This window comes from Ooceraea biroi, chromosome 1 (assembly GCF_003672135.1).
Source record: "Ooceraea biroi isolate clonal line C1 chromosome 1, Obir_v5.4, whole genome shotgun sequence".
NCBI classification, from domain to species: Eukaryota; Metazoa; Arthropoda; class Insecta; order Hymenoptera; family Formicidae; genus Ooceraea; species Ooceraea biroi.
Window position 1 is genome coordinate 8642097 of NC_039506.1, and position 1153433 is coordinate 9795529.

The 1153433-nt window shown below is 40.5% G+C and overlaps 42 protein-coding genes, 11 long non-coding RNA genes and 2 pseudogenes across 79 annotated transcripts; 24 read left to right on the plus strand and 31 right to left on the minus strand.

The window, feature by feature from the left end:
* Positions 1-3933: 3933 nt before the first annotated feature.
* LOC105288122 (protein Shroom) lies at positions 3934-51772 on the minus strand. Its single transcript, XM_020034471.2, has 12 exons — positions 51399-51772; positions 50380-50692; positions 48749-48988; positions 48452-48606; positions 47515-48363; positions 45692-47422; positions 13142-13733; positions 11755-12766; positions 11033-11180; positions 8624-8837; positions 7929-8195; positions 3934-7559 (listed from the first exon to the last, which is right to left on the minus strand). Exons 1-12 carry the CDS (start codon positions 51740-51742, stop codon positions 7308-7310), a joined length of 6117 nt encoding a protein of 2038 aa, XP_019890030.1. The 5' UTR covers positions 51743-51772; the 3' UTR covers positions 3934-7307.
* Positions 51773-133326: 81554 nt separating this feature from the next.
* On the minus strand, positions 133327-135074 carry LOC105288148. Its single transcript, XM_011354189.1, has 5 exons — positions 134988-135074; positions 134456-134749; positions 134112-134266; positions 133551-133760; positions 133327-133486 (listed from the first exon to the last, which is right to left on the minus strand). Exons 1-5 carry the CDS (start codon positions 135072-135074, stop codon positions 133327-133329), a joined length of 906 nt encoding a protein of 301 aa, XP_011352491.1.
* Positions 135075-183697: 48623 nt separating this feature from the next.
* Positions 183698-228335, minus strand: LOC105282760. Of its 2 annotated transcripts, XM_011344984.3 has the most exons (10): positions 227924-228335; positions 210628-210738; positions 207868-208039; positions 203464-203593; positions 192530-192768; positions 189914-190042; positions 189702-189809; positions 189196-189456; positions 188609-188870; positions 183698-187468 (listed from the first exon to the last, which is right to left on the minus strand). In XM_011344984.3, exons 1-10 carry the CDS (start codon positions 227992-227994, stop codon positions 186402-186404), a joined length of 2550 nt encoding a protein of 849 aa, XP_011343286.1. In that variant the 5' UTR covers positions 227995-228335; the 3' UTR covers positions 183698-186401. The 2 variants fall into 2 exon arrangements, with proteins under 2 accessions (XP_011343286.1, XP_019888358.1); XM_020032799.2 differs by lacking the exon at positions 227924-228335 and having other exon boundaries at positions 210630-210732.
* An 865-nt stretch (positions 228336-229200) lies between these two features.
* On the minus strand, positions 229201-231161 carry LOC109611212 (L-lactate dehydrogenase C chain-like). Its single transcript, XM_020032801.2, has 3 exons — positions 231067-231161; positions 230599-230722; positions 229201-230319 (listed from the first exon to the last, which is right to left on the minus strand). The coding sequence occupies exons 2-3, from the start codon at positions 230650-230652 to the stop codon at positions 230155-230157; spliced, it is 219 nt and encodes a 72-aa protein (XP_019888360.1). The 5' UTR covers positions 230653-230722; positions 231067-231161; the 3' UTR covers positions 229201-230154.
* Positions 231162-231217: 56 nt separating this feature from the next.
* LOC105282784 (L-lactate dehydrogenase) lies at positions 231218-232911 on the minus strand. The gene is made up of 5 exons (XM_020032791.1): positions 232697-232911; positions 232354-232480; positions 231938-232075; positions 231582-231858; positions 231218-231448 (listed from the first exon to the last, which is right to left on the minus strand). Exons 1-5 carry the CDS (start codon positions 232909-232911, stop codon positions 231243-231245), a joined length of 963 nt encoding a protein of 320 aa, XP_019888350.1. The 3' UTR covers positions 231218-231242.
* Positions 232912-233198: 287 nt separating this feature from the next.
* Positions 233199-236970, minus strand: LOC105282762 (L-lactate dehydrogenase-like). Its single transcript, XM_011344985.3, has 5 exons — positions 236879-236970; positions 235494-235622; positions 234861-235326; positions 234359-234600; positions 233199-233952 (listed from the first exon to the last, which is right to left on the minus strand). Exons 2-5 carry the CDS (start codon positions 235617-235619, stop codon positions 233788-233790), a joined length of 999 nt encoding a protein of 332 aa, XP_011343287.1. The 5' UTR covers positions 235620-235622; positions 236879-236970; the 3' UTR covers positions 233199-233787.
* Positions 236912-238283, plus strand: LOC105282761. The gene is made up of 2 exons (XR_894573.1): positions 236912-237003; positions 237209-238283. It is a non-coding gene; the product is annotated as an uncharacterized LOC105282761 (long non-coding RNA).
* Positions 238284-245994: 7711 nt separating this feature from the next.
* LOC105282786 (L-lactate dehydrogenase A-like 6A) lies at positions 245995-252445 on the minus strand. Its single transcript, XM_026970457.1, is given in 8 exon segments — positions 245995-246281; positions 246558-246799; positions 246890-247063; positions 247356-247529; positions 248130-248266; positions 250089-250282; positions 251436-251443; positions 252270-252445. Coding segments are annotated over 8 exon segments (1272 nt in total). The 5' UTR covers positions 252436-252445; the 3' UTR covers positions 245995-246104.
* Positions 252446-253847: 1402 nt separating this feature from the next.
* Positions 253848-257749, minus strand: LOC113563563 (annotated as a pseudogene).
* Positions 257750-328506: 70757 nt separating this feature from the next.
* LOC105282763 (TSC22 domain family protein 1) lies at positions 328507-398683 on the plus strand. Its single transcript, XM_020032793.2, has 7 exons — positions 328507-329436; positions 366072-366357; positions 386064-386166; positions 389185-389207; positions 394526-394684; positions 397101-397449; positions 397948-398683. The coding sequence occupies exons 1-7, from the start codon at positions 329374-329376 to the stop codon at positions 398399-398401; spliced, it is 1437 nt and encodes a 478-aa protein (XP_019888352.2). The 5' UTR covers positions 328507-329373; the 3' UTR covers positions 398402-398683.
* Positions 398684-406548: 7865 nt separating this feature from the next.
* On the plus strand, positions 406549-408494 carry LOC105282764 (queuine tRNA-ribosyltransferase accessory subunit 2). The gene is made up of 6 exons (XM_011344988.3): positions 406549-406972; positions 407055-407204; positions 407267-407731; positions 407807-408009; positions 408093-408218; positions 408328-408494. Exons 1-6 carry the CDS (start codon positions 406856-406858, stop codon positions 408458-408460), a joined length of 1194 nt encoding a protein of 397 aa, XP_011343290.1. The 5' UTR covers positions 406549-406855; the 3' UTR covers positions 408461-408494.
* Positions 408495-408501: 7 nt separating this feature from the next.
* LOC105282765 (ZZ-type zinc finger-containing protein 3) lies at positions 408502-410238 on the minus strand. The gene is made up of 5 exons (XM_011344989.3): positions 409596-410238; positions 409373-409529; positions 409063-409301; positions 408869-408994; positions 408502-408798 (listed from the first exon to the last, which is right to left on the minus strand). Exons 1-5 carry the CDS (start codon positions 409980-409982, stop codon positions 408547-408549), a joined length of 1161 nt encoding a protein of 386 aa, XP_011343291.1. The 5' UTR covers positions 409983-410238; the 3' UTR covers positions 408502-408546.
* Positions 410239-410511: 273 nt separating this feature from the next.
* Positions 410512-415947, plus strand: LOC105282766 (b(0,+)-type amino acid transporter 1). The gene is made up of 3 exons (XM_011344990.3): positions 410512-411712; positions 413692-414990; positions 415123-415947. The coding sequence occupies exons 1-3, from the start codon at positions 411613-411615 to the stop codon at positions 415185-415187; spliced, it is 1464 nt and encodes a 487-aa protein (XP_011343292.1). The 5' UTR covers positions 410512-411612; the 3' UTR covers positions 415188-415947.
* LOC105282769 (sorting nexin-16) lies at positions 415453-418446 on the minus strand. Its single transcript, XM_011344993.3, has 5 exons — positions 418255-418446; positions 417571-417855; positions 417028-417336; positions 416807-416934; positions 415453-416719 (listed from the first exon to the last, which is right to left on the minus strand). The coding sequence occupies exons 1-5, from the start codon at positions 418285-418287 to the stop codon at positions 416680-416682; spliced, it is 795 nt and encodes a 264-aa protein (XP_011343295.1). The 5' UTR covers positions 418288-418446; the 3' UTR covers positions 415453-416679.
* A 381-nt stretch (positions 418447-418827) lies between these two features.
* On the plus strand, positions 418828-422697 carry LOC105282767 (ethanolaminephosphotransferase 1). 2 transcript variants are annotated; one of them, XM_011344992.3, is made up of 8 exons: positions 419283-419354; positions 419599-419667; positions 419824-420016; positions 420329-420591; positions 420789-420946; positions 421162-421342; positions 421419-421595; positions 421691-422697. In XM_011344992.3, the coding sequence occupies exons 1-8, from the start codon at positions 419283-419285 to the stop codon at positions 421751-421753; spliced, it is 1176 nt and encodes a 391-aa protein (XP_011343294.1). In that variant the 3' UTR covers positions 421754-422697. The 2 variants fall into 2 exon arrangements, with proteins under 2 accessions (XP_011343293.1, XP_011343294.1); XM_011344991.3 differs by having other exon boundaries at positions 418828-419354; positions 421419-422697.
* On the minus strand, positions 419879-421354 carry LOC113563652. The gene is made up of 3 exons (XR_003407572.1): positions 421224-421354; positions 420815-420929; positions 419879-420495 (listed from the first exon to the last, which is right to left on the minus strand). It is a non-coding gene; the product is annotated as an uncharacterized LOC113563652 (long non-coding RNA).
* Positions 422698-422892: 195 nt separating the features above from the next.
* On the minus strand, positions 422893-423932 carry LOC105282770 (coiled-coil-helix-coiled-coil-helix domain-containing protein 7). Of its 2 annotated transcripts, XM_011344995.1 has the most exons (4): positions 423843-423932; positions 423424-423535; positions 423095-423193; positions 422893-423019 (listed from the first exon to the last, which is right to left on the minus strand). In XM_011344995.1, the coding sequence occupies exons 2-4, from the start codon at positions 423517-423519 to the stop codon at positions 422918-422920; spliced, it is 297 nt and encodes a 98-aa protein (XP_011343297.1). In that variant the 5' UTR covers positions 423520-423535; positions 423843-423932; the 3' UTR covers positions 422893-422917. The 2 variants fall into 2 exon arrangements, with proteins under 2 accessions (XP_011343297.1, XP_011343296.1); XM_011344994.1 differs by lacking the exon at positions 423843-423932 and having other exon boundaries at positions 423424-423708.
* An 81-nt stretch (positions 423933-424013) lies between these two features.
* Positions 424014-425937, plus strand: LOC105282771 (exosome complex component RRP40). Its single transcript, XM_011344996.3, has 2 exons — positions 424014-424349; positions 424623-425937. Exons 1-2 carry the CDS (start codon positions 424153-424155, stop codon positions 425140-425142), a joined length of 717 nt encoding a protein of 238 aa, XP_011343298.1. The 5' UTR covers positions 424014-424152; the 3' UTR covers positions 425143-425937.
* Positions 425938-430434: 4497 nt separating this feature from the next.
* Positions 430435-436269, minus strand: LOC105282772 (protein sidekick-1). 2 transcript variants are annotated; one of them, XM_011344999.3, is made up of 6 exons: positions 436027-436269; positions 434831-435121; positions 434398-434588; positions 433890-434019; positions 433335-433475; positions 430435-432282 (listed from the first exon to the last, which is right to left on the minus strand). In XM_011344999.3, exons 1-6 carry the CDS (start codon positions 436070-436072, stop codon positions 432260-432262), a joined length of 822 nt encoding a protein of 273 aa, XP_011343301.1. In that variant the 5' UTR covers positions 436073-436269; the 3' UTR covers positions 430435-432259. The 2 variants fall into 2 exon arrangements, with proteins under 2 accessions (XP_011343301.1, XP_011343299.1); XM_011344997.3 differs by having other exon boundaries at positions 430435-432287; positions 436027-436266.
* A 315-nt stretch (positions 436270-436584) lies between these two features.
* On the plus strand, positions 436585-438041 carry LOC105282774 (40S ribosomal protein S5). 2 transcript variants are annotated; one of them, XM_026972013.1, is made up of 3 exons: positions 436585-436734; positions 437059-437422; positions 437692-437976. In XM_026972013.1, the coding sequence occupies exons 2-3, from the start codon at positions 437066-437068 to the stop codon at positions 437974-437976; spliced, it is 642 nt and encodes a 213-aa protein (XP_026827814.1). In that variant the 5' UTR covers positions 436585-436734; positions 437059-437065. The 2 variants fall into 2 exon arrangements, with proteins under 2 accessions (XP_026827814.1, XP_019888355.1); XM_020032796.2 differs by lacking the exon at positions 436585-436734 and having other exon boundaries at positions 437066-437422; positions 437692-438041.
* A 126-nt stretch (positions 438042-438167) lies between these two features.
* Positions 438168-441181, plus strand: LOC105282776 (NEDD4-binding protein 1). Its single transcript, XM_011345002.3, has 5 exons — positions 438168-438447; positions 438536-438873; positions 439178-439670; positions 439787-439996; positions 440281-441181. The coding sequence occupies exons 1-5, from the start codon at positions 438335-438337 to the stop codon at positions 440489-440491; spliced, it is 1365 nt and encodes a 454-aa protein (XP_011343304.1). The 5' UTR covers positions 438168-438334; the 3' UTR covers positions 440492-441181.
* Positions 441100-446961, minus strand: LOC105282775 (DNA excision repair protein ERCC-6). Its single transcript, XM_026971987.1, has 15 exons — positions 446633-446961; positions 446192-446436; positions 445745-446079; positions 445599-445667; positions 445330-445459; positions 444959-445111; positions 444647-444774; positions 444283-444437; positions 443791-444105; positions 443516-443704; positions 443282-443431; positions 443085-443195; positions 442809-443012; positions 441662-442442; positions 441100-441377 (listed from the first exon to the last, which is right to left on the minus strand). The coding sequence occupies exons 1-15, from the start codon at positions 446732-446734 to the stop codon at positions 441223-441225; spliced, it is 3222 nt and encodes a 1073-aa protein (XP_026827788.1). The 5' UTR covers positions 446735-446961; the 3' UTR covers positions 441100-441222.
* A 292-nt stretch (positions 446962-447253) lies between these two features.
* LOC113562453 lies at positions 447254-448016 on the plus strand. The gene is made up of 2 exons (XR_003406918.1): positions 447254-447371; positions 447496-448016. It is a non-coding gene; the product is annotated as an uncharacterized LOC113562453 (long non-coding RNA).
* Positions 447270-449377, minus strand: LOC105282787 (leucine-rich repeat-containing protein 59). Its single transcript, XM_026972006.1, has 6 exons — positions 448975-449377; positions 448573-448632; positions 448381-448503; positions 448035-448236; positions 447759-447959; positions 447270-447680 (listed from the first exon to the last, which is right to left on the minus strand). Exons 1-6 carry the CDS (start codon positions 449074-449076, stop codon positions 447382-447384), a joined length of 987 nt encoding a protein of 328 aa, XP_026827807.1. The 5' UTR covers positions 449077-449377; the 3' UTR covers positions 447270-447381.
* A 194-nt stretch (positions 449378-449571) lies between these two features.
* LOC105282779 (transcription factor 25) lies at positions 449572-453050 on the plus strand. Its single transcript, XM_011345005.3, has 8 exons — positions 449572-450016; positions 450119-450513; positions 450754-450982; positions 451057-451310; positions 451405-451711; positions 451799-452092; positions 452186-452379; positions 452564-453050. The coding sequence occupies exons 1-8, from the start codon at positions 449885-449887 to the stop codon at positions 452586-452588; spliced, it is 1830 nt and encodes a 609-aa protein (XP_011343307.1). The 5' UTR covers positions 449572-449884; the 3' UTR covers positions 452589-453050.
* LOC105282778 (actin-related protein 3) lies at positions 452639-455531 on the minus strand. Its single transcript, XM_011345004.3, has 6 exons — positions 455369-455531; positions 454674-454854; positions 454272-454586; positions 453879-454193; positions 453567-453785; positions 452639-453487 (listed from the first exon to the last, which is right to left on the minus strand). The coding sequence occupies exons 1-6, from the start codon at positions 455410-455412 to the stop codon at positions 453308-453310; spliced, it is 1254 nt and encodes a 417-aa protein (XP_011343306.1). The 5' UTR covers positions 455413-455531; the 3' UTR covers positions 452639-453307.
* Positions 455532-456266: 735 nt separating this feature from the next.
* Positions 456267-466086, minus strand: LOC113562454. The gene is made up of 3 exons (XR_003406919.1): positions 465639-466086; positions 463657-463660; positions 456267-456278 (listed from the first exon to the last, which is right to left on the minus strand). It is a non-coding gene; the product is annotated as an uncharacterized LOC113562454 (long non-coding RNA).
* Positions 456549-463175, minus strand: LOC105282781 (annotated as a pseudogene).
* On the plus strand, positions 463653-465804 carry LOC105282780. 2 transcript variants are annotated; one of them, XR_894576.3, is made up of 3 exons: positions 463653-463745; positions 463887-464257; positions 464388-465804. It is a non-coding gene; the product is annotated as an uncharacterized LOC105282780 (long non-coding RNA). The 2 variants fall into 2 exon arrangements; XR_894575.3 differs by lacking the exon at positions 463653-463745 and having other exon boundaries at positions 463752-464257.
* Positions 466087-466155: 69 nt separating the features above from the next.
* Positions 466156-470799, plus strand: LOC105282783 (UPF0764 protein C16orf89 homolog). Its single transcript, XM_011345008.2, has 7 exons — positions 466156-466776; positions 467056-467154; positions 467472-467621; positions 469255-469553; positions 469706-469841; positions 469921-470026; positions 470291-470799. Exons 1-7 carry the CDS (start codon positions 466674-466676, stop codon positions 470430-470432), a joined length of 1035 nt encoding a protein of 344 aa, XP_011343310.1. The 5' UTR covers positions 466156-466673; the 3' UTR covers positions 470433-470799.
* Positions 470800-471128: 329 nt separating this feature from the next.
* Positions 471129-477374, minus strand: LOC105282782. The gene is made up of 5 exons (XM_026970063.1): positions 477014-477374; positions 472655-472727; positions 472413-472574; positions 472052-472205; positions 471129-471714 (listed from the first exon to the last, which is right to left on the minus strand). The coding sequence occupies exons 2-5, from the start codon at positions 472724-472726 to the stop codon at positions 471599-471601; spliced, it is 504 nt and encodes a 167-aa protein (XP_026825864.1). The 5' UTR covers position 472727; positions 477014-477374; the 3' UTR covers positions 471129-471598.
* Positions 477375-479186: 1812 nt separating this feature from the next.
* LOC105279985 lies at positions 479187-484393 on the plus strand. Its single transcript, XM_020031840.2, has 3 exons — positions 479187-479366; positions 479616-479864; positions 480319-484393. Exons 2-3 carry the CDS (start codon positions 479732-479734, stop codon positions 483927-483929), a joined length of 3744 nt encoding a protein of 1247 aa, XP_019887399.1. The 5' UTR covers positions 479187-479366; positions 479616-479731; the 3' UTR covers positions 483930-484393.
* A 30-nt stretch (positions 484394-484423) lies between these two features.
* LOC105279983 (protein yellow) lies at positions 484424-493602 on the minus strand. 5 transcript variants are annotated; one of them, XM_011340125.3, is made up of 6 exons: positions 493502-493602; positions 490142-490368; positions 487920-488077; positions 487169-487486; positions 486462-486711; positions 484424-486166 (listed from the first exon to the last, which is right to left on the minus strand). In XM_011340125.3, the coding sequence occupies exons 2-6, from the start codon at positions 490359-490361 to the stop codon at positions 485223-485225; spliced, it is 1890 nt and encodes a 629-aa protein (XP_011338427.1). In that variant the 5' UTR covers positions 490362-490368; positions 493502-493602; the 3' UTR covers positions 484424-485222. The 5 variants fall into 5 exon arrangements, with proteins under 5 accessions (XP_011338427.1, XP_011338426.1, XP_019887400.1 ...); XM_011340124.3 differs by lacking the exon at positions 493502-493602 and adding an exon at positions 491783-492027; XM_020031841.2 differs by lacking the exon at positions 493502-493602 and having other exon boundaries at positions 490142-492027.
* Positions 493603-494260: 658 nt separating this feature from the next.
* LOC105279982 lies at positions 494261-495980 on the plus strand. The gene is made up of 3 exons (XR_894034.2): positions 494261-494545; positions 495179-495503; positions 495676-495980. It is a non-coding gene; the product is annotated as an uncharacterized LOC105279982 (long non-coding RNA).
* A 90-nt stretch (positions 495981-496070) lies between these two features.
* LOC105279981 (protein yellow) lies at positions 496071-503163 on the minus strand. 3 transcript variants are annotated; one of them, XM_026969422.1, is made up of 6 exons: positions 502519-503163; positions 500456-500673; positions 499456-499637; positions 498053-498519; positions 497263-497506; positions 496071-497146 (listed from the first exon to the last, which is right to left on the minus strand). In XM_026969422.1, the coding sequence occupies exons 1-6, from the start codon at positions 502857-502859 to the stop codon at positions 496907-496909; spliced, it is 1692 nt and encodes a 563-aa protein (XP_026825223.1). In that variant the 5' UTR covers positions 502860-503163; the 3' UTR covers positions 496071-496906. The 3 variants fall into 3 exon arrangements, with proteins under 3 accessions (XP_026825223.1, XP_011338422.1, XP_011338421.1); XM_011340120.3 differs by lacking the exon at positions 502519-503163 and adding an exon at positions 501915-502314; XM_011340119.3 differs by lacking the exon at positions 502519-503163 and adding an exon at positions 501915-502314 and having other exon boundaries at positions 500423-500673.
* Positions 503164-507862: 4699 nt separating this feature from the next.
* Positions 507863-522340, minus strand: LOC105279979. Its single transcript, XM_026969429.1, has 7 exons — positions 522031-522340; positions 520433-520688; positions 519184-519803; positions 512139-512634; positions 511491-511593; positions 509894-509982; positions 507863-508210 (listed from the first exon to the last, which is right to left on the minus strand). The coding sequence occupies exons 1-7, from the start codon at positions 522252-522254 to the stop codon at positions 507878-507880; spliced, it is 2121 nt and encodes a 706-aa protein (XP_026825230.1). The 5' UTR covers positions 522255-522340; the 3' UTR covers positions 507863-507877.
* Positions 522341-523175: 835 nt separating this feature from the next.
* Positions 523176-526503, plus strand: LOC105279977 (protein yellow). The gene is made up of 4 exons (XM_011340115.2): positions 523176-523278; positions 523581-524114; positions 524570-524984; positions 525367-526503. Exons 1-4 carry the CDS (start codon positions 523267-523269, stop codon positions 525591-525593), a joined length of 1188 nt encoding a protein of 395 aa, XP_011338417.2. The 5' UTR covers positions 523176-523266; the 3' UTR covers positions 525594-526503.
* LOC105279978 lies at positions 526069-529143 on the minus strand. The gene is made up of 6 exons (XM_011340117.2): positions 528756-529143; positions 528237-528510; positions 527882-528017; positions 527614-527798; positions 527217-527360; positions 526069-527028 (listed from the first exon to the last, which is right to left on the minus strand). The coding sequence occupies exons 1-6, from the start codon at positions 529130-529132 to the stop codon at positions 526843-526845; spliced, it is 1302 nt and encodes a 433-aa protein (XP_011338419.2). The 5' UTR covers positions 529133-529143; the 3' UTR covers positions 526069-526842.
* Positions 529144-529266: 123 nt separating this feature from the next.
* LOC105279976 (ubiquitin carboxyl-terminal hydrolase 31) lies at positions 529267-546262 on the plus strand. Its single transcript, XM_011340114.3, has 4 exons — positions 529267-531002; positions 541605-541978; positions 542360-543776; positions 543960-546262. Exons 1-4 carry the CDS (start codon positions 529971-529973, stop codon positions 544080-544082), a joined length of 2946 nt encoding a protein of 981 aa, XP_011338416.1. The 5' UTR covers positions 529267-529970; the 3' UTR covers positions 544083-546262.
* Positions 546263-546335: 73 nt separating this feature from the next.
* Positions 546336-560977, plus strand: LOC105279974 (protein tweety). 2 transcript variants are annotated; one of them, XM_026975178.1, is made up of 9 exons: positions 546336-547434; positions 552620-552833; positions 554655-554927; positions 555417-555751; positions 555953-556384; positions 556508-556609; positions 556787-557026; positions 557610-557767; positions 558029-560977. In XM_026975178.1, the coding sequence occupies exons 2-9, from the start codon at positions 552693-552695 to the stop codon at positions 558529-558531; spliced, it is 2184 nt and encodes a 727-aa protein (XP_026830979.1). In that variant the 5' UTR covers positions 546336-547434; positions 552620-552692; the 3' UTR covers positions 558532-560977. The 2 variants fall into 2 exon arrangements, with proteins under 2 accessions (XP_026830979.1, XP_011338413.1); XM_011340111.3 differs by having other exon boundaries at positions 557610-557803; positions 558029-558171.
* LOC113563529 lies at positions 547009-551243 on the minus strand. Its single transcript, XR_003407480.1, has 2 exons — positions 548946-551243; positions 547009-548873 (listed from the first exon to the last, which is right to left on the minus strand). It is a non-coding gene; the product is annotated as an uncharacterized LOC113563529 (long non-coding RNA).
* A 1744-nt stretch (positions 560978-562721) lies between the features above and the next one.
* LOC105279973 (pyridoxal-dependent decarboxylase domain-containing protein 1) lies at positions 562722-569399 on the minus strand. 2 transcript variants are annotated; one of them, XM_011340110.3, is made up of 10 exons: positions 568314-569399; positions 567925-568161; positions 566512-566925; positions 566104-566385; positions 565926-565997; positions 565469-565705; positions 565047-565391; positions 564672-564957; positions 564319-564576; positions 562722-564214 (listed from the first exon to the last, which is right to left on the minus strand). In XM_011340110.3, exons 1-10 carry the CDS (start codon positions 568380-568382, stop codon positions 563964-563966), a joined length of 2451 nt encoding a protein of 816 aa, XP_011338412.2. In that variant the 5' UTR covers positions 568383-569399; the 3' UTR covers positions 562722-563963. The 2 variants fall into 2 exon arrangements, with proteins under 2 accessions (XP_011338412.2, XP_026830966.1); XM_026975165.1 differs by having other exon boundaries at positions 568278-569399.
* A 165-nt stretch (positions 569400-569564) lies between these two features.
* On the minus strand, positions 569565-570761 carry LOC105279972 (39S ribosomal protein L12, mitochondrial). The gene is made up of 4 exons (XM_011340108.3): positions 570582-570761; positions 570179-570434; positions 569832-569966; positions 569565-569746 (listed from the first exon to the last, which is right to left on the minus strand). Exons 1-4 carry the CDS (start codon positions 570647-570649, stop codon positions 569630-569632), a joined length of 576 nt encoding a protein of 191 aa, XP_011338410.2. The 5' UTR covers positions 570650-570761; the 3' UTR covers positions 569565-569629.
* An 893-nt stretch (positions 570762-571654) lies between these two features.
* Positions 571655-573848, plus strand: LOC105279987 (the record flags this gene model as incomplete). The annotated part of the gene is made up of 3 exons (XM_011340131.3): positions 571655-572788; positions 572868-573164; positions 573334-573848. Coding segments are annotated over 3 exons (1881 nt in total), but the record flags the coding sequence as incomplete, so codon positions are not given.
* Positions 573849-573956: 108 nt separating this feature from the next.
* LOC105279971 (BAI1-associated protein 3) lies at positions 573957-643484 on the minus strand. 4 transcript variants are annotated; one of them, XM_011340105.3, is made up of 27 exons: positions 643198-643484; positions 617967-618593; positions 615888-616129; positions 595460-595631; positions 591759-591926; positions 591557-591623; positions 590912-591101; positions 588780-588926; positions 588608-588652; positions 588123-588279; positions 587607-587810; positions 586966-587124; positions 586680-586849; positions 586448-586555; positions 586114-586263; positions 585379-585430; positions 584580-584621; positions 580997-581142; positions 580659-580875; positions 580412-580486; positions 579956-580069; positions 579030-579245; positions 578230-578445; positions 577928-578122; positions 577411-577655; positions 576767-576975; positions 573957-576494 (listed from the first exon to the last, which is right to left on the minus strand). In XM_011340105.3, exons 2-27 carry the CDS (start codon positions 618168-618170, stop codon positions 576403-576405), a joined length of 4002 nt encoding a protein of 1333 aa, XP_011338407.1. In that variant the 5' UTR covers positions 618171-618593; positions 643198-643484; the 3' UTR covers positions 573957-576402. The 4 variants fall into 4 exon arrangements, with proteins under 4 accessions (XP_011338407.1, XP_011338408.1, XP_011338409.1 ...); XM_011340106.3 differs by having other exon boundaries at positions 579968-580069; positions 643198-643483; XM_011340107.3 differs by lacking the exon at positions 584580-584621.
* Positions 605245-610830, plus strand: LOC113562765. The gene is made up of 2 exons (XR_003407160.1): positions 605245-605483; positions 610420-610830. It is a non-coding gene; the product is annotated as an uncharacterized LOC113562765 (long non-coding RNA).
* On the minus strand, positions 611915-614973 carry LOC109611006. Its single transcript, XR_002193302.2, has 2 exons — positions 614740-614973; positions 611915-614672 (listed from the first exon to the last, which is right to left on the minus strand). It is a non-coding gene; the product is annotated as an uncharacterized LOC109611006 (long non-coding RNA).
* Positions 643485-660634: 17150 nt separating the features above from the next.
* On the plus strand, positions 660635-663390 carry LOC105279969 (MAPK regulated corepressor interacting protein 2). The gene is made up of 4 exons (XM_011340103.3): positions 660635-660792; positions 661758-661870; positions 661962-662084; positions 662175-663390. The coding sequence occupies exons 1-4, from the start codon at positions 660788-660790 to the stop codon at positions 662249-662251; spliced, it is 318 nt and encodes a 105-aa protein (XP_011338405.1). The 5' UTR covers positions 660635-660787; the 3' UTR covers positions 662252-663390.
* Positions 663391-664411: 1021 nt separating this feature from the next.
* On the plus strand, positions 664412-689211 carry LOC109611005. The gene is made up of 3 exons (XR_002193301.1): positions 664412-664656; positions 664721-664893; positions 688797-689211. It is a non-coding gene; the product is annotated as an uncharacterized LOC109611005 (long non-coding RNA).
* A 39-nt stretch (positions 689212-689250) lies between these two features.
* Positions 689251-855327, plus strand: LOC105279967 (glutamate receptor ionotropic, NMDA 2B). 8 transcript variants are annotated; one of them, XM_011340097.3, is made up of 19 exons: positions 689251-689640; positions 772336-772841; positions 774899-775070; positions 811010-811188; positions 811563-811977; positions 814232-814415; positions 814958-815096; positions 829635-829864; positions 839069-839216; positions 840586-840769; positions 841128-841267; positions 842006-842118; positions 843850-844134; positions 844449-844630; positions 844780-845015; positions 845383-845576; positions 848463-848582; positions 849929-850030; positions 850552-850609. In XM_011340097.3, exons 2-19 carry the CDS (start codon positions 772548-772550, stop codon positions 850607-850609), a joined length of 3375 nt encoding a protein of 1124 aa, XP_011338399.1. In that variant the 5' UTR covers positions 689251-689640; positions 772336-772547. The 8 variants fall into 8 exon arrangements, with proteins under 8 accessions (XP_011338399.1, XP_011338401.1, XP_011338404.1 ...); XM_011340099.3 differs by lacking the exon at positions 689251-689640 and adding an exon at positions 703536-703894 and having other exon boundaries at positions 841128-841237; positions 850552-851517; XM_011340098.3 differs by lacking the exons at positions 689251-689640; positions 850552-850609 and adding exons at positions 703537-703894; positions 851965-855327.
* Positions 855328-860798: 5471 nt separating this feature from the next.
* Positions 860799-883278, minus strand: LOC105279962 (C-type lectin 37Db). 2 transcript variants are annotated; one of them, XM_011340085.2, is made up of 4 exons: positions 882475-883278; positions 868626-868738; positions 863741-863976; positions 860799-863261 (listed from the first exon to the last, which is right to left on the minus strand). In XM_011340085.2, exons 1-4 carry the CDS (start codon positions 882557-882559, stop codon positions 863144-863146), a joined length of 552 nt encoding a protein of 183 aa, XP_011338387.1. In that variant the 5' UTR covers positions 882560-883278; the 3' UTR covers positions 860799-863143. The 2 variants fall into 2 exon arrangements, with proteins under 2 accessions (XP_011338387.1, XP_011338385.1); XM_011340083.3 differs by lacking the exon at positions 882475-883278 and having other exon boundaries at positions 868626-871362.
* An 18256-nt stretch (positions 883279-901534) lies between these two features.
* LOC105279963 lies at positions 901535-911525 on the plus strand. Its single transcript, XR_002193303.2, has 2 exons — positions 901535-901704; positions 901774-911525. It is a non-coding gene; the product is annotated as an uncharacterized LOC105279963 (long non-coding RNA).
* Positions 911526-966703: 55178 nt separating this feature from the next.
* Positions 966704-1061808, plus strand: LOC105279966 (dipeptidase 1-like). Its single transcript, XM_011340095.2, has 8 exons — positions 966704-966834; positions 1054883-1055212; positions 1056437-1056569; positions 1056677-1056865; positions 1057241-1057443; positions 1058379-1058539; positions 1058863-1058992; positions 1059562-1061808. Exons 1-8 carry the CDS (start codon positions 966829-966831, stop codon positions 1059691-1059693), a joined length of 1284 nt encoding a protein of 427 aa, XP_011338397.1. The 5' UTR covers positions 966704-966828; the 3' UTR covers positions 1059694-1061808.
* Positions 1061809-1062004: 196 nt separating this feature from the next.
* Positions 1062005-1091621, minus strand: LOC105279961 (calpain-C). 2 transcript variants are annotated; one of them, XM_011340082.3, is made up of 16 exons: positions 1091219-1091621; positions 1079982-1080125; positions 1078326-1078395; positions 1074494-1074776; positions 1065820-1066006; positions 1065671-1065745; positions 1065039-1065208; positions 1064606-1064778; positions 1064326-1064420; positions 1064011-1064243; positions 1063412-1063581; positions 1063224-1063282; positions 1062815-1062962; positions 1062620-1062736; positions 1062481-1062539; positions 1062005-1062391 (listed from the first exon to the last, which is right to left on the minus strand). In XM_011340082.3, exons 1-16 carry the CDS (start codon positions 1091225-1091227, stop codon positions 1062365-1062367), a joined length of 2019 nt encoding a protein of 672 aa, XP_011338384.2. In that variant the 5' UTR covers positions 1091228-1091621; the 3' UTR covers positions 1062005-1062364. The 2 variants fall into 2 exon arrangements, with proteins under 2 accessions (XP_011338384.2, XP_026828614.1); XM_026972813.1 differs by lacking the exon at positions 1091219-1091621 and adding an exon at positions 1088991-1089176.
* An 11485-nt stretch (positions 1091622-1103106) lies between these two features.
* On the minus strand, positions 1103107-1104608 carry LOC113561811 (pinin-like). Its single transcript, XM_026969070.1, has 2 exons — positions 1103695-1104608; positions 1103107-1103554 (listed from the first exon to the last, which is right to left on the minus strand). Exons 1-2 carry the CDS (start codon positions 1103882-1103884, stop codon positions 1103274-1103276), a joined length of 471 nt encoding a protein of 156 aa, XP_026824871.1. The 5' UTR covers positions 1103885-1104608; the 3' UTR covers positions 1103107-1103273.
* Between the last annotated feature and the right edge of the window lie 48825 nt (positions 1104609-1153433).

Sequence of the window (1153433 nt, forward strand, 5' to 3'; positions counted from 1 at the left end):
GAGTTCTCTGCTGTTGAAAATACTGTAAACTCGGAAATGAAAAAGTTCTAGCCTTAGAAATTGTTTCTTTTTCCGAGCAGTTCTGAGTTGTTGATATCATTATTTTTTATATTGCCTAGAGTTCTCTGCTGTTGAAAATACCGTAAACTCGGAAATGAAAAAGTTCTAACCCGTAGAAATTTTTTCTTTATCCGGTTAGTTATGAGCTGTTGATATCATTATTTTTTATTCTACTAGCACCACAGGCGCGCTCTATGCGCGCGCTATTTTATTTTTCAATATTAATAATGTTTTCGAATAATAATATTCATCTATTATTTATTATATAATAAATAACACAATCCTATTCTAAAAAAGGCGTTAAAGGTGTTATTTATTTCATCATGTTTCATCAATTGACAGAATTGACAGCTGCCGTTTTCACGTTCCTAAGAAATAATAAATTAATGTAACCGCACTGACAACCACTATGACATTCTGACATTCACAACACGAAGTTCAAGTCACACGAAGTTCGAGCCAAGCGAGAGAACCAATCAGCGTCGCGGAAAAGAGGCCTCAATATTCGATAAAAAACTTCACGAAGTTAACACGCCTTTTTTAGAATAGAGAAATAACAAAAGGAAGAACGAATTTAATTTTGCTCGCAATTTAATTTTCTGTCAATAAAACATTTCTAAGAAAAATCGCGTTTTATTACGCCTCGTACATGGAAACTCCAGTCTATTATTTTATATCCTTAATTAATATCAATTTTCGTACTCACCTTGCGTTTAATAGTGATTGAAATATCATAAACGCCGCATGTAGAGCAATTTTAAGCAAAATTACTTTATATGCAGAAATCAAAGCATTAATCGGCGAATGATTCAATGCTTTGTTGATCCAATTCGATTCGAAGTGTTGGCTCCCTTCGCAAACATCGATAATCGCGATGAATCGAAGGTTCCAAGTGCGATATAAAGCGAGCGAATTAATTACGTAAATAAATGGCATGGAAAAACCCGCTTTCTGATATATACGCTTAATGAAGGAGGAAAGAAAAATACCTGCCGCGTGGAGAACCGGATCGGTCATACTGACTAAGCACGTTCCTTCCTTCATAAGTTTCATCCGGGTAAATGTTTTTCATCCTCGCACCGCGCTCCATTAATTACTCGTTGCGTATTATTACAAGGGCGAGGCGAAATCTTTCTTCCCGGAGATCTCCCCCTGATCAAGACGGAGAAAACTGCGGAAGCTTACTTGGGCATTGCCCAGTGATCGCTTCAATGACTCTCAGCTACGAAGGACGTAGGGCGCCATCGCCATCCTGAACGCCATCCTGAGGATCATTAACGAGCCGACCGCAGCCGCCATCGCTTACGGACTCGACAAAAAGGGTCGCGGTGAAAGGAATGTTCTGATCTTCGATCTTGGTGGCGGTACTTATCAATGTATCAATGCTGTCTATCGGCGATGGTACATTTGAAGTAAGCCCCTGTGCCTGCTTCCCTAGTTTCGTACACGTCGATCTTTTCGAGACAAGAGTTTTCCGAAAGCATTTTACAGCCGCTAGAGAGAAGGCGCAACGCTAAGATTGATAAGGCTAAGATCCACGATAATGATGATTCAACGGGGATACCACGCATTCAAAAGCTTTTGCAGCTTATAATTAATCTTACATCGTAAATCACCTTTACTGAGCGGTGGGTGCACTTCAAAAGACCCACCGCGGTAAAAATAGCTCGCCGCTTAATCAGGCAAATTACCATCTGTTGACTCAATTCCCCGTGATAAAAGCCAGGGTGGTGTTTACGTATGGTGTGATGAAACACATTAAAATACGATTCAATTTCCGTGCGCCGCCATTCCCCTTTTCACTTCCGAAAGAAAAGTCGCAGAATAGCTCGCATAGAGAAAACACGGGGGTTGTCCTCAGGTGTTCGTTACAGCGTCAATAAGCTGGACGACAGAAACAATAGATTTGCAGAACTGCCGATTCGTGAAATATATTAGTATTTAAGAAATATAATGTAAACGAAAAACTAACAATGCGTAAATATATATTCAATCGCATTCTATATAAATTTATGCATGTATTTACAGTCACATCCGCATTGACATCACTTTTTGTCGTCTCTATAAAGTCTCTTTGCAAGCCTCGTTGCAGCGCCTTCTTTACCACAGTTGACCGTTTTAACGATCACCAATCAGTAATTAAAAGGGAGAGCCTCCGGGGCTCAAATCGCTAATAAACGTTTCCGACGATCGACGTCGGAGATAAGAAAACAATTCTACGGGGCAATAGGCCCCCGGAATGGACTGTACCAAGACCTGCAATAAAAAAAAAGCGGAAGGAAGGAGGAAGAAGGATCCTCGAAGACGTATACGTCGGCTCAAAGGATAAGAGCGGAGGCAGAGGGCGAGTCCCGTGTCTCGAGATTCCTTTTCTGCCCGTTGCCATCGGCGCACGAATCGGATGGGGCTCTATTGGAATTGTCAGACCGTTCGGATAAGCATCCGGATGCTGGTCGGTGAACGGAACGGAAGGTACACGGAGGAGAATACGAAAGAAATCGAAAGCAGACGTCCGAAGAGACGGCCGGAGGAGAGCGGAAGAGGGTGAGAATGGGGTGCCGCGATTTTTTCTCCATGAAATTTTTCTCGCCCCCGAGTTACGTTCGATATCGACGCCGACGGCATCCCGCGAGTACGTCTCCGCGGTGGAAGAGAATCGATGGACCAGCAGAACAAAATAACAATTACCAATGACAAGGGATGGCCCCAGCGAGGAGAATGTCAAGCGAATGGTGAACGAAGCGGAAAGATATCGCGCCGAGAACGAGAAAAAGGGAGAGGATTGCGGCTAAGAACAACCTCGAGTCATATTGCTCTAACGTGAGGAGCGCGCTCGAGGAGGAGAAGGTCAAGGGGAAGATACCAGAGGCTGAGATCGAAAGCGCATCAGCGAGGAGTGCAATGAGATTATCAAGCGGAAGGAACATTAATACTAGTGGCGAGGAAGAGATACGAGGCAAAGCTCAAAGAACCCAGGAAGATATATTCGTGTATTCTTTATGCGATCTTGAGCATTTACGGTAACGTTATGTACTTTCGAATGAGAATAAGGAGAAACATGTAAACTTTGACATCGTGTTTAATAGTTAATGTTTAATCCTCAGCTTTCGTTAGAATAAAATATCTAAATAAGGAAGACTTTATCATCTCAAGATAATTTAAGTATTTATTATATATGAAATAACTAAATTATTTTTATGAGTGGTACGTAATAATATGCGTATATGCGTTGGCTAATGCAAAATAATGTAGAAAATGTTGGCTGTATCTAATACTTGTCAAGTGAATAAAAAAATATTGTAAAATGTATTATGTTATTGTAAAATATTAATATCCAGTTTTTTCTTTTCAATTTTATGGATCTAGTTTTACCTCTCTATCGTATTCTTTTAGAGATGTTTCCGCGAATATTTAGTGTGATATAATATTTTCCGTTTGATGATATTTATCCTATTACCTACTACCACCAAAGATCATTTCTGTATTTGCTATTATTGATAGTAGAAAGATATCATCAAAAAAGTAATTGATGCTTTATACTGCAAATGTGTTTTAGATATGCAATCTCGTTGGATTAAAAACTTTTTGGAAACATCTTTAGTGTATCATACAAAACACATCAAAATGTGATGAATAAGCTTCTGCTGGTAAAAGCGTTGGTCCAACGATACTGAGAAAATTAATTATGCACGATAAATAACTGTATATACCCATAGAATATTATGAATACAATGATAAACTATGGTTAATATATCATTAGATGATAATACAATGTAATACAAAATGAATGAATGTTACAAATTTATTCATTAGCATATAATTTTGATGACAACGTGTTATTTTCTTTTGAAATTACAAGATTATAAAATTTAATGTTTAATAAAAATTTTTATTATTATAATTACAGCTAAAATTACTGTTTGACAGACACAGGAATATAATATAAATTACATTCTAACTAAAGAGTTATCGCGTGGAAAATTTATAAAATGTAATGAGTCTTAATACAACATGTTACTCTATTTGGCGTTTTTTAAATTTTACAATTATGCTACATACGTAACGATATTTTGCAAATATATTTTATAAATAAAACTATGTACATGCGCATTTAACATTCAGTATTTTGCTGTTATTTTGTAATTATACTTTCTCTTCTTGCATTATTATTTATTTCGTCTTTGTTTCATATTCTAACAATAAAGTATATAAGTATAGTAACTAAAAATTTATTATTTTTCTTCGAATTTCTTTGAATTGCGTGAAATCGACTTAGTAATTTTCAGTATGTCCTCAGTGATATAATTACATTAGATGGTTGCAATAAAGGAACACACATTTCGTTTTGAATTCCAACATGTTATTTATTGCAAGCGAGCTTGAGAAATGTAGTTATCGTAATGGTCTCGTAGTACATTTGTAAAGGATAATATTGTCAGACTAACAACGACTCCTCTCCCTAGCGTCGTCGCTTACAGATGACGCGCGAATGTGTATGCGTATGCGTGTAATTAATTATCATGTTGCCATATCGCATCGCGTAAAATTGTGTGTGGTAATATGTACACAGCGAGAACGCGTTAAATATTAATGTCTTTAGCTATAGTGCCAGCTTAACGAATTAATTAATGGAACGTTTCTTCTCGTAAAAAATAGACATCCAGAGAGAGCACCATGTTTCGATTAATTTGCTATGTACAACAGCTGCGCCTTATCCACGGCGGGGGATGAAGATGACACGGTCGCATTCGTTACCGCCGACGCGTGGCGTAATGCTGCTCACAAACGCGTTACAACGGCGGCGGCGGCTGCTGCTGCTGCTCCCGATTAACGGCAAGATTACACAGTGTACATACTCGCAGCCGCGGCCGCAGCCGATTTGCGAACACTCGAAGAAACAAACGAGGAACAGAAACTGACTATTATGCCGCAAAATTTTATGCCCTGTACTCAGTCTTTCTCATGCGCGATCAGCGTCGCGCCGTCTGATCGATCCCGGCTTATGACACGTTATCTCTACATCCGTGCTATCTCCGATCCGAGTTATGATCTGAATATACTGAGATTATTCTCTGAGATATAGATGATAATCTGAGATCAAGCACGTTTGTGCCTGGTGAACGGATTCATCGTGCAGAAAAATTTGTATTCATGACACGTCAAATGAAACTGCAAGTTTTTCTTTTTCCTTTTTTGTTCAAGTTCTGCTCGCAGTCCTAGTCGAGATGGATTCCATCTCGAGATCCTTGATCCTCGGTAAATGTCTCATTATCGAGCTCAAAGATCCGGAGGTCCAGCTCTCCGTGCAATTTCACTCCTGCAAGTCTCTTCTCCGCCCTCGATAGTGTAACGACGGGCGGGGAGGGGGGTGGCCGGTAACGGAGAACACGCATGTGTTACAAACGGGACGGGACGGAGTGAGAAAAAGACGAAACGGGGGTTCGTCCAAGTGACCGTGGCATAAAATTTCTCGCTGGACTCACCATGGAGGCTCGAATACGTCACCCGCGACTGTCGCGGTACCTTCGAGAGTCCTTGGTGGTTTCGTACAGAGTAAATAAGATCACAAGCGTCATAGGGGTCCACGAGGACCCCCGGGGGTTAGAACAATACGTAAAAATAGTACTTCGTTGTATACGTGTGTGTGTGTATACGCACGTACATACAAAACATATGTATGCACGTGCGTCTGTATGTGTGTACGTGTATTCGTGTGTCATTGTAGGCACTTAAATACTACTTATTATAATTATATACACATACAACACGTTGCTTCGGTTGCTGCATCGCTCGGCTCTTTAAGCGCCGTGCACACAGAGAAAAAAAGAAAAAGAATGAGCTCTCCTCACTCTTATATCACATGTCGTAGATAAGAAGGCACCACAAGTAATCCTGGATCGCGAGGATCTGACGATTCGCGTCGCGAGCAGCGAATTCGTATGCTGGTAACCAGGTAACGCGCATTCTCGAGCCCTCAGTCGCACTCGTCTTGCGTCTTTTTCCATTCCTCCTGAAAGTCACGATGAATCGCGGGTATTTTCGAGCCTTCGTACTCGCATACGAACATTATAAACATTTCACCGGAGCTCTAAGTTGCCTGACGTTCCCAGATACGCGTTTCCAGATACGATTCGCGCAATAAAAAAATATACACCCGCCCGTATCCGGGAAAATACATCTAAAAAATGTGTTAAAATTTTGATTCCGACCATGCGTTCCAGAATTCGTTTCACGCGCAGGGTAATTACTGGCATCGATCAAATACACGAGAACAGTACATAAATATGCTGTGCGTGTGCAAGAGCTGTGTCGCCGTCTCGTGCAGTTCCTTATAAAGCCTAGATTACGATCGATCGTTTTCGTCTTCCGATTAAAAGCACGTTCCCGCTTTTTCCGAGTCTGCGTTATCACGTTTCTGGCGTTCGTATTTACAAATTCGCATTCTTACAACATCGTTTCAACGCGCAACTCCACTTCTCCCCAAAAAGAAGAGTGATCGATACATTCCTTCTGGTCTTCGCTCATCTTACCGACGCGTCTCGCGATGATTTTCTTCCGTTTCCTCTATGGATCACTGGGGGGGAACACGACAAGATCGACGCAAGCTTAACAAAGACTAGGCACTTAAAGGTTTCGGGATCACACTTGGATCGTGAGGACGTCAGGTTTAACTTGTGACCTGGTTTTATTTTATACGCAAGGTAGACTTCACATATTCGTCTTAACATCACTTCGGCCATGCATTAAGTTGCTCGGCATTTTCATAATGCCACTTTAGAGATGCCCTTATCTGTCGCTACGGGATACGGTGATTTCGATCGGCGGATTTCCATGCAGGAACGTGTAAACGTGCCTCCCGCATGAACGCTCGGAAATGCTCAATCAGTCGGACGAAATAATTTTCGTGTGGGACGATTTTTCGATAACAATGTTCGAAAATAGATGCATTCAGATTACACGATACATGTAGAAACACGTTTATATATGCGTTCATAATACTTTATTGTAACAAGTGATTTCACACTCACAGCTGCGCGTTTAAAAATCCAAGATATCCGTTCATTCAATGCTGGATATGAGCGGTACTTCTCTTTCATGTGCTCCCGTAACTTTTCACCCCTATTAACCTACGCTTTTGAGTCAGCTTGACTCATTATGCGGGACTCCTCCATTGTTTACGTTTGGAAATACACGGTTATTTACGAATTGATTTCATAATAACTTAGCATGTAAGTCCATCGTTACGACTAGTCAATTGCCTCTTTCAGCGCGGCTAATTGCTCCTCGCCGAGCTTCACCTTGTCCTGTATCTCGCGACCGTCCACTATCAGCTTCGCCTTCATGTTAATGAAATGTTGGTAGTCAGCATATTCCTCATCGTTCAGGTACTTTGCTAGGATCGCCGACACATTCACGCTGCGCTTGTCGATATTATTCTTGAGAATTTTCGCTTCTTCCAACTGATCCATTAGCTTGTCCCGTTTGCTTTCCAAAATTTTCTGCGCAGAATATAAAAGGAGGAAATTAGTATTTAGAAATTTATAACATAAAAATTAAACATAGCATTTTGCAACTTTGAAAAATACGGTAAATGTATGAGCAGAGATAAAAAGTTTATTATAATTTTACATAATTTATGATTATTAAACACTCTAGAAATTTTTCAAATAAATCCTATAGATTACTACTTACTCGTATTAAATCATACAATTATTTATTTTCATAAAATTTCCATGCATTATAAAACACTTACAAGCACTCACAATAAGTTTATTATTGAGAACGAGTGCTCACTTTTATCCGCTAACGGAAGAACATTTGCGCCGAGAGTGCAAGGGAAAAACTGGAAGTTTCATAATTGTACTTACTCTCTCCGCGTGGTCGGCCGGCATTCCATAAAGGGCGTTCTCAACGCGAGCCAACCTGCCGCTGAGGCCGAGAAGAAGGCTCGTAATCTTGCCGACTTCCTCCACATGAAGCCGATACTTGGAAGCTTCCGGCGGACGTGCCACGGCGGAAACGCGCGCGGCGACTCGCGCACCCAGAGCATCGTTCACCTCACCTTCCTCCCTTACGGCCTCCTGCTCGGCCTTGAGAACCACCAGTTTCCTGTCGAGCCGCATCATAAGCTCTTCCTGAAAGATCATTTCTAGCTGCAGAATATGGACAGGTGCTAAAGGAAATCCTGTTTTTTTTTTGCGTCGCGATTCGACAGCAATGATTCAACTCGAGTCGAGGAAGCATATTCGATCAGCACGTAATAATTCGCTGTGCGCGAGCGAGCAGTTAGGTAACGATCCGGCTCTTCGGAGATGCATAAGAGATAAGATGAAATTCCGTAGCGCGGTAATTACATTTTACATAAGATCGGATTGTACTCGAGGGGGCTAAAACGGATACTTATCGTCTTATTCGCGAGTAATCATTATCGTCCGACCGCCTGGGAGTCCGAGCGCGATCGCGCGCCGATCGGATTTAGTCGCGGGGCACAACAGGAGTTATAATTATAGCGCATCCCTCGCACAAGTGTTTAATTATATCCCGGTTTGTAGACTAGTCGTACCTTCTTCTGCCTGAGGTCAAGGCTGTTCGTTGGTACCGCCGCCGTTGGCGCATCCTCCTGACGTGTCAATTCCTCCGCCGCGACGTCCCGCGAGTATCTCGTCAGGAACCTGGCCTTCCCTTCGGACGTCGTGAAATAAGCCGAAGTGGGGGACAGGGGGCTGATAGGATCGGCCGACAGTGGCGTGACGGGAGCCGATGGTATCGTTTCGTGTCTGAAAGAATTTATTGCGATGATTACATCTCTGGTCGATTAATGTGGACTGTAAGACTGCGGATAGTCTCTCTCGCTCCTTCTCTCTTTTTCGCTCTGCAGCACCTATGCGAAAACACTCCCGTAATTGTCGAGGAGGTAAGGAATCGCGTCAACGAGTGTATGAGTCACGATTGAATTAATCTCGACGTTTTCAAGGCGAGGGCCAAGAGAGACGGGATGATTTGCGAGCGAACGCGGAGAAATATCGTGAAGCGTAGAATTTTACTCTTGTAATCGAAGCGCATGATGAATAATAAAGCCGCGACACGTGATGTTGGATGGATTCTCAAGTTCACGAATGGCAGGCGCATGATTCAAGTGGATATCTGTCCCGTGTAGTGCAGCCATAACTGTTATCGGTTAAATAGCAGGGTGTGCGATCTTGCGCATTCGAGCGAGTCCACAAAAGAGGAGAAAGCGATAAAGAGAGGAAAACGGGATGCAGTGATCAGTAGTATATAAAAAAGATTGTTCAATCGCACGCGTTGCCGAGAGTTACGTTCGCGGTTAAAACCCGCGGAGTTAAGAAGCGAAAATACGAACTTTAACTTCGGCATAATTACTGTTGCAATTATCATCCACACGTCCGCGCGAAATTATCGCGACTTCAGCGCTAAAATCGCTTTCGAAAGTGGCGATTTTTTTATTGCTTATTCCTCCCGTAAAATGTGGTAGAAAGTTCGCGCGTGCATGGCTAAAACTAATCCGATGTAACGCGTCAGTCTCCCGTTATCGATTTTCGGTCGATCTTTAAGCCATCAGCTGGGATCTTACTGCGTCATTGGGCACACTTCGCTCGCACGTGAAATTTTAATTTACAATCGCAGGGGCTCTTATGTAACACACGGAATTTCCGATGTCGTTGAACGACGCCGCTCGCTTCGGTCGGACGGAATAAAAACGAGAGGTCGTATCTACTTTTCTGGAGGCCCCATTTCCATTTCCCGTTCGGCTTCTTGCGAGCACGCCGCGCACTCCGCCACTATGATGCGTCACCTTCAGCTATACGTTGGAGACTGGCAAATAATATGATGCGTAGGGAACAAGCACTGACTAGTTGGGCCTGACAATATCATTTATGGCGGATTACGTAACGACTTCGGTGCTTTGGCACTTTCTCCTTGAGCTGGAGGAAGTATTGTCCTTAAACGCACAATACAGACCGGATCGATAGAGGTAAGAGACTTGCCGAACCGAGCAGCCAACTATAAACAGTAGCCGCAAAATAAATTTCAGCCCGATAGGAACGCTGAAAGATGCAGCAATATCTGCAAGTAATAAATATGCGAGATACGAGCGACGTGACGTCCAGCGCGCGATGCAACTTTCGCGCGCGTAAAACAAATCCGAGTCTCGAAAAAGAAAATCGCGAGTAATATAAAAATAAGCGAGACGTTCTCGACCGCGATTGCTATCGATCTGTCAAATTCCAACGCTTAGCGCCGCCGAAAAACGACAATTAAATTCCGATGGTAATGGTGGTTCATTAATAACGTCCGCCAGGAATTTCGCCGGCTACACCCACGTTGCTCGCCAGGTACCGGAGAACCGCGTCCGCGATCATTCAGGATTGATATCTCTGAAGAGAGATCATTGGCGTGTGCCGCCTTCTTTTCCCGCGGAATTCCGAATAGAGTCGTTTTCATTTTCGTGAGAACGGGGAACACGTGCACTTAGCACCTTTCGAAAAGAATTCCCTTTATCTCGGCCGCAGTAGCGACCACACAGAGCGCGAGCGTGCGTGATATCGCGCGCAATGTCAAGATCTGAATGACAGCCACGGAATCAAGCAAAAAGCCCGCTCTCGGCGCTTGTTTGTTGCGATTATAAGGTGCCTGGTGGATGTGAAGCGCACCAATTAAATCGAGTAAAGAGAATCGCCAGATTTGCACTCGTAATGAACGCCTTCGGATCTCAGGGCGTGCAACTTGATTAATAGCACGTAATCCAATGCTCGCGAGACCACGTGAAAACTATCAATTATCGCATTTGGTCTATATTTACGCCGTCTTATCTGCCTCGCTCGTAACAACAATCTTGCACTGACCCTCGATGCAGTCGGATGAAGACAACGCGCGTGATATCGGGGCGCAGCGCGAGCTGCCGCACGTAAACGCGCCTTAATTAAGCGAACTTTAACAAAAGAGAGCCTACTTTTTCTCGTCCGCGTCCGCGTCCTCGCTGCAGGCGGCCGTTGACTCTTCCAGGGAGAGCCGTCGCCTTGGTCGTGGCTGCAAGGTCGCCTCCACCCTGAACAGACCGGAAACGTAGTCGGTGGGTTTCTTGTGCTCCGGCGCTGGAACTGATAAGAAACAGAAAAATAGACGTCATCAGAGAAGTGCTCTCGGTTCCCCTCCTTCGGCGCGTTTCGTTTCACGCTCGAGGAATCTCCGCGTGGAAACCATAACGCTTCCAGGGGATTGCATCGACGATCGCGCGACGCCGACGGCGTCGTAATTGAATAACGCAGTCGTGTCGTTGATTAAGTTAGAGCTTATTAAAATGGGGGGTCATTGCCCCCGAACACTCCGGCTCCGCTGTGTCCTGGATGATAATTGCGCGCGCGCGCGGGAACACGCGGGTGTACGCGACACGTATTATCTGTACACACGAGCGTGGTTAACGCGTGTTCACGCGCGCGTGAAGCGAGCGTGCGAGTGTGACGGCGGCCAGATAGATAGGTCGTGCGTATGTCAGCTCGAGCGAACTGGTGAACGCCACTTAAAAACTGAATAACGTATCTAATTGAATCAACTGCACTGGCGTTTATTAATGGCGGCGCATAGGGCAGATAGCGAAATCACCGGGATGGGAGACGCTCGTTGGATCATCATTCATGCGACTGAGGCGGAACGATAAGGATCGTGGTCGCTCACCGAGTATAGGCACCAGCTTGTCGTTGGGACTGAGTTGACTGGCCAGGTCCTTGCTGAGCTCCTCGCACTCGATCTCCTCCGGCAGTTTTTTCCTGGATTCCGGGAGCGGTCGTTCGGTCACTCTGCTATCCTGCTCCGTGTCGTCCAAGATGTCAGTTTGCGAGGCGGCGTCACTGGTGGCCGCGTTCACCCGGAGCACGATCTCCGTACGTTGCACCAGCGTTAGTCCTTCTATGCCGGGCTGGGGTGACACACAGAGCGACGACGTCGGCGAGAGTTTGTCCTCCTCGACCGGCGAGTTCCTCGGCGACGAGGAGGAGGACGCTTTGGAGACGCTCGAGATAGAGGACGCGGATGATCTGCCGCCAGGCCTGAACTTTGCAGACGGCGACGGTCTCTCGATCCGCGATTCCGTCTCGCTCGTCTGACTCAGCCGACATGGTGAGCTGGACCTGTTCCAAGAACCCGTGTTGTCTGTCTGCGTTGGGCTGGAGACTTTCCTATTGCCGCCCGTACACTCTAGCCGGGCTTCGTTTCGCGCGAGGGAGTCCAGAGAGCTCTTGGGAGGCGATCTGGACAGCAGAGCACGAGGCGAAACACGAACATCGATCGATCTTCCTGAAGAGGAGGAGCTCGAGCAGCTTCCCGATCGTCTCGGAACGGCTCCTCGCGCGTTTGCAGCCTCGACGTTATCCGGCGATCTCGGTGGTGAGCTCGTCGGTGGTGGTGGTCGGTCGGAGAAGATGGTGGCTTCTACCGAGCTCTGCGTCTCGTGCCTTCTGGACCAGCCATTGCCGTAGGTCGTCGTCATCGTCGTGGCAATTGACGACGTCGTGGTGCTCATAGAATACGTGGGTATCGTGTTGCTTGACGCCGACACACTGCTCGTCCTCTTCTCGTTACGGCGGTTCAGTAGTTCGATGTTCTGCGAGGTCATCTCGATCGTGGCGCTCCTCTCGCGGAAAAAGTCGTCGCTGATTGGGAGCGAGCCGCTGATTTCTCGTAGCTGCTTCTGAAAGTTGAAACCGTTCGAATCTCGTAGATTAGTATGTGAAATAATAATACAGCACGAGTATAATGATTATTAAAGTAATTAAATGTACTAAAAAAGATTGGAAGAGAAATCCTAATATACCGTTTGAGACACGCAAATCGAGGAAATCGACGAGTGATTAGATCGTGAAAACAAAGATAATGTAAATAATCAAGTGAAGTGCCAGGTAAGTCACACGAGCTCAGTGTGGAGCCGAATGTGATAGAAGCGTGAATTGAATCCGCACAGCCTTGACACTGCTATATTTACAGGTGCAAAAATAGGTGTAGATCGCTCTGAGAGACTCGAAGAAATACTGCTATTACGAAGGTAAATATCCGGCGATAATCTCACCTCTCTATTTTGAGGTAGGGGCTCGCAGCTCGCTGCCAATTTCCGACGTTCTCGCTCCAGCTGCCTGTTCCTGTCGTTGAGGACTTCCACGCTTTGCGGCGACAGTCTCTCCCTGCGTTGCTCGTAGTCGTGTCTCTTCTCCGGATGCCTCTTCTCTTGGTAATGATGGTGATGATGCTGATGCCTGTCCTCGAGGTTGTCGTTGTTGTTGTTCTCGCTGGCACGCGATCGCACGTCGCTGGCCTGGAGCTTCTTGCTGAGCTCGTGCGAAAGCTTGCTGACTACCTCTGCCGAATGTTGCTGCTGCTGAGTGCACCTCTCGTCCAGTCGATGATGAAGAGCATCCACGCTGTGCGACTTGGAGAGATCAGAATGCTGCTGCTGATGATGATTGTTGTGGTGCTGATGGTGATGCTGTTGCTGTAACGGATGATGCGGCGTGACACGCAATAGCACGGGATCATCGTGATCCCTAGGAGGCGGCCAATCGTCCATTCGGGAGGTTGGCGACATCGTTCTCTTGTAGCTACCCTCGCTGTCGGGCGCTCCGCGCTCTCGTCTGTAAGCCAAGTAGGAAGCCTTCGATTGGCTCCTGGAACAAAATGTATTATTTCCACATAATGAGAGCATGTATACATGATCTAAATCACACCGCGATAACACTGCCAATATATAATTAATAAAGATAAAGATATCTTGTCTCGATTAAAAAGATAAAAACGTTAAATAATGCGTCATAGAAAAGGAGTCGTGCATTATGCGTTTATCGAATCTTTATTCCGTTTTGGAGCGGACGCGTAAGTCAGTCGAATTCTGATAAGATCGTTCGGGAAAATTTATTAACGTGTTGGCTCGCGAGGTTTTGGTCGCGATTCGAAATGCACAGAAGCATTTCGTAGAGAGACGGCTTGTAATTTTTACGACCGATTCTCATGCCTAAATGCATCAAGCGGGACTTATCCAAGCTAACAGACACGCGTGTATATACATCACGTGGAAAATAGATGGTATCACGTACATCTAAATCTCTAAAATGTTAGACGTGACGGATCGCATCAAATACTAGTAAAGCTATTGGTGTGTTATCGTATGTGCATTATACTAGAATAATGATGTTTAGATCGAACGGATAATTCCAGACGAAATGTTATACGTCAATCGTTACTGAAATATTAAAGAAGCATCATATTAATTTGACATTATGTCGGTAATTTGAAATTATTCATTCAAGCTGAGCATTATTATTTTGAAAATATATATATATAAATAGCTTTATTAATATTTGATGAAGTCAGTTTAAGTCTCAGCATAAGGTGTACGTCAATTTAAGTACAAATATCCGTGATTCAATCTTCACGATGATGTACGCGTCTAATTCGCTTGGGTTTGCTTTATTGTCCGCATATTTGCGCGATTGTACTAACACATCCTCGTGTTGATAATGATTAATTGTGCAGCGGACGTTGATTAATCATCGATTGAACTCACAGTTACGTAGATACAGCTACATGCATAGCTCAAGATACTCGGCGATGGTGAAAATACAGTTTAATCAAGACCGGATGTGGCCACTACCGCGTTACATGAATTTTAATTCCTCGGCATGCCTTTACGGTTCCATTAGTTTCTCACGGTCTTCTTTATCTTTCACACAAGCCAACGCAGGAATTCTTATTGGAATAGTTCGAAACTGTTGCAGCGTTGCATGCGAGTGCCATCATTCCAGCAACGCATCCTCGCGTTAATCGTGCAATTTAAGCGATACTCCTGATATGAACATATTTATATCTCACATGATTTATATCTGTACAATTCTAACGAACCAGTTCGCGATCAAACCGGTCATGCTGTAACGCGATTGCAACTTTTACTGCGCAACAATGTACAACGAAATATGTTGCATACAAAGAGTCTCTCCTCCTTCGACCTGTCGCGGATCTGTTTTCTTGTTTTGTCTTGTGTGAGCAGAAGTTATGAGCCAAACGCGCGATCTGTCTGGACGAGCGTTTCGTTTCTGCTACGGAAGATAGAGATCACCGAGACTAACATCCACAACACTGACACTGCAGCATCATTTCGACGTTTATCATTCCCGAACACGATCGAACATGTGATTCCCCCGGCTTAATCCGAAGCGTGCGCGCTCGTACTCACACTGATTTTTCTCTCTTAATCGGATCATGAACCGACATCGAAATGCCGTCACTGTCGCAATATCGTTCTACCTATCCGGCATTGTGTCAGATTTAAGCTCGCCCGTACTTACGAGGACGCACGTAACGCGACCAGTGTCAGATCCCATCAATGGATTCACAAAGTCGCATCGCTGAAATCGAAATTATCTTTCTCGATAGTTGCAGATGTATTTGCTACAAGGCTATCTCGATTGGAAAGAAAGAAAACTAAGTGCTCGAGTAATCTCCCATAATAATCATGCGCGCGTAAATCTTTCCTCTGGTCGAACGGTGACGTTTTAAGATTTGCGGCATACATGGAACTCGTTTCGAGTCGACGGCCCATCCTCAAAAGTGGCCTGCTTTCATGTTGAAGATTGACGTCGCTTTTGCGCAAATTGCCCCGACTTACATCGCGAGTCACACAGCTTTTTCTGGCCTACGAACGGAAAAGAAAGTTCCTATCGCAACAAAACCGTTAGAAGGCTGAAAGTAAAATTCGCGTCCGAATTCTAATCACGCGGGAAGCCCACCGCGAAATCGTACTTCAGTAGATACTTCCGGCATGACAAGGAGACTGCTTTACGTGTACGATAAGACTTGATGCAAGAGTCTATAGAAACTATAAAGTACAATATTTAAGGAAGAGAAATTCGATTAAGACGAATTTCCATGATTCGTTCGTAGGGATGCTTTCGTAATGTCGAAATGCGATTCAAGTGGAACTTTATTATACCGTTAATTGCACTGCGCACCGCCAATTTGCAAGATAAACGATGTGATAGACGTGCTATTCATAGGAATGAATATATTATATAACTCGTTATATACTACTTGTATATTACAAGTATAAGTATCGCGCGACTGCGCGAGATAAACGCAGGGATAAAAATGATTATAAGTTTCCCATTCCGCTCGTTCGATGCCGTAATTTACGATAGCATATCCAAATGACTGCGAATATTAAAACGCAACGGCGTTTTATTCGCGTAATATTTTTACGAGGTAAGCATACACCGGCAAAATGCGATCCGATCGAAAAACATATTTCGCGAGTGATTGCTTTGCCGTGCTCGTACATACGCCGCGGTTTTAAACCGCCGGTGGTAATGAGGCTCATTCATAAAATAAGTAACGATCCTGTTCGACGAAGAGCAACGAGTAGCGCGCGCCCGCGAAACACGAGGCCTTAAAAGTTACGTCGAATAACGACCGTACATAACTGCGTACACGCACCGAGCCCCTTTCACGACATGCGTTTCTCTCTTTTTCGCGACCGATCGGACGCGGTGGGAGAGATAGTTATCGGTAAAGATAACAGCGCAAACAACGGAGTAAGAAGAAAAGGAACGTGCATCGCGGATGTGTTTCCTCGATAAGAAAAATAAAGAAAAACGGAGAAAGATGATTCATTCTGCGGTTTTCTCGAGAGTAAAAATTGCCGCGTCCTTCGCACTTTTATTATCTCGAACGTTTCCGTCGACGGTATTAAATGCGCGACTAGATAAATGTACGTAACGACGAGCAATCGCAACAGCGACGAATCGTACGTGCGGATGACAGTGTTCGTCCAGAGTATTATCATGCGAATGATAAAAGCCATAACGATGGCGCGACTGCAAGACTAGGCGTGAGTAATTTATCGCCGGGATGAATATCGGCTGCCCGGTAGCCAGTTCACGTTACCGGTATATCACGGTAATTGATGACTGGTGTTGCGTTCCCCTTAGTACTCTATCGTCTTGTATCACGCACCAACGACTTTGTGCAGCGGGTAGTTTGTAAAGTGTTTATCAATTACAATCGTCGGCGCTCCGAAAGGAGTCGATAAGGAACTTGCAACACGCCCCGACGCCTTTGCGAGATAATCGCATCTCCAAGGTGTTATTGTTGAAAAGTATCCGCCAAGATAGACGGAGAGAAAGGCGATAAGATATTCTCTCCGTCGATCGAGTTTTTGCCGTATAATCTTGCGGATAATAATGTGACTATTTATCGCGTCCGTTTTATGGACACGTCGCGGTTCGACGAGATTCCGTAACATCGTTCCTCACTCAGCGATCGGTAATAAGTTTTCCATCGGCTCTATACTTACGCCTCTCTCTTGATTTGCGCGGGGATCAATTACGTCGCGCTGATATACACTTGCAGAAATATGCGTCAATATTTTATACGGTTCAATAGAAATGTTTTCCATTCGCGATACTGATATGATTCACGCAATCACCCGATCTGGCGCGCAGCAATATTTATAGATACGTGCAACCGGCATACATATCGCCGCCGCGCGTAAATAAAACGTCATACACGGCGTTTGTTCGGCGTCTTAATTATACGAGCGTCGTCGTGTCGTCGTTTTAATTAAAATCCAACCAGCCCCCGACGCGAGCCTCTCCTCTCGGTTTCGCAAAGTTCTCCGCCTCGGTAATATTTACGGATACCCGGATACCGGATGCGTATGTACACGCGTTCGCGTGTATCGCGGTTACGGTGCACCATGCTCCCTCCTTTGTTCGACAACTTAATTATGCGGCCGTGAATCGTCGTCGTCGTGGTCGTTTGCGTTGAAATTGAAAAACAAGACGCCGATCTCTCGTCGATCTCGTCCCGCCGATACGCGGACAAGTATCGCCCGTAAATACGCGTCCTTTCTCGATAGAGTACACGGCGTACATCGATATGCCGATACGGTTGCATGCTTGGTGTCTCGTACTCATTAGAGCAGATCTACGATCAGCAGACACCGATCGGTCGGGAAAGGCGATCGGTCATTACGACACCCCGGTAATTAACTCGAGGCCGAGTTCGTTTGAGGCACACTACGCGCTCGTACGCACGTTATACGTGTACGCGCGAATTAACCGCCGCGCAAGGGGGAGAGGGGAAAAGGAGAAAACGCAACGATCTCGTACGTAGCCGCGCTCGTACGATTTACATATTCGACCGTATTTATACGGCCGCGCGACGCTGATGGTTTTATTTGTCCGAGCGGATCGTCACACGCCAACACGCTCGTACCCGACAGAATAAGGACCAGCCCACCGGCCGCAAGCGACGTCTGCCAGTTGAGGCCAATTTTCCGGAATGCGTATTTATGTGTCACGACTTGTCGGAGATGATGCCCGTCCGCAACAATATATTATAAATCCAGACATCCGCCGTTCAGCTTGAATCGTCGGAACTACCAATTGCGTCTTTGATGATCACTTGGACGACACGTTGGACGTTCTTGTAGGATCGAGCTCGTAATCGCGCGCGATCGGAGTTTGGTCGTTTTTTTCCGTGGTAACTTGAAAGTCGAAGCCGGTCACAGAGCAGATAAATCGCGACCTGTAAAACCGAGGCGATGGAGGAACTCCGGCGTATGACATTTCCCTTCGCACCGAACAGTTCACTTTCTACGCGCGTAAATCGCATATGGAACAGTACCATTAGACGGCGCGCGGTCTCTCTCTCACGTGGTCCATTGTTTTCACACGGGATGGTATTGCGTACGACGCGGCAGATGTTATGCAAACACGTATCGATATCTGTTGAACTGAATCTCTCGAGGCGCAGCGCACCTACGCGCATGCATGCATCCACGCGAGCGCAGCATTCAGCTTACGCAGCCTCATGCCTGCGCTCCTGAGAGGCGTGGGACCGATCCGGGTGTGTATTAAGACGCGAGAAACTAATTAGCCGACGTGGACGATATTGTTCCTCGACGGCAATGCACACGGAAACGCCGGAGTCGCAGGCGCGAAAAGTGAAAACCGCCCCGGCTGTCATTTGCGCTTCCGCGAGGCCGCTACTCTAAATACGCTAACTGCGATTTTTTTTTGGATTCCCATGGCGAACACCGGTGAAACGGATGAAACGACATGATCGCCGTGACCGGGTCAGGTCTCGACGTCTTGATTACCATAGTAGAAACGGAACACTTTGGCGCTAATTATAAGTCCATTAAGCAACGTTTGTCAGTGGTAAGTCGACGCGGCCGACGCGCCGCAGTCTACGACGTCTGTCTAGTGCAACAAACACAATTTGCGTAAAAGCGATGAGTGAAATCTCGTGTTATTCAGTATGTCGACCTTGGCTCACTTGCGATTTCGAAAACCGCTGCCGTGATTTCATGAACGGCGCGTAAAAGCCATCTAAACGAAACGAATACGGTACACATCGTTAGCTTCTTTTAAACGCGAGCTGCATAATGGAGATTCGAAGGTTTCCCGACAAAACTGTTAACTGCGTGTCTCGTGAATGTCAATCAAACAAAACTTTGAGATATAGATAGAATTTCAACAACACGTGATTTTTATTTATCAAATAATCTTTTTACAATTGAAATTCGCATATGCAATAGCATATCGTCATAGAGTATAATATTTCTTTAGAGATCCTGATCGATCTTTGAGATAATCTGATTCTGATTTTATTAGATTTCTTCAAACTTTCAAGATGTGGCCTTAATTTCGCACAATGAGCCACCGCTTTTGACCTCGTTCTCGTGCAAACCATTTCTGCGAAATCAGCGTATTGTACTTGTACTTCCCTCCGCCTACTCAACATCAAAGAATCAAGAGTACTGTTATGAGAGGACAGTAGCTGCCCAATTGATCGCCACAAGCAGACGCGGTCAAATATCTCAGTATTCTCTCATGGTACTTAATATGCAGCTACCGTGAATGAATCACGGTGCAGTCCACGAATGCCGATCCGCAGTCAATCCCTCCATGAAAACAAAGTTACGTGACTGCCGCGTTGCCTTTTGCAAGCAGATTCTCGCGGACAGTTCAACGATTATCGCTGATACGATATCGATACAGATTGGTCATTTCAGATATCAATATGTAGAACAAGAATGTTTACGTAGCGGTTATCGCTGATTTGTTTTATCAGATATTTGAGCACTCACAATATTTAGTATCTGCAGCAAGAACAGTGTTATTTTTTGGAGGACGTGGTTCTACACCGTGTGTTGTAATTCTCTCTCTCTCTCTCTCTTAAAGACACATGTGCTTCCTGTTGGAAGTAAGAGATGCTTGTAACCTACTGTACGCGCAATTCAAATGACAGTTGCCCTCGTCACTTACGAAATCAGAATGCGTAGTGTGAGTAACGTGCGAGAGCGTAAACAGGAGCCTCGCGGACAGGTGCCTTGTCCCCGCGACCGACGAAATTCGGGTCGAGTACTCGATTCCCCTGATCCATCCGCGTTTCTGCCAAGGGAAAACTAGCACTTGCCGGGCAGACGAAACTTTCCTCGCGGTCTAGCGAGCAAAAACTGTACGGCCGCGAGGTGAGCGCGGATGAGCGCCGAAGCAACGATAATCTCCATGCAAATGAAAGTATCGTGGACCAAGATAAAACGGGTCCTGCGGTCTGATCCTCTATAGTTTTTTCTATGGTGTGATTTTAATTACAAATGAAGAGGCTGTATAAAGTCACTCAAATATTGATTGATTTATGTGTACTTATACTGAAATTCTTAGACACTTATACGTGTATGTACATATGTGAATACAAATATTGCTGGATGAGCATGTTACGAGTAGAATATCTCCATTTCCGCCATAATAAATGGTCAGGATTGGTTCACTTGGACAATTTGCAAGCGAGCGAAACGACAAACTATATCAAACAGAAAACCGTGAGGAATGACAGCTGAGTATTCAGGTATCATTCCTCTTTAATATTTGTGGACTGTCATGCTCGCAAAGGAATGCCGCATTTTCAAGGCTTCGCACGTGGAAGCCGTACTTTGGAAACCTGTTGTCGTCCGAAGCTTTTATTCCGGAACGAAAGAACACATGTACGATATATCGGTAGCATATCAAGAACAAACGTGATCTTCTGATAACATGAATTCTTGATTTAATCAAATGCAATTTCTATCTAGAGAGAGATAGAAAAACTTCATGACGATTGCAATTATTAATTAAAATTAATGTAAAAATTATTAAATAAAATTCTTGGAAATAAAGTCTCAAACTGCCCTGCTCTCTTTTTCTCTTATCAGATTTCATGTCACGTTAACGAAGTACAGCATTTTCGGAAGTTCATCTCTGTCAGAGACAGCACGCGAGTATAAAGTGTAATATTTTAGGTGTGAAGATTTCACAAGCAGATCTTTTTGGTTATCTGGGCCATACGGATGATAATCGCGACGCGACACGAGGCGAGTAATCGGGTCGAGATAGCCGAGATATCTGCGACCGAAATGAGAGTCGAAAGCGAAACGTGACATTTCGTTAAGTCCGCTGCGATTTCATAGAGTTAATCGCTCGAACTTTGTACCATTTCATATCAAGTGATATTGACACTTTTTTTTCGTCGATAAGAGTGCACTTGAATCGCCGGGCAGTAAATTGATCGTTTTCTAAATTAAAAGAAAGAGATAGAAAGATCAGATATAATTGTTTATCAAACAGTGATCGATCAAATTGAAACGAAAATATTTTGTATGTGAGAGGCAATAAAATGCAAACATTTTGGCAATTTGAGAATTGCAGTCGCGTAACACGATATAATAACTCGTTGATTTCGCTAATAAATTATGACGCTGCAAAAACGCGGTCGCGCTGCCACGTACTTCCTTATTCCGTCTCACACGCTCTTCTGATACAGTGAAAGTAATTCGTAACGGTAGAATCTGGTGCTACACGAGTGACAGAAGCGCGAGATCTCTTTGATTTTTATCACGATCGTGATAGCACGATGACTGTCATGTGAAATATCACCGTCGATGGACAGGACGTTGACATTTTCGACACCGTCGAATATGCGAATATCCGCACACGATTGTATATCGACGAAAGGCGACAATAACATTTTTGCTCGGCTTGGTCCGTCTTCGTTCCCGTGGAAAATCGCACGATGATATAAAACGTCGCTGGCGTGGGAAGAGAGGGTCGCTTATCGGTTTATCGTACCCGCATGGCACCGGCTAACGCAACGTTATCGCGCGTACATACGTTTACGCGGGTAATGTGTATTCCTGATGTACTTAACTATTCGCCGCCATCGAGTTCTCCGTTCACCTTGCTTGTTCGCACCTATAATTTTTTGTGAAAAGTCTTAATGAAGGCTGCGATTTCGATTAATTTATTAATTTCGTACGGAATTACGTTGGAGAGGAAATTAGATCAATTTCCTCATGTGTTCTCTAGATTGTCTTGATATCTATTCACGCAGAGTATACTATATAATAGATATAGATTTTGTTATTCTTGCATATCACAAAAAATTAATAAAGCAATTATATAAATATTGCAATTATTATATATTATATAAATATTGCAAAATAAAACGGAATTATATGAAACTACTGGATTGCGCGTTAAGGAGAAAATATATATAAATTACTTAGGAACAGAATATTATTTTGTTATGTTATCGATAAGTTTATAGCAATAATGATTTGGATACGTTTATTTCCACGAACGTTCAATATGCTAATTATTCAATATGCTAATTCATATTTGCAGTGGAAAGGTAATTAACTGAACCATGAATAAAAATAGAAAAATTTAATTAACGATGCAGTACCTCGTATGCATAAACAAAGCGTGCAATTGCCTGGAATTAGTGTTATTATAGCGTCAAATGCCGTGTGACGGGTGCCATAGACACAAATAAATTTGTATAAGCAACTTCACATAATTTTACGTCCTTGGACAATAAGCCGTGACGTGCTTACGCGATGTAAAAAAAGATTTTACGAGGAAGGAAGCTGTACAACACAGAGGCGTACGGCCAACCTACTTTCACACTTGGCAACGAACTGCACTCGGATTGGCAATTTAAAGGCGCTCGACTGCGGGAGCAGTTGAAGCTGAATTATGTTGCTCGTGCAACAACTTGTGCCGATCATGGTGGTTCAGCCTTAGAATCGATCGACGAAACGACTACGTCGCGATCAGAGCAACGCGCAGTAGAAAATCGCAAATGTGCAGAGCAAAAAGAATTGCGTGGCTATAAAAGATTTATATTATAAAAGAAAAAACAAACAAAACGCGGAGAAACATCGCGCAGAAACGATCGCGCGGAGCAAATAGCGATGACGGAAGCGTTGCGACACGAGGATAACTATGTAGTACATGCAAATTGGATTCACCTATGTAGATATTAGATCGGTAAATGTCTTCTGCTTTGACATACGTACATACATACTGAAGGTATCGCGTGACGAAAACCTGATGAAAAAAATCGTGTTCTTTCTCTTTTTCTGTAGGATGCCTCTCTTCGATGACGTAATTTTACGCATATCAGCCAATGACATGTAGCTTCTAGCGAGCGATCGGAGGCAGAGCTATTATCGAAGACGATATTATGCGCGAAGATGTAACCCGCGATGGCATTCTCTCGAAATTAATGGCATAACTGTACACTCGAACTATGATTTATACCTATGTACAAGTTGCTCACTCCTTAAGCTGGTAAGCGCAAAAATGACGTTCGCATCCTTGCGCAAGAAGACGCGAATGACCGTGAAGAAGCAGCCCTTCTTTCTCCCGTCTGCCAACTTGCATTACGTGCATTGTGTTTAAATAATGTGATTTTATGATTCACGCTCCTCGGTTCTCAGCGATCGGTTCATCAAACGACAGTAACGGCACAAACGTCAATTAATATGTAATCAATTCCTTAAATGGCCAGTGACGCACGGTCTTGGAAGCAGTACGTGATCGAAGAGAAAAATGTTTTCTCACGGTGAGCTTCTCGCGTTTCGGGCAATGTCGATTTAATTATGTCTCAAGAGTGTAAATAGCGACATAAAAGATCCTGGTTTTATTTATAATCGTTGCGGTATCTTTTGCGAATGTGTATGCCTTAAACCTTTGCAAAACAATGAGTCACTTCAAGGCTGCGGGACAGCAAGGCCAGCCGTTTTATTTTCAGAATTAATGCAAGAGATAAGCCTAAACTGCTTGCATCTAAAGAGTGCAGTTGAGGGTATCCCACAGTATGTCATGTTCGCTTATTCGAGCTTGTTTACTTTAGTTGACCGCACACGATAGATGAAACGATATATGCACAAGGAAAAAGAAAAAAACTGCATGTAAAAAATTAATCTCACACAGTTAAACTATGTATTTCAGTGAGAAATCTTTTCGCAGGCGTGCCAACCACTTTTTTGATTACACTTCCGCATTCTATAGCGAAGAGAAGAAAACTAGATCGGTTGTTTCGTAAAGTTCATACAAGTTTAGAGCGATTTTTAAGCAGGCGGAATACATATAATAAACGCTTTTCAAGTGTCAGCAACTCGAGTTGAGAAGTAACAAATCCGTTCGCGGCGCGTATCCATCTCACCGCCCTCGCTGACGAAATCACCCACGCGTATCCCGCCTCCGGAGGTGAAACAGCAGGAAACCGTTGCAGCGGAATAGCCATCAAAATGAGACGTTGCTCGACATGCACATCACGCCGAGGTGTCCAACACCCACGACGGGCATTTCGATCGTTTGCGTGCGGTCTCAACAACGCGGGAGTCTTCAGAACGAGCGTTTTCGGTACTTTCTATTTTTCGCGTGCGAGCAATCAGGTCAGGTCAGCCTTCGCCAGTCGATCCTCCACGGCGATGACTCAAGCGTATGATCCTGCGACGGGCTTGGAGGCCCGACACCTCGCGCTTCATGGCAGAACGCGAGGAAGCGTCGCGGTCGTCGGGAGGAAATCCGACTGGTTGCCTCGAAGAACGGAGCGGAGAGAATGCGTAGAAAGTATCTGTCACGGGGCAGGGCACGTAGATGCGAATCGCCAGGAGGGCTCCGGCAAGAAGTACTCTCATTTTCCACGCTCCGGTGAACGGCGACAAGGTCTCGGCGATGGGATCCGGTCGCGAGAGATAGATGGAAATGGACGCACGGAGCAGAGGAAAACGGCGGTTGAGGCGCCAGGACAAAGGGTAAGGACGCGTGAACCGACCAGGGTCGAGGAATGTGATAATAGCCAGCAAGGCAAAGTAACTAATTGCCGCACAGCGACGCGTGTAGCCGCGAGAAGCTCTTGCGAGGAACAACACGGCGAAACGATGTGCGCCGGAAGAACGCAGTCGTCCTCGCTTCGTCTCGACTTGCATCGGTTTGAATCTGTCTGGCACATTTCCGACAAGTCTGATGCATATCGCGCCTTTGATTGCATTTTCTGATCACAATGTTTGATCGTGTGCATGTAAGCAGTCAGTAATAATTGTAAGCAAGACAATGAAGTTTGCTTGTAATACATCGAGTTAAAAAAGAATAAGATTTTTGACAAATCTCTCTTTTGTTAATCTTGAAAGTATTTTAATAAAATTATTTTACATTTTTCATATAGTATTTTTTAATGCGCTGCGTGACTAACAGAAAGAACTTATATCAAGATAATGTGTTCAACTAGCACCTTGATTTGGCAAGTTTTTTCTTCGAAAGCGTGTTTTGTGTAATGCAATCTCTGCACACTTTATACAATACACTTTTGAAATTATTTTGCACAGGACACTGTTAACACATTATTAGCAAGCTATCTCCTTTTCAAAATATTTGATGTTATCACATCACAAATACGGCGTTAAAAGGAGAACGCGGGTCAAGGATTGCAGCCTCCTCCGTCGCAGGGAAATCGGCATCTAAACGAAGATAGTCGGCAATTTAGCGACCTCGCATACCAGACATTCTCGCGCTTAGCGCTTAGCGCGTTCCAGTTTTAGTTTCTTCGCTTTACTTCTGCATCTCTCGCGACTTCTGCATCTAATATTCTATCCACGTGATGCAACGCGCTGGTTTCACGCACGCATCTCGCATGCGAGTATTCACGAAATTTTACTGGAGGCACAGTAGAAAACGCATGCAGGAAGTGAAATATTAATCGAAGAGGAGAGCACGCAGCTGTGCGCGGCAGCAGCAGATGTCTAATCGTCGCCTGACAACAAAATCGATTGCCGGCTACACTTCGCGGCGCAACGAGAAGCATTCAGCAATGCCATTCCCGTGCGCACAATTGCGCTATCACGTCTTTCATAACAAGCCTGCAATAAAGTTGACGATAAAAAATCGACGCGTCACGTAATTTACATATCATCGGTAACAAATATCTGCGGTTAACCGCTACTAAAGATATCCCGATGGGTGCATTACCGCACATAATTGTGAGCTTACGCGACTGGAATAATGGCCGGTCTCTATCATTTTATAGATATACAGCCTTTTAATTAACTGCGCGAACCGCTCTCTCTCTCTCTCTCTGTTCCCTATTTTCTTCATTGGCTTTTCTGACATCATGTTAATATCGAAAACCGTTTTTGTTATCTCACCCACGGTAGAATTTCGCGTTTGTTTGAAGCGTGTCGTGTGCACGCAAAGCGTAACAACTGTAAGACTATACGCGCGGCGCGCAGCACGCGATATCACGCCGCGTGTAGGTAGATAATGATCTGTTAACGACGTCTGGAGGATTGCTGAAGGAAAAAAGGGACTATTACGTTCCCCCGGTGTCGCGTCGCGAAATTGCAACGTCACTTCGCCGGGATGGCGAGCGTAGAAACTGCAGCGCAAGGCCTCTCCCGCACGAAATACTGTACCGCGCGCTCGTTTTCGAAATTAATGTTGAACTGGATGATGGAGACTAATTGTAAATGGTTCTGCCAATCGTGGGAATCCGCGCTGATTACATCGCAGGCATCCAGCTGCTTGGTACGACGTAAATAACTGATGAACTTGTGGCCGACTCGTTATATTAATCATTTCCTTGGAACAAAATTCTTTCGGTGAATCAACGAACGACGATCATCCGCGCGGAGATCATCTTGCTCATGATGTGCTCATAGAGCTCCACCACAGATGCCTTTTTATCATGCTTTGAACAGATCTTACAATAAAATCAAAGCAGTCATTGAATGACGACGTAATCATCAATAAATGCCGTCGAGCATCAAAGATCGAACGGAAGAATTTGTGAAACGCCGGAAAGTAACGAAAATGAAGGATACATCGAGCGACGTGTCCAGTTGAGAGAAGATAACGATTAATGGACGGAACAGAAACGAAGAGCGAGCGAAAGGTGGCCGGAGGAAGGGGAGGACGAACGGGGGAAAACCACGAGGCAGTTGCCACGGATAGAAAAGTAATGAAGCAAAATGTAAAAACGCTAAATGGTGGGAACTAAACAGTCATTTCGGAGCGTCGGAAGACAAAGGATAACGGAAAAGACGATTTGTAAGGTAGCTAATGGAGGCGGTGGAGCGAGTATAAAGGAGTCGAAGCGAGCAGCGCCGGACTAGAAAGACAATCGGTCGTAGTTAACGGTTGTAATCCGAAAGGGTATGCCACTGACCGCCTCAAGAGGCCGTTTTGCTTATTGCCTTAAGAGATACCGCCGCAACACTACATCGCTGGTGTTACGTCGCATCGTACCAAAGGCCTCATACTCGGAAAGGATCGTTCGTCGAGGGGCATTAAATGTCGATCGTACGTGTCTGTACCGGTTGTTCGCTGATCGCGCGACAGATCCCAACCAGTGGAATAAAAGACGCACGATGGCTTCATTGAACCAGCACGACAGTGCGCAGAGTCAACTGCACTATGATGCAACTCACGTGCCGCGTAAACCGGATGCATGCGTCACGCTAATATGAGAGACGAGCGAGATCGATCGACCAAGCGGATGGGCAAATTCCTTCTCGTCGAATCCATTGGGAGATCATCGGATCTATTGGTTGGTCAGAGGACATCAATGAGGATGCCAATAGCGAACGACGCTTATTCCGTCTATCGCGCGGTTCCTCGAATCGTATCGATGCAAGGCGGAAGTAATAAGTGATTACGATGGATAGGTTCTTTATGGCCGATAAAGAGGGTCGGCGATCGCGTACTAACAGCGAGGGGTGAGGCAGAGGAGAGAAAAGCGAGAGGAAGGAAGAGACAGAGGGAATCGCGGATGCATAAGCGTCACCGTTGTGGAACCGTCGTCGCACCGACTCGACTAATTTCGTCTCGTCTAAGAACTCAATTTCGCCAGGCCAATTACCGCGTGGCAAATAATTCCTATCCCCTTGCCTCCCCCCGTCTTTCGTTCAACATTCCACGGTAATGACGACGGTACGGGGAGGTGTGGATAGACTAGCATCGCTTTGGCACACACAAGAGAGACCGAATTCCCAGAAGACGATGGAGAAGCGTTTCCCAACAAAGAGGGCCTTGTTCTAAGGGCCTACGCACCAGCCACCGCGTGCGAGAGGAAAATTTCATAGCGAGCACCTTTGACTCGCGATAAGATTCACGGCAACGTGGCGCCTTTAAGGTGATGATCAATCAGCGAGTTCTGTTAATCGTCCGGTACTTAAAATAGATTAAGTAGATTTGTTAAAGATGTCCTGTTCGTTGGCAACTGTTCAGGCATTGAATAATCGCGTTTACATATTATTGCTTTGTACCGCGATTACTTTGAATAAATTTAAAAAAATATTAGCTGCTCTAAAAATTTGTCATACTTTTTAATATTGCAGAAATCACTGTATTTCAGCGTTTTGCAGTCTAGCGTAACACTTATCATACCTGATTGAATATATTATACGAGACACGAAAGTTGTTAATTATGTTTACACGCTAATTGCACGTTATCGCTTATTATTTCTTAAAGAGAAATTAGAGTTCGGTGGTGAGCAAATATTTTGCGGTAATTGGGAGACATGCGATGTTTACGGAAAAGATCGCCTCGCGTGCAATCGGCCATTAAAAGTAAAAATGCGCCCACGTTAATAGGTGGCCCCCAAACCCAAATCCGGGAGCGGTTTTTTAAAGTCGGCCGCTCACGCGTAGGCAACGAGATTAATAAGTCGCTATTAATTAATATCAAACAAAAATACCCGGTCCAAAATCTTAAAATAACGGGAACTTGCGCGCCGTCAGGACGTGGCCGCTCGTGTGCCGTTATGAAGCCGCACGAAGGCCGGCGTCCGCGTCAAACGACTAATGAATTTCATAATTAATATCATTATAATTAATCACGGGCCCTCACGACGCCTGCCGTTCGTCGACGAGCGCCGCCTCCGCGCTGCGAGCAGATTTCACGCGGCCCGGAGGTTTTTCCGGCACGATCGATCTCCGGCGCCGAATCGATTATCTCCTCCCGCTGGATCGTCCATCGCGAGCGCCCGCTCGGCCATAAATCAAAGCGGCAACTCGTAGGACCCCGTTGGAACGGGGCTCCAGGTCGTAAATCGCGAGACGTCTCCATCGCTCGTCTTGCGCGCGATGCGTCCGCGCGCGCGAAACGGCCGCAGCTGACCGATCGCAATATCGCGCGGATCCACTCGTCACGATTTTACACGGTGCTCATAAGGGAAGTTTACGTGGGCCCGGCGATTTCTTGCGCTTCACCTTCGCGGCGAGGCGCACCCACGCACGTCTTCCCGAGGCGGAATGGCGAACGGACGACGTCTGAAACGAGATCGAGGCTATTCGCGGATCGTCCGTTTCGCTCCGCGCACCTGGACATCCCACGGAGTGCACGCGGTTGCAACTTTGGGCCCCCGGAGAACGCGATCGGTTAGCTTCGCGATCGTTTTACTGCGTGTCGTCGTCGGCGAACGCTCCTGTCACTGCTTTTCATCCGCGCGATTGATCGCTCCAATGCGACTCGGATTGGGTGTCGGAGCCGGCCGCACCATAAACCAAATTTCATGCGCCGGATACATTGTGAATGAGCGTATTGAGTCGCGGGATCAAAGTTGACAAGCTGTTCAACCGGCACTGACTGGAAATGCCGTACAGCGTAACAGCGATCGGAATTAGTGAACGTAAACGCGTGTGAGTATTTATTGACTGCGTCTCTCTGTGTGCAGCTTACCTGGAACGCAAGGAGTGGACGTTTGCTTGGAAATAATCGAATGTAATCAGTCTACATATTCTTCTTATGCATTAAGAACATGTGCACCAGTTACATCAAGGTTGCACGCGGATAATACGTTCCAACATTCCGTGACGAGGTGAAGTGATATTTCAACTGAGACACTTCAGCAGATCCCTATACAAGTGGCGTACGCAATATCAGAGCGGTAGTGAGATTATATCTCTCAAGTATTGAAAATGTAACAACGTAATAAATCAGCGGGACAATTTATAAATATAATTAGAACAACACTTGCGTAATGTCCTGTAAGTGTAAAGTAGTAACATCTATTTAGATCATGCTTGTACGCAAAGTACTTCTTTAAAAAAGAACCGCAGACTCGATATGCAGTTGAAATGCAATAAATATACAAGCGGAACTAATATAATAGCGTATACGAGACACAATGGAACTCTTCAAGTCGGGGCATTTTCTCATCACGAGCAAACCGAACGTTCCAGTAGCGAAAATTCTCGGGTCAGAGGTGCGCGCACCGAAGCACGGAGCCTGGCGTTATGGAGAAAACAGCGTTCGAAGGTCTCGGGCATCGTTAACGGTTGAACAACAGTATCGAATGAACAAGCGCATCCGTTGCAAACGCCAAGTTAAAACCGCGTAATGAGCCGTCACTCATTTTCCACCTAGATTACCGTATCGGCTCGTTACCTCTCACCCCGGGACCGATCTGAAAGCGTTTAAGCGGCTCGAATGTATATCGCGGTTGAGAACTTGACGGGGTGACTAAGATCAGCCGGGATGCAGGGACTCCCAGATCGATCGGCGATCGTATCCGACGACGCAATTAGGGACACGGAGTGTTGTAACGCGCGGTGACCGGCAAGCATCGCGTGGAGAACACCCGCGCGGCAATTTCCAAAGGGGAGACCGCTGCGATCTCCCGCTGCACAGTCTAATTGTTATTAATTAGCGCGAGATCGTGGCCACGGCTCACAATCAGATCGAGCGTCGGTCGATAAGCGGCAACCTATTAACCCGTTGCAAGGTGAGCGCAATTAAAGATCGTGACTCCAATCGAGCATCCGGGGTAAGTAGCGATTCGTGTAGCGAGATACGCGATAGTCGGCATTAATATCGCACCGCAACGCGCGCGTAAACGCGGAATACGGAATGAACGCGGCCGGGAATGAAACGCGCTGGAATGCCGCGTTTCTTCGCGAAAGGAGAAACACAGCACGACCGCGCCGGTGGAATCTGGATCGCGTGTGTTGCAATTTGAGTGGTGCCAAGTTGGCCTCTGGTACAACAACCTTCACACATCGTCACTGCGCCGCGTGATAAGACGAAATTGAGAGAGAGGGAACGTGAAAATTTCTATCGATCGATTCGTGGCACCGGAAAGGCGTGGAGAATGGCGAATTAAATCCGATTTACGGATTCGCTTAATTCGCGAGATACGCAAGTAGACCGTCGGAGCAGAAACGCGGAAACGTCTGCAGACTATATTTATAATATCGCGGTTGAGAGCAAGACCGCGCGAGTTTTAAATTAACCGGTTAAACGTGCGCTCGTTCCGAAAGTTAAGTAACGACCTGGCGCGACGCTGAAGACGTCTTGAGCCGAAGATGGTTTACGTCGACGAGTACAACGTGTCGGCGCGTCCGCTGGAATCGCATCCGACTTGACTTGACAATGAATTCGAGCGCGGCTCGATAAGTAGCGAGGCGCCCTTGCGACCGCAGGGGAATCCATGTTCAGGCTCGCGAGAAAGGAAGAAGGACGAGCGGAGAGAATAACTCGGAGTCTGGCGGAGACACTAGACGGAGGGAAAGACGGCGATCGTTTCGCTTAGCTGTTCTTTCTGCTTCTTGTGGCCGTATCGAGCGAATAGTTCCCAGGCTTCGCTCGGTTACTTCTTAGACCCGCCAGGCCGACTTCTGTCGCAGTAACCGACCTACACGTATAAATCCCGTAAGTCACCACGCGACGAGTGATCGTTAATTAAAATGGGGAAAAAGGCGAAAATCTAGTCTGAACTCAAGTTGGTGCGTGTTACGCGCGCGAATCTCGTTGGACCGCTTTCGGATCGATTTCGACGATTGGATTGAAATGTCGAGTCCGCAAATATTATACTAGTTTCTATATCAATATTAAGTGCTAAATTAGCGGCGCAATCAGATAATAACTATCTCCGAATATCATGTATCGTGTGTTATGTATTATATATATATTTGTTATTGATCCTTCTATTATTGTAAACTTGTACTTTTTCTGATCGGAAAGTAACGGAACAGCAATTCGCAGAACTTCGCGCCAAATAACGCAACGATATTTATTTATTCGTTGTTTTCTTGACAAGATACTGGCGCGGTCTGAAACGGTCGTGGAAACAGATCTGCCGATCCAATTCCTTGCGCAACCAATATCCCTCCGATCGATCGAATGGATATCACTCGGCGTACGATAATATCGTTGAATAACGGTCTGGACGAATTGCTTTCACCGTATCTCATATATGAAAGTTGACGGCGATAAGAATTTCGGCGATATCATCTCGCAGCCGCATTGAAGCAACGACAGCACCGATTGCTGAACGGATTCTCAGGTTTGTACGACGTCAGTTTTCAGCTAGATCACTCCTGTGATCGTTCCTCAATGAACCGGAACTCGCTTCCTGCGGACGCGGCTCCGTTCCTTCGTCCACTTCAGAATCTTTCTTAGAGGAATCTAATCTCGTTATGCGGTGACGTCGCGTCTCGCGGCGATGTTTCATAAATTCAGCCGATTTTCTTGAAACGCCGTCTAGAACAAAGACCAACGCGACAGATCGTGATCGCGCGTGTAAGGACGAATCGCGAGACATCGCAAATGGAGTGTGAAATTTTAGGTTGCCATGGCGGAACGATCGGTTGTCGAGGGGGAGGTCGGTATTATCGATTAGCCGTGACGTCGGAGCCACTGGAGTGCATGAAACTCTCAAGGATATGCTGGTTGGCACATCAAAGCGGTGTAGAAGAGGGATACTGGAGATGGCTGTTGCCATCGCACAATGAAAATCTTGTATAAATTATCTTCAGTATTTGCAAGAAAAGCAAATGCATCTTCTTTTCGTTGTGAGAATGTACAGTAAATTGCAAATAAATGATTTCCAAATGAATTATTTGAAAACAAGTTATCCCCAATCTGGTTCTGATTTCTGATTTCACACTTACCAGAGTTTCCATGTTAAGTATAACCGTACAAATACAAATAAAAGGGACAGGAAAAATGTCGAGCAACAGCCGAAAACATACGTTCGAAAATCTATTTAGGCGTCTCACAATAGCATCATAAACATATGGTCATAATATTTGCGAACGTTAAATCAGAGACACGTAAGGCGAACCGTTTAAACTTCACGGCAGCATAACGCAATCGCTGTGTTTTTTGACACTTTGTTAATCCGAATCGCCGCGCTTCGGAAGCGGCGGGCGCGTGCACTGCTTTCGTTTTAAATGCAAAAATCGATCCCGTACCTCCGTATCCGAAACTTATTGCTCCCGAAAACCATCGTGTTGATGCTGCCCACTAGATTGTAAACACTCAGATTCAACATCTGTCCGACGAGCGAGTCGCGGTCCGCCGCCGTAGGGAGCTCAGGTCATTGTACGCCGGTCTCGGCGCACCTCCCTCGCACTGTCTGACACTGGGCGATCGATGCCGAAACCAGTCACACATCTGTTGTCATTCCTCATTCGTATCTGTTTCGTCGACGAGCATCTGGGTGTGCGGGGCCGAGGAAAACCCGTGCGGAAACGAGAACACGAAGGGCGGATGCACTTTTTCCCTGACACGCTGGATTTCCCGATCGCACGCGTACACTGACAGCTGTCAACGAACACCGAACGCGAGGTAACGCGGATGACAGGGTACCGTGCTTCGTGAACGCTGTCAACGGAATGAGTCGGAGCACAGTTCGTGGAGCGTTGGTGGAGTCGTGCGAATGTGGGGGGAAATCGTGGGAGTGGGAGAAATAACGAGGAACAGAGAGAGAGAGCGCTCCAGAGAGTGTGTGAGAGAGAGGGTGTGTGTGTGTGTGTGTGTGTGAGAGAGAGAGAAGCGTTTACTGCTGTTCTAAGCAAACTTGCCGAGGATGGATGCACAACGGGCATCAGGGAGATCAGAGCTTGTCCATTGTGACAGAGTGGAAAAGCTGAAAGCTGGAAACCATACGTCTGACAGACGTGGATCGACGAACAAAACGAAGAAGCATGATCCTTTGTGTATGATTCGCACCAAGAGCAGATGACTCGTTTTATTGCAATGATCGTGGCGGCACAGACACATCAACGTGTCCGTTAGCGCATTGTGCTCCACGATATTGTGATCCAAAGTGGCGCGGAATCGTACACGCGCAAACGCTCTCTCGTGCGCTCGCACCTCGGATTTACATTAATGCCTCTGATGAAGTTTCGCCGGATATCGATGCGACGGCGAGACGTGTCTCCAGCGGAAACCGGTTTAATCGGATGTCCAGAACGTCGCCAAGAGACCTCGGAAATAGGCATTCAGATCGCGATCGGAGCGGACGTCGATGGATTCGAATCAGTCTCCGTCGGACGTATATAAAGGTGGCGACGACTTGTCGCCGACGAGAATCAACCGCGAATGTCGAATGTGTCGATTCATCGATAACGCGCGACTAAAGATAAATTGCATACGTCACGGAATCATCGTCCACCCACTGCAATCAGTGCGCGCTCGTCTGGTTGCCGTCGCGGTGCTTAGGTCACGGGGAAAAAGGTTTGATTCGCACAGTGGATAACCGTTTTTTCTTCCACGTTACCACGCACGTTTCCTGAGACGCTGGACCGAGCTGCGAGCTATGATTCCGCGCGCTGCAACTCGCAACCTCCTGCAAGTCGTAACTCGCTTTCCTAGGAGGACAGCGTTCGTAAGTTACGACCGCGGCGGGCCCGAGTCGTAGCCGCGAACGCTGTAATTTATATGTTACAACTGCCGAAGTTACGGAGTGAGACTTTATGACCGCGGAGACGTTGGAGATGCCGCCTTCGGCTTCGCGGAGAAGTTCGCGGAGACGCGGCGAGCGTCACTCGCGCCGGGTCCGCGCTTCAGCTCTGTGATCATCAACCGGGCAGTCGGAAAAAAATGCGCGACAGCCCGAGAGAAGAGAAACCGCGCCGGATCTCGTCAATATGAGCCGTAAATTAACGCGCGCCGAGCGCAACAACCTCGCGCGCGGACAGAATATCCCGCGGGAAAACGCGTTTCCTTGGAAAGAGGACACCGACCCGCTTCCAGGCGAGTGTCGCTTACAGGATCGCGTCGTTACGCCAATTCCCATCGACGTCGCGAGTAATCGATGTCTCCGAGCGGATCGCAAGCGTGTAACCCGTGACACGTGCAGAGAGACCATACATGTCCCGTATTTCCTCCTATCGTCTCCTCTCGTCCTCACTCCGCGCCAAGTACAGATACGTTTATTGGAGGCGAAGGGCGGTCTCGGATCCCGCGGCGCGTCGGGGATGCGGCCGAACATATTTTTAACAGTTTCCCCGATCCGAGCTCCGGTCCTCCTTTTTCGCATTCCCGTGTAATAACACATCTCCGCTCTCGCCGATCTCGGGGATCGACCGGCTCTCGCTCGCTCGTCCCGAGACAGAAAACCGGCACAGCCCCCGGCGATTGTCGTAGGTAAGTGAGTTTGGTGTACATCAACGCTGTACCGTGTACACCGTACACCGTGCGTGCGTCCCATGGCTTCGAATACCTCTCTTACTCTCGCACTCTGCCCTCGTACTCTCACTTTGAAATCTCTGTGCGAGTCTGCTCCCTCGTCCCTCTCGACCACTACTACCTCGTCAATTTTCGACCATCCGGCAACCGGCTGTCGATTGGAGAGATCTTCGAATGCTCTTAAGAACGCAAGATTGAGACGTCCAGAGAAGGAGAGAGAGAGAGAGAGAGCGTTACCATTGTCAAGGCCGCCGTGAGGCTTTGATTGATCGGATGAATGTGACTATCTCGGAAAACGTTCTGATCCGCGCGATCGTGCGCGGATATATTCTTGTTCGTTCGCGCCGCGAGCAACTGAATGATAAATAGTATTCGCGATTTACCGTGACGCTTACTCATCGATAACGTTGACCGAAAGGTATAAAATACATGAAACTGGGATACCTCCGAGCTTTACGATCGTTCCCGCCAAGGTAAATATGATTGCGCACCTGGGCGATGAGTAAGTATCGTCGACGGGCAAACGCAGTTATTTTTATGCGCCTGCTTCGTGAACAAGAGAAACGCGCAAGAGAATCAGGATATATTTCAGTGAGGAAGCATTCAAACGAACGATGAGTCGAGTCTGGTCACCGTCGAGAGGCATCGGCGTCTCGATGCCGCGTCTATTCTTACTTGCCAGACTGGTCTTTCGAGGAAGAAAACACGGAAGAGAGAAGTTACGTCCCGAATTTAGACGGGCAGCTTTCCAAAATTTCAGCCGCGGCAGCTACCGTGGACTCGTCATGAAAATGCAAAATTCTCATACGTGCCGAATTGAAAAACTATTCCGCACCGTGTCCAGAAATACTCGCGTTTGTGTGAAGGATACGAATGACAATTGCCATTCGATATCGTTGAAAATAGCATTAGCCGGTTTCGGAACGCAATGCTACTACGAGAGTCGAGGCGTCGCGAGACAGATTTATGACGGCACCGTCAGGGAACAGGGGCGTTGGCTGTATAAGCTCTTTTCTTTTGGCCGTCGATACTGTTATCGATGTAACGAGATATGCCGATAGGTGTGGCGTAAAAAATGACGTCGCTCGTCTCTGAATACCTTGCTGGAAAGCCGACGTCGTCCGGCTAACGTACGATGTCCGCTCGCTTTTAATTATCACCAGTAAAAACCGGGACATTAGCGTGACTTTTAAAAGCGCTCGTGGATTTATGGACGCGGGGACGACCGAGTCACGTTGCATTTTATCAACGGGCGCAACGCGCTTATCACTGCACTTCCGCGCGAAAAATGAGAGCGCTCGTCGTAGAAAGCGCGTTTTGCGCTTCGCTCTCGTTTCTGCGCGCGGACTGACAGGTTGCGAAAACCAGGGCAATAATAGGTTCTTCGTAGATATTTTTCTTATCGCGATAAATAGTCAAAGGCGCCGCGGGGAAAAGTCCCGTGCTTCGAATCGATCGCTAATAATACCCGCGCACCATTCCGCAGGAAAGGGATGATTTTTCATTGCCTGTCTACGAGATTGGACGACTGGCGGGTATATATGATCGACCAATATATATTTAGATTAAGCGAGTCGGTGTACTTACGGTGGAATGAACGTTTGTCATTCGTGCCTTACATTGCTCTGACTCTCATTTCAATCCGGTTCTAATGCGATCAGCGTACCAGCACTGTAGTAAATGCTACGTTCGGCATTCGACATTAAAATTTGTGTCACGGCAGATCGCGATGTAAAAATGTCTGAATTGATATGCGATGTGTGATACTCTCTTCCCAGTGTACTTATCGCGCTCTCGCGGCGCCGCGGCAAATATGTATCTTTTAAATTCGCTTTAATAAGATTTATGTTGCTTCCGATTTTTAAGCATTACCACGGTTTGCTTTATCGTCGTACCGGCTGACGTTCGCGCAAAATAATCTGGAGTTGGGCGCGCTGTAGAAATAAACTCGGCCGTGCAATCTTGCGAAACGTCGCTTTAAAGAAGATCAATGCGTTCTGCACGTTCGCCCGAGAACAGACCTTCATACTCTTCGACGGGTAAAAAAATGATGACTTGACACGGAAAAAGAAACTCGGTGCCAGAAATAGATATCTCAGAAAACGTCGATCGTAAAATAACGTGCGTGCTTCGAAAATAGCTGCAGTAAAGAGAAATATCTTGTACATCCACGCCGCATCATAAACGTTTTTACAAATAGCGTCCGTACCTCCTTTAACTGTATTACTGATAGTTTGAAACGTGCGGTTTCTTCTAGCGAAAAGATAACTTTCAGCATGAAGATATTGCGGAAGATATTGCCGAATTAATCAGTTCCGACGAGAAGAGTCTTGTAGATACTGAAAGTTGTATCTTATGCTAATCAACCTTGTTGCTGATATAGAGATGAATCCAGCGTGTCTATATTCGGGTCTCTCGAAGTGGCAGTTAGTCTTTTTTTAGGTCAAATCTTCGCGTTGCGATCGCCGGTCCAACATGCTGATCGGACCGTGGGTCACAACGAATCACGCATGTACCTATACGTTCGCACGAGCGCCCATCGACTCTCGGCATCGCTGATGTCATTCGCTATTCCGGTGATCAGCGATGCTTCGGATTTACGTACACGATCTACGCGGCGTCCGCTATTCCGGTCGACGCTTGACCCTGGATCGTTTCGCGAGGGTGATTACATTTCGCACGTAGAGACGTATGTACCCCGAAAATCTGCCTCGCGTCGTCGCGTGGCACGCGCAGATAAACAATCATAAAATAACGACGCGCCTAACGATCCCGTTCGTTGCTTTAATAGCGCTTTCCTCTCGCCGCCACCGATAACGCTCGATAAATTCGACGTTTCGCCGATCTGCAGCGCGCAGCTCGTAATTCCGCCAGTATTAGCCTCCGCGTACGATCGTTACGATTAGATCGAGATGTACGATTCGCTTTACAGCTTCGAGCGGAAGATTTATTGGAAACGGTACGTACATCCCAGTCTCTTTCAGATTCACCCACACGCGGCCACCTCGACATCGATCGCCGATTGTTGCGAGTTTTATAGTTCATAGTTCTCTTTCCTGTTTGATTATAAAATAAATTCCCGATACGTCGTTCCTTTATCAGCCGCACTAAGCGGAATCGATCACGACCAGATAAAAGCCTCCCGGTCGCTGGGTGATTATCCTCCCTTGTGAACTGTCGTGACTCGTGCGCGTGCGGTGGCTTCCTCCTGAATACCTGCCATATCTTCCGCTTTGTATAAATACCGCGCCCCGGAATGTCCAGAGCAAACTGGGCGCGCACATGTCACCTATTTATAACTTCGTCTCTGTCGTTGTATCTAGAATACACGCAACGCTGTCTTATTATTCGCGCGTCCAACGAGAGGAGGATCCGCTGCGCCAGGCCGCTATCTGCGGTTTGCCGCGTCTGCACCGGGTCTTCCTGCAGGTGCGGGAGCAGCCGCGGTTACCCTCTTGGCAAATGTCAGCGACCTCGCAGCGATCCCTGCGTCAACGGACCATCGGCGTTTTCCTGTTGGGTCGCGTGTGGCCGGCTCCGGCTTGAGGAAGTGCTGGAAGCGCACTCTCAGCCGTCCCGGTCGTTCACGTCGGCTCGTTCATCGGCGAGATCGTTTTTACGGGTCATTCGGCTGTTGGACTCACGGCAGGAACCGTGGGCACGGAAACTTTACGAGCACACGGAGCCTTTATTGCGAATTCCGGAATTGCGCGCGGCCGTGTCGGCCGCGCGTGCTGGCCCGCTGAAAGCTCCGAAAGCACGTGTGGAACATAACGTGATGCATCTTTCGTTGCGCTGTTGCTGCGTCTGGTGCTACTGCTTTCCCGGACCACCCGCCGTAATAATAAAGTCGCTTCTGATTTGCCTCACATGTGGCTGACAGCCGCCGTTTGCAGGCGCGTCCGCCCTGCGCTGGAAATTCCACTTTGCGCTTGATCTTGATCGAAGCGTAATAATCAAACGCGATGCGTAATAATCAATCTTGCGACACTGAAATCTTTTATAATCAAGACGAAGATAGAACGTAAAATAAATTCTGTGCTATAATAAAAAGTAATTTTAAATTTCTGGAGTGAAAGTCAGAGTTCAATTGATAATGTTTGCTTCTGAACATTTGTATTTGTGACTGTATTTCATTTTTAGAATAAATAATATATATTTCTTAAGCTTCTGACTTATATTATTAGATAAATAACACGTGCAGGAAAGACGAGAATTCCTAAAACTTGCTATTTCTGGGTTTTACAAAAACATGCCGTTCCGTAATATAACTTCGACGCCAGTTCGTGACTATGAATAGAGAGTCTCTAATCCGATTAGAGCGAGAAATCCTGGAATGTGCACATTGCCTGAAGACGGCATCTGGGCCATCTGTCAGTGTCCACGATAGCAAAGGGATATCTCATGTTATTGCACGCGATTAATTGATCGAAGAGAGTCAATTCGGAAAAGGAAATGGCGGACGAAAGACACTCGATGTGGAAAAGTCGCGCGATGAGTCGAGAATTATGCGTGTTTATCCAGGTGCAGATGAGCACGCGAGGCTGCGTCGTTTTCTAGATCGTTGACGTTACTCGATGCTACCTGAGAGTGTCAGAGAAAACATCTGGAAGAAACGTGATAAATTTGACAGAGCGACGTGTTCTGTCCTGCCGGACTGCGCTTTGACACATGTCCTAACGGTACACCACTTAACTAATAATACCGGACAATTTAACACAAATTGGACTCTTTCTCGGAAACTTTGACATTGCGAGATTTTGCTTTAAGACCAACTCGTGGAAAATTTTCGTCGTTTTTTATTTGACTTAGAAATTTTATAATAATTCTATTTCAGAAGTTACGTCAATGTTTATCCATACAATAATAGTCTCATTTAAAGTTACTCATCTAAAATGCAACGCACCGCAAAATTTGAACAGCAAAATCAGATTTGTAGTATGTAGCGAACAAAGAAAATATAAAAATAACAATTTACGTATACGATTTTATCTTTTCTTTTTTCAAATAACTCAATATGAAAATTTGATGAATAAAAATAATTTTATACATATATAAAATAATTTTTTATATTATAAAATTATCTTTTTTTTTTCATTTCGACGATGCATACGAAATGAAATATGATTCTTACTGCAAAATAGTTTTCGAACGATTTGTGTTAATCAGTTGGTCGCAAAGCAGATCATCGTCAAGGAGATACCGTTCCTTGAGATGGTACCGTGACTTCGTGTCCGGTGTCGTCCGGTCTCGAGTCGCTGGCTATTGTCTTTGTGGCTGTTTCGTTTGCTGTTCGCTGTCACATCGTCGTTGCACTTGTGCTTCCTTGGTAAGGCCATTACCTCGATGGAGAGTCGTAAGTCACAAGCAGGACGATGTGCTCCGCGAAGTCGAGCGTAATATTCTTCGTCCGAATGAACGAAATAATGGCGACGTTCGAGAGTAATTAGACATTTACTGTTACAATTTATACGTTACTTTAAAGCGCGTATATACACAGTATGTATGTATACACAACTTCTATTTAGTTTCGTTCATCGTAGCCATTCATAGAGGAAACCTTGTTTTGATTCTAAGCTGATTCTAAGAATTCATACTAAGTTTCGCTGAGATCCTATTTCGAGAAATGAAAGAGTAAATACCGCCCAAATTAGGAAAGTCCATAATTTCGATTGAGATATTTAATATCCTAATCACGTGAGTTTTCTGATCACAATAATAAGATGAATGACAATTGTTCAAGAGATTGAGATTTCCTTTGTATGCAATTATTTCGTCCTTAGTACATTTCCGATGTCAAACTGTACTGGATTTCCCATACACGATTCACAAATTCAGTATTTAATTTTGGAGATTACATTTGAACGTTAATTGTTCCTTGTTCACGCATGTAAGACTGGTATTGCTACTATCACTGCTACACGCGCTTAGAATTAGCCTTGATTGCATATAATTGACCTAGTTTCCGAACTAGTTCCAAGTCCCATCAAGTATGAAGGAAGACGTTACAAAACAACGTTACATGGAAGGTCCTAATGCCTGTGCCTTTTTATACGCCCGACGTGGAATAAAAACGTCGGCGTAACCATGTCATTTATTTCCATTTAATAGTAGTTAAGTCGTGTGTTGTATAATAAAGATACATAATATAGACCGACGCAGGTACATCGATAACACGATATAACGCGGATCTAAAATCCACCCTAATTTCATAACATTACTGTTTGATAATATACTTGCGGCAGACAGCAAAGTGACGCAACGGGTTCTCCACAAAAATTGGAGTTTCACCGCTTTTACGCTCCGGACTGCTCAATCGAAACGATTTATCGCATCCCCGATGCAATTATTCCGACAAACGTGGGGCGAGATTTTACCGTTTCGCTCACTCACTCACTGCTTTCTTATATTCGAGAAATGACGGTCTTGCGCAACGCCGAGCGCGCATTTTTGCAACCGCACCTAGGAAAATATCTGCCGGCCAGTCGGAGATAAAAGTGATCGAGAAAAACGTATTGCACGCAATGTCTCATCCATGCTTATTCCTGATGCTCGTGATTTCTTTTTTTCCACGTGGAGACATTTCCAGTCCCAGTGAAACCGTTTGCGAATCAGGTGAAAGACGCGTTTCATTGGGGGCGAAATACAAGTCACACGGTGACTCCGCTCGAGCTGACGTACGACACACGATACGCTCTTTTCTAGACGAGTGCCGAGGTTTACTCGGTATCATCCGAGGATACAAGAGAGTAGAAGATGTCAGTGGCCGACAAGAACGACCAGTGTAAGCGATACTCTGCCGGGTGTCGACTACCCCGTCGTTGAGGTCGCGGTATCGCCGCATACGGCCGTGCAGGTGCTGGCACGGTAAAGCGAGATTTATTCCGCCGCCGCAGAAAGTGACGAATTTTAAGCTCCACCTAAGCGGAACGATACTTGAAGCTGGTCTGGAGATAATAGAATTTTCAACGCAACGTCATCTATGTTATTTTTATTCCATTTAACGAGCGAAACGAACGTATTTTACTCATAAAATGCGTGCGCAAAAAAGATCACGTTTATCCGCACGTATAATTTCACGCCACACTCGCAAACTGCTCGACGCAATTTCGCAACACTCGGCGCGCGGTGGAGCGCGCAAAATTTTGCGCAATTAAATGATAATGTCACAGAAGATACATTGCTCTTGCACGTCAGAGTGAATACGAGATCACTGTCAGAGTTCATTATTAATTTATCGGGTACCCATGGTACCGCACCTCGTCCATCGCCCGGCGCCGTGGAGAACATGATTGAGCACCATGGAACAAGCGCAACACGCCCGTGGTGGCACCCGCTAACCTTTTTTCTGACATTTCTGCCTTCGTAGGTTGGTTCATTCGAAAGGTTAAACCGTCGCGCTCTCGAATATCTAGCGCGGTCGCGTGACGTGAGAGAGAAAGAGCAGGGTAGCAGAAGCAGAGCTTCAGAGCAAAAAGAAGGAGAGAGAAAGACGGGGAGGAACGTCCGCAACGGTTCTAGCGCTCTTTTACCGGGGTAATCTCTTCTTCCTGTCGAAGGTCGGCGCGAGTCAAATGTTCGTTCGGCGAACCGTGTCGTGGAGTTCGGAACATCTTCGCCGGAGTGCGTATCGGATAGTTGGACGACCGCTCGTGCATTGCGGGAGGCAGGTAGCCACCCAATCAGAGCGAGGAGGAAACAAAAGAAAGGTGAAAAGAGTTATCGCCCCGTGAGATCGTGCCTACATCCTGTATCCCAACTGGAGAACCCAAGTTGGCGGTCGTTCAGTCCGGCGTGCAATTATTATCAGTCGATTGTTGGATCGTGGCTTTCTCTATCTCTCTTTCACGTCGGCTCGCGCCCGGCCAGCGTCTTCCCGTGTTCTCGCGTGGATCCTCTCGGGATTCCTGTTTCCTTTTCAATGGTCCTCGTGTGCTCCGTGGCCCGAAAAATCATGGATCGATGAATAAAGAGGCGCCGGGTCAGAAAGCCGCGCTTCGTCATTACCATCGACCTCTCCTTGCGACTCCTGGACTTCCTGCGAGCGCGTGTGTTCCCGTTCCTCCGCTTCTCATACAATTACTCGCGCCGCGCGAGACCGTCCTTGCCCCGGCTTCTCGCCTTTCAAGAATGCGCTCGACGTCGCGCGCTCGCGTTGTAATTTAATAACGTATTCCCGATATCGCGCTCAACGAGCATGACTCCCCCTGCGCTCTCGCGAAAGCGTTCGCGGTTCGCGACCTCACTTCGCCATGCGAGAATTGTACACGGGTTCTCTCTTTCACGGAGAGACGCCGCTTAACGTTCCAATTCCGCGCGAACTGTTGGACGTCGGCGACGAATCCTCCGCGTTCTGCGTGTCCCGACGTCGCGCGGGAGGTCCGGAGAGAATTGCTCGTAACGCGTCCCCAGCGTCATCTAAAAGCCGCGTTGCACATAATTTCCAGAAAAGTCACACGATCGTAAATCAATCCGGTAAACGGGCACCGTTAGATTTGCAGTGATAATCTCACGGTAATGTATGCGACTCGGTCGAGCGAGCGGTACGAGAAAATAATTAACTACTCCGACTGATCCGAGTTCGCTGAACTATCACCAGCAATCCTCCGGGATTTACGAGAATCTTGGAGTCTGCAACAGCGCGCTGACAAGAGCGGACAACCGAGCGCATTTCTCTTTCGTCCACCATCTCGTTAGACCTCCTGTTTTGATTTCCATATCGGTGACAGAGCATTTCGCAAGCTTTATGGGAATGTGGATGTGGTTATTAAGTTCTCTAATGACATAATTCACGTTGCGGCGGTGTTTATGAATGTTCCTACGGTTATAAACGTTGTACGGGATTTATATGGTTCGGGTAACACGGGGTGCGAATGGTTTGGCGAACGGTGTCTGTAAAGCAGTCGACATTCAAGTATAATTTAAACGATGCAAAATACTTTTCGTGTCAAACGTGTACACGGACGATTATCATGTTTGCAAGGATATCTTTGATAGTATATTGCGAACGTAGCGTTTCGCCAATTATGCCTTTTTTTGTTTGCATTTGAAAGAAACAGCAATTACGGAAAATTATATGGGGCCTATCTATGTCAAGAGAGCGGGAGACGAGCCGGCAAGTCACAAATTACGTTGGCGGGTACGAGCGATCTCGGATTGTGCGTGGTTGTCGTTGATTGATACGCGTAAGAGACGCTCCGAGCGTTTTCGCGATCGCGAGCGCGGCGCTTCGGATTTCCGGGCGATCTATCGATCTTCGCAGGCCGCGCGGAGTAAGGTGTACTTACAGTTATCTCTAATTCAATTGATCGAACGCGGGATAAGCGCGATGCGCGATGGGACAGTGCAGACACATGCGTTGCAACCTGTAATGACGATGTGCTGTATTTGCTGGCGACGGAGGCGGCTATTTACCATTCAGTTACTTTGCAATTATGGGGGTCGCCCCGTGTATCCCGCGTCTTAAATTACGCAACGCGTTCGTTTCAGCAACAAACGCTTCAGCCGGCTCAAGATTCTTAATAATCGACAATCGCGAAGTTAGCAGCACGGAAGACGTCGTGAACCTGTGTCTCCGAGACGATTAACAAGTTCTGAATGGTAAAAGTGAACGCTGATCGTAGCACTTATGACGCAACCGTTATCCTCGGAAAATCAGATAACGAAAGCATGGAGAATTATTAGATTAGATTTTATTGGGTAATAAAAGTATAGTTTGCCGTTATGCATGTTCGCTCGCGACGCTAGCACCATAACGGTTGTCGGTAATTACTAGTTTGTTAAAGATACGATGCAATAATAACAAACGTAGATTACTATCAAGACTCACCCTTGATGAGAATGCGGTGGTGCAGGTCTCGGTGGAGGCGGCAAGGATTTCCTACCGGGTGTGTTCTGCCGTGGTGCTAAAGGTGGGGGCGGAGAACTGGGCGAGCCCGTGCTATACCTCTCTGTAGGACATTGAGCCTGAGGTTTCTGCTTCGGCAGATCAACGTACTTCGGTGGTAGTGCATAGTAATTCCTCTGCGCCACGTCGTTGGTACGTTGATGATGGTTAGGAACGTATTTCGGCGGTTCATGATACTTCTGTGGGTTCGATTCCGAAGGGAAGAGCTTCGAGCTGGCCTCGTATCCCGTTTTCACCGGACTGCCGATGGAGAAGCTGTGATTTCCGCTCTTCAGGTACTTGGACGGGTTCTTCGCGGCCTCCGTCACCGGCAGATAATTCGGTCTCAACGACGGATTCGCGGCAGTATTCTTGTCCGCGTTTTTAGGCACTTGTGGTTGCGGCCTTTGACCCGACGAGGATTCCAGTCTCTGACCGGAATCGTTTCGCAGCAAACCGGATGCGTCGACGCGCGTCCCGTCGACTCGCATCGACTCCTGCCGGATGATCCTCGACTCTACTGGTACCTGCGGGGCGGGTCTCTGATTGCCAGAGTCGCTGTACCTTTGCGATATGAGATCAGGCAGTTGGGCGGGAGGTCTAGCTGGAAAAGGTCTCTCCTCAGATATTCTCCTGGTGGGCGCTAGCCTACCGTTCACCATGAGCTTCTGAGTGGCTGGATATCGCAAACTCGAGCGTCCCGTGGCTACCATCCTGTGCGTGGCAAACCCGGCCGATACCCCATTCTCCAGCACCATCTCGGAGTCTGCGTGCTTCAACGCTGCGGAAGATCTCACGAATTGATGCGATTCCTGCTCCTGCGTTCCCGTCTTTGTCGAATTTGGCGAGGATTTGCCAGTAGATTTATCGTGATCTCTCTTGCCATTGTGCTTGGATCGTTTCATGGAATGCCGTTCCGACTTGTGTCGTTCGCATGACCTTTCACGACTGATCTTTGCCGTTTCCTCTGTCTGGTGATGGTGAACATTATTGGACTTACGCATCTCCGTGAAAGAATCGTCACTGAGCTCGGGTGGTGGGGGCGGTAATGGATCGTCGCAATCGTGGACCTCGTTCTCGGTGACTGTCGGCGGCGACGGAGGTGGCAAGTCCGGGCTAGGCACACGTTCGTTGTAAGCGTTCCTGAGGTGCGGCTTTTTAGGCGGTCTCTCGGGCACCCAGTCGTCGATCGATATGGCTGGTCCGACTATCACGGGACCCAATAAATCCGTGGAGAGGCTGCCGCAACTGTTGCTGTGCTGATGCTTAGGACTCGGTAGATCACCGCTTCCCTGATTCTGGCCTCTATTGACGTTCTCCCGCCATGTACCGCTGGCGTAATCCGATGCTGAACTGGCCCTTCGAGATGAGGATGCTCTCGGTCGAGGAGGAGGCTGTGGCGGTGGACTTTGAGGACTCTGTGGACTCTGAGGAGCTGGCGCGGGGCCTTGAGCCAGTTGGGGCTCTGATCGCCAAGACGCCTGATGGTGTCTCTCGTAGAACGACAACAGTGCTTTCTTCTGAATCGCTTTCAAGGTGGGATCGGACACTCGGTGGCGTTTTTCCGGGTCCAGATAGGTGTAACGCATTTGCTGTTGCTGTTGCTGCTTCTCCAGTTCATTGATACGCTCAGCTACCGAAAGCTGCGGCTGCGACGATGAGTTCAACGTCATTCTGAAACAGAAGCGTTTCTGTGATGTGATGCAATTCGCAATTGAATTTGTCACAAAAAAATGTAAAGTGTAATTAAAGAAATATCAAGTTACCTTGACGATTCTTGCGGCTGCGTTGTACTGACGGGGTACAGCTTCCGTTGATTGCGTTCGCGATCTAAATACAACACACTTTCCGAATGGTGCCGCTGAGGAGTCTGTACCCTCGCGCTGTGAGCAATCAGTTGTTTGCTGCATTGAATCCCGTTGCTCTGACTCACGTCGGACATGGATCCATGCATGGAGTTCCAGTTGTCGGAACTCTGTGGACTCGCCGAGCCAACTTGTTGGCGCGTAGGGCTCTGCGGCATAGATTGGACGTACTTGTCGCTCTCGAGTCTACTCGAGTTCTCCCACTGATGACCCGCTTGCGGCCTGTCATTTAGCGAATCGTCGTCGATATTAGACTCCTGCCATTTACTTTCTCGAATCACCGACGTTTGGCAAATCTCGTTGATCGATGTGGACATTACGCAGTGTCCGATCACCGCTGGCAGGCTCGGTCTCCCCTGTCCCTGCTTGTTTCGGTCGTTCATCGAGGTCTGCCACTTGTCGAGGCTGTGCCTGCCCTTCGTTGATGGGATTATTCCAGATGTGCTGACGTCGCTCATAGAACCTTGCCACTTTTCATGACAAACGTTGTTGGGTTTCTGAGTCAGGATCCCTCCGTTGACACTGCTAACATCCGACATCGATCCGTGATGCCATCGATCTGATGGCCCTTGGCGAGGAGGCATGCCGCTCGAAACGCTGACGTCCGACATCGAGCCGTGCCATTTCAGAGTCTCGCTGCTGGAGGCGCTGCCACTGGAAGTGGTGACCACGCTATCTCTTCCTTCGCGAGAGGTGTCTTCCCAGGATGCCGCGGGCCTTTGTGCCACCGCCTCGCTGTCTCTTCTCAATCTGATAAGACGAGCGATCTCTTATTAGCATTATGAGGATACACGTGTTGCTTGATATTAATGAGGCAATTGTACAAATGCGATCTCACCTGTCGAGAAATGGCGTGTTGGTCGTAGAATCCACACTGGACACGTAGCTATGGTAGCCTTCGGACTGCGCATAGCTGGCCTGTTGAGAATGCTGCACCCTCGTATATTCCTCGAGACCCGCTTGCGTTAACGTTGTTTCACGATAGAGATCCACCTAACAAACAAGGAAACACGATTATAAATTTGCGGAAGACATCAGAAAAAGAAACCAACAGTGAAAGGTAATTAAACGTTCGCGAGACGTCGTGTGTTTTGCTCGTGGTATTCTCGGAACGTTTAGCCGGTTGTATGCTTACCTGAGACACCTGAGGGTCCTGATAGCTTCTTACGTAAGCCTCCAAGTCAGCGTGACTCAAAGTCTGAGATTGCTGTTCCCGTTCCGGCGGCGATGGAACCACGTACTCCGCATCGCCCAAAGCTTTACCCTCGCGATCCACGCGCGGCCACAATCTCGATTCCTCCTCGATGTTACTCCTGTTCCGTGACTCGTAAGTCTCGGCCGGGATCTTCTCGCAACGCTCCATCACCGTCTTCAACTGCAACATTCAAGTTTTGCAGCGTAACAGAAAATCGCAATTTTATCTGGAAAGTAGCACTTGCCTCGCTTGCCGTGACTTTTATATTTTAAACGTTCATTTTCACGTTGTTGAACGGAATTGAAAGTAGGACAATAGCGCCGATAAGGAGTAAAATATCTTACGCGAATTCTCGCGTTGATCAAGAAGTATTCGTGCGTTCAGACGGCAACGCACCTACCTATTTTACGCCTATTATGCGCCTGTTATGCGCGATTAGTTTTCAGCGCCGTGGTATTCTATGACTCACGATTCTAATGTAATTTGCTCTCTGCGTTCCGCCGGCGAGAAGTCGAAAAAAAATCACGATCTTAAAATACATCGCCGTGAGGAGAGCTAATTGCGCGCATTCTAAAATAGAAACCGCGCCGCGGCCTAATGAAACTTCACGATCGGATCGGCGAGAGGAAGGAAACGCGGAGGCTAACTTTAGTTATCCTCTTCCCCCCCCCTTCTCTCTCTCTCTCTCTCTCTCTCTCTCTGGACACCTGGAGTTTCGGTACACACCGGAATTTACGACGCGATGCGGGCCGGACCACGAAATGCCGTGGCCCACTTCTGAAAAAGCCGGTAGCGCGGCCGATTATGTCACCGAGAGAAAGGAGGGTGCGGGTGTGGAGATTAATTGCATACGTGGTTTCGGGTCGCAACGCGATACGTGATACAATAGCCAAGGTCCTGCCCCGCGGTGATTCCGATTCTTAACACGACCTTCTTTTATTAGCTCGCCCAGATAGACTGCCTTTAATTGTTAGACAGCGTCGACGTGCGAGAGACTCTCTGCGATCCGAAGGCGCGCGAGGAAAGTGCTCCGATAAACTCCGTTGCCTCGTGACTCGTTAATACTGGCGGGGTACTATTACCTCGCGGCGTCATGTAAACGAGATTCGATTTTGCAACCGGCAGGACAATCGGGAACGGCTGATACGGCGAATTCTGTGTACAGAAAACCGTAGAGGGATATCGGGCTGATGCAAATCGCGCGCGAATGGCAGCAAGGAGCTCGAAATATTCTGTAGGTGTAATGTGATCGGCGTGGCACCATAATGAGCGTTTCTTATTAAGCGTTCCTATTGTACGTTAGCTGTTCCTATTAATCGTCGCGATTATTTTTGTGAAACTCGCTGCTCACGGTACCGCGTCGCAGCATTAGCGTTCAAGAAACAGCGAGACGCGCAGAAGTGACGCAGAAATTGAAACCGCGCGTGTCCGCGCGCGTTGCGATATCTTTTATGTATCCAATCAATAGTAAATCACGACGTAATGTCGCTGAATGTGGATACGCGCGGTCCCGCTCGTACACAGGCGCGCGGCGTAACGGCCGCGAGAGGAAGAAGGCTTTTATAAGTTACCTGCTGCGTGAACGCCGGATTGGGCCTCTTCGTGTGTGGTCTGGTGTACTGGGCCGGCTTCTCCTTCGGATAGTTGGTATGGTCGGTCCAGGACTTGGAGCGATGAGAACCGCTGTGTCCCGTGCTGTGGATATCCTCGTCGGGGTGTCTCTCGGGCGCGCTTGGCCACGACGGATACTTCTCGTGTCCCGGGCCGTAACACACGCCCTTGAGACTGGAGGCATCCCTAACTGGCGGCGTCGGTGGTGGCGAGGCTTCGTCTCTCTCATTAAGGGGGAGCGTGAAGCTGTCGAATCCGAGGCTCTCGCTGTACCTAATGGGACAGACGGGAATGGAGAACGGTCGCATTATAAGCGCACACCATGTACATACGTACATACGTACGGACATACGTACGTACGTGGTACGCGCACGACAATCAAAGCAGAAAATAGCACGCGACGTGACGCAACGTTTTCCTCCGCTATGTGGAAACAATTACACGCGGATGCAAAATTGCCTCTTTATTAACGTCCTGTCCGATGAATCGTAATATGAGCCGCATGCGCGCCCGCGCGATGCTCTCGCGTCTGATGTCATTGAACTACTTTATTACCAGGATGTATACGGACTGCATAATTTATGGCACAGTCAACGAGTTCAGCGTAACTCGCGCGGTAATCGGGATACTCCCGGGTGTTCCGCGCTTCTATTTTCCCGACGGTGTACCGTTCGCGCACGGGAAAAACTCACGAGTACTCGGCGGGTCCGCATACTCCCGCTTAAGTACGCATTGACGCGTCCGCGCGACGCACAAAGTGCGTCTCGCGTGATGAACACCTTGTTCCATCATCCTACAGGTAATCTTATTATTACGGCTCTCAATTTGAATCGCTCCGTCGACGATTCCTCTCACGATCTTCGGGTAATTCGTGCCAGACAAGATAGAGCGAGGCAGAGGGAGAGGAAGTGGAGGAGAAGATTAGAGAAAGAGTTCGCATCGCGTCGCGTGAGCGAGAACGAGCACGGGAAACACGTACCCGCTGTCGTTCTTATAGCCCGGAGTATTCTTCTTGTGACCGTCGTTGTAACTGGCAACCGCGGCAGCCTTCTTGCTACCGTTGCCACCCTCGAGATCGTTCTCCGTGCTGGACCGCCGCCCGTCGTTTCTGCGACGATAGTATTCGTTAGGAGCCACCGACCGAGGCGGACTCTGCTTGAGGCCATAGCCTTCCTGAGAATACGACGTGGCACTCTTGAAATTGGCAGCCTCGCTCCCGTGGCCATGACTCGTGTACTTGTAGGACCCCGGGGGACAGGAAGGTGGGCCTGGGGCCTCATCCTGGACGCGATATCCTGGCGGCGACGGTTGCAGCTCCGTCATCGTGTAACCAACGTCCCCGCCATCCGGGATACACCTAAACAAAGAATTAAAGCTGGTGAGCTTCGATGTTTCCCGAGATGAAATCGCCGGAGATTAGACGGTAAAATGAATTAAGCGATTATGATAAGTATGATATAACGGAATCAACCATGCGCGGAACGTTTTTTTAGATATTTATGAGGCGCTCGACAGACACATGCAAATCAAACGTGACGCATGCATTTTATCAAACGATTTAATTTCTCTTGTAGAACTACGGCAAGATTATGGTGCATTGTGTGTCGGTTCCGCTTCCTTTGAGGCAGAAACGTAGTTTAGATCATGAAATGCGAAAATTACAGCCACATTCACCTGTAAAAGTGCGAGCAATTACATGATTTTACACGTTCGAAACGTTTCTCCGATTAAATTCATGAGAATCATGCTTACTTGCCGCAGCCACGTGGATTAAATGCGAATTTTCTAACGTATCGAGTACATGTTTGTTAACGATGTAAATGATCCCAGTTAACATAGATGTACGATCTGCACTATAATAATCTCACTTTGTTCATGGAGAGAATTACGTTATCTGGTAGTAGGTGCGAGCATGTAGGATTGGATGCTAGGCGTGTCGATTACGAGATAAAATCCGTGGAAAACGTCTTAGGAAGACTGGTTATTTAACCTTTGGGCGAGTTTAGACACGTATACGTACAGTTAGCTCTCGGGCGACAGAGGAGTAATGAGTCGCGTTAATAGAGGCGCACTCAGCGGCATGATTGATGAAACTGATAGATAACGCTATTCCCAAGTCAGGGGTCTCCGGAGCGCGTGAATAATGACAGCTTTTAACGAGGAACACGGATGCTAAAAAGCAAAATAGAAACGATTCCCGCGTATCCCGCGGAAGGTATCGCCGAGTGCGTGCCGAGTTGCGTTTTTACTTTTTTCACCATGTAGCTCTTTATCCGTTTCGCAATTAATTTAAATCGTCGCGGATTAATCATAAATTACGCGGCGAGCAGTGCGCGGCTCATTTGAATTTTAAAACAGCTGCGAATATCTCCCCAGAAACGACCGGGCGATTGAGTGGAGTCTTGTAAAAACGACGAATTTAATAGCGCGTACTTAGAATACGGGTGGTCGGTATTTATTATCGGGTTACTGGATTTTTCTTTTGGCCGTGCGATTGACCGAAGCCAATCAGTGCCATTCGTTAGCGCGAGGTTCTAAATCACAGCAGAGTCTTTCGGAATCGGCTGCTAATGCTCATGCGTCACGTGGGAGCACGATATTTCCTCAACAACGTACTTATTTTCACTTCCGAGACAGAGACAGGCGACATTACATGTGCCAGGCGAAGATTCGATTTTCGTCACGTCGCAGAGGGAGGAAAGAGACACGAGTGGGAACCAAGCAAAAAGATGATCTCGCGGAGAGCCGAGAGAGCGTCGGGTTTCGCGAACGATAAAATTTCGCAAGCTTACGTGCGGGATGCGAAACGTCTTGGAATCGACTGTGCCCGAGGCACCCCGGCAACGTCGATTTTTACCCACGACCCACGTTTCCGACTTCGCCCGATGATGACTCCTAATTGCAAGAAACCCCGCACGCAACGCGTACCCGGAGCACGCACCGGAGAATACTCGCCACGTCCGCCCGCACACCGCTCCTCATGTGGGCGATTGTAAAATACTCGGGTGATTTTGCAACAAGGGAAAGTACACCACGTACCCGAATGCAGTCGATACTTCTTCAAGTATCTGGCGCGTAGCTGCTAATAAGCGGTCGTTTCAGGAAATATCAAAATTACGGTCGCTCTAAAGACAATAGCGTGTAAGTAGCGGATTTATTTGGTCGTAGCGGTCCGTCCGTACCCATAATCAGGTACGATAAACCCGGTTATAATTCATGCACGCGTAATTCCGTAACGTCGTGCCAGGGCGACGTCATGTCGTTGTTCTCCGAGATAATCCGCAAAACGCAACGGCCGCTCTGTAACCGATCAGAGAAATCGGCTTTCAATCGCTAATCAATTGAGCATGAAGCTACCAATCGCCGAGTCTCGAGAATTCACGGGCGGCTAGCGTGCGTTAAATTGGATTTGTTGCGGTGGGCGTGTCGGCACACCGCACTTTTGCATAACGAGAAACGAGAAGCCGGGACAGACGCCGCATACGCCAGATTGTGGTCTCTAAAGAACCCGAGCGCGGCCGATATAATGACGCGCGATGAATTCCAGCATTCTGGCAATCTCTCAAGCCATCAAGCGGCGAGCCATCGTGTGAGAGTGCTTTGCTCTCGGGACCGATTGTAGGCTAGTATGCCATGCACGCTGCGCTAGCCCGGCTTTCATTGCGAATAAATCGCGATCGAGACTTCCGCGACAGGAGACCGACTCGATTGAGCGTCCCGCCTCTCCGAGCATGAGGTATACTCGCTCCTAATAATCACGCACGCCCCCGTCGGGAATTATCCCCCTTTTCACCCTCTGATGCGAGTTACGTTTCTCGCAGGAGTTATCGGTTGCCGTCGATGTAACAGCGCGCGACTACTCGCGCGTTATTCTTTTCGTGCACGCAACACTGGCGCGCCGTGTAATTTCCGACATCGACCGCCAGCAGGAATACGCCGCGCGCGCACGCGGCCGATCATTACCGCAAATTGCAACAATGTGGCGAAGGAGCGAGCGGCCGATCTCGGCGAATCGCTGCGGGAATTGCGCTCGCGGCCCGGAAAAACTCACCCCCCTAGACAAAAACGATAGAAACGAATCGCGAGCGTCGGCACGAGCCGGAAAGGCCCATCTCCGAGCGCTTCGCGTCGAGGCTCGCGATGCCCCGCGTCGTTCGATCCGTGCGCGCCCGTATCGTGGATAACGTGGCGATGGACGCCCGTTCACATTCGCCTTCATTCACTGACGCGCTTACGCGTCATACGCGCCTGTTTTCCGCATTCGTGCGGCGCATTCGCACGCGCGCCGCGGCCGTTCACAGAGGCGGAACGAACACGGAGGAACGCAAGAGGAGCGGAGGAACGAGCGGGATGGCGCAAGGCGCATGCCAGTGCACCGCGCTCTCACGTTATGCCCGTGGAAGTCGTCGTGGAACATAGAGGCTGCTGAGTGCGAAGGACTCCTCGCGCGTACCAAAGCGCCGCAGACCACAATGTCCCTAAATCACGTCTCTTAATTGTTGAGCGTCGGTGGCTCGTCACAGCGGCGGCGTCGAGTTTCGTCGTGATAAATTCGCTGGGGTTCATTTCCCGCGACCGAGTCGTTAAGACAGCCGCCGTTCGCGGAGCGGACAGGGTGGTCGCTCGAGATGCCATCCCCTCTAATTTTTCGCCGACGACAAAAGTCCCACGAGCGATGGTTATCAGCGACGTAAGAGCGTAAAGTGTACTCCGTGAAAATTGGCGGTGGTTATACGGTGGTGTTGCACGGCGGATTTTAATGCGCCTAATCGCGACGCGGCTTGGAAAACTGTTGTCATCAGCACTCGTGCAGCGAGAGTTCCCGCGCAAGCGAAACTAGCACGTAACACCTCGCGATCTAATTTAATCCGTGAAGTAATCTTGCCTGAAAGGACGGATGCATAAATTTGGGGCTGCCACGAGCGCGAAACGTTTTACACCCTACCCTGAACGTGCTTTAATTTTCGCAGAGCGGACAAGATCGTGCTCTATCAACCGGTTATCATGTGATGAGCAGATATGTGTGTGTGTGTGTACGAGGCATCTAGTTACCCAACTCGTAATACCTATGTACTTTTACGTTCAGTAAAATCCGATGGCTAATTCGCTAAATCATAAACAGTATTATTTGCTACTTCCGGAGCGATGATTGCGCGCGCATTCGAAAGTATGTTACACTGCGCTCGCTGACGTTCACCAGTCAGCTCGATGTTCAGTTCGAAGAGAAAAATAACGAACAAATCGCGACCAAAATCAAAGGAGAAGGTCTATGTGCTTCTTCTGCCTTCGGTTAAGAACAAAAAGAGATCTGCGAGCATTTCTGAAGGAAGATGTGGCGGTGGGGCGAAAGTGTTTTGCATTACGTAATTAATGTACAACAACTGGTTACCCGTAATGGTACTGGTTACACGTAATTCCGGTGAACGATCGTGCACCGTGCTCGATGATTCTTGGAGATTGAATCAGACCCTGTTTGACAGGATTCGGTGACGCGAGTCTCCAACGTGGTTACGGTGCATCCGTAATGACACGCTATTGCACAATTTCATCACAAATGATTAATTGATGAAAACTGGAACTGCGTGAACACGGCTCTTTACTTCGTACATATTTCACCATGCATATTTAGGTAATCATCCTCGATTTATGAACATTAGATGTCTGCATATCTTTGTGTCCCTACGAGGATCGATATCTTTAATCCTGATGCTCGTGATTAACTGCAACGAGTGGTAAGGTTTTATTCCCTACTCGCTGCTGGGATCTAAGAAGTGATTCACGCAACCCTGAACCGTGGCATCGCTCGATCCGTAGTACGGAGAATTTTCAGCAAGAAGCCGACGCAATGCGACTCGCGGTAAGGATACCAGTAACGGAAACTATGGCCGGCAGCCGCTCGGGAGACAATGAAGGTCAGCCCGCGTAGGTCGCGTTCCTGACGTCTAGAGCGCGCGTCGGAAAGAAAAAGGAATTGACGGGAAATGCAGAAAGGCCTTAACTGGCCGTACCGTAGAATGCAGAGGAGACGTACGATGCTGCTACGCGTGGCTTATCGCTGACCAGTCCGTTTCTCGGCGCGGCTTGAAGCGGTAAATTCAATGGGAGCCTTGCGAGCGAGCGAGCGGGTGTGCGAGGCGACCGGATGGAAGGTGGAAGACCGGGAGAACGTATAAAAGAAGGTGGCCGGAGGGAAAGGAGAGGGTAGCGTTACATGGAAGGTGTAAACCAGGGCGGGAACGACAGATGCGACTCGCTGGCATCTCGTGGGCTGCCTCATGGAAATCCGGAGCCGACTCGATTCTTTGCCGCCGGGACCAGAGTTATGATCCGGCTCTTATGGGGCGCGCGAGCGTTGGCGGCGGGCCCCGTGTCTCGCGTGGGCCCTTCGCGCACGTCGGGTCCTCTTTTTTCTCTCTTTCTCTTGGCCGCCTCGTCTCCAACGGTAGCCGTTACCGCGTCGAGCGTCGCGTTGAAAATACAGGCCGCGTACGAGCGTCTCTCTCGCTGGTATCCTCTCGTGCCTTTAGAAGTGGTGCACGCCCATTGGCGTAGGACGTGCGAGGACGAGAGGCATTTGCGTTCCATCCCCGGTCGCACTCCTGTGCGCTTCCTCCTTCTGACTCCGGCGAGGAATCGAGTTCTCCCGCGAGCCCTCTCCGGTCTCGTGATAGATGCTCCGATACTTTATGTGCCGCTTAATTACCAGCCTATGTCTATACGGCCATAATTCATTTTTGCCGCGTAGCTTGGAAGTATGTCGAATACACACATACTCCTTGAGCAGCGTCTAATTTGCAACGATGAGTAAGTGGAGGGAGCACGAAATTGATCGTTACGTCGCAGCCTCGTTTAAGCGCCGCGATGTAAATCGTTATTCGTACAACGTTCGCGCGTGTCGTATATCTTCTATTCGAGGCCGCGCCGCACTATCCGAGTACGGCACTGCATCGCGTGTCATGTATCAGCCCGCTTGCGCCAATGAATACGAATACGCGAACGACGTTCCCGGCTCGTGTTCTCGGGTTCTAGACGAGTAGGTAGTCGACCGGCCGTATAGATGAGGTTACGGCGAAAGAATCCCTCGCTACTAATTCACAATCTATATGGCAGCGGAGGACAGATCCAGCTGCGTGAGATATGGCATGTCCGCGCGCCGGGGAGTGCCGCGCGACGCTCTCTTCGGCTAACGGCGGATTTACGAGAAAATTATCCTGCGGATGCTGATGCACCGCGATTTCCACGCACCAGTGGTACAACTCCTTTCGATGCTCTCGCCGATACAGATATCAGAGCGCAGATTCGCGTGCGATAACGCGCGACATGATCGCGCGGTAGCCGATTGTGCTTTCCGCTTCTGTCCGCTCGTTGTGTCTCCTCGCGCAATTAATTCGATGTTAATGTTAATGCTGCAGCAGCAAATGGTTATAACATCGTTACCAGGGTTTCTACAATTATCTGAGAAAAAAGTCGAGAAGAAAAGCAGTCATCCTGGCAGTATATCTGCACCAATCAATTTTTCCACCCGCCACATCGTGGCATCATTTTATGATAATGAGGCGAATCCAATTCCCTCTTTCGCCGCAATCTTCTCGGCGGTCGACTCAGATTAGCATAACCAAATGTGTTGGTTTACCCCGTTGGGAGTTAGTCAACGATAACCGATCTACATGCAACGTTTGACGGGCCGAAAGTCGATGAGGGAAACCGCTTTCGCCGATTTCACGCGGCGCGATCCAGACGGGAGATAGAATTAATCCAGACGAGGCTGTGTGTCAGCTGTGCGCTTGGAAAAATCCATGGAAAAGCCGGAAAATCGCGGCACGTCTCCTCGCGACGATAATGTCGACGTCGAGTGAGAGTGCATGCCCGTGAGATCGTCTCCTCGCAACTTTCTCAGTCGTTCCTCGTCTGTGTACTTCCAAACGAATTCGCACGCGAAACTCGTGGAACTCGTGCAGTAACTCTCGGGATTGCCGGTACACGTGCCAGATATACTGCGCTCATGGAAAACGGGTCCTAATACATTACCGAGGAGTCGACACCGATCCGTAATAGAAATTTTATCGTTACGCGATCGCTAATTAACAATTGCGGAAAGCGATTAACATTCCTCCGCTGATATCCGCGCGAATAACGTAACGGCTAAAAATATCTCATTCCCAGCCGCGTGCGGGGAGAGGCATTCATTCGAAAAGGGAGAGGGCGTAAAGCATGCAGTAGAAAGGCGAGGCAGGAGAAAAAGATAAATTGGTGAAATACGGCGGATCACGCTCACGTATCCGAGCGAAGGGGCTCGTAATTTTTGTCGTTCTGGCCCACAACGCGGTTGTGAGCCCGTGTACCTTCTCGAGAGCAGTGACCATAACTTGGGAGTACGATACCGACGTTTCGCGTGAAATATTACGCCTGATTAATGCGCACTTTCGCGCAATATTCCGCGTGGTCTCGATCGACATAATTAAAACTTAACATTGACGATCGATCGATCGTCCTCAGTGCGCTACGAGCAAGATATTTCACATTTTCTATGGGGATGCAAACGCAGAAGCTATCCCCATAAAAACTGTGAAATACCTTGGATCGCGCCCGTAAATATCAGCGTTGACTAAGATCGTGACACCAGGACGATCCACAGAGTTTCGACGGCGTCTTCGATCTTATTCATCGATTTCGCGAACCCGTGTAAACGCCGCGGCCGGATCTCACCGTGTGAGATGCGATCGGCGTCGATCGTGATTCAATCCCCACGTGATTTTTGCCCGCCCGGATTCCACCGCACCGTCGGCGGTGCGGTTACCCCTGCAGCGGGGGATCTAAAGGCGTGCGCGATCGGCAAAAAAGCGAGAAGAGCGGAGAAGAATATAACGCGAGACGCGCCGTAACGCGCAATCTATTCTTGCCGATTACGGTAGTAATTATCGCGAATAATCGACGAGCGTCCGGAATGTACAATATATCGCAGATATACAAGTGGTCCGGCGCAGGTGCGCTATCATGGCTCGCACTTCCATTTGTTGAACCAGAGATTACCCATCTACATATTTCTCCGCTGCCTCCTCCTCGGGACCGGCCGTATGTAGGTATCGGCAGCGCCCGAAACAAGAAAAACGAACACGCTCGCTCATATACCGATCGATCGATACCGAGAGATAATCCATTGTATTTCTCTAATTCGTTTCTCGGATCGCACGCCGCCAGTGTAATCGCGATCTCCGTCGGCTCGAAGGATCCAGCTGGCCAGATCGTTGACCCTGCTCCTAGACACGGAATCAATAATTCCGAAAGACTCTCTCGCGATTTCGTCGGCGATCGCGGATCGATCGATTTGTCAGTGACGCATCGCGCAGACTTTCGTAAGACACTTGTATGGCGAAACTTGTGAAACGCTAATGACACGAAATCACAGCGCGGACGCTATTATACCGGACGCATAGCGAAGCGATGAGCGCTCGATTCGACATGTCGATTTCTCTGGGTATCCGTGGATTCACTACGTTAAGACATAGGAGCGATGCGACGCGGTGTTTCTTGTGGTCCGTTACAGTTACACGGAGAGGCAGTTCACGGAGGAGGAGACATTGATCTACGCCTTCCGGCCAGTGTATGTTAAAAGCCGGGATAAATACTCGCCTCTGCTCGTGCCCGTGCAGAAGAGCGTGGCGCATTATCGTAAACCAGAAAAGAGAACGCTATCTAAATACTGGTGCATCTCGCGGTCCTGCGCGCTCCTTGACTCTTATCGTCTACGTTCTGCTCCGCGTGACTCACCTCCGCATCCGTCGCATTTTTATAGGGCCTCGTAGCGTGAAGCCCTTTCGGATGCGCGAGCGCATTCGGTTACACTGGCCGCATGTGAATTTTACGTGGTCGCATAATTGTGAGCGAACGATAATTTAATGCCGGGACGCAACGTTCGCGAAAGGTCACGTAATAACAGATGATTCAACATCCCTGAGGATGATCTCTCTTATTAATTCGATGCAAGCGAACTGTCGTGGAAGTTACCATTTGTACGATACTGCCGCTTGTACAGATCGGCATTATTGAAACAATCGAGCCGAGGTCTAACGTTATTAACGAGCCAACATTAGGGCGACACAGTTTGCACAGCGCAGCTGTGCTCTCGCGTGAATCTGCGTTTCGCATCTGCGGCTTAAGCAAGGGATTAAGCAATCCGGCTTGCGCGAATGGTTCGCGACGCATCCGGAAGACGCCGGGACGCAAACGGCACAAACGCTCGAAAACGGTCGGCTTGTCGCGCGGCATAGGTCGCTCGCAGAAACGTGGAAAGGCTCTCAAGCGAGAAGAATCTCGGGCCATTCGTTCCTCCCACGGTCGCGCATCGCGCACGTACCTTATCTGCTCGCGAGCGCGTCCGGAAAGAATCGGCGCAACACGCTACGCAGCAATGTAACGTTCGCGCGTTGCAAATGCGTAGTACCGCATGCGATTTCCTGGAGTAACGGCCCCCGCAACCGCGGCTTCTCGTGTATACCAGAAAAAGATAGATAGATAGATAGAGAGAGAGAGAGAGAGAGAGAGAGAGAGAGAGAGAGAGAGAGAATGGCGCGAGTCACTCCTGCTCTTGGACGTGATAAACACGAAAAAGAATCAAACGATTATCGGAGCGGTGAATCGGTACCTGGCGATTCGATACGCGGATTCCAGAAGCGAGCGAGGATTGCAGAAATGGAGAAACTGCACGCACAAAGAAGCATGCACGTATACATGGACTTTCGAGCAGCAATCCGTTGGCTTTGCGAGATTGTATAAAAAAATATTGATCTGATGATACTATTATTACTTTGTTCGCCGCGTCGATCTCATATCGATTTCATCACATCGTTTAACAACAGCCACCCGATTCGCGTTCCATCTGTTTCCAGTGGTCGTTTCATGATTTTGCAATGTGTAACAGGACTTGTAATCTTACGCGGTGTACAAGAAGAAAGTTGTTTCTGCAACCAGTTATTGAGGCTACCGAAGCCGATGGTCTATCTGTCCGTACGCACACTTCCTTATTCCGAATAATATGCGTGTAGCGTCACGGTGGCGTATTCTTGATAAACCACGTGAAGAGACAGAGCGCTTATTAACAAGCGGACAAATCGATTTGCCTCCTCGCGCGAGGAGCGCGCATAATGCCCCGCGCTTTCGCGCGTCAGTTAACCGCATCGGCCAGTATATAAATCCTGGCAGGAATAATATTGTTATGCCCCGAGCATGCGTCGATCATACAGCGCGTTACGCCATTGGCAACGCTCCCAGCATATAACCGAGGAACGAGGGAAATTGATTAATTAACGCGGAAAGAAGTCTTCCTAGGAGCACAACGAGCCGACCTTGCCGGCATCCGCTTTCCGACTAGGGCGGTTAATGGCCATAATTTAAGTATCGCACGGGGGTGCGCCGCGTTGCGGTGTACATGCGTCGCGGCAGAAACGGGGCAGCGGTCTCATCGCTCGAGCTCGAGCGCGCGCTAACGCATTTCGGGCTTATTAATCGACACGCAACGACACAGCGTGCGCTCGTGAAATCGATCGGCTCGGTCAGCGTGGGACTTCCGGATGACTGGAGAAAATGCGCGGTCACGCAACCAGACGCGTGTCTAGAGCGAGACCGCTATTACGTTGCCGTCACCCGCTGCGCGTCGCGGCTTAAATTACGTCGCGTCCGGGACGAAAAGGAGCCACGCGGACGCGGATGGGGCAAGGAGGCGCGGTAAGGGACGGGTGTGCGGACGCAAGGTGAATTTATTAATTGGAGGAACGGCCCCACCTCTTCGCCCTCGGGGATCTCCACTTCCTTATCAAGACAGAGAGGGAGCGAGAGAGAAGAAAGGAGGGAGAAAAGGAGGGAGAAAAGGAGAGAGAAAAGGAGTTATCGAGAATGAAGTATCGACCGATCGGTATCGCCCCGCTGCGTAACTATGGCTGGGAGTTATCGGAGCACTTGCGTGCTCCATCGCGTCAAGTCGTGCGGCTTGAAAAAAAAAAGACACGAATGGTACCTCCTACGGAGAACGGGCGCGCTTCTATATGGCGGACGGGGCCAATCAAAGAGAGCCGATTCTCCCTGGTGCAAGAAGAGTCGCCGGCGGGATCCTCGCTCTGTGGAGTGAGTTACGCGATACATCGGCGATCGCGACGAATCATTTATAAGCTAACTTGCGCGGGAGAGGACCTTATCGGCGCCGCGCATCGATCGCTGATACGCTCTTCCGCCGCGACACGCCGTCGTCACGACGACGGAATTCCTCTTATACACTTGGTATTTAACGGTGCATCGCGACTCCCATCGGATGCAATTAGCTAATTGCGTAAACAAGCGGTACGTAATTAGACGCAGGACACCGGCGTGACCTCGACTTCGCCGGCTACCACAGCGCGTGCATATGTCGGCACGAGCGAATAAAAGTCAAAGGCACGACAGCTCTGCGCGTTTGCGAGAATCCCGATTATTTCTTAGGATTCAAACATTTTCTGCGTATCCAGCGAATTCACATAAAATAATTATTTCCGGATTTTTACTTGAAAGCCGTCGGGAACGTTTCTTCGTCCGCGGCTGCGGACACACACACACACACACACACACACACGTTTGTCATATTAAATTTTTCTCAAGGAATATGTTTCTTTCCCGCCGCTAATCTACAATTCAAAGTCTCGAGATCCCACATCGCAGAGTCTCAAGGACGCAAGGGAATTTTTCGCAGGACCAATTTAGCAGGCACCTCGCGGTAATGAGCAGCTCGCCTATTCGCAACTCAGGCCTCTCAGGATCCCGAAGTTAGTTTGCTCGCTGGAGAGGATCAAGCGAACGAGTCGGTGCAGCGTGGGGCCCAGGGAGCCACGTGAGACTCCGCGGATCGGGGTCCGACGGGTAGTAGAAGGGACCTCGCACGACCGGAGAGAGAACCGGTCCTCCCTCGGCCCTCGTTCGACTTGACCGCCATTGGCGTAGACGCTCCGAGTGTGGGTGCCACACCGGAGGTACTCGAGGTCGCATTGTCCCCTTTGGCGAGGAGAGCCCTTCGTGCCGCGGGATTACGCACGAAGTTAATGTATCGCAATGCAATAACGTGGAATCGTCCGGCTAAAACGCGCCTTACGTTTCCGCCGCTGCCGATTCCAATGGCGTGGATAACGCGATGACGAGGAGACCTGCACGCGCACTGACCCGCATTCTACATTCAGCGGCGAAAGAAACTTTAATGCCGTCTGGGATCTTTAATACTTAAGTGTGTCAACTTGGCGTCCCATTGCCGAGTGTCGAGTGACTCTCAGTTTTGTTCTTGGCAATGCGCGAGGGAACGGGATAACGTAAAACGCGTACTCGTTGTACGCGGTACGTCCGCGGTATACGTATCGCGATCGTAACGGGGGTAGGGCGAAGCAATCCATCTTTACTTGATTGCAATCTGGTGCCGAGCGTACACGGAATACGCCTAATGCATGCATAATCGTGTGCAACAAGTGCAACCTCGTACGCGGAATCCAGCCACTTTTTCGCCGGTGGCCTTCCTTCCTGTGTGTGTCTCCTCCTCTTCGTCCGAGGTCGTTAACCCCCGGCCGTTTCGCGGGATACTCCTTATACGCGCGACCAAAAAAAGAAGAGAGAAAAAAGAAAGAAAAAAGGGAAAAAGAAGAGAGACTCGAGGTCTCCGTCCCACCCTGTAAGTGTCATTACATCGGTGCGTAGCGAGCGTGCAATCAATTACGACGCGCCGGTGTATTTCTTTCGCCTCGGGCTATCAGTCCCTATAAAGCACGGGCCCGTCGAGCGTTCGGCCGGCTCTCGCAATCGTAAAAATGCGACGCATGGAAGAAGGATCGCGTACCAGTACTCGCACAAATGACGATCCGGCCGATCGCATGCATCCCGGAGTGTCCCGGCACAATGTCGCGAATAAATAAGGCGGTCGCATTTGCATCCGCGCGAAAACGGCGGAACGCCGCGCCGGTCTCGCGTGTTAACTCGAGCTATCGCGAGTCCGCGATCGAAGCCGAGAGGGATCAGGGTTCAAACGGGTGACAACGGTAATTGAACCCGCCTACACACGCCACGGTGGAGATCGCGTCCGAGGTGTTCCTTGAGTAAGATGAACGTTCGCGGGCCGAGTGCCGTTAGCCCACCACCCTGCCATCGTCATCGCCGTCGTCGTTGTCGTCGTTGTGTCAACGGTTGTCAAGCGATCGCGACGAACCGCTCTCGTGTGCAGACACGTGTGCGTGTGTATAAGCACACGCACGTATGTACGTACATACATTATACGCACGTGGAAACGCGCGATCGGCAAGCGAATGCTCGCTCGTGTACACCCACCTGCGCGTCGCGGAGAGGTGAATCGCCCGCCCTGCTTGCGTATAATTCACACGGGGTGGGGGCTGGATACTGTTAACCGCTGTCAGCCGTTTCTCGGGGAAGACACCGTGCACGAGGAGCCCGCTCTCCTTCCGTCCTTTTTCTTTTCCGCCGTTGGCCGTTTAGATTTCAGATCACGACGCTCGCGAGACGATCTTCGGTCAACGAGAACTGATGCTCTGCAACGAGGACTGTGGAATCAGATACTATGATGCCTGGATGTCTCTTGATATTTGTGGATCATTGTAAGCGTTTTACGATATTGGATCATTGATACTCTTTGCGAGTAAAGGCAAGTTTCCGTGAAACATAACTCGCGTGATCAAATATTTTTACAATTATGATACTTAATGCGTGTAGTTTTAGTCATATTGTTCTACTATATTTATTGCTTCCGCTACGGAAAAAATGAACGCAGTTTTCGCGTTTATAGTAGACGTGGGAAAATCGAGATCTCTATCCTCCGCAAAGATATCTCTTGCGGAATTTGAGTGTGGTATACTCTCATACTGATACTTGGAGAAACCGAGGCAAGGGCGCAAGGGCGCAAGGGCGAGGCCTTTGTCCATCCGCAGGCAAGAAAGGGAGCAAGAACCTTACCCAGGATACGGCGTGAAGCGTTAACGGGCTACTTAGCTGCGAGCAATTAATAACTCGGGACCACAATAAATATCGCTTGTGTTCGTGACAAATTAATGTGCGTTCACCAGTACGCTCGAATCCTTGGTGTGTACGACGGGCTTAAACGGCCAATTACTAATTACAGATATCCAATGATCCGCGTAACGGTAACGCGGGACTCGGATAACGATTGCCCGGTGTACGTTGTAATTTAATTAACGGCGATTACATCGCTCACATCATTGATTTATACCGAGCCGACGAGATCGCGCGCGGCGAAATCAGTCGCCGCGCGGATCGCGTTTACGCCTTCCACGCCACTTTCTCCGCGGGTGTAACGCACCGGGTGCGACGTGCTTACATCTTCTTAACCGCCGCGCCAATTAGCGTTATCCGCGCAAGCATGGAGAACGAAAAACGCGAATCGACTCGAAGTAAGGGAAATGATCTTGCCATAGATGGCTTCCTCGCCCGTCTTTCGACAACGTCGACCATGACGACGACAACGACGACGACGTGAGATAAACGACGGTCGTCGAAGCTACTTTTCTGTACAGCGCACGACGCGATACGCACCCTGTGCTGCCAATCAAAGTGTCAACGCTATCTGTGACGAACACTTCGAAGAGAGCATCGGCCTCCGCATATCCGTCCTTCCTTCTCTCTCTTTCCTCCTTCCTTCTTTCTCTCTCGACGAACCAAGCAGCCGTCGTAAACAGCAGCATACCGTGATTCGCAAACGACCACCACGCGCCCCGAGGTTCGCACGTTAATTGAATAATTTGCATCTCACCTGTTCGCTTCCGGGAGGAGCGCAGGTGTGACGGCAAGAGGTCAAGGAGAGTCCTGCTCGGTACGCTCCTAAGGAAGAATCTAATCTCTTTTGTCCTAAAGCGAGGAACGTGAACAACGCTCGAGCCGCGCGCATCCCGGAGACCAGGCGGATGTTAGGATGACCGTGCGACTCCATGGAGAGCAAATTACACGTTTCACCAGGCGAAATACTGAAATTCCGTAAACGAAATAAACGATCCTGATTGCTAGAGCAAGCTAGCAGTTATGTGCGTGCGAGCGTCTTATCGGTCGCAAATGATCGCGGATTCCGATTGCCAGCGTAATTGTCGTGCTCGTGGAGGAGCCTCGGCCGTTCCTAGGAATGAAATAATCGTAAATACGGTTTCTACCGAGTGTCAAAAATGAGGCTTGCACGAGCTCGACGCGGGACGTGCGCTCGTTGTTCAGGAATTTCACCTAGGCAGAAGTACCACCCCGCAAGTATCGAGAGAGACCGGTTATTGCTCGACATTCCTAACCGTCGGCCAGATGTCATCGGCTAAGGCTGCCTTATGGAAAAAGGCAATCGGAGTACATCGACTTTAATAGGACGGTATTGATTTCAGCCGCCAAATACCTCGTTGGCGAACCACCTGGCTATCGGATCTCGCGAACGTTTACGAGATCCGCTTTCGAACAAAAATTGCTCGAGTGCCGATATAAAGTGAGACGTTGAAACAATTTGTGTGGAAAGACGTCGAAGACGGAAATAGCAGAAATAGCGAGAGGAGTAGAAATATGGGATGAAAATGAAATCATCAAATAAAATCAGGAAAGAGTTCGTAAAGGCTTAGAAAAAACGAATAAACAATTATTCAGTAATTATTAAAAGCGTTGTGTTTTATTACTTTATTAATTAAATGGAATTTGAAGCGATTGGGGATACGTCGTGTTAAACATTTAAAAATTTTTACACGTGGAATTGACGATACATCAATTGTTATAGACATCAACCAGGTTACGAGTAGGTTACGGGGTTATGCGCCATGCTTTCAAAAAGCTGCTGTCTCCGTGCAGGTTCAGGAATTTGTATCACTTCTGTATGTCTCTTTCTCGCTTCGGTACGAAGCCTTTCGGGCCTTGTACGGCCAGAGCCGTCAAAAGAAGCAATCCATCAAGAGGCGATGACATTCAGGCCGTATGAGGCGACGACACTTCTCTCGTCGGCTCGACAAGGTGCGACACGTGGTGCTCCAGAAATCCAGTCCGATCATTACTGTTGCATCGGCTTGCATCGTGCAAGTAACACTTTCGCCCGTTTAAGAGCTGCTGAAGAGTAATAATGTATAATGCAATAATAGCCTGTTGCTGTTATACGATATACATTCATCTAGTAACAATACCGGCGGATTATCAAAGTGTTGCGTCGAGTTGCTTGGCATCAACGTGTCACATCGCTACAAGGATACAAGAGATACTTGATGAGCATTTCGAGTCGAGACTTTTTAAATGTCGTAAATGTTCACATGGTTAAACAGTGATTTGTTGAGGGATATCAACAGGTACGTAAGCGTGCGACGCAGCTGCATGCTCCGTTTCCAATCGTCAAGTATGGGGAATCGGTCCGACTGGTCTTTCACGGAGGAATGCGAGCGAGATACTTCCACTCTCGTTCGATATCTAGTTCATCGATCGTGGCTGGATGCATAGGCGATCGGCGAGCTTCGTTAACCGCTATCCGCTTCGTCCGTCCGCGAAAACGAAAAAGACTCGCGCAGGAGAAATCGCGCCGATCTCTCATTCCCCACGGGACAAAACGCGCTCGACGTGAGGAAGAAAGGTCCGTCCCTTGAGTGACTCGGTTCCTGTCGCGGGTAATACACACAAGACGAACAGGCAGACCAGCGGAATACCTGCGACCAACGCACCTGCACGACACAGGCTTGGCATAATCGATGCACGGGAAGGCAGGCCGGTTATAGCAGCCACCGGTACAACGCCGGTACAGGATTAATCGAGCGTTTCCATCGTCCTTCCTGCGACAATGAACTTGTACTTTTACCGCGGGAGTGCGATCGTCCTGTGTGTTTGCGCGCGGATCGGCACTGCAAATTTGCGGAGCGTTGCAAACAGGCAGGCGCGAGGGCGTGCAAAAAGCACTGCCGCCCGTAGCTTATTTGTTGCAGGCGCAAAAACTCGATCTCGCCAGATCAAGATGATCAGAACTTAAGCGGCGTTCCGTCATAATTTATTTCCGAAGGATCGTCCCGATCGGTCAGCTGATAAGCTCGGAATAATTTGTAATGTATATATACCATAGATGGAGACGAGGACGGAGACGGAGCGCATATCCGGCGCATGGAAATTTGCAATTAGGAGATTACTGCCGCGGCAGGAAGAGGAAGGGGTGGATAGGGCGGGAGAAGGTTTAGCGGGTCCACGGCGATGCTGAAATAATGATTAGCGCTGAAAAGAACGCTATCGGGGAGCCGCGCGTCCGGGAGCTTTCCATTAAAATCGCCGCAAAGAGTCGCTCGCCGTAATTTCACGTCGTTTCTTGCGGCTATCGTCGGATCTACCCGCGGAGAGCGGTGTGTGTACGCCACTACTTCAAGGTCCGCGGCGTAAAGGCGGGTTTTGCGCTCCTTTACGACGATATACGCCATACACTAATAACTCACGGTCGAACTATCAGATACGTATACACACTCGGGCGAGTGCGCGCGAGCGCGCGGCACTTTTCTCTCTTTGTTCCACTCATCCGTTCCCCCTTGGAACTCCTATCTTCCCGGGGAAGTTGCCGGTCTCATTGTTGCTCGCTCTCCCGACGATTCGCTCGCGCGAGAATGAACGGCGATTTATCGCGGCGATGGGAGCGAGCCCTGCAGCCCGCAGGACCTTCTTTTTCGCGGCAGGACGCCGACCTAAAAGAAGGAACGACGAGAAACGGAGTACGAGGGGGCGGAGGAGAAGGGGGACAACGAAGGGAGATGGGGTGCCGCACGGAGCACGAAGATAAATACTTATTCCCGCGACTTTATCACCGACAGGTACGTGCGATGCGTGTGTGCGCATTCGTGGCCGCGCGCGCGAGCATAACTCGCGTTACCATCGACGAGAAGAGGAGGGAAACAGGTCGGTTGAAAGGGAGGCCCGAGGGGGACAACGGGGGGGGGGGGGGGGGGGCATCAGACTGCTGACCCAGCAGAAATATTTGGCAGAACGTTTGACCCGAGGCAAGATCCGCCCGACGAGCCCCTCGTCCCGAGATGAATCGGGGTTTGATTGCGTGTAAAGTCGCCTTAAACGAAACGATATGAAATTTCAGCGCGGCCGGACACGCACGACCGTTTGCGTATTATTATTGACGAAGCGGGTCATTGGCACGCTGCACGTGCCGGTTTAATGCTCCGGATGTTATTGCATTTTGCATACGGCTCTCGGTGCGTGAAGAGAGCCTGCTGACGGTCTCTCTACTCATGGTTCCGTGTACGGTGCATTGTTCTACCGTATTCAGAGAAAGTTGTAACCTTTCGTTCTTAAAAGGATGTCCTGTCTCATCCGCTGCTGTCCGCATAAGTTTATCAGTTTAGATTGATCTAAACTGATAAAAGAAAGGATTTATTAACAAATCGTGTACATTAATATTATTAATATCCATTAATATGTATCTCCAATTAATCCAATTAATTCCAATTAAGTCCAATTAATATAGATTACTGTCAGACTTAATTTTAAACAATTTTGATATTTATTTTCGTGATGTATAAAATATGGATGTAATAGCAGAATCACCTTGTACTTATAACGTCATGGAAGCTTGTAATAATTTATTCGTCGCAAAAGTGTCATCGTTTCTTGCTAGTCGCGTGATTATACGCTACGCATGGTTGCATGCTGCGTTTCTCATAGTAGTCGTGAATTACCAGCAACCGTTCGACAACCGGTGAAACTTGGGTAAATGATATAAGTATGTTGGCATAGCACATCCTCGTTAATCGATCGATTGATCAAAGATACGCCCACGCATAAGTTGTATTAGCTCGCGCAGAAAAACACGCGCGTTTCGTACTTTCTCTCCAATAGCACTCTCTGATGTAGCGTTTCGCAAAGTCGTTATAAGATTCCCAAGAAGTTACAGGCAACGGTGGAGATATACGACGCCGCATACTAATTATATCAACGCGCGTGATTAATATAACGGATGAATATCGGTATGAGCGTCTGGAATCGATTATTACCGTTATCGATACGACGCGAGTTTCTTTTATAAAATATGCGAAAGGATCACAGATCGTTCGCGGGATCTTTGACCTGCTTCGATTATTGGAGATCTACAAGACTGAATACATGATTTACATTAGCCAATTATGAGTTTCGCGAGCGTCACGAAATAAATAACATTAATCATCGTGTACGGTAAAATAAGATAGAATTTATTAATATCCTAAAATATGAATAATGTGTTAAAATATTCCCTCATTTACGCATAAAGTGTTGAATTAAATACTTGAATAAAAGTGCATTGGGAGAAAAAGACTTAAATAAGGGAACCTAATGAGACCTAGTTTAGCAAAAAGATTGAGAATGGGAAGAATGGAGGAGAACCGTGTGCACGCATACGCGATATTCCATAAAATAAGTAGCCGACATTCTCCGTGGAACGACATCTGTTCTTGGCTATGTTCCGCGTTCCCTTCGCGAGGGAACCGCGGCGCGTTTTATCCGCGCTTACTCGCCGGTAATTGCGATCGATACCACCTTGTCCGCGGCCTCGTCTTCGTTGTCGTCGTCTTCGAAATTAAACGGCCGAGCGTTTCTTTCGTCGAGGACGAGGCAGACCAGTGCGGAGTGTAACCGTAAGGGCGTCTGAAAAACTCGATCCCGGTATGCACGCGGCATGCAACGGGGACGAATTAAATAGCTAAAAGATTAACCGCACGTGCATCGAACGTGAAACAAAAACTTGATATATATCTTTTTAAGAAGTACTGCAGACACTGGTATCAAAAGTGCTTTCCTTCAAATGTCGAAAAACTTTTTGTATGTAACGATTAAATCGATCATTTTTAGCGATTTCATCTGTGAAACGATATAATAAAGAAATCATTAAACACTTTGGCTGTTTTATTTGATTTTTTAATGTCTATGTGAAGAATCGGTCAAAATTTTCGATTTGTTATAGATTTATTCATAACTTTTGAAGATATCTGATTCTAACATATAGTTTTTAAAAATATTTACCATCAATACTTTACTGAAGTAAAATTTCTCTTTCTCAAGCATATATATCAATTCTTCATTTAAGTTCTCTCAAACAAAAAGTTGATTTTCTGAGCAACGGAAATGCCCGCTTTTGTGATTCGATATAGCACACCGAGGTTTTTACAACATCTCCCTGGACCGCTTTGGAGGCAGCCGTGCGACGAGGCTTGCAATCACGACATGAGAACAAACTCGGATATAAACGTGCAGGTGTGGCCAGACACTCGCAACGAGCAATCATGCGTTATTAAATGGATTGGAGAGGGGAATACGAGTTTGCAGCATTACAAAGAAGCTCCTCTACGGACTCGTATTTAATCCTGTTCATTGAATGTTTTGCGCGTAAAAGGCAGTAATCATTTCGCGAGAGTAAAATGATTTACGTGCACCTAGCGATGACGTGGGCTACGATATTAAATTTAGCGACGTAGCGAGATCGGATCATCGTCGAAAATAAAAGATACCTGGATCCACGTGAGCGATCATCTCGGAAACACAATCTCGCGACGAGATATCGGCAGTTAAGGGAATTAGATAGGCGTGAAAGCACGTTACACGGGGACGGCCGGTGCGGAATATTAATAATTTCATTCGTCCCGTTAGTCGGGCGCTAATTAGTACGCCGTAAATAAACGCGCAGGGAATGCGCCGAGTGCTTGCTAGCGGGTCGTCAGCAAAAATCACATTCTTCCCACACCGAAGTTAGGGGCTTGCCGCCACGGCGACGAGATCGGCATTGACCTTTACCATCGCGCTTCGCGCTCCTGCCTCCCTCCGCGCGCGCCGGAACGATGAATGAAATGATACCGACCATTAATCGTCGCGTCGTCGTTTCCACGAAGGAACGCGCGGCTCGGCGCGCCGAGCTATGCTGATTTCAATTAATTCCGAGACATTCCGCGTTTTTCCCTCCTCGTCGCAGGAACGGAACCGACGCGAGGACGCAGGACTCGCGGCGAGCTTTCCGTGTCTAGAGAGAAGTAAAGAAAAAGAGCTAGCGAAGGAAAAGCTAGTTAGAAATAGAATTGAAGTTTACAATGCGGTACGCGGATAGCTCCGAGTCATCGAATCGAGGCTATCTTCATGCGGCACCACGATATCCTCGGGATAATCCACGAGAATATACGGGGGTGTGTGCAGTACCATATGAAACGCTTTATAATTGAAGACTTTCACGCGCATAATAATAATTGACGTAATGGAGCGAAGAATTACGATATTGAGATGTGTGCCACGTACGTCTTCGGGCTGCAAGTAATATATTAATGCGGCGCGCCGCGTTCTGCTTAATGAACGGTAATTACGCAAACAAGAGAATAGGCGATCACGTTGATAAGAAACTCGGGATTGAGTTAGCGCGAGCGTCACGGCTTATTAACATTTATCAAGCATGTTCTCGCGGGATGCTATCGCGATTGCAATTGAAGCGGGGATTGTACTACACGTTCGCGATTTTTTCCCAATCCGACCCGCAATGATCGCGAGATGTGAAGCCTGTTAAGTGAAAAAACCCGTTAGCACGAAATAAACCCGGAGAGTAGCGGCGGTCTCCATTACAGCGCTCGGAATTGCCGATATAACGTACTCGTGAAATTTCATCACGTCGTATTTCATGAGAAATTATTTTCAAAATTAGGCGCAGCTCGCTTGAATCTGGTCCCCAGTGTGCTCAGAGATATCGATGTACCACAGCTTGATTCTACCTAACATAAGTGCAGTTCCATATTTAGATTCCGGCAACGATACGGGTGTGCTACATTGACCGGCACAGCCTCATGAATCTTTGCTCGATCGAACGGCAACAATCTCGCATGACCAGAACGAATATGATCACCGACGACGCTTTCGACTGGTCCACGATCGCGTGACGGCCCATAAAAATGGTCGAATTAAACAATCCAATGTGGGACATGGACAGCCGCAAATTCGCAGCCGGGTCGCGATTGTGCCGTTGATATCGAGGGGAACACTCACGTTTCGAGCGTGTACAAGAGCACGTATGGCTTCCGAGGTCCTAAAGAATCAAGCGCCATTGTCCGCGGAGTTCCGATCGGCCGAGTAAACCACCTTCGGCTTCGATCATTCGATCGAATCGTGGGCGAACTACGTCCGATATGTTATAGGCGCATATTTATGTGCCACCATAGCCGTGCGCAATGCATCGGTTTTATTATTTGGCCTACGTCGAGATTCGCCATTCAAGGTTCCACGAGAGCAGCACGCGCGAATCGTAAACTCTCGAGCACTCCACTCGCGCGCTTGCACGCGCGAGAGAAGTATAACCCGGGGAAGATATTTATATGCGAGCTCTTTGTCACGGCGCAGCAACAAAATCACACACGCCACAGCGACAAGGACGACTCCCGTGCTTTCTCTGTAAAGCCTCGTGGTATCGTGAAGAGAAAGAATCCCCCTTGGAAGAGGGGAGGGCTCTGATCTCTCGCTTCTTTCCCCTTGTGCGCGCGCGTGATCGAGAAAGAGAAAAACGATGGCCATAAACTTCCCGGTGGTTGATACAACCGCGCGATACTTCTGTCGTTACACGTACGCGGGCGACCTCTACTTTTCAATGTGTGCGCGTGTGTGAATCACGTCGTAATTAAGACAGCAAGAAAATATACTGGCCGCTAAAGTGCAAAGGATGCAGGAAGGTATACACGCCACGTGGGTGGAAGCGTCGTATCACACGAAGAGGACCGTATGAATAACAGCGTCGCGATACTGTTGACCAGCGTGGAAGACTTAACTGAGAGAGCCCAACCAAGGCGGTTTGGGATGTGCTTTGTCCACGTATCGTCGTGCCACTTAGCTCGCCAAGAAAATATCGCCGAAGAAACTCGTCGAGTGAGAGCGACTGAGATGACGATGTATAATTCGTACAAAAGTGTAATAACAATCATGGCAAAAATATCTCTCTTGAACCGATAATTTATATACAATTACATCTTCGTCGATCGAAAAGCGATCATGATTATTATACATACATATATCTTTTTATCTCCTCGCGAAGTTGAGCATCGCGTGGCACGTTAGCGGCGAAAATAGCGCATTGCATGCGTTGAAGTCTCCGGATCGCCGCCACAAGTTTCAAGCGCAGCAACAACATGAATAAAGTCAAACGTATAAAACTATTATGGACATGCTGAATATATCAGTCACATGTTTATAATATAATATATAATTTTTATATTACCTTAATCATGTTCTTATTTAATGAGAAATAATATTTTTCCATTCGGAAAATATTTTTGGAGATATTTTATACTTTGTTAAAAGTGATTTAAATGTCCGATTTAATTAATACTATCACGATATAAACAGTCACACTAGCCGAATATATGTGTTATAGGAATATAGGAGTTGCGACATCATAAAATCCAGGTCACTAACGATCTAATGTGATGATGTAACAATAAAGACTAATAGGGTCACGCTGTCACGATCACAATTGCGATCGCATTTAATATCACGTGAAAATGGGCCATTAAAATGCAAGCGCGCTTCGAGCGTCCGCGTTTATACCGGTAACTGTATTTATGGGACTTCTCTCGGAGGATAATTGAAAGAGACGCAATTCACAGCGGACTGACGTAAGGGGCCTCGATTCTACATCAGGAGAGATTACGGCTCGTATTCTTCGCTACCTTATATGTAAGTAGGTATCCGCGTGGTAGTCGACAGTATGGAATAATCGTAAAACCGAAAGTAGAAAGAGAGACAGAGAGAGAAAGACTTATCAATCCCTGAGGGGAGAAACGGATTCGCGATCTTTCGAACCTCTGCACTGGATTATCTTGTTAATGTAAGACAATAGTATACGTTATACCGGATTCTTCGATTTGTCGAGTATTATCAGCGATATGTTCATCTTATATAAATAAAAATTTGAAATAATAATATATATACAGCGCCATGAATATTCAGCAACATAAAGATACATTAATCTTGAACGCACTCGGATGGTGTGCGTCACGTTAATGTGTCTATGCAAATGCGGATGCTTTTTATGTTGTCAATACTGATATCTCAATAAGCAATTTGTAAAAACATGATTTGAATAAATATGAAAACTTTATTATCGAGATTATCTTTGCGCTTTCAGACTTTTTTTATCCTTACTCAACTAGAACTGGAAATGTTAGCGTACCGCAGAACCGGAGACGGGGCTTCCGGTGTTATCAGCTGAAAGAGAGTGAAAATGAAATTCGCCACGCGCACGTTCCCTTTCTTTTATCTCGCTTTCCTCTAAATGGCCCGTGCTTTGCGTACGGCCGCGGAGAACAAGGTGTTTGCGTTTTACCTTCGTCGTCAAAAGAGAAATGTGGATTATAGGGTCGCGGGCAGTAAATGAGCTTCAAGGCCGGTTTCGTGAACGCATTTAAATGTTAAGTGTACGCCGCTCTTTCTCCTCGCGTGGCACAAAAGAAGCTGTGCGATGGTGAAATATTTAAACAAGCCGGATTCCACCGTCCGCTCCCCGCTCCGATCTTGTCAATGATTCATTGTACCGGTTTATCTCGCTTTATGGCAACCTTTAGGGAAGAGCAATGAGAATTAGCTTCTGTCACCTAGTGACACCAATCTTCAGCCATGTTTTTGAGGCCAGGTGTTGCTTGCGACACTTGCCGCGATATTCTCAGAATTTCAACCGAAGAACTGGACTATGCACCTTGCAGCGAGCGGATAACAGATGACGATACCGTATACCGTGCTAAATCCCACGGCAAGGAAAACGAAGAGAGACTGCAGCTGGGAGGGAAAGCTAATCTTGCGCACTGATCTTGATTTTATAATCTAGAATTAACGGAATTCGCTTTGCCAATAAAAGAGATCCATAGTTAGGAGACACGAATGATAGTAAGACGTTCGACATACTTGGATAGTAGTGCACGATATAAAATATGCAAACGTATCTAATCTGAAACTATGTAAGACTAATCTAGCGCATAAATTTTCGAATAATATTACACGGTTGTACAATTGAACGAGCTTGTATGCGAAAAAAACAAGCAAACCAGATGAACAACATCGCAATTTGCATTCCATATCTTAATTATCTCGCATAATTCGCGGTAACATTTTATTCACGTTACGAGTTCACGTTTGATTAAGACAAAGATCAATTTTGTCATCTCATAAACCACCGGAATGCCTCGATTTTCGTGTGTGTGAAGCTGGCGTATCATTTCGCGGAAAATCATTAATTATTGAGAGTTCTGGCTACCTTTTTAATAGTTCTAGAGTTCCTGATAGGTTATAACCTATGACCTATGTTTATAAACACATAGTTCTGGCCATTAAAGCGAAAAAATCGCATAGTGCAAAGTGAGACGCCAACTTCACGCAGCGTCTCACTTTGTCCTGCGACAGTTTCCGCCATAATTCCGGCTAGATTTTAAAAGATCTACAGTTCTACATGAGTTCTAGAAAGAGTTCTAGCGAAAAACATTTTTTTTCATCTTTTTATAATTATTAAAGCTAAAAAATGTTTAAGGGAATGACGACTGGTTAATTTCAGAGAGTTCTGTGCTTTATGAAATATTTCTCGTGTAGTTCTGAACATATTTAACCATTTTCCAAATAGTTCTGAATGCAAACATTAACAATTATTTAATAAAAAATTTTTATCGTCCGAGAAAGACGTATCTACGGAGATATATGTGAGACGCTGGTCGATTTTCGAGAGTTCTGGCTTTCCTAAAATACTTTTCGTATAGTTCCGCACGTACTTATGATTTTCCTACAGAGTGCTATACGCTAGCGACATTGCACAAGCCAGAACTCTGACATTTCGGCCAAGCGTCTCACTGGTAAAGTCGAAAACGTCCACTCTTCGGGTAAAATAATTTTTTTAAAAATTTTCTAATCGTTCCTGTCAGAACTCTTTGGAAAGGCATTGTACATGTCCCGAACTATACGAGAACTGTTTTAGAATAAGCAGAACTCTCGAAAATCAACCAGCGTCTCACTGGTAAAGTCGAAAACGTCCACTCTTTGGGCAAAGTAATTTTTTAAAAAATTTTCTAATCGTTGTTCCTGTCAGAATTCTTTGGAAAGGCATTGTATATGTCCGGAACTATACGAGAACTGTTTTAGAATAAGCAGAACTCTCGATAATCGACCAGCGTCTCACTGGTAAAGTCGAAAACGTCCACTCTTTGGACGAAATAATTTAAAAAAAAATTTTCTAATTGTTGTTCCTATCAGAACTGTTTGGAAAGGCATTTTACATGTCCGGAACTATACGAACTGTTTTAGAATAAGCAGAACTCTCAAAAATCGACCAGCGTCTCGCATATATCTCCTTAGATACGTCTTTCTCGTACAATAAAAATTTTTTATTAAATAATTGCTAATATTTGCGGTCGGAACTCTTTGGAATATTGTTAAATACGTTCAGAACTACACGAGAAATATTTTAGTCTTCACAGAACTCTCGAAAATCGACCAGCGTCTCACATATATCTCCGTAGATACGTCTTTCTTGGACGATAAAAATTTTTTATTAAATAATTGTTAATATTTGCATTCAGAACTCTTTGGAAAATGGTTAAATATGTTCAGAACTACACGAGAAATATTTCATAAAGCACAGAATTCTCTGAAAGTAACCAGTCGTCATTCCCTTAAACATTTTTTAGCTTTAATAATTATAAAAAGATGAAAAAAAATGTTTTTCGCTAGAACTCTTTCTAGAACTCATGTAGAACTGTAGATCTTTTAAAATCTAGCCGGAATTATGGCGGAAACTGTCGCAGGACAAAGTGAGACGCTGCGTGAAGTTGGCGTCTCACTTTGCACTATGCGATTTTTTCGCTTTAATGGCCAGAACTATGTGTTTAACCTATCAGGAACTCTAGAACTATTAAAAAGGGAGCCAGAACTCTCAATAATTAATGATTTTCCGCGAAATGATACGCCAGCTTCACACAAACTCAATTGTCCTTCCAAGTTTTCTTCCACTTTTCTCTCGTTGTAACGTCGTGCAGACGCGCGAAGAGACCGCAACGAGCGTGTGCAGTTAGCGAATTCCTCGGAGTCCGCGATGTGACGATACCACTGGTCTCACACACGGAAGCGGGGAATGTGAACGTCGCAGTAAATTGACGCGGAACGTCGCGGACGCGCGAGGGCTCGTCTTTCCGGGAGGTCAGCGAAACCGTGAAGAAGCCGGAAATGCGGGTTTCTTGCGCTGGATGCGGACGTGTACTTGAGCACCCGATGCACGGCAAAGGTGCACGATCAGAGGACGGCAGGGTCGCGTCTGAAGCCTGATATCTTCGGGATTGGCAAGCTGGCCAATCGATCGAGCGCGATCGCGACGTCCGATCGATTAAGGCATACCTCGCGTGCTTGAACGCTCGCTGCACGCGACGTTCATTGCTCTTCGGGTTCATTCGGTGCGACGTCTGAAGGCTGAGCGTCTCCTCCGCTCCGAGAAAGTACATCAAGACATCTGGTACATTCCGACCTTTGTGTGACCATCCGATCGCAGTTCGGAACGATACATCGATATTCCTCCGTTGGCGATGGTGTAATTTTTGCATGCGAGGAACATTTGAATAGATTCGTTTCAAACGATCAAACATCGCAAGCTGACTTAAAACGAAAGATGAAGGAAAGATGATATTTTCTTCAAATTTGGAAAATTATATAAAGAGTGTTCGATGTTTAAAAAAGTTTTTGCAAAGTTTGACATTTTTCCCAGAACGATGTGCTTCTTTTTTCCTGGCACTTTCTGTCGCGTAATGATGTCCTTGAATAGTGTCCGCATCAGCTTCCACATCAGCTTCCACATCCTGTTACGCACACTTTTCATGCCTACGGCAAGATTAAAGATATTGCTTCATTATCAAGAGTATCTTCTTGCGATCGCCGAGTTACTCTCAATTGTAGAAGGTAGTCGATGTGGGTAATCCGCTCTCTCCGTGCTCGCGTTCCACGTAAGTCATGGGTGTATGTTCCTCGTATATCCGCTATCAGCTCCATATTCTAATGAAGATCGCCGTACGCGAGTCGCGAAGAATCTACGAGTACATCGATGTTAGCGGGGATAGGAATCCGCAGCTACATGAGTCGCTTCGTAATTGCTATAAACAACCGTGTCCAGCCGGACGTTTTCCACGTTTCTGGAATGGTAGCGCGGGAGATAAGTGAATAGTAGAGGCGAGTAAATTAGCTCTCTCATAATGGAGTCGGTGTGTATATGTGCCGAGCTAATAACGCATCTGCGCGGTCGTCCCACTATCCTACGACGCTCCGCTTTTCGTAGTGACGCTGCACCGCCGCCAGCCAGGAAGAAAACCTCTCCCGTTAATTAGCCCGCCATTAATTTCACGGAGATTCCGCCCAGCCGATAGAGCGGGCAATCGCGCTCTAACGAGTGAACGCTGCTCCCGCGGATTTCGTAGAGCGAGCACTCCATCGCGCGTTTCGTTGAAGCGCCCGACTTTACAAGCTGCAAGAAACTGTGGCGGCGTCTTTCTCGCAACTTTATATGCCCCTCTGAGATTCACGCTCTTGTCCGGCTTTTATACCGAGCGGAACCATAGAATGGGACCATAAAAGATGAATTGACAATCGTCTTTTGTATAAAAAAACAAAACGAAAAAAACATATATTTATTACATAAGAATGTATTTAAAAACGATACTTTTTATACCTTTTAAAATTATATTTCTCCTTTGTAATTTATTCCGTTTTATACCATCATGTTTTTTCGCTTTTGACACAGCACTTGGAATTTCGAAAGTAAAGTGAACAAGCAGACGAGCAGACGAATGATTTATTCTTCCATTTAAGGAACAAATAACAATTTTTATTTTCGACGTTATTTCGCGACATGTGCGCAACGATGTGCAAGCGCATAACTTGTGCACAATGATATTGCCACACGTATGTGATAACATTTGTGCACCATCAGTTTCGAAATAATTTTCAATTACTTGTGCATTAATTAAGCAAACAAAGAAACGTGTATGAATAAATCCGGCCTAACTACGAGGAACATACAGAGACTGTGAAATCTCGGAAATCGTTGCCACACTCCGGTGTGTCACGGTGAGATCCGCCACACAAAGAAACACTGGATGCATCCAAGAACGAGCACGGCTTGCGTCGCTTCGCTTAAGCGTTCCCACGTGTTACTGGGTCACTATACTTTTTAAAAGCGAGTACCGTATATTCACCTCAACAACCTCTACGGGTAATCTGAAATCTTCAGGGCCGCCGCACGATAGAGTCGCTAACTTGTTAGCGCCTGACTTAGCCCTCTTCCGAAGCGAACTGGGAATTAGTAGTGTAACCGGTTGCACGCGGTGAAACCTGGAGAACTCGTGGAAAGAAAGAAAGAAAAAAGGGGGAAAAAGGAAAATAAAGAAGAAAAATGCCGCGCGCAGAGTTCGAACGGCGCTAATCGGTACGGTAAGAGTAATATCCATTAGTAGTCCCCTACAATTCAAAGGCTACCGACAGCCTCTCGACGCTTTTATTCCCGCGAAAAAATTCACGCCTTTGCGCACCGTGCAATTATCTACTTACGGACAGTACACTTGCGCGACCGGCAACACTTGCATCTACTTGCCAGCTATAATTACATGGCTGAAAGGCAATTCGCTGCCAAGAGGCAACCAGCGCACCAGCGTTTTACGGGTAATTAACATTCGTCTCTATCGGGGCGGACTGTCGGTCGGTTGGTCGGTCGGTCGGTCGGTCGGTCAACGTGCGAGACAGGCAACCTTCATTCCTCCAATGCAACGTCTCCGTGGACGGTGGACGCAAACCTCGCGAAAGTTCGCACTCGCGTGATTTCCAGGAAACCCATCTCTCCCGCCGCGCTGTTATCGAGGCGAATTGGTGCTCGTAAATCCCGGCACTTACCATTACCGTTACCACGCTCGAGGAAGGCGCAGAAGCGCGGCCTCGCAAGTCTTTGCCCTTGAAGCGCAGAAATAATCGGCGGTGCATCCGTGCGAACCTGGCGCCCAGGATGGCCTAGAAAAGTCCGAGTTTGACGAGTATCATCGCGAGGATCAGAGGAAGGGGGAAACAGAAAGAGAAGTGAACCGAGCATTATAGTTTAGTTATGCCACGAGAGTTCACCGGGACTCTCGGCCACGAAGACATCCGGTCATAAGACGTCAGCGCTCCTGCTTCGTACCTGCCTGACCCTATCGCCGCTCTGACCGGCGTCGCCATCACGGCGCCCGTCAAGGAACCTTGAGGTACCTAGCGAACAAAGGCTGGCATCACCACCGAATTAATCCCTTTCCTAATCGACAGGCCTGCATTCCTGCAGACCTAGAGCCCTTGCTTTTTGCGATCCTATTTCAGCACGAGTTCGATCCTGCCAAAAATCTTTTCTTTTTCTTCAAGTCTTTAGGTATTCAGGACGGTGGTAGTACGGTAGTGGACGCCAGAGTATAGAAAGTTCTTTAAATATAAATAACTCCTCCGTGTAACTTGAGACTAATAATGGATAATAAGATTTATTTTACAATTCATTTAGAATAGATAAAATCAGCGATGCGACGTTAAACGTCAAAGCAATATTACGCAGTCAGTATGATCCATACTTTCACTAACGTTACATATGCAATATAATATAAGTGCTATGAAAATAATAAAAAGGCAAGCTGAGAGTTACCGATTAACTGTCTTAGCATCGTGCTAGATTACGAAACGCGAAAAAGAACAAGAAGAAGAACAAAAATTATGAGTTTACTCGCGATGTACATTGTAACATAAAGCTTCAAAGTAGGGTACGTTGCTAATGATATCGTGTAATTTTATACTTTCACTAATGTTTCCTGATAAAATCAACTGCTGGTTTATTGTTCTGAAACTGAACAAGATTGTTTAGTCCGTACTTGATAGTTTTACTTGGTGTTTATTGCAGCGGTCACGTTAATAACATCGATAACGGCAGGTATTACTATCATAATGTCTAGTAGCATTGCTTCGGCTGTAATCGGCAATTTTTTCCATGTTCTTTATTGACCAATTCACGTTATAATAATATCAGCAGAAATGGGCATAACATCATCGAGCAAATTTCCCCTGCGCCAGAAGAAAACTATTACCCCCATAGTTGACCTGAACAAACGATGTATAGCTGAAAAACAGATATTCGATCGATCGACGATTTACGGGCCACCCGTTGCAACATACAAGAGAATCGATCCGTAGACATAATCGAGCAATCATTTTCAAGATGATTTACGAGGTCGTGCCACCACCAGGTTGCGGTTGGTTTGTTCATCGAGCATACACTATCGTAGCTAGCCTAACCGAAGTTGAAGCGAAACTTTTGCATGTATCTTTTACGTTTTACGTCACAGCAAATATAAATCACGATGTATAACCATTCATTAGCGTCGAATCTTTTTGTAAATAAAATTTTGTTTGCCGAGATGTGATCTTATTAATTATTTTTATTTTTCGTACAAGTAAATCATTGAAACCGCTTGCAACAAGGAATTTCTTTATCGAATATCGATCCACGAAATTTATGGCGGATTCACGGAGAATCAAGAGGAGATGATCATAATGAAGCGATGAAAGAAATGTAGCCCAGCGAAACTATTGCATAATGAACGATCCAATACCGTTTTACGCAACTTGTAAAAGGTGCTCCGAGCAACTACATTGTTGCTTCGGATGATGGAACACTGGCTACATACATAATAGCTATATAAATAATACTGGCGATACACGTACATATTAGCGTTATACAACAGCACGTATTAAGATTGTATCTCTATGATACGATTAAGGCTACGACTATTACGTATCACCTTTTTGGATCCAGACTACATTCTACAGTCAATTCCGGCTGGTAAAAGTATTACTGTCATTATGCAGTCCACAGGTACGTATCATAACGTACAACGGCAGAGAATAGACTGATGTTGCATGTACTTTTAGCTCGCTCCAAATGGTTAGCTCGTTGCAAATGGTGAGATTACGACTCTGCCAAACACAAGGTATTTCGAGGCGTATCGCGGATGCATAAAGAAAAAACAGAAAGGCTGGACCGTCGCGCGTAATTTCGGCATGCGTCGCAAAACGGATGAATAATTCCCACGTGCCGCTGGCGCGAGAACCGCTTAAATTTACATCGTAATTCGCGCTTATGCCCGCCGTACGATCTGTAAATTTTTATCGTAAAGATAAACCGGACGTTAATCAATTCCGCGTGGCGGACGCGCGTCGTCATCGCGTACGCGCGCACAATGGTGGTGCTCCGCGAGAGTTTTACAGTCATCACGACACAACAATGTCGCGCTATAAAATCACGATGTCACAGTGACTTTTCCAACGAAGATGACAACGACGATGACGACGGGACGCGGGCTTTACGAGCGAGCGATTTGCCACCGCGGCGAGATGATGACCACGACGACGCTCGCCAGACGTCAAGGTGCTCGGCGACAGCGGCACGAAGACATGCTCTGTCCACTTGAACCCCGTGCGAAAGGTTCAAGGCGACGGAGGGAACATCGGAACCTGCTGAACGCACTGCCGGCGCTCACGAACGATCCGGACGAGCCGAGCGGAGTCCAGCGCGTTCCGATCGCGCGGAAGACGCGTGTGCGTGGCTGTATAACGCGCGTCCCGGTGCTGGAGGTTAGTTAACGGTGCAGCCAGCCAGGTAGCAGACACGAAGACGACCTAACCCGCGGGGCCCGAGAGAGCGGGAGGACGACCGAGAGCGGAGACGCGAAGAGAGGAGAACCCGCGCGCGGTCCCAGAAAGAGAGGGACGCGCCGATGGCACACGGCGTCATTCCAGACGTGCATACACACACGGGATAGCCTGAGATCGAAGGTGGTAACGGCGGTGGTACACCAGGGATACGGTGGGGAAAGCGGCATTCCGCCGGCCTCCCACATCATCTCCGCCTAGCCCAGATTTCGAATCCCCCTTTTTCCGGGACGGTTGCGCGGTGGCCTGGCGTCGGTCGTGACCTGCCTCGCTTGAACCCGGAGCTCCCCGAGTTCTCGTATCTGCGAGTGATCGTCGGCCCTCCGTGCGAGGGGTATCGCACGGTGGTGAAGGGTCGGGAAGGGGGAGCATACCAAGATAACGCTTTCCTCTCGCGCGAAACCCGCCGGTACCCTCTGCGGCTGATACTCGGCGGAGAAATGCGGGACATCGATCTTCCTGCGGATCACGACGAGGGATCGGGACATCGAGGGGAGAGGAGAAGGAAGGGAGAAAGCGAAAGCACGGGAAGGCCGACGCCTGGCCCGACGTCGCGTCGGGTACCGGAAGTGGTTTTCTCCCGGGGAAGAATTCCGGAGTGGCAGATGAAATCGTGACGGTGACCCGAGCTAACCCAGGCGACGCGACGTGATGAAAGAATCAAGGCGTGTGTACGCCCGCGCGCCCCATCGTGGTTGAGTGTCGCGTCTCGATTGGCGTCCAATTAAAGCGACGAGGAAACGTCGAAGACATAGCGGGAGGTTTCCGTGGCGTCTGGACATCATCGTCGATCTCGCATGCGGCACTCTCTCTCTAATACCTTCCTAACGACGCCGTGTCGTTATGACCATCGGCCCGGTCAAGTCAAGAGAAAGAGAGAGAGAGAGAGAAAAAGAGAGATACCTCGGCACAAATTCGATTCATGCGGGGACTCGATCTGTGCCCGTCTCTCGGGTCCGCTGGGCACGACTTCGATGAAATTCAACGCCAAGTAGTCGCTTGTCCGACGCCGGCTGGCGCGTAAACTTCTTTCTTTAACCAAGTATCACATCAAACTCGTACATCGAAATATCCAGGCGTGCGATGTAAGTTAAGAAATCGGAGGAAAGAAGGCTGTTCGGGTCCTTCGAATATGCGTCCTTGTCGTGATCATCTTCGACCATCTGGCACCAGAAGCCAGAACTTACACGCATTCTTCGAGATTTCTTGCGTCCTCGAGTAGAAAGATTCCACGTGGCCACTCTGCGAGAAGAAGACAGGACTGTCGGATGATCGCGTGGCTTAATCGGTACGTAATCGTCGTTACACGCTTCGCGCGCGGTAACGCAACGAGTGACGTTTTCTATAAATTCTACACTCGACATTGATATTAATTGATTCCTTAGCACTTATTACCGGCGCTTGAAAGTGACACGTGCGTGCAATTACGGCACCGATCTAGCGTATCGAGACGACAATTCTCACTTTGTATCTCACGCGAAGTGTTACGCGCGCGGGATAATTATAAAAGCAATCCCGGATAACGTTCTCGTCACTTGCGCGATATGATTTATTTCGCTTGAGCGTTCTAGTAAGTCGCGGTAACCGGCACTTATTCACCGCGTAATGGCGAGGGGCGCCGGGCGACGAATGAAATCATCGCTCGAAATTGGACTAAGTCCTTTGTTGCCCAACCGAAAAGGGCCGCGTTCTCGAGTTGCCGGCTTGTCGGAGCGCCATTGCCACACCGTGCGCGCACGGCGCTCGGCAATAAATTATGAAGATTGATGTTTCGCAAATCAAAGCCAGCCTCTCGCGAAAGCAGTACTCCAGAAGAGACGGTCGCTGCGCCGTCACGTGCAGGAAAAAGGGAACGAGGAGTCGAACAGCCACGAAGCGGCAGGATGATCACACAAAGAAATCGTCTCGCCACCTACGACGACCTCACGGTTCTCTATGGATTAGGATTTACGGGCCGCGGGATTGTACGCGGGGTGGCAGCGGGATACCACGCGGATCGGATCGGCACGGCTTGGCGAGCCACGAGCGAGTTTTACGAGTCGTGTCGATTTGCAGATCTCTCGATGAGGTTGACCCGTTTCTCTGTTAGTCGGACGGCGCGCGGCTAAGCGACTTTTAAGGTCGTCGGAAAGCCGCCTCGCCTTTACGTTGGTATCAGAGTTTACGGTTCGCACGACCCCGGACGCCGGCCGATCTTAGAGGCCATCACGACGATTTGCATGGTTCTGATGCCGTTTTACCAGGCGTGTCGTTTTGAGATCGGTAGGAATGCGTTTCCCGACTCGTCGGCAAATCGACGAGCGACTCGTCTCGATGGCGACGTTGAGTCGACGTCAACGACGTGAAAAGCGGTACGCCCCGAGTAGGTCGCTGCGATGATTGAAAATCAAGCGGCGATCGTGAATATCTTCCAACATGGCTCGTCAAGCCAGTCGAACCGTCCAGATGGATGACATTAAGTACATCTGTAGTATATGTACCTTCATCGTTCACGATATCACGTCGAGAGGCGAACCCTGACATTACCGACATCACGGGAATTTTGTCGAATGCAATGGGCGAGGCAGGATTGTTTACTTACGATTAACAGATCAAGCAATCGCTAATTGCTGTGGTATATAAAGAAAAGGTTACCCACATCCGAAGATGTGCGCGATAAATGTGACGATAAAAACGTGATCATCAATAAGGTTTAATGTCATGGTTCCGTAAAAATGTTAATTAAAGTTGAATAAGATTAGTTGACTCTCTGTAATTCGCTGTCTTTAGAAATGAAAGTAAAAAAGTACTGAAAATCAGTTGAACTTTAACTTGATTAATATTTAGTTAATATGTACATGAAATGGAATAGACATTGCATTGGCAAAATTACAAGATCTTACTTTGATAATTAGTCCCCAAGTAAATGTCTCATGTTTCCAGTTTGGAGTTGCTACATAAGACGTGAGAACAACGCATGTAACATATGCATTAATGACATCACGTACGAGTACGTATTGTAAATGAGATCTTACAACCGCATCCGCGGGACAGACGAATTTACGGAAATAACGGACGCAAATATTGAGAATACCTGAAGGGAGAGAAAGGCAGAGATGAAATGGCATAAAGCAAGCCAATCACGAGGTCGATTATCGCGGTAACGGCACTTCTTACGATAATTGACGGATCGTGCGGCGTTTCGGGCCGGGAACGAAATTGCCAGGTACAACCGGCCGCGAGACTACAATATGCGTGCGCCGTATGCACAGATACGTCCATCATCTTAATTGCAGAAGATACACATCTTAATTCGGATCAAGGACAGTCGCGTGACGGGCTCGCGCCGCGAGCGACTGATACGATAATTTATTGTTTATGGCCGGCTGTGCGCCGCGATTAGACTTGTCTCCCGGCCGTGAACAATGAGCGCGCTGGAAATCATCTTCTACAATTTAACTCCGTACTCCATTGACCCGCGAGCGCACATAAACGCTAACTCCATTCCGCGACGAGCCATTCGGCCAAGTCGTTCGCGGCTCTGACGTCTATCGCTAATATCTATCAGAAATAAATTATTTATACGCCGTAACTCACGCGGGCTGACGGAACCATAAGCGATCGCTCTCTCGCTCGCGGGGTAGCAGCACCTTGCACCTGAATTATCCTTTTGTACACCCATGCGCTGCATCCGGCGCGCGCGACCGACTACTGTGACATAAGAGGACGACACGAGTCCACTTGACGATACGCTGCTGTGAGATAACACATGCGTATCTCTTTCTCTCTTTCTCTCTTTCTTCCTCTCATGCGCGCATCTTCCCACAAAAATCATCGGTTAACTGTAAAACGACGGGTAGGTAGGTAGACGAACGCACGGACACGAACGCGAGAGCACGGCTCGAGGGCAACGCCGGCAACACACCCACTCATCCTCTCGTCCGCTAATGGAATTACCTGTTCGAGTTTACAGAAACCCATAACCGGGGTTTGTCCTAAGAACACAGGGCGTGCGAACGTATGCGGCGCGCGCGCGTGCGAGCGAGCCCGCTCGTGTGCGTAGATACGCCGCTCACGTTGCATCGTAGCGCGAGCGATGCGTTATGTATGTATACACGGATCCGTTCACACGGGTGTGGGTGCACGCGATGTTGCGGACGCAAGTGGAAATTATCAGCGCCTTTACCTTCCATCGCTCGAGGAGAGAGAGAGCGACGACCTCCGATCCTCCGATCCTCCGCTGCATCCGCGCGCGCGAGCTTCTTCGCGAATTCAGCCACGTCGCGTCGAGGTTGTAGCGGCTGTAATTTCCGTTTAGGCGGGTTACACGCGAGCAATTCCGTGTTACGCGTCTTACGTCATCCGGCAAAATACGCGTGCGATCGGTGCGCGTTCGCGTGCCTGCGGGACACGACGATCAGAATATTGCATCTCGTTGCTCGCCGCTCCAAGAAGCGCGTTTAACCACTCGGAGCGTTGCGTAACTTTTCATAATAGCTAATTATCGTCGCACGCGTGGAGAAGACACGTCCAGACGTTCCTTCCGAGGTGTTACGCCGTGCGTTATTAATGATGCTGCGCGATGCATTTGAACGGCACCCCTACGCGCGCCGCGAGCATCCGAAACGCTCATTACGTCGCGGTCACGTAATTAAACGCAGGAAAGAAGTAAAAAAAAGAACGCAAGGAACCGAGATGCTGACTCGCGTAATTGCGCGAACAATTACGGCAGTCCGAGCCGCGCCTTTTCGCTAAGCGTCCCTCTATGTACGAATCCACCGAGTTTTATTTATCCGGTCTAGCGGTACATCCCGGGAGGAAATAGCCTCCACGCGTTGCATGACTGCACAACTTGTTGTATCGCGATTTCTCGCGAGTTCCTCCGCCCAGAGGAGCAGTAACTCTCGCGTGGCATCTTCCCGATCTGGTCGATCCACTCGGAACCACGCGGAATTTGATCGCGATGCGCGAATCGTGCCCATGATCGATGGATACTCTTCCTATGGTCGTTTCTTCGCGATGACCTAATCTTCAGTCGATCCTTCAAACAACGACGGATGAATAAGTGGCAAAGATATGTCCGCGTTCCTGCTACTTTCGCCCACGCGGTGGATACAATCGTGCTTGTCGACGCGACTGACCGGAAATCGCCATGTGTCGTCCACGCCGGGAGAGAAACTCGTTTCCATGGACCGGTATTCTTCCACACCTACGCGATTCTCTCAGATGTTCTCGCTGCATCCGACGCGGAAGAATCCGAGACGATCGAACGTCAAACAATGGCTCGGTCGGCGCGGCGTGTGGAATCACCGTGTTTGCTTTTGTCGTTGAACGGCGGCTCCGACAGCGGGAAAGATGAGATCCCAGGGAGAGGAGCAATACCGTGGGACCCGACGGCCCCGTTTCACGGTTTTTGCCTCGTGAAAGTGATCCGATATTATAACGAAAGCGCGCTATTAGCCCGCCGTCGCTGCCCGTCCGTGCCCAAGATCCGCTCGAGATCGTGAGCTGATAGATCGCGGTCATTTGTTCGGCACGACCGCGTTGTCCCGCGTTTGTCGCTCGCTCGTTCAGGCCGTTACGCAATCACGATCCGCGTCAAAGGTCAATACTTGAGATATATTTCATCTCGAAGCTCTCTGACAAAGGCGCGATCAAAATGTCGCGGAGAAACTTGACGCGCGGAAAAAACGCTCGATTCCGATGTGCCTCGTGTCGCCTTGATAACGTACGAATAAAGCAATGTATTTCAGAAGCGTGATTTAATTGATTATTGCATTAGAAAAATTTTATCTGACTTGACACTCGACTCTTGACATTATTTTGCTGAGCTCAGTTTGGAATGTAAAAGCTGAAAAGTATGATCTGCGTCAAATGTCATCTTTTTGTTGTTACGAAATATATAAAGATCATCTGTCTGCGTTCTCAGTGTCAATACAATTATATAGCTTCCCGATATCCTCTTCCAAGAATATATGTATACATAATGAAACGCGGATCAAAAGTTGTCGGAATAAAATCATCACTAAACGTCTTGATTTTAAGACAATCATTGCGAATCAGTCCAACACATCCAATTAACGATAACAATTAAGCGCCTTCTTGCAATCATCGCACTTGATGCGTTTCACTCGCGGCGGTGTCGGATCGCTGAAGAAGATAATCGATGATGCTCGGACTCATTGTCATCCGAGCCGCCTTGCCTGCCGCGTGCTTTTACCGTTAAATTGTTAGAGCGGTTTCCACAATTTCTCAACAATAACCCGATCCATGCGAGTGCTTCGACCGGGGTGGCTGAGGCGCGACCACGTCGAAGCTACGAGGAGCGCGGCCCTCGAGGCGTTCGCGCCAATGGGGCAATGAATCATCCAGTAACGCAGCCTGTCTCGTCATTACTTTCCTTACTGATCGGTGCACGGTTCGAAGACCAGTTGGTTGGCTCGCCCGTAAGGTCAAAAGTGTTTTCGCGTCCGGGACTCGTTACCGGGAGAGTTCCCAGGAGCGGCGCACCTCGGCCGACCAGCACGATCAAGGGACATCGGCCTGGTAACGAGTACCAGTGATCATCGTCCTCGGTGGTCACCGAGAGGGGAACCATGCGTGTTGGCCACGACGCGAAGTTCTCGTCGCGGTTCGTTTCGCCGTGGACGTGATATCGTTGTCGGCCGACGTTACAACAGATGACGATGACGACGAGGAGGACAGCAATGACTTCGCGCGAGAACGTCTCTCGAGAGCGTCGAGTCCAGTCCAGTCGCGACCACATACGTACTCTCCCTTTCCACCGTGAAATCAAAGCCAGAACGTGCTCATTCCGGTGGGATTCCAGCGAGGCTCTCTTGCGCGATCACGTAACCCCGCGATCGCTATCGATGGATTCCTCAGGAATCTCGCGCCTGTACCGCGAGCGGAACGAAGCGTAGCCGACGCGTGATGACACGTGTGCATGAGGAATGCGCTCTTCGGCGAGTGCGTGCCTCAGGTCCACGAAGGAAACGAGCGAGATATCGGCGACTCTCGTCTCGATATTCGTCTCGATGAATAACGAAACCGAAGTGGTTTGTCGCGCAACGTGAGTAAAGGCCGCTTTGAATAACGGGGCCCTCCTCCGACACATAATCACACCGACGGGCGCAGGATTATAAATTACAATGGTAATCTGCGCTTAATTGCCGAAGGATCATTAATCTGTGCGCCGCGTGACAGGCCGTAACGTTCGGTTGCACGAAGAAAAGGAAACGTGAATGCGCATAAATGTGGCGCGATTACTGAAATAAATTGTCACAAGGACGCGTCGCGGCATGGTGCCGCTTATTTCTGTACACGATGCACAAAAGGAAGCTTGATAATCTGCCGATAGTTTAACGAGCAGTGGCAGACTTGCAAATATCTGAATCAATTTCGCTCGTTGCTGAATGAGCACGCGTACGCGTGATATATCATCGATACGCGAAATCAGTTATCGCGCGCAATTCCGCCGTACTTTCCTTTCGTCGCGTGCGAAATTTCACGCCTCGTTTGTCACGTCGGCCGGCATGCAAAACGCGCCACCGATTAATCTTGGCGAGATTTCTTTTTTCTTCCGATCGTGCGACACTCGTTCGGCGAATCGGTCTGAAAGCGCAACTAACATGGTGATTCTCTCGTTTCGTCTCTCATTTATATGTAGATCGTTCTTCGTTTGTGCGTTTTCTCGGGACTGGAACAATCGCCGCGTTTCTGTAAACGACTTGTCACTCCGGAACGTCCCAAATATTCCGGATAGAAATTCCCGAGCGGCAAAAAGGAGAGAAAGGGAGAAAAAGGCCTGAGGGCAAGGCACGCAGCCAAGGGCAGAGCCAATCGGGTCCGCTAGACACGCCTCTGCGCGTTTCTCGATTCTTTTCTTCTCTCCGACGATATCCCACGTGCTGATAAGTGAAGCAGAAATTTCGCAGCGAACGTGAAGCGGGCGTGCACTCGCTGTTTTACTCGCTGTAATCGATCGCGGCGCGGGAAACATCACCGTAGACCGGATCCCGGTGACGAGATAGCCAGGCTTGGTCGCGTAGGGCACGCGACTAGCACGGGCTTAGTACACGTACTACGGGTTCCTTCCAAGGTCGGCCGTCGGCCAGGATTATCCCGTGGAATCCTCGATCACGCGCCTGTTGCTGGTTAAAGCGTGTCGGAGCAAAACATCGCCGGCTCGGCTCCCGTCGTGGCTGCATCGAGGTCGACCGGCTGAGAGAGAGCAGACTTCGGAGAGAGAATTTACGCCGATCGGCTGGAAATGAGTTTCGTCCACCATTTACAAATAGACACAATGCATCGTTGATAATTTACTTCATCAGCCGTCAAGGGACCATTGACGATGGCCTATGTCCATGTTCGCCGGTCTGGACCGCTCGAGATGCGCCGCATCGCGAGTAGTAGAGCATATCCATTAGCCGTAATGTATGATTACGCCGCGAGTGCATTTACGTCGAGACTCGCAATTTCATGATCCATCTAACGGCGGAATCGTCAAGGGTCAGCCCCTCCCTGTTCCCACTCTCGTTCCTCTGATTAATTCGGATCAACGTTATTAAACGTATCTGACATGTATCTCCCTAATTACACGTTACAACACGACGCTCACACTTGATTTCGATTAACGATTCACGTGGACCGTGGAGCAGAGCTTGAAAGTAAACTCGTTCAATTGCCAAGTGGCTCAGCAGAAGTGGAAGACGCCGAGTGCGATCTCGCACAGGGTGCAGACAGCACACAATGACGCGGTATTGTTATGCAGATCGTTACTGCTGCCAAGCGGCTGCGACGAGACCAAAGTGACGACCATAAATTCGAGGACATGGTAATCTTCAACCTCGAACGATTTCCTGGCGGATTCCGGTGAATGACGCGGCCGCGAGCGAAGAGGTGCATTCGCAGCATATAACGAGCTCGCTCGCTTCTGACAAGACGCATTCAACGAGAGTGCTCGGGTCCGATGAGTACTTTGTTATTATTAATCCCGCGGCTCGCGGCAGTACGAGACGACACAGTTTTGCTTTCGAAACTCGAACTTATCCCGTAATTAACGAGCAGGGTCGTGGTATTTCTTTCGACTGGCCGTCAACCCGCGTGTCACGCCGAGCCGCGATGCTATCCGTGCGGTTTCTCAGAGGAGATGCCGAGCCGAGGGTTAACGAGATCTCCGAGAGGCTCTCTGGCTGCTCTCAGCTCTCACTGCGGTGACTCAGAATTCGCGATTGCCCGGTCGGAAGTCGCGAGTATGCACGGGGCATAATAAACAGCCATTGTACGCCTCGGCGATGCGCCGAGCGTAATACGGGAGTGGAGCGCATTTCTCTCAGACGAACGAGAAGGGAACGAGGAGGAAACGCTGTCGTTGTCGTCGGTCATATAGCTGTGTACCCGTGACTGTTAGCAGTAACCTCACGTACCTCTCGTGGAGGCTGCATCGTGCGGGATCACGCGCGCGTTTCACTCGATACCCATTTTTCTGCGGCACACCCCTTCCCCTTTTGTGAACGCCATGACGTCAATCGCGGTTTCGTCACGATCCTACGAAAAGGCAAAACGATCCGTTGGGATAATTCGCGTTATCGTGTCGCGAATGTTTCATCAGGGATAATAGCATCTGTAGATCCGTTTTGAGACGACGGTTTTCTTGCGCAATCGTAGTTAGCGCGCGGCGAGGAGCAAATCCGTATCGTAGCCTATCATTTTTCCGATTTGAACAGAGACAGATCTGATAAATGACGAGGGAATGACAGGGAGAGAGGAAGAGAGAGATCTATCATTACGTCGTTTGTCTAATGGTCCAGTCTCGTCCTGAAACGGCGCAGTTTAATGCCAGCATTTACAAGCACGTAACTGATCACTGGTTTGGGCAACCTACTTAACGCTGTGTCGAAACGCCAATAAAAATGTTAATGAGACGGGCTAATAACGGCTGGTCGGGCCGCGAAAAAAAGGATCAGATAAACCTGCCTTCGCGAGACATCGCGTGAGGCTTCGCGATGCTTAGAGCGATGTCGACGGAGAACGCCGAGCCGCCGAATAATGATAGACGATAAATCGATCGGGATAAAAGCAACGGAATTCTACGGAGTTCGACGAACGATGACGATATCGTTACAATCGGAAACACCCACTCGCGCGATCCGTCATGAACGACGAATCGTCACCCTCGCAGCAATTGTATAATACACGCAAAGCACTGATCTTGCCGAGGAACGCAATGTGTCACCGAGGAAGCGATTAATCCGCTTTTATCCCGAAGAGACAATGGAGCCGTTCTAAATTCCTACATCGACCGATACCAGCCGATCGGACCTCACGTGTTGCACCGGACACGCGCGAGCGGGAATCTCGTTGCCCACACGGGTTGAAAACTGTTGCCGGGCGGCCAGACACGTCACCAGACACGACGTCGCTTGTGCAACGAAATGCAACCTACATATTCTAGAAGCACGTTGCAAGTGCTCGCTGCGCGGGCAGTCGCGTATGCGGTATCGCGCCGACATCGAGCCGGCACAATGCGCCGATATAATATCCGTGGCGAGAAGCGATTTGCCAATCTCCGAGACACAGGCTGCACATTTCGCGAGCAAGCATGCGTGTTTCACGCACGCAGGTGTCAGGCTCTTCTCGAGACGGATGTTGCAGCGTGTAGATTCGCGCTAAACGTCGAACGTTGCTTTGCGTTTCAGCAAAAGATACAACGTCATTAATAAGCATTGAAAGACGGACACGATTCTCAAATTTCGACTATTAAATTTTACTTTTTAAAGAAAAATCACTTATTTAGGCTCTTCAATCTACTTTATCAGCATTTATTTTATACATCGCGAAACAATTTTCGTGTGTGTGAAGCTGGCGTATCATTTCGCGGAAAATCATTAATTATTGAGAGTTCTGGCTCCCTTTTTAATAGTTCTAGAGTTCCTGATAGGTTAAACACATAGTTCTGGCCATTAAAGCGAAAAAATCGCATAGTGCAAAGTGAGACGCCAACTTCACGCAGCGTCTCACTTTGTCCTGAGACAATTTCCGCCATAATTCCGGCTAGATTTTAAAAGATCTACAGTTCTACATGAGTTCTAGAAAGAGTTCTAGCGAAAACATTTTTTTTCATCTTTTTATAATTATTAAAGCTAAAAAATATTTAAGGGAATGACGACTGGTTAATTTCAGAGAGTTCTGTGCTTTCTGAAATATTTCTCGTGTAGTTCTGAACATATTTAACCATTTTCCAAAGAGTTCTGAATGCAAACATTAACAATTATTTAATAAAAAATTTTAATCGTCCGAGAAAGACGTATCTACGGAGATATATGTGAGACGCTGGTCGATTTTCGAGAGTTCTGCTTATTCTAAAACAGTTTTCGTATAGTTCGGGACATGTGCCATGCCTTTCCAAAGAGTTCTGATAGGAACAACGATTAGAAAATTTTTTAAAAAATTACTTTGCCCAAAGAGTGGACGTTTTCGACTTTACCAGTGAGACGCTGGTTGATTTTCGAGAGTTCTGCTTATTCTAAAACAGTTCTCGTATAGTTCCGGACATGTGCAATGCCTTTCCAAAGAGCTCTGATAGGAACAACGATTAGAAAATTTTTGAAAAAATTATTTCGCCCAAGGAGTGGACGTTTTCGACTTTACCAGTGAGACGCTGGTCGATTTTCAAGAGTTCTGCTTATTCTAAAACAGTTCTCGTATAGTTCCGGACATGTACAATGCCTTTCCAAAGAGTTCTGACAGGAACAACGATTCGAAAATTTTTAAAAAAATTATTTAGCGCAAAGAGTGAACGTTTTCGACTTTACCAGTGAGACGCTGGCCGAAATGTCGAAGTTCTGACTTTCCTAAAATATTTTTCGTATAGTTCCACACGTAATTATGAATTTCCTACAGAGTGCTATGCGCCAGCGACATTGTACAATTTTTAAAAAAATTAAAACTTCTCGAAAAGTGCATTTTAAGACAGAAAAGGGTGACACGCTGATTGAACTGTCGGAGTTCTGGCTTCCTAAAATATTTTTCGTATAGTTCCGAAGGTACTTATGAATTTCCTAAAGAGTTCTATGCACCTCTCATACATAGCACTCTGTAGGAAAATCATAAGTACGTGCGGAACTATAAAAGTATTTTAGGAAAGCCAGAACTTCGACATTTCGGCCAGCATCTCACTGGTAAAGTCGAAAACGTCCACTCCTTGGGCGAAATAATTTTTTCAAAAATTTTCGAATTGTTGTTCCTATCAGAACTCTTTGGAAAGGCATTGTACATGTCCGGAACTATACGAGAACTGTTTTAGAATAAGCAGAACTCTCGAAAATCGACCAGCGTCTCACATATATCTCCGTAGATACGTCTTTCTCGGACGATTAAAATTTTTTATTAAATAATTGTTAATGTTTGCATTCAGAACTATTTGGAAAATGGTTAAATATGTTCAGAACTACACGAGAAATATTTCATAAAGCACAGAACTCTCTGAAATTAACCAGTCGTCATTCCCTTAAACATTTTTTAGCTTTAATAATTATAAAAAGATGAAAAAAAATGTTTTTCGCTAGAACTCTTTCTAGAACTCATGTAGAACTGTAGATCTTTTAAAATCTAGCCGGAATTATGGCGGAAACTGTCGCAGGACAAAGTGAGACGCTGCGTGAAGTTGGCGTCTCACTTTGCACTATGCGATTTTTTCGCTTTAATGGCCAGAACTATGTGTTTAACCTATCAGGAACTCTAGAACTATTAAAAAGGGAGCCAGAACTCTCAATAGTTAATGATTTTCCACGAAATGATACGCCAGCTTCACACACACAATTTTCATGTTGCAGATCATCGAGACTATCTCGAGACCATTCAGCAGGAAAGATGGAATAGCACGCGGTGGAAAGAGAAGTTTCCTCGTGTAAACTGGTTCTCGTTCTCAAAGCCACGATAGGCGACCTTTCTACGTTCCCCGTGATCGAGGAGGAGGGAAACGAGGGAGAGAGGGGGAGGGGGAAGGAAAGGGAAGATATTTACGCGTACGTACGAATCCTTGCTCCGCGGCGGCACGCAACAATAATTAAAGTCCGGCGCGTATCTGTCGCGCGCCTTAATCACGCGGCGCCGCGCGGCATGATGGACGCGCCGCGCCGCGTATTTCCGATACATAAATGCATACTTTCACCGGCTTGTATACGCGCGAGTGCGCGGCACGTGTTCCCTTAATGCAATCACAGTGCGCCACGGCGCGTTTCTGCCGTTCGTGCAATTACAGCCACACGAAAGCAATACTCCAATCGAATCGATACACGCGCGCGCTGCGAAATCAGGGCCATGGGTGCACCGTGCGCCGCTGGATAATACCACGTCTACGGCCGTTACCCCGTTCGTTTATCTTCCCGCTGCGTTGCTCTCGCTATTCTCGTTCGGGCGACGCAGGTATTGCTCGCTCGGATCTGGCGAGAGCCGGCGAAACTGTTACGAAATCCTCCATCATGCCGCACGCGCGTCGCTCGATCCTCGCACGTAATGCACGGATGACATCATCGATTAGGTACTTAAGTGCTAGAGACCGGTGACTTGTACCGGTCCGAACGGGCATTTCGCAAGTGCGCAACACTAGTGCGTGTCTCCGCATTCTGCATTCTAACGAGTTCCGATCAGGATCGATCGGCGGACGACGGTCCCGGTCGCGATAAAGCAAGGCGAAACACGAACGTGCGTTATCTCACGTCGACTCGCTGGCGAATCGAAAATATCATCCTTACCTTTCCTTCGCAAAAAGGTGGCCGAGAGGGCCTGAAATGCTCTCTTAGCCGCTGGTGGATTCCGAGTCTTGGTCAGACAAACGGCTCTGCAAACGGCGCGCTCGCACGCGATCACTTCGTGTCGTTTCGCAGTGCGCGCTGTAGGAACGTGAGGAACGAGCATAATCGACGATGTCTCGCGGACGAATAATCGTTTTCGTTAAGCGATCCAGATATTCAGATACGCACGTGTACGCACGTCGTACTTAACGACAGCATTTTCTCTCAGGCTCGCGCGTAACGCCGGATGGTTTAGAAAGCGAGGAGAATTTCTTCAGCTTGGTACCTCGCGAGGAAGGCTGGTATCTTTGTAGATTAAGGAACGCGAAGCGCACGGTCGGTGCCGGTCTGGAGATTCCGCCGCGTGTGTACGTCTCTCGTTTAAATGCACTGTTGCACCGCACTTCCGCTTGCTAGTTTTCCGCAGGGAAACCGATCGGGCGATAGGGCACCGCGGCATACAGCAATTACGAGTGCTATTAAGTGCGGCTAAAAACTCTGAGCTAATTGATTCAACCCATGAACGTAAACTTTGCGTATGGAGGCGCGCAATCGCCGGAATCTATCGTATGCGCCGCGCGATACTTTGAGGTGGAAATTTATAATTGTGGCTGCGAGCAAAAAGAAAGTACACTCGCAATGAATTCACCAACCATCTGCTCGAGTGTAATGTATTCACCTGCGGAGTATTTGAGTTTTTAATGTGTCGTTACTGAACTTCGTTAGACGCTATAAATTCCGCTGTTGCACATTCCGTAAGGAAGAGAAAAGTTCAAGCAGGAAAATTACGGCGTGCAGCAGCATGTTCTGCCGTTTTATCTCCCCCACAAATTTCAATCCTGAACAAGTTTCGAATTAAACTCTTTAATCTTTTAAGCACTATCATTTGTCTCATTCCAGTTTCCAGTATCTATTATTGATATATGTATCATTATATCTTATCTTTTAATATCTTAATATCTAATTCCAACATCTAATAAATTATAGCAAACGCATTGTAAAGGGAAGGGAGAGGAATTAATTGATATCTCGAGAAATGCCAAAGCTGTGACGAAGATTCGCGACATACGGTGTTGCGTCAGCTTCGTCGTCACGCGATGAAATATTTATCCGGAGCGTCGGATATTGATAACGCCAATTAATCGCGGCATTCATAAACGTTCACGCAATATCGCCTTAATGACAAATGAGAAGAAAGACGGACGATTCGCATACGAGACAAAGTTACGATTCACAGTCATCGCGCTCACGCAACAGAGAAAATGATGCGCACGCACATACGCACTCGTGTATAAATATTGCACATGATCGCGTAACATCGACAGAAGAGGGAGGAAAAAGCAATGTAACTCACACAGCTCGAGAAGGAGGAAATGGAGAACGAGCTTGAGCAGAGCGAGAAGGGGACACGCCTACGGACGTACACGGGCTGCCGCTCGCGTGTCTACGAGCTTCACACGCGAGGAGGTGACAGTGAAAGTCCTGAATCACATTCCGATGAGGATACTATTAATAGTCCCCCAGGAAGTGCGACGGATCGGAGAAAACTCAATAAGACCGATAGGTCACACGAATCCGGCAGATGCACGGATTTCCAAAAACGATCCGCGCTCCAATTTTTTCTTCGTCGTGGGGATGTATCACGTGAACGCAATAATCGGCAACCTGACGAAGTTATCTGGCATACATCATGTATGTAAATGATATTGCAAATATTTGTTCAATAGTACTTTTACTTATATTGCCATTTGATATCTTTCATCGTTTTTGCATGCCGCGTGAACACAATCACCATCAAATTTTGTTAGTTCTCAATTATCAGCAGTCACAAGCGTATTAGGTACGTGCATTTTACAAGCGGACCTCCTCGCCAGAGAGGATGTGACTTACAATGCTCCTCTACGAACTTGTCTCGGCGCTATTACAAGTGCGTACCTGCAAAAGAGAAAATTCCAGTTACGAAAAAATTGTAGTAATAAACTGTTATAGTTAGCAACGTTATGGTATTTCTTATAGGTATTCTGAATTCTGCGTTGCGCAAATCTCGGAGAAACTGGGTTCTGGGTTAAACATGATCACATACAAATGAGTACGATTCGTCATGTCCGTTAGCAACATGTTCTACAATTTCAATGGATGAATGCAACTGGTATTGGCAAGAGACTAAATGCCGCGAAAAACGATAGTCCGTTAACAATCTCGCATGATTACCGACAATCTTCCACATTACTGCGACTTTTTCTCTGCTTCCGCGAAAGAAGCGTACAAGCACAACGGTAAACGACGAACGTGAACGACTTGCATCCTCGGAAACGCGAAATCTCGCAGCACTATTCACAGATTAAGTAGCAACATCTCCTTGCTTCTTCTCGATGTTCAGCCGGCTCTCCTGGTGCAACGAACTCCAGAGCCCACCAGGACTAGGCTGGATTTTGGCCGGCCTAGGTCAAGGAACGACCTTCGTTGTCACCTCGACAAGATGTACGCGAGCGAATGTCCGTGAGGCAAACTCGTCTTTCCCGTGACAACGACGATCCCGGCCGTGAGAGCCCGATGGTTATCGAGATGGTGAACTTAAACGCGTATGTAAGTGCCGTAATACCGTGCCTAATGACGCAGATAGACGCGTTACATGCTCCTATACGCGGTGTGCCCACGTATTCCATAGAAACAGGTATTCTTCGCGTTTGCCTCCTTTTACACGTGTAACTTTGCTTGGGAAGCCTGCTAAGCTTAGTTCCGGTGATGCATCCGCGTGTCTCCATAACGATTACATGCAGATTAATTATCATTAAAATCAGCGAAATCTTTTGCGGCTTTTTCTGTAATTTTGACATACAGTACATCACTAGATGTACCGTAGATACAATGTCAGGCTGATCGTACGGTAACTGGAGGAAATTCCATCGCGATCATGGAAGAAACGGAACACATTCAAGTGCCTCTCTTTGGCGCGCGTGACACGTTGTCGAGGAAAAAAGTGGATCCTCACCTTTGCTCCAAGGAATTAAACGCTGACAAAGGCGGGCGCTGCTTTCCTCGATCGTGCATGATAAACGCGCGAGGCGGCTTGCGTGCGGACGAATTACACAGTGTGCCACTTGCGACATTAAACGAAGGCACGAGCGAAGACGATAAGAAGACTCGGTGCGCCATCGACAAAGATGCATCGCGAACAATGAGGCGACGACGCGCAGCAGATGCGGCGAGCGTGCGTCGCGCGAGCGACAATGGGACCAGCTGCAAGGTCGCGCGGAGTCGACGCGCCGACTGCAGACTGGATGACTAAACCCTCTCGAAGGCCCTCCTCATCGTGGCCAATGATTCAGTGGAGAAGCATTCGAGCCCGGCGGAAGTCGCGCCCGCTGCTTGAGCACTGGGTTCCTATTTTGACCCCGATCTGCCGTAGATCAAGCTACGTGACTCAGAACGCGCGGATCGGGTAACTTCACGATCGGATCATGATCGAACGCCGAGGTGAACCTTTGACTCATCGCTCGGGGACTAAATCTAGTCGTGCGTGTAATAATCGTGTGTTGCTCGGGACAAGGTACTCATTATGCATTAGGTCCGCGGAATCGGAGGGGTTAAGGTCTCGGTAAAAGCGAAACTCCTTGTGCATCGTCTGCCATGACGGCGAGCAAGAATAGCCGTCACGGGTAGTTACTGATCTTGCCTTTTCCGTTTTCTATAGACATTCTGATTCCATTATGTTTCTGATTACTGCTGTTACTGCTTCGTGAAATCTGCTATGTATTTTATTACTGCATATACTAGATTGATATAAACTACGATAGCAAACTATGATAAACCGAAGTAATACCAATTATTATCACATTACTAATAGGCATTCTTGCCTAATACATAATCGGCATACGAATATTTTTGCTCGACGGTACATCCATTGATCACATCGATTTCGCTTCGCTATTTTCGAATCGTTATCGCTCGCGACGTGACGAGCCGGATCAAGCGGATCAAACACTCGGACACATGCGAACATTGTCTAGTAATGAGGTCGTCGCACCGCGCGTTCGCCCGAAACAACCATCGAAAACGCAACACTTGCACAACTCCTCCGGCATGTAACTTCGAGTCCAGACTCGGGTTTGACTCGAAAGCGAGTCGATCGCGTGGGTCGTCGAGTGAGTTCAGTGTCAGATCCGAGACGAGTACTCTCATCTGGCATGCATAAAATACTTTGGTGGCGCCAACGTGTCGGACAGCTCTCGGTTGGTACCTATAAGCCAGTACACGCGCTCACCGTCCATCCTTTCGTCTCCTTTTCTCCTTCGCTCTCGATCGTACCTCTTCGTGGACCCCTCGCACTAACTCTCTCTCTCTTTGCGCGACTTTCTCTCTTTCTCTGTGTCTCCCTGTCCTTCTTTCTCTCTTCTGCTGGCCGCTGCCGATCCGGAGGCAGGCGAACGAGCTGGCAGGTATGTGCATTTTTATGCGCTCATTTATGCCCACGCGTACACTAAAAATAATCCTGTATCGAAGCTGAAGGATAATAAACGCTCGGCGGTGTTGCAGGCACCCTTCCTCCTCGACCGATCTCTCTCAACATCCTGATCCCTCCGCCTCTCTCTCCTTCTTTCTCTCTTCCGGGGATCTCATTATTTATTATAGCGCACAAAGTTCGGCTACTCCGGAGGGTGCACTTTTCTGCGCGGGCACGTTAACCGGGAGGATAATAAATAATTAATGATCAGGATGAGTTTACGATGCAATTTTCCCGTCGGGCTTTCGTAACGCCGCGGCGAAAAATGCGCGAAAGATCCCGACGCTCCTATAAAGGGCTGCCTGCGTTAAGCCGCCAGCGTGTACACTCGTAATTGAAGATTAGATATTAATTGCATCGCCCGCGGCGATTCCGCGATTCCTCGTCCCCCCGGACGCGACGTGAGAACAATGCACTCCGCGCCGGATAATGACCGAGAACACGGTGTTTACGCTCGGGTGTATCGTGACTGGGCTAGAGACCACGTAGAGCTCACCTCGAGAATTAACGAGGCCATCGGGGTATCGTTCGGTTCTTATCCGCTCTAACGTCATTTTGATGATCTTACCGGTACGGTAAGCGCAAGCTCTTCATCGCGCTTCTCCCTCCGAGACCGCAAAAATTCTGACACGGCGCGTCTTCGCGCGCGCAAGCACGAGCTGATAATCCGAGAGAGCGAGCTGAGCGCAAATTGTTCGTGGCTCCCAGAGATTGTATCCAGTCCAGATTATAATTCTCGACTCTCGTGAGGCACCCCGTTGCAAAGGTGCTCGTCACGCGCTAATTCTCCCCTGCCGCGACGGGTATCCATCCGTCCGTCTGTCCATCCGTTGCGTTGCGCGTCCATGTCCATCGCGCGTTACCGATGCTGACATTGACGAGGGAGAGGGATTTTAATTGGCGCCAATTATTCGTCGATTTAATTGACAGCGGCAAATAATTTCCACGCGGCGGTAAAACTGCGGCATGCCACCCCCCCCCCTCTCCGTAACTCCTCGTGGCTTGAATTAAAAATCCCCGCGTCCCCCGTGTGGGCCGCGAAGTGCACGTACATCTCTCGCACGCTCGCAGCCGCGCGCGCGCGCTAATGATCGTTGCGCGATAGCGCGCGCGAGCATACGTACATAGACAGCCGTAAATAAATGGCGCATCGTGCCCTCCGACTCCTCGTCTCCATATATGCAGAGGGTCTTGTCGATGCACCCGCCCACGCAACGATCGTGCGCACATCGCTGCGAATTCTTCACGGTGATCGCGCCGGCCACCCCAGCGGCCTTCGACGTGAGGACGATGGATTTTATTGGATGTGGAAAGAGAGGTTCAAGGGGTCGTGGTATGCGCGACCACGTAAAAGGAACGTTACGAATCGGCGTTACGTAACGCCGGTGCGATGCGAACCCGTGGGGGAGGCGGGGGAGAGGAGACACCGTCGAACTTGAGGCAAACTTGCCTGGAAATTCGCCCGGAGATCGTCGGATCGTTACGCGCGATTCATCATCGCAGACCGTTTGGGATCCTTTTGTGAGTTGATCCACGGCGTTGCCGAGGAGCGCGCTCATTCAGCACGGAGATCGAGCTACGGGTACCTTAATGGTGCGCTTACGGTGCTCCTACGCAAAGACGCGTGAGCGCGCGTGACCGCGTCTCTTCGAGTCAATCAGCATGCATGCGGGACAACGCGTGTGCTATGTGCTCGACGATCCGGCGGATCGCTTTGCGCGACACGCGCGCATTATCCGTCTCGGAGCATTGTCTTCGGCGGACGATGCAATTTATCGTAATCGAGCGCGACGTGACTCTTCGGTGGAACGCACGTCGATGAATGAACGCGTCGCCACTCCGCGCGCCTCGTCGTAAAATTGCCGGTGATATATTCGTCGTAACATTAGTCCGTACCCGCTTACGCGTTGAATCGAAATTAATATCGTGTTGGAGGAAGAGAGACGGAGAGCGCGTCGTGTTAGGAAACGAATTATCTCGTTGAACCGGGGGAAGAAAGACAGAGAGAGAGAGAGAAAAGCGGAGATGAGAACACGTGTCAACGGCCAGAAGGAAGCGAGAGAAAGGGAAGAGAAAAAGGAACAGAAGGATGGAAACGAAGCCGAGAACAGGATACTCAGGCGAATAAGTAAGAGACTTCTATCGGCGCAAAGTTGCGGGCGAGGGACGACATTCCAATCCCTGGATACTTGAGAGCAGCGCCTTCACCTCCTATTTTCCACATTCTCCTCTTTCTCTTTCTTCCCTTGTCCTCCTCTCCTTGAACTTAGCACACTACCTCGGACTGCATCGGCAGTTTCGAGATGTCGTGCGCGGTGTGTGCACGCGAGCCACGAAAATTAGCGCGGTTGGGTACACGAGCAGGTCCAAGGACGGGAATTCCATTCCGTCCGCGAATAATTATAGAAAAGGGGAAATTGGAATTTCTACGGGATAAGATCCGCGGTGAATCGAGGGGAAACTTACTCCGGGACGGGGTACCTTGCGTCGGGCCTCCCTCGATAAAACGAGATGCCGATGATGCTTGATTTTATGTGCGGCCATACTTACGCGCGATATTTAATACGTTACAATAAAACGGTAAACTAGTTCGTTAAACCATTCGCGAGGATGGCAGCGCGGCGTAAAGGACGAAACGATGCTTTCCACGTAATTCGAAAGCAATGACGGCGTGGAATGCCGTCAAGGTCCGCGAATATGTAATCAACTTTCGCGTGTGTATAACACACGCAGGACAGAGAAAAGGAGACGATGCAAAGCAAACGGGAAAAATATCGAGAAAAGAGATGCACTTCCGAAGGAAGAAAGGAAAGGCCGTCTCTCTTTCCAGCGCGCGATATCCTGTGGGAACTCCCCCTTTTCGAAGCGAAGCCCTTGACTCGTTCGCGTTCCCTTTCGACTACCCGGATTACACCGCTAGGGAGATAACGAATATGACAAGAGCTCACGATCGCAGGCCTCCTGCAACAGTAACAACGCTCGCCGCTCGTATTAAGATACGATAAGTCCGTTTAATTCCAGGCAAGTAAGAAAAATATGCGCGGCCTGCATGCGAGCGGCGGAGACCACGAGAGAGAACGGCTCTCCCCGGGCACGGCCCGTGACGTTCTTCTCCCTTTTAGAGAGATTCTTGTAACCGAAGACCGGCGACGTACGAGATTGCGCGCGCGTTTCGCGAAATTCTTAACAAGGAACCGAAAGGGGAAAGCCGAGATCGCCGCGAGAGCCGGCGGCCGGGCGACCAAAAGTGCCGCGTCGTCGTCAGCGCGATGAGATAACCGGCCGGTAGATTAGAGGTCCTCTTTCCACGGTGAATTTATCACCGAGATGCGCGTGCAAAAATGCGCTTTGTCGGCGGTGCACTCGCGACGAATCGCTACGATGCACCGCGCCGAGCGGACGCGCGCGAGCGTACGGGCAGGTGCTCGCTAGACGCACGAAAATAAAAACGAGTTTTATCGAGTTTCGGTCGATGAGTAATCGGATCGGTGCGGCAGGTGGTGGGCTAATGGAACTCCGAGGTCCCGCGCGACTGCCGCGAGCAAATAGCCAAGATTTGATTTTAAAATTCTTTCGAGCTGGCCGCTCATCGCGTTTATCGAGAGCGTATCAGAGAGTACTCGATAACGCGTTGACGATATTGGAGAATACCGGTGTTTTATTTGCGAAGGAAGCCGCGCGTTAATTGACATAGGTAATTCTAGATTTCGCATGTCGTATTCGTTCAGAATCACTGTTGGTGTCTATTCATGGAGAAAAAAATACGTGAGAACGCTACATCGACTTCAATCTCTACTTGTGATTCATCGTGTTTCGCTCTGCGAGCAAGCGAGATCAATTCTTATTCAACGTGATTCGAGATAAAATATGCTGATTGAAATGAAACGAAAGGGAACTCGAAATGAAAACGCCGAGATATAAAGTGGGATCAAAGCATCGCGGAATAAAAGACAGATTTACGCCTCTAGGCACACGGGATTTCATCTTCAAAGATTAAACGATCGTGTTTCTCGGCCTTGAGAGCCGTTCCGCTTGTATTCGCGGCACTTACGTAATCGTCGAACAACGATCGAGAGGAACCACTATAGACGTCTTCGCGTCGTCAGTCGTCGTTCTCACCAGATTTCTCAACGTAAAAAGGGACGGAAGAACGTGAAATTCCATGAGATATTGTAGAATGTCACTAACCCGGACACGGCTGATCGGCCATCGCTGTCACAGAAGCGGAGTCGAAAAACGCTTTACATGTAAAGCGTGAAATCTAATTGTTAACGTTCAGCGACAAGAAACGGTGCAGATTCCGTTATCTGGCTGTTGTCTGCGCTTGATCAAATCCATTGAGATCGCAAGGTATCTGTCGCCTCGCATTGGCAATGAACAGCGATTAAGTAAAAAAATATTTCCGAGAGACACGTTAATATTGATACAGCAAGTATATCACAATGCTGATTGTTTGAAGTACGTTTATCTCCGATACATTCCAGCACTTCACGGGCTCAGTTGCCAGCGCAGCGTCCTCCTTCACAAGTCAGTGAGTTGGAATGCCTGGCAACTAGATATTTGAACGCCGATACCACGACATTGAACGCCAGAAACCATGCTGGGAGCTGGTAGGTGCCAGTTGTTCACTAACTATCGGATGTCGATTTTGTCAGGCGAGCATTGCCCTGTCGTCCTGTACGACATCGTGTCGAGACACGAAGTCCACGTGTCTCTATGAGCGCCTTTGATCGTCAAAAGTTGTCGAGCGACACGTTAACCATGAAAATAAATGCATAGCTGAGTGCTATGAAACACACTATTTTATGATAATGAAATATAAATGTGAATTCATTCAGCTCCATTGCGGCGGTGGAGATTGCAACAATGTGTCATTACAAGTATTAAATACAGCAATCTAAATACAGCATGCGACAGCGATTGAGAAGCGTGAAAGGATCAATCACGTGAAGCGATTCAGAGTTTCCTTATAAATATTAAATAACGTGTTTGAAATGTATGTTCTGTTTATTTATTCTCCGTAATCATTATTCATGGAGAGAGCTGTAGCAGTTGACTTTAGCACTCTCCTCCGGTTTGATACGTGCGCATATATGTACATTTCTGTCGTAGCTCAAATGTGTTAATTCAGTTTGTCTTTACAATTTCCTTCCTTGAATAAAAAATGAGTTTAATTGAAGAATAGCGTATGTACATAAACGAATATTTTCTCCCTCAATTACATTAACAAAAGAAATAAAATATGTTTAATAAAAATTAAAAAATGCTTTTATTCTTATAATCACTTCGATAATAAGATATTTCTTTTACATCTCTGATAGGCAACTATGTAAGACATTTTGTACGATCATGACACAATCCTCGCACAAGTCGTCGTTGCATTTTATTCTCGTTTGCGTAACTGCGGATCTGCGTTGCATCCAAGCCGTTTTCTCAATAGGACGACCTACCGTGAAAGGCAAATAGAGAGTCGCACGAGAATTTCGCCCGTCGATCGGGCCAAGAGTCACCGCGGCGTGACATTGTTACTCCTCAAAGGTTATCGACGCGAATTATCCGCGCGAGTCGGGAGAGCGCGCGAAATCCTCGTCGAGGGGTCCTCGTCATGCCGGAACCGTGCTCGGGAGGCATGTTCCCGGGCATGCACTCCGTATTTATGGCACTCTGTCGCACTAGTCGTTAACTTCCACGGCAGCCCCGCGGGCCCAGGAAACCGGCGACTGCCTCCACGAGCAGAGATCTCCACCTCGTGACCCGTGTCATGGAGCGATATTTACGATGCCACTAAGTGCCGGCGAGCTGAGAATCGTCCCTCGTCACGCTCGTGGATGTGTAGGGAGCAAAATGGAGCAAGCATCGACACGACAGCAGCGTGTCTTACAAGTCTTACGGGAGATGAATATGACCGATATGCACGTACTCCAGACGTATAGGCACGGAACATGCGCTGCAAATGTAGCTCTCAGGCCCCGTGCGCGGTTCGCCACCTAATTACGGTTATGCTCGCGTTACGTAAGATCAGCGTGAAGCACCGAAAGACGAATTGAGATTGCAGGGATAGCTTCATGCAGCGATCGAGACCGCGCGAGATAAATCTCGCGAATGATGCTCTTAGATGCGACTGATGACCAGTCGCGTAACGACTTTTCTCGACGGCTCAAAGATGACCGGGTGATTTTCAGCCATTTATCGTATTTCAATGATACTGGTCACTGGCCATGGTTAAACTTGTATTTTATAGTACTCCAAGATTGTCTGGGAAGAAAAGTCGTACGTATGGAGCTTATAAATCAAAAGTAAACGTCAACAAGTTTTAGCAGTAACGCGACATGTCAGCTGGCGTATATCCTCGATCTTGAAGATGCGAACGGATTCACAACGGTCATGTAACAATCTGCGTCGCAGAGTCACTACAATGAGCATTAATTGAGGCTAAACGTTTGAATGAGTAATGCTCTCTTCCACAGAAGACATTGTGCACAGCGATCTCAAATAATTTCCCGGGATACAAAGAAACGTAACATATAAAATCTAATCTCTTTTAGTGCAAGTGTCAAGTGAGATAACGTAGTCATATGCCGTAGGCAGTCCAAGTTATCGTTGAAAAATTTTTCAAACGGCAGTCGTGACGGCCGAAGGTTACGGCCGGCTGACCGAGGAAAAGAATTTTGATACGCGATCGATTTGCATACGTTTATGTTTATTCTCGCCGCTCCTCGTAACCGGGCGAAAATAACAACCATGCTCGGAGTGACGGAATCGCATTGGCAGCCGTACTTTAAGGACACTTGGAGCGAAGTTGAGAGCGACATTCGACGTGCGATCGGCACTTCTCGGACCAAGTTTACGAACGTGCTCGGGGGGCCGTTGACACCACCGGCTCGATCCAACCCCGAAGGTAAGCGGCACTCGCGCGCCGCGAGAATTCGCATAATTGCTGACGGATGCTAATGCGCCGCGCCGCGCCGCGCCGCGCAGGAAGAAAAACCAGATTCGCAAGTTTCGAAGCGTGGCAGCGCCGCGCGCCCCGGGATCACCGGAGCGGACCTTGGGTGACCACGAGGAGTAATTTAGGCGGCGCACGGCCGGATGGACTTCTGGAAACCATTCGACTTTTTCTGCTGCCGCCAACCGCCACATGGATCGGTGGTGTACAGGTATACCTCTGATTATTTATGGTTCCACCGGTGTGAACCTGGCATTTTACTCACCGGAGAAAATAAAAATTTTGCACCCGGTTTGTAACGGTTGATACCGCCCTTTGTCTTGTCTTGTTCATATCTTGAAAAGTATTATGAGATGGAGCTTAAAAATGGTCCGCACTCAACGATAAGATATCCCAAAATCCGGTAATATATTTTTTGAGTGAATTATGTGTTTTTTTTTGTTCAGTTTATAACTCTGATGAATACTTGGATATTTATATCGATTCTACCTGTCACGCGCGTTTACAAGTACAATGTTCAAGTCGCATCGGGTGTCTATGGTGATGCTGGACGAGAGTTTGCGATCGGTGAGTACGAACACGTATACTAACGTACGTTGTTGACACGACTAGCATGTATATCTCTCCACAAATGACATCAGCTCGCTACCACTCGATTGAGACGCGATAAACGATTTACAGTGAAACGTAGTCTGAGTCACATGAGTAGAGCGAAAGAATCATTTATTGTCATGCAGAACGCTCGTGGTGGATAATTTTATCGTGCACTATGCAGTCATATCTCGTGATGTAAAGAAAAGTTTTTTTTTACAGATAAAATTAATTATTATAAATCCCTTACAATTAAATATTGTAAAATTACGTTGATGCCGATCTGAATACGTTCTTGCATATTATTTTCAGTACATAACAGCAAATTTTTGTGAATAAGCGACAGAATTTTATTTCTAGATAAGATAAGAAGATAAGAAGATCTGCTTTATTTATGGATAAGTACGTACGTGCGTACATGCAGCGTACACGCACAAGGAGATGATAAGTGACATCTCCATATAGTCACACAGCGACATCATTGTCAGAGACAGCGAGGCATGAGCTCCAAAAAGGAACGGAGATACGTCGAGAAATGTATACGTTCCTTTTCTCCGAAATTTCATTATATAATCACACGACTGTCTATTATATAATCAACTGTAATCTGATTCAGCTCCTTATACGAAGACGCCTGCTCTTATTAATTTCTCCGTCATATAATCGCTCGTAAAAATTTCGCATTTCACATATACATATACTGCAGCATAAATTTCTGCATTAATTCCTACAATTCGTACACTTATAGCTGTGTAAATTTCATATCATAACGATCCACAAATATTATGCAATTTTCGTCTTTCTGTCCCCGTGACCCTGACCCCGCGATAACTCCAGACAGATATCACTTTCGATTTCGTCGACACGCCGTCGACAAACGATCTTGGTGCACGCATTAAGTCATCGTTAATCGTGGTGACACTCAAAGACATTCTCGTCTCATTGCGACAACGTCTCAGATTTCCTGAAGACACAAGTGATTAATTTATCCGCCTTACATATGTATTAATCTTCTCGCTTACATACACACAGGCGTGTTACGGTACGCGAAGTGTGTATGTACGTACATCCAGCGCACACGCACAAGGATTTCGCGGGCACGAAATCGCCGTCAGAAGCACACGTTTGCATATCCCGTGCGAATAAAGTGTTCGAACACATTTTACGAAGCCAGGAGTATCGTATGTACCGGTGACAGGAGCAGCGCGGGCACGCTCGTGCGTTTGCGCTGCTGCTCCATGCACCGACGAGCGTCCGGACTCCGGCAAGTTGGCCGACAGGGTGCAAGGGATGAGTACATCTATTCGTATCCGTGCAGACATGGAATTACACGCAAGCCGTTTACAGAGCTCGCCGTAAATGTGCCGGCGACCTCTTCCCTCCTCGCTGTGTATCGAGATAAATTGCGGCGGAGCGCCTTAGAGAGCAGCGAGAGATGTTACCCTTTCGTCGAACATCCGTAGAAACGAGAACATTGGTGAGCCGGAAAATATGGCGTTGCGGTGTAACGTGAGAAAATCTTACAGAGATATCACGTGCGAATCGCCTCTTCGCGGCTACCGATCATTCGATGGCGTTTATCTATTGGCTGCAGGTATATCCATCGAGATGCAGCGTGTGCAGTGGAATAAAGGTACGTGGCATCATAATAACGTGACGAAATGTATTAAAATATCAGAGAAAGAGAGTGTGTGTGTGTGTGTGTGTGAGAGAGAGAGAGCAGCGTGTAAAAATAAACCAGTACTCTAATACTCCTTATATGTGTTGAGACTGTACTTTCGTGGGAATTTATCGTGACGCGTTTTACGTTTGAAAAAAGACACGCATCTTGTATAACATTCGCAAGGATTTACACGTACATTTCCTGTATCATAATAAAATTTTCGATTGCATTGTAGATACCATTCAATGTCCCCGTTACCAGCCGACAGGCATGAATTCTCTCCAAATAATGACTATAATTTTTATGTTAATCTCAAGACGGCGGAAACAAAATCTCGCCGGTAAAAGACAGCAACCTCGAGATACCTTTATATGCACAATACAATGTGTATGCATGCAATTTCGATGGGCTATATTATGCCTGGGTTGGGCACGATAAACGTACATCAACATTATTATCGCTGTTGTTGCTGTATTTCGTAGCGTGTTGCCATTAACGGGTTCTTCGAAAGCCCACCAAGGGGCAGGTAAGGCGAGTCGGCACGACGAGAGCCATCAAGACCGAAGTGAGAAAATCAAGAGAGAGCCTACCGGTTAGGTATATTATTATAGCGTTTCCTCGGATCGTCATGGTCACCGAGTTGGTTGGTGGGTCGGCCAATCAACCGCCGCGATCGCGGTACAAAAGGAGTTTTCCGTCTCTGTGCTCAAGGTTGGAAGCCATTCAGTCGCCGTGGCGGTCGAAAAGAGGCAGAATCAGCTGTAAAAATCGTATCCGGAGATACGGACTTTGTTAGCGCGCCTCCTTGTGCAAGAAAACGAATCTTCGGGTACCGAATGATCCGTAATAACTGTCTGCGGCCAGCTGTGTTCCTTCGACTTTACGATATCTTCGTTCGAGGATGTTTATTCGCACCCTCCCTTCTCCTCGCATTAGCGTATCCCACGCGTAGAAAAAATATTCAAATTAACATCTTTCCGCCGGGACCAGGTACAGGAATACACCGCGACGAGACGTCGTTGCGAATCAAAATCGACAACGTTATGAAACCGGGTGATCGGGGATGCGACTAACATTGGCGCAAACAGCAGAATGTCAAATCGTCGAAAAACAAGTTACTACGATCAGGTTTGCGTTGCGTATTGAAGCGACTGCCATCCTCTTCGCGAGGTACATTGTGTCTTACTTTCACTTCCGCCGCAGTTTCTAACAAGATTATTCGTCGTGCGGCGTTACTGTGTTCTGAAAATCGCTCGGAGCTCGCGTGTAGCGAACGCTGTTACAAGAGCGGCGTATCAAAAAATGGGCTTGAAATTACGTCTAGCTACATAATACTACCGGCGCGTTCTCCTGAGCCCTAACCCCAGGGTATCAGCCATGCCTACGTCTTCCGGTTACAAATTAATTTCGTAGCTCGCTCGCCGTCAAGGCCCCGAACTGTTATGACACCTGAAGGCGGCCAACGTAGATCCCATTAGGACCATGCAGCCGCGTGGCTGTTGCACAATATTAATGCCCTTTCACGGGACCTCTGCTCGTACGCACACGCATACATAAAGCCACGCTCGTCCCGCGTAAAGCAGCGGCATAAGTCACGTTTTCAACCTGCTCCGAAACGTCAATTACAATGTGATTCACATTGGCGCTCGTTACTCGTTCGTTCTTCCTTTCTCCCTCCCCCCGTGTCGGCTAATTAAATGAATAAATGGACACTCGCGCGGAACACCAATTACGTCCCCTCCGCACGAATTTATTACACGCTGGGGGTGAAACCGAGTCCGGCAAGTCGCGCCGCTCGTGCGCTGCGTTCGCGTACACTCGCGCGACTACGGACAATCTTTAGTACACAAATTCCCTGTAATTCACGGGTCTCCGACCGTACTTTCCTCACGGTGTACGCTTGAGGAGACCTTGTAATGAGCAGAATAAACCCCCACGTCGCGGTGCATAATGCCCGGATCGCAGAAAGCAGCGACGCGGTTCAAGGCAGCATTATTTGTAAATAACAACGTGGAGAACGAGGATTTGTATCGCGACGCCGTAACTCTTTCCACGATTCACCTTCTTTTCCCTTTTGTATATCGGGGTACGTTTGCTATCTGGAGGTACGACGCGGATACGTAATCCTCGTGGTCTCGCGCACCGCTATCGATACCATCGATCCGGCTAATCGACATTAGCATTCCAAATGTCAGTACCGATATCGTACCGTACACGAATCACGCGCGTCGATGGTGGTGCCACGGGGGTAAGTCCTACGTATCGGGAGAAAGTGTTTATACGAGTGTCGCGAAGGCGTAGATATAACATATGTGTGTGTTCGCAGCTGCGACAGTGCTAAATGGCGTTAAGAGCGCTAACGACATGTGGTCGGCTCGATTCTGCCGCTCACCGATCGAACCCTTCGCCGAGTGACAGTCCTCGCAGTAACATTAACTATCTACTTACTATCGTATTACATCAATTACGGTGCACGCTGAAAACTACAAAGAGACTGTGAAATTTATCGCGTAGCCAGCTAACGGCGCGCCATTGCGACAGTAAGTGGTGTTATAATTCGGCCAATGATCCAGAATACACAATTATACGTTGATTGCTTTAAATAAAACCTCCAAAATTGGTGGGCTCGAACCGGAAGCAGTGGTTTAAGAAAGTGCTGAAAACATGAAAATGCAGAAAGGGCATGTGCTGATAGGCATCGGAATGATTCATACTTGCTTAGCGGATAATGACAAACTCGCTAAGGGATGCTAATTAAATTACAATGCGGCTGGACAAGCCCGTACATTGCATCGTCACGATAACACGAAGTGTGTGATGCATTAAAACAAGTTTGCGCTTAGGATAGCAGAACTCCACCATGGCGATTCCTCACACAATGTAAAACCAGTCCGTGAGTCTCGTGCCTTCTGCCGGTCAAAGACACTTTGCATGATGTATATGCGGCATTATAGAAGACTAAACACGTTTTAATGCTCTTTCTATGTTACACAGTTTTAACAATTTTAACGGATAAATTTTTCAAGATGGTTAGAAATTGTCTATGGTAGAATTGAGACAAACGCGCGATAATTAATATTATTACAATCGATTTATTGTCACGGATACGTGCGTTCTTTCGAATTTTCATACAGAATCATTTGGAGCGCTTTCGATCGGTCATTACTGCATCTCGTGAAATTAAATAAAAGTCGCGAGACACTTTCGTCGATCTCCTCAGAAACCGAGATCGGCGGGGCGTTCCAGCCAGTCGTGCCAGCGGGAATACCGGTTACCAGTGAGCGCAAAAAGTTACCGAGGAACGCAAAGTGCACGCGAAGGTGCGATATGAAAAAAAATGAAGTGTCTACATCGTCGTATACCCCGAGACGATCTCCGACGTCTCCCTGCCCGTCGTATTCCCGCGCGCCGATATGATTTTCCCGTTTACGACGGCGTAAAATAAAACCTTGTGTCCACGTCTCCGTCCGTACGCATGTACGTACGTCCGTCCGTGCGTCCGTCCGTGTCTCTCAAGTCGTCGCATATATGCAACGGAATGCAGTTATATCTCGACACAGAGTCGACTTCGAAAGCGCGACTTCGCTCGCGCGGCGCAAAATCGGATGAAGTGTTTCACGTGTGGAGAAGCGTACAGCCGCGCGCAGCACGTAACGACCGAGCAGAGCGCGTACCACGGTTTCGCATTTGTAGATGCGAAAAAACAGGAGCAGATATACCACGTACGTCGGTCCGTCCGCGGCGGAATCGTGTTAGGTGCAACACCGTGAAATCAGCTCTCGATTATACGTGGAAGCGCTCGTAGTCTCTACGCTCGGAGCGGTTTTTTACGGGACACCTCGACCCGGTTACGTCAAGTGAGGACGAGCACGCTTGACGGATGCTACCGCGCGTACATTATCCTACGAGATGGTACCGTTGTACCGTACGCCGCTGATATTAGCGGAATAATACGCTGCGGACACGCGGGCCATTAACAGAGTGTTAATGCGCTCGTATTTTTCGACTGGCAAACACCGTGGTCGAGCGGCGTGTTCATTAGGATGGAAGTGTATAACTCATCCACATACTATAGTAAGATTTCTACAAAAAAATTTGGAGAATGACATTTTCACGAACGATATATCAAGCGTCGTAGTAGACGTCGTAGTCGAAAGTTTTTCCATTTAAACGTGCCCTGCGGGAAAATTTCCAGATTCTTCAAAATGCCCAATTAACCGGCCACCGATTATTAATGCAGCATCAACGCAAAGTGAAAGGAAAGCCGTGCAGAACGAAGCTTCGCGCATTTGTATAAACTGCTTGACTTTACAATATCGATTCGCGCGACATAAAGCCGCTCCTCCTTTACGAGCGACGTTCGATTTCAACCGGTTGTACGTTCGCCTTTTTACGATCTTACGCACGTGTCGCGCTCAAAACGCGGAGGGAAGTTAATGCGAACCCGTGGTGATTTTCGAACGTCATAAACGTCGCAAATTATCGTAATCGTAAATCGCATTATTGGAGAGCACACGAGCTGTACGTTTGCGCGATAACAGTCGGCCATGTTTGACATTGAGATCGAAATCGCCGGAACGACCGGGCACGCCGTTCCCAGTCGCTTTCCGTGGCCTGATCGGTACTTATTTACACTGTTCTCGATCCTAAGTCAACAATCGTCGAAAATACTTGCGGCGGTGCAACAATGCCTGCTCCATGCGTCGGCATCCAGCTGCAGCACGTACAGGCATTTCTCATGGGTGTTTCGTCACTCGTCATTCACTTCTGTTCCCGGCAGTAAATTGGGGAAAATGCGCGATCATCTGAGTGCTCTCCTCCATTAGAATCACAATGCGGCGAGATCCAGCGCAAACAAACAGTACCCCAAAAATCAGATTCGTTTATATAACGAATTCTAATTGATTATTGTGGTGGCCGCGTTGTAACGACACGGCTTAATGCCTTTACGGTACATTGTGGCATAATGAGACCCGGCAATAAAGCGGCTGAATATGGCGCGCCGCATTCTCCAAGCAGTTTTCTCAGCCTATTGTGGTGGTATATCAAGCACGTCGCGCGACGTTTAACCTGACATTCAAGAAATCGCCTGTAGCGAATCGGCGGAGTTTTGCGCAATTCCATGGAAAACGCTCGGAAAATTTTGTTCGTATATACGCGCCGTTTTATTGGTGTTATCATGCACGGTGATAAGACTGGTAAAGGCGACTAACGCAGATAAACCGTATCTTGTATTGTATCAACAATTGCAAGTTTATGAACGAGAACGTGCTTTGTGTTCTACGAAGTGAGCACGCGATTTTTATCGGTTCTCATTAGCATTCGGCTGGCATCGGAAAGCTTGTTAACAACATAGAAATAAGATAATAATAGGATAATTGCACCAACAATAGAAAGGCAAAACGCGTAACGCGATCGTAAGATGTCCGTACGAATTGAAGCAAAAATAGCCGTTCGGCTGTTACTGTTCTTTGCAACTTCAGGGAGAGCCGGCTCTCGAAGAATCTACCTGCAGCGTGCTCGAGCGCATCCTACGAGTCGCATGCTCCGTTAATTACTAATTAAGGTAATAATAGAGCAATACTTGTTCTGGATACAGGAATCGCTGTAGTGATCTCCACGCATCATTGACCAATGATCAAATAATTGGGATCTTGTAATGAGAGAGAAAAAGGGCAAAAGGACTGAAAGCTCGGATAATTGTGTGTGTGAAGCTGGCGTATCATTTCGTGGAAAATCATTAATTATTGAGAGTTCTGGCTCCCTTTTTAATAGTTCTAGAGTTCCTGATAGGTTAAACACATAGTTCTGGCCATTAAAGCGAAAAAATCGCATAGTGCAAAGTGAGACGCCAACTTCACGCAGCGTCTCACTTTGCCCTGCGACAGTTTCCGCCATAATTCCGGCTAGATTTTAAAAGATCTACAGTTCTACATGAGTTCTAGAAAGAGTTCTAGCGAAAAACATTTTTTTTCATCTTTTTATAATTATTAAAGCTAAAAAATGTTTAAGGGAATGACGACTGGTTAATTTCAGAGAGTTCTGTGCTTTATGAAATATTTCTCGTGTAGTTCTGAACATATTTAACCATTTTCCAAAGAGTTCTGAATGCAAACATTAACAATTATTTAATAAAAAATTTTTATCGTCGGAAAAAGACGTATCTACGGAGATATATGTGTAATAATCAGATATATCAGGTAATAACGATTAGATAATTTTTAAAAAAATTTTCTAATCGTTGTCCTGTCAGAACTCTTTGGAAGGGCATTGTACATGTCCCGAACTATATGAGAACTGTTTTAGAATAAGCAGAACTCTTGAAAATCGACCAGCGTCTCACATATACCTCCGTAGATACGTCTTTCTCGGACGATTAAAATTTTTTATTAAATAATTGTTAATGTTTGCGGTCAGAACTCTTTGGAATACCCTTAAATACGTTCAGAACTACACGAAAAATATTTTAGTCTTCACAGAACTCTCGAAAATCGACCAGCGTCTCACATATATCTCCTTAGATATGTCTTTCTCGTACGATAAAAATTTTTTATTAAATAATTGTTAATGTTTGTGGTCAGAACTCTTTGGAATACGCTTAAATACGTTCAGAACTATACGAGAAATATTTTAATCTTCACAGAACTCTTGAAAATCGACCAGCGTCTCACATATATTTCCGTAGATACGTCTTTCTCGGACGATAAAAATTTTTTATTAAATAATTGTTAATGTTTGCATTCAGAACTCTTTGGAAAATGGTTAAATATGTTCAGAACTACACGAGAAATATTTCATAAAGCACAGTACTCTCTGAAATTAACCAGTCGTCATTCCCTTAAACATTTTTTAGCTTTAATAATTATAAAAAGATGAAAAAATATTTTTAATCTAGCCGGAATTATGGCGGAAACTGTCGCAGGACAAAGTGAGACGCTGCGTGAAGTTGGCGTCTCACTTTGCACTATGCGATTTTTTCGCTTTAATGGCCAGAACTATGTGTTTAACCTATCAGGAACTCTAGAACTATTAAAAAGGGAGCCAGAACTCTCAATAATTAATGATTTTCCGCGAAATGATACGCCAGCTTCACACACACCGGATAATTCAAGGAGACGAGAGATAGTTTCGAAACATGTCGGAGAGAAATTCAAGAAAAAAAGGACATATTATCGCCTCGAGTGTTGCTCCATGCTCAAAAATACTGATGATTATGATTATAGTGATCGATTAAATTTAAAAAATTGATGCGCTCGCTAAGAGTTACGTCGGATTGAATCCTGCTGGTCTAGATCATCAAGGCGACGTGCCGCAGCTATGAATAAACAGCGCTTTCGATTATTATCCTGGAAAACCGTTATCTTCGGAAGAAAATACGAAGCCTCTTTATGTAATGGCAATAAGACAGAATTGATGAAGGCCGAGTGTTTATAACCGCTTTTTCAGCAAATACGTCGTCAATCCGGTCTTCTAAAAGAGCTCCAGAAAAATGCAGATAATCGCGGAAGGTGGAGATTATCGCGGATGTTGGAAAAAATATCGCAGTAACAGACGATTGCAGATAAATGAGTTCGCAGATCTCGCGTGTGATACACGCAATTGCTGAACCTTTTTCGTGCTGTAATACATTCTGTGACGTAGCGCCGAGCTTATGCATCATTTATGCAGATTTGTTTAATTCAGGTTCAGATCGACGAAAGGGACATAATGCACGCGCGCGCGCAGGTCGGCTATTGCAATGATCGGCAGGACTCTCTAACCGGTAATACACGGCCTTATTTCAGTCAAGGACTATTGGCTTTTTTCGAGATCGCCACGACTGATAGCGGGATTTTCTACAGTGACGCTGGTCGGGTTTGCTGGACCGAGGAACGAAAGAAAGGAACCGGACCCTACGCTGAATGGCGAACGTTGTCAAACATTATCATTAAACCTATCGTATGGAAATGATGTCAATAAAGTGGTTCGCAGAAATAGAAACCCACTGACAAAACAAAAAATTAGGTATCTGTGGTCAAGTCGCACTAAACGCAGTACGAATTGCATTATAATAATTTTTCAAGTTAACTATCTATTCTTGTGATTTACGAGTGACGTGATATTTAACAGTTCCGTAGCAACTTTAGACACTTTAAACGCATATTTTTATTTGTTTAGATAAGAATATGGGATTTGAATTTACTACAAGGCTTGCGGTTCGTTCTGCAGCAGAGTTTTACGCTTCTACCTTTACCGACGCGATCAAGTGAGAAACGGGGTTAAAATGTAGGAAAGTAGAATGACAAACTCGGTCTTGTAATTAAATCAACGTTCCTTTAGCGGGCATTATCGACGAGTAAGTTTCAATGGTGAAGCGAATAACATACTATGATCGAAGGCATTTTCGTAATATCCGAGCAAAGATACTCCTTTAAAAAGAATCCAAAAAAGCAATTCAAAAGACTAAGATGAAGAAGATAAAGATGGTTCGTCAAACTTTACGTTATCTTCTGGCCATTCGCTGATTACGTCATTTTTCCGCTTAACGGTTTAAATGAAGGGTGTGTCAAATGCCATCCTTTACCGCGAGGATACTGAACGAAACTCTTGTTTGAAAAGTGGAACTTATGTTGCAATCGAAAACGCAGTACTACAAGAGCGTGGTCGCTCGCGCCCGGAACAATAATTCTCCAGCAATCGTTCACGGTTCGCGGATGTACCGGCCGTAATGACCACTCTGCTCTCCATAGCGTGTCATCGACATTTGCAGAATCGCTCATTGTCACAAATGGCTCGAGTGCCCTGGCACGCATCATCGGTCGCAAGAGTACAAGAGGCCACGCGCGCGAGTTCATGAAATCCCGCTGCTAGATCAAGCGTTGTTTAGGTTTATTATCAGTGCGTTGCGAGTGCACAGCTTGGAACTGGTCGCGCGCTGAACCATCGACATGACAATCACTCACTTTCACGCGACAAGCATGGTCTTGTATTTCGCATGTTACGTAACGCCCATCTCGACGCTCGTAATGGAAGCAAAGTGGATTCACGTATCACGAAACCAGAAACGGATTAACATGCTGTATCTTGTGAAAATTAATTTTGCAGACCTTGAGCGTGCTGTATCCTTTAGCGGGACGAATTTCATGCGAGAATTTCAACCGTAAGATCCGAGAACGAGAAGAAAGCTGCAACCGAAACATTGGGATTAGCCTGAAGAGATGTCAACGTCAACGTCAACCAGTGAAAAATGCTCGTCTCCAGTGGTCTTTTACAGAAAATTACACGGACAGGCTTTGGGAACGAAAGTCGTTTCGCGCAACTCTCTCCTGTCTCTTGCTCGTCGCATTCGTTCTCTATCCGATAAAATATGGGAATCAGAGTGGTAAATACGACGTGCACACAATGTCACGAAATAGATAAATGATCAGTTTAACGAGACGTCGAACGGGCAGAATTACTCGGCGCATTACTCGGCGGCATTTATCCATCTAGAAGCTACGAAGAAGCGCCTCGGAATTCTATCGCGCGCACCGTTAACATCCCTCCGTTATATCGCGCATGAGAAACAGGAGAAAAACTGAGAAGGCGTACTTCCGTGCATAAGTGATAAATACAGCGCGCATCTCTGGCCGGGTCTGATCGAGTCGTGCCGCGGAGTATCTTCGTTCCTGAATAGCAATCGCGATCCAGTAATCGCGTCTTTCCAAGGCATCTGCTCCGATCGCTTATTACCGCCGCGAGGTATATCGCACGTTTCTCCGTGGATTTACATGCGTCCGCTTTTCACGATTTACAGCGTTTAGAGGCGCGCGGCCGATATCTCCCGGCAGTACAGCTTCCCCGTCGTCCTTCCCGCGCATAAACGGCACTCCCACTCCTTGAACTCGACGCTCGTTCCCCCGTTTACCTCCCCTTTCGTACCGATTCCCAAGATTACGGGCCAATCGTCGATTATACCCGCTCTGGAAGCTCGCAATTTCAATGGCTATTGCCTGCCAACAGGAATATTAATGCGAAATGGATTACCCAGCTCTCTCTCCCTTTCCTCCGCCTCAACGCCACCTATTATTCCCGCTCTCTTTCTCTGTTCTTTCTCATTCTTGGTACGAAGGACATCCGGTTGCGATGTCCACCAGTATATTGGCACGCCACGCACGAAATGGAAGAACGACCGGACAGAAACGTGACGGGGAAAAATCTTCAAGATGAACCAGGAGCAGCGTAATCGCTTGTCATTCCTGACTGAATAATGCCGATCGAATCGATTTAATGATACATGCTGCTTTTCGCTCTTCCCGGTTTGAACGAGTGATGTTGAGTATCTAATTGATACCGTCCAGAGTGATCAGAAAATATAGAGTGTATCAAAACTGAAACAGATTTGCATATATGCTTTAAGCGAAGTATCGCAAAATGATAGAGATTTTCTTCCATTGTTACTGAACATCACGTGTACAAGACCAAGGCTGATTTATACACGATAACCAATCATAGCCTTTGAAAATGATGATTTCCCCACGTAGGACAACCTAAGTTTACGATCATATGGGACAGATACATCGCGTAATTCCGCATAGATGACCTGGAAAACGACTACTGATCTTCGCGAGAGAATTGGAACGTGTTCCAGTCCAACTGGATCCTCTATCTAGTAATCGAAGAGATGCAACTAGGAGAGCTAGAAGCCTACATTCGCTGGATGCGAGTTAGTATGGCAGTTTCGCATAATCTTAAAGGGGGGACCTCCCGCGGTACGCTCTTAGAGCAACACGCGGTTTCAAGGCAAATGGCGTTTCACCTACGCTCATTTCGTGCGGCCCCCTTTTTCACACTGCGGCAGCATCTTTAAATTCGTAAAATTACAGCTGTAAAAAATCCTCACAAAACGGCTATGGCTATTATGACAGTGTCGTAAAAATAGAAATGGATTGTTTTGAGAGGAAAACTGATATCGTAAATTCTGACCGAAACTGACGTTTCGCAAGAAGTATTTGGATGAAAAATGTGCCTCTCTTGTGAAATAAATATACGTCAAGCTAAACAACTATACCAGATGTACCAGAAACCAAGACAAATAAATTTTTGATTTCAGCTTTCTTTATTTCAAAACGTGAGAAATTCTATAATAAGCTTCAGTAATTATAAGACGTATCCGATTTAGCAAATAAATCAATGTGTATGTCTAAGAACCTATTCGAGGTTGACTAAGCATAGAAACTTAAATCTTCAAAGGCGGATATCGAAACACTAATCCTCTCGTGAAAAGAACGTTAATCTTTTGGCTCTAGTGTAGTAGTAACAGGTCGTAACTTGTTCATAACGTGGTACTAACGTACGAACAAGTAGTTCCAGGTGATATCTTGAAAACGGCCGCCGTAGAAAATAAAGTAACTTAATGCGACAAACGATTCTACACGTTAACTTTCGTTTTTGTTTCATTGTCGCAAGTAAAAGTTACAGGTATGAAATTTATATCAATCGGCATTATTATTAGTCGTACGCCTACGCGGTATAATCTTCTAGCATCATCCATATAATTTCCAGGTCGTAAGGTTAACAGTATCGATGCGTCATTACGTAACAGTGATATGGAGATAGTCAAAGGGCACGATGGAAAAAAGGACTCGTACGCAATAACTTTCACCATAGGCCCTTTCACGAGGGGTCACGATCCGAACAGGACTGCGATCGAAGCGTTTAGTGATGGTATTTTAATAAGCGTTAGGTTGGGGCTTCCTCACAAGAGTGTCTTCGGTATGTGCGGCTGTCCAGCCATAATTACTACAGGTAGCTACCTGCATCGATGGCCGATAGTCGTGAGAGACTCTTCATACGGCAGAATTCTCAGTTCTTAAAGGTAGTTATGTTTCATTCATGAGGGAGACCTTCGATTGCGTATTATACAAGTGCCTGAGGAAAACGAGTGCAACCGTGCTGAACTTTTGTTGTTCCCGGCACCGGCTTTGCAATGATTTTTCACGCGTCGCACCGACAAATGCGCTTGTCAAGGCCGGCCGTATCACACCGCTTAACATCTGCTGTCAAACATGCGAACACTCGCGCTATAAATTGCGCAATTCTCTAATTATCAGCGGTCGTATGAACGCAAGTCACTCGTTAATCTATTGAAAGTGATATATCCATGTGTACATGTACAGTCTGCGTTTTCAGATTTTTACAAATAGTTTAGATTTTCTCAACGTCCATAGATAAAAGTCCAAAATATGTAAAAAAATAGCTGTGTAAATAGATATTAATAAACCAATGCAAGCGTGTACAAGAAAATTTATTAGTTTCATGATTGAAACAGTACTACACTAACTGTGTGTAATATAATATAATATAATATAATATAAATTTTATGTGTGCTAAAACGTTTTATTCTAAATATAATATTTAATAGTCCAACTATATCTTTCCCTTTTATTGCTCGTACGTTTATCAAGTCGACCACGCGTACGTTCGCGTAATTACATTCACACATTGCTGATGTAGTTAACATTCGTAATCTGATCCCGTTACCAATATACTGACACGTAGATTAATTGAATCAATTTTCTTCCGCTCCAATTCACGACAAGATCGTGAAGAAGACCGGATAGTGAAATTATTGTGCATTAAGTTTCAACACGGTCTTGGACCAAATGATATAAAACAGTCAACGTCTCTCTTATTGGTCGTATATTTAAATCGGTCGATTACTTTCTTGCATCAGTGATACGTTCAATATCGGTAGTCCAGTACCGTTATTAGCGTCCTCAAGATTTTAATTGATTTTCAATCTCGGCATAAATACAAGAACTAAAGTAGCGTAACGAGCACGTTCTGAATTTCAATTTAAGACAAACGCATGTTTTAGCTTGAGGCTTGACACGAAATCCCTCATATTCGTTCGTACATTTTCCAAGTTCATTTCTTGAAATGTACCTGGCGCATAATTATACACGCATATTCTGCTTGTACCATTCGCGATTTAATCCCGCCGCACCATGTACACCTGCTCGGTAATTTTAATAAATTCCCTCGCGCTCCGATTCACGCGAGTGCGCGGCGTGGCGCGGCGCGCCATCACGCCGACATCACGCGCTTGTCCACGCCGCTCGCTGCCCGTGCTCTTCGAAGAAGCAACCTACGGACGCGCCGCGGAAAAGGTCAAGGCACCAACCTTGGTATCGACCTGGTGTCAAGGCCATCGCCGCGCCGCAGCGCGCGCAGCCGACGCGAGCGTGAATTATTTAAAAAAAAGAACTCGAGGGACTCGCGCGAGTCAACAACCTGTTCAGCCGAGTAACGACCGTCGCCGATTATAACTCGCGAGTGCGAGCGCCCGGTTCGAACGCGCGATCGCCTCTTTCGGAAGCAAGTCGCGCCGAGGACGAAACAATGGAACCGAACCGGAAAATCGGTTCAACGCACCAGCCGGTCGTACGAGAAGGACTCCTCGGGAATGCCGAGGCTCGCCGTTAATGGCACGATGCGTCCGACTGCATCGCGTGCGAATCGCGCACTCGAGCATGTATCGATGATTTTTTGGGGTCGCGTCGGGCAGCTTTTCGCAAAGGAGAGCGCGAGTGCGCGCGTTCCGGAGATCCGGTAAGGATCGTTATCTGAGATTTGCCCGTGCGCGAGAAGAGCGTCTCGTTAAAATTCACGCTGCCGTTTCCTCCTCGCGGAAGGTGGTATGGTGAACTCGAGGTGAAGTCCGAATCCGTTACGGCCGGAAGTTTCCAGCTATCCCGGAGCGCGCGTCGGCCGCGCCGAATTTTTCAGCACGGCATTTAACTGGCGCGCGTGCGTGCGCGATGGCACGGAACCGCGCTCGCGGATAATTGCGAACGATTCGTTCACACGGGAATTAAATCGAGCGCACTCGCAATCATCGACCGGTGTTGTCGGGGAGTCATGCGAGATCACGAACCGCGCGAGATTTTCGCCCGCGAGCGGAGAATTAACTCGGAGAGCTGGAGCGTGAAACGTGGGACAGACGCGGGTTCAAGTCGCGTTATGTAATGACCGTGTCTCCGGCAAGCAGCACGTGGTATCGGAGTGTTGCACTTTCAAGAAAAACGGGGTGAGAGCCCGTAGCAATGATAGGGCAGGTGTGAACGCGTTCGCGAGCGGGCTTCGCCGAGGTAATCCGTCTAGAAACCTTCGCCGGGTGAGGAAGAAAACCGAAAGGGACGGTTGAGCCTGGCGTTGCCACCTGGCGCGAGGCGCAGGTGTCGGCAGGAAAAATGAAGGAACTTAGAGGCTGATATACCTGTAGCTACGCAAGTCCCCACCTGTTGATACGCCGACGAGGATGGCCGCGCGACTCGGTTGTCGTTGCTATGCCGCTACTGTGCTCCGTGGAAAGGCCGGTGGTCCAAGTAGATGGCCAAGTCCGTGGAGATGTCCGTGCTGGAGAACGACGAGCACGATGAGGACGTCCGGATTAATGAAAACCCGACGGGAATGACAGAATCAGCACACCCACTGTACATTAACACCACGTCACACGACGGAGCGCTCTCTCCGATCGAAGAATCACGTGCGAGGGAGGCTGGTTGTCTAACCTCTTTTTTTTCTTCTCACAGTTAAATCTCGGAGCGCAAGTTCACCGCGGCGTCGACGTCGGCCGGCGCGAGCCCCGCACGATCGACGTATGAACGTCTTTGGCGTCTCGTGGCGACCACGATGCCGACAGGAGCACAGTCATCCTATCGGCAGATTCGTAATGAAAGACGCGTTCCGCGGTCCACTCCGTGCGAGTGCCGATACACGACTGTTGCCGAAGTTGGCCGACCGGGTGCCCGAGCAGGGTGACCGAGCGCTGCCGACGTCGCACGAGGATCAGCGAGCGGTGCCGAGCGCGGCCGATTCGACTGGATGGAATGCGCGCGGCGGAAACCAGCCGGGATCGGAATCGGGATCGGAGCGCACAGTGCTCCGCCGGTTCGAAGGCAATCCAAGGCAAACGACCGCTCTACCCGCTCTTCGTTCCACCACGCCGTAGAGGCTCTCTCCTACGACTGTTATAATCTATGTCTATTATCCCTCTTCTCCGTTCCTTCGGCCCGCGAGCGTGTGCCCGTCTCGCTCGCTCCTCGGCCGCGTTATTCTTCGGCGATACATCGGCGCGCTGAATCCGCGCCGATTCGAGCCGAGGCTTAATCGGTTTTAGGCTCGTCCTTCCGTTTGCGAATCAGCGATCGTCAGAAATTTAATTAGCGGTTGGATGCGCGACGCGTTTATTTTCCCCGTGGTGCTTTTGGTAATTTATGCGCAGTCTCCTAGCGTTAAAATTTAATTAAGAGGAACTTACTGGCGATGACATTAAGAATGAGAAATAAACGAGAATTAATTTGTACAAATCATCATGCTCGTTGCAACGTTGCAACGTTATGAGTGTGTGAGGAATGATTTAACGTCAAGAATAAATTTTGCGCTCCCTACAAACCGTGCGAACCATGGTCTACCGCATAAAAGTAAGATATTTCTTCACGGAATTGTACAATTTGCATTAATCACAGCGAAATTTACGAGGAAACAAAGAGAAACAAAGCGACGCCGTGATTTACAATACAATAAATGCTAAATGACAAAATACGTATTCTGACGTGACATTCTAGCGTTTAAATAATGAGCAATTAAATCGCGGATGGAATATACCTCGCATTAGTAAGCTTAAACGACAACGCGTCATTCTTACAGAATGAAACCGCGCACATTAATATTAATCGACTTTTTTTCACAGTAAATATATCAGTAGCTGTCTTAAAAATGGGATACAAGAGTCAATGCAATCTTGGCTGAAGCTGCGAGATCCTCCTCTGAATTATAGAAAGCAGCGGGTCGATCATGAAATATTTATGAGTGACTTTAATCGATTGATCGCAGGCACCTAACGGCAATCGCCGATCACACAACGCTTACTTAATTGCGCGGGTAGTACCGGACGTGCCAAAGGTCCCAAAGTTGTTCAAATTTATTGCGTGCCACGCTAGCCGAAGAAAAGTTATAATATTATGCTTAACGATAACGGATTATCGTTTCGATAGAAATTTATGGATGCTTATCTACCGCCGTGCAGCCGAACACGCGCGCCTCTGAGCGTTCCTCTCCGCAAAAATCCGGGTTCTCGCTTCGCGAACGCGAGCACGCGCCCACGCGCGAGTATCGCCTCGTAAAGTCCTACTAAAATACCGTATTGGTTTACACTTATTACACGGTGTACGTACGAGCATTTACATAATTTCACATTTATGCGTAACGCTGAAAACGACTGTGGCGGGATAAGCGTGCGGTGCACTTGCGCAACCCGGGCCACAGAAGCGTGCTCGCACTGACGTTATTTATGCAGACGCGCGTCAGCAATAATTCCCGCGGAGCGCATAAGGTGTCACTTAATGCTTTCGCACAGGCGTATCGAAAATATCGGAAACGCGAGAGAAAAAATGTGCGGGAGGCAGGCGCGGCGCGTCCGGCGCGCCAAGTCACGAGAAGTCGCGACAATATCCCGGAGGAAATTCTCGGTCGTCGAGGCACTCGAGGCGCCCGGCAGTGTCTTCTTGCTCTTGTTCGCGACCAGTTCGAAAGAACCGAGATGTTGCCTCGTAAGTTAGATCGTACGGGCACGAACGCACATACCAGCATTGGTGTGCGCACCGCGAGAGTCGGGCTGCACCGGCCGACGTCTTGCCGACCATCTGCCGGCTATGGCCAAGGACGTCGAGTCCTTCGATGCTGTTGACCCGGGGTCGATTCAATTATCGGCACAATTAAAACATTCCCGAATGTTTGATAACGTGGCGTGCCGCCTGCAGCACCGTGGGGCGCACAAAGTGCGATCGGAAATCGCACTCCGCCATTGTCTCGCCGTAAAAGGGACTTCAACAGCTGCCCTTTGCACGTGGCGAGTTGTGCGCAACGTGAAACCTGTGCGTACGTTGGGTCGCGTATATTGCGCGATCGATCATCGTGAGTGTACCGTGTACCGAATTACGTTACGAATTCTCGCGCGCGATGGTCGCAGCGATCCCCCGAATGTCGACGTGTTCCAATTAGAGGCTTGGCGACGAGGAGGCTGACGAGGACGACGACATGGTTTCCTCGTTAATCACGATGATTACGCCATTTTCGTGCGCGCAATCAGCCCCGAAAGAAACCGTTGCGTCGCGGTAACTGGTTTAAGGGAGGGCAGATCGGCCGACCTTCTTCGTGAGCGGTTCCAACGGAATTTTTCGAGGAATTAGTTCCGCCCGACGAACGAGACAGCGCGACCGCTTCGTCATGATTAAAGGCAATGGCAATTTCGGCGGATCCGCGCGCGATGCGATCGGACAAGAGCGCAAGCAGAGTCGACAAAAATGGATAAGCGTCTCGCGAGAGCGATTAAAATGACAGACGTTTCTCCCGGCACTTTCGAGAGAAATGGATCGCAAAGTAAGCTCTCACGATCCGCTCCTCTTCTCAAAAGCGCAGACAGGCGAAGAAGAAGGAGAGAGACGATAAACGCGCGCGATACAGAGCACGTGTAGACCGAGAGCCACTGATTGCGAGAGACACGCAACAATCGCTGCAATTGACCGCGTAATAGAAACGCGTTATGCAGGCCGCGGCAGCGGCCGGTAGGATACCGGTCGACCTTGAGAATGAACATGATTCCTTAACGTGCGTTTTCCCTTTTACGGAAGGGTTCCGCGTTCGCGTAATTGCCGCGTTACGCTCGACCTTTCGCGAAATTCGTGCACGATGGAGAAGACGGACGCACCGGCCAGTGTGTCGATCCTCGCGAACAGCACAAAGCAAATCGCGATCCGTGATGCCATTTAAATCGCGATTTACTACCGTTTACAATAGCTCCGCATTGTATAATTCAATCAAGACGTTAAATTAATTGAGAGGCTTACGACTGAGCTGTTACACTCGCGCGTCGCGATTTTACGCTCTTCTTCGATCACAATCGTAGCTGGATTGAAGTGATGTCATGCCGATCGCATGAAACATCGATCAACTCACTAACGAGTTTCGAATTGTAAGAATGCGACGCATTACCGCGAAATTGGAGCTAATGCGGGGAACCTACCAGCCCGATCTAATTCGGATTGAATAAAACACCGTGAGACCGATCGACAGATCGACCACGGGAAGGATCGGAACAGGGTGAGGCCGCGTGAGAGACCAATCGCGAAGTGGTACCACCACATCGCGGGATTAGATACCTCAAAATTTTTTTATGGTAAACAGATGAAAGTCACAGCGTAGTTAGGCGACGTGCAACAACCAGGGTGTATGCAAAGCAAATGCAAATGCAATCGATCTGCATAATTTGCCGGGAGATTTCTCTTTGTTTTGCATGGTTTTGCCGTGGACCAGCCACTCGGCTTACGCGATACCGATCGAGGTATCGTTGTTTATTACCGGAGGTGTTGAACTCTGACACGCGGCGTTTTGATAAAGCGAACGAAACCGCGAAGGAACGAGAAAAGTCGGCGGCAATGCTCGCGGGCAATGCCGCCGCGAATGCGAGTTAAATCTAAAAGAAACGAAAACCCCGACAGGAATTTGTATGTCTAGCATCGAGAGTCTGCGTCTTCACACAGCGAAGTTACAAGAATTTCATGGAACGCACGCGATGGTGCCGGAGATGCCGAAGGTAGAATTCTTGCGGACAAAGAGTAGAGTTTTCCGGCGGTATCGAGACCAGCGCAGGTAGAAACCCGTGCATGTAAGACTTTTACCTAACGGTCGAACCATAAAGAAAGCCAGAGAGAGAGAGAGAGATGCAAGAGAACGAAGAACACAAGATTTCCGAGGAAATCTTTGTTCCTTTAGTCAACCCGAGGATGATAGGTATCATGACTACAACAAGTCAAGTATGCGAAATGTTGCAAAATTAGCCCGAACGGTTCGTCAGACAATGCAGTGGTGGACGACAAGTCCGGCAAACGCGATCGAGTGGCTATCGAACGATCGCATATTCGATCGCGAACCGCGCCACGTTATCGGCGCACATAAATAATCATCAAATCGGAATCCATTTGAGAAACCGGCCGTGATTTATCGCGCCAAGTATCTCGCGGTCTCGCGCGTACATAATTTTCCGGTGAATTGTAGGGTAGCTTAATTGACACGTCACCTCTCTTCTCGTGGCCTCTACGCGGAGCCATTCGTCTTACCTTCGATCCACGCGTCGGCCTTAAATCAATTCCGGGTACGGACAAATTACCAAAAGGGATTAATGGCTTCAACGCCGGCCCTAATTGGCCCCAAATCATGCGAGGGAGCCTCGCCCTTCCGATCAGGGCGCGCGAACAGCGGGGGATACACCCTCGCTCGATTTTATCTTGTCGCTGAAGTCAATTCTACGCCTACGTGAAATTAATGAGCATCCTTTTTCGACGATTACTCGTGATCCTGGCATCGCGCACGCCCGCATGCTCGCGTACGTGTACGGATAACCTTTAGAGTATTTTAAATTACGCCGCGCCTCAGTGGGTGGATGAATGAATGGAACTACCCACACGCTGACAATGAAACGCGTTTGCTAATCTAACGCCATTCCACTAACTCATCCGCGCCTGTAATAAGAATTACGAAACCTCGGCTCGGCTCGGTTCGTTGCGGTTAAGAAACCTGCTTGGGTGACTTGGAATCACGACGCGAGATGCCAAGAGGATTCAAGGGAAACGGATAGATCGCCTCGACATAATAATCATTAGGAATCGCCGCGGACACATGTCGAGTCCGTAAAAAGCAAGACGCGACGCTCGCTGGCGACGTTTGAAAAGAACGGCATCCAAAAGCCTCGGACTATTAATCTATTCAGCGTTCACAATGGAAGTCGTGATTCGTTTGTTGGAATTAAAAGTTCCATGTTCCGCGCTTTGCGCGTCTCGAGAGCGCAATTTAGTGCAGAAGCTGAAAGGGGCGGCGCGGAAACGGCCGGAAATGTGAAATGATAGAGAAACAGGGGAGAATGTGAAGAGTAGGGGGAAGTCGTTCGTTTGAATTCAAGACAATGAAACCTTCTGTCAATGGTCAAATTTACGACGGGTCCCAGCGTCGCTATTCATCCCTGCAGGTACATAAACAAAGAGCGGACCATGCAGGGCGTTATTCCCATCCCATGGCACAGGGCGACATTTACGCGTGGAACAAGTGAGAGGTATAAGTGCATCGTAAACAAAGAAATGATGAATGCAATGTAGGTGCGAGACATTGACATGCGAAATTAGGAAAACGATGAAAGTCATGCAAATTTTTGTCACGCTAGAAAGTATAGATTCACGTTAAAGCTCATTGTTGCGAACACACCTTTAAAGAATTACATTTGCTGCAACAGACAAATGTAACGGACGCGATGCATCTCACAGCTTCCTGGAACGCAACGGTGAAAATCATCCTGATAAGCAATTTGAATTAATTTATTAAAGAACGTATTAGCGCAACGTTACAAGGAAATGTAATCCTTCCTTAACATTCGAAATGGCGGAGAAATCACGGAGATACGAGCGAGACTTTCGCGTGTAATTAGCGATGAGATAAAGGAGCAAAGCGTTTGTAGGGAGAATTAATGTTCTCACGCGTGGTCAATTTATTCCGCCTTGTCCGGATTCATTCCGTATGCATGGAAAGTTAAGAGTACGCCGGGGTTTACATGCGCGCGTTCGTTCTAATGCAGTAATCGAGTTAAGAGCGAGCCAACGTCACGCGCGTGTGACGCGAAGCGCACCCGACGAAAATCAATATGCAGAGTCCTTTTTTTTCCATGCGGATCCATAATTGATAGATTTCCAACCGAACGTGCCTTGTATCAGCAGCAGTGCGAAGAAAATGCACGTATGGGCGAACCCGTCCATTAATACGGCGCGCGATCGCACGATCAACCGATCGCTATAAAAACACTCGTGGGCGGATTGACACGATCGGGCGAATTAATTCGATCCCGAAAGGCTCGATCGTACGAATGCGCCGCGTCCTCCGGCGTAAATCATTCGATTGAGCCCGACGGTTACACGCGCGTGCGTTGCACGCAGAGAATTTTATTTAGTTGTATTCGGTTACCGGCTGTTAATTTCTGCGAGCGAGAAACGTATCCTTTTAATTAGTATACCGCTGAGTACACCGTACCGCTATAATTACGGGAGTTTATGAATTATGCGAAATCGCGATTGCGGAATGATGAGTGCGTCTTGGATCGCGATAACGTAATTGTAATACGGTGTGAACAATGATTTGCGCGCAGCTACGCAGGAAATATGCGATTGTTCGGCCTCGTATGGCTTGGTACCGACGCGCCACATTCGCAGGTATGATATTAAGCTGTCACACAGAAGGCGATAATGCGAACGACTTATCGCACTCACGTGCAAAGCCGAGTGCTTCGGTGCACCGTACGTACGTACGTACGTGGGCGTGTTTGTGATTTACACCAGCGCGGTTTGTTTCTCGTATAATACCCGCGCGCGAAATCAATCACCCGACGATTAATTCGCGAGATTCGCTAATTATCGAAGCAGCTGCGCTGCTCTTGGCCGGCCGTAAATCTCGTTTCGCAAGCAGTACGAGCGGAAACGCAGCTCAAACGGCGAGGATAGAAGAAAAAAAAGAGGGAAAAATGCAACGTTTATTGTACGACAGGCTCCGTGTTATTTTCGCGAAAGCTTACAGTCAACAGGATAAATCCTCGTGAAAGAGACGTTACAGAATTTCCAGCATTTATCAGGCATGGCCCGGTTAGTCCTGCGTCATCGTCGTCATTGCTGATGCCTCGGCGCTCGTCGTCTTCCTCCTGTTCGCAGGGCCGTCCTGCTGAATCTCCTGCTTGATTATCTCAATGTCGTTCCTCAAGACGTCCAGCAACTTCATCGTCTTCTCCATCTCGCGCAGCACCGGTCTGGGTCGATGAACCGAGAATGACATTGACCGAAATCGCTACGCACGAAACTAACAGATCTTACTGAGCCATCAGCAGCCCGGCGTCGTGCCGCTTCGCGTCGTGAGCCCGCCGTAAATCTCTCAGAATTAAATGGAGCTTGTTGACGTCCTCACGAACTCTGATTGCCTGCTCGCAATGCTCGTTCAATTCGTGTTCTTCAAACTCGATATCCTCCGCGAGGCACGTCTCCTTCTCCTTGTAGTGAGCGATTCCGTTAACCACTTGAGCAATTCTAATTTCGATTTGCCAACAAGCGGTTAATAAAGCCCTTGTTCGGTTAGATGGTTAGACAGATACATCGGTAGTAATTCATTCGTTGCCTTAAGTCAAGGATCTCTCATGCTAAAGCTGCGACAGAGCGTAGATATCTCCCCAGATACAACTCTACGCGAACCAGTAATGCGATCCATAAAGTATCGCCAGCGCGAAAGTTAAAGCACCAAACGCCGATCCTTATCGGCAGTTTCGAAACGACCGACAGTGAACACTCGAGAAATGCACAATTGCCAGATGACTAATTACTATTTAATATACACGGTTAACGCCTCCCACCCACATACCACCGCGCGTTTTTTCAACCTACTTGGAGCGCAATTTTTCCAGCTCTCTGTCACGCTCGTCCAACTTGTCCCTGCAATTGATCTGAGCTACGTGCAGAGCCTCGTAGTCCATAGTGGTCATCCCCTCGCCGAGCGCTTCCAGGTCCCTCAGCTGCGAATTCAGGTCCTCAAGACGGTACTGCAGGATCAAGCATTTGTAACGATTGCGGATGACAATCTCGTGTCGCAACACCTGGCAACGAACAAGTCCCCACGTGAAAAGTTCTCTCTCTTTCTCTCTTGACTAAAGTGACGTGCACCAGGTTTAATTGGTACGTCGCATAATCGGCGTAATAGACAAGCGATGATACGCGTTGTTAAGTTACACCTGCCGGCGGGTTATCTCGTTGATGGCCCTCTCGGTGATCTTTCCTCCAGTCTTGGTGTAAATGAGACCTGTCGCCACTTCCCGCTCGCGGTCCAGAAGTTCGTTAAACACTCGCGCGTTCTCGTCGCGCGTCTTCCGCACTTTGTCTTCGTAACTCTGCACATCGGCCGTCGTACGCGCCCTCCGCTCCATTATGTCGTCGCGACGTAGCTTGTACGTCTGCAACGTTTGTCTATAAATCTGCTCCATTTGCTCGGGCTCTGTCACGTCAGTAGTAGTCACTTTCTCTTGTATCTGCATGCATAGAAATGCATTCGTCGCGAGAACGGCTTTTATTGACAGCAGCGGGTATCACCGTGCTGTAAAATCGCCATGTGAATCGAAAAAAGGAAGGAGAGCTGATTGCATACAGCAAACCAGAAATCGTAGGACATAAATTTGTCATCCACGTAGGTTCGCATAGCGAGTTGCACAGGTTTGGTAATGACAGTTAGTGAAGACTATTCTAAGTATCTGAAATATATTTAAACACCTTTTTCATGTGTTTGATGATCCACGCCTCGAGGAACTTGTTCTTCTTTCGTAGTTCCGCCTGCTCGGCTAGAAATTCTTTCAACATTCTGATCATTGTCTCGCGACCGGCGAAGATCTGCGCTCACATTGAATCTCAGTGCAATCGTTGGCGTTTAGCTTGTCACGTTTCTTTCAGTATCGTAATACACGTAACGATTGTTGCCGGGGCAATTTTATACAAAAACACGTCACGAGATGCTTGTAAGGCCCTTTATTATTTATACTATTTCAATCGATCAGAATAACAACGGAATGCGTGTACAATGCGGAAGCACGTTCGCGCGGAGGCGCGTAATGAGAGGGGAGGCTCAAGTCCTTAGAATATTACGAAGGTCGTGAGGCACAGTAATTCCACGGGTAGAATGACGCAGAATGACAAGTTTATGCGAACCTCGACTGGTATCTCAGCGAGCGCGTGATCGGGCCCCGCCGTATCTCGCGCTTCCTCCTCCGACTTTTCCGCCACGGAGATTGTCGCGGTAGATGGTGCATCTCTTTCCTCGTTCCCGACACTTCGTTCTCCGTACGGCTTCTGCTCGTATTCGCGTGCTTCCAGTTCGTCGTCCCAGATAAAGAACTCGTCCATTCGGTAAACGTCCTCTTCCGCTTCCGCTTCTTCTCCTTTCTCTCCCAGGTAAAATTCGTCGTTCTCCAACGCAAAGTCCTCATGCTCATCTGACATTTCGGCATTCGCGACCTGGATTTCTAACCTTCCGTCGTTGTCCTAGGAAAAATTCACGACGCGCGTTAGCGAGTTCGTCGACTCGACGTCCGTAAGTTACCGCGGGCGGTACCTCGTCGGCGACCCCGTCTAGATCGTTCCCCGCCATTTGCTCCATCGTATCGAGACTTGGCTTAAATCGATAAATGTAAGCAGTCGCGCCCCAGGACGCGGAGCAGCGAATGCTACAGAGGAACGGGGCTGGATAACAGCTGCCAGACGATGAAAACAGTCGAACGAATTCACCGCGGCCGGATCGACGTCTTCGCGAGGAGGCCTCGAGCCGCATGCGGTCGACCTTGAAGATCGAAGATGATCTTTTCTCCCGTACGTACGTACGTATGTATGTACGTACGCGAGGCTACGCTGCCGTGCATCGGTTTAACTGCGCTCACGCAGCCGCTGGGTGGAAAAGTTCCTCGCAGGACGTCGATTAAACTGCTGCGAGCTACCGGACACCGTCGGTGCGGATGCACGGTGCATCCTGCCGCGCGCAGGGTATGATTTCATCTCCGTGTGTGCTTTATTCTCGCGCTGGCCACACTCTCACCCCGCGCCTGATGTATGAAAAGTTTATTTATGGGGGACGTGTCTCGTTCGATCACGCGAGGGCCGCATGACGGCAGTAACATAGTGAGTTGAAACCCGAGTATCTCTCGTTCGCGCCGGACGTTAAAAGCGAGGGGAATTAACAACGACGCCGTACGCGTGCAATTCGTCAGGAATAGAAAGGAAACGAATGCGATGCGGCACGCGGCTGCATCTCTCAGCCGTCGCGTCGCGTTTCTTTCCTTCGTCGACGAGGAAAGCGCATTTTCATTTCCTTTCCCGATCGGCGTGCGGGATGGATGTGGCATGCCGGCCGAGCGCGAACGTTTAATTAGAATGGCTCGTATATGCAGCTAGAGTTTTTTTTTCTACATTTATGTCGGGAGATTCCATAGCTGAGTTGCCGCGAAATGCTCAATACTCGAATGTGTATATTTGCAGGATAGGTAAAACGCATCTAGATGAAAGGTAAACGATTTCTTTATGTTTTATTTTGGAATCTCATTTCTTGTAACGCTCAACGTTTTGGATATCTTGTGATGCATTCATGTATATTATATTTTAATATAATAACTAAATATTAATTTTTCTCTTTTATTCTTTTATGTGTGTGTATGTGTGCGTCCATCATCGACTTTACGACGCGGGGAGGTCAACATTTCCTGTTCGGTAACAGTTGCATTTATTTTTAGGCGTCACGTAGGAACGCGAAGAGGCACAATATGTGCCAACGAAGGTGACGCTACAGAATGACGAAGACGTGTGTGCTGTCGGCCGATAATGCCTCACACTTTAGCCGTGGTCCTACTGGGATTAGACGTCACGAAACAAAGATGGAAGTAGGGACAATGTAAGGGACGGGGAAGAAAAGACGAGGAGAAGTACTCGAGGCGGCGTGGGCAGCCGCTAGCGCTGCATTCCTGTAGGATCAAGGATCCCTGCTCGTTTTGTGTGTACATTTACATACGCGGACACGCATATGTGAGGTGCCTCGAGTTGCGACACGGATGTACATGCTCGCACACGAACGCACTATTGCTTGTGGACGTAAATGTGTCACTCATACGTGTGCGCAGAGATGTTCGCCCCTTGCACCCTGGTTGTCAGTATCGCATTTACATTTTTCGCTGAATGCGAAGTCCGCATGGAACAAAGGACCTTCTTTGCATCATCGAAGTAATGACTTCGCCAAAGTTGCTCGATTAATTTTTTTTTCGATAAGCCTTTCGATGATGTTCGCGATTGTACGAGTAACACGACGGGCGACATATATTTTGAATTAAATTGATATTTTTTCAGAAGGGATGGAAGGACGCGGATGATTTATCTTGCAAGGGACAATGTAAAGCGCTGTAAAGCGTATCGGCATGCAACCAACGTTCCCGTATTGCGCAAGGAAAGACATTCGTTCATCACGATCGCGCCAAGTATGGAATCGAGATAGCAGTAAGAAAGTAGTTTATGCGGCGTGACGAGTGACAAGCCGAAGACATACGTGCCACGCGGAAGAACCGGGCAGACGCTGTCATTCGCGCGAACGTTCAAGGAATTCATCGCAGAAGACGCGGGTACGTTTTTCCATTTGATTTTGCGTACATATATATATATATATATATATATATATATATATGCATGCAAAATCAAATATATATATATTTATTTATTTTTGCACACACACATACACACACCCGCGCGTGCATATACGCAGACACCAGCATTATGTGTACGCCGGGCGTGTCCGGGCCGTTCGTTGGCCTTTCCTCGGATTTGATTTCCTTTCGAATCGCCGCGTATTCCCAACTCGTCCGTGCAAGCTGCAGCGATGGAAACTGGACTGACTGGCTTTAACGGCGCGTCTCGGGCGCCCGTGTCCATGATGGTTGTACGTGCGACTCGCGTGAACGTGTACGAGACTTCTACGGACGACCACCGCCGCGCGCAGTGCGTGGTGCATTGCGTGTGCAGCGGTAGGACACACGCGTGTACGCGCGTATGCGAGAGCGTTCGCGCTGGTCCACACGAGAGGGAGAGAATCCCTCGAGAATGCAAGCGCGTCGAATCGTCGTGCGTCAAATAGAACGCGACGAGGAGGAGCGCGGCAGCCCGCAAATACCATTGTGACCGGTTGCATAAACCCGCCATCTTGGTATCCTCAAGGACGCGCATCGAATCCTAAGGTCAATGCACTCGACTCGGCCGCCCTCCGCCTCCTCCGCTTCGTCGTTGACTTCTTTTTCTGGACCTTTCCCTTCCTCTCCTTGCTACATACCTCTCTCCCTCTCCCTCTCTCTCTCTCTCTCTCTTTCTCTCTCTCTATCTCGCTCGGTCTTTCTCGTTCTCCTCGCTTTTGCCGGCGTTGCCTGCGTTTCTCCTGCTCTCGCTCGCGGGTGAGATGGAGAATCTCATCTGGCCACGAGCGGGATGTCACTGCCATTAATCCCGCCGATACGGCCCTGGCCAGAGTCTCGGTCGAGCCTCGGGCCGTCTTCCTCATTTTCTTCTTCTCCTTCTTTCTTCCTCTCTCCCGCTCACCTTCTTCTCTTCTTCTTCTTCTTCTTCTTCTGCTTCTGCTCCTTCTTCTTGTGCTTCTTCCTTTGCTCCTTCGATCTTACGACCTCCGCTTCTCGTACAGAATGATAAACGCAGGATATTCCGCGGGCACCATCGACCGCATCCCCGTATAAAGTACTGAGTCGTTAGAGCCGACATTTAATCTCGCGCAAAAAGCACAACTGTGAACTGGACTGATTAGAGACGCTCCGGTGAGCAGTCTTTCAGTCGGCCATACCATTGTAACTTTCTAACCGAGAGTGTCAACATCCGGCAAGGATCAATACCAATCCGGCATCTTTAGCTTGCGATATCGCGGCACACGTAAACGCGAACGTACGAGCGAACGTACCGCGCTCGAGAATGCGCCACGGCTGTTCCGCGTTTAATTACCGGCGTAGAAGCGCGGAAGGAGCCCGGGAGAACAACCGGGATCTTCCGCGGGAGCGCATCTACCGCCGCTAAAACATTAAAATACGCGAATGCCGGCTGAAACGTGTTCCAGCAGTTAAATAGTTTCGCGAGGGCACAAACGCGAGAGGGTCGAGTCGGTGAACTCTTATCGAGGGAGTCGACCTCTTCTCGCGTAAGGTCGGCCGCGAGAATCAACCGGACAGGGAGAGACCGAGCGAGGTGTTAAAGCCTCTGGAGTAATCGTACGGCGGAGCAAGGGACAGGTAAATCGCGGTGACCAGAGAGAGCAGCCAAGGCAGAGCGGCACGAAAAAGAAGAAGGATCAGCAGCCGAGGAAGAAGCGGAGAAGGAGAAGGAACAGGAAGAAAAAGAAGCAGCCGATGCGAGATCTGACCCCGGCCATCTTGGCCCGCAGGGTTATTCTATTTATATCATGGACTAAGCTATATTTAGCTCACCGGACCCTACAGGAAAGCGAGCGACGAAGGAGAGTTTAAGGGCGAAGGCGAGGAGAGCCGTAAAGGGCCCGCGGCTCGGAGGTGACGCGAGGGGAACAGGGCGAGACAAGTGGGTCCGCACGGCCGTTCCAATGGTCCCAACGACGGGGACGGAAGACGGGTACCATCGCAGAGGTAAGTCGAGCAACCGGGTGTATCGGTAAGCCCTGCCTGACGAATACATTAGCACTCTGAATCCGGCTATCTCGCGCGCTTTCCGCCGCGCCGTTGGGCCCACTCAATATCGCATACATGTACTTTTATCCCCGCACTCTCGTCCTTTTTCTCTCTCTCTCTCTCTCTCTCTTTACTTCTGCGTGCGTGTAACGTATCGGCCCCAGCACCTGCGTCCAGGCAGCCGCGGACGGGTTTTGGTCGCACCTCTATTGGATAAACGCGCGAGACGCTGCAACTGTTAAGAGATGTACGACGGAGGTTGAAGTGGTCACGATGAGTGCTCATCTGTATAATATTTTCTTAGCGAGCTTGGATTTACTTAAAAACTAGCGGATCATGGAGTTAAACAAAGGACGAGTCGCCAGATAGTAGTATAAAAGTTAAAAATCTTCATTTTTCTGATATTCTTCACAGTGTTTTTTATCTCTTCCTTTTTCCAATTGTATGACTATATCACGAAGAAATCTGGATTGAAAAGTGGGATAAGAATAATGATAAAGTGAAATAATGACGCGAGAGAGACGTTTGATGGAATTTCACAGGAATTATCCATCGAGTTACGATACATCTTCGCACGCCGCGGAACGGTAGAAATTGCCTTTCTTATAAGCTTAATGGTAGCCTTCTGAAATTGCTGCTTTGCGCTTTGTTCAGGTCTTCATTACGTTCCCTGGAACAATTGCGATATCCGGACGATATCACGACGCGTGAAATTCATGGCGCGAAAAGGGGGAGTCACGATAGACGCTTCAGCAACCTTCGGGGCGGCTGTACGCTCATGTCGGCCTATCGGGGTTATCGCGGTCCCCGCCGTAAATTCAGGCCCCAACAACCCCGATTACTCTCGCTCTCCCTTTTCCCTTTCGCACCCTTCTCCGCTCTTTCTCTCCTGCCCTTACTCTCACTCTTCTTCTTCGGCGTCCGATCAACTTCGGTTGGTATTTCATGAAGTTCGCGATCCGCAGCTTCGATCGAGCACGCAGGGAGCGTGTATGAGGAACAAACACGAAGACAGCCATATATCGCGGTCGTACACACTGGTCGCATACCAGACGTGGACACTTACAACCGGCGTGAGGCACCAACGTCGCCAGCACGACCGAGCCATTCACGGTGGCCATTGCAAACCGCCGTGTTAAATCATCCTAGTCGAAGGGTGTCGCACACCGAGGAAGTGATGCGTGCACCACGTGCACATAACTGTGCGAGAGAAGACGATTCTTCCGCTAGGAATTCTCGAGGAGATCGAACGTCGGGGAATGGAAGAACAGAAGCGGGAAAGAGCAAGAATTGTGCCCGTGAGATGCGTGCTCGATCAACTTGATGCTTCCGCAAATTGATTATTATCGATACCAAACAAGAGCGCTTTTATTGAATCACTGACGAAGCATTTCCACGTGACAAGTACGCTCGTGCCAATAAAAATACGTGTCCAGACATTGATAAAATAGGGAGACACGGGAAGTTATAATTTCTTCACCTCGCACACGAGTTTACTTCATTATTCGCGAAAGATGGGAAATAAATTGCCGCGCAGAGTGCTCAAGTGCCAAGGGCATTACTTCTTTTTAATTTAGTGCATCCTTCGCGTATGTCGAGGCTCTCTCACCCGGTGCGAGCCGAGTGTTCGCGGGTCACGCGTTGCAGTGATAAATCATCCTAGATAATGGGATACCACCATTCCATTTCTAACGTGCTGTCAGCGGATAAGAACCGATACGTATGCCAAGTATTTTCCGCCGGGAATTCGTAGCTCTTACGGCGTCTCGTGTCGATGTACTGAATCATTTCACAGACAGGTTTACAATTTATTATTCGGAGAACGGGCGACAGGGATAAACGGTGCGGACGAGAGGAAGATGTCGTCGCGCGTGTGCGCTCTTGGCGAAAAATGCGATCTCCTGCTGAAGAAAACGCATAACGCGGGTAAGGCAATGCACAACCCTCTCCTCGCTTCCTCCAGCTGATCGCCAGTTCTGCGTTCATGGATTTCCCGTGTGCCATTTCCCGTCGCAATAAGAACACATTTATGAATTATACGGTTGCACGGGGCGATATCGTCGTGGATGTAGCCGGACACACCTCTAGATCATGCATTGCGACGCTAAATCACGCCAGAGCGCGAATAAGTTATCGAAGAAAAACGCGCGGAAGGGCGTGAAGGGAAAAATCGTGGCGGGTTTCTTGTCCGAAGAGAAATGCAGACAGAGAACGAGAAAGAAAGACAGAATCCCATCCGCAAATGGAAAATCGTACAACACACCGAGATCGCGCATCCCACGCTGTTTGCTGCACCGCAACGATGGACGCTCCGCGCGATCTCGACGCGCAAAAAGGCGAAACCGAAAAGCACAAGCGCGCGTACGCGTATCGCGCATTTTATAATTTTGCCGGATGAATCGGCATTAAACGCCATCGCGTTACCACTCGCGCGGAGAGTGACTTCACGATAAATCAAGCGAGCGCGCGAATCGAGGGACGAGTTAACAGCATCGCGAAACAAAGGCGCGGTCTTCCATGATTCGGCATTTTCCTTTATTTCGAGGGGAGACGTACATACTACGCGGCGTACGTACAACACGTTTCGCAGCAAATAACCGACACTAATGGAGATAGCGCGCGCGATCTGATTTTCTATTATTACGGAAGTCGTCCATCCGAGATACGTGACTCGCTCGCTCCTTCTCTATCGCGGGCAGCGCGGTAATGGGCAGCCTCCTACGTGCTTTCGACATAGCTTTATGCAACAAATTCGCGGGAGATAATTTAGCGCATATAGTTAAGCGGGGTTGTCGACATAAATGGGATAGAACAGAAGTTATGACATGCATCTGTACCGCTTCCTCATATGCCTCACATTCAAATGCGATTAACCTTTCGAGTTACATTAGTGATTCTTCATAGGTGCGCCTACACACACACTCTCTCTCTCTCTTTCCAATGCGTAGAGATCCACGCATCATATCATATTACGAGCACTGTGTTACATCATGTACGTATTACATTATAGAGATATAAATAAAATTAATTTTAATACACGTAAATTTTTCTTACTCAGCATGTACGTAGCTCAAAATTGGCAAAAGGCAATGCTTCCAATTCAAGCGATCAGCGGTTCGCTTTTTCTCACGAACAAAGGAGACTCAACGGTAAACGAGAAATTGGAGAACATTGCGTTAGCAAGTATATTCACTGGATCTTTGTTCTACTGATCAAATAAAAAAAAAAGTTCTTAAAACGCGCCAACTCGTATTCTATCGCGGTTTTATACATGAGACTCTTGAGAGGAGGCAGACGTAATAAAACAGCTTACTCAAGCATTTGATTACGTTTACCATGGCACAGTCCGCTGAATGGCGGCTCTAAGCATTTAAATCTGCTGGGTAAGCACGCGATCGTGTTCCAGGGAACGGTCCTTACCTTCTTCGACGATGGCGACCTTGATCGAGTGTCTCGTGAAGCGAGTGCCGACGACGATCGCGATTTCGTTTCTTCAGGCTCCTGCCCTCGCTGCCATAGATCGGCCCGCCGCGCGTCAAGGTCCCAAGGTCACCCGACATGGACTTCTCGTGGTGGTTCATGCTGTTCGATCGCGGCCGATCGTAACCTTGGGACTTCGCGGAATTACCGTGGCCGATTTTTCGGGCGCCGTTGTGCATGTAGCGGCCGTGCTCCCTCGGCAGGCTGCAGTAGAGATTCTGCGACGTGTAAATCGCCTTGCCCAAGGATTTATTGTTTCCGCCGTTACCGCCGGTGTTCGCGTTTCCCTTCGAGGAAAGTGACATCGTCACGCTGACGTCGTGACTTCCCTTGGAACCGCCACCGCCCAGGTGTTCCCGCAACCACTTTCCTATGCCACCACCACCGCCGCTTCCAGCGTGGCTGTCTTGGGCACTGTAGCAGTCGCCACTCTTGTTTCTGCAACAGAGAAAACGAAAATGTCAGTTACGATTAAATTTCGCCTGTTTTCTTCAAGAAGCATGTTTCTTCTCCTCTTTTTATACGTATATATACATATATACAACGGAATGGGTAGGAATGTGGCGCGTTTTACAAACTTTTCTTTTAGAGGGTGGAAAACCGGCACTCATTGTGCACATGGGAACGATGAAATAAATCGCCGCGCGTGGAAAAGAAAACGGGGAATGTTTTCAATTGAGAGGGAAGAGACATTAAAGTGGACACGATTGCGTTCATGGTCTTCGAGAAGAGCACGCTACAATGGATGCGCCATGACGGCCTCGGTTCAGCGGTTTCGGTTTCAATATCCAGACAGATCGATAAAGAAAGGCCGTGCATGTAACGAGGCAAAAACTAAAAATAAAAAGGCGACGCGCGGCGCGAGGAGAGAGAGAGAGGAGGGCCAGAAGACGAACGAGTGGCGGATGAATGGCACACGCCCTCGGGGGAATCAGGGCGAATGCTTTATAGTAATAAGGGCCATGTGGAGGAATGAAACATAGGGACGACCGGGATATGGGGGAGGGAGAAGGGCCGGTAGTAGTTAGGACGTGGTGACCTTGGCAAGGTCATCGATGCTTCTGGCCACCGCCACTAGAAGCCGCCACCGCGTGGCACCTCCTCGATCGCCTCGCGTGTGTGGCTGGATCCGAGGGGGGCCCTTCTTTATCGATAATCCAGCGCTGCTCGGTATAACCGGCGCTTTCTCAATGTCAATTAATTCCTACTTGGTAAGGCCCGCGGTATACGTGCGTTCGTTACGAGCCGCAATAGCCCGCCTATATCGAGCCGTCGAACCAACGAACTTTATCGCGATGCAGTCCCGGTGTGTATCACGGTCGGCGCACTGAGCGGCGTATGTACGTGTCGAATTAATGATCGGCATTACAATTTAAATCAATGCCAGACGTCGGCGTAAAATTTATATTTAATTAGCCGATCGAGGGTGGACGACGACGCCTGAAGACTCAATATGAGCGTGCATGAGCTTTGCGACTCGCCTCGAGACGCACCTAATTAATTGCGGAAATTAATTAACCGCGTAACGCAAGTTACTTAAGTAACCGGCAGAGAACGGGTCTTAGGCTTTCTGATAAGAGGACGGTCCACTTCGTCGAAAGTCTAATCGGACAACGAGATCTGGAATCCAATATTAAGGAGAAAGGGGGAAGAGAAAGAGGGTGCCGGTGAGGGAAGTCGAGTAGCAGACTCGATGCAGTTTCGTGATTCCCAGCATATTATCCGGCGTGTTACGCCACTGTATGAAATTCCGGTTTTGCCGCCCCCTCCGGCCGTTCGGGTACCCGCTCACCCCCCACGCTTATCTCTTCGGCTTTTTTCCCGGTGCTCGTTTTTGCCTACCGCCTCGTGAGCCGCGCCCGAACCCGAAAGCAAACGCATTATCACGGAGCAATCGTGGAACTTCTTCCCGACCAATCAACGACCTCTTTAGGGATCGCACTTTTGGTGGTAACCGGTTGCACTCGCGAATCCAATAAGAGCACATCGCATTTTCTCGCTTTAGCGGAAAACAGCGTCACGCTAAATTAAACTCGCTAAATATTATCATTATGCAACATATAAATATAGTCGCAGTGCAAGTAAGTAATATATTAATAGATAGAAAAGCAGACAGTCATGTTTCAACTTGGGACGTAAATCCAACATCGTTATGAGATCGATTCACGTTGAATTAATCTACGTCAGCTCTAAGTAAAATCCAGTCACACTTTACATGAGCGTGACACTTTCATTCTGATTCCTATTAAACAGCATTTATCGCGCGCTTTTCCTCTACTGTTTCTTCAGCGTGTTTAATTACCGCTTAAGCTTCATGATTCGCGACACTGACGCTCGTACTCGCTGAAGCCTGAACTCGGCGTAGCAAGCAATGTATTCGTATGCATCCTGCCCGCTCCAACGAATCCACTTCTCCTTTTGTCGCATTTCATTCCATCAGCCTTGTTCCATTTTATTTGGCGACGCTGTCGGCCCTGACGCAAACACGACTCGTTATGCAGCGCTACGTGAGGGTCATTGTTTTAAGACAATTGTGTAGCCATAACGAAACAAATTATTTTTCGAAATCTTATATTACTTTCACCTTTATGTAAAGGTTCACGTTATATAAAGCATTCAGTTTTATAAACGTAAATTGATTAAATACCAAGAACAAGTGGGAAAACAATGTAGCGTCATATTTCATTGTTTATTAACAAATACAGTAGTATAATTCATTAAATATTCAAAAGCAGTTCGTATGTTATATTTGTGATTATGTATATGTTTTCTCTAAAGAGTAATAAAATTTTTTCTGCGCGATACTAGACGAGTCAAATGGAAATACGACATTTGTATGTGACCGGAGTTAAACACACGTGCATAAATAAGAAATGAACCTCGCAGACAAATTAGAAATAACGATATGTGTCAAGTAAAAACGGTCGATTTCATGGAACATCCCACATGCACTCGTCCCACACCTTTTCGCGCTTGGATGACCTGAACTTGGGCCGATTCCCCTCTCTCTCTCGCTCTTCATCTCGCTCTTCGGGTTTTGTGCAGCTCGTTTCGCGAGTCCCTCGTTTTCTTTTTGCTCTCCTCGCCTGCCGTGCACTCGCTCTTTCCCTTCGTCTCGCCGCTGTTTCGTTTCTTCCTCTCCTACGCCTTTCTTCTCCTCACGTTGCTTCCCCCATTCCGTTCTTTCTTCGTTACGTGGACGCTTGCCTTTCTTCGGCTGTATTTCTATTCTAACTATCCCTATCCCTTCTTGCGAGGGGATTCGCGTCTATTCTCCGAAATATGGTACTCGGTTTCTTCTCTAAGATAGCGAATGAATAATTTATCGTCATTAGTAATCTCAACATTATACATCGCACATTGTCAGTATTTCCTTACGAATACGCAAAGAATATACCAGCGTACAATTTATATCGTGACAAAACACTGCCAGACCGGTGCCGTCACAATCGTACGTTTTCGATTTGACAACCCTGCTCGTCGAAATTGATTTCCACATCTCGTTCCCATATTCTTGTAACGTGGGATACCAATCTGGTCTCGCGAGTTACGCGTTTACGCGAACTTGACGATTTGCCGGTGCACAAATTGAATTTCTGGTTACGCGCGCAAGAAGGCACGTAGCTGAGAAATGGGGATATCTTCGAAGATTGCTCATTAAATTCCCCACGAGCTGTTGTTTCGCTCTTAGAAGGTACGCGCATTGATTACCGCGGGATGATGCTACAGTACTCGCAAATAGGGATGAACGTTGCAGCACGGGGGGGATTAACATTTAGATGAGCGGAATGCTCGTGTCGACTTACGCCGCCGCTCTCCGAAGTACAAAGGATTAACATCCCTATAAGCGTCCGTGCGTGTTTTTGCGTCGCGTATCCAACTGAATCATCCTTATACCCATAAACGTCACCCGTTCCTCCCGGCGCGGGCCCCTCGGCGGGAAGTCGGCTCCCCTTTTACCGAGTTCCGAAACGCGTCGGCCGGCCGGTTTCGGCGAAGCGATAGCGAAAATCCCCGTTCCTCGTCAATATTGATCGTCGTTCTTGTCTCGGAGTCAAAAGGTCCTTCGAGGCAACGTGCCCCGGGGCAAACCGCCGCACGGCGACCTCGGCTTCTTGCCGATTTCTTTCACGAGCGAGCGAGCGCGCGCGTCATGAAAAAGCAAACGCGCGCCACGTCGCGCGAGGGTGCTCAAATACGAGCAGGCCGCTCTCGTATGTACTTACGAGAGAAAGAGAAAGGATAATGCAGGCATTATATCCCCGCTATACGTATACCTGTTCGGTAAATTCACCCATGGTCCAGGAATTGGCGTCGGCGTCGTCTTTGGGCCCGCCGCTGAAAGAAGATATCGCGGAAGGGCGCGCGCAGGACAACGATCCCGGTCGTGTCCTTTTTCCACGCGCGCACCACTCCCGATCGTTTCGGGCTCTTATCGATCGTGATCGACGCGTATACGATGACTTGGCGATGCCGTGGCAGAGATTCGTGTCATATACTCGTTTACTGTGGTCCATACAGCGTTTAGAGGCATAAAGATGGGAGATGAGGGCACGGAGAGAGAATAGAAGAGATCCCTTATCTCGAAGTGGAATTGTGGAGGCCGTATCGGCGTTACTAATGTCGTGCCCTGTTGTGACAGCCACCGTACGGTGAAACGACGGTTTTAAGCACGCCGGAATGCTGGCCGGATAATAAAGTACTCTTCGGATTCGTAATTACAGCCGGACGGGTCACGAACTGTCGCTGGCCGGGAACGATTCCGATGTTTCTCCGCTGATTATCTCCGTCCGGGTCCGACCGGGCCACGTCTCGCGCGATAGTCATAGTTTATTGTCGCGTACGGGAGCGTTTATTCAATGTCGCCGAACGGTACACCATAAATGCCTGGGTCGCGCCGTATTGGACCGCGCGTGTGGCCGATTCACCGCCAAGGATCGACGTTATTAACCCATTGCTGCCCACCGGTCACCGGTGATCGCAGTATGTAATTCACCAAGCCGGAAAATCGTAATGGAATTACGCGCGTTAATAGGTTTAAATCTTCCGGTACCTTGCGCGCGACAAACTGTTATTGCCTCGCCCTCCTCCCCTTCCGGTTCCTCTCCACCCACCAAGCGATTAATCAAACTCGATTCTATGAAAACGTGTTTCGCCTTTGCTCGCCCTGCGAGAGTGGTGAGAACTTTTTACACTTCGGTGTATGTACTCGACTAATATACGGCATATGAGATACATCCTACGAGGCGTTGCGGCCCTTACGAGCATTTCCACGCAACAGCGCACATATTAATACTTGAAAAAAGATCTTCAAGACTTTCTATGAAATTAGAGATGTACGTGGATGGAGTTGCAACATCTTGGATTCTACCTCGCACGTTGAACCTTGACTGTAAGGTAACTCAATTATTTTATGTCAATTATCAATGTAAAGTTTAGATAATAAATTTATATCGAAAAGTGAATAAATGTATGAAAAACCGCGCCGAAGGGCCTGGTAATAAATAAGATGATATATATTTATTTAAAACAAATAATAACACAACTTAAAGATGAACTTGGTATCGACAGAAATATTTACTTAAACTTGAATAATCATGTGGATCGTAGATGGCAAGAGGCAAGTTCTATGAATTGGCGTGAGAATATTTGAAAACTTCTCTAGAAAGAGAACATCCTTGAACATCAAAGCATCCGTCGTTCCAGGCAGAAGACTACGTCTCAACTATAATAGTAACGTCCGTCTCTTCATCAAAGACCGCTGCGAAGAACGACGCAGGATTGCGCGATGATTGCGCTCAGTTCGCCGCCGTGCCTACGTTTCTTGCGCTCGCCGGGTTAAAGGTCACCAGGCTGGCTCCATAGTCGCCCGTTGTTCTCCACACATAACCCGCGCTACCCTCTCGTCTAGGAACAAGAACGTACCGCGCGCGCTCGTACGCGGCCGCAAAAAACACGCACGATCCGGATGGAAGAAGACGGCTGTGCGACCCGACAAGATCGTCCTCGTCATCGGCCGGATCCCCCGCGATTCTTCCGCGCAAGGGTCACGAGGCACGGTTTTGTTTAACGGTATCGTCTGTCCGTCCACGATGCTAATACCTCTCGCTACACGATCATTACTCCGGCGGTCGAGACACTGATTGGCTCGTTACGTCACACGATCTCACGCTAATGATCTCAACAAGGCACCGGATATCTCCGATCGGTCGGATCGTTTCGGTGGAATGTGAATATGAGCTATACGCGGAGGAAGATCCGTCGCGGATCTTCCGCGAGAAAACCGATCCGATTCCGGCGAGCGGATTCGCTCGGATCGCGCGTGAAAAGCGGAGTCGCGAGGCTGTGTCGCGTGAAGACGCCGTGGCGGCGGCGGCGTCTTACGGTCGCCGATTATTTACGGTCGGCGGCGGTATGATCGGTGGAGATATAATTTCGCCCCGAGTGGATCTAATATAAATCTCGAAATTGATTATAAGGCAGCAGGGTTTGCGTAGTGAGTAACCAGTCGCGTCGGTATACATCGGCCGTCCGGCCATTCGCTTTGTGCGCTCGCGCGGGATTTGCGAGCATCCTAAGAACGTTAAATAAGTTGCTCCCATTTGTCGATCGTAATACACTTACGTAGGGCCGCTTATTTCACGGCGGAAAAATCGGCTGGCATGGGTCTACATTACGAGGGCAGCGCTTTGAGCGAAATGCCACATGCGTTGCGCGCGCGCTCGCTCGCGAACGCGGCGAGGAATCTCGCGGACCGGTTTAGCAAAACGACGAGCCCCCTCGAGAAAGATAAACTCTTGCTGCTTGTATAATTACAACAAAGTCCGATACGTTCCGCAATCAGGCGGAGTGACGATTTAAAGAGGCTAACAATCATTACCCGGCGCGACATCCCATTAGTCGTAATTAATCATCCAGTTCTTCTCATTTTTTTCTTTTATTTCCTTTTTTTGGATCCAGCCAGTCGTAAAGTCGTGCGCTAAGGATTCCCTTGAATTCCGTGATGGATGGGCGCGGATCGTTAGAAGACACTTTCACGCCGGCGATAAAGTATACGCGCACGCTCGCGCGCAGTACGTCTTTAAAACGCCATAACACTCGAAATAATCTTCCCGCCTGTCGTTGCGGTTTCGTAGCCGCGGCATAAACGCCGCGACCCGCGAATCTCATTTAAGGATCGGCCGAGGAGGCCCGTCACGCGAGAATTTGCCCCGCGTGTCACTGTGCTACTATATTTTATAACAATGAGTAATAAACCTCGGTGATATACGGCCATAGAGCGACCCTTTTTATGCGCGAGCGTCGGTCTGCGAGGAGACCGATGTTCAAGGCGGCGGCGGCGGCGACGGCGGCAGCAGCGAAACGAGAACGCAGGAGGCGGCGGTGCAAGAAAGAGGAGGGCTAATGCAGAAAGGGACGTGGAACTCGTGCGCCTACGAAGGTGGAAAAAAATGATGGTTGTCCTGCAGCCATGGTAGTCTGCAAAAATGTTTCGCCGTGCAGGCAGTGCGGCAGCAGCGACGACGATCGCATTTGAATACCGCCTGTCCTTGGCAAGTATTGTCCGCCTTCCTTCTTCTTCCACTTCTTCCATCGTACCCTCCCTTCACCCTCTCGCCCTTGGCTCCCCCTTCACTCTCCTTTCTCTTACCTCATTATACATATTCACCGCGTAATACGTGGTACCCCTATGCAGCTCGGTTTGCGCCGGGTGCTCGCACCACGTGCTCGCGCTCGCTAAATTGCGGGTTAAGACCTTCGTTTTGCACATTAGCGAGAAACGGTCGTCTAGCCACGACCGTTGGCGCCGAGCGATCCAGGGCCCTACCACCGCCACGGCGAAGGATGAAAGGGAGAAGGATCCGGAATGCGCTCCGGCGCGATCGCGTATATCAGCCGCGCAACGAAAGATCGTACGACGGAATCTAGCAGGAAGAGTCGAGTTCCTCGAGGCTCACCGGACTGACTGGTTTAGATTTCTTCGGCAGTCCGGAGGGTCGTATTAGGATACGTGGACTGTGAATGTGTGTAAGATGCTGCGCGAAGATAACGAAATCTCTTGGGGCTGGACATATATACTTTCCTCACAGCCTCGAGAATCGATGTCATCTACCGTAATGCAAATCGGAGGAATAGCGGACCAGGAGAGGACAAACTTTTCTGAGCCGACGACAGGGGATGAAGAGGAAGCTTTGAGACATCTCGAGAGTCGTGCGTTCTTCTGGATTTACTTTGAAATCGCAGTACAAAGAATGCTATTGGAAAACTGTCTAAGAAATTGAGAGAGAAATATATCATAAACATTATACTTTAAAATTTAAGAAGAGAAAAGATGCACCGGAAGACATGAATTGATCACATTTTTAATTTCGCATTTACCACGAAATTTGTTACAATTTGAAACAACGTGCCTTATCTTTTGGCATTATCCTACACAAAATTAAATGCAATTATCCACCATCCATACCTTGAATTTCTCGCATTCTCGATCCTCGATCCTCCGCCGTGACAAAGGTCAGTCATACATCGGCGAGGTCCGCCAAGAGACCGCACGATAATTTATGGACGCGTCCGCGAGGACAAAAGTCGCGGCGAGAGAGCGTCACCGTGCGCGAAACGGCAACGTGCAATTAGTGCAAATGTAAATAAGAGAACCACAATTTAGCACGACCCGCGCGGATCATCGCGAGTACGCTTGGTCTCTACGGCGCGGCGTGCTCCTCCTTCTTAACAACTTGGCGCTCTCGCGAACTTTATGCGCGGGCCCGCGCGGCATTACGGCGCGGATTTTTACGCTGCTCGATAGTAGGAGGAGCGCGCGAGATGGGGCAAGATGGGCGTGCATACATTTACTGTCAAACTATGAATCCACGCGGGCCCCTCTTATCGCCGCGTCCTGTAATTACACAGTCGAGGTCGCACTAGTATAAAGCACGAACTTAACGCTTCCGATCTTTCGCGCGCGCGCGCGCGCGAGTGCCGAGTACCTTTGAACGACACGACGGGCGTACAAAGCCAATGAGATTATAGGTACGTGACGTTTCGAAAACCGGCTTGCAAGCTTTCCCAAGATTATGGGTCCCTCGTGCGCTAGAGGTTGCGACAATCTTTCGCACGCAGAAAGAGAGTTCGTCGTTGGGGAAGCGGACAAAGTCGCGCTCGCGGCGTCGTGAGATTACACCGACGGACACTAAATCGCATGCTAAATGAACCACCGTAACGACATTTGTTACGTTCTTGCGTTTAACATTCGAAGGGAGCGCAACTGAATTCCATAAGATCTAGTCATTTTACCGTGAAATGTCACCGTGACACGTGAAATATATTATTTAATGAATGTGAAATAATTTTGCAAATCTTATTGGAAAGAGGTCCATCGAAATTCGCTGATTTCAGAGTGACTTCCCTTTCCGTACGATCATCCGTGCCTCGCGCAACGCCTCGAGATTGCTCAACGAATGCACGCATCGAAGTCACCATCAAAGCCAGCGATAATAATAACGACGTGCGACCTACAAAGATTAATCGTAATACAATGCGCTCAGCTCAGTCACCACGGAACGAAAGAACAAAAGGGACCAGTCCGCGAGGCAACAGCGCGGAAACGCATCTACGGTATCAGGGGGGATGGTTCTCTTTTTATTTCGAAACGACGAAATAACGCCGGTTGCGTTCTCGTTCCAAGGCGAATGGAATATATTCCTTAGGTGGAATCCGCTCGCGCACGCACATCCAGGCGAGACAAGTGGGCAGTTGCAACGATGGTCTACGCAACTACATAGTACGCGTATACACGTACTCCTTTAAGGGAGGCCCGGCAACGTAACATCGGTCTACGATATAAACATATGTGTCTTATGGCGCTGTAGTTTACCGCCGGTATACGAGTACAAGTAGTATACGCACGTGCGTGTGTGCAGTTGCATGCGCGAGCGCGTAATGCAGGCGTGTGCGTGCACGACCATTCATACGTGTGTAACACGGCATGGATGTATTATACATACACATGTACCTACGATCGTGCGGATTCCCGCGCGCGCTCGCAAGCACCCGCAACTTGCCTATTGCTGATTGCTGGCCACGTTGCTCCGGGGTAACCGTAGGCAACTCTACGTGGGCTCGTTATGGTTTCTCCGGCTCGATAATGTTCGATTGAAATGATCCCCGCCGTAAACCGTGAAATACGTACCAATCATACTCGTCGGGCACATACGGCGGGTATATATTGTGCATCGCGCGAGCGAGCGCGCGCGGAGGCTCCGGGAACGCGCGCACCGCGTACACAAGCATCGTCGAGGGACCAGGGTCTTACGACGAGGGGGATTGAGACTTCAGGCGGTCTACGACGAGGTGGAGATATCTCCACGATGATCGCTCCACCGGGCGTGCAATTTGACGTTTAAACCTCGCTTACTGGATATAACGCGGCCCTTCCGATTGAGCCTCGCGGAAAGATAAGCCCTTCGTACAGCTGCTACGGGGGAGTAGACTCTCCTTCTCTCGGAGCGAGGCGTCTTCGTGACTCTCTCGGGTATACGATGCTTATCTTACCCCCGCACGATATGCGCGAAGGTAATGTTTAATAACGTGCGTTTGCGTTTGTGAAACTGCGCCTTCTCTGTGGGCGTGAACGAAACTTGTCGCTATTTCGGTTTATCAGCGAACGAGCGCGGCGCACGATAATTGCCAGCTGCAATAGCTATTGGCTGCGGGATGTCAGACGTAATAAGATGAATAGAAATGGAAGGAGTTCATCGCGCGCGTGTTATTTGCGTGTGCCCTCTTGCTTCGTCGTATCCTTCAGATTTTTCTCTCCGCGGAAGAAATATTTGATATTAATTATATGATGGGAATCATTGGAGAACATATTTAAAAGCGACAGTTCTTGCCTCCAACGTGTAATCATAAAAGAGGGACATAAATTGCACATGTACTGCCTCGAGTAGGATGGTAATCGTATTTTAATATCCAATTTTTTCTAGCAAGGTGCAATGCGAAATATTCTACCTAACATATGTTCGGAAGGTCCGACAGCAGCGGCTTATAGATTTAAAGGTGAATTATTCAGGCGAGAAGAGAGAGACGGCTATTATTTTCTAATCTACCTCGGCGGAGCAAATTGAAATCGCAAATAAAGGGACTTCGTGCCAAGTCTCGCTGCTCCCGCGTGCGAGGAGGGCTAGTTCTCCTCGTTTCTTATAAAATATTCATTACGTGTCTTCGCTTTCAGGTCACTAGCGCTTTAGAGAAGCGCGAGAGACGTGAGTTACGTTGCGCTTCGCGGCGCTCTCGCGGATTTCGACCTGGCAGTGGCAGGTTGATTGAGTGTATGACAAGCGGGGACGTGGCGGAACACAAGGGGGACTCACGCCCGGCCGCTATCTTGCCGGAATAACACGAGGGCCCGGTCGTGATTCCGCATAGATGCCGCAAACACGATTCAGGAAGCGCCAGATTCGGTGTCGGCAAAAACGTTGGAAGGCGCGACACGACCGTAAGAGGTGAAACCGCAGTATGCCTGTACAAGACTCCGCTCCAGAGGAGTTAATCCCGTGCGGCTCCTCGTCGATTCTTCGCGAACTCTGCAACTGTCTCATGACGCGCGTCTCGCGACGCTAACAACACTGAAAGAAGAAAAAGAAAAAAAAAGAGAAAGACACGTGTGAAAGTAAAGCGCATGGAATGCGACCGTTGCGACGTTTTCAGCGCTTCGGGGTGCATCGTGAACGCGCATCTGCTTAAAGGTGACGGAAGCGACCGATTTAGTAGCGAGGGATATTAAGGGAGACAAAACCGTGACCAGGAAGTGAAACTCCGTGAAATAAACACGCTGCATGGAACGATGATCCATATGCGCTCCGTCGAGGCAGTAAACCGACGTTCGCATGCGATGCGAAGTACGTACGCACGTACCTACATGTTGGAAACACGTCAGAAGATGAACGGAGGAAAGCGACGGGGAAAAGGACGAAATGACGGAGTTACGATGAGAGCGATCTCAGATTATGAGCCGGTCATTTGTTCGGGTGAAATTACATCGCGACCTCAGCCGAAGGTCGAGCCGGAAATGAAATGGCGTGTGCCACCCTCCGTCGAACGTCGAGTTGCTGTACGCCATACGCGAACGAGAGGATACGCGTCTCTTTTTCATTTATGGGTATTCGTTGCCTATCATAACTTGTATTATTTATTCGCGATGGTAAGAACCCAATAACAGAATAATGGCTTAATTAAGCCGTCGTAATCCATTCCGGGAACGTGTGCCGCGCGGATCGAACACTTGGAGCGAACATCAGCAGTGCTGGAAGGTGCACGCGCCTCGAAACTTCATTCCATCCCACGATTCACGAGTCATAATTGTCCGTGATATGAGCGCTACGGCTGTACTTCAAATATATATCTCCACGCGTTGAAATACATTTGTATCAGATGCACAATATTCATCGGGGGAGTTTGATTAGCTTGTGCCTGCGTGCATCTTCAGCATTGCACGAACCGCATGGAAGGCACCTCATAATGCAGGCTGCATCAGTTGAGGCGGGTTTGCTTGGGTGCAGCCCTCGATGGAGTATAATCGAGCTGCTCCATTTCTCGCGAGATCGCGCCGGTGCAAGTGCCGAAGAGAGGGGAAGAAGGGAGGGTGGCGGCAGGGGACGGAACAGAAGGAGAGGCAAGAAGAAGAGGAGCATCTCTACGTGAAGGCAGGATCCTTTTACGGGAGTTGTTGGTATGGGTGGCGGGCGAAGTTCACGGGGTCAGATCGAACGGACAAGCCTAATGCGAACGATTATCGGTGCCGAGTTATCAAGCTCGGCTGAGAAAGGGGAGTTAGGGGGTGGAGCAGGAGCGATTCGTCAAGACCTGTCGCGTTGCGAAGCTGCGCGGGCGTCGACGCCGCGATAAGCCGCTCCCGCCAATGATCAGGAGCAAATCACGCCGTCTCGGATCGCAAATCTCGTCGAAGCGGTTGCAAGCACTTTGTATTAGCTAATCCTACATACAATGTTACTACTTTCGTGTTCCGAGCATTACCACACGGAGAATTGGCGCGGTACCGTACGTACACCGTATTTTTGCAACGTCTAGTATCAGTATAGAGGTGAAAGAATGAAGGAAAATGCAGAATAAAAGGACTTTTGTGCTGATGCGTTGAATATATACTGTCATGGTCCACGCGAACAGAACAGGCGGCCTAGAGACACGGATAATACCTCAAAGACGATGTTTTGAGTAGGCGGGCGTTAGAAAGTCTCCGAACGTGCCTGCAATTTGTTGTTCGCGTAACACGAGTTCGAGCGCATCCTGCATTATTCACCGACGTAAGTAATCCAGCTTATGTAAGTACGACTGGTAACACCTGCAAGTTTACTTGAAAAAATACACTTGCGCTCAATTATGCCATTGCCACACTGCAATAGTCAATGGTTTCCTTCAACGGTTTTCTTCTTGCTTCACTCTCAAGTGTATCTTCGAGTTGACGTTCGGTTCAAGCAAACGTTAAAGTTGTATACTTGTCTTAATGTTATCACGCATACAGCTACAATTTAATTTAATGTAAAATACTGCTGAGAGGAATTTGTTAATAACTATGTAGTAAATATAATAGAAAGAGAAAGTCAGTAAATGATCTTTTTACTATCTTGATATTCTGATATTAATTCTTGAGAGAGCTTGCGGAAAGTTGGACAGTGTTCATGACTAGAGGCTTGAGCGAGTGAAAAATCAAGCTTGACAGGGATTGAAAGGGAGAGGAGAAATACACGGAAGAATTAAAAAAAACTTTCCATGAGAGAGAAGATTATTCAGACAAGGGAATATATAAAACGTACTTAAGAGATCCGACTCATTTGCCTCCCACGCGGGTAGATGCGCCAGGTTAAATCTGACTTATTTCATCTCCAGCCAATTTGAGCGTTTCGAGAAGCGAGGAGAATAAGAGCCCCTTTATATAATCCGCGCAAGGCTGCCCAATCAATCCCACGCAATAAAATCGAGGACGTTGGGAACTGTCCTGTCTCTCGTGGGGCCCGCCAGGACTGTAACCGCGCGATATACCGCGGGATTCGCCACATCAGTCCGGGGATTGGTGTTACGTCAGCGACTTGCACACTCGCTCGTGCAATTTATAACTCCCACTTGTGCTTTCCGAGAGTACGAGATCAAGACGAATCGCGCTTCATCCTCTTCTCCGCTTAACCTCCAGCCGAGGCGCCGCGGTTGACCGTGCTTAATAGTTTCCACTTCGAGAGATAGGGAGGAAGACAGTGAGAGGGAGGCGGGACGGTGGAAGAGGAAGAGAAGAAACGGAAAGAGAGGAAGGTCGAGAGAGGAAGAGAGTCTGTCCTGAGGCTAGGCTATAAATCGCATCGCGGAGTTTATCAGAGTGGGATATTCGTCCGGAGTACCGAGGCTCTTCCTCTCCTCTCCTGGGAATAAAAGAAACACGGCGGAAGCAAAAAAAAGGAACAGGCTGAAGAAGACGAAGAAAACGATCGAGAATTCAGACCCGGGTTTGCCGACCGGAGCGCTCACTGACCCCTGACGGTACCAGCACCGAAGCGGACGTCACGAGAAACCTTTACCTTCGTTACCTTGGTAGTATTTAAGGATCTCCCCCTCGGCGCGCCGTATATACAGCTATGCAGGTGTACTTAGATCTTTATCCGACATTGCCCGTCATGAAGGGATACTCCACTGAACCTGAAACCTTCCCGAGAGCCATTATCGGTTCGCGAGATACCTCCTCCGTGGCGAATTGCCTGTGAAATTGTACCTTGCGCCCTAAGTATGGCGTAATAAGAGACGAGCGCCGCCTCGTATTAGAATATTCGATCCGCCGGTGTGGCTTGCGCGGCCGCGTCATTGAAAATTCGATTGTTACGCAGTCGACGGATATATACGTCGGCGGCTGCGCGCCGCGATCGGATCGCTGAATTTCATGCTCGCTTATTCCCAATCCGAGCGTGATCGTTAAACGCCGCTTTTGCGTAATGAATGCGTGAGTAGATAATACCCCGAAGCAAGACCGGCTGTGCTTGAGATCGACGTCTCGTAACGCTCGAGTGACACTCAAAGGTACCGAATGCGGCCACATCGACGGGGTCCCGGGTTTAATCGAGATTTCAGTACCGGCGAGCTCGTTTACCCGCTATTCGGTCTCTCGTCACTTTCCTTTAAAGACCACCGAAAGTCTGCGGTCGTGGCGGATGCGCAACGAGAGAAAAAGGGAGGAGGATCCTTTCGCGATGCTATTTATCATGATGTTCTCTTCCCCGACGTCTCTCTGGAGATCCGATCGGTACTGATAACGGTACACCACGACAGAACACACTGCGTAAAAGTATCCGCGCCCATTATTTAAGCGCGCGTCATCGGCGCACCCGCGGCACTCGCAGGTAACGTTGCGTTTATCGGCGGGGTGCTCCCAGCACACGTGAACCAATTAATTTCTAGAACTGGCAGGAAGTTAATTACGTTATCGGTCATTACGAGACATTGTTGCAAAACACGCTCGAAGCGAGAGGAAGCGAGCTAGCGCAAGAACCGTTCGCGATGGCCGACCAATGCCGGCCGAGGATGATAATACTAATTGTACAATATACCATGCAAGTCACGAATATTGTTGCACGATGTCTTATTCGTGTTGCACGAGCTTACGAAGCGTTTCCTCAATATTCACGCTGACTGGAAAGACATAGCGACGAAATGTTGCCGGTGCTGGTTCTCACCGTATTTCTTGCTATCATCAGCCGCTCCATTGTAATAATCCCATACGCTGATATAGGATATCTTATTGGCAGAGAGAATTTTTCGTGGAAGAAACACCTTCTCGCATAAAGTTTCGTGTGAATGAACAAAGGAGACGTTACGTCATGTTATACAGGCCTTCATCGAGTATCCCAGTACAATCATACGCGAATCGTTCACTCTTTTTGAGAATTTTTTTGAATCACAGACTCAGGCAACAATAGTACGATATGTTCAAAAATTGCCATTGCAAATGCTAATAATTAAGTGTGAGTAACGAAAAGTACAATACCTTCAACTGTAACCATAAACATATCAGAATAATAAAATTTCATTTATATATAAAAGAATTCTTTGTTCTTTGAATAATGGTACTAAATAATGAGTCACCACAAATGTACAATACAATTTGCATAATACAACGTGTTGTCGAATACCTAGGATACCAATGGATACTCTTCGCGCCGCATTCTTGCTTTTCTTCTAGCCTGACCGAATAGGTCAGGAAAATGACTAGTTGTGTAGACCCCGTGAGGATTTATAACTTGATTACATAAGCTCATGATAGACAATATCGCGCCGTTTATGAATTTTTCGTACCTTTCGAGATTTCGAGGATGGATAACGAGGTGCCAAGTTTCATAAGCACATCCTTGCTTATCGACTGCCTGCATCATTGACACAATTGTGTGTTGGTGTGTACGTACGGGTACGTATACCAGGCGGTACGAATAGCTCGCGAGAAACCGTCTAAACCGTCTTATCAACTTCATCGGATAATATCGGTGCCTGAACCTGAACGTAATGTTTATGAGTAATGGTTCGAGATCGTGGCAGTGTGGGGTCGACTCCGCTGAACCGTACATGGAATTTCAGATTTAGATACAAGCATCGAACTTGCCCGGGACAATCTGCATTGTCGTTACGCATTACGGCCGTCGTCCAATCTGGATTTGTTATTTCACTTTGTATCAGCTATTCAATTTGTAACGATGCATCCCTCTGCATCGTGTAACACGGCAGCCAATTCGCGTGAAGCCATCGGGAAATTCAAACTTGAACGCGTGCAACTTTATTCCGACTTCGAACTTCGTTGGAACAGTCAGCCTTTCATTAACGTTTACTTGCGGTGCACACACGTATTGAGATCACATTGAGAGGATAGAAATGGATCCTATTGAGAACCGCAGTCCACAGTCGCCAAATGTTCCACATGGCCAGAATTGGGCACCAAAAGTTAACAGAAACGTTAAAGGCACGCCTGTAAATCTGAAGAGAACCTGTTGCTCCCTGTTTAGAGAAGAAAAAAATGACGCAAAAAATGGTACTTCCAAGAGGCCGAATGATCCAGTAGATGATCCTAAGAACGACAAGATAGCTAACGAGGAACGCTCGGCGGAGGCAAAGCACACTTTACTCTGGTGTTCACCTGGTTAGCTTGGTTCGGATTCGGAAAGTCGGATTTCGGATTCGGATTCGGATCATAGGGTACGGTCAAAGTCATGCTGCGAAGCGCTTCTAGACACTTTCTATCCTTTTCCTTCTGTCAAATGAGAAGAAGGATAGAAAGTGTCTAGAAGCGCTTCGCAGCGTGACTTTGACCGTACCCGTAGTGATCGGAGCGGATCGGAGAAGTGATCCTGGTGCTCGGGTTTCAGCCCCTTTTATACCGCGCGGTTGTTTGTCTCGGTACGCGCAAGTGGGGGCCCGAGGGCGACGGCGTCGGGGCGGCGGTCGAAAATAAATCGGGAAAAATACCCTCCTCCCTCCTGACGACGCTACGTCACCTTCCGGGCCTTACCCCGGCGGTTCCGTGATAATTATTGATAATTTATTTGGCGCACCGCGCCCGGTCTTCGCCCGCCTGATGTTCGGGCGGGCGGCATCAGCGGATGGTCGGCCGGTTACACGATGCAGAGGGGTGCATCGTTACAAATTGTCGCATTATGCAAATTTTGTTTTAAGACCAAGCGGTATCTCCAACTAGACTAGACGAGGCTGCGCATGTATTTCAAGTAGATACATACTCGTTATAGAATATTGTGCTTTAACGTCGCGCAAATTTATTGTAATAGAGCCCGACGAGTGGGAAATCTAATGAAATAAATTCTCTAAGCATTTCTCAGAAAAAGAATGTAATTGTTATTATCACATAATGCATGCTTACCGCTAGCACCAATTAGTGTTATCTTCAAATGATGTAATATAGATGTTACATTTAATACAACGATGTCGATCGCAACTATATATGAAGGACGTTATCGCGATGTACGTAGAATATAAGACGCAAAACTGACCTACTATTAATGAATATGTAGTTTCCTAATTAAACATCGTATCATCTAGCATCGCACGCTAGTATGTTAAATCACCAGGATTATTGTTCCGACCGTAAATATTGTAACGGTTCAGGTATCTTCTCATCCTTAATTAATGACACCACGAGCACCAATTAACCGCGTGTGTATTGTGCGATTGTAAAATTGATCGTGCGAACAGCGGCATTGATAAAGGTACGGTTTGACATGACCGCCTTTTGCGGCGCAAATGTATTCGTCGTACACCGACGCAGGATATTGCAAGCGCAGTGCGTGGCATCCTACGCAATAAATAAGATGCTCCGAGAATGCGAGAGAGAGAGAGAGAGAAAAGAAGGAGCCTATGCACATTGGCAGTGAAATTTACTGATACGTTCCCGTCCCTCGCGAAGCGCGAATACATGCTCGCCCGTTTAAATCGGGCGGACACGTCGCTAGAAGAATCTGCTTGCTCGCTCGCACACGCGGCGAGCCTGTAAAATTTTCTCGCTATCGCGACGCGCGTATCTGCATGCAGGATCTGGCATCGTACCAGAGCCCTACGCGAATAACGTCAGCAGGCTTCATCGAAAGAACAAACAAGCTTAATAATCGCGCGGAGACCAGCGATCGGGCTGGCATTGTCGAAAGCTGGCCAAGAGGTGTCGATAAGGTCAGACCTTATCGCGGATTCCAATACGTCTGATAAAGATTCGAGTATGAGGAGCCTGATTGCAAAGGGGAAACCTGTATCGAGAGACTCGTACGTAGGTATACCTACGTAGAGAGGCGAAGGGAGACGGGAGTGTCGGGGAGGGTGGAAGGGCTCGGCCAGCGAAGGTGATTCATTAGTTGTACAACACGGAAGTGTTTGGACCACGCTGATTCCCGACATGTTCCCGGTGCGTATGTGTGCGCACGGTGCGGGCGTGTGCGTATGTGTGCGCACCGTGCAGGGACCTCCGGGGCCAAAGCGGGCTCTCCGCGGGCCTTATTATGCGCGACGGGGGCCTCTCGAACGAGCCGGGCGTTTCGGCTGATCCCTCCGCGCTCTCGGCTTTAAAAGGCAGAATATATTGCGATAATTCTTTCGGTTCGTTCGATCGCGCGGACCGGATCGCTCGCTCGGGCCTTAAACACTTGCTCCTCTTTCCTCGATTGGAGTCATCCACCTTGCTGCGAGAGGTACCCCGCAGGTGAAGCGGATGTGGGGGTCGAGCATGAGGCTGGCGAGGGCTTCTTAATACCGCACCGCGCGACCCGTTACCCCCTGTAGCTAATCTAGAATTTATGTCGCCTGTAACTTAGCGAGGCGCACTTTATTACGTCCGGAATATGAGAATTTCATCTGCCGCGTGACCCCGCCAGACGATGTCGAACGAGTAACTTGATACACCTCGTGACGCGAATTCATGGTCACGTTAAGATACCATCCAGTTCCATTAGCCGTTCGCGATATCGAGTTTTACTTCGTACTTGGTCCTGAAGAGCTCGTTAAAAGCTTGCCGGCAACGTAAATTCCAGCAAACATTAATGATGTTAAAAAACGTTTAACAAAATATTTTGCATATGCATGTAGAGTTGACACCATCATTATACGCGACCCGCTAGTATTATTAAAAATGGTCAAATCACTGAAACTACAATACATTCATAGTAGAAACATTACGTTACGCGCAGCTATCGCTTAGCGTTAGTATCGCGAAACCATCTTACAGATAATAATTGTTAATGCCGGTATATAGACAAAGCCATCGACGTCCCCTATTTTTTGCAAAGAGGAACATCACAAACCTAATCATCCCTCAGCTCGTATCAGACTACGCATTTGAGAGATTGAGATTGGAGATTGAGATCTGACCGATCGAAACATTGCTTACTGCATTTTGATTCAAATCCCAATCCCCAACGTAGTCTAATACAGGCTACCGAGTGTCTCAGATTCCGTCCGATCATCTATTAGCAATCAATCGCGCGCGCAAGCGCGCGGTCTTCTCACGCACCGCGTGGACCGCGAATTCTGCAAATTGCATCTGCTTCCTGGTTCGCGTTCGTTTATTCTCCGCCTGCCGATCAAACGGTATCCCGTCGGTATAATCCGGAGAATCCGCCGATCTTCCGCCTGCAGATTATGGCGATGACGCCGGGTGAAATAGGTCCCCGGGATACTCATCGCGCGCCAGCGAAGCATCTCTGGACCGAACAGACGTCTGCCTGCAGTTTTCCGGCGCGATCATTCAGCAACGGTGGCGGCTGCTCGGCGGATAATAATCGGCCGATCACGCCGCTTACCGCACGCGGAAACTTCTGACTCCGGCTCGTAAACGATCTTAATTGCTCACGTCGTTAGTTAAGCTCGAATAAGTCGTCGGGTAGAAAACGCGCATTGCTCTCGTGTACGTCTGCAAATTGATGCGAGTGCTCTCACCGGCGCGCGTTACCATTTCCAGCCTCTTATCATCGAGACGCTTCTCGCAGCCTTACACACATCTTTTACGGTGATGCCTCGCTGATACCATCGATCGCCAGTTCTTCGCCATTCGCGTACGTTGAGGAAACGCTTCTGGTTAAAGGTTTCCCAAGGGTCGATTAATTATCACGATGCCCGAGTGGACAAGTGAAATATCGGCGGTATTAACGCGTCCGCGCGCGATGCACGGTACGGACCCGCGGAGATTATATACGCGGACCTTCGCGCGCCAGCGAGCTTGCTGGCAACGTGACGAGTCGCAAGTCATTCAGCATTCCTGTTACGGCGGGCTTGGAGTCGTGTGCTTGCTCGGTTCTCCGCGGTCCTTTTAGCCGGCAGCCAGTCCCTCAGTCCCAAAAGGACCGAAACGCGGATCCGGTCCCGGCCGTCCGCTCGAGCGTGCGCTCACGTACACGCGAGGGCTCGGCCACGAAGAACGAACGCGTTACAAAATACGGGGAACACGCTCGTTCGTGCCACGAGAAACCGGCAATATCGCGACAGTTATTACCGCACGGAACAATGCGTGTAGAGAAACGGCGATGTGAAATGCTTTCTGCTAAGCACGCACACGGGAGCGAATAGAATGGCAAAAACAGGCTTGATGGACTCCTCTAACTGTTTAACGACTTGGGCATCCGAGTGCCGTTACGTGATTCGATGGGAATTACATTAATCTTGCCATAATGCGTTAAATATACGTCCTTGTCGAATATCATTATTGCCATGTTCTTTAAACGTGCCTAATTTATTGTATTGTGATCAATTAGCTTCCTCATGTCGAGATTTACACGCAGAATGCTGCGTGTAAATGCGTTTCTGCAAATCCTAGCGCATTGCATCTGCAGAATTTAAATAATTCTCTTTCTTGTACTAATTGGTTGTACTCAAAAATTGCCATTTTTTTAGTGCTCGTTGATGCTGCAACGATTGTATTTTCCATCTTTTGTTGTTTAACAGAATAATAATTCTACAAGATAAGCAAAATCGAAGAAAACAATTTCTAGAGTAATAATTTGAATATTTCAACCCCTTACCGATGGCACTGTCGCTTAAGTTCTCGCCGGATGCTGCTGCGCGTACGGATGAAGCGAAACGCGCCGCTGCCGAGGGAACTTGCGCGTTTCTCCCCCTTCTCGAAGGTTGACAGCCACTGGTCCGGCTGTAGGCCGTGGTGCACGTTGTCATCCATATCTGTCGTACACCCTGGATCACCACACCGGAAGCCGGGATTGTTCTGCCGCGATCCTCGGTCCCTCGGGATTCAACCGCGCCGCATCCGGCGATTGCTGTTGCTGATTCCGTCGAGGGGGCATTCGCTCGCGCGGATCGTAGCTTGCTGATCGCCGATCGGCGTTTCACGACGGTGTGCAACAGCCTTTAACCTCTAACGGATCGGTCAAGCTCGCCGCGACGGCGTCGATCGTTTCCCCCGGTCGGGCACAGCTCAAGAAGAGTAAAACGCCGATCGTTGATCCTCTCGATGCGCTCGATAACGATGCTCCTCTCCCCGTGCCGCGCTAATCAATTCATCTTCCCCCCCCGTTCGAAAAAGCGCCGTGTCGAAGCGGCCCTCTCATCGGCAATTATACGGATTTAATGGGGCTCCCCATCGAGGAGGGCACATCGCGTCTTTCGATCGACGTCTTTCGAGAACGCCACAGCGAGCTGCGATGGCCGTTGCACCGTCGGCAGTACCGCGTCCGACAGGAAAACACCGGCTCAGGGCATTATCGTAAATACGGAAAATGAGCGTCCGTTAAACGACCGGTGCTTATATTGTTTATGAGCGCGATCAACCGCCGTCGATTACATAACGACCGTCGTCGTACGCGTGCATACACGCTCGAAGCGCCTTGCAAGCCTGTAGTCGAACTGGTCCTCCGGTCCCACCGGTTGGCTCCGGTCATACGATGATCGGCCGATGCTGCCCTGCACCTTGCCTGCGGCGCGTCCTCGCCTTCGATTTCCGCGGACCATGGATCGAGATCGCGTTTTCGATGCTTTCGAAACCGGTTGGGTCTCGCTCGCTACCCGCCCCAACTATTTTCACGTTTCACGGAGGAGTCCCTATGATCCTTTACCTGCGAGATTGGTGAATTCAACGTGGTGAAAATTGTGATTGGAAATACTCTCGCAATGCTCTCACAAATTACATCCTCGTAAATGTTTCTCACTAGATTACGCGTTCGTGATGCACTCGGCGGTCACGTTGTAGACATGCAGTTTGTTTCACTATTTTTGACTTCCGCGCGGTGGAGTCGGTTCGATGGAGTCATCTACGGAGAGGAGCATTGCCGATTCTCTTCAGCGTTGACGATTTCGTGTCACAGACATCGCGATGCCTCCAAATGGAATAAAAATGTCAAGATCATCCTGGAGCTCTGCCGAATCGGCGTCTCTAGTTAGCCGGTCCATCACTCGCCGGTCCAGAGGAGCGTCCACGCTGATTCTTCGTGATCTTTGTCGTAATCCCTGCGGTGTGAAATTTATACGCGATGCACCGCTCGATCACCACCGTGTAATCAAACTGAGAACTCCCGTTCTTCCGGAGGATGCAACGAAGCAACGCAACCGGCTGACCGAAGTCGAGTACCGGCCGGTCGTAGCGCCGGTTTACCGTTCGCGTACGCGGTACCAGGAGCAAATGTGGCGTGCAGTGGTAGCGCTCTGAAGCGACACCTGTGAAGAGACGCTACCCTCTTCCTCTTCTTCCCGAGCCTTCGCCCGCAGAGTCGCCCCCTCCGAGAGTCGCTCTCCTCCTCTCCTCCCTTTCTCCTTTACGTCCTCCCTTTTCTCGCTCCCGCTCTCTTCGTGATAACAATGAGATTACGAGCACCCCGCCGATAATGGCGGCGATAGAGGAACAACGCGCGCACACCACGGTGATTAACAATCGCCGTGGAGGATCGATCGGGAGAGAGCCGCGCGGTTTTCGAGCCGCGAAAGACGTTCGCACAAGATCGGAAAATTAATAGCGCGACTTGTCTTCCCGCAGGTCTTAATTCGCGTCGCGTCCATTCGCCGTGGGCGCGCTCACACGTCGCACACGTAAAGCGCGTTAATAATAACGACGTAACAAACGCACTGACAATCAGCACTGCCTGCGTCTCGGCCGCACCGAAATGCGCATTTCGTCAGTAATTGCATCCTACGTATTTGGAGAGACGTCGTTAAGCCGAGAAGTATTATGAAAAAAAGGCGCGACGGGAAAAGAAACGTAATGGCTATGAGTTCGCTCGAGACATCGAGTCACGGCCATGTAATAAAAGCACGTAGGGTCCGCGCGGCGCGCCGAGAGAAACTGCCCGGTATTCTCTCTCCTCTCCGGCTCTCCTGACCGATCTCGGGGCCCCGAGTCGCTTCGGGTTGGCTTTCTTACTCTACGGTCCTCCCGTCGCTGAAGCCCAGGCCGGATACCACCGCGTGTTCCTGTACTCTCCACGTACCCGATTATCACGTCGCCTCGACAATAACAACAACGCAGGTAACGAGCCCGGCTGGTACCCGGATCGCAATCACGCCCCGACACATCCTAGACTTCATCGACTTGGAGCTACGGCCCGTCCGAGCCCGTGCTCGTGAAAAGGTCCGAGATATCGCAGAAATAGGCGTCCGAGGCGGTTCTCTCTTTCGTACGTACTCTAAATGGCTTCTGGATTTTTAGATGAGATCTCCGAGATGAATTTTCAGACGCTTCTGGACGCCGACGTATCCGGAGAACTTGATTATAATTATCGCGCAATTCGCGCTTCTCAGACCATACGGAACCGTAGAGAGAGAGAGAGAGAGAAAGAGCAGTTCCTTATTAATCGCCGCGATTATTCATTGATTTCGAAAAGGATCTCGGGCTTATATATTATTGTTATTTATTGTAGTCAATTGTGTGTCCGGGAGGAACGGGAGAGTGTGCAGCATCAATCATCAGTATGTTTTATCTGATTTTTGCGCTTTTGTATTGTGACGTGGAAGAGTTACGACTGGTTTATATACAATTTGCATCACGATAATATCAACCGAGGGGCCGGAAACGATAATTTGTTGGGCGGATGAGCTACGTCGGCTCGTATCTCTTCGCTCTCGCGCTCGCTCGCGTTTTCCTTTTCGACGTGATCCAGCGAGATGCACCTGCGTAATTGCCAGCCCCGTGGTAATAACGTAATGGTAACAATGCGCCGGTAAACAGTACCGAATCACAACTGAAACGGTTCCGCCGTGTTACGGCACCTTTGTGCAACGTAAAATGCAAATGAAAATATCTTGTTACGTACTTTGCTCGTGATTAATAAAAACGAAAGTCAACGCATCTGTTGCGATTATTACGAATCGCATGTAGGGCAAATCGTAATTACTCTGCATAACGACGAAATAATTACCCATTTCTAGCAATTAATTCTGAATCCTGACATCTTTCACATCGTGTACTACAACATTCGGTTTTCATTTTCAGTTGTCATTATCTCGCAGCATGTGTACTATTGCGCATTGAAAATGATTGAGACCGCCTGAACACGGGAGCAATCTTGGAAACGGTAATCATCTAGTCTCGCTAATCATTCATAAAGTCGAAAATACACTTCCGCATACAGCATAATAAATTAGAACAGAATGAGTGATTCATTGTGCCCGATTACAATTAACACATTAAATTTCATTGTATTAGCTCGGTAACCATAAGTTCTTGCTGATTTTGCAATTTTTCTTTATTGAAATGAAACAATCGATACAACGTAAATCAATCCAAATATTTTCCAACATTTTCTACGACTTTTTCCCATCTTTCCGTTAACATACGAATATCACGTCGAAAGAAGGAATCATTTTTTGAGTCGATCCATTTATTGACCCATCAGCAAGAACTTATGCTCTGTCTACACTGGAGAATGATCCTATTTGTGGCTCATCCGATGCCTTGTCTATACTGGAGGATGATCAACCAACTTCAATATATGATTTTCGACTGTCTTCGGATGAGCCACAAATAGGATCACCCTCCAGTGTAGACAGAGCATTATGCACCGACCTAATATAAAAATCACACAGAAAATTGGATCCACTAAGATTGCTTACCCAAGAATTATTTTAATCCACCAACAAATGCTTCAGGTGCGTGCATACAGCAGCATCAATATTTCTTGACTTCCGTCCTTGTAAGATTTCGCTGATCGGATCCGAAGTTAAAACCTCTCGCTTGCCTTCGTTGTGCGCGCTGCTTAATAATTCCGAAGCAGCGCGCGCGAGCAGCAAGAAGCGGCGACCAAAGGAAGAGTCGAGCGGGCGCGTTCGACGGTGAAAACGGATGAGTAACGGCCGACAACCCCCGAGACTGCAAGCACGTTGCGAGTCGATTTCAGGGCCAGCGAGTGTGGCGAACCGCGGGCTGCGCACGGATGGATCTCGCGTACGGGAAAGGGTCATGGTCACGAGCAAGGTCGTGCTCGCGATTGTGTGCACGGTGCTTAATGCACGGCGGCCTCGCGAACGCCGGGATAATAGGCCCTACGAATTTCTTCGGTGCACCGTCTCGCTTGGGTCTCCCTCGTCGCCGCGCGTATGCATTCCGGGGATGGGGACCAATCACTGGTACGGTCGACTGTACCGCGATCCGCCGCCGCGATCGACGTGAACAAATTGAAAGAAAACATCGTTATCCGGTGTTATTTTCATGGGGCAACGCGCACGACTACCCGGCTACCCGGACGAGGCACGGCGATCCTGGGTATCGCCGCGAAAAATCATCATCGTGATTGCATACGTATTGTATATGGAAGCGCCGACCGGTAAGCCGCTGCCCGGCTTTGGCTGTATAAGGCCCGCCACGCGAAATTACCTATTTGATGATAATATCAACTAAATAGGGATCGGGGGCACGATGTGGGACGGCCACGCTCAGTGGTCCCCTTCTCGCGCAAAGTGGCATCATCGTCCGCAGAAAGAAATGCTCATTTGTTAAACGACACTGCACTGTGCCATTAAATGAGAGCGCACTGTTATTACCGCGTACGCGGTATCTCAAAACTCCTCTCTCTCTCGACTGCTCATTTCGGAATAACTACGTATATACTAATAATATAACTGGGCGAAAGTATAATAACGCTTTGTGAGGGTAACAGTGTGTTAACATACCTAGTCATGTTGGTCCGTCATCTCGCTGCGCAATCACCGCTGAATGTATCCGATTACAAATTTTTACGGGAAAGTGTTTTACAGTTTTTGTTAGTACGGGATGTATTATATAAAAGTGCGATCGAATTCTCACAATTACTTGAAAAGAAATAACGTTATAAGCTCGGATGAAGATTCATGTCTAAATTTTTCCAGTAATCTGATCAATCTATATCAGAAAATATATAAACAAAGACGTTCGTGGATAAATATAAGTTCAGTATTAAACGCGAAGAGTGAGGATGATCGTCTTGTCACTTAATGACGTCAGTATCACTGATGTGAGATTATAGTGTTCTTTGCAGCGTGTGCATAATATTTTGCTATCGGCGCACTTTATAACAATTATGTCGTCACCACGCACGTCATTATTTCCGTGAGTATCATAATGGCGGGTATCGTTTACTTTTTGTTACAAAACGATGCGAGGCCAAGTGCATTGCATCTCCTCGAGCTCGAGAGAGAAAGAGAGAAGGAAGAGCCGGGTTAAAAAGGGTCGCGCGGCGCTTTTGTCCGAGAGTGAGTCGTCCGTATACGAACGGAGGAGCCAGCTCTAGCCCTGCTCTATTGAATCGCGGGATGTAATTATGCGGAGCCGTGGAGAGCGCGTATCGATCACTTCGCCAGGGAATACCTGACAATGGACGGCCGAGGCGGCGGTTCATTAACCGTTCGATTAAAGCAGCATGCATGCTGTCCAGATATCCCATCGGATGAGAGCGGCTGTCATCGAGAATCACTCCTGGTGTACACACCAGGCGGGGCGCTTGGACGCTCGACGGTCATTACCACGCCGCGCGTATTCTTGCACTCGCGCGATACCCGCCGCGCGGGTGAAACGTCCGCGAAAATGTGGATCGATCAATAGCAGCGAGCGGGAATGACGATGCGAGAACTCATCGTCTGATGCTCGATTCCAGAACAGCTGCGGTTGATTACCTCCCCTCGGAAGATGCCTCTCACTCCAAGGATCGATATTCGAGCGTATTCGAAAGTCCCGTCGCGGCCTTCGCGTCCTTTCTAAAATAAACCAGACGCGAGCTATTAGAAGATTACCCGCAACTGGCGCGCGTAATGTCAGCTGTACCGGAATGTAATGATTGCAGTTATTATTGTTACGCGGGTGCACTATCCTCGCGTGAGGAATGCAGCTGGGAATCTGTCGTAAGCTGATTGCAATCTAGACGCAAGGATGCACATGACGTCGCAAAAGATGGATCAAGTTTGACCGATTAATTAGTTGTACAAAAATAAAAATGTGATCAATTTGCCGCTGAGGATTGAATCCAGGTGGAACGTACTAATCGGTGATCGCGTGCGCGCTTTGCTTTCCAAGTCAACCTGGACGCGGAGGAGCGACGTGAAAGTGTCGACGAGGAAAAGAGACAGACCTAAAGAAGCTGCCGCATTTACGCCACCAATGATCGAGCATTTGCGATGCACGTGGTTGTTTCTCGAAACGCAGCAAGACGCGATGAGCGACTTGCCTCTCATCGTCGTCTCATCTCACGGCTTCCGCCGACGCGTACGGATACGTATACGTGCGAGTCGCAGCGTGAACGTATGTGGGTCAGGAGGTCTAATCCGAGCGGCCGCAGGAGCGGATAATTTGTATCCCGCGTCGACATTGTCGTGTTGTGGGTGTGACATAATTTTCACCGATCGGCTAATCTGCTGCGCGAGTACCGGTGCTGTAGCGTTCTCGAAAGAACGGCGATTAATCGATCGCTTCCGCAGGGCCCACGGTGTAAATAAATCGCGGTGATATATAACGCCCGTGTAAAACGCACGAGCCGCATGAGGGGAAAGGGAACGAGGGGAAGGCAGTAAATTAGAGATGCGTTCGCCGCACGTTCAAGGCGCCGGCTGATCGCTCCCGCGCGCTCTCGTCCGCAACCTGTTCGTTTTCGCTGTGCTTATCGATAAGACGCCGTCGCGTATGAGATGTAACGTGTCGCGAAAAGAATCGCGGAAGCTTCCGTATCGATCGTTCGACATTGGCGCGTCTCGTTTCTATACGCAGTTTCTGCACGCCATTAACCGTGCGATAAATTTCCCCATGAAGCAGGTCGGGCCAGCGCCTGATAGCGCGTATGTTCCAGTAGGTTCATCGACTAGGAGTTCCACGCGCGGCGAATTCGGTCTTCATTATGTCCGCGAGCGAGTTACATACACGACATGAAACCGGCCCGCTCGCTACCACCGGTCGCGCATGAGACGGCACTTTTATGGAAACGGGAGTCGCTGATAAAATAGCGGCGGGACAGACAACAGCTGACACGCTCAGCCGTATTTCCAACGCTCAGCCAGGCGTGAAATGGAATTATTCAATAAGACGATCCATTTGTTTTTGATTTACACGCCTTGATCCTTGCGCTGATCTCCCTATCCTCACTATCGCGGCGGCTTTATCGCGCGGCTGCCACTCGCGTATCGCGCCGCGCGTTCCCCGCGCGTAATTAACGGCCAATAGCGCGCGACAAATTGCACCGCCGTATTAATCGCGGCGAGGAGATCATTATGCGGCCCGCGCGCGGTATTAGTTCCGCTACGCGCGGAATTTCGGCACGCTTTCGCTCTGCGCGATAGACACGTGGGCGGCTTGGTTCCCCCGCGTGAGATCTTATGCGAGCTTTTTTACGGCGATCGACCGGCGATCGATTCGATGCCGCGGTATGTATCGCGCGCTCGCACGATCGATGAGATGTGGGACGAGAACGTCTCGTCCACACCTTCAGGAAGGAACGTTTCTCCGCTCGCAAAGCCATACGTGAAAGAGAGGTAGTTTAGTTATCTAGAATCGCACGTTCCAGCTCTAGCTCTCCTTACCTTTTACGTTTCAGCGATCCGATGCTTTTTGCATCTCTTCCATTATGTTCTCATCTTCCTTAATTACAATGTAAATAAAATTACAAATTTTGTTATTAGAAAAAATCTCTAATCTCTGTCTTCTTTGAAAACATATTAATTGGTGAAACAAATTTCTCATTCGAGATCAGATGTAATGTATCACAATCATGCGCTTATTTAATGTTTATGCAAATTAATGTACTATGAATAGACTTTTATGTAAATTTTTTAATATTATTAACAGATGGAATTGTTGCAGAAGATAGCAAGCCAAGTGACAGACCGTGTCTCGGGCGCAGGCATTATCAGTAGTCCACGCTTGAGAGCGCCCAGCGAGCGTAGGATCATTAAGTCGCGCAACAAAGGCTATTTTCACGCGGAGGCATGTGGCTTCAAAGGGGCGAGATATTTCGAGGCAGTTGCATTGTCGTGCAGCTCGCTATTGCTTTCAACCTGGCAGCTCTATAAAAGTGATGAACACGTGAGCGCACGAAATCATTCGAGCAATCTTTCAGCACGTTGATAGATAAAACATCTGAGTAGTTTTTAATACGTCTACAAAGTCAAAGATACGTCAGACGACATGTAAGGGGCAGCCGCGTGCTCACGAGCAACTTTAAAGCAACTTTGAAGAGTCATTAGACCGCACGAGAGGCAAAAGACTCTTCGCGTGTCATTTCACGAGAATGTGATTTCGAAATGAGCGCTCGTCAGCGTGGTCATCGCCATTGATGCTGCAATAATCCCTGGATGAGGATGACGACGTCGTTGTCGCACGTGCCTGCGATCAACTCTTTCACTATTTAGATGATGTTTTCATTTTCCTCCGCCGCACTGTCTTCGTATTCTCATGATGGATGACGCGACAGCGTGCGCGATCGCTGGGCGTTATGCTAATTAGACATTTAATCATCATCCTCGATTTATTCGTATTTTTCAAAGCCCAATTTAATCTCCCACTCGCTGCGGCATCCGGCATCACGTAAGCGTGATTGTTTTGTATTCCGATAGCGACAGTTGAGAAAGAACAAACGGATTGCGCCAAACGAGAGTTGCGTGGTATTGTTTTACAAATAATCAGTCTTTTTTTAATTTTGCATGCTACGTAGGCCGGGACAGTGGTATCAGAACTGATCGTGATGTCGCGAGCACAGAAAGATGCACAGAGAAGTGTGTCGGATGCGCGAAAATTGATGAAATTAATATGATTGATCACCCAGGGGGAATTCAAATAATACAATTACGATGATGGCAAGTCCCGGCAAATTGCGAACACTGCTTTCGGCATTACGCCCCGCGACGATGCTGGAGCGCGGTCTCCGACTCTGACTCCAACAGGTTATAGACGTTACGCACAAGGTGCAGCCCCGGCGGATTATTTATGCGCGAATGTGGGCTTATTTCTCCGTTTCTTTTATTTTCCGAGGTGCCCGCGCAGGAGCAAACGACCAGTTGATAACATCAGTCATTTATATCGACGATTACAATTTATAAGCAGGGGTGCGTGATATAATATGCGGACGCGCATTAAAAAGATGGATGCAGGCGTGTGGTGCAACAGGTCTTTGCTTTGTCCGCGTATGCAAAAGCTGTCGTTTACGACGCGCGGTATATAGGTAATCGCAAAAGGTTCCATGCAGTTTCTCTCCCTCACCTCGTGAATGTACGCGTCGAATGTTTGCGTGTGTGCATATTCGTGTGCATGAACGCGCGGGTATGCACGTATGTCACGTGTGTGTGTGTGTGTGTGTGTGTGTGTGTGTGTGTGTGTGTGTGTGTACACGTGTGTGTGTGCGATGTACCTAAGGTTGGGTTAATAAACGTAATGCAACGCCAGCAGAGTGCAACGTTGCCGGTGCAACCACCCCCGACGTTGCTTCGAGCTGAAACAGCGGGGGCGGCAGGGCGGGAGAGCAATGTACGCGGTGTCTCGCGAGAGACTCGATTGTGATTACCACATTGTGACGCAATAAATACGTACGTTTGTGTACGTATTGTTAAGCAATTCTTTTCTCTTGCTGATGTAAGTCTTTCTTTCTAATATATCCCCCTTAAAATTCTAAAGCGCACAGATTAACGTCACCCTTGTGCTGCTCACGTTACCGATGATCGTGTATCATTGCTATCTTGTAAATAGCTTTGTGCGCGCGTACCATTCATAAGAAAACTGTTTTTTACACAGGACGGAACAAACCCCATAAAACCCTGGCAACGGTTATCTAATTGTAAGTTTCGCGGCAATGGCGACGCAGCGGCATCTCGAATCTCTAAATGCGCCTAAAGTTATTTATCAGATTACATTGAGCTTAATGCGAGAAATATAGGCGTATCCGAGAAAAAACTCAAAAGGATCCGTATAAGCCTGTTCCTTTTACGACTTTACTAGGTATCACGGGAGCGGGATACGTTCCGCACGTGGACACCCCGTAGATGCATACGACCTCTTATTCCGGAGTGCTTACACGATCCCAATGAACGTGGCAATTTCATGTAAGAGTATTGGCAATACTTGGCCGTTTGTGTCAAAATGCGAGATGCAAAGTGGAAAATGTCATTGCGTTACATGTTATAAATTTTTTAATTACTACCGTTTTGGTTTTATGCTCGATTTTTCAAGCTAGTGTTAGGAATACTATTGTGAAGGAACAATTCTAGAGAGAATATAATTCTGCTATATTTTTTATAATTATAACAAACTGTAAACTTTGTGATATTACAAAATAATAAAATTATAATAAAATAATAATAAAAGTATGATAATTAAATGTGTGAAAATTTTTGTTATAGCCGTCGTTTAAAACGAAAAATAAATTATTTAAGTATTAAAGCTGCAAAGTATACATAGTATTGTAAAATATTTCATATCAAATGAATAAAAGTGAATTATATTTGCATTTTTTGCAAATTGTTCCTATACTGTGGATTTTATTCCAAAACTTTCGCAATATCTCTTTACCAATTTTAATTTTCTTGCATTCTCTTATAAAATTCGCTCCTGGCCGATCGGGCTGTCGAGAAAAATATACAACCATTCATAAACCTGCCATAACGTACACCTATATCAAATTTCTTTGCACCCAGCTACATTCGCACGATGCGTGTCGATTGGTCGATTATGCGTCGCCGCGAGATCACGCTGGAAATCAGCGCACTACACACATCCGCACGTGCACACGCGTAGATGAGAAGCCTTTAATCGACGCATCACGCTAGGACAATTAATTCATTTCCGTTCCGAATGGAGGGTGAGAGATACGCGGGTGAATCGCAAGAGGAAACTCGCAAACCGCTCCGTCGCGGTGGCTGCGTCCAAATGATACCATCCGAATGATACCATCCACGGTACCTCGCGGTGCGTACCCGCGGGTGATACCGGGTACGAAAGGACTAGAACTCGCGATCATTTTGCTCGCTCGTTTTCTTTGCCTTCCTCGCTCGCGACCGCGTGTATGTGTTGCCTTTGCGCGCGCTCCGGAGAAGAAAAGCTCGGCGCGCCTCGCTTGCATAATGCAAGGCGGGTCCGTGGCTCCGTCAGTCAGTTTATCGGCCTGTCAGGTACAGATACAGCCGGTTGACAGATGCTGCAGCGAGATCCCTCCGTGGCGACGATGCCCGCGACGTACGCTCCTGATTCCGTTCCTCCTCTCGTGCTCGTCGTGTTTGCCATCGTCACCGCGACGGCGAATCCTTACATTTATGCATGCGAATCGCCGCGTGGCTTAAACACGCGCGGATACACGGACGGACAACGGAGGGGTTCCTCGCGTGTGCACGAACCTACGTCATTATTGCAATTTTGTTAGCGGAAACAAGACGAGCGGGGACTCGTTAAGCGTTTAACTACAGCTACGATGTAGTTGGCTCTGCGCGCCTTCGTCTTACACACGCACGACGATTCGCTCTCTCCTCGCAAAGTCGGAGCATTCCTATTGTGGCCCCGTTGAATGAACAAAATAGTACTTTGCTTCTTTCTAATGTGTGCAACGGGACAGGTTCTTGCAAGCCGATCGAGCAACACACAAGAGTGTCCGCTCCTCCGGCGCCTTTCCTTCGACCATCGCGCGCAAATGCTCGCTGTGAAAGCCGCAGGACGGTGCATTTTCGAGGCGGAAGCGATGTAGGGAGACGTGCCTCTATCACGGTGATTTAAAAGTAGCGTGACATAACGTGCACACGGCACATTCCTTGCAACAATGTTGCGCCTCCTCCTGAGATTCGCCGAGCACGTGCCGTGACAACGGCCGCGTATACGTGCTCCATCCTGTTCCTCGAAGGAAGAGATCGAGATTTGCGATGGACTGTGTTCTCATGATGCGTGCGCGATGCGGGCCTGCATAAGGAAACGATGTAACAAAGAAAGAAAGTGAACGTGTCACTAATAAAGGAACGGGAGACGCGACGATCTCTGGTAACCCTCGAACGTGCGCGCGAGGGTCGCGGGGGAAGCGCATAACGCCCCGAATACGAGTGAACAATCGCTTTGTTGGCGGTGATTTATGGGTCCTTATGGGGGCCACGGCGACGCCGACTGTCTAGCGTCACGGGATCTCGTATCGTAGTCACTTTGCTTCCGGGGTGTCGTGAATCAAGCGCGACCGACGCGATTATGCGAGTTGGCACGTCGGGCATGTAAGACATCGCAGGATGCTTTTCGTCAGTTTTCTGACAAACATGTTCTCGCAAAGAATTTTCACGTATTGAGGTGATATCGCGATACTATGCTCTCGATACTTTGAAATGTTACTTTTTACTATCAAACATAAAGATATTTGATACATGATTTATAGTAAATTGAAAAATGATAAAAAAACGATATCACGAGACATTTACAAAATTTATGTAATTTTGTTTGACTTGTTTTCATTACTTATTATTTTTCGTAATTTAAAGTCAACAATGTGTGACACAGAAATATCGATACATGGAACAGTCTTCAGGTATTCTCTTTTTTTAAACGTTATTTAACCGGAGACAATCGACCAGTTAATAAATAGTGAGAAATTCGATTAAATAACTGGTTACAAGCCAGCCACGGTAAAAACCGGTTTGAGAAACCTCTACATAAACACCAAATTCGAAAGAACGTTTCGTTCATAGGCGGCGGTCTCGTGCGAATGTTCGTGCGCTTTGTCTCGTCACGTTTTGTAGGAGGGCTTCTCGAATATATGAGACGTCTCAGGTTGAGCACCGGGACAGTTTATGGTCCCTCATAATGCGGTTTAACTGCCTAAACGCGGTTGTTGTTCTCCTGTGCCGATACGGATTTATTCCGGCTACCTGGCCGCCAGACGACGACCGATTACTTCCACCGTCGTTTCGTCACACGGAAATAGTCCTTGGAATCCTCGCCTGAATCCTTTCACGTTCACTTCGGAAACTATAAAACTTCAATGGCACCGCCGTTGATCAGTCCTCTGTATCCTTTCCCTCGCATTATTTTCGCATGATACACGGCGACGTTCCGTACAGAGACAAATCAAACCGATCATTTTTACATGTCACTGATCGGCGCGCACGTGGGAGGTCGTGCGCGATCGTTTCAAAAGTCGATAGCCGGAAATACCACGATCTTGTTAGCCGCTGATCCAAGCAATCCAAGTGTGGGCGCCAGTCGTAGTCAGTCGTCGATCTTCAAAGCGAGCATCAGGAGAGAGGAATGATCGCGTGGGACAATTAGCGATCTCGATACACATTTCGCCTTGGCGGTTTCCTGTGATGTATGTGCTGCGCTTCTCCAATCTCCGAGCATGCTCCAGAAAATCGCGAGGAAATCCAGCGAGGAAAAATGCGAGAGATTGGAGCAGCGTTTGACGAGAGCCGGCGTACGACGTACGTCGATCGTGGGCGTCGATCGTGCCATCGAGCGATCGCAAGGCGATCCTCCGGATCACGCTCGAGACCGGCCTGGAACGAATCGGCCAACCGCTCTCGCAAGGGGCGCGCGGGACGGGGTGTGTAGAAGCGTGCGCTCGCAGTTTCTACTATTCCCACGCCCACCATCAGCGGCCAGGAGACCGCAGAAGGGGCCCCTAACCGTAGCCGTCGCTAACCACTGACATTACGCCTGAAAAAGCCGGCCATGAGCCGATTCCGTCGTCTCTGCCTTCTCGGCCTCGAGAGTCGCCTCGGGATCGCCGCGGCAGCACTAAAGTCCTTCGTTATACGGTGACCCCCGCCAATACGGTGATCTCTGCGCCATCGCCGTCGAATTCGGAGAGCCAAGTTTCTCGGTGACGGTCGTTTTGCGCGATCGCGCGATTCTCCGCGAAAGCGAAGGAATATTGTAATTGAAACGGCGCGCGCGGTAATCTCGCAGGAAACGTCAGATTATCGGACACTCGTGTCGCAGGGGAGTGATTCATTCGACGGCGACGGCGGCCGCCGCCTCACGGGCTTACGTAAACTCGCACGGGGTGGTATCCGTGCGTGAGAATCTCGGCGGCCCCGCCTGACTTTTCCCCGCCGAGATTAAGTCACGTGTACCGTGCCGTAAAATCCTCACCGGTGCCAGCTCGCGGAGTATATAAATGCCTACGTCATAATGATAAGATTATCTTTATTGCCTAGTAGCACGCCTTGTCGTTTCGTTCACTTTGACGGGCCGTTGATGAGGAACCATCATCGGCCACTCGCCGTCCGTGCAAGACGACGACGATTGCGAGAGGGTGAATTGTAAAGCTCACGTTACTTGGCTTTCTACATTACACCCACTCGCTCGCGCGACAGCCTCGCCGACATCCGTGAAATCTTCGCGGCGTTAAGCTCACCGGTGAAGCTGCACGGCGGGTCCGCCGGTTCAGAATCGTTAAGTTGCGAGACCGACGATGACTGCAGCTGTCGTCCCACGCACGGGAGACGTGGCGACACGGACACTGGCATGCCGAGACCACCGCCATCGAAATTGGCGACTCTTTCGACAACTGCCTCATCGTCTGCCGTTCTTTACGCCGCGAACAGCCGGTACGCGGCGAGCCTAACGATTCATCCCTTAAACGTCGCGCCCTTGCTCGCCACTCGAGCGCAGCGCATTTCCTTGCCAAACGGACTTGATGGTTGTCGATAACGTTACGCGCTTTGCTTTGCAAAACTTGAGGTGGTGGATTATGATTTATGCATCTTCATTTATACTGCGATCTATCAGTGTACGGTCGCTGCGTTTCGAGCAGCGGTAGCAACCCCCGGCGATAATCGTCGTTCGGAGTACTCCGAGTGGCGATCGAAACGTGTCATTTCACGTTCTGTGCGTACGTTCATCTCCGTCACGGCGCGTACGGTACTTGGATTTCTTGCCGCCATTCATAAGCATTATTGCTCCTAGCTAAACGCCATTGCGCGATCTTTCGGTTGCAGGATTTCATTACGAGCGTTCAGTCGTTATGACATGGTATGACCGCGTCCGTTACGTTTGCACGCGATAGCGATCTGTATCGATGCATCTCTCTCTCTGCGCGGCGCCGCACCTGTATACACCGACGTTGTTATTACCCACGTCATTATCTTTATCAAAACAGTCAATCTTCATTAAAATCCGGTACAATGTTCGCTCGCAGCGCGGCGGCGCAGGGGCTAACCGGATCTCGAATCCAGTTCGTCGGCTATCCCTCAATGCGATGCCGCGCCTGTGCTTTTCGCGGATAAAGGCGATTCGACGTGTATCCGCGCGATCGTGCGCGTTACCAGCTGGAGGAATCACTCGGGATGATGGAAAATGATGATAGAATATAGAGGCGGAAATCACCTACGTGGGAAGAAACGACGAAAGAATGGGATAAACGACAAGCGACAGGGACGCGCCGCGATGAAGGCGGATCCATAAAGGTGAAGACTGCTCGCTATTGCTGAGTGCAAACGCATGCTGTTGCCGATAAGCCGCCGTCCCGCGCTCATCACACAAGCAATCCGCGAGTCTGCCTGATAATCCGTGAAACACGTAAATGATTTATTATTACACCGCGCGACATCGGGAGACGCGCGGAGACGCGAGTTCCGCTGCATTCAGCGTCGCGAGTCTCCGAAAGTAAATTGATGCGATAATGACCGCCGTTGCTTGTTCCGCCGTGGAAATATAAATGAATCGCGTGTGTGTGTACATGTGGAAGCAAACGCTTTACCACCGTAAAGAGACGCGAGATCTTTCGATACTTCACGAGTCGACGTCGAGCTACAGGAAATTATTGTCTGACATTGTCCGAGAAAGCGATAACGCTCCTTACGCGAAAGAGAGACGAGCCGGCCGCGCATTAAATGTACTTGCCAGCAAGTCTTTGCGAAAAGAAGCGTTTCGGTATTATACGCCTGTTCGAACGATTACTTGCAGGTATTTGGCAGAGCAATAAGGGTTCAAACGGAATCTTTGCGATCGAGAACCGCTTCGTTGCTCAGTTTGATCTTGATATCGCGTTATCGTGCGATCGAAGCGAACTGTCTCTGCGAAACGATAGATCTTCAGTAACGTTGGTTGCACCTGATAAATATTTACCGTCTCATACATATTCGACAGTTTGGCGCGGATAACGGCGATCGAGCCGCTCCTATTTGTATGAGAGCGCAGGACGGGCCACATAAGCATCGCGCACTTGAACAGCCAGACGATTAGAGAGAGAGACTGTCACTTGATGAATATCGTTCGAGGATACGAAGGAACTGGTCGTGGTCTTTTTATCTTTTTATCGATGCAGCCGATATCATTCTGCCCGGCCCCGAATCTTGATTCAACTTTGCAGGTACGATTGTAATTCGATGTAACATCATGTTGCACGTCGTGTGAACGGTGGGAAAAAATTTCACGTGATAAACAAGTGCTATAATTTTTTTTAATGGAATTTTTAACAAGCGACTGTATGCTATTAATGTATTACATTTATAAAACATTCTGTATGCTTTCTCTCTCTTTCTGTCTCTCTCTGTTTCTTTCTTCCTATATATTTTCTGATTTACATATAATTTTTCAAATATACTTTTGTAGTTTTTTTAATACAAATTGTTATAGGATTGTGTGCGTGTTTCATATCAAGTATTACTCCATGCTCAATCTATCGCAAACTCAATTAAGCTGGAGGATTTAATATGGTAAAAGAAAGTTATCTATTGTAGATAACACCAATCGATGGTACATAATTTTAAATCGTATTTAATCTAAATAAAACTTTTCTCTTGTTTTTCTATTGATATTATTAAAAAATTAACATGTGTTGACTTAGAGTGGCTCACGATAAAATCTTATGAGTTTCCTCATTCTAACCTTGTTTTTTTAAATATTATATCATATTTGTTACAAAATTTATTTCCTAAACATACCCAGAACTATTGGGTTGTTCGGAAAGTTATTTCGTTTTTTTAAGGAAAAATGAAAGGCGGTTTTTTCATATCTAGAAAAAATTTTATTCAGTGATGTATTGGCCATTTTGTTCCACTACCTTTCGCCATCTTTCTGGCAACTTTAAGATTCCACGCTCATAGAAGTCCTTCTCCTAATTGACAAAAAATTGAAGCAAGTGATTTTTGACGCCTTCATTTGAATCGAAGTTTACATTGTTCAAAGAATTTTGTAGAGACCGGAACAAATGGTAATCGGATGGTGCCAGATCAGGAGAGTATGGTGGGTGTGGTAGCACATCCCATCCAAGCTGTAAAAGCTTCTGGCGAGTGACCAAACTTGTGTGTGGTCTGGCATTGTCGTGATGGAATACGACACCTTTCCTATTCGCCAATTCTGGTCGCTTCTGCTTGATGGCAGCATCCAATTAATCCAGCTGACGACAATACATTTTCGAATCAATCGTCTGGTTGCTTAGTAGTAGCTCGAAAAATACGATTCCCTTCCAATCCCACCATACAGAAAGCATGGTCTTCTTTTGATGAATATCTGCCTTGGATGTCGATTGAGCAGGTTCATCTTGCCTGGACCATGATCGTTTTCGTTTAACATTGTTGTAAACAATCAATTTTTCATCTCCAGTTATGATTCGCTTCAAAAATGGTTCATTTTCTTCACGTTTCAACAATGAATCGCAGATGGTAATGCGTCGAATCAAGTCAATTTCCTTTAAATTGTGTGGAACCCAAATATCGAGCTTCGAAACGAATCCAAGGCGTTTCAAATGATCGTAAACGGTCGAATTCGATAAATTTAACTTTTCAGCAATTTCGCGTGTTGTTATGCGACGGTTTGCATCCACCAGAGCCTTTATTTTCTCGTCATCAGCTTTAATTGGCCGACCTAAACGTGGTGCATCTTTCAAATCGAAATTTTCAGTACGAAATTTCGAAAACCAATTCTGACACTGACGTTCACTCAATACATCTTCTCCGTACACGGCACACAATTTTGTTCTCGCTTGCACTGCATTTTTACCCTTTCGGTAGTAAAAAAGCAAAATATTACGAAAATTCTCACTTTGATTTTCCATGTTTGATGTGATGCCAAAAAACAATTACTTGACAGATCGCAACACAATAAGATACTAAATGACGTCTGAAATGTCAGTTGTCAAAATATAAAACGAATTTGCCGCTTAGAGTAAGGTTAAGTATCGAGGAACGCGACTAACGACATCGCTTTGTGAAAAACGAAATTACTTTCCGAACAACCCAATAAAATATCCCTTATTCTTGTTTAAACTTTGCTATCTATGCAAGATACTTAAATCTAATAATTAAAAATCGTTCTATAGTAATTTGAAAACTGTGCAACTTTTCAATAAGGAGAGTTACAAGAATTTAAATTCCAATATTAAATGACACATGCTAACATTTCTTATTTTTCCAAAGTATTTATTCCAACATAGATTATAGACAATAAGAGATAATATATGATATCGTTAATACAACTAAATACGTGTGACTGAGCACCGAGAAACTTAGAAAAGTCGATTACGTGGCTCCGATTGTTCGATAATGATAATAATTAGTCGTTTACGGGTAATAACTAAGGAATTTATATACAAATACTGTAAATTAAATATATACAAAATTGGATTTTTTCTCTCTTACATTACGTTGCTTGACGTAGGGAATCAAGAACGAACAGTCATTGCACGAAAATAACGCATTGCTAATCGTTCGATTAATCGCCAGTTAAGGCACATATTTAAAATCGCGCTATAAATAAATGTTCATATCGGGGACGAAATATTTTTTATTCTTTTCTGTTCATCACAGTACGCGCAAATATAATATATAATTGGGCTATTATGTATAATACATTATTATGTAATATATTATTATATAATGTTAACTACAGAATTAGACTGTTTTAATATTGCCTCATGTACCATGATAGTCTCCGTAGTAGTAGTAGTACAATTGCACATATACGCTACATAATCATTTGATCTATACGCACTTATATGACCAAGAGCAACTGTCTTAAACATAATTTATGAAGCAAAAGATAAGAGATTTTGTTTTTAATTATGGTCATAAAACTATCTAAAATCTAGATTAAAATTATGTCTGTGTGGATATACTGATGTATTTAATGTCAGTTTTATATATAGGAAAGAATGATATATTTTCCGCTAATTTACGTCAGATTGTGCAAGCAAGATCCTAATATCTTTGATACATTATCAGTTCCAGAAAATCTTATTCCTATTCTAGCTCGCAGCTAGGAAAATTGCATATTGTGGGCGTTAAATTCTTAGTGTATCCATCATTAATCAAGAAATGTCTAACTATGTACTGACATGTGTAATGAAATAATGATGTTTAATATATGTAATAGTTTGCGATAGCACACTTTTCGTCGCTTACGGATCGAACTTACGCGCACATCGTCATTGAGCAGATTAATTAACTCAGCATTTACTTAATCGTAAGCTATATACACGTACACGCGCTCGTCAGTCGACAAGCCGTGATACTCATCTTCTTGATTCAATTGCACTAATATACTCGCAATAACAATAAGCAACAATTGACTTTTATCGTTACAAACAACTTGAGCTATAACATCGATTATCGAGATGCAACAAGAACAAGAAGCGCTTCATTCCGAACCGTTTTTTCCGTTTTCAAATATGGTACTAGTGCAAAGCTATTTTATAAATCCTTAAAAGATTTCTGCATGCATATCACTCATGTTTTACTTAAACGCTATTATTCAGTTTTATCAATCTATGTCATCAGATAAAATTTAAACGAATGAAACGTGAAAGAAAATATTGGCGATAACATTGCATAATGATCTACTTAATCCTTGACGAATATTCTGACAATATCCTAACAAACGTTATGTCACGCGATACATGTACAAAAATGGCAAATGAAATATGTGAATTTATACTGCCATTTCGGGTACGTTTGATCTCGCAGGCGACTAATACATCGCATTGCTAAAATGTATGGCAATAAAAATATAACGTAATTTGTTATAGAGAAACTCTCAGCTCAGAGACGACGAGAGGGAAGAGGACGGCAAGTCGAGAGTCAGCTATGTACAAAAGTATGTGAATGATTACAAGTAAGTGATTTGATTTCTCTCGGCATATTGATAATCCACGATGTAGCGTCGTGGCACTTTACGAAACGACATATTAGATATCTATAAGTGGTATCACAAAGAATCATATGTGTGACGCACGAACGAACGAATTCATAACGAAATTGCGATGCACGAGTGAGTGTGTTACGAATAACAAACTAGTGTAACAGCGAGCAATATTAACCGACGCTTGCTTATAGTATTACATTATATAATGACGATACAAAATTATTTCCGATATCTCCTGTTAAATTTTTAAGGCACATTGACTCCCTATACTGTTCACTTTTTGTCACACATTATTGTTATAACTCTCCTTCGTCGCGAGTGTAAAGAATCGATATTCAATTGAATAATAAGCTATTTGATCTTTTCTACATGACCACGTTCCACGGGAATCAGTCATTTCACTTTTATGTCGAATTAATCTAACAATTATAATATACATTTTAAATGTATATTCTCCTACAAGATTGATCGTTACGAGTCGTACACAGAGTCTTTAATGTATAAATTACTATTTACAATATAATGGCCTACAATTTATTTATTCCTCTTCGTTGATCGATAAACGACCGATTAACGACAAAGTATCGTAAATGCGGGTGATGCTGCTGCGCTTCGCGGCACATCGTTTAGAACGACCTGCGTTATATCTTACCATCAAGCACAGAACATCTCGAAAGATACCTAGAAATCTTCTCCTAGGAAAAGAATTCCTAAGAAAGAAAAAATCTATTTCTATGATAAAGAAACTTTCCACCGCCCATGATAAATAAATGATATTATACTGAAATTGCAAATAATGGATTATCTATCCTAACACGGCCAATCGAGGGATCAAGGAGATGACCAAGCGAGATTGTTCTCCAGATAGATCCACCATATGGCAACGCTACGCAGGGAACCGCGATAAGGGAAAAGAATCTCAGAAAATGCCAACGGGCTCGCGTTTGCCTGTATTTGCCATCGTCAAACGTAAACCTCGCCCCGTTTGCTTCCGGCGACGGTCGTCGTGGTCGGTACGCTCGTGGACGATGTCGGGATTGACGCCGAAGCCAGGTTGCTTGGTAGCGACGTGTTCGTGCACGACACACTGCTCATCTTCCTCGACGTGTCTTGATTCGCCCTTTGATTGGACCTAGAAAGATCATGGCCGAAGCTGTTGGTCCTCGGTCTAATGCCCTGACTGCCGGAAGTGGCCAGTCTGTCGATGATAAGACCGTCCTGCCTGCTTGATACGGAAACCGTACGAGTCTCGCGCGGCTGCAATCCCGGCGATTGCGGCAGGGACACACTTCTGTCGTCGCGACCAACCTGCGCGATTGGCGGACCAGGCAGTGATGCTGATCGTCTACCTCGCGCCTCCATCCCCGCACTGTTGATCTGTGCGGGCAAGGCAGCAGTCACCACGTAGCTCAGTTTCTCCGGTCTCATCAGGATCGGCGAGCGATCGTTGTAGCTGTCGAAAGTGGGTGAGCTGCCGTTACTGCCCATCGGACTACCATTGTTGTCGATCAACGACGTCGCACGGTCCTCCTGACCGGTGATACTTCCGCTCTGGCTGCTGCCACTTCCGCTGCCTTCCTCCTCGCTGCTGTTGACTTCCGTTAATGTCGCCTGGATGCTGTTGCCCTGATTGTTGGAATGAGTCGTTGTCGTCGTCGCCGTCGTCATCAGGCCCAATTGCGTCAGGTGACTCATGGTAACGGGGGTCAGAGTTACCGGAGTCATTAGACCGGCGCTGGTTAACGTTGGCGAGAGTACGGCTTGCGCCAGGGCCGCGGCACCAGATTTCCCTGATGATGGTGTGCTTTCAGTTTCCTGTATAGGCGACAACACCACCACCGACAGGTCGGTCGGATAGTGACCGTTCGCTGGTATCACGCCCACCACGCCGGCACCAATGTTTGCCGTATTGGCGGCCGACAGTGCCAGCCTCTGTTCACGGTCGACCACCTCTTTCGTCACGTCCGGAGTCGGTATACGCGGCCTGTTCTTCAGGGATACCGGCACTGAGTTCAGCTTCGTCATAGTGCCTGCAATTAGAAACAAATCGCAACGTTAGAACGACGTTTGCTCGATGATTCCGAGGACGCACGTAGCAAATAAGTAATGACGTTGCCGATTAAACTAACAACTATAGTAAAGCGCTTCCCGTCTAAAAAGGACGCAAAGAAGAACGAAAATAACTTTTAAACCGTTGCTTTGGCGCCAGACTGGAGACACATTGCGGAATACATTGAGAATATAATTACGCGGATACGATACTTTTCTTCATCGTCGCTGTCTTCCTTCTCTCGAGACGACGATGAGGGAGACAAAGAAGTACAAGGATTTTAGAGTCTCATTGAACAATTGGCGCGAAATAATCGCGGAAATTATGGAGATCGTACAAACATTACGTAATCTTGCAAGTACGTGGAAGTAATAAAGGAAAAGCTTACGACACGAGACTTTCTTTCAAGACGGGTTGTGACTCAGAGGAAAAAATCTTGAGCTGGAAACACCCGCGTCATCAGAGTTTCTTTGAAAATATGTTAATGCAACGAATGACATTCGACAGTATCACGAGAATAAAAATGTAGCAGGTAAAGAAATATTTAGACATTCATTTATTTTGGGATAATCGTTAAAATGTTACTGCAAAGTATTCTATTCAGTATAATTCAATTTAAATAAGAATGCAATATATTAAAACACATTTTATCTTAATATTTTCCACTTTCGTACACGACTATCCCAAAAAAACATAATGAATAAATATTTTTCTTATTTACTGTAGATATATCTTCATACTTTTTTAAATTTGGTATAAACTTTGGTAAATCTACATAACATTCAAAAATGTATATTAATATATTGAACACTTACATACGTATAATTTAAAATGTTATCCACTTCCTTGATTATTCAAAATTATTCATCTAGGGATTGATAGTAAGATATGACCATAAAAATTCGAAAAAATATAATTCTGTTATTATATATTATTATATTAGAGTATTCTTCGAAATGCTGCTGAGAAGAATGACTGTCAATATAAGTACGATAAAAATAGTAGTTGACGTGGCATAATTAACATAAAAATCTAACAAACATTAATGTACTTTTTATTAAGTCTCTTCTTATCGTTAAGTTGCTGCAGATACTTGTTTGCTCGACTTTACTATACACACCTTGGCGACCAATGCGCTGATTACGAATGCTCTTGCGTCCCACGAGACGATCGTAGAGTGATATTTTGAGATTCGGATTGTTCGTTTGCGGGAGACCACCGGTCTCATGACTACTGTACACGCTGTTGTGCCTATTACGCGAGAAGAAACCACCCCCGCTACTATACGTGGTCGAGGAACTGCGTACCGAGCCTACTCTGGTGATCTGTCGTTGGAACCAGCCGTTCTTCTTCCGTTCCACCAACGGAGTATCCACGCTTTCCTGATAGACATACGAGAGTCATTATAAAAATATAATAATAGTGAATTTGAAATTTATATAAGCATAACAACGCTCTATGGAATATTATAAAATAATTCTGGTATCATTAAATTTTACAACAAATAATGTAGATATTATAAAAATATATTATATTATTAGATATATTATAAAAATAAATAACAAACCGCTATAGATTATTAGAAAAGATTGGAACCTGAAATTACTTCTTGGACAGTTTATCGATAAATCTGACGGAATAAAAGTAAAATTAATTGTTTGCAAAACTATACTGATAAAACTATATTGATGTGAAGAGTTTACTTACGTAATCGGCATACATATCATCCTGATGAGCCTTACGATGCTGAACGTGGCTGTGAATCTGTGTGCCCAGCATAACGTTTGCGTAAAGAGCGTCGCTGTCTTTTACTTTATAATGTTCCGCGGAGCCTTTCGGCTCCTCTTTGCGATATTGCTCGCTAGCTACCGTGTACGGCAAGTCTTTTGGCACGACCTCGTCCCAGTATTGATCTTTCAGGAGTTCCGGATGTTCTTCGTGCATCTCGTCGACGATCATGTAACCCGCCTATTACATGACAAACGCGATGACACGATAAAAAAAATGCATTAACATATGCTCGCAGAAAAAACTAAGATACACAGCAAAAAATATATTTTCATGTGCAAATATTATGTTTTAGCGTCTTTTCTTTTTACCGCATTGCTTAGTGGAGAAGAAAATATTTATACGTAATTCGACGTAACAATTTGTGAATTACTCGGCTATAGAACCTGCATGTATGATTTATCGCGATCATCTCCTATATATACCTTGATATGTCTATCGATCAACCAGTTCAGCTCGATGTCGTCGTCGTCTTCGCCGAAAGGATTAATCAAGACCTCGGCGACTTTCAGCCATCCGACGTAGAAACAAAACTACAAGACACATTGAGTTAATAAAAGAAGTTTTACAAATTTGTGCAGGAAGAACGCCGAGATATACGGAAGATAATATTAGTCTAATCGATTATTCTAATCACCTGCAACGTCGTGAAGAACGGAAAATACATGTCTGGCTCCTCATACTTCCCGATGCTGTTGGAGTGCTCGACGAATTGTCTGCCGAGTAAGGCCGAGAAGAAATACGCGTACAGTGACAATGTTACCACCTGCACACAAACATATTTCAATTGTAAAAAAATTCTCGCTACATCACCGCAATAAAAGTATACGGTAATTATCAGCAAAACCATTTCATCTGCGACGGAACACTTATCGTTTAGAAAGAAACATCCAATGGTATCAAACGTAAGTGAGAGACGTTAAATACGTGCATTATGTTTCAATACGTGCATTATTTCCCTCGGGATAAACTCGTTGCTTGGAACGCTTCGGAAGCCGAAATCATAACGAATCATAACGGAAGACAATTATTTTCACCGGAAGTGTTTCGAACTTTGGAGAGAATTACTGCCGCTTCTCTCCGATCGCGGTTCTCTCTCTTTCATGCAAGTACCAGGCAAACAGGTTTAATGAATGAATATCAAGGTTGTCACAAGCACCGCCTTTCTCATCGAAGGTCACCAGGAAACAGTAGTTTATGCAAAAGTATAGCGCATACACGCATAATGGAAAATCTACCATATAGAATTGCGAGTGTTTCGAGTCTGCTGGATCCGAAAGATTCATCTAGAACGTGGTGTTTCCGAAGGCGTGACGTATCGCAGTAAAATTATTGTTCAACTCTCTCGCCGGCCTTGACCATGCAACACGTCAATCGACTTCGTGTATCATGCACGATTTAATATTCGCGCTGCATCCGCCGACTGCAACTTCAGAAACGTCTCCAGAGGCATAATCTTTACTTACAAAAACGTACGTTATAAATATGTTCTTGAGTATAATTATTCAATATGCAGTTGAATTAATTGTCATTATATGTATGCATAATACGCTGAAATTACAAGATTTCCGAGGTAAATTATTAATGCATTATTTCGATGTAAATCTTTAATAATCTTTAATAATTTTTCTCTAAATGTCCATATCAAAAGAAACATTTAATATTCTGAAAATATTTGTATATTCTTTATTCTATATACGGAAAATACACTACGCACAGGTTCAAATAAACTATTTATCATGATACATCGTGCCGTGTGTGGTGAAACTTCTGGAGAACATACGCGGCATAAGTGAGCAGAAATGTTTGCAGTGTAAACGCAGACGTGTGCAATAATAGCGAGCATCCGAAACGGGTATTAATCTTCGATGGATGTATCATTACGCAGTGAATACTTTACGGTTGTTACGCGTAATCTTCTTGCGATTTTACGTCGAATCGCGCTGTCGTGTCTTGAGAGGGAGATTTATATCATGATTTATATGGTGATACGTAAGAAAAACTACGTTCAATATTTAACGTTGTTTTGCTAGTTTTGCCAAATTAACAAAATCTTATTTTATTAATACGCTGTAATAATTATCGTATAATATTAACATAACATTAATATAATATTAATTATTAATAATCAGATTTGATGAAATATTTTCCATGAAATTTTATATATTTAATATACCTCTTTTATCTCATATAATTAGACTTTAAATATAAAACAAGAAGCCGAAAACATGAAATGTTTCTCATAACATGGATCGAGTGCTAGCATCACGTTCGTCTAGATTTACGAAATGGCGTACTATTTAATTCCTCGAAAATAGCGTTTACACTAGACTATTAGCAAAATCAGCTGATGAGTAATTACAATTTCACAACTCATGCATGTCAACTAATTACAAGTAACGAAACCTCGTGTCTTTAAGAGTGAGTTTATTTTCACAATTTCAATGTGTTTACGGTCCTGAAAACTTCGATAAATAGAAAAATTTAAAAGAGGATATCAGCTTATAGAATGAAAGAAAGATAAATAATATTATTGTGCAATCGCTTAACGCGCTGATTGTTTAACGCTACATAAGCGAGTCGGGAAAATCGCGTGCTAAATAGACACGTTTCTGCGTAATTTTAATCGGTTGATAACGAGCACATTAACGTAATAACAGTTGTAACATAATAATTTGCTGCGACTTTCAAGTTTCGTACTATGAGTAAGTATGCAGATTAAATTTCTGTGTTATCAGCAAAGCATTTTATGTAATAACTAATTTTGTGATCGAATAAAACGGCACTAAAACTTTACATTTCAAAAATTAAAGAATCACTGCAGATAACATTAACGTTGCTAAACTATGCTTTTGTGCAAACGACAATGAGCTTTTTTATTTATCTGTGGCTCAGTTAGGTGTCACAGAATTTCACACATTGCAAGTAAATAATGCATTAGATACGCCTGTCAAGGAATTACATAATAATGCGTCACGCTCCTGGCGCTTAAAGCATGATAATGGCATGACTACTGAAGAATGATGAAGACATTCACGTAACATATTCGACATATCTGCCAATGACAAGCGACACCATCGATACGTAATTGCTCTTTATGCGATTCCACGGCACTACGGTGTAAAGAGGAATGAACGGAAAATACTATTCAAGAAATGTTTCCTTCTTTTTCTTATTCTCCAAGAACCAAAATAAACAAATAAATGATACATCGATTATAATTCGTCACTCAATTTCACGCAAAAGTACTCACCTGAGTGTAGACTAGAGGGACGCAAACTGTATCGTAACCAATCAATGCGCCAAGCCTCTTCCGGATGTCGCTGAGCTCGACAAGGAGGGTTTGCACTACGTGATCGCTGGTAATCAGGGCCTCTTTCCTCGCCCTATTGATGATGTTGGTCGCCCAGACGAGCGGCATCCAATACTTGGACATGCCCGCCTTCTTGTTCATCATCTCGAAGATTTTCATCTCCGATTCCATCATCAGACCTGAAATGAAACATCAACGGTTAATGCGATTAATGCGTGAGGGCTGTTTCGTTGGTTGCCCGACTTAAACGAAAAACATACATCCGGATGTCCTGGCAAACTGTGTAATTACAACTTTCCCTGCTTGAGACGCCTGAAACGTTTTCTCGACGCGGAATACGAACGCCTGCATATCGTAAATCGCGATCGGTATCGTGGGGCAGTAAGTCAGTGCCTCGCGATGCTCGGCGATTCTGCGTTAATTATGAAATTCATCAACACGGTTCGTTAATCCGACAGGGATTATCAAATAATCAGCGTCTTTCGACTTTCTTGCGGCATACATAGGTTTCAGCTGGATTGCTGGAGTCGATATGAAAATTGAATGAATTCCTAACGCGAAACGTACGATATCGTCAGCATAATAGTTTTCTCGAAAGTTTCTTCCACGCCAAATCTTAACGAGGGATCTTTCACGAATCGCAAGTTGACACCTTTCTAGTAAAAGTGAGAAATTTATATATATATCTGTTTGTGATTATCGGATATTTGTCACTCGGTGGTATGCAAAACTTGTGAGAACAAGTCTGAGACATTTAGATGCAACAGTGAGATAACAGCTGCTTTAATGTTTGATGTCTGCTATTCTTATGTGGCTACACTCCGGAATTTACTTTCTAAAACTATTTATGGTACAAGGTTGAATTTATTACATAAATTTGTATAAAATATTGTATAAGATTAGATACGTCATTCTATACATATTAATTCTGGAAATATATTTTATTATTTTAAACGAAATATAAAAATAAAACTTTATTTTAAATTTAGCCTCCTAAAATTAGCGTGAAAGCACAACTTTTATACGTAATTGTAATAACTATAATTTTGAAAATTATGCAAAATACTAACAGAATCCTCTTTAGAAAGTATAAATTTCAATTACCATAAAAAGCTGTTTGACTCTAAAAACACCTAACTCACTTAAAAATTCATACGGTCCAGAAGGAAGAAAGGCATCGTACGTTTTTTAACATGATAGTCGAAGTCATTGTACGTCCTGTAAATGCAGTAGAATGTTTTACACTCAAAGATTTGGCTTCGCCAGGAGACTTTAACGACCGCAATCAGCACAAAAACTATTTTAAAAGTCACGACGATCGCGGAGAGCGTCGTAACTACCAGTTCTATCGGTATCCGATCAACTAACGGGAACATCGTAATTTCTCTCGGAGGCATCTTTTTATTATTAGAGCAGAGAGGGTCGCGCTGGCGGAAACGCTCACGTCCGTCTCTAGGCTGGGGCGATACCCGAAAAAAATTGAGGCAACCTTGCTGCGGGCGAATTAACGAAATAACTCGCGGCGTCGCTCTGGTCGGTCGTCGATCGAAGAAACCGTCTGCGAGATGAAAGAAACTCCAGTCGAAACGTGTAGATTACTAATGACGCTACGCGTGCTCTTTTATTCAACAGGCGTGCGATAGCTGGATCAGGTACACACCTTAATGACAAAAACTGACGTGGACTGCCGCGCCAGTTCGATTTAGCGTTTTGCGTGATTTATATGTTTTAAACACACGGCATGAAAATTTCTTAATGTGAAAGATTGTCTTCACTCCTTTCTTACTGTGACGTGCCTACGTTCATATGCATGCCCATTGTTATCGTTTCGCTGATAAAGCATGTGCACGGTGCTCTCTTATTCTTTGGGTATGCATTTTATGCAGATGAAACTAGAGAAGTAACATTATTTTTTAACAATTTATTATAAAATATATCACATTAGCAATTAAGAGTAAAGATTATCAAGCCAAACAAAACACTTTTAAGTTTTATCAAATAAAAATTATATACACGTAATGAAACAGTTGTATTTTGCAGTTGCAAACGCAAAGTATATTTCGCTGTGTGCGATTTGAGAAACGTCAGCGAACAGCGCAGAATGCACGAACTGATATTGTTCTGGAGTAATCGATTGAGTCGATATACGATTCGCCCGATTCCTCATGCGACCTTGATACTGTCGCGTGGTCACATGACATCGTGCACAATGAGCCCGAGAATTTGCAGGCAGCTACTAAAAGTAACGGCCGATAACTCATTGCATGACTCATTCGAGTGCCGTGATACGTTATTGGCAGTGAAGACCAAATACATCAAAACGAGTGTATTGGAAGATTCTTTCTCGACATGCGCTGCCTAAGAAGCTAAAGAGAACATAGGAATAACGGCACAATTAAAAACATGTTTAAAAGTTACATTCAATTGCCAGAAAAATTGTTTCCTGATCCTTTGAGAACCATATTCGGATTTCGACTGTAAATTATTTAATTTCTATCATGTTGTACGTTGGCGTATACGATTATCGCGCGGAAAGTGTGCGGCGCCGGGCGCCTGAAAAATTTCGAAAGCGCCCACCGCCATAAAGGTAATTTATATCCACTTTCACGGGTTTTTACGGGTCGGGCGCGATTTTGTGGGATGACGTCTGCTTAATTCGCGAGTCGGTGTAACGTTTCCCGGTCGAGGGGGGAGGGGAACACTGCGCAAGGCTTGGCGACACAGAGCTGCTGCTGTTTCTAGGAGGTAAGAGTTACTTAATGCCGTTAGTATCCGCTAATAGAAGCAAATCGACGCTAATTAAGAAAGCGCCTGACCACGCGCGTACGTGGTTCCCCGACCCCGTCGGTTGTTTACACTAAATTATAGCTCGTGAATCATAATCACCGTATCTCTGAAGATTGCGGAGCACTCGGTGATGTTCGATGTAAAACTCGATGCGCGTGCAATGAGTTTGAATTCGCGGTCATTAAATTGGAATTAGCAGCCAGCTTTCTTCGCGGCACTTACGCTGCCATACCGATATAAATAGATAGCTGATGCAGTTGTAGAACGTAAAATTAAAATGCACTTCGACGTGTACGATCGCGCAAGAAAAGTATCAGGATACTTGAGGTCTAAATATAGATGAGAGTCTATACGCGAGAAAGAATAAGAGAGAGATTTATGAAGCGTAGAAGAAAACAAAAAGAAAAATGACAAGAAAGAAGTTACAACAAGACTTGTCGCTTTTATATTTTATTCTCGGATATTTGAAAACCAGAAATATAATTAAAATTTAACGTAAGAGATTATCTCTCCCAAACAATTGCCTCGAAATATCCGGTTTATTTTACTCAAAAACTCATTTCCATCGTGTTCTGTAGCATAGCAGTCCTCAAGTCTACGGATACAATCTCTGACGCAATAATTACAATGCATAATTGTGCCATTGTGCGACGCGGATGATTTGCTTTTCAGATGCAGTTACAAGTACGTGACGGTATAGGCAAGATTTCAGAAAATTGCAGCCAGCCACAGTCGCGTTTCGCGATTCCCATCAGTCGTAAAACGACTTCGACGAAAAAGAAGTGGTTCCGTCCGTTCTTGGGAGGATGTTTACCTCTCGGGAGCACGGGCTACAGACGGAGGATGAGCAAGGTAAGGTACAAATACCTCGACGCACAACGAAGCCAGAGAGAGAGAAGGATACTCGGCAGGGGTCAATAAACGCGGGGATCCTTGCTCGGTTGGCAAGGTCGCTGTGGAGGTAAAAAATAAACCAAGTTCCTTCGACCCCCCCCCCCCTCGCCCTTCCTTCTTCGCACCCTTGCGAACATGCAGTGACGACGCTGGAAAGCATCCTTCGGAGAAAACCAGTCTCCCATCCGGTCTATAACTCCTTAAGCATACCTCTACAACGCAGAGGTCCATGAATGCGGATGTCCTATGTAAAAGTGTCGCGGGGGATCTCGATGTGGGGACATTCGAGTCGATAAAACGATATCCGGGTATTGTATCTTCTCCTTTCAACCTTCCTCTCGCGGCACGATGATCATTAAATAACACCGGAGAAGTTTTCTCTTCGGAATAAAATTACCCCTGCTATTGGTTTCTTCAGCATGGAGAATTGTCATTTGTGCACGCTTTCTCTTCAAGATTCTATCCAAATCGAACATATCAAATAAAACACAAAACTATATGATCCACACACTTCTCGTTTCCTCGATAACTTTCCGATAAATATTCGATAATATATCTAAACACATATGAAGCAACGAGAAAGTATTTCATGTGAAACGTTAATTCGAGTAAATTCAATTAAATCTTTACAACTGCAAATAATCACGATGAGGAGGAACGAGATAGAATGAAGAACACTCCAGAATACATAATCGTAAGACTTTGCCAATACAGCAATTCGCTGAAAACTTTTTGTACATAATAATAAACCTTTCGCATATGAATAATGGTACTTTCAGCTGCCGCACCGACGCGACGTTGCAATAGATGTGTGTATGGGAGGTGAACACAGTCGCAGACTTGGCGCCAGTGAAAATGCACTGATTAGGAAATATTCCCACGTATATAATTAGAGGCGAGGAACTTTGAGCGACTGGTCGCGCACTCGTTGCAGCGGATGCGCGCTGGATGTCAATAGACCGTGTCTGCCAAGGAGAAAATCGACGTGTCCATGCTTGAATCAAGATGCGCGCATGCATTATTCGCTCACGTGCTGCGTCGTCGATCCCGATGATCGCACAACACATGACGCGCCATTAACGATTTCACTATCATCCGAGCGACACAAAGCGTTCTTCAAGCCAAGCACGAGACTCCTACGCCCGCAAGAGAAACCTACGAGATTTTCCATGGCCGAGCAAATCATAAGCTCGATCTGGCGTTACCCGCAGCTTCTGTAGGTTTAGCCAAGTCTAATGATTTATTAGACTTGGCTAAATAGTGGCGTAAGTCAACGATAACGAGACAAATGTGAGATTTTTAAAAATAGGAACTGATCTCGAATTGCATCTGAAATTTTAATTATAAATGCACGGCCAATGGTTAATAATTTAAACAAGTCGTTTATAAGAATCGCGGATAGTGTGGTATTGTTGCGCAATGGTAATTAAATATAATAATGTATTATATCTTGGTATGAGAGAAATTTTAATAAATCTCAACGATTACAGGCACATGCTTATGAAACGTTATTTAAACTGTAATAAATATAATTATTTTTGACGGGTATGCAAATCTTTCAATCCGCTTTTAGAATGTAAAGGCTTCAATCCGTTTACATTCTCTTGACTAATCAGTGAAGTGACTCGCATACCTAATCGTCTGTACCGTCGAAACGAAGTTTCTGTGCAGACCACGTTAATCAAATGTAATTTGATGATGTCCAGTCCAACTGATCCGCATTCTTAATCGTATAGTGGTAACGTGGCAATGCAAATAGTACCGTGTCTGAGAATAATTAATTAACTGTACATTTTATACAAAATTAATATTGGAAAGTTTGAATTTAAATCTAAAAAATAGATTTGTCTATATGAATCTGCTGTTTCTATTTTGATAAAAACGAATGATTCATAATAATAGAAACTTTGCTTCGATCGACGACTGAAATAGAAAAGCTGAACGGAACATTTTATGTGATCATCATGTTGCAATTTTACACTCGCGTAATTTTCTGCATCGCGAATGAATTAACCGGAATGCATCGTATCTACGCTCATGTGTCACGCGGCAGGTTCAATGGCCGTCAAACGATGAAGAAATCTTATATTCCGGGAGACCGGCGCGTTTCTCTTCGTCCTCTCGTTTCCCTCATTTAGGCGAGCACGGTCAAGGTCCGACCTTCTCCAAGGCCGATCTCTACCGAGCGTTACGTTCAAGCAAAGATCACGGATTTTCCGCTGTTTCAAGAATACCGACACACGTGTGACCCGGTCGCATGCTATAACTGTTCCTCGAGCAACTCGGGAGAACCCGACGAATAAACGGCCGAGGGATCCGTTACTCTCGAAACGTTAATCGATGGAGGAGACTCGGATCATGCTCTTTCTAAAGCGAATCGCCGTGCGTGCGTGGCGCCCGCCACGTGCGAGAAAATGAGAAACGTCAATTTCGCCGCGCGTACGATCGCGCGTGAAGTCGGTCTTATCGCGAAGCTAATTAATGTCGTGGATTTCCCCCATTTCTACCGCGAATACCGTGAAATCCCCCTGAGATCCGCGCCGGAGCTTTATCCGCGGGGCGGCCTTATCTCGGTTCAATCTACGATTGGCCGCAGAGCTCTCCATGCCACTATATCCGGGCGTAATTATTTTTTTGCGGACCGGGCCGGCGCGCTGCCGATCGTTCGGCATAATCGCGGAGAAATTCTACTTGAGACAATAATTTCTGCTAATTGTGAGTGTTTTCCGCTATTGGTTAAACTTATTTTGCAAGCAACAAATTCTAACTTGGATATTTCGAGAGCAACAAATTCGGAAAATGTTCCAGGACGAAATTTAAGCAACCTTTAATTCTTATAGATTCCTCCTGTATCCTTGCACGCTGACAATAAATATAGATAGCGCGTGCTACGCGCACGTTGCTGTACGCGATGGTGTCGGCGGCGCGTATTACGGTCGCCTTCGAGGAAAGGAAATGGATGAAGAAAAAGAGGAGAAGAAACGGATTCCCGGGTTTTTTGCTCTGCTCTTGCCGACGTGGTCCTAGCTTGAGGATGCTACCGCTGACGACGGCGATGATGATGATGATAATGATGATGATGATGATGATGATGATGATGATGATGATGATGACGACGACGACGACCATCTTGGCTATAATAATGATGATGATGATGACGACGATCTTGACGATAATGATGATGATGATGGCGATGGGTAGCGCGATTCCTAAAGCTCCCGCAACTTGGCGGAGGTGCCGAAGGAAACGAGATGGCGGTTGTGCACGTATCGTCAGCATGCTACTGAGCCGGGTAGCCGATTACCACTTACAGTCGCGGCTAGATTATGGCTCTCATTACGTCGGCTATATTTAACGTCTAGTCTTGCGACCTAACTGCACAGCGATCCATACCGATCCCAAGATAACTTCCACAATCGCTCGCGCTGACAGAGCTTCATCACGTTCGTCCGACAGGGTAACACGGCGATCGCTGGTCGGAACGCGAAACTAATTCGCCTCGAATGGATTGATGGGCGGAGAGAAGGAGACGTACCGTAAAGAAAAAAAAGAAGAGATTATAATTCCATCTGGGCGCCGTCAAATTGATAGCGGACGCATCTCGTCCGCGGCTGGTGTGTCATTAATACGCGGACCGAATCGCGAGCTTGAAACGGAAAAGAGATCTGCCCGCTCGTGAAACGTGGCTGAGTGATATCTAGCGTACGGCGTGGCCTGAGGGAAGAACGCCGCGCGCTTACAGGGCATTAACGGTGAAAATCAGCAGACGAGCAGATCCGCGGCACAAAGAGAGAGAAAGAGAGAGACACGAGGACCGAAAGGGGACCAGAAAGAATACCTCTCGGGTGGAAATCCAAGACGTGACCGATGATTATCTTATCGGGCAGCGGGCGGCGCATCGGCGCTCCGGATCGCCCGTAATAATCGCGCCGGGTTATTTCTGCATGCACCGCGTCGATGAAGGAGCGGCGTGCACAAGAAGAACGAGAACAGGACAGCGGCGGTGAGGAGCACGAGGAGGAGCGCGATCAGAAGAAGCCTCTTAGCACGCTCGGCTCCGGGAATAGAAGCGGCGGGATGCGCCGTCGTGGGCCCGAGCATGCTGCAAAACGAGAAGATTACTCGGCGGAGGAAAAGGAAAAGGACGAGGAGGAACTGGCGCCGGCGCTCCGGCGTTTCTAAGCGAGTCTTTTTCTCTCTTTCGCGGGTGCGCTCGCTTGAAAATTACCCGGACGCACGTGAAAATTGCCTGACGATGCCGCGAGCGATCGCGAGCAGTCGCGGCCGACTGCGCGCGTACGAGAGCGCGGCGCCGGACGATTTCCAGATCGTAATTCGCCGGGAATTGGTACACGCGGATAATTTCGACTTTCCAGACGTTCCTCGAGATTCCATCCTCTCGTCGCGCCGTAACCCCGCGCGAGATCGTAACGCGACCGCAGGCACGCGACGGCCCGACTTTCTGTTCTCGTGGTGATGCCGTCTGTCTCTCGTTATTGAACGCACTCGCGAATAGCTCGTGCTCGAATGTGTGATATGAATACTTTCAGTTCGCAGGTAAGACTACCCACAATGAATCTGTTGATAAGATGAATATTGCGTTTAAATTTATTGCGTTAAAACTAACTTGATTTTATTTGCTGATGATTATCATTGGGCAAACACTAGCTGAGGATGTATCAATTTTGATTGAGATCGAATTTCGAAGACTTACGCGATTCATTATAGAAATATGCGTGTCTGTATTCGCACAAGGCACAATAGGAATTTATCCCGAGTCTTTCGTAATACTTCATCGATGTCAACGACCGTCGACGATTCTGCTGTGCAAGCACATGCATAAAATCGTTTTGAATGACGTCCGTGGCAATTGTACGCCGGAATGCCTTCTTGAGGAAGATATCTCTTTTTCTGCTTCTCTATCTCTCTCTGTCGAGCATGGTCAATTCCGTGAAATTTATTATTTGTGCCTGGTTATTTGTGCATTACGCAGTTTCGTGTGTGACACATCTTGAACATATAGCGAGGTAAAAATATGACTGATTGGAATCTATTCTTCGTATTGTATCCATACAATTACATACGTCATTCTTCTTTAATCCTGCATGCGATATTTTATTCTCTACTTTCCGGACACAGCTTTGCCATTCAAATGCGTCGATATATTTCTTTTAGCGTCGCAGAGTTAGTTCTTTCCATGGGAGAAGCGAGTTTTTGTCATTAATTCCGTCACTTTCTCCTCAATCGGAGGATGAGATCCTCATGTTCATGCATTTACCGCATTCTCGTAGGAAGAACGTGGGCTATTTTTGGTACGGAGTAACATCCGCTTCGGCATAATAAAAATGTTGTACAAGCTACTTCGAAGACTAGGTTGCAGGAAGCAAGAAAGCTAACGAAACAATTCAGAAAATAAATCATGCTTTTAACTAATAAAAATTGATAATTTGAAAAAGGATCGCTTGAACAAAATCTAAATTATATAATATTATTTAATTTGTAGACATTTATCAATATTATTATTTAGTAATTGAGACAAGTGATCCATTCCATGATATTTCTTAATTTTTATCTATTTTTATAAATCTAATATTCACTTATTTGCTATTAGCAAAGCTACGAATTACCCACGTGAGCAAAACATGATCATTAGGGATTAATGGACGGTGTAAGACCGCAAATGTATCGAGTTACTATTCGTCAATGTTACTCCGCCATTTGATACGACCTCTACTAGTTGTATTCCATGCTGAAATTATTAAATTTAATAATTTGCAAAATGTCACAACAGAAAAATGACTGCAAAATGATCATTAATTAACTTTCAAAATTGATTTTCCTCTCTCGTTTTTCCGTGCAAAATTTCCTCCAGCCGAATGCATGTTGGACGCAGCATTAAGTATTAGACGCGCGATTGGAAATCGAGATTGCAATTTGGAAATTGGGATTTGATCAATTAAAACGTACATGTACATGCCAACCTTTAGATTAATCAAATCACACTTTCCAACTCGCAATTTCAATCTCTAATGCGCAATCTGATACGGGCTTTAGTGGATGTGCGCGTTTTGTCTAACGTCTGCTGCAACGTTTAAGTACCGTTTAACGCGCTAACTGCTGAAACGCGACTTTGCTGGAACATCCATTATTTCGCGCGACAGCTCAACGCACGACAGAAGCGAAGCGTTATTATAGCTTGCCGAGCGTTCAATGTTCGCGATATCGCTTGCAATTGCCAGCGGTTGCATTGCAGCGGAAGAATGGCGAAGAGGACAAAACTACCAAGCTGTCCTTGCACCGCCATGGTGCGCGCGGCGAGAAGAACATTATATTATATGTTTATAGATGACGTGGTGAACGGCTTTGTCCACCGATACACATGCCGACTAATGGAATGGCGACGTGTAATGTGATAAGAAAGCCGTGAGCTCGGACACAAAGAGGAAAGCGATTGCTGCTCGATGCAGTAAGAAGACATTGTCCTCGTCCGCTGCATTCGTCCATTGCGAGAATGAGACAACGAGCGAATTTAAATAAAAGTTTAGGATGGCTATCGTCGGTGATTGATCGCATCACTGATCGCATGACTTAACAACATAAAACATGCCAATCTTAGCGTAGGTTAAATAAATCTTACAAAAAATAATTGCGTTTTGAATATATTACAAAATTCTTTAAATATTTTAGAAAGATCTTTTCTTGGAATTGCTGAACAGTCCATGTTTATTAATGCAGAAATTAAACGTGGATTTTGTAATCAAAGGGAAGACTTATGTCGAGAGAGCTAGTCGATTCCAAGAGACTACTTAAATCTGCAAAAAAATATTGCGGAAAGATTTGATATACGTTGATCATAAAAGCGAACGATGATGGAAATAATCCGTGGAAGTCAAAGCCAGGGATAATGGATTTCTCAAGAGACTGATCAAGAGACTGATGATTCATGATAATAATACATTATCAATCTCTCCAATTATAATTAATTGATATTAATTTAGTCTTAAGGAGATATTACAATACTAAAATTCGTTATTATCACTCGATCTAAACAGGATCTATTTTGATGTTTCATCGAATTTTTCATGTTTTCCAATTATACTGTGATTAACATTAGAAAGCAGGCAGTTTAAAGTGTATCGCTCATTTTTCATGCTGGCACGTAAATATATATCTGGGAAATGCAACTTACTGACCTCCATCCACCATATGCTGAAGAGTTGGGAAACGCCTCTTAACGCGCAGGGAAATCCTCTGCAGCGTAATGACATACGCGAGCACAGCATACCTCACGATGTTGCGTCTCATCAGCCGCCCTCGTTCATCCTGAAACAGACGAACAGTTACTTAATAATATATCTTCTCGATGAGCTTAAAGATTAATCATATATTTCTTCTTATTAAATTTTAATCGATTAAACATCTTCTAACATCATATGTAAAATAAAAATTTCTGTCTGAAAAATAAAGCTTTTGAAACAATCTTTAGAGGAAGTATGTTCTCTCGCATTCTTGCGAAATTGAAAATTATGTCAAATTATGGACAATTATTCAGAGCACTATGTTCATAATCAGTACTTCGATGAAAATGTCGCGAGTCTGGAATAAATCAGTATTGGCGAGAATGGCATTGACTTCAAAATTCGTTTCCGAAGCAAAACGGATGCCAGACACGTTTTCACGTCTTCTACATACTCCTACTTTCCCCTTGTTCTCTTGGCCCGACATTACGAACGCCCCGCGCCCTCACGATCGCATGCGCAGCATGAATCGTCGTGAGCTTAAAATCGTTCTAGTATTCTAGTATTAATCGGAGAAAAACCCGATGGCGCCTGCTGGCCATTTTTCCTTTCATTCTTGGACACTAGCGTGCACTTTTGTAACCGATCGCGCGTTTTGTAATCCGCCAACGGCCGCAATCGCTTGGCAGAATATCAATTTGATCGGAAATGAGCGATATCGACATTAACATCTTCTATATGTCCAAATTACTGCAATTTTCAAGAAACATTTGTAAGAGGTATTATATATTTATACAATGTTAAAATAAATTAATTTCTTATTTCTAATTGAAAAAGTCAAACAATCATAATATTATAACTTTCGACTCATATAAAATATTTGTATATTGCTGCTTGGTATTTTTGCATTTTCTTAGATCTTGTAATTTAGTAATAACATTAAAGATATTAAAATATATTATATATAAACATATTAAACTATATTCGATAATCACACATTCATATATTTGTCAAGATATTATATATTGACAATTCTTTGACAGATGTTTTCTAACAGTTTCAATGTGAGGAATAAGCTTTCTCGTTTTCAATCAATCTAACTATTGTAGCTGTCAAATGCATCACGCGGCATTGAAGTTAGATAACTCGATCGCAGTGCCTTTCATCGCAGCTGGTATAGTTCGAAACAGATCGTTACGTATGTGGAGCACGGCGAGTTAAGATAAAACATTTTGTAGATCGAAGCACGTACCCCACACCTCAAATAATGTATGCTACAGTGGAAGAAAGTTGTCCATCGACTCAAATCTCTTCGGGGGTACCTTATAGCACATGTACAACCCGATGTTACACGAACCAATTTAAAACTATTTGCAAGCAATTTAGTAATATCACAAGATCAATCGCGATACGATAGAAAGTACAGAAAGTCCAATTGATCAAGATATCATTATTCCATGATGCTGTTCTGTATCACCCCCACTCTGACCTGATAGCGTTCGAAATATTATAAATATACCGCTACACTTATCTTACATATTGTATTGAAGCACTATCACGTTGTGGCTTAATTAACATCGAGATATATGAATTAATTAATTACAAAAAAGTTACTGGGGGTTAATTTGATAGGAGATTTTCTCTTTCCTTAACAACAGGATTTGCCACGCGTGCCAAGTCGATGCCTTATACATTACACGCTAATTGACTTCACCTCCACGAAGAGGTTCTTTACATTCTTCGCTTACGGCAATGATGAGCTATAAAACTCTTCAAGCACGTATAGAGCTCTCATAAGATATTGCGCCAGGAGTTACTCATTACAGCAAAACCACCTGGTAAAAAGAGTATTTCGAAACGATAACGACGCTCAACTGCCAAAACGATCCCTTTCTCCTTCTGCGTGTCCAGCCCTTCTGGATCGGATCGCCATTGAAGTCTACCGTCAACACCTCGTAAATGGCCCTTTCGGTGATCCTTTATTCGCATGTACGGAGGACGCACGGCGTCTTCTTCCTTGGAATTCTGCGATTCGCATCGCACGTGTAAAAATGCCCTGGCAACCTGAAAACGACCCTCCTGGCGGGGAAAGGCGGGAGCCGAAACACCGATCGCGTCTTCTCTCTTGAGACCTGCATTCCAATTAGTTTTCAGGTGCAGCCCGAGAACTTACACCACGATGACCGCTGCGGTGCCGCATTCATTCACAAATCGAGCGCTCTGTATTACGCGATTGCACGATCCTCGAGTGCACGTATAACCGTGGGCTCGTATCGTGACTGAGGACCTTGTCCTCTACCTACGTGCAAAAATTCCATCGGCACTTGCGCCGTTCCTAGAGATTCGCCCCGTAGCATACATACGCACGCAATTGCGTGCACTTGCGCTGCGCGTTGAATCGACAGTTTACGAAGAAACGCATCGGTCGATTATCCGGTAACTCCAAGTGCTCCATTAGCTACATAATTTTGGTCACAAAAACTTTTGTGGATGAATCACGAAACGGGAGATTGTTTTTCTATATTAAACCAACGCTGGTGACATAAGATATAAAAAATGCCTTTATCTGCATCTGTAGATAATCGTGATACGCGTATTCCATAAAAAATAACGTGATAAATAAGTAGGCAACAGATGTTTTGCGCATCAGGTACACTAATCAATTTGCAAATTGCACAAATTTATCGATGAAGTCAAGATCGTTATTACGTCGCGGATTGAGAGACGGCAGATAATCCGTGAATCATCGATAGAAGAAGCCCGTTACTGTGCGTAAAGGCGATAAGGCCTCTCGTATGAAGATGATGGCACGACAGTCGGAAGGCAGACAAGCGGAATGCAGCGAAATTTATACGGTGGCACAGGTACTTACGTTTCTTCCACGACGCGTGTAATGCAAAAATACAAAAAAAGCGCCAAGTATACGCGCCTGAAGTTCTTTCAAAAAAGGACTCTACAAAACTAATGAAAATGATCCGGTGCTTCCTCGTCTTCCGCGGCACCTCGCGACGCACATCCCGGCTAGTTTTACGTTTGAATGTCCATAACGATATTTCCCTCCGCAAAAATAGCCGTACACGTGGCGGGACACACATCGTGTGTAATCAAGCCACTTTTTCCTGGGACTTTCTCGAAAATCGGTGCACTCTGGACACGCACTCCGCGCGGCTCAATACGTGAAATTAGTGCTGATTTGTGGCAGAGCACGGTTGCATAAGGAAGCGATTAAACCGTTTAACGGTGATTGGTCAACTCTCGCTCTATTAACAGTGTAACACCGGTAGTAATCTACAGGCTACAAATCGACATGCAACATAAGTTTAGCACTCGATGCTCAGCACGACGAATGTTACATATTATATATTTTCCTAGGGGCTGATTATCGGTGAAGTAATGGAGCAGTAAGGAAGAAGAATGCACTTGCTTATGTTTGTTCATGTGTACATGTGCGAGGTGTGCACGATGTGCGCGTAGGTTCGTCCTTCTTTTTTTGCCATACGTTGCACTTTCACTTCGACACTGAGTCATTGACCAGAGCTGAAAGCTTGCGTCGAAATCGCCCCGCTATCCAAATTGAAGCTCGCTCACTCTCGATGGAACCGTCGTGATCGTGAAAGACGTTTAGGAAGAATTTAAGAAGATGTAAAAAGAGTTGAAGAACGCTTTCAGCAAAGTTGAATATCTTAAATACGGTGACTGAATAGTAAACGAAAGTTATTTTTAGTACACTCAGAATATTTCTTTTTTACCTTGAAAATAAGTAAATTTATTTGATTAAGTAAGTCATTACAAATTAGATTGGCTGTACAAACGGAACTAAATCTGAACCAAGATTCTATTGAATAATGCAATGTATTGAAGGGGCAGGATAAAACTTGGTCTCTCGAATTCGTTGATTTCGGGGAGAACGGACAAATAAATCTACCATTGAATGCTTTCAATTATAGGATCATCTCGCAGCACATTTTTTCCCTTTTGGGCGTGGCACGATTGTGTTGGCACCTCCTTGGGTTAATGACACCGAAACGTGTCACGGCACATCATTAGCGTAATGAGACACAAGCGCAACACGAGCGACTACCCAAGACAAGGCAGCATCTATTAACATCATCACGTCTTTCTTTCTAAGAAAACAAATATTTCGTTCAGAAGAGTGTTTTTGTTAAATAAATCCGTCTGGACAGTTTGACTGATGCCTTCAGTTTAGCGAAGGAATATTTTCGCGTACCGAATGGCGTATAGAAACCTAGTGACGTTTGTCCTTCCGAGAAAAATGTTCTCTCTCTGCTGCCACTGTATTTTTAATCACGGTGTCAACCAACAAAGGGAACCCCTTTTCGATGGGCAGGTTCTACTTACATTTCCAGGAATGGCGGCACTGATGAAGAGGGCCAGATTGTCCGGCCAGGGTAGAAGCTTGTATTGCTCCCACCACCTCTTCACGACAAGACTCACGTAGAATCCCAGAACGAATGACATGGGTATGGATTCACTGGAGTTGCCGAAATAATAACGAATCTTTTCGAATATTCTGCAGAAAAGAGAAAATAATTTTATTTTTTTAAATTAAATTTTTTTAATTAAAGTGTACACATGAATTAATCATCAGTATAATTATACCAATTACATAAATCTTTGTCTCACAATTTGTTTAGCCAAAATTTCTAGTCTACATACATTTTGATCATATCATATCAATTCTCAAGTTAGTGATGTCATAATTGATAAACTTAACATTAGATGAGAAGAGAATGAAACAGAAGAGAAAGGAAGATGTAAAGGAACAAGTTAAATAATATTAATGAAATAATATTTTGCCGAAAAATAGTAAAAGGCTGTGTCGGTATTGACGTGCATTCGAACGTTGAAGTTATACGTAGAGGTATCAATTTCCTATACGAACTCGCCCATATGTGGAGCAAGGTTGAGGTGATACCGTCGCTTGTCGACACCGGTCTACCGGTCTTACATGCTGATTAATATTAGCGAATATGAATTTTTTTCCACTTTGTCTTCGTGGTTACAAGCGAAAGCGCAAATCTATTCTACCGAAAGCGCACTCAGCCTGATTCCTTATCCAGCCATCATTGTCGCGGTATCGTTTCGCGATGTCAGATTGCTTTAAAGAGAAACGTAATCGCCACATGCAAGTAGCTGCATTTGTTTTTACGACTTGGTGCGTCAATTTCAAAGGATTAACGCGTGATTACAGGATCTTTCGGTAAGTAGGTTTACGTCGGAATTTCCGCGGGTAACTGGTACCGTGTTCGCGCTCTTGAATGGCTTGAGGTAATATTGACTTACCGTTACTTGAATGTACAATATCATGGTCACGAGGAACTGATATTGCCACCAACATGTACTTATTCGGGTAACTTTCCCCAAGCTGCGAGACACTTCCAAAGACAAGCTGTTGAAAAATGTCTTTTGCGATAATACATTTACGGACGCGATGCGCATTTGACGGTTGTCCAGAAAAGAAGAAATAACTTGATACATCTGAACGCGAAAAGAATTTTAACGAAGAACGATCAATCTTGCAGACCACCACCAGCGCACGCGCGCGCGTGCAGGGCTGTTTCGTTTTATTCAATAATGCTGGATCACTCATCATTTCATCCTTTAAGCACGCTGGGTCCTAAACCTTAAGCCGTCCCTACAGTTCTAAATTTAGCACGAGCGAATCAAGCGATTTAGAAGAGAAATCTTTTTTATATCCTTGCGCTTCTTCTGGTTAGTTCTTTATCCCTCTTTTTCAGCCCCGCATAAATAACAGGTTACGTTTTTATGTCTTTTTTAATACCGGGCACGAACGCCTCTCCATGCATTCCATGATGTATCGTGATGCAGTCTCTTGTACAGGGCGCACCAAAAGAATCTTTTCGAAGCGGAATGAATTTAGTTGTGTTGATATACAAAGAGTTTCAAGAATTTTTTCTAAAAACAAAATTCTTACGTCTATAGTAATTTAAACACATGCATGTAGCAGATTATGGTAGTTTAAATATGAATGTATCGCATCGTGATAATTTGTCACTTCCACGCGGCTATCATAATTCTGTGAGTACATGTACACTTGGACATATGCTGCGGTTATATTTGCAGTTAAACAGTCATTTGCATTCACCGCAGGGATCCAGTGATCGTCGACCTTGGGTTCAGTCATCCGCGGTGATTGTTTAATGAGTTCGTCGCGGAGACATAAAAGTGCGTTTTATGTTATCGATTAATTTCACAAACAACGTAATGAAACCGTTAATAAAATTAGTACAAATTTGTAGTAATGCGTGCTTATAATTCAAGAAGCAATAACACACGCTTTTATCAGATTTAAATAAAGTTCAACAATATTTTTCCTATAGGATTGCGGAGTATGAATATGATGGATATCCTGTCGCTAAAGCCGTTCTCCGATCGATTGCAAATCGAACGAGTGTCATGAAGGCAAACGGGAGAAAGGTTACCGAGCGTCCCGCATGACAAAAATACAACAATGAATACTAATAAAAAGACGGGGTATATTGTAAATCCTTCAGCGTTAGCCGATGAAACGCGACCATGATCGAAGTGCCGGAACCTTCAGTTTCGCCGGTGGGCCAAGGTTGATAACGCACTGGATTTCCTGCATCCGTAAAATGCAGCTATGGCAGATACGCACGCGCCATAGCCAGCCGATCGTCAAATCCGGCGTTATCCGTGATAAGAACGCAACAAAAGAATTGCGAGTAATCAACGAATAAACGCGGGACCGAAGCGCTTGTTCTCCTTGTACGATCAGAAGGTAAACGCACACGTACGCACGCGTAATTCCTTTTTTCCTGAACATATTTCCTGCCCCGCGGGTCGCCTTGAGTTTAACGACCCATATTATACTCGTTGCACCTCTCTCGCTCGAGTCTTCGTGGCGATCGTGTATCTGCAGAATTAAAATCGTGGCCGAGAATGTGATTGTCACCTACTACGAGGAAATTTACTTCAACGATCGTGCACCATTCGATACCGAGATAAGGATTGTATTACAAAACACATCTCTTTCTGCTCGCGGTTTCAGCCTTCTGCTTGCTCGTAACGAATGGGATTTACGAGAATTGTTAATTCTGCGGATATTCATGTACTCACACCCGCTGGTTTTCATCGAGCACATATCGATACAAAAAATTGATGAAGTAGTAGAGGAACAGGTACACCAGTAGCTCTCGCCAGATTAGCTTGTAAACAGAGCCACGCCATCTGGAAAGGAAATATCAATTATTAAATTAATTGCTTAATTATGAGTTATTAAATATGAATTATTTAAATTAATATTTAATTGCACAATGGGATATTGTAATTTTTGTATTACTGCTGCTTGCTAAATCGAATCTAAAGGTCTTTATCCTGTTTTAAGAATTAGTCATGTTTATATGCATAGTAAAATTGTAATATAATTACGCATTTGAAAATATATACTTGTATTGTATTTTATAAATACACAATTACTTACACAATTACGCATACTTTTAGTGCACTTCTTGCATTACAATAAATTATTTCTGGACATTTAGAAAAGAAAGAAAAGAGAATAGCCGTTACGTTAACTGAAAATTACGTATTCACCTGCGCGCTCCGCATTCTAAGCTAGACATGAATTATTAGCAGTAAATTCGTGATACATCTTCGTCTATAAATCACTGTGGCGGAGGTGACGCAAAGATATGCCATTCTCGAACCATAAACGCGGGCGAAACCCGTCGTGCGTTCTCCAGCGTTATCCGGACTTCCTTGTTGTGTGAATGAACTTCGAAGTATCAGTCAGCAGGCCCACTCTTTTCTATTTTTGACCATCCTCACTTTTACTTATCCGTTTCAGAAATATCGCGCATGCCGGTGTCTGTTTAATTTTAAGATCATTATGATTCTATCCTGGTACTTTAAACGTCCTTTTCGCTCCATTCGATGCATACAGTCGTTCGTTTGCTCACTCGTGAAGTACTCTCAAGATTTACCGGCTAATTTCGAAGTATCACAGATATTAATAAAACGATGATGTGTCACGACGCGCGCGTGACAGACGCAAGCGAAACAGGTTTCATCCGAAAGGGGAAAGAGAGAAGGCGAATTATCTTGTAATTTCGCTTTCGACGAGCAGCGATGCGATCGAGTATCAGGGGTACAATTGGTAACAGCTAGATCATTCTATAAAATCGTAAATGGCGAGCGCGCTTTGGAATCGGCCGCGGGGAATTAGCGAAAAGTGTGTCACGGCTAAATCGATTTTACGAGTTTCGAAGATACGCAGTTTGCAATGTTCCTGAACGTGAATTTATCGGGGATATTTTACGGTGAAATCAAATATCGGTCGGTCGTGCAAGGAACGTTAGTGATGTAACGGGAAATATCCGAAATAATAAAAATTCAGTGATCTCGTCTGCTTTGCATTTATCGAAATCTCTTTAATGGGCACAAATCATATATACGTAGGTATATTTTAATTAGAAGAGAAACCAAGAGAAAGAATAACTCTTTCGGTACAAAACAAACTCCTACGCTCTACGATGCCAATGAGGCCAAAGTGAAAAGCCACTTATGGAGGTTGCAAAGTGGAATACTTCAACCATTGTTTGGTAATGGAATTATGAAGTATTGTTTTATTGCGCGAAGATGAATGGCATTCATATATTGGAATTTATCAATAATTCATCCTGATGCTCGATTAGATTTCGTGTCACGAGTATGTAACATTATTATGAAATAATGCTTCGTAGAAATACTCGTCCACGTAATATATCGATGCATTACATATTCCGTAAAAAAATAATTTATTTATTCAAAGTGAGATCTTCTATTTTTCATTCAATCTTTTATCATATGGCATATTTCATTATATTAAACTGTCATTTGGAAAATATGGATACCGACTTGTAATGTAAAATATAAAAAAGCACCAATCGATATCGCGCCTCTCTAAAGGGAGAAAGATATGAAAAGCCGCGCCGGATATCCGCTACATTCAAAGCGATTAACTCCGCGTGCTCACAAGACCGTAACGATACTGAGTGATTATTGTGCACAATAAATTTACTTGCGTCTGATAGAAGAAAAATCGAAAGCGATGATATCGAGAGAGTAATGTCGCGGCGGTGCGTAAAACGAAATAATAAATCGCGCTAAAATGACTCGGATCAAAGGGATTCTTCCGATGTGATCTCGCTTGTATTCCAATGCTGCAAATGGCGTAAACAAGATTATTTCCTTTCAATAGTGACTCTTCTGCTCATCAAGCAATCGATAATTACGGAAAATCGCCAGTTGGTGGCTATATTTTTCTGTCGCGCAATACATCGTCGATGATCAGTATCGCGCGATTGCGCGATCGCGAATCGCGATTTTGTAAAAACAACTATAAAATTGACGCACATATATGCAGACTGCAACGTTGCGCGCTTTTAACCACTGATTAAGTTGTTCGTTTGACATACGGTAACCACTCGTTATTATTGATGTTTTCTTGACAACTGAACAATACGAGCGGACCATTACTCGGGTAACGAATGTTTTTCTCATTAAAGACCAAACAATAAACGTTTGCAATCGCTTATGGAATGAAAACATGTATAGAATGTATTTGAGTTATCCTCTATACATGTATAAATCGCAATTCATGAATAAACGCTGTTTTTCTTCCATCTTTCACGGACATGCGTTGCCTCAAATACGTTGTTAAAGCACTATATTAGTAGACGCAATCAGTTTGAAGACTCCCTTTTCACATCCTTTCACAGTCGTGAAAAGATCAATACGAAGTACAGAATGCAAAAATGTCTTTTTTTCGAGAGATACGCGCGTAAAAGCGGCAAGAGGAGTCGCTTGCGCGAACTGCGTTATCACTTTTAGCTTCATGGCTGAAATGCTAAAATGCTTCGCGTGACGAGACACCCATTACGAATCCGATAACGTCGTAAGGGCATTTGGTTATTTCATTATTTGTATGTCAGTAGGTCATGGTAGGAGGCAATGTCCCGCGCTTTTCGTACGACGCGTGTATGCGAAGTGCACGCATCGACACACCTGGAAATCCCTCCACGTGACTCGTGCACGCGCGACACGCGTACGTATTGTACCTGGATAACATAAGCCATTACATGGCGGCGTGGCTGCGATCGACAGTAACCATTGTCGTATCGTTAATCAATCCACGAAGCTCGCTCTCCGGCCTTCGCCGATTTACGATTTCTCTCCAAGGGTGAGGAATACTCGCGCGTGTAATGCGACCTTAAAGATTCGCCGCGACGAAAATTGCGGTCGCACACAGAATCATCGAGATATTTATTGCAATACAGTGAACTTGAATTTTGCTGAGTTGTACGATTTCTTATTATATGTAATAACATATTGACGCAACATTGAGATAAATTAAATCGTGGAAATTGCAGATTAAATATTTTTCTGCATACACGTGCAGAGGATTTAAAGCGACAATCAATGTCAATGTTTCTTCGGCGCTTATATGTTATAATCATTTCTAATATAAGCAAAATATGCTCCGAAATCTTAACGAAAAATAAGTCTCATGACTCACTTAAGAACAATTTTATTTTGAATATTAAATAATCAATTGTGCAAATCTCTCAGCCTCGGCAATCGAAAAAAAGTTGATAATGTAAACTCATCACTTTTCTCATAACTCAGACGTTTCTTTAATTCAAGTCTCATTCCCATTCTATACGTAGGCGACTCTTTGTTTTTTTCGCACGCCATAAAAGAGTATTGTAGAAGAGGCAAGTATCTGTCCACGCGGCAGACAATGTGGTTCGCCGCTCGTAAAGTATCGTGTTTATAAGTAAATTAGTGCATCCCGATGAGGCGCGGCACTTTTTATTTATCGAGTACAGACGGTGTCTGTTCCCGACGTGAGGTCGAGGAAGACGTTGACGCAGGTCGTAAAGGTTGGCGGGCGAGTGAACGTCAATGACATGTGCGGACTCTCTTACGGTCTCCCCGAGTGAATGGACGAGCGTTTTGCGATGGCAATGGCAGCTTAGCCAGATGTCGGCCGTTTATGCAAGATCGTTATAGCATATAATGCCGTAGCAGCGTGGATTTAACCCCGCGTGGAAGCATTCCCTTTTTAGTCCTTTCTCCGTGCAATTCGCGATCGCGAAATTAGATGCGCGGATTCGTCTTGGTAGGTCTGACCTCTATCACGGGAGCGGTTCCTGTGCAGAATTGCTTCGAGCGTTCTCTTAGTGACGTTGAAAAGCATCGATCAGCGCTGAAAGATGCATCTTATAATCATTATGCACATTGCATAACAGGCGATAAGATCGCGGACAATATAAATGCACAAAAGCATCATAAAAACGTCCATTCTAATCTCTCGAACGGCCGTTGAGTCTTTCAGGTGCCTCTAAAACTATACGTTATTATAGATGTAAGAATATTGTCCTCAATGTACCAAAATATAAATAGTGATATTATAAGTAAATTACTGAAAAATATATAATAATTAAAAATTGTACAAAATAAACTTTATTCTTCAGTCTCGTGTAAACATGTTTTATCGTTATTCTGTTATCAAAGCGTCAAATTAGTAATATCAAGTGCTTAAATACGTCAATAAGTTTAAGGAAGATAATGCAGAATCCTGATAATACACGTCGCGGAGAACTGTCACGTAGGAGAATATATTCTCAAAGATTTCCCGTTCCAACGTGCACAATTCTAAAAATTTCAGTTGCGAGATGAAAATGAAAACGCTGACAAAACGTAAGAGCTTATAATGCATAGATAAGTTTTATCTAATTTGTCTCGCGCACGTGATGTAGATTTGCTTGGTGCGACTCGGACCGTCCAAAGCGCTATGTAGGAAGTGACTGGTTCGCCACAACCGCTTTGGTATCACAACGGAATGTTAAATATTACTGAAACGTGAGTCACACTGCCGCGCTGCCTCGCAAACTAGGCAACAATAATCTACGTTCGTATACAGCCTATATTACATAGGTATCGAAGCTCGAACGCATCTCCACGCTGCGATTCGCCTCGCGAAGGCATCCCGTGCGATAAGTAACTTTTCAGTGAGTATTATAGTAATTGTAAATGAATGAATATGAATGAAGAATTATTGAACGTACGTTCCCCGATACTTTCCGCAATGTCCGCAATGTCGGTATTTCCTATTATGATACAATGTTTACATGAGCAGAATTTTATATCGCCGAGATGCACGTACGAGACTAAGACGAGAGAAGAAACATGAAGAGTGTTTTTATCACAAACGGCAAAACTTAATACTTGATACTTGTAATCTATCTTTTTAAAAATTAGTGAATATATTATGTCGTAAATATAACACTTATATGATATTAATAAATATTACATTAATGAGAAACTTCACACCGTTGTAATTACTGGAATTCTTTTCATATTTCTTCTCTCCGTATAATATCAAATTCTCTTACATTAATAATATCCAGTCATACGTGTCAGTAAAAGAGCGCGATTTGTATGAATGAAAACTGTTACACAATATAGCTCACAATCATAATTCATATCAGCGTATCGCGGTTTTGCGGAATTCTCGTTGTCTCCGTGATCTTTGAGGAAACTTTACGAAGACTCTTTTTTTCCTTTTTCGATCATTGGTAATCGTCCACGAGTAAACCACGACGTTCTCACGAATAGTCTTCGCATTATCGAGAAAAAAATGAAAAATAGGTGACTTCATCGAGGGACCGGAATGAATGAAGAGGCCTTACGTCGTACTGTACTGGCAAGAGGAAAATAAGGAGCCTAGGCTGCTGTGGATGGCGTAAAGTAACGGTATGTAACAGTCTACCGGTCAAGGCTCGCCAAGGCCTTTTATCGCTCTTGCCGACCAGACGACCACGCTATGCCACGCCACGTTGCACAATTTTGTTTCTTCAATTCCTGCTATGCCTATCCTTCTCCATTTCTCCGCGCGGTTTGAACTTATGGTTGCACTCGATGCAGTCGCACAGAATCCTTCGATGCCGAACGAACGTTAAATGCACGAATTGTTACTTGAAGCCGAAAAAGCAGAAGCGAGAATCTTGTCACGTGAATGCACGCATCTAAAAATGTATTGTCACATACTGCGAAAGATGAGATGAAGTCGGGTAGAGGATTTTGGGTGGGCTGACACACGAGAACAATGAGATAGATCAGGTGAAAGCGACTGCAAAAAACCACTTTCGAAAATCTCTCGCGTGCGACATAATGCATGCACGAAGTCACGTATTGCGAGACGAAGAAGTCGAAAGATAATATCGCACCCATAATCGAAAATTGTAAAGTACTGATTAAAATCTTTATTTCGATTCCAATGCTTCTTGATGCATATTTGTCTTGATATAATTATATATATTTTGCTACTAATTATTACATAAATAATAATCAAAAACTCTTGTTCTTATATCTCGTTTTTTATTAAATTATGTGTAATAGTATGTGAAAAGTACGCTAATTTAGATTAGATACCTGTAAATGAAGATATCAGTTTCATAGTTAACGTATGTAACATTCTTGGCATTGAGATCTTATAACAACGAGCAATGATAATTAAAACATCTACACAACGAGCGTCCTTGTTATAATGCGCGATGCTATAAATACGCTTGATTATCACTGAACGTTTTGTATTTATATCACTATATACTGAATTATGCGCTAAATTTAATATATTTTTTCGAAGCATCTATATAATAATAATAAATTTTATTTTATTACTGATTCAAAGATATCAATTATTGTCTCTGTCTTTTTCTTTATAATAAAGAGAAAAAAGCAAGTATTCATTGACTGAAAACTAGAACTATTTTTCTCAATAGACAAAAAGCGACTGATAAATTTGTCATGGTAAATGCAACAAGAAAGACCAAGTTTGCATCAACTGAAAAACAGAACTTGCCTTCTTTGAGATTCGCAAACCGACTTCTAGAAAAACTTGGGAACTAGCGTTCTCCACGCTGAATATTATCTTCGATTCAAAGCACTCGCCATGTCCTTCTATTCTTCTGATCTTACTGACGTCTCACGAGTCCTACAGGCTCGTGTTCGCAAGCAATTAACTGGACGAGAAAGGCGTTAATGGATCGCCATCCGTAAACAGAATAACTAATGCGATGTGCCTGCCTTACGCCTTACGGCTTCAGCCCAAGCCTCGTGCCATTTTCAGCACGTGTAGTGCGTACAGTTCCCGTACCCCGTACTTTTGTTCATCGAACTCGGCTTATTTATTATCGGCCAATTTAGCCGCATATCCGACCGTATTCGGAAATTGACGTAACAATTCGCGATTGGCCAAGTCATTGCCAAGGTGTGCGCGCTTCCTCAGTGGCTACCTATGGTCATGGTCATTGAGCCCTGATGCATTCGGATGCAGCTTCCGCGACATGAATATGCGACGCTGCAGACGAAATAAAAGAGTGGCTAATGATATTTGTTGCAGCGTTTGTTACGATAAAAGTTTAAAAAGTTTGAAAAGACATAGAATTTTACTATCATTTTATTTCTCGAGGAGCAGTGTAGCTTTTTATTGAATGGCGTGACGTGTTGGCGACGATACGACAATTTTGACGCTACAACGGTGCTGGAATTTCTTACTTCACGCGATTACACGGCGATCGTAAAACTGTTATACGTAGATATATAGCATGATTGTTAAGACTTGTCGAGTCCACCTTTGCCGTCATAGTTCCCGCGATGAACACTAAAAACGTGCACGCTTCGACGATCATTCTTTGTATCGAGCTGTAAAATGTATCAAGTTAGTTTACCAGAACATCTGCGGTAAGCCCGACGGCTAGAAACGAAACGCTGCGATTCCCACGAAGATGTTTTGCGCCGTATTTCTGATATTTCTTACGTATTCTCTTACGTATTCTCTTCAATGCCGATTTGACATTGAAACATTGTTCCCGGATGAATTGAATTCGTTAAAACGATAATAACACAATCTGAGTTCTTCCTCTTTCTCTTTTTCTTTCAACTTTTCTCTTCTTTTCCCTTTCCACCTTGTACCAAAAGCAAAAGGTAACTGCTTAAAGATGCGTTCCTGCAAACGCGTCCTTCGCAAGAAGCATAAACCTTCGACGAAAAAGAAACGAAAGAAAATAAGACGATCCTCCTGGGATGAATAGAACTGGCCGTGTATGGTTTGCCGAGGAGGAATGCGATAACTTGTGCTGCTTGCGGCTCGACGATACGTTCTTTTTCGCCCGTCCTCCGTGTATCGCGACCAAGACAATACGCAACATAGGTTCCGAGAGAGGAGCGGCACGATAGAAATTTCTTGGAGCAGAGTTATGTATAATGGTACCGTAGGCACCGAGCACCGATCCTTGTACTACGCGAGATCGATGCCTTATTTATGGGATGCTCGTCTTCTCGCGTGGTAATCGAGCTGAATTCCGCGGCGGCCGACCGCGAAGATTCACGTGCGAGCGCGAGAAGAGCAACGATCCTTTTCCGTATTTTGTCCTCTCGCACGTAACATTCCCAATACATTATGCGTACCACAAAAATTCGCTAATTGACGTTACACGATTCGTCAATATTGATCCGCTGCTCGAGCAAATAAGCGAGTGAATAGCCTCTTGAGCTGTTTGTGCTCGAACGGTTTGATTTGAAGCTCTCATCTGGGATTGATATCAATAAAAAATGTTGCTGTAAGATATCTCGTATCCCTTCTAATACTGTTCCTACAAATTTCACGATATTCAAATGATGCTGACACAGAACGGAACAACTTGGATCTTTCGATACTGTGATAAGAGAACCAGGAAGAAAGCCATTCGCCCACGCGTGTTGAAGCACATGTTTGAGAGAGAGATATATATATAACGAGAACTCACAAATCGCAATAAGCATTGCTACGAGGGCGATGTCGAAACAGGTGTTGGAGAAGTAAGGTGAAAATACACCTACGTGAATTGGATCCGATTCTTTTCTCGGACGTTGCTGCCAAGCATCCATGTTCGAGTTCTTCAAGATCAGCATAATCTTGCTCAAATGAAACATTACTAAATCCTTTCTAAATCCTTCAATAATTTCTGAGCAAAAGACCAGCATATTGCGAAGAGGTCTCGACGATTGAAAATCCTTTAGATTTAGAAATGAAAAAGTTCTAGTCCTTAGAAATTTTTTCTTTTTCCGAGGAGTTCTGAGTTGATGATATCATTATTTTTTATATTGCCTAGAGTTCTCGACTATTGAAAATCCTTTAAATACAGAAATGAAACAATTCTAGCCCTGGAAATTTTTTTCTTTTTCCGAGGAGTTCTGGGGTATCTATATTGTTATTTGGCATATTGCCTAGAGTTCTCGATGATTTAAAATTCGTTAAAACAATAAATGAAAAAGTTCTAGCCCTAATTGTTAATTTTTCCATAAACAAGATTTAATCTTGAAATATTAGCATAGACGAACAAAACATGTTGTTTACATTTTGCTAAATTTTATATAAGCTCGTGGAATAAATATGCAAATAAGCAAATAATGAGTCATATTTGAATTATCACGGAATTACGTTTCTAATTTTTCTCGATGCAGAGTTAGACGCAAAGGATAGGATCATATAATCGCAAACTACACAATCGGTTACGAAGAATTTCCTAAAATCATTATAACACTCACATATCGATTAGCCAAGTATGGGAAACATGGAAAAGATAGATCTTTATGATATAATACATGCATTATTCTTACGATTTTACTAAGAACGCCGACTCTGACGTAGTAATTGGCGCGATAGACGGATGTTAGAAGAATAGCCGTTGATTTCGATGATTTAACTGCTTCCGCATTTTCAAGAACGCGCGATGACTCGCGCCATGCTGTTACGAAGGGATAGTATCAATTGACTCATTCAATAATTGTCATGCTAATAGGTACGAATGATACACACAGCTGATAGCGTTGACTCGTGAGTTCTCCAAATTGCTTGGCAATATCGCTCAAAGCAACTAATGCTTATATTTCACCCTTCCTTCATAAAACACATATTGTGCGTAATCTTAACACTTATTACATTAGATGTCATGTTACATGTTAGCATATTAATATTATACATATTATATAATACATATTTCTTTTATAAATATTAAAATTCTCACGGAGATGCCACGCTTTCTTGTTATGTACTTTACTTCTTGTGTAACTAAGTTTATGTTCTGTACAGCTTTCAAATGAATAACAAGGACATATTTAGACAAAACGTTACAGTTCGTTATTTAAGTGCTCACTTAGATTTTTTACTCTGCGGGTAATCCCCCGTGCACAAGTTGGAGCGTGCAATACGCGCGATTACGAGGATTACGACAGCCATTAGCGTGGAATTCCAACAGAGGAAAAAATAGACATGATTTTCGTGGCGCAGTTGGAAGCTGCCGACGATTAGTCGCATGAAAGTCTCGGCGTACAGACTCGTGCGGATCACGGAAGTACACGCGCGAAACGCCTGAATGTGCTACGAACGCGCGCGGATAAGTTTAGCTTCCTCCGCGTTTACATAATACTGACGGAGGATTAACATCAATCTCGACCGCTAACGAATTAATCACGCTACGTGATAGGCAGGCACCCGTCTCGGTGCTGAAAATTATATTCGAGCGTGCAGCAAGGCCGGGCCTCGCCCGCAGCTGGCATGGGAAGCGGCTGTTTGGATTACTAATGAGTCAATGCCACGTAATGATTCTATAGTAGTTAACGGTAAAAAATTGACGAGACTGGTGAGATTATAATATTTAAATTTGCATTTATTCGTGTAATTGCATATGTGAGATACACTTAGCCGTTGTTAACAGTTAATATAAATATGCATACGTTCGCACATGTCTGTTAACTGATGCTATAAAGATCGTTATTATCGAAACTTGCTGCTTCATTGAAAAAAAAAAGATTATTTGAATCTGTTTTCTGATTACTGAAGATAACTATTATGGAAGGTTTTACTCGACGTTAGCATACAAATATATAAATATGCATTTATTATCTGAGGCTCTTATTATTTTGCATGTCATTTCAAGATGATATTTAAGCCTGGACTTTGACATGGTCAAAGACCATCCGATCCTACGCAAGTAGACAAAATGCTCTCAGAGCCATAAGTGTAAGTGAAGTAATGATCTTTATCGGTTAAAAAAGACCGTGAAGAAAAGATTCTCAGTCACCAAGTATATACATATCAGAAGCATCTTGAATAAATTTTTGCAGTATCATTAATAAAGAAAACAGCTCATCTATCAGTAGCTAAATGATGAATCAATTAATCAAATATAAAATAACAAGGTAATAAAAGTTTTCCTTGATCTTGTGTCACGGATAATTAAGTATCCTTAGTAAAGCCACAACTGCGTTTCGTGAGCGTTATACATACCGATGAACCTGATTGACAGTGACACAGTTACTAGCAGTCTTAAGTCGCGGCGTGAGAAGTGCAACAATTATGCGTGACTGGCGAGCACGCTGTTATGCGTGCCTCCACGCATTGCGTTATCAGCTCGAGCTGCGCCAAACACCTGTCCCGCTTTTCGCAGCCGTCAAACACATATGAGAGGTACACGATGATTTGATTTAATGATAGAACATTGATCTCTAGCGATGGAAGGAATATGAATTTATAAATGTCCAAAATAAATGTAGATGCGTAAAAAAATGTTTTTCTCTCTTTTCTCTCTTTGACGCAGGACTTAAACGAAACTTTGGACAAAAGTGATGCAGTTGACCTCGGGATATTTTTGTAATTATAAATCGACAAGGAAGCTTCTTGTCATCTTGATCCATCATGAATAATTTCCTGTTTGTTATGACAACGCGTTATCGTTAGCAGCAAGGCTGAAGCAATCGATCGATTTGATGGTGTGAATGTACGACCGGCAAATGTAATTTCAGCGTCCTTGGTCCACACGGCTTTGAAATTGTGATTAGAAGCTGTTAACATAAGGAATGGCTTTATGGTGATCGAAACTCGTCGGGGTAGTTACTCGATGATTTTCCTAGTCGTCCGAGCGTATCCAGAAATCCCGGATCTGCGAATCACGGCGAAAATAACGAGCGAACTCTCTCATTACGAACATTTATGAAGCGCTAAAAGTAATTGTTGGTTGATTTACGATCCAATTCCGCGTGTTGTATAACGCTTGAATTGGAGGCTTAAATCCGTATGACGAGGTAGCCATTGAAAATCTCTTGCGAGTGACAGGCGCATCTACTGCAGATGACGATTAGGTTGCATCGGCGAGTAGACTGATCGATTGGATGAAAATTTCGTGGCTGTTTCCGAAAGCCACAATCGCATACCTGTCGGCCAAGATTGCCAAGGGCCTGCGTCTCTCTCTCTCTTCTCTTCACGTTTCGGAAAGATACCATCATCAAGGCAACGAATTGTAATTGATTCCTCGCTCTCAGCAAGATAATACCAATGCGGGCAACAAGGACATAAGGCAACGAAACGCTTGCATAACTAACGCTGGTCACGCTTCGCGGCGTGATGCTCCTCGTTTGCCCTCCCTTTGCCAGATCTCTGGGATTCTTCTTTGAGAGCCCCACTTCCGCTGCAGTTGATGCGCCAGATTGAAGTATCAATACCATTCCAAATAAAAATTCGAAATACTTGCTCCAAATTTTGATCACGCGATAGTTACTATCCATAATAATATTTTGTTTTAATTTTATCTGGTCAGTCTTGAATTTACCTTAATATTAATTATCACTGAAAAGTGTGAGAAAGTCAAAATCTGAGAACAGATAAATAAAATCGTGTATATTCTCGGAGCATTAATTGATATTCACTAAGAATGTCATTAATGAAATGCACACGTCGATCAAGATTTAACGTACCAATGAGAGGATACCGCCGCTCCTCAATGCCGGCGGGAAAAAAGTCAGAAAGTCACGTGTGCGAGTGGCTTTACATTTTAATTAGAAATTGAGTAAATCCGAAGTGCGCATCAATCAGTCGTTGAACGAAACGCCCGCTTCTCGTCGTCTCTCGCGCGGCGAGGAACGATAAGCGTCCCTGTGGCATGCCATTTAACTCATACATTCGCTCGGATCGATCAAGGACCAATGGAAATTTTCGACGAGATTACACGGAAGAGAGAACGAGTTTCTCCGCCCCGGTTGCAGTGTCGACGAAGGTATTTTGCGAGACGCGGAAACCATTCCCGCCAATGCCAAATCTCAAAATGCGTATCAAGAGGATCTCTATCCACGCAGAGTCTTGCATTGCGAGTCGTGAAAAATCGACACGGCGACACGACTACGTGCGTTTTTTTTCATTTCGCAACTTACTGTTTGTAATTCTGCAAACATCTGCAGAAATTTTGCCCGCACAAGCTGGCCTTGCGCATCGTCCGCGTGGCCGCGTTTGAAGGCAACATCGTTGTCTCGCCTTCGATCGACCGTCGATCTTGATCCGTACCGTTCGTTTTCGATGAACCCGGTGGGTTTCGCGGTGGCGACGCGGGCATTCGCGTTGAGCAAGCTCGCGTCCAGCTTTGCGCCGCGTGAAACCGTTCTTGCTTTCACGCGTGCGATTTGCTGCCATGATTCTTCCGTTCATGCGCTGCGAGTATTTCGCTCGTGCGCGTGATCGGGGCCAGCTGTGTAACACCCGTGTGTGTACACGCAGTCGCTTGTTGCAACAAATGTCATGCCTCGCGATAACCGCGAGGCACGAAAATGCATTAGGCCGCTGTTCCACTTTTCTGCTGCATCGTTTTTCGCTAACGCATACGATTCGCGCGTTCTAGGTGATCAGTTCATGTCAAATCCGAAACACAACTGACAGAAGCAATAAAAGCTCTGGAGTAATACAAAAATTTCGAATAAATCTCAAACAAAACATTGAACATACCGGGTCAAAAATAATCACGATATCAATAGGAGATATCTTAAAATTTGATAATAAAATAAGGTGAAAATGTACTACTTAAATGCAAATGCAAATATCAAACAATAAACAAGAAAAGAGGTCATTGTTTCCAGGGCCAGCATTGTCGGCTGGCCCTGGACAATATCCAAATATTGAAAGAAGTTTCAGAAAATTGACCTTCGATTTCGTTTCATTATTGCACGAGCATCCCTCTGCAGAAATTCTTCCTGTGATAGCGTCATTAACCACGTGAAACAAATCTATTTCCTACGTATGCAAGATTATATATTCAGCCACTCGATCGTTATCAATGTGCTGGAAAAGCAGGTAAGAGAATTTTCTATTCCTGGATACTGGCTACGTATTTATAGTACATTCCGGCTCTCTCGGCTATTTATAGATCGGCGATTCGTGCTGCTTCCTTTTGCCAGCAGCACCGGTAGGCGGATAAGAAAGCTGGTATAGGTCACCACGGAAGACTCGGTCGGAAAAAGGGAGCACTTTGCGTGCTCGCTGCATCTAAAGGAGCAAAACGACAGCAATGAAACGTCGCAGACAAGTTTGTGCTGGTTGCTCCGGTGTATAATTAGTATAGTTACGAATTATCTTTTATCACGGCTGGCGTCTGTCGAATCGAGGCTTCCAGGCTTCCAAATCGAATTAATCTGACGCGACAATCGGGGAAACCAATCAAAATCAGCGCTTTTGTGACATCACCTGAGATTCCGAAAATCATGGGGAGACATGTGAGCGACGGACATTCCTTTCTCCGCAAATTACAGCTAATCACGATTCCCGGCCGAGAGGCAAGACTCGAGAGTATCGGAGAGTATCCGTTCTCGTTTGCACGCTATCACGAAAGATTTTCTATTTCTGGACGTCCTGATGTATTTATAGACCGGCCGCGTGCTGTCGTCTTTCCTTTAACTGCTGCATGTTGCGGCGTAACGCGCATAGGAAAGCGAGATCTTACGTGAAAGCCGTTAATGCCGTTTCCACCGACGCGCATGGGGAGAAACCGAGACCAAGAAGCGTCCACCGATGCAAAGGTCGTGGAAATGCCATCAACTGAGCTTCGACAAGGACGCTGCAATAGGTGCCATTAAATGCATTTTTGCATACTGCGAATTCACAGTGCCGCACCGACATCGAAGCGTGTAATAAACTGTATCACTTAAACCAAGACTGAGGAAAGTACATTAATAGATGGAAAATTCTAATTCGCGATCTCGATACACGTTTCTCTGTCATTCATATCGTGGCGGTAGTTAATGTCATGTGAATGACTCCAGAGCGCAATTAACACATCCGTTTTATAGTTTCTTCGGTTATTATCCAGATAAACAGCAGGAAGTTGCGCATAAGCAGAAAGGTGTAATGTCTCGTTATTTTAAAAACAACACAATTTTTATTCCTCTTTCCTTCTTTAATTTGTTATTTCGGCAAACACGATGCGGTAAGTTTGGATTTCACGTTTCACGATTATGTATAGGAAATGACTATTCACGTGGCGAACACTTGCAGTTTCTGCAATAATGTCGGACGATTTCTATTTCATCAAGAAATGCTGCTATTCCTTCTCCGTTCGTTCATCTATTGGAATTTTTGGGCAATCAGCCTACACAAATACTTTCATCGGATTTCGACAATTTCGAGAGAAATCGCATGTTATTTTTACATTCTTCCACAAAAATTCCACGTTGTATAACATTTAATTTGATATGACTCTGAGTGGTGCTACTCTCAACAAGCATTGATGTCACCGAGATTTATGAGAACAATTATGTAACGACTTAGTGACGAGCAACTTTGAAATATTTTGGACTGATGGACTTAATAGCACTACACTATAATTAAGATAAAAAATTGGTTTGTACCGAAACTTGTTTCTACATTGCGTACATTTCTGGAATTTTACTGCGGCTGATTACTGTGACGCATCCTGTCATTTCGCACGAGATATTAGCAGCTTTTTCAAAACATCCAATCCAATATTATCGGTAGCGAGACATCCAGAAACGTATGTACAAGGAAAATAATTGAATTCCATGTTAGTGATTAATAGCTAATTATGATTGATAATTAGCGATGACGTCTGGCATCTATTGTCTTCTTGGCTTTATGATGTATGATTATCCTGAGCGAACACGTATTTTAGCGAAACGTGACAAAGATCTATCGCCATTAATCAATATTCCTCATCGTGCTCTCGGAATTAAATATAACCAGCTGTGAGAGATGTCACAATTTATGTAGCGTCTTACACTCGTGTTGGATCATTCAGAGGGAACAACCTGAATGATGTCGCGACATGGCTCCACTCCGACCACACGATACGTTTACGTATGCATATGAGATCCGATTAAACACGTGTCCGGCTAATACTGTCATGTCAAATCCCTCCGGTGTAAACGTTACCGTTGTTATTCATTATGTGGTAGATAAGCGGCACACATGCGAATGCGCGCGTACACAATTGTGGTAGTGCAATCATTTTCAGTGGCCGATATTCCAGGCACAGCGAACGTGCGCGGCGTTACGTTGAAAATCGGCGTATCGACGACCTTATTTCCTTAAAACGCGCGAGTAAGCGTTGACCGAGCACCATTTCTGCGCTAGCGGATTTTGCTTCAGCTATACTACTGCGATTCGAGCGGCGACGCTCTCTGAACAGTACCGATAATTTGGGACGCTTCCGGTTCTCTCGATTTTGCTAATCGCCGCGACTAAACATTTCAATGAGTTTCGTAAGACGCAATTGGTCAATCTGTCAATTGAGACTGCTGGATGATTTTCGATCGATACCGATCGATTGAAAGACGTCAAATGTTTAATGGATATCCGGTCTCATTCCCGATATCGATCATTTGCCGAATTGTTACCGAAAAGTCTGTTTCTCTCTCTTTCTGTGTAACTAAGCTGTAAATTGAGAGCGCGCATCGAGTCAAAAGTTAAATATTGCACAACGAGCCGGCCGCAATAGCGCAATGTCTTCATTATACCGACAACATAGCTTATGGACTAAGCGCGGTCTGATACCGTGGACCACTCTGTGCCGAAAATGCATTACGAAATGCCTGGTCCTCCGATACATTCTGATGTCCTTTGACAAATTCGTATCACGAAACCTTCATGTTTTGCAATGATCGCGTAATCGCGCTGGTCGCAGCCAGTCGCAGGGTTCGGGTCCCAGTTTAAAAATACTATCACTATAATTTATGCAACTTGGCGAAAGTAAAAGTAGGTCTCCATATAATCCTGGCCGATTATAAACGACAAAAAATTTTCGAAGGCAGATAGACGGATGGGGACGAAAACCTGAGGTCTGACGTGTCTCGCCTCGACGAAAGACGAAACGTCGCGAGAGACAATTTCTGGCAAGACTGCACGCGCCCATTTGCCGGTCCTGTCTGTCAGCTGCCAGCGAGTTGACAGCTTTGGTGTTTAACGTCAAGCGGCAGACCGCAAGAGAACGTTAGTCGTAGTTGCGAGCAGCCTGGCGAGCGATAGATCGCAAGCAGCAGATCGAGAGAGACTCACTTGATCAGAATCCTCCAGAAGCAGCCAAAACTGGAGCCGTTCGGCACTTCGCTCGCGTACGATATAGTCATTTCCTGCTTGGCCGCGCGCGCGCACTCTCCTTCCTCGAGTTCCTGCTCTCTTCGTCCTCTTCCGTTTCGTCGCCTCTTCCTCTTCTGCGGGCGACCTGGTCCCTCGTACCTTCTCGTCGATGTTCCCGCTGGAGATTTCGCACACTCGCGCACATACGGCGCGCGGGCCGCCGATTTTGTAGTCCGATCGCTATCGATCTGTTCGTGGGGGGGCTCGGAGCGGGCACCGGGGAGATCGGGGTATTGGGATCTACCTGGTCGCTCGCAACGGGTTTACCATCAGGAAGCTCAAGTAACGCGCGAGTGAACGAAACCAGCTGACCGGACTGACTGTCTGCTGACTGAGCTCCACTGATGGCGAGACCAAGCCGGGAGAACGGAGCCCGGTCGTGCCACCTCCACCTGGGAGCCAGGGATGTGAACATCATATGCAGAACCCATCTTGTCGCACCTGTCCGCAACAAGTGGTTTTAAGTAGAGCTAAGCTCGAACTAAGCAGCGCAATATGGACAACGATGTTTCTTTAAAACGTATCTTCGCGCTCTTGAGAAATACTGTCTTGAGCAGCTAATAAGATAATCGTTAGGAGAGGAATCTTGCGCAAACCTTGCATTTGTGTTAATCACCTGCAGAAACGTCGAGCGCAGGTAACTGGTTCATGATCATGCTCCTTGATCTCTTTGATCAAACGTATTACTCTCGTAAATATCTACCTTTCTAATTTTTCTAATAAGATAGATACATGCATGATTGTAAACTGACTGTAGTAATGCTCGGGAAGAGGGATAAAAAGAGTTTCTCTTATTAAAAGGAACAAACGAAACATTAAATACACAAAATCAATGCATCATTAATTGCAAGAATCTATTGATCGAGAAATGAAGACGAAGGCCAATTTCACGTCGAATTAAATACCACTTTGATGCGTGCCTCAGGTGACTTTAATAGCTGAAACGTCAGACGGCAATTTCATCTGCATGCTTCTCGTATTCCAGGAATTCATTATTCGCCGAGAGACTTGACCATCGGATCAGATGTTAGCTTCAAAGTCACCTGAGATCAACCCCAGGTCACGTAGCTGTCTGGAGTCTATTGGGAATTTATGTAAGCTCTGTCGTAAGCACTTGTGACATATGGTTTACGCAGAATTCCTCTTTCAAAATCAATGACACGCCTGGCCTTTCAAGTGGATCCACGCCGAGTAAAAGGGGAACGTTCAAAGTGTCGCTCGCCGATATCGATATCGCTCAGGGTTTTCATTACTTCTTCATGCCGAATCCTCGTCATCAACCTCTTGTGTCGTCACCGATCGGTATCATTAGCGTTAGCATTACGAAGCTCGTCCAGCAATAAATCAGGATGCGCGCGACCATGTCGTAATGCCATACTCCAATCCCCGCAGTGAATGGCTCGAACTCTGCTACGGCCCTGTTCTGATGCAGGTGGATACAGGTATCGCATAGGTATCGAGTACTTCGGCGCCATCTTGCGCACGGTTTTCACATCCTTCTCTCACCTTGCCATGGCCTAGCCTGCGGCGTGGCCACGGCCTTCTGGTACCATCCATTGGTCACCTTTCGCTCGATTGTACATCATTGGAATACATCGCACTCTTACCATCTCACTTAGAGGTGTCAAAGTGAAGTCTGTACGTTTTCAGGAAATCCCGGGATTTCCGAAAAACGCGCTAACACGATTCATTTGACGAAAGTCTCTACTCGGAAGAGACTCGGAGTACAAATTGCACAAGCGACACGTTGCCTGCCCTAGATATCGTAAAACAGGTCGTTGACGTCATTAGTTCTTCGGCTCCGATTTCAGCTACTGTAGACCGCTGACCAGATGATATATCATTCCCATAGATTCCCATAGATTATTCCATGATTCCTATCACCGAATTCGAGGAGTCTTAATTCACAGAATCCATCATTTTTGATTTGCATAAATTAGCAACTGGAGCACTCGCGGTTGTCATGGCTCCTGCCGCGTGTATCGGAAGGATCTCAGTTCAGGAGTCTCGATCGCACGGTTCTGCGGTTTCGTGATCATGATAAAACGAAACGTTTCGAGACAAACCACATATATGATTTATTGTACTCGATACCACTTTTTACAAAAGATTAATTAAACTCGTTCGCGCTCTTTTCACCGCGTGGCCGCTCAAGGTTTGACATCCTTCTGCACGTTATACACGGCGCCCGCCGAAGCCTGGAACAACTTCTTCTCGTACTCAGTCATGTGCATTCGTATGATCTGCGTGATACCGTTTTCGCCAATTGCGCATGGCAGAGATAAGAACATCTCGTTGCACACGTCATGGTGACCCTAAAAAGATGATTTTGTTAATGCAGAATATTATAATCTTAAAATCTTTTTTAATTATTTATTAATGATCTTTTTCACAAGTATTTGAATCACTTAAATTTTATTCGGACTTATTTTAATTTATCTTTACAAGATATACGGAAGTAAAATAAACTGATTAACTTGCAATGTTAATCAGTTTATTTACTAGAAACAAAGTAGTCACGAAGCTTTCTTTATTACAAATAATATATTTCTGGAATGATAGCAATACGTGGTAGCACGTTAATATACATGTACCTGCACTAGAGTCGAAACTGGTATAATCGCTTGCGTATTACGTAATATCGCCATTATGATATCGGCTGCGGAAAGTCCAATGGCCGTATTCGAGTATCCTTTTAAACATCGTACCACTGGACCTCTAGACATAAAAGATGTTTGAGTGCCTCTCATGCAATATTATAGGAATGTTTCTTTAATTATGTCATCGTTCAGTTATATGTATAATCGTTCCTCCATAAGATGACATTACACACATTTCACTAGAAAACTAGGAAACTAAACATTAGTTATTAAATGTTAAATAAAGATCCTTAATGTGATATTTTTTCCAAATATTTTCGAGAACTAAATCTTTAGCAAAAGGATACGATATAAAATTTTTTCAAGATATTTGAAATCTGTAGATTAATAATTGATATCGTCGTCGTTTACTAAGAACATTGCGATTTCTCTGCAATAGAAGTGAAATTAGTGGAGACTCACAGCTTCACGACTTCCTTCGCAATCTCGTACCATCTTTCGTCGTCCGTCTCCAAGCCGATATTCGGGATGATATCGCGGAACTGCACTCCTGCAACATTCACTCCGGACCAAAGCGGAACTAGGAAACGTCAAATGTTGCAGCAGGTTTAGTGCGTAACGCCACCTTTCTCTCTATGTCAAATGTCACAGATCGATCGATATAACTCACCCATACTGTCCCCGTGTTCACCGATGATGTATCCTTGGACCGAGCTCGGCGCTATTCCTAGTCGATCAGCAATCAGGAAGCGGAATCTCGCGCTATCCAGATGCGTGCCACTACCGATTACCTGATGGACCGGAAGTCCGCTTATTTTCCAGGTGATCCAAGACAAGATATCCACTACGCATAAGAACATCATTTACGTTGCATCCAATTTTCACCTTTTAATATTACCTAATAAGTTTAAAACGATACCGCTTGCTGTGAAGATTGAAGCAATTTTTCCTACACTTAATAAACACTATAATTTTACCTGGATTGCTGATGATGACGAAGACGGCGTTCGGGCTGTAATTTACAAGTGGTGGTATTATGCTTCTGAGTATCTCCGCATTTCTTTGCACCAAATCAAGCCGAGTTTCACCCTTCACAGGTCGTACACCCGCGGTAATGACTACGACTTTCGAATTGTGTGATATGCAAAAATCTACACGGAAAATGTTTTTAGATACATTTAGGTATAATCGAAGAAAGATAATGGTTGCAAATAAGATTACGAAAGCAGACAGAGCGTGCTTAGACATTTTTTTCTAAATACACAAAAATCGAGATTACAACCAATGTACGCAAGGCTAATCGCATAATTTACGATCTGTATAATTAACATACATATTTAATAAATTTATTACCTGTATCGTACTCGATCTTTGGATCTCCTATAAATGTGGAACTATGACTATAGTCCATCCCTTCACCTTCTAATTTCTTAGGAAAGGCATCTACCATTGCGATATGCGAAGTGATTCGCTGACATTAAATAAAATAATAGTGCAAGTCAATAAAATGTATCGCAAACAAATTAAATTTTAATATCTTAATTATGTATTTAATCTATTCTGTGTCTGACTGTATTATGTGACTGTATTATAATAACATCGTGTAATAAGATGATGACACATTCCTTCCACAGCTGCATTCGCATAATACACGGACTTTCACTTCAATCCGAAACAAATAGCACGATCCAACGGCCTAGAGGCAAAATTCCAAGCGGAAAGAATATAAAGGATACAACATCGTGATACCTGAAAGAGAAGCGAATTGGCGATAGCGACGCCGACCATACCAGTACCGACAATAGTGACTTTGTGGCAACAATCTCTGACTGGCTCCGATAACTTGCACAAGAGCTCTTCACGCAAGCACGGCGAACTAAAATTCAAATAATTTATTTCAATATTCCGACGAGATGTTTCATCATAATTAATAAATACTTCTAAATCACTGTCTAAAGTTACCAGGAATTTAAACAGTTACATCAATTCCTCCGAGAAATTGTTTCTAAATTATTCCAGACTCAAAATTCGTTGATATTTTGCTTTTAAAATTAGTCACATAAATACATAATTATAAAAAGGAGACGCTTACACGAAATTAACCGATCGCTGGAAATCCGAACCAGCAGTCGCAGCATCTTTTCCGAAGGCTTTGCCTTTATTAACTCCGAAGATTTTTGATAAAATCGTTGGCGGCAGGGCACGGGTATGTCGACTCCTAACAGAGTTCCTCATTGATGTCACGCGCACAAGATTCCTCAAACATCCTGATAGTGACGAGTTCGACAGCAGAGGTGATAGAACCATTGCTCCTGCCACTCGTCGATTTTGTAAACGTCGCACGATCGTTTTCACCCGCGCCTGTCACATCGCATGGGATCGTTTTTTTTCTCGAGAGGAGAGAGTACCCTGATAATCGGCCGACATAACATGCTTGGCATGTCGCCATTATGCCGGTTCGCCAATTGTTAAACGCCTCCATGGTTACTTGATTAAACTTGCAAAATAATTCATTCATATAACTAGCGCTGTCAAAAAAAGTATTTGCAAAAATGTACAATTCAGTGACATGTATATAATATTTTATTTGTACATAATATTTAAAATATTTTATTGCTTATATTGAATACATTAAAATTGATTCGGTACAATATTTTGGCTTGATGACACATGTGATATAAAATTGACACATTTATACAGACATATAAACACTCGTAACATTCATAATAGGAACATTTATAGTTATACCATAAAATAAGTAACATTATTTAAATAAAGCATGCAGAAATGATGGATGCTTTCAGCGATATGATTCTTCCTGAAATGTTTAGAGATAATTTAATCCTTGATATCATAATAAGAAATTAAATAAAATCATATAAATAATTATAATATTGTAAGATAATATCGAAACAATCGCAGTGAGATATTTTCGATAGATAAAAATAAAAATTATAGCTGCGAGAAATAAATATAACATCAAGAAGTACTTCGGATTTTTTTTCTTTTCCACTGTAGAAATATATATTGTAAAACTATATATAAATTATATAGTTAGAAATATTTATAAAAATTATAAGTAGACTTTTATGTAATACTGCACTCTGAAAGATATAAGTACATATAACTCACACACGAAACAACACTGGCAACAAATGAATAAAATAAATAAGTAACGCGTCCCTAAAATTTGAGATCTTTTTGCACTTCGTGCATTATCGCTGATGATTTATACAACAGTGCGAGCTCATCGTCGGTTAACTTCTGTTGAATAATGTGCGTGACGCCATCTTCACCCAACGAGCAAGGCAAAGATAAGAACACTTCTTCCTTGATCCCATGATGTCCCTAAAAATTAATTAAATTTTATTTTTCAACTCAGATCTTAATTAGATTTAAAAATAATATAATATTATTCTTTAATGCAAAAATTAATAAATAATTACTACAGTAATACAAATACTTAAATATATAATGTTATAATCAAATCGTGTAGATATGTATAAGCAAACTTTTAAAAATTATTGCTGGAACCTTTAATTTTTATAAAGTAATTAAATATTATGCTGCTATTAAAAATACACAGAAATTAAATAAGTTATAAAAAAACAAGAATAATATATTTAATCATTCTTTAAACACATAATTATTCTTTACGAGTACAAGAAAATGTAGTTTTTATAATGTATATTGATTATTGTAAAATATAAGTTATTATAAATTAATATAATAGAAATCTACGTTGTCGACTTACAGTAACCAGCGTTGAAACAGCGTGCACCTGATTGGTATTTCTCAGTATCGCTGACGCAAGGTGCGACACGCTGAGGCCGATAGCCCACGAAGTGTAGCCCTTGAGTTTGATCACCTCGTATGCACTTTGTACTACCTGCTCGTGCAATTCGTTCCAACGCTCCTTATCTTTATTGGTACCCACGTCTTCGTACAGTTCGCGGAAACGCACTCCGGCAATATTAACTCCAGACCACACAGGCACTGTTGAACATAAGAGATAACATTCAAGCCTTGCTGAGACAGGGGAAATGTTTTTTCTTTTTTTTTTATACCACACTGCTCTCAATAGCTAATTTAATTAATTATATTTTCTGTATCTCATTTATAAATATAATTTCTTTATAAAGAATTTAAAAAGATATATTTTATATATTTCATGTATCGTACCACACTGTCATATCTCCCATTCGCCCCAATTATGAAAAATTTGCTTCTCTTCAAAAAAGAATGCTTTTACGTACCACTGGAATCTCCGTGTTCCCCGATAATCCAGCCATGGCAGGATGTAGGTGCGATGTTGAGTCTCTGCGATAATAGGAAGCGGAAGCGGGCAGAATCCAAATTGGTACCGCTGCCGATGACTCTATTTCTCGGCAAACCGGAGAGTTTCCACGCCACGTACGTCAGAATGTCCACCGGGTTGGAGACAATCAGGAGAATCGTGTTCGGGCTATATTTAACTAACTGCGGAATGATGCCTTTGAAGATGTCAGTGTTACGCTGAACCAGATCTAGTCTGGTTTCATCTTCGCGTTGACGAGCGCCTGCCGTCACGATGCAGAGGCTCGAATTCGCGCTTGTGGCATAATCCGTGCTGGCGCTGATCCGTGGATTTTTCAGAAATGCGCTGCCATGTTGCAGATCCAGCATCTCTCCCTTTAGTTTGTCCGTCATCACGTCAATTAGTACCAGGTCGCTTGAAATGTGCTGCAACAAAAATAATTTACTAATTAAAGTGCGTAATGCAGATCGCAATATATGTGATGCTTCAACGAATATATTCCCACGCTGTATACTGTTGTTAAAAATAAGAATAATGCATTGCTGTATAATTGTTTAGTTTATGACATATATTTTAATTAATTTATACATACGCTCGACAGAATGCTAAAGGCACAGGCCATTCCAACTTGACCGACACCGACCACTGTGATTTTGTTCCTGCCGACCGGCTCCGATTCCGTCAGAGTGGATAAAAGTTGATCCTTTAATGTTGCCATTTTCTGCAAAATTAAAACAGCAATTCAGTGATAGTATATAAAATGGTAATATAAAACGTTAACGTATTTGTTCCTTTAATTTGTATATCACATTATGCCATCATTTTTATATTTTTATTTGATAATTAAAATTACAATTTATTAATTAAAATTTTTTTATTAATCCATGTTACAAAAAGTTAAATTTAAATTGGCAAGAACCGGTACTAATAGATCCGCACGTAGCTACGCGCGGAAAGGTCAAAAAGGTCATCCGATGCTGAAGACGTGCATGTCCGCGAAACTTTCTCGTCATCGCCAATTGAAAGAATTCCCTTCTAATAACAATTGGCTTTCCTCGTTCGTTTAATTAAATTCGTTCTGCGGGCGTTAACACACGAGTTCAAGAACCTCGTTAATAATATCGACTCTGCACGCGCACTTGCATCTTTTTATAGAAGGAATCGTGCCGCGCTGGCAAACGCCGTTCAAGTGATGCGGTTGCAACCGCCTCGTGCCTCTCGCTTGCTGCATTTGCGCGGATGCAACAAGTGCACGCGATTGTCAGATGGTAGTAGCGCTAGAATCATCTCGAGTACGTGTACCTCTCCTCGAGACATCGGGGTGTTTGCGCTTGGAGCAGGTGCGAACGTGCGAACTGCACTGTAAGACGGAAAATCGCGAGAGTGCATTGGGTACGTTGAAATTTAATTATGGATCAGTTCCCGGAGATCGCGTATTACTCATTAATCAGAGATCGCCGATGGCGCTTGACCGGCGAGATATAAGATCGACTCGCACGAGTAGAACGTCCAGTATTATTAAACTCGTTACACTTTGTATGGGAGGGCAGAGAACGATAAATTGCGTTACCGGTAACGGTACGCACTGCGGTAACACACACGATAATATAACGTGGATATATGTGCTCTACCGACGCGCGTTTTATCGCAGATAATGAGCGCCGGCTGTGATAGCGAGCTGCTATAATCAAACGAGGCAAGCATCACGAGGAACTCTAATTATTACGTGGCAAATAGTTTTAAAGACTAGCGAATTAGCAGTTCTGCATGACCGACTCTGGCAGGAACAATTTGCCAAAGTCAGTTCTTCAGGAAGCGATCACAGATTCATTCGAGTGTCACAAATGATGAAACTGATTATGGGATTAGTATCGAGTATCGTTACGCTTATTGCAGCAATTAATTCGGCCGTTCTGATCGCGTAATGATCGAAGATGATTTTAAATAGATTGTACGAGGAGGAGTTTGAACTCTGACCTTGTTAAGTACTTCCACGACAGAACTATTCTTCGACACTGCCGATCACAGACTGAGCGAGTTGTAGTCGGCTCACCGCTATTCTACTGACTGGACTGACAGTTCAGAGGACTGGATTTACTAAGGTGACCTTGCCCCCACTTTTCAGACCTTTTAAAAGGAACGGGGTCATAAAGTAAGCGAGATCTCGATGGTTAGCGAGCTCTGCCAATCTAGAGATCAGAATTATGGCCCTTACGAATATATTTCTTTCTTTTAAGTTTTTATAAAATGTGAATTTCGATGCGGGCATCGCAGTGAGCGCAAATATCACGTAATGTGTTTTCACAGAAGGAAACGTCACGTTGCGCACGCGTAAAATGACGCAATGCTACGGCCAACGGAACGGTCTTTGCCATCGATCCAGCGCGAAGAGACTTTCTTCTCTTGTATCTTTTGGAGATCCACCAATTGTGAGATATTGAAAGAATGTCGAAGAGTGGGACAGATATTTCTGGAGCGACATTCAAGAGCAGTAATTCTCGTGTTTTATAATGCTGAAACTTTTTGACGACCATCGGAAACATATCTCTTTCAACATCATCGACAGTCGAGAACATCTAAATTAGTATATTTTCGATATGTGTACAAAAGCACTATTTATAACATAACATCAACATTTGTATATTAACTTTTCTGCATGAGAAAATAATATTTAAAAGTAAATTTAATGACAAAAAAAGATTAATTAATTTATAAAATTTAAAGATTTGGAAGAATTCCAATTTTTTCAGGACTAAAGAAATATTAAAATACATCATGAGTATTATCATCGAAATATAATATAACAAGCATTTTGTGAGAATCTATAAATAACATGTAACTGATACCCAACATGATTGATAACGCGATTGATAAGATACGTGACAATATTCGACGTGAATAATGTGAGTCTACAGGTCTACAGGAGATAAATTAGATTATCGATATATGATATATCGATTTTGTCAAAATAGTAGTCAAAATGATAATTGCCATCGGCACAGCTAGTGAAGATGAGTCAGATTGCGCGCAACTAGTCGCGCTCTGATGCAACTTCTTCACGTGCTTGCAACGCGTGTAACATTAACGGTGCTACGTGACAAAGATCACCGATTCTCTCTTTCAAGTTTGTGTGATGCACATTTCGAGCCTTTTTTTCTTACAACTTATTGTGTGTCCCCCTTTCTCTCCGTTCACCGATACCTGTTCCTCACCTGAAAACAGCTGCAGCTGACGTGAGCAGATGCACGTATCTGTTCTTCATCCAGTTTTACTTTTACTTTTACCAATCTTGCTTTTATGCAAAGTGCAATATCGAATCATGTGATGTGTATTTGTGTTTTAAGCTTAAAATGTATTTTAATAAATAGACTGTGTTTTGACCTTATATAGAAAGTTATTTTTATACAGAAGCTTATTTTTATTACGATCAATATGTATAAGTATGTTTAATACTGCAATATTGCATGTAAAGTACTCCTGTTTTTATTTATACATCTTTTTTATTTCTATTTAAGTTGGTAATTATTATTATTTGGAACCGAAATACATTTATTTAAAAAGACAGAGAACTGGTAATGTTAAAGTTAATTTTAAGGAGACTTTTTAATACAGTTTTAATTAGGGACACAGAATGCCATTATATGACGATAACGTAATCATCAACTTTGAGAAAGAATGTCTTGCTATAATTTTAATTGCAAGCTGTAAATGCTACTTTCTCAGAAGCCGTATTCCGAGAAGGTCCTTCCTGCAACAATCGTCCACCAATCTGCGTCCAATTACCGAACGCAGCAACGCAGACATTCCGCTACGAGTTGGACACGCAAAAACCTGATGAATTGCATGTCTTGTTTCTTCGGCAGTGGCCAGGAGGTCAAAACGGCCGGCTCGTAGCCGGCAGTGTCGTTCAGCAATATGGCATGCACCTATATGAAGATGGCACACATAATTATAAAGCCGAAGAGTGGACGCGAAATTAGCATAAACGTATATAAACGTACACATACCGGAGGCAATCGGGTGTGCATACGGTAAAGCAACGTGGTCCTCTTTGCCTCGTCCGCGCGTGCACGTTACGTTTATCGCTTCTACGAAGCGAGTAACCCGTTCGTTGTCACTGCCATCCTGGAGTTCTGCCTTCGACGAGGAAAACGACTGCAGGACTTAGAGACACTGACATTAAGCGTGTCAAATGACTTAGGTCTCTTGCATCATTTTAACGGACGCGTGGACATCTGCCGTTTGTGCGTTTCTACGACGAATTTAGAAGCGATGGATATCTCACAACTGGTCATCTTTCCGTTTCAGGCGCGAACTGTCGCGTGACGATCACTTTAACTCGAGTTTAGAATTATTCCGTCATTTCAGTTGTTGTAGCGACGATATGACTGATAGGTAATTTGTCTCTCGTTGCTTTGGATGTTGCTTGAATGATTGTTTGATTTATTTATATATAAAAATGATGATTTAATGAGTTTATTAAATTGTTTGCGAGATTTAGTTTGAATAATGTTGAAGAGAAATTGATACGTTATTATTAATAAAATAGCTAGATCAAGAATTACGCGCGAGTCCAATTCTAATCTTGGAATATTACAGTTTAGCGAGGTCATACATTTACAGTTAACTCTCGACATTCTCGTTCTGCTACTAGTCTTGCACTCGCGATATTCTCGCGTATATATGTTTTGAACATTTCAAACCGCAGATTAATAAAATCAGACAGACCATCAACGTTACTAAGTAAAAAGTATAAAATCCTGTTATATTGCATGATTACTCCAGAATACGTTCCAGAGCAGCTTTTTGCCACTGAAATTTTGCGGGGATCAGTGACCCATGGACTGTCTCAGCTGTTAGCATTTCCTGTTAGCGCAACATTTGCATGAATCCGCATACACACACACGCGCATCTCTCAATCTTGACCGCCTAATGATCCACGTTAATCTGCAATGCCAGAGCACAAATGATGTTCCCCAAAATGTAACCGTCCTGCGAGTTACATACAAAATAATTATCTTTTAAGATATACGGAAAGAAATGCATTGCGATGTCCCGCGATTTCCATAAACAATGTGCTTGCGCGCCTTGACTGACGAAATCGCGCCGAGAAAAGCAGGTTTTTGGAGGCTCCCGAGTGGTGACGAACGAAAGAAGGGGGGGATGGGGAGAGGGACAGACCGGCTCCTCGTAATAGAGCAATTTAATAAATTGTGGGGAGCGGCAATTAGGACGGTGTTAGGGATCAGCAACGAGACCTTGATATGGTAATTACGGCGGAATAATGCATGTGCATTCGTTAGCGGCCGCCGTGTAGCGTGTGCGCGCACGCATTCGGCGCGGATCCGCTACGTTTGCACGCGGAATGCCCCGGCCTTTTTTTCGCAACGTGATTGTAAATTATAGCTCGTAAGGAAGAAACGGCTTGCGGGAAACCGCTCGCGGACACGAGCGCACGTATTAGCCATTGCTCAAGTTGTCTGTTACGTTGAAGGGAATTCGTTAAGTTGTCCGAAACTTCGCGCCGGCGATCATTTTGCCGGCCCAGCACGATTCGAAGCGGATCAAAAAACGCGCGATGCGGTTGCGACCGAGCGCGTAATTTTGCGTAAGATTGCGTGAGGACTCCCGATATTTCCGCAAGTAACGTTGTCAGCGTTTTTGTTAAACTCTCGCGCTCAACTTGCGTTATGAGATTGAGACTCTGAATACAGGATACATATGCAGTGTATGTTTTAGATTAAGTTAATAACATATCATTAGAGATTCAAAGGAAGTGAAGGATCCGTCATACTAATGACGTAAACAGCTAGACATGAAGAAATAGACGCGCTAGTTTCTTTAGTTTTCTTTAGTTGCAAAGACGAAGAAAATTCTGAATATCTTTAAATTTTATAATGATTAAAATGGATGTATAAGTAAAATAGATATAAAACTGCGATCCTTTTAATAAGAAATGTCAAGAGACATCTTGTTTAATTTCTGCTCCTTCAGAAAAATCTAGTCTTTCATTGATCATTCAGTAATGATGTAAAATTCATATTACAAAATTTTATCACGTTCAGTTACGAAAACATATTTAATATTATAGTTACAAGGATCGTCGACGTCGAAACCTGAAATGTTACGACAGACTATCAGGAACTTTGAAAGCACCGATAATTTCGGCCGCGAGGAACTTACGACATAATTACGGGCATGCAGATCCGCTTTTGCGTGATAATGCAAATTCTCCGAAGCGGCGTTTCTGCCGATGCACGAAATTGCATCTGATGGTCGTCTGCAGCCGCATTCCCATATCCGATACCGCGGGTGGTCGTCGGGCGTTAAAAGCACGTTCACGCGTGCGAGCAATGAAGAAGATCAAAGAAAAAGAATCCGGTAGAGAAAAAGAGAAAAGGAGACGAAGAGGAAGGAGAGAGAGTGAGCGAGTCGCAAAATAAGTGATTCCTCGTAACTATAAATAAATGGCGAACCTGCCGGACTGCTCGGTTTGTCAGTAAATCTCAAATCGGAGCATAATCGTCGGAGCAATCTCGAATCTGCCGCGGATCAAAGCGAGCTTCCCCGCTGTATTCGCGCTCTTCGCCGGTTCTTTCTCAACGAAACTCACCGTGGCTTTACCGTCAACGGTAAGGTAGAATCTATCCGCTCTCCTCGGTAATCCAGGATCCTGTTATAAATCAGACCTCAGCGTCGAGATGCAAACTGGTTTCGTAGAAATTATCTAGCCGCCTTGCTATATGTGTTAGAAATATTATCCCTACTCTTCCTTCTTAATACCGTGACCCGGAACCAGAGCGATGCTTATCGCGAAAAATCTCTTTTCCGAGACATGACCGTTCTGGAAACGTTGTTACAATAAAACTGAAAATGCCTGATTGGTACTGGTGCTTGGTTTTGAGAAGAATGTTGAATAACGGTATTTACGTGTTACGATATTTATTTCCGCTTCGTTAGTCACAATATCGTATTGTAGTGTGCACGCAGTTCTGTTAGATCATACTAAAAAGCCTATGTGCAGTCTACCGTTGATCAGTGGATAAACTTTGAAATGAAACGGAGTTTCCATTGCGTGATCACGTATCGTATTAAGAGATTGCAATCATGTTCAAATCGCGTACGCATTTTTACGTTTCCATTGCAGCCAGGCTAAATTACATCTACGAGCTCGTATGTTGCTTTCGATTAAGATGCGCGTCTTTCGCCATAAAGAAGAATGCACTTGCGGAAACATGAAATTTATTGATTGGCATCGTTTATAAACTTGAGAAACGTCGTAGAATAATTCCATAATTAGTAATTTCACAGCGCTTAATTGTTTGCGTTAACTTCTGCAGCCAACGTTTACGTTATGTCAATTTTTAATCATTAATCTTGTCATCTGAATTACTGTTTCCTCGTTGAAAAGTTTACTGATAGAGAGATCCGTGAAAAGCGTGCACGAGTATAAAAATCAGTTTCAAACATTTAACCGGTAGTGATTTCGCACAATCAATCTTTCCGCGATGATTAATCGACTGTAAGAGTAACGCAATCGACGGCTATTAATTACAATCAATGATACATTGCACATTGATTAATAGATCAATAGAGCTTAATCCCGTGCATTTGGAGAGAATATCCATTCCTCAAAATCATGTTGGAATACTATTATATCTAGACATGTACATGCATCAATTTTGTGTCGACATATCGATATATCTCTAATGCAAAAAAAATTATTAATATATGTAAAATTTTAGCAATCTTCTCTTCTTTGGATCCGATTACGCGCATTTGACAGATTTATAAACAATTATCAAAAATTTTTAATTATCTAATATACCTTCGATTGTATGTTCGTTCCTTTTCCGGCAGATGCCAGGAATATTCAGTATTTTTTGAAGCAAGTGAAACGAGACGCTACGAGATGTAACTTTGAGAGGATACTAAATAGTAGTATACTGAATAAGTAAGATATAAATAAGACGCGCAACGCGATACTAATCTTCACCTAATTATATTTAAATAATTTATTTATATTTGTTCTCTTTCAAAGAGATGTGTTTTATTATTGAATTATCACAAAAAACATCATAATTTATCAAGAAAAAAAGCATATTGAAGGGGGATGAATAAAGAATAACATAGAAAATACGATCAGTATACTTTAATGAAAGAAGAAAAAGAAAGAGAGAAAGAGAGAATGCACGGCGAAAGTTCTCCAGCGACGAACTCGCGAAAGAAGAAAGGAAGATCGAAGAAGGGCCGTGCCCGTTGATTAGCGGATATCTTAATTACTGATTGGCCGTGCGGACTAATTAAATCGTAACTCAATCAGGACCCCGACCTGCCCTCCCCCCGCGCCTCGGTGATTTTACGAGCATGTACCCGCGCGATTCCTCGCATACATGTGTGCGTTACGTTGCTGACGGGGTACAGATGGCTTTAAGGTTTGAGTAATGCGCTTCTCCAACCACCCCTGGCTCTACCCCTTTGCTCTTCCTCCGATCTTTCTGGCGCGGCAATGTCTCTCTTTTTTACTTCACCATCTCTCTTTGCACGCCTTTCTTTTTTCCTTGACGATGACTTTCTCGGTGCTTCGACTTCTCGGGGGCATTTTATTCGCTCGGAATAAAAAGTATGAATAATTAGTAGTACCTACCGCCGCGTCCCCCGTTCTGTTGAACGATGTCCCCCGGATCCTCCCACTTTTCGTTCGTATAAACCACCCGGGGTATGAATTTTCAATGGCAAATCGCGCAGATGCGTTCTCGAACTGGTGCTCGAGCACATCATTCACCCCCTTGCGTGATGCGGGACTCGCGAATTCCGTAGGGCAAGCATCAGGACCCGTATTCTCGTCCCGTGGGCTTAACGTGTTTAAACGTGACAAAGTGGATTCTTATTTTATATTTACATGCGAATGCGATCTTCCATATAAAAGTATATCTTCAGTATAATTATCGCCAACCATGCGGGTAAAGGATGTGAATTCTAAATGTAAGAAGCTAATAAATTAGATTAAATTTTATCTCTTTTTTATGCACTTAACTTGTGAGTCAATTATACCTATAATTATGGAATAAAGATTGCTCCATTGGTCATCGAGTCCATTACAACTTAAGAAATGATTAGGTACGTAGAATAATAAAAAGATTATATAATATATTTCTGAGAATAATCTCTTTTTTTGCGTATACATAGTATAAAACATGTTAGAAAAAATCCCTTATGTGAAAACAATAAGCAATGAATTAGAATGAAATTTGTGTGGAGAATGTGTATTATAATTACTCCTGAAACACAAACAAGTTCTGGTCAAAAAACGAATACTGGACAATTTAAAATTAATTAATAAAAGTATTTTAAAATCAATTACCTGTATTAGCAGAATTATAGTACTGGTCGGCATATTCCATGTCTATTTGGTCGTTGATTTTCCGGACATTTCTCCTGTCTGTCCGGTACACGTACAATATAAGCCGGCACAATGGGAACAGAAAAATTATAGTTGCCCCAAGAAGATTTGTTGTGATGATGTTGTGATAAAGATGATGTTGGAAGCTCTTCAATTTGTTGACAAGTTATTAATGGCAATATAACCATTGCCAACGCGGTTACAGACAATATTCTTATGAAGAAATTTTTCATTTTTAATATAAATATTATATTTGTAATAAATTTCAGCAGGTTAACAGCAAATTGGTACTGTATCTTTACAGTGATCAGAAATTGATGAAAGTACTGACGTGAACTCTTGGTATCTAAAGCTTCTTACATTCTGTCAGGTTTCTCTCCGTATCCGCTATTTATATTAATCTCCAGATGATTGCGCAACGTAATTTTACTGCTACTTCAAACAACTCACAAATGTGTGTATTTTGTGATATGTAGAAAGAACGAAATCGAAGAAAGACGTTGTCCTTGAAGAATCTCATATCGTTAATATTTAATACGAATTACGTTAATTGCTTAAAGTGAAAGATACGTATGGTTAAAATTTTATTAAAAAATCATGCAATAACAATCTTACTAAGAAGTAAGAATTTTAACAAGAAAGAACAATTTTAACTAATTTTTTATATCTGCAAATAGAAAACAAAATTTAAAGTATATTTCAATTTTGATTTTCGATATTCTCTCTTTATAACATAAAGGAATATAAAAGAATAAAATAAAATAGAATACGTACATATTATGATCGATTTGTTAACCAATGAGATTGGCGTATCTACAAATCGTCTCTCATTTATCAATTATATACAATCATTCCTACATGATTACGTAAACCGCTCACCACAATTCATCACTTATACTCTTCAAGCACTTATAAAGCCAATCGTAAAAGATGCGTAATCGAGGCTAATTTCCATAAAGAGATACGAGAGATTTTAATGTTCGCAGAAAAGACAGCGTTTAGACTATTAGAAAAGACATTTAAAAGAAGAGACGTAAAAAAACTCTTTTAGATGAAATATTTTTTCGTCAACTAATATACTTGATCTCTCATGTATATTGAAATTATTTTGATTGATATTTGAATAGTAACATCGAAGGACAAACGAACATTTTAATTAATGTCGATGATGGCAGAGATGAAAAGAGTATCATCAGTATACGTAAATTTTATAACAAATTAGTGTATCACTTACTGCTAGAGACACGCGATATCATCTCTCTTGATATTTATAATAGCAGCCGTTTTATCATCACGATCGCCTTTAGCAAGATGTTAACTGCTTCACATATGTAGACCAATTAATTATAAGTAGTCTGCATTAATCTTTGCAGATTGGGGCCGAAATCCTCAGAGTACGCCCTGCAATTTATAATACTCCCTATTCATCAGATCACGCAATAAAAGCACGCTTATTATATGTCTTATAAAACAAACGCGAGTTTCTCTTTTTAACTCTCGGACAGGAGGAGATAAGGTCTTTTGTCACGGGCGCATTGTGTTGTCTGATGTTCTGGCGAAATTCCTCGACCGCAAACAAGTACATTAAGCGATACGTCCATAATTTCGTCTGATTCAAATTATGCATAATTAACAAATTCAGTAAATACGTGTAAATTGTCAGTTTTTACTTTCTTTAGACATAAAACATAAGTAATACAATTAACGTATTTAATTGTCAAAAATATTTTTTAATATTTGAAATTAGAATTAAATACAGTTGTTATATATAAAATCAGATTCTTGAATATGCGTCGTTTTCATTCAATCTTGTCAAGGATCGTTTTTTGTGTTTCGTAGATTCTTTGGGAAGACACTGTCATCAACTCCTGCTCCTTGGGTGTATACGACAAACGAATGTATGACTCCACACCGTTTCTTCCTACTATACACGGTAGTGACATAAATATATCTTTCTCCTGACCATGTTGGCAACCCTAGAATATATTCTATTATTTTTAACAAAGAAAGAAAAACACTTCTTATTAAAATAATTTTAGGTCAGATTTGCAAAAGTTATTTTACTTAACAAATTAATTCAGGTAATATGTTTACGTGTTATCTATCTAGATTTCATCTTGTATTATTCAATATTTAAGTATTTACATTATAACTAGAATAGAAGCAAGATTTCCACGATTATTTTATTACGAAACAGTGTATAATCGACTTAAGCAAAAGTTTAATAATTTTAATAAGAGTTTTTCGCAAACCTTTACGTATGTGGAAACTGTGAAACAGGCGCAAGTGTTGCGTACGACAGCATCGACAATTTCGCCAGCGCAGATGCCAACTGCCCAGCTGTGATAACCTTTTTTGGTGATTAATTCATTGTCGGTATTGATAACTTTTGTATGTAAATTTTCCCAGGATTCTGGATCCGTTTCCGTGCCGATGTCTTTATTTATTTCCTTTAAAGGCATGCCCATTACCGCAACAGCGGACCAAACTGGCACTAGCGTGAAAATCAAACAAACAGGAGCATAACATGTGTAAAATGCATAAAACGAGAATTTATGATTTATTGTATTCTGACGTTAATTACCCGAAGCCGGTCCGCTCTCGCCGATAATTAACGCTTGAACTGCGCTTGTCGAAATGCCAAGTTTCTGAGCGATGAAATACTGAAATCTACAACTGTCCAGAAATGTTCCCAATCCTATAACACGATTGGATGAGAATCCCGACAGTTTCATAGCGACGTAGGACATGACGTCGACTAGATAAGAAAATTGGAAAATCATTCAAGTATCATATTTATATGATGTTTATAGTATGTGTACAACGTTCAATGGAAAACCATGCCGCCTTGTCAATTACAACGTCAAAAGTTGCAAGGCATCTCGTAGATGTAAAACGGCAAAAAAGTAACATATAAAGTAACATATAAAAAAAATGATCAACACGTGTAATTACCGCTGGTCAAGCGTATTCAATACCAATTTACCAGAAAAACCGACGACGCTACATGCGCGCAACTTCCGGTAGTTAAATATGATAACAAGATGTACCTGGCTTTGAAAGAATGAGAAGAACGCTGCACGGCGCGTACTTGCAGACGTTCGGAATGATATCCTTGAAAATTTTCAGATTATGCTCCAGATAATCAGCCGGTTCCTGATCCTCATCAGACTGGCTTCCAACTGTGATCACGCATATCGCGGCATTTCTGGCACAAACGTAATCTATCGAGATGTAATATACCTCAAGTGATACATTGCTCAATAATCGTAAAATAATCAAATTTTAAACATGTAAATCTTTCTTCTCTTCATAATTGTGTCCAATACAAATTCTATGTAAATCCTAGTACGATAACATATACAATAACTGACGTAATAACGTTCACGAATTTGAGAAACCTCCAACGGAAAAATATATATATAGACAGACAATACATTTCTTTATAAAAAAATGAAAAATTTACTCTCGAAAGTCGCTTTTACTCATAAAAGATTAAATTGTTTCTTGGCTTTCACATCACTGTCGTCATCGTCATTTATTACCAATCGCTAATTGGATCGTGAACATGCACATGACACGTCACGCGGTGCCGAGCGAAAGCATGCAATTTATCTTAATTTCATTAGCGTCTCGAGATGTCTTAATGTAGGCAATAACGCTCACGTACGTCACCTCCAGCGATCTTATCATCGATCGCAATTTACTTATCCGAACATTAAAGCACGGTTGTTTCGAAATAATTGCTCGTTACTCAGCAGACAGTACAAATGACAGTCTCGCCAATTTTTCTTCCCCTTCTCTTCTCCCCGATCGAGCCTCACCTTTGGTACCAATAATCTTCGGATTGCCAAGATACGCCGCCGCGTGGCTGATGTCTTCTGCTTCCGCCTTGGCGAGGTCCTCGTTCACGTCTATGAGGACGAGTTCAGAAGCGAGGCGCTGCGAAATACCACAGGGGGATGAACGGATAGAGAAGAGGGTGGCAGACAGAGATGGTAAAGAGTAATTAGTGGTAACCGGTCGTTGCCCGGCGGGCAACGTTACTGCGCGGTTGGAATCATTGCGCAACGGGTATCCAAACCCCCCCTCGTCCAGGAATCGCATTAAGACACACAAACGAGCATGCATTCAATCGCGCCGTTCGCAAAATCCCCCTAATGCGAGGGGTCGTTAAGATCCCGAACGTATTTATCGGAGGAACGGCGTCGAAACGGCGTGCCGGGAGAAGATCCGCTTTGTCATCAGCTTCGCCGCCTCTTGCTTTGTCGTTGCTGTACCGTGCATCCGGTGACACAAGCGACACGTCTTACGCGGGACGATAACTCACTCATGAATAATTATGGGACCGATGCGGCTTCTTCTCGCACGGTTTCCCCCGGGTTGCCACCTTCCGTCCCTCCGGCAACTGCAGTCGCTGCCGTCGTCGCAGGATTTGTGACCGTGGTCCCCTGCGACCACATTCGTTATGGAATGTCAAACCACCATGAAGAATACTTCCACGACCCCGTGTCCACACGTGCTTCATTTTTCTCTCGCAATCATGGTTTCCTCGTGAACTCATTCTATTTGTCCTTCCTGTGAACTTTTTTATCTCCATCGATACGTGTTACGTTACGTATACGTACGACCGAAAGGTGGTGGAGCAGAAGGGGAGGAATATCGTACAGGTAACATTATATAACTCACGCCGAATATGTAGCAACTGGCGCGGCAAACGAGGGCGGTAAGAAACCGCCGGTAATCTATATTCGGTTTTGAGCGACGGACCATTAGGCTTCGACTGGTCCCGAAGACTAGTTCTAATTTGTGCGGGCTAATTTGAAGTATAATGAGATATTCGGACGATCATGTAAATCACCTCGTAAAAGTTAATGGGCATTATTCTTGCCGCTCGTGCTCGCCCTCATCCTAGGGCAGCGTCGTATACACAAGCGCGTTTTCGTGGTAATGGCGACGAACGGCACGTATTAAACACACTTTACTGACGCTTCTACCCGAACAGACGAACGCATTTTTCTCTGACAGACGGTGCTTTCACGCGTTAAGACAAACGCCCGGTTAACTGCGAGACTACTTCTTAATAAATTACGTCGCGCCCCTTGTGCTACCAATCTGTTATTGTGCGCCACTTAATTATCGTACTTCATCAAATGGTTCCCAAAAGGTACAGAATATCGTTGATCAGGGAATATCTTTCCCCGCTGGACAGACCTGCTGCTTTTATTGTTTCACGAATATGCAGAATATATAATTCATCAATATAAAAACAATTAAGGTTCTACTGCAACATCAATTTCGACTTCAAGCAACACATTTGCTGTCTTTCAGACTTTCAACTAAGACCTAAATTATTATACATAAAGCAAATTTTTTAAAAGGTAAAATTGTTCATGCTTAATTTTTTCGATTTTATTTGATTACATTATTTTAACATTTGATGAATTATATTTTTTCCATCTTTCCCATTCTTATATTGCAAAACTTGCTGTCATTTTCTATCAATTCATTACAAATACAACTTTTTGCATTTTTCCAGCAATTTCTCTGTAAGAGACAAACGCAATTGCTCGCGTATTGATGCAGATTTGGTCCCGGATAGACGCAGACAACGTATCTTTCGCCGAGGGTTTTGTCCGGCATAATTCGCACAGCTTGATACGCGGCGTTCAGCCAGCCGGATGGCGCGTCGCAGCAGGACGGGAAGCGAAGGAACCAAGACGAAGAGAGATGCCTTGTGCCTCGTGTAGCTACGAAGAACTCGGGAGTATAGCAGATCTCTCTGGACGGTAGGCCGTGATAGTCGTACGTTCGTATTTTGCGATGATCTCGTTGATGCGATCTACCAAGCTGCGACGCGAGGTGCAACAGCACAGCACGGCCGTATCTTTCGCGTCTTGCTTTCCTTCATGCTCCTCTTCCCTTCTCACCCCTTCGTGGGTATCCGTTCTGCTGGCCGTTCCGACAATCAGGACATCTTCGTGATCATGTCGGACAAGTGCCACCGAAATTTCGAGCCCCAAATGATCAACGTCGGATAGGAATGCGTACTTCCAACTTAGACGAGAGCTGATCGTCGCGTAAGAGGAAGTCATTTGTCATTGTCGAAAGCGCCCTTGACAACAAACGACTCCGAGGGAATCAGTGGCTTTAATTTGATGTAAGTCGCGAGTAATTTGCCTTAAAAGCTACTATATCGTTCGCGGTAACGAGCTCTTTAATATCCTGCCACCGGTTATCCAAGCATCGCGACCTCCGCGCGATCTAAACCCGGCTGCCTGCTATTTAGTCCCTCCACACTGTCTGCGATGTAACAACGTCGCAAGGTTGTCGCCCAACGAGAAGTCTGTCGTCCATCCAATACGCCCTCCGCGTCCACTCGCATGACGTACACCATTGTTTGCCCTCGTAAATTTGCGGAAACCGAAACCTGGAATTAACCGCTCACGCTTATTATCTTCCACTGGAATGCGTACCAGAACACATGTGCGGATCGGCCGACATTGTTCACCCTCCTGAGCGCGTAGCTAATTTGTAACTTTATTCCTCGATGAAAAGCAGGTAGCAAATTATCTAAACAATGTAATTGCAACGTTCGGCTTCTTTTGTAATGGTGCACTCACTATTTCTGTGTCCCTTTTCATTGTTAAATAATTCAGCTTGTTGCCATCGCGAGAAAATTAGTTTCCCGTCTATATACAAAACGACCCTACAAGATTTTTCGGAATTTTTTATCCACGAGTCGCAAAGCATCTCGGATTGAGATGATCGGTGACTATTACACGGTAAACGTAACGGCACATTTACATGCATATTTTGCGGGAATGAATCTTGACGGATCGCACTATAAATTACCGCCTCCCTGCACGGGGTTACTAAACATAAATCAGTCGGTTCGCTGTTCTGCGGGGGAGCGTGGCCGACGTGTAAATGCTCGCGTTACGATCCGATAACGAGCGAGAGGATGCACAACCGCCCGCTTCTACATCTTCTGGTCTCTTCGTCCTCCTGTCTTCCTCCCGCTTCCACGTTCCACCCTGCTCCTTCCTACATGGCCGAATTCCCTCTTCTGGTCTTCCGTGGATCATTTGCATAATAGCCTTTTTGAACCGGCACACTAACGAGCCTACATTCAGCACTCGTCCCCACCCCCTTCTGCTGAACCTGCACGTATACACACGCATAAACCCACACACGCCGACACCGGGGGCATTCCACAGGCCCGTCGCCCTTTGTTGGGTGCAAGTCTCTCGCGGCTATCTCCCGATGGTCCCCGCCAACGCCTGGCATTATTATACCTTCGATTCCCCTCCGAACAAATACGAATTACGCGGCCGAGCCACGTGGTTGCGGCGCTACGTCTCATTCATTCGCGGGATCATTGTGAACGTATCTAGATTGACGTATCGAGTACGTTACCGTGTCGTGTGCTATGGAACGCGGCACAATGTGTAGATCGATTACGCGCCCGCACATTAATCAACACGCTGGTGGTACGCGTTTCTCCTGGTGTATAAATGTAGATCAGCGAGGTCAAGCTGTATTAACGTTGACTTATACGTATCAGGATTTTCACACGAGGGACGTATCATACTGCTGATATAATAATATACCGCAAAAATGGGTATATAGTAAGTTTGAGATTTAATGAGAAAGTTTGCAAAAATGTATATAATGCAAAAAATGTGTATGACAATAATGGGCGTATGTAATATCTAAAAACGAAATAAACGCATTTAGATTTGAAGTTGTGCTAAAATTATATGCAAGACTTGCGTTTAAAAAGAAGGGATATGTAAAGAGGATATGTAAAGAATATTTTAGTGATTTTATTATATTGAATAATATTCTTTTACTCGCTATCCATACGTACATTGTTGATTTTATGTGATAAAGACATAATAAAATAATTCAAAAACAATACGAAAGGTTAGACGTTAAAAACTGATCGATGATGTCTATACCAACCTTGAATAAAATCGCTATAGCGACCGCAACGCCTTTGGGCGCACTACCAATGACAGCAACCTTGACACGATGGTCATCTGCAAGATGTTCCGCCTGTTTGGTCAGCAAGAAGGTCGCCGTCTGACCGGTGACGGGAGATGACTTCTTTATGGATTCTGCCATATTCGACGCACCGATATTCCTCCGTTTTTACGTGAGATCGAATTGATCGAATTCAGACAAACCGGGAACCGCCTGGCATCGTGGACGTTCCTAATTCGTATTTTTCGCAATTTTGCGCTCCGTATTACAATTTAAGACAGGAAGCGTCCGGAAAAGCAGACAGTCGAGAAAGCGCTTTTGACAGGAGGTTGACAATGAAGTTGACGGCAGATGTGCAGCAAGTAGATTCGCTGTCAATTTGGAATGGCCGTGGTAAAATGGGACGAATGCGAACGGAATAGTCGAGTTGCTTTTGTACGACAGAACACGCGAGGAAATTCTCTTCGCCTCTCTCGCCTGACGTATCTCTCGTGTGCTCAGAACGCACCGTGTGCGCGAGACGTGAACTTTCGAGTTATCCTCCAGCGGGAGATATACAATCCGATTAACACATTCGATCACGGACGAAAAGATGCTATCGATAAATCCAATCGCGTTCGTACAAAATCAATTATGGCCGGCAAAAATGCTCGTCGTATAAAAATGCGGGGAGGTAAACGCTTGGAGCAGATGTAGCAGCGCATCGTCAATTGGGCGATGAGCGTCGTTCCTGTCGCAGTTTTCGTTTTTCGGTGAATAGGAAGATCGCGAAATTGATCGACAGCTGCTTTCCTCGCACAGATGGGATGCGCTGCAGTGTTCCCGGACAGAGACGTCCAATTTCCGTTTTGCAGGATACTCGAGAAGGCTCTTGGACTCTTGTTCCATCGAATCGATTCGGTCATTATTAAAAAGATTATCATAAAGATTTCGTCTCAAAGCTCATCAAATTGTCACGATCATTGTCTCGTCGGGAGAGTTAGTGTCGTTCGAATGAACCTCGCGCAAACCTGGCGTTGAAAAGACGCGTTCATGAGACGCGTATGCGCGGCGGAATGATTTTGCTACGACGAGAATAGCGTAAAGCATAATGCAGAAAAAGATTGTAGCTGAAATTATCCAATCTCCCTGCGAGCCGCGGCACCAACCGTACTCTCGCCTCGCGTGCAATGGGGAATGCATTTTCATCCGCCCTTTCACCTTCCCGCCGTACATCGTTCGGCTTGCGTAAATCAAAATTCGATCGAGCAAAAAGGAAACGGTAATAAGCTGCGCGTGGAACATCGCGCGAGACCGAGCCGCGCGTGTACCGCACTCACAGGCAATCTCAGGAGTGCACGGCCGGTTTAATTTTCCAGGAAGTCGAGTTTCACTCATATATCGTTTATTACGACGGATCGAACGAACGCACGCGGGAACCGGTCGCCAGGTGCACGCAGCATCGGCCTTTATCGACGAAGATGCGTCCTGAAACGTCGCCCTCTCCACCGTTCTTCCGCCTCGCGATTTCCGTCACATTTGCGAATCCTGCGCCGCCCGCCCACTTTTTCTCCTCGACTGGTCGTTACTGAGGAGTAACGAGACCGAAGAGACGTTGAAGAACGTCTATCGGTTCGTAAAGAATGCCGCACTCACGTAGAACGTCGCGGATGTTGTTGGCGCACCGTTGCAACGCTTCCTTTTCGTAATTGTTCAGATCCTGTCGCACATTGGAGTGCACACCTCCCTGACCGACAACGCAGGGCAACGACATGTATACGTCCTTGTCGGTCCCGTGAATGCAGGTCTGCAAATAAAAATTCCTTGAGCTTGTTTCTCCTGTCGCGCCATTTGATGTATGATTAAGTGCATTTTTTGAATGCATTTGCTTAACGTGCAAATTTGATCATGCGATAGAATATCGAAAAGGTCTAAGGTAGCTCAAGAGTCAATAAAGCACGAGAGCGAATTAAGGAATTAATAATTTTCGTACGTTTTTCATACGTCGCGCGTCGTTACGTTATGATTATTATTAGCAATAAATTTAAAGTTTCAGATTTCTACGTAAGATTATGCAAAGAGAATTCAACTTACAAACAATTTACTCTTTCCCATAAATATATTAGGTTCTTAATTAATAATTTTGCGATTATCGGTCTTAAAATATTACGCTGAAAGAAAGCAATTAAAAACATTTTCTCTCTCAGTATTCGATGCTTTTTGAATTATTAGACTGCTGATTAATCAATTTCTTCGCAAATTGTGATGGAAATAAACATTGGTGATAGGCTATTAAAATCTATGTAACGTGTCCAATAATTCTAGAGAATCTTAATTTAATTAGCGATCCTTACGTGTACATATGTCGAGACTGGTAACACTACTTTAGTATTCCTCACGATTGCGTCGACGATCTCGGCGGTACAGAAGCCGAGAGCCCAGCAGCTCGGCCCTCTCTTGCCCTTCTTCCGATTAAGTTCGGCCTCGCTATAAACACAAGGTACGTTTTATGACTTCCTTAAATTCTCTAGGAAACGTCTCACGATCCTCGCTACTGACGTTTTATTTACAGCTGCGGAGATGTCACACCACTTCTCGGGATCATCCGCTTGGCCCATCCTTGGGTTTATGTCGCATATCCTCGTACCGGCCACGTGAATGCTCGACCATATGGAAACTGTGTAAAACGGCAGATGTTCAAGGCAAAGAGTTGCCGTTAACTATTAAGCCCTTTATAATATGCACGATGCTCAAGCACATGATCGGTATTTATGGCGTAAAAGTAGCATCGTGTACTTACAATATTCGGCAGTACTTTGAGCAACACAACAAGAGGTTTAGGTATCGCAGTCTTATCGCTCGGGGCGATAGTTGTACTGATAATGAGAGACTCTCGTTGATCGTAAATTTATAAGAAATTAATCAAGACACTGATCAAGTACCAGAGTCGCCCTGCGCGCCAATGTTCACGCAGCTAATCGACGTGCGCGCCAGTCCCAGCTTCTGACTCAGTAAATCCTGGAACCTGGAGCTGTCCAGCAGAGTCCCCGTGCCAAGCACCCTGCTCGACGGAAACTTGGACAACTTCCAGGTGATGTACGACATGACGTCGATCGGCTGGGTTACCACGAGCAACACCGCCTTATAGGCCACTTTCGCGATGATCGGGATAATCTTCTTGAACACTTCGACGTTGTGCTTCACGTTCAGCTCCTCTCCGGGCTTCGTCTCGCAAACCGCGATCACCACCACAGCCGAGTCCTTCAGCTTGTAGAAATCTAGAGAGGAAACGCAATCGACCGTCAAATCTTCGTGAGATTTCTAGGTATGGGGGCGCATTTCAATTCCTTCAAGCACCTTCCCCGAGAGAGCCAAGGCATAAATCGTGCCAAAGTCTTTGTAAACGACACTCGGATATTCATGCGAAACAAGTCGTAACGGGAAATGGCTCCGTTAAGAATCAGAGACACGCCTTTTTCGAAGAATCCCTTTCCCGTAACGTCTCATTCGACCGCGCAATCATCAGTCGCTCGGAAACGCGTGGAATTTAAAACGACGAGGAGGAATAAGAAATTTTCTCCTTTTCCGAGAGAGATTCACCATCGGTGGAGATGCGCCGAGATAAAGGGTGGAGGAAGACAATTCGGCGTGCTCGGAAAAATAAAGAGTACAGATCCGAGGCAACACCTTCGCACAAAGTGCTTGTAGTAACACGCGGCGGTACCGCAGCACATACGGAAGATACAGTCACGGCGGAGAGATGTTGTTACAGATAACTTGGCAAGCCCGTAAAAAAGTCGTCCCACTTGTTCCAGTAATTGCTACCTCGCACGAGACAAGATCGGAAGGAATCATTCCTTCCCTATCCCGCAGGTATAAATATCGGCGAAGCCGAAGCGGCGCGTTGTACGCAAAGCCATAAAAATCCGAACGCATCGCGAGATCGCACGCTTATCGAACTCGATGAAATTATTCCCGAGGTTACAACCTCATCGTTTCAGCTTTCGTTACTATACTTCTGAGTTCTCACGTCAAGAATATTACGCCTGTGCAACGGCCGCGTTCGTCAGACGGGCTAAACCTGTGCTGAACACGCTTTGGAGACGCCAATAGAAAACCGCGTCGAGTCGATCATGGCCGAGATAAATAAGAGTAGACGAAATTTACGAGCATGTCCGTGAAAAACTCAAGGGAAACGCGCTCGCCAGCGTGTAAGCACGCGGCGATGTAGATAAGGATGGGAGATTAAAAGACAGGTCCGAGGGGATCCCAAACTCGCCGCTAACCCGAAATCCCGATTTCTCGTCTGCGCGAGAGAGCTGGGACCGTTGTTTCTGATCCGTTACACGTTGACAGGGGTCCCTCCTGACGGGTAAACTGACGGGTCGTCATTTAAAATGGGTGTCGATCGGGGCGGATGATCGTGCCGCACGGATGACGCTTGGCAGGCTCATCAGTCCGAACGTATCAATCTAAGATTTCTGGAATTTGTGCTGTCGTGAATAAGGTTGCCCTAATGTGCTCCTAACGCGCGGCAGGCCTGCTAGACGTTTACGATTCGTCGATTCCGTGATCGTGAATAGGGTGTGACGACGGGTCCGTCAGGAGTGTGAATCACTGTGAAAACTTTAACACTGGCTTCACTCTGACACGGATAGCGCGATGACGGATCATTCTTTCTATGATCAAAAAGCAGCGACGTGAAATACAATAGATGCGCCAATTTTATTCTCATTTCATAATTTGTATTGTACTTTATGATTTATTTGTGTGTAATGAACATATATTGCGCAAAGTTTATAATTGATTAAGACAAAACAAGATACCTGACGTGCTAGTCACCAGCGGGCATCCCAGAAAGATACCAGCATGCTGAATGTCTTCAGCCTCGGCGGAAGCTCTATCCAAGTTTTGGTCAATCAGACAGACCTCGCTCGCTATGCGCTAAAATTTACGCGAAACGAAATGATCAATCAATCTAATTGAGAATTACGCATGTAGTTACTCCACAACATGTACTAACTCTCATCAAGATCGCGATGGCACAAGCCATTCCAACTTTCCTTGTGCCCACGATCGAGACTTTGCCACAATGTGGAGGGGCCTCGCATAGTTCTAGGTGCTTCGTTATTAAAGCGTTCTTCGTGGTGGTCGTGACTGGACCTTTTTCTATCTATTAAAGACAAATTATCGTGTATATCATGCCCAATAGCAAAAAATTTGTGTTTTACATCGGAATATCTACGATTTCACGAGTAAACCTCATTTCTCCAGACTTGGATTTCGTATAATCAGCGAAACGTGAAAGAGTTCATTTCCGACTTACGTTACCGTTCTTGCCCTGTTCGTCTCCCCCGTCCGTCTCCTTATCAATGTCCTCTTGACCATCGTGTTCTCGGGGCACGTCAAATCCTTCATCCGCCATGCTCCAATTATCGTTGTTAGCTCACCAAACAGCTGCGTGACAGCCGTACATTCAAATGAGAACATAATTCCACTCGGTTGCGTGGCTTGTATTTGCGTGTGTACTTGCACCTTGCCGGTTCACGACGAATTAACGCGTTAGATATATCGGCCGCGGTACTTCATCACCCTCGATTACCTGAATCGCGCGGCTTCTTCTTCCTACGTTATTAACTCTGCGGATGCCCGTCGTGGTGGTCACCGCTTCTCAGGGAGGGTCTTAAATGAACGGCAGTCTTACGAGTCGCTGCTTACGCTCATGCAAATCCGGATCGACCTACGCAGAAACGAGACATTGGTTTTTGAAGTGAATCAGGTACGTCCGTTATGAGAAAGAGAGAACGTTCGAGGAAGGCTGCAACAGAAGAGAGAAGGAGCAACCCCGCGAGAAATTCTAGCTGGAAGAATAACGGCGGAACTTATCCGCGCGCCGCGCTGTAAATTAGCCGCAGGTAGTCGTCGTAGAACGCAGGTATCCCTAAGTCCCCCTCATGCTCCCCGTTGCTCCACGATTCGCCGGATATGCTCCCGCGGCATACTCCCGCGGATATACCCACGCAACGCGGTTGTGCATGTGTGAGCATACGCATAAAATACGCTATGTACCGAGACCTACTAGATGATTATCCTGGACAAATGTCATTCTGATGATTGTTTTAATTAAAATACTCATTCATTCAGTGTCAGAGTTTTTTTAATCGTATCTGCACAAAGGATCCTCATCAAAATCTTAAATGGATCTTAAAAAAGAAAATTTGTCGCAAGAGGAAATGAACCTTTAATAATAATAAACGAGAGCCATTAATGCAGTAGAATTTTTATTCGCACGTGATACGTATTGCTCATGCAACTTCGTCTGTGAAAACAGACGAATATATTATTTATCTTTTCATCTTTAATCTGCAACGTTCGATAGCTCAGTAATTATGCGCTGATGGAAATTTACGTAAGGAAAAAGTCCTCAAATGCATCGCGGGGCGGGCAGCAAGCCTTAAATAAAAAGAAAATCATCAAATGTATCATTTATTTTCAACTGAGTGGATGCGAGATTATTAACGTCAACTCGCTATATTATCTTGGAGACAGGCCGCTGAGTATCCAGGCGAGCTATAGCAAACACGCGATGCCATATATTCTTCCCAATGTACGCGTTGAAAGTAATTCCTCGCGTCTGCGATATAATGGTCGGAGCGACAATCTTGGCCATCTGAAAAGGGACCAGTTAAAAGAGTAAAACTTTTCCATTTACTTTGGTGCCCGCCGATAAATCATGCCCATTGCATTTAGGAGTAGCGAACGAGGCGTTCCCGGTAGTTTGGACGCATCGCAGGGTTTTAACACACATCCAAAGAGAGAGAGAGAAAAAAAGAGAGAAAGATGGACCTGCCTGCAGAACGGTCTCGTTTTTCGCGGTCCATGTGCTGGCCGATCCGCGCGCACACAACACCGACACATTCAATTTTAGCGTTAATAATCGTCGGGAAAAATGACGACCTTAAACGTGGCCATACATCAGGGCCGATCGATATTGCGAATGCAGCTTAACGACGACGGAGAGATACCATCGACCGTCCCACTGCAGAGTTATTGAATCGCGTCAAATAATATACGAGCCAATAATGTATGAATAGTCCCGCAATTATGGTCTGGCTGATCGTATCTAAGGGCGCGTTGTAATTTAGTAATCGTTCATTCTCACCGCAACCGAACGGAGAATCGGCGAGTATCGACGGATACCGATCGGCCGCGGTACCGCGCGATTTTTCACGCGACGAACAAAGTTTTTAGGGTGCACAATTGCTATAATCCGCACGATCGCATGCCGACGAGGCGGTCTCCACGATTGCTCGCCATTGCTCGTTCGACGCACCTCTCGTAGCGCGCTTATCTCGCTAGGTTGGATTGTAATAGGATAATACGTTTTGTATCTTTTTAATGACCCCGTGACGCTCGTGGCCATTCATAACGCCAGTTAAAATCGGTATCTACCAATTAAACGATTTCCTAATAACATCCGCGCCGGATCGAGCGGGATGGCGAGACCGGAGGTGAGGAAGTAATTTCGAATCTGACACTCGTAGTTAAGCGGCCGTGAGCGAGAACGGAGCGCCCCGCTTCCAGATAATTAATTCCCCGCCTTGATTAATCACCTCGCGAATTTTATCGAGCGCCAAGACTGGAAAATTTCGCGCCACGTGGGAATTTCCCACATGTATTCACCGGAAGTCCATCGACCAACCGACGTCGGTGTCGTTGCCGATCTTCGTAATCCAGCTCACGCGTGTTCGAATCGACGCCGCAACCGCAACGTCGAACATAAGCACGCGAAAGCAACCCTCGCGTACGGGGGACACGAATCGGGCCGCGATAAAGGCGTGATTCGACGATAACGATGTCTCGTGAGGCAAGATTTAGCCGAGTGGACGGTGCAAACGAGCCTCCGCTTTAACCGCGAAGATAGTCCGCGAAGGTTGGCGGCCGTAAGCAACCGATCTTCTCCGGGTAGGTACCCAGGCCCGGTCAACCGATCCAGACACTAGCTCGTGCATGCCTTCGGTGCACAATGCGCTTGGTAGTACTGCAGCTGATACAAGTATGTTCGCCGTGCAACCGGAATTTTAATTGGCTATTTGTTTGTCCGCTACACTTCGCGGAGCTGCTATTGTCCGCCCTGCCGCAGGAGAACGACCATCACCTCGCCCCTCCCGTTCTTTGCCTCCCTCGTCACGGCTTCTGCAGACTCCTTCCTTGCTCCTGTGGTCGCTTTTCATCGACATGGCGTATTAATCTAATTTTCTCGAAAAAAAGAGCGTAAAGTCACTTTTTCATTAGCGTTAGGATTGTTAGATTCAATCTCTGAAATTGAAAATGCTTTCTCGAAGTATGAGAGAAGAGGAAGAAGAGGAAGATCGATTAAATTATATATTGCCAAATCTTCAAGTAGTTTAATTTTATAACACATTCATGAGTCTCCATGTCGCGATATTAATTGGTTCCTGACGTTATTTCTCTTGTGCGTATGTGTTATATAGAGTATGTATATATATATAAAATCTATATATATATATATATATATACATATATATATATAGATTTAATTCAGTGCAATGCCCCATTTTTCTCAGTAACGCGCTCTAATAAATTAGGAAGTTATAGGTTTGCCATCCAGTTTAATCAACGGTGCGAGAACCGACACGCATCGGTTGTCCGAAGTCGTACGGACTGCCCGAAGCGGAGCAAGGAACGTTGCTCACGATCAGGACCGGAACCCGACACATTTCATGTGCTCCATAAAGTAATACCTGTTCGAATCAAAGTCCTATCTTTATTTTAGGTCAAACTTAAAGTCAAGCGGCTTAACACATATAACGCGAGTAAGTACTTAAAACAAACACATACATCGCAAAAGAGAAAGGTACCGTAAAAGAAAGGTCATAAACCCGAAATCGGCAGCCCAACAAATAACGTTATCGGTGCATTTGATTAATCGCTCGTTATTTACAATGGCGAGGCCCCGAGATTCATTTCCGCCGCGGTAATTATGGAGCATCCGAATGGGTCGCGGTGAGAGCGAGGTGTTTTTCTTTTCGGAGGTGTGTGAGCGTACGCGCTGCGGCGTCTCTCGTCGGTAATCTCGCCAATGATCACGCACGATATTTTAAAAAATTTGCCAGCTCTCGGCTTTCAATCGAACGCCGGAGATCTCGGGGAACGCGGTCGTAGGAGGTCGGGAACGTACATACATACGTACGTACTTACGTTAGCGCGGCCACGTAAGCACGACCCCCGTGGCTCGCTGAAATATCGCGTGGACGCCAGTTCATTTCGATATTCCTGGCCCTGGGGCTCCGATGAGGCGGACTCCTCTTCGGGATCGGGGCGGCGGAGGAGGCCCGGCAAGAGACCACTCGTTTTATTACATCGCATCGGGAAGGGGCGAGGCCGATGCACAATTGTTTATGCCCGTGTCCCGCCCTATCGGACGCATCGGACACATTCGAACGTACCTACCACCTATACGTCGAGTGTGCTACGTGCTGGTGGTGAACGGACGTCGTGCGAGCGCGCGCGCACGCTGCGTACCGTACCCTCTCGTCCGTCCGTGCCGCACTCCGCTCCTCCTCTTTGTTTCTTCGTTCGGGCTAAGATTATTAATGGCCAGACCGAGGCCCGATACCCCGAAGTGTCAGCCTCGTGACAATGACGAAGCTCGCACCTCGAGTCCACCACCCCCTGCCTTCCCCTGTTGCCCCATCACCGCCGCCTCCTCCTCGCCGATGAGGACGAGTACGAGTGCGTTATCGCGTGTGACTTCGATTGACGCCGTAGGTTATTGCGTTGGAAACGGCATAACGACGCGATTTGCAACACGAGATCGCGCAATCGGCTTTTCATGGGTTGCATGCAGTTCGTGCTATGGTAACCGCGCAAGTTTCTGATTCGTTCCGCATGACTTGGATAATAATGATCATTTTAAGTAACACAGCGGATACTGGCAAAACAAATTTAATGCTCTTTGTAATTGATTGTAATAAAAGATAATTACTTCTTATAAGAATAGCTCTGTAAGATTATGAGATGTTGCAGGAATGAAACGCGAAAGTATTTTCGTTTCATTCGTAATTACAAACACATAATCTTACATACAAATATGAATCTAAAATAGTTTCAATTTCACATTTTTTATACAGAATAGAGATCTTGAGAACTGACTCTATCTTTGATATCCAGATAGAGATAGAAAATATCCTCCGAGGAAAGAACAAGATATGCCCGCCTTAAAATTATAGGGCTGGCAAACATCTGAAGAGAGAATGCATAAGAGGAACTGGCGCAAGAATCCGCTGGCAGATGTTTCCAAATGATATCTATGTATGAGCGAGTGTAATGTTTAGAACGACAATGGTAGCAGGTGCTACTTATCAGATTGTGAGGCGGACTGATTTAAAGACAGATATATAGACCAGAAGAACATGAAAATAAAATGCTTTACTTCCCTTTCAGACGGCGAACTTAATCTCGCATCGGGCCACATCTTCAGGACCTCCCAAGATATATGTCGAGTGAAAGCAAGTATCATCGAGAGAAAGAGAGACGGCGAAATTACTCTGATGTACCATGACCTCGCTTAATTAAACGCGAAGTAACATCTGGTGTACCGCAAAATTGTTGCAAGACGTAAAAGAATTGACTCAATTAAATCTCTTAAATGAAAAACAAGTACGAGTTAGGTGATATCAACAAATACGCTTGTACAAAAACATAAGTTTAACAATCACCTAAAAACAGGGTATCAGTAAACGTTAAGGATTTGGATCTCGAAATTATAAGAACACAATCTTGATATATATTGAGCTTGACATAAGATATTCACGATAAGAGAATTGTGATTATTGATATAAGATACATTTCTTCACATGTTTAGCATACCAAATTAAAACGATGGATTCACCATGTAGCACATTAATGCAAATCAAGCTTCAAGATGCCAAGCGTCTCCAACACACAAGTGCACTGTCGACACATATCGCTCGCTGTGATATCGCACGAAAAATACCAGCTTATAATATAAAACGATATTTCATTCTTTTATTCCTTGGAAGGCGCAAATACGTAAGAAATGCGTAAAAACGAGGAGAATATCCAGGGAACTCGCCTGCGTCGTCCGCAAAGAGAAAAATGCCATTCGACAGTGATTCATATCAAAATCCAAGAGTGCAACGTGTCGCAAGGTCCAAAAAAAAGGAAAGGAGGTGAAAAGATAGTTGGAAGTGTAGTTTCGAGATGAACAAGCGAAGACGAGACCAGAGGGTTACACGGGAAGCAAGCGATAAAATTGCACGAGCGGATACGCGCAGCACGCGGTGCGCTATCTCGACACCACTCGCCGACTCCGCGCAACCTGTCTCCTTTTCTTCGAGTAAGGATATCGTCCGCTTTCTCTGCCGGTCTCGAAGTGGACTCGGAGTGAAGTTTCTTCGGGTCGTTTTCCATCCCTGTCCCGGTCAGCGAGCGCGAATGCGCATGCATCGGAGAGAGAAAATTAATACTCACGCGCGAAGCGCGGGATCGTAAAGCTTCCCCGCGACGCGGTAATTATGTGGAGCCGCGCGCATTATGCACCCTCCGCCACGTTTCGCCCCGGCGAGGCCGCCGTCTGTTTTACGAGCTCCTGCTTGTAATAACAAAATACCGCTGGTACGATGACATGTTGAAAATCATGTCCGCGCTCTCGTAACTCAAGGCCACCGCGTCATCAGCGAGCACATCACTCCTCGTTGCACGTGGTAGTATGGGCTTCGTTGACCCACTTTGATCTCAGTCTGGTCCAGTGTCTCAGTGTCAATATGTCGAATCGGCGCAAAGAAAAGATTACGTTGCACCAACCGCGTTTTATTGTAATACATAATGCCAATGCGTTATGATATTTATAATGGTTTGATCAGATTTTGTTAGATTTTTAATGTTTAGTGATAATGCCACTATTCGGATGTAATATTAATGGAAATCGTTTTTTCATGATTATAATACTTGTAATTTTACGAAAGAATGTTACTACGCGGATACAGATCTGTATACGTATGACCTTTATCGCTAGACATTTAACAAATACTCACGAAGGATTGTCTGCAGTGATGATGTATTAGATAGGAAATTGGAAATTGGGCTTGGCCGTCGTAGCGCCGGGTGTTAATACTCCACGCGATGATCTATCGCCCGATGTTGGCGTGCCCGAAGAGTTTAAATCGTGATTAGGATATGGATGTGGTGAGGGTTGTAACGGTGTGTGACTTCCTGGCCACTGTTAGCAGCCACGTTAAATCACCGTGGAAATGTTTCTTTGTGGACATAGACGAATCGCTCCGGCTATCCGGTAACGAGGCAACGGCGCGCCAACCGTTTTGTAATGTTCGTATGTTAATGACTAAATATGAATCTCGTTACGAAGCGTGCCTAGGCTGATATAAACCATAATGCATCAGGACCGATACTTCACGGGACGCACTTCGCCCAAGGATGCCTCATGAAGACGTTAACGTGATTGGAATTTGGCGTACGTGCCTTTGCAAACAAGCATGCTTCACTTATGCGTGAAAAATGATTTTGCAAATGCTTTGATACTTTTTAACTAGAAGATTCACGAAAATGCCATTATCCATTTAAGCATACGCGCATAAAAGGTTTTAGAAAATGAAATTAATTAAAAAGTATTGAAATTAAGTAGCATATGTACTTGTCTTGTTGATATTCAAATTTTAAAATTAACATACTGACATTGGCTTGTATCATTCCTGTTCACGAAAGCTAAATGCTGCTGACGTCCCATTAGAATTGTTCTCCATTAGCACATAAAATGTTCGTCATCGCTCCGTTTGCTCTCGTATGCAGTTAGCCCACCTTGTACGAACGACCCCATGGACTTTTATTCCCGTCCACAAGAAGCACAACGTTTCGTTCTGCAATTTGCTCACCATCGTGCTCAACTATTCCCTAAGCCACTTTGCATTTATATGAGCGCACCTCGTCCTCCCTCGACGCGAGCATTCTGTACAACGGGACCCACCCGGAGGACTGCGCACACATTTACCTGGCCAGACACACGAAGAGAGGAAGAGAATGGGCTAAAGGGACGAACGGAAGAGGACACGGCACAAGAAGAAGAGAACTTGTTGCATATGCCGGGTGCAATGCAACAACGACGCAAACTGAGTGCAACGTAGAAAGTCCTAAGTCCGCACTGCATAGAAAGAGAGAAAAAGAGAGAGAGAGTGAAGGACGACGGAAGGGCCGAGAAAACTGAGGAAGAATGGCGGCACAGACAAGAATATGAGCACGGACAAGAAGGAGAGACCGCGAGAGAACTCGGAGTAGATGAATTATGTTAAACGCCTGTTTAAATACATGTATGCCTAGGGATACACACAGCGCGCGAGTCAAGGAAGCACCGCGCGCCATTCGTCTTCTCGATTTATATTAAATCGCTTCTCAAATGACCCGACAACGGCTTCAGCCGAACCGCGCCAGTTTGGTGCTCACTCATTGTCTTCGATTTCACGACGAGCACGACAGCATATTTAAGTGTGTCATCTTAAGTGGAATATCTGTTCCACGTAACATGTAGCACCCGTTGCGACAGTTTTCTTTTTTGACAGTTTCCATTTTAAATAATTTGAAATTAATTCGACTATGTATGGGTCATTGCCTCATTCATTGAAAATCTATTATTTTTATTTATTGAATTTAATTCATGAGCTAGGAGAATTTAATCGTGGGAACCCGACGAGCTGTGTAACAACTGCCGATATTGAAGTCAACAATAATGCTCATCAACGATAAAATACAGAAATATCTTGTTCACTTTATACGCGGTGTATAATATCCGAAAATATACAGTAATCCTACTGGGATGCTCCCGCGTGGGTGTCCATAAGCGTTTAAAGGTTACATTCCTAGTGGATGGCATAGCCTTCAAGAAAATTGCAGAATGGTTGCGCATGGCCTTGGGCAATGGTTGTGAACTATGAACCACTCTTGCAACTCCGCGGAACACTGTACAACCTACGTTTCGTACTTTAGGGTCGTGAGGACGCTGTGCACCGTGCACGTAACGCCTGACCGATCGAATTAGCGATAAATACGTGGTATTATCGCCACATTATTACAACATACTTAATATCACACGAAACGCCAAATTTCCATCAAATAAAATGCAGCTGATGCTGTTTGCTCTCCGCTTGAACGTCCGCTCGTTCATCATTTGTCGACAGATCGTAACTCTCGGCTGATACGGTATCCTTCTGGCATTCCAGCGTATCGAGAGCCACGTATTTCTTGATGTAACCCTGAACCCTCTCTTGAACGTGCCTTATGTCGAATCATTCGGCCAGAACTGGCTCGGCAACCGGCTGTATCACAGCCCGGCCGATCATAGCTGATTTACTTTATGACTCGTGCTGAATAGCAACGGTATATAAGATCCGTTCTCATAAGCGATCACCGACACGCCGAGCGCACGGCGATACACGGTCAGGTGTAAACGCGCTTTCGCGCGTTCTCTCCGGGCGACCCTCGCGGAAGAGGAAACCTGAAATGCGATCCTTGAGGAACGAGCTCGCTTGTATCCGTTGGTTTCGCGTGCAGGTGCATGGCCGTGTGATAATACGCATTAAACCGGCGCTTCCGTGTGCAAATTGTTGCCTCGCGCGGAAATCCTTAATCTAGTTCTATTATAGAGACACCGTAAAACAGCACGACGCACGCAGTATGGTCCAGGGTGGCACTCACGCTGAGTGCCATAGGCACGGCCATATGCACGCCGTGCATATACGCACGAAATGCGAGAAGGTCACCGAATCGACTTCACTTCCTGAAACATGCGCGATAAATCAAGATTAACATCGTGAGTCCGTTTGGTGCTTCGCGGTCGAACTAGGAACGAAACGCTGAACGCGATATCGGGCCACCATTACCTGTTCTATTAGGCGGATACTTCTCTCCAGGTCTTATCTAGATATATATGTATATACAGACGTGGCTTCTAGTAGATACTAATCAACGGCACTCAGCAATGCCGATTCACGCAATCCGTCTCCGACAAATCACGCGCGGGTTACAGCGGGTAACAGGAGAGCGAGAGCCACGCGGGAAGAGGGATAATAAATAGACCTCGATGTTCGCGCTGAGGTTCGCCGGTGTACGTATGTAACGAGGTGGCCCATTATCTCCCAGATATCGTTGGTCAGGCAAATAGACGATAAATATTAATTGGAATCGGCGAGATAAAACAGATGGATTCCCTCTTGCCACCGGTGTGTGTGCGCGCTGGTCACGCGCCTCGGAGGGGCGACGAAGGGCACGAGGGCCACGAACGCCGAGAGGATCGTGGGTTGAATCGCGCGGATGACGAAGAGGGAAGACGAGGCGATGGGATCCGCGCGCGGATTCGAAGCAGAGAAGAAAGAGAAGGAAAGGGATGAAGGACCGCGCAAGAGAGAACGGAAGAGAAGAGAACTGCCGGTCTGGCAGAACGGTGCAGCGACGCGCGGCCCCGGCTGGTGATTTATATAGAATCATATCTCCATCTGAATGTCTTCATTTTTAACGCACGGCCGCGCGCAATGGTCTCTCCGCACTCCGGCGGCTTCGTTTCGGCTCCTCATCTTTGCGCCCCCTCACCGATCTCTCGGCGTGCTTCCGTCTCGCTCCGTTGTACTCGCTCGTGAAGGAATAATGGAGAGAAGGGCGAGTGTGCTCGCGAACGCACTCCGCGGTGTCGGACGCATCTCTCCGATGCTTCCCCGGTGGTCCATACAGCTTAATTTCTCCATGCGCGCCCTTCTTCTCACTCTTTGACCGAGAAGACGTGCACCGGATTCCCGGGTCACGTCACGTGTAGGTGCGACCGTGTTCGGGATGCCCGACATGGTCGAGGAAACGCCTGCGAGGGTCTGAACGCGGGCATGATGATCTGGTAATTTTGTTACGGAGTGCCGCATCGATCGACCGACAACCGGCCGATACGCTCGCACCGGTCGATTTCGTTCCGTTCGCGCGTGCATAATCGAAGAAGCCCGGTTTTCGGCGCACCGCCGAGTTCAGCCTGTTGTAAAAGGAAGTCGAGCACTTCCTGATTGTCGCGGTTGGGCGAATCTGAGGGTGAAAAAAGGGCGGATGATAGAGAAATAAATGTCTGTCTGTCAGCAACTCAAAATAGTCGATATCTTCTTCTTTTATAATTATATTCTCCCAGAAAAATGAGGAAAAGAGAAGAATGATATTATCGATGAAGAAAATGTAATGCTGTTGTTAAGAATCCACTTTCTGGTCTGACGTCTTTCAGGCCTTAACGGAACGTGAATTAAATACGCGCGATAACACAGTATGATCCATAAAATAAAGTAACTACGAAGTAAAACTAAGAATTATTACACGTTGCGCGATGTAAGCACGTGTGTTCTTTAATATGCCGGACACTTCAAAGAAACTTTGCTTTAATCTCTCTCTCTTTCTCCATGTATATATGAGCGTTTGGGTATCGCGCGCATAAGTAACGCGCGAGAGAGAGACTACATTTTTCCGTGATTCGTCAGCTTTTCGTCGAACTGTGGGACTCGGACGTACACGTATATCTCCACACGAGAGAAACCAGCGAAGGGATCTATCGCGCGCGGCTCGTAATTATTCATCGATATCTACGGTGCGAGCGTACACAGCGTGAAGCACGATTATAGAAGTGCGAGTATGGAAGCGCGATTACGGGGAGACGTGTACACGACGTTTCCAGGGGAAATCGCGAGACGCGATATTAGACAGCGAGCCGCGATAACGTAATAGCGCTCGCTTAGGACGCGATTTGTACGCGCCTTGTAAGCGATGATCATTACGAATGGTAATCGTTACGGGAATTCATGGCTGGCTCGACGGCCGAGCCGGCATGAATAATCCAGCGCCGCCTTATTCGCGTGCGTTATTCGCTACCAAACGTCACCGTGGTACCCGACGCGGCGCATGCTCGAGAACAAAACGAGAAGCGCGGCCGAAGCGAGACAATCCATTAAACAGTCGCGAGGTGGTCCGCCTCCGAGTCCTCCGGACGACGATGACGAGGATGACGAAGTACCCGCGCCTCAAGGTGACACGGGCTACCATGGGGAAGGGTTCACGACATCCGCGCGCCTCTTCATGGCCCGTATACCCGAGGAGTTGCTTGTAACGGGGCCCTGAAACGTCGGCGCGCCACGCCGGGCCCGTGACGACTTTCTTTCGTACGATGACCGGCGATTCACCGAGGACCCCGTCTGCGTGATGCTGATGATCTGCCGTCTCCGACACTCCCCCGCAATCGCGGGGATGCGCTTCTAATGCCTGCGATCTGATCGACGGGGAGAAACACGCACCCCCCCCCCCCCCAAGACTGCCGATGATTGAACGGATGAGAATAATGCATCGACGCGTCGTAGAAATGTCGACAGAAAAATGCTGGAGGGTTCGTGTTATGTGACACGGCTGATTCGTACGTTGGAGCCTGATAAAACCCTCTTGATATCAATGACACCGATGAACAGTCGACTGAAGAATGAATGGAGGTAGTCATCTTGTAGCCGGAGAAACAGGATAAATGCGCTGTCGAATATTCTGCAATGGAAATATCTGCTTGAAAATAGTAAATCAATAATCGTCGGTAATTGCATGGAGTTATTGATTTAATCATCAGAAGCAGTTATATTTATGGCTCAATAGTTTGCTAATAACAGCGAATTACCCGTTGAACTTTTCACGAATTTTTCTGGAGCGGAATGGCCGATAAATTTTCCTAAACAGAAACAGCGAGAATATATCATCTCAAACTGACTTTAACTGACAATGAGGGGAGAACAAAAAGTCCGTCACTCAATATGGACGCATACGCACAACATGACAGGGTTCGATAATCGATTCGCGTTCTTCATAACGGCAAGAACAGGTGCAATTAAACTTTGCACTCGAGGAAGGCGAAGGGAATTCGCTCGAGCCGCATACGAATGAGAGGCTCTCCTCGTCCTCCTCGTCATTCTCGCGCCATCCTCCTCCAACCCTTAACTCGTCGTCGTGATATCACGTGGCCGGCAATAACGCATCTCGAAACGGCGACGGTAAGGTGCAGAACTCGGGGCCGTTGACTGCACGGGGCTGCAGTTTTGCTTTACGACGCGGTTGAGTGACATTTAATGCTGCACGGCGCCCTTTAGCTCCTTTACCGCCCGTGAGTGCTTTGCCCTGGGTCGCACCGAGGACCATCGAGTAATTCCCCATGGATTTCGCCATAAGTCTTTAGTTCACGTCGTTTCCTCGTCGCGATTGTCTCAATGGTAATACCGAGAGCCGACAAAATCGCACCGGGGAACCGTGAAATGTTACTTTGAGCTGATCGCTCCACTTCCTGTTGTTTTGTTCTGATGCCCAGACTTAGATTTTTGTACGTTTCTCAAGAACGTCGCATATTCATGTAATTCTTATCAATTTTTCCCCTCACTGAGACGTTAACGTTGACAATATTGAGTGATCGCATAAACGATTCAAGCAATTTAAGTTAAGGTCGCATAAAATTATCGTTTACGTGATGAAACTCTTTCAAGCAGATCATCGGCATGCAACAGGTGCAAATCGAGATTTGCGGCGCATCCCACAGAAGGGCGCTAAATTGCATTGCATCTGGCATACCGCGGCGGGGAAAGCTGCATTCTCGCAATAGAATGATTTCGCGCGTGACATGAAATACAACCACGCCTCTGCGGGTTATTGCGCGCGCGATTTCTCGCGCCTTCAGGTCGCTATTACCGGTCGGTGGATTTTTCCTCGAAGACGACGGGTATCGGCGCGCGAGCGATGCCTAAGCAAGCGCGCAATAAAGCAGCCCCCGAGCGCGATTAACGTGCTAGAGACGGAAGGGAGAAACGAATCGAACGTGGAGAAACAATAAACGATTTAACGCGCGAACGCGGAACGCCGTTCCGTTCTCCTCCTGGTACGCTCGTTCCGAAAGGGACACCACGCCCGTACGGAGCGGACATTTACGGCATTGTGAACGACACGGTGAACATCGGACGGGAACGTCGCGAACACGACCGATACTGCGATCGCCATACTCTCACGAAATACCGAGGAGTTCCGGTCGCGTTTTATGTCTCGCCGAGATGCAGGTATCGGAAAGAGCTAACCGCCGCGTCGCGAAGCATATTTTCCGCACCTGACGTCCACCCGTAAAGTATCCCCGGACGCGGTCGGTACCGAGCGTTTATTAAGGACGATCCGAGATTATTTATTCGACGATTAGGAGCGCGAGCGCGCACGCATGCACGTGGAATGCGTCGCGACGTAGACTTTATATTGGAGTTTGCAAGATGTGTTAGAATTCTAAAAGTCGTTTCGCGCTGTCGAATTTGGGGATGTAAAATGATACAGCGCGTATATCTATCTTAATTTCGACTTTTTGAGTTTCTTTGATTCAGGACTGGAAGAAAGCCTGACTCACCTCGGGACGGGGCTGTCATAGAAGATTTCCGGAGAAACGCTCGCAGCGGCAGATCGTGAAATCGTTAAACGCGGTTTACGTAGGATCGGCGGAGATGTCTTGGCCGTTACGAGCTAAACGTCCAGCTCGCACGGGAGGTTGTCAAGAAGAGAGGCCGCGCCGGAGAACTCCGCAACGCTCGCCATCGAAACATCCACTTCCGGACAATTTATACCTAGTCAACTCGATTTCACGGTACGCGCCGCGCGCAACCGGCGCGGCTTTTTTCCATTCCACGCGCGGCCTAAGTACTCGTGCAAGGTGTACGGGCACGAAATGCGTCATAGGGTCTCCCCAGCCAATGAATATATTGACCTACGCGAAAGTCGATCCTCTCTCGCAGCGACGGTCCTCCGGCTTTGAGTCCCCTTTCGTCGCTTAAACGGCTGCCCTCCGACTCGCGTAATTCGCACTTTCGCACTCGCCCGAAGCGAATGCCATTCCTCTTCCTCGTCCTGCACCATAATTGGCGAACGTGGTATCTTTGCGCGCTAATGCATTTCCACGGCTTGTCGGGAAGACATCGCGAACAATACGTGGGTCGTGGGTTGTCTCCGCGATGGTCAAGATCGTTGCCGGGCACCGAGCGGAAACTTCGCGCGTTAGTTACATCTTCTCGTGACGCATCTTGCACACGTGTTGCTCGTTTTATCGATACCGCATCGCGAGGCAATCGAAATCGATTTTAATTATGACGACGTCTACGGCGCTTTAAACTCGCGTGTTCTCGCGATACCGCGCGTTGAATTATCGGACGTTTATGAGCGTAACCGTTATTCGATTTCATGCTAGCGACGAGCAGTAATCGCGAATGCGACGCTGAAAATTTGTTGCCTCGCCGTACCTATCGGCTGTCCCTAACGTCTACGTCATGGATAACGTCTAAGTGTATCCTTCGATGCAAAGACAAATATGGCTAGACATCCACGTCATGCGGCGTGGCCACGGCTATCTGCATGGTGAGAAAGGTGAGTCGCCGCACAAACCAAATCCGAACTGTGCGTAAACAAATTTTCCACGGTGTAGCTTACATTGCTTAAGCACATGACATTTTATTTAAAAAAAATTTCATGCGTTACATTATTTTAATGTGACCTCATACACTTGTTATTCGGTCCTAGAGTCTTTGGTACATCTTTCAGTGGCTGAACGTATATTTCGGCTGACAACACAAGATCATTTCCACGTACGTACTCAATGTAACGTCAGGCGTAAACCGCGCGTCCACGGCGAGCAGTATTGCTCACAGCGATTGCTGGAAAGTTACGTAGACAGCCAGAATGAGCTACTCGAATCGCAACTCTGCATCCTGTCTATCTCCCTCTTTCTCTCGCACTTTCCCGTTCTCTCTTCTACTATTCTCCGCTTCCATCCTGCAGCACGTCCGCGTCGGCGTTTTTCGCGGTGCATATAAGCCTCGCCCCGCGGATAACTCATAAAGCAGACTTGTTTATTTTATTGAGGCCCTTTTGTCGAGCCGCCTGCCTGCTTGGGTCGCCGCCTCCTAGGGCCCCGCGCTCGTGTCTGACTGAGTAACGACATTTTCGAAATATGTACGTCCTCGTCGTTTTTTTTTCAGGGCGAGACGGAGCACCACCACCAAGGCACGCCGACGGAAATCCTCGAGAACGGATCGCGACGGGCCCTGGAGTATAGGAGTAGACCTGTTGCACCTGCAGCCTAACAAGGGAATCCGTGGAATTCCACGATCCCCGAGGCCGACGCGCGTACGTCGGCACGATGGATGTAAAGCGAGACTTTTATACGGCACAACCGACACCGCCGTGGACCGCCATTCGCTCGATTCGTTTACAGCACGACTGGTGTCTCGAAACGAGCATTTAGGCGCGCGTTCAGATTGTGAGCTCCGTAAGTGAGGAGATATCTGGGCATATAAATAAGAAATAAAAATTAAGTGATGTAGTCAGTTAGCGTGTCAATAGCTTTCGCATTATCCGCGTCGCGACTGCGACGGCAATGAGTTCCGTGCGATATCTTTATAAGTAATTCCTTATAAATCTCGCCGTTTACTCGTACCTTGGTGGCTGTAAACTTTCGATGATGAACATTATCGTACAATCTATCCTTTGGTGGCGAAACAAGTCTATTGGAAAAATGTGAAGGAACGCCACATTTATTTTAATGAGTGATAAAGTTGATGCACAACTTTTCGAAATAATTTTATCATCAAGGAGATACTCGTCGTGTCGTTGCGGTATATCTTGTAGATTTAGGCACTTGCAAGTATACTGCACATGATAATAAAACACAATTACACTGTATCATTAAAGAGTATAATAAAAGATGGAATAAAAATTCATTGGAGATTCTCCGATGCGTTTGAAGCACCCAATAAAGCGTGAAGAAAGTTTTCTTCGAAATGAGAGTTTAGAGTATTCGAGAGAATTAAGGAAATAGTATCTTCATGGTAAAGTAGATAAATTAAGAGCGGCACTAGTTGGCTAGCTCGTTTATTTTCCGCGCTGTAACAAACGGTTCGAAGGCCTAAATAAACGGTGTCGGCGTGGTCTCCATCTAATACGGATGATCGGATGTCGCTGTTCGAAGAGCCGACCACCGTGCAGAACAAGCAGCCGTTCTGTACAGCTGTGGAAATAGTGTCCACCGGGTGGACAAGGTGAAATCCCCGAGATAAGGTAAAATACGGACCCGGATAATCTAACACGAGCCTTCTCGGATTCCGATGGTTTAATTTCAATCGCTCGTCGTTCAATGGCTGGTCACCATAGCTCACGCAGTGCTCGAAGTGCGCCAGCGAGTAATAGTATCCTATAACTGTACGGTGAAGGATTTTAACTGTTAATTGAACAATCTCATTGTCAGCGATATAGGTTTGCGTAAAGAATGGATACAACTCCGCAATAAGATCTGATATTGCGCATAAATTCCGTATTATAATTCGAGCTCACACGTAAGCATATATCTCTCGCATTACCGAGACCTACTGGACGCGAATGACCGATAGTAAGCCATTTCTTTCCATGTGACGTTGATATACTTTCTACGGACGCAGTTGCGTGTGAGAAGAAAAATAGTTTAACGTGACCAGCCGGCGTAACACCAGCGATGTAGGTACATTGATGAATGTGACTGCTGGATCTGATAACGCTTTCTTTAACTACCACACGAGCGTTGGGTAATCCAACGGTAGTATAAGATTATACAATAATAGCAATGAGACACCTGTAAATTCCTGTCGCATTAAAGTTTGTATTATAAATAATACACGCATACACAATCGTACGCAAAGTCGTGTAAAGATCACTTCCAAGTGATATCGAGATCAAGGTAGAAATTCGCGTTGTTGCGTCGAGATATTTCCGATTATCCATGAGTGCCTCCAGCTTGATAGCAGTTAACCGCCCGTTGCAGGGGAAGATGCAGGCTACCGCGGAGTCGGATTCAGTTACAGAGAGTTACTTTGTAACGTGTAGGTGGTGTCACGAATACCACCGATACCTGTAATCACAGTGGCGTGGCTCGCTGTGCCCCGTGCCGGCCTATAATAGCCCTAATATAAGGAGTGAATAGGCCTCATCGCTTGCATAACCGCTCCCCGGGCCTTTTCTCCTCCGCACAGATATGCTCCCATAACTCGTTGCTTCTTCTCTATCATCTCGAGTTTTGGTCTTCCTCTCGCCTCGTGTACACTCGATCCGTACGAATCGGCCGCAACCACCCGGCGCTTCATCTCGATCTCCTCTCTTTCTCCCCTTGTCCTCCACGTCCTTCCTTTCTTCGGGCGTTTCTTTTTCTCCCTTTTTCTCCCTTTCTCCTCCTTCGTCCCCTCGTCCCCTTCACCTCGGCCTCGTACATTTTCCCGTCGCACTCGCGGCAACGTATCCCGCGTCATTCGCCGCCGGGTAAGAGTGCGAGAGAGATCGTATATAGTTAGGTCGATTGTTCGATGCGGCCCGCGGATCGCGCGCCATTGTCGGGCCGCGCATTTTTGTTTCTCGTAATGAACTATTGATCGCGAACTGGCGATCCTTTCACGCCGCGGCATTGCGGTTGCCACGAGTATTGCGGCGGTGGTGTGCGGCGGGGTACCCGACCGATGGTTAAGGCCATCGACAACCACCGTGGGGCCCTTCAATGGCAAGAAGGCAATGGCAGGGAGGGCAGAAAGAAAGCGCGTATGAGAGTGGGCGCGTACATTCACGGATCATTACGCGACAGTGACGAATTATAACGACGCGGCCGGTAATGCGTCTCCGTGTACCAACGGCCTGCGTTTTTGCTGCCGGAGAGTAGCGGAGATCGATAGGAGATCGAGCGGAGAAAGAACGACACGGGAGGAAGGATGGCGGGAGCGGGAGGGAAGAGAGAAAGAGGGTGCGCGAAGGGGAGAGAGTAGGAAGGAAAGAAGAAAGGCGGCCGCCACGGTAGTGCATCCTGCCTCGTAAACCTGTTTCTCTTTTCGCCGCCCGGGAAGCGCTCTTATTTACGAGGGCTTCGCGTGCCGCCGGATTTCGGATTCACCTGCGGCGTCGCGAGGCGAAAAATCAGATGGCCACGTTATTTACGGCGGCGAGATTCCGCGTACGCGATCTAAATAATGTGCACCCTCGGCGCTCTCGTTTAAAGCACCCCTGGAAAGTCTCCGTATTACGAAGTCGACCTTGGTAATTTGCTACCAAAGAACATGACGAGGTGATAAATATCGACGGCAAGGTGTACGCAACGCCCATGCTTATCGCTCGGAAGGGCGCATTTTGCGTGTGATAATGTAGTGCTCAGAGTCGATCGAATCGATAAGCACCACCGTGGAAGGTAAAAGAGCTGATAACGGAGGGCGATATCGTAATACCCGAAATTTGCGACATTCTGGATGTACAGCATTATCACGTTGTAAGAACTAAATCATCATTCGAGAGATCAGCCGTTCCAAAAAGTTATTCGCAGCATTCAAAATCGTCGACGTCCCACTTTCCACTAATTCCACCGAGCGCGTTGCTTCTTCTATTATAGTTTCATCCGACCCCACTTCCCTACTCGCTCTTTCAAGTTGATCCACCCGCCGCAAAGTAACCGCGAGGTTACGTGATCGATCGCAGCCGGGGTCGCAGACGGTCATAAATTATCATTGCTTACCCGTTGTTCGACAAGGTTCCCACGTCGTAATGAGACCTACTACCCCTCGCGCACAACCGGACTCTCTCTTTCTACCTCTCCCATCCGCCCTGGTGCTCTCCATTCTGGCCTCGTGTGCTTTTTCTAGCTTTTTCAACTCGTGTTACGACGATTTCCTTCTAGTGCTAGACTCCGGCAGCGGTTGCTGAAACGAGCGGTAATATATTACCCGGTGATCCGATCGTTCCTGTCATTTGCACCGGACGGCTCTGGGATTAATTAGCTTGACCGATACTTCGAGATCTCGTTCGGACGACTTCCATCGCTCGGTACTTTCTTCTTCTTGCAGGACCCGCCCCGCTGTCACTCTCGTCTCTCACCACCCCTTCTTCTTCTTCTTTTTCTTCTTCCTCTTCTTATCCTCTGCTCATGTGCTCCTGCGTTTCCTTCGTCTCCTCCTCCTCTGTATGCTTTTTCTCGCTTCGCCGGTACTCTCGCCGTGGTTTCTTCCACGCACGACGAGCTGCTCCGACCTCGTCCAGACATATCGAAACGTCGGCGCGGTGGAACGCGCGTGCCTGATCGTCGTTTAGATCCGCCGTCGATTCCCCTCGTCGGCAACGACGAAGCCGCTGTACCGTTTCTGCACCGATGACAAAGAGAGGAGCGAGACGATGGAAACCGAGACGCTCGTAACTCAGTTTACTTGCGATCGTGGCGGCGTGATTTGCGACCGGCCGGCACACAGACTGCGAACGAGCGTATATCGGAGGATCTACGTAGCGAATGATGCGCTCCGCCGATTGTCTGACGTAGCACGAGGTCTTCACAAAGTATCGAACGACCGATACCTTCCTGGAGATTCATTTCTTGAAACGTCTCTGGCATCTCGATTCAATTTCAGATCAATTTTGTTTGAGGGTAAAGTGAGAGTGCAGAGATTTTCAACATCTTCCGGAGATCTTCGCAATTTATAAAATCATATTTATCTGATGTATAAAATATATTGTGTGATTATAGCAACATGTTATTTCAATAATACATGTCCACTACCTTCATACATAAACTTTCTTTTCTGAAGATATATTTGAAAACCAAATGTAAATGTAAATTGTATGTTTTGGAGGTCGAAGACCATTGACGATTCCTAACTGTCTAGCAGTAAGATGGAGAATTTATTTGCACAGCTTTGTACCATTCACCTTCATGGTGTTTCCTCGTTTCTTCGCTGTACTTTCCGACCGCAACGTCGACTCTCACGCCGTCGCTGAATAATCGCGATTCCGCTTGTCGCACGTACCTCCGGCGTGCAGAGAGCCGCAATTGGTAGAGATCTCGTATAACAACGGACCGCCGCTATCCCTTTCGGCTGCCAGGATTCAAGGGGGTCTCGGCGACAAACGCACCGGCTCAAGTTACCGGCTCCCGAGCCGTTAATTCGTCTCGATCGAGTGCCTAGATAAATCGACACGTCCTCTCGGGGACGCGCTCGAGCGTGGCGCTGGCCGAGAAGAAGATTGGCCTCTTCCTTGCGCCCCTTGGACATCCTCCTCCTCTTCGCACCTCCCCACACTCCTTGTTCAACCCGAACAGTGAACGCGAGCTGTACAGATGGCGGATAAGCCATCTTCTTGATATCCGGCTAATGTCGAAGATAAATAACAATTATTTTATAATTAAACGAGCGAACGCGTAGGCAGTAAATACACGTCCGCCGTCGCCGGAATAGGAACACTCCTCAACGCGGGGGAACGGCTCCCTGCAATCTGACACCGTCCGTTGCCGCTCATTCATAAGACGCGAAACCGGCATCGATCAACCTCGCCTTGACTGAGTCAGAAGTTGGATACGCGGGATCGAACCGAGTGAAACGTCGCCGGTATTTCTACACTCGACCGATCTAATCGTGGAGATGACCAGGAAAAATAAAACGACGTTCCTGGCACGTAATTCTAACATATTTTTGTTACTGGACGGTCAGAGAGTCGCCGCGCCCGTCGATTTGACAGAGTATTATTGTAACGATAAGTAATGAATTTTTCCTGGGCTTTATAATTACCAAGAGAAAGAGGGAACATACGCAGATGCATGTTTACCCGATATCTCCACGATCTCTCGTGTTGCACCTTGCACGCCCTTAGAATCTTAATAAGCAACTATCAAGCACACACATTAGTGGCCGCGCATTAGAGGACTATAATCGAAAAGGATCCCGGTACTTCGATATACTTGGAGAACGTAACGAGAGTCGAGAACACTACCTCGTGTAGTTTATAAACGCGTTTCCGGTATACACGGTCGACCGGATGGTAGGATTCGTTAACAGGTTCGACCAAGAATCGATTCGGTGTCACAGTGAACACTCTTTTCTTTCTCTCCTCCTTCTTCTCCTTCGAGGATGCCCGCGACGAGCATTCACGTAAAATAAGACTCGACGAGGTCATAAAGCGGCTCTCCCGCCGTAAGTTATGTCCAGTACGCACGCATAAAGCCATTATATACCTTATACCGTCCTGTAATACGCCATAAAATCCCGCGTTATATATCTAGGTGCGATATCATCTGGGTTAGAAGCACCCGTAGAGCGTGCACAGTTAAGTCTTCCCCCTGTGCCTTCACCACGACGGTCAGCATCGCAATGGTAGTAGTGGAATGACCTTCCTCGCGCTGAACACGTCGTAGAAGTACGTTCTTACCACCGCTGTCTCTTTTAACTCGATCAGACCGGCCATTATTTTCACCCTCCGCGGTGATACGCTCCCGCGGAGGGCGCATTCCTCTCGAACCGTTCGTCTAACATTGCAACGTGATGCCTTGCAACGATCCACTACGTCGTTCGACATGGATGCACCAAAAAGCTTCGGTTAAAATCTCTCTCGCTCTCTGTTATCAGATTAATACAAGTCTAAGAGTCCTAGACACAAAGACCGGCTAGAAGGCCAGAAAATAATTAAGCAAAATCTTGAGATTTTGAGTTCAACGGTTTGGACGATTCCAATTATTATTAATAATTTGATGCATGCAGATAAGAAACTGGGAATTTTGTTGGAGTATAAGTTTCTGTATACTTTGATTTATACACTCACTACACTCACTACTGCGCGCACTCTTTTCTCTTCCTCCCTTTAACTTCGTTTATCGCTACCATTTATGTAAATACAGCAGACGATATGGAGTGACTCATGCGGATTCGCTCACCTGGCATAAATTACGCATGAAGAATGGTCGTTGAAAAGGATACCAACCGGATCAGCAGGCGCAACCCCCCATCATATTTTTCATTTATCAACGGAACTTCTCTCGTGTGGATTCAGTTACTTTCTGGACGTTCGCGTGCACGCTCACGAGACAGCTGCTTCCGAATGATATGGCATACGTATCAGCGCCTCTCCGCCATGGTGAGGCACGACAGGGCGCGAAGATAGCGCAGGAGGTGTAACATTACAGAACTCTCATGTGTCGCCGAGTTTACGGGATACGGAAGCCACGTAGCCGCCAGCTACTGAAACCTCCCCGCGTATTTTCGCCGTCACGATGCACCGCAATAATACCCGTCTCCCATCAGGCATTGAAAACCGGTAACGCGGATTAAAATTTTTATCAAGGCTACATATTTCTCAAGTATTCTCCTGTCAATAAATCGAAGAGGATTGGCGCCGGAACTCCCTTGAGCAAATGTCGTTCTTGGAATCTGCCATGAATAAACCTACTCCATGAAAAATATTACTGAATCGATATATTTATGTCTAACTCTACATAATTCTAGGTGTATATTACAATCAACTTCAATCTTCGTTAAGCGAAACGCAATTTACATCAACAAATACTTAAAATTACATCATAGGCTTCTAATCTATGATTATCTTTCGGATGGTCGACTTTTGGGCAATGTCGGTGCACTGCTACGGGTACGTGTGTGTTCTTACGTGAAGTGAAGTGTACGATTATACCGTATAACATGACTCGATGAGCCTCCCACTGCGTCCGGGTATCACCACGACCACGAGTGCAACGTGGAGCGTCGCATCTCGGTTGTGTTTACACGTGCATTGCCACGCGCGGATCCCGGGCTTTGAATAGGGTGGATGGTTGATCGCCAACGAGCCGGAGAATACGTATTCCTCTCTCATGTACGTGTGTGTTCCTGGGAGACGTACAGTAATCACTCGTCGGCTGCGTAGACCACCGTGAGTCGCGATGTACACTGTACGTCCTAGACGAGCCTGCAGGCGATACGAACCTTATCAGGGACCAGTGTGTGTGTTGCATATAACTGTCCGGTTATAAGTAAATAGTGTATTAATTTACAGGATTATTGCGGTTCAATCTGTGATTCCCAAGATATGTTACTCCATTAGCAAAACGGATGGTTACCGCTCGTGCACCATGTCATATGTGGATGTACACCTGTACACCGTCTGCGTGCATATATCTCTCGTTGATGTGCTTCATATTGGGTTGCAAAAAAATGCATATGACGTGCCTCAAGTTTCCACAAATGAGAAAAATAGAACAACTTCCAGAGAAAAGACCGAATAAATTTCGCTCTGCTTAATTCTATCAACGATATTAATTACTACGTATCAAGAGTGTGCGATATTTTTGTATAAACAAGTTTGCATCACGGACAGCGTGAAAAGTCGACTTCCTTGTTGCACCATTGATTATTTGATTTTCATGCTCTCGGGCAAGCAATTGCGGTGAGAGCACCGTTGCGTTGTTTAATTTGTAATAACATCGCTATGTATACGTTGCGTTGGTCCGTCGATCGTGCACGCAACCGGAGATGTAAATCCACGTATACATGCATGAAGATCCGAGTAATTATGGATGACAGTTGTTCATTAACTACTCATTAACAGGCGAAGCGTGCGCGCGCGCACTACGAAAATATGTAATTACTGCCTTTTCCACGGTTATTACGATCCCACATGGACTTCTAAGATGCTCAATGCTGTATGCAGTGATGTATGTTTTCAAGGATATTACTGTGGGCGCTAATGTACGACGGTGACCCGTTAGTGCGACTTATAATAACTCGTTAGGGCAAGCTTTACCGCATGCGCTCGTGCGCATTCAAAAGTGATGCGGCCGCAAACAGCGCCGATAATTTTCTTATGATTCAGCGCACACACATACACATACACACACGCATTACTTCTCATGAAATATAAATATTAACGGCGGGATTACAGCTCGCAATTTATACTTGTACGCCTAATACCCGTGACTAACAATGAGAGGAGCGACGAAAGAATTTTTCGTTATGAAATGGCAATCGCGCATTACCTTCACCTTTGCTATGTTGCGTCAGCAGAATCAACAAAATTACTGAACATACCGTATACGCCAAAGTTACGTATAAAGTATCATGAAAGGCAAAATTCCTCACGTGCGTTCTACAATCTATCCACCATAATATCATTGTGTAATACTGATCATTTGTGATTGCAAACTCGATAGTAGCGCAACTATTCAGTCGTACACATCCGCTAACGTTGCCCAACGTTGCTCAATGCTACCTAACAAGCCGCACGTCGTGACACTCGGATGTACGGCGACCGTTTCCGTTTGTGCTACCTTGCTTAGGCCGGGTAGTGACAATAAATGCATGCGGCGTCCGCGCTGCCGGCCGCTGGATTTACCTTCGCACCCTGGCAAACGCGGGGGTCAGAGATAGAGGCACGTGGTTGATTGCGAACAAGCGGAAACGTATAGTTGCATCGTGAATAGTACATGTCGCCGCGGCGTGTAGCGATCGCTCACGGTGGGCCGCGAGGAGACCAACCGCGCGTATGACGAGCGGACGAGCGGACGATCCTCCGGAATTTCTCCGCGTCGATGCGTCGCGCGACGTTTCGCGCGCGCGGACAAATTGCCCGATCTATCATACGCCCGGGCTGCGAGGCTAATCCAATTTGTATGCGGCGCGATAGCCCAGCGGGACACCACGTCCATTGACGTGACACTTGTATCGCTGGAACGCGACGTCTCGCCGTTGACGAATGGAGAAGCGTGACACCGACTGGAAGCTCGCGTTGCGGAGAGCAGGACGCGACTATGTGTTTTAGATCTGTTTGGGGCATGCTGAGCGAGCTGCAGGAATATAATGTGATCGTATTACATGAGCGGCTATCAGTTTAACTATGGTTCGGAAGATGCAGAGAGATGAGGGAGAAATCGGATATATAAAAATAAGGGTGACTTTTTCTAAATTTTTTGAAGCTTCTGCAGGACAGAGAAGATTGTAAAATGGAGTGTGATGATACTGTGTGCGTGATGATGATCTACTGGAAAAATTTCGCGCGTGTCATCATAGAAGCTGTCATCGTGAAATCCACGTGAGATATTCCTTCTGCATTGGACATGTTTGGATAACGTTACGGCAAGGCTCATGGAGTGTCCGAAGACTAGTGGTAACTATCCGTAGAATCGATTCACTCATGTTTACCTACGGTGCGCCGATACGTTCATTAGAGACTTCCAACGAGCCTGAGTCATTAATATTCATTTGAGGACCCTTTCTAGGCTACAGCCCACGATTCGGCCGACGAAGATTGTTCGATCTCTCCGCGCCGACCGTTATGACTCGAGATACTACCGAATCTCCAGTTAGTTCATTAATATCAAATCGCACCGGTCTTTGTCAACAGTTCAATAAATTTCTGGGCACTGTCAGTCGAAACACTGGCGAGATTTCTCAGGCGCACCGGCAGACTACCTTGATTTCAAGATCGCGAACTGGATGTAGGTGTTGCTCGTGTACGCGTCGCGAGGAATCCAGGATACATATATAACTCGGCGAGACGCAGTACAATAAAGCCACCGTGCGCTGGAACCATCGCGGGACAGAGGAGCCATGTATGGTAAACGATGGTGTGGCAGCCAAGTACTTTGCTTCAGCAAACCCCCCATAGAGAAAGAAGGAAAGCCGGAGAATCCAGGCAGCAAAGGGAAAGACGGAGCGAGACCGAGAAAGAGAGAGAAGAGAAAAAAAGAAGCATGCGATGCTGCAACGAACAAAGCGCAATCGAACCTACCCGACGTAGAACACCCGAGTCATCCTCGACTTAATAGCTAATTATTAATTAATTAAGAGAGCCGACGCTCCGATTCCGGCGCAACACTCGGCCGCGTCGCCAACGGTTTGTGGATTCCTTTTACAGAAAATTTGCATCTCATGAACATTATCGAGTCGTTATAAGGCGGGACGCATGCAACAATGTATTACGTCGGGCGAGCGGCCGCCCGTGTGCCGTAATGAGTTTTTCGATGCATCCTACGCAATAAAGCAAGATGGATGGTACGTTCCCCGATCACGGGACCTTGACACGGGGACTTAATCGCCACGCAAATGGAATCGTTAAATTAATTCTTCGGATACACGTTAATGCGGCGAATATACGTGAAACGCCGGCGCAGAACGAGGCGAAGCGGATATTACGCGAGTCTTTACACAATCGTGCGCGATTGCTCCAGATTACGACATGGTGTTCACGTGTCACGACATGGCCCGTATCCGAGCCACGCATTCATCATAGATCTCGGTGTCTTATTTATCTATGATGTATGGAACTAAACACGCCAGATTAACGTCCATATTTCTCTCCACACACAAGTTGCTCTAAAGGATCACGAACAAACTGTATAATAAAAGTTAAGATTGTTATTAAGATCAGTAGAATTATTGCAAGGCGCATGCGAGTGCAAATTTTATATCTCGATTTTCTATTATAAAATTTTCTTCTTTCACTTAAGAACTTTCTTCGTTAAAGATTATTGATAATACTTTACATAAAGAATTCAGATTTCCAAATTCACTGCTGAATATCGAAGTTAAAGCTACGCATGATGAACCGATGCATTTGAAACACATTCCAGGTACTAGATCCACTCGGAGAGTGTTAGTAATAATAAGATATGAACTTGTCGAGCGTTTCCGAATGCCCCCTTCTTGTATTGGATTACAGATCGTGCATCACGTCGCCTCGGCCGGGCGGCAGCGAGCAGCGCCGCGGAAATAAATGAATCCGCTTCGGCGGATTAAGCTGGAGCAGCACACGCTAACAATGTTGCTGGAAAGCACCGCGGTGGTCATTAACGATGCCGATATTTTCGCTCGCGGCGCGAGCAGAAATCCGCTCTGCCCCGGGCGGAGGTACATACACGAGCAACGCCGATGAGGCAACAGGGTTTGCACAAAGCCGCGGAACGGAGAAGGCACGCCTTTAATGCAGGGATATCTCCCCTAAGGTCCGAGGCGCGATGTACCGCGCGCTGGCCATAATATCGAATATATTGGATAATGATAAAGCCGCGCGGGCACCTATACCCGCCGTACGAGTGATTGGTTATTAGTTTTGGCCGTACGATACGATCTTAATGGGAATACTTAGGTGGGAGGCTCCGAGACATTGAGGATGATCTATACTACGGGCCCGCGTACGCGCATCAGGCCCAGCTGATAGATCGGCCGAGCCTATTCGTGGGACCTACCGTGTGTAGGTCCTCTTTTCTCCCCCTGGTCCTCATCCTCCTCCTCAACCCTCTGCACCTCTACCAATATGCTCGTGTGCGAACGCGCATCATCGTGAGGCCCCATGTATACGTGTTCGATGCTGCGGCGGCGAACAACAAGCCGGCGACAACACAATGCGGCCAACACGAGAGCGCGATAAGATCGGGACTCAAACCGCTGTGTCGAGAATGCCTGCTGGGACCCACGCCTTTTTTGCACACAGCCATCCAGCCTGCCGTGTGTATATGGATCTGCTTCCTCTCCCCATTCCCTCCCTCGCTCGCCGCTCATTGTTATTATTAGGATGGACGAGGGCCCGTCCACCCCTCCGCTACCCTTTAGCTCCGGAAGAGCGATTCGTGATACGAGTCCTGGCTGGAGTCACTTCCTACCGGACAGCTGCTCTGCCCTCGGTACTTCCTCGTGCTTCCCCCATGGGATTCGGTAACCCCTTTTTCATACGCCTCGGAGCACACGGTACAGTCATGGCTATGAAAATTTGCTGAATGCGACATTGAGCGAAGCCAGGGGGTCGGTACTGCTAGAGGGCAATCTTGATCGTATTCAATGATATTATTAATGGCGTCTTTTAAGTTGCGCTGAACAATAAGCGCACACTAGTGTCATAATGTCATTGTATTAGGCTTTATGGCAATAATGGCACGCAGTTTGGCTTTTATAAGCATCTAAAGTTATAATTATATAAATTGTTAAGAGAGAATTTCTTATTTGAAAGAATTAAATATTTAATTTTGCATTCTGCGTCAGCAAAGATTAGACATTACTCGCGCGTTCAAGCAACGCATCGCGCTGCACACCGAAATTAAATTACAAGCAGCAAACGCAGTAAATCGCATTCCAGACGCGCGCACGGATTCTCCGCGCCGTGGCTTCGGGGTATCCGCTCCTCCACGAGCAGTGGCCGTTCCGTAACAAAACCAGTTACCACTCTTACTTCACAATGGTACGCATTAACTGACGCGCAAGTGACATGGCGATATTTCCGTCGGCAGCCGAGAGATCGAATGCGGCAGCGAATGAAACGCGATGAGGTGTCGATGCACGCCCTTTTCCAGTTTGATACGCACCTTCCTGTCCTCGTTCTGGTGAATTTCGAATCCGCTTCCCACGGGAAGCGTGGCACAACGCGTCGTGCAACGTTTGCGCACCCTTACGCACGTTCGGTTTACGACGGTGCGCCTGCATGCGCGCGGGATTGATGTCGTCGTGACGCCAGGCATCGTAACGGCGCGGCATGCAGATTGACGATTATCATATTTTTCACGGCTGACGTTTATAGTTCGTGAGCGCCTCAATGTATCATTTGGTTCGTGCGGATTATCTGTCGGGCGGCTCGCGTGAATTTCTCCGTTGCCGCCGCCGCCGGCCCGAGAATAAAGCACGTACACGATCCACGCGTAGAGGACGGCTCACCCACGAAGAGGCTTCGCCGAAGGCGCAGCGCTCTGCGTACATTAAACGCGCGTTACGTCTCTCTCTTTACGATCCAGAAGCCTCTCGCGAATCGTCAAATCATCCGGCCGAATGGCTTCATAATTGTACACCCGAAGCGAGAGATATTTACCGAGGCCGTTCGACTTTCTTCGAAGTCGGGGCCGAATCCATTTTTCTGCTGTACGGAGCGTCGGCCACGTTCGATTTTCTAGAAATCTTTTCATTATCTTACGACATCGGGATGTTCCTTTCGAAAGGGCCGCGCTCTGGTTACCGTTTACCTCCGGATTCATAAAGTCGGCCGGGTAGAATTTCAGAATGTAATTCTCGAGGTACAAGACACACCGAGGAGGTGGGAAAAGCAGGTAGGATTCAAAGCCGCGGGTAAATTCGCAGAACGAAACAAGTGGACAAGAGGGAGAGGTAGAGGAGAGGGTCGACGAAACGAACGGGAGAGAAGGAGGTGATGAATCCTCGCGATTAACACGTCACCGTGGAAGAGCGTGTTTAATCAGCGTGCGGAGAAGACGCTGCGGGGCGTCCGCATTCGGACTGTCGGCCCTGTCGTTGCACCCCTTTCAAAAGCGGCCGGAACACCCCGTCATAAATAACGGGGCGTTCTGCGTTCGTGGGGGGATGACCGCGGTGGTAATTGTGAGTTACGCCGAGCCCCGAGCCCGCGGGACATGTTCCGAAATTAACGATGATAACGATGATCAGAAGTAGCCAGCTTCCTGCCGCCATCCTCGGATTCTGAACCCGCGGAGTGAACTTTCCACCTCTTTTACATCGTAATAATAGCACATAGTTGATTGCAGTTACGAGTACATAAAATACAAGGTGTTATGCATCCCTTGTTTTTCGACAGAATGTCATTACATTCTTCACATTTATTAGCGTCTCTTCTTTTATTCATACCTGCATTTTTCCCTGTTTCTCATGTAACACTAATTCTTGCATAGTTGCTTTGTATGGTCGTGTTACAAATAAACAATTATGTCAATGTACATTTAATACAACAGTACAGATCTGATAAAGCTCAACGATGTATCATGTTGCTTAAATTCAAGTTATTACAATATCTATCACCTCATGAAGAATCACTGAGCATTATGGCCTTTCTTTAGTGCTCGGATCAAGTCAAAAATGAGGAAACAACTACCTGGAACGAAAGGAGAGAAGCGCGAAGGGCGGAACGACGAGCGGCAGATCAATCCGTGTAATGCGGTTCTCTTGAAAAAAAACCTACCTAAAGGTAGACAGAGAGTGGTACGGATGAGACTCGCGCCTGTGAAAAAAGTTTCGATGGCGGACCGGCTGCTGAATCACGGAATAATACCATGAATGAGTTTCCAATCACCGTGACGTTACACGAGACAGTAACACCGTAACTTTCATCATCTTATTGAATTGTTTTTGCGTCGTATTTTCTGCCCGTTGTTCTGCTTGAACTTGTTCAAGTGCAGCCTGTAATCGGCCTTTTCCCAGAAAATACGTTATTTTACGGTTCAACATTTTTGCAACATAATTGTTTGCAGAACGCAATAGCATATATGGCAAACTTGAATAAATTTGTTGCCAATTAAACAAAACCTCAATAAGAAATTAAATTAAATTAATTAATTAACTCGTATAAAACATAAAAATGCATTAATATAGTTTAAAGAAATAAATTAAATGTGCAGTATTGAATGTGCAATATGAGAAGCTACAAATTAATTCAAAACTAAATTTATTAACGGGCGAAGAGAAAGAGACACATGTGTATACTGAACGACACATCTACGCACATAAAGTGTAATACTTACAATCGCGACAGCGTAACCAACCATTAGCTATTTAATTAATTCATCGATCGCTATCTGGAAGAATGAGATCTCGAAATCCATCTCACCTTCAACCGCACTACCAACTTGCTATTACCTTACGTCGTGATATTTACACGATGTGCAATCGGGCGGACTTCTCATTAAGGATATCGCCATTCGCAATGCCACATGTCTCATTAATTAATCGCACGGGATTCCTGATCGCGTAAAAAGCGGTGTCTACGAACGATGAGAGGACGAACTAACGGAATGATATCTCGGCTCCCAATCTCTCCCCCGCTACCATAGCAAGGCCGAGCCTTCTTCTTGTCGAATGAAAATGGCACCGACGTTATTAATTAATCGCGCGTCGCCCGCTCTCTCGTCGCGTCTCTCTCTCACTCTCTTCTTCTCTTTCCCTCTTGCTTCCTCATCGTGCCGGACCGACCACCGCCGATCAATCGACCGGACAATATCTCTTCGATTAAACGCGGTGGCCCTTCGGGACCACCGATCATCTCGAGGTCCGATCTGCCCCACCCCGGTTTCCCGAGTCCTCACGGCAAAAACCGGACGACGCGCAACGCCGGGACCATAAACAGCTTTTTAACCGATGCGCACGCTTGAATATTCAACGAGCGCGGGCCGAGCGCAATCGGCGCGGCGACGATGCTTCTCTCCTCCAATTCGCTATGTGAGCGCGGCAATTAATATTGATTTTATTAAACTCGATTTCTTGCGCAGCGTCCCGGGCTCCCGACAACTACCGCGTCGTCGTCCAGCGTTCTCGACGTCGCTTCTACGTTTCTAACCGCGAGCACGTTGCAATCCAGCATGCTCTGGCATCCGGCGCATCAACGTGCCGGTATCGTTTTTGGCAGTTGCGCCAAACATGGCTCGCCTTTGGTGTGGCGAGACTTAAGCCTTCGCCTTCGAAAATAATCACGAGAAATGACTTAATATTAGCTTCAAAAGTATGAAGGATTCATCCATCCCGATAAAGAGGTTCTTTTTAAGTCTTAATTTTTTCTCTATGATATTCTTAAAAACGTTTTTCTTCTGCAAATGTCAGTTATCGATCAACATCATGTACGAAAGAGCAACGACCGCTCTTCTATTAAAATATGCGTTATTAACCGACAAATTACAGTTTTATTATTACGATTCTTATAATGCCTAGAGTTCCATGATAAAATATACAACGTGGTGTTTAGAGTGCTATAAATCAACTTCGTTAATTCGAGGAAGCGAGCCGCGTATTATTTTACAGACTTGGCCTAATTATGTTACGAAAAGAGAGAAACCGAAGCGAGACGAATGATCAGAGGTTTACACGTAGGATAATAAATCTTTCCTGCCACACGTTTATGACCACGTTTCGCAGTACAAACCTCACATTATATTTCTTCTTCATTCTTTTTACATCACATGTAACTGTACAAAGTTATAAATAAATAACTGTCATCATTCACATCGCATATATTTACTGAGAAGCGTGTCTGTTTAATTTTCATCTTCTATTTTCTTTATTAAACACAATCTTCTTGATTTGAGCAAGTAAATTCGAAAATGCGGTAGCTAACAACTTGCGTTAAATGAGCGGAAATTACCATGCAGTTTCAAAATCCAATTATCATTTCGGCAATGAAAAAAGGATAACGGATATCTATACAGATCTACTCCTGGTGCAAAGTGCACATAAAGAACGGCCTCCTTATCATCGCCGATCACGCGACGGAATTTATTCCGTTTACTTCGATCTCGGTGATGCAGGGTGAAAGAGGAACCGGAGGCTGGATTAGCGAGAGGGGCGAAGGGGTGGAAGGTGGATCGGTGCCAGATGCCGTGCTCCCAGTGGGACGCCAGGCGCCCCGGGAGTGAAGACGTTCGAGTAATTGGCCCTCTGCTTCGATTCCGACTGCTGCGGCCGCGGGGCACCCGATTCGGCGACCTAACCGAACCAGTCCTCTCGTTACGGTGGAAGCGGTTGCTTGGTGTCGGCGGGGAGCTACTGATTACAGGCTCGCCTGCAGGAGAGAACCCTCCCCGCACCGCCCCGCGCGCGCCGAGCGTCCTCTCCTCCGTCAGGCTCCTCGTCGTGCTCCAGTGAGACTCACCATCACCTTGTACACGGTACACGTGTTGCCTGCCGTACATAATAAGGCCATCCTGCTCTCCGACGCCCCCAGGTCCGCCGTCGTCGTCGCCCCGTCGACGGCGATTCATTGAGTTCTCGGAAGCTACCGGTCGATTCTACCGCCGTTCTAGCACCTGACAAGTCGTTATTGTAACTCCATTCGCCTGGATGACGGGTGAAGTCACAATGCTCGTGACAAGGGAGAAAGAGAGAGAGAAAGAGGTGGTCCCTCGAAACGCGGGAAAACTGGATCACTGCGGGTGCACAATGTTGCGCTCCGTGCTGTCAACATTTCTGAACATTTCTCGTGGACTTCATTAGCTTCTTCCTGCATCTACATTGTCACGTCGCTAACAATGAGAACAAAGGCGTGAGGGGCGGCGTTTTCTCCTTCTTCCTGCGTTCGTCCTTGGTACTTCTCGATCGAGTGCCACGCATGAGACTCGGTGATCTTCATGTCGAGACGCGCGGCGAGTAACGACGAAGTCGAAAGAGCAGGAGATCTTATCAGCGGCGGCTTTCGGTGAAAGGGAGATCGAAAGGACCCACTGAAATATGAAGGTCCACATCGCCGCGGTTTTACTACCGTCGTTCCGCTTAGCACAAGACGCGAGCGGAATTCCTCGCTCCTTTCGTAGCACTATTTCCTATATTTTTCTATCCGGGCTCTTAAACGATCTTAAAGACTCGTCTTGATGACGAGATCGTGAATGTTATCTTGAAATAGAACTTGCAATGAAAACTGAATCGACCGCAGGTATTTTCGAAGAGCAAATGACATCGTTAAATGCGCAATCCTCGAGTGAATTGTATCGCGCGCACGATCATCATCAGCGTCATGCACTCACCCGCGCACTCGCGGGCACTCGCCTTTCGCGCGCTCCATGTCGCTCGGAATCGAACGAAGTTGAAAGCCGAAGGATGCATCGCGTAGGCGGATGGCACTAGGCGCCTTTGTGCCGCTCGTTAGCGTACAATGCAAGGAGATTAGGTGCGCGTAGGTGGAATGACACACTTAAATGTTTTTAGAATAAGCATTTAGTTAATTATCCGCTTACGTTTGTCCCCGTTTCGCCTTGCCTCGCGAGAGAGATGTATAGAGTCGATGATTATTCAATAACACACGCCGACTTGAACTTTGATCGCCGATAGTGAGACAGCACGTAGAGACGGACTTTCGTTCGCCTTTCGTGTATGCACGACGTTCGATGTATATTCCCCAAATGATGACGCGTCAAACAATATTCGACTCAATCCCGTCGCACGGCGAGAGGAACGCAGGATCTCATACAATAAGACGTCCCATGTATCACCGTGGAATACTGTTGCGTCGTTTATTTATTGTACTCATTCAACTCTCTTTGTCTAATGAACGTCTCTCTAAGCGCTTACTTGACATTTGTACTTTTCCTTTCCATCATGAATCGCTCAAGGAGCGGATATCCTTCACATAGTTTTGCAAGCAGAAGCACTATTCTAAAATATCGTAACTGTCCTTCAAAGGCGTTTACGTTAAAGCTATCAATCGCGCGGCAAAAGTTTTAACACTGATTGTGGAGATTTGTCTCGTTCGCGTGCACGTTCCCGATCGTTTTCCCAGGGGCCAGCAAACAGCTCGGTTTGGGCATGCTTCATTTGGGCGCAGCGCAAAAAAGGCCTGCCCTTACTCAGATGCTAATTGCCCGGCGTGATTAGCCGGGCACCATCGCATCATGGCCGATCCCTCGGTCGGCTGGGCTCACGATCGCGCAGGAGGCGGCAGAAGAAGATCGCGTAAATCAATCAACGAGCCTACGACCGTTTCGACGACGCGGTCGGGGATAATTGGAGCAGCGACAAGTTGATCAGCGGAGCGGCGCGGCTTCTTTCACGGCGCGGCGCGGAACGGAACCGATCTCGGCTTCCACTCGTCTACTCGACTATTCGCCTTGGAACCCTTAGTCATCGAGGGCCGCATCGCAGGCATGCCGTACGGAGACGCAACAAGAAGACGGCATGATGAAGTCCTGCAACCGTAAGAACGTCATTGCTTATTCAAGCGCAATGACCTGATTGTCAGCAGCGTTAATAATCGTGCGTCACTCGATTCCCGAGAATCTCCGGCGCGCGTCATGCGCGCTCTCCATCTCATCCTGAAAGTCCGCTATAGAAAGCGCTGGAAAAATGTCATACGTGCATGACTGAATCCCAGACAGCGCGCATTGCCAACAGATCCGGCCGATCCGACTGACTGTGCGCAATAAGTTGGAATAAATTGTGCGTGTGCAATATCGTTATTATATTTTCTCTGATTCAGATTAATTTTGAATTCTTTTTTTATTGATTTTTTGGGGTTGCTATAGCTTTATTCGAGACCGAGAGGACTTTATTAAAAATTAGGGTGAATTTGTGGATAACGATATATGAAATTATTAAATTTTCAGAATTAGTATAAATTGGTAATAATTCACGAGAGAGAGAAAGAGAAAGAAGAAAACTCTATTAGAATGTAGTATGTAGACTTTTATGTTAGGCCGCTGACGTTGATCTCTGAAAGAAAGAAAATCACTGTGCATGCCGGCAAGAATTATGCAAAATTAATCACGCGTCGTGTGTCACATTACCAAGTTGGGAACTCGAAAAGGGTATAAGAAGAGACTAGGCGCGGACAAGGTGGAAAGCGAGAGAGGATTCCTCTCGATACGTCGACACTGCGAAGGTAACGTTGATTGCGAGGAATCTCGTATCCCAAGGCTTCTTTTCTCTCTTCGGATTCTTCAATCCTGAGTTTCTTATTGTCGCGCGACATCCCTATGACTTGAGTTCTCTCGGCAAGGATGCACTCGCTTCCCAAGCATACTACGAATTCAATCGAATCTACATCCCTCACCGATCTTGATTTTACTTCCGTGAATGTAAGATGACAGAATATAATAACATTATATAATCTTTAATAGCTCTAAAAAATGTATAAAATAATGTGGCTCTAATTTATTTGCATATAATTTTATACTTTCTTAGAACATAAGTAAGATTTGAAGTTTTTACTCTGTATACACTCTATCTTTCTGAAAAAGATTGAAATATCTGATTTCCTCAATAGGATACACGAACACAACTTTAATTTAAGAAACAAAAAATTTGTTCCCTTACCTGGTGAACGTAAATTCAAGATTGCACCTAGAGATTAAACAGGCGGATAAGATCTTATCCAATTATTGTGATGCTTTTAATTTAATCTGTGCGCAGAATACTTGCTTGTATATTTTACTTCTTTCGCTGCTGAAAATTATAATCTGTAGTATAGGCAACATTAACATGCAGAAGATAAAAAGAGCAAATTGCCATGTAGGTATAATAACTGGTTTGCACCGCTAAATAACGCGTAAGGGGCAAACAAGACTGCCAATGATCGCCCTCTGCGTAACCGATAATCGACCACGCATTGCACCAATACCAATACTAAAAATCACATTCATCTCACTGCTTACTAATAAATCGCACTTTTCTGTGAAAAAAAACAAAAAAGAAATAGAAAACCCCAAAAATTGATTCATTCGTGTATCTTGTTGAGAAAATCAATGGAAAACAAATATTTCAATCTTGAGAAGGATTCTCAATTTCTCTCTTTTATCTCTCATCTGTTAGAGGTGAAAAAAAATGCTCGAATTTTTAAAACAGTTCGAGCTACCGCGGGCGACTGTTTCCGAAATCGTCTCGACGACATCTTCCTGTCCATTCAACGCCTTTGGTGATGCCAACAGCGCGTGTTCCTGCCGTTCGCCGTATGGTAGCTCGAAAGCCGCGCGCTATCTTGATGCAGATAACTCTTTCCCTCGTTCCTTTTGTCTCGCTCTTCCTCGTCCGTTACGTCTCGCGCGCTGTTGCTTCTCTTGTCTCCTGTTCCTTTGCGTATTTCTTTCTTTGCTCCTTCCTGCGACCGCTTCGCGCACGGCTCCGCCGTCTGCACGATTTCGGCGCGCGCGCGCACTCTCCTACGTGCAAGTGTGTGCACGTATTTTATTACCGTGAACCACCGACATTCTTTCTTTCCGCGTCTTTCTTTTCTTTCCTTTCCACAGCTGACCACACTCAGCCGACACGTGCGTGATTCTCTTCTTCCTCCACAGTCGCGGACCGCTTCCTTCCTTCCGTTACCACATTATTTTATATAGTTCTATTTTCAACCGTACGACGCCGTTGTATAATTTGAAATCTTAAAAATAACTAGCGCTCAGTCTTACATATTTATCTCTTGGTTTTCTAATGTTCAGAAAGTGGCCGGACAGTGATGAAAATAGCTGTTAGATGTTAAATCCACAATAAAAACGTATCTTCGTGCTCTTTGAAAAGATCGAAAAGCGTCTCTGCATCTCGCGGCGCGTCATAAATTTTGGATTTTTCGATCGCGCCATGCCGGATCCAAGCAATCGTCGTGATACCGATGCAGAGCCGAAAGTTATTGCCACCGTCGTGAAAAAGTCGTAATCGCTTCCTCTTTAGCAGCCAATGGTATCCAGCGCTTTCAGATCTCTCGCGTAGATACCTGAAATCTTCTACACGGTGCATCCTAGAGAACGGTACCAGCGTTCGCCAGCGCGAATCGCCGGGAAGCATCGGCGTGTGCTTAATGTAAGTCCACCGTCGATCGTGACGATAACGCGGGGATCGGCCGGAGGTGCGATATCGGGGTTTAACGAAGAAATAGGAAGAGGGTCTCGCAGTCAGTCTCGGAGAGATGCGATGTCACGCCGGGGCAGGCGCCTCGTTGAAATCGCGCTGTTTCAGGAAGAGGCCACGAAGATAGCACGACGGGGAGAACGGATAGACGGGGTGGTGGTAGATGCGTTTGACGGTTCTCGTTACCCGGACTGATTGCCGACTCGCGAGCACGGAGCCGAGAGATATCCAGTCGTGGATTCGTATCTCGAATTACAGATCTCGCTGAAGAGCCTGGCCGTTACAGCCCTTTCGTGGGCTCCGTATATCCGGCGAGGGAGCGGAACGTGGAGCGGGCGTCTCTAGGGACTGAGAGAGAAGCAGCTTGCGGCTTCGCGAGCGAAACCAGCGCGGGATGACAAGAAGAGGAGCGTGGTTCTCTTCCGGTGCACGCTCGCACGAGCGTGAACGATACGCGAATACTCGCGTACGAGTAAGTATACTTAGATGCGCGTATCTATATGCCCGAGACCGTAGCACGAGGCCGAGAGATTCGATGGCCCAACGTCTTTGGAGTTCCCCCTTGGTTCTTCAGCGCCTGTGTGGAGGGTGGGCTCTTTGAGCAACGGCCGAGGAGCCAGTCGAGGTCTCTCGAACTCCCTTTCCCTCGCTCTTTCTATTCTTTCTCTCTACTCCTCTTATGCAAACCGGCTCCTCACCTTCGTGAAAACAAAACGATGAGATGAGAGAACGGAGATGAACAGAAGGAGAGTGAGACGGTAAGAGAGAGGGGGAGGAGACGGGCCTCCGAGCCGCCAAGAAACAATCCTCTCCTTTCCTCTTTCTTCTCCATTGCCGGTTGTCCTCAGCTTCTTCTTCTTCATCTCCTCCTTCTTCTTGTTGTTTCTCTTTTTCTTCATATTTTCTTCTCTGCGCGACACCCCGCGACTTTGTGCAACTTCTACAAGATAGTCGGTATCGATGTCAGTGGCGACGAATCAGAGTTTTAAATCTATATATCCGTGCTCATACTTTCCGATCGAATAATTTGGAGATTCAAGATTTTGAGAAAATGATAATATTCTAATTTGATGATATCATAGTGACAAAATCATTAAACAGAATAATTTCTGCATATTGTAGATGCATTAATCTTACGCTGTTCTTTTAATTAGTTAACATTGATCTTCATTAATTTATTTCACGCGTCTCGCGAATCATCGATCATAATCGCGACGGAACGAAAACTTCACTTGGCAACATGGTGAATCAATGTGTAATTGCACTAGAAATTTTTTCTACGTCCATAATACGGGGATAACGAAGCGGTTTTCCGCATCGGCGATAGAATAAGTGGCCCATTGTGCGTTGCACCGAGTCATTAGCCACGCGTACCACCAACGTGATTATCCACTTTCCGTCGTTTACATTTTTGAGCGTCCCGTTAGCCGAACAAGGGGAAAAAATCAACGGCTAATCTTCGAGCCGCGCGTAATGATTCTCCGCGCGGCTGACAATTTAATTTCTCGGTCTCGTGCTCGATATCCGGTACCGTGGGCCAAGGTAGTTTATTTAATTAGCCTCGTCGATTAACTTAACAAATATACGCACGCACGCACACACACATACCCACAGAAAACACATATCAACGCGCGGCTCCTACCGTGTTGCCCGTAATATCGTCGCAAGCCCTCGCTTAATCTCGACTGACAGTAATGATTAACGACGCGCGAGAGATTCCGCCCGGCTCACCTGCCTTCCACATTCGTAAGGTTAAGTGGAAAAGCCGCGGCAAGTATGTGGCATTCCTCGGGGATCCTCGGGGGGAGGGAGGGCAGACGCCGAAGATAAATAGACGTAAAACAATGGAGTCTCCCCGACGAGTGTTCTTGTGGCGTAGGCCTGGGCGGAACAGCGAGTTCACGTGGCTTGAAATTTGCATTCGTCCCACCACCCTCTCCCTCCCTCTCACGCCACCCCGATCCGTTTATAAATCACTCGACTGGGATTCTCACAGGGCCCCACCGCTGTCCACAAACCACGACGCCGTGCGGGCCAGATATTGTCACGGGTGCAAGATATATGTGTACTACCGTAGGTGCGCTATTATTCCGCGAGCCTCCTCCGGGGTGTCTCTGGCGGAGGAAGCTACGTCGAATGTTCCAATCACAGGATACGACCCAGAGACTAATGCTCTAGTCTCGCGAAATTTACATAACTCGCTCGCGAAATCTCGCACTTCAGGTGAACCGTTTGGAGGGATGCCGAAGCAGAGGATGTCGCAAGTGACGGGCGATCGTTATTTCGCCCAACGTGATTCACAAGAATTGTTGCAAGAACGTCGCTGTTATTTGACGTCTAAATTCCGTAATCAGCGCTTGGTCTCTCTTACGCGGTACGATTTTCGGTCTGCTCGTAAGGAATAAATTCATTTAAATTCGCTTGAACGCATGGACGTGTATCATTTAAGAATGCCCTGTGTGCACGCGTTTCCCTGTGCGTGCTGACTTTCACTCGGTGCCAGGCGCTTAGAACGTCACTTTTTCAGCGCGACATTCCACAGACGACACACAGTTGTATCAAGGAGAACCGCGTAAGCTCTCGCGTTATGCGTTTTAAACGCGTTCTGATCTCTGGTTCTGGCGTACGCGGATGATCGCGTGCAAATATAAGGCAGCATCGAGACTGCTACGGCTATAATTTTGATGCGGCGGTTATCGTTACATCATATTGCCCATATCGCGAACGCATACGTATTACTCAGGAAATAGGCGAAATTAAACCGTTTATGATACGGATCGACCGCGCGCGCATTAATGAAAACAGCGCCGGCTGGCGTTCTCCTATCTCGCGAGAATATCCCAAGATGGTACACCAGGAGAGCTCCATCGAAGACGGGGCACGCCTCAGCGCGTTCGCCGCGTTAATGTAAAACATTTAACGCGGAACGCGTGCTCGCGGTATGGGATCGCAGCCGATTACGTTGAAAGTACCGGGCGATCCCTGTGCAGAAAAGTGCAGGAGATTGCACCGAGATGCACGTAGAGAAGTGGCTCACGCGCTTGCCCCACGCTGTTCTATAATTTTATAGTGCCTACTTTTATCCGATCCCTAATTAATAGTTCATAAATTACGGGCGACGAGTCGTTAACGGCGAGAAAGGAAAATGAGACGAGAGAGAGAGAGAGAGAGAGCAGCGCGCGCGTGTGACGTATCTGACAAGTCAGCGCCGCGTCATGTTCCGATCTCTTCAGCATCCCTTCACGCAATCGTATGCAATCGTATCTCAGTTCTGCAGTTCTGTGCTCCCGCTTATCGCACATTCGTGTATTTCAGCCGGGTAACATGCACGTCGCGATACGAGTGCGCGGATACAGGTGTTTAACGCTCATAAACAATAGTCTACTGGATTTGGTCGTCGGCTACCATTAAGAAGCTTTGAGGACGCTTCCCGATTTTTCAACGATGCTACGAGACGGTCGCCGCAGATGGTACCGATATCCGGCTATACAATAGGTGATTACTTTCAGGCAACGACGTTGCATAGAAAAGCGTTCTTTTCGCGGCACTCACTCGCCGTAGTGGCACCTCTTGCCGATCGCAATACACACGTTACTACGTTAAATACTAAATGCTAGATGTCTTGAAAAAATGCACCTACTTAACTTAATATATTAATGCGTTTCTGATGATTCACAAAAATAGCAGAGTTACTTCGATATCCGAGAGCTTCTTACGTTTATACATCAATATAGTGCACGAAGCAATGGTCACGCAAGCTTTTACAGCCGATTTGAAAATCAGCGTCGATAGCCGGCGGTTATCGCGAGGTGCACATGCTTTAAAAAAATTCCCTCGACAAAATCGGCGCGCGGAGCGTGCATGCAATTCGGCGATGCATATGCGGACGGGAAGCGGACTCGAACTCGCGCGAGTCGTGTACGCGCACCGGTACGCGCGTACGTAAGAGAGTACTCTCTTACAAAGAGCGAGGCTCATTGCCGAAGCATGCAGCCTTGTCTTGTACAATTTGCTCGAACATGTCCGTCGCGGTCGGAGCGCTCGTTTGAACCGGTCGCAGGGTCCTCTCTTCGTCGAGGAGATGAAGAGGGTACACGATGCCGTTCCCTGGTCCCGTGGGATCGAGGAGCGACGAAATTCACGGTGTAAATTCCCCGAGTCACTCTCCTTCTCCTCCTTTTTCTTCCCCCCCCCTCTCTCTCTCTCTCACTCTTACTCTCTTACACTCTCGCACCCTTTAATAGCGCCCTCGCTCGCCACATCGCGAGGGTACCACCTCTGCCCACCTTTGAGGAACCACGTCGGTGAGAGCACTTGCATACGTATACGTATGTATGTGTATATGTATGTGTGCGCGCGCGAAGAGCCTACCGCGATAAATCTAAGGGCCCTTCCGCCACGGCTCCGAGAACTCGATCGGGACAAGCTCCACCGGGCGTAATCCGGTGTCAACGACGGGGATCAGTGCCAAGTCCCGTCGTCGAGCTTTTCGATACCGCAGATTAGACCCTGCTTCTTCTTCCTTTAACCTCCCCTCCCCCAAGGCACTATATGCTCACGCCCGTCGCGCGCGCGTGTTCGCTCCTCTACGTTTATTTCCTCTCTTTGTACGCCAGGATAGCGCACGTATATGTGCATAATAAATTGACGTAAAAATATTTTCCATGATTACGTCATCAGTATTAATCTTTTTCACGGAGGTGCACAGATACACTGATACTCTTCTCTCACTTCTGTTCCGGCAAAAAATGCGGAAAGGATTGATGCGATCATAAACGGGTTAAACGCGACCGGGCTGCGTCAAAAAACAGATGCCTCTTCTTTGGTTCTGGCTGTATTTTTTTTTCTCTTTCCTAGCGTCTTTCTAACGCGTTTTCGTGTTACTATTCACTGTGCATGACGTGTGCGTGAAGACGGATGCCCGCGGCAAGGTTCACGGGATTGATTACCGCAGTCAATAACACGGGTGTGTATATTGATGAGAGCGCGGAATGAGAGAACGTTAACAGGTCAATGAAATTATACTGTTACAAAGATTGATGCCGTTGTGATTGATGATTGATGATACGCTCGGCGCCGAAGTGGCAGAAAGCGCTTTTCACCTGATCACTGACCACTCTGTCGAATTTGTTCGACCATAGTGTTACGATTTGTACTTTAATGTTACGCAAGTGCCGCCATGCTGCGCTCTGCGATCTCTCTTACGAGATCGGTCTCGTTTCAAGCGAATATAAATTTCGAAAGAACATTACCTATGTGGTCTTTGATCTGTTAGCAATTGTTTAGATCCGTTTGATCCATATGCTTTGCTCCAGATTAGTTACAATCGAATAAAAACCTCAAACAGAGAAAAGAAATGTTACATTTTATGTTTTATATATTACAAATATTTGACAAGTACGCATAAATTATGAAATGTATAATAATCTTATTCTGTTGTACTGCGATAAGAATAATTTACATACTCAAAATTCGAATGAAGTACGAAGAAATCTATAACTTCTGTCAAAACGTGAGACTTTAACATTTTCACAGCAAGTAGTTTTCAATTAAAATAAATTTTAAGTTAAGATTTCACTTCTGTTTGTATACTAAATACAGCGAAACATAAATCAAACGCTTAGAAAAATGGTTGACGCAGCCAGTAGGCTGCGAACAGCTCGATAAATTGTTACCTTCCAGGTTTGCTAAGATTACATCGGCCATTACAGGCTCTCACCGTTTTCCTAAAGATGTTCCACGGCCAACCTCGCTAAAGGTTTAATTAGGATATGCAAATTAACTCCGTGAATCGCCGTGATCGGGTAAATTGAAGTGGTTTATGGTCAGCAAAAATTCCATCGTACGAAACCGATTCACTTACCGAACGTAATTGAAAACATGGAACTCAATAAAGGTGGACTCGGTGCTGCAACGAGATCGCGGTGGACTCTTTGCGGTCGTGACGCTCGCTCCGACTGGCCTACGTCATCAACAGGCAATTCCCGGGAAAATTATGTAACACCAGATTAGTTTTGTAATCTGCCGAGCAGAGGAAAGAGTTTTAAAACCACAGCCAATTCATCTGCCATCGAAAATTTTGAGAAAGATTAAAATTGTATCCACGGAAAGTTTTCCAAAATTTGTCCTCCTTCCACATAGAGTGTTTCTGTGAAAGTTTTCTCTCTGACAACAGATAGCATATCTAAAGATTTTCTCTATGGAATTGAAAACAAACAATCAACATCATGGGCTTCCATTGCATCGGCACGTTTATGTGCTTCGTTTCTCCGCTCGTGCGCGGAGAGGAGATGGAGAAAGAGGAGACGGACGGACGGTTCGCGCGATAGTAATAAAAATAATTACGGTATCCGTCGTTGCTGGTCGGCGCCCAAATCGAAATCTGATAAGGACCCTAATAAATGCCGCGGACCGATCGTCTTAACGGTGGAGACAAGCTGCTTCGAGGGCCACCGGTTGATCCAAGGGATGAGCGTGCTCTCTCGGTGAACGCTGCTACGGAATGCGTCGTCCTGGGGCCCTAATGATTCCCGAAGCCGGGCCCACCGGGGACCCTGATGATATCTAGGCCGGACGAACGTCGTCTGGACCTGCAGCCGTGAACGCTGTCTCGTCCTCGCTACTGTCGCTGGTAAAGTCGTACCCCCTTCGCGACGTATGCAGCGCGCGCGAGAGAGAAAGAGAAGACGTAGGCATTGCATTCTTCGTCTCGGTAAAGTATCAGTAATTTACTAATTGTCCGGTGATAGAATTGATATGATCGAGCTGCACGGTATTACGCAATGCAGCTCTATCGTTGGCAGCAAAGGAGTTACTAATTTGACGACAAGAACGTCGGACCCGGAAAGACAACGTGGTTCGAAACGAAAGCGATAGTATTTCTGGGACGCGAGGAATTCCGAGATACATATCTCGGCAGCTCACCGGCTTCGCAGCAATTGCTTCATAAGTCAACATCATAAAATTGACTAATAGGTATATACGAACTGTGTCCTGGAATCCGTTTGTCCAACCGCTCGAGCAAAGATTTGATGAATGGTGTCGCAACCGGAGATATTTAAGAATACTTATACTTATGTTGTTAATCATTTTTGATGATTTAAACGTTCATCTTCAGGTTCATCTTCTCATTGCTCTTCATTACGTACGCTAAAAAGAAAGAAAGAAAACAAAAAAGAAAGATAGAATATTTATATAATATTTCCCACTTTTTAAAATTAATTTGAAATTACTGGCAAAGTATATACGTCTTCTCTCTATCACTCTGCACATTTTTCTTCTTTTATCAAGGATTTAGTATTCTGTAACATATCCCGAGACCATCGAAATCAAGTCTAGAATTCCAATTTCTATTTCTCTCTCTCTCTCTCTTCTTTGTCTCTTTCTTTATTTGTGTTATATGGCCAGGCGCAAGTTCATCGATCGCTTTGGATCTGGAAGAATGTCGTGGCGAGCGAGCGCAATTGCACAATGGCAGCAAGAAATGGCATCCCTCGCCGTTTTAACGCCTCGTCGAAGAGGAGGTGTTGGCGTCTCGTCGCGCTTGCGACCTTGCTCTTGTTCCTCCGCAACGTTGTGCACGCCACTTCCTTTTCACGAGCGCGTGTGAATGCGCTCTAAAAGCGAATGCGACTCGATCTCACCGGCATTGTTGCGAACGGACCCTGCCTGACGATGTCGCCCTTCCTGATCGCTCTCTCCTAAAGGGAAGCCATGAATAGCAGAGTGATGTTTGTTTTGAGTGCAGGTTCTCGCTCTTTGTCTCAGCGGGGTCCGCAGTCGTTTTCCGTCGATGTTTCATCCTTCTCCCTGGCTCGGTTTTCCTCTCGTTCTTCCTTTTATTGTTTCTTCTTTCCTCTTTGTTGCTCTTGTTTCGGTTGCGATGATCTTTAGACAATCGATCAAAGATTCACATTCACACACATGTCTAATATTAAAGAATAACAGAATTTCGATAAAACATGGATCACATTAATTATTATACTAATCATTATACTAATTATTATAGAAAAAGATATCAAAGCATCAGATAAACTATACTCGTAATTTTAATTAAAAATAATAAAAAAGGAAAAGCGTAAGAGACGAAAATAAAACCTAGAAACCGTCCACAGTTTGAACTTTTATCTTCTTCCTTCGAATCTTGTCAAACTTGATTTTAACGCATGAACTCAACAGATTCTGGACTCGATAAAGATATTAGACGCGCTTCTTGTATTTATAGGGCAGTTTTTATGCTTTCCTTAGTTAAAAAAAAATGATGAACATAGCGAAAAAATGATAAAAGAAATGATTTTGTTATAGCAATTATGACAATTCCGGTATGAATTTGGAGGAAGTTGCTTAAAGAAAGGAAACCTACGAGATAATGATGAAGAGAAAGTTTAAATGATAGCTTATTTAATATATATTGCAGTACAATACAAGAATTGCTTGTTTTTTAAATGTTTATTCCTCATAATACATGCATGCACGTACCGATCCGTACTTAAATTTATATGATAAGCAAACTTATGCATTCCCGCCCATGGATTGTATTATAAATTTCCGAAAGTTTTGTATACTCAGTCATTCACACGTTTATCGCATGTTTCGTTCATTCACACCATGTCTCTAATTCGTTCCCGTCAGCAACACACCGCCTTTCATCTGCTTCCTGTACATGCACCCCGACTTTCGAAGGTGTGGCGATTGTTTATCTTTCATTATACCATTTACTTTTCTGAAAATAATCCCGCTACTTTCTTGCATTCGCGGCTATAAAAGGGGATACTGCATAAACAAATCCCAATCTTCGTAATGTACTCGATCAATAATTAAAACATGTTTTTATTAAAGAAGATAAAAACATGAGGTACAGGAATAATTTGAAACAAATGAGATTTTTATCTATTTAAGCGAGATATAAGAGGAAATTAACATGGAATATAGATAAAATCTCTATTTGTTCAAAAACTTTTACGATGGTGTATATAATTTGCGGAATTACCCATAACACCAGAATGATCTGAGAATACCATAAAAATATATACCACGCATATATACTCCACTAAAATGCACATTTGAGATAATGTCATAACGTTCTAACATTACCGTGAATCCTCATTTTTAAACTTTGACTACATCTTTTATTTGTAATTTTGCGAATTTTATGAATGTAGCATTTATTATTTATTTATATAGTTATAGTTTTATTATAATTTAATATTATGACTCATATGAAAGATATAAGACAGAGACAACTCTCTTGTCAGAGAATTTCCATTTTGAAAAGATTTAATCGTCACAATGTTACAATCATGTTTTGATAAGACCATTTAATAAGATCCAGCAGGCTTAATTCCTAGCGTCACGCGTGGATGCTGTCTTTTTTCCCGTCGCTCTACAAATTCCTTCGTGAATCACGATTTATCGTTCTCCACGCGGATATAGCGCTGCACGGCTGTGTGATCCGACCGAAAGCCTTTCAAAGGATCAGAAGATTCAGGCTAATACCTGAAATGGTGTTGATACATTTCTATGCAAAGCGCTTTAAGGAGGCCAGGTTTGTCCAAGCGATTAAGATTCCCGCCTGTCTTTAAGGATTATGTCTGCCGCGAGAGAGAAAGAGAGAGGAAGAGTATCCGTCGCTTAACTGTTTTATGGCGAGCCGTAAAGGAGCCTGACCGTGCAGGTGCAAGGAGACTGCGCACTTTTTGCTTATCTCGTTGAAATTCTTACGAATGCCCTGGCGATAGCACGGGGACTAAGTTAGCTGCTACCGTGAATAAGAGCTACCACTCAAACTGTACAGAGTACCTCAAAAGTAACACGCGCTTCACGCGAACTGTGCAGATACTTTATTATCTAAAAAGATGACAACATTTATAAATTTATAGATGTTAATCATTCTCTTTCTAAAGAAACATATAAAAGTTACAGCTGCATAGAGCAAGTAAATCTTGCGAAATGCAAACATAAATTCACTTTTAAATCAGTTACCAAGTGAATCTTATTAAAAAGGATTTATAATCTTTTTCTTGAAGGCACTCTTAATATTGAAAATTAATAAGCCATATGAAAAAATAAAATGTTCGAATTTTTTCTCTCTCTTCCACCAAAACAATATCAGTCAAATTTGCTCGACAAACAATTTATGATCGAGGAAAAAGGTACATTTTCTGCAACAACCTATACATTCTGAGCACGCCCATGACCGAATGATCTGGTCATTTATATGCTGCCGAAAGATAATCTTGAAGCAGTTTGGGCAGACGTATTGGTGTACTCCGAAATTCATACCTATCACAGCGAGTGAGATTAAAAAATTACTTCGGTCGTCGATAATTGGGAAACAGATACGCACGATAAGGCACGAGTGAGAAAGAACATTTTTGAGGAATCTCATTTCGCTGTAACACCACGGCATGTAATTAAGATGCACGCGAAAACAAGAGGAAAGAAGCGTCGTCCGCTCGTTCTGCAGGCACGAAGATTTGCATTCGGAGAAGGAAGCAATTTCACACGAGACGCAGCAATTTTGTTTCGCCTTGGTGGAATAAGATCGCTTGTTTCGTATACGCGAATATCAGAGTATATTTATTTTTCAGAGCGGTACTAGGTCAGTAGCGTTGGAATAAAAACTTACTCCGTCGAGTACTAATAATATACTCATTATGAAGGCAATTTTCTCCACACTTTCACTACCACCGTCGCCATAACATATACGAACGTAACAGTTTTCAATTTCACATTCGACACAAAATTTTTTGTCACCATCATATGTCTATATATATATATATATATATATATATATATATATATATATATACAGGGTGATTCAGAACAACCACGCGTCCTTGCAAAGACGTATTCTAGAAGTAATTCTGAGACGATTTTTCCTCTACTAAAATTTTGTCCGAAGTTTACTTTTTGAATTATGAAAGGAAATAGTTAACGAGTAACGGGCCGAGTATAAGAGGCAGACAGGGGCGGCGCGCGACGCGGGGCGCTCAGCTGATCACTGCACACACGATACCTAAATACATACATGTGACACACACACACACACACACACTCACCTGTGCAGAAACAGCAAACATTTCGACCGCGTCAAAAACTCAATCAAGAAACTTCAACGGCATTACAAAAATTCGCAGAAAATAAATCGAGAGGAGCAGAGAAAGCGAAGGGAAGACAAAATAAACTGCCAAGGGATGTTACTACCTACGAAGAGCAGAAGTCAAAGTCGAAGAAACGTTTGAAACAGGAGTACGTGGAAAAGCAAACAACGGAGTAGTAACGGCATCGTTGGCTGCTCGGGAGGCATAGAAATTAACGCGATGGTCGGAAAACTGGAGCGGAGGTCCAGAGAAAATAAACGAGGGAGATGTGCGGTGAGTCGAGGGTGAAGAAGAGACAGGGGGCTGCCGACATCTTCGGCGGTGTGACGTGACGGCAAACCGCGCGCGGTAAATTACTGGCGTACGCTGAAGAATCCGGGCGCGCCGAGGGTAATTCCTCGGGCGGGCGAGGCGGTATCGGTGGGTCACATCTCCATGACAAATACTGGCAGGACCTCGCGCGGACGCAGCAGATCGTATCTAGGTTTTATCCCCGCAGATAAATGGACCCGCGTATAATGCCGCCTCACGGTGGTTACACCGGTAGCGTACACGTGTACGTGTGGATGTAAAGCAACCGCCTTGCCGATATCGGTATCTCGCGCGCTCGCGCGCGGCGGAAACCGCTTTCCACATGGCCGTCGATGCGGAAGGCGGACCGTCCCCGATATTCTTCACGTTCGCCGTGTTTCTAAGGAACACCGAGCGACAAAAAACCCAAGGAGCAAGCGAGAGCTAAGCTGAAGGCAAGTTTGCACGCCTCACTTCCGACAATCCGTTTCGAGTGGTGGTACTTAAAGCAGCTAGTAAATGTGTAGAGTGTGGTCTCTGCTTCTAACGTTGATCGTAGATAATTATTTTTATGGAATTGCCATTAGCGCATTCTTTATCATGCGATAATAAATATCAGATATAGTTATTTCTGTATGTCGGAAACTTTAATGTATATTTGTCGGAAATTTAATATAATATCGATTATCAAATGTAAAAACAACTACAGTAATGCAATATAATAGAGAGAAAGAAACGTCATAATAAATATATTAATAAATAATAATAAATCAAGTTATGCATTAGAACTTACAAATAAATGATAATCGACTATTTCCGATAAATATTGTCACGTATATCCCACACTTAAAACGCGTACGTACCAGGCAACGTTATCGCGACATTATCGCACCCTACAAATGTCAACATCGTCAGTCTCCATAATCATGCCTCGAATACCGCCACGTAATTAAGACATTTGTATCGTGGGCTTTGCGACGACTTCTTTCCCTCGGCAATTAGACTCACTTCCCGTGAACCAGGTCGCGACAGTTAAAACGAGATACGATCGAAACGGCAGCGGTCTCCCTCCAATTGGACGGTCGGGCCAATCCGCTGCCGTGGGGCCTAATTAATTCCGCCTCTTGCCGGAGTCACGGTGGGTCCCTTATCGGGGCCCGATTAATACGAGACGCGGCCTTATCGTAAGGAATTAGCCTGTTTGGCGAGATCGAATAGCCGGGCCGTCGTGCGGCCGCGCATATGCGTGCGGTAAAGGATGCAAACGCGTCCCTTATCTCAAGTACGCATGCTGAGTGCATCTTCTTCGTCGGCGCAAACCCACCATGAAAAAATCAGAAGAACCCAGGTCGCGTTACGCCAGGAATTTCGTCGTTATCGTCGAAGATGAGCTACGCCGCGCCGATTACTGCGGCGCTTAACGTCTTCCCGCACGCATTCTCCTCGGCGCCGCTTTCTTTTCCTCACGCCTCTCGCGCGAAATTACGAGACGTCGGCTTCGTGGAGTCCTCCGCGCGGTGGTATCGCGAAGGAAGGGCAGGCGGCAAAGGGGCGAGGGAGCTTAAGGAACGTCGTAGGAAATCGAAGGGAAAATTACGTCGGCACGCCGAGGCGTTGTTAGAGTTTTACTGATTGCGAGACATAAAATGTAATTGCGCGAGATGGCCCACAGAAGAACCGAGGCAGTAAAGCGGAGAGGCCTCGTCCGAGGTTTAGTCGGGCTCCTCACGAATGCTAAACGCTCGCACAACTCGAAATCCGGTTTATAATGTACTCGCGGTCGCATTAGGACGCTCCATCGCGCTACTTCGCGCCCACATAAACTTGCTGGAATAACACAATTAGCCGGTTGAATCCGACTCCTGATTATCGTTATTCGCGCCATCGTCTTTTCGCGACCGCGGTCCCCTTTGCGCGATCCTCCTTTTTTTTCACATCGCCGTCGTTAATGCTGTGACCTTCTTCCATTAGGAACGATTATATCGTTACGCCAATATCTCCATGCTCCTGGCATGATATTACAAAATCGCGATATGGACCGTTTTCGTCCGGCGTGCCGCCTCGATCGTCGATCGCGAAGGATTATATCCGTGAAACTCGCAACACTGTACTTAATGTTACGAGGTGCAGCGCTGGATCGCAGCAATTAAGCAAATTTGCAGTATACTCGAATTATTATAAATTTCTGTGCAGAGGACTTTGAATTCTCTATTCCCTCTAGGCCTCACGATCAATTCATCGTCGTGAGCAATTTTTTGAATCTTCCTCGAGCACACGTGAATTCCACCATGCGTAATATGCGTAGTATATATAATCGATGATCTTCGTGATCACGCTTGTAAATTAGGCATTCCTAACGGACAACCTTGATTCCTGGCGCGTCGGGAAGACAAATCATGACCGCTGTAATTTCCGACGATCAAGGCCGCGCGCGTGGCCATAATATACGAGCGGAGGATCGATCTTACCGGGAATCGATTTGAATTAAGCGACCAGGCTACGTATCCTAGAGGCAGCTGGTCCACGAAGAGCGAGGCCCAATTAGGTCTCGCATGCGGCGCGGTGCAGCGGCGGATTTTTCAGCCTCGCGCGTTACAGCAGGAACACCTGAAACCTGAAGAAAGCCGAACGGAGACGAGAGTGGCCCTTAGCAAGTGCACCGACAGTCTGCGACTTCACACCTCACTTATCTACATCTCTCTCTCGCGGCATCCGCGTTGCATCTACCAACGTATATGGCGTCCCCGTGCTGTTTGTGCAAATGCGTTCCAGCATTTTCTTCCTATTTGCGAGATTCAGAGCGCGGAAAGATCGCCGGCGATTTTTGTCACGCGTGAAAACAACATCGGGCGTGAAGGGGACGAATTAGGGAGGTAAATTGATCGAGGAATGGCCGCGGTTAGGTATATGGATGATCGAGTGCCACAACGATCGCGCGAGACGTTGAATTATGGAGAACGGCGAGATCTGACGACGGCATCTCTGTGATTTTTGCAAGACGATAAAGTCCGGCGCATGCATGCAGTAGTAATCGCGGCATTGCGACACCCGGGGAACTCGAGGAAACATCGATCGCGTCGTATTAATTATAGCTAACTCGCGAGCCGATTGAGAAATGTGTATTGCCGTTGCGAAACGGCCGGTGGACTTCGATATCCCACGTTTCTGCGCGGCCACAATGGAAGTCGCGCGCTGTGTGTGTGTATCGGCAATCAGCAATTCCAACGTGCTTGGTTGGGAAAGCGGGCATTCCGAGATGTGGCAGCCTACTCTACATTGAATGAGCATTCGGCAAATTTCGAACGACGCGAGCTCCGACTCGCGAGCGCGCGCGTGTCTCTCCGCTCGCTCGCCGATGCTGGAATCCGAGCCATTCTCGCGGTAACAAACGTACCGCACATCCTAGGCGCAGCTGTTGAACGAATTGGCGTGCTTTTCGATCGCCGACGAGGAAAACAGAGAAAGAGAGGCAGCAAGGGGACAGAGCAAACACGCGCATCGCGCCGGATATTTAGCATTATATAAAATTGCATGCGATCAATGCAGTCATACCGCGTTTCCGCTTTTCTTCTTCTATCTCTCGTGTGCGTGCGTACATCACACGCATCCTGACTTGAGACTTGGCAGGATAGAGAGCTTTGGAGAACTGTCGGCTTTTCAACAAATGTAAACTCGTATTTTAAGAGGACTAAACGTGTGGGTGTATTTCAAACGAGGAAGTGCAAGTAAATGGTCACTATCGTAGGTATCACGGCAAATGGTGCGTTCGCACACACCTTGCGTCAATTTGAAATGACTGTGAGAAATATAAAGGAGAAAATGAGGGAATATGAGAATAGAAACTTCAACCACCGAAATATCACATTCTGACAGAAAAAAGAATAAAAATCTTATATGCGTGAAGGTGCTTGTAGACGTAATTTTTATCTACGTCACTGGAATGCGCATAAAAATCAAATTATAGATACAATGGAACCAACCTATAAAATCAGACGACTAATTTTATGGTTCAAAAAACACGGCGACTGTCTCATAATTCCACCTTCTTTAGTGTATTTGATGGCAGAGATACCATCATTATCCACAAACAATTTTACCGTGCTCGCGATGAAGAATTCGATCTTTTACAACGTGGATGTGCGAGAAAGACAGAGATCAGGCCTTTATCTATAGAGCTTATAGGAGACATAGTTGAAAACAGGATATAGATAATTTTCTTAGTTTATTCAAAGAAGCTATTTCAGCATAATCTCTGTTGGTGATCGCGCTATCATGATCGAGTCTACAAATTTTTCACGATTAATCCGTCGCCGGTTTGTGCGGAGATGTCCACGGATGGCCTTGCGACTACGGTCGCGCGTCATGTTTCTCAACGAGATTTGCGGCGCGAAACTTCTTTCCAAGTGCCGTGGGAACGGAGGAGAAGGGGACGTTCCGGTGGCGATGAAATTTATGAAACGCACCTAAAACCACGAGAGATGTTTATCAAACTTCCCGCTTCTTCGCAATGAGACGAGGACAGGGAGCGTGTAAGTTCCCGACAGCCATATGTATCTTGAGCGTACTCGACTCGGCACAACTACGCCGGTGGACGTCAGGGGACGAGATTTAGAGGCCGCGACGGCGGACAATGCACGACACCTGCGGCACCTCGAGAGGAACGAAGAGCCGACCGTGAGGCAGAAAGGAGAACGCGGGAGAAAGAGGGACAAAAGCAAGACAAGCCGAGAGACGAAATAAGGAGGAAACGAGGCGGAGGTGGATTCATCTCGCCGTGTACGCCGCCGCCACGTGAGGAATAGCGCAGTTCGCCTATCTGCGTTACGTTATGGAGAACGCGAAGTAGTACTGCTAGCGCAGCAGGATGAACTCAAGAGATGCGTCAAAAAGCTGCTTCGAGATAGCTCAATGATAGATGCCTAGGTCTAATTTATAATAATGTAATCAATAAATAATTTAACGATTATTAATATAATAATAAAATAATAATTTAATCAATAAAACATTCCGACGTTCATGGCGCTTTCGAAAATAGAATCATAGAGGCATAAACCTGCCAGAGGCATAAATCAACGAGCGATTCGACATTTCGACGTTCGGCATCGCGTGAAACACGAGCTCGCTGGGATATCCAATATCTTCTCTCTATACCGGTGGCTGATCTCGCAATCTTTTTGTTCTCTCCCTCTCTCGGGAAGGCGCGCGGCTGAAAGGATTTTCGGTAGTTCAGGACCCCTGCTGACGAGGCGCGCGCGACTGGCGAGGAAGGGACGGCGAGAAGGGCGAGGGTTTTTTATCGGGATATTAATTGGACAACCAATTATATCTTACGCGGCGAGGCATAAATTCATAACCTTTAAGCTCGCAGTTAAAACGAACCAATTACCCGAGCGGGGGCCGCTGGCGTGCCGTTCCAGGCCGCGGCTCCGAAAAGCCGGCTCCAGGAAGGAATACTCGTTTCGAATATCCTTCGAAGGGTCGAAACTGTCCGCAAGAACCCAATGAAGCGCTGAACGGTACGATTCCACCGTCGTTAACCATCGGCGTCGCCCACTCGCCGCTGTGAAAACCTGCCTGGCAAATTCATTTCGTTTCTTCGACACGAACGGCATACTCGCGCTTACTATCGGGATTTAACAAGCGAGAAGAAAAGATCGTTTTCTCCGAAGAAAACGAGATTAGCATGATCAGAGATGTGGCACCAATTGAAATCAGGAATTCAGTTATTGCGCTGCGTTTCATCATTTCTCTCTTTTCTCGCGCGAAAGATAATTGCTTCATCAGCTCGCAGGAAAAGAAGATTCTTCTGCCGATTTTCATTAGCGATACGATATATTATAAATACCTCGACATCACGCATTGTCAGGGGCAACGTGTGTTTTCGAATAATAACGTCACATGGATCGCTATGTAGCTATATTTCCCGTGATACTAATGCAAGATTACATGTGAATGTCATCCAGATAGAAATATAATTCCATTTATCGTAAATTATTGTCCCGCCTCGCAATATGCAGCATCGCGTGTCCCGCAGCTGTTAGCGCGATATTAGACATCGGCGCGATAACGTTAATTCTAGGATGACATATTTCATCGCAGTATCGCGTAACAGAAATACATTACGTACGTATGTAAGCTCGCGTGTTGCATGAGCATTAATACCGCGGATAATGTTTTACGCATTGGCGTTAAACTACAATTACGAAACACTCTTAACAACGTGTTTATCCGCGCCGTTAGACGTAACCTGATTTCACGCGCGAATTAAGCTATTACTGACGATTACTCCGAGATGCTCTCCGAGCTGCAGCTTCTATTGTCGTCGAACTTGGGCTCGGTGATCCTGTGGGCAATCGTGCCGCGTTCGGAGGACGCGAGCACGTAAGTAGTGTGCGGGGTCCTTTTGATTCTACCTAGAGCAATCCCGGCCTTAAGAGTCTCGACGACCAGGTACCGAGCGCGCGCGTCCGTGAGTCTCGTATGCCTCAGCACGTACTTGACGATGTCCTCCAGACTGGCACCTTCCACGAGACGATCCATTCGTCTTGTCTTCGCGGCGACGGCACGCAGCAAGAACCTACACGATCGTACGATTTTCACATAACGAAACGTTCGAGCTCTCTTATGAATTTATTTACTACGTCCCCGTAGCGACGCGCTCGTGGATCGCATCGGTATCCCGCTTCGGTACGTGATTGCACCATAAACGTAAAACCGGGGGCGGGAAAAATGCGCGGCTCTCGCGATTACGTGGAAATACGTCGTTATCACGAATTACGTGTCGAGCAAGAAGCGGCCCGGCGCGGTCGTTTCGACCAGAATGAACGATCTACCGGTAGGAACGAATTGTGGCGGCACGAACCGAGCGCAGACCTAATTGGATTATACACACCCGTCGACGGAATGGATCCAACGGAAAAGAGAATACGAGCGACGCGGGGAGGTGACGAGGGAGTGAACAGCGGAAAAGGAGACACAGCGGTATCGCTTTTATGGCTCGTATATTAATCTCATAATTGAGATATGGTTTCCGTCGTGCAGCCGCACACGCAACGCTACCCGCAAGAAAACGGTCATTATCTAAAATGGATCTCTCTTTCTCTTTCTCGTAGCTACGAAACGAACAAATCGCTACCGAAGATCGCATATCCTGGAGAAAGGATCGAGGATAAGATCGTGAGATCTTCGGAATTTATCGAAACAAAATTTAAAAATTTGTCAAAAGGAGCATTGTGTGATTTGCACTTCAAGTACAAAAATTTTTGTCAAAATAGTCAATTCAAAGCTGTTTCCTTCGATTAGCATCGCGTCCGCTATTATTATTCTAATAGCTAGCAGAGATAATTAGATCAAAACAGAGCTCAAGATTTTTAAAACAGCTCAAAATTTTCAATTCACGTGAAGCACGATTTCAATTGTTTTCGCAGATATGTATGTCTCAAAATATTTATATATATTTATACATAAGTAGTACTTGCTACTTACAACCATCGAATGAGAAAAAGTTTTTGTGATTCTGATGGAAGTACTAAAAGTGTGCTTCAGTAACGTATAATTACCGGGTAGGATGAGCTTGAGAATGTGGCGGCTCGAGTGAGAATAGAGACATTATTCCGCCAGTATACCTTGTCTTTCCTTTTTCCTTTCTGACTCTTCCGAGCAGTTGGAAGGTGGAGACACGGAATGGTCTACTTCCCCTACTTCAGCGGCACCACCTCCTTGAGACTCGAGTCTTCATCTGACGACGAGTCTTCTGAAGACGGACCGTAACGAGCACGTCTCACGGTGCATCAGCGCGCTGATGTCCGCTTAGAAACCGGTGGCTGTCCACCGCCAACTGTTCGTTGACGTGAACGAGAAATGCGACAATCCGCAGATAGAAGCAGATCATGCGACCACAGCAGAACGATGTAACAGCCGATTGACAGTATCGAATTATCAATGAAATAATTATTAATTAAAGTACACGTCTCGAGTCTTCATCGCACTAAATAAATCAGTAATAAGATCGCGAGATATCAATGAATTTATTATAAGTAATCGAGATAAGACTTGAACGTTGCCCGCTTCAATGTAGTCGCGCAAAGCTGCTTAGCCTCGTGTAATCGGTTCACAGACCTGGACTTTCTTTGTAGTCGTGCTTGTCACATCATCGCCATTCAAGGCGCGCTTGAAAGAGATTCTTTCCGATCTATTCCCGGCGTACTGCACGTCCGCGATCATCCTCGAGACACTCAAGGACGTCCTTCGCGATCCTTCGCGGGCGCGGGCGACGATTGCTACAGTTCATCCGGTTTTCGCGTCCTTTTTCATCCGTACCTCGTTAATATCAGTCAATCTAGCGTTTGACGGTAGTCCACAGTGGGTTACGGCAAAAAACATTTGTCCGTTTTACGAGTACAACCTGGCGGAACTTACAAGATAAAAGATCTTCCACGAAGTACTTCGCAAAAGTCTCGCTTCTCTTTTTACTCGAGTCGCGCCAATAATCAATCACTAGATGTAGCCTGCTATCAGCGTTCTTCCGTTTTTATCGTCCATCGTTCGAGAAACACATTTCAGATATATCTTAAAGTAGAAAAAGCTAAACAAAATAATCACGCGCTGTCGCATAGAGATTGCAGACATTTTACGGCATTTAAAATTAATTTGCGTCGCAATTTGCACGCAAAATGATATTTGATATCGAGGATGTTTACTGCTTTACTTTAGATCAGTGCTTGGTGATAGCGATTACGCTGCAATAACCGCCGTCCGTAAACGTCGATCGAAGAATATAGCGAAACTCGAGGAATTCGATGGGCAACAAAATCAGAACGCAGCCCGGCATCGCTGTTGCACGTAACTCGCCGTTAATGTCGGTCAACGTTACGGCACGATTAAAAGCGACCGTCGATTTGCGGAGGCGCGAGCGCATCGAGATGCAGTCGCAGATAAGATCGTCGATCGTGGGCGGCTGTGGTCGCCCGATGAAAGACGGAGAAAAGATGCGTCTCTCTTCTGTACGCACCTTTTTCTCCTCGCTGCGGCTCTGCATCAAGCGAGAAGCGCCGAGCGTGTCTCTCCTCTTTCGAGAGAAGAGAAGAACTCGTCGTATCGATCGTGCATTTTATTGGCGGGCGGACCTTGTACTTTGGAAGCGGCATAATTTTCTTCGTCCTACATCCCGGCGTCGTCGCGCGCGCGCGCGCGCACACACACACACACACACACACTTTTATACGCGCGCCGGGCGAAAGGACGCGCGTATCAGTTAGGCATGCAATCTGATTTCGTTTTGCACAGGCATCCGACGGTTTGCCCGTGACGAATCGCGCAATTACGCGATATCCCTTGCGTAACGCGTTCCGCGTCTTTAATAATCCCGAACGCCTTTGTGCGGCACTGCAAAAGTATCTCGGTGTCATCCAGTGCGCGACGGGCTTAAGGAGACCTGAAATACTTGCGCTAATGCCTTGTGCCTTTGCTCTTTTTGCTCGTGGAACGCCTAGGAATCTCTCCATCTCCGAGACTCGTCACGCGACGAAAACGAGTCCAATTAACCCGTCACCGGCGCTAATTGCCGCAGGACGAAGGAAGTCTGAGTAACTAGATTATCACGGTTACGGCGCTAGCAAGCTGCAGTCCTCGATCTGGAACACTCACGTCCAGAATCCCACAGTTAAATATTTTGTATCGCTTTATTAAATTAATTAACAGCAAACGAGCAAGTGTTCTTCGTATCATTAAACGTGTAAACACTAATGAAGGCTTAACGGGGTTTCAGCAAAGAAAACGTGGTGCAGTTTAATAGGACGTCGGTTCTCTATGTATGATAAACGACACCGCAAAGGTAAGTAAGTACGAACGGATGTTAAGAAATAGTTCCTCTTGGTTAGTCAGAAGGCGCATGGCAATTTAGTCAACTGGAAGCCGCAACTGGGAATGAGAAAGCCGTATATCGTCATAACGTGCGAAATAATCCATGATGAAGAGAAGGGTCGGGTCTCTTGATCCTTCTCGAGCACATGATAGTCGCGGTCAACCATATAGTCACGGGCTATTACCGTAACACCACCGGTTCTTTGTGGCGAGGTCGTCAGGAGGAACGTTCAGCTCGAGATAGAGTCATTACACTGAATAGATAAGTTTCCACCTGTGGCGTTCAACCTGTCTCGGTAAACACCATGTGCGAGTCACTTCGAATATACCATTTCGTTGGACATCGCGTGTTACAAGTAGATTGAAGGATAAAAATGAAATGAGGAGACTGTCAATGTTTCTCGGGATGTACAGAGAAACGAAGACATAATTACTCGCTTATCTCTAGATAAAACTGGAAAATGAGAGACTACACCCTGGGCGTTTAACATTCGTATTTAATTACTTCGCGAAAATAATAACAGGAAGTAACGATCCTATTGCGTTGGTTAAAAAAAACTATCAAATTTGTCGGCTGTTGGCCTTTATATAATCGTCGGCTTTATAGTTTTATAAATTAGATTTTCCTTGGCAAAACTTTTGATTTTTCTTTTTACAATTTATCAGAAATATGATCAATCAAATGACGCGTGCTGTTTAAGTATCTTCATCGAGAGAAATTTCTCATCTTCAATAGAGCAGAGAAAAAACGAGCTTATGCCTTTGCCAGTTACGGGGTTCAGAGACCCTTATCACGTTGCATGGCATAATTTTGCTGTCAGAATATGTCCGTGTTAAGTTTTAAGACTCGTAATTACACCTATAAAGTACGCGCATCCCGGGATTTGAGCCTAGCAATAGGTCCAGACAGTTTTGTGCGAAACGGCAGATAACCGTTACATTGTATCCAGCTAATAAATGTCGTCTCACACGCAGGTGCACGGCTCCACGAAGCTGGAATAACATCATCCTCAAATTCTTAAACCCGTGAGACATTGAGCTTTACGATTGAAGAGACGGCGGTGACTTCGTTTTTACCCCTTCGGCCTTTAATTCCGCACTTCTGTGCTGCGTTACGGTCGAATAAACTTGCGTCGATAGCACGAGGACAAATTTACCGATTCTGCCAGATACGCAGATCTTTATGCATCGGGGGATTTTGCCATAAATTTTACTATAAATAGGCATTTCTGGTGTTTTCCAGTTCACGTTATTCTCACTAATAAACTTGCTATGTAGAATGCAATCGACAATGATGCGGTAAATTAATAATTATATCTTCTCACATCAACAAATCATGAAATTTTACAATTTTGCTGCATTTCCTCTTGAAAATCAATCATGATTGTGAAAAATCATCAGCTTATAAACATCTCGCTCGTCTGTGTAATCGATACAACCATTTTACGCGCGTACACGCCTTCATGACGATCAACGAGAAAGTAATCCACGCGTAAAGCTTCTATCCACGCTGGTGGTGGTGTCGATCGTGGTAGGTTTGTTCATGGTGGCCCGAGATCACCGGATGTCGACGATCACGCGTACTCACGCAAAAATTCTCGCATTCTCCGGACGTACAAACGCGCGATTAATTGCATCGATTCTGCTTAATACCCTGCAGTCGACGAGTGAATCCAACCGTGTTCACAATTATTGCTCGCTCGAAGACGACTTTCATCGTCTTGTGCTTTTATCGAGGTATATAATATTATATCAAAAGACTTCTTCAACATGGAATTTAGAATCTTAAGGCAAATTCGATATGATATTTATGTACTAATATGTAAACGGTCTGGACGAAAAAAAAGTATTAGATTCTTTAAATGAAATTATAAATAAAAGATAAATTACTCTAATGCATTTAATAATTTTGACTGTTTATTCAATAAACAATAATTTCAATAGTTTTACCTATCGTATTACTAGGTAGCTTGCATGCCGATACAATATCTTTACAATGAAAGTTAATCAGCGCAGGTGGCTTGATTCATTATTTATATATCTCACACTTTTTATTATCTTTTCGCATTTCCATGAAAGGCGATGTGTAAATATTCAACCACTAAAACGAGCAGCCGAAGTAGCTAACTTCCCGTTGAAGAGTACGCATTTCTCGGCGTCGTCGAGAGACGTGTTTTATTAGAGCGTGTAATGCCGTTAACTGAATTGGGCCGTTGCAGCGCAGTGCGCCGCATACAACTGGTCTCATTACGCGGCGTGGCCGCTCGCTTTTCTCTTCCATCAACGCGATCACCGCCAAGCCGCCTGGTAATAATTAGATGCTAGAACCTGAGACTCTGCGCGTAGAACCGGTCTGTGCTTCAGCACGTATTAGGCGACTATGCAGCGTGTAAAACGTAGAGGAGGATGCGATAACGCGTATCAACGAATAATGCCGACGTTCCATGCGATGTTCAGTTACGAGAAAATAGGGAGGCCCGATCACTGGGACAGACGATCACTCTCGTCGGTACAAGGACACGCACATTCGATATACCCGCAATTATTTCGCAAGGCCGTATGCAATCATCACAATTACGATACTTGCATCCGCTAATTAGCTGCTTTTACTCGCGAAAGCACGACGTGAGTTATTATTAATGACGCGACTAAATCGTAAGCAGTTTGCTACCGTGTAAGATGCGCGATAAGATTCTCCTTTTATCATCGGTGAAAATCAATGGCTTCTTTAAGTCGCGTGTGATCGCGTTCGCGTTCGCTAAACGCGAATGGCGACAAGTGTGCAACTTAATATTATGCACACGATCATGTAGGAAGGGCTGATGCAAGTGTATATATTAGTCGTGAATATGAACTTCGACTTAATAAGATGGAGAGTTTCCCGACGAGTTTCTCGATTAAGCGATATGTTAGGAACATTGCAGCCGCGTAAAATGGAACATTTTTAGCACGCTCGCACCAATAAGCCCAGATGTTACACCATCCGTTTGGGATTAACTTTTAAATGCGTGGGCAGAAAGTAACGAAGCAGGAAGCATTAATCGCATACTATACTGCGCCATTATCCTAATGAAAATCACATTCGCAGCTGAACTGGCCGTCTTCCACGTTGCACCATCGCGCGTTGCTTCTCGCACGATCTCGTTTCTGATAAAGCGATCGTTTGAAGCTACCGAGAGAAGCCACCGAGAGCAGCTTTCGCGCTATCACTGATATCGCAAAACTGCGAAAAAGCGAAAAATAGAGAACGAACGTGTTCGTGACGAACATAGAAAGGAAGTGAACGAATGCACGGACAGACGGACGGACTGACGGAGGCTAGGACGGGAGGTGTAAAACGACAACGCCAGCCAGTAACGTAGCCCCGTAACCGAACAGTACAAGAAAGGAAGGGAGGCCACCCTGCTCGGGTATTACCATAAACACTCCACGGTTCTCCCCTCCTCGTCCCCCTGCAGCTTCGTGCATACACGTTAGTGCACCACTAGCAAATACACGTGTAAATCCCGTGTTTCAGGTCTTACGTCGTGCCCTCCGCGCGCGGCACCCCCGACACCCTTCGTTCCCTTCTCGTGGCCTACTCTTCCACCTGACCCTTCGCTCCGTGCTGTTCCTCCTCCCCGCACCTGCGGTACGATCGAGTGAACCTCCTCTCCTCTCGTGCGGCGTATTCCCGTGCCCCGTCGCCGTTCGGAATCGGCAAAAAGGGGCCCCAGCGCCGCGGTCGCGTGACTTTCATGCTCGCCGAACGTTCCTCTCCCTTTCCCTCTCTTTATCGCCCTACAGCCCTTCGATGTATTCGGCCCAGTGCCGTACATCGGCGCGAGGCATGCTCACGGTGAAAGTGTTGTGCGATTATCCACTCCCCGCTCCTCGTCGCTCGTCTGGCAGCTTTTGTCTGGCTCGAAGTAACAACGCATTTTAATGAAAGATGTGAGAGATTAAAAGGAAAGATTCTGAAAACTTTTATATCCGTATTTCGTAATATATAGGATATATATAAATATACAGAGCAACATTTGAATAGTTATATTAAATATAAAAAATAAACAGAAGCGAGAGCGAAGCTAGGTGTAGTTCGCTCTCGCTTCTGTTTATTTTTTGTATTTATAATTTTGCTGAGCTTAATTTTTGTATTTATATTAAATATCTTTGCAATAAGATCATTAATTTATTAGGTACCGAACTTAATTTTCGACTCTCATAAATATTGACTAGTATTAGTTTTTGATGCTTCAGTATGGTAGATATGATACTGTTCTCTGCCGGTGGGTTTCCCAGATCTGGAGTTAATCATCAGGAGGAATAACGCGTTTCGTCGCTTCGACGTTCTTGCGCGGCGTCGGAGCTTCTGCGAAATGTCTGTGCAAGGCTATCAACGGTGATGAAACTGAAATAAAGTACGACTTTGGAACGCGATTAATACAGTCCGATTACTGTAACAAATCGCGCCCCAGGTTCGATCACGGGCAATTTATCGTATTCGTCCGCTAATCGCTATCATTAACACCTCCGTATATATCTTAAGGTAACATCACGCTGCTGATAATATGGCGAGTCGTTTGTTTGGTCTGTAAATCAAGCCGCTTAATCTCCATTACCAGCTGCGTCGTACGTACCACGAAATCTACGACGTTATCAAATTATAATCAGAGAAAAGAGACGAGAGTGTGTTATTGCCTGCATGCGACTCGAATCGCGTCGTGCTTCTCCGAGCAGCGTATATAGCAAACGTATCATCTTACGATTGGAATGTATCGCAGTGTCATCGTTATATTACCGCCATGTAATTCCGTCACGATCGCTTGCAACTATGAAATGATAATTAGAAACTAGTTAGGACGCGATAAACTACAGGACTAGTGAGAGCGGCACTCATGTTTCTGTATAAAACACGTATTCCTGTTTGCTTATAAGTAAGTCCGTGTATTACCTCTCATATCTCGAAAAAATCATGAAAAACATCGAAGCCTAAGTTTGTCTCGCGCATTAAGGTACTATACATGCACCAAAGACATAATTCTGACATATTAAAGCAAAATCAACCTTGAAATGTAGTCATAAAGATTATCTTCTGACTCTTTCAAGCAAAATACTTTAATGAAAACAAGCTGTCGCTTAAAGATGACATCGCAAACGACGCGACTGAGTTATTTCCTGCGGCAGGTGCTCCCAATTTTAATCGGGCGCAACAAGAAGCGAGGTCCAGGAAGGCGTGCTAAAAACTAACCCAGTAACCTAATACACATCTAAGAAAGCTAGCCTAAGTCGATACGCTTCTTCTTCGCTTCTGCTCCGTTTACTCCCCTTCCTCTACCGTTTCCATTCGCTCGTGCCTATCCTCGAGCGAGTACAAAAACTCCGACTGGTTCATATAGAGGATTGTGATTTAGAGACAGCGAGATACTTCGCCGAGAGATCTCTCGTTGATTATTCTCACGTTCATAACCGCGGTATATCTCGCAATTAAACACTTTGCGGCCACATAAACGTCTCGCCGATAAATACGCCCGGCGCTAACGTAACCGGAGAGCCGCATCCACTGCTCGTTCTTGCGTGCACGCGAATAAAATCCGCATCGGAGGATGCGCTCAGAAGGGACGATTCTCCGTGCACAGGGATCCCTTTTTCCCTCTTCCCCTCCGCTCGCCGCTCCGTTTACGCTCGCGCAATCACGGCGGACTAATTAAAGCCAAGCGTACTCTCGGTATCGAACGGTCCCGAAGTCGAGACCTTCGACCACGTGTCTCTCGACGAGGGAATAGCGTCGACGATAAAGTATTGCGACCATTACCAAGCAGCAATGACTTATTGCGGGATAAGGAGTAACGTATGGTTACTTAAGGTAGTAATCATTCGCACATATGTTATAATTATCGTCACGGGAGCGATTAATCATCGAGGGACGATCGACGACCCGCTTGGTGGTACTTTGTTGCGACGTCGGCCGAGCGTGCGCTTCTTCATGAATTTACATGACTCGCCAGCGAGTGCATGCGAGTCCCGAAGGATTGATTTGTACGATCCCACCGTCGACGATCGATTACGATTGCCCGACGCTTTTCCCGCTGTTAATCTAGCGCGACGTCTCAATTGCTGGGTAGCACGCTAATCGACAGCCTAATGCATTCGCGGATACGACTAGCATCGAGAAAAACTCGACGGACGGTCGATAATGAACGCTACGTTTGGCATAAATAAACGGTCGCGATACGTGTCGCGATATCAGCCGGACCGTACACGTTAATATCCAGTTTCATTCGTCGCACCGCGCGTTGGTACACCCATAATAATTACGTTCGTACCTCGCTCGCCCGGCCGATCGACACCTCCGACATTCCGATCCACCTAATAGCGTGCGTATCGCAAAGTCGAACGATCGTTAACGATAACAGCGCGTTCCTAAGACCCGCCTAATTGTCGCGACAAGTGCCTCAATCCGTTTCGCTTTCCTGCGACGAGGAAGGAACGCATCGTCCAGTCGCTGGTTGCATTAGGATCGTCATTGGCATTATCTACGTCGCCGTGCATAAACGTGCTTATGTGCCGACGCTTGGCTGGTGTTCTTGACCCTGGCCGTGGTACCAGATACCAGATAGAATGGCATAGAATCTCCAGAGCTACTACCATAGAAGCAGCGGAGAACGGACGGGAATGGTTGCAAGGTAGAGCACGAGGCGCGAATGGATATCGTCGTGGACGAGTTGCCGCTGCTAACACCACGTCGATGCATGTGCGCGGACCGGCAGAAGTGTCGATAAAGATTATCGAACGTGTCGACCTGCCGTACTTCTGGATTCCACGATCTAAGCCCACGTGCACTGGTCCCGGGTCTGGTCGGTGGCTGTGCATCACGTTGGCTTTCACGAGGACATTGAGCTACGTACGGAGTGCATCTTTACTAAATCCGGACTACTTTCAACATCGTTTCTCTTGGCAGCAACAGCAGCAGCAGCGCGTGCTTGTTATCGCGCCAGGGGAAAACGCTTCCGTTCATGTTAACTCATTGCTGATGGATAGATGGGAGAATAAAGGAGTGTTACATCAAAGCAAGAAGACTAAAAGACTCTGAATAATTTATAGACCACAAATTCACCCGACAATAGTAGATTGTATGAAATGTGCACACGTGTAGAACCATATTTTCAAACCTCGTCGTGTTCTATTTCGTCTTAGAGTACATGCACATGCAGCGGAGATGAATCCTTGCGCATTGGAAATCTAAAAAGATTAGATGTCCGGGAACAAACCTCACACCGTGGCGAGCGTGACGGATATTCGTCTGTAGGCGTTTAATGAGGGTACCGCGCTAGGTGTCGGTTGACGCATGACGTTTGGTTTTCGTGGCGCGATACTAACGATCCGTTATGACAACAAAGATATAATGTTTTTCACGGTTATTAAGCACGTCCGGCGGCTTCGCGCCGTAGGCACACCCATTGCGTGGCAGTACCGTGATGAGAGGGTAGCGATCTTGGAATATATTTCATAGAACTAGTATTAGAGAGCGATACTCCAATCCTGTGGTCGTTCCCTTCCCTTCCCTTCCGCATCCTGTCTTTTTACAATAATCGCTAAAATTGCGTGGGAAAAGTTCTGGTAAAGATTTTGGACGCTTTCATCAAGAGCCAATTCAACTCGATAATCGGCGTCGCATTTCTCTCTTGTGTTTCTTTTCCTTTTGTTCTGGAACGGTCTCTCGATTTACACAAAATGTTGCAACGCGTCTTTCGTAATGCGCGAATCACGTTTGGTCGCGATACTCCGTGACAAAGAGAATCCTTTCCTCAGTTACGGAGAAAAAGAATTATATAGAAATGAGATCATTGCGAAACGGGGAGATGTCGAACAATGGGCGAGTTTTGCAATAGCGGTCGCATAATCGACTGCAGTCTGTCGCGTTGGCATTAAATAGCTATCGTCGTATTATCGCCGCTTGGACTGCGTCTGGATATTCATCCGACTAATTGAATGCGAATCCATAAAACGCCATGTGTATGCAGGATCCGCGGGTTAATTAACGACGATCCTAACCGATAATTCTGACCGTTAGTTTATGCGCTCGCTGAGTTTAAGTGCGCGCGATGCACATGAATCACATGACCGCGCTCTCTGTGCTATTATACGTTATTATGCACTGAGGAATTCGTAGCGTTGAAAAATAATCCTCTAGACGATTATTAAAATAATCTTAGAGATTACCAAGATTTCCTAAGTGACCTATCTTAACACCAGGAATTAAAAAACTAAAATTCTAAAATGATGATGTAAAGAGTACGAGAAAGCAATTTTATTGCAAAGAAGCAACAAATTGAAATAAACTGGTTAATATTTTAACATTGTAAAACTAAAAGAAATTGTATTTTACAATCTACAATTGAGCTACATTAAACTGCCAAAACTATAAAATTATCATAGAGAGAAGATGCAAGTATGGTCCGCATTGAAAAATTTACCAATCGACCATTCAATGTTTATTACAATTACAGGGAGACACTAAAGTTCGCGGGAGAGCACTGGTCTCATGTTGCACCTGCGTGCCCCGCACGCAATGATACTCGTGAAGAAGATACCGCAGCGGTCGTCAGCTTTTTCTCATGTCATCATCGCGAATCCCCGTATTCTCGTGAAATGACACGGGCGAAATGACAAGCAGACACCCGTACGAGCGTGAGCACACCCCTCGTCCACCTCGTTTATTTCTCGTCGCATCCGGCATGTTCTGCGTAACGCACGCGGTGCGCTGAGTGCGTCGTGCGCGAAACGCGGCAATAAACGTAACGCGACGTAGATGAAACGCCACCCTCACGCGCGCAACCTGCGGAACTCGAACATTACCGAGCAATGCGTTCGCGGTAAGTCGAGTGCGAGTGCGAGTGCGCCGCATTGTGTGCGCCCGCATGTGCGTATGCCCTCGCGCATACGTGTACGTAGCGCGTATACCGTTTCACGCACATGCCGGACATGCAAGTGCATGCGATGCGCACATTGCATGTGCGCACACCGCTGCCTCCCGACAGGACACCACCGCGTGCACCTCCGCAACATTCCCTCGCGGTGCACGTGTTGCGGAGTCGCGTCGCTCTCGCGCTCCTCTCTCTTTTCGTCTCTCTTCCTCGTCGTGTTTCTCGGTTACACTCCGCGCCGGTCTTCGTCGCACTCTCGACGGGGCCTCGTACGTGCGTACATAAGCAAACCTGTTGTTACCGCTCCTCCCCGGCGTTATCTCTCTCGCGCATCGGGCGCCGATTTTTATAGGAGAGGTGATTCACGAGGCAAGTTCATCAAGCCTCCTCCTCCTACTTCTCCTGCCCCCTTATCCAGCCGTGGGCACATCATGCGCTTTCACGGGGATTAGAGAGGACGAGTTCCCTCTTATTCCTATCTGTGCTTCCTACACTGAACTATCAGCGGTGCAAAGCGCGCGCGTGCGATTTCGAGCCTGCCTCTCTCCGAGACGCCGAGCATAAATTGCGCCCTGCGAGACGAAGCGGGAGAGCTCTGCCTCGGCTCCGGTACAAGAAGGACATACTTTAGGTGCATTATACTCCATTCATGCGCGCATCGAACGTTATAACTGTACGTTTAAGTTCAACTCGAGGGACCCGACGGCTTTACGTTACCCTCGTACCCTTGTACTTTCTTCTTCGATAGCGAGACAGTCGGCCCGAGAGAGCGAGACCTCGCGTATGATATATAGGAGATTAAACGAACAGGATTACGTCCACACGGAGAGAAGTACAGAAAAGCGGTTTGATCCATGGTCGAACCTTCGCGTTGTTACCATAAAATTATTGCCGAAATATAAATAAAAGCTTGACGGCTGGGTTTGTTCTTCCGGCGAAGAGCAAACGTCGAAAAATGCAATATTAATACGAAATGGAAATTTTCAGGCACTATCAGAGGTAAATCCTTATCGGAAAAGCGTTGGAAGCAACGCAGGTGCGTAACGCGTGATTAACGATCGCTACTCCCGCTCTCACGCGGTAAAACTGAAATTTATGGAGTATGTGTCTTCTCTCGCGAGGTAGAAAAAAAAGGAAACGTATCTTATAATCTTCGCGGTCGAGCCTGTTCTCTGATTACGCCGTTGCCTGACGTATATCCTCGTGTTTAGTTCTCTATCAGTGAGTTCTCTCGCCGTATCAACTTCCCCGTGAGCGCATGTATGTGTTCGATGATTTGAACACTTTGCAGTGCGAACGCAATGGAATGGCGAGGCGGGAGAGAGGGGGTGAAGACGCGTCGTTATCTTTGCGCTTAAATCGAATACGGATGAAATTCCGAGACTCATACAAATGGACGACACCGCAGGGACGTCCGCGGCTTCCTGCGCCGTCGTTGTTGCCGTTCCGATCGGAGAGGACGATCAGCTGTTACGCGAACCCACCCACACATCCGTACGCGTGGTAACACGTACGTTTAGACTCAGTTTCTAACGCGATCCGACCGCAACCACGCAAATGGGCGTGTAAGAGGTAATCAGGACATTTCTTCTTTGGAAGGTTACTGCCGACGAGCGTCACGCTTCTTGCGATCTTGATACGCCAGTCCAGCTGCAGCGATGATGTCAATGATATCACTCCTTGTTATCGTCGGAACACAAAATGTAATTTTTACGTAAGCAACTTGTGGAGGAAAATCAATACGAAAAAGTTCTGTTTTGAGTATAAGTGGAAAGTTAAGGCAAAATTATATAATCCTAATTTTTGTTTCATGCCTTTTTCTCTCTCATTTCATATTCTCTGAAAGTTTTATTAATATTTTTCATTTTGCGGAATCTTGAACATTAAATCTTAATGACAACTTCTCTTTGGCCAATCCAAATAATCCATGTAATAAAATATCGATGAAATACTGTACTAATCAAGTGTAAACTTTGAGGATGCGTTTTTGCTATGAAAAATAAATCTTTTAATGTACAAAAGTGCATGTGTTGCTAATCTCTCTTAACAAACTATCCTATGTATGAAGAACATAATAAAACGCGCGCCAGAAAATTTTCCTCTTTTGTAACTTCGCACGAGAGATAAGTGCAAGCGAGATAACGATGGAATTAACGTTTAATCCTTGCTGGTCCCTAGGTCAGCCGCGTCCCGATCGAGATCACTAGTCGAATTTATGATATCCCACCCACCCTAATAGGTATTCCTCCAGCAGCGGAACAACAGAAGCAACGGCAGCAACGCGGAGCCCGGGCGATCGCCGCGTAATTCACGCGGGGAAAAACACGCGGCGATTCGATCGCATTCGGCCGGCATTAAAGCAAAAGGCGGGCGAAAATAAAAAGTCTCGTCGAGGAGTCGAGAGCGCGCGAGTGGAAAGAATAAGGGCGCCGTGAGCCCTCCGGTAGCGAATAAACGCGAGCGAGCGGGGGTCCGTGGCTGGGCGTTCTTTGAGATGGGCGATCGCTCCGCGGCGCGGAATCAATATTGTTGGATTGCTTCGATAACGCCTCGTAAATATAATAAAGCCCTCCAACCCTCGGTCTCCTCTCCTCCCCGGTGCCTTTACCCCGGGTAGCCCCTCGTGCGAGGCAGAGCTGCCCAAGAGAGATAATGGTCGGAGCCCTGGGCAGCCGATGGGCTGTTTGGAAGGGGCACGATGGTAGGGCCCCGACTCTCCTTCGCCTCCGTCTTGCTTTACCACGTCGTTTTCGCTTCCTCTCTCTTTCTATCTCCCTTTTTCCTCTCTCTTCCTGTTTTCCTCCCTCTCCGTCTGCCTCAGGATCCCTCACCACGTCGCGGCGCGAGCAGACCTGCCGGGCACCAGGAGAACCAACTCACATCAGTGAGTTTCAGCCCGAGCCGGCGAGCGCTTGGCTCCCTTTCTCTCACACGGCGACGGTCGCCCGTATCGTCGGCGCCCCGTGAACATCCGTAGATTCGAACTCCCCGAAGACCTCTCGGCGGCTGTGTGTGGTCCCGGCCTTTTTTTCTCGAACCGGTGGGTTCCGTGCGACTCGATAACACGGACGACGCGAGTCATCTACGACGGGGTCGAGCGGGAGACGACGACGTCTTTCGGTTCTTCTCGCAGAAGGTCCACCCGACGAGCCGATTCCGTTCGCGTCTTCGTTTTCGGGGGTAACCGTGGGTAGTTGAGGTGGACAAGTGCCAGCCGAGGACGACCGACGCGTTCTCGTGATTCCGTGACCGGGGGAACTGTCGTCTACTGGGACTGTTGCACCGAAAGCGCGTGGAGACTTCGACGGCCGATACGGAGGATGTCACGCTCCGTGGACCACCCTGGCTGCCGCGGTCGTCGCCGTGTCGCGTCGGTGGCGGCGACCCTGCCGGCGATCTTGCGGTGAGCATCGCGTGTGCGTGTTCCCTCCCTGTGTGCTCTGTACGACGTGGTGGTGACTCTCGGCCTGTGTCATCGGCGAGTCAATGAGGCTCTCAGAGACGCGGAACGACGAGTCGCAGCAGTCTCCGACGCGGTGTCCAGCGAGATTGTGACCGGTTTCTCCGAGTGATGATCGCGGAAGAGAGAGATCGGCCGTCATCGTTGAATCGATCGGCGGACGTGTGATTTACCTGAGGGGGAGTATCGTGACGTGCGAGGGACGAGAACGCACGTCCTACGTGGTCCTACGAGTGACAGTACGTGGTGTGCTCGGTGCGTTCGTTCTCTCGTTTCCGCGTTTCCACGCGACGCCTATGGAAAGTTGTACCAATCAGGGATTAATGCACGCCGGAAATTGCAGTATGGAGGACATGAGCGTGAGTATTATGCGTTGCGTATTTGTAAAGGCGGAAGTGGAATCTACGAACCCTGCACGTAATGATAATTAATTGCATAGTTGTCGCGGATGCGATTCGCGGTGACACACCGACTCTCCGTGATATGTACGTGGCGAATGTCTTGCAGGAAGCCTATCAATTTTCGCTGTTCTTTGCGGAAAATAATCCTATAATCGCGCGCTGCATGTTTTTTGTTCTCAAATATGACTGTGTGATGTATTTATTTCTTTACTTCATCTAAGTGATGCATACGTACTACATACTTCTTGTTTCATTATTAATTTCGGAGCAGAAAGTATTATCATTATCATCTTTTAAATTTTTCTCTTTAGATGCATATGACGTTTTCGTAAATATTAATTAAACCCCATTTAACTTTAATTATGATATAATCCATACATAAAAACGATAAAGGTAGAAAAAACTTAAGTGAAACAAATAATACATACAGTACGTTCTTCAAATATTTGTAATCCAATATTCGCTTATCTTTTCTCACTCGTGTGCTAAATTTTTCGCATCCGAAAATTGCGCGGGAAGAGTGGACGGATTAAACGAGTTTACCTGCTTCTTTAAAAGTATCCCGGGATGGATAACCGTCGACGCGCATGACAGCCGGCATATTAAGACAGCAACAGACAAATTTCTGCCGGGACGAGCCGGGACAAAAAACCGCCTGCTCGCGGAGATGACGAGAGTCGAGGATGGTCTCGGTCGTTCGTTACACCCCGCTCGATTAGATCTCAGGAAATGCGGTGGCCGGATGCCAAAGTCGCGTCGTCGAGAAGCCGCGCGTGAGCGAGCAAGCGAGCTTATTAGCTCGCATTGGCTGACTCTCGCGCGTCTACCACGCTGGACAATGCCCGAGGATTGCATATTGTTGTTTATATTTACGCGTCGCGGCATAAATCTTCGTTTAAGTCGCATTCACTCGGCATACACTGAGAGCGTGGTCTCGCAAGCGAGCGCGCGCGCCATTCGCACACCGTCTGCGAGCAGCGAGCGAACGAACGAACGAGCGCGCATGGTTCGTCACGGATAACGCGCGGTCTTCATTAAACCTAACTTCTTTGCGTGCCGACCGGCCATTAAGGACGGAGGACCGGCCTACGACTAATTTGTACTGTAAATGAGATCTCGAGGATCGTTACCCGCGTGAAACAACGTCATTCTAACGGCCGGTGCTACACGTGATTATCGCTTCTGGCAGATGAATGAGGAAACTGATGTATAACACCATTTGGCATTTATTTCTTTCTCCGTTTATTGCTAATTTGTGAATGAACATTGACGAAAATTTGCGATACTCGATGACTCTCGCTAGCTCATAGTGAGAGAATTTGCGTAATTATCCGTAATTATCATTTAATTGTGTTCATTACAGATATAGTAGAGCATGCACTTGGGTTGCTATTAATGAAAGCACATTTCCGATCGAGACAATGACCCCTTTTATCTCCGTGCAGCAAATAACGCTCTCCGCTAAGATTAAGACATTATTTACAAGATATACTTACACGGAATCATTCCGCGGTATGGTAATGCAACATACCGCTTTCGGGATTGTCTATGCGTGTAGCGCGAAAGCAAGACGGCCCGTGATGACTACCCTCGGATCGCACCGAAGCAATTTTCACCGGCTAACTGACCCACCTGCTTATACCTGCCGCACGATCGAGACTGCCCATTCGCGAGCATTTATATCGCTATGCCGGCCAAGAAGCACGGGCGTACGTAATATTTTGCCTAGGCACGAGCACGCCGCTCGGAACGTACGGCTATCGGTAAATTACGGCCATTAAATTATGAATATAGCAGCGAACGCGTTTTACGAGAATTATTTTGCCACGTAAAGGAGAATTTATTCCTCGCGCGGGCATTAATTCTTCTGTGCCGGTAATAGCGTGGCGAAACGATGCCCCGGGTTCCCGCGAGTCGATCGCGGATCGAAATCCGGAGAGATGTATAACGTCAAAAGACATGTGACATAGACCGACGTTCTCGGCGCGATTGACAGCTGCGCGTTTTTAATTCACGTCAGCGAATCGTACCGATTTCAACGCACAGCTGTTATTTCCAATTAGGAAATGTCCCGCTGTTCCGGGAGACGGACGCGATCGTAATCGCCTCGTTAAAAGTTTATGGTTACGTATTTATGGCGCATTTCGTTGTGAATATGACGTAAACGGTCAAGGCGCGTCATAAATATTGCGGTGCGCGCATAATCACATACATACAAGATTCCTTAATAAAATAACAATAAAAATTCCGTGCTGCATATTTGTTCTGAAAGCTAAAGTGATTTACAAGCGCGTTGGGTAAGTTTGAATATACGGAAGGGGGAAAGGGATAGTAATATAATTCTAGATGACAGATGCGTTCTCTCAGGCTAGCAAATTTTACCAGATCTATCAGCGCTGTAGCTCGAACAGTTAGACGATTCTGCTTCAACCGGTTACTCGACTCATACATCACGTAATCTGCCCGCGCTCTTCCTGAAGAAAATTGTTGCGTATCGCATGACTTCGATTACCTGCCCGTTTCTGTGCAAACACCTGAAGTATATGACTCTGTAGAATGATGCTTGAAGAGTCTGTGGAGAGTCTAATGAGTCTGCATAAATCTTTAGAGCTGCTACACCGATTAAATTCGGTAATCCCTTAGTTTTTTCTATTTCTCCAGATTATTACCTTTTCCGATATCGTGAATTGAAGCATTTTATGTACATTACGTAATATAACATGCAATAATAATATTGAAACATTGACAAAACCTAAGAGCAAAACTTTGTACATCAGAATGCGATTTCGAAGTTCCGATCCGGATCGCATCCTTAACACTCTTCACTCTTTTTCTTCCCTCTTTCAGTTGTGTTTTATCCTTTTCTGCCCCCTGCTTTTTCCTCCCTTGTTTTCTCCTCATCTTCGTGCTCCGCCATATTCGGAATTCAGACAGGGCGAGAGAAGGAGAGAGAAAGAGAGGGCCCCACGCGATTATCAAAGGGGAGGAGCTGGTGGCGCGAAGGAACAGCGTCAGCGGTCTTCGCGCCAGATAAATCTACGTCGCGATCTGCGTTCAGGAACGTCGTTATCTGCGTATGTATACGCGCGCGCGCACCTGCAGGCCTCGCATGTGCTTGTCGACGTGTACGGGAGCGGGCTATCGTCCATCGCAACGCAGGTTTCCGAGGGTGCGTCGGACATAACGATGAGAAGAGGCGCATGGACCAGCTGTTCCTGATATTACCCCCAACTCGAGCTTTGTTTTTAACATCGGCACGGGGGTTGATGAATTATGACGACGTTTATAATTCGGGCCGATTCCGCTGATCGTTAATAGCCGGGGAAAGGCAGTATTTCACGGAGATGATCGCGAGTCTTGTGCTCGACATTAACCGGCTAACGCTCGAGTATTAAGCACGATTGTGCGTTGGAAGTACGAGTTTTATCTCGCATTTTATATATACATATATGTATATATCAGAGAGACATATATAATCTATATATGTATATCAAAGAAGACTTCTCGTAAATTAAACATGTGAAGTCATGACTGATCAGTCATCAAAAGTCATGAGACTAGAAGGAAATTGTGAGACAACATGAGACAAGAAGAATCATGCAACAAGATCATAATGATTGCATCGAAATGAATTATGTAGGTCAATGAGAGTAGAACTATGCGAGTGATGCAGGAGCACGTAACCACATAACTCGTTTTCATCGGGAGTAACTTTCATAAATTATTTATTCCCGTGCACACGTAATCGATGTGCACCTGTGCGCGCGCGTGAAACTCGTTGCACGTTCGGTTCACCTACTCCCGTCATTCGATTCGATTACCATAAGAACCGGATTTCTGTATGATCGTCAAGAAATATGTCTGTATGTGTCCGTACGTTGGCAGGGTGTAGTTGCATTGACACACGAGAATCAGTGAGAGCCAGTCGGAAATCCAAACGTGTGTTTCTACTGCTCCTCTCGATCGATCGTACGGCCCAGTACACGAATCATCTGCTTATCTAATTGTGGCGAGCCTCGCGCAAACCTCCACGCGATCGTATCTCGTTAGAATCAGAGAATTGTATCCCTGACGAGATGATGACTCGTCGAGACCTCAGCCTCGCAATCTGCATATTACAAAATCGCTCTTTGCATTCGATTCAAGTAGCTTTGTCGCGAACTTGGTTTCGCTTGAAAATAAGAGCAACACTATTTGTAAAGACCATGCAATTCCGAGAAAGCGGCTTCCCGAGAGTTTTTGTAGTTTCAACCGGAAGAATAAAACCACACGGACCGCTCCAAGTTTCCACTCATCAGTCCTCACAGATGATCATCAAACCGTCCCCAATTCGAAACTTTTCATGCATCTGTCGTTTTCTTGCGGAGGACGAGGCACGCGAACTCGCGCGTGCTGTCGAACGGAAACCCCGAGACCACAACCATATTTCATCCCCGCGTGACAAGACGTTTTCACGTTAATGTCAGCTGCTGTGTTTCCCTGATCGCAGGTCTCGAGGGCCTCATAGGCAAGTCTAGTTTCGGAAATTATTGGTCGCGCGAGAGAGACGGGGAGCGATAAAAAGTGAATCATCGGCAAAATGTGCGCTCGGCACGACCAGCGCGTCCTCAAGTTTCCTCCCCGTGGGCTCACCCGCTAATTGGCAGTTACTTTCTATCCGACGTCTACTGGCGTTGGCGTGTACGCAGTAGGCGCGCATGCATATGCATGCACCGCGCGAGCGTAGCTTCCCTGGAAATTCTTGGTGCGCGGATTTACGCGATAGGATGCCCCCGCGACCCTGGGGTAGCAGCAGCGACGAGAAAGGCGAAGCTCGCGCGAGAGACCTTGTTCTGGGCTCTTAACAGCGGGGCTCCGGGGCTTCGCCGTCAAGTAAAAACGCCCAAGTATTTACAGTTTACACCCCATTCGTTGCGTAAATGATCGCGCGCGCGCTTAGGTCTTACCGAGAATGAAAATTATCCTGCGTTTAAGGCCGTAAGAGCAGCGTGCTGCGCGAAACGCACGTAGACGACGTAACGAAGGCGCGCTGCCTCTGAACTGGCATCCCGTGGACCACGGAATAGTAACTGAAAAATATGTCACGATTGCTATATTGGAATTTTCAATAAAGCAGACATCTGAGAGACTCTATTCACGCTCCTTCGCGCCGACGATTGACAAAAGTGTAAATCGTTCCATTATCCAAATTATTACATTATCGCCATTTCAATATATTAGATAATTCAATCGTGAATAATTAGTTATTCATGAAAACAACATAGAAATCGTGAATATTCGCGCGAGAGGTGACTTTAAGACGCGCGCTGCATATTCATATCCATCACGCGCTCGGTACCGTTCGAAATTCTTTCCGCGCGGTTGATGACCACGCTGATCATCGCGCAAGAAGAATATCCCCATAAGACGAATCTGGAAGCAAGAACAAGTCCCATTACCTTCTTCTCGAAATTTATCTTCCTCGTACGAGACAGCGCGCACTGGTCAGCCGGTTGGCTGACGCGGCGCTGGATCGTCCGGCGTATTACGCGAATACTTATTCGCGTCATTATCGGTACTTAATCATCGGCGAAAAACACAAGTGGCCTCCCGGCCACCACCGGCGACGACGATCGCGCGGGCCTTTTACCGTACATTTCGCCGGCTGGAAACGCGCCGTTTATCGCAGCCCCCTCACGGGAATTCGACGGCGAATATTTCTCTCGCTCCTTAATTAGCGAATCCACGGCGACTCGCGCGACGGAAGGAAAAGGAGAGTTGGCGCGGAAGGACGATGTGGGCCCGGTAGGACCCACTCTCTCCTCGCAGGAGGCAAGAGATGCGTCGACTCATGCATTATGTATCGTACGATACGCGCAACCCTGGGTCCCGAACGCCTCTAGGAACATTTTCCCGACGCGAGCAACGCGCCGGTACTCGTATTTATAGAGGTACGCAAATTGGCTGCAACCACCGATGCAACAGCGCGAGTATGCCTCTCGTCGGTGCGGAATATGCAAAAGTCGCCATCGTGAGATCGTCGGTCGGCTCGCCGCATCTTGCACACGTCCCAGTCGAATAATTATAATTGTTAATGGCCGATCGTCGCGCGCGAAGAAGGATATCGCAAGAGCAATTAAACTCTTCATGCTACACTTCTGTCTTTCGCCAGACGGCATCGTATGACTATTAATTATCTTTTCTAAAAGAGTTGGAGAAACTAGTGTGTATTATATATCTTTAGAAGTTATAACTTCGCGTGGATTCAATTTATTTATAATTTCTGGACGAAACCTGCGATAATAAAGAGAATCATGCATATAATATATTTTGCGCGATGCTTAATGGTCGTTGAGTGAGAATTAGGCATTAGGTGATTATTATCTACGCAAATTACCCAATATTTTCATTATGTATCAACATGGTTCAGCAGATGTGAATAAATATCGATTTCACAGTTAATGCGATACGAATCAATACGCGTTAATCGAATGGATTCCCGTTGATTGGAGAGGCTATTATATTAATCACCGTGTGCAGTATGACATCTGAAAAGTACATGTCATCCATTGCGTGTGTTTTAAACCAGTGTTTATATCAATCCGTATACGTAGCGTCACGCAAAGTAAAATTATAATATACCGTGGCGCCGAGAGGAGATATTAACCGAGCACCAAATTGGGCGAATGAAACACGCTTGAACAGCCTTGCAAGCCGTATCGCGTGTTACGATGTAACAGTGTACGTTACATCCGACTGCGGTCCAAAAAAAGAAGAAACATGTTTCTCGTTTCTCTCATCCGAAAAATATGGCCATTTCGTACCTGTGAGAAGTCCTCGTAATCAACAACTCATTTGTACAACCTCGGTCTTCAGTAACGACCCACTTACGAAAACTCATTTATATCCGCCAGTTACACGTGTGTGTTAACAGGAATGAGAATTTTTGTACGCGACGTGACATTCTATTTGATATGCAATTTTGCCGTTTAACCGTTCTTCCTATTTCTTACAAGCGACATATATTCTTCATAAGTGAATCTGTCGAGACATAACATGTACTGTCATCCTACGAAAGCTTTGGCTTTTTATCGATAGTCAACGCGCTATAGTAGGCGCGAATTATTATCGCGAATACAAACGGTGATAAATTCACGGAACGATTCAGCAAAAATCACGAAATAGGACTCCATTGTCATTGTTCGATCGCGGACGAAAGCTATCTCAACCTATTCAGCTTGCAGATCATAATTTCTCACGCATTGAGTAACATCCGTGAGTATCCACCTGAGCTTTCTCACATGGCGAGATGTTTCATTGTGTCTCTGGCAAGCGAGCGCACATATGGAAACGCATTTATATAGACACTCGGATGCATCGCTTGCCGTTGCATGCGCGGAGAGCGAGCTGGAACGAAACGCGAAAGTGAAGCGAGACAGGGATCTTGCGCTATTTAATCGTGTGTAATAGCAACATGATTTATAATCGCATAAACGATAACATTGCGGAAGATTCTTTGTAACAGACACTTTCGCGCTACGCGAATACGTCACGTGAATTTTTAAGCGTGCGTGACAAGCGCATCTTGAGTAACATTCTCGAGTCATTCACGTTAAAACATTTATTTATTATAATTTATTACATTGTGCAAAAATGTGACGTCGCTTTATGAAGCTGTAGGTTTTTCTTACGGGATCGTATAATCAATTATTGGTACTCTTAATCTGATAAGCTTCAACTTACTTTTTGTACTTTGTCGTATACCGTCGTTCTTGATCATGTTAATGAAGTTATGATTAAAATGACGTTAATTAACAATCTATTGCGGAGCATGCCATAAGCTTGTCACGTATCCAATTTTCTATCGACGATCCCACATCGCTCGATCAAGTCCACGGTCTGTAGCGTGCACGCACTAGATTGAGTACACATGCAAGGCGATACTCGTCAAGGTTAAACGTTAATTGACCGTCACGAGCACGATATGCGATCGGCATTGAAACGACGCGGAATTATTAGCTTTATGGAGTATGAAATTAAGACGTAGACTGACCTCACTCCCCCTCCCTCTTCTTTTACCGTAATACTCTCGCATACGCGTAACCCCCGTATCGAAGCCGTTACGCATGCGAATTCTCTTTCTCTCTTGCTCCCGCAATCGGCGCGAATGATAAATTATTGCGAAATAATTGTTGCGAAAGACCGAGCAAGCAGATTCTGTTAGAAGGATATCGATAAAATAGAAACGCATCTGCCGCGCATCCAAAGTCGACGGTACACTCAACATCGTCGTTCCACCGTGGATTTTACGACCGCGTTGATGCAGGAATAATCTTGACCGCGGTGCATCCAGAACGCTTGCGAATCGCTGCCGACGTAGCCGCGTTTCCCTCCTGCGTAAGTACGTCGTAGACGAGAAAGAGAGGCACGCGTAGCTCGCGGCATCAATCAGGGGAGAAAAGAGGAAAACGACGATGCATTCCATGGTCGTATCGCCAAGACCGGCGGCCGCAGGGTGGTCGGGACGCACTCTCCATCTCTCTCCCTTTCTCTCGCCCTCTCTCCCTCCGGATAGCCCTTGGCCCGTCTCAACCGAGGCCTAACGCGACTTAAGTACGAACCGGCCTCGCGTAAGTGCAGGCAGACGGTTGTTGCGCCTCGCCCCGACATAAGGAAGTCTCGGCGGCGGTTGGCCGCTGCGCTAATCGCTGGCATGAAGGAATCAAGCGGTCGGCTTGCAACCGTGCAGACGCAATTGCGGCGGGCCGGTCCCTCCATCGTTCTCCGGGACGATGCGCGCCGCGCTGCCGCTAATTTTCCCCTCATTACAGTTCAATGCGTTCTCTCGCGGCTCTCGCCGTCGTTGCGAGACTCGTTAGCGCAATTGCGAGTCGCGGGGCGAGAATCACCACTAGGCCAGGGGCGCCCACGTGTGTACGCGACGACCGGCGGAGTCAAGGCTGTGTCAAGTGCGGCTTTAAAAAGAAGAGACCGAACCGGCGAGTTCGACTTATTGTCCGGGATCGATATATCTCGAGGATATAAACGGGGTTCGAGCACGAGATCGGACCGCGAGGCGCCGCGCGAGGCAGACGCGACTTTACGATGGCATTAAATTATGGCGGCGTACAGCGGGGTGTAGAGAGGTCGCGCGCGAGACGCTATTTTAATGAATTCGTAGCGGGTTATCGGCGAGCGAGAGCCGCGAGAGAAGGCAATTTCAATTACACCTGAATTATAATTCAATTAACGTCTCGGTAAATTAGACCGAGTCTCCGAGCACACAGTATAGAGTGAAGATTCCACTAATTAAAAGATACGATCGTTAAAATGATTCGCCTCGTGGGCATCTTCGTAGAAATCGCGAGACCCTTCATCAAAATGATAATTCGAGGCTCACGACGGAAATGTTATATGCTGGGAAACCACTTTTCGTGCTCGTCGCACGACTGATTCGATGGCGCGAGCGCGGTAGTGCGGATCGATGCACGATCAAGCCGTGCCAACGATTATTTAGTAATTACCGCGGATGATTACAGAGTTTTTGGTGGTGGCGACGTGAGTTGCGCGAGACAGAGGGACGAGTGTATCATCTTGAGCTGGCATCTTGATAAGTAGGGCATTATCTTCGCGCGGCGGACTCGCAAAGATTGATGATCAGTCACTTTTTTACGCGTGCATCCCGGTAAACGTAATGAGCCTCGGACCGACTGCGTTTTAGCGTAGATGACACGCGCGCTCTAATTACATCCATTCTCTATTGCGCGCGATGCACGCGCATAACGCGCACGTCCCGATGTGATTTATGCCGCGAGACTCCTCTTCTTCCCCCGGCCTCTCTTTCTCCCTTCGCGCCGGAGGATAACTTAAGATGTAATCTAACTTAAGTCTGGTAAACCGCGGCCGCACGAGCATTCTCGTACGTAGGTGATGGACGACGTTAATATCATTATTTGTTGCAAATTACGAGAGCACGTTATGCCGAGGGTTCGTGCGACCGGCTCTGCGGGATTAACAGGCGCGGGATATTTATCAAATTGTACGGAAGAAACGGCGAAACAGGACGAACGCGAGGCCTCTCGCGATGGCGCGCGCCCGCCGCGACACGCGGACTATGATTACCGATTTTCATGCACGTTTACCTGCGAATATCCCTGAGGAAAGGTGAAATCATGTGCGGCCGACCGCCGGTATGCTCTACGGCCTGAAACAAATATCGTGCTCGCCGGGGAATAAGCGCGTGCACGTTGCAAAAGTCCATCCGCACATAGTTGCTGATAGAAGCGCGAATCAGCGCGGTGGGGAGGAACCGCACTCGGCGAAGACAACATCACGTGAATCACATCGAGCGTGGAAATTGATGGTAATGGTGATAAATAGCATTGCGTAGAAATTTACTGAAGACCTGGTCGATTTAAATCGGGCTTCATCGGGATCTCCGAAAGGTTACCGCTAACTCAGCGTGGCGCATTATTAACGGATCATTTGTTAACCCCGGAGATATCAAGCTTCCCTCGCGTTACGCATTATCGAGCGTGCTAATATTCTGCCTGCAGATACCACGAAGGATATGTAGGTATGAAAACATGTATGAAAACATCTTGCTGAATTTACTGTTACTCAATTTTATATATTTTATTTATTTATAAAGATAGATAACTAAGAGCGATTGTAACATAACATATAAAGGCAAGCTGCAATTATAAAATTACTGTGAGATAAAATATCGCGGAAATTAAGCATGTATAGTGAATGCAACAAGAAAAAGTCAGCTGTCAATAATGACGCGATGGGATCGCTAACTTACATGAGGGAGGTGCTCCATAACGACTCATCACGCACAGACCGACAGTTCAGGGTGAACGGTGGAGGGATGCGAGCAAAATAAAATAGCAGTCCACGATGTGCAAGTCGTGAGAATCGGAATGATTAAGGGGAAGGAAAGCCCGGCGAACGGCAGAGGCGCGTTATTAAGACGTCGCGGTATCCATTGGCTCCCGATGAAGATGTTCGACGACTAACGAGAACGATGAATACCAGGTTCACCTCGGGCGAGAAGATTGCGGTCGGTGGGGACGGTGGGGTGGAAGGAAGGGCGAGGGATCGATGGAGGGAAGGAGCAGAAAGGGCCAGGAGGACCACGAAACCGAAGGGAGGGAAGGCCAACAAAGTGCCCGTGCAATTCGCGAGTACCGCGAGGCTCAAAAATAAATTGCTTCGTGCTTCGTGTCTCGCATGCTCGATCTTCGGGGCAGGGATACCCGTGATACCCGGAGCGAAATCGTGCGGGTCGGTAGGCAAATTAGGAGAGACCGCAGCGGGGCCCCGAAGGCGCGACGAAGATGCTTCTAATGGAGACGTTAGGGGGGGAGAGAGGACCCGAAGAGGACCGGGACAGGGGAAACCAGATGGGCAGGAGGAAGAGAGAGGACATGTGAAAGGGTAGGAGGGCAAAGAGGGCTACGAGGTAGTCCCTCCGGGCGAGAAGACTGTGATCGTTTTCCCAAGCGAGGTGGAAGAAGAGGATGAAAGAGGCCGCTCGCAGAAGACCGATAGGGAGAGGGGAGGTGGAGCCGATTCGTAGGTAATTCGTTTCTCCTTTTCGAACCTGTATTTAAGGCCTCCGCCTCCGTTCCTCACGCTCTTCCGCGCGCGGACTGACCATTCGCATGTGTGTGCGTACACGCGAGCAAACATCTTTTCTCTCTCTCCCTCTTTCACTCCCTTCGCTCGAGAGAGGACTCTCGAGTTCGGCCCGATAATCGATCCAGAAAAGGTGCGGAGGGACCTTTTCACGATTTATTGAATGTCGTTAAGGTTCCGACAGGGTAACGGCTTACTCGGCGCGACGGAGGAACCGAAATGAACGAACGCGAAAAAAGAAGCATTTCTTCTCGTTAATACTATTGTAAGAGTCAAGAATGTCTGTTGGAAAAAGACACACCTGTTAGATTAAAATATTTTATTATTAGGAAGGAAACGCAACATGTCTCGAGCGACTGTGTTACGACTAGCTATGACTGACTCTTGAAAGCGATCTTGCTCGAGAACATAACATCGCAAAATATAAGACAATCGTTGCAATGGGAAAATACATAATAATAAACATGCCACTAAATCAACAATGGCTACTCCTTAAATCGATTACAAAAAGAAGCGCCGCCGCGCCGGCGTCATATATACCCATACATAACTCATACTTACACTCATATTCAGATAAGCATATCACACTACAATATTTTGTCTTTGCACGTTAAAGTTCCCAGACTGTCTATCAATCGTCCTATCATCAACGATCGGGATATTCTTTGCGAATCTCCCTTGGAAGTTCTTCGTGGGATATGTTCTTGCGTCACGAATCGTTTCGTTCGACCAACTCGCACTTTCGCGACTGTTACCACTTTCCACTTACGTTGCATTCCCATACATAATGTACTCACTTTTATCTATCGAGATGCTAACTCGTTACTTCCGCCTTTCCCTCTGGGTAACAATACAGATGCTCTTTCACATAATGTTGTTGGTTCCGCGAACGCGGTCAATACCCAATGCAGAAGGTATTGAAATATTCTCAATCCAATTCACTGTATGATGTGAGTAATATCGTTCGCAAAGAAGTTCAATTTCCTCATGCGCTATCTCGGAGGTTGCCAACTCACCGATTACGATCACTCACTCGATCGAATCTCATACCTGGTTGATTTCACGTTTTATGACCTCAAGACAATAAATCTGCAATGTACCATTCAGCAAGTCCATATAAGATGTAATTGATTGATTGTTACATATTATTATAAAAATTGACATACTATCCTGTGAAATGTCTTTTTCGAGATACGTTTATATAAAAATAGCTGCCATATTATACATAATAATAATTCATTGAAAAGTTATGTTTTTTATTCAAATCTCTTTTCTCAATATAATCACAAGTTTAAATATGTCTTATTATTTTCAAGAATACTGCAACAGTTAAATGAATTACTTTGCGAAACATGAAAATATTTAGAATATTAATATACATGATGATGTACTATACATGGAATGCCTTCGTATTTTTATCGCGGTGAACATCATCGTTTCAGCATTTACGCGAACACCAGCGCGAATCCTTTTTTAGCCGATGTACGTCATCCGCGAAACATGTGCGACCAAAGTCAGCTAAAATATCGAAGACAGCTGCCGTAACATAAGCAAACGTTCGTCATATACGGCGACCGCTCATAAAGTGACTTAACTGATTGTGAGCATCGTACCGATTTTATTTTTCACAGATGTCTTGAAGCTATCCTCTCAAACAAGGATACGCAGATCCTGTCGACTGTCGAGATACGTGCAATAGAAACGATCCTCATCATCTCGCTCTGACGAGGAACGCGTGTCTGTGCCGCTGTAAAAGCACTTTTTAATCCAGCAACGCCCTCATAAACTTCGGCCATAATTAGGCCGAAAGGAACCGCATGATATCTTTGTGCCTAGTTAGCGCTATCAGCGACAGGGGGAAGAAGGGGATGAGGGCTTCCTTCCACTTGTAAAAAAACAGACAACGGGAGCAACGTGTAGCTCCCTCGAGTATCTCTTAAGCGTTCTCCCAAGTGGACATGGAACATGCAGCCAACCCTCTGCGCCGCCCTGCCTCCTTGGTCCCTGACAAGAGTTTCCCCTTGCTCGTTTTCGTTTCTAGTTTTGGGAATCGCGCAGGATAACGGCCGCTATAAAACGGCAGTAAAACGCCAGTCCACCGCCTTCTTATAAACATTGAGGGCGCCATAAACATCGGGAATTATCGTTGCCCCCGGTATCGAAGAAGTGCGGCGATGCGCGCGCGAACTTCCCTCCCGGCGCCAGCCGGAAGCGGCCAGTTGCGGGACTATGCGGTCATTTAGTTGCGCGGATAACGGTGAGCTCGTGCCAGAGAATGCAACGGCGGGCGCGCCGACGCGCTCCGACACACGCGGCGCGGATGCATCCTTCTCCCTGCCGCTGATCATGCTCTCCGAGACGCGTGCACAGGGGTAGAAAGTAAAAATTAACGACGATCAAGAGAGAAGAAAGTCCGAGGGAACGCCGCGGCTGGAATCTGTTCGCACGATCTATGCGAAGCCTCGCCTGGAGCAGCTCATCCATGATGGATATCCCGTTGCAAAACGCTGCGTTATGGGTAATGTTACGTTAATTGTCACGTGGAAGCTACATGGTTGCTAATGTGAATGATATTCCTACGCTATTTAAATGTTGTCATAACTGTTCGTTGCTAGTGAGTAGATGATTTTTTCCTTGAAAAACAGACATTTAGGAATTAATTTGTTTGTGTCTTTGAAAAAGAGAAAATTCTATATTATTCGGTATTCGATATAATATTTGGTATTAGTTTGACTTGCTGTCTTTGTATACTCTTTAGGGGAACTCATCATGCAATCACGAGAGGGACCGTGGATTATGCCAAAGTAACCCGATACTTAACGTACGCCAACTCGATCATACTTCGTCGCGATTATCCCGCAACATCCTTGCAGGCGGAAATCGACGTAGCCGAGATTCGGCGACCCACCGTCGTCGCGGGTTAATAAAGATATTCTTATGATTGCGTGGGTCCTCGCGTGTAACGAAACGGAGATTTCGTGGTCGGATAAAGAGAGCCTAATTTAAGGAGCGATCTCGAGGGTGCTCGTAAGTTCGTTGGACCTCGATCGCACTCCCGCCGTCGCTGCGGCGCGAGAGTACTCGAGAGAAGAGAGAAGGAACTCGCGCGGAGAGAAGTAATGGGACAGCAGGGGTGCATCAGGTTTACGGAGAATTCCGTTATCGGCGACATTCGACGACGTCGAAGCGACGTGCACGAGGCCCCGCCGTGGTCCACGGGGGATTCCTAATTCCCATGCAAATAAGCCAATTTATTTGTTGGGCCAACTTCGAAACGATTAGACTAATACCGCCTCGCCCCGCCATCGGCCGTTCCGGCGAGCGTCTGGCGCTCGTAAAATCGTGTTCCCGACTGCGACTTTAATTCGCGACTCCCCTTCCGACACCGAACGGGCGCTGGTGGTCCCGTTCTGATTAGCAGTCCCTCCGACCGTAAATCCCAGAGAATCCTCGCGATCGCCGACTTGATCACAGGTCCGCGAATGTTTCTCGCCTGCGGGATACCTCGCGCTATTATTCAAGGAATAAGGAGCGATCTCAAGATTGCATCCTTTTCGCATCTCTTGGTGCTCGCACTCCAAGTCAAGTCAGTACCACGAGCGTAAATTATCGTCGCGTTCGATCGCGTGGAGATTCGATATTACCGAAAGTTGTTTTATTGAAATAATTAAATTATATCGAGTTCAGTGCCGCATGTATGTCGGAAGGATACACCTGCATCCGTAACTTTATGTCTGTGATATTTATGTTCTTAATTATACCGCGCGTCTAATGACTCGAACTTCCTGTTAATTAAACACCGGATAAAAGAAATAAACTTACGCACGTTTTGAGTTTCTCATTATTCTTTCGGATTAATTCGAATTGCGCTTACGTTAAACAACTTATCAGCAAATCCGATTACGCGCAAATCAGAAAAATCTCGAGAAACCTTAGGAAGAACATTGGATAACGCGTGGAACAAAGATCAATTATTGACATATCGATGTGAATGGAATTAAAATACGTATGTTACACGATTTAAATAAATAACGTATCCAATTTGCAACGCAAATCGTCATTCATAAATATCGATGAATGAATCTGTATCATTACTACTAAAGAACTGAACTAAATTATAACTTTTTCGCAGCTGCTCTTAATTTAAGTCGTGCTTTAATGTTTCGCCGCACCACTCGCATTGACATTACAGCGGAAAGAAGGCAAGATATTTAAATCACATCACTAACATCACTGTTGTGTGGAAGAATATATTATTATTGTTATTATTCCATGCATATGCGACGAATATTTCTCTCTCGGAGCGATGAATATTTATAATGACGTTCTAATCTAGTTTCACGAACGCTCGTTGTGCCGTGCCACCGGCCGACAAAGTCCAAATCATTATGTCCGGCCCACGCATTCTTTCCGCGGCGGTCCAGGGCCCCGTCTCAGCATCTCTTTTTGATCGTCGAGTCTGAAGCGGGGAATCCTGCAAGAGGAAGGGAGGATACCCGGCGAAAGCAAGACGCGGCGAACGAGTGAGAAAGAAGCAGAGAAAACGGTTATACCCCGACTGCACCGGTGGTCGAGGTGGTCCAAGCTCTGCTGGTGGCCTGCTCTCGCACTTACACACTCGATCGCACATTCGATCTTGGATCGCAAGGCACTGCACACAGAGACGACCAAGAATCTCTCGCCACTGGTTACACGAAAAGGACTACAGGTCCATTCGACATGAAAATTCGAATAAAATGGTCTAAAAATCTGGATGGAAGTCTAGAAATGAAATTCAAAAGTTTCTACATTTATAATATATTCGAGAATATCATAGAGAACTTTTGTAGTATAGTTTTGTGTATCACATAATGCTGTACACATTTGGAATCTTGGATATCCAACATCTATGTTTTTACATTTGTGACATTGTGAAGGATAATAAGCCGCTCTCTCTTTTTCTATAACAAATTCTCTGTAATTCTCTTAAAGTTAACACGAGAATTCGGAAAAAACACGGTAATTAATTCCCTTTGCAGCTACGAGCAGCATAGTAAATTATTCGAAAAGAGTCTAACTCGTACAGAAATAGATACCTGAGCCTGAGCAAAGAAAGCAATCACGAGGCAGCTCAGGATCGCCCAGGATAGCCGGATGATTCGTTTATCTGCCGGTGATATCAAGACGAGGGAAAGCGATTAAAACGGTGATATATCGCCACGATCTGGCAGGTACGGCGTCTCGTTATGTAAGAATCGAACGCTCTCAACAAGTTCGTAATTACTAAGCCTAATGAGCCCGAGGCTCGATCGATGATCTGCTGCGACTCGGCGGGAGAGTCCGACCTCTGGCGCGATGAATGCGGTGAGAAAGATCCGTAACTCCCGTGAAATCGGGAAAAACGGAAAAGCGCAATGCGTGTAATTCATTCCGGCGATTTCATCTATCGTGGCTGCGGCGCAGCTTGATAGAAAAGCGTTTCCACGCGTGAAAACGAGATCGAGATAACGATGATTGCTATATATGATCTTAAGAGAAGATGGACCGCGAGAGATGGACTGAAAAAAAAAGGAAGAACAGCAGTAGGACTCCATCGTGATAATACCTGCGGTTAACGCTGCGAGCTACCGAGCTTTCAGCTCCGTGTTTCGGCCGGCGTGACCCGTACGTAGCGAGGAATTGAGATGCCTCTCGTTGATACTCCGCTCGGTTAATTAAATAGTAGAATCGCGACGGTAGTGCTCGCGGAGGAGCGCGTCGTCGACGCCGTCACCAGTTCCGTTCCGCTGAATGCGCAATGTGAGACTTCACGAACGCGCACCGCGCCGATAAAGCGGAGGGACCGTCCGCAAGATTACGCGCGCAATGATTTACATACGCTGGAATCGCCCATGCGCGAGAGAGCATACCGGATGCGTCACTACGGACCACTGGCTTCGGTCGCTTTCGGTCCGCCCGTCTGTAATTAAATCTCGGCTGCCGTATTCCGGAGGACTAATTAGTCCTCCTCTTCCTTCGGCCGACGTACCAACGAGAACCGCGAAGTGTAAAAACCTTCCTCACACACGACCGATACACTAGTCGTTGACAAGCAGTGCAGCGTTAATTAAACGGCGGTTATGCGAAACAAGAAATTTTACGTGCAGACTGAGGAGGAGCTATGAGGAGATACATGCTATCCAGTAATCGTTTGTTTCAAAAATTTGCATCGCAATTTTTCGGTGATTCAATAAGACGACTTCACTTCAATAAAACTTCAATAATACTTGAACAACGAAGAATCGGAATTGATATTCTTAAGAAGAAAAGATTAGTTAATCTGATTGATAGCTGACATCAAAAATGAAGATGATATTATCAGTTGAAATATTCCTTTAATTAATGTCTAGTGAATCTCTTAAATATAAAAATTAAGAAAACGGTACGATATCAAACATCTTATGCAGTTTAATCGTGGAACTCCGTAGAAGAGCGAACTAGGGCATCGACATCTTCGACGCTGAAAATCGTCCCTGCAAAACCACGGGATATGGAAGCTCTCTCTCGTGGTCCATGGTCGTCGGTGGGTCCGCCTTGGGTATTAGCGACAGATGCGCGCCCCGAAGAGCCAATTTAACGGTTGCCACAAAAGCGGATCGGAACGAGAGAGCAGGCACGATGCGCGCGCGGCGAGATGCACGAAGAGAGCAAAAGAAGAGAAGAGCGATAGCGAGAGAACACGCGTTATGGGGGAAAGGGGGAAAGGAGAGCGGCATTAAATCTCACCCTCTTCCGACACCGCCTCCCCTTCCGACGGGCCGCGTTGTGTGACGTATATCGGGCTCACAAAGGGGCCCGACCTGATCTGCGACCTACGGAACGGCAAGAGGAGAAAAAAAGAGTCGCTTGCACGCGGTTCATGCATGTGCATGCATGTATGTGTGTGTTTGCGCGCGGGGTGAAAGACGAGAATCCGCTCTCGCGGTTGACCTACCCGGCCCAATCTTTTGTAACATCGACGAGCCGTCGCAGCCCGCGCTTGTCACCGATGTCTTGAGCAACATAATGGCACGCAACGGGACGACAATACGTTGCACGTTTCGGAGACGCTAACACGTGTATTTTCATGTTTCTACACGTTTCTGCACGATAAGCGAAGAAGCGTGCTATTACCATCTTCTAATGTTTTGCATACTGCTCATTTGCAAGCATAATCACAGCCTTTCATCGGATTGTGTGATTAGTTTAATAAGACGATACACTCCCTCTTGATTAAAGTTTCTTCTCGTGGAGAGCTGGAGTCGCATCCTACTTTCTCCCGATGACGTCCACGCTTACGAGGCGAATTATTTTCTTGCGATTATAATAAGTCGCGTACGGTTTTGTGTAATCAACGGTGTGATCGTTTTGCGAAAACGACTACCGTTGTCAGTCGTTTTTGAGAAGGACGTCTTGTAGGCACGCAAGAGTACGTTCTCGCCGAGGGCGGTGCGTGCACGCCTCTTCTTCTGGGATCTGCGGCGATCGCGTCGGGCATCACAGCACGTACTCGATGACAAACAAGAAGAAAAGGATCCGGTATTATAGCGATGACAAACAGGAGGAAGAGGGTCGCTGCTAGTGTGGCGAATGCAGGGGTCTCGGGAAAAGTCGGCAACGGTAGAACGACGAAAAACTCGGCACACAGCGAAATCGTGACGACGCATAATGCGACCGCTTGATTTGGGTGCATATCCCGTGTCGAATGTAAAAATACGCCAAAAATATGCCTTTATGCCAGAGAAGGAGAGATAGAGATAGAGAGAGAGGGGGGATAATCGTACAAGTTTTTTATACAAATGCAAAAATTTTATCATTTCATAATAAATATTTATGACGATCGTCATGACATAACATATCTTTAAATGTACCGAATTAAGATCGAATTTTAAAGTTCATAAAAATATCCGTTTATAATAAATCTACTTTATGCAGTTTTATCTACGTGAAAGACGATCTTACTATTCTTGTATTAAAAGTAGAAATTATCTTGCATGGTCTTTATTTTAGTTTTTATTTTATTTAGTGCTTGTGTGAAATGTTTAACATATCCAGTATCAGTTTCCTGTTAATAAACGTGCGTGTCGCGGAATGCTGGAAAATTACCCGCAGTATCATAAAAGACCACGTCGCCGAGAGCGTCGCTATAACAGCGTCGATCTACGTCCAATCGACCTGGATGAAAATTTATGCGGAATAAGAAAGATAAGGTGAATGTGCCGATGAACGACCAGTCAGTATTATTAAGTAATTCAACCTTTCTGTCGCTTGCAAAAGGATATTCCTTTTTTTCACACATTCATTTTTTATCATAATCATCTTGATATAATCATACATAATATTTTCGTGCATTAATTTTAAATAAGAAATACATCTTTCGGAGTTTTTTAACAAAAAAGAGTATTAAAAGTGATCATTATTTAATAGCAGCGAAAAAATAAAAATCGCGTTCGTCAAGAATATTTTTCGGAGGCGAGACGTTTGTGAAGTGAGATTTATATGAGAAGCGAGGAGCGCGGAATTCGATTTCTCGAATTTCTCGACGATGGGGCATCGAATGACCGGAGGACCCGCCACCGCCGCCGCCGATCAAAGCCAGGCGTCCTTCGAGCGTGCGGCGAGTCCGCGTTACGTACGAATTTAAAGGATCTCGTGAAACCCCCGTCTGCCGCGCGCGCTCGCGCGGATGGACGGACGGTCGAGCTGAACAGCGCACCGCAAACTTCTCTCTTCGAGCACAGCTTGAGGCAGGATGAAGACGTTCAGAGCTTCGTGGCAGCTCAAGGTCTGCCACTTCTCCCTTCTCCTGAGAACCTTTACGGTGTTCCCTCGGTCCCTCCCCTCTCGCGCGGTGTCTTCCTCGCACTCGTTGCACTTCGCGGTTCACCTCCTCTTTCTCCTCCTGCGATCTCCTCCGCTTTCTTCGTCTTGCCCTCTCGTGCCGCTGGCGGTCCGATTTTGGCGAGAGGGAGACCGACAGCGTGTCCAGTCGCGAGGATAAACAAGGACGGCGGAGGGTTCACAGTCGGAAGAGAGAGGGATCGCCGGCGTGCAAGCGAGAGGGATTCTACAGAAACCCAACGGGCTGAAATAATAGGTTGCGCTTGCGCGCTCATTAACCTTTATACCCCGCCAGGCCGCGAGTACCACCAATCTTCTTCCTTTCTTCCTGCGATGCGTCGGTACACCCTGGTAGACGATACGTGTGTTTGCTTTACCATGATCGGGCACACACGAGCCGACCCGCTGATAGAATCGACGGAGGGTGTGTGTGGAGTCGTTTCTTTTTTCATGAGGATTTTATCTGAAATCGGACTTAACAGTAGGGAAGTGGTAGAAGGCGCACGGCTTTGTTTGCTCTACGCAAAGGCGATCCGGCGCGTTCCCAAGCGGTAATTTCGGACAATTATTCCTGCATGATCTCCCCCTCTGTGTGCGCAAATTGCGCGCATTGTGCAACGTTGTTAAACGCATCGCGCGCGCGAGAGAGACTCTCTTAATGCCTGTAAATTGGTCGCATTATCTCGCCACGAAATCGGGCATGAAGACGTGAGAGGTAGACAGGTGTCAGTTCAGCCGACTACATGCCAGGGGAGTATTAATTAAACACCCGAACGCCGTCTTGCACAAACGAGCAGATACCGTTGAGCGTTGCGCAACGCTTTTCTCGACACTTTCGCGCGATCCGATTGCTCTTTTTCGTCCAGAGATCGTCCAGCTCGAGTTCTGGTTTGAGCACCTGCCTAGATTTCCTTAATCCGCCTCGATCTCGTCGACCCGAGTATGGTTACTGGATCCAGACGGGGATCGCGATACGATCGCGCACGACACAAAAATGCGGCGAGAAACGCGCGTTATAAAGTAATCGAGCGATTTGCGCACGCCGCCGGCCGCTGCATTCGAGTGATCGTTCTTTCGCGCGTTGCGCTCGACGGTAATTGTTGCCGGGCTTAATTTACGACTAATTAAAGCGGATTTATCGGCGAACACGCGCGCGCGTGAATCGGCCGCGCCGCGGGCACTGATACGCTGCCACGAAACGCGCCTCTTAATCCTTCCATTAATTTCGGGAACCCGACGCGCTTCTCTCCGATGAATTCGGGTTAAATCCCTGTCTCGGAATTTTCGATGGCGGCCGCGACGAATGAGATCGTCCCGTCGTACGCGCTCCGGAATATCTATGGCGCGTCCATGGGGTTGCTGGTGGCAAATGGACCAGCGTGTGCGTGAAGCCGCAGCCGGGAGATTACCATCGGTTAAAATGCCGACGAGCCACGGTCATCGTCGTCGTTGTCGTCGGCCAAACGACGTGTTTACGGATTAAAACATCGCGTCTCTCTTCGCGCAGCGCCGGCCTTCTCTTTGGAGGATTATGAGAATTTCGATGTTATAGTCGAGGCTTCTCATATTGTCCGTTCCCTCCCTGACAAACGTCCAATCCCTTTAGATCAGCCGTCGAAGACGCCGCCCGGGCTTCACCGTACAGGGCACCGCCCGAGAGAAAAGAAGAAAAAAGTGAGAGCATCCCCTAAACCTGTCAACGGGGAAGTGATTGTGCTCGAACTCAAATGATCGCGTTGCATTTTCGAAACACCAAGTGACAAATAGTCGAAAACGGAGAAAGGTGCCGACGGTGTGTAAAGCGGAACCAGTGTAAAAAGAATGAAATGCAACGTGATGTGACCTAAAGCATTCGAAATGCGCGTGAGCGAACGGCGGAAATAGATTCTTGAACGAAACTGGAGTCGTTTGCGTTTTAGGCAAGTTTCGACATCGTATATGATTTTAATTGCAGAAATATTATAAACCAATTGGCAAGAAAAATTGGATAACTCAATCAGTCGCAGAGATTGACAACGTACGACTACACGATTACGTAATACTCGTGCACTTTCGATCAAACGATCCTAGAACCAGATTTTATCTCGTCACTTCTTCGCAATAGCCGTCGGCCGGCTTAATCATATAGCGTTGCGTTTGAAAATCTAAAATTACGCGAACGTAACGCTCGCGTCCGCGTAACGCGTATCTATACGAATCCATACAGCGTCCAGCACGCCACCGGCTATCGATCGATCAAATTCGTCGATCATTATCAAGATAGCTGGAGGACATGGAGGAAGATCGTCTCGCGCTCGCGCGAAGACAAACGTCCGCGGCGCGTTCCACGGTGGCGAAATTCGTAAGAGTTTGATCGATTCCCTTTATCTCCGGCTGCGACGAGACAAAAGGGGGCGCGCGCACGCACGGCTGGAGGCGGCCTGTACCCCATAGTCGAACTCCCGCACCTCCACCTGACAAAGGTCCACAGATTTATCACCGTGGACTTCTACCCGCACCAGATATCATCTCGCCGCCGTTGATCTCATGTTCCGTCATACGTAATCCCGGCGCTCCGACAGCTCATCTATTTATGAGCTGGCATTTCTTCCTCCTCCCCGCGCACCACCCTCTTGTTCTTCTTCCGCGCCCTCGCTCCACGCTCGGGCTCAACGCCCCCCTGCCAGGAACAACCAGATTCACGTCCGAGGGACGCCGGACGCGTTCGTCCGAATTCTCTCTTTGCGATGCTTAGAGGAGATCGCGCTGACGCGAACATGCACAGGACGATTGAGCTACCCCTTGTTTGTTTAAGCTCCGATGTCGGTACAAGATCAAGCCCGCGACATTTAAGGCGACTCTCGAACGAATGATGTAATCCTGTCAAAAATTATTTTATTGCCCTCTTTTATGACTGAAAATCGAGAGTTACATGTGAGACTTATTGCGAGAGTTACATATATTCGCTACGCAATGTGCTATTTCTCACGAACGACTGTAAAACCGGACTCGATTCAATTCCGTCGACGGCAGTGGTTGGAGAGAAGTGAAATTTCGGCTCAGGAAAACAGGACCGTGTCCCTGTTAATGTGATCATTTTTCAGACAAGTTTATAGAGAGACGGCCTTATTAAGCGGAGGAAAGAATATGCCATGCAGCGTGGGGGCTTGATGACCACTCTAATCTTGATCAAACGCGAGAGAGTGCCTACACGAAGGTGGAAATAATACATGTGAGACATTTGAAACCGGATAAGTTTGGCTTGTCTATTCAGCCGTATCTATTCATCTATTCAGATATGAAATACCACGGTAGTCGCCAATACGTTTATGAAAATAATGGCCATTGTAATGTCCCGGAAATAGGTAGCGGTGACAACAATGCTCGCGGCATCATAACGCGTAAAATGATATCCCGTCGCATAAAGTGAAAAAACGCGGCGGAAAAAGGATTGAATCGCCGCGGGGTATCTGTATAATTAAAAAAAATTACGGTCGATTGAGATTCTGCTCATACGATGCGCGCGGAATCCCCGTAATAACAATGCAGGTAAGTAGCGTGTCGTTACGTGAATGGACTCGACACCTCCATGTATCCCTCGGTTAGGTATTCCGCGTACATATCGATCATGAATAACGAGCCATGATTACTGATCGTAAGATTTGAAGTAAAGTGAATGGCGGACTACTGCCAGAGAGCCGTATCCTCGACGATGCGAGGCAGGAAGCGGGAGAGGCATGATTTTGCCGTAGCTCCGCTCAGAAAGAGACGAGGCGTGAAAAATATGCATCTTGTCCGGCGTATTCGCGCACGTGTTATAAGTGTACTTTCTTCTCGTGTTTTTTTGGATTTCATCAATTTCCGTTTATTCTCATTTTGATATCATCTTGTTTAACGGACGCCGTAAGTTCTCCACAATCAAGTCTTATTGATGATGGATTGCTGAGTGAAGTCCTTTATGTGCGGAAAGTAAGCGCTGCTTTTGATCGTCTTCTATTCTTTCCTGGTCTTGAAAGCCGCGCTACTCTTTAAAAGTATTTATATAACAAATGTTAATATAATGCTATATAAATGTTACGTGTTGAATGTGCCCTTTCTTCTTGAAATAAAATTTTCGAGAAAACTACTTCTTGTGTTGACGTACAGAAACGTGTAGTCATTTTTATCCATCTCTTAACTAATCATGAAGAGACGCGACTTTCTTGATTCCATCTTCGTGATTTTCACTTCGCGTTAATCGACCAACGGATCTGCCGATGGTCATCCAAGTCGCGAACTCTTCTGGCTGTCTTCCGCGTTCGATTCTTTGGATACTGCCTGTCTATCAGGTTTCAGGATGTGAATTGCCAAGAGAGATGCACTCGCATGATGCGCGATCATCGGATGCCAACCGGCTGGCGATAATAATCGCGCGGATTAAACGTAGCGGATAAGGCGCCAGGTGTTCGCGTTTGGATCTTCCTCCATCGTTGAGGATAACAACGCATAACAATTATCACACTTCTGACGTGATCAAATATTACGTAATTACATTAATAGGACGTGATGATGATCTTGAGAAGTAGTTGGGTATATCTGATCATATAAATTCCATCATGAGACCAGTTATTGCGCTTGGAAAATATTATGTTTGTGCTAAACAACAACGACAGGATAGCGAGAGATTCGCTAATACAAAATATTGTAAGCTATAAGTATATACATAAGTAAAACATTTTTCTCGATACATGTTTTCAAAATATGTAAGGATCGAGGAAGTATTTTTTTTCTGTACAATTTGCACGAAGTACAGGAGCATCTCGGCCGTATAATTACCCGTCCCGGAAGGATTAAATCATTTCCACTTCGTCAGAAGTTGTAGAAAATTTGAGACTACCCACAATTTGCTAAAATTTCTTCCATTACAACGAACGTTTAACTCAGCGCGTGTTCCTCGTTTCGACGGTTGTTTAAACACGGAAGTTCCACGTTTCGCCATCAGCAGCACGCGGCCGATGAGCGCAAAAGCGCAAATCAAGGGGCAATGATAATTGCGCGAATACAAGAGAGATATGTTTGATGTTGACTGCATACACACTCGTTCGTTCGCGCGTTCCGGTTTCCCACTTAAACGGCGGGGCCTGAGGCCGCAAGCGGAAGACCCAGGCCGACTCTCTTCGGCCGAGGAGGATCCGCGGGCCCGAAAAGAGCCCGCGACGAACGGTGTGTGACAGCGTGTAATCTCGCCTCGGCTTCATGCCCGCCGAAATAACAGGTTCCTCTTTCCCTCGTTCGCGGCTCGGTATCCTCGCTCCTTGCCGACCGCGCGCACCGAGGGAGGTGGGAAAGCCTTCCTCTCCACCCCTCGTCCTTATCCAGTACCCGTCACACAAAGTTACGGTTTCGCGTCGGGGACATTATTAAGCTGGTACCGACGTCGTCGCACGAAACGGACCAAGGGTGAAGGTGCCTCGCCGAGTACCGAGGAACCGGATCCTGAAGGCTCTTGCATGTACGCGGCACTCGAGGGGTCCGTCTCTAACGACGATCGCGCGGAGATACGACCGGCGCGAGTGAGTTTATAAAAGTTCACCTGGAAGTTCATATAACGCTCGCGTACGGTCCTCGTGATGGAATGGATGCCTCGCACGCGGTTTATTCAGAGATTCCTCTCCCCGCATACACAGAAGAAACAGATGATATCGAGACCGTTCTCCAATTAATAATGTAAGGCAACAGCGCGTTACAACTTTCCCTCTTCGTTTTTTAGCTCTGTGCTTTATAACGTATATTTCATCCACGAGATGAAACGCAACTTCTTTACGCATCTGACTGATTTGTATTATGACATTTGTAATCGTCGTTATTATGAATTAAAGATTGATAATTTGACAAAAAAGTTTCCGCCGATATCTGTAGGGATTTAAAAGATTGCACTGCATATTACTTAGAAAAGTTACTTGAGGGTCAAGGATATCCGCCCTATGTCTTCTTCAGCGGCTCTGAAAGAGTACACGTTAAGAATCAATTAAGGATAGCGAAAGTAATGGCAGTCACGACCGACGTTATTATTTATCGCTCGCGGATACCTGCGTGGCCGGGAGTTGCGTAACTCTTGATTAAGACCGCACAAACGCGCTGCTAAATGTTCCGCGCACATTGATCCCATATTTCACGAATCAATTTCTCCGCTTAGCAGGCGCGGTGCGAGCGGAATCGACCGGCCGGCTACGACGTCGGCAAGGCTTCGAGAGAAACCCGGCCGCTTGAAAAATGACGTTTCGCTCGGCTAACTTCACCGTCACGAGGGGCAGACTCAAAACTATCTGGCCGGTAGTACATCGGTAGCTTTGAACCGGTCGTGGTCGTCGATTGCGACCCGCCGGAAACTGGAATGGGCGAACGCCGCGACGCCGTATATGTGGAGGACGTACGTCCTCGAGTCATTGCTCTCTTTCTCCTTCTCCCTTTTTCTTTTTTTCTTTCTCTCTTTCTCTCCTTCTCTCACTCTTTCTCTTTTTCTCCGCTCGTGTCTCTCTTACCAGAACGACGGCAGTTTCACGATGACGACGATGATATCGCGCGCCACGCCGCCGCCACGTCGATCCGCATGAATACCGAAGAATCAATCACCGTGCCGATCGGTGGTGCCGATAGGCGGGAGAGCGCTGCACGATCTCGATTTGCATCGGCAGTGCGCGGCATTGAAATCATAATAATAGCCCGGACCATTCTTATCGCGCACCGAATGGGATAAAGATGTCTTTAAGCGTTCTCTTGCGTTCGGCCCGCGCTGCTCGGAAACGCGAACCGTTGCACCGTTCCACGCGCGTGCACGTGGCTATGGGGCAATACACAGGGGTAAATGGACGGAAACAATCAGCATCTTAAGATATTGCAGACAATTTCGGTATAAAGCTTCGCGTTTAAAAATTATTACGAGAAAGGGAAAATAATAATGGACGAGATTTCGCATGACAGAACCGAGGCAGGAAAAAAATCTGTTAAACTTTTCATTAAACTTCAATAGAACACCCGGCGCGCCTCGCTTCGTTGCTGCTGCAAGCCGAAAACCTGGTGCTTCAACTGATTCCGGACCGCATTCTTTGATGCAAGACTTGCAGCGTCATCCGGAGCGGTTCACTGTCAACGTCGAAACACCACAATTTCCAACGATGATAGAGAGCCAAGCACCTGCAGGAGACGGTGTTTGTCCGCGGCGCTTCAATGTCCTACGTTCAATTAAGTGGCCATTGTGCCGTTCGAATGCATTCTCATGCGACGAGAATATTAAATTACTTGAAAAGTAATAAGCTCCAAAGAGATTGCACGATCCTCAAAAACTGGACGCAATGTGCCGGACGGTGCGTAGGGTAACAGAATGCCGATAATAGTAATGATTACAAGGCATAAGAGAGATAAGTATAGTAATATCGATACGTCGAACCCCTCGCTCGGAGCGAATCGCTGCTCATCGTGCTCGACGATTCGAGCCTTCGGAATCGGCATGTGAAAGAAACGAATATTGTTAACTATCTCCGCAATACCTTCACTGCGAGTACATACGTGTACATCCTACGTCCGAGCATTATCGGAGTATATTAGACGCCGGAACGGCGGACTTCTGAGCTGCAATTAGTCGTCGGTCGGTAGCAATCTCGAGCGCATCTCGCGTACAAGTGCGATTCCGTATGGTAATCGTTACTTGGATGCCTCCGCGCGAGTCTGGCTGGATCGCTGCCGCTCCTAGTTGCTAAGGATGTACCGTCGACCTTAACCCTCCGCATGATATACACCGCGTCTCATTCTCCCTCGGTACGCATGCATACGTATATATATATTGCATCCTATCTTCCAATCGGTAGATACCGTAAAGGAAATTAAAATTACGCGACTACGATGGATACGATACGTCTTGCATTCCAGTAAATGCGTCTGTACGTAAATCAATTTGTCACGAAGCCCCGTGGAATTCTATCGTTTTCCGCGAGATCGTAGAATATACCACGGGGAAACGCAGAATATCTTCGAGTCCATTTATTCATGATGCATAATTCCGCTTCGAAGTCAAGCTGCCAACCAGTTCCACGGCTCGATGGCACCTCGAGCCACGCAACGGTTGTAATTGCGAAATATTCTACTGCTAAACGTCTCAGTTTCACGTCTTAATTCGAACAGCCGGTCATTTTTAGCGTTCAACCACGGCAGATAACATAGCCCCCGGCGGACGATCCGCCACTGATCTTACGCATCTACTTTACACGGCCTAGTCGTTCGGGGACGTCCGCGCCCTCATCGTCCTAGCCCATCGTCATGGCGGACTTCAGGATTATACCACAAGGTATAATCAAAGAAGGTATCCCGACATCGCAAACAGCACGGCGTCACGCGAACACACGAGTTAGCGCCATCGAAGTCGACTTCTTTCTCAAGTCTCGGCTCGGTCACAAAGAAGAAGAAGAAGAAGAAGACAAAGAAGAAGAGCAAGAAGGCAAAGATAAAGGCGAGTCGGAAAGAAGTTAAAGAATGCAACGGCAGGGGAAACTGTGTAAAGCAAGCGGTCACGAGAAAAACCACAGATCTCTTGTCTTCGGGATCGCCGGTTCTCGGGACGAACGGACGGTATAATCTTCGCAAGATAAAGGGAGAGAGGTAAGCGGAGGAAAAAAATCGGGGAAGAGAGAGAAAGACCTCTCCTCGTGGTCGGCGAGAAGGTGGGGGCAAGGTGGATCGTGGATTGAGTCATTATGCTTGCTCGGAGGAGACCACAGGCCTTGATGCGGGAACGGCTGCCATCGACTCGTGAAAGGAAACCGACCGGATGATTCAACGCGCACAGACGGACAAAGTAGTCGCGTGGTGTCTACTATGCGCACCGCTCGCGCATCCTTCTCCCAGTCCCCTCCTCGGTCGTTCTTTGGCGTCTCGTTGTTTCTTCTCCTCGCTATTTCTTCCCTTTCTTGCGATCGGTCTCGTCAGATGGACGAAGATAAGTCATAGAACGTTCATCAGGTTCGATCGCGGGTGCACGCGAGAGAGCTCAAGGCGGAGACGAAGATAAACGAGATCCCTTCCGATCCCACGTTAACTCATTATCGGCAAGTCCCGCGCTCGCTCTCTCAGAAAATTAATGGGACAAGGCTCTTCCGGATTCGCGTCCGCGCCATCATTTCTTCCGCTGTTGCTCCCTTCTACACAATGTGGAATCGATCTCTGTTCTATCTATCGGGATGCACGCGATCGGTCTTGTTAGTTGGTCGGAATGCGTGTTGCTTCGCGAGTAAATACTTCCCTTCCGACTTGGATCATCGGGTATCGTCCCGTCCCATCTCGAGTGACGAAAATCGACACTGATTCGAAGCTGCTGATTCGTTACCGGACACGTTGGTCTTCGGCTACACCAACATTGTTCACTGGATGAAAGAAGAGTCCTCGAGTCATATGATGCTGTTAACATCAGCACGTACCATAATATTATGACATCGGGCCGGTCCACTGACTGGTTCTGCATCGACGCCATTACCGGGGCTAATCCGCCACCGGATTTTTATCTCGTCCCCATACCAATAAAAGCTCAATGGGACAACAAGATTTCAACGCGAGCCGCTGGACGACGGCCAAGGGAAAGGTGAGAAACACAAACGAGAAGAAACAGGTTCGAAAAAGCGCAGGTACGTCCCTGCGAGAAATCAAGGGAACCCATAGATCCTGTTTGCTGTTTTAAATTGATCATTCGGTTCTTAGGGTGGACCTACGTACATTTTGACAAGTCATTTTTATCCGTTCACTTCAACCTGCCTTCGCCCTCATCCTTCTCGAAGCAAATAGATTTCGATGTAAACCTTGAGATGAAATCAGAAATTAATTCTATGAAATAAAAATTCAGAATCTAGATATATTCAAACAATAATGTGATTTCGATTTCTAAATAAATGATGTCATAGCAAATCGCATTCTATTTGCGTGTGATTATTTCAATACAGCGTTCAATTATCGAAGAAATTCATTAATTCCTGAGAGGCTTTCGTGAAAGCTGAAGCAACGGCGCTTAATAGCAAGAAATGTAAGTAAAATAACATTCGTTTAATTAATATTCACGTACAACGACGTGTTTGTATAGGCACGTAATTGAAATTAGAGACAATTAATAGAGCTTGCGTCCGTATGAAAATGAGATACGTGCCGAATGCAGCTATGACACCCCTAAGTAATTATACAGTGTGCGTCTTCCATTAGCATATCGTGAATAAATGAGCGAAAGTAAGTATGGCATGTGACACACACGCATGTACGTACACATGATAAAGGCACTTGATTAAAGAGCCTTTGCAAATCGCGTCTCACTGGCAGCGGGTGGAGAATAAACATTAAAAGCCCGTCGTATCTCGGCGTAATCAGCGAGCGTTAATATTTCTTGCTTGCTTGCGCGCGCGTGCATACGTGTCGACCTGATAAAAAGTGGCTCGGGTGTGAAAATCATCATCGCCGTCGTCCTCCGTAACGACGTGGAACGACATCGAAGAAAAATGTACGAGGCCCCGGCTGAAATATACTCTGAGAAGTTCATTAACTCGCTCGCGCTTAATGCGCGAGGGAGTTGCGTGCTATTGCGCGCATTACGGCACGCGTGAGGTCGCCGCGCACGGCGAAACAGCGGGGGATGATAATTTGCGACGTAATTCAAAGGGGGCCCTTGTGCTTTCACGGGCATTATATGAGCGAGCACGCTCCACTTGCGATTCACATAACTGTACATTTTCATATCGGGACTTGTTGCGTGCGTCCGCGGGCGCGATACTTTTGTGTGTGTGCACGCGACGCGGAACTTTATGAGTCCCCGTTACATTTTTCATACGTCCGCTTAAATTATCCTTTCAATTATCGAGCAGGCTTTTATAGGCAGGCAGGTTCGTTAACTCGCAGATGACATAACGAACGGCGCGCGTGAAAAAGAACGCATTGCTGTACTTCGCGTGCGACATCGGTTTCGCAAGGCTCCATTACTTGTGTCTTTATCAGTTTTCCATGTACGTTTTAGAAAGCGTTCGATTAAACCGGCTAGCTGTTATTCTTCCAGTTGTCATTGTTATCAGACCCGCCAACGATTTAGAAGAAAACGCGATACGTGAACACCATATGATATTAAAGATAGATACCGCGCTTACATAATTGAATCCTGCACGCTTTGTATTGAATAAATTAATACGCTTCGCATGCAATTGCTAGCCGCATATGCAAGAAAAGGCATAATATACTTTCCGAACATCAAAATCGAAGAATGCGAGAAGAATTCTATGCCACCCGTGTGCGAGAGTGCATTTGCCTCTCCTCTTTGCCGCGCATCGCATCTCGTTCGCTCTTTCTCTCTCTCTCTCTCTCTCTCTCCTTCTCTCGCAATTCCGTTGAGCCCCGGTCGGTCGAATTTCGTTGGCCTCACGTCGTGCCGCCTCTCGTCTCCTTTCGGCCGTACGTCCATCCGCGCGGATTCAATGTCCATGCAAAGCAAACGACGGCCCCGGCGCGGCTGTCAATTATCCGTTATATACGGCCCTGGCCCTCGAACCCATCCTTAACGACCCCTCAAACTCGGCGGGAGGAGCAACAGCGAAGAGATAAAGACGGGAGACGTCCCGCCTCGCTCACCCCTCTGTCGCCAAGGAGCACCGAAAAGTTGCGGAGCCACGGAGATCGCGACACGACGTCAGCGACGACAAGGAGGACGCAATCGAAGACGAAGGGACGATGCGAGATGGACCAGGAGATTCTTTCCGGGAATCGTTTGGTATTCCACCGTTCCCGCCACTGTTTGTGAAGGGCTTCTCCACCCTTTACGCTTCTCTCCGCTCCGCTCCATCTCGGAGGGCAGATTCGCCTGCGAGTAGCGTGCACCGCGTTATACCCCCTCGCCGGCAGATGTGTCAGAATTGCAAATGCGTGCGCCGACGAAACACGTCAAACGGCGGCGGCAGCGGCCCGATAGAAACGGGGCGCGAATTCCGCGGTGCGAGCTCTAAGATATATTCGACAGGACCCGGTAGAGAGACGTGGAATCTTCGGCACCGTGGGACGCGAAAGGGAACCGCAGGGACAACGGTGTGAATCGCAACCGAAACGTCCGGAGAATCTTAGACCCACTTTAATATGGAGATGTGAGGATGACCCTATAATTTTAGTCGCATTCCGGACATCAGCTCTTTGAGTAAGGGCGGTAAAACCGACGTTTCTCGTGCTCGTACTATGAAAGTTATGCTTCAATCGTGAGCAATATTTATTAATGTTTATAAGTATGATCAGCTTTGTTCAATAATTATAATTATACCCGACAATTTTGAACAATATCTTAATTTAGTTCACCGAAATTCCTGAAATTTATTCTCTCCTTCTATACTTATAATGATATCTTGATTATATTTTATATCAAGTGAGGAATCTTATCACGAACAGATATTTAACTAATCTGGTCATAGAACGCGAAATTTACCATTAAAACTCAATGCTCGTGCAAGGGTGCCCTTCGAGTTCTTTTAACTTGATTTAACGAAAAGGTTTAACGAATCTTTTAACGATTGAGCACATACATCAGCTTGTCCAGGACCGATAGAGCCGTTAAAGAGGATGTTAAGGTTAACAGGTACGGGGCTTCATTCCTTCCGCTCGTAAACGCCAACGCCTCGTAATTATAACGAGACGTTCTCTTCGAATATAACGAGTACAGCTGATGAGATCGGAAGATAATGGCTCGCGGTGCTAGCACTCTTCGGATCGGTTCTTGTTAGGTCGATACTGACGAGCCGCAAATCAATCGAACGGTTCTCGCTCTTAAACGTTTAATTGGCGAATACGGGCGCGAATGTTTGTTGAAAATTTATACGTCCATTTCATATAAGACGTATTGTTGCATCACAATAGCAAACCGGTCAATCATAAACGAAAATACTGTTACATTTTGCGGAGAGAAATGTAAGTTGTTATTGCTGTCACTGACCTGGTTCTAAACGGCCGCAGACTCTGAAAGATACAGGTTTTTGGATGAGAGATCCTTTTCTTCGTGATGTATCTCGAAGGAGTAGTACGTAACGCGCTGGTTTCGATGCTGACTCCAAACACTGCTGCTGCACATGAATAATGCACGGTTACACAACGAATTTATATAGCTGCGATAATATTAGAAATATAAAAGAATTAACTGCAACTGTGACAGTTGCGGGCGATTCTCGATTGTCTGAAAATGTCGTTTGAATATACTAGGTAATTAAAAATAAATTAATAATGCCACAATTAATTACTGAAAGTATTTTTCAGAGAAAGATCATAATATAAAAAGAGATATCAAAAGCGAATAAATACAGAGAAAATCATGGATCACGTTTCTTCTATTGTAGTGTATAGCAAACATGAAATTAAAAAGTTGGCTCCATCTGGATGGCCCTGCGTACACCGGTAATGAGATCGCCTTCGTAATTTCTCCATGGTTGGACGTGGCCGAGCCACGCTTCTCGAAAGCTCCGCAATTGAAGGCGCGCCTCGCCGATCCGTCGACGATGCGTCGCCGGTCGGATAATGGCTTATTAACAAAGCGTTGCCGTGGCGCGCGGGGGAAGTGACAGAGGGGTAATCCCGGCGAAAAACGTACGAAAGAATCGGGGATGGGGCGGTGGTGACGGGGGGAATGCGAGAATCCTGACGCCGGGAGTCGAGTCACGGGTTTCTTCGATGCCTTCGTAGAGAGCGGGACCCGACACAACGGGGCTTTAATTACGCCGATATCACGGTAATTAAGCCGATCAATGCGTGCCATTGTGCGTCGAGCAGAGGGCCCCGGCACCTCTCTCGGGTCCTATCCATAATCCCGGACCCCGCGCGGCACAAAAGCACTCCACCACCTCCTCGTGAAGATACAAGGACGCACCGTACCTCCAGTCGAATCTCCATCGCGACCACCTCGCCCGCCGTGGAAAAACCACGACAAAGAACAGGGAGGAGAATATAAACACAGTGACTCTCCCGATCCCGTCGATGATACGCGAGACGTCTTCTACCGGAGACGCAGGAGCGTCAGATCGAGCGAAGAACCACCACGCGGCTGCTCGGAGAGGATCTCCTCGCACGGAGAGGCTATTTCGTTCGATCGCTCGACCTGATCCGAGGCTGATGGAATTCAATGGAGAGGAACGCTTCGCGCGGCATTGTTTCTGCGCCCCTCAATCTCCTTAACTCTTTAAGGAGTGATGACCGAACACGAATATCGAGTCGGCGCTTCCGATGCAGCGCGTCTAATAACGGCGTTGTACCCTTACGAGTAGATTTCAGGCTTGTTTTCTCTTTTATATTTAATTCCCGTCTAACGGCGGATGCAATTTTTACGCTAAACAGAGTTTCAATTTAAGACAGCGTACAGTAATAGCTTTACTTTTCGATCCACAGCTTCAATATTCTAATACTTTGTTGTAGAAAATGTTAACGTCGTTCGTTACGAAGTTTGCTCTTGCATAACGGTTGATATTTACAATAAGTAACAGTAGATTAAAAAGCATCTTGACGTGGTATCTTGATCCCATGATAAACTACATTTATCGCAAATACTAAAGTCGCCGATATATCATTTCATGAACATGAATATCTGATTGCGCATTCTGAATTGATACGCGACTCACGCGAGAACGCGTCGAGATGCCCCGTAGCAACGGATGGATAAAGTCATTAGTTGCACGTTGCATGCAGTCTGCATTCGAAGAAATCCCTCCATCCTCAAACAATCATGCCCGCCGCGATGCGATTATCGCAATCGAGCATGAAGAAGAAGAAAACGACGGGAGAAATATTATACATCCTACCAGGAGTACTTGTTCACTCCGATAATCGGTTATTGTACACCAGGAAACTCGGCACGCGAGGGTCCATTTATGTCGCACGTAAATACTTTCGTGATCACCGGCGATACAAATAATCACCCGCCATATGCACCGATTCGCGATTCCGCGCTAGACCCCGCCTCGCGGCATCACGGAACTTTGCCTTGGAGAATCATCATTCCGTCGGGATAATCACTGCTTGACGAGCTACGCGAACTTAGAGGCCGTACGCGCCTCTTCAACTACTTCTATCCGCCGGCAGATAGGCAAGCTTGTTGTTCAGCAGCTCGATTTTCTTCCTTCCATCTGTTCGACTCACGCTAACCGCGTGCGATCACATTATGATCTCCGGCACTGATTGCTCTGCTTCCTCGTAAGATTCCTCGTCGGATATTTGAATCAACAAACCTGTCAAATAGCGCGAGGTGTGTATTACTTCATCAAACTTCATCAAATCCTTGGCTATTAATTAATTCGTTTATTAATTTATTGCGGAGATGCAATAGTACGTTTATGTCAGGATGAAGAAATGTCTCCGTGTTTGTGCAAAATCATCGTTGCCTCCTACGCGCCGTTCCAATTAAGGCGAACGGTTTTCGTGAAGGAGAATCGGATGATTCACTCGTCCATGAATGTACGGACATGTCTTTGTCCATCATTGTCTATCGAGTCGTTCGTTGAGCTCATGTGCAAGACGAAGAAGCGGGCGATCGAGCAAAGCGAAGAAGAGGAAGAGCGCGTTTGTTTGCTACCGCCCATACAGTTTTCAGTGTTTGCCGTAGGAGTTAGGACATTGGATGTCTCTTTGCAGAGACCCGTTTCATCTGGTGTTCCCCAGTGTTTCAAGGAAGAAAAATGCTCAGGGATGCGCCGACTGTGTTCCTCGCTCTTTCGATTTTAACGTCTGTTTGCCCCGTCATTTCCTGAAACATGTACCGGAGAAGACAGGCTGGATGCGTTCGATTATTTCTTCCGCAGGAACCTCGTGCAGGGGTACGACGAGGATTCCATTAGCCGTGTTTACTCGGGGTTATCGAAGCACTGAGTAACTCGTAAATTAGACAAAATGCGTACCACATTCCGTGATGGACCAATAGCACGCGGATTGTGTGCACCGATTCGTCTTTGTAAAATTGTAAAATTAACTAAGTGCTCGAGAAATTTATTTCTCGCCATTTATTATAACAGATGTATTTGTTTGATAGCATACGTATAAAATTACATTACACACTTTTCTTTACCGTGATTTTTTTAATAGAATTATAAAAATTAGAATTGTAACGTGTGGACTTGTTTTAATCACTTGTTTTAATCTCGTTCCAGGTCACGGTCGCTGGCACGACCACGACGAGTACGAACACTGTTTATCCCAGCGTGAATGACATGGACTGGTTCGCCGGTGTCGCCGAGGAGGAATTACTGTATTACACGGGGATGAGCAACGACATCGATTCTTTATGGGCTGTCGTGGGCAGTTTTGTACCGCCGCCACCTAGACCACCTTATCTACCCGAGGAGAGCATCGCCACCGATGGTCTCACTACCTGCGACTTGTGTTCCTGGGCATGGAGAAACGACAGGCATTCTTTCTCCCTGGATGGCACCCTAGGTAAATCTTATCTAATGGCTTTATCGCTAGTACTCAGATAAGATTAGCAGAAATTTCGATGTACGCGGAAAATATCGTCGAAACTCAACAGCATTCTGTGCCCCACATCATCTTTCGAATAAAATGTTTTAATTGTTCCGTACAAAGCAACTTGAATTCGAAGAATTTTGAGCAGACACGAGTAGAAGTGCTATCGAAATGCTTCTGCTTCATCAGCGAAGCAGCACAGCGTTCATTTACCATGCTCCGTCAGTTTTTCTTGTCATCACTTCAGCAAGAAGTCGTTCCCTCTTTCTCTTTCTCTCGAAGGATGACGAGTGGTCGTTTCGAGCGCGCGCGCGCGCGCGCGTTGTGCATCTGTCCACACCAGAACCGGGTTATTCCTCGTATACACACTCGACTGTGTTTGCGACGTGTTTATTCGTCAAACAGCTTTTCCAGTCTAGTACGTGCTTCAGGATTCGGGCAGATCCCCCTCGAGTAAACGTCAGCCAAATTCATTGTAACGACGCTGTGAAACGTCTGCTCATCTACAAGAAGAAGCGCCTGACGCGAACTCGGCCAGATTCTCACTCAATTATCGCTGTTAAGCCGAGTCGTATGGCATACTATTATTCTCATATGTTATCTCAATATAATTTTATAAAAAAAGAGAATAGAGAAGCAAAAATTAAATACGTGAGTCTTTTGCTGGGGCAGCAGCTGATTATCTGGTAGTAACTTGCATGTGCGTATACGTGTGTAAAATATGTAAGGATGCACACATGCTAAGCTCATAACGAGATCATTCCGGGCCTTGATTTCTCACTCTGCTTGCCGTATTATGGGGGAAGTATTATATGAGGATTTTCATTACTTCGAATTGCTCGAAATCAAGGGTTGGACACAGGATGGACGTCGGCGCGATCACGAAAAGATTGTTATTAAGAACGCACGATGCGATCGTCTTAAGCACGTTCATTAAATATAATGATAAATAATGCGAGCACACACGGCGCGCTTTTCGTCACATTCGTCGTTCGTGACAGGTTTAATTGCGCACGCAAATTACGTTCAACGCGCAGATATTTATATAGTCGTAACATCATCTCTCTTTATTCATAATTAAACATGATCCCTCGTTAAATTCGATTCGGCGCGGCGGATGGAAAACAAATCGCTCGGACATTAATGCGGGTAATGTTAATGCATCAGCGACGAAAATCGTCGACTATACGAGAAGCTCGCCGACTCGCGTTCCCTCTGTGTAAACTGTAAAGGATAATTCGAGTGCTTTCCCCCGACGTAGGCCGACCTCCACATCCGGTCGACGTGCACCGACCAATCAGAAGCACGCCAGTCTCGCGTTTACGGTTCTCCCCTTCGGGATCAGTGTTCGCACGTACGCACGAAACGTACGCGAAGGCGTACGTAAAGTTTCTGCGTCGTGACACGCGGGCCCTCCCCACTCCCGTGATGGGCCCCTTCGCAGGGCCCAGAGTCCCTCCACCTCTTCCGTCCCGCGGGCCCCGTCATCCGGGCACGCATTATCGCCATTACCATGAATTCCCGCAGTTATTACGCCTCTGTTACGCCGCCACCAAAATGGCGGCCGGGTGCATCCTACCATGCAAGGAGGACGCGCTCCACGTCTGCTCCTCTTTTTATCGTGGCGCCCGCGCTGCCGGCATATCGTGCCACGTTATACCGCTCGACAATTAACGTCGAGAATGGCGGTCGGCCGATGGTAGGGATAATTGACCCTGTCAGGACTATGACAGCACTTTTACGCTGCCGCATGATTCGCTGGGTCGATATCCTCGTGTTTTATATCTCGTGTCGGATAGAGGCACGGTCGTCGAGTGTATTTCCGGCCGATGAAAGCCGCGGTTACATTAGAGATTCGGATCTAATCTCGCCCATCCCGTTTGATCGTTCGAGCCATTGTTCCCAGTGGCGATAAGGCCGCTCGATGCGTTGCAAGTTCACAGCTCGCAGTACCACAAATATCTCCTCGTGAATAGCGGATGTACGCGCGGTCATTATGAACCTCGAACAAAACTTGTCCGTTGATCATCTTCGCAATTAAGGCTTAATTGCCATTACGTCGCAACTCTCTTTTCTCCGCGAAAATTCCTCGGTGCTATTATTCTCGAAAATATGCACGTCGAGCAACGCCACGAGAAACGCGAGTCGCGTTGTCAAAAGCACATCGTGCATGACGAGACGCCGTTGTCGCCAGATCGCACGAGTGGAGTCCGCCATAAATAAATAAAGAAAATGGAACCGAGACGAGAGAATGGTGCGTTGGGGGCATCAAGGGAGGCTGGCAACGTCGGTAATCATCGCGTCACTTCCCATCCTTCACGACGTAATAATTACGAGATCGCGCTTCTTACTCACGACTTGATGCGGACCCGTGCTTGTCGACGGGGAAAGACAACGAGGGAGGCGGGAATGCCAGGACCAAAGAAAACAGAAGAGAGGAACGGAGCGGACTTAATGCGAGCTTGCGAGTATCTCTTGGCCTTCTGTCTTGCGTCGACATAGATCGCACGATTCGGCATGACTTAGAGCGGTGAGCGACGACTCGTGCATTTCGCACACGGAGATTTGCGCGAAGGTTCGTTAACGCCCGACGAGAGTGGCACTTATCACGAATGACGTTTAAAGAGCCTTCGCACAATTAGCGAGAGTTTCCAGAACAAAGAATGATTAATTATGGTGGCCTGAAGACACCTTTTAATTAAGAGAATATATCAAATTAATGAGGATGTGGTTCGAATATTTATTATATATAATATAATAGTGGTAGACATTATATCGTAAGTCTGTCAAAAAGAATTGTAAGACACTTCAAGATTTTCATATATGCTTTGTATAATATCTTTTCAGGTAAAAAGATATGTATTTGTATGGATATGAATAGGATTTGACGGATGTTTAATGATATTTTTAATAGTGATGCAAAATTTTATGTAAATTTTTATTACGAATTCCATTATAAATTAATGATTATTTCTGCCTGACTTTAACATTTGCCTTCCATTGTGCTAGGAATGCCGTGCTCTGAAGCGGTTAATCTCAATGCTTTGCGTGCGAATATGAATCGATTTAATAAGCTGCGACGCATAACGGCGTGCATATAAATCGCCAGGCATTAATTGCACTATGACATTGTACTAAGCGACTACGCTGCATAAAGCCACCAGCTTTTATTCTCACAGGAATAAAAAATAACGTGCACAAAGTTGCGACACGCAAAGCCGATCTCATTCGAATGCTTATCGGTCTGCAACACGCCAAAGTGTTTTTTACCTCACATACCGCTTTAAGCAAGTTCTGGAGTTGATCTATAGATGCAAAAGCCTTTAAATTAGATGATTCCAATATCCGAGAAAATGTCTCGTGATTAATTGTAATAAGCGGCAATCGCGTACCATATGAGCCAGATTGATATCTCGATTGTTACACATACATAGGTAAATTTCCTCCATAAATGATCGACAATCATGCTTCAATGCACGCTACGTGCTTGTATGTACATTCTGCTATTTCCACTGTACGGTAACCAGCAGGTAGCCATACTCTCTCGCAAATATCCCTACTGAACCGATGCTATCTCGTTGCGTATACGCCTGGACCACGTAAAAAAGCCTCCCTTAGTCCGACGGTAAGCGTCTCCTCCTGTTTCTCTTCTTCTTCTTCTTCTTCTTCTGCTTCGTCGTCCACGTCGTCGTTCCCTTCGTTCCTCTCAACGCCTTCCTTTTTCGAGCGCCACCATGTCCGGCTATTCGCTGCGAAGAAGTAAGCACCTTTGCGCCTGCATATCGCGCGGCACCGACGAATGCAAACAAGAACGAGTAGCGTGGGGTCCCGTGAAAATTTCATGGGGCAACCCCTCCAGTCCCACCTTCCCGCCTCTTGTGTGTGCCCCCGAGCCGCGCACTTTTAATCTAAGAGCCGATCTCGCCGAGTCCACGCAGATTTATTAGCAAGTCCCGCGAAGCGATGTGTTCGAGAGGGTGCGTGGGCTACCACTCGCGCGCGCGGCTTTCTTCGATTGTACGCACGTGATTGTATGCGTACGAATTTGATGTTTATTCATCGCTTTAATCCACGCAGAATAAAATCTTCCAAAATTTGTTTGACGATGCGAATGCGGAGCCTGAAGCGATACTGGCTGTTTAATCTGTATAATTTTTCGGTAAATACGAATAAATTAAATGTTCTCAAAGGTGTTTGCGTATTTTTTGAAAAAACATACTATGCCGTATTAAGAGAGAGAAAAAGAAAATGAGAGACCTCCGCTCAAAATTCAACAAGATATGATTTAACACCCCGTTCTCCTAATAGGATGAGGTAACGATGTTTTCATAACTAATGTAAGCAGATTTAAGTCCGTAATGCTGTCCGATTGTGTCGCCAGCATGAATACGCAAGTGGATTCCATTCGGGCAATGGCGCAGATGAAAAATGATTCGCGCGATCTCGCGAGGCGAGGCGCGTATGAATTATCGCGGACCACGCTAATGCCATCGGAATTGCTGTCATGAAAGCAGGAGAAATTACACGGGAAGAGGGGGCTAAGACTAGTGAGCGTATTAATCGTGCATTTTAGCGGATAATTAATTCAGCCTCAAAGAACCACGAGTTAATTATATGTAAATAAAGATCGCCGGCGCAGATAGGCAAATCATCAATCTCGCCGCGAAGCGGTACGGCGGTATTGCTACGCTCGCTGGCGCACGTGAATTATAGAAAACGGTAAATTGGATAATGGTACGTTTATTACCGGGGATAGTGCATTGCAACCTGGTGCCCACGCGCGAGCACACGCTCCAAGCGCGCGCGCGTATAGCGCACGATTTCGCTGCAGCGCGAGCGGACGGCGATCGAACGCGCCGTTAACGATGATTGGTACCGAGTTAATTATTGTGTCCCCCGTGTGTGTTATCTGTTTGGCAGCCTCCCCCCCCCCCGTACAAATTACCCAAAGATTACGCGCCGAAGTTCACTTCATAATGACGCGTATTAATCACGACTAGGAAGCTGTCGTAATCTACGCGCTGCGGCTTAATCCCAGCGATCGCCAGGACACAGTAATTAGCGAGCTCCGCTGCGCTCGGTATGCCAACGTTTTCATTAAAGCCGCGAGTTTATGACATTTCATTTAGTCTGAGATATTTCACGGGCCGCCTGATTACATCCCGTGATTACAAGACTCGCGATTATTGAGCTCGTTGTCGCAGCCTCTTCTTGACGCCGTTTGCGGATAATATGGCAATAAGCTCTATATGTTCCGCGAGAAATGGCGGCAAGAAATAAAATGCATGTCGTTGCGAATTAAAATATCGGTCTGCGCGTCTCCTGTTTTATTCGTCGATAAATCTATCAATTTTATGGAATATGTGTGACGTAACGTTATAGGTATTCAGTCACACTTCTGTTACATGAAAAAAGTGCTATTTAATAGTAAAATAAGAATATACTCGCTGTGTGAAATCGCGATTCTGGTATGAATAGCAAAAGGCACCAGAATCCAAATTCCTCAAAGTAAAGGATGGGATAGCTTAAGAAAAGATAGAAGAGACGCAGGAAAGTGCTTTCATTTCTGTTGAGGAGCTATTAAGAGCCGCCTTTTCGCTTTAACGTCTCGACGTAAGCGCGTCTCGATGTATCTCTCGTCCAAACTTCTCCTAAAGACTCTTCTCAACAAGATTGGGCCACAAGTTCGACTATCGACGCTTTCGTGCCACGCAGTTTCCAGCGGCGTCTCGGGTAATTAAGATTACAAACTCGAGCCGGTTACGTGAAGACGGCGTGACGCGCCGTGGTCGTTCCGACGACTTCTTTATCTGTGGCACTTACCAAACTATGCCCGAACATAGTCGTCTTATCTCGGCGACACGAGACGTGGCGCGGTACCGGAAACATCCGCATTCCACCTGCTGATGACATCGTGCTCGTTTAGGAATGTGTGTAAAGGCGCGATCAGGTCCCGCCAGAAGCGACCGTTACTTATCGTTCTTTTTCCTTGTGTTTTTCGCCCCTCTCCCCCCGTTTGTCCGTCTTGTTTTACGTGGGAGTGCGGTCGGCAGAGCGAAAGAAGATGTTAGCAGCCCCGTCGTGTATCTCCACACCAAACGCCGCAGGAATACCACCGCGTTCGTGGTGATCAACGTGAGTCAGGAGATTCGACGAAACCACCGGCGACCTGCAGGGCCCAACTTTTCCCACCCCGATGTCACGGCAAAAGCCGTCGACCTCCTGCACGCCACGGTTGTTTTTCAGGGAATTTTATACGAGCCACCCAGAAGTAGATACTGGGGTCCCGTGCACCACCTTTCTCGGCTCCTCCGTCCGATAATTAAGCTCTTATATTCCGATTTTGTTCAAACTGGATTCGCCGAGCGCCGCTATAACTTCCTTTCAAGCGTATCATTAAAGGTGCTTCGTTAACGAGAGACTCGTGAAAAGCGCGCAATATTTTGCGGACGCTATAAACATTTCTGCGTGTTTTACAATGCTCCCCGCTCTTTGTTAACAAAATCTTTTTACGCGGCGATCCCGCGAGCGGAGGAGCCTGCTTCAGACAAGCCGGCTCACGAGTAGGCTCCTCAGGGATATTGACGTTCAGAAATAGAGTCATCAAATTACGACTCATCGATTGTATCCCGGACTGGCTACAACGTTCCATAAACGCGACAATGGCACCTTTGTTTTCCCGCCGGGCATCTTCCCGCACGCTATTAACGATAACGCGCGTGCCACTTGAAGCTTTTTAAAGACGTACGAGCCGTACAACTCATGAAGAGAGAAGTGCTCGTCTGCCTCTCTCTCTGTCTTAACGTTCCTCTCCTCCTCCGGTCCAACGTGCGCGGACCCAGCCACGGGAGAGCCTATCCACTCGATTCTATTCTTGCACTTTTACCCGACGTAGGTACGAACCTGACGTTGACGTGTACCAAGTGCCTTCAAGCGGGTTTCTCGAGTTCAGGGTTGATGTGGAGTGTACGAGCGCGAACGATTCCGTTAACTAAGCCCCGTCTATGTAAGCATAGAGTATTTCTCACGAACAGCCACTGGGAATGGCCGACTGGTTCTCTCGAAAGGAGATTTCTTCCTTATTAATTCACGCGGATGCCATTAATATGCCAAAAAATCCGCGCGCCGAGTTAGACATTGCACGATACAGCATGACAACGAGTTATCACTTGCATAATCTGCGCATTTACATATTAATATATTTTACATAAGTATTGAATTAATTTCAAGTATTTTCGACGTTGTGCCAGCTCCCCTCCTGATTCCCGCAATTGTAGCTCGCGAATTGTGTTACAATGTAACAGTTACATAATAATGTTATTATTACTACAGTCGCCAATTGTGACACATTAAATTTTAAACAAGATATCTTTTAGAAAATCAATAATAATGTTCGCATGTAACTGTACGTTTCAAATAATAAAATGTACTTGACATTTGGCATTTAGAAACGTATATGAGAGATCCTTATCTTCGTTTTATTAAGTTGTCTTACATAATCATGTAATCATCGACGGTACTTGCGCTATCGTGATTACTATCGTTGTTTCTGATATTATATAATCATCATGACCATTGTCGGCGCGTACGGATTGCATCGTGCCGCGTATTGGTACCGTTTTACACCTTCGGGGAAGCGCTCGGCTCGTCCATTGCGCCGGCATCGACATCTTCGAGGAGCTGCCAATCAAGACGCGATCACGCTCTTCTCTCGAAGAGCAGATTTCAGATCTGAGATCGTGCGATGCAATCTGAATGCGGCGTTCGATAACCCCGCGGGTAAGTGTGACGTCCGCCATGCACGAAGGACAATGTCAAGCCGGCGGGATTGTTCAGACAAACGCGTCATTACCAAGCTTTGCAAAGCCCAGCGTGGCTGAATACATCACTTCCGCATATCTATCTGCCTCTATTTATGTTATTTCCAGCATTTATATTGTGATTATTAGATAGCTGCGCGCTTTTTATCAGTTTCTCTGAATCATAGATACGTTCGCGCGCCAAGATTGGAATTACGTAATATTAGATTATATATATAGATTGGTGTTAATTTAATCATGAAATTAAGTTTGTGTGTGAGATATTAAATGACCATTTCTAGCGAAATCATTCAGAATAATGTGCCAGGGAGTGATGACTTGAGAATCAAAGAACCTGATGAGCAATCAACTCACCGGAGAGTTGGCTTGGCCGTCGCGCTTAAGTAAAACCGATTTATTCCGCGCAACCCGTTGAGGATGAACTTAAGAACTCTTGCTACGCAATGAGCGGCTTCGTAAAGTGTTGATAATTGATATTTGATCGCGTGCCGGACTGGCAATTAAATGCTTTCAGGAAGCTGCTGCGGCGGTTTTTTTATCGAGTACATCAAGAAAGAGAGAGATAGAGAGAGAGAGAAGGCAGAAACAGAAGATAAGAAGAGAAAGAGAGAGACGAAAGGACCGACTCTGAGATGAAGCGCGCGCGTACACACGTGGGGAAAGACAACCGACTGTCTGACTGTCAATCCGTCTGTCTCGCCGGCCACACCTTCGCGGACAGACGAGCACAGGGAGACGGACGTGGAAGAGTATCGTGGCTGGTGAACCCAGATGGGATGACGGATAACTCGGTCCAGCCGATCGTTCACCCGGTGAGGAGAGATGGATCTGTTCTCGACTATTCTTTATTCCCGGCGTTCCACGTCCCGCGCCCGTTCCTCCCTTGCCTGTTCCTCCTGTCCCGAGATTCTCGGGCTCGGGACACCACGCGCTACGTACACCTTACACGCATTTTCAATCACGATCTACGACCGAGCCTGTACGGCTTTATCCCGATTATAGGTCGCAGATAACGAGCTGCGAGCAGGCGGCACGTAAGAAACTCGGCATATCGAATTCTATCGAGCTCTACCGTTCGTCACATTCGTTGACCGGATAATGACGACGTAATAGCAGCGACGTGTCCCTGTCGTTTTCTCTCTTCATCCCTTTCTTTTTTAACTCGTTCTTCCTTTCTTATTTTCATCAACGCAGGATTAGACATTGACCGCGGATTAGAGTGATGTAACGTGGTGGACCCGGGATCTGTTTGTATTTCGCACATCGTTGGGCCCCCCCGACCGGATGAATAATTCAGCAGTCTCTTAATCCGAAATGTCATCGCACGACCACGCGCTAAGAATCTTCTCGGACCGGCACTCGCATGTAACGCAGATCTGGACAACTTTTTGAAACGTACTTCGACATACTTTGCCGGCACATTTCGTATGTATATACTCGGGCGGATGTCGATTAGTTAACGCGGCGTAGACATGAACACGGCGTGATTTTTCTCCCGCGAGCTCACATCTATCACGGTGCACGCTTTTTCTCTCGAGTTCACTCCGGATTAACTCGTTACTGGTCTTGACTAAATTAGATGATTAGAGGGAAGTCGGGAGTAATCTGTAAGTATCATATCGTAAACAATGCTCGAGCGATGCGTATATGTACGCGAGCCGTGCATCCCGAGGATCTGATCGACGAAATGATTTACGTGCCATTACCGGAGCTCGGCACTTCTTTTCAGGCTGTACATTTGTACAAGAGTTCGAAAGTCGATGAACAATTAGCGGTGAAAGTTTTGGGATATCAAGAAAAAGAAAGAAAAGAAAGAAAAAATAAGTGCTTAAATGTTTGTTCAAAATTCTAGTCGATTTTTCGTCGCTGCTGTAAAAGATTATCATCTGCGATGGTGATAAAATTGCCGGTATAAAACAAATTTTTCACGGATCAAAAGGAAACAGGAAACTCGCGCAAGGTCAATATTGTATAAGAACCGCACGGTTACAGAACAAATTGCGTAATGAAAAACTAACATTACATTATACTTAGCAGTTTCAGCGTCATTCTATCAGAATAAACGATGTATAGAGATTAAACTAACGAGCGAAACGGCTAACTTAAGAAATCTGTACATTACGTTCTTTCAAAAGCAAGATGTAAGAGCAACCAAAGAAAATATTTGATGTGAAAAAAGGTATTCAATGATTTCTGTATCGTAATTCGGAGGAAGCAGTGCGGGAAGGACCGGCGGAAGTTTGGTGCTGGAAATCTGACGATGGAGACAGGAGACTAAATATTGACGGGACATTTGTTAGTTCGGAATACGATCTGTTTAAAGGACCGCTTGAGAACTAAGCATCGGGATTAAATATCTCCTGACAACCGAAAGGCCTACGCGTGGAAGCGCCTCCCTTGACCCTTCCAACGCCCTCGTACGTGGTACCCGTGGTCTCTCACAAGCTCGTAAAGATCAAATAAAAGTGATTTGCGGTTCGGTTAAGTTCACCGCGTCTGAAACCCCTGGTCATTACCGGTTTTTTCACTTATACGGCCATACTACTGGCGAATTTCACGGCGTCTCGCGTCGCGCATCGCTGATGAAACGAAACTGCGGAATCCCTTCACGCTGTATCCGGGGTTCATTCTGCTTGATTTGCATTCACGTAACGCGCGCCTCGCGAATTAGCAGCGAAGTAGTAATCAAGATAATGATGACTACTAAGCAGCCGATATAACGGCGCGGACAGTCCGGCGTATTTATGCGCATTTACGGGCAGAGGTGGCTTATCAGGCTCGCCTTATATGTCTATTTCAGCCGGTAGCGGGCAAATGTGTGGAAAGAGAGACTTGTGAATGTATAATGAATCCTACGAAGCCGCAGGTATATTGAGCCATCAGGTAGACGAGACAACCTTCCAAACGACGCCTCTAAAATCTTTAGTCACGCGGGTTTTATTTACGAGCATCCGACCGACTAATTTCTCGAATAACCACGCGAGATTTAGTGTCACCGTATATAGCGAGTGTTTCCTCACGCGCTGTAACGATGAAAAAGTATCTTTGCTAGTGCACACCGGAGATCGCGACAGATACCATTATGCGCGTGCTTCGCGCGCTCTATCTGCCCGAGCATCTCCCAGCATTTCAGATTTATTAAGATCCTTCGACTGATTAATAACATCCGGCGTTATCGATTCTTAATCCGTGAGTCAACGCTAATTTCAAGGTACCGCGGACGATCGTAATTTAATTAACGCCATCAAGACGACGAGAGTGATATTTCTGCCAATCTGCAGACATTTACATTTTATTTATTCTTGGTTCAATTTAAGCGAAAGCAGAGTTATGTATCGAATGTGTGTGCAAATTATTTTGCGCGATAACTCGATCCTTCTATCGTACGAATTGTTTTTAATTTGCCATCACTGCACGATCATTTGTTTCTTAGATACAAATCTTAAATTTGCTAAATTTAAAGTACATTTAGGTAAATATTTTGGTTGTAAATTTTAGTATTGCTTCTTTACCAGCATTGTTTTCGTGGATACTTCTCGCGTGCCTTTTCCTGCGGTCACTTTATGGCGGCTCTTCTTCCATTCGCAGAGAGAGAGAGAGAGAGAGAGAGAGAGAGAGAGAAAGACAGATACAAAGAACACGATTAAGAGCAAAAACGTGCACTCGGCTCGGTGAAGGACGAAGCGGTAACAAATAGCGCGCGTAAGGGATGGCAGGAAAAGAAATCGGCAGAAAGTACCGCGGGGTAGCGGAGTCGGTCGGCAGATAAGGCCCGCATGTGCGAAACCGGGCCAGAACCGGCCAAGTGTTTCGCCCACGGAGTCCAAAGCGAGACCGATTAAAATTGCGGTGGCGGCGGCGCAGGACGACGGCTCAATTATCACCAGAGCGCAGTCGTTTGACACATACAGAGTGTCTCGAGTTTCATGCGCTTCCTCGTATCCGCGAATTAAACGACCAATTTGCTGTTTCCTTCTTGCGGAATACCGAGGCATAAATTTCTGAGTTATAATAAGAGAGAGTAAAGTATAAATAATTAAAGGAAAGACTCTCGAGAGAGGAAGAATTTGCGTGAATTAAGCCTCAAGAACGTGAATATGCGACAACGTTATTTTTCAATTTCAACTGACTTCTACTTAAATGGAATTATTGTGGAAGTTTTGCAGGTTTTATGCAAGAATTTATGAATGCATGAGATGCAGAGATGTTTTTAAAACTGAAGATTAAAAATGTGTGCTGGAAGGGAAACAGAATTCAATTCGAATTTTTACTAAATCAACATTAATCAGTCGAGAAATTCGTGAATGTAAAAATGTAGGGTCTACGGGACACCCAGTATATGCACGCGCAGCGCGATTCTGGCAAGGAAGACTCGTCTGGAAGACCCCTGGAGCGCTCGACGGCCCTTGACGTGCCGGATAAATTATTATTGTTAATGACATATTTATCGGTGGTACCGCTGTGGATACCGGGAAGTACGATGTTGAGACGATCCGTCTGATTCGTGGTAAACCACCGATTCGCGTTAACATCTTATTCGAACCGTCTGGTCTGGACCACGTTCACTTTTGTCTTTACTTCTTCGAAAAGTGATAAACGTATAATGATTATATCGTCAACTACTTTTCAATTATTTTTCTTGTCATATCATATTTTTAATTAAAAATTAGATTTAAAAGAGATTAAAAGAAATTAAATAAATAAATTCGATAGAAAAGTACTACTACAATACTATTAATGATAAAACTATGTTTGTTATCAATAGCAAGCAGATAATAAATATTATAACAATATTAAAAAATTATATGACAAATTGGAAAGTTAATTTATACAAGAATATTTTATATAACCTCATCCACGTCGATTATTCAGTCTAAAAGAAATAATCATCTCGAAAAATTCTGACTATGCAATTAAGGATCTTCTAAATTAAGACATACATCTCTTTCAAGAAACCTCTTTAACCTATTAGAAATATACATAAATAATATATTAGAATCGCTTGTGCGATGCCAGCGAATGGATTAGCAATTATGCCTCATCGTCTATGGTAATTCCTATACAGAAAGAAAGAGAGAAGACGAAAGAAAGAGAGAAAGAGTTATTTAAAACAACCTCATTGAATACATTAATAAGATGAAAAATGTTATCGAAATTCATCGAGTATGTCTCTATCTATCCACACCATGTCATTTCATGTGATGGGAAAAATAAGCCGAATCTCTATCGACTCATTTCTTCCTCCGAACCTTCGAATTTTTTAACGATGAGAATTAGCGGTGAAAGTTAATGATGGCCGTTAGCAATTTAAATGTTTGATGCATTCTCAATTAGCAGTGGCAAGAGGAGATTAAAGTTCGGTTCCGTAACGAACGACAATTATTCGCGGACAAAAAGCTGACGGGAAAGTTCAATGAATTGCCATTGCGGGCGTATAGGATCGCAAGCAGCTTTTATAACGGTGAGCTTCCTCTTTATGTAACAAGAAACAAGAGAGAAATAAGAGAGAATGCCCCCCCCCCCACACACACACACGCACACACATATACATATAGATATATACAACGTCTTCGCACACTCGTTCGTCTTCAGAGACGCGAAACTTGGCGCGAGCCTTTGCCGCGCCGAATCGTTCTTTAATGATGATTAATGAACAGCGCGTACCCGTATTTCGTTCTGCGTTCACATTACGTAAAGTCCACCTTCGGTAATTAGCTAAACCGGCCGAAATTCGTCAGATCGTGGGCGCAGAACATCCGACATCGCGCTGATACACGAGTGCTTAATTATTTCGCCAATCTCGCGATGACAATCGCTGAATCTGCCGCTCTCGCGATGTAAAGAACGCGTGTAACTCGTGACACACGTGTCGCAAGCGACATGAATGGTGCGGTATGCGTCCAGAAACGGTCGTGATACATGCGTGTGTCTGCGTGGGATTCTTAAACGCGAAATATGACTTCGATAGCGACGTTGAAAATCTAACATATTGCGGCTATATTGAAACATTGAGACATATTTTTATTTTCCTCGTTTCTCTCATTTTTTAATAATTTTATTAATATTAGAGCATAATACGTGCGGGAGTGCATACCATGAAATAATGCATGACTCGCACGTAAATATGAAGCTCATGCTTATTTTTGAAGTTCTCATGTCCTGCAACCTGAAGACGTGGCCATCATGAAATTGCAAAAGAACAGCTCACAGTCGCTAGTAAAAATGATAGAACCGCTCCAAAAAGCGATGTAATAGCGTGTGAAACAGATATTGGTCCTATTACACACTGTCGGCGCAGTTTTTCAAGACGGTCGAGATGGAAACAGTGCAATTAAGATAAATTTCTAATTATCTCGGCGCGGTCGAAGGGCATTCAAACCGCAAGCGGAGCGAGGAAGTCCTTGGGTGAAGATAATGACAACTGGCTGTAATTACGCATATTGAGCCACGACATAATTTCACGACGGAAGGAAGGAGGCAAAAGGGCGCTCTTGCTTGGCATTCAAATTGACCGTGTCAAACGTTCGTTGTCTGTCCACCATCTCTTACCTCCAGTTCGCACGGCTGTAAACGCAGATTGCGGCGGTGCCGTCTCAAAGAGAGAATTCGTGATGAAACTGTCAGTTATCTCTCGAATAAAAATATGGCAATCAAAACTTGAATTGCATCGCTGTGTATGCATCCGACAAATAAATGCCTTGAATTATATTCTCATTCGGAATACAATATCTATGTGATATCAAATATAATCGGAGAAAATGTAATCATACTCTCGTGCATGTCACTGAGTACACGTATACGCCCGACTCATTGATCGGAAACTGCTTAAACGAGCCACGCCGCCAGAACCGGCAATCTTCGTGCGTATACCTACGAGCAAGTAATTGCTAATTTGCATAATGACCGCACGAAGTGCCATCTCTGCTTGATGGAACACTCGGAGATCCCTTACCGAGGGACCTAAACTGGAAGTCGCTCTGAAAGTTACGCACCTGTCCCGAATCCCTCCCCAGCGAGCCTGATGTTCGGGAATCATGCGGGACACCACATAACACAGTCGTTAAATAAACCGACTTACTTCGTACCGCAATATCCGCGAGGCGAGCAAACCGGGTAACGTAATGAGCCGCGACTCGGGCGAACATGAACATGTCCACGCGTGTAATCGTATGGCTGTGCGATCGGCTTTTAATAACGGCGACGTCGCCGCGATCCGAATTTACCTCACTCCAATCTCGTCGAGTCGATATACACCCCGCGTGGAACAGGATCGTCGATCGTAATTCATGGGACGCCATAGGCGAGCCGCGGCGGTATTACCGTCGCGTGATCGCGGCCGACACAGCCGCTGCACGCCGCGCCGGTGGCAGAGCAGAGCGGACACGCGTAAAAAAAAACGCACATTGCACGCGTACAGACGCGTGCATGCGACCGGCGTGTCCTACGTGTCGACCCCCCACAGATTCGTACGAATCAAAAATTAGATCCCGGACTTGGGTCGCGAGGCGAGGTGCTGAGAGAAAGAAAGAGAGAGAGAGAGAGAGAGGAGCGAGCCTGGTTACTCGCCGGGTCCGTAATTGGAGCCTGGAATCCTGAAATACGAGGCGGATCCCCGGGACCACCTGTCGAAATGGATCGCGAAACGACCTCGACGGCCGCGCGCGAGGCCAGCAAAAAGAGGATCTCGCGCGAGATATATACGACGCGGCCGAGGGCGCCGGGGCCCCGATTTCAAGAATGTAGGCGTACGACTATCGACGAAATCTAGAAACACCGAGTGCCGCGAGAGGAGGCGGTTATCGACGAAATCTCGACGAGAAACCTTAACGGTATGCGGTGGACCGGTCGCGGTGTCCCGTAATGGTGGAGAAACGTTGAATTTACTGATCGGCGTGGTGTGTCGATCCCGCGTGTAAGCCGTTGGCGTACATTGTTGCCCGAAAGGTATCGCGACACGGATCCATTGGCCGCTTTTGTTATTAACTCGTTTGAATAAATATACGCGTTTCCGCGGCGAGCGAAACGATTCCGTGTAAGAAAGCGCTCGCATTGTTGCGGATATCGTGTTATTTTTATGCGCGGACAAGTCAGGGCTCTCTCTTTCTGTCTGCACGCGGCACGGAGTCCTCGAAAATGGAACGAGCCGCTCTCAATACAGGCGTTGGCGTGAAGTTACGAGTTTGTTTGCACCACTAGCGACGACATAATCCTAAATTTACCAGTACTCAAAGTTTTTCTTGTCCGCAGCACTAAGCAACAATTACCGGTCGCAAAAGCGAAGCCGGTGCGTAGCCGGTTCAGCCACGCTTTGCTCTACCACCGTTCACTGAAGTGCAACACTTTAAAGTTTATTAATAAATAAAGTATGTGATGATGAGAGAGAGAGAAAGAGGGATATCTTGGTACATTAATTTCTCTTCTCATTTAATAGCAACTAATCTATTGTAGACGCAGGCGGAACATTGATATAAATAAGAAACATTATCTCAATATTACTGCACATTTTATGAGAGTAATTAGCAAAAGTTGCGAAAGCATCAGGATAATAAATATGTATTTAATAATTCTAGTCATTGCAATTTATTTATTATTGCGTTTATTACTTTGCTTGCTATATCTTGCATATACGATCTGTGAGTAATGCAGGAAAGCCTGAGCGTTTCTTCAGGCTTTAGTATAGAATCTAATGAGATTAAATGATCGTGGAATATCGAACCATCACGCGGGAAGTTACGGCTCGGGGCGAGGTGTGCCTGTCGTCTCGTTCTTATTTTCGTTTAACGTATAATAGCCGATCGGCATTGAAACGGTAAAGCGATGAAACAAGCGATGAAACGAGCGCACTAAGCTGCTGCCATACGTTAGACCGCGATCGCGGATAGTATGCGGCGTGAGATGAGGCAGACGTTGCGGTCAACTAAAACGGTTCGCCGATCGCGAAAACAGCGGCAGCTGATCGCGCGCTTCCTTCTAAGGAGAAGAGATGCGAATCACGTTTTATATCATCATGATTCTGAAAAAGCGCGATTGCCTTAAAGTAGCACGTCTAACCAGATGGATAGAGAGAGAATCGTTTGTTTCTCTCTGAAAGTACATAGGCAAATTTAATAAATTATCAATGATCGATAGTTTGACTGATTGTTTTTTCCAAGATTCGAATGGTCTCTAAAAATTCTTTGACACTTTAAAACTGTTTGACTTCTAAAGCGCAATCTAGTATTTTAAATGATATCTTTTCGAACGAATCTGTTGACGAAGTAATGACTTTATAGCAACAAAGATAAAAACACAAGTGATACTGTTAGACGCTGCTTCTTCATTGCAATCTCCCCGTTGGTAACGAGACGGAGAGAGCTTGCGAAAAGTTATTAACTCCGACATACAGGTTGAAGAGACTACTAACTAGCTCGGTCTGTTCAAAGATCAAAACAATTTACCGAGATAACTGTAACAGGGTCGCTCGCGCATGCTGACCGGCATTAACACGGATTGGCTAGGTGGTCAATCTCGGTGCAAGATGATTGATAACTCTCTTGTAAGCGTTATCAGCCGCGGCATGCGCGCTGTTATGTTCACGTCAAGAACGTGACGCTGATAGACGGGCCTTGCCTTTTTCCCCTCTCTCTTTCTCTCTCTTGCTCCTCGATGCAGCTTTCCGGCCCGTATCCACGCGACTTGTTGCCTTTAATCCAAAGCTACATGTCGACGTGTTAAATGCGCCCCTCTTTTACACTTTATCACGCTAATCTTCGATCCCTCCTTTTATCGAAGACTCTCTCTGTCGGTTTCTTCTCCATCTTTGTTTTTCTAGAGCGCGTCTATGTAGAAATTAATGACTAGGAAAACTCAACGAGGTAACTATACTGAAATAACGGAACGAACATAGAAATATCTATTGATTTTTTTGAGTTACTTTATGTTTCTTGAATATAATCTTATTAAAGATCCTCTTCAGAGAAAATAATTGGCTTCAAAACCTCAATCATCAAAACACTTCGCCAAATAATTTCGAAAACATTGATCGATTTTGTAATGTTGCGCGTTACATAAAATATAAGATGACTTTATTTTTCAGAAATACTTGTCTATCACCTAGCTAAAAGTTGACAAAGTAACTCCCTGTGTTCAGAAATATTTATCCGCTCTTTTAAAATTGCGAATACTTGCTTGTGTTCCTGTTACATGTCACCAAAAATTTATTAACTTTAGACTTTGGAAAGGTCGCTAATCTTATATTCTTTTACCAGGACTGTTTCACAATCATAAAGAAGCAACATTAATAGCGCATTCATATGCAAAATCGAGTACAAGCTCTCGATCACGGAGCTCTTTCTCCCTTAAACAACTTTCTCCCTCTTGGAAGTGCCTCCTCCAAGCTCACCAGGCTCTCTGAGTGATTGCGGTGTCGACAACTTGAGGAACATATAAACCCACGTACGCGTAGGTAGACCGATGGCACGGAGAGCCGCGTGACAAGAGCGTAATGAATCTACCTCTCTTCGAATGAGCGTACTTCGCTCCGGCAAGATAGTCTCAAGATAGAGGCAGTGCACGACGGAATTCGAAAACCGCAGGCGATTAATGTCGCTGCAGCGCGCTGCAGGAGCGAGCAAAGTCGTCGGCTGGAACGGTTGAAGCGCGCATCTAAACGTGTCTCAATTCGCGGATAATCCCGGCGATCAGCGGGACCTAATTATCCCGTTCTCCCGTCCGTAATTCCGCGAGCGCTCGCTCGCTAATCTCCATTTCAGCGTTTAAGTTCGCGTCGGTCCGCGGGGATCGTCGCGATTAAGACCTCGAGTAAGGAACGATCGGGAAACATTATGTACAAGCTTAAGATGTTCCGTACGATAACACGACGAATTCTAAGGTCCGACTTAATGAGCGCGAAGCGAGGGGCAAGAGAACCGCTCGGTGACGCGCGGTTTTATCTCGCTCTTCAGCCCAGCTCGCTCCTCAACTCAGCTTCTCAGCCCGGCAGAAATGGCTTACGCAAACAGCCGAGAACTGGTTGGGAATCGCGTTCGGCGATTCGAAGTGTGCAAGCTCGTTCGCTCCTCGGGCGGTGGCTACGGGAAATCGACCGCGAATCGTCCGACCACCGGTCGCGCCCGCAAGAACGATCTTCTGACTGATGATCGGCTGATCTGCCTCCGTCGCCTCCATCATACGCCTCGCTCGCGGCCGCCGTTCCCTCGTAATAAACCTGCGGCGCGATTCTCTTAATTACGTTCGCGCGGACGATAATCTCGTGCCTCGTTAAGAGCGGTTGCGCCGAGATCGCTGCCGGTGTGCACGCCCGAGATGAAACGATTTCAGTGGGATAAGTGGGATAGGTAAGGGACGCGAGCGGAGAGCCGCTTTCGGTAGGTGTGCGCCGGGAATAATAGCGAAGGACGCCTCCTAATAAACCTGCGGATGTCCCGCTGCGCGGAAACGGGACGCGCCGGATGGGGCTGTGAGCCAATTACGGGGCGCCCGCGCGTAGCGCGCGAGAAGATCTCGACGGCCGATTTATGCGATCTGCCTGTGTTATATGTACCCGGCGAAGGGATGTGTTCTTGCGCCTGGAGGAACTGCGAGATTGAACTAACGCGAAAAATGGTCGCATCTCCATTCTTAATTTCGGCGACAAGATTTTCATTTCACAGTCGTCACTATATTAAATTTTTAATAGTTTCAAACCACTTCAAAAATTAAATCACTATTAAACAAACTGTTTAAAATCTATAAAATATAAATTTGTGTCGACAAGAGGATCAAATTGAACAACGTTTTTCATTTGGTATAATTGTTACACTTTCTTGTGATTTAAATATCTGTCATACTAAACATATATGATTTCTGACCTTTTTACAGAAGCTCCTGGAGAACTTGGATGGGTGCTGACTCTAGTGATAGTGTCTTTAATATCAGCCGGTATTGGAGCGGTGGTGATGATGACTCTCCTGCATTGTAGAAGGTTGGTATCATCTGTTTTTTTAAAAAAGTACATTTTTGTATTAAATGATATAATATAAGCAAAAAGAAGACAATTGTAGAATGGCAAGAAGATTGTTTTAGTTTTGGAAACGCGACGTTGTAATTTTAGTTTTGTTTTAATAGCGCGGTGATCGCGTTCAGTTTGATATGCGGTTGACGATTTATGTTACTTTGTTTCCGCGGGCGACCACGCAGCGGCGTGAGCAGCGCGAAGGGGGTCGAGATCTGGCAACGAGCGAGTCAAGACGTGTTACGCGCAAGCCAGTTGTTACATTACGTTCTTCTATTTTATTGTACCGTATCTCAGTAAACACTTGTGTGGATCATCAAGGATTCTTGTCATCTTTATCCCACTTTCGATAACATCCCACATATAAGTTGGGGGCTCGTCCGGGATTCGGACAAAATAGAGGAAAAAAGAAGGCGCGGTGGCAAGATGGCGTCGAACGAGGAGAAAGGCGAAAAGAACGATGGACAAGACGTTGCGGAAGCGGAGGCCATGACGGTAGCCCAGTTAAAAGACGAATTGAGACGACGTAAATTAAAGACGACCGGAAACAAAGCAGATCTGGTGGAACGTTTTCGTGCGGCCATGTTACTCGATGATCAAAAAGACGAAGATGCTGATGTTAGTGACGACGATGTGCACGGCCAGACCGATAAAGACGACAGCGAATCGGACACCAGTGACGAAGCGGAAGACGATGGACGACGAGGGGCACCCTCGGGCGCATCATGCAGACGAATAAGGTACACGTTAACCTTTAAGGACGTTGAGGATTCCATTGATACGTTTAGCGGCGACGACGGTAAAAATATCAAACAATGGATCAAGGATTTTGACGAAACAGCAACACTGTGCCAGTGGAATGACGTGCAGAAGACGATTTATGCGAAAAAACTTTTACGCGGGTCAGCGAAGATATTCGTGAAGTACGAGACACGAGGGAAGACATGGAAAGACGTGAAGATCGCATTGAAGCAAGAATTCGCCCAGAAAGCCGATAGTCATGATGTACACCTGCAGTTACAACGGAGAAGAAAGAAGATAGACGAGACATACCAGGAGTATTGTTATAAGATGGTGGAGATCGCTTCCAGAGCAAAGATGGAAATTAGTGCGGTAATACAGTATATAATAGACGGCATTCACGACGATGAGGTAAATAAGGTTATTTTGTATGGTGCGAAAAGTATTTCGGAATTGAAACGTAAATTAGAGATATACGAAACAATGAAAGGTAAATTAAAGCATGTAAAATTAGATGATAAGAAAAAGAAGTTTGCGCATGTTGAGACGGGTAAGCAAAACGTGAAACGTTGTTTTAATTGTGGTAATCAAAATCATTTAAGTGCGGCTTGCCCGAACAAAGAAAAGGGCAACAAATGTTTTCGGTGCGACGAATACGGGCATATTGCGGCGAAATGTCCCACGGTAGAGAATAAAAAAACGACGGATAAAGATAAAAGTTGTAACGCGACGCAAAGTAAGACGGGTAAATGTTACAAAAATATTACGGTGAACGGAATTGAATTACCGGCTTTAATAGACACGGGCAGCGATATTAGTTTGATGCGAGCGGATTCGTATGTAAAAATCGGGGCGCCGACGTTAACAAAGCGACAAACGAAATTCCGTGGGGTAGGTTCAGAGGAAATCACCACGTTAGGTGAAACCCGGATTAAAATTGCCGTCAAAATATTTCGGTCCATATCGAATCAGGCGAGTACTCCGGAACGACCGATATATTGTGCAGAAGGTCGGTGAAGGAGAAGGACCTCGTGAAACGTCTACAGCAGCAGAGTTTATGAAACCATGGAGCACCCCATCGAATGATAACCCAGAGAAACGAGCATAACATCTGAGGACAGATGTCGTCGGATGGCCGAGAGTGTAGAATGGCAAGAAGATTGTTTTAGTTTTGGAAACGCGACGTTGTAATTTTAGTTTTGTTTTAATAGCGCGGTGATCGCGTTCAGTTTGATATGCGGTTGACGATTTATGTTACTTTGTTTCCGCGGGCGACCACGCAGCGGCGTGAGCAGCGCGAAGGGGGTCGAGATCTGGCAACGAGCGAGTCAAGACGTGTTACGCGCAAGCCAGTTGTTACATTACGTTCTTCTATTTTATTGTACCGTATCTCAGTAAATTCTTGTGTGGATCATCAAGGATTCTTGTCATCTTTATCCCACTTTCGATAACATCCCACACAATTGAGCGCGGCTTTTACGCAATATAAAATCAAACTTTGAGAGTCCTTGTAGGATTTACTCTTTGTTGAGTAAAATCAATTGGATTTAACAATCATCAAAATTGAAATCCTCGCGCACAAACGCTTCCCAGTTCAATCTCTACGAGGATGTTTCTTTCGTGCAACTCGCGAAGGAAGTAGTGAAGCGCTTCGATACGGATTGCCGCACCGATAGATCCGCAAGCCGATCGTAATTTCGCCTTGCAGCTGTTCGATGCACTTAAATTACCATCTACTGGCGATATGTAATCAAACGAGTCGATCGACACTAAGGAGGATAAAGCGATCGTTAGCTGGATCGTTTCGGTAGGTGACAGTCTAACGGAAACCACAGAAAAAGTAGCAAAAAGGGAGGAATGAATAATACACGAGCACCATTACGAAAGAATCACGATCACGATCTCTCGGATCTCGATTAGAATCCCTGGATAGCCAGGAAATGAGAGTTTTCGTAATCGCAGTCTTCCCATTCTCCGCCTTTCTCAAAGAATTCCCCTCGCGAAAGACGATTTACCGAACTTGATTACCAGCTTGCATGCTTCACATCAAAATTTAATGAAAACGCGATACTTTGCTTGTAATTCTCACCAAAAAAATGGTGATCATGTAAAATAATGTAGAGTGCATATTTTTGATAAACTTCTTCTGTTTCTGTAAAATGATGACCATTTGACGTTTGAATTATCACTAAACACGTTCATCTAGTTAATATTTCTAATTGAAACCTTCTGTTTTGTCTGTTACAGGATAAAAAGCGGCGGTGGCAGAGGTGAGCAAAAAATATTTTTCACAAAATGCCATTACTGAGTATTGGATTGAGTTAAATCGCGTCTCTACTTTTAATGAGCGTAATCGGTGATAGATCTCAAGCATCGTATGAGCTTGGATCCACCCCAATAACATCACGCGTACCGAAACCGGTGTAGGGTTACGATTAGGCTGCTCGAAATGAGAAGAGAGATCTGAATTATTTCGAGATGCGGACTAGCCCTCCAATTATGTCGAATTAACATACCACGTTAAGCGCGCGTTCGCGGCCGCGCTGACAGGTCAGGTTCGAAACGATTCCCAATTATCCGAGTCCCCTACTGAGTTACCAGCTCGCGGTGCCCTTCCATTCGCTCGTTTCTTCATCATACGTTAATATATGACATCCACATTCACAATAATACCCTCTTGGATATCCTTTATGAGGGACCTCACAAAAGGTACCTTCAAGAACGCTCCTCGCTTTGTCCTGTCATAAATCTCGATCGTAGAAAAATACGGCGCAACACGTGGACGAAGATCGTCGTTAAGAAAATTACGTCGAGATATAATACGACGCGACGATATGCATGTGGAAAATTGCAACAGCAATTTTCGGAAGTTTTGTGGTGAAACATTCTTCGTGTGACACCATGTTCCATATCGTTTCTATGAGATTCTCATTGTGATATTACGGATATTACGCAACACGAAGATAGAAGAATAAACCGCTTGGTTCGTGTTGACCTCTCTGATCTGACATCGTCTGAAACGGGCGTCAACTGGAGCACTACCTTCTACGGTACCCGAGAAAAAGGAAAAGAAATAGAGTGACAATCAGTCGGATCGACAAACGTGACGCTTCGAGAACGTGAAACACGTTCCCGTGTCTCTTATCAGGGGATAAAGGGGGAAACCCCTTTCTCTCCAGAGGTTGGCTCACGACGTCGGCGTCGCAGGCCACGAACGTCGACCGTTTCGGTTCCAGACGATGGTGAAGGGGCTCGAAAAGCAGGACCCCATGGGGACCATACCCGTACACGAACATGCGCGCACGTTCATGGTGGTAGGCCAACGACGATGCGGAGGGAAAGGAAAGAGAGCAACGCCGTAGCATCGAGTGTCAGCACCGATTGGAGTTTAATTAGTTCGCATAATGCAAGCCACTCACGGCGGTATAAGCCGCACGTCCGTGTGCGTGTATACGTGCATATGTTACTGATTCTCGTGTGGCTTCGCGCGCGCTTAAAGGATAACCGGGCGACGCGCGACGGACGGACGAACGGGCAGACGGCAGCCGGGCGACATAAAGGACAGCGAGACGTGTCTAATTAACTTTCTGATTTTAAATCACCCGCGGCACGATACGATCGACGAGCGAACAGAGCAGCAGATCGGCCGACGTAAAAAGGACGAGCGCGCGGGGAAAGGGCCATAGTGCTACCGTCTGGGATGCAGGGGTCATCCGAATTAATTATCCGACATATCGTTTCGCTGAACCTTTTGAATCACCTCCGGGTGGCACCATAGATCTTCGCGTGGTGCTTGAAGCATCCGTGACCCGAATCTCGAGACCGATGGATCCACCAATGAGAAAGAGACGCTCGCACTTTGATGCTACATATCGCCCTTTAGCACTAAAGCGTTTTCCGAAAGCGCGAAAAGCGTAGGCGATGAGATATTTTGCAAATTCCGTTAGTCAACGGCGATGTGTTATTAGTTCTCGCTCGTTTTGCATCAAGGTAATCATCCAAGGTGGTCTGTGGCGCAACTCGAATGCGCAATTTCGTCGTTCTCGCCCCGAGCGGCCGAGCTCTAATCCGGTTTTAGAGCGGATAAACGCTAGGAAAGGCACGAAACAACCACGGTACACAATTACACGTTAAAACGCGATGATTTATTGCCACCGCTTGAAACAATGGTAGTCGTTAATCGCGTAATAACACGTGGAAGGAGAAATACCTCGATGACAAAACGAAAATCCTGCCTTAGAACAAGCGTTTTATCACAAATTTAATGTAAATCGTTCGTTTCTTGTGGTTACACGACGTAGCTCATTTATAAACAGATTTTTCAGGATTTATCTTACGACATTTCCATGACGATTAATTTATATATAGGTTTGCATGGTATTTTATGACAAAATCCAATCGATATTTGAATTATCAGGAAATATCGCGTATTTCTTGAACTTACATAAAATATATTAAAATTTTAATCGGAACACGTCGGTGCACATTCGTTTTGCAAAATTTCCCGTCCATTCGGGATACTTTCAATTTCGCCAATATCTCTTTTACACGTAATCTTAGCGCTATAAAGTCCATTAAATCCATAATCTGCATCAATAGCGGCTCTAATTGAAAGTCGGCCCGGAGGTCCGTGAAACGTAACTTTATTACGCCGATATTTTGTGAGATTAAGCGTAATTGAATATCCCGCCGGGCAAAAAATAGATTAGTGAAAGTTCGTTAATAGTACATCCTTCCGTGCGTAAGAATTGGTTTAAGTGCCACCGGGCAAGAGCAGCGCGTTAATGGAAGGCTGAAAGAGGCCTCGCGCAAAAAAGAACGAGGGGGTCCCTACTACACTATACATACGTTAGATCCCCGTGCGATCTCCCGGATACAATGATGGCCGCGAAGTCGAGTAGAAAAGGTGAATCGAATCCGTTAATCGGCTTATCGCGCATCGACTGGAACGATATTTTGGATCAAGCGATGTATAATGCATCAGGAAACCACGACCTGCTTGCAGACATGGCGTGCATACCCTTTTATATCTGACATCAATGCACGATCAAATGCAAAAACTTTGCAGGTAAATTTTATGTGAAATTGGAATGGGCAAGTTAAAGATAACAGTAACAAGAAATAGTTTAGGTTACAAAATTTTTGAAATTTTGCATCAAATTTTTTAAAGTAATCCGGCGAATCTGACACTATACATGTGTGCCAATAGAAGTAAAAAAATATACGCATCTTTTAGACTGCGACGCTCATGTTTCCATAATGAGAGAACTGCGAGTGTCTACGGCGGTTTAAGTCCGAGACGAGTGTTTGGTCGTAATAAATTGCATGAAATCCTTATCGTACGCGATCTCACGCGTGGCACAACACACCAGCAGGCAGGAAGTGAGTTCTACGTACGCCTTTCAGCTATCTGATCGTGACGAAAGAGCGTAACATTTGCCCCCCGCCGTCACGACACGTTCCTCGACACTACGATCTTCACGTGTCGCCTAATTAATATTCCGTTTATCTATATTCTGATAATTCAACCGGGATCGTAGACCACAGGTGATATGGCTCGACAGCCTAGAAGAAGGAACGGGTCCAATTACTCGTTCGGAAGGTGGGAACTGTGTCGTAATAGCGCGACGATGTACGTCGACGGACCGAAGCGTAAATGATGCAAAACGCGGGCTAAGAGTTTGAACAAAATTAATAGAGAACGGAGGAAAAAGTGGTCGAAGACCTGCTTGCAGCAGATAGGAAACCTGTCGTGGCGCATTCACGCTGGAATTTTGTCACACCGTGGCTAAATCGCGACTGAGAACTGGTTCAATACGGTTGCAAGATGACGGGAGGGATAAATCGTCGTGTGCTTTATCCGCTCTCGCAATAAGCAGATTAGCAGCAGAATGCTAAATCGTAGGCGCGCAGAACGCAATTGCGCACGATATCGCTAACGAACGCGCACCGCGATAAATAAATGCGATTACACTTTTCTCCCGCATGTAATCGATGGCATCGGCCGATCCCGACATTAAGCGGAGCAGTCGCGCGTAATTGCAGATGTAGCGGGCTTCTCTCTTTGTTATTACGACTTTAATCGCGTCAGATCGAAGTAGCAATAAAAGCGAACGAAGTATGCCCACCACCGACTCGAGCTAATGACTTTTTAACGAAGGTTAATCAGGAAGAATAAAAAGATATTTAGTGTTCTCTCCGACTTTACAATTAGCCGAGTATTTCGATCATTTGACTGTAACTTAATTGAGAATTTAATGATAAAGTTAACATTTCATGTTATTTCTTATGTACTGTACCTCAGATATGAGCGTTTTCGTGTTTTACAGATTATTTAATCGAAAGCGCGTTTAGCCAAGTTGATAAGCAGGGAGAAATCTGATTAATTGGTGAAAACAAGGTTGAAACTAAATTCCCAGACATTACAAGCGAAAGTATCTAATCATTTATAGAGACCATATGACTACAAGGCGAGTAATCCGAAAGAAATATGAGCATATCAGGATTAGCAATTACCACATCAGGTATTCCGTAAAAACGTAAGGCAATGAACTCGGATCGAGTAATCAACGATTCCCCCTTCCCGAACGCATCCATCAACATCGTTTCATTAAACGCCCGTTGTCGCATCGCGGCGTCTTCTTCGGAGAAGTATAAATAAAATGGCATCCCGCCTCGCGGCGAATGGCATTAAAACGTGTAGAAACGTACCGCTGGCGCTGGCGAGTAACGCCAGCGATAAACGAGAACCAGTCTTTCTCCGTCCATTTCCCGGCATGTGACAGCGGCGTGCTTTTCAGGACTGGCGAGCCAGTCCTCCGTGTCTAGTAGGACGAAAGAGACGAAGGAGGCGCACGTTGTACGTTCGTAGGATATGAGGCCGCCTTCGCGGCAGGAGTGACTGAGAGGAGCCAGAACAGAACAAGGAAAAGGGAGGAGGAAGGATTACGAGATTCCCATAATTTCGTTTTTTCCCCCTCTTCTCCGCGGTGTTCTCATGAGCCTACTTACTGTTGTGGCGGCGCTTGTGATCTACGAATTCCGAGATCCCTCTCCCTCTCCTCTCATCCTCCACTTTCTCTCTCTCTCTCTTATGCTCTTCGTCCTTTCTCCTCTTGCTCGCGTACCCCGGTTCCATCGCCCGCTGATGCACTCCAACCCTCGGCGCGATTCTACCGCGAGGGACCATGACGGCGCGATGACAAGCTCACAATGAGGCCATACAGAAAACAGCCGGTTTTTTCTCTCTCCACACGCGGGCGCACGTCATAATGCGGTGATTCGGGTCCGCCGTCCATGTATATACACGGGGGCAGTATTTATATCCGCACGCGGGGGTATACATATGCCCCGCGCGGTCGTAACGTATCGGAATTTCGGGCCGAGCTCACCTGGCACTTCACGTGCTTCACGGCGTGCGAGAGAAAACACATCCCAGCAGCCCCGAGTGCGGGGTGCCCCGGTCCTTCGATCCCGGTACCCCGAGAGAAACACGAGCCACCGAGAAATCCGAGCGCGACTTTTGACGAGCGCATTTTTCTGGAGCAACGAACCGTGCGTGAGAGCCTCTCTTCGCTTTTTGTTCCAGCGAGCTGCTGCGGCGTCGGCGTGGAGGACACCAACGTACCCGATGCCAGCGGGCCCGCGGGGGCGGGTGGCACCGGCAGCGGGGTGGCCGTCATACCCGACCGGCCGCCTCTCGAATTAGACAAATTACCACCCTATCACGACGTAGCGCCCAGCCCCGGTGAGTGTTATTACGAGACGCCTGTGCTCTGTCTGACGCTTCTCATGCATATGCGTGCACGATGCACCGTCCAAAGGGATTGCTGAGAAATGGCCGCGCTCGTTACTCGCGTGTTCCCGACACGTTACGTGTGTTGTGATCGCAAACGCGGTAGCCAACGTCTCTCCCTCGTGCTGGCCGTACGTCTCATTTCGCTCGCCGCGAGAGAACCCGAGCTTACAGAACCGGATCTCGCGGACTTGCTCTCGCAACGGCGCTTTCAGCGAGCCGATGGCTCGGTGTAGGCTCTTTCATGATACTGTGAAACCAGTCTGTGCTCCGTCGTGTGATAAGATAACGCTTATAAACAGAATATCGCGCGTACGGAGAACTTTGGGAAAGCCATTGACAAGGAAGGAATGGAAGTGAAACTTTCTATCAAACTTCCTATCAGACGACTCCATTTATCTCCATGGAATGAATCTCCATCTGACTGAAGGAAAACTGAGTTTAAAGATACAGGATATGAATCAGCAAACACAAACCAGCTTATTAATAATTCAAGATACTTTCAAGATACTTTCTCTTTGTAAAATTGTTATTGTGTGTGTGTGAAGCTGGCGTATCATTTCGCGGAAAATCATTAATTATTGAGAGTTCTGGCTCCCTTTTTAATAGTTCTAGAGTTCCTGATAGGTTAAACACATAGTTCTGGCCATTAAAGCGAAAAAATCGCATAGTGCAAAGTGAGACACCAACTTCACGCAGCGTCTCACTTTGTCCCGCGACAGTTTCCGCCATAATTCCGGCTAGATTTTAAAAGATCTACAGTTCTACATGAATTCTAGAAAGAGTTCTAGCGAAAAACATTTTTTTTTCATCTTTTTATAATTATTAAAGCTAAAAACTGTTTAAGGGAATGACGACTGGTTAATTTCAGAGAGTTCTGTACTTTATGAAATATTTCTCGTGTAGTTCTGAACATATTTAACCATTTCCCAAAGAGTTCTGAATGCAAACATTAACAATTATTTAATAAAAAATTTTAATCGTCCGAGAAAGACGGATATACAGAGATATGGGTGAGACGCTGGTCGATTTTCGAGAGTTCTGTGAAGAGTAAAATATTTCTCGTGTAGTTCTGAACGTATTTAAGCGTATTCCAAAGAGTTCTGACCGCAAACATTAACAATTATTTAATAAAAAATTTGTATCGTCCGAGAAAGACGTATCTACGGAGATATATGTGAGACGCTGGTCGATTTTCGAGAGTTCTGCTTATTCTAAAACAATTCTCGTATAGTTCCGGACATGTACAATGCCTTTCCAAAGAGTTCTGATAGAAACAACGATTAGAAAATTTTTTTAAAAATTATTTCGCCCAAAGAGTGGACGTTTTCGACTTTACCAGTGAGACGCTGGTTGCTTTTCGAGAGTTCTGCTTATTGTAAAACAGTTCTCGTATAGTTCGGGACATGTACAATGCCTTTCCAAAGAGTTTTAACAGGAACGATTAGAAAATTTTTTTAAAAATTATTTCACCCGAAGAGTGGACGTTTTCGACTTTACCAGTGAGACGCTGGCCGAAATGTCGGAGTTCTGGCTTTCCTAAAATACTTTTCGTATAGTTCCACACGTAATTATGAATTTCCTAAAGAGTGCTATGCACCAGCGACATTGCACAATTATTTAAAAAATTAAAACTGCTCGAAAAGTGAACTTTCAGACAGAAAAGGTGAAGCGCTGGCCGAAATGTCGGAGTTCTGGTTTTCATAAAATACTTTTATAGTTCCGCACGTACTTATGATTTTCCTACAGAGTGCTATGTATGAGAGGTGCATAGAATTCTCTGAAATTAACCAGTCGTCATTCCCTTAAACAGTTTTTAGCTTTAATAATTATAAAAAGATGAAAAAAAAATGTTTTTCGCTAGAACTCTTTCTAGAACTCATGTAGAACTGTAGATCTTTTAAAATCTAGCCGGAATTATGGCGGAAACTGTCGCAGGACAAAGTGAGATGCTGCGTGAAGTTGGCGTCTCACTTTGCACCCAGAACTATGTGTTTAACCTATCAGGAACTCTAGAACTATTAAAAAGGGAGCCAGAACTCTCAATAATTAATGATTTTCCGCGAAATGATACGCCAGCTTCACACACACTATTGTTGTTTGTTATCAGTTAGTTGTTGATAAAAGACTCGTTTTCACACACAAGAATTAGTTTCGCGAAGGCATTTTCAAAACTAACTCTCAACTCGGTCTCTTCTTACTTGTCCTTTTCTCAAGTTTACGACGATAATCATAAATTTAAAATGTTATTTTAGTATTTTCATGTATAGGCATAAAAGCATCCTTATTATGCTAAGTACGTCCGGTCTAATTACGTTAAGAAAACGATCAAGATAAATCTGAGATTGCTGATGAAATCGAACTTTAGGGCACAACGTGTGGTCGTGGTTGGGTTCTCGACGAGGCGGCGGCACCCCGGGAGTCGTCACGACGCCGCTCTCCCTTCCCCAGCACCGACGGGCGATGAATCTCCCGGTGGAGAATCACTACACCCACATGCAAACCGATGAGGCTCTGTACGCGGAACTGGACTCGCAGGCCGCGAGCTACGCAAGCGATCTACAGTTACAAATGAGAGGAAGCTCAACGTACGGTACGACTTCCGGCGGCCAGGACGACGAATATCACGAGCTGGACGCGGCCAGATTACATCGTCATTACGGCGGCAGCGACAGATCGTTACAGACGGATACGCTTCACACTCGACACAGCAAGAGGTGAGTCATCGGCGACCCCATTTTTACGGACGCTATTAAAAATCTAAAACAAACCCTGCCTTGAAATAAGACACTGTCTTAGAGACACCGTAATAGCTTTCTAACAACCTGCAATTGTGATCATTATATCATTCGCAAAATCAAATTATTCTTGGAGAAATGCTTGACTAATAAATTCTTGAATTGACCAACCGAATTTGTGAACTTAAGGGTCATGAGATTGATGTTTAACGGAAACGGATAATGATGTACATGCAGGCGTAACGATCTATCGGTTCCTGACTTCCTCGACCAGTAACGAGGCTGGTTTCGCTCTTTGCCTTCTAAAGACGCGACTGAGATCGCGCCTTTAGAACAACGCGCCTATTCGACACGCGTCACCGCGTAATCAGCGGTTATCGATACGGTCGGCGCGCCGTGTGCATATGTTAGTCCGGTGCATTCCGGTCGAATAGCCGTCCAGCAGTTATCGAGAGCCTCGTTATCGGCTGCTTCCAGGATACAAGAGCCGGATTACGAGATGTACGAGAATGGGCCGTCGACGCCAGTACCGCCGGGTCAGCATCAGCATCATCATCACCATCACCATCACCACAACCATCACCATCACCATCAGGAGCTGAGGATCGGTAGCAGGAACAGCGAGCACCCGTCGTACCAGAACACGGCGTACACCGGAAGCGACGCCGAGCCGGATGGACCAACGCTCAGCAGCGCGCCTAGCAGTGCCTACTACAGCGATCTCAGCTCGAATTCGGCGAATCATCAGATGCCGACTACGGTAGTGTCATCCACGACAACGGCAGTGGTGACAGCGACGACGACGATGACAACAACGACGGCGGCAGTGGCGACGACGACGAGCCTGCACTTGAACCCACAGAACCTGGACGTGCCGCAGTACAGATTGGCCGCGATCAATGAGAACACAGTGCCTTCGGATTACATTTAACGGTTGCTCCTCTTGGTACAGGTGACGAGCGAATTTCGAGATAGACGATTATTACACTGGTCTGCATTTCTTTCGTGTGAATGAAAATTTTTTGCATGATATTTATATCTTGACGCTGTCTCTACACAAAGAAGAACGACAGGAAGTCGTGTCGTCTCGTATTAAAAAATGAATCGAGCGGATTTTGAAGGATATTCTAAACCTTGTCACTTCCCGTGCAGAAAATTGTTAGGGCCTAATATGAAAGTAAAGGCCCCTATAAGGAATAAATAGGGATGTCCTAAAAAGGGATGCCCTATCATTGCCACATCGTGGCCCGATTAGATATTATATTTTTTATTATTTCCTTATAAGGTCCCGAAAAAATATTTGTTACATACCATTCTAGGGCCATATTAATATTGAGGAAAATTAATCGGGTCCTACTTAGGACCCTATAAATTTTTTTACACGGGTTGTGACTCGAAAGTTTCTTCGGAACGGTGTTTTTCACGATTCCGAGTTTTGCAATGTAAGAGGAATCGAAAAGTTCGCGTCTGGTGTGAGAGGGTTGTTTAACGGGCGGAGACCGGTTCCGAATAAAATCGATTTCTTGCTCGGCGACGTTCCGGTCGCTCCTCTTTGTCGTCGCATCTTCCTGTCCTGCTGAAACAATCGGCTTTCGTAACACGCGAGTCGACGAATCGAGTGTCGCGAATTGATCGGCGGCGTGGCCGGTTCGCCACTTGATTTTGCGCGCTAATGAAATATAAGATATAATGTTTCCGATGCATCCGATACTTTTTTAATTGACAGACAAGCGGAGGATAAATCGATTGACAGATAAATGACCAGAGCAAATCTTGCCGATGGAATTAATGCACAATTAAAGCGCTATTCTCGTGACAAAGAAAATCCGCGCTTGTGATATTGTAAAAAATTTCACCGTTAGTCGTCTCAGTCGCGAATCGAGCGGACGAGATTGCTCTCGTTAGAATGACGATAGATTTCCGTTCGCATTCCGCCCAAGAGGCATCGTGGATTTCGAGCGACTACGATGCTGGGTCAGGCGTGACGTTCGGTTTCCACACGATATACCTAACGCAAAAACGTAATGATACCGCGCACGAAGAATCACGCACGTTGCGGTTTCCAATCAGCAGTAACACGTCAGATATAAATCGATGCGGCCCCGGAGTCCTTGCGAAAGTCAACCAATGTCTGGCACGAAAAAGAGGTAGACCTCCATTATCTCTGCCATCATATCGCCGAAAAGGGAGTAACAAAGTCTCAGATTAATATTACACAAGTGCTCAACGGTAACGCACGAAACACTCTTCAGATTGCCATAACTATAATGACAAGAGAAAATTACATCATGCAGTGAGAACAATTTTTGCAATAGATAGGACAAATCTTCTTAGAATAATGGAAAAAATGAAAATGTTAATTTTTCTGGACATTTTCGAAACAATTGACTCCAAATCGACCAAAGAATTTCTCATTAACGCATCAGGCGCTAGAAATCGAGTAGTTGTACATATCTCACTTCAACCTTAATTGCTACACAAAGACACTATCGGGTTTGTTCTTGTGTAAAATTCGAATGCATTAGAGAATTAGAGGATTGAATCGCGCTGGTATTCGGATCTAATCTACTCTAATCTAATCTAATTGGACACGATCATAGACGTTAGAGAGAAGCCGCGTATGGATTCGAAATGCCCACACGATACGAATGAAATGAAGTCGTTTTGAGGAGCAGGTGCCCCGTAATTTGACGTTCAGAGCTGCCAGTCTGCGCCTTCGGCTACACCCGTCCACGTTCTCTAAGCGGCCGTGCGTTATTCTCAAGCAGCATCCTTCCTTTGTTCACCGCGCGCAAATGAGGTCTCGTTTTCATCTGTGTCTCGGTTACAGAAAAATGCAAAATTTCGTGTCGGCGTAGCACGATGAAATACGAGTACGATATTGGCATGAAATGTCTACGTAAATATTTCGTTATATCATTTCTCACTTCTATTCCATTGTACATATGAAATGGAGCAAATGGAGCAATATAGTAACTACATAATAATACAATAACTCATCACAAAAATACTGTTTCAATTGATTCAATCAAAAAATTTGATATGTGATAACCAATTTCTACTTCTTGAAAAAAATTAATGTCAAACTCACGGAAAAAAAAACATGAAAGTAGCTAAAAGATCGCGTGACAAAATTCTACATTCTGCAACGTTTGTTTCGGCAGTCGATCCTGCGCATCCTGATTCACCCAATTTCGTATTAAAGTACTCAAGATAACAAGTGGCTTATTTTTTCAATGAAACGGAAGGAGCGCTTTGCGACACTGCGAGGTTTAATGCTCATGATGAAATTATCCTCGTGACCTCGACGTGTAATGTGGCAAATTGTGGGAAATCTTTCTGGCGGCATTGGATACAAGCGCGTGTGGATTTCGTTCGGGGAATACGTCGAATCGGGTTTGCACGTCACGCGAGGGATTATCATTCAAGCACTAAATAGGCTTTGGTCTCGACGGCGTATCACTTTCAATTCGTTTATCTCCGATTCCCGATCGACGGCGGAATTAATTCGTCCCGTTTGGATTCGGCGGGGAATCGTTTAATCGTCGCTGTCGTGTTCTCTTAATTACCTTCTCAAGGCGAGGCCGATTGTTCGCCTCGCCGAGACACGAATCCGAGTCCGGAGATGCGTTCTCTCGCTCTCGCCCCCGGGATCCTCTCGTGCGCGTTTCACGTCGCGTTTCACCTTTAACTCACCTGCGCTCACGCTCACGCATACCTACATCCGATCGGCACTCACTCGGAACTCACAGTTCGTGAGTGCCTGCGCTCCTACCTAACGCGCGCGTCTCGCTACATACGTACGAAAATAGCCGTAGAACCACTTGATTCCCCGAGTTTCCAGTCTACCGCACACTTAACTGAGACCCATGCGAATAGAGGAATGTCTATTATGCTGCTGAAAATTGTTGCAATTTTCGTAAAGACGAATAAGGCCCATTCTCAGGAAGTATCCAATTGCCGTAATGTGGAATACTAGCTGAGAAAAAGACTGTTTCTCCAAGTTGCTTCGCTGCGTGATTCAAAAGAAATGTACTTTTCCAAATATGCCTCAATATACTAAAACAATCTTAGACATTCTATTTACAGACATTGTATTCCACAATTCGCGTCGACGGATGCCGAAATTATAAACGATCTTCTTATGATCGGCAAAATTTCGAAACATACGCACGAGACGAACGCACAGCCGCGAGTCGTACGCGTACGCAATGCGCGTGCGCTCGACAACACGGATGCAACAATGCGTTCCCTGTGCGGATACGCGGGATAATTAATTGCGCCCTCGCGGCTACAATGCCAGCAAAGAAAGAGAAAGAGAAAGCTGCTCGGTTCTTCCTCTCGCCGGTGTGCATTACTCCGTTGAAAAAATCCCACGACTGCGCCACCTTGCCGGACGAGTAGCCCTTATCACGGCCGTGTTACGTGAACGGGAACGTATTATGGTATTCGTTTAATTAAAGTCCGGCATTGCGTTCCCCTTCGCGCGCTCTTCCGCATTTACGTCGCGCGCCAGGAGTCCCGGACAGCCTCGCGTGTTCGCGAGTATTTGGTACTATAAATCCGAAAGGCCGCATCTCTACTTACGCATCTCGCGTAAATCCGGGTTGATCAACTCGCGTCGTTGCTTTTATCGCGGAAGATCTCGTAAGGATACTGCCTTTCGTCGCGGTGAAATAAATGCCGTGATGTGCGATTTGCCAATTATGCACGCATCAACCCAATTTCCGAGATAATGGCGAGGCAAAACCAACATACAGATTGAAAAAAAGGAATAAAAAGAACGGCTGCATGTCGTAATAAACGCACTATCAAACGCTTATTCGTCGAAGCTGTGGGGCAAGAGAAATATCCATATGAATCTAGTTAAAAATGTTAAAATGTTAATGCAAGAAAAGGGCAACGTTAATAGCTAAGGGTTAACAGCTGGACTAAACGCTACGATCAATATTCATATCGAGTATTGAACATATCTTTATCTTGACTCTTGGCATACGCGATAAATGTCGAATTCATTTACATGCAATACAAGAAGTGCAGGAGCAAAATAATGATCGCTCTACATCTGCTGCCTGATTCCGTTTGTCGGCGCGTTTTCGCGAAATTCGCGAGAGGAACGAATGTCATCCGAAGTGTCCGCACCCGAAATTTCCGAGGAGATTCCTGGCCATCGATCGAAGTCGCGCGTTGCAATCGTGGGAATCGCGCGATCGCGAGGCCCGCGAATTTCTCTCTCGAGCCTGAACCTCCTTTTAAAACGTTCTCTCCCTTTCGGTGCCGCAACGGCACGCGCAGGATTCGACGAACGTCCCAAAACGATCGTAAGGACGGCCCTAGGGTCCGCCCTGGCCGCACTGCGTGTTCGTTCGTACCACGGGATATATAAATTATACATGTAAATATACGGGCGGCCGGCTCGGAGAGATCGAACCGCGAGATATCGATATATGTGTCGGTGATTCCCGCACCTTTCCCTCTCTTCGTGGATCTCTTTTCGCCCCTGAAATCCGGGCTCGCATACGCACGAACACACGTGCGTATTACGAATTCACCCACTACGTTGGTGAGTGTCTCTATTGGTCCCGGGAACCATGACTTTGACGACTGTTCCTGTCCTATACTCACTCGTTCCACTCGCGAAAATGATTTTCAATGTGACATCACTGCGAAAATGTCGAGAACTTCCAACTGTATGCCTCTCGCCTTTTTTTCATGAAATTATTGCGTGAATTATTGGAATCAGCGATGTAATATTTCTCCCTGTGTTGATTAACTTTACGAACAAATCGACTGATTTTATAGCTATCAAAGTTTCAGATGGAGCAAAGACTTAACTAATTCGTTCATCAATCGACTATTTTTACTCAACTTCTAATATTTTTTATTTCATAATGCAAGTTGCATTAATTGTGAATTTAATTTTTGTAAAACGTAAATAAAAAAATATTTAAATTATGTTACGTAAGAACATGCAATTCTTAATTAATGCAAATAGTAAACAAATTTCACGTCTCGCATGATGAATAAATATCCACATTACAGCGCAATATGCAAAACTGTTGCGCGTGTTTTTCATGTTAGGCGCTGGCCTATGACCTAATCGACCTGATTTTATAATTATCCACTGATCAGGTAACTCAAAGAGCAGTTTTGCGACACATTGGCGATCTTGGCCGCGATTCATTGAACCATACTAATAATTAGTTACCGCTAGTAACTCATTCCACGTATGCGTGTCTATTGCGAGTGCCTTATGCCACAGCGAGACTCGATCTAGTTATGCATGATCTAGTTGTACCTTATACAGTTAACGTGGGGACGTATGCGAGCGAGTCACTGTGCGTTTGATGTCATAATTGTGCATAATCTTATGCGCGCGAGCAATGTGAAGAAACTTTCTTACTCATTGTCAGCGACTCGTTTAAGTTGCAACGATATTCGACATTGAACGTAACGCAAATGCTTATGGTAAATATTTCTACTATAATAGGCCTTGTAAATATCACTGAATTTACATACTATATATGTACATAGATATATAATATTTTAAATTAATCGCGACCCGCGCCATGCGGGATTGTACCGATCGATCGTATTATATATTAATGTATAGAATGGCGCAACAAGTATCGGCCGCATTGAGACCCCTATGTTGTGTAAAACTGATTAACCGCCGATGAAAATCGAACGTATCCTTGCGAAAGCGGTAATTTATCTACCCGAAATGCCATTTCGATCTCGATCCCTTGGCTGCGAACAATTTGTAGTAACGCAAGGGCGATACTGCACTGCAGATCTTAGTGTGTTACGTACTGCATTTTGCCTGTAATTTAAAACTGTAATTTAAAAATTATTTGTTTTATAAATAAAAACGTTTTTTTATTTAAAAAAACGTTTATTTGTGCTGTTTTAAGCACATATAAATCAAGTAATAATACAAGAATACACTTTAAGTACGTGCAGGAGTAACACTCTTAGGTTTGCAATACGGCTCCTCACGCGCATTAAAAAAATGAATATGCCACAAATAGATTTTACACCGATCGGCCGATTCTTCTCCCGTATGCGCCCTGCAAACGTTCCTCTGCGACTCTATTGTACAAATATTTGCCGACCCTGTATGTATTGTGATGTAATGTTTTAACACGTCGGGCATCCGAGAAACGCGAGAGGAAGAGAGAGAAAATTTGAGAAGAAAACTACTATTTTATATTTTATTTTGCAATCTCGCGATGCGGAAAGACGTTTTAGAGCGAAATAAAAGTGTTCTGTAATTAGCGTGAATTAAATTAGCGTGAGTGTTGATGCAACTATCACGATCAGCTGTTGCAAAATAAGCAGCTATTATCTTATAATAAAATCTGTTAATTCTTCCGAATTAATTAAAAGAAAATGTTTGCATTTTAATTTCTCAACTTTTTCAATAATAATACAAAAGCCTAATGAATCGGTTTCATACGTGTTCCATTACTATAACGAAACGTTAATTTAACTTCCTCAGCGAAAGTCACAGCGAAGCTTATGAAAGACATAAAAGGATGTAAAAGTTTACATTGTGATAAAACTTGCCGATAGATAGAAATCGTGATCGAGTTAGCTCACGTGCAGACTGAGATTCCGAAAAGCAGTCAGTACTAGAAATGGCACTCTTACAGCACGCGGTAGGATGAGGTAGGGATGGAATAAGAATAATTTCGTGACGATCGCGCGACACGAACTGTTGGAGCGTCGCGCGATCATCTCGAAACCATCCCCACCTCATACTACCGCGTGCTGTAAGAGTGCCATTTCTGGCAACATTGGTCAGTACATGTGTCAACGAGATATTTGATCGAGAAGCGATATTGCCGATAGGAATCTAGTAGCGATGAAAGGAAGACACATAGCGAAGATTAAATTGATTTTCTCCGTCCGATGACGGCATTATATCACTTGGAGTCCTTATTTCGCGCGAGGAAAGGAGTTATTCATAATCCTCGAATGAATATAAATGTTGTTCCGATTGCTTATTCATGCGCCGACGAGGCCGCATGCCGACAATCGCCCGCGGGCAGAAATTTCGAATCCGCGTGTCTCATACTCGTGGCTCTCTTCTTTTGCCTCCGCTAAAATGCCATCTGCCATACGATGCGAGCGCGATGCCAGATTCTTTTTTTTTTGTTAGAAGAAACCATGCCAGAGTACGAGCGATCAATCATTTCGTTGCGATTTCATTGCGATCGTGATTTAATTAAGCACGATAACGCTCTCGATGTTTCTTCGGCGTAGATCGGTCACAGTGTAAATTATACGTATTTAGCGCAAAGTGTACATAGAATCACGAATTGTAAAGAAACGCACACTATTTTATTATTGTATATATTACAATCTGAGATTGTAATCGGAAACCTCGTACTATGAAATTTGAGATTGTACAGCAAATAAAGAGATATTTCACAACACCTGTATTTCTTTACTTTCGCAAAGAATTTCCTATTAATAAAATATGCAATAATAGTGACAATGTAACAAGAAATAAAACAAATCAAAATTCTTTTAAATTTTATAACCAACATCATCGATGCGCACTTTTCAATTTTGTTTGCTCTTTCGTTACAAATATCGATAAACTATCGTTAAAAGTTCTCAGTGATGGATACAATTTCGCAAGGATTGAAGCATAGATATAAATGCGTAATATAAAATTTATAAAATATAAAAATATAATACTACAATCACATACCTTTTCTGCAAATATGGCTGACCCAAACTAACTCGCCGAACTACCGAACCGCGGTTGACGCGTTAACTTGCACTAGTACCCCGATTTTCTGTGGCAGGTTCGTGGTGGGTTTTCTCACTGGATTCCACAGGGATAGAATCGATACCACTAAATACCACAAACTTGCTCTTATTACTTTTTACTTCGATACAGAGAAAGCGCGCGTACAGAAGCCGAACGGAACAGAAGAACGATAACTTAACTAAAACTGCGCGCGCAACAAGATGGCGGCCGGTGTGTTCTAAAATCTAACTGTACGCGTGTTCGGAAAAAGTCGGTTCAAGACCGCCACATTTCGAACGACAGTGGAGACTCGTAGCGGATGTTTTGGAACTAATTAGGAAACCTGCTTCAGAGAGTGGAAATTAGAAATTTAAAAATCTTTCTGAGGTTATGCACGCGAATCACGTGTTATTAAATCAAGTTAACTCGCGTACAAATATAATTTTTAAGTAATTCGCATTTATTGTCTAGTATCAATGTATTAAATACTATATTGCGTTAATATGTAAATAGATTACAGTGAAATAATTAAGAAATCTCACATGTTTATTGACATGCATCAGCTGTCATTCAGTGACAAAAATAGAAAATAAATAGTAATAAATTGTATAAAATATAAAAATGAAATTCTTCACTGATTCTGTAGCACGTTGTGCTGCACGAATTGGTACTCTCAGTGGATTCGAAAGAATGCCTAACGTTTCCTTCGAAACACCTCTACTCCTCATCTATACAAAGGTATACAATGTACAATTTATATTAGTTATATCCTTTTTATGCCCAGCATGTGCTGCACAGTGCTTTTACATTGAATGTTTAGGGTGGCAGTGTACCACATTTAACAAAGGATGTTTTCAAAATGGTAACGTCAGAGAAGCAACTACTGTCTGTTTCACTTCCCTCTACACTGTCAATGATGGATGTTATTCAGGAACTTGACACTTCTTTTGCCGACTTCGTTAGCATGAAGGTACAATTCTAGTCAAAGGCTATCGATGTGCAACAAAATTATATCGGAAACTTTTGTTTTAGGAATATATACATTTTTTATCTATACACGATCCCGCGTATGCCACTACTTCTGGCTTCCAGCAGTTGGACTCTATTTCAGTCTGGTCTAGAACGGGAAGAACTCTCTTCACGGCTAAGAAATACATGGAGCTCGTGCAAGCTTACAAGCCAGATCTCTATGTTGCCCTCTGTGATGGAGATACGAACAGCAGTAGTAGCGCAAAGCGAGTGAGGAAAGCGATTAATCGAAGTAAAACTTTGCTGGAACAGTGCTTGGATATACATTTGAGCTCGGATGCGTTAAAATCTAAAGGAGTATTAGGCGCGGTGGAAGGCGGCTATAACGTACAAGCCAGGGAAGAATCCATAGATTACTTGAAGGATAAACCTTTGGCAGGATTTGTGATAGACGGATTGCATAATAATGGGCCGGACGTGCAGGACATTCCGTCGGGACAAGTGAAACAAATAATCAAACATACTATTGTGGGTGCGATCAAATTAAAAAAGTTTTATTTATTTAATATATTAAATAATTATTATTTAACACCGTGGTTATAGAATTTGCTGCCTGCTGACAAAGTAAAAGTATCGATGGGCTGTTGGAACCCGGCCACCGTACTCGATCTTGTTGAGTTGGGAGTAGATATATTCGACTCGTCCTATCCATATGTGATTACCGAGCAGTCGCAGGCTTTGATATTTTTGTGTGATCACGACGCTTGCGCGAATGACCAATACGCGATGTCGATAACAGAAAAGAGGTAAAATGTGAGATTCACCCAAACAAGGAATATTTCTCATGTTATTTTCATGTTCCCATATATATATGTTTCCTTTTGTCCAGGTATAAAGACGACTTCTCCCCTATTTGTAAAAAGTGCACATGCCTCACGTGTCAGAGTCACACGAGAGCGTATCTTCATCATTTACAACACACCAAGGAAATGCTTGGCTCAGTGCTTTTAATGATGTACGTATTTAGAAATTCTAGCGCGGTTGATCCTATAAATCCAATCGACCATAATTAAATATATAATTTATATTTATTAATATAATAAAATATATAATTTCTGCTTCAGCCACAATGTCCATCAGTATCTTCAGTTCTTCGCTGCTATTCGTGACAGTATAAAAAGTGGAACGTTCGATCAGCTCCAAACGAGAATTCGTCTGAAGTACGCGGCTGTCGACTCGGAATCCGCCGTTGTGTAAATCTTTTTATTTTTAATAAATTATTTCGAATAAATATTTTCTTCTTTAATGCGACAACTTCCTTTGTAAACTCGCTTTGAGGAGCCCTATTCAGGCAGGAAATTTGGATCGAGATAGTTGTAGGAAGAAGCGCTGAAGCTTTGTGGAAAGTAATCGACGTCGTAGCTTCTGGTGCACTGCGGTGGTTTCATGGGAATCAGTCTGTGGGATGGATCGTGCACGGGTTTCTCCGATTCGAATTGCGTCACTGCACAGTCGCCGCACAGATCGATTCCGCTGTAACACTCCGCGCAATGCCACCTAGTTCCCTTCAGAGGGTCCTCGCCGCACCCTGCGCACTGCGGATATAATATTAATGATGGGGAGATTTTATACACTTTGTGTGCGTGTGTGATGAATCACACGTACCTTGTATCCAACATGCTTGTACATGGAAGAGGAATCCTGCTCCTTTTCAGCCTTCACCTGACGCAGCAGACTGATTTGCCTCAACTCAGGATTATCATCGCTTCCTCTGCTTGTCGTGTTGTCCACCTGAAAGCGTTCTCGATACAGTTCTCCGATCCTGTTCCGCAACAAAAATGATAACATTTAGCACTCACGAGCTCGTCTGCTACAGACTGCTCCTTGATCTCCTCCGACATGTTGCAGGAAATATCTTGATGTGGGAAGAACGTTGAGCGTTTAAACAGCAAATGATTGTTACGGTGTCGGTGAGTTAAACCCTTTTTGGCATCGAGTTTCAATTTAGGCCCTTTCCCAGGAATGGGCAAACCTGCCCTTAGCAGCTTAATAAAGTACTTTTGTACTCTACTGGATACTTGCTTGGGCGTACGGTTCCCTGTAAGGAGAAACGCTCTTGAGACGACACTGATGTATTTGTTTCTAATAAATAAATCAATTTTAACACACCTAACGCGTTTGCTATCTTAGTCCAACGTCTCATCTCTACTTCCTCTGGAGGATATTCTTTCAAGAGTTCCTCGAGTCGCCTCTGCTCCTCCATCGTCCATAACTGATTGAAAGTCTCAGGCTTGCTGTCGTCGAAAGCACGTCCTCTGACCAGCACCTACCAATGAGATTTCTCATCAGTGATCACAAAGAGAAAGCTGTTTTCCCATGTACGTCAACGTACCTTCCCGGACTCCTGTTCAGCCTTTGATTGAACCTGAGGCAGCAAGTGTCCGTGTCGAGTTTGCGGTCTGCGTATGTCCGGCACCGCTATGTTGTACTGCGACCAGTCGATGTAAGGGAGCTCGGCGATCTTCTGCAGACCAGGCAGCTCCGGGAAGTCACCGTTTTGCAACTGCGCCACGAACGATATCGGATCCTTCATAGCTCTGGCGCGTGCGGACATGAGCTTGTCCAGATCTTCTATCGCCCGTGTCCGTTGGGCCTCGAGAATGACTATCGTCTTCAAGAAGGCACTGTAATCTTTGTTGCCCTTCAATGCCAGATGATCAGACTCGAAGTAAAACTCGTTCTCCTCCTCGTCCGGGCACTTTGCCTCCTCGTAATCCATTTTCGCGACTTGATTATAATTCACGACGAGCAAGGAGATGTCCCGAGTTTATTTATTAAGAACACTTATGCCTGTTTGATATATTCAACAAGTTGCGGTTGATACATTCAACAGCATGCGAATCATGTGCGAACGATGATATCCTTAACCTCACTTTACTGTGCGAGCACCATAGCACACGTGAATGTCGTATTTGCTTATTTGCTACAGTCTTATTTCGGAGCATTGCATATTTTGTATCTCACAAGAGAGGACTGTAGAGAAAAATTTTATATATAATTATTATTTATTCTGCAATAAAATTATGATTAAATTATTTTAATATTATATAATCTTTAATTTAGTGATTAAAAATATTATCAACTATATTTTGCTTATTGTTTTATATGTTTTACAGTGTTTCTACGTTTTTTGCAATATACTCCATGTAAATAATATATGTAAATAATATAGAGAATATATTTAATTAAGAACTTTAAGTAAATTTTATTGTATATTATAATATGCGATTGTAGAAAATAATAAAAATGTATAAATATAATAAAATAATTTTTTTTACATAGAGAGGATGTATGTATTAAGTTTTGATATCATAACACAAAGTGATTATTTTATCCAGAATGTAGCATGTGATTAACAAGTCATTTATATAGTAAAAGAATTTCCGCTTTTTATTTCTTGTGCGTTTCTCTGTTCTAAATGTTTCTTCTACCATGCACGCAGTTTCAAGTAAAATAAATGAGTAATTGCTGATCTGTGCAACCTAATGACACAATTGTCTTGAATCCGCCAAAATAGCCGTATTGTGAAATGATTATTCGAAAAACAATCTTGCTCATCAAGAAATCAGTTTAGCGGAGAAACATGACCGAAATATTTCCTTTATATTTTTCAAAGTAACTTCTCTTAAAATGCCTGCAATGGCACAGAATACATATATAATTGATGATGATAAAACGACTCAATTGATTAGATGTTTTAATACATGGCGAGACGCCGCCTGAGCACGTGATATATATTAAGCACGTGAAAAATGGTGTGATCAAGCCTGGTCAGCCGGTTTATGCACAGGAGCGATTATCGCTAAATATCGGAGCGATATCGGCAATAAATACTCGCAATACCGATTCTGCGGTACGTGCCGTAATACAGATTTGCGCAAACTTGCGTTCTCCCCTTCCGCTGCTACCGCGATTGGCAGAGATATCAGGTCGCTCGCGACTCGAGGATGAATATCTTCTTATCAGAGCAGCATGCGCATATGACGACAGAAAAATAAGCGGCAAGCTGACCCGTTAACATTCCCTCAGTTTCACGCTGGAATTCTCGGTGATAATTAGTCCACGTCATTCAGTATAGCTTCAGTCGCGTGGTCGCGAGGTCGCGAACGAAGTTCTGTCATTGACGGCGATCCAGAAGAGGCGAGATAAAGGCTGCCACTACCATTGCCACCGCCGCCTCCGGTTGACGTCTCTATTCTTCGCCGCGCGCCGACCAAGAAGGCAGTCCAGAGAGCAGTTCAAGCGATGTGTCATTGAATTTTGAATCATTCCTCATAGCGATCGGCGGATCGGTCTGACACGCTGCTCCGCTTACGTCGTCTCGGCCTCGGCACGGGAAAGGAACAAGGATGGCACAGGGAAAGGAAGCACAAGCAGCCGGGAAAATCGAGCTGAAGAGAGAACTGGGACTCTTCAGCGCGGTCAGCATCATCCTAGCGGTGATGATAGGTGAGGCAGAATTTGTTGACTGAGAATTTCTGTTTTCACGAATGCACGAGTCACAGGATCACTTATCGCGATCGATGACGCGAACGCGATTCTCTTTACATATGTTTTGCACTTATAATCCAGCGTGCGTTTGGTTGATTTAGCAGATAATTAAATATTGCAAGTGTGCGCGCGCGTGCCTTTTGTTCCGTCACTTGATCGCTATATCGCGCTCTGTGCGGTGATACCGCGAGTTTCATTAAAATATCATGCTACTGCTGCAACGCTTGAATTTGATGAGGACAAAACTCTATTAGAGTCTAATTGTTATTTCTCTTTGTTTGTAGCTTGTTATTCTCTCCGTGCTCACATTCATGCCGGATGCCATGATTTTTGACGCTTTCGCTCGCAATCGCGTTCCTCCAGATAAATAATGACGCGGTGCAGTGAGGATTTTTCGTTCAAATTTGCGATGTTCAGTAGCGCTACGCCGCGCTATAAAAAGATTTCGCGCGTTGCGCACTCTTGGTGCGAGTCATGGAAATTATTTTCGTATATGTATTGTGTGGCGATGTATTGTTAGCAAACAATCGAGTGTTGAAACAGATTTATAAAACTGTGAAACAGTTTTAATCAACTAATGCAACTATAATGTTTGTACACCACCACGTGACTCGATCTTCAATCGAATATGAAAAGAAGTAGCTTTTAGATTTAGATTTTAATTTGGAGTATTGTTATATCTCTTTCCACTCATTTAATTAATTTAATGAAAATTATCTGCCTTAAATTTAAAAAAAAGAATTAAAAAGATTTCAACAGTTTAAAAAATTTCCAATTGAAACTCACATTTAAAATCATTTCTTCATCTGGAAGATTTAAAAAAATCGCCAATTTTGCAGAATAAGTCAATTTCCTCTGATTCTTCTTCTTTCTTCCGCCATCGTGATTTTCAGATTTAAAGTGATGCAATATTTTCGGCAACAGGGAGTCATTGTCCAAGTTTTTGTCAGCCTCACAACGATGGATAAAAACGCGTGTTTGTCTCTGAAACTTTTACGTATTGAGCATCAATTTGAGTAGTCAATTGTAGTCGTCATAACAGAACGAGATATGTATACATGTATATATATATATATATATATATATATATATATATATGTAAAAAGCACGAGAGCTATAACATATTGCTTTGCAGATAACGTGTAATCGTAAGCCGGTTGTCGTTCAATGTTTCGTTATACGAAGTGATATGGAGCAATAATTAATAAGAAGCCATAAATTATGATGACGTTCTCGAGACTGTAAATGGTAGCCTTCAGTACGCGTAACAGTCATATTTAGGAGCAGTTAACAATATAATTACATAATTGTGTAGGTTCAAACAAGATACCGCTTTATACACGTTGACAAGTATTTTAATACTTGATTGACGGTATCCGGAATTCTTTCTCACGCGTTCTCCTAGATACCGGGTGTTAAAAAAATTCTGCACCAACACTCTTTTAACACTGATAAGGAAAAATTATAATCAACGTAGAAATCTAAAGCGGAGATAGAAGAGCGTCTATCGATCTTATCCTTTTATCTGCTTGAACTTCAAAGAATTCATAGTTCAAGAGGGCTAATTACTGATATTGTATCTGCGATAAGACCTGCCGGATGCGACAACACCATAAATGACATAAATAACTTATACTACTCGCTAGATCACGTAACATCATGATAATCTCAATAATCCTGAGATCCTTATCACTTCTCAATATATTATATGATAATTTTAGTCACGTAATCTGCAAATGAAACTGCCCCGTTAACGAAGATATACGCTTAACGAACATTTTGCTAATCAACGTAATAATTACATATATGTATATCAAAAAGGGTTGTAAGGGTTAATCAGGGTTAATCGGTCATTCACGTCACGACGTACCGGCTAATTGCCTTGTCGTAGCTGCGTCAACTATTTGATTAAACCCTCGTTACTTTCATGGTTCCAGGCTCCGGCATCTTTGTGTCACCGACCAGCGCTCTTGAGCGATCAGGATCCGTCGGATTTTGCCTGATCGTTTGGGCCAGCTGCGGCCTGCTGTCCCTTTTGGGCGCGCTCGCCTTCGCCGAGCTGAGCACGGTGGTGCCACGTTCCGGCGCGGAATATGCGTACTTCATCGAGGCTTTCGGGCCGCTGCACTCTTACGCTGGTCAAATACCGGCGTTCACCTGCTCCTGGATCTACGTGATGCTGCTGCGACCGGCGGAAGTGGCGGTGATCATACTGACCTTCGCGGAATACAGCGTGCAGCCGTTTTCCGGCTATCTGCAGGACCTACCCGCCGACTCTATGGCGATCCTGAAGAAACTCATAGCCATCCTGGCGTTGGGCCTGATAACGTACATCAATCTCATCAGCGTGAAGCTCTACGTGAAGGTGCAGAACGTGTTCACCGTGTGCAAAGTGCTCGCTTGCGTCGTCGTGATCATCGGCGGGATATGTTGGCTGAGCGCGGGTCACGTGGAGCTGCTCAAGGATCCGTTTCGCGGCACCACCACGTCGATCGGTAGCGTGGCCTTGGCCTTCTACAGCGGTCTCTGGGCGTACGACGGCTGGAGCTCGGCCGCGATCGTCACTGAAGAAATCCAGAAGCCGGAGGTCAACATCCTCAGGAGCATTCTCATCGCTGTGCCGACCATCACATTCCTCTACGTGTGCATGAACCTGATGTACATGGCGGCACTGACGATGCCAGAGATGGTGAGCGCGCCGGCGGTGGCAGTCCTCTGGGCAGACCGAGTCCTGCCAGCCTGGATGGGCTTCGCGATCCCGCTCGGTGTCGCATTATCGACCTTCGGGTGTGCCTTGAGCGTGCAGTTCGGCGTGTCCCGATTGTGCTTCGTCGCGGGCCGAGAGGGCCACGTGCCGCGCGTCTTCAGCTACGTGCACGTCGAGAAGATGACACCGGCGGCGGCGGTGGCCTTCCAGGGCGCGCTCTCGTTAATATGCCTGCTGCTCGGCAACATAATCGCCCTGATCGAGTTCGCCAGTTTCCTCACGTGGGTGTTCTACGGATTAGCCATGATCTCGCTCATAATCATGCGGCGAACAAAACCAAACGCTCCTAGACCGTACGCCGTGCCCATCGTGGTACCCTGGCTGGTGCTGTGCGTCTCCATCTTCCTCGCGGTGTTGCCCATTATTCATGAACCGTCGGTGAAGTACCTCCTCGCAGTTGCATTCATCCTGTGCGGTGTTGTCGTGTACCACGTTTTTGTGTACAGGAAGATAAGGAGCTCTTTGTCGGGTGAGTACAGCCGGGAAAAAGTGTACGGAAGCTATACTTGCCTAAAAATGTCAAATACAAGTAAAACACGATTTACTTTATCTATTGTAAATAACAGTAAGATTTGCGTACTAATATCTCTTTCGTTTTCAGCCAAGCTGACATACTTCGTACAAGCGCTGTGCCTAGTTGTTGCACCAGACAAACAGGAAGACTGACAGATCATCTTTGGTCCACTATCAGTGTACATAAATGTGTGGTGTACTAATTTGCTCATGTGCCTGAAAACGCATTTTTTACGAACATTTTTGTCAGAAATATTGACGTTACATTGTGTAGCTCTTTTTTATCGTCCAAAATGAGTTACAAGTTCAGCCTTTTATGTGATAATTAAATATATAAATAAGAATAATAAGCTCTATACTATGTAAAATAATTAAAGAATGTTTACGAATAGGTTTTTATATTTTAAGACTTTATATATTAAAACATTTTGTATATTATGTATCATAAGAAAATATCAATTTATATGAGTAATACAATGTTCTCATGAAAGATGTAAATATTTCAGACAGATAACATTTTGCATATTTGTGCGATTCCGTAATATTTGTCAGATATTATAATTACAAAATGTAAATAATATGTTGACAAGTATTAGAAATATATAAATACAGTCTCGATATAATAAATGTCGGCGTATAATAAATGATAAAAATTATGTTAATTGTAATATATTATACTACATTATCATGTACAACGTCACGCATTTATTATATCTAATAATATGCAATATTATTAGATAATATCTGATAATATTTGAGAAAAATTTGAGAATCCTAGTTAAACAATTCTTGCGATAATTGTTTCGATAGTAATAAACATAAGTGTAGCTACTCGTATGTTTATATAATTAATGATATTTTCCTGTATAAATAAGCTAACCAAAATAAAATTCACATAATTTCTTTTACATTATCAAAAATTATGCAAAGATTATTTTATACATAGAAGTTGCCTTCTAATCTCTTCCTAATCAGTTCCTTTCAATCTCGTCAGCCAGCTGGACAAAAGTTTTAAGGGAAAGAGCATTGTAATAAGTAAAATACGGTTTGTAGATATTCAATTCGGCATATCCAAAAAGCCGTTGTTACTTGAAGTCCAGCCTGCTGAACTTTAATCATGTACATTTCGCAAAACAGGCCAAACGTTTTCTCAAGAACGGCGTAGAATACACTTAATCACTTCCTGTTACGTTTTAAGAGCACTTTTGAGATTCAAATTGTAAATATAAAATTATATGAGAAAATATATATTTATAAGGCATCTAATGTATCATTCGTAGTTCACTTCTGTGAATGAATAATCATATCAAAAAACTTGTATCAAATGTTCAGTCAAATTTAAAAATGTTGTAAGAATAAAATATTAGCGTAGCTTACAATAATACTGATAAACGTTTATGCCAAGATGATTAATATAATATCTGGTCTATAAAATATCACTGATAAATATTCTATCTTGAAACAAGTTCTAAAAAATATCCTCTCTATACCATTTCTTTATAATCAACATTGATCTAAAATTTGTACAATTTAATTCTACCAGATCTAATATTATGAGTCAATCTATTTGTATCTAAATATATTTACTCGTTACTCTCTTGCGTCTAAGAAAGAAACAGAGTTTTATATAATATCATTAAAGCTGCTATTGGGTTGCACCACATTTCGAACAGGTTTGTCTCTCACTGAAACAATTCAAAGTGTGATGTGCTTTATAAAAAGAAGATAGATTGAGACACATAAATCGAGAGAAATTGGAAGACACTACTCACCTCAAAATCTGATGAAGCTTCTTGCGAAATTCATTACATTGAGCTTTCTCAGACGCGAGTGCCACATCACGCTCTCTTAGTTGCTGCCTTAAATTATAGATCGTATCCTCCAATGCCTCAAATATTGCCTGAAAAAAATTAGAAGTTTCGTTGAACGACGTGAAAAACATGATGTAAACTTTCCGCACGTATCATTTGTTATCTTAGATTAGCGAACTAACTCTAGATTCTTCTGCTGTATCGGATAACGCCGGGGGTTCGTCCAAACAAAAGAATTCTCTCACGCATGAGACGGTTATGAGAACTGGACTACTCAAAATTCCATTAATAAACGTCTGCAGCCCATCTATCCTCTGTTCCAGAAAGCTCGGAGCAAAGTTATCGCCGAGCCACTTTTTTCTCGGCAGTGATAAGTGAACAATAGGAACTTTCTGTCTTTTTAGTTGAACTAGCAGGCGAACGAAGTCCGTGTATCTTCTAAACACGAACCAACAATCGCCATTCTTCAATTCAACTCGAAGTTTGTAAACCTGGATAATCGAGAAGAGAAATATATTTTTAAAATGCTATGTAACATAATGAGGGCATGCGTCAGAGCTTTACATTTTAAATAATATTATTCCTATATATTTTTATTTATTATATATCTGATTTTATAGCTAAATAGAGTTTTATTGTTATTATTGTATAATAATATCAAGATAATGTAACATAGTTTCAATGAGCCTATAGAGTTGTTATGTACATACATAGAATTAACTAACCGTAAATCTAGCTCTTTCTTCCACAATCTCATAACCAAGAATAGGTATTCTCAAGTCACCGCTAGTAAGAGGCGACTGAAGAATATTTGAGCTGGTGCTGTTACCAACGGGGTAGTTAAATTGTTGCACAGTAAACGAATTTGAGTGGCCAGATTCGTCAGAGTCCGGACTATCGAGAACTCTTCCAGTACCTGCTTGAGAACTTCTTGCTTTACTAATCGCAAGCGTTACCTCACTAATGCATCCCACACCAGCCTCAGAATTGGACATTTTAACTCCCACAAACTAAACGAAACCATGCAAACATAAAATATAAAAACGAGTTAAGAAATTCAGATAAGTTTTATTATTGAATAAATCAAAACGAGCAATTAAATGCTTTTTATGTAAAAACATCTGTCTCTAATATATGATACATAACATAAGGATAAACATTACATTGAAACATACTGCACACAGCTCAAAAGAGATACTGTAAACAATAAATTTACGTCAAATGTATTCAAAAAAATCTAGAACAACGCAGCTATACATGATCGTATAAACATAAATACATTTTAGCTCTAGCGATAAAACTTTACCCACATTAGAAAGCAGAGGAACGAATTATTTGTGACGAAAAAAGTGAAACGTCATGCTACACAGTCAACTTAACAAATCAGGGAACAACTTGTTCTGACTAACCTGTATTAGTAACGGATGAATAATATGGAGCATCCAATTGTTTATTGTATTTTTATCGTTTTGACATGCTCCATAACGTGTATCAACAGTTGTTTACGTGGACGTACTTGACAGTTATATGTCGAGAGATCATCTGATGAAGAAAAGTTCCCTATATCCCTATCATAGGGTACGCTAATCAACATTAGAGCTAAAACTATGAAGTTTGTAGAGTTATCGTCGCTTAAAGTAAACGAAAATGTGACGATTACGCGTTGCAATTGGTTACTACTATCTGGAATTGTAAACATAGGCAAATTTTCGAGACCCTATTATTATAGAATCTCTAGTAAATTTATTAGACTCTTTACCATTTTATTGGTGAAAAGGAAGAAATTTGCTCGCTTTTTTCTCATTTTTTGCACAATGCACATTGAATATCTAATTAAGCCGCGATAAACTTAAGTACTGTTATCTATGAAGAAGATTAGACAATTAGAATTGTTTTTGTCTCTATCGTTCAAACAGTGAGCGCGTGAATGATTCCGGATGAATGTTCTTTTTTTCCCTGCATAAAGCGCATTGCGCATGTGTTGTATGTGAGCGCGTGTGCGTACGTACGTGTACGCGCGATCTCGCTATAAGCGACGAGCCGGAATCGTCGGATATGCGTGCATACGTAATAGAAACGTAAATTTATTGTATATCGTACCTCCTGCCTGACTCGACTTACGAGGGGATTAACGCGCACAAGGAATTGCGATTTGGATTCTCGGCGGGCGAGAGCCAGAAACAGTGTTTACGATATCGATAGTCCGAGTGAGATTCGCGATGCCACACTGGGTGAACCAGTCTAACGGGCGATTTTGCGAATGGCACGATTAATGGAAAAGAGAAATACTCGCGGGAATTAAAGTCTCTAGTCATCAGGCATTCTCCATTGAGGACCGGTATTTTTTTTCCCGTCGCGAGTGTGTAAATGCGCGATTAACGATTGTAGAAGGTACGAAAGAAATCGCGGGTGGTTAGAGATTCCTCAAGATTTCAGGATGCATCGCAAATTAAGGTTCGAGGTGGAATATCTGACGGAGGAGCATCTTACGGGGTTCGAAAGTTATAAGGTGAGAATGTAATAGATAGAAAAATCAACGCGCTTAGGAAATTAACATACTTATGTGTCACCAGTTACACATGTATGTATGTATATGTATGATGTATGTATATATATATGTGTGTGTGTGTATATACACATGAATTTGACATAATAATATATAATAATAAAATAATAATAAAGTTCAAAAATTCATTCACTCATTTGTTTATTAGTCAGCATTCTATCATTTATCATGGATATACTAATTTCAGTATAGCTCCCTGGATACAAGCCCTCTAAGTGTTTATGTTATGCATCCCTTTTGGAACAAAGTAGTACAGGTAAAATTGTCTTTGTTTAGTAGCATACAAGATGATTATGAATACATATTAATAAATATTCATCTTAATTTGCAAACTAACGTGTATTTTATAATATTGTAGTAAAACAATATTTTAATGTTTTATATATTATAAACAATAATTGTCTTGTTTTAGTATTGTCCAAAATGGGTTGCACCAAACGTACTAACTTTCACTGGATTTCTTTTTACCGTGTTGAACTTTATGTTATTTGCTGGTTACGATTACTATTTTTATGCGTCCAGTGATGACAACCCAGAATACCCACCAATACCGCAATGGGTTTTTGCTGTGGCTGCTTTTAACATTTTCATGGCGTATACGCTTGGTAGGTGTACCTTTTGTATATTAGTACTGATAATCTATTTAAATGTTAAAGTTGTAATATGCTATAATCTTATTATAGTCAGTTTGAATGTGTGAGAACATAATTGAAGTAATTTTAACGAGTTATCAAATCTGATCTCTGGTTTGAAAATAAAAGTAACAAATCTGACTAGATTTAAATAATATGCAAATTTTTAAATAAAGTAAAATTAGGATAATAATAATAAAAAATATAACTCACTAACAAACCTTATGTCAAAGTAGAGCTCCGAACAATAATTTTAGATACCTATTTATAACTCTTGTATTATAGATGGAATAGACGGTAAGCAGGCAAGACGTACGCAAACTTCTGGGCCTTTAGGAGAGCTGTTCGATCATGGGTTAGACAGTTGGACAGCCATGTTGATTACCGTGTGCATGTACTCGGTCTTCGGCAGAACGGATCACAGCGTTTCGCCGTTACGAATGTACTTCATACTGTGGAACGTATTCATTAATTTTTACCTGAGCCACTGGGAAAAATATAACACGGGTGTCCTATTTCTTCCTTGGGGATACGATGCTTCCATGCTAGTAAGTTTTCTCTATTCGTGTATTATAACGTACATTTTTAATTAATTATAATTAAAAATATATATATATAATTAAATAAAAATTAAATAAAATTAAATATAAACATATAATAATAAAAAGATATTAGTTATGTGATTAAACTCATATTATTTTATCAATCGTAAGGATTTTACAATAGCTTTTTGTTATTTTTATAGGCAACTGTCATAGTATTTACTCTTACCAGTATAGGTGGACATGAAGCCTGGAAATTTGAATTGCCAGGCGGTATATCAGCGGGAATGATGTTTGAAATGTTGTTTTACGTCAGTGCGCTCGTGTCCAATTTGCCGGTTGTTCTATGGAACATATACAAGTGAGTCATCACTGTAGCAATTTATTGTGTAATTTATAGAATTATTTAATTTCTACGAAAATGTTTATATTCAATTATAAAATAATCACTTTGATACTTTATTACCCCAGGGGGGAAAAAGAATCTCTTGATTCTCTATAAATGCATAATAATTTGTACCTAAAATAGGAATTTCTTTATACTGAACTGCTAATCATATATTTCGCTCTTTGTAGCTCCTACAAAGATAAAACTGGCAAAATGAGGACATTTCCAGAAGCTATAAGACCCTTAGTACCTTTGCTTCTGCTCCTCGCGATTTCCACCATCTGGATAGTACACTCTCCAAACGATATTTTAGAAAAAGATCCCAGAATAATATATTTCGCCATTGGCACTATCTTCTCTAATATATGCGTAAGATAATTCTGGCATAATGATCGTATTGCCGTCGTTTATTTATTATATTATTAATTCTTCCTTGTTATTGCAGTGTCGATTAATTGTATCGCAAATGAGCAATACCAGATGCGAGATATTACCATGGATACTGCTGCCGGTTGCAGTAGGTGCCATTTTCTCATTTATCTTGCCTAGTGTAGATCTGGAATGTATGTATTTAGTGTCTACAGTGGCCTTGGTGGCACACATCCATTATGGCGCTTGTGTGGTAAGCAATAAAAAACTTGATACGATTTGCAAGACATCTTCGTACACTTTCAAGTCATCGATACTTCACATCGTCACTTCTATGTTGATTTGCAGGTGCGCCAGATGTGCCGTCACTTCCGTATTCAAACGTTCTCCATAAAGGATCACTCCGATTGACTACTTGCCGACGATACATGTTAAAGACGAAAGAAGAGGAAAAACCGTGAGCAAAAAGTGCGACAAAACCTGGTAACTAGAGGCAAGCAGCGGGGGAAAGAGATCTGACATACACGCGCGTACGAACCTCTTATTAGCATTAATTACCGAGAATTAATTATGAGGAAAATTATTTATCGAGTAAGCAATTCCTAGAATCACGTCCTCTACTTTACGAAGACAACACACAAGTTGAAAACACAAGGCAACGCAAGGAGTGCTGCTCGCAGAGATTTCATGGCGGTTTTTATTTTTGTTCATACACACACACGTTCACACATCTAACAATCGTACCTGCTGAATCGTGTAAATCCGTTCGATCATCTTACTGTGATATATTTAGTTATCCGCATTACACTGCTTTGCCTCCGACAGCACCGACTGGTCCATGAGCGTGTTCTATCACGTACTTCGCGCAAAACACTTGGACCACGCGTGCATACTTTTTCTTTGGATGCTCATCGAGCGGTATATCAACCATAAAGATGCACCTCTTCGTTTTTGACATGTATCGTCCCTCGGACATTATTGATCGCTATTCTAAAATTACATATCTGTATTTACTTTTCTCTCTTTCTTCTCTCTCTCATTCTATTCTCTTTTCTTTTTCGTGTTTGAAACCTGTATAAAAAAAAAATCGTTATCGGCAATTTGTATACATTTCAATTGTAAGCTAATGTATATGTTGCATAGTAGTACTTCGTGTTGCATTTAGTACAAGTTAATGTATATGACAAGCAAAAAAAAGGAATCGAGTGTATATTAAGGTTTGTACGAACAAGGAGATTAATAATTTTTTTCATCCATTATTTAAACCCCAGAATGGAAATGTTTAATTGCGATTGTAGATACGATAATATTTTCGAAACATGCAAAATAAAATGTGTGAAGATATACCAGAAAGGTATTTAGATAGTAAAACTTACTTGGCAAACATTGTATTTCTTTTTAATGGGTTTGATATACTTCTAACTTATATTTTGTTAAACTAATATATATATATATATATATATATATATATATATATATATATACACAATACAAATTACGATGTAACATTAAGAGATATTTAAAGCTAGAAATCTAAGAAATAAAAGATATTTTTACAAAGTGAAATATTTGTATTTATTTATTGCTTAGGTAGTCAGCTTTTATCTTTGCACGTTCCTCCAAAGGTGGCAGGTACGGTTTAATACCTTTTAATCTACGCTCGGACTGTACGTTTGACTAAAAAGAGAAGCATCGTTTTAATCATATTGATAATAAAGGTCTGGGTATTTTTTGCAGAGGAAGAAAATTTACCCAAAATTTTTTACAGTTTTTATAATTGATGAAATATACTTCGCACAGTTTATGTTGACCCTGGTTGGAGTTAAGACATTTTAGAGACAAGAGATGTTCCTGAAAATTCAGAAAATGTACTTATGGACAGTAGAATTGTACAAGCTCTGTACTCTCTATTGTTTTCTCAGCTACATTTTCTATGTTTCTTATGTTTCTCAATTCACTGCTTCTTATTTGATAATTGATATACATTTGTTTCGTTCTAAGAAACTGCTAAGGCGAAACTAATTAAAAATGTATACTAATGTTGATAAATAGTACTCGATAATTGTGAATTATTTAAGTACCTTATAACAAGGGTTCATCTCTTCTTGCTTAATTCGCAACGACGAATTTTTTACAACTTTTTCCGCAACATTATCCGCAGTTCTCTGTGTACTCATTTCACCGACAAGAAGACTAAAGTAGATATATTCAAGATTAGCATAAAGAAAAGAAACGAAGAAGAGGAGAGGTATCACCACTCCTAACCAAGATCAAGGCTTTCGAGATCTGTTTATTTAACAATTATCACCACATTTAACAAAGGTTAAGGCTCTTGTGTGTGAGAGGTTAACGTCAAGAAAGCATGTGCTTACTTAAATATTAATAAATTTTATTTAGCAATTTTTTACTTTGAAGTAAAAAAAATGAGGAGCAAAAATGCTTCAGATTAGGAAAAATGTAAATATATTACTGCAAAAAATAAATATAGAAGTGTACGTACAGAAAATAATTTCTGAAATCGCATAATTCTATTCCGCCATATCTTCGGCTGAATTTGTTCTAATATAGTCCATTGCCAATACAGCTATCTGATTGGCTAACAAATATCGTAGGATCATATTTAAGATGATCTCAAGCAAGAACAGACTATTAATATATATATATCGTCTTTTAAAAAGTGGTTATGCGCACGTGTTCAACGAGGTTGAACTTTCAAAGCGATCGCACTTAAGAGCTACGCAGAAAATTATCAAAAAAGTTTTTTCGTGTCTCTTTAACCATTCGAACGAAGTAAACTCCCGGTTCTTGAAATGGAGGTTAACGTGGGCGACGTAGTGATGCCAGGTGACAGTATAAGGAATATCAAAAAGGAAGGAAAGGAGGAGAAGGAGACTATAATCCTAGGTCCTGGATTGCGCCGTGAAGACGACGTCGTGTACATCTGTAAAGCGGGTGTCCTGAGGAAACGAGAGCCGGTCGTGTACTACGTGGACGGTTATCAAAAACGGTAGGAAGCGTCATGATCGTTTTATACAAAGTTCAGCAATGTTTACTGGTATTGCTTCTCGTCGGGAAAATCTGAAGTGCTTTCGAAAATTTTAACTCTTTGTTAACTAATGTTAATTTTCCTGCTAATGTATCACTTATTTTAAGCACAAAAATCTTAAGCACAAATATATCTCGCAGTTATAAAGAACAAATTAATGATATAGACTCGCTGCTAATATGTACAATTTTTAGTCGCAGCTACTCTGCCTTAAAATCCTTCTTTACTTGATAGATACATCCCAAGTCGAGGCGAGAACGTGATTGGCATAGTGACGCAGAAGAGCGGCGACATTTATAAAGTGGACATAGGCGCCAGCGAACAGGCGACGCTCTCCTACTTGGCGTTTGAAGGTGCTACGAAGAAGAATCGACCCGACTTACAGGTCGGCGATGTAGTGTACGCCAAGCTGTTGGTCGCTAGCAGAGACATGGAACCGGAGTTAGTGTGTGTGGATTCACAGGGCAAGGAGAATGAACTCGGTCAATTGAGCTCGGATGGCATGATGTTTACGTGCTCGCTGAGTCTCGTGAGAAAATTGCTCAATCCTGACTGTCCGTTGTTCCGGATGCTCGGTAGGAGTCAGGCATACGAGATTGCCGCTGGAATGAACGGCAGGATATGGATTAAAGCGCGAACGGTCCAAGAGACGATAGCCGTGGCAAACGCTATTCTTGCGGCAGAATACACGTTACCCAGTGAAATGCAGAAACTCTGTTCAAAAATTGAGAAAACGTTGCTTCTAGTGATGTAACCAAGTGTATCAGCAGGACTGGACCTTCAAGTGTGGCAGTATTACATATATATATATATATAAAATATATGATGTAATATCGCCTCTCAAAGTGAGCAAATTCATTTCGAAGCAAATTCGATTTACAAGACTATATTAAATATAAAACTGTCTAACTTACTATGCATAAATTTAGAAGGCTAATATTTGTTATTATCAATGACAATGAAAGTTGTTTTAATATCTGTACGGTTTTTATAAATAAATCTGATTGTAAATATATACTAATATTATTGATATGTATGTATAAAAGATTTAATCCCTGTATTTTATAAAATTGTTATATGGATAATTACATCCTGCTGTAACAATTTATTCTGCTAACAGATGAAAATTATTACTAAAATATTCTATTATTACATCAACACATACATTAATGGAAATAGCAAATTTATGGCGTGTAAAACACTAGCATGCAAAACAATGCGATCATGGATAAGTAGAAATAAAATAACTCATCGCTTCATAGGAAATTCAATGTTTAATTTTGCTTAACAAAGGAAACTTGGTGTCATTTAGATGTTACAACACATACCGTATATTACGCTAGTAATCGCAAACAGTACCGATTATAGATACAAAGTGCAGAGCGCTGCTGATTAAGAGTTTTTTTTTTTTTCAATTGCAGCTCACTGATATGTGCCTAGTGTAATACTTCTCATGGCTCCCATGAATCGACTACGTACGTATAGTCTAGATAATAGTGTGATCCCAGCAAACACAAAGTAACAGGTAATATACATGTTAGTTATAATTTCCCACTCATTAATATAAATACAATATAACATACGTGTTATGTAACAATTACATTGTTGAGTGGGAAATTGTAACTAACATGTATATTACCTGTTACTTTGTGTTTGCTGGGATGGTATTCGCACTCAAGCACAACCTTCGCTTTTCCATTATAAAATTATATTTAAAAAGGGAAACCAAATTCGGGAAATATGCACCGCTATGTCTAAAGAAATTTCTACTTAATCGAGATTATACAAAAAATATATTTGTACTTGGTGGAATGTATTCGGTATTAACGTCATTTAATGAGGTACACACCGAAAATCATCGGCAAACAACTAAACGATACAGAAAGTTGTTCATACTAAAAATAAGGTAGAATAACGAAATTAATATTACGCTTTTATCTTAGAAGTAATAGACGTTATTTCCTAAAACCTGTTTACGACAAGCATTTCCACAGAAATATTCAATGATTTTGTAGCTCTTACAATCGTACAGTGAATCTTTTTTGCATCGATGAAAAGCGATGGTAATATCTAATCATTAAATGCATCATTAATGGATTATTGAGAGCTAACATAACACAGATTGGCTTACAAAAAACAAGAACAATGGTAATATGATATATAGTGAGTGTATACAAACGCAATAAATCATATATGCATACAACAACAAACTTAAAAATCCAATAAACAAAACAACGTTATATATTATGTTTAATAACGGAAATGCACTTATTAAAAGTAAACTATCTTTTTTGGTCATTTATGGCCCTTAGTCTCACACTAATCCTAAAGTAAAATGCTACATCTAAATAAAACAATGTACCATGACAGGGTCAGATTTTTTCTTATGTAACAGGAGTTTCCGTAAAAAAAAGAAAATGACGAAAAGTAAAATATCAAAAGGCAAACAATTTGTCTTGAGAAATAGGAAGAATTAGAAAATCAATTGATTACGATTTGAAATACTTGATTCTTAAATTATGGAATCATAGTTAATTAACAATTAAAAATTAAATTGTGGTTTATATATTATATTCAGAATGAGATATATATTACAATTAATTAGATTATAGATGATTATAGAGTATATTATAATTGTAATGTATTACAAGTTCTTTTGTTCCTTATATTTTGGAGTAAGTTTCCGGGATTAAAAGCTAACCCTGTGTGGGTACAGATTCTTGCACATCAACAACGGTTCTTGCAAATCAGCGATAATCACATCGAACTACATTTATAATGTTATCTGCCGTAATACATCTCGTTTTCTTTTTCCAACATTCTGGATGTTTAAACAAAAGCGAATTATAGTTTCCGCGAGAAGAAACGAAGAAATTTGCGAGTTACACAAGAAAAAACGTTCAATATTGAACATTAGTGGCTACTACAAACTTATCGATACGTTCTGCATATCATGGAAGAAGCCGCAGCGTTTGCTTTTTTTTCGTAAAAACCACACACGCATATTCATCGTACATCGGGATGTAATTAGGCAGGCAAATATGTATGTTGGGGACGATACATGGTGGCACTAGCAACCATAAACACTATTCTATGGTATTGTGTGCTCCGTTTAATATATATGTATATGTATATTACGCTTTATCCAAGAGTGCACTAATCATCGAGGTATATCAGGGATAATTACGTGAAATACATCTAATGATACAAGTGAGAGATGATTAAAGCGTGCACGCGTATCTATCGCTCGGTGATGTTAATGCATAAGCAGTGTAAAGATAATATGAATACGAATAGTCGGGAATGAGCGAGAAAGCGAAAGAGATTATTTGTGGAAGGAGAAAATACGTATGATAAAATTCGGCGACTTTAGTTAAGAGCAGAAATAGATTTAAGAAAGGCATCGTTAATGTTTCCGAACGAAAGCGAAAATATATTGATAAAAAGTTTCAAAATATAATTTTTACACTTGAAGAAAATAGCTTTAAAAGTTTTTTTCAGAAAAGAATATTGTTTATAAAATTTGTTTCAATTGTAATGATACAATATTCAATTTTTAAAAAATCTTAGAACGTTCAGAGAAAAATCAATGTTTTTATATTAATAAATATTCTGAATTCTTAAAAGAAGAATTTGTATTAGAAAATATATTTAAATAGCAATGAAATTAAAATATTAACATAATGTTAAAATAATGTGGGAAACTAATTCCAGAATTTCTCTCAATGCCTTGCCTTGAAAATTACAAGTGCGTTGACATGTTATGCGGCTATGCGTTACTACAACAGCTTATGGATCGTTATCTTTATCATGATATGATTGTAAAATATCTGCCATTATTACTGTAGGTACACATTCAATCTGATCATCATAAAAAATCTCACGACATATAAATTTTATCATTCAAATATTTTCTTCTATGTCTTGTGATCCCTACTACACATTTCCTCACGTCCACTTAAATTTAATTATTAGCAATTTTCTTCATACTTACTATAACTATAGAAAGTAATAGAAAATATATTTACTATATAAATATATGTGAATATATAAAGCGCAATTGGTATATCAATTTTTCATTCGTCAGAATGCTATTATTATTCCTCGCTTATTGTAGTGATGAAACATTAGCGGACACATTTTATACGCTGCCGAAAATAATGTCGTTACTATTATACGAACATTCTCTATGCGCGTAGATATGCTATTCTCTCTCCACACAGTACAATGGCAGAAATTCCATGATGCACGATGTTCTCTAAAGATTTTTTATCCTCGCATTTTAGTATGATATAAGAATAATTTGTTGGATTATATTATCGCGCAGGACTGTTCTGTCTTTGGGAACGGAACAGTATTTTCTTTGCAGCATTCATTGGTATAGGCATTATATGTGTACAGTATTTTACCGCTATCGTTTAATAAAAAATAAGATATCAAGCTTCAAATTTCTGATATCTAAATGTCTGAAGAGTCATGTCAATTGCATCAAATAATCACCTCCATGTTGAAAATCGTAAATGAAGCGTGAAATGAATTTAATATTAATGACATATTATTATAACTATTATTATATTAATACCATTATTATAAAAAAATAATTCTTTAATTTTATATCTCTATAAAAGTAACATAATATAAAATATTAATGCATAAACAATAATTCAAAACAATAGTTGTATTTATGGAAACATAATTACTATTATATTACGTGTTATATTTTTGTAAAACTTAAAAATGTCTATGTCGTAAATCTAAAAATTATTGCTACATTAAAAAGTTCCAATTACTAATTACTAATTTTTGGTCCAATGCTATATATTATGCTTATATTAAGCAATTCATATTTCTGAGATTGTACACAAAACTAATACGACTCTTCTGACAAATAAAAAAAACAAACTGTCTAAATATGTGGTTCTTATAAGAGCGAGATTTGTCGATTAGCGAAGCGAAACATGATATCGCAGGATGATTTGTCTATCTCGATATATAGATAAATATAATCATCAAGTTTCAGCATAATCATAATGTATATAAAAAATTGTCTTTGCTTATGTCTAAAATAGCATGATGCCTTGATTATATATAAATATATTATATATATGTGTGTGTATATATATATATACGTATTTTCCATATTATTATATATAATTATTGTATTATTTCCTTATATATATATATATATATCTATATACCATTCACAACACAGAGTGCATAGTACGAAGCTGAATGTCGATCCGCTTGTCCCTCCTTCTCGCAATATTTTACATTATACATATATATATATATAATATAAAAATGCGTCAGAAGAAGAAAAAGCAGATCCGAAGCCTCAATGTAACAACGCACAACCAATTTTTATACAACCTGCGTGCATCAAAGTACTTCATCATTTCACAGTTGATTCAAAAGTTTTCTATGTGTGTGTATGTAAATTGTTTTTGAGCAGATTTATTACTCAAAATATATGTTATTAACAAGAGAAAGTTTTAAATTGCTTAATAATTCGATACATATTTCAGAAAATAAAATATTTCTTTCTTTTCTTTCAGCAAATAGTTTGCTTAATCAAAGTAAAACAGAAAAAAATAATAAAATATAATATAAAAACAATATATTATTTTTTTATACTATTGAAGCGGATCATCGATTACTGTTCAAATACCTTTTTTAATTAACAGAATAATTAAATTCATGATAAATTAAAATATGGACAAAGTGTTATTAGTGACTCGATCGTGTCATATAACGTTCAATTGCTCCATTGTGGTAAAGATTCATTCACATCTAATACTGTAGCATTATTCAAAATATGTAATGTGTTCTATTTTCATTCTATTTAAACGTTAAAGAGCTAAGTGCTAGCAATTATTAAAAATTTTATTATTGCACGCGATGCGAAGAGAAGCAATTGCTCCCCGTACATCGTAGGCTGCTTTACCGGATGTCCCACCTCTACCGCATAATTTTTTTGACGGTATTAATGAAAATGTAGCAGATTCTCCTGACACATATACAGTTTCAATATTCTGTTATTCTTTAATTTTTGGAAAGTGACTTTAAAAATTCGTCCTTAAAAAGTGACGCTTTCGAAGTAAGACATCGTGTATTTTTTACGCGGCTTATTGTACCCGTTAAAACTTTTAGTTTGCACAATTATCTGTTTTCACAGTTATCCATTCTCTTTTTTAGTTTTTAAAATTGCTGTTTAAGATTAATTTGATTTTTCTGGATCAACGTGTGCGTTAGTGATTCGTAGACACAGTTGTGGTTGTTATTAATGTAGTGCAAAAGTGTGCAAAAGCAATATTATGCATCCTTGAAATAGTTGCATGCAGCTTATCGTGAAGTATCGTCAATAAAATCTAACGTAATAATATTATGAACAACGTCTCAATGTATAAGTATTACTATTGTAATTAAAACGACATTATTCTCTAATCTTCCGAATCCTTCAAACTTTGCGGGATTTTTCCACAAAGAGCACAAATAACGAGCACGCGCGACGAGCATATTTACAATGACAGAAAAAAAATGAGAGCTCTATATATGTATATATATATAAAATAAAATGCGAAAGATCTTTTACGGAGATTCCTAAAAAAAGGAACTTTCAACGACTTGTGCATACCTTAAAACGGCAGTAAAAGTTTGTCATACCGCATACAGGATTCAATCACTTAAACTAACAAATGAGCATTTTGTTAAAAAAAGAAAATCCTAATACTCGCACGGAATTATATATCGTTCAGCTTTCACATCGCGCTACTTTTCGAGAGAATAAACGAGTGAAAAATACATCGTCTCTTGACATCATTCTCTTGACAATATCATTCGGTGATTCTCCAAATTTCTTTCGGATTATACTCTTAGAGTTACAGTCTTACTACGATTTCTTTTGGCTCACAGGAATTTCCGCTTCCTCTAAGCTCGATCACTGAGCAGTTATGGAGCGAGAGTGTAAGTGTCATTGAGAAACTTATCGGGGAAAGAGAACATCCTGCGGTAAACATTTTCAAAAAACTATTACCTCCTTTCGTGAAGAAAAATCTGATCTGGAGTCTTACATTTTTTTTTGAACACTTCATTGTTGCGTCGTAACGTCAGAGATTGAACGAGCATCGAACCATTTTTATCAATTCCTTCTGTTTCAACAGTCTCGTCTATCTCCATAATTCCGAAATTTATAATTCGTTTCGCACGGAAGAAGTATCTCCCAGTTTTTGAAAAAGAAACTCTGATCTACCTAGTCCACATCTTTTCTATTGTTACGTGTATAAAAGCTTTACTTATGTAAGTTCTCTCTTCTTGGAGCTTTTATCTATTATAAATTTTCCAAAAATAAGAACGCGATTTTCTGTAAAAAATGTCCAAGTCTTAAAACCACGTTAAAGAGACGAAGGTTTCAACGGGAGAACCCTTTTAGAATAAAAACCGGTTCCGTCGTTCGATCTCCGCGTATAACAAAAAGACTCGACAAACTGAGCGGGGCGCTCAAAACGATTGATGAATCTCAATATGTTCCGAGAATCATCCAAAAGATGCCCCTTTTCGCTGTTATCGCTAATAGTCTTGTATCTGAGCCCATCGACTTCGTCGATTATCGTTCATTCTTTTAAACGAACTCGAGGCCTTTCCGATAAACTCGGTTACTTACGTTCGAGACGACGTGGAGAACCGTGTCCACCTTGCTTGCTTTGCAGCGGAGCGAGTCTAAGCTAAGCAAAAAACGCTAGAGCCGCCTAGGTTGCACAACGCTATTGTTATTGAGACGCGTAGTCGTCTGATTATTGAAGTTCTCGTCTTGTGGCACGTGTTCGGTGCGCTCGTCGAAAAATCCCGGATTCAGAATGATGTTAGGCACCAGCTCAATCACTTCCTGCTCCTCCAGCTGCGCTGCAATTTCGGAACGGAGATTAATTTTCATTGGCCTGGGCCACGGACCTTATTAGCTTCTACCCTTTCCCTTCACCGGTTTCTCCTTTTGTCAGGTATTAAATGGAACATTCGTATCTCGGAATTTTGTCGCCAGCTCGTCCCGAATATCTCTTTTCGAACGTTGACGATCAACGATCTCGTTAATAACGAATTTCGAATACCAATCAACGTACCGTTCGCCTGACAAATAAACCTGCTACTCTTCACCTACCTACCATCCTCGAATATTGCCAAAAGTTGGTCTTATCGGTTATTATTTATCTAGGCCATAATGCTTTCTATGACTATCGTGATACTTACTATTTGTTGCACTAAATTATTATTGGCAGGCTCGTTAATATCATATATAGACATCTAATCGGAGTGACAAAAGAAAGTATTCATATTCAAGGAGAGTCAATAATCAGACAAGTAAATTGACGGCGAGAAAACTCGTCGAGAAATCCGAGATCTCATTCCAATAAAAGTGAGTGCCATATAATTGTAAGAACAGTAAAAATGTTAGTCATTTGAGTGCTTGTTCGTGTTCAGTGCGGCGATTTGAAAAATGTGTCGTATTAGTACAAACTGATGAGCTAAACAGATTCGTTAAGATACTCAATTGAGCTCGTTCGCAAATGCTGAATGAACCTAATGAGATTTGCAAGGTGCTCAGAGTAACAGAGGAACGAGATATTAATAATTTGGAAGAACATTGCTGTCATGTAATAGAAAAAAAAGAAAGCTAGAATCAGGGCCATAGATAAGTCAACTAGCCTAAGATGCTAAGATGTTTCTGGTTGTCGAGTGAGCGGTGTAAGTTTATTAGCTAACTTGCGCGAATGCTTCTACGGAGAGGGAGAGAACAATCCTCTGAGAAATTCGTGCTTCTTAGATATGCCAGAAATGTTAATGTCATCACCAGCAGAAAGAAGTAGTAGTAGTAAGTAATAGTAGTAAGTAGCAGCAGTAAAGAGATAGAGTAGAAGCGGAAGCTCTTACAACGTTACCAAAGGGAATGCTTACAGGGTGCCTTGCACTCGCGATACAGTAGGTAACATGTACCTAAACCAAGAATCATAAGTGTGCCCATCACAATACCTACGGCTGCCACCCAGACGCGCGTATCGAAATTCTCTACACCGGCTAGAAGGTGTCGGGCGAGCTCTGAAAATTAGTTTCGACGGCATAATAAAATTGCGTTAGTCTTCATTTACTGGACTTAGCGTCCATCTGAGAGCAGAAGAATAAAAAGAAGTATGAGACTAACATGTAACTCACTATCGGTGTTCTCCAATGATGCAAATATTTAATGTCACTCTCTCAAATGAACGCTAGCCGTTAAAGGTTCGCACGAAGGTTTTCACAGAGAAATATATCGCGATTCCTAAGAAATATTACACTCGTGTATCACAGAATGTCACGGAACTATTACCGTTCCCTAAGTTTCTATAAGTAGTTTTGAATATTAGTCTTTATTTTATCCCAGAATGAAAGGTTTTCAGAAGGTTTGAAGTTCATATTTACAATGGAATCGCGATTGTAATTATAACTATTTAGTAACAATTAACAACAAAATACCCAATTCTTCAACGCTGTGATGCGTATGACCTTCGACCTCTACAATGTCTCCTTTTCCCAACTGATTGGTTGCCCACACTCGAAACGAGTAGGTAGTATTTGGCACCAAATGATACACGTCTATCTGCCTCTTTAAAGCAATAAAACGAACATTAATCTTTGCCCGATCAGTTTCCACAAGGGATGGAACAACGCCATAACGTTATCACTAACACGTTCATCGCCACGCATGATTTAGCTGACCTTCCACTCACGTCGCTGTAATATATGTTCATACAATCGCTTTCATAATTTTATGAAGTATTTATGAATAATGAAATAAAAATATCAAGTCGTCTAAATATCAAGTAGCACTTTGTTATTTTTCTATTATTATTAACTAGTGCGGCGAATGCGTCGGACGTTACTGTGGTGTAATTACACCGTGCAACGTTATCAAATTATTCGTCGCATCCCGTTTTCCATCCCCGTTTTCTATTTTGCCCTACTCTGACACTAGAATATTTACGGAATTTGGAGGAATGTGCGTTGGAATAATGGGCTTCCAATCTTCCGGCTTCTCGCCCGTGCCCGGCTTCAAACGATATTCGGCAGTGAAGTCTATGATAGGATACCCGCCGGTCCCAGCCACTTCCCAGAGAATGTTGGCCAGTATCGTGGATGGCTTGACCCAGACGTTGCGCAGGGCTGGGGGAGGCGCTGAGGACAGAAAACGGTTGTCGTTAATTTTCAATGTAGAAAATAATTTTGGTACAAGGATATAATGAAATTTCCAAATTCTCTGCTAAATCTGAAATCTAAAATTCAAATTACTTGCGACGTTCTTCACGCAAGTTCTCCCTCGGATTAAAAACTCTCTGTAGTTAAATCACACAATCATGAATCATACTACATAATACATAGATATATGTATATAAGTGTGTATGTGTGTTACAACGCACTTCTGACTTCCACATTGATTCTAGCTTTCACGGCGTCATGATCGTCGAAGGAGCACGAGTAATTGCCGGCATCGTCTGCGCTGACATTTAACAGCTCCAGCACACCGTTTGGCTCGACCTTAAGCCGATCGATCTGTCTATCCTCTCGTCCTTCCCTTATCCACATCACTCTCACGGTTGATTCTTCGGAATGTGAGAGGATACTCTCCTCGGTACAAGCCAGTTTCAAACCCTTACCCACGTCCACAGAGACATATTGCATCGGTATCACGGCCACTGCTCCCTGCCATACTGCAAGTTCAGAAATACCTACTTACAATACTTGCATTACCGAAGTTAGTAGTAATTGTAGATATATTAATACATATTGAAAAACATTGACTTGCAAAATTAGAAAAATTTATTTATATAAGTTATATATAATAAAAAGTTAGAATATAAAATATAAAATAATAATTCAGGACTCAAAATGTTTGTTCTTTATCCTATTCTACGTTTCGTTTTCCTTCTTTTTCACAAAATGTACATTATAGATTTGTCTACATTAATTTTATTTTAAATAACAACTATATGCATTTTAATCATATAAATTATATAAAAGTATAACTTTATATAAATTCAAATTACATAAAATTATCTTAGGATCTCTTTGTTTTTGTCATACTTTATATGATTTTATTTTCCTCATCTCTTCTAAGTATGAATGTGCAAATCTATAATTCTCAGTTCTCGCAAAAGCTGCGCAAAAACGTGATTAAGATCCTCGGACGTTGCGTCGCGCGTTTTTACTCGTTATGCAGATCATAAACATTTGCAAAACAACGAGGACGACGAGTCGCAACGAGTCGAATGTTGTGACTCCTATATCCTGTTTATCACATATGATGCATTCGTGCGACACATGTGACGCAAATGACACTATCAACGAAAGCAATGACGGAGAGCAGCGAGATAGCCTCTTTACATAACTCGACCCTGAATCGTAACGATCGTCGACGTATATACGTACGTGCTACAGCCGACTGTCGATCGTGTAATCGTTGGATATGGATCACGACATTGTTCCTCGGCGGACACCGTGTGTGGTGTGTGTGTGTGTGTGTGTGTGTGTGTGTGTGTGTGTGTATATATATATATGTATGTATATATATGCATGCCCGTCCCTATCTCTCTTTCGATGTTATCGAGATGCTTACCCGTCAGGAAGAGGATCAGCAACAGCAGCAATTTACGTCCATCCATTCTGCCATAATAAGGCGAGCGCGCAATTTCCCGGCGAATGATGTATTATTACGAGACTCTCGTCGACTGCATCTCTCGTCGGTCGATCGCCCTCTCCGGCACTCTGCTGTCTCCTTTTTTTCTCTCTCGCGTGTTTTTCTGCTCATACACGCGATGCCATCGGTGTTCGCAGGTGCGTCACTCGTTAGCCACCGCCGCCGCCGCTACCACCACCACCTTCACCGTCGCAATCGCCGCTGTTGTCATATTCGTCACAGGTCCGTCGAACACCGTCCACTACACCTGTCAATTAAAAATGTCACTATATCTGCCGTCGCGAACACCGCCCGTCGGCCCGTGTTCGGCGAGTCGCGATCTATCGAATCGCGCAGGCAGCGTCATCGGACGGCGAGGCTAGAAATCGATCCGAGATCTCGCTCCGAGAATTCTGTAGCCAATCAACTTGTAGGTTTTTTGAAAGGCCGCACATTTCTCGAATCGAAATCTCGGATGACGATTTCTCGCATCGTGGACGAGACTTTAGACGGAGAGCAGTTCAGAGCAGTTGTGAAGCGCATATTTGTGGCAGTTCGTCGAGGTTAGAGCTGCCGTAGCGTGAGGAAATTTGTGCTGAAAAAGTATACGTTGTTAAGCCGTATAACGTCGTTGAGCTTATAAAACAGGTAAATAATTATTTACAATTATCCACAATTGCAGATGATCGTGTAAACTCGAAATTGCATGCACAATATTTTGTGCGAGAAACATGCTCGAGCATAGTATACGTGACCACATGGTTTTCTTGATTGATGTTTCGTACATAATTTGTGTGTATTTTGGAAACACTAAAACTTTCAAAATATTAGTGAAATAAATGTTTTATAATATATTAATAATGTTAATCTTAATAATAATAATAAATAAAATTTAAGAAAAAATATAAAATAATGTATGATATAAAATAATATTTATAATTAAGATTAATTCTTTTTTTTTGTGTTTTACAGATAAATCATGGATGACAAAGAAGTATTTGATGATATAACAACAAATGCATTGCAAGTAGCCATGCCAGCCGAGCTACCTGAGATCAGGTTGTTTGGACGTTGGAATTGCGATGATGTACAAGTGAATGACATGTCCCTGCAGGATTATATCGCTGTTAAAGAGAAAAATGCGAAATACCTGCCACATTCGGCAGGCCGTTACGCGGCGAAACGTTTTCGTAAAGCCCAGTGCCCCATTGTGGAACGTCTCACAAATTCTCTTATGATGCACGGCAGAAATAATGGAAAGAAATTAATGGCTGTGCGTATCGTTAAACACGCTTTCGAGATCATTTATCTCCTCACTGGTGAAAATCCTTTGCAGGTGAGTGCAATGCTTATTAAAAATTTCCATTCACTCCTTTATATGTATATACGTGCAACAAATAAAATATTTTCTATGTCAAAATTAAGATTTTGTGCACAGAAAAATTACATGAAAACTTTATTACTTTTTTCTTTGCTCTCTTTACACCTTTTGGTAATTTAACTCTTTATTAAGTATGAAGTAATTTATCTCTTCGTAAAATGCACACGTTTCTAACCATTTTATATAATTAAGTAATATAATTAATCTAAATATTTCTGCTCTAGGTTCTTGTCACAGCCATTATCAATTCTGGCCCAAGGGAAGATTCCACCCGCATTGGACGTGCTGGTACCGTAAGGAGACAAGCCGTGGACGTGTCTCCGTTACGTCGCGTCAATCAGGCTATTTGGTTATTGTGTACTGGTGCAAGAGAAGCCGCATTCCGCAATATCAAAACAATTGCCGAGTGCCTAGCCGATGAGCTTATTAATGCTGCTAAAGGTTCATCAAACTCGTACGCGATTAAAAAGAAAGATGAACTAGAGCGCGTTGCCAAGTCTAACCGATAAATTTTATATATATATATATATATATATGTATACAGAAAATCAAATAAACAATTTAATGTTCAAATTATTACTTATTCTATTGTATAAATAATAAAACATGTGACATAACACGCTATTGTAACGTTAATTAATTTAAGTACCGGCGTCGGTTAGAATCTTAATTCCAGAAGGGAATTCGCGATGGAGCCACTAATCGCTACTTCAAATTTTGCGACGAAAGTTTGTAGCTCGTCCTAACCTTACGAGGATACGCATACGCGATGTTGTCAGATGTTGTTTTGATAATTATTTTGCGCGATAAATAATTTTTACGAATTTTTTCGACGGCTAACTATTATTAACTCGTATTGCGGAATTCATGGTCACAATGAGCGATGACGGTCCATCCATGAGAACGAGGAGCAAGAAACGTCGATTACGCTCAAGTTTGGCACCAAGCTACGAAAGTCCATTATCTTGTTTGAAGGACAGGTAAAGATCAGCTAGTGATAGAATTTCCATCGTGTGATATGCGAAAGAAGGTAAGAGAGATTAAAGATCAATGTTTCTTCCGAATTAGCCTAGAGAACCTAGAGGAGCTCACGAACATCGTGGGTGATCTACTAAGACAGAACGAAAAGAGATTGACGCGCAGCACGTCGCGCAATGCCTCTTCCTCGCGCGATAGTGTAATCATTATAAACAGCGACAATGAAGATGCGGTTAAGGAAGGTGCATCGCACGGTGTTATCGAGAGCACAAGCACAGATAGAGCCTCGACTCAGCAACGCAAACCGCAAAACAAAATATTGCTTTCTCTTAAGAAAAGGAAGAGACCATCGGTTATACTCCTGGATAATGATTCATCTTTAGCTCAGCCCTCGAGTGCACAAAAGTTCCTCAATGGAGAAAACATAGGTAATAAATACATTTCTCCTTCTATTTTTTTAGTACCTTTGCTATTGATACTATCCTGATTGGATTGGCATTGGTCCATTTCATACTTTTTTGATTTTAAAAAAATAGAATTTAAAAAAAGAAAAGATATAAATTCTTTATTTAAAGAAATAAAAAATAGGTTGTCATCATACAAGCATGACGCTGGCATCTCATTGATCTTTGTCACGCATATGCGATGTGATAGCAAATGTACTAAGAAAATTCTGATGGAAAGGTTTACCTAATCAGGCACCTTTAAAGAGATCAATTTCGTGACACTTAGCACCATCGCAAGCGGAGGACGATGTGGTTGAATTATGGTCGTGTATAGGAAAAGTTATGGACAAAACTAACACAAGCAAAAGTAACAGGAGCAAGTCTAAAAGGCACAATCGTAATGTGGTAAACAAAAGACTAAACTTTGTGATAGACACGAAGCCTAACATGAAGAATCTCGAATGTCTGAAAACGGATGCAGCACTTCTGGCAAAAAAACGAAAAATATCTAAATACAATTCAGATACATCTGTATTACCACTTAGTGAATCCATGACACAGGTGATGGAACATTCGAAGAAAGGTCGAAGCAAACGAGCTGAAAGACGAAATGATAATAATGCAAATTCAAACTCTGCTTGTCCAAATGTACAATATACCAAAGGGCAACCAAAGACTATTGAGTCTTATACAATTAGCGAAAACTTCAAGAGCAAATGTTCAAGTTCACAATATAAATTAAGGGAGATAATTGTTGATGGCTGTAACGTGGCGCAGATGTATGATTCTATTTTTTTCTATTGCTCACGATTATTACTAATAATAATCGGATTCTCTTAACACAAAGTAATAAATAATTTCATTTTTGCTTATCACTTATGCGATTGTACCTTAGGTATACAAATAATCAACAATTCTCGGAAGATGGCATTAGATTGGTAGTAGATTACTTTAAATCGCGAGGTCACGTTGTAAAGGTCTTTCTACCAAATCACTTCCGAAGAAGGCAATTCTTATTTCTCGAGAAATTATACAAAGAGGGCACGGTCGTTTTCACGCCAAGCCGTTTTATCAATGGCAAACGAATCACTCCCTACGATGACCGGTAATAACTTTTGCTACATTTTTATTACATAAACTAAGAATATAAGACTTTTTATTATATTCTATACATAGGAGGTATAAATTATATATATATGCGTGAAGTTCCTATATCGCAATTATTTTTTTTATACAAAAGTACAAATTATCAATCTCAACACTCGCGCGTATACGCTTCACATAAAATATTTCCGTCTGTAAATATATCTTCTATGAATATATTTAAAAGTTTACCTTTAATATAAAAATATGTATAACAAAAGATGCTATTTGTGTTTTTCGTTGCAGGTATATTTTGGAATATGCAACAAAGTGTGAGGGGATTGTGATTTCTTCAGATCAGTACAGAGATTTGTATGAGGAGAAACCAGAATGGCGCGATACAATTCTGAATCGCTTATTAATGCCAACGTTCGTTGGGGATTATATTATGTTTCCAGAAGACCCATTAGGTAAATGCGGGCCTAAGCTTGAAACATTTTTGCGACATTCAAAGTGAGATTTAAAACTTGTGTTATATATAATACATATTTTTATAAATGGGACGTAACAAGAACTAATTAATGTTCCATTATTGAGAAGCAAATTTTGTACTAAAGTTTTATCATTTACTCCACCTTTTGTTTCTCTTTTCTGTACAGTTGCATAATAAATGTCTTATTAATAATAATTCTTAAATCTTAATTAAAGATATAGTTATTAATAATTTATGTATCATCTCTATGCTTTGTTGTAAGAATGTATGTTTCGGCGAAACATACTACAAGTTAAAGGTAATACATATATAATTTATACATGTATAGGGATAAGCTACACGTAATTTATAATTATTGTAACTTAACCAGTTATATATATAAAGAGTAAATTATTTAAAGTACTCATTAGTGCTGAGATTGATATTAAGTTATGCTTCAAAGTGCGATTGTAGAAGGGATGGAACACTACATATTATTAAATTATGAGAAATGCCGTTTAAAATGCTCTTGTAATTTGCACTTGTTTGCTACACAATTTACTTACTTATTCATTTGTATAACTGGCAACATAAGCAAAATGTTAAAAAGATGTGTATGAATCTGATTTGATTTGGGATATAATTATGGCCTCTTTCGCATTCCTTATTATTCTTTAATAGATGTGAAGAACATACACGATTCTATATTCAAATAAAATTTATAAAAACAAAAAATATAAATGTTACCATTACGAATTGATGGATTATCTTTTTTTTTATGCTGGTCTCCAGCAAAATTTCCCTGACTGACGAACGAACTCCATACTCTCCTGCGCTGATTCGCGCGCAAAGCGTTGCATCGTGTTTTCACCGTCATCGTTGTAACGCGCGTTTGATAATACTGCTTCGTGTTGAAAGGCCGAACTAACAGCTGAAATACACAGACACAGTTTTACAGATTCAGAATTACAGTTGGACAATTTAATTAAATATCGCAAGTGCTAATTAAATATATTTGTTTAAGAAAAATATATGATTGATAATATTGCACAATTTAAATTTTAGCTCTATTATTATCATCTCATGTGTATGCTCTGTTGAAGATGTGTATATCATAATCACAAAAATACATGCACGTGTATTATAAGTTATAATATGTGGATTTTGCTAACTAAATTAATATAAAGAATTTTTAAAAAGCATTGTATCGCTTACTTGATTTGGCAAACAGCTTTTTCAATACATAATCGTCGTCTGTCGTCGAAATCAGTTGTCCATTTCCATCGGAACGTCCCAGGCGACGACCGAGCAAGCAAGAGACACGTTCTCCTTCGAAAATCGCGGAAACGCTTTTCTTTTTCCTTCCCTTTTTGTGTCTCTTGCGTCTATGATCAGACGATGACTTGGTTTTATCATTACTTAGAACAGATTCGCTCTCTTTTTCTAGAAAACTGCTAGTTTCGGATCTCGTCGGCGCTACATTTTGCTCAGATTCGTCTGTTTTGCTTTTTGCACCATTCTGTTTATTAATATCGTCGTCAGAGTTTGCGTTTAAATCATCGATACATGCAGGTAGAGACTTCTGCGTGTTGATTTGCTCGAATGGTGACGCTCGGTCCTCAGTTATATCATTGTTTGCAGCGGGGGTCTCGGCACATCTCGAATTATTGTTTTGCTCGTCGTGTTTGCCTCCGCAGGAACCGTCGTCTAGATTTCTATCTTCGTTGACAGTCGATCTCGCAGTCGCGCTGATCTTCTTGCTGATGGTCGAAGCTAATCTCCTCATCTTCTCGATTTTGCTGAGAGAAAAGTTGCTGGATACTGGGGTCAGCTTGGATTCCCTAAACAAGCGATCAGACTCGGACGATTCGCCGTCTATTGGCTCGTTAAAATTGAACAACTCCACCAAATCCGACGTCTTAAACAACCTGCGCTGATGTGGCTCGTCCAGGACTTTGTTCGAAAGCAGTAGCTTGAAAATTTGTCTGTGGTACATCTAAGAAGTAGAAACGAATTGCATGGAGGTTACAAAGAGTTCTTTGTTGTAATATGCAAATTAATAAAACAGTGAAGGCACAATATAAAATAAAGAAATTAATATTTTTAATAAAATAATATAAAATTTTTAATTAATTATTTTAATTTTAATTTAATAAAATAATATAAAATTTTTAATTATTTTAATTTTAATTTAATATAATAATATACAAAATTAATATTTTTAATAAAATAATTAATAAAAATTACGACTTATTCTTAATACGTTTGGTAGGCTAAATTTTGTATGTACAAACGTGTTTTATATCATGCAACATCAATAAAATTCATTAAGTAAAATGCAATAATAATTTTCTATACGCACCTTCTCCTCAATCGTGCCGGCAGTGATTAATCTGTAGATGGTGACTTGTTTATTCTGACCTATCCTCCACGCGCGTTCTCTCGCTTGAGCGTCCGTGGCTGGATTCCAATCAGGGTCATAAATAATTACTCGATTCGCACCGGTTAAATTTACTCCTAGCCCTCCTACGCGCGTTGTTAGCAGGAATACGAAATACGACGAGTCCTACGGAAAAGAGAAAATATTGTCACACAGGAATGTTTACTGTTTACTGTTTCAACCAAATTAATGCGTTACATTGTTAAACGTTTGAATTGTTTGCTGCCGTTGAGACATTGCGGTCGTTCCGTCCATTCTCAAATAAGTGTATCCGTCCTGTTGCAAAAGAGATTCCAAGATATGCATCATCTGCATGAGAAAAAGATAAGTGTAATTTCCACTTTACACATATTATACAATTAATATTTTCTACTATAGATAAAAATATCATTTACCTGTCTTCCTTGAGTAAAGAGTAGCACTCTGTGTCCTTGCTTCTGCCAAATCTTCAAGAGAGATCGGACCACGGTCATTTTCCCCGCACGTTTCCAATAACCGAACTTCTCTAACATTTCGTCGGACAAATTGATATCTTCATCGGAACCCTTAAATAAAAACAGGATTTACTGTTATAAATTAATATATTACTTTTATACCTTAATTATTAGCGTGGCAATCGGCAGTCTTACGAGCTCTCTGGTGTACCAAAACAAATCGGGATGATTGCATATCTTTCTCAACGCTGACAACGCGATGAGGAATCTCGCTCTATATCTTCTGCTGCTATTCTTCTCGTGCAAAACATAGGATACATCTTCAGAGCAGAGGTATTTTTTATATAGCTTCTTCTGCTCATCCGTTAAACTGCAAAATAATATCTAAAATCGAAGAAGAAATCGCTATTTATATAATAACAAGGAAAGAAAAATTAATATATAAAGAAACATTAATATAAAAAGAAAACCTGTTCGTTCTTCCCCGGCAACGTAAGATGATGCTTCACGTCGGCCTTCGTTCTACGGAGCATATACGGGGCAATTGTATCCTTCAGCATAGTAGCCACGTGGAGAGCCGTCGCCTCCTGTAACGGCGACGCGTTCGCGTAACCGCCGCGCGTTATAGGGGCCGCGCAATGTTCCAGAAATGCGGGCAAAGTACCTAATTTGCCAGGTAGAATGAAATCGAACAGAGACCACAATTCTTTTAGAGAGTTCTGCATCGGACTACCAGTTAGAAGCAATCGATGCGGTGTTGAAAATCGTTTCACCACTAGGCTCACCTGCGAACCGATTATTCGAGCTAATCAAATTTAATTTAATTCAAACTAATTATTAATTTAATTATTCTGTTGATTACTACCAATGAGTAATGTATAATGGAGAGAATAAATATAATGATATACACGTATAAAAGGAATTTAATAATTCTTTCTCCCAATGTTAAAGCCCGCAATTACCTTCGCTTGCGGATTACGAATCTTGTGGCCTTCATCGAGGATAACGTAATGCCATTGATTAGACACGAGTAGATCTTTGTGTCTTAAGACACCGTTGTAAGAAGTAACGAGTATTCCGCCGGTTTGTAAAGATTCTATCAAATCCTCTGGATCTCCTAAAAGAAACAGCGCGAATATCACAGTCATATTTTAGAGAAAGAAACAAAAGTAACGTCTTGCGTTTTACGTATAATTTTTTAAACTGTTCAGAATTAAATTTCTCGCGTATTTTGATATTGATAATGTATTGGTAATGCCGCGCAGACAATTATGCATCGCTTTTAATATTAAATTTAATATTGAATTTTGGTACATTTGTGCCTACCATTGTAACCACCAGAATGATGAAGTACAACGACTCTAAAGAAAGGCCACCATTCGTGAAAGTGCTTCACCCATTGCTCCATTAAAGTAGCAGGGCATACAACTATTGTTGGGCCCAAACCCCTGAATCTGCAAATCGTACATATTTATCTTTCAAGCACTAAAATATCGATACTACTTTCAGATTATAGATAAATATAAAATAACGGAAATTAAAAAATGAGATATAAATAGCATAATATAAATTCTTCCTTTTGAGAAATATTCTACAGATCTCGTATGTTAATTCTATATTAAAGAACATATTCTGTACCTTCCGTTGTGAGAGAGCAACTCACTACAATCCAAGCCCGCAAGAAACCCGATAACTTCTACGGTTTTTCCTAATCCCATTTCGTCGCCCAACAGGCCGCCCAATTTGCGACTATGTAATTCCCAGAGCCATTGAATCGCGACTCCTTGATACCTGCACGAACAAAGTTTATGATTAAACAGAGAAAATTATTGAAAAATCCTTAATCTTTCCCCTAATTGTAACAAATTGTAAGCCGGATATTATATTGATTTAAATACAAAAATGTTATTAATTGAAGCAATAAATAAAAATAATTTTTATAAAAACATTTATGATATATATGTGCATATTAAAGAACTACCAAAATTATTTAATATTAACTTGTTTACCTGTACAATCTTTTCCAAATACTTTGTGGCACCTTAAAGATATTATCAATTTTGTGCATTGCTTCATCCTTGGGATAACTGTTTGTTTCCATCCTTTGCTGGAATATCCGATTGTCCCCATCGTCCCGAGCTGTAGAAATATTCAGATAAAATAATATGTCGTAAAGAGAGTAAAAATAAAAAATAAATAATAAACTAATGATCAAGTAAACAATTAAATAATATGTCAGAAATAGTATAACATCAATTCACTATTACATATTACGTACTTCTTTTTAGACGCATACACCCTGATTTTACCAAAATTTTTCGTTTTTTGGATGCCTTATCTTCTACATCTAAAAGAAAATTTCAATTCTGGTTAATAATTAGGTAATTTTTGAGCATAGTTGCACATATCGTATATTAATATCACCAGAATCGATTTCCTTATCACTGGGAACATATTCACTTCCTGAACTGACGTCTGTCTGTACAGCTTCATTTATTATGCTTGAAGGACCTGCTTTGTCTGCGACGTGTAGAATGTTATCCTCAGTATTTTCATTCACTTTGGATTTTTGAGATCTTTTACTAGCTCTTGTTTCCGTACTGGATAATGTTTTGACTTTTTTGGCCGACACTGAATCATCTGTTTTGATAGGAGGTCTCTTAGGCGTCTTTTTCAATTTTCTCCTTTGCTCTGCAAGAGCAGCTTGCTGCTTAAAGTACTTTTCAAGATCAGACAACTCAGATTTTTTATTGACACTCCTGTTAATATAGAATATAATAAATTATTTTGCTCTACTCGAATAAATTTGCTTTAACTTGAATCAATTAATTGATTTTAAATACAAATCAAATTTTATTCATAATGTTATACCCCTTTCCTGATTCCGAGACTGACTGCTTAAGTACAGCTTCGAAGGGAGTAATCTCTCCAGTTTCCACCTGCTTTTGCAATATTGTCTTTTGATTCTCTTTGCCATTATTTTCTTCATTTTTTTCGATATTCTGACCATCATTCTTCTGTGCTTCCTTTAGTGGCTGATTATTCGTATTCGTACCACATTTAATATGCTCCAATATCTTTCGCAAAATGCTCTCCTCTGTTTGAACATGTACTATCTGCAAATATATTATCATATTTTTAATATTAATAATTAGTGATATTCTTTTCGGCGAAATAATTACTTTTAATTAATTAATTTTGAATTGATATTTTGAAATGCCTTGAAAAAGACGTTTACGTTCATAAACGCGGCGTATGACACGTGTTGTGCAATATTGAATCATATATAATTGTTTAATAATATTTGATTACCTTCTCTAAATCATTGTGAAGCTCATAGTCCAGCATGCGTTCTACCGCATAGCTGTCATTACAGATCGATGCATCACCATCGTTTTTACCTGTCTCTGCCATGGAACCACATAACCACAACAGCTGCAGGATTTTGCGTTTTCTCTATAGACTTATCGAGTTACCTGTTTTTCTACTACCGCGAACTTAGCTCCGAAAATCAAATCCGCACCTCACTTCAATCCGTTATCCTCTTAGTGAATTATGCTATCCTGATACTTCACGTGATCCGGCAAACGTAAATTCGCCCATAGATACGACGCGCAGTAGAAACTGTCGCAAGGGTCCGTCGATTCTGAAGATCAGCGCGCCTTCATGTGTATAATATTGTAGCTTAGCTAGAACTAGGCATTCAATCGAGAAAGTGAGGAAATCAACAGAGATAAAACTGTATGTATCTACAATAAAATATATATTTTACATTTAATATAAAATCGTGTTTTTCTTCATTTTTACATTTATAAATAAATATATAATATTATAGGCTGTTTCTTACCATATAAGCACAGTCTTGGGCTTGATGTTCTCGTTTGACACGTAAAAGATTAATTAACGATAAAGTTGGATAAGATTAGAAAATCAATAACATACATTATCGCAGAGATAATTGTTCATTTATTTATTTTGTGATAAAAATAGGTTCTTATACTATAAGACATTAAATGCGAGTCCCCTCAATGCATCGTTCCAATCAAAGCAGGTAAACGACTTTACATTTCCTTTTCCGCATTCGTATTACTTTGAAACTGCGTTTCGTAGAAACCGTTCACAACATCCACCAGCGATTTAACCTGCACAGTCGTGATCTTCGTTACGTATTGCAGGTAGTCCGTGATGTGCTTGTGATAGTGTTTCAGCGGCAGGCCGGACAGCGATTGCGCGTTTTGCAGGAAAGTGTCGGTCTGTTTTTCGTAGCGCCACGAGAGGCTCATTAGTGCCAGAGTGAGCAACGAGCTGATCACGAAGAACCATAAGACTAGACAAGTGAGAGATCGGCATAGCCCAGTGCCTGAAATAATTCAGCAGTCATCGAACAATTGATGATGTTAAATCAGAGATCGGATTGAAAGGGTGAAAATTATATTACCTGTAGCTTTGTCTGATTTACGCGCGCACACGTTGGACGACAATTCTGCCAATCTTGCATTGTTATCATCGTTGTTCCGAGAATTGCCCGTATTTTGTGTTTGGGACTCAATCTTACCTCCACTCGTCTTGCTCTCCTTCTCTGCGTTCCTCTTCTTTTTCTTCTTGCTCTCCTTCTTTGTTGTTACCTCTCCCGTCTCACCTGAAACGTACAATGTAAGAGTGTACGTAATTCAAGCTAGGCAGTGAACAATTTACCTGAAAATGTGAAACTTACTTAGTCGACGCAATTTCTCCTCCTCTATGATGACCTTGACGTTGGAGAGATAGGTGACGATGTTACGAGCACATGCTTGGCACTCGCGCATGTTACTGCACGGTCCTGCAACACTGGCTACAGCCTCGGTCAGTGGATTCTCCTTCAAGTCCAGCCATCTCAAGTTCTTTAATTCGCTCAGGCTCAGAGGCAATCTGCTAATCTGCAAGTCAATTGTTACGTAAATATATATATCTCTCGTTTGCAATTTTAAGATACTCTAATATAAAGTAATAAAAAAAATAAAATATAAAATAAATATAATATAAAAATAAAAAAAGCTGTTATAACAATAAAATGAATTTACCTTATTAGCATACAAGTCGAGATGTTTCAACTGAGTCATTGCGCCAAAATTTTCAGGAAGTTCGACCAACATATTTCTGCTAAGATCCAATTTTACAATTTGTTTCAAGGTTACAAAATTGGCCTGTAAAAGACTTTGCCTTAACAACAAATTACAGTTATGATATACATGAGTAAAACTGATAATACGTACCGGTAATGAAACCAAGAGATTAGTCGATAGATTTACATTGGTAGCTTTTCTAAGGGATGCCTGAAATTATGATATCAAATTATTAATAGAGAATATTTAAGAATATATATAATAAAATTTATAAAATAATATGCAATTACTTCTCAAATAACTAAAAAACTCATTGTTAAATCGTTTTAAGCTTATATTTAAAAAAAGGATTATTGAAAAATTTTTCATGAATACTCAATAGTTGTACATTTTACAATTGCTTCTACTTTAGTAAAAAAAATGTTTAAAAAATTTGGGAGTAACATCTTTTGTAGGATCTTATATACAATAATATCAAAATTAATACATTTATTTAAATGATATATTATATATTTAGCCCCGTTTTATGTTAAAAGAAAAAAAATCACTCACGATCTCTCGCACAGGCACTTCTTCCAGGTCGCATAAACTGAGATCCAAACAGTCATCTTTTAATTTATCTTTCACATCTTTCAGTTTTAACTTGACGGTCATTGTTGCGAATTTAAAATGTACAGTGCAGAACAGGGAAACAGATGTAACCGCCTGGCGTGTTCCGTATGCTCGCAGCGTCAGGTTGCGATTACCGCAATGAGACGCGATAACCTGCGCGTATACTCCGTGCAAGGTGGTTTATCCTCGAGCTCATAGCCCACAATCACACAAGTTGCCCACGTAAGCAAGGTACATTCAGGAACGTTTGACACATGGGATACCAAACATTCACGTGGGTGAAAAGCATGGACTATGCAGTAGACAACTGTGCGAACTTTTATTCCTTTCTCAACTCTGTAAATATAAATGTATGTAGAATTGCGTGTTCTATGTATTTATTTTGTAGTTTACAGCAGTTTAATTTATTTATAACATTTTCCCTTTTCATTTAACATTCAGAGAGCGTGAAATAAAATATAAAAATTTCTCTCCCTAGACGACTACACCAATCACAAGCGCGCAATCTTTTTTTCGGGTTCTCCGTCGGTACTTCCGGTAACTACAGGTTCATTCTACTGTTGTGTGTTTTATGATTGAACGACAAAGTGTGAGATAGAACAGACCAAATTACTTGCTTGTTAATAAACTGTGGAATATTGAAGCACGAAGGGTATTTAGATAACAGTTTTGGAAAAATATTTTCGTTCATACAATTAGATCGTGAAAGTGAACTCACGAAGCTTAACGAACGAACGAACGATCACAAGAAAGACACATCACCAGTCCGTTTTCTATTTATTTTGGAGAATTGATTGCGCATTTTAATATATAATTTTTATATTTCCTACAAGATAATTGTCCGCACAAAATGTCCACGCGATACATGAAGAGGATCTACGGCGGCAATGCCATTCGCGAGGAAAATAACGAAGCTGCCAGCGACACGGAGGTGTCAGTGACGAATGACACCAAGTCCAAGTCCTTCAACGTTTTCGACGTGGTATGTCATAATAAATTACACATTATTATTGTCACAGAATTATCTACGATTTTTCGTTCGAATAGCAATGTTACTGACACGACGGTTCAAAATTTTTAACAGTTAAGTCAGAGCTCGGACAACGATGAGCAAGATACTAGTGATAAGCAAGATAACGAGGACCTGGTTGCGAGTGATGGCAACGAAAATTGCAACGACATGAAACGCAAGAAGAAGAAGAAGAAGCGGAGGAAGCCAGAGAATATTAAGAATCAGCAGTTGCAGCAGCACGATGTGGAAAGTAATGACAGTGTGGATGAAGTTGAACGAAGCATATGGGAAGTGAATAAATTGTTGGGAGAGCCAAGTGTGGCAGGTTGCAGTAATCAAATTTTAGAACCACAATGGATTAATAATAAATCTAAGGAAGACGTACTGATTGTGCAGCACAAACATCTGAATCCGTATAATGAATTAAAGAGAATCTTTGGCAGTAAAACTGTGGAAGCCGAACAGAGGTGAAACTGCTTCTTACATATCTCGCTGTATTTTCTGTAACGTTTTCTTAAGGCTCTGCTACATATAAATTTTTGTTAGCGCTGTTTACTACAGATAAAAATATTTAATACAGATAAAATTATTTAATAATGATCGTTTTTAAATATAGACAAAAAACAGAATAATTAAATTTATATACATATTGTGACTAGGTCGATAACGTATGCATGGGTAACCAAGAGAAAACTTTCTTTTTGCAGCAAGACAAGAAACAGAGGTCGTTCCGGACACTTAAGGAAGACGTGGTTGGTCAGTCCACGCGACAATTGGCCACCACTAGGTAAATTCGGCTTGACAATGTCTTTCGATCATGGCATGGACGATACAGGGAATGCACAATATTTTGTATACCAGCACAGCTCTTCGTACAAACAGATCCAATTGAAATTTCTGCGGGCTGTTGAAAGTTTAAATCCAGAAAATATAATCGTGAGTGTCTGTGACAGATAACATTGATTATATTCTTCTATTATATAATTGTATTAAACTATTCTCCGTTCCAGAGCATAATAAATGCACACCCTTACCACGTGGACGCTCTCCTGCAGACGTCCGAATTGTGTAACGTAAGCGAGGATCTGGCGATGGCAGCGGAATTCGCCGAACGAGCCTTGTACAGTCTGGAGTGCGCGTTCCATCCGTCCTTCAATCTAACGACCACGCAGTGTAGATTGGATTACAGGAAGCAACAAAATCGCGCACTTTTTATAGTACTCTTCAAACACCTTGGATTTGTCGGCGGACGGGCTTGTTACAGGTGAGCGTCGTGGTGATACGCGGCTGGCAGCATGCCGGAAGAGAATATTATCGGACGAATGAAAAAGAATGAGGGAGTCACATTGAAATTTCAGAACGAGCTTGGAATTTTGCAAGCTACTTCTGTCGTTGGATCATGCCGATCCACTGGCGGTGATCCTATTCATTGATTTCTACGCCTTACGAGCCAGGGAGTACAAGTGGTTCGTCGAGTTCTGCAATCTGTGGGAGAGCTCCCGCAATTTATCCCAGTTACCGAACATAGCATACAGCCTGGCCCTGGCTCACTTTCACCTGGGAAACAAAGCCGACGCCGACAACCTTTTGCAAAACGCTCTCATCATGTTTCCGGGCGTGCTCGCGCTCTTGCTGGAAAAGTGCAGCATACAAACGGACGCTAAGGTATCGCGGGCTCCGAGATAGATGATAAAGTATGACGATGAGAGCCCGCAGACATTGACTACTTCACTGAAATATCTTATTTACTAGGTAATGTATCACGCATTTTTCAACTCTCGAGCGCAAGCCAGCACGCCACCGGCCTTGGAGAAGCTGCAAAATTTATACGTGCTGCGTAGCTTCCACCTTTGGAAGGAGGCAGACATCTTGCCGTGGCTGAAAGAGTGCGTTCACGCGGTGCTGAATCGAGTTGAGTCCAAGGACGATTACGTCAAGTTCTGTGACGTGAAGCGCGGAAAACGCTATCAAGGGAGACTACCAAAAAATATTTTAAGGCATATCATACTAGCGGACTTGAAAGAAGTTACGGTTATCGTCCAAGAGGTAACGTGCCATACTTTGCATATCGTTAAGCTAACGAAATGTATTAATATAAGATATTTTTATTAAAAGTCGTATATATATCGCTCGCTCCAGGTTCATAATGAAAATCCGGTGTTATCGCACGATCCATTACCGCCAACGGACAGCATCGACATTTACAGGAGGCCTACAATGAATACCAGAGCACCTCCAAGCAGTTCAAATTTCGTTTCTCTCTTTTTCTCCTCGCTGTTCACAAATCTCGACGATGAGACGGCAGCTGCTGCTTTAAACGGCTTAAATTTATTGTAAGTATGAAAATAAGGAAAAAAATAATTTTTTCAAAAGACAAAGTTATGCTCTCTTCTTATCTCAGCCTACACAGGCAATTTATAAAATGTTAAACATAATTTATTAATTATTTTAAATAAATTAATGAGGTTTAATGCAACTAAAACTGCTAGATATTAATTATAATGATTTTCTTTCCAGCGAGGAGAATGATGATCATGCATAGTAGCAACTCTTTCCTAATTACGTGGAACTTGATAATGATAATAACACCTATAGAAATTGTGCAGTTTTAATAATATACGAAATATAAGAACATACAAATAACTGATAGCAGATAGCAGTGATCCAGTAGGGATCATTTCAGGATCATTTAATTTTACGTATAAAGAAGTGGCTGCGATATCAAATCCGGAGTTTTCATCGGTGGAGAGTCAAGTAATTTCTGAATATGTATGGCAATACCGCCATCATCGTGCACGCAATTAAATCGATCAGCGATCATTGTAACATCAAAAGTTATCGTGTATATATGTGTACGCGTTGGAAATATGGTGGAAGTATCTATATTGCAGTAGATGGAATACGCTGTAAATCCTATATATGCATCTCATGTACACTGTATACATGTATATCGTTCATATATCGCGAACGATCATTGCACCGAATATAAAAGATACGAATAAAACGCTGTTACATTAATTCGCGCAACGTCGTGGACTCGCACTCCAAACTCAAATACACCAGTAGAATTTTATAAAAAGAAGTACAGGAGATTAAGTCTTTCTTACAAGCGATTCGGAATCCTCGAATTATTATTATTAATTGCTTTCCGCGGCCGTCAAGTGAAGGCGGAAGAAAATCGCCCGGCAGAGACTTACACTAGTGAATGACAACACTCGCTGGGAATTATTTCAATCGGCGTGCTGATCTTGTTTATTACTTTTAAACCATACTATGAAACACGGGATTGTAACGACAGATACCAGGACCGCATTCTTGGTAAGCCTTCTTCGTGTGACAGACCGTGTAGAATTCTGGGTCGCTGGCCAACAACGCACCGCCGTACCACACCGCGCAGCGCTGCTTGTGATGCGATATCACGCGTACGTCTATCGGTTTTGGCTGGAACAAGCAAAATTCATTCAATAAAGTAAGCGTTACAGGTCTTTCTTGAATGAATTTTATTCACTGATATATTCACCGTAATATGACTGCCGCTTAGCGTCTCGCTGAGCTTCAGTCGCGTATCGACGATCTTTTTGATGTCGCGTTGCAGCCGTCTACCGAAGTCCTTGAACATGGTAGAGCCTCCCGATAGTACGATATTACTGTATAACGGTCTCCTTACATCGATTGGGCAGTTTTGGATCACATCATCGACTATTTCGTTAAGCGGTGTTGTAAAATCCGGATTGGAAAACTAAAATATTCATAAATACAAATGCAAGTCGTGAACAGTCGACTGAAGACTGTGAGTGAACTGAACAATTAATCATATCTACACGTAACTTACTTCCGGATGAAAGAATATTTCCGGTCCAAGGAACCTCTCGTATCCAACATCCACAACAAACGGTTGCTTCGTGATACTGTTAACGCCCTCGTACTTCTTGATCTTCGTGGGGTCGCTGTCGTATTTGGCGAACTCTTTCGATATATCCGGGCATATGTAACAGTATTTCTCTTTGATCGACTTCGCCGTCTCCAGTGATTGCTCGGGTGGTATGCCGATCTCCCGTTCTCTCAACAAGCTTTGTATAAAATAGGTAATGTCACGACCGGCGATGGGAATGTGCTTTATACAACTGCCTATGACGAAACCCTCCGCCTGTAAGAGTACGCATCATTACGTTCCGCAATATGTTAGAATTTTAAAATCAGATCTGGCACATGCTTCTGTACGTACTACTGGAATCACGTGAGTAACACCGTCTCCACTGTCAACGACGACGCCCGTCAAGGTGCGGTCCTCCACGTTCTTAGCTGTCCATGAAGCTGCCAAGGCGAGAACAGCCTGCACAGCTATGTAAAGTCCCGGTACGTTAAAAGACTCGAACATGATCTCCGCCGTGTACTCGCGATTTTCCGGCGTGTTCAGTGGCGGTTCCGTCAGCAAGAAGTAGTGATCTTCGGGTTCTGACCTGAGGTATTTAAAAATGCATTGCTGCAAGAACTTCTCCATCAAGTCCCAGTCCTCCACCAATCCATGTCTCACAGGATACTGCAGATTAACGAGCATACATTTATTAGTACAAATCGCCGAAGGTAATCTCCTTTCCATCCGAGATAACATTTTCTGGATAAGTACTTTAACTGAATATCCGGTGGCCTCGAAGGCTTCGTCCCCAATATAAGCGTCCAAATCTTCCACGCCCTTTGTGATTCGCCTGGCATTATTGTCACCAACCTTGGCCGTTTCTTTGATCGCAATCGCTGATGGTATAGTCAATTGAGGCTCCTTATTGCCAGCGAACCCCAACTTCGTATACCTACCAGACAGTTCAGTGATCATTAGCAAAGCTGATGGATCTTGCGAGTGTTCTTATCTATAATCGGATGCGTTAGACTATCCAGTATATCTGTATGCGTGCAAGAATGCTACATGACATCGATCATGTCTTTCTTTCTGCTCTCTGCGAGCATGAAGCGGTCAAATTATCTAGGCACGAGGCAGCCGAATTACATAGTTCAAACGGAAAGATAAACTTTCAAGATATTACAAAGATACTTGATTATTGAACATTACGGTATAGAAAAGCATTAAATGCGTGCGATCGTGCGTTCATCAATATAATTTATCATAGAGCAAATTTTCCAGGATGAAAGTTAATCTAGGTTGCACGTGAATCATCAGGGAGGTCCGACCGCACTTTGCCGAGCGGTTTATCTTTAGCGTGTGTCATCGCATTGACAGATCAGTCGGCAACCTAACCTAATCGGCTCCACCCCTGAATCGGCGATCCACCGCGCTCCTCTCGTCGGTCACGGGGGGGTTGCACTTACCCTGTGCCTACGTCGATGACGCACGCAGGCAGACGTCCGAGCATGATTCCGGCCTCCGCGACGACCGCTTATCCCGGCGAAACACAGACACCGTGCCGACGACGGTCGTGGCTAACCATCAAGCCACCGCGCTTGACCGATACCACGCCTCTCGGAGCGCGTACCGCCGCGCCACTATGGCGTTTACTCCAAGTTTCACAGTAAAAAAATCGTTGGGAATCATCATCGCAAGGAAAGTAGTGAGAAAAATGCTGAAACGACGATGCGGATCTCTGTACCAAGTATGTAAGTTTCGTGTACTTGTCTGTAAGGCGACTATTACATGAAAAAAAAAAGTGTTTTCGTTTGATCGTTTGCTATCGGAAAACGTGCATCGATGCTGTAACTAGTATATATTTATTATAAATATTATATATTATAATTACTCGAATTTTCGCTAGGCTCACTGTAAGTGGTAACGTGTAATAAATCGGTCAATAAAAGGCTTACATGCTTAAACATCCTTTCCGCAATACCTATTGTCCGTAAGTTCAAAAGTGTTCACGTCGCGCCATTCCAACCGTTTCAGGCAACGCGGGAGAACAAATACGAAAATACGGTGGTGATTGATCGTTAGTATATTTTATTGCCACGAATATAAAAATAATTACGTGTTTAAATAAAGTTTTTATTTAATCTTATTTTTACAATTGTTGAACACCGCTTTACTTAATCATTAAGAATTTTCGTACAAGCGACAAAAGCTCTAGCAGGGTATGTAGGGTGAATCGGCCCCAGGCGTAAATTTTGATGACACTTGGCTCAAAGTTAGCTCCCTATATGAGATTTAAGTACACCAAGTTTCAAACATGGGAATCACTTTTTTTAGAAGTTATGTTAATAAATGTGATTTCATGATTTTTGCGAATATCTCAGTGGTGTTTAGAGATATTTATTTATAAAAATACTGGTAGATGCAGGGCCTCAAGACCAATAAAGGACTATGTATCAACTGGATTTTGGCGCGAAATTCAAATTTTTTAAAAATATTAGTTTTAAAAATTTTTTTCGACATGTTCCCTTAGAGCGACAATCATAAGTTTTTTTCTATACAATGCTCTACTACAAACCTACCTATCAAAAAATCAACAGCCATGTATCCGTGGTGCAACAGTATGAAAAAAACCATAAACCAACTTTTTCGTTTTTTTGACGTTATTATTCATGAAAATCACATAAAATACATCCGCAGGGTCTATATAGCTTTTATTAGTGTCATATAGTTATATGGTTAATTAAAGATCGCGAAGGATTTCAATTTTATTATAAAATAATTGTAATGAACACACAATTTATTCTTTAATCCTCATCACTATCTTCATTTATTATTAGATCCACCAAGACTGTATCAAAAAGTTTTGAGTTTTTCAGCTGGTCTCACAATTTTCGATAAATATCTTGCATGCGCAAGGTAATAAATGACCGCTGCTACATGAGAGCAGCATCCAACCGTTCGATTACCATTTGGACATTCGCAGCAATAACGTGATATACCAGAATATCCATTTCTGTTAGGAACATACTCAACAAAACAACGATATGTTTTCCTACTTATATGTCGAGATTTTACAAGAACCTTTAATATATTGATGTGATCCTTCTGATATTGTAAATAAACCGTACCATCTTCATCAATCATTTCTGCTAAATACGATACAGCTTGAGATAACTGATAAGAACCTGTAAATAAAATCTTCAAGTCTCCTTCAGTCATTTCAGGGAAGTCCAGTAAGTCTTTTGATGTTAAACTACAGAAAGGAAGCTTTCGTCGTATCCATTTTTTGGCTTCGACCTTGGCAAATAGAGTATTTTTTTCGTATCTGCGTAGTTTCATCATATCCACAATTTCGTCTGTGAGGTCATGATCCGAATTTAAACGTTTCCCAAACTTATTGTGCAGAAATGATGCAATCTGAAAGTATAATTTGGCGTTTGGAAGCATTTTGTTGTCTAATTTTTGGTCTAATAACTTGTATTTTTTTTCATTATTTCATGAACAGCTTCAACTACCCAGCGAAGCTTTGTGACAAAACGTGATTCGTTAGATTCGTCAGTAGGTAATTGCGATCTTTTTCCTTTTAATGCAGGCATGAGTACTTCGAAACCTTTTTTTTCTAAAAGTGGCTTGACATCTCTAAAATCGCGATCAAGAATGAAAATATCTCCTTTCTGTAATAGCTTCGGGAGACTGTTTGGAATATTTAAAATAGATTTTAGTATTTCCGCATCGTTCAGATTGGCGTTGTAAGGACCAAGCATACTTTCTCAGGGGATATACGGCATGCGTATGATATCACTTTAAAATATCTATAAAAAATAAAAAATAAATTTGCAAATGATATTTATGACACATTGCTCATCATTAAGATACAATCGGTTTGTAGTAACACAGTTTTACTTACTGCAAGCACAGCGACGGAAACTTTAACAGATCCATCGTCATTAAAGGCATAATTATGCTTAAGCCATAAAAGGAAAGGTCGGCAGGTGTGGATTTGGCTTTAAATGGACTTTGATGGCATTGATTTTGCTTGTCATAATTAAAATTAAATAAATCTTTACTTAATACATTAGTTAATAATTGCATGAGCAATAAGATATCGTGGTAACTGTCCTCTTCTGCAGTAGAATCTACGGTAAGCCGATTACTATTGCACCGTGCATACGTTTGTATCGTTTCCAAACACACTTCGTACACGCGCTCACTATTAGCCTATAAATGAAATTACGAGAATTAAACATTAATTCTATCACAATCTTTAGAATTATATAAATTGATTAGCATAATTAAGAGCAGATAGTATAAAATTTACCTCCGACAAGTGAAATAAGATAGCCTTTGTGTATTTGCAAAATAACTCTAATATTAGTTGCACTATCTCTTGATAATTGTGATACAAGGATAACAATTTTGGTAGTGCGGCTAATATTGGATAGGTATGTTGGAACACTAGCTCCATCACCGGACCTTTCACGCCTTCTGTTATGCCTATTTAAACAGGATAAATTTTTTATCTCAAATCGAACAAATTGTGCAAACTTGATATCCAATTTGAAGGGAATATTTGAAAAAAAATTACCTATAAATGATTCTAATATGTCTATGATTTGAATTTTAATCTCTTCCTGATAATAAGACGACATAAAGTTATCACTGGAAATTAGCTGTGTGCATCTGTGCTGCAAGGACTCTAAAGTTTGCGACCACAATGTCTGTTTTACGTTAGATATACTTGTATCGCTTGTATCACTTTTGTTAATTGTACTCATGTCTTGCAGCATGACACCAATTTGGACCACTGCATGCATTAAACCTCTTTTAACAACTTGCGGACAATTATACTGTCCTTTCGTAGCTAACTCGATGATATATTTGAATTGTTCCGATTTCAATAAGTAAGAGGCTCTGAAATATTCAGTTTTAGATTATCTTCATTGGAGATTATTATAACGATTACTTTAACGCTACGTGTATCTTTTGCAACGTTATCCCTAAATAAATTGTTAATACAAATATCATGTCAATGCATCTCGTATGTTATACTTACTTAGTTTTCGATTCAACAAGTGATATTAGTAATTTTATGGTTTCCTGAACTATTGTGGGTTCGCTTTTAAAAGCGTTGATATTGTAAATTACTTTGTCCAGAAGGAAGTCCATTGTCCACGACACACCAGGGGTATCGTCATCGAATATTTGTAAAATTGTGGTGCTTATCTTGGCATATCTTTCACGTGGCAAAAGATAGCTTTGCGAGATTCTACGTAAGAACCAAATTATCGTGCTGCTCAACTCAGGACTGAGTATATTTTCCAACTTCAATGATATAAGAGTTTTTTAAATGGCACATAAGCGGAAAACATCCGCGATCAATCGAATAACTGGATCGATCGAACATATAGGTCGGTTTAAATCCAGTTGAACGTTTTGTGAAGACACTAGAAACTCCAATGTACGGTTCACGTCAACTTGCCCGTCTCGCGACTGGAATACGTATACAAGATAAATATGATACTCTTTCTTCTTAATCTAGAATGCAAAAGTACAATAATTGTTCCTTACAAACCTGGTTCATACTGCAACGCCTAATTTCTAAAGGTATTAATATGGGTTCGTCCTCCGATTCCACACAAAGCACGTGTCCCATTATCAAAATGAGCCAATGTAATTCTTCATACAAATCATCCATAGAATCTGGTCGAGATAAGGAATTCTTTTGCCCTACCAATACGTTTAAGTTGTCACATAATTTTTGTATTCGCTTTTCGAGTAATTCCGTTAATAAAGACAAAGAGTAAGTCGCGGTTTGTCTACCAAAGGCACCTGGAATAAAAAAAGGCGTTGTACACGCTTAATAAAGTAATTTTACACGCACACGTTTGTGCACTACAAACATTCTAAGATAGTATTATTTACCAATCGTTTGTAGTTGATTATCAAATTTAATTCTATCATCTTCTTCCACTTCTGCTATTTCTTTTTTATCTTCCCTTTTGTCGTAAGATTCTGCATTCTCACGCATGCGTGATAAGCGATACTGGATGTACGATTGAAATATTTGTGAAGAGCTCACTTCGTACAGTTCTGCTGTCGGATAGAAATTAGTTAACAATGTTCCCAACATACGTTCCAAAGCCTCCATGTATAAAGGATCATCAGAGTATATCTGCAAGTATTACAAAACGCTAATTATCAATCGTACATATAATATTCGCAATATGTTAATATTAATATAATGGACTACATCAAGTACTATGCAACTAATTGGACAAATTCATTTGAAGAGACTAGAGAAAGCGATATATATGTATGATGATAGAATTACCGATTCTTCTTGTACAGTAGTTTATAAATAGGCACGTCAGCCTCGTCACTTCTTGCACGTATAATATATATAAAGCTTTCGGAAGGAAATTGAACGAACTTTGAAAATAACAATTGATCTTTCTTATGATATTGGTGATCCCACTCGCCTCTTGATTATTAATATCAATGCTTCTTACTAACGTCAAAAATCTCTCCATGTAATTCGTCAAGTATTTCAGTTTGTCGTGCTCGGAAAACATGACTGTGCCATGCAGGCTTGCTAATTGTACTAGACAATTCATGGCGTGATGCGCAATTTGTAGATTATTGCGTATTTTCAAATATACCATAAAAAATACATTTAGCACTATTGGATCTAATATTACGTCCCGCCATACTGAAACATTCTCAGCGGATTATCTGCAGATTCAGACAGAGTCATACACATGGTCAGGAATCTTATAGGCAGTGCAATGAAGTTAAGGTATGCATCCAAATAACTCCAGAATATATATTCATACTAATTTTCTCAATCCTATATTTAGTGTTAAATTAGTATTTTACTATTAACATACTCGCGTTTTTTTCAATATACAAAGTACACTGAATGCTAAATATAAGTCACAAATTAAACGAAGCCACAATGACCAACATTCCTTTTTAAATGTGCAACAATTTTGCATTAACAAGTATTATTATAAGTACTGATAATAAAAGGATATAATTTTCGGGAAAATATCCCCAAACGAGCATACTTTCTGCAATAGCAAGTAAATGCTTCACAAAGGATGTTTCTTCTTCCATAAGCTTCTCTGTTAATTCAACAAACATCTCAACACAAAATTTAAAGATCCGCTGCATATCTGTTCTTTCAAATTCCATCTTCTCTTTAGAATGCCATTCCCACGTTCGACCTATATCAGAGGCTTTTTAATTCATTGCATACTCTTGTAATATTGCAGATAAAATATTGCATCCCAAAATTTGCTGCAATTATAAAAAAAATATGAAACGAAATTTTCCTTCTCGTGTTTGCTGTATGCTGTATTAACTTTTTATTAATATCTATTTACCTTTGGTAAATCTCCTTTTCTAATTAAAGTTTCTACCATATCTAGCATCTTTTTTCTCTGTTCGCCAAAGTCGTGTGAGCTTAGTATTTTGATTAAAATTGCAATAACTTGTATTTTTGCTCTGACGTAAGGTGCCACAGTAGGTCTGCTTATAACATAATGTTGTAAATATTCTATCAACGAATAGATGTCTGACGGTATATAGGACCATTCTCGTATCATAGCTGTCTTTATCAAGCCAGCTGTTTCGAACAGTACATAATCTACAGTACTTGATTCCAAAATTTGTCGACATAATTGATAAGGCGAACTTGTTTTACGAAAATTCAAAAAAACAGTTTCTGCTGAATGACGCTGTTCTGCAGAAATTAGATTTGGAGGTGCCTAAAAAGCAATTATTGATCAGAAAATCATGTATTAATAACTAGAGCTTTGCTTTGCTTCATATAGTATGATATTGCCACATATATGTATCATTATTTAAAAAGTTTTCAAATCACATTTTGTTTTGCCTCTTTGAGAAATGCATGTGTATACACATATGCGTATACAGGAATATATAAGAAATTTGTATTAAAAATTAAGATTTAAAAAGACACAAATGGGTTATAATACTTGCAAATATCCTAACTCCCTAAAATAACATTTTTTAAACAATGAATTATTTTTGGCACGATAAAGCGTGACGCTTTTGCTAATAAATTTGAGTTATATATATAATAATATTGCGAAGTGTTCGAAATAGTAATTCTGGCGCCCTCTTACAGTTTTGTCTATTCTCTAATTATGTGGAAACACGCCTTAATTAATTCGGTATAAATGCTTGCGTAGCGCGGCGAAGGTTCTCTTTCCCTTTGGGTAGGCCGGTCACGGGTGAGCTCACTCAGCTCACCGATACAGAAAGCGTGCAGCGTGTAAAAGATAAGTAAACCTTTTTCTTAGATATAAGTTCGTGTATGCGTAACAAGGCGAGAGCATTTTAGTTTGTATTCATTATTAGATATATAGTAGACTTGTTCATTTAAAAAACGAAAGCGCGAGAACATTTAATTTGTCGCCAGCACGTGGCACACAGAGCGTATGCGCTGTTGTTAATTTCTTCTATATTTTGCGTTTCAATATATTTCTTTTTGTTGCTATTGCGTGTAATCTTTGCGTAAAATTATATTAAATTTCAACACGAAGGTTTATAATAGTATATTGTCACGAGCTTCTGAACAAAATCAGGGGAAACGAGGCATATCCTTTTTCAGGTTAACGCGCGTACTCATCCGCTGAGAAATTTCAGCTTAAATTATAATGATCTATTTAGAAAACAAAGAAAATCAGTAGCTTGACTCACCAGAACAACTTGTGCTGCTGCTTCTAATTCTCTCAACACTTCCTCTGACATTTCAAATAAAATTTCTTTACTTGGTTAATTCAATTGTTCCTCAAGATCATGGAGGATAGAGAGAAGAACTTTGTTCTTTTCAACTGCACTGGTACTACACTAGTTCTGAACTAGAACTGGCGAGGATAGCGAAAGTTTTCATAGATGCAGAATAGTGCAGGAATACAGATAGGAAGGGAAAGAACGCCATAGTGCAGAAATCAACATAGCGCAGTACATAAATATCAAAACAAATCTCAAATCAAATCAAATCTCTAATTTTTCTCTGTTAATTCATTTATTAATTATTTCGGATTACTTTCTATTATTGTTGGTTTTATGCGTATTTTTTTACTTGCACAATCTCGAGATTTTCTCAACTGATATCTAACTTATTTTTGTATACTTGTACCAGAGGATTCTCACTCCGGTTCAATAAATAAATAAATAAAAGATCTTTTATTTATTAAAAATACGCATAAAACCAACAATAATAGAAAGTAATCCGAAATAATTAATAAATGAATTAACAGAGAAAAATTAGAGATTTGATTTGATTTGAGATTTGTTTTAATATTTATGTACTGCGCCATGTTGATTTCTGCACTGTGGCGTTCTTTCCCTTCCTATCTGTATTCCTGCACTATTCTGCACCTATGAAAACTTTCGCAGCGAAAGTTTCGCTATCCTCGCCAGTTCTAGTTCAAAACTAGTGCAGTACCAGTGCAGCTGAAAAGAACAAACCTCATATTAGGAGGTCATATCAAGCATATATTTTTACGGTCATTCTGAAAGTGTTACGATCGGCCTCCTCTCTATCTTCCATGGAGGTATCTAAGCTTTTCCAACAGTTTCAAGAAATGTTCCTCCTTTTTCTCTCAATTTTCTAGAACAAAAATAAATGAGAAATTGTACTTTACATTTTCGAAGGCGCGTCGGTAAAACAGTACGCGCCGATCGCTGCGAGTCTCGTAAAAGGAATCACGGCTGGCGCCACTATACTGTTTCAGCGGCGTGTATCGTTTTGTGCATTTTAGCGATGCCTGATATACTGCGATATACTGAAATATACGGCATTGGCCAAGTGTGAGTAGTAATTGAGTACTAGAGTGCTCGATATTTTGTAATATTATGCTTTACGATAGCAGAATAGAGATTCTTTTCTGTAGCTGAAGCTGAACTTCCTGCATGATATTTCAATTCTAAATCTCGTTTTCTTCCTTTCAGTGCTCGATCATGTATTTATGTCGGTTTGCGTAGGAAGTATGACATGTAGCCTAGTTCCAAGAAAGGAGATCTCGAGTTTCTTTGTTTTCGTTGTCCCTTCCGTGCTACATCCTTTCCGCCTGTCCCTTTTACCTGTAAACTTGCACATATATCCGTTTTTTCTCTAAACGCAGAAAGTACGTACACAAGAGAATACTCGGACGAACGAATTATCTTGCATTACCGGTTTTGCAAAAAAACGTCTAACGTCCACATACGTATGTGCACTATTTCCTTTCGAATGTAGTTTTGCTGAACGTGTTCGTACGAGAAAAAGGTCTAGCGCCTAGCGCAGATACGAATCGACAAACGCGAGGATAATGCACGACAAGGTTAGCGACATTCTACAATTATTACGCATTATTATGTATTTATTTAGTGCGACTGGGAACGATATATATTTATAAAAATTAGCGAGTTACACGTCTATTCGTGAATTCATGCAAGTTTTTAATTTAACAGGTTATGACAGTATAGCACGTATTTGATCATCAGCGTGAAGTTGATCATTAGGAAATATAAGTTGGTAGCGAGATTGTTAAATCTGTGAAGAGCAGCTGAAGTTGGACCGAATCCTTAATGATCAATATTTTCATCTTCCATCGCTGGAGGAGGTCTAGTTCGCAGAATATACTGGAGTAAAGTACGCAGCGTTGACGGAGCCCCTTGCAAACAGGCTATCATCGTCATGCGAAAGATGCCGTCTGAGATCTTCCTGGGGAATGGTGGTACTCTTCACCGTTCTCTGATGTTCATACTAAAGCTCGGCTGGCAGTCACGATTCCGCCTGCCAGTGCTCCTGGTCATCGTCTTTGTCGCCATGGATTACAGACTACAATTAGAAATTGAATTTGGGAACGACGTAGACCAACATAATCATTTATGATCAAAACGGGACGAGGTGATGTAAACTCATGATGTAAGATTTATATATTTAGCAGACGCAGGGAAATGTCTGGCGGAAACGGGAAAAGATATAAGGTCTTGGAAGATTTCTATATTCAGCAGATGCGGTGAGATATTTAATAGAAAGATTGAATATGAGCTCTTGTAAGACTTATATATTTAACAGAAACGTAGAAGATTGAATGTACTCTCTTCTTATTTAACGTAATAAATTAACAAATATAAAGATATACAAAGATATCTAGCAGAGAAAACATGAGCATGGACTGTATATATCTAATTATATTTAGACTACATATACGTGTTAATTGTTGACGGACATTAGTATAATTGTGTCATACATTTTACAAAATCCTATATATATATATATGATACTGAATATAATATATCGATAATATACGAATTATTTATAAATATAACAGAATTTTTGTCGAGTCAATTATTAATATCTATATTTATTAGACTGTCATAATTAGAGGAACATGTGGCAGTTCCATCTGAATATTATTTAAGAATTTTATCTTATAATATTTATATCATAAACATGTTGTGCACATTGTTCTATAAATTCATAATTTTATTAAAATAGAAATGTTTATAAGAAGAAAGCTGTCAAGAAATATGAGATAGCAAAGGACTATGAAATATACCTTTAAAATAAATTAGAAATATTCGCAATTCTCTAGGAAAATGAATATAATAAATAGTATGACTGAAATATAAATTATGAAAATAGGAGTTAAGAAAGAAATTTTTGACTGTTTATGTATAGTTATGTTTATGTATAGATAATATTTGTTTGTAAACTTTACGAATATTAATTGACTAGTAAAATGCGAAATTAATTTCACAGAAATTTTAATGCATTCACGTATTGTGTGAAAACTGCATGCAAGATAAATCTTGATTAAGATGTAATTTTTCGCGTACGGATATGAGAATTCTTTGTAATAAATTAAATATTTAACAAATGTACTATAAAGAGATTACTTCTGATTTATCTTAGCACATTGTAAATGGCATATATAATATATATGAGATTATATATGAAAAAAACTCTGTGATATATGTATTTCTATGTCTAACAAAAATAATCTCATACATATATATTACAAAAGAAAAAAAAATGTATTTCTTTATTATTTTTAATAAAGCATGCATGAATTATCTATTTGCTACTTTTTAATTTCGAAAACTTACTTTATTTTAGAATTGTTCTTATTTACATTTTGCAACATCTTTTTCTTAAATATATAATTAAAACAATTTTAATTCATTTTTACTACGAAATAAAAAAGCTTGAATATTTTGTTTAATTTACTGATAAAACTATCATTTTTTATGCATGTTTCTCTTATTTTCTAAACAAAAATTTATTATAATTCTGGAAGAATATTTTAAGTGTGTTTGAAAATAAACTTCTTAATTGTAAGTATATAAGAGTATGTAAACCACATATATGTAAAATAGATCAATCTCCTTCTTTTTCTTCCTTTTCTTAAATCTGCTGGTGCAGAAGCGTAGCTGAGAAATTGAATAGAAATTGAGTTTCTCGTAGGTGGTCGGAAAGCCGTAGTAATCCAGTGTGGTCTCTCGGAGGACGCTTCTCCTATCAGGATACGTCCGCTTCATGAAGAAAAAGTAGTACTACGCGCTTTTGCATCCAATTCACCGGTCCGCTTTGGGAACATCTCCTCTTTTTCTTTAACGAAAAAGCGATCGGCGATAAATTTCATTGACGCTTGGTTTACTCATTGTCAGTGTACACGCCTGTGGTGGGGATTCGATTTATATAAGCTTTGCGAATACAAGCTATCGGGTTTTCCTTGCGCAGCGGTCCTGATGGAGGCAAGAATCCTAGGATTTCGCAATGTTCTCGCGATTCTTTTGCTGTTCGCCTGTTTCTGGTTGCAAACCAAAGGCTCGTTTGAACCTGAAAGATTGCGTGAGTGAATTAATAATAATAGTGAACTAAACATATACTAAAAGTGATGCAAAAGTGCTAAAAGAAAATCTAAATTAATTAATTCAAAGAATTTTTGTTAAATCAAAGAGATATGCGAAGAAGATCATAGCACTTAAACTATGTTTATTTGTGTTGTATTTTTCATTTTGATTAAATTGGAGTTTTCTTATTATATGTACTTGAATATTAGCACGGATTTGTTAAATCGTATGGAATAATTAGAGAATGTGATAAAATATATATTGATTATTTTTACAGAACGAAAACTAGCTGCTTTGTATAATATCTTTGACTATGTAAACAAAAGACCCCAACAGATGAACGTAGATCTTACTTACGGTATTACTTTAACCGAGGGTAAGAAACTTTTATATCGAATAAATTAATTTTTATAAATCAAGTTTATTTTTTGTAAAATTTTTATAAATCTTGCCAATTTGAAGTGTCAATTAAATATATTGAATCAAAAGTATTGATAAAAACATTTGGTACAAAAAGATTAGGAGATACTTTCGAAGTACTAAGTTTTAATTTAGATCTTTCAAAGGGTTTTAATTTTAAATCAATTTTATTTTGGTTACAATTTGATTTTATAGAATCTATTTCTTAAAATATACATTTTGATACAAATGTAATTAAAGTTTGATAATTCATATCTCTCTTTGTTGAAACAGCTAATTTGATAGCAACATTTAAACACAAAAATGTGCAATATTTAGAAAAGGAATTCTACAACGCTCTTAAAGAATTAGTTGAATTATCTGATTTAACTCGAAGAAATTTGATGATTAACGTTGTTCCGTGGGACAAAACCGAATTTCTTCGTAAGTAGATATTTGATGCGGGCGTGTAAGATGAACAATAATAAGTTTGCTTGTCTTTATCACATACTTTCGTATATTTGTTTGGATTTATAATGAATTAAGTGGCTGTTTAAATTTTTAAGAAAAAAATAGCAAAATATAAAGAATTGTAATAAAATGTGAAAGATCATATCTGAAGAATGTTTAAAATTCTCGAAAATATCTGTCACATTTCAGCATGAAAAATTTATGATTTTTATGATTTTTATATTATATGAGTATTATGAATTTTCTATTTTTCAATTTCGGAATATGAAATTAACAACTTGATAAATTCCAAGAATTATTAAGGAATTAAAAAAGTCTGAAATAATCATTTTTCTGTTACTTCCCACGTAGCACAACAGCACCTGAAAAGTGCTTTGAAAGCGCTACTGCGGGTGCATGAATTCAGCGCTTTTTTTAGCGCTTTAAAAGCATATTAGCGCTAAGCGCTATCAAAATCCACTAGAAAAAGCATTTTATAAGCGCGTAAGACCGGCGCAGGAAAAATGCAGTTTTATAGCGCTCAAAGCGCGCTCAAAATCCGTTTAAAAAACCCATTATAAGCACTTTATAAGCGCGTAGATTAATACTCAGACAGCACACAGATATCCGAAAGACATCCATAAGATATTCTTCAAAGATATTGAAGAATGAAAATACTACCAGTAAAATCGTTTTGTAAATGTCGCGTGAACTGATATCAGTGATGGGGCGCTGGGATCGGGAAGGGAAACCGCTGTGCACGGCGTCGACTTATTTCAGCATCGGCATTCAAAAGAAGAGAAGAAGAAAAGAATGCTAGATCGGTTTTGCGGATGGTTATTTGTAAGGTGATAACGCAAATGTTGCTTGCGAGAACGTCACGCCTGGCCTGGCCATCTATCGGTCGCTTGGTGAATCAGAGGTGGGAAACGGGAAGGCGATTTCACTCTAAGTTAGAATGAAGAATAGCATATGGATATACAAACATATCCATTTTGGGATAGTCTTACAATGTTCACAAATGTATATCCTATGGATATCTGTATAAGGTTCATGGATATCCCGACAAAAAATGGACATAAAACGGATGTCCATAGAATATCCTGTGCTGTCTGGATATAGTGAGAGAAAAGTTATTGAAATAAATAGTCATGAAATAATACACAATATTATGTATTTTAATATATACTTATTTTAATGCATTGCATTTCCACAGCAATTTTAGAAGATGCATTCTCAACAGCGCTTTCAAAGCGCTTTGCACGCGCTGCTGTGCTACGTGCGCTTTCAAAGTGCTTTTTATGCACGTGATTAACGCAAGTGTTTTTAAGTGTTTTTCAGAGTGAATTACATGTTTTCAAGTAACGTTTTAGTCTTAGAAATAATTTTTAGCACACTGTGAATCGAAATCCATCAAAATATCCACCTGCCAAAAAAGTGCGTAACTGACAGCGGTTTTGGGAGGTGCATTCTCAATAGCGCTTTCAAAGCGCTTTGCACACGCTGCTGTGCTACGTGGGTTGAACACATATTGCTTGAAATATCTCATTTACTTCATGTTAATGTGACTTATCATATATTAATAAATATATATCGATCAAGTTTTGCGAGATACAAAGTTTTACAGTGCAATCAACTTTAAATTATCCCAATTTGTGGATAAGACCTATATCATGGACAAGAATTTCTTCAGAAATGCGACCTATTCCAAACCAGAGATTGAACTATTCAGAAATTGTTGCATCGTTATGGCATGGAACGCCTAACGGCAGAGAAAGTGACGCATGCTTACTTGAAATTATGCATAGTAGTTTGAATGGAACATGTCAAGTTCCTCAGATTTGCATCGAAATGTTGACTAGAGATGATGATACTACAGGATATCCTCTCACTCATAGATTGCTTATCATTCAAATGGTTAAAGCGGTGAGTTAAAGTGATAAGAAATCCGTATCGATTTTGTAGAAGATTTTATTTGGCAAACGAGAAAAAAGTTGTTTTGTACGTATTTATATATACTTACACTTTTCAATTTCAATTAATAAAAGAAATTAATTCATACACGATTAATTTTTTAGTTTAGATTACGAGAAACTAATGCGGCATTGTTTTCTTACTTGATACCTACATACTGTGCCAGGATTCTTCAAGATCTCGTCAATCTTGAAGCATGGAACTTTCCAAATCCATCCCAAGATCTTATGACTCAGCAAAGTACACGAATGTGCAATTAAAATATTATATATAGAAAATAAAATGATGCACGACAAGTTCTTCTTTTTTATCTTTACAGTCCTTTTATGCGGTATAGAAGGTTATTCCGAATTCGTCAATAAACGCTATGAAGATTTAATATTAAGTTGGCCTCACTCAAGCGGCTGCTTTAGCTCATTCACAAAGTAATTGTTTGTACATCATAAATATATTTTTATTGACACATATATCTACTTAAATTATATAATTATTTAATATAATTATTATTATTATATCATATATAGCTATATTAAAATTATTACATAACTATATGTTATAATAAATTATACATATGTACTTAACTTTTCGTTTAGAATGCATAATAGTATAATTAATTTAACGTACTAATTTCATAAAAATATATTTACGAAATGTAACAAAAATCGTGAAATGAAGATTAAATGTTTCAGGTCTCTTGAAAAGCACAAAGTTGCTCGACGATCAACAAGACTAACCGATTTTGGGTGCGACAGTCATATGACAGGCCTTGCTGCTGCGAGTCTTTCCATATTTGTTCGAGAAAATATTGAAAATGCATTCAGCCAGTCTTAAACTTTTTCTGCTTTTATAGTATTTAAAAAATTTAATTTTCTTTGTTAATGCTAATTTTGATTTATTGGGCGATTTATTGGATTTACTATTAAAACAATCTCAAATTTATGATAAAAGTATGACATTAATCGAAAAGCAATTCATATCTGATAATAATAATAGTAAAGACAGAAGATTATTATAAGACTGGAAAAAATATAAGAGTTACAAATTGTAGTACTAAAGAAAAATCATAATAAAACATCAAGCATAAAGGCAAACTTTTATAATGTTTCTTATAATTACCGAAATATGTTTCACAGATTGCATAATTTGTTACATGTACCCATTCTCTTTAAAAAAATAAAGAAAGTGAATTATTTGAATATAAAGTAATCTATTAAGTCTAAATTATTAATTTCTTATCACTAATATACATAAATGATTTAAGAATGGCAGTATCTTTCTCGAAATCATATTTATCTTATAAAATATAACTTATAAACTATTGCTAATCGATACTTGTTTAGTCCATCAATTATTTATATTTTTTTAGTCATGTATAAATACAACAGAGATGTAATAGTCACTATCATTTGGTATATAAATAATAATGTGCGAAAAGCATGTTCTGATTAATTAATTAATATATTATATTGCATATATTAATGCATGCGAAATACTTTTTCAGATTCTCGTTATTTAAAAGTGAACATCTTTGAAATTACAAACATATTTATTCGTTCGATCAATTAAAGATTTAATATGATAGTAATAAATCATATTTATACAACAAGAAGAGATAGAATATTAATAATAATAAATACTTCTTAAAATCTAGGTTTACTTGTACTTTATATACTCACTTTATGTGGATTATGAGATGTTGCGAAACATCCAGTCATGTATAAATCGAAAAATATTCTGCTTTGGTGCAAATACAAATTATGGTGGAATATCTTCGTATAACGTATTACGGAGACATATAAATATTATGTACATATTATGTAAAGACTTAAGGTGTGCGAAAATATATTCTTATTTCATTACTTCATCTTGCATGATTTATCACACAATAAATTATAATCGTAGAAAATCAGTTTTAGTCAGTGAGTCAATAGGACATATTTTTTTATTTTTTCACTCAATATTCGATCGTGTCTACTTAATCGCATTTAATCTTACTCTCATGGTCGCCGATAATTGTACGGTTTTCCATAGGGTCCCATTCTTCCGCTCATCTTCTCGATCTTCAGCTGATGGAAATAACTATATACCACCAGCCACATGTACGTGTAAAACACTGTAAAAAGTAAAATAATTTAAAGCAATTTTAATTTTTCTACCTCTGAATTTTTGATTTGAATAAATCGAAAATTAATTTGTACTATTACCTTATAATTGAAGATACGAAATTTTTATAATTAAAATTGATCTAAATGGTTTTACTATTAATACATCGAATTTTCTAAAATCTATGTTTGTATTGTAATCAATTTGCGCAAGAAAAAATGCTTTTAAAAAACATTTTTCCTGAATAATTTCTGAATATTTCTAGTTCTATTTCTAGTTGAGCAACGACAATTTCGCTAAAAGTCTACGGTTGCGTTACTTAAACACGATTGACGTTAAATGCTCACCAACAGCCATTAGACCGAGGATGAGCCAAAGAACACCGTTTATGACTTCGTGGTGTATGAAGAACATAATTGCCGTATAAAGAACGCTCACAAGAAGGGCAACGGCTAGCATAATACCCAGAACAACCCATGGAAGCATCATAAAGGTATTTTTCTGCAAATAAAAATCGATTAAGATTATAATCGATTAAACAAAAAAATTTTAAATTAAAATAAAATTAAAATTCTTTTCTTATAAGAAATTTTAAGTTTTCTAATAATTTTATATATTTTATATGTTTTATTATATCTTATAGCATATGATATATTTAATCTTTTTTAATTTGAATATTCTGCGACATTTTGTCTTCGCATGTCCTACCCTTATAACGCCGACTAAGAGCAGGGTGGAGATTAGAATGGTCATACAGAGGTTGATTGCGAAGATTATCTTCACGGCTGTTTTGTCTAGGACATCGACAATTATTGTTTTCCATTCTACATTTGCCGTAAAGATCAGGATTAGAGCAATCATGGCGAGTATCTGTAGCAAGCAACAACAACTTTTTGTAGTATCAAGTGACGTAGGTAACTCATAAAATGCAAAATTGATCGATTACTTACGATTCCGCATACTCCACTGAAAATTGTCCCCGTTTTCAGGGAACAACATCTGCAACACGTTGTCAGCTGCATTCTTGAAAAGAAAAAGGAATAATAACGTAATTATCGAGAACAAAAAAAAACAGAATACAATTCATGAATATTTATTGCAATAAGTATATTGCAATTATTTGTTTATTGCAATAACTGTAATCTCATTTTATGTAATTGCTTATTAATTTTTGCACTAACATTTGTCTTGATTCAAGGAAAGTAGAAAAGCCACATTATCTACTAATAAAAAAATTAAAATAATTAACAAATTGAAAAATGATTACGATTGTGCAATTTGTCCATAGAAACATTAAAATGGAGAAGGATGGAAACAAGAATTTTGTTTAGAATAGCAGTACATTAGCTTATGCTTTGCAAGATTGACTAATCGAGGTAAATTCGAATGCGATTTACATAATTCCAACGTAGATCCACCACACCAGACATCTCATCTATTAATTCCGAATGATGATGTAGCGAGTTACGAAATATTGGGCGATGATACGATTGAGATTCTATTTTAACGCAATACACACATCGCGTGCAAAGTTAATTTCTGTTACATTGAGAATAGGGGAAATTTGGGTCATTGGCATGTGCCGCAGAGCACTTGTATCTATTTTAGACGTTTGAGCGAGTTGAGCTCGCCGTTGCTGACCTTTCTTTCGACGTTTATTATTTCTCCAGCACTTATAGGGAACGACATCCGGCGGAAAATAGATATATTTATATACAACAAATGTATATGTTACATGTTATATACCGGAAATTTGACCGAAGTTTGAAAGAAACGAGTGAAAGTTGTAAAGTGGCGACAGAATAATGTCTGAATAAAACAAAAAATTTGAATAAGTGTTCACAAGGAATCAAGAGAAAGAAATTACATGGACATAATATAATATCTTTCCAACATCATGTATTGCAAACATAATGTAATTTAGAAACAACTCTGTAAAAACTAATTAAATTTAAGCTTTTTGTCAAGATATTAAATCAATTTTGTTCATTGTACTTATTATATATTACACAAATTGTGATCTGTTTTTACTCTTTTTCTCCATTTCTTATCACGCTGAAAACTATAAAAATTTTTGAACGTTGAATCACTCTACTGAAAAACTGGACATGTCGGCGTAGGCGTAGGCCTACGCACGTATTTGGTCAGTATTGGTTCCTGCGTGCGATCGTGCACGATTAAAGGTCCGGCTATCTCTTGCATTCGTCTCATGAGATCGGCTAAAGAGCAAGATCACTGCGGAATCGTGTACTATGGCCGCGAGAACGCCGACGAAGTTTGCTCGAGGTCTTCTGAGCCCCATAAGGAAACGTGTCTCACGGTCCTACACCGTTCTCGTGGTCTCTCTCGTTTGCTTCGCGCAAAAAGCTACCACGTCAACATCATACATGATGACCAGCCGATTAAGATTACCTTGTAGTTCACGATATATACCGGTGTCCGTACTTGACCGACACTTGAACTCGAAAAAAGTTGAATATGTATTACAAGGGCCTTCAATGTTTATCTTGGTTTCATTTTGATTTTATAAATCAGACAGAAGAATAATTCGACGACGCAAGTGGTCCTTAAATGTTCTAAGTGATGAAGCAGATTCATCAAATGGTGTGAAAAATTGTATCAATTAAAAAGACGAGTAGAGAATTGGTAGGAACAATTAATTGATATAAAATAATACCTAGCTCTAATCGAAAAATATTGTTTAATGCTAGACATAATTTTATATAATGTTATAACAGTAGCAGAATTTAATATGCATTTTATAAGTGAGCAAACTTTATCAAACCAAACCGGTTTTGTTGACAAAAAGTCGTGTCGCGTTAAAACGTTAAGCATAGATCTTCTCATTCCTGATTCCATAATTAGCGATGATTAATTTAGATATTGACGACCTCTGACATTTTGTTGCAAAACACATGATTATCGAGGAATTTTCATCGAAGTCTTTAGAAGAAAATAAAAATCTTGTATCGCGTATGTTCTGTGTATATATAAATTCTGAAATTATAATACAATTATTAATTATTTAATATCTGTGTCACGTAAAATTATTACTTATATCTATGTTATAATTTGATGTATAATTAATATACAATATATATTTTACAATATATATAATTCAAATATTGGTTTTTCAAAAGAATCTATAATTTAGAATATATAATTCATAAATTTCATTATAATCATGATTTACAAATTGCAATCATTTAATTGTTTCTCTTTATAAAGAAAGAATAATATTACTGTGTATATTGCTTATAGATGCATCCCGGAAAGGCGCACTATGAAATGCATGATCCGACACGCGCAAAAAAAGATTGCATCACCGCACAAGAGATCACTGTGAAGCTATGAAGTAATCCTTTTCGACAAGAAAGCGAACGCTGTAAACGCATTATTATAGTCTGCTTCTTCTGTACTTGCAGTTAATAAAAATAGCATAATCATCTGTGTGTATATATGTATGTGAACAAAATTTATTATTAGTTTTTTTCGGAATTTTAATATATTACTTTCTTACATTTTACGAACATTTAATATTTTGAGATTTATTTTATTTTATTACGATAATAAATGATAAATATTTTATTTTATTTACGATAATAAATGAGAATATAAAAATTGATATTTTATGTTACCAATTCTGTCTCACATTTTTGAATGTACAACGTACGTAGTGAAGACGTTAAACGTTTACTATTTTCTTTGTCTGTACTGTTTCCAGATAAAGTAAATATTCTATACGTCTGGCAAAGATAAAAAATTCTTGCAAGAAACAACACTGCGAAATCGACGTGATCAAGTGCGTTTGGCGTGTCGCACACGGAATTGATGTTAAATTTAGGCGGTGAGTAAGACACACACATAAAAACACTGGTTAAAAATACATTCGATAGGTTCGTCAAATGAGGTAATATCGGTTTTCTTTACCTGGATGTAAGCGATTAATCAGACACGCAAGAAAAAGGGATGGCGCCCCGTAAAGATATTCGCATGCGCACCAATCGATACTCAATTAATACAAGAAAAGGGTGCGGTCTTAGGAGAAGCAAAAGAACGGAGACGATCGATATAGTACGGGAACCCAAGTTAGGTCATCAAATTATTAGAGCTTCGCGGAATTGTCTTGTTAATCAATAGCCTCGAACGTCTTGTAAAAGTAGTTTAATTTTCAGTCTCCGGATCAGAATTTTCTTCTCAATTAACATTGCGCTTTTCTTGTCAGTTTTGCACTTTGTTTTAAATTTGTTCATCTAACTTATAATATGATCACGTAACTTTATCAATAATCTGTAACATTAATTAAATCAGTCAAAGAATTGGTTGTTGTATATATGTAAGATATATTTTTATATTTAGATATATATTTTATGTTTGTCTTTTGTAAGTTTTATTCAGTCAAGAAGGTGTTGTCATATACGCTAATAGTTGCAAATGCGGATGAATTAGTTTTGCAAATTTCACGAGTGTTCAGAAGTCAGGGCTGCCGCCAATTGGGCCAATAAGTCATCGCGATTGCACAAAACGCACAAAAGCAGTCTCGCGTCAGTGTTTACGAATGCCAATGCCAAGTAATTTTCAAGTAGTATGAAAACGCACCGTCTTGATCCACGTGACACGTTAGACGTATATTTACGAGGCGCGTGTACCTTATTTTTACACTTCAGTCACGATCAACGCGCGGCCTCCTTTTACTACTCAAACGCGGTTTCTTGCCAATTGTACGAATGTCACGAAGTATACTTCGATCATTCTGTCGTGCCCGAAGAACGTTTCTTCTTCGCGATACATTCACGATCTTTTTTTATTTAATCAGGATATATCCCTCATTCTCTCAAGTTAGTAAGAGTTGCAATTACAATAAATTACATCAAATAATTACGTTATCAAATTAAAGTTGCAATTACAATGAATTACATCAAATCAAAATAACGTTCAAACGATTTGGAAAAATACGCGCGAGTAAAATCGATTTCTTCACGTAAAGGTGACCAGTGCATAATGCCGTCACGACGATCGCTAACTATTACAGCACTGCAAAATGCTACGAAGTAACAATCGGTTACATCACCAACCGAGCCAGCTTGTTTACGTGTCACGTTTGCATTTTGCCTCCGTCATCGACGGTTTAACATTCAAGAAATCATCCGAATTCGCGATCTCTCTGATCCAGCTCGACGATGGACGCAGCCACGCGTGCGCGCGTGCACGAATGCGCGCGCGAGAGAGAGGATGTCGCCGATGTCAAAGGTAGCAAAGGTAGTGGAAGACATTCGCATTGTCGTGCGCGATCAAGAGCGGGTACTCACTTTTTCTCGGTGCGCGTGACTCTTCGCCCTTTTCCCGAGATCAATCACGCGGATGCGATCACCGATCCGATCCGATCCGGACGGGAGATCCGGAATTCCGCGCGCGGAAGAGGCGCGACGCGATGCGCGGACGAGACGGGACGCGAGGAAATCGCACGCACGGGTCCAGCTCGCGCGAGTTCCGCTCGCAATAGGAGATGACCAGAAACTGTGCCAAGAACAGTACGCGGCCGCCGCGCCAAACCGCGATGGTGTACACCTACGAGGCGTACACCTACACCGGTACCAACACCGGCAGAGCCTGCACGTGTGCCGCGTGTGTACACGTGTATATGTACGTGTGCGCGGCTTGTGTGCGCTACCGCGACTTATGCGAACGGCATATATCGCGCGCGCGGAGAGCAAGAGGAGAGCGGGACTCTCGGAGGTCGCGATCGCGCTTTTTGTATGAATCGTTTGTGAGATCTCGCGCGAGCGCCGCTGCCAAGGGAGCGGAGTATTAAATGCTCCGTTCGCCAGCTTCATCGGCGAATCCTCTGATCTCCGGCGTCGCTGCTCCTCGGACGTCGCGTCGCGGCGCAGCTCGCACGGGAAAGTCCGCGTTCCGCGTCGCGGACGCGCAACTTTTCCTCACGTCGCGTTTACATCCGCGCGTTTGCTTCCCGGACACGGTCGTTAACTCGGAAGCGTCTGGTGTTCGTTTATGGTATCTCTTGGAAATAAAGAAAAAAAAAATAAATAAATGAAAAAGGAATTCTTATATATTCAGTTCTCCAGTGATACGTTCATTTACGAATACGGCCGCCGAGCGCATTTTTCGATGGTATTATTAGATACTATCAGTAAACGCGTACATGTATAGCGCACGTGCGAAAGCGGAACTTGTAACTTGTAACGTTCGTATTGGAACTAATAATAATAATTGCAATAATTGGATCCAGTTTAGCGTAGCCTATCTGCGATAGAAATACTTGCTGTATTTGATCGAGAACCATAATTTGCCGCAATTTTGCAGAGTAGTTGTGAAAAACGTAAGGAAAAGATAATGTTTCGAGAATTATAGACTTCGGAAATTGGAATTTTGTATTTTTCTAAAGATACTATAAAATATATATAATATATAAGAAATGGAAAAGTAGGATTTAAGAAAAATGCGTTTCCAAAAAATAAAACTTAAAAAATAGCAAGTAACAAGAGTAAACATACATATATATTTTCTGTTCCATTAATATTTTATATTCTTCTTATTTTTCTCTTGTTATTGCTTTTGTGAGAATTTTCTTGAATTAAACTTGAATTAAATAATTTAGATCCATAAGTTATTTTTTAGAGATCTTGAGGAACCTTTTGATGCAGGAACGTTAGAATAGTTGCAGGGTTTTAGGCGCAAGTTATACAATATACGGAACATGAAACTCTTCTCCTTTTGCAAATAATTCAAAGTTCCTTGTTTATTTTCAAGTATATCAAAACCACGATAAACATATATTTAGATCGTTAAGTGAAAATTTTTATATTTATTCGCAATATTGAGAAATGATTATACAATACGTTATTTTGTAGTGAGATGCACATGGTTTATTATAAATCAGAATTGTATAATGAATGGCTGCTCTGCGTGCTAATTACATTAAAATAAAGAAAACAAAGCATCGAAACGTTAACGTTTATCGATAGCGGGCGAACTCGCGCAGTTGTTCTGTCTGCTTAACCTGTCGGGTTAAGTAGACTATTTTTATAATATATAAAAATTTTTGCTAAATTAGACTCAAAATTAATGTGTTCAACTTGAGGATGATTGAAAGATAAGCTGAATGATAAATTAATTTCGTATTTCTGGTTACACGATGTCTACTGGATATCCATTCCTTGAGATACAAATATTGACAATAAATGTCTTGGGCTTGGTAAGTACGTCAATAATATATTTTTTACTTGTCGAGGTTATCAGCACCTTGTGTAAAGTTTAAATTAAAGTTCGTCAAAAATGTGCGCTTTAATAATTTTGAATTTATAAATCGTGAAGGTTATTTCAACTTTAATTTAAACTAAACCGTTATGTATATTAATTATAAATTTTATATATTGTTTATATATATATATATAAATTCTAAATAGAGCTTTTTGCGTGAAATCCTATGAATTGTAATTACGAATTTAACGTATTGTCCACGTATTGAAATCTCAACACTTGACCCATTTAAATTAAGTGTGTTGCATCACTTTATCAAGACCTGCAGTTTTTTGAAGTGGAGTTTGTTCAAGTGGGACCAGCAGCTAGAGAAAATCTGGAACTTGTCAGTTTCGCAATCCAATGAATCAGTCGTGAAGAATATCGACTGGCTCAAGAGAAGTTAGTGCTCCATATGTACATGTTCGATATAATTCTCTTTATTTTATTTATTAATTTTATAAGAGCATTTCTAAAATATTAAAAATAAAAATTAGTTGGTTATGGACTGGATTAAAACAAATTAATATTTTATTAATATTCTAATATTCTATCATATAATAATTAATATTCTATTATATATGTTTTTAGTGTAAATATATTTCTGCGTCGTTAAAAATGAAAATTAGATTGATAAAGGTATCTTTCTAGCTTTATCGTGGATTGTCACGGCACGGCTTATCATCGATCGTGTCTTATTGCTTGCGTATCTGGCCAATATTTTAACGCTATTAATACGAAGGTGGCAGGACTTGCTCATACTTTGGATGGCCCTCAGTTTCTTCAAAGATATTGTTTTAGAAATCGTTGTTATTATCACTACTTTCTTACTGTGGCACGAGGATAATGTTTCAACGCCGCTTCTAATCGAGTTTATTGCAGAGAAAACAATACGGCTTGGTAAGTAAGTGGAAATAAAATTAATCAAGATGAGATGAAAGCGTTGTTATAATATGACCAAAGAAAACTTTTTTTCTCTATTTTATGTGCCTTATTATTACAAATTATTATTTTATGAATTAATGTTTATGCAAGGTAATATAATATAAATTATGTTTATATATTCTAATATTAAATAAAACTATCCCTATATTCTACTGTTTTCATTTAATAGTACGTAACGGAATCATCTTGCTTCTTTTCGGACTTTTTTGCGTTACTTTGGCAAAATATTACTTTAATTTATCTTTCATTATTACGATCTGATTTTCTATTGTAATTTTAATTTTATTATATATTTATATTACAATTTCACGATAGGCTTGCGCGAGAAATTCTAGCGTTGCTTATTATTGCTGGAAATTCTAGTGTTGAGCAACGTTGAGTTCTGCGAAAGAAACGTTAATTATTCTAGGTGTCTTGATCTACCAATGGTGTACGGCTGTAAAGTGGTACATGCAGCTACGAAGAGCGGCAAAATTCCGTAAATTCACAATAATTGCACGGAGGAGTATTGCAAGCATCATTCGTGTTCCCGGCAGAATCAGTCATTCTTTGGAAGACGTGTGTCTAGATGCTTCAATAGTCAGGCGGAGCATATATATCGATGTACGAACTTCAAAATCTCTGACGACTCTGATCATCAATGACAGCCGTGACACGAGCGACACGAATGATTACGATTCGATCGAAAATGATTTGAGCGTGGCTGAGAAATCTATGAGGATACTTAGCATAACCGCAGAAGATGTGATGGATGCACGTGCCAGAATACAAGAACGATCCTATTGGAGTGAACAAGATGCAACAGCAAAAACATCCGAAGCGATGGAGGAAGTATTGGCTGAGCATTCTTTGGAAAAGGACGAAAAAGAGATGGATGCTTCCGCGATAAATGAATCAACTGCGACAAATTATGTAAAAGATATTATGGATTACACCTTGAGAAAGGAGGATATTCTACAATTTCCTTTAATAGCGAAAGAGTTAAAGAAAGAAGATAGCAAGACCGTTTCGGACGCTAGAAAGAAAGAAGCTTTAACTAAAAAACAGAAAGAGGAAATTTCATCGATAAAAATTAAAAAAATTGTGGTAGATGAGGGAGGAAGCTACGCGGAGTCAGCGTATCCCTCTGATTCTCACACAGCAACGAAAATCAAGGACGAAGAGTCGAAAAAATTGGCGAAGATGCAATGTTCTTCGAGCAAAGATGCGAGAGAAATAACAACTAAATCAAGTGCTTCTCTGGTAAAGTTAAAAGCAAGGCCAGAATTAGAAGAGAAGCATTGCTGTATCTCCAAAAGCACCGAAGAGGAACGAATCGATCAAGTCGATCAGAGAAGGTACATTTGTCAAAACAAAACAAAATTAATGTCAGTTGATTCAAGCGAAAGTAATAAAGAATGCTTTAAGAGTCCGGAATCGTCATCATGTCATCATGAAAAAAATGTACGATCAATCGATATCGATAATAAAATTATTGAGCATGATGTTGGTAAAAGACAATTTGTATCTTTTATGCCTGACATCATGCCTAACGTCGACACACAGAAAGACAAGTTTCATGAATACAGTTTTGCTTTCAGGTATTCTAAGTACCGTTTGATGAAACAAATTCAAAAATTCGAAGCATCTTCGGAGAGGAGCAAGGAACTGGTTACTTGGGGAAGTATGTCCTTAGCGCAAACTGCGCATCCTTCGGGATACGAAAGAAACGCCATCGCGATTGGTAAGTCGCCCGCTGGCCAGAAGCACGTTCAAACTGAAACTTTTGATGATTCATGTGACTCTCTGAGGATGCTACATAGATTACGACATATTACACAAACGCAGGGTGGGCGATCATCCAATTTGCGTTCTGTTTATAACGTAACATCATTCAAAACAAACGCAGAACACGAGAAAATGATACACTTGCGAACTCTGAAAGCTTTCAACAATCGAGCTTTGCTTGAAAGGGGAGGAGATGCGAAAGCATGCAAAAAGCACGATTTTTCGCAGAATCACATATCGATTGAAGATCGCAAAGCGGCAGAACTGAGAGCTTTAAAAGCTTATAATAAGCTTACTTTAATGAAGGATAAGAAAAAACTAGAGATGAGAAGGAAGCGCGACTCATCGTTGATCAACCAGCGATCAACGAAGGAACCTGAAGCCTTACTGATGAAATCTTTAAGACCCTATAATGATCTTGCTCTATTGGAAGATCGAAAAGAGATGGAAACAAAAAGAGGAGACAATTTGTTGTTGAATTGCAAAGGATCGAGCGAAGAAGCGAGTGCTTTGGGAACTCACAACGAGCTTACATTATCGGAAGACAGAAGAGAGCCGAAGATTAGAAGAAAATACAACTTATCAAAACACGAAACATCAGCAAAGTACGAGGAAAGTATTGAAACTCCAACAAGTACCTCTGATCACTTTTCGGAAGCTAATTACGAAGAAACTACTTCTTCAGTGGAAAGATCACGGCAGATCACAAGCAGCAACTTCGATATGAACAACCGTGGCGCGAGGCACGCGCATATGTCGCTGAACCTCAGGGAGATCACGAGGAACATCGAGTGGACCCTTCATCCGACATCTCAAGGAATCATTCTGACTAACAAGAACCTGCACAGTGACTTCTTGGAGAACGGCAGATTCCGCGATATCCAACAACGCGATATCGTCGACGATGATACCGCCAACGCGTTGCATGGCGCTTTCTTCTATAAATCTGAGATTACGAGGATCTTCCGCGCAGTGCAACTGAGGATCAGCGAGCCCTCCTTTCCGAGCTTGTCGATGTCCCGGCGGGAGGATTTCGATACCGAGTTCGTTTGCCGAGTGCACAATGAGATGGCCATGCTGTATCAGGACTCGTTGGCTAACTTCAATCTTGAACGGCTGATAGCGAGTCGCAACGATTTCGGAAGCACGTTGCTGCCTGACAGTACTAATGACAATCGCGTTTCCAACCGGGAGAATAATCGTGACCTGTGCATGTTATTCATCGATCGGCAACAGGTCGGAAGCGAGTCGGATACCGTAATCACCGAGAATTCAGCAACGGAGTCCTGGGAAGACGCGCGTTCGAGCACCGCAGATGTTCACACGACGAGGGCAACGAACGATGATCTGCCGCTTCAACTTATTGTTAATGTATTACGGAACTTTGGCGCTGAAGTGTCGGAGGGAAGCATACACGTTGCATCATCAATCGAACATCTGGAAGAACACGGAAATGTAAGTAATAGAAGTTCAGATGAGAGTTTTGAAGCTAACAAGTATGGTATGTTCGATGATAAACGAGCTCTGAACATGAGCAATAATTGTTCGGACGATGAAGATGTGTCATCTATTAATTCCTCAGATATTCCTAAGTCACAGGATGAAAAATATTTAAGTACAATTGATATTAACGTTGAAAAAAAGATATACGAGAGAGATACTTCTCTTGAAAATAGTAATATAACTTTGCAATTGCCGAATTATAATAATAATGATTACTTTGAATTCGGCACATTGACTAATATAACTGAGAAGAGCAGCTGCTCTCTTCAGAATTCTTCACAATTATCTTTACCTGGTCCATCATTATCTGAATCAGCTAATTATTGTGCATCAAGATCGAATGATGAGGAGCTGCAAAAATTGATAGAGCTTCCTGGTAACGAAGTTACGTTAGAAAATGAAGAAGAAACAAAGTTGATATTAAACAGAGCAAATGGCAATACAATTTCACAATTTCAGAGTGCTGAAACTTTACAATTAAAAATTATAGAGCAAGGTAATGAGGAAAGTCACGATGAAACTAATGATGTGTATGAAATAGCAACTGATTTTACGACAGATCAGCTTTCCAAGATAAATTCAAATGAAAATCTAGTGCAGCAAAACGATAGTTTCGATTCCACGTACGAGAGAAATAACGGCTCAGAAACTCCTGTTTCATTAGAAGATGGCAGTTTACTGGAAGAGTTTTCAAATGATACTGTGTCGCCGAGAACGGTCTCAAATGCTTCTGTTAGAATTTCTGCATAATTTTTTGAAGAGAATAATAAAATTAATTCACTTATTTATACACATTCAAATTCTGCATGATATTTATCACATACATTGATATTGTGACATAAAAAATAGTCTATTTAATATAATAAATAATTATAAACATCTGTTATATATAATGCAAGTGAAGAACAAAGATATTACATTATAAAATTATAAATTTCGTTAATTTGCAACTTTTTGTTATTATACAAAAGTTTTGAAGATTGTTCTGCTTATATTTAAAGTACGATATTTTGCATTTTTTAACGTAAAAACGTCTTTATTAAATTGTCTAAATCATTATTTATCACATTTTATAATTGATAATAACGAAGAATATAATAAATACATAAAATTCTGAAAAGGCAGTTTTCTTGGAGAGTTCAATGTGCGATAGTTTTAATGATGGAGATTTCAATGCTGAAACTTTAAAATAAAATAAAAGAACTGTGTTATACGAGATATTTTTAATTTCAATTATTTCCTTGAAGAAACTCTTTATTTTCTACGTGTAAGTAACATATGTTTTTATACAATTTAAACTTGTTATTTATAATCTACTTTTTAATTACATAAGTTTATAACTTGTTTAATTAATAATCGCTTTTGTCAAAATAAGCACTGGACTTTATCTCTATTTTATTAAATATTTTAGATAGTGTGTGAATACTTTGAGCTTATTGTATTCTTCTCTAACTCGTCTTAGAGTATTGTTCTATCATTTGGTCTTTTTATCATGGCAATCAATGCACTTTGGTTGAGCAAATACATCATATAGACTAAATTGCTGAGAGATTTTAGAAAGAAGGGAATTCTTAAAGTGAGAGAGAAAGAGAGAGAAAGAGATATCTCTTTTTTCTGGTTAAGCATCTTAATCATTTTATGTGCTTGCCAAGATTTTGTTTGGAGCTGGTTAAATGAAACATTCTTTTTGGAATTTTACTATGGTGTTCTGTTTTTGTCTATAGAGTTATAATGAATATTTCAGTGCTATTCTAACTGCATTGATAAATTATTAATTATTGATTTACTTAATTTTCCATATAAAACGCTTTTTACGTTTAAACATTTAGTTTTTGTAAATATCTTATTTATTAATTTATGTGATTTTGTGATTTTTCTATGTTATTATTTTTCTCTTTTATATTATTTTTAAGTATACTCACATTGTAATAAAAGATGATCTTTTCTGTTAGATTGAAGACTAAGAAATTAAGACATATTTTGATATTGATTGAAATTATCTAGTTAATAATCGAATCTTAATTTAAAACGTAAATTGAGTCCTCAGCAAGTGTCGTCGAGGCCAGGATCCGAATCAGGAACTACGTAATTAGGATCGCAGACGGTATTCTTGACCGCCTCCTTTACATCCGCCTTAAATACCCTGTAATTAATGCTTCCGCTGTTTACGGTACCATACAAGTACATTGGTAAACGATTCGAGATCAGCCACACACTTTGATCTGCTTCGTGGTCCACTCGAATGTCATTCGGAAACACTAAAGACACATTGCTGGTTCCAATCACTCCGAAATTCTGTGGTATGTATTCCTTTCTGGTGTCCCAGCACCAGACAGAGTCCCTGGTGACCATATTGAAGAACATAACACCGTTCCTATCGATGGCGGAGCCCGAAGAATGGCCGTAATCCTTGGCCCTGGGTCTTCCCACGGGCGTGAATTTCTCCGTGCTTTGCTCTGCGGTCCTCTTGTTCTTGAAAACCGACGCGGACACGGCGAACTCGCGGAAGCTGGACATCGGATGGAAGAACAACGTTCGGTCACCATAAGCGTCCTTGGGGCTGAGCGCTATCCCGAATATCCCGTCGGTCCATTGAAACTTTATACCGTGCAGCTCGTATCTGGATGCCAAGGGATCAGGATAGAAGAAGTGATGCTCTATCCTGTACGTGGAGTCCTTGAAGAAATCGTACACCACGATACCGTATCGCCAGACGTCGATCAGGTATGCTACCGCGGAGCCGCAGTCATGGTTTCTGATATCCACCGCGATGTTAATGTAGAGGGAATCCTGTTTGATTTGCTCGTCCGGCAAAGTATATTTCCTGATGAGAGTATCTGTGCGTAAATCGAAGATAAATATGGCGGGTGGACAGATCTGGTTGGCTTTTCTGGCAACAAGTTCTATTTTGCCGGAATCAAGGACCCATAGCCGATTGCACTCATCCACCTGGACTCGGAAGACTGAAGTTAATCCATCGCAATTTTCTGAATTTAGGAGAAACAGATAGAGAGAGAATTATTAGTGTATAGATGTGTCGATACATAATAAATTCAAAATAACTTGGTAATTAATACTTTCTATTAAATCTCATGAAAGATTTTCGCGTTTTAATTTAAATGATAATAATCTTATATTATTTTAAAATTATATAAATAAAAAGATTATATACATACATAAGTTTCAAACAAATGATTGAAACAAAAAATTTTTACGCGAAATCTAATAATTAACGTAATAATTTACATAATCTAATAATTAATAATAATTAAAAAAAATAACCTGATTGATGCCAGTGCCAGTTAGGGTACGGTTTTAGTTTGGGACTCTTGGTTTTCGAATGTCTCGGTACTGTAGCCAGAGTTGCTGGTATGCCAGCCTTCCATTTCGGTAGAGTAATGAAGACTTTATCGCGCCAAACTTCCAAACCCAAAGGCAAGTTATTTTCTGCGATGTAAGTGCCCTCGAATATAGCATTGTCTCGTGCCTCAATACTATCGAATTCAAAATCTAACGTGGACCAGGCGTACATCTGTTAAAAATAATGTATCATAAATATTACATTTGTCAAAACTTCATTATGTCTCTATATCTATGTTGAATTGTAATTATAAGTAAATAATTTTTCATTGGAGAGATACCATTTTTTAAATTATTCTCATAAAATTATTTTATAATATTCTTAAGATCTTTTTATTCAATATAATTTATAACACAAATTCGCATAATAATAGATTTTTCAGATATCGTGCATAAAAAGACTTTTTAATATGTAAAAATTTAATGAAAAGTTATATCAACAATTATTACTACATGATATTAAATTGATAGGAAAGGCGATGCATTATAAATGACTTAGATGCAAAAAGTTGTAAAAGTTAATTGCAAAAATTATTCGAATACTTTTCTTATGTCGCAATTCAAGATCACTGATATTATGAAATGTCAGCCGCTTTTGCTTAGATCTGCGATAAGAAAGTAGCACATACTAGTTCCATAGCAGGACCAATGTAGTCATCTATAATGTGTCCTGGTTCGAAACCGTCGTCGAAATCATGAAAGTCCAATTGATTGACCGAATGAGGATCCGTGTGATATATATTGATCGCTCTCCCGACAGATCTAGAAAGAGCATTCCTCTCCTGGTTGAATGTAGAAACGCGATGCTGCAATTGCGGCGCCGTTCCATAAAGATTGCCTATGTCCGATACCACTGATTTTTTCACCGGCGGATTTCCGTGAGAATTGCAATTACGTGAGTCTGCGTATTCATCATGAGCCGGTGTGGTGCTTTTGTAATTGATGCTCTATTGATATGTGATGAAATATCATAAAGTTTATTATTAGTCTATAAGCCGAGTAAATCTGATGATCTTTCTCCTTAACTTTTAAAACTCGGGATATCTATACTTTTAATCCATTCTATCTTTTAAAACTGTGCATATTAATATGTGTAATATGAAAAAATTGATTATATATAGTATGAATATTAAGTTAAAAAATATTTTCACATGCACTCTTTGAAAATAATTTTTACATAGTGTAATACAATCTTTTCGAGAGCAATTATTAAAAAAAAAACATTAAACATGTGAATATATTTTCATGCATATAAATTATTCACTTTTTGTACTGTATATAATCCATCTTTTAGAAATAGATATTCCAAACTCAAAAATATGATAAGAGGATTGAGTGGAGTAAATAATTTTGCAATACTATATTTTCATTTTTTCTTACACGCATCGAAGAAAATTGTGAAGTTGGAATGGATGGAATTAATGGCAACGCGGGTGCTTGAAGTTCTCTCGATAAAATACTGGGGCTTGTGTGAGCCGCAAATTTTGGGACACCTAATAGCGACATTGACAGCAACCATGGCATCATGCTCACCATACCTGCCAAATAAATGACTAGAATATATGTTTTCTGTGATAAAAATTATATTTTAATGACACCGACACTAAATGCACTAAATTGTCGATTCATCATCTTGTTAAGAATTAATGGAATGTTAAAATTATAAATAAACGAAAGCAAGAGGAAACAGATCTTCTTGATACGATTAGAAATTCAGTGAAATTTTCACGAAGTCATGCAACTGACAGAAGCGTCTATCTCTTTTATTGAGGTAAGTGGGTCTCTACATTCGCAAGGTAATCATCGATTTTCGATGCTCAATTCAATGTTAATCATCTAGCGACACATGACACATGCCGGTAACGTACCATTTGAAAGCATATTATTCTCAGTGACGTAAATATGAGCGAAAGTGATTTACGAGGATGAATCGGCATCATTCCTTATGCTTAGTGTCTATTTGAGATTAATTTTTGGAACTAAAGAGGATAAGAACTAAGAAAATAGCTTCTTATGATATTTCCTAGCGAATAATTCCATTTGGGAGATTTTCGAAAGCGACAGTATTTCTTTCAAACAGACACGAGTCATTACTTACTTTAAGCACCGTGATTACAGTCGTTCCTCGGCGTGTATTAATTTCGAGATCTTGAGATTCGAATGCGCGGCGTTAAGTCTCGAATTATTGTTTTCGATTGCTCTAACGAGTAATTGTCAGAGATGCCTAACGTCAGGAGGACGAGTGCTCGAGATGGCACCATGGATGGATGTTACGCGACTACCATATTCACCATCCGGGTCGTAAGTGTGCCTAGATCCTACGAATGGAGAGAATGGCGAATCCCTTCTCTCAAAGATGATTTTCCCTCTCATCCGTATTTCAACTCCGAGCTTCTCTAGTCGCGACATAGGTCATTGGCGGATGAGTTCATGGGAACTCGCGCATCTCGTGCTAGCAATGCATCGCAAATGAAAATCGAGAACTCAGACAAATGCATGCAGTCCTGTTCATTCACGGTTTAAAATAAAAAAAGAATGTGGCAAATCTGCGTTACTTAAAATCGGTTTGTTAAAATCATTAGTATTGATCACTCTTGAATTTCTATTTGCAATCATTAGCTAATTCCCTACAAATTTTAAATCTTGTTCTCTCATTCTATTTAATGTTTTACAAAACATTTATATGTTAAAACGTAAATAATTTTAATTTCTTTAAAAATTTTCATGTATATTTATTGCTAGAATACTTTTTTAATAAAAGATATTGACAGATTTATCAGAGAATTCTTTCTCTTTCTTTTTATTTCTTCTTGGATTAATATACAGCAGATTTTGAAATATTAAAGTAGTTATTAAAATTTCTAATGTTTTATTATTTTATCTATCTTGATTATCTTGATAGACAATTGTATATTAAGTATTAAAATAATTTGCTGCTGTGCATCTATCTTGGAATAATCTAATTGTAAGCAATTTTTCTGTAATATATCTCTCGATTCGAAGCTACGATTGGTCACGTCTAGTGTCATATAATTGTCGTGTATGTTGCACAACGTCAAATTCCGACACTTCTAATGCTTCAAAAGAATGGAAACCATCTTAACGATTGCGCGAGCATTTTCAGTGGAAGGCGATCCATTTTACGGCACCAGCGAGCAGCATAATTGCGTTTTTATGAGGCGACACCGGACGTTTCTTTTTGTTAATATGTTCCAAGTGAAACTCATTTGAATTTTACAATGCTATAACAATACGAATATACGGACAATACGGATTCTATGAATTCCTCCATTCGCTGTAATTCAATTGTCTCTATATTTATATGAAATATAAAATATTGCGAGATTTTAAGATCTTTATTTGTGATATCATATATGTAGTCTATTATTTTTATGCAAATATTAACAATCATATTTTTTTCTTACATATAATTTTTATAATCTAAAGCTGTTTTCTTAACATATTAAATGGCCACATTTGCGATTGAAGAAAATACGGTTTGTGAAAATGAAGCAACTAATATATTACAGTAAATAATGTAATATTAATCTTACAAAATTAATTGTTAGTTGAATGTTCTATGTGATTATTTAAAAACTTACGATCTCTGCGCGGAGTTTCGTACCGTTGAAATGTTCTGCGCTCCCGGAAGTCATGATGGTAGTTTGTATTAGAATCATCTTTGATATTGCCGAAATTATAATCAGGAGAAGCGTAGATGTTGCTGTTAGATCTACCTGTTCTCCGCGAAGGTATCCATAACTGTCGGAATGATAACCACCCTTCTGTCTCTACATTGATGTTTCTCTTCTTTCTCGTCATGGCATACCTAGAATAGTGCATGGAATTCTTTGGCAATTGAACGGTTCGAACTTCGAACCGAATATTGAATTTTTCGGATCTTTCGAGGTATTTAAACCAGAAAATATATTAAAACAGTTCGATCCTGAATTTAAATAAAATAGATAAGCGATTGTTTTTGTTTCGAATAGTTTCGAAGTTTAAATGTTCTCTCTTCGAATCATTTGAACAATGAACAATTTGAATACTCATTTGAATCTTTTATTATTATACTCTTATTAATCTTAATGTAGCACAAGATAATCGTAAAGCGATTGTGCGAGAAAATGATATATACTGTATACTGTTATTAAAAAAATCTAATTAAGTAAAAATTTCCTAATTTTGTATTACTGGTGTAAGATTATCTCACAAGCGATAACGAAATAAATGTATTCTATATCTTATTAATATTTTTCATTGCAATTTACAATTTATATATACTTATTGCACGTAATACTTATATTCTTCAGCATTCTATGTACATAAGAATTGAGTAAAGTAACTTTTAATTATTTTTTAATTGTTCTGGATTTTTATGACTTTCTCTTTCTCTCTATTGCACGTAAGAACGAATAATGATTTTGTGAATAGAATGTTTTTGTGTTCCGTACCATTTCGCGTGCGTTGCTCTAAAATTATTGGGATATTAAGATAATTACGAAATATTGACGCAAGTATCAAAGGTTTCCTCGAATGAAAAAGCGTATGTCGACAGTTGATCGAGCTGAAAATTATAGCTTACGCCATATCTGTTTTTTTTTATATTTCCTTTAAAAGAAACAATATGTTCCGAAAACAACAATACAAATTTGAGAAATTTTTCATTATGGAGATCGCGTAAGTGCAGATTCATGATGAGACTGCAACAGTCTTTTTTTACTTTATATGCTTTACACGTGTGTGCAGCCAATTTGTTTGATGACACTTCGCGACTCAAGCTCACGGTCGTTGAAATCTCTTTCTTCCATCAGAAGGCAAAACAAAGTCCGAATTCGCTCTGCCCGAGATAGCGGCTCAGACGGCGCTTCGTTCTGATGACTTGCTCGCCAAACGAAGCGAGACGCTCTTTCGATTTTAGCATAAATGCCGCTTTCCACCGGAGATTAGGTATACTTTCCGCTTTCGCGCTCACTTCCTCCTGCGGCTGATGCCGAGCATTTCGTAAGCGGCAGCATCAACGTTCGGATACCGAAACCGGCAGTAATTTGCATCCGATAATTAACACCTTGTTCGCATTTATGATATGCAGCTCCGTGCAGGTCTAATTTGCACACGCTTATTGTCACAATAAATTCACAAAACTGGCTAAGTAAGCGACCTGTTATATTATTTTCTTCTTTGATCTCACTGCGATAATTATGCACGAAATTAATAAGATTATTTGTAACACATGATCACACCTGAGACTTGCTGGAGCACCGTGCTGTTGCTTCGACACTCTTGCAACGCGCACTGTGCTCCCTCGCTAAGTTTTCACGATATTTGTGTCTTTTACCGCTCGCCACCTTCCCCATTTAAATCCCCATCGGCTGCACTATTCGTTATTTTCTTCCGATTTAATATACCGGCCAGTCACCGACGAGATATCGAGTAACAAAGACGGATGCATGATTATCTGCACGATCTACGCATGCCGTGATACCCGATCATTATCATATCGCGAACTTGTGAAGATGCTATCGCCGATTGTATAATGTAATTTTACAAAGCTTCGAGAATTCCCTTTACAAACTGCGCACTTCACTTATTAAGTGCAGTACCGTTTCCCCGTGTTTCCTCGTTAAACTTCGAAACGTTGCGTAATGCAACGCTCTTATTACGTGTAAACGCACGTTCAGCGAATAGTTTTATCGCCACAGGCTAAAAATCTATGCCACAACGTGTTCTTTTTGTAACTTGAAAGCAATGCCTTCAATAAAAAATAGGAAACTAGTTTAAGCTATCTCAGTTGGTGCAAACACTCATTTTTTTTATCCATAATATATAATTATACTGACGTTATTCATGGATTTAGATATCTTTAAAGTCCGGTTTTACTTGATATTACTTGATTTTTAACGATATCTTATCATCAAATGTTTCTTTATTTGTCATTTCATTAGCTTTATGATTTATTTAAGCATTTACAGAACATATATTTACAAAGTAAATTTAGTTTGCAAAACTGATTAGGAGAGAATTGGATAAGTCTATTCTACAAGCAATTTAGCTGACAAACTAATAACTTTTGTTACAGAACAAGATATAACTCAAATGAAAAAAAGTTATATTATATTTTGTATAAAACACGATTTCAAATTAAAACTGAGATAAAAGAACGCTATTAAGTAAAGAAAATGAAATTTAAAAGATTTTATCGTGTATTAATCCAATAAACAAAACTGTTATACCAAAAGCATGTGGGATGTATTAAATGCGATGCACATTACGTCGATAGCGATTTCCTAACTTTCAGTTTTAGCCAGACTAACTTTCGAGAAATAAGGAATCCAATATTTCACAACAGCTGCATGATATGGTCTATTGCATATTCAGATTTTCAAAGTATATTTCGTTTCCCAGGAACTGCACTTCCTCAGTAATAAAAAATGTGCGACTATCTTACGTAACGCAGTCAATATTGAGAACATTGCAACAAACCTTTATACCGAGTGTGAGAATAATTTTCGACAACCGGATTAACCGGAATTTGCGTCATCAAGTTTATCTAAACTCTAACTTCTTGTATAAGACATATAGTATGTGTCCTAAAGTTTTCTTGGTTCCACTCGGTATATGCGCAGTCGTTACAGTTTGTTACTCAGTTTCTGCGCACGTGTTGCCTTTACCCTATAACTTTCATTTAAAAGGCACTTGTGCGTTAAGCACAACAACATTCTGCACAAATAAACGCGTGTGAATAAACCGTTTCGACGTGCACTTGTGTGCAATGACGAGGCACCATTGAATCAATGACGTTCGCAATATGAAAATAATATTCGCGACACAAGTAGCAAATGATGTGACTATTAAATTAACTTTTCGTGATAAAAGTTAATGCAAAAGTTAATCTGTAAATATTATGCACGCATTATATATTATATTTTACGAGTATTGAAATTGTAGTATTGAATACTTACTGATGCGCGATGTAATCGCTCTCAGAACTCCATGGTCCAGCGATGAATCGTTCGTCGATCGCTTCTTAAAATTCGCTGCATCAGGAAACTGTTGCGTTTGCGATCTCACAGAGCCTCGGTTACATCACTTTCTTCGTCATGCATTTCACAAACAACACACGTAACACGTCACGAAATGTAAAATTAGATTTATTTCAAGACCACGACGCGTCCTGATAGTTCGAAAGCCTCGAGTCAACTTTTTTTTATAGTCATTACTCATTACATTGTTTGTCTCATTGGTTGAGAATCGTAGCCGAGAAGTGTTAATATTTTAATATCGATTTATCGATACATCGATTTTATCGATTATCGCATATTGGAGGTCGACACGAATAGAATAGAAAAATAGAGAGGATAAGATCACATAACTGAAATAAGTGTTATTTATATATAAACTTACATACTTTTTCTATCAATAAACCGCAAATATATCACACCGATTGTAAAACATGTTTCGTATATCTCATTACTACTTACATATAATAAGGGTAAAACATGCGGGATGCTTGACGCGATTATTTTACCGCAAGTACTTCTCGAATCAAGTATACGCACGCTCGAAGGTATTTTAATCGTTACTAAAATTTTAGAAATAGAATTATATATTTGTTGATAATATTGTCTATCGAAAAGATATTATTATTTTCTACAACAAAAACTATGTTTTGACACTGTTGGTAAGTGGTAGAGGTAATCTCTTGCATAATGTACGGTGATTAGCGTCCGCGGTGCACTTCAGATCTATTTTAGCCTTGAGCGGCAACGCATGATGTATAATACGTAAAAATGCGATCAACGGGTGATGCGCAGTGATGAGATTAAAACGCGATGAGATAATTAGTTGCTCAATTCTTAAACACGTACGTAAATGTTCGTAATCGGCGTTTGTGTTCGAGCGCGCGGATATAACATCGCGATTGATGTGCCTTCTAATCGATCGTTGCGCGAGTGAAAATGCGGCACCGGAGGATCCGGTTCGAGTGAAGGAAGTTCGGCTGCGAGGTAAGTTTACGAACTTGTATTGCAATCTTTTGCCATTAACAGGTACGCTGGCACGCATTGCGCAACGTTAATTAAGATATCTTAGATTAAGAGCGCGGAGGTTATGTTTTTACTACGAACACTTTCTAATGATTGAAATTACCGCCGAAGGAAAAGCACTTGAGCGCGTACTACGTAACCTCGAACAATGGAAACGCGACGCGAGCCTTCGAAACGGATTATACCTTGTCCTTGGCCGCGAATGTGCATGTGTAACATTTGAATCAACATCTTCGAGTTTCTTTCGAGTTCCAAAGTCAAAAAGCGATCATCTACAATTATATATAGGCACAGAGGTTGTGACACTTTTTTTTAATGAGTGATCACGCAGCATGTCAAATCCTTTTTCTTTAATTTTCTTATATTTCTTTTTTAAAAGTGTCACAACCTCTGTGCCTATGAATGTACGTGCACGCGTACTTAGTGATTCTCAACGTTGCTGTAATTTGATTGCTGAAAATTTGTACGTCCAATTTCGTGATTTGAACCTTCGTTGTTTTAGTTATGTTTTAGTAAATAAAGATAAAGAGTATTTATATTAAACTTATTAAAGATATATTAGCATTAATCAGGGGAAAATTATTTCTTTTTCAGATCAAGCAGTGTCTGTGATAATCTGACAATTATTCGCGTTTGCATTGTTAGATTTTTATCCGCGGATGTTTATCCGTATTTTGCATCGCGAGTGACGTACAGTATTAAAGCACGACGTGTAACTATTTGCTAAAATTCGTAAGCATAATATTCGTAAATAAATTCGTAAATATATCCGTAAATAAATTTGTAAATTCGTGAATATTGCTGTAACTGTTCGTTAAATAGTTAAAAAGTGAATATTACATCGCGAGTGAAGTGTGGACGGCAAATGCAGTTGCGACGCCGGAGGATCCGGTTCAGGCCAAGCAGGATCGACTCGAAGGTAATTCAGAGGTTTATTACATTTCTATTTCTATTTTATTGTGATCAAAAGCAGAATGTTTTCAACAAATGGAAATATCCTGCATCAGAAGTGCAAAACTATAATAAATCATTTGTAAATACATCTATTTTTGTCCTAATTTAATTCGTTGAATTACCTTTTTATTTTACAGATGCAGGAGATGTGATCGATCCTGAATTGCCGGTTTTGGTGAGTGAAAAATGTAACAACATTTAAGGTGATAGTTTCTTCTATCTTGTCTGTTAGCTAATCGATGTCTAATTGACGTCTTTTCAATCATCATTTCTCACTGGGATATATAAAATAAATTATAGAATATTATAAATATGGAATTAAAATAATTATACAAGAAATGAGATTTAACTCTAAAGTGATAGAGTGAATTTTTATTTGCACAATACTTTGCATTCTTGTTATAAAAATTATACTAACATTATTAATTACGATATAATAATAATGATTACGATTTTAATTGTCTTTTTTTGTCCATAAATTGGAATAAAAATAAAAATGTTTTTTGAAATATGGTTATGAAAAGTAAAACATTGACGATAAGTGCTTTATTTAAGGAAAAAAAATATTTGTTAGAACAATTTAAATATTTAAAGAAGCAGATATGATTTAAATAACAGACATAAATTTCCGTTTGTTACAATAGAAGAATGATTTATTGAATTTATTGAAATATGAAACAGCTAGTTTCAACATAATTAATTTTATTATTATTATTATTATCTGTACTTTCAAATGAGATATAAGTCGTAAATATTTCTTCGGTGATAGAAGGTAGTATGTTGCACAAGAATTTACATAAAATACATAAAACACGAGGTCGAAGACCCACGCGCAGTCCGATGCTTATTGCCCACTATTTTCAATAAAAATAAGAAAACATTTATTGTAGGAACAGTAAATCATTTTTTATCCGGTGGTGGTGGTACCTAGTGATGGTGATGACTGTCTATAGAGAATTGTCACAGCACCAGGATAAACAATCGTGAGCGATAACTCACGAAAGAAACTCAACCGGCACCACGAGCAGTACGCTTAGTGACTTTGCCACGAAATTCTGGAAAAACGAAATTATGTAAAAAAATTACGAAGCGAATTTAAAGGATTCTTCGCGAATTTGTGATTTATTATGAGTCAAGGTGTAGCGATTTTTAATCGTGATCGATAAAGACGGTATAATCGGCCGATTCGAGACCATGAGTTGATCTTGCGCTCCAGGGAGCGAAGAATGGTTTGGTCAAGAATTTTGGGAATAAAGTCGGCGTCGTCGGTGGGTAATGGTACTCGGTGAAAAAATCCGGATACTTGTGCCACCTTGCAGATGTGACCGTCTGAAAACGCGAATCATACTCCTCGCGGTGCCATGATTTTCATTTAGCGAACAGGGGCGCCCCGTAACCGTGATTGTTATTGAGATTGAGATTATTGAGATTATTGAGATTGCTATTGAGATGAGCCCCGTTGCACTTGGTTCCGCGTATCAACTCGTCCACGTAGCCGGCTTGTATCCGGAAGTTTGTCTCGTTTGAACTCATAGTGTCGGCCATGTACTTTTGGAACGATGATGTGAGGACCCACATCTCCTGACGGCCATTCTTCGCGGTGATGATCTATAATGAGGTTGATTGAAATGTTAATTACATTATCAGGAAGTCTTGGAGGTGTGCGGTAACAAAACACATTTTTTAACAGTATAAAAAGTTTTAAATGAGCGATCGCATTATACCTTCAATCCAGACGGAAATTGTAAAGTGTTCGGTTCGACAATGACGAATTCCGTGTTTGTACCACCATATTCGGGATGAGTTATACTATTCCAACATCCAATAGCTAGGTCTGACAAAAGACCGAAGAAGAGAACTCCATTGTTATCCATGGCTTCAGCTGCCGATTGCGATGACCTTTCCATAACGAAGGTATGGAAGGACCTTGGTACAGCATCAGAGTGCTCGTGAAAGAGGCTATAATTCCTAGATAATAGTGAAAGGAAATAGTTTAATTATCGCGAGGTATCATCGAAGTGCTTTGATAAGTATAGACATATATAAGAATAATGCATTACTTAAATAACCAATTTATATACTACAAAATACTACTTATCGTTTTCTTTTAATTTTTCATTTTTCGACTATAAATGGATTAATCTAACACAAGATATAATATCTTAAATAATTTCTAGAAAAGATTTGATAGATTTAAATATTTATTATTAATTTTTATTAGAAAATTTCTTTTTATTTTTTCAATCTTTCTCTATTCATTTCTCATTTATTTTATTTAATATATGCAAATTTTTATAAACTCTTTTAGTCAATACTAACAAAATAAATTGTATATAGATGCATGTAATATATTTTGTGCATAAAATCACATCCTACTATTATATATACAGGAAGTGTATCTCAAGTATTGTTAAATATTTCAAAGAGAAACGATGCAGGACATATTCAAGAAGCTGACTTTTAAATAACATTTTTTATTTTAAATAACATTTATTTGTTTTCATAGTTTCTTACCTGATAACAGAAGTAGGTACCCAACTTTCGACTCTACTGGCTAATGAATGGAAATACAGGATCCTGTCGCCGTCTTCTTTTATGGGACTCAAAGCGAGTCCCAAAATGCCATCCATGAGGTCAAATGTGTCTCCCTTGATGTGAAAGGTTCCATGGGGCGGATAAGGATAGAACAGATTGTTGGTGATTCTCCAAGAGCGAGAATTGTGATGATCATAAACGAGCAATCCGTATTCGGTCACGTCGGCGATATAAACGAACGCATCACGGCAATTGTCGCCGGTTCCGCGAATATCAACCGATAGCGTGACAAACAGGGACTCTTCCTTAAATTGGTCTCTGGGGAATTTGTACTGACTCAGAAGCTTGTTTGTTAGCAGCGAGAACGACAGCAGTTGAGGACGGCAGACTTGTTTATCGCCAAGTTTGCCAGTGTCGAGGACCCATAATCTATCGCATGAGTCCACCTGTAACATATTATTCTCTGTCATTAATATCTTTTTCTTTTTATTCCTCTATAGAAATGCAAGCGGTGCATTGAATGGTGGTTAATTTATGGAAGATTGATTCAGTTAGCAACAAATTTTATGCGTTTTAGGATATCTTAAGAATAATTTTCTAATACATAATGGATGAAGTAATAAATCATTTTGACTTATATACGAATCAAAATTTAAGCGCTTAAATGACAATAACTTAACCATAAATGTACGTCAAAGTAAAGCTCGTACTTTTCTTTAGTTAGTACAAGATATTAATAGATATTAATAGATGTAATATTAGTATTAAATATTAATTCTTGATACTAGACATCATCAATAAATTAAGTTCTTAAGCAACAATTGCTAAAGAATATCGTGTCGCCTGTGCTGTTACCAATGCTAGTATAATTATGATAATGTATATTCTGTCATTTATATGAGAAATTCTTCGTACACTGCGTACGTTTGCATCGTTATCCACATTTCTGGAATAGCATTGAAGGCGTTATTTTCATGTCGTGTTATGTCATAACGCGATAATTGCATATCTTTATTTTTGTATAAGCGAGACACGAGTTCCGATAATGAAACCGACAGAAAGGCTTCTCAAGAGACCTGTAAAGCCAGTTGCGTCAATAACCGTAAACGACAGCGATTTTATGCGAAGTGAACGCAGTTGTAGCTTGCAAATTCTTTCTAGATTAGAATTGTATTTGTAACACAGACAGTAAAATTGAATTGTGAATTATATTAAAACAATCAATACTTCTCAACTTTAAAAATTTTTATGGTGAAAATCGGTGCAAAAATAGAATGAAAGCGTAACATGTTGCAATAAAAATACTGTAATTTCTTTGTATAATTTTTTTAAAGACGCAATTAGAACTGATAATTTATAACTTTAAGATTCTCTGTTGTTACCTGCATTCTGTATACACTGGTGATCGCATCGCAGTGTCCCAATTGGTTCCATTCCCAATTTGGGTAAGGTGCGATTATCGGATTTCCGTCAGCAGAAACGCTATCCGTGACGTAACCAAGGGTGACCGGGATTCCGTTTTGAAATCTTGGTATCGAGATGAAGACCACGGATCCGTGTCTAGCTACGTATTTATTAAATCTGTTATTAAGTGTTCAGCGAAGCAACTTAAACAATCTAATTTATCAGACTCGTAAGGCTATTCGATCAAGAGACTACGAATTAAAATGTTTTTCAGTAATTTTCGTAATGCATCTTTGAATTGTAATTGCATAACATAATTGACGCTAAGTAAAATCCTTTTTTTTCTTCACGGTTCGATCTTTTTATTTAAAATAAGCTCATCCACATCATGTATCAAACTAGCAGTTGCATCAAATTATAACGTATAGTGACGTAGGAATTACTAGTCTCAACATAATAATTAGAGAGAAAATATGCAGAAACTGTCAATATGTATCACAAAAAGCCTTCATTACTCAAGAAGTTTCATTGCACGCATACATAATCAAGAAAGAGTAACGAAAAGAGAAACATGCCAGCGCACACACCGTTAGATCATGATTGATCAATCATGCCATCGCATAAACTTTTCTATCGTAAGTTTCAATCATGCAGAATTATGTTATATAATTAAAAATCTCCGAGTCAATAATCAATTCCGCTGTGTTTTTAGGAAATAAGAGGAATGACAAGTAATAATAAAGCAGTAATAATTTTAAAAACAGTTGCAGATTTTCAAATCATAAGAAGTGATTCACAAAATAATATAAAAATCAATAGAAGAAATAAAAAAATGGATAAGGATAAAATAAATCTATTGAAAGATCGCCATTAATAATTCAGTAGTAGTAGTAATACGGTATACGATTTGTTTAATGGTAAGGAAACGGTTTACTTTGAACGCACTCATGACTGGAGAGTAAAAGAACCGTTTAAAACCTCTGTGATAAAAATCCACGTCGATCGGTATTGGTGCTCCAGGAATGAACCGGCCGTCTCGTATAGCAAGTTCCCTTGCATGATAATTTGGAAAGGCAAACTCAAGAGCCTTCCAGGAATATATGCCCTTTAATCTTTCGATGCTGGCGCATGTCTTAAGGGAGATGAGGGATATAATAATCCGTAATAATAGGGTTGATTCAAGCTTCATTGTGAATCTGTAAACAAGTTGTGCAATTTGCTTTTTAAGACGGAGAAATAAATAAGATTTTATTTAATGATGTACTTCTTATAAAATCGTTTTAATTCTTTACTAATTAAAAATTATCAAGTATAAATTTAATTAACTCTTACTTAAAGTAGTTTTTAGAAACACGTTAAATATTGCATTCTTGTGTTGAAATGTTTGTAAAACGTGATTAGAAACTTGTTTTCAATTGCGATTAATTAAAGTGCTTATATATTTTAAGACGAGTATATCATAGCATTTTTAAAACTAGATGTAATCAAGGATTAAATGTCAGGTATGAAATCTATCTATCTTTACATATGAGTTCTACCTATAAGCAACTGGTATTATAAATTACAATATTTCACTTTCTAATCTTACGGACTTTCGCTGTAGAAACTGCATAAGATTTGATAAAGGAAATGAAGATGATAAATATTGCATGGATGTATATGGAAGTATTCAAAATTTATCTTTTCCTAGATCGTACTTTTCGTAAAAAATGTTCTCCCGTATTGAAATTTATTTTAAAATTTTCTTAAACTTCATTATCAATTTTTCCATCTTTTCAGAAAATATGAAAAAGGTTAAAAATTAATTTTGGTAATGTATCTAATATTTAACAAGAAAGAGGCACATAATATGTATTAATAATAAATAACAACTCAGTATCCGTAATGTTATTATTGTAACTGGTAGCTGGAGAAGAGTTTATTTGTGAAAATATTTTGGAAGAACGGAACGTTTCTTCATTATATGCCAAGTCCTCGCATTGTACAAGTGTCAAATATATCTACACGTATATGTAACTATGATAATTCATAATAACATTATTAATAGAAGAATATTTTTATATTAATTTTCTTAATTAAAAAGATTAGTATATAAGAGAAATTGTTTGTGGAAAAATTGATTATGCAGACTTAAATATTTATAGATGAAATATAAATTTCATCTGTGAAGTATTTTGTATGACAAACATATCTCCTAACAATTTCTTTTCTTATTTAACACAATTTTCTTCTAAAATTTTTACTAATATTTCCACAAGCAACTAAAATGCAGGAATAATGTTGTCGCTGATGCGGTTTTTAAAATTTTTCAGTAATAAATGTTTTACATTTAATATTATTTTTATTTTATTCTTCTTGTATATTTTCTAATAATATTGTAAGACTGCAATTGTTTATTGAAGACAGTTAAAGTTCTTTTAAGACAGATATTTCTTACCTCTTTGATGTTATGCTTATTGTTATTTGACAAGAATGTCTTGGCACTTCTTCGTCACCGCGACATTCGGTAATGACACAGATGACAACGCAATTTTACGCGCGTTAACTGTTTTCTTGACAAATTGGCCAAAAGAACACTAATTTGCGATGTTTTTCTTATTCGCTCTTTCGAAAATACAAGTATCGTTAAAGAGCTAGCCGGCTTTTTCCCTCCTTCGCCGGCACTTTCACTGTCACGGAAAGAAAAGTTCGGAGAGGCGGTTGTTTGCTCACTAGCGTTAACGATTAATACACAAAATAGGCACTCTTCTTGTGTTCCTTATCTTTTCTCTTCTTCCGAACAACAAAATTCCAATTTTATCAAATTAGAATATCAATATCTTCTTTTGTATTTTTTCCTCGTTGATTCACGTATGCTCATTTTTTATTTTATCATGAACTTTGCTTTCAATAATATTCTCTATTTTTTATTTATCTATACAAAAGATATTTTTCATAAATTTTGACTCGATTAGTACTGACCACGGTTTTTGTACGTTTTGGTATTACTCCGCGTCTCTTTCGTTTTCTCGATACAGATGCTAATTTAATTTGTATGATAATTCGGGAATGTAAGAGAGTTCTCTCCTCGTTTCTCCCGTTCCGAACTACGAGGCGACTGAGAAACGACTGCGAGATTTCTCAAGTTAGCGCGTAACTGTTCAACGTGTCCGAACATCTCCGCTCCACCGGAACAGAAACGGCGAAGAGAGGTGGCTACCTTGCTGTCTATCTTGTCTACGATAAGATTGCTGTTCCGGGTCATGGTACGCAAGTGATATTTTTTAAGTCTTTTTCCACTGCATACATTACGTACTATAAGTGGAAAATCGATAAACCAATGACGAAATCCTTTGAACCGCGGTTCTATAGCAAAGACGCAATACGCTGCATGCACAATCATTTATCGTTGTGTTATGATACATGTAGACACAGTAAAGCTGTCAAGTGCGACGAAAAATTCTTGTGATATAACTATCATTAGCAATCTACGCAGGTTTTTTTATGCGGTCAGTGTTAACCAGTGTAAATGTATTCATTTTAATTCCCATTTATGTCAGCATTAAATTTATTTAGAAAGGGAGATGCAATCTAGCATTAAATTTATTTAGAAAGGGAGATGCAATCTACTCACAAATGGTTCACACAGAAACTTGCAGCTTAAATGCCTTAAATAAAATGTGCATGTCTTTATTAATTTTGAAATATTATAATTTTGTAGTTATTAACTACACGTTAATTAATTATAAGTCATCTTTATTATCTTCTTTTTATATGTCTAATGCTTAATCCGATATAATATTATTATTAAATATTACTTTTAATTTGTTACATGACAAATATGAAAATCTTTTTTGATAAAAGCATGTCATATTTTATATAAATTTTTTATTGAAAATTCTTTTTTGCATTGCTAATAATAGTAATAGAAATAATGCAAAATAATAAAAGAATAATAAAAAAATAATAAAAGAATAGAAATTTGAAAAAAGAAAAAAGAAGAAAATTGATTAGAAGACATACAATTAACATCTGAGACATTCAATACAGTATGTGTTCCTTATTTTGGAAAAAGTGCATTTTCTCAGTAATTAATAAAAAGAAAAATAAGAAAGTAAAAAGATAAGATAAAAGGTAGAAAGCATATATTGTCTTTATTAGCGTTTCGTTTTATTATCATCTATACCTCTTGACATTTTAACAAGTTTAAGCCGAAAAAACGATGAAGCAAACGATGATATCATCCGCAAATAATGGATATTACTATTTTACATAAATCTGTTTTTCAGGGATATGACTTGTCAATATATTTTGAGTCAATGCAACAGTATGTATAAAAGATAAGTGTGTATAAAACACAAGTTCAGATTTAGTATTTGCACATTGGACTGTGTTTGTGTCTTATGCATTCGTCATTATGAAAGATTCTAATACGTAATGCTGACGACAATTACTCTGTTCCTCAATAAAGCTGAGTTATGATTTTGATTACTATCAGGGATAGTATGACGCATGTGGAAAATCATGAGATTTTTACATTCATCAGATTTTTACATTTTTTGCAAACTTAAGCGTTCACTTATTTATATATAATATTTTTTATTACATATATGCATTCTATTTTATTATATGTTTGCAATATACATAAAAAGTTAATTATAATTTTAAATATTCACAAACAAATGTAATTGTTTTAATTAAAACTTTTGGCAGAGAGAGATTAAATATTTTCTTGACAATATGTACAAATGTTGATGTAAAAAGCATTAATGTTTATTTAAAAAAGATTAATTAATAATTTATATTAATGCTAAAGATAATATATCCTTTTTTCTTGTTTTTATTTCTTTATTTCTTTACATAATATTTTGTTTTTTAATGAGATTGTTACAACAGATAATTCCTCATTAATCAGCGGAAGGTGAGAATATCTCAAGCAGATATAATAAAATTCGACTGCAGTAATCAAAATAATTTCATTTTTTGTATCGCTTTTGTACCGTTTTAGTTAATGACGTTTTAGATAATGACCTACTTAATGACACAGGAACTATACGAATAAACAAGTACCATGTGCGATTAGATATAAAATTATACACGCAATATACTAATGAGTGCGTGACTATAATATTTTATTAATTTAGCAAATTATTACGAAAATTATGATTACAAATTAGCTATTGTGCAATTACAATTGCACATGCAAGAAATTTTTTAAACATATAATTTGCATGATGTTTCTAATAAAATATACAAGGTGATTACATTAAATATACTACATTCCAGTCAAAATGGATTTATTATACAATATTAGATTTATAATACTAATACTAATACTAGATATATTAGACTTGTGATACTGATTTTATGACTATTCTATGTGTTTACAGCTATATTTTTGATGAAACAGGTTTATTGCTTATATAGCACATAGTTCATAAATAAAATTACAATATTTATAGACTTATGTAAGTCTCTCTGACAATATTACTTTCACATTATTCACATTTTTATTTCATCATTTACAATATTATTTTATGCACTTTTGAGTTGTTTTATTCGCACATAGATGTTTAATTTTTTATGCATTTTATATTTATATAAATACAATTTACATTTATACAAATTTGCACGAATATTTATGTGAAGATTGATTTTTTATTAAAGTATCTTTTGATGAAAAAAGAGTTTATCGAAAAAGAGCATTGTTTCTAAGCTAATAAAAATGTCGAAAACTAGTATTAAGATATCACAAAACATTGCAATCTTCTGCGTTTGTAAATTATTAAGCATATTAAACATTTCGCTACGTAAACTGCGAAGGAATGTGAATTTCGTTATTACAGAAAAATTTGCAAACTCGACAAAATTGAGTTAAACTTAGTTTTGCCGTAAATTGAAGCAACTTTTATGTAAAGAATAGCGTATTTGGATTGACAAAAAGTAATTTTGCTAACATAAATATTATACAGCTTTGTCCAAAAAATATCTTTTATATAATGGAAATATTTCTTTATTTTTTGTTTTTTTATCATAAAATTTGCTCTCAAGATCTAATTTCATTAATTTATTTTAAGAACATAAATTTGTTTAGTGGTACAATTCTTTATAATTCTTTCAATATAAATATTTTTAATTAAAATTTTTTATTTTAATACACTAAGGTATTATTGTAGAACTGTGAAGAATAGTATGGATCAATTTCTCCATTAAAAGATGTTGGAGCCAATGCTTGATTTCTTGCTTTGATTCTCATAATGCGGATATTAATCTGACTTTTGTCAATTTGTCGCATGAAGAACTTGTGGAACCTTGATGACATTACCCAGAAATTACCGTTGTCTCGTTCCACCCATCTAATCTCGGCAGTAAATTGTAGTTCTTCTGGGCTATAAGCGAGTATACTAAAAAAGCAAAACATAAAAAACATATTAATTGTAATTATATTATTAGAATTATAATTCTTATGGCAATTAAATTACAAAATTATAATAAATATAATATGGAAAAAAGATATGGAAAAATCTATTAAAAACTATTAAATAGTATTGTAATTACTATTTAACAACTTTAACAATTATTAAATTGAAAAATGATCGAGCTTGGATATGTTAAAAAATGCTGGTTTATTGTTACGTCCGGGCGGCGGATTCCGCTCGACATGCACGCTCGCACTCGCGTTTGCTCGCACTCACCCGCGGAGACACTCGCACACCGAATAAAACAACACCACTTTTATAAAAGAACGATAGAGATTTATTATAATGAGAGCGGAATGCGATTCACGTCCGTCGATGTCAATCTCACGTCCGAATCTGTCTCTTTCTTGTTTGTTTATTTTTCCTGGCGACGGGTCGCCAGGAGACTCGCGTCTTCTTCCAGCAGCCGATCCGACGACGCTGATCGGCAGCTGACCGGCTCTTCGTTATGCCGGGTGGCCAACCCGGACATAACATTATTAAGATAAGGATATTATTTACTATAATTTAACTCTGAATAATATGCAAAGGGTGCAAGTTTTTCTTTCATGCAAATAAAATAACGGAAAGAAAATTTCTGCGAGTAAAAGTAGCTGACGTCAAAACGATGTCGAATCGATGTCGATTCGGCATCGTTTTGACGTCGATCGATGAGTCATTTCTCACTAAGTGACGTCATGACTTTGTTTTCCTTATGGGAATTTCCCAACTGACAAGCTGATAACCCCATTCTGTACATGGAATTTGTATAAAATTGACTTCTATGATGCATTTACTTAGTTATGATTATTTGATGCCAAAACGAAACCAGGTCACACATTGCAATATAATGATAATGTACGATATAGTATAAGTAATCATGATTATACAATATACATATTATAAATATATAAACTTTTATGATAAAAATTAGTTACTAAATTATTAATTAATTATATATAGGTATTTAAAATCTAAATTATGAGCAACAATAAAAATAAATCAAAATCTGAGATAAATATGTCTTGAGAAGCATTAACATTAACATTAAAAGTTCAATTACATTAGACTGATCTAATTTTATTTAAATTATTATTTATTTTAATTTTCTCTGCGATTCTTCCTTTATACATTGATTTCTTAAAGTTTTTGAATTTTTTATATTAAGAAATTAGTTGAGCGATCAATTTATTTTAGCTTTTATTTATTTTAGTAAAACTTGAAATAAATTTTAAAATAACTTAGTAAGTTTTGTTGATGCTTACTAGTGTAAGCGCTGTACTGTGTTATGTAATGAAGCAATTCGCATATGTAAAGAAGAATGATGTCTTGCGCGTCTGCATTTACATTTACTTCTTGACACGCGACTAACTAATTTCTTTTATTGTTGCGGACACATAAGGACCACGCAATTATACAACAGAAAAATGCATTTTTAAATACTACGCAGAAAATTGACTATTGTATGTAAATGTACCAGACATCATTAGTGCATTATGTGATTGTAGGTGCGCTACTTGACATAGCTTTATTACATGCACGTATTTATTGCTTCATTATCATTTTGACAGTCCTTATGTATGCGAAAAATCGACGTCTAAGCTTTTCTTTGTTGTTCACGTGTATCGAACTACGTTCTTAAAATGGATTTAAACATAGCAAATTATTATTGAATTATATCTGAGTCGATAAAATATAGTCTCTGTGAAACAAAATTACCTTCAAAACGATACGTAACAGTTTATTTTTCTAGAAATATTGTTGACTCTTTTAGTCATAATGAATAACACTAAAATCGTTAAGAAATTTATCATATAAAAATTAAAATCAAATTTTGGAACACTATTATCAGTATTTTCGACTATATCTATCGATTATGTTCTAAATAACACTTTTTAATCTCTTTTTTTTTCATTTATATTACTTCGTCAATACATTATGACGAATGTTTTGATAGAGCAATTTACTGTTTGATTAAAAATATCTTATTTGGAATTTCATACCTCTGCTGATTCGTTCGCGGTTGCCACGATGCAATCGCGGTTTCGGTAAAGGGACTGAACAGAATAGTATCATCCCGAGGATCCACGGCCAGTGCCAGACCTTGACTCGACTTTCTGCCGACCAGGGTCACAGGTAACTGTTCACCGAATGGCACTGGTCCGGCTTGCAATGCTGAACTGGGCACGCTGAAGATACGATCAGTCGCCAACGGTTGATAGTAAACGGTACCGAGTCTTGGTGAAAATGCTATTCCTACCACGCCATCCAGAAATTCGAAAGTGTCACTTCCGATCTAGAACATGATATTTGTTCAAGAATGTGTTACTATTTAAGGATATTGATATCTGTAATATAATAATTTTTTAATACTATGTATTTATACGTATTTGTATCCATACTCCTAATGCCGTATACCTATACTAATTATTATGTATGACAGTAATTAATAATTAATGGTGCATATGTATAATTAGAGAAATTTAATTACTTTTTTACACATTGTGCGTTATTACATATCATGCACATGCGAACATTTTCCGCGATGTTATTCAATAATGCTGATAAAGTTCCTGTTACGCGTATCATCTTATTTTATAATTGTTCTTTAATGAGGAAAAAGCGAAATTTTTATGATGCTTTTTGCAAAATGTGTGTATTACTAAATATATCATTTAAAATTAACTAGTACAACACAGGCGCGCGCCATGCGCGCGCTATTTTATTTTTCAATGTTAACACTGTTTTTGAATAATAATATATGAATATTATTATTCGAAAACATTATTTATTTATTAAAAAATTTTTTTCTTTTTCCGAGGAGTTCTGAGATGTTTATATTATTAATTGGCATATTGCCTAGAGTTCACTGCTATTGAAATTACCGTAAACTCAGAAATGAAAAAGTTCTAACCCTTAGAAATTTTTTCTTTTTCCGAGCAGTTCTGAGTTGTTGATATCATTATTTTTTATATTGCCTAGAGTTCTCTGCTATTGAAAATACCGTAAACTCGGAAATGAAAAAGTTCTAGCCCATAGCCCTATTCTAAAAAAGGCGTTTAAGGTGTTATTTATTTCATCATGTTTCATTAATACAAATTTAACAGAATTGACAGCTGCCGTTTTCACGTTCCTAAGAAATAATAAATTAATATAACCGCACTGACAGCCACTATGACATTCTGACATCCGCAACACGAAGTTCAAGTCACACGAAGTTCGAGCCAAGCGAGAGAACCAATCAGCGTCGCGGAAAAGAGGCCTTAATATTCGATAAAAAAGAACTTCATGAAGTTAACACGCCTTTTTTAGAATAGGATTTTAGATTGCTTATGATCCATAAACGGTTAGTGCTATATTTTTAAAACACAAGACTTTTTAATTGATAAAATTATATATCAATATGTAATAAAATTTTACTTAAAATCTTTTTTAAGATCTGAGCTTTAAATAAAAAATACTAGAGTAGTAAAATTAATGTAACAATATAAATAATAATTAATAATTTAAAAAAAGACGAGGCTAATCCGGTTTTGTCAAACTTTTATAATAGGATTGTAGCCTTTATGTTGCTTAAGAAAATAATCTGAATATTAACGTATTTTCTTTCACTATTATAAGACGCAATAAAAAAACAACTGATCGCAACATATAACAAACCATAAATTACAATAGATAGAAATAATTAAAGTTAAATAATCTGTCTATTTTAAAAAATTTATAAGTATACATGTTTTATATACAATAGTGCTCATAAGTATACGTGTATAAGTACATGTTTTGTATATTTGTTTTCATTTTAATTATTTTAATATATGAATTATTGATATAAAGCATACATTTTGGCAAAGAAAAGGAAATGCTAATTTCGTTAATCTTTTTTTAGTGTAGTCATGAAATTGTATAATAATCTAATATCAAATTAATTAATATTATGATTATGACAGATTATGGAATATATATATATGAATACATTTACCTTATACATTGCTTGATCTGGATGAGGTAACATAGATGCATGAAGAACCCGCCAGCTTCTGTCTGTAGCACCATCGAAGATAAGTATCCCTGAAACATTATGATTTTCTTGAATATTTTATAATTTTTAAAGAAATATATTTTATAAAATCTAAAATATTGGGTCGTCCGGAAAGTTCGTACCGATTTTGAAGGAAAATTCAAAGGCAACATTTTTTTATGTCGATAAATATTTATTGACTTATGTATGCACCGTTTTGTTTCACAACCTTTGTCCATCTTTCACGCAACTGGAAGATTCCATTCTCCCAGAACTTCTTAGGTTTCTCGGCGAAAAACTCCTCAAGGTGGTTTTTTATGTCGATCAAAGAGTTGAAGTTCTTGCCGCTAAGAGAATTTTGCAAAGACCTAAATAAGTGAAAGTCTGAAGGTGCAATGTCTGGTGAATACGGTGGGTGAGGTAGCACATCCCAGCCAAACTCCAACAATTTTTGTCGGGTAGTCAAAGAAACATGAGGTCTGGCATTGTCCTGATGGAACACGACGCCCTTCCTATTGGCTAATTCTGGACGTTTTTCCTGAATCGCTGTCTTTAATTCGTCCAGTCGCGAGCAGTACTTATCTGCATTTATCGTTTGGTTGTGTGGTAGGAGCTCATAATATAGGATTTCTTTCCAATCCCACCAGACACAGAGCATGACTTTTTTTGGATGAAGGCCGGCTTTCGGAGTGGTTAATGCTGGTTCATTTCGCTTACCCCAGGATCTTTTTCATTCTACATTGTTGTAAATGATCCATTTTTCGTCACCTGTCACTAATTGCTTCAAAAATGGTACGTTTGCGTTGCGCTTGTACAGCGAGTCGCAGATGGAAATGCGATCCATTAAATTTTTTCGGCCAAATTATGCGGAACCCATACATCACAGCGACTTACGTAACCAAGCTTCACTACATGATCGTGGACAGTGGTTTTCGATATTTTCAGTATCTCTGCTAATTCACGTGTCGTGTAGCGCGGGTTATTCTCGATCAGTGTCTTGATTTGGTCATCATCAGTAGTAGAGGTCTGCCCGAGCGTTCTTGGTCTTTAAGGTTAAAATCACCAGCTCTAAACTTAGCGAACCACTTACGTACGGTTCTTTCAGCTAAAGCGCCTTCTCCGTAAACAGAACATATCGAATTTGTTGCTTGTGAGGCATTTTTGCCTTTCCGGTAATAGAAAAGCATCAAGTGTCTAAAATGTTCTTTGTTTTCTTCCATCTTCAAAAGAGTACAAAACTGACACGAATCAATTTATCTGAAACAACTTTTTTCCTAAAGATGCGTTGAAATGTCACCTTTAAGCATATGTATATAAATCGTATGTTTTCAATAACATTGATATATTCAAACATGTTCCAACGCCATCTATTAAAAATCGGCACGAACTTTCCGGACGACCCAATAGTTTAAGTATAATATCTATTTCCAAAAGTGGTAAAACTTAACTTACAAAAGAAGTAATTAATTAATTATAGAAAATGATTATAATTAAAAAATGCGATGTGATGCAAGTTAATTTTAGGTATTCAATAGGGTTAAATTAAAAATTGTGTAACCTGGGCCAAGAGTATCAGTCATGTAAAGAAATACGTCATCACACGTTTTGGCTGAGGCCTCGTCGATAACCACGTTGGTCAGTAAAGTATTTGGTCTCAACACCTAAAAAGCACACAACAGTAATTGCTTTTATGTAACCTTGTACGAAAAATACCTTGCAATATGTCTTTCAAGTTAAAATATGTGTACACGTAAGTGATCGTTGATTTTTTATTGCGTTTGTAGTAGTAGCATAAAGTAAGAAAACCGGTTTCTGATTATTCTACAAGTTGCAAATTGAAGCGATCGTACCGGTCATTCATAAACAATTTCGCCACTTCTAACACTCGCCTTTCTCATTATTAATTTTAAATAATATACTTCTTAGCATGTGAATAAGACATTAGAAAATTTAAAAATTAAAACAATATATAACAGCTATTTTAATTTTTATTATTCTTTAAAAATCAAGAGTTTTGACCATATGCTAGAATAATTTTTTTTAAATCTTATAACTTATAAATACGCTGATATTTAGAATAAAATTATGATATTGTACATTTATCTAGATTTTTTAAGTTTTTAATTAACACGATCACTCACTGAATTAATCGATCTTTTTTGTGCGTACGTGTCTTTTAACTGAAGAAAACGTCACTTTTACTCACTTGACGCGGAAAAGTTACATGACGGACTACTTCATTGGTTTTCAAGTCAAAAACCACGATTTTGGGCGGGCAGACAGGCATAAAATCGTCAATTGATGTCATAACACCGGCATCAACGACCCACAATCTGTCGCAGCGGTCCAATCTAGTCCGATAGACTGAGATAAGCTTCGTGCAGTTGATCTCTCCTTTGCCAGCACCATGCCAATCCCATGAAGGATACGCTTGCAGCTTAGGACTGCTTCCTAAAGGTATTCTCCGGGGGAAGAAGCTCAGAGTGGCTGGCACGCCGGCACGTAATCTGGGTGTGCTGATGAAGATTCTGTCCCAAGCTATTTCGATACCGGTCATCACTATGTTTTCCGGTTGATACTGATTGACAAAACCACGATCGAACGGTAACTCAAAGTCGAGCAATGACCATTGCGCCACTGTTTCCAATGTTCCCGCTTTGACGCATAATAGCGGCAAAACAGTCGCAAAAAGTACGATGTACCTGAGAAAATTGAGCAATCGAGAAGCATTCGACCGGCAAGAACTGCATAAATTAAAATGGCAGAAAAAGATTTCAAGAAATTTAATTTAAATATCGAAAAGTTTGAACATCGTTTAGAAGAAATAAAAAAATATAAGCACTTAGAAGAAGAAGAAAAGAAAGAAAAAATTTAATCAAAATTATATAATTTTAAGAACTGAAGAGAACTAAAGAAATTTTATTTAATTTTATTATATGAATAAGTAAGAACTAGAATATGAGTTTATCAAAACTAAATTATTATATAGTTTATAGAAATCTTTTATTATCTTCTTTATATTCTTTTGTAGGTATATTTACTCACCTCATGTTTGTAATTTAAAAGCTAGAAGGTTCACTGTTGCACCAGTAATACACTCACAAGGAGCGAACAGTGTAACGAACCGGATAGAGCCGCGCTACGAATGTTAACTAACGTGCGGAGAAGTGTACCGTATGTGCCACGAGTCCTGTCGACTGAACACCGACTGATCCAATTTTCCAACATGGGTAACTTTGTGGGAACTTGCCTCCCTAAGAGACAGGGGAAACGTAATCCGAACGCATTGTGTAATGGCATATGTGTGTAACGTATGTACTTTTACTCATACGCACGTTCGTTCTTCTCCATGGGCAAGTAACACCTACATCAGTCGCCCAATGAACTATTCGAATACTTTGAAATTGGAGCTATACGATCTCTTTTGCGTAGATCTCTCTTTGCCAGGCAGAAGAAGAAAGTGGCTGCTCGCGACTGGTTACTTGGCATCCACGCCCTCGTGCGTTTTTTACATCCCGTAAGCTAATATTTCCGTCACGATGAAATGTGGAATAGGAAGTCGTTGAGAAAGCCTTGAAAATCTTTTTCTCGACGAGTATTGCAAGAAATGTTCTTTGTAATTAGAAATATGCGATGCTAAAATGTGGCGTGTCCAATCTAAATTAGTTTTGATACATTGCTAACTAGCTTCTTTATACTGTCAAAGAAATTTTCTGCCTCAAGTTAGAAAGTAAATGGCACATATAATGATTGAGAATCGTCTGTGTTGAAGTATTTCCATTTTTGATACACAACATTCTTTGTTCCTGCACATAATTATTCTATAAATACAAGTAATGGATATTTATGTGAAACATTTATAACATTTCTAGACGTAATTAGAACGTGTCGAGTTACAGTCATTCAGTATCAATACATCAATAATTGATTAGTAATCTACATAACTTGTATCAGATATTTACGTATATAATTAGATAATGCGTGAAAGCTCGATCGATACCATATGTTGCACTATATGCAACACTTATCAAATATGCGTGACGTATAACATAACAAGCTTTGCGCATTTATAATATTCCATTTGTTGCGTATTGCTGCCATTTGCTGCTATAACTTGTTAAGATATTTTACTTTGCAACATTTAAGCAAAAATATATTATTTGTGGCACTTTAAAAAGATTTATCTTAATGGCTACATATTGATTTAAATTTGTTTTTATCCCTCTTTTTTCTCGCTTTATTGATGTTTTATTTGCTACATAATCAATTTTTTATATATTAATTAATTTTTTATATATTATTTATATATTAATCATGTGAAATGTAAAAGTTATATTATATCAAAGAAAATATTAGATCAAATGATAACAAAGAGAGACAGCTGCCAGAATAGTTTCGAAAATCTTTGAAGATCTTCAACAACTTGTACGTATACTTTCTATCTGCAACATGGTATGGGGTATATTTATGTAAAGGAACTTTAAATGAAGCGCTTGAGGCAACAAAATCTGTATAAATAAAGTGTCGATGATTGTCGCCTTCGCTACTATAGTATCTATTACAATACCATAGCATAATGCCATAAAAATTATACTAAATGGCACTCGCGTTTGATCTGTAGAATTATAACCGTTATGTGGACGTCCTTGGCTGATCGAGATCGCGAAAGTGCCCGGAACTTCAAAGACCGCACCCATTATTGTAGATAATGCAACACATATTTTGGACGCAAAGGTGCGACTAGGGAACACGATGGACTATTTCGATCAAAATTTCGTAATTTCTTTTCTTGACATATTTATTTCAGTGCCTTTTTGCCTAATTGGTGTACACTTGTACTACAAAAGCGAACGCACATAGACACAACTGAGAATTTCATACTTTCGCACGAGATTCCTAGAACTATCAAATAAAGTGCACAAAATTGATACAACCCCATACATTATGATATATTGCATATCATACATATTGAATAATTACATTTTTTACAGAATATATGCTTAATGATAATCCTAGAAAATACGAACGTTTAAAAGACTTCTTTTGATATTATCATAAGACATATTCTATTCTTTTTAGATGTTTACAGACGTCTTTGCGAGAGTTTTTGAACATTTTTATTATCTAAGAGCAATAGAGCACATAATATGCATAATAAACATAATTTATCACTACTGTATTATCATTGTTATTGTAAAGAGTTGTGATAAGTACTAATCGTGAGTTTGTGTTACATAAAAGTTCACATACGATAAACATTTTGCTCAATTAATGATATTATCACTATACAACGTTAAGCTATACAGCTACTGTTTTCTTTTCTAGAAACATGATTTTAGTTAAAACTCTATTTTATGAGTGAATTGTCTTGGATAAATTTATTTTGATACGGTTTTTAATCTTATAAGAATTTAAAGAAATTTTTCAAGTGCATAATATGAATTAATATCCATTAAGTATAATGTGTGTGCCACAACTTTTTTCGTCATTGATAAATGGGTCTCCCGTATTACTGAAAAATATTGAGATATTTGAAAGGTTTCTCGTACAAGTCACGGCATTCTTAATTTTTGCAATATATGTATTGTAGATGTACATATACCTATATTACATTCGAATTCCAAATACCAAGCTTTATGTCTGACTAATAGATCACTTTCTCTCTGTGAAACAAAACTCTTGCGCGCATGCATATCTAGCCTATTCTTTACACTTTTGAGGCCACTGTATTTCGCATGTTGAATACTTAGACTCAAGCTGTTTTGTATATTTTACGAGAATATATTTATGATGCTATAAAACTTAGCTTAACCATAGTACAAATCCTTCCGCAATATTAGAAAGGCCTTCTAACAATCAGAAGATAATTTGCATTATTCGTGATATATTTGATTGAATTCGTGAATATTTTATGTAATATTTTAAAATATTTGAAGATAAATGTTCTGGAGAAACATAATCGAATAAAATGAAAAAGATTTAAATAAACTTTAATATATAAAATGCTGTGTCATTGCGTTAAATAAAAATTACGCACAGTTAGACTTCTTTATAATTATAATATTTATTAATGCATATATAAATGCAGATTTATTTCAAATATATCGAAAGAATGATCTGTAGATTTATTATATTTTTTATACATGCAGTTTATTCTTCTTTTAAATAATAATATTTGAAATAAATATAAGTTTTGTTTTACAATATCTACATATAACATTTCTAGATTATTTCTCTTTTATTTCAACTTCTACAATTCCTGCAATTTGAAAATTTATTTACTTTTTAATTTTTTTCAAGTATATTGCATTTTTCACGAAGACTGAACGAGTAACAAGAAACAAGTGACAGGATATGGTAGTATCCAATTACTGCAAATCTATCGCAGGTCTAAGAGTAACAACGTATCGTAGAAATCGAGAATTTCGTTACTCAATACTGTGCTTAGACACTATGGGAAATACCATACTGTCTACCAACGATCACGATTGCCCTCCATTCTCACAACGAAGCGGAAGTGACATGCTATCGACTTGCATCGACAACATGTAAACTCTCAATCTATCATGCGGATAAAAAGCAAATGAATGAAAAACATTTACATATAAAACCAGTTATTTGATAATATTGTACTGCATGCTCCATAAAATATGGATGCGCTTAATATGTAGGAAAGCGAAAGCGGTACACGGAAAATCAATCTTTGTTAATGTTATCTTAATTTTATGATATGTTATCATAAGTAGTATCAACATACCAATAAATCATGTCAAACGATTATTATACTGAGGATAAACATTATACGAAGGATAGCGGCAAATGAAAATAATCATCTTATATTTGAATTTAAATTTCTCTATTGTTTTGTGATAAAATTGGCATTTCGTTTTTTTTAATAGAGATCTGAAAAGTTTGTAAAATAAAATTAACATAACTTGAGTCTCAAATTCTTTAGAAAATATTTTAATATTAAAATTATTTTGGAGCAGTAATATCATAACAATTTAAAAAAATTTTGTTTCTTTAATGTGTTTAATTTAAACTGCTCAAATGTGCATGTAAATAAATGTTAAACTTACATGTACATAAATGTTAATTGCTTGTAGTACCAATTGTACATACATAATTATATCTTCGATTGTACTAATATCAATTGCAGTTTACGACATATGAGTAGCAAGTATTTACGACCAAGATTTTACTTTTCTAGTAACTGTTCGGATCACAATAAAACTAACTACAAGCATTTTGTACGCGTGTACGACTGCACGTGTACAGAACAAATCGGTAAATGGCACGAGAGGTAAGATTCGATCGGCTCTCCTCCTTTCATTGAATTGTATCATAGTGTTTACACGGTCAAACTTTTTCTCTGTCTCTAGGCCTTTTATGACATCGACTGATTTGCCATTTATAATAGTAAGTCTAATTTTGACTGTTTAGTGTTTGACATATTTTCCGTGAAATACCTTCTGAATTAAATTAACAATTATAATCCGCTTGTTAGTGTTAACAATCGTTTATTGAATTTGAAATAATGTGGTCAATCAGGCAAAAGAAAAATACTGATAAAGAAAAATACTGATTACAAAAAGGAATTAATCAGTAGTGATGTAAATGACTAATAGTTTATAAAACAAACATAATTACCATTATAATTATAATTTAAATGCTTTAAAGTTTTGCGTTAATTAAAGTTTTGTTTTGTGAAAACTGTTATTATATTAAATAACACAACGTTATATTATTTTCTATTTAAGAGAGTTAGTAATATATAAAAATAAAAAATAAAATCCGATTTACTTACATGATCTTACTTGAATATGATCATTTTTTATTTTATGAAATAGTATATTCTAATACGCTTCAGCTAAAATGTAGATATATTGCGACAATGAAAACTTGGAAGGAGTTTCTAAACTGTAATTAAACACATTTAAAGTGTCAAGTAAGTGTTATGTAAGAGAAACGATAAGTTGATCCGATCTTGACTTCAAGTTTCATTGAAAGTTCAACGTATCATATATAATAACTTTTACTTCAAGATTCAAGTGTCGGAGAGCATGATAGGAGATGAAATGCAATTAAATATTCGCTTTTAAAAGCTATGGGTAAATTAGATATAGGAATTTGAAAGGAAAACCGTTGCTGCTTTAAAAATCGGACACTTTGTCCTCAGTGAGCCGTTAATTATGCAAAGTATAAGTGTGTTTTAGAAATAGTGATTTTATAAAAAAGGACATTATTACGATTTACATGGGCTTAGGTATAGAACATGCGATGTGATTAACCTTTTCATTCACAATGCGCAATTCGTCGACGTTGGTTTTTCTTTTAAAGCGAAATCAACGTAGGCATATAATTTTGTGTGCATGTAGTCATTACAATTAAATAAATAAAAGTAAAGATAAAATAACTTTTAATCGATAAATGAAGATACAATAAAATTCTGAATAAATATTACATCACTTGAAAGATGGTTTAATGAATTTAAAAGAAAATAACAGGATTCGTTATTAAAGAAAAATCGTTAATTATATCACAAATTAATTATATGATTTACTAGAGAAAATTAATGTAGGTAAAGTTGTTCAATTTTTCAAGATTTCAAAACATTTAATTAAGCTGCAATTATAAATTAGAAGAGTATGTCATCGCAAGAAAAAAATTAAACCCATTAAATTTTTATAATACGTTTATTTCTCCATCCTTCGAATGTCAGCAATTGACATTTTGCTTACCGTTGGAATTTTTGCATCGTCGATACAGTGAACGTATTATAGCTGATATAATTTTCGGTGAGTTTGGATTTCGATGCTACGGACACGCAAAAAAATGATTGTAGTATGCTACATGTATTTATGACGATAGAGATACAACAATTAGCGTGAGGTACATTGTTTCGCATGTGTAACGTGAAAGATCCAACTCTCCGAATTAAAGAAAAGAGGTATTTGCGTTCCTTTCGAAGTAACTTTACACAAAATCGAAAAACATTACTGCAGGATTTTTCAGTTAAAATACGCTTTAATACTTATACTTATATCGAATGAAGCACTTTGCAGTAATATTTTTCTTTTCGCAAACACAATTACTCCAAACAAGTTGTGATGTGCGATTAATCTGTTTTGCAATTTCTGCAAAACCTGAAAACCCATTTCTCATTTAATCAAACCATCGTTATCAACACGTATTAACAGCACTCCTCCTCAACCATACGCGATTGCTGAAGCGAGAAGATCCCACTTTACATGAGATTCAGGGCATGATTGACCCCGCAGCCAACGGTGCCCTGCATGTAATCCGGGAAGTTGCTCTCCAGCACACGCATACGTCCCCTCTTGTAATCGGCCACGACGTGAGTTGCCAGGGCGCACTCCTCGCTCTTGTACACCGGCTGGAAGTTGTTGGGCTCGAAGCATGTGTTACTGTCCCACCTGTAGATCTCGGAGTCACCCTCGTACCGGAAGAAAAGCGCGCTGCCGTTGTCCGTGCCAAGAAGAACGAGCCGTTTCGGTTTCGGTCCGATATCGTGTATCCTGCCATGAGCGGAACCTCTTCGGAGATGGTCCGTGCGGATGGAGAACATACGGCTGCTGCCCAGGTACGTGAAGATCAAGCACGTGCTACCATCCTGGCGACGAATGAGCGCGAGGTAAAGCACATCCCTGCGATCGCAGTTCATTAGCACAGCCTGCGGAAGAACGACGCGATATCCTCGACCCGAGGTCACGTCGTACACCAGGATTGCTCTAGCCGCTGCGTCGGATACGTAGATGAAAACCCGACCATCCGAACTGTAATCTGCCACGACGTACTGCAGTCGGGACGTGGAACTCGTCAGACCAGACAGATCGACAGTTTTCACCAGCTGGAAAAGGTACATGGTATTATTGTTTTTTAAATTGTCTCTAAAGAATACTTAAAAATTGTTTTGCGAAACTGGAAAAATTATGCAATATATGTCTAAGCTAGAAGTCGAGTTTAATAAACTCGGATATGCTGTAATTTTGTCTTTGATGTAGTATAATTGCAGAATTATATCTTTTCTACTTCGTTCATCTCAGATTTAATTCAAAAGAGAATTTTTGATACGTTTCTATGTTTTTAAAAGTAGTTTTAATCTTTTGAGCTAAAGTATTACTGCAACTTTTTCTTATAAAGAATATCTAGATATCTTGTTTAATTTGCAACGTGAAGTCTAGACATTACACAGTATAATGATAAAAATAGCTTTATAATAAAATATTTCGCGGTTGTTACAGTAGAAAAGACTCTTAAAATTTATAACGTTGCATAACGTTCTTACGAAAGGAAAGGAAAATGCGATATGGATGAGTAACATGAATGCATGCACAAACGGTGTGCCTACAAGAAACCACATGAGCAAAATGAAGCAAATTCTTCTCTTCATTATATACTCCGAAAACTTCTCCAGGAGAAAAAAATAAGGTGCCACTTATTATCTTAAACTGCTTTCGCAGAGACGAATTATCTTACCTTGCCGGTTTTTACGTTCAGGGCAATAACCTTCGGAGGACATTTGCGTACGGATTGCTCAAGGGAATTTACGACGCCCGTGTCCAACACCCACAGAATATCCTGAGGATCCAAATAAAGGTCTACGGCGTTTTGCAACGCGGAGCACGTTCCCTCTTCTTGCAGCGACCAGCAAGGGTAGGCGAAAAGGTTGGCCTGGCAGTTTTTATCCTTTAACGAGACTCTAGCTAAGGTTGCTGGCACACCAGGCTTAAACCTAAACAGACATTTTAGATAAATGTCAGTAAGGTGTTTGCAGGATATTATAACTTATACTTAAGATTATACTTCTTGGGATATATTAATTATATTAATTGCGAAGCAATCCCGTGGCAGCATCCTGCGAAAAATAAATACCGATAAGTATAGCTTCGTAGATAATTACTATTATTTCGTAGTCGATATCTCAATTGTTACATAAACAACGCGGCTTACTGATATTGACCGTTGATTCTGCGAGATCGTCGACAGTAAGACTAATAGCATTTTAGTCTGGTAGACGCGGTGAAAGGAGTTATGAAGAGATATCACTATTAAACGTGCCTATTGTTGAGTGAAACACCTTTTAACTATTCATCGTGCATCGTGCGTTATGGATGTAAATGCCATGAGTCCTTCACGAGTCGAGGCAAGTACGGTCATCGCCTTTGTAATGTTACGTGAACGTGGGCATTCACATCACGCGGCCTTTAACAAGGTCTGCAGCTGTGTATCCCTTAATTGCCGTGTTCTTACAGCAGCACGTTATTTTTCAGAAATACCCGAACAGAATGATCATTACATTTTTCCGCATTGGAAACTATACTATTACGCGACGAGTGTTATACGATCGGTTTATGTTGAATTGCCTCGTTAACGATTTTTACGACAATCAACTCTACGTATATCAATCACTATTGACGTAACGCTATTCGCAACAAGCGCATTTTTCTAACCGAACTAGGTAAACTTAGCGAAGAATGTAGTTCTTTTATCCTCATTTGGACGCGATCGCAGAGAAACAACGTCATTTACGGTAAATCGAAAGTACGGATACAATCAGCTGTCTCTTTATATTCAGAATGAACAGGAATTCTTTAATATCACGATAACGAAGTGATTTGCAATAATAGAAGTGGTAATATCTCTTCCATGTTTTCGAATTTGAGTAGCGGAATAAATGTCTTTTTTACATTGAAATATAATTACAAAATCGATCAAATATTTTTGAAATTAACAAATAAATTTTATAAAAGTTTTAAATAAAAAAGAAGGAAGGAAAAAACAGGAAAAACATATAAAAATAAATTTTTATGGTTGACATATTATTAGAAAAATACATGTAACATATTTTTAAAATATCATAGTATGTAATTTTTGAAAATTTTCAAAATATTTGATCAATTTTATAAGTTGTACACTTAGTTGATTTATTCTAAAATGTTTAAAAATATTTTATTTTATTTCGATCAATTTTATTCTGTTAATTTTGTTATCTTGCCTGAAAATATTCACAGCAAAAATATTAAATCATTTAATTGATGTAATTATTGTAAAGTTACAGATTATGTGTTTCATACCGAGGTAAAGCAAGGATAGCATCATCTTTGTAGATCACGGCTCTGGTGGCGAGGATATTCTTCGAGATGTAACGGCCGCTGTTCCTGAAGATGCTCCTTGTGGCTGGACAAGGCCATTCGAAGGACCCACCGGTCCATACTATGTTCCTGTCACATTTTTGTATTTCGTAAGCACCGACGAGAGCGACGGCGACGACGAACGCCACCGTCCGTTCAAGAAACATCCTCACTGTCCTTTCTGTGAATTTTCCTCGACCTTCGAGTACCACGCCACGACCACGTCTCTTTTGGTGATCGAATCAGATTGTAAACTGTAAGATTCACTAAATTGCGCCAGTTTTATAATCCTGTCACGTCGAAACTGTGTTGCGAAACATCTTGGTTTAAAAAATATTTAGTTTTGATGCACAATGACTCTCGGTGTCATAAATGCAATCTCTTCCTATCTCTTTTTGTTAATAATGTAAATTTTAAAAATTAGAAATTTTTAAATATGTAAACGTAATGACTAAAAATGTAATATCATGCAAAGCATCAATTATTTAGACAAACAATATTATACAATTGAGAAAAATATAATAAAAAGATAGAAAAATGGATATTTAATGGATATTTGTATATAAAAGAATATAAAACACACAAGATATAAAAATGTGAATATATCTTTAGTATTTGTTATATTTTCAATCTATAATATAATTATTTTATTTATATAAGTAAGATATTTTCAAGAAATTTAATTAACGTACAGGAGTAATATATTTTAATAGTTCTATTTGTCTACAACTATGCAAATGTTCTCTCTCTTCTTTTCTTTTTTGCAAAATACAATAAAAACTACATTTTAAGACAGAAATTTAAAAAATTAATATAATATTAAGGAAAAATTGAAATACATTAGAACCGGGAATAAGTTAGTAAAGCAAACAAAATTATTTCCTGATTCATAACATTTCCTGGTAAATTATATTGTTTTTTGATTAAAATATTTCACTTTTCGCATCTTCCTGAATTTGCTGTTATTTATAAACAAAATTTGAAAACATATGCCGCGTATTTCCTCTTCACAAATTCCATCAACTTTGATTAAAAACATTGCAAAATACTGGCCGAGAAGGTAGTACGATAAATATACGATAAATATGTAAGCAATATCAATCCATAATCGACACGTATATATAAGTATAAAATCGTATAAAAGATTCGCACACTCACAATTTTCGTGCAACTGATTACATGCAAAGTCTCGTAAGTTTTTAAGGTTTTTGCTGTATATTCAACAGCCACGAACATTATTATATGGAGCATATTGATCTAATTTTGTATACTCATTTTTCTAATTTTTCTAATTTTCTGCTTACAGTGCTTTTGAAATTTTCATTAATTTTATAACATAATCATTAAAGAATAAATTTATATGATTATCTAATTTTATCAACTAATTTCATCAACTTTAGTAACTATATTTAATCACGACATATTTTAAAGATTTATATTTGTAGAACGAACAGGTTCAAGTGATCTGATAATTGAGAATTATGTATTCACAGAACACCGGAAGATTACTGCAACGCGTTATAAAAGACAAACGCAGGATGGGGATTCCGAGGAGTTCTCTGTGCCTGGTGATCCTGAGCGTTCTATCATTGGCAGTTTGCGAGAAACAGTTGCTACCAGAGCTATCATTCGTCTTGTCAGGCTACAGCTTGGACTGGCCGTGTCAAAGCACGAGGAATATCTACGAGACGAGCGGACGTTACATTCCCAAGAATGTCATTGCCACCCGGACGCAAATTTACAAGGACGACGCCATCATAGCGATGCCACGCTACAAACCCGGTGTGCCGTTCACCTTAGGTGTCATGTCGTTGAAGACGAAGGACTGCACACCGAAAGTGACACCATTTCCCTGTTGGGCAATTCAGGAGGAAGGCAACTGCCAAGCTCTCCAGAGTGTAGTGGACATAACTTTGGACATTCAGGATATTCTTTGGGTGTTAGACGTTGGTGTCGTAAATACTTTGGAGCAGCCGGTGCGCAGATGTCCTCCAAAAGTCGTCGGTATTAACGTAAAGACCGGAAAGGTAACAGGAAAAATTAATGGTTAAAAATAATAATTAAAAATGTTACGAATATTTAAGGTAGAAGTCACACATTTATATTTTTTCTAATTATAATCTAATTTTGTAATAAGTTATATTATACTAAGTAATTATATCCTTTGATCATATAATATTTTAATTATTGTGCATTTATTTAAAAGTACTCAGCTTTGAAAAATAAAAGAATGCTTTCAAATGTAAATAGTATAAATTTTTGGTGTTGTATAAATGCATTGAAATCTTTTTTTTACAATATCTAGAAAATTTGTGATTTATCACTTATCTTGATAGTTACACAATTATAGATTAAAAACATTTTATTAAAAATAAATTAATTGCATTAATTTATATTTCTTTGAAATTAAAAGAATATATCTTAAAATAAAGTTTTATATTAATGCCTTTAACTTACATTTAGAAACGTTGATGTTTTACAGGTTGTGAAGGTGATTGACTTGAGTTTCTTGGTGAATCCATTGTCTCGTTTGCAATATCTCGTGGTCGATTACGCAGACGACGGTCAAGTATACGTGTATATAAGCGATGCGGCTGCCAGATCCATCATCGTTTACAATGTCACTGCAAATAGAGGATACCGAGTGATCCTTCCGAACGCTGTTACTGCCGGCGTTCAGCGAAGAGACGTTCTCTACATGACGTTAGTGAAGAAGAGTTGCGGCACGCCAATATTGTATTTCACCTATCTGGGATCCAACAGGTTGTTCGCTATCAAGGCTATACATCTCAGGAGAGGTCAAACCCATGGAACGGTTATGGATGTCGGACCAAAGCAACATAAAATCGTCATTCTCGGTAACGATAATGGCTGTGCCATTTTCTTCAGGAACAAGGGTAAGTCTGTGTTTTATAATATTTAGTTTAGCGTGACTTCTATAAAGTAGAAGTTACCAAAATAAGAAAAAAAAGATTTCACTTCTTGCTTATATCGTTTGAGAAACTTTATATATTTCAGATTCCTTTTGTAGTCTAAAAAAAACTTCATAAAAATTTGCTATAAAATAATCAAACATTTTGTATTAGACGTCTACAGAATCTTTTTCTTAAAATCTTAGAAGAAATCTTAATTTTAAGATTTCCTTGAAATTTTTCTTTCTAACGAATGAGAGAGAAAATAATTTACGCCAAGACATTATACGGTTTTTTAAAAAATTTTATATTATTTTTAATTTCGATTGTAATGGCTAAGTAACAAATTAAACTTATTTCTTTTTAGGTGAATCCGACGTCTACATGTGGAATGTGGAGACACCCTTCAGATCTGAAAATTTCCTCCTGGTACAGCAGGGTAATGATTGCCGACTGCCGACTCAAGTGATTCCGGGTCCTAAAAGACTCATGTGGGCAATCGAGAGCAACTTCCAAGATTACATACAGAACACCGTGAGTTGCTCGGGTGCTTCCGTGGCCATACATCCTCTGGTCAAAGGCTGCGAGGAATAAAAATTAATCCTCGATAAAGATTTCTTCTTGTTCTTTTTCTTTAGTACGATTTCGTGTGTGACTATATTCATTATGTAATTCAACAATTCCTGTAAATAGAAACTGAGATAGGTAATTTTAAGAAGCTCAGATTTTGATGCGACGGGTACAATGAAAGTAATATCTACGTTCCTTTGCGACGATAGAGATACGATAATTAGCGTGAGGTATATTTTTCTATATTTACAGCATCAAAAACTGAACTATGATATTATATTATATTATATTATTTACTCTATTTCTGCAACTATTATATTATAGTTTTATTGAAATGGATAAGAAAGATGACAATCTCTTATCGTGATATACGACGTTCCTTTTAATATTATGATATAATGATGCTACAATCCCAAAATATTCAAACATCATTTAAATTTAAAAACGTAGAAAGTAAATTAAGTTCTTAATCTAGTCATTGATAGCATTTTGTTTTTCGTTCTATTTTAAATAGCAAGTGGAATTTGCGGGTGTTATCTTAATTGTAACATGAATAAACACTTCTTTCAGCTGCTTTATAGCTAATTAACGAACAGTTAATGTGTGTGTACTGCATTCATAATTAGTCTAGTTATATTGGCAAAGTATTTATACGAAGCTCATGTTATCGCTTCCGACAGATTGACCAGTGTCAAAATTATATCGTCGATATTCAAACCGACAACGGCAAATAACTGCCAATTTTTAACTTTTGAAATTTATATTATTTGTAAAAATTATATTCACTTGCTTAATGGATGATACCCTCAAACAATTTCTCTCAAAAAAGCGATTTAGCAGTAGTAGTAATATATGCACAGTTGATTGTAATATCTCATAATGGTTATTATGTAAGTTGATTTAAACGATTAATAAATGCCAGCTTATGTAAATGCATTTATGTACAACGACACGTGTTAGCTTATCTAACCCATGTAAACGGAGAAACATAGAGCTGGTACCATTTTAAATGAATACGTGTATATAACATGTATCAAAGTTATAGGATGTTTTTTATTAGGTACATTTTTTTCATCAATTTATAATCACCTTTTCCTGAATCAAATAAGATACTGCATTTATGATCTTTTTTTAATTAAATAATATTGAAGAGATAAGGAATTTCTGATAAATTATAAAAGAAAGTAGACTTTTTTATTTTTCAATTAATTTAACGGATTTTATTGAATGTATATTATAATTAATTTGAAAAATGCAGTTACTGCGCTAAGTATTATGTGAAAGAGTACTTTAGAATTCTAACGATTCTAGATTTAAGTATCGATGTTGAAACATTTTTCTTCGTTGCGCCAGGACATTTTAAATTTACTAAGCCCCATATGTTTCTTCGCGTATCCATTACGTAATCTGTTATACACGGGACATCATTGCTCTGCATCAAAACCGAGTGACTTTGTGCCTGAAAGATAAATCAAACGATTATTTAGAGCCAATGTTAAGATTAATGATTATTATCTATGATAAATTTCTGCAATTATAGTTGAAATAATTTTTGAGCTTTTAATAATTAGTTTATTAATTAATTAAGAATTTGTGGAAATAAGAGTTTTTTAAAATAAAATTTCACTAAAAATAGTAATAATTTACATTCAAAGGAAGCTTAGTATCCCAGCGCACGCTGGCTCTTTCCGAAGTCATAAAGTAATGTAGGCCGTCTTTTAAATCACAAATTAGACCCATGGAAGGACCCAATTTTTTTCCAAGCCAAGTCACTGTTATATTTTGCACTCCCTAAAATGGTATCACGTAAAATAATATAGAAAAATTGCATTTTATATATTATGTATATTTAAAATATAGATGATGCAATTATTGCACGTTTGCATTGTCTGTGTTTGTGATATTTTGAAATTTCCATAGAGAAAATGTAAATCATATTTTATATTCATTATACAGCTATATGAATGTTTTAATTTGGAGATTTACGTTGTATATTTATTCTAGTGTAAATGTACGCATATAATATTACAAATTTAGAGCATACATGTGAAGCTGTCCGGAATACTTCGTCTTCTCTAACTTTGTTCAAATTTATACTGAACAGATCATGCGTGTTATGTCCCGTCATGTATAAAATCGAATTCCTGCGAGAAATAGCGAGATCAGTCGAGTGTACACGAGGTATTTCAGGCTCATGTAGCATTCTCAATTTCCACCATTTCGCTTGTCCTGGAATTTGCATGTAACCGATTTGCGTAAAAGAGAATGGTAGTATTGTGTCTGGTTTCACATAGATTTTTCTGCAGAATTACCCAAGCTGTAAACGATGATTGTTTCGTCGCCGGCATCCGCGATATATCCGCGAGATCCCCATTGATCTCCAACTGGATCAATTACGAGAGCTCTTAAGTATTTTGGAGATACATCAAACAATTCGGTGGCTGATATCTTTGAGCATTTTTTAAATAAAATTATTATATGCAATATATTGTTCAGTTAAGAGTAAAGTTTAGAATTGTAGAAAATTAAATAGTATGATATACATATATTAGAATAATAAAATTCATAATAAATTATAACTCAAACAGATAAATGAAATTTCGATTTAAGATATATTGCCTCCGCAATTCTATAAGAATTTTTTCAGAAAAATATCTTAATAACTACCAATCGATCATTTCGTTTTAAATCATAAATAACTATTTGAGGCCAGCGATCATATTGATCGGGAGCATCCAGAATCCATAATCGTCCACGAGCATCCACATCTAATCCGGTTACAGATACGAGAGTTCTCTCTCTATAATTATATTTTGATAGTCCATTTTTGGAGAAAGGTATAATTGCCGTATTTATAAACCTTACTGGCCAATTGGAATTAATTTCTGGCCATGAAACTTCCACTAAAGTTGGTTTATATTCCATCTTCTCATTTGCTGATCTAGTATCCAAGAAATAGTTTTGATTTAAAATTGTTTATGTTCGAGATTTAAATGTATCCCCATAAATTTAGATATTTTATATTATTATACATAACATGCATAATTGACAAAATATTTGAAATAGTAAAATATTGAGCAAACATATTTTTTGAATAAGTATAACAAAATTTTATTTAAATTTATTTATATTTTCTATAATGTGAATTATAAATTATTATTTGTAACTTATTATTTTACGACCTACCTGGGAATTGCAAGAAAAGCGCGATTTTTCCATACGGCGAATCTCCAGATTAGAACATCATCCGATAAATTTAATGACGTCATATTCCACGAGTATGAAACATCAAGTAAAAGAAAGTAAATTCGCAAAAGAAGGAGAGCCTTGTTTGAGCTAATCATTATGAAAACGATGTTAGGAATGAACGCAACTTTGATTGACTTGACGATATTGATTTCGCTGAATCGCATCGTCAGCAAGGAAAGCTCCACTGCTGACGATGGTTTTCCGATCGAATCTAGGTAAAAGTGACTTGCAGTTTTATTCAGAATTTTGTCAGATATCAAATATCTAATATTATGTGCATAATTCAGTTCTAGGCTATAATTATAATAATACATATAAAACAATTTTATTAAATTATTACATATAATAATCGCAAATATTATACAAATGTTTACTAAATATTTTTTAAACATTCCTAGCAATTATTATAATGTTAATTATTAATTTAATAATAATCAATATAATTATCGTACTCTGCATTTTTATACAATATATACAACAGGATCCAAGCAAATCGATTTAGTATAATAGTTTGGTCTTATTGTAACTTTGTCCAAACCTAAAATTTTAAACATTTACTTTTCAATTTAAGCGCATCTTAATTCTAAAATACGAACACCATCTTATTCATAATTTGAATAAACCGCTATATTTTATCAACATTATCAACCACAGTGAGAGAAGAGATTTATGTTACCGACACAGTAATATACAGTTCATAATTTCACGAGGCGCCACGCTGCCGCTTTCGACGTGCCGCCGCAGTCGCGTCACTTCGCGCAAGCGGATCAGTCCTATTTGTGATCCGTGTTCGGGGCATCGTGTGAAATCGTGGAAGCCCGTGATACGCGGCAAATGGCCGTCGATGGCCGCCGTGGTATCGTTTCCGTGCGAGTTGTTGCGCGTACGACGACGGACGGCTGGTCGTGGATCCGCGTGAACGCGTCACACGACGTGCGTGCGTCGTGTCGTGTCGCTCGGCCTCGTCGTCGCAACGCCAGGAACGTCGCGGTGGTCCGCGTCGGGGTCGGGAGCAGCGCCGGAACGTGATGTGAGCGTCGCCGCGGCGGTTTAACCGCGGCCGCCTACACGCGCCGTAGCGATCTCGCGGGCAGGCGCGCGCGCGCGAACGGCAAACGAGCGGGCGAGCGAAGGAGAGCGCGCGCGCGGGCGATGAACAACGACGCCGCGGACGGATCGGATCGTGGCACGGCGGTGATGAAATCTGTGTCCGAGGGCGAGCTGGGCGTGGAGGAAGAGGTTAAACACGCGGAGCCGCGCGGCGCCGCCACGCGACTCAAGCGCACCTTTACACTGCCGAGGAACCCGTTTCAAAGCGCCAGCAGCAGGATGTCGCGGCGACGTCCGAAGCAACAGCAGCATCAGCAACAGCAGGCTCACGGCGACTCCAACAAGGACGCCAGCGCGCCCAGTGCCAAGGAGAACAACGCCAGGAACAACGCGCGGCACGCGGAAGGTATGCAGCAGCTGCAGCGACAGAACGTGACGGGGAGGCTACATGGCGGCCAAGGCGGCCCGCCGCAGAGCGGCCGCGAGATCCAGCCGGAGTGCCAGCAGCAGCAGCAGGAGCGGCCGTCCGGGAAGAAGGTGTTCCGCCGGCCCTCGTGGCGGAAGTTCATCAACAAGATGGTGCGTCACATGTCGAGCGTGGGCGCGCAGGGCCACAAGGCCGCGTCACATCACCGGCGCGCCGCCGGTGTCGACGACCACCATCACCTCGGCTCGAGCGCGGGCGACATCAGGGTGCCGCAGCCGCCGCCGCCGTCCTCGCGTCCCGCCCACATACCGCCCGACCGGGTACCGGGTGTGATCGGTCTACGCAATCATGGCAACACGTGCTTCATGAACGCCGTGCTGCAGTGCCTCTCGCACACCGACATCCTCGCCGAGTACTTCGTGCTGGACCAGTACAAGGTGGACCTGTCGCGCCGCAACAAGCTCAACTCGAAGAAGTACGGCACCCGGGGCGAGATCACCGAGCAGCTCGCCCTGCTCCTCAAGGCGATCTGGAGCTGCCAGTACGACCCGGAGATGAGCACCGCCTTCAAGAGCGTCGTCGACAAGTACGGCAGCCAGTACCGCGGCAATCTGCAGCACGACGCGCAGGAGTTTCTCCTCTGGCTGCTCGACAAGGTGCACGAGGACCTTAATCAGGCGACCAAGAAGAAGTACAAGATCATAAAGGTAAGAACCACAGCGCGGGGATCATAATTCGCGGGACGAAAGACTCCAGTTCGCGGAGGTTAGAATCTCCTGCATGACAGGTAGCTTCTGTCTCACTGCGGGGGATAATCGCGCCATTTCTCGTCATTCGGTATTCGGTATTTGTATGTAGAGGATGTTATTAATAGAGATTGTATGCATGTAAATTTGTGCAGATGTGATTTATGTGATTTACGTAATTTATGTCTCCGAAACGATGTACTGAGAGATTTTTCGCATGACAGTTCCTGGGGCAACTTTTAAGTTAGCTTAAATGTCAGTTCAGTTTTCACGGTAGAAGTAATAATTTAAATGAAGAATTTTTACGAATCCATAATGCATCTTTTTACTGTTATTTCTAGTTTCTGCGAAAATACGGTAGTTTTCCACTTGACTCTCTACCTCGAGTTGCATTTTGAGTTTTATTAATAATGTCTTGGACTTCAGTCCAAGAACTATCTGTGAATCGCCATTGTTGTTCTTTTTTTTTACTTGGTACGGGAAGATATTGCTCTTCTCTATTTTTAGACACCACCAGTCGCGTCGTCGGGCATATTTTTAGTAATACTGACGCGAAAGGTCGTGCGAAAACGAAAACGACGATGTAACACGTGCGCAGTGGCTATTCACGTAAAAATGCTCGACGCGTCTTGACCTCAAACAGAAATGATGCCATGGCATTTTCACGGCGAGAATATAACGAGTAGAGAACTGTCCATTTAAAAAAAAAGTATCGATACTTGATTTATTCAAATATTCATAGCACAATATTGGTGCACGATGAACACCGCGAAAGAAGCATTATACAGCTTTTTTGATTGTCATGGAAATTAATCCGAAGTGATAATCAAAAGCTAATTGATAATCAAAAGCTAATTATACTGTAATTATGTTGATCGATAAATGAATGTCGTTGACCGAAGAAATGTAACTGCAAAGTGTATCGATGCTTCTTTCTAGCATTAGAATAACGGTAACCAGCAACGAAAGATTCAACGAACAAACGAATCATCATAAAACGCACGTAATAGCCGTTTAAAATACTGCCGTAAAAATACGGCGGACATAGCAGTGAGCAATTAAACACATTCCTCGGTCGTTGTTCATGTGCTGTGTATAGTCGTTTAATCGTTGAGTCGGGTCTCACGACGAAAGAAACTTTCTCTTTGGATCGTCGTGGCCAGGCGACGTGGAGAGACGCTCATCGAAAGCTCGCTGCAGTCTTTCTTTCTCCCGAATCGCATGCAATACTTAAGCATATTTGTGCACGTATGCGGAAGATGAGAAAGAAGCATTCCTGCAGCCCGTTTCTCTTGAAATTTCGCGCAATGCAAGCAGAGACTCCATCTTCATATGAATTAAGTTCATCGGCAAAAGCAAGACGACTGCAACGTTCGATTTATGTAAAACTTATCCAAGAGAACCGGGAAGTGCGAGAGAAACCTTCTTTTTACCTACCAGGATAGGTTTTTGTATTAACTGCATTCTTGGACGTTGACGATTTCTCGCGTGCGTGACAACTCGTGGAAAGCCGCGAGCACGCGAGACGGACGCGCACACGGTGTTCTTTTTCGACTCGCCTTGCTCAGCACCTTCACCGTGAATGGACGGGCCAGGAATAACCGTGGCCTATCTGAAGCTAAACAGATGCGCGTGTCTCGCGGCCCGGAAATGTGATAATGTCGATAGACATAGTTAATGGTATCTTAAACATAGAGATTACCGCTAAGCGAAGCTGTCAATTTTATCTAAATTAAGAGCAAATATTACGATAATCGGTGGCCGACTTCTAGTGTTCATTCCGGCTTCTTTCCATTGGCATCTGCCTTACTACCGGTATCTGTCCCAAATTGTTTCACAGATTACGTCTTGTACGGCTCGACAAGATGCTATCTTTCTCCTTGGCTCTTCTGCTAATAGATTCAGAATATGGTATTAGGAGAAAAATAATAGAAAAACCAGAATGTTATCTCGAAAGGTCAAATTTGTAAAAGAAAAAGGAAGTCGTAAGCAAAATACGAATTTCAACAAATAATCTGGAGTAAGAAAATATTATGTAATAGATATAAGTTATCTCAATGATTAAAATTCATATGAGAAGTTAGATATACATATATTTTAATCTGTTAGGTATTACAAGGTGTGTGTGAAGCTGGCGTATCATTTCGCGGAAAATCATTAATTATTGAGAGTTCTGGCTCCCTTTTTAATAGTTCTAGAGTTCCTGATAGGTTAAACACATAGTTCTGACCATTAAGGCCCAAACACACAAAATTCCGTAAGACGTAACGTAAGGATTCGACAAATCGCGTTGCTCGATTGGTCGAATCCTTACGTTACGTCTTACGGAATTTTGTGTGTTTGGGCCTTTAAAGCGAAAAAATCGCATAGTGCAAAGTGAGACGTCAACTTCACACAGCGTCTCACTTTGTCCTGCGACAGTTTCCGCCGTAATTCCGGCTAGATTTTAAAAGATCTACAGTTCTACATGAGTTCTAGCGAAAACAATTTTGTTTTCCTTTTTATAATTATTAAAGCTAAAAAATGTTTAAGAGAATGACGACTGGTTAATCTCAGAGAGTTCTGTGCTTTATGAAATATTTCTCGTGTAGTTCTGAACGTATTTAAGCGTATTCCAAAGAGTTCTGAATGCAAACATTAACAATTATTTAATAAAACATTTTTATCGTCCGAGAAAGACGTATCTACGGAGATATATGTGAGACGCTGGTCGATTTTCGAGAGTTCTGCTTATTCTAAAACAGTTCTCGTATAGTTCCGGACATGTACAATGCCTTTCCAAAGAGTTCTGATAGGAACAAAGATTAGAAAATTTTTGAAAAAATTATTTCGCCCAAAGAGTGGACGTTTTCGACTTTACCAGTGAGACGCTGGTTGATTTTCGAGAGTTCTGCTTATTCTAAAACAGTTCTCGTATAGTTCCGGACATGTGCAATGCCTTTCCAAAGAGTTCTGACAGGAACAATGATTAGAAAATGTTTTAAAAAATTATTTCGCCCAAAGAGTGGACGTTTTCGACTTTACCAGTGAGACGCTGGTTGATTTTCGAGAGTTCTGCTTATTCTAAAACAGTTCTCGTATAGTTCCGGACATGTGCAATGCCTTTCCAAAGAGTTCTGATAGGAACAATGATTAGAAAATGTTTTAAAAAATTATTTCACCCGAAGAGTGGACGTTTTCGACTTTACCAGTGAGACGCTGGCCGAAATGTCGGAGTTCTGGCTTTCCTAAAATACTTTTCGTATAGTTCCGCACGTACTTATGATTTTCCTACAGAGTGCTATGCGCCAGCGACATTGTACAATTTAAAAAAAAATTAAAACTGCTCGAAAAGTGCATTTTAAAACAGAAAAGGGTGCTATGCACCAGCGACATTGCACAATTTAAAAAAAAATTAAAACTGCTCGAAAAGTGAACTTTCAGACAGAAAATGTAAGAGCTGGTCGAACTGTCGGAGTTCTGGCTTTCCTAAAATATTTTTCGTATAGTTCCGAAGGTACTTATGAATTTCCTAAAGAGTTCTATGCACCTCTCATACATAGCACTCTGTAGAAAAATCATAAGTACGTGCGGAACTATACGAAAAGTATTTTAGGAAAGCCAGAACTCCGACATTTCGGCCAGCGTCTCACTGGTAAAGTCGAAAACGTCCACTCTTCGGGTGAAATAATTTTTTAAAACATTTTCTAATCATTGTTCCTGTCAGAACTCTTTGGAAAGGCATTGCACATGTCCGGAACTATACGAGAACTGTTTTAGAATAAGCAGAACTCTCGAAAATCAACCAGCGTCTCACTGGTAAAGTCGAAAACGTCCACTCTTTGGCGAAATAATTTTTTAAAACATTTTCTAATCATTGTTCCTGTCAGAACTCTTTGGAAAGGCATTGCACATGTCCGGAACTATACGAGAACTGTTTTAGAATAAGCAGAACTCTCTAAAATCAACCAGCGTCTCACTGGTAAAGTCGAAAACGTCCACTCTTTGGGCGAAATAATTTTTTAAAACATTTTCTAATCATTGTTCCTGTCAGAACTCTTTGGAAAGGCATTGCACATGTCCGGAACTATACGAGAACTGTTTTAGAATAAGCAGAACTCTCGAAAATCAACCAGCGTCTCACTGGTAAAGTCGAAAACGTCCACTCTTTGGGCGAAATAATTTTTTCAAAAATTTTCTAATCTTTGTTCCTATCAGAACTCTTTGGAAAGGCATTGTACATGTCCGGAACTATACGAGAACTGTTTTAGAATAAGCAGAACTCTCGAAAATCGACCAGCGTCTCACATATATCTCCGTAGATACGTCTTTCTCGGACGATAAAAATGTTTTATTAAATAATTGTTAATGTTTGCATTCAGAACTCTTTGGAATACGCTTAAATACGTTCAGAACTACACGAGAAATATTTCATAAAGCACAGAACTCTCTGAGATTAACCAGTCGTCATTCTCTTAAACATTTTTTAGCTTTAATAATTATAAAAAGGAAAACAAAATTGTTTTCGCTAGAACTCATGTAGAACTGTAGATCTTTTAAAATCTAGCCGGAATTACGGCGGAAACTGTCGCAGGACAAAGTGAGACGCTGTGTGAAGTTGACGTCTCACTTTGCACTATGCGATTTTTTCGCTTTAAAGGCCCAAACACACAAAATTCCGTAAGACGTAACGTAAGGATTCGACCAATCGAGCAACGCGATTTGTCGAATCCTTACGTTACGTCTTACGGAATTTTGTGTGTTTGGGCCTTAATGGTCCGAACTATGTGTTTAACCTATCAGGAACTCTAGAACTATTAAAAAGGGAGCCAGAACTCTCAATAATTAATGATTTTCCGCGAAATGATACGCCAGCTTCACACACACTATTACAAGTTATCTTCCCGAAACTTTGATGCATAAGATACAATCTGCCGATCGAACATGCGAATTAATCTATCTAAGGCCGGTATTCATAGTCGGGTCTTATATTTAAGACCATCTTAAGTTCATCTGCAGATACATGTATAGATCATTTCACTGGCTATGGAATATCTGAAGACAGTCGTACATTTAAGACAGTCTTAAATATAAGATCCGACTATGAATACCGGTCTAAGACTTTGCTCGATTTTTTATTTACTGCTTTGCGAAACGAACTAATCGGCAGACGGTCACTGCTCGCGACATCGAGGCCTTAACCCAAATTTGTTTCGCGTTCAGAATTACGTGCCACGCTTTTCAACGTCGAGAGCCGAAGGTGCGCCGCGCGAGAGTGAAATATTAAGGGAAAAAAGCAGAACAGAGTGTGGCCTAAAAATGTATGTCACACGAAAGATTCTTTTTTTTTAGCTACTAATTAATTCCTGATGGATTATTACAGTCTGTCAAATGATAAATTTGATTTTAATGAAATTGAAATTTTAATGAAATTTGATTTTTGATGAAAAATATTGAAAAATAAATGTAATACGTTTGAATAAGGAATTTAACAACCGCTAAGAAAGTTTGAAATGCTGATAATGCCTTTAAAACGTGTTATGAAACCATTTAGATTACACGTGACGATTATCAATCATTGATTTAATACGTCACGAAGTCGTGTGGATGCCATGATTATTGCGCAATTGTTATTACTTATATCATTGAAAAATATTGGCGATCGTATCGCGGTGTTACATGATTTCTTGCATTATCACGTTCGACGTAACCGTGCAAGTGATTAAACGACAAACAGATAGGTTTTATGCAAAATTTTAGTCAATGTGCACGAAACGAGAAGAAAACTGAAATATCATGTATTTAATTGTCTGATTAAAGCTATTGTCGTTTGCTTATCGTTCTTATATTCAAAATCTAAAAATAATGATGTAAATGTTCGCTAAGTAATGCATAAACACACAAATACATTTTTAATGTGCTCGGTGCTTCATTTTTGTACGATTATTCATCTTTCTTATCTTATCGTTTGCTTTCCGATTGCGTCCGAGTTGTTTAAGCTAGCAAGATAAGGCAGCGTTTCTCGGCCGAAGAACCCGATAATTCGATTTGAGTATCAATAAAGCTCGACTTCTTGTCGCGCTGGTTAGAGATGCTATTTTTAAAATCAGTTACGAAAAAAAACGTCTCATTCTCTTTTTGCGACACCGATTTTGCATATTCTGACGCAAAATCGACGCGGCCAAGAAATACTCGATTTTTTGTTACTAATTAATCTTACTTTGTTATTAACATTGTAAATTAAGTTTTTTGGAAGACGATAAAAATGCCGATAGCAGAGATTGATAGTGAACCGAATGACGAAACGAATTATCGGTGTCTGCAATAACAGACCACCATAATGTATATTTAAAACTTAAACTACTTTAATTAAATTGAGAATCTCGAGCGAGTACAATTTCTTTGTTACATGCATATGATATCACATTCTTGGAAAAGTGGATTACACATTTTACACATTGCAAGCTACTAACCGTTATCTTACTACTTGTAGAAATGAACGTAACGATGTATATGGATCATCCATCGTTGTGTCTAAAACTTTGGAAAAACTGCGATATATGGACTAATATTAGGCCGGCGCATCATTTTTATCATGCTGTTTTTGCGAAACACGAGGAGAGAGAGAGATATAAACGCATACACGAGCTTTTATCTCCACGGTTTCGAGCCAGAAGAGTACACCTTGCATATTTCATATTGAGCGGCTCTCGGGCAAACCGCGTACATGCGACATACATTCGACGTGTACGAATCGTCATCATCGAGAGACGCGAGAGCCGTCGCCAGCGTAAAGTCGAGCACGAGGAAACCGGGAATCGAACGGTTAGACCGGGAGCACCAGACCACCAGTACCGTAACGAGGACCGGCCTTGAACGGGGCCATGGAGATCCAGTTATCAGTTTGCATTACCGAGTGCTTTTGCAAATTATGTCGCACATATGTGGGCTAACTACTGTCATCCGGCCGGCGCCAACGTTGCACGCGCGCGTCTCGCACAGTATGAATTGTGCATTTCGCACTTCACTCGACAACCTGGCCGTTTCTGATAAGTGTGCTCCTACAATCGCAGCGTATCTGGAGCGTACTCGGAGCGGTCGCAAGAATTATTTGCGTGCGCCCACTCCGTCTCTTTCAAAATAATTTTGCGCGATGGAGGTGATATACATACACACACGCGTGAACTCGCGTGATCAGAAATCGAGAGAAATTATTAGCAATTTCGTAATAGCGGTTATGAACATATTGCAACATTTGTTTACGTTCGAAGTTTCTTCGAAGTAAAGCATTCCACTTTTCTTTCTGTAAATAAGAGTCTTGTCGATAGTATCGAATACAAAGAAGCACCTGCTATCTCTGAAAGCGAATGCTTTGTCGAAGGTATACAGCCGACTCAATCGGTGACTCGACCTTCTTCGAATACAAGATACGCGTTGATGTGTAATTGTTTTATAATACATAAAATTGTGATTACATAATGCACATTGCATCGTCGTGTGATACTTGCATACATTGCCTAGTCAAATTATTTTTATCGGCACAAACGTCTTGAAACAAATGTTTCATCAATCGATAATAGACAATAATACATGCAGAAAATAGAAGGTGCATTGGCTTTATGCTCTCTACTTGAAAAAAATACTCTTTCGTACGGAAAGCATTCACTTTTATTTTTATTCGCATGAGTCATGTGTGAACCGACAAAAACTGACAGGCGAAGCTCATGACACGCGACTCGGCGATTCTTTTCATCCTCTGCGAGCATGAAGCGGCTAAAACATGCAATTAACTTCGTGAGCGAGAGAGTATGCTTCTCAGCTATTATGGTGAAATTCGACCGTGAAGTTAAAACATAACGTTCAGATATCGAGGTCTTTGTGTAAGAAGCGTCGGATTTTGAAAGTTTCAGCTTCGTGGATCGCTTATACAAAGTAAACATTTTTATATCTGATAATCGAGTTTCGCGTATAACGCAAAGTGTAAAGTATACAAATTCATCATAATATGGTGGTTATTTCGTAACGATTAAACAAATTTTTATAAAAAACTGCATTACAATAATTATCAATGTAAATCATATGTCACGTTTCGCGTGCAACATAATATCTATATTTATTTAATTTTATAATTAGGGATATAATTAGAAATTATATTGTTATATGTAATGATTTATAATATTTGAAAGAAGAAACTCATATTACCAATTTTGCAAATATAAAGTGTACATAATTTCTCAGTAAAATATAAAATTAATGAAATTATCATATATACAATAGAATGAAATAAAATTATATAAATGAGGTAAAATACAATTTTAATATTTAATTAAATTTATTGAAAAGCACCTCATTGTGAAAACCTAATTGTGATTAAAAGGTGTTTTTAAATCACTTTGATCCACAGTTGATCCATTACCGATATCCTTTTAAAGAGATCAACGGCAGGTCGAATATTTAAGTAAGATTATCAGCACAAATACATACGTAAGAATATATACATGTAATCTCAGTTACGTCAAGTGCACGCGCACCGAAGTGACATTGATCAATTGTCAGCTCTACGCGAGTCGTACGCATCGGAAATTACTTCCGGCAAGCGGATCGCTGATACATCCTGCATGATGACTCTAGCGATTATCTCCTTCTGTGGTTTTTCATCGCGTGTTACAAATTACACCCGTTGGAAAACGAGCGGATCCAAATGGATATCGTGTGGCAAGTTACACGTAAAGCCACATATCAGTCCCCGGTGTTCTGTTAGCGATAGTCACCGGCACTTTTCATTATTGAAAATGACTCTAAAGATTTACACGAACTAAATATTTAAACTGCAATTTCAATAATTCTGTACTGATGTACATGCAATACGATAATTACATCGTTAAGTATCGTATAACTGTAATTATTTTATATTACATAATTAATTATGTGAATGTAAGATATAAAATTTCTATGTCATGTAAAAGAAAATGGCAAAAAATAATATTGCATAGTAATTCTGTTATAAATGTAACAATTCTGTTATAAATATAATAATTAACTTGTTATATATTTTATCGTGCAATGTTGTAATATCTCAATTTTATCTTGTTTTATTTTCTGCTAAAGGTATTTAATTTCATAGTTAGTTTATTATTGAAATTATGCTGTAAATGCAAAATTGATAATATGGATTTTCTTTCATGAATTATTGTATCTTATTTATGAAAATGAATGTATATAATATGTAAATGGCCGGCTCATAGCGGCTGCTATAACTTCCGTAACATATCATTTTCAACGAGTTACAGTAATTGCCTGCGATAAAGTTTTGCTATGTGTAAATGTGCGACATATCGCTACTTCATGCATTCGCGTTTTTTGTAGTTTTCTGTGAAACCGCATCTGCGACCGTCGCGACTTACTCGAAGGCTATGAAAATGCAACCTCGATACTTATGATCCTATTAAGAGGAGGCTTATACGCGCCGTCATTCTTTACCGTACCGAAACTAGGCGAAGTAGTACGTGAAAAAGTTGTGCGGCACTTCACGAGAATGATAAACTAGTTCTAAACTATTTCTTCTTCTTTCCTTTTAAAGTTCTTGTAGCTACAGACTTTTTTTTTCTCCTATGATAATACTTTTGATGAAAAAGTATATTGTCAATTTAGAGATTCAGTCATGTATTATACTCTTAGAATATCTGAAATAAGTATCTATGTGTAAGAGCGAATACTAATTAATAATAAATTATCAAAGGCGATAACGTAAATTTCGATTACAAATTACAGCTTAGATGATAATTTTTATATATTTTGTAGCGCATTGTAAATTGTAAAATTGCATTTGCCGGATCTTAGAAGGAAAATCTAAACTGAGTTTTAGTAAGATTAGCTTCCTCGTTAGAAACTTTATTCTCGACAATATATGAATCCATTTTAAAATGCATTCTTAGATTTTAGATCATGTATCGCTCGACGAATCGTGCACTGGATCCTAACGTTAGGTCGTTAAACAAAACGGCCCATGTTAATGAGAGCATAGATTTTAGCGTAACGGCGACAATTATGACGGAGCTACGTAGAGTTCGTTAGCGCGTTCAACTGTCTTCTCTAACGTACACGGCACTTTCCTTTTGCAGCGAGGAAAATGAAGAAGAACAGCCGTAGGCGGTGCGTACCGACGCGGAAAAAGAAGTTGTCAGGCGGTGATGGCGTGGGTCTATTAATAGATTACAGACGCGTTATGGATGATCGTCGCGTTTGAGTTATAACTGAGTTTCTTGCATTAACGCCAAACCACACACAGCCAGGAAGAGATGCAATCGCCGCAAATCTGCGGGATTAACGTCCGCGAGAAGCATCGTCGCGCATGTATGGCTTCGTGTCGGCGATGAATAGCTTCACCTCGAACTTGCACACATTCCGTTAAATTACGTAAACCGCATTCTTTAGCATTCTGTTAAAAAGCCTCAAGTCGACGCGAAAGTTCTGTCACGTTTGTCATGTACAAAGTTCGAAGTAGAATTTCTTTGTCTTGTCTCAAAGTGATTTATGATGTTCGTTACGGACGCCTCTTTTAATTCAACTTCATTTTGCTTGCAGAACTCGTTTGGCAGACCCGATGACATTGTCGCCGCCGAGACTTTGGCAAACCACGTGCGTTGCAACAACTCCTTCGTGCATGCCGTGTTCCAAGCGCAATTCCGATCTAGTTTGACCTGTCCGAGATGTCACCGGCAGTCGAACACCTTCGATCCTTTCCTGTGTGTGTCGGTGCCAGTGCCGCAGAATCATCGTCAGATGAATCTCTATGTGAACGTTCTCTACACATCGCAGCAACCGCGACAGGTCAAGATCGGCGTGAGCGTGAATCAAGCGGCCAATGTGAGGGAACTCCGGGAGATCCTGGCTAGTGATACCGGCGTGGATGAAAATCACATGTTGTTAACCGAGATCCACGACGAAGGCTTTCACAGGTCGGTTAATTGTCATGAAAAATCTACTAAAGATGATACAAGTGCAAAGAATCCCATTTTTTTAAATAAATCAAAGCAAAATGAAATTAAATCCATTAAGAAATCTTTATTAAAATTTGCAAGTAAGTATTATAATTATGTACATAAGAATTAACAGAGAAAATAGTTGAGAGAATAGTTTAGAAAAGTTTACTTGTATGTTATAAAAAGATAATGATATATAAAATATTCTTGTTTATATATTTAATTTTGCATAGTATTTTCTCCATCTCATTTTTCATCTAATGCTTTGTCATTGTAGCTTGACATGTAGAGATTATATAATAGAATAAAGTTTAATGATAGAACGAAGAGAATAAAAATCTCTCTATTTCTTCGCAGAACCTTCTCCGACTGTCAACCTCTGTCCGTGATCACGGAGAACGATCCACTTTATTGCATCGAACTGCCACAGCTGAAAGAGCCTACGGAGCAGGCGTACATTCTGTTAGTATGGATTAACGTTCTCGTGAAGGGGGATCTGAGACAACGCTTCGGGAGCCCGTACACGATGCAGGTGTCACGTGAAACATCGTACGAGGATCTGCAAAAGCTTCTGCTCAAGGAGATGCACAGCACGCTAGTGGACGATGTTCTGACGACCAGCCAGAGTCCGGGGCTTTTCAATATCCGCGTGGCGGATCCGGCGGCGACGCCGATCCAAGACGAGCACCCCTGCATCGATCCTTGCGTGGAGCATCCGCTTTACACGGAGCAGATCGAGCAAGCGTTAGCTCTGTGTGCGGACGATTCCGGGCCGCAGCACGTGAAGTTGATCCTCGAGTGGGATGAGGCGACCAAGCGCGACATTATACAGGACGATAGCGATCAGATCGAGGAGCACGCGAGCGTGAAGCAGCTGAAGACCAATTCCGAGCTGGGCGGTGCAGTCACCCTGGAGGAATGCTTTGATCTTTATACGCGGGCGGAGATCCTCGGCGCAGAGGACGCGTGGCACTGCCCCTACTGCAACAAGAAGCAAGAAGTTGTGAAGAAGTTGGGCCTGTGGTCGTTGCCTGATATATTAGTCATACACTTGAAGAGATTTCGTCAGCAGTCCAAGCAGCGTTCAACGTCCAAGCTGACAATGCTAGTGGACTTTCCCCTGTACGGCTTTGACATGACACCGCATCTCGTCCATAACGGCGTGCAAGCGACGCATAACAACGTCACCAGCCTGGGCGGACTAGGCTGGTCGCCGTGGAAGAAACCGCGACCGCGGCAACACAATATTCCCAAGTACGACGAGAACGTGTACGATCTGTACGCTATATGCAATCATCACGGTCAGGACCTTCAGGGCGGGCATTACACGGCGTTCTGCCGGAATCCGTACGACACGCAATGGTACTGCTTCGACGACACGCGCGTGGAGGCGGTGAACAACACGAATCTGATCACGAACTCGGCGTACATGCTGTTCTACCAGCGCAGAGGCCTGTCCAACAACTCTACGGGGAACTCGTCCGCGGCGTCGACGAGCTCGGCCGGCTCCGGCTTGGATCACTGGGTATCGAAGATGCCGCCGTTTTACTTCAACAACAAGAGTGCCAGCGACGTAACGAACAACAAGCAGAGCAAGTCGCAGGAGATACTCTGTCAGGAGAAGATCGTCGAGGAGAAAAACTTGACCAACTTTAACCGAGGTTGCGGTAATTACGCGACTCTGCAGCCGAAGAAGAGGAACGCGGCGACGGAGACCGATATCGGGCAGATCGATCACTATTCCGACGACGAAGCACCCTGCAGAAGAGAATGGGTACGCGATACGTCTCTTTCTAATTTTAAAAGAGCTAAATACATAAGCTAAATATAATTTTAAATATATTTTTTTATAATAAATATAAGGCAAATAAATTTTTTGTTGTAATTAAAATTAAAAAGAAAGCAATTCGATTGAGTACTCTTCATTACATTGTTTATTTCGCCTATCTGATTGCAGGCCTCTCCAAAACCAGTACGAAAAACTTCGTCTATTACGTTGACGCCACATATAGCGCCAGCAATAATCCAGAACGCTAGCAGTGATCCAAATACAACAGTGATACACGAATCGACGTTGTAACACACGATATAAGCCAGACTGCGACGTCTGGCTCGAGCGATGCTCAATGTACAGTGCCTGGTGTGCCGTGATGTTTGACCAACATCGAATAGCGGAATAAAGAGGACAATTCTGCTAAAATCCGTAAATCCGTTATTTTTCGATCACCCGACGAGAACGAGATACCCAAGGACACGACAAGAGATGCTCGTTCCTCCTCTACCTACGAATTTATAGATGTTTTTTCATATGGAAGTGATGGTGGACTTCAACAATGTGCTCTTCTTCGCGCATGCTATTCCGAAAAAAAAAAAATGTAACAAATCTATAAGTGCAGGCGACTTTGTGAAGACGATAGAGAGATACGAGGCATTAGTGATTTTTCTAATTGTAATAATGTATTTGTATACAGCGCTCGCGTGAATTGTATTATATGATAGCTGCTAAGATAGCTTTTTAAAGACAAATCTTATACTCAGTATGAAAGGCAAAGGAAAGAATCGCAAGTAATCTTAAGGGAGAAAAAAGGAAGACCTCTAGTGTTTATATAAAATTAGATCTTAGATGCGATAGGCAACTAAAAAGTTCTACATATGTCCAGAGAGAGGGAGGAGTAGAGTAATTCCCAAAATGCGATTTCGTGCGCGATTCTAACGCGATTCTCTATAATATCGTTATGCTAACGAGCGTCACTCGCCGCCGCGTTGTGTCACGATGAAAGTATACGACAATAACGAAAAAAAAAAAAGAATTTGTACCTTACAGATCCCCTCTGCTGCGTTCACCACACGCCCGCGTTTCTCCGCTCGATCGATCGATCGTTTCTGGACATACCGTGTAGCTATGACTATTGACTGTCGCTTCGAATCTATGCTTAATTGTAATATTTATATTCTACTTGTATCATATATCCACTAGTGGCCTTATCGAAGTAATACCGACACACACGCGTCATTATATCAAGCACACTAATCATAACTGTCGCTTGGTACATTTTACTTTAGGCATCGAGATTGTTTTACACAAGAGCCACCGAGCCTATACGAGATATATCAGTTTTGCTATTCTTCTTTTTTGATTCGCTTGCTTAGAAGACACACACAACCGCAAATAAGTTGCAAATTGTAAGTCGCAATTCTCATTCGAGTTCTTCCAACGACTGCGTGGGCACGGTACTCACCGCTAATTTGACACGGTAGAATCACGGCAATCGTTTTCAGAAGACAGAGTGGCTTCTTACAACCCGCGGTTGGTTTTTCATAGAGATTAAAGATACCTGATGATTTCCCAGTTCGAAAGATCATTCCAATCGGACGTTGAGTAGAGTGCGAACGAGAGCGAGAGAGAAAGAGAGAGTGTGTGTAAAAGCGAGAATTTATGAATATATATGTGTATACACACGTACGACTATATAGTGAGCGGAAGATATTTAAATTATTTTGTTGATTAACATTTATTACTAGTCACACGTCATGCCGCGGATTCAGGGGTGGGAAGCGCACGTAACGATGATTCAGAGCGACAAACAAAAAAAACGAATGCGTTAAAACCCCTGGTTAAAAATGAGTTTCGAAGCTGCGCTAATCGACTGAGGAATATACGCATTATTAATATTATTACTCCTTATCCTTTCGTTGAAATAAATAGAGGATATACATGTATGAGTGAAATCGGATCATTCCATTTTGTGCACGTTGCGTAATGTAACTTTGTCGTTCTTGATCCACGACTGTCGTGCCGCCCGTCGTAAGCGTCGCATTTTGTTACACGTTTATAAAGGAGAAAAAAACGAAAAAAAAAAAAAATAGAAAGATACATCTTGCGGTTTATTGCACAGATGATATATGCGTATCTCATCTTTTTGAATCTTTATCTTTTTAGAATCAGCATTAACTTATGCAAAGTTCTCTACTTGTTGATCAAATAAAACGGGACTTAAGTATGAGACGCTGCGACTCTGAGATATATATTACCGGCATGATCATGCGGAATCGTGAGTAACTTGACGAGAAATTGAGAATAAACACGATGAGACAAATGTGCGAAATGCTTTCCTTTCTATTACTTTTAGCAAAATAGAAAGTTTTACATCTATATAATTTCTATTACTTTTAGTAAAATAGAAAATTTTACATCCATATAACATTGTGAAAATATTTCCGAATCGTGGAAAGATAAAGCATCTGTCTAATTGCTAAAAACGTTTATCATTAATATAATATATTTATATAAATAAAATTGACGATACAAATTTTAATTTATCTTTCTGAGGTATTTTATTATAAATTTATTTTTACTCTACACTGAATATATATTATAGGTTTTTACGAAATGTTAATTAATAAAATTCCATTATGCATTCATAGCAGGTATTAAGAAACTGCAATGGATTTTAGATAAATATTCATATAAAAATAATATTTATATTTATTGTTGAAATAGATATTTCACAGCTGCAATGATCTTGTGGCTGACTAACTCACATTATCTTCTGTGTACGGATTATAACGAAAAAAGTTTATAAAAAAAGAATGTACGTCTCGATAGCTTTCACGAACTATTGATAGCATCTTTGTTATCGATGGTGTATCATGTCACAAGAAAAATGTGTATAGATAGATATTTCGCGAAAATAGTCATTATTAGTTCATTGAATAGTCCGCTCAAGCAAAGACGCTCCTTTAATTCTGAACGAAATCTGTTTCAATCAATTTTTAATCTTGTTTTATTGATATGGCATTGACAATTGTATGGCAAATGATTCTATTCGAAGTTTTAGTTAAAGAGAAATCGGTGTCATAGAATCTATAGAAAACTGCAGACTGTTTATGTGCACACGCAAATGAAATTCCAGAAGACGGAAGCTAACAGAGAAGGTGCTAAAAAAGAACGAAAAGTTAAAAGGAAGCAAGCAGGTCTATAAATATAAATCGAAGCTCGTGATGTGCGTATAGTAAGTGCCACTTTATTTATCATCACTTCCTCGTAATTATTACTCAGCATCAGTTTTTTCTACGTCTTCTTTGTATGCGTGCACCAAGTCCGTCCGGAGTTGCACCTTCTGCACTTCGTTTCTTTTCTTTCTCTCTTTATCTTTTCAGAGAACGAACGTACACCTCTATCTTGTTCAAATGCACCCGCTTGCGAGAGAGTGCAGGCAAAACGAACGCAATCGCAGCCTGGAGTACGCTCCGTCTCTCTCCGCGCTTCGTGGAAATCGCGCGCAAGCGGGGACGCCATTGGCCGCGACGCCGCCCCACTTCATTCCACTCGTCAGTCGGGCTCAAGCCCTCGTTGAGTGCGTGTTGTGCATTGTTGGTTGTGCTTTACGTCGGTACGCGAGCGTACGGATTTGTCACTGAAAAAGATCGAGGTAAGAGAAGAGCTGCTGTGATTTCGTCGCGCCGCTCGCGCGAGACCCGCTCGCTGAAAGTCGGCGATCGCGATCTCGTGACGAGGCTCTCTCGTCTCGCGAGGGGCGCGGAGCGGGCGGGAGGATCGGGAGGAGTAAGCTTCTGTCACGCGAGGCACCGCCGGTGGAGCATGTCTCGGACTCGCCCTAAAGATATATATATATGTGTATGCATTCACGTACGTACAGATAGATACCGTCGAGCGGTGTGTTCGCGAGGTAACGCGCTGCGGTTTCTTTCGGACGCGAGGAAGTCAGCGTCGCAACGTTTTTTCGAGATAAGCAAGAAAAAAATCGAGAGGGAGAGGGGGAGAGAGAGAAAGAGACGGAAGGGAGAGAGAGAAAAAATGAAACATAAATATATATATATATATGTTGACTGAGTAATATATATATATATATTTAGAAAGAGAAAGAGAGAGGAAAGTAGAAGGAAGTAGAGGAGAGTCTGATGGCGCTCACGGTCTTCGTGTGTACTCGCGGGATCGATACACGGTACATACTCGGGGGCGACGTAGTGTGGGTGCGGGAATACATTACGCCAGCTTCTCGTGGTAGCCGCGTCGGCTGTGTGCGTGTATATGAGAATGAGAGAAAGAGAGAGAGAGAGAGGGACAGGGGAGAAGGGAGGGGTGACTGCGAGAGACTGCCGGACGGAGCGTAGGGCTGGATTTCGTCGCAGGCCCCGGAACCAAAGAAATCCCACCAGATGTTGCGCAGCCACGTAGCTCGAGGTGCCCGTAAGAGCAGCCCGATATTCGCGGGATTCGTTTTCAGGAGACCGGAAAAAGGGACCGAGCCTCTCTGCCGCGTCGAGCCTTTCTGCGTACGAGAAAAGTCGTACCGAGCGCGCGCGTGGGTACACATTTCTCACGCCTCGTATCGTCGTACGCGAGTATCGAACGAAGCCGTCTTCCTCGCGCGCGTTCCATGCGCGCGAGGTGACGAGGAACGTCGTCGCTGAGGACGATGACGTGATCGAAGGTGGCGATCGCGATGGGTCGACGACTTTTTACGCGCGATAGCACGCTCCGATCTGGCCCGCAGCCGGAAGCTACGAATCCGTGCAGCTGCGATGCATATCTATGATGCGGCTCGTTCGTTACGAAAGATTCGTCACGATCTTGCTGTTTTTTTTTTCGAGCCTCGCATCACGTGTTTTCTTTTTTTCTTCTAAACGCGGAAAGCGTAGGCGGGCTACGGTAGAGTTGTGAGGGAGCATTTTACTTTCGTCCCTTCGAAGCGTGATTGCGTACCTAAGTTTGCTCCCTTTGTGTCTTTGTCCCTTTCTTCCTCCGGAACTTGCAAATGAACACATGTGTTACATGTGAAAAGCACAATAGAACGCGTTAAGGCGAGCAGATATCTTGTTTAAGTAGAGCAAGCGTGACAAAGTTAAGCTACGAATAAGAGAAACTTGTAGCTAGTATTGTCAATATTATTTATTATGACCAGGAGACAATAATCCTTACCGTGTAAATTCGAGATCTCGTTATCCTGCATCGCTCCTGCCTTACATTCACATGGACGCAACATTTGCGCCTTCTGATCCTCGGACTATGCTCGAGAACATATAGAATAATAGCTCCGGAATGAACCTTGACTAGTCATCGTCAGCTAACATTCCGCGTGTTGACTGAGCAATATTAAGTGAGACAGTGTAGCGTCTCAATGCCAGGTGCATATATAGACTTATCAAATGTTTGCATATTCAAGAATCTCGCATTAACAAACATTTCTATTCCTTCGACGAGGAGCGAATGCGGTAACTTCGAGCGATAAGTCCAGGTGAGATTCGCTTCAGCGCCAAGTCCTCGTGATCGCATCTTGATCGGTAGCGGCGAAGAGCGAAAGAGGAAATGCATGATCGAGATCGAGACGCCCGTGTCGCATAACGAGGCGATCTTTCCGGCGAGGCGCGTTCGAGCGTACAAAATGAAACGATGTTCTCTCTAATGCCAAAGCTCCCTTCGAAGTCACTCTGCCGACTCCACGAGCGACGTTATAGTCGCATTATAGTCGATCGATCGTGGCGGTTGCATGTTACGATACCAGCCGGCTGTAAGATCGGTCGATGACTTTTTGCGTACGATGGGGCGATCCGCGATTCGCGATACGCTCGAGTCGGCAGCCGGCAGTTGGTTACCGTTTTAATGCCAAAACGACCAATCTTGTTGTTCCCTCATTGAAACATTGTACTTGAGGACTATATTACCTTCTTACGTTATATAAAAAAGGTATCTTATAAGTAGATATGGAATTCTGTCTGAATTCAGTACGTAAAAATACACGAAAGCTCAGTCTGATAGATTCATAAGCTTAATACATAAATTCCAACAAGATGAGACTTGTTAAAAACGTCTATAGTTTTTAATAGCTTCTCGTAGGATGTAGGAAGGAAGTTTCATAATTTTCTTTTATCCTCAAATTTCTTTTATCTTTAAAACATTATCTTTAAAAGATCAAAAATTTACTTTACTGGAATGTTTCTTGAATACATTTAAATACATTTAAAGAAATGTACGGTCGAGGAACATGCAGAGTGCATTCTTTTTGTGTAATGTTGATTCGATATTCGCCAAAGAGAGGTATAAGCTCCGTTCGCGCACACATTACACGCATATTCTACACTTTATGCATTTAAAACAAAAGAGGCGTAGTGCGCGTTTCCTACCTTGCGAGAGGAAGGAAAAAGAATAAAAATGTAGAAATGTGCAAAAAGTACGTTCAACTATAACAGCGGATTTACTTCCCTGCTCTACTGTAAAGATAATCTTATGCGCGTAAACTTGACGACAAGTTTTGTTAGATATATTCTTGATTTTCATCGCTTACACATGTAATGTCTTCTTTACGAGGTACTTTTAAATCCTTAAGAATTCTGCGAATTGTGAATTACTGCTGATCTATTAAAATATATAATATTATAATGATATATTGTACTTCTTTTAAGTATACGTATTACAAGATAACTGTTACGAAATAAATTTTATTAAATATTAAAAATAATTCTAATCAGTTATAAATACTCACTTATATTTTTAGTCAATAGAAATTATAATACATTTTCGATATTTGCCTTTCATACGTTTAATTTAATTTCATTAAAGACAAATTTATATCGCGCTTTAAAGATAATTGGAGATTTTTAATTAAAATCGTGATGCATCACAAAATAAGGAAGCTCTTGCTATATCTTGTTTTAAGACCGTTGTTGAGATCAGAAAGCACGTTTCATAACTATGGATTTTCTGGCTTGAATGTTTAAGTATATCGAAGCATGTTGTGCAACGTGACGATATACTCTTCAAGGATAGAATGGAATCAGGAAAGTAGGTTAATAAACCGTATGTGTACATTGCACTTTATCGATCCACCGGTGTATTTATTGCAGAGATAGGTATTTGTTACCCGGCGTCTGTAGGATTTTTTTTAAATAGAATGCGATACATGTATATATGTATATGAAATAATCTATTAAGACCATATCTAACAGCAATCAAATATAGCAAATTCATATCTTCTATTTCATTATATGTATTGTAGAAATTCGAGATTGAGATTTTTTTTCATATTTTATTTAGTATAAAATATAAAATATAATATGAAATATAGAAATATTTTATTGATTTGGTCGATGAAAATTTCTATTTTTATACGTTTCTTATGTTAATTACACATTTATCTATACATTGTTTACTTGCAATATTTTATATATAAAATTTACGCGCGCGCACGTGTGTGTGTGTGTGTGTGTGTGTAGAAATATCTTTGCTAATTATTATCATTAATATTTTATTTATATATTTTATATTATTAGCATTAATGTATAACTTTTATATTTCTTAACTCATTTTATATGCCTTATTACGTTTTTATTATAACATTAATTAAAATTTATTATCTTGGTCCATAATATAAGTACAGGGCAATATTTTAGAGTTTCTCTCTCTTTCTCATTTAGAATAATAAAAGTTTTATGATAAGATAATTACGCCACTGCACCCATCGAATCTATTTTAGTCAATTTGAAGGCTAAAAAGCATCTCTCGGAAATCCTTTCGGTGCGTTTTAGTGATGTCAATGAAGCGGGAGAGATGGAGTGCTGGCTGGCACAGACTTCATTAATTAAGCGCGCGTTGATTCCACTACGGAAGAGTTGAATCACTACGGTAAAACGTTTTGCGACACTGAATGACATCGGCGTATTTAGCCAAGATTGAATCGTGACTCACAACGGAAGGGCACGATGCGAAAGCACAACATGCTAATGCAACGATAATTGAATTAAAACTCCCGATGAGCCCTTTTTAGAAAATCCCATATTTAACTTGTGAATCTATTTAAGAAGATTCTGACATGTTGAGAGAGATGGAAGAAATTAAACGAACAATGATCCTATTTTCTATATTATAATCCAACATTTTTCAATTTATTTGCACATCCCTGGAATCCAATATTTGTTAATTATTAATATTATTGAAAATAAAGTAACGTTAACATTTCTCCACGTATTTTAATTTCAACGCAAAAAGATTGAAATCCATTACCAAAGATTGAAATCCATAACCGCAAGCGTTAAAAGTAAATATACAATTATGTGAAATAAAATTTAATTTTCTTCTAATCGTTTTATACCTTCAAAGAAAAAGTTTATTTACATTGATTACAACGATTGAATCTAATATTTTGTTTTTCTTTTCATACAATGCTTACGGGAGAAAATAAAATATAGAATTTGTGCTGTAACTCACAGCCGATTGCGGTGGACAATTAAATTTAATTAATTTCACGTTAAATGAATGAATGGTTTTAATAAAAGTTTTTAATACTTCGCATTTTACAGCATTTCCATGTTGAATAAAAATGTATGTGTATGTATAAAGCTTTAATACTTAAGTAATTGATATAATGTAACCAATATAATATAAAACTTACACAATATAATTAATTAAATATTAAAGTACATATATTTTCAACATTGTATCAATACTGATAATTCATTTAATTAGCCGCAGGAAAATTCGAATCCTAACGTTTGACCATAATCGATTGACTATCGATAAGACGTCGATGATCACTTGATATTCTCGCGCGATGAATAAATTTCCAAAGTTATTAATTCGTTAATTATTTTTTATTACAGCGCTCGCGTAGCATGTCTTGACGAGTAGGAGAGGTGTTACGACAGGGTTTCCGGCAGATAAGGGTTCTCCAAAATGGCGGGCGGTCATCAGCAGCTTCCGGAGCAGTACACGGTGCCGCAATACGCGAGGATCTTCCACAGTCTGCCGCATCTAAATGTCTCTTTGCATTCGGTCAATAATACCTTCAATCCGCACTCCGAGATCTACTTGGAGGTGGGTATCTCTCGGACGGATATTCGTCGCGGACTTTCCTGCCGCGATTATCGGAAACCCATCTTCCCCATAGAGAGCTCTCCGTTTTCTTCTCTCGACGCAAAATCGATCTCGTTGATTTAAAAACAAAGTGTGCCCGATTAATCGGCCGCGCCGCCTCTTAAGCTTCGCGCTCCGGATCGATACGCTGATTCCTTGGCGAGGGCATCCGGATTTCGCGCGGCAGATCCGTCGAAGATCTCGCCGGGTCCGAGAGCGATATTTCATTCGTACCGAGTCCTGGCACGCTTGCAAGAGGATACTCAATTTATTTTCAATTCCGTGCTTGAGTCTCAACCCCGACACGTTTCGCGCAAGCATAGTTATTTGGGGCGCGAAATCCCGTATCCGGAATCGAAATCCTCAATCTTCAATTTTCAGAGCGAGATTCCTATCTCGTATTTGATCCGAGTTCAATTTAGATATCACGTAAATGGGAATTAGTGTATTAATCGAGTACTCGCTTCGAGTAATACCCGGTAATTCCTACTAACACCTTGATCTTGCACATCGGGATTCACCCGGCGGTTATCCCGCGGGACATTCTCTCGACGACCAAGGGTGCTTTAGATTATCGCTCCAATCGGGTCGGTAAGTGCCAGTGTTCACGTCGATACGCGATCCACACGAAACGAAAGTCCCGGAAGGGAACATGTGCGGAAACGATAATGGCCAGAGATGAAGACCGTGTACCACCGACTCATTGTTCTTTTTACGGGCTGCAAGACCGAAATGAGAATAAAAAGGAAGGGAAGGGACGATTCCACGTGTCCGCGGAAAGCAGTGGCAGACGCGCAGGATGTGCCGTAACACGACGAGGACAGAAAAGAAGCAAAGAGAAAAAGGGGTAGAGAACGAGGAGCCGGCAATGAAGAAAAAGAAGGCCGGAACACGAGGACGGGCAGGTGGATACCGCGAGCGCGCGTGAATCCGGCCCGCGTGTAACTGGAAAGCACAATACCTGGGAAAGCTCAAACAATGCACAAAGGCTTTCGCATAATGCGCCCGGGGCAATTCGCGAGCAGGCTTGAACGCGCTCAACGGGAGGGAAACATCGGGCCGTGGCACGGGGTACCTCGGCTTCCCCGGCCTTCTCTCGTGTGCCTTAGTTTGCCCTTCTTTTTTTTCGTTCATCTTTCTCGTACGTGTCGAAATGAGGTATCCACCGAGAATCGCGCGAAACTTTGTCTTACTTTGCGCTTTCGTCATGCACGCAACGCCGGGGTGAAGCGAGTCGAGGCCGTGTCGGGAAACGAGATAAAAGCCTCGGGGAGGAAGGAACGCCGGCAAAAGTTACGAGGCGGCCGTAAGTGCGGGCTCGTACAAAGTAAATACGTAATATGTGCCTAGGACGATGTTACAGTACGATCTTTGATGACGTACGACGACGACGACGACGACGACGATGCATCGCCATCGGCACGCGACTGTCTTGGAGTAAAACGGAGGCGGAAGCGAAGGATGATATTTTGGCGCGGTTCCAATTTTTCGACGTTATCTGTGTGTTTGGATATAGCGCGTGCTTGCAGCTCCTCGGCAGCTAAAGGCAGCTTTCTCTTTAATTAGATTTTCAAATCCATCTATATCTGTTTTTAGACAGTTTGTTAAAAGTAGAAGTTAATAGATAATTATTGATTGTATAAAATTTTAGGAGGAAACTTATTGGTAGAAATCAGCGATGTTTTATTACAAAAGTGTACAAAAGTAAAGTAACGAAGAAAAGAAGATCACAGTCAGAATTAACACACACAAAGACGGGTGAATTTTAATTTTCTTTTACAGAGCCTTGGGATATTGGGAAGTATTCCTGCAGCCTGGTTGATTTTAACGTTGCTGGTGTTGCTGGTTTATTTGGTAACGAGATGCTGCGACCGGAGGCCGCGCCCCAAGAAGTCGATAACCGCGCTGAAGTTTTCGCTGGCCATCCTGGCGTTGCTCTGTAGCGGAGCGGTCGCCGTTGGTCTTTATGGCAACGACGACGTGCACAATGGCTTAGTACAACTCGTGGCAGCGGCAAAGAATGTTGACGGTATCCTCATGGGAGTCAGAAATCAGGTATTTATCGCGTATTTTTAGTAGTATGCAAAATCTTATTTATTACTACGTATAATAATGAAATTTCATATATTGTTCGAGATAATATAATAAAAAATTCTAATTCCATAAAAAATATAGATGTTACAGAGTAAATCAATAAAATCGCAAATCAGATAATAATGCACATATTTTAAATATCTATTGCTTTCGCTCTTCTTTCGAAAACATATTACATTATAAAACATATTATGATAGGGAAAATATCTCGTACTGTGTTCACAAATCTACATATGAAAATAGAAAATCCATATTCTTCATGTTACGAAGATTTATAGATTTTCGACTTTCCAACGATATGACCTCGTTAAAGATTGTTATTTAATATTTAATAGAATTTATCTTGGAGTAGGTACAATAGATCGCATTTTGATTTGGTTTGGACTAATTTAAACAACTAAAATACAATTGACATAATTAGAAATCACACATTTATATATTACTTTGCAGACCGACACTATAGAAGTGACTCTGAAGAAAAAAGTGGAGCCGCAGTTGACTGCTCTCCGAGACGCATTTGACGCTCCGGCCAGCAATAAAACTATGTTAGGCTGGTTGCTGGTGGCGCTAAATAACATGAAAGATAACACGAGCATCGCCGCAAATCGGAGTTTTGAAATCCGGAAGCCATTAAACGGCATCAGTCTCGCCGGCGCCATCGGAATGGGCGAGAAGATCGAACAGTTGCGATGGCCTATCACCATGGCAGTTCTGAGCGCTCTGCTTGTTCTCTGCGTGGTTCTGGTGGTCGGCGTTGCGCGACACTCCAGATGCGTTCTCATAACGTACGTCTCTAAAAATAGAAATAGATCGTTCAGTAATATTATTTTTACCGCATTCTCCTCGTTTACTTTATTCCGCGCGCTCGAAAATAGAAAGTCCTTTGGAAGTCGTGTCAAAGTCCTTGCGGAATTGGAGCGACGTACCGTCACCGTAATCACCGAACGCAGCCGCAATGAAGTCGTCCTGATAGAATTTTCTTTCAGATTTTCCGTGTTCGGCTTGTTCGCGGTGATCGTCTCTTGGCTCATGGCATCCTTATACCTGGCAACTTCCGTAGCCCTAGGTGATCTCTGCGTGTCGCCCGACGGCTACTTAAGCAGAGCCGTACCGTCGACCTTAGCTTCCGAGGTGCTCTCGTACTACACGCATTGTGAGAACACGCGCAGCAATCCGTTCACGCAGAGATTGCGGGACGGGCAGCGCGCGGTGGGCAACATGAGACACAATCTGAACGCTGTCACTCGACTGGCAGTGGAACTGTACAAGGAGCAGCATCTCCAGCCGAAGCTCAGCAGTTTATCCACGGACGTTAACACCGTGGACAGACTCATGTCCGGCCTGGCTACGTTACTCGACTGCAAACCCCTGCATAAGCAATACGTTCACGCCGCTAAGAGTTTATGCCACTTGGGACTGTAAGTTTAATATGTCTCTTTTACGATTATTAATTATAAGAATTTTTTGTTAAAATTAATTAAAATGTTTTATATAGAATGCGATATATATATATTGTAATGTGTTTCTCGTGATGGTTTTAGGTATGGATTGACTTTTATGCTACTAGCCAGTTTAGCCGCGGGTCTCTTGTTCACCGTACTGGTTTGGGTGGATTCTCATACGTGGATATACATACGAAAACGGTAAGCGCATATTACACGAATCATCCGAGGAATCGAGAATTAACAGACTTTTCGTTTATATTTTTTTATATACTATTTAATATTATTATTTATACCTTGTGTTTATATTTTAAAAATAATGGAAAACTAAGTTTCGAGATTTTAGGAAGTCTAAAATAATGCTTGCGTTTGTTCCAGAAGAGATTACCATCAAGTCGACGAGCAGGATCCGTATTTACCGCCGTCGGCGGCCTCGCAGGCGATAGCAGCGCGGACCCTTCGAGGCCAAGGGTCGTACCCGCCTACAGCCCCTACGCTTAATTCGAATGCTCTTGGCACTCATAATACGATTAAGCAGCCTCTCTTGCTAACGCCGCCCCCACCGTCCTACGCTACTGCGACTGCTCGAGCACGTCAACTGCACGAGAGCATGCTAAAGTTTGTGCATGAGATTTTCAGTTTATTCTCCTTCATTTCCTTAGCTTCAGTATCGAGTTAATATCGATCATCCATGGTCATTGCGCTAAATTACATACGGCATTAGGTCCAGTGCGTTCCCTTTGAGTGTTGCTTTAATCATTTATAGTTTTACTGTCATCAAGAATTAAAGATTGTTCATATTTATAGCATACGCTTTTGACGGAATACACGTGACAAAATGTAATTGCATCATACAAATAATTGTGTCGATCTTGATTTTATTATATTTGCAGTTTCGATTATTTGAACATCTCTCGGTGTTTTATGCGATATAAGTATTATGGAAACAGATATGGATATTGTTTTTAGCAGTCTTGATTGTTTTTTTACGATATTGTTACGAAGATAGATATTAGAGCGCGCTTTGTAATTCTGTTTTTTTAAATCAACATTAACATATGATGTATAGACGGTTTTGCAGACATGAGTGAATTAAATTTATGTTTAGATTACGCTACGTAACATAATATTTTAAACAGCGATTATTGCGTGAAACGAAGATAATGTTGCAACTTGGTTTGTTCTTCCTCGCCATTTACAGAGGTGGGGGTGTTAACGGGAGCGGAGCAGGCGGGGATCACAAATCGTCTCAGCATAATCAGCAATCGACGGGTGGACGAACTGAGCACCGTTCTGGACTCGGAGATCAACCTGGCCAGTACGCGACTCTGAGCAAACAGTGCAAGACCCTGGAATCGAGTGACTTCTACTGAGGGCACGCCCCCGCAGGGCCCGGTAAATATAAAAAAAACTTTTAATCTCTTTTTAATATATAGCATAATAATATATGGAGAATATATATTTCTATAAAGAATATTCTCTAAAGAAATTTTCTTCGTTTCTTTCTCTTCCTTTTCTTTTTCGTGACATTAATTTCTCTCTGATAAATTTTAAATTGTTCTATTAGCAGTTGATTTAATCAATATTTTCTATACGATCGCATCGTATTTCACATTGCAGGTAGAGAACCACCGTGGACGCCCAGCGTGGCGTCTTTTACCGGTACCCTGTCTCACAATTCGCATGGACCTGCGCATCTTGCCACTTTCCAAGACTCTCGGAAGACGCAAACGCTGGATCCGAAGAATCTGGCTAGCCTGAAAAGGGGGGGCCCCACCCCGGCTTGGAATCAAAATCGACCGCTCCCGCCGAATCCCACGAATCAGCAGCCTACGTGGGAGTTCGAGTCACGCTCGCAGACCAACATGAATCAGTTTCGGTCGTTGGTGCGGAACAAGGCGCCTAACATTCGCATTCAGGACCAGATGCAGGATCAAGTCAGAACTTTGGACCGTAATTTCTCGCGCGGTCAGTTCAACGGTACCGCCGCGCAGAACAGCACCGTGCCGAACATGTACGGTACGTATAATCGCGCGCAGGGCAGGCAGGAGAAGCCGACGGTGGCTACATTGAGTCAGGTGCAGGGTAGCGATCCTAATCTGTATGCTGTAACGGAACTCTAATCGTGCGACCGGGAAAAAGCCGGGAAACGACGTCATCGACGGATCACGTCGTGAGTAGGAACTTGGCGGAATGGTAACCTCTCCGTCGCGAGTTTTATCCTTCGACGAGTCTCAAATCGCGTGCGATTCCGAGTTCCTACAGAGAGAAATGGCAAACTGATTTTTCGGATGATTTGCGATACAAGTGAGAAAAATAGGAGGGGGCGATGAAGTTTCGGAGAACACGGGAAACTTGTGCGAGGTATACTTTATATCCGAGATTTTGTACTTGTATATCATGTACAGTGGATATTGTGGTACGTCCTTCTGCGTTTATCCTGTCGATTTGTTACCGCGATTTCTTGATCGGATCGCGAGCTATCCTTAAGCTTGAAGCGGCGACGTACGTATTTATTGTTTGTTGGTTGGCTGGCCGGAGGGAGAGAGCTGCACGAACGACTTAAAGCACAAGTATCTTCACACAAAGCTTTACATCGACATACATAATTTACAGAGATACTACTCGCTTCTCTTTATTCTAAATTAGCCGTTAATTTTTCGCGCGTAATGCTTGACTGAGCGAAACTGACTAAATAACGCAAGGCTTTCGAAGGGAATACCAAAAGAGATACGGTTTTTATATACTTTTTACATTTTAATCGAACGAATCTATGTTGACTTTTTCCGTGAGAGGTATTTAATACACTTTATATGTGTGTGAACGTATACGTGTACATCTAGTTACCGCACGAATGTCTGGTGATTTTTTACGAGACACTCTGGCAGAATTCGATCGAATTATGGAATACGCTCGATGACTGCCAATGCTCAGACAAACGTATTCTTTAAGTACAAACACGGTGGTAGTATACACAGGTGTTGAAATTTTTCAGTTTTTATACGGAAAGAAGAATAAAACGAGCGTCGAACATATATATTAAATGAACGATGAGATCATTGGAAACTTACTTCCACAAGCGATTCTAGCTAATGTACGATGTACCCTTTAAAGGCAGTGGGGAAAATGAATCTATCGCAAAAGTTGAATCTTACTTGTACTCTGTAAGGGTCACAAATGAATTTTTTGCGGAGTGCAGTCTTCCTGAGATATTCTGTAACACTAGAGATATATCGGATATCCAGCAATTATTCAGCATTCGCGAAATCGGATTGTACTTCGGTATCAATGTTCAACTTTGAATGCTTCACACAAAATGACAAAATGACAAAAAATGTAGGTGCGTACATGGAAAAAGGACAGATTTTCTAAAGTTTTTAATGTAATTTTTACCAATTTCGTTCATGTCAGTAATAATAATCGTACGCAGTACGCATCGTACTATGTTCAAATATCGAAGAACAATTTTGTATTTGAATAATTGTCGGTTGAATAAATGCTATTTACATTTAGCATCCGGCATCCGCCTAGCGATTAAATATTGCCACGGATGCCTGATTCTACATTATCCGGTACATCTCTAATCGGTATTATTCAAAACTTTGTAAAAGTTGACAGAGATTTTTAGCAATTACATATGATACTTTATACTCGCATCCGCATATAATTCACAGAATAAGTTTTGTATATAAACAGTAACATTTAAGATTATCGAGTAAACGTGAAAAAGAGTGTGATAAAACGAATCTAGATGTTATGCAAATTTGTGAAAGCATTTTGTGACTTTGGTTTGACGGTTCAACTATCTGAAAAGGAAAGGAAAATCGTGCCATTCCAGAAATGTTTGCATTTATCGCAACCACTTTCCAGAGTTTTTCTTACGGCTTGCGTTTATAGTCCGATAACGTAATCGCAATACTGAGCATTGAAAGCGAAGGCGAATAGCGAAGAAACTTTTAATCCAATGTAAATAATTGTAATATTTATTGTGGAGCGATAGCTCTCGTAGACTAATAGCTATAGTTTAGTTAAATGCTAATTTAAGTTTCGACGGTAAATATTAAACGTGTACATGCGGCGTGCACCGCCGCGTGCACATAATGTGAGACGAACGAATATGTCACTTTGTTCAGTTTAAAGTTGAAGAAGTACCCTAGTCAGTACATGAAGTTGTGTACATTCGATACAAGCGAAAGAAAGATCTCTTGCCAAATTCTTAACACGGCTCAATTTTCAAGAAAAGAACATAGAGAGGACTGCTCTTTTTTCTCAGATATTTGTATCGTTACTATTAATACATATGGAAGCTATATTAGTGCATCATTGCTCCGATACATGTTCTAGATTTTAAGAAAAAAAGTTCTCATCGAGAAAATAATACAAGCGACATCCAACCTCAGTGTTTTAAAGAAAAAAGGCAGGAATATGAATTTTTAACGTATTTTCTTCTTTTTTCTCAGAATAATTATTTGTTTTGCAGTTTGTTTTTACGATATCAATCAATCGATATGCAATAAGTAAAATCTTAATTATTTTTTCATTTAGTAAAATTCAAAAAGAGAGAGAGCATGAAAGAGAGAGAGAGAGAGAGAGAGAGAGAGAGAGAGAGAGAGAGCGTGAAAGAAGGAGAGAGAGAGAAAAATAAATTGATTCAAGTTTTCTTTTTTTTTATGCAACATGGTATGGTTTTTTCTCTTTATAATATTTCTTTTCTAATGCTTAACGAAACACTGGAGATGGATACCTTCAGATAGCTGGAGAAAGACACGATAATTGCAACTTTGATTGAGATTTTAAAACGCGCAAACGGGATCAATATAGTACTGTTCATACTGAGAGCCACGGATAAATATTAAGCAATTACTTGTCAGTCAGCAAAAATTTATGTATTGCGAAGATTTTTCCGTAAGAAAACATTCAATTGATGCTCATAATGGACCGTTCTGAGCGAAAAGTTGATAATGGAGAAGACCTAGTTTACACAGGCCCCGTTTAGCATGTACTCAAAATTAATCTAGAACAGGATATGTTGTTAAATTTTTAACATGCAAATTTGTAATCTAGACTATTGTTATAATGGGACTTTTATTCCAATCATTTATTAATCTTTTTAGACATGAGATTTCATGAGATTGTGAGACACACGTTATGAATCAATTCTTCTGATGAATAAAATACATCATCTAAGTTTCTTATCAGTTTCACATATGTAAACGGTAAAAACATAAATCTTGCGTGGCGCAAGAAGGCGAGAGCATCTGCGCGAGCAAGCACGAACAAAAGAGAAAAGCAAACTTGAATGCTGAGAAAGAGAGGAAGGAAGAATATGTATGTGAGTGTACGTGCGTATGTATGTATATGTTCATTATACATACATGTATATGCGTAAAGAGAGAAAGACAGAAGAAGGAACGGGAATTTATTTCGGGGAATGCAACGATGCGGCATTAAAAAGTTCGTTCGGATCGGCGCAGGTTCTTGGCCTATGATGGCAATCCTTTCGGGATCGTGGATTGAAAAAAAAATAGTCGACAAACGATGAGAATCAAAAAGGGGATTTTGGAAAGAGTCCGTTTGAATGTTACGTGCGTCTACAGGTATGGATGCGTGATGAACACACGGGAGACCTAAGCTTTTGTGCACCTTTGAAGACTGATACTGGATACACCGAAGAATCCAGGGCCCTAACGTTTTTCCGTATACCATGTAAATGTGTAATCCTCGACACGTAGTGGAGAATGCGACGGGATACGCATATTTCTGTTACACGTTTCGATATCCATCTATGTATTTTCTGTTCGACACTTTCCCGATTTGCGTTGCATTTGTGGCATACCTCTCGTTAGATCTGTTGACGAGAGTATGAGTAATATATATATATATATATATATATATATATATATATATATATATATATATATTTCTTCTTTGCGTATTTCTCTCTCACTGCGCGAGATTTTTGTTTACAAAGTACGTAGAGGCTACTCGACTACTCCACGATTTGTGTAACGTTCTATTGCGTCTTTGATGTGCGATTGCGCGAATCTTGTATGTAATATAAAGAGACTTATCTCACAAGTATGTATAAGTTGATGACGGTGAGAAGGAACGAAGCTCGTTAAGCGATACCACTTTTGTATATTACGATTGTGTCTAATTGCCATATTCCGGATTTAATTCCTTCTATTGTAACGGAACATGAATATAATGACAAGAAAAATAAAAATCTAAGATCCACAGTTGTCGCACTACGATATTATAATGGATTTATAATCACATTTTATGATAGCAAGGACATTAATCTCTCCTTATGTTATACTTAATATTATTTATTTATTGACAATATTTTATTACAACAATTTAGTACATAAATATATATACATTGTTGCTCGATTCTTTTTCTCATCTCCGATAATTGTTCAACCATTATGGATATCTTCTAATGTAATATAATTTATATATTGATCTTTGCAATATATCTTAATCTGATTTTTATCATCGTATTACGTAACAAGAGCAATAATACAAGAAATTTCTTTTCCCTTTTTAGATATTAGAGTAGTTTCTTTGGCGTATCGTTGCTTACATGCCTTTCGAATATCAGGGAATATTCAGGGAACACGTTTTTCGTTACATTCACTCAAATAGTGTTCATGCACTATTCCTCAAAATAGCTTGTAAAAGATAAAGTGTACATGTCTTCAATACATAAAAAAAAGTAATCATATAATATTCTCTCTTACTATATTCCGTTTGTAATATTGTGCTTATGAAAGAAGATAAAATATTTAACGAGCGAGAGATTAATTCTTAAAAAGCAGCAAGAAAGCTCACTTTAAAGAGAGTAAAAATTAGAAAATAAATAGGGGTAACTTCTTTAAATAATTCTAGTGATAGGAATAAGTTACTCCGAATGCACAAGCATATTTCAGGACAGTATAGTAGTTGAAGCTCTATAATATTATATACAAAATTTTAACATTAAATTATTTTATTGTAACGTATTCTTTCGTAAGGTATTATATATCTCAAATTAATGTTAACAAAGCACAAGGAAAAGTGGTTCCAAGATAAAAAATAATTATGTTCTGCTGTGCTGCAAGAGGTATTCTTCAGTGTATAATTATTATTTATGAACTTATTCATAAAAGCGACATTTTTTTCCTATGTGTATCAGTCTAATAAGTACATTGGTCTCTCCATTAAGAAAATCGCTTCGAAGAAATTTTCCGAAGCCTTCGTATGAAGATAAACCGGGGAGACATTACTAGACACACAAAGATATAAAGTAATATGTTTCTCGTGATAAACAGCCGGTAAAAGTATCAGCAATAGGGCAAAATTAAATAATTTTGCACGTCTCGTCTCGTCAGCTGCTTGTAACTATGCAAGTCGGCAAGCTTCTCGTTATACAAGTTTAATACTTCGCAAATATAAAGATTATATTCCTTGCAAGAAACAGTTTAGCGACAGTTTCATGTTGAAAGCTTCTATGCCAAGCGTAACGACTTGGGAAACGATGTCTTCTCGATGTATCGTGATGGTAGGGCATTCACTACGACTTAGTTTGTTCAGGCTTTTCCTTCACTTGGGGTTGCGAACCGGTACTGCTTATCAGAGGCACATTTTTACCGCTTTGTAGGCTAGAATGACTGGACGACCGACTGTGACTCTGGCTGTTAGCGCCGACCGGAGTTTGCACCAGCGGTTGAGGCGGAGTTCTAGCACCGGAACCGTTGCTATTCGTGAAGTTAGGTTGCAACTGCATGTGATATTTGTAAATGTTCTCCGTACTCTCCACAACACCTGTTTCAACAGACAAGTACTTATTGTATTTAGGAATTATATTTTATTATATTTAAAAATTATATATTTACTTATACTTGCTATATAGAAATTATATTTATTACCAGCTTGCAGATTTAGACTGCGACCGCGCACGCCCGTCTCCTTCGAAATGGGATTCCACCAATTGACGAAGGTTCCTACTACGGGAACGTGCCTGAGGATACCTTCCTGCCACAGTTTCTCCGCGTTTTCTCTCTCCAGATCCGTTTGCGCCGTCTCAATACCTCGTTTGACCACTTCGGAGATCGTGTCCATCATCTTGGAGCTGGCTTCAACTTCCTGACCGACTTGGAGTACCAAGGATAATAGGTCGGCTACGTCTGGAAAAATATTATTCGATCGATTTAACAGGAATTACATTTTGAGCGTATTTGGAGAAGAAATTCTGCGTTTACGCGGAATTGCACCGCAATACCTGTGTCTTGCGTCACCATGCCGAATCGTACGCAAGCTAGACCGTCCGCGCCTTCCCCGAGAGAGAATGCGGCGTCCGTGCTGCGCAGGGTCTCGACCAGCTGCGTGTTCAGTTTGTTCAATTCTTCCCTTGCCTGATCGGTCATAACGTGAATCCACGTAGGTGGAGCGTAACGTACACCACCCAAGCCCGCCCAACCCGGCATCTCCACTAGGTGTAAGGAATCATTCTCCGAGACTAGACGCACGAAGGTGTCTTTGTGCTCCACCGTCGCTAGTAGTATCTCCTGTTCAACGAAAAAAATCGAAAGAATCAGCACATTAATCGTTTCAGGTCTAGCAGGAATACACCTGGCGTGATGCGAGATGCTCTTACTATTTGCTGCTCGAGACAGGTCACCAGATTGTCTATGTCGTCACTCGTGGGCGGCTGATCGAGATTCTCCAGCGGGCAAATGCGGATCGCAATACCGCACTGCTCTATGTCGCAGAGCTCTATTTGTATATTGTCGATGTCCCGCTGAAGGATCTGGCCCAGCCAGGAATTCAGCTTGTCGTAGTAGGGCAGCACGCGCTCTGTGGTTTGCAGATCTTTATTCGTAGGCACGAATTGGAAAACTATAACGCTCGCTACCATTTCAAATAACTGTAGATTGTTCACGGGATTTGCCAGATACTCGCTCAAAGTGTAAGACTCTGTTTCACCACCTGGCGGTTGACTCTGAGGATGAGATGAAACGATGGGTTTTAATGATCGGGCTATACGTTCTGCAGACATCCTCTTTTATAAGAACTTACCAATATTCTAATACAAGAGAATTCTTTAATTTTATTGTACAATTCTTCCACAGCCAAGAAGCATCTTTTAAATCGATTATGCACGCCGTCCCGACCTAAAACCTGCAAAACCGCCCACAGCGGTAAGGTTGGCAGTCGTCTCGACAGTGAATCTGCCATCAGTCCTGAGACCAGAGACAAGGTAGTGTCTCTAGGGGTCGGTCTTCCACCTTTGATATCTGCTAATCTGTACAATGTCTATAAGCAGGCATTAAGAAAAATACGAAGAATAATTGACTCGTATAATACGTATAAAGATCCTCAAATAAATAGTAAAACGTAATTTTTTCATATTTTAAAAATATTCTTTTAATTAATTATTTAAAAAAAATATTCTTACTCAACTTAAAAAATACATATCGCAATTATTATTACTTATATTACAGTTTTCAATTAAAAATATCGATATAAAGGATACAACCACTGGTAGCGAAGGTATACCTAGCCATGTTCCGAGTGGTAATGTAATGCTATCCGCTATTTTTGACGGCTACAACAATAAAGGTGTTTGAAAAGTTTTTCAAGAGACTTGTTAAGTCGCTCAAAGAAGTTTGAAAATAAGTCTTTCAAGGGTAAAAATATATATAAATAATTACCAAATCCTTCGCCGAATTATTCAACGCGAGCGCAGCCAACGAATGTCCTCTGAGATGCAGCCAGACGTTGTACTTATCACATATCGCTCGTAATCGTGTAATATTGTCGCAGTGACCAGTTAACACGGAGCCAGCCTCGGCCAGCACCAGCAGCGGCGTTACATTGTTCGACTGGGTGTCTTCCGCTAAACGTCGTTCCAGCGCCGAGATGTCCATGGTGTGCCTCGAGCCGAACATGGTGTTATGTGGGATCGGTCGGATGCAGTGCAGCGGTAAAGAGAGCTACGGAATGATATATTTATTAGACATTTTTTAATTTTATTTTTAATTTTATTTTAGTTTTTAATTTATTTTTAATCTACTTTGTACTTTATTTTATTACATCTACTACATCAAGGGATTACTTACCTGTCTGCATAGGTGCTGAACAACGCCGAGAGGTGCAGCGACGGAGCTGTAGATCAGAGGTGGCTGTGACGTGAGCGCGGTGAAGCCCTCCTCCATGTATCGCGGGTATTTTCGATGTAAGGCGAGTCGCGTTACTCTGACCAGCCCTTCCAGATGGTCTTCGTGGAAGGACGACGCACAGTCGACGAAGCGGAAGATGTGACTGAGCCATCTCGTCGTGTCGGCTGCGAGACGACCGGCAAGCTTTTGCGCGTGTAACTTTGGTAACGCTACTGCATATGCAGAAATGGTGTGCGTGACCAAGGCTAATCTCGCAGCCTCGGTGAGGGCTGGCAGAGCTGTGACCTGGTTGATTGGTGGATCTGTGGATCCTGCCTCGGCTGCGTGTGGCGCATCCTCGTAAACTACCAATCCCTACGTGAGAGAAGTCTTCAATAAAATCTGGTTGTATCCTTTCAGTGATCAGTGATGTAATAATTATTAGTATTTTATTAATCGCTGTATTTATTTTAATTTGTTTCATCATTGCAACGATGAAACAAATTGAAAGGAAAAAATATAACGAATAATATTAAGATACATAACGATTGGAAGAAATGTAACAAGATAAATGTATTTCAATAATATGTGTGATTACATGTAGATGTATTCGTAAAGAAAATTTATGCACACGCATATATTAAGAGAATATAATTTAGTTCGTTTAAAAAATATTAGATCTGTTAAAAAATATTTTACGAAGAATATGTATTCCTAAATGCATGTACAACTTGAACTGTGCGGTAGTATGGCTTGTTCCATTTATGTTTATTTTTAAACGTGATTAAAAGGAATAATTTATTTTGAGTCAATGTTGAAGTTAAGACCGCTTGAATTAGAATCTTCTTTCGCCCATTACCTTCCTGATATTTAAAGTAGTTTTACTACGTAAATAAAATTAATTGAAACAAATGAGATAAATTCAAGTTTTCTTTTTGAAAATACTAAGTCCAGAAAAATTGCATTCTGAGTAGCACTTTCGAAACAATAATAACAGACAAACAGAAACATGAAAACGATCATAACAATAATAACGTAACAATTGTGATAAAGCTAATCTTAATTGCAATAATGAACCAACTCGAGCGTGATGCGAAAATTACGCTGCCCAAGAGAATTATAAAAGTGACGAAGAAGTACATAAAGTTCGCGAGTTCATATTCACGCCTATCCCATTACATTCCTTTGCGATTGCAAGCGTGCTGCATACAAATGCAATCAGCACGTACACGGCCACGTGATAAGCGAGTGTTATCAGAGTGCTATCACGTTACCGGTACGAGTGGGCGCGCTCGTACTTGGCTGCATCGGAATAGCCGCGCGCGGCCAATCGCGAGCGTCCGATGGTCGCTTCCGCCAGCGCCGCGGTCTCACCTGTATCGACGCCAAGATCTCATCCGGTTTCTTCGGCTGCAGCAGGAATCCCGAGGGATTGTTCCACGTGGTGCCGCCGCCACCGCCGCCGCCGCCGCCGTCGCAGTCGCCGTCGTCGCCGCCTTCCGCCGCCCGTTCCACCGCTCGTTCCAACCGCGCGATCACCTGCGACGCCTGAAACTGCAGCGCACCCGCCTCGCCCGCCGCGGACGAGCCGCCACCTCCTCCGGCACTGACCTGTCAAAATCGAAAGTAGAAACGCACTCGGTATGCACTCGCGGACGAGCGGCGCGGCGCGCGCGATCGCGCTCGCCCGCGCCGTCGATCGTCGCGGTCGCGTCGCACGAGCTCACCGGGTCGAGCCGCGGAATCGCCGTCGTGTTACGCACCTCCAGGATGTCTCGGGCTATACTCTCCATCGCGGCGTTATCGTTTGTTGTGTCAGCCCCCTCGGCCATCGTGGCAGTAGTCGTGGCCAGCAGTAGCGCCGTCACGCGTCGCCGACGTCGACGCGTACGCGATCACCGATCCCACTCCCGTTGCACGAGCGGTACCCCGTTTAAGTATGCTTTATAGGTTAGGGATGTGTTTAGAATCGAACGGATATCAGTTTAGTCGACGTTCCCGTGCGTTTCTAAGCGAAACCGCGGACGCGAGGAGGAACGGGGCTCCGATAGGCGCGTGCGACGGCAGTTACTTTATCGATATGGCCACTGCAGCGCCATTCGTTCAATTCGTAGATACCCTCGAGTACCTCGTTGATTGCATTACTTTATCGCAAACGAATGCGTAAAAAGTAAAGAAAAAGGGTTTTAAGCACGTCGATATATATATATATATTTCTCAATATTTTAATTCTAAATTGATTTTAAGTCATATACATTTTTTTTCACGCGGTTTTATTAAATAAATTTAAATGTCGTGCAGTGTTTCTTATCTCTTGGTAGCGTCATATTGTGTAAATTTTTCTCGATACTTTTAGTCATTTTAATCCCTTATTGACGTAATATCTAGTTGCCAGGTAACATAGGATACCGTGCTAGGATACATTTACAATGTAATGTAAATATAGTGTTCATAATAATAAAATAAACGACACTGATGAGAAGAAAACATTAGTACTTTTTTACAAGATGTAATGAGTTAAATCATTTAAATAAAAAATTTTGTATTTTGACTATAAACGATAAATAATATTCACTTGAGAAAAATTTATTCTAATGAATACAGGATTTCGATTATTGTAAATATTGCATAGTAATCAAAATTTAAATTATATTTTATAGAAGTTATGAACATATAAATATTTCTCTATCCTTAGTTTAGTCTTTGGTTTTATTAAGACGATTGTACATTTGTTGAAATCATTTATTCGATAATAAAATTATTTATTATACACATACTCTTAATAAAATTCGTTAATAGAATATTATATGTTATAATATTCTATCTAATTGTAAGATTATGATTTGATATTGATTCGCAAACGTTATGGAAATAGAAATGCTCTGTACAATGTATTAATGTAACTTGTCGAGTGTCAAAATTTTTGCAATTATGGTAATCAAGTATACGATGAAAATGGAACTAAAAAATGGAATAGTGCGCAATTTCAAAGGAGCATAGAAAGAGTTACTATAAGGATGTAAGGTTTTACTATTATATAATATTACAGATACATAACAATTACATGTATTCTCGCGAATTATAGAATTTCGGCGGTGGCACCGACCTTTGTAAGAGTCTCTTTCAATTTCTCCGCTTCGTCTTTCGCTATGTCCGCTTTAACCACGACGGGGATACTCTCGACAAACTTTTTCGCCTAATTTCGTAAGAAACAAAAAGCAGTTAGTTTCCAGCTGCGCAATACTATATGTAATATCTAAAAAAAATGGAAAACTTGTTACCTGAACGAGATTTGTGTCGGGTAACAGAGTTTTAATTTGTTTGATCAGGGCTACTTTCTGCTTCTCGTCAAATGCCGTCAGCTTAACGGTAAATGCTGTTTGCACCCTCTTTGATTGTACCTCTTCCTCTTCCTCCTGAGCAAGATATATGATCAAAATCAATTTTATGAAATTGATATTCAAGTATTTGGTGCATGTTATGGTCAAGAACACAATTTTACTTTCCACTATCTATAGCTTTCAATTCAAGTAATAATAATTTAATAATAATTAAGTTAAATTATTTAATAATAAAATAATTAAAAATATAGTGGAAATTCCATATACTGTTGCAGAAAATTAGTTACCACAGGCTGAGGCGCAACAGCGAATCCTCCAACAGGCATGACAGGTGCATCCGGCAAGTTCAATCGTTTCTTCAACAGTTCGCTGAGCTCTGCTACTTCTATCAAGTTCAGAGCGGTGATCTCGGTAGCTATCCTGTCAATTTTCGGATTCACCGGTTTGGCGTCTAACGAGGGTGATGGTGATGGTGGTGGCGGCGGTGTCGATGGTGCGGCTGCTGTCGCGGCTGCCGCGTTCGATTCTGTTCTTCGAATGACACTAAAAAAACGCACAATATAGTATAAAATATCATGTTTAAACTGGTTATTTGAAATAATCACGACGTAGAGGTGCGGTGAGGTTATGTAACCCCATGTTTCTTTACAGCATGCTAAGGTTATATTTTCAGATATTTTCGAGCCTTACCATTTATGAAACTGGCGAAGTTGGCGGTGAAGATTCTGTCGCGATACCAGACGAAACGTGTTAATCATTTTTGATCCACTGTGGTTGCAAAAACGTGAAACAAAACGAGTTTTATTCGGGGCAAACGACGTTTCGTGGTTTCGTCGATTGTAAGAGCGGCATGGAACTGCGATTAATCGATATCTCGATTCTCTTCTCTCGTTGATACAACATCGATTATCTTCTAGTGTTTAAATTTGAATAATTTTCGCATTGCGCTGTTTCGTTTTCATTCAATGCTGTTTTAAAAATACATAGATAATAATTCTTAGAACAAATATTGTGTATAATATTCTTCGATATTTTATTTTCATTCTACAAGAATTAATTTGCATGATAAGTAGATAATAATTTTTATAAATTTTTATTTTTATAAGTGAATTTTGTTGCTTTATATTTTCCTCTTCGCGAACAAGATCGAATTATAAGCAGGGAAACGAAGTGATGTGCGAGGAACTTTAATATCTCTTCTGTTATAACCTGTCCATCTTACGTCATGTCGTTTTGACCCACAAATTCATAAATCTGTTTGGAAACGCTCATGATAACGAATTGCTAATACCGATTTTATCCTTATTGGCGGTATTAATGAGTCGAGTGTTATGTCGAGATTGTTAACGTACCCGATTACTTGGATTGTGATGGTTCTTTCCTCGGATTTTGCCCTAACGGAAAATAAAAACTATTCAGGCATTTATCATCATTATCATCATGTAGACGTTACAAATCTTCATATTCATATCTTTTATCTGTGTTTTCATTATTTTTGAGGAAAATTGTGATAAATAATATATGGCGCTAGGATATAAATCAGAGATATAGAAATAAATCAGAAATAATAAATATTAAAATAAACTATGAAATGCCTTCTGACAAAAGTTAAAATTAATAATAAATATCTTATAATTATTAATAAAGAATTATTTCAAAATTGAGTAATTGTAATCACAATTTCATGTAATAAAGCAAATCTTTCGGATAAACGTAATATAAAATAATAATAAGTTCCTGAGATATAAATAATATAATCATCAATATTTAATGTATTTCCTGATTTTTCTTTAGGAGAAAATACTTCTCTTTTGAATTTCCAAGAAGAAAGACTGGCATACGATCTTAACAATTATTGGCAAAATAGACCATTCCATGAAAGTAATTTAACCGAGATTGTTGGCTCAAGATCTTCGAATAACAGTTCGTGTCTTAAAAGCAGCCAGGTAGCTAAAACTACAAGTGATAAAGAATATAAAAATGTTACAAAGAGTGAGAACAGAAAGACTTTAGTTGATTATAACAATCCTGCAATAATGGAAGATCCTAATGGCAAGAGTGATCAGGACTTTGCGAACCACGTTCGCATTAAGAGAAACGAGCCGACAAACGATTCGACTGTTTATCGAAGAAATCGCTCTACAGATTCACTTGAGTCTTCGCCACGAAATTTCTACAGTAGCAACAATACGATAAATGTATTCGATAATTCGATATCCAAGTTCGGGGAACCATATGTGGACCTAGATCGTAGAGGTTTGCTTAATGTTCCTTATAAAACGATCGCGGATACTCCGCATCCACGACATAAGAGAGGAGTCTTATCTAAAACCGGGGAACGTAGGAAACGCGTGAAGGGAAATATCGGAAACTCGAGGTATCATGTTGGCACTCAAGTTAAAGACAAAAAGCACGACACTTTGAAGTCTTCACGTCTTCATCATCGCCATCGTCGTCTTCTGCTGCCCTTTCCACCGCCCAAATCTGGAAGTAATAATTTGGATACTGATATTGCCAGACTCAACGCTAACGATGAGAAAGTAGAAATTGATCAGAAAGGCAGCGCGTTATTAACTAGTAATAGAAGTTTCGATGAACAACGAGGAGGCAATACTGTTGCGTTACCCTTCGTGCATACCGGAAAAGTAGAGTTCCGAGTGCGTATTAAAAAGATGCCCACAAATGAGTCTTTGTGTCTTAATCCCAACAATTGGACAGATTCTGCTAGGAGGACATCTTATTTACTCACGTCAAAAGATGGAATAATCGACAAAATTTTCGACGTTACAAATTCGAAACTCATTTCGAATTTCGATTCTTCTGAGAGAAAGGAGGCCAATAATTTAATTATAAAAAGTACACTAAAGAAAGTAGATTATGGAAACGTTTCGAGCCAGGTAACAAATGATTCTGGAAACACCATGCTTTCTATGAATCTTATTCGCAGAAACTCATTCGATTGATTCCGTCTTGCAGGCGATCAAAGATGATCAAAGCTTAGAAAACGGAAGAACGGAAGATCGCACAAATAAAATATCTGCGGAATCGATGGACGAGGACACGAAGTTGCGGTCGAAGAGGAATCAAGAAATTACATTTAAAAGTCATCGATCAAATGATATAAACGCGACAGGAAAATCTTTCAAGAATGTTGCACAAAAGTCAATTAGGGGCACAAAATATGAAAAGACAGGAAACAGAAGGACTCGTAGTGATCGCGCTGTGCGATCAATCGAAGAGATAAAGGAGCTTGCTGAAAAATTAATTATCAAGGTAAAAACTGCATTAAACGGTTAAATAAGAATATTTATATGATCTATATGAAAATTGCCTAAAACATTTTTTCCTCTTTTATTTTCATTTGTAAATTGAAACCAGGATTTACGAGACTATTTTATATTTTTGCATTTATTTATTTATTTATTTATTTATTTATTTCCAGGTAAATGAGTTACAAGTGTACGTGAGCAATCACAATGAAACTTTATACACGGATTCGTGTATTGGAAAAAATGCAGGCAGCATAGCTGTCGAAGAATCACCAAGGATCTCTTTGGAGAAAGGAGTTTCGAATTTCAAATCTAAAATTGCCGGTAGCACTGATGATCGCCTGTATCCGCACAATGAACAAGCAACTCTGATTGGGCAAAGAGCGTCACGAATGTCTTCCGGCGCCTCGAGATTTGCGCGAGGACACCGAACGAGGAGAAGATCGCGTCGCAAATGGGGTAGATGGATGGATTGGAGCAGTTGCAGTGTTACCTGCGGTAAGGGGCGGCAAATCAGGTGGAGGCACTGTCTGCGCGATTGCCATGACGCAGAAACCGAGATGGAAGAGAAAACGTGCCAATTACCGGCTTGTCCTCCGGGAAAATTCCTTGGAATATTTTAAAATATCTATTTCGCTGAATGGAATATAATTAAAAAATATAATTTATATAAATTATATAAAAAAGGAGAATATATAGAAAATAATCGAATATCAAAATTAAATTTATATATCTATTATAATATAGTTACAGACTAGAATATATAATTAGACTATTGTAATTAATGCACACATTATTAATCACTTGAGTGTACATTTATTTTACTTTATTCGTTTCACGATACAAGATAGATTGTACATACGTTTTGGTGGTTGAAAAAGGTTCAAAAAGTAAATATGATAGACTTTGTTTGATATGAATTCGATGCACAAAATTTCTCGAGAATCAGAATTAATCTTCAAGGTTTGTGTTTTGTATTTATTCTCTTTCATCTGTACTTTTTTGTCATACAAGGCGTGTGAAATATAAAGATGTGTTACGCGGGGTATTTGTATCTATAATTAAAGTGTATTTTCTTTTCGTATAATTAGAATGAAGTGCATTCGCACGCGCATGAGTACGTGCATTAGAAAAATTGACATGTGTACGTTTGACTGAATCTTTCGTTTTTGCCTTTTCGTTCCTTTTTCTGTCCTTTATTCGTTGCAAGTTTTATTTGTCTGCATCGCCAATTTTGTTCCACATCAATAATGATACAATATAAACCTGCAATCACTTTACACAAATACAATGCACTATCTGTCTTCTCTTGCTTATTTTAAATTATTTACGCAAATTATTATAAACGAATAAATTTAACTTGCTTAATATATTTAACAAAACGGACATGTTGTTCCAATAATTTCGTATTTAGATGCGATCAAAGTGTAGCCCATAGCATGTATCGAGCAAGTTAAAAAAATTGCACTTTAAAAAATTCATATTAATTTCGATTTTTTGATTAATTTGCATTCATTCATTTATTATGTGTTACATGTGCTTCAATGTTAGATTCACGAAGAATTTATCAATATCGCGCCAAATCGAAAGGTATACCCAATCGTACATACTGTATACGAACAAAATAAAAATAGTAATAATAAGAATAGTTTTATACTGAGAACGATATATCGAGAATGCTTTTTAAATACACACGCAAGATTTTCAATCGCGGTGAATTTATAAATGACTTGCATACTTTTGTATTCCCTTGTTCCTTTCTCTTAATGTTGAAGAGATCACAGAATGGATCATCGAAAAGAAGCGTTTCAGTTCGAATGATACGTCGAGCGAGAAAAGAGCTTTAGTGGTGAAAAGATAGAAAGAGGCTGTAGCCAATGATGAGTAAGAAAAATATCGTATATAGATCCTCTTGGCTCGATCAGTGTCGTCGAAGTGACGCCGAAGCATTGCGGCTGCTCTTCGGGGAGGAAAAGCACATTTTATTTGGATTATATAGGAATGCATTAGCATAATTTTAATGTAACTTGATTAAAAGATATGCGCCTAAAAGTAATCTTCATAATTTATTGTGCGGCAAATATTTTTAGAGAGAAAGATATGACTCGATGCTTTTAATTTTACATCATTGGCAATATATATCTCATTTCCGTTCTTAACAATTGAAATGGCAATAATTGATTGAAACAATCAATATAATCGATTAAGTTAGCCATTAATGCTATTATTCGTTGTGCGTTGCGTCGTCCGAAGAGTTAGATAAATTTATGGAATTTAATTCATAATTTTATATCATTCTTTTTGTTTATAAAAGACGGTTGTGTTAATTTAAGAGAGCAGAAGAGATTTTTGCTTTCCTCCCAGCTTTGTCATGAATCAATTTTACATAAGTCGAAAGCGGAGCTTTCCATGAACAGTATCGATGACTTTCTTTCTCACTGCTTGTGAGAATAATTGAAGCTGTTTGTGAAAATAATTATTTGTTTGGAAGAAAGTCATCATACGTGTCATACATGGCGCACATTTATGTTAATATCAAGGAAACTCCACTTTCATTTACAATTGATACTCGACAGACGAAAGTGAAGTCGCGCTACTGCAAAGGGAAGTCTTTTTGAATCTTGATAATATGTGAATACTCGTGCATTCCTTCGGAAAATCTCTATCTAAGCGTTTGCAAATATATGCACGAGTAATTAAATATATTCGGTCTTCCCGTATATAAAATACAAAATAAAGGACTTTGCGATCGTTTCGGCGTCTCTTCGAGCCCGAGACAGGACGGGCTATTAAACATTTATCCTTAGCTACGTCACACCGACGCTTTACGTTTATACTGTTTTCTGTGTGTTGCGCATCGCTCACTTTACTCTTTTCTTTCGACACAAAAATAGTTCTGATATAATTTCTCTCGATCTATTTCCACCGTGCCTTTCCTTCCTTTCTTTCTTATATATATCCATTTTTATTTTTTTTCAAACCAACACCAATTATATTCAACACGATTTACACTGAAGTAGACCCGAGATGGATCCTTGGATGAAGGCTGGTAGAAAGACAGGCAGAAAAGTAGAGTGCGTGGGAGAGTGTGAGAGTCGACGATATTCCGCAGGGATGGATTTTCTCTTTCTTTTCCTCTTCTCCTTGATTTTTCTCATTAACTCTTAAGATTACAAGTCTTGGTAGCAGTTATGATGCACTGCCACTGTTTTCCTCTTTTACCCTCGACTTTCATGTTGCACTTACGTAGCGAATCGTTGTTTCTGCTTCTTCACAAAGTCGAGAGCCATTTTGTCGCCGACTCGGCTTTCTAGTATTTGGAGAATCGGATGATCTATAAATGAAAAATACAGGTAACAAGTAAGGTAAAGTATCATTTCCAAAAGTACAATGTAAAGATTTTTACTAAAAGTTTCTATTTAATACAATGCTTAAGTAACACTTAAATAACATAAAATACATTTTCTGATTATTAAATTATCCAGATTCTGCTTATTATATGTATAAAATTTAAAAATATATCAAATAAAAAAATCAATGTTTATTAACTTAGAGATTTATGAATATAGGAATTTCATTTTATTGTTTGATCAATTTATTACTCACTCCGGTTTTTCTGGTGCATAAGCGGTAACTCCTGGTGCTTGAGGCCATGGAAATTGTCGATGTTGGTGTTTGTGTCGGCAACGCCAGGAATGGTACTGAGTCCTAGAAAAGCCTCACCAGCAAAATCATTCGCCGTGAGGACATCGTGGTCCATTACCGTGAAGAGCATCATTGCATTCGGATCACGACACTGCTCCACACTTACGGAACTTAAAAACACAAAGATATACATATATGTGTATATTAAATATTTCTATTCTTATCGGTTTCTATAACGTTAAATAAAATGAAATAGTTATTAAACAATATTAGATATAATTTTGAATTAAATTTAAAATTTATCCAAATTTTTTATCGCGATATACACGCTAATAATAGACAATTTAATTAAGAGTTTAGTTATAAATTACATATCTTATTACATTAAAATATCTGAGAGATATTCTATTCCCGAGAGAATTTTTGTCTGAGAATTGAAGTAAATTTCTAGTTCAATCTATCAAATATTAAAATATACATTTTATTATTACTACAAGTAATATTTATTAATTAAAAACAAATTAATATTAAATAATTAAGAAATCTTTTAAATAAATTATTGCTATAAAATTATATAAGCTTATAATTATATAAGATATACTCACAATTCGAAACACTCATCGAACATGGGATTTAGAGTCTTCTTCTTCACATTAGTTTGTTGCTCGGCGCAATGCTCAAACATACGTCGTGGTAGCAACTCAATTATCACAAAAGGATCGCTGAATCCATTCGGATCTAGTGGTATGACATCCCTCGCATTTATCACTTCGACGCAAAGTGAATCGTGATTCAAATAAGCTCGTATTGTCAGAACTCCATACTCAAAGGTAGATGTGTTCAGTTGATCCTAAAATGTTAATACATATTTTTACTTATTAGTATTTGTATTTTTTTAAATTAAGCGTGTGTCGTATTAAATCGTTATATATAATTTATACGCACTATATTAATGTAATGTAATATAAATTGTTATAAGTTTTAAATACATTTTTATAAGTGAGATAAAACAATTGCTGCTTGTCTAATATACATAGAATTATGTGTATTTAAATAAAATAAAAATAAATTAAAGGAATAATTATATTTTACTTCGCTAATTATTTTATACAAATATCATACCAGAAGACGTTGCTGATAATATCGATCGATCAAGAAGGTCGTATCCATTTTATGATACTGAAGGCGTTCTTCGGCGTTCATGAAGCTCTGACGGCGTAACATTTCTAAAGGTAAGCCTTTGTCGTCAGCATTGAAAAATCTCACTAATAAATCGAGCGCCTCGTGTAGTCTCTCGTAGAACATTATTGGTTTGTCCTGTAAATAGTAACATAATTATTATTTATGATTTACTAAATAATTTACAGCGAGATGTGAAAAGCGTAAATCTTTTTATTACCAAAAAGAGAAGAAATTGTATTTACCTCGGCGTTACCGTCCATTTGACTGCCTAATTCACTGAGGACTACTTCCCATACTTCTTGTAGGACGCGGTTGAAATTGGCGACTAGCAGAGCCGAATTAAGTGCCACCAGGTGAACATCCAGATATTCTACAAGAGGTGCTATCGCCTCTGTAGTTGGTAAGCTATCGGGAGACCAAGCTAAATGGAACATCGCCTTCTTTAGAGGTGGCCTCATCTATGAATTGAATAACAAAGTTAATTTATACGATATCATTGTAGACAAGAATATTTCTGACGAAAATATCAATTTTTTATTTTTTATTACATCTATATTTATTATTATTATATTTCTTATATATACAGGGTGTCTGACATAAGGCAAAAAACCTCTCGCCCACAGGTAGATCTCGTCAAACTGAATTAAAAAGTCCTGTACCATTTTGCAAACAACCACGTAAAATTTCGAGTAATTAAGTAAAGAAAGTTCACTAATTCAACGGACGCGATTGGCAGCGAGAGAAGTAGGTATGAATGACGTAAAAAACGGCTAGCCGCGGGCGCGACTTTTTAATTCAGTTTGACGAGATCTACCTGTGGGCGAGAGGTTTTTCGCCTTATGTCAGATACCCCGTATATATATTTTTATTATACAATAGGAAAAATTGTGTTATATATAAAATTTATATGTACAGTATTACGCAAATTATAATGCAAGATATAACAATTGCATTACTTCAAATATGTAACTTAAAATTTAAGCTATCAAGCAATCGCAATTTTTCTTTATTATTCTTATTTATTGATTCAATTTTAGCGTACCTTTGATCCGATTCTCGAGACTATCTGATTAATGAAGAGTAACATTTGCCCGGGAGTTTGCTCCAGCGGCGTCAGCAAAGCGTTCCGCCATGGTGATCGAATAGAGTCTCCCGCCTGACTTTCTAAAGCGATCAGGATCTGTTCCACGTGGAGTTCCTCGCCCACATTTAACAACCATCTTCTAACGTACTCCAAACCGTTAATAGCTATGCACATCTGAGAATATGATGAATTATCAGTTTACAGTCAAATAATAAATTAATTATCTTTATATCGCGCCTTATACTTCACGCACGTGCAACGTTTCTAAAAGCGCGTGTGCGTCTATCTGTGGCCATAAGCTTTGTATCGTTTTCAAAAATGAAATAAATCCCAGAATTTATGTATTCATTAATTACTATATCGAACAATTTATGATTGTAATTTTAGAATTCGGTCATAATAATGAACAAAATATTTTATAATAAAATTAAATGACCTGTTACCTTTTCTCAATTAAATGATTCTTTATAATAATTGATATTGTTTTATAATATAATTAGAAAATACGTAATAATTATAAATAATATTTTCAATAAATTATTAAAAGTAATAGCTTTATATTTAATTTTGAATATTTAATTGAGGCAGTACGCAATCTGTTTATATATATATATATATATATATGTTTTTATATATGTAAAAATTTATCATGCTTTTAATATTGTTTACGCGTAATGTTTAAGTTTAGACGCACATTTTAAGCCAATGCATCAATAAAAAGAATATGCTTGCGCTGCATCTTACATCATGCTTCGCTTGCCGTGCAGAGTTGCGATTACAACGATACTCTGATAACTCCGACGCGATACATTCGGCGCAAAATTATTTTGCGAAGCAGGAAGTGTACTACTATTACTACTATACTAAAGCGAAGCAATCTCTACCTGAGCGATTACCTCATCTGTGGTCTTATATGGCGTATGTTCCTCATAATACCCGCTATCCGCCAGTCTCTGATGCGTTATTTCTGCGTAGTAAGCCGCTGAACTGCATATCGCCTGCGGCAAAATTATAATTACGAATTTCGATATTATAATGATATTTTATATTATTATACGAATATTGATGCAATTATGGATATATTTAAAATAATTACTGCATAAATATACAATATGACGCATGACGCGCAGTTATAAATATTATAAATTATCATAATATATACTTATCTGTATTAAGGGAACTTGAAATAAAACGGAAAGACAAAATAATCCTAGTACTTCAGAATAGCGCATCGCGAAATTTGTGAAAATTTTTTACACTATGGTTACACCGAAATAGTTGTAAATAGTATAATCTAAATATAAACTTATATTTACAATAAAATAATTGTAGGCACTTACGTCAATAACTTTTAGCACAAAGTTGTACGATCCAGGTAGATCCGGCCATAATAGTTTTTTCCAGAATTCCTGAATCTATGTAGGATTAAAAGAAGATATATAATTATTACATACATACATCTCAGTTTATACATAACAGAAAAGTTGCAATTCTTATTACATTTGAGATTTGCCGGATACTTTCTTATTAAACAGACTGTAAATCAGGAATAGCTTAAAAATATAAAAAAACTTGATATACAAGTACCTGATAAAAGCATGCAATAGCATCGATCGCCGATGTGCAGTGTTTAACAAAATATTCCCCGCCACAGATCTGATCGAGTTCTGTCGCTCTTCTTACCCTCTGGATTGCTTTGAGCTTCGCGAGATCCAGCCATTTGTCGACAGCTGGTCTGAACCACTCGTAATATTTGCAGATTGCTAAAGTTTTATGGTCCGACTGCGGTAATTTCTCCTTCATGCTGAAAATGACGGATTTCATGTTACTCTTTTCATTCTTTTTAAATATAAAATATAAAAAAATGATATCGTATATTAAACAATTTATTCGAAAACGACATTATTGACAAAGAAAATATTTACGTTACAAAGTCTTGGAGTGCCAGGTACAGTTCAAATATCGGCGTTCCTATTTCAGCACCGGGTGGTAAAACATATTCTTCGTCTCTGTTTTGACCATGCAGTTGCAGACAGGCAGTGGTGACTCTTGCACCGAGTTCGTTATGCATCTGCGAAAGCCCCGATGGTTTCAATTATATATGATTTCTTCCATCGTGCACTCTCAAACGCACAAGCGGAGAAAATATTACTTTCTGCATCTAAACAGCGTTATCATTATCTCTTACGCGCGGCGATATTCTTGAAATATTTCATTAAAGTTTGCCGAAATTTCTTGAGGCTTAACTAGCTCAACTAATTCAAAGTATTTACTAAGAAAGCTGAGAAAATGTAAAAAGTCTCGCCAAAAAATACGATACATGCCTTTTTCGAAATATATACATATTTACATAATACAGTCGCGTCCAAATAAAATAATATAATATACTATTAATATAATATACTATCCAACAGTTTCTTTACACGGAATTTACACGTAAGAATTTATGCAATAGCATTTCTACCATATTTGAATTAAATATTTTATTTTAATTTTGTTTTAATAAATTAACTGTAACATTGTTGTACATCACGATTGAATATCTCCACATAAATATGAAATAAAAGCAACAGATTATAATATTTCCTCATACAAAGCTTCCTCGGCATTTTCATAAATTTCATCTTGACATTAATTAGTACTCCCCGTCCATAATATGCTCATGATATATAATATCCCCACGTATAATAATTATATTATAAATATATCTGAATAGTAATTCCAGATAATAGTGAGAAACTGTAATATTCTTTGATACACACTGCCTACTTCTTCTTACTTTACATAAAGTGTTTATCTCAGCGCGTGTAAAACACACTTTTGAGATTAAATTCAAAATTATATAACTGAATTTGTATATAAAATCACATTTTGCGGGACTGATTTCATATACCCCCGTAAGCGCAACAGCGTTTGTCAAAGAGCTAGTTAGATCATACACGCATCGCTTAAATGTCGCTTCGTAAACTCTCAACGGATTTGCGCTCTCAAAATTTATACGTAGAGCAATTAAAGTTCAATTCCGTGTGTTCGTGTTAGGTCGTCGCACACAGATCGCTGATGCGCGACTTTAATTGAGAGAGAGAAAGAGAGAGAGAGAGAGAGAGAGAGAGAGAGAGAGAGAGAGAGAGAGAGAGAGGTCTCGAGAGAGGAGCCGGATGTCAGCTCGAGCGATGCGGTTAAGGGGGATGAACGAGGGTGCGTCGCGTATGTTGCGCACACAGCAGGTAGTTTCGGTATTGCAGAACTTCTCGAGTATCACCGCGGCGAATTGCTGCAGGGGAAAGCACTTGTCGAGTAAGATACGAGCCGAATGTTCGATATAAGTTTCAAGTATCCTCACACAGTGTATCCGCTATATCGTGCATGACTTGCTCGATGGGGTTGCCACGATCAGTTTCCGGTTTGATAAGCAGCGTGTCGTTCGAAAGGGATGCACGATTACATCAAAGATTCGCTGGAACCGTGTAAATCTTAATAAACCTTAATAAAACCCGAGTTTTTATTCGACGCGATTAAATTTGGTTTTCCATGGAAATTTAATGCGATTAGTTCGCGTCTCCATTTCTGCTGTAAATCTTTTATGGTAAAATAAGTTTAGCTTTAATTTCTGCCTTTATGGTATTTCCGAAAACGAGAGAATTTTATATGCGGCACCTACGAAAGAAATTTAATCAGGACTCGCAAGAGAAATGGCGAAATTGGGGGTGCACAATGGCATTCCTGAAAGTGCAAAAAATATAAATTGGATATCTCTATGTCAGTTTTGTTTAGTTTGCAAAAAATAGATAATTCGATAAACAAGGTAACATTGTAAAATTTATAAAGTTGTGAATTTCTGATATTCAAAATTATTTTACAGTATAATTTTTTACAGTATAATTGCTGAAATTCTTTTTATTGCTTTATATTCTTTTATATTTGCTTTAATTTTTAGAAAATTTATTACAGAAAATAATATTGTACCAATATGTATAGTAATATATTTCTTCTAGATTTGACGTTTAGAAAAAATCAGGTTTAAAATAAAATTCTCATAATAAATTTTAATTTATCCATTTTTTGCGGTATAGTGTGCGGGTACAAACGCATTCCTCGTAAATTGTACGTTCAATTGTTGAAACACTTTCGGTAACACACGATGGTAACACTTGCTCTTAATAGTTGTAATAAATTTTAAGTAATAGCAAAGCTATCTTAACAACAAATTTTAAAAAGTAAAATGTTGTGATATTAAGAAATCTACTTCTTTACTATGCGTTTAAATACTTTAAGCTTTCCACGAGTACTCCCAAGTCTACACATAAACGTGAGAGATTTTGAAAGTACATTTTCAGAAGACTGCGATCACGCGCAATGGAGCAATCGCATAACGAGGAATGCATCGTGTACCGTGATTAAAAATAAGTTGCACAAAGATAAATGAGTAGTAGTGCATCATCCGCTGAACTGGCGAGCGCATGCAATCGGTAACGCGTCAAGTGCAGCTGTGTCCCGCTAATAATCCGGATGGGTGCATGCAACGTATGTAATGCTTCTTACTCACGAGAAATTCTGTGTCGCGGAGGAAATGTGCACCTACGGCAGGAAATAAGAGGACCGACGGGCGACAAGTGGCACGAAAAATTTCCAGGGGCAGTAGTGTGCATCGGTGTTTTATCCGGTTATGCATGCGGAGGGAACTCGACGTCGATTTGCGCACGACAGAAGCACAAAGAAGGCGCATTATATCGAATTACTGACGATTAGGTAGCACTGAAACCCGTATGTTTGTCGTAATTAGCACGGAATTGGCGACTGACTTAAATATGAGACACAATTAAGGCTTGAAAAATATATTTACATTTCTAGCGGCGTACAGTCAACTAGAATTGCTTATTTTGATAATTTCTGATCTCTGAGTGGCACACTATTGCCCGTTTTGTGCAGTTTAGGGTATTCTTCTTGTATATCTGTGTATGTAGTTCAGAGTGTACTCTCTTTGCATTAAAAAATATTTTTTTATATATACATATTTATATGTGAAGGCTCAGATATTATACAGTTGCGAGCTTGAATCATCGATTAAAATAGAATAATTGTATCGAAACTATAATGAGTAAATAAAATATATACAATAAAACCCATTTGTCAAATTACTAAGTTGATAACATCTGTTCGTTTAACTGCATACTCATATATACATAATATTTTTTTCAGAAAATTCTACTATTTATTTCATATATATTGAAATTTTACTTCTCTCTCTACTAAACAATATGTTACAGCTATACTACGTGTAAAAAATTAATTGTTTCGAATAATAAATGCAATAATTAATTCACGATTCTCCTTAATGGGTATGCAGATAAAAATGCGAAATTTACATTATGCAGGAAATTCGAACTAAGAGACAAAGAGAAAGGAGAGAAAGATAAAGAGAAAAGCAAAAGATCGAGAGAAAGACAAAAAGGAAGAGAGAAAGAGAAAGAGAGTTTAATATTTTGTGGTGGCGATGAAAAAAAGTACCTCGAAAGTGTTCTCCATGTGTTTCGCCACGTGTTCCGCCAGCTATGGACAAACATCTCGTGTACAATAAAATCGCGCTGACCTGATGGACATTCATAGTTCGTCGTCACGCTTCCTCTCAACCTGGCTCCTTCAGGTCACTGCGACTCGTTTATTTACAGAGTGTCCAATTATATCACATCTTTTTTAAATTCGTGTAAGCTTGCCTTTGCTCTTACTTTGTAATGTAGCTCAACGTTCTCATAATCAACATCTCTAAATTTTTAACGTACTGTTTTGATTGAAATCATATGTGTCATTTGAAGATACAAAAATATAGGACACTCTATATATAAACAGTAATATGTATTGTTATTTCAATGCAAAAGGACGTCGACCGGATATATATTTTTGTTAAATCTGATATAATTTATTAATTAATTAAAAAGTGCCTTAAAATTAGAGATATAATAAAATTTCTTTCAAAATACATTTTTGCGAATTTATTCTTGAAATATTATATTTTGGGCAACTTCGAGGCAAAATTGTTAAATTGATTTTTTTGCTTCTCTTTTTTGTTTTCTCATAGATCTCTTCACTTTTGCAAGTACGATCGACGTCTTGTATAAAGCGTTTAAGCCAAACATAGCACATCCAGCTTGACGACACAGTGAATAAAAAATAATGATGTGTTATGTGACAGTGTATCTTTGACGCGATATTTCGTTACGAGATTACAAGTGATATAAAATTCTATTTATATAAATATGTCTTATTATCCGTTCATAGTGAGGAACGTGTCTCTCACTTGTATCCTTACCAGTTTTTCCAATTGCTTGTAAACTGCTGAGAAATATGGCACACCGTTCGTGCTGAAACACATTTTAATGTACCGCCATTACATCCCAATAAGCAAATTGTTAACAATATGTCAGCAGATCGGAAACAAATTTAATCAGAATGATACAGCAGATACGGTGCCATCTGTGTCCGCATTAAGCTTTTGTTTTGTTGCCAAATCCTGCTGACATAATAAAACAACAGATTGGCGGCAGAAATAGTGCAAATGTGCGCTGCAGATTGGTTATGCCTACAGATTTTGTTATGTTTCTGTTGCTATGTTGCTAACAGTATAGAAAAGACAAAACCTGCGTCAAATCTGTAGCAGACTCTGATGATATTTGTTTTCGACAGAGTTGGCTATTGGGGATTCTATTGTTATATTGTTATACTGTTCAAGATTGTAACACTTTTATCAAAATGCTCGCAAAATGTAAAAATTCCGACAATTTTTTAAACTACTGATTTATATAAAACATTTTTATATAATAAAACATTATTATACAAATTATTATTATTATTTTAAAACATTATTATAAACATTATTATTTAATAACATTATAAGTTAATAAAAGAGTAAAAAAGAATGCCAAGTATTGTAGTACTTTTTGCATTTAATATAGGTAATAAGAAAATTTCTTCAGATGTAATTATTTTTTAAGTATGTTTTCCACTAATCTAATTCTTTATGTTTTCTTTTCCGAAGAGAACTTACCTTTCAAACAGACTGTTGTAATATAAGAGTCCTTGTTCCAGATCGACCAGTAATGCTGTTACCAAGTTCGTGAAGTCTTGCAGAACTCGGTCGGCGTCCTGGTCGGGTTCCTGATCATGGCACATTGTCTGTTGCCTTGTATTCTCGTACCTGCAAAAGAAAAATCAAATTTAAGAAAATATTTATATTATATTTTTCGTGATATTTTCTTACTTATATAAGCGCGCTTTTCTGTAAAAACAATTACAAAAGAAGATAAAATAGGAAAGAGATAAACCCTGAAAGAAAGAAAATTGTAAATATTTTATTATTTTGTTACAAGAAATGGATTTACCAGTCAAGAGTTCCTTTTCTAAGAGCGGTAATAATCTCTCCACGGATTTCCTTGTTAAATGGACAGCAAGTTCGGAAAGCCTTCATGTTTGAAAGAAGTCCCAGACATCTGTGTATAGCAACATAATTATTTGTAGTTATAATATTCTTTACATTCTTTCAAACTTCACATAATACAAATTCATAAAGGTTTCTTATGTCTATTGTTACTTCCATAAAAGACATAAATTTACCTAAGCAAGTAATCCAGCTTTGATATAGTCGGTCTGTACAGAGGTGGGTATAGTACTCTATGTTGCCTGACTCTTTTCAAGGAGACCTCCAAGAAATTATTGAAAGAATCTGCCAGGCACTGTTCTGCGTCGCGCGACAGGGTTTCAGTATGCCATCTATTATCCAGTTCCTAAATTTGAAAAATAATTTAGATCTACATTCTTACATACGTGATGGTATCATATATTTTAATACATTATTGCGTGTAAAATAATAAGATACCGATACTATAGTTACCATAATTACCTGTAAAAGACGATGAAGCATCCGTGGATCTACGGCATGGTGTCGAGAACTCGCTACCCACCTTATCAAAGCCTGCTGCAATTCGGTAACATCACCTTGTATCGCGTGTTGATGCAAGATTGTCAGTGCGGTTTGCGGCAATTCTCCAATAAAGTCTTCCTGGAGAACATGTAGATACGTGTATAAAAACGTGTCTGGTCAATGAATCTTAGATCATCATGGATAATCAATGATGCGCTTCAAGGCACAATCTGCGCAATTTTCACGTGCATCGGCACTTAATAAAAAAATATAACACCATTTATTAACCGTTAATAATAAAATTATAAAATAATAAAAATAGTATATAGAGGAAACATTAAAAATTGTTGTTATTACTTATCATATTGTATTATATTAAATAAAACGATATTATGGAAGGAAATATTTTTAATGTTATTTGTTTATTTGCCTTTTCTGTTTCTCTTCGATGTTTGTTTGAAATTTTACGATATGTTGTTTCATTTGTAACGTTTAATGATTTTGCGTTATATGTTGTAAACGGATGCAAGGTGTATCGTATCGTATTACAGGAAAATTTGCAGCGTATTATATGTGCAATATATGATATGAACGGGAATATTTATGTCAGATATGCGTACCCCTTGTTTGTTCATTTCATGATTAAGGAAAACTGTATATAGTCTTTCCTGTTGCCTCAATTCGTCCCAATTATCCTCTTCGGATGTTCCACGGTCTTCCCTCGTCGACAGCCATAATTTTAGTCTGATTCTACCTTGAATATTACTCCTTTGTGTCCGTGCTTCTAGTTTGTACCATTGATCCACTCCAGTGCTTGGAATATCCTACATAAAGTTTATATTTTAATTTCAGCGTTATATTTTACTTTATGTAATTAAACGGTCACATCATATTATATAAAATATATTATTTAGCCAAATTAGAGGAAAATTAAAAGTAATTATTGGCATTACTAAAATTGTTTTTAATTCTTGACTCGAAAATTTGATGAAGATATTTAACGATTAAATTTCACAAACGATGAAATTAATAAAAATGTAGAACTCACTCAATCTACTGTTGGAATAATTTAATAATGTAATATACAGTATTTTAGATACTATGTACAGAGAATTTCTGTTGAGTTAAGTAATTACCACTAAAAGGATGTTCACGCAACCTAGGAAGTCATCCTGACTCCCAGATCTAGCGCTCTGCGCAATCTGCTTGAAGAATCGCCCGAGCCCTTTTACGCCCCGCACTTCATTAAGTTTGATCACCGCGTCAAACACCGAGGATTCGTCATCATGGTCCCTGAATTCATCAGCGCAAATATTACAAGGTGCCACCTCATCAGAAGTTTCATATATTCATGTAGACATTCAGATTTTCACGAACAATTGTTTCTTCAAATAATGATTCGTAGATTTTCGCATATTAGCACATGAATTTAGCACAATGTTTCAGTTTTCTCAACGTGTAATTTAATTGTACATTTATTTGAAAAATAAATAGATAAAAAATATTTATAGAAATAAATTTTATAGTAAAAATTCAATAAAGATTACATTATAATCATTTCTATAGAGTTTGATTAAAACTGATAAAAGACTATTATTAATGTGTTTTTTCGGAAACTCACCATATATCCAAATGGAGAATATCCGTATTGATGTCGTCGATATCACTGAAAAAGGAATCGGTTCGGCGATTATGCGTCAGTACACGGATTTGCGCTGCTTAAGAGACTAATAAACGATCGGCGATTGCGAGCGCCAATTACGAGGGGACCAGGCCCCAAAGTTTTCGCTTACAAACGGAACTTCTCGTTCCATCGCGGGCTCAGCGTGTGCGGCTTCACCGAAGTAGCTCGTATAAACTTCGCGGGTAGAGCACCGCTCAAGGACTCGCGGTGTTCCCGCCTGCTGATGTGCTCCTTGCGCTTAAACGAGAGCCTGAAACTGATGTTGAATCGACAATTTACTAACCACCACTTCGACAATTCATCCTAATCTCCAACGGTTTTTCTTTCATTGCATCGATCTCTGAACTTTAAGTGGTTTTATTTGATCATTGGGACACAATTCGGTAACTTACCTCCTCCATCATTAGAAACGGAAGTGCCTAACAATTAATTATCGACGTTAAAGAGAAAACTTAAATAATAAATGGCAAAAAAATGCAAAAGCTTATATTCTGTTCACGATTTTAAGGTTTATGCTGGATTTTATGAGAAAGAAAAATAAATTTTCTTTTTTATAAGTAGCACCGCATTCTTTATTATTTTTCTTTATACGCGATAATTTCTCTGCAGGAATTCTTTACAATGGTATTTGCATTACGTCGCGATTGCTTTTTGTTACAGTTGTTTTGCATTAAATGGCCATTTGAATGTACACAAATCCGTACATCACGACTCTCTCTTAGACGGGGATTTTGCTGTTAATTGGCAAATTATGCCGTTAGTACAGAGTCTCGAGCTTTCCTCACAAAGCTTCCAGGTCCTCTAATGCTAATATGCGGCATGACACCCGTTCTCGCAGAATCTGGATGAGATCCGTTCTCGCGCGTTTAACGAAGCACGCGACTCGACACCTCGCAGACGACGTCGCGCGTCTCGTTGCAGCTCGCAACGCACTGTTCGTCCTCATCGTCACCGTCACATTCGCATTAATTATTTTACTTATACCACCAGGTGGTGAATGAAACAATATGGGAACATACACAGTACAAAATGGACTACGGTTCTCTCTCAATGTTCTCGCCCCGTTTTCTCCGTCCGGAGAACGACGCTCGCCGTTTGTAGAAGTTGCTACATCCGGCGCAGGACCATTGTGCATCACGTTGCATTGTCGCAAACGTCGTCGGAGTTAGCTCTCAGTAAATGCACACATCATCGCGTGATATGCGGATTCGTAACGCGGTAGATTAATTTTCCCTTGTCCGGAAAATAATAGTAATGATAATTGCACAGTACGATAGCATATTTTTTTTATTAAAAAATGGATGAAGGACCTCTAGCACCATGTATATCGTTCGGCTGCGTGTAAGATTCATATGTATGCATGGATCTATAATTTCATCGATGTTTAGTTCTATATGTGTATGTATACTACACATAAATATTTACTCACATATTTATATAGATTCATACATTTGCAAGTATTCTAAAAATTGTATAAGAAATTTGTATGTACAAATGATTGTACAAAGGATTAAATAAAGATATTTCAAACAAAATTATTTATAGATTTATAGATGCAAAATTTTACGATTTTAAATTCCCATTTACACGTAAAATCGCGCCATTTGTTAAGAGAAATTATTAATTAATAATATCTCAATTTTCTCTGTGTAAAAATGCGCTTTGCTCTCTCAGTTAAGGATTATTTTCTACGAGATTAATCGCTTTACGCAGGTGTGCACTTATCTTAAGTAGCGCCGTCAATGCTTCATCGTGCTGTTAATGACGGCAGACACGCCGCAATATTTTATGATAAATGATATTCCCGAAATTGGTGTACTGGCAGATCGCATCGTTAATATCAGTTGCGCCATCAATAACAGTAATAGACGGTCTTTCTTATAAAGAGGGTAAGATAATTCGAGTTACAGGGGAGAGCTCAGTTCTACGGATCTCGCATACTTCCTACGAGAAATAAAGAATGGAACTTGTTAGCCGAAGCAGAAGCAGTTTTATTGACGAATAATTAACACAGCATCTATCGTCAGAGACTAGACTAGACTAAAAATCTGCTGGATGTTCCAGGTTGAAAATCATAAGGTTTGTGCTCATCTCGTATCGTTCACAATTAGAATATATTAAAATAATCGACTGTCAAATGAAAATGATGATAACTATAACAACAATGTTACAAAGTGTCTGCGCAGTTTGCTGTAGCAATTCAATTTATCATTCCTGTCGCGCTTTCGTACATCGACTTACCTGTGGTGCTTTCGAAGCTTCTCGTGGTGTGAGTTATCGTTCTCACCGCCATCGGACAGAGCACGAGTCGCCTGCCTCGGGGATGCTGGGGGTGTATGCGGCGAATGCGCCGTTAAATTCGTTTGCGGGCTCAATGGCACACCTGCGTTACCGGGCTGGATCCCTAGCATGCAGTAAGGATCGCTAAATCCTGAAAAAGGATAGCAGTCCTTCTTCAGTGGAAAGAACTTTCGTAAAATCGCGTTGAATTTTGTGTTGACTTTTATGGTTTCGCTTCTGTTCAGATCTATATAAAATGTGACTTCTTCAGAACTTTTTGATAATATTTTGATCGGAAATCGTTAATCCTCACTATTAAAGTAATAAATTAAAAAAAATTTATGGATAAGATCAATATCTTTCTTAATATGATGACTTTAAAATAAAACGTCGCTTTAATTTCGCTTTAATTAAAAAAAAGTTAGTTCCAAGCTAAAATTATATATTAAGATGCTTTTTAAATTAACTAAAAAATATAATTTCGTTATTTTTTGTACAAGAAATCTTAATTTTGATAAAAAATCTTTTTATCTCCTTTATCTCTTTATCGTAAAAATTCTCGTAAGTTGAAGCATGATTGCTTGAAATGCAACGTAATGCACTTACCATTAACGTCCTTCGCCTCGAGTCCATCGGCTTCGATCACCACTACGCTTAGCACAACGATAGGCGGCTGTAACGATAGATAAGTTCCGTTTCATTTAGTTTTATTACGACGTCGATAATGATACCTTTTATGACCCATTTTTTGCAAGGAAAGGAGCGATATCGCAGCACTTTCGAGATAAAAGTCAATAAACTGGCATACCTTTTCTTCCGAGGCAATATTGAGATATCGTCGATGCTGATCCTGTGGCATCCCAAAGGCTTCCTGGGCATACCGATACAGATCTTCTTTGTAATGCGCGTATTGTCCTGTACTGGCACCTACCGTGTTTGCAATCGTGTAAAGAACTTCTATGTACAATTGCTCCATCTGGAAAAAATGTATCCAAATTTCATTGTGATAGTTTACAAATGAATCGTCTGATACATCTACCTAGCATATGTAAAGAATATTTAAAAATATTTTTATGTTGTATTAGGTGCTTGCAAAAGTTCATATGATATTAAAGCCATCTTCCATTCTTTTGGATTTTTCCCATTACTTTGAAATGGCGAAATACTGTTGATTCATTAAATCCAAGCTTCGAATTTGTGATCCTGCTTCTATTTGTGATCTTACGAACTTTTACAAGTAGCTAATAATATATCTTTGAAAAAACAATTCTTTTCTGTATTATAATACATTATATATAATCCTGTTGCTCTTAACTGGAGTATCTAGAATAGGATAAAAAAGATAAGCCCTCAAAGAAATGGCACCATCTATTTCTGTCACAGTATTCATGCTGGCTTGCTTTTCTAGTGGTTTCAGCAATCATAACAACTCGGACTGGTAGGTGATTGGCCTGCCGAGTTCTAGTCTGGGGTTGGGGCTGCTAGCTATAGCGTCCAGACACACCTCAAGATATAATGAGAGGAAAGCTAACACAGCACTTTATCTGTACGTGAACCAATAGCTCAATGTCTCATCCGAAAGACGGAGCCCAGTTTTCTATACTCGAGTTTCCTGCATAACGGAGTATGAAGTACGAAGGGCGCAGTTTAGAATAAAATTCCTGTGATCAAGTGGACTTGAATCTAGTTCCTCATAGTTACGAGTCTCTCTAATCATTAGATCACACTGTCGCCTTATCACGTAGTATAATAATACATTATGCATTGATAAAAGCATTCGCGATTATTTTCGCAAATTTCTTCCATATAATTTTTAACAATAAAGTATATTACCATCGGGAAAAGTCTGTTGCAGCAGAAAATGATTTATTGTACAATTATAATTTCTGCAAGCAACTTCGATGAGGATAATATACGGGAAATTACATTAGAAAACGTTTAAGTTGCGACTAAAAGATTTCCTTTGTCTTGCCGCGAAAAGTTGCGTTTCTCCTGCTTCTTTTATCAGGGATTTGAAGTAACACGGTGTTTATTATAAGAGAAAGATTACAGACTCATTTCACAGGAGATAGAAAACCGATTCTTGGCGCTTTCGAAGCTCGGTCAAGTTTAACTCGCGAATGCAAGACAACCTTTAATTACTATTTCGTTGAACTGGCACAAGTTAACAAACTGACGAGTTAACAAATTTTAGAAAATTGATAAATTGATTCGTCTGACAGTTGAATTGATTGATTTGACAGTTGAATCGACAGAAACTTTTGTTGCACGGATTGTTCATTAAAGACGGCATCGTTATTCTGTGCATATATTCCATGCACTTATTCCATGATTATCTTATTATTATTTTATATTTGATACTAGTACAACACAGGCGCGCGCTATTTTATTTTTCAATATTAATAATGTTTTCGAATAATAATATCTTATATCTATTATTTATTATATGCACAATTATCACACTCTACCAAATTGTTAACCTCCACGCGAAGACAGCCGTGCGATGATAATCTAAACTGAACATAACGCACAACGCGAATCGAGATAACTAATCAGCGTCGCGAAAAAGAGGCAAAAATGATTTCGATTTGATTTAACACGGCTTTTTTAAGAGTGGATTTGGCATATTGTGAAGAGGTCTCGACGATTGAAAATGCTTTAGATTTAGAAATGAAAAAGTTCTAGCTATTAAAATTTTTTTCTTTTCCGAGGAGTTCTGTGCTATTTATATTGTTATTTGGCATATTGCCTAGAGTTCTCGATGATTTAAAATTCGTAACAACACAGGCGCGCGCTACGCGCGCTATTTTATTTTATTTTATTTTTCACGATGAAATAACACAAATTTATCAATATAATCGCACTGACAGCCACTATGACATTCTGACATTCGCAACACGAAGTTCAAACCACACGAAGTTCGAGCCAAGCGAGATAACCAATCAGCGTCGCGGAAAAGAGGCCTCAACTATTCGATAAAAAAGAACTTTAAGAAGTTACACGTACGCCTTTTTTAGAATAGGATGTTATTGACTAAAACAAAGAATAGATCTATCGCGAATTTGATTGTTGCAAAAATATTCTAAGCTCAAAGCGATGAATTCAAGCTAGCGGATTCCGCGTTTCATGTCATTTTCCGATACTATGGAAAATTTTCTTTTTTCCATTCATTAACAAAAAGACGACGCTGGCTTTTTGTCCATTATTGGAATACGACACATCGCAACCTTTACGCCACATCGAAGTCTGAAGATAAGAATGAGGATTGAAAAAGCTGGGAATTGTATCGTATCCGAGGGAAATAGAAGAGAGGAGAACGCTAAAATGCGCAGGCAGCTTGACGCGAGAACTTGGTTGAGCATTGGTGAGCTCTCTCGTCGAAACGCTATTTACTTGAGAGTGTTCTTCCGCTTGCACATTTATTTCACGCGAGTCGAGGGCTTGTAAGGCGACAGCGCAAAAAATTGTGCAGATATCCAGAGCTTCAGAGATGCATGGCGAGGCAAATCGACATATTTCACCGACGATGAGTGTAGAATTCTACAATGACTAGTAATCATGAATCGTGGATCGATCATAGATCCAGGATCTATAAATATGTGCAGATTCCACTAATTCGGGTACTCAAAGATATAAAATCTAAAATCTATAAGAATTGACGTCTCATTTCGAGCAAAAGCGCACGATAGAGATTTGCCCGAGATTTGCACGAAGCAACTTTCAAATTATTCTTGTGACGCAAAAATTTACATATTTGATATGCAAATCATTTAATGTTACGTTCGCGTCTGCATAAATTTGAATTTGATTATTTGCGTTTCCATGAACGTGCATGCAGAGATTTAACTTCAACATTCTCTAAAGTTCCACTGGACCTGCAAATAGTTACACGGGCCAGCCAAATGAATAGACACCAGCTGAAGAGTCCTGCGAACGATCAGATTTGGTATTGAAGTTTCAAGACGTCAAATCGGAGAGTCGAGTCGAAGAAATAGAAGCTTTATTCATTTGCACTATAATCTGCAAACGATGGCAGAATGTACTCTCATTACGGACTCTCCTCTTATTTCGATCGACGCGTCGAGTGCGCCTGTCCGACCTGCACTGACTTTATCTACTCAGGATTATACTTTAGATGGAACAAACGCGCAAACTACTCGTCCGCATGCGAACTCTCGTTGCAATTGGAATGACGCTAAATGTAACTACGTCGCATGCGATTCGTCCGTGTCGCAAGTATTTGCGGAAAATCTATCTTTGTTTCAGTTACCCTTAGAAAATATTGTCAAACTTGTGAAATACGGAACAAACAGACGCAGACTATAAATCCTAGTTTGTAGACACGAACGCCAGAAATGTCAAACAAACTAAAATCGTGTGAAAGTCTTATTAAACATTTTTAATAAAACTAGGAAAATGTATTTTTTACATTTTTTGAGAGAAAATTTTGTACATGATGTATAAAAGAGAATACAGAAAGAGTTGCGTGACAGAGAGAACTGTACTGACCTCCTTTTTGCTAAGCCGATATTGTTGTGAGGTCAAAGTTGAGTCTCTGGACGGCGGTGGTGGTTCCTCGGCTCTCGCTTCCACTTCCTGAAGAACAGCACGTCTTCGATTCTTTTGCTTCCACGATAATGCGGTGAAGCTCTCGAAGAAGGATCCATCTGTTTCGTGAACACTGCAATCAAATTTGAAGAACGTTATTACAATTCATAAATTGATGTAATAATAACTCAAGTGATCCTGGTTAATATACATTTTGTAATGATGTCATTATATAATTAAAAAGCAACGACATGGTGGTATCAATCGGCCTTCGCGTCAGTCCAATTTTTAATTAAGTAGATTATTTCGAGACCCTTTCGAATGATCCGTTTCACTTTAATTGCAGAAATGTGCACAGTTTTATTTCTATTTCCGTAATTATTACGATGAGACTCGAGAAAGGATTAGTTATTACGTAATTCACGCGCGAGTCGGCCGCATTAATTTGATCTGGTACCCCACGGAAAATATTTCACTTGGAAATCGTACGTAGATGTAATTTAATTTGAAAGATAAACGCGTGCATCGAATCGAATTTCTCATGATTTCAGTGAATTTTCGAAAATGTTTGCAGTATTCTTTTTATTTCCCGAACTTTATACTATTATGTCATTTATAATTTGAATTGGAAGTTATTCTTCATGTAAATCATACTTTTAATCAATATCTTTTTATTATGCTTATTAATTAATAATTGTTCTCACTGCAGAACAGAATTACATACGGAGAATGTTTTAATTTTATTGGGTTGGCCAAAAAGTAATTGCGTTTTTTTTTATATAAATAAAAGGCGAATTTTTCATGGGAAACAAAAACTTTATTAAACAATATATTGCCCATTTTGTTTGATTATCTTTTGCCATTTTTCAGGCAACTTCATGATTCCGCGCTCAAAAAAGTTCTTATCTTTTTCAGCAAAAAACAATTCCAAGAACGATTTGATATCCTCATCAGCAGTAAAGGTTTTACCATTCAAGGTGTTTTGCAAAGAACGAAACAAATGGTAATCTGATGGTGCCAGGTCTGGCGAATATGGTGGATGTGGTAACACATCCCATTCGAGCTGCAACAATTTTTGACGAGTGACCAAACTTGTACGTGGTCTAGCGTTATCATGGTGAAACACAACACCTTTGCGATTCACCAATTCTGGACGTTTCTGTTTGATGGCATCATTTAATTTATCCAGTTGACGACAGTATACGTCTGAATTAATGGTTTGATTCCTTGCAAGCAGCTCAAAATACACAATACCTTTAAAGTCCCACCAGGCTGACAGCATAATCTTTCTTTGGTGAATATCTGCTTTTGAAGTGCTTTGAGCAGGTTCATCACGCTTGCTCCACGATCTTTTTCGTTTGACGTTGTTGTAGACGATCCATTTTTCGTCGCCTGTTATCATACGTTTCAAAAATGGATCATTTTCCTCACGTTTCAAAAGAGAATCGCAGATGTCAATACGCTTAGTGAGATGAATTTCTTTAAGCTCATGTGGTACCCAAATATCGAGCTTACTAATGTATCCAAGTCGTTTTAAATGGTTTTCAACACTCGATTTCGATATGTTAAGATTCTCAACAATCTCTCGTGTCGTTAAACGCCGATTGGAATCGATCAGTGCCTTTATTTTGTCATCATCAATTTCGATTGGCCTTCCTGAGCGTGGTGCATCTTTCACATTAAAATCTCCAGATCGAAATTTAGTAAACCAATTTTGACACTGCCGCAGTTTTAAAGCATCTTCGCCATATACATCAGATAACTTTTTATGAGCTTGCACAGCGTTTTTCCCTTTTCGGAAGTAATAAAACAAAATATGACGAAAATGTTCTTTTTGATTTTCCATTTTGAAATCGACGGCAAACAAACAATTGTTAACGAAATCGTGTACTTTCTTTTTCTAAAACAAGCTTGAACTGTGAGTTGTTAACCTACATAATGAATTTGCGGTTTAGAATGAAGTTAGTTACATTTCAAGACATATATGTCCATCTATTGGAAAAAAATGCAATTACTTTTTGGCCAACCCAATATATCTTTTGTCGCAACTAGATAAATTTATTGGACAATTTGAAATTGATTTCTTTACAAAGATTGCATAAATGATCATTTTTTCAAATCACCTTTAGAGATATAATTTATTACAGAATCTATTAGTAGATCATTATCTATTGTATTTCCTATCATTTTGGAACATGCATAATTCTAATTGACATTTCGATATTGTAACCATTGTCATCCCTTTCAAATGATATATAGGTCCAACATAATTGATATGTATTAATCGATCATTCTCTCGATATGAATTAATCTCGACTGGTATCTCGCATTTCAGCATTTTTATTCGTTCTACGTTAAACTTACGAATCATTTGCGATCTTTGTGAGATTCTTTCACTGGCAGAGATACAAGATTGAGGTAAAGTGGCAGACGCAGGACTAAATCAAGGGCACAAAGGCATGTCGCTGGAAAGACACGGCGAGAACAATAATGTCGTCACCGTGGCTTTTTACGAGGGACTGTTAAGCGCGCGTGAAAAGAGCCCTCCGCGATGAGAGAGGGAAAAACGTCGTGGAGCAGCGCAGCATGCCGTGGGCATCCACCTAATGAAAACCGAAAGCGCACCGACGGCATTCCTCTCATCGTCATTCTAACGTCGAGTGCACGTTCGTCTCGCTGAGGATTGTAATTCGATCAGCGTAGACTTTCTGCCAGACCCCTGGTACTTAATTTTCAAAGGTCCACTTTGTGACTCATGGCCCTTTAATTAAGAAAGAGGACCTGTGCAATTTTCTTTTCGTTATGTTATACTATATCTTTTATATATTTTTTTATTATGCATATGTTTAGTATTCTATGAAAATATATAATTATACACATATGTATGTATATAAAATATACAATATATGGCGCGTGTAAAAAATACAATATAACCATCCTTATAAAATGTTTTGGATTATAAAGGCTACTCTTTTCACATTCTTTTATAGAAATAAAATATAACAATGCAATATTTATTATTTCGTTACTTGTTCTTATTTAACTAATAAAATATAATTTTATTAAACTAATCGTACTTATTAATTATTTTATAAGAATAACTGATATCATACATGTATGTTCATGTATTTTTGATGACCGATAAGAAATTCGTGTTCGTCACATGTCTCTTTTTCTACTTTGCCGTTCACTCTAAGTTCGCGTAAATGGATTTGTGCGCGATAATTAGGCTTTACGTCTTGCACGATATTTTCAAGGCTGACGTGATGCATCTGATTATGAACTTTTAACTTATTTAATTGTTACTTAATGATTTCTCCATTATTTGTTACAAAATTATGCTAGTTCTCTGCTGTTCTTTTTTTTGAGATAAACTGCGTGGCGATAGGTAAAGTCTGGCGATAATACTTATTATGAACGGAACGAGTTTAAAATAAAAATCGCATAAACATTTCTATATATTGTCGATATTATATTTTATCGATTATATATAAATATTGTAATCAGCGTAAACTTAATCTTCTTTAATTGTATATCCTATTACATTAATTTAAATTAACACTAATTTTGTGAAATAAAAGCTTTTAAAAAATGAATCAAATATTTTCTGCGACTCATTAAATAAGACAATTCGACGTAGTTATCAGATTTGTTATACACAGAATTTAGATTGATTGCATAATTCCAACAAATATTTAATTGATAAATATAGATTGTGCAGAGCATAAATATTAAATTCAAATTATAAATTCAGAAAGAAATTATTTTACAAACAAATTTGTGATAAAATGTTTTAAAATATGATCGCGCATGTATGAAGTAAATTTTATAACCTATTAATGTAATTCACTTTCCGCACATATAAATTTTTATATAATTTGTCCACCATGCTAAAATTCAGAAAATAAAAAATACATTTAATTAAAACCACTCTTAGACATCAAGAGAAAACATTAAATTTTAATGTCACATTTTCTATATTTAATTTCTCTTTTATCTCACATTTTACCGCTTATATTACTTAATAAAGATTTACTTAATGAATTCACGTGAAAGCGATGCTTCTTTTTCCTCACGCTGTAAGGAATAGTCCGCTTAGAAAAGATCTTCTATCCCTCGAGACTCACCTCGTAAGAGAGTGTGAATATTTTACATCCTCTACACTCTCTACAGAGATTGTCTCGGAGCCTTGGAACCGCACATTCGAGTGAAATGCGTTGCTCCTGGATACTTTTATCGTTGGTTCTGCTTTATTCAGGTATCAGGATTTCCTTGAGTGAGTTTCACGTATATCATCTCCTTTTTCGGGAAACCGAAATTATCGCGTCGTTCAACGAAAATTAGCCGCTCGGCTAAAATGCGACATAGTAGACATAGTAGAGAGTCTTTGTTTTGTAGCTTCGGTCTCATTTTCGTCTCTTCGGATTTCCCTCATTTTCCGAGCACCCGTGCAAAAACAATGGCGAACTCGTATAATTGAGACCCGCCGCAAAGAGGAATAGACGAAACCATCCGCTAAGCGAAGGGTGACTAGTAACTACTCTTGTACCCGTTTTCTCTCATCAGAAATTCGCATAGTAAAATTTACTGTGCTGGAACATAGTCTCACAATTCCCAAATCTCTTTCATTATGCACTGGCAGATTCAAGGATGCACCGATTTAAAACTTCTGCGGATTCGTAAGACTTTTCTTATGAATATATTCATTTATCCAGAGTGTGTGCAAATATACTTTAAGAGAGGATCTTTATAAAATTTATAAAATTTATATTATATAATTTAATGTTTTTAATTAATTATTTTTTAACAAAATGTTTTATTCATAAAACGTTTACGTTCTTCCAGTTATCGTGTTTCTTCATTTTCTCATTATATTTTTATTTCTATATATAAAATTATATTAAAAATTATCTGAAAGTAATAAAATATTAATCTATTTTAATTCTGCAGTTCTTTTAACAATTTAGTAAAAAATTTTAATAAGAAGAAATAATTTGAATTTAACTTCATCTAGAATTTATAATTTATATATATTCCACAAAAAAGGAAGAGACAGAGAAACAAGAGAAACAGGCAATTATTTCTCCCTAAATTCCCGGATATGCAATGCTCTATGATAAGCGAAGGTGTGTATAATGAATGGATCGGATGGATGGGGTGTCTAACGCAACGCAACAATCTCTCACGGGTCTGAGATAATCTTGACCTTGTCCATGCCAGTCGGATCCAGCGACCAGAGAAATAAGTGGGCACACGTCCTCGTTACGGTGGACGGTCAGCCCGATATCGTATTTCAGGAGCGCGCCTTCTCGTCCAGCTTGTTAAGCGCGCCCCACTGCGCTAATTTATACAAAGCGGCAGGGCCGTATATTCCGACGGATACGGTATTAATAAACGGCCCTTGCGTATCTCGCGAGGCCATCGGGGGAGGTTTTAAGCCCCTGACGTGCATGTGCGCCTTTCGCCGCGGATGACGTTCCACGCTCGTCGTGGGCGGATCAAGCCGGATTTAATCCTGGCTCTGTCCCTTTCGTCCTTCAAATTAGCTCTCGGCGATGCTGCCGCAAGAGTGTCAGTGATGCTGCAGAGGGACCGAACGGTTGGGTACACGTGTTAAGGATCAAGCTGCGCTTTTGCAAATTATGCTTCAATTGCTTGTGCATGCAGTGTCATTTCTATATTCGTGTAACTGCGTACGTATCTTTTACGCTTTATCCAATTTTAGATTTTTTTATAGAACTATTTTTTATGCGACGTCTATCTAATTTTACCTGGATGGAAATTTCAGTATGTATTATCTAGGGATAGTTATTTTATACTAACTTTTTAATGGAGTTCTAGAGTGCATTAAATTACAAAAATACAGAATACATGATACACGAGTAAATACGAGTAAAAACGAGTAAACACGAGGCGTTAATGAATAGGTAAATGAATCAGCGAAACGTAATGCTCGGGGAGCATCTTCTATCAAGCAATTAGTAGTCTGTGGAAAAGGAACCCTTTGCAGTACGCGCAAACAATACTCGCGTAAACAAAACGCCAGTTTCATATTATTCTTGAATCATTATGCACCAATTATTTATCTGTAATGACGAAATCATTACAGACGCTTGTATTCTTCCGCAAATTATAAAAAGAAAATTATCGGTTCGTAGAGATATATCGCGCATTATTCAACAAGGTAGCATTTCGAGGTAATAAAACAGGCATTGCATTATTCCCTCGCGTGAACGATAAAAAAGTATACGGAAAACTGTGCATGAGGCGAGTAAAAATCTAACTGGTACACGTACCAGTCTCGCGAGACTTCTTGATTGTATACTTGTGTTTTGTGAGAGTAATATGGAACAGACGTATTTTTATTCTTACATATCTATTTTATATAATACTAGCTTTAATACCCTGCCTTGCCCGGTAGAGTTTACATTAAACAGTGTTTAATTAACTGTTATATGTTTATATTTTACAAAATTTCTTTGTAAACCACATTTCTGGCTTGATGTTTAGGGCAATGTACGTATAGATTAGAGGAATCCTGTTCTTGATAGCGCTACATATAGTTGCATGAGAAAATATATCATTTTCCAAATCTACATCGACAACTTTAAGGGTTTGTCCCTGGGATTTATTAATAGTCATAGCAAAAGCTGCTTTTATCGGAAATTGAAGTCATTTAAATTGAACTGGAAAATCAGAAGGAATTAGAGGAATTCTTTGAATAAATACTGTTTCACCTTCACTAACGCCTGTAATAATCTTAGCCTCGATGGTGAATTTTTCAGGGCATTTCAAAATATGCTTTCAAATTTATAGTATAGATATAGAGTATTATATATTAATAGTATAGATATAGAGTATAGATATAGATATAGATTATTTCCTCTAAAAAGAATTATTAAAAAAAATAGACATTAAGACCTTCTTCTCGTCAAGACGAACAAAATGATATAACACACTTGTGGGTACAGTTCATGTTTATTGAGAAAATGCATTTCAAAATATGCACTTTCAAATTTATATAATTGTATAGATATAGATTTATACAGGTAAGTGTATTTCATATTTTCCATAATACATCTTAGTTTACACTTGCAACATCTATCTTGCAACGTTATTACGATTTTCATAATGAAAGACCAAGAAATTAATGCTGAAGAGTTTTCGCGTAAACAACATTCCGTGTGGATTTTGATTCATCTCTCTGTTGGAATCTTTTCATCGAGACTCTGGAATGAAATTACATCGTGATAGTGGTAAATATTAGATAGATGATACATCCGGTTTCTTTGAACGATATTCCTCTTTTAATTCGAAGCTTTCCTAAGATCGTTAGTAAGATATTCACAAGGGAATCTTTCTCTCTCGGGAGAGACGGAGGTATGTATAGTATGATTAAGATTAAAAAGTGCAACCGCATCATATCTGCACTGTAATTCTCCCGAGGACTCAACTGTTGCGGTCGTTATATTAAGTTTGATACTAAATTGCAAAGATAACTATACGTTGAATTTTTCATACCAAAGTTTACACATTTTTTAAAAGTCTTTTATTATTTTTATAATATCCTTTACATATTCTTTTTATCTCATATTATTATTACTAATTTTATATAATAGAACAAATGAATAAAAATGACATAATTGGATGAATTAATTTTTACTTATTCTTGTCGTGAAATTTGCAACAACTTGCAAATCACAGAAAATATAATCGTCTCCAGATAATTTCTTTACAATTTTATCTCGATTTAGTACATTTATAATAAAGAAGAAGTTTTGAACATGCATGTTTCCTATCATAATTATGATGTACAATGCGCTTTAATAAATTCGTGCTCAAAACAATACATCAGATAAAAGAAGGCTAATTTATCTGAAAGGTAAGTTGAACAATTTTTCCTTGGCAAGATACCAAAGGGTTAAAACGGGCAACTTCGTATCGCGGCTGGATCTAGTGCGCCTTCTTCCACAACGGAAGTATTATCGCTCGTTCCCATCACGCTGCACCACGATGGCTTTCCGGAATTGTATTAACAAATCAAGTTTGCGTGACACCTTTCTTTACCTGTTCAAAGACAAAGCTCCGATGTCGCTTTATGCTTTTCGTCCTGTCATGTGTTCTATTTGCTCTCCTCTCAATCTGGTCTACTCTCCATTGTCTTTTACCTATTTTCCTCACTTTCCTCATTGATCGATCTAATATCCGTTCTCATCCTCTCGCGCTTTCTCCCTATGCCAATCCCAATTTTCCACCCTTCTCTTGGCCCTTGAAAAAAAAACGGTATCGGGAAGTTTCGCGCGTTTGTGCGATGACGAGCCTACCCTCGTCGTTGAGATATTAAAAGTATCTTGGGGAACCCTCGAACGTTCCACCTGGACGACTTCTGAAAGTGGAGGCAAACTAGTGCGAGAGAAGTTCATGTGCGGTCTTTGTCGAGCGATTTAACTGCTTATCTTGCTGCAGAGCAGAAGTCTCGTCTTGAAATCGTAGGATGAACTTTCTCCCAGTGGCGCAATAAAAACGAAATTTGTTTCCCCGTGGGAATAAAGCGATGAAATTTCATCTGCGATACTACGGTGACAATTGAGATAGAATGGATGCTTCCGCTTATTCTGCAAAAATTGTTTAAGAATATTGTTGCAAGTCTTAAAAGATTAATTCGTGATAAGGTCAATCTATCAAATCCTATTTTTCTTTCTTTTATGAATTTATTTTTTAGTTTTTAATAACCGATTTCTCATTAACTATAACATTATTGATAGATTTTTACGTTTATTATTTTAATGTATCAATATATGATATAATAATAATAATAATTACTTCATAATATATGATGCATGTATAATGAGATTAATACATATGATATATTTCTTTATATCTTATGCCATTTAGAACTCTTGTAGTGACGTGTAATACAAAACTATTATAATAAAAAAATCAAAATTGGTGCATACAATAAATAATATAAACTCTGAAATATAATTCAAAGCTCTAAAAATGCAAGTATCAAAATCAAACTTCTATGCTACATGTATTATAATTTAATAAAGTGATCTAGTTGTTTAATAAACTTCAATATAAAATACTTTATTATTGCTTGACAATTTCAATATTAGCTTAAACTGAAGGATTAAAGTTGTGATACGTATCAAACTGAAAGCATCATAGTATCTTGTGCGCACACAAGTAAAGTAAATGCTAAATCGACGACTTTCAATGAAATCGGTAATCGCATGTTTCCAAAATATCTATTTTCACATTTCATTACAAGAGGATCACTTCCTTTGTCACGATCCGAACGTCTGTTCACAAACTTCCAAAGGGAATTTCCTGAATCAAGTAATCCACCATGATATCGCCGATAAAGGACTTTTTCTCCGATGTTACTCCGAAAATGGAAATTTACAATGAAGGTATACGAGAGTTTGGGAGGTCGAAGGGTCACGTGTTGTTCGAACGTTACCTTTTATACAGGTCCTTTTATCTCGGCAATCAGACGTGCCGCCATATTTCTCAGTACCGTCCTACGTACCATTACTTCCATTAAGGTAGCTACAGTCTCGTTTTCGTTTCCCGCTGGGCTGGACCGTCGGTGGTCGACATCGATCAGGTCACTTGTGTGTATCACGCCAATGAACAATGACGACGACGTGCGGCATCGTCATCGCGTCATATCGGCGCCGGCCATCGGCGCCGGCTATCCGCGTCCCGCAGTGAAAGCCGTACGATCCAACATTCTGTTAAAATTGCCGACGATAATGGTGTTACTCCATTTTACACCCGCATTTCATGTGAATTTTCCGTTTAATTATTACCGTAAAGCCCGGCGCGTACGTATAACGTTAAAATCACGCATGATAAAACAAGAGCATTTTATGAAACTATTACAATATTAGATATATATTCGCGCGAGATTTACAAACTATAAACATTACGTAATTTTATAGGATAAATTTGATGAGATATTGGAAGAAAATTAAAGGTAAATATTTTATATATTATATTATGTTATAGTAAATTATATATTATATTATATTATAGTATAGTATATAATATATTATATATGTTGTAGTATATTAACATTAATTCTTTTCTCTTGAAATGAAATCATTAGAATCATCTTTTCAACTATTGCGTAGTATTGTACAATTTCTGGTTGCTTTATCATCGACTTGAATAAATTTTCGGATGCATCTCTGGAGGAGAAAATTACATCATAAATCGCGCTCTCACTTGGCTGTCTCTCGGAAAATTCACATTTTATACAGGATCACATTTTATACATATCTCTCAACTTCATCGTGAATGTATAAGTATGTAAGAATCTCGCGAAGACGAGTTGTATAATATTTGCTGAGAAACCGCTGCGCTCTCTCTCTCTCTCTCTGTCTCTTTCTTTCTCTCTTTCCTTGTAGAAACTCAATGAAGTTGGACTTCATCCCGTTTTCTAGAAGCGTAACGCCCCATTTTACAGACACGACGGATTTCCGTATCGGAGCGTTTTTCGCCGGAGTTATCGTACTTTCACGAGCTTTCCTTGTCCGCACAAGCTACCGCGGGAGATCGCCATATAGGCGATAAATGAACCGTGAAAATAGCAAGAGCCGACTTAAAAATCCTTTCAGCAAGTTTCTTACGACGCCGTTACTGACCGTGCCATGAAGTTAATCCCCCATGCTGGTGTCGTGACGACCACTTTCAACGTGCACCACGTCGGCGTGCGTCAGTTACGGGAGCACTTCCGGTTGTTCCTCGGTTTCACGCCGCGCTATTTGTCGTTTTATTTCTCGCTTGTAATTTTCTCCGCGTCTCCGTCTCCTATTTACTCTATTTGTTTTGTTACATGACGTGCAACTTAAACAATGTTTATATTATATATTATAATTGAATATTGATCGGGGATATTGATGCAGAAAATAAGACGGCGAGTCCATTAGGAGCGTCTATGTACGTTCACATGCGGAATTGGTTTCCCCCGACAATAGTTCAAGGCTATTGTCGATAGTTAATGAGTCAGAACTGTAATTTAAAAAATTCTCGTAATCGTAAAAAGGATATTGATAATTGTATATACGTTTATGTCTGAGTAATCAGATAAATATAAATCAGAGATGTAGAAATCCAATGTCTGTATTCATAACTTTTTGATTCTAATAATAATAAAATCAGATTTAAAATTAATTAATGGGAACTTTAAATATCCATAAAAATTAATACAACAATTTTAGAGAACATTGAAATATTATATTAAAAGCTATGAAAAAAATGAGGATATAAAACAGACATCTAAAGATCTAAAGTAGTTACAATTGAAAAAAGAACCCTTGTTGGAAATATTCGGTAAACATATCAAAATGAACCTACTTTTTCTACGATGTCCAAACCCTACACAGAAAGAAAAAACCTTTAGCCCTCTGAAAACCTCCGATATATCGATGTGGTTATGGGACGAGAGAAGATGCTGAACTTCTAATACGTGTAGAAACATGTTCCATCTATATCTGTCTTCATCTTCTTTGGGATTTCAGCGATTTACGAGCAGCCCTGTAATTACAGCTGCAATACAGCACACCATTTTTGTTTGTTCGGCTTGCCGTAAATCCTCATTAGCCCCAAAGTTTATAACAGTAAATACGATGCAACTTTCTCACGAAGTAACAACACGTATAAGTTCACATGTATGTGTCTTGAGTAAAAAGAATTTGTAAAATTTTGTATTGCAGAGCTGCCACATAGCTGCGTTAGAATTAACTGGCACTTTTTAATAGAAATTCATTTTCTGTTTATTGTCTAACCAGAAAAAATATGTACAGTTTGAACTAAAGTATTTGTGTGGTTTATTTTTGTTCTTTAGTATTCACGTACATGTACTAGCTACAAGCTCTTGGGTAAAATTCTGTTTTAATTTATTTTAACTAACTAAAAATTTACTTGTTATCTCTATTTTAAACATCGAACGTTATTCAAGAAAAAAATCATTAAAAATAGATAAAATATATTTGCATAAAATATATTCGAAATAAGGTGGAGTCAGATGTTTCTCTAGTTAATTATGGATAATAATGTTTTGGCTAAATATGACGCGATAATATACAGTAGCCAATTTTAAGGGTTTTGCTTTCCCCGGGATTGAAAGACTGAACAGATAACTGATCGCGGATCAGGTGACGATATATCGCGTCTGTAGTCGCGACACGTCGCTGCCCTAATTGCAAATTAGGAGAGACACCGATATTACCTTGGCGACTTGCCGAGCTTTGAGCCATTAAAACGCCATTCAAAAGCAAAGCTCGAGGTGACAAAAGCCGCCAGGCTGCAACGAACAACGAGATAAATAGAATAAAGATTCCATCTCTCCAAGCTATCCAAATATTTTTTTAGTGGTAGAATAATAGTGTAACATGAATCGATCACGTTGCCAATTCGGACAACATACCCCAATGAACAATATGGTACTCGCGTTTCGAGGTAGAGATAGGAGAGAGCCGGGAATAGCAAAGGCGGACGTTGAAATAAAGTTTAGGGAGAAATGCGGTCGTACGAGACGCGATGTTTATACGTGGTAAGATACGACATTTCGTTCCGAAGCGTACACGAGAGAAGAATATACGTAAGCCCGTTCCTTCGACAGACGGTCGGATCCTTTGTGGCCGTTTACATTTACTCCTTTTGGAGCACGTCATGTTCCGAATATATTTGTCGTACTCGAAATAAGTGTATCGCCGATACGTGGGTTTCGTGTACAGAAAGGAAGAGAGAGAGAGAGAGAGAGAGAGAGAGAGAGAGAGAGAGAGAGAGAGAGAGAGAGAGAATGAGCTTTTTGTTAAGATTCTCGTGTCATGTGAACTTAACAAAGCGAACTTAAAAACTCAGAAGAAAAAAATGTGAAAAAATGCGTTCGTGAAAAAATTTGAGGGTGTAATGGAACGTGAATGAATTTATAAATGTGCAAGAAACGATATTTTTTGATACACCCATTTGCATACTGCTCTATTTATTCCGAACATTCACTTCGGGATTTTGTTCCGCGACCCAAATAAATAGTCTATCGATTTGCTAAAGATATTACAAGAATTGATTTTACTTTTTTTTATGGATTTATAACCGAAAGAATGTAAAGAATTAATTTTTTATTGCAAACTATACACATTACATAGATTGGAATAGTGATTTTTATAGATGATTGTGGTAATAATACTTTCGATAATATTATTAATAACAAGAGATTATATGCCAGGTGAATTCAATTCAGTAATGTTTATCATTATCTCCTACTGATGAGTCTGCAGACGATCCTTAGACGAAACGCTCCTTCTAACCTCCGTTCGGAGTAAAAAATATATATATATATATATATATATATATATATATATATACTGCGATTAAGTCTGGCAACGTATCAGTGCGTAGTTTGGTGGGAAAAAGGGGGGGAAAAAAGGGAATAAAATTAACTGCAGGATGTCCAACGATCAGTTGGTATGCAGTTTTTCAAAAGGATTTTCTGTCCGACCAGCAGACGTAGCTGGAAATAATGATAAACATTACTGAATATTATTAATATTGATACTAGAAGATATGATGCGCAATTTGCGACACGATGTAATCTACAACATACCGCAATTCGCTCGTAACATTTAACAGCATTTAATTAATTAAATGTTATTTACATATTGTCGAAATGGTTTCAACGTATGGTAATTTGCCTTTAACGCTGTTCCTGTTGGTTGTCGACAAAAGGAACTTTACAACCCCGTTACTATTGTCATAACGAAACATCAATAAATATCCCAATATATTACAATATATTCTTTATACATTTCCAAGATTATTGAGAATGTATTCTCTGCCAGTTTGTAATATTTATACAAAATTTATTCGCGTTAATTTTACAAATATATTTAAGAAAAAAGAAATTTCCCACTTCTCTGAAATAAATATATAAAATATTGAGAAGGAATTTATTTTAATCACTAAATAGATTGGTTGGTAGACAAATACCTAGCGTACTTAATGTAATGTCAATTGAGATGCTCAGATGCTAAACCAATCGAACTAGTTGATGCAAGAAATTGTCGATTGAATAAGAGGTATATAGTCGGCCTACATGCACCTGTGTTCTCGGACGGATCGATAAATGTACGCTCGGGCACAATTAGATAAAGCCCGATCTCTCGTAGAAATGTGTACAAGCCAATTTACAATCGAGTAGCAAATAGAAAAGCGATAAACTTACTGCCTTACATTTTTCTCTGCAAAAAGTCTCATATTGATGCTTTTGTAAGTCCACCAATTTTTGTTCATTTTGTTCAATTTGTGCAAAAACTTATTTTTCATTATAAAAATTAATTCTTATTTCTAAAAATTCTCCTTTATTAAAGGATTTTCGTAAAACAATAATACCATCGTCAGAAATGGATCAGACAATTTCTATTTGGAGAACAAATATATTTTTATTTACAAACTGTTATGCTTCTAATTATTATTTTATATTGTATTATATATTCTAAAAAGATAAAGTAAAATTAGTTAAAGTTCAGTAAAGTTTTAAAAATATGCCAACATCTCTTTTTTCTAAAGAATAGAACACTTCATTTGAGTTGCATTGATTTGGACTCTACAACAAAAATTTAATAAGCAAGTTGCTTTATTTGTCATGACCTGTTTTGAAAAATGGCCAATCCTCTTGAGGAAAAGCAAGACAAACGTTATTAGCAGAAAGACTTTTTTGACAATAACAAGCGGATTAATGTATCCTTGAGCACACATATTTCATTAATAAAACATTCGCAAGGTTGTAATCTTTGAAAGAGAATAACTTAATTTGTGCAAGTCTCATCTATTTCGTTTAAATTCATCTGTCACTTCTTTTTATTATTACTTTACATTTTCTCAAGTACATGTGTACTTTGCTTTTACAGGCAAGTCCGTTGCAGATTTTACGAGCTAAAAGCTGCTGATAGTGCAACTCAAAAGCAGCATCCACAAACCTTCAGGAATCCAAGAGAAAATTTAAATATTCAGCAAAAGAGAAAATGCGGATCTAGTCATGTTGAGATATAAAGTTAAAATTCTCAATTCGTAAAGACACTCAGAATCATCGAATTCAAGAGTTTGGAAACCAAACGCACGCACAGCAAGAATCTTATGCAACTTTGACTCATAGAATAAAAATATAACTTTGAATCATAAATAAAAATATATACAAAAGATATAAATTCTCCGTTGCGCTATTTAGTTATTATATTTTAGCCAATTTACATAAATTAAACATTGTAATTATTATTATAACTTCCATCCTCTTATATTACGATGCAATGTAAAATTAGATCTAAAGTATACTACAAAAGTTTGTTTTATTTCTCTTTTTCATTGGCATTTTTATATCTCGTACTTCTCTTACTAGGATTACTTTAGTATATAGTAGCATTTAAAAAAGCAATGTTTTAGTTTACCCAAGCAATTTTTCAGTTTATATTATCCTGACGTTATTGTTTAATGCGCAATAAATGTCAGATATAAAGTTGACGTAACAGCATAAACGTCTGCGGTCTACGAAAGTAAAATTAATAGAAGGAGGAATATGAGAGCGTAACGCAGAACACTTGCCATATCTGCGATCAAAAATAATATTTATTAAATCGCGAATGAAACCCTTACTGGAGAGAAAAATCGAATGCACATGCCGCGACAAGCAGGACGTTACTACTAGCATGACTGAGAGATGTCTCGCGTTAGATATCCAGAAATAATGTGAACAACCAGAACAACCTCCGTGTTTCATATTCCGAAGAAGAATAGAAAATTTCCTGAGTCAGCGTACGAACGCAATAATATTATGTCATTGAAATAAGTCTGACGTTGTCTTCCATTACGAAGTAACGCACTTTCCATTGTTTATTTCCTTCCTCATGCAGGTTTGTCGTCGCGTCGTCAGTGTTGATTAAGTTACACCTGCTGTGTCTAACTTCATTTACTCGAGTCTCGAGTGAGTTACCTCGCTGAAGCAGACACGTTGACATTTTATTTAAAAAGACGAGTGATACACCATTAATCATAAAACTGGAGTAAGCAGCGGGCAATTGATTCAGTATATCGTTGCTGATCGTTGTTAATGTAAAGTTGACAATTGTGGCAATTATATTTCGATTTAAAAAAGATTTATTATTTCAATTAAATTTGATACAACTTTTCAATTAAATTGTTATTATTTTTATGTTTAAATATTAAATATCATAAATTAATAAAGAAGGTAATAATCATTTGATAACTATTTGTTGCATGGATCTGATAGATTTTGTGCAGTCATTATTCATTTTTCAACAATATGTCAACAATATGCGGCAATATAAAAACGTGTGTTTCTATTATCTAACTTGATAAATCTAATTTCACGACAAAACTGCACTTGATGTATTTTTGTTAAACAGATTGACAGTTTGTCTCATTAATTTATATATAACGTGATTAGAAAGATTGACTCGTTATTCTCTCATTACTTTATCATTCCTTGATTACCGTGTAATGACAATGCTAAAAACAAACGTAGCAAACGGATCGTTCTTCATTTTCCTCCGGAAGTACGTTACCTCGAGGTCATCGTTGGCCTCGTCTTGGCTAAAGCGTGCCTCAGTTAAGATTCACCACTTGTATCTATGAGGTATCCCACAGGGAAGACATCTCTCCTCTCACGGAAGGGTACGTCATTTATCTTTTCGTGACAGCTACTGGCTTCATCAAGGTGTGAGAGTATTGGATTACGTTCGGTATCACGAATAAACTTGCCGATTTTTAATGAAGCAAAAAGCTATGATTTGCGTTACCAAGAAACGACATTAATTAATTACTAAATAATTTTATAAGAAACATCATCAACTACTAATTAAATCTAATTTTTAATAAAACGCAACATACTTTCTATAATGATATATTAGTATTATATAAAATAGATTATCATTAATATATTACAATACAGTATAGGATAGTATTAATTTCTCTTTGAATGTATAGTCGGTTTTCGTTTGCACATCAGATGATTTCCGGAAATCACTGCGACATATCAGTACGAAAATGTGTCCCCATGCAGGATGAACGCTTTGGAATTCGGTGAACAGCAAGTAGCAGCTTTTGTTGATCTAAAGTCAGTTTCGTGGGATACCAGGCCTCGAGGACGCTTGTACAAAGGATGTCACGTTGGAAGGGTAGCAGGCCTTTGATTACGGTGGATTCTACTGGCCCTCACGACCGAATTGGGGTCACCGAATGGCCAGACCTTGATACGTCCCTTCCCTTTGACGGAAGAGATGACTCTGGGATTCGGAACAAACGACTGGCTCTCGTCGCCGGTCGCTCTAAAAATCGTCGAAATTTTTTAGGGCGTACACGATGAAAATGTTATTTCCACGTTGACGCGTCTGGTGGAAAATATTTATTCAAGTGGACAAATCGAAGCGACAAATCCTTTTACTGTCTTTTTAAATTCATTCCTTTTGCGATAATCCTGCACGTTCCCGACATTTCAATTATGGAGAGAAACGGATGGGATAAGTAATACATATAGCTCTGCAAAAGAGATTATTCACATGAATTAAATCTGAGGAGCGACAATCGCACGATAGCGCACAAAAAACTTTTGTCGAAAGTCGATTATTCGAATGAAATCGAAAAGTTATCCTGGAAGCTTCTTTATCAGAAGTATTTTAAGATGCACAGGAGAGCACATGTGACTTTTAATTACCTGGATTACTAGATTATTGAAACCGACTGTGTGATGCCGATTTCTCGCTTTTTCTAAGACACATAATTTCTCATTCTTCTAAGACATAAACGTGACTTTTCTTTACAACTTTCAGTATCATGAATGTTTACTGAATTACTTTTCATTGAATGCTACATAATCATAAGTTTTCATACATGCACGAATAAATCAACTGCGGTGTTCCTGCAACACTTGGACATGTTTGCGAAAATGCAGATGTACATAGCGGAGGCTTGTACGATCGTAACTCTATGCTCTGTTACGCAGCAAGAAGATGAGAATTTGTCGTGTATAAAGTTCAAAGGATGCCGGGTTAAGATGCTTGCTACGAGGATATTCTTGCACTTGTTCCTGGCTGAGAGCGACCATGATAATATAGACTCTTCAGATAAAGCCTGCCAGGACAAGAAAGCATTTTATTCACGTAATTGTTGATCATTTATCCGCAGATAATCCTCATGAATATTGCGTTTCACGTAAATGCAATCGCGTTTATCACGCAGCATCATAAAGCAAAATAGTTCTACTTCTCATAAAATTTAAATGGAGAACTCGTTTCCGAAAAAACCTGTAACAAATTTTTAACTACAAAAAATGTTATGCATCATTTCATTTTGCGCGTATAAAACCTGCAATGCATGTAATATTTTTAGAGATGGATATTTCACAGAGTTTAGTTGATTTCATCATAAATGCGCAAATGGCCTTACCAAAAATATCTCACCAATAAATTTGTCCGTTAGAAGTGCGTTGTAGATATTTATATTATTTTTGTTAAGTGCCACAAATTGTTGAACATTTATATTCTTTTGTACTTATTAAAATTCGAATATAAAATATTTATTACATTGTATGCTCTTCACTGACAGTAAAACCTCCAACAGTTATCGATTGCCGCAAATGAATAAATAATATCGAGCTTATCAAGTGGCTATTGGTTTACATCGAGTAGTGGTAGTGAGGATCCTGCTATTGTGTCGACGATGGCCGCAATTTTAGTCGTTGCAATTTTTCAGATTTTCCGCATATGGAAATGTCGCGTGCACGCGTTAGACAAAGAGAATCCAAGTTAACGCATGTACTCGCGGAAAGAGGGTGTAGACAGGTTTTAAAAAGAGATTAACAATTCACGCTAAATGTGTTAGCTGTGTCTATGCATATGCAAAAACTGGCCGAGAGAAAGGTCATGATGCACACCGTGGTGGCTTTATTAAAAGTGCATTTCGTCGCATTGCGCACGTGAGTTTCCGACGAAGGGAATGCCACAGCACATTCATGCTTCTTTTGCAGGTTGCTCTTATGAACATGACGTTACTTGGCGGGTTCATAGCAGAAAAGAGAGCACATTTGAAAAGTCTCACACCTCTTTCACAGGCAGGAGCGACAGATGAAGGCGTATTTAACTGGACTGGAAAGCTTAGCACCGACGTAACCGGATTAAAGCATTGAATGGCTGGCTCGCGCAACGGAGGCAATGTCTTACCGGAAATCCGATTGATCGCATCGGAAACTGCGTTAGAGGTTCCCCCGGGGTATTCGATATATACGACTAAAGATTTGACGAGCGATCAAATGAAATTGTCATTCGTGCGTGCGCGAGGAACGCTTTCATGCTAGGAAAAAGTAAGCATCCCTCGAATGATCGCGTTTCGTTCCACATATTTTACTTTATAATATCTGGAAATATGGCAATGTGAATTTTAGATGTCATTAATTATATTTATTATATAATTATATCATGTAATTATTAAAGAACATTAGTCGGCGTTTTAGAGATGTATAGAACAATTTGTTCTAACTTAGAAATATTTTATATAAATCTCTTTAAGTTTTTAAAGTAATATATATATATATATATATATATATATATATGTTTATAATACATTTACACAGGTGAAAAATTTGTGTTAAATTTAACAGATATCACATGTCCCAAACGGTCCACATAAATTTTTTTGTTAATTTAACATAATATGGATATGTTAAATGGTGACACTAATATTATGTTAATATTTTAACCCAAAATGAATGCAAACTGCGAAGTAATTTGAAATAAATTTTGTGTAAAATCAACATATTTTTAATGATAAAATTAACTCGAAAAAAAAGTTATTTTTACATACATCTTTACTATCAACATAGTTTTCTGTAAATTTTAACAGATAAAACTTGTCACTAATAATACGGAACATATCTATTGTGTAAAATTAAAAATAGGTGCACAATGTGTAATTTTTACACTTTTTTTAGTTGTTTTAAAAATTTAACACTTGAGTTAAATTAACACAACAGCAACATGTTAAATTAACACATGAATGTGTTAAATATTTAACACAAAAATGTTAACCGGCATATTTTTTAACAAGAAAACACAAATTTTCCAACTGTGTATATATATTTAATTTCCAAATTAGAATAAAATATTTTTAACGTTACATACTGTATTTCTGAAAATATGAGTTATTAATATTTTTTAAATAAAAAAGAAGATTAGATATTATATATTTATAATAGTAGATTGCAATTAATTAGTTTTGAAGATATGACAGTGCGTATTTTTCACAATCGTGAATTTTGTATGAGCAACGGAACATAACGACTTTTTGGTACTAGTTATCACGGAGTACTTACCCGGAAGTAGCGTTTATGTCGACTTCCGGCCAAGATGGTCTGCGACGGCAGAACATGAGAGGTGGTCGATCACTGGATCCGCCGCTCCGGCGAAAAGAGCCAACTCGCCTTGGTGATGTAGCACCACTTCCGGTCGCAGGATGCACCGTCAGTCCCGGAGAGGAAGTGCACTCCAAAGTGCGTCTACGTGCCGAGAGAGAACGCGTGTGCGACGATGTGACAGTCCCTGGCGGTGGTACAACCTAAAAATATAAACGAATAACTGAAGAATGACCAAAAATGGTTGATTAATAAAAAATCGGATACCTTACAATTAGAAGATTTTCTGAAATTATGTAAAATAATTGAATTTATATAAAAATAAATTAGGTTAGCAGTAATATAATTTAGTCGAGCACTTGATTGTAACATTTAGGAACAAATAAAATAAAATTTAATATGTAATAATTCGTAATTCGTTAATAATTATATAATTATATATAATAATGTTAAATAATAATGTTAAATTTTATATAATATACAATAACTTAAATAAAATAGAAAAATTTTGCTATAGAATAAGGAAGGAATTATCACGTGATCATTTTTACGTAATTTAATAGATATTTTAATTGATGAACAATAATAAAATTTTAATAAACATGTTATAAACATTTTATTAAATTTACTGTTCGTCATCGATAAGACATTTTTATATTGACATGAGAGTTAATAAAATCTCATTTACTTAAATGAATGATATTTGTTCCATTCGAGAAATTATAACGATGTGTCATTACATGTTTAATAGAGTGACGCATCACCAATAACATTTGCCTGCATTAATTTATTTGCATAATAACATATGTCATATTTATAGAAATGTTTGTCGCTGATACATTAATATATTTCAATTAAAATTGAAAATCCATATGATATATGTATTGATAATATCGAAAAATGTTGTGAGGCAGATTTTTATATCTGAACAAATTAGCACAGAGGTAAAACAAGCGGTTAATTACTTTGCTTCTATATCGATAATCAATAAATCGAGTTTTTTGTTATACAGACCACAACGATCGCATCTCCGTTCTCCGGATAGTAACACATCCTCTTTAATATCGCGTCTTTCTTAGTTTCTTTAATCAAGAGAAAATACGGTCGTCCTTCGATTTTACACTCCTTGCAAGGAGTTAATCTTACTTTTACGCAATTAGGTTTTCTGTGTAGGGCAATGTCGAAATTTATCGCATTATTTACTCGAGGAAAATTTGCATGGCTCTTGATTAGTCGACTGCATGCTGAGAGAAGTATTACAAACGTCAGCACGAATTACAAAATTGCTCGCTTGATCAGCATATTAATAATATATGTCATTTCACGAGAGAGGAAAATCAGAATTATTACTTTATAATAGTCGTTTCTCTTTATTCGCGTAGTATTGAAATTGAATGAAATAAATATTAGATAATGTCAGTTCAAATATGTGATAATTCAGTGTAACGGAAATGATCTGATTATCGTTTTCCTTCCTTACAAAGTGTGATATTTATTTGCCATACGCACCTTATATGTCAGATAATTATTATAATTTGTGCTCTGTCGCATCATTAATCTATTCAAATACGTTATTACATATTAAATATCGCGTATTTATTTAATTTACGCGATGTCCAGGCAGACTTAATCGTCACTGTAAAACAAGTTTACCGAGAATTAAATTAACGAGAGAGCAAGTGCTCAAGCTTTTGCGTGCTGTTTACTAAGTAGATAGAGAATTATTTAATTATTTTGTATTATAATCCAACATCAAATCTATACTCTTGTCTTTTACTATAGAATTATTATATAAAAAATTGATATAATAATATTTTATTTAAAAAATTTTATATATTATATTTCCTGAAACTTAATTTAAGTACTTAATTTCAAAACTTTACTCTCTTTCTCAAAAGTATATCTAAACTTATTTAACTTACTTGCATTTATTTCATTTACATTTTTTGGTAGTAAAAGTACATAATAGCCTGGATTAGAAAATAAATCTAATAGTTCTTATTAATTTAGTAATGTGCTACGAATATTTTTATTAATTACCTTGGGGAAGCCATGCGGTGTAGTTTGCTGGGCAGCGGTGCTGCTGGTGTTGGTCGTCGAGGTAACGCTTCCAGTGGAGCTGCTTCTTCCGGTTCCACTGGTATCTTTTGAGTCCTCGCGACTGAACGAGAACCTCTTTGGGCTCAAGCTGAAGCTGGCCACGCTGTTCGTCACGTACTCCTGCAGGGAGTTGAAGAAACTCATTTTCGTCGCGTATACAGTGCAGCGTTATCTTTCTTTTATTTCAATCTCCTGTGTCACAGTTGCTCAGACGATTGCGGACGTCATCGTCGTCTCCTCCTTGAGTCTTCGAATGGCTCGTTCCTGAGGACCAAAATGCCGCGACGTGCCGCGAGATCTATTGGCATCGATCTTGCAGAAAATGAACCAGATGTCGTTCACCAGCTGGATCGTAAAAAAGGGTCCTTTGATTTTGGGCACTTTCACGGTACTTCGTGACGTAGTATTGATCCGCAACAACGGCCATTTGCGAGTTCTCTTCGGAATTTTCCTGAGGTTTTTCTGAGGGATTCCCGCCCATTGAGGACATCGTACGTGGCCGAGCACTTAGGATGTCACACATCCTCGGTGCATCGGTTCACGTCGACAATCCGACGTGTCGATCATCTGTAAAACGTCGAAGAAGTAAAGTTAATTTTGCGGGATATATTTTACTGCACGTGGGGCAAGACAGATGAGTGAACTTCCGATGTGAGATAACACATCCGATCGAAATGCTAATTTCCGGTTAATTTTACGGGATAAGCAGTTTGGAAATCGTCGGACGTTTTATATGACGTAAATAGGAAGTTAGGAGAGGAGTTCATTACCCAGATCTGCACTTGGGCCAAAGCAGCTATCACGTTGGTAACTTACTTTCTAAAACGTTACGCGAACGCGTCGTTAAGAGTGTCTGAACTTTCTGAGCGCGAAACTTTCTAACTTTTCGAGGACTGCTCGACAAGTACATTTAAGCTTAAACATGTATCCTGTGCAGAGGCCAGCTGTTTTCGGTTGCTAGTCAGCATTTCACGTTATCCTACAACTTTCGAGAATTATACACGATGACAACTATGCGATAATAAAAATGATACATTAGAATCATTCAGACTAATTGAGCAAAAGGTAAATAACTAAGATAATTATGAGACTGCATTCTTTTACTAGCAATTATTTTGACAGCATGTTTAAATATAATCTTTTTTCTTCGCATTAATGGAAGAACAAGGTGTCACTCCATTCATAAATCTTCTCATAACACTGAAATAAGTTAAAAACTATGATAAAATATTTAATTTGAATAATACAAATATTCATTGTGCAATTATCAAGCAATAGAGACTATTGATACCACTGGCGAAAAACATCGCGTTGATAAAACATCTTACATTTACTTTTACTCTGGTTTTACAATTATTGATTGGCTTTACCAGAGTCATTACAGATCTACGAGCGCGCTGTGGAGTACCATATATGTAATTTGAGCACTGTAGATCGAGTGTCTTGATATTAGATCCTGTCGATCGAGAATATCCGCCATGATCCGGAGGGCTAAACGACGCAAAGTGGACCTGGCAGAGTGTAATTACGGGACTAAGTCAGGACGACTTTCGGGACTAGCTTGCGAGCGCTTTCAGGTCATGTCGAGCGACTTTCCATTACACCATGAGCCGCACAGTTAACCGAATCTAGTCTGGAACGGCTCCCGACGATCGAGAGCCCAGTCAGTGGAGGAAGCCGGCGAAGGGTCGAGGGATTGGGCAAATTAATTCACGACCAGCCGCATTTCCGTCATGATGCTGCGCGGCGATGCAAAATACATTCGTGCGAACGACAAATCGGTCGACGGCGCAATTACGACCGCGATTGCGTCTGATGGACAATCACGCGAATCGTCCTACCGTCCGGATATTCTAGCGTCCATTCGCAGGGCGTCCGGCAATTTTTGCCGGGAAAAAGCAATAGAAATATGGTCAAACTTTACGTGTTCCAGAATTCGGGAATCCAGATTTACAAGATTTTCAGCTGGTTTTGCAGGCGATTTTTCTTGAAGACAAATTCTAAATTATGATATTTTCTTTTAAGTATATAACAAGAACAAATTATAAAGTATAATATATGTAGTATGTTAAAGCTTGCAATTTCACATTGCTTGGTTGCTTGTTCTGTTTCTTATAGGATGTTTACAACGTTTATCTCTGGGCCGCGTTGATAGCGATGCCATAAAAACAAATCACTGCTAATTGCAATCGGTTACTCGAATGCAGCTAGTAGAATGCGACGTTCACTAATATAGGTTGCATTTAAAGCTCCAAATTGTCCCCGTAATCCACGCCGCGGTATTTACAAAACCACCGACGACATCGCGAGAGCGTCGAGCTTAGAAGTAATGAGCCCCCGCAGGAAAATAGGATGACGTAGCCAGAAGGTAAACGTGCAAAGTAAACGCGAAGTAATCCGCGAAGTTACACTGAGATCACGAAAACGCGCCGGCGGCTTATGGTCGTGTTGTAAAATCATGTCTCGCAGATTCAGTGTCAGCTGAACCAGGAAAATGAAATGATCCTCGAGGCGATATCCACGAGCCTATTATTGTACATAAATCTAGCAAATCTTTCAGCTTCAACGCCCTTATCCCCTTAGAAATGTATGTCTCGTTAATAAAACATAATTATTGGAACGATGAAAAGTAAGTCACATAAAAAGTGAAATTGTTAAAAGAGTCCTTTACGATTCCAGATACTGTTTTATGTAATAAAGATATAAAGAACGTTACGAGTCATCAATTAAAATATCTATTAAATTACGTAAAAATGATCACGTGATAATTCCTTCCTTATCTATAGCAAAATTTTTCTATTTTATTTAAGTTATTGTATATTATATAAAATTTAACATTATTATTTTAACATTATTATATATAATTATATAATTATTAACGAATTACGAATTATTACATATTAAATTTTATTTTATTTGTTCCCTAAATGTTACAATTCAAGTGCTCGACTAAATTATATTACTGCTAACCTAATTTATTTTTATATAAATCAATTATTTACATATTTCAGAAAATCTTCTAATTGTAAGGTATCCGATTTTTTATTAATCAACCATTTTTGGTCATTCTTCAGTTATTCGTTTATATTTTTAGGTTGTACCACCGCCAGGGACTGTCACATCGTCGCACACGCGTTCTCTCTCGGCACGTAGACGCACTTTGGAGTGCACTTCCTCTCCGGGACTGACGGTGCATCCTGCGACCGGAAGTGGTGCTACATCACCAAGGCGAGTTGGCTCTTTTCGCCGGAGCGGCGGATCCAGTGATCGACCACCTCTCATGTTCTGCCGTCGCAGACCATCTTGGCCGGAAGTCGACATAAACGCTACTTCCGGGTAAGTACTCCGTGATAACTAGTACCAAAAGTCGTTATGTTCCGTTGCTCATACAAATTCACGATTGTGAAAAATACGCACTGTCATATCTTCAAACTAATTAATTGCAATCTACTATTATAAATATATAATATCTAATCTTCTTTTTATTTAAAAAATATTAATAATCATATTTTCAGAAATACAGTATGTAACGTTAAAATATTTTATTCTAATTTGGAAATTAAATATATATACACAGTTGGAAAATTTGTGTTTTCTTGTTAAAAAATATGCCGGTTAACATTTTTGTGTTAAATATTTAACACATTCATGTGTTAATTTAACATGTTGCTGTTGTGTTAATTTAACTCAAGTGTTAAATTTTTAAAACAACTAAAAAAAGTGTAAAAATTACACATTGTGCACCTATTTTTAATTTTACACAATAGATATGTTCCGTATTATTAGTGACAAGTTTTATCTGTTAAATTTACAGAAAACTATGTTGATAGTAAAGATGTATGTAAAATAACTTTTTTTTCGAGTTAATTTTATCATTAAAAATATTGTTGATTTTACACAAAATTTATTTCAAATTACTTCGCAGTTTTGCATTCATTTTGGGTTAAAATATTAACATAATATTAGTGTCACCATTTAACATATCCATATTATGTTAAATTAACAAAAAAATTTATGTGGACCGTTTGGGACATGTGATATCTGTTAAATTTAACACAAATTTTTCACCTGTGTAAATGTATTATAAACATATATATATATAATATATATATATATATATATTACTTTAAAAACTTAAAGAGATTTATATAAAATATTTCTAAGTTAGAACAAATTGTTCTATACATCTCTAAAACGCCGACTAATGTTCTTTAATAATTACATGATATAATTATATAATAAATATAATTAATGACATCTAAATTCACATTGCCATATTTCCAGATATTATAAAGTAAAATATGTGGAACGAACGCGATCATTCGAGGGATGCTTACTTTTTCCTAGCATGAAAGCGTTCCTCGCGCACGCACGAATGACAATTTCATTGATCGCTCGTCAAATCTTTAGTCGTATATATCGAATACCCCGGGGGAACTCTAACGCAGTTTCCGATGCGATCAATCGGATTTCGGTAAGACATTGCCTCCGTTGCGCGAGCCAGCCATTCCAATGCTTTAATCCGGTTACGTCGGTGCTAAGCTTTCCAGTCCAGTTAAATACGCCTTCATCTGTCGCTCCTGCCTGTGAAAGAGGTGTGAGACTTTTCAAATGTGCTCTCTTTTCTGCTATGAACCGCCAAGTAACGTCATGTTCATAAGAGCAACCTGCAAAAGAAGCATGAATGTGCTGTGGCATTCCTTCGTCGGAAACTCACGTGCGCAATGCGACGAAATGCACTTTAATAAGCCACCACGGTGTGCATCATGACCTTTCTCTCGGCCAGTTTTTGCATATGCATAGACACAGCTAACACATTTAGCGTGAATTGTTAATCTCTTTTTAAAACCTGTCTACACCCTCTTTCCGCGAGTACATGCGTTAACTTGGATTCTCTTGTCTAACGCGTGCACGCGACATTTCCATATGCGGAAAATCTGAAAAATTGCAACGACTAAAATTGCGGCCATCGTCGACACAATAGCAGGATCCTCACTACCACTACTCGATGTAAACCAATAGCCACTTGATAAGCTCGATATTATTTATTCATTTGCGGCAATCGATAACTGTTGGAGGTTTTACTGTCAGTGAAGAGCATACAATGTAATAAATATTTTATATTCGAATTTTAATAAGTACAAAAGAATATAAATGTTCAACAATTTGTGGCACTTAACAAAAATAATATAAATATCTACAACGCACTTCTAACGGACAAATTATTGGTGAGATATTTTTGGTAAGGCCATTTGCGCATTTATGATGAAATCAACTAAACTCTGTGAAATATCCATCTCTAAAAATATTACATGCATTGCAGGTTTTATACGCGCAAAATGAAATGATGCATAACATTTTTTGTAGTTAAAATTTGTTACAGGTTTTTTCGGGAAACGAGTTCTCCATTTAAATTTTATGAGAAGTAGAACTATTTTGCTTTATGATGCTGCGTGATAAACGCGATTGCATTTACGTGAAACGCAATATTCATGAGGATTATCTGCGGATAATGATCAACAATTACGTGAATAAAATGCTTTCTTGTCCTGGCAGGCTTTATCTGAAGAGTCTATATTATCATGGTCGCTCTCAGCCAGGAACAAGTGCAAGAATATCCTCGTAGCAAGCATCTTAACCCGGCATCCTTTGAACTTTATACACGACAAATTCTCATCTTCTTGCTGCGTAACAGAGCATAGAGTTACGATCGTACAAGCCTCCGCTATGTACATCTGCATTTTCGCAAACATGTCCAAGTGTTGCAGGAACACCGCAGTTGATTTATTCGTGCATGTATGAAAACTTATGATTATGTAGCATTCAATGAAAAGTAATTCAGTAAACATTCATGATACTGAAAGTTGTAAAGAAAAGTCACGTTTATGTCTTAGAAGAATGAGAAATTATGTGTCTTAGAAAAGCGAGAAATCGGCATCACACAGTCGGTTTCAATAATCTAGTAATCCAGGTAATTAAAAGTCACATGTGCTCTCCTGTGCATCTTAAAATACTTCTGATAAAGAAGCTTCCAGGATAACTTTTCGATTTCATTCGAATAATCGACTTTCGACAAAAGTTTTTTGTGCGCTATCGTGCGATTGTCGCTCCTCAGATTTAATTCATGTGAATAATCTCTTTTGCAGAGCTATATGTATTACTTATCCCATCCGTTTCTCTCCATAATTGAAATGTCGGGAACGTGCAGGATTATCGCAAAAGGAATGAATTTAAAAAGACAGTAAAAGGATTTGTCGCTTCGATTTGTCCACTTGAATAAATATTTTCCACCAGACGCGTCAACGTGGAAATAACATTTTCATCGTGTACGCCCTAAAAAATTTCGACGATTTTTAGAGCGACCGGCGACGAGAGCCAGTCGTTGTTCCGAATCCAGAGTCATCTCTTCCGTCAAAGGGAAGGGACGTATCAAGGTCTGGCCATTCGGTGACCCCAATTCGGTCGTGAGGGCCAGTAGAATCCACCGTAATCAAAGGCCTGCTACCCTTCCAACGTGACATCCTTTGTACAAGCGTCCTCGAGGCCTGGTATCCCACGAAACTGACTTTAGATCAACAAAAGCTGCTACTTGCTGTTCACCGAATTCCAAAGCGTTCATCCTGCATGGGGACACATTTTCGTACTGATATGTCGCAGTGATTTCCGGAAATCATCTGATGTGCAAACGAAAACCGACTATACATTCAAAGAGAAATTAATACTATCCTATACTGTATTGTAATATATTAATGATAATCTATTTTATATAATACTAATATATCATTATAGAAAGTATGTTGCGTTTTATTAAAAATTAGATTTAATTAGTAGTTGATGATGTTTCTTATAAAATTATTTAGTAATTAATTAATGTCGTTTCTTGGTAACGCAAATCATAGCTTTTTGCTTCATTAAAAATCGGCAAGTTTATTCGTGATACCGAACGTAATCCAATACTCTCACACCTTGATGAAGCCAGTAGCTGTCACGAAAAGATAAATGACGTACCCTTCCGTGAGAGGAGAGATGTCTTCCCTGTGGGATACCTCATAGATACAAGTGGTGAATCTTAACTGAGGCACGCTTTAGCCAAGACGAGGCCAACGATGACCTCGAGGTAACGTACTTCCGGAGGAAAATGAAGAACGATCCGTTTGCTACGTTTGTTTTTTAGCATTGTCATTACACGGTAATCAAGGAATGATAAAGTAATGAGAGAATAACGAGTCAATCTTTCTAATCACGTTATATATAAATTAATGAGACAAACTGTCAATCTGTTTAACAAAATACATCAAGGTGCAGTTTTGTCGTGAAATTAGATTTATCAAGTTAGATAATAGAAACACACGTTTTTATATTGCCGCATATTGTTGACATATTGTGAAAATGAATAATGACTGCCAAAATCTATCAGATCCATGCAACAAATAGTTATCAAATGATTATTACCTTCTTTATTTAATTTATGATATTTAATATTTAAACATAAAAATAATAACAATTTAATTGAAAAGTTGTATCAAATTAATTGAAATAATAAATCTTTTTAAATCGAAATATAATTGCCACAATTGTCAACTTTACATTAACAACGAATCAGCAACGATATACTGAATCAATTGCCCGCTGCTTACTCCAGTTTTATGATTAATGGTGTATCACTCGTCTTTTTAAATAAAATGTCAACGTGTCTGCTTCAGCGAGGTAACTCACTCGAGACTCGAGTAAATGAAGTTAGACACAGCAGGTGTAACTTAATCAACACTGACGACGCGACGGACAAACCTGCATGAGGAAGGAAATAAAACAATGGAAAGTGCGTTACTTCGTAATGGAAGACAACGTCAGACTTATTTCAATGACATAATATTATTGCGTTCGTACGCTGACTCAGGAAATTTTCTATTCTCTTCGGAATATTGAAACACGGAGGTTGTTCTGGTTGTTCACATTATTTCTGGATATCTAACGCGAGACATCTCTCAGTCATGCTAGTAGTAACGTTCCTGCTTGTCGCGGCATGTGCATTCGATTTTTCTCTCCAGTAAGGGTTTCATTCGCGATTTAATAAATATTATTTTGATCGCAGATATGGCAAGTGTTCTGCGTTACGCTCTCATATTCCTCCTTCTATTAATTTTACTTTCGTAGACCGCAGACGTTTATGCTGTTACGTCAACTTTATATCTGACATTTTATTGCGCATTAAACAATAACGTCAGGATAATATAAACTGAAAAATTGCTTGGGGTAAACTAAAACATTGCTTTTTTAAATGCTACTATATACTAAAGTAATCCTAGTAAGAGAAGTACGAGATATAAAAATGCAATGAAAAAGAGAAATAAATGTGATTTCTTCAGCTTAGTTGCACTCTTTATTTTAAGAATATTTTAAGCGGTTTTATTTTTAAATAACGACCGAAATATATCACGCGGACTTTTTATTTTGGTAATCCAAATTTGGAAACTGTTGATGCTAAATCTGAATTCTTTAAAATTTGAGCTATACATAGATAGGAAATTATAATTATAGGAAAGTATAAAAAACAAAGAAAAATATGAAAGAAATGTGATAATTAATATTAATTACAATGGAATGTAAAAATTTTGTACTGATGATTACATATACATATATGATATTGCATCGTAAATATTTCTAAAACAGCAAGTTATGTTATACTAGGTATAATTTTATACAAGTTTTACAAGAAAGTTATATAAGAATATTAAAAGCTTCCTTCAGACTGAAATAAACTACGCAATACGTAGTAACTATCGCGTGCGGTTTCTTGAATTATAGAGTTCACAGTACGTCTAGAAATGCTATAATCGATTAGTATATTCTGTAAATTTTATAAAATAAAACTTTTTAATTCAAGAACTGAGTCATTAAAATATTCTAAAGTATCTAATATAGTCAAATATAATTTAATATATTATAATCTAATAGAAACAGGAAAATTTGAAAATTAAAACAAGAGGATATAATGACATGAGTTTTTTCGCGAAAGGAAAGTTGATGCATCACACTATATTTAGCGATAATATTGGCTCGCCATTTTACAAGCTTTTCATGCCTCTTCATTGTGCAATCTCCCTTGATGGAAATCAGCGACAATGTCATGTTCACGGCAGTAGACATCCCATCGTAACGTAGCGTTCAAGGGCATCGTGAGAAGCGACTTCCATCAGCAGTCGATTCGCCCTGACCTCATTAAGCGACGTTTAGCGATTCAGAGAAGCTCTGGGAATTTACCTTCACCTCTGAACGCAGAAATCTTCGTGCGTGCGGTGCGAGGGTAAGGTAATATTACCGGGGGGTAAGGATCGATGATGAATTCCTCTACGTTGTCTTGTCTCAAAGACGAACGTGAGGAAAATGGTGGAAGCTTTACTATTTTCTAAATAGCTATAGTTATGGGAGAGCAACGTGATGGATAACACGGTTAAAGGTACGATAAACTACTGCAAGAAGCCAGATTTTACTTAAATTGCCAATACGTTGGATACAATGGATAAATACCTGATTTTGGAAGGTTGTGAGAATCTTTGTCTCAATGTTAGCGGATATAACAATGTTTTCTGGTCGATTATTTTATTCTGATCTGATCGATTATTGTCAGATAACGATGTAATAGAGCGATGTAAAAGCGCGACTCCTATTCTCAAAAGAATTATCATTTTTCGGAGCAACTGCAAAAAGAAAAATGATAGAAAATATCGCGCGCGCAAGACGAATAAATAAGAAACATAGATATATTTTTATATTTATGTGTGTGTGTAAGTATATATTTTGTCTATATTTGTAAGTATAAGATAAATATACGTAATAATCTTTCTTTTCTTATTATTTTTTCTTCAATAAACGGAACATTATTCAATATAGTCCTTACTGAGTTTTTATCTTTAAGAGGGGAAGAATGGCTTTTAAAATCTCTTTGTAGCTCTTATTACTTTTATTCCAACAATTTATGCAATCCCATTTGAGCCATGAATCTGACACATGGATAGCTTTGGACTTCGAACAAGATAAATCCATTAATCCCTCAATTAGTTTCCGTCTCCGAAAAAGCGAATCTAATAAACGTTTCTTCGTTGTATTTGATGAATAAAAAGGATAAAAAACAATTATGCACCTCTGCGTGATGGAACTTGTGTATTCAATTATCTTGATAACTGCAATTTTCACGCAATGTCTGATAAATTATAGAAGTAGCTTAGCGATGACCATGGTTTTGTTACGCAATCACTAATCGCTTTTAATCACGTAATTACGCATATACACATACACATGTGCGCAATGTGTGATATCTCGTATTCATTGAAATTCTGCGATTGACTTTATTAATAAAGAGTTTGATAGTACTAATGGATATTTTCAATTGTCAGAAAGATATAGACAGAATACTTTAATATAACTTGAAATAATACATTGCAGTGACAGTTTATCACAGACTAGATTGCATATAAAGCTTGAATTATATTGCTGCCTTTTTCTATTACAGAAACTGCGCAGGCCATGCATGTATATTCAGGAGCACGTGAGTCGCGTTTTTAATATAAATTCTCTTGCGTTGTTGCGCACTGGCAGAAATGTAATATAATAAAATCATATTGTGAGCTATTTTGCTTTTTTATATCTATTTTACATTATTTCGCAAGAGAACACATTTTTTAATGAAAAACGATGAAAGATGGCATGACAAAGAGCAGTGCTTTTTTTTACAAAAACGATTAATATGCGATTCTGTTGGTAGGTTTTTCATTATTTGTAAGAAGCTTTAAGAGATATCTTTAAAGATAGTAAAATTTCTCTCTCTCTCACACACACACATAATAAAAATTATTCTAGCTTTCTGTTATTATAACGTGTTAAATGTACAAAATTATTATGGATATGAATGTTTTGTTAAAATTGTTTATGTCAGAAGATTACAATAATTATTATATAATGTATAAATACTATGAGATGTTATGTAAAACAGTTAAATTTATATTTATTTATATTTATTTATACAATAAATATAAATATTTACGCTATTTATATTTATTTGTACAATAAATATAAATAGCGTAAATATTTCATTACTTTAATACAAGAGAGCAATCTTATTTTAAATTACTATATGATAATCAACTTAGAACAAATAGTATTGGCTGTGCTTTAAAAATCGCGTAAATACGAAAATAACGATCAATAGATGGAAACTTTCAATTTTACATGAACTTTGAATTCCGGTCATTGCGATAAGGGTGTGCGATAAAGAATAAATCGAGTAACTCCGGAGTGGGTATAGATGAATGAACGTCGTCAGAAAGGCGTGTAACAATCTATACGAATGTAAATTTTGTTACAGGCAAAGAGCTTTATCGGCACATGAAGCTGCCTACGAACCATAAATAATGTATGCTCCTTGGTCACGCTCATAACATGGAAATCAAACATGGACATTGTCAAGCTTTATCTTTTAGCGTGAATCGAGGCGCTATCTTTATCATGTCCTTCTTCGAAAACAGTTATGTGAAATTTTGTACAGATACTAATAACGGCAACGTAAAGCAAAACTTGTTCAATATCAGTAACGGTATATGAAAACAGAAGAGAAATATTAAAATAATATTGCACGTTAAATTATATATACGCATTTGAACGCAATCTTAATAAACAGGAAATGAACGTCGGCTATAGAGAAAAGTGTTTTCATATATTGACAGACATACGTATGAATATGCCGATTGCACGTGGAATAATGTATCTCGCTACATTTAATCGAATGCAATATATCTTTCTGACGAATTTCTGTGTATCGCATGCCGCTTTGAAAAATTTCCCTCAATCATTATGCGTATACATATTTCCATTACTTCTATAAAACTGTCATGCAGTTTTAATGAATTCTGTCGAATATCGTGTAGAATTATTATAGCTTGTATCGATATTTTTGCATTAATTAGGTATTAATTAAATTCCCATTTAAAGAAAACTGAGAGAATATAATTTTGTTATGTGCGTATATAGCATGTAGAGAGTAAATGTTACTTTATTATTATAAAATTATAGATTTGTTTTCAACTTTTACGAGAAAGAAATAATTACAGTTCTAGAGAAAAGAAGGAAAAAGCGGAATGGAAGTAGAAAAAGATTATTAATTGCATTTGATAGCTTTGCGCACTATTATTGGTATATCGCAAATCCATGATCTCGACTCGTGCTATTCGTTTTATTTATTCTATCTATTCAATTCAGTTTATTTTTCGCGATCCGGTTCGTCCCTCTTCACGGATTAAGTAATTGACAAAAAGGCAATTTTTCAGAGCACAAAGTTTCTTCGTCTCTCAATAAAAGCAATCAATTCCTTGAGTATTTTTAAATTAATGTTGAAAAGAACCAATGTCAAAGAATAATATTTCTACCCGACAATCGGGTAGAATGCGACAATTTCTGCTAGTGCTACCTTTTCTGCTACTTTTTCAGATTACTTGGGATTTCCCAAAGAGTATTATAGTTGAAATTCGAAATATAATGCCGTCTGCAATATACATTTATTGCGTTCATTCTTGTTTAAAATACCTACATCTCAAATGACAGAAATAATTTTTTTATTTTTTCATGGATTTCAAACATAGTTTTAGTAAAACATTTTTTTGAGTGGATGTATAACATTCAGTGTAACATTTCGTTCTGTTTACATATGTATGGTGTACATGTAGATCTGTACATACATGTATGTAAATCGTGAAATATTTTCAATTGTTTGATTAATGCACAACGAGAATAAAAAGTAATTTGTAGCTGACAAAATTCACAATAAATGGTCAGAGAAAGCTACGAAATGTGTGTTGAATTGTTGCTAACAATAGGAAAGGTAATTTCTCAGTCGCATGAACTTTCTTTAATATCTCTGCTATTCTCTCGATTAATATACTCCATCTGACAATTACCTGACATTATAGAAAAATTAACGTACTCCATATAACAATTACCTGACATTACAGAAGAATCTCTGTTGCACTGGAAACTGCGACCGCACAATGCATCTCTAATAAAAAGCAGCGAGGTTATTATTTCGTTAAATATTATCACTACTTTTCCCATCTTTATTGATGTGTACATGCTCCATTAAATCGGGTCACTTTCACTTATTCAACAATGTTAACTGTAACAAAACTTTCCCAGGAAAAATAATTTTTATGACCGCACAAATGTGGTTTTTATGTAACAAGAAGTCTGGGATATTCATTATTCGTAATATACGCGCGATTATTATTCAATCCAAGAGAACGATGGTGAAAAATTTGCTTTGCGATTTACGTTGCGAAAATAAAAATATACGGGAATGAAAAAACGAGTTTACATGTTTTAACATGAACGTTTTAACATGAAATAATAATTGCGCCAATTTAACGGACAAAGTGCTGCCTGTAATTCAGAGAGGGTATCCATTCCAATTCGAAACACAAGAACAATTTTAATATGTTTCTGTCTATACTGTGGCATGAGTTACTGTACAGAGTTTTTGCAATATTGCATAATGTAGGAAACTTCCATTATCTAATTAACCAATACTTTACACATCCATCTGCAAGTCGCTTTTCATTCTATAATACATTTGCGTAATAAATCGCGATATACTAGTACCGTTGCGTTCGCATATTGCAATACGTATATGCATTGTTTGGTCAGTTAGTATTCTATAATAATTAGCATTGCAATGCAAATATTGAAACTATTAAAATCGCGTAAATCTGAATTCCATAAATTCTCTAGAAATATCGATATATTTGTAAATCTACAAATTATATTTTGCATATAGATAATTTACAAATACATGTATCAGGCATGAATAATAATTCGAATATTTGAATAACTACGTAAAATCATAAAGAATACATGAGAGAGATAGTGATAATATATATTTTTATTAGAAATATGTTGAATAATGATGCAGCTGTTTGATGCAGTTCTTTAAACATTTTTTAAAGATATTAATTACATGGAGGAATATTTTAAAAGATTTTCAAAAACTATATTATTCTCTACAATCTAAAAAAGCAAGTGGTGCATATGTGAATACATGTATGTATTCTTTTTTTCCATATATGCATTATATATCTGCATTATCAGAATGCCAGATGTGACGCAAACGTGACGTCCTTTCAGTTTATGAATGATATTTCTCGAAATTCCTCGCACATCGAAGTATTTCATGTCGACCGTCAAGGTATGCTTTCTCTCCTTAGCATTCTGATCGCACGGAGAAGCCGGATAAATTGGATTACGACTGTGTCCAGAAGTTCTGCGCATGCAGCATAGCTCGCAGCATTCGCCTCCGACTTCTCCTTCCGATCGACGTGTTCCATAACGCGCGTTGTCAAACGTATTCACTAGGATAAGAAAACTTTGATCGAGAATATTCTGTTTATCGCCAAAGGAAACAATTATTTCAAATAAATAAAAAAATAAAATTTGTTATAAAATGTGCGAAGTATAGAATACATTTTCATATTTTTTCTTTTGATATCGTATTAAATAGTATACAGTATATATAATATAGTATAATATAGTCATTAACATCTTATATGCGGGTTATTTTTGACGATTTCGTGAAGTAAACTAGACACTACAAAAGGTATTCATTAAAAAAAAGAATCAATGAAATAAAATCTCAATTTCAATAACGAAGTAAATAACTGTTTAAAGAATGCGTCGTACATAATTAAGTTAACTTTATGCACATGAAGTTGCTCTAACTCCCAGAAAACGCACAGACGAAGTAAAAACGTAATTTTATGTTGTCTTCATACAACTTGTTAAGCATCGCAGAGAAAACTAGTTCAGGACTTTTCGATTCAACTTTCCATAAGGAATAACACTATGTACTTAGTGGGTGCTAGATAAGAAACACCCTGCATATATTTTATATCATATATATTGTATTTATTGTATACTATATAAAACACTATAAATACATATATTAAGAATGCATTATATTAAATAAATATTAAATAAATATTCAAAATCTAATAAGTACTTCATTAGTAACCTAATACAATACGTTAATTTTGAAATATTTCATCAACAACGTACGGAACGGTGCAAATGTCAGAAATACAGGCGCGAGACACTTTGTACTCCATAGCACAATATCGGCGTAAACATCCGTAAGTCATTTCGTATTTGCGCCAGAAATTGGTCGTCTTGTTACCTCTAGGATAATTTCCGCGTGAACGCGCTCGAAAGATCGTCGGAATGAAGGGAACAGAACGTGAGGCTCGTTAAAACTTGGCGTTTACTGGTCTGAAAGTTTCAACATCCGTGGGCACCGGACAGATCGCGACACGACCCGACCGGAAATAGAAATCTTCAACTGCCACGTGTACATCAACAAGTTAGAGGAAAGTTCGCGATACGCATATATTAATTAAATTGCTATTTCTTTCATCTATTTATTAAATTTCTCCATTTCTCTCTTCAAGTCTTAAAAAACTCTTCAAAAGCTGTCTGTTGAATCGTGGCTTCCTTAAAGTCATTCCAATAAAAAAAGATTTCTCACGATATTACTGATCGCTAAATATAAATTTAAATCCTTGATAATGCAAAGAACTGCAAGGAGCAAACTTCATGAAAAAGCGCAAAACAATTGCTTACAAAAATTAGATGATCTCTTATCAATTCTATTAAATATTAAAACTTTTACATTAGCATATTTCTATTCTATTAATATTAAAACTTTTACAGCAGCATATTGTTTTAATAATTACAAAGGTAATTATTAAATGTAGAAACATTATCCTCAGCGTTAAAAGCGTTACATTAACCCAAGTTTGTTAGAAAAATGTGGCGTGGATCGATATTGTTCCAAAATATTTATATATTCGAGAATCAGAGAATCGTAAAAGCGAATAAAAGCGAATGAATAAAAGCGATGACGCGTTTTTTGATGGAAGATATTGTTGCACCTATTATCCATCGTGTCGTGTATACTTCGTTATTTTGACATTTTGCCGCTCTTGTGTGTCGATCGTATGTCAAAGAGATCTTCGGAACGAACGCGCGAGGGATGTCGACGAAAGAGTTGAGTTATATAGGTCGCACAGGAATTTTATGCAGCTTTGTCCTGCGGCGAGAGAGGAATTTCATAACAGCAATATCAAATTGTAATACTCGTCACCGCAATGTGCAAGCCACGAGTGGGTATTTAGAGGTGAATTCGCATTGCTGTATCCGGGAAAACGTTACCGAAATAACTGCGTTCGTTTACCGAGCTGCGCTCTTGTGCCTTCAAATATCGTTCAGAATCACGAAGCGGCCAGCTCACGAGAATCGCAAATTAATTCCGTCCGTTTCGACTGCAACCATGTGTTTAACTCGCATTTTGGTCACTTTACGTAACTTTACCTCCAGCTCGTTCCCGTGGGAACAATGGAATCCCTATCCCGCAAATAGAATGCGTACACGCAGTCCGATATGCTCCAATAAATATTCGATATCCCGGCGACTTATTGAAAAGAAAGCATTAATTTGCGAAACATAATGCGCAATTAATCGCGCGTAATCGCGCGTGCGTCAAGCAATCGATTATTTATTCCCGTCACGCTGCAAATCGCGCGATCGTTAATTACAAGTTTTCCGCAAGACAAACCGCCCCGAAAGAAACGGAAAAGCATTAGTGGCCACGCAATTAATCCGCGAGATGCACCCCGCTTTGTCGGACACGCGTGACCAAATGCTCGAATTTTGGTTTCGATTTGCTTATTGCGGAATCGTGTTATATGTTCTACGTGTATTAGTATACACGACACATCATTACACAACGAAAAAGAAACACTTGGAAAGGCATGCGGTGGGTGATAAATTGCGTCAGTAGTTCGAGTCAATGTATAATCAGACAGTTATTTACGCACGAGAGTAGCGGTATGGTAAACATGATGTGCGTTCATTCGATTTAACGCCCGATAATGTGACAAATGGAATAATGTATTACGCAACTATTTTTAATTTGTGCCTGCAATGTTTAACATTCTATGGTGTTGTTATTTGGTGATAGCGTGACTGTTTAAATTAAATAAATGATAAATTTCGCCTTTCTCATTTAGTAGTTATTTAATTTGTTTGTATGTCAAATTTACCTTAATTAAATCACAAATTTTATGTCTGCTTGGATTTAATTAAACGCATTGTTTTCGCGTATACGAATGATTATAAAGAATTAATAAATATTAAATGCTAGCTGTTGTGCGGATTAATTTGAAGATTGCAGATTGCAGATCTAGCTACGCTTTCTAGCAACGTTTAAACTCGCTATTTGCCATAGATAGACACATCGTGAAAAAATTCGAAGAAGACAAGTAATTGGTGAAGCGAAATTACCTTTGATTAGATTTGTACGTAACGAAGACATTTAACGAAGATAACGAAGCGATGCAAGTAGTGGAATTAAACTGCGGGCGCAAGAAGCAGCACGTGCGCGCTGCGAATATTTCGATCGGTAAAATACGAGGTGGGAAAAGAGGGTGCAAAGGGTAGTCGCGGGAGCGGTAGAATACGTGCTGGCGATAGCGAAGCAATAAAAAACTTCTGACTGAGGTGGAAAGTCGGTTGCGCACGATTCCTCGATTTTTTGTGTATTGAAGGCAGCGTTTCATATTAAAGACTTGGACTTTCCAATAGTTTCCGTCACCACAACCGCCTTGAAACAGATGCAAATTAATCGATCGTTGAGGAGCAAACAAAAATAGAAAAGAAGAGGAAGAAAATGAAATAGCAGAAAGAACACGAAGGCTGCGATACTCACCGACGACCTTAAATGAAACGTATCAATTTTGCTTCAATTAAGTCTCCGAGATTAATTCTGCGCAATACGTGTGAATTGAATTTATGCATTATTCATTTGATCAGCGTGACTCTCGTATTCACATCGGATATTTTTATTCGTCTCAATTTTATGTAACAACTCGCCGCTTTAAATGCTCGAATAGATATTCTAACATGAATTATTTAGTATTTATTTATTTCCCAAAAAAATTTCTTTATTACTCCTAAATTATTAAGAAATTTAAAAAAAATTCTTGAAGTTTTTATAATTTGTCTTTACGTCACGTATAATTTTCTCGAATATTACGTATAATTTGCATCAAAATTGTTAAATGTTTTTATATATAATATTGAAATTTAATTTGTTCTTGTTCATAAAATGACCATATGAACAATATTGGAAAAAGTAATAAGAGAAAACTTACGTCAACAACTTTCTTATTTATCATCATAATTGATAACATGTCTAGAAACTGAAGTAACAATCGCTCAACTATTATTAAATAATCTAAACGCTATATGCTTGCATGTTGCAAGTCAAAAGATCTGTTACAATGAAACAAAGAAAAAGTACATCAATCATAGTAAAATGTGACAAGACAAATTTGACGATAAGTGTCTAATCCTTACTTAATCATTCATTTAATGATGACGTTCATTTATCACGCAAATCGTTAATTTGCAATAATTCTTTCATGTATCTTCCATTGCGCGAGTCATGGGTATTATCAAAATCATAAATCTTACGATATCTGTAAATCCGAATTTGTGAAGCTCCCTGCTGAGAGTCACGAAAATTGACCGTACTTCTGTATCTCTTAATTATCCGGAAGGTCATCGAGGCGTGACGAACTGATTATCCCATTAATTCGAATACATTTCACAAATAATGGAATATAACTGAAGAAGAATATATTATATATACATATATATATATATATATATATATATATATATATATACATATATTTTAAAAGTAGCACATATGTACATATGTATATATGAAGAATTTATATATGTATATATATTAAAAAAGTTTTTAAGTGTTACATACGCATAATATTATAATAAATATATAAGTGCAAATTATTTTAATATTTTACAAAAGTTTGAGATATTTGCATTAAAACATTACTGACAAAGGAATTTGAAAATTTTAATTTTATTCTTTATCCATTTACTTCTCGTCGAGTAATCAAGTATATGGGAATTCGTCAGGACTTACGGGCACAATCGAATCGGATTGTCAACTGATTTCTGTCGATACCCGCGAGCTGCGTGGAATTCACCGTCAATCACGAACGTCAACGACGCGTACAAGTCAATCGTGCAGTAATAGCGAACGTGGTTGCCCGACCCTGCACACATGATTGTGATTACGATTATTATAATTATTGGCGTATCATTAATAACAGGAACGCCGTGTGTCCGTTATGCGGCATCGCGCGTGGAATTTGCCGCAACCCAGCGTCGCCCAAGCAGCCCGTTAATTACATCAATTAATTTAACCGGATATTCGCCACACTAGTATGCTTTAAATGTACGTTTATCCGATGGCGGTTATAAGCCAACGGATTACCGCAAAATTGTAGTTTATAATTAAACACTAGAGCGCAAAGACCAAAGATATGCTATAAGTGAATAATATTTTATTACTGGAAGGACATGCAAATTTTCTCGATATTTTCATTATTAATTTATTTGATCCATTACTGGATTTTATTTACTTAATATATTTGAGCCGATATTCATAGTTCGTTCTTATTTCAAGACCGTCTTAAGTTATGTCTTACAATGCTGATACGGTTCTGTAATTAGTTTATAACATCTTAAGATTGTACTTAAAACGAAATGTAAGAACGAACTGTAAATATTAGCTTTCTTGAATTAATTAAAGTAGCTTTTGCAATAAATTTCTATGACGTTTAGAAACAAATATTAGTTTAATAAACATGTTAAATTTTCAACGATTTAAATAAGCTTTGATATTTTAAAGCTTATGTCTGTGCAACTATATCATCTCAGTGAAACTGTTCAACAGATTTTGAACAGATTTTCAAATACATATTCATAAGCAAATTATGCGTTTAGACTATAAAATTAAAATTTCTATAAAATTAAAATTTCTACAAAATTAACATTTTGTATAAGAGGAGAAAACGATCCTTTATCCTTTGATAAAATAATGATTTTTTATCTTTTGATTAAATAACAAATTAACACCTTATTATTTTAATACGAGAGTTTTAATTCGAATATAAAATTAAAGCATTACAGTTTTTCAAATTTTACATTATAATTTAGTCTAACTGAGATAGCACTTTTAAAACTAAAAAGTTAAATTATACAAATCGTTGGCGACTGTCAAATCTATTATATTAATTTTATAGAACAATCGAATAATCTATAAATGAAAAACAATATCTCATTACAAAAATCCTCCATCGACATGCTCAACATCGAACAAACCACGCGCAATTCCTCGGGGATCTTTTTCACAAGAGTCTCAAAATATCGCATTGTTACAACAACGCCACGAGCGTTATTATGGCGCAGCATTGTCTATGAGCGAGCAATCTATAACGACTAGAAAATATTGGTGAAAATTAATGCTGCGCGGCTAGAGAGTTTTCCCTGCTTTTTTATACATGACAGGCTTTTCTCTCTCCCTCTTTCTTGCCACTCGCTATTATCCGACCATCATGTTCGGAACATGGAAAATTTCCCTTTTCTCTCACTCCCTCTTGTTTCCTCTTCTATTTTACCATGGGTGAACTATAATAGAAGCGGAGAACAAGCCACTGTATCAAACGCATCGTGTATAGGAATTGTTTCGGTAAAAAGCTCCGACCGAGAGAGACTGAATCTCCTCCGATTCTGTCATGGTACATAGCGATCATTGTTCACTATGACCGCTTATGTTCTGTAAGAGGACACGATATGCACCATGTCGTAGATTTATAATGCACTTTATGTAAATTACCTTCGCTTTTACGGACCTCAAAGTGTCACTCCAGCGGGCTGGCTGCCGATAGCACAGTTTTCAACGAAATTCGGAGTAGACTACAACTCTGCGAAAATGCAACATAGAGTGACTGTTTGTGATGACTAGTAATTTCCAATGCTGTGCAACCATCGATAATTACACGGGAAATTGGTACTAAGCTAACGAGCAGTATTTCTCTGTATGTTTAATACAGGTTTACCTAATTAAAAAATAATTCGTCAAGATACTTTTAATTTTAAAGATATATTTTTAGGACATTTATAATAAAAAAGTGCCTACAAAAGTGTCGAATATATGTATAAAAGCAAAATAAATTCAGAATTAAAATCGAAATAATTCTAATAAGACTAACATTATATATTATAGATATAAAACAATTGTTTTTACAGAGACAAAAATGATTTTACAGAGGCAGAAATGATTTTACATAAAAATTATAAATTATTCATATAAAAATGTAACTAAAAATGTAACTTTATGCAAATTATATAGATTACAACTTTGAATTTAAATATACAGAAGATGAAAATAATAAAGTGGAAGCTGTCATCTCTGCGAAAGTTATAAGTAGGCGAGAGTTAGTTTGAATTAGTCAAATGATAAATCATGGGATAATTACCAGAACCGCGAGGCCACAATTAGCATTTTTATTTTCTTCCAGACACGATAAACGTGCTTTGAGAAATATCAGAGTGGAAATGATATAATACATATATAATGATATGAACATATCGGACGGATTTGTCATAAGCTGCAGAGGGAGCTTAGTATCGCAACTAGACGTGAATTATAATGCGTGCAATTGTGTGATAATTGCATGTCAAAGCAAGCTTACTGATAAACATTGAACTCAAGATCCGATGCACATACCGAATTAATGTCAGATATTTCGCAATAATATGAAATATTGAATATGCGAGTTACTCTAAAATATAGATATATTAATTTTAGCTTAATTTAATGTAAAAAAAGCATAAATAAATATGAAATAAATGTATAAAAGATGTATTATATAAAAGTAAAAACATAATAATAAAATATAATAATAATAATAATAAAGATATAAGTTATTTAATGGAAATTTCTAATTCCCTCAATTGAAAGAATATATAATGGAACAAAATAACAATCATAATTTAAAAGAAATTATGGTTAAAATGTTTCTTAATTCATGTCTAATTGCAAGACAAATGCCATGTGTATCATACATCATGATATGTTCACAAATAATATATCATCTCTTCACTTCCTACATCGCTTACGATTCCACTTGATTTACCCGGTCAAATATGCGTCACGGCTAAGAAAACACCTCGATCACCGAGCTGTCGAAAATACCTTGAAGAAGAAAAAAAGAGTAAAGAAGAGTTGTGTTCCGTTCTCTTCACAAAACTTCCGAGGTTTACTGACACTTCCCAATGGCCGGCCGTCCCTATGGGTGCTAAATCAAACACCGTTCTCCGAAGAACAAGTGCCGACAAAGATTGACAACCTGCACTCCAGAGGCGAGTTACGGTCGAACCGGAAGCCGAGGGTGAAAATTTCTAGCGTGGCGTTGAATTGTAGAATTTATATATCCCCCGATTCAGCATTTCTTCCTCGGAGATACGAACGAACGGGTTTCCGTGAAAGTTTGGATCAACCAGTGTGCCTTTTCTCATTCGATCGAGTGCCAGAAAATCCCTTTTTGCGAACGCGCCCGTTAGTTCTCCGTCGTACTTCACAATTGACGACGAATTTCTGAGGGAATTCTTTCAATATCGCAGGTGCGGAAATTTCGTCTATTCTCTCTTCGTGATCATCGGAATCATTTCTCTTCTCTTCCTCTTCACGTCGTATATTTGTAATTTATTATGCGATCGTACATTTATGACTTATAATATTTGAACAATATCGTGATACATTATTACATTAACAAATATTGCTGTATAGAGAGGATGATTAAGTTAAATAACTACCTATATTTCATTGCTCGATTCTAAAAGAGGAATCATGAGTTTTAACATTTCGCGCAGATTTTAGATATTTGTATTTGTATATTGCGAATATAATATTTATTTAAATATTAATATAAAACGTGTATTACTCTTTCTAGTTTAATTTTTAATATTCAGTTAGTAATAATAATATTCAGATTTACAAACAGCGTGTACACGTGCAAAAACATTTTCATGTCGTGTTTTAAATATAATGATCCTAACTTTTACGATAATTGCCCCTATGTACACTTTAGAACTCAGATATATTTTCGTTCTATCGTATCGCGTCCTAAATCCAGATAACTAAACCCGAATTATACCTCCCCATTTAATACCTTCTCGCCGCGGAGCTTTTTTCGTTCGCTCATAGAGTCCCTGCTTTTCCGAGCTTAGTGATCCGATGCAAAAAAGATCGGCAGAAATCTTCATGTTACGTCATTGTCATAGAAACGGATCTTTGTAATTCAACAGACGTCTTTGATCCCGCCAAAGTGCTTCCGTCACCGACAAGCAGAGTCGATCGATCGCAAAAGAGAGAGAGAGAGAGAGAGAGAGAGAGAGAGAGAGAGAGAGAGAGAGAAAGCGAGAGAGAGAGAGAAAGATACTGCGAGAGACTTCACAATTTCGCATCACACGGACGCGTACATGGTGTCCCTGTCGAGCTGGGAATGATTACTCGTTTCGGCTGTCATTTAATTAACGGACGCTGCACGGCCTCGCGCTTTTAACGAAGACTGCGTTGCGCTCTTGATTAATTCCAATCCCGCGCTCGCGTGGCAACCCTTTGAAAACGAGTTAATAACTTTAACAAGCTCGCAGGTCCAGCCATAACAAACTTGATGTATCCGTCGATTTATTATATCACGGTCGCCAGTAATTTCTGACTATCGGGGTCAAAACAATTAGTGCTCTAAAGCTAATTAGGATTTTTACTGATGGATCATCGACTATTTCATTAGCGATCCTTAACTGAATACCCTTAGCGCTTGACAAATACTCCAGCAATCCGCATCTCTATGTGAGAATCAGCTCAGAACATATAATAAATGCATCGCTAATGTAGGCTCGACGCACGTCGCAGAAATATGAGAATCTGAAGAGTTATTATTTGATTTAACGCAAAGATTGCAACTTATTTTAATTTTGTACGCCGGTATATTACTGTGACTTTGTGCAATACAGTGCAACACTCATTTAATATAATATTACATTGCAAATATGTTGAATATGAAATCAAATCAAATATCTCGAATAAAGATCAAAGCTAGCAACGCTTTTTAATTGACGAGAAGTGCTTTGTAGAGCATTTTTGCAAACTTTGATGAGGGCATTTTTAATGTGAGTAAGCATATCCTTTTTTTTTATTGACTTTTCGTTGAGCAAATTTTTCTGAACATGGTTGAACAAACGCTACGTAATTATACCACAAAAAAACCGCCTTTACTCATATTATACTGGCACTCCCACCCATCAAGGGACTATTATCCGTTCATCGACCTACGAACGACAATTCAGGTAGGGCGATAATCCTCTACATGTCCGGCAGTACGCTGACCCTCACTACTTCCGATGCCATTCAATTGCGTACGTGTCTCATCGAGATAGCATTCGCATTAAGGCGGCTGCTCTACTAACTGTCACATTTAACTAGTCTTCATCATTACTATAGATCGTTTTCAAATTGCATCGATTTCTACTAATCAAAGAAGCTGCAGAATAATTAACAAACGATTGTCAAACGATATTCTATTCCGCTGCGGTTTTTACGGTCAATGCGATTTTTATGAAAGAATTGTCGTGCCACTGCTTTGTGGAACGCATCAAAGATTCATTTAATCGTAACTTTTTGTGTTTGTTACAGTATAGTTACGTATGTGTATTGTTGTATTGTCGAACGAATGTTACTGGATAAAGTTTAATTACTAGCAAAGCGTTTGTATTTCCAATTTCTAAAAATTTTTCTTTGTTATATATTAATTCTCCACGTGCATAAAAACATAAAGACAAGTGTAAAGAGTAAATAAAATTGAAAGAATAGATTACACCCGAAAAGTTGTTCGCTAAATTGTACTGTTAAATTTGAATCTACTAGCAATATAATAATCTTAACTTACTTCGGACATCGTTTGCAATAAAAGTTGCGTCGATATAATAAAATCGCAGCGCGGTTAATTAGAACAAACCGCCCGAGTTTCCAAGAGCGCGTAATTAACGCAAATCGGAACGCGCGCGTGTCTCAAATTCCACACAGCATTCTTGCCACCGGATCCGGCGCGTACCGGAAGCAAGCGCGCGATTACACTAGTGCCTCTGATGACCCAGTTCGCGTAGTAGAGGAGTAAATGCGAGCACTCCGATTACTCACCTCCGTCGCTCCGGCGTTCGCGTGACAATGGCGAGCAGGTGCAGGAGGACTCGGTTAATGCAAGGAGTGTCTTCCGCTAAAGAGTTTCGTTATCACGATGGTATCGAGTCCTTCGAACGTTAACCGCACGTACTTCCGCGATCTATCGGTGCTTCCGACAGGGTGATGATCCTCGCGACGGATCGCGCGCATTCGCTCGCGAGAGTCGAAGTGGGATAGCCACTTGTAGCGTCGGCGGATGACCGGGCGCGTAAACCAGACTGGCGGGTTGGCAAACAGGTGAGATGCCGTCGCGTGTACTTCTCTCTCTCTCCTTCTCTGTCCCTCTCCTACCCACTTTCACCAGTTGCACCCTCTCGGTCTCACCCCGGCGCATCTCACTCCTTCCCAGGTGGCACCCCCTCTTCTCACCGTGCGCCGTCTCACTTCCGCACGAAGTACAGGCTGTCTCGATCTCGCTCCGATTTTTGTCGCGCGTCTTACATCTCGCCTTCTCCAGAGGGAAGTTTCTTTCTTCATTTATCCCGCGTACATGCTTTTTCCCCTTTTGCATCGGCGCCGCTGTCCTTCTCGTGGCGCACCCCTGCTCTCGCGTCTGTCTCGTTTCCTCGAGGCAGCCTTGTCAGTAGTCGTCTCTCTTCCTTTCCCACGATTCTCCCTCTTCCGCTCGAGGAACGGCGTCACGCGTATTCCCCTCTTACCGATACACCCTTGCTGCTTCTCGTCACCCTCTCACTTACTCCCTAGTGCGCTCGCTCTCCCGTTTTTCCAGCGCAGCGCCTCCTTCCACGTTTCCAGATCCTCCTCCCGCCATCGGTGCTCCCTCTGGCCGTTCCACCCTCTTCAGCGACTCCCACCAACTTTATCTCGATGCCGCCCTACCCGTACGGGGGTGAGCTGCTCCCTACCCCCACAGAAGTACGAGCGGAGGTACTTGCGTGCGCAGCACGTCCATCGATCTATTTCAGCTCACCTACGTTCCTGCCAGGCCGGGCCTATACCTGCTGTGATGCCGCTTCTATATCCTGGGTGCGTTCACACTACACATTGCTACAGTGACGAAATGCTGAGGAAAGAAAGAGAAAGAAAGTAAGAAAGAAGGAAGGAAAAGAAGAAACGAGTGAGGTCGAACGAAACTTCAACAAAAGACCCAGAGACCTGAATTCGATTCTGGGTTACTAAGATCAGAGGAATTTCAGAAGATAGCGTGCTTGTTCTAATATTTAACAAGAAAGTGGATTTATTTGGAAACCAAGTGGTTGGATAAATCATGAGTGATCCCCTTATTTGTTATCCGCATTATTCACTTGTTCGTTTGATCAGTTGACTATTAATATTAATCGGTTTTTTGATTGTCCTATTTGTTCATCTCGGAATCATGATTTCTTGAAGTATATGATTATAGCGAATTGCAACGTATTGCTTACCTATGTGAACTTACGATGCGTGAAACTACTGAGAGGTGATACCGATGATCTGTATGTTAATTATATAATTTTATTTATGTAATTAATGAACTTTGTACGCATTGCAATACGAGATCTTGGTTATTCATTTCAGCTAAAAGGCTTTTCCATGACCCTGAAAAACTTGATCTTAACTTTAGGCGAGTTTTCTATGGCAAATCTAGAATCAAATCAAAATCAAAATATTCGTTTAGCGAGAAGGATTAGAGTCAAAGAGTAATAAAATGTCACAATTTAGATACTATATTTTTAACTAACATGAATGTTTTTTATATACACAAATAGTATTAAAAACAACTTGAAAGAAAGAGAATTGCTCGGTAAAGTTATTGTTTTCACACGAATTTCTCTGTTGTTTAAAATAAAAGCTGTGCTTGATTTTTTCTCTTTCATAACAAAATGAAGTTTGCATCAATACTGTGTGTCCAGTACATTCTGATGTGCATGTATGTATGCGTATGCGTGATGTATAAACAATGATTTTCAATTGAATAATATTCAATATTCATTATCAAATTATTATAATAATTGAGGAATGTTTGAACATCGTTTCTCAGGATAACGGTATTGGTATTATCGTAATATATTCGCATGGCTAGTATATGTAGAATACAGACGATAATTACGTTAGCATCGCACATGGAACGTGATTTCGGGTTAATATTGAGGCCGTTCTCTCACAAGGACTGTCTTCAAGCGCTGAAACAGCAACTCTACGTTATTTGCGTGATCGTAGTTTCCAAGGGGGAATTGCTTGGTAACACAAATGTCGCCGGTGTACTTCACAATTATTTGCGGTAGTCACGCACCAAGATATTAAACTTTATCACACGAAAATTTTTCCACAATTGCCTCCTACTTGAGATACGTCTCTTATTTATTCTTTAAAATCTCAAACAACATGTACATGCATAGGAATTTACAAATTTAGAAATTTTATATATAGTATATGTATATATATCTAAGGGAATCATTTAAAAATCTGAATAAGTTGTATACTATGTAAGTATGATATAAACATATATAAAATAAAAGAAACATTTTTGTCCATCTATTAAATATATATAAAACTTAAATTCCTTAAAAATTATATGCTTCATAACTTAGATAAATTTATTATACTTTTTCATAGATCTAATTATAATACATTAATAAAATTAATAGAAAGATATAAATAAGCTATAAGTGAATAAATACTATAGACTAGTCAAACAAATGTAAAATTTTTTTACGAATATTCGTATTTCCAAAGCTATATACAATGCATAAAGCATGCATTTTTATTTGTTGAGATTTTCTCTGACCCGCAAAATATTCTGTTAGATTCGCTGTGGGATTTGCGGTAGATATTAAATGCTTGAATGATTTGGTCGAACGTGTACACCTAGGCCAGTATGTTGAAATTGGTTTTACTTTTAGGAATTGAAAACACGATCTAAACTGGTAAGCATCGAGCGAGATTGGACTTGAAAATTATTTCTGATTTACACGCAATCAAAGTTATATACATTCTGATCGGCAGTTCAGACGAATGATCATATTTTCGAAGTAATGTTTTTCTGCTCTGCATAAAAAAAAGTATTCCTCATTTATTAACAGAATGTTTATTAACAGATTGTAGATAGTCCATCATGCGATAAAACACAATATCTTTACTTCTTTAGACTATCGTGTATTTTGTTTATTGATTATTATTTATGTTTACAATGCAATAAAGATTAAAATAATTAATTTGACACTTACTTTTATTCAAGAAATGTGATATTTTTCTTTAAAAATAGATCAAATAATTTATGTATCATGAAAAGACATAGATGTTCTAAAAGTAAAATATTTTGTGATTCTGCATTTCCAGTTCTTAATTAATATAATCAGTGTGCTGTTGTAAAAGTACGGGGTATGAAAATGCGTCTCGAAATCAAACTCTCGACAGCATAATTTTATGCTTTTGTGCACGCTACCGTATGCTTGTGAAATCGACGCACGCTAGTTAATAGAACCGTAGCTGGTCTCTAGGATGTGATAATGAAATCGGATTATCGATTTTGTTCCCGCAGCAAACAGTCGTATACACCGATGGCATTGATAAACGATGACTATGCGGGCTATGCATGCAAGATAATAACTATGCAACGTCTAATGAAAAATTTTCATTAACTATCTCGTCCGCGAAAGCCTAAAATCATCACAAAAGTATACATGTTATTATCATGTAATGTGTGATAATACTACTATATTATAATATAATTTAAGAGCTTCGTGTATGACATATCATCTCGTCAATTGTGTCGATAAAATCTTGATTTGCACAAAATACATGAGTTAATAAATTAACATATCTTTCCGTTGATTAATGACAGTTACAGATAAAAATTATGTTACTTATGTCATTACTTAGTTAATTAAAAATAAACGAATAACTCGTGACGAAAAATATAAAAAATATTCTGTGAATTAATTTATTCATTGTATTTTTAGAGCAAACAAATTTAGTACTTCTGTATCAGCAAAATATATAATGTTAAAGGCAAAAATTTTTAATGTAAAAATTTTTGTCTCGGTTTTGATTGAAAAAGAAAAAGCTGTGAATTTTTAAACGTGGCAATTTTCCTGTTTTTATATCAGCAAAAGAATACAAATTGTTCGACGTGCAACATAAGAGAATGTCACATCGCAAGCATCTTGAAATGCGGCTTTCCAACAATGACTTTCAAAGTAGCTGACACTGCAAAGTTCAATGTGCTACCTTCGAGTTGCTTTTAAACTTTTCCGTCATCTGTTTCAATATACGCGATATTAAAAATGTTCTATTCCATTTCTGTCATGTCACTGATATGTCACCACCAAATCACCACAAAACAATTTGTAACTTGCGTGAAAATTGAAACAATTGAAACAATTGTTAGCTGTAACTAAAATTGCTAAATAAATTATGGCTTTCCATTTAACTGAAAAAAGGAGACCAACACTTGTTTTCGGTACGGGCGACACATATTTTCTTACTATTTTTAATTGACCTCCAAATATCGATTGTTTCTATTTGAATTAGAATATTTCTCTCTTAGAGTGCACGAAATATTTCTTCCTCTTACCTTCGTCTTTTTCCTTCCTTCTCTCTCCTCCTTTCGCTCCTTTCGTGTTGAAAACGGTACTTCTGCAAGTCGCGACTGCATTTAAAAGGAATCTCGATCGTTAATATCGCGCGATCAAAGCCGCATGGCTTCCGGAAAATTTTCCTTCCACGTAATACCTTCCAGTCTTGCCAGAGCTCGAATTTCCAGGTCGAGAGATGCTCAACCATTAAGCTGAACGATTGTCGCACGACGGGGACGAATAAGAGCGCGGACGACACTCGTCGACAATTCGAAGGAATCCTCTCGCAATCTTTCTTGTCGACAATCCGTTTCGTTGCATCTCGCTTACGATGCTTTCCGCGCGCCGATATGATGTAGCATAAATTGCGAACTTATCATTGCCACAACTAAATTCGTGAAATTATCATGACAATTATCGATTAATCTAGACAGAGATTTGACAGAGTTTTGCTTGGACTGTTGAATAATACTTCCCAACTTGTGCGATAAGTAAGCTTTTCACAAGAATGAACACGTTTTAGAAGAATTCTGCGCATGGAATGGAAATATATTCGTTGCTTTTCAGATCTAGAAATATAACATTATGAATTATTACACGAACATACATGCGCTCATATATCTTTTTATACGTAAATTTTAAAGTTAAATCACGTATACTTACTTAAAAAGTAGGTATATATAATTCTCTATATGTATATATATATTTAGAAAATTATATGGATCTGAAAGTTTATAGATTTGCACAGATCTCGTAAATTACGAATAAAAAAATTCGCAAACTGACGTATCTACTCAATCACAATAATTGCAGTTTACTTTTAGTAATATAATATGTAACGAATGCACATAATCTCTGATGTTACAACAGAAGAAATGATTAAAATACGCAATGAACATTCAGTTATATTTTAAGCGCTGCACACTGCATAACGCGTGCAAATCTGGATAATCTGTTGAAAAACTAAAGTTTCTATATTGTAACGGTTACATGCCCTGTCCATTTACTCCACTTCATTCTGATTGTGTAGGTCGTATGTACTGCGTATCGGAACGGCAAATTACTTTTATCGGTATGTATGAAAATTTCGTAGAGCGCGCAATTTTCCAATTCCAGCCGGAATGCAGCTCTGACATTTTCCACAGTGCAACGTATGCGTCGCATTCTGTATAATACAGCCGCAGAAATTGCTAGTCTCCAATTTAACCACGCCAAGTTATCTCTGAATTAATGAATCTTTCGAAATAACGGGAGGATAAATTTTTCATTCCGATTTTCCGATTAAAATCAGAAACGTTCCAATTAATTATCGTTCGTCAATTTAAATAGTGCTCCGTAATGAAAGAACGTGTACTTGCGATACTCAACTGTATAACTGCATGATCGTTACTTTTGCACTAATTATACTCGTAGCACATTCATGTTTAATCACATTTTTTATAGCGTGATATTATTAGTTGTGTGCGTATATGTGTGAAGTTAACTTGTTACATATACATTATAATAATGTATATCTGTGTGTGTGTGTGTGTGTGTATGTATATGTATATATATATATATATATATATATATATATATAATTTATTAAACACCTTTATTCTTTTGTATATATAATAAATATATATAATATATGTAATAAATTCTCTTCTGGCGCGCGTTTCAGAATTTGCGTTTCATTCTGAAAACTCAGACTGTCATGGGAAGCCGTTTATTATCAGTTCAAATTTAATCTTCTAACAATACTGGTTTTAAATGAATGGAGTTATTTTAATTATATTGTTAAAATAATTAAAAAATATATATTATTCAACACGATTAAAAACATTTTTAACTCACTTTTTATATAGATCCTTACATTACCTTACATTAATTTTCACTATACAAAGATTATCGAATATTCGAAAAAATATGCTTTTCTAAATGATTATTTTAGTTATCTAGCTATTTAAATGTTGTTTTGTCTGTGAAATTATTGACAAGAGTTTAGTTTAAGTGGATATATTATATCATCGTGTATTTCAACAAAAGTAAAATTTTTGTACTGACATGTTATATTCCCCTTCTACGATCAATTGACCTCCATTATTTCATTTCACAGTTTCTCCGTCGTCCGTATTTCTCATAGCCCTCCTAAATACGTTTCCATGATCTTCTACACTTTTTCTTCGTTTTCGATGCCTCTCAGGCGAGCCGCGGAAATGTATTTTGTTGACAATTCGGCTCTATATTCGCAAGCGAATCACGAGTCAAAATAAAAATAAGAAAAAGATACTAAAAAGGAGACCAGAGACTATGAGGTAGTTTTGTGCTGTATATCGAAGCCGGAAATGAAACAAAGTCCAACTTCCTTTCCATTTGAGACTGTTTCGATGTTATTCTGAGATTTTCTGAAAGGAAAGTTTGTTTAAGTGCAAATTTAAAATATATCTAATTATTATATTTAATCATAAAAATAATAATATAAAATAATAGGTCTGAATTATTTATATTCTCGTAAATAGAGAAATGTGCTATCACAGAAACCTGTTTCCTTAAACTCGATAGAGTCGATTGATTAAAATCCGAGTACTTTATCGATTTCGGAATATCGAAATCGCAAAAAGTGTATAAATTACGTTGCTTTGCGTTGATATACTACTTGCACACTACTGTCGATTTACTCGCTTCTCACCCGAGGCTGATGCGAGATTAGATTCGATGCAACAATGGTGCATTGTCGATGCAACGGCATAGAGGAAACTTGGGCGGAGAGTTAAATTGGACTAAATCTCTAATGAAGCTAGTATCGACAAGCTCGAGCGGATTACTTTCACCGTTAATAATAAACCACTATAAAGTCTGAAGTGTATGTTTATAGGTGTATACAAGAAGTGCATTACGTGCTGCATGAACGGCGCATCAATCATCATCCGTGCTTTTTATGATTACGATACTTCTGCAACTGGATGGAATGTAAACTATATTGTGTTTCTTCTGCAAAAGCATTTCCGTTTGAAATAAATTGTTATTGCAACGTCGCCATAGTTTGCATGAAAGATGATGGATATGTGGTTTCTGTGGGTGTGTTTCCACGCACGTGACACTAAAAATACGTAAACCGCTGATGAAACAAATTGTCATGAAAAAACAAGGTTTGGAGAGAATCCTGGTTTTAGTTTAGTTTAATTTGCTCGTAGTGTTTCTCCGGTTTTCTGCAAACAATAACTATTCTTTGATTAGTTAGAATTTACGCGTTAATTAACCAGAATGACTTTTGTTGATGTAGTTCACTCAGCAACATACATGATTGTCTATGATCATCGACTAACTGACGTGATAAACAAGGTTCTATCAGTATTAATAGCTGGTGTCGTAGTTGGCCGTAAAGTTCGTTAGCGTCCACTTGATATATCGCGCAATGGTATAATATTATTGAACTCATTCGATACAATCCGAAAGTGTACATCCTACTTTGGCAAACGGTATTTGTTAATGATTTGAATTACCTGCAAATTTTAATGAATAACAAATGGCAAATTTGAAATTGTATTGCGTGTCATATAAATAGTTTATAATTATGCAGTTTTACTCGCATACATGTTAGAAAAATTGTGAAAACATTTTATAGAAGATATATTTTAAAATCAATACATGAAAAATTTTCAGTTTGGAAATTGTTAACTACTTTTATTAGATTTCAAATTTTAATGATATTAATGTACAATATGTTCGTGAAATGTATGTCAAAATGATAAAATTCCAAATTTCCATGTTATAAAGAAATGCTGAAGTATAAAGGTCTTTTGAACCAAAAATAAACATACAAAGAAGTCCCTATACATATCTATAAACCGTTAACAGATACTCGTTGTATGTCCATTTCTTTTTACCTTCATTCACGCGGAAAAAATTCCTACGAGGGATCCGACACGACGGGTCAGCTAAAATGGAAAATATCACGGAGGTGAAGGATATCAAGGGAAAATGAAAGTGAAAAATTCTTGGGGGAGGAGGAGTGCGATTTAGGGACAAGCGGCGGGAAGAAATGGACGGTACGATGTTAGCATAAATTTTAGGACACACGTGAACACGTGAGTGAGTTAAGCCGCGGTGGATCGTGGCTCAGCTCGAGGGAATGAATACGAAAAAGGGTTGTTCTTGTCATGCGCGCGCCTTTAGAAGGAAGAACATCAGGTAATCCCTTCAACCGACGTTCCTACGATATCCTATCGAGATATCGAGCGGACGCACGACGGTGACGAGAGATTCTTAAGGGATCTTTTAAGGGAAAATCCGGCCGTCTTGTAATCACGCGCGAAAGCTTGCGACCCTCGCATCACTTTCGCACGACGGGCTCTATTTTCTCTGTTCTCCTAAGAATTGGAAGGGTGGCGCGTTAATCCGATTGCTATCGATTCTGACGCAGTGAATCAGTCGGAGCTGAGATATTTTATGATTTTTCTCTCAAGCTACCGGCAACATACTCCTCCGCAGACGCGTGCTTCGTTTGTGATATCTCATGTGCGCATTGTGAGTTCTAAAATCATTTTATCTTCATTATGTATTCTCACGCTGCTTCGCACCATCGTTCTCTATTAATATATAATGCATGGAAATACTTTGTGCCGAACGGAATTGTGCATTTTATGTGTGAAATACGTAGTGTGTGACGTAGTGAGTATGGATACGAATTGTGTCTTTGGTGCTTGTAGTCTCCGAAGATTCATGTAGAATTTTCTGTAGAATTTAGAACGGATAGAATCCTTCACATACAATTTTTCATTCTCATTTACACATATTTATCATATATTTTTTAATAATAAAATGTAGTTAAAGAATTGGAAATGAATTAAAAGTATATAGTTCACATGTAATTTAATATACAACTTTAGAAAGTCGTATAAAAAGATGCAATTCGTTTCTCCCTTAGAACTTTTAATCTTTGTTTGAGAGAGATAGAGGGAGAGAAAGGAACTTCTTTTCTTATTCTTTTCCCAATTAATAATGTAAAGAAAATATTTGTTAAGATATTCATCTCAAAGTTTGATGCAAAACAACATGAACAGATTCTCCAATTCCTTAGCTGAACTATTCAGCTGCTCTGATCACGTGTGAATAATTCTTCACGATAAATGAATTCCAAATGGAATAATGCAATATAGCGGATACGCGCGATCTCTCAGTCGGTCGACTATATGTCGACGGGAGCATGTTGCTGCTAATGCAATATTTACGTGGTTGCCTATTCCAATTAGGGAGATGAACTGTTATAATTACTTCATCCTTCATGTCAGCAGGAAATATAGGGCAGAAATACCTACGGAAGCCGAAATATGATAGTTTCATGAGGCATAGCATTTGTCAGAGAATGCGAGCATTTTAGTCGAAATATTCTAAAATTTGGATATTTATCGGTGTACCAATTAATTTTGGTCTAATCATACGTATCTCACAAATTTAACTAATTCCATTGATTTCATGAACTTTATGTTTAAATGTTTCGGAAAAATCTTATTTTCAAAGTTTAAAAATATATATAATTCTGGTTTGTTATTCATTAAATAATTATCATATAAAATAATTACCAATAAATAATATATCCAATAAATCTCATTGTGTGCTTCGAAGCCGAATAGTACTCGCGCATTATGAACTCTGCAATCAAGTGTCCGCATTAGTGGAATTTCTCAGACTGCAATACTGGAATACAGGCGATTAAAGAATTTAAACTATTCAAATAACGAAGTTATGAAACTGACGCAATAATAACGATCGCATTTATAACAACCCTTCTGCGACTCTGTATTTCATGCTGGCCATTACGTTTGTCGAGAACACATTATCGTCATCTACGAGCTGTCGAACACACCAGTTAAATGAATGATGCACCTCTAAGTAAAACTCATATTTTTTTGAAGTAATAACTTTGTAAATGTAAGAGACGCGCAAAGAAAAATGCAAATACAAAAAGATTAAAGGGTGGTTTGTTCCAAGAAATTTATCTAGAATTTCAAATGTAACTAATTTCAACTTTAATCAATTACAACTGAAAATGCTTAATGGCCGTTCGAAAATGATCAAAAATTGGAAGGAAAATAAATTAAATATTTTTAACGCATCTAAGTTAGCCGAACACTTTTTTCGTCCATTTATCGAGAACCTTTTCGACTTTGCGCTTGCTTCTTCTCACTGAAAGGTATATAAAAAGAATTTTTCAGAGCTTCAAAACGCGTAGAATGCACGATAAGTTTGATGGTGAACGGGATTGCGGCAGAAATGAAATAAAAATATTCGAAGGAATGTACATTTTAGAAGAATTTCGTTCTCCGATGCGAATGCAACTCTCTGTTCCGCTTCGATTTCTACTTCGATGGACGAAAATTCCTTCATCCACATCTCATGATTTCGAATATATGCAACTGTAACTCTCCAGCTAAATCCTGTAAAGCAGTTCCTTGTTTCTGGTGATTTAATAATACGATATTAATCTGCGGGTTGAATTTGAGATTGCATATCCCACGAGTATCGTCTATGTAAGAAACGATTACGTAAGGAATTTACCAATTTGCACTCAAGCGTTGCAAACCATTAGCAACATGTCAAGCTACTTATTTAACTATGCTCCGTTTCCCCTACGAAACATCAGCGTACGAAATAATGTAAAACGTTTCACGATAGAAACGCGGAAAGCCGTTATAAATATCATGAGGAGTAACTGCGACTTTAAGAAGCGCGATAACTAAGAGTTGTTGCTTATCGTGCCTAACAGCTCGGTTATTTTTCCTCTGGAATCCTTTAATAACATTTCCAGATAAATCACTCATTATGCAGCCTCATTAAGCTACAGGTATATGCTCGATAAAATTGTCTTCACATTGCTTTCACTTAAAAGATGTAACGTTTATTTACGATATATCCAGATAAGATGTAACTGTTGCATATAAGATCATACTCGATCTTAATCGATCGTAATCGATTTTTATTCGATTATTATCGAAATTTATGTTTCGATTTTACATTTCTCTCACGTGATCTATAAAAGTTTCTTTCAAAAGCTGCATCGAATCCTCGTGGGTTAAGTAAACTTGCAAAACCTAGTGAAGTATTATTTTTGATTACGATATTTTGACTACGATATTTTGCCAGATCCTGGGACCGTTTCTTTTTTATTTATCTCTACCCTCGAGCGAAATCTTATTTTCATCGAATGAAATTCCGCGGAAACGCTTCCACCCTCCCTCCTGTCGTCGTGTGCTCAGCCTGGACGTCAGCCGGTGTCTTCTCTTCCTTCAATTTTTCGCGTTCGTCTTTTTTTCCACCCGCCACGCCATTTTTGCGGCACGAAAGCACCGCGTCCATTAAAAAAGCTCGTTGCGATGAACGCGCGGTCGTGCTTTTAAGGCTAATTATTGCACAAATAATGTGAAAGTAAGGGCAACAAATTTCATTAACATTCCGCGACGAGATCGTTCGATGTTTTCGACGCCGCGAAAGCTCAGTCTACCATGCCTACGCCAGCTCGCTTTTCCGATCGACTGATACGTCAAGAGAAAGTATTTTGATGAACAAATACGGCATTCCGGAACTCTTCAAATGTGCATCCGACCAAAAATTAAAATATATTATTTTCCAAGAAAGTTTCTACATTTTTTTATCAAACATAATTTAAATATATTTTTACGTTTATAAGTAGAATTGTCAAAGTGTTATAAATTCAAATAAATAACTTGATTGAAATCATTGCAAAAGATGATTATTAATTATAGTTACATAATATCATAAAAGTTAATTAAAGTGCAATCGAATGTTGTTTGATAATTCTTTTGTAAGAGAAATTGTTACAAAAATGCCAGGACATAGCGTAATAAATAAATCAAATCATTACATCATAATAAATCAAATGGCATAATGCATTACAATATGCATTTAATCACAATAAATATAATGTGCAGAAGAAACTGACTTCACAATGTGCATTCCTTTCCTCCCCTGTCCATCAAGACCATAATATACGTGCATGAACGCATATCCGGTATATTTGCTGATGATATGTCGAAATTCTTGATGGTTGCGCACGGTCAATATCAACCAACATAGCTCGCAGAATGTATGTACACTTGCAATGAAGCAGGGGAAAACAGTGGAAATTCGCATCCCTCATCATGTTGGCCGCGTGGCTAACATGACCAGAAAGGAAGACAAGGCCGAGGGATCGTGGCGCGACGGGTTCTATGGAGAGGAAGAGTAGCGCGTGGATATACGTTGCATATCGGAAATCGATGCGTGTGTCGGCCTGTTGCCACATTGCATACGCATTTGTCCGATTTCATGAATGTATGTATTGCGAGGTGCGTCGCACCTCTTTTTGTCGCGCATGACCTGCAACTCGGCGCGTGACAACGGCCGCGCGGCGATTTATCGCCACTGTTCTCGCCGTGATTGAGGTCCTTTTATTAACCATTTCATGCCACGTCTCAACGTGCTTGATGCCAGGTTTCATTGAACGTTCACCGAGAAATTTGTCTCTTGAAAAATTTCTGTCGCAGCTACATATATATATGTATATCGATGCACTTGCATCGGATCTCGATATTTCAAGTCGCCTCCGTGCATGCTTCTTTTGCAGTAACAGGAGCTCGCAAAGCAGAGTATGAGAAATATATGTAATATTACACAGATATTTGTGTAATATTAGTATCATAAAAATAGAGAAAATTAAAGAGTCGATAGAAAAATTTCATCTGGTTAATATTATTAATGTTAATGTTACTAAATACAGATATTTAATTTATCATTAATATATGTTAATGGTACATTAGTTTTATCTGTATTTTCGATCCTTTACTATAATTACTGCATATGTAAAGTTCTATTCAAATTAAGTAATATCATTTGAACGATCTCAATGCAATAGTAACTGTATCCATCAACGTACGCTCGATAGATTATTAATAGGCGTCGAATATTGAATTTCTGATTAAACGCATCTAGCTAAGCAAGGTATTATATCTCCTTAATATCTTTGAGAAGATTATCGTAAGTCATGGAGAAAGCAAACAATCTATATTGCGACAAGTATTACATCTTCTCTATCACACATAAAAAATGTAATTTGTTATTACGTACTTATATGTCAAATGCCGAATTATTTCATCAGATTTGCATTGCACTTAATAATCAATTTTTCATTTTTAATAATTCATAAATAATTTGATTTATGAGACACAAATGGGATCTTCATTAATTAAACGCAAATTGCCTATTGATTAATATGAGTAATACCATATATTAATGCCGAAATATCCGAAATGAGATTTTCCATTAACGTATGCCATTTTGTAACATTTAACTTACATGTCTATCAAGTATGATACATGATACAGGCGGAACACGCGATCAAAATCATTGCTTCATGGTCAAATTAATGATGTGATCATAAACTAATTTGTATTCAAGCTACTCCCTTGGTTCCTGTTATACGGAAAGTTTGACCTCTCCCGAGGCCGCAAAACCGATCATCTCTCATAAATATAATAAAAGAGAGGAAGATGTGTCTTTGCATCATAGCAAAAAAATGTTAAAAACAGCAATTATATAGAAGAGAATTGAATCGTTTTGCCAAGTAGCCTCTACAATCGCATTGACAAAAAATTCTATAGATATTATTTTTCATTTTGCTTCAACATTTTAAGACATTTAATTCAAGATATTTCTTAAGATATTTAATTTAAAAATGGTGTAAAAAAAGAAATGGATCTCTTTGATCCATCGCATCCACGTTGTATCTCGTTAGGAAGTAGCTGTTTAAACCGCTGAAAGACAGCATTCCAGCTCCAGGAGTAACGAGATCTCGCTGTAACTGATATGCCTTTATCGCTACTCGGACAATGTAGAATTGTCTCACCTGTTAACTGGGTTACGTTTAATTACCAGATGCATTTGTGACGCACCCCTAAGCGCGGTGACCTAGTTGAGAAGCAGTTTCAAAGCGGCTGTCCTTCCTTAATTAATGCCATTATAAGCACGCATTTTTCAGTCTTAAAATATTATTTCATTCTGAAGTAATGCTGAAAGACATATCTCGATAAGCAGAGACGGGTCGCAATGCAAAAGGGATGCGCATCAAAATGTTAAGAGAGCTCTTCACAAAGGGATGTTCCATCATGGACAACTGTATGTTGCGTTTTCACAAGTTTGTTCCTGGAATTCGATAAAAGTGTACTTAGGAAATGATAGATCATCTACTGAAATAAAAAATTATATCTAGAAAAAAATCCTCGAATAATATTTTAATATATTCATTAATGTTTATTATATTAATTATAATATTAATTTCTTTTTTGTACAATTCGTTTTTCTTTCGACTTTTTGCGCAATGAATATTTACTTCATTAATATTGCAAGGAATTCGAAGCTATACAAATATGGAAAATATAAAATATTCCGCGTAATAAAACACTCTTTCTAAAATTTTATGTTAACATCGTTAGTGGCTACCTTTTTTTGTATTATATTGACAATATTGCAAGAAATTGGAAGTTATATAAAAATAGGAAAATTATAGAATATTCGCGTAATAAAGCGCTCTCTTTAAAATTATACTTTAACAAATTATTAGTGGCTATTATTGTTTTGTATTATGTCGACAAGAGCTTAAAATTGCTTTGTACTTTATAAATAACTTTTTGTTGAATACTTCAGTTTCGATAATAAAGAAAAGAACGGAAGAAGCCTTAAATAATACAACAAATTTTGAAATAAATTTCGTAAGGCAAAAAGGGACTGGGCTTTTTCAATTTTATTGTGTATTACGGATGGATTTTTAAAATGATTAAATTTGCAGATGGCAGAAAGAAACGAAAATGATTGCATTTTTCTTTATATACAGGGTGGGGCAGTTAAGGTGTTACAGACTTATATCTCGAAAACGAAGCATTTTAGAGAAAAATGTTTCAGACAAAAGTTGCAGGGTTGGAAGGGGGCCACTCAGTGGAGGTAACAGATTGGTCATTCGTGGTCATTTTCAAGGTCATTTAAAGGTCAAGTCCAATTTTTTAAACAGAAACCCATACTTTTTATTGCATATTCTGATTCTCCGTCGAAAAGTAAGTAACTTTTGTTGGAAACATTTTTTTTTAAATGCCCTCCTCATCCCGAAAACACAGGTTCAACCTTTGGTGGACCAATGATAATAACTCGCTTTATAACAGACACTGAAGTTTTTTTTTTAGTATTTTACTGTTTACCGTCAGCATTAGCGTTACCCAGTGTGCACCACGTGGAGGTTGCTGATCGGATTTGCACACCTTGTGGCCCTGAAAAAGGCCGGTTGCTTCGCTTTACACTAATCCATGAGATGTTCAAAATGTCCTCCAGCATTTTCTAAACATAATATACTTCTTCTTCTGAAATTACGTACTGCTTCTTAGTGTAAAGCAGAGCAATCGGCCCTTTTCAGGGCCACAAGGTGTGCAAATCCGATCAGCAACCTCCACGTGGTGCACACTGGGTAACGCTAATGCTGACGGTAAACAGTAAAATACTAAAAAAAAAACTTCAGTGTCTGTTATAAAGCGAGTTATTATCATTAGTCCACCAAAGGTTGAACCTGTGTTTTCGGGATGAGGAGGGCATTTAAAAAAAAATGTTTCCAACAAAAGTTACTTACTTTTCGACGGAGAATCAGAATATGCAATAAAAAGTATGGGTTTCTGTTTAAAAAATTGGACTTGACCTTTAAATGACCTTGAAAATGATCACGAATGACCAATCTGTTACCTCCACTGAGTGGCCCCCTTCCAACCCTGCAACTTTTGTCTGAAACATTTTTCTCTAAAATGCTTCGTTTTCGAGATATAAGTCTGTAACACCTTAACTGCCCCACCCTGTATACATACAGTAGACTCCCCATTAACCGGTCTTTATGGAATCAGACCTTAGGCCGAATAAACGAATGGCTGATTAATCCGAAAAAGCATACAAAATAGTATTTATAGGTTCAAATCAAATTAAAAAAATATGTATATATATGTTGTATATAAATATTTATTAAACATTTATTTATTTAGTTTAAAAAAATCAGTAACTTTTATTTTTTAATTTCAATTTTGAAGCAAAATCACGCCACTTTTTCACGAAGATAATATCAATGATAGATAAATTGTTTCCGCTATATCTCATCGCAGTTTCAAGAGTTTTCTTTCTTTCCGAGTGACTTATTTTTTTATAATCGTCATCTCCGCTCATAGTTTCTGAGTTCTCTTGTTCTTCTTCCGCCATTTCTTGAATAACTACTTCAATTATTTCATGAATGTACACGAAGCGACTACGATCCAAAAGGCACAGATAACAACTACTAACTGAAGTGCAAACTTGAGGGCTTTCAAAACTATGATTAGTAGTGCTTTTATTTAACTTTACTTTACTATTTTACTTACTTTACGAAGTAATGCGTTGTCTCTAAATACAGTGCACTGTACTTTTTCTTAGAATTGGCAACGAAAGCGAGACCAGATAAGAGGGAGTCTATTTGTTATACTTATTATAAATTATAAATATATATTATAATTAATATATATTTAAATCTATAGTATCTATAGTACCTAAATTAAATCTATAGTACATACCTAAATCTGTATAATATTTAAATCTAAAACGCGCTGCGAAACAAACGGTTGATTTACAAAAATCTCTAGATTACCGGCATGCCCGCTCTCCCTCCGTCTTCCCGCTGCCGGAACGCACGCTCGCACCATCCAGCGGCATTCTACCTGTATTACGTAGGGAACTTGATACTTTGGCGTATCTCCACTGCACTTTCCGTATCGCCACATGCGTTTCCGCTTCGACTCCGCTTGTCGCGTCGTGGCGATTGTTGACAGTCGCCGTTGTGATACAAATTGGGTTCTGCTACTTGCGTCTTGGTCGTGCCTTTGTGTCTTGGCAGTCTCGGACATCTCGTACCTCGTATCCATTCCAGTGCCGTTTCACCTGAGCGACTTCCTCAGCGACAACTCGAACTGCATCCTCGCAGGCGGATCACAGCCGAGAAAATGAGGTACTTTGTTATTGAAAGCTGATCAGATCCGCATCACTTGTCTCCTCGTGCTGCTTTCTCGTGCGCGCTCTTCCCAGTGGCTTTGTCATCGTTACCATCGTTGTCATCGTCGCTGAAAATTTTATCGCGACACTTGGTCGTCGTTAAGAGTACGTGACAGTCGGCGCGACAGGCTGCTCGTCCGGAGGCGGGAACGAGAACGTACGCTCGCATTGCTCGCATCTTTCTGCCGCCATTTTCGCCCGCGCTCGTTCTGCTCGCTCGCGACCACCCATCTGCACTTCGCGCGCCTCATCATTGCGTTTCTAAATTCGGAATTCGGAAATCGGAGCGGAAATCACGGGGAATTTCGCCATCGTGAGCTCCAACGGCTCAGTGTCATCTGTTCCCCGTTGATGACGAGGCGCGTTTCAGCGTGCGTGTGCGTTTGTACCAATGTTGCTCCTCTGATGCTCACCCTGGGCGGAAATTGTGTCATGGTCAATCGTCCGTCGGCGTGCGAACGTGTCGACGTTGACGCGCGAGCGTTACGAAGAATCGAAAATGGCTGAAAATTTGTATCAATGTACGTGGCTCCTGCGCGGCTGCACGGTTCCTCGGTTGCATCTGACGTTTGATGACTATTTCTTGTATTCAGGTCAGGTTAGAGTGAGTCGGATTAGGTTAGGCTGTATTTATACGAATGTAAGGGCTCAGACACAATGAGAGGAATAAGAAATAAAATAAAATAATTAAATTGCTCGAAATTTAACTGATGAACGCAGCACGGCTTTTCATTGGTCAAAATTTAATTCCCTATTTTTTTATTCCTTACGTTCTATTCTGTACTCCTTATTCTCGTTGTGTCTCATTGTGTCTGGGCCCTAATGCAAATACTGCAATAAAATAAATTCTGCAAGATGTTGCGTGGATAAGAGATATTGAGTTTCTCGAATAATTACTCATCGTAATTTCCCTGTTTGCAGCGGTAGATCGCAGACGACAACAATGAACGGGAAGAGGCCCTCCTCGATACCTTCCAGACATCAGCCAGAAACTGTGGCGCAGCACTTTGATTTGATCAAGTATATCTACGATTGTAAGTACGCGTAATCATCAGTTCATAAAATTTGTTCAAACCACATTTCGCCAAAGAGAATTCGTTTTACATTCGTTTTGCATTGTTTCAGCATGGAATTCTGTATCTAGAGAGCTAGATATGTGTCACAATCAGCCACACAGTAATTCGTCCAGTCACAGAAACGGAGCATCAGTTGCTTACTACCAAGAACCTGAGCCAAATCCACTAAAGGGTGAATATCTTTGCAGCACCTTGTTAATTAACGTCAGAAGATGCTTATAATAATTATTGATTGAATTTCTTTGTGTTTCTTTTTGTGTAGATTTCGAGCCTTTCGATCTGGAAGCATGGTGGGGACGACGTATTGTACAGAGTATTACTAGGAATACGAATTCCTAGTGCCAGGCCCAACAGGTTGATTACAATCGATCGTTCTCAAACAGACACAAGAAACAGAAGAGATAAATTGGGAATTGACGAAACCGTTCTTTAATCCTACTTTATAGTAAGATTCGTTGTACACTTAAGAATAACGAAAAATAATAGCTTAGGTGAATGTACGTACGTATGTTTGGAGGACGACTTTTCAACTTTTTGATAAGAAAAAGGAAAGCTGATGAACAGTAACACGAAAAAAAGATAGCGCGACGAATTCGGAGAAAGGCATGTCATTACATTCCTGTTTTTATCTTTGATTGCATTTTACTGAGATTCACGTTCTCTTGATCTTTTTAAAAAAACGTGCTTTTAAACAGGGATCAGGAATGAAAGAATTTTCTCCTGCATCTATTGCTAATAATAATAATAATATTGTTTTTAAAGTCGAAAGATCGAAGAGAGAGAGAGAGAGAGAGAGAGAAACGGAGAAAGAGAGAGATAAATAATTAAGAGATTAATAATTAAGAGAATTATAGTGCATGTCAAGTTATTTATTTTAGCCGTTATCCGAGATGATACAAGTAATGTGGTAACATAATTTATTATGATATCGAATTTCCACTGTTATTTAAAGAGTAACTCAATAATGTAATTGTAAGTTTTTTTATCTCCCTGACAGAGAATTGAGCTGAAACGAGGTTTGCGAGCTCAACGGTGCACAAAGCATTTTAAGATGCTCAAGCTTGTTTGATAAAACGTCGCATAAGATACTAGAGAAATTATACCTTTCTAGAGAGTTTACACATAACTGTACTTTTTTAAGTGTTGCATTTCACATTTTCAACAAGAATTGTCTCGCTCACGCGTCCATAAAGTGACCGCACCTTAGTTAACTTAGCAAAACGTAAAGCGTTAAAAGTGTTCTCCACTTGTCCACTCGTGGGAGATTTTACAGACCATGCGAAAACCGCACTGCACTCGGAGTTGGTCGTAAAATAGCAAAATAGCGATTCTAGACACACACATGTATACTTATCATGTATACTTACTATACATATATGTATTTATGTATATGTATATCTATACGTGTATAGTTATCATGTAAGTTAATCAGATAATGTTTCTAATGACACAACAATAACACATTGTCTTTCTACATACGTGTGATTTCAGTTTCTTTCAATTTCCCCATTTCCACCCTCCCAGCTGCTTTTCAAACCGAGCAACTACGAGCGAGATGCTACCATTTCGTGCGTTGAACGCTTAAAACTATTGACATTAAAGTGATAGTCGAGTGCCGGGCAAATCATTAGTCATTAATAACCTCCAGATGATAAAATGAATAATTATATAATTAATTATATTAATAAAATCAATAATTACGCGAGTAGAGTAACCAAGTTCACTTACCGCACGCCATTAATTATTGCAACTGCGATCGACGGTTCTATCGACACTCATCGATGAATTACATTCCTCAAAGAATCCATCCGAGTCGCTTGGAAGAAGAGATCCATCGCGAAAACGCATCGTCAGTATCTCGCACGACGGACTCCGATGGTCGACTATCGGACTATCGAACGTATGCGCGATCGATTTTTACCGGCAAATAACGCGAAAAAAACTCCGGCCTCCTCCCCAGACACCGATGTTCTAAATCTAAATAATATTCGCAATTTATGCATATTCGATGATGCACATTTCCGAGAAGCACTCGGTATTCGCTAGTGTCTCCTCGGTATGGCAATCATCATCGGCTCCGGTTATGCCGCGCCGTCATTCCGTCACATTCCGTCACGCGAATAGCTGTCGTATCAGCGACGCGCCCGAAGAACGTAACTCTCCCGGGAATTTCATATGCGCTGTCGTTGCACGAGCCTGACCCAGTGCGTCGAATATCGCACGTCACCTCGAACATCGAATCCATCGGAAAGTTATTTCGGCCGAGCGGACGCGTCTCTTTTAATGCGCGCATCGCGCGCACAAATGGCCATTAAAAGCGACGAACGAAGCATCAGTGATCATAATGAACGAATCAATCGACTCGCGTAACTCGTAATTTGATGATGATAGTCCATCTGGCTACGCTGTAATACGCGCGCGTACGTGGTAGCGGTAATTGGTCGATGCCGCGCGCATGCGCGCTAATTACGATAGTAGCGGCGCGACAGTTGCAATCCGCGGCGCGCCACTCGTTCGTAAGCGCGTCCGTTCCGTAAGTGCTCAGCATTTTTCGCATTATTTGCCGGTAGAAAATCGATCGCGCATACTTGGACTATCGGAACCGTCGTGCGAGACACTGACGATGCGTTTTCGCGACGGATCTCTCCTTCCAAGCGACTCGGATGGATTCTTTGAGGAATGCAATTCCTGCATCGATGAGTGCCGATAGAACCGCATCGTCGCAGTTGCAATAATGGCGCGCGGTAAGTGAACTCGGTTATTCAACTCGTGCAATTATTTTATTATTTAATCATTATTTACCGGTAGGAAATCGATCTCGCATACTTGGACTATCGGAACCGTCGTGCGAGACACTGACGATGCGTTTTCGCGATGGACTTCTTCTTCCAAGCGACTCGGATGGATTCTTTGAGGAATGCAATTCCGGCATCGACGAGTGCCGATAGAACCGAACCGTCGCAGTTGCAAAATGGCGCGCGGTAAGTGAACGCGGTTACTCACGTAATTATTTTATCATTTAGAGATTATTTCGAGATTATTCGTGATTAATTATGTGCCTGGCACTCGACTATCACTTTTCTATCAATAGTTTTAAGCTTTCAACACACGAAATGGTAGCGTCTCGTTTGTATAGTTGCTCGGTTGAAAAGCAACTCAAATATGCAAAGTAGGCAATTTCGATAATTTGTTAACGGTTAATGTTAATTTATTTATGCAACTACAAACGAAAGTACTAGAGAGCATTACTGACAATATTATTGTACAAACGATTCCGAATAAATATATATAACATATCATTGAAATTTAGCTTATAGTCGGGTGCAATCATTTTGTTTAAAATACTATAACTATTTTCGCGTTAAGTTACAAAAGACATTAATTTTACTACAAACGAAATGCTGACATTTTGTGCGTTCAAAATTTAATTTATTAAAACTGGGATGTCAAATTCACATAAGTTGGCTAATTACTTCATCATTTACGATAATTTGGCGTGCATATTTGGCGAGATATTGCTTGAATTCATGATACGTTGCAATCTATTTATAATATTCCATGTATAACAATAGGGTTTCATCACTTTCATATCGCCATCTTCGATAGATACTTCGAAATCAAATAGAGAACATGTGATTATCCTTCATTTTTATCATTAAAAATCATTACTGTCCGTAAAAAGGTTCCTTACGTGCATTATGCGAAACATTACTCATACGTATATATGAATGCGTATATGCGAAAGTATATGTAAAAGTAAACGTATACGTGTGTATAAAACTTACGAAGAGGTCTCCTTACTATCATTTTATGTCAAATGTTAAAGCTGCTTTCATCTAAAAGCGCTACTCTTTTTATGATTATGTATCCGAAGCTCTTGGGATATCTCTTACGTATCGCAAAGTGAAATCTAAGAGAAAGGTAAAAATTAGATATATATATTATATAATTAGTATTTAATTGTGGCAAAAACTTTTCAAAGGACCCCGCACTAAACCCCGTGAAATTTGACCTCGGCGAAAATGGCTGAATTTGAAATATGTTGTACCTTTTGGGTCACTGAACAAATGTTTCCTCAGGCAAAATCTCAAAAAATGGACAGTTTCGTCGTTTCAACCCTTCAAAGCCTGAGGTCAGACCAGCAAAGATATCACTTTCGGATCAATGCGGTTACCATTATAAGGGAACAATATGAATTTTTAGTTAACAAAATAGTTAAAGAATAATTTGTTTATGTTACAGTATTGTTTAAACAATTTGAAAATGTCATTGTTTACAAGAACTGATTGCTGATGTAAATTCTGTGGGAAAAATCATAACAGCGTTTTCCTATATAACGCATTATTTGTTTTAAAATAAGCAATAAACAAATGGCTAATAGTGCAACCTATTCCAGTAGCCTGACCCTTAGTTATGAAAAAACAAGTACTGTGAAACAGAAACAATGATATTGAGTGTTTTTATTACACCTGCGATTAGCCTATATTATAGTTACCGGAGTCTACCACGTGAAGGTTGCAGTGTGATTTTAGACTCCTTTGGGGTGCTTTTTGTACGTGAGTCCCCTTGCCTCTCACCGCTCATCTATTCACCTAGTTCTATAGCATCATTTGGATTGATAGGCTGCGCTCTATTAGATGCATCCAAAATGTTATATAGTAGAGACGTAGCAGGATATAAAACATTTGGTTCATGACGTGCGTATCCAAGAAACCATAATACACTGGCAACGTGAGCACACGAGCCAATACTCCTAGCACCTGTTTTACAGGTACAGTAGTATCCATGAATAATGTTGTCATGAATATCATTATCGTGTTCATTCTCTTCAATGCTGTCGTATGCTATCCATAACTGATATTTTGCAGCATTGCGAAATCTAGAGTATAGTCTGACTTATAAAACCAGGTTCGTCAATGAGTTCATCTAATTGAAACTCTTCTTGTCCGTCTCGTTGAATCTTATCCTGTATGTAAGAAGGTGCCAAGTGAACTTGATATACACCTACCGTCAGGTCTCGCAGATGTTCTAAGGTAAGGCGAGGAAAGTTAGGCACCTGATGTTGGTTAAGTTTTTTCCATCGTCCATTTCTGCTACGAAGATTGTCCGCTTCCACTCGCGCTTGCACAATATTAACAGTTTGGGATTGCTCTAACATTGCTCTCGCTAGTTGCACATTGGCCCTTTCCATATGGATGGGAGGGTGATATCTGTTTATTATCGCTCCAGCAATTCGATAAAAGTCACCAAGATTATGTATATGCGGTACATTAATTACTTGAGAGAAGAATTTAAACATAGACTTTATGTGACCGTTTCTTGCTTCAACTAACCATCTTGTTTTTGTGATTAAACGGGATTCATTTGCTTCTTCTATTGATAGTTGACTCTGCCCCCGTTGAAGAAGAGCTGGCATTTTAACATGAATGCCTATGCGTTCAAGCCATGGCGTAGCATCGCGATATCCTCGGTCTACTATAAAAATATCACTATCTTGAAACCATTCTTTGATAGACTCAACATCCCTTTCATACTCATTGCGCAGCATTGCAGCATCGTTATTTCGGGAATCCGAAAAGTAGGAACCTTGAATCGCAAGGATATATCCGTCTGGAGCAACAACCAAAGCAGGTTTCACTAAGTGTCGGCCTTTGTGAACACAATAAGATTGCCGCAAAACTCGAAAGTTACTACTCTTAGGAATATACGAGTAAGTACCATCAATGTAAGCGATAGCTCTAGGTACATTCGGCTCTGGATTATACAGTGCGTTAGAAAATTCCGTAACGTGCCTAGCTATGTAGTTTTCTCTCGTAATAGCCTGAAATCCAATATTGCTAGGTACAAATCGTTGCATTAAAGATTTTCTGACTGTACCTATGGCCAGACTTACAGCCTGTCTACTCGAATAATTGAATATTACCTTCAGAAATTCATCTGATAGCCCTTGTCGTAACTTACACAAAAAGGTCAGCAAATCTTTCTTAGTTACATATCTGTAGCCTCCAGTTTGAGGTACTCGATCACAAAATGTAAACAGCTCGCGAAATTGTTCCTTTATTATAGGAGTAATGGATTTAAATTCGTTGTCTGAAAAACAATTCTCATCCTCATACCTCTCTTGGTTATTAGCCATAGTTCTCAGTTGCTGCAAAAATATTTGCAACTCTTGTCCTCGTATAACATAAGGTCTATTAATAGACTGTAAGCCGGGGAGTAAAACTTGCAACAAAAATCCATTTTCATCCAAGTGGTGCGCGCAACATCTTACGTGAGGAGGCACATAAATGTCTGTAAGAACAAAGACTTTAACTCTACATTGGATAGATAGTATATGTGTATTATGGTCTACGTGACATAACACAAGAATTATTTCTTATTTGTTTCAAAAGGTTCAACCTTAAGCAAGCAGGATCGCGTAGAATAGCTGCTATTTCATCAAGAACTGAACGATTACAATTTATACAGATTCTAGTGATATTTGTAACAGCAAGTGGTGGATGATTATTTTCGTCACGTCTACGGATAGCAATGTCTCGTTTGTTTGCATTACCGTCATCATCTATTCGCGCCATTTGCGCTGGACCAAATGCTACGTTACATATGTAACATGGCATTCGATTTCTGAAAGCCATAATGATAAAATATAATAGCAGTATACGATAAATTATTTTTTTACAAATTCGTTCGATCACAATTCCAGGTCTTGGCACATATATGTATACAGGGTGTCCCGGGTTTTAACCGACAAACTGCGGGAGCATATTCTACTAGTGGAAATAAGAAAAAATTCTTATATCGAGTTTGCTTAGAAATGCTTTATTACAAAGTTATAAACCAATATTGAAAAGAAATATCAGATAAGTAACAACGGAACATAGTGTAGAATTTGGAAGGTCGAAGATGTTTATGTTATGTGTATTCACATGTATTCATGTTCACTATGTTGAAACGATTCAATATGATTGTTACTTTCACAACAGTAGCTGTTAGATTTCAATCGTCGTGTGAACTAGCAATTACTATCAGAATGCCAAAAGTGTTTTCAAATGAGGAATACACTGATATTCATTTCGTGTATGGGCTCATAATAATCCACATACTACCAGACAAAGAAACTTTCAACACGAATTTCGATGTAATATTTGGATGGGTATGCTTCATGACCGGCTTATTGGTCCGTTCTTTTTACCTGACCGATTGAACGGAGAATCTTTTCGAAGATTCCTATCAAACGATTTACCAATTTTGATGGAAAATGTGCCACTGCAGTTTCGCCAAAACAGCTGGATACAGTTAGACGGTTGTCCATCGCACTATGCTAGACAAGTTAGAAACTGGTTAGATGAACATTATGCTCATAGGTGGATTGGTCGAGGAGGACCAGTTTTCTGGCCTCCAAGATCACCCGATTTAACGCCTCTTGATTTTTATTTATGGGGAACTTTAAAAAATAAAGTTTACAGTACAGAAGTAATCTCGCTTGAAGATTTAAAGCAACGAATTACTAATTCAGTTACTGAGATGCAACAGAATTTTCAGGAATGTCGTACTGTAACAAATTCTGTACTACGTCGATGTCTAGCTTGTATCGATGTGCAAGGACATTTTGAAATGCGTCACTAAATCATTGCGTACATAATTTTTATTTTTGTGAAAAAATCCGTTGTTACTTATCTCATGTTTCTTTTCAATATTGGTTTATAACTTTGTAATAAAGCATTTCTAAGCAAACTCGATATAAGAATTTTTTCTTATTTCCACTAGTAGAATATGCTCCCGCAGTTTGTCGGTTAAAACCCGGGACACCCTGTATATATACACGCGCAATTAAAATATATAGCATATACAGAGACCGGATTGCGGTGCCATTTACCTCATTCTATGCGCGCGCTAGCGGGAAGCGGCGTGAGAAGCAGTATCGTTTACGTCGCGACGGTCCAGCGGTATAACGAAGCCAAATTTGAGCCGCGGCCCCGCGGGTCGCTCAGCGCTCGGCTGCCTTCGGGTAGTAGACGAGAGCCGACATATAAACTTGCTGTCTCCGTCGTGTGATTATCGTGACAAATTATTCTTTGACTATTTTGTTAACTAAAAATTCTTATTGTTCCCTTATAATGGTAACCGCATTGATCCGAAAGTGATATCTTTGCTGGTCTGACCTCAGGCTTTGAAGGGTTGAAACGACGAAACTGTCCATTTTTTGAGATTTTGCCTGAGGATACATTTGTTCAGTGACCCAAAAGGTACAACATATTTCAAATTCAGCCATTTTCGCCGAGGTCAAATTTCACGGGGTTTAGTGCGGGGTCTTTATAATTACTGGAATAGATAAATGCAATATAAAATGTCTTACAGTTTATAGAAGCAACGTATTCTGATAAATATTCTTTAAAATTGTCTGTCTGCAATTTAAACACAGCCAAATCAATTATGAAAATTTTGAAAGAAAAAATGATATTTAATATTATTATTGTACATTATTACATTGTAGATTATTACGTGATTTAGAAATGTAATTAAGACAATTTGAAAGTCGTTTTAAATAAATTCTTGACATTTTCTAAAGTAGATACAATTTATATTTTATAATCTTATAGGAAATATTTAAAAAAGACGTTATTATTATAATAAAAAGTATGCACTATTAGGTATATCTGTAACTTTATCGTCAAATTGCCATTTTTAAGTGTGTATTAGACATACACTAATATTTGCATTGAGATGCATGATTATACATATATATTCATCGATCCTTGACTTCGCGGAGGAACTTAGTCACAACGATGTCGCATGACTAAACTTTCTTATTGAAATCGCTAGGGTATTGTGCAATTGCATCTTGCCAATCGCGACATTTCCGCTACGGGTTTGTTCGACGCAAGCTCAGCGTGAAAGCTCCGAAATGGAAACTTGGGGACGCAGACACGGCATGTGTGCGAGCTGTGTATGCGAGTCCGTTCTTTTCTACCGAATTGCAACCGGAGATTATATCGATTTGATCGAATTTCACACGATCCGAAGAAAGTAACCGTACCATGGTGTACCCAATATTTCGTATACTTTTTATTTTCCTCTTTGTAACGGCGAGAGAGTGTGAAATGTCCTTTTACAACAGAAAATGAGAAATAATATTTTAAAACTCGTTTCTGAAGCAAGAAATACTTTGCACAAATCGACCTTGTATCATTAGAGTATCGAGATATTGTTTGCATAAAACTTTTTGATAATTTCTCATTCCGGAATAACGGAATTTTATATGAATAGCGACATATGAATACTAGAGAAGAAATAAGAATTTGTTTATTCAAGTCCTTCATAAAACCTTTTTAATATTTTTTACTTGTCCTTTTAAGCTATTAGAATTGTAATTTATTTTGTTCTGATTCAGAATAATATAACTAAAAATTTGCAGATATAAAATGATAATTAAAATTATGTCCAGTCATTACTGCTCCGATTTTCTCTTTTATCATTGTAAACTATTTCTTTTTAAGGAAACACGCTATTTTTTTATCTTACATGGTATTTTCATTTATTTATTAATTTAGTTATTTAATTTACTATATTTTATTTTATTAATTTTGTTATCAAAAATAAAGAATTTTTTGACATGTCAAATTCTTTCTCTTGAGCATTTTGTATTTTATTTTGCTTGATTAAAAGAATTAAAAATCTTTAAAAGAAGTAAAATTTTCTCATTCATATGATTACTTTTGTAATCGTAAGACTAATAATGTTCATCAAGAGAGGGATTAATGCGTTTATGCAACAGTTGTTTCCAAAAAATAAGCAGCAGCAACGAAGAGAAAAGTATATAATAATTTAATGTTCTTCGACACATTTTAAGTACTGCAGCTTATTCTTTTTTATACTTTATTTTTGTTCGAGCACTCGATGCAATAAAGGCCGCGACAAAACGAAGGAAGCTTAAGTCGTGATAATCTCGAGCTCGTAAAACTTTCGCATTAACTTAAGGATATTCGCTTGAGCGTATTTTCTTTGCTGTTCGCGATAAAACCATTAGAGGCGCATCTACGATAAAAAAATCTATGGATGTTGTCACGAAGTTGAGGGATGAACAATAAGTTTCCGTGGTTTTCTCTTCTTATCGAGATATATGTCTATTCCACTGACATGGAAATTTATTCAAAGATAATTTCGTACTTTTTACGGAAGTCTGTGACGTAAAAGATTAATAGCGGTCGAGAAAAAGTGTCAATACATGAACAGCTTTTGTAATTGATAAAAGGAAAAAAATTTAAAGTTTCCAATTTTGTGATACAATTAAATAACAATAAGAGAAACCGTTTTGGTTTTTGGCAAGAAACATTATTATACTCATATATCTCAAATATTCTTGTTATCGAAAAATACTCTACATATCTATATTTCTACACATATATATATATATATATATATATATATATATATATATACTGTATATTTCTATATATGTATATGATCTTTCATTAGTCATGATCGTGGAATTGCTTGCAATATCGCCGTAACGTTCGCATCATCTTCGACGAAATCATGGATTTTATCGAACGCCTGTCAAAGGCAAACGGGATATTAAACATGACGGCGTCTCGTTGACGCAGTGTTACACTTTATTCTTCCATCCATCCGTTTTATGCATCATATGCCGAGATTTTATCTGAAAAGTTATGACCACACAACTTGGTCCTACGACCCTTTATTTCAAGTTTAGCCCTAACATTTTGTCAATCAAACTCATACTCTCCTTTATCCTCTATCTTATCGTTCTCGAACGTAAAGAAAGCTTTAAAAAAACGAGCTCGCGATTTCGATATTTGATAGCCCCTCGTGCGATACTCTATTCGAATGATGGAGAAATATGACGGGCAGAATGTTATTGATCAATGTCGTCAATGATACTTGAGAATTTTCGTCATGGTCAACCGATATAAATAATGGAGGATAATGGAAATGATCCTCGGGGATGACATAACAGGGGTTTGATTCTGTCCGAAATAGTGATTCGATGCCGGCATAGTTACAATTCGCGCTCATTTGTTTGAAAATGAAATGTTTTCTCAAAGGTTGCTGCATTGCGCGGGATGAAATGTCGACGAAAACGTACGTCAGTCGATCGAATACATATTAATCAGAGGATTTCCTTTGATCTAGTATTGCATGCAACGTATTGCGCTCCAAGTTTATTCGCCCGAAGTTGGGCTATCGCGCGATGTCGGTCAGTAGAAAGGATCAATGGAAATTCTCCTAATTTTATTGTTTCCCGATCGGTGAGATCAGGCAGACGCAACGTGAGTGTAGCTTGCTAGATGTGAATATTAGTGTCGATGCACGATTGGCGATGTATATGCATACGTGCAGAATTGTTTGGTTTATGATAGAGACTCGTGTTTGGTGTTTGCGTGTTCGGTAACGCGTGTTTCTGACATTGGTAATATTCCGCGCAACTTTACAAGTCGACACTCCTTGCGGCGTGTTTCAACACATTTGCAATTGCGTCAAGCTTCAATACATCGTTATCGAGCCGATTTACATTGGCGGTAATTCCCGCGTTTCGCGTTATTTTACTCGTTCACGTATGCGATCTGTATATACGGTTGTAGCATTTTGCACTGCTGGCGAGAACTGCTCGACGATAACGTTTGCGAATGTGCGACTAACATTGTTGGACGGTGCGATGGAAATGTTGTGACGCCGCGTATGGGAACTTGCGGATCGATAGCGCAAAATGGGCCGCAACGTAGCTGCCTTTTGTTTGAGGAACTTTTGCACTCGAAAGTAGACGATGTTCTCAGTTGGACATCGCTGCAGAGAGGCAGCGCTGACGCTCTGCTCACTCACAATTAAACATGATATTCTATTTATGCAAAAAAGTAATTACCTTTTTAATTTAATTTTGTTTTTAATTAATATTTTTAATTGTAATTTTATTATTTTTGATAAGAATAATTTTTATTATTATATGTGATATGATATGATGGAAAACGAGGCTATTGCAAGGGTCAATTTTCCGGTTATGTATCCTATAACTTTTGCAGAGTAATTTTAATTATTAATAATTCTTTTTCACTTGCAAAAATTATTACATACTAAATACTAACATATTTTTTGATGGCAAAAAGCTAGAAAATTAAACAAAAAAACGTTAAAAAAGTATACGAAATATAAAACTTTATATCGAGCATTGCGCTACATGAAGCGTCAATTCAAGTTAAGCCAATTACAATAAATCAGCGCGTGAGGTGAATTTACCTTTGTGAGCCGATCGTAAAACGCGTCGTACCGCCTTTTTATCACGTTGGGAAGTTAATTGGGTTGTTTGAACCTGCGCGCAGATAACCACGATCGCTCAACTGACATCCACCGTTAATTTGCGTACTTTTTTGTAGCTACCCCTATCATGTGTTTGCACTTGCACATACAGATTTACAATTGCGTTTAAACGTGGATATCTGAAAGCACAGCGGTAAATGACACTGTTAATAGATCAAATTGCCCGTCACGTATCGAGTTAAATGATTAATATTGTGATTTCGTCATTGTATGTTGAACAAACTTTATCGCGAATTCGCGCATTGCTCAATGAGTTCGATGGAAGTTACTGCACGAAATTATTTCAGAAATTATAATTGCAAAATATTTGGTGTCGTAAATCCAAAATGTATTTACGCACATCGATTTACTCTCCAGCGTTACGGAATATCCTGCAATAAATTTTCACCCACGATAAACGCCAAGACGAAGTTGGATTTATAACGCTTGATATGCCTTCTCGATATATTACTCGTTTTTCTGAGTTACGTTACATAAAATCCCCTGCAAAGAATTAATATGACTTTTGATATATATTTTTTAAATTTCTTATATATAACTTGCTTATATTATTTAACAAAGTTAATATTCAATACACATACACATAAAGTCAAAACAGCGTATATATTAAGTTTTAAAGTTTCCTTTGAGTTAAAAAAAATTTGTTATATAACTACAATATTTTACTAAAATGGAATCTTAAAAAGGAGCAAGGAAAATAAGATCTATTATTTTTTAACAAAACTCTGTTAATAATTTTTATTACATTAAAGAATATTAGTATCATTTCAGTAAAAATGAATAATAATGAATGATTAATTCAAGCATTTAGTTTAAAAAAGTAGTAAAGAGTACTGTTAGAATATTTAGTGAAAGTTTTAACATTTTATATAAATAATATGTTTCCGTTATAGGAATAATCGTACATTATAGATTAAAATTACATTTTTATGTTTATTGTGATTTAATATGAGTTTTATGATTGTAACTTATATAAAATAAAATATACGTGCGAGAAGAGGATTAATAACGTATACGTAACATACATGTTTATAACATGTTTCCAATAGAATAAATAAATTAATATAATAAATAAATTAAATAGATGTTGATTTAATTCAATTGCATCATTGACGAACCATTAATTATCAATAGAAACAATTACTTTGAAATCTCACCTTTGGAGGTGTATAAAGCGAAACTAAATTAAACGTCAGTAAAATAAGTTGGTTGATTTAATAATTTACTATTAAAATATCTGTTAATTAGTTGCCTAAAGCATTACAACTTGATTATTTATACATATTATTGACTTACAAATGTATATACAACGTATTTTTATTAGAATTATAAAAAGCTGTAATTATCTTTATAATTTATTGTATAATAATTTTAATATAACAAAAGTAGAGGTTTTCATATATTTATTCAAAAGGATTTGTCAAAATACGAAAAAGTTTCGTAAATTATAAGATAGAGTTAATACATGTTAATGCATACAGCTTAAAATATACGTATCAATCTTGTTTGGGTAAATTCTTCCTAATAGTGATTAATTATTGACCTATTATTAATTTATTCCCTCATTAACCCAAGTTGACTATTATTGATAATATAATTTAACTCATTATGTAATAAATCATTATAGTTGCGATTATTACTGACAATTAATGTATGTTTTTAGCATAATAATAATTTACAATTAGTGCTTGTGTGACGCTTGTTGTGATGCTACTTCATGTGTGCGTAACATTAGTGTATTAATATATTGGGTTGACTGGATTATTAATATATTCGATAATCAATATATTGAGTTAAAATTAAGAATTTTATTAATATTAAGAATTTATAAATATTAAGAATTAATACAAAGTTTTGAATTTTTCTTAAAAAATCCGCTCGGACTTTCCGGTAACTCAAAATGTTATATTAAGAATTAATACAAAAAAAGGATTTTGTGTTTAAATTTTATTAAAAAAGTCCGTACTAATCTTAATATTAATGTCAAGATCCGTACATGTGTATTCAATCTATGATTTATCTAGAACTTTGAAAATAAAATATACTCTTCAGGTAACGTATAGTGCTCAGAATATTTCGTCTATCTCTATTTTGAGTAACTATTATTATGCATGATGCGTTATATTGTTAACTCACATGAATAATAAATTAATTCTACAGCACGAACGTGACAGTCCACGATTCGAATTGTGTAATCCTTAGTTGTAATGATCATTACGCATCGGAAGTGGTATCGCGAGTACATGCAAATAATTCGAATGTACCTGTACGTATCCTAGCAGCTCCTTCGTTGCACTAGTGGTAGAGATTACGCTTGCATGACGCATCCACGGCTTATCTCAGTTGCAGTAAATTAATTCGTTGACATTGCACCGTGATGCATACACATCAGAGCTGACTGTAAACTAAATTAAGCTTGGCTTGAAATACGTCAGGTGAATTGCAAAAAGGAACGCGCAGAATAAATGGGAAAAAATGGATTTTATACAAAATATAGTGAATAGTCCGAGCGGATGATCATCCAGTTCGGCGAATGACGGATAAGTCGGAGTTCAGTATTTTTGATACGACATTAAAATGGACATAAACCTATATAGTCAGTTTCCCCAAGCCTGGTGAGGTAGGTACGTCGCGACCACATGGAGCCAACGGTTTAGAAATAATCCGCGAAAATCTGCTGTTAAATTGCAAAATTAAATTTTAAGCTGTGGGATGGGGTTGGAAGCGAGGTAAATATAAATCCAATAAACATGAACACACAAAAAGCTATTAAGGTATAGCAACCATCTGAAATACCACCAATGCGGCCCTTTACTATTTGCGGATTATGATACGCGGTCCCGCAGGTCCGCTAATTTGTATGGAAATTTCCAGCCGTCACCGCGAGTAAAATACGCGTGGCATAGTTATCCAGCGTTACAATATCAAATTACCCGCTTCGTGTGACGTTGAATTTGCTGTCGCCAGCACAATGATTGTGTCTGCGTTGTACGCGACAGTGCGCACAAATATGCGATTTAAACGTAGTTTATCAATCATTGACCGTTTCTACATAGTACCAATCGAAATATCGATTATGTTTACTCGACGTTTGCTCGATCTGCATCTCATACATTCATCTGGCAAAAATTGTCATACTATCACATTTGTTATTTTTAAATTTTTTCAATTTCACAAGAAGCTTTATGAGAGAGCACATCAATACCTATTATATAAAATCATTCGTACGCGAATTGGAAATGTTCTACTTTTTGGTATGTAAAAGTCTATATTGCATTTGATTTTATATATTAAATTTTACTAAAATTATTTTTGTTTTTGGAGAGAATTTGACGGTAGAATAAAATACTTTATTGTTGATCATTAATCATGAATCATTATCATTATTCATATTATTATTTTTCGATATTATATTCAGTATTATTTCAAACGTGATACTAAAAGTAAATTCAAATAAATTATTTAAAAGCCTGCCGTGATAAAATGAAATAACAAATATCAGACACTTGAGTAAACTTGATTTTTTTATCGGATACTATTTTTCATGCTATGTGGAGAAAATTGGCCGTATTTGTGAAACTTTCTTGAAGCTTTCGAAAAGTGTGGCATAGTGAATAATGGCGAGAAAAGTATCCAGAGACGTGCTTAAAACTTTTGGATAAAGCGGCGACTCTCGACAAATTCTAACATTAGCTGTCAATCTTTGTCCTCAATGTTATATTACGTTGTTAAAATCCTTGTAATGAAATAGTAGTATTTGAGTATTTATTTACAACGTCTGAGATTTTTATAACGCGTACGTGATTTTCTTATAATTTATTCCCAAGAGGAACAGGAAAAGAACTTATTTTGAATCCGGCTTTGTTATGTGATGTGAACAAGAATTAATATGTTTATGCTTGAGTATGAATTAATTATGTTTGTAGGTAAACAGTAAATGGCATACTGTGACACTGTATTTAATTAGTTTAGCGTTAAATTAGCGGAGTGCACAGGTTACAGACAGAACCGTAATTTCTTGATTAAAGGTCTGAAAGAAAATCTCGGTCTTGCTCAACTTTACCCTGACATAACTAATCACATTTATCTTTTACTTTATAGAAACTGTATTGAGTGAGAGATCAAAGAGAGTGCTTGGAATATTTGCTAATTAAAACTGTAATACTCTTTTACAAAGAACTATAAAGATATAAAGAAAACAGAGAAATATTCTTGATTGATAATATCAGCTAATGCAAAGAAATCGCAAAACCATTTTAAACATCTTAAATAGCTTATAATATAAAATAATTGTTATAAGATTTATTGTTTACAGCCAAATTATCATCCAACGGAATCATATCATCTGCTTTTTCGTTCTATCTATCTATCGAACTCTATTCCTCTCTTAAAAATTCTCGTTTGCATATTAAGTACATATTAGTTAAGTGCATATTATATGTTCTTATTAAAGATATACAAATACTTACGAATTCGCGTGGAAATAAACGTTCGCAGTTGCAGTGAGCCGACTATACCGTTCGCAAAGCTGCTTTATCAGACGAGCATTGTGCTCACCGAACAAACGGGACCTTTAAAGAAGCCATTGCGAGTAGTGCAAAGTAATTCGCGTGAAACAGATTGTCGCAACTTTGCTGTCGCATCGACTGCCGCGAATTCCTGTTGGTCGCTGTTGCAAACGGGAAACAATTACAGTCTTGCAGGAAGAAGTTCAGTTATCCTCAGAAGTCGAGCGAATTGCAGCATTCTCGAGATAACATCGTCCCTTGTTACATCAAAGGTTCTCTACGAGAGTACAACGCCATAGGCGACATATGTTTGCATAGTACATTTGAAAAATATATGCCAAAAGGAAACTCTGGGATACATTGCACGCATGTTTTCTACGTTTTGAAAATGTACAAAATTACAGAATTATAAAGTTACAAAATTATTATTAAAATATTTGTTATTAATAATAATATTATTATTATTAATATTATAGTATAATAATAATTAATATTATTATTATTAATATTGTATGTGGTAATAATATTAATAATATTAAATATAGAACATATTTAAGTATATTATTTTATGTTACATATTGTACTGATGCATGTATTAATGATATACCATTTTGCTTATCAAGAGACACGGTAGTGTCTCGCACCAAGTATATGCGCAGCGAGACCGACCGTGTACTGTTACGCGACGCGACGTTTTTAGAGACGCTTAGATTATCGGTTAATATTATATCACATGTAATCTATAGTATCTATACTTTACAACTACGAAACTGTTTTCACACTTGGAAACTAAACTTCATATTAATTAATATATTTCTACTAAAAAATTTAATTAAATTATTATAATAACTAATTTTCGCACATTCTAAACAAAAGAGTATGTATATGATTTAGGGGGGTCCTCTTATTTTGAAAGAAATAAAACATTTAATGTAACGAACCGGTTACAAATTATAATAATGAAATCGCGCGATTTTTTTCTACATAATAATTTATACATTTATAAATCCACTAACTGCGCTAATTATGTATTAATCTAATTGATCTACGGTGCCAAAATCATATCACATTGCGTTCCGTATTCAACTACAATTACGCCACAAAGTTTGCCGGAACTTGCTGGCGGCGCGCCGGAGATCAAGCCTCACAATCAGATTCGTGTCGGAGCTTGCAGCAAATAACGAGCACCAGATTGAGCTCATGGGAAGATCGACTGGTGTTAATTGACACGAATTTAGCAGATAACACGTGAATAGCATGGCGGGATCAAGTAAAATCGAACTAGCAAGTCTCGAAGCGTTTTCCCACGCTGAAAAAGGTGAAAATAGACGCAACAAATAAAACGGGAAGTTATTAATGGGAATCGACGTAAAAGTATCTTTCTAAGGGTGAGACAGAGCTTCTCGCAAGGGAACGTGAGTCGAAATTGAAAGCGCGAAGTGGGTCGCGAGGCAGAGCAGCTCTTTTCGAACTCTACAAGTTCTCCAACCTCTGATATATTGGATTACAAAATTTCCCGTTCACTTTTTCCAAAATTGATTAGGGTAATAAAAGTAATTGATTGCTGCAGTTCACCAAGATATAAATATGGTAGTTTCTTAATGTATATTGCGAAATTATAAGCAGTATTAGCGTACGTGCCTATCGTTCAATTAAGATATATTTTAGAGTTTTAAAAGTTGTATGATGTTGCTACTGTAAAATACGAAAAAGTATTATATTATGTTATTTCCGAAATATTTGGGAATATTTAATAATTCTAATCTACATTTTTCCATGACGAGTAATACAAATGAGTCGAAAACGAAGTGAACGTAGTATAAACGCAATATCTCGTACAATAACTCTGCATCAATGTGAAATGCGATCATCGAATGATAAACGATTTCGTTTTTGTCTTCACGAATCACGTTCTCGATCGGCGGTCATAATTTAGTATAAAAAACCGACGGGAACGTATGAAGCCGAATTCGCGTCTCCGAGCGTTTTTGTATACACTATACAGTGATGTAGCAAAAACCGAACGCAATCGCGAAAGACGAAGGTAACGAGGATTTACTTGGCGCTCGATATTTCGATCCGTTCGATGTATTTCCGGCCGATCCCACTGACCACGATTGGATTTTGCCGGAATCCCCACGACGAGTCGAATATCCGTTTGTTCGAGGTATCCTCCACAGTTTCCAATTTCAACTTCTCCCTCTCTCACCTTTTCCTCCTTTCTCGGGCGCGACGGGAAATGCATGCTCGATCTACCGACTAATCGAGATTAATGAGCATTATAGACGCCTGGCACACGTTCGCTTATCGGTGTACATGGTCTCATCTTTCGACATGCTGAAAATCCACGCAACCATCATCGGAGCTGACGTTAATTAATCTCTTTTCTCCGCAGAAGAACGCAGGTTCGCGTTTGGGAAAATAGCATGCCAACGTCACATTGTTTTTCTCCAAGGCGTTGTTGAAAGCACAAGGGATGCAAAGAAGACGACAATGCTTCTCTTTATAGATTTTGCATCATGTTGCACAGTACGAAGCAATGATGCTTTGAGCTACATAGACATGATGAAATCAATGTGCCATTTTTAGATCGTTCAGCATTATTTAGGATTCAAGCTTAAAATGTAGTCGCGTAAAGGAAAAACAGTGTAATGATAAAATTATACTTTAAGATATTAATGCAGCTTAATCTGTCTTAAATGTGTAAACAGTTTCGTTATACAATATATTAATTGCATACAATAGTCCATAAATAGATGATTAATACATGAAATAATTAATAGATTAATAGTATATAAAGTAAAATAAAGTAAAATTGGAAACATTAATTTATATATATATATATATATATATATATATATATACAGTGTGAGGCACCTAAAACAGGCCACCTGAATATCTCGGCTGTTATTGGTGATAGAAAAAAATGTGTCATACTAGGGTGGCTCTTATTTTCAAAGTTTGAATTTTCTTTGCGCTACCCCCCAGTTTGGTTCCATTTTATGAAAATATAATCTGTGTAAAATTTCAGTTCAATCGGATAAAGGGAAAATCAAAAATTGTCTTAGTATTTAAATAATCTAAAGATTAAATAATTTCCTTAAACTCTAAATTACATAACAACTCGCTGAAATACATATATGTACAAATGTAGTTAAACTTATTCTATGCTTAATTCTAATGTCACACGCATACACACACATGCACGCATTCACAAGAGAGAAAGAAAGAGAATGAGGCAATTAACATAATGATTCGGTTTAGCAGCGCCAAGTATTTTGAAAAAAACACTTATTTGTATTAATAAATATATTTCTATGTATTAAAATATTTATTCGTATAAAAATATCTGCTTAATATTATTATGTCCTTTATTTTTTAATATCAAAGGCTAGTATTCATAGTCCGTTCTTATTTCCAGACGATCTGAAGTAATGTCTTAAGATGCTAATACGACTGTGTGATTGGTTTCAAATATCTTATGATTGTACTTAAGATGGTCTTAAATCAGAATCAACAATGATCTATAATACATAAATTGAATTTATTATACTATACTAACTGGAGTAGCTTGATTCGTGACATTACTTTTTCTCGGAAATCGTTAGTCGTACGAGAAAAAGTGGTAGATGATAACATGTGCAATTTTTAATAGATCTACAACTTTTGTATAATACTTTTTTGCATATAATTAATATTTCGCAAGATAAACAAATAAAATTGATTTTTTCTGTGATTTTATGATTTTTTCGATTTTCAAGGTCCCAGGGGCACCCTTTCCCTTTATCCGATTGAGCTGAAATTTTACACAGATTATTTTTTTATAAAATGGAACCAAACTGGGGGATAACGCGAAAAAAAATCCCCAAAAAATTTTCACCAAGAGTAAATAAGAGCCACCCTAGTATCAGACCAAACTTGTATGGTTTCGAGGGACACATAATTTGTTCTAAATAGTTTTTTATTAGGTGGATGCGTAGAGGTCATATGAAGGTCAACTTCGTTTTTTTAAATGGTATGATATGTTGTTTTACGTACCATCTAGTAGAGCGTTTGAAGACGCGCACATTGATCTACGAGTCAAAATCATTTAAGGTCACTGAAGGCCAACTGCAAGGGAAAATAATTTACTTTATATTGCCTAGAGTTCTCTGCTATTAAAAATATTGTAAATTCAGAAATGAAAAAGTTCTAGCTGTTAGAAATTTTTTCTTTTTCCGCGAAGTTCTGAGTTGTTGTTATCATTATTTTTATATTGCCTAGAGTTCTCTGCTATTGAAAATACCGTAAATTCAGAAATGAAAAAGTTCTAGCCGTTAGAAAGTTTTTCTTTTCCGAGAAGTTCTGAGTTGATGATATCATTATTTTTTATATTGCCTAGAGTTCTCTGTTATTAAAAATACCGTAAACGCAGAAATGAAAAAGTTCTAGCACTTAGAAATTTTAGCCTTCAGTGACCTTAAATGATTTTGACCCGTAGATCAATGTGCGCGTCTTCAAACGCTCTACTAGATGGTACGTAAAAAACCATATCATACCATTTAAAAAACGAAATTGACCTTCATATGACCTCTACGCGTCCACCTAATAAAAAATTATTTAGAATAAATTATGTGTTTCTCGAAACCATGCAAGTTTGGTCTGACACATTTTTTTCTATCACCAATAACAGCCGAGATATTCAGGTGGCCTGTTTTAGATGCCTCACCCTGTATATTAGTTCTTTAAATTTGATATTAATATTTTAACTTTTTAATATTTTATATAATTTTATAACATTTTCAAAATATTCATGATTAGCTTTAATTTGTCTCATTTGCAAATAATTTGTAAACTAAACCAAATAGGAAAGGAAAGAAAAATAAGAGAATAAAAAAGAGATTTATTAAATTAATATTTATTAAATTCTGTTTTGCCAGGATTTAATAATATTTAACTAGTTGAAAACGTTCTCTTTAAGTTAAATCAATTCATTTAATTCCAGTAAAGCTCGGTTTCTCTCGGAAACAAAACCGCAAATAGTAAATGCTGGAGCATATATTTGATGTCCTTTGATAATCATTTTCTGTCTAGGATTGCATTTCTTCAGTAATCTCTCTTGTTAATCATTTGTATGGAAACAGCCTTGAATTTATCTTTGTTTAGAATCAAAAGCTTCACTTAATCTTTGAAACTCTAAAACGACACCCACGTTACTTAATCATACGCAAAATCAAAGATTTGAAAAAAATGTAATGTTTTCTACAAGAAAATGTTTTGAAATTTGCATATAGTATATTTATTTCGAATAAAAAACAAATTTAAAATCAAGTAGAATATTCAAGACTATTAGCTAAATAGAAGCTTATTACTTTGAACTTATTGAAATTTGCACGTCTTGATGGCATATTTACATATTTCATGAATTGTAACATTTAGCATGATATTACTAATGTGCTTTTAATGTATAATTGACAAAGGCAAAGGAAATGTTATTAATAAGGAGCATACATTATACTATAGATACCCTGTATACAAGATGCATCGTTCGAGACACCGTTCATAGTGAATCAGGACACGAAATAGATGTTAGCTCTTGCTTCGGCTCGACTTCCCGACCCAACATGATTAAGCTCTACTTTCGTGGCACCTCCGTTTGAACTCCGTCTTTGGAAAGGCTTCCTTTAGATGGACTCCAACTTTGGCCCTCAGTTCGCGGAGAAGGTTGCCGCGCAATTTCGCCCTAAGGTGGTGACGACGATGCCAGGTCCATCTTGCTGGTAATTACTTTAATTAAGTTTCTGTCACCGTGGGGAACGTAGGCACCGCTTGAAAAATCAGGACACTTTGTTTCACGAAAGAACTTTGATCAACCACGCCGTCGATTCGTCTATCTACATCGCCGAACTTCGTTACCCCGTGTCCTTATCACGAGGCGCTATGCTAAACTTCATCAAACTGCAACTTGTGCATCTCTTACTTTAGGGATCGCGAGAGGCGGAAATACGTCGTGTAGTCCTTCTCGCATGCACTTTCACAATGATGCAATTTATAATTCCTGATGCTCGCTCGATCTCGAATGTTTCACTTCGGGAATTACGCTCGCTAGGATCGATAGAGGTATTTCCGGCGAACGTTCGTTCGTTGCATTTGTTCACAAGAACTAATGGACGTGTTTGGTCGCATGGGAGCTTGAGACTGACTTCCTGCTGACTATCGTGTTCTATCACGTGTTTGCAATACACAATCTTCAATCAAAATCCCTGATTTTATTCCTTATACATCTTTTATGATTATGATAATATTTTATATTAGGTTAATTACATATCTATTTTTGGCAAATTTTTTAAGAATAGTTTTATCATTTACTACCAGTAGCAGTATACATGAAGCTTACAAATATTGTAAATATCACGAATATTACAAATCTCAAATATATTATAAATATTGCTTCAATTGCTTCAAGATTAGACATAATAATGTTAATAACAGTCAAAAAGCTGATGTAAAGAAGTGAGGCAACGAGAAGAGGAAAACGACTAAATTAGGAGCTCATAAAGCAAGCAACTATATTGCTCTGCGATATCAATGCGTTGGCGAGATCGTTACGCTATGATACAGTGTCTCGAGTGCACGCGACTATTCATCTATCTACCGTATAAATAAATCGTATTTACTGTTAAATACAGTATGTTGCCCGTATCATAACGCGCGAGCACAACGGAGCGCAACATCTTCGCGCGCATTACCGTCATTGTGACGTTAAAAGATGGGAATGGCAGAGTCATTAGAGCGCGCCTTAGAAGAGATCATTTCCGGCTGTGTTCCTACCCCTTTTCCGTAGATGCTGCGATGAGAAGTCGCGCGCTCGTATATTGCCAGCAACGCGTATCCTACTTTTTCAAATGTTCCAGTGAAATAATCCGCGCTTCGTAATCATCGTCACGTAAAATATTGCGGATATCCGGCCACTTTGCACCGCATGCACGATAATTCTTTACTTTGCGAGATAATCTTCAATATATACGGAATTTTATAACATTTTTTTGTTTCTTCCGATTGCAAGCAATATTATACAGTTACGTGTATTGCATCCGATTATTGAACGAATAAAAATATTCACGCGTTGTATGTTTGTACATATCTCTCGGCTGTCTCTAAATTATGAAACGTATCATTTGCTTGAATTTTAATGGGAAAGGATTGTAAAATCCGTGCGGATATATAGAGACTATGCAGTCATTATTAATTAAACACTTTGGAATATGGATTTGGAACGGAAATGACATCGAATGCTGCAACCGAAAAACATTGCTAAAAGTGAAATAAAACATGACTACCACTATGAAAAACGAAGTAATTATTAACGCGCAAGACTTTAACAGAGTTCGTAAGCAACAACGCACACTGTGAATAGTTTCTCCTTTGTGTTGCACCTCTGGGGGATGCACAAAAGCATTATTGAAATACGTTTGTCAGGGCATTCTCATCTGGACGATAGCGACTAAATTCCGAGTAACATTTGTCGTGCCATTTAAAACTTGAAGGACTCGCGAAAACCGAAAAAGTATGTCGGAATTTCAACTATTTCGTCGATTACGTTGATTAGTTTTCTTGATTATTAATTAAATTGATTAGAATCAAGATAGAAGAAATATTTAATTAATGAAGGTACATATATATGATTTTATTAACCCTTCTCGTTATTCATACGGCATATTGGGACAATTTCACAGATTTTATGGATATTCTGGACTTAAATTAAATTTAAAAGATTTAAATAATAGCTTGGTAAATCTGAAAACTTACCTTCAAGCCACTTTCTTGTGAGCCCAAACTGGATCCGCCGGTGCTGCAACTGTATCCACCACTTACACTTCACTTCACTTCCGACGCGAGATCCACTTCTTTCATTTAACGGAAACTTATATCGAAACGGCACTTACAATTTAGTCAATAATTACATATTTCACGGCAAGTTTCGACGTTGCATTTTCTTCACGACGCGAAACACAAATAAGCAATCACAGACTAAAACTGTATTAAAATAAAATTATTGTAGTGATAAGAGTTACGAAACCTTATGGAGTTTGCAAGTAGCAACGTACCCGATCACGTCAGTCAATTAAAGGTACCGTTGATCGCAACACGTGATCCGGTCGCGTTCAAAAATAAAATTGTGTGTGACGCATGACATAATTTCTAATACTCACTACATAATCACCACACAAGAAATGTACATGAAACTGCTTTATATCTTTATTAGAGATGAAAATGACCTAAGCTGACGGTAATTACTCGATAAATTACGGTATATTATCCGATAATTTTAGAAAGTCGATAAAATGATAATTTTGAAAGAAATGAAATATTGATATAAAATTCAAAAGCAGCATTTAGCCTTTAAGATAATTTAAAAAAAACACTTTATTTAACTCATATTTGCATTGTTATAATATTTCAAACATTTTCTTCTTCCTTCTCGAGAACAAAATGTCTCCACAAACATCAACTCTCTGCTCTCTTGCCATCTAAAAATGAAATATATCACGGATTATGTTTGTCAGCTGTTTGGCTTTGTTTCACTGCAGCTCAAATAAGGTATTCAAAACGAGAAATCGTATTAAATATGAACATACTATGTATAGAAATTTAAGAGAGAATATGAAATTTCAACATTGTTTACGTACTTTTGAGTTGTTTATATAGGACAGCAGATCGGCAAAGCTTAAGATTTAAGAAATCGAAACTTTAATATAATGGATTGTAAATAGTTTCCTTTTTTTCATCTCAATACTTCAGAGATTATCATATACATTTTATGAGAATATAAAAAGAATATTTTTTAACTTATGCATTATGCAGTGCGGAAAACTTGAAGAGAGCCTATTTGACAAATAATATTTGTGCATAAAACTATAAAAAAACGAATTTGCAAAGTTATCAATAAATTACTATTTTACCGTACTTTTACCGTCAGTAATTGTCATTTTAAATCTGACTGTAATTTTACATTTCTAATCTTTATAAAATGTTATTTTTTAAATTGAAATTATTTTTTTAAAAGTTATTGATAGAAATATAAACTATCGATACGGTGTTACTCTCATATGGAATGTGAATAAAAAACCGCAAACAGTATAAAGCAATTACAGCCAAATAGAATTAATTATTAAAATTAATAGAATACTTTACAACACTGGTAAGAGTTCATACGATATAATTCACAGCAATATAAATGCTTTATCGTGTCAATTAAAGATATCACATTACATCATTTAGTCACGTTCAAGAGTAAAATGAATTGACGCATGACAAAGCTTTCACTCCTACTACATAGTCACTGTATAAAATAACCTATGCGAAAATGTTTTTCAAATAGTTTATAAAAATACTATTCTCAATAACAAAACGTTTCTATTGAAAATAAAATTGTTGATAGAAATGTTAAAATTCAGCGCGACGCTATTTTCGCGATACGGAATAGCAGTATTTAATCGTAAATTATAAACGGAAACAATGAAAATGTGCGCGCGTTTGAATTAAGTTATTATTAGAAAATACAGTTATTATTAAATAAAGTTATTATTAGAAAAGGTTTGTAAGATCTTTTCAGAATTCGTAGCGATTTGCACTATTGCATTGCATCGTATTAATACTACATAAAATTTATCATGCAAAAATATCGATAATATTACTACATAAAATTTATCACGCAAAAATATCGATAATATTATATACATATATGTATTTGTTGACGCTGAAGGGTGAAGTGTTCCTATGACGCGCTCTATAAACCTCACCACATATCTACCACAAAGTCACGTATGCGCGAGACTGCCTCTACTTTCAACAACTTTGAAAACGAAAGCTTTGTTATGGAAAATACTGTTTTTGTACAATCAAAAGTAGAGTCTCATACGTGACTTGGAAGGATGACTATGGTAGGGTTGAAAACCGCGTCGTACATCATTTCAGTCTTGAACGCGAGCATATGCTAGGATTTATAACTGTTCATCTAAATCATTATTTAAATAAAGTATCCTACTTTTGTGTGTTTGCAGAGTTCGTGAATAATGTTGCATCTTGGAGTGCACTTGCGAAAACTACGAAACAAAGATATTAACTTATTTATCGATTACGATTGACGCATCGGGAATATCGTTTAAAGCACTACGTGTTATCGTATATTTGCTAATTAGCGCGATCAGTGCGTGCAATCGTACCGTTAAGTTTGTTTTCTGTAATGTGCGAGTATTATGCCAGAAGTAAACTTTGCCATGCGAGTTAATCGCATCTTCGTGAGTGAGTATCGTTGAGTTAGTCTTCGATTACATCGTGAAGTACTGAAAGGAAGTGGAGACCTGGGAGACGTTGAGCAATAACGGGATAATTGCGGAGTGAGTGATAAAAATATATTAGATAATTATATAAATGGCAGAAAGAACTTAATTATATTAACCAAATGATCTTTTTAATATTGAAAAGTTGAGAATTTCAATTATTTAACAATTATTATGCTTGCACTCAATTTGTTATATTTCGAGATTGCTATAATTTTCAATTTACTATTTTTTCTCGCGTTCCATGTTACAAATGTGTAGCACGTCGAATGTTACCGCTTCGTACAAACTATTTAAATAAACAAAAGTTTCGTTTAAAGCACTACGTATGTATTTTTGATATAACTAAATTTCCGTTAAATATCGTTAAAAAGTGAATATATCGCGAGTGTCGCGAGTGTGAGTGTACAAGTGAAGTGCAATCGACGAAGGATGACAAAGGTTCAAAGCGAGAGATTCCACATGTGACAGCCGAGATCGTGCACTAGGATGGAATACGATGACCCAGCGTATATCAGAATGGACCACAACATCGACGGACTCGGAAGGATTTCATCGCGCATTGGTGAGTAAAATTTCAATGCTCCGCTTTGAGCGAACTTACTGTAGAGTAGCCATAATGCATGCTTAAGGGCTTCGTAAATCGCATTGATCTTTAGGAATACAAGGAGATAACAAACAAGCTCTCAAACCGAAGCGATTAAAAGCATTAATCCTACTAAGTACTTACTGAGTAGGAAACGCGATACTCGAAATACACCGTATAATCGGTCTGTGTTGAATGACTGACGAAATCCGCAATAATGCTGCTTTACACGGGCCAAAATAAAGAACAAAAATTTATAGAATAAATACATGAAGAATGATAAAGTTTATACATTTATCTAAGATGCAACCTCACAATAATGATTTTATTCTTATCGTTATAAAAATTAATCATGCATGAAGAAAACTTGAATTAAATCATGAATGCATTAAATATTGCATTAGATTTTTAAATCCTTTATTTCCAAGCGCAATATTGCTCCCAGATTCTCGGTCTTTTATCTTCATTAAGGTAAATTATCTAATGACATATTATATAATTCCACAGAAATTAAGTAATTAGAAATTTTAAGCATTGTCGAAAAAAGGACAATTTTACAGAAAGAAAATTCAATTTCACTTTTATCATAGCTGCTAAATAATATATTAAAAATATCGATATGTACGCTGAGAAATTAAGAGTTAATTTCTATCTGTACATTAATAGTTTGTTGAGGAGAGATTCTATATTAAATTTAAATTAATATTATTTTTATATCAGATTTATAGCGTTATAAGGTTCTCTGTCATTTTAATTTTATAAAAAAAACATGCTGTGTACATTTGTCTCTTTTTCTCTCTCGCTTTCTTCCTGTCTCTGACATTCTATATGTGTATAATATTCTTATATAACGTGTTCTTACCGGGAAAAGAATAATGTAGGCCACTTGGGGGCTTGAGAAATAGGTTACTCAGATAAGGGTTAACACGACTTTTAAAGTTACACCGTCCAAAGACATTTATCTTGTGTAACGTACAACAGACGTCATTTTCATCCCCTTCGTTCATCTGCAAATTTGGCCAGCAAGAATTCCAAATAGCTATTTATTATTCTCACTGAATACGCTTCTTATCATCGCGCACAGTTTAAATATTTGTTTTTACTTACCTTGCTCAATTCTAGTTAATTAATGGACGTGAGTTCCATTTTCTTTCGTTTAGACATGAGCCGAATTATTTAAAGTTTTATGAGTAAATCCACAAACGACAGCATAGTTGTGGATATACGTATATAAAGGCGCCTTGAGAAATCGCCGTTTGATAACGGTTTGGCTGATTCTTTTGATCAGGAATCCATCGAATTTCGGTTTATCTTTCTGAGAAGTTATTCCTTCGAAAGATCTCGAGGGTCGTTTGCACGCAGCGAAATGAAAAAGCAAAAAGTTTTCCGTTGTAGCGCGTATTTGGAACAGAACACTTTATCAATTGATCAGTCAGGTGGAAAAATTTGCGCAGAACGAATTACTTTTATTACTATTTATTATATAACTTTTATCGGAAGTTAGATAATTTATATGAAGTGTTAATATTGTTTATTCATTTATTATTTCCGACCTCATTTCATTAGACTCTTGCACACTTAAAAATTCGTAATAGTGCCGGAAGTATGATTAATTACAATTTTCGTCGGCCGACATGGTTACAATAAAAATTTCGATAATGGAATATTTCGAGTTCGTTGTACCTTCAGCTTGTATGTCGAATATCGTCGCTGATCGAATAAATTTAATGCACAGTTTCTAATCTTTATAAAAATCACATATACGTGCTAATCAATAAGTTATTATTAACTGAATTATTATTAAATAATTAAATGTAACAAATCATAAATAATTGAAGACCAGTTTTTATTATTCTGAGCATGAATTGAGATATTATATAATTGCTACTCCATGGAGCATCCGTGTTCGTAAACGAATTTATCGAAATAACTTGCTGACACGTACGATGCCATTACAGTATTTAATTTTATTTTTTTATATATTTCGATGCTGCCCAATATGTTAGAAAAGAGAGGAGACTTTGTATATCTATATTCACTGATGAGACACACCACGTTTCCGTCGTTAGAATTTGCTCCGAATGTAGATGGCTGAGACATTCTGGAAAGGTGCAGCAGAGCCTCCATTATCTGAGCATTTGAATATTTTATCGTTCGAGTGATTTACCATTCTGGCATGATGTTTCCTTGAAAGTACGAGGAACTGCGATTATTACAAGAATATTATACAATCCATAAGAGCGATTGTTACACATATCTGTTAAAAACGGTTTATTGTTTAGATTAATATGGATAATTGTTGTACGAATAATTACCATGTATACAGTAATGCTAATAAAATTATCTGATTTGTTTATTTAAGAAACACAAGTGACTGTATTGGAAGCAAAGAGAATGGTAGAATTTGCCGTAATATTCGCAGTTTGTTTTTAATTTCATCCCGCTAATTATAAAAGTTTTCGCGCGATTGCTCCGTTACCAGAGTTAATTTAATTAAGTTAATTAAGTTAATTTAATAATCGAGAATTGTTGAGTTTAATGCAAACGTAATCCAAACGATAATTATTATCTGTCATTGGATCTGATCGTTGTTCAGCGTTTTTACTATGCCAGTGCGCGATAGATTCACGTTATTTCTCTCGCAGCTGTTCGAGTGCTCGTTTGTTTCTCAGCCAGAAAAAAGCTCAATTTATCGGTGTTAATTGGAAGAAGAAAACTATAAGTAAGCGTAAACCAATTAAGAAGATATGTGTTGTTTTTCTTTCATTTTCAGTAAAATTTATTATATGGATTTATTAAAAAGTTGGAATTTTTAAGGATATATTTATAGAAACAAAATCATGAACTTGATCATGAAACAATTTCAATTTAACAAAAACGCGGATTCAAGAACCTCAATATTTTAAGATTCTGAAAGTTGAGTCAATAATTCAAAATTATAAAATATTTCACATAATGCAGCATAAGCTCAGTAATTTAAAATTTACGAAGAATTGCATGAAATGTTTCGAACAAGTGATGAAAGATTTTCTGTGGCAGCGTTGTGAAATTGATGTTTTCAAGTGGCGATCGTTTTAAGAAGGCACGTTGGAAAGAATCGCGAAAATGTTCCTAGGGGGACCTTTTACCCTCAGGTAATATTTCTGTGACGGCGATCATGTGGGTTGCCATATAAACACGCCTACATCGCCATAGAGAAGCAGCGTGATAAGTGGCTTGATCCGGGGTGATCGCGAGGACAGCCGGAAACCGTGGTGCGGGGTGCGGCGTCATGATCTTCTGTAAATCGTACGTGACTGGGGATCCGATGAACTTCATTAAAGTTTGACATTTGCGAGATTGGAAAACGCGCGGCGAGTTCGTGGTCGCTCATCCGCTTGCTCGCAGCTCGCTCGTAACTTGCGCGATCGTAAGCAGAGTCGATGTTCTTTTGCTTTCAAGATTCCATTCAATCGGAGTTGTAAGGGTGGTCTTGCGGCTACCGTGCGGTATATGTGCGGTATATGATACCGATAGCCCTTATTGGACCTAATTAGATCGAAAAAAAGAGAATTAGACTATGACTATAATTCTTCATAATATAAGAACTGCAATGTTGTGTGCGTGTATGTATATGGTATCTAAAATAATAAGAACAAGATATATTTCTCCTTACTTTTGCAAGTAATTATATGCAAGAATAATATATAGCATTTAATATATATTATAGCTTATTATTTTTTCATAAAACATTGTACATTTATGTTTGGAAAAGTTATCTATATAAAGATTAATAAAATCCGTAAACAGTTTTATTAAATTTCCATACAGCACAGAAGCTTGCAGCAACATTGCAGTAATATGCAACATTGCTGCATTGCAATGTTGCTGCAAACTTCTGTGCTGTACGGATTTGTATTGATCTGTTATTCTCGAGTTACATTTAAATTTGTTCGAGGTAATGTAACGAGATCATATGTTTTTGGATTAAATTGAAAAATAATATTTCTCACGAAGTATTGTTTAAAAAATATTATATAAAGTGAAAATTTTAACTCTTAACTTTTGGACTAAAGATAAAAAAAATTGAATTTTGTTTTAAGAATATTATTATTGCGTCTGCATATATCTAGCGGAAATGCATTTGTGAAACGAATGCTTATTCTCTCTTTGTATTGTTCTGTCTCGTGTAAGTGACATGTGGTAATTGTCATCGCGTATCACGCGACTCTCAAGCTATGCGATATCCTGCAACTTCAAGATCCTCTTTTGTCATCCACATGTCTTTCCTTTCGTACTTCAGTAGATGCACTTTTCCATTCCCATATGTGCGGATAGGTGCTATTGTTCGAGGTAGTAAAGTACGTCATTCCGCGGAAAACATTTTTCCTGCCAGTAAATCCGACGTGTTGTTTTCTTGAGACAGTTTCGTTTTGCGATCACTATAGAGTAACTTACATCCCGCGAATAAAGACAACACTATTTTCCCTTGCTTCTCAGCAATTGTTTTTAACTGTGCATATAATTTTCTGAACATTTTTAAGTATTGTTTATCTTTTGCTTTGCCGTAGTCTTAAAACACACAAAAATGAAATAGATACAAATTTATGTTAACAAAAATTGATATTAAATTATTTAGAAATAAAAAGTCATATTTATGAGAAATATTGTTATAAAATCCTTAAGATATTCATAAACGTAACATAAATTTTAATTTCGTTCTTTAAGTATATATTTTGCTATTTAAAAGATAAATTATTTATTTAATCATAAAACAAACTTAAATTTTTAAGGTTTTTCCATATTTGGTATAATAATATATAATTTGGTTTTTATTAAATCTACAATATATTTTTATCGGAATTAGCAATTTCTATGTTAAATATTTTAATATAAAAATATGGGTTAATTGGAAGTTTCTAATTAACACTACTATGTCGCTACTACGTAGAAGTATGACAATTTTAAAAGTAATTATAGATGAGTTTTTCCGGAATTTTAAGTATGCGTATTAATTATCGCTGCGATAATCGGGTTTTTAACATTACCGTAAGTTCTTTCTTTACATTCCATCCATACTACGTACGATACATCGATTTTACATCTTTTTCGTTACTATAAAATTCTTTAGAAAATATTTGTCTAATAATGAATATATATCGTAAAATTAATATTGCCAATTTTATATTCATGGAGATCCATAAAATATATTTATTAACATAGTTTTGTAGTATGCAGAATGGTTTCTCATAAATGAAGTACACAAAGCAAAAAGTATATAAGTTGACAAATGTTCTTTATTGCACATTTTACTTCGACTGCAATAACAAAGAAAACTTGATGAAATAGTTACTAATTATTTTCGAATGGAAAAGTATCTTTTTAAATGTTTGCATCAATTTTGTTGTGTAAGTTTCGAAACGCCTAAATTGTATTATATAAAAATTATATTCGCAATATATAAATCCGTGTAATATATAAATTAATTTTATTCGTTTTATTCGTTCAATCCAGCACAAAAATTATTATTAATTATTTAATAATTAGAATTAATAATTTTAATTCTAATTGATTATAGAGTTCAAAAGCAGTTAATTAAAAATTTTGTTATAATCTATTTTTGATCTATTAAATAAATTAGTGCAACGTAGTGCATATATTTTTGCCGTTGGCGTATCTTTACTTTCATTTCAGAGGCAAGAGAAACGCATGAGGAAAAAATAATATCTTTAAAATATGAAGCTTTCTTCAGAGAAAGTTTTTTTCAAGAAAAGAGGATTGTTCTAGACATTGTTGAATATAATGAGATTAAAAATATAATAACTTCAGCATCCGGAAATAGTTAATTTCCGGAGCAAGCGGTTGAATCGATAACGTTGCGAAGGCCATTGCGTAAAGGTTCTCGTGTTCGGATTGGCAACTAAATCCAATAGTCATTGGCAATTTATAACCGCCGGCCACCTTGTGACCGCATTGGTTGTTAGATGTTTCGGCGTTGTGAACCGTATGGTCCATAAATAAATAAATGCGATAGCGCATCTAGCATGTCAAACATGTCCATTTGTTATGTAGTGATTTGCAATAGATTCTGCATCGATTGCCAACAGCTATTCATAGTCCGTGTCCGAAAGCGATACGGTTTGTGCTCTGAAATAAATAGAAGGATGAAAAGGCGGACCACGCCCTTTCTCTCTCGCGTCGCGATTCCGCTCACGAAGGCGAGCTTGCGAAGAACACACTGCTCTCAAAGTAGCTGTAAAATTACTTCCAACTGCCCTCATGAACGTTTGTCATTCATTTCTTGCGTCTTCCCGCAGCGGATGCCGCAAACGTTGCGGTTCAACTGAGATATTTAATCACCGGGATCGCGCTGCACCGCCATATGAATTTTTATTCCTCCATTTGCATTTTCGCGGAGTACTTAGGAGCGATTCCGCGGTAATCACAGGGGATTAGTAATTATAAAAAAGGTCGTTTCCTTGCCATTGGCACGGATTTGCCGTTGGGAGCGTGGTCGTTGGAATATTAACGAAATTACACAGTAATTATCAAGTTTTCTAATAAATTTGGAAATGTAAATTCTTCTCAATTTTGGCAGGGAACCAAATGTCTACTTTTAATATTATCATTTATTTTATGATAATTGAGACATATTTTAATCGTATTTTAAATAAAAGACATAAAGCAAAAATATGTAATTGTAATAAATGATATGTCGCTGTTTTAATGTACTTAATATAGAGATTAATCTTATACATTTAGGTTGTACATTATGAAGATAGTTTTACAAAATTTATATTGTTATTAGAGAAAGAGAGAGAGAGAGAGAGAGTGTAAACGGAAATATAAAAATATTACATACTGCTAATGGGACTATTTTAGAATGCGAAAATTGATAAAATTTGTTCTTTGCGCATTTTTATATTGGACATACAAATAATCTGATCTGATTTTTATGCATCTGCATCCTGAATGCATCCTGTTCCGGTAAAATGTTGACGATAATCGAACGATTTCTAGGAAGACGGTGGCAGTACAGCCGCCGTTACGCAAAGAGCTCTAACGAAGGAGATTGAGTTAGGTGGATAAAAGATCAAAGATACGGAACATCGCGGGAAATTGGCAAGATTCGCACAGGCGCGTGTTTTACAAATTTCCGCCGCAACGCAATATCCTGTCTGTAAAATGCGGACGCAAAATGAGAAAATTCCTGGCACGTCATTCACAAACAGTGAAACGCAAGTGTACTGAGCGAGAATTAAAAGAATCGGCTTAATTCACCGGAAATATGACTTGAGGCGGATCACAGTTACTGTGCATCCGGTTGCTCGTTTTCTTCTATTTTGCGTTGAATGTTAAGACGAGTTCGAGTCTCGAATTCCAACGCAGGGTGGCTGTGAATACCACAAGCGCGGTTTAACAAAAACTCCGGTGTATCCTGAATATGAAAAATGGAAAACTGAACTACTGGAGAACTTATCGTGGAAAATTGAGCGGACGTAACTTTTCGCGAAGATACATTGTAATGTATTCGTAATATCGTAAAGTGGATCTCACGGAAATGTTGATTGCACTTAACGCGCACGTACCTCGATTAGGAAACTTACCAAATGCGATTATCTGACGCGTTTCCCAAGTTTTGTGTCGGCCGAATTGCGCCATAAATTTCTTTCGCATTTCTGATAAGTAACGTTGTACATCATACGCACGATTCTATTATTCACACTTAATAAAGATTCACGGCGTCTAGTTTTGGCGTAAACGTGGCTGGAAAACTAACAATTGTTTGTGTAACTTTTTATGAGTTCCCCTCTCTGTCCCGTAATAGTTAATTTTAACGCATACGTCACCTGTAATGTCATCCTGTTAGCAAAAGTTTCATAATTATGAAAAATTATAATGCGTACATGATAATTACATGCGTACATAATTATGCTTACAAAAAGATATATGATACAAAAAAGTAGTAAGAACTGATGTCTGTTCTTGTTGAGGTAGACTTAAAAAATTCATCGGAGATCTATCTATTGCAAAAAGACATACAACATTTTGGGTCATTTTTTATAATATTATCTAATAATTCATTTGAATGTAGTTATTTCTCTATCGATTTTTTAAGTTCAAATTTACATTTTAACATATATTTTATTTATAATATTATACGTTAACGTATAATGTGTTATTCGTAAATATTATAAATATAATATTACATTATACGTTAAATAAATATAATATTATGCATTATACGTCGATTTCACGAATTGCGCCGCGATTAGTTGCCGTTTGAAATGAACATGTGAAAGCATAGTGTAGTTGAGTCTAATAGTTTTGAATTAACAAATATCTCATGTGGAACTGCGACTAGCGACAATCACAGTGCACAAAAGCTCTTATTTATATAGCAGTACTATTTTAAAAGCTTAATATCGAGAATTGCAGTTTTTGTTTCTGTCGAAATTATATGTAAATGAATTCGTGCAAAAAGCGCAAAAGACCGGGATTCTGTCACCGCCGGACTGTATTTGCATTCAATCCCGTCAATAATAGCGACCGCATGAAACTTTCAACGAGTCTCGCTCGCAAATAAAATCCCGCGAACGAATTCGTAAGGAGGCGCCGCCTAATCCATCAATCGACGAGCAAATTTCCTGGAGAATCTTTTGTCGCCGCCGGAAGGCCGGAGATTCGCGGTTCCTCGAAAACACATACCTGTTGCAGTTCCGAAAGTCGCCAAAGATCCATTCATAAAAAGCACCGCTTTTCCGTTGAAACGAGCGCCAGTGCCGTTGAGGACTCGTTTGGGACGCGCCCTTTCCGTTCCAGCCAGGACGTCAACGCGGGTCATGTTTTTGCCAAGTAGACTGCCGTAGGTCGAGGGTCAATGACTACTGACGATCGTTCGGCTTTGACCTTTTCCCAGATCCCCGACATCATCCTCAGGGTCGTCTGATCCCTGCGGGCTAATAGAATGTCCCTCGGATCTTACTTTCTCCATTAATAATTGATTTAAGGGCGGGATACTAGTGACTTTCGACGAAGTATGTTAATGATTTTGTCAGTAATACGGTTTCCGAGATCAATAGATTAATCTCATCTCGTCGATTTTCTATCTATTTGAGTAATTTATTTTGCATTATATTTAATCCAAATTAAATTGAGAAAGCTAAAGCTATAATATTTACGCTTCATACCAGCAAATCGAAAATTGAGGTTATATACGCGAATGCTGTTATCGCGAATATTATTTAAAAAAGAAAATAATTAAATTTAGGCGGAACGGGCGTGATTTCGACGCGATTCTGCCATCTTGATGGAACTTTCTTAATTAATTTGCAAGTTTAGCATTCCTGAGTGTCACAGGCAGTCGCGATTCCAGCGTTTACAGTTGCCTTCATATCGAGGACGCTTTTTCGACTTGTACGAGTGAGCGAGCAGATAGCAATCATAGCAGCGACGGTAGTGGTCTCCGTTGAGATAGCAAAATAGATTCGGCGAGTCGATTGCTTTCCAGCGGATATTTGAGTAAACTGTTGAGACAGCTTATCTAAACATTGATCTAATCGATACGATACAGTGATAATGTGTAGATCCGTAGAACGCAACTAGAATTCCACACTAACGGAAGACAAACGACGGATAATAGATATTTTGCTCCTTAGTTATCCCAGGCTTAGCTTTGGCGTTGATTGATATATATGTCGAGTTATATATGTTTTCTTGGCAACCGTAAGAGTATCTTAAAACCATTTATCAAGCGTGCATATATATATATATGATATGTATGGATCATATGGCCCGAAGCGTATGTAGACAGTTTGGAGTTGCACAGCTGCAACATACATGTACGTTAATTTATCTTCTTAGCTTCATGAGAGAAATTTACCAAATATTTAGACATGTGGAATGACTTTGAGACAAAACACATATTTTTCAAACAACCTGTATCGTAGTTGTATGTATATCCACAAAGATGAGTATTAACAACAGCACAAACATATAGAGGGTTGTGATTTCTGCTGGTGCAATATTTAAATAACGTTTTCAGATAATGTGAAATATAAAATTTATATTGAAACGATCCATATCCATTATATGCTTTATGCAATTTAATGATGGATATAATGGAGGCAGAAAATAAGTTTTTTGAATAATTCAGCAATGAGGAAATTGTTCACGATCATTTTTAATAGAAGAATATATTTTTTTCATATCGCCATATGTGAATCCAATTACTGGACGAGCCTCGAGCGGCAATTCCCACTACAAAACAATGCCATTACGTGTCTGATTACAAATTAAGTTTTTGCTGTAACATATTTCGCTTAATTAATAACCACCCGAGAGAGCAGCCTGAGGCCAGATATTGCCGAAGCACGATTTCAGAGCGTAACTATCATATCGTGCACGCGATTATTCACGAACGGAAGTTGGTCTCATTGATATTTCGGTATTTCCGCGTCACTGGCTACTATGGAAATTTGGATTCCTGCTGGAAGTCGACTCTCGTCTCGTACTCCAGGTCGATGTTATGATTACGCGATGTCGCGCGGGAGCCTTGCCTTGCGCCCGTTATAACGTAGAACTTAGTTAAAATCGCGTACTCAAAGATTAGTTCCGGTATTTCACCAGGGAAGGGTTACAGCATCAGCTTCCACCGGCGACGGTTAGCTTATATTATCGCAACGCCAAAGCCAGGAAACCTCTGCCACCGGATAACACGCGTTTAACTAGCATTATAATTCGATACAGCTTCCTGGCGATTAGAAAGTTTCCCGCGAGTCGCTGACTACTAGGGCGGTTCACGAGGGTAATTTGGATGCGAGACTCGCATAATTTACGAACCCTTGTCAGTGCTTAGATTAATGTGATTTGTTAACGAAATAAAAACGAGGAATTTGTCATCGATTGATTACAGGAGATGAATTACACAATAGACAAGTTGGTACTATAAGTTGGAAAATAATGAAATATTTTAGTTTCTTTTTCACAAAATTGTTCAGTTTCTTTATATGGGAGAAAATGGATTATATATTTTTTTAATAGATAAAATAAAATAAAATATATATAACTAAAAATATAGTTTTTTAATAGATAAAATGAAATTAAAAGTTTTTCCTCTTTGAAAGAGAGATATTGAAATATGACCTCTACGCGTCCACCTAATAAAAAACTATTTAGAAAACAAATTATGTGTCCCTCGAAACCATGCAAGTTTGGTCTGACACATTTTGTTCTATCACCAATAACAGCCGAGATATTCAGGTGGCCTGTTTTAGGTGCCTCACCCTGTATTGTAAATAATAAGCACCAGATAAATTATAGTATCTTTACCAATGGTAAATTTTTAATTACATAAAATATATTAATGAATAAATATGATGATTAATTTAAATAATTTCATTTTATGAATATATATATGATTATTATGAAACCTTTCTTTTCCACAATTTCTCATACTTGCGAATCAATCCTAAGTTCGTTCTCTATTTCGGTATCCAACATTTACACAAATATGCTCTCAGACCTGTTTCACAATCACACACCGTTTCGGTATTCTGAATGCAGCGACCCGTGAAGTGCATTGTCGAAAGCCTTTCGCAAGAATCTTATTTTCCCAACCGTTGCGAGAGAGCTGTGAGCGCGTCAAGATGTTGAAAACAAAAGCCTCTGAAGGGAGCAGTGGGCGTTGGTATATCTTCCTCGACGTCTTTTTCTCTGAGTTTCTTTGCGATCCCGCATGAAGCCTTTTGGATCTATCGAACCTACGATCTCTGGTTCGTGGTTCTTCACTTGTAAGCATACTTAAAACTGACGCACTTATTCAGCCCGTCTGGATCGATGTCGGTTGATACTTTTCGTCCTGGTTGTCCCTTTCAGACGATCTCGCAGATCGCATTGTAATTCTCTGCTCTCCTTCACGAGAAGAGAATTCTGCCGCATATAAATGGTATTATTATAGAAGCTATATTGTTAGAGTCCTCGACGATGCTACGAATGACGCCTTAACCACATTTGGTAGGATTTTCGTGCGTCGCTGTTATAACTTGTTATTCGGATGTAAGATTTGAGATTTATACTTGCCAAAATGATCACAATCACTTATACTCGTTCACGTACTGCGAGATATAAAAGATATCTTTTTTTTCTTGCATTTGGGGTACAGAAATAGGTTCTATCGGTTTTCGGTCGCATTTAAAATTTTTGAAATTCGAAAACTAATACAACGATGTTAACAAATAAAACAGATTCGGGATGTTGAACAGATTCGAGAGATGGTTTTAAATATTCCCAATATGTGTCATGAGGATTTTCCTGTGTTATCGAAGCGGATTTTCTGCTAAACCGGCTAGAAATTACTTGTATAATAACTCAAGTGCAACATGATTGCACGCAATGATAGAAGGATTAAGCATATGAATAGAAAAGTTTATATATATATGTATGTATGTATGTATGTATGTATGTATGTATGTATATATAATATGTATATGTATATCGCCTTTGTGCTTCTTGCTGGTGAAGGGCTCACGCAGCGAGCTGTACCCCTGCTGTTGACATAGTCATTGTCTTTCATCTCACACATTGTACAATCCGGTGGTGCTCGCTGCTTGAATTCGCGACTGCTTCTTCGCAGCATGGCGGAACCTTACGCAGATAGTGTATTCTCCTAGTGTAATCCTCAAGGATATATATTCTAACTATGAGTTAACGGGTTAACGCGTTATACGGCCTCCCGTGAGGAACATAAGTACGAACTCACGTAGAGAAGTTATTGTGACATGAATAGTTGTGTGGCACAATATTGAAGTTTATAGAAATTTATACTGCTATCAGTATTATTATAGAAATTAATTATCTGACCGCAAAATTATATTAAACGTCCTATTATATGGTTTACCTCAATTGTTCATACAAATAGCTAATTAATAAAGAATTACCGTACTTTGAACTGGATACTTGACAATACCTGGTTTTGTATATTTTAGCAGACTTTGCATGCGGAGTATCACAGAATGTCCAGTTAATAAAGAATACGCGATATACATTGGAACAAATATAATACGAAAAGTAAAAAATTGCATACTACTGTATAATTGCACACATAATAAAAGCATTTTAAAAAAGGTATGAAAAAATTATCTTTTATTTTGAGGTATTTTATAATATAGATTAAATTCATGAACATTTATATGTTCTTTTATAACAGATAATTTTTTGATTCTTTCAAAATAAAATATTTAAATCATGAAATGCAATATAGGTACGTACAAATTATCCAGCAAAGTATTATTACTATAAAATATAAACTATATGAATAAAAGAGAGTAAAAAGAAAATTTTTGCCAGTAGTTTCATATATCTTTGATATAATTCAAAATTTCAAAATTTTAGATCTTTCGTTTTTCGCTTTTAATATTTTATAATGTTAAAAAGAAACACATTTCCTCAGAAGAGAGATAGAATAGCTTGGTTCCATGGGGGTACGAAGTACCCCCATGAATCCTTTCGTTTTCCAGAAAATAAATACATGACTTATGCTTGAGGCGAGATCGCTTCTTTTTTTATACACGGCACGTATACATGCGCACCCTCAATATTATCTACCCCTTGTATTCGTCCAAACAAAAAAGGAGTCCAAAGGGACAGCAGAATGTAGGAAAACTGTGGGTGGTTGCCGCATTTATTTCGCTCTAATATTAGTTCCTGAGATCCTCATGTTTTGCGCAGCAACCCTTAATGATCTTCTCGTATGACGTACAGGATCAATCCATGCGATCCATGCAAGGCACTCGGTCAGTCCACACGAGACGGTACAAAGAGGAGGTGCCTCGAAGAGACGTGGAACTGTACGCCGCGTAGTTTCGGGGTGAAACGCGTGCGCGGGTGGTTTTAATCGGGGGCGGGGGCGCGGTCGCGGGGACAGTATCGTCGCTCTTCAGTTGGGTTTGGTACGCGTCTCGCGACTGGGCGCCCAGCCGCGCTGCGCGCCTCTCGGTGGAGAGAGAGCACCCTCTCGTCCTCCTTCCTTCCTGCCGCGAGAACTCGTCATCGTCGCGTTTGCTCCGCTACCGTAAAGGGGAGTTTCGCCGCGATTCCTCAAGGACTTTGCCGAAATTTTTCTTCGGTCGACCTATCGATCATACGTCCAACGTCTTCGCCGGAGCGACAAACGCGGATGCCACTTACGTGTTCGAGAGTGTTTACTCTGGAAGTTCTCTTTTGACGAGACGAGCTGACCGTCGCATGACGAGGGGTGAGTGGGCGCGCTTGTGCGACAATTTTCTACTTGCGTCGGATTTACTCGCGGACGGACCGACTACTCGTTTTACTCACGCGGAACAGATGACTAACCGTGCGGAAGGCCGAGTTAGCACCGAGCGGTTGATGTAATTAAGTTAGATGCGTAGGAAGGAAAGAGTTGACCTTGCGGTCCTGCGAAATGTGTAAAATAAATGGACGATGCGACCTGTGTGGTTTCTTGCGTTGAACAACTAGCGAGACCAATTTTTCGTTAATGAATGAAGGAAAGGTAATGAAATTAAACTATCAATCAAGGTATAAGGAAAAAAATCGAAAGATGATCGGGGAATGATCGTGATAATTTGGAAGCAACTGTCACAGCTAAGTGAAATACCAAGTAATTGCTCTTTTTGCCTTGTGCGTAATATAATCTCCAAAAAGTGTATTGTTAGCGAATAAACCGGTTAACTAATGACTAACAGCTAATCTTTTTTATATTTATATCAGATTTTAAGTCAGAAAAATGTGATTGAGGTAGAACAGAGTCATACAATTGAACTTCGCTATGCGTGTAAAATATGTTAAATTTCAAGGGTGAAATGTACACGTAAAACAAGCGTTTTTCAATGAAACTCTGTAAACTTAGGTGCAGTTAAATACCGCACTTCGCGTGATGGATGGAAGAGAGAGTTTCAAAGTAACATTGATTCTTGAGAAATAATTTGTAATTAAGCGAAGTGTGACAGTGAAAGTCAAAACAAATAAGGCCAGAGATGAAAAGAAAACTCTTGTAATCGTGTTCGTAGGATTTACAATCCAATCGTGTTGAAAGGTTCACATTCATCTGCTTAGCACTCTCAGAAATGACTATTACTATTGAATTGAATTACTATTGGGAAGTTTGCCTGATGGTGTCATGTTATTAAATAATGACGAACATCGAGATGTGAATACAATGACCAAATTTTGAGCCTGAGTTTGAGAGGTAGTAACAATGATTGAAAATATTGCAAAATTGGTTATCTAATTTGAAAATAGATTTGAAGATTTTAGATACATACTTTTCAAATTTTTATATAGAAAAATCTCTTAAATACTTTTTATACTTTATAAGACTTTTCTTAAAAACCCTCTTCTGTAACGCTTTATAATTTCGGATTACACTTTTGGCATTCGTTTATTTTCCTATGTGTGCAATATTGTTAAAAGTGTTTTGATAAACGTGCATCGGCAAAATCGTGCAATGCGTGTTTTAAAGATGCAGCATCTGCTAAGGTGTAGTGTTGCTGGCGCGATGATAATAGTGCATAGAAGAGTGGCTAGACGTTGATTACGACCGTTTCGATAATCTGGCTCAAGCTACTTTGTGGTAGGACGCAATCGAGTATCGATTCGCGTTTGGCTTAATGCGGAACTCTTGTATGTACCGATGTCGCACACCTCGAAACAAAGGAATTTGGCAAGTGGCTTAATTAAGTGGTGGGAATGCACATTGTGACGTGTCGCAAAGACGATGCCCCCTGCGATGAATCACTTCTCTCAAGCAAAGATAAACAGATTCATATCATATTTCGAAATTTTACTAATATTGCACAGATATTTTAGAGAATTTTAAAAATCTTTTTTCATACATGATAAAGATTATAATAGGATAACAGTCTGTTAAAAAATTTATATTTGGAACTACGTTAAATCGGATTTTCAAATGCATCGTTGCACGTGTAATCTTCGACTTTATAAATTATTACTTGACAGTATAAATTTTATTTTTTGTTTCTATTATTACAATAACTGATGAGTTTTCATTAGTGATTATTTTATCGTACGTAATATTAGCTTTACTTTATTTGCATTATTTTCATGATGAACGCGTATCGCATGTATGTACATATAAATTTAAAATAATTAGATTTAATTTAATTTGATATCAGTTTCGTGCAGAGCCACTTATTGTAATTTGTGTTTGTCATTGTAATTGTCATTTATAACGTTACTACATCGCATTAATTATTAAGAATAAAAATATTTGTTTATGATATATGCCGTATTATATATGTAACAACTCGAAATCAATCGTTATTTTATTCTATCGATAATTCGCGTTATTTAAATAATTATTTGAATAAAGATACATCAATTGGAAAGGTAAGATAATCAATTGTTATATTGTATCATCAAGGGTGACTTAATCGCCCACTTAGCCCTACTAAAGTGACTTTAATTGTTCATTTTGCGACCGTAATTCGTGATTTACTCGAGTCGATTCGACGTATCGTCTCAGCGAACTATATTTACATGCGATCCGCTAAACTTTAGCAGATTAAACGGGAGTACAGTAAGCGAGTGAATGGGATTTCGTGTTTGTTCTTGTTATCGTCTATTATCGGTATTATGATCCTATCCAATGTAATTAACTCGCCATATTATTTCATATTCCACATTATTCCATTTATTCGGTTAAATCTCTGGACATGACTTGTTAATTATTTAAATACCTGCGATTCATGAATTGTCAGTACTTGAATCGTGCTGTATGAATTTCTTTCATTATTCAGCTGCGAGGATTGTGTGTTGGTGACGTATTTTGTATTATTTTATGTAATCTTTATACATTATTTACGCTAGATTAAAAGTGCAACAGTAATTTCGTAAAAATTGCAGTTGGTAATTGCGTGATGCTTACGTAGGGGACTTTACTTACCATACTGACAGCGGAATATTTATTATTAACGACGTGTAAATTGTTGTTTCTCAGGATCTGAAGTCTAGGCGATGGAAGCTGTTAATTAACTATTAAGCCACATACGCCCACGTGACTGATACGCATAGGGAGAGTAATGACAAGACACAAAGTGCTCAAATAAATGGATCTCGAGTAGCTGTCGCCAGAGTTAATTGGTTTAATGGTGCGACGCTCTCATTTCAAATGTAAGCGAGATTGGTATTAATATACTATGAAATAAAAAAATATACCAGCACAAACTTGATCCTCTTCTGAATTCAATTCAAATAATTTACTGAATTTAATTCAAAATTGGCATTCTCAACAACACAAAGCTTTAATTATCGGCTAATTAAACTCTTAAAATATTCAGGTAACATGAATTGAGTAGGAGTTGTTTAATAAATTATCGCAGAATGTGCAGAGGTGCGATGTTTGCTTATCATCTTTGAAATTGGTAAATTCGACATTCTTGTCGAATATCATCATTTTACGTGCAGGCAATAATTAGTAATTAAAGGCTATACATCTCGTTAGGCTAATGGCGAACTGGAAGGGTCACATAAGAGAATATCAGGCTAAATTAAACGAACCATGCTGGTGAAGCGCGCTTGCAAAATTGTTTGCTGCTAAACGAACATGGGCGTATTTGATTAATGAAATTGATTCCAATGGATTTTACGCGTTGTAAAATCCATTGTGTTCCACCTTCCTTTCGTTCATTCATTATTCAGCCAACTATAAATAAAAAGTATGTCTTAAACGTACGATCGTGCATTGGCTTTGTAATATATATAGGTACATGCAAATTTTTGATTTATTAAATGAATAATTCATGAGAATGCAATAAACGCTTTTTTAATAGTATTATATATTGGAACATACATGCATTGTTACAAATCGAGTGTACAGTTGCATCAAATTTTCTTGGAATACGATGGTATACAGACGTAATATTTATTAAATAAAATTTTATCAGTTCGTAAAAAATAGAATTAAAACAATTCTATTTTTATCACATATATGTGATATGTATTTAGAATAATTGGAATATAAGATTTTGTTATCTTATCGGCTCACTCTGTTAATCCTTTCTGATTACCATTATTTCACCAAATAGTATTGCTTGTAATAATTGAAATCCTCAATGAAATTCATTGAGGTACAAGTCACGTACATAGTTAAGAGCTAGTACTATTCGCGATAAAAGAAGAAGTGATTAAAGATGGAATGTACATTGACGATCTTTATTACCTTCTGCAGGATATTGTTGTAAAAATTTATATCACAACCATGCTTTAATTTTCCATTTATTTAATATTTAATATCTTTCCAAAAGAAAAAGAGGAAGAGAGAGAGAGAGAGAATCTTTTATTTATAATTTACAAACTTACACACATTTGAGCGCTGATAGAATTGCTATATTTATTATATTATATGTATATTTATTTATATATATGTTATTAACAATGAAAGAAAAAGAAAAATGTATATATTATTATTATTTTATTTAAAAATTAAATTAATTTCTTAAAAAACTTTTGAAAGATAACTAAAATAAGGAGACTGCACAATTAATGGCAATTCTATTCGCGCTAATTCTGTCGTAATAAATCACCTATCTTCGGCAACCAGTGCGGTTAACGATGTTAATTAATGATCGTGTCGAGCGAGACGCATGACAGGCTGATACAAAGGATAGAGATAAATTATTCCTGACAGTGTGCGATTCGCGAAAATAAATAAAAAAGAAAGAAACGGTTGCAGCGGTTGAGACGATCGATATTTTATTATGCATGATTGTTGTTGATGCTTCTATTGTTGATTGATATATCATTTAGCGTCATGCATAATTTAAACGCGTGAAATTGAACGGCACGTAAAATACTGAATGGAAGAGAAGCGTGCATGCAGGGAAATATCTCGAAATAGCACGAGGGAAGAGAGTTCAAGCGTCTTTATTATTTGTTCACACGTTATGCGTCTTTGACAGAGACGATAATTTATGATGTTAATTAACGGCTAACCATCCGGCCAATGAAATGTCAGCCACAACTGTCGACAACAAAAGAGAGGAGGTGAGATAAATAATGCTTGAGTAGCTAGCGACTAGAATAATTTTCTCGCAGTCACAAAGCTGTGCTTGCACCTCCGCAGCAGGCGTTTTAAAAACATATGCAAAAAATGCTGCGTACTGTGTTATTCTCATAAAATCAACAAACGTAACGATTACGCTGACTAAGTTAAAAAGAAAATGAGGAATCGAATTTGCTGCATGCAAAAGTATTGCACCGTTATATATACTGTTTTAAATAAAAACCGTTATATGGCCTCTTGCCGACTTGTAGCTTTATTCGTTTAGCATCTTAATGTTCATTAAACCGTAGCGATTTCATTTAGAAACGTAATGCCCAGTTTCTCAATTTTCATTGCAAACGTTCGCAGTTTATTGGATTCATTTGATAAAATGGAAACTCAGGAAATAGAGAGGGCAGGAGAACGAAAGAAGAATTTACTATAAAAAATATAGTCAGGTTAAATTCTATATATCTCTATAGCATCCTATAACGTTTCAAATAGTATCACCTGACGTATACGTCACAGGAAATACGAGTCTGATGTCCTATCCACCGTGTCATCCGAGAGATGACATCCGGTCTCCAAGGGTTGGATCTAACATGTTATGGCGTAGCGTCGTTCCTACCGTTATGGTAAAAAAGAAATGCTTGATTGCACTCGAATGTTTTTACGTGGTCGGGATTAACGATTCCTTGTCGGTATAAATTGGAACGTTGAGACGGCGTTGATTGGACTAATTACAGCGCGACGTGAGGGTCGAGTCTCTATATTGCTTCGCTATGGGGTGCAATACCGATGGACTGTAAATGTTAATGCGTTTAACGTCAAGCTAATAAGTGACAGAAATGTAGATTATCCCTTGATGGCTAATTTTTTATTTGATATGAATAAGGTAAAGTGAGCGTTTAGCATTGTCAGGATAAAGGGAGTCTTCGAATTTGGGGAAAGTGATAAATAAAAATGATAAATTGAGTTTTAATACACCCAAATATGTTATAAACATTCTTATCTGTCATTTGTTTTGCGCAAAATTTTGAAGTTTCTGGTAATATAAAGCTATAAAAAACAAAACAAATGAAACAACAAACAAAACAAACGTAACAAGTCTATGAAAAAAATGTATTGAATAAAATCGCATTTTAATTTTTAGATAATAAACTTTTCTTTTTAATTTTATCTATTGTTTATTTAAAATATATTTTTGATAATCAATAGCGTACAATGTACGCCGTACATGACAAAACTCACATAAATGGGACTAAATTATTTCTTTCTCTGATTATTAAAATCATCATTAAAAATAGTAATATTGCAGTATTTTTGATATTAATAAAACAAGGTAAAAATGATTTAAATATATTTATTGTTTGACATAAAATGTCACAAAAAAGTGCGACATTTATCTATAATATCAAAAAATAATAGGAATAAAAGAGAGAAACACAATTATATATGTACGTAATGTTTAATTAAACACTCTCATGTGATCAATCGCGGTTAGCAGTGTATAGCGTTAAAATAGTAGGATATTGATCGACGCGGACGTTGCGACATGATTGTTGATATCGGGGTCGATCCCAATACGTCGTCGAGAGCAGATAGCAGTAAGTAGCCCCTAATACTACAAGAGGATCGTATGGACGTGAGGGAGTTACGTATTACCTCCTCTACGATATTTGCACAGTTAATGGAGGATGATACATTGTGGATTCTATTCCGATAACTAAGGGATCGATAAGAAGGATGACAAGAGACAATCAGAGCTCGTGCGCGTTGACATGCTTTCAAATATTAATATTGCGAAAAATCTGTCGGACGAATCTTTCATTCGCGTTGTTGGAACGACTATTTCATCATGAGTATTAAAATTCGTGAATATTCGTAGTTCGCAAAGGGCGAGTGTCTCGGCAATACTTGGCAAAGAATAATATTTATCTTTTATTTCCGTTATTCTTCGCGCTCGATTTATTGCCCGTTTGAAAAAAATGCAAAGTTTAATCAGTGCAGCAATAATGCAGCGATTTTATGAAGGAATGGAACATTTGTAGCAAATGTTGGCTCGAAATATCCTACATATTGTTATGATGATGAAGAATAATCGATAAAACATATGCGCTGTAAAAGATTAATAATTACAAGACGGATTGCGTAAAATGAGATGTGTATTGCAACGATACTCACGTTTTCGATACTGCTTTATTTCATCTTTGACATTTAATTCACTTTCATCATATGTTTGTCCACATTATCTCTAAATCGTATTTCATATTTCAAACGCGATATTCGGCTGAGTTTTCTTACATTGTTCGAATACTTCTTTTAAATAATCCCATTTAATCTTTTAATGCGAATTAACCGCGTATTGAAACTGCGTATTGAATAAATATATCGAATACTACAAATATTATATTGTTTGTTAAGCATTAAATATTTTATCTGTAACAATCAAGCGCTTGCTCGCAATAAAGCTATAAGTAATCAAATACCAATATAAATTTCACAATATAATTTTGAAAACATTTACAGATACCTACGGCTTACCTTTACGTTCTGTGTTTTATTAAAACAACATTTCCATTAATGGATGTGTTAGCTACAAATGTATTTACTTTCTACAATTGTTGTATGCTGTACGAAGAATACGTTTCTATTGTTAAACATAAAAGGTCTCTTAATGATAAATCCAATTATCAGAAATAACATTTGGATTCATTTGAAATAACCGCAAGGTTAAATACGTACAATATTTTAACAAATATTATAAATCTGTTTTATTAAGCATAATTATTCAGCAAAATTTATCTGTCAATACCATTTTAAGCATTGGAAATATTAAATATTGCTAATATATGGAATATATTTCTTCTTTTCAGAATAGTTATTGTGAAATTAATTATTGCAGTGACTGGTATAATATTTAATCGTGATAATGCTATCGAAGCATTTGCGAAGTAATGACGCAGTGTGAAAAATACATCTGCGGTATCATTCTCTAACAAGCAAAGCAAACATGTACTTATTGCCCTTCCTCATATCCTCGTTGCAACGCTGACGATGCATCTCAGTCTGGTGACCAGGCGTTTTTTTTCTTCGCAAATGTCAGATTTTTGTAGCTGGACACGGCGCAACATTCTTTTTCTGTAACAGCAGAAGTACATATCAGCAAAGGATTACCACGGTATTACCGTGGGTTTACTGCGGGTTTTGTTGAATAGACATTAAAGTATGAACTGACAATGAAAATAACGGAGAGCATGATGTTTAATTTAAATGTTCTCTGTTTAACTGTTTTGATAGTCGACGTGGAAATTGAAATATCAGTTACAAGGTTAATTTCAAAATAAATAGGTTTAGGTTTTCGTTTATTTTCCCCTTATATCAAATATCATATTTTACTCGATTAATAATCGTATTTTTACTTGTAATTAACAAAATAAAAACTTCATATTAAATTAACTAAAATTCCGAGGATAATAGTCAGTGGTGTAAAGTCATTAATAACGAAAGTTAACGGTTCCTGAGATAAAAGCTCGCATTATTCAAGTTAATCTATGCTGTATATTATTTCTGAAAAATCGTACGAGGAAAGTTTTCTTTTGCTGAATTATGAATTTTTATGTTTAAGTAGATAAATGAGCTGGCGAGGCATTCCATTAGACTTCGCGTTAAAGGGGATGCAAATCGGAAAACATCTCGCGGAAATGCAAGTCATAAGCAATTCCGTAACGTCGATCAGGTCTGTAGATGGCAGATAATATCTACGATTTCTATTTCTCGCAGTAATTTATGCCGGGAATATTTATTATAAAACATGATTACGTTTTAATTCTGTATTATAGATAAAGTTGCAATATTTTACAAAGAGAATTCATGAATCTCAAGTCATCTGCCGCCTGAAGAAGCTTTCTTTAAAGTAAAGAACAAGTTAATGAGAAAAGCGCAGGATAAAGATGAAAATAGCAGAAAATCTTCATTTTACTACCATTTTATTGCTGTTTTCTTTTAGCTGTTTTATAGAAAATAGAAAAATATTCTTAGGAAGAATATATTACGCACGACATGATACGTAAAAGATGAACGAAAAATTAAAAACTAAGATTATCGAAATAATCTATTAATAATGTAATCAAATCGAGTACCATGATTGGAATTTATTGTTGAGTAAGCCAAAATGTAATTTATCAAGAAAAAAGTAAAATGTAGTTAACTATTTTCTATCGTGTTTGGTGGTATATACGTTTAAACGTGATCGATGGAACTGTAAAATAAACCGCGTTGTCCTTGTAACAAGCTGGCGATATAGAAATTCGTATAAGCAAGGGTTGCGTTTCTTCCCACAGTTGCTGAAAAAGTGGCGCATCGATCCTATAACGCTTCGATAAATTACGTCATCGCGCTTGTATCGGAGCCTTCGCGAAATTTATGATATGATTTATAGACAAATATTTTTATCTGCAACGTAGCAAATAGGCATTTACTTATGATCAGTGTGATCATATAAAAAGTAATAACAAAAAAATGCTTAAATTATGATTAGGTATTTAAAAGATTAAATATAAAATAATGAAAAACCTGCTCCGCAAAAATTGCTAAACTAAACTTCCATGTACACGATATTTATAAAAGATTATAAATTAATTAATTGCCGTTAAAGTGAGCAAAAAGTAGAGACTGCGTCAAACGAGAGTCGCGCGTTATCCCATATTAGTGCAAGGAGATTCGTGCTCCCAATGGAGTGCTTTTTACCACAGGCTATGTCTAAAGCATGTTTGCTCATAAGCGCGAAAATCGACACGACCTTCACCGTTATCCGAAGGATGTAAAAATCAAACTACAAACGAGCACAGCGTCGAAAAGGAAGTGCAGTTAATGGGGTAAACATGGAGAATATGGGCATGGTAAAGCAGGGACGGATATTTGCATTTTCTGCCGCTTTTTTCGCGTCGATGCACCAGCTGCACCCGCGCATTACTTTGACACGACTCACCTCGCACGTCGGATAAATGCGGCATGGTTGATTTATTTTAAAACGCCCGCAAAAATACCGGGCCGCTTTTCGCGAATTCTATTATATTTGAAGATTCTTATTTGAGGAAGCTACACGTTCATTTCATCCGCGAGATTTTTTTCGACAGACGCAGAACGCGACCTGAATAGTTCGCCGCGTAGCGTTGGGGTGTAAAGCTCTTTTTATCGTGTCAAATATCAAGTGGGCAATTTTCCGCCCTTGCTTGATTCAATTTGCGATTCAATTGTCTTGTGATTCTCATTCTTGTTTCCCTTTCTTTGAGAATCCTTGAGCAGCGGATTAGACCGATTGCTTTTTGCAACGATAATCCTGAGATCATACTCCAGAGTCATTTATGAATTTCTTAACGTTCGCCAATTCAAGTTCAACGGCAATTTACATTTCGTTATGTTCCAAGATTAAATTCTGATTGCAGAGAAAATGAACTTGCATAGGATAAAATAGATGAAATACATTTATACGTTGCGAGAGTTTCTTCATGCTTTTTCGCGTGCGTCAATTCGGGTTGGTATATCTGATAGCGCGAAACATGAAGAATCATTTATACCTACGATGACCATAGTGTCACTTGATGTATCGGTCAGCAGTGTGCAAAATTGCGCGCGATAGATGTTGTCAACTAAATGCCAGTAACAGTCAGTGAGTAAAAGTAGGTCAACGGATGTGTGCACGTACGTATGTCAGTCGACGTACATGTGACGAGTTTTTCTTATTTTTGTCCTTTTTATTATTTGTATTGTTAAATGGCTCACACCTAAATTTTTCTTCTTTTGTAAGTATTTATCGTACGCCACTCGATTTAACTTGGCGCGCGGATGGACCGAGAGATAAAATATTCTTGTCGGGTCGAGAAATATTTGTTCTTTCATATATACCGTCCGAAACGCACAAGAAAAATATTATATATATATGTGTGTGTGTGTGTGTGTGTGTGTGTGTGTGTGTGTGTGTGTGTGTGTGTGTGTGGGTGTGGGTGTGTGTGGGTGTGTGTGTGTGGGTGTGTATATATTACATATTTGTATAAGATATATATAAGAAATGTATAAGACATTTGTGTCGAGCATAAGTAGCAACGTGTATCTGAGGAATATAAATCATGTTTCCACCGTGAGCGTGATTTAAACAGCACTCTCGCGTATAAAAATTGCCGTACCATGAAACTATTTTTTTCTTTAAATAAAAATCTCGCGATTTGTTAGATCGTTCGATGCCCGAAGCTTATCAGAAGTTCTTACGTTTGAAGTGGCAGTACAATATCTCGAGCGAGTGGAAGATATTACCGTCGAGGAAAATATTATTTGTCAAAACGACGTATACATAGTATCTCGCAATTCCATTTTGTCGAAATGTCTAGATATTTCTGCATCCGTATGCATCTCTCTTGTTTCGTGATTTCTATGCAAACTGATATTATTATCCTGATGGCGGTGTGCAACGCGCTATTGAAGTATTGCACGCTGGTGTTTATATGTTCTTGTCGTTATTCGGCGTTTCCGAAGGGCTTGCAGTGTGTCTATCACGGGCAGAATGAAAAAAGCACGGCGTGTACGTTTGATTACACGATAAAGGGATTGATCGTATCGAAATCTCGCACTGCAACAATCGGCCGGTTGGCGCTGACTGGGATTAATCAAATAACCAGGATATGCAGGAATAATCGGGGTGTGATGCCAACCAGGAATGATAATGTTTCTGGAGCGCACTGCTGAGTTGAAGTTACGACTCATCCGCTATAATACTAATAAGTTGCAAGATAAATACGACAAAACGTTGGGAAACGTTACGCGTTTCCGTTGCCCATCCGTCTCGTGAAACGAAATGAAAGAGCGACGCGCACCGGCGTTTAAAATTAAAACCCTGAACGATGGATGCGCCGGCTGGAATTTAATAAACATCTTTGCAATTTGATTTCAATCGTGAATAAAACGAGTTTACCGGGCGTTTCGTCTTAACACACCGGAAAATCCGATTTGCTGATTTGCGTTTAAAACAGGTTCGTTTAATACGAAAGCGCTCTTCTTTATCTCTTCGTCTGTACTATTTAAATCGTGAATTATGTTGCTAAATACGTCGCGCTTTTTATTTTATTGCCCAGCTGATAATCACTTTTGCGTAATTGGATCATTACAGCTTCGTACTTTAGTTCATGAACAGTATGCGCGCAACCGGATAAGTTTATTAATTTCTAATAAAAAATAATTGCATCATATAAAATTATACAAAATTGATATAATCATAATAATTGTGTATTATTTCATTATAGATATAAGATATAAATGAACAATTTCCGAAATTATTAAAAATAAAGATTCGTATGACAATTGATAATTCGTGAAAAAAGCTGATATTTGATTTACATATCTGTTAAATTATTCGTTTTTAATTATGTTTATTTTAATCAAATATATAGGATAATTTAGATGCGAATCTCGAGAACAGGCGATATCATTGCCGGTGCACATTTGCATTAAGATTATTCAACCAATTAAAAGAAGGATGCAGATGATAACGAATGTTATTTCTCAGGTTTATATTTCGCGGGAAATCAGATCCTCCTCTCTCACTATCGTGAATTTACCTGGGTGAGACGTTCCCGATGAAATCAGCTTGGGCCACCTCATTAATCTTCATCAGCCGATATCGATCAATTAATAGCGATCAGTAGTGTACCGTGGTAATCCCTAGTTATCTCAGCTTCGTCATGACCCTTCGTTCTCCATTTCTTCCCTATTCACCTCTTCCGGCTTTTTCATTCCGGCCCGACGGACTACTTGCGTCACAGCGTTCGCTGCTAGCGGAGGGATAACTCCGCAGGGAGCAGCCTCTCCTTGTCTCTTCCTGCTTTCTTCCATTTTTTTTTCCTTTTTTTCATCTCTATCTTCCTCTCTCTTATTTTTTTGGAAAAATACGCGGAAAAATACGTCACTGCGCGTTGTTTCTTTTAGACATTAGTGCATGCTGTTTGCACTTTTATCTCTTTTTGCAGAAGCTTTTTCCGTGGGTTATTACTCCGGTTTCAGCATTTTCGAAAATTTTGGGTTGCGTGGTTGAGTCGTAGGTACTGTAACAAATACGAATGTAATACAGTGTGAGTCCATTGCGTTTGAACATACATATAGAATTACTAACAGGCTAAAAATTAATTTACTCTACAGAAATATAGGATTAAATATGAAATAAATTTGAAGATGGCTAATTTAATAGAGAAATTGCATATTTGCAAGCTATAGAAATATGCAAGATTTATTACGAAATTATATATCCTTCGCATAAATGAGGGCTTTAAAAACTGTCGAGAAATTCAGACAGCCATAATTCGCGCGTTAATTGATAGGATTATAATCGAACGATCATGTTCACTTATAATTAGACGAGATGCTAATAAACCATCGTGTTGCCTCGCTACATTTTATATTCGTATTGGTTAACAATAATTACACTGATGGAGGAGAATGTTCGAATTAGATTAGTTTTGTTTTAACGGTTATCGAACATTATTCATACGTGACGAATCCTTTCATAAGATAAATCCATTTTCATTGTATATCACATTATTAAATTAAGTTTGAGAAATGAGAAAGTTATAATTTATCTAAAGTTACTATCTATAAATTTATATTTAAGTATATAATGAATAATTTATACATTAAATATATGAATTCATGAAATATATACGTAAGAATATCGGTTTACTTTGGATAATGATCGAAATGAGAGACTGAATAATGATTCATGTTATACAGACAATACGTAATGTACATTAATAATTACGATTTATTATTGACGATTTGTTATTAAATTCTGGTGCAATTTAGCATTTTATATCGCTGAAAATTTTCACTATTTACGGATATTATTTGTACCAAACAATAAGCTTGCTTTCAATAAGTTCTCATTAATTATACCCCGGATGGTCTTTCGAGCATCGCCGTACGTTTTAAGCTTATTTTGCATCTCGAGTTCGTACTTTGCGAAGTTTCAGGAGAAGTAGAATGAAATTTTATCTGCAAATGACGGCAGAATAATTTCCACCTGTGAAATAGTCGCCAACGTTGAAAGGGAGAAAGAGCTTTTTTTGTTTTGCAAATGGCGTTAAAAATTTTTGTTAAACTCGATATCCTACGAACAAATCGGGCTTTATGGTTTCACCAGCCAGGCCTACTATAGCTGTATTACGCTTCAAGTAAGTTTGAAAGTCTGGCGAAATTCGATATGCACAATATCGGCATTTCCCATAAAAATTTTCATAATGGAGTAATCAAGGTATAAACTCCGCGATGTGGTTAATGGGTATTAAATTTCGATCCCTTAATTTTATTCCCAACGATTATCAGTGTAAACATTGCGTTTCGTTGTGAAATTGCTTGTTGTTAAATAAAGACATTCTCCATTACTTGTTTTATACAACCAAAAGCAAACAATAACCAGTTTTATCTGTTTGATTGTGGAAAGTTAGAGGATATTGTCTCGTGCAATTTATGCGTTACCACAAATACCTACGTCTGTTTGTATTTGTAGAAACCACAAATCCATAAATGTGCCGCTATTCTAATTCCCTGGTATCATGATAGTTGCCATAAGCTGTTGTAGGTTTTGGACTAATCCACGACTTGGCCGATATATATGTCTGCTTCTATTCCTAATAAGCCTCTGATCCAAGGATCTAAAGATCTGACCAGACTTGTAAGAGGGTAATAAGACTCTCTCATAATACTATTAGAATATTCTATTTATTGAGATGCACGAATCATTTACAATTCATGAAAACATAAGATTCAAAATTTAACATTAGAATTTTTCACAGAATTCTCTTCATAATGCATATAATATCGCTTAAGGATATTTATTCCATACTGTTTTTTTAAACGTAAGTTCATAAATTTAAGCTACTTGCAGCAGTTATAGTTACAGCAGAGAAATTGTCGACTTATTAATTTATGTGATATCACGTATTTCGTAAATCAAAGATAAGTTTACTTATGGAATAATTGAAAGATACGTCCTTCTATCAATATTGAATTGAATTTTTAAGTATCTTTGCAAAGCATCACGTTATCCGATCCGTTTGTTCTGCGATATAACAACCTTGACATTTTCTATTCTTTTCTTCTACGTTAACCTTTTATATCTTCTTGAAATCTCGTTCGCTTTATACAAAGCGTAGCATGATTATTTCGTTCACATTAGTATCTTAGTTCTTAATTCTGCTGAAGCGCTTGCATACTTTTTACAGACAGTTTCAGTAAAAACATTTACTGCTGTTTTGTCAGTAATTTTTACAAATGGCGATTTTTTGGCCGCAAGTTTTATTTCTCGCTTTAGGAATTGTGAGATTAAACTTACATCAAGGTTTCACGCACGTCGAAAGGGATTTTACGTAATCTAGGTGGGCGTTGCGCGCATGAATATATTTTTCCCTCGACGCGCGGTAGATTTATTGATGTGCATCATGGTATCAAGAACATTTTAATCATGAGACGACTGCACTTTTAGTTAGCTTGTTTTGTTGCATTGTGATACGATTACTTGCGGTTCTTTATCAAGAAAAATGATACCCAATCTCAAGTTTGAGATATAATAACAAATTATTATTTTCCAAAATTTCACCTCATTACAAAAAATAAGAATAACTAATGATTATGATATTATAATAATATTATATAATGTTATATAATATTATACTTAACATTTCTGTGGTGTGAGAGAATTGATCGTGTATTTCACAAAGTTCGTGTGTAGATCTACTTGGGCTTCCGTGCCGTTTCTCTCGCGTGCCGAAGGATAGATAGATATGTCGATTATTTCTCACGTAGTGCTTCAAGCAAACGGAATTAGTGCGAAAGCTTTTCTAGCGAATACCGTTCTCGCGATCGTCCACCGCCGGTGGTAAACGCTTTAATCGGCTTTCGTCCTATTACCGCCGGATGATTTAGCCACCGTGCTCAGCGAATATCCGAACACTTTAATACACTCGTCGAAGGCAGATGAAACCGGTGAAATTACCAATAATCAATAACGCCTCGTGTGCCGACACGCACTTGGCGACACGCCGACTAGAATCGGTTCCGTTCTATCTGCTCGGTTGTATGCGAAGCGTCGCGTTTCTGACGAGTTCGAATAATGGAAAGGAAGAACGAGCCTTTTTTTATCGTATCCTTCGCGGTACCTTTAAAGCACGTGCAGCCTGAGAAAAAAGGACAGAAGCAGGGCAAGAGGGGACAGAATTGCATATGTCAATATATCAAACACAAAGAGCCACGAGACTCTTTATGGTTGCCAGATTTCAGTTTTCGAATAATCCACCTTGCCCTTTCGTTTCCTGACGTATACTCGTATTCGGTTGTATACATATTCATATCCGGTTTTCCCTGCCATTTTCCAGCTTTGGTCAGTTGTTAGTTATCCATCTATTGTGTATTGAATAAATATGCTGTAATCTGAATACAAATTCTTCATTAACTGATTTCTTTGAATTATATTAGGGGTGTGATTTAGTTTTGAGGGTTTTTTTTGCTCAAAAACGCATGTATTTAAATATGATAATGAATGAATACCTTAATCAAAATATTTTCCTTTGTTTTCTATAACTTTTTCCCATCTTTCTGGCAAGAGATGGATTCCACGATGATAAAATGACTCTTTCTTTTCTTCTTTTGAGTTGATCCATTCGTCGACGAATTTTCGCACTTCTTCGAAATTATGAAAGTGTGTATCCTCTAAAGCGTGTTGCATCGACCGGAACAAATAATAATCGCATGGAGTAATGTCCGGAGAATACGCGGGGTGCGGTAAGACTTCCCATTCAAGCTCTAATAGTGTTTGTTTCACTGATAACGCAACGTGAGGTCGAGCTTTGTCATGAAGAAGAATCACTTTCCGTCGTTTACTCGCAATTGGTGGTCGTTTTTGGTCCAATGCTTGCTTCAACTTGTACAATTGGTGTCGATAACGATCAGCCGTGACAGTCTCATGCGGATTTAACAGCTCATAGTACACTATCCCACCAAATACAGAGCATTACTTTTGAACCGTGAATATTGCGTCTCGGAGTGGATGTTGATGGTTCGCCTGGATCCACCCATGATTTTCTGCGTTTCGGATTATCAAAATAGATCCACTTTTCATCCCCAGTAACAATCCGAGACAAAAGACTCTTCTTTTTTTGCCTGGCGATCAACGAAATGCAAATGTTCAACCGGTTCGCAATGGCACTTTCCGATAATTCATGTCGAACCCATTTCCCTTCTTTCTGAATTTTTCCCATTTCATGTAAATGTTTCGTAACTGTTGTACGATCAACATTTAATGCTCTGGCAAGTTCTGAAGTGGATTGTGTTGGATTTTCGTCCAATAATGCTTGCAAATCTGCATTTTCAAGCTTTCTTGGTTGTCCCGAGCGTTCTTCGTCCTTCACATCAGTATCACCACTTGTAAAGCGTCTAAACCAGTATTCACACGTCTTAATTGATGGGGCAGAATCACCATAAGTTTCCACAAGAATTCTATAACCGTCAGCCGCAGTTTTCTTTTGATTAAAAAACAAAAGCAACGCATGTCGAAAATGCTCTTTCGGAAGTTGCATTTTTACGCTGATATAAACACGACTGTTATTGCATCTATTGCTATAATGCTACTAAATGTCATGGATAATGTCAACACTGTAAGAAACGACAGTTATCGGAAACAGCTATTGGAACAAACTGACACTACAGCCATCTGTTGCAAAACCCTCAAAACTAAATCACACTCCTAATAATATATAATAAATCTAAATTTAAGAAAAATACTTTTTTAACTTTTCCTGATACTTGATTGATAAAGTCAATTTCAACCTAGGTTTTTAATATTAATTTCTTATAGATTGACGATAATATATGATTATAGAAGAAATATCTTGTATATGTTGTTTTTTATTTTTAAGTTAAAAATTGCATTGATTATGTCAATTCTTACATATATTAATGTGCGCGCAATTTTATTTAAAAATAATGTTTAAAATTAATACAGAGATTTTAAAATTTAGAAGCTCGGAGAGGTCTATGTACTATATAGAAGGATGCAGAAATGCGATCTGGAATTTGAAACTAAATCAACGTCAAGCAAGGTTGAGATATCCTATTTGCTATTTTCTCTTTTCTTAAACAAGTTCAAACAATAGTAAAGTTCGTTATTTTTCACACTTGATAGCGATTGAAATTGTTTCTTTTTACAAACTTTTTAATATATTGGATTATAGGTTAATTGAAACTGAGTTATTAATGTGCGCTATACTGAGAGATAATATTATATGTTCCGCATAATCCAACATATTCTTATCATAATTTTAATTAAAATATTTTTCGCTTCTGTTAACATATATACGAATTAGCATTTAACATTATAAAACATCTGTTAATATAAAAAATAATTTTAGTGAAAAATTATTTTTTAATTAATATTTTAAATTATTTCTACCTACTACTTAATGTTTCACATTTTATTTACTCGATTAATATTACGACCAAATAGTATTTAACATTTTTCTTCGTAAATACTCATGTGCATAGAAAATAAAAAAATCTTTAACATTAATTTTACGCCTTTTTCAACAAAAGGATAATTCGCAAAAACTGAGGCACTCTCCGCATTTTTTATGATAAATTTTCATCTTTTAATCTACTTCGGAATGTATGTAATATTGCATTTTATCCAACAAAATTCTTGTAATTACCAACATTAACTTCTTTAATATATTCAAAAGCATGTGTGAATGTTTCGTGGAACTAACATTCTTGAGGAATATTTTGTACATTATTATTCCTACAGCATAAATGATGCATTTTATAGGCGAGTCACGCGATTCCCGACCCGACGCGAACGCTTGGTGTGCTCAAAGGGGGCGAAAATTTTCCGACGCTCCCTGTGGTTACACACATACCATGCGAGGTATGTGTGTAAGATTTCGTAACCGGAGCCGACAAAGTTGCCGGGTATTAAGAGCATGCTGTTCAAGAGAAAGAGAGAGAATGCGCCGGTATATTCGTTGCGGTGTTATATGCGGATACCAGGTTTCTTACAAGCACACGGCATTTGCGACGCGGAATCCACGGGAGTGTCGTCGTAAATCTGCGAAACTGCAGCCGAAGTACAGGACTCGAATAAACGACGGGAACAATGCACGTAGCATTGCGTTGCGTCATTTCCCTTATCCGTTTACGTATATTCGGCAATGTGGCCGCACAAGAGGGGGCGAGAGGAAGCATTCTACACGAACAATCCACGAACAAACGGAAATTAAATTTATCTAACGACTCCCGGAATTCGCGGGCAGTTCAACTATAACTCCGAGTTTAACTTTTCGATGTGTTTCTTTACGCCGCACGCGCCTGTTCCGTTCGAACAGGAATTGAAAAGTCATTATTGACGTAATCAATCCTTGGTAATTTTATTTCTTCATCGCTCACGAACACAAATATTTCTCGCGGCTCTTGCAATTTGCATGCAATAGCGTAAAATACAAATAGAACGTGAAACGAAATGGCTAGCTCTCGGATTTGCGTTGTTGCTCGTAATGTTAGCGCGCACAATGTCGGACTTTTCTGCATTTTCATCATATTTCGTAGTAGTTTATTATATTTTATATAATAAATACACATTAGAGCATTTTACATCTGAAAAGAAGAAAATGCGATAATAAAGTCAATGTTTCGTTGCGATGACATCATCAGCTTTAGGCTTTGGTCTAATTCAATCCATCTCCGGTTAATTAATAGGTTGTCGAGATCGGTACGAGACTTCGTGTGTAAACTAATTTGCGGATGCAAACATATCCGTGGCGGAAATAGAAGTAAGCGACGGAGGCACGCTGTTAATTACGAAATCTTTGTGGAACTCGATTTTTCCTTATTGAAAATTTAATTAAACGTCATTTTCCCTTAATTTATTCTGTTCTTCCGATGAATATCGCAAATAACTTATATTTTTGCATTTAGAAAAAGAAATGTTATTCTATTTGTGTAATTATTTAAATTATAAATAAATTCAGATGTAAAAACATTGTCAATACTATGAGTAAACTTAATCACAATATTACTATCATGCACTAATCGCAAATATACCAGCAATGCGCAACGCAATGAGCAAAGATAGCGTCTTTATGACGACCGCATTTGCAACTTTCAATAAATTGATTGGCAGCACCGGATATCAAAGGTTGGAAGCGAGATTTCCGCTCGATTGGGTCGGCGGAAATTGGACATGCGTGAATACACGTGGCTGCCAGCTGAAAGCTCGCCTTAAGCTCAACGCGAAAGTATCGATGCGGGATATATCGAGTGGCCAAGCAAAGTCTAAACGGATATATGTCTCGTCCCACAAGGTGTGTGATGCAGCATAAAGAGACAGGATAAGAAGCATGTAAGAACGTTTATCGCGGTGAATCTCATATACCACTACGTAAGCTCGTTCCTTTACCGCTACGGATGAAAAACGCTTGTGCATTCTTCCGAAGTTGTCTGTTGTCGTTTCAGACGCCATACCATTTTTAGATATTCGCCATATCATTATAGATATCAAGAAAAGTCGTCTCTTTATTCATACGTATACTTTATTCATGTGTTTCATGAAGATGTGGAGTTTTATCTGACAAAAAAGACATCATTATTGGTACTAGTCGATGCTTATTGTTAGTCATCATCAGCAAGCGCAGAGGTTTACGAATGCATAAATAAAGAATGCAGATCACGCAGAACGCCCGCCGACAAATTGTATTAAATTTCTCCGAGAAGGATCATTAAATTTCGCGTAATTTGATTCTCGGTATGTCACAGTTGTATGACCGGCTTCACGCTCGCGAATTAACGTACTCGGATTGCGTTTTAGTGGTGAGATCGATCTCTCATTTTCATAACGCACGCGCGCGCATATAGCGTATAAGAGATGCCGTCTCACGTTTCTCTGCCTTTTTCGATAACCCAGTCCTGGATATTAATGCGGGATTAATATTAATACAATAACAAGAGAGCCTGTTGAAGAAACATTCGGGAAATGCATATTGCGAATGTATAATATTATATATATCCACTGTATGATATGCAAAATGGAAATTGGCCATTTCCATATGATATTAAAACTTCACTGTTCCTATACCCTTAAAATGTATAGAGAATATCTGTGTTTCATATTATATATTTTATGCGTTGTATAAATTGCTATACATTATACATTATGTAATATAATACATTATTTACAAAGCATATTTTAATTTTATATTTTATGCGAGCACAAGTTTAAAAAACGTGTAAACATATTATTTTGTAACAAATTTGCAATAATTTTTAGATTTGAGTGCTGCATTTAAAACAAAAAAATCGACATACAACGATATAATGCCAGAAAAAGAAAATATATGAAGGTCAAACTCTTGAATAGATTACCTGTGTGAAAAATTGCTACTTTTTATTAAAGTGTCTTTTTATTAGGCGCTGTGTAATGAAACGAAACACATGATACACATATATATAATGAACTTTATATATAAAAGAAATGGAAGAGTTTGCTGAAAACATACTAGTGAATTAATCCACAGTATCGCATCGAATGTTTTTGGGTTGCTGAGATAAAAGCTGAGGTAAACGCTGAGTTGACAAAATTTTTTCCGATTTCCTGCTTGCTGAGTATAACATCGTCGAAGGTTCGGATGAGAAGAGATTACTGCAAAAATGTTATAGCGCGCGACAATAGTTGTAGCTTTTTCATCGATCGTTGGTGATTTAGTCGATGTCGCAGTAGTGATTGCAATTCTGAAATAGCATTGACAATTTTAGATGACAATTTCTGTCGCTCATCGTGATAACGCTAAGAAGTATTTTCCGAGTGCTCATTGTATTTTATTGATATGGTTCTCATTTATCTTGCTACACTTGATCGCAAAGCATTATATTAAAAATTTCATTATTAAAGATGGTTGCAGTTGTTTCCTCAGGCAACTGCGAAGATTACGGATATTTTCCGCACGTAGTAGAAAGATTTATTTGGAACTGCCGGGATGAAATATCGAAGTAATTAGTGAAACTTCCTGCGCACGCGAATGCAGGCAATTAAAATTGGATAAGCAAAAGAAAACCTCTGATGTCACTCGAAAAAGGATGCTACACGAATTAATTCACAATCTAATAGTTTTCTAAGGAATACTTATTAATAATGAAAATAAGAATATAATAATTATATATATAGTATAATTAAAACTAGATTATGAAGATGATATCTAAATATTAATCTAACTTTGTGCGTGTGATATAAATTTGAAAATATTATGTTTTATTAAACTAAATTTTATCAATATGTATATTGAGAATTACATTTTTATTAAAAATTGCTGTATAAGTCTCCAGGAATATCATATAATTAAATAATTTTTCTGAAATATATTCGTGAATTCGTGAATACTTCGAAAACTTTAAAATAACGAAGGAAACTGCCTACAGAAAGAAAGAGATTCCTTATTAGGTTAATCTCGAATAAATCTTAATTTAAAATCTGAAGGGTAGCATAGCCCTTCATATTTTCACAGCTAAGCCAACCACGATTGTGTTATAACAAGCTTCTTATTTTTTCAAAGAATGTAACCTTCGCGTTACAAGATCGAAATACATTTGTTTAAAAGTTAACCGTGCGTAAATATTATTATAACTAAATACGGTTTTTTTTAAAGTTACTTTAAAGCAATAAAATAAAATAATGATTTGCGAGTATTGCAAAACATATTAGAAAAAAATATTAAAACTTGGATGCTTTTAAATTTTAAAGTAGAGAGTTTTAGTAAGATTATCTTTGATCCAAATTATTAGATAATCCAAATTAAAAAAAGATCAGATTTTAATTTTACTTGTTATATAATGAAAGAAGATAATATCACTTATAAAACAAGATTATTCAATAATGCGCTATGCAGAGTACGTTTTCCAGTATATTGCCTTTCGGTCAGTGATAATTTGGGAACAAATAAGACTGGCAATAAAGAAAAATTAACTTTATAAGATGCTTGTACGCGGATCGTATCCAACAGTAATCTCAGAAAGTTATTTATCAAGCAACAAGTTGATTCTAAATTAAGCATCAAGCGATGTACTTGCAATATCCCGAAATAAACGTCTTCTGATTTACGGAGTGATTCGGGTCATCGTTTTCGGCTTTCTCTGAGCTAAGGTTGCAATATATCTTACTTTCGGTAGATACATCACTAAGAAACTTGCATGTTCTCCGGTGAAGTTCCGACTTGCGGACACGACACTACGACACTACGTGTGCATACAATGCCACTGCACGATATCACTTCATGACATGTCATGGTGGAACTCACAAGCATCGACCTCATTAATTCTTCCATCGTGATGTAACTAATTACGAAACTAATACGATGTGGGAAAACCGTGGACGGCGCACTTGAATGCCTAATTAGAAAAGTTTCGGTCCGATCATCGCTAAAACTAATCTTCATCCAAAGAAGCTTTAGGGGGATAGCTGGCAGGAGACTTAAGTCCTTGCTCCCTTATCGCCGATAATTAAGCTCGTACGTTACGCTGTAACACTTAAGTTAACATTATCGATTACTTTGAACTTTGGAACAAAGGACTGGCAATGTGCGGATAGAATAAAAGGAGTAAAACTGGATGTAAATGGAGGAGACTAGGTACAATAATAATGATTTGAAGGCATTATGCATGATTATTACGCTACGAGATAGATAAATATAAATTACTTCTTATTTAATCTTACTTATTGCACATTATATACATTACACGTTTTTATATTGCATATATTAATTATTATGAATTAATTATTCTTTATTTAGTTATACATTTAAATTATACATCGTACACGTGGAAAAACAAGATACAGAAGCATAGTAAGTTGTTTATCTATCTCACTTTTATCTTGCAGGGACAATTGTACGTGACCGAGCATACTACGGGCATTTCATCTTCATATTTGTTACGCGTTGTAGTTCTGCACGGTGATAATCAAAAGCAGTTATACAAGTCGCAAGAGAACGGAGTACTTAAAGTGAACGACGCTCGCGAATTAGTGTTACTCATTTTAGCCACGTAATTGGCGACGCACCGCGATGTATTGTGCCACTTAGTAATTAATGTCTCTCGTCATGGTGTTCCGCGAAGCGCGAGAACGCGTTCGCAGATCTCACTTCACCAGGATTCCACGAGTGCACACTTCTTAATGGTCAGTCATGTACAGTAAAAACTTTCCGCTTGTCCTGACGGGTCAAGCTATTCGTAATCGTTATGTAAAGTGTGATTATACGCGGATAATAATTCACAATTAACTCGCGTTGGAATAATCAGGGTCCTTGCTCCGAGCATCGCTTTAATGCATCGCGTGATTTCCATGCATTGCATTGCATTGCATTGCGATGCAATACGCAACCCGATTTGTCGGTTCCATAATATTTCTCTCGATAATATGCGGCGCTCAAGAATATGAATGGGAGATATTTTGATTAAAATTACGTCAAAATCCTATTTTAAAAAAATTTTTACATATTACTTGTATTTATAATATAAATTCTCGATTCATACGCATTTCCAAATAATTTTGTAATTTAAATGTATTTATTGTCACGTATTGTTACACAGATTCGCAGTGAAAACATTGTAAAATGTTATTTAACGTGTCGATGAAACACCGATAGAATAACGCATCGTGCGCATGACAGCAGATAAATCCACGCTTAATTGAACACGGCGCGTTCCATGTTACGTCTATCATCGGCAATTAATCGACCATGACGAAATAAAATCCAGCGGGATATCATCATAAGCGCTGCTTATTTATACAGGACGCAAAATAGTGAGCGGCGGACTCACGTTGCACTGTTCGTAATTAAAGTTTTCTAATATCCGGCAACAACGTGAAAAGTTTCGGCGGGTCATTTATTATATTGCTCGAACAGTTTTCACTTTACGCAAGAAACACGTACCGTTGTTGAATGTTTAAACGATAAACTCGTAGTCGATTCAATGTCTCTCGTCGCGTGACTTAACTTTCTTAGACACGCAACTCATGCTCCCGCAGACAAATCTCGCGAGAATCTCATGAGGGATTTCGTGGTTTTGCAATATTGGAGAACGTTTTGTCGCTGCGGCATGTCGTGTCCATCTTTTTCCATAGAGATTTGGTTGTTGATGCATGTGGCGTCTCACCAGCTCTGTGAGATATTCAAATAGATTCACGTGTTAGCTCGCTTGTTGATGAAAGTTTCCGCAGATATTTATGTGACCCGCAATGTGACAACCCGTCGTTCTTGCGAATCACTCTTTCATAAAGAAAGCTGACTGTTTTGTAATTCTGTAAGCATCCTATTGGCCTGAATAATAATTTTAACTTAACATTTGAAGCTTTTTCTGCAATGTAGATAATTACAATCCGATTTGGCATTCAAGTTCCCGGGAAATTGCATTTGTCGTTTTGTTTCCGAGGTTTCGTAAACATTTTAATTCGCTTCATCAAGAACAGAATCTCATACACTTGATATTATCTTCAACTCGAAAACCAAAATAAATTATACAATTTTAAAAATAATCTAAATAGCAATATCAAAATGATTGATAAGATCCTTTAATTGATACCTGATTCTTGCAGACAAAATTATATTTATTTAGCATGTTCGAAAGTTAGAAAATTCATATGAAAAATTGAATAAAATTGAAGCATACAATTGGCAAAAGCAAGAGTTTCTAAAACCGTACATACTTTTTGCGGGATTTTTCGCGAAGTGTTATCGGTTAAGGATACTCAAAGGGGAAGAATTCTTCAATAACTTCTTCCAAGTTTCCAATATGAAAGGATGACACCTGTTCCGATAACACTGTATGCATTTTCAATTCGTCGCTTTACCTTCGCGATTTCTGAGGAAATCGATGGGGATTGCAAATGAGTCCTTCGGGACAAAATGTAGTTTTACCATGATCTTCTTGAACAATGTCAGTTTAAATTCGTGTTATTCACAAAATTTCACTCGTTTGTTACTACAATTGGCAAAACTTTCACAGAGTTATAATTAATGTGCTATGGGCGGAAAGAAGATTAACGGAATAATACTACTTCCAACATATTTGAGAAATGTCTAGGACAGATTAAAATATTGTCACGACTTTTTAATTGAGAATCATTCGCCATAAAAGTTTTGACTGTAGCAAAAGAAAAAGAATTCATAAGAAGAACGGAATTACGATCGTTCCGAACTCTTATAAATTAAACGATAAAAAGATTATTTGTGTAGTGGAAGGAACTGGAACAGCTGCATTCGTATTTTGCGACTGTCGAGGCATATCGTAAAACTCTACTTGCAATCTATCTAACGCTACTATGCGCATTTATAAAATTGCTTGGGTTTAGTGCAATTGAAATTCAATTTGTATATACGTATAATCGAATCCATGCAATTATACATTTCCGTCAATAAAAAAAAATAACGTTAAAGTTTATACTTTTTATAAATCGCCACAAGAGTTATATCTAAAACATATTTCAGTATTATCAAATATCTTGAAAATAGCCCGTGATGTAGCGGTAAAAAAAATGCGAGTCTCAGTACTTGTATCTCAGCAATCTCGAACTCGATGAAAAAACTACTCATGCGCGAAACTGCAGGTCTCTGTATAGCCCGAAACTATAATCGAAAAAATCCTCGCGCGCCGTCGCGCCGCGGATCGTTACGTGCGATCCCGAGTGCTAATTTTAGGAAATTGCGAGGTGGATGAGAGAAAGGCGATAAAAGTCGTTGCGCTTTCCGTCTATTTGAATACCGTTACCGACCAATTTCCTCTTTCGTCCGCCCTCTTTGTTCGAGCTGGCTATTAACACTGTGGAATGAAAATCAAATTCGCGCGCAAACATTGAACGAAATTCGATTTTCCTGGCCGCTCATTCCTCTTGATCCATCCATCTCTCTCTCTCTCTCTCTCTCTCTCTCTCGCTTCCTTTCTCTATGCCCGAGTATTTTATACACGTTCATATATACATAGATACAGGCTTTTGGATAAATAAGTCGCGAAATTGAAATCTAGACGTTGAATATATACATATACGAATACACGAAAAGCCCTCAACGCTTGCGCATCGAATCAATGCATCTCAAGCGACCGAAACGAAGAGCGACCCTTGATTATCGAAAGGCATCAGGATGCGCGAATATCGACTCGATCGATTGACGTGCCTGGCACGAGTATTCCACCTTAAAACAGAATTCCTATCGCGTGAATTTCGTGACGCAATTTTGCTTATACCGGGATCCATCAAACAACACGGTCGCATGATTTCATTGTATGTAGACGCAATCGTAGCGTAAAGTGGATTTTACGGATTTTATGGTGAAGTGAACGCACTGTCGCATCGTGTGAATATAAACGTTGCGAAGCACACGATAATTTTTTGGTAGAAAGAAACAATGAAAAATAAGTAATGTTGACGTGAAAGAATAACAATCTCTTTCAATTGAGAAAAGTCATTATTCTGTGAGCCGAAACGTTTCAAATGTTTAAACACATTTAAAAACTGTTTATTGCTAAAACTAATAAATTCTCCAATTGTTTTTTAGGAACCATTTTCTTACTTTTTTAATCGATTAATGCTTCTACCTATCAAATATGAGATGGAAATGGTTACGTTATTCTTATTTTTACGTAGCAGGAAGAAACACTTTTGAGCTTTCCCCATACAATATTTACTTCACTATTATTAATGTTTTTCAGACTGAAGATTTTCTGTTATAGAACTTCTAGAGAGCCTTAATGGCAATCCTCCAATAATAAGAGAAGCATGGTCCCTTTCAAGATGAGCCACGCATGGTCCCTTCTTTTCCTTTTTATTCTTCAGACATACTTGCCTCCTTGCTTTCATCGCGTCAGACTCGGCGTCTTTTCCGCCTTAGTCTTCCGCCTCGGAAATCCAGCGTGAAAGCTCCCGGTGCCGATAGAACTCACCTCGTTTCCTTCTTCTGGTAGCCTCGTCCTTGCGAGGACCATCCAGCTGCGCTTTCGCGTCGATCTGCACTCTTGACGCCCAGAGCTATATCCGTCTAGATCGTTTCCGTTTTCGCCGGCTCGTGTCGCATTATTTGATGTCGTCCTTACAGCTCATTGTGGATCTCCATTCCTGACGAAGGTGGAACCGTCATTCCACTGTCGCACCGAGCAAAACGATTGAACTTAAACGCGGTTCACGTGCTAGTATAGAAATACCGTAGTAAATCTCGCACAAGCTGGATCCAAAGCTGGATATCGGTCGAATGCGAGGAGAGGAGCCTTGCTTCCAGTTGAAATACTCCGAAGGGTTATAAAGGCGGAAACGCACGGTCCACCAAGAGATTTTCTGCTTCCTTTCCTTACTTTTCCCAATACAAGAAGATATTAGTCGACTACATGTTCCCGTAATTGAAAGATAGAGTTCGATAGAACTCTCCCTTTAGTTTTCTTCAATTTTTACTTTCCTTGCGACATTAATTTTTTTATCATTCATCGTAAATTGTTATTATTTTAAGTAAACGACAAAACTCCTGCTTATATAGTTTTATGCAAGGATTTTTGAAAAATGAGTATTATAAATGTCTACATACATATATAATAATATACATACATATATTTAAATGTTCTGCACTAAACGATACATAAAATTTTAACAAGCAGAATTTTATTGCAAACTTTATCGCGTCTTATATAAATTGCCCAAATTGAGCTTCATATTACTTTTCCGACAACATAAAAAAATCGCGATCTTTTCGGTAATGGATTGAAGGACTTAAAGGATTAAAGAATCTTCGAATGTCGGAATCTCGCAATTTTAGAAAACGAGTAATACAATATTTCTTTTTTACTACGTAAAAAATCCAATTTTTCGTCCGGTATCAATCCGCCTTGGGTTATTGAATAGTACAAATCGGCTGCGGAAGTTCGCTTTTATAGCTCGCGGAAAGCACTTGTGCATTTGACCTACGAATCGCCATAACGGGATCTCGTTTTTCGGCTCGAGAAATTTTAATTAAACGACTCGCCACGATTTTGAGACTGGATATACTCCGGCGAGTATATCCAGTCTCAAAAAATTTTTCGATTCGGAAACTTGTTTGAGGACTTAATCCTGGCTTGATAGCCGGCGCAACCGAGCGCAAACAGAAACGCCGCGATCAGCTCACGTCGTCACACGAGGTTTCCGTAACGTTTAATTGCCTATCGTAGATATGACCATAGATCGAGCAACGTTCATGTTGTCGGCTTTCGAATGCGAATAGACTACCTACATGCCGTGCAAACACAATTTCCTGTATTTAACTTGAATAATTTCATTCCCGCATTTGTTGATTGGATTATTATTATTTCCCTTCTCATTTATACGTCAATGATTATACAATCCGCATTGAAATCTTTTTCCGTTTTACATTTCCTCGCGATTTTTATTTGCTTGCAGCATGATGAAAAAATATACTTTTCTTGCATAGCGTACTTAATGAACGTTATACATTATGTATAAAGCTGACAAACGTTTGATGAAAGTAGGATTTAATGCAAACACCAATTAAATTGAAACTTTGTTTCAATAGTATAGCCAATTGCCAAAATAAGCTTTATATTCCTGCGAAAAGAGATCGATTGCAGAGCAATCATAACTTTATAAGTTATGCATTAACAAATAAACGCGGATATATTGATTATTTCTCAAGGTACAATTTCAATATTTTTTTTTCATCTAACAATGCGGGCAGTATCAAACAATGCTGGAATTGTTTTATATGGCTGGCACAGTGATAGTATTATAAAGTAGTAGTGTACGTATATAGATTGTAACGTGAAATACTGCTGTATTGTCTAGAACAAAAAGTGTAGAGAACAAGGAAATAATGAGGGTAGAAGCAGGCCGATAAAAATTACAGGAGAAATTAAGCCCCGGAGATTCAATTCGACAAGAGTTCATGAAAGTTTGCAGGAATAAAGTGCTCAAGACTGAAATAAATATTTACCCCCCTGGGTTTAATTCCGCGGCGCTTTTGGAGGCGGGCTTGCATTTTACATAAAATTTCATACCCGAAATACTTCTCGCATAACCGCCCGCTGGGAGAACTTAGCAAAAACGCACACGTTCCTACGACGTGCCTTTGCGGCGTTTTGCGTTTAAAATTTACAGGATTTTCTCGGCGCAGAGAACCAATTCCATGACGATATCGAAGATGGGAAAAGTCGATAAATTTGAACAACTGCACTCAACTTTGTGAACGCATTACGATCGCTTTGCGTGAGATACCTCTGCGGCACGAACATTCTTCTTTGTAACTTTGATGCATTCGTGAGGGAGCAAGAAATTTATGGTTATTTTCATTAATTTTCCGATGCAATTCCGTGAAAATAGCTACATCTCGTAAAATTTTCAAACAGCAAATGCGATTTTGATTTAAATTAAAAGGTATCATTAATCTATTCCTTTTTATATTTAATGCAATATGAAACGTATAATTTATAATGAAGCCATAATATTATTACATATTTATTATTACATAATAATATTATATATTTCTTTTATGAGAGAGATACGATAGGATGAAGAATGCCAGGCATTTCTGTTATGAAATAGTTGTGAATTAGAGTTATTCAGTTTAATTTGCATTAAATTGCTTAATCGATCGAATTTGTAACCATCCGTTGCGGCGGTTGAATTTATTGAAGCAATTATTTTGCGAACTCTCACGAAAGTATGAGGATCGAAGCACTTCTTGATGTATGTACATTCTCCAATTTAACTCCAATGACAGTCTATATCGAAAACGAACAGGAATGCTGAATTCAGGGTGACGAAAAGTTGGGCAAACGAACTTCCTCTCGGTGTCCGTCGTGGCATTGCTCTATGCAGTATTTGTTTCGCAGGGGACACGGGTGCTACACCGGAAACCGATCGGAATTTGTCGCTTTTCACCGCACATGCCACCATCATTGCGTCCGATTCGCCGCGAACGATACGAGACGTTCCAGATTGCATTGCACCGAATTATGCATTCTGTATGCTGATATTGTACGGACATTTTTGCTTTTTTTTCTTAGTTTGTTTTTCTAGATTCAATGAAACTCGTGTCGCAAAAATTGTTGATTTTAATTACAGTTGATTCAGCGGATATTCTCGAAGATAAAAGACTCCTTTCACAAAAAAGGAGCAATCAAATTCATTGTTATTATATTATTATAATGAATACTATGTTTTATTTATTTTTATGTAAGGCTATTCTCTTTAAGATTATTCCCTCTAATAATAATTTGTACTGTGAAATAACAACACACGAAATAGATGTGTAGCTTACAGTCGAGGAATTATTTTGTTTTTTGATGGTGAAGCCATTTAGCGCACTTGTTCTTCTAATGATGTAATAATTAAAGTCTCTGTCTGACTGTAACATTTCACGTGTAGTAAAGGGAATATATGAACGGAGTAACATTTGCTGACATATACTTTGATTAAAAACTCTAATTGCGTTCTCGTATAGAAATCCCATCTTTTGAAAATGCGGCTACCTCATCATGTGACCGCATATGCTTAAAAGCATTCTGTTATAGTTCAAATTGCATTTGACCATGAAAAGGTAGAGTTCCGTTCGGTATAAAATTAAAGAACAAGCTCTCATCACGCGTAATATTATTATAATCTTGACTCGAGGACATTTAAATCTAATTTACTTCATTTTGGAACATAGCAATATATTAATTCTTAAAAATTCAAATTGTTAAATACCTGATGATTTTAATATTTATAATTAGCTTACAATCACAAAATATACATACGTGAAGAACATTTACAATATATTTCTACATAAATTACTATCAAAAATTTGATATTTGCAAAAGAAGAAAAGAATAATTTAGATTTAAGTGTATTAAAATTAAAAGTGCAGCACGAGTTTTATAGAAACTAAGACCTTGTGAAATATGGTATCTTTTTTAATTCAGTGCAACAATTGGATAATCTTTATGCATTGTCTCATCTCACATACGCTTGCGTCGTTTTCTTCCGCTCGACGTCCTTTCATTCCAGCTCGAAATCGTGATTATCCACACTACGTCGCACAGCTCAGTGTCCCAGGAAGATGTTTCGTATAATTGTGACTGTGTACTGGAATACTAGCGGTCCAATTTACACGATTTTTCTCATTCCTTTCGTCTATATCTGGTACTATTGTCTGACACCTGCCTTGTATCTCTTATCCAATTTTGTCTCAAATATTACAAATATTATGTTTATAGAAGACTGGAAATATGGTAGAATTAAAGTCAAATGCTCAGCAACAGTAACTAGATGTTCATTCGGTGCACGGGATATATAAAGAAAAAAGAAATTTGATTTATTTATGACGATGATAGAAACGTTATGAAGATCGTGTTACTTTTTTCAAAGAAATATATTAATTTTTGTCACTTTTTTAGTGAAAATCATCTCGATGTGATTATTGATTTTTAAACACATGGATATTGTACGTAAAATATAAATATTTAAAAATTTGTGGAATATTAAAAATTTGTACGCATGCGTTGTATTTATGCATACTCTTTTAAATATTTGACAAACATTTATAAAACAAACTTCATAATTAAATTCGCATATACTCGTATATATAGTCATAAATCAGAAAAATATACTGAGAACAATATACAAAAAATAAGCTACTGAAGATCTATAGATTTTATAAAGTAAAATTTAAAGTTAAAGATCTTCAAGTTTTATTTAAAACTTTAAAAACTTGCTGAACTCCGAAGATTGAAAGAATTTAAGTACTTAAGAAAATATGCAAGGTAAAGTTTATCAGTCAATTAAAAACAGAATTATCAGGCTGACCCCCATTGCACATTAATAATTATCACTGAAGTAGATAACGATACATGTAGAAACAATTAGATTATTCCACATGATTATCAACTGTTATTAAAATGTTGATTAATTAAGTAATATGGCGACATAATTAATACTGAAATGAAGGAGTAACTTTCGTAATGAAATTTCATAGGACTGTTACACGTGTAACAGTCGGGTGTGCGATAACTTGATAGTCTTGCGTTAATCCAATCGGGCGTTACTGTTCAGAGTTTAGTAATTTGTCAACGACGTGCTCTTACAGAATGAACTTTGTGAAAAGTTTTGCAAAGAACAGAGTCGCATCAAGCGAGGTATTGTTATCTACGTGAGAGTCTCGGATTACGGGGCTGTTTCTACGCGCGGAGGGAGTTGCGGAGAATAAAATTTCGCAGCTCTATAAGGAAGCAAGCGAGAGCGATATTGCCATATCAAGGTATCGAAATCGCGAGGATTCACTCGCAGAAGAAGAAAGCAGTATTAGCTTTCAGATCACAGCGGGGTTGAAGACACGTTTTCAATTTCGGTTTTTACGATCGAACTCGCGCGCAGAGATCTTGATTGCCCGATTTATTTCGACGACCGCTCGATCTTGACGCATGATTTTTCTTGGTGATGGTGTGCTGATCGATTGATGTACCTACTTCACCATATGCGTTAAGATTTATACAATACTTTGATACGCGGTTCTTGTGGAAGACATATCGCTTCATAAAAAGGTGCAGTTTAGGAACAAACAAAATTTTATTAAATTTTGACAAAATTTCATTCCATTTATTTTTTCGTTCACCACAAGTGTGCTAAAACAGATCTGATAGATCGTAGCACTTTTTAAATATTTTATTAAAATATTTGGATTTTCACTGCATGATTAAAATATTTTTCTCTTTGAGACTCGGTTAAGCACGTCTTCTTTTCTTTGCTCGAAGAAATATTTGAAATACCTTCAAGAATATCTTGGAAATTGCTGGAGCTGTGTGTTTAAGAATCAACAGGAGACTCGTATACAGATTTTGAGGATCAACTTAATTCGATGAAGATATCTTGAAATAAAAGAGTTAACTTTTAAAATGTATTCTTCTGGCAAACAACAATTTCCATAGATACCCAGCCCTACGCACAACCATCCAGTGTTGCAAGTGTATCGATTATCCAGCGCAGCTTTCTTGACAGGATTAAGCAAAGGGTGTAATATTGCGACGGCAACCGCCGTCAAGCATTGAATTTTGTATAGACTGTCTCGACGTGCAGACGGTGAAATCGCAGCGTCATCGGAATCGCTGTCTTGGACCATGGCGCAGCATTGTTTCCGTGCCGGCTGACAACGTTGAGCAACGACGAATTTATTGCCTCGCTCAAACGGCGAATGAACGAAAATTTATCGTCGCAAGACACCGGTGCTCGTATTTCGCCACGACAATGGAAACATCCCGGAGATGGAGAGGATCGTAAACGTTTCTCCCTGACGCCGTCAGAGAGCGCGAACACCGGCTCATGTAGCCATTTGATTTCAACTTGAATCGCCAACTCGAGCGTTTTCGAACGCGGAAGCGGAAACGAACGATTGTCGGCTCGCGCCCGAGATGAGGATCCCGTTGTACTTGCACGATGCGGGTGGTGACATACTGCACGATGACGAATCGTACATCCGATGTCATCAAGGGATGTCGTCAATATCTCGCTATCAAAGCACATGCAATATCGTATGCGCGTCGCAGATTGGGATTTCTCTAGCGGATCGTTGGAGTGGAAGACACTGTGATTCTGCATCTGGCGCTTCCTGATGATCTTCGATTTTCCTTCTTCTTTTTTCCGAATTTCCCCAACTATTTCTCGCGCGAGCGTTCAGCCGTGAACGGAGATGCCGATCGAATTAGAATCCAGAATGGCGAGGACGACGACAGCGACGTGAAAGGCAAGATCCGATTGCGATGAGCCGACGAAAAAAAGTATCGGAATTGGATGCCGGTTGCCTGGTATTATAATTACGTATAACATCGACTTTCCCCGAGGGATCGTCGGTATTGCTTGTGAACAAAAAGGCCGCATTCCAAGGATTACTGCCAGGAAGGCGACAGTGTAGAGGAGAATATTGCAAGGAACGAATGCTAGCGATTCACGGAAGAGGAGGGAAGGAATACCGCGGGGAAATAGCCAAGAGAGCTCTCGTTCCTAATACGACATACTCTAATCGGACGATCATGACACGGGGTGGGATTTCGCTATTTCCAGGAAGACGTCCCCTTAAATTTATTGAATACTCTTGACGAGCATCTATCACATTTTACTTTTAATACGTGGAAAAACAAATCTCTGTAAATTTCTGTAAAAATAATAAGACAGTTTATAAACTCTTATAAAGAATATTTTATCACGCGTGCATGTGCATCAGGCTTTGAATGTTATAAAGGAAAATGTCCTCGAATAGAATGGTGTGCATTTCCTGCAGATTTACTTGTATTAGAATTGATGCTTCAGTTCTCGTCTCCGTTTTCGGTTCTGTGACCTTAATTGCATTCAAAATGAGGGAAATATAGATAGAGAAAAGGATAGAGGGAGGTATATAATTGCCGATAAGTCGGTCGGCTGAATGTGAAAATTGGAAGGGTGGTCCAGCAACTGCGACCACGCGTTCAAATTACGCAATCTCTGCAGTACCAGTAATGCGGAGTAATGTATCAAGAGGGAATCCCGTGGATTCCTGGTTTTAAAGGACCGAGAGAAAGCAAGCTCAACAAAGGGAGAAAGAGAATAAAGTGCACGGCGAAATGCATGACGTAAAGAGACGCGCGGAAGGCAACGGAAACAAACGACTTTCGTCGTTGAAAACTATTAAGTACCAAGAAATATCGCGCAGTGCACGTGTTGGCGGCCGGTGAAGAGTAACGTCAAGAGAGCAATTCCATTAGCCGGGATGCGTTCGTGTACGATCGACTTTCTGGAGCGGACGCGCTCCGACATGCACGATATCCTGACAGAGACATCCTTGGTCGAGCGTGATCCATAAATGCCGGTTTAGCCGGCGTTAATTTATCGTTAATGGTTACAAAATTGTTGAATTTATTAAATATAGTTATAGAAAACATAAATTTTTTACACGTATCACTTTTCTCTTATTGTCAGAAATCAATCTTTCTGAATCCTTTTATCTTACTCTTTCTTCTAAGAAATGTAAAACTCGAAGATTTAGTTTTTACATTTTTACACTAAAATTATATTTTTATACAAATTGAGCAATATTTTTATTAGTATTATTATTTTACTACTACTATCATTATTATTATATTATTATATTAATTATCTGCGTTATCTTCAAACTTCACCTAAATATCACGTATAGCGCCACGTACGTGCGGCAATTTGCTGTGGGAAGTACGTCGAAAATTGGTTGCTATTTTCTCGTTGCGCACGACATGAACTTCCCTCTTGACGTCATAGCATCCGCAGTTCATAGCAAGCGCAGTGAACAGATGCAGCTTACGATCGTTGGCTCTTGAGTCTCGGTAACTTAATGGTTAACTTTGAATTCGTAGCTAAGTTAAACGAGCTTATGTGTGTATATGCAAAAATAGGTGAATGAGGCGCAATCAAATCGTACGTCTGCGTTAAATGTACGTCACTTGAGTTTCGTATAAGTGTCACTCTGAATGATGGATGATATCGAGGTAATTTCTCATTTTAAATTATTCCGCCATTCGACGTACACTTACTATTCAACTATTTTCGCGTTGATTTTCAGATGATGTATTTTCCATGTTTGTAATTATATCAAAATTAACATATTAAAGCCATTACTGTGCCATTAAGATAAATTTCTTTAACGATAAAAAGAATCTTATCAGTCCAAGTCTATTACTTAGTTTTGCATTACTAGTTCCTACATGTTCTTTATCAAATTTCTCAACCCTTTTCAATAATCGTAGTATCGCAGCAATAGTAATAACAATAGCAGATAATAGTTGGAAATGATTTGAGAAAACAACCGATCCCTCGGTCAAGCTATAAAAGGTCGTTTATCGACCTTAACAGCGAACGGGTCTGGTTTTAATGTCCGATGATCCAATTTTCCGCGCCATTACGTAGAACAGGCGAAAGTTGGTTCGAGTTGCGAAGGCTTCCGAAGCTCTTGAAACTTTGATAGTCAGTAGCGGTTACGCGTTATGAGCTTTTGCGGGCGCAGCCACCGGTGTGTCGTCCTGCCTTTTCGTCGTGGCTTGTATGAGCACGTGCGAGAATTTCAGTCACTTGATAGGAGTATATCGGAGTGTGTAAAATACACCCGCGCCGCGCGCATCCCATATTTGTATAAAATACTGCGTGCGAACAGTAGCACGTTTGACGCATTAGTATGCAAAGCGTGGAGCATATATTCATAGCATCCCCATTTGCATCGAACACGTGCGCTAGTCTGCGTGGATGCACGTCCACGTTCATGCGCATTCCAGATGAAGATATAAATGCATTATCTTTTCCTCGCATCTCGCCGCATTTAATTGCACAAATCAGATAGACGGCGTGCAAGTAATCCTCGATATTGATTAACAAACTTCTAGAGATGTATAAATGTATCTATATCATATTGTCAAATATATCAAATAATTTTATATTTCTAAGAACTTGTATCTATATGGGAAATTAATTTAAGTATTTATTTGATTATGAATCTCACAATGTTCAAAGAACGAAACTATCTCAGTGTTACGTAAGTTAGTTGTAACAATTTGTATATGAAATTCTTTTCTATGGATACGGGTGGTGATAGCTGTATCGAAATATTCAAATTGGACGAAAAATTTAAATATTAATCCAGTCGGAAATGTTGTAAATACGTATATTGCGCACGTTTCTCGTGTATCACAATATGTTCGCGTCACCTGTGTGTCACATGTGTATCACTTAACGACTTTGAACAAGCGAAATTACGGTATTAAGGCACTCCACTTGTGGGTGTACAAATTCCTTCGTAAAGTTTATGCGTACGTCAGTAGAACGCCAGAAAGTCGATGCATAACCGAAATCCACTTCCTTGACGAGCACCAACGAGTCTCTGTCGGATTAGCATTAAACACGAAGAATAATGTCCCACGTAATAAAACTGAAATATTAGACTTGTTCCGTCTGTAACGTCGGTTATGCAGCTGCGCGCATGGTGGTGGCGAAAAAATTGAACAACTCTTACGACGGTACTCCAAAGCTGCACTCCAAAGGAATTATTCAAGATATTTAATCTTACGTCGTGCTGCGAGAACTGCTGGTGCACCACAAAATGTCCTTTCTTCCCCTAAGTGTAACTGTACAGGAAGGAAGAAAATTGCACAAATCTGTCCAGTGCGTTTGCGAGCAATGCACAGCTGCGTCGGCTGCGGCTGTGCTGGTCATACCCCCCGAGAGACCTTGAAGCAGCCCTTAAATCCGGCAAATCCTGTGGGATTGTTTCCGCTGTTTTAGCTATGAGACATAACAACACCTTCAGGACTAGAATTTCCTGCGATATTCAGCGGCTTTTCAGCTCGAGTGTTCTTTGGTTGAGAAATAGTAACGTTAATAACAATTTATCCCGAGAATGTATTGTAATGGCTTCTGAGACCTTCGAAATATGAGCGTCATTTATATTCTTATCTCAATCATACTAAAAAATGATACTGAAGAGGAAAGATTTGTAAACTGTCACTCTTGCAATTTATTAGTTTTGTTTATGAATGCAAAGAAAAAATTTATTTTCGTGTATTCGATATGCCATTTTACTTTAAGAAAGCAAGATAAAAATATTGAAAACAAATTAATAACTTTTCATTAATATATCTACGTATATTATTCATAAGTGTATAGATATATATATAAATTCATACATATTTTTATTAAATCGTTTCTATAATAATACAAAAATCAATTAATAATTCTGTTTTAAAAATTACTCATTCTTTTCTTTGTAATGTTGTAATAGTTTTCGTAATAGTCAAATATTTATCTTTCAAGATTGATTTTATACATTTAGATATAAACATTTATTTATTTAAATGTTTATATCTGAGATTGTAATGTATTTTTAGTGTACCTAGCAATAATGTTTGACTTGTCACCTTGAAAGATTAGCACTTCATAATTCAGGCTTAAGGGGATTAAAGTCACGCGTAAAGTTACATCGATCACCAAGCTTTCTGTTGGGCAATGCGGCTACTCGTGTGAGAAAAGTTTCGCTTTACCTCATCGGCAAGAGCGATCCTCTTCCCTTTACTATAAAAGTAAAAGCGATGTCGTGTTCACGCAGCTAAGTGTCGAGTATCTGAAAGAGAAATAGAATGGGAACGGGAGGGCTAGGAAATGATGTCGAACATGAAATTGACATAACTAATGGTTATAAAGTAATGCACTCACCGGGATGATTCTTGATTGAGACTGACAGAAAATTTCGATTTATCAAATCGATATCTACGACAAAGGCGAAGCTGAAAGATATTGACGCTTTTTGTAAGATTATTTATTTTACGTGATGTGTTCGTAAGATTAAAGTTCTGCGACGACATAAAGTAAAAAATCATGAGGGCTCAGACTTAAAGAAAAAAATATATTATTTGAAGAAACAATGCAGAACTTAATTTTTTTATATTAAGTGCATTGTTTGGCATTTTAAAACAGAAAACTTTTATATGTAAATTGCATAAAGAAATTTGATATTTATCATTTTGTGTCTCTATCTCATTTTCAACATTAATCGGTTCTATAATTAATAAAATACAGGAAATTATATTGGAATAGTGATGCAAATCAGAATCGTTAGTTCAGTCGAGATTTTAAAAATTGAGATACACAAGATGTGATAAATTTTTACAATACTTTGAGAAGATTAAATATCTTGTATAAATATATCTTGACAAAGCATTTAACAATAGAAGAAAATGGCGAGTGTGTTTGCTTTGTAAACTTGATATTTCTGTTTCGTGCTGTTCACTGTACATAACACGACAAGTCTCGAAAAATGCGGGCGACACCGTGTCGAGTGCACATGCAGCTATCCTGGTATCTAAAGGGATGGAGAGAAAGGCATCGACCTCGAAATTCACCAGCGGATCGGAAAACAAGGATACGTCTCGCCACCCTCTGAAGTCTACCAGTCACTCTCGGCGCCATGACAAAAAAGAATAAAAAGTGTGGAAAGTACTGGGAGTTTGGCGGTTAAAAGAGAGCGTGAAAAAGTATTGGGCACAGCAGCGTGAAATATTGGATGTTCCCGCGGTGTACGTAAACGGCGGTCCACCAGGAAAAATTGTCACGGGATTTTTCTCGATCGTTTAAATTCTGTTCGCTGCCGTAATTGGCCATTTCGATTCCTCTGCAAGTAAATTATGAGGATATAAATATTTTTGCAAGTGGTTACGCAATAATGCAATACATTACGATAAATAATTTTGTAATATATAAATTTATACACATTACATGAACATATATTTTACAAATATTACAAATATTTATTTACAGCAATTCATTCAACAAAGAGGAAATTCTTCCACACTTTTTTCCGTTATAAAGATATTTTGTTAATATTAAAATAATTGTTAGTATAATAAGCATAAAGTATTAAAAGTTTTATTCTCATAAACACCGCTGTAAAGCGATATTAATATCGAAAATTAATATTATATGAAATTTTAATCACTGAAAATCTCTGATATTGACATATTTCATGCATCAACTAAATCGACTTGTTCGCTTACGAATAATACTGCATAATGTAACAAGCGGAAACAAAGAGAGTGCATCTCGGTTGCATGTAAAAATAAACAAGGCAAACCATTCATGTAACTGACGACGATACGTCGGTCGTGTAAAACGCTTTTTATAATATTCTGACATTGTATTTACAATTTTCTCGTTATTATTCACATGCGGATGATTTTGACGTACATTGCATTGCGGGGATTTGATATGGTAACGCACCACGAGTACCATAAAAAATTGCATGAAACTATTGTACTGCAACATTCGCATTTTATAAATATCTATTCTTTATAGATAATATGTAATTGTTTTTATTTATTTGCTATAAGATAAAATAATATTTAATTCCAAAGTATTAATCTTTTATAAAACAAACTTGTATTTGAAAAAATGTTTGTACTTTTCAGTGATTAAAAATTTTGGATGGTAGTAATTTAAATTTAAACTTTTTTAATTAAAAATTATAATTAAATCTTATTATGGAGAAAATTATTATAGAGAAAATGTTGATTACCTATGTATCTCCGAGCTTTTCCTCGTTTCTTTGTTTTTCTTGTCTTGATGGAAAAAGTTATAGGAGATGTTGAAAAATATGTATATTTGTATATTTGGAGAACTGCATTGAATTCTTCCGTTATATTATTGGAAGAAGAAACATCGAATAATAGAAAGCGTATAGTACTATAGGATATATCCTTTTGTTTCGGCTTACATTCTCGAGACATTCTCGAATAACTTCTTTCCGAGAGTTCTCTATGAAACCGAAACAGCTGTGTATTACACGTTATTCTTGATGTTATACACTATATATATATCTCTTTATATTATGTTTTTATTTTTAGACGTTTCTTTTCATCAAATTCTTTTCATTTTTAAATGTTAATTACTTTCCTCGTATCACATAATAACTTTTGCATCCATAATCATTTTCCACTTTACTTTGAATTTCATATTTTATTTAATATTTTATTGTTCTCATTTTTCTCGCATTGTTTTCGACTCGTGACACATAAATTTTCCGTAATCCGTCTATCCGCATGAAATTTCGCGAAATATATTTCTTCTCGTGAGGACGTGCAAAGTGCAAGGATAAAAGCTTCGGATCAGCCCGACAAAAGGATAGATAGGGAGCAATAAGACAAACCAGAACAGTAAAGGATAAAGCGACGGCGAGGGAAGGAGAGCGTGTCGCGCACAAACTGCACGAGATCGGCGGGAATGGAGAATAGAACGTTGAAAGTCCGCGGGCGCGGCGATCTCATGTAAACCAAATCTGTGTTTAAGGTTGTGTTCATTGACCGTAACAACCTTTTACTGTCACGTTTTCCGTCATTGTAACTTGGATGTTCCATTCCGGTTGCTTTACGAGCTGTTTGCGATGATGAATGTTTCATTTACCTGTCTCGCGCGTCCCTCCGCTTTTCCCCGCCAACCCTCTTCTCTCTTCAGCGTCGCTCGCACGTTTCTTGTCCAGCGAAAAATTGTGGTAGAAAATTCCATCCCCGAGATGTAACCGGACGATCTGCCAGGGTGTTGTGCGCGGGGGAGAGTAGGCGGACGGTAAAGTCTCCTTAGTAACTCTGGCACACGGGGTTATGGCAAGAAATGACGCGCCACATCAGCCGACACAGCTGTCAAGCCGATGCTTCCGAGGGTGCCGTAAAGTTTCGTGAGAAATTGCGGAAAAAAGGCGCTACGCCATTTTTTGCGCGGTTTTTTCTTTCCTTCCGCCTGGACGGGCTCGGTTTAGTTCACCCGAGTTCACTCTGCTTGAACCATGTTCATTATCTCCGGAACTTTTGTCTTATTCGTTAGATGAATTACATTTCACGCTTCAGCGAACTTGTACGTTTCGAAACTGATTGCATTAACTTCCTGCCGTTCCGCATGATCGCGGCAATTGCTTATCAGCCGAGGGTCCATCCTTTGATAAGACGCTAATTTCATGCTATCGGTTGATTAGCGCGTTGTCAAGCTCTCGTGAAACGGGAAACTTTTTCGTGAGAGAGTTGCGTCGAGTTGCATGTAATACGACACGATGGTTCTCGTCTTGGAAAATCAGCTGTCGCTACACTCGGACAACTTATCTCTGAAAATCCCTTCTGCCGCATTTCCGACTCTAACGACGTCCAGGAAGTTCATTGTCTCCTTCGTTTAAGTTTTTAGCACCAGGACTTATCCCAGACGAGATTTCTCTTCGAATTCTATGGAATGCTTGAGGATTTCCCGGATCTGATAAATTACGAAAAATATGCGATTCTTTTCATTCACGTTTCACCCTCTCTCCTCTCGTCAATATTTTGTGATACCTAGCAATGGAAAATGGATGGCAAAATTGATAGAAAGTAATGTAAATGTAGAGACACAATCGTGATATGTCGACGTATATGTCACGTAATCTCTCGCCAGTAATTGCTGTTACATAGGTAAATAAAATAAAAAGCTGAAAACATGTTCCGGCTTTTAGAGGAAGACGGATTAAAACTTTTTCGATTCCAGAAGTCGATGAAGCTTTAGGTCCGCCAAGAAAAATCTCGTTTTCTTCCGAGACGATCAGTTTAAAAGAGTTTCGAACCTTTGCTACTACTCGTCTTAAAATTAATTCAACCATAATAAATTAACAACATTAGCATTACAGTGATAATATTAAAAGTTTTTAACACAAGCATATAATAACGTTTTCTCTACGTAAAGTGGTGAAATGAAATTTACATGAAATTAAATGTCGCATAGACAGTAAAAGTATTATAAAGTCTAAATAAATTTGTTCCTGCGTTTCTCTAGACACATTAAATAAGTTCTCAATTAGGTACAACTTTAATATTCAAATTTACTCGGTCTAAAAATGTGGAACATGAATTTACTATTAAGTTATTCGTTTAATGAAGGATCATTCCAAAGTTAAGAGTTACGGTATGGAAATAAAAATTTTCAGAATGACATAGATTAATTTAGTATAGGGATACATAACGTCGGTTAAGTGGAAGTGGCTTTTGAAATCCCATCGCAAAACGCACTCGTGCGCCTGAGGGGAGAGAATACCTCCTGGGTAAAGAGAGGGTATGTTATAAGCGAACCACTCTCGCGTTGTCCATAAACAAAGTGCAGAGAAACTCTTTATCCGCAGTATTTCGAGTGTCCCTGAGGTCCTCGCGACAGGCGTATTTCACAATGGAGCCAGTTTACAACAGCATCGTTCACAATGGTTATTAAAGAAGCGAAGTAGATCAGCATCAATTAAAAAACAAAATGGCACAAGTGCTCGTATGTTCTAATTGACCAAGTAAAAGAATTGTTCTGGCAAAAGTAAAACGTTTCCTTTTACCAGCATGGAGAAAAATTCGATGTTACTATACATGAACGTGAAATCTGCTTTTAATTTAACTTTCCTTTGAATGCCGAGACTCATTCGGGTATTTTAAAAGCAGAAGTAATCTTTTGTGAAATGACATCATTTTTTAATTTTTACATTGAAACTTTGTTTCATATTCAAACAAATGTTTAAATAAACGCACAGTATTAAGAAACTGCTTGCATTAAGCTAAAAATACATGAATAAAATATCTGCAGAAATTCAGGAAACAAAATTAGATAACAATGTAGCAACACATTAATATTCGCGAATTATACAGACGATATATGTAGTTTTTGCACTGCGCTTGAAAATTTGTTAGAAACAGTAGCGCTTTCAGTCTTTTCTATTTGTAAAATATTATTACAGTACAGATCATTTTACAATTCTCAGTAGTTTATAAATACCTTTTTATTTATAAATCGTAGTCATTTATAAATTCATTTATAAATTCATTTATTTGTAATACAAATTTCATTGTATGTAGTTTTAGCGAGGCTTCCTGGCAATCTGCCGCCAGTGGAAAAGCGCCGCACGGATCAGACCCATCAAAGACTTGCCACTCTGCATTTGTGCGCCAGTGGCGCGACCGAGGGCGCATGTACGTACGGTACATCGCTAGATGCGACACATAGGGTGGGTGAGGTGAACACCTACCATCCGCATGCTGTGCCAAGGGGCCAAGGTCGCTTTTATCTCAAATGCAAGTGCCAATGTCGCCACCGTGCCAACGGTGTGGCTGTACTTTTCAGCCTATCGTTCTCCGGCGGTGTCTTCTTTCGAAAAAAAGTTCGATTCGTTAGCTGCGACGGGAAAAAGTCGGAGCCACGATAGTGCAATTTGGCTTGTCTGACCCGCACGTCCTTTCTTACAAATCGATGAAGAGAACGTCGCCTTCCTAATGGAATTGGCTTGTACCGTGGGAATGTCAACGCTACGAAATATTTCAGAAGAAGCTTGTCCGAGTCCGAGGCTAAATGTGAAACCGTTGTTTTAAAAATTACCGGAAGCGTGCGAATTTCTTGTAGTTTACACTGGCATGATTTACATATTTAATTTTTTAATTATTAAAAGTGCGATGCTCTCTGAGATCTGAGACAAGGTGCACTTTAAAAGATATAATGCTTTCTTTAAGAATTTATCAAGTTCTGAAACATTTCTCAAAGTACTTTTCTTTCGAATTCCGAGTTTGTCTTTTAGTGCGATATATATATGCGGGCGGAGACATATTCTACAAAGAACCGAATTTCCGATTTATTCCAATGAATAGATAAATAATCTCGAACAGATATCGAAAAAGCTGACCCTTTAGTTCGGTGTTGAACTGCGGTATAAATTTGAACGGGATGGGTTCGTTCCCATCGACTCTTTGCAGCGATGAACGTGCACGAGAAACCGAATCCGCATTCAGTTGACAGGAAATATTGCTCGGTTATTTTTCGACGCTCTGTCACTTGGTGAAGCGTCCCCAGGATGCATTGCAGCTTCCATTTCCGCTTTCATGGTTGCCGGGTCTTCTGACGCTGTCGGCGATCACGAAGCCATTACGTTACGCCGTTGCGATAGACGGATTGGCAGATGAAATCCCTTTACTATCAACTGCCATATACGTATCTGCTTTCACGAAGCAACGATAGAATGGGTATGTCTTGCTAGATATAAAACACATTGCGTTTATAAAGTACATTTTACGTTTATGTGTCAATTTCGAATGGAAACCGATTAACACGGACATATTATCTCTACATTTACTAATAAATCGTAATTTAATTTTAAATTACTTAAAGGGATGCTTTAAATATGTTAGATGATTTGTAGTTTGAAATATTTTACACGTTAATCACATTTGTTTGCACTAAAACAACATTGAAAAGATAATCAAAAAAATTGAGGTCATGACTACCTTTTCAAACAGCAGTGACTCGAATGCAGTATTCTTTAATCTCCTTTCACAAATTGGTGAATTCAATCCGATTAGATCAATTAATCTCTGAAAGGATTATGTGAAAAATAACAAAAAGTATAGATTGTGCACCACTTCGTAAAATGTACTTTGTAAAATTGATAATAATAGGGGATGCGTAAATTGTTCGATTACTTTTCTCGAACGTGAAGGCTTTAAGAGGCTTTCCATCAATCTTTAACCCAAGGGTTCAGTCTCATGACATGCGAAAGAGCCCAAACGATCGCATATTAAAATCGCTCCGTTCTGTGCAAAGTAATTAAGTTTAATTGGATCCCCGGGGCAGAATTAGAATCCTAGAGCTGCGCACGTGACTGCGTAGAGCTACGATGCGAGAAATATCCATTTTAGTGGATTAACGCGTTTTACGCTGCGGATTCTTGATTAATTCCTTCTGTGAAACGCACCTTATAACATTGCTCGCTGAAGAGCCGTTTCCATTTCGAGCGAGATTATTCCAAAATGTAAGTCAGAATCAACACAGTGGCTTTGTGCACCAATGTTGGACGAAATTTGGCAAATGTTTTAATCTACTTCAACATGTTCTCTTAGCTGGGTTATTTGCCAAAAGTATGGTAAGGTAAGTGACCCAGTAATCGTCATGATACCAGTAATCGTCATGTTTACGTATTAACAACGTATTTTAAAGTTTTCTGTCAATCGTGTGGCTCACTGATATTTTAGTATTTTTGAGCTTCAAGTTATAAAGACAGATCTCAGTTTTACGTACAACATCGCAAATTATTGCGGTATGGCGATGACTCGTACATTTGCGCTTTCTAACCTTTACGAAGAATTTTCTCGAGAAAGGTAAGAGGTATGAGAATTTTACAGAGACGTTCTTATTCGTAACAAAAAACTGATTTAGAATAACTTAACATAACAGTCATTCACTTCTCAATTTGAGCGATATAAATTTGTAAAGTCAAGCGTTTTGCTTAACGTGACGATTACTAGGTCACTTACCTTATATAATTTCCCGTGACATTGAACGTCCAGGAATGAAATAAGCATATGTTAAGTTAACATGACAACGTTAGCACATAAGGAATTTTTATAAATTCGCATGACCAAACTCTGTTGCATTTAAATACAACTAAGCGTCTTTCAACTAAAATTGTTATAAAATAATACTACAACTGTAAAACACATTTTTTCGGCTTACTGTGCATTTAGGAAATAGTATCATAAACTATGGTGGACAAATCCAAGGGATATCCATTTTCTTCAACCCATTTCACGTTCCCAACTTTGCGAGGATTCCAGTAGAAAATATTATACCCGTGCTTTATTAACTGTAAATTTAACGTCGTGCGCATTATAAATCATTAAATATTTTTCTGACGAATAGTTTGAAACATTCCGTAAAACCCTAATTAAATGAAACATTCGAGGATCTATATTCGATAATCTACACTGGTTCACGTTATAAATAATAAAAATTTATTCCATTTCTCCTCTCTTTTAATTCAGCTAGGCCGAGTGATAGCATTTTTCCATCCTCGGATTCTGTAAGCGTGAATTTAATAAAATATTTTTTTCTCATTCTAGAAATAAAAATAAAAATTAAATAGAAATGCATTTATTAGGAGTGTGATTTAGTTTTGAGGGTTTTGCAACAGATGGCTGTAGTGTCAGTTTGTTCCAATAGCTGTTTCCGATAACTGTCGTTTCTTACAGTGTTGACATTATCCATGACATTTAGTAGCATTATAGCAATAGATGCAATAACAGTCGTGTTTATATCAGCGTAAAAATGCAACTTCCGAAAGAGCATTTTCGACATGCGTTGCTTTTGTTTTTTAATCAAAAGAAAACTGCGGCTGACGGTTATAGAATTCTTGTGGAAACTTATGGTGATTCTGCCCCATCAATTAAGACGTGTGAATACTGGTTTAGACGCTTTACAAGTGGTGATACTGATGTGAAGGACGAAGAACGCTCGGGACAACCAAGAAAGCTTGAAAATGCAGATTTGCAAGCATTATTGGACGAAAATCCAACACAATCCACTTCAGAACTTGCCAGAGCATTAAATGTTGATCGTACAACAGTTACGAAACATTTACATGAAATGGGAAAAATTCAGAAAGAAGGGAAATGGGTTCGACATGAATTATCGGAAAGTGCCATTGCGAACCGGTTGAACATTTGCATTTCGTTGATCGCCAGGCAAAAAAAGAAGAGTCTTTTGTCTCGGATTGTTACTGGGGATGAAAAGTGGATCTATTTTGATAATCCGAAACGCAGAAAATCATGGGTGGATCCAGGCGAACCATCAACATCCACTCCGAGACGCAATATTCACGGTTCAAAAGTAATGCTCTGTATTTGGTGGGATAGTGTACTATGAGCTGTTAAATCCGCATGAGACTGTCACGGCTGATCGTTATCGACACCAATTGTACAAGTTGAAGCAAGCATTGGACCAAAAACGACCACCAATTGCGAGTAAACGACGGAAAGTGATTCTTCTTCATGACAAAGCTCGACCTCACGTTGCGTTATCAGTGAAACAAACACTATTAGAGCTTGAATGGGAAGTCTTACCGCACCCCGCGTATTCTCCGGACATTACTCCATGCGATTATTATTTGTTCCGGTCGATGCAACACGCTTTAGAGGATACACACTTTCATAATTTCGAAGAAGTGCGAAAATTCGTCGACGAATGGATCAACTCAAAAGAAGAAAAGAAAGAGTCATTTTATCATCGTGGAATCCATCTCTTGCCAGAAAGATGGGAAAACGTTATAGAAAACGAAGGAAAATATTTTGATTAAGGTATTCATTCATTATCATATTTAAATACATGCGTTTTTGAGCAAAAAAAACCCTCAAAACTAAATCACACCCCTAATAATTCGGAAATCTGCTTTTCGCAAGATAATAATAATCTCTCTAATAATAATCCTCCTTTAGCAAGATAATAATAATTAATTGATATTTTAATTGATATTTCGCGATATTTATTTATTAAACGCATTTTATAAAATATGTATCACAATTTTGCGAATCAAGGTTCTTATAACAGACCTTAAAATTGTCGATACTCTTGTAAAGAAAATGAAACGTACAGAATTGTAAATGTTCTTATACCTAATAACTCCTTATTCTCGACTTTCTCACACGCAGTTATCACTTTGCGTGATTTGTACGAAGCGCTAGAATCATTAGCTCCCAAGGTCTGAAATATTCTCGTTCGCGTCGGAGCGCAATCCGATTGTTCCATCGGAGATCCTCGCCGAAAGGATGCTTCGTCTCCTTAATTAAGTGGTAGGAATTCATTAAGCGAATCACGTTCAAGAAGCGTCGCGAGCAAGTTTCGATGGGAAAGGAGATCCGATGACTTTTAAATCTTCGTGTTTTACGGTAAAGAATGGACGTTTGGGCTTGCGCGTAAACAGAAGCTCGTTAATTAAGGATGCAATTAAGACACAAACTTCGCGGCATTCGTTCTCGTCTTTTCGAACCCCGTTTCATGTTTCGATCGAAAAAGATTAAGGCGCCATTGTGTGATGCGTCGTCTAATTTAAACGGTACCCCAGTCTTGCGAGTAACATCAGTAATATTTTAATTGTGTACTATTTATAAAGATCATTCAGTGCCCACCTTGCCGATAAATAATATCATTACATAATATCATTAAATCATTACGGCTTATCGATTCCCCTTTCCTGCGATTGTTATATTGATTCAGTTAAAATATTGGAATAATCTCTACTATAAAATTTATCGTTCAATAAAGTTAAAGGAAAGTTAATTATTCAGATTTGAAATTCGCGTTGTTATCTTGGAAACTTTTATTACAAAATGTATAAAACTAGTTGTTAGCATACAACGTACACCTAGAGCATGTTGCTACACAAATATGTCAACATTCCGCGTGATATTCCGCAACAGGAAAAAAATATGAGAATGCATCAATTGTGGAAATGATATTTTTCCGTTGGATAACAATGCGGCGCCAGTCATATCAAATTCGTCCAAAAAATAACTGTTCTTTTAAATACGAACAAAACTCCGTAAGCGGACATCACATACATCGCGTAGATATAGATATATAACTATGAAATTATTTTTATGGAAAATGTATACCGCATATCGCAGATATGTGCTAAATTAATATCACCGAATTAAATATTATTTACGTCATACAGACTGGGTCACAGTAGCTACCCGGCATGCGGCAGTTTAATAAAGATCAAGCAAGGATAAGAAAAGCTGACTGTCCTATTGTGCCTCCTCGGACTTGGCTGACAACTCCAAGCATTTCAGCCGACCTTCCAGTAAGCTGCTTTTCACGCGAACCTCATAAAGACGCGTGTCTTCCGCTTAGGAGCAGAAATACGATCGCTGCATTACTGTCGCCTGGGTTGCCGTTGTAAGCTTTCCTCAAAGTCGTGGTATTTCTTTCGAATTCCTGGCTTTATTCACGATAAGCAGGCAATACGCGATTCTTATCCTAGTACCGAATGAGATTCTAGCAGCGATCAGCAGAAAAATACCTATTCAGAAGATCAGTTCAATACAATTTCGCATGAGTTTTCTTCGCTTTCTTTGACATGTAAAGGTTCCTTTCTCTTTTGCAACTTGGTTTGCACAACGTTTTGCAACTCGAAAGCCATGATAAAAAAATTAGAAATTTATCTTGACTGCGAAAAGCTGAAATATATCTGTATATTAATTATTCATGATTCTATTTATGAGATTCAATCTCTCTCTCTCTCTCTCGACTTTTTTGAATAAAAGTGTCAAAGATGAATATTAAATGACCTTTCGACACTACTGCTTTAAATATTTTTTTAATATGAAAGTTTAAAAGAAAGTCTTCCAAACATTTATTGCATATTATTTAATTTTTAATTTGTTTTGGAATGTTTCTCTTAAAAAAATACTAAAATAAATTTGAGGCACGTATATATACGAGAAGCGATAGAAAATATACAGATTTACGTCACGTTAGTTTACAGCACCAATCGATTTGGACTGTGTCAAAGGCCGAGCCAGCGATATATTATGCATTCCCGTAACACGTTTACATATTGTTGCATCACCTCGTGCGCCATATGCGAACGATTGCATAACTTAACCAGCGTGTATGCGACCGTAAGCTCATCCGAAAAACGTTTTGCGACAAGTTGCATATTATTGATTTTTTTAACTTCGTTTCTAGTAGCAAACACGGAGAGGGTTTTGCATGTACAGAAATGCGTATTTTTTCCACCACCAGTAGTCAGTCACGAGAATCGATTATGTATAAGGATCGTTGCGTGTTTCACGGCTGCCGCTGTCGTTCTTTCATGTAAAAATCTCTCTGTGTAACTGCAGCGATCATCGCCCTAGAGAGCGTTACACGTGTGATTTTTATATCATCCCATTGAGCGGTGATTGACGGTTATCGGTGGACATTGTTCGTGTTTGTTCTAAAATAAAGGTTGCGAAAACATAAATAAACATGTAAATGTTACAAGTACAATATTTATATTGTATAAATATTGTACTTACAATATATTTATATTGTACATTTATAATGTACCTACATTGTAAGTACAATATTTATATTCTACATCAATTGTGAAGTTGAAAAATTTGCATGTAGCACTTCACTATTAAAGGGGCATTTATTTTGGGAAACAATATTGAATAATTTGATGAAAAACGCTCAAATACTTGAGTATTTAATAAAACGATAAAATGGTGCTGAAAATATCCAAATTTTTCTTGTAATTATTGGAGCACTGTTAAGTGAATAACGGACAATATCGCGTAACTAATTTATACTCGGGTATATATAAACCCACGTAATTTATTTTTGAACAGTAAAACTAGACAAAATAAATATAGATGATCATAAAATGTTTTTGCACATGTGATATTATGTAGATGTGGTCGTTGTGAGTGATCGATTCTCGGCGCGGAAAAATCTGATGCAGTTTAGTCGTCAGAATAATATACATATCTCCTGGGGTAACTTGTTCATGAAATCGTTACTATCCGATAATAATAATAATAATAAAGATATGCGAGATTTCTATAAAGTGCAATCATTGCGAAATTCGCGCAAGTCGCTTCGGGAATACTCTGTATGCAGCAAGTTTGATAAAATTCGACTTGTCGATGGAATAATGGCATAGTCGCGACCACGGCTTTATCGGCGGCGATGACTGTTTAATATGGTTTCGCGTGCGTCGTTTCAAAAGTGAAAACGCTTTACCAGTATGCTTCCTACTCTGGAACACCATTATATGGCTCTCCGTTTGAGCACACATAATCGTTACGTTGCAGCACGTCGATTCCACCACAATGGAGTCTTGGTTCGTATCTAACGAAATGTAGCCTTTACCCAGAAACAATAGGATAATTCTCCTACCAGATGCGAAATGCAGAAAAGCTTCAATATAATATAGAAAGAAGCTTTTGTTGCATGAATAGAATGGTTATAAATAGAATATTTTAAAGATTACTTATTTAAAATAACGTTAAACGTTTTTCTACCCTAAAGTAAAGAAGAAGAAAAAATGTACTTTGTTAATATAAAGATAATTAAGTGAAAAATAAATTCTTTCGTGCTTTATTCATAACAATCATAAACATTAAAATTGTATTAAAATTTACATATTGTTAAAAGTAAGATATTTGCAATATTTGAAAATAGGTATGAAAACACCACTGTTTTTGTGAACATAATAGAACAATATAAATCACGTTAATTCTGACAAATCAGATGATGACGAAATTCTCTTGTGTTCAAAGCTCCAAACAGACTTAATAAATTAATAAAATAATGACTAATCGCGACCTTTAATGAACGCTATTTATCAGTGCTCGCAGAACTTGTCGAATTGATGATGGTGATCAATAGTTATTAGTTCGACATACCAATCTAATGCCAGCTGATACGGGATGGTAGCTGACAATCAACCGCTCGTCTGATCAGCATAGAATTACTGAGGAAGTTCCGGAAGTGAGCAGTAACAGGCTGTACAATATGGTTACAGTGCTTCGATCTGTGACAATAGAGGTAACGTTGTTTCACAGATCGGGAGCAATGCTATGCAACTGGAAGACGAATAGTGTTTCGTAACTTAATGCAACTGTCTTCACGTAGAGAGATATGCTATACGTAGAGAGAGACTTCATGGCTGGCCAGGGCTTAGGGGAAAGTGTGTCCTACATTATATACACATGTATAACTGCAAAGTTCTTGTATACTGAAGGATGCATTTCGTACCCTCGAGCGTGAACGCCTGTGTTAGTATGTTGTACCTGTGATTCTCGTATGGGTGCAAATCGTGGCTCAATATTGGCTGTTCGCAACGACAGCTCTAGAGTTAGCCGGACAGTGAACAAAAGTGTTTGACGTAGAACTCTGACATATGCTTATTGTACGCAATAAGAACTTTTGCGAAGTTTCGTGCAGCGGTCGCAAACGTCATTGTGCATAAGGGCTTTTAATTACAAATTGAAATTGCGTACTTTGTCGAGATAAATTTTTGAAATTCTATGGAAAAAGAAATATTCTAAATATAAACTATTATACAAAACTAAAGGCATTGATATGTAAAGAATTAATGTTACATAATACTTGTTTTATTTACTTATTGCTTTAATTATTTAGTTACCATAAAAGGTTTTATTTTTGTTTTTATATTCAACTGTATTTCAAGTTGTATTTCAAAACAGATGTGAGAATAGATGGAATACTATTTTTGTTGAATTGCCTGCCTGTATCTGATTTTATTGTCGATTCAATAATGCATTAAAGTTTCGTTTATGCAGTATTATATTACTGCGGCATTTTAAGCATTGTTGCTTAACGACTGTTTTGTAGGATGTCTCGTGACAGTATCAGGTAGTAAATTACACGGACTTTCTCGAAAGTAAATACAGGAAACATTTGTAATCCCTATATGTTGGTACAGCAATAAAACTACGAAACTATCTGCGGGTCGGATTCGCAGACGGTGCTCGCAATTCGTCTCTGAAGAAATCTCCCGAATTGTTTGCAACAAGGATAAACGGAAACAAAGACGGTGTTTCCACGGAATCGCAGGATCACTAGAATCCTAGAGTGCTTGTCAGAAATAACACGAAACATTAAGTTTCTCGTGGGTATGTGTGTGTGTGTCTGTGTATGTGTATCTAAGTGTCTGTGCATCTGTGTAGATTGACGCGAACATGTCAGTTTATATTTCAAAAGACAAACAAAAATGTGTGCATGTCCGATTTGGCATGGCGCGATTGGTTTGCTCGGAATTTTCCACGGTTCACTTGCTGCAATAGCGCGAATCATTCGCGAGGACGAAACGCGCGCGATCCCCTGATAGAATATCGTGATTTTATTTCGATACCTCGCTTTGCACAATTTAATTGTGGTCTCTCGTAGTTCTTGGACGCGCGATATTCATCGTGATATATTGCCGATAGATTGAAGGCGTTTTATTATAATCTTTGTCGGATTTGTTGAGAACATGTAACGTGTGAAACAGCATCTGTAACTACGCCTTAAAGCAACTTGCGTTAACAAGGATAACGAAGGCGATGCAAAGCGATATCGTAAAGCCGATCTGTTAGTAACATTATCAAAGTTTGATATGTTCCTTGTGGTTTAACTAAGCCCACGGCAGCACGATATCTTTTCCAAGTTTTGCGTGTAATGCATTGAAGCACTTTGATGCAGCTTGCACCTTGTGACATGTTGTGCATTAGTAAGTGAGTAAACTAGTATAAGCGAAAACGTGCTAGCTGCTCGTGAATATAATGCGCGACATGGTCTTGTTAGCGTAACACACGAAGTATACTGTATCGTAATATGTAACAGGTTGTAATAGATAACGTACAAATTTCTGTTTGTCGTGGAGGCCAATTATGTTGTACATATATGGATAATCAAGTTGCATCAAGTTGGATTTTTATGATGCAGTTATCATTAATTATAAAAAATTTAGGAGATATCACTAGCAAAGAACGAAGTATTGTTAATAAGAAAAGCTAGGAAGGAAAGGAAGAAAAGGGAGGGAAGGCTTAGTAAGAGGGAAATGAACAACTACATAGGGTAAACTGGACGAGGAAACGTGGTGCTAAAGAAGAGACAGCCAGCGGTAAAAGGGTGAATAAACGCGCAAAACAAACCGTCTTTAGAGACGCGGCTTGTTCGATCGGGGTCGAGCTTTTGTGATTTACCAGCCGGAAGAAGATCAGAAAGTAAAATGGTATCTAAGAGAGGATGACCGGGGGAGGGAGACGGTGTATTCTTTCGTGGAAGTTAAGTAGCGAAGCTTCGGAACCATATCGATGCAGCCCCCTCGGAGGTTACTGTCCTTTTTCTTGTGTCGATGGTATCGACGGGGCGGATGCGTTCCGACTTCTAAGTACCGAAAAGAAAGAAGTTGCTCTCAATTGTTTTCTAGATAAGAGTCGTAGTTCTCCGCATTTATCTTACGGACCAATGTAATGCACGTATCGGTTATTCTTTTTTTTTGTTTCGCCCGCCATTATCATACCTCGTTAAATGTACAACGTGAGATAAACGTTATTGAGACACGTGCTGTGTTAATATTTAGCCTTGTGTATTTAACAATAATAACAAAATATATAAATAGTTAGCGAGATATGCCTTAATAACAAGAGATAGTAATATAAAATCAAGAGACAGTAATTGGAATGATATCTTTCTTATATTGCTTCCAGTCTTGTTTAGACGAGATAGTCACAATGCAGAAGCCGAATGAATACTATTCACCTTGAAATTCCAGCGAGACAATAATACGAGATGAAATAAAGCGAGAGAATTCAATTTCGCGTTATTTCTACAAAATAATATATATTTACGTGATATAATTTTCTTTTAAATTTCAATAGCGCTTTGTAAGAGTTCCGCTATCGTACGTGTAAAGCGAAGACGTGGGTAAAGTGACGTCTTTTCGATTAGGAATCCTTTGTCACCGTTAGGGAGAAAGAGTTCTCCCGGAATTCGTTCCCGTGTTACATAAAGAACGCGCGGCGTTCCGATATCAAATTATACGCAGAGAGGCGTGAGTCGATTGTAAGATGAATCCGCGGAAATCAGGATGCGCGCTACACCGCCGGAATACCGGAGATTTTTTGGCGTGTAAGTTCGCAAAAAGGAATGCATATGCGTTGAAATGGAAATACTTTCTCGGGGATCTTGTGTACGCATCAGAGAATATCAGGGCGGCTTGCGAATTCGATCCCGGATGTTTCATAGCGACGACTTCGGGGATCATGCCCTGTCGGCTTTTTCAACCCTCTTTCTCTTTCCCCCGTTACGGGATTTCACGTAATAGTCCATGCGAATCGCACAAATCTCTACGCGATCGGTCGGAGTCACGCGTGGAATTCGATTATCTCGGGTGAAGCCGTGAGGGTGGTCGGGGGTGACGGAAGCCATGCTCGAACCGTGGACGACATCGGACTTCGTATAAATTGGCAGCCAAATAGGAAGTCGACGCTTGTTATTCTGAAAGAGTAGGTCCTTTCTGAGTCTCGTAACAAGAATGTGAATTGGGGTAAATATTATAAAAAAATGATAATGCAATTGCCAAATTTTCTTTCTTGGCGTTGGGGTTGCAGATACCCCAATCACGATAAAGTGGCATCCGATAAAGTATCACATATTTATAATCTGTTAGAAAATCGATACTTACTATTATTGAAGATCAGAGAGATTTGACATGATATACGCATACACATGTAAATCGAGATAAATATGACGATAACAAATCTATATACAGATCATAAGGAGAGAAAGGAAGAAGCGAAGCATAAAGATTACGTTGTAATAACAACATGGTTGAGAGAGAGAAGATGGATCAGTATTCCCAAAGGCAATAGCAAATCACAAAATATTCTGTATCTAAAGCACTCAATGCAATGCAAAGATGTAAATCGAACAACTCAGCTTCAGTTCTCACTCGTGAAGCTAGATGTGCGCGACTGGCGAGGATGAGATAATGGAATGGAATTACGATCGTGCCAATGAAAACAATACCACGGCCGTGCACATACCGCACAACGTCGACGCTCCATCGCAGGTCAAAATGCACCACAGTTTGCATTCACCATAAACCGGAATGTCACGCGTTTGCATTTCTACGTATATAGCCGCTAATAAATAACCGCTTATGAATCAATCTAAATAGATTTGTATTTTACATTACAGTAAGCAAGCTTATTAGGAGATTGTCAAGAGTTACGCTATTCTTGTTATCAATTGCTGTGAAATATGAACAATTTGTTTTAATATTAAAACCTCTCAATCTATATATCAATCAATATGTGCAACAAATGATTTATACATAATGCAGTATTGTAACATACGATGGTTAAAATGTTGAATGCTGAGCGAATTTTGTACAACATATCTTGCCATCAGAATGAAATTTTCATCATAAGAAGTGCAATAGTTCTTCTTAACATTCGAAAGTAAGTAATTAAGATCAATATAGACGTTAATAAATTTTCGTCACATAAAATACTTGGTGTATTAAGCACATACTTGATGATCATAAAATTAAAAGCTTGCCGGGGGTGTGCCAATATAGGAGGATACAATTTATTTAAGGGTGTCCTGCATGTCTGTTAGCTTAAAGGTGGAAGAATTTTCACGAACGATAAATCAGGGAATCCTTGAGCGGGTGAATGCACGGCATTTCTTCTCGCGCAAGGTATGTGAAAACGCGTTTTCGAGATATGTGAAGACGCTCACAAGAACCCGTACACGGATTTCGCGTTTCGGAAAGTGGAGCCTGGATTTATCTACCGTGTGACCTAACAATAACGGACCCACATAAAAGCCGAGATATCTTATTTTCTACTTTGTTCCGGTTTCCCGTATAATCCAATATACCCTCTTTAGGTTGCCGTAAAGCACTGTCACTCGCAACGACATTCGCGTTTTTTCAGAAGCTATCGTCCTTCCTTAAAGTAGATAATAAGATTTAAGCAACTTTTGACTTTATTTAACATTTCCTCTTATAGTAAGTTACGAAAACATAGTTATGTGCAAATATATTAAATTCATGTCATCGAATTCATGTATCGAGTAAATTGAAATTGAAAATAATTGAACACAAATTAGAGATGAGAACTATCAGTTGTATAATATATATAAAAATATAAAAAAACATATTTCTATTTTAATTTTTATTATTCGTACGGATAGAGCTTACATTTATTTGACATATTTCATCTACAAATTATTATTCAATCTACAAGTCTGATATTTTAATGATGATTTCTACACCGACTTTTTACCGATTGATCTCTATCTATCTGTAGCAAAGAGAAGTATGGACTTCCGAGGATGTCATATCGAGGCAGAGTCAGAGATGTTTCTGACTAGCCCCCTCGTTTGTAAAACAGCGCATCGCGACAACGGATTTATTTTCTAGGTGATGTCGGGTGTAATGGGCGCGGGAAACACGGTTCGCCACTTTTACCGCGCGTACGCGCTTAGGGATTACTCGATTTATCTTCTTTATTCGGCATCCCTGGAGCGAACCGGGGGAGCATAAGGGCGTTGTCGTCCACGCAAGCCTTTCGGCATCGGACGGTCAGGATAGAAGGGACCCTTCGGAGTATACCGATGTCCCCGATGCTCGCTTTTGTCTTATTGAATTTATCGTCTCGTCGGGTTTAACTTCGTACGGAGTTGCAGCCAATGGCGGGTCACCCTTTCGCTCCAACGAATTACTCGCGTCCATCGGGACGACGGAGGGCGATGGAAGGGGCGTAAAAGTCGGAAGTAGCACGGTAATGTCAAGTCAAAGTACAACTTAAAAATGCCCAGTTTATTACGAGCAACATTGAGAAAAGTATTATTTCCCGAATACGAAAATGTTGCGGATGCGATATTTCGTGCTGCTTGCTTGTTGACGAACCAAACGAGAGCAATAGGATTTACTGGCCGTATTTTGTGGACATGAAAGTTATTGCGGATATTTTGTCGCGCTTTATGCATTTCGCGGGGATTGGAGACGATTAACGCCGCCAACGCTATAACTGTAAATATCGATCGAGTAGCTAGCATATCGTTTGTTGTCCACGGCGCATGTTTGGTGAAAAATGAGAAATTTAATACTGTGTGACTAGCTAACATCGCCATCGGTTGCACGCTTATATCGTGCGTTTATATCGCGTTTGCTGTATCCTACGAGTTTTGTAGTAATTATTTTTGTTTCACAACTTTTGTAGAGTTTCTACGATTTTTATTGTGGGAACATCATATATTTGCTCGTTACAATAAAACTTACTTTTGTACAAACTACAACTCGCTGTCAATTAAAATATTTTCTGAAATTTTGTATTAACACTTATTTTTGTGATATTTTTGTGAAACCTTGCGCGCGCCCTTCCCTTCTTGTCATCTTGTGAGGTGACAAGGCTGTGACAGGGGTTCACTTTGTGAGACCTTCCACGAAACACTTCAACTGTTCCCAAACAGCTTTTTTCTCGTCAATATTGAGCACCTTTGATTCATGCTCTTCCATTACGCCTTTGAGGAATAAGGTATAGAGCAAGGATCCTTGAAACATAATTGCGATATTACCTGGAGACAATAATCTCGAAACATCGGGATTATAATCGGATTCCGCGTTTAATGAGTTCAATATACGATTGCAATCCCACCCTCCCGTCATCTCGACTTCCATCTCGATGAGCCGTCTCGATGTCGTCTCATTACCATTTGAGAAGACAAGCGAATCGAAGGCTCTTCCGGTATGAGCACGATTCGCCGTAAACCTCGCACTTTTCTTTCGACATAGACAGCTCAGAGCGATCTTTGTTGGTCGTAATGGGACAATAAAACGATCCAGATGAGCGCCGCCTTCGTAATGAGAATTTCTCAACTTTTGGAGACTGCGAGAACGCGGCGCAAAGTTCGCGCGACGGAAATTTGCGCGGAGCCAAGACGAAAGCCACGGGACTGCAAGTTTTCTGCACCGCACAGTTGGCACACGGTGCTTTATCATAAATGAATACGCTTAAACGACAATTCTAAATACGAAAACCTTGACGTTATTTATCGCGCTGGCAGCGAGAAAAAGAAAGATAGAGAGGATGCTGTTGCTGCATGAAATATGTAGTAAAAGACGCCATGTATTGTAGGAAGAGCATCGGAAAATCTTAGAAAATAAGGATTATAATGTTACCGTAGTGTAACTGAAAGTTGGGGAAAGCTTATAATAATACGATCTGTTTTGTAATCCGCACCTACGAATAATACTTCTGCTAGATGCAATAATTTATGACGACTTATTCGTCCGTACTTTGGATCATAAATAATGGTTCCCGGTTGTAATGTTGGTCGTTCGCGAATGTCGCGCTGAAAGAGATGGATATTCCGGCGCTTTAATCGCTTTTCTAGTTGAATGACCGGCATTATCCGCGCTGGTTCTGGGAAGAACGACAGTGGGTGGATCAGTCAGAAAAGGGAATAAGAAGAGGAGAAGAAAAACCTGAACGAGGCTGTGACAGGGGTGGGTCGAAATAGGATCTAAAAGAGCACTTTTCTCCAGGTCTTCCCTTGCGACGGTTTTTAGTATCACCGTATCTTTCGTAAATTTACTGCCTTTTAAAGACTTTAACGCGCGCTGATACGTTCTGGAAGACCGCATTCGCAGTTCGCACCTGGAAGCTTCTTAACTCATTACGATGCCAGATTAACTCAGCATTATTTAACCCTCGTTTAATGTCGGATATAAGTTGGGGCAATTGATAGCATGACAACGACTGCGAATATTAATATGCCCAGTCACATTCATTCGTTTTATTCATTCGTAAACAACGCGCGATTTTCTCCAGCAATGCGTATCCGCATCGTACAACGTTTTCATTCGAGCGAAGAGAGGCAGGTGGGATTATTTATTTAAATCGAAATGTATTACGTGCTGTTCCGCAACACTGTGCCGCTAGATCACATAACTCAGGTGTACTCTGCGCGGCTAAACACGTTAATTACAGCAATGGATTAATGCACCGCTGCGTTAATTGCGTAATTTGAAGATCAAACAATGTGCGATTGAAGAAATAGCTTTATAAAACTGTTTCCTCATAATTCCATCGATAATCAGAGAATGGAAAATTAGAAGAAGAGATGCAAGCAAGCGATTTGCATAAAATGTAACTTTATCAATCGGAGAATAATATTTTACACAGAAAAATGCAGATTATATACAGATTATATTGTATATGAAAAAATATACATATATACGACTGAAAGAGAAAGAGAAAAAAAACTGCCTGCATTATTTCTGCCGCATCATGCCGAGCGAAAATTCCTATGCCAGGCAAAAAAACTAAGTTTGAAAAAAAATTGAAAAAAGTGCTCGGGGAAGCTGCTTACAAATTTTATAACGGCTTATACAATGAAACATCCATATTTTCATGTAAAATATGACATGGAATTATATTTTTCATATCATACATGCATCCAAATCTAATGTGACGTGACATTGACACGGTGCTTCTCAGCGGCTGTCGATATCTTTCGCTTTCGGAGAGTGGCTGCAAAAGCCCCTGGGAAGAATAAAGCACGCGATCGAAACACGAGCATTATTACCGTGTATACCACGCACTCACATACGTGCGACCATCCCTAGTACTATACATAATGCATTATGTAAATGGATCGCCGGAGAATGCAAATGGTATGCATAGTCTGCGCCTAGGTCTGCGCGGTGTGTTCCAGCACTACTGGAAACTGTATTCGGTTAACCTCTTAACATCGTATCAGCCTGTCCTGAGCCAGTTGTGTCATTATCATGTGTAAACGTTCACTATGTCCCATAGGCAGGCACCATCGTTCCGGTTCTAATTGCAAGCACACACCTTCGAGGGAAGCCAGTTTCCGTTCGGGAATGGATGAGGCCGGAGAGCGTGACGAACGCCATTTGTTGCACGAGAACGTGCGGGAGGCTGGAATGCAATATTGCGGTGGATTAATGCTGTATTTGGCATTATTCTTACGGCGCAATGGCTTACGCAAACAACATCTACAGCTTATCTCTGACTTTTCGATCGAACTAAGCAGCGCGAAATAAATTCTCCGCGCGCCACGAGCGACTGCAATTTCGAGGGGGGTTACGGGCGCCGTAGTTCTCTTTAATACATCGGAACTCTCTCCGGGAAGCGTCGCGGCGTCGGAAGTTCACTCGCCGTATTGCTGAAGCGCGCGGAAAATTCGCGGCGGCGGCGGGTAAAAGAAAAGAGACGATAACGCGCGCGATGCGCGCACTTGCGCTCGTAGCTCCGTTTCATCCCCTGCGCGTCGCGTATTTTCTCTGTAATCTTCGGCGTATCTCTTTGTTCCCCCTGTATTATCATCCAGATGAGGTTGTCTACCTTTTGACCCTCGTCGTTCGTTTTTCGGTATTCTCGTCGCAGCGTCTCGTGGCGGCGTCTCTTAAATTGTGTCCGTGTCTGGTGCATACCAATGAAAATCCTCTTATGAATCTTATCTGTCCGATCTCAAAAAGCGTGCACCGTGCAATTTACGTTACCCTGTGCATAAATTGTTAGTTTAATAACATTAATAATATTGTTCCCTGACTCCGTCGGGAGTATTTTTTTTCCATCGCTCTTCCTTTCCGCAGCTATCTTGGACGTTACTAGCATTACCAGCGGTACCGGTTTATTACGTCGTCTTGCTTCTTTCATTCCACTCTGCGTCTTCGGATGCTTATTTTTCCCTTCGCGTACCTTAATGAAATTCAATTTCCAGGAAATCGAGAAACTCGAAATTGATGCCATACGTTACGATCAACTCCACCATTCGTCGTTCGCTACCTTCGACGATCCGACGAAACCCTCGTGGAACTCGATCGCAGTAATTTGTCGCATCTTCCCTAAGATGTTCCTTTTCGGTATAGTACTTGATTTTTTTGGTTACCCGAACAGTCACGTAATCAAGGAGACATCACACAAATTTTCATCACCCCGGTTAAATTACGACAAGTTGCAGAGAAACTCGCAAACAGAAGTATTTGATTCATTTCGATATGAGAATTGATAGTTCATCGAAGCTTTCCGTCGGTGATCTCAGCGTTCCGCGGTTATTCTGATCCGTACATACGTCAAATGAATTCTTGATTGAATATCGAATTGCGGTTCGATGGAAAAGAAATTGAAATCACTGGTGATTGGCGAACTGTCGAATGATACAACAAATACGAGTCCATGGATCATGTTCCAGTGAATGTTTAATCACTCCTCGGGGATAGAGTTTCCATTCTTTGCTTTGTTTCTAATTAAGCTTCCGCCCGTTATTGCAGATTGGAGAAATTTACTCGAGATATTGCAAAATATTATACGCAGATTACCTTTTAGCTTACGTCAGAATTGTAGATAATTTGAAGACGATACATAAAAAATGTTATTTTAAAAAAATTAACTGAACAATTGTTTAAGATTTTTGTTGTATTAAAAATGTAGTTATTAGATTTTATATTGTCAGAAAAATTAATTTGAAAAATAATTAATTAATTATAGTATTAAATAATAATTATTGTAGTATATAATAGTACATAACATGCGATGAAAAGAAGAAAAAAAAGGTTAGAACTGAAGAAAAATGAATGTGAAAAATATTTTGAATTAATATAGTAATTAATGAAACACATTGTAAGATCGAGAAAAGATATTTTATTTTATAGTAACGTTATTTGCATTTTTTTTAATATTAGAGAATCAATAGAGAATTTTGCCAGAATATTGATTATGCTAACGCGCTACTTAATCGGAGTGCCGATTATCGAATTGTCATTTGAGATATTGATTATTCGATATATGGTAAATACATCTGGTATATTCTGACAATGTATTGATACGAGATTATTGGCACTGATTGAACAGTAATGACTTATGTTTCCGCGATTCGAGAAAATGATGACAAAATTTTGCCATCTGTCACATATCGGAGAGCGATTACAACCAATTTGATAATGATATGAGTAAATAAATTAATCCAAATTTATTCACAATCAGAAAATGTTGATATACATATAATGCTAAAAAAATTAATATTTGTTTTGTGATGTCATAAGCTATAAATTTCAGAGATTATTAATATATAATTATAATGATTATAGTGCGATTACAATGATTATGGTGTTAAATTTACGATGTTTATTTAGAAACATCACTGTTGTCATTCATCGCCCTTAATTAACATTAATTAACCAATGTATTTTATGAGTTACTTAATCAAGTCGGATCCATGATCAGACCTGCGTTACCTCTTTATAGTGCGCACTAGAGACACCGTAACAATGACGCATCTCAAATGTCTTGTGCACTAATTTGTTTAAACAACATTTATATAACATACATGGATGAAAAGAATACAGTATGATATGTGAACGATAATTTTTGAGAGATAGTGAAGAAGATAATAGCATCATGAAAGAAAGCTAGAATGCACAATAGCGTTGCACAATAGCGTGCGGCATGAAAAATATTCGTGGCATTAATCAAATCGGACTGTAATGGCGACAAAAAGATCTAAAAGGTGTCCGGTATAAAAAAAGAATTCTTGGTCATTTTAACTATTATGACTGGATATATTTCAGTGCATTCACACAGTCCGCGCTAAACTCGGTCATTTCTGCAGTTTACTGAATCGCAGCTTGCGCCCGATGTTCTCGCACAGCATGGTGCGTTCTGTAGTTGATGCGAAAATCGTGTTCGTAAGAGAAATTTATATTTTCCAATTATCTGAAACGATATTCTTCTAAAAATAATGGTAAAGATGGTTTCATATGTATGTCTAACGTTATTCAAATGACAATTTAATTTTCTTATAAATGTATGTAATCAAAGAAATCGTTTACATCTTGGAATGAAAATGATCCAAACAGATGATTAAATACTCATGAAATCTTCATAAATCTTTTATCTGCGAATGTCGAATTGTTTCTATATGTTTTAGTAATTTCCTTTTAAATTCTATGCTTTCTTAAAAATAGTAATCAGTTTCAACAAATGCATTAAATGTTTATGTTACAATGGATTGTTATTGAAATACTTTGACACAAACATTGGGATACTTTGCGATTAAGATTACCCTTTGAGATTATCCGAATACACGCGGTTTATCGATTGGCATATTCGAGCCGCTCATTAATTGGATGTGTAATTATCACAAATAGATCGATGGGTAGCGGCAGATAGAAACTCACCTTACATAGCGGTTAGTTTGCTGCCTTAATAGAGGGTACAAGGGTTCAGAGATAGAGTCTACCCACAGGAATGCGCGAGCCAGGGTTCGGTTTACCAAAGGCCATCCATATGGGACGTGGTTCAATATCGCGAAATCTGATACGTAGGGAACGATATAAACGTGGGTCAAAGCCAATACCTGGCGGCAAAAAGTCGACCGCGTCTCTATGTTTGCGCCAATATTCCTTGCGAACCACTCTAATCGTCTGTCGTCGATTCGTTTGATTGCCTCTGGAGACGCTGAATTTATCTATCCGTAAATATTCATGCTATCGAACAATCATATTATTCATCACTGCAAAAGCAAAGATATACTCTTGAATTATTAATATAATATCCATATAAAGTAACACGATGTTTAATAAATTGATAATAATTATTGTCAATATCAATAGTCAGTAGAATAATAGCCAAGTAACCTAATAGTGATTGTAAATGGAATTTTTTATTATTAGTGTGAATTTTTCTAATATATATTATTGAATTGCTTTTATATTATAAAAAGCAAATGAAAAAGTATATTAATATTACTGCTATAAATGCTTTGTTTAAATGCTTTGAATAACGTATAAATTATTTAAATAATTATTGTATTCTGTTTTTGAAGAATTTCTCTCTTAAAAATAATTTATTATTCAAATCATATGCCAGTTTCTTTAAGTGTAGAAAGAAAACATAAAAGAGTGCATCGGTGATGAAATAGTTTAGTTGTGCACTCTAGTCCCGTTGATGTAATTCTAGAATAATAATTATTACTATGTAGATGTAGAAATGTGTTTCAATGAGACGCTTTCGTGATTGAATTTGAATCAGCTTGTTTCGCATTTGAATGCATAATGCCGATCTGGGATTAAACTATTTGTATATAAAGTCGTATTAGTCGTAAATTATTATCAAATCAAATTTGCGTATGATGTTAATATATATGTAATGCTTTTATTATTATAATTTTCATGTAAATCACTTTATATTATCATGATAACGCAAGTTCCCAGGATAGATAATCAAACATTTAAAAATACCCGCATCAAACGTCGCGACGTACATTGAGAAATATAAATTACAACCGGTATCAATACAGCGTCCACGTAGCAACCACATTGTAATAATCTACGTAGCAAACACATTATAATAATAAAATAGCTGCCAACGTATAAAGTTTATACAAATGTCATTCTCAATGCGGGTCCGACAATGGAAAAATAAAGCAGGAAGTACTGGTAATATATCATTTTTTGTTATCGACAGCACATAATTTATTTTATACGGAATAAGTTCGTGTCGGATAATGACAGAGTTCACTTACCAAAGATAATTTTAAACTTTTTAGTATTATCAATTTTAATAGAATATAGACATCTAAACTTTGATTTGACTAAACTTGAAAACTTTAGTTTAAATTAATTAGACATTAATTAATACTTATATTTAAAGTTGTGAGAAAAAAAATATAAAAAATTTTTATATGGAAGAAAATCTAATTTACAGAGAAAAACTTTTAAAAGTTTATACCTTGTTATTTGTATCTTTGACTAATGATTGCATTGGATACAGGAAATTAATATTTACTAGGGTTCTCCACAATTTAAAAATTAAGGAATGAATATTATAATAATTGCAAAAACACTTAATTAATAATTAAGTAATTAAAATTAAGGAATTAATAATTAAAAAAAATCTTCTTTATTTCTTCTTGTATAAAAGATAATATTTTAAATTTACAGTTGAATAAAACTTAATTCAATTAAAAATAATAAAACATTTTTTATGTTTTTTATTTAAGATCTAACTTGTTTAATTAATACATGATAATTTGATACGTAATAGAAGATTAATATAATTTTGATTTAAAATTCAGTAATCATTTTGTAGTGAAACTAATCCAATATTTTCGTTAACTATATATTCGGTTTCTAAAAGTTTCTCAGGTAAGCTGTTTTTCTTTTGGCGAAAATTGTCGACAGGTCGTCGTTGAACTTACATGAGACCAAAAGTTTCGTTCGTCGAGGTTTGAAAGCTCGTTCTTTAGAAAACCAAAGTGTTCATGTGAAATCCGAAAAAAGTGGAAAATCTTTAAAACTAAAATCAAAGTAAAGTCCGTGAAAGTGGAATACTCAGCTTAAAATTTAAGGCTTCTAATATGAAGACTGACTTAATGAGAATTAGAGTTTGCAATTGCTTGTTATTTTATTTTTGGCATCTGATTCATGTTATGAAATTTTCGAAAAATAATAATTATTTATTCTATAAATAATAAGAATTTTATTTAGTATTGAGAGAGAAAACTTCTAATTTTGCAATTATATAGTTAACACTGTTTTTATATTGCTAACGTGATTTTCTGTTTATGACTGAAGTAATAGTGTTTTGTTCAATTAAACAGCAACTATTGTAATTATTTATATAATTTTTTCCATTTGTTTATTATTCATCTTTTCAGTACAAAATTTAGTTACTAATCACGGAACGTTGGAAATTGTGCATTTCTCTATTTTATTATTTCAAAATACGATGTAATGTAACAAAGTGTTAAATTCAACATCCAGAAACAAAGAAAATAAATAAAACAATTGTTTCACTTTGATTAGAGAGATCCGACTTAATAGAATAGTTTTTAATCCACAAAACCAAAATATCTCAAAGCAAGTCGGCAAATTGGAAGTTATCCGATCAGATTTTACAGATTTATGCCATCAATGCGCAGACTCAATCCGCGATAGACTCAATCTATCAGACAGAACATTTCACATTCGTGCACGATGACAAGCTGCGATGACCGATTGTTCTGTCTGACTAATCCCACGGGAAATCACTTACTACGTTCGAGCCGGTTCGATTCTCCGACCGTCATTCTTCACAAACTAGATTATTACGCATAAAGTTCATGAATAGACATATAATTAGACTTTCCGAAATTAGATTCTTGGTAATAACACGAAAATGATTAAATAATCCTGGCAAACATCTTCGTGAAATAAGTTTTCTCGTATTTACCCCAATAACAACTTAGGATAACAACTTATAATTAAGAATTCTTTTAATTAAAGTGTCTGCAGAAATTTAGTAAAACTCGCGGATTAACCTACAGTTTTCTTATTATTTCACTGAATTCTATATTTAAGTACATCTTCATGGTGCTAAATAATTTTATACGATTGAAAACTTAGAATAAAAAAATCTATTATTATGAAAGAAAAAATAGTTTTAGAAACTTTGTTCTGAAATCCTATGGAATATAATCGACAATAATTAAAGAAATTTTGCTTCAAAGAAATATCACTACAATTCTTCATTCATGCAAGTTACTGAAAATAATTTTTTAGGAGATCTTCTTTAGACAATTCTTTGAAAATACTGCTTACTGCTTTCTCATCTCTGAGCTTTAATTTCGCATTTAATGTGGCTTCGTCGTAATGTTGCTTTTTCGGTATTCAATCCGCTCGGTACTAACAAACCGCCATGAATCTTTGTTTCAGGAGTAACAGTTTGCGATGAGACGACGTTACGACGATGGAAATGCGCGTATAGGCGATTGCGTCGCGCCGTCGCGACGCTGAAGGATCCGCGAGTGTTCTGAATGGCAATACAGTGTCGGGATAACGTGGGAAATCAAGGCAAGATCGAATCGACCGCCAGAGGGTCACGGTAGAGACGGTCGTTACGATCTCCAAGTAAGAAATTTCGCACCATGAGGACCGCGTTGGTGATCCTTTTGTTGGTGATGTCACCGCTACCGCTGGTACTGGCCGGTCTGTCAGGTGGTACCTTCAGAGAGGGTGGCATCAAGATCGGAACCGGCAGAAACACGCAACCCAAGGGCTTGAACGTGGGCAGGGGCAATTCGGCGGTTCGTATTGGCGAGGGTAGACTTTCGAATACCACGAGGCAACGCTCGTTCCCGACTACCACAACCTCGCCAGCACATGCCTTCACTTATGCGCCGCAGTCTTCCGTGGAGAAAACCAACATCACGACACTCAAGGTAAGAACTTCCTTATCGCGGCGATCTTATGGAGAAAGATGCTGCTTTGCGTGATCAGTTTATCGGACTCCCGCACTTTCGTATCGCGAATCTTTCGTGTTAACGACCTGAATGCTTAATTAAGTAGCTTCTCAGCCGAATTATTTAGCGGTTCGCTTACTCCATTCATCTTCTTAAATCGTATCTTTCATGGGAATTGTACTTGATGAGCTTTCCTTAAATACGACTAATGAAAAGTTCTTGGCATCTCGGAGATTGCCGTGAAAACAATCATCTTTAATGGATGTTAATGAATTCGCCGAGTTAATAACTCGCGCCAGTCGAAAATGATTATCTCGTTGCTTCTTCTGTTCTGGGCTGAACGAGACGGAATGCACGGAGGGTATTTTTTTCCCGACGAATTCATGAATTTTTTGGCAATTTTTAAGATTCGTTTCAACGTACAATGAGGCAATTTATAAATGTTCGTCTTTATTCATTGGTTGCGGTAAGTACCCGTCTGCGTAGCAAGATAGAGTGTATAATTACGGTAGATATACGACTAATGGTTGCCAGTGCGATTCATTACCGATAATCGATGGATTACGCCACTTCTCTGAATTAAGCTCGTTATTTAAACGACCTACCAGATATGAGCGCACTTACTAAACTATATCGCTTTTCAACGTTGCAATATAGCCGATAAATGAAAATATCTATAAAATATATCTTGTTAATCTCATTAAAAAATTTATTTGCAAGAGAAGAAGAATTGTAGATTCTTGGAATTAACAAACTTTCACATATTCTTTAAAATTAGATATATACATAACGACATCGTTTCTAGTTCTACATCGACAGATAATATTAATTCATTAATATTATTATCGAATTATTATCAGTTATTATCGCGGCATTATATATAATGACTAAATAATATTGATATCTTGCATTGTTAAAATGAAATCTTTTACAATAATAAAATATCGACTAGGTTTTTATTTTCTCTGGATAATTACTTTATCGATACCAACACCTCTGATAAAAAGTATTATATCGATATCGGTAGGTCGAAACGTAAGCCGCTGTCCGTTCTCAGCCTACATGCCGTATTCATTCACACCGATCGATTTATGCAACAGGTGCTCACCGATCCATTCTTGTGGTAATAAAGTGAGCGAGGTGCCCTTGCTGTTTTCTGAACGCTTTGAGTACTTATTGCACATTGTCGATCGTGATACGCTAAATAGGCATTGGCTGAAAATTGTAATTGGTTTTATTGCTTGACAGAAAACGTTATTACGCCGCACAATAGCGTGTCGAAATTGCGATATTCAAAATATCAGGTAAAGGAATTGTGATCGCTCCATTCAGCAGTTCGATTATATAAAAATAATGGAACAATAGAATGGATTGAAATCACGCGCGTAGTTTTTATTTCTAGCTAAGTATTTTTTATAAATTTTTAGTTTTCATTATTAAAAGTTTTATATCTCATAACTGAATACTATTATAAAGTAAGAAATATAGGACTTTTCGATCAAGTAAACATTTACGACATTAACGCGAAGAAGCATGTTTAGAGATCCGTTCAAATACTAATCTCTTTTATCAATATAACCAACTCAACTCAACATTCTATTTTAACTGCATCGCCGCAATCAAGCTCGTCAGTTTATTTTCCAATAAGTTAAAAAAAGTACAAAAAACGATACATCATATAACGACAAAGAAAGAATCCAATGTGAGGTAATGACGAGAACGATAAAATAATGTGACACACAATGAATACGCGTTCTCCAAAGCCGATTGTGTATGTCACGAGCGACAGAATTTGCTTCTAAACTGTGCAGGCCCGTCAACCGCGACATCCCGGTCTCGAAACTTTGCGAAATAACGTTTTGTGTAACCTGTTGACGATCTCTCCTCAGTCTGCGACGGAGAGCGGGAGCGATTTATCACCTGACGGACGGTGCACTGACCGAAACTAGACGGGAACGCGGCGACGCACGTCTGTCAGGGTGTAATACGCGCCTTACCGAAATTTCATATCTTCCTCGTGTTCATTCATGTAACAGGTGGGCATGATGGTGCCGTATAAATCCTTTGGTGTGCGGGAGTATAATAAAGCGATCAACACCGCTACTCACACGCTGCAGAAGAGCACGAGAGGCCCGAAACTGGGACTTTTCCAGCGATACGATCTCTACGTCAAGATTGCGATGAAGGAGCTCACGCCCAGCCCTACCGGTGAGTATTAATTCTACGTGATTGACGACACTGCCTGTCATCGCACAATTTATCACATTTATCGTACTATACATTTCTTCTCAACGTAGCTCAGAAAATTGTTTTAAGTGATCCAATTAATCAGAGGAAGATAATGGAGGAAAGGTGTTTCTGCAGCAGCGTTCTATTTTAATTTTTAACGTAAAAGTTTCCCTGTTTTGTGCACTGTTTTATTTTATTTTTAGTACAGCTTTAACAGTTTTTCGACGAGGTCGCACGTTACGTACACGAGGAAGGAAATTTGAACTTTTCTATTAAGCGAGTAACATCTGCAGAAATTCTGCAACCTCTAATTCGACTTTTGATATGGATTTAACGTCGTACAAAACTGTTTAATGCTGGATTTTACATCGACTGTATACTACGACTCGCATAAATCTTTCACACCAGTTCACAGGTTAAAAGATTAATCGTTTTATCGATGTGAAACAGCAATTTGCTGAGCAATAGTGACTTTTTACTACCATGATCGTGAGTGGGGTCGACACGCAAAGTCGTAAATCCTTGGATTTTTTGGAATCGTGCAAATGCCAGGTTAAAAGGGAGCAGCAGAAAATCTCATAGTTCGGTTCGAGCCCATTTCGCGAGACATTGGAGGCTTTTATGGGGGTTTAGCCTTTATCGCACGAAATCTGAACTGTTGGATTATACGCGCTTCCTTCGTGAGTATCGTTCTTCGTGCCTGTAGGGAACAAATCAGGATTTCAGTCATGCGATTAAGGGATACCGCACTGTCAGGCGAAGCATGGTGAAGCAAGCGAAGTAATGCAGAATCGTCTGGATAGACGATTCCGCTTGTATAATGCGTATGGATACAATGCGGGGATCCAGCATAGTCTCTCAACGTTAAAACTGCATTTGCAATGTTTTCTAAATATTGTTATACAACAGTTTTTTACATTAAAATTTTATATGGAATTGCATACAAGTTTTGCGGCAACTGCGATTCGCAATATTACAGGAACCAGACTGTGGTGTATACCGCGTTACTGGTACCCAATTTTTTCACTCTGAGAATTCAAAATATCGTTATTCGAACTAAATATTTGAATGCTCGCTCAACGACGGAAACTTTTCGTCAATTCCACGTAACCTGACCACCTGGGAGCGAAATACAAGCTTTCCAATCATTTCGCGTTCCACTGGATAGGAGTGAGTAAAATGCATCTATTATGCACCTTGCATACTACGTCTATTGACCAACTCGGCTTCGTGTTTGATTAATTTCACTTGAGGTGGAATTGTATCGACGTGAGCGCCGATTAAAGTGAAAAGTTTCGCGAGTTCCTAGTCGCGCAGGGTGAATGGCATTTGGACAACTTGACAATCGGCCCTTCATGAAGTTCTCATTGGCAAGCGCTCCTGGAAGTTCATCGACTTTCTAAAAAATCGTAATCGAGATGAAACCGGATGCTTCTGTCCCGTCGAAAGAAAGAGCAGCGCGTCGCGCACAGTTCCGGCAATGTAAATCACATTCCGAGAGGATGCTGGACGACAGCCAGGCGCCGGCGGAGACATCACCGCATCCAGCATCCATATGCATCTTCCGATGAGCACATTGATCGAGAAACGGTCGTCGCCGCATTACTCACTAACTTGAATGAGCGACGTGGCGATCACTTGGTAACGCAGCTGCGTCGCTTGCCGGTCCATTACGCTCTCGCATTCGCGATAAAACTCCGAACGAGGAACGGAATTAATGCAACTAGCGCGCGCGATGCGAGTACTAAAAAGTAAAGCGAGCAGAAACTCGGCAAATGCACGTGCGTCGCCTTTCGCCATTCACATTTCGCGACAATTTCTCGGAGCGACGTCGTATCTCTGCGGATTCTGTGCGGCGTTTGAAGCGCGACGAAGAAGTCGCATACATCGCGTGATGTCATTATTTTATTTGCGAGCGACACTTTTTGCGCTTATTTCCCAAATTATAATTTTAATTTGCATCTTAATTTTAATTTTAGTTTGCGTGCTCGTTTCCTGCGCCGCAATGCGCGCGAACTCGCCTACAGTGTGGTGCGGCTTTGTCGGCTGATTTTATCGGACACTTCTGCACGATTGCGATAACAACATTGAGAAGTAGCAAATCGCTTGCCGAAAACCGGAAGCAGCCTAGCCGCGGAGCAAATTGAATGTCGCGGTTAAACGCAGACGCCGCAGCAGCTGACATGTCGTGCAGTAAATCGCAGGCCACTACTGTCGGGATCAATATCCTGGTTCTTTCGATATCGCGCGGACAATTTTGATATCCGAGATGTACGATAACTTTCGTACATGGCGGCTTTCCTCGAAAGTAGCTCAAGTGGAAATTGCATAGTGGCCGGACTTCATTTTTAATTAATATACCTCGAAGAAGTTCGCTTTCCAATATGTCTCTCATTTTCGCTGAGTGCTTTGCACAGATAGAATAAATTGCACACACAGACACCGACACAGCATAGACGCACACACAAAATATGCAGAAATCTGTGATGAATATATAATATATATAAATTACAGATTCCTGCTTATTTAATAATTTATTTATAATAAAATTGAAAAATTCTGTTATAATTTTTTATAAAAGATACAGACAGATAATTGAAATTTTTCTCATTGTAATGATATTATAGAATTAATTATGAATTAAAGTCAAATTCCAGTGAATAGAATTACTATATATATGTGTTGCATTATTTGAAATTGCTTCCATGTTAACGAGTTGTGTATATTTCAGAATTATACTGTAATCGAGAGAATACGAATTCAAAGGAATAGACTGTGATGATGAAAAAAGTTTTTATGAACTTCGATCGTTGGTGCAGTTTTTCGGATCGCTCGCTTCGTATCGACGGTTATAAAGCTAGGTCTGTGCATGCAGCGCTGTGCGAAAATCCATCGGTAATTTCAGCTGGCGTCACTAAGGGAGGTCGCGCCACACCTTAAGAGAGAGCGCTCTGTTCCCTATCAGGCAAAGTGATCCACTCAATTTTATCGGTGACTCGATAATTCCGGCAACGCTTGATCGAGTTGAAGCCCCATCGATTATTTAAAACCTTGTTAATCGCCGCGCCCGACTCGGGGGGTAGTGAAAGAGCTCTTGCAACCCTTGCAATCCCTCGAAGCGTGCAAGCTACCGCCATCTAGCGGGAATACCGACATGCTTTTACACGAGGATTTTAAAAGGCGCAATCTCTCATCCTGGCGTTCAAAAAGCTCCGCGCCAGCTTGATACACCGTTTAATGTTTGATTAAAAATCTTTTACGACAATTTAACGCCGCAAGCTTACAGCGTAAAAATTACAACTAGAATGTAAGAACTTTTTATAGATTTTTCATAATCGTAAAACTACCATGGCTAAAACTCTGCAAACAAGGATCCGACAAGAATGAAAAATCATTTACTCTTGTTTGATAAACGAGATATGAAAGTTTGATGATACGTATAGATGCAGCAATGAAACAGTGCATAAAATATAAAGAAAAATACAGTCGTATATTTAACTTTATCGACTTGTTTCGTGTCGAAAAGTTTAAGCTTCGAGGAGAAGTAATGCATCTGCATAGAACTTGTTACTTCACCGTTCTTACCGTAGCTTGCTGCTGCTTGTGCGGAAAGGACTTTGTCCCTTAAAATTTTACTTCGCCATGGCGGAAGAAATATGTGGGAATGCGGAGAAACGAGCACGAATGCCGTATAAAGAGCACGAAGTTAATACCACTTTCCCGTTGGAACACGCATCTGCTTCTAATGTCTGTAATGGATAATGACGCTACGAGCTTACATAGTTGATAAAGGAGGTCAAAGGTGGCACACGAAATATTTCGCACAACCCCGTCGTGGGCAGCGAAACTTTCGCCACAATATCGGCCAAAATAGAAAATCATGATACAGTCGACAAGTTTAGAAGCCAAGTTCCGTGGACCCGTAAAGTATAAGTTAGCCAGACAAATGATTTCCTCCCGCGTTATTTCGTTTTTTGTTCTTTTTTTCCCGACTCCATTGTTACGCCGACAAAACTATGGGCGTACTGATTTATGCGTCTTTTGCGGTTCTCTCCCTACTTACCGGAAGTAGTTTCGATTTTCTAGTCACGTCTTCCCACAGCCACACACAAATTCTGCTAAGGACCTTGCAGTCGTTAATGGAGAACTAGCAGCAATGAGAGAAAAAATAAATATGATGAAATAATAATATACAGGGTGAGTCACCTAACTTGACGACCTTACATTAATCGTAACATACGTGCTATATGAAAATATTGTTCTAACAAAAGTTGCATAGTACGAAGGGGGACACATAGTGCAATGATCATTTGTTTGCTACCTTTCTTTTTTATCGAAATATGAAGGTCACCTTCAGTTTTTTAAATGGGATGCTCAACATTTTTTCCCGGATTTCGATAGAATGTCCAACGCTGAGTAAAAAAGTATTATACTGGTTAGGGTGTAAAGTTAATAGTTACTGAGATAATTGTAAAATACCTTTTATTATTTCAAATATTGTTCGAACTGACGTCCGTCATTCTCAATGCAACTGCGTAACCTCTTAATGAACGAACGATTAGCATTCTGAAGCATGTCCGGAGTTATAGCAGCACATGCATTAATAATGCGTTCTCGCATATCCTCTACTGTTGTTGGTGGCTCGCGATATACGTCGTTTTTTACTGTCCCCCATAGAAAGTAATCAAGCGGTGTTAAGTCCAGTGAACGAGCTGGCCATACAACATCACCGCCCCGTCCAATCCACTGATTAGGAAACTGTCTTTGTAATACTCGCTGTGCCTGCTGTAAGTAATGTGCGGGACAACCGTCATGTTGGTACCACATTGTTAAACGAATTTAATACGGCACATTTTCTAATAAATTTGGCAGTATTTCAGACAAAAGCATCGAATACTTCTGACCTGTTAATGATCCATCAATAAAATACGGTCCAATAATATGATTGCCGAGTATACCGCACCAGACGTTCAAACTCCACCGTCGTTGATGACCAATTTCACGAAGCCAATAGGGGTTTTCTACTGACCAATAATGCATGTTCCTTAAATTCACTTGTCCACTGTTTGTGAAGGTAGCTTCATCAGTAAATAACACGTTCTGTAAAAATGCATTATTCGCTTCTATCTCGTGCAGAAACCATTGACAAAACTGTACACGATTTTCAAAGTCTCTTCCATGCAGCTCCTGATGCATTGATAAGTGATATGGATGAAATTTCTGAGAATGAAAGATCCGCACAATACTTGTCTGACTAATTGGAAGGCCTTGTGATATTTGCCGTGTACTGATGTGTGGATTGCGGGCAACAGCTGCTAAAACACAAGTAGTATATTCTTCGTTTGTTGCATGTTTATTGCGTTTGCGTTTCTGTACATTAAAGCTGCCAGTTTCTCTCAGCATTTGATTGAGTCTTAGAAAGGTAGAATGCGACGGTTGATTTCGATCAGGATATTTCTCTGTGTACAAATGTTTAGCCCTCACAGTATTATCTTCGCACATACCATAAACAATTATCATATCGTACTTTTCTTTATTACTGAATTTCATATTGCTCCAATAGCACCGTTCTCATGTACAATTCTGACTGTACTACGTTTAACGCGTCAATCAGATGTCTAATCTAGATCTACTATCTAAGAAGAACTGTGTTTATAAACACGATTTGCGATTACATAGTTGTCCCCTCGCCATCTAACAGTTCCGTTGATTGAACGTGATCGCAAATTAGGATAAGTCGTTTACAATTATCTCAGTAACTATTAACTTTACACCCTAACCAGTATAATACTTTTTTACTCAGCGTTGGACATTCTATCGAAATCCGGGAAAAAATGTTGAGCATCCCATTTAAAAAACTGAAGGTGACCTTCATATTTCGATAAAAAAGAAAGGTAGCAAACAAATGATCATTGCACTATGTGTCCCCCTTCGTACTATGCAACTTTTGTTAGAACAATATTTTCATATAGCACGTATGTTACGATTAATGTAAGGTCGTCAAGATAGGTGACTCACCCTGTATATATGTGTGGGATGAAATATCTTTTATTTAAACATATAAATTAACGATACCTTTAATTAATCACATGTATTCATATTTTTAAATACAATTTCTTGCTTGCAATATTCTTCTATTCGATATTATATTAGCTGCTTCTCGAATGCTGCTTTTGGAGAACGCTCTACGTTTTTCAATGTCTCTGTTATAAATCTTAATCCTGTTTACGTCAGGTGCATATCCTCTGTATATAACTCGTATGAAGGAACTTAGTGATCAAGATTTCCGAGCGATTAATCCGCAACCAATTTACCGTTCGTGACATCTCCGTTATTTGGTCGCATTTACTTCAATCAACGGCAGAGCTTCTCATACATCGAACTAGTTCACTTGGAATGCTTTATAAAATCTGCTTATAGATATTGATATTTGCTTTGGCTTTATTATGGTTTGTGTCAAGATTATGATAATAATTATCAAAGAATAATCATATCTATAATTAATATATAATCAAGAATACAAATGTAACAAAAAAAATGATTTATTAATATAATTTTGTTTGAAATTTTACTAGAAATTATCGTTAATAAACATGGTTAATGTGTATGCGATTTCTTATTATGTGTGTGATTTATCATTATTTTCGTTATTATTACCTTACAAGAATTTGAAATATATTATTTATCTCTATAGCTTAGCTATAATTTTAATTAAATTTCTGAGCAATCAATGAACGTTCGATTTATTTACGAGAATCAGCATGTTGTAGAAGTGACGTGCTTTAAGTGCTCGACATGCTGTCTGAAGCGCTGATCGAAGAGCCTTTGAATTATTTGCCTTAGCCTTCCTTTGTTCGCATCCTTATTAAGGATCCTTTACCCGGTAACACTGTTGAGAAATAGGTTGAAAAAGACTAGGGTGGATATAACAGTACACCAACAAAGGATACAATAGTAAATGTTTTTGAGAATTGTAAGAAGTCTTCCTCGTACGCGTAACGACTTCCGCTCATATCCATAAAATAACACGAGAAACCTCGTAAAAAGTTATTATTCATCAGTTGCAAGATAAACCCAAGTAATTCCAAAAAAGTAAAAATGTTACAAGTTTTGCATTACGTATTTATGACGAATAAGAAGATATTTACATGCATGCTTTGTTCGAAATATTGAGTTGTTATAAAAGTTCGTAACATTATTTTAGTGAAATTCCAAGACGAAATTATATATATATATATATATATATATATTTGCATAAATATTTATTCACCTATATTGTCTTGTTCTACTAACATTTACCATCTTTATGGTAGCTTAATGATTCCATCGTTCCAGAACTTGTCATCTCTTTTTCATAAGAAAAATTAAACAACGCTACCGACGTTTGTTACAACGTAATAATATATTTTCATTCATAAATACGTAAAGCAGAAACGCAAAATATGTTTAGAGAACAATGCACTGACTTGTTAGAAAGTTTTACATTCACTACTGTTTCAGAACGATTTATTCACATCATATTATAGCAACATAACTTCAATTCTTTGTTCTGTGTAGTAAATAATATAATCGATTGAAGTTAATTTGTAACGTGTAATCGTAATCGTATGAGCATTTGCAATTAATAAATCATAGGACCATCTATAGGACCACATAAATAAATTTTCGTAGGATGTCTGCGGGATTTTGTGGATTTGAGGAAAGGGCGGTTGCGAGAACAGCTGCTTTCCGATCAATTTCGCGCAAACTTTGTCACCTCGCACGAATTTTATTCTTTCCCTCGGGATATCTTTCCGATCGATTGATCGATTTCATCTCGCAGACTTAGCGACGACACTCGCGTGAAGACTCATGCTGACCCTTTTTCTGGCGAGTTTGAGCCATTCGAGCAAACGACGTCCCCTTATCGCACGCCATTTCGTAGATTGATGCGACTTACACCGGTGCGCTTCACGGAGTTCAGATTGGTGTGCGTTATCGATTAGTAATTTGGAACGCGGATTTTCCTCCGGTTCGTCGAGCTTAATTTTCTTTCTTGTTCTTCTTTTTTACGGACATGCCTTGACGATGGATCGATGCACAGCAGCACATCATATCGTCCTTGCGTAGTAAAAACGATTTTTCTTTATGCTTTTCGTACAGCGTGAAGCCAAGAGTGGTACGTTGAGATTTTTGTGCAGAACTTCTCTATCATTTATAGTTAATTATAATTAATTTATAATTAATTATAATTTATTATGATTTATGATATAGGAATACATTATATCACGTTTCTCTGACGCGACAGTTATATTTTTTTCATTTATTTTTATAAATTTACGTTCTAGAATCGCAGGGAGACCAGCGAAATTAATTGCCCGTTAACGAAAATGTTCCTTGCTATCAGCTCGTTACCATTATGCAATTGCAAACATTAGACTTGGAGGAAGAAACGAGAATATCGATCGATTTTGTGTATTTGCTTTATTAATAAAACAGGACCATGTTCCATCCATTAGTATCGAGCATCTGACCTGGAACAGTGAATCCGATTCTTCAATACAGAAACTTCCCCGTAATGTTTCTCGTAAAAGTAACCGGTGAATAGCTTGTGTGAAATTGAAGAAACAGCCGTGTAACTTGACACAACCCTCGATCGAGGAAGTAAAAAGGAACTCACTACTCGAGTTTAGTTACAACCAATGGAAACTTCTTATTCCGGCTGCGTCGGCTAGTTCTCTCCTTTCCTCGGAAAAGAGATCTTACTTGCGAGTTATCTCACCGTTTCCTCGAGGTAGTTAAGGGAACTATCGGCGACAATTTTCCAAGATACAAATGTTCTGAATGTTCGTCGACGAATCGCATGTCTCTTCCGTTTAAATTTTTCTCGTAATGCATCACTATCTCCTGCACGCATCGATATATCAATATATCAACATGTCATCAATATGACAACTATAACGGATTGTTTTATCATCTATCGTATGAAGTTATTACACGCGCGTATTTTTATGAACAATAAAATGGAATGGCGTTTCCCTTGGGGCAATTTTGAGTGCCACGAGTAAAGCAATACGATCTGCTCTCTTCTCCGGCGAAGTGAATCACGATAGTGTTCGCTATTCTCGGTTGTTCATCAAGTAGAAATTTTAGAAGTGTTACCTACGATCAGATGATATTATCGCTTCGCGTGTATCTGGATTTCGATGCTCTAGATTTCGTCCCCGATGCCATCTCGCAGTTGGCAACATTTCATCAATCCCGTTTCCCGAGCGATCAAATGCGTCATTCGGACAGGCCATGCAGGTCTCCCAGGGCGAAGCCACTTGGCCGCTCGTCATTCAATAAAAGAGAGGGAAATCACGTCGGGCCGCTAATGGAGCTTTTCAATGGTTTCGTGGTGCTATTCTCCAGCCAATCCCTAATAATCGATTTTCGCGTGGCAAAAGGTGTGATCATTTCACAAGGAAGGAAGAATCTCTTTCCTTTGAGTTATACTTGATAGAAAATGAAGATGTTTTTGAAACGAAATTATAAGGATACAGAAAATTCAAGATATTACTCTCAATTTTAAGCAGAAGTTTACTTACATAAATTAAAGATGTTATTAAGATGTTTATTGAACGATTCGATTTCAGAGAAAATTTTTGACTGTGAAAACGTGAGAGAAATTTGCGAGAACAGAATTTACATTAAAAGAAGTTTACACAAGTAGAAGCAGGAGGTCAAAGGAAATAGCGCCAGTTTGTCCCGTATGCGTCTCGAGGGTGCAACAGGGTGGGTCTCGGTACTTGAAGGCGGTTTGAATTTGTACCTTCTTCGCCTTGATCAAACTTGTACGAGCGCAAGGCGAGTCGAATCGAAATATTGTCAAACACTCGACGTGCTGCAGCGAGCTCGAAATTGGCGAAACGAAGTGATGGTATAGAAAAGTGTTGCTGACACATTTACGAACGAAAAATTGATAACGGCAGTAATAAATTGTTTTGCGAAGGGAATTTTTTTAAATTCACTGGCGCTACAGATAATTTCGCGCTCAAAAGATTAATTACGTGGCCTGTAATGATTCTGACAGTTTCACGAAAGCCGTGCTTTCGTAGCTGCAAATTGTAACTGTACAGAGAACCGTAAACAGAACACGGAAAACTGAAAACGCACGTACGTCAGCCAAGACTTTGTTTTAAAAAATCTTCTATCTTCTTTGGAAGGACAAACAGGCAGAAGAACAGAATGGAATGGACGTAGAACTAGGTCATGCTCGGAACACGCATGTTATTTGCTCCGGAGATGAAAGGACATGGAGGCAATACTCCAACGTATATACCCGTTAATACCAACGTATATTATCCGCCTCTTTTTGCATGCGATCGCAGACGAAAGGACAGAAGAATGCGCTTTGTGCCACCCGGAATGACGTCCGAATAAAAAGTAAGGCAAATCGTCACCGCGAGATCGGCATAATAGAGTAGACTATCCTATCGTCGCTGTGGCAAATTGAGAGTCTGCAAAATTGAAGACCTGAAGCGAGAAAATGCACGTAGACCGCGCGACAAAGGCCGTATGGCAAAGCGACTCGGCGTGAATCTCGTAAGCCGAGCGTACGCATTGTGGTTTTCAGCGATTCGATATGATCCGTGCTGGGAACGGCCTTATGAATATGTGATGCCGATACTATTACGTCAGACTGTCCGCGCGTCATGTTACAACACACGACGGACACGTCCAGCCATATTTTCGTAGGAAACTATGTGCATAAATAAAAAAAGGCATCTGCAGTTTCGATTTTATTACTGTCATCGCGGACGCAATACCTTTTGTCACGATAATCATCTGATACATACATCTGACACATGCAGCGAAGCTTATAATATCATCAAGTAATCAAGAAGATCAAGTAACCAAAGATGAAGTAAATCAAGTAATGACGTTAACTATCTACTTCAAAGTTACAGTTGCTCACGAGTAAAAAAATTTCGAAAACAATGCATTAATAAGAACGCATTAATAAAAGAAGAGTTTGCGGTTTTGAATGTTTAAGCATCAGATCTTACTAGACACCACGTTCCACGATATAGATAATTTTTTGTGTAACATTTTGCTCGCCTGAGCTCGCTTAAATGGGAGATTTCTAGAGATATCTAATTGTAAGAGACAGCTATACACAGACACGTTCGCAAGGCACGCTATCTCCGCCGCAATGGACAAACACACAAATGACGTTTATAGCAGCAGCAGCAGCTAATTTTCCATTCGTAATTATATACCAAGTAAACAGTAGTGCGAATACTCGGCATTTGAAGCTGAGCTGCTCGCACATCCAGGCGCTGTTTGTCGCGGCGTAATATTACGATCTCTCGCACGTAGAGATGGATGCCTCTGCCACTCTCTAGAATTTCAGAGCGCGCGGAAATGTAGTCAAAGTAATGCAATAAAGCACTGCCCTTACCCATCTATCTGCAGGTCGGTCTGTCCGCAACAGAAAGCCGTCAGTCTCGCTCATAGCTGATATTTATTTGTGTGAGCTGGCATGAACTTGCTCCTATGAGCCTTCTCATATGTGCCAGCTCAACTGTTTTCGCGCACGATATCCTTGGGGCATCTGAATTCCGTTTACTATGCTGTCTCTCAAACATCCGGTTACTTGTAGTGCAACGTGAGATTTCCGTTGTTCGATCATCACACGCATGGAACCGCAATCCTTATTCCTCGCTTTGTCAACGAATTTCGTCAACTGAAAGCTCTTTCCAGAAATAGAAACCTCTCTTCAATCCGCTGTCCAGTTTCATGGAATAATCAAGTCATGCCGGTACAAATAATTGAAGCACTAATTGAAACAGCAGATGATTAAATAAGTTACTGTTGTCCAATTATAATTAATATAATTTCGATTTTTTATTGTAAAGCTATAGAAAATATAATCTGCTATTTTATCGTTGTAATTGGATATCGCTTGTGGCAATGTGATTTTCGATAGCGCTTCAGTGCATGTGATACAGTAATGCTGCAACTGTATTCGAATTTATTCAACTATTCTCACGCGTGTAGATTGTAACTATACAATTTCCGTTGAATTTTCTGCCTGTATTTTCTAGTGATTCACACGTCGTTTCGTGGTCGAGTTCAAAATGAATGAACAACTGTGGTTCCGAAGTGCACGTTCGAGTTTTACGTGATACTCTAACAAACACATGTACGACACATGCGGATGACTAGAACCGAACAAAACCCATTCAGGCAATTACTTTACTTTTGTGCGTAGGACGGCAAAGCACACTGCAAGAAGACTCGCTTTTACAGCGAAGTCTTAATTACAACACAAATAACGAAGCACGATCCAAGCTCTCTTATTCCCTATTCAGCATGGATCCAAACAAAATTACGTGTTCCGCGGCCTTTTCTCTTTTACAATGCAAAGTAACGCTATCACGTACAATGCTTTAATTTAATTAGAAGCTCGTGTAACACTGGATGAAAGAAAACCTGTTTGTTAACGTGATACGTTCAAACTCTTATAGAACTTTTAAATTAATATGTATATTGATTTAAATATATAAATATAAATATTATATATATATATAAAATATTTATATTTATGTATTTATATATATGTATGTATATATTGAATGAATTTGGAATCATCTCCTATATTATCAGATTCAAACTATGACTATTCTCTATGAATGGTAAGATTTTTTCCTGATCACTATAAATGGCATTGCGTTTTAGCAATTTCAAGTGACTCCTTTTATCGCGTCAGCGAAAGGTTTTCAGTCTCACTGAATAACTACACTGTCGACCATGTCGGACAAAATATCTTTCGACGTCTTTTGATGCCTTTGCCGGGGCTTATTACATTAACATAAGAATGAGCGCGCACTTACAATGGGGAAGCGCCAACGGAATCGAGTTGGAATTACTGGGCGCCTACTCGGTCGAGTTTTACATTTGCATATCCCGCGAGACAGGGTAGTCCTTAAAAGGGACAGGAGATGGACCAGAGAAAAGCGGACGCCGAGCGTGTCAGTACCAAGTCTAATCTTGTTTTCGTAATTCGTGCGGCAACGGAGGATTCGTATCGATTGGCAGCATCCCCTCTGTTTACGAGATACGGCAGCTTGCTTGTTAGATCTGTTCTAGCGGAATGTACGATATGTGTAGATATAATATGCATATAATTATCTGTGTATCAATCGATTACCGATAGCGCATCCCATCGCCGGTTGTAGTGGTTGATTTCACTAAAAAGCAGCAGTATATTTAATAACAATGTAACATATTTATTAATAATGTAATGTGATATATTTATTAATAATATATTTATACAATTAATGTAATATGTTTATGATTTTAGATGCTAATATAAAGAAAATGTCGAATATAATGCATTATTTGTGTAATTTACGTGAAGGATTTGGTGCGTAATGGCAACGCGTATATATTGTATAAATTATGCTACCACGGTCTCTATGTTAAATTGGCGCGAGAGATGTTCTTCTAATTAAGTAAAGTTACATCTGGAGAGGATGCGGAAAGATTGTAACGACATCGTTAATTTCACGCACGCGTTACAATTCCATCCACAATGTGGTAATTGTTTTCCCTCGTATACGGGAAATATTGCCATTTCCACGCTTATTGCATCAACACCGAGCGAGTTCTGGTGAGCAGTTAGGGTGAAGTATACGGGAGGAACATGGAATTACGTTCAGTTAAGCGGGAATTTAATCATGACCCACGCGTAATTTTTCATAAGTCAGTTTTCCCTCTGCTGCGAGTCATAATGGTGTTTACCGACAAATGTAATATTATTGTCATATATGTTTCATTCTAATTCTAACTATTAACTATTAACTATTGACTATTAACTATTAATTATTGTTTTAGATATGAAATTAAATGATGTTGAGCTTAATTTAAATCACTTCGTGCGTATTTTAAAATAATTAAATTAAATGAGTATTATATATTACTTTAATATTATCAACGTTTTAACAAAATGATACAGTAGCTCTAATACTTTAAAGTAAAATTATTTTTGCATGATTTTATTGTTATAGAACATGCGAATATTTTTATATTAAATATAATTGCTTGCATCTCTTTTTTTCTCCTTTTTCTTTATTTTATTTGGTAAAGAGTTAAAGATGCTTAATAATCGATACTTAAAGAAAGGAAAAGAACAGAGAAAAAGAAAGAGAAAAATATGGACACAATTTATTATAATAGTATTGAAATCGCACATTATACGCACAGTTATTATTTATCATCAATTACATTTAATACATCTTGGACACAAGACTGAATTCTGGAATTAAGTTAAGCAAATACGAACGATTTCACTGTTATTTGGCCTCGCCCGGATTAAGCCGCAAGCTGAATATCGCTCCCGCAGCAACGTGTCGTTTCACTATACGTAAATAGCTTCCTCCCACCCCCTGTCTGGCACCCTCCACGCATTGCATCAACATTCGAGATCCCGCCCGCGCTTTCATTATGGGGGAGCAGGGTGCCGAACAAGATGCAATGAAGACGGCGCAAGGGGAAGCAGGGAGATAAGGCAACCGTCTTTCATCCCTCACATGCTTAAACCCCGACATCCCTCGTCGCAACGTGTGAAAGTCCTGACCCTTACAGTACCGTGGGCCGCCGTCGCAGCCGCCACCGCCGTCGTCGTCGTCGTCGTTGGCGGCGTATTCGCCGCGGTATCCATAGTGACGGAGCACATGCGCGATGGGGTGACTCGGGCCATCCACCGTGGAGCACACCACGGGGGTGGTTTTTCGTGTTGGCACACCCGGGCTGTTGGCTGGGCGGTGTCTGCGGCCTTCACTTTCCTCCCGAAAATCGAAGGCTACGGGAGTTGATAGCCGTCCCTTTTTCCTCTGTCTTTCCTCTCCGTCACCTTCGTTTTTTCACCCACCGTCACCGTCCTTATCCTCTCTCCTTTCTTCTTTCCCCTTTCTTCGGTTCTTCGCTTCCTCCACCATCACCACCACCTGTGTCTTGATCTCTTCTTGTTTTCATCTCCTTCATTTTCTCCCCTCTTGTCACCGCTTAATTTCTCGCCACGTCAGTCGGGTTGTCATCACTTCTGTATTTTTTTCTCCTCGTACACGTGTTAAGAGGGACGCGCGAGGCCGTATGGTTGCATCCGCCGCAACGCGGTGTGCACGTGTCGAAACGAAGCAAAGAAAAATACAAGTGAAAGTGTCGCACCCCAAGCGGTTTCAACAGCTCCCGTTCTGTGCACGGCAATCGCTTGCTCAGCGCTTGCAGCAGTCCGGAACTTTCTTACGTCGTTCTACACTGATAGAAGACTCTTGAGACTTGGAAGACTCTCGAGCGATCTCGACAAGCGACCGTCAGGCCCCGCTTCCGGCCGAAGTGTCGGAGAGGCGGCATCGAATCGGATCGAAGGATCGGGCGGCGCGTGCATGTAATGCAAGTCAATCGCTTCCGCTGCGCTAGTGAAACTTCCTGATCACGTGAGCCAGCAGCGAGGGTGGCGAGGCGGTAAAGGAGGTGCCGTGGTGCCGAGTGCGTCGTAGTCAGCGATACGACCACCAGCAAGACATACGTTCTCCCGCGTGGGAAGCCACTGATGGATTCTCCGATTTTCACCGACTAACGAAGGCGACCCGGCGTGCGCGTCGATCGATCATCCGAGGACCGCTCTACCCCGAAGATCGGCCGCCAGTCTCGGTCGTTCCGCGGCGAGGTTCCGACGCGTCGCGTCGATCCTCCGGCGTGTCTGACAAATCTCGGTCATCCTGCGGATGATTCACGCATGGGAGACATCGCTCGTCTCGATCTTTGTCATCATGAGCATGAGGAAATACACCATGCCGTGCGTAACGGTGGAACAACTGACGCGTGACAGCAACTCGGCGCGCGGCCGTTTGCGACGCGATCGGACAGTCGACGGCGCGGTGATTTAAATAGACACGCTGCGTGTGCTTTTTTTATTTCGCCGACAACACGCGACTCCAACCAAGCCGAAGCCAAGCGAAGCGGACCGCACCGAATCGGATCGACCGTGCGTAATTACGGCCAAGCGTGTAATCGCCACCTCCGACGAATCGCGCGATGTGTGCATCCAGTTTCGATCAAGAATGACCTGATTGCATCCTCGGAGCTAGGATCGATTCTGGAGAGCGTCCGTCGTCTTTCCGTCGTCTCTCCCTTGTTCTTCCCTCTATCTTTGCCGCCTCTGTATACCCATCGTCATCCGGTGGAACATTGCGGCCCGCAGAAGCGGATCCTCGCGGTCGGCGCGGATGACACCACTGCCAGATCGATCACTGTCAAGTAGATCGTGCGCGCTTTCGCGCAGCTTCGTAAAGGTATCCTGCCGTTCCGATGATCCGCAGGAGGATCATCGAGGCTGCTGATCGCATGCGAATGAATGAGTGCAATTAATTGCAGGTCAAAGTCTCGAAGTCTCGCTTGTTTTATTCACGAAAGCAGCTTATTCGACATTGTTAATTCGAGTATTTGTATGCTTATCATTATTCGTTATCTGATGCTGATTATTTTTGTAAAACACTGTTCTGAAAACGCGCTGCTAAAAAATGGAAATATTGAAATGTATTAAAAGGTATTAAATGTCACGATATACCTTATGCTCTTGGTCCCTTTGCATTTCCATTTTTTGAACATTTTTGATATCGCATATATGTAATGTGCAAGTGTGATTCTACTCTAGGCAGCACATTCTCTTTAATATATACGTCATAGAAAATTTTAATTAAACATTGGGATATTTATTTCAAGCATATAACATGTACAGATCTCGTGTAAAACGTTTTATATTACCACAATTTTTCGGCACAAAGCTGATAATAATCGCTCAAAAGTCGATTATGCTCTCTATTTGTTTATCTCTCTTTCTCTCTTTCTCTCCATGAAAATCTATATTCGTTATGTTATTACCACTTTTGCCGCTCGGTTTCTCCACGATCTCATCCACCCGCGAAAATATTCCATTCGAACGATGCGCTTATCGCTCGCGCCCGAGTTTCATTATAAGCGCGCGATGATATCCATACATATATACTCATACGCACACACCCACTTACGCGCGCACATATAGATACACATTCACATATAAATATACACAGAGTTATATGCACAATTTTCATGATATGCACGAGGAAACATGCCATTTCTCTTGCGTTTATGATGTAACCGGGTGCGGATCGCGCGCGCATCGTGCGATCCGCTCGAGTTAATTCCATCGGTCGGCTTCCATCCGTCGGAGCCAATGCAACCCCAGTTGGACGATCGCAAATGAAACGCGCACAGATCTCTCGACGTCACCCCTCTCGGTCGATGAATATTCTGTGGTCGGCCCGTTAACCATGAGTCGCTCGTGGCCACGAGCACGCCCGTAGGGCGCTCGCCTGCATAATGTCTGGTCCGAAGTGCACTCCTACATCTGTGTGTCCGGGCTCTTCCGTGAGCCTTGAGTGCAGCCTTCCGGCGTGTACCCCTTAACGAGGCGTTAATTAGGGGTTACTTCGATTACGCCCCGTCCTGGGCAAATATCCAGCCCTAATGGAACGTTCTTTATTTCTCATTCTCGTCGTCGTTCATTTTAACATCTCTCTTGTGCCTGCGGGTTCAACGTTGCGACCCGTTCCTTGAGTTGTGTTTAAGAGCGACGTTTAACGTCACACGTCACTTCCTTCGCTACTTGCGCAACGATCGTTCCTTGCGATCGATAATGTGTAAACGGTGCGATTTATCGCGCTCCGGGGTAGCAACGTTTCCTCATGTTGCAAAACGGCTAACAGCACGTTTCCTGCAACGTTTCTTTGGTTATCGCATCCATTATTGTCGCGTGAGATATCGATTCGCTACCCTCCGTTTATACGAATCACCGATGTATCCAAATAAAATGCAAGGGTGCTTACTCTACTTTTCATCATTAATCTCTGCCAAGCAAACATACGACGTTGTAAACATTGCAAAAGTACTGATTGCGCTGCGTTTAATGGGACTGATGTAGATAGTACAAAATTATTAGCAAAAATTTTGAAAGCTGAAAGGATACCTAATAATTCGTCATGTTTTATTTGTAAAATACATCTGCTTAAAATCACAAAATTTCCCTCACGAAATATAAATGACATATTTAAAATATCAACAAAATTGTTGCCAGATTCACGATAATATTTTGATTACTATGCTGCTATATTTCAGAAAATTCAAATAAATACAGAATTTGTATATGTCGTAAGATGCGATCTATAGACATAATACGTTTTTTCGAGAAAAACAGTTTTAATAGCGCCATAATGGAAATGGTTAATCAATGCCGATGCTATTAAAGCTGAGTAATTTCTACATATAAAGTTTATTTTTATTGAATGCCATTCCTTAAGCACCGATTATATGAGCAATTTTTACTGTGTTAATAACCTTACTGCCCCGCAATCGCGCAGAATCTAGATTAAACCATCCGTAACGCGCTAAAGAGTGGCGCGGGCAACCTTAATAACCGTCTTTATTTTTCGCTTTTTCTCCCCTTGCTTTTCTTGCCTTCAGAAATTGATAACTCTACACCTTGTTCCACGCTACATGCAATTTTTCTGTCTTTGAAGCTCGAGATAACATTATTGTGTTCCACTTTACGCAGCTGTCCGCCTTATTCATTATACAGCTAAAATAAGAAAAAAATTACTTTTATATCTTTCCTAAAACTGCATTTTCAAACCTCGTAGGAACAATTCCGTGATGTCTTGCATTGAAATGCTCAACGCATTTCGAGAATGTATTTTTCATCAGATGCAACATATCATGACTTTTGCAACAATCATTTCGTGTGTTTGCTTAAAGGATTAGAATAAAAAGAGATATAAACGAGCTGTATTTTATTTGATTGGATCGGAGATGTAAACGAAGGGAAATATATTGAAACTCTTGTAATATAATAGGATTTTATTATTACCTAAATTAAGATTTATTGGATAATATTTAATTAATTAATTTCGTGGAATAAAGTTAACTTTTATCTTAACATCTGCGTAGAAAGTTTTAAATCTTCAGCTGTTATACTTTTACAATACTTTCTGACTGCACTTTCGATATATTTCTTATTTTCCGGATAATCTTCAACCCAATCTTAAACTATCTTTTTATATTATTTGTCTTTAATTTCTATAGAAGAAAAGTTGCTCTTTTATTTTCGTTTTAATTACTTTATGATCATAAGAGAATGTACTTACTTTTAGTTTCTTTTTACAAACTAAAAGTAAAGAAATATATTAGTAATGTATCATTACATTAAATATAATCAAAAATTTAAGATAGTGAAGATCTTCAAATGAAAATGAAATATATTTACAATTAGGCTTTTTAATTAACGTAATGTATTAAATGAAATTAACATTAATTAATATTAATATCAGTCATATAATTAACAAAACCATTAATAAAGAATAGATATTTACGATTGTTGCAAGATTTCATGAAATTGACTTCTATTCAGGGAAATATATACATCTGACAAAGCTAGAGAAAATCCTTTATTGAAATATGATAATTATAATTTCCGAAACTCTTTTCTCTTCGTATTTCGAGCTTTCTTTTTGAGGTTTCTTTCATTTCTTAGTTTTATTCATATGTATTTATATTCATATTATTATTCATATTCATATTATCTTTCTATACATGACTCTGAAATATTATACATATGTATAAATGTGGTGTATATACGCGGCTGGCATTTATATAACATATATTTTTCTTAACAGCATAGTCACCCCTTGTTTATCAAGAGAAAGCGCTCGCGTGGCCAACGTCAAAAAAGCAATTCCAAGTTGTGTCACCCCCAGTGTGATATACGGTCCGGTCCGAACTAAATCTTTTTTCCCTTCCTTTTCAACATCTGCCCTTGCCCTTTGAACGTTCATCTTTTTAAACTCTATTTACGACGTAATTATTGACCATCGCTGAGATTCATGAACCAACATATGCGAACCACCTGTAGATATCAAGCACTTTCAGTATTATTCGTGAATATTCGTATTATTAATTCATGTTGCAATTTATAGTGACAAATAATATTCAATGGAGCGAAACTATTTTCGTATTGAGTAATGTGTACATTTATAAAAACTGTATTGTTCGAAAAATTATTCTGCAGTTTCCATTTTCCCGATTTTAGAACGCGTTATTTTAGAACGTATTATCAGATATATAATTTAAAGAATTAAATTGAAAAAACAAATCAAATTTTTTATATTTATTGTTTTAAATAATATTAATCAATAAGTGTTATATTAACATTATTTTGTCGTATTTTGTTTGTACTTTTGTTTGTGCGTGAAGTTAGAAAGAAATGAATACATGAAAATAATCAAACGAATAGGTAAAAATAATTTTATGAAAATATTATTTCCATATATTTTTTCAATGAAAAATTTTTAAATCTTTTGTCTCTTTTATCTCTTTCCATTCACTGCAACACTCTACTGAGTAGTGAGATGCCAAAATAAAAATTAATTATGAAGCAACAGATTGGATGCTGTTGCACGTTGCCAATGCCAAGAAATAAGATATAATAAAATCATGATTACATAACCATAGTTATAAAACTGTACTAGTTGTTATATACAATTTTATTCTAACGATTTTCGTAAAAGCTTTATAATAAAATTAATTTTATCGCTCACATTTAGTAAAAGTGTTGTACCTCTTCATTTGAGAAACTTTTCAGTGTATTTTTTACGGTTCTGGCAAAAAATTCTGCAGCAGAATATTTGCGCGTTAGGACAAAATTAGTAATTAATGTGTCATGCACAGAGTTTCATGAACTACGCAACACACACACACACACACACACACACACACACACACACACACACACACACACACACACAAAATTGTCTTATACATTATTTACGCTCTATTAAATAATCATGTGTTTAAGTGCGGCTGCACGGTTTGTGGACGTTACGCGTTGAATTTCGCGCATGTAGCATATGAGTAATCAACTAGTTAAACTACAATAATTTTGGCGATAATTCCATCTCGAGTTTCTTTCAAGTTTCTGAGTTTCAAAGCAAACTGCAATTATTAATAATTATAGCTACAACATTATTGTTGTGCTATCAACGGAAGCTTTATTACAGGGAAACTGTTGTTTTCAATATTTCATTAAAAAGGATAAAAATCTATCTCACGTCTGTAAATAGTAATTCGTCAATCGGGACACATACTGAAACGTAAAAGCGTGGAAAGCGAATGAGGATTTTAATTTTCATCCACATTAATCTTTTTGAACAGGACTGAATGCAATCAAAGCATTTATACTACAATTGTTGAATTTGCTGGTATCAGTTGATTAAATATAAATGTATAATATGTCATTTTCATATTTATCTTTTTCTGAGAAAGTGTTTAGGGTATGAAACGTGTAGATCCCATTATCTTTGCTGCGAAACAAACATGTTCCATCAGATAGTTAAGATTGAGAGAATTTCTTTCGAGACATATATGTCTCCTATAGGATTAATAATAATTATACATTGTTAATAAATAAGCGTCAATTTGCTCATCTATCTCATGTTGTCTTATGCATTGCAAAAGAATGTAATGCAAACTGCGACATTTGTTATTAGTTGATAATAAAACTGCTTTTTTTACATAGAAATGAATCGGAATATGTAATGTGATTTGTAATGGGATCATACGGGCCAAGTTTGCGAAACTATTAATCTCATTAACAGTGAAGTTCGCGCGTACCGACGTATTCTCTCATGTGTAACAGCAAACGCGCATCGGTCGTTAATGACGAAAGTGGCAATTCAATTTCTGGCTCTCGTATCACTCCGTATTCTTGATCCGTATCGGATTTAATTTCATGTATTGGATTGCGATGAGAAAACGGCTCGTGTTGGAGGAAAGTAGGCAAAAAAAGGGGGAAAACAATTAATTGATGCAGAGAATCTCGAATCAACTTGCCAAAGAGCTGATGAAACCAAGTCTGCATCGAATTTCGCTTGTACATTAAGGGAATCGATTTTCCGTCTTGTTTTCCTGCCCGAGTTGCACAAATACACTGCGCAAAATAAAAAGAGACCGTTCGTTCGATATTGGACTTTATTTTTGTGTTCAATATAATATATAAGTTACGTATTTCCATTATTTCTGATATCAATAAAATAATTAATTGCGTTTCTAATGACACTGAGTGCAAATATACGAAATGTCCGTAAAATGATAAACATGAGAGATAAATTATTAAAGAATCAATAAAAATATAACGGAAAAAGATAAAAAATATTTATATCAAGTTCGGTTTTAGAAAAAAGATGATTTTTGTTTAACATTTATTATTGCTATTTTATATCATTTAACTATTTATGAAATTTTGTCATCATCATTATTATACTACACATTTAGTGACATGTATAATAATAGAACTTTCTCTGTGTAACTTCGAAACCAGCGTTTCCACTTAATTAATCGTGCTCATTATGATGGGGCACGTTTGAGGGAACTAATTTTATTTTGCTCGTGAAAACGCAAACGCGCTATCTTTGCTTCTATCAAAACACACGTGGAAACGCCGGAGGCGTTAAAACTTCATAAGCCTTTATAGACATGAAGGAATAAGCTATACAAAAGAACAGCTTCGTATTCTGAACGGAAAATAAAAATTTAATTAGTTTGCTCTATCCGGTCTTATATACCTTTTACGGTATGAAATTCAATTCTAACTTTTTAAGCTGAACAAAAGAACAGTGCAATAGGGTGAATGGGCAAAATTGAGGTGAACAGTTGCATTTGAAAGAGTGTTGACATAAAAATTTTTAATGGAATATTTTAAAAATCGTTAACAGCGTGCAAATGCAAGGCTTTAAATATATATAGATATTAATGTAAAAATAGAATTATATAAAAATAGAATAGAAAAACAAAATTAATATTTAAAAAATATCAGTTATATACTTTTAACATGATATATAGTTTTCTTTGAATTAGAAATTCGTGTTACCTTCAACTATAATAATAATAAACATTTGTTTGAGTTTGGAATTTAATTTTGTGAATAGTACTTTGAGCATAAAATAACTTTGAAGTAATAGGTAAAGAGGAATAGCACCTCTATCAACTTTGTTTTAAGAAGTACAGAAGTTCGTGCCCGAGAGATAAAATTGAAATTTACGCGAATATTTGAGGAACGTAACGAGCATAATTTAACAACTTTAACGACATCGAAAATTTAAAGTGAGAATTGAACATTCTTTAAACTTATGTGACCAACATTCTAATAATATAATGAAAATATAATGAATCAAGTTGTCGCACGATTCTGAGTCGCCTTTTGCTGAGAAAGACATTTTAAACTAATTATTGCAATTAATAATTGTTATCAAAAATTGATATTAGCCAGAGATAAAGAGATAACAAAGTACAAAATTCTTCTCTTATAAAAAAGATAACAAATATAATATTACAATGAAACATTGTTGAATAATTTTGCTTATAATTTTGCTTATAATAGAATATTAAAATTTGACTAGATCATAATTATAATACTTGATATCTTAATGATCTTCCTTTACTTTCGTTTAATGTTGGTTTTTCTTAGCTATTTACATTTTGTTTGCTGTAAACTTTTTATTAATCCGAAAGAGATTTTTGTCAGAGGCTATGAAAATTGTGAGAATTGTAATAATTAAATGAAGGAATAAAAATCGAAGAAAAAATAAAAAACTTTAATCAAGATTGATGAAATGAAATTAAAACAAAGACGATAAAATAATAGCAAAGATCGCTCATGCTTAAGAAATGATTTAATGGAGGAAAAACGATTCACCGTATCGTGGATTAATGCTACTTATGTTGAAGATAAATATATCCGATCGCTGAAGAATAATCTATTGTACTGTACCTATATATATATATATATATATATATATATATATATATATATATATGTACATATGTGTATGTATATATGAAACAGTATTTCATTTATGCACTTTATCAATTTTTGCACTAATCCTATGTTTTACGATTTGTATTTCCGATTTCTTGTCTTCGACTGCTACAGATATCAGCATTAAATCACTTACACATTGGAGCTAATGAAAATTTATTAAACAAATATAAAAATACGTTTAATCGTTGATAATCGATTGTATTCAATAACAATCAAACAATAAAGATATTTAGAAATGAATTTGCTTTAAAAGCATCGAATATTAAATAATATCGATCAATCTTTGAAATATTGATATCGCTCTTTTTACCTCTTTTTTTTTGTTTTCAATAATTAATCGTTCTACGTTCTCGTTTTCAGTTTTGCGACAGTATATCATTGTCTTTGCTATTATTAGAAATACTTTAGATTAATCATAAATCAATCATTTTTACCACTAAAATATATTTTGATATACTTTTTACATTCTCAACAAAGATCTATATCAAAATATTTGAAATGTCAAGCATCAGCGAAATTTCGCTTTTCTTGATGCAGAATATATATTTTTTCGAAATTTGTGCTTTCTTCAATGTTACGGAATGTTACCGCGACTTTTCTCAAGTGTTCCATCTAACTTTAAGATTAATGTCCCCCGACCAATACCTGCCGTTTCAACTCCCTGTAATCTCGCGGTTCGATTTCCCTTTTTCTCCATTTCGTTTTGTCGCACGATTCGGTGCGAATTGAAAGAAGAGGGTAGCACAGCTTACCCTTGTTCTATCTTCTAATCTTACGAAGTTGGTTATTGTTTTGGAAGGATAACAATCATGGGTCAGTGCAAAGGATTCAATTATTTATAATATCGATTTAATCAGGATGAATCCTCCGAGGGCAATGATGACACTTATGGATAGTAAGTAAAAGACTAATGTATTTAAAACAGTTGAGAATTAACACGATTAACAAATAGAAAAATAAAGAAATGGAATTGAACAAATAGAAAACTCGCTTTCAGTCTCTACATCGATTCGTCCGCGATTCCAACTTGAATCTCGCAAATCTGACGCTATTTCCGACTCGACAATTCTCGACAAATCTCGACAAATAACCCTTCGCTCGTTTGTGCTCTTGGTCTATTTATATCACACTGAGAAAAAAATGTAATTGATCTTACGAAATGTTTTGTCACGGGCTGCCAACAAAATATATACTTATTTCAACAAGTTATATATTGAATCAAATATATAATTGTTGGATTATAATTCTCATACGTGTGATTACACATCCATATCCATAATCCAAGAACTACATATTTGTTTCAATATATAACTTGTTGAAATAAGTATATATTTTGTTGGCAGCCCGTGACAAAACATTTCGTAAGATCAATTACATTTTTTTCTCAGTGCATAAGCCTATCAACGGTGAGGCCTGAATATCGCTAACTGGGGATATTTTTCATTTAATCGCTCCTTAGACCCTTACATATTGAAACGGGATAATTTGTTTTTTTCCAATTCTGAAAATAGGAAGCGAGAACGAGGAACCTGTTTACATAGTGTTAGCCATTTTTCACGTTTCATCATTTTTTGAACATCTTCGAAGAGAATTCTACCGGTTGCACGACTACTATTCGTGTAAGTAAACGATATGTTCGAAATTGCACGAGGATACAATTGTTTTAAAGAATCATTGCATTGCGTAATATCGCTTTTCCCGACAAACTAGATATGATATAGGAAATCAGTTGCTTGCATTTTATTCAATCAAATATTTTGTATAAAATATTGTACTCTATTGTAGTTTCATAATAAAATATTCTGTTCCAAATTGAAGTACAAAGTAGAAATATTATTATGCGATTGTAATGCATGAATGCTCGCAGTTTTCTTTTTTATTTATTTCGAAGTCGAAGACAGTGATTCTTGATCTTATATTCATCTCACGATCGAGAAAGAACATCTTCCAAGAATCATTACGTAATTGAGAATCCTGTCACGAAACGCTCGAACTTGCAGGAATGCTGTCGTGCGTATCCGCGTGCACTATTAATACGATGAGTCGATCTCCAATCTGTATCCCTTTATTTCCGTCCGTTTCGAGTCCTATTTCTATCAATAATCCTGACAGTACGTCGGAACGCGAAGTGGCGGCTGGTGCAGCCTGACGTCGCCGAGATCTTGCCGGCATCCGGATATTTCCGCGCAATCCTGTTATCGCCGATTTCCTTTGGCATAAATAGCTCTAATTCGATACGTCTCGCAGCAACCTTGGCGGTATCGAAATATCTCATATCTGTCAGAATTTACATGCATCCACTTATGAAGTACTTCATCTACAAGACGGAATCTATTAATATGCCTTCTCGAGAAAGCTTTATTTTACTTAAATAATTACACGAGTTTTTGTAAAAGGAGATATAATTATCGCGAATTTATTGTATGGTGGGAATTTCCAGGTAAAATTTTGGAACCGTTTTGACAAATTGTATTTTATCTGAATCCTTTACAAGTTTTCGTTATAACATGTCGTTGTAACAAGACTGAAAGTCGGACAAGCTTTTATCAAAGAATTTGTTGAAGTCACGTAGCCAAATTTGATTCATGTCAGTATTCAATTTGAAATTTGTCACTGCCGTCTGCACAGTCATTAAGAGTGACGTATTTGTAGGTAGAGATTCAAAATTCTTTACTGTCATCTCTACTATCCTATTCATCAGCATTTAGGAAAGGTTTCAGCGGGTCTTGTTCGCCAATCATCCACAAATCCTGTATTGACGACTGTTCATTTGTCTCTCCGTACCTATAGAGTGAGATCGTTCTCATTGACATTTCCGATAGAAACTCGAAACGCCAATCTTTGTCGATGAGATCAAAATTTGAGACATACGATAGCGAATCGCGTTATTGGCATTTTCCTTTGGTGCTGATAGATCCAATCTACTTGATCCTAGAGAAACTATCTCTCTTACAAGCTTAAAAAATTGCGTTTACTCCAACTTACATCGAACGTGAGATCGCAATCTTCAATCTAAATCAGGATTGAAATGGGATATCAGAAATTTTTAAAGTAGGACTCGTAACTCGTTAAATTGGAAAATATATAGTTTTATTTATATATTTTTTTACTTAATATAAACTTTACAGCGAATTCGGATAATTAATTTCGACGTTAAAACATTGATTTGAACAATAACGGGAGTTGTGTTGCACTGGAGTAATTAAAATTGTTTTTCAGTTTCGCTTTTGGTGCTGAAGCTTTGATTAAACGCGTCGTTCTCGCGATGGAGTGCAACCACAATTTCTTAAACGCTTCCAAATGTAACAAAGTAACGTAATTTAGCGCGTTTCATGGCCGAATTTCTGTGTATTATTATTATTATTAGTCACAACATGAGATTGTTGCAAAAGGTGATCATCAGTTGTGGGATCTGGCGTCACGTGACTGTGATCCTTGCAAAGTATTATTTCCAAAATCCAAGGCTTAACCGAAGCTGATACGATTATCTTCCTAAACTTGGGCATCGGTTTCCACCGGTGATTTCACGAGCGATGGCGTAACTTTGCGTTTGCCAAGAAATCTCGGAAACCTCCTGCTGGGTCTTCACGCGTCTTAACGACAATTTCTTGTAACAAGACAAGCGTGGGTTTGTTTGTTACGTGTACGATCCCGACTGTTGTATTTATATCATTAACTTTGTCTGGCATCTCGCTTGTCGTCGAGTTTAAATGTGAGAGTTTGCGATGGATTAAGTGTATCAGCGTTCATGGTGTTTCCACCATCCTACATTGTGATTAATCTTATCGCTTTCGTTTCTCGGTGCAACAGAAGGTAATATCTATGTATGTTTAAATAACTTTGTGCGTTTAATGTACAACATAACTTCTTTTTACTAGATTTAATCCTGTTTTTTAATCTGTATTTAGATATTATTTGGCTTGCATAATCTGAGAAATTCTATAAAATATTATAAAACTCTACAAAAAGACATATACGGATATGAAAATATGAAAATATGCATAAATCGGTGAAAATGAAAAAAATTATAATGGTCGAGAAAGATTTTATCGAATGTACAGACATTAATAAACAAAGTTGTAACAAGAGATATATCCTCGTTCTGCATGCAAAAACATGCTTTTGTGTTACGAGATAATAATAAATTTGTTAAATTCAATATTTCACATTGCCGTATAAAATACGCCGCGTGTTATATAGTATTTATCGTAATGCAAATTTCATGTTTATCGGTTTTAACGCGCTCAATTTACGTAAATCCGATCAATTGCGGCCCAATTTTCTGCGCTTTCTCACACGGAGAGTCGTGTTTTCCTGATTTTTGTAATAATCATCAAGTGCGTGAATAATGTTGTTTACACAAGCGAAAGAATGCACGAGTAACCAGCTTCGTTAACCGAACAACGTTCTTGTTGACTTGTATACTGCACTCAACAGACAATAGAGTCATCACAGGAGAGGGAAACGTACATAGGGTTCTCATTCCTCACTGCCCGTTTTTGTTTGGATTTACAAAGTTCTTCCGTTCTGTTGTATGTCATATTATCGGAGAAGCTGCTTAACGAGCAGTTCGTTCAAGACGAATCCTGTTAGTAATTTCGTGCCAAGAAAGAGTATTTATCCGTGCTCTTCTTGATTATATCTTTTCACACGTTTCTAAACTTGAAACACACGAACGTATTGCACGTTTACATTTTCGAGAAAGCAAGTAGAAATTTAGTAGACGTAACAGACATTTAGAAATGCAATTAATAAACCTGTATGTATCAGCTATTATACAATCATGACATGTTACTGTATTTTATTGCTGAGTACATAGTAGAAAGATATGTTTGGTGCACGATAATTAAATGCAAGCGCGTAATACGTCGCCATAATTACCAATTAATACGGTATTACACAGCGCGGAAGATGCCTCTTCATCGGACGGCAATGAAAATCTCAATAATTGGCGGTCTTGATGCTCTAGATCCTCGCGAAATTATCGAGCCGATTAATCGAGAGTGTCGTAATTGCTTCCGGGCAATCTTGTCGCGATGCTTAGCAAAGAAATACTAATTATACAGCAACAGTGAATAACAGTTCGCCGAGAATATCATCGAATAATGAGCGGATAACAGATGCTCCGTTTAATCTCACACTTTGTTTCTTTATGCCACCTATTCAAATAGCGTTTAGCGTTCAGAGCATCGCATTGAGATATCTCATTATCAATACCGATCCTATATCAATTTAATGTTCAAGTATCCGTCTGTTGCGTTCGCTTGCGCGTATTGTAAGATGAAACAAACCTAATCTTCCTCAGGTCGAGAATGAAGGCGCGAGGAAAGAGAAAGAATTAAATAACGTAATTAAATACCGAGAACTTTAGTACCTATATGTCTAAAGATTAAAGGAGGATTTGTGGATCCAATTATTGGAGTATCTCAGTATTTAAGCAGATAAAACCTTACGTAGCTTGGATACACACAAGCTACTTAAACACTGAGAAAGAGAGAGAGAGAGAGAGAGAGAGTAGAAAATCCGCGAACGTAAGTAAGTTAACTGTGTAATATATTCGAGACTTGACTTGCAATTTGCGGATTATCCATTCAGCATGGAAGTGAAATCTTTTTTGTCTTTCAGTACCTCCCTAAGTGTCGGCGAACCGATAAACTTTCTCGATGTTTGACAAGTTTTCCAATCTTTGTGTCTATAAAGTATCGTGTCATCTCTGGTATACTGATGGAATCAAACTTCGTCTTCCTTCTCTGAAGTGTAATGTGATCGTGTTTCATTCGCATATTATATTAATGAAAGATATATGCATATTTATGATTCTCGATGTTAAATAATTATACGAACGTTATTGGAAATGATATTGTTCAAGTGTCTTATCTCGTTGTGATAGAATATCATGTATTTTCCATATGCCACGTGTGCATCGATTAAGTCTTAAATTATTGAAACAATGACTGTTGGGATGACTGTTATCGACGCGATTAAATAAAAGAAGAATACAAGAAGAAATCTAGCGAGGAAGAACGTGCGCAAGATGTCTTGCAATTTCTGAGCGTAATGCTTATCTTTGACCTGTAACAATGACGAAAGTACGAAAAAAATACGTCGTAGTAACAATATGAATTATGCGGGAATATGCATCGGTCACTCGTGGCCAATCCAGACTGTGAATCGTCGTCCGTGTTTTCAAAGATGTACCTGACTGTACCCGCAGTGGGACACTAAGTATTTTTTGTGGATATTGAAGCTAGGATTAAATTTCATCGAGTTTATAATTCAAGAGAAGAAATGATGCGTATGTTGCACGTCCTTCTGACGGCGAGTGCATTCGTCGTCTTGATCAGTGACGGTTCAAGAACACTGACTGGAACTCATCAAGAATGGAGCAACAAGAGCAGCAGCGGCAGCAGCAGCATCAACAACTCGCTGCCGAAGCTGACCGTCGGTCTGATAGTGCCGCACACGAGTTTCAGCGTGCGCGAGTACACGAAGGCTGTTAACAAAGCCATCGACAATCTGCACAAAGGTCACGCCAAGAGGAAGGATCAGTCCAGGTTCACCTTTCTGGACAAATACCAGTTCGTCCAGCGTCAGGTCATAAAGACCATGATGAAGCTCACACCGAGTCCGACAGGTAAATATTTTTGCGATCGATTGGGTCTCGAAAGACCGGTGCTCATTCCATCAGACGTTAATGGTTAACGTTCAATATCTTTATGTATTTTTGACAAATAAACTTTCACCGAGACGGGCAGTAATTTAAAAGAAAAATTTAGTAGCTTAATTAATGGTAAATAATTAATTAAAATAAATAAATTAATTAACAAAATATGCAAAATATATTATAACGTATATATAATATATAACACAATATAAGTGATAACAAATTAATAGATATATCGTTGAGATATGTTAATAAATGCGACAGTAACTAAATCTCAAGTAGGGTAATAATCGCAAAAAGGGAAAAAGATTACCTCCAATACCTGGTGTAGTAACATTTTTCACTGTTATCCAATATTATTCGAAGCCCGTGAACATCGTCGTGAGCAAACACGAGTGCGAGTGCGGACTGCTCTCGTAATTTCCCGTCGGACGACTCCAAGCCGGAGCGACGGGACGATTTCGCTGCGGGAAATATTTCTCTGCATGCTGTTCCGCCGTGGGTGATGTACGATTCTGTCGGAATTAACATTGGCGCGGTGCGTTTCTCCCACGTCCAAAAGACGACGTCCCGGAGAGCCAATATTTCAGGCTTAACCCACACGTTCGTGATGGGGATGTTCGTGTGTTTACGCGTTCGCTTCTCCACCCGTGGACATCGCTATATGATTCTCATGCCGGAAATTTCCTGGCCACGTCTAATATTTGGCAGCTGCCTGTTTCCAATCCCAATATTTGCGAAATGCCCGCGAGGGTGTGCCGCTTTAAGATAACGATACTGTGAACTTTAAACTACCCGTTACCATCCAGCTGATGTCGAGGAACGCGAACAGGCACACGGCAAGAAACGATCGCGTTAATAACGCTCGAGTGGTCATGGAGTGCAATTTCTTCGGCGTTCTTCGAAATTACAGGAGTTGCGCGGAGTATATTGTGATACGCAAATTTTATTTCATCGTAATTTACTTTTGCTCAGGGGAACTATCAGATAACGTAAAGGAAATATTTATTAATGCAGCAAATTTGCTGTAGTACTCGAATATACATTATACTTAGAATAATTTAACATGTATAAAAATTATTTAAAGAGATTAATTAAAATATAAATTTAAATTACGTTTTATGGAAAAGGACAAGCGATGGGATATGAACAATAAAAGAATAACTGCGATTGTAATCAATCTCAGGATTATTTAAATATATTTTGTATAATATATAATTGCAATAGATTTCTGATATTGCAGTGTGAATATTTTCATTTATAAATATGCATTAATGATTCAAATAAATTGTCGATTAAGTTTATATCATTTAACTGTATTAGGCATCGACTTTCATTACTTTCGTTTACGGGAATGCTAATATTTCTGCGCAAGCTTCTGGACTAAGGTATTTTCCTGGGATACGTTTGAAGTGCATTCAATTAAACTTGCGTCGTCAATTTGTTCTCTACAGTCTACGACAAGGAAGTTTGGAAACCATTGCGCCGTACTTTTATGGAAACCTGAATCCTAATATTTTCTCGTTATGCCAAATCTTCCTCGGATTCCAATTAAATAAAACTTCGGAATTTATGATTTACGGGTAGCCAGTCGCTATGTATCCGTACTCATAGGAAATGATCTGCGAAAACACGATGAAATAATTAAGCAGTAATAGATATATGTAAATGTAGCTTTTAACAATTACGCTGTGACAATTATATTATACAATGTTTCCATTATCCTAATTACATAGTTAACTCGTTTAACTTCTAATATGACTTCAAAGTGATATTTATGTCACATTTTGTAGAAGCTTTACATTATTTATTATTTTATATCACATAATATTACATTATATAACTTCAATCGAAAATTTCTCTACAAATTGAGCGATATAAATTTTATTAACCAAGGGAAATTGAGTAAAATAAATAATTTTGTAAATAATATATATATATATATATACATGCATATAATTATTCGTATCGCATAAACAAAATTATATATATATTTTACAATAGTTATAAGAAGCAAATTAGAAAAAATTTGATTGGAGAACATTTTTTATTAATATACCAAACAGAGATATTCTTACGTTGTTATAATTAAGAACATTGTGCAGAATAATTTCCTGCTTAAGTAGATTTGTATTGCTTCTGGTCAGACATGGTCAGTGGAGAACGCACTATAAGACCATCCAATCGGACACAATGCGTATCCAACACAATAATTTTTAAATGTTTGTCTGCACACATTTATTATAGCCAGGCAGAAGAAAACGACAGTTTCTTGTTATATTTGTATATGCATTTGCATTTATTCTAAAGAGCAGAACTTTTTGTGGTTACTGATTAGAGGATCATAGAAGCCTGTTTCACATGTTCAGTATTGGTTGATTAATTAGTATGCGGTTAAGCTGATTATCGATGTACAAACATCGAGCCACAACGACCAAGGTAGCGTTCCCAAGCCAGTATCCTCAATTACGACAGCATATATCATTAGCGATATAATTACCGGCGAAATATCTTCGTGACCAATTTCGCGGAATCCTCGATTTGTCAGGATTGTCGTTATTGGTATTGATAATCATTGGTCGGAATAAACGCGAGCGATTTCTGGCTCTCCGATGCAGATGCGTGCCGTTATTATTGATGCCTCGCGATTGACGGAATACGATGAGTTGCTGCAAATAGTATGCTCAAATGTTGCAAATACAATTGTGCAAAAAGTAATCTTGATAGATCACGTATTCCATTAGTCGAGTTCATGATTAATGCGGCGGTATAAATAGAATAATCTTGATGTTTCATGGATTGACAGATTTTATTAGATTACGTGGCATTCGTCGATTATGAAATATTTGCTAGCGTGTTGTAAAAAGAAAATTCCCGTGTAGAACATTGTTAGGGCCTAATATGAAAGTAAAGGCCCTTATAAAGAATAAATAGGGATGTCCTAAAAAGGGATGCCCTATCATTGCCACATCGTGGCCCGATTAGATATTATATTTTTTATTATTTCCTTATAAGGTCCCGAAAAACTATTTGTTACATACCATTCTAGGGCCATATTAATATTGAGGAAAATTAATCGGGTCCTACTTAGGACCCTATAAATTTTTTTACACGGGTTATGGCTGATATAAAAAATTATACAGATATTGTAAAATTAAATAAAACCAAACGATAATTTATCAGTCGAATGGGATAAGCAACGTCCACATTTTTTGCTTATTTCACGCGTCCACTTTAACATCTGCTGCTATACGCAGAAATGTCAGGCATTCCATTAAGAATTATTAATTTTTGTGAAACACGCAAAGTCATAAATAACCCATTTATCGGTTTAAACCAAATATCAACGAACAATAAATAATAATTTGCTTGTTAATAGCACTTGACGAGAGTTTAAAACAAACAGATCTGACTCGTCGAGTTTCTCAGCCACTCTGGCCATTTATCGCTTTCAGGCATGGTATATAATTGATAGATTTCGAAACGAACGCGATATTGCGAGATACCGTTTGTTATAACGTACACATGGAATCGAAATTTATCGATAGGTCAATTTCTTTCAATTTAAATTTTGTTCGATTGATTTTGTTGAATGTTAATGTAATGTACGCGCGAGAAATTTGAATAAACGTTTAAGACATATATCAGGTAAAAATATCAGGATGAGAAGGAAAATAACAGAAAGACATATATAAGCTCATATACATAGTAAGATTCATGGTATAACTCGATTTCACTACCATATATCTGCTAACACTATTAATAAATAACGAGTAAATAATCTTGTAACTTTAATTCGCTTGAATACATGATAAGATGCTTCTTTAAGTGCAAAGCTTGCGAAGCTTTTACGTGTGTTTGACAATTTTTATTGTACCAAGGTTTATCTTAGCAGACCGTAAGATACACATCGGCAAATTACGAACACATGGTCGACGAAACACTCAAGTCTAGTACACGCCAGGAACGGGGTAGTGTCTGATCAAAGGAATTCACTTTAATCGATTCGTCGTTCCTTGATACGAATTTAGCGTAGCTACATTCGTGGTACGACACATTAATTTAGGGCACATTATAATGCATAATACATGTGGAGAATTTAAACCACCGATAAAATATATCTGGAAAAGTATTTTGCATGATAATTCAGAGAGATATTGTTTCCTCCTGCAGATAAATATATAAGCTGTATTATACCATTACAAATAAAATTTCCGAGAAAGATATTTTTATTTATAAAAAAAAGATACGTTATATGTATTTGTACATATAATGTCCTATATAAAATGTCTTTTATTCTATATAAAACCACATTAACTTCATATTACGTACAATCATTCAAATAATTTCTATTCTATATTCATTTTCTTTAAAAGCAGAAAGCAAGATAGATTAAATGTATATTATTATTACAACAACTGTGACTGCGGTTTTGTTGACAATAATGCGTATGAATTCACGGTTGTCATTATCTTGAAATAACGTTGCTCACTAATACTAATATGACTACACAAATTCAATTAATTAATTAATCACACATGTTAATGGCATTTATATCAAAGGCATGAGTAGATTATTATTACATGCATTTCACCCATTTCCAATGATTATTGATTTCCATTTCATATGTTCGTCAAATTTGTCAAAAAATCGTTGCAGTTAAAAAGACGAATCAATCATAAACATTTATTTCTTGTTATTAAGAAAATCAAATTATTATTTTTTAAATCAGATATGATAGGTTTCTTGCGGAAGGAGAACTTCTGATATGCAAAGAAAGCTTAGAGAAACGCTATTGTTCGTTCAAATCTGGCTGCTATGCTTTCTCAGCATTTCCATTTTGCTTTTATACTACCTGAGTTCTCTACATAAATTGAATCAAATAAATCAAACAGAAGAAATCCTGCGTGACGAGGTAAAAATCCGTTAAACTCCAAGTTAGCCCGCATGCCGAAACAATAGAACGAAGGCGGAAACGGGGTTAGTCGGTCAGACGTGTCGCTGCGTGAGGCAGGTCGGAGTAACGCGTACCACCATCGTTTTATCTCTCGTTTTTCGAAAAATGGCCGTGCGCGTGATAAAGACGCGGAGATAAATTTAACGGGGAAGAATAACGTGGATCGTAAAAAGCTGAAACTGCAGGCACCAAATTTCCGCGCTCCCTGCTAAACGATAATTCATTCGAAACGTGAAAGTGCACTCAACGGTCTTAATGAAATAAAGGATCCATCTTTCGATCGACTGAATTATAGCAGAACACTTTCACCATTTTTATTAGCGGGATTATTGCTTATCGCGATGGAACGCTTTGTGTTTCAGCGATCCTGGACTCGCTTTGCAAGGAGTTCCTCTCGGCGAACGTGTCGGCTATCTTATACCTTATGAACTACGAACAATACGGGCGCAGTACGGCCAGTGCTCAATACTTTCTCCAATTGGCCGGTTACCTAGGAATCCCCGTGATCGCATGGAACGCCGATAACTCTGGCCTCGAGAGGGTAAGTTACAATTGGAGCAGAGACGACGAGGAATTTATGGACTCGCAGTTCCACCGGGCATGCAAACAAATGCGAACAATATCTCCTCGCGGACGAACGTTCTTTTCTTCTTCTCTTTTTACTGCGTTAAAAAATATTCCGATATTGGAATATGCGAGATGCGAGATACGAGATGCGAGATGCGAGATGCGAAATGCGAGATGCGCACAGTTCCAATAATAAGCAGCTCCGCACTACTTTTTCTCCATGCTGCTTATTCCCGGGGCATTTCCGGTAATGTGAAACCGGAACTAAGAACCGGACGCGGAAGTATACCGGTCGCGTATTTCCACGGACATTCGCGTGAGATATAACGTGAATTCCGTTGGTTGCAGCGGGCGTCGCAGAGCAGTCTGCAGCTGCAGCTGGCACCGTCGTTGGAGCATCAGACCGCGGCGATGCTGAGTATCCTGGAGAGGTACAAGTGGCATCAGTTCAGCGTAGTCACCTCGCAAATAGCTGGTCACGACGACTTCATACAGGCGGTCAGGGAGAGAATCTCCGACATGCAGGACACATTCAAGTTCACCATACTGAGCGCCATTCTGGTCACCGAACCGCACGATCTGCTGGAACTAGTCAACAGCGAGTCCCGCGTGATGCTGCTCTACTCAACTAGAGAGGAGGCTATTCATATCCTGACCGCTGCCAGAGACTACAAAATTACTGGCGAGAATTACGTGTGGGTTGTCACGCAGAGTGTTATTGAAAATCTACAGACCCCAAGTCAGTTTCCAGTCGGGATGTTAGGTGAGTAGCATTGCGACATTATATATAACATAAGCGGATATTTGCGGTCGCCGAATCCACAAATTTATACAAGTCCGAAATTCATATCGCGTTAACTCGATATGAATTTCGGATTTCTGGCTACGACAAATTACGGTTACGCCAAACTGCGACCCACTGATCTCATCATATGCGTAAAGAGCAATTAATTTTCACTAAATTTACAAATTACTATCTAATGTTGTTTAGCAGCAGTGGTCATTTCCACATTTGGGATGTAATTGAGTTAAGCTTTCTCGCAATGTTCCAATTATTATGTTATGTCATGTGACTATTTAAAAGGACAACTGAAACATATCCAGAAAATTGATATATTACGTACTGATCTTCTGTTAAAAATGTATTTGCAATTATCATCTTTCATAATTAAACAAAACAAAACAATTAATTTTATTATAGTAATTTTATTATATTTGCAAAATTTCGTAATTTAAACTTGAAATGAACCGTGTGAAATATGTACCTATGTATTGGAACGCAAAAACAATTTTTATTAGTTATTGATAGGAAGCTTAGAATTTATGCATGTATTATGTACTTCATATATCCTCTTAGATGCATGACCGAAGCGCGTCAAGAAGCCAAGAGTATGCGTTTGCAAACGCGTTAACATTCAAAGAATACGTCTTTTATCGGCAAGAATGAACGATCCCTCGCGCGGATAGATGGAAGAGTTATTCACACCGTGACCAGAATCACGGAAATATAAAATTGATTCCTTCCCCGAGATTCTCCCGAGAATATCCTTGAGGGAAAAATAAATTCGTCGAATTCCACCTAGTGATCCACACGGAATAACATACCTTGACTTGAATTTCTCATGTCTGAATATCCGCGGGCTAAAACTGGCGTGATAAACTAAACTTGCGCGATATAGAAAGCAAACATGTTCCGTTTTTAAAAAGTGATTACTACGAGAATCGTACAGAGCAAACGTTGTTCATATTCAATACTTTTCTCGACGCAGAAAGCTATTTATACTATTTAATTATTTTTACGGCTACATTTAGGAGTACAAAGGAGAAAAACGAGAGTTTCGAAATATTTTATGATTTAAACAGTTCATGAAAAATTTCCGGAATACTGCTATCGGTGATCGCGCGGAAGTTTAAGACACCATTTTACGTTTTGTGTAACTTTTACTAAATGTTAGAAATGTTTGACAAATGCTAGAAACAAACGTCACGTTCAAAAACATATTTACGTGATGCGCTAAAATTTTGTTGGCTTGACTTTCGCGATACGAGTTCGCTAGACAAAACGAAAAAGACGAGGATTCCTATATGAATTCTGCATCACCGGCATTTCTCGGCCTTGCAATACATCGATTTATCCTCACTCCTCTCGTCCCGCCGACACTTTTGATATTTATGGAAATGCAATCGGTACCCTGTGTACCGTGTGGCGTAAAAATCTGGCTGAGCGGAACATCTTGGCAAGTGTAAATTTTCGTTGAAAATCTCCATAAAAGGAAATATTCGCCATATCTATTGAGAAAGGACAGTTGAAAATCTCGAAGAAAAATAAAATTGACAGCAAGAATTACGGATCCCATGAGGAAATTCAACGTAAAATTGCGAAATTATTGAAATTTTTCTTTTGCTTCTATTTTCTCGTTTTATTATCACGTTGTGTGCTTCAAATTTATTTTTCATTCATTGTCTCTTCATATCATTTAAATGCTTAATGCGCTTGAGAATGTTTAAAATTAAAATACTATAAAAGATAAGAGTTTCCTCGGGAAAATTTAAAACAGTTGTGAAGAAGTGACAAGGCTACATTTTGCATCTTATTGGCGCACGGCATATATTTTTCTCTCAGATGGCTTTCATGCAACATAAACAGAACCGCGGATTTATACAGAAATGAATGAGCAAGACCAGAGTAAGCTGAAGCCCACTTACTGCAAGAATCCAATTTCTGTAAATGTCCGCAAGCTCGGGCGCGGCGACTATCAAAGCAGCTGAGCAATAAGCTTTATATTGAGAAATAGAATCTGCCTTCTGAATTATTTACAGGCTCGCTCAGTTGAGTCGTTCCTTTCTATCCAATTACTATCGGCAGAGATAGGTGAAAAATACGGAAAATCTCCGTCCTGCTCGACACAATTGAATTGGTCAGCGGTCGTGAAAAGCCAATATGAATCTCCCTGATAGTAAAAGCACTTTACTTTTTTGGTGTAATAAAATCACCTAATCCTTTTTTCCTCCTGCAGGTGTGCACTTCGACACCAGCAGCGAAAGCTTGCTAAGCGAGATCACAACAGCGGTCAAAGTCTACTCTTACGGTGTCGAGGACTTCATCAATGATCCGAGCAATGTGAATCTTAGTCTGAACAGTCAGCTGAGCTGCGAGGGCGCCGGTGAATCACGCTGGAGCACTGGGGATCTGTTTTTCAAGTAATTTTTACATAATTCTCCGTAAAACATGGGTCGATTTGTTCGTCGGAGTTTTCATAATCGTAACAGTTTCCCTACCGAGTAATCCTATTAGAGATCTTTCTTTCAGTCAGCAAATTTACCTTCAAATTCCTAAACTGTAAGAGTTTTAATCATCTGGTAATTAAAAGAGCTTTAAGTTTAGATAGGTATGCAAATTAATTTGGTAACTTTTTCACAAAAATGAAGATTAATTCTTTACAAAATTAAGTTAATTGTTCTACCGTGTCATCTAGTGTTTTATGTACATTTATAGCGGCATTTTAAAACTGCACTATTTAAATTTCAATATTTAAATTTAGAATGGTTAATAAGAATAAATAAAACTAAAAATTCTCAATAAACTTAGTTAAATATATATAAAATATATTAAAAATATCATACTTAATTACATTAGCTTCGAAATTGTTCTATCTCTAATAATATATAATAATAATTTTTCAATGAAATAATCGCAGCTTTTACGTCGCGTACTGTAACAGATTGCATTTTCTCTCCTCTAGATATTTGAAGAACGTTTCCGTTGAGGGCGATCACGGAAAGCCAAACGTGGAATTCACTCAAGATGGTGTATTAAAAGCGGCAGAGTTGAAAATTATGAATCTAAGGCCAGGAGTCAGCAGGCAGCTTGTCTGGGAGGAGGTAAGCTCAAATTATTCCGCGTACTCTTTAACGGTCCTGCAAAACTTTAGCTTTCGAATATTGCTGGTCGCACCAAGAGATGCAGCTCTCTCTAAGCGTTTGCAAATAAATACGTACGTAAAGAGGGACGCAAGAATAATTAAACTAAACTACCGAATTCTAAGACTGGAATCTCGACTCTGCTGAACGTTAGATTTCTTCTGCTAAATGCTATTTGCATGAATTTGCATAAACTTTGCATAACGAACGAAAAGAATTTCTATTGCAAAAACTTTTCATTCAAGTTGTGCAATTAGATGTAAGAAGCCACGAGCAGTTACACACTGGGAATTTGTTTTCACAATATATTCTTACTACACGAAAGATAAAAGTTATGACATCAAAGATGAATAATTCTTTCATTCAAAATGTATTTGTTTGCAGAAAAAGTAGATATTTGTAAAATGATTTTGCCAATTCTTAGTATATTGTATTTACACCAATTATTATAATTATTTGCAGCTAATCACTTGTAAATTGAAACAAAAAGTAAATTTACGCTATTGTATACAGCAACGCATTAAATCGGAATTGTTGAGAAAAGAAATTGATATCGTGTCGATGAAATATCTTCGGAGAGATGTTATCGCGTAGAGGAGCAGAATTTATTGCCCGCGCTACCGGAAAGGTTCAAAGGGCTCAGGCGCGCTACATGTACAATTCGGTGATTATTTCTTTCGTTAGATTTATGGCGCCGAACCACGTAATTGCAGGAAGCTTTAGGTTCCTTTTGCGTTTCGACGCCAGCGATATTTCTCTCGTCGTAATTTGCATGTAAGCGAATGTCGGAGCGAACCGCAAACGAAGCGGTGCAGTCCATTAATCGACTGAACAACCTCGTTACAAAATCTTTCGTCGTTTTCTCATAGAGCAAGGCGCGTTGAAATCCGCGATAATAAATTAATGCGGATATCTGCTAAGTCTCGGATTCGCGTTGGTCGGATTCCCATAACGAGAATGCTACACGTTCATTGTCACGTTGGTGCTTTCTGGAAATCATCAGGCTTGGATGACTCGTAATCGCATTATGAATCGTCGCGGCTGGATATTTCAAAATAATCGTGTCTTCCTTCACCGGCAACGGTGGCGGTAACACAATTGTCACGTAAGCAACAATACGGGGGACCGCACCCTAGTGCTTCGCGCCGTGGATAAAACCATTATGACATCCCTTAGCGCTCGCTATGGAAATTTCCGACCAAGAGGATATCGCATGTACGAGAGAAATCTTTTAGAGGAGTCCTCGTCAAGGAAACCCTCGTTGTGAAATTTTATTATTCGGCATTCAGAGGTTTACTCTAATAAAGTGAAGTTACTTTAGTACAGTCTCTAGTACTTGAGTAATAAATAAATAAAAGCGACGAGAATACTGTATTTTCTCTTGTAGCTTTGGAGACAACTAATTACGCAAACACAAAATAATTTTCGTTGCATGCGACACTTATTGCGTTGCTCTCCTCCATTTTAAGAAAAGGTAGCGGGAAGGTAAAAGTACTTGTAAACACGGAAATGTAGACGAGAAAACATATGCGACTATTTATTTTACTAAAAACAAAATTTATTACTATAATTTATTATTAAAGAATTATTTTATTTATCGTGGAAATTTATGCATAAATCGCGAAAAACAGTTTTAAACTATTTTTAATCGTCACTATTACACTTTTATTATTACTCGAGTCATTGTAATTGATCGATCTATCTAATGATTTATAATTTACATAATTTTATAATTTATAATTTATATAATGATTTACATTTCTCTTTAATAAATCATAGAAAATAAGTATAAGCTCGCGTCTGATCTTTTACCCTTTGTCAGTGCTATCGTAACGTGTCATTGAGCATTCGTTCAAGGATTTTCCTGTCATTTTGTAAGTTTTAACGGCGGTATTAAGTTTCGCAAGTTTGATGAGAATTCCGTTGGAAATGCCGGCAAAGTTTAACTTTACCCTTCGCCGTTTCGCTCACGTGAATCCATCTTTGTTCGGCGTGTCGTTTTATTCGCAAAATTCTTTCGTCTCCTCATTAAAGTTTTAAACGTCTGCATTTTGCGGAAACCGCGACGTGTCTTAATGACGAGGCAAGCATGAATTTATCGTCTGTTCGCTTCGGTAAATCCGCCATTCATACTAGATAATCTCGCAGCCAAGGCAGACTTCTTTGCTGAACGGAGTTTTGATAAAGCTCTCTTGTATTTCGTGAGACTGTTCATAATATATTATGATCCACGGCGGCGCTTTCTCAGTCTGTATTCTGATAAAATATTGTTCCAATATTTCCCTGTTTGATGTTAGCTTCGAGAAGGCACGGCCCTTTTTCCGTGTGACATTATTTTGCACTTTGAAGATTTATAATTATGCCGAGTAAAATGAATAACGACTATCCTTATCACACTTGAGTGTTTTTACATAAATATTATTCAAAACTTTTTTTTAAAATTAATTTAAGTATATCTCTTGCTCAAAATATTCACGATTTATGTTTACTTAAATTTGTAACAAACTTACTATTCCTTAAAATAATGCTTTCTTTTCTTAAAACTGCGTGTTACGGTTTTTAAACTACTAAATTTTTTGACAAAGCAGTAGAGAGAATCATTGTACATTAATATTATACATTATCAAAAGATCCTGCACTTCCTGTTTTATTCATTAATCAACCCAACAATGATCCGACAGTTTTATAATAGAGTTTGGTGACTCGACAGGTTTTAATGTACCCGGCAATGCCTACGTTCATCATATTTCAGATAAAAGAGAAATTTACATAGAAGTTCTTTTCGAGTTTTTTTCATTAGCAAAAATTACTTTCGTGAATGATTAATTTTTTAGAGAGTATCTAAGCTTTATAACCGTTTTATTAAAGCCATATAAAATACATAATAGTTTCTTTCAAAAATGTATGTTTTAGTTAAATACATTTTAGCTAAATAAATTTAGTAATAATAATTTTTTTGTAGATGGGGAACAAAAGATGAAATACATTAAAATCGCAACATTGTAATTTTAGTTAATTGTCCAATCCTGATTTTTCTCAAGAAAGTATTTAAAAAAATGAAACATCTATATGAAACTTAATTAATGTTTTAATACTAACGTAATGTAATGGTTCTTCGAGATGATAAATAAACACAGAGTATAAATGCACTAAGAACAACATGATCAATATTTCTTTTTAAATTGTACATTAATCACATGCAACGCGTTTACATTCGCGCGGGGGGTGGAGAACGGGCAGTGAGCGATAGTATAATTAAAAGGCTATTAATCCAGCACCCAGCTCGTCACGTAATGAAAGCTGCGCTAAAATTTCATTTGCTTTTCTACGAGCGAGGTGACGAGACGCGAAACTTTGTTATCCCAGCGTTCGCGACCGCCTCGATCCCAACGATTCGTACGCGCGCGAGCGTAGAGTCACGATTTTAATTATTTCCTTTAATTCGGCGAGCTATAGATATAGCCCGGACGCTTCTCCGTTCACATCTCTTGCATCACGCTCTCGCCGAAACGTCTGGTATTTAATTATATCTTTCATTCATACCACGTCAGCGGAAATCATCGCCGGTAGACTTTGAGACGCCGAGGTTGCTCCCCGTTCATTCCGCCCTGTGACAGTGACACCTCCTTCCGTTTCACCGCCAGAAATAATTAATTGAGATATCGAAGGTGAGTTTCAGGTTTCCTGCGTGAAAGACCGAGCTGACAAGTCTTAGACAAGAGTTATAATGCAAGGAAAGGATGGTAAATTATAATGCAAGGAAAGAAGCGCGTTGAAATTAAAAATGCGAAGCAAATTAGTATCTCTTAATCTGATTTTATTAACTAACGGCGGTTGTTAGAAGCAGGTGGATGATGTACTTGGTCTCTCGCAAAAAATATCGAGTCTAGAATATTAATGGTTTGTGCCGTATAATGCATATCGGTATGGCGTAAATAATGCTATTGTATGCAAGCTACCTCGTGCTGCGAGTTCTATTAGAATCTCAAAGGCAAAGGAAATGTTTAGCATCCTAATGGATGCATAATCAAGCTTAACCACCATTTTAAAATCTCAAAGAGAATATTTTGATATACAGAAAATATCTACATGTAATAATTCCTCTATACAGTTACATATAGACGTTCTGCCATGCATAAAGGTATTTTTTTTAATATAATTACGAAGATTAATATTTTCTAATCACGCGCAGGAGAGCTTTCTCTGCGAAAAATTATATCTCATATCCTCTCAGGGCATTTTTTTCAATTACACGTTTTTGCAACGGACACTTCCAATCGATAAATGAATTTATCTGATTAAAGTCGCACTTACTTGCGCTAAGACTTCAAGGGAAAGTAAACCTTCCTTTTTGATACCGTTCCTTCTCGGTACTCTCAACGGATGTCAGGCTCTCGTCAAAATTTCAGCGCTGTCGGCGGTGCAACATTTTCCGCGCATTTCACTATTAAATTGCCGGCCCTTCGCAAAATAAGCGGATTATCGGATCAAAGTCCGCCCGTATCCCGAGCGGCATCGCGCGTGAAACGTGCCGATCGACTTAATCACGTTAGGTACACCCGCTAAATCCCAATTCTCGGCGCAAGAATCGCGTTCAACTCGTCACGAAATGTAGTTTACTCGCACTCCCTTTTGCGCTTGTACTCGCGTAAAATTGGGTCGTCACTTTGGAAACTGGAACTAGAATTAATTAATATGCATGCTCGTTTGTCGATATAATAACGTGTGGTGCGACAATCTGTGGTCTGACAATCAATTCTACACATGAGCTAATATGTGGCAAATGCTTGCTATTTGGTCGATGCTGCAAACATGACCTCGGTGTGAAATAAGCTGTGTTAAGTACTGGAGAAAGCAATCTTCACTGTAGCTAGATTTTACTTCATCATTGCCTCCAATTTGATTATTCTTCATTATTTATTTATTCGCGTTTCTGTGCCGTTTTATTATTATTCATTAATTTTGAAGTTAGTTCACTCTGGTCTTTTGTATTTTGTTTAAGTTTTCTCTTTTATATCTTTTTATTTATTTAACTATATATATTTACTTGAAAAAGAGATGAAATATATTCCTCAATGTCCAATTCAATATTCAACGATTTATTAATTTCTCGAACACCCGCGTATATTAAATATTTGATAAAAAAGTACGCAATAAAAAATTACATTATTTAAATAAAAGCAAGTTATAAAAATGAAATATTTTAAATTTCGGAAGGCTGATAAGATTTACTATCATTCTTTAAGATTTTGCAAGCGAATGACATTAAGATAACGATATCGTACGTGACATGATTCGTAGCAGATTGAAGATGCTAATTGATAGTTGAAGATGCGAGTGACTTAGCAATGATTGCACAAGGGCTCAGGATGCAATGCGGATATGAGCAATTTACCTTGAACTCCATTTCGCGTTCGATGAAACTCGATAAGTTTAACCAGTTGCTACTTCCTTCTTTCAAATAGCGCGTGTATTGTTTCTGCTATTGCACTAAATATATATATATATACAGGGTGTCCCGGGTTTTAACCGACAAACTGCAGGAGCATATTCTACTAGTGGAAATAAGAAAAAATTCTTATATCGAGTTTGCTTAGAAATGCTTTATTACAAAGTTATAAACCAATATTGAAAAGAAATATGAGATAAGTAACAACGGAACATAGTGTAGAATTTGGAAGGTCGAAGATGTTTATGTTATGTGTATTCACATGTATTCATGTTCACTATGTTGAAACGATTCAGTATGATTGTTACTTTCACAACAGTAGCTGTTAGATTTCAATCGTCGTGTGAACTAGAAATTACTATCAGAATACCAAAAGTGTTTTCAAATGAGGAATACACTGATATTCATTTCGTGTACGGATTCTGTGACGGAAATGCACGAGCTGCCGTACGAGAGTATCAACGTAGATTTCCTAACAGGAGAGTACCAGATAGATTTAAAGCAACGAATTACTAATTCAGTTACTGAGATGCAACAAAATTTTCAGGAATGTCGTACTGTAACAAAGTCTGTACTACGTCGATGTCTAGCTTGTATCGATGTGCAAGGACAACATTTTGAAATGCGTCACTAAATCATTGCGTACATAATTTTTATTTTTGTGAAAAAATCCGTTGTTACTTATTTCATATTTCTTTTCAATATTGGTTTATAACTTTGTAATAAAGCATTTCTAAGCAAACTCGATATAAGAATTTTTTCTTATTTCCACTAGTAGAATATGCTCCCGCAGTTTGTCGGTTAAAACCCGGGACACCCTGTATATATATTCTCGCAATTAATATTTCTTCGTACTAATAATTTGTTATGTAGATTCAATCAATTTGTTATGTAGATATAATCAATACTGATAGCACACATACATATAACTTTGGCAATATTTTTTAAATTTCGAAATATTCTCGATATTCTCAATTGTAAGACTAATAAAAATCAAAATATTAAGCAATTATTATATACAATTTATAAAAAATATGAATATAAATATTTTTAAAATAAATATTTTTATTTTGCGATATTACACTATTCATATAAACTCGTTTAATTACAAGACATATATGAATTGTTTTCTCTGTAAGACATAATCATGAAATTTCACATTGTGTCATGAAATCGTTTTCGTTACGAAACGCAATTTCGCGAAACATACATTACAACTAATTAGCATAGGCAAATTAATTGTATCGAGTTATATAAATAAATCGTATTGTGTAATATATATAATATTTGCACAGTTGTATGATGTTAATTGACTAATTTATATATTGCAATTTGTATGTGCGAGATAAGTTATGATTTTTGGTAATCAAATAATACAGGGTGAAACTCATACAGAATCGAAAAGTCCTTATCAATGGCCTGCCAAAGCCAGCTGCAGCGTTAGCAAAACGTTAACGATCAATTTTCACCGTTCTCAATGACTGTCACCAAACTCCCGGTAGTATGTACCATTCGCGACAACGTTTGCGTCAGTTCACGAACATTTAGATTTTTTACAGTGCGTAAACTATAACGGGATATTCCGCGATATAACCAGCCGATTTCACGCGATTCTTTATTTTTGCGCCGCAGAGCCGTATCGATTTTTTCGCTGCGTCCTACATTCTTCTGGACAAAAATGGATTCCGAGAATCCTGAACGATCCGACGGATTACATGGCAAGCTCTCCATGCGAAATCGGGCGCGATAACAAAAGCGCTAAGAAGGAAAAATCAATTAAGGTAGAATGACGTGTATCCTCGAAGAATCGCGGCAAACAGGGAGAAAATTGGAATACACAGAAATAATTGAATAGATTCCGCAATATAACGTGAAACGAGTTACAACGAGATACAAGAAACGATGAAAATTGAATACTTCAGCGGAATTATGAAGAATAATAGTAATATACCTATATAAAACGGATTTAGAGAGCGAGTAGAAACGCAGAAATGCCAATTAACTGGTGCAGCAACGTGATGGTTCTGCAACGTGCGGTACCGAATGAGTCATTATGTAACATTCAATATCTAAAGAAACGTTACATGTTTACGTCACAGTGAATTTCGAGGTTTCGGAAAACTAGGACATTTTGTCAGTAGCAATAGGTATCGCAGGCGCGCCAAGCTCGTGAGAAACACGAAGGCGATGCCAAATGCGATGTACGGCTACTTTAACTAATTTTTCGTGAAGTTGAGAAACGCGAGAGCGCTATTGGCACTTTAATAAAAATGTGCCGTAAAACGTGTGTCAGTGAAATTTCTGACTGTGCGGTTGAAACCTGTGACAATCCTTTTGGCACGTTACCAGGATGCTGCATTAAGTGTTAAAAGGACAGGACGTGACTCCTTCCGCAAATAGCAAGCGCAACGCTTGATAGGCATTGATCGCGTGTAAATTGTTAGCTGTAAGCGCGCCTCGAGTAATTAATCAATTATCGGGGAGGAAAGCGGTGGAAGCTTGAAATTAACTCTCACCCGATATATCATGGTGGTCACTTGAAGCTTTTCGACCGAGCGCGTGATGTACATACGTGATGAAGCATGCATGCATCCCAGTACCTAAGATACGTGGACACAGCGTTGTGAGCTAATTAGCGAAATTGCTCGAATAACGCCACCGACGTCCCCGTTGACTTATCAATGGTGTTAATTAACCATGATACAGGATGAGATACAGAATGGGAAAATCGATGTATCGCGCCTGCGATTGCAGGGGACCGTTCGTTTTCTTCACATATTATTTATATAAAAAATTATCTTATTAGTTATTTGGCAATCATATATATATACATATTGCATTTGCGTATTCTAAACTAATAATTTTTAACATTTAGTCTATACATATTGAGTAAGGATTATGAAAGATAAAGATATATCCGCTTCTCCTACTCACTTACTAGAGTCTATATGTAATACAAGGTATACGTTTTTATTTTTACATGTCAGTAGAACTGATTCGTTTCATCGAATTATTAATTACGTATAATATCTTGTATTTGAGAGAACTTCTTTCAGAACATCAAATTGCTTCTTCTTTCTCTCTTCTTCTCTTTTTCATATATTAAAGTTTTTACATTTTTATAAGTACAAATAGGTATTCTTTCTGCAAATGTGTTATTAAATATTTTATGATTGTAATACGTTAAATTTCAATTTTTCAGTTAATGGACTGAGAAATATAAATTATTTTCTCTGAATATTCCTGTCAATATTTCCAAGTCAATAGACGTATGGAAATTGTGCATTCGCTACATAAAATCATTTATTTACTACGGAATCATTTCGCTCTAATATATTTATTAATTGCGGAGAACATTCGAAGTACGTTATACAATTTTCTGTTATTGGACATCACCGCAATTTGTAAATGTAAATAATTTTATGCGTGCACAGCGTCATTATAGTATTAATTTTTCTCTTTCTTTCTCTCTATGATATGAAGATCATCTCATTTACATGAATATTTCTCATTTTAATTCATTAGCGATTCATGGCAAATGATAGTGAAAAAGGTTCGAGATAAAAGTGAATAGAAAACCACAGCACGTGCAACTTATAGTGCTTCACCGTTTTATACCAAATCGAAAATGCAAATTCGTCGGCGATTTAGAGTGCAATAACTCGTAGAATCCTCAATGAATGGGCAGCGCCAGGTGTGCACGTGCCGCGTATGCGTTTTCCTCTGCTGAGTTCTTCAAGTTGCAGACCTTTCCTATTCACGATGCCCTCGAAAGACAGCACTATGACCTCCGAGTAATCTCGAAAATCATCTTCGACGAAGAGTGCTTAGGCGGAAATTTATGTCGAAAATTTTGCACATTAAGAGATCAGGCGGTCCAGTAAGATCATTGGAATCGTGCCAAATCCATCGGATTTGCCATTGGATGTATCGCCAGAAACGGATTCGGTAAAACGTGGACAATATAAAACGCGCACGGTGTAATCCCCATTTCTCCATCCCCATTTTGCCCGACCGAGCTTATCGGAGGGATGGTCATTGCGGTAGTTTTACGTCGCGGTCAAAACCCTAGCGGCCTAATTAACCATTCACCCCCTTCACCCTTCCTCCATTCTTTTCTTACGACCTTTAGCATTTCTTCGTTCGGTGAATTTCTTGTATCACACATCGTTGAATTTTTAAACGTTCCCGGATGTGCGATCAAGGGAGAAATAAAGAATAACGATCGAGAGTCACGCTGGAAGTGGTCCAACAGTTGGATTGAAAAGTTAAGGGCCACCGCCGTTAAATGGGGATTGATGTTCCTTTGGGACGTGTTGAATCCGCATATTCCCGTTTCTTGGAATTTCACACATGAAACACGTTAAATCAAAGGAATGAAACAAAGGAATGAAACTCGAAATCCTTCTGGTTGCATAAGTTCTTGCCTCGAGAATTGCTTCCATAAATTGTTTGTGTATTACAGAATTTCTTTTCCCATAAATTTCCAATTCCGCAATCTTGACGAAGCTATTTTTACCGTAATTCTTTTGCAGATTTGCCAATATCGATAAATCAATTTGCGTTTTCCGCAAAAGTGAAACAATGAATATATCAGAACTAATACACATGAATAGATTACAAGGCGACATGTACACTGTGCGACACAATACACTGAGAATAATTTTCACAGTTTAATATGCACGAATAGATCACAAGGCGACATGTACGACATAACACACTGAGAATAATTTTCACAGTTTAAATAGCCGTCATGCACACTTGATATGTCAGTTTATAATATTTCGTAACTGCGCCTACTATAGTTATTATAGTGGAAAGTTCCGTCGAAGTTTACTGCGCCAAGCGGTAAACTGGTTAACAAGACGCAACTACTAACATTTCCGCGAACTAAACAGACGACATAACTTATAATTAACGAGTGATGATGCACTAACGAGACCGCGATAATTAGGCAATTCCATGAGATTTTATAGTACATTCATGTTAATTTCATGTCAAAAGCACGTCTGCCTCCGCCCTGATGAACACGGCGGCGAACATCGAATGCCAAAGAACGTATTACGGCGTATCGCGTGGCACAGTTAACCACGTAATATTCAGTTCACATGATGAACCCGTGAGATGTTCATTAATTCATCGCATGTTAATGTAGTCATTAATTCATCACTGGTGCTTTGTAGGGAGTACCGTGGCGCGCAACGCTCCGCGAGATATTTCCCGGCGAAAGAGTTTAATTTCCGAGTCTGCAGTTTACTATAGCGCTATCGCGTTGTATCGCTCTACTCCCAATTTAAATTAAGTTAGATAATGAACAAAGCAGAGCGAGAGATACCCGTCATTCTTCTCGTTATTAATTATTGCAGACGTTAATAAAATGCAAATGCAATATCGGCGAATGCAGATTCGGAAACAAAATTGTGAAAATTGGCGCAAAGTCGTCGTTTTCATTTCCTTATTTACAACACGAATAATTAAACTACTGGCGACACGCATAATGCGCGATTGTTTAAAATTCTGTATGCTCTCGGGTCTCACAATTCCTGTCGCGGTTCCTCCATCCCTCCCGACGCTGCTCAAAATTTACGATCATCCCAGTTGGCGTTCTCCCTCCAAACGCGCCTCTATTTATCGTGCATCCCGTTTGACGTTGTTTTCGTTAATCTCACCCGGATCCGACGTAACCGCGCGTCGGTGCACACGGCCACAGACGCGCCCGTTGCAATCCCGCCATAAACGGGAGATTTTCCGTAATGGAGCACACACGATATGGCATCTACTGTGGATGTGCATCCTACTATTAATTCAGGGAGCGCGGATTGATGGGCACGAGATCGAGCAGTCCCAAATGTATGCAACGCGCCTCGAGCTTCCAGTCTTTAATTACGAATGCATAAATCTCTCGGATGATCCCGCGACCTTTTTTCTAGCGAGGAACTTGATAGGGGGCCTTCCGATTTTTTCACCTTCTCACAGTCGGGATGAAAGGGAGACGATCATATAAGGTCGCGCACACGAGCACCGCGTATATGAATTTTCATGGAGATATGCTCGGTGTAGCCTACTACTCTCTCGTGCAGTATCGGTTTCTAATATATAGATTTCTCGGGCGTATCCGAGTGCATCGTCGGCGAAGGGGCTTTACATATTCAGAAGTTAAGTGACGCTCACACCAGAGCGATGCAATTTCATTTTATTGGCCCCCAATGCGCTCTGAAAGTTGTCTATGTGCTCTGACTGCCTTCTTTGAGCAGTGGCGCATGATTGTCAAATAAATTCTGACGGCTGACGGAAAAAAGCCTTGCAAATGCAACGAAGCGTGTTCGGAGCAGCGAAATGAGCCAAGTGAGTTGAGCGAATGTTACATTATCAGTGTAAACTGTAAACTGGCCTAGTTTGGCCGCGTGTTCTCATCGCCGTAAAATTACTTGTTTGAATGGGCCGTTTTGGAATGCGTGGAATCAATTTACGTTTGAATACACTCGATTAAATGTGCTGAGAGGAAGTTAATGAATAATCGATGAACCGTGATGGAAACAGATACACACTGTGTTTGGAATTTCAAAATAGATATATATCTATTTAGAAAGCGGACGAGAGTGTAAGTATCGCGAAAAATTTATGATGTAAATTTAAAATGTAATCGAGCATATTTTTCGTAACGTAATCGAGCATATTTTTTATAATAATACATGGAAATATTTGCAATGATATATGGAACAGAAGAGAAAAAATTACGTAAGATGACATTAACAAAGCTTTATGATTTTGTATAACAATGCTATGCGGAATTTATTGTACAACTTTATTTTATAATTTCATTTTTATCGGCTTTTTGCGACAATATTCGCGAGGAATAATTCCGGTCTCATCTGTTCTAGGTATTTTGAATAAATCGATTTTCGATACTATGTAACGAGAGGAAAAATTGATACGTGTACTGCTTTGCAAAGGTTAACGCATTAGCAGATAATCTTTGTGAATGTTTTCTAGTTCTTTTTTTCTGACATGATACGGAAAGTATTCTTCATAAATTCGATAATTTAAATTCGATCTTTAATTACCGGAAATCAACACCATCCACATATGAGATCTTTATTTTATGAAAAAGCATCACTGAAAAATATTACTTCTTATTTCTTTTAGTTATATCTGAGCCTTTTTTCATTATCAATCTTTTTTATAATAAAATATAATATTTAATTATTTTATGAAAATAATTTATATTTTAGTAACTGCTTGTATATATATATATATATATATATATATATATATATATATGGCAAAAAAATATAATTTAATGAAGAAATAAAACAAAATAAATATTAATTTTCCATGGCAAAATCGAGAGAATCAGTATTCGAGAGAATCAATATCAGTAATGAAAAGTATAAAAATTTTTTACCTTTTTTGTTAAAAAAGTTTTTGTTTAATACCATTATATGGTCATCATTATTATAATGGCAGCACGTGACTTTGCGTATTCACAATTATTAGAAATCAATAGATTTTATTTTCTCACAGAGCTTCCAGAAATGTGACGCGAGATGTAGAAGAGCGTTTTCAATGCTATCCACGTGTCTTTTCAATATGACGGTCACGTATTTTCACTCGCGTGACTCGAGTCGACCGTATGTTTCACGATGTGTGGAAATGTCTGGTGTATATGCAAACGGTTTTAATTGCCGGCATAAATTATGTGCGCGTTATTCCGTTACTCATCTACGTACTAGTAAAAACTACTGAAAAGTGTTGCTGCGTAAAGATATGTATTTAATATTACATAATATCATTGAAATAAGTACGGAATTGATATTTTATGTACTGATCACTCGTTACTAATTATTTTTCGTGCTTCCTCTCAAACATTATTGATATATTTAAATAATTTCTCATCTTTACTATTCGCATATACATAATTGACAAGTGATATATACTCTTCTATATTTTTGTTTAAAATTTTAAGGGACTTTTTTCAAAATGTGATTAAGTTCCTCCTCTGTCTTACTTCTTTTTTAAGAAACAAGGAAAGTGACTAAAGCTCCCGTCGATCGGACTGATCATTATCGCAATGCTAAATTTTCTAAGGTGGTAGCATCGGCAGTGATGGATGTATCATAAAATTTTCATCGACATTGACTAATGGCGCTCCATTACCTAGCACAGTTTCGTCTGAATAGGAAGTAAATTGCAGCAGCGGCAGATACGGGAAGTAGTTGAGGTATACGACGAGTTTTAGTTTAGATCGGTGTACAAGCAATCCTTTTTTCGCGCTAGCTCGTCATGGAGCGTTTCAGAAAAGCGTCAGAAGAAGTTCGTAATTCCGCTTTTGTTTCATTGTCGCTTTCTTCTCTGTTGAAAACAACTTTATGTGAACTTAACTATAAAGAACAAGTGGCACAGAACTTCAGATAGTAAACCTAAGGCTGTATTGTACAATATCTTTTATAAACATCGAAAGATAGTTTTAAATATCAAGAAAGTCTCTCAATCGAGCTTTTAGTAACATTATATAAAATAACATTATATAAATCCATTATATAAAATACACTATATAAAACATTATATAAAATAACATTATATAAATCCATTATATAAAATACACTATATAAAACATTATATAAAATATTACTGAAAGCGCGATTGAGAAACTTTCTTGAGAATTTCTGAAATTATATATCTTAAGCAATATTTTATAGAGTTGTATTTTTTAAGAGAAATCAGAAAATATCTCATCAATATCGCTAATAAATTTATCAACAGCAAAGTATAAATTATCTGCAGAAGGAAAAAGAGAAAAAAAGAGAAAAGAGGAAGAAAAAGAGATTACACAGAACTGCAAGTATGATAAAGATAGATAACACATATTTTAAATTTCAATTTCGTGCCGAATAATTGATGTCAAATGTTCTCTGTGCTCTATATCTATCTTTATCTTTGCATTAGTTATTTAATTACATTATTAAAAATTGCGACACATTAAAAGAAGGTTCACTGAACTGAAAAGGCTACGTTTGACCGCATTTTTCTGTCTGCTTGTCTCTCGACAGATCGGCGTCTGGAAGTCCTGGGAGAAGGAGGGTTTAGACATCAAGGACATCGTTTGGCCGGGCAATACCCATACGCCTCCACAGGGAGTGCCGGAGAAGTTTTACCTCAAAATAACCTTTCTGGAAGAGCCGCCCTACATCAATCTTGCACCGCCCGATCCTGTGACCGGAAAATGCCTGGTGGATCGCGGTGTTCACTGTCGAGTGGCCAAGGACTCCGATATGGTCGAGTAAGTATGAGAAATTGGATTCTTTTGTCGAGAGGGGAATACATTCATCCGCCAATGATCTTACGTCTCCGACATATCTATACGTTCGACCATTTACGGATTTGCGACTCTACATGAACAGTCGATAGCATATTCACGTTTGAATTAATTTTTTCCTCTTCTTCGACTATTTATCTCGGATTACTTTCATATCTTTTTTATTAATAGTTTCTCGAAGATTATATATATATATATATATATTTGTTATGTATATTTTATATTTATATTAAAATAATTAAATAATTTGTATTGCATCTTGAAAAAATTTTGCTTTTCACACGCACTATTTTTAAATTATTTCAAAACTCTCAAACTAATTCGAAATAGTTACAATCGGTTCGTAGTCACATGTCACCTTGTTAGAAGCACTTTCGGTTAATTGTTAAAAATACTATTTGCAATATTTTTTGTATTCGTGTAGTACGATTGATTAATATTTTTACAAGATAAATAATATTAATCACACAAATTATTGAAATATATTACGTTCGAACTTTTGAGATGTGTACTACTATATTTTTGTATTAATTATTATATAGAGACAGCTACAGAGTTTGGATGTTTTTATGTTAAGAAAAAGCTCATGGTGTGTTTTATGTAGCTATTACTCATACGGACTTTATGCATACGACTCATGAGATTAAGTGGCACGACGATAAGCGTGTCTGCTCCTGAGGGAATAGACTACTTGGAAACAGCGTCTGGCTGCAGATATATCAGTACTACTTAACATCAAAATATCAACGCTTCATATAATGATACATGGAATTTACATTTTCTTTACTTTCTCATTTTTACTTTCGAAGCAAAATAACATTAGAAACATGCAAAAAGAAAAACTAGAATTACAATATTACATAAAATTAAAAAATACTTTACATGTTATTTATATTATCATTTATATTGTACTTTTATTTTTGCAATCAGTGGCATGAATTTACGAAATAAGAGGCAATTAAATAACTAATGCAAAGATAAAGATTATAAATTACCAGGTTTTTTATTTCCAAATTTCTTTTCAATTTTTTATTTTCTTTTTACTATTAGTTTTCATCAAAGTGGACACACACATGCTAGTAATTTACGAATGTATTCTTATCATGCGATACTGCGTGATACCAGCATTACGAACGCCGATGTATTCTGGCCACATTCGTACTATTTAACATACAAAATTAACTGATTAAATTCCAACGAACTTGGCGTTGCTTTTAAGCAAAGGCTACATATTAGACTCGAGCTTCGCGACACGCGACACACTTATTTCGTTTACAAGAGTGCTCTAGCAGAGTAATCGTGTCGCTTCTACGTCAACTTGGAAAGAGCCTTGTTCACATCAAATGCAAAATTAAAGGGCCAATCTTTGAAAGCATCGGACGACCGAAGCCGGGCTAATGCTCGCGCTTCATAAAAGCCAGGAGTCGACGTTCATTGCACGTGATGACATTTATCATGCGGTAAATGAGTCCATTCGCCAGTGTCTCGTGACGCAATTTTATCGACATAAGTTCCACGAGTTTGCGTTTAGCCTCTTGCACCTCCAACACCTTCGATAAATAGTTTTACATGACAGGCTGGCATAGAAAGAGCGCAATTGTTGCAGCGATTCCGCCGTTGCTATTTTTATCGGACACTCGTTTATGTGTGCATCGAGTCTCACGTTGAACGCGAGTTGCACTATTGAAATTTATCGAGCGTGCCCTCGATAAATTTCTCGTTATCCAATGGAGTATCATCGATACCGTTTGGGGTTACAGCCTCTAACAAACGTATGCGTTTAACGATATTTGTTTACGCAGAATGGGGTCACAAATAATATAAAATTGCTAAAAATTTTTTCCTCGCTTGTGTTCTTCGTGTAGCGTGGTGTACGCGCGACAGCTGTTGCAGGCCCCTCGGTTTCAGCGTAAACTCACAAGTCCGCGCAAAAAACCTATTTCTGTATAAAAACAGGAAAACTCTCTGTTGAAAACAGTACAATGCAAAAGTGGTTCTCTACATGTCGCTATATTTTTCTTCTGTAGCAGAAAAATGTTGAACCAACAACTCATCACGTTTATGTGTTATTAGTCGCGGGAACGGTGAAAATTAAGCTGGACACTTCTGGATGATGCTGCGAATTACGGTATTTTTGAAGATAAAAAATTTTTGAATTTTTATTTAAAACTTTTTTTCAATAATCTATTCTGATTGGATTTCTCTTGCTCTTTCTCTCTCTTTCTCTGTCTCTCTTTGTGCAATTTTTAAATTATTTCTGGTTGCCTTTTATGTTTTACCTATACAGTTATGTGATATATAAACTATAACTATATATAGTTACAATTTATATATGCTTGACTTATATTGCCAGATTGTAATGTTTTTCCCGAGTATTATTTAACTATTTTTGCTTGTAAAAATGATTAAATTATTGTATTGTACACAATTATATTATAATTATATAATATTATTTAGCTGTTATCAATATATACAAAATTTTAAAAATTACTCAAAGTAAAATCGTAAATTACTAAGAGATGCATAAGCGCAAGGAAAGAAGGATAACGATTCAGCGCTTATTTGTACACTGGTTCAAGATTCCAATTCGAATCGCACCTCGAGGATATTCCACCGACAAGTTTCCCAAAGGCATCCGTGATAACAGCCAGAGCGTGGAAGTAATTGAAACTCTTCTCCCTTACTCTCCGTTTCATTCGAGAAGGATGGAGAGAGAGGCGCAACAACTCGCGCGGAGCAATGTTAGGAAATTATGGCGGAAGAGAATACAAAGTAGACAAGTCGATTTTCTGCTTCAATTGTCGACGTCACAACAGTCAGCTCACTCAAGGAGAGAGGAATCTTGAGAGGAAATGGTTAGACACCGGACATTCTCACGAGTTGACAGTTACAACGCGAAACTACAACAGCTGTCGCGTTTGGACCAACGTGATGCAATAACTTCAATTTAACGTATGATTCAGTAAATCCTTGTAAAACTACTCTCAAGAAATTGTCTTGTACATTTGTTTTATGATATTCATCTCTGCGTATCATTTTACAAATTTATTATTTTATAAATTCTTGATTATTACAAATGTTTTTTTCATGGCGACGGCTTGACGACATCGGATTCTCATTTAAAAGACATCGAGTTAGGAATTTTTGAAAAACAGTTTAAGAGCTGCTCGAAGTAACTAATCTTAAAGTTAATTAGATAAGCAATTACGTTACGCGCAGAAGTAGGTCGCGCGACTAGATTCGCTTCGACAAACAACGAAAGAGAATTAACGCTTGACGCGTTTTCTCGGCGAACGAGAATACTTCGAGAATGGCGTAATCGAAAATTCCGCGACAAGTTGTTACACGGTTGCTTGGGAACCATCGCCGTGAGAATGAGATTATTCTCCATTTCAGGTAAATTCTGGAGCTGTCGAAAGTGTATGGAGCCATAAAACGTGATATACTGCGCTCGCACAAGTCGAAGTTTTCTTTACTTCTAAAATACTAAACGCGTTGGACAAAATAATTATTTATCCTTTCCCATTTTAATACAATGTCGAATCGAGTTAATGAGCCGAAATTATTTGATTTTTGATGTATTTGATCGCAGACGCCTCGATGATACGCTTGAGTAAAGACAGGAAGGAAAAAAATTAAATCAACAGAATGGAAACAGCTTCTTTGCGCTTTTACGTGGAGCGCAGTAACTAATTGCTACCGATGAAAAATAAAGATCGTGCTCCGTCAGTCGCCCAGCAGAACACGGTAAATTTCCTAATTGCTAATTGTGTGCAGCCCGTAAGAACAGCGCGTTACTCACCCCTAACGAATTGATATTAGCGCTGTAAGAAACTGGCGGAGGTACTGCACGGTGCAGAATAAATGGCAATAAATTACGCCTGGCGTAACACTCTGGCGATGATATAACGCCGGCACGAACATCAATTTGTCTATGTTACGTTTTTAATTTTTCTTCGCTCGGGAGATCACATTCTCATCCAATTAAGCGGGTACAATGAACGGCAAGATGAATATCGTCTCGCCATCATTTTCGACAGAGAGATGTGTTCACTTGTTAATGATGTTAATTAGTTTATTGAATTCCATTACAACAAGGAAAATTTTCCTTATATTACATCTGTAGGTATTTATTTATTTAAAAAGATACTTAACATTATTTCTCCCTCTGGTTTCAGAATGCAAGTAGAATTTATCTCTGGAAAACAACAAGTTTTCTTAAGTCGAGTCTTAATTTAACTAATCGTTCGTTGAATTCGTTTTCCTTTCCTCTACTTTAATCCGGTTAATGTGCGGTTTTCGAGTAATTCGAAAAGGTAAATTGATACGGATAATCCTACTTGTAATAGGGAAAGGAAATTTGCGCGGATACCTTAACGAATTCTTATGCTAATTCAGGAAGTGTAGTGACCACTTGCGAAAATAAATACTCGGATAATGAATCGAATGATGTGTGAACGGAGGTGTTGATACGAATCGAGAAGTAGCTCTTCAACGAAGCTCTCATGTAATTCTGTTCGGAGATAACGACTCCTTTTGTAGGACAAAAGCCGCCCTTTGTTACCTTTGTTACCTTTTACTTCCGTGGACAACGAAAGAATCTACTTTTCGCAAAGTGGTAGAACATTTGACAGACCACCAAGTAATTCCATGAAATTTTAATGCTTAGCTGTCAAAAGAAAATGTCAGAGAGAAAGATAGAAAGAGAAAGAGAGAATAAAGTTAATACATTCCGAATAATTATTTTTAATAAAACAAAATATTTTTAATTACAATTTTTATTTACAATTTACATTAAATTATTTCAGGAAAAGTAAGTGAAGCATTTACATCGTACTCACAAATATTAATGTAATTAAAAAGAATGTCTCTCTGTGTCATGCAATAATACGAGACATATACAATGGTACAAAACATACTGTTACTAAAACGATTGAACAAAATATAAAATTTTATTGGTATTTTTAATTAAAATTTAATTAATTTAATTGACGAATGTATCAAAAATAACAATATATAAACCATCAAAATATAAATTTTATTTGATAAAGAATGCAGAAGTCACAAATAAACCAAATGACACCACAAATGGCATCTTATGAAACGTCAAAGCACAAATGCGTCACGATCAAAGAGTTAATCACGGGAACATGTGTCTCCCATGTCGCATGGCAATACTGGCCACTTAATCTTCCGCAAACGGATTTATTTGTCAAGCATCAAGCGACCACAATACGTTTCGCCAAGAGCTACTGTTCATTTTTTATATTTTTGATACGCGGCGGCATGGATCCGTCTGTCCATCGTAACGCATCACTGTCATTAGCTCGAGATTCACGATACAGATCCGCAGTGCATTTTTTGCGGCTACGACGATTGACACGCAGTCAACAATACGTGAATATCCGGCATGGTGGTAGTATGGGGAGTCAATCTCTTGCATCGCGAGCATGAAGGGGAATTTTATATATCAATTGCAGATAGAGGCTGGCTGCGCTATGAACCCCCCGGCAATAGCAACGTCAAACGTAGACGTCGGGCTGCTGGCTAAAATTACGCGCATAAAGTTCGCGATTAACGTGAAACGTTTCACGTAACGTGAGCACACACGTGCCGGTTTCATCCTACGCGATCGCGCGCGCCCGTACTCGCGTGTTACTGTCAGGCAAACGTGTTCGTGACTTCAAGTGCACTCCATTATTGCCGACTGGCAGCAGAGAGAAGCCTCGTACGTCATCCGCCGTGTAAGTCGAGTGCATGCATTTATCTTTACTTTTTTTATTTATTTTTTGGTTTGTTGAGTAGTTTGGTTTCTTCGCCGGCTGACACGTAAAATCGACCATTTTATTATTTACAATCGTGCTAACATACACGGATGATATATCGCGCCGTAAATGCGATGCAAAAAGTACAGTTGTACATTAAAGTACATAGTTGCATATTAAAGGACAGCTCATATATAAAACGGACTATAAAACTTGTCATTGTTTGTAGTGGAGTAAGTAGAAATGGAGAAAATATTTTTCCTACGCGTGACTTTTATTTGGTATCGGTGATTGAATTTTATTACATTATATGGTACATTGTTTTTTTACAAGATCAATGTGCGTCCAAACGGAAAACATTTTTAATCAAAATTGGATTTTAATCGTATATATTGTAACATGGTATGAATTTGATAATACATAAGAGAAGTTTTCTCCAATTTCTTTATTGATAAAAACGTGTAAAGTGAATTGATCAAGTTTTTTTGTGACATTTCCAAACACGACTGAAATGCAATATAACCACAATGATTTTGTTATCAGACCGATGGTTGTAGTTTATATATAGTTGTCTGGAATTTCCCAGTTAGCGATATATGACATCATTTAAAACAGGATGTATTTATTATGGGGAAGTTATTTCCGTCCTCCGCATAACTTTGTCATTGTAAATTTGCCAAAACTCTGATGAAAATTCAGTAGAATGTGCATCCACATAGTTTGCGAATTATGTAACGCGGTTATAAATTATTAACACTCACATGTTTATGTTAAAGTCCATACGATTGACATTATTAATTGACTTGGAAATACATATGCAATAGGAAAATTTCCATGAATGTCAATCCTGGTTTCAGATTATCGGAAATAATTAATAAACTTTCTGTCTATTACATTACGTTTCTATTACATTATGTTATATTATGATTGTTGTACTACACGTGTTATGTATTGCATGTCATATATAATATAATTATATTTTTCTTCAAAATATATAGTTATACGATCTTTTTTATTTCTAAACTTTTGCAATAAAATAATTATGATATTACATATATATATATATATATATAAAAGCCAAATACCACTCACTCACTCACTGACTCATCAACGTGCAGCCCGAACTACTGCACCTATCGATTTAAAATTTTAAGGGTATATTCCTACTATGACGTAGGTGCTCACTAAGGGAGAGTTTTTCGAAATTCCACCCCTAACGGGTAAGAAGGGATAAAATGTGTTTTTATTTAATTCTACACATAAATATCGCGGGCGAAGCCATGACGAGGGATGCTAGTTTTATATATACACAATATAGTAAGTACTGGTAATAACTAAAAAAGCAAAATAAGAGATTTGAATAATAACAATAATTAACAATGATTAAAATAATAGTAATAATATAAATTATATAACGCAAAATAAGATACAAAATGGACGTAACAAATATATCTCCATTAAAAACATCCTATGTATATATGCATTTAAAAAGATTCGTTTCAACTGCCTATGTATGTAACATATACGATTTTAATATACTTTTATCTCTCTCCCTCTCCCTCCCTCCCTCCCTCCCCCCTCTCTCTCTCGTATCTCTTCGTATCTCTCATTTTTTATTTCAATTTATTATCTTCACTCAACCTTTGACTTTCTCTCAATCCGTTATACAAGAAAGGAAATAATATTATTCAAGATTTAATATCTTTTGCAAGCGGTATATAGAGCTTTTATGATGTCGACAGATCCTACGTCAATTACAATCTGCGAAGCGAGAATTTCAATCCGTACGATCTACACAAATTTTTATGATTGTCGATTTATAGTAAATAAAGATTTACTGCGCAGTTTTCTTAAACTTTATTAATCGTTCTGTTTCATCTGCGATTTTCAGATCTGCGAAATTTAGTGCTTCGAAAAGTGCTAATAAAATAGAAATGTACAATATTTATTGCGAGAATTATATTTTAAAATGTAATTAAAATCGCTGCATATTTCATCAAATTGTTATCCAATACGTATACAAATTTCTATATTATTTTAATGTTAATTTTATTCCTTCTCTCTCTCTCTCTCTCTCTCTCTCTTGATATTAATATTTTCAAATCGATTATTATTTTTTAACAACATTTTCTCTTTCCATATTTTTAAATAAAATTGCATCTGGAATAGCATTTGCTGTTTTGGAGAAACATCAAAGGATCATTACGTGGACTCGCCTTGAATATTTAGTTCTTTCCATCTGGGCATACGACTGCGGTATTCCGCAGAAGCCACCGAAATCCATTTATCTTCACGTTTGTCTTTATTTTTATATCTTTTGTCCTTTGTTTAGCATAATGTTGCATTCTTTTTGTAATTAACATGAATCATGACTTTTGCGAGCTTCGCAAAAGAACTTAATATTACTCTCAGAATGAATCTTGTTAGCTGCGTATGTCAGATGCATAAAAGGACTTCATTCCAACGGGCGATTTTCTCCAAAGGACGACCAACAATGGTTGTCAGTTCTTGTCGCGACATTATCTGGCCCGAATGACATGGGATTATCAGACGGTGGATTTAATTGCACTTTGCTTATACCAGGATAAAGAGTCAAGCACAGCATCACGTAGAAGAACAACTAAATGTGAAAATGTTCAAGCCGGAAAATCGGCCGTTCAAATGGAAGATTTTCCAGGAAGTCTCATTAGTGCGTTACTTTGGCATTTTACACTAACTTCGATAATGTTTCTCTTCTTTAAATATGTGCTCATTGTAGCTGTCTTTTATCAAATACGCTATATCTGGTACACAATGAGAGCGACTTATTATTTAAGACAAACTTATTTTATTATGCAATTAATATTGTAGAAGATTTTTGATAGGGAAGAGCAATTAAAAATATTAAAGTTTTATACACTATTTTTAAGATATTAGTTATTTTTATTATACTTAGTACAAGACATAATAATAATAAGTTACTTCTAGATATTCTAACAAATATATATTCCATTATTCATCAATATATATTATTAATTTTTCTCTACACAGTATAATTCTTAAAAATTATTATTTTGATTTTATAGATATCTATTTTAATATTGATCTTGATAAACTTTTACATTTTCTATGAAATTATTAAAATCAATTATGTATTTTTTAACCTATTGCAAAATTGTGTAGAAACTCATACGTTATAATATTCCTGAAACTTTTATGATTTTATAGAAACTTCTTATATCTTTAATGCGTATACACATTTGATAATACAGTATATTTATGTGGAGATATGTGTATACATGTACATACATATAGTCTATGAAAACTTTTCGTTGTCTTCCGAAATAACCTTGCATAATAATAATTGCGAAATATATGTACGCGATTATAAGATGCTAATTCACAAGCGGTTGTTTTATTACAGAATGGATATCCAGTCGGCGCAGAAAAATGAGAGCTTCTATCAATGCTGTAGCGGATTTTGCATTGATCTGCTGCAAAAGTTCTCTGAGGAAATCGGCTTCACTTACGAGCTTGTAAGAGTGGAGGACGGCAAGTGGGGTACTTTGGAGGTGAGTTCGGATAAAATTCATGAAAGGCGATGCTTACTTACGCTACGCGGAAGATAAATGTGTCTTGTAACGCAACGAGAGAAAGTTCCCGCGAAGCATTTACCGCATCTGCACCGGTGCACTCATTTCTTTTGTTTAGACTTAAATTTCTATATCCTTTTATGTTCATGACAACCAACTACAATGTAAATAAAAGAAAAACAAAAATGAATGTGAGTCAAACGTAACTGATCACTCTAAGTATAATATTATACTTATTTGTTTGTGAACGTTATTTAAATTCAAAAATAAATCCAATTTATTAAGCACGTAAAACGGAAATAAATGCATAACGAAATCAATCCGGAAATTATTTCGCACGCGCGAAATAAAAAGATATATTTCTGCAATCATTGTTACATTGACAATCATAATTAATACATGCGCGCGCGTCAAAACTTTATATAATAAATAAATTTGTCGAATATATATAAAAAATAGTAGAAGAACCGCTCTACAGGCTCATACTTTAAAGATGTTAAACTCTGGCCTCATGGCCTCACAATAAGCTAATATGCGTATGATCAAATGCATTAATGTCGTCTGATAAACGAAAAAAAATAAAAGAAGAAAAGCAAACAATAATACGACTCACACGTGACTGTCGATATAAGTATACTTTATACTTTACTCTTGATAAAAACATTGTCAGATATAAAAAATAGCATTATATCCGTACTCGCGATATGCAATATGTTTTTATTTTTGCAAGCTTGCGATACTTGAATTATACGTTATACGGAAAAATAAATACGCTTCTTGAATGTTACGGATTATTTCATTGGATGTAAACTAAAGAGCCAGCTTGCATCCAAGCGGAGTAGTGTTGAACAACAATTGCACGCTGACCTAGCTATTGACGACTGTAATTGTGAAATGCACGCGTAAACTTACTCTTAACAGGTTTAATTTCCGCTGCACGAAAGTTGTTTCTGGTGATGCAGCGTATGTGTACCATATATATATATGTATGTATGTATGTATATGTATATGTGTGTGTACATCGCCTCGGGCGGTAACTCGAATAGCTGAAAAACAGATAATTTTCCGCTTATCGCGCGTTCTAATCATATCATCGTATCATCGCTTTGTGTTTCTCTCTCGCAACATTAGCTCTTTTTCTTTTTGACGCGCGCGCGTGTATTAATTATGATTGTCAATGTAACAATGATTGCAGAAATATATCTTTTTATTTCGCGCGTGCGAAATAATTTCCGGATTGATTTCGTTACGCATTTATTTCCGTTTTACGTGCTTAATAAATTGGATTTATTTTCGAATTTGAATAACGTTCACAAACAAATAATTTATAAGTAATTATCGTACGCAGAATGGAAAATGGAATGGACTTATAGCCGATTTGGTAAACCGGAAAACCGACATGGTGATGACTTCCTTAATGATCAACTCTGAGAGGGAAGCAGTAGTCGACTTCACTGTTCCTTACATGGAGACTGGTATCGCCATCGTTGTGGCAAAAAGAACAGGCATAATATCTCCCACCGCGTTTCTAGGTACGTGAAGTGCATTTAGAAAGATCGAGATTATATTATAGATTTGTAAAAGATATTTAGAGATTAAAATAAAAAATATTTACATGATTATTTATGGGACAAATGAATAATTTGCAAACACATCTCCAAAATTACATGTGCTATTATTTCTATTTGCACAGGAGTCGTTGCGTATAAATCGAATATAATATTATACTTGCGCAAAAATAAATTATTGGTATGAAACGTTATCACAAAAATGAAAAAAATGAGGGAAAGTGAAACTGTCTACATAATATTCATTTTTTTGCGCGAGAATGCATGGATATCAATGTCGAAACATAAATCGCCATTCTGTTTGCAACGGTACAATTTTCAGAACCGTTCGACACGGCTTCATGGATGCTGGTGGGTATTTTTGCAATACACGCTGCTACGATAATGATACTGCTCTTCGAATGGGCATCGCCCTCTGGTTTCGACATGAAGGTAAACCCTTCAGGCGCTGCGCAAAAACTGGTATTTTTTATTTCGCTTTTTATTAACTATATACATGTTTTTTCCTATCAATCGCACATATTTACCCTTCACTGCACAGATATTGCATTACATTACCTAATCCAAGCAATTACTATTCGATTCCAATGCATGCTTTAGTGTTTAACAATTAGAGATAAAGTAATGACGTTTCCAAAATAGTTTTATATACTAGCTTCTGATTTACAGTTATTACTTGTATAATTTTATGGGAACGTTCCGATGATTCTCTCGAAAAATGTTAATATCATATCACTTACATGCGGATGATTATGTTCTTCATTATGATTTTTTCTTTAGCATCAAGGTGCTATTTCATGCTGACGCTCGACGCTCATTTTTAGCGTCAAAACAGGTCACGTGATCAAAATTAACGCTGGATAATGGTCAATTTTGATCACGTGATCTGTTTTGATGCTAAAAATTAGCGTCGAGCGTCAGCATGAAAAAGCACCTTTATAGATGAATATCTGTTGCATGAATCTACAGTTTTTATTTTATAAGAATTTTATACCAATGCATATTTATGTGATTATTTTTGTGTATGTGATGTGAAAAAATTGTTATTAAATTGAACTTTTAATCAAGGAAAAAGAGATATTGATATGTTAATTACTGAAAACTGTATGTGTATAAAACCGTCTTGAAATTCTGCTCGTTCTGTTGTAATACGTAGATTATTTCTCGTTTTAATGCGACATCGATTTTGCACATCTGCAGAAGAATCCATCGACGAATCATCGGTTCTCCTTTTGCCGCACGTACTGGTTGGTCTGGGCCGTATTATTTCAGGCTGCCGTCCATATCGACTCTCCCAGAGGATTTACAGCCAGGTCAGTGAAGAGGATCTCCTTTTCCAGAGGCATCCTGACGAATTTTAATTACCAAACTGAAATAGAAATTGACAAATTAAATCCCCGTATCTCCATGTACTCGTTAGTTGCTGTGTATTGGTTGCATAAACGTAGGGAACATTTTCTCGAGTATGCTCTCTGACAGCCGTATTGTATTTAAAAATGTAAATTATTCAACCTAATCATGAATCGTTAATTGCAATTCCGGATTATTTTATTCTGTTAATTATATATTTTATCGAAATTTAATCTTAATCTCCAATTTTGGCTTAAATGAAATGCTAAATTAGTTAATTATATTTAAATTAAATATTAGAAATACTCGATGCAATCGTAATAAAGTCATAATTATAGAGAAATTTAAATGAGAAGCTTATTGAAATTGTTGCAATTAACTATGTATGCTTCAAAAGAAAGTTGCAAGCGCTGATTTTATCATATACTCGCTAATAGCAAATATTAATAATAATAACATATAGATAACACTGGTCAACAAAATTTTATCGTTTTTAGATTGTTTTTAAGAGAATGGGTATTCTTTACTAATTTGGGTGCGCTAAACATGAATCTGGCCTTTAAAATACTAAATTGGCTCTGGTTTTTTAAATAAACGGGATCAAAAGTGCAAAAAACCGTGTTTTTGGTCATTTTTGAACACCTGTAGAAAAACTACGGGAGCTTCTAGAACTTTGTAATTAGGATGAAATGAAAGCCTTGCCCTTTTAGGCTATAGATTGAAAAATGAGGTGTCTTTAACTTGGAGTAACAATTGTTTTACGAACGCGCACCGATTCCGTCACATGCGATCCGCCACATGTATGAGCAGATGAATGAGCAGATGCATCTCGTGAGTTTGTTACGAGTCATAAAGTGTGTTTGCAAATGCGAGGTACCATTCTTATTTATTTACATCGTATAAACATTGGAATTACGATTTAAGGTTTGTATAAATATGAGTTCATTACGAAAACTTTGTCTTAATCATCCAGATGTATTCTGCTACATTTGTGGTGAACATACTGTAGAAAAACACAGACGAAGCCGAAGACAGGGGATGCTAGTGATAAAATAATTGGAGAGCGGAGAGAACAGTGCACGCGGCCAGAAAAGCATATGGCGGAATCGGTGCACGCTCGTAAAACAATTGTTACTCCAAGTTAAAGGCACCTCATTTTTCAATCTATAGCCTAAAAGGACAAAGTTTAGGCTTTCATTTAATCTCAATTAGAAAGTTCTAGGAGCTCTCGTTGTTTTCTACAGGTTTTCAAAAATGACCAAAAACCCACGGTTTTTGCACATTTGACCCCGTTTTGTTTAAACACTAGAGCCAATTCACTATTTTCATTTCCACATTTGGATTCTACGGGAAAAAACCTATCAGAATGAGTTGCCATTGACCCGACAAAAAATTCGTGTTCCCCAGTGTAATTGATAATTGAATAATTTCTGTGTAATAATACTAAAAGTAACAATTTATGTTACTATATATATATTTCAAGAATTAATTATATTCTTAAATATTATTAAAAAATTATATTTTTTCTAAATTAATGTTAATAATTCATGCAAGATACAAAGTATCGTTTGCAGCATTCTTCTGTGGAATTTTTCGATTGATCCCAATTGAATTAATTGGCTCACGTGTAATTCCGAGAATGTAACTCACCTAGAGCCGTTAAAGCTAACAAAGGGCTGATGCGATCTACGTAGATTTATGACGAACGTCTGGGCGTTATTCGCTGTGGTGTTCCTCGCCATTTACACTGCCAATCTGGCTGCCTTTATGATCACGCGGGAAGAGTTCCATGAGTTTAGTGGCGTGGACGATCACAGGCTCGCTAAGCCCTTTTCTCACAAGCCCATGTTCAAATTCGGCACCATACCATGGAGCCATACGGACAGCACACTGGCACGGTACTTCAAAGAGATGCATTCCTACATGAAGGCTTTCAACAAGAGCAGCGTGGCGGATGGTATCGAAGCTGTCGTCACTGGGTGAGTAAGCTGCTGTCAACATTTTTTAATTTAGAATTTCAACGCTTCCGTATCTGAGAAGTAAATTTTAAAATTCGGTTCAATCATACTTGCAAGTTACTTATCGGGAAAAAATTATGTTATAAATCATCAAAGGCCGATTGTGGCCAATTGATTGAAATACGATGTTTTATATAATATAATATACTATTATAATATGTAATATATAAACTAGATGATGAAATTCCACGAGACATAGTTTCGACATAGAGCCAATTTGAAATATCCTTAGCAAAATATAATGAGATAGAAATATCTTATTATAACTTCTGCAGAGAGATGGACGCATTTATTTATGATGGAACGGTCCTGGATTATCTGGTCGCTCAAGACGAAGATTGTCGATTGCTGACGGTCGGATCATGGTACGCCATGACGGGATATGGCCTCGCATTCTCCAGGAATTCAAAGTACCTACAAATGTTCAACAAACGGCTGTTGGATTATAGAGATAACGGTACTTCTGTGCTCCAAGTCTTTCTAAACGTCTCGAAGAATACCCTTCCCCCTCGCATCACTAACGGTTCATGCGTAAAATAAGTGGAGCCATAAATTTTCGCTCGATGGATCTATTATCGCGTTCCTACGTTAAATCATCCATTCTAGGAGATTTGGAGCGATTGAGGAGATACTGGATGACTGGGACGTGCAAGCCCGGCAAGGAGGTGCAAAAAAGTAGCGATCCTCTGGCGCTGGAGCAATTCTTGAGCGCGTTTCTCTTGCTGATGATGGGCATCCTCCTGGCGGCGGTCTTCTTGCTCTTGGAACACCTGTATTTCAAATATATTAGGCAGCATCTGGCAAAAAGCGACGACGGTGGCAGATGCGCCATTTTCAGCCTGGTAAGCGACGCGGATTTTAATATCATGAGAATCTTTCCGTAATTTCCTGCGTTATCTTGGAAACTAGGTCGTTCTTAGTTTCATTATTAAAGTACAGAGCGGCAGATGTTTAAATATTAACGACACTTTCAAAGAACACACAACCGATAACTTGAACTGAACATTTTGTAATAACGAAACCATTTACCTTTGAGCGAAAAGATTTCATGCATAACAATTTCTCACGGAACATGGAGATATGAGTACGCAAAAATAAATTCGTTATTTAAATAATATTGAGGTCTATATGCCTCGAAAAATAAAAAAAAACATTAAAGAAATTTTGAGAGGTACATGATGAATATGCAAACTATGTCTTTGTTTAAAGAGTGTAGGGAAATCCTTGACATTCCGTGGTGCGGTGTATGAAGCGCAGGATATCCTGAGGCATCACAGATGCAAGGACCCAATCTGTGACACCCACTTGTGGAAGGTCAAGCACGAGCTCGACATGGCCAAGATCAGGATACGGCAGCTCGAGAAGGATCTCGAGGCTCACGGAATAAAGCCGACCCAGACCAAGTACGCTTCGTCCTACTCCTAATATCTCTAATTCCGTATTAAGCTACGAAAGTACTCGACTGCACCGGATATTTGTAATGCGATCGAGCAAGGAGCGGAATTGGGCGGATTGAATCGCATGCTTTGCAAAGGCAGAAGGCTGACACACGATCAACTGTGCTGCTCGATTAACTTAAGCTCGATCGTTTCGATATCCGATGCAGCGTCGTTCCCTCGTGAGTAATTCCGCTCTAACCAAATAACTTTGTTCTTCTTTACCGAAGTGGGAAGGGTACACAAATTTATTGAAAAAGTTACATCAAATTTTTATCGAAAGTCTATGTGACAGATCGAAATGTTTTCCGATACGATTAATCTTTTAATGCTGGAATTAAATTGCTAGATTGGAATAAAACGGATACATAGATTACTTCAAGAAAATAAGGATTTAACATTATGAATTATTTATTGAAGAATTTATTTAACACTGGTCTGACAAATAGAAATATAATGCGTTTTTTCGTGCATAAGTTTCTGTTTAGCTTAAACGCGTAATACGTAATAAAAATTAGGTTAGTTCACATTTTAAAATTTTCGATCGTAATAAATCGTAATAAAATCGAAAAATTTAATTTTATTACACTGCAAAACATGTCCACTTTAAATATAACGGAAAAAAGGAAATTTTTCCGCTTTTACTTTAAGTGTGAAATTAAAGCGGAATCATATATATATATATATATTTGTCTGATCATCCGATGGCAATTCAAATTCATCACAATCACATGCGATACATTTGTCTCGAGGGTTACCACGTCGATCGATTCCCATATTGCTTGGATTACGACGATTAGACAAAAATATATGTCTAACACTTTATAACCATGTAACTCTACAACTATAAAGATGATCAGAAGCAATTCACGCTGCTGCCATATTGCGAGTTGCCATAGTTACGTTATTTTCGTCCGCTTTAAATATGTATGACCGAAATCGTAACCGATGATCACATCCTTTATAATATCCGTTATAATGCCAGATTATTACCAGTCCTATTTATATAAAGGATTTTATATTATATATATATATATATATATATATATATAATTTATATAGGACTGGTAATAATCTAGCATTATAACGGATATTATAAAGGATGTGATCATCGGTTACGATTTCGGTCATACATATTTAAAGCGGACGAAAATAACGTAACTATGACAACTCGCAATATATAATATATATATATATATATGATTCCGCTTTAATTTCACACTTAAAGTTAAAGCGGAAAAAAATTCCTTTTTTCCCGTTATATTTAAAGTGGACATGTTTTGCAGTGTACTACTCTGGAAAAATACTATATGCACGAATATGCTTTTATTATATACTTCATGAAAATAACTTGAAATAATTAGAGTTATTTATGAAAGTATTTTCTCCATGACACGATTATATATGTAGATATCAATGATAATTATATCAACGTACCCATCGCGAATAATCAATACGTTACGAGTTTGATGTAGCCGACATTGAAAGATTAATTGCAGTCCGACTGAGCCAAAATTTTTCACGGGAGAAAGGACATTCTACTACTTCCGAGCAACATTATGTATTCCACCACTTCTCTGGATTACGATTACGCTTTCACGAACGATACTTCCCGCAGAGTGCTGTCGCTTGTATTCCATCCCCGAAACTGGGAGTCTTTGTTTTAGAAAGCTTTCTTTTGAGCCTCTATCCCTTCACACTCTTCACATTCTTACTCCGGAAGTTACTTCGCAAAGCGGAAGTGGACCCGTAATAAAAATCTACGCATGCAGCTGCACAGTTATTCTACCTATCCTTCGTAATATTTTGAGGAAACTTACGCTCGGTTCTCTGTTCCTGCATTAAAGTTTAATCGCTGCAGAAATCATTGTTGCACAGGTAACCATGAAAGACAAAGGACCGAGCTTAAGTAGTGACCCACTTTCTGAACTCACTTGGAATTTTGTTCGCATAGCATGTTCCTGTCTAATAATGTATAGGGCAAAACGTGCGTTTTCGAGATGGGGCGTGTAATGTGTATCGACGCAGTATCAAATATCCTGTCGAGATTCTATCACATCTTGACATTTGATAGAATCTCTTTATGAAATATTACAATATGAGAGACAGGTACATATAAGGAATAATAAGGATGATATTAAGGATGATAGTAATAAATAAATAAATAAATTAGTATTAAATATATATTAGTATATTGAAATATAAAATTGTCAAAATTATTAACAGAGAATTATTCGAGATACGTTTCTTTACGTTTTTTTATTAATATACTAATTTTACCTTATTATTAATAGATATTAATATCTGATATTTGTTGTAAGTAATTTACCTCTTTAAATACAGCAACAATTGTATCCATTAGCGAATTTTTCAAGCACTTTGTATTTATATTTTAATAAATTAAATTTGCGTCCGTTGCAAAAAGGAAAGATATATAACATGAAAAAGCCATTTATTTGTACGCCCCATCGAAAACGCTCTCTCTCTGCCATTTCTATCTACTTGCAGTAAAATGTATATATATCGTGTACATACTCATATATTTACGCTTAGTACATACAGTTAATATCGTATCGATTATTACACGTACGCACATCTGGTCTCTATTATCTTTCTATATTGCGGCATCACATGCCTCGCTCACTGCATAGATAATTGGAGAAACCTATTCTTATTTCGCGACAATAGTTAAAATCCCTGTCTGTGCGTCGCGTATGAGAATAAGAAAAAAATACTCCCGCGAGAGCGAAGCGAAAGCGAGGAAAGGGATTTATTTCGGCCATGTTAAGCGATAATTGGTGGTACGACGGTGAGAAGGAAGTTTGGCACATATCCACGTCGGCTTTTTTAAAGGAGGAAAACCGGAAGTCTCGGCTGGTGGCGAGGGTGCTTCCAAAGCTCGGACCGCCATTCACAACCGCCGGACCCATTGGCGGTGGAAGCTCCGCATCCGCTACCGCCATACTTCGATTCGTAAGTCCGCAACGCCAAACCACACGTAAGAACGCTCAGTGACGTAGGAACTGCCACCAAGAAAATTGTCATGTTTCAAATTTCGCATCTCTTGACCGTGATATCTCAACATTTCAGTCAATCGATAAATAAATCAATTGCGAATCGATCAATCGAGGAAGAATGTCCTGCGACTATATCAAGTCGAGTCATCTTGCCTCTTCGAACAATTCAATTTGCTGATGACATTCAACAACACAAACATACACACATTCAACGCAGATTCAGCTCAGTGTATATTTTTATCATTGTCGCTTTACGCAATGCCTTACAAGCTGCTTTGTCTTTTTTTGTTAATCGATCAGAAATCATCAAGCAAGTATTCTGTCGCGCAGGACATACACCCTAACGCTTTGCCCCATAGGGGTGCTATGGCAAGACCCCAAATCATTATCTTGAAAGCATCAAAGAGTTCTGTTCGTATGATGACATTGTACACCACATGATTGGCGCTTACACATTGAATCCATTAACGTTCCTGCGTCACTGCGACCGGTCTGACATAGCGTAGGGAGAAAGATCGTTTCGGCGATCAATCGACCATGACTCGCGCGATCCCTCGAGGCTCTGTTGTCTCGTAAGCTCGCGCGACCTGCGTTTTTCCCTTTATTTCTCGTTTCCTATCGAATAGATGTAAAAAGAATAAAGAGAAAAGTGAAAAGAAACGTGCGGGAAGAGGAGACAGAAAGCGAGAGAAAGAAAGAACAAGAGACAAGAAAAAAGAGAAAGAAAAAGAGAAAAAAAGACGCTGAGCGTCACGTGGATCGAAGGTGACGGAACTCACGCCTAGATAGACCAATAGGTAGAAGAACAGGGAAAGTAGAGTATAGCCGCTTCTTTTTGCTTCTGTAGATCAGTAGATCGTCTGCATATCGTTTGCGCATCTCAAGTATCTCTCGCTCCACGCACTTCCGTGTCGTGTTTCATCATCACGGATTTTCTCGTTTCGATGTGCTCGAGAGCATGGCATGCGAGTTCACGAGATGAAATTCGCTGGGTGGTTACTTAAAGCACGTTCGATGCCTACGGCGCGCATTACAGGTAATAATCTGGCGATGGCTCGTGGCTTGTCGTGATTAATCGATTAATTACCTATAATGCCCGATACACGACGACGACGACGATGACGACGATGGCGATGATAGGGCGAGAAAATTAGTATTTGGGTTGCGGGGGTTGCTCGGGAAAAATCTCTGGCATGCGAAGACGAGCTGGATAAAGACGGAGAGAGCATGATCGGATTTACTTTACGTGTAGGAGGCAGATTCTCACGACGGCGATAACGTAATCCGCTCGTTTATATTCAGGTACATCGACGCCGTCGAGGTTGCCCGTCCGAGGGACATGAGTAGAAACCACGTGGTCAGCACAGAATACTCCGAGAGATTCTTGCCCACGGAGATTTACAGGTGAGGTGATGAAAGACCAAGAGTGGCGCCGGGTCAAAAAATAATCGCCATCTAAGCGAGTTATTACTCACTGTGGAGCACGTTGTAAGAAATTCTTTACTGCTTGATAAAATGAGAGCGTAAAATGTAATGTAACACTTTGCACGCGATACTCCGCGATATTATGTTAACACAGTAAATTTTACTCGTAGATATTTCAAGATATATCTACGAGAGTTTCGAAACTAATCTAAATTATTATATTAGGTGTATAGTGTATTTCGTAGATTATTGAGTCAACACGAGAACTTCGAGATTTATTCTACTTTAATTATTTTTCATTTTTTTTATAGATTTATTTGAATTTATTTCGCATCAACCGTTATATAATTTCATTTATAATTTCATTTGGTTTCGTTTCCTTTTCCATCTATTCGTGTTGTGTTACGTGATCATTCGCTGTGCCATTCAAAAATACCTCGAGTTCGTCGTTCGAAGTAACGTTTTACGTGGTTGCGAGAATAAGCGGCCGGCTTTCGCAGGATTCCGGATGACGACGCGACCAGGACGGAAATCGCCGAAATGGAGACAGTTCTGTGATCGTAAGAGGATCGGCTTCGGTCGCCCGATCGCGCAGCGCCGGTAGCGGAAGCGCGTGGGACGGACCGGCGAGACCCCGAAGACTCCGGAAACGGCGCGATCTAGAAATCGTGTCCAGCTTGCTCCTGCCTCCAACAACGAGACCCACCCACAAACCATCAAACTCTCGTTCGATCGAAGACGCTGATCCGCCGATATTGATCCTCAGGGATTATTGTCGCGCATACGACAAGATAACGGGAGGAGGAACGTCGTCAGTGCCTATCGACGATCGAGAGTCGACCAGCGACCAAGAAGCCATCACTCGAGGACGTTTCGCGATTCGAGGAAGTGCATTTGTTGTTAACATTCGCGTCACACTCCCGAGAAATGCATCCTGCCTCTTTGAAAAGCCCCTACCGAGAGGGATGCATCCGCATGATTACGTTTGTAGTTGTATTCGATGGTGATCGCCGCGCGTGGAACGTTTTAATAAATTGATAGATGCTCTTTGCGACGTTCGTAGAAACGTGAACTCACTAACCGAGTCGGATTTCGGTGTTTCATGAGATTCGATGGAGAGCTTGTTGTTAATGTACGGTCGACGAGCGAAACTCGCGCTTGATGTCGACATCGAATCACGTATTTCGTAGTTGTGCGAAGATTCCTCTTGAAATTTTGATCTGTGCCTAGGATTGTCTGGATGTGGCTCGCAATCTGGACCCGTGCGTTGAATAATTGACTTCATTTTGAAGTCAAGTCAAAGTGTGGAAATTCGGATCTCTTTGGAATAGTCTGAGACGGGCGATTATCTCATCGAGAGAGACAGTTTTCATTAAATCTTCTGCTTTTCATTAAAAATCCAAATACTTTCAGAATTATAAACCCAATCATCTGCGGGCAAAATTTTTAAGAGAATTGAAAAAAAATAGATATTACATTCTATACGGGTATTTATCAATGAGACTTTTGCAAACGTAGAAACAATTAGGGCATCTCCATAAAATATTTTTATTTATCTCAGTCTAAGTTCACTTTGGATTATATGTATTTCTGATACACACATATCGTGATCATTTTATTTTATTTCTAACATCTTTGAGAAAATAATATTAATTGATTTATTTCTAGAAATAGTTTTAATCTGATTCAATTATTTTTATATATAAGTTTACTCATTATAATTAATTATTTATATTATTTGTATTATTTAATATAATGATATTGTATCAGTAACTTATTATTTATTGTTTTTAAATATCTTTTTGTGACATGTATCTATTTTTTAAATATATATTCGAAATAAATATCTATGCATTATCCCATGGTTTTTGTAACTAAATATTTTAGTATCTATTTTATAATTATTTATATAGAGGAAGCGCTAGAAACCAAAAAGGACATTTGGAAAAATCTCAGTGAGGAGTTTCGTAATAGCTGGAACCAAGATCACCTCCGAAAAGAAAACGGTACACCTTTATTCAGGCACCAACAATGCAATATATATAGATAGTTATGAAATTCCTAAATCTTTTAAGAACGCATTCAAGTTTGTACGAACTCGCGTGCCAGTTTCCAAATAAGTGTTGTACGTCGACGCGTACAACACGGAAGAATCCAAAAACTGAGAAACCTAATCGATATCTTGATGGAAAATGTCAATGTGTACCATACGAACACCTACATGATACCTAAGCGCATGTATGTCGAATAATGTTAATGTAAATGAGTCGGTATATAACTATAAAAATATAGTATAACATATATACATATATACATATATATATTTAATATGGTCAACAATGAGATATATATTCTAAAGAAGAACCTTACTTTGAGAACGTAATATGCTCAAACAAGAAGTAATATATAAATAAGCGATAGAGAGAGATCACGCGTTTCGCGGAGTGTCAGGACTCGTTACTTGAGAAATCGGCGAAACAGAATAAGAGAAATGCGGATGGCACAAGGTGGATGCAGCGAATCAAAGAGATCCCAGATAGATAATTGGTGAAGGTAAAATGTTTTGTATCCGTACTGTAACGTAAAATGTTTCGTATTTATATTACGACGTTGCCTGAAATTGCGCGACTGCTGTCAGGTATAAATATATCTCTTATCGATCAATAATTATTATTGTTCGTATATATTCTTTAGACATTTTTAAGATCTCTATTCTCGTAAATTTTTGTAGACCGCATAAATTTTTAATATCCTTGAAAGCAGAATCATGTCGCGATCTTGGACACGACGTCCTGGCAATCCGCATTGGATAACTTGACATAACGAACAAAAACCTCTTCAAGCATGGTCGGGTTTCACAAGCGCATCGGATTCAAGAAGTAGATTAAGATTTCAAAACTTACATCGCTGTGTATAATTGCATTGATGAGCTACAAAGTACATTGCAAGCCACAGTGCGATCTTTTTGTTAAATGAATAATTTCATAATTTATAGAATACACCGTCGTAAGTTTTGTACGCAAGTTTTGTACGCAAGATAAATTAATAATACAGAACGTTTCTAGAAAATGTATTATTACAATAATTTCTAAGATCACAATTTGTTTTTCTAATAAGTTTAAGATTTAATGATTCTATTTTATTATGTATTAAATATATTTAATATCTGCATATTAAAAGTAAGGCACTTTTATTAGGCGATATTAGGCTATATAATAGAATATTAAGAATACTGAATTAGTTTTACTTACCTTTGCAAATTAATTTCGAGAGAAATTCTTTTATCATTTAAATAAAATTTTATATATAATAATGAAAGAAACTTGATTATAAAAAACAAAAATTTTTTACAAATATGTACTATAAAAGATAAATTTAAGAAACTTAGCTTTTGATAACGACAAATACATTTTGTGAATGTTCAATACATCATATTAGAATTTTACTTATAATTTTCCAAAACAATTATTTACGTATATGTAATTATTTAATTATAACTATATAATTATATGATTGGTGACATAATTACATAAATGGCTTGCAATGTGCGTCAAGTCTTGTGCGGAAAAGAAATAAAAATCGGAGCACGTTTCGATGACGTCGAAAGCCTCACGATCAATTCTGCTTCATCCTACATCCGCTCTTATGAAATCATTAATTAACCATATTAATTATTGTACGACGTGCGTGTGTGGATGTGTTGGGAGGCGAATCCTCGTCATCCGGAATGTTTTAAAAGAAAATACATTGCTATCAAAGGCAAACATGTTGTTACTGTTGTTGTTAAAGATAAAAGGAAGTGTTATGTTGTTAAGTCGAGTGCGAGATAATTATCCCCAGAGAGTATTGGCAGACTGTATGATAATAATGGAGCCGGCAGGGTCGCTCGGGTTGCTATGTGCTCGAACATTCACATAAATGTTGATAGACCTTTAAATATATTTGCAGTAAATGTGCATTCTCTGAATTGTCTCGGAAAATTAAATATGCGTATCGAGGTTCTCCTTAACTACTTCTGTCAGATCTTCATATTTTTATAATATAGCATATTTTCATATTTTAATAATTTATAATAATTTTGCGTCATGTGTTTTTCTAGATTCTATAATAATTTTAATATTACGGGCTTACTTTTTCAGAAGTCATTTTTCAGATTGATATAATATTTTTCTAGACATCTTATTAATTATACTATATTTTTTACAAAAACTTTCTCACTATATGGCAAAAGAATTTATTTACAAAGCGATTAAATAAGCAGACGATGTTCGAGCAACTCAACAATACGTGAACGTGAATATCTGAATATTGAAATACTCTAATAGTTGATTACGCTATTACTGCCAGCTCCAAGCTATTAACGCCAAACCATGTAATTCTAATTAAGCCTCCAAAGTAACACCTTGTACACACATCAAGCTTTCCTGACACGTGGGCTTCCAATCTCACGTCGAGTGCTCGCACATGCGAGCCGTGCGTGGGAAAGACATAATCCCCTCACGTATTCACAGCGGAATACGAAGATGTACGACAAGGATCTTAGATCCTCGTAGATCATGCGATTGCATAGCCGAGGATTTTCCGCACGCGCGGCTCTCCTTTACAGTGAAATCTCCGCCGTTATAAATCCTTGCTACGTGCGTGTGCACCATGTAAAGCTTGCTTTCTTCCCTTCCCTTTCTGCTCCTCTCCTCATCTCCTCCCGAATATATTAATTCACTCGAGCAACCATTTTCCCAAGTGTGCAGGGTGTACCGCACATTTCCACCCCCTTGTCCCCGTCATAGGGTGTGCGCACTCGCGATTCATCGTGCAATATTGCTCTCGCAGGCTTGCGAATTGTCTGCAATTCGACATCGCGAAGCGGAAAGCTTTTCCGGATATGTTCACGTCGATAATAGCGATTCTCCTTAATCAAATGCGATTACGCGTTACATGCGGTCGGCGCAACGATCAGTGACCCATTACTACTTAACTAGCTGATAAGAGACTAACGAGAGAACGCGGTCAATGACGCTTTGACTCAATCGAGCAGTCGCTGTTAAATGTAATGGGAGAACATAGACGTGAGAACACGACGAAAATTCATCTTGTGGGAAAAAATTATAACGTACGTTCTTTGTCGCTTGTTTCAATGTATCGCTCAGTGGAATCTGGATCGAGACGTATAACTAATCGGAGTTTCCATTGAAACGTTAAACATGCTGTGGGTGCTACGATTTAATTGATTAATTTTATATGTGAACATATATGTGTAAATATATGGGCCTTTATATCGAATGTGATGTTAAAGCAGTCAAAGTTGATCATGGAGCGATATTCCTCAGACACTGCCTAATTGTGAGCTGGTTTTTATCGGTGGCAGCGACATGGCGTGGCGACACATCTTGCGAATTGCGGATGAAATTGAAATTGACCATAAAAGGATACAGAATCAATCCGCGCTTATCGAATGTCCCTCTTTAGCCTGATGAGTTATAATCGAAAATTGTGAATGCATCGAGTAACATCTTTAGCATTCTTTTATGTGCTTCTCGTTCTGATTACGATTGAATGAAGGAGGGAATTCTGCAAAGTGGAGTTTGAATTGCAAGCAAGAAGATGAAGTGCGCCGTTTATTAGTTACAATTTTGCTATTTATACGAAGTTCGTTGCTTGTCAGTTAATTTCTTTTATGCTAAGTAGCTTGAAAATCATCCTGCGATGCAATGGCTGCGTTCAGCAGAAAAAGCAGATCAGTGAGCGCTCAGTGATTCTTTAATATAATTGGTTCTTGCCTTTAGATCTTCGCTGGATCTAAGTGCAGAAACCAATCATAATGAAGAATTACTGAGCGCTCACTGATCTGCTTTTTCTGCTGAATGCAGCCATTGTTATCTCTACTGCAATTCAAGCTCACTTTACACGAAATTGCAAAATACATATAATCGAATTGTATAAGATATGATAAAAGCGCAAATATTTAATTTCTAAAGCTCTCGTTGCTTAACATGTTTCCTGCCGCGTGTACCATTTTCGATACACACTGAAATTCATTTTCAGATATCAAGTGATATTTTTATCATTGGTAGATAAAGTGCAAGAAAATAATTGTTGGTATCACATGCTCTATGATAATGTTTGTTAAGTTGCATCAAATTTCACTATTTACTATACTAAAAATCTAAATTAAAAAATAAATTTTCAGCTCACAAAAAGCGAACAAATAAATAATTTGTACATATTTATTAAATTCTATAATGTGTACCGTTTTAGGCTTGGCAGGAAACGTGTTAATAATACGATTTCGAGTTAATTCTATGTATGTAACTAATGTTATGTAACTACAATTGATCCAGGATTATCCTAATTAATTATATAATCGATATTGTTTACACATCTAATTACGAGAAACACAAACGCAATGCTAACAATACGAAACCTGTCATCGACAACGACTCGTCAATCAGCGAGATTGCGAAGCCCCGAAAAATCACTGTGCGCACACACGAATAGCGGCCTTAATAATTTCCATTATGGTAGTTGCTGCAATCTCCTAATACTTGTAACTATTAGGCGTATGCTGAATTTTTTCGAACCGAGCGTAGATGATGATCGACTTCCTTTCACGATCTTCGTTGAACTCGAATTCCTCGCCTTTCAAACTTTCTACTAGCTAGCCGAAACTCTTTCGATTGCGATCTGGGAAATAGATGATTCAAACAACAACAATTTGTTGTATCACAATTATCGAAAATTTTATATACAAGTGAAAAATCAATGACTCTTAGAAGCTTGTATTTAACAAATGGAATCATATCATTTATCCTCATTAATTCGTTATTTAAACAAAATTCGTTATTTATACAACAATTATAATATAAGAACGTTTATGAGGCACGTTGATATACATCTTGAAAAAGAATTAATTCTGTTTTTAATTAATTCTTTATCAAAGTAATTATATAAAAATTATTAGGATTTCTATTTAAAATATATATATATATATAAATATCATATATATAGATGTGTCAAAAAATATATCAATGGAACTATCTATCATTTTCTATAAAAAATATAAACTTATGTTGCATTGCGCGAGGATCGATACAACGAATACAAAAACTCCACTTTTTTAACGACTTATGGTCGAAAAATTATTTCATGTCAGAGGCAATCAAGTTACACAAATAAATAAGCATTTTCAAAAGATGCAACTTTATTATCGTAATCGTAATCAATCAATTAAAAATATTTATTTAAAAATGATAATTTTACGTTAAACTTATGCTGATCGGAAATACACTTTTATTTCTGTACAGTAACTATTTCCAAAGAGTGTACTCGCGCAAGACAATGAAAGATTCAACGACTCAAGTCACCCACGATCGCAGCATCGAAATGGTTGCGGCTACGCCACCCTCTCGGAGCACGTTATCGTAAAAGAAGGAATTCTAACCCTAGAGATTAGATACTACATATACGGAATTACACCGAAGGCGTCGCACCCGTGCGTGAAGGGGCGGCGCCGTTTTGTGCCAACCGAAAAGATTGCTGTGACATCACAATTAGAGGTATCGTATGAGTATGTGTATATCAAAGGTACATGAACTCGTGTGTGTATACTCGTCGGTGTACTTGTACATAAAGGGAGGCCTCCGCTCGACGAATCCTCTCGTCCTCGCTTTCCGTCTTCGTCATTGAGGACTAGGATTAGCTAAAAGAGAGCCCTTTAGGATTTTAGCCCTTTTTAGGCAGGCCCTTTAGCGCGAGCGCGGCTTGGAAGTGAAACCTCGCGACCTCCGGAAGCCCTACGGCGAAATGGGGGAAGTTCCTTCCCTTTTTCTGTCCTCATTTCCGTCTGTGTCTCTCTTGGGGCCCGGAAAGTTACGCTTGCGTTTTCTGACCCAAGAGGGAGCGAAAGGACCTATGCGCGATATCGAGAAGCGAAAATTCCAATCTGGACGGAATGACGACGTTCGTGAGTTCTGCGGCGAGGGTGACAGGGCGAGGGTGAAACGCGAATGGAACGAACATATGCGGTTGCTCCGCGAGCATTTGTATCAGCGTGCACGCCTTGGCAGAACGCGCGAACGATAAGGGCTTATAAGGAACATACGTGGCACGTGATTGTATGTTGTTTCCAATAAAACATTGTTGTTTTGTACATCGTGAAACTCATTCGTTCCTGTCCTACGACTGCACTTCTTTCCTCATCTTGCATGTCTTTTATGTCCCATGATATCTTTTCGCGTTTGCGTGCTCCCATATAGAAATGCTCTTCGTTGACATATGGTACTTCCTCGTGATTTATTTTTTGAGTCAGTATAGTCTCATTGCATTGTTGTACCCCTTCATTGCATTTGCATCCCTTCAAGCTGACACTACATTATCAGTAGCAGAAATTGTGGACACGTGCACTCTTGAACCAACCAATGGTTGATAAGGAAGAGAAAATTAAATGAGCGTTAACGTTTGTTGATAATTAAGAATTTAGTGAATAATAAAGATTGCTAATAAAGATAAAATTAATTAATATACTTTAAAAATATCATGTATTCTCTTATGTATATAAATTGACTTTGCTGTTTCGAAGGCTCTTATTAAGAGTTCTTAATAAACACTTAGCTTCACGAAATAGTTCCTTGATAAAATAAATTTCTATTTAAGCAGTAAATGATACGTCAAAGAAGAAATAAATTAAGTCATCAAATCTACTGAAGACAATTACATTATATAATTTTTTACTATTCAAACCGATTAATATGAATACGAAATTAATACCGCATTTATGTCACAAAAACATTGCAATTCACTTTATAATTCACTTAATGCATGCAATAAATTTTATTGTATCCAATACGATATGGGTATTGAAAATTGATAAATAAAATTTATCCATATAACAGACGGCGCATTCCATTTTTTAATGAAAATCACGAGCGGCACAAGTCGCGCTTTCAATTTTGGTCTCCGATTTCAATTTTAGAGCCGCACACGTAAATGTCGGAAGCACATTAATCGCATAAATCAAGATAACTTCGTAATTCACCTCGGATTCAGCGGTGGAAGTGACGTTAGCGCAATTCTTTCCTCGTTTGCGCGGTATCAGCGGAAGGATCCGTTTCGCAGCCGCGGCGGTATCGACAGAAGTGAAACTTTTACGTGGGAATCGCGCAACGCGGTCCCCCGATAAAAATCTCCAAGTTCGTCGGATACGTCAGTACGGCGAGGCGCACTTTTAAGGATTTCACGTGTATCGTATTACGAGGGTCATAAAGAACCGAAGCCGGTCCCGCTGTTACATTGTACGTGTGCATTGTTGCACGGCGTATATTGTTTACGGCCTCCCCCGCGGCGTCCCGCCGTTTCCCCAGCGAGAATCTGCATTTATTGCCGCCTAAATAAAGTCTCGTGGCATAAATTGCTCGTTATAGCGAACGGTCGGTCCCTGGGCGGGCGCGAATAAAACGAATTTAAATATACCCGAAGTGGCGTCTCTACCTCGCTTCTTCGCGTTCGTTTTGCACGTCTGTACCTGTGCCTGCAAAATGACCCATGCGAGCGAGACTGAGATGATTAGCCGGCGGATTTAGCTGGCCGATGAATGAGGCCAGCGGAAAATACGAAAAATGTTTCGCTCTGCGTTATTACGCGCGCGTATTCTCGCATTTCGCGGCAAACGGGTGAGTTCGAGAAGAATAAACTGAAACGCACCGGTACCATTGCATACCGGTAGTTACACGAAGAATTACGTTGATACCGCACAAACGAGCTTAATGTCGAATTGTTAAGCGAATCATCAATTAATCGAATCACCAAACGAACGGAATGAATTTGAAATCATCTATTATCTGATCGCATCTGTTCGCACGTAATGAACCTCATATGCATAATTTTACCGCAGAATGATATAAAAATAATAATATTGTTATAGAACGAATTATTGCACAAATTTAGAAGTGAAATTTATTTTACTTGTAGCAAGCTTTCACGGAACGTATTATACTTGCGTATCGATGACGCAATTCTCACACATTATCAACCCTTCTGGCTCTCCAGATCCCACACATTAACCTTTCTCAGCCCTTGTATTTTCCTTTCTCTATCGATTCTTTCTCTCTTTCTCTCGAGGGTATTGTTGTTCCCTGAGGAGATGGCGAAAAATCGACAAAACTACTAATTGGTTCTGTCAATCTAGACGGGAGGAGCGAAAGTGGGACGCCCAGGTGGGAACGGGCTCTGACGGAAACGCCGAAGCGCGGTTCATGTCAACCGGAAAGATTCGTTACGAGGCCATGGTAACACTGCTCCGCAGTTTCCATTAAAGCGCCATCGCTGTTCCCTTTTTCTCTCTCGACGAAATGCGCAGTATAGGGGAAAATAATGTGTCGGAAGAAATTTCACAATAAACATCACGCCCATAAATTATTAAAATTATTTCTATTTCAGCGCGCCGAGTTATTTGTAATGCATAAAAATAACAAACTTGTCAGCCCAATTTCACGTGTGTCCGATATAAATAATTTACGCATGCCGATATATTTTGCCGGAGTAATTTCGAAAGTGGAATGACAATGTTACGCAGCGCGAGATTTGTGAGAAAATATGATAAGTAAATTAATTAATTAAGAGACGCGTAATGCACAAAGGCACAATCGGTTCCCGACAATTATATATGAAAATACATGTGTAAATGTTGTTTGTTCTTCATTAGCGAGCCGGTAGAAGGAACGGCGAACAGAAAAGATGACTATTCGATCATTACAGTCCAAATAACGCATTTTAATTGAGAGAAACAGCAAACACAAAAACTTGTTTCAACGCAAACGACGGAGGGATCGGATTGGAGGCGCAATTTTGATTTTATTATTCGGAGCTAAATATAATGCCATGTGTCTCTTTAACGCTGCTTCCTGAATTTTCTCACGCGCGGCGAGTATATATACGCAGAGTACAACGACGAACTCTCGTTTCATTTGCCGGCGATGGCCAACTATTGCCCGCGCGGGATCTATTACGGTGCTTATTTATACCGCGACCTAATTAACGCGGATCGCGACCACCATGACGGTGTCGAACGAGCCGCATTTTCATTCGCCCATTACGTGTCGTAGCTCGTTTTCGCTTACAGCAGTAAAACTAGAGGTCCGTGCGCCATTTACTAGAGAGAAAATTCAATGTAAATTGTCAAATTTTGCAAGACTTTTTAATTGTAAAATTCTTCAGCTCAAACTCAAATCTTATTATCGGTTTCAACTAAAATCGTGGATTTCAAGTATCCTACATTTCGCAGATTCAGGATTCAGTCCGATTAAACATTTTTTTGATGGATGATCAGGATCACTGAGATGGTAAGGGTTATTATGTCTATTACTGTCTATTAAAGTGTGTGCTTTACAGAAGGATCTCTAATAATGTAAATGTAATATACAGCAAGTATTTGCAACGACTACACTTCTCGGTACCAACGTGCGTTATAACATCGCGAGAGAGTCTTTTGGTTTGTTCGTACTACTAGCAACGTTACTCGTGGCAGATCGCTATCTAATATATTATACCTACGGCGTAAATATATACAGTTTGCATATATATGCATATACATACATGTTACTTACTGTGTGTTGGTATAATTACCGTGTTAAGGTACATGAAATTAAAATATGCTGCAGTTTTGCAGATGCTCGCGAAATTAGTATGTGTCGAGGACGGCAATTCTGCTTGATTAACTACTTTGTGCGTAAAAATTATTACATTACTCGCTTCGTTAACTGCTAAATAACCGTTCCTAATTTGATTTAACATTAAGGATATATTTTGCGAGAACATCGACCGAGAGAATCATTTCCCGCGCATATATCTACCGTAGTCTATTTAATGGTTACGACGCCTTAACTTCTACAATGTGGGTGTTAACTTACATTTCGCTGGAAAATTAATTAATTAATCAATATGTGGCATCACCATGCGTCAAACATTCTCAAAGATTCGCTGCGATCGAAGGATCAATGGAATGGTAATCGTTTCGCGTGTATAATAAATCGTGCTCAATTCAAACAAAATTTAGTATATATACATCCTCAAAGTGACATTATGAATGGTTAATGCAAATAAGAAAATAATTTATCATAGGAATACCAATACATCCTAACGCTGCGATTACGTAATTTTTATGTGTTTAAAATTAACAAAAGAATAATATTTGCATCATGATGAGATGATTAACCGACCGATCCCTCGACTGCTAAAATATTTTGCACATCGGTCTACGCAGTAACTTGGAAAATCGTTAAAAGCAAAGACGGTACTAGAGATTTTCGTAAAGAAATACAAACAATATATATCGATATAGTATATCGATGTTTTCACGTATCGAGATCTTAATCCAGAAATTGTGTTCACAAATCTTCATAAAATCTATCTTCTTCTTGTATAAGTGTATCAACAAATATTATATTAATAATATTTTATCTATCTTTAGTTCTTTCTCTTCTATTTATTAGAGTATAAAATTGCAAGATATTTTTTTCACACGCAACATCTAAACTTTGCGTCCTGTCGTATAAGTGCAAGTATTGATTATGTGTCTGCATTTAAATTTAAAACAAGACCTTTTAAGGATCTAAGTACACCGCATAATCTGACGTCAAGCACTCTCTCCGGAGCCGCCTCTGCATAAAAGATCAGCGAATCGCTTTTATCCTACGACACTGCGGATTTATCCGACGCTCAGTCTGTCGCCTGGTGATTCTTCTACGGAAAGAACTGACTGAAGCTCCCGGGTGTCGTTTTGCACACGTACACGCATACACACGTATACACATATACATACATACATACGCACGGATACACACGTGCACACGCATACTCGTGAATTCCGTGTGCGCGAAACGTGACAACGATAGCAACTGGCTAATCGCGCGTTCCGTTTTCAGTCCAAGCGCACGTGTCACGTCAAATTTTTCTCCCTCGCTAAGTCCACCGAAATGACCGGATGACCGATGAGAACGTCACACGCAGCTTCCTCGAGGATTATCGTCGCGACTCGATAATTTGCGCGAATACTCTCTCGCGCGTTTGTAGTCTCTCCTTCCGGCCAGTTCCGCAGTTTGATCATTGCACCTCACAGACGAAGAAAGTCTCGAAGCTGCAAGGGCTGTCGTTCCACTTGAGCCCCTTTCCGTCCCTGTTCCAGAGCTCCAGGCAATGCTCCTCCTCGCCGTTTTCGTATCTGGAACAGGATCGTTAAATAGAATAGAATTCCACTGATGACACTTTTTTCAAACGGCGAACGTTTCTTCAACGAGGACACATTGTTTGATAACGTACGAGAAAGAGTAAAATGAGAATTTCGTATTTAAAATCTGAATAACGTGCATTTAGAAAGTTTAAATTAGAATGGACATTTTTTATCATTAAAATTCAGTTCTAAATTCGTGCTTATTGTTAGATAGTCAGCTTAAATTAATTAAAGAGTTGCAATTTCAATATCGAAAAAACCGTGTTTAAAAATAAAGTACTTTCTTCCTCCAACAGAGCATAACTTTGCCGATCAAGAAATAAACGAACAGCACCGAAAACGAGTCTGATTCCTCGGTATTTCACTTATGTCAATTATATATATCGCGACAGCAGTACAGGCGCAATTGCCAGGATCAATATCCGAAGGAATGTAAATTGTTCGTGGAATCGCGCGGTCAGCTCCCTTACCGGAAATTATTTGGTTCGCCGACGTTCCAGTTCTCGAACGTGATCGGCCTGCCGTTCGCCATCCAGAAGAAAGTTCCCTCCTCGGCTTGATCGGTGCCGGAGGTCCAAAAGTGCTCATGACCAAGACCGAAGTCCTTGATATGCTTCTCGAGCCTGTCGTTCTCCTCCTGCGAGGCTATACTCGCCAGATGCATCCCGTGATAACGACAGTACTGCGAAGCCCTGTACCAGTTCGCCTAAGAAGTAAAGCAAGTATTTCTAGTAATTTCTAAGGGAAACAACGTATTTGGATTTGGAAACTCTTTCCAATCGGAATCTAGTTAGAGTACTTGCGTTAACATTTTTAAGCTCACTAATATAAGTAGGATAAAGATATGTAATAAAACATAACTTCGGCATTTATTTTTTTCTGAGGGAAGATTTAGGGTATGAGACATAGGATAAAGATATGTAATAAAATGTAACTTCTGCATTTACTTTTTTCTGGGGGAAGATTTAGGATATGAGACATAGGATAAAGATGTGTAATAAAATGTAACTTCTGCATTTAGTTTTTACTGGGGGAAGATTTAGGGTATGACATATAAATTCTATTAGATTTTTGATGTTCCATTGTAATGAGTCCCATTGGGCATGTAGATTGTAAAAACATATATATGAAACGCGATGTTTTTGTACTAAATTAAATATGATTATATTTTATTTTAGAACTAAGAATTTCTTTTGAAACATATGTGTCTCGATAGATCCGAAAGGGTTAACTGGTTTCTCTCGGCTGCATCAATCAATCATCAGTTATGCAGGATGTCTTATCGAAAATGTTTATGACATATGTATACGTGATATATGTAGTATCGATTATTAATAATAATTGACTTCATAATATCAGCTAGTAAGGCGAATCGCAGTGATTATGTAAAAGAGATTATTATGAAAGAGAAGTGCTATAATCTACGCTGCGTTAAATACCGTAGCAATAATTAGATGGTAAAGAGAAACGTTTGAACTGTAAATTACACGAGTAAATTATAAAATATTGGGTCGTCCGGAAAGTTCGTGCCGATTTTGAAGGAAAATTCAAAGGCAACATTTTTTTATGTCGATAAATATTTATTGACTTATGTATGCACCGTTTTGTTTCACAACCTTTGTCCATCTTTCACGCAACTGGAAGATTCCATTCTCCCAGAACTTCTTAGGTTTCTCGGCGAAAAACTCCTCAAGGTGGTTTTTTATGTCGATCAAAGAGTTGAAGTTCTTGCCGCTAAGAGAATTTTGCAAAGACCTAAATAAGTGAAAGTCTGAAGGTGCAATGTCTGGTGAATACGGTGGGTGAGGTAGCACATCCCAGCCAAACTCCAACAATTTTTGTCGGGTAGTCAAAGAAACATGAGGTCTGGCATTGTCCTGATGGAACACGACGCCCTTCCTATTAGCTAATTCTGGACGTTTTTCCTGAATCGCTGTCTTTAATTCGTCCAGTTGCGAGCAGTACTTATCTGCATTTATCGTTTGGTTGTGTGGTAGGAGCTCATAATATAGGATTCCTTTCCAATCCCACCAGACACAGAGCATGACTTTTTTTGGATGAAGGCCGGCTTTCGGAGTGGTTAATGCTGGTTCATTTCGCTTACCCCAGGATCTTTTTCGTTCTACATTGTTGTAAATGATCCATTTTTCGTCACCCGTCACTAATTGCTTCAAAAATGGTACGTTTGCGTTGCGCTTGTACAGCGAGTCGCAGATGGAAATGCGATCCATTAAATTTTTTCGGTCAAATTATGCGGAACCCATACATCATAGCGACTTACGTAACCAAGCTTCACTACATGATCGTGGACAATGGTTTTCGATATTTTCAGTATCTCTGCTAATTCACGTGTCGTGTAGCGCGGGTTATTCTCGATCAGTGTCTTGATTTGGTCATCATCAGTAGTAGAAGGTCTGCCCGAGCGTTCTTGGTCTTTAAGGTTAAAATCACCAGCTCTAAACTTAGCGAACCACTTACGTACGGTTCTTTCAGCTAAAGCGCCTTCTCCGTAAACAGAACATATCGAATTTGTTGCTTGTGAGGCATTTTTGCCTTTCCGGTAATAGAAAAGCATCAAGTGTCTAAAATGTTCTTTGTTTTCTTCCATCTTCAAAAGAGTACAAAACTGACACGAATCAATTTATCTCAAACAACTTTGTTCCTAAAGATGCGTTGAAATGTCACCTTTAAGCATATGTATATAAATCGTATGTTTTCAATAACATTGATATATTCAGATATGTTCTAACGCCATGTATTAAAAATCGGCATGAACTTTCCGGACGACCCAATAGATAAACTGTTCTTGTATTCTCATGTAACATATTTACCACTTATTACAACAGATTGGTCGGCATTAATTACATTGCTAATAGCATGCACAGTGTGGATGCACATTAATATTCACATTAAGATTACATAATCACCATTTTGATGTTAATTTCAGAAGATCAAATTCACGCACATATTTAGAATAGTAGATACTATCATGCAAGAACACCTGTCAATCAACGATCGATTGAATAATTGAAATTGCTATGGCGCAACTTGAATTACGTTAAGTGATAATTAATGCACATGAATCACGTACAAATGAATTTTACTTAACAAATTTATAATAAAATGTCCCGAACATTTTAAACCCTCAGGAAATAGATTTGAAAAAGATTCAAATAATTTTTATATGCCTTCTTATAATTAATTAATATATTGTTTTTTATAATTAATATATTGTTTTTGGCATCATAATTAACAATTTTGCTTTAAATTTATAGTCGATCGCAAAAATAAATGCGATAATATTTTCTTTCGATATCTTTTTATGTTATTATAATCATTAATCGTTCTGATTACTTTTGATATAAAATTGCTACATAAAACATAGAAAAGTATTCTTTCAGCAAAGATTTATCCAATTTCATCATAAATAACATTATCTTTCGCTGTATTAATGTCAGCGGCGAATGTCGCCATCGCTCTCGCGACGCTCTTCCGGTGACTCGACCAAAAGTATTATATGTCAACGTGGCGGACGAAGGAACGTGAAGGACGCGAAAAATCGCGTGTAACCCAGCGGGAATGCAAATAAAGCTCAATAAATGGAGCGCCGTCGCGATTGCACCCGAGCGGTGCGATGGCATTGCATCGCTACCCCTGCCACCGTTGAATTCCCACCCCACGTTGTGTGGCACACGTTCTCCTGTACACGAAACCGTCGTTACTCGTGCACGACGGACTCGCTTAAGTTTGGCCCCGTGTTCCCTAAACGAAACAGCAATCGTACGTGACGATCAACGGCGAGTTATTCGCCTTTCGAGCCAACAACAGCTTCGAGAACGAAGAATGCGAAAGAAAATGTAAGGAAACTAATCATTTGAAAACAAAGAATATCTTTTTAATTAGTGATGATAAGCAATATCGTATGAGTCGGTAAAATAAATAAATTTAAATAATAAAGATGGATAAAACGCGTCTCGAGTACGCAAAAACATACTTACTTTTTGGAGGGAAATAACAAGCGCAAAATTCAGGAGAATGTTACCCACGTGCTAATTATGCAACATAGCGGTATTAATATCGCGTATATTGCTCCTGAAGCAACGTGCATTTCACTACAAGAATCGCGTACATTAAGTAGATGGATTAATTGAAGCAGCGAGAGAATGAGTGGAATGCGCGCGATCCGGAAACCCGACTTTCACCCTAAAACCAGCCCTCCTTTTCCTAAGTTAAATAAGTTCTCCGTCAAGGAACAAGGGCAGCCATCCCTTGCCCAGTAAGGCGCACCCCCGAAATTCGCCGTTTCTCGTCAATTTAGCCGAAAGTCGGTCACCGCCCAGCAACGAGTGGAGTTGTTCTGCAAGATCTCGATTAACGGGACGCCGGCTATTATTTGCTTGCGGAACAAGGAGGGTTCGTCTTTTCAACGTGATCCGATTAAAGGAGAGGATCGAGAAGAAACGAGAGGGAAAAGCTCCTTCCCTTCCCTTGCCTGTCTACGTTGTCGCGCTGCGAAAAATCTGCTTGAACGATCGCTTTTACGTCACTTCCACCCACTAGCGTCGAGACCGCAGTCGGATCCGCAGCAATCGCGATCCGGCGCAATTGCGAAATCCCTGTTAATAGCGCGTGAGTCAATAAAAGAGCCTGGGTTATCTGGCAAGCCGTAATAAGGGCGAGTCTAATCGATACGATTGTGTTCGCGCGCAGACGGACGCGCGTTACACACATCAGTACCAGGAATGTCGCTCTTGGAACGCTCGCATGAGATCAGCACTATCTGCGAGATCATCGAGCTTTATGCGCCTTCAAATGTCGCAAATTCCATATTTTGATATGGATGATTATTCATATTGTGGCAATTAAATTTTAGTGTAATGTAAAACGTACTTTTCCTCTCGTGTACGAATATCAAACTCCGAATAATACGGTTTAGGAAAGCACACCGTGTGTTGAACATATTGATATGTGAATAGAATGTATAAAACGAAATAAGTAAAGATAACTATAGAAGAATAAATTTGTATGTAGTAAAATACAATAATATTTGCAACTGGGATTCTGGAACGCCAAAACCTGTGCAATTTTTTTTACGTGCCAAAATCTTCTTTCGCGACAGGTTTCATCTTTTTTTTTTCTTATCACGCGGGTTTTTTTGGCGTGCTATTAACACAGGATCACTGTTATCCGGAAAGTCCAGTACTACGCCGGTACCTAGTATTCGATGCACCGTAAAACCGTCCGTGGCGGCAAAGCCGGAAAGTTACGAGCTCGGAAATAATTTGATAAAGTCCGAGACCCGGGTCAGGTCGACGCTTCGGTCAGATAAATCAGTGTAACTGGCAGCAGCGATACCTTGAAGAAGATCCCCAGGTAGTATCTCTTCTCGCCCAGCTTTAGCAGAGGCATCGTCCATCTTGAGGCCGCCAAGCTGCTGCTATGCTCGTCCACGCAATTCGGGCAGTCGTCTGCAAACGGAAACGGGAAGCTATTAATATCGATACATATGTTTAAGCAGAATAAATGACGAAGGGAGAAGTAGATTACGTGAGTGTATACGTCATACATTCTCCACTGGCGATATAATCAATTCGTAAATTGGCACAGAAAAGACACGTCTCTTAAAATGAAGATGTAGAATGCAAGCAAGGATATATCATCCTGTCGGATAAATGCTGGCTCCATTTAGTGGCGCTGTTGTTAAGCGAAGAGAAAGACAAATAAGAATTTGCAAATAAGAAAACTCAAATTTACACATCAGAGGATATAATTTACGTAATACAATTCTGACAATAATTTATATTTATAGTTAAGATATATATACTGATTCACTTTTTACTATTCAAAATCTATGTTCTATATTTTTTTATTTTATAATTATTTATAAATTTGAGCGATTTTTGCATAAATGTACAACTTTCTGAATCAAAGTTCTTTTACAATTTATTTTAAAGAGATTATATTTGCATCATGTTTCTCAACAATGACAATTGTAAATCAAATGACATTTTGTAATAATTTCGTAAACTCTGCATTGACTCATTATAATATGATGACGCGATGCGATTTCGATGTGCATTTCGCAACGCATCGGCTTTCTAGAATCCCTTTTCTCTGGTATCCATAAAAATTGATTCGTCATTACCAAATCTGACTCATTACCATCCACCTTGAAAACGCGCCCACCTCAAAAATCTCTCCAAACACTTCACCTCTCTCACAAGTCTCCTCCCATTGCCTACAAAATACACCGACGAGATATTCTTTTTACCACGCGGAGAGATTTATTGGCTTACATTGCGTAAACTGTCACGTCCAATGCATGTGATGAAATTTAATGCGTAAATGTACTTATATATACGAGAGAGAAATGGGATACACTACATAAATAAATATTAAATACAATATTAAAAAATACGATATTTCTAACACTAACTATTGAAGATCTATGAGAATTTTATCAGAAGAAAATAATTATTCGTGATAAAAATGATTATTTTTGCAACAATCGAAATAATTTGCTGCGTCATAAATGAACCCGAATTAATCTATACACCAATCGGGTTTGTGGCTCCAATTACGAAAAGAAACAGAAGGCGAGGAGTGAAATTCCAGGACAGTTTTTCCTCCGATCGATTATTGTCAGTATCTTTTTAATCGGTGGTGTAATCGGTTTCTCCAACCGTGCACACTAGGAAACAGCAATTCGGGCGACGGAGGACCTCGGCAATCGCAATTATGCAACGCGGAAGTGGTTAAGCGCGTGTAAGTGCACATGTACACGTGCGGTTGCCTCGTTTATGCACTCGTGCAAAACAACGTCGTCGATGTTAAAGAGAAAATGCCGAACATTCGTACAGTGCGGAAACTAGAGGGACAAAACATAATTTATTTACGTTCAATGTTCAATGCGATGTGTACGCTGCAATGCGGAAATAATCGCACTTTCTTCTGAGAAAATATGGACACTTATGCATGTGACCTAATATCTAATATTGCGGTAATATTGCGCTGTCGTTGCAATATCGTCGCGTTAAAACAAGTGTTCGCAGTTCATATCAATAAACATTTAATTCCAAAAAAATTACAACTACAAATAACTACAAATTAATGCATTGCAATTAATATTTAATACATGTAAATGATAAAATACTTCGAAGCAAACATTCGCGGGAATGTAGCGCACATTTGCAGATTTTCACATTTTCTCCTGACGCTGCATACAGATTCGCCGCTGTTTGATATACGCGCATAAATTAATCTTATCGAAGTCGCAACGCATTGCGTTCGCGTGAATAAAACAAGCGTATAAATCATAAAATAAACTTCGTAATAATAAATAAAATACAAAAACAACTAATGCACACCCACATGTTGCCTACATCGATAAATTAATTATCCGAGGGATGGATGAACCACCCTATCCGTCGCAGCGGATTACGTAAAAGGGATTTTCGTGCATTCCAGCAACCTTGATCGCCGAGACGGATTACACGGCGGATTGCTTTGTGTCTGCCACGTGACGACGTACGGCCGCTTTCACCGGCTCGCTTCTTTCCACGACATGATACGATCCCGTTCGAAAGTTGCCTCGCGACCCAACCACCCGGAGATGATGGGTCGAGATCAAATCTGGAACGCTATTTTCGTTGATGGGAACGGGCGTCGGCCGCGAATAATTAAGAAGAATTAGGACAGCCTCGTCAGAAGAGGCTGAGTGTGTACTTACGAAAAAATCGCTTGTCGAGACGCGGGAATGCGAATCACGGAAGTCTGCACCTGAGGTACTGCATCGGTTATGTACATACGCACGCATACCGTACTGGGGAATACCCAGGAATATATGCATGGGACAGTGCTTTCCAATCTTTTCTTAGATGCCATCGCTGGCATCGCTGATTCATGCATCATAATTCGTAGTACTCCACTCAATTTTCTATAACTAGAACTGCTTCCCGAGAATAATAATTTATCCCGCCTACCTCGCGAGTAATAACAGGTGATAGTAAAACATAATAATAATATCTTACAGCATTTCCCTAAATACTGTGACACACCGGGGTGCCACAGCGTTGAAAAGCACTGTTATGTAGAATACGTGCGTGCACGCACGATAGATGTAATCTTCCGTGCGTTTGCGTTGCAGCGGTTCTTTGAGGCGTGAGCCTGTGGAGAGGCTAAACGGTTGCACGAGCGGTTACGTAAACCGTGCGCGAATCTCGCGATAAAATTTCGGCTGACGGTTCCAACTGCTCCCGTTGCCGGCGGCACGACAAACGTGATTTCTCTGTGGTGAGACCCAGGCGTTCGTGCGTTACATCGCGCACGCACAAGTGTCGTTGCTACCGCTAATTGTCACGGTAAATGAGATACCTTCGCGCGAACGCATAGGAGCGGCCTCCTTTGCGCTTTCGCGCGACGAAATGCAGTGAGCCGTTCTTTCTCCGCGTACTCATTCCTTCACCGTCTCGTTAATCTCGCCGTTGTTAGCGCAAAACCCGTCGTTATTCTTTCTTCCGCGTTGTACGTTTTACGCGTCCTACGTAAAACGCAAAGTTGTAATGTTCACGTCGCATTACGCGATGAGATGCATTACCGCCTGCGTTTTTTATCGTTATCTTTATTTTTATCCCCTGCGCCATAAAGAGATGTGATTGGAAGTGAATGAATAATTTATTTATGCAGTGAATATAAACTTGGTTTATTAACTACATAATTGAATCGGCTCTTTGCCATGGATAAAATCTCTACTTACTCTGTTCTCTCTCTTCTTACTCGTTTTGTAATGTGCTTCTAATTTTGCAATTCTCAGATGTTACTCTTTCAGATCTTCGTATGTCATCAAATGTTTATGTTTCTTAGGATATTTATATTTTATTTTATTCAAATCGTTATTCGGCGGTATTTTATTGCACCTAAACCTGTGTGATGTGCCTTTAAATATTTATTTACATCTTTATCTTAATTCTCTTATATTAAAATGCTCGTTAAAAGTAAAGCCATGAAAAACAGCGACGAAATGATGTTCGTGCCAACTCGATTCGTAGCGTAAATTGAGCGTGGTGCTAAAGTTCGCAATATCTTTGTAAAAGCGGAGAGTGAAGCCAACAGAGCGAATGTCTTCTTGGTTTCGTCGACGAGTTAATTAGACCGGCGTGCTGCATATTTTAATAATCATCCCGTTAATCTCCACACCGCGGCATCAGAAAACGTTTCGTCGTTTCGTTAATATTCAACGGACTTCTTAATAGACACCTCCGACTTTTGCTTCCTGTTCCAGTTTTTCGGTCAACAACATCGTTGTTCCTCGCCGCGCAGAGATTGTCGAATGAAAAAAGGTAGATTGCTTCCATTACAGCAGCCATTAATGGACTTCAAGCCAGCCTGATTTTTTATTTTTGTAATATTCTATGTGTCAAAATTAATGAGAAAAAGAAAACGATGTGCTCCTTTTAATCGTGACAATCATCTTTAAACGACAATCAGTACTTTTCGTATGTAAATTAGTATGAATTTTACGTGGAAATTATGTATTAATATTCATTAGCAAAATTAATTCTCGCAAATTTGAATAACATTCAAGGAAAGTGGTGGTGTTCTTGTATCTGTTGCAGAATACGGTAATGGATAATCCGGCGGAACAACGATAAAAGTCGCTATATTTTCTGGATGGCATGAGAAAAAGTATACCGTGTAATTAAGAGATGCCCTCCTGTGTTGTAAAAAGCCCGGCAAAGTTCGCAAGGGATTTAGGTGACACTGTCCACGCCACTGTTTGTTCTGCGATGTATGCATCCGTGATGCACCGCTTTAAATCCGCTGCTCGAATTTACAAATCCGTCAGCGGCCATTACTGAGCTTAATATCCGTCGCGCTGTCAAGTGTACTATTGTGTTACTTGCGCTATTGTTCTACGTATCTGGGGAAATAAAAGGCATTGAATCCTCAAAAATTCTCCAGCAAATCTAACTTCCGCAAATCTCTTCATTGAAATAAATATTATTGAAATAAATATATTATAAAATGTAAATATAACAAAATTGATTTAATATCATATTCTGAATTTATAGAACACTTATTAGGTAATAATCGACGATAAAAAACGCGAATTTTTAATATTCATAATAAGCATAGTCACTAATTTTACTCATCGGAATTAAGAGCTTTACTAATCACTTTTTCAAACTTATTGAAAACGTGACGCACGACTACGATCATTTTAAGCTTACAATTGAGATGTCAGATCCCTTGGTTCGTAATGACATATTTTATCGGCGAACGATTTAAAGTCCGCACTCTCGTTTAAGAGGAGAAACGGCATCGTAAAGCCGAATTTTACGAGAGCGATCTTATACGCACCAGCGCAAAATCCCGTCGATTAGAGTGACACGAGCTACTCATGCAGTAATTTAATTAACACCCGCAACGAGCACTTTACAAAGCATGTAATTCTCAGAAATTAAATCTTCAATAAGAAAAGTGAATAAATTTGTTACAAAAACGGGACATTCAGAGAACCATAATAATGCGAAAATAATCATTTTTGCTATAATCATTTACACATTTTTAAGATGCACATTCTAACTTTAATGCTCCTGGAAAATAGCCGATAAGACGTCGCACTGGATTACATAGAGAGACGGTTGGCCAATGCCGACAATTCCGAGGAGCAGGTCCACCATTAGAGATCGTAACGGTGTTTCTAATTGGCCTGTCGCTTCTGATCGGGCGGATTGGACGGCTTGGTGACCAGCCGGTCGGATGACCGACTAAACTTCACGAGAGCGACTGACCTTCCTCCGGAGGGTATCCTTGACACGCTTTCGAAAAGACAGCCGTCGACGGGGCGCGGGTCACGTTCGGCGTTTTGTATTCGGCCGGGGGAGATTTTGCCGCGGATGATGAACACGCCGCGTGTGTGTGTGGGCAAAATCACGAGGCCCACGTTACGTAAACATCCGTTATGGTGCAATGCATACTGATGGAACGATCAAAGCGGACGGTCCCTGCCCATCGCACGCAGCTGCACCCTGCGCTGGTGTCGAAGAGGTGCACACCGAAGCACAGCAACACGCAAGCCAAATGGCGATGTAAAGCGATATAAAATAACGACCGCGATGTGGCATCCTTTCTGCATGTTTTGCCATATGCAAAATACTGGACCGGTGTCGATAATATCGATTGTTTTCACATTGGAGATTTCTTCTCTTCTTGGTGGTAAGCAAGGAGAAGCAGAAAAACGGTGTCCGACTCCGAACAGTTATTTCAATAATATTCTCTGGCAAAACTGGGGAGGGGGAGTCGACTTTTACAAAAAAGAATTAATAAATGCTTCGAAACAAAGGAAACGGTATGGCGCGACGCGGCGCGTCGGCTTGGATAGCAGAAATATCAATGAGACTATCGACAACCCCCGGTGTGCTCGCGTGGCATCCAACCCCATTATGGATTACATACGTGCTCGCATGCCGAAATGGCCGCATACGTAGACCCGATATAGTGGTATGTGGTCCCCGGCTCTGAATTCGAGGTCGTGCCAGACGCGGTGAAAAAGAAAGATAGAGAGAGAGAGAGAGAGAGAGAGAAAGTACGATTTAGGTATCGTTTCCGGCGAATGGAAGAGGCAGGTTTCCACATTCGGTGGGTGCCGCAACGGCTGAAATTGACTCGCGGGATTGCGACGCGGAAAAGCGGATGCGGCCTCGGGCCCCGCACCACGAACCCGTCGAGCGTGTAATCGGTATGGACGGAAACGTTCCGGATTCGAGGAGCAAATCCGCGTCCCGTTGTGTCTTACAGGTGTAATACCCTTCGGGAAAACGCGCTGGAGAAGACCGGCGCGTCGCGCCATACATTCGACGCTGAATACATTCCGGATTCATTCGTGATCCGCTTCGAAATTCGCGATTTTCTCGTCGCGCCTTAAAAGCCCGCGGTATCCCTTTATATCCCATCGCGGATTGGCGATTGTGCGAACGACGTTTTTCTATGGGTCTTGCTATTCAATAAAACAATTCGCGTCACCAACAACGTGTGAGTTACGTCGATTGTTACGTAACATTAATGCAAACTACTGGGAACGCGGTTCGCAAGCGACGTTGCAATTTGTTCTATGAATCGACTCCGCGTTGCGTAACCGGAAAAAAGATGGTAGCATGCCGGTTGAATAATTAATCAAAGAGACGTGACGTTAAATGTCGTTAGGAAAAGATAAGATAATTAATCCACGCATATGCGTGGAACATTTCGTAATTATAATATTTAATATTTAATATAATAATAATATATTTTGTAAATATAATCTATATATATATATATATATAAGCCAAATACCACTCACTCATTCATCAGCGTGCAGCCCGAACCACTGCACCTATCAACTTGAAATTTTAAGGGTATATTCCTACTATCACGTAGGTGCTCACTAAGGGAGGGTTTTCCGAAATTCCACCCATAACGGGTGAGAAGGGGTAAAATGTGGTTTTATTTAATTCTACACATAAATATCGCGGGCGAAGCCGGGACGGGGGATGCTAGTATTATATATTTTATAGTTACGAAAAACTATATATCGTTCTCGTAAAGCATCCCGTAATTAAAACAATGCTCTCTGGTTAATTAAACCAACGTTGAAGACTTTCTTGCACCATGACCCCGTAAATCGGATCCCGAAGCTCCTGTTCCTGTCAAACGTCGGTCATAAACCCATAAGAAATGGAAGAAGAAGAAGAAGAAGAAGAGGAAGAAGAAGAAGAAGAAAAAGCCTCGCCGCTGTGTAACGACAACTTAAAACGCCACCGCCGCAGGTATTCCCCGGCGCCTCCACCGGAGTACTTTGCCCCAAGTACCACCGGGCTTCGTTATTACTGTTCCCGCCCATCGCCATATTTCCTTACGAGGTTCCTCTCTCGAGAGGACGGGCGTCCCGGAGCTCGCGCGCCCGGAAAATGGAGTTTACGTAATTTCATCAACGGCGGGGGCGAGAGAGAAGCCGGGTGCACTGAGAGAAGGAAAATGGGGCGGGGTGAAGTGCACATTGTTCCGGCAGGAGGTCGCCGCCAGGATGCAACCGTCTGGGAAAGAAAGAGACAAAAGAAGCGAGAGAGAGAGAGAGAGGCAACTTCGATTCCTTTATTACTTTGTCCAACGGGGCACCGTCGTACCAACGGAGAAATGAAGCCAATCGGCTACGCCGAAACTTTCTCTTGGCCGTGTTTGCGTGGAAAAGTGGCACTTACGTGCTCGCTCGTCCATCGCGACGAAGCTGATCTTCCGCAGACATGAGCTAATTAAACTCTTTTCGTCTGAGCCGAGGCTTCTTCCTCCTCTTCCTCATCGTTGTCGTCGTCGTCATCGTCGAGCTTTGTCGACGGCCGTCCTTTTTGCGCGGGGGATGCTGTAATAAATGACGCGGCAAGAGGCGCCGTACGGCGCGGTGGTGCGACGTAATCTCGATGACGGGGGCGGCGCAATGAGAAATTGCATCGCCAGCTTGGCATCGTTCGGTTACACCTCCGGTTAACGATCCCAGAGGGTCGGCGTCGAGCCCGGACGATACGAATCCTCGGTGTTCGCATAAAAGAACGGGGCCATCTCATGTCGCGAAAGATGGATACCACGTGACGAAGTATTGAACGTCACATTTTTGACCGTGCTTCGCCATTCTGCCTAATTAGCGTTGTTTAAAATTTCGTAAATATAACATTCTATCCCGACGACTTTTACGCTGAGGAAATCAAACGCCGAAACAAACAGGTTGTCCTAGGTTGAAGAGCAGATCCGCCTTAATACCGCACCTTGCATTGTGAGGATAATTTATAACGTGGTGGGCGTACATACCGTACTATTAGCTCCCGTATCATGCGTCATATTGGAACGCTATCCTGTATTTCTCCATACATCTCAAGTAGGAGTACAGTTTGTGTCGAATAAATCCAATCCATTAGAAATATATTCCGACAGGAGTTACTTTGGACAAGTTCCTGATAACGATGCGGCGACGCTAGCCACTTCGCCCTTCATCTCTTTCCCCAGCTACGTGGCAAATTCGATATCATTTTACGGTCGTCGCCGATGTCTCTCGAGACTTTAGGGTTTCATACTGCTCAGGGCTGTCTTTATGCAACGTTGCTCAGGCGCTTTTTGCAAGACAAAAGCTTTACAGAATCAGAAAAGGTACATTTAAGTAAGTAGTTGTAAAAATTTGAAACCTCTATCAAAGTCTTAGGTATCAATATTCAAGTATCAAGATGTTAGATATTAATAAACCAACAAGTGATGTGCTTATATTTGGCAGATGGATATTTCCATTTGACTTTATTATTTGACAGCTTTGATCGGTGTAGTCGGTGCATAAACTTTTTTATTCGATAATATTTTAATACTCGCAATATTATTCTTATAATCAATATTTCATATTATTACCCATTTGTGCGCCGTAAATAAATGATCATCTTGATTTCCTAATTTCCAAAATTTAATAATGCACAAGAATGCACTGTAAGCTGCACATCGAAACAAATATCTTCTGGACCAGTGTGTTCTTTATATGTAATTTATATTTCCTTTTCCAAGTGTATATGCCGCGATATGACAGCCCTGTTCTCGCCACAATGCATTTTGCCATACACTTTCCTCGGAAATGTACGTCCACGTGCGTTTACGTTGGAATTACCCGCGAGGATCGCGAGATGCGTTCGAGGTGGTAGACAAACGTGACGAAGGAACACGTGGATGGCCACGTGAAATCGAGAAATGCCGAGTAAATCGAAAAGAGGCGCGGCGAAACGTGAACAGACAGCCTTTATCGTTTTCTCTCTTTTTACCTGAATTTCTTTCTCCCGGCTCTTATACAGGTAACCTTTTCTTTTTTACTGTTCATCAAGCAGAAAGGTCACAATAGCGATTAAATATGTACCTCTCGATACGACGTCGAATGATAAAACACGTATATGCTAGTAAAAGTAGAATAACTTTTTCTTATTGCTGGGTCTATGATTACAATAATCGCCAGATAATTAAAACATTGTACGCTGTATGTTGATTAAATCGCTTCGCATCTGTTTAATGCATCTGCCATTTGATTAATGGAATTCATAATTCATAATTGAACAATTAACATACATACGATGTTGCATGCATATACGATTTACTGAACAATAATTAATCACAATCTACTGTATTTAATATTATTCAATCGTGATGTTACTTTCCTCTTTCTTTAAAGTTGGTGATACAAACTCAATATCAAATAATGATTATGATATGTATCAAAGTTAATACTTTTGTGTGATATATTATACATTTAAAATAATTATCCAAGTTTTCCATCGCCTATATTTTCATGTGACAATGGTCGTCCAAACAGCGTACAGAGCACCACATTTTGGTGCATCCATAAAATAGCACGTGACTAGGATGACGTTTGCAGCAGCGCCATTAGGAGCACATTTCGGCTGTTGTAAGCGGTCGGAAGCAGATTATGTTATTCTATTGTCAGACGAATAATCATATTTCATAGCGGTAAAGCGCACCGACTGTTGACGGCGTAATTAAACTGTAATAAATTCACCATACGCCATTAGATAATGAGTGCGCCAGCTGGACGTAACGTGGGACCCATTTAGGCGCGTTCGTTTCGTAATTAATCCCGTAAACGCGATAATCCGCTGAATTTTCCCACGGTGGATTCACCGCCGCGAGATCATCTCTGCCCGAGAGCAGATAATGTTATTACAAAACGATTACTGGTAATTGATAGACGCGAAGTAGCCGCTTTGATATACGCGCTGCACGCCACTCGATTACGAAAAGCGAGAGGATGGTTGGACGGCAATGATTTCGGAATGTAGGGTATTGATTCTTAGTTAATATGCAAATGCTATACACCAAATGTTCTCAAAGCTCGTAATTCTCTAGTTCTGCACCATTTTTGGCATTTTTGGCCTCCACAGTTTTAGCAAATTCTTGAACGAAGTCTCTTCAAATTAATTTTTCTAAAAACAGTTTTCTCCACTTGTTTTATTATTTATTGCCGCGTTCAATATTTAGATCTCTCGGAAATGCAAAGTAAAAGATGGATCAAATAATGGAATCATATAGATCAAATAATCGACGATTTTAACTTATTTTGTACTCGTCATGGAAATAGTATTATTTTGGAAAATGCAAGAAAGATTACCAGCATTTGAGAAAATTATGTAGAAGTTTCATTTCATCTGTACTTGCTATGCACGGTGATTTGCATCCTTGCAAACATCAAGGTGCGATCTCGCAGCGGTCGGGCAGCGTTATCTAATTTTGGTTTTGTTTTACTGTGGCCGGCCGCAAACCGAGCATGCCGTCGGCGGTGTTGCAGGAAAGATCGAGCTTTCCTCTTGAAACCGCAATCAGGAGCACGTACACTCTTGTGCAAGTGCCGCGTAATACTCTCACCATCTGGAATTCCAGCGCGATAAAGCAAAAAGCATCGGTCGAATGTTCAACGGTGCCGGCTTTGCGACGGCATCGACACGAATTAATGCGATTGCTGGCAGATAAAACTCCAACTTCTAGCGAAGAGCTTATTTTTTAGAACGATCCGGCGAGCTTTATTATTTTTCTCTCCAACGACGAAAAGAGCACTATCTCTGATGATTTATATCAATAAGATGCTTGATTTACGATCCAGTGTCAAGCTTAATAATATGTTCCTTATTTCTAAATTTGAGAAACAATCTGAGTAAATAGATATTGACGACCGGCTGGAATTGGGTAATCTTACGGTAATTTTTGAGCGGAAATAGAATGTTGCTTTCAATCGTGACAACTTTGCCCATTAAAAAATTAAACCCCTTGAAGCGTAACGGCCAAAGACCGCGAGCCTTTCGTGAGATAATGTGCCAGGATATAAGTCGTTAGCCCGAAGTTCGAGAGAGGAAATATTGCTACCAAGGGACAACGCCGAGAAATAAGAATGAATGAATCTTCTTTTACGAGCCATAACGATAATTAGAAACGTTCTTTCCGTATCACGATGTAAAACAATGTAAAATTTTATGTAAATTCATTGCGACAAAAGAGCTCGATCAAATCGAGCAGATTTATTTAAACAAGTTGCTGAATGCTGAATTCTTTTAAACTCAAAACTAACGTAAATACGGAATATTAAATTACAATACGTGAATATGTGAATGACACGTAAATACGGAATATTAAATTACAATACGTGAATATGTGAGTGACACGTAAATACGGAATATTAAATTAAAATCTGTAACAGTAAATTATTGAGAATTTTATTGAGAATGAATTTTTCGTGCAACGAATTTTTATAAAAGCTTGAATGTTTCATTAGATTAAAAAATATTTATTTTAGTTCACGCAAAAGCTTGATTTTTTCGATATAAAATAATTTTTTTTACATCGCGAATAATATAATATTTTCGAGAAAAATGTATGTGTGAAAAAGATCGCTTAATATCATGTTTCCTCTCTGAAAATATATTTGGTTGGTCCTTACTTTGGTCCTTTATTTTATGCCTTAGTCGGAAACAGTTTACTGTTTCCCGCGCGCAAAAGAATGCGCGCATGAGTTTACGCGCGCACCTTTTCAGGCATGAGAACAACACGAAGAAATGCAATTCCCATCCACCGTCGTGCCACCGGCCGTGGTCAGACTCATTGGGAAATTAGTCTTTTCAAGCGTGACGGGCGTGTGGCAACTCGCGAGCCTTTCGTGCGAGATAAGGCTCCAGGATACGCGTCGTTAGCCCGGAGCCGGGTGGAGGAGGAAATACACGCGGGAAGAATGTTACGGGCCGTGCGAGAGACCAGAGACCAGGCCAGAAAGGGAGAACGGCATGCGCCGTGCAAGTGCAACGTCTCGCATAGAACGAACGGAGAGAGTATCTCTCGTGTCGTGCTGCACTTCCGTTCCGCGAGGTAAATCGCGTGTGCATTGCGGTGCAACGGGCCACCGGCTGGCTGAGCGAGGCGAGCCGCCTAGTGTACAGCACGCGGGATTATGAAATTCGATAGAATAACGTCATTGTGTGTGTCGGCCTCTTAATTGCCGTCCCGTAAATTCCGACGCGGGAACACTCGTACGAAACGAGCGCGTTTCGCGTGAGCACCTCCTACGGAGCGTGGACGGTCTCAATGAAACACGCCGTCACGGCCGGCATTTTATGGAGCAGTTGGTATAAACGGGTCTTCTGATGATTCTCGGGTACTCTTTTTGCAGCGAATAAGAAATGTAACGATCACGGGCAAAACGTACGATTCATGGGCGCGTTTCTCTTGGAATGCGAGGAATATTTGAAAGCGAGTTTCAGGATAAAAATGAATTAAGAGTTCAATCTCGAAAGCGCTTCGGAAGAGAGCGACGAAAGGAACGAGTTCTGGAGCCGGTGAAAGTGCCGAAGAAAAAGTTGAAAGGAAGTTAATTGAAGGAGCGGATGTAAGCACACTTTAGTCTGACGAAATGTGAACACAATGATGGTGTTACGGCTTCATCGATTGGACTAAAAGTCCGCTAGTAATTACGGCGTCGTCGCGGTAATGGCAATATGGTCATAAATAATTTATGCAATTTAACAAGACCTATCTCATGTATCAGCAAGCGGTTGCTTCGACAAGTTGCAAGGATGTTTAAACTTGAAAAGGTCGGATCGTTAAGCAGCATTAGAAAATGAAGAAGAACATAAAACGCTAGTTTTATGTAGTAGTTTTTTGTTCAAGGCAATCAAAGATATTACCTTCAGACAAACACCGTATACGGACAGCGAAAATTATAAATTTGCAAAATTGTGAAAAATTATGAAGAATTTTGCGATATTTGATGACACAATTTTGTAACACATTCTTCAATTTTATATCATTTTATATTGATATATCGTTATAATAACATAAATTCTGATAAAAAATAAACTTGTAACACCAAACGCGGACGTGAACGCGTTTGAGTTTAGTAAGCGATATCCAGCAGCGCAAGGTAAACTATGAATTTTCATCGGTGGATCACGAAGAGATTGATTCGTTCCCGAGGTAACAATAACGGGCGCGCCTGCGGAAATCATCGACAAGCCGTCGAAACCAGATCACATCGCATCACGTACATCGCGCGCACACATGCACACACACACATATATCGCATCACACTCTATACTCCACGGAGCTGTAACAACGGCGGACAACGTCAATCGAGAAAAACGAGTCCACATACCGCTGAGTCTACCGGGTACAGCGTACGACGATCCCACGACGAAGAGGAGGACCAACAGCAAGAGCAAACGTATCCTCGTGGCCATCGTCGTGGATGTTGGCGCGATATCGTTCCAACAGTCGATCGACAGCCGAGTCCGATCCGAGTCCGAATCTTCCCGTGCTTCTGAGGGAAGGCAGGACCATATGTAATCCCCGCCGATTGATCGACGTCCTTGACGCGCGGCCGCGCGCGAGCGAGCGCGCGCACGCCGGAGATCGAGATCGAGAGATCGGCGACGCTGGACCTCCAGCTGCCAGCTGGAGAATGTCGCCCGACCACGTGTACCGCGCGCCAATTTCTCGAGGATTTCGCGGGGAAAGAGTTACGGCACACCGGTTATACGGTAGAATAATGTCACGCCGATCGACACCCGACAAATCGGCTGCTCTTTTTCGGTATGTACGTACTCGTGCACGAATGTCGGTCGCGGAGTTGATCGTGCTGTGGTTCGCGCGCTTGACGAAATCTCTCTAGGGTCGTGCCGTCGTGAATTCTGCCCGGGATCAAGATACCGCGGGACGTCCATTGTGTCGGTGAAAGGTACGGACAGATTTTGGACGTAAGGTTCTTGACGGTAACTCCTTCCGCGAGAGAGCGATCGATTCGTGATTCTGTCAATTGCGTTTGTAACACCGTCATTCGCTAAAAATCAATTCAACTCACGAGCAATTATTCGCATACATTATCATGTGTTATTATTAACGTGTAATAAATTGTGCGATTAGTAATGCGCTTGTATTAAATTTAAATATTCATTATTTTCATGGCGATTATTAATATTTATTATTAAAATGCCTCAAGTGTTTTAACGCGCGTTTTTGTTGATTAATCAGGAGGCATCATCTGCATTGCTAATGTACTTTCAAAAAATAAAATACTGATAAAAAATTGAAAGTCGGTACAACGCATTTATATAGTCACTAAAATACTTCTTAACGAATCAAAATAAAATATTGTTGAAAATTAAAAAGGTGAAAGAAACATTTAAAAATGTCTAAAAATATATATTCTGTCATTTCCATCTTATCGACTTTATTTGCACACACACTCATGTGACAAAAATTTAATCAAACCGAAATGTCAGAATAAAATGTTTCAAATGCATTATATTACATTTCATCACGGTTTTTCCCGGCTGTCTGTCTCTCGTGCGTTTAATTGAATTTTCGCGATCTAATGGCTATCTAACTCTGCGCCGAGTCGGGAAACGGAAAAGGAAATTCGTTTTCCGTTTTCGGTCAACAAGCAAGCTCCCTCGCGAATTATTAACTTGCTTTGTCGGATGCACTGTATGACGCGGCTTCGTTGCAAGGTACCCAAGTGCATCGTTAATTATGCAGTATGCAAAATGTATCCGAGCTTAACCCTCCCTCACTTTCCACGTATCAACGCCGGTGCGCCGTCCTTCTTCCCATACGCGTGCACATGTATCCGTACGCACGTTCGCGTACGTGTGACTACGTTAATAGGATACATCGACCAAGGAGTTGCAGGCAGATACATCTATACAGTTAATGCGTTTTTGAATGACAACTATGCTTAGACTATCTTTCAAGAAATACGATATACACGTGAAACCGTTTTTCTCATTCATAAAACTTTCTCTATTTTTTTTATTTCAATGTTTCAATTTCAATTTTTGCTTTATCTTTTAAAATCAAGTTATTAGAACATCTACGTGAAAATACAACGTGTACAGCTAACAGCAAAAACGTACTTTAATAAATATTAATTAATTAAATTAATTATATAAGTGTTGTATTCAATTAGTACTAAATGTGCGATAGAAGTCTTTCGTTTCTTTCATCATTTTACATTAGTCTATCGTAGTACGTCACATGCATATTTACGCACACGCGTGTAGAACACCTACACATACACATTGCCAGCAACCCCCTTGCGACGTGCCTCAATCTTGCCACGGTCTACGACGGAGCTACGAGATCGGGCGACTAATTATAATACCGGCAAGTGTGTAAGTCGTGACTGCCGATTATGTTTCACTTTGCGGCTACCTTGATCAAACGTAGGAGGACACCGGGATCTCCCTGGTCAACCTCTCGAGGCAAACAACGTCGAACTGAGCACCGGCAGGCCCCAACATTCGCTTTTCAATTGGGCTCCATACCGGCCGACCTTCACTGGCCACTTATGCTCGTCTCGAACGCGAGATGAACAACCTCGATCCATACCTTTGACCCGCATGCTTGAGAAAGGTACCATGGTGTCGCCATGGTCAGCGGAATTCGTCAGTTGGGAGTCTCGATACAAAGATTCGCGAGAGAGCCATTTTATTGTGGTTTATACCTCGATCTTGTTTCGACACAATTCCCAATGATTCAGGATGATCCTGCAATTATACCATATTTGTCATCACAAATTTTTAATTGCATGTTTTTTGAGGTATTTCTAAGATATATAATACGCTGTTTTCTCTCTCTCTCTCAATGTCGAATGCATATTCTTCCAATTATAGCTATCATAATTTAAAATAAAAAATGACAATTGGTTTAATGATGTAAATGGTGAGTTATTTAATATTTATCATTAAAGAATTGTGACAAATTAAATCTCAGCAGTAAAGCATAGTAAACATTTTTTAAAACTTTTTCTTTCATTTTATTTAACTTTAATTACAGAATTACATCTCTGGAATTTAATTGCGGATCTAATTGTCGAATATTTGATATTACAAAGAAACTAAAACTTCGAGGAATATCTCTTAATAACTGTGTTAATGACTTCTTGTTATTGAAAGAACTTTCTGATAATTCCAGAGTATTTTATATAGATACAATTAATAAAACTTCGCTTACGATCGTTTTTCATCTACGAAATTCATTTTAGCCTTTTACATCAGCTTCCGTTGTATTACACGGGTGAATAATTGCGCACAGATAATTGAAAAATGCAGTCGTGCGTCAGGTGCCGGAAAGCATAAGTTGCGAGCTCGGGTTGATTTTTTTTCGAGGAGAGGTCCTGGTCCATCGATTTAATTTCATTTTCTTCTTACGGGCGAGTTGCCCCTTTCACCGGATCGTAAATCGAATTTATCGACCCGCCCGGCCGGCACGCCCGAAAAAATATGCGTGACGTAAACAGACGTCGTTTTCGATAGGATTCCTCTTCAGATCTCTAGGGAGAAACCGAGCTTCTTCTTCGTTCTCGAGATCTCCGTGAAGTACTTCGCGATGAAACTCCCAAGATATCGCGCTCGGGGATTCCACGGAATCTCGGTCTAAAGTGGATTCTCACAGCCATTTGAGTGAGGGTTTTACATGTTACATGAAACTGCAGAGCCATCCTTAATATTCTACCTTAACACATAAATTAATTGCTTCTGAAATAGACGTTCTCGAAATATTTTCTCCGTAGAATTGATGACTCCCTGCGGCCGTTCGGACGCGATGTGGTATTAGATCGTATGTTAAATTAAATATATCGTATATATTCCCGATATCTACCTTATCTTTGGTTCTAAATAAAATCGCACCGTAAAGCTAGGAGCTTGAATTCAAGCCTTTTAATCAATGTTTATCCTGCATTCAATGTAACAATTATTTGATAAAATAATTATAGGAGGCTATATATTTTATATCATTTTATTTTTAATGTTTATGATTCGGAGGCGGATCTTCTTTCTCTGTCACGTGTAGTTTAGTTCTAATTAAACGTAAAGTACAAAATGCCAAAGCGCAGTACTATATTTTTCCGTGCAGACCGCCATAAAACACGATGTGCTTTATGAGCCATTCGGCGCGCGAGTACGTCAACGGCATTTTTAACTCGATTATTGCAACGGCGACATTGTTACTATCCCAGTCGGCCGCGCCAGGCGGCATTGCGGATTTCTTCCGCCTGGAATGACGGAAGGCGGAGGAATCCCCGCCGGACTGAATTCTTGTCACAGCAGAACCATAATTTCTCCGTTATAAAGGAGATGGCAGGCAGTTCCTCGCGAGGAAACTGCCAGGAATACGGAAATATTTCTTCGACGCGGACGGATCCGTCTCGCGAAATGGAGCTTTTTATTCTTCGTGAATTAAAGAATAGGATTACGGTTTGTTAATACCGCCGCAGGTTTCGCTCTGAATAAGAAAGATACCAGTTTAATACCCGAACATTTCAGAATCAGAGGATGATCCTGCCGCTATCAACAGAAGAATTAAAAAATATTTAAAATTTTAATCAAAAATGTATAACGACAAGATGTATATTTAAGATTCTTCTGAATAATAGCGAAGCTACACTACACCTGCAAAACAGAGAGAGTTTCATCTTAAGTAACTATTTTACTGTCCAAGAATTTAATCATCTGTATGCTCTCCTGTCGCCCCCGGCTAGTTTCAATATTCACCAAGCATAAAATTACGTTAAATCGTAGTCATGATAGCAACGATCTACATTAGCGATTACCAAGTCGTCATAAATCTATCGTGTAAGATCAAGTGCTCCAATCTCTAATCCGTGGAGTGCAATTCGCTATCGTTCGGGGTGGTATGTCGTCGACACGAGGGGATATCGAGATCGAGGAACGAGTACTACGTTTACACACGCGATCGGCGCTGATCATGTTTCGTATCGCTGCGTGGACGGATATAACATCATCGTGATCCACGGGGATCGACAGGAAATTCATCGCGCGCGGCTTGACGTCTTCGCGAATTATTCATGAGAGGAGATTTGCGTCGAGATTATTCGACGACATCTGTGCGACACCGTGCCATTGAGAATCCCATTCCTGTACCTTCGATCGACGGAGGCACTGCTCGACGAATAAATCACGCCGCCGGAAATAAACGGTAAATTGTTCGAGCGAGGTGTACGGGGTAACCGGCGACGGCAAAAGGAAAAAATCGTTGATTGGATGTGGCGAGAAACTGTTTAACAATTACGGTCGCCGCGAAGACGAGCAACGTGAATGCGAATGGAACCTACCGAGTCGTTGGTGCTCACGCTTTAGGAAGATCATGTTAATGGAATGCGAAACTAAATGACGAACCCGCTAATAACCAGCCCGCAACTGCGGATATTATCCGACGTAGATGTTGTAAATTCACAACGCGAAACTAGCTTTCAGTATTAAGTTTGTGATGGCGACTATCACATAATACATATTGCATCGTTCATGCAATGTACTTGCGAGAACAGTACCACTTAGGTGCCGATTAATCATGTACAGTGATTTCCCATTTTATAAATGCATATTTAAATGCTTCACCTGTTTCACAATCGTTCAAGATTATTTCTTTTATGATAGTTGGATAATGAGACATTGATTAATTTATGTAGTCAACAATTTGAGTCGTAATTTTGCGTTGCAATTTTGCCATGTTACCTGTCAAAGGTTTATGCGACGTGACTTTCGAATTTCTAAAATTGGTGACTTGAAAGTAATCCTATATTTATTCCTCTCTCTCTCTCTCTCTCTGTCTTCTCAACAATTTGCGAAACGCAATATTACTTTCTAAATGTTGTTTTCATTACCTATATTATTTTCCTTGAATGCGAGTCAAACCTAATAATGCAAAAAAAGGATACTAATGAGGCATCATTATCCTGAAAAGAAGTCGAAAAAAAATTCTGTTATGGCCTCGAATGAAGTTTGCGAAACGATAGGATAGTTTTACGATCTCTCGAATTTTCGTGATTCGGTACTTTTACTACCACGTGATCGATCGCTTGTCGGGCGGTGAATGCAGGGCGAAAGAGCCAGCGGGATTCTTTCGCAACGTGTTTTGCCGAGTGAGCACATGTCGTAGGAATGTAGGCCTCGGTCACGTTATCAGGATGGGGTCAACGAGGTCTGGAATATCTCTGGTAGAATTCGAGGGAGGCAAAATGATGAAAAAAGGGACGTCGTCTTTCTGCCGTGTAAACCGGCTGCTCGGCGCGAAAATCTTCCCCATCCACATCTCGTAATAAATATTATATTTACCAATATCCAGATTCTTCTCTAAATAATAATAATATAATACATAACGTAACAGCTAATAAATGATAATCAAATAATAAAAAGAATAATGAATTATTCTCGAGACGATCGAGAATATTTAAAGAACCATGGTACAATAACAGGACCACCTTCGCTCATAAATAATTTACATTCGCGAAAGACGACGATATGAATTATCGAGCGACATAACGATGCCAATCGATAAATATACATAGAGGAAGAAAAATCTGGAGAAATTTACATCGGTGAAAAAGCACTGTTTGCTCTTGTTAGGATACCTGCACATTCGGAATTCGAGTGCGCTGGACGCGGCACTCCAATGCATTGTTGGCCTTAAACGTAAGCTCGTCGCGTAAACAGGCTCCCGGTTACGCGGCGATTGCAACTGCGAGCTCCGTGCACTTGCATCGGAACTCACACGTGGGCAACCGCGTGCACACACGGCACTCGTCACGTGCAGAAGCATGCGCTCGGACACGTCCGTACGCGAGCGGCAAAAGGAGGTACGACCGTAGAAAATGAAAGTTGAGATTCCGCGGCGTGTCGTTTCGTAACCAGGGTCACACTTAGAAAGGCGACGCTAGAGGTATTTAAGCCCTCCTAACGCCGATTGCGGCTTCGAAATGGCGTTCGCGAATCGATCCCGTTGGGCGCGATCGGTCCTTTTGTCGCGATTATTCTCTTTGCGGAATCTTCCAACTTGAGACCAACGTTTACAAAAAATTCCCGTTGCGTCTGACTGTTAGGTAATAAGATTAAGTTGTAATCTTTGTTGAAAGCAATTTGGTAACGGTTGCTCAGGCGAACCATTAAGAATGTTTCTGATGACCTTTAAATGCTGTGATGAGATTAGCGTGACCTCAATTAATGCGTTACCGTACTTCAATTATTCTCTTGTACTTTGAAATATTAAATCGCAAGTTTGTAAGATAAATGATAAATTGAGCGTAAAGCGAATGTAAAGAGATCAGCCGAAAAATGTTCACGATAAAGATGTTTGGTAGAATGAAGCGCCACGAGCGCGTTGCAAAACAAAAAACAAATTTTAGGAATTCTAAAAGTGGACTTTTAAAATAAATTTTTAAATCAGCCATTAGAATTAACGATCTTGACATGGTCATCGTTCGCCGAAAACTAAAAAAAATCCACAGACCGTGCACGCTCACCCATTCAAGGTTAACCGAGTCGATCGACAGCTCCAGTGAATACCGTAGAAATTTTAGTCGTATCATTTAAACCGAGAATGAAAGTCGTTCGAGAGCTGCTTGGTTTCAAGTGACACATGCGAGCATGTGCGTACATTAGATGAAGAACGATTGTGATTGAAAGAGAAAGCGAGAGAGAGAGAGAGAGAGAGAGAGAGAGAAAAGAAGGAAAGAAAACGTCACGCCATAACTCGCATGAGAACTATTTTGCTAGAACAAATACTTTGTTTCATAAAACAGAGCTTGCAACAAGAAGTTAATTTGTAACAAAAATTCTTCATTATACATATATCTGCATTGAAAATATTAGCGGAAGCTAATTTATAAGAGGTGATTTCTCAGAACTTAGAGAAGGAAATACAGAAGAAATTAAATTATGATTGAGGAAAAGAATTTTAAATTTGAAAAAGCACATCTTACGACAATATTATTCCAATTTTCCAACTCAGAGGTTAATTAACAGCAGTCTCATGAATTATTTAAAATATCCCTATGCAATTACAGTGTCTCATAATTAACTCTATTGTTAAAATTTCTTAGTTTTATTTTAATGATCTGCACAAACAGATTTTAATCATGCTTCTCTCTCGTTATTTCTTTATCAGAGACTTGCCTGGACTAATTAGTGCATAATAATATTCGGGATTAGGTTGAGAGCGCAGTGTCAGCCCACAATACCAACCTGTCATTCGCAAGCTGTCCTCTTGCACTCAAAGCACGGGCTTTCTAACGGTCGGTCGCTTCGAATAATATAAAATCAAGAATCAATCCCTGCGGCATTTTGGATATTGGAGAGAACGATGGTATTCTGAGTATTATTGGCATTTTCGAGAGAGAAATTACGCTGACGGACCTGCTAATTACCTGTCGTCTGTGAAAAGTCTTTAAAAGATTTGATGCAATTTATATTACTTGTTAAATTGTAAACTGATACATGTCACGTCACTAAATTTATGTAGATCGATATATTATATTTCCATTATTTCAAGCAGTTTGCTAGTCGTAATTTATTTCACGATAAAAGAACTTTTAGTTTTAGACTTTAGTTTAAAATGACTTTTTTCAGTTTCCTTGTATTGCATCGATAATATCAGTGAGTATCCTAAATCTGTACTTTAGTATCGCATTATTAATTTAGTAAAAAGGAATTGATAAAAATTATTTAAAACTAGAAAGAACGAGGCTTTGTTAATTTTTAAATTATTGAAATTGATTTCTGAGTAAGGTATAAAATAAAAAATCTTTGGAAATAGTAACTGTGTTATAAATATTACTCAAAAGAACATTCGATGATGAAGCTTTTTAATACAAGTGATCAATTTTATATGAATGACGGATGTTTTCATGAACGCTTCTGACTATTCTCTACAAAGTTCCAAATTATTCATTCATGTGCCAGTATCTGAGAGACGCCAGTAGCAGTTTCTCGTTTAATAAAACGATATTATGCTACTTTCACCAACTTGCGAACCGGCCTTGGTAAAGTGGATTCGTTTTACGATACATTTCTCTCAATTTATTGTGAGCGATGGTGAATCAATTGCAGTTAAGGCACGCCTTAAAACGTTATTCATGCGTGCATTCTCTTTGTAATGTATTGGACGTTTAAGCGCACCAACAATGCCCGTTAGAATTTATTATTTTGTAATATCTCGACACGCTATTTAAGCGTACAAAAACGAAAATTAATTTTGAGTAATTATCTGGTCGTGCATATTAATTGCTTATATACACACTATTTGCATAATGCAATCTGTCATCCGGAATATTTTTGAACTTAGGACTCAGCTCTTTTCAAAATTAAAATAGTCATAACGTATCCTCGTAAAATATCACGAAATCGGAACGAAGATTCATATATAAATCTGCACACAACATTTATTTCATTAATTGTAATATTCACAAATTTAATATAGATGAGTTAATCTGTTTGATTAACCAAAATTTACCTTGTGATAAAACGTGTAATCAGCTTACGGATTTACGCAACGAATAAATCGGTTGAACTGCTGATAGAATTTTCTTCGAATTAAATCAATTATATGGTTCACCGCGTCGCGCTACTCCGTATCTGCAATTGAATTCCGACCCTTATCGCTCCGTTGATTGTTTATTTAATGCAAATTGTGTTCCAAGCCGAGTGAAAAATATCGTTCTCTGTCTCATAAAACTGCACGTAAAGAAAGAAAAAATATTTTATTTCAAAACAAATTTACTTTATACCACAACTTTATGCCGACTATTCTCGCGTTTTGAAGCAGAAACTTTGATGCTAGAACCAACGATATGCGATAACACCATAATATAACATTGTTTTGCAGTTAATTCACGATGTAAACCATATTATGTCATTTTCGGCATTATCGAAAATTTCCAAACATGCGCATTATCCCAGGGCGATAAACTGGTAGAACGAGCCACTGAGTGCGTAACATTTTCGAACAATATGTGACGCTCTAGATTGTTTCATAAATGTTCGGTGAAACATTTAATTTCACTAAATACCGTTGTGGTCCTCGCTGCAATTTACAATTCAGCTGCGATCGATTCGCGCTCGAGTACTGTGTACCTTTCGACGTAATCCAAATTTTAATTTACCGTGGCAGGGCGGGAGGGGGTGGAGACCGCGTCGGAGCGCGAAATCGGTCCCGATAAATCAGTGTAACGCCGATTTACAGCGAAATACCTCGCGAATCGTTGGATCGATCGAATTTTGGTGGTTCGCATTAAATCGATTACACGCTCCGCCACAGCGCCACGGCTCTGGAGGGGATGAAAGCGGATGAGAGAGGGTTGCGGGCGGACGAGGGTGTCAAGTATCCTCCGACAGGCATCTTGCTCGCGCACAAAGCGAGGATAATTTCGACTCCTTCCCTCCCCCTCGACGAGCTGAATAGAGAAAGCGAGCCGGCTTGGATCCTCGGTCGGTGGGTCGCGGGAGGATGTGATCGCACTTAGGTGGGCCTTCGAGTCGCGCAGCCGGAAACGATCGCGTAATAATGCCCCCGTTTTGTCTCCGAGTGCTTATCGGCCTCGGCCAGATCTCCAAGTTGGGGGGAACTTGCCTGAAAGCGCTCACGGTGCATTGCCTCGACGAGTATGTAATAACGGCTCGACTGCCGTCAACTGCGACGTACGAGCGGTTTCTCCGGCGCTTTACGCCGCTAGGCGTAAAACAAGGAGGAAGCGGCATTTTTCGTCGCGTGCGAGAACGAAGAACAAAAATGGGTCGACGAGATATAGCGGAAACCTGCGGACACGTAAGGTGCAAGAGGCAATTTCGTTAAGATGCCGTGATGAAACCCGCCTGAAATCGCGATCGATCTCCGTACGCCGTTATTATTTCCTTCGCGTGTTTCTTCGGCCGTTCATTCGCTGTTTACCTGATGACGCGCCGATTAAGTAAAGGAAACTTTAGTCGCACGGTGAAATCGCGTCGCCATTAATTATTACCATGACGTGAGCGCCTCGAGACAATTTACAGGAAGGACTCCTGGCAAGGACCGTCGGCCTGAGATCAGAATGCTAATGCGAGACCCGCGAGCCCTACGTCTGTCGAAATTCACGGTAGATTATCGTCTATGAGCACTCCCGACGACGCCTCCGTCGAGTACGCTGTATAACAGTCGCATTATGTTGTGTAGGAGGGTAGGGAGTGCGCGTATGTGTGCACGCCAGATACTTGGCGTATTCGCGCAAGAAGCGTAATTAAGACCAGGCCCGAGTTCCCCGTCTCGATCTCTCGCCTTCTGTCGACAGCGAAATCGGACTCGTGGCTGAAGGCACGCTAGTTAATGCGACATCTTGTAAGTTACATCGACTAATACGTCGTTGGATCTCCTCGTAAATCTCGTCTGTGCCTGCTTAATTAAGTTAGATGCTCCATTATCGATGCCTCGCGGCAGACCTCATGTCAGACATCATTCGTTACGCATCTTGCGTGTATCCGCAGCTGACATTTGCTTCGAGGTACATCTCGTGGCAATCGCGGTAATAAGGCAAAGATAATGACTTATGTTACTTTTTTTGTATTTATGTAACATCCCTTTTTTGCTGTTGCTTCGGGTGTTCTTTCAGTAGGTAGAACATCGCGTTTAAATGGTGCGCTGTAAATATACGAGACCCGCTGGAGAATGCGGCGTCTCGTAACATGAAATCTCTTGAAAATTTAAAGAAGTAACTCGAAATGTTCTTTGAAAAAAATTTCGTCTTGCAAGTCTCATTTGGCGAAACGAGAAACGAGAGCGCAGAAACTCGGAGATTCCCGTGAACGTTTGCGACGTCTGCACTTTACTCGATTACGCGAATGCATATTCTGTTACAAACTGCGCATCGCGCAAAACCATGCAGTCACCTAACTTGATTAATTAGTGTTTATACGAACGAACTGCTATTTCGGGAAATTGTATAAACTGATTAAAAGTTCGAAATAGCTACGGTTACGGAACAAACGGCTGATCGAGGAACGAGCGTCGAGTAATCGAATCATTATCACTATTTTTCACTCAATTTCCGGTTCTTTTTTTAATACGATACTCATTCTTTTTTCACTGTCGAAAACATTAGGATGCAATTGTATTTCCTCGCTTCAGCTTCAGCTTCAGCTTCACAATTACAGATGCAAAATATATATACCTCTGTGCAGCCTTATCTTGTTTGTTTTTCAAAAAGCGTCTTTCCAAATCGCATGATACGATTTAAATTAATAAATACGTGCACATTTCTCAATTAAATTTTCGTGGTAACATTAATTGAAAAATGATTCTAGAATTTCTCTAGAATTTCCCAATATCGAAGCCTTTCATATTAAAACGATTGTCGAATCATACCTCACAGAAATGCCAAGATGATTCAATCTTCGCGGAAGAGAGAAATAAGGTGGAAGTGAAAGTCAATTTAAGTGGATACCGTCTGATTGCAGCTTCGCTTGCTCGTCGAAGTATGAACGCAATAGTGAAAGATGTTTGCAGAATCGAAATTCTGTTTGCAAAGCGAAACAGTATGATTACAAATCTATTCTGTTGCGTGTGTAACGCAAAAAGATAAACACTGCTGTATTTATCATTCACCGTAAACTTCCGCAAGAAAGTGCACGAGAGATTCTTCCTTGACTTTTCTTCGTGAATTGATGTGCGTATCAATCGTAATTTATTTGCATGAGTCTAACGCGTAATGCACTATTATTATTAATAGAAATATAAATATATGAAATGTAAATGTAAAAGAAATATACGTTATTTAATTAACTTAAATTAAAGTTAGATATTCCATCATATCTCCTTAGATTTCGCATGTTTGGTAAATTGCTCGACATCCCCATACTTCAGTATATCTTTCTTCATTTTATATCACCTACAGCGCGGACCTATAATTAACCAAGAATAAACCGCATTAGCGAAACAGTTCGGAACCGATGCACCATGCTGGCATTTAAATATTTACCCCCGGCGCGCGAATTCGTGCGAAACGCGCGAGTTTGCCGTCGCAAAATCGGATGCAAATTACGCCGCCGTAAAACGGGATACAGTAATGGTGCGAGGTGCTCGTCTGCTCGTGCAAACTTCCCGCACACACCGCCGAGCGATTTCTAATATGCTAATAACCGCGTAAACGAGCGGCGTATTTCGCAGGGAACAAACGAACACGGGCGAGCGACTTCGTGGATCATCAAGTCAAACAGAAGTTTCAAATGTGAAAAGTAGACGGCCGTCAGACCAAAGTGCGCAGGGTTTACCGAATTAAAGTCCGCTTAAACATTGGCACGAGCCGCGGATAAGCTCGCAAAACTATGTCACGCTTCTGTAAACTGTCATAGAATTCTGCAATGAGTGGTGGGCTTTAACCCTTTCTCCCTCTCCCTCTCTCCCTTTTTCTCTCTTTCTCAGGTCTCTGGTGTATGCTTCAACTTTAATCCACATTTTAGATATCCTCCTCAGCTTAAAATATTTTCCTATACTTTAAAAGCGTAATTTACATATAAAATATAAAATCAAGTCATGTAAAATAATCGTATCCTAAATATTCTAAATAATCGTATGAAATACGTATGAAATATTAAATATATAGTTTACATAATTCGTTTATTTTATTGCATTGTCGCGTTGTCGCATTGTTAGAAATATTGCAATAAAGAGGAAAATAAATCATTATATATTTTTCGTAACTTTTATAAATATTAATCAAGTTATTTAAATATCACTTGATTTTAACGCGTAAATATAATTTCAGCTTTATATTAAATTTTAATAATTGAGAAAATGAAAATATGCATGTCATCCGTTAATATCTTTTTTTTTATTTTTATCAATGTTACGAAGATATTTGGTCACAACCAAATTTCGTGGATACGTGACGAAAATCAAGATTAAAGCTCGCGATCTTTGTACATAATGAAGTTTAATAGTACGACGTGATGACAAAGTACAGAGGAAATTGCATGCTGAATTTAGAAATCTCCACTCCGCTATTTTTCCGCGACAGTATTTACAGGGCCAGCTTCGCGTTAATGTTAACACGTTGCGCGTTATTTTTTACGCATGGCGCGACTAACGTGCCTCTTGTACAGAGAAAAGAGTTCATAAGGAGTGACTTATAAAAGATTGGAGCGATGCATAATTACGCTGTGAAAGCGTTACACGTCGTTGTCAAAGTGAAAGATCGTTCATCTTTTTTCCGTCCCTTCCAGTTTTCTTTTTGAATAATGAACAAATAAAATGCAACGAGCACTTTATGAAAGTGCAGAGCTAATTGAACAAAAATGTACGCACAAAACGTTCTCGTAAACATTTCGAGATTATTCGAAACGTTCGGAAAATATTGGATACATATTTCATTATTTTTATCAGTATTTAAAATAAATATCTGAATCTAGTTTGCAGGATGCATATTGAAATAACGTACTTTTATTAAAGCAATTATTTGTAGTGCAGTTCCAAAAAGTGCCGTTGGGCTTCAATATAGTTGAATTATTTTGCTCTCGCATCAGTTTTTCGCTCCGTGTAAATTTATTCACAATTTTAATATCGTAACATTTATAAACAACAATATACGATATGTGCGTGTGTGTGTGTATGTGTGTGTGTAATTATTATTATTATTAAATCCTGATTCTCATTATAGAGCTGATTCTAAGTATGTGTCTCATTATAAAATTCTAATAATATTTCTTAAATATTATATAAAATTGTATATAAAATTACTTTCTAACTTTATATAAAACTTATATGTACATTTTATAATATATACCTACACATATGTAATGTTAGTTACGAAATGCTATAGCAGAATTCAGAAGAAATGAGGGATTAATTATTCAACTAGTGCTGCACACATCTGCTTCAGACATATCCTCTGAGCTAAGGATCGGATGCGCCACTTTACAATATGACACATAGCTTTAATTTAACGCACCATAACGATCCGTTCTCGCGCGACAAAAGCGCGCGATGGCGATATCGATCGCTATACATTACGCGAAAGACTCGGTAATCTCTGCCGATCGTCGACGTCGTCGGCCAGTGAACAATAACGCGAGCGTAGGCAATCGTGGGACAGATATCGGGACGCGCGCGGACGCACGCAATTTCAGCGCGAGTCCTCGCGATCGCTCGCATTTGTTCGCACCCCCGCACGCAAATGTTGCGCCAGCGCTTACGCGTCCACGTTTTATGCGGACGACGGATTGACCTGTCCGGACTTCCGGAAAAATCCAGACAACGCGAAACGCTGCCGCTGACGAGATTGTTCGCGCGCACCACAATAGAATGATAAATTGCTCGCTTTGCAGTTGGAAGATGTTCCGCGTCCGGTTTTTTAAGAGGGTTTATGTCGTTTATTTTAGGCGTTTCTCAAACAGATAGATGCATAATTCTACATAATTTTTCTCAGCACACTTGCATGCAATGCGGAAAGATTATGTAGGTTTAATTTCTAAGCCGCCACAACTATTGCAACTACCTTTATATACATCATTATTTCTTCTCTAAACTATTATTACAAAAATATTTAATGTAGAAAGAAAGGAGTTAAGTTATTTCGCTAATTAAATAGAATTGACAGATAGCAAATATAATTATTATATTTTTCCCAAGAATATTCTTTATGCTTTATAAGTCTCTTTTTTACCGCGTCTTCAGTTAAAAACGTCATTGAAATAATTAAAACTCCAGTAATGGAAGAAGGAAGAATGAATAAATTCGACGAGAAAGTGACAGATTTGGGTCATCCTGCTGGAAGATCGATGATTTGAAATGTTTACGACGCCTTTAATCGAAGAATGGGAATCCCGCGTGCAACATTTTCCCATTGAAAATGCGATACTTCTATGTTAAACGTGTTTCATTCCTCCATTCTTCATTTATCCATGAAATGCAGTGACCAAATCTCGTCGATCTTGATTATTGTAGAAGGCGACCGGATATCCGTAATGACAAACATGCATATTTATGTATGCACATCAGTAAACCCGGTGACGGTGACAAATGGCGTTTTCGAAAACGCTTCAGGTGGTGTTTGCAACTGTTTGTAGCCGCTTAAGCGGCATCAGATTAGCGCGGAGGACGCTTCAGTACTTCAAGGGCAAGCCTAGCTCGAACTTGGCGTGCCGCACTTCATGAAAATTTCATAAAAATTTGCGTGAACCGGATGCACCTGCGTACACCGCGCATTATTTGTCTTTGTCAAGCTACGGCTTCCCTATGGCAAGTGCGAGGGTGTTTGCACGACACGTACACGGTGAATGCGTTTCCCTTTGAGGAGCGATCGGTTTGGCGGAGTGATATCTTAAGCATCGCCGACAATCTCTCCTTACATACTCCTCCTTCCCGTCAGATCTGTTCCGTCAGATCTGTTCTCGTTCTCGTTTCTCGCTCGAAAGCATCGCGCGGAAATAGTCGTGCGAGGAAGAACGAAACGGAAATCGCGCGAACCTGGTCGCCCGTGTTCCTGACATTCCGCGTTATCGAGAAACAAACGTGCAATATCCGCGCGCGTGGAGTTACGCGTATGTAAAAGCACACGCTCGAAACGCTGTTTGTGCTATCGACAGGATTGTCTTAATCCTATTTACCGCGCTGATGGTGGATGTTTAACGTTGCCCCAGTTTGAAATTGCAGTTATCTCTGCCAGCGAACGTTCAGTGATTAAATCTGCATAAATAGCCGCATTATTCTGATTAGCACGAAAATGATTTTTATTCTTCGAAATCACGCACGCGGAAATTGTGCATAGAGAAACATATAGGTGAAAAAAAGTAGTATTAGTGGTGGTGGTGGTGGTGGTTGTAGCTGTTTCATATTGTGCTGTGTATCAAAGTTACCGCGTTAACTTTCATCTCGGCAGAATGGAGGAGCAACGAATAAAAACTTATCAAGAGTCTGTCGACGCATCGGAGTGCAGCCGACAGCGTACGAGGATTTGATTGGATAGGTCGCTCTATTGCATATTGCATTCGACGAATACCAAAACCCCTTACGCTCAATTAAATCCACGACAGCGCGGCCGATGGAATATCGAATCCGCGGGGTTAAATCGCCGAGCGCGGTAAAAAAGAAATTGCGCCTGTGAAATCACTTCGCTACAAAACGAAGAAAAAAGGAACGAATGGAGAACAAACGGGCGAGGAGGTAGACTATTTTTTATATAATGTGACGCGCGTCGATAATTTTGGTCTCTCTCTTTGCACGCACTCCGTCGCCGTTATGTCGCTGCGCTTCACGAATAACAATTCCTCGTCAGCGTTATAACAAATATTAGATCATGCGTGATATTCCATTAATGTTTTCAGTAAATAATAAATAAATAAATAATGTCTGTATAACAGATTGAACTGGACGCGCAATTAAAATGCAATATTATAATAGATATCGATCTCATAGGTGGACGATTATTGTTATCAATAATTTACAAATGCATAATTCTATATATATTGTTCAGAGGATTCTTCGGAAAAGTTGACTTTGATCTGCAATCTTTTCATGATTCTTTTCATAACATATCCATGTGTCGTCGATTAGGTGTTCTAGTTGGCATAATTCAACACACATATATTTTTAAACTGAAATATATTAATAGTTTTAAATTTTAGTGGGTATGAAAAGATCGCAAAAGGAGAATTCAGATTTTTTTGTTTAAAACAAGAAGTAATTAAATTAACGCCCATGCGAAACGAATCGCTGAAGCAGATATTACTCGGGTCGAAAAATCCATCCGTATATCGCGGTTGTGAAAGCCGCGTCAAAGCTTTGAAACAGAAAACCGATGGGAACAACGTAAAACTATCCTATGTCGATTCTATTCGATTTTACGCGCCTGCCTAACTTTCATCACCATTCTGTCTCTCTCTCCCTTTCTCTCTCTTGCTCTCTTTCTCGCTCTGTCTCTTTGTATTGCTTATTTCTCGCCGAATCCCGGCCGGATTTTCCAGTCCCGTATTCTCTTACCTAACGATTCTCGACAGATATCAGAATAAATGTTGTTTCAAGCTTTCAAATGTTCCATTCGTGCCATTATGTTTCATAATAGCACTAGCTTTCTTTGTTACGGAAAAATATATTCCCATATATAAAAAGTTTATATGAAAAATGTATTTCATTGTAGAATATATTATGCAGCATCGAAAGACGATAAAAAAATTCAGCCTTAATGTTATAATACGCAATAATTTTGATTATTATATATCGCAGGTTTTATATAATTATTTCTGCTATATTTTTAAGAAATTGATTTGATTCTTAATTTTCCTGGTGTTTCATCGTAGTACATTGCAGCTTAAAAGATTATATGAAATGAAAGTTGTGTTAATTTGACAAAAACTCGAAATCAATGCGAGATCGAATTTGCGTTGGTGATCATACAACCGTGTCGCGACGCCACATGCGATCTAGAGCATACCGTCAATCCAGTCCTATGCTTGATCCTGAACGATTCACTACGGTTCAGCGCGACTCGAGCACGGAACAGAAGCGGGGCATCGTGACGTCAATGCACGCTTCCCTAAACCTTTGTCACCGCATTACAGTCGATCAACGGTAATTTTGCTGCTCTGGCGAGATTAAAACCGTGCATACGAAACGCAGAAATTTACGCGAGCGTGATATGCAATGTGTTTATTTGTGTAATAATTACCACGGGCCGTATAAAACACCACAAAATGATTACACAGTATTTTCCGCAAATATCCTATCTTTATTAAATTACGTATTATATAAATATTAAATTACGCATTTAAATAACACGTAAAATGTAATATCTTTAAATTATCACGAGCAGAATGAATATAAGACGTATTTTTGTTGCAATTATGGAGTTTTTCGTATACGCGGGTGTAACAAAATTTATTGCAATGGCTGTCATGCGTCAATAATCGAGCCATTATTAGCAACGCGAAGCGAAAGATATTTGCGGATGACGTGATAATCAACTTATTTTAAAACTGCATCCACCTGTAATGTCAGAGATTAATTTTACATGAAAGAGAGATGATATTAACGTACGTCGACGTATAGTGTAATAATTTAAGTACATTGCTTGGTTTTTATGACAACCTCAAAAGTCGGCAACAATCGCGGACAGAAGCACTGCGCATATAGATTTTAGTGTGTGTGATTATTAAAATTATAAATTTGGAGAATAATTAATTACGTGCATCAAGACTCTTTTAATTAAACTGTTGGATGAAATTCAGCGGACTGAATCAAATTTGTTGCAATATTCTCACTTATCACGAGTGGTGTAATTAACTTTTTAATCTCTTTCTAGTTTCTTCTATTACAAAAATGATTGTCGTATGAATTATATCGTGGAATCAACTTTGTGGACACAAGTGGTATATATTTTTCAATTCTTCTGTGCAGTGGAGATCCACCAGAAGCATCTACCGCCGATATCAGGATCTACGACCATATCGGTACAAGGCCACCCCAAGTCCTCTCCACCCGCATTCCATCGCACAGAAACGGAATTTCCTTGGGGGTCGCGGGAGAAAATGAACAATGAGCGAAGCAAGAGGAACGTCAACCGGCAATTAAAGTATCTCAAAGAACGATAAGCCTTCTCCCGCTCCCCTCTCCCTTCTACAGGTCGCTGTTACTGTTCAAGGTGAGTCGCGATTTACCCGCCAGGAGATCGAATCTGGTTCTGCTCCTCTCGCTGTCCTCGTAGCCCTCGAGGTCGTCCTCGTAATCGTCGTAATCCTCGGGGACGGGGCGCCGGTCCCCGTCCTTGTCGCTGGAGTTTCGCGAGAGATTGTTGCCGAGCGGACCCCTCTGGGCGGCCTGTCGCACGCGGGCCTGATGATCATTACTAAAGAAGACCGACGGCGGCGGCGGCGTCGACAGCTGAGAGCCCTGAAGGCGACGCTGAAGATACCGGGCCAAGAGCGCCTGTACCGCGTCTCTCTCCGCCGTGCCTGGAAGACAGAAAGAGAGACTCGCTCTCGTGATCAGTCGACTACATCCTCCCGATCTTATCGTATCCCGCTCGGTCCTCGTATCCGCATTCTTATAATCTCATCCTCGCCCTCGTCTCGTCTCGCTCTCTCGCCGTCTATTTCTCTTCTCTTGCGATTTTATTTACTTATTTTTTTATCATGAATTTCTTTTTTCTTTTTCTTTCTCTTTGTCTCTCTCTCTCCTTCTCTGCGGAAAGAGCTCGAGGATCATCGGCGATCGAGGAATTCTTCTTCTTGCGTCATGTGCAAAATGCATCGCGTACGTATCCTCGTACAAGCGTAAGGATATGAGCGATCTACGCCCCGATGAGAAGCGGGTTGGGCAGTGGGTGTGATCCCTCGTATCCGTGTCAGAGTGGCAGAGAGATCGATAGCAGATTGACGTGGGTCTTTTCGTTAGTTCCGGGAGGAACGATCGCATCCGGGATGATCTCGGATATCCACAATTGGCGTAGAATAAAAATCGCTCTGGATCTCGCGGGAGAAGTTTATTCTAAGAGTCGCAAAAATTGTCAAAAGTCAACGCCGCTGAATCTCAAATCCTAAATTTCATTGTAGAAAATAAGAGCAATGACGTCAGGAATTCTTAGTCACTGAATGAAACAAGATTCGTCGATAATTTGCGTAAAAATGTACGTGCGAACGTAACCACGTTCACGTAACAATGATTTGAAATGTAAGATACACAAGAGGAGATATTCAAAATGACATGTAGAGAGATGAAAGCTGCGTTTGCCTTCAATTTCAACGTATATCGGTGAATGCAAACTCGGGCGGGCACGCTGATAATATGGAAACAACATACGGCGGAATACTCGAGTCCAGCAGGACACTTGATTAGAGTGGACCTGCCTGCATTTGATGTTGAAGAGCGCTTGCGAATCATCGTTCAGCATCAATGTGTGTGTGATTCCTGGCTGCATCGACGAGATGGAAGGATTCACAACTACTTGATGTCGCATTGCGTAAGACATACTCAACATGCAAGCGTCATCGATCGTGCATAGAAACGAAACGAGTTTAACTTCGTTAGCTTTTTAATTAAGTAAATCGTTCCTGCAAGTTTGCGACGTGTCTTTTGAGAATTTTAAATCAATACGATGAACATTTTATGTCAAGACTCGTTCAGCTCATCATTTTCCTTTGAGAAAAAGTTTTTAGAGTTTGGAATATACATGTGCTTCTAGTATAAATATTATACGGAGATGTTTTATATTTGTATTAAATATTATACGAGGAATAAATGATATTTGATAATTTAAGATTTGTTTCAGAATATAAAAACCGGTTATGCAAGTTAAAATTATAAGATGATTTTAAGTATTAAAGAAGATTTAATTATTATATATATTCTAGCAGCTTTTAAATTAAAGTTAGAAATTACTGCATATTACGCACATATTATGAAGACCAGCAAGTTACTAAATAAATTCCCATATGCCAAGTAAATTCTGCCAAAAGAGTTAAAGATAAACGTAGGAACGAATGATTAACGGCGCGGTAGACTGGACAAAGTCGCGGGAGTAGTTGAGGATTTGTGGCAGCGAGAAATCCAATTTTCGGCAAAGTCCAGAACCGAGAACGAGCACAATTATATCGATCTCTTCCTGCAAACTCGTTCGCTAGCGTGGCCGTCACGTAATTGCAGTGGATTAATCCTATCGCGCGGATTTCATCGATTCCTCCCATGCTTTTTTACCACAATCCTTCTTGCTGGGCGGAGACAGCCATCAGATTGTTATTCTGGACAGCGGCTTCGTGTAATTAAATTGCACAGGCGAGCGCTGATCCTATTATGAAAAAGCACCTAAGCAAAACGGCGTGAAACGAGCAACGCGCGCGCTCTGTTTTCTCGTTATATTTCGCGCGCGAGCTGGGAAATGCACGCTCGGCTTGATCGCAAAGGATCAACCTTCCGACACAGAGTTGATGCCCTGGTAAGGATTTTCAGAAGAGAGAGACAGAAGCGAGAGAGAAAGAGTGAGAGAGAGAACTACTGCCGGGATCTTTTTGCTTCGCGGATCTTGTTAGCCTTGCTTTAGCGCGCAAGCTAATTCGACGAGCATGCTTTAAAAACATTGATCATTTATTTTCGTATATGCATGCTACTGATATTTATATTTATCGAGCAATTAATAATATTATTTTTTAATCTGAGAGTATGTAATATTCAATCCGAAATGACGGAAATTTGACGGAATATTGCAATGAATGATCTGCATTGATGCGAAACGCATCGTATATTTTTATTTGAAAGTCGTATGATTTTATGTGAAATGAATTGCGATGTTAATTTAAATGGTATTGATAGATTATATAGAAAGAGCTGTTAAAAATACTGATCGAGTGCTTGGAAAAAGCGTTTGAAAAACATCGAACACAACCAAACACATACGATAATAACGTATCGTCCCGAATTTTCCGTATTCAGTTTGATGTAAAAACCAAACATGCGATCAAAGCTAATATTTGGCGCGTGTAACGACAATTAGGAAAATTCTCGTACGTGTTTCCGCAAGACAACACATAACGCGTTGTTCGATATCGGAAAAATAATAGAATGTCACGTTTCAAAATGTTCCTGCCGCTATCGTTTCCATTTATTTTCAACGGAAAAAGGTCTGCAAGTAATCGTGCCTACGGTCTAAAAAATATTTTGCCAAATAAATTTTGTTCTTTATTGCAGAGAAGTTATTTCGCGAAGCTATTGGATCTTTATGATGCAGCCAACTACGCGTCCGAAAAATCAATCATCGAAATTGCGAAAATGATTGAAATCTCGTAAATCGTAGTTTCTCAACAACGAATCCGATCGAGAGGTTGGAGCAAGTGAATCGTGAAATAGAACTGAAAGGCGTAAAGAGCGTCATCGGGCGATTGGTTGCGCGGGATAGATGCTCTCACGGGAGAAAAATTCTTCGCGCATTTGTAAGAAAAAGCACGAGAAAGATCGCGGAAAAGCGCGGGTCATGCCACGCAATAAATCGGGAGGATTTCCTCGCGGATGCAACGCGAGATTCGCTCTAAGAAGAACTTAGCGGTCTCCTCGAGCGAAGATGCAAATCCGCGAAAAACCACCATTGGCGTACGGATTTCTTCGTGAACCGGAATCCAAAATGTCCTCTCAGACACAGAACAGATTTCATGCGGAACCGCAGAGGATAGGTATCAAAGAATTCGCAAAGGAGACGATCGAACGAGAAATTTTGGCCGGTTTGTAAGAAACAAGCAAAACATTTCCAAGAGAAGGTGCATCTTCTCATCTTATTTAAAGGAATTTATTTCGGACAAGAATAAAGCGACACGAAGTGCGCGTTGCCAGGAAATGCGAAATATTTTCTTCGGAAGAAAATTATCTCAGCTGAGTACCCGCAGCGTCGCCAAAGACCCGCTCAGAAAGAAAAATTCAGGATATTCCCCCGAACCGAAGTACAAAGAAAGCAAAAGAATTTGGGAATTGTCTAGCCAAGTTTGACAGATTAGATAAGGTTGGACGGTAACGTTGCATGATTCGGTTATTGGATTCCTTTCAAAAAAGTAAATGTACGTAAGTGAGTGATTATATTTGGAATTTATTTCTCTTAAGAGTTTCTTTAATACATTTTTATATAAATTTTTGTCATATAAGAATATTACATGTTTAAAGCATATTAATATATAACGATTCTTTAGCAAGCATGAAGAAAATATGTTTCTATTACATTAATCAGATTTTATATTAATCAACAAATAATTCGTCTCGATAATTATAGTTCTGCTTCTTGTTGTGCATACATTTAATTAACAAATTATATTAAAAATTTGTATCATTGACAGTTATAATAATTCCCTTTTCTCATCAAAATGGATATTAATCTTTGTCAGAGACTCAATGAAATCTCTAGAAATCAACTCCAAAGGAATCAACATGTCAAAATTCAAGATCAAATGCACGGAAACGCAATCGAGAAAAGATTACAAAGTCCGAGTGGAAGTCTTTCTAAAATTGCTGGACAGTGAATCTAGCAGGAACTCGCGCGCGTCTAGGAACTCCTACGATCAGAATCCCAATTCGGCCGGAAAATTCGACGGAAAACGTTCCGCTTTCCAAGGTCAGTATTCCGCTCGAGCGAATTGTCGACTCGTCGTCATCATCTTTCTCTCTCTTCCTTTCTCTCTCTCTCTCTTTCTTGATATCTCGATGTCCGAAGAAATCGTTACGGCCGACAGCCGGAGAAACGCGAGTGTCACTAGAAGTGATTTAAGCTTTACACTACCGAGAGCTCGAGAGAGAGAGAAGCCACGCGTTAAAATGGAATGCAGGCTATAATATCCGGCGCGCCCGAACTGATTTGCAAGTTTCACGTCCGTCGTCCAGGTCCAGGCCGTCGTGGCGCGCACAGAAACCTCAGGCTCCTTCTGCAATTCATCTTGTCCCAGCTTCATAATTCAATGACTTTCGGAAGTACGTTTCCTCCGAATTATTTCCTCGATGGGCCACCTGAATGTTTTATGTGATTTTAAGACAGCCGCGCTACCGTAACTGGCGATAGCACGCGATGCGCTTTTACCGTAATTGGATCTAAATTCTGGAACAGATGAGCGGAGTCTAATAAAAGCTCCGCCGCTCGAGCACGAGCTATTATTGTGTCGGAATCAATGTTATCCTATTATAGCGAGTTATAAGGATGGTATTGAAGAACGCCAGCGATACGAAATAATTTACCGCGCGCGACGATAACACCACTGCAACGATATGAAAAGGAAGACGAACAAAATAGAAAGATATTCGTAGATAGAAAATTATAAATACGAGTTGAAAATATTTAATATTTCGCAGTAAATAGTAAAATTACCCAATAATATTGTCCACAAACAACATACACACACATATGTGGAATGGAGACATGTATTATAAGCGTAAATAAAATATAGAGATACATATGTAAAATTTGAAATAATTTATTTTAAATTAAATGTAGCATTTGCATATCCGTTGTCACTAATTTCTTTTTCTATATGACATAGTTCAATAAAGATGGAACGTGTGCGCTTTGCTTTAAATTTGCTTGGATGGCAACTGGAAAAAGCAGCACGGGCGGTTCGTACTGCTTGACTTGCAAAGAGGAAAATCAAGCCGTTCGATTACCTGTTCCAACGAGGCGCATTCATATGAATTTCGTTTCAATCGTCAATGTGGACTTCAACTCTATCGAGTACGAAATCTCTCGCCTTAAAATATCGTAAATTTTACGGGAGAGATATGGACCAAGCGATAGAGATGTTCGTAACGTGCACATATTTAATATCCTATTACATACACGTTACGATAATTAATATGCACGTAAGTATCTGCATAATCTACAGAACAAAGTCTATATCTGGTGATACACTTATTGTGAAAATATTGAAATGAAAATAAAACATCATGCTCAATTTCACAATTTACTCTTCAACCGGAGTTTAACTCGTTAATGAAGAATTCATACTTCGTCCGATGTCCGATGTATGACGTTCAATAAGAGAGTTCGTTTTCTAGAGATTCTACACGTGACGTATTGTGAATTCTCCATTAACGAGGTAAACTCCGGTTAAAGTAAGTTGTGGAACTGGGCCTAAAAAAAAATGCACACAGATATTTCTTTATTACAATCGATGATACCGATACTCTACACCTTTGTGCAAAATGGTGCAGGTGCTCGTCAAAGAAGACGCGGCGTTTTCGCGGATTTCCTCCAATGATATGGATGCGATGCGATGGATTCAAATGCAATCGCTGAGACCGGCTGAAACGGGCCATTTGCTTTGAAAATGAGCGGAGGAGTCGACAAACGCTGATGGCAATGTTTGGATGTGTACTTTTGGGAGGTTTTCCCCGCGAGAAAAGCACAGTGTTTCGAGATTTATACGGCGTAAATAGCGAAAGATCCTGTGTAAACGCTGGCGTTTCGTATATACGTGAGTTCCTGTACGTGACAAGTGCCTTAAGTAATGGTAAACAGTGGCGGCGCATCGTACACGGGAGTTCGGCTTCGAGGCACGTTCTCACCGTCAATACAGCGACGCTGCTCATAAATGTCTTTCTAAATCTTCCGCGCGAAAGAACCGGGAAGCTAATCCTCCCGTGTTGGCCGGGATGTAGTGCAATGTAACGAGATACAACGGGAGAGTTACGTGGCAATTAAGTCTCGCGCATTGACTCGAAAGCTATCTAAATACATGTAACACATTTGAGCCCTTTATCATGCATAATCCTCTGTTTATAATATTTCATCCTGAAAAACATTCAATTAATTATTTATTACATAAATGTAGAAGAGCTAAAAGTGTAAAATGAGAAGCGTAAGAAGGATTTAAGGATTTGTCCTTTTGTTTCAAAGATTTATTTAAGCAAAGGAGGCAGAGAAAGATGTCCTCGCTTTTCTTCAAAAATTCTTTTAGCGAATGTTACTTTTAGTTATGCTCGTTGTAATGTTTGGCGAAGAAGATTGCGCATCACGGGTCCTCTACCGTAAAGACCGGTGTAAGCATAACTGCTAAAACGGAAAGTCCGCCAATATATCAGCGCGATGGTGCTTCCGAGAGAAAGTGTCTGTCTGCCGCTAGTGCGACCATTCTTCTGATATACCGCCCCCATTTCGCAGTTTGACGGGAAAGAAGCGGTAGAGTGGCTCGAATGCGACTGACAATAATTTGTCAACTCGGCCACTCACGACTTCTTACGTCGTTCCTTTGGACAAAGAGAATTCCGTCGGAAGAGCGGAGATTTCCCGTCTGAATTTCTTGCCGGTCGCGTTTCCACGCGACGACACGAGATTTCATAATTGCGCGAGTGCATTACAGGAGTGTCCCAGGCTTCCTGAAATTGCACGATACTCCGAGAACTCGGCGAAAAATCCAGGCGAGATGCATCGAGAGCCTTCATGAGCTATTTCGGCGCAAAGTGCATTTGGCAAAGAGCAATAATCGGGATGGCCGTTCGCTTGTATTATCGTAAATTTATTGAACGTGCGTTTTTATTGTCATTATTTTTTATTTGTGCATTAAATCTTCTAACTTTATTGCAGCGCTTTCTTTATGCTTCTACAGAAAAGAAAATTTAAAATTGTATGTCTTGCGTTAATAAAATTGAACGAAAACTTTTTGAAGAAAGCATTTAGAGATCGATTTTATAATTTTTGAATTTCTTCTTACTGCTTTGCACTATTATACATTAATCCAAATCGCATAATTTCGATTTCTTTTATAACACTTTATCAAGAGTGAGAGGGGGAAAGAGAGAGGGGAGGGGGAGAGAGAGAGAGAGAGAGAGAGAGAGTAACTGACATTTGTATAAAGATAAAAATTATATTATAGATGGTTCTATTAAATTGATTGCCTTGCGCTGGATACCTTCTCGAGACTCGATATTGTTACGTAATGCGGCTTTCGATAGACGCAACCATTCGAACACGAACGAATAGCGTTTCCTAATTGGCAGCTTTTTTTCCGCAGTAATTGGGAGCTGTCGGGGAGCTTCTCCGCGAAGAGACCTCGAATGGGAAAGATGTGAATTGGAAGATAGAGAGAGAACCATCGGCAATAAAATGGAAAATATTTTTGCGAGAAATGGAATCAGCAGACTGAACCATATGAAACATACATATGTTATAAATTATTCTTGTGACGCGTAATAATTTAAATCATGTCTGACAGATCAACTCACGTATCATTGAAAAAGTTTTTTTAAAAATCCAATCATCGACATTTCATTTTTGCGGATTAAGGTATACTTTGACGTATGCTGATTTCATTACTGTGTACGAAATATTGGTTACTACCTTTAAACAAGTGGCATTTATAATAATTATGATAAATCAATGTATAATAAATAAACGTAATTGTGTCGCGTTTATTTTTGTAAATAATTCTCATTTGTTGTAACGCAGGAAATATTTTTTCTATTCGTATAAATAAATCTCTCGGTTGCACGTTTGAATGTACACGATCGAATAAAACATGCATCACCCGACGACGTTTCATGATTTCAGAAATATCCGTGTCCATAAAACCCCCATGAAACATTAATGGTGATCGTGGCGTCCGCCGAGCGATTTATTCATGCGAGACGTCGATGTGCACCGAGCACATCAAATGTTTAGTCTCCAATAAAAATTCAATTTTCAATCTTCTAACGCGTTGCCTTAGCTATGCGGCAGAGAAGCGGCAGTCCAACGGTCGCCAAAGTTTGCAACCCCGCGGCAAATTACACCACCGTTCGCAGTGTAAATGTTTGAACTACTGCGGCTGCTGCTGCGCCACGCATATGCGCTCCATGCGATGTAAGACATTGTTCTAATGGTCTCGAAATTTGAACAGAAAGTTACGACAGTCTCGCAGAGATCCCTTGAAAGCTACGCGAGATAAAGCTCGTGTCGCCGGAAGCGCCGTGCGATTATCGACAGTCCCTTGAATGCTTATAATTATTACACGGTTCAGCATCGCATTATAGCATCGCTCAAGTGAAGTGGCATAATTAAGAAAAGAGTGATATGACATTTATGCAAGCTTTTTACATTTATATTTAAAGCTATTGAACGAGTAAACCGTCGGCAGTTTGTTTACGTTCATTTTCTATTCTCTTTAAGGTTCAACTCGAGACATGCGTGAGCGTCATTGAATTAATTTTTTATTATAAGAGATGTCTATGTACAGCACAGTAAACTAGCGATAAAGCATTAAAGAATTGCTGGCAATTACTTATTTACAGAAAATTTACGGCTGTATTTGCCGTGCATCAATCTGCTCTCTAATTAATTAACGTAACATGACGTGGAGCTCATCAATATGGCACAATAGAGAAACGACGAAAGTAGTGTCGAACATTTGGACAAAGTTACGAAAGTTCGCTTAGAACTTTGCGAAGAGATGAGCATCACGGGCAACTTTGTGGCTCCAAATTACCTAAAATACGAAGTACTTCCCGAGACTGTGTAGCTTCCTGTATAATCTACGTCATTCATGTAATGTAGCGTCACATTATGCGCGAAATACGTTATACTATGTAGGATGCAACTGTTACCGTCACGGAGTACTTCAAAGGACCGCTTGCCAGTACCATCTGATTGCAATTTAAACGTTATTACGCTACGGTGCAAGATACGTACACATATTCAAAGCTTTTAATAGTTTTTAAAATTCTATATCTGATTCTTATCTGAATAAACTCTAAAATTTTCGCACGATCGTGTCATATATCATTTTCGAAATAAATCATTGTATGTTTGATTTAAATATTATCTATCGGTATTTCAAGTATCGTTTAAATATCTTCACATTCTAATTTTATACCTTGAATTATGGTCCATTAGTAGTATAAAATAATTGTCCACGATTTTGCCAAATGATATTTTAGAAATAAATCAGTGTATATTGGACGTAAGTATTATTTATCATTATTTCAAGTACTTTCACGTTTCAATTTTGTATCCTGATTTGCGTTTTTATTTATCGTGCAAAGATCCTTCGCGTCACAATCCTAAAATGCTCTAATGGAGCGGAAACTTCCGTGTGGCTTCTATACAGTGTATGTGCTACGCTTCGTGCATACTACTGCAACATTTATGTTGCGAACGAAAGCACAACGTAGCACGGACCACAAGAATCGTATTGGAGGTCACGAGGGGGAGGCGCACGTTCGTCCGATCGTTTCGGGAAAATCAGCGAACTTTCCCCCAATCCTGCCGACGCAATTATCCGAAGTTCCGGTTTCCGATCGGCCCGTTCTCGTCCCGGATATTTCGTAGGTTAAACTTTTCCGCGTAGAACGAGCCCGGTGACCTCCTTCCGTTCTTATTGCCCACATCGCGAATTGACGGTGCACGGCGCAAGTTTGTAAAAGTTTCATTTAAATCGGCAAGTGCGCTCAAATAAACCCCCTCCGATCGTCCCCGATGCGGGATTGCCTCGCGAGATTCGATCCGCTGCCGGAAATTGTCTGTTTTCTGCGTGCCATGCAATTTCGATATCACGTTATGAATAATGAGCTCCATTTGCCTCTTCCTCGTTCAACTCTATATTATTATTAGAATATTATCAGAATATTATCAGAACGGAAATAAAGAGAAATAGCACTGGGCTATATTGTTAATTTCATCAACAAAAATTTGTTATTAATTATGAGCGTCTTTTAATACTCTCGGTTGTAGCCTACTTGTGTAACGCATCTTTTATATCGTTTATTTCTCATATTGTTGATACAGTAACGCAAAGTAGAAGATTACAAATTTGCAAATCGCGGTTTTATGTTGAAGATATAGGAGTACTCCGAAAGTGTGAGTAGCTTCATCCGGCCGGCAGGCAACACAGAGCAAATACGGGTGTTCAGCAACGAAAGCGTTTAGCTCGTAGAAGCATAAAATCATCGAGGTATCGCGACTACGCAATATTCGCATACAATGCAGCGAGCGCTCGGATCGGGCAGACAATAGTCGTTTTTTCGTTCGAATGGGAACAAGGCTGAAGGGACGAGCGCACGTGTACGTACGCAGTGCGTGCTGTAATATAAATCATACCTCGAAATAGATTCGAACAGCCTATCGTCGTGGATTGCGATGTCGGTACGCCGTAAATGCCTGAGCACACAAATCCGATTTGCGTGGAAATCTTATCAAAACGCATTGCGTTAAGCTCTTTCATTAGTTCTCTTATAATTTCATGCTATTTCATTTCTGTATTAGATCTACTTATAACAATAATAATAACCATGAAGATTATTAACGTAAGAAATAATCTCTATAGTCGCCATCCGTGAAATGGATACACTAAATAGACTAAATATAAGTTATAATATTAAGTTAAATATTAATCTTGTTGCTGATAAATGTCGCGGATATTTTTTATAAGTGTTCGATACATGAACTCATCCACTCAATTATTTCCAATCGCACTACGCTGCATAGAATCTTTTATTATTTTCCCGTACAGTAAAATGAAATCATTGACTTTATTTCATTGTTATTGCGCGTACCAAGTGACTACCATTTGTTGGTGGTGATTTCCCGGATGACCAAACGAAAAGTTCAATCGATGAGCACAACAATGTGATAAAATGGCGATCAGTACGCGCAATGCGCCAGCAATCATTGCGTTTGCGATTTGCTCGCTAAACGAATTTGGAAAGAGAACATGCACGAGTGTTGTCCAACGTTGCTCACGTTAAATACATCGGTTTAATTATCAATTAAGCGCTGTAAACGAAGCTCGGTATGTACGAATGTTGCTGTTCTGCGATCGAACTCGTTTATTCGGGTATACACATAAATTACCGGCGGCATCGCGGATCATTGTTACGATTGTAAAATTCTATCACTTTTATTACGTCATTATCAGGTTTATTACCGGGCACTATAATACACGATTACCGTCATATCGTCGTAGCGTGCTGGCAGAATGAAAATTCCGATTTTCATTAAGTGTCACCGGTTTCAATTAAAATAGGATTTTCAATTTCCAGCGGAATATCAATTAGGAACCAATTTTCCAACGACGAGGTCCTACTCCCGCCTAGCTGGAGGAAAGCCCTGATTTCGATTCCGCTTTAATTACATCTGCCCAACACTGATTGCCTATTATATGCTTCTAGACGAGTCTAACAAGCTCTTCCTGTCTCTCACTCTCTTTTTCTCTCTCTCTCCCTCTCTCGCTACGTGAAGAAAGCTTTTTTAGCTGCAACATCCTCGATCTCCAATCACTGCACGTATTCAACGGCGCTACATTTTTCACAATATCTTGCACGATTTGATAAATCACAGGGCATATCCACAAGCGTTACTAATTCCAATGTAATTCGATTGAGCTCAGCTTAGCAATCAAAGTTAAAAGACTAGACGCTAATAAGACCATTTTTCGCTGAGATAATACAATTACAGTTTATCAAAGTTTAATTTAAAAGAGCTTGAAAGATCAATTTCTTCTCAGGTTAAAATTATTTATTCACTTTCTTTTTTAGAGGAAAGAACATCTTCGATGAGAGAAAGTCTGGAAGTATAAGATACATCTTATACTATTATAAGACGTTCTTTCTGTAAAATTAGTAAGAGTAGTTTTTATTTTAAATCGTTAATTTAGGAGCAAGCTTCACCAGCTTACTCAGCAGATTCCCATAATTCAGATGAATAAAATAAAATCGCCCGCATACGATTTTCTTTCGGATGTAACAGGTACGAGAGAGAAACCGGGGATTTCCCGGGGATTTTTCGCGGCGGAAATATTCATTCCGGAATCTCTCGCGCACGAGAGATCCTCACTTAATTCGATCCTTTAACCACTCTCTCCATCTTATTCGACGGGATCGGTGACGTCGAATCTCTCTTGTATCGCGGCTGGATTCTTGACTCCAATCTGCTCCCAATCTGCTCCCAATCTCGCGGAACATCGTTCGCCAGGGTTCGTTCGAATTCCAAAGCCCCCCTGATTCCGTTGCGTTTGAGTTTATCGAGCGGACGAAGTCTCTGTGTACTCTCCGTGTTCGCTTTGCGATCGCTCGAGCCGCAAAAATTTTATGTGGAAACTACGGGAACTACCTGCGAGACACGGAACTCCGGCCTCTGTAATGGCCCATTTTGAAGATGAACTTCGCAGCTCGTGAGCGAGAAGCGGACACGAGCGAGAATCGATCGCGTCTCATTCCGATATCTCGCGAATAGTGTTCGAGTTTTACGTGTTTTTAATTATTATATTTAATGCATTTTTATTTGCTAATACGAGATTCAGATTGTCGAACTAAAATTTGTAAAAATTAATTCGAGATATTAAATAATGGAATAATAAATTTATATAATATGGATAATAAATTTATCAAGATACAATGCTAAAAGAAATTGAGCTTAAGCTTTCTTTGCGATTTATAACTCTCATTTCATTTTGCATGATTATGTCACGATTATGATTATGTCAAAGCTAATCATATGTAATTTTTTTCTTCTTTATCTTTCTTTTGTGTAAATCGCTGAATATGTTTTGATATATTTAAATACGTATTGCAAAATGTCATTATATATAATTTTGTTATCATTTTACAAGTGAATGAATTTAATAAATTCTTATACAATATTACAGCTATCATGGGCTACAAAGATTTGTAAAAAATTACACCGCAATCAGACCTTCCTTTCGCCGTGTTCTCTCGTTCGCAGATATAAACTGCAAAGGGGACATAGGAGAGAAGGGCATGTTGTAATCCTTATCGGTGAAGGGCGACACGTGGATCTAATTAAGTTCGTGTCTGTTCTAAGGATTTAATCCCGTGGAAAACCGTTCCCGTGTGCACCGACAAGAGAAAACGTTAAGACTCTGCATCTTTCGCAATTCCGTGAAACCGCTCCCGGACAAATTGGAGATCCTCGAAGAAAAGGCGAAGTAGAGATATAGATTTAATTTTCTGCCGTTGCTGTCGCAGTAAACGGCAAATTTTCTCGTCGCAAAGTGCACGAAGATGCGATTACATGTCGTAAAACATGGCTGAGGTTTTCAGTAAAACAGCATTCGTGTGAGTTTCAAATTATCTTTTGCAAGATGTGAGGAAACGTGAATAGTGACAAGAAGCAAGTAATTAGACAAATCGGAAAGATAATTTCATATTTTGCGGAATTTTAATGAAAAAAGAATAAGGGCATAATTAATTACGAAGGAGCAAATTCTTATCGGGAACGGGCGACCGCTAATTACCAGCAGCTTATTTCACTTAATTATCGTAGAGCTAACAAAAATCGTTTCGACGGTTAATGCAATGGCGCCATATAAAGTGTTTTATAACTGCAACACTCATAAAAAGGGAGAAAACGGACAATGAAAAAGTACAAAAATGTATTAATTAATTATTAAGTATTAACGACTCAATGCGTTATATTTTTGCGAATTTCACGAATCCAGTCAAAATCTATCACAATAATTGAATATAATAGGACATAACAATAATAGAAAACTATTTTACTAAATTTTCAAGCGGTTGTCATATCATTTTTGGCATTTTGATATCTTCTTTAGCTTTCATTATACGTACATATGACACGTTACAATAAAAACAATTTTTATGGGAAGACAAATTAATTTTGCGGAATTGAAAAAACAGTCGGGTAGTAGATTAATTTATAACGTTACTAAAGCGAAATTGTTTCCCGAGTAATTAGTCTCCCAACAGGCGCGTCATTTTAATTCTGACGTCGCGGACCGCGACTGAAACACGAAAATGCCACTTACTGCTCGTTGATGAGTCGCTGAATGGGGAACCAAAAAGTAATTACGATGCATGCATGAATTTTGCAAATTTAATATCCGCTCAACGCTGGTTCAAGCGCGACATGTTATTTTTCGATGACGCGCATTCGCCGTATAATTGCTTCTCCGCGATTAACCGCTTAATTTATCGCGACGACGGGTTAAATGTTCGAACCGAAACAGTCATCCCGATGATAGTTAAACGGATGGGTATGCTTGAGCTCAAGCAGAGATAAATTTATCGAGCACTTAGTGTCTATGTCATTTCTTGGAACATGTGGGATCATCCATCATCGCAATCAGACAATCGTAAATTAGGATTTGTTTTCACAATTAAAACGATTTGTTAAGATCAAAGTAAGATGGCTTGCTGATCTATAGCATGTGATACATGCATTTGTTCAGATAACTACGCGATGTAGCTATCTTAATCAAATCTCCTCGAATAATTTCTTTGAGAGCATTTCTTATTTAAGAAAACAAATTCTGTTAAGTATTTTTAATATTATTTCAATAATCTCGTACATATATTAATAAAGGCGTTTCTTGCGATTAAAGATCTCATGATATATGTGTAATACATACAGGGTGTTTCCTAAGTAAGTAGACAAACTTAAGGAGGATATTCCTTGGCTTATTTTAAGAAGAAAAGGTCATATAAACATATGTCCTAAACTGCTTTGTTTTCCAAAAAAAAGTACATCACTGTTTTCGTTCACTTTTCGTTTATTATAGAACAGTTTGTGTTATTGCAAATGAAACAAATGAAAAACAATAGTAACCAAAAAGAAAAATTATAACGAAAAAGAAAATAGTAACTAAAAAGAAAAATAATAACATCACAGTAACTGCTGAAAATGTCCACCTGCAGCCATGATACACGCCTCAACTCTCCTTTCCATTGATTAACGTACACGCTCAAAAATACCTGGAGTGTTACGTATTCTTTCACATCCATCTATTATGCGATTTCTGAGATCTGTTGAAATTTGTTGACTCGTACTGCAAAAGCACGCTATCCGAAAAGTGAACGAAAACAGTGATGTACTTTTTTTGGAAAACAAAGCAGTTTAGGACATATGTTTATATGACCTTTTCTTCTTAAAATAAGCCAAGGAATATCCTTCTTAAGTTTGTCTACTTACTTAGGAAACACCCTGTATATCTTAGAGAATGCTTAGTATTAAAATTCTTGAAACTGACGTTTAAAAAACGTTACTCGTGATACTGAAATAACTAGACAGTAACAATTTTACTGAGGACACTCACTTATATTCTTATCCCTGTATTGCGGCCGTGCATCACCAATGAAGCAGACAAGCAGCACCCACACTGCAAACCAACACGTCCCCATTTCGACCTGAAATAAGAAGAGATATCCAGAATGAACTTAATTAAGAATTCAGTGGTGCAGCGCAACATACTATGCAGTTTTCTTTATGACTGCAATGTTACCGTAATCTTGCACAATATTTCACTTTTGAGCAAGGCCATTATGACGATGCAGCGATGACGTAACTTGAGAAATTGCTTAAATATTTTAACGATGCAAATTTATTTATACATAAAACCAACGAGCAATTTCGGTTAATAGCATATATAATTAAAGTAAAATTGTCGAAAGTTCATGGAAAAACCAGTCTTTCCAAGGACCAACGAAACATCCTTGAAATTTCTGCTTTAAATTTCAGTTATAGCAGGATGAAACATTTGCACCAGGATCGATATAACGTAGATTTAGCCACAATAAATTCTGGCCGCTTTTGCTCGCGCGGAAGGAGCGTCGTCGTTTCCTTACGAAAACTTATCGTTTCCCCGTTGCATCCCTCGCGATCCATTATCGTACTTGTTGGACGAAAGTCACCGCCCACAAAAGAACAAGTGTTTTAATTTATAAAAGTTCTGGATTTATGTCTGTCGCGTAAATCTTTTATGGCCTAAAACTTTCGGAAGACGAAATGTCTTCGATATTATTATAGATTGCCATGTAATTGTTTCATTGCTCTGAATTCTTCTAAGTGTATAGCTTTTACAAGTCCATTTGAGAACTCATCCAGCTGAGTGTAATATCTATTTTGCACAGAGGTAAATATATTCGCTCGCGATGCGGTTCGACAGGAGAGGAGATCAATAACCACGTTCGCACATTTCTATCACTGTGTCGGATCATCGACTCACCTCGTAATCGCTGAGCGGATAATGCCGCTCGTCGAACCGTCGAGACTGGAGACGATCCTTTGTGGCAATCGCGCGGATAATCGAAAACCGAGACAGACGTAGAGCGTACGACCCGCGGGGGTGGCAATGGGGCGTGATCGTGAATATTTCCAGGTTTCCGGCGCGCGCCGGAGATGTTATAAAATATTTCTTTGAAGATTTCGATTCCACGTCGATATCTCCATTCGGCAAGCGTTTCCGTTCGCGGCACGTATCCTCCATGGATCTTTATGTCAGTTTCCACGCGATATTATTCGCGAGCGAGACAAGCACGAGGAATTGCAAGGGGATGAGGAAAGATAACTCCGGGACGACGGCCGTTTTATCCGCGAAATTAACGGGATTTCGTTGTCATAACGCTGCCATCGACTTCCGCGCGCACTTTTATCGTCACTTTCTAAGGAATATATTCGAAAACGTTTTCATCTCGTTTCGCGACGTCAAACCCGAGGGAACGTCGATCGTTTCTAGGTTGTTGAAATCTCTAGGCAGATCGCTGGAGCGAAGAACCATAAAAAAATACCTGCTGACGTTAACGACCGTGTTGAATTTATCGCAAATTTGTTTATGCATTTCGACTCGTGATTTTTATTACACATGGAGAACGCGCATTTGCTGCATTACATTTCATAAAATCCCTGGAAATGATGATGAATAACTGGATGCCGCGTCACGCTTCCCGATAAGCTGTTCCTGTTAGATTTTAATGCTACTTATGAATAAGCAGAGTGAGAAGATTTGATCCACTGAAGTTAGAGTTAAACAATATTGATGCAGTGCATCAAGTGTTACGAGTTAACTAAGTACCTCAAAGCGCTTTTAGAGAGCATACTGAGAGGATAATATCCTGAGAGGATATTCTAATAATTATTTGGTGTCTTTTTGTGCAAACTAAACGCATTTTTGAATAATTAAAAGTATTAATACTGCGATAATGTAAGTGACAAATAATTTATAGAAACATATAGCGCTGATTAATATGTAACTATGATCAATATATGATAATTAAATATATATGCGTCGTGATAGCATTTTGAGAGAACATTTTAATTCGGCATAGCAATAAATAAAATGCAATCACTAGTTCTCTCACTTCATTCAATAGCAGAAAATTCACATATTCATCAAGATCAACAAAGATTGTCGAGGAATAGGATATTGTTAAACATTTTTCGAAACCATTTTCGCATTTTTACCGCGGTCCACTCACATGCATTTCGTGAACGAGGGCGAGCCTGAGCGCGTCCAAAGGATAGACGTCTCCTTTCCTGCAGTGGCTAGTACATATCCCTTCTGAAGGGATATATCCGTCGGAGGAGTTGGCCCTTCCGGGGAAATCCCTAGACGAGCAGCGTACGAGTTCCTATTCTCCTCACCCCCGAAAGGAAAACATCGTCTAGGAGGGTGCAGATCTCCTCCTCTCGACCCCCCTAGGATCATCTCACACGGCCGAGAGTGCACAGACACACGCGAGCTCGCGTGCTCACGTACACGCGTTTACACGCGCTCACATGCGAGCACTTCTTCGAGGATTCTTCGAGCCTTCATCGATCACTATATACCTGCCGGGGTCAACTTCGGCGCGTATCTCGTTTCATGGTTAGCCGGCTCGAAAATATTCCCTATCCCTTTTCATCACGCGAGCGTAAAAGGGCGACTTTAGTGCGGCTGCCCGGGGAACGCGAAATTTAGAACCCGTTCTTCGGAGGTAAATAAAACGTATCCGGGTCGTCGGATCCTCGAATTCATGAGTCCCCGGATTTGCCAATCCCAGGATTACCCTTCTCAGCCCTCCTTTCATCCTTCTTTCGGTCCTTTGATAAGATACGATACGTGTGAATCATTTTTGTCATATGCAGCTTCCATGGAAGCGGATACGTTAATGCTTTAATCGCTCAAGGCTATTTACGTTCTATGCAAATTTAATCTAAATGCAACAGATCAATTCTACATTTAATACTAATGTAATATGAAGATCTTGTAATCAACGATATCATAAACTGGAATTAGATAACTATTTGAATAACGTATTTAATTTTAAAAAGCTGGTTAAAGTTTGAAACGTTCCTGGAGCGATTTTTTGAAAATGCATAAAATTAACAAAACACATTAAATATATGTAAAATTATATAGTATAATACAGTATAGGGCATAATAATCTGATACACCCTGCGGAAGACACCCTTTTACCCGAAAAACCACCCCCGAAATCTCTTAATAAATTCCCCTTTCAAAAGAGTATTTTAACATGTTAATGCTCTTTGTTTGAGTGCTTAAGCACATCTTTAGTATTTGCCCGAATTGAAAGTGACGTAATTCTAGAACTTGGATATCAAATAGAGTGTAAATATTTAAAAGTACTCAGTATATTTATGTATAATGGAATGTAATATAAAGAATAAAAATATAATATACGAGATGAGCATTTTCTATATGCATAAAATATAAAATTGATAATATATGATGAAAATAAAAACTTGCGTACATATAACAGAGTTAAAAACATTACAATCACTATATTGAAATTAAAATTCTAGTATTGAATATTTCAGTCTCGTTTCAAACATTGTAAAACTGATTAGAAGTTTTTTGAAAATATAAGAAAACTTACTAATATAATTACAGATATGATCCATACATATACATCAAAAATTGACAGAAGAACTTTTCAAAATCAATTTTTAAAGTCAGATGCGAAAAGAAGAAGACAGAAAGTTCCGAAGATTTCAATTGAAGTTTCACGATCGTAATACCTTAGAGTTCCAAGTAACGTTACTCACCACCGCGAGAGATCCCAAGACAGTGTATCAATTTCAAAGTTCTAATTTCAATATGCAGTATATTTGCATTGCTAATGTTGCATGCTGTTAACCTCGTTTGTGGCTTTTATTTATTATATTATTTTATTCATTGAGTATAAAAGTCTTTATAATGTTAAAGATATATCGATTCTTCCAACTTGAAAATAAAGAAAGCTTACAGAAAATGTCAAAAAATAATTCTCCTTATTAAATAGTATTATTTAGAAATATATACATTCTTGATAGACAACATAAAACAATTATTTGATTGAAGAAGTATGATTTTAATCCCTAATGTTACATACACATAATAAAAAATATTCAAACTCAACTATAGGGCAATTAAAGATTCACTAGAAAAAGATAAAAGATCAAACACACCGAGGCACGTCAAATGTTAAATGAAAGCAGAAAATGAAAGGAGATTGAGAAGGGAATCAATGAAAATGGAAAGATTTGTGAGACGAATTTCCGCGAGCGACCCTACCATGTCCGGCCGAGTGATAATTAGGGCTCTTCGTCACCGAGGTGGTAGGTGGTAGGCTAACTGATGCTTCCACAAGAAAACTCCTCGATCGAACAAACTTCCTTTGCTAAGTAGCTCTCTAGAGATTAGACTGGGTCTCCATTCAGCGCGGAGAAATGCATTATCCTAAATCAGACATAGACACATACAGACACACACATATACACGATATCTATAATCAATCTTCCGCTGTTGAAAATTGTAGTAATTAAATGCATCTGAATGTATGTATGATATTTGTTAAATGTGATACTTATGTAAAAAGAAACGTAATTATAATGTAAAAAATGTGAATAAAATTCTGATTTAAAAGCGCAACTTAGATTCTCACATTATAGCAATTTTACTTCATTAAAATCTCTGTAACAGCGTTGATCATAATATACGTATCGATAAAACTAGTTCCGTTTGGATTTAATTCGGAGAACTATCGACTTTCCATAGATTTATTAGAAAGCATTTTGATACTAATTTATGCATATAGCGTCTTGAGAGAAGTGGTTAATTATTCCTAGATTGAGGTCGCAGTGAAGAGGTAAATCTCGCGAAGTTTGGTAGCGAATTTCGCTAACTTGGGTAACGCCATCATAATCTTAGTAGCTACTGGCATGTATAAAATGGTAGACATGAAATAAATAGAGAGAGAGAGAAGAGACAAGGATTAAAACATGAAAAACACATGAGATTGCAAATCTGACAAAGCATTTACAAAAAGAACCGAAAAATTAATAAATAAAAAAAATAAAGATACTATAACTATGAAATTTTTTAAATTATTTTAAATATCAACAATCCGGTCTGCTTTATTAAAATACTAAATGTATAGTACGAACAGGCTTTAATCAAGTTTTGTTATTTTAATAGAATTATTCACTCGCTCGTTTACTTCTTTACGATCTAAAGTTTCATTCTTAAACTCGGAAGAGATAGCGGAATACGGCAAAATACCATGGTTTCGTAAAATAAGTCCTAAAGTAAACAATTTCCTCGTCAATCGTGGGATCATGGGGGTTATTAACCGCGGTACGACGGCAATAATTGCAATAAATAGCGCGGCGCTAGGTAACCCAGCGATATTGTGGCGGGACAAATATCCGGAAATGACTTTCCTGGGCTGCGAACGATATTAAAAGTTATTAATGACGGTCTCGACAAGCTCCGCTTCGCCTTGGAGAGGCGAGAATTACGAGAGGTGCGAGTCGACGGCAGGATAAAGGTGGAGAAAGATGAAAGTTCGGGTTTTCTTCTCTTAACGAAGATTCTCGGCTTCGTCTCGCGCGGTACGTGCAAAAGAGGAAACACCCCCGAACTTCCGTGCACTTGGCTCGCCGCATTTTACTCTGGTTCTCGTTATTATCTCAAGACTATCGTAACGTCATTCCTGAGCTTTTCGCTATCGTCCGTCCACTCTGTCGTTATTGGGCGCGGTGGAGTTAAAGCAGCGTTTAGCGCAAAGCATAAATATAAACGACTGCCGGATCCGGTGCAAGAAGGAAAACAGCGAAATGGCGCGCCATGCTTTTGCACCAGTAATCGTTGCAAGTTCGAGAGCTCACAGAAAACGGCAATGAACGGCGGAACTGTTTATGCGCGATAGCATCGCTTTACCCTTTACTTTCGAACGGAAAATCGTAAAGAGGCAGGGACAAGAGGGCAACTGGAAGAGATTCGCAGGGGATCGATACACGATGAGACGTTAAGATTACCTTGCTTCGTATGGAAATGTAGAAGTTGTAGATATTCTAATAACTCCACCTAGATATAGTTCTGTTTTTCATATTCTTGTTTCTCGCTCTTGAAAGATATCTCAACTAGCGCATTTAATATGATTCGATATTTCATACAGAAAATGCTGAGACATTTTTAATTCTGAGAATACAATTTTCAGCGTTTTTAGTTTTCTTTTTTGCTGTAAAAACGCATTCGGGAAAGAAGTTCCGAGTTTTACTTTCAGTTCTGTTCCACAAATGCTACTTCGATATACAGCTTTATTGCTGCTGATCGAGGATCATTCACGAAAAATCGGTAGGGCGCTCGGACCTCGGAATTCCGGTTAAGGGTCAAATGGTAACGAATCCTCGATAGGCTCCGACCTCGCCGAGAAGCTAAGTCTAAGAAATGGGAGGTGAACGGAAGCGAGTAATCCGTCGTGGCACAACAAATGACGATGGAATCGATCCACGAGCGACACAAAGCCGGCCTTACGCCCGGCCGATATCGGGACGCAAACTGTAGCTGTTCTTTTCGCGATGTTCCTGGGAAAAAGCCTTGGCAACGATACGCGCAGATATTTGCGGCCTCGCCGTCTCTCTATTTACTCGCGCGGAGGGAAAGATTTTCCCTTGGTGGAGAGAGCGAGGGGAGAAGAAAGCGAAGGAAATAGAAAATGCGGGGAGGCGCCGAGCGGAGTAGTGCCGCAATCACCCTCGAGCAGCCCTCCGCATCGACTCTAAGCCTGGCTCATGTGTGTGTTCGTCCCTCAGAGCACGTCTTTCCAAACAATATTCCTTATTTGTAGCAGATGCCTTCGAATGCCCACTCCCGTTGCCCACGCTCATGCACCTCGCCGTGTACTTAAGCTGGCTGGCGAGGGAGGTAATCAAAGGGAGACGAAGGAATGAGAGTAAACGGAGGAGAGATGGTGGCTGGAATAATGCGAGGAGCCAAGAATGAAGGAGATCGTCGGGATGCTTTAGGCTCGTGTATTTCTATAATAAAATATTATGCGTAAGTGTTTGCGTAATAGCCATCGGCGAAGTACGCCAAATATCCAGAATTTACGAGCAAGCTGAATAAACAACAATTTCAAAATGAAAATCGTAACTTATGAGATGAGCAAAGATTACGTTCTTTTTGAAATTAATAACGGCACTTTAGCGATTGTGCTTACGTAAATAGTAGTAATTAATTTTATATAACAGCAAAAACAGCTGTGACTGTATGACACTAGAAAAGTGGCAATTTAAAATTAATGTTATTAACAATTAAATCACTTTGAGAGAAAGAAATCACATTCTTATATATCGATATATCTCGTATATCGATGGAATGTCATGAAGTATACTGTCTAACTAACGTAATTTGATTATTTATCTATAGGTATTGTACCCGAGTGCAACAAAGCCTGACAAATTACGAGCGATTTTAGCATCCATTCCGAAAGCGGATAGTCTCGAGTATCGAAACAAGCAATATAGAAACACTACAAGCATCGTTCTGTATTTTCTCTTTTGTCGTGGACGCGATGGACTATCTCGAGAAGTGCCCTACGTAGCGCCAGTTTATTTCCGGTGGAACTGGAGAACGTATTATAGCGAGGCGCAGTGCGGAGAAGTGCACAAGTGATAAAATGAAGCACCTAGTCAGACACATCGCAGGATTCCGTTACCTTTCTTTTTTGTACATTATTTTGTTCCGTACTCCATCTCACGATCCACCCCCCTTTCCATTACCTCGCTCTGCCACTGCACATCGGTTTTAGATACGCGTTATTGCGGGAATTGATTTTCGAAAACATGTAAAATAAACAAGAAGTATCGTCCAAACTACAATGTATACAATAACGTAACGTTTTGTAATCTCAACAATAACATATTTTGCAGAACTTTATTATCGTAACAATTATCCCGATTTAAACAAATTAATTACATATTGAAATTATCAGGATTAAAATAATTCCTCGTATTCCACATATACGTATATGCTTTCTTTTCTCTCTATTTAATATTTTAGTTACATCGCTTCATAATGTTCATAATTCACAATGGAATAATTATTAAAATAAAATAATTACAAATCTTATTAATTAAACATTATTATATTAAATTTAATATTTTCATAAAGAAGATGTACAATTTAATTTGGTATTAATATAATAAATCTGAAACAGAAACAGGTTGCGACAAGACGCCACTTTTCGCCTATTTTTGCGGCGTGCCGACGCGTGTCGATGCGCGCGTGTCGATGCGCGCGTGTCGATGCGCGCGTATCTCTCGCACGAGTTCACCGAGACGCGTGTAATAATCCGGAATAACCGGGAAAGCGGAAAATGCATTTACAGGCGCTGCTCTTTGGCCCCATGGGTGCCGTTTCCAAGAGTTCGCGTTTTCCTTTGATCTACCTCAAAGTGCGCGCCTTTGCCCGCCCCCTCGCCTTCACTCTTTCGCGCCACGGGATACCGTAGCGGTTTAAGGGTATCCTTCCTAAAAGTAGATACAGCGTACAATGCCCCGAGGGTATCATTTACGCCAAAATGGCGAGCGAAAATCTAACTTTAATCCAATTAAAATGCACCACCCCTCGAGCAATCTGATAGTGCACTGAATACGTTTCAACTGTTTTAGTTCTGTCTTTCCAGGATGCAATAGAAACTATTTTCCAACGTGTTAGTAGAATTACATGGCAATTTGCATGTGTATTACAAAATTTACGATTATTTCCTCCATGAATTGAAACATGTTGGAATAGTGTCATTAACAAATTTCATGATATTGTTTAATGTCTATTGCACGTATCATATATAAATTATGATAATACCATTATGCATTAATATAATTAATATAATTATGCAGATAATTATGCATTGTGTTATTATTTATTTACAAGGCGTGTGTTTTCTGCAGATAGATAGCGTTATTAGTCTCTATCTAAAACTTTGTTACGCTTTCAAATAAGGATTAACGTTGCCTGTGATAATAATGTAGTTAAGGAAGCTTAATCTCTATGCAATTTACAAAGGAAAAATTGAGAGGGAATAACTTGCGAGATAAAGGCGCGTAGATCAAAAGGAGATAAGAAATATGAAGCTTTTAAAATTAACTGAAACTAGTAAAATTAATTGAATAGGAATGTGCAGTTCCAGAGGTAACATAATTCCGTAAGAACAACTCGATTGCCAGCTGTTCGAAACACGGGCATGGGAAACGTTACGGGAGAGAAATGCTGTAATCGTAAATAAATAACGACTACTTCGGAAAATAAATTAATGAGCCCACCGCGGCGATAGGAAGAAAGTGGAGGAGGAGGATGACGAGAAAAGAGGCGCTCCCATGCGACACATGCACATGGAGACAATTAACTTTGCACCCGCATACAGAAGCAATTCTCATACGAACCATACCGGGAAACAATTAACCAACCTTCCGCTGCTACGAATGAACTTCTATTTTATGCAGACAGCGAAGTTTCCGCTACTTGATACGAAATTAATTCAAGCCGCGCATTCGTGACCTCGTAATGAGAAAATATTTATGATGAGATAGGCCAGGACCACGCCCGTGAACGTAAATTGGATTGTGTAATTATTTTGGAAGAAAACGACATACATATATAAGACCATTTTCTTCCTCGGAAATATCTAACTTTATATAATTTTATATAATTATATAATTTTTGATAACTTTCTGGATTTCATTCTCGTGTTATAGCAAATCTATTAAAGTCAGTTTTTAAGGAACTGATGTAAAGACCATGTAAAAAATTCATGTAATACTTTTTGATGTTAAAGCGATGTAACATGTAATTAATGAAATTTCAGCTGTTAGCAATCGTCATGATCACATTATCATCAGTCACAGTTTGCGCTTATCTCACGCTCCGATAACAGGAAAGCCACATTGTTTCTAACAATCGGACAGTAGTTAGTTATCGACGAGTTCGATAAGTGGAATCCCCGTGGCAACCCCATGACACCCCGTAGGGTCCAATAACTTCGCAGCATCACGCGCAAACTTCACACTCCAATTATCGTTCGCAGTCCCAGAGGCGATCGAATATTCTTGCGAGGGTGTAAAATTAGTCGAACGCCAGCTGGGCCGGCCTATAATCGATCGCAGTTGGGTCAAGTAGAAGATTTCGGGTTTAATTTTCGGCAGGTCGCAACCGGAAAGATCCGATTCGTAACGGGGGCCCCGCCAGCTTCCTCTCGCTCCTTGCAAATGCACAAACGCGAAAAGCCACCTGTTGATTGGCGGAAATACCGATTCCCTCGTTCGCTCAGCGAGCTCGAGGATTTCGGCTCGCTCGAAGAGCTACAAGCATCAGGATATCTTTAGGAGTAACAGGACCACAGGACCCGGGATTGGAGGACTCAAATGCAGAGAAGAAGAGAAAGAGAGAGAAAGAGAGAGAGAGATACGGCATTTAATTACCCACCTGATCGATACACCTGTCCCGGGAGCTCACCTGGAGCCTGGATTTCTCCGGGGGCAGCTTTATGGTGCCCGTGAGCGACTAGTTGAAGCGATTGCTCGGGATTGCTAACGTCAATCTTCGGCCCTCTTTAATTAATCCATTATCCGTTGCGGACTTTTTACAATCAAGTTTTCTTGGACATATACAATTTTTCTTTGTTTTTACCGGTCGTTATTGCAGAGAAAGAAAACGATCCGACACATTATTAATTATAGCAAACAAGTTAAGAAATTTTGATCATGATATTGAGTTCTTCTTCGAAGGAAACCTTTGTTTTTGTAAAATAAAGAAGTTAAAATGTTTTTGATGTTAAACTGATGCATTAATAATAGATAGATTCTTTTTGAAAAATTTACTAATATACAATTCCGAGCGTAATGAGATTTATAATTATTAGCACGAATTCATGATTATAATCAAGACTTTACTGTAATTATATGTCTGATATATTGCATATGTTTATATATATATATAAATTTGGGCAATAAACAATTCTCATAAAATATCATTTTATTACTTATGTTGATAATTAAAAGCGACTTGCAAAAAATATCCTATTACTAAAAGTATATTTAAAAAATAACATAAATTGAAAAATAAAAAGAATGTCAATTTTATATTGAAAACTAATACTTTTTATTACCAAGTTTTATTACCAAGTTTTATGTTTTTTTTAATGTAATTTTATTTTTTATTTTATGTAAAATAAAGAATATTACATTTTAAAAAACTTTCAAATGTCGCAAAAGTAATACTAGATATTTTAAAAACATTTCTCATTTACATTCCATATATGTGGATACATGATGTTACATCGAGATTTATAGACGATCAATAAATCATTCATAAAATAATTATCGTTTGAGTTTTACAAAGCAACTCGCAAAAGTGTCAATGGCTATGAGCTCCGGTATTATACATATAGTTTATCCCACAACTTCTAAACTTATAAACATCATAACTGCAATTTTCCTTTTTAATTATGCAGTTTTCTTTTTGTCTTGACATTTCTCGAGTTCGTAAACTTCTATCGCTGAGAATTCTTCGAGCTACCAGTATTCGTTTAGCGAATAAAGTTACAAAGTTACTCAACACGATCTTATTCTGCTGCATCGCCGAGTTTCACGGTATTGCTGGATAGAACATTGCTTTGGTTCCATTGAGACGCGCAAAAAACTTCCGCTCGTCAAAACTTTGAAACGTGACGCGGGCACAAGTAGCTATGTTTTCGAAAATCATTTTTCTACCTCACCTTTGTGCTTTTCCTTGCTGCAATATTAATAAGAAGATTGATCTAGACTCAATATAATTTTTCTTTTAAATTAAATATCTACTGCACGTTACGAGTAAGGATCAGCAACGTATAACAATGAAAAATGTAATCTATCAAGATATTTTAACTGTGCAGTAAAAGCATAACTGTACTTAATTAATATTGTAATTAAATCTTGGAAATTTCATACAATAAACGTTATTTATTATTTATTCAATGTTATTTGTCATAAAAATTATATCTCGAAAATAAAACAATAATCCATAGCATGTTAATTGTGCAGTAAAATGTTTTATTTTTTATTGTGTCACAAGTTAATTTTATTTATTGCGACATATAATATAATAAAATTACTCGAATTTATTTCTCGATATTATCACTCGATTATTCTCGATATAATCATGAAATCATACGAATATCCTGCATTATAAAATAAGAAAATTATACAGTGGATATTAATTTGACACATGGATATTAATGTGGGCTCCGTTTTAAAAATATACGTAGTAGTTTATGCATGTATACATGACTATCGGAAATAATGTAATCGGAATTACTGATTGATTCAATGGTTAATTGTGATTTTATGCTAAATATTAACAAATTTCATTTTTTCATACCGATCCTTGTTAACTATGTTCTACACTTCCCTTGTCTGCTCGAAAAATTAAATAATATTTATTTAATTTTTTCAATTTTCACTGCAATTTATGTGTACTTACAATGAAAATTGGAAATTAAAATACGCATTCAACATTGTAATGTACGGAAAATGTATAATGGAAAACATTTAATCTGTCAATGCATCCAACATTAAACAGTACCGCCTGTAACGACTATTCGAAGTGTACTCCATATACTTCTATATATAGATAAGAAAATATTAAAGAAACATCCAAGAATACATCTAAGGAATATTTTTTAATGCAAATGTATTTTCTTTGTCGCAAATACAACGTTTAATTGTATTAAAAAGAGCACTCAGTTCAATCACATTTTGTTAGAAGCAGACGACGAGCGCGGACGAGCGTTCATCTCTCGTAACTTTCTTCTAGCTTTGAGTATCGAGCGATCGCATTCAGCCATTGCAATAATTATTAATTAACTCCTAGCGCGGGAATCAATTGCTTTCTCACGGAATATCTTCACGACGATGAGAAGCAGGACACGCGGAGAAACGCATAGTGCATACTTGCGTCCATCTCCTGGACGCCTGGTACATCGATACCAATAACCAGCGACTCTGCGCACGTCGATTGTGGTTAACGTGCATCTTGCACTTACATGCGCATGTATGATACGGAAACGAGGCTCTCTTCCACGCAGAGAGATTGTCACGCAGGCGTCAATAGAGGTTTCCGCAAACAAGCTGAAAATAGCGTCAATTCACAGAAACATAAAAGCGCGAGATTTTCGAAAGAGTCTCCCTGTTTACCTTCATTTAAAAATAAAAAAAATATATTTAATTATAATAATAAGATTCTTCCTAAGTAGGTAATATTTTTATCATGTCGAGAAACATGCTACAAAAATTATTGTGTAAAAAAGGCGCAAACAATTGTAAGCGAATATCATACGATGTAATTAAACAGTTGCAGCGTTACGCGATAGTTTAATTAGAAGCGATATACAGTAACTTTATCTCATCGTCTGCAATTTTACTAAATCTGCAGACATGCAGTTATACCGCGGGGCAGAGCCGTTACATAATTACTTCAGCACCGCAGTGCGATAAGCACGCTTTACGTCTTCCCTTATCAGGGAGGACTAGCTGCCATGTATTTAAGGAAATCAAGACTCGCTGCCAAGCGGCGGCGTATCTTTGCGCAAACGTGCGCAGGGTAAGGGAGAACACAAAGGGCTCGGTATTGAACCGCGCGCAACCGGCGTACTTCGAGCCGCAGCAGCGATTTGCGCGCAGCTCGATCCTTCCTCTCGTTCTCGCGACGCGGCAGCGAAAGTTATTACGCGATGCAACGCTTAATTACTCAAGACAGCGACTAATGAGCGACACCGGAAACGCCCGTCTCGCGTTCCGGTGCGACGATTCAGGCGTCGACTCGGCATCACTACCGCATCGTCACGACACTCAACCTGCGCCTGCTGCCTTCGAGTCGATTCCTCGATCGCCTGCTTGCCTGGGACTCAGAGGTGCAGCATTTTACCTGGCTCAACGCCCACACCTCCCACCTTCGAAGGTACCACTGGTCAATCCTCTCTTCCATCGCGTACCTCCCATCATTGTTATTCAAAGATCAAATCGATTGTTCACTATCCCTTTTCACCTTTCCTCCCTGTCGCTTGTTCTGTTTCCCTTCTGTTTGCCTCTCTCTCCCCCTTGTCATTCCTACTGGTCTCTATTTCCCCCTCGAGCTCTTGAAATGGAAGTAGTTTTAATTAAGATTCGCAAATACAAGACGCGCGCACACAATCGCGTATCTCGCGTTTGATTAAGCTTCGTAATAAGCGTCAATTGATTTTGTAGCGCACCAAGTTGGTGGTCGCCTTGAGAAATATTTGTCGAAGGAATCGTCGTTTATCTTTGGGCGGAATATCGCGAGAAATAATGTTTAAACACAGACAGAATGTCAACGCGGGATTCCGATAATTTCGTACTACGGAATTAGAGCCTCATTGACTTTCATTGACGAGGAATACGTGTGTACACGATGTTTGTTAGAGTTTTACTATTCGTAAAGATCCTAATTACTTAATAACTTTACTTCAATTTTGATACATTAATTTATACAGGGTGTCCCGGGTTTTAACCGACAAACTGTGGGAGCATATTCTACTAGTGGAAATAAGAAAAAATTCTTATATCGAGTTTGCTTAGAAATGCTTTATTACAAAGTTATAAACCAATATTGAAAAGAAATATGAGATAAGTAACAACGGAACATAGTGTAGAATTTGGAAGGTCGAAGATGTTTATGTTATGTGTATTCACATGTATTCATGTTCACTATGTTGAAACGATTCAGTATGATTGTTACTTTCACAACAGTAGCTGTTAGATTTCAATCGTCGTGTGAACTAGCAATTACTATCAGAATGCCAAAAGTGTTTTCAGATGAGGAATACACTGATATTCATTTCGTGTACGGATTCTGTGACGGAAATGCACGAGCTGCCGTACGAGAGTATCAACGTAGATTTCCTAACAGGAGAGTACCAGATAGATTTAAAGCAACGAATTACTAATTCAGTTACTGAGATGCAACAAAATTTTCAGGAATGTCGTACTGTAACAAATTCTGTACTACGTCGATGTCTAGCTTGTATCGATGTGCAAGGACAACATTTTGAAATGCGTCACTAAATCATTGCGTACATAATTTTTATTTTTGTGAAAAAATCCGTTGTTACTTATCTGATATTTCTTTTCAATATTGGTTTATAACTTTGTAATAAAGCATTTCTAAGCAAACTCGATATAAGAATTTTTTCTTATTTCCACTAGTAGAATATGCTCCCGCAATTTGTCGGTTAAAACCCGGGACACCCTGTATAAATGAAATTGACATGTCTTTTTGTTTTTCTTTAAAACGTTTTGTAGAAGGAAAGCAAATGAATTATTAATATTGCATAAAAATTTAATTTTAATTTTAATTTTAAATTTTAGCATAAAATTAATAATTAATCATCATTTAATAAAAAATGTTTTTTTCTTTTCATAAAATATGTAACAACTGAAGCTTTTCTATGTATAAAAATTACAATATTATTAATAAAACTTTAGTCTCTGCCAATTTTATCAATTAATACGTATCTACTCATCGATATTTAATTAACAAAATTATGTATAATTGCTTAATGTATTCGCTTAATTAATTTATTCATTATCTTAATTATTTTTAGTTACACTATATCATAATATTATATATAAATACCTTTATCTAATATATAAATTATTCTAGCAATTTTCATCACTAAATGACAACAGTAATAACAATTTGAAGCCACGAAAATTCGTTAAAATTACGCACAAGATCTTATTTATAATTAATTTCAATTAATTTACCTGTATGATTAATGTTCTTTGTAACATTATGATATCTTTCAACAGCGTACATTATTAATATTATTACGTACATTATTAATATTACAAAATAATATTTATAATAACGATTTAATTTTCCATGAACCGTTCTAAATCTCTTGCTTGCGCGCGGATGTAATAGAAAATTATCCATATACTTGCACGTACTACACCACGTCGCGTAGAATGGTCTGAATGATTTCAACGCCTGGCAGGTATCAGGAGAACAGGAGAGCGAGTGAAGTCGCGCCGGGTCGAAGTCGAACCGCGTGATTGCACCGACGACGACGCCGACGCCGATAACGACGCGTCTCTCGCGCGCATCGCAAACAGGTAAAACGCGCCGCGACTCGTCACCGCGAGAGAGATTTCCTTTTCAGGTGAATTCCGAGAGCGTGGGCGAGCAGGGTAGCAGACGCGGCAGGATGTTGCACCTGCAGCCGAAGGTGTAAGGTCACAGTTTACGCTCTATCCCTACCTCTCCTCCACCTGCGTCCGCCTTCCCCTCCACACCATCTAACTCTTTGTTTCTCTTTGTTCAAGCAAGCCTCGCCGCCTTGCAGTTGAAACTCAGTGCGTTTGCATGTAGAGGCACTGAGGCAGGCCGCCGGCGAAGGTAACAGGTTAACAACAAAATCATCGCGCTGAATTAAATTGTGTCTCTCTTTTAACAAAGCGGATAATAGAATGTAATTCAGATTGCTTTTCATTCACACAAAATATGGAAGATTGATTATTACTGTATCAAATATTGTCACGAGAATATCGTTACGATATTAATTACGAGCACAAAACATTTCAAATATCGAAATTGGCACTTTATTTGATGAATCTATTCTGTAACTGATTTTCTGTTAATTGAAATCTCGTGATACTAATAGTCCTTTCTAATTGTAAACGATTTAACTAAAAGAATTTACATGTACACGGTGTATAAAATTAAAAAATATTTAATATATTATCGTTTACTTAAATATTTAATTATTAATTTACATATTTATCATATTCTATATTATAAGATTTTTTAAGTAAACTGTTATTTCAAATTCCGTAATAAATTACAAATCATGTAACGAGTATTTTATATCAAAATTGAAGAGCTTAAAATATCTGGCATAAATTACTTCACAAATCTTTCAGTTGGTTAGTACCAGATATCTCTTTGATAATATTACGTAAAGGTTGAAAATAGACATCCACTATTGCTAATAGATTTTTACTCCGTTTGAATATATTAATTTACGTAGTCGATCTCGTATCAAAAGAATTCCATTTGCCTAATCAGCCGCGGGCGTCATGTCACTTGAGGCTTAAATGTCACAGTTGTCATTTTACGAACACGTTTGTCCAGTAACAACTTCAAGAATCCGCAATTGAATGGACTACAAATGTTCAGCATTAAAGAACTGCTAATTTATATTTAGCACGATGTAAAAATATTTTCCTCCTAATGCAATATCCTTCCAGTGCACGATTCACGTGTGCGGATGTATGAAGTGTCAGAATGCTAGATGAGTCAATCGACTCGAAGTGCATGCGTGTTCGTGTGTACATTGCGTCACTCATCAAAGTGTTAGATGTCTTCCTAAACTAGAACTTCGAAATCTGAGATCGTGTGAAATTTATAATCTCGATAAATCGTTGTTTCGAATTAATGCAGTCTCCAACCTGACTTGATAGCTGAAACATACACTCAATAAAACCAATCTTCTAGATAGATTGTACTACTTACTTACATGACATCGAACGATGAATCGTCCGCGCATATGTTGCCCTACTACATGCTACACTACCACGCTATTGGCGTTATCAATGCTACGAAGACGCGATACAGCAACATATTCCTCAGTGCATTCACCTTAGAGCCGCGTTGACCTATCGCACTTACGCTCGTGCTGTTCTCCTGACCTAGGGAAATGTTTGATTTGCTTCAACTCTCGTTGATTGTTCGTTTTTGAGGGTTTGAGGGATTGTATTGTATGTCTACCATACTCAGCTAATTGACAGTTTCACCAATAGAAATAATTAAATGTTATTAAATACGCGCCGAGAAGAGAGACAGGGAACAAAATGAACGTATCTATATTTCCATTAAATGATGGATTATTTAAAAGAGGATGCTATATTAATAATAAATTAATATATTGATTTATTTTATATCATGCAGACATAAGAGATCTCATAGAGAAAGTAATAAATAAGATCAATAGTATCTTGATAAAATGCTTTCAACACAATCACGAAATAAGAAATAAATGTTATTACACTCAAAGTTATTTTATTCATTTTTTATATACTTTTCACATTTTCCTTGAAAGCATTTTAGAACAAAAGAAGAAATAATTATATATCTATAAATAAAGTAGCTTTCAAACAAGTAACGTTACATAATATCTTGTATCTAGCGTCATGTTTCGATTACATTACCTTTCAGCAAACTGTTGCATAAAGAAAAATGAAATTGCTTTTTACTCATCAATCTAATGGTTATATATGAGATAATGGTTATATATTTTGTGCGAAATATGCAGTTGATAAAATTTATTTTAAAAGATGATAAACTTGACATTAATTAAATTATAATTAATTTCTCTCTCTCTCTCTCTCTCTCTTTATCATAAACCGCGTGAAATCTGATCTGTGAAACATTAGTTGACTCTAGTCAGGTATCTTAAAAAATGTAATCTAAATATGTATTCTAATGATTCATGAATAAAAGAGTATCCAGAAAGGCAACTCCTTAAAATCGCATTTTGTACGCGTGATGTTTTGCATAACATTAATTTAACCGCCTTTCCAAAGGTCAGTCGTGAAATCTTTAGAATTCCTATAAAACTCGTTCGTGAGCAATTTCTCAATTCTCGAGAGAAGGTCATCTGACAAGTTCTACAGTAAGATTCAAAATTTAAAAGAATGCACACTCTCGTCTTGTACGTTTGACTTATAAATACCAAAATTCTGCAACATAATATTATATAAAAAGTACTATTAAAAGGTTAAAGCGATGATGTTAAAGATATATATATTGAGGCATAATGTAACTAATGTTACTTCGATTAAGTGAAAGTTGTTGATGCATGTTATAACAAAACCATGCATCTCAGTTTTAAGCAAAGTAAAATGTATGTTAATATATTTATAATATAATATTAATATTCGTAAAATTTATGCGTAATATTTGTCTAAAATGTATAATCAGCTGTGAAGTATAAATAAAATAATTGTAAATTTATTGTGACTTTTATTATATTTTATATTACCTATAAATAAAGACTAAATTTAGTAAATCAAGTTTAACTAATATTATATTAAATTATATTTACTTTTGTTGCATGCCCGCAAATTGCTTATTAAAATTCATGCCAGGCTGCATATTGTAATAATAATACAATAAAAAATTAAATTTACAAAATTTAATATATTGACAAGATAGATTCTATTTCATTACAAAAAAATAACATAGATTTTATATAATATATGAATAATTATTTCTAAGGATTCTTAAATTTTCTATCATTCTTAATATATGTTTTCCAAGACATTGTTAAGAAATTATTATGTAGATGTAAAAATTTACGATGTAAAGAAGTTAAAAGAAGGACTAATACACACAGCTTCATGATGTGCGTTTAGAAGAAGAAAAGAAAAGGAAGCCATAGCCTAAGAAGGGTTCAAACGATCTCTTTCTACCAGAGTAGTAAATGCCGTGAGGAGGAATCGCATCGATAACCTTACGATTTAGGTGATTCAGATGCACGATAATGTGTATTAATGACTATAAATACAATTACATTAGACAAACTCGCATAAATAAATATATATATATATATATATATATATATATATATATCATTGCAAGTATTCTTCTTCAAATCAATCTGCAATAGACTGACACAACCATCATCGAGGCAATTGAGTAGCTACAGTCGACGTAAGTTTCTTGAGCGGAAAACCGGTTAGTAATGCTACCTGACCGATCTCTCGCGCAACCTGATTCCCTGGTCGGATACACCTGTTTGTTCAGGTGAAGGTTTGTGCACCTGAAGCCAGGACTTGCTTCTCTGCGACGTGACGGCGCTCGGACGAACCGATTGCGTTGCCGATCCGTAGGGGGAACGATGGAGAACGACTTTCGGAAATGCCTGCATCGGAATCACCTGTGCCATCTCTTAACGTTACTGCAAGCCTGATCGGTTCGCAGGTTGCCAGCTCGATCTTCCGAACGATCGATCGTTCACGATTATTGCCCGGCAAAAGGATCGAGTAAGATCTCCGACTTGAGCATTGCACTTTGAATATATAGCGAATATATATATATATATAAAAGAATAGTGCAATTCACCTATCACGCAAGCAGATGATTGGAAAAGCTGGATTAATTTGATTAATGAATGATGCACGGGATACGGACGGCTTGCGGAGATTTAATTCCTCGAATAATCTCGCTGTTACGTGTACATCGCACAGAATCTCCTGTCATTCAGCTGGCCGATGACGTAACATAAATTTGTTACGCTAATGTCCCCACTCCGAGCTGCAAATTAGCTGCATTAATTTTGATGTCCGGCACGAGCACACATTCGGATCGCGGTGTCACGCGACGCGATAAATCGCGCTACCACCGAATGCAAAGTAGATGCAAACAAAACAATTAACGAGCGCCTCGGTTTTGCGCAAAACTCGCGGGTTTCGTCAGGAGGACCGCCACGGAATTTATTGCATGATTCATGCGAATCTATCCGTTTTTCTGGCCGAATTCATCGGAATCATCCCAACCCTTGACCTGGCACAGCCTCTTTCCGCAGCACGACACGGAAAATCGTAAAATTAAAAACTGCGCGTTTCTTTTTTTACGCACGCTGATAACTTGCATGTGGTGAGCGGCGATTAAAGAAAAAAAAAGGAAAAATACGAGATCCATGCTGTGAGCGTAAAAATTTCATAGAGTTTTGTTTGCTCCGTGTTTTCTTTCAACGGGCACATTTTAAAGTCAGATTCACAATCAGCGGTGAAAAAAAATTGGCCAAGCGGAAATATGTTCATCAGGAAGCGCGGTCCTTTCCGCGGCAACGCGGTGGTTTATGCAAAATTCGCGGGACGGTGGAGAAAGACTACTTTCATAGAAATTCAGCGAAAGTAGGTGAAGTTTTAAAAGCGTCGTTTCTCCAAAAGTTTATGCGGAGATATAGTAAAATCACACCTGAAAATCCCTCATTATAAAATATCTTGGATACATCTAATTTGCCATTCAATCAAGATGGAATTCTTCGTCAAGATATTTCACTGATTAAAATGCTTTAATTATTATCGCTTAGCATCGTAACCGTGGAATTTAAGCGGAGTCTGCAGAAGCGCGAGCTAGCGAGTTATTCGCTTTTCCGGAAAATCGGCAAGACCGAGTTTGCAAGATGAAGTTAGGAATTTGTCGGCTTTATCGTAATAATTTTCCTGCAAATTGAGGCCGGCTGGAAATTGTAAGTTTAAGCTTCGCATGAGATCCCCGAGACATGTTAAATATACCTTAAACGTTTGATTATATTACGAAGGACACGGTAAAGAAAGTTCCTTTCGCAGAACCACAGCGAGAGATTCGATTACTCAAGTCGCGGTAACTTCAACCTGGATATTACCTTAACAGATCCCATTGCGTAATCTATCATTATTCCTGGCATCGCGCGCGCCGAACAAATTGAAATTTCCCTTTGCCCGGATCATTTTCTCGCGAAGCTGCATAGCTCACCGAGCCGGGAAAGAAATGCGCGGTGCAGTTTGTTTACTTGCACACCATGTCTTTTTTAGCAGGTCGTAAGAGAGCGGACATCGATCTGAGCTATTCTCGTTTGTAGGGGCGTGGAGGGTGCGTGGAGGGAAAAACGCCTTTTCCTCGTTCCAATAGCGATGCGCAATTAACCTGCCGTCCGGTTGCTCTCATTGCCACACGTTGACCTTACGTAATTGTTTAGTAATAACACGTAACGAAGCTATGCACAAGCGCACCGGCACCGAGAGCATCGACAGCGCATGCAGCAGTAATATCGGAAACGAAATGTTCGTGCGATTGTATGCATGCGTGCGCATGCATGTACATGCATGTGTATGCGTGCTTCGTCGACTACATCATTTTATTCCATCGTAAAATAAATGATCGTCATTTCCAGCCGAAGATTAGCATCGACCAGACGGCACCCAGCTTCCCAGATCTGTCCCAGATTTATCTCCCCGATCCGCACTAATTCTAACGCCGTTTTTCTCGCGAGATATTCGCTGTTGCGTGTAAACGGTGTCGAACGTCGTGAGATTTCATGATGAGCCCGGTATCGAGAGCGTGGAAATTCTAGCTCGGCTCGGTCGCGTTTGAAAACAAAAGGGCAATCCTCTCGTCGTCGTCATCGTCGTCGTGAGCATTAGAAAGCATCGGTAGATATCCGTGTTCCCAACACAGGCACGCAATTAAGCCTCGTCTGCGACGCATGCAGATATCGCACCGGTTACCGCCTCGATTGCGGAGCAATTACCACGGTACTCGTTACACGCTCGACAAACAGGCGTGACGCTTCCTCTGGTAGCGCGGTCGGTCGGCACCGCCGTTTCTCCTCGTCGACGCGAGCGCGAAATTCGCGGCGCGTGTCGAAACTTCCGAGCGACGACGATACTTCCGGCGATAAGGCGTCCCGGCTTGCAGCGGAATTACTTGTACGTCGGAGATACAAATGGAAACGGTTCATCCTCGGCGTATATTCGGTATGTTACGGTACTTCTCGCGTGTGTCTCGATACGATATGCGTATGATAAACTGAAGAGTTTCCTTTCTTCAGAGTAAACTACGCTCATTAAGCAGATGGTCCTCGTGACATCTCGTTATAATGAGCATCCTTTATGATAAAGTCGCAGTTGCACACGCAATTTTCCATCTGTTACGCGTTACTTTACGATCGGGAAGCTAATAACTACTTGAACCCATTTCCGTGCGCGAGTTCATACGCGGATAATACGCGGAGAACGGTAATTATATGAGCAATGCGCGTAGCGAGAAGATACATTTCGCGAAAATGGAGTTGGTGGATCGCTTTCCGTAAAAAGTTTATTTAAATCGTTTGTAGACGATCATCTGCTGCTTTATTACCGCGATAGTTTGTGGAAGACAATAACCATTGCTATGGGATAATCGCGCAAAATGAGAAAAAGAGAGAGGAAGAAAGATGGAAAGAGAGAGAGAGAGAGAGAATGAAGGGGTTGATGAGACAAACACGTATCGAGGAAATGGCATGACCAGAACTAGCCACAAACAACGCAGAAGCCGAAGTAATGACGGGTTACTGACAAACGATACCGCAATGGCAATTATACCAGCGGACACTGTGGCCCCCCATTCTGCCCTCTGTATCCATCGGGATGCCTACACGAAACCGCATGACGCGGTCGTCCATCGATATTAATTGATAAAACGAACCTCGAATTACTCCCGCGGCGTCCGATGATATTTTACAATTCGTGGAAATCTAGCGCGAGCCAAGTATGACAGCGGACAGCGTGATCGCGATCTGCATTCGGCATGGGATAAAATGGTTTTGTCGCGGTTCCGTTAAATTCGATGCACCGACAGCGTCCCCGAAAGCCACGGCGCTTTTAATTTCATCGACGAATCCTTTGAACAATTTAAAGTTGTTGAGAGGAAAATTGCGGTTCGGAAATTTAATGCTTTTTACGTATGCTGATCATTTATTCAGCAAATTTCCTAAAAACATTATTGAAAAAGCTTCTGCTAATTTAGTGTTAAATATTAAATACTAAGTAATTGTATTAAGGCAACTTTGCAATTAAAATTATCCTATAAATTGTTTCACTTCTTCGCTCAAATGTAATTGTAAAATAGAAGTCAATTGTGGAAATAAATAATATAATATATGGCTAAATTTAACGTTTTAGGTATTTTCTATTTGAATATAGATCCCTTTGCAACTACATCCTCCGACAACGTTTTCATCAACGTCGGTTAACTTCGCCCTTAGTTTTAGTTCCGCAAAGGGACAAAGGAACTAATTGTAAGATTAAAGTGAACTCTCAACTCGTGACGTTATACTGTTTGCTTTCGTCGCAGTCTAGATGCTACACACGTACACAGTAAGAACACTCATAATGCTATACCAAACTAGATACATCCTTAAACTATGTAAATTCTCATTAATATTGTATAAGATAGCAAAACATTAAAGAAGATAGTGAGAGAATATGCGCATGTTACGGAATAATCAATATTGGTTTGGAAAGCCGGTCATTAGTCTGACGCACGCATATTCTCAGCTGTACAATTTCCTGAAATAGCGAACTCTCGCTGCTTTCATCGACGACGACGTGTGACTTGAGGAAGACTCGGGTTAATTTCCAGTCGCGTAAAGGCGGAGTTTGCCGGGGCGGAAGAACGATCGTTCATTAAGACGACGAAGCTACAAAGTCCGTTTCCGGGCAGCGTGCACCGGGCAATTTGCCACTCACTGTAATTCACGATGCATTCGCGCGTTACTGTGCGCCCGATAAAGCTAACGAGATTGCCGCGGATTCACGCACGTTGTGCCTAAGCAAATTGGCGGGCAAACGTTTGGTGAGATCCGTCGACAAATCAGTCGATTTAATTGCGGCGCACGTACGAAGGCATTCGAGGTTCCATATAATCGATAACGAAACATTTTTTATTTAGTTAGTTCTTGTAACAGTAAACTTGTGTACCAGACGATTTAATGAATTAAATATTTAACGTTCATTTTAACGTTATTATTTATAATTACATTGTATTCTCGAGTGTGATGTAATTAATTATACGTCGAAGGAAAACTTGTGCCTTTCATCAATTATTTTAACATCAAAAGTGGATATGAAAATTAAAATATATTGTGCGTTCAATGATGAAAAATATGAAAACGGCAAAATCTAATAATCTCAAAAGATTTAGGAATGATATCCAAAAGATTCAGCTAGCAGTTCAAAGATCTAAAAACGTTAAAACAAGAGAATTGAATTATTTGATAGTTCAGTTACAATAGAGCATTGTGTTGTGGTTACGTATTGCGGTACAGTCAATCGAACGAGGTTTAATTAAGGGAAGGTTGTATCTGAGGGTTGCGAACATTTACCGTATCTGAAAATGATTGATCTAGTCAGCTTCAATTGTAAACTAAGGTTTGAAACGGAAACCATGCACCATTAGAACTAAGATCGCCTAGAATAGGGGTTTATGTGTCAAAGGGCTATACCGATGTATAAAGGGACACATGGAGCGATAACCATATTCCCTGTAACTCCAAATCAATATGATTGCAAACGTGTGCAATTATAACTGTATTATAACGTGAAGCTGCGAAACAGATTGCGTTGAAAAATTCAATTACGAAAACAAAAGCGTTTCGAGAAATCAGTTAGGTTTTAAACGTTCCGGTCGTGTAAAAGCAAAATAACTAGACCCTCAATATCATAAAATACTCACGGTTAAACGAATATCTGGGAATGAAAAGCCGAGAATGCATACATAAAAGTATAACCGAATAGATAAAGCAATATTTCAGCATGTAAAAATATTATTTTCGTTGTATACATATTTTTCAATTAGATTTTAAATTCAAGTTTAGTTTTTTCGAATACTACTAGCTTTTCACGAAAAATGATGACGACTTGAAATCAATGATGAAAGAATAATGTTGGAACCCAAATAATAAAACTTTAACATTATTTTAATATGTAAGTGTAAGATACGTGTTCTTGTATACGATATCATATTTTATTTGCATTTTATAAACAATATAATTCTATCAATCTCGGATAAATAAAATTGATAAAAGCAATTTAGATCGATTATTCATTAACGCACTATTCACATTTGCTTCTAATTCTTCCAATTTATTATTCGTCCCACAAGCATGTCTTGTGAAGACATTTACATTTACGCGAAAACCGACGTAATACAGTACCATTAGCTATCCAGGTGAGTACCCGCGCATTCCTGCGGTGCCAGCAACGTAACCGGATTATGCGGCATGCATAGGTGAATTAGCAGGCAAATGTTCGGTAAATTCGTTTGTTGGCCGATCGATATGTCGTGGTATCGGTATCCAGCAAATTCGATTGCCTGAATAGCGACCGAGGTGCTCGACCGAGTGAGATGGCAATATCATGAATAGCGGTATGATAGCCTAATTCTAACTGAGAAATTCAATAGATATGCAATTAAATGAAGAACGTTAAAACTTGCAAGATAATTTTACACAAGGTATATCTAATTGCTATAAGGAAGTTGAAATACATATTGTTTCTAATTTAAGTTTCTTAACAAATTATCAATCAAATTCCTGTTTCTATCTTTCTACGAGATATCGTTTACATTAAATTTACAATTTCTGCTATTTCAATCAATTACATGTAGTTTTGTAATTTACTTACGTACAATTTAATGAAAATGGTCAAGACTCACTCATCTCGTTTAAATAACATTTATCTCGCCCGACATTAACTCGTGATAAAGTAAAACGATCTCACGCGGTCGTCGCACAATTTTCTCAGAGACATAGGAGAAACGGATGTAAGAAATGGTCAGGCAGAGCATCTTAACGCGGGCACTGTTCAAAGTTACGATGAACCTCACATACTGCTTGAATGCGCTTTCTCGTTCGTTCGTACATCAAAAGTTCGGGCCCCGAAGATCCATTAAACTTTATCTCGCTACTTGACTCACCGTTTCGCAAAGTTGGCTAAAGAAATTCCACTGAGGTGTCTCTCACTTCTTTTTTTTCTCCGCCTTCTTCGTCCTTGTCTCAGCGCACCATGTAACACATGTAAATCGCTTCGCACCTGTAGTACCGTCTATTAGCGCACTACGAATCCTACGAATCCGTAACAACGAGGAGAAAAAAGAAATAAAGGGAACACTGTGAAACGGCGGACACCAAAAATTCGCGGCCGGCTTTAATTGACCGATGTGATCTCGTTTTATGATTTTGATCTTCGCGAGCGCCGGGTTGATCCCGACCGATCGAGTGTCGTGCACCATAATACCGGTTTCGTGAAAGTGGATTACGCACGTGGAAGTGAAATTACTACTGCCTCAAAAAAAGGAAGGTTTGACATTTAATGCAAGTTGTGCGGGAGCGCAGCACAGACTCTTGACGCGAATTCGAAAAATGTTTCTCACCAGCGGGAACAAGTCGTTTTAAAACGAGTAATTACTTTGGACTGCTTTCTAATTTTACGGCACTGTTCCTAAATAAAATAATTCCGAGGCGAAGTTTTTTTTGAGGAGCAGTCTCTCGTTTAATTTTGGCCGCGCGTAAAGGGCAAAGTTCAACATTCAACAGTGAGCATTACATGTTTCGTATGTCTTGTAATTACGTTAGATACCGCGTTAAATCGTTGCGCATATTATACCGTAGAATGTGACCGAGTGACTGGAAAATATGCTAATCCAGATGTTTGACTCATGTTTCATGCAAAAATGCGAGTAAACCTATCGATCGTTGAATTTCAAGACTTTGGATATATTATTCCAGTAGCTAATTAGAATCTATGATCACCTTGAAACGATAAAAAGACGAGATACTGGAACTAAAAGTCTATAAATACAACTTGGAAATGCTAAAATTTACAGTGTTGACATAATGCTTTAATTCGTATGCAATATAATAGCTACTTCTGGAATTTATAACTTCAAATTGCAACATGTATCGAAGAGGCTCATTTAACGCCAGATAATGATAACTATCATTATCATAATTCATAGTTCGTTTATTCGTATCCAAAAATAAAACATAAAACAACAAATCAAATATATTACTTGCAAAGCAGTGAATCATAAATATATTAATTATAAATCGCATGTATTGGGCTCTCGCGACTGTCGCGATCTTACAGACTGCATACTTTTCATCAGCAACGTTTTTAAAGGTGAACGTTACAACTGGTAGTTGTCGAATGCAAGTTAGAAACGGCATATTTACGACAGCTAACGGTTGATATTCAAATACACGAGCTATTGCGAAACCATTAATTTAAATCGGTCAAAACTTCCTGGCACTTTGATACGTTCTTGCCGTTTTTGCACAAAGAGATGATGCAACCGTCTTTTTCAGATTTATCGTGCGCTCCGATTTTCAGTTTTATTTTTGCAAGACAGGCTCTTGTCGTTATATAGGATTCGTTATCGAAAAAATTCGTTTCCTCACAGCCATCACGCTCCATTGCTCATCGACAGTGATAACATGTTGGTAGTCCCTAATTCCCGTGCACATACACAGAGCAGCGTGATCCAATATACTGCGATCGATCATCTACAGCCAATCGAACCCCATGTATAACCCGGGCGCGGGCAAACAAATTATTTCCTCCCGATTAGCTCGACGATCGTTCGTAGTAGCATAACGCGCGATGCAAGCCTAATACCTGGCTATCAAATTAAATCGCACGCTAACGCGATGCATCGCTGTTTTCGTACTTGTGTTCTGAGATGATGTACATCTATCTTCCGCTTGATCGTGACGTTTACGGTGAAGAAAATACGAATAAATTTATTGGAGCAATTTGGAGAGTGACGTTACATCGCAACACGCAAGTGTACTATTATTATCTACTAACACAAAGACTCCTTTATTTCTCGCGGTGACTCGTAATTCAAGAACCGTGGATGTACTAAATTTGAAAATAAAACTGCCCCGAGCAATTGCCAAGAGTTTCATTCAAACCTTCGGAGAAATTTTCCAATTTTCCAATTACACTTTTGAGTTTAGACACTCCTTCCTCTCTCAACGCGGTACGAGCATAATGAGCACAGTGGTATCGGAGCTATTAATTCCAGCGTTATTACCAGGAGCAATCTGAGACAGCTGTCGTCAATTTCAATCCACGTGGTATCGATCAGACCTGATAAGCGGTATCAAAGCCGACTTGCGAGTGCCCGCGGCACGAATAAAGTGCTCGACCAGCTAGTTACACTAAAAACACGGAAATTCTCGCGTGTTCTCGTCTCAGGTTGATCGCCACACGCGTCCAGCCCGGTCTCGGACGCGCACGAGGATCCCGACGTACTCAATACTATTTATTCGACCTCGTACGCTCAGGTTCTCACGAGTATCGAGCAAATTACGTCCGCCGTAAGGACCGACGATGTAACAAGGAGAAAAAAGAAAGGAAAAAAACGAGAGAGAGAGATCCCGGCGATTCGCCAGGTGATACGCGAACGGACGGACGATCCTCGAAGAGGCTCACGGCCCGCTGTACCAGATGGAGGTCTACCGAGACACTGGCGACTTCTCTCGTTACCGGGACATTCGCCGTGCCTTTCGCGGGTTGAGACCGGAGAAAGAGAGAGAAAGAGAGAGATAGAGCGAGAAAGCGGGAGGAGTTGATCCTCTCACTCGATCGCGTGCACCGTGAACGCGCTCGCTCTTTCTCTCGCTCGTTCACACTCACGCTTTTCATGATTTTCTCCTGTCTCCCCGCCGAGGAGGCTCATACTCTGGCGAGCACGTGGGGAGAGTGAGAGGTTTCTGAATGATTTCGCGGGGGCTTGGCCCGAACGGCCGCGTATATGTCACGGTAGCGATCGAAGAAGTCGTCTCTCACCGCGAGAAAAATGTCGTGTTGTTGATGGCTGGTTAGAATTGATGGTTAACGTCGGACTGAATAACTGGTTCACGTTCCTCCGAGCCAAGACATATCCGGGAGCGACTGGATCGAATATCTCCCGAGTCTGGTTTTGACGTGTGCAAGCAAGGCGACAACCTTGGCGTCAACTTGAAATCGCTTTGCTATCGAGCTGATATCACGCTTCCAAAGAAAGAAAGTTGCAAAACTGCCATTCTTTTTATCACCGTTATCATGAACTTTTTCTTCGACCACCGACGTCTCTGACGGAATAGCAGACTAATTAGTTTAACTGCTCCTTTCTCCGGGGTGTCTGACGTCGCGTTTCTTTTTTTCTTCGCAAATCTCTGCAGAGATAATTCTCAGCACAGTTGCGATCCTGTTTTCATCAAGAATAAGTCGATATTATAGTGTGTGATGAAGTTATCTTGCAGTCGGTTAGCTATGTGCAAATGATATGTTTCTCATCAGGTAGGATTGGAAACGTCAGATTGAAATCTTTGATCATGCTGTTACGCGAGCGTCACAAATATGAGACGGAATTCAAGCCTGTTCGTCACGACTTCATCTAGCACGAAGCTAATCGTTCATCAGCGGGTCGATGCAGGTTAACAAAACGTATAATCACGGCACAAATGACCTTTATCAATATCTTTACTCGCGTAGTACAGCGAGAGCAAGGGAGAGTGGGTCTCTGGGAAAAGTCGTCGCATACCCGATTCATCGCGAGGGAGCGACTGGGAACTTTGTACCTTCACTGAGACTATGTAAAGCGGTGACCAACAACGAACATCGCCTTTAGCTATTATAGAATATCCATGCCATCGCGATACGTAAGCCGTGATGCGCTCGTTGTCGATTTCGCTGACCTAAAACAGTCATCGTTTATGTTTTCGAATCTTTACATCTTTCCTCAAGCAACGTTATTGAGATTTCTTCAGCTGATTCTGGTGTTGGTCATTGTTGCATCAATGACTCTTCATGTAGAATAACGTCGTTATGTAACTTAATATTTTCTAGAAGTATATTACAGAACTTGTCCGTTTTAATAGCTATAAATAATGTATGCTATATATAAATATTAGTAATAAATGCTTCAAGTTTTTTTCAATTAATTTGTAGTTCGGCACATATGTTAATAATTTGTAATTATATACGATATAGATATCAACTTGTATAATAAATAAGTTTGACATGCAGATAATAAGAAAATCAAGTAATATGTTTCTAAAACAATTTTTAACCACTTCGTTTGAATCAACTTAATTACTGTTCTTGCTTCATTATCACCCTTTTCGTAGAGCTGTCATGTATCAGTCAATTAACAGTTACACACCATTCATCAAGCCTGCCTACAACATGATGTATCGTGACTCACTCGCCGAGTCGCGAATTAGAAATCTATCAGGGAATTATTGGAGAGAGAATAAAAGTTTGCATGCGTTCAATCACTTCCTACTTGATTGAACGAACGATGAAGTCATGAATGTTACATGCAGGCACGTTGTGAAACTTGGTATAAATGTAACGATAAGCTATCTTATTTTTTTGCTTTGTTCAAATATTATATGCTTTATCGCGCTAAACTCAATGGATACGAGAAATTGACACTAATACCCTTATTGCACCACATCTTTTAGGTCACTCGGGAATATCGGAACTTCAGGTACTACATCGATTAAAATTAAATTAAATGGTCAACACAACAACGAAGTACCTTACTAACATGCCTATAGAGTGAAACTACTCCAGCTGTTGACGCCTCGTTGGGTTAATTGTTGCGGTAGCTTTGTAATTTGTAGTTCCGGTTGCGGTCAGCGATACATCATGCAGTAGCGGGCACGTGACAAATTGCAGCGTTATTGCAGTGGATATACCAAGTTAGAGGTAATGCTATCTTTGAAAAGGTTTGGAATTGTTTAATTGATTAAACAATTGTTAATATTAATTTTTATGAGATATATAAATTTTCCCGGAAAACTTGACTTTCTTGTCAAAGACTAGTACCAAATTTTAAGATACTTAAATTTATAATATATGAAATGAGAATTTCCTCATCTAGAAATTTATTTGGAAATTAAATTCAAATTCATAATTTTCTCATCATAATTACAATTCAAATTTAAGATGAAGTACATCGAATTTTTAAGATTTCGATATGTATATTTTCTTCTTCTCGATATGCATATTTTCTTTCTCTATAATGATGTACTTCAATTACAAGAGAATTTTGTGAACATGGATAACATGTTATTAATAATATCAAGTATTTAAGAAAATGCAAATCCATGAAACTGTGATGCAAATGATATTAAAAGATTTGATAGAATTATAAAGAATGCGACTATACATTTATAATAGCTCAATCTTTTAAATAGTCGACCAAAGTTTTATTAGATGACGCATTAGAGTGAATTCTATTGAAACTTTAGTTTCGCGAAGAAGTGAAAAAGACGAAGAGGATTCGGTGTTAACATCCACTTCGCGACTTTAACATCGGCATCACCTGAATAATAAGGGTGTCTTTCTATAGCTCTAGAAATCAATGAGCACCGCCGGCGCCACCAGGAAAACTTTTCAATTGTCTCGCGAAGTTGTACCGAATAAATTAAACAAATCGAAAACCTGACTTCGATAAAGAGTGCTTCGCAATTTGGGTATTGCGGACGACGACGCGCGAATAACGAAGGCAATAATTTCCATCGCCTCGATATAATCGTTTGCTTTTAGCGACGAGGAAGTTTCCGATAATTGACGGAGACGACAATCGCGCACGTTTTCTGAAAATAGGAAGTCAACGATGTTATTGGTATAGCGCTTATGTAATATTTTTCGTGGGCGATTAATTATTTATTGATACTGCGAATACGAACCTCAATGACGAATGAAGAAAGATTATTTTATTTTGTGACCGTGTGATTTTATCTAATAAAGAAGTTACATCTGTAATTATTTTTAAATAAAAACATATGTACACATTATAATAACAATCAGTTCAATTCTCAATAAATTCGACAAACATAGTTTAAAAATGTGAAATTTAAAATTCAATGAATCGGGACGCAATGTTTGTGCATTCAGCCGCAGAAATCTTTAAAAAAAAGCGTATTTCCTATAACTGTTTCATTACGATTTTTCCGCTTATAAAATCTTCAATCATCCAGTTCGCCTTTCATTAAACTCTCATACTACAAACTGTCGAATGGAATGTAACTGTTTGTTTTTTCATCCCGGTTTTACTAATGGCTGTGCGCTTTGCTGTGATGTTTTAATGGATTCTTTCTTCACTCTCTTAATTACTGCAAAAATTATTTCTAAAAAAGAGCTTTAACCAGCTTTGATCGTTTCACGTGCAATTAACATTGCGAAACAATTTTGTTAATATGATTTATGAAAAAGTCTCGAATCAATGGATATTTTCCTACGTGATAAAGTTATATGATATATTTCAATGCAAAACGTTACCGTGATTTATATGATACTGACGCACGTCGACACAGACAAGTTTCATTAAATAATGGCATATATGTCAACATGTCGCAAATTAGAATAAAATTTTCTAGAATATGCACAATAACTGCAAGCGTGTAATTGAATAATTGACAAATGTATTGCATTACAAATAGTAATTTCGACAGTCTATTGAAATTTTCTCTGGATCGTGTCCGTATTATTGTATATCGCATATCAACTAAATTCGAATGATTACATCGAATGCAATATTAATTCAAACATATCTCATTTAATTTAAACAATCTGCGGTACACTTCAATACTGCATATCTTAATTTTCTGAATTATATAATTTTAATTATTATTCTAAATTATATAATTTTAATTCTTATTATTATCTGAATTTAAAAAAATGTTCTTCACGTTTCCTTATGTCTTCTATCGTGATGTTTATGTCCTTATGGTTTCCTTTGAAGATGCAAAATGCTTTATTATTCAAGATCTTCGTTTTGTGTTACAATGTAGCTTTCATTCTCGTAAACGGGAGACGCGAGTGTCGAGTCCTCCGCAAATTTGCGCAAGGCAAACGCAATAGCGCGCAAGAGAGGTACATTGATGCCTCTCGCTTGCGCGTTAGAGGCTCGATCTATAATGGAATAAATAAGTAAGCGGAAGCTTGGTGTCTTCATGGAAACCTGACATTTTAATTTCTCTGTGAGATATTTCATTTCATCATTGTTTCCTTTTCTCTCTCGCTTCCTCTCTTTCGCTTTTCCTGTTGCATATTTGTTTCCCCCTACAACACGCGATTATTCTTTTTCATTCTCTGATTCCTATATTGCACTATTGCAAGCATTATTACTGCGAGTGAAATTGAACATGAAGCGGCTTTTCCTCTTGTACTGTATATCTGGAAAGCATAGTACTTTGAGAATTTGCGTAAAAACCTGAAATAATTGTAAAATAGCATATTTTTTACTCTGTTTCAATAGTGAATTTACTTTTTCGCGACTGTTTTTTCTTTAGCTTAATACTCCAACATTTATAGATATTTTTTCACACAGAATATGGCTTATCATGAAATGTGTATTATTGCCATACAGATTTGTGTATATGTATGTTAGAATAAATAATTTTATAAATTCAATATCAAATATCAAGTATAAAAAGCGCGGAAAGCATTCAAGACACACACTCTACCATCTTTTCTTACAATAATATACTTTTCAAGTATTACGTAGAAATGACCCTAAGCATAATGCTTTATCCGCATCTCTATTTTCAAATAAATCCACCCTTTATCGACATTAAACCGCTTCGCAAGAATAATTCGCGTGTCTTTTCAAAGACCGACTCCAGGAGTCCACGAGTGAAAAGAGCGTGAAGAAGACGAGAAAAGGCAATTTATTGAAATTTTGCTTGATTCTTTTGCCGTTCGCGATGATTCGACGATATCGAACGAATGGGGGCCTGCACGACCATAACTGCACGTTATGCAACAACAAAAAGAGTGAGGCAGCGCTTTCATCGTACGTTTTCATCATAATATTATTCTACGTTATCGTATAGGAGCCATAAATATATCAGGCAGCGAGGTGAAGCATGGATGGAAGTATCTCGAACGAGTTTTGCATGGCGAATATTCGGAAAGTGTTTTTGCAAATCACTAAAGCAGACATTGAATTCTATTTCCCGGCACGGCTACGTGTGCTCGCTCTCCTGCCATTTCCCGCTCTACAAACGCTCTTATTCTCCCACGAGATGTCATCCATTCCTCCCTTTTATGCGCAACATTCTCGTTTTCGAGAATGGCTGCAACGTTTCTGTCTAGCGCCCCAACCGTTTCTGTGTTTTTGCTAGATACTAAACGGCTATCGCAGTAAGTATAAGAGATGCCTCTTTTCTATTAGTTTGAAAGTGATACTGTCACTGCGGGAAAACATTTCCGGCAGCTACTTTGCTGTGAGAGAGAGAGAGAGAGAGAGAGAGAAAAGAGAGGGAGAAATAATATCAAAAAAGATATAAAATTGGATGTATGAATATATAACACTATTCTCTCAGTCTATGCGTTAAAATCCTTTTTTGTAATATGTAACTATAGTTTTCTTTACCAATTGTTTGAAATATTTTGAAACTCACCAGCGCTCACTTATATTTCAAAGTCATCGCGGTCCGTCATAATCCAGTGATAAAATCGACCATATAGAACCTTCTGTACTCTGCGAACCTCGTACAGTTTCACTTCGTTGCACTTTCCTCGAGTAGATCGTATTTCTCTCACTGATCGTACCTCCTTTGTTGTATTCCTCGTTGATTGCATTTTATATACATGCATTTACGTTTACAACGCGATATATTTTTCTTAATGCGAATTTACGATAACGTTTTGTAATATATTTAAATATATATCAAAACAGAATTAACAAATTTGTTTAACGCTCTATAATAAAACGATACATTTCGATATTGCACTTGCCTATTGTGTTTTGTTGCACTGCACTTTACTCTCAATGCGAAACACGAGAAAAATGGAAATTGCGAACTAAAACCCACGGCAATCGTGAAATTTATTAACATGTATGCGAGCATGGTGATTGCAAAACGGTAAAGCTTTTAGTTGACGGAAAAAGAATTTTCGACTGCAGAGAATATACAAATATACAAAGCAACAAACTGTCAAAATATTTACGATAATGATAATGAATATACGTATAACGCGCATGAATTAATACTATAATATAATAACACATGTAAGTCATATATCAATATTTCTTTTTCATTAATAAACAAGATAGAATTATCATACAGAAAAGTACTTTTTGTACAAAAGGAACGAAGAAGATATAAAAGTCAATTAAAAATGTGTTATCTTATTCGTATCTGTAAAAGTAGTAATTTAATTTTTGTTAGAAAGAAACACCAGCTTCAGCTTCCTATGAAAACATTGTCTTATGAAATAACGAGATTAATGTTTATATAATATTAACCTGGGGCTTTCGTTTTAAGGAAATATCTAAATTTACGTAACGTATTTATAATATAATCCTGTAAACTTGAGAGCGAAATGAACAATCCATTACACTTTTCCCGAGAGAAAGATGCGCAAGCAGTTCGCTGTTTTGCGATCCGATTTGCTATTTGCAAACTGGAACACGCAAATACGAACGAATCTCGCGTTTCAACACGATCCCATCTTTCCCTACAGTGCACTTCCATTAACAATAATCACCTTTCTCGCTAATTACGTGCTCAGCCGCACGCGTTAATTCCAACTAACATTCGTCGATTTATCGCGTTGATCTAACATGCGTTTCGACAATCTGAATTCACCCGGTCGCGTACTGCAAGTGACAGTAACCCGGAGAACCTAAAGACAATGCTCACGCATTGTCTTATACAATACACAGTCAGTATGGGAAGCCAAGTAGCTCGCTTAACCAGCTGACCTCTATCTCAAGAACATTTCTTGGTGACCGCAGGAGTGCCCAGGAACCACCGCTACTGTTTCTCGATTCGCTCGTGCAAATTGCTTTGTCGTAATCGCCATTCCTTCGGGTTCTTCATAGGTCATTCACGAACCGCGTAAATCGAATCCGAGGCTTTCCTGTTCATATCGGATCCCCAAAACTCTCCAACTTGCCTATGTGTGACCGATGGACTTCGCTCGGTCTTAGTCGATCCGCTTATCGGTCAATTTGCAAAGCATTTCCGCCGAAGTCCCGTGTTTACGGGACTCCGGTCGGACTGATTGTTCTCCGCAAGACTGAATTAGCGATTAGGCAGGACAGATCTGCCTGCCGCCTGTGGCTTGGAACAATCTGTATTGGCACGATTAGAGGATCCGAACCAATTTCGATGAGCAATTATGCGGTTACTTAATTGGATCTCTCATTGTGTGAGTAATAAATGTGTTCATGTGTTGAATTCAAGAATGCAAAATCGAATCTGTTTGAGAGGCTACCTGACAAGCACCTTTAATGAAAAAAAATACTCATCGGCATAAAAATCGGTTTGCTCCATCGTGTCGTGAGTCGTGCCAATACTCAATTTACTTTTCCAAATTCTATGAAACTTTTAATATTTAAAGAGTTTTTAGCATTTCAAATGCGTGTGCGGTATTTTATCAGAAATTTATTCAAAACGATAATTAATATAATTAATAATTAAGAACAATAATAAATCACACAAACGTGACACATATTTTTTTTTGAGACATTGATAGTTCCGAGATAAACTTCCACCTGTGAATTCACTGCAATTTATATCACAAAAGGGAAAACAATTCAATATGAATGGTGTGTGTCGTGATCCTGAATCCTCTATTCATGCAATATCAGCAGGAAAAGCAGGGAAGGAGGACATGTGAGGGCGAAAGAAAAGCAAAGGCTTCTAGTCTTCTTTCTCGACCGTCAATTCCCGTTGGTTGCTCTCTTATTTTACCAGGTACCGCCATAAACATCCCCATCCATCAAATGCCACGGCACGTAATATCCACGAATGTACGCGCACCCCTGTATGCACGTACATACACACATATCCTATAATGGACCAAGCGGTGAAGTTGCGCTTCTCGATCAGGTTCAGCGCTTTAAAGTTACCGGCGAATGATTCTCCAGCAACCATCTGCGCGTGATTTCCTTACAGTGTTACTTTCCGGAAAAGGGGGTTCCACAAAGGTGAATGCACCAAAGCGCGCTTCATTTGTCGGTGATACGAGTGATGATGCTTTCTTGATTTGCACTTTAGTTACTTTTTCAACTTTACTTTCAACTAAAATTGATATTGAGATTTCTTTCCTTACGATTTTTCTTTCTTGAGAATAAAAATGTGTGATTTAGATGTGCGATTTAAGCATGCAATTTGTATTAAGAAAATTATAACTTTTCAAACCCTATTTTACTAAATTTAATATTATAATAATAACACTTGTTTCGGCATCTTAGAGTTTGTCTCGTTGAATTTTTAAGCCTATAGATGCTCCAAATGATTACAATATAGAATATAAAGTATAAAATAACAAAATCTTAATAATATTACTAATGTAATTAAGAATAAAATATTATATTACTAATATATGTAAATTTTGTATCAAAATATACGTTTTCGAGTTTCTCGGTGCTTCATAGATATTTCTCGATGTACCAAAACCTGTCAGCTATTTGTTTGGTGAGATTTGATCAAGAAGCTTCTTAATTGAGATATGAAAAGGTTTTTCCAGTCCATTATAGGCCATCGAATTTTATTTTGATAACATCTGAAGCGAATTAATTAGCGAGAGATACTGAAATTTACTAAAGTAACAGTTCTTAGGCAGCCGAAAGATTTCTTTCAGTCGCCAGATGATTCTAAATTTTGTTAAGAATTTTTTGAATGACAATGGTAATATCGAAGAACTTAACGTTTTGTTATGAGAGTTTAAACATTAAGAGAATAATTTTGAGAGAATAAGTTTTATCTTTATCTGTTTGGCACGCTTAGTCATTCTAATTACATATTTTTAACTTTTATGTCATTACCATAATCATTTTTGTTATTTACTTTTTTATACATGTTTATATGTATTTATATTTTATATTTTACATATATTTGCATTGCATTTGTAAGCAAAATATAAACTCGGTGGTAGTAATCACGTACATATTTTGATAGATTTTACGTTTGCGAATTTTGTTTCCAATTTTTCATTTTAATTATTAAATTAAATTAAATATCACACAGAGTTATATTTAAATTAAATTCGTGATAATACACAAATTCTCGCAAAATGCTGTACTTTGCATTTTCTGGAATATTTTTACGGACAGTGCATAATTTTCGCAAAGGTATCGCAAATCAAGATTACTATGAGTGTTTATTAATTTTTTGATAAACATTGTTTTCAAGATTCTTCAATATTTATTTTTAAATTAATATAACCACTTGAATCTTTTAATATTTCCCCTGTTATTATCGCTTTTATACTATATTAATATTATTCTACTGCCTAACTGTCAACTATTAATGTTAACGGAAACAGATACAAGGTTTATAAAACTTACATTTTTATTGCGCGTATGTGATGCGTAAATCGAATTGGTTACTGTGGAATAAAATCGTTGACCAGGCAATTCCATGCGTGTAGGATAGAATTTATTCTGTAGAGCTTTTCCATGCACAGAAAAATTTTTGGGGGTGTATGGTATTGATGAATTTTTATCCGACGTGTCGATGAAGCGCATACCGCTGTAGTTTCGGTTATTGATGGAATAAGATAAATTAAACGGTCATGCAGACAAATCTGTCGAAACGTGCACACAACGCTGACACTTGCGCTTGACGCTTGCAGCTTCGTTTTTACGAGTTGACGCGTTTCCATCCCCGAAGTACCATGTCTGCGATCGATCCCTGCTAATTTCAGTTCCACCGATTTACGAGTGCCTCTCGTGAGCGCGCGCGAAGGGATAAATACCGATAAAAATAGCGGAAAGGTAAGCCACGCGTAAATAAAACAAAAAAAAACGCGAGCATATTGCCGGAAAAAAATTATCCCGATTGACAGACGACGGTGATTTCTGCAAATAGAAACTGCAAATATTTTTTGGTAGAACTGCATAGTCTATAACTATATGAGCTTCCGCAACGACTCTGAGTTTTATTTGTCCGCGTGACGAAACATTCAACAATCGATATTCTTTCGTTCTCTTCTTTTCTTCCGCTGCGACAGTTGGTAGATTTTCGTTTGCCTTATCGTTCTGATATTTGCGCGAAATTACGGATCCCTCGAAACGAAACACAGTTCGCGCTACAACCGGAAATCCTTGGCAGCCGTACAAGTTGGCAAGCGCAAGGCTTCTTTAATCTTTGTGTACTAGACACGCGGATCGAAGGCGCATCTGTAAGCCCTGCAATTTTCTTTTTTAATGCGAGAGAATGTAAAATAACACTCTGTACACTCCGTAGCATTTACTCTACAAATTAAAATTGCGTATATACGTATACACATATGACAAATATCTATGTCATTTGCTGCTTTTTTAATTTATCATGTTATTCTAATTATGTACTGGAAGATAAAATTCATGTTTGCGAATACGGTATTATATGCGCGAATGACATGTCCGCCTTTATTGGAATGGCAATGAAATTACAAACAGCAAATCATCTCATGTTTTATAGTTACTTATCAAATTTTATCACGTCGATGATCTAATGAAGAGAGAAGACCATCAACGGTTTAATGCTGTCATTTAAGCGGCCATTTGACGACCAATTTTGAGGGGCTCGTTTAGGTCTTATAGGGAGGCTTTTGCGAACTTCCTTTGGGATAATAAACGCAATTTTACAATCGATACTCGAGACCATGTTATAAGCAATTAATTGTCGTCTTAAAGTTGGATTATTGTTGACTACCAACTGATTGACTACATTGTTTATCTACCAAAGAATTTCTAGATATGATGTATAAAAGTTAGATCAAATTGCACATGTACAGTGATTCTCAAATTCCAATTTACGTATAAATATAAATTCCAGTTTACGTATAAATAAACTTTAAATTTGTCTATTTAATTCAGAAAACATACAGTATTAATATAATCATTAATTGATCTTTTCTCTGACTAATTCTAATTCCGAAAAGTTTGTTATAATATTAAAAATATATTATTAAATATTAAAATATTTGGGAGCTCTGTTTTCTTTATGATACGCACATTATTGAATAAAAGAACATTGAATATCGAAAAATGATATTTCATGTAATAGCAATAGGATATGTTGTATATGTTCCTTTTTTTTCAATCTGCAAATGTATAGCAAGAAAATATTGAAAATATTAGTAGAGATAGTCAAACAATTGTAACCTTACTCTCGCTAGCCAGATAGTACCTCTGACATTATTTTGGTAGGGCTGCAACTAGCTTGGGTTACCTGATTAATTAATGACTCCTCTACATTCATGGGGATGACGTTTCGTTATGCGAGCGCGCTTTGTTACGCCGCGGCGCCCGGCGCCGTTATTGCTGCGCTAATTCATCTGATCGGCCGTTTATTAGCATTACACTCCTAGAATGTAATTCCGTGTACACGCCGCGCCGTCCATTAGTAGACGCGTAAACCCATTCAACCATCGGAACAACATTACATAGGGGCAACATCTCGCGAGGCCGCCGCAAACTACGTCATGTGGACAATTCAATTGCAATCTCTCATCCTTATAAGAATGGAATAGACATCTTCCGAAACAAGGTTGCCAGCTTCCTTCATCACAATGAAACGAGTAGAAAGGAATATAAATATTTTTGCTTTGCAAATATCTCTACTCGTATCGTTCAGGTTTTCTTAAATATATTTTTTGCGTGTCAAGTGCGACAGAAACGGTAAATTTTCTTGCACAACATACAAGAACGCATTCGACGTATTACTTAGAAGATACACGAAAGATACTGTGGCGGGGCTAAAGCAAAGAACAATCGATATGTCACTTGCTCAAAATTAATTGCGCACCGGCGGCGAATAAACTGGCAACGAACTTCGAAATTTTCCTCTCTCTTTCTCTCTCTCTCGGGATTTATGTTCGACCAATCGCTGGGCGCTTCATACAGCCGGTTCATCAGGAAAAAGACGCCGCGCGAAGAAATAAGCTCGGCGATCCAACCCTCTCCGTTCCCCACCGCTGGTCCATCCAAAAGGAAAACGAGCGTCATTAATCGTTCCAGGAAAAAGACCAAAAGGGACTTCCGCGACTGGCTTTTACCTCACGCGGAAGACAAAGAAGAAGAGCGAGAGAAGGCGAGAGGAGGGAGATGAGGAACGAAGGGAAACGGTGGACGAAGGAGACAGGAAGATCCTGAAAAATGTCAAAAAGGAAGCGGCGGCTAGGAAAATGCTGCAGAGTGCGTTGTCACGGCGGCCGGGGTCACCGCAGACAAATAGGCCGTGTCACTTTTAAAACGTCCTTCCGGTCCCACAAGCGTGCGCCAGCATTCGCGGAACGTGCCCTCTCTGTAGGGATCCTTTCCTGCCTAGGGGTGGCTTTATCACGGCATAGTGATCGGCGGCGCGCACTCTCTCTTTCTCTCTCTTTCTTTCTCTCGCGCGCGCCTTTTAATAACGTCTTGATATCTAGGAATTTTCAATCACTATACGAGGCAACTCAGAAATCCAAGAGCAAGTGAAAGCAAGCTCAACAAAATCGCGCGCCAAGATTACGAAATCAAGAAAATACTGAGAATAACTATTAGTTATTAAAGAAAGGGAGCATTCGCATCCCTCTTTAGAAATTTGGAAGGTTTTGCCCTTTTGCGCTCCGCACGGATGTTCCACGGAGGGTTTTGAATTTATCGACTGCTCGGTATCCTCGCTCTCTCTGACTTTTCTCTATCTCTGTCTCTTTCTCTCTCTCCTTCTCGTAAGATCTTACGGCTGACCCGGCGGGATCCAGAACATGCTAATGGAGTTTCGTGCCTCCCCATGGTGGACGATCGGGCCGGCGAGAGGTCGAGCTTCTTCGGCGGATGAGATTGCAGAAACTCGGAGTATTCGCCGCGAGCGAAGTTCCGTGTACACGTTAAAGATATACAACGAGAGGAACGATAAAAAATAAGCACTCCTTGGCGGAGTTCGTACAGAGCGGTGAAACATCCCCCAGGATTCTAACTCGGTGGTTGTACCAGCGCTACGTGACCCGAATCTCAATTTAATTTCGCTTCGAATTTTCTCCATCTCGGAATTTCTCCAACTCCGTAATTCCCATCGCCTTAAATTTCTCCAGACAAATACGATCGAAAACTGTATCCGCCGTTTCTGTTTCTTCGGTTTTCTCCCTCTTCGCTTTCCCGCCCTTTTTCGGATCGGAATTAGATTAGAGCACGACCAAGTTCCTTATATCAGTGCAAAAATGAACCGGTTTCGCTTCGGCGTTCATTATCGCGCTTGCCATACGGGGCACGCAATGGTCGCACACAACCGCACGATGCTGCTTTAACAGCAAAAGGGGTTTATGGTGCTGCGCGAATGTTTCGCGGGGAACTTTAGCGCGAGAAAACGCCACGTTCTTGACACGGTCGTTCGTTGATTATCACGGCGGATGGAGGACTGCGAATTTATTGCCGTGCGACACGTGACTGCCCTACGAATTCCAGCCGGGCTCCTTCCCGTGCCCTATATCCTAAACAGCTAAACAAATGGTCGCGGAACGGATGCTCGTGAATCTTCCTGATTACCCGTCCTAAAACCGCCGTTCTGACGGCGTATCACGTGACCGACCTGCAATGATGCAAGGATGTAGGGACGAGAACAGGGCTCGCGGAGCGTACTGCGAACTGCGAACAATGATGCCCTATAGGTATAGCAGTAAGCGGCCGCGAAAGGGACCATCCATTTAGCATAGAGGAATTTTAATGACGGCATGGTCCCACATAGGCCGAGGGTGGCGCCTGTTGCTGATCGCTGTACCGCGCTGTAACGCTTGGAGCAATCTCGATCATGCGTTCTCTTGTTCGAGACAAAAGCAGTCGCAATGTTTTTCATTTGGTTGTTGTGTAGTCGGTCAATTTGTTTCAAAGAATAATTTCAGCGAAATTTCACGGTGTTAATATCTGCATGAACAATGCAGGCATGGTTTTGTCGTCAAACAATCTCACATAGTTACACGATTCAATTTGCGTTAAAAAGTATGCTATGTTAATATATAAATATGCACAATGGGAACGTTAATTGAATCGCGTTTTGTGACGTAATTACGCGATACCGAATAACGTCTATAAAAACGGGAAAACAAAGAGGCAAAGTTTTCGCTGAAATAACCATTTGAATAAAAATTTAGTTGGACGTCATCCAGAGTACCGTGCAATGTAACTACGCGTATACGCACAAAATGCGAGAAGAACTACGTCCCAGGTTTTTCCCGCGATTTTTTTTTCGTGGTCTCATCTGCATTCGAATGTCGTAATTTGAATATTTAAGCTGCGTCGCAGAGGCGAGTTATTTTTTTCGCGTTTCTGATGGCGGCATTGTACCTCGTGTGTGTACCTTTCGTCATTTATGTCCACGTTAAATAAATTCATATATTAATTCGCATAACGGGTATTCTGCGCTCGTCACTCATCCGTTTACAAACCGTAAAACATTATAAATTATAAAATACTGAGAGATGAGAGCGCATTTACCTAATCAATGAATATTTCCCTGCAACGTTGGCGACTTTGACTCGATAAGAACTCTGGATTATATGATTCAGCGCAAACAAGTAGAAGACGATGGACAGACAAGTCCCAGTTACTTATTTCGTTAGCAGTTCTGTTCCGACAATTACGAAAGTTGGGAACGTACAACGTAAGGGAAGAGCGAGATTTCATCTTGCGAACTTGTGACTGAAGCTGCTACTTGTCAATCTGGAGAGCTACACGATCGAGGACATCGTTAAGAGTTGTCGTGTCGTGACGCTGGAATCCATCCAAGACTGGATAGATTAATAGACGTTGAGGGGCTGAAAGTCCCTGAGAAGAAACATCGATGAGCTTATGAGCCACCCCTAGGTACCTTTAAGCTCGGCCGGATGATTAATCGCGGCTCCCTAATTAGTCCAAAAATCGAGACACCGATTAATGTGGCTAATGCGGCTCTGCTGCCTGGAGTTTCAACAATCATGTCAAGGAAACTCAGGATCTACGCAATGCACAGAGTAACGGCGAATAACTGCTCGGCAATTTATTTCTTCACATTTTTTTCACAGTAGATTGTTCTTTAATGATTAAATTAACATTGATATTTTTACGTTATCATATTTTACATAATTCATAAATTTTGGAAGTTTATGCATGTAAAATATATATATCTAAAATGTATTGTGTATCAGTGATATTAACATTTTCGTATTCCTAGTAAAAAGCTTATTAACTGTTCAAATGTTTAATCTTACAATGCCTGTCAAGTGATAAAACGAGTAGCGGTGTACAAAGTTAATAAACGTAGGGCGCGTAAATGGAATTATATTTTATAGGAGTATACATTTTATAGGAATGCTATAAAAAGAGAAATTTTACGAAATTGAATTTACATGCCGTAGATTGTGTGGAAAGCTGTTATAAACATTACGTAAACAAAAAAGAATTATTGCTATAAATATAACAAAGAAAATGCAGGAAATAATCTGAAAATAAGCAAATATAATAAAATTAATTAAAGAAATAAATTTCAAATAAATTGTTTCAATGTATTTAAAGCTACTTTATCATATTCTACATTTGAATGCGTGCTGCGTATGATTAAAGGATTCCTTTTTCAAAAGGATGGTAGGCGTTTCGTATCAGAAATGATATGTGTGATTTAATCGCGACAGTAACAGTAATCGTGACAAGTGTCGTTTCGGGGACTAACTGACGCGTGATATCGATTTACACGGAGAGAGAGAAAGAGGAAGAGAGAAAGATAGAGAGGATGACAAAGAGGGAGAGAATGGCAAAGAGAGAGCGAGAGAGAGAGAGAGAGACACGAATCTCGCTTGTAACGACACTCACCTCAGGTCGCGTAAACTAGTGGGATAATATATGTTCACGGGATACGAGAGGTGAAGAGTAAAGGGTTATCGCGGAGCGGCGGACGCAATGCAAGTAAAATTACAACATTGTTGCATTCGGCAATCCGATCTCTCAGTTAAAAAACGTACGCGCACATCGCAGATCTGTTTCACATTTGCACTTTAATTAAAAGTGTATTTTATCAAATATATATACGCGCGTTAGACGTATGAGTGTCGCGCGCACGAAGTAAACGTTACATAATTTTATGTGAGATCTCCCTGTTCGATCGGTCGTTATTCTGCATTACTCTATTTGTCGACTAAACAGTAGCACGCAGCCTTTTGTTTGCTTATTAAAATATCCACGACATCCACATCTCGTTATATCCGATCGAAAATTTGAAAATAAACATGCTTCTTTATACTATCTTTTTAAATTATTCAAATTAAATGTCATATCAACAATGTTTAAATTTTATTTCATTCATTATGCAAATAAATATTATATATGTTAAATATTAAGAATATTGTATATTGCGTAAAGAAACTTTTATAATAAATTCTGTAATCAATTGTTTGACTAATTTTTATTTAACGCATATTTTACGAAAGCCGTGTAACATGTTGCAATTTTATAATTCTTAATATTAAACATATAATATGTAATAAAATACTCATATATTTAATATCAAATATTTAATGTAATTAAATTATTCTTTAAATAAAATCTGAAAATCTATCCATCAGGATTAAAATAAGTTTTAATTATTTTGCTGTATTACGAGAAAAATAATTAAAACTTAAAAATGAAAAATAATAACATTTCTAACACACAAAAATTTTTTTAAACTAGAAATTAGAAAAATTTACACAATATTAATAAATTTTTAGTATTAGTTATGAAGAATTACTACACACAAAATATGTACATTTACTTTTGCAAGTTACACTAATTATAAATATTGTGCATTGATTTATATCTCATATTATTTAGCTGAGTGAAATATAAAACATTTACTAAAGAAAATGGAGAAAGAGGGGGGGAGAGAGAGGGAGAGAGAGAGAGAGAGAGAGAGAGAGAGAGATGACATTTAAAATTCTACAACATACTTAATTGACTGAATACGCCGTGCTAGCAATAAATCATACCTTTTGAATCAAAACTACTAAAGAACTCATCGTGTGATTATTCGAAATGGCAATTCGTTCAAGTCATTGAGAACAGGGAATTTTCATGCAAAAGCACGATAGAATGCGGGCAAAGCGTTTTTCGTGGATGAACGCTTCGCGTGCACGTGTGTACGTGAAATTCGTTTTTGTGCATGGAATTAATTAAAGCGCGCAAAGTAAGAGTGATGTTCGAGCTCCTTCCTCTCCTATATGAACCGCATGCTGCACAGCTTCGCATTCGCGCTATCAAAGCACTTTGTGGTCGGCAACGGCGCCGCAATTGTGCTCGGGTCGGCGCGAGCACGAGCTTCGCAAGCTGCTGTCCAACGCGCGCGACACGCTGGCATTTTCGCCGGTCCGTCAAGAATAATTAACGAAAATTTATCCCCTCGGACTGCATCCCCGCCTCTCTCTCCGCCCTCAATTTCGTGGGTGTCTCTCCAGGTTAGAGACATATCCCTCTTGCCCAACGCGATCGTCAATAAAAATTTTTACGCGCTTGTCGTAAACCTTGCGCTACAAATACCCCCGCGAAATACATCAGTGCGCGTCGTAAGGGAGTTCTCAATGGAGCATAGCTTGAAACCTACATAGGGTGCGTAGTAACCGCAGACGCCTTAGTGTAATTCTGTTTTAGTTCTTTTTATGATAACGAGTTTAAAAATTCATAAAATTGTTTGTCCTTAAAAGAAAAATTACATGTTACAATTTTATAATTTTTAATATTAAACACATAATATGCAATAAAATACTCATATATTTATTATCAAATATTTAATGTAATTAAGCTTTAAATTATTCTTTAAATAAAATCTGAAAATCTATCAATCAGGATCAAAATGAGTTTTAATTATTAAAAACATTTACAATTACTTTAACAAATATGTAAGGCACGAAGAGATTATTTGGATTTTTTATGAGATTGAACATTTTAAAGTATTCCGCGTAACATACATATATTATTTCTTCTAGCTAATAATATTATCAAATATTTATCGTATTTGATAATAATAGGTGTTATTATTTTAAAATATTAATTACAATATGATGAAATATATGTTTATTTTAATTCATTTTTAACTCGTAATGTTCATATCTGCTATTTTCATTTAATTCTTTATTAGAAATGGAGAGATCTGTGTGGAAAATTATTATTTCAGTTTACGGAAGAAATTCCATCGAAATAATTTATTTCCATTTGTTGTTGAAAGAAATGATGCATAAAATCGACTAATACGCTTGCAGCCGGAAGTGGCCTGGTAATTCATTATCGATTAATCATTGGAACACCAACGAATGTAGCATTATATCCGTACTGCCATTAATATCGATATCAGCTTTTGCGATTAACGTCGATTCGCGACGGGATTAAATCCTATTCATTCGCGCTGGATCGTCATTTCGTGGAAAAGTAATTTATCCTGCAAGCACATCGCAGAAATTGCAAAAAAAGTTTTCTGCTTTTCCAATTCTTCTTTTGTTATCCCGCCAGAGAGAAAAGAAAACTACTAACATCATCAGAGAATTACATCTACTAAATGTCTTAAAGATCAAAAGCTCTATAATTTTAATTTTCTATTCCACGTAACCACCGCATAATTTATTTGCTATCTAATTAAAATATTTTGATTTCTGTATTATTTTTATTGAGCAAATATGTCATGAGTAAATATAAAAATCATTTTCGTACTTTTGCAGACAACAAAATTCACTTTCATCGAAATAACGCCGGTTTTTAATGAATTCCAACCTCTGTCACATCGTGTGCGAACCGCAGGCAAACGGGGGGATCAAGTGCAGCCTGCGCGACTTTAAAAGCTCCGCAAGCTGCCGAATATCTGGCATCGTTTTCCTCAGCGACGCGACTTGCCAGAAGAAAACCTCTCACGGAGGGTGGGTGACGCGGTGGTGTGTTCGCTTGGGTGTTTCGAGGCCGCGTAGCAGGGAGCTTGCGCCTAGCCAGGCCGACTGGCTCGAGCTTGCGAGCTTTCTAGCAGCAGCCAGTCGCCGGCTGCCGGGCCACGACCTCGCATCAACCCGGTTGCTCGTTCGTTCGATTCGAACGCGCTGCGCAAGGGAGCTTTCGTGGCCACGTTTTCCACAGATTCCCGAGCTTGCGTCCGAGCTTCCGGTCGGTCGTGTCCTCCGCAGTCGAGTCACAAAGGCGTTGCGAAGCGGAGCGAGCACCGCGAGATTTTCGCCAGTTGTGTAAAAATTTCTACCGTCCGCAAGCTTCCTTTTTCCTCTTTAAGTGCTCGATCGTGGGAAGCTTTCGTGATTCGCTATCGTCCACTGTCATCATTTGCCATCGCTTGCAATCATCCGTGAATTCATTCGAGCATTTAGTTCGATTCGTTCGTGAACTTGCTTCAGTAGTTACCGCGGACATCGGCGAGGTGTCAAGGTGGGAACTCACGCGTTGTTCGCGCGATGATCGGATGAAAGCCCGAAGCGCGTAATTCGGACGTGCGAGGAACATTTCGTGTCGGGAATTGTGGTATTGAAGCTTGAGGGTCGAGGTCGAGTGTGAGAATTGCCTCGTGCGAAACAAGTGGCCACATCGCTTGTTCTTCCAGAGGAAGACAGAGGATGGTATGGCAAATGGGTGACAAACGCGGATCCACTGCAGGCTGAAGGTGTTTTTCAGCGTCGGTGGGACCATGTGAGGCTTCGACCATGAGGGTGAGCGTTATTACATAGCATTTTCCGTAGTCGTCTATAGTTAGCAATCTTTTGACTTACTTTTTCCTGCTCGATGTGCTCACTTCAGAATCAGGAGATCTTACTTCGCGAAAACGTGCAAATACGAAAGTTGCAAATCAATCAGGAGTACATGAACAATATATGTACTTTTATTGAGACTTGAATTTTGATGAATTATGTGGTACTACATTAAACATGCTATTGCAATTACGTGAAGTTATAATTATAGTACGTAAATTATATAATTTATAACGTTATACAAGTTTAATTTAAGTTGTACGTTCAATATTCAAGCATCCTTTTCGCTTCAGTATACTTCAGTAAATATTTCACTTTGCGTTTATTTTTAAATGTTACATCGCTTTAAATTTTGTTTTGATGTTTAATGGTATTTAATAACTGTTGTGTCTCTGTTCCTTTTACTCTCATTTACGCAAGTAAACATCAAATATCAGAATCAACAGTGTAATGTATAATAAAGTACATTCAGCAGTGATACAATATACAAAGTTCTCTCTTTGTTTTTCAGATTACAAACTGCCTATAAATGTACTATTTTATAAATTGTCCTGCGTTTTACTTCATCAACAAATTATTTGTTATGGAAAGATAAATTAATATAATCTGCTCAACAATTTTATTTATCTAATATCAAAAACATGGTAAGTTTTATAGAATTTACGGAGAAAATTGCTAGAAGTTTTAATAGCGATTTCTATTAAACGAGCACATGGCGAATTATAGCTTTCCGCCTCTTTGAGATAGTTTTAATTGTTTCGTACCAACTAATCCCTGTAAGTGATTAACTAAAAGCCGTTCAGTAACTAATTATTTCAGTTGAAAACTCACATTAGTGTATGTAACGATATTCTTTGATATGCATTGCGAACTTATAGTTAACTTGTTCTAAATTAGTTAAGAAACATATATATGTGAGCATTGTTGTTAACCTTTCCATTATAAAATATAGCATTTTACAAAATTTAGATTTGGAGTTTGTAACATTTAATACATTAAAAAATGTAATCTAAAACTCTTATTAATTAATGTCAGTTTTCGATTATTTCGACGCAATTAAAAGCAATTTGACGGCAAATAAAGTACCGAAATACGAGAAAATTTGTGATACGAAATGATTTAAATGACAATGGATTAAAGTCACCTAGGGAATTATAGTGGGTTAGGTCTTCAGTGCTTCGACCCTGTGACACCAACGCCATAATACCCCTGGGTGAATTTTCATCCATGGTAGTTGGAGCGCAGCGTAGCATAACTTCCACTAACTTAGGCGACTCAAATTGGGAAATGTCCCAAGCCGCACTTAGAAATGACTTAATCGATGATGTATCAATTTTCTATTACCTTAACAACTGAAATAATTTTTCAACATATTTCATGTATATATAGTGTAAATTGCAGATTATTATACAAATAGTTCTTTATTTTCCGAATTCTGTATCTATGTAATTTCTTTATGCTATAATATTATATATTAAAAAATACATGTAAAATGTATTATACTTAATAATGTATAAATAAAAAATCTTATTTAATACATATATTTAATATATATACATATATTTAATACATATACATATAATCTTTATTTATAATTATATATCTAGTATTTCTTTCTGCAATAATAGAACATTCTAAAACTTTGAGGAATCCTTGTGAATCTATATCTTCTTCCTGTAATATCGAACTGCTACTCGTGCCTATTAAAAGATGCATACGATGATAAACTCTGAAACTCGTCTCATCGTACTAAGTAAGTTCGGTCGCAAACTTGGGTGGTAAATTTTATTTGCACGGCTAACATGTCGGTACTTGCCGAAGATTTTCCTCCTGATAGTTTCGGGTACAAGTTAAAAAAAACGCTCGAGAGACACTCACGACGTACTTCGCTTTAAGCTCCAGTTGGCGCGAGAAATTTCGGAAAGTTCGGGACAGGTGTCGACGGGAAAAAGCGGAGCATCCTTCAAGATAAATTGCACATCTCGTCTGACAAAAAAATCTTGTTTTAAAACTTTCAAATGTCGAAATAAGCTCCGAGTGTTTGGAGTACCGCGTTGTAAACACTGTTCGCGCAAAGCAATTCTCTCGTGATCGTAATCCTATTTTAATTGTCGTATTTTAATTTGAAGATGTTGGAAATTAAAATACAAGGAAAGTACTTTCGCAAAGAACGTAAAATCAGAAAACCCACCAGTAAGCAGCCAATTACAATTGTAATCAAGGACTGCTGTCGTGGACCTCGGTAAACGCTGGAATTGGTAGAACTGCTAGAGGTTTTTGGCTGTGCTTCAAGCTTGATATTTATATTAGCAATGCAAATCAAAATTGCGTATGGATCTAATGTTGCAACAATCAACATTATGGTATTCTGTGAATATTTACATGAGAATTTATAAAACTAAAATTAAAAGAGACATACACAAATGTTGATTACATTTGTATTTTATACATATTTCTATATCATTTTAAATTTAATGTTGTATTTTAATAAAAGAAATCTTTTTGTATATATACTGACAATAAATAGAATTTAAAGTTTAAAACTGTTCTCTTTCTTTCTCTCTCACTCGTTCTTTCTTTCCCAGCCGGAATAATATTTCATATAATGTCAAAAGTAAATTTTGGAAAGTAACTTTCTTATGCTTGTAATTCATAAATATGGAATAAATTATTTATCAAATTATTGTACATTTCCAAAGAAGACACTTTAAACTAACAAACTAAACGACACGTGTGTTTAGAATTATAATTATTGCGAAACTTGTAATTAGTTAATTAAATAAAAAATGCAACAAGAAGCGTTATCAGGTACGATACGTAAATACGCTCACATATATCCACGTTATCGAGCACGAATGGGCGTTCATGCGGTAATTAGGCAAAGTACAGATAGTAGTTACGTACGTAAGCCAGATTATTCATCGCATTACTTGCATTCGCCTGAATCCTCCGTTAATGCAATCTGCATTGCTGATATAAAAGAATATTTTGTTAAGATCACAATTGAAAATTTCGTGAGTACTGCCAGAATAATCCCAGCAATCTGGGAAATGTTCTTTTACATATTTACTCGCGAATGAAATATCAATAATATATTTACACGACAAACATACATTGGCAAAATGACCAGAAAGAGTTTCATTCAATCACGCTTTCCACGTATCTATTATGTAACTTGTCCATTGAGCTAATCCTTCATTTAATTACTCGTAAAAGTTTTAAGTAATTAACGCATGCAATTCTACACGTTATTGTAAATTATAAATAATATTTGTAGAATATCATGGGCATATTATTATAACAAGCGATTCATCTTTACTCAGACTTTCATATATCTATTAACTTTGGTAGATGCACTCTCCATTCCGCTGCTGAAAATTTACCAATATAAAATCTAATTCTCTCACACACATGTTTAAAGAATTACAAGAGTTTAAGAATTATGCATTGTTACAACTTAGAAATATAGCGAATATAAAAAAAGATTGATAGGAATTGTAACCAACGTCTGGGTAACAGATATATAAGTATGATTCTTAATGAACATTCTTAATAATAGATCATTTTAGAAGGTATGAAGATGGAACACTGACAGGACAGTCAACGCAAATGGAGAAGAGCTTGATGCCCTGATACACGAGAGGGATATCAAGGATAGTTGAGATCGTCGAGGAAGCCGACGTGAAGCGCGCGCGATTCAGTAGCGTACAGGGCCGCCTAATTATGTATTCCCTCGTTGATCGAAATCCCCGTTTTCCATCCGAGCGACCATGTGCCCGCATCGTTGCTCGTTCGAAACGCACTTCGATGGCACCGGTGGTTCAAGCGGAACATCTTGTATCGCTCGTCCATAAATCGGCAGCGACGCGCTACGATATCGTTAGCATATATATGTATGTATCGCGTTTTACTCACGTTGTATTCGAATCTTATGAACTGCAGTTTTACGTTGGACACGCAATACAAGCGGCTGTTACATGCCGCCAAATGTGCATCATAAAGGAGACGGGTCATGTCATAAAATCGGAAACCGGCTGCGGAAAGGGTCTACATATCGCGCCCAAACGCTTTAACTGAAGTTCAGTTAAAGAACTCGTCGGAGTCAAGTTCGTCACAAATACACGTAATCCAAAGAGCATATAACGCAAAATGGAGGGCGTATCAAGTTCGGCTTTGCTGTTACGATCTGTTTACGCAGCATCTGAAAAAGTGAAACTGTGTAACGAGACGATTTACGGTTCGGAGTCAGTTTTCAGTTTCCATTATAAAACTGCAATAAAATGCACCACAATACAGTAACATAAAGTCAATAAAAATAATATAATGTAAATATAAAATAATATAACACAATATAAAATAAATAGTAATTACACAAATCAGATAAAAATAATGAGAATCTGCATAATAACATGCCCAATAGCAAATCAAGTAACATAGAAAATTATTTTTAATATCCAGGAATTCATGTGATCTACATTTCTCATTACGCCGCCGATGTCTGTGAGAGGTGGAACGACGTCTTCGGGGTCTAAGTTACTAGGGAATCCGTGGCGTGGATTCGTAATACCGTAATAATTCACAAATCCTACTTATATACGACACACAATCCGACGTAGCATCCGATCGCGAGGTGTGGCGTTCCAACTGGAACCACAAGTAATTTATTCGGGTTCGCCAGCACGAGGGCGCGAATAATCATTCAGACTCTCGTGAGCGCGTTTTCATAATCCTCTTACATTTTCAACGAATTGGGTCGCCAGAAATTATACGTTGTTATATTCGCGATCCGACTGTTCTGTCGCTACATTGGCGATTCGAATACGTGGCGAGAATCAATGGTGAAACCGATACGCGCGGCAAAACTTTTACTCAAAATTCTGGTCAATCGTGGTGAACCATAAAGTCTAAGGCTAATCGGGCTTTTCAGATTTACAGAAGGAGGGAAAATTGTGGAGGGAAGAAATTATATACAAAGGCGGAAACTGCTGCTCAGAAAAAAAAGAATGCTAAAGCAGGAAAACAGTTGCAAACGAGAGATCGTTTGGAATTTGTTCAGAACTCATTTAGAGTTCTCAGAGGATGCTCCTAATTACGCGAAAACGTTAACGTAGATAAATTGGCATGCATTATATTTTATAAAAAAAACATTCTTTATTTAAATTATTCTTAATAACAAGAATAGCAAACTTTCTGTTGAGATTATAAATGCAATTATTGCCTACTTTTTAATATGTAAGCACATTTCGAATATCCTAATTGATACCGTTGTTCCTTCTTCTTGATTACTACCTGATTATCCGTAAAAAAGTTTCAACGACAAATCCAAGTGTCTCAGAAAAAGTCGAGAATTGGTTGTCACTCTGAGAAGTTGCGCGTCGAAGTTTCGATCGTCACGGAGGATTTGCATGTTTAATGTAATCGCGTTAATCGACGAAAAAGATTCGGGCCTGCGAACGCGGCGCGTGGGGGGAACCAGGTGGGAGAGGATTAAAAGATTCCCGCTGCTTCTTGCAAAGTATCCATAAGTATCCCATAACGAACTCGAGCACGGCAAAAGTTTTCGCGGCGCCTTATAACGGAAGCTCCATTACCATTCATGGCGATTAGAAAACTGATTGAACAATCGCTCTAATCACGGACTATATCTTCGGTACATTGAGCAAATGAGAAACGAGGGAATTTGAAAAGGAGATAAAGGGGTAAAATAATATTTAGCAATTACTTATACTTCTCATACAGAACCATTAAACGCTTCGATTCTATAATAATATGTTATTTTGATATTATAATATCGTAATGCGGGATAATTATTATAATGCGTTACATTAATTACGGTATTGCAATATCCATAATAAAGCATCCATCCGTTCATAATAAACGTATGAGAAATGTTTTATCGCGAACTATCAGCACGCACGACACGTAATAAAACTTTAATAAAAGCGCGAAATATAAATATTATATACGCAACGTTGTGCATAATCCGCGACAGCTGAGGTCAGCCAACTTTCCTGGTGAATTAATGGTTGCAGTATCCTAAATAACTTATTAACGGAACGGATGCAGCTGTACATCTTTACCGTTCTTCTGAAAAAATAACAATGTTATTTCTAGCTCGCTTATAAATAGAAAAAATAAGCAGATGCATCGTTACGTGTAGTGAGAAACAACGCTGTTGTGCTGCTGCTACTTTTAACTCTGATAGAATATGGAATATAACCCAGTTCCTTTTTCACTCTGCAGATTGCACATTCTTCCGTGTGGAATTTATATTTTAGTAAAAGTTCTTAACATGACGCTGTTCATTTGTTAAACATTAAATATCCGTAAGTCCATGTAACTGTTCGTCCCGTTAATTAACCGACCTGTAGAAAAGAATTGATGCGGTCATTATCGTCATTATTCTCAGATCTGTATCTGTGGAGATGAAGAGGAGACGCTTCCGCTGCACGATTGTAAAAGCGAAAGGAACGAGATCAGTTTCCTCGATGAAATATAAATTTCGAATCGTGCGAATGAATTATGGACGTGCTCGGAGAAATGGCTGACCGGTGGTTTTTCCATTAAAATGTTTAAATGATTTAGCGAACGCGCGCGCACGAGCGTAGCAGCCGCAAAATATCTCCTCGTAGCTGAAGAAGGAGAGAAAAGTGCACGGCGACGAAACTAATAACGCGAACGTGACACTAAATGGAAAAGTATAATATCTGCGCAGGGTACCATTTTTAATTTTACGTTCCCGGGGAAGGTACGGAAGCACTCGACCGGCGTACACGAAAAATAACGGAGGATAAAAGAGAATTTTGCGGCATCACGTCGATGGGAAATGAGATAATAAATACGCGAACGAGACATTACGAGTGAGTTATACTCGAATCGATGGCGGCGGAGAGAGGTCGAGAAATATTGGAGAAGACTATGGTCGAGTTTGCTAACAAACGCGGATAAGGATTTAAATGTAGCCAACATCCCTCACCCTATACTGCCCGTGGAAATTGATTTCCGCGGAAAAAGGTGAGTGCGATGCGAGTAATGCGACTTTGTCGGAGTAACGAGATTTCGCATTGAGTGAACGGTTTTCTCAAGAGAACCGTTTGAGAATAAAATTATATTAGCGAATGATATGATATTTAATGTTGTATAAATATTATCAATGCATTTACACGAAAGCAACACGATACCAAGCAAGTTACAAGAGTGTTTAAACAAAAACGATTTTAATTGAGGGGAAAATTTGAAACTGCTTTTATAATTAGAGAACCAAGAATTCTATGTAACGTTGCAGAAAAATTATTATGCTGCACAACGAGAGATGTATTTTCTGGATATGAGAACATACCTCAAAGCAGATGTGGAAATTCGCTCATCGAATTGCCGCGGTATTAAGGCGGAATGTAATTTAGATGCAGGATGGAAAAGTACTAAGCGATGCAACATGGAATGAAACAGCAGGAATAGACGGACGAGTAAATAAAAATGAAGAGGCGCCGCGTCAAAGAGAACCATGTTTGCATAATATATGAAAATTTCGAAGCCATCCTCCCGGGGAATCATGAGCGGCAGAGACCAGTCAAGAGACGAAAAAGAAAAGAAGCCTGGCGAAAAGGTCGGAGTAGGTGCACTCCGGCGAAAGGAGGTCGGAAAATAAGAAGGATCTGCGGGTCACACGGAAACAAGGCGGCAACTGGAGAGTCGCCGGGATTTCCGGAGCCCTTCACTGTGACGAGCCATCGCCGTCGTCGTCGTCGTCGTCGTCATTCGCGCGCGCTTTTCTCAGTCAACTTGTATCAAAAGTTGTTTCTTATTTATTTATGAATTATGCGACGCGCTCTGCCGCGTCAAAGATAGACGTGTTGCGCACAATATCCCGGTATATAAACTTTCCATTCGCTATCACGGAAATAGGCTGTTATCCCAGACCAGAAGGCCGCGGGGATAGACAGATGAATCCATTGATCGATCCTCGATCGCGCAGCTGGCACGCTTCGAGACACTCGATCGAGCGATAAAAAACTTTCAAACGCACTATTGTAATTGAACGAAGCGATATCGCACCTGCTGCAGTGCAGATAACCGTTGTAATAAAACGTAAAGTATTCTACATCGAATTAAAAATGTACACTTGCACGTATTTACGTAACATCCATTTTCGGATGAGAGGGTACAAGTTGAAAAATTAATGAAAATATAAAAATACGCAGTTTGATTATTTCGATGTCGAAAATTTAACTTACAAAGTATCTTGATATAATTAATAACTTTTTATTAATTTATATCGACATTTTGGAATCTATAAAAAGAAATTCAATATGTATTATACATAAAATATTTGCACTTTTATTACGTCACTTTCTTCCTACTAAAGTTAAGCATTTATAGTTTTAGATTATAATTATCATAATCTATAAATCGAATTTCATATACATTTATGTTTAAATTGCGAATCATCACACGTATCAAATTATTATATATCTTTGTAAAAAGTAATATCATAAATATTTTCTGTCAATTTATTCCGTCTTTATTTTTTTCATTAACAATTCTCGTTTTACAAATTGATTTCTCTTTATATATAATCGGTTCTTGACAGCGATCTCTCATTCGAACTAATTCAACAGTAGAAATGAAACTTCTATTTCCACTTTAAGATCTTCCTTGACCCGGCGCTCCTCAGGATCAAATGGCACCGTGGTCTCAACGTGATATGAACTCCAACGGACTCGAGATTCGCGGCACGTCGAAAGACTTAATTCGTGAAACGTCTAGGAAGGTGGTAAGCATGAATAATCGTCCCTCCGACGCGGCTCAAGCGACTTTTGCAGGCTCGAAAAGAAGGGGAAACCATCTATTACGGATCATTATCGAATCTCGATTTATAATTCTCGCGAGCTTGCAAGCTCTTGGACCGACTTCTGGTGCTTCATTGAACGATTGATCGGTTCTTCAAACGGTATCGTTGTTGAATCGAGAAGTTACCGCAAGAACTTGAATCTCTCTCTCTCTCTCTCTCTCTCTCTCTCTCTCTCTCTCTCTTTCTCTTTCTCTCTCTCTTTCACTCACTTTCTTAAGCGAAAACTCAAGTGAAGATTGAATGAAAGATTTAAACAATTACGATGCACAGCTAGTTGCTACGGTAATTGCCACGCCGTCTTTTACTGACGTACGGAACGAAATATAATTACCTCCGAGTATAGATTGTTACTGGTGGAAACGTTCTCACCAACGTCAAAGTTTTAGCTAATTAAACTATGAGGTTCTCATCTCGAAATCCGTCGTATGACGTTATCGTCTAACCGTGATAACGAGCTTGTCGTTTTCCTCATAGCACCCACAATTCGAGAGAAACCGGAAAATTTAATACCACTCTCGTCGATCTGACGCCCAAGACCGGCACAGATCGTTTATCAAACTGCAAATTAACGTACTCATTCAAATATAGGGGTATATGATGTTTCTAATGTTACGTAACCATCCATTATGATCCATTACCTAAACTTGCAGATTACTACGTAAATGAAGTAGGACGAGCAGGTGCAACCTGACGAAATCTGATATTTAATTACCTAATTGAGGATGCGGCTAAACTGACGACGCAACGGCAGTCGCTAATTTCGGTAATTCATTTAGGCATCGTTAATTCTATCATACTATCAATGTCGCATGCAAATTGCTGATATACATCCATTAACAATAAGTAATCTAGGAAAAGGTTTTAAGAAGAAGAACCAGCTATCACTAACTCATATAATAATTAAACACTAAGCAGAGAGCGTAGTAATAATGTAATAAATAGCGGATATTGTTAGCGCTATTCGAAAAAAATGTGTCTGTCACTGAATAATCTCTCGACTATTTTCTAAGCAGTAATATTATTAAATGATCTCACTTGTTGAATAAAACATGCCGTCCTAGTAAGAGTAAGTTATTATTCGTTACATCCTGCGGCTAACTGCTTCAGAATATATTTTCGCGGTGCAGAAAATCCAGAAAAACAGGTCGATATTCCGATTGCTCGTAGAATAATTTATGAATTCGCGAGCGCGAGCCGCGCATTAATCGATAACTATATCATTTTTCAGTTTCCGTCAGAGAAAACTCGCGTGCATGATGCAACGCCGGTGCTGATTTACGATCTGTCGAAAGCTAGCACGCGTTACTCCGTTGTAACGGACATTTCGTCAACGTCGTCTAAACCGGCGTCATAAATCGCGATATCGTTCCTCGTGGATGCATATCGTGTCCGATTTATACAGTGCAATGAAATCCTGCACTTGAAAATATTTACCAAACGGCCGAGATAACGGCATTACGCAAAAGTTATAAATCCGCTATTCGGGGCAGGGAGAGTTCGTTCTCTGCAGTCCTCGACCAAGAGAAGGTAAGGATCGTGAGTTTCTCTCCCCCTTATAAATTTCCGATGCACTCGAACGTTTCAAAGCTCTTTTATATCTAAGCGAACGCTTTCACGGGCGTCTTTCCATTCTCTAAAATTCTAAATGCATCCCGACTTACGCGCGAGATTGCTCGATCTCTTGCCCTTTTGTGAGCAAAGCATGCCTGAACTCTCGCGAGCGAAATGCACTTCACGACCCGTCGACGTTAGCGAACGGCGATAACGTCGATTCTGTTACCTTATAGCAGTTGTTTGCTGATTTCATGCGCATCACTTAACTTTGATGAGAAGTAATAGGTTTTGCTTTCGCAAGGAATGTAATATTAATGATTTCAAAGGAAGTGTCTGTACTATAATTCTCATAATTCAGAATCACTTCTTCTCTGTGAATTCCATTTATCTATTTTATTATATTACGTTAATCTATTTTACGTTAATATTCACTTGTGCTTTTTCTTTAAATGTTCAATCTATCATGAGCTACTACTACTTGAAATATCATGATTTCGTTTCAACAACAATACAAAACACGTATACTGCAAATTTTCCGAGGCATATTTTGAAGAAAGGTTCTAGTATTATTAGTACCATGTAATGACGTGACATTAATACACACTTGCAATTTCTCGACACGTGTCTTAACTGCGCAAGCTGTCCGGCTTGCGGATATCTTCAGGAAACGCCTTAGGCATGCCATTGTATCCCTAAGTGTTCCAAACGTTTACAGAATGTCCCCGAGATGCACTATTGTCTATCCAAATATCCAGAATGTCCGCACGATGCTTCTCGGACACTATTATGCTAGTTAGGTCAGTACATTGTAGGTCTGTTTATTACGTAATTGCTAGATATGCAAGCTCATTTAAATATGCATTAATGTGCACGCATCATACGTACGCAACTAAAATGCAAATCGCAGCATGCAATTAGTCGTATCCGTTTAGGTGTTTTAAGATTTGTCCATTAGCGATGTGATGAAAATTGAATAAATTATACCAGAACATTAGCAGGATTAAACACACCGAAATTATATCAGAGTTAATATGGAGAGGAAAATAGATATAAAATATTTAAATCATACTGCTAACAAATAGAAAATAGAATTTTAATCAATAAGTCATTATTAATAGACAATCTCATTTTGGATTAAAATTCTGTTAAGGAAACGTTTAATTAAGAAATTTGAATAAAAAAATTATCTTCTCTCGTCTATCGCACAAATTGGAAATTCAATTTAGCAAAATGCTTCTTCTCATTGAGCAACTTTGAACAGCTCTAAACAGTTCAGTGGTTCAGGTTCAGATTATTAGGATCTCATCAACCAACAACCATCGTAACTTGCTTCCACATATCCACGCTCGAAGGAATATCTACTGATCCTCGTATCCTACGAGGCTGCAGATCGATCGTAATACGACTAACGTGCATGCGTGATCGCAGCGAGCAGGATAGCAAAAAGCCTCATGGGGGATGGAGTAATCGGAAAAAGAGTACAACATTCAATAAACCCGACACGTAGTTTCCTCGACCAGCCGGGACATCCCCGTGCCTTCGCTTATCGATTTAACTCCCGCATTTTCATTTCGCGAAATAGCACGAGATTTTCCGTTCTCCCTCATATCCATCGCGGGTATTCGTTCGAACGTAGATTTCGAGCTGAGCATAAAGCTGACAGACGGCACATTCGTCGAGCGTGCAATTTTCTATCCCCTTTTCTTCTCATCTGTACTTCTCCTCGCCATAGGTACTTCGTGTTCGAGCTTTCTTGCAATTCTCCCTCTCCCCCTCTCTCTCTTTTCTACACTTTTTGTTGTAATATAAAACTGACGTGGAAAATAGTCGAGCACGCGGTTCTTTTTCCTCATTACGCATTCTATTTCTTGCACTTTCATTCCATTTCTCTTTCTAGACCTCACTTACCTGGCTATATTCGCCTTATCTATTCTATTCCTTATTTCCACTCTCCGTTTCGCTCCTGCTCGCATTCTTCTCTGATTTTTCTCCGCACTACATCCCGCCTGAAGTAAAAAAACGGCTGCACTCATCAAGCACGTAACTCTCCTTTATCCCGCCTTCCTTCTTTCCTTCCCGCACCTTTTATTTTTTTCTTTCTCACAGCTTTCCTTCGCATCTCACCGTGCAACTCCTTTTCTCCTTTTTTTCGTTGTTTCGTTGTTTCCTCTCTCCTTTTATTCCGTCGTTCATGCGTCCCATTTTTTTTCCACGCTTTACACCCCCGTTTCTCTTTTGTCCCTGTTTACTTTTCACAACACAATTCTCCTTTTTGCTATTTTCTTTATTACTATTGCCTATTCTCTTTTTTCTCTTTCGTGCTTTTTTTACATTTCTCTCTTTACAATTTTTGCACGGTTCTTTTTTTTTCGCGTTCTACACCAGTATTCTCTGTTCTTCTCATTCTTCATTACTTTTTTACTTCTGTCATACGTTAATTCTTTCTTTTTCTAAATTCTCTTTTCACGCGCGTTGCCCTCCTTTGTCGCTCTTTTCCTTCGTTCTTTTGTATTTTAACTTTCTTCTTCTGTCGACCATCGTAATTTCAGTTTGGGTATTCGTGTTTATACCGGTGCGAGCTTTTGTTCGCGAATTGAAACGGCCTGCAATTACGAGGCCCGGGAAGTATCACCTGTCGTGCGACGCAATTTCTTCGTGGCTCATTGTTATTGTTCTCTCTTCACTATTCACAGGGCGCTTAACGAGCTAGCCCGATATCGATTTTACGCCAGATTTTGTCGCATGCTCCATGAAAATCCATCGAATATGACGATACAGAAAAACCGAAAGCCCGACCGACTATCGAGGACGGAGTGAAATCTTTTTCGAATATTACGCTATAGCTGAAAAGTAGTTTGATTGTATTTTAGAGGAATGTGAATAATGAACGGGCTGCGCTGTCGACTAAATGCGCAATGCATCTCGATCATTGTTAAAACCAGGACTGTCCAACGTTTGATCGGTTTTCAGGATTAAACGTTGATCCAGTCAATCTATTTTACACTGTTCTCTGGTACGTGCTTGATTCTCGTATCACTTAAGCGGCTTATTGCAAAAGACCCGTGAATTCAATTTCGAAATCTTATTCCATCGAGCATGCTGCAAGCAAGAATTTCGAAATTGGACTCGCATACGGTTTTATTAAAAAATAGCTCCATTAATGAATATTGGATAAGCTCTGCACTTTCTTTTGGAAAGTGTTGCAATTTTAGAATTCTTTCTTTTTAAAATTGTTTACAAAAACTCAAGTGAGATTTGACGCTCGGAAAACTGATCTCGTAAAGAATAATTATTGAAATATTATTGTAGTTTCTGTGCAAATAGTGCTAAATATATTTTTGTGTATGTTGAGGGATTATCTATTCAATTCAAAGATAATTTTCGATTTTACGTTTATAGAGTAGATACATCAAATGTAAATACATGTGTAACAGAGGCGAGAGTGGTAATATGTTGGCGTTGCACACGACATTTCGGATGATAATATCGGTGCAATTTGTCTTTGATACATATACAAATTTTGCTGATAACGTTATGGTTATTATTTTGCAACTTTATTACAAGCTCGTACACTGCCGCTTTTCGCTCTGTATCATCGATAATGCTGTGTCCACGCAACAAATAATAACGACACCAATATTTTACTGTCAACGTTACCGCTCGTGAAGTATATTATGTTTGCGCGGATCCAATCTATATTCAGGATATTTTTTTATATGTGTAAAAATACATTTATCTAAAAAGCATTGTAGAATGGACACATTTATGAATAATTACAAATTTTTATATTTTTTTATGCATTGATTTCTTTACATTGATCGACACTATAATCTTCAATACTTTTGACAGATTTTATACATATCATTCTTCATCACGATATGTAAAAAAACAACTCTTTCTGAAATTATTATTAATATTCCAAAATATTAAAATTAATTATCAATTTTGGCAAAAATTTTCAATAAGTTATTACTATAATTATATTACTAATATAACTTTTTAAATTGATAATTATTAGTATAATATAATTATAGTAGTAACTTATTGAAAATTTTTGTCAAAATTGATAATTACTTTTAATATTTTGGGCTATCATTATTAAAGCAATAGAAGTTACAAATAAGTCTAATAATAATTAAGTACATTCGAAAAGTTTAATTTAATCGATATTCTTTTTTCTAATAAACAATTTTATTCTTCATTTAAATTTGATTATGTATTTATCAGTACGTTTACACAGCAATAACTTGGAAAAGTTGCAATCAATTAACTTATCATAATAAATTATCTTATAGTTTAATCTATTTTTTCCTGGCAAGAAAATCTAATATTTCTCTGGAAGAACGGCGAACATGGGTTTTGGAGTTTTCAGAAACGGGCACATAGATCTGTACGCGATGCAGAAATGTCGTCAGGATTTAATTTACAATCACAAGCAGAAAGTACCCGAGATTCAAACGAATCTGCTGGAAACGGCGGCCGAGCAGGCACTCTAAATTCAAAGCGGTAACCGATGAAAGAAATCAGCGCCGTGGGATCTCGACGAGATTCCCAGATGGCAAGAACGACCCATATTACATCGGCTCCCACGCACTCGAATGCCGAAGAAGTCGTCCGTTGCACCATTGGTAATGCTCTCTCGGCCGTATGTTTCGCGTAATTGCGGGGAATTTCAATGACATACGACGTGAACGTTCCTTCCTGTATAAGTCAGCTCGATCTCACCGATTGTGAACGCGTTTTTCGGCAGTGCACGATCGACCTCTTCCCACCGACAAAAGTGCGAAGTAGTGGAACTTCATTTTGTAATTTGAGAAAATTCTTTCACCATTTTCTCCTTATCGAGAAGAAAAGGAGCATAAGTTTGATTAATAGCTCGCTAAAACGCGCTCACCGCCATTGCACGAAAGATGAGAAAAAGATTTCGGAGGATCGTGTTCCCTGTTCCTGACGAGATTCTACGAGAAATAAGGGAATTCGAGTCTGCAATTTTTGAGAGAAATTAGCCGACTATCACTATCTATTTTTATTACTCCTGCCAAATGTTACATCGTTGTGTAAATTTTTGACTTTATTTTTATCTGATCAATTGTATTATAATTAGTATTATAATTTGAGTACTATTGTTTTAATCATAATTCAAGCGTACTAATTTGATCTATTTTAAGAGAAAGATTTATTAAAATCTTCCTCTTGACTATCATTATTATACTTTCTTCAAAATCAAAAATACTTTCTACGATTGTTCACGTTCATTTTTAATTAGTTTTGTATATATTTATCAAATACTTTTAATTTACTTTAAATGTAAACATGGTTGTCTTTTTCTCGCGTCAGAAGATTTCAGCCTCTTTGTAGCGCATTCTTTTGCATATATTTATTCGAATTCGAAGGATTAAATAGTAGCTCGTGGATCGATCGAAGTGTTAAAAAATACGAAAGCTCCGTAACTGTTTTCTGGCAAGCTCGAAGTCGCAGCTTATGTAAATTGTCAGCGAATTTCGGAAAGAAAGAAATTCCATCAGTATTAAACCGGTTCGAATGTGCTCACACACCGTGAAAGAAAGTTCGCATGTGCAACAGTAGTCCCGTGTAATTGCGGAGAATTTCAATGGCGAGCGAATACGAACGATGCCCCCGTGTGTAAACTGAGTCACTTTTATTTAACGCTTTTATGTTATTCAAGCCATAGAGGAAGAGTAAAAGAAAACAGGAGAAAAAGAAAGAAAGAAAGAGAGTTGCATCGGAAACCACCCCGGGGTATCTCTGGGTGTTTTTTCAACGTGTCTCGACGTCATTGCCAGGAACAAAGATTTGTCTCGCGTTGCAAATGATGTCGCATATGAACCCCCTCACGCAGTACTCAATTAATCGTGACACAATTTTTTCAATCTTTTATGTGCAATTAGCGATTCACTAATTAAATCACAAGCGTGAATGCGAGCCTGAAACCGTACGTATACATGTTGCAGAGAGTCCGCAATACCTTGATGAACTTAACGAGAAAGATATATTCTTTATAAAGAGATTCTTTTCTTCATGAAGAGACTCCTTTTTCATGAGCTAGAATTGAATACAGATATACCCGAGCGTATTTCTTTGACAAATACCAGACCGAGGAGCAATATTGAATTCTTTAATAAGTGTATATTTAGTAAGAATCTTGTAATTTTGTAATGTTCTACATGGCGCACACACATACGTATACAAAGGAAGGATATCGTACTTGAAGTTACTTGGTTATACCGCCATGTGAATAGCTTCCGTATATTTAAGTAGTTTGCGGTGTGACACCGATTATTCCGTATAATTGCGAGAAACTTTGTCGCCATACACGCCTAACAAAGGATTGTCTGTGCAAATTCAAATATTCCTCGTTTAATCCGTTGGAAGCACACTTCCACCTTTTCATTGAAATTAAACCCGCAGCTATTTATTTTCTAGGTTCATTAAACATAAAATTGACGTTATTGAAAATAATCGGTAGTTCCTTTCATAAATAATAGAAACTTGTATTTTATTAAGATTTTTCTAAGCTGTAGAAAACAAAGTGAAAATTGTAATCGCTTTTTGGGATTAGCAGCGGCAAAGTAAATTACGTAGAAAAGTTGCAACTTTATTATATACTAAAGCTCTAAGAGCTCTCCGAATGCAATGCACTCGGTAACAAATATAAATGAAAGAAATTGAATGTGCGGCTTCTTCTGAATACTCGTAAGTTTTCAAGTTAACGGCGCGTTCCGAGTAAAGTAATGCAAATTCTGATATAATGCATTTTAACTAAAACACACGACAGCTTCGCCAGATGCTTCGCTGACGCGCCCAGGTTGCCCCGCATTTTTTCTCGTTCGCAGTAGTTCGCCACAATTAATGCTAATCCGGGCGCGGAATAAATGAGAGAAGATTGAGGAATGGAGTGAGAAGACGATGGATGCTGCACTTGGTGCCTCCGCATTCTGCACGGTTCTTAAATATTCGAGTGCATTTACTCATCTGCTGTTTATGCTTCTCTGCCCATCAACTGGCGCAGAAATATTTCTTCCTTCGATTTAAGTTTAAGCTTTGATATAATTTTTTTAATCGATTTCATCGATCGCAGTTTCATTGAGATTGTTTCGAAATTGTTCTTTCAGAGGATTTATATATATTCAGAGGCTATTGAGATAAACTGGGATTACCTCAAGTATCACATGCATTAATTATTTGTTCGTTTCACACGTACAAAAATCAATAATTTATAATGAATTGAGAATTATCATCTAAATTATGGAAATTTTTAATGGATACTTCTATATGAATGAGAAAGATTAAAAGAATTAATAATAATAATTATATTAATAATAATTATATCAATGATAGCTAAATAAAATATTGTTCACTAAAGCTTTTAAAATGCTTTTTATGAATGAGTAAAAGCATAATATTTTTTAAGTGAACATGCAATAAAATAGCCCTGTTTATTCATCGTACTGAGTACATAAGCCGTACGGACTTCATGTTTACGAGATACACATCGCGAGGGTTGCAACTACTTTCGTGAACTAATTTAATTTAATTCGCCGCACTAACTTGTCCAACGGGCGCGCGAGCGCGCGCGTTGTAAACGAATTCTTCGTAATTTATCATTCATTATTATTCATAACGTGTATGAACAAGCATCACGCCGGATGCAGGCTCCACCCGCGAGTCCCCGTACTTACGACGAATTATAATTAAGCGGAATGTGTTCCAATGTTTCAAACTCGGCGATATTGCGAGAATTAGGATGCAATTCTGTGTCGATCCCTTTCCTTTCTCTAGCACGCTGTTATGAGTGACGAGGGGAAAATACGATACGGTGTGCACTTTCAGAAATCTCTTTAACTTCATCGCCGAGTGCTGTCTATAATATATTTTAACGGCGCACAGCCAATCAAGAGAAACGAGGAACGTAAAACTAGTCAGGGATTATAGCGTTGCGAAAATGAAGTTAGACAAGATAGAGCTATTCCTTAGTTTGTAAATTTTCGAGATAAGAGAATGGCGCGAATGGAGAAAATGTCGGCTTGGATTAATGAAATTGGACGAGCGAACGTATACTATACTCGTTGTCTTTATATCCTGCATCCACACTTATTTATCCGAACGAGCGTATCCGGCGCAGCGATTTTTACGTTCTCTCATCGCGAGGATTTATTTGCTTAAGCGTGATTACGAGTCGTTTTATTAAATTCCTCTCGCTCTGCAACGCGGAGCGCTTGAGACGCTCGCCGTAAAAATAGCTTCACTCCCGGCCCGGCTTGCTATTGCTCTCGCTCGCATAAAAAAATATTGTTCCGCGTTTAAATAACGAAATTCGCTTGTTGAACTTTTTGCACGTGGATGCATAACTTCTTTGCAGGTAATTTTATAAACTCGCAACGACGTTCCGCGATTCCCCGCAACTTGAAATTATGTGGACTTGGTTCGCGCGTTTTTTCCGAGCAGACATTAAAGAAATTCTCGAATCTAACGAAGCTGCGAGATTTTCTTTATTTTTTATGGCAAACTTATTTAAACCTCATTTCGGTACCAATAACTTTCTAACTTTAACTGATATGAATACTCAACCAATAAAAACGAGTCTGTAACGTTAATTAATCGTAACTTTCAGTTTACTTTTTCAATTTATAAGTTTCTTCTAATTTTTTCTATTTATAATATTCTTCTTCTTTACATTAGAAGAAGTTTCTAATATAAATGTCTTAAATTCCCATATTACGTATCTCGGTAATTAGGCACGAAATTAATATCTCGTAAACTGTCGTAGTCGTAAAGATTATTTGTGTTTACCTAAGTATCAAGGTTTCGTTTTTCAGCCGCGTTGAAGCTTTGTTGCGCTCGTGACTCGAGAACTGCCTTGACAGTTTAAAATGGATCCCGACTTACTGACAAAAATTGTCGAGCGTTCCGCAACGTTTCGCTATAATATACTACCATCCTTACATGTACCGTTAAATTGACTTTTTACACTATGACTTATCCGCTCGACGAGTATGCAGCTGCGGACGCGACAGTTTTTGGTGGGATTTTATGGAACGTGCCGGTGTACACGATCAATTTCGCCGTCCAGAAATAAAGATGTATTTTCTCAAACGGGAGACCCGTTGCACCACGGTGAGTGGAAACTCCTTGACGTAATGAAAAATAACAGCCGCGCGCGCGTGTGAGAAAGAGCGATACGAAGTTCGCGACGGATGCAAAAAGCGGGAAATTTTTTCCGGCCCTCCCGACGACGAATGCGAGAGAGGGAAACGAGTTCCGGGCGCAAACCGGAAGCGAAAATGTTTCACTTTTTCCTACGTCAATAAAACGGTGGGCGCCGCGTCGCGCCACGCCAGACTGTCGGGGAACGTTTGACGATTATTTTAATATTTCCGTGGACCGTGTTTCCGCAACTGATTAAAGCTTCCTTGCTGTCGGCGCGGTAATTAAGTACGCTGCACCAGGACGCTCAAAGACGCGAGAAAACGCTTGAAAATTTCATGCGCAATATTTCAGCGAAAATATTGCGTCCTTTTCATGCCTTGATGCACAATCTTATATCTCTAATAATTAATAACCCCGCAGCTAATAATAAGCTCTGTTTTTTTATCAATTTCGTGTATCATGCGCGTAAAATCGTTTTGATTATATCAATTTAATTATTACTTACATATATAATTAAATAATTACATATATTACATATATAATTAAATACATAATTGTTGTTTTTCAGAGAGAGGATTTATGCGATAAAAGAGAACAAGAATCTATTATTAGCGCCAGCTGCGATGTTTAATCATGATTTGCAAACGATAATATGAAGCTAATGATATATTCAAATAAGATAGCGTAAACTTCTTGAATTTGATAAGAAGGAAAAGCGGTCAATGAAAATAGACATTGCACGTAGAAATAGCGTTGAATAGCAATGAGCAAATAAATGCAAATTATTCCGCGGGCCGTTCGAAAAATTTAATTAGCGGGGGGAACTTCGCGGCAGTCGCGAAAGTAACCGAAGAATCTTAAAAAGCGATAGTACCCGGGCCTCCGTTGAATTTCATAATTACGAAGTTTCCAAATTTCATTATTATGCGAAAGAGGTGAACGAAAGTATAGAAAGGGAGAGATGCCAGTTATTTTGTCAATTTCGTCAAAGCAAATTGTGCAACGAGCACACTGAAAAAAAATTCTAGGTAATCTTGTGAGGTGCATTTAGTAATATATTTTTTGGAAGAAGTTGGTTATTATTACCAAATTTAATTATTAAAATAAAATATTTGGTAATAACTATAAACATTTAAAAAAAGTAAATTTTGCATTTAGTTGAACCAACTAAATAATTTAGTACTTAGTATCAAATAGTTTAGTGACAATTAGCAAACAGTTTGATATTTAATACTAAATCATTTTAAAAGCATTGTTTGAATGGTTTGCTAACCGTTATAAAATTATTTTGTAATTATTACTCAATGTGGTAACTATTTCATGGTAGACAAATGATATACATGCAGCTTTAGTTTCGAGCAGTGTGCTGCGCAGCGGCCATTTCATCATTTGTCGTCCGAGACGAGACGCGGTCTGATGGTCCCATATTCGGCTATATTTGTGATACATGTGTATAGATATCCAAGTGTTTTCTATATTCTATCACCGTTGACGTGTTATTGTCGTGATTTTACGTACTTTGAACAAATATTTACTTACTGTCCTTCAAAAGTCTTATATTTCTAAGAAATGAGTGAAGTGGAAAATCTGTTGATTTGGGGACTACAAGGTCTCAGTGATGTACTGAAAGGTATGTAGCTTATTTTTTTTCTCAAATGTACTTTATTCATTTTATTTCCAAACTCTATCATTGTCATGCTCATGTGTTTTACTCATTTTTATATTTTTTCTTTAATGTGAAGTGATACGATATAGTACGTACTCTCTATAGTATGTGCGACGCACACAAGCTACGTACCGTGTCCATGTGAGCACGGGACTTCAGAACATTCAGATACGTAGCTTGTGTGCGTCACACATACTATAGAGAGTACGTACTATATCGTATCACTTCACATTAAAGAAAAAATATAAAAACGAGTAAAACACATGAGCATGACAATGATAGAGTTTGGAAATAAAATGAATAAAATACATTTGAGAAAAAAAATAATAAGCTACATACCTTTCAGTACATCACTGAGACCTTGTAGTCCCCAAATCAACAGAAGATTTTCCACTTCACTCATTTCTTAGAAATGTAAGACTTTTGAAGGACAGTAAGTAAATATTTGTTCAAAGTACGTAAAATCATGACAATAACACGTCAACGGTGATAGAATATAGAAAACACTTGGATATCTTGGTATTATTTATTAAATACTTTAATAACTATTATTAAATAATTTAATGACTTTTATTAAATAATTTAATGATTTTTATTAAATAATTTGTTTCTATGTATCAAATCATTTCGTTATAATTATCAAAATAATTTTATAATATTTACCAAATACTTTCGTATTTATTAGGAAACGATCTGTTTATACTTATTAAATCATTCGATTACATTTATCATTACTTGGTAATAATCATCCAACTTTGTCAGTATTAACCAAACCGTATCAAGTTTTGATAAAATTATTTGTTAACATTAACAAAATTATTTTGTCATACTTACCTATACGTTTATTTGAAACTATTTCACCACAGCGCTTGGTTACCTTTATCAAGGTTGGATTATTATAACCAAGCCTTTTTTTCAGTGCATTTTGCAAAAATATCCGTGTTCATGATAAACCGCGGTACTTTATCGCCAGCAACGACATAAATTTCTGCCGTTGAAAACATCCTGCAAAATTCAACATTGGCGATCCTCGACTAATATTAGAAAAATATTACATTCTCGGTCGGCCGAAATTCTCGTCGGCGAAACGAACGTCACCTGGCCATGTGGACTTTTCTGCATCGCGATATTTTGGCGAAACTGGCGAAATGCTGATCGCGCAGTATAAACGGCCGCTTTGCTTGCGGCTTTTGTGAATGGAATCGTTGTGACCGGAAAAACCGGTGAGATAGCTCGACAGAGTCGGACTCGAGAAAGCGCGTTGCATCGATCCGTTGTTTATTCTGCAACCGTACCACCGCGGTCCATGTGAATTTTCCGGAGAATTCGCAGGAGAAAGCATCCGCAGGATATGTTCAACACGTAGCACATACCGTGCAGCAGGCGAGGGCGCCCCTGATGGGTATTAAGTCGTCTTAAATGGCGAGGGCGGCACCCCGGGCTAGCGTGAAAAGTAAGCTCGCCGACTAAACGCTCTCACGCTTGACGTGTAATTTCCTAATATTCACGGCGATCCTCTCGGATAAATTGTGCTGCCTGTTTTCAACGTGCGATGTTATTGCTACTTAATGTCGAAAATGCAACTTCATCATGCACGTATATGAAATTATTATTATGGCATTATTTGTTTGAGACTATTCACAGATAAAAAAAACGTTTTACTTTTTAAAGTTGTCTCTGTATTATTACGTACATATAAATACCTATAAATTACGTGGGATGTAATTCTTCACGGAATCTCCAAAATTATTCAGGCTTTAAAACTCTCAGAACTCGTTGCGTAATCGACCGAGAATGAAGAGTAAAGTAGTAAAGTTCGCGCGCGAGGTGGTGAACAGACGCGATAAAAAGGCGATTGCATTCGATAAAAACAAGTAGCTTTTAATGCAGCTGTAATTATCGGACAAACAAACGCTGCCGGGAATGTCGCCTTGCTAATCTGAACGAAATTAGAAGACGCTCGTAGCCAGACACTCTTGAAATTGCACCGGCTGAAACAACCTCCTCAAATCACCGGGTAAACGAGGCATATCGCACCCGCGCACACCCTATCCACCCTTACGTTATCGCGCGACGATAAACGAGTAATAACAACAGTAGTTATCCGCATTAATGCCGGGCTTTATCGGTCGCGGCCATCTCCACACGTGCACCTGTACGCGACCGAGGAAATTTCCCTGGCGTCATTATAGAGTATTTTCCTGTTCCTTTTAGAAATTGCCTCTGCGAGGCGCCGTTACGAACGATACGAAGAGAAAAGTTACCTCTATGGTTTTAGGGATAAAAAAAAGCGAAAGTGTAAGGCAATATCCGTACAATGTAACATTTAACGGTAATTCTCTTCCCGAAAACGTTTCGCTATTACGCGAGAGTGCATTTATTTGTCTATCTTTATATCCGATCTGAATCTAAGATCCTAAGGATCCTGAAATTTCAAGTCATTAAACTCTAAGATCCCGTCTCTTTTCAGAGACTCAAACTTTTTAATAGCGAAAGCTCGAGACTCTTTTCTTGCGCGATCAGAAAACATAAAAATTCATCTACGAGTTTAAAAATTTTCAGTTAAAAGCCAATATTTAACACATGTTTTAATATTAATTATTAACTTCTTGATGAGATTTTCGAGAACCAATTTTAATTGAAGATTCAAGCAATTGAGACGTAATGAGCAAATATTAAACCGGTCACCGGAGAAGATTATATTCAAAATGGTGAACAGAACGAGGTAAACAAATGGTCAAACGGATGGGGAGGCTTAATTTGATTCTTATCAAGCACTGACGTATTACATAATGGCCGACAATTCACGCGGGACATTAGTAATTTTCGGTGCGGCCTTCTTTGTTTTAGTGCACCCTGTTTGCGTACAAATGTAACCGCGCACAATTGCAGGCGCGCGATGTATGGGTCACGTGCGGTCCATTGCGCATTTGTATCACTGCGAAAGCCAGGGTGCAACCCAGCAGAGCCGCAACGTTATCGCGTCTGGACCGTGGCGCATTCTCAGCCACAAATTAAGCTAATCAAACAAAATAATAATGGCCGCGCAAAACGGGGTGCCGGAATGTCCCACGGCTATGCCGTTTCGTCCGCAAAATACCAAGGTGATTACAGTGAACGATAAATGTGTGCTATTTTAGCGCGGTATATGTTCATTGCAGCGACTGCACCAATACGCTACCCTAGAAGGAAGAAAAAGGAAAACGAAGTAACGTCAGTATAAAGCACGATGTTGAATGAGCAATGTATCGATCGATAATATTAAGAAAATGAATGAGCTTTACATGCATGACAAGTTGGAGGAGGATAATATCTGTTATATATGATATTATATAATAAAATCCATACATGCAGGACTTATCATTTTTTATGGGATATTTTATATCTCTTTAGAATTAAGAAATTATAAATTCTAAGTATAAATATCTAAGAACATTTTAGCACAAAATTGTTATATCTCTCCAATGTGTATGTAAGTGATTTTGAGCTGCGATGATGCGTGTATTCTCTCGGTTGAAGTTTAAATGTTACATTCGATATTCCACATACGATCGGTAGGAGTGGAAGCTACGATTATGTACAAGCTCTATGTACCGTACAACAGCAAATTCGGCGGTCATTAATTTATTCTGTACCTAGACACACGCGAAAACCTACATCCGAGACCTGATGAATCATTGCAGTGGCGTGCACCCTTCTATTCGATCGGGGAAATAATCCTTGCAATTAATATTTATTACAAATAACAGAAATAGCATGATAACGATACATATGTTTTATCTCTTAAGCAGATATGTAATATCTGTCAGGTAATGTCAAATTGTGAATGAAAATATCATATCATACTATCGACTTTTGCAATTTTTAATGAGAGAAATTATTTTCTTTTTAAAATTTTAGAATTCAGTATTCTAGAATTTTTTAAAATGCATATGATTAAGACAAATAAAAACAAATTGCGTGCATGAATCTTTTTAGAAAATGTTGGATATTATTAATTATTTAGTTGACACAGTAGTACGAGTTGCATAATGACCCAAAAAATGCGTATTATGTTAGAAGCGATGGACATGAAAATTTGGTGATAAAATTGTGCACGCAATAGCCTACGCCGATGGCGTAAATGTAATTGCACGGCTATCGTGGTCGCAGGATAGGAAACCATAAACATCGCTTGCGCTTCCGCTGAGGCGCCCACCATTTTGGAGCCGCGGCAGTATAATTTTCCAGGAAACGAAATGGACGACATGTCATGATTGGGTAAATACGAACTGTATGTAGCTCCGGTTAGCTTTTATTTCGAAATGGAAATAATTTCATAAATAATTCTTAATTCATGCATCGGCGACCACCGAGCATTGTGCGCGTTCAAGTTTTCGCCGATATTTCCGCGATTAAATATTGACAATTTGATGTGCCGCGATGTAAAATAAATATTCGGCTGCGAGATTGTACCAAAGTTTGCGTCATATTTTAACGCTTCAAAGGTTTATTCCGCAATGTATTCGCACAATAATCTATATTTCCTCTCGACACTCTAATGATGAAAAAGATATACATATATTTAAAACACGGAGTAATAATGTAACGAGAACGGGAAAAGTGGGATACGAATGTACAATGTAAGCAAATAATATCTTTTAATTTTTCTTTTATTACGATATAGTATACGAGTTCTACACGAGATATGCGAACGTCACAACTCGATTTAGGTCAAAGAACGTTATCGAGACAATCTTGCCACTCCGAAAGAAACTTTACCAGAAAAGACACTCGAGATATCTATACGGCTCCGTAGAGTCATCAGCCGGAATCAAACGAGTCTCTCGAACGAGCAGTAAGTCCTGGTAGCTCGCGAAAGTGTTCCTTAAGATCAAATCGCAGCCCTTCGCGTTTACGATCTACCCACAAGAAGTCATCCGATCTAGAAGCAGAGGTGTCGGTCACGTGTACGTGACCAGACATTAAAGGCAGAGTTTCCTTTCGATGGAAACTTCGAAAGGTAATCTACCCTGTATGATCTTCCTTTACGTGCGCCAGACGCGTATTGTTAAGGTATATAAAAGGTACATATTAAAAGATATAAAAGTTAAGGTATAAAAGAAAATATGTTTAGCGGTAAATGAATAAGATTTCGAACAATCGATAAGACAAGTTTTGTCTTACAGAACATTGCATTTAATACGTTTTCTTTTCATCTTGAAATTTCTTTTGTGCAAGAATTATATTCTGTCATAATTCTTTTACTGTGCAAATTAAAAAACCGTTTTAAATAAATTATTGGAATTATTAAAATCTGGTAAAACTGAAAGCAATTTCTTTCCTGGTCTTTTCTTCGCTTTGGAGAACAAAATTTATGTAACATCTTGAGTGAGAAATACTGTATAATAATCCATGCAATAGATATGTACACATATATGTAATACTTTATCCCATTTCCTTTAGATTAACTATATTATGTACTCTTGGAGGTATTATCTGCTTTTACCAAAATTTCTCTCTAACATAACACGACACATCTCCCTTTGACAAAGTAAGTTACAGTGTAATGTGGTCTCGTGATGTAACTATTAGGCAACATGTCGTACATTATATCCATATTACGCGCGACGTTCTGCAAACTGTAATACACCCTTATCCACACGACAAACATCATCATCGTAATCCAAATTTCTTTCTTTTACATGGCCACGATTTTCCTCACGGACTCTAATTGACTTTATCTCTCTTCAGCTGAGTGACTTTGGCTTTTGTGTACGAATCATTGTCGCCAAAAATATAAATCATAAAGTTATCGAACTTCGCGAAACCGCGACTTCTTGTTTCATTTTTCATTCGACATCGAAAGTTGTACGGGTTTGCACGCTCGATTCGCGGGCGCCGAGCTCGCTGGATATAGTACAAGAGCTCATTTTTAACTTTTATGATGGTGTAGAAGAATAGAGTACATTTTTGGGCAGGCGAAGTTTCAAGAAAATTTTTACTTTAGGAAACTCGATGCCGACGAAAGTTGTGAAATTGAAGTTTGTGTTCAACCTCATGTTGTTCCTTTTACTAATTTCGCTATTATTGCAACACTTTTAAAATATAAAAAGGCGAATTCACAATACGATCTCTGTCAAACAAAAATTAATGTTCACATAATTAAAATGTTAATGTGAAATTTTTAATTTCATTTTTTAATTTTTAATCATGTTCTTTAACCTCTTGTTATCTTAATTAATATTAATCACTCTCTGTCTGCGTTATCGAGAATTATTATTTATCTTTCATCATATAAAATATTATAAAGAGACATATAAAGTGAGTGAAAGTTATTGCATTTGAATTTTCAATATTAAAAATTTTCTTTTTAAAGATTGCGAAAAAGCATTACACTTTCTTCGATAGAAGTCCAACATCCTTTCGCGTATACATAATGCGTTATTTATCCTATTTTCGTCCCTCCGCGAGGAAATCGTAGCTTGCAGAGTCGGTCTGGTGAGCAGAGCTCTGAAAATCGTAGCACCCGGAATCGAAAGGAGTAGCGATTTAGCGTAGTACCGGCAAGGATTCCGTGATATACAGGATGGCCCGTTCGTATGCCTCGCACGTTTGCCCATATTACATATGTATGATGCGCATTTTATCCATGCTGCAGGATACGACGTACAGGGGCATGTATACATGTACCCGCGCGTAATGTCGCCGTCATGCGATCGAATATTCGATAGTATTCCTGGTGAACCAGGATCAAAATGAGAAAATATGCGTCAACGAGTAGTAATTCATCGATATTCGACTGAATGATAATTTTCGACAAGAGAAATTTGACTAACAAAATACACATAGTCATATTATTAATCCAGAATGATTATTTGGAATGGATGCGTTGCTGAATAATTTTCTTTTCTCGAAAATGCCATTCACACCGACACTTTTACTGATAATTTCATCGATTCTTCTTTCTTTAGATGTGAGAAGCGGGATTACGCGAAACAATGACGCACGACTGTATTCTCTTATAAACTTGAAATATTACTTACTGGTTGGGAAAGCAGGATGTTGCTACCCTTCCGAGATATTATACGGCAGAAAGTACTTTGTCTTTGTATAGTGGAGTTCTAATTTGCTTACTTTGCACGTAATCCTCTCAGAAAGAGTAATACCCAGAGAGCAAATATAATTGCTGATTTATACAAGAAATTTTTCATCTCAGAAAACTGTATAATATACATTTAGGTGGTACGTTAATAGACAAAACGGATTATTTTTATATTACCAACGAATTTATTGCAAATACATAGAAATAAAATAGTGAGATAATAAATTGAAAAGAAAACTTAATTATGTAGCACTATATTTCCCATTTCAAAAATAAGAATTGCAAAAATCAGCTATCAATGCTATTCGAGTATTTTGCAACAAGTATCAAATGTTCGCTGTGTTCGTTACAGATAAATTCGTTTTTTCGCGTAACTCAAGCACTGCGAAATCTGAGCGCGGCGGGATCATACCGATTTCAATCCTGGCTTTATTCACGGCAAGTTGTTGATGAAATTTTTCACATTCCTGCGAAGTCAACACGACAGGAAGTAAATCAAGGGAGAAAACTGCGAGTGAGCTAAGTGCTCCTCCGGACATGCCAGAAATATGGGTTTCCGGTAGCGACGAACGCGGGTGGCTAACGTCCCCCGAGTACGCGGATGGAAAGAATTCTTTACGGACACTCGATAGGAAACGGAGTCGCTAGGACGCGTGAATTCCCACGCGTGACATTGCCCACGTGTTACATATGTACGGGGCGACTCTCCGGCGTGGTCTCCCACGAGACTGCACCCTTGTCTGGGATATTATCCACGCGTAGAGAAAGTTCGCGCGGGGGCGTAAAAGTAATTTATTATCATCAAATTATTTAGCGCGCGACTCGGGAACCGCGAGGTGGAACGAAAGTGATAGCCGAATAAAATTCATCGGACAATTTTGTGGCTTTCCTCGCTGGAAGTCCTGAATAAAAGGTTTTTCTGCGAAACAATGACGACGTTGTTGCAGCAAATAAAACTGCTTCATGCTAATTTTAAACTGGTTGCATTACGCTTTAATCGTAATCACGATTTTTTGATTGCCGATAAAATCAGAGTATTTTGCAGGTGTAACGAACAGAGAACATTAATAATTCCCGTGCATATTGCCGATGTAGTAAAAAGCATTATATTACATATTGCATTCGCTTGTATACGCAGCAGTTGCGAAATGAATTCTCGAGTACATGAACTTCCGATTAAGCGGCGTTGCGGAAATTCCGTTATAGTTGTAGTGTAAACTATCATAGCGGCTTAGCGAGCGCGTGAAACTAGGCGAATGCGAGCATTATGCTGTTGCGATAATGCGAAAATATGTTTATGGTGTGCGCAACACGCGTAAACAGGAAATTGTGAATGATATGCGATTATTAGATATTGCTCATTAAACACGAGTTACACATTACCTTTAGCGATACATTAATATTACGCTAATTTTGTCGAGAAAAGGCTGCATTATATTAATTTAAAAAAAGATTAAGTATGCATAAAAAATATTAATTTAAATAAAGTGCAAGCAGTTTAAATAAAATATTATATATATATATATATATATATATATATATATATATACATATCATTGCACCGTAATTCTCATTTCTGTAATTAATTGTTATAAAAGCATTCAATAAAATCTTTAACAATGCATGTACAATTATTGTTATGTAGAACAATTATTAATTTTAATTGTTTCCGTAATTTAATATTTATACCTTAATAAATGTTACAAAAGAAATACATCATCAAAGTATTGTGCAAAATGAATGAAGATTATAGTGTTTAGATTACAGATTTATCGTATATTGTATTTAACAAAATAAATTGCTTTTACAAACGCGTATATTTGTTTAATAAATTTATTGATATCCACAAATCATTTAAATAAAGTTTAGTGAAAGATTTAGTGAAAAGTATTTACGAAAGATGTCAATCGCAAAAATATACAAAATTGTAAAAGTAATTTACAAAGAATAATAAATTTAGCGCAACGTCAATATTTGCAAAAACAATTTTCTCTGGACGCACTAGACTCCTGCAATATAGACGGTAGCTTGTCTCTCCTGATCGATATCTGCAGCGATTAATCTACGCGTGCAACGATAATCGATCACTATTCGACATGGTGTAACGATTTATCGCGGGTGTTTTTCACCGAGCGTTCATTTCAATGTCTAGTGCCCGCATACAACATACCGAGCTATTCTTTTGCGCGAAACGAGACGCAATTTTTACGAGTCACAACTTCCATCGTTTTCTCTTCTAATTAGAAACTCGATACAAGTGCGAGCATTTGTACTGAGAATTGTTCAAGATTTATCTGACACAAAGGAAGAAACTGAATCAAATCAATGTAAAGGAAGAAAGAAAGAAAAAGCAATAACAGCTAACTACATGCATTTTCTTGTAAATCGCAATTTAATAATAAAACTTTATTATTAATTTAATAATGAAACTTTAATTTAATCTAATAATTTATTATTTTTCTTTCATTTCGCTATTTAAATAGCAAAATCCTAATAGTGACGAAAACTTCATTCAAGACAAATAATGATAATTGAGCGATCGTGAAAGCTGCTCAAGCCGATGTTCAAAATGATCTCATTTAATCGTATTATAGCGATTTCGAGTTTGACAAGTGGCCGCGGTGTGTACTGCAGCTGCAGTTAAGGGTGCGATGTGTCACCTGCATCGCCGCGAGTACCTCGGCTTTGACATCGCCGGCGAGTTGCAGAAGAGAGACCGCGCTGCGATGACGATGAAGAAACGTCGAATCGTAAATACGCAGGATATGCCGTAAAATTTAACGATTCAAGTTCCGTCCATTCAGAAAAGGGGCGGCGGGGTGGCGGACGCCAGCAGGTGTCGAAAGTGGCGCGAACCCTGATCGCGTACTCTCACAATCCGAAGTAGAAGTCGATAAATCCGACTCTTACGTCGCGCGAAACGGCACATTCCAAGATTAATTTCGTCCCGAGATTAAACTCGCGCACGTTTCAGCCGAGTTCCCGTTGCGCGAGGTAACTCGTGTTGCGCGGAGGAAGCCCCGAGAAGCCACGATCTAAAGTCGACCGGCAATTTATTGCTACATGCATTTTATTGCGGCTGTCGTCGAGGAAAGAGATCGGAAACGAATATGTTATTGAATATTGCATGGATTCTCGGGAGTTCACTTCATATGATACAATCTTATGTATCTACTGCGCTTCATTCCGAGCAAATATTCCGATTGGATATACAGCAATTTTTTATCGACTTGATTTTTAATTAAAAGCGCCGTATAATTCAAGATTGAAATATTTAGTACTTTATGTGTGAACAAAGGAAGAAATATTTTATATTATTGGATTTTATATAGTACTGGAAAAGTTTAACGTAGTAACATTTAAGTAATAAATTACTTTTAAAACTGTAGATGATACTAAAGCGATAATAAGAAATCAAAAAACTAATTACTTTTCAATCAAACAATTAAGTAATTATTCCTGAAATTTTATAAAAAAAATATGTATATAAAATTTATCGAGAAATAAAGAATTTCGTCATTCTATCGAACGTCATTGTATCCTAAAATTAAATCTCTCATCTACCTGGCGGGCTTATCTCTCAGAACGTTACGAAGAAGAAACTTTTGCGAAAGGGGGAGGATTATCGAGAAGAAATCAAGAACAAAGACAAATGTTTTTGGAAAAGTTCGCGATCTAATTGTACCTGGCAGGATCTCGCCACAGCTGCGATGAACCTCCTAATACAGCCGAATCCCGTGGTGCCACTGGTGGTCTAAGATCAATAAAGCACCTTGCCTCTCGGGATCATGCGGTTCCAAGGATGCGACCGCAGCTCGCATCCTTGAGGAAATCACATTAAAAGCGCTGTGAGATCCGCATGGCATAATCTTGACATAAAAGACGCGCTTGATATTAGCTGAAAGTTATCTTTCAACGAATTTTTTTGAAAAAAAGGAAAAAGTGAAGTAAAAGAGAAAAAGAGAGTAACGTCTTTGTCAAATTCGTTCTTTGCTCTGTTTGCTTAATGGAGGTTACGACAGAACGACATTTATCTGTTTCATAATTATTAATTAATATCTCATGGAATATTTCACGTGATCGCCCTTTCCATCGTTTAGGACTGATGAGTTAATAAATGCCTGCGAATAATTAGTTATATATCATGTAATGTTTTGTGCGTAATTATGTTATTTGCGGCACACTTGTGTCAATACATCAATCAATAGCGCGTAACGTAATGCAGGATAATAGTGGAAAATAAAAGCAGTAATTAATATCTAACGAACTATCGCTTGCGTTGCCTAATGAACGGTTCGATTAATAGTGATGGATTAAAACTTTAATTTATACGCTGTTGGCAAATCACCATTGTTTGCATTTGTCGTTAAACGCAAACTGATAACATAACATATTATCTTTTGGATGCCATTTTGATAATCCGACACCCTTCTGTCCCGTTTATTTAGGCTAAGCTAATTGAGCCGATGCTTCTTAACATGTCGCCAACATGTAATCCCACGAGCATTTTCACATGGAAAATCGATCCTTCGAAACTAATAATTAGTTTCGAAAGAGCAAAATCACGTTTTAATAACAAGTTCGGATTAGCTTTCTGAGAAGACACCACATCAATGTAAAGTCGATCGAAAATATTCGGAAATCTCTGTAACATCATTTCCGATAGATTTATCACAAGCGATGTCGCGCTGCATCAGCTGGTAGAACCAACTTCTTCCTCTTTTCTCTTTTTTTTCGCGGATGCAACGGAGAATTATTCCTCTTAAAAAAGCCTCACGGGACACGATCGTTGAATCATATTTGCGTGGACAATGACCTCGACGGAGTCGGCTCTCGCTCCATTGCGCCGCGTTCTTTAATGTCTCCCAAGGGGTGCTTGGAATCTTCATAAAGGAAATCCGCGGTCGCGACCATGATCCTCTCGCAGCCCGAACCAGGGTATCCTTTAATCTCGACGCGGAAGATCCCCGGATAAAACAAGGGTCTCGACAAAGGCTGCCTTATCTCCGCCTCTCTGCTTTCATTTGTAATATTTATGCCACACGGATAGAGCGCAGGCGAAAACTGCAGGTCCAGCGGGGGTACCGTATGCTCATCCTGTGACCGAAGCAAATCTTTTAAGTCCTTCAGCAAATCCTCAACGCAAGATACGCAGGTATCTCGCTGCTTTGATTGGCCTTGCTCATTTATCGCAATTACACTGTTGTAAATTATTCAAGCGTTATGTCTCTTGTCCATTCCGGAAATCTTGTTTCTGTCGCAACGCTTTTTCTTGTTAAGCATGTTAGAAATAATGTCACTAATGTGCTAAGTGTCTCCCAATAATCTTAATATTATAAATACAATTTTTAACCAATACCTTCAATAAATGAATTGATAACCATAAATGCAAATTAGAAATCACAATCAATTGCATACAAAAATTCCGTATTCTCGTATTTCGAAAATTATGGAAAATATTAAGCTTTAATTTATTAAGGAAAATGGAATATTCATTTTTCCGAATACATAATTTCTAATTTCTATGCACGCGGAATGTAAAAGTCATGAAATAAAGTCGCCGCTTACTTTTATGAAATGGATTTGCCGGGTGAGATATACACTTACAACTTTTTTCGATCCTTCACTATTATCGCGGTAGAAAGCGGAATTGAATTTAGAAAGTACCGTAAACTCGGAAAACTGCGCGAACCATTGGAAATACGTATATACATATATATGTATATATCACCCCCTTGCCGCAACGCTTGCACTCATCTTTACCGTGACCGCAGCAACGCCGCAACAGCGACGCATCTCCTCCCGCCCCATGCAAAACGGATGTTTCATTTGCGAACGCTATTATTGCAAGTGAATAAATGCCGCCACTATCGACTCTCTCGCCGGTGGGGTACCGGCCATTAATAACTCCCCGTGGGACGAATAACCGGGGACGCCCCAAAGTGCAACGCCAACGGAACCGCCATTCGCCCTCATGCGCACTTTCCGCGGAAAAACACGTCGCATTGTCACCGCGCTCTAATTAATTTCGCGCGATTATCGAACCCGCGTCCTGCGCGGTTCTCCCTACAAAAGTAGAATCACCCTCGAGACGTCAGATGTAACGCGATTTTATTAGAATAGACTCTAGCTATATGCGTTATTGCGTTTGCATTAATGCACAAGTTCATATTTCATGCTGCCAGAAATTTCGATCAAATTATTCGTGATAGAATCATCGAATTTCGACGAATAAACGAACACGATGTACATAAGAAATTGATCTCTTACATAAATTAATTATTGCGCGCTAGCCCTGCTGTAATTCAGATGCAACCGTTAAGTGTAATTCGAAGATATTACGTGATGTCTGGATGTTGCGAGTGAGGATGTTTAAATAGATTAATATTACGAACAAATATGTACTGTTCGCTCGCATTACTGATACCCAATATCCGGAGGTACATAAACAGCGCATGAACTGGCGCCGATTCACATTTAATCCGGGCGAATGCAATCCTAATTCGGATCGAGCCGGCACCTGCATCGCACTTAATCCGACCGTTAGCCAGGGTCAAGCGAGATGCATGTATCACCTGCGTTTCGATCGGCGTGCGTAGATCAGGTCCGAAATTGCGATACGTGCGAGTTTACACTGTGCGCGCCCCCCTCGCCCGAGACTTAACCGCGACTGCGGGTAGCTCGGACCTAATTTATATTTGATCCATGCAGATCCATCCCCGATGCATGGGAAGCCAGCGGTGATCCGGAGATCCGAGCTAAGTCGCAGGTGTAATCTGCATTCCCGCCGCATTAAAGTTGCACGCAAGCGGGCCTTTGGTGGGCTGTCTCTGGGTCCATTTATGGACGCGCGCTTAATTATTTGTAGATCAATCAAAGTACTATATCTGCACTGATGCAGCCACCGCGAAGACCTCAGTTTAACTTTAATAATAAGTTCTTGTCGATCCCGCGCGAAATCGATTTCCATTCTTGGGTCATGATGCCGAGACTCGTCGAAAATAACGTGACTTCCGGAGCTCGTCTAAATTGTATTTGCGCAGCGAATGACAATTAAGCATCCTCAAATAAGCTTTATTTAATATTTACGTGAACAATTCACGCTCGTATCGGCAAACGAATGACGTAAACGCAGAGAATTGCGAGAGACCAAATAATGTTTGTACAATTAACCAAACGTTACATTATTGATCAGAGATTCCGTGCGCGTTGCGCGACGCTATCAAAAACATAATAACAGCCTACAGTCAATAATAAATAACTCTGCAACAACGTAAATCACAGAAACATCATTGCATTCGCATATTATAATCCAACGGTCTCGTTTAAGTTATGCAAATCGTTAATCAAACGCAAATATTGCATGTTCGTGTCGCGTTACCGCTCGAGCGATCCTCTCCTCTCTTCCTCGCGTTTTCCACACGGATCTTCCGCACACGGTGAGCGAATACGCGAGTTACATTTTAATATTTCATCTCGGCAAAAATTCATGCCGTCATTAATTCGGCATAAAAAACGCATATAATCCGCGAACGCGGCCTGTCGTGCCGTAAATCTGCCACGCCGCGCCGGGCCCCACATGTACAGGCGAGCCGTTACACGGCGCGCGGGGGTTCTGATGATGTTCTCACGCGGGCATGCCGACAATGAAACTTCGTAAAACACGCGGCCGACACGCGCGTGTGAGCGCGATTTATGCGAGCGCGCCGTGTACGTACGACTAATGCGATTTCGGATGCACCAAGCGTACTCGCACGTACGAGCTGTCTAAATGGCGAACCGCATGTCGAACTGCACCGTCGAACTCGATCAAGTCACCCTCCCCGCGTCTCGAGGCAAGCATTCCCGTTGCGCGCGGCTCACTGAATTTGTTAGACGGACCGCAAATCAGCGGCAGCGTGTAAACAAAGCCATAGCGAATCGCTCGAAAAATCCAATTGCAATTCTGACTTGCATACCGTGGAAAATAATTGCGTTGTCAACGTAATGACGATCGCGTATACGGTTAAAACGGTTGAAATTTATAATGTGCAGTCATTTAAGCAACGGTGTAAAGTGGAATTCACTTCAGTTTGAAATATTCATCGCGAAGCATAATTTAACTGACTTTCCGTTCGCGGCAACTGACGAAACTAAAGATTTATCACGTCGGCGATAAAGAATTGATGCATAGTTACTCTCTCGATAACTTTCGCGAAAAGTTGATATACAGATCTATAATTATAAAAATGTAACTATAAAAGTATAAAAATTTAAAATATAATCGCCGAAATCGACAAACTAAATACCGCGATAATTGGATAATAATAATGCGAGAAAGTAATCGCGAAGTTTTTGCCTTATATCTGGCACAACTGCTGTGCCAATTTTCGTCTATAAAAGCAAGGTAAATCGCACTGATTTTATTAAAAATATCCACCACCATATAGAAAATATCTTTGCTTATCACTCACCGATCAGCTGCGATTCAGGATCGGCTGCATCATCCTGCGACTCACTTCTGAAACAAAAATGATGAAAAAAGCCGATTAAATTACAGGAATACGTTTAATAAATATATAAAATGTTAAGCCTGTAAGACTTGAGTCTATTCGACACGAGAATTATTTGTATAACGCGCGCCAGTACGGCCTATGACAGCACGGTCTAATCGATTTAAGGCGCATGCGAGACGAATAGTCCTATCTGCGCATGTATATCGATCGTCGATCGATAGTGATAAAAGGAGCGTAATCGCCTGCCACGTCCTCTTTCGTTTCGGGGTCCTGAGAAGACAACATCATTCTCAGCAATTCTACATCAACGAAATATCAGCCATTTTTGGACAGCCATTTGGACTCTATTCCATCGGAATATCGAGATTGTGACGAGACTCGCAACGAGTATCATAAATGACGCCGTATCCTGGAAAGGAGTGGACTTGGTTGATAACCGATTGAACAGCACGCTCTCAGCAAACACGAGAGATCAATTTCCGAGTCAAAGGACCCTGAAGCAGGTGAAAGAGCCAACGAGGGATCAGGCGCTCCGTTCTATTTGATAACTCAGATGAGTATTTTTATGAATTGAAACATAATTTCCGCGCGTTTATGTATTGGACAATAACTCGATTTATAATATGATTTCCGCACTTTTATTTTGAATTTATACGACTTGTTCAATGATTTCCTCGATTACCTGTATTATATAACCGAAATATAATTATTCTCATCTGCTCATGGAATTTGAATATGTTTATTTGAAACGGATAATCGTTCGTCACCATCCTCTTGTTCGTATCTCGAGCTCCGAACCTTATAGTTAAAGTAACGAAAAGAATCAATTGTTACAAGCCTCTTTGTGCGGTTTTAAATCGCAGTTTGATATAATTTAATGAATACATTTTGAGCAAGACCACGAAGAAATCTACTGGTATAAGATATTTGCGAACATACCTTCGAGCCGATCCCGCTTGGCCTGAACCGGATCCTCCGATGCCGCAAATCTGTCGCAGAGATCACGAGATCAGCCAAATCTGAAACAGAAATAATTATTCCGAGTTTTATTATTTCATGTAAACCCTTTAATTAATTGCTGATGCAAGTCGAATTTTATTGTTGCGTACACCAAACGTGAAAATGGCGACGCTGCGGTACTCTCCGGTATTTTTCTTTCGGGAGCGGCGCGGACAAGGAAATACTCCTTTTAATTATAAAATTTGTTTAATCACACGCGAACTTTGGCGAATAAACCAGCTAATAAACTTTATCGACGCTTACACAATGACTTAAACGAATCAAACGAATCCGACTTGTAGCTCGTTGCCACAATCGAGGCATGCGAGAAGCAAACGAACGCGGCCGAAACGGTACAGCGATAGCCGAGCGATGACGGAAGCGTCCGAACGGAAGATACAACGAACGCGAATGGGCGCGAAATTTTTGACGCGGACGGTGTATTTAAAATAATCAGAAAATAAAGAATATATATATCCTTAACATCTATGACGCGCTCTATTTCCATTCATGATCGATTCGAAAGGATAAGTTACACTAGTCTTGTTGCTGCTTTGATTTAGATTACAAATCGTGAAATATATTCTTCATGAAATATCTGTTTGAATATATTTATGACGCAGATTCGCAATTTTTGCTACATGCAATGCGATCATGTATCTTGGCAAATTTTAAAATAAATTAATCTTCTTTATAGTTATATTTATAATTATTTCAGAATTATTCACAGTATTGCATTCAATTATACGAATATGATCGCATAAAGGTGATTAACCTCTTCGGATACTGATACGTGTACATTTATCGTAAAGCATCAATAGCCATCACAATAATATAATAAATAATATAATACAAACGGGTGAAAACCGTTAAAAAAATATAAAATGAATAAAGGGAACGGTCAAACAAAAACTTCAGTCATTATTTTCTCACTTGAAAAAAGTCATCTCCGAAGAGGTTAAGTACGAAAGCTATCGAAATATTCGAACCTGTATCGCGAATGTTTCTACTCAAATCTCGACAGAACTAGATTAAGTTGGCGCGTTAAAAGCAAATATGCATTCACTCGTATGTGCTATGTTTCCTAATCACACAAACCGTTCCTTTCGCTCTGGTGCGCTTGTGACAAAATGTGGACGGACCGCGTCGCTGACAACTGGACGCTGATATACGGAGCTTACGACGTACGTCGCACTACGTGTCCTGTCCTGTTGATGTGTCTTGTCGGTTATTAATTATTTCTTGATAGTTATCTGAGGCATCCAGTGTTGCCTAATAATCATTTGATAACAATATCTTATATATAAGATATATGAAACGTGAATATAGTATCGTAGTAATTTATTATAAATATAAAAATTAATATAAAATTTTTATTTTAAATTTAAATTTTAGATTAAAAATTTTTTATTTTAATTGCGTATCTGACTGATATCATGTAGAAAATCAATTCAATACATTAGAGTGCATACATGATCGCGATAATAGATCGCGTCTGTTTTAAAAGTATTTGTGTATTATTATTTATCTCCACAATTTCTATGTATAATTTAATGAATAAATATAATTTTTCTCGAAAGTAGAGGGATTAACATGGAACAAAATGCTCGACAGTTTTACACAAGAAAGTTACTTATTATTTTTTCTCAGTTTGCTTATTGGATAGCAAATTAAAGGAGTAAATGTGCACGCACAAGTAGAAACTATACTTCTTTTGATATCAACGCGGAAACAGTACTCGTCGCGGCTGTTGCAGCTGTAATGGCGTGGTAACGACGAGGCGGGTGCGAAACTTGAACAAGAGGGTGCACCGGCTTTCAATGACCCGTGAAAGTAGTCTCAGTTCCCATGTCGATCCCTTACTTTTTACCTAACGGCGGAAGAAAGTTTCTCGGTCTTGTTTCGCCGACTATCTTGTTTCAGCCCGAGGCATGTATAATTATACGAGCGCGGTTACTCGAAAATCTCTAAAGAGAACGAATCTCTCCAGCAGGTAACAACACGAGAGTAATGAGGGACGTAGATACTTTATCTTCCATGCAGCAATGGAGATTGTTTCACGAGTAAAAATGGAATTCGAAACTATAATAACTGTGGAATTTTCTTTCATTTCAACGCTCGTATTAATGAACATATTCTACAATATTTTAACTAATAATGTCAGTTATTACAGTTTTTGCAGTTTATTATATCAAAACTTTCCGCATTATTTTATTTCTTATCTTATCAAATTATTCTGTTATTATATTTTTTTAAATGGTATAAGTAATACTAATTTCTTGATTAGAAATATGATATTTTTATTTTAGCATCGTAGATGATACGTATTTTATTTAATTAAAGTTTCAGTCAAGTTAAATCGCTGAATTATCCATTATTATAAAATCACAAATTGCTCGGAGCATATTTTTTGTCTCGCTCTTTTAATCTTTTTAGATCTATTGGGACACATATGATCCGGAAGAAGCATTTGAAAAATATAAACTTAATAATTTGCTAAAAAAGAAAGAATTAATAAATATAATTTTTATTATTTATATACTAACTCTCATTCGAAAAAAATTAATAAATTTTAAGTGATGTGGTTAGATTACGATTCAAAAGAATTAAAAATTCATGTACGAGTAGGTCGGAACAACAAAGAACATCGAGAATAATTTTGTGATTTGTTTTAATCCATCCGACCGTCGGATTCACTAGAGTTGATGGTGTAATGGTGTAACAGCGACAAACGTGACTCCGAGGGTTGGGATAAGAGCTTTCAATGGCTTATGAAAGCAGTCTCTCCTCGTACTTTCTGCGCGTCTCTTATTTTAGTGAGGCAGAGAGGGAAGTTGCAGGTCGCTTCATTCTTACCCAACTCCATTCCACGTCCGCTGTTGTATATAATTATACGCAGGAAACAAAAAAGTGCCCGGAGTACTTCAGGCATGTCTGCGCGCGAGGAGTTACGCCGTCTTTACATTGATGAAAATTGTGAGGTAAAGCGAATCGCGACAGGAATATAAGATAAATTTGAAATGACTACGCAAACAAGATCGTGTTTAATTGTCTATTTAACTCGACCAATTTCGCCAGGAAAGTCGAGCATGCATAAGTATCATGAAGTAACACAAGAAATTCTTGTTATAATTGCATTAGACGAGATTAAAGAGACAAAATAAAAGAGAAAAAGGAGAGAAAGAGAAGAGACAGAGGGAATATTACTCAGAAAAAAGTCAATCTTCCACTATTTCTCCATTTGGAAGAGACTCCGTAATGTTCTGACAATGAGAATTATCTATATTCTTCACTAAAACCTTTCCACAAAGAGTATTACGGAAGTTCTGCCAACTTATGTATTAATTGAAGCGCATTATAAAGTTCGATATAGAGATTTCTACTTTACTGTTTGATGAAATACGTGTCTAACGCGATTTTACTCAGAATTTCATGCTAATCCTTTCCAACTTAATATAAACTACCTATAGAGTCATAATCGATTGTCGAAAGCCGATGGAAAATGTCTTTACTAATTATAATTAAAAAATTCTATATCTCTCTAACAACATTAATTGACCGATTTGTCAACCAAGACTTATTTAAAAAATGCCACGTATATTAATTACGCATGGATTAACGCTGAAATTTCTGCATTTTTATTAACCGTGCTTCGACACAGCGTAATCCCGAAACGGAGTTCATAACAACACCAATAGTGTAAATTTTTCAAAGCACATAATGCAGCCGTCATATCTGTCACGACCCATGATGTATCGCCGCATCGGGCATGTATCATCGGCTCGACCGGCCAGCTGGTTCCCGCGGTTATTTTTGCGCGTGGGACTTTTTATTTACACAAAAGTCGCCAGGTGAACGCGCGAAGGTGCGTTTCGCAAAAATCCACAATGCCCGTCGCCATAGTGAACCCGGCTGAAATTTCGGAAAAAACTTTGCGCGGCGTTACGCTCGCGTGCGCGCGACGCACCGAGCCACCCTGCAGGCCACATGAGCGTTCGCTCGCGCGGATATTTCCGCGGATGCATTTGAAAGCGTTTCTCGCGCGGCGTCGTTACTCCGCTGCTGGCGAGGTATTAAATTACGCGCCGCGCCGTGTGGACGGCCGACGTCAGCGTGTAACGATATTACATTGAGTTCCGAGCACGCACTACCTGTCTCATGCCCCCTCTCGCCAGCGACTATATTAAATACGAGCCGTAAATGATGTAGGTTTCGCACATGCAGCGTCGACAGTTATCGCAAAGGACGTCATAATGCGCGCGAGTTACCGTCGCGTTATACATCGCGCGATCACCCCTGATATCGAGCTTGCCGTTGCCGTTAATGTCGAGCGCACTTGCGCGCTTATATATGTGTGTGTATACTTTGCGAGCGGGAGCAATAAAGAGCGATCCCTATTATCTGACCGGCCGAATATATGAGGGATCTAAGAATCCGAGGATCCGGGAAAGCCGCGAGGATTTTAGGACCTGAGGAACAGACTCGAAGTATTTTACGAGGGTGCAGAGGGGGATTCGCGAGTATAAGCAGTTAAGCACGCGGAAATTCGGAAGATTTAAAAGCTTCGGTGTCTACAAATACAAAAGTTTAAAGAAGCGCGAGTACGATAATGCCGTATACGATGTGAGAAATAGAATCTTTCTTTCCGTAGAAATTTAAGAATGTGTGTTAATATTTATAGATGTTAATATTAATAGATGTTCTATTATGCAAATTAAAGATTCTATTCTATTCGATCGAAATTATATGGACAAATTTAATGTAAAACACGATTGTCAGTGCATATATTTCAAGGACAATAATTTGTTGAACGTTTCGATTCTATTTCGGATTCTTTTTAGCAGACTAAAGATTACAAAAACTAAATCGATCTTGGGTTTTCTTTGTTCAATATAATTGTAATTAAATACATTCTCTTGAGAGAAAAAAAGACGATGATCGCATATTATTTATATATTGCGCGCCTCAAAGATTTGCCAAATATGACGTTATGAACAAAAGCATGACTTGTATTGTATTATACGATATTGACCAGCAGGAAAATAATTCCAGGAGCGCGACTTGGTATACGTGTAATAGCTGCTTCTAGGTTGCAACTTGTTACATTTTGCAAGTCATTAATATCATACTAACAACGGCCCACAGTGAAGAAGGAAATGCCACAGCGCGTTATTATTGTCTTCGGTTTCAGCGCATTGTGAGAATTTTGCATTTCTTAGAAAACACATTTTTATTAAAAGAAGCGGATACTGCAGAGAGGATTCTTACATTGTCTTATTCTATCTAGTTACGTGAATTAAATTGAAGAAATATTCTTGGTCAATAAGCAAAGTAATTAAGTAACAAGATGGCGTTTGGAATTTCATAAATTAATCTGACAGTTTAATCTCTTTTAAAATTAAATTCTTCCCTTCAAGAGATATTCAGTAGAAAATATATATATCTACAACAGTGAAGAAAAAATGGCAATGTTAAACAATATAGGAATTAAAACTTTTTATCAATTTCTATTAAATAATTAAATTAAAACTTTTTAATTCCTATATTCCTATATTGTCCAGTACTTTTATTTTTATCCCTCGTCTATCAGGTACAGTTAATAAAGATACGACAGCAATATTTAAAAAAAGGATTAAAAAGATACCTTAAAAAAGTAATTAAAAACGGAGTGAATTGCATGCGAGGAAGAGATAATCAGCTGTGACAAATAGAGTGAAATAACACATGCTACAGTAGTAAATTCGCGTGTATGATCAAACACCCGCGAGCCACATCAGGAAAAAAGTTTGAAAGTGCAGGGATTTTAACAAACTTTTTCTGTCCTCCTCCCTTCTCTTCTCAATGTATTGCTGTCTCTGTCTAGCATTAATAGCCTCGCCTCCGCCGTTTTTCCGTTACTCTGTATCGTTGCTTTGAGAGTCGCTCGTAGCGAGGAAATTTTTGCGGCACGTAAAGTTCACGCTCAGAGCGTAACGAGCTTGCTCGATCTTGTTCGCGGTACTCGAGAGTGAAGAAGGAAAACCATGGAAGAGTAGATAAAACGAGTTCGAGAACGGTAAGATGGAGTCACATAATCTGCATGATCGTCGCGTCGTGCCAATGGGATCAGCGTCGCGGGGTATTTCCGGGGTCCTTTGAATTTTAACGTTTCACTTCAGCGGCTCGTTATCGATGATGCCTCTCCGAGATCCCTGATAGACACGTCGCTTTACGTCGCAACTCTGTTTTCTCGGAATAATATCAATTTAATCCCGTCGGGAAATTTTGAAGAAAAAAACTCTCATTACCGCGCGGAACGCGAGACGAGATACCGTCGATTATCTTTTTCTTTTCCCCTTCTTCTTGAACCTTCTTGCGCCGTCGTTCTCTTTGAACAAGTCAAGAAGCATAAAACACCAATTTAAAAATGTCAATTTATTCCGCGGAAAGTTGATGTTATACGAATGCGACGGGAAGAAATTACATCCGCGTATAAAGCGATAAGATAAAACGGATAGAAAGGAAAAGCATAAAGTCGTTCGTTTTAAATTCTTTTTTAACTTTTGTCGTTCTTTGATCAAAGGAACTACGGAATAAATAGACAAAAAATATCTATAATAATGATCTATGATGATGACAAGAGTATTATCGGGAAGTATTAGATCATCAACTAATCCGAGTCGCGTTTAGATAGCGATGAACTTTAAACTAAACATATATTTATAACAGCACAATGTAACTTGTCGTATATTAATTTTATAGCAGAATAGGCAGTCTATAAACCACAAAATTCTCTAAAACATCGCTAAAATATTTGTATTGCCAATTAGACGCGATCTAGATTATTTAGTTAATTATCTACTATACAGTAATTTTAGTAATTATTTATAAAGATATTGAGATAAAATATAATTTCTCTAATATATATTAATATAAGAAATGAAATTAACTCACGCTCGTAATGAACTGAGCAATTTAAATGTTAACGAGGAGCGGACTGTTAACAGAAAAGATCACGTGTCTCTTTTCATTAGAAAAATATAAACTGCCACTGGAAAACGACGAAGCTAAAGCTTCCTCTAGGTAAACCTTTCTAGGTAAATTTAAAAGAAATTTTTTGAGCGGTGCACAGCAGAGAGGATCAAGCGCACTCTCACATTGCAGCTCGTAGACATCATTAACGCGGGAGTCGCGTCTAAAACAGCCCGCGGCATCTTGCTTAGAGATTTAACGATATACGCGTAATTTCCTCTCATGATGTATGCTCGAACTTGACTAAAAACATCCTCGTACTAGCGCGAGATACTGTCTGCTCTTCCTTTTTGCGCATCGCTTATCAAGCCGCTCGTTTCGCGCATTTTCCGCTCGTGCAACCGTGATTTAACCCTCGCAGGTACAATTTACCTTTAGCAATGTCTCCCTGTGCGACTATTTTACCTGACGAATCCATTGTACTCACGTTTGGGTTGGGATAAATACGTAAACGAGAAAGAAACGTATGAGGAGAATTATTTATAGTGTAAAATTAGAAAGATATTTCTTATATTTAAAAAAGATATTAATTTTGGCAGGATAATAAGCTGTACTATTTAATTTATATTTATGAATATAAGCAGTCTACAATGTAAGTTTTCAATTATTTCTAGATACGTGAATTATATATAAAGATGCGTAGCTTACTTCCAAATAATTATTTAAAATTTATATTTAAATGATAGAGCTATCTAGAAATAACGAAAAATAAATTTTAGACATTTTGTGAACGCGAAAGGACACCTTTCCACCCTTCTAGCTCTTCATACTTTGAGACTCGCCAGAATACAAAATGCGAGCCAGAGTTATTGCAGCACTATCGTTTATCTCGTCTCGTACGTAAAACATACTTTTGATAGAATTTTGTACTTTAATATCCTGTTGCTCGCTGTTTCTCTCACTCTCAGAATCTCCGTCGGCGCAGGATGCAGTTCCCATGGGAAACCTCGGGGCAGCCGTTTCGTTTCGTTCATTCGTTGCCCGTTACCGTGCGCAATTTATTTTCTCGACTCTGTTCGTGATTTCTGCCGCATACGCCGCCAAGTCGTATCTCTCGTATCCACCATATTTGCCGTACGTTGTTTACGGAACGGTAACAAAACGATAGAAATCATTTCTTGTACGACAGTTACAGTGATTCGAAGCATCCATTTACAAGTAGAAGTTCGATAATCGATAAAGCTACGATAGCCGATTTATCACGAAAAAGTCAGAAAAAACTCGCTGCAATTTATAGCCTGATAATTTATGAGGCATATTTATGGTAATTATATCCAGGATATTTATTTCAAATTTACGTTTTAAGAACGCGTAGTAAATGTTCAAGTCTATTTTACATAAAAATTCTTCTCCATGCTCCTTAAATATATTTATAATTAGTAATAAATATATGTGACACGATGATTAAAATATTTTATTAAAATTTTCTTAGAACCACAATTTTTGCTACAAACTGAAATTTCTCGCAAAATACGCAAGACAACGTCTTACACTGAAAAGCTCGCCTGTTGTATCGAGATAAAAACAAATGGCGCGCGCTTCATGTATACCTAATCCATCCCATTATGAGGCTCAAGGAGCAGAGAGAGGTTTGTATTTCGCAAATAATCGTGCATGCTTCACGTGGCGGACGCGATAAGACTATCCCCGCTCGGACGAAGACAAATTATTTTTATGAACACGCGGCGGAACGAGGGTGCCGCGCGCGACCCTTTCCGGAAAGTACGATGTATCCGGTGTACAATAGAGGGATGGACGAAGCGCTGCTCGTTCGCGCGTACACGAATCTCGTAATAGATGCGCAGGGGATCGTTGGAGAGGCTGGGGTCCCTAAAAAATTAACAAACTCGGGACAGAGACGCCGTTGAGTTAATGGCCGTTGCAATATTCACTGCCGAATGAAGTAGGAGTCTTTTCAACCAGAGCTCGCCAGACGGTCCTCTCGTGCAATCGCGAGGCTTTCGTCTACGGCAGTTGATTCTAAATTCGTCCGCGCTGCAGCGGCATTTTTAATTCAAGTCACCGGAAAACAACACGGAAAAGCTTGCTGTAATTTTCAGTACGCGAGTCATCGTGCACGAAGAACTCGCTTCTGCGAACCTCGGTGTTATAATTAATTATATCGTATCGCTTTCAACACAAGTGTGAAATTAAAACAATTTGAATAGTGATGTAAAGTATTATGTAAAATATTTATTTTTGTAAAAATATTATTATTTTGATATATTATTATTATTATTGAAATATTATTATTATTATTATTTTATTTTATTATTATTTTATAAAACTATTTATTACTTTGATTGATTCGAAGAAAGAATTTTTTAGAAAGATCACGTGATAAGACGCTGTTATCGAGTTGTAATTTACGTGAGAGATTTAGTTGAATTATTACTAAATCTTTTCTCAAAGATGGTAGAACCGCATCTGGGTTATAAAGTGTTCCGTCCCGAATGTGTATTGGGGATATTGCACACAGGGTGGAAACGGTATCTCGCGCGCACACACGTACACCCTCCCGGTAAAACGAATATTCCGCGGCTATATAAATGAAATTGAAAGCGTCGCATAATTCAGGAGCGCGTTCGTTGATGTTCCTGTGCCGGCTCGAGGACAAGTTCCTCATGGGCGAAATATTCTTTCGTGAAACGTCCTCGTAAGGGAGATGTACGGGATAAAAGTGTCAGGAGCGCTCTGTTTCGAGACGTTTCCGCGAAAACGCGAAGAAACTGGCGCGAGCGCGTGACGATAAAGGGAGAAAGGAACGGAGGAGCATCGAGCGTGAAGCATACGTCGTCTGCTCTAATATAAAGCTTGTCTCCTGAATTTTCCGTCATCCTGCCCGTTGCGCGAAACGCAATGACCTGTCCTACGGAGGAGTTGCTCTCCATTTTTACACCCTCGTCCGGCACTCGCGCTGTGCAGTACGCGGAGCGCACCCGGCCGTGTTATTAAAATAAATTTTACAGTCCCGGGGAGAGAGTTGCACGAGAGAGGAAGAGAAGAGATGGAGAAAGAGAAACGAGATCAATTTTGCCTTCGCTTGCGCACACGTGCAATTTGTATTCACTCCGTCGGCGTCTTTCGCGCCTCCACGTAGAAATTTCCGGCGATGTGATAACTTCATTGACCGTAAAAAAACGTAATCGCACACGTCATCCACAAGCTCGCCCTTCATCCTTAAGACCACTCTCATTGACACCCTCGCTACGTGTGCAGACGTCACACTCGCTGCACACTGACAGCCATGGTTTTCCGCCGATCGCGATTATCCCTCGGCGCGTTTCCTCGCGCGCGTTATCGCCGCTGCGTGCAATCCGGGGATCGTAAAGCGCGAAACAACTCTGGAAAATATTATCGCCCATTCGACCCGACGCGCGAAAAGTCGTAAACGCTGTTCGAAAGTACCATGAATCTCGCGTTTCGTTCCGTAAGAAGGAAAACAGGATCGAGACATCTTTTATCCCGCGACCCTCCTCGCCGCGGTTATTCCTTTTTCACGATGCGCGCCATATCCGATATATTCCAAATGCATGCTCCTTTAAAAGGAAAAGGATATTTATTGACGTCATAACTTTTTTCCGTGCGTATAAGCTCGCCACATATTATTATAGTTTACTGAAATGTATATAACAATGTAAAAATCCAAACGTTTTCCTTTGATAACATAAATTATTATTTGCGAAATATCATTTAAAATGTATTAAACCCTGGCAAACCTTTTTATCGTAGCTTGTAAATTATCGTGGACTGCGATAAAAATTTCTGTGTGATCAGTGCGTAGGTAAATATATTTATATTTATATTCTTGTTGCAATTTGCGTGATTTGTGATTGATACATCACAAATACGTGTGCTCGTGCACATGCATCGTTCATTGACAAAAACATGTATATTCGTTGCATATTAATACAAGTTATAAGCAAATCGGCTTAAATAACATCCATATCGAATATCGAGCCGTGACACATGTTTCAACGCTTATCGTATTTGCATTTTGTCCACTATAAATGTGATTTACGGGGACGGATGTTTTTCCCGACACGACACCCAGGATTGATACTTCTTCATTACGATGTCGGATCACTGTGTTTTCAGTTTACGTGCTTGGCTGCCGCTGCAATCTATCGCGCATAAAGAGTGTACGATGTTGCATATTCGAGACGCATGATGGATAGTCAGATGTAATGAGGGAAACACACCGGACGTGTGGTGCTGCGTCGAGAGTTGCTGCGAGTTCCATTAAAAAGCAAAAATGGTAGATGAAAGCAGCGGAAAAGAAAAAGGGAGAAAAAGATAGAGAAAGAGACAGAGACAGAGAGAGAGAGAGAGAGAGAGGGAGAGAGAGTGCAACGAGCTTGTCTTCTCATTTGGATAAGATTAGCATGTGAACATAAGAGTTTGCAGACATGACTGTTAACAGGTAGATTCCAGCCGCATTCTATTGTGTGCAAATATCTTCTCCGAGAACATTGCGTTCACCAATTTTACGTAATTAAAACTTGTCCAATCAAAGTTCGGCAAGCGGAGTTTTGAAGATAATCCAGCGCGGCAAAAAGCGCGATTATTTGTTCATTAGAGAATTACCGAGTTTCCCGAGTTCACTGCGCGAAAGACAATTCGGGTAATACAAAGCGCAGCTCGCGAAGGAACGGGAAACGAGTCACAGAAAATTCGATCGTAAGAAAGTCGAGGAGTCGACTGCAAACTTCGTTCGTCTTGTGTTCCTTCCGAAACTACATAAGACACGCAGGCGTTCTTTTCATTCGCTTTATATCGCAAGGATGAGATATCCTTCGTACTCGAATGCGTTGAAATCCTTCGAATCGAATGTGTCAATCTGTATACGTATACGTATATGTATCACATGCACACGACGTGTCATTGGCTATCAAGAGATATCATTTACGGAAAGATATTTAGAAAATCATCTCTAAAATAATAAAAATAATTATTTTTTGTGAGCACTTATTATTAATTTATAATATTTTATATCCTTTTTGCATATTTTACATTACTATCTCATTGTCCTGCTTTTCTTAATTTAATCGGCGCGAAATCAACGCGATAACAGTTTAGTAAATAATGGAATATCTTTTTAGTATGCTCAGACTAATTGTCGAGATAATTTCACCACAAGTTGCTTCACATAAGGGAATCAATTCTACTAATAAGAACTGTTTTGCCACATGAGAAAATATTTATTGAAATACGGTTTATAGCTTGCAAGAGTAGCAGAAATAGCCAGAAATGTATGTCTGGAGTTCAGTATTTTGTGCTTTTTCCAGTTTAAGACATCGCGTGCTAAACCTTTTACCGGCTTGACCGAATCCTCTGAAACGGATTGCCGCCTTGCGTCTAGTTTTTGTCAGAGACCCTTTTCTTTCCATTAGACGTCACTGTTTCGCCATTGCGGCGACGTACGCTGTCGTTGATACTAAAAAGCATTAGACTCTGAGCTTCCTTCGTCTAACAAGCTACGATTTGGCAAAGGAAATGGTTCAAAAATAATCTGACGTGAACAAAGAACAAATAATTTCTTAGTGCAGCGAGACAATAAAGATACAAATAAAATAAAGATAAAAGAAGAAATATCTTCAAATTATACCTTAGCAAGTTTGTTTTATTCCAGCACTGATACATGATGCGCATATATTTTATATTGACAGCATTACGTTGGTTGATGTCGCTTTATGTAGAATATTACATTCAGGAATAGTACACTGAAGTGAAATTCGAAATATGGTACGAATTTCAGTAATTCGTTAGCAATGTACAGTCATTTACGTAATATTGCCTTAACTCCAGAGCTTTGGATTCTCTTTAATTTTGCCGTTTTAAACCGCTCAGGGTATTAGCTCTGCTACGAAGTCCAGTAATATCGAACATGTAGCTTGCAAATAGCACACAGTTCTCCAAATCATGAAGTTAGTACATAGAAGCCATATTTAACCTGGGTCAGTTGATCCGGGATTATAATGTACGTGTTCCTAATAACGGATTAAAATGTGCAGGCGGAGGAAATCGTCGAAGCTTTCCATTCTTACGCATACGACGCGTACAATATGTCAGCATTGTTTAAACAATGATTAATTAATTAAACCCTTGTCTTACAGTAACAAGTGACACTCGTGTTACAGACCAAAACTACAGACCAACCTTGGAAAACACGAGTGTCATTCGTGATTGCTTTAAACGCTATATTTAACTGTTTTTTTACGTTAAAAAGGTTAAGGTTTTTTAGAGGGATCTCATTACTTTTTGTAAAACTTTTTTACATTTCATTAATTTTAAATGTTTTTATGTATTTTTGTATTGCCACAATAATATGTCATTTTATTTCTGTTGTGAGATCTCATCAAACATAAAAATGTTGGATAATAAAGATTTATCTAATCGTGCAAATCTTCTTAATACTTCTAATTGTCAAATATAAATTGTAACAATTTAAAATTTTCTCTCTCTCCCTCTCTCTTTTTTTCTCGGTTTCATTCTATGAGTATAAAATGTTCCAACTTATATCTTAAATTGTCATAATTCATATTTCAAAATTAGAAGAATTATTTCCTTATCATTGCGACGCTATCACGATGATTTCATTTAAAACAAGTAATTTTTAATTTTTTATATAATAGTTTTTGCGATTAAATTAAGATTTATATCTTAATCGTAAAATAAAATATTTTTCATGTATTAAAATCAGTTTTAATTCATAATAAATTAAATCGTGCATCTATGAACGCACCTTGAGTGACAAAATCGCTTTGCATGTGTATGTGCGAGCATACGTACGTGAGTCTGAAACTGATTTCGGAAAAGGAGGAAAACGAAACGTCACAATTCTAACATTCAGTTACAATATCTCAAGATAGACTGCACCAATCTTATTCGAATTGGTCGCAATCGAAAGCTTGCATCCATATTATATTTTTAAAGTGCCGTTAGATTTTTAAATAAGGCTTTAGTTCCTGAGATATTTTAATCAAAAGTTTGTTTGACATGAATTTGGCATGAAATTCCGGATAAGCTATACGGTAGCGCTCGACGTTTATGCAATTCTTTCCTAGCAGTTCTGAGTTGTTGATAACATTATTTTTTATATTGCCTAGAGTTCTCTGCTATTGAAAATACCGTAAACTCAGAAATAAAAAAGTTCTAGCCCGTAGAAATTTTTTCTTTTTCCGAGCAGTTCTGAGTTGTTGATATCATTATTTTTTATATTGCCTAGAGTTCTCTGCTATTGAAAATACCGTAAACACAGAAATGAAAAAGTTCTAGCCCGTAGAATTTTTTTCTTTTTCCGACCAGTTCTGAGTTGTTGATAACATTATTTTTTATATTGCCTAGAGTTCTCTGCTATTGAAAATACCGTAAACTCAGAAATGAAAAAGTTCTTTAACTGGGAAAGATTTTTTAACTGGGTCTATGAATATACATTTGCAAAGGACTGTTCTAACTAACATGGATTTTGGATTGCGATATGGACTATCAATACATTTTTGCAAATGACCGTTGTAACTATTAATATGGATTTTTGATTTCGCTTATAGTTTACTGATATACATTTGTAGGATAATTGAGTGGCCAAGGTTTTGGGATATAAAGATACTGTATTTCATACGGTGTGAATCGTAGCTCGGTCGAAGAGAGACTGCCTAATACGCTCGGTTTCTTTATGAAAACGGCGGAATTACAATCCGTCGCCAATTCGGCGGCTCGTCTGATATTCGAGCAAAGCTATGCCGCGCTGGCCGGTATCGTTTGTTATTATATCGGCGGCGTTCGAATTCTTTTCATCACTTACATCAAACGCCACGGCGTCTTAAACTCTTACACATTGAAGATGGTCTAACGAATAAACCGAAACGTTTGTTGATTGATTTGTACTCAAATTAAATTGTCATAATATATCGTTCAAAATTAGAAGAATTATTTACCTATCATTGCGACGCTATCACGATGATTTCATTTAAACAAGTAAATTTAAATGTTTTATAGTTTTTGCGATTTATATATTTATCTTAAAATAAAACATTACCCAAAAGTATTAAAATCAGTTTTAATTTATAATAAATTACATCATGCATGTGTGAACGGCAGCTTGACGGACAAAATCGCTTTGCATGTGTATGTGCGAACATATGTACGTGAGTCTGAACCTGAATTGCATGGAAAAGGAAAATGAAACGTCACAATTATAATATACGATTACAATATCTCAAGACTGACTGCACCAATCTTGATCAAATTAGTCGCAATCAAAAGCTTGCACCCATATTATATAATAAAAGTGCCGGTAGATTTTTGATAACGGCTTTAGTTCCTGAAATATTTTAATCATAAGTCTATGTGACCTGTCAAATGATATAAATTCCAGATAAGCTATACGGTAGCGCTCGACGTCTATGCACTGAACTTGGTAACGCTCGATGTTTATGCAGTGATTCTTATTGTTCGGAGCTTTATTTTTTATTTTTATGTTCTTGGCGTCGCGACGCTACCACGTCGCTTGATGAATAAATGAGAACAAGAGGAGATAGAAAAACGAGTGCGGCACTAACGTAAATCCGCTGGCAAGAAGATTAGAAATTCATTATTGCAAAGTGAATTCCCATCAATTCTCTATTCTGTTTCCGGCGAGCCGATTTAACTGCCAGCCATCATCTGTCATTAAAGCGTGACATTTCCCTAAGATACGCAGAGCATGGAATTGTCGTACCGGCGTGGCAATTGTGTGTGTATGTGTGTGTGTGTGTGTGTGTGTGTGTTCAGGTGTAGGTACCACGAGTCGTTTAATTCGCTGAAAAATCTCGGTTCCCATGAGGAAACGAGGGCTCAATCGCGACGCGCTCGACGATTTGAGCAGACGCGGTATTACTGGATGTGATTATCGCAACGCGAAGCGATGGAACCGTCGCACGAATTCGCCCTCGTCATCCGGTCGTTTTACGATGAGGAAATCGTGCCAACCGCGGTGAGCCATGAATATTTATCAGCCTCGAGGACAGCCCGGTGGTGGCCTCGCAAGAGTACCCTGGCATTGATTCGAACTGGCTCTGTGGGTTCGGGGGTATTGTATACAGTGTTATTACCGGCTTCCGAGTAATCAGCGTTATAATGTTGAGCTTATGTATTGTTTGGGGAGCAACAGAATAATGAATAGAGGATATGGACGTGTGTAGTTAACCCTGGCATTGCGGATATTTAAACCCCTCTAGCCCATCGAGATATTATCCTTTTTCGTTGGTGAATTGCATTGTAAACCTCTGTATGTGGAGTATTATCAAGTTATTTATTACCCTCCTTCTCTGGCATTTGTGTGTGATAGAAATTTATAAGTGAAAATGTTTATAGAACTTTCAAAATCTCGACAAATTTAAATTCATATATAATTTAATTAATATTTAAATTTTATTAATATTAAATAAATAAATATTTAATTCATATGTAAAAGTCTAGAAAAGTTTCTTAGAAATATTAATAATCATTATTTGAATAATTATTAATTATTTATAATATTTAATAATAAAATCTCTTCGCGTATTTTATCATCTCCTTAATGGAATAATAATCATTAAACTACTATAGTAACATATTCGATATTAACATATTTTATCCAGCACTTTCGATTCAAGAAATCTGCCTCTCGTGGATGCTCTGTAGTGCGTGATGCATGTCGAAATATTTATTGGAAAAATCATTATTGGAAAAAAATTATTCAGTGTACGTTGTCTGCCAACATCGTTGTTAACAGTTTTAACCGAATTTGAGAAGTCGTCTATTTTCTGTTCGCAACACATGAATAATTCATGATACCGCACCCGCCAGGTCGTTAATTGTCACTCGATAATCATATTTCAGTTCTTAACGGGACGCAGTAACCCGAGGCTTTTAAGCAATTAATGGGCGCCGCATTAAAGGAGGGGTATCGAAAGTGCCGGTGACGCAAATGCGATTTCCGCGACATGGAAAATTGAAGAACCCCATCATTGTGCTCGTTGAAAAAGGAAGAACCTTCGCGGTTCCGCTTCCGGCAGCTAGCGCGGGCGAAATAGATCGTAAAAGTTGCATTAACTTCCGAGTGCCTGCATCTCACACTCTCAGTGTGATAAGCAGTAGAACTTCGATATAATCTGGCTGTTAGAGCTTGAAAATGACTATTTTCTATGGCTGCAACAAATACTGCAAGAAGATTATTTTGTGTTTAGTTCAATTAACGATTTAGCTTCTGTTTGGGTTACAAAACAGTATAAAGCATAGCGCACGCTATCATTTTATACCACTAGTTGTTAATATGGAAATAGACGATACGAGTATTAATAAAAATATATGTAAAACAGAAGTTTTATATCGAAATTCTGTTGTAACAGAAAAATATTTTTCGAAAATTTTTATTTGTCAAACCGGACATGTAACAGCTCCAAATTACAAAACGCATTTGTACAAGTATTTTTGTGTATGCTTCTTCACCAGTAATCGATAGACATTATATAATATTCATTCGTCATTATGCGTTTTTCCTCCAGAAGAAAACTGTCGCGTGAAAACAGTCATCGCTGAAGACAAGCTGCGTAGACATCGCGAGAAAAAAAAGAGAAAGACGTGGTATTTCCGTGTACGTTTCACCCTCTTGAAGAAGCTGACGTAATTTTCATGCTGAGTCAGCATTCGGCGTGAGCAGTCTTGACGCCGCGAGGCGGAAAGTCCATTAAACGTCCAACGACGCTTTTTTCCTTTCTTCATTCTACAGTCTTACGGTATCCGCCACGGCCAGTTTATGTTCCATCCAGGAACTCCATCAGATGCGTCGACTTCTGCCCATTGATCGCGCGCGAGGATGTCCAAGTCCTTTGTAGAAAGATCCAAGACACCTGGGAATCTTCAGGCATCGCGATGATGCAGTCTGCGACACGGTTTTTTACATGATTGAACAATAATATAGACACGATTGGATCGCGTTTCCCCTTTGCCTCTACACATCGAAAATGCTCGTGCAATTTTGTCTGATAGCGCGGAAGTGCTTCGCGCAAAATTGCCAATAATTTTGCGTCGCGATATATTACTTGGATTATTTACCGTCGAGAAATGCCGCGAAGTGGCTCTGGCTGGAGAAACGGTCGTTGAATTAATCGACGATATAATTAATATTACAGAATTAATCCCGTTGAATTAATTAACTATCGCTCAATGTTGTCCTCTGATTAACGGTGAGCTCCGCGAACGAAATTACGGATCATCAAAATTTCATCGATGAGCGAAAGGTGGCCGATGCTCGTAAATTATTACAAAACTCGGCCAGCTAAATTCTCCCGCCACACTCACGAAATATTTATGGCTTTTTAAACGCAAATCGCAATCACGATTAATTAATCAAACTGATACTTTTCACCGTGTCCGATTGTTCGATCGAACAATCCTCTCACTTAATTATCTTCGCGTCAATCCGCAAAATAGCGACTACGTTGTTAGAAAGCTCTGTGTGTGTGTGTGTGTGTGTGTGTGTGTGTGTGTGTGTGTGTGTGTATGTTATGATAAAAAATAAAAGAAATTCTGCACCACTTAAAATGATTAAAGAATTATATATCAATTGTTTCATATTAGGTTTTAATCTTTAATATACTTTAACATACTTCGCTCATATTTTCAATTTTCATTTTCCCAAACATTAATTTACGCTCATATATTTTTTATAGCCATCTAACTATTTACCCGTTCTGCTCGCGATTGACTTTTTTTTATTGTAAGTTTCATCCGGTATATTTCTGAAATGAAAACACGTAAGATCCGGAACATAGGCTGATTTCATATATTCCAACTGGTTTGGTAGTATCTCGTCGATCCGCTCCCTCACAGTAGGATAAAATGTAAGGACGCCTCTGTGGTGTGCTGCACTTACCAGCGTCCATGGCAAACAACGATGCAACTGCGTCGAGATGTGTGGTTCGAACTTTGAGCAGTGCGCCTCAAAGAGGGTCCTTCGGAGTTTCGAAGAGGCGACAGCCTCGGCCATTTCGCGGCTTTCTGGGAACACTGACGAATTTACGATGAATGTTAAAGTCATAAATAATGTATCGGCTCTAAAAAGTTCCGCGCATAATGCGTTGTTGTTTCAGGTCAGCTGTTTCGATACTTTTTGGTGATATCGTTCCCCAAACTCGCGATAATCAATAGTACGCCTTATAAATTATTATATAATAACAGGATTAATCGGGCCATTATTTCGTAAACGTTCGAAGTTCACCGTGAAAGCTACGCACACATTTTTCATTATATTGAATATTTATTAATATAGAATAAATTTTTCTCTTTTATAAATCTGAATAAAACAAAATCAAAACTGCAGTTACTGTTGCAACAATGATATTATTGTCACAATTTATAATTTTTATTGTAAATCTAAATTAAGTTTTATCAAATGTGAAAATTATAATAATTGGTGCACTTGAAGAATCGTCTTTTAATCCTCTAACAATTGGTAAAATGACAATACGCTGAATGAAAATAAAAAAGCTTGTGCTTAATATGTATATTACCAGCATCAGATTTCAACTCGGTAATGCGCTCTTGCTCGTCCAGCGTATTCGAATCTAATATTTGTAGGTCAGTTAGTGCCCAGATAATGGCCGTATTGACAAAAGTGTGAACGTCAGTTCCTGTATTTGTGCCAGCCATTGCCAGAATCACCTGTTCACACAACGCTCGAAGCACCAGCATGCAAATGATCAAATCGAAATCGATATCGCCATACGAAACTTGTTTTACGCTCTGCGAAATCCGATCTTTGAACTCCCACAAATACCTCCGAGCATTCGAAATGTTCTGTCGCTTTAACAACTCTGCCACCCTTGCATGCAGATCGAACCTCTCGGGCAAGATGTGCCTGTCAAAAAAAAGTTTTGAGTTTCGTTAAAACTCATAACTCATCTCTCTTTCAAAAACTGATCGCCGACCACCGATCCAATATTAAATTTTAGAATTTTGATATTGAATATTCTGATTATTACATTATTATATTGGAAATCATTTTATGGCAGATATTGTTATAAAATTCTGATGATACGAGGAATAATTAAAATCCATAACGAGAATATTCTTCTTTTACATTTGTGCATAAATTATTTGTTCCATATTTCATATAATAGTATATAATATATTATATACTATTATATATTATATATATAATATATTATATATATAATATATTATATATTATATATTATATACTATTTGTTATAACAAAGGCATTCAAGCATAATCATTTTTCATTAAAAACACATCAGTATTGACTGCAAAGTACAATAAGCCATTAATTACAACTAAAAATAGTAAAAACAAAGCTGAAATATAATTTCAAGTAAATTTTGGTCGAAATAAAAATGTTTAAGGCTTTTAAAAATAATGACCAACCTAACGGGTGATTGAGGTCTCTTAGGTAATAAAGTTGTGACATAACGATTGCCAACAGCGCAGGAAATCCTCGGTCTTGGCATACAGTCGTATGGCACGAGCCTAAGAAATTTGAACAGAGTGATTGTAAGGGAAAGAAAACACGCAATCAGGCCTGCTCCGTGATTCCTCCGCGTCTAGCCGGAAATGAATCGGCGGAAATCGTGGCAAAGAAATAAGAATCACTGAAGAGCGGCCGTATCTTTTCAGCCTTCAAGCTCCAGCTTTTTTCTCCTCGGAGAAACAAAAGCACGAGAGCCAAGGCAGGAACGATAAACGGGAAGAAAACGTGCTGGCGAACGATCGGATAGTACCTAAAATGGAATTCTGATGCAACGTGCAGTTTTATATAAAATCGACTATCCATAATTAATAATTGCTTTTGGCAAATATACATAATAATAGTAGTCTGATACATGCATTGTTTAAAGAACGTTATGACATTACAGTTCTTTATATTTTTAATATTTAATGTATTTTCGTTTCAATTTTGTATAATTAATATAAATTTATGTATAGCATATATGCTGTAAAATTATATCCTTTTATTATATTAAAATAATATATTTATATTTTATGATATATCTTCCAGTCATGCTACAAACTATTTAAAGATACTTAAAAGCATTATAAGCTTATAAAACTTTATAAATTTATATTAGCCTGGCATACAATAATCTGTTGAAATATAAAAGAAATTTATCCATTTCTTCTTATTTCCTGAAATATTATGAATCTCAGCGCGCAGGTTTTGCAATTTTGCCACTGATAGCTGGTAGTTCGACGTTTCAATTTTCCGGCAAAAGGCAACAGCGTGTCGGGCGACGTATAGTAACTTCGACGCTTTACTGTAAGAGATTAAATTCGCAACAAATGTGGCAACGGAACTTAGCAAGAAAGTTGCCTCGATCGGTCCGATCGTTCGCCTCAGCCGTTTGCGGTGGCTTATGCGGTCGCCTTTCATAGTTTGTTGGTACTTTTCTGGCGAGGCAACGATTAGACGGAAATTGCGGGAAATGCTAGCGCAATCGCTTCGCTCAATTACGACCGCAATGGCGCGCGGGGACGTTGTGGGTTTACCTATTCTGCAGTTTCTTAGCGGTGCAGGTGAGGTGGCGATTGAGCGGAAATTGCCGGAAAAGTAACTGCAAGATTGCCCGCCAATAGCTACGAGGCTGACATTTTGAACGAAATAGCCTTCTATTGAAAATATACATCACACACTTGCGCGGATAAAACCCGCAGTTAATTAAAAAACATTTTCACGAGTACAAACGATTTTATGTTAAAAAACTGTTTCTAGTAAAATTGTTATTAGGTACACTGAGAAAAAAATGTAATTAATCTTACGAAATGTTTTGTCACGGGCTGCCAACAAAATATATACTTATTTCAACAAGTTATATATTGAATCAAATTTATAATTGTTGAATTATATATTTATAATTGTTGGATAATTCTTATATGTGTGATTACACATCCATAACCATAATCGAAGAACTACATATTTGTTTCAATATATAACTTGTTGAAATAAGTATATATTTTGGTGGCAGCCCGTGACAAAACATTTCGTAAGATTAATTACATTTTTTTTTCAGTGTAGAACAATTGATTTCTATCACAATTATTTTATACCTAATTTGCACAATTATTGCATCTGTGTGTGTGTGTGTCTATTTGATACTTTTATTTCAGATTTTAAGTGCAAAAATAAGTATTTTTTCAAGAAACTAACAGCTAATCGGAGTTAGTGTTATCAAATACTCGCAACAAATAAATTTTGGAATTCAGACACGTAATGAACACGAAGCAACGCGAATGAGATAAGGATTCGAATAATAGAATAGAAAGCGGTCGCGCGTTCTCGCGCGATAACTTACGAATTGTGTTAAATGACTGTGAATTATGCACAATCGATGAAATATCATTTCAGTTGTAGCGGGCGTTAGCTCGTGAGAACTCATAATCGACCTCGATAACGCCTGCTCATTTGCCTCTAGGATGTCGACATTGAAATCGATACTATTCAAATACGTAACAAAAAATTCCATTAAAGTAGAAATACCTTTTTAATCAAGCCTTCCACTGCGAGAAATATTTTCCTTTCGCGGAATTCTTTTAGAATTGTTACTTTAATTCGTTTTTTTTACGAAGTTGTGGAAACTTTTATTTACCACTGACCGTAGGAGTAAATGTGATGTACATATATTCATGTGAAATATACAATCATATAAATACATCACAAAGATGCAAGCTATGTGCTAATATTATAATGCTACTCAATCCTACTTTACTTATATAACTTATCACGAGAATCCAAAAGTTATGCCGAAGACGTAAAAGCAAAAGTTACATGTGTATCATGACACGCAATTTTCTACATTCACTGAGCCATTAAACCCCCCCCCCCCCGAGCCATTAAAAAAAAAGAAATAATCATGTTTAGCCCAGTATGGTTAATGTTACGTAACGCGACCAATTTCACCCTTACGTAAGTGACAATAATCGTTGAATTCGTTCTTATTACAATTTATTTGATATCTTATTGCTGCTATCGTGGCCAGTTGGAAAAATTTGTGCTTCTGTCACTGTTACTATTATTATTATTACTATCACGAGTGAAATAATTTCAGATAGAATGGATTAACCCTCTGATATACTTACAATTCATGAGCTAAGAGTGGATCCGTAGTGTTAGGATCTTGATCTTTCCGGTCGCTTTCGCTCGACAACAACAGACTTTTACGATGCACTTCACCCTTTTCCACATTGCACCACTCTCGATAATCCGTTTCGTCCTTTTGAGAGTTTCCGCTCCACTCGCGATGATCGGAATCGCGGGACTCGGGATAGTCGCGGGGTAGTTCACCCTTCTCCGCAGGGCACTCTGCAACCGGAAATGAAATCCGTGCGCGTACATACGTTGAATGGAATGACCTTCTTGACCGAAAGGGGTTCCAGGCTAAAATAACCCACGAGTAACAGAAAGCGTAGCGCCATTTTTTTAATTTTATACGATTTCATTATTTGATGGAACATTTCGTAAACTTATTATTTTACTCTTTAAACAACATTTTAATATAAATTACTACTAAATTTTCTACTAAAATATTTTAGATACTTTTGCAATTTTAATTATACTACTAGATAACGAATTCGTCAATAAATATTAACTTATATGGGACAAATAATTATCTTACAGGTTTGACAAGAGATATTATCAGACATAAAAGAGTTTTAAAAATTATATAAAAGACTATTTTCGAAATTAAAAAAAATGTCATAAATATGACGAGAAGATAGATCTAGAATATCAGATAAATATTTTTACAAAAATATACGTTTTTAAATGATGGGAACAATTAAAATTGGTAAGCTGGTAAAAAATCGTTAAAAGGACTAGGCAGTTTAACGTGTCAGTCGCGAGACTTGGAGAAGAGTTATTCGCGAGTTTATATGAGAAATATCGCGCAAAACCTACAGCGAAATGTCATATCGACAACGATTGATAGAGAGACCATTTACGGATGGATGCACGCATCATGTACATCACTGCAGCCACGCGCTGGAATAGAAGCTGCAACTCTCGATGCAACGAGTCCTCCCGCGATCGCGTTAGCATTGGTATTCGCGTTCGCATTTGAGAATCATGTTAACGTTACGTCTGCATGGATGACGATTGATGACACACAATTTACGCAAAATAAATACCAAAGTGATATTTATCGTAGAATCGCTCAAGCGAATTTCTGAAATTTACCTCACGCTGAGAAAATCGAATTGATGGTTTTTTGTTAATGGAAGTATCTTTAACCAATTTTATTCAAAAATTCAAGATTGTAAACTTGACGAAATTATACAACATTATTTTAATATTTCACATTAAATTAATTTAATTTTTTAATGATATTTTAGAAAATTCTTTCTTTTAAATCTCTCGTTCAAGTTAAAACATTTCAATTTAAATTAATTCAAATTAATATTTTCATACATTTTCATCATGTATCTTCATAAAATACATAAAATTTAATGTATAAAATTGCATTAAAATTTAATGTAGTTATGTTTAAATTACGCTTAAATCACTTCTTCGAGTACAGTTTTCTATTTTGCGATGGTAAACCAAACTCACCCGCTTCACGGGAGTCCAATCCCTGCAAAGCCTCGCAGATTGCTTCGCTCGTTACTTTGGTATCCTTGCAGGAAACATCGGATTTGCTCGGAACTTTCTCCGATCGACTCGACATAGAAGTTTTTCTCTTGCTCAAGGCGCCTCCCTCAAAAATCGAACGGGAAAAATCTGCAGTACCTTTCTCAAGAGAGGTAATCTTTTTCGCGCGTCCCAAATAAGCGTGCTGAGTCACCTTGTGATCGACAGTTTCTCTTGACACTTGTGGGAAGCTCTTTTCAACTGGCGAAAATTTCTGACGCTTAGTTTGCATAAATGGCGAAAGGAGCGAGACGAATTCGACAAAATCCTCGTATCTCGATGAATCCCTATCGTTTTCCGTGTTTACACAGTTTTGCAACATAGGCTTATCCTTGATTTGCAATTACGTGCATCTGTCGACATATTCAACAAATCAATCAATAAATTCTCCAAACTGGAGAATATACTAAAATTCTCCAAATTGGAGAATATACTAAAATTATGTAATGTTGGTAATTTGTTAGTTTAGGCCGAAAGATTATCGTATACTTGAAGATTTAGGTTAAATAAGGTTGATGGAAAGAGAAAAACAAAAGGACAATTGCGAATCAATTCGTTTTCGTTCGCTAGTGTGCGCTCTTCGTGTGCGAAATATCCGAACCGTGTTCGCTTCTTCTCGTATCCGTTAATTCCTTGAGGTGACGCTCGAGCGAAATAGTATTAATTATAAGCTCTCGTTCGAAGTAATTACGTGTAGCCGGCTTACGGCGCCATTGTTGAAAATTTCATTTCCGATAACCGCGTGAAAAGGCACCTGCGAGAGAACGCAATGCGATGAAACGTCGTTACCATTAACGAAACATCGCAAACGAAAGCATCTTTCGTACAGAAACAAATTTTCCGAAATCTATTTTGCGAATTATTACAGACGTTTCTAGCTAGATATTTACTTTGTACACGATACAAAGATAACGTGACAGCAGAAATCCGCTGTTAAATGAACGAAATCCGCTTTGAAATACTCTATTTTTCCCATCATTTTGCTAAATCGCCTTGCAAAAGCGAAAGCTTTTCGTACTCTATCGTGTGCTAAATGCACGCTTTTGCCATGATTTGCAATTTTGCCGCTGGAAATAATTCAATCTTTAATACCGACGATAGAGGTTCAAAATAGCGGAAAATTTTGAGGGAGCGTTGATAGCTCCTTTTTATGGGATCGGAACGAACGAGGGGGAGTTGTAAACGGGGTACAGAGAATCAATAAAAGCCACATTGTGCAACAAAATGCGTCACGTTGGTTTACCGAATCGTAATCGCGTTAAAGTCCAACTCATCTGCCTGGAAAATATTTGCCACAATTCCGCTTATACCGAAAAAGGGTTGCAACCATACACACGTACTATCCCGCGCACTTTCGCGCGGAGAATTGAAACATGTCACACGTGTTTCGAACGGTAATACCGTTCCACGGCGCAGAATTTAATTCGATTGTTATTAGCCCCGCGCGATTCTCACTTTTGTTTCTCACGTGTCAATTTGAAGCTGCAATATCGACGTGTAATCGATTTTCACCCTTGTGGAACTTTCGCTATGCACAAAAAAGAAAGAATAGGAACAATTGAAAACGTTTTACAGAGGGATAATCTATTTGTTTTTATTTTGTTATTCTATTTCTTGCGACAGCATCTTAAACAGAGAAAACAGTCTAAAGTTTAATATAATTTAAATGATATATTGCAATTTATAATTCTTTTAATCATGCGAGAACATCTGTGTGTATAATGAGAACATGATGTTATAAGAATAATATGCGCGATTAAAATTACACGTATCATTGCCCATATTAAAAATTTTAAGTAAATTGTTAAGCTAGCAACTCGCATAAAGCACGAAGAAACATAAATGTAATAATTTTAAACGTAATTTTAACAGAGTGTGAAATTTTACGTGCACATGAATCCGCGTATAAATTCCACTGGCGTGTCGACAGGAAAAGACGGCACGCTATTATAAACTTATCGCGGTGTCTCGTTATAAAATACGGTTAATAAAGGCCGTCTACGTGCCAGTGCTTTGTACGCAGACCTTTTCGCACTTTGTCCACCGCGATCGTATCGCACTCTTTTGCGCTGGCCGCCGTTATTAAACCGTACAACACTTCGTCTGCGTGAAAATGAACCTTCCTCGCCCCTTCGTCCGCCTACTTCTGGTCCTGGCACTTCTACCGAATGCTAGAAACGCGCGAAAACCAGCCGGATTTACGGCGCGAGCCAACGCATGAGGGCCAAAGTAAATGGCCCTTTAAAAGTGCACGCGGGGTTGAGACATGTATATACGCAACTAGGTGTGTGTGTGTGCGCGCGCGCGCTCGTGCGTGCATGTAACTCTGCCAGGGAAAAATAGAAGCATGTAGATGCATCATGCTCATATCGGGATCTTAACGCATGTTTATAAGAGGGCGTTTTTAAAGGTAATTATAATGTAAAAAGAATATATATGAGTAATAAAATATATAAGCAAATAATTCAACGATACAATTTATGAAATATTAATTCGTAGTATAATATGAAATTGCATGTTCCTTTGATAATTATTCTTCGATTCGTTACATTCGTATAAAAATAAAAGTGATAAGTTCAAACAAAAAGCAAAAGAGCGTTTTCGCTGAGTGGTGTTGAAGCTTTTAATCGAGGCTCTTACACGAAAGAGTTCAAGAGGATCGCACTCGTGTAATCCTCGTTTAACCTCGCTGCGGGCTCTCGAAAAATTCTCCTATTATTTTAGCATCTTTACAAACCCCCAACCGCGACTTGTGCAGTAGGGCGCATAAAAGTCGGCGACAAAAAGTCAACGCGAATCTCAACAGAAAAATATTTTCCTTGAATGCACGCAGTTGGAAGCCAGCTCGAAAATCCGTTCCAAATTCTCCGAGGAACTTCTTCATCTACCACATAGATAGATACATGCACATTTTTTTCACACGCCATACATTTTCATTGTAAACCAGTATCTCGAGCACACGTATTCGTCTTTTCTGTAAAGTTTAATTGTCTTGGATAAATCTTTGAAGAGGTGCAGAGCCTCGAGCAATTCTCTTACCAAAGAACAATTTTATCTTCAATCTTTATTCAATAGAAAATAAGATACGAGCATACCAGCATTTTTCATACGCCCACCATAACGAAAAAAATTCCTGGTTATCTTTCTATACTTTCTCGCCACCCTTCCTCGGTATTTCAGGCTCGCGAAGGGTCGATAATGGAAATACTCGTAGGGCGTAGATGAAATTCCTGCCTTGAATCCGATAGTGACTAATATCCCGTGTTTAAGATCGAAAATGTAGTCAATTGTGCGTATCCGATATTTGATAAAGTCGCTATTAAGGGAAGGAACGTTTCGACGTATTAGTTGAAGCTATCCTCTTGCTATAATTAACATCATCATGGTCTTATTACATGTCGCTCAGAGAATTACCATATAAAATATAATATTACACGCTTTTATATTACAATGTTTTCTTATTATCTTTTCCCAAATTTAATAAAAATAATTCTAAAAGAGAGATAATTTATTTAATTTCATATTCATTTTCATATAATCATATTTAATTTCAATAATAGAATATTCTCTCTTCTACTCTTTTCTCTCTCTCTCTCATGAGAGAGATTATTATGATTTCAAATTTCATGTGAAATGATAATGAAAGGTGCAAAATACACAACACGTAATATCATCAACGATTTTGTGGACACGTATTACGCGTCAATTAACTGTCATTTAGAATCAATCATCTCGAAACTAATAGAACAGTCTTGCACGTTACGTTCGCCAGCGAGACGCGGATTGAATGTACAAATGTACATGCACATTACACATAGGTATGCCGAACACAGAACACAGTCGAATCAGAACCCTTTGTTAAGAACAAATCTACCAGAGTGTTGCGCAGTGGCCCATTCCAAGAGCCAATTGAATCAAGGCTGTTTGTGATGGACGGAACGCGGGCGAGGAATTCTCCTCAAAGTCGACTCGACTACTAGATGACGATCAACTTCCGCCCACAAACTGAAACGAATAATACGCGTAAGAAGGTGCAAGAATGAACGGATACTTTAGAGGAATTCGTGCAGAAAATTTGCACCGCCGTTGAAAGCTGAATTAAAATATCAATTGAGTCTGCATAATATCGATTTTACACCATTCTGGTTCCAATACCTGCTCCATAAATTTAATGCACCATTAATAATAATATTTTTCACAGACTTGAATATATTATTTATTTATTTACAAGTATAATCATTTGATAATTATTTTTTTATTCGTCAAATTACTATTATTAATTTGCAGAATTAATTACGCGAGGAAAACATGTCGCATGGACTTCAATAGGATGCAAAATCCTATAAAAGAGGAAATAAAAGAGAAACCATCGATTTTAACAAAATATCAATTAAAGATTCTAAAACTACATAAACGAGAAACCTTTCTACTAGACTCCGCAGAACTCCGAGCGTTCTCTGTTTCAAAGATTTCTCAAATCAACCCCTAGTTCCGTTTCCGTGCAACTCGCTGCTGCACTCCGCGACTCATTTCCCCCGAGATACATAGACGCGTAAGACCAGATTAATCGCAAACCTCATTCGGAGTTTCCGGCGTTCGCTCGTCGGTGTTAAGATTCGCGCCGACAAGCCGCAGCGACGCGAGTCACACCGAGTTGGCAAAACAAGAGCGACGTCGGCGCTCAACTTTACACCGCGAGCCACCCTTACTACTGCCACCCCTTGTGTGGGCTAGTTGAACCGACATCAGGAGCTGAAAGCAAACTAATCCAAGTTTTAGCATCGGCGTCGGCGTCGGCGTCGGCGTCGGCGTCGGCGTCGGCGTATGAGGGGGCGGTTGCAACGCCTCGCAAACTCGCAGATGAGGCTTCGCGGGCGAACCCTTCACTCAAGCCGAGCGAAAGCGACAAATTGCATCCGGGGCAATTGACTGGAGCAGTTAAGTTCCCCAATGCCGAGACTCTTCAGGCTCGTCAAGTGCGACGAGACCGATTATCGAGCGCACCTGCTACGCGACGATCGATCTCGCTCTCGCGGAGGAAGAGGATAGGCTGGGTGCTCTCTCCAAATTTCCTCGGGAAATATTTATTAGGCCCGAGAGCGACCGTCGAAAGTCTCCCCCGAGAGACCTGAACCTCATGCGAATGACGTAGACTTGAATCCGCCTGTCTTCATAAAATTAATCAAAAAATACATGTTCTGCTGCGTGCCACCTGCTGTCCAAAGTTACTGTCAAAGGACTTTGACGAAATTAAATTTTTCGCTGGAATTACCGTTGCCTGCGCGTAACATTACGCGAAATTGAAATTGCGTCCCACCCCGCACGAATTTCCGTAATGTATTATGCAATTTGGCAAATGCAACTGTTCGATTTGCGGTTTATTTTTACGTTCACAAGTCATTTACAATTTTTGCATAAAGAACATTTTGTTTCTTACGGCATCCGTTCTTACTCCAACAAAATTGCACCTCCAACTTGCGACGACGAGTCGAAGAGTGAAAAATGAAAAGTTGCTGTAAATAATGATCTTCCTCAACATATTTATTAAAAAGAAATTGATTGTAGATTCACCCTTTCTTAGTCCATAAAAATTTTTTGTCTCGGACACTTTGCGTGTGAGTTTAATGGATGGATTATGTTAATCCGTATCCACTTGTTTGCTCATACACCAGCCTCGTGAAAAAGAACCACTTAAGATCCATCGAGGCACATCGAGTCTGTGTCACTTTGTTAAAAATTCTACCATCCTCCGCTAAGTAAACGACACTGGTTGTCGCCGTCACCGGTGTCGTCGACGACAGAATTTAATTATTCGATGGTAAATTACTACGTAATCAAATTGCCGGTGTCTCAGTCGCTTATGAAAAAGCGATAACCAGTGCAAATGAAGCCGGCGCTGTTGCAATATGATTCAAACATTTTTCGTGAGTTTTATGTTAATCTTGCAAGAGAACTTCCACATAAATCGCGGAACAATTACAAACGTGTTTTATAATATGTTTGAATAATAATTATACAGACGTTAGATATAAATGACTGCCATTATCTTTTTCTCTCGCTTAGTATTCCACGAGTTGAGCATATAGTTTCCAATTTTGCTTGACATTAGATACATCGTGGGATTTGCCCACCGCAAACAATCCGCGCGTCAGGCACGAATTTACGACTTGGTCTCTTAAATTCTCATTAACATGATTAGGAACGTAATTATGCGACCGCGACATTCTCCCTCCAGCAATCAACGCCGATGAGCAAATATGGCAACGATGATGTAACCAGCGGGAAGCTTGAGGGTAATCAGACATGTAAATGACACGTTTGCCTCTGAGATTTGCATTAATTCCGCTAATCGTTCCTATCAACGTCGAGCGGGGTTTCCTGGGGAAGCCGAACACGTGGACCCCGCATTGGAAAGAGATGGAACCTTTATGGATGGACGAAGATAACAATAATTCAAACAAATATTTACCTCACTGCTAGTATTTCGTTGTATAGTATCTTTGTAAAACAGAAACGTGATAAAAGCGGACTATAATAACAAATATAAGTTTAATAATCCCATCAGTGTTAGAAAATTAATGTTGAATATACATCAGATAATTTTAAGGACAGAAAACATAAAAGGTAACACGAGGTTTTTTAAAGTTAGTAGAGCCCGTTCAGCGAAGCACGATGCACTCACGCGTAAATGGATCCGAAACTGAATGGCATTAAACATAGGTACGTGTATCGCGAAAAGCTCGGAAGTGCAGGTGAAACGAAACAAACATGAAAATCGCGAGGAATGAAGTTTCCGAAACCGAAAGCTCTCCATCGAAGCAGATCCGCAATGACTGTCTATCGGATGCTTTCAAGCGTGCACGCGAGGTTTACGAGCAAACACGGGACGGTATCCCCCATGGTTTGCGTATCTCCGTATAGTGTAAACCGAGACCAGGTCGTGCATGGACGGCAACAGGAAGGCAGAGACTTCCAACGACTTGGCCGAAGTTGCAAACTGTAGATTGCGCCAGGCCGGCTGTATAATGTCTCGATCTAATTGCGAGCAATGTTTCGTTCTACCTCCGGTATACCGAGATTTAATACTAATATCGCACCCGCAGTTATGCGGATGTCGCATCGCTAGCCTAGATTGCGAAATATATTAGGATCAACTGCATGCACCGCACCATCATACCATCGCATCGCGGCAATTTTATAAATGAATTCTAGGATTCAATTTTCTATCGAAGATAGAAAAAAAATACATAGGAAATAAAAATTCAGCTAAAACGTGATACAGTAAAATTCTGCGTGAGTCGGTTTAAAACAAATTAAAACGAATGGAATAGTATTACATAAGCGCAAGTACGCGTATTGCATCTGTATATCAAAGTATTGTCGTGTAAAGCGCGATTTTACAAGTCCTGGATCGCAACTCGCTCAATCATAGTACGTGTTCATTTGAACTAATACTCGATTTCGAACATTTATAAATAAATTTTGAATACTTTATACAATACACGCTAAAAAGAAGAATGCACCACATCATCATCGCCTCGCGGCGAATTTTATAAACGATTTTATCATAGAATTTGATTTTCTATTGAAGATCGAAAAATTTTCTACCGAAGATAGAAAACTAAGGTGAAAATAAAAATTCAGCTAAAACATCATTATATTATATTTACCTTGCATCTCGTTTTAGAGCACGAGACTTTTTCTTTTCGTTTTTTCGCATATCTGAGTGAAATTAAAAGTAAGTAACTATTACCTAAAGATGAACAGACTGTGACCTCCGGCATTCCACAGTGTGGTTATCTTGTTAAGGCAGTGTTTTGGCACGATCTTCCGCTAGTTGTACTCGACTGCTCGTATTACGAGAGCAGGGCATGGCTGGTTTTCGATTACCCATCTCGAGACCGCCGATATACACCGGTCATGCATTCCATTACCCCATAACTGTACAGTGGCGACCCACGTAAACTCGCTAATAGTGGGTCTGTTTGTACCTTTGTATGCGTACCATGCATATCTAGTCCTGGAATGCAAACTATCGCATAAAGCTGATTTCTGCATCGGCCACCCACGACAGGTCGCACCGCCAAATAGTATTCCGGGTTTTGAACAACTTACTAGGCCGGAGTTTGGGGCATCTACTTGGGTATTGACAAGTATAATCTATTGAATGAAATGCATTCCCTCTCGTACTTTGTAATATATGGATATTTGAGTTTGCGGGTACGTGTTTTCTCTGATATAACCGCATTGTTATAAGAGAAACTATTTTGAAAACGCGACAGTATGAATGAAACGAAAAAATATATATTGCAGTTTAGGCCGCAAATGTATTATAAATAATCAATTCTATAATGACACACATGTAATATGAAAATGACATTTGGTTTATCTCAAAGCATATAATTTTATATTATGATTTATGTATAATTTATTTAAATATTTTACAGAGAAAAGATTTATATAGAAAACCTCTATACGACAGATTAAATACTGAATTAATATTAAATTAACAAAACCTTTTTTTCGGTGATTCGTTAATAATTGATCGTTTTCGAACATCAATCAATTTTTACTATTAATCGTGATATAATCTCAATTTTAATCGATCTACATTTTCACCGTCGTTATTCATGCCTGCACTACTCTTACTGCACGCTGCTGTTGCTCGGCTTTTTTCACTCTTGATTCCAGTTTGCGAGCGCACGCATGATTGTAGATTCAGATTTATGGGGATAGCGAATCTTTAAGAGAATTACCTTTCGCTACGTATAGCGCTACGAGGAAAGAGATACTTCTTTCAAAGGACCTCGATATACAGGCAGAACGCTTGCTCCCGAGAGCAAAGCTCTCGACAAACGCCCTAAAAAGGATTACCGTCGCCCTTCTGCTTCTGAGAGCACGATACAAAACTGCACCGTTAAGCCGTACGCTTAAATCGACGTACTCCGGCTGATAAACGATACTTTCTCTTACCCTATACTTTATAGGCAGCATGCTTTGCAGACTGCAAGTAAGATGTGGTGCGGAAAATGTATTAACTGAAAATTTACTGAAAATATCGATGATTATTAATTTTAAATTAGCTAACAGTATCATCAATTTTTTAACTTGAATTGGCAATCCTTTGAAAAATAAGCGCATTGCGTTCTAGTGAGATTCGTGAGATTTTTATTTAATTCTCGCGCATGGATTTTAGTGTTATTAAACATTTTGATATTGCAATGTGAGAGTGTTTTGCATCGTTCTATGCATTGAATTGTCAAGCTTCCACGTTCAAGTCTTCTATCTCGAAATAAATTTCACGCTACACACGCTCGTAGCATTGCGCGAATAATTCTTCTGCAAGGACGAGCTTCTCCCAATCAGCTATTCAAATGACACAGTCTACTGCATACAATCAAGCAATTATATTAGTAAGCATGCCAGATCTCTGATCTACCGGCTCCTACAATTCCGGCGTCGGCAACTCGGATCAAATAGCAATGTCGTGTCACGTAAGCCTTAAACCTCTGCGCTCTGCTCTTCGGTTGTACCTCTAATAATTGTAGGAAGTAGAACGGGGATGTTCTGGCTCAGACGAGACGCGTCTGTCTTGAACTTCTGTCGTGCGCAAGATACGGTGCCTTTCATTCCGAAGAAAGCCTCGCCGTCCCGAGGCTTGAACTTCGGCTTGATTACGAATTGAAGATGTGCAATTCTCGGGGTCGTGGCGTGGGAGAACGCCTGACTGTTTTGTCGCTCGCGTAACTGGCCGAAATGTCGCGCGGACAAGATGGGAAAGAGCAATTTTATCCGGGACGGACAGTGACAGGTCGGTTAAATATGTATGACTGCTGCGCGATATTGGACCGGCAGCACGGAGAATTGTAAATCAGTACCGGGATTGGAAAGTTCGGAAAACTCGTCGACGAATAGCAGCGGGAACTCGTGAGCGTATATTGTATTTATGTGCTAAGGGCGTCTGCGGCGCGTGTAAGCTGCGAGGCTGAAGCGACAAGACACTTGAACAGAACTTTGTAACGAGGGGGCCGAGTGCACTCCACTATCGTTATCGATGGCACATCCGGGCGCGAGATTATAATTTAATCCTCCGAGAACGTAGTTCACCTATTAGTACAGAACGCGAGTTTCGCGCCACGGTGGCGGCCGCCCTCCTTACACCCTTCGCCGTTCTCGCGGTGTTCCCGATGAGTGAGAAAGGGTGCGGTTTCCCCGACACTTCCCGTCAATATTAAATTCAGCCTACTGATGGAGCCTGCCAGGCTCCATTGGTAAGATCGTGGTATTGTCGACATGATCTCGGCAGAAAATGTACATTAAATTAGTGATCGATACTCCCTCCGCGTCACGCAGCTGTTTGACATGCCGACAAAACGCGGAAAGATGCGCGTAAAAAGAAACTGCGACGTCGCCGTGACGAGATCGGGGGCCGATCTGAGACTTGCTCGGGGAACAAGAAAGCTATTACGGCGACATCGTTCTTCCACGATGTGTCCACTCATGCGAGACGATTTCGGGCGATGGGAACGTTGTTTAAATATTGGGCTACGCCGAAGGGAGATGAGGGTTATTGAAGTTTCCGCAGTCGTTTCTTTATTGGGGCTGAGGGAGGAAGGAGGTTTCTTGCGATATCGCGTCCGCGGGTGTAACTCTCACGAACGACTTTTTGAACAAGACCTCGTGACCTGTTTAAAAAGTTTGTAGACTGCCCTGCTTTCTCCTATCTATGTCTACCTCTTTCTGCTCCAATCCGTTCCCTTCGGCCCTTTCTTTGCATCCTTGTCACGAGTGTCTAACTTTCGCGAAATGTTCGTTCTTTTTTCTACTCGACTTTTCCTGGGGAATTATTACCCGGATGGGACTTTAAAACATACCCGTTGTACGCAGTGGCCACGTCTGGATTCGATCGTGTCGTATGGAATTCTAGATGGTACTATAGAGATCGGATGAATTATTATATATACAGGGTGTCCCGGGTTTTAACCGACAAACTGCGGGAGCATATTCTACTAGTGGAAATAAGAAAAAATTCTTATATCGAGTTTGCTTAGAAATGCTTTATTACAAAGTTATAAACCAATATTGAAAAGAAATATCAGATAAGTAACAACGGATTTTTTCACAAAAATAAAAATTATCTACGCAATGATTTAGTGACGCATTTCAGAATGTTGTCCTTGCACATCGATACAAGCTAGACATCGACGTAGTACAGAATTTGTTACAGTACGACATTCCTGAAAATTTTGTTGCATCTCAGTAACTGAATTAGTAATTCGTTGCTTTAAATCTTCAAGCGAGATTACTTCTGTACTGTAAACTTTATTTTTTAAAGTTCCCCATAAATAAAAATCAAGAGGCGTTAAATCGGGTGATCTTGGAGGCCAGAAAACCGGTCCTCCTCGACCAATCCACCTATGAGCATAATGTTCATCTAACCAGTTTCTAACTTGTCTAGCATAGTGCGATGGACAACCGTCTAACTGTATCCAGCTGTTTTGGCGAAACTGCAGTGGCACATTTTCCATCAAAATTGGTAAATCGTTTGATAGGAATCTTCGAAAAGATTCTCCGTTCAATCGGTCAGGTAAAAAGAACGGACCAATAAGCCGGTCATGAAGCATACCCATCCAAACATTACATCGAAATTCGTGTTGAAAGTTTCTTTGTCTGGTAGTATGTGGATTATTATGAGCCCATACACGAAATGAATATCAGTGTATTCCTCATTTGAAAACACTTTTGGCATTCTGATAGTAATTGCTAGTTCACACGACGATTGAAATCTAACAGCTACTGTTGTGAAAGTAACAATCATACTGAATCGTTTCAACATAGTGAACATGAATACATGTGAATACACATAACGTAAACATCTTCGACCTTCTAAATTCTACACTATGTTCCGTTGTTACTTATCTCATATTTCTTTTCAATATTGGTTTATAACTTTGTAATAAAGCATTTCTAAGCAAACTCGATATAAGAATTTTTTCTTATTTCCACTAGTAGAATATGCTCCCGCAGTTTGTCGGTTAAAACCCGGGACACCCTGTATATGCCGGTTCGGTAAATTCCGATAATATTTCTTTAATAGCTCGTGTTATAAACACAAAAACGCATAGTGGGCAAAATATTAAAATATGTAAATTTTCCCGATAATTTAGCATTCAAATGACGTCAAGGACTACGAATAAGCATCGGGAATATTCAAATTTTACTAACAAAACTTTTTGCGCACGTTCTGGCTTCTAAGATCTGGAAAAGGTTGTATAGGTTTTTGACCATTTTAAATTCCTTAATTTAGAAGTTTTCTATCACAGACAGCACTTTTTCACTTCGTCGTTCACTAAGCGAAATCGCTTCTAAATGCGGAAGATCTCAAAGGCGTCGTTATCGCAGACGACCTGGGTCTCATTATCATAAGCGCACGATTTGCGGGTCTCGACACGGCTGCTGTTAATCATCACGTTCCCGATTCTCCGTTTTCGATCGCCTTTTCCCTCTGACAATCAAATAATTAAGTGCTGGCACTTAATTCGGCCGAAACGAGACTCTGGAACGCGGAAGAAGATCGATCCGCCGTAACTTTCGCAGACGACGGGCAGACCGGCAACGTTATGCACGATAATGAGTAGTCGGAGCGAGCGACGTATAATTAGGAACAAGAGCGCGCACTGAATGGGTGAACATGAGTTTCACCGGATCTCGATACGTTTTGGCATCGAAAAGAATGGTTCGATAATGAGCGACACTTTGGCGATGCGCCTCTAATTGGACGACGAGTGATTACGCGGATAACGAAGAGGTATTCTCAGAGAGGAAACATCACATTCTGGATCATTAATTTGTGTGTGACCATTCAGAGAGGACTGACAAATATCGAATGTCAAATTTCCTAATCATAATCGAATTACGATTTGTAATGAAAAAATAGATTTCATGCATGAGAAAGAGTTCGAGTTTCCTTCCATTTCATTTTATTCAGAATCTTCTGCATGTTTTGCCGAAATAATTTTGTGGAAGATAAGATTAAACAGCTCAGTAACATGGCCTACGCTGTCCAATTATATAACACAGATTTTATTTTTCTCGGGCTCTGAAACGTGAGCAGACTCCATTTGTTTAATCATCGATTTGCAATCGGCGCTGAGGCTGAAGTATTATAGGTTCGTTGCATTTACGTTATTCTGTTCTCCATTACAATATGGAAATTACAACGAACTCGGATTCCGCTCGCGGCTTTTCCAAGTTGAAAGGGAGATAACGAATGGCGATCGACGAGCCGACCGTTTGATCGAACACGCGATCGAATCAATCGACTGCTAATTCTGCGTATCGCGCAATTCCTACGAATGAATGAATGAGCGGATTAAAAGGCGTTTAATTACGTCCATCCGCAAGTTGGTTTATTGAATCTGTCCACGAGAGATGAGTTTTCCGGGAGTTGCCTGGCTCATCCATTCACGAGTGCCATATCGCCAACGCCTAATCGATAATTCGAGCCGCGCGTAATTTTTGATGCGATCCGCTTATCACGTGTGTAACTACGAATCGCGAATTTAACCACCGCTTCGAAATATAAATACCGCTTCGGCTGTTAGTTTTCAACTGTGGCAGGTTAAATTTTACACCGAGGTATCTGCATTGAGTGTTTGTCAATTGGCTTGACCGTAGCTGTACGTTTCGTCACGTTGATACGCGGACGAGCTTTGCAGAGGCAGACGCGGCCATTACGCAAATGAATATTCGTCAGTCACGGCACGAAACGCGTCGGCAGAAAGAGGTAATCAATTTGTATATCCGAGGAGAAAAGTAAAACACCTGCCAAAACTCGGCGCGCTCTTGGAGCAAGAATATTACGTAACGCGACTGACATTCATCGCGCGCGCTTCCGCTTTCAGCGGAGTCCGATCGTTCGACACCCCTTGTATAGGGGCACGTACGCCAGCCAGCCAGTGGTGCGAGCTAAGGTACGGACGTAATATTCAGGTGAGTCCTGCACACAAGCTGACCCCTTTTCGCGTCGGATCTATCTCGCGTGCTCGGAATTCGGAAGACGCGCCGCACGAACCGAGACTTGTAGCTTACGGTTTTCGTGTATAGCTCGGTGTGCGCACCCTCTTCACTCTTCTCCCCTTGATTTCATTGGCCCGGAACGTGGAAGAAGCACGTCGATCTTTACTGAAAGAAGCATCGCCGAAAACCAGAGAAACATTGACGTCCCCCCATTCGCGCCAGTGTTCCTTCTTTCTTCTTTTCCATTTTTCTTCTTCCTGTTCACTTTTCTCGAATTCGATTAGCTTCCATTGCATTATAATAATTAGTGAGACGTGAAGCAACAAATAAAGAGTATAATTAAAACAGAACTCATGCATGGAAAATGACGAAAAAGTTAATTACATGAAATTATTTGAAGAGATAAACTTATTAATAATGTGAATAAACAAATAATTATCATTTATTCGAGCTTTCAGGAAAACAAGATAATATTTATTACAGATACACATGATACACACAATATGAATAATAATGTAACAAAATATATAACTTTCACACAGGTTAAATGTTAATGGAATTAATCAAAGTTGGAGAGTTTTGCTTAATAATGTGAAGTAATTAAAACAATTGAAACGCAGCATCCAACAATCCGTGTGCATTTCAACAAACTTTTACGTAGTGAAGATAAATAAAAAAGAATTGTTGCGCGGAAGAGAGCGCTAACTGGGTTGGCTTAAATCGAATTCAGCATCCATCTCTGGCGTTTCCTAGTTGTAACGTGGGTGGTTTGTTATTCCAGCACGGAAGGGGGACGCCGACGCTGTTCTCTGCCAACTTTGCGCGCAGAGTTATGTCCTCGCGGGCAAATGCTGTGCATAACTTCGCCACGAGTGTCTGACCCTACTCGCGTCGCTACTACTCGAATACTGCGGCGTATTCTGTATCCTGCGGTGTATAATATTAAGTTATACTTGACGATACGTATAGCTATCAATAAGGAGAAATCATTACATCAATTAACAAAAATGACAGCTGTCTCAGTGTAAGGAATTATTGTAGAGAACAATTTCTTTTTATTACTACCTTTTGTGAGTATTTAATCACGAAGTTTAGGAGAAAAAGTTGTTTTAGGAGAAAAACTTTCCTAAATACATTAGAATTATTAAGATGCATAATTAAATAATCTAGGTAAATTGGATATATAAGATATGATACAACTGTAAATAAGATAGATTTTTAAACATGCTAAACCGGTTAAAAGGGAAAGCAATAAAACATAGAAAATAAAAGAATAAGCAAGTGTAATAAAACAATAAAAACGGAAGTGTTGTTGGTAAAACTAAAATATTTGCTATTAAAATGCAGGCTAAAGAAATATGTTGTTCTTTGCACAGGCATTTTTCAAAGAAAGCGATAAAAGGAAATAGCATCTGCTTTACATTCCACGCTTGTTTTGCAGGGAAAACTTGCACAAGAAAAAATTTATATCCAGTCGATGTCTCTCATAAATAAAGTTTTTCTGTCACAATGCAAAATGAGTCACACGCGGATAAAAATAATAACGCTATTTCTTTCCCCGTAACTATTCCCGCAGTAGCGTTAAAATTGGGTGCGCAAATTCGTGCCGAGCGAATCCATGGAACAATATTTCACGTTTGAAAGCAGCGTATGCTTTTCCGATACCCAGCTCTGGTTTGTTTTCCTGTTTGCCTGCACAAAGCTCAACGCTATTTTCACATTTCAATCTATCCGACTGCAGAAAGTCGTTACATGAGTGCAATCGACTGTTCTCGTAAGCACAACATTTTTGTATTTTCGCGTCCTACTATCGTTAAAGACGCATGCACGTCTCTCATGCTTCATATTCGTGGTATTTGTAAGCCTAGATCCACATTCACAAATCCATCCCTCAGGAAAAAGGCAAAAACCCAACAAATTTTGTTTGACATATGGATACAACGTGTGCTTGTCCCCTCCTCTGAACGCTTTATCTCTTTTCCAGTATTTACATGTACTGTCGAAACAAAGTTTAAATGTAAACCAGGCTTCAGATAACAGGATAGGATTATCAAAAAATACATTTTGCAAACCATTTTTACCTCTTGCGCAAATGTAAAAAATATCTTTTATTTGATGAAGCACGTTTAATAAAATAGGTATTATATTTCGGTTGAAAAATTCGATAATGATAAACGCTTCATCATTATTGTCACACTTTTATTATAATTACATTACATACGTTTCGGTATATTTTGTAGCGTAGCGTGCTTGATAACCTTAAGATAGCAAAACCGTTGAAATATTGATTAACGGAGCAGATCCAATTTATCTGAAAGTGCTGTCCTCACTGTTATCGCCGGCAGCAAAGGGAAACGAAGAAAGCACACAGTTTTCTAAAGAGAGATCGTATCTCGCTCGCGTTTCGCGCGCACGGTCTCCGCTGTATGCCGCGAATTTATCAGGAATCAAGTTTCCTTTAGCCCTCGGGGGTTCAGCGAACTTCGGATCGCGCGATTCATGCGTCGAAGATGCGGTTTACCACTATCGATTCGAAACTCGCGCAACTCTGCTACCGTATCAAAGTGGTTTCCGTACCCGTCAATCCGTTACCACCCCTTCTGCAATATAATAGCGTTAAGTATCGAGCGCGTGTGTGTTAACGCGTGATCAGCGTTGCACGCTCGAACCTCCTCGCGGTATCGCGACCGACCGTTTTTCCGGGCGGATCTCGCGCGGAAAATGTACACCGTACATCCGCGTTGCATCGAACATTTTCGAGCGGAATTTTATCTCTCACGTATGAATATTGATCACGGGACTGTATCACCCCACAAACTGAATTCGATCGTCGTGGATAACAGATTTGAATTTTGGCATTTTTCTCACCCGGAAAAAAAGCTGGTACACCAAAGGAACGTTACGCGCATGTAGCGTGCGAAAGTTCGTTTGACGTCATGCAGCGAATGCACAGAGAGATTTTATTTCAGCGTGTTCGAAAAGAGTCGATGAATGCATGGATATACGCGCGCGTCATGGAAAGCAGATCGACTTTCCGTCAGTAATGCCACCGCCACCGCCGTTTTAACCCACTTTCCACGCGCGCGACGTTTGTGCGTAATGCGAATTTATTTTGATTACTGTCTCATCGATATGCACGGTCAATTAGATGCAGAAAGCGAATTACCACGCGCACGTGTCAATTCTGACAAAACGCTTAAAACTTCAATCCTTGCACGCGGGCACTAATATATCGAAACGGTGACTCAATTTCCGATTATTGCTAATACGAGAAGAGAAAAATCACTTTGTCATATAACAACGGCTCGAAACGGGAATAAATTCGCGCCAGGTAACTTGGTAATCGCGTGGCCGGAAGGTGATTACAGACCGCGCTATGTAACGATATAACAGCGCTTATAACGATGGTCTGGTTATCGCGTTAACGTAAATAACGCAGTCCCACGCAAGCGACTGTGCGGACACTTGTTAGCCGACTAATTAGCAGTGGCAAACGAGCTCAGACTACCAAAAACGAGAAAAAGGGGAAAGAAAAAATTATACGGTACGTATAGCGGCATGCGAGGCGCAAAGTAAGGGACCGCAAACGCGGAAAACAGGGAGAAAGAGTTAGAGAGTGAGAGAAAGGGAGCAGAAGGGCAGAAATGCAGTTTACGATCGCGCCTTTTCGCGTGCACCGCGCGTTGCTGCAGCACGCAGTAAAATGCAATGAGATTACTTTAAACTGAAGCTTACGGCATTTGTTGCTCGCACCGAGAAGCAAAAACAATGCCCGCGAATCTACGTTAACCGCGCGACTTTATTGAGAGTGCGGTTGTTAACATTTCTCATCGCGGAGCTTCCCCGAGCTTTAGTGATTAGAACGATTCGCCACGTAGGATATAACGGAATCACCGTGTTGCCGCTCGAACAATACCGCAAATATACCGCGGATATTTATTCCATTTACCTCGAATTCCGTTTCCCCGTCTGAACATTCCGATCACTGCAAGAATGCGCACCTGCGAATTGAAAGTCGCAAAAGGCACATTTATCTCGATACGATTTTCGATACTTATTATTATATTATATTGGAATAGAATTATTATTGTATTTAAGCGTAGAGCTTTGCGTATATTTTACATATTGATCACATACTTTCCAAAAAGTTTTAAACAATCTCGTGAATTCTGCACACTTTGTATTACATGCGCTTTATATTGTTCCGCTATATTGGGAAATTATTGCAACCGATAAAGCTGCATTCTTGTTAAATGATTGAAAACGTATCAAAGATGAAACAGAATACTACGGATTCGTTACATGTCTGTCCGCGAGTCTGCCATAACACACAGGAATTACGGAGGAAACGGGCGGTGCTCAGCAAAAAAGTTTCGATCTGTTGATTTACGCGGATCCCGGGGAGGCTATCGAACGCAAAGCGCGGCTTTTCCAGCTGCAGAAAGGAGAAACAGCGACGCGAAATATTTCCAATCTCGAAGTTTCACACCCAAAGTTCTCGCATTGAGCCATCTTGCCCTCCCAACGTCTGATCCTTCTCTATACCAAACCTCCCGACGCAAACTGCACCCCTGCAATCCCGCCGTGCTCGCGGCGTATGAATCCTTTGCCAGGAAAATAACAAAGTTCCCGAGCTCGAGACTGAAAAGTTCGCGACACTTTTATCATATTTTTTCCACTTACCATCCGTCTCCGATTTTGTTTCTCGGTCTCGCTCCGCTAACCACTCCGCTCTTTGCGCACTCGCGACATTACGTGATTTCGCAGCGAGATCGGAAAATTATTTCCCGGAAAAAGGATGCTGCCTAGCTGCTCTTTAATAATCCAGAATTCCCGTGGAATCACGCAGATATGAGAAATATGATTCATCTCATATGATTCTGATTGAAATATTAAAACTTTACCGTAATTTCTCTCCGTGTTTGCGAATTATATCTGGAATATTCCATTGTATGTATTCCCTTCGCCCGCATTGCAGATTCTGTTAATCTGTACCGGGATGAGACAGTATCGTGCATAACTTATCCCATGTTGCGCGAGTGATCTGCAAAATGAACTTAAACGCGGGTTTGTCAGCTTGGAGAGATATGCGGGAAATATTTATTTATCTGGAGCGCATAGCACGGCGATACGGTTGTATCGATTACGAGCGGGCGCAATCTAGGGAGTTGCAATTCGACGCGCATACCCGGGAATCAAAACACGTCATGACAAAACGAGAAAAAGGAAACGGTCCAAATGGAATAAAAGGAACGTCCGCGCGAACGGATTCCTCCAACCCTTTGTCTCGATGTTTTCTCGCAGGACTACGCCGCGTCACAGGAGCTTCCGCGGCCGATGCTTTTCCGGATTGCGCGCGATCCCATCCATTTGCGCCGTTCGTCGATTCTCCCTCAGCGACAGAAACAGCGCGAAAATCGCATTCGCTCTTTCCCAGAGTGCTAAAGATCGCCTCGCGAAAATACGTGCCGTTATTCCGCGCAAATCCACTCGCTGACTTGATCGTATTACCGCGCGCGATGTAATTTATTTGTGATGTCGCGCTCGCGTTTTGACACTTTTCCGTCATATTAGAATCATAAAACATCCTCGTGGCGGATCAGCGTGACGTTATGCCTGCGTTCCCATGACAAGCGTCAGAGTTTGATAGGAATATTGCCACTGTGACGCTGCTTGCTTACATGTGTAATGCGCGCAAATTACATCCGAGCTGCGTGCACTCGGACACGTTAGAAAATTACAACTGTGACGCTCTTTAGTCACATTTTTTTAAATATACCGATAATAAACAAAAAACTTGGGTGTTCCAAGTGAATTATTAATTTTTATAGTTGAAGAACAAATGCAAATGGAATTCGGGTATCGTTCTTGCGATGAAAGCGAAAGAGTATTCCGGTCAGATACGTATGAAGCTTTCGCGCCTAATCGCTGATGCTCTCGTGCGAAATTCAATGCTCCCGGAGCATATGAATCATTTCTCTGACCATTGGTCGCCATCTTCACCTCTCTCCTATCCCCTAGAGAAATTTCCATGAAATATTACGGCCAGTCACGTAACGTGAATTGCGACCGTGGAATTTCCGATTCAGTTGCCTCACGTTCGCGCATTTGCTCCTGAATTTCCACTTATGTGCATCCGCTCTATCTGAAAAATCATTTGATTGAAAATTCTAAAAAAAGATCTGAAGGACATCCCGTGAAGGAGAACAGAACGAAAAAGATTTTTATACACGTCACTGAAATGTTTTCAGTGATTCTTTAGAAGTTTAGAGTACGTGATACAATTATAATTTCTAATAAAAATTTCACCTCATAAGTCAAAATATTAAATTTTTCTTGTATATAACCAATGTTATCTATTCTTGAAAGTGCAATCACAAATTTCAATATAACAAAGCATTAACAACCTTTAGTGCTATCTTGAGCGAGATCGCGTGTCATCTCCAATCTTCGGCGCGACAACATCAATGCAAGTAATTTTATATAACGCATTATTAATCGAATATTATAACAATTTCTGTATTTAAAATATTTCTAGATAGCATCGTGCTTACGATTGGATGCATATCCGTTTCAATCGTGTAATTTTAATTAAGTAATATAGGGATTGTAATGTAGGGATGAGGACTTCAATTTGCGACATAGTTCGGTTATTAATAATATTTATGCGATTATATTTATATAATAGCACGTAATAATAATCTATACAAACACATGCATCCTTTTTCACACGCGATGTGCATGTTCAAAATTCATTCATCAAAATATTTTGGTCAAATGCGGAGTCGGACCTCTCGCGCGTACATAATTTCGCAAGGGAGACATATGGCAGGAATTTTGCAAATTCCGTCGCACCCGTGCCATATAAATTCCCGGCGCGTTAAAATGCATGCCGCTGTTCAGGCGGAACGACGTCTTTGGAAGAACATCTCGAAGTAATTTTTCTTTCCTGCGGCCGCGGAGCCTCGGCGAGATGGTTCCGTTGAACTGGATGCTGGGAAGAGAGATCGAGGGTCTCTATTTGTTTTTTTACAATTTTTTCGAGTTCACCAACAACGGCTGTGGACTCTCTTGTGCGCGCGCGCTACCGCCGTGCAATTTCAAACGTTACAATGTCCTCGGGGGAAGCGCAGCTAAAAAGTATTATAATTTTTCCCTTGCTTCTCTTCTCGCTCTTCCTTCGCCTGCTTACTCTCTCTCTCTCTCTCTCTCTCTCTCTCTCTCTCTTTCTCTCTCTCTCTCTCGCAGGATATCCCTAGTGAAACCTGAAAGTACCGCGAAACCTGGTTTGCCTCATGTGACCTCCTTCGAAGCTCAGATATGTAGTTCAAGCACTTGAATAACGAATGTAACGACGCTCCCTATGCGTAACGCGCGATTATTGCGCCCACGTGTAAGCTAAAGTTGCGCTCATCATGTACCCGTGTCATGCTTACGATTGTTACGAGAAATTCATGTGAGCGTGTCTATTATTTTTCACATTGTGGCGCACGCCAGGGTCGACTATTTTTATATTTAATTCGTGCACCGAGAGTGCACGCATATTTTTGCCATTCTACGTTTGCCCCAATTAGATTTAATATATTTTAAAAGGAGAATTTAATAGTAATATTATTATAATTATAAAAATTTAAAGAGGAAATAAATAAAGCTATTTTTTCAACATACATGTAATAAAGTTACTTTTTCAACATATATGAACAATGTACAAGAGTTGAATGCAGCGCTCATAGCAATCACGAGTCACATAATCATCCGTTCAGGGCTTAACGCGCTGTTTGCACCTGTTTCGGTTTTGACAGGATTGCTGTTAAAATTCGGCCCGTGACTAAGATTGGGCACGTCGCTTTTTCACGCCCGAGTGGTGTAGATCGGCAAATTGACGCGTTAATTATGAAATGGGCAATATCGTGACGCTGCGTACGCGCGCAGAATATCGAATCGCTCTGACCGCCCAATTTAATCCTTTGCGGCCTCTCTCATTCCACAGGGTGGATGCGATCAAATTATCCATTCATACAGGAGGAATGAAATGGCGCAACTGTGTGTATGTGTATGTACGACAAAGCGACATGTACGCATTAAACTACTATAATAGCTCTCATTAACGCGGAAATCAAAAGGAAATAATTGCTTATCACAACAAACAGCAAGAACTATTTAATCAAAAGGAAATAATTGCTTATCACAACAAATAGCAAGAATTATTTAATCTTATATAAATAATTTGTATTACATTGATTAAGTGAAATTCTTTCCGAACGATTCTGTTCAGCGACGGTATTGCCATGGCAATAACCAGCAACGGAATCAGGCGACCTGGTAAATAATTCGATTAGATTGAATCGAAAACATCGTTGCACGCGTCCTCGGAACGCATTCAGAGTGGCTGGCTCGCCTCGACCATGCTCTTTAATACGGTCTTTTATTACGAGCCGACATTTGGATGCAAGCCAGTTCGAGACTTTCCCTGTTGTTTCCGCTTCTCTTTTCGCCCTCGTACCTCCGCTTTTATGCTCAAGGATATTAACGGCAGTCTCTAAGCCCATGCAAAATGTATTTTCTACTTTTCTAATGAAAGTGCAGTTGTGGCAGGCAATGCTTAATGCGAACTTTCGCCGATGACTGTTTCTTTCGGATAACTCGCAACGATAAATGTGTACCAGCCAGCCTGGCGCTTTTCTATATTTACACTATCGATCGTGTACTCTCAATTTTCGAAACGTCCGTTATATTGTTACAGGTGGAACATGCGTTTGTAGAAAGAGAGATAAGCTCCCGAACGGTACTACGAACGGTCGTTTTGAAACTCTCGTGTCTTTCTTTTTGTAGATTTGAAAAATTTCTACCAACTATGATCAGCTATGATTCAATCCGGAAAATAAACGGAAAATAAGAGGAAATATTTACACAAGAACTATTACGCGAATTTTCCGCTGTAAGGAGAAACGGATAGAATGTACGAGATCGCATACGAGATTATGAACATTCATTTCACAGGCGGATAAAAGCAATATCGGCTCGTTAATGGCGGAAGCTAAGTGTGTCGCGTGCGACGACTGTAACGTTACTATTCAGCAACGTCTCTGAATAGATTCGGTTCAATATCACTCGTCTATAGAATCGAACGAGCGTCGTATAATCGTTCGAAGCGGCGTGGGCGTAAGGTTTCAACAATATCGTTCACGTGGCACTAAATCACTTTCTATTCATTAATCATCGTACGGTGGATTGCGTCATAGTAGATTTATATCTCATTTTGACATTTCGCCTGCTCCATTAAATTCGCGAGAGACGAGAAAAAGCCCTTTGTCGAAGATCACGTTGTACTGCTTGGTAGTTATCGATCGATACTCCAACAAAGTTTTCGCATCACACAAAATTAGAATTTTGACGTCTTCCTAAAAAAAAAGCTGTTAATCATAAGAGATTATTTTCTACCGTAAATCACATTTCAAAAAGTTGTTAATCTAGATAGAAGACATTTTTCCACGAAGCAGTAATAAAATGTTTCTTAATTTATTGCTTCTCTCAAATCTCTCTCGTCAATCAAATAAATGGCAAGATCATCTTTATCTATTAGTTTCGGCTTGCAGCGCAAAAGTCTCAAATTCTTAATTATCTGTATTTGTTCTCAGTGAAAAAGCAATACGAGCTACGTATCGCGTGACATCAGAGAAATATCATGGAAATGCGATACGATGGCAGTAAATTTCTTAATAATTATTGCCAACGAAAGTAGCGTGGCAAATATTTCCGCAAGACCGCCGGAAGTTCAAATAACGTTGAGGTTCTCTCTCTCGTTCTCTTTCTCTCGGAGTTCAGCCGGTGCGCTGTGTATGGTCAGCCGAGTATGAACAGACCGCATTCCTGCGGTCAACGAGTAGCGCTGGTCGCCGTTTGGTCGGACAGTGGACACAGTTAAACGACATTGCTCAACACTCAAGTAATTCTCGTTCTTTTGTACACGGGTAGCGGCGAGCTGAGCTAATCCCTCTTGTACACGAATCTCCCGGTGCTCTCTCGCGGTGAACATTTTCTGCCACGACTCGAAGCGTTCCCAATCCCGTCGCGTAAAATCCAGAGATATAGGAGTGGCGACAAGAGCGAAAAAGCTCGCGTTATCTTTGCTCGTGATTAACGGGTTTGATTCAAGATGATTGCTCGGAAATGAATTTTTTAGCGCTTCTCAACGGCGCTAAATCGGGAGTATGAATGTATTTCCGGCAGAAATGCAGCATGACGAATGAGTTCGCTTCCGGCAATCAATCATCGTTGGAGAGCGTCTGATATTTTTCCAAAGAATTAACGCTGGAGACGCGCGGGTGAGTTTCTTCTTTCGATGAACAAGCTCGTGAACGTAATGCACGGAACAGAGAAACACGCTCCATCTGCATGGTTTTTCCGCATAATCCGGTAACACACGGAAGTGCACCGCACCGTGTCGTACGGATTACTCGTGGTGAAGATTAAACCACGGCCATCGTGCACAGTTTTCCTTCGTATTTGCAAGCCGTCTGGCTGGTAAAGGAGAGAACCCCGGAAAGTGAGCAGCTGGCAGCTTTGATACCTTGCTCGAGAAATAATTCACTGTTTCGTTCTCTGAATTGCAAATCGGGGTGACACGCAAACATCCACCGACATCGCGCTTGGATGAGCAGCTTAATAATTTATAATCCCAGTCAAAGCCATATGTCTGTTTCTCGAGAACATGACTGGTTCTGGCTTCAGGTTTGAGTTCAAAAGGATGCGAGGTGCGGAAATGGCATGAGATGAAGCTCTGTGCACTGAGCGTTGTGCTATTTTTTCTTTGCATTGTTTCCCTCTATCTTTGTTACGCAGCATAATCCCGCGAGAGCAATTCATTAAATTTCAATACCGTGCTAAGTATGCTCGAGAAAAACTTTTACTAAATTTTATTAAATAAAAGTTTCCAATATTAGCTCCTTTTTTATCTGTTTACTCGGCAATTTCTTTCATCAATATATCTAAGATTCTCTTTGAAGAGAACTTTTATATAATAAAAGTATACATCTACACGTCGGAGTGGAAATCCACTTTTACACGACTATAGAAACTTAAAGCACTTGCTATATAATATTTTAAAAGATATCAAAAAATACGTGGCACTTTAGTTTATGAATATTTTTTCGCAAATAATTAGCATGTGCTATCACATTTTCTAGCTAATACGGCTATTATTATTAAATTATCTATTATAGATCTAAATGTAATATATCTAAATGCAATATCTAAATGTAATATATGTATAAATATATGTTTAATATAATTAAAAATAAATCTCAGTAAGAATTTTCGCACAAGTATACGCATCTAATTTTTTTACTTTGATCAATACAAAATCTACATACACTTTTCGAATGAAGGAAGCTATTTAGGAAGTTCATTCTTCATACAAATGATTATTCATCTATTTATCCGATAAGCACAATCAGGATAATGAAGATTAATTCATTGCATTGCCGACTGTGCTTTATTGCAGAGTGGCGGCCAGAGTGGTGTATGGACAGCAAGCGTGATTATACTGTCGATTGGCACCTGGGTGGGCAAAGTCGGGCCACGTCCGGCGGATGGGGAGCTCGCGCTCCTGACGTCGCCACGTGAACGATTGGAAACCGTTCGGCAGGTTCTTTCCGAGGTGCCTTTGATCGATGGCCACAATGACTTACCGTGGAACATCCGAAACTTCGTCCACAACCAGCTGGCGGACTTTGATTTCGACAAGGATCTGCGCCAAGTCGCGCCCTGGAGCAAGAGCGCTTGGAGCCAGACCGATCTGGTCAGACTGCGACAGGGAATGGTCGGTGGTCAGGTAATTGGAATTGGAAGATATGAATTTACAGCAATCACGTATCGCAAACGCGCTCTCGAGAATTATCTCGTCCAGTAGAAATAATACAAATTGTTTCAAATTATACTTAAATATTAATTTAGCATATTTTATTAATTATAATATTATACTATTATACTATAAATTGATTGAAATATATGCACCGACACCCACGTATTAAGTTTCATTTGCGTGTTCATATAATTTTGATTAATTAAAATATTGAATCTGAGGCAATCTTTAAAGGATAAATACATACACATATGTATTTAAAAAGAGTTTTTTGAGCAACATTATTTATTCCTTTTTAATATTTGACATTGAACACGTAGAGGATTTAAATTAATGCTGTAAAATATATGGTTACGATAAAAGCCAATTGTTAAAAGCCGAGCTTTTAACGAGTTTGAAACACCTCGGGTTTAATTATTTTTTGTAACATGAATTCCGGCGTTAATCCGCGTAATTTAAAAACGAGTTACGTTATATGCAAAATGAAATTTGGGCATTTTCCCAAAACCACTAGAGGCAGCTAGGCATGTTTCGGGTGTTGGCGATATTATGAGCATGACGGATTGAATGCATCGATTATCGTCGCATACGAGCACTCAAGAGCTCGTTAGGTCAGAATGATGCAAGCATTAAGCGCGTGTCATGCTTGCATGCACACGTACACTGCGCATAGATGATAGTGATTTAAAGGGAAATATTTTTCTGCCTTGCGCGCGCGCACAGTGGGATTAAAAGTAAAATAATAAATAATAACTAGCATGCGCTGCATCTTTTTTGCGTCTTTTTCTAATAAGATTTATGTTCGAAATAATATCGTATTTGTGCGCACGGTATTCTGTAACGCGCCGTGGATAATGAGAGGAAACATTTTTTTCCAAAACAAAACAATTACGCGAAAAGCCGAATGGAAATTCAAGAGATAAAACAATCATTCTCGCAAGCATGAGCTATGATGAATTTTAGCTCGCGTTCTTTCGTTTCGTAGTGAAGACATTATCTAATGATAGCTTCAAGTTTCATTTTGCAGTTTGCATATGTTAAGAAATACTATATGTTATACATATAACGTAATATCTCGGTATTTGTTTCACTCTTCTTGAGATTTCTTGTTTGCGATATGCAAATGGTAATTTTTCTTAACACACGAGCGTTTTCAACGTTTGTATATAATTATTTCTTCTTTTTCTCATTTAGTTCTGGGCAGCTTACGTACCATGCGAGTCTCAGTATCTCAACGCAGTGCAGCTGACTCTAGAGCAGGTGGACCTCATTAAGAGGCTCATAGAAAAATACTCCCAGCACATGCAGTTTGCTGCATCGTCGAGGGGTAAGTGCAGCTCGCCGCAATGAACGGAACGTTGACAAAACTTCTCGAAATTAATTTGGCGCGATCGAAAAACAACGATTGTATTCAACTATATTTCTCGGTTTTAGAGATTTTGGAAGCTCATGGGAGGGGCAGGATAGCGTCCCTGATCGGGGTGGAAGGTGGACATAGTCTAGGGAGTAGTTTAGCCGTTTTAAGAACGCTCTACCAGTTGGGTGTACGGTACCTCACGCTGACACACACCTGCAACACGCCGTGGGCGCAAAGTTCGTCGGTGGAAGACGACGGTGAAAAAGGTAATTAGATGCAAGTTTCCAATAAACAGCCTCCTTAAACTAAGCAGCCGAATTAACGAGATTTATCAACTTATCTCATAAATAAAAATTGCAATTTAGGATATTATAGTTGGATAAAACTTTAAAATATATCCTTACTTTTAATTTAAAATAATCTCTTGCTCATGAAATGTGTATCTAATTTTATTTGAAATGTATTAGAATGTTTTGCCATTTTAAGCAGACATGATTAAACATTAGTAATATAGACAACATAATGAGCATAATATTGTATTATATTATATAATCAATTAATTTAAGAGATTATAATATCACGAATCTTTTACTAAATTAATTTTATAAAAGATAAAACATATATAATAATGCATCATTCAGGTGGAGGCCTGTCAGTATTCGGCAAAGCAGTAGTTCAAGAAATGAATAGGCTCGGAATGCTGATAGACCTCAGCCACACCTCGAGATCGACTATGAGGGATGCTTTAAGAGTCAGTAAAGCGCCGCTCATTTTTTCACATTCCTCGGCATTCGCTATTTGTAATTCCTCCAGGAATGTGCCCGACGACATTCTTAAACAATTGGTAAGTACACAGAAATTTTTATAATCGTTAAAATTAAATGTATAATAATATTCTCTGTCTCCGTTAATTCCTTTATTACTTCTGTATAAATTTTCTATAAAATTTAAGATATAATTCGAAAAAAGATGTTAAAATAGAGGAATACTATACAGAGAATATTTCCAGATTTCAAAAATTACTTTAACATGTTTGCTTTCAATTTTAAAGGAAAAGACTGCAAAAAATGCATTAATCACAATCTAAAAACTACCAAAAGCACAAAAATATGATCACAACGATCCCGTTAGTACAAAACGTTCGTGCTTCGATATATTACGACCTTTTAGCTCAAAAACGACCTTTGCGGAAATCGATCCGCCTGCGGCAAAATTCGCGTTTCGTAAATGTGAAAGTGGACTATTCGTGATACAAGAAGGGACAATACGACGTGACGAAGATAAAACCCTTTCCGCTTCCTGCGTCTAGCACCTCTTCTTTCGCGGACAGATAATTATCCCGGAGGCGGCGGCCGGAGTTCCGATAGCGGCCCGAAACATTTACCGGCGGCGCTTCCTCGCTATTGTCGAGTTTTGTGCTCCATTAAAGGAGCGCTCGGCTCGGGCTGCAGCTCGTTAAGAGGCGAATTATCAGGGTCGAAAATTAACGGCGCCGAGTCTTGGCGAATGTGCTACCACGATAACGAAGTCCCTTCTGGCGCTCGTCGATTCTATCGATCTCACTGTCGTTCACAGAATTGTACATTTCGTTTTCGAGGCAAAGGCACACGGGTTGGGATACAGTTACCTCTGTGCACTGACGGAAAATTATGTGTTACATTTCCCGACGGTGAAACCGGGCTGCGAAAATTTGCCTGCGCGTCGCTGCTGCAAAGCACGTTCGTAGAGAACGTTGAAACGTGCGCCGTTCTACATACATCAGCGTGTTCTCTGTTTCAGGCTGATAACGGCGGACTGGTGATGGTCACGTTCTACAATTATTTCGTCAAGTGTGGGCCCCAAGCCAGCGTCTCGGACGTGGCCGAGCACATATATTACATTAGGAACCTAATTGGCGTGGACCATATCGGAGTCGGCGGGGATTTCGACGGCATCAACAAGTACGAGTCGGACACGAGATAAATCGACGCGCGGATAATTAATTAACGATAATTTTTGGAATAATATAGCGCCATGTGCGGTTTTTGCGCCGCGATCTGATTTGCATGTGATTTAACGCCCCAGCAATTCCGCTTGAGCGGCAATTCAATTATCGGCGCTACAGCGTTAACAATTCACAGACTTCGCAGAGCGCATTGCCTGATCGATTAATCTTGACTGAACTTTGTCTCGCGCGCGATCTTTCTCGTCAAGTTCTGGTAAACAGGCTGTTAAGAGCTGCGACTAATTTCTAATTATGCGTGAAATGTCTTTCCCTCCGTAGAACTCCCCGTGGTCTCGAAGACGTGTCGAAGTATCCTGAACTATTCGCCGAACTTCTCCGCAGCGGCAAGTGGAACGTGCTCGACCTGAAGAAAGTCGCCGGCTTGAATTTATTGCGGGTCCTCAAGCAGGTTAGAGCCCATTAGGGTCTGAGGTGCAGTTGTACATACACGTATACATGGCGCAGTGCACCTCGATGGGTCTTAATACCGTCATAATACCGCTGCATGTTACTTTGCCTTCACGACCGCGCGACCATATAACTTCTCCGTCCGTATCCATAAATTCCACCTTTTAAATACTTGATGAGCGAGAAACCCGAAGCCGACATAAAAAATTTCTGTTCTCCTATCGCGCGACAATCGTTATTGCCACTGTAAAATATTAAATGAATCCGTTTTATAATAATCTTATGAAGTAGACAAATGGGCGATAGTATATTTCAAAAGTCAGAGTATACTTTAAAGTTTTTCTTCTGTTCTTTACTATACTTTAAAGTATTTCTTCTGTAACGCTGCAAGCTTGTAACAGTCCCCAGTAAACGTAAAGAATCGGGCTAAATCATCATTGAATCATCCACGTCCTCATTAAAAATCATTCAACATTTTTCTAAACTTCTTTTTAATGTTAAAATGGTTTCATAGAATACTACAACGTTAATATTTCTATGACAATTAATATATTAATATTGTTGGCCCAGGTGGAACGTGTGAGGGACGACATGAGGACAGCGGGGATTACGCCGTATGAGCAATATCTTACGGATTCGCCGGACACAGCCGGCAAGTGCGCTCTGGACATTAATGCCGTGCAAAGGGTCACGGAAATCTGATCGATCGATTATACGCACTGCTTGACAACCTGCGAAACAATCTTACATTTGCGGAACGATCGTGTCATGCAAATGGGCACGGGAGCGCCGACTCGAAGCGAAAATTCAATTATCTCTCGATCACTATAGGCCCGCGAAAGTTCTTCGAACCTCGTGCGAAAGCTCAATTGAACGTCAACATTTGCGAAGGCTCAAAATAAACCTACCTCGATACCTGTCTCATAAAGGCGACGAGCAGTGATTACCGTTTCCTTTAAGCGAAGCTGCGTCTGCGAGATACTTTAAGAAGCAATGAAGGATTACGTTGTCTATAAATAGGTATAATAAAATTATCAGCCAAGCTTTAACATAAAGTTCAGTACATGTAAAAATCAGGTGTGTGGGTAATAGCCGGACTGAGGAAAACCATCTGCCTGGAGATGATTCTCTTTAAGTGCGATACCGAGCTTAAGCTTAAAGTCGCCTTTCGTCGACTATAGTCAGCTTTAGCTGCAAGAATTGTAGATTCATAAATCGTTACCCTTACACGCAAGATAATCTGCTCGTCGCCATATACTACCCATAATACACAGACAGACTTTTCTACTCAATAAGATCCCAACGGATTGTTAACAGGCTGGTCGTTACTTTAAGATCCCTTACTATCTTGCTGTAAGCATCTTCACGATCGTATAAATATCTAAAGCAGAAAGCGAAACGCGCCATCCAGTATTCGCATGAAAAAAAAGCGTCACTGCACCGATGCACGAGACTGTTTCTAAACTTCGATGTCTTCCTTTCTTGGGAACGATCGTAATATGTGTGTGAAGCTATGAACCTCGGCTATATACCTTTGAACGTCTTCCTTTCCTTTACTGCACCAACGAAAGCACGTGCTCCGCTAAAGGAAGTAAGTATTTGCAGAAGGAAGAATCGACGTCGTGTTTCTACGAGCAGCGTACATGATGCTCATTAATGATAGAAACTTTGAGATCTCTCTCGCGTTTATAGGTATTTTTTTATTTGTCATGACTTAATCCTGAAACTCGACTCTGTCCAACCAATCGCGCCGTAATATACTTTATAGGATCCACTTAGACTTTTCATGAAACTTTAATATTACTAACATTTTTTATAAAATAATTTATGATGTTTGAAATTGCAATTTTTTTATAATTAAGAATATTCATTTCATACATGATCTCAAAATAGGTTCTATTATTAATTAGTAGAAATATCATTTAACACTGAAATGTTTGACTGTTTCTTTATTCTTTTATAATTATGAGTTGTTATATAATGAAGATTATAATTACTATAATCTTTATACTTTTATAATTATAATTTATTATATAATATTATATAATTAAAAAATAGTATATAATTCATGAACATAATTTAGGGCATCGACTAACGCTATTACTTTTAATGTTTGTTTAGAAAATATTCAGATGCTAAAATCTCTGATCGCTATACTTTTAAATGATCGAAATCGCCGGTGAAACGAAAGACCTCCGGGTGTTGTCCAACTTCTCTAGTGTATTAAACTCACACATGCACATATCAAGCTACAAAACATTAAAAAAAGAGGTCATTCTAGTTTTGCACGAATTTCGCTTGCGTGATAACGCTGGGGAGTTGCGTTCGCCAGATTAACAAATCGAGAGTCACGTACATACAAAATTAATATGTTGCTTGCAGTGACAGGTGTCGATGAGGGCATAATTGATACGTACGTGTTTTTCGACTCATTATATCGGGGTTGCGATCTATCGCTAAGCGCGCCCAACAGTCTCCTTGATCAGAAAGATCATCATCTAAAGTCTTCGACGGGACATTTGGGAGTTGCTTGGAACGACCGAGCGAATCGCTTTCGCGTCGACTTGTTCCTGGTAATTTTCACATATCGCCGTCTACCTATCTGTGTCTCGTGTGCACTTATTATATAATTCGCGCAGGATAAACCCTCGATCCGAACTGTGAGCGTAAGTACCGAGTCGACGACTCGAAGACAAGTTAATCAGTTTGCGCGGATTATACGCCACTCCGCCTTTCGGAGTAGGCGATAAATTCTAGGATATCAAAAGTTCCGTTGTATCTCTCGAACGAATTCTATGAATAAATGTTTCTATTGTACTTTGCTCAATGTTTCCCTCCCTCCTGACGCGTACCTCGCGTATCCAAGCTGATATATTTAATGCAATAAATCAATTTAAGTTTCAAATACTTTCTCCTGCTTCTAAAATACTGAGATCATCAATTCTATTATAAATAATCTAATGTTTTTACATTATTAGGTAAACGAGGACATCGAATCATCTCTACTCGATTATACATTGGGTATTCATGGTTTATTAAACTTACAAGTCACATATGTGCATCGATATATGACAAAAAGTATGCAGGAACTATGTAAAATAAACTTAAGTTTATTATCCAGTGCGGTTATCCGTACACAAACGATATATTATACATAGCTCCTTAATCTTGTGTATGCAGTAATTACATAAGGAAATGATGATTAGCGATAAAGTAAAAAAAACGGACGATGATATCATTTTTACAAAGTGTAAATAGATGGGCACACGCGATCGCTAATCGTTAATATGGCTAAAGCTTACGTCTAATATCCGAATGAAAAGAATGTTATATACAGACGACTCAAGGTACACGATTCACGTAGACTGACGGTTCAGCACATCAGGGATGATCTTAGCCACTGCAAAAAAATTCATTTAATATTCCTAGATAAGCGATTGATAATTTAAAAGCAAATATCATACTCAAACTGATAAAAAGTTCATGTACCTCCGACAAACTTAATTTTATTGTCCCGTTCTGCAAAGGATCCTTGCTCTCGAATATGCCTAGGTGAAAATAGAAGAAAATACAGTTAATATAAATTATTTGGGAATGCTTGTGTGAGAATTAGCTTGTGTAAACGTACCAAACGCGTCGCTCAGATGTAATATCGCCGAAACAAAGTCGCCGAATCGGAGTGTTCCATCCTTCCTCATGTATCGGAGAATCAGAATGGATAATACGTCCGTATTTAATTGGAAACCTAAAAATAAAGGCCTCGATTAAAGACGAAATAACGTGTTTGCTGCATAACGTTGCGCATCAGTTCCGTTTTACGTACCAACTTCCAGCAGAGCGTCGCGTAGCCTTTCCGCCTTGAGTATTCCCGTCTTTTCCTTCGTGTGGTTCTTAAAAGCTGCTTGCCAGTACTTTAAACTGCACATAAGATCCTTGAAGTCGTTGAACTTCAACCGGCCGCTCCCGGAACTCTATTTATCGACGCGGAAAATGTAAGGAAACTATAGCATATCATTTTACTTACCACGCGAAGAAATATTCTCTTTGAATTTTCATTAAAAGAATACTTCTTAATTATTTAATAATTATTTGATTATTTAATAATTTAAAAAAATCTAAGCTAAATTATTTAAACGAGAAGTCACTCTCGGTCAACTCTCAACATATTCAACGTTAGCGTTGAAAAATATCAGAAATTAATATATATTCAATTTTTTTTATTGCAAGGATACATCCATCGTGAGTACTACTTGTCGGCAGACCTCCATGCAGGCACAACTTTTGATGTAGTCTGGAAATTAAAGAGAGAACAGGTATTTAAATTATCACTATACATCGTTTTAGCATATTTTACTTGGCAAGGCTATATACTTGGGTTTCTATATACTATATTCTACGACGGAGAAATGCCATGTCGTACCATTCGGTAAACAGGCTTCTAAAAGCTCCTGCAACTCAAAAGCGTTAACGGTTCTGTGCTCGTCGGCGAGTTGTAGAAATACGGCTTCATATTGAGAGAAACCCTTTCCTTCGAGGGGAGGTGCTTTCACTATTGCTGATTTCATCAACGACGGAGGAGTGTCGAGTAATCTGAAGCATTGAATAATACATTATGTGAATTTTCATTAAGTTTAGTAGGAAATTAATCTGTCATACAATATAATCGCACACATGTGCAAAGAGAAAGAAGAGATTAAAGGTCGACAATCTGACAATGCTCAGAAAGCAGCAAATCATTCCGTAGATGAAATTTTCGTGCATTGCTTCTCCTTGACGAAAGGAAGTACTTTGAGAGGGTGGAGGCAATTACTTGACGCATCCCTTGAAATACGACCGAGGGGAAAGATGTTAAAAACTGTAGTTGAAGGCGGACAAGTCGCATAATGCATTCTCGCGCGGTTTAATGTATGCCGCGCATTAAATCCCGGCTAAGAGACAGCCATACGATCCTTTGTGCCGTTTGAGCGCGCGCGTGCGCAAATATGTACGACATCTCGGTAAATGCACATATATACCTACTTGAGTTTTAGAGGCTTACTGCTGTAGACTCGTAACGTGAAACTCGTTTCTTGAGTCGGTTCGAAGGTCGTAGGTACGAGCAAGTAACCACCTTGCTCGAGCTGACACCTGTGGCTCACCTGCCGGCTATTTGTGTATTGCGAATTAACTAAGGACTTGTTCTTCTTGAAGAACTGTTTATTTATCGACTCGGTGCTGTTCTTCGGCAACGTGTACGCAGTGAAACCGATCACCTTAAAACGGCGAAAGTCCGATAAGCCAACGTGATAAGATACGTGTTGGGCATACTATTTTGGTGAACATAAGCTTTCTTACTTTCGGCTCCATGATGGAATGCTGATTTAGCGACACGATTACCTCCTCCATCTCGCTCAGGATAAGATGCAACTGCGGGTTTATATGAAAGGTCTCTGCAAAGGAAAATGCATCTGTAATATACATAATTTAATTGAATTTTCAGCAAATAATAAAGTAGACTAAAATTCCCGATCTCTCAATTGTGTAGAATTGATTTTTGTATTTAATATAAAACTAAACGTGTATTCTCTCGATGAAATGTTAGGATTTAATATTACGAGCGACGTAATAATCGCACCTTGATTATTTCGACATCCACCTGCGGTGACGCCTCTTCTCCAGCTTCCTTGATACAACTTCATTTGCCAAGTGTGCTTACTGTGTAATGACGGTTCGTCTCGCGAAGTTTCGGCATCCAAATGCACAACTTCCAGATGAGTGAATGTCTTAACGAAATCGGAGTACGATATCCTGGAATTAACAGCATGCAGTCAGAAAATTTGCTGGTGGCAAACTTTGGCGGAGTTACACGTTAGACGCGAATTCAAATTGCATATTAATCGTGAAACTCAATGACATTTAAACCTAAGGTTTTGTTGCAACTTATAATGCTCGATCAAACCGCGACGCGAATTATTTTGACTTTCGCGAGCCTGATCTCCGATTTTCTAGCATTACGCCATTTTTGCAACGCATTGTAAATTGCATGGTATCAAGTTTTGTCCACTCACCAAAATTCTCCTTCAGCCATATTTCTTACAGCTAACCGTTCCCTTTCTACCACAGGTACTTCGTCCCACTCGAGACCGCCTCTTGCCCAGGCACCCACATATTCTCCACCAGGTCCGAGGGGATTCCTTAATTTTACTAATTGCACTGCTTCCCCGCCAAAAGTTTCCACCTACCATAAGCAACAGTTCCCTTAGCACATTCTCCATAACCACGTAATTTATCATAGCTAACTTTTCGTTCACGTCAACTGATTATTAAGATTTACCGTAATAATGTCTCTATAATTATTCTGATAATAAATAAAAATATTACTTTGTTTAGAAATGCACTTTGTCTGTTATGCATTTTCATTATTATAAAACAGTCATTATCTTGCAAAAATGTAAGAGTAATTGCGTGTTATAATATTATTCAATATTATAATTAAAAATATCAAAATTAATATGATTAACACATTTATTACATGTTGGTCAGTGACCGTTATGGCCTAAGCGGAAGGCTCACAATCAGAGCTAGTCACCAATGACCGTCATGGCAGTGAATATATTAAGTATCTTTTGCTGTTCTTATATTATCCCTATAATTTACGTGTATGAAAAATGCAGAATACAATTGTTCTTGATATACTCACCCTCTCAATCGCATACAATCTGTAATTGATCCCCATTTGTATGCCATTAGCGAGTTTCTCAGTGCTGGCACGTATCTGCGACAAAAATACGACACGCGTGAGCGAAATGTTCAAATAAATCCGTGCTTCATCTTTGAGCTATCTTCTACCTGTTGCTGTTGATTATTGTTTACTGTACAAGTGATGAGAGACGTCATGTCCAAAAGTTTCGACAGCGCTCGTCCACAGGCCGTGGGGTCCTGGCGAATCGCGATACTTTCGGTAATACCACCCGTGAGATCGGACAAGCCATCCAATAATGTACCATATTTGAGTGCCTCGTAAGAGCCGTGAAGCCTGAAAATAATTAAAGTTGCAACAAAATTATTTTATGCTCATGTTTAAATGAAATCAGCAAAAGTTTTATGTATCGCTAAAAATATAACTTTAACAGTGCAGGAAATAAAAAACACTTTAAGAAAATATTTAGTCAATAAATAACGATTTAATAGTCGTCAATAAATAACGATTTAAGTATTTCTATCGTTTGTACATACTTTATGATGTAACGTAATATTTCATAATGAGAATGCGTTGTCGAGAAGAATAAATCAAGTTCAGTAAAGAGCTCGATTCGCGCTTGATTCTCATGTTTAACGCTTAGATCATTTAAAACGTGGGAATAAAGAATGATATTGAAAATGCGTAAATGAACGGAAAAAATAATTGTCGATCTCCCCTAATAAATGGCGTGCATTAATCATAATGAAATTGCGATCGTTCATCAGTCACGAGCTTATCATGACGGCAAGATCGATCGGTGCTTTCTCACACTGCTGCATTAGTATCATGGAGAAAACGCGGTGTAGACTTTCTTAATCGCTGGCCACTTGGCTGGATGAGGGAAAGCGGTCGGATTTTTCCTCACCTACAACCTCCTGACACTGACACCATACACTATGTCACGCTATTATGGGACCACCGCTTTCATCGAATCAATCTTTAGTGAATTGATAGCTAAACATGATGATATATTGCGATCACTGATTCGCAAACATTTTTCCAATCCAGACATTTTTATAATTATTCAACATTCCATGTTACATGTCCATGTTATATGTGTAAGGAAATGTTTAATGTGATTTTCCTGTCACTACCCAGTGTACGCATTCGTAATAACTCACTCGTAACAAGATTTAAGATATCTAAGCATGACAGTGATACATCGTAATTAATGGCGTCTAACTTAATGACTTTTAAATGCATCTCGCGGAAAGAAATTTTTAATGAAATCTGTCAGTTATTACCTTCAATATTAATAACATACTTATTCATTTATAAGAAATTTAAACCCCGTAATTTAATGCCGTATGTTATTAGCTACTATCCTTTTACGATCTTGCTTATATTTCGCAACAATTATTATGTCTAGTGTGGTATCTGTAATTTGCAATGGAAACAAAGTTTCTTGAGAAGTCTCGTAAAAGTATTAAATTTGCGTATTCGAATCCACTGAAATCAAAGCATAAAAGTACTTGAAGCAATCTTGTATGCAAACACGATTTCATTACTGTTTCGTAGTCGCTGGTATCGCAATCATCTCGTAACGATAACGAAGCTTTTTATATGGGAACCGTAATGTAATTGGCATTTTACGGGAAATCATTCGTGACCTATACAAAACGCGAGTGGAGGAAAAGACGCGAGTGCTAGAGAGGAATAAGAAGAAGGTCACGGAGATTCTCGGCGGACTTGTCGGAGGAGGATCAAGGGAATAGACGATATTATCTTTCTTGCATGTGCCGTTCCCGCGGGAATTAGCATTCCCGGGATAACGGGGCCCGCATAGCTAGCTGCCTCGTTCCAAACGTCGTCGACGCCTCTCCTTTATTATTACGCGTGCGGTTTGCGCGTGTTCAAGTTGATCTGGAAACCGTAACCATTCACACGCACGATCGCGGCAGTTGCCTGAGTATTTTCTCAAGGAAAATATACGTAACACCTGCAGAAAAAGATCGCGATCACGCGCAAATTGGATCGGTAGCACGGCCGACTCGCTCGTTCTTTTCTCCCGTAATTTGCAAGAGATTGATCTGCAGAAGTTCATCAGCCACGTGATCAATCATCTATTGACGAGACCGTCATGTTGATTGCTGAACGATTGATCAAAGTTCCATCAGATGTGACACCTTATCGCTAATCTCTCGTCACAATTGCTGCAATCTGTTCGATACAGATCTGAAAGGCACGTCGTCGCCGCTAATTGCAAGCTAATTAACAAACGGTGTTGGCAAACGTCGGTAACGTGGAGAACCGCCGAGTCTTCCCCGCGGAGAGGTCACCGCACCTTCTACCGAAGGTGGCAACATTGTGCTGCTTGCAGGTCTACCGTTGTCACTTTGTGACTCAACAGTTCAGAGCACGTTACCGGCGTTGATGCACTTCCGTTTGCCTAACGGAGTCTAACGCAGTCACACGCGCAACATCATTGTCACGTTCCATCAGCAATCACCTACGTCACAAACATCGATCGTCTTCCGCTATTACGACATGCGTGATAACATCCTACTGGCGGCAGCTTCCTTTAGAAGATTGCGCGATCTGATGATGAAACATCACCTAAATTGCTTTCCTTTCTATAAAAAATTGTCGATTGAAAGAATTCATCTGATGGTTCCATTTATCAAGTGTGAGAAATTCTTCTAATAAAAGTACAAAAACAGGGAACGTAAAGATTAAAAATCGAAAGCGTGTTTCTTAGAAACAGCTACGCAATGTTCGCTGATCAATGACGATCGCGTTGCTGAGTATCACTAACCAGACAAGTTCTGCTGCGCGTTTCGCGATATCGTTACGAGTATTTTTCTGCTCGTAATTATGAGTTCCGTTTTCCGATCAACAACCTTTCATACATGCGCACGTCACGCGATTGGTCTGCTAGATCTCGATCTATTTTCCCTTACGTAAGTTCGGCGTATCTCTCTCCGCGTAGAAAGCTACGATCGAGAAGTAATTCAACCGCTTAGCGAATCTATCATGCACGATGACTCGTAATTTTACGTGCACGTGAACAGCGAGATCCTAATGATATCGAGGCGAGCGAGCAAAATCGATTCGTAGCTATCTATTAGAACATTTTTAATCCATTTTGTTTCTGATGGCCATCACGGTGTGTCCGAACAATCACCGACACCTGCGGCTATAAAAATAATATAAAAACAAAATATGGAAACGGACAAAAAATATTAACTATATCATTTCTTCGCTTTCAACGTCAGCAATAGTAGTCATCCGTGAAATAGCCTGTGGGTGAAATATAAATTTAAATAAATTGTTCTCGCGTAAATCCTATTTTATTAGTATGCTTGGAAAGTTAAATTTTTAAAGTAATGAGCTAAGACAATGCAGTAAGTAAAGAACGCGATTCCATCACTCAGATGCAAAATGCCAGCAAAATCCACATTGTCATCTTCATTAATCGCTATTCACCTACTATTCAGCTATACACAGCGAAAGGCTTAAAACTCAATTTCTAAAGTTTACTTTTCCTCACAAAAATGTTAATCTCAAAAGACATTTCATCGATTGCAAACTCGTCGTAGATATTCAACATAATTAATCATCCCTCATCTGATCTGAGTCTTTATGAGACAGCATAACTTCACGACACCCCTGATGCAATTAATTTTTCCGTAACTCGGCCATTAATTTAACGATTTGTCCGCGAGCATCCACGCTCGGGATTATCGGTATGCCTTTTGCGGCCGTTTCACGTTCGCGGATACGAGTGTGGACTGTGGTCACCGGTGCACTGACCTCCGATCCATTGCTGGCAACCAGCGATACCGACTACTTGCCGAGTGAAAGTATCGGAGCCTGTACTCGCGCTCAGTACACTCTCGTGCTGAATGTGCGTGACTCGCGTACGTGCGACACGCACGTCCAGCACACACGATCGGGCCGACCAAATATCTCGGTGCTGCCTGATTTCTTTTGGGATCCAAAGTCTTCGAGCCGAGTCGCAGAGACACTCGGAGAAACACTTATTGAAATCCTTCGCGAAAGTTCACCGTTGCATTCCTCATGAATTTTTTGTGAATTAATCAAACTGACGATAGATATCACAGTAGCAATTTCATAAATATTTATGTGGATAAATTATGTAAGATGTGTGTATGTTCATATTTAAATGGCACCATAAATAAAATAACAGATAAAGAGTGTTAAAAAAATTGCACGCGGAAATTAGTATGCACAAACTGATGATTAAATCATAAGGCATACAAATGCGTTTTACATTTTTGTCTTATTGAGGAACTTTCAATTTATGTAAAACAGATACTTTCCTCGTCCTCTTTTTATTTTCATATATTTCTCATATATATTATTTCCTGTTTATTGGTAATATCAACCACAGTGTACGTTATCTGGTAATTTTCAATTTTTTCTGTTTTCCGATCCGACAACGCTTTCTATTACAAAGAAAACAAACGGTTTACACGAACAAAGCAAGACACGCGTATGTTCGGCCGAGCGAGATTTGAGGGGTACCCAGCCGGTGTTTTCTAATGGAAATCAGCGGATAGGCATGTGTTGCGCGTACGCTTCTTGCGTATATTGGCACGCGAAGGAACGTTCGGGCTTTCTAACCGATTCTCGCTACTGGTTTCATATAGCTGACCAATCGTTCCGGACCGGTCGGATCTACCGCAAAGTCGTCGTGAAAGAGGAAAGGTCGGCGAGCGAATCTTTTTTCTCTGCTCACATATATCTTCCGCGATTCCTCGATCGATACTCGATACTCGTGAATGTGTGTCATCGTTGAGATATTTCACCGGCTCACGTTTCCGCCGGGTGACATCATTAGCACAATTAATTCATCGTCAACATATCACCGCGACTTCCTCATAAATATATGGCGCCGAGTTGAAAGTGTGTCGATGATGCAGCTATAGGTGACACAAGTCCCGGTGTCCGGTATCTTACGATATTATTGACTCATAAATATTCGAAATATCGTGCCAGATTTCTTCAGATAGTAATAATTTATCTTCTCTGAAAATTCAAAGTTACTAAATCTAATGATTTTTACGATTGTCTGGTAGTACAGTGTCCACAATGGATAATATATAACAAATTAATACTCATAAAGTATTTTATGTGGAAATGTAATACTTTTTAAGAAATTTTATTTTTAAAAAATATTATTAATTAAATATTACTATTAAAAATTTCTTAAGTTAAAACTTTTTCTCTATGGAATATTAGCCAACTAATAATTATATTATAATATTATCTATAAACAGTATAGCAATGTAAACTGCTAGCGTTACTAATAGAATCATGTTCTTTGCTTACTCTATTGTTTTAACTTATTATATTAAACAGCTACGCCGGAAAAAAGTAGATGATTCGTTTAAATTATTATCTTTAAAATTTATTTATGAATTTTTAAGATTTCTTTATGATTCAATAATATTGTGATCTGTATACGTTTCACGTTAATAATTCTCCCGCCTCTGACCTGTTTCGCAACGCTCGCATAAAAATCAATGTAGCCTGCAAACATTTTAAGACTTGTGCCGTTGACAGGCAATGCTTGGCAATTAATACGAGCAACCTTGATGATACAACGCGCCTCGGTTACGAGGAACGAAGTAAAGATTACGCCTAAATTATTCAGATGATCGTTTGCGCGATGCGCTACCCGATTATTTCGCGCTGTAATCACTGAAATTATGTTGTACAATAATTTTTTTATCGCGGAAACCAGCATGCGTATGCGCTATCTTCGCACATGTTAACTTCACTCATGGAACTATAAATATTACGCTAAACTTATCGCGCGCGTGCATAACTTTCGCGCGAGTACCCACGTATTGCGTAGGAATTGCAACACGTGTAGCATCACTTATGATATTCCGTCATCGCGCAATCATTATCATAATCGTAATTACGATCGGCACTCGCAGTAGAGGAAATTATATTACCGCGGGTAAAATCGTTTTAGCAGCTCCGAGCTACTTTAAATCGAAAATGCGGCATCAATTAGCAGCGCTGTATATTCCGACACGGAACGGGCGGAAGTCGCCGGGAATCTGCAGCATGCAATCAATTATTAATGAGCCGCGACCTCGATGCATCTGATGCTTCGTAAGCAGCACAACGCACACACAAAATCATCGAAATGCGGCATTGATATTTGCATATTTAGAAAAATGTGGAATTAAAAACAATAAATACCTGTAACTACAATAGAGATTTGTGAGATTCCTATCGTTTCATAAAATTTCAAACTTATTATTATAATGACTATACATTGACACGTAATAAAATAATAGTTATTGATGTTGAAATCGTATTTAATTTGATATAAAAACACGTTGTGCGCACGCAGTAATGTTTGTAGATATACTTCCGAGAGGAAAAATATTTATGTGATTAACGTACATTATTGCACGCACGATTCCCGAGAAGATGATAACGTAATTTTTAACGCTCGGAACCCATCATCGTTTTGTTCTGCTTTCTCCGCGAGAATCAAGTGTAACCGTAGAATCTCTTGTTACGCATGTGTATGCCATGTCATGACGTAAAAGTGGTGCGTTTGATGACGAAATTATAGCAAAGTACGTTCACGGTTGTTGACTGGGAACACGTTATGTTTGCTAGTATGAGCCTTTGTTAAACATCGAGGTTTCTGCAGATTGGTGTTATTTAGACAATACGCGTATTCTTAGCCTGCTTTTTTAAAACAACAACGAGGTTTCTTCTATTACTTTAAGTGCTCCTATACGTGATTTTCCTCGAGCGTAACGGATACACATATTCATAAAGCTCGTCATTATTTAAATATGTATAGTTAAGCAGCGTAAAGACTGCAGTGTGCCTCGTTAAGGGGTTGTTAATAGCCTTTTCTCAGTAAATGTTTATTTTCCAAAATGAAAACTTGACATACGCTTTTGCTGCATGTAAAACGTGTAAATTGAAACGTCCGATTTTATTTCATCAAAGCAAGTAGTTGCTGTCAGTTCAGTTGTCCAGACAGAATGGATAAGCGGAGATAAGCAAAAGTAAAGGAGAAGAGTAAACATCGCAAGATTTTTCCTCGCGCGAGAATCATCAGATGGTGGCCACTCGATCGCCGTTTACTTTCTCGGATCCCTTTTGTCCGGCGAGGTACGAGATCGTCTTTCTTTTCGACGCCATCAGCTCGCGAGCGGTTTAGAGAGCAACGCCCAGGTTTACACTCGGAAGAAACTGAAGGAGAAGAGACAGAGAGAAAGAGAAAGAAGAAGAGAAAGACGGCGATAACGAGGGAAAGGAGACAGCAGAGAGAAGGGAGATAGGAACGGTCATCAGAGGAAGATTAAGAAGAGGAGCAAAGACCTCAAGGCAGAACCGGTCATCGCGCGTCGTCCGTTCGTCCGCGTAAACTCATCTCCCATCTCGCGCCGAGAGATCGCGCGCCTCGATTACTCGCGCCACGGATGTCGGCATCGCGAAGTAAAGTCGCGACGGATGAAGTTTCCGCTCGTCGCCCAGGCGGACTTAGCTTCATCGTCTCACTTCTCGCTCCGCTTGTCAATCCGCTTGCCGCGAGCAGTGAGATCCTGCGAGACGCACGCGATGCAACATTAATTCTGAATTCGATACACGCAGCCATTTTTTGGCGAACGTCCCGGGCAAAATTATATGAATCTCTCTCTTCAGGTCCGCTCACTTGACCCTCTTCGAGCCACGCTTCTTGCATTTCTCTTCCCTTATTTTATTTGATAATATAATCAGTCTTTTTATTCCTAAAGCTGATTATAGTGGCCTACATTGTCCATAAAAGATATGAAGTGCTCCATAAAAGATATTTGATCAACACTGCTGTAGCAAAAGGATTGATAATGATATAGCATTCATATCATTAATTCTATGGATGTGTCAATATAGTGTAAAGACATCATTTTTATTTCAAAAAGATGTTCTTATTAATTCGCTTCCTTATATAGTCAGTCAAATTTTGCGTCTAACGCGTTTAAAGTCTAACCAAATTTGGATCATCCCAGCGCATGTCGCGTCGACGCCAGTCTGTCGATCCATTCGCAACTCGTGTTCTCTTTGCTACGCCCGCGGCGACGTTGATCGAGGTTCATCGATCGAACGTACTGAGGTCGATCTTCGCCTGCGAGTTCACCTTGAACAGCCACCTGGTGAACGCCCACGCCGCCCACGGCAGTTCGCTGTTCGTCTCAAACAAGCTTGAAAATTACCTCGGTCGTAGGAACTCATCGTCTCGTCTTTCCATGATATTATGCCAAGTAAAATCGGAAATTACGGATCAGAGAGCTTCGCAGCTTGTTAGCTGAATTGGCTAATTCAGAAATTTCACATGTGTGATGTAATTTGCACACACACACACACTCTCTCTCTCTCTCTTTCTCCTTATCAAATATCATTTAAAGAGTTATCACAAGTACAATTCATTATTTTACGCTTCGACGCTGCGCTTGCAATGCTCATGATGCTTTCAATGCTTGCAATAGCGCAGCAACAATTCCATTTATCATCTAATCAGTGCTTCTCGCTTCTAGATCTAGACATGTCTCGGAGATATCTTATTCTGTTACATGAAGCTACTTTCATATTTCATTAATTTTTATGAGATTCTACGCGATTCAGTTCAATATCGAACAAGCGATTCGACTGATCAGCATAACACGTCCGAGTTATCTGTAGTATCTGGGTCGAAATAAAAGCGTTATACTTCCAATGGACGCAATATGCCTGACTTATCTACGTACGGATTCATCAGCCCGTGAAGTTTTGACGTAAAAACGACCAAAGGGGACTCACTTGGCGTACGCTTTCTCCAACAGGGCCGGCCAGAACTGATCAGTGTGCCGACTCTGCACGAAGGCGAGTCTTCCGTGAACCGCTGGCAATCTGTCGTCAACAAGGACCTCCACCCACGCGCCGCACCACCATAATCGAAACCTGAACACCCCCGCATACTCGGCGGTCGGCGAGCCTGAGGGTTCCCCGCCGCTGCCAAAACCCTGATCGGCTGGTACCACCCTGTAGAAGAGACCTTTGCTGAGGTGCAATACGCCCAGGCACGATACCAGCCACTTATCACCTGTTAACAAATCGGTGACTGATTACGTCGAGAATTTATTATATTATTGCTTATGTACGTCTCAAAGTCTTATTTTGTTCATAAAATTATATTCTTCTCATCTTCTGCTAAATAAGTAAAATTTAAATCTTTCGTTATATGTGAGATCCAAGAAAAGCTTTATTTTAAACAATTCTTAGCAAGAAATTATGCGATATTGCAGTAAGTGTTTTATGGTAAACTTCTTACAGTTATTTCAATGACTTTATCTTCATGTAAAGAAGGGACACTTAGCATACTATGAAACTGTGAAGACAGTTTACACAACAGTTACTATCGCTACTGTGTGCAAATTAAAAGTCGCATGATTACGTTAATTAAGACGCACTTAAAACATCTGAGAAAGCGTTAATATATGTATATACTATTATAATAATTTTTAATTTTATGTAAAAGTAACGGTTGATGTTACAAGCTTGTCACACTCTAAAATTACTTAATACGTAACTGTTTCAACGGAAATATTAAGAAAACATATTGCCAAATAATACGAATTACTCTTATTTTTAAAGATTAATGAAAGATTATTCTTAATGAACAACTAAACGGCTTTACATTACATGTTCATCAAATCGTAACATCGTGGAAAAATTATTCAAAATCCGAACAACATTGCAATATATCCCGTTGCGTTCGTTCACTTCACTTTCGTTTTCGAAGGTCTAATCGCTGATCGCGAGCGCTCGTTTTTATTAACTTTTTGTCATTCGACGCGAGAAAAGAGCGGAAAATGAGAACAAGAACTTGCTCGAACGCGGATTTTATTGCCAGCTTTCGATAATGATACTCCTATTGCATTTTGATTAGGCTTTTAGATAATAAAAGCAAGATAGTTTCGTCGTTTAATCTATATGCAAGGGAGTGTGCGAAATTATATGTAAGATAATGAATCACAAAGAATTAATGTAATTTCTTCTATATGAAACGGTGTGATATTTTTAATAGACCTTATCCTTGATAACAATTTCTTGTATATCTCCACAACTATAGGAATGCTTTATTGTTCAATTATTTTGACGCTTGGCACAGATATTTCAGCAAAATAAATTTTTCCTCGTTATTAACATAAATGATAATTTTGCGGCACAACTTGCTACGACTCTCCACTGTACGGTTTCATTTCAGATACATTCGAAATGTCTCGACTTTGATCAAACTGATCGGGATCGATCTGAAAGCGGGCGTGTCGGCACGCAAGGCCGCAAAGGTAGATCGCCGAATTCTGCAGTGTCGCAATGTAGGTCGGTACAAATTATTACGTGTCGTCATCCTGCTTGGCCGTGCGTGCTGTTGCGCACATACACGTTAACGGGACACGTCGCGCGCGCTTTGCAGAACGCAGTTATATCTTCAGGAATGCGCCCGCATGGTGCACTCGAGGGCGCTCGACTTCCGGTAGCGCGATGCTACACTCGTAAATTACGCCTGAGCCGCGGAAAAAATTACGTCGCAGGAACGTTCCATGGTGCATTAGTTCACGTCCTCGGTAAAATCGCATTCCGTTTTAATTTCCTGAGTCGCTGCGGTCGTAAACAAAGCTGCGGTCCGAAGTAAAGCGAAACCCGAAAGAAACAACGTTATTATTACATATTATAATGAAAAAGAAACATCTTCCTGCACGAAATATAATCTGGAAATGATGGATCACTTTGAATGTTTAAATGAAAGAGTTAAAAAGAGTATAATTGCATAATTTAAGAAATGTACAGCATGTGATAAACTACAATATATACATATTTATATATAATTTGTCAAATATTGAATTTAGGTATTGCAAACTGAAGTAAAGGATAATATCCAAATTATAAGATACGTTCAATAAAAAAAAAAGTTTCATTCTAGTGCTTTTATCCTTTGAAAAGAAATTAAAAACTTGGATGAAAAAACATTTGGACGCAAAAAGAACTTTCGTAATAAAATAATCATAGTGTATTTTTTATTAATCTGCATTAGTATTGTGTACGCGCTGAAAACTGGTTTGACTTCCTGTCCTAGTATTTCTCAATAGAAATCGAGAATTTCAGGTATGATATTTCATCCATACATGCGTATGCTAGTATTCAGAGATTTCGCAGTTAACGTTACATCGCCGCTATATGCGCCATTTTATTCTTCTATCTTATCGTAGCGTTTATAATCGCGAGAAAATGATTCCAACGTTTGATACGATACGTAACATTTAACAAGTGTTACTATTTTCACGATTAGCACTTAGTAGCAGAATAAGTTCCCAAGTAAATTACGCGTTCAAATATCTAGAATGCACAACTTTCTAATTTAATTAATACGCTCAGAGTCCTAAATACAATTATTAAATATTACGTCTTCATGAGTCGATTACGACCGTAAATTTCGACTACGATTATACTATTAATGTCATCCTAATTAATTAGGATGATACATTCCGCGTTTAGTCGCAGAATATTATCTATCATTAAATTATACTTAATTATAATATGATATTCTCAATCACTTAAGAACGGTGGCCGTACACATAAAACCATTTCCTTAATCGCTTAATTGGTATTACGGAAATCGCGTTTAAAATAAACGAAAATTGCGATACATGAATGATCTTATCCCACAAACGTGAAATAAAAAGAGTATAATGACTTTGACCTGGTCATGGAAACGACCACGTGTTATCTCTCACGTTCGTCAAAGGTTACCGAAGTAATTTCAGGGTTCGCATGATTTCGCGCTCTTTCGGCCGTGAAGATAGGATGAGGTTTTCCGGTTCTATTTCAGTCGTAATGCCAGGTAATTATATCATTAAAAGTTACTTGGCCGCAAAGTTTTTTCGATATTTCATGTCCTCTTTTAAGGATTCTGATGGCAGGAAGGAATAACTCTGCAAAGTCGAAAGCCACTTTCGAATCATTTTAAATTATCATTTATATGCGAGCTTGTTGAAAAGATGGTCGCAGTTAACATTTAATAATATAATAAAAATTTTAAAAAAGCTATTTAGGAAATGTAAGGATCTAAAATATATATCTCAACAAATAAATTTAATTTTCTGCAGTAAACGCGTTTTGATAATGTTTCCTGAGGGATGTTCTTTTTCGACAATCAATCAATATTGTCAGATGATTGCGTATAACAGAGACAAATTATCTCGAGATTGAAATAATGAGTGATTGTGAAGACTCAATAGTCGATTAGCGACCCGTGATAATGAACTCACGTAACCTTTCGTCACGCAAGAAGAAAAGAAGTTAAGTAGAAGCCAAGGTTTTCAAACACGCGTAAAAGCACAACATATCATTATGCCTATCGAGGAAATTCCGTATTACCGGCAATAAGAAGGAAAGGCAAAAGCGGAACGACCAGTTCTATCGTTGGCCGATGCCTCTCGCGCGTCGTTTATTTATGCAAGCTCTGCGGCTGACATTTTTAAAATATATCCCGCCATGTAGCATTCTACTACTATTCTTCCATGCTTAAATTCATTGTACGAGCCCATTTGTAATGCAATTATTCCTCATGAATATAACATTCAATTCTCACCCATCTTCCCGGGAATGACGTCGAACTGAGCCGGTGCATCGCTGACGAAGATGGGGCGATTGCACAACTCCTGAAACAAAGAAAATGATCTTTTATTATTTTTCTTCAACTGACATAAACTGAAAATTGTTACATAAAAATTTTTAAGTACTTGAAAGAGACTTTTGTAAACGTAAAAAGTGGAAAGAGAAGAACTGCAATACGAATCGACGAAAAGGTAAAAACATTTAACAAGCAAATACTATATTATAAGCAATATCAGAAGTAAAACTAGGCTATGTCTGCAATTTAATGCTTGCTCAATCTTTGATTGGTCGGTCTGTCGCAATTAATGAAACTAATGCCCGTTTCACCATAATTTTCTAATATAATTTTATATCATTCCCGGTAATCTATTCTTTGTAGGACACGCTGACATTCAATTAAAATTTACTAGGTTGTTTAACGGAAATTATGCAATTCAGGGAAATAATTATTTAATAAAATAGTCGCGCATACATGTTAGGTACTTTGCAATGAAATATTATGTATTAATGGCACACAAAGTACCGTGTCGTGAGATAATCACGTATTAAATAACTGCTCGCCGAGAGTTGCATCCCGCATTAGCACAATAACCTTCCCTCTTTCGGCGGCGTGTTTCCGGTCGTGACGGAAATCACAGTCCGCGAGAGCGATCTTCGGTGACGGCGTTAAAAAGCACGCCACGCATGCGTTGTTCGTGGCAATTATGAATCTTGCCATAGGAATGTGCTGTCAGTGACTTTTATTACGATCATTATATGTTGCGGCGGTGCACCGCCACGCAATGTCTCGTTCGGTAAGCAGAAAAGACCTCGGTTACGCGTCGCCGACTTCACCTGCCGCTCGCCTGTTTCTCGTCTCATCGTACAGGTTGCGTAACCGCACTGCAGGATCGTTGATCCCGCTGGCTATTCCCTGTTGCGATATTGTAGAATTGTTACATTTTATTTAGGAAAGATCAAAAGTATAAATGCACTTTATATTTGATACATTCGATTTCATGAATTAAATGCATTCAGTCGATTCAATATATCCGAGAAATCTCTCTCTGAGTGTATGCTATATTTAATACATTTAATTTAATACATTTTATATATTTTTTTGATATATTAATAATATATTCTAATGTCCAATATATAAAAATAAAATTGGATATTCCAGAAATTGAACATTTTTGTTAATAAATTTACGTTAAGGGATTGTTTAAAGATTAAAATTCTGTTCAGTGAAAGAGCAAGGTATCGCAAGAAACAATTGTGTGTTTTGCTTTAAATATTCATGAAGGAATAGAAGAGTTAGACACAAAAAATATATATACGCAAGATAAATTGCGTAAAGATAGCGTGATCTTTTTAGCGAAATAGGATGTTCCGTTAAGTTTTGTCCTACCCAGAAGACAAGCTGGTTCCACAATCATGAGCACGCAGGCGACAGAGATGAGCTGCGTGTCAAGGTTGCGAACTGTTTTCGTTACGGTTCCTAAGTCTCTTGTCTTTCCGTTCTCCAGGAACTGGAGCGAGCCGAGGAAGCTAATTCTTTCAGCTTCAGATTGTTCCCGCAGGATGAACCTCGTTTCTAATCAGTTTTTAAGAGCGAAAGATAAATCTTTATTAGCTGAAAGCTCAATCTCACCTTTGGCCTCTTCCATTGGAACTGGAACGGCGGTGTCTGATGGTAGAAGACGGATGTTTGCGTCGCTGGAAATTCTGGATCCTCCCAGAGCTCACCCCGTTTCAAGCACGAACGCTTGATTCGTTCGTACTCGCTCATTACGTCCTGAAAAACAAAAAGGAGATGTCTGATCAGAATTTTAACAAGATTGTTAATTCGCGATACTACTTATTCTCTCAAATATATTTATCATAATACGAATAGCAAAATCGCTCTTTTGCTCTAGAGAAATACACTTTAAGTGATAAATTAAAATGATGAGAGGACAAAGTCGTGATTGTAATAAAATTGATCTGACTACTTTTGATGAAAACAAAGCATCGAGGTAGCCAGTTCTTATGTATGTTCTTAATTGTTTACAATTTCATAGAACTAGAACTTATGTAGTTGCGCTCGAGAACAAAGACCTGATATCCTCTTAACGAAGAACTTGCTACGAAAGTTGTATTAAGAAATTACGTTACCTAATTAATATTAATGACTCATTATTAATAGAGGGTGAGAATTTAACAGTATCTTTACCCACATAACGCCTTCTCATTCTTCTCGCCATCTCCGCTCGTAATTAAGGCACAAACTTAAATATTAAAATACTTAAATTGCGTGAAGACATGTTCAAAAACGTTTCTAACACAAAATTAAATCTACTAAATAGAGTGTCAAAAAATAAATTCACGTGATCCAGGCATCGTCGACTGTTTTTGAGAAATAGTACTTCCCCGAGCAATGACTGAAACATTTTTCGGAGAACATTTAGGCCTCGCTTGTGGTATTCTTTCCCACGCCATGAGCGTTACCCCGTCGGCCTCCATAGATCTCCCGATAGCGCGAAATTTTGCCTCCCGCAAGGCAGACACGTCATTGCTTCTAAAAATCTCGTAATAACAGCCTGTCGATCAAACGAATCACTTTCGCGGATAGCCGTTCGCGCGTTCGCTAATCGACGATGTTTGTGACCTCGATGTGCGCGTCGATAATGCGTTTCGAGCTCATCGAACACGTCGTATCCAGGTCGACACTCTCTCCTCGTGAATTCTCCGTTGGCGTAGTGATTAACGACGCTTCTTCTTCGGCATTCGGCCGGAAATATAAGTCCGATGCTTCTTCTCGCGAAGCAGAAGCGTCGCCTTTGTGAGCGTTCGAATAAATCATAATTATTAGCCCCCTTTGCCTGTTACGCGTAACTTTACGCACGCTTTTTCCGTCGATGTAATGCAACGTAACCGGCAATTAGTATCGACTATTTGCAGCAAGCTTAGCAACAGCTACCCGATACTGCCCATCCATCTAATGGACTTTAATGATACGGCGCTAACGCCGACGCAGAATTAAGAAATATCCTGCCGCGGCATCAGCTCCGCTGATGCTCCGCGCTCGGATACTCGCGCACGGAATACTCATCTGTAAAACACGCGCGTTATGCATCCGCAGCTCGGTGATGCATTAATATTAATGCTCTCGTAATTATCAACGCGTTTGATATTTATTCTACTATGCTGCTCGTGCTTATGTATGAATACATCGATATCTGAAGAAGAAAGAAAATGCTTTTGCTACATGGATATATATTTAATTATTTTTTAAATGAAATAAATCATTCATATTTTTTTCAAGATAGATATGCATTATGTCTATATGTCTATTTGAATATTGTATCAACATTGTATACTGTTGATAAGTAGTTTTATATTAAATTTTATATTAAAGGATTTTGATCAATACTTAATTTCTCTAACAAATTCCATTTATTTTAGACATAATAAAATCATTATTAAATCTTATTTTACTAAAATTCATGAAATCAGCTTAATCATTTATTCTACGCGAGTTTTAAACATTATTGTTTATAACATTCTCACTCATTTCTTTATAAAAACGAGAAGTTAAATTCTTAAATTTCTTAATCCTTAAATTTTTAAATAAATTGTAATTTACAAATTAATTGAACAATTTAATTTAAAAACTGTACAATAACAGGTTGCTGCTAAGCTGATTACAGAATGATGACAAAATTTTATTGTACAAAGCATATAGCAGCATAATTCACAATCAGCTTATACATATATATCAGAAATATCAGCCAGTTTTAAATGGACGTCTTCGCTGGGAATGAGAGCTATTCCATCGTCGCTTCGTCCTATTGCGGGATAAACGTCGTCATCGCGCGGTGATGGGCCATTAAACGGTTCTGCGACGCGAGAGAGAGAAAGAGAGAGAGAGACGTCCTCCATGCCTCACTGAAACGTAATGCCATCATTACATTTTGCAACGACCGTTGATAACATATTTTCACCGCGTAGGCGATAATGTCCGGAGAGGGTGCGCGCGCGCACGAACACGCGCGGGCACGTGGTCGTGAAAGCGTCACGATTGCGAAATACTCAATTACATTCGTCGGCGGCGACCGCGTTCCGGTTTTGCGCATTGTTCCGAAGCCGGCTAATTCCACGTGGCGTGGTGCACCAATTAAGATCGTAATAAAACGGCACCGGATAATTAGCGCGGGAGTAGAGGTCCTCTCGTCGCGCTCATTCCGCTCCTCCGACTCGCCGCGTTTCCCCTTTGTATTCCGTTTTTCTTCCTTGGCGTCTCTATTTATCTCTCTCTTTTTCTTCCTCGCTCTTCAGTACCGCGAACAATTCTGTTTTATTGCACGGAGCCACCTTGGCATACCAGGCTGAGGCGTGTCTTTTTGCATTGTCGTCGCTTGACAAAGAGGCTACACGCTCGATTCCTTCGTGTTATTCGTTTGCTCCTCTCTCGTAACAGATCGATCGTAGAACAGCTCGCCGGTTTGTTGCAGCTGCAGCTGCACCATGATAAATCATCTGCGAAAATCGATGAACGTTTCGCAATTGAATGTTCACTCTGCGCAATTAGTCTAAGTAACATTTAATCGGACAATTTTGAAAGTACTACAGAGCAGGTACTGAAACTGTCGCTCTCACGAAATTATTGATGTCAACATACGCTTCTGCTAAAATAAGAAAGATGGAGGTGAAAAGATTCAAAGAAGGAAATTAAGATTTTAGCAGTAATCCGTGCTGAAAGCGCTTTCTAGAATTGTTGGTTCTGTACGTCGCCACTTCTGAAATCTCGAAGACAGCCGTTAATGCGCGTCGTCGAATGCAAAGCCGCTTCAGCCGTTCAAGAGCAGCACAGGAGGTACGGTTATAATGGCTGAAATTGCGGAAGAAGGATCGTGGATCCGCGGTCCACGTCGGGTGAGGGAAGCCATAAAGGCTCTCTCGACAACCACCGACACACCACCACGTAGTGGTCCGCGCGCTTCAAGGCCGCGGGAGAACCGAGCATGAAACTAGTTCGACCGGTACGAGAGTATGGTAGCTATTATACATCTAACGTGTATAGTAGATCGCTCAAGCGCTCGCCTTAGTGGAAGGCGCTCGGAAATTCACCGTGTAAAATGCATCGGTGTGGCGTCTTCCAGATACCCGCGAAAAATAAAACGAACGTTGGTCTTCCGCACCATCGACCATTATTCGCTCGAGCCTTTCACAATTGAAGTCGTTTTGGCTGTTTTATAGTAAAACATTTAATAACAAACATAATTTTTTCGAACTAATCTATTTGAATGGTTACTTGCTCATTGATTAACCATTTCATGAAAGCTTCTTTAGTAATTTAATAATCTATTATCAAGTTTTAATTATTTTGATATTAAGATGCATACATAATACATTATATTAATAATAAAGATTATCCATTTTACACACACACACACACATACACATACACACTTTTGTATAAATATATAATAAGATAATAAAAGTCTTGGCAGTGTTTTTCTGATCAGAAGCTTGAAATAAATTAATAACAAGTCGAGAATAAAAATGACTTGGCGCTAAAACGAGCTGATATACACCTGTGCAAATAGGCGCAATTGTTGATGACTAATCGTATATACTTTCTACTGGCTGGAGAATTTTTACGCTCAGCTTGCACACATGGCCTTGAGACTCAGGCGCATCCGAGCGAAGTGTACTTGCAGGGCGAAAAAGCGTGCTCTTTCGTCGTGACTGCGCAAAGTAGCGAATGATCGTGCGGAAATACGAGAGCTTTTGCGTTCTTCCTGTCGTGATTCTTGACACGTCACTCTCCATAAGAACGCTCCAAATGCATGAGTTGCTTGGTTGGAAGGATTTTACGGTCGATCACGTGTTCCAAAGGCATATTATTACGTTCACTTTGTTCCATAAAACGTGCAAGGTCGGCCGTTTGATCAGTGTATGTCGATAAGCGGGATCAAGCTGGTCAACCGTACAAAAAGCAAATTTTTTGTAAAATGCAATTCGCAGCAAAAAACTCGGTTTTTATAAAATTAAATCTCTGTGACACCAAGAACTTCATGCTTTTACGTAATAATAACAAGTTAATAAATTCTTTTTAGTGTTGTTACAGTAAAAGAGAAATTAAAAAATGTAATTATTTGACATTAAAAGTGATTATATATACACATTTTAATTAAATACGATATCCACATTAGAGGCAAATAAAATTTAAAATTGATTAATAATATGTATTAAATATGCAATAATAAAAAATACAGGATATTTGAAATGTTTAATAGTTATTTCTAGATCATCTAATTTAAGCAAGCATAATTAATTTTATAATGTATTTTTTATTTTAAGCATAAAAGTAATTATCTTTGACAACAGCAACATTTATTAGTTCTACGTTATTTCGCTAACGTTACAGCGAGTAAAGCAAGATGCATGTAACGGTACTCGGCAGCGAGCTCTTCGTAACCTCATGAACTGCGACCCTAATTTCCTCCTCTCTATTATAACTCGCTCCATTTTTCCCTTTACAATTATGCCGCCCCCATAGATTCCGTTGCCTAGCTCGTCAAAAGATCGGAGTAAATTTCTTTGCTATTATGCAGCACAATCATTAAGTAATGATGGTTCATCAAATGCTATTAGATGCAAAATTTGATGTTTAAAATTCAATTTCATGACACAATTTCTTTTTTCTTTTAATTACGAAGACAGATTAATTATTTTTGATGAGCATATAGTCAATATTTAAAAGATAGAGGCAGAGCTACATTAAACTTACTCACTCTTTCTTCATACGTTGCAATCGTTCCTTTGTCTTTATAGGATTTCAGGATCTTTAAAGATAGTTTATCATACTAAAATAAAAAGCGCGGAATATAAATATCAATTTACATGAAGTAAAATTTCTCCAAAGCCCCGAGTAACTTCGTTAAACTTTTATTGGAGCACGCGCGCTGGCATTACATGGTGCGTTTACGACCGCGAATAAAACTGAGCATTCGTGATGGCCGGTTCCGCACGACCAGCACAAAGCCAGACAGCGAAACGGGAAAACGACGGTAATTTTGATTACGTATAATTTGTCGGATCCTGCTGGTTGTTTCGTCTCTCAGCAGAAGTACTTTCTCTCGTCGACGCAGCCACCTACGTGAACTTGGTACTCCGCTTTTAATAAAATAAGTTTTGACTACACAAAATGTTAGAATTTCGTGTATGCTAACATTTCGCGTGTATGTTCAAAATTTAATTAAATTTAAAAGTGGAGTGAAGTTCACATACATGACGCGGTCTCTTTGTGTTACGCAAACTGTTCGCTCAATGTTTTTTACGTACAATGCAATTCTATGCAATGCAATTTGAAATGCCAAGTGCAATTGTATTTTTTAATATTTTGAACTGTTTAGCATTGTGAACTTCGGAAGCCGATCGTAGCCGCTTTGCTTTGCTTTAGCGTTACTTCAGATAATTGTCCCGATCAGTTTTCCTCGAGGCTAAATGTGGTCCCTCGCGATTTTGCGTAATGAACAATTCGCGCGCACGCAATTTACTTGCCGGAAGTACGAGTATGACACTTCCGCGGTGTGCGATTCGGTATTTTCACTCGGTGCGAAACTAGAAACTTAGAAAGTTGTGCCGACTGGGACATATTCAAATGCCTGGCGTCGTCGTAGAAAATTGGGCGAGCATGAGAACGTTAATCTTCTGAAAGCGATGTGAAATTTCGTTAAACGACTCTTAAGTCAAGAGTCATTTAAAATTGCCAACAAATGTAGCAATTGCTCATTTCCTTTTTAGAGTTAAAAATTAGTGAAAAATCTTTTTCTCTTTAAAAAAATAATTCTCTTTAGATAAATCATTTTTTTATCATACTAATTATTACTTAATTAATTAATCAATTAATTAATTCTTATCATACTAATCTTTCAGATTAAATTTCTCAGGATATTGTATTTACTACTTGAAATAGATATTGAAAAAACTCATTATAGCTTTCACGAGATAATAATTTTAATTTATAATTATATAATAATTAAGAAAAGTTAATGTATTAGATGTATATTAGATTATATACTTGTATTTGTTGCTACACTTGTCTCTATGCACTTGTCGCTCCTCGATGTATCTCGCTGTATCACCGCGATGCGCCATTCGTTGCAGTATGCATCAACGTTTACATAATACTTCACTTATACGATGCATCAGCGCGGTTCTAGTGAAGTTACACATTGACGTCGAAAGTGAATTCACTTGTAAACACTTCGGGCAACGTAACGCGCGGTAGCGATGCACATGCTGTACAGGGTGTCCTAGTTCTACCGCAGCATTTTTTCCACGTACGGATTTCTCTACCGGAAATATCAACTTCATTGCAAGGAAACCACCAAGACAACAACACTGAAGTCTTGTTCGTTTTAAACAATTGAAGCTATAGGTCTTTTCAATGCTCTATGCATCTCTCCTCTCATCCAGCAGTTTCATTAACTTCATTAACATCAGACGCCCAGTGTCCGTTCAGGTCTTCTTGCCCTAAGTAGTTCATTCCATAATTCTTCGCAAGGGGTATTTCGCTCGCGATCCCTTCGCACGATAAACAGACAGCCCGTAAACAGTACCGCTCGTGCTCCCACTCCCTTGGCAAATACCGGAAATTTGTGCAAGCGCCTTAACGTTATCGGTCGGTCGATCGAGGAACGCGACTCTTGATCCACCGCGCGCGTCCACTATCTTGCCAGCAGGTTCTCGTGTGGTGAGTCTGGTGCATCGGCGACCAGCTTGAAGCTTCCTCTTGCATCTTATCGCGGCGTCAAGCTCCGTGTATCACCGTGGCCTTCGGTGGGTTCAAGATTTTCCTGGCATCAGGAAGCGATAGATCGAGCGCCGCGCACAAAAAGACGAAACACTCTCCGGTTTCTCCTCGGCGCGGAATGTTCCTCGGGATAAAAACGCGATTGGTATTAATAAAACATCGCGAGACGTGAATTAACCGCGGCGCGGCATTCTCGTGGCGAGTGATTTCATTCTTCGCGATTTCATTTAAACGGCTTGCCACTTCCGCAAACCGCTCGTAAACCTAGACCAGTTGCATACCGGTTCTCGTTTTCTCGATTCAGCGTATTCTCAATTTCCAGTTGAGATGCTCGGGTGTATCGGACGCGTTACGATAAGGCGGTTATTTATGGGAGGAAAATTACGCCGCTAATGCAGACGCCATCGTGGTATTTGTAAGAAGTCATAAATCGTCGTCTTCTTCGAATGCTGCTGCTTAATTCCATCTCGTTCACCAGCATCCATTCCCTCGCGAACGTCTTCGTGCATCCCCGACGCATCATAGTATTCTTCAGTTGACGCTAATTTCATCTCGAATGGATACTGATTTACGGGGACTCACCCAACGAGTCGGGTTTCCGCGGCAAGGGATCACTTAGCCGTTTTTCTGATGATCCTGCCGAGGTTGCTGCTCTTTTCACGATCGTGCCCGATCTTCTCATCCCAGATCCTGAATCGTAGAACGTTGCTCGACTCTACAATTGACTCCTTCGACCCTGAACAAGCCTCATGTTCCGAGAAACACTTTCCTTGAACGCTTCGAGACCAATGACTAATAATTTCCTCAAGTTAACGGATCTTCTACGGAAATCGATTTATCCTTTTGCTTGTCAGTTAAGGAAATCGCCAACATTAATAAAAGTTCCATCCGTAATACTTTATGTAAATCTCTTATTAATTTCGTGAATCCTTCAAGTCACCTGACAAGATTAATCGCATTGTGTTTTCGACATTACACAAAATTATATATCATATTTAAACATATACATATCGTTTGTTTCCTGTTAAAAGAATTTTGTTAATAAAACATATTTATATTTAATAGATATTTTTATATATTAGAAAATTAAAATTAACGTCGTTTATAACGCCTTCAAAATAAAATAATATTGCGCAAAATTGTGACACATACGATTATTAATACAATTTAATACGTTCTGAGCTCTCCTCTTGAAATTGGAATTCTATTTTTAGCCTTTTCCACTGGTCGATAAAACCAATCAAGATCTTTCGGTGCCCTTGAGTTCCTCTCGAGTTCATCGTATACCTTTCTGCTTTATTCTCCGCCTCGAGTTGCAATTCCTTCTTCGCCTGTTCCTAACATCAAGCGATGCTCACACCGAATCGCTTTCGTAACGATCACCGCCGAACAAATTGATATCCACAGATTTACGATTTGGAAATCGGCATCTCGAAAGTTTAAATAAATAAAATTCGATTATTCGTATTATCGAGCAACAAGAGGCGAGTTCAACGCCCACGAATTCAGATTATGTACATAGCTATAACATATGTATATAATGACCACACGATCGAGCACTATTACAACACGAACGACCGAGAAAACCGCAACACCTACGCAAAAACGTAAAACTCGAGTCAAGCAACAATGCGGCTCAATAAAACATGAAATTTTTCATCCATTAACATCGAATGATAAACTGTTATTACTCAATGATCATGCTACATAATAACAAAGGAGTCTGCTTCGATAGCTTAACGAACTAAGCAACGAAGTTTGTGGGAGCGGCATAATTATAAAGGGATAAGAGTACCTATCCCCCAGAGCAGCGGTGCTTGATTAATATAGGGTGAATTAATAAATCTCGCAGCTTACATTTCAGCAATCAAATTCCGATTTAGTCCGCGGGAGGGACTGCGAGACAGTCTGCTGAAGGGTTGCGTCTGGGAGCGATAAATTTCGGACGACAATGAGGGCGCGCCTCTTTATCCCACGATATCTCAGGTACGGCTTTCTGCGATCATCTCTTCGATCGTTCTGTGCCGGTGCTGCGAGTACGTGACACGTGCGCATGTACGCATATCAGTATTGAACACCGGCCTCTCCTATCCGCGCTCCTATACCTGCAACGCTCTTGTGCCGTTCGTAATTTGTGTGTTTCGAGGTCGTGGAGAGAAGAAGACCCGGTTTCGCAGGAGGCAGGGAATCACGCTGCAGCGAAAAGGTAGAAACACGCCGGTCGACTTCGAGGTTTCTCGACCATGTCGGGAACATGGAGGAACAGGTGAACTCGCCCTCTCTGTCTGTCTTCCTTCCTCTGTCTTGCCCGTTCATCGTTTCTTCTTTTGATGGCCAGATTATCGTCCGAGTTCTGTTGCCGCGAAAGTGCAACTAGCCGTTGATGCAAACTCGGAACGTCAATGCGTTAATTTGTTGAGATATCGCGCGTGGTTGATTTCAGTCTTAACGCAATAATCGCACGCGACAGAAATGTCAGGCAAGAAAATTACGAACGAGCATGAAAATTATTTCAAGGAAAGAATCATTACACCTTTTTATGTCGATTTGCTATAGAAAAATAACGATCGACGTTAAATATTATAACAAAAATAAATATCGTAAATGTCTTTCGTTACTTTCGAATACACGACGATTTTGAATGGAGGAAATACACAGATTACACCACATAGTTGTAAGATTGGTATGACTGACCTAAGCTAATGGATTCCGAGACGATGTTTGGAGATACAGGTAGAGAGATTTGTGTGGTTGTGAGTGACGCATTCGAAAGTAAAAATGTTTCAGGGCCGCACGGATTCTTTCACAACATCGGTGTCCTACGCTCGCTGGTAACATTACTGTAATTCAAGTTAAATGCTAGACAAAATTACCAAGTTTATCTAGGAAATTGCTGGGACCGAGAAGGAGCTCGGAAGTATCATTCAGGACAGTTTGCTTTCCTGATGTAGTGATAGTAACTTATTAAATATGTAAGAGATACATTCATAATAAGTTTCAATTCAAATTATGCGAGTTTCCAAAGCGGAAATAGCACACCTCTCAAATATTAATAGAGGAGAAATTACGATCGATGGAGCGAACGGCGTATGCGTGTTCAAAGTGTTAAAAAACAGCAGGCCGCTGCGAAGCGTAACGAATTCATAAAAGCATTCCGGTAGAAAATCTCCTGTTACTTCTGAGACTTGAGCATACAGAAAATCATACATTCTACCCTTTCTCCCATTAGCGTCACAGCTAATTTGCTACGTGAAAATGATTCATGACAACAGTCTCTAAAAAGAAGATGCGATACAGTCTGATTACAAAATCACCGTGTATATGATGAACAATATTGTTCAGTCAAAATTGTTAAAAGGAATAAAAATACTAAAGGTTTTTTGCAATTTGACAACGAGAGATTTCACACTCAGGTATAAAGTGAAAACTACTGATGTTTCAATGATGTTCGCACTCGAATTACCAGCCGCGTGTATGCCACGCGGATCCAATAGTTTCCATTTCACTAGTTGGATTCGGTGCAAACAGAGCGGGATGACTTTCACGCAAGGAAATCATTCTAGTCACATAGCACCGCCGCACCTAACTAGAAATTCCCGTAGTGAACTATCGCTGAAACGGAGATATGTGTGTGTGGGCAGGACGAGGAAGCCTTTCGTAGGCCGAAACTGCCTTTACAGAGCAAACAAAAAAGTGGGTCAATGTTTTCGAGGTGAGGCCTAGTTAAATAGCCGCTAAACTGGCGCTTAGCAAAACTCGCATAAAATAGAGACCCCATCTTTAATTAATTAGCATACCAAATAACGCACCTATAAACCAATTGGATATAAACGATCGCACGTAAAACAATTTAGAATCATTGCTATAGAAGATTTCTACGTGTATTTTTTAGTTCCATCAGTCATTCTCATACTAAAATTAATTCGTAACATAAACTTTAGGAGAAAATCGGAAATCTATGTGTGCTCGTGAGCTCATCAACTTGTTAGAGCCGACGAAGCCTCTCTAAACATCAGTTCAATGCAGAAGCACGCCAATGAACCCACTGCATTCCGCACATACTCTCCGACTAACGCGGTACTCACGTTAACCATCCGTAGTCAGGTTTCCGCAGCTTCTTCTGGATATATCGCTCGGCGCTAACAAGGATCGCTCGAGCACCTCTCCTCTCAAACCTCTCTCTCTCGCTTCGCCGACACTTTGTCACTTATATACCAGACAAGTGTCTTCATCCAGCACTCGATATCGGGGCACTCCGCGCACTCGCCGGCAAGTCCACGCGCGCGCGCGCGCGCGCGCTATCGGCCGCTCTCTTGAGAATCTTTCGCGTGGATTTCACGAAACCGATCTCGTCGCGGAACGAGAATCGAGATGCCGCCGTCGAGAATCTCCACTTAGAGGTAAGCACGAAGACCACTCAGATCAGCTTCCGGAGATGCAATCGAGACCTCTACGCGGCTCCGCGAACGGAGCTGATCTTCTGGTACCGACTGGCCACAACCGACTGGTTGGATCGGTGACTGACTGTGCGCCGGCTACCCACGCCATGGACTGCCACTCGTGGATCCGAAGCCGATCACCACCATCCTGGCTGGCCTTCTTCCTCCTCCTCCACCGTGCTACCGCCCGGCGATCCTCTCTCTTTTTCACTCCCTCTCCTCCGCGCGGCCGACCGCGTTGCTGTCTCCTTCCTCGTGGCCGAGGAAGGAGGCCGGTGCATCGCTCAACTCGCTAAAACGCGATGTGAGATGTTTATAGGGTGGATGATCGACTGTGACGTCTATGTGATCAGCTGGTGAAGATTTTGATGCAGCGACGCGTTACGTAATCTTGTACAAGAGTTCACCATGACTTTCGCGCTTATGCGTGTGTTTGAGAGATTCTGATTTGCGAGAGAGGATTGTAATGCGGAGCATATTTAAAAAATGAGAACTTGCTACTTGTGAGATGTATTCTACTAGGAGATTTATTAATTTTTATTTGATACATAATCGAGAAGTATTATATGAGTGTATGTCATGCGAAAAGGACTCAAAGTCTTTTTTCTTCCTCACTTTAACTTTATAATTTATATTTATTTTTAATACTGTAAAAAGTTTAATGCCAGAATTATTCCCAGATTTCTACTGCGACCTCAAAACTCTGATCAAAATACGCCTGATTTCCTGTTTCCCTCAACGCTCTATTCTGAATTACAGGAACGTGTAATTTCAAACGCTTTACAAATGAATCTGCATAGAGGAAAGTCAAGGTGAAGACGACCCTGCAGACCATGATTACAGGAACCAAATGACGGGATACTCGAAGCTACGTGATTCAGGAAACAATGGCAAGAGCGATCAGTGACGATGCCAAATCGCGATGATAGCACGATTTCCGTTTATCGACGCCGTGCCGTGGAAACAGGTCGGCTTTCGTCGCGGGTGGAAAGTACACGTTCGAGAGAAGAGCGGATGGTTGAAGAGAAGTGGGAGGAGAACGGGACGACAGAGGAACCGATCTCGAAGAGAGCGACGGAGAGACCAGATCGTAGCCTGGAGCTGTAGCTCGTTCTGGTGAAAGCTTGTGCGCTTCGGCGTTATGCCAGAAACTGTTCTCTCTGTCGGAACGTACAGCTGATTTGTTTAAAATTCTCTTTACGGAGTCTTCAGCGAATGTCTCTACGCTTTCATTGTAACGATACGTGATGTGGACCTGAGATTGCCATGGCATTCTATTGACACTTCTAGTCTAGTTTGATACTTTTATGAGAGGTAGATTTATATCTCCGATTTTGCATTAATATTTAATTTCTTATCTTGATACAAATGTCTGCTTCATACAACATCTTTTACCAACATTTAATTATTTTTTCACTTTGTTAGAAATGATATGTTAAAAAATTATATATAATAATGTATGTATAATAAATTATATATAATATTAATTTAAAATTATATATAATAAATAAGTAGAATTATATAATATTATATATAATAATGTAATAAAACTTCTTTTTTATTGTTATATTCAATATATTGTGATGTACATGTAAATCAATTATTTAATAAAATTGGAATGGTTTTTTTAACTTTTATGTTTTAGAGTGCATTATTGTAATAATGAGAATATTATTAATTAGAACTATATACGAGCTATGATTATGGTATAAAATAAAAACTATATACAGGGTGTCCGGTAACTCACGACTCAACGCTCGTGAGTGGATAAAGAGGACTGAACTGAGTGGAAAAGTCCTATACCATTTTGCAATTTTCACAATAGTTAACGAGTTATTAATTATTAAAAATCGCTATATTAGTCCGGCCTACCGCCGAATGCAAGTGCGCGGCGAGATGCGACCGCCAAGCGATCAAAGTTGCTAGGCGCGAGAAGTTGTTTATTACAAATGGTATGCCTAGCCATTGCCACTGCGACTGCGATCGCTAGGCACTCGATCGCTAGGCGGTCGCATCAGGTCGCATCTCGCCGCGCGCTTGCATTCGGCGGTAGGCCGGACGAATAGCACGATTTTTAATAATTAATAACTTGTTAACTATTGTGAAAATTGCAAAATGGTATAGGACTTTTCCACTCAGTTCAGTCCGCTTTATCCACTCACGAGCGTTGAGTCGTGAGTTACCGGACACCCTGTATACACAGGTGAAAAATTTGTGTTAAATTTAACAGATATCACATGTCCCAAACGGTCCACATAAATTTTTGTGTTACTTTAACATAATATAGATATGTTAAATGGTGACACTAATATTATGTTAATATTTTAACCCAAAATGAATGCAAACTGCGAAGTAATTTGAAATAAATTTTATGTAAAATCAACATATTTTTAATGATAAAATTAACTCGAAAAAAAAGTTATTTTTACATACATCTTTACTCTCAACATAGTTTTCTGTAAAGTTTAACAGATAAAACTTGTCACTAATAATACGGAACATATCTATCGTGTAAAATTAAAAATAGGTGCACAATGTGTAATTTTTACACTTTTTTTAGTTGTTTTAAAAATTTAACACTTGAGTTGAATTAACACAACAGCAACATGTTAAATTAACACATGAATGTGTTAAATATTTAACACAAAAATGTTAACCGGCATATTTTTTAACAAGAAAACACAAATTTTCCAACTGTGCATACATATTAGCACAATAGAAATGTCTAAATTATTCACTATACCAATTTATCCAAAATATTTGTAGGATGATAAATTGTATTATAGAATGCAAAATCTGCATTATCAATCGAATGATTTTGCAAAGAAAATCTACATCGTACAGTCATCTAATGGAGTTGTCTGAACTAAAACAACTCGTCTCTTTTACCTGTATGGCAGTGGTATTAAAGACTTATCAGCTGCTGGTCACTAGTTAGAGAATTCCTTTGGGAATTCCTCTTCAGTATTACACATGCAACTGTGAGATGGCGACTCTATATCGATTCCCATGTCGACCATAAAGTTTTCGATATTAAACATAAAAATCAATTAAACCGCCGTCACGAAACGCGAGATGCACAGCATAACCAAGGCTATGCTCTTAATCGCTCGACGATCTCAATTATATACATATATTCTTGAGTATAAATATCCAATTAAATGAAACGCACACTCGTAAAATCAAACAGCCGATCGCGGCGGTACTTTATGGGAAAACCAGTTCGATAGCCGCCAAAGCATAATTCGAGGCGATAAGCTCGCTAACTCAGCTAACGGTTCGAAAAACGGCGCTTTTTGACGACCCGCGCTCGCACCGCGGAATCTCACGAATATATCTCGTCGAAGGATTATTCCTCGCGATCGTAACGCGCCAACGCACCATCCAGCTCGGGACCTTTTACGATCGGTCGACACGTTGCCTCTCATTAAGGCATAATTTATTCGAGAGAAACAGAGGGACAAGCGACACGGAGGCTGTGCCACCCGCGGGCTTTGATGGTTCGCGGCTTCGCGCTCGCCCGCTCGCTCGCGCCGAGAGCTCGCTCGCGGCTCGTGGGAGAGGATCGTGGGGGGAAAGAATTCATAAGATTCCGGAGATCGTCGGCGAGATAAGAGGCCGCACTGACGGAAATCCATGGGACGCGGTAATCCGACTTGACGTTCGTTATATCCCGCCCCGCTGCCCCTCGCGGCGACCGTTTACTCCGTCCTCGCGATTCCTACTGAGCGGCTCTCGGTACTCGCATCACACTCATCCAATTAATAATCTTTTAATTCCCCGCCGGTCCTACCGAATGCTTCTGTCATACGGGGGATTCGGTAAATCGTCGCGTTACCGCGCTCTATGGGGTACACGTATACGCGAGCTGGATCCTAACGATCGCTAGCGAGCGGCAACTTGTGCGTCCTCTGAACGGGGCGTTTATGCGTCTCTCCGGATTCTTCTCTTTGGTTTTAATTACTTGTATATCAATCAATGTATCTTTTATAGGTATTGTATATAATTTGATATTATATTTTAATCGATTTAATCGAATTAACTAAACGTGAGTTTATTCTGGACGACTAATAGCGATTAATAATATGTAATATCTTTCTATCATGTCTAGTAATATTTTTCCTGTGAATATATTATCAATTTTTGCGAATGCGTTTATTTTGATAACCATCATATTAACCACCAAAAATACAAAAACGCAATCCTAGTCTAGACATAATTCTCACGCGTATTACACGGATATAATATTGTCCACCGAGCATGTATAATTCATAAGTCTCGCAGGTTGATGTTAAAATCCAAAACTACGATCCAGAATGTTAGATCGGTATGACACCATTGCATAAGGCTTTCTGTGGCAACCATGGTTGACACAGATTACGACACGGATTACTGAAAGGTTTTTTACGCTCGTAAAATCGCGCTGCGCGTTCTAACGATCACGCTTCAGAAGCGCAGCGCAAGTACGCAGACGGAATTCAACGTGCACACTCGCATCGCGTACGTATTACGAACCAAGCGTCCCCATTATCTTCGGGTACGACGATGAAGAGGAAGAAGCCGCCTCTGGCGGTTCTCACCGGACGACGAGGAAGAGAAGACAACGGTAAGCTGGGCTATACGACGGCATGTACACACTTCGGGAACAGTTATACCAGCGCACGTACCAACGACCCTTATTTATGCCGTCGCCGCAACCATCATCGACGGGGGCCCTCCGCACCGACCGCTCCTCGCCCTTTTTCTCGCCCCCTGCCCGCGCCTTCGCCTGTTCTCACCGCGCATTATCGGGTGGCAGCGTGCTTTTACGGTCGACGTATATCAATGGTCGGCCGAAAGGAAGATCCATGGAACGGCGAATGTTGGCGGGTAGGGCCCGCACGAGGTGGCGTACGGGCCCCCGTGACAATGGCCCGGGACATAAAAACTTGCGTAAAGCTGTCCCACTTATGGGAAGCCCATGGCGGCCAACCGCTCGTGCTGAATGGGACGCGGTAACCTTTTATTTATCGACGGCTTAAACGACGATCCTTCGCGATGAAATTGAAGACATTGCCTCGAGGACGCAGAATGTCTTTCGAACCGCGACTGGAAACCGCCGACCGTCGAAACGGCCGATTCAATTACGCGATTTAATGACGCGTTTGATCCTCTCTTGTGCAGCTGTCTATCGCGTTTGCCATTATTGTTGCGCCCTTTTTAATTACACGCTCAATTACGCTAGGAATTCGCGCGAATTCTGCGCGATTCTGTGGCGCAGAATTTCGTCCTGAGGAGAGTCGCGAGATGCGGGACGAATGATAGCTTTATAACTTAACTTGAGCTTGAAATCACTTAATGTGTTCGGAAGTCTGATAGACGGTGCCAATTTTATAGAAAATTTCTCTCTCTCTCTCTCATTCTCTCGCAAAAAGATAATTATTCTAGCAAGTGTAATCGCAGCAAAATGCACACGTTCATATTTGTATCATCAACAATTGTGAACCTCATAATTATATAAATCGAAACTTATAATTAATTATAATAAATTAACTTATTCATTAATTAACGGTTTAACTTTGTCATAATGAGACATCAAGGCGGCTGCTCCCCTTTCGTTCCTTGCAAGTTCATGGTGGAGGACGCTGTTAACTCGATGTATCTTCATCCCGAACCCGTGTCCTAATCGCGGTAATGACTAACGCCGTGTATGCCGGTGTATTACTAAATCACGCGGCATTATGACGCGTAATTCACCGTAATATTTATGGTGCGCGCGACATGATCCGTATAATGCTGCGTTACACACGATGTAGACCATGTCGTGTGGATCGGCTCGCCAACATAGATCCGGTGCGGCTGATGAGCGGCCTCGGTCCCCCGCTTTAAAAGCGGACTAAAGGGTGGGTGTGGACGTCATGGACGATCTTCGAGGCGCACCGCGCCTATCTCGGAGGGCCCACCTTTTCCAGGAGGACCGCAGCCCTGGGCCCCAAATTCCTGCTCGACTATTACACGTCGAAGAAAAGGCAGAGAGAGAGCGAGAGGGAGAAAAAAGGAGACTCGGGCTCCGCACACACGAGCGCGTCTCTCCATTAGAATTACAAATATACGTGCCACACGGCACGCGCCCTGGGCGCTGAACTTGGTCGTAGCTTAATGCCAGGCATTTCGCGAGAAATTCATCACAGGCCCCGCGGGTCCCGAAGCGAGCTGCAGTCTTCCCTTTACGGCCTTTACGTTCCCTTTGCAGCGAGAGCGGTGTTGCGCTCTCGGGGACCGAGAGCGAGCGGAGTCGCCAGACGCCAGATGTCGGAGCCCGTTTTCGCGCTTTTTGCAAATTAGAGAGCGTTTCGCCGAGGCCGTCGATGTCTTCGTCGTCTTCGTCGCGAAACGCTGCTGCACGGATGCATCGAGGAAGATCGCGCCAACTAATCCTCGACGCGCACGCTAATCTCTCTCTCATTCTCTCTCTCTCTCTCTCTCTCTCTCTCTCTCTCTCTCTCTCTTCCTCCTTTTTCATCGTCCATGAGCCGGGAACTAGCTGGGAACTACCGTTCGTAAATGTATAAATGCGCGTAATTGCTTCTATTAAGACCTGAGATGATTGCGCGATTAATTCCGGTGAAATTACAGGGTTTGACAGGAATGGGCGTGTATGTGTGTGTGTGTGAACTAAAATCGACAATTCATGTGCGGCAACCTGATAATTACGACTGCGAAACACGCGGCGTCTATTAGCAGAGTTTCAGAAAACGCGTAACGGTACTCCGTATATGTTGAATCTACCCGCGATGCGTCCAAGATCTCATAGGTCTGAAAACGTGCCTTGGCGCAGAGGAGGATCACACTCAGAAAATACACTGACGGATGGCTTCAGGACCACGACATAATCGACATAACTTTCCTCACGCACACCGGATCAAGTTATTTTTACTGCGCTTTGACTCCGTCTTTAAGAGGCTCTTAAAGGGGCGCTGTTGGAAGTAAGGATAGACGATGATCGGAAGCAGATCGTCGTGTCACGATCCGTGGACACGGCAGCACGTAATCACACGCGCGTAATCGCGCGGCGGCGTATCTCCGGTTGCATTACACTTTCGAATTTGTGTACTTTCCCATAGTCGAGGGTAAGAACAGGCGCGGTGAAAGGAACGGGACAACGCTCTTCACGCATGAACTCCGCTCTGTTCGAAGTATCGCACGCCGAAATCAGCAAATAACAACGTCGCGTTGTCGGCTCACGATGCCGATGCGATCGATCTCCGCCGCCGATTACGGGAGCTCGACGGGTTGCACTCGAGCGTTTTTACAATCGAAGGGGGCAAATAGGCGGTAGGAGGGTGGAAAGGGGGAAATACGAAATTCCTGGACGGTCCGTCCAGATCGGCCAACTAAGATGGCTCGCGCGATTCCTTGCGGGAGCTGCTGGCAGCGGAGAGTCCGCTATCATTCCTACGACGGCGACGATAAGGCCCCTATTTGCGGTTCCCACGCCTGCCCATGCACGGCCCACGTGTACATACGTGGATTTTTCGACGCTCTTTCGCGCTATCGTCCGCGCCAGCGACTTATCGCGATAGCCGACGCTGGCGCACACGAGACGCCAGTTTGCGTCAACGGGGACGATCGCAGATTCCCCTTCATCGTGTCTTGCTTGGCCGAGGCAGTGGCTCTCAGTGTATAGAAAAAATAAGCAGCAACCATTAGCATTTGTTAGCGTTTATTCCGAAAAAAATCCTTTCGAGAAATCTCGTATTTAAATGGAAGAAAAAGAGGGAAAAAATTGTTACGTATTAACGGTAGAATCATACAGTAGTCGTAAATGTGAGTTATATATAATTGTAAGAATGAAATTTGCAAGTCATATTCAATTTTATATAATAGATATCAATAGCTGCGATTGCTGCACGAACGAGCTGCATAGCTCTTGACTGGTGTAACGAAATTTGAATAGAGCTACAATTGCGTCCGTAATAAAACGGAGCCGCGAAGTAAACTCGGGTAGGTAGTGGCAACAAGATAAAAATGAGAACTGTAACATGCAGAGAGGAATAGCAAAATGATTGCGCGCCCGAGAATAGCGTGAAATTCAATCCATTACGGATTTAATCGCGCGCGAACGATCGATAAGCACGAGGAACGCTGCATGTTTATTCCTTTATCGTGGTATTAGGAAACAGCCGTGTAGAAGCGGTCGCGCTACGACATTTCGCTAATAAGTCAATACACGTGCCGATGCACACGACCAGTTCTCAATTATCGCGCTTATTACCGGAGCAACAGCACGCGCTTCCCTCGCGCTCGCTCCGTCTCGCTGTCCAATTATGGGGCTTTCCTTATGGGGCCGCGTGCCGGCGATCGGCGGCGTCGCCTTTTCTCCAACAAGTCCCAAAAGACGCGCGTGCGACCGGGAGATTCGTGCCGCGGATCAGCGTCAAAAAAATGAGGGAGCATAATTAAGACGAGATGCGTCTGCCCCTTACTCTCCCGTTCCTCCCCTCCTCAGGGTTCTCCGATAAGACCGTGATAAGATTTACGACTTTTTAATAATGTTTCGGCCAAGTTGCCGAACGCGCCCCAATGTCGCCCCGTATGAATCAACCTTGACGACGATGGTGCGCCCCGAGCCGGTTGCCTCTCTCGGAACGATCGCTGGACGAGCAAAAGGAACACGCGAATGCGACTAAGACTTAATTAGTCGGGCAGAGGCTGGTCCGAGGTATCCCACGTCGTTACGACAAAATCATTTGTGGGCGCGCTGCTCTTCGATTCTCGCTCTATCTTTCTTTCTCTCTCCCCCCTCTCCCTCTCTCTTTCTCTCCCTTTCTGTCTTTCCTGCTCTCTCGTTCTCTTGCAGTCTTTCCAGATCCTCTCCCCTTTCTCTCTCTCTCTCTCTTTCTCTCTCTCTCTCTCTCTGTCTCCCCCTCATCTCTCTGAGGGCGTACGATTGGGCCCAACGCGACGATTTAATTACCGGTGTCTTACGTTCCCTGTCCCTCCGCTCGCCGACGCTCGCTCTCGATAATTAATCGGCCGCTTAATTGATTAATCGGTTAATGGCCAGCCACAATCGGACGTACGTAGGTCCCGCAGATAAATCGTGCAAGCGATGCTGCGGGCTGTCGCGAGATCTTGGGTCCGGATCTTTTTTTCGAGTAACGATGCGACAGGAACACGAGCCCGCTGTCCGGCGAAGCTCATCGTAAAGTATCGGCAAACGCGTTAAGACTCTATTTCAATTATGACGGGGCCGATGGACATTTTGGTCGTGAATCTAGGTGAATCGATAAAGAGTGCACAATATTATAAAATATTTATGAAGTAGAGGCGAATAATACCGTCTTTATATATTTGTTATTCGCAGTCAACAAATATAGAATGTCTTTAAGAATAATATCGCTCATTTGCTACAACAATGACATAACTCAAAACTTGTGATTTTTCAGGAGCACGATTTAAAGTTTTGAATCGTTATAACTGTCTACGAGAATTTTAAAATACCGTATTGGCATGATTGAATAAAGTAACGTAACATAGTAGAAAGAAAAAAGTATTATAATGGATTTAATCGGTACTGTGGATTCTCTTATAATCCGAAAACCACCCCTCTTTAGACTTATGACATTCTTGTTACCAAAATAGCTTTTAAAATACAACATAAGTAAAAATGTGATGTTCTTGTTAGGAAAAAAAGCATGTTTGGCAATTATTATTTCAAATCTTGAAGTTATGTCACTATTGTCAATTTTCACCAATCTGAGTACAATGAAGATTTTGGAATAAAAATTCAAAAATAATATTTTTATTATTCACTTACAAACATAAATATAAATATAAATTATAAATCTAAATCTAAATGCTTTTAAAAGTATAACTATAAATAAAAAACTACTTTTATAGTTTCAGTATGGTTTTTATACATTGTTTGGGTCTACAAACACAAATATTCGTAAAAAGCTTTATAATATTTAGGTATGTGATTTTTATGAAGTAAGTCTAGAAGATCTTTCTTCTTTTGTGAGAGTCCTGGCTTAGAAGAAAATGCTGGGATCAATGTAATACTGGTACCATCATCTTTCTTCTTTCTCTTGATAATGGTTGCCTCCTTAAAATCCTCACTGTACGAATATTTATAAAAAATCGATGTTGGTGATTCTCGTATCACTTTTAGAATATGCACTTGGGACAATTTCAATGCCGTCATATTCAGGGGACCTATGTTACTGGCCAGAGTCTTTATGTCATAGAAATCCTCATAGCAGAGCTCGTTGACTTGAAATGGCTGTCCTGTTTTTCTCGCAGATCGAATGGCGGAAATAAAGGATTCTGGTGTATACATTGGCCCACTTTTGAGAAGACGTTTTACCTGCCTCTCTATTAACGAATGAGCTGAATCTCCTTCATTCTGTGTATGTCCTTTGATTAGAAATTTATGGGTGATTGATTTTATTCCCAGGTAGCGTATGGCATATAAGTAGAGAGCAATCATGAACTTATTTTTTTGCTGCCCAGCGCAATTGTCGGAATAAAAGATGATTTCTACATCATGTTTTGAGATAGATATCTTTCTCAAATATTGCAATATGCACGTACCCAACTCATTTACACCACGGTGACCATTCGCCTCGTCCCATACAAAGCAATCGCATGTATTGGTTTTTAAATCATAGATGGTAAAGTTAAAAACATTTAACTTAGACTTATAGTAGAATACCGACACATTCCCTTTGGGTAATTGCATGACTGCCTGTAGATCGTAAACAGCCACTACTACATCGGATTTTTCCTTATCTGCTTTTTTCTCTGCTCTTGATAATTCCTTTTCAACAAGATGGCGATCATAATTATCTTTCAAGTGCTCTTTTTCCTTGTCTTCTGCATTATTAAAAGTCGTGCAGGTATCACACAAATCTTTTTTTGGAACGAAAAAGGAAATATTATATTCTTCTGTGAATACTCTATAAAATAAGACATAATTAGCAAATGGTACATTTTTCTCTTTATACTTGGCCACATAATCCTTGTGAATGTCTGCAATAGATTTGCTTCCATCAATGAAGAGTTTCGATGTATTCGCGCGTATGTAGTGACTTTCTATCTTTGGGATAGAATCAATATGCTGTTTAATTCCTTCCCTTACACTCGGATCTACAGTCTTCTGTTTACCATATCTTCCTCTTTGATCAGATTCCAGTAAAACATTCGCAACCTTATTTTTTTTGTCCAACACGGTACGAATCGGGCCGTCATTTATGTCTAAGGTATTCTTGAAGAACAATTTACATACTCGAACTTGCTGATTATTATGATGGAAATAGAAGGCATTATTATTTTGTCGTTGGCTTCTGGTACCTCCAATACGAATGTAGCGATATTTCGGCTGAATAACCTGCATAGAATTCGCAATAAACAATCTCTGTTTTTCAATATCGCCTAAGTTCCAATATGTAAAAAATAGCTGCTTTCTTTCCTCTTCGGTAAATTTTGTGGAACACTGTAGTTTGCACTTTTCTCCACATACAGATTTCATTTTCCTTTCACTTCGCATTTTTTTGTTTTCTGTGTGCGATTCGTAGGCCTTTCCACTATTCCTGTAGTTCTTCAATAAATTTCTTTTCCATTTTTCTATATTCTTTTTGCGTTTGATACTTGTTTTGTGGGGACTTGTTAAAATGGAAATATCCTGCAGAACTAAGAGTAAACTGTTAGTATTCAGGGATTAATAGTTAGGGAGTAAGTCCAAAGGTGGACAATTGCGGTAAATCGCGGTAATACCTGTAGTTGTTTCAGTGTCATGAATTTGAACGTCTGAATTTTCTTTGTCACTGTCACTGTTATCCCGTGGTACGTATGTCTCGTCATTAATTATATCGTCACAATCTTCAGAGGATGACGAACCACTGCAAGTAGAACAAGTAGACGAACTAGAACTTGAATTCCTACTTGACTGACTACATCTTGCAATAGTATTACGAGACTGGCTGGGACCTGCTGTATTCCCTGAAAAATGGAAAGAAGCATAATAATACTTCATGTATTTTCAATCATCATTGTGCTATAAAATGGATACTATAAACTCTTCCTAGGATTTAAAATAGGGCCATTATTATGGCTACTTATAAAAAGTGTAATTTACATACAGCATTCTTCTAAAGACTGATCAAAAGAAGTAGCGTTTATAGAAGGTTCGTTATCGACAACAAGTTCATTGTCAAGAGGAAGTTCATCCGCAGATTTATCTTCAACACATTTGTTTTCAACAGGAACTTCATTCTTTTCTGATAGTAATTCTGTAGCCATTTCAACCATTATTTTCCCACGACAGGACATAATTATAGTACGCTAAAATAAAAGTAATATTGAAAATGAACTGTATTAATGACATGGGAAAACTTATAATATTGTCACATTTCAATATTTGGTTTTAGGTACAAGATAGGTTAGTAACAAAACCGACATAAGTGTAAATAACGAAAGCTAAATCATGAAAGTGGGAAAAATATGTTCAGCAAGACTGTCATAAGGACTCATAGTTTCAAATTGATGATTCAGAATAGACACAATGTGTTTTGTAATAACGACATAATAAGAAATACTACAGTTACAAGGAGGATTGTTTGCTGCAAGAACGTCATATTTAGAAATAATACTAATGTGAACCATGTAGATTATTTCATTAATACAGTCATAAGTTAAACTGATACATTTCTGATGACAAAAAAGAAGATAGCAAGTAGTCTTACCTTTACAGCAATAGCGTTATAACACCAAATAAGTCACTCTATTTGCAACTGTGATGATGTTGTCATTACAGCGACGAAATACCAACTGAGATAAGACAGTGTTGCAACTTACATTGTTCACTAAATGTTAAGGTATAATAGCGACATAACTGCTCTCTAGCGGTGAGGTTTTGGTACTAAAGCTTTGTCGTTTTAACTCTAAATAGTACATTGTACAACCCTTCTCCCTGTAGTAATAACTCAAAAAGGCCGATTTTTGAGATATGTCATTGTTGTAGCAAATGAGCGATATATAAGTATAATCTATAAGAAGAATTATGTTACATGAAAAGAATTTTAACAATTAGTATAGTATTAAGTTATACATATATAAAATCAATTTAATAAAGTGATAAAAATAAAATTATTTTATTTTTGGTAAAAGAAGAGCAAACGTTGTATACAAGAAAATTGTCTGCGATTGATCGAAATAATTGATATAATCGAATAATTATTAAATCAAACAAAAACGTAAAATTAGAAGAAAGTAATGACTTTTCAGGAAGAAGATTTCATTAATCATACATAATCATTGTCTCTCATCCTTGAATAAAGACTTCAAATCGTTTCACACAAACTTTGTGTAATTCACATCAATAGCGAGAGAAATTAGCAAGCAGAGAAATATAATTCCGTCTACGGAATCCTGCAATAATATCAACTTGGTACCGCGAACTCTTGATCGTGGCACGCCGACGAACCGACGCCAAGCTGAATAAGACGTGGCATTGGCATCGGGGATTTTTCGCAGCGGCGTCCCACGTAATTACAACGGCAAAACTTTCGGACACCAATAATTATCGGATTGTTCGAGTCTGTCGGCTGCACGCCCTGTGCGGTCAGGACATGCATCTCGTCCTGGCGTGACTTCGGCCGAGGGAGATCCGATCCCGTGGTTTATGCAGAGTTCTCGATTCAAGAGTTTGATTACATCGCGGACCCTTCGGCTCCCACAGCCGGAACTAGTTTAGCAGTTGGTTTACATCGACATCGTAGGATGCACCAAGTCAGGTATGTACGTCCGCCGCGAGGTGCCCCGAGAAGCGTCGAGACTCTCGTGCAATAACGAGCCGCGTCGCGAGTCCGATTTATCGTGCGCTACTCGCGTGCAAAAGTCAGATTTCCTGTTAATTGTAGCAATAATTAAACCGCGCGATAGTACGTGGTGCGCTACGACGACGGTGACACATGCTATATAAGAATGCAAACGCGAACATTGCGCGAATGAACGATCGCAGCTGCGATGTCGTTTGTCCTGTATTTACTGCCTGCAAGCAACATCCGCGAAGACAATATTTCGTCATATTTATGTAAAACGTTTAATCACGTATATATCTTAACTTACCGTAATTAAATCTTTGCAATATTTATGTAATTTTTATAATTGCTACATGTACGAATTTGTATGATTGTAAAAACATGATTTAATTTGTGCTTTATAATATTTTACTAATTAATGAATAAAACTAGATTTTCTGCATTAATGTTTTTAATATTAATCATTTTTATTACCATTTGCACCTGAAAAAAGTTTTTTAAAATATAAATCATTCTTTACTAATTTCAGGAATTTTCAAGAAATAAATTAATTATATAAAAAATATATATATATAAAGAAATGTATTTATATATTTAATATACTAATATAAAATTAATGCATATACACAGTTACTAGAATTTTATTTATTTATTAATTTAAAAAGGGAATGCTCAGCACACACATCGCACATATTTGATCTGATGTATTATAATAATTTAAAAATTTTTAGATTACTCGTCGGTGGTGTAAAAGTAGAAATCTCGTTCGAGCAAAGTTACGATAATATATTCGTGGTAATCTAAACTCCATTCCTGTGCTATATGGAGCGCAACTCTTTCCGATGGAAAAAATAATCGGAAATCTCCCCCATGTCAGGACGAAATCCCCGGGCGAATTCCGACTAGCGCCGCGGTAACGAAGTGGAGGACGTAACGAACATCTGAACTAATCTCATTTCCGGGAAGGTTCTGGTTACGACGGTATCGATCATGACGGTATTCCTTGTTCCGCGTAGGAATTAGTTTCTGAAACAATTCGCAAACGTGGCACGTGCTGATCACTGCCTCAATAGAATGTCGCAACTTTTACGGTTTTACATTCGACAATTATTGCGCAAATAATTGTTAATTACATATATAATTATTTAATAAATACTAATAATATTAGATCATTCACATGTCGTTCAAGTATATAAATTAGATAGAAAATATAAAGCAGAAAGTACTAAAATATAAATATATTTTTTAAATTAAGTAAATTAAGTGTTAACATTTAAATAAAATAATACAATAAAATTTTCTATTATTATTATTATTATATTTTAAATCTTGGTTATTTCTGCTTTGTAGTTTAATGCATTATTGTACCATCAGCCGTACATACACGCGTTCTTGCATTGTTTAAATCGCCGACGTCATAATAAATCCGAGGTTTCGTCAACTGCAGGTCAACCTGAGCTTTTGATCTAGATGAACCTCGTGGGGGAGATCTTGTCTCGCGTAGCATTTCCAGTTTCTTTCCCGAATTCCTAGATCCTAGCCAGTACTAGATCGCGGACGTGACGTAAGGACAGTATCAGATAAAAGAGACTTCCTTTGAAATACTGTAAGGAACACAAGGCCTGTAATTCCATCAGTTTTCTGAAATTTATCTTATAAAAAAAATAAAAACTTGTGAAGAGTGATTCGTGTGCGAAAAGGTCAGGTCAAGTATATTTGCTATTTGTGCTCGTATTATTCTTATATCTTTCTAGCAGGATACATAAAATAATCAAATATCACGAGGAAAAAATAGATTCCAGTAGATTGAACTAATTTTTAATCACTTGAATACACTGATATTTTTATACCTCTCGCGCGCGCAAATAAATGTATACATATTGTATGTCGACATGCTTTCAACATTACGCCATTGCACATCCGAGATAAATTTACGAAGAAATAAAATACGTTCTTCTCCGGCAAGCTAAATCGACGTCATTTCTGATCGCAGATCTGTATGCAGTCTCTTCGGATGATCCAATTTGGAAGCTCGAAGAAACACGTAGCGTGAGGGACCTCCGAGCGAGCGTTGTATTAGGCGGTCGATAACTCGCTTCGTAATCAGCGCACGATCGGACGTCGTAAAAATATAATTTACCGGAGCGAGAAAAGGGACGAGAGCGCGCAGATGCACGATGCATATGCACGAGCGAGAAAAGGCCCTTATGGGATCCGCCGATGGGCGCGCGATGGAAGGCGAGGAGCGAAACGCAACGGAGCAAGCGGAACGAGCCGCGCAACGATGGATGCGCGGAATTTATTACGACAGTTTAAGCATATAGGTAATTATTTACGTTTATTGTTCGATTCTGATGTTTATGGTTTATGTAAATTATACGCCGTAATGGGGTGCCTAACCGTTGCTCCTTCCTATATTTCGCCGCGAAAGCTCATCTCTCCACTCGGCGGAGAGCTTAAGATCGTTCCGCGATATCATCACGGATCCAAGTCGTGCGTGATCGGCCAACGATCAACAGCGTATCATCCATTAATCATGTAAAACGATTTTTAATTTTTAATTCGTGCGTAATTTTGAAAATAACTGTCACAGCGTAATGATTCTTAATAATATATTCATAGTGATTAATTTATGGCGAACTATAATGCATGAACGTTTATGTGTCTGCGAGTATGTATGATTAAATTAATTTTCTGTATCATATCTTTCATGTAAATTTATTTTTTATATTATGTAAAACTCTATTATCCTAAATCACTAAATTATTTCTATAGAATTAAACATCGCGATAAGACGGTATAACGATATATCAACGTGACAGACATTTAATATAATTTTAATATAATTTTAAAATAGAAGAAATGAATTTTTCTTTTTGCAACGTGTCGTGCAATATGAGGAAAACAGAGAGAGAAGAATAGTAAAAGAAAGAAATTTCTTCATATTTAATACGTATCTCGATAAAATGACAATGTGCAACGTCTGTAGAATAACTGTAATCGGTGCAGACACCAAGATTCATCGAGGAGATAGTTATTTAAGTTATCTCAAGTTGAATGAATGTGATAATTAAAAAACGACACGCATTCGCGAAAATCAATTAAACTAACAAGCACCGCAAATCCGGAGTGACCATAAAATGATTGTAATCGATAATGCGTCAAACTTAATTATAGATCGAGCGCCATCGGGAACGCCAAAATGAGATTAAGCCAGAACTCGGCCATTCGTGATGTCTTTCACCAATCCAATCTCCGATTCTCCGATTCCCGCTGCCGTTTTAATATCCGAACGTACGCGCTTCCTCGCGATGTTACTCCTGATGAACGTAATACGTGGTCACTTTCGTACTCGGCCGGTTCACCATAATCCTTCGCGACTGGTATCCGAAGGCAGGATCAGCAAGCAACGATGCGACGATGACGACGACAAAGACGACGATGACAACGGTGGTAGTGGAACCGGTGGTTGCCGACATCCAGCGAGCTTTTAACGTCGCGTTTGCAAATTGAAACATAAAATCAGGGTTGTAACGGGCACCGCTGATTGTTCGTTACTACCGCTGCCTACGCACACGAGCGTGTGTGCGAGTCCGTTTATAAATGCGTATCTACGTACGTGTATGTGTGTTACGTGTACGCGTGCGTGTGGCGGTGATGCGAACACCGCATGAATGTCGCATGAACACACGTGTGAGTACAACCAAGCCGACCGGCGGAGGTTAACTACCACAGGACGTTGCATATAAAAGGCCGTTCCGATATTTCATCGGGCGGTATGCGGTAGAGCCATCGGGGAGCGTGTGTATCGAGGGCGAATCGATTTCTCGTGAGCGAGCCGATCGTTCGGCGAGAGCGCGGGCCCGCTCGCGCGTCCGCTCCGTCCGATCTCCATTCTAGATCTTCATTCGCAATTTCGACTCGAGGTATTCCGGCTATTTATTATCTTGCCGTCCGCATCTGCTGCCGGGCCGCGAGGATCCACTGCCTATTGCGTTTTTAATTAATCCATAGGCATACGGTGTATCGCGCGTGGACGATCTCGTGGACGGTTCTCCAGTAACCATGACATCCTCGGGGGTTTTCAACTTTGTCGATCCCGCTCCTGCTTCACGAGCTGTCTTCACAGTACGCTTCTAGCGTACTGCTCGCAATAAATTGGCGCGGCTCATTAATCTCGGGACGTCTGACAATTTCATAGAAATACACAACATAAAAGATGCGCGTTGGAACAAACATCGAAACTCTCATATGTATATATTAATTAATTTTAAAAGATAAGGGAAGTGGCTTTTATATTTTCGAGTAATGTTCGGTTAGTAATTTACGTTTATTTATAATGAATTATTTTAATAATGCATTATCTCTTTATTTCGTTCTCTTTCTCTCTAGCTCTCTCTTCGTCTTCTTCGTCCACACTGATACAAGAAAGATCTAAGGGATACCGCACGACCCATCTGACATCAAGCAAACATTCAAGAGGCACCAAGTTACTCTCCACAAATTATGTGCGGCATTATCCATCAGGAATGTGAGAAGAACCTGATCGCTGAACAATGTTGCACCGCGAACGCAGCCGATGTATGTCGCCGGTAATTACGCGAAATGGATTCGGTATCTCGATGTCCTCCCAGCTCGAGGTCTCGACCAATCGCTTGTTTCTCCCTCTAACAAATGTCCATTACGGTCATCCCCGTCGACTCGTTCAGCTTCTCGTGCTCGCGCGTAGCCGGTTGACATGCTCGGGGGTGGCGAGGGCCGGAAAGAACGCCGCCGCTCTCGTAGCGGTATTAGTCGCTTGGTGAGAAGAGGAAAGGGACCGCGGGGGCCCGACTGGAACGCTTTCCGAGGCACAGAGGGCCCCCGCCGGGTTACTAATTGCAATCGCGGTTAACAATCTGGCAAGGCAACGGGCCCACGGATGTATCGGCGAAAGGAGCCTGCGTCGGAAAGGAAAGCGCTCTTCTGCCGCGCCGACTGAGGATTAAGCCGCGTGCACAGTGTGATTGCTGAGAAGCGGAGGAACATCTGTCCGTATGACGATTGCAGCTTGTGCTTTTATGCAATGAAATTGAAAAAAAAGAGAATCCTCTCGTGCGAGGTGCAATAATGCAACGCGTTGTGGTACTCAAGTTTTAATATATTCATACTTTTAATGGAAACATGTTTAATTATTATTTAAGTACTTTATTTAAATATTATTTTATACTCGCGTTCTAGCGTGGAAGTAGACAAAGAGATAAGATGTCTCTCGATATACAAGATATTTCTTTCGTACGATGGCTACTCTAATTGTAAAATCAATCATTATGTAAAATGCAAAACTTCAGTCTGTCTGCTTTTGAAACTTGTGATTATTTTATGTAATCTCTGCGACAAATTCAAATTCGGTATCAATGAATAACTTGCCTGTACAATAAAGATGAATGACCCGACATCCGAGTGACACTTGATGCAACGTTATTGCTGTACGACAATACAACGAAACATGCGCTTTCGGTGACGAACGCACGATGGTTGGAGTCGGCAGCAGATTGGCCGATAGTTCGTGCGGGCTAATGGGTACTCGCGATGGTTACTAATTGGATAGATCGTCGCTTGTCGATATTGCAACCGGCAGCCGGCCCCGAGAGAAAGCGGAGGGCCCAATGGAATCTCTCTATCGGCGGAACTGACGTCGGCTTTTGTAACACCGCGCACCTTGGAAAAACTCGCAGTTGGACGGCGGTTCCCTCGTCCGCAAAGTCGAGGGCGAACCCTTTGCTATCCCGCCGATTTGCCGGGATACGAGCGACTTCCACCAGAAATTCCGACGAGGGAACGATTCGGCTACCGCTCTCGATTTGCCGAACGCGCGATTAATCCTGGTCTCCCCGACGACGCTCGCGTATCTGCTTAACGCTCGCGGAAACGAGACGCGTCCTCATTAACTTTTTGCGCGCGGTGCGCGCCCTTTCTCCTGCAGGGATGCTTGAAATGCTTCTCGGCCGCCTCGAATCGGAATCTTTGTGTCGGTAATAGATATAAATTAAATGAGAGAATGGCATTAAACGTCTCGGCGACGATAAGAAATTTACGAGTAATCGATTCTTGTTTTTTTTTATATAATTTTGATCATTTTATAGTCACTTTTTCTCTTTTTTTCTCTTTAAAATGTTTATATTATAACATTTCAATAATGAAGATTTGTTTAAAGTTATTGTTTTAAATAAGATTGTTTTCCAGGGAAAAACATGCTCTCTTGAAACTTCCTAAAAATTCTTCCTCCTCCCAGATTTTGAAGCAAGGTGTAAAATATGTTTTGTCGGCGGATATATTTCAATGTTCACCCGGCGAAAGAGTTAGCGGGGCCTTTTCAGATAAACGCGTAAAGTATAAGGTTTTACTATAAAGCCGCGCCGAGAGAGAAAGCGATAACGTGTCTTCGATACCAATCTAGCATGACGCATGGTGTCCTCTCGAGGAATTATGTTGGCTGCGAGTATTTACTGCGCGCACAGTAAATCTGAGAAGGTACCTCGAAAGAGGAGATGGTAGCAGGAGTCCGTTTATCAAGCGCACTCGCAGTAATTTCGCAAATCATTTGGAATGTCAAACTGTGAGATCCCGAAGATCTCTCTCCTCCTCTCTCTCCTGATCCGAACGATCCGATCGATCGGATTTGTTACGGAATGAGGGTGCGCGAAGGCATCGATCCATCAGCCAGGTCGCTGATGCCGGGACAGGATAACCGGTAATCACGAGCGATACCAGACGGATATCCCGCGCGAGTAGCTTCCTCGACGTGCGGTAACGTCCTTGCGAGTCTCGGCGAACGGCCTCGGAGGGAACTCTCGCCGGGTTTCCGGGCTGCGAGCGATGCTGCGGCGATGTGTGCCAGACGCTCTCCGCACGCCTAGGAATTCCTGACCCTGCCCACCTTGACTGCCTGCCCACGAAGCACCAGGCGGTGCCTGGAAGCGCGAACTGCCAGGCTCACCGCGCTCGCGCGCGGAAGATAATCGCGGGCGTGAGCACGCGCGCTCACACGCGAAAACTCGCGACCGGTCCCGCATGGGCACGGCTCCGGCTTCCTGGCATCCCTTTGTTGCACCTACCAGCCGACTATTTATAGTCAGCGAGCGCTATCGCACGCGTGCATACAAATGCCTGCAATACTGATTCCTCTTATTGTTAGAAGCGGCTCAAGATTCGTGAGCGCGCTGTGGGTTCAGTAATCTGCCCGTAATCTGCCGAGAACTCATACGAATGATCGCCAATCTATTTGATCCTGTAATGAGTAGTAAGAGATAAAATAATATAGATACTTGGGCAATTAAAGAAATATTACTTTATCTTGCAATATAATTTATCTTTTATCTTCCTTCCTTTATAATTATTTTTAAATAGTGCAAGATTGATCAAAGATATATATGACATCTAATGAATGTATGTATGGAAAGGTAAAGGAATTAAAATGTCAATTTAATTTTGCAAAACGCTCAAGTGACACTACTTTCGAACCATTCACTGGTGCATCAATTTTACAGAACCGGCGATTGGAAAATCAGAAAAAAATATTAATTTCCGGTATCTCTTCTAGTTAGACTGTCACTCGGCTTGCAGATCGAGCTGCAGAAAGAAATGGCGATAATACCCCATGCGCGTACCGCCCCGTGCGCCATGTTTGCGCCAGTGAATTTTTCTCGGCGGGATTATTGCAATCTTGCCGTGTTGTAATTATGTCGCGGCGCCATTATGTTAATGCGGTGCTTCTGAACGGTACCGATGTCGCAACGCGTTACGTCGACGCGATACGATTCGACGGCCGGTTATTGAACGTCGCCACGCTCACGGGGAGCGTATAATCCGGCATTACGGCGCGCAACTATAACCCGTGATATAGGGTAGCATAAAATGGCGGGCACGTATTACGGGCGTCATTACGGTAAGTACTATATATTGTTACGACTGGCCTCTCGAGCACGCGAGGAACACCGAATGGCTCGTTCGCTTCATCAGGAAGCGATTGTCGTCCCGGCGCGGCGCGACACGTGGGACGACGAGACTCGTCGTAGGAGAGCGATCGTCTGGATAGACTTTCACTGGCATTTTCCTGGCGGTTTGCTACACCCACCCGTGCGCCGGCGATCAGCGAGGAATTACGAGCCGGGTGTTCTCATCGGCGCGATATATCTGTCGCGATAAATAACATGTAATGTGGGCTTCGCGTGGCTGTCCTAAATTCGCGCGTTGGCCGAGTCGCAATGTCGGCAACTGAAACGCGTATCCAATAACCCGTTGGCAGATCGCCGATTTATCGTCGGTTTTTCACTTCTAGGCCACTACTGCTTGGCTCTCGCCTGGGCGTCACAGACGGCATCCGAGTGGCACGCGGATGTTTGCCGTTTTGACGGCGTGCAGTTGTCGTTATTATAGACTGTCAACTTCGAGGTCTTATATAATGAAGTGGTTTCACGAAGAAAATATGTTTCCGTGGCGCCAAGGAAATATTGAGAGATTTGAGGATAAACTAAACAAAATCTGGCAGGATTTAATAATTTATTTATCGATTTTATTTATTATATATCTATTAATATTGAGAATAAAAGTTTTAGAAATCAGTTTTGCAATGAATTACTACACAATTATGTCGCTAGCGACATCATATAAATAATAAAATGAGAATCGAATTTTTCAAAGTTTAGCAATTTTTTTATTATTATTCAGATTTAGATCATATTTGATTAAATGTATTTTCATAAATATTCTGGCGATTCGCGATCTTGTCAATGAAAGTCTATCCGGATGATATATCGCGAATTCTCTCGATTGCGTTCTCTAAGTGGACTTACTGAATCAATTGTTTCATTGTTATTTAATTTAACTCATATATTCTCTTATAAGTGGATGATCCTTTTTCAAATGTAATTCAATTTTCAACAACGAGAAAACATGTGAATGATAAATTAAAACTTCTTACTTTGTTTTACTAGACAATACATAATGGAATTATTTATACTTTTCTGTATCTTACCAACTATTAAACATATAAAGTGTATTCATCCAACACAATCGATATAACAACGAGACAGGCTTTATTTCTAGTGGTCTGAAAGCATTGTTACATATTACATAAGTTTGATTTATCGCCGCGATTTCGTGAATTATGATATCGATATAATAGTATATCAGTTCTATTGTATTTGCCGTATATCTGCAGCTCAATAATTATAAATGTCGAGAACGGTAGAAGTATCACGAGCAAATGGAAATTCACTCGAAAGTCTATTATCTCGTTTACGAGATTTTTGCACTCACAAATTATTGATTTTCCTCGAATTAACTAATAAATAAAGTACATAAAAAAAGTACGTACAATACCCGATCTTGTACACGAAGCACGAACGGGATCATCAGAATTATTTGTATCGAGATTTATCATTATTATCATGTCGAGAGGGTAAATACGAAGGCGCAAAGACGGCTAAAAGTTCCCATACGAGCATCATAAATTGAGAACTGCGCTGCCCTTGCCGAGATATCCCACCGGCTATCATGAAATCATGAGATATCCTACCAGCTGCCTATGCGATTTATGCAGCCACCCTCGATCCGAGAAACCAGCAGAATTATGTGATAGAATTCCGGGTGAGCAAAGCCGATAATATAACAACATTTTTCCGAGAGACTTCAATTGCCCTTTCAAACATAAAATGATCATTATCTGATTATTTGATTCAGCGTAAATAAATGTTCAGGAAATATCTTAAATGATCCTCTTTCTGATCTTTATGGACTCACGAGCGTGAATAAATGCGCTTTATATGACGTTGTCGTCACAATTTGCTCGGAACCGAGGCAAATGCAAGACGTTCTCTTAGAAGGTGGCATCTCAGGCGCGAGTAATAAGCCGCTTCTACCAGCTATCGATTCCAATTTAATTAACGGCCATCGGTGCGCCGTAAGTCGCTAATTGCAAGGTACGAGGTGGCCAGGAGCGCCGCGCCGGAGACACGAAGGGCGGATCGTTGAAAAGGATCGCCGATCGATCTTCCCAACGCTCGCGACTCCTTTTTTCGAGGACGCGCCTCCTACCGGCCTCTCGTTCTTCTTTACGACGGTGTTCCGACGAGTCTTTGAAAAGAACGACCGTTCCGGTACTCTCTCAAGTCCGCCGTGGTCAATAATTGGAACTGGGAGATAACAGTGATCGGCCGATGAATTACACCAACGCCGGCACGCAAGAAATACTTATTGGATCGTTAATATCGTCGACACGATGATGGTTAAGCGTGGAGAACCGAGAAATCCGAAAGACACTGACGAGGATGTTCAGCAAGCCATTGCGTATTTCACATTTGAATTTCATTTAGATATTAATGATAATAATGATTGTTTTGTATTTAGAAATAATATTTTACATTATTATATTACGTATTTATTTGATATCAAATCTATATTATGGAGAATATCTTGAAGAAGAAAATTTATAAACTAGAGTGAAAAAATATTGATAGAATATTTATTGCATTCAACCAGAAAAGATCATTCGCTACTTTATTCGGTACATTATTTGTCTTCATCCATTATCTTTTCACTTAAACGTATTTGCAAGAGGATTGCGATTTATCAAAATATTCGGAAAAATATTTACGTCATGAATATAATTCACGATTTTACTTGGCATAAGCGTAGGAGACACGTAACGGGTAGTAAATATATCAACGGCGTGGGTGTCCCAATCTGGAACGATCTTGGCAATCTTTACCAAAACCAAGAATGATATACGCTGATTGTAATTTCAATGGAGCTTGCCGACATAAATCTATCCATCCAGGATAGAGTATGACGCTCATCCATATTAACTTAAACGAAATGGTTGTTCTTCCGGGTGCGGTCTGTCCACGGTGGATGTCAATGGACCACCTTTTCGATATCGATCTCTTGTATCCAATATGCAGTTCAATCGATATCTCTATCGTAACCGTTTATTTAATATATGGATACGCTGGCAACGTAAAGTCGCGATTAATGACGCGGAGTGCCGCTTCCTCGTCATTGCATTTATTTAAAATACCCTGGTGGACGGAAACCATTAAAACAATCTTTTTTCAAGATATCACTGTGTAATATTGTAGCATAAGCTACTCCATAAGAGCGATTGCTTTGCTTTTTATCATATTAATATCTTTTCTTACGATCTATATCATTATTGCGCGATTATCGTTTACGATCGATCGATTAAATCGATTCGCTCTCGCATTTTTTCATAAAACTCTGCAGCATTGTGCATATATATTTTATATTATTCTACTTTATTATTTTATACATACATATATATATTTTATTATATTCACATTCAGAGTTGCATAATTCTATACATACAACAATGAAAAATTAAATGCATTTACTTTATGTGACATTTCCGAAATAATTTATAGCACGTCGCTCAACGTAGATATATCAGTATTCCCTGTTTAAATCCATCGATGATATTCGATTATTAGGCGGTCTAGGATCGATCGATACAGATTTTCGCTTGGTGCCACCGATTTCACCACAGAATGGAATTAGGTGTTTTACTGTTGGCTGCAAAACGGAACGATAATAGCGCGAACAGTTCAGAGGCAGTAGTTTAGTGCGTGCTCGCCAATCTTTAAAACCTTTAATAAGAGGCTTTGGCAAATAACAAGGTCTGTCCGAGTAAACGTGTCTATTTATGCGAAGTACGCGTTTGCACGCGTGTGTTTCCTTGGTTTCTCCCTCCCTTGATAATCGTTGCAATTTGGGGAGCTTCATTGATTCACTTTTTGGACACTTTCGTCGATACGTGCAGTAAACGTTAAAGTATAACACAGCAGGAATTTCAAGAGGCACATCCTTAATCAGTTTCCGAACTTTTTATCAATATAGCAAGAATAATGCAAAATGTGCATGTATCTGATATTCCGTTTTAATAAAGATTCCTTATTTGGAATATGAAAGAATACCAAGCTTATTGAAACATAACAACCCAGATAATATATTCGTTTACATTCTTTATATATATATATATTCATTTCCATTCCCGTTCTGTACGTTGCTTGCTGAGTCGCGAATAAAGGAACGCGAACACGCGATTTTACGTAACGAAAAATTACGACTTTCCGACGCCGGGTCTGCCGATTTATCATCGATATAACCAGCAAAATGGCTCCGATGTCGACGATAATTAACCCCTATTGATTGGCTCTATTGTGGATAAATAAGGCTACGGTCATCCGTCTCTTCGGCGTATGGTAAACGAGACAGACGAGTGTCTCCGAAGATGGGCCTCATCTTCGGAGACACTCGGGGACTTTGGAGACTCAAGGACTAACAGCGGGAGACGATTGCAAACTTAAGACCGACTGATCCCACTGTGAAGCTAAATTTTTTCCTCTTTAAGTAAGTGGTGACTGCATATTTCCATAATAACTGTCGTATTTCATAGGGTTTTAAGTAATAGATATTAATGTATCGTAACTTACATACATGATAATCGTAAACACATAAATTGCAATTAATTACTTCAGTTCCAAAGTATAAGTTAGTATATGAACAAATCAATTCATTATTCGAAAACATTAAGAATATTAATGTTAAATTATTGCTTGCAGTGAATAATCCGTGAGGGTGATTAACTTCTCGACCTCCTCTCGAGAAACTTCCAAGCCATACGATCATATTTAGTGGCGAAAATGACAGATATCATCCAATAACGGGTTTCCCGCTTTTCTCAACCAGTAAACTTATCGCCGTTGGTAGTTAGTGAATTCTAGAGTGCCGGAAGGTCCAGAGGCGCGCGTAGGTATCTAGTAATGGTTTATCGATATCTCGGCACGATTTGTCGTGAGCAGTCCGGCGTATTTTAAACATACACGAACTGGCGGAGCGCAGCAAAACGAAGGGCAGGAAAAAGATGAGAGAGAGAAAGAGAGAAGGAAAAAGAGGAAAGGAGAAAGCACGAAAGAGAGCGATAACACGCGATTACTAATCGTGGTATCGCCTCTATCCCCAGGGGTCGCCGGGCTGGGCGATGAGCAACGACGATGTACATTATTCGTAGAGAGACCCCGAAGTGCACGAAATCTCCCTTTCTCGTGTGAGATACGGCCAGACGTTTCGACTTCTCGGAACTGGCGAGGTCGACGTGCCTGGTGAACCGCGGGGATCCTCGCCCACGCTCTCTCAAAGCGGTGCACAAAGCGGAGGAATCAAAACCGAATTCGATCCGGGGGCCCGGCGTTTTGTGGCACGTAGGTACCTAGGTGAAACAGGTGGAGTCTGACCCCGACAGGTCAACGGAAATTAATACGACCACCGAGACACGACTTGATTCTTTCACACCCACGTTGGAATTCCACTGTGCCAGGAAACGTCCATCATATCTCAGAAAAGTCCGTAATATAAATTAGACAGATTAGTCTGCTGGTATATAATAATTAATCAGAAGAGTTAATCATCCAAAATTAAGATTTTGTAAAGAATTGGATGCAATTAATAATAAATGTAGAAATCACAGTATTATAAATTTTACAAAAAAAAAGAAGAAAATCTATAGTTTAAGTTCTAAATGTTGCAAATAAAATAGCTGCCACAGTTCACTCATTACGAAGAAAATATAATTATAAGTATACAAGAAAATTGCTTAAAAATTTGAAAATCCGAAACCCAAAATCTATCAAAATACAAATACCGGTATGAGCATCTTTATCGAGCATATCCATAAAAGAAGAACGAAGAAAAACTCGTCCAGACAGGTACCTGAACTATCCGCTTCAAACCCTTCGAGTCCATCGCGGGACACGTCATAACCCACGATTTATGGCAGTATCAAGCCCGAGGTACATCATTGCAATCAGCTTGCTCAAGCAGCGCGTGTCTTCTCGCACGAAAATCGACACCCTTAATACACCATCATAGGGTGACGCTACATGTGTATGGTCGGCGCGGAAGAATGCCGGGCCTCGAGATAATGCCGCATTTTCGCGCGCGTCTTCAGGTGCTCGCGCACAAAGAAACCTTGTTCCTGCCCGGCTGCGCATCCACGGTGCACCATAAATCCTGTGGCTCACTGGCCGGTCCGCCACACAGGTCGTGCCTGACCGTGGTAAAGTAATTGGCGAAATGTGGTAATCCCTAATTATGGAAGATGCCGCGCTTAATTCTGCGACAAGTGCGGCGGCACAACGCCACGATAAAGGAAGCACCCTTTTCCTCCCTTGCAGATTGACAGCTGCTGCCATCGTTTAACCGCATCATTTTCGAAAAGAAAAAATGTTGGAGCTATGGTGACTTGTTTTAATTCTACTTTAATTTAAATTTAAATTTTAATTCTATTTTCTTGCTGTTCTTCAAATTGTTTGTTACTTCAGTACACGCAAAGGATAGAATTAGCACAACTATTTTATACAAGCATTATATATAAGATAGAATAATATTGTGATTCATACAATATATCTCGTTTCTCACACATTTTTATAGGATTTCAAGCAAAACTAATTCTACGATTCTATTTCTACGATTTCCGCGAATTTGTCTTTCTAGGAGAATCGTTAACATTTAATTACCCCATTAATATGGTCGTCAACCCTCGTTCGTGTCACTAACTTATATCATGTATATAATTTAAATTTTAAAAGAAGGTTTTATCGCGTGTCGCTGCTCGTAATTCAAAGATCGCCACGTCGTTATGCGGAAACGCTGCTATCAAGAGTTTGCGATGCCCATCGAAATTTTACGCGCGGCCGACATTTATGCGGGATTGCCGATATCTCTAACTGTCCCATAGAACCTCTAATAAAGATGTCCCTATACGGTTTTATACGACTCTATTTGGCGCGCAGGCGGTGACTTTACGACGACTTTTACATGTATCGTCGCTCTCGCCCCTCGCGGTGCAGTTCGTAGATTCACACCCGGTTTTAACACCTCGTAAAATTATGAGCGATCGCCGCCTAATGGTGCCAGAATATCGCGAGTTACGAGCCAACCTATTGTGCTCGAACGACCCTCTTGCTGCGATCACGCCGAACAGGTGGATTTCGCACGTACTATCACGCCAAATCTACTGGCTTAATATCTCCGCATGGCACCTTCTCGCCGGAATTTAACGTCGTTGGGCATTTGCTTTGCTACACACGATCATTCGACATTTTATTTGAATGCTGTTGCGAAAGTGTGACTATCTGTAATTAAGAACAAATATTATGTGGCGGCTCGTGATACAACGGCTCACAAACAACAATCATACTGACACACACATACGTATACGCACACGCGAGAAACTAGGTAAACAACAGCTGAAATGATAGAGACAAGCACCGCGAGGTGGCTAATCATCACCGGCCTTTCGCGCAATTAAATATCCGTCAAGGAGAGTTTAAGAAGGCCCAAGAGAGTCTCGGCAACCATTCCGCATTGGTAGGCTGCACTCTACAAGGAGTATCGAGGTGTGACACCTCGGGACTGTCCATTGAGTGTAGCCCTCTAATGCAGAATGGTTAATGAAGCTCTTGCCCAATCTACACTGGAGGATAATCCTATTTGTGGTTCATCCGAGGACGGTCGAAAATCATGTTAAAGTTGGTTTTCATACGAAACAAAAAATTTTAAATCGCGCGTTGACTGAACGGTGAACAACTTAAAGAAACATATATATATATGTACAAAATATAGTAGTCGGATGAGCCAAGTAGGATCATGCATTGTGCGGCGTTGTCACGAGTCGCCACAATTATTTCTACAAAAATATGTAGAAAGATATTGATATCATGAGAACCGCGGAATATAATGGCAGAAATAATGGTAAAAGGTAAGATTTTAGGATCGGTTGAATGAGGGAACGAAGAAAATCAGAGGAACCGCGAGAGAGCTTTTGATTTTTTAATAACTTTTAATACCTTTAGAAAATTTTAAATAAAATTTCATCATATGCAGCGCAGTTCGCAAACCATCAATTCATCCGTGAACAGTCCGTGAAATAATCAAAGGCACATGAGTAGATCAAGTGTCTTCATGGGTACAAGCGGTGTGTCCAACGAGTGCAAACGGTCGTTCGACAAGCTCGCGCGATCCGCGCGACAATCCTAAGCGGCGGTTATTAACACGCTGTTAATACGGACGAGCGGGCAGGCGATGGACGACGTCGACGGTGGCTTGTCCTCGAAGGAAACTTCTCCGGCGTAGACAAATGGCATAAATCAGCGGTACCTTAAGTGTCCCTCGTATTAATTAAGATAGCACGCCTCGAGACGTCCGTGGACGAGCAGCCGGGTGGATTCAGCAAGAGGAAGAGAGAAAAAGAAAGAGAGAGAGAAAGACCTTTAGAGAACGAGAAGCTCTGCTCGAGCGAGAAGAAGAGAAGACGAAGAGCAAAGGTTCAGGGAGGAAAGGGAGGGCGAAGCGGAGTTGCGCGAGCGTACACCGAAGGTGGACAGTCAGCTAGCGTGATTCTCATAAGCGGGGGACCGAGGGTACAAGATGGGAAGGTAAGAAGGCAAGCATAATGGCGTAATTATCCGAGGACGAGACAAATTGCGTACACGCCTGCCTGCGACACGCCACGGTCCACATGTTCAAGCGACACCGACCGCCACCACCGTCCCGTCCTGTCCTGTCCTTTCCCTTCCTGCCCTCGTCCTGTCCCATCCCGTCGGCTACGACGACGCGTAGGAGTCGAACTTCGGCCCTGAGGGGTCCCCTCGTGTCGCAATTGTCTCGTTAAAGTCGCTGCGGGACGCCATGAGCGAAGGATCCACCTGACCGCGCCAAGGGAGACCCGGGGGATGGCCCCCATGGAACTCGCTCTCTGTTGTCTTCGTGCTGAATTAATATTTCTGATGTGTGTGTGGCTCGAGGATTATGACGCGCCTCTCGTATCTTCAACTTGTCTGACATATGCAGAAAACCGATGCATCGTTTGGGTATCCCTTGGTGCTCTGACTGAACAAAGGGCAATGGTTCCTTCATTGTCGCGACTACGGTAAATGATTATTTATGGTACTCGCAGATATACTGCAACATTGTTACCATAATCAAGCACTGCTTCTGAAATGATTTATTTGTTCGTGTTGCGTAATCTGATGCGTTAAGAGTACGTATTATGAGATCACGTGCTTCCTGTTTCTTGCTTATCTCGGGGAAAATTTTAGAAAGGAGATTCGAAAGTTTGGGAAACGGTGCTGCTTAGACGTGCACAGACAAAGATAACGTGATAAAGATAACGTATATACGTAACGGTCATGGAGGTTACGCGCCCGGGAACTCGTGGTATCTTCTTGCGATTTAGATAACGCTGCTTGCTGCATAGTTACGGTAAACGATATGATTTCGTGTGGAGAACGGACAGGATACTTGCAACCTTCCTGCTTAGTCGAGATAAATTTCCCTTAATTGTTCGTGAAAGACCCAGAATTGTAGATTTAATTAAAGTAAAATTAACGTACCACTTTCTTGATTGTTACAAGATAAGAAAAGAAATTCAGCCTGAGTTCCCATGAGCGTGCAGCGCTCATCTAGACGTAAGGAAGCACTTTGCAAGTTCATGGTATGTAATTCGTTTAGTGCTAAATGTGGTTCTTGGTCCAAGGCAGCACTGAACACTATTTTCAGTTCATGGAAATAAATCTCTCTCATCGCGTAACAACGTCTGTCTTTTTTCAGCAACGAGACAATATAGCGCGCGAGTGCGTCGAACTTGCATCGCAGCTCGCTTTGCTTATAATCTCGTCGGATACCGCTAAGAGCCGTGTCTTACGATCGTTTCGCTTTGCATCATTACCGTCTAGATAGCGCTGAAAATACCTATCTTTTATTACCGGTCTCTTCTTTATCTACTTACTTACGTATCAATTTACTTATCTATAAATCACTCCATCGGCGGATCTACGTATCTCTATCGCGTCGATACGGGAGAGCTACCTTCCACGGCGACGTAACGATCACCTAATGGGAATAGTAGCCTGCACGTGTATAATTCAAGCCGACCCGACGGGAGGCAGCCCCGTTGTTTCTCGCTACACCCTGACAAAGCGTTTCACCGCGAGAGAAAGGCATGTATAATCAGTAATAGCGATTGCGAGCCTATCTCCCGAAAATACGTCGCTCGATTGCCAGCGAGGAAGCCTCGCGGCTAGTGCTGTCCCTCGCTTTTTCGCATGGGAAGCGAAAAGTCAGGGAAATTTTTAAGTCCTCGCGAACCTGCGCTCGGATCCGCTGCATCGAATCTCGATGGCGTGGCACGCGTGATACCTCATGATTAATACCATTACACGCCACGCAAAACTGTCACGATACCTTTGACACAAAGCTCAAAAAAAAAAAGGAAATAAAAGAGAATATTTGTGCCAGCTATGCAGCGCGCAAACACCTTATGCAGCACGGTGTCGCGAGATGCGACGAGGTGCGACCGGTTATCGGCTCGAGGTCTTCCTATTCACGCGTGAGAACGCTCGTGTCAGGTCTTCGACACGTGCGGTGCCGCGGGTAGAAAGGTGACTCTGAATCGTCGGAAGGCGTAATACCGCGATGAGAGATAAAAGTGCGTTTTCCATCAAGCGGCGAACCGCAACGGCGGCGTTAGCGCGCGTAGTAGTCGCGCGCGTCGGCGAGACGGAGCGCATATAGCGCAATAGCGCGGCGTGCATCGCAAATTGTATTATGCCATGTATGCAGATATGCCTTTCCCCTGCCGCAAAACGCAATTGTCCCCGGTCCCCCGTACGAACGGCGAGGCGGACGGGGCACGGTGCGCAGTGTGCGCATAGACACGCATTAAACGCGCGCGTAAGACGTAACTGTAACCGCGCTTGCGAGTGCTCGCTCGGGCACTCGTAAGAAGTCCCTTCCTGTGCGCGTTGCGTGCGCCAAACTGCGCACAACGGCGGCGGCCTGCGTGATTATTTTTCCCGTGACTTCCCTCACTCCCGGCTGATGCTGCTGCTGCTGTTGCGGCGGCTACCATGGCGATTTACGAGAGTTTATCCCTTTTTTCTCGTCTCCTGTCCTCTCGCGTTCCTCGAGATAACGATCGCAATCTCCCTACGCGAGAAGCGATCTTCTTTCGCGTCTACTTTTTAAGATGAGCTACTTGAAACGAGGCATTTTCCGCATTTCGCGACGGTATCATAAGTGACGACGTTGATGAAGAGAGCGTCTCTATTCCTGTCCTCAGAAATTATACAGATATAAATACATTGTTATCAAAAAAATTAAAATTTTGTTCGAGCAGCAGTCAACTATGAAACAAAGCTGACCGCTATACTTGCGAAAGCTCACAATAAATGTATCTTTGAAATAATTTAAAACGGAGCCCGGAAAACGTATCGGAGCGCGTTTTACGTCGGGTAGATACGCTGTTGGACAGACAATGGCACGATAACTCATAATAGCATCGGGTATTATGCCATTGATAGGACGCGAGGCCATGTACTCCATGAATGCCAATGAGAGCGCAGACAATGGTCCACGTAGGTAATAATTCTGTGATCCGTATTCTTTCGTTCGCCGATTTAAGTCGGCCCGTCGCGAACTCGCGCGCCGTTAGGAAAGTGCAACCGCATTTATTAGCGCCGGCCGGCGGTCGCGCATCTCAGACACGCGTCAATGTCCGCATAAATGCGGACGTGAGCGTTGCTGCACGTGGAGGATCACGATGAATAATTGGCTGCTTCGGCACTCCGAGTCTTTTATTCGAAAGTGCTTTTATTCTAAATTCGAGTTGACAATTAATGCTGATCTATTTTACGGTTCTTTTCGCAGTATTAGCAGCTGGCCGAAAGATCAGGATCCGCTAAACACTTATAGAGCGTCTTTCTACCTCGTTGGAAATATTCATGAAACTACTTCTCGATCGGTTGGAATATATTTCTATTACTAAAATATTCTTCTCTGACTTCCAAAATATGTTGCGCAATTTTTTAAACGTGTACCATACGTACACGTGTAACGATTCGACTCGCGATAGTGTCATGACGAAATTCCTATAACATAGTTACGAAATGCGTATTAGGCGCATAATTAACTCGACAAAAATTTAATCTCACATTCTGTCGATCACTGTAGGAACTCAAAGGGAATGCTTCGAGCACATCGTGACGATTTACTCGCGGAGAAAGACGGGGACAGCGGGAGGCTCGATCATCGTCCGTTTATATTTAGTTGATCTTTCGATCCAGCAAGCCGGTAAACAGTCCGTGGATGGGCTCGAGCTCTTCCTTTCTTCCTCGGCATCTGCGTCGAGAGTCGCCTGTTATTTTCGCCCTCGCAACCGGCGCATCGCGCGCAAAAAATGCGCGAGGCGAGCTCCGATCGGAGACAAGGGGGCAAAAGGTGAGTAGAAAAATGAGAAAAGTGGAATGAGAGCAGCGCAGAGACGGATCAAAGAAGCATCGACGAAAAAAAAATCGAGGAGTAGCACCTACGCCCCGGCGGACGGACTCCCTCTATTGTAATAGTCTCTTCCTCGCCGTCTTCTTCTCCTTCGTCGTCTTCGTTTTCTTCTTCTTCCTCGCCTTCGTCTGTTCCTTCTTCTTCTGCTTCTTCGTGCACGCATGCCAGCCACTGACGAAGCCCTCGCTCCTTCTGACAATGAGTCAGTGCACTCGCCACGCACTCGACGAGAAAAGTAGGAAAACAAAAATGAGAGGAAGCCGTTCTCGAAGGAGGAGGAGGAGGAGGAGGAGGAGAAGGAGAACAAGAACAAGAAAAGTCTCGTGGAATACGGGCCAACGACAGGATGCGATGCATCACTGTCGAGAATTGAGCTTGGTTGCGGGTCAAAGTTTACGGAATCGGGAGGACAGTTCTTCCTCGCGCGTTTCGCCCTGCTTTTCTTCTTTTATGTCTGGTTTCCGTTGGAAGCTCACGTGTCGCACGGGGTCGAGGCATGATTAAATTCCGTGCGAATTGAAGGATACGATGTAAAACACATACGAATACATGCTTGTCGAATATTTCAACGATGCATAAAGCATTCGTGTAATTTACTTTCTTATCAGGAAATATATATAAATCACGTAAATAAAGATTTTAGCGAATCGATTGTAGTCCTATCGATATTACGATAGACGTTTATCATTCGGAGAAAGGCAGTGCGATAGGCACTATGTCAAAGACCTTATTTTAGCAAGACTGACATCCGGTTGCTCACCACAACGAATAATTCAGATCCGCAGCGATGTCCGAGAGATGTAGAAAGTGAAGGCGAGTAGGTCAGAGTTCGATGCAGCGGATGGACGGTTTCGATTTTTCCGTAGTTCGATGGTGCGTTTGTTTGCCTACGCACTACGAAAGGAAAGTGGTACGTGAGTGGATATCGTAGTTGCGCAAATTGATTTACTTATTTGAATGCGTGAGTGAATCGGAGAAATCATGAAGAGATCGGTACATGTCCAGTGACATGAATTTTTTCGGGGTTTGTTGATCATTTTAACTCTTTCAAACCGGAATCTAGACAGGGCACTAATGTTCAAATTTGTAAGTTTGCTAGATGAATATATGTATAAAATATAATTTCCGCACTCACTTTCTCGTAAAAGATTTATAGTACATAAAAATTGTTTATTACGTTTTCCTTTTTAACAAATTATTAAGCTTAAAATTAGTAAGCTTTCTCAGAATGGTACAAAAGCACAAGAGAACTCGCAGTACAACAAAACTATTTCAGACCCTGCAATAGTTCAGATCGATAAATATATCCCCGAATGAAATAATTCTGCGGAGACCGCTGGTAGCCGAGAGAAGCTGCAAAGCTCTTAGCTTTCATCGGTTCTCATATATGGATTCGCCCTCACTACACACATGTGCTCGCGCACATATTCGCGCGGCGGATTTACTCGCGCTTACCAATTACCGTTAAGCACCCGAGCCGAGTCGTTTCCGCGGTAATCTCGGTTTCTATAATCCCTCGTGTGCCTTCTTCCCTCTTGGCGATTGTCCAGCTGTCAGCCGGCGCGAAACTATAAGCGCGCCTCTGCTATTCGCTTTTTGTCTGCCTAGGCCTGCACGCCGCTTTTTCCACTTTGTACTCGAAGATCGTGCTCGTAGATTTGGTCGATCTTGGAAGCCGACCGATCACGGCGATACTAGATAATCCAGGTGCTGCTCGATGCCACCGAGATTCTTCACACGGAGAGATATTGTTAAATGATGTAATAACATGGCAATAACTCGAGAGATCACTCTCACGGCCTGTTAGATCTTCTTAGATCGAAATCTCTTGACTTGGCTATCAGATAACGAGCCTTGTAGTTTCACTCGCAGGAAAATAATTTCGTCAGAAATTTCTTTCCCTCGAGACGCTCCGGAACGTCGTTCAGACGTAATTTCTGACGAAACCGAATTCCGACGACGTTCTTCTCTAATTGACGAGCATTCGTCACCGTAGACAAATATATCTGTAAGCAAGGACCGCGTAACTGGCCGTCGCTTCTTCTCTCGGAGACGCCGGCACCGTATAATTTATTCTCCTAACGTAGCCCATTATGCGGTACAACATGTCATCTAACTTACAGATCTGAAGGAGAGCAGGCGACGCGATGAAGAAGGAAAGAAAAGACGGAAGGAGCGAGCGTTTCGGGGACGGGGGAGAGATTCATATCGCTAACCAGTAACACTGGTAACACAGGTAACTGTTAGTGACGTGACGATTTCGACAGTGGGACCTACCGGACTCGGACAGCCGCTCCATCATGGTATAAAGTCCCATCGTCACCGTCGGATTAATCCAGGCGGAAAGACCTGTGTTTTTCCTTCCGCTCGTCCGCGACGGATACCGGTCGCGAGACCGGTGCGATAACCGTTTGCGATAATCGGATGCGGACCACCGTCAAAATCCGACAGTCAAAATCCATCGGCAACATCGCGATCGCGACGAACGGTTCAGCTGGCACGTATCTAAAACCGTTCTACCTGCGAATCAGGGATGCACGATCGAAGATCGAAGATCGAACATGACGAAAAGAAGCACGGAAGCTGGGATGCAATCTTGTTAAGATTCAGATAAGGTCACGGCCTTTCGTGTGCGATAGGCGGGTGCAACGGTGGTAATTTCGGTGATAAAATTCGCCAGATGAAAGGTCACGATCCCGAGCAACTTCGGCGCGATCATCGAAACGAGGCAAATCGTCGCTGATATCGATCGGGCTCGCCGAGAGCATCGCGAGCGCGCCTCAACATCGGCGGCGAGAAATCTACGTGACGGCATTAAGCGGCGATTTCGCTCGATTCCCCATAAATTGCCCTTGTAAATCCGCTCGCGGTGCAGAGAATATTCCCATAAGATGTCGATCGGATTACATCGGTTTCTACCCTCACTTTGTTGTAGCAGTTTCTTCATTCGCATCGTTCCTCACCGCTTGCAATTCGTTTCGCTGAAGTTGTGCTAGAAGGCGAATAGTAGGAGGAAACGGGGTGGAACATAACTCGCTGATGAAACGTTTGTAACAACTCTCTCTGCCTCAGCGGGAACATCAATAACATCAGGTATTTCACCACTTCTCCATTTGCTACAACTGCAATTGACAGATATAATCTTGAATATTAAAAATTAAAATTAAATCTCTTTAAACATTCTTGGAAGAAAATATGTACCACATTAAATTAGTTTTTAATAGATCATAGAGAAGAAGAAAGAGAAAAGAAAAGATTCAAAAAAAGGAAAGAAGAAAATAAATCGCAAATAAAAGAAATCAAACAGCAGGACGTTCGGCCGGACGGAAGGGACGAAGGGAAAGGAAGAATCGAAGGATCACGAGAAAGGAGAGATCCGGCGTCGTATCGGTTCGGGTCCGCGCGCATCGCGCGGTCGAACGGCCATAGATTCAATGGGTACGCGAATGGACCATCAGTCACCAGATAATCTGTACCTCCTTGGAATATTGACAATGACAAAGGGGCCCGATAGACGAGCACGCGAGTTGCTCACTGGCAGGCTGCTACTACCTACTACCCATAAGGTCCCGCACGACTCGCCTCGAGCGCAATCCTCTCGTGCGCGTACTATTCTTCTGCCTCGTCAGGGAGCCGATCCCGCTCATCCCCGTTTCATCTCGGTTAATTTCCCTCTGTCGCTTTTTCCGGGCGCCCTCGCTCGTCTTAACCGCGCGCAGCTTATCAATCATTTTCTGCTTCTTCTTTCTCTCGTCTTCGTCTTCCTTCTCTTCTTCTTTTCACTAGGTAGTTGCGATCGTAGATGTTTTACGCTCAGAAATCGCAGCTTGCAACATTGCGTGGACTATTGGTTGAAAATATAAATTCTGAATTGTTGTTTGGGGCTCGTTGGAATCTTTCTCTTTTTTTTCTTTTTTTTCTTCTAAGAAAATATTACTTTTGTACTAAACTTTATACCATATTATTTTATACTTATACTTATTATTTATCGGTATTATACTTTCATACTTATGCTTTTTGATATTACTTGATGCAGTAATAATTTTTAATCTTCTTGCGTTACAAGAGGTCCGAACATAAATACTCGAAGCACTCATTAAAATACTTTGGAGTTTCATATGTCACAAAGCAACATTCGTCTTTGAAACACCATCTTCAGGAGCTCACGGGGAGGGAGCGACGTTCGTCGGAAGCGTACCTATCTCCTCCAGCGGCTACTGGCACTGACGTTCTAATGTCTCGCGCGCACAACAGCAGGTCTATGACGTCCAGCAGATATCCAGTCCGTATCTGGCCGAGTCAGACATATCTTAACGTCGGATCAGCACGAAACCACCATTCAGCCACCACCAGAAGCCCGACGGATGCTGGGTAACGGCCGTGGCTTACGACCGACCGAAGATTAATCGTACCGACGATGGACGGCTCCTGTTTTGGAAAACATAAGAGACCAACAAGGGGCGTCGGATGACCGAGATGTTTGGCACGACGGGGCCACGTTTGTTCGCGCGAATCATTCTGATCGCAGCGGTCAGAGTCTGATCATTTTTCACGTACGAGCCCGAACAAACATCGACGTTTAGCGGCGTTTCTCGTTGCGAGGTCCAGCGAGGTCCGGAACGCGCGACAATAACAAGCATGTGGAGGATGCTGGTTTAAACGGGCCAGGATTCAGCTGTTTACCACGTAAGATGCAGCTCGTATGGTGGTATAATTAAAGACCATGAGCAAGAAGATAAATATGTTCAAACGGGAGGTCATACACATACGCGCACATATATACACGACGAAGTAAGAAATGAAAAAGCTTTAAACGACAGGAAATTCAATAGGCACCTGTGCGGACGTACGGTAACTAAAATCCTATAAAAGACGACGATTGGTAACTTCACCGTCGTAATACGACGGCATTATTCACTTCCTCGTGTGTGATGCAACGGGAAGTATCATTCTGACATCAACAAGCTACTAAAAAATTTACTAATTGCATATTATTTGCATATCTCTGGTTCATCAACAGCAATCAACCATAAATGTCCACGCGTTGATAATCCCTGACAAAAATCGATTAAGACTCGAGAGTTCACTAAAACTCTAGAAAACAATTGTACTAGTTTTTCATCAGTTGTCCTTAAAAACATATAACAATTTCGTAATAATTGCTGTATCAATTTTTATCACATGTCGTAAGAAAATTCTTATCATGATTTCACCAATTTGACAGAGAAAACCGCTTCGATTCGAGATGCAAGGACTCACGGAGCTATGCTATAAAAGCTTCGATCGTGTTGAAAGCTTCCGGTTTGGATGATTCGTCCTTAGATTGAACTGGACGAGGAGCACGAGGCGAGCCACGAGGTAAAAACGTCCAAGTTCTGTGGCGGCGAGGAATGTAACACGCGGAAGAGCAGCCGCGAGCGTATGCGTCGACGACGAGCAGGACGGAGCGGGCGGACGTGGTACACGATTCCCGGTGCGGATAGTACAGGAGGCCTGAAGTAAGACTTCTCGCCGGCCGATGAAGAGCCGTAACCGAGAGAGGAAGAACCCGTTCGAAGGAGAGTTTATATACCGCGTATAGCTCAGGGCAAGGCTGTGGCAGCCTTGCGATACCGTCTCACGTGAACAGGTTGAGAGACTTCCAGGAGTCCGCGATGCAGAACAAACGATTCCTTTCCTCGTGCCTCGCGGTATGACCGATTAGAGCACCATGCGCGAGTCCCAGTAATTGCTCGCGGCGGCGGTTTCCAGCTGCGAAAGAAGGATTATTGGACATGTATGTATTTTTTGTCGCGTTCACGCGGATATCGACTTGCTCTTGATCTATGGATTAGAGAAAATAAGTGAACATTATGTTTCAACACGCTCTCTAACGCTTGTCTTCCGAGTAGAAGAAACTTGAAGAATAAAAAACCAAGTTTTTAGATATTTATTTAGATATTCGATTCAAATGCAAATGAATAGTTTCAGTCTATAAGATTAGCTGGATGAAAACGAAACTGGATTCAGAGCGCGAACGAATATCACGATCACAACGCGAGAGTTCCATTCTCTCGTATCGCGCCAGCATTCCGTTTTCTCCACCTTGCTGCAAGCAAACTCCATTCACTCGGGCTCGCAAGAAAATAAAGAACAGAACAGAATCACGATCGGATACGAGCGATCGTGCACAGTTGTCATCGAAAAGGCGATCCCCCATCGGGGAAAGAGCGTCAGACGCCGCGAGGCCTGCGAGGGCTAAGTTACACGTTACCGGTGGGGCCCCTGGGGCCCCATTACGGGCACTACCTCGTCGTTGGCGATATTACCGCAAATTGCCACCCTCAAAAGAGGAACGGCCCCGACTCCGTTGCTGGAGCCACGGAGTCGGCCGATTGCTCGGTGCATCGCCTACGTTTCGCAACGTCGGTTTTACAACTGGAGCCCCCTCGAGCCCCCTCGACCGTCCCCCATCGCGCGGGACCGCGCGTTTTCTCTCCTCCCGCGTCCACCACTCCCACCATCCACCCATCCGCGGCGTGTAATACTGTAATCGGGCAATTTCGGGGGCTTCTCGTCCGAATAAATCCATGGTTAATGCCCCCGTTGGCTCCTTCGCCTCCTTTCGTCTCTTTTTCTTTCCCCTACGGGCTCCTGCCTCTCCACCTTCGTACCATCGTCGTTCACCACCACCTCCGCCTCCCTCTACGTTTTTCCTCTCATGCACTCGGTACGCTCGAAGCCAATATGTATATATATATATATATAAGATATATATATAAAAAGACAGAGAGAGAGAGAAAGAAGAAGAAGAGAAAGAGAGCGAAGGAGGAGGAGAGCAGTTGACTCCTATCCGGGCACTCGGAGGCTCGCGTGCGGCTAAGTGGGCCCCGAGAAAAGGGGCCCCGAAAGAAGAAGAAGACGAAGGAGGAGGAGGAAGAAGAGACCGGAGGGGCAACACAACACCATCCACTACCTTTTACCTCAGCCATCCTTTCGCCTCACCCACCTGTCTGCCGGCAATCTTCTAGTAGCCTTGGGCTACCACTCCGCGGCTACCACAGGGGCTACTCTTCGGCTACCAACGTCCGGTCCTGGTTTCACTCGCGGTGCAGTAACCCTTCTGCATGTCCGTCAAGGATACTTTAAGGCGAGCCCCGCGGTTCCCGCGCGCGATCCTCTTTTTACAGAGACTCTTGCTTCCGACGGTAAAACCAGCTGGATCGAGGTTTCTGCGTGTTCCAATTTCTTGGGCCACAACTTAGCTGCAAGATCACCGTTATCATTAGTAGAAACTCTTGCATGTGCTTCAGAATTCAAATTATTCCTTTATATATTATTAGTAATGTGCGCGGAACTTTATTAATATTATAAAATTATTCCTTTATATATTATTTGTAATGTGCACGGAACTTCATTAATATTATACTAAAATGGAATTTCTCTCTATTTCTCCTACTTCTATTACTTCTATTTCTACTAACATCCATTACTTATATTTCAACTAACTTCTTACATTGATATGTAAATTTAATTATATTGGAGTTTCAATATTCTACGTCCGGAATAAGAAAATAAAATTTGTATGAGGACAAGACGGCAATAATTTAATTAATTTAATTCATTTAATTTAACTAATCTTACTGGAATGTAAATTTTTTTGTAGAAAGTTAGACAAATCGAAAAAAAGATTTGCGAGAACGATGAGATTTAAACAGCAATCTGCCGTGCGTGTATATTTATGATGAAACTTGACGACCGTTTTTAAGATCGTTAGGGCGCAAAGATCGCACTAGAGATGGATGCATTTTACAGGTGATGGGATTGATGGTCCGAGAAGAAGACGTACGATTATGCGCGATTTCTGTTACTGGTAGTATCTCACCTTTCACCCTAACTATTAGCTGTCGCGCGCTCACCTGTTAGCCCAAGCGTATACCACGTGGTTGAAAACCCACCGTGAAGGCGGCCAACAATGAGTTTGCGGCGTTTACAGTGGATCATTTCATTTCCATAAAAAAGATACATTAAAAGCTATAGATGTAACCTTTTTTTCTAAAGCAGTTTAAATGACAGTAGACTGAAGAGATATTATTTCACACTCATGTATTATTTTAAATATAATTTTGTAATAAAGTACACACACAGAATTACACTACTCCTTTTAGAATCGAGCAAAACGAGAGAGGAATCGTTTATTTAGAAGCAATTCAAGCATCTCGGATCAATTTTTAAAAGTATGCTTGATATACCGTTCTTCTCTCCATCAAGAGACGAGGTTTCTGGTGCAACTTTTTACGGGCTCACGTCAGCAAGAATTTCCTTCACGAATTTCTTTATGGTTGCCGGCAAAAGATCGTCGGACGGGCCGCGCAAGTGCCCACGCTTTTTCTTACCTTCTACCTCCTCACCGGTCTACCCTAATTTTCGCGTATGAGCTGCCAGATTCGCCCCGGCATCCGAGATGGTTGCAGGTGATCCACCTGCCTACGCAGAAGCTGATTCGCCTTTTACGTTGTTCGAAAAATATCGCAGCAAAAAAGTGACTCGAGGGAGACAGAGTAATTGTTGCTCTTCTGATGCTGCCACTGCTATCATCGCAGTAAACTCTTGACAAACTGTAAAAATATTTTTCTTACCTCTAATGTTACTTGAAGTTAAAACTGAAGGAGAATTTATCCGAGTAAAACAATCACGTTTTGTGTGACAAAAATTTAATTATTTTGGTGTATATAATTTTATATTATATTATAATATTATAATTACCATTTGATTACTTTGTTATTCATCTTTAAATATTTCTCTTAAACATTAATCTAGATATAAAATTTATAGATACGTACCTCATTTATTATATTACAGAAGTAGGTATATATTTTTCAATTTAACTATTGCTAATCTTCAGGACATTAACACCTTAAGAAAATTGCTTTTCTTATGCAGCATTATAAAAAACTACGGTTGTGTTAGCAGTTACCGATGTTAACTTCTGTTATCGCACTTCTACTAAGCGCGAAAGAATGACAATTTACATTCGCGAGCACTCGCGTACGGTGCCTTACGCAGCTCGATTTGAATTCAATTAACACTCTGAAACGAGCAGAAGCTCGCAAGGCGAGTCTAATTAAGGAAGACCAATTACACGCCGCGAGGTCTTGCAATTAGTCGGCAACGCGAAAGACAGAACAGAGGGAGAGAGCAAGGGGGACAGAGAGGACAACGAAGGAAGGTCCCGGGCGTGGCGTCCGGAAGAGCAGCCAGGATCCTTTTTCCCAGCAGGACGCGTAACGAATCACAACTTCATCTCGGCGCAATCTAATTGGTCGGAATGCTCGCTTACTAATTAAGCATTCGGCTAATTATTAATTACATCGACGCGACCGCTCGAATTAATTCGCCTGACGGCGGGGTACCTGGTGCGCCACGGGGCATATTAACCGCGCATAAGTATCGCATTTAATGCGCGCGTGCAGGTCGCGCGACAGCCGAGCATACACGACGCTGGTATGAGCGGGTATGAGCGAGCATGAGCTACAAGAACACGGGACTCCGAGGATCCTCCGTGCTAGTAGGCTTTACAAGTGCACGTACGAGAAGTATCGCCCGTTCGCCCGGCTACGATCTTCCGATTTATCTACTCTTTCCGACTGCACGAGTTGGGAATAAAATAACTATCTCAAATAACGGATAATAAACGCACCACCAATGCCGATTCTACAAGCCGCGTCGGGACGGTACGCGCGGTTGAGAGATAGAAATTGCATACTGATTTTTTTGAAGCAGAGCAGCGCCGCGCCGGTCGATTAACATTTTTAATCGCCGTCCACTTGGCTTAATTATTTCACATTTTATTCCGCACGGAACGTGTGCGTAATCAGCTTTGAATATCTCGCGCCGGATCGATTTCTTATAATTTGCCGCAGCGTGTACGTGTACTGCAAGCGTCGGTGTTTCGAGCGGACGTGGATTTATAGCAGAGTACTTTATTTGTATCGGTTGCTCTCTCGAACCATTCTAATTTTACGATTAAGGTAGCAGCGCCAAGCAATACAGCATAGGTGGTAGCTGTTGCGTGCCGTGAATGATGAACAAGTTGCGCGAAGGTAACGATTTACACGCGATTTATATACGGCGCCCGGATCCGTACCCGCGGGCTGTCAATGTACAACATTGTCATTTCAATCCGTCTACATGGCGAAGCGATGGCAATTTGATGTACATGCGTATGTTTACGGCAGAAGCTTAGACATCCGAGTGATTTGCATGCGCTCTGATTCTCGTGAGAGGATTTATCAAGTGATACCTATGATTTATTTCGTTGGCATTGAGGGACGCTCTTGAAATCATCAGCGCACCGAGTAGCAACTCCTACTTCATTCCTCATACTCATTTACCTCCCCGTTTGACGCGTCGACCAATGCTTTTCGTTCTTCACAATATAATAGCAACATGCACCTAAAATAATCAAGAGGAAGTTCCGTTCTTTTCTAAAAACTAAACGGCAATTACGATTTCTAAAAAACTTAAAAAAAGATACGAAAGAAAACTATTTCTATCAAAAATAGGGATTATCGAGATAAATTCAGAATTTAATTAAAACAGAAGTTTGCAATTTTGCAGCCAGAAATAGACAGAATGGAAAATTTGTATGATATAAGGCAGAACTCGAGTCTATATTTAAACGCATAATCGGAGGATGTAATACGTGCGAGTGAACACATGAACTCTGCATAAATGCAAATCGATATCGTGTACATCCTATTTTTACCAATTGGGTCGGCATAACTTTACAAGTACCCGCGATCGGGAACATCGCGAACATCGATACACTTTAAAAACACCGACGACGACAGTCGCGCGCACTTGTCGCAGGAAGGATCTCTGGTCCCCGGGGAGGTTTCGCGACGGGCGTGTATGCATAGAGAGGAAGAGGGGAAATGCGATATCTCATCTCGATTTATCTTTGTTCGGCACTGCTCGGTCTTGTGCCTACGAGGAAGACCTTCGGGAGACCGCGCGCTTAAATGTATCTCGTCCGAGCGTAGGTGCAGGTGCAGCGCGCGATCGCAATTTATTTCAACGAGCCCTCGCGCGCAACACACGCGCGCTCTCGTTCGTAGATATCATTTATGGTTTATGGATCGTCGTCGTTTATAAGTTCGGTGATACCTTGACCGAGTACAAGTACCGCTTGTCGCGGAGTGAGTATATCATTAACAGTTTTACAACAGCGACGGTTATTAATAATTGCGAGAGCCGGGGTTGAGCCCGCACCTCGCACACGTACCGGTTATTAATTCCGAGCCGCCCAGAAGTACCTTACTCCTGGAGGGCGGGGGAGGAGGAGGGTTTCCGGATCAACGAGATGTATCCTAGGCATATCGATTTTAATCAAGCTCGTCTTATTAGCGAAGCATTTTTTCTGGAAACAGATCCCACAAACGAGTCTTCGTCGTTGGATTGGATTACACCTCCGCGAGCGGATGATTGACTTTTCATTATGGTGCGCGCGAGCGCGTTGCATTAGCTTCAAATTATTACCTATCCGCCGCGAAGACTAAACACTGAACGATCATATTCGCCGAATGACGTGCGGGCACCGATATCTGAGTTTCGATTATCGGCTCGTTGGATCGCCGCAATACAGCAAAGCGATATTTTTCATAATCGGGCTAATCACCATCGTAGATATCCGGTATATTACGTGCGGCGAATCGAACCAATTAATCTCCGACGTTGCTCATGCTTTATCTCATCTACCGATACTTATGTACTGCACGTACCGAGACATTGTCGCGTGTCAAGTGTGCAACGAGAGACCGCCATAAAATTCATTTATTTTATCCGTTTATTTATCAATGCACAACGATGCTCTTATTATTAATATTCTCGTACGATGACGTAACAACGTGATGCTCCATATTGGCGGCGCGCCAAGTGACGCAACAGGTCATTGCGTAAATCGATCGATGATATCGCGACAATTAATGGCCCACGGCCGAGCGTCAATCGCCTCCCTCGTGCAGACCGACACGAAAACCGTCGTAGTACGAGCGAGCGGAAAAAGCGCGGGCGCACTGTTGCGACGCGGGACGACGCAGGAGAACGACCGGATCCTAGCGGACGAAGAGCAGGGACGAAGAGGTTGAGAGCAAAAGCGGCAAAGAAAGAAGAAGAATACGATGCGAATGGGAGGGTGCGGGAACAGGGAGAAAGGAAGGGACGATGTGCGTGCATGCCGCTCACGTAGCGTGCCAGCCAGCCTGGCAGCCCGGTGGACTCCCTTCAGCCTCTTCCTCTTCCCTCGCAAGTAAAAGTGAGGTCCCATTCCTCGCTCCCCCCGACCTCCCCCCTCCTCCTCCGCGGTCACTCGGTCCCTCTTTCTCCCGTGCTGACCAGCTTTTTTCCTCTCCTTCCGAGGAAGAACACCGCGCCACGGGAGAGAGAGGGAGGGTATCTCCCTTTTTATCAAACTGCAGCGTGCCTCTTACCTGGAGCACTCCCACCCACGGCCCCACCTGCGGCTGGACCTGGGTGCGTTGCAACAGGTGAGCGAGCGACTACCGAGAACGCTCACCGCGATCTTAATGTTGTATCGCGCAATCGCAATTTTCCCGTGGGACGCCGACTGACCGCAGGATTGGCGGATCTGTAAATGACCGCTTAAGGAATATCACCGGAGCGAGAGATCGACTTGTTCGCTAAACAAAGATGCGGCGATTACTTTCATCGCTCGCTACCGAGTACTCACTTGAACGTTTACTTAAAAAATCCATGCAATCCATGTAAATGTCTTCATACTTGAGAGACGACGATTTTCTTGTGATTTTTCATCCCGCTGTTATTTTAGTATTCGTGTCAAATTCATGCAAGCGAGACTGTCGTACGTTAGTATACAAGATACATAATGTTAATATACAACAAAGTAAGTGGCCGAAATAATACATTCGTTGCCGCAAATTACCGTAATTCGAGACCGATGTTACAGGGAATAAGAATGCGGTATTATGTATTCTGCGGAGACGCCTGTCCAAGTATCGAGCGACATTTCGTGTTTCGGAGACACCGAGAAATGATCGGCCTTGTCGAAATTATAACGGTTCCAGCCACCGTATATGACACACGCGGATCGTCGGCGACGTTCGTAAAACGAACAATCCGATAATACTCACGGCCGCAGGATATCGAAAATGAAATTGCGATGAATTTTAAATTAAAGATTGAGCTTCTAGTGTCTATTATTAGAGCTGGGAATCCTGCCTGTGATTACCCGAAGTGCACCGCACCGGCGAATCTCAGATAATTTGTCAAGATAGAGCGCAATCCCTCGTTGCCCTATCGTTGGCACGCACTAATAATAATAATAAAACCATTTCTAACCATTATCTTTATTACGATAAATTGTGTAACCGATAGTTTCGCCAATTCGTATCGTGCAGACAATTTTCATTTGATTAACTTTTCGATAGAAGCGTCGAGATATGCGTATCAAGCTACTGACGTTTTTATGTCTTTTACAAAAGATTTTAAAAAATGCTTTTAAAATGCTTTTAGGAGACTGCAAAATAAATATTTCCTGATAATTTCCTCTTTTCTCTAATCTTATGTTTAAAGATGCGATTTTTAAATTATCTGTCGGTGTTTCTCGTATCTCTTTCCTCGAGAATAAACTTGTTCAATTCTCGCATCAGCTACGCCTCAATCGCGAAATCGTCCACGATGCAACGCAGATCTGTCAGTACGTGTGATGTTTAAATAAAGATACGTGTAATCAAACGAGAATATCTCTCATTGAAGTTACCGATTAGGAATGATTCGTTCGTAGAACGCGAGTTTTACGAAGCGTTTTTATTGCGTGCGAACGGGTGCGTGCATACGTGCGTGCGTGCGTGCTCGCGTGCATGCGTGCGTGAGCGAAATACCGAAAAGTTCGGACTATCTTCTCTTCTCTTCCTCCATCTCTCCACCTCCTCCTCCTGCTGCTCCGCCTTTTTCGCTCTCTTTTTCTTCCTCTCGCGAGCCACTCGCCGGAAGCGAAAGAAGCTTGAGTCCTGCTGCGATTAACCTTTTCAGGGATGAATTATCTCGCTCGTCAGGTCCAAGGCACAGCCTCGCGATATTGCGATTTTGCGATTCGTCGAAGGAACACCCGCTGGGAGTACCCGCTACGGGTCGACGACAGCGGAATCGTCGCGTTATCCAGCTGTTGGCAATGTTGGCGATGACGGTCCGCTCTCGAGCAGCTTTTAATTCGGAAAGTGAACATGCACAATTTTAATTCAATTTAAGATTCAGACTTTAAGATTATAGATGAAGGAAAATTATCTGAATATCTCTATATGTGCTTTGTGTAATACCTACATCTTTTCTATTTTAATTTTTTTTAAACATTAGTACAACATAGGCGCGCGCTATTTTATTTTTCAATGTTAATAATGTTTTCGAATAATAATATTCATCTATTATTTATTAAAAAATTTTTTTCTTTTTCCGAGGAGTTCTGAGATGTTCATATTATTAATTGGCATATTGCCTAGAGTTCTCCGCTATTGAAAATACCGTAAACTCAGAAATGAAAAAGTTCTAGCCCTTAGAAATTTTTTCTTTTTCCAAGCAGTTCTGAGTTGTTGATATCATTATTTTTTATATTGCCTAGAGTTCTCTGCTATTGAAAATACCGTAAACTCGGAAATGAAAAAGTTCTGGCCCGTAGCCCTATTCTAAAAAAGGCGTTAAAGGTGTTATTTATTTCATCATGTTTCATCAATACAAATTTGACAGAATTGACAGCTGCCGTTTTCACGTTCCTAAGAAATAATAAATTAATATAACCGCACTGACAGCCACTATGACATTCTGACATTCGCAACACAAAGTTCAAGTCACACGAAGTTCGAGCCAAGCGAGAGAACCAATCAGCGTCGCGGAAAAGAGGCCTCAATATTCGATAAAAAAGAACTTCACGATGTTAATACGCCTTTTTTAGAACTATATATATATACAACACAGGCGCGCGTTATGCGCGCGCTATTTTATTTTTCAATATTAATAATGTTTTCAAATAATAATATCTTATATCTATTATTTATTATATACATAATTATCACACTCTACCAAATTGTTAACCTCCGCTCGAAGACAGCCGCGCGATGGTAATCTAAACTGAACATAACGCACAACGCGAATCGAGAGAACCAATCAGCGTCGCGGAAAAGAGGCAACAATGATTTCGATTTGATTTAACACGGCTTTTTTAAGAGTGGATTTCTCCTCTTCTATGATACGTAGTGGAGATTTAAATCAGAATATCGGATTAGCGTCACTTCAGCCGAGTACCACATGGATACCACAAGTTGAAGGTTTTTACGAGATGCTTCGTTAGGACGAGCCTTAACCGTGAGGACGATCCTCGGAGCGACAAGTGGCATGCAATAATCGATACGGACAGCACGGATTAATTGAGAATGAGTGGACATTAATTGAAAGAGAAAAAGAACCGAGGCGCGTACAAGTTTCCTTAAGCAGGTAAGCGTGTGGATGCTGCTTGAGGATCGCGTATAAGCGATGGTCCAGCTGTACGGGCGATGATCGGCCCAACTGTAGGAGCGAGGGAAAATCGCTCGAAAAAAAGAAGCGGACTTCGCGAGATCGCCAAGAGTTCGATAGCAACTTCGATTCTGAAATAATACTGAGGCTGCGTTCCGAGAACTGTGCACGAGAGGAGAATCGCCAGCAGAAAATCGGTCGGAGGCGAGCGGTCCATTGATGTGCATGCAAAACAAGCCGGCGGCGGTTGGATCGGTGCATGAATGAGCTCTCGGGAGCTACGCTCGCTCGAGAAACTATCGTTCCTCGCGTGCAGCGCGGGGTATTACCATGTGATGCAGCTTCTTGGGGTCGGATGCCGGCGGGTGCGTTCGTGTTACACAGTTGTAAGGGTATATCGCCGAGACCTTGTAACGGTCGATCGTGAATACAAGCAACAGCTTGACTCGGTAATACTCCGCTAGCTGCGTGAGCGAAAATCGCATGAAAAAAACAGCTAATTATATAATATCAAACCACTCACGTACCTATAAATAAAATCTAAATAATAGAAATAAATTCACAAATAAATGCGAATAGATATACGATTGTGAAGTCGTAAATCTATAGTTCTTGCTGCCACTTTTCGTAGAAATAATATTTAAAGAGATTTCAGAGCTGCAGGAGAAGAGTATTCCTCGATGATTAATGCTTTCCAAATTTGCTCCGTGTATCTTAGCGTGTTGTTGACCCGAACCCTTCAATTATATATACGCAGATCGATCGAGCCGCAGAACTGGCTTTGAGGTCGCATCCTGACCTTTTGCTGGATCCTTTCTGAGCGCGGAACTTTTATGTGAGAAATCAGCGCGATGATGTTACGGTATACGGCATCAATCTACTTTTGTATCAAGAGAAATAGACGTGTTTTTGATCATCGTTGTGGAATATCGTATCGACGCTTAATCGCATCTTAATTCTCGCCCGAATTTCTCTCGGAACTTTTATCTTCCTATCCGCATTTCGCGAGTCTCCGGAGTCATACCGAGAACGATTTAAGGGGCCCGGCCTGGGTAATTCGAGAACGGCAAGGTGCTTCGCAGATAACCGCGTCCGTGCATCCGATATCGGCTTTGCGGAGGTGTACGATCCTTCTTCGACACATGCCGATTCACGTTCCTCACGTCGCGCAGGCTCTCCGGTAATCCGGCAGGATCGGATTACACACCCGCCCGTAATACACGAGTCGGTGATACGCTCTCAGAGATATTCCACCGTTTTCTTCGGCCTTCCCCATTTCTCGTGTCCCCATCAATCTCGCGGACGATGGAAACGAAATCTGGCCCAAAAAACATGCCCGCCTCCGATAAAGTTACATCGTGCCCGTACAGCCGAGTCCATTAACCCTTTCGATGCTCTCATAAAAGTTCCTTCTGAATACTGTGTATGGTGGTATCATTATGGTCGCGCTGCGGAAAATAACATTGAAATTACTAGAAATCGATAGCGAGCGGATTCGATTAAACGCGTATCAATTATTAAAGACAAGGATTCAAGTCTGTATGTAATCCCTTCTATATTTAGCCACGTATTTTCCTGTAGGAAGCATTGTAAATAAGTTAAAAAAATCTCGGCAAGTTGCTAATTTGCGGGAAAAAGAGCAGTTTAATTATTTAATTGGTCATTATTTTCTCGAAACACCGGTCTCCAATTTCTTAAACGATCGATCGTGATCCGAGGCTGCGGAACAAATACATTCGCCATGCAAACCGGGACGATTACGCGCACGATATAACCGCGGCTCCGAGAACGTATGTGCGCCGGCAACGAATTTCACTTCCGAATGGAAGGAATTATTCGAGCCACGATGCTGGGCGTCGGCGTCAGGGGCGTAAATGCGTCCGGAGCGAGAGCGGGCGCAGATGCAACCGCTCATTATCGAAACCGCCGCTTTTATTGGTTACGCGCGAAGTTGAACACTCAACCACTGCCACGGCGAAAAGAAAACGAGTTGGAAAAAAAGGGAGAGAGAGAGAGATGAGAAACGACGGCGAAATGAGAGGAACAGTGCATGCTATCATCCGACACTGCAGAACCAAGTATTCCGGTTGTATGTAGCGAGGGTGATACAGGGGGGGCTCCAGTTTCTTGGACCATCGGGATCGTATTTTGTAATCCGCTCCAAAGTACTTTGTTGAGAACTCGCGTATTATTTAGACACTGCTTTAAAAAGAAGAAAGTTCATAATGCCATAAATACTTTCTCTTCTTCTCCAAATAATATCTTAAAACAATTTTCGCATCTTTGTTTTTAACAGGTTTCCCTAAACATATATATTTCTTGAATGAGACTATTATGTTCAACAAGGATAATAAGTATAATAATACAGAAGAGATATGCGTCGAAAGAGAAGATGCGAAATTTCATAAAGTCCGTGTGCGTTTTCGTGTTATGCATTCGAACGGTTCGACTTGTTCGACCTGACGTAGCTTTCTTCAGCGTGATATGATGCCTGCAAATGAGAAACGGACACGCAGATCCTTGCGTGCAATACCGACAAAGCGAGCACCGACAAACGAACGTATTAATTATTTCTCTCAATAATGAATCGGGCATGCCGCATCAGTCAACATTTTCTCAATTAGTTTCGTTTCGGCTAATGTAGCCCGCAGCCTATTACCGTGCATGTTTAGTCGTGAACTTACGTCCGGAACAAAGAATTGACCGCGACAAAAGTAGTATTAAAGTCCTTATATTAGCGTTTTATTACTTTATGCATCATTACTCTGTCTCCGCTATTATTGCTCGATTTCATCGTTCTCTTGTGTGCGATGAAACGAATTCTCGATGCTGTTCCAGTTCTGAAATAAAACGCGTTTCTTCAATTTAAAAGATATAGTATTCTACATTAGTGTAACTGTATTGTTACATTTCTGTCTATCTTCATATAAAACATTATTTTTAAAATTTTCACATATATAAATATGTATATAATAATCCTTTTTATTCTTGCATGTAACATGTCTTCTTCATTTTTCAATCTTTTACATTTTTTTCATGTTACATACTGAATGAATTAGTCGCACCATCTTTACAGAAAAAGAACATTGTGTATCATGTAATCCCATAATACAATTTTTATACTCAATTTCATACAATAGCATATAAGTTATTCCACATAATACAAAAATACGATATCATGAAATAACTAAATCTTTCGACTTGTTATGAAATAACATCTTTTCACTTTCACAATAAACGTTCAAAATGTTCACCGCACCTATAAATAAATAACCGGCTGACTCGATTACAGTGCAAGTGGCACATTTTTCAACGAAATCACGAGCCTCGGGCGTAAAGAATATCGATTTCGACGTGAGATTCGTCCGCGCTGTAATAAGACACGTACGATCGTTACGATTCATCAAAGGATGACTTAATTTTATTGCTCGCGAGATTTACTGCGGCCATCGGATTAATAAAACGGTCGATCGCGAGTCCGGCGATATTTTATTAGAGACAGATCCGTGCGCGCGCGATCACGGCCGCGCGGTTCTCCAGTGGTCCACACGGTTTCTAATTCTGTCGGAACGGTACGCGGTAGATCATGACGGATGGATCGTGACGGGCGGAACGTATTGGATAGATCATGATAGATACATCACAGCAGAGATATATTCTCATTTCGTGTGGCCACATATGGGATTAGATAGGCCGGTATTTCGCCCTGCGTGAGATTACCCCGCTTCTAGTACGCGCATCGATTTCTTAACCAGTCGATTTCTATTCATTCGACGCAATCGATCCGTCTCGATTTCGCCGGGGCCTTATACGGTGGAACCTAATCTACGAATATACTGGAGGAACGAAATCGCGAAGTAGATAAATTATTAAAATATTAACATTTGTTTATTAAACGTTCAATTGACAATGTCAATTATTAAATTATTCGCAAAACTATACTAATAAATTTATCAAGTATTTCCTTTTATAACAGTAAAAGTTTAAGAAACCAAAGTTCTATATATTTGATATTCCAAGATTTTTCGTTAACGTATTTCATTTATTACTATTATCCACTTTTGCTGTATCTTATACTGATACATATGATAAATCGATACCAATAAAAAAAACAATAAGCCTGCAGTCATTAGTTTTCCCTGCTTATTATTCGGAACGTTAATTTTCTCCTACCGTCCGTACGATTTTCCACGCCGCAATTATGCACCGTTACGTAAGCTCACTCGTGCAGCACGCCGCTCATTTTCTGCAGGTGTCCCGATCGAGAAAATCGGCTTCGAGGAACAGAGTCGTCATGAAACGTGGCGTCGGCGTGGGCCGGGATACCGACGCGTCTTCGTTCCCCGGAGCGGAGAAGGGGACCACGTCTCACGGTGAAGAATCCGCGAGGGAACGATCGATCAGGAAGGAGGCCTGACACTAATTGCGGGGAACACTCGGGGAACACGCGTGGTTCCAGCGCGGAACGCTCGTCGGAACGAAACCGGCGTGATTTATCGCTTATCGTCGGCTGCCTCGTCCCGTTGATTGGCTGACGAGGAGGACTCCGGTTCGGCGCGACACTCGTGTCCTCCCTTCGATTTACGATCGGATGGTGTCCGGCTAGCATGACGCCGAACCTCACCGACATCCCCATTGGTCGATACAGCCGACACCGCTTGTTCACTGCCAACGAAATCGAACAAGAATTGCCCGCGCTGACGGTCTATTAGCTCAGTGTCTGAGAGATGCATGTCTCGCGATCGGCTATGCGCAAAGATCGCCGGCAGCGGTCGGGTAATGAGGCTGGTTTTCAGGGAATTGTATCACGCTGAATTCAGTGCTCGAGCATCCCAGTCGTCTCTCCTGTACGAAGCACTCTCCTGACGCCGCTATCGATTCATCATGTAGCAGAATCTTGATATAAGCCTTGCTCGATATAAGACCCTTCCGCTTCATACTTTTGCCAATACCTGATACCGTCTTCTTCCGTATTAATGATAGGTGGTATCAAATGATAGCGTATGCGCCTTTTCACGTGCGTATGTTATTAGAAGCCCCTGCTGATGATATTGATGATATTGTATATCTGGGATAATTTCTTGCGATGCTGGATGCTGCCTGCGTCTCCATTACGAAAGCATTCTTCGCGCAGCTCCGCATTGCATTCTTCCAGCGCCCGCCAGGTATTCCAACGTTTCCGGGGATTCGACTGGAGAAATTAGAAACTCCCACAATGCGCTCCTCCAGATGACATTAATGCGGAATGGGGTCCGGCAATTTGCGGTACACGCATTCCTGAAGGTGGAATGACCGGTCACAAACAGTGTCCGTCAATTTTTCTAATGCGGTACTTACCGGCACCGCATGCCTTCCGGGAAACAGCGGTATTGTGTCCAGGATTTCTCCCTCATCCGGATGTACCCTGCTGGAAAACGTAGGAGGTGCATAATCGCTTATAACGACTTTTCCGGCCACACGCAGTGTCATACGTATAAATCTACGCAATCATCTTGCAAATAAACAGTACACCAGTCACTCGTGAAAAGAATATATAAGTCCAATTTGTGAAATTTTTAAACCTGTAAAGCTTGTCTTTCACTACTTGCTAATGCAGTGTAATTATTCATACGATTATCGTACTAATAATTGCAAATACAATTGCAAACAACTATAACAATTAGTCCTTCGTTTTAACTAAATTTTACTAATTATCAAATTATCAAGCTGTACCATTTTCCACATATAATTATTTTAACTTTTACTTGGATATTTATATTCTATGTTAATCTTCCGGTGTTAATCGATCGGTTTCCGGACGGCGATAAAAGTCGTAAAATTTCGCGGTATCCGTTACGATAATCTACGAATTTCCGCTTGATCTCGTTTCTCGCATCCGTCGCGGCGCACGTAAGAGGACGAACGTAACGGAAAGAAGAAGAAAAAGCAGAAAGAAACGAATGCGGCGCATACATTATGGCGCATAAAACATTTCCGGCGACATCGTCCGGCAACGTCGAATAAATTGGTTCGCGCGTACTCTCGAATCCTCCGTGGTCCACCGGATGATCCAGTTAAAAGAAGAAAGAGGGAGCGGGAGATCGAGCAGGGGGGAGAGGGCGGGAGAAAGGAACCGGAGACGAACCGAAAGTGCATACACCAGGACCCAATTACCTGGACTCGCATAGCCGCCGCGGTGCGTACCGTTAGGAGGTGCGTACGGATGAACGCGGAGGCCACCCCGAATCAAATTGAGCGCCGTTCCGCGAGCTGCATCACGTCCGCGAGAGCACACGGGTCCCGGTATCGGGAGGAAGAGGGTGAGAGGGTGAGAGAGAGAGAGAGAGAGAGAAAAGGAAAGCCGACGTGGATCTCTGCGATGTGGGGCCTCGCGATGAGGAAGGCGGGAGGTGGACGCGCAGGGCGAGGTTTCGAGACAGCCTCGAGGATATATCGCACTTCCGGGCTGCCCCCGAGGCCTGACCCTTCTCGTCTGCCCGCGAATTCCTGCACGCCGCTGCGGATGTGCACCCGAGGACTGCCGCCACGCCGGCCGGCCGGCCGTTTCTTCTGCCGCGCTCTCGTGTTCGCGCGTTCCCTTCTTTCCGGTTACGAGCGAACGAGCGCAGGGAAAGTACGTTTCTTTACATTAGAATGCGAAAGTTGAGTCTTGTACGAGACATTTGTGCTTTATGCACGATGTATCGGTATGGCCTACGGCTACGGGGAATAAAAGCATTATAAAAGTATGATACGTCAAGATATTCCAGGTCGTTACTCATTTCAATCAATCTTGCAAACGTGTCCGCCAGATGCACAAGTTTCTTCTAAGAATAATAATACAAAATTAAATAAATATCGAGTACTTTGGAATATTTAATATGTCTGTTCGCCGATTTATTTAAGTATCAGACATTTAATCTTAAATCACAAAATCTAATATACAAAGTATATATATAAAGTATAATAAAACTTAATCCAGATATTAAAATTATGTCATTATGTCAAATTATTTTAATTTTATTTAATTTAATTTTATCATTACTTGTGAATAAATGATGTAATACTCGTCCTCAAGGATCATAACTTCGTAAAGGCAGAGCTTCGATCGTTCATTCGAGAAAGCCATCTCTAATAATTCATCGAGTTTCTTTGCAAGTACTTGATCACGCTTTACATAATAAAAATGGGTTACGAAGCGACAGTATCCGAAAGTTAATTAATTTATGAGGCCGCTTAATCTGATATTACGCGAATCCTGTCCTCGTTGGTAACGTTATGATAGAAATAAATTGCTGCCGAATGTTGGCCACAAAGAGCAGCAGGAGAGAGAGAGGAACAGCCGAGTGCCCTCGAGGTGAATAAATAATCGATACACGAACACCACCTGCGAGAATACCTAAATATATTTCGCACTCCGTATATTCTCGGGCAGTGCCTCGATGGCATCGTTGCCACCGCGAGCAAGAAGGAAAGAAAGGAAAAGAAAAAGGGAGAGAGAAAGAGAGAGGGTCTCTACGTTGCAACCTCTGACCTGGGCCAAATTATCGTCACTATAAAAACCACGCTACTCGCCATTAGCATTCGATCGACGTTATTTTATGAGGGATATGTACAGGGGCCATGCTCGATGCCGACCGATCATCCTTGTCTTCCTCGATCTTTGCGCCGCCAGATCATCTCGTGTGCCGAGATATAATATTATATGTCTCTCTTCTTTCCTTCTTTTCATTTTCCCTTTCTCTCTTTCTTTCTGTCTCTCTGCTAATTAATTTAATTTTTCTCTTCCGGGTATTTAAAAAAAAAACACTCGATCAATGTTACACGTCGATAAAAACTAAAAATTAAATTTCAAAAGATCTGTTCAACAAGTCTACTAAAATGTTACCGGGAAATACGATTTTGTTCTACGAGTACTTCATGCAGGGAAAATCTTTGCTCTTTTTTTCGCCGCAATTTGCACGATACGATACGATCGATCAGTTGATCGTCGGTCATCGACAGTCCGCCCGCGACTCGCAGCCGTTGGATCCACGATGAGCGAGATGGTGCGGAGGAGAGGAGCGCTTTTTACGATGATGGATCGCCGGTCAAACCGGACGGGAACGTCGGTCAGGTTTGCCGGCCAGGTTTGGTCCCACACGGTTACACGCCGTGGGTGGGGACGCAGGAGCCATACACGTCTCCCTGGGCACACATAAATTCGCGCGAACCCCCATAAATCGCGGGTGGCGGCGCGGGATGCGGGATGCGTCCGCGTCGCGGTTTCGTACTCGCAGCGATGCGGTCTCGTTTGGGAATCACGTTGGAACCTGTGTCCCCCCGCAAAGGACCAGAGTCACGAAGGCATCCGGTGTGTAGCCGGACGCCGTACCACTGTACCACTCCTTCGACCGGTTTGTTCGTCGTCGCGAATATGAATGAAAGCATCCTCCGGAGCATGGCGCGTCCATCACGGTAATTATCGGTCGGTGTGATGGGCCGCGTTTCGGATTTGTCGCATGCGGAATAATTATTGCTGAAAAAAGTAGCTATCGTTATTATGGAGAAATTTTTTATCGCAGTCGTGTGCCTTTGTCCAATCAAATAAATTAAATTAAATTCGGTTAATAATACGTCTGCACGTCGAGACATAAAGTTATAAAACTGATCATTTATTTCGTTTTTAATATTCTCAGGAGCATTATATAAATATATAACACCTACGTTTTAAATAAAAATGTCGCTATTAATTTAAATAAAATTAAACAAATATGATATATTCAGCAATCTAATTCAAATAACTTTAAATAAAATCTACATTTAATTAGGATCATACGTTGTTCTTTTATCGGCAAATATCCTACACGCGGAGGCGAACCTCCTCGAACCACAAAAAGGAGTGAGGGAGGTGAGGCCCTGTGGAAGGGACCATGAAGGGAGAACGATGGCCTTACATACTTGTGGCCCACTACTTGTACCCCCGCGATACGCGTTCCGCATTAATATTATTTCATTAACTTTTTGCCGGTCGCTTCGCTTGTTGGTACAGTGGTCCCGTCGGTCGGCCGCCGCCTCCTCCTACAGCTGCTCCACCTCCTTATACCTCCTTTCTGCCGTTCATCCAACGCTATGGAACCGGGATCGTCCTTCCCTCCCGTCTCGTCTTCTGGATGCCTTTTGGCAGATTGCACCTGCCCACATAGATGCGACGTTTCGTAGAAAGAAAGGCTTCACGATAATTTCGGATCATCGACTAATTCTTACTTCATCAACACAACTTTAATAAGTAATAGCATAACCAATTAACGATTTAAAATATTACGATAGTATTGCAATTATAATTTGTTATATATTATAAAATGTCGAAGACAATATATACATATATGTATTTCAAAATTTATATATTGTATTTTATTTATTTTATTAATTTTAAATTATTTTACACCAAGTTAACGATTATAAGAACGAAAAATAAATATGAGGACTTACATGCTTTTTAGGACGCGAGCTTTTTATCGTGGCTCTGCATCGTCGTACTTTAGACAAGAGTTTTCCAATTGCAGCAACGTGCAACTAGTTTTCACACGCGTGAATGCGTAGAACAACGTCGTCGCAATGCGATCGCCCGGACTAATCCCGCGGGCTCGGTCACCCGCTTCGCTTCCTGCTCGGAGTTACAAAGTGCGAGCCGCGAGTCGCGCGGAAGAAAAAGAGAATCGGCGCTTTATTAACGAGGCGTTCCGCAATAAAGCGGGATGCGCGAGCGTATTGCTCTCGTCTCGGGTCGAAGGAACCGCACGGGGGCCGCGCCGTTATCGGGCCGATCTCCCGAACGGTTCCGCGCGAGTTCCTCCTCGCGAGAGGCGTGTTCCTGGGGCATGAAAGGGGTGTAGGTACAGCGATACAGCCGCTGCTCTTGCCCTCTCGCCCTCTCGCGTCCTCCTCCGTACTGGTCGGATCCTCCCTGTTGCCCTCTTTTCTTCGCGTCGACTGCAAACGCTTCCGAGTCCCTTTATCTCATTGGATTGCAATTGTTTTGTAAAGTTTTTGTCAAATTCAAAAGAAAAAAAATTCGATTAAACTATAAGTTCTCGGGATATCAAACATCCTATAAATTGTTACTTTATTCTGTTTTAGTATTGTCTTATGACACTTGTTTCCTGACTTTGTCAAAAAATTTTTACATGAAAAACATTTTACATGAAAGAATCGCGTGCAAGCGATCAATACATCTCACAACATTATTATCCCTTGTGTTCTGCCAGGAAAATTATAATTTTTCACGTCAGTGGTTTCGTAAACTCTGCCCACTCCTACGCGTCTGGAAAGTGCACTCAGAACGTGCGCACACTCTCTCAGGCATACTCCGGTAGGTATGCGGGGCCCGCGTGAATGTTGAGAAGGCGCAACGGGTGAGCTCTTTCTCTCGTACGTATATACATATATACGCGCGCATCGCGCAATTGCGACGGACTCTGCATTAAACATAAAGTTGTGCCCTCCGCAGGAGCGCGCGATCTCGATAAAAACCAGTCCCATTTTCCGCGCGTACAACCGATCTGACGCTCCACTGTGGTACTGAGCGTTTGCGGCCGCGATCTTGCCTTCGCCTCCCCTGAGGATTTCTTTCTTATTCCTTCTTGGTCGCAGCCGCCGCTACCGCCGCCTCCTCCGCTGCTTCACGATCTGCTCCGTTTTATAAGCACGACGAACGTGATAAATCCTGCAAGCGCTAATTCTGACCGTCCCTGCAACTTTATCGAGTTTTATCGATTATCGAAGATCGAGAGACTCGATCTTCGTTCTTTCATATTTTAACGGAACACTTAGTGCTTCAAGAAAGAACCGGGAAACGATACTCTACTATCTGCTACTTACCGAAGGAATTCAAATGGCCATTAACATAATTATTAACAGATATCTGTAATTAATGAGCACAATTGAACCGGTATTCCGATGCGAGTGTTTCGAGTTAAAGTTGCCGGCGCTGCCGCGAGAATCCCAGAAGAACGAAAAAGAAAAGCACGTCTCCGGCAAGAGAGAACCGCGAAGAAATCGTTTCGCGAGTACCACATCTTTATTCTGCGCCGCCGCGCGTTTTCTACGCGCTCGAATTCCGCTTAGCTCGCCCAGTAATGTCGAAAGGCTCTGCTCTGAGCGAGGACGCACGATTCTCCGTGCACATACGCGAATCCCATCGGCCTTTTACGGGCTAAACTCTCGTTCCCTGCCGATCTCCTCGATCGAGACCGTGACAAAGCCGCGCCGAGCGTTTTCCACTTCTTGTCGTCGCTTACGCCGTAAAACCGCGGTGTCATCCGTCTTCCAAGAGGCAGACGACGGCAGGCATACCCTGCACGGATTCTATGGCGAACGCGCGCCCGAGGTGTCCATGAGGAACGCGCACGTCAAGAACAGGGGGCGGAATAATGATTACGCCCTGCCTAAAAGCATAATTCATTACCAGAGGGGAATGTCGTATCATCGCGTCTCAGAATTCCTCGTTCTAATATCGCTAGGAATCTTGTTACCTCTACGACGAAGAGGCTACTGTCGCGCGATACCGTGCATGATTAATTATCTGATCGCTGCACCTTCTTTCCCTCTCACGCTACCGCGTACAGTTTTGCGCGGTGGATAACGAATGCAGGTATCGATAAGGGTTCACCCCGATGACAGCCGGCCATAAATATGCCTTCGCGAAAATCCCATAGGAATGTTGTCGCGCGACCTCATAATTCGCACGAGTCTAGCTGGCTGATTATTAATTGCGACGACGAGCGATTCCGACATCGATGTGGAAGATCGTAAGAGCCGACGCGATCATCTTCGTTACCGCATTCGTTTCGATGCATTGGTACTGATTAATCGGCACGTTCGCGCGCGAGGAATGTCGCAAGAGAACCCGTGAAAATTGCGTGGGCAATGATGCTACCTGCTTCGGCGGGTAATCCGCGCGCGATTGCGTCAGCAGTAACGCATGCGTAATTTATTAGCGTCGGAAAAAGCAGATTGATTCGATTTATTCCGCCGCGGCCCGACATTCGCGGAAAAGTTATGGCGTTTAGACCGCTCGACGCGTATTGCCCGCGGCGCGGCGTAGTCCAAGGGCTATTAGGACGGCGGGAACCTTCCGTTATGCGAACATCAACTATCCGAATGTTTTATTGTACGAACAA

What these genes read in the sequence shown, in the direction of transcription:
- LOC105279979 (XM_026969429.1), bottom strand. Translation starts at nt 522,254, where the DNA reads ATGTTTCTTGAACGGACGGTGGCGTTCGTCGTCGCCGTCGCTCTCGTC. An exon ending in TGAACGTAAAAACCGGCAAG is followed by an intron (nt 519,804 to 520,432) that starts GTAAGATAATTC and finishes TACCTTTTCCAG; the next exon opens with CTGGTGAAAACTGTCGATCT. An exon ending in ATGTAACTTTTCCGCGTCAA is followed by an intron (nt 511,594 to 512,138) that starts GTGAGTAAAAGT and finishes TGTGCTTTTTAG; the next exon opens with GTGTTGAGACCAAATACTTT.
- LOC105282778 (XM_011345004.3), bottom strand. Translation starts at nt 455,412, where the DNA reads ATGCTCGGACGTCTGCCTGCGTGCGTCATCGACGTAGGCACAGG. An exon ending in GTCATCGACGTAGGCACAGG is followed by an intron (nt 454,855 to 455,368) that starts GTAAGTGCAACC and finishes ACTGTCTGGTAG; the next exon opens with GTATACGAAGTTGGGGTTCG. An exon ending in CCACCGGATATTCAGTTAAA is followed by an intron (nt 454,587 to 454,673) that starts GTACTTATCCAG and finishes GTTAATCTGCAG; the next exon opens with TATCCTGTGAGACATGGATT.
- LOC105282765 (XM_011344989.3), bottom strand. Translation starts at nt 409,982, where the DNA reads ATGGATTACGAGGAGGCAAAGTGCCCGGACGAGGAGGAGAACGAGTTT. An exon ending in TAAGATAGCAAACGCGTTAG is followed by an intron (nt 409,302 to 409,372) that starts GTGTGTTAAAAT and finishes TTCTCCTTACAG; the next exon opens with GGAACCGTACGCCCAAGCAA. An exon ending in ACAAGCATGTTGGATACAAG is followed by an intron (nt 408,799 to 408,868) that starts GTACGTGTGATT and finishes TTATATCCGCAG; the next exon opens with TGCGCAGGGTGCGGCGAGGA.
- LOC105279978 (XM_011340117.2), bottom strand. Translation starts at nt 529,132, where the DNA reads ATGTATTATTATAATTATAGCCTAGAACTGAATTATGCACATAATATT. An exon ending in AATCATCGTTTACAGCTTGG is followed by an intron (nt 527,799 to 527,881) that starts GTAATTCTGCAG and finishes TGCAAATTCCAG; the next exon opens with GACAAGCGAAATGGTGGAAA. An exon ending in ATACTAAGCTTCCTTTGAAT is followed by an intron (nt 527,029 to 527,216) that starts GTAAATTATTAC and finishes TTTATCTTTCAG; the next exon opens with GCACAAAGTCACTCGGTTTT.
- LOC105282779 (XM_011345005.3), top strand. Translation starts at nt 449,885, where the DNA reads ATGTCCACGCGATACATGAAGAGGATCTACGGCGGCAATGCCATTCGC. An exon ending in CCTTCAACGTTTTCGACGTG is followed by an intron (nt 450,017 to 450,118) that starts GTATGTCATAAT and finishes AATTTTTAACAG; the next exon opens with TTAAGTCAGAGCTCGGACAA. An exon ending in ACTGTGGAAGCCGAACAGAG is followed by an intron (nt 450,514 to 450,753) that starts GTGAAACTGCTT and finishes TTCTTTTTGCAG; the next exon opens with CAAGACAAGAAACAGAGGTC.
- LOC105282762 (XM_011344985.3), bottom strand. Translation starts at nt 235,619, where the DNA reads ATGGCAACATTAAAGGATCAACTTTTATCCACTCTGACGGAATCGGAG. An exon ending in CCTTTAGCATTCTGTCGAGC is followed by an intron (nt 235,327 to 235,493) that starts GTATGTATAAAT and finishes TTTTTGTTGCAG; the next exon opens with CACATTTCAAGCGACCTGGT. An exon ending in GGAACACGGAGATTCCAGTG is followed by an intron (nt 234,601 to 234,860) that starts GTACGTAAAAGC and finishes TATGTTCAACAG; the next exon opens with TGCCTGTGTGGTCTGGAGTT.
- LOC105279981 (XM_026969422.1), bottom strand. Translation starts at nt 502,859, where the DNA reads ATGATTGTGCATGCAGCGTATTGCGTCTTTGCTATAGAACCGCGGTTC. An exon ending in CCAGTGTATACAGAATGCAG is followed by an intron (nt 498,520 to 499,455) that starts GTAACAACAGAG and finishes AATATGTTACAG; the next exon opens with GTGGACTCATGCGATAGATT. An exon ending in GTACCTACTTCTGTTATCAG is followed by an intron (nt 497,507 to 498,052) that starts GTAAGAAACTAT and finishes ACTATTATCTAG; the next exon opens with GAATTATAGCCTCTTTCACG.
- LOC105282782 (XM_026970063.1), bottom strand. Translation starts at nt 472,726, where the DNA reads ATGCAGCTGACAACGTGTTGCAGATGTTGTTCCCTGAAAACGGGGACA. An exon ending in TCAGTGGAGTATGCGGAATC is followed by an intron (nt 472,575 to 472,654) that starts GTAAGTAATCGA and finishes TGCTTGCTACAG; the next exon opens with ATACTCGCCATGATTGCTCT. An exon ending in CCTCGGTCTAATGGCTGTTG is followed by an intron (nt 471,715 to 472,051) that starts GTGAGCATTTAA and finishes TACTTTTTACAG; the next exon opens with TGTTTTACACGTACATGTGG.
- LOC105282783 (XM_011345008.2), top strand. Translation starts at nt 466,674, where the DNA reads ATGGAGGCAAGAATCCTAGGATTTCGCAATGTTCTCGCGATTCTTTTG. An exon ending in GGACAAAACCGAATTTCTTC is followed by an intron (nt 467,622 to 469,254) that starts GTAAGTAGATAT and finishes AAAGTTTTACAG; the next exon opens with TGCAATCAACTTTAAATTAT. An exon ending in AGATCTTATGACTCAGCAAA is followed by an intron (nt 469,842 to 469,920) that starts GTACACGAATGT and finishes TTATCTTTACAG; the next exon opens with TCCTTTTATGCGGTATAGAA.
- LOC105282767 (XM_011344991.3), top strand. Translation starts at nt 419,283, where the DNA reads ATGCATCGCAAATTAAGGTTCGAGGTGGAATATCTGACGGAGGAGCAT. An exon ending in CGGGGTTCGAAAGTTATAAG is followed by an intron (nt 419,355 to 419,598) that starts GTGAGAATGTAA and finishes TACTAATTTCAG; the next exon opens with TATAGCTCCCTGGATACAAG. An exon ending in GATACGATGCTTCCATGCTA is followed by an intron (nt 420,592 to 420,788) that starts GTAAGTTTTCTC and finishes TTATTTTTATAG; the next exon opens with GCAACTGTCATAGTATTTAC.
- LOC105282772 (XM_011344997.3), bottom strand. Translation starts at nt 436,072, where the DNA reads ATGGATGGACGTAAATTGCTGCTGTTGCTGATCCTCTTCCTGACGG. An exon ending in AATCAATGTGGAAGTCAGAA is followed by an intron (nt 434,589 to 434,830) that starts GTGCGTTGTAAC and finishes TTCTGTCCTCAG; the next exon opens with CGCCTCCCCCAGCCCTGCGC. An exon ending in TCGCGAGTGCAAGGCACCCT is followed by an intron (nt 432,288 to 433,334) that starts GTAAGCATTCCC and finishes CCGAAATTGCAG; the next exon opens with CGCAGCTGGAGGAGCAGGAA.
- LOC105282760 (XM_011344984.3), bottom strand. Translation starts at nt 227,994, where the DNA reads ATGACTATATCGTACGCGAGCGAAGTGCCGAACGGCTCCAGTTTTGGC. An exon ending in CGTTCTTCACGACGTTGCAG is followed by an intron (nt 189,810 to 189,913) that starts GTGATTAGAATA and finishes TGTGTCTTGTAG; the next exon opens with TTTTGTTTCTACGTCGGATG. An exon ending in TCAGCGCATTGGTCGCCAAG is followed by an intron (nt 187,469 to 188,608) that starts GTGTGTATAGTA and finishes TTCTAATTGCAG; the next exon opens with GCACTATGACGAAGCTGAAC.
- LOC105282769 (XM_011344993.3), bottom strand. Translation starts at nt 418,287, where the DNA reads ATGCTCCATATTATTCATCCGTTACTAATACAG. An exon ending in TTCATCCGTTACTAATACAG is followed by an intron (nt 417,856 to 418,254) that starts GTTAGTCAGAAC and finishes GGTTTCGTTTAG; the next exon opens with TTTGTGGGAGTTAAAATGTC. An exon ending in AAGAAAGAGCTAGATTTACG is followed by an intron (nt 417,337 to 417,570) that starts GTTAGTTAATTC and finishes TCGATTATCCAG; the next exon opens with GTTTACAAACTTCGAGTTGA.
- LOC105279973 (XM_026975165.1), bottom strand. Translation starts at nt 568,382, where the DNA reads ATGGCCGAGGGGGCTGACACAACAAACGATAACGCCGCGATGGAGAGT. An exon ending in CCTGTCTCGAGCAGCAAATA is followed by an intron (nt 564,958 to 565,046) that starts GTAAGAGCATCT and finishes TTCGTTGAACAG; the next exon opens with GAGATACTACTAGCGACGGT. An exon ending in CATGGTGACGCAAGACACAG is followed by an intron (nt 564,577 to 564,671) that starts GTATTGCGGTGC and finishes ATATTTTTCCAG; the next exon opens with ACGTAGCCGACCTATTATCC.
- LOC113561811 (XM_026969070.1), bottom strand. Translation starts at nt 1,103,884, where the DNA reads ATGTCCTGTCGTGGGAAAATAATGGTTGAAATGGCTACAGAATTACTA. An exon ending in TCAGTCTTTAGAAGAATGCT is followed by an intron (nt 1,103,555 to 1,103,694) that starts GTATGTAAATTA and finishes TCCATTTTTCAG; the next exon opens with GGAATACAGCAGGTCCCAGC.
- LOC105282775 (XM_026971987.1), bottom strand. Translation starts at nt 446,734, where the DNA reads ATGGCAGAGACAGGTAAAAACGATGGTGATGCATCGATCTGTAATGAC. An exon ending in TTGCTCTCTCACAACGGAAG is followed by an intron (nt 444,775 to 444,958) that starts GTACAGAATATG and finishes TACGATTTGCAG; the next exon opens with ATTCAGGGGTTTGGGCCCAA. An exon ending in TCTTTACTCAAGGAAGACAG is followed by an intron (nt 443,196 to 443,281) that starts GTAAATGATATT and finishes TTTCTCATGCAG; the next exon opens with ATGATGCATATCTTGGAATC.
- LOC105282763 (XM_020032793.2), top strand. Translation starts at nt 329,374, where the DNA reads ATGGAAAGTTGTACCAATCAGGGATTAATGCACGCCGGAAATTGCAGT. An exon ending in CTCCCTGGATGGCACCCTAG is followed by an intron (nt 366,358 to 386,063) that starts GTAAATCTTATC and finishes ACCTTTTTACAG; the next exon opens with AAGCTCCTGGAGAACTTGGA. An exon ending in AAAAAGCGGCGGTGGCAGAG is followed by an intron (nt 389,208 to 394,525) that starts GTGAGCAAAAAA and finishes TTTTTGTTCCAG; the next exon opens with CGAGCTGCTGCGGCGTCGGC.
- LOC105282776 (XM_011345002.3), top strand. Translation starts at nt 438,335, where the DNA reads ATGGTCACAATGAGCGATGACGGTCCATCCATGAGAACGAGGAGCAAG. An exon ending in CCTCAATGGAGAAAACATAG is followed by an intron (nt 438,874 to 439,177) that starts GTAATAAATACA and finishes CGTGACACTTAG; the next exon opens with CACCATCGCAAGCGGAGGAC. An exon ending in GGCTGTAACGTGGCGCAGAT is followed by an intron (nt 439,671 to 439,786) that starts GTATGATTCTAT and finishes ATTGTACCTTAG; the next exon opens with GTATACAAATAATCAACAAT.
- LOC105279983 (XM_020031841.2), bottom strand. Translation starts at nt 490,382, where the DNA reads ATGCACTATTCTAGGTATGCCATGACGAGAAAGAAGAGAAACATCAAT. An exon ending in CGAAACTCCGCGCAGAGATC is followed by an intron (nt 488,078 to 490,141) that starts GTAAGTTTTTAA and finishes TTTATTTGGCAG; the next exon opens with GTATGGTGAGCATGATGCCA. An exon ending in CTGGCACTGGCATCAATCAG is followed by an intron (nt 486,167 to 486,461) that starts GTTATTTTTTTT and finishes TCCTAAATTCAG; the next exon opens with AAAATTGCGATGGATTAACT.
- LOC109611212 (XM_020032801.2), bottom strand. Translation starts at nt 230,652, where the DNA reads ATGGCGATATTACGTAATACGCAAGCGATTATACCAGTTTCGACTCTA. An exon ending in CAGTTTCGACTCTAGTGCAG is followed by an intron (nt 230,320 to 230,598) that starts GTACATGTATAT and finishes TCATCTTTTTAG; the next exon opens with GGTCACCATGACGTGTGCAA.
- LOC105279974 (XM_026975178.1), top strand. Translation starts at nt 552,693, where the DNA reads ATGGCGGGCGGTCATCAGCAGCTTCCGGAGCAGTACACGGTGCCGCAA. An exon ending in TCATGGGAGTCAGAAATCAG is followed by an intron (nt 554,928 to 555,416) that starts GTATTTATCGCG and finishes ATTACTTTGCAG; the next exon opens with ACCGACACTATAGAAGTGAC. An exon ending in GTGCAAGACCCTGGAATCGA is followed by an intron (nt 557,768 to 558,028) that starts GTGACTTCTACT and finishes TTCACATTGCAG; the next exon opens with GTAGAGAACCACCGTGGACG.
- LOC105282787 (XM_026972006.1), bottom strand. Translation starts at nt 449,076, where the DNA reads ATGACCGTCAAGTTAAAACTGAAAGATGTGAAAGATAAATTAAAAGAT. An exon ending in AAGTGCCTGTGCGAGAGATC is followed by an intron (nt 448,633 to 448,974) that starts GTGAGTGATTTT and finishes TCATAATTTCAG; the next exon opens with GCATCCCTTAGAAAAGCTAC. An exon ending in ATCTCTTGGTTTCATTACCG is followed by an intron (nt 448,504 to 448,572) that starts GTACGTATTATC and finishes AGTCTTTTACAG; the next exon opens with GCCAATTTTGTAACCTTGAA.
- LOC105279961 (XM_011340082.3), bottom strand. An exon ending in CGTCATTCCCGGGAAGATGG is followed by an intron (nt 1,074,777 to 1,078,325) that starts GTGAGAATTGAA and finishes ATTTGTTAACAG; the next exon opens with GTGATAAGTGGCTGGTATCG. An exon ending in ATTCCATCATGGAGCCGAAA is followed by an intron (nt 1,064,244 to 1,064,325) that starts GTAAGAAAGCTT and finishes CGCCGTTTTAAG; the next exon opens with GTGATCGGTTTCACTGCGTA.
- LOC105282774 (XM_026972013.1), top strand. Translation starts at nt 437,066, where the DNA reads ATGGATGACAAAGAAGTATTTGATGATATAACAACAAATGCATTGCAA. An exon ending in CTGGTGAAAATCCTTTGCAG is followed by an intron (nt 437,423 to 437,691) that starts GTGAGTGCAATG and finishes TTTCTGCTCTAG; the next exon opens with GTTCTTGTCACAGCCATTAT.
- LOC105279971 (XM_011340105.3), bottom strand. Translation starts at nt 618,170, where the DNA reads ATGAGTTTCTTCAACTCCCTGCAGGAGTACGTGACGAACAGCGTGGCC. An exon ending in ACATGGAGAACACTTTCGAG is followed by an intron (nt 581,143 to 584,579) that starts GTACTTTTTTTC and finishes GGGCTTTCGCAG; the next exon opens with ATGCATAACGAACTCGGTGC. An exon ending in CAGATGAGGTAATCGCTCAG is followed by an intron (nt 579,246 to 579,955) that starts GTAGAGATTGCT and finishes TCATATTCTCAG; the next exon opens with ATGTGCATAGCTATTAACGG.
- LOC105279966 (XM_011340095.2), top strand. An exon ending in AGGGAATGGTCGGTGGTCAG is followed by an intron (nt 1,055,213 to 1,056,436) that starts GTAATTGGAATT and finishes TTTCTCATTTAG; the next exon opens with TTCTGGGCAGCTTACGTACC. An exon ending in GATTTCGACGGCATCAACAA is followed by an intron (nt 1,058,540 to 1,058,862) that starts GTACGAGTCGGA and finishes TTCCCTCCGTAG; the next exon opens with AACTCCCCGTGGTCTCGAAG.
- LOC105282771 (XM_011344996.3), top strand. Translation starts at nt 424,153, where the DNA reads ATGGAGGTTAACGTGGGCGACGTAGTGATGCCAGGTGACAGTATAAGG. An exon ending in GTGGACGGTTATCAAAAACG is followed by an intron (nt 424,350 to 424,622) that starts GTAGGAAGCGTC and finishes TTTACTTGATAG; the next exon opens with ATACATCCCAAGTCGAGGCG.
- LOC105279969 (XM_011340103.3), top strand. An exon ending in GATCAAGTATATCTACGATT is followed by an intron (nt 661,871 to 661,961) that starts GTAAGTACGCGT and finishes GCATTGTTTCAG; the next exon opens with CATGGAATTCTGTATCTAGA. An exon ending in TGAGCCAAATCCACTAAAGG is followed by an intron (nt 662,085 to 662,174) that starts GTGAATATCTTT and finishes CTTTTTGTGTAG; the next exon opens with ATTTCGAGCCTTTCGATCTG.
- LOC105279976 (XM_011340114.3), top strand. Translation starts at nt 529,971, where the DNA reads ATGAACAACGACGCCGCGGACGGATCGGATCGTGGCACGGCGGTGATG. An exon ending in CACGACGAAGGCTTTCACAG is followed by an intron (nt 541,979 to 542,359) that starts GTCGGTTAATTG and finishes ATTTCTTCGCAG; the next exon opens with AACCTTCTCCGACTGTCAAC. An exon ending in CACCCTGCAGAAGAGAATGG is followed by an intron (nt 543,777 to 543,959) that starts GTACGCGATACG and finishes ATCTGATTGCAG; the next exon opens with GCCTCTCCAAAACCAGTACG.
- LOC105279972 (XM_011340108.3), bottom strand. Translation starts at nt 570,649, where the DNA reads ATGATTAACACGTTTCGTCTGGTATCGCGACAGAATCTTCACCGCCAA. An exon ending in CTTCGCCAGTTTCATAAATG is followed by an intron (nt 570,435 to 570,581) that starts GTAAGGCTCGAA and finishes GCGTTTTTTTAG; the next exon opens with TGTCATTCGAAGAACAGAAT. An exon ending in CTGTTGCGCCTCAGCCTGTG is followed by an intron (nt 569,967 to 570,178) that starts GTAACTAATTTT and finishes TATCTTGCTCAG; the next exon opens with GAGGAAGAGGAAGAGGTACA.
- LOC105288122 (XM_020034471.2), bottom strand. Translation starts at nt 51,742, where the DNA reads ATGACGGAGCTGCAACCGTCGCCGCCAGGATATCGCGTCCAGGATGAG. An exon ending in CCCTACCTCAAAATAGAGAG is followed by an intron (nt 12,767 to 13,141) that starts GTGAGATTATCG and finishes TTCAACTTTCAG; the next exon opens with AAGCAGCTACGAGAAATCAG. An exon ending in CGGCCGACCACGCGGAGAGA is followed by an intron (nt 7,560 to 7,928) that starts GTAAGTACAATT and finishes TATTCTGCGCAG; the next exon opens with AAAATTTTGGAAAGCAAACG.
- LOC105282764 (XM_011344988.3), top strand. Translation starts at nt 406,856, where the DNA reads ATGAAATTCTTCACTGATTCTGTAGCACGTTGTGCTGCACGAATTGGT. An exon ending in CCGACTTCGTTAGCATGAAG is followed by an intron (nt 407,205 to 407,266) that starts GTACAATTCTAG and finishes CTTTTGTTTTAG; the next exon opens with GAATATATACATTTTTTATC. An exon ending in GGCTCAGTGCTTTTAATGAT is followed by an intron (nt 408,219 to 408,327) that starts GTACGTATTTAG and finishes TTTCTGCTTCAG; the next exon opens with CCACAATGTCCATCAGTATC.
- LOC105282784 (XM_020032791.1), bottom strand. Translation starts at nt 232,911, where the DNA reads ATGGTTCTATCACCTCTGCTGTCGAACTCGTCACTATCAGGATGTTTG. An exon ending in CAGCGATCGGTTAATTTCGT is followed by an intron (nt 232,481 to 232,696) that starts GTAAGCGTCTCC and finishes TTTGAATTTTAG; the next exon opens with TTCGCCGTGCTTGCGTGAAG. An exon ending in CCAATTCGCTTCTCTTTCAG is followed by an intron (nt 232,076 to 232,353) that starts GTATCACGATGT and finishes ATTTAATGTCAG; the next exon opens with CGAATCACTTCGCATATCGC.
- LOC105282766 (XM_011344990.3), top strand. Translation starts at nt 411,613, where the DNA reads ATGGCACAGGGAAAGGAAGCACAAGCAGCCGGGAAAATCGAGCTGAAG. An exon ending in CATCCTAGCGGTGATGATAG is followed by an intron (nt 411,713 to 413,691) that starts GTGAGGCAGAAT and finishes TCATGGTTCCAG; the next exon opens with GCTCCGGCATCTTTGTGTCA. An exon ending in GATAAGGAGCTCTTTGTCGG is followed by an intron (nt 414,991 to 415,122) that starts GTGAGTACAGCC and finishes TTTCGTTTTCAG; the next exon opens with CCAAGCTGACATACTTCGTA.
- LOC105279977 (XM_011340115.2), top strand. An exon ending in TTAACGTAAAGACCGGAAAG is followed by an intron (nt 524,115 to 524,569) that starts GTAACAGGAAAA and finishes GATGTTTTACAG; the next exon opens with GTTGTGAAGGTGATTGACTT. An exon ending in CATTTTCTTCAGGAACAAGG is followed by an intron (nt 524,985 to 525,366) that starts GTAAGTCTGTGT and finishes ATTTCTTTTTAG; the next exon opens with GTGAATCCGACGTCTACATG.
- LOC105279985 (XM_020031840.2), top strand. Translation starts at nt 479,732, where the DNA reads ATGGCCCTCAGTTTCTTCAAAGATATTGTTTTAGAAATCGTTGTTATT. An exon ending in AGAGAAAACAATACGGCTTG is followed by an intron (nt 479,865 to 480,318) that starts GTAAGTAAGTGG and finishes TAATTATTCTAG; the next exon opens with GTGTCTTGATCTACCAATGG.
- LOC105288148 (XM_011354189.1), bottom strand. Translation starts at nt 135,074, where the DNA reads ATGTTGAAAGAATTTCTAGCCGAGCAGGCGGAACTACGAAAGAAGAAC. An exon ending in CTGGAAAAATTGCGCTCCAA is followed by an intron (nt 133,761 to 134,111) that starts GTAGGTTGAAAA and finishes AATCGAAATTAG; the next exon opens with AATTGCTCAAGTGGTTAACG. An exon ending in GCCGGGCTGCTGATGGCTCA is followed by an intron (nt 133,487 to 133,550) that starts GTAAGATCTGTT and finishes TCATCGACCCAG; the next exon opens with ACCGGTGCTGCGCGAGATGG.
- LOC105279962 (XM_011340083.3), bottom strand. Translation starts at nt 868,838, where the DNA reads ATGTATGACGTATACACTCACGTAATCTACTTCTCCCTTCGTCATTTA. An exon ending in ACCTGGGGATCTTCTTCAAG is followed by an intron (nt 863,977 to 868,625) that starts GTATCGCTGCTG and finishes TTTACTTCTTAG; the next exon opens with GCGAACTGGTACAGGGCTTC. An exon ending in GGCGAACCAAATAATTTCCG is followed by an intron (nt 863,262 to 863,740) that starts GTAAGGGAGCTG and finishes ATCCTGTTCCAG; the next exon opens with ATACGAAAACGGCGAGGAGG.
- LOC105279967 (XM_011340097.3), top strand. Translation starts at nt 772,548, where the DNA reads ATGAGGACCGCGTTGGTGATCCTTTTGTTGGTGATGTCACCGCTACCG. An exon ending in CAGGCGCTGCGCAAAAACTG is followed by an intron (nt 841,268 to 842,005) that starts GTATTTTTTATT and finishes GCACATCTGCAG; the next exon opens with AAGAATCCATCGACGAATCA. An exon ending in GATGCGCCATTTTCAGCCTG is followed by an intron (nt 845,016 to 845,382) that starts GTAAGCGACGCG and finishes CTTTGTTTAAAG; the next exon opens with AGTGTAGGGAAATCCTTGAC.
- LOC105282770 (XM_011344995.1), bottom strand. Translation starts at nt 423,519, where the DNA reads ATGAGTACACAGAGAACTGCGGATAATGTTGCGGAAAAAGTTGTAAAA. An exon ending in AGATGAACCCTTGTTATAAG is followed by an intron (nt 423,194 to 423,423) that starts GTACTTAAATAA and finishes CTGAATTTTCAG; the next exon opens with GAACATCTCTTGTCTCTAAA. An exon ending in AAAACTGTAAAAAATTTTGG is followed by an intron (nt 423,020 to 423,094) that starts GTAAATTTTCTT and finishes TTCTCTTTTTAG; the next exon opens with TCAAACGTACAGTCCGAGCG.